Source organism: Diabrotica virgifera, chromosome 8 (assembly GCF_917563875.1).
Source record: "Diabrotica virgifera virgifera chromosome 8, PGI_DIABVI_V3a".
Classification (NCBI taxonomy): Eukaryota; Metazoa; Arthropoda; class Insecta; order Coleoptera; family Chrysomelidae; genus Diabrotica; species Diabrotica virgifera.
The window spans coordinates 46553569-47707001 of NC_065450.1; the positions used below are offsets into that span (position 1 = coordinate 46553569).

Genomic DNA, 1153433 nt, shown 5'->3' on the forward strand with positions numbered 1-1153433 from the left:
ATTTTGCGTTTAAAACTGATAAATTTAGCAAATTTGCCGCAATTTTTCATTTCTAAAAGTAAAGCAATTTCCTCCCCTAATTCACAGCATATTTTAAGAACCTTTTCTAAACTTAACCATCAAATATGATTGTGGTATAAAACATCAGTATGTTCTGTTTCTATAACTCTTCCAAAACTGCTATGAATGCACGATGATTTATTCCTCTTGAACGAATAAAACCAAAAATATTAGCTATAATTGAAATGACATGTCTACTTGCAAAACATTTTTGCACAATACCTGCTGATGGATTATGTAGTGACAAAATAATAAATCATGTTCTGGAGATTGTTCATGAACGTAATCTTTAAGTTTACAATATTTGCTCCTTTTTTGGTGCTCCATCAGGTGTTACACTTACTAGGTGGTTACGAGTTAGTTTAAAAATTTCCAAACAGTTTTTGACTACTTCAAAAATATCGTTTCCATTTATTGAAATTTCATGGATTTCATTGAGAGAACCGACAAAACTGTGCCGGAAACCCAAATAATTGCCCGCGTTATTTTGAAAATTTGCGCAAAAATCACCCGCTGCGAAAGTGTTAATAGCTGTATTATTTATATTTAATTATTAATATTAGCAATAATAATAATTTTAAAAAATCTTTAAATGAAAATAATTCACTTTTTTCGCGGGACGCAAAAAGATGTCTAAAGGGCCGCACTTTGCTCACCCCTGTGATAGAGCAAAACCTCAATGTGCCATCTATAAAAACAGTAATAACAGAATATTACAAAAAGTATTCCAAGAGACTAGAATCTCATCCAAACGAGTTAGCCAGCAACCTAACTGATCATAATGATGTATGATGCTTGAAGAGATTCAAAGTAGTGGACCTAGTAAGAAGATTCGAATAATCTGTGATAACTAAACTTGTTTTAACTTGTTTTAATTTAATTTACGTAAAGAGGGTGATCACACTGATCATTGGATCTCAAATTTTTAATTTCTGTCAAATAATTTACCTCTTGTACTTAGTTAAGGACAGATTGTAAATATTCCAAAAATATAAAAAAGATCGGTTTTTCAGGAAGCTTGAGGCGTTGTTTTTTGTCGGAGGAATTTCGGAAAATAATTTTGAGGGTTTAAATCAGTTATTCCAGTCGTCAGAGACGAAAATAACACTGAATCTGTAAAAACCATACCAACAAGTTCAATTTTGCTGAGAATCTCAATTAATTGTGGGACCCTAAAAAAAGACAGCCTGGCACTTACGGATTGATAATTCTTATACATTCTATTATATTCGATTCGCTTCAATTAGATTCCGTTCGATTCGATCCGATTCGATTTATTTTATTTCTTCTTCTTGATGTGCCTATCCGTGACGAATGTTGGCGATCATCGTAACCAACATGGTTTCCAGTCCAAAAAATCTACCCATACAGCAATGCATTCCTTTTATGATATTCTCGCATCTTTAATAGATACTGGAGAGAGTCCTGTTGGGATATTTTGTGATCTTAGCAGGGCTTTCGACTGTGTCAATCACGAAATTTTATTTTATAAATTAAAAAATATCGGCATTCAAGGACGTGCGTTAAATTGGTTAACATCATATTTAACTGCACGTCGTCAATACGTCAGCTTAACAGAAAAAGGAAAATTATCAAATGCGACGCATAAATCCAACTATCTCGATATTGACATAGGTGTACCGCAAGGCTCAATTTTAGGACCTGTTCTCTTTCTTATTTATGTAAACGATGTTGTCTCGGTTAACTCGGATGGACATTTCAGGATATTTGCAGACGACATAAATGTAATAGTCAATGGAACTGATACTTCTTTGAAGTCCAAATGGAACAGCTTACTGTCAGATCTTTACAACTGGTTCAGTAATAATTATTTATTATTGAACACCCAAAAAACTCTTTTCATGCAGTTTCATAATAGGCAACGATGTATTAACCCAATTAACTTAAATATAAATTATAATGATATTGAACTTGTTTCATCATTAAAGTTCTTAGGACTTCATTTAGATGAATGTCTTAATTGGAGGAAACATTGTGATACGCTGGCCGCAAGGTTAAACTCAGTAACTTTTTTGTTTCGAAATTTAAAACAAGTATTAACGGAGAAACAATTAATAATGCTCTATTGTGCCCAAGCCGAATCTCGTTTGAGATACGGGATTGGTTTTTGGGGATCAAGTTGCCATATCAATGAAGTCTTTTTTGCACAAAAAAGAATAATACGGACTATTGCTGGTATCCTTCATAAAACAAGTTGTAGGCAGTACTTTCAAAATTTCAAAATATTGCCATTCACCTGTATTTATATTCTGGAGACTTGTATATATATATATATATATATATATATATATATATATATATATATATATATATATTAATAACCTCGAAAATCTTAAAACCAATGGGCAAATACATAACATGAATACTAGATATAAAGATACCTTGCGTGCCCCAAGGTGTAGGGGAAATATATATTGCAGGTCCCCGGGACAAAGACTCTATAATAGATTACCAGCGCATATAAAATTGTGTAGGAGCCTGACAAGCTTTAAACTAAATTTAAAGGAATTTCTGATGACACACACTTTTTATACGGTTGAAGAATTTCTTCAATTTTAAATGTATTTTCATTGTTAGTTTGTGTAGTGAAATTGTTTAATTGTTTGTTATATTTACTTAATGTATTACTTTTGACTAATTCTATACAGACTCTGTCTGTCTAAAAGAAAATAAAGTATTTATTTATTTATTTATTTATTTATTTATTTATTTATTTATTTATTTATTTATTTATTTATTTATGTTTTCATATTTCAAGAAGCAACAATTTTGGAAAGAGAAAATAATTCACGTAAAACAGAATTTAAAGAATTGGTGTGGATAAAAAAATGAAATTGTATTAATAAGAGATCTGACATCAATAATTTAAGCATCATTTATAATAACATTTTGTCTTATTAATTATTTGAATTTTTAATAAAGGGGAAACAAATGAGAAATTTTTAATACTAATTTGGTTGTATTATCTATTCGAATTTCGAAAACGATGCATTATATAACATATAGGTACTTACTAAACACTTGTCAAAGTACTTAAAAATGCCATCAAATGAGGTTCAACGAAATCGGAGGTGAAAACTTTCAGTGACTGCAATATAAGATTTAATAAGTAATTTCATTGTTGTAGTTAATCGGAATAAAACTACAAATCGATGTGTTCTACAAGGTACAATTTAGTTAGCAGCAATGCATTATTTAGCAAACCTATATTGCGTAATGGCTAGCAGTTCTTAAAACAAGTCTTTTCACAGAACGAATAGTGCATTAATCATACCAAACTACTCCACTTACCACTTACCTGCATTGTGGGTCGAACGTTATATTAAATAAGCATAAAATTACGACCTATCCGCATTTTTACAACCTAAATCACCTGTAATAGAGTTCAATTTGACCTTGAGACAACCGAATCTTTTTGTCTTTAACAAAACGTTGCTACCCTTTTAAATTTTGATAAGATAACAAATTTACAACTTCGAATTTTTATAAGAATTCGAAATTTTATAAGAGTTTGACGTGCCAGTTGAAAATAAAAAATGAATTCGAGGTGTGAGCTTGAAGAAAGTACTATACTAAATTTACAATCAAGATGTAGTAGAAATAAGCAGACCAAGATACGTTAAATGCTACTAGGAGCACTCCCAAATCATAATTTACAATATATATACATTGTAATCCCAAACGATGATTTCCAAAGTTTATACATTGAAAATTATGAGTCGTGAGTGATCGTAGTAGCATTTAACGTGTCTTGGTTTGTTTATTTCTACTGCATCTGGATTGTAAATTTAGTATAAATCTCCAGTGCTTTGGTCACGTGGCTCGCCGAGGTGACGATAATTTAGAAAATTATTGTTTTTTCAATGACCAAATTCAGAATTCAGCGGGCCACTTATTCTGCGAAATTTTTAACCCTCGCAGGACCAACCTTTTGGTAGATACAGCGAGGACCAAGGAGGGTCAATAAATGTCCACACATAAATTAATCAAAAACGTGCTTCTTTATTTAAAATAATTTAAAAATAACACTTTTATATCATTCCTAGTCTAAATTCGCAATCAAGATGCAGTAGAAGTAAACAAACCAAGACACATTAACTGTTACAAGGAGCACTCCTGGAATCATGATTTTCAATGTATCTACATTGTAAATCCCAAAAATGATAATTTACAAAGTTTATACATTGCAAATCATGATTCAGGAGTGCTACTTGTAGCAGTTAACGGGTCTTGGTTTGTTTACTTCTACTGCATCTTGATTGTGGATCTAGATTAGACGTTAATGGAACAGTTAAAAGATACGAATTTATAATTTACCCGGAGTCTTCGGATTCAGTGGAATTAGCATCATCGTAGGATACAGAAACATTTTTGACTTCTTGCTATGCTTACCGCATACATATTTGCATTTTGAACAATATATGGTTGTTTTTGCCCACTTATTGACCTTTCTTCTTTTAGATTTTGCTAATTTGACACATGAATGATATCGTCCCTTTTCATTTTGGGATGGTGTTGAAGGTATTCAAGGGGATTATTTATAGTCCACTGTCAAGTTTTTAAAAAAGTATGAGGAAATGAATTAAATTATAGAAATGCTTATTATGTCATCTAAGAGGTCAGTAGTACGCCGACAACTACTAATTACTTGAGATTTTTAGGAACAAAGGTATTTAGAAAATCGGATGTAATGCAATGTTGTGGATACTTTTTAACCCTTCTTGGTCCTTCTAGGGTTAAAGCAGCTGAAAAGAGAGACCAACGAAGGAAATCTCGATCTTCAGTAATGGGAAACGACAAGAGAGAGAGAGAGAGAGAAGACGACAAAATCATTTCGTTTTGAAAGGACATAAATACACTAAGCAGCAAAATTAACACACCACCTTAAAAATGGGACATTTTTGATGTCCGTATTTCCTAAACCTGTTGTCCGATTTAAGTGATTTTTATATATTTTATCTATTTTTTATATATTATTAGTATGTTATAGCCTGATTCTTTATCAATATCTCTGTAATAATATTGTTGCTAGACACGTAAATCGTCATTGTATACCGGGTTTACCAATCAGATTGTGTTCTTTTCTCAAAGTTCGGAACATCCTGTGGAATATTCTAGCATTTATAAAATACTGAAATTAAAACCTTACTATAGTCTCAGGTTGTCTTAACATTTTGTTTTTGTATCCATTCGCTTATATTGGAAAATAAAAAAAGTTAGGTATATTCCTTTTCATAGGCATTTTTCAGTGCGTCACAAATGATAGAAAAAAAGGTAAGTCCGTGATAATACACATTTATAACATTTATTCTAATATGACATTTTAGTTAAATCTGACAGTTGTCACATTTTATTTGCAATTTGACATAAAAACAAATCAATTATGTTTATTGCATTTATAAAATGGTATTTTCATTGATTTGTATACTCTTATAAATTGTACAGATTATATTCGTAGATATATATTATATAATTCGTAAATAATTTTTTTTCGATTATAGCGCCATCTATCGACAACTAGAATAAATGTTATAAATGTCTGTAATCACGGACGTGCCTTTTTTCTGTCACATACAATTTAATGCATTAGAAAGAAATCGAAAAACTGTGACGCACTGAAAGATGCCTATGAGAAAAAGATTTGGTACTTTAAAAACTAGCTATGTTTTTCGTCAATAGATCCTTATTTTCTGCTTAGTTTAATAAATTAGCCAAAAGTAGGCTATGATAAATTAACAATTTAATAAATGTCAAATTTCTAACAGTCAAAAGTGTCTGGTTTGTTGTAAAAATTAGTTGATTTATTAATTGAGTCCGTAATTTTTTTTGTTGTTTGGTGGAAATGGAACGCGCTACAAGGAATTGGTGTGTTCAAGCAGTGACCTTACATAGCGAAGTACTTAGCTACTATGCTATCGTGTGGTATATTATGAACCCTCTGTATAAATCATAATTTAAATATGATGTTATTAACCTTTAGGGTATTGAACATACATAAAAACAATAGCTTATAGTTTGTATCACATGTTTATTACGAGTGAACTTGAACTATATTTGTTATGGTTCAGATAGGTATAAAAATACGCTGAACAATCAGTATGGAGATAGAGATATACAAATAATTATTAGAAGTTAGTATGTAGTAAGGCGCTATGAATCATTAATGTTATTGTTTAGATATTGGATACCAGTGAATAAAATATAATGTATAGTAAGACGTGTTTAGTCTTTTTAATTAATTAGAACCAGAAGGCAGTAACAACACACTATTTATTACATGGCGTTCCTGTAAATAATTAGGAGAATCTTCTGACAATGGGCGACAAAAATTGGAAACACCGACGGCGGAAAATGGACCAGACCAGGACAGGAAGAATGCAGAGAACCCAGTGAAAAAAGACACAAGTGATAAAATGTAAGTAAGAATGTCTATCTTTATTAAAAATGCTTCCCTCGTTTTTATATTATTATTGAACATTGAATATTTATCTTTGCTGATTTTTGAATAATTCATGAAGTATCGATTTTTTTTTATCTATGAATTTTGAAACATGAAGTGATTTTTGAATTGAATATTTTTATAGAAGTTTATTATATCTGCTATTATTGATTTTTTATTGAATTTGAATTTTTATTGAATCTATTTGAAAATCTCTATCCGATTTCGATTTTTTTTAGTACGGTTATTTTTGAATATTTTATGGAATATCGAATTTTTTCAAAAATGTCTATCGAATTTTGAGATATGAACTGATTTTGAATATTTTTATCTAACTTTTGCATATGCTATTTTTGAATTTTTATTGAATTTTTTATCGAATATGTATACTATTATTGAATTTTTATTAGCCAGTTATCTTATTACATATTGATATTTATCGAGTATATTTAGTACATTTTCATCGATTTTGTGTTAAATTTTGTATGATATGAACCTGAATTAATAATTTTTGTGTGATAAATGATATATAAATGATTTTTTTTTTTAATGAATAATGATTAGTGATGACATACGTTGATATAAGAGCTTTAAGACAAACATTGCTATAAGCAAGAGATATATTTTTAACGAACCGACCTGAAGAGTCGGGATAAAGAATCTGGAGGACTATATAGATAAGAAGAAGAGCTAACAATATTATAAGCTAAATATTATGAGGCAACTAGAGACAATAAGAAACCCACTGCTCTTGTCAAATTAGGAAGGTACTAATGATTTATAGAAGCTTGAAAGCTTATTAGAGACCCACTCTGTGTTTTGAGAGTACCTATTTTATTCATGATTACTCGTGAATAAACAACGGCCTCAAAGCAAGGGATTGAGGTTGTGAAATTTGTAAAAGAATTTGATCTAGCCAACGATGTTATACCCGCTTCTGTTAAGGTAGATTGTAGAGGTTTCGTGGCTAGTATTGAGTATTATGATTGTTATATGGAATATGTAGAAGAATTGGAACTTTTCTCTCGAGTAAAGCCACTTTGATTAGTCGAACGTAGGCATTGAGGGATAAGTAAAGGAAGTGATTATTATGATGTTATATTATGAAATGATATATTGATGATTAAATGACAAATGATTGTTATATGAAGATGAATTATGTACACTGTAGAAGTGTTATTATGTGGAGAAAAATGAAGAAATATAGTTATAGTACCAGACAAGAAGAAGAGAGAGAGAAAAAAAATAATTTTATTAAAATATGTGGGAAAAATGGAAGAAGGAAAATAAAATTTGTCAGAAATGTCAAAATAAAGCAGAATTAAGAATAATATCAAATAAGTAGCTAATCATTGAACTATGTCTAAGAATTAAAGTTGTAAATTTTTGTTTTCTCTAAAGTAACGTAAATTATAAATAACTTATTTTTAAATGTATATAATGAATTCAGGTTAAATTTTCGCGGAAAATGGAAGTGTTTGAATTAAGGATAGACAATATCTTACAATAGTGTTAGTAGATAGTAAGCAAAGGCACACAAACAGTGAAGTTCTTAGAGAGATTAAATATTTATTATAGGTACAAGAGAGTTATTAGGTTTTTTAGAGACATATTAGAAGTTTTTAGAGAGATTACATTTTTATTATAGGTACAATATTTTAAAGTTAGTAAGGCGTATATAAATAAATCAAAATAAGACTGAAATAATAAGATGAAATAGTAAAGTAACGTTAAATTCTTTTTTTATATACCATTTAATAGAAGTTTAGGTAATATTTAGCTTAGCTTAGGAAGTATTAAAGTCGAGATTTTATTACAATTAGATTAGTTACGGCTTATAGGCACTAAAAGACTATTTAAAAGTTAGGATCAATTTCATTCACTGTGGACACTGTTTTGATGAAGTGAATTAGTGAACGAAAAAAAAAAGGACGAAAAGACACGACGTGAAAGTACGTGAACTAGTAATAGGTTATAAAATACCAGTTTAGTATAGGGAAAATATGAACTTTTGTGTAAAATAGGAAAAAGAATATACATGTTTAGGGAAAAATCGATTGATCTGAAACGTACCATATTACAGTTAGTTAGCATAGTTAGGAAATTTAATTTTTGAAAATAGTATTAGGTAACCATAAACATTTTGTAAAAGGGAAAGAGGAATATACCGTCAGATATTCTTCTTCTCTTCTTAGGACTTTCTTTTTTAAAAACGGCGGAGATGTGGTATATTATGAACCCTCTGTATAAATCATAATTTAAATATGATGTTATTAACCTTTAGGGTATTGAACATACATAAAAACAATAGCTTATAGTTTGTATCACATGTTTATTACGAGTGAACTTGAACTATATTTGTTATGGTTCAGATAGGTATAAAAATACGCTGAACAATCAGTATGGAGATAGAGATATACAAATAATTATTAGAAGTTAGTATGTAGTAAGGCGCTATGAATCATTAATGTTATTGTTTAGATATTGGATACCAGTGAATAAAATATAATGTATAGTAAGACGTGTTTAGTCTTTTTAATTAATTAGAACCAGAAGGCAGTAACAACACACTATTTATTACAATCGGCTCCTTATACTGGTAAAAATTTTTTGCTAATGCACAATACTGCATTACCACCTCCTAGAACCTTACAAGAGGTATATATAGAAACAGTAGCTCTCGAGATTTGGAATGATGTTGTTGTAAGACCAAATAGCAAACCTAATTTGTAATATAAAAGGACATATCTCTTTTATTATAGAATATAAGCGAATGAATCTAAAAACAAAATGTTAAAACAGCCTAAGGCTACAATTATTGAGTTTTAATTTCAACATTTTATAAATTCTAGAATCTAGAATATTCCACATATGTTCCGAACTTTTAGAAAAAAACACATTTTGATTGGTACACCCGGTATACAATGACAACTTACCTGTCTAGAACAATATTATTAAGAGGATCTAGATAAATAATAAAGCTATAACATATTAAAAAAATCACTCAAATCGGACAAGAGGTTTAGGAAATTCCAGACATCAAAAATGTTCCATTTTTAAGGTGGTGCGTTAATTTTCCTGCTTACTGTATTATAATTATTTAGCAAAAATGTGGGAAACTATTCATAGTCGTTTTTGATTTTTATTAATATTTTTTTAAATTTTAATTTGAAACTGTGTATTAATCTTAGTAACGACAAAACGTATTACACATGTTTGTATGTATTGTCCTTTTCATGATCATTTTTCAGTGCGTAACAAATGATAGGTAAAAGGGTAAGTCCGCGATAATACACATTTATGACATTTATTCTAACATGACATTTTAGTTAAATCTGACAGTTGTTACATTTTATTTTCAATTTGGAATAAAAACAAATCAAATGTGTTTCTTGCATTTATAAAATGGTATTTTCTTTGACTTGTATAGTCTTACAAATTATACAGATTATATTTGTAATATTATTATCTAATTAAAAAAAAAATTATTTTTTTATTATGGCGCCATCTATCGACAACTAGAATAACTAGAATAAATGTTATAAAAATGTCACCGGCGAAATGTAATCACCGACGTGCCTTTTTTCTGTCACATACAATTTAATGCGTTAGAAAGAAATCGAAAAACTGTGACGCACTGAAAGATGATCATGAGAAATACTGTACCTATTTTGTTCTAAAGAGTGAATTATTATTATTAATATTATTAAAAAAAGAATGTGTGTGTACTTTGTACGCACGTAAGAAGTTATAATTCTATTATTATTTCAACGAAATCAATGTACTTCAAAAAGTTTATTTATATTTAATTTAAATATTAAACTAAATTTAGTACTAACTACTTTCCAAAATTTTTTATTAAAACCATACCAAAAATTAAAAACATAAAAGAATAAAACACACGCAAACACATAAAAAAATGAAACAAAGAAATGATTTCAGAACAATAATTGTTGGCAAAATTTTTAACTAAATACGTATTGTTTGAAAAAATAATATAATAAATATACTTACAATCATAAAATGTGTAAAAAGAATAAAAAGATAAAAATTTGCATTGGGGAGCGAACCTGCGTATTATCATGTTGTTAGATTTTGAAATCAACGCACGCAGAATTTAACCACCGAGACATATGAGTGATGTGGGAAGATACACCAACTGAATGTCAACTTTTTGACAGTTGCTTATTGTCTTAGTTTAATCAAATTAGTTTGATTTTTGTGGAATTAAAATATTAAAATACAACAAAACATAGACTAAAATAACAATATAAGTATTATTGTTGGTAATCAAATTATGTAAATCAAAGCATTATCTACTAGCTAGGTACATTTTCAATTTTCCAAATAGGCATGTAATTTTTTATTATAATACTGAAACATTTACAATTGCGTACCTGTTGCTTTTAAAAAACAATTTAAAAATTCACTAGAATTATAGACTTGCTTTTGTCTTTGTTCTCACAACAATAAAACTAATATACACAACATTTGTTTACCCATAACCTCCATATTGAACAATTAATGACAGGTCATTACCCAATCAGAGCACGTATAACGTTTAAGCTGCGCCCAGGACCAAGACTTTTGATGAATTCGCGCACATATACATTTACTCCCAAACGCGCCTAAAGAAGTATAACTTCAATAAATAAATAAATACAGCGCGCTGGAATAAGTGTTAACCCCCCCTATTAACTTATTTATTTTTAGCACATAAGCAAAACGCTCGGACAGGTCGATTTTTAAAATAATCATAGTATATTATAGCATCCATATTTAGAACTTTACGCGATCCCTCTTCAGGTGACAGGCATAACTTTGGTTTTTTTTTAATGGGAAAGTACATAATGTGACACCTCATTTAAAAGCTTTTGAAATACTGATTGCAAAAATGTATAATACTTAAATCCTTTTTAAGGATGTAGGCGCAAAATTTCGTTCGAATTATTTTTAAACGTATTTATTTTTTTCGAATCCTGAGAAAACTAATAAATATTTTTGAAAAATTTAAACGCAGAATGAAAGACTACGTTATTACCGAGAGCTGAAAGTCCCTTAGAATAAACAAGAATTTCTTTTGAATGATATATTTGAAATTAAAAATCAGACTAAATATTCTCTTTTTTTCACCCCTGTGACTTATTAAAATAGTCATTATAGAAGTTCTCAGGGACTTTCGACCCTCGATAATACTGTAGTATTTCATTCTGCGTTTAAATTTTTCAAAAATACTTATTAGTTTTCTTAGGATTCGAAAAAAATAAATGCGTTTAAAAATAAGTCAAACGAAATTTTGCGCATACGCTCTTAAAAAGGATTAAAGTATTATACATTTTTGTAATCAGTATTGCAAAAGCTATTAAATGAAGTGTCACATGATGTACTAGTAGTAATTTTACCCATTTAAAAAAATCAAAGTTGTGTCTGTCATCTGAAGAGGGTTGCTACATTGATGCTATAATATAATATGATTTTTTTAAAAATCAACCTGTCCAAGTGTTTTGCTCATGTGCTAAAAATAAATAAGTTAATAAGTGGGGGTAACCGCACTGTAAAATAATACAAGAATAAAAAACCGCTAAACGCCGTAAAAATGAGTGGCGCATAAAATATTCCAGCTACAAAAGATCTGATATGAATGTTACGTGGCGCGAAAATGGATTTTCATTTGATGCAAAACAAAATTTTAGTTTTATTTTAAAATATTTTTCCATAATATTTGCTAAATTTGAAGTAAACGCGCCACAAAAGAGTAACTTTGATACAGTTTGAATTTTGAAACTCTTTTGTGGCGCGTTTACTTCAAATTTAGCAAATATTATGGAAAAAATATTTTAAAATAAAACTAAAATTTTGTTTTGCATCAAATGAAAATCCATTTTTGCGCCACGTAACATTCATATCAGATCTTTTGTAGCTGGAATATTTTATGCGCCACTCATTTTTACGGCGTTTAGCGGTTTTTTATTCTTGTATCAGGAGTTTTTCAAAGTTATTTATAAATTAAATGTATGAAGTTGAATGCAATGTTCCTCTATTACACGTCAAGCTTTATAAATTGTCACCTTTGTTGCATATCTCCCAAATGATCTAGTGTCCATCGAATGTACACTAGATTTTTTTCTATTCGAAATATATTGAAAAAAAACTATATTGAGATGGCCGGTAAATGAAGTCGGATTGCCCGTTTCCAGATCAAATTTAGCGTCGTAACCACTACAACTACATAAACATAAACCATTTGGGGAATAATCGTTAATTGGATTATACTTTGTATCTTAATAACTTCTAAACGGCTTAACCGATTTTGATCAGTAAACATGAGTTTGAAACGTATTGACCAGTAGTATCTGATGGATCTAAGGTCAAGTATGATAACTGAAGCTATTACAGGAATTATTAAGCTTTCGAAACCGTTTTTCCCAGAGGAAATAGATTTTATCATATTTATGAAGCCTATAACCTAAAAATTCGAATTTTCCCGGATATGAGGTATACATCGTTAGATTCGTCTTGAGTCCTTCTACAAACGCTAAGTTATTGGCGCAATTCGTACGTTGAAATGTTGAGTAATTGTCGAAAAACCAAAATTTTCAAAGTTTAGTTTTTCAGTTTTTCGGCTAAACTGAGCCGTATGTATGTCTAATCCTGACGGCTTAGACACCATTTGAAAGTCAAGACTATTGATTTGATGCATTTGCGGTTCTCCTGCCTCTTCTTGATCCGAATATATATACCCCCAAAAAATATGCTGTTTTGTACCTACCAAGTCCTATAGCTGGCTTATGGATGGTCAAAAGTCACAAACTACACCGGTTCTAAATCGGCCCTGACCCCCTCTTTAAATACAGAGAAAAAATATCAAATCGGTTTAACTTTCAAACACATATACATACATATCCACAAACATTTTCCCTTTTTTAAATAAAAATTGAGTCACATTTCTAAGCTCTATAACTTTTGAATGGTATAACCGATTTTCAAAATTAGACATGCGTTGGAAAGGTAATGATCAGTTCTATTAGAAGCCGCAAAGGTTGGACAAATTTTTAAACTTTTTGAGAGTTTTGGTGACGAGAACGAAAAACAGATCCTAAATAGGAAGGGCCGTAAAATCTACACCCTTGGACCAAAATCGATGGTTGACATATAAATGGGTGAGTCTTTTCTGAACTTTAAGATGGGAGTTGGCCCAATTTTCAATTCAGTCAGATTTAGAAAATCGAAAATTTTGTGTATATATAGTGTCGCGTGTAGGGTGGTGTGGGTGTGCGCCACTGGCGAGAACTGCCGTTCTCTGGTAATGTTCAAAATTAGACATGCGTTGGAAAGGTAACGATCAGTACTGTTAGAAGCCGCAAAGGTTGGACTTAAATTTTCGAAGTTTTTGGGAGTTTTGGGGACCAGAACGAAAAACGGACCCTAAATAGGAAGGGCCTTAAAATCGACACCCTTGGACCAAAATGGATGGTTGACATATGAATGGGTGAATCTTTTTCTGAACTTGAAGATGGGAGTTGGCAAAATTTTCAATTCAGTCAGGTTTAGAAAATTGAAAATTTCGTGTATATAATAGTGTCGCGTGTAGGGGGGTTTATTTCTGCGCCACTGGCGAGAACTGCCGTTATCTGGTAATCTTTCCGATATAAAACTAACAGCTTCGATAACTAATAAATCGAAAACTATTAATTTTATCAAAAAAACGTATAATGAACATTTTTTGCTTATAATTAATATTTTTTCCAGCATTTGCGGTCAAAATATAAAAAAAAAATTCCACCCTCGAGATGAGGTGGCAACCTCCCCATGGTAAAAGCGTCGTTCGGCATCATATAGATTTTGATCCTTGGACTATCTACTACTTATTGTCCAATTTTTAAGCAAATCTATCCATTCTGTAAAAATTGCGAAGTGAAAAATTTCAGTTCCTGGACTAATTAAACTTTTGGAGCTCTATAACTTCTGAACGGCTTACCTGATGTTGATCACTAAACACGAATTTGAAACATATGGACAAGTAGTATCTGATGCAACCAAGATCGAGTATGATAACTGAACGTATTACAGGAATTATTGAGCTTGAAAACCCGTTTTTTCCCATAAGAAATAGATTTGATCATACTTATGAAGCCTAGAACTTAATAATTCGAATTTTCCCAGATATAAGGTATACACCGTTAGACGCGTTCTGAGTCCTTCTACAAACGCTCAATTATTGGCGCAATTCGTAGGTTGACATTTTGAGTATTTGTCGAAAAACCAAAATTTTCAAAGTTTAATTTTTCAGTTTTTCGGCTATGGTGAGCAGTGTGTATGTCTCAGGTTGATCGCTTAAGCACCATTTGAAAGCTTAACTCAACCCTATTGATTTGGTGTATTTGCGGTTTTCCTGTCTCTCCTTGAACCTAAGATATATACGCCCAAAAATATGCTATTTTGTATTTACCTAGTCCTCTAGCTAACTTACGGGTAGTCAGAAGTCAAAAATTAGACCGGTTCTAAATCGGCCTTCACACCGTCTTGAAACACAGAAAAAAAAATTCAGATCGGTTTAACTTTTCCACACACATACATACATACATACATACATACATACATACATATCCATAAACATTTTCCATTTTTTAAATAAAAATTGAGTCATATTTCTGAGCTCGATAACTTTTGAATGGTATAACCGATTTTTAAAATTAAACATGCGTTGGAAAGGTAATGATCTATTCTATCAGAAGCCGCAAAGGTCGGGCTTAAATTTTTGAAATTTTTGGGAGTTTTGGGGACGAGAACGAAAAACAGGCTTTAAATGGGAAGGGCCGTAAAATCCACACCCTTGGACCAAAATGGAGAAGTAACATATGGATGGACGAGTCTTTTCCTAAACTTTAAGATGGGATTTGGCCCAATTTTCAATTCAGTCAGGTTTAGAAAATCGAAAATTTCGTGTATATATAGTGTCGCATGTAGGGGTGTTGTGCGCCACTGGTGAGAACTGCCGTTCTCTGTGGATAAGCCAATTGATAGAAAAATATAGAAATAAAGAAATAAAGAAATAAACCCACTCAATAAGAAAGGGTCAATATGTAAAGATGGTGAGATGTATGTATGAGGAAGTAACAACTAATGTTTGACAGATATGTGATAGACCGATAAATTTCATGTGAAAGTAGGATTGCACCAAGGTTTGTTCCTGATCCTTATTTATTTTCATTAGTTTTGGATCAGATAACAGCGAAGCTAAAGGGTAACATTCCCTGGTGCTTAATGTATGCTGATGATGTGGTGTTGGTGGAAAATAGTGAACGAGACTTGGAACAAAAACTGGGAGAGTGGAGACAAGCCCTTGAGGAAAAAGAGTTTAAAATTTAGTAGGACAAAGACAGAGTATTTGGAATGTTCGTTTAAAGATGGAATTACTACAAATAAAATTATATCTTTGGATGGTGAAATTATTGTGAAAAGTGAGAGTTTTAAGTACCTTAGAACGATATTTTAGAGTAACGGGGAAATATATTGAGATGCATGCAATATAGAGTTGGAAATTAAGACCAAAAATGACCTGGAGGAGACGCTTAGGAAGGCAATGACGGTAAAGGGGATTAACATTGATATGACCCAAGATAGAATTGTGTGGAGAAATGCAATTAGGGAAGCCTACCCCGCATAGAGATAATGGCAAACAGAATGATGATGATGAATGTAACTTCCTTAAATGTTATTTAGTTTAATTTAAATAACTCAACTCCCACACAAATATTACAAACTAATGTATAACCACTGTGTACACATGACCAAGGAAGTATTAAAAGATACGACCATTTTTAAATGTATTTATAAAATCGCCACAATGCATGTTTTTAAGAATTTATTCCTATGGGCAATTCTAATTCCTGCTATTTAATGTAGCATGGAAGTCATTAGCTGTACAATAAATATCCCTAAAACTTGGCATTAACTTTTATCCTTCGCAGGACATCTAAAATTTCCTTTTGCGAACGGGAAATATAAAGTTTTTAAGATCATCATTTGCATACAACTGAATGATAAATTCTTTGATATCTATACATATTTCTAGCCAATGGAAAGGATTTAAAATAGCGTGTTGTGATACTTATTTCGTTAGTTTTAACAAACGAAGAATGCACTTTAAAAATGCCGGGTGACAATTTAATTGAATTATATACGCTGTAAGCTCGTACGTAGAGGGGATATTTACAAATTCGCGAACGCCAGTAGTGACAAGTTTGTAAACGTTTACCGGAAATTTGACATAAATGTCAAAGTGATTAATTTAAAATTAAAATTAAAAACATTAATTATAAACAATATTAGTTGGTCAAAGCTGTGGTATATATTTTTACCTTAAATATACCTACGTTTTAAATACTGAATTTAAGTTTTTTTAATGTTCCGTAATATCTAATTATAAATAATATATTATAATCTTAGCGCCATCTACACGATTATTGTCAAAGTATCCGAAGTAAGAAATTGATATTTTATCAATAGAACGTCAAAATGATTAGAAAAATCTTAAAAAAATCGATTACAATTTAATTACTTTTTTGCGTTGTAAATATTAATCGATAGCAATTAAATAATAAATTTAAAAATTACCAGTAAAAGTTGAATTAGTAACCGCTAGGAGCGACACCAGCGAAGCTCAGAGCGTATACGCTGTGAGCTCGTACGTAGAGGGGATATTTACAAATTCGCGAACGCCAGTAGTGACAAGTTTGTAAACGTTTACTGGAAATTTGACATAAATGTCAAAGTGATTAATTTAAAATTAAAATTAAAAACATTAATTATAAACAATATTAGTTGGTCAAAGCTGTGGTATATATTTTTAACTTAAATATACTTACGTTTTAAATAATGAATTTAAGTTTTTTTGATGTTCCGTAATATCTCATTATAAATAATCTATTATAATCTTAGCGCCATCTACACAATTATTGTCAAAGTGTCCGAAGTAAGAAATTGATGTTTTATCAATAGAACGTCAAAATGATTAGAAAAATCTTAAAAAAACAATTACAATTTAATTACTTTTTTGCGTTGTAAATATTAAGCGATAGCAATTAAATAATAAATTTAAAAATAACCGGTAAAAGTTGAATTAGTAACCGCTAGGAGCGACACCAGCGAAGCTCAGAGCGTATACGCTCTGAGCTTCGCTGGTGTCGCTCCTAGCGGTTACTAATTCAACTTTTACCGGTAATTTTGAAATTTATTATTTAATTGTTATCGCTTAATATTTATAACGCAAAAAACTAATTAAATTGTAATCGATTTTTTTAAGATTTTGCTAATCATTTTGACGTTCTATTGATAAAATATGAATTTCTTACTTCGGATACTTTCACAATTATCGTATAGATGGCGCTAAGATTATTAGATTAATTTATAATTACATATTACGGAACATTAAAAAAACTTAAATTCAGTATTTAAAACGTAAGTATATTTAAGGTAAAAATATATACCACAGCTTTGACCAACTAATATTTTTTATAATTAATGTTTTTAATTTTAATTTTAAATTAATCACTTTGACATTTATGTCAAATTTCCGGTAAACGTTTACAGACTTGCCACTACTGGCGCTCGCGAATTTGTAAATACCCCCTCTACGTACGAGCTCACAGCGTATACGCTCTGAGCTTCGCTGGTGTCGCTCCTAGCGGTTACTAATTCAACTTTTACCGGTAATTTTTAAATTTATTATTTAATTGTTATCGCTTAATATTTACAACGCAAAAAAGTAATTAAATTGTAATCGATTTTTTTAAGATTTTTCTAATCATTTTGACGTTCTATTGATAAAATATCAATTTCTTACTTCGGATACTTTGACAATAATCGTGTAGATGGCGCTAAGATTACAATAGATTATTTATAATTAGATATTACGGAACATTAAAAAAACTTAAATTCAGTATTTAAAACGTAAGTATATTTAAGGTAAAAATATATACCACAGCTTTGACCAACTAATATTGTTTATAATTAATGTTTTTAATTTTAATTTTAAATTAATCACTTTGACATTTATGTCAAATTTCCAGTAAACGTTTACAAACTTGTCACTACTGGCGTTCGCGAATTTGTAAATATCCCCTCTACGTACGAGCTCACAGCGTATAGGAATTTCAAGTAACAAATCACTGAAATAAGTGATAGATTCGACCTTAAAAGTTACATTTTTTGCCTCTTTGAAGTTTTATTTTAATCTACAGGGTGATTGATTCGTATGGTAAAGCTCAATAGCTTCGCTATAGTAATAGATAGCAATAAAAGTTAATAACAAAAATTTTAGCCACCTTTGAGCTTCACATTACAAAATCAGTTAGAATATTACAGGTTGTTCGATAACACAGTGGCAGACCAAACTTATGTTTTTTTTTAATGGAATACCCTAAGTTTTATTTTATTTATTTTATATTCGAAATCCTGTTAACTTCTCCATTACAAAAATATAAAGGTTTGTTATGTTATACAGGGTATTTACAAAGTTATAACCAATTTTATATGAAAATCGTAACAAGTTCAACTCCCTGTATAAATAAAAATAAGCAAAACAACAATAGTTTATTAATGCCATATTTTTTAACGTATTGCCAAAATTTTCAAGAATGGTCGATATTGCTAATTTTCTTTATATCAAATACAGGGTGAGTCAACACGCAAGTACATTATTTTCTCAGTAATTTTAAATGGAACACCCTGTATTTTATATCACTATTGAAAAGTACCATTACCGTACTTTAATTTTTAGATAACATACCCTACGTCTAAATTTATTAGTTTTCGAGATATTTTCATTTTTCAATGGACCAGTAGCGTGGCCACCTAAATCACCAGAATTTAATAAACTGGACTGATTTTTTTGGGGTTACGTTAATAATGAAGTTTATAAAATACCTCCAACAACAAGGGATGAGATGAAAAATAGAATACAAAGTGTATTTCGTTGTGTTAATTTACAAACGCTCCGTAAAGTAAGTAGTTGATTCAATGATCGTTTTTAGGCGTACATAAATGTGTTAGGAGATGATTTTGAACACCTTATGTAATTAAATTTTAAAAATACTTTTATTAAAAGTAGCTTCTAATTTTTTCAAACATGTTTTTTTGCCAAATGTATTACTGATAAATTATGTTTCGTTCTTTATTTGTTACATTGTTAGCTTTACATACAAAAGTAGTGTTTAATTGTCTTCACAAAATATTGTATTTTGTATTATGTGTGTTTTTTTGTAAAATTTATTACTAATTTTCTTTGTTTATTTGTTGCATTTACATAAAAAGATAGTTTTTAATTGTTTCAAAAATGTTGCATGTAGTGGTTGTGTTTTTATTTGTAAAATGTATTACTAATACATTATTTTTATTTATTTATTTTCTACAGTGTTATGCTTTTTCTCATGAGGATCTCTCAGTGCGTCACAGTTTTTCGATTTCTTTCTAACGCATTAAATTGTATGTGACAGAAAAAAACGCACGTCGGTGATTACATTTCGTCGGTTTATAACATTTATTCTAGTTGTCAATAGATAGCGCTATAATCGAAAAAAAATTATTTACTAATTATATAATATCTACGAATATAATCTATACAATTTATAAGACTATACAAGTCAAAGAAAATACCATTTTATAAATGCAATAAACATAATTGATTTATTTTAGGCCAAATTGCAAATAAAATATGACAACTGTCAGATTTAACTAAAATGTCATGTTAGAATAAATGTCATAAATGTGTATTATCACGGACTTACCTTTTTTCCTATCATTTGTGACGCACTGAAAAATGCTCATGAAAAGAAGCATACATTGATTACCGGATTGATAATCGGTAATCTTCAATTGTCAATTCAGTCATGGCTTACTTAAAATTTAGATAAATTTAAACACCTAAAATAATTTGCTCTGAAAAATGAAAATATCTCGAAAACTAATAAATTTGGGCATAGGGAATGTTATATAAAAATTAAAGTACGTTTTTGTTACTTTTCAATAATGATATAAAATACAGGATGTTCCATTTAACATTACTGAGAAAATAATGTACTTGCGTTTTGACTCACCCTGTATTTGATATAAAGAAAATCAGCAATATGAATAATTCTTAAAAATATTGACAATAAATAAAAAATATGGCATTAATAGACCATTGCTGTTGTGCTTATTTTTATTTATACAGGGAGTTGCACTTGTTACGATTTTCATACAAAATTGGTTATAACTTTGTAAATACCCTGTATAACATTACAAACGTTTATATTTTTGTGATGGAGAAGTTAACAGGATTTCGAATATAAAATAAAATATAGGGTATTTCATTTAAAAAAACATAAGTTAGGTCTGCCACTGTGTTATCGAACACCCTGTAATATTCTTACTAATTTTTTAATGTGAAGCTCAAGGGTGGCTAAAATTTTTGTTATTAACTTTTATTGCTATCTATTACTATAGCGGAGCTATTGAGCTTTACCCTACTAATCAATCCCCCTGTATGATATGGATATACTCAATGTGGGTTTCGTAAAGGGTAAGGATTGCTTTATTGAAAGGATTCATTGAGTAGTCCCTGTTTAGGATTTTGTCCTCTTCAGGGTATGTGTTGAATTTGTTAGTATGGCCGCAAAAGCAAACAGTCCGAAAAAGCACTGGGGCAAGGCGTGGTGGTCCTGGGTTTTGCCGGACGGTGGTGGTTCAGCCGACTATCAGATATCAGAGAAGAAGTTTGATAGAATTGGTGTTGGTTCCGTTGTTATATGTGTGTACCGTGCTTTGTCCTCGACCATGCTCCCTAGAAACCATTGTACAACGACAGGCAAGCCTGCGTCCCTCGTCGGCGGTAGAGTTTCACGATATTCGATAAAAATATCGATATTGTATTGATATCGTATCGAAAAGCAATACGATACCGATACAATACATACCTTAGCAATATTAATGTCAATACGATACTCATTATCTGAAAGCAATACAATACTCTTGTATTGTCGACACGCTTCCTCGATATTATTGAAAATATCGATATTGAGAAAAAAAATAAAACGCCACAGTTGTTTGATTATATTTTGTGGAATAGGTATTTAGATCATAATTATTTATTACATAAAAGTATAAGTAACCTGCAACCCAAGCATCAGCTGTTATAATATTTTACACTTGAGTGCATGAACTTGAAATTATTGAGAATGAGTAAATGTCTGTTATGATTACAGTATGATATTATGGAAGTAAGTGATGATGAATCAAAAATAATTTTTAACAAATACTGAATTGCGATTTATTCCGAATCTCCGGGGATTTCTCTATATTTTTAAAAGTAGTTTTTAAACAATACAGAATTAGTAAGTATTTGTCAACTTTCAAAGAAGCATTCAGCTATATTCAATCTTTATAAAACATAACTTATACATATAAGTTATAAGCAATATTCGTAATATTTTTATAATAATGTCCATTTACCAAGCATGCAAAAGTGGGCATAAAGGGCCTACACAGCTCAGATGTATAATCCTTTTTATGTCGATATTTTATCGAGTATTGTATCGATATCGTATCGAAATCAATATCAATACGATATTTTTATAAGAAAGTATTGCCGATATCGATACTTGATACGATACTTCATTGGTATAGCCAATACAATACTCAATACTTAAAAAGTATCGATATTGTATCGTATCGTGAAGCTCTAGTCGGCGGTCAGGAGGTGGTTTTTGGGCGCAGGGTGGACAGTGAGCGTTCAAGTGTAGAAAATAGTTGCGGCTATTTTCTTGGGGCGAACAGGTATAATTGTGCAATGAAGTTGGAAAACCGCAAAAAACCAACTTCTCCCTGTTCGGGGTAGGGAAGGGGAGTTAGAAGAGATGATATGGATGGTGAGCGGTAGTATCATATAAATTAAACTTCTTTAGTATCTTGCTCTGTAACTACCATTACACCTTGCAATTCTACCAAAACTTTGGTAAAACATCGGCCAAACTGATAGAATCTTTAATAAACGTATGGTAGAACACAAAAGGCTTTCAATAATAGAAACGCAGATTCTACGTACGCAGTCCACCTTCTAGATCACATCATTATTTTAATGACCAATTTCAAATTATCCTTATTTAAAATAAAGGCCTTAAGCTATCCTTATTAGGATATATGGAAATTAAATAATAAAAATACAGACATAATTTTGAATGGTCAACTTAAGACAAACAGCAAATGTATGTATCCTTTACGTTGGTGCTCCGTGCACCGTGTGGATACTGCATGCGCTGCTCTACATATAAACCGCCACCGATTGGGTTGCCGAGGGTCGAGATCACTCTCGGCTATCCAATCCGTTGAATCGGTGGCTGTTTATTTGTAGAGAAGCGCATGCCGTATCCACACGGAGCACGGAGAACCAACGTAATGGATACTTCTTCTTCTTCTTCTACGGCACTACAGCCCAAATTGTGCCTTGGCTTCCTTTATTTTTTGCATCCACCCTTGCTTGTCTCTGGCTGCTCTTCTCCATACACGGACTCCTAAAAGGGCTTGTGCGTCGCTGTTTACTGTGTCTTCCCAGCGCTTTCTTGGCTTTCCAACCGGTCTCTTTCCCTGTATTCTAGCATTCAGTGCTCTTTTTGGTAGCCTATCCTCTCCCATTCGTATCACATGTCCGGCCCATTGCAATATTTGTATTCTAATGAAGTCTAACAGGGGTACTTCCTTATAAAGTTGATAAAGTTCGTTGTTGTATCGACTTCTGAAGATTCCGTTTTCCCTCACAGGTCCTAGTATTCTCCTCAGTACTTTCATTTCGAATGTGTCGAGTTTGTTTTTGGAAGTTTCTTTCAGGACCCAGGCTTCACTGCCATAGCATGTTATTGGTCGAATTAAAGTTTTATAGATTCTCATCATTGTATTTCGGTGGACACTTTTAGACCGAAACATATTGGAGAGGGCAAAATAAGCTCTGTTTGCTTGCGTTATTCCCTTCCGTATTTCTCCATCTTCTGATCTGGCGGCATATATTTTTGTACTACCAGGTAACTTTCCGTTTCAATTCCGTAAACTTTCCAACCGCTTCAATGTCATCTTCATGTATAATATTTTGTGGGACTATATTTCTTCTCGTCTGAGTCATTATTTTTGTTTTTTCTGTGTTAATTTCCAGACCTAGCATTTTTGTTAGTGTTTTTAACTCTTAGTATGTTTCCTGTGCTCCTGTTGATGTTCTACTCATAATATTAGTATCATCGGCATAAACGGCCAGTTGAACCGTTCGGTTGGTCAGTAGGTTTCCTCGTCCAGTTTGCATTTGCCTAACCGCATACTCGAGTACCAGGTTAAACAATGTTGGGGCCAGCCCATCTCCCTGCTGTAGTCCCTGCGAAATTTTGAAAAAGTCTGTCCGGTGGTTTTGCATTCGTACACATGCCTGAGTTTCATTTATTGTGGCTTTAATGAGTCTTATTAGCTTGTGTGGTATTGCCAATTCAGCCAATATATAGTATAGTTTGTTCCATTTTACTGAGTTGTATGCCTGTTTGAAGTCTACAAACATGTTGTGAACATCAATATCGTGTTCCCATGATTTGCTCAAGATCTGTTTGACTGTAAATATTTGATCCAGTGTCAATCTTCCCCGTCGGAAGCCCGTCTGATGCTCTCCAATATTATCTTCTGCTAGTGGTTGGAGCCGCTGGTTTATACTATACGTGGGGACTTTATATGCTGTACATAGTACAGAGATTCCACGGTAGTTTTTACCCGACGACTTCCAGTCGTCGGGTATTTTCTCTTCTTGTCATATGTCTTTGATGAGCGCGTGGATGTGACTTGCTAGGTGGTCGTCACCTACTTTATACAATTCTGCTGATATTTCGTCAGCGTCAACGTAATGGATACGTACCTTAAGAATAAACGACAAACACACAATTCGGCTTCAGAGATACAATGGGTACTGGGTGGAATTTCGCTTTCAACGATATAGAGATGTGAATTGTGATATACTAGTATAAGTATGTGTGTTTGGTTGAATATCAAAAAGCGTTATATACAGTGATGAGCGAGCTAATAACCGGCAAAATAGCACAAAAGATGGAAAACGTATTAAGTTGTGAGATAAAAAGAAATGAAACTAGTCGAGCTGGGAAATTGAGCGATATTAACCTATTAATTTATATTCTATTGATTGTTTCCTACCTTTACACGTATCAGATGAGTATGTCAACTAAAACTGTCACTGTGACAGTGGCACTTCAACAATCAACATAATGTTAATTCATAGGTTAATATCGCTCAATTTCCCAACTCGACTAGTTTCATTTCTTCTTATCTCACAACTTAATACGTTTTCCATCTTTTCTGCTATTTGCCGGTTATTAGCACGCTCATCACTGTATAATAACAGTATATACAGGGTGTTTGGTAAAGAATGGGCCATAGCTTAACCTCAGGTTCCTGAGGTTAAAATAGGCCGATTTAAGCTAACTTACCTTAGTACAAAGTTTATAATAACCGAGATACAGGGTGTCAAAGTTAAACTTTTTTTTATTTATTATTAAATATTTCGTGACAAATATGAGATAACAACATGAAATTTGGTATGTGGGAGTTTTTTGGGTCGAGAAAACTAAATTCCCTACCAAAAATTGTGTATTGCCCAGAGGTCGCCACATACGCCTTTCAGCACTCATTCATTACGTTCAATTTTTTTTATCCCTCACTCTGTATAATTTTGACATTAAAATTTTTATTCTCCTATTAGTTTTACTTAAAAAAGGTATACTTCTTTCATCTTCCTAAACTCAACCGTTTTCGAGATAAACGCATTTTAAATCTGCGATACACCATCATTTTTAGCATAATATCATCATTGTAGTTGAACCCGAAAAATAACTTAAAACCATAATAATTGTGCCAGTTCTCAAATTTATGTCATTGCATCGCAAATTCCATTTGAAGAAATTTGCGATACATTTTTGGATAATTTTATAAGTTATTTTTCGGGTGTAACTACAATGATATTATGCTAAAAATGATGGTGTATCGCAGATTTAAAATGCGTTTATCTCGAAAACGGTTGAGTTTAGGGAGATGAAAGAAGTATACCTTTTTTAAGTAAAACTAATAGGAGAATAAAAATTTCAATGTCAAAATTATAGAGGAAAGGATGCAAATATGGGCTACCCATTTTGTTTTTCTTTGTAAAAAAAAAATAAAGATTCTGTTTTATTTCCAAAGGTATGTAAGAATACCTACATTTAGTTATTTATAACCTGCCCAAAGTCCAAATTGATTAAAAAATATACAAGTGTTTTAAATGTACAAATAATGAAAAATTGTACTTTTGCGCCGTTTGAATAATGATCCTAAATATGGGCTACCCCGAAAAATGTGTCTTAAATTTGTGTGAAGTGAGATAAATGCGTGACAAATATATTTTAATATCTAAAATACAAAAAATACATCAAATAACCCATATGCTAAAACTATTTGCAAATGTCACACACATATTCTTCTTTTTCGGCCCCAGCGCACTCGTTATGTGCCCACAAATGGCACAGAAGCACTTGACCCATACTTCACCAAGATTATACTCTGAAAAAAGGGCTTCGCAAAACATGCACGTTACGTCAGCTGCGTCTTGTGGAGGCTATGTAGAAGGAAACTCATTGTAATCACTCTCATCATCTGCAGGCACATATTCCTCCTCATCCTCGCTACTAGAACCCGATTTCTTTTTTTGGTTCTTTGTGACTTTGTTAACCTGCTTACTTTTTCCTTTTTTATTTTTTTTTCTTTTCTTTTTCTTTGTCTTTTCCTACTTCGTTTTGCCTACATTGCTACATTGTTCTAAATATGGGCCACTAGCCCATAATGAAAACAGAGGCATAGCCCATATTGTAAACACGCTTGCTTTGCACAACAAAAGAAGTTATGTCTAAAAGCAGACAATTTGAAGAAAACTCATTAGCATATATCAAAGACTAATAATAGAGCTTCAACGTGACACAGACGATTTTTTGAAATTCGTGTTTATTTTTAAATACTGGAATTTATCAACTTACCCGAAAAAGTTTTGACACTCGCACCAACCGACAAACAATTATTATAAATTGGGAAATATCTACCACAGTGGCGACATCGCTACGGTGATAGTTTAACTTCGTCAAATACCGTTTGCAATAGTCAAAATGTAGAGATCTGCAACGAATAGCTGTGAAACCCACCTAGCCCATATTAGAAGACCAGCCCATATTTGCAGCCTTTCCTCTACAGAGTAAGGGATAAAAAAAATTGAACGTAATAAATGAGTGCTGAAAGGCGTATGTGGCGCCCTCTGGGCAATACATAATTTTTGGTAGGGAATTTAGTATTCTCGACAAAAAAAACCCACATACCAAATTTCATGTTGTTATCTCATACTTGTCAGGAAATATTCAATAATAAATAAAAAAAAAGTTTAACTTTGACACCCTGTATCTCGGTTATTATAAACTTTGTACTAGGGTCAGTTAGCTTAAATCGGCCTATTTTAACCTCAGGAATCTGAGGTTAAGCTATGGCCCATTCTTTACCAAACACCCTCTAATACAGGATGTTTAACTGATGAAAAAATTAAAGTCAGTTGTTATAGATAGCAGAGACGGTTGTAAAATAAACAATTTCTATTAAGAACAAATTGCAGCTGTTAGATTTGGGTATCATTTAACAAACGACTAGTGATTATTTAAAGGACAAACTATTATCTGTTCTTATATATGGGGTGGAGTTATAGTCCTCAACTGAATCATCACTGAATAGTCTCGAAGTATTTGAACTGTGGTGTTATAGACGTATGTTGGGGATTTCCAGGATACACAACATTAGAAACAAAATTCTGCACAGAATGGGTAACTCCGCCACCAAACGGCGTTCTGGGTGAAGTACAGCAAGGTGCAAATCATTCGTAAATCTCTTTTTGTTAGCTTGATGAGCTGCTGGTAATTTGGGGCATGCTACAGGCTTATGAGAAGTTAAACCACTTTCATGCAGGACTCCTCTTACAGTTCGTGCACAAGTATGAGTTCCTCGATCTTCTAACAAACGACTAGTGAGAACAGTTGACGGCAAAGAGCGGTTCGGTAATGCGAAAATCTTTATAAAACGTTTATCACGCTGATCTCTGCACTTTTTTCTGCCTGATCATCGTCTTCTAGTGTATTCTCCAGTCTGACACTACTTCGTAAGAGTATCATGGACAGCACTTTCGGCAATATTCAAATGATTTGCAATGTAACATACACCGCGACCTTCCTTATGTAATACTACAACTTTGGTATTATTTTCGGGAGTTACACTGACCCGATCAGAAAACAGTGATGAACGCTGATGTGAGTTTATCAGAGTTAACGTGAAACTTATAGTCTTCTTCTTGTAGTGCCTATCCGTTTCGGATGTTGGCGATCATCATGGCAATCTGTACTTTGCACACTGCTGCTCTAAAAATATTTGTGGTTGTTGTGTTGAACCGAGTACGTAGATTTTTCAGCCAGGTAATTCTTCCCATTCCTGGTCCTAGCTTTCCTTCTACTTTTCCTTGAAAGATTTCCAGCTTTCCATATATTTCACTGTTTCTCATGATGTGACCGAGGTACTCGATTTTGGCTGTTTTTATTGTGATTAACAGCTCTTTCTCTTTTTGCATTCTCAGCAAAACACCCTAATTAGTAATGTGGTCGGTATAAGATATCTTCAGGATTCGATGATAAAACCACATTTCAAAAGCCTTAATTTTCTTGCAGGTGGCGTCTGGGAGAGTCCACGACTCAACTCCTTACAAATTTATAGGAAAGATATAACATCGTAGTAACCTGATTTTTATGGGTATCGACAAATCATGACATTTGAATAAATTGTCATATTTTGAAATGCAGATCTTGATTTCTCTATCCTATATTTGATTTATATGGAATGGTCCCAATTTTCATTGACGTTCGTACCAAGATAGGTGTATGTTTTTAATCGTTCTATTTGTTGATCGTTCACACTGATCCTTTCAAATTGCTGTTCCTTCTTAGAGATCATCATACATTTTGTTTTCTTAGTGTTTAGTGAAAGTCCGTATCTTCCTAAGAATCTGTTTATTCACTTCATAAACTTATCATGTTCATAAACTTATAGTAAATGCAATAAAAAAATGCAAAAAGTCTGTTACTAGTAAACAAGATAAAAAATAAATGTTTGCCAAATGTCAATATTTTGTTTATAGATGATGTCTATTATTAAAATTAAAATAATTGTTTTTGTTGTTACGACTGAACGTTTTTTATTATTAATATTGAATTTCCCCCCATTTAAATTACTAAATACATACTAACAATATTTTAAAAAACATCCAAAATACAAGTGTCCGGCTTTTTTGATCAGGAGTACATATATCTTCGCACAGATAGGTTTTTCTATTGCAAATGAATATAAATATATGGAGTTGGGGCTTTCGGCAAACATTGATTTTCCCTGTAATTAATTCTTTCTTTCAAGGCAACGCTTTTTCAGTAAATCTTATAACGTGAGAAGTGCCAGTGCAAACGATTTGGTGGAGAAAAATTGTAATAAGTTAATTTTGAATAACCTAGGACTTTATTTTGCTTACAACATTTTTGCTGTTTTTTTTATTGTTTTGTGCTCGGCACCTATAGTCACTCGTACGGGGCTATTACAAAACAATTCATGTGGTACAATCGTATTAGTACAAGTTATTTCATGTAACAATAATATAGAGTTTATGATATGATGGTAATTTTTTCAAAAATTAAAAAAGTAAAGAACTAGGGTAGCAGGTGCTAGATACTCTTTTCCGATCGCGATAGAGGACAAGATCTACTTCAGGAATAGCAAGTCTGCCCACGCGAACTCATAGTACGCCCCATTCCCATTTAGTCACCATTCCATAACATTCCTATCTATCTACACGTCAGTCTACCACCTGTAGCGTTGTTTCCCAATTGTTTTTAGATCTGCGACCACTTTTGACAAAAAAATAAATGGCGATCTCCTACTTTCATCTTACCCAGTTAATTCGCCATTTAATCTATCTATCTATTGCCCTTCATTTGTCCAAAGTTGAACGTAGGCGTCCCCCTAATTTCTGAACTCTTCTCGATTCAGTGCTAATCCTATCCATGTGGTACCTGAGTACCTTTTTAGGTCATCCGACCATCTCATCTGTGGTCTTCCCCTTCCTTATGGTCCCAAGATCTCCAGTGGGTTATCGCTTCATTCCATCTTCCATCTCTTTGTCTGCTGTTCAAATTTCCATTTGAGAGTAGCTGCATGTTTGTTTACATCTTTCACTTTGGATTTATTTCTGATCCATATATTTTTCTTTTTATCACTTAGCTTGATATCCAGCATCTGCCTTTCCATTGCCCTTTGAGTCTTCGTCATCTTTTCCATATTTTGCTTTGTGAAGGTCCATGTCTGGCATTGTCTGTGCTCCATATATAAGTACTGGTATTTAATAACATTGCCAAATCAAGATGAAGATCTAGTACACCGTGTAAGATTTGGTATAGTTGTGCAATAGAGAGAAATGTTTTTACTTGCGCCATCTGTAAACGTTCTTTTCTTCTTACGTTTTTCTTCCTTATTTAAGCAAGAGAAAGCGCATAATAAACGTCTAGTTTATTATGCTGTGACGATGCGTACGTCTGGGTTCGGCAGAGAGCGCTGCCTAACGCTAAGATGTAAATACCAAATAAATAAAAAATTTAAATAAATGGTAAAAACAGCACACATCGTCTCTCTCCTGGTTACGAGTTGGTGTTCAATAGGATGATACAGCGCTGTTTTGGACTCTCGTCACTCATCAGCCATCCGAGAAGAACACGAAATCGCAACCAGAAGACACTCGACGTGTCTGGGTAAATTCACAATTTAAGTGAGGAAGTACAAGAGCGCCATCTACTCTGATGGCAGTGCCGCAGGTCATCTCAAAAAGAGAAGATTCCTGCTATCTCTTGTACCGTATGTGTGCTGTTTTTACCATTTATTTAAAATTTTTATTTATTTGGTATTTACATCTTAGCGTTTGTCAGCGCTGTCTGCCGAACCCAGAATGTACGCATCGTTATATACGGTACAAGAGATAGCAGGAATCTTCTCTTTTTGAGATGATCTGCCGCACTGCCATCAGATTAGATGGCGCTCCTGTACTTCCTCACTGAAATTGTGAATTTTCCTAGACACGTCGAGTCTATTCTGGTTGCGATTTCGTGTTCTTCTCGGATGGCTGATGAGTGACGAGAGTCCGAAACAGCTCTGTATCATCCTATTGAACACCAACTCGTAACCAGGATGCTGTTTTTACCATTTATTTAAATTTTTTATTTATTTGGTATTTACATCTTAGCGTTAGGCAGCCCTCCACAAACCATACATACTTATAGACGTTTCACGACCATGTTAATCTTTCGGATCGAATTAACGCCATCTCTTGATTGGAATGGGAACTAAATTGACAAATTTTAGTTACGTGAGAATTTCAAATTATAAATTTTGCGGGATTTTTGATGAAATTTCGCAGGAAATTAAAACAACAGAAAGACAATTCAATGTTTTATTCCATATTTTACTGAAAACTTCAAATATTTCAATTTGTTTTAAAAATGCTAAACACTACCGGTGACACTACTGCTATGTGTCACGTGAAAGCACTGATGTGTATCGAGTTGAATGAAATTTTTTGAAAGAATCGTGTACATAGGATGATTGTTTAGATAAATATTACCTTATAATCTTTTACAAACTTCCAATAATATATAGGTCCGAAATGTTGATGACACACTTGTCTATTGGAATAAACTGTTTCAGGATCTATTATATTGTTTTTTTTTAATGTGGAGAAACACAACACGGGATGATCAATGTAAACTAAAAATTCTACTCATAAAAATGGAGAGGAGGTTAATACACTTATTAAAATTGTGATTAAATCTAATTAAAAACGTAACACCACTATAATAAAATAATTAAGCCACAAACTGTAAAATAAAAAGTAAATAACAAATTAATTTAATTGTCAACTGTCAGTTGTTAAATATGACAAGAGAATTGACTGACAGCGACATCTCTGGATTGGAATGGTAACTAATTTGCTGTCTTGACCTTGACAATTTACGTGAAACGTCTATGAGTATGTATGGTTTGTGCAGCGCTCTCTGTCGAACCCAGAATGTACACAATTATGTAAATGTTTATATTACTGAATAGAGAATTAAATAACCTTTCAAATGAGCTAGAACACGACCCCTATTCTCATTAAAAAAAAGGCAATTACGTCATCACGCCCAGATGGATGACGTCACTAGTATGACATATTATAGCAAAATATCGTAATTTAAAAATAAAAATCGAACCAGTTTCAGGATTTTTCCTTAACCTCGCGGTTTTACGAAATAACCAATTTATTCCTTTCATTTGCACCATACTTTATATCTGAATTGCCGATATGAATGAGTCAGATTAAATTAAATTATTAGAAGAATGTTTTTACCAAGCAACAACATTTTTGTTTAATTTATTAATATTTTGTATTTTGACGACGACGTCCGAAGTGGAGGTAGAAACGTTAATAAAATAATTTTTTTAAATTAAATTGTGGCTTATTTTTTAATTAGAATAGTAAATGATACTCCGTTGAAAGGTAAAACTTTTTATTGAGGTGTTTTCGCCGGGGCTGTTTTAGCCGGAACTGTCTTGACCGGGGCTATTTTGCGTGCGATCTATTTTGTGGGGGCTATTTTGTTTACGGGTTATTTTGTCGAGGCTATTTTTTATCCGGGCTATTTTGACGAGGCTGTTTTGACCGGGCCATTTTGACGGGCCACGCCTCGTCGTCTACAAACTGGCAATAATCTAATAGGAAGAATACAGGCTATCGATGAAGATATTTGTTCGAATATTGTTTAGTTTCAATCATTTTTTGTCGCAGTTTCTTAACAATAAGTCGCACTTTGTTTTAACTGTTAACTTGTTACTTCTTCTTAATGAAGCTCAAAACCCAAAATATTGCTATTAATTTATTATTGATTATTAAAGTTAGTTTACAAAATACAGTACGTACTAATGGTTTACAACCGCAAACAGAAGTTTACAATCGAAAATGTCAACGATACATCACAATTTCAATGTGACCTAAATTTTTTGCCCGACAGTGTATATACTTTTAATAATTCAATATTGGTTAACAAATAGTTTCGCATAATTTGATATTTTGGTGCGAATTTATAAATATCCTACTTTTGCGGGTATATCGTGTCTACAACGCCTTATCCTTATAATCAGAGTTATATTTTAACAGAAATTACGAGTGCATGTTCACTTAGTCAGCTGACCAGCCATTATTCGATTATCTGGTGAACTTCATTGCCAACCTGAACTTGCTGATAAAATTCTGCCCGTAAGAAATGGGTTTCTTTTTTATATTGCAGGAAATAGGGTGTACTTTCTAGCGAACTAATAAAAACAAACAAAAATGAAAGATTTGGCTCTCGTCCGAGTACAAGTTTTGGCACTAAAACAAAGACTAAGTAATTAAATCTGATAAAACTGTCAATATGATTCAGGATAGTTGGTAAGTACCTACTATTAATTTTTTACTGTGTAAAAATTGAAAAGGACGAACCTTACTTCATCATCACCATTCTTTTTGCTTCATCCCTATGCAGGGTCGGCTTCCCTAATTGCATTTTTCCACACAGTTCTATCTTGTGTCATATTAATGTTAATCCCATTTACCAACATGTCCTGCCTTATCGTCTCCCCCCAGGTCTTCTTTGGTCTTCCTCTCCTACTCCTTCCAGGGATCTGCACTTCAGCTATTCTTCGTATTGGCTGATTAACGTCTAGACGTTGAACATGGCCAAACCATCTTAACCTATGCTCTCTCATTTAGGCATCAATTGGTGCCACACCTAGACTTCCCCTAACATACTCATTTCTAATTTTATCCTTCTTTGTCCCTCCACGCATCCATCTAAGCATTATCATTTCCGCCACATGCTTTCGTTGTTTCTCTTTCTTTTTCACTACCCAACATTCAGTTCCGTACATCATAGCCGGTTTAATGGCTGTTTTATAGAATTTTCCATTTAGCTTCATTGGAATTTTTCTGTCACACAATACACCACTCGCTTCTTTCCACTTCATCCATCCAGCCCTAATTCTACTGCATGCATCTCCATCTATTTCTCCATTACTCTGTAATACCGATCCTAGGTACTAAAAACTATTGCTTTTCACAATCATTTCACCATCCAAAGATACCATTTTATTTGTAGTAACTCATCTTTAAATGAACATTCCAAATACTCTGTTTTGTCCTACTAAGTTTTAAACCTTTTTCCTCCAGAGCTTGTCTCCACTGTTCCAGTTTTTGTTCTAAGTCTCTTTCACTATTTCCTATTAACACTACATCATCATTAGGCACCATGGAATGCTACCCTGTACTTTCGCTGTTATCTGGTCCAAAACTAATGAGAATAAATAAAGACTAAGCACCGAGCCTTGGTGCAATCCTACTTTCACCTGAAATTTATCAGTCTCTCCCACACCTGTTCTAACACTAGTCGTTACTCCCTCATACATATCTCTCACAATATTTACATATTCGCCAGGGACTCCTGTCTTATTGAGTGCCCACCACAGAATCTCTCGAGGAACTCTGTCATATGCTTTCTCAAGATGAGTGAATACCATATGAGCGTTGGTCTCTTTAACCTTACTTACCGCCATAAATAAAATGTTCATAACCATCATACTGAAAAGATTAACAAACAAACAAAAACAAGCAGGCAAGTCAAGCAAGCTTTAGACCAGAATTCTCCTGTATAGCCAAGGTTAATGCTGTGAGAGTAATAATGGAATAATAGGTTGAATGTAACACAGCCCTATACATGGTTTTTGTCAGATTCGAGCATGTCTTTGACAGCTTATCTCATGCCGCTATATGTAAAATTTAAGAGCTAAGAAACAACCCGAAAAAAATAATTTCCATTATAAAGTCACTGGACACTGAAGCGAAATGCAGCATGATACACAATGGGATTAACAGTAACAAATTTAACGTACTTACTGGAGTTAGACAGGGATACGTGCTTTCTCCGTTTCTTTTTAAAGTATATGTAGACTATGTTCTCTCCAAACTAGACTTCGACAAAAGAGGGATACAATGAACGGTAACCACACGCATAAGCGATCTAGAGTACGGCGACCAATTATTAACACTTCCAATGAAGCCAATAAAATAGGATGAATTGAATACTTCATCCAATAAAATAGGTTTTAAAATCAATATTAAAAAACGAAATCCATAAGAATAAATTAATATTCAATATTAGGCAAAGCCATGAGGTCAGCCGAAATAAAAACAGAACTACTATCGGTTCAAGGTCCCAAGTTATTACTAGCTTACGCAGATGACATTGATCTCGTTGGAGACTTCATCCTATCCACAAAAGCCATTTTCAACAAGGTGGAAGGAGCAACAAGCGAAGTAGGGCTGAGGATTAATGAAGAGAAGACGAAATATATGTGTATAAATAGAACGACACGAAGAGATGAGATAGGACAAAATGTGACGGTCACCTTCAATTTCGAAAGAGTACAACGTTTTAAGTATCTGGGGGCCGTAATCACAGGTGACAAAGATGTTACTGAAGAAATAAAAGACAGAATCCAATCAGCAAATCGCTGTCTATTCGCACTGGATAAGCTTATAAAATCAAAAAATCTTACAAGAAGTTCCAAGATCAAAATCTATAAATCCATTGTCAGACTTGTACTAACATATGGATGCGAAACGTAGACCATGACCAAATCAAACGAAGAAAAGCTCAGACGTTTTGAACGAAAAATACTTGGAAAAATTTTCGGACCTCACCCCGACATTAACACAAACCAGTGTAGGTTCAGAACCACAGTATAAAGGGGACAGTAGATCCACTCTCCTAAAAATTGAAAGTAAAATTTTTAGTCGCGCATGGCGACCGCGCAATGTTCCCAGTCGCTTTCGCCCCACTCTCGCATTGCTAGTCGCATAGAAACGTACGGGTTTTAACAGGGAAAACCCGCATCCACCACTGGTGAATTACCAATTGCGTACTGCCGGTATTACTTCTTGAGATCAAAGTGCCGACATGGAAGAGGTTTTTCTGTCCCCCTCTTTATACTGTGATCAGGACCAACATCGAATTAAAAACACTCTACAATGACACCGATATTGTCCAAGAAATTAAATCACAGCGACTAAGATGGGCAGGCCACGTGCACAGACTTCATAACGAGAGACTTGTAAGACTGGTATGGGAGGAGATTCCTACAGGCAAAAGACCACTCGGACGTCCCAGAATGCGATGGAGAGATAACATCCAAGCAGATCTCCGAAAAATGAACATTCCATTTGACCGTAGGTTGATGGAAGATCGAACAAATTGGAAGAAAGTTGTACAGTCAGCCAGGATCCACCCAGGGTTGTAGCGCTACGTGATGATGATGATAAGAATAAATGCAAGAAACAACATACTATTTACTATTAACAACATGCAGATTGAAAATGTGGAACATTTTACGAATACTGGAACTATCATAACAGAAAACGGAGGTACAGAAGACGGTATTCGTATAAGCATACGAAAATCTTAACAAGTTTTCAGCATACTCAACCCTCTTTGAAGGTATGGCTAGTATAATGCAAAGACAAAGATCCTAATATTCCAGTAAAATGTCATGTCTGTTCTATTCTACGAGTGTGTAACCTGGAAAGTGACAAAAACCCTTACAGACAAACTGCAGGTCTTTGTTATTAACCTTCCGATGACCAATCTTTTTTTGTGACACGGATGACCAAGGGGGGTAAAAATGACCCCCGGTCAAAAAGTCAAAAATGTGACAATTAACAAAAAAATGAAGTTTTGTTTTTTTTATGGCATGGACTTTATGTCATTCAGTTATTCACAACATGAGTATTAGTGTCATATGTAGTGTGTATGTTGAGTAAATGTCTTGTTACTTTGCAAAGGCGACGTCATTAGCGTAAAACTACTTGGAATTACACATAATAGACGGTATTTTACTAAACATCAACTTCAGAATATATTTTTTATTCGTAAAATATAGGGATTTTTTTTTATTTCAAAATATGAGGATATCTAGAATGATATTAAAGTCAAATACAAAAATAGTGATTTAAAAATTGAAAATACTTTTGAATTTATTAAAGAAAAACATACGCTGGGGTCCAAATTTCCCCCGCTTGGTCATCCGAAGGTTAATAAATTCCTACGAATAATTATTGTTCGTGGGTATTTTCTGGTCTAACATCATCAGAAACGAAGATCTTCTACACCTGACCGAACAAAAAAAGGTAGAAAATGAAATAATGGCACTCCGAAAAAATAGTTCCAGTATTGCAAAGACTGCCCTAGAGTGGAATTTCCAAGGAAATATAAAAAGAGATCGCCCAACACAAACTTGGAGAAGATCCATCATGGACGAGATAAGAGGTCAAAGAAAGTCTTGTAGAAAATATATCCTTATCTGGTGAACTTCATTGCCAACCTGAACTTGCTGATCAAATTCTGCCCGTCAGAAATGGGTTTCTTTTTTATATTGCAGGAAATAGGGTGTACTTTCTGGAAAACTAATAAAAACAAACAAAAAGGGGAGATTTGGCGCTCGACCGAGTATGTTTTGGCACTAAAACAAAGACTAAGTGATAATCTGATATAACTGTCAATATGATTCAGGATAGCTGGTACTATTAATAAATTGATGGATTCGACCGTTACTTGATGGAAGTTCATTTTATCTAACAATAAAACACTGAAAACCTTTGTTTTCTATACTTCCACAAAATTTATTACAACTATGTGACTACAGCTGTTTCGGCAGAGTGCCTTTCTGAAGTGATTTAGTTTACTATGTGTTTGCCTATTTAAAGTCTTTAACTGAAGAGGTATTGAGTAGTGGGGAGCTGTTTGTCTCGAGTTGGTCATTCAGAATTATATCTGTATTTTTCAATTTATTAAAGAATGATTATGATCTAGAAGGTGAAGTGCGTATGTAGAAGTGTCTGTTTTTCTATTGTTGAAAGCCCTTTTGTGTTCTGCTATCCGTTTATCAAAGGTTCTGCCAGTTTGACCGATGTAAGTTTTCGGACAATCACTACAAGTTAGTTTGTAAACACCACTCTGTAGTTGTTTTCTCTTTCGGCTCTTATTGTTCTTAATTTATTGCTAGTTCTGAAAGCTGGTGTTATTCCTTTCTTTTTTATGTATCTGGCTATTTTTTTGTTATCTTGCCAGTATATGTGATAGAGCAGAAGGTACTGGGTTCTTTCTGTGGTGGTGCATAGACTAGTTTCAGGGATTTCTTATGGAGTTTTTGATTTAAAATTTTGTTAATTGTTTGTTCGTTATAGCCATTGTTTACTGCTATTTGTTTAATGATGTTCAGTTCTATCTCGAAGTTATTTTTTAACATGGGAATTTCTGTCAGTCTATGTATCATGCTATGGTAGGCTGCTAATTTGTATTGTGTAGGATGGGATGATGAATTGTGTATAGTTGTGTCAGTATGAGTAGGTTTATGATATACGGAGAATTTAAGTTTGTTGTGTAGTCTGGTAATTGTTACATCTAGAAAGTTTATGGACTTAATAGAAACAGAACAGAATAAGTCCATAAACTTTCTAGATGTAACAATTACCAGACTACACAACAAACATGAGTTCTCCGTATATCATTAACCTACCCATACTGACATAACTTTGCACAATTCATCATCCCATCCTACACAATACAAATTAGCAGCCTACCATAGCATGTTACATAGACTGACAGAAATTCCCATGCCAAAAAATAACTTCGAGAGAGAACTGAACATCATTAAACAAATAGCAGTAAACAATGGCTATAGCGAACAAACAATTAACAATATTTTAAACCAAAAGCTCTATAAGAAAGCCCTGAAATTAGTCTATCCACCACCACAGAAAGAACCCAATATGAGTTTGTTCAACAGTAATTGGTTTGAGTTCAATTAGTGCGGTCGTAAATATTATTAAATTTATCTGACCTGGCCCATTGTTAAGACCCACCCGGAGCGATAAGCCACCGAGGTAGACAGAGTTGGTCTTTTACAATTAACACTGACTAGACGGTACTCCCATAATAAAGCCTAAAATAAATTTTACCTGAAACCGGACCTTTTATACTATTATCGGTTAATCCGGGCTGTTTATAGTGGTAACTAATTGAACTTAACCATTTACTGTTTAACATACCATACCTTCTACTCTATCACATATACTGGCAAGATAACAACAAAAATAGCCAGAGACATAAAAAGAAAGGAATAACACCAGCTTTCAGAACTAACAACAACTTAAGCAAATATATTAAGAACAATAAGAGCCGAAAGAGAAAACAACTACAGAGTGGTGTTTACAAACTAACGTGTGGTGATTGTCCGAAAACTTACATCGGTCAAACTGGCAGAACCTTTGATAAACGGATAGCAGAATACAAAAGGACTTTCAGCAATAGAAAAACAGACACTTCTCTATACGTACCTCACCTTCTAGATCATAATCTTTTAATGAACAGTTAAGCTATCTTTATTAGAATCTATGGAAATTAATAAATTGAAAAATACAGATATAATTCTGAATGACCAACTCGAGACAAACAGCTCCCCACTGCTCAACCTCTTCAGTTAAAGACTTTAAATAGGCAAACACATAGTAAATTAAATCACTTGAGAAAGGCACTCTGTCGAAACAGCTGTAGTCACATAGTTGTAATAAATTTTGTGGAAGTATAGAAAACAAACGTTTTCGGTGTTTTATTGTTAGGTACTAATAATTCTTTACTGTGCAAAAACTGGAGAGAAATAACCTTGCTTACCGCCATAAATAAAATTTTCACAACCATCATACTGAAAAGATTAACCAAGTTGAATTTCAAGGTAATCAAGCAGGCTTTAGGCCAGAATCCTCCTGCATAGACCATATTAATACTGTGAGAGTAATAATGGAACAATAGGTTGAATGTAACACACTCCTATACATGGCTTTTGTCAAATTCGAGAGTGAAGCAACATCTACCCCTCGGTCCAGAGGGCCTCCGGCTGAATTATGTTGCTCTCCGGGCGTAATCATCTTAATAACTATTTTCTAGTTCCATTAATTCCACCTTTTCTATTGTGTGTAATTTAAACCTTGAACCCTCTTAAGAACACAATAAAAGCTACAAGTATTTCGCAATTGCATTTTAAGTTCGTTAGAACTGATTAAAAAAGCAAACCACCATCACCAATTAAATGCCAATTTCTTAATATATACTATAATTAACAACGCTCTAATGAAATTAAAACGGTTCTAATGAATCGATTGTGTACTATTTGCAAATAGAAACGATATTACATTTCGAATATCTACAGGATGTACCATAGCCAAGGAAATTGACTAACCTTCTCTTCGGTATGGCGTGATATTGGAAATAAAGTGGTACAAGAACGCGAATAATAGTTCCGGTAAAAGAAGGGTATATTTATTTTGATATAATCAATAAAATACTAGCTTGTTCAATAAGTTTTCTGCTTCGATAAGAAAAACACAATTTTATGGATTGAAATACTAGGCGAGCGGCTTCTTCTTCTTCAAGTGCCGTCTCCTAATCGGAGGTTGGATATCATCATCACTATCTTTACTCTATCCACCGCTGCTCTAAAGAGTTCTATAGAACTGCATCTAAACCAGTCCCTTAAATTCTTTAACCATGACACTCTCCTTCTTCCTATACTCCTTCCGCCTCTTATCTTTCCCTGTATTATCAGTCTTAGCATTTCATATCGCGGTCCCCTCATTACGTGTCCCAGATATTGTAACTTTCTTATTTTTATTGTGAGCGGCAGCAACCCCTAAAATTACATTATACCAACCACGAAAATCAGCTTTAAGGTGAACGACCAATTTTTGGCATTCTTTATGTTTTCGAGGTTGCTGAATCCGAATATGAAGTTTATTTTTATCTAGAATTGGTGGAATATATTAAAAAATCAAATTTTATGCCAAAATGCAAAAAATCAATTTTTCAATTTTACCTCGCTGTATCTTTGGTCGCTGTAAATATTTCCTTTTGAAAATTGTACTGTGTCATCTTTGAAGTATTTAAATAACAATGACATTTTTCTAAAATGTTGTGTGTGTGTGTGTGTGTCATCGAATTTCCTGACTGTGGACTTAATCCATTAGCCGAACCTATTTTTGCTCTACAGATATTTATCTCACATATTATTACTATTAAAATAAGATTTTGAATTTTAAAGATATACCTAGATTCTATAACAATAAATGGATAATTTAATCTTTAGCTACAATTATACAATATTACACATTTATACAGTGATTACGTAAAGGGTGGAATAAATTCATTTTCTCGAGAATGAATCATTTTGGAAAGAAATCCCGAAACAGGTCAATTTTTATTTTTAAATTAAAATTTTTTTCATATACGTATATGATACTAGTGACTTCACCCATCTGGGCGTGATGACGTCACCAATGATTTTTTAAATGTGAATAGGGGTCGTGTGATAGCTCATTTGAAAGGTAATTCAATTCTCTATTCAGTAATATAAACATGAACATAATTATTTATACAGGGTGTCCAAAAAATTTTTTTTGGATTAAATTTATTGACATAAAAAGAAGAATGTATGTAATTTATTTAATTTAAAATACATTTTACCGCTCTCAAAAAACTGAAAAAAATGTTTATTTGAAAAATAATCATTGCTTTTCGCTTAATTTAAATGTTCAAACTGTCACGAGGCTGGTGGGTGGCGGCTTTAATATTGAATTTAAGCAAAAAACAATATTTATTTTCCAAAAAAACATTTTTTCCTGTTTTCTAATAGCAGTAAAATGTATTTTGAATTAAATAAATTACACACATTCTTCTTTTTATGCCAATAAATTTAAGTAAAAAAAATTTTTTGGACACCCTGTATAAATAATTATGTTAATGTTTATATTACTGAATAGAGAATTGAATTACCTTTCAAATGAGCTATCACACGACCCGTATTCTTATTTAAAAAAATCATCGATGACGTCATCACCCAAAGATGGGTGACGTCACTAGTATGATGTATATGCCAATAAGTCGTAATTTAAAAATAAAAATTGACCTGTTTTGGGATCTTTTTCTAGAATTGTCCATTCTCGAGAAAATGAATTTATTCCAACCTTTACGTGGTCACTGTATACATATTATATCTATATTATAAATACATTCTAGTATTATTCAACATTATTCTTTATTGTATGTTTTTTTATTATTATTTTTTTTATTTTTATATATATATTTTTTCTTTCTTTTTTTTTTTTTTCTTTTTTTTTTAATTGTATTATAGGGAATGTCAACAAGGAGTACTTCTGTTCAGGGGGTCTTTCAGAGCAATGCACACACACAAGACTAGACCACGGAAAGGTAGGTAGACAAATGGGACAAACACAGGTATTAATAGTTTACAATTTTAATTTTATACTAAGTATGTGTTTAAGTAGGATCTTATATACACGTTCGTCTAAACTAGATAATATTGTTATTAGATTAAAAGGTCTTGTAATATTGGTTTCTCTATATACTTGATTCATGAATTGATTTATTTCTATTATATTTAGTCTACAGTTTAGTATCATGTGTTCTGCAGATCCTAACTCACCACATTCACAAAGATTACTACATTAAGACCTATTTTAAATTTGTGTTCTGGAACTAGGCAGTGTGCAAATCTAAGTCTGCATACGTATGAAACAACGATTTTTTCGCCGTGATAATGATTAAACCAGGATTTAGCTGGAATATTTAATTGTATGTTTTTGTAGAATAGCCCTTTTGTTGAGTTGTTATACCATTGTTGCCAGGTTGTGGTTTTATTGCTGGTAATATTAGCGTAAACATCATTTAATGTTAATTTATATTCACTTTCAATTTCTTGTTCGGTAGCCTTCTTAGCTAAAGTATCTACCATTTCATTGTGTTTAAGATTAGAGTGGGCTTTTACCCAACAAAATGATATTTGTTTGCCCTTATCCTTAAGTGCGATATATGCTTTAATAATATCAATATATATGTAGTTTGATATGTCCTTCAAACTTTCCAGTTTAAGTAAAGCACTTTTGCTGTCTGTAAGGATTAGGAATTTCTCTTCGTTATTGTTTATACTGCTTATATACTGCAATGCTCTCAGTATTGCAATAAGTTCTGCTGAAAATGTAAAATTTTCAGTAAGTCGTATACCCTCGTTATACCTTGTCCTGGGGTCCCACACGGCAGCGGCCACCCTCGAATTCATTTTTGAGGCATCGGTATAAATTTGGTAATGTTCCGGAAATAAAGTTTCTATATCTACATTAAACATGGCATTCCTTAAGTAAACTGGAAATTTCGAGTAATCCCTCATGTAGGTTGGTTGTATGTTTGGTATATTGTTTAGATTTATCTGAAACATGAAACATGGAGGGCAGAGTTGATTTATGTAGTTTATTTTTAAATTGTCTTAATCTATTGTAACTTTCGGCAAGTAGTAATGTTGGCTTTTTCCTCCAGTATTCTATGGTTAGGTCATTTATACAAAGTTTGTGGCAGTTGTTACATATTATGCTCTCTTTAGTTATCATTGTAGTTATAAATTTTTCACACATAGTTTTCCTTCTTAACCATAACGGTGGTTAATTACATTCTACGCTTAGGTTTGATATTGGAGTACTCATCAAAGCTCCTATACATAATCTGAGGCATTTATTTGAAAGGATGTCTATTTTTTGAAGATAAGTTTTGGCGGCTTGATTGTAAAAGTAACATCCGTAATCTAATATTGATCTTATATATGACCTATACATTAGTAATGCTATGTTGGAATCTGCTCCCAGGTTGTATAGTTTACTGCTCGTAACGCATTATACCCTTTGTCAGCTCTTGCTACGATGTACTCAATATTTTTTTTTATTTAAACAATATAAATACACCTAATCTACAAGATTAATCAGTATTTTTTCTTTAACCTAATTTCCCTAAAAAATGTTTGTAAACTAGATGTCACCTGGTCCATCCTAGCTTTTTTTTACATGAAATGTCCACTTCTTTGTTGTGGCTACACACCACAGCACCGACTCTGCTTTTCACTAATTGCTCACGTATTTGTTGTGGCTACAATACTAAGCCCGGCACAACTTCACACATTACACGAGCTCGAACGGTTTAGTCCTCTTGAGCCTTCGCATCTGGGGTTCGTTGACAAGAAGCTGAAGTGCTTCATGGTTGGGATGCTTATGGAGCCTGTCTTCATGTCTCCTGGCGACTTTCTTAATTTCATTTGGAATAGATTCGATTTTAAGATCTCTACGCAAATCGTCGTTCCGAACATACCAAGGAGCACATACAATATTCCTTAATATTCGGTTCTGGAGCGTTTCTAAATTTCGGTAATTACTTTTTTTGGTGCAGCCCCATAATTGTAGGCCATAGGTCCACACCGGTTTCAATATCTGTTTGTAAATTAGTACTTTGTTCTGGATGGAAAGTTGAGAGTACCTACCTATTAGCCAATACATATTCATGTACTTTATCTTCATCTGTTCAGTTTTCTTTTTAACGTGCTCCTTCCATTTTAGTTTGACGTCGAGATTTAAACCCAGGTATTTCGCTGTTTTTTTATTAGGAACAACGTTGTTGTTTAGGATAATTGGAAGATTATTGATTTTCTTGTTAGTGAAGTTAATATGAACTGACTTCTGTTCATTAAACTTTATACGCCATTTTTTGGACCAGCCTTCTATGCCATTAATTGCATTTTGTAAGTTAATCGTAGATTCCTCTATAGTTGCTCCTATTGTCATGACTGCTGTATCATCAGCAAATGTGGCCAGTTGGATGTTTTCCCTCTCCGGAATGTCAGATGTCTACAAAAGGTATAGTATTGGTCCAAGAACGCTACCTTGTGGGACCCCTGCATTTATTTGCTTTAACTCAGAGTACTCGTTTTCCATTTTAACTCTAAATGTTCGCTGGTGTAGGTATGACTTCAATATTTCAACGAGTTGCATAGGAAATATTTTCTTTAGCTTCATTAACAGACCGTCGTGCCATACTTTGTCAAATGCTTTTGCGATATCCAGGAATACTGCCGAACAAATTTTGTCCCCTTCCAGTGCTTTTTCTATTTCAGTTACTATTCGATGGATCTGGTCAATTGTGGAGTGTTTATCACGAAATCCAAATTGATGAGTTGGAATAATATTTTTTTGTTCAATTATATGGTTCATTCTTCGTAGTAGTAATTTTTCAAACACCTTTGAGATTATGGATAGTAAGGAGATTGGCCTGTATGATGTTAATTCATGGTTATCTTGTCCTACTTTTGGTATCATTATAACCTCTGCAGTTTTCCAAAGGATGGGAACATATCTAAGCCTAAAGGATGCATTTATTAGTGTAGTAAGCTTTACTATGGCTTTTCTAGGTAATTTTTTTAGTATCTCACCATTGATCAGGTCAAACCCAGGCGCTTTTTTTGTATTGATGTTTTTGATTAATTTTTGAACTTCTTTTGTAGTAGTCAGTTGTATGTTAACAGAATCAAAAGCTACTGGTTCATCGTCTACATGAGTTTCCCCAGGGTTTGGCTGAAATATGTTTTCTAAATAATCAGCGAACGCATCCACTTTCTCTTTGGGATTTCTTGCCCATGTTCTGTTTTCTTTTCGTAGAGGAGGTACATGCTGAACTGGCTTATTTATCTTTTTGGCTGCCTTCCAAAGGGAGTAATCGGTGCATTCATCATCAGTTAGTTCTCTCAGGTACTTATTGATTGATTCGTTTTTAATTTTCGAGATTTCCCTTTGCAGCTGTTGTGTGAGCCTATTAACCTTATTTTTATTTTCTGTAATTCGAGTTCTTTGCCATATCTTCCGAGCCTTTCTTTTTTCCTGTATCAAGTCTCTAATTTCTTTGGGGTAATTGTTTCCTGCTGTTTTTCTTTGGATTATAGGCTTGATTGTAAAAGTAACATCCGTATACATTAGTAATGCTATGTTGGAATCTGCTCCCAGGTTGTATAGTTTACTGCTCGTAACGCATTATACCCTTTGTCAGCTCTTGCTACGATGTACTCATTATGATCTTTCTAAATCATTTTCCTATCCAGTATAATACCCAAATATTTAACTTTAGGTTGAACTTTAAATGAGACATTTTGCAACTCCACTAGTTCTGGAATGTTTAGTTTTCGGGAGAATATACAAGCTTGTGTTTTTTTGGTTGATATGTTTAATGCTATTTGATCTAGGTCTTCTTGTAGATGTTTAAATACTGTATTTATTTTTCTACTGCCTTGTTCTATTTCCAATTGATCTACATATGTGCATATATCATCTGCGAATTGTAATATTTTACCTTGTTTGCTAGTAATTATGCTTTGACCTATATGTGCTGTATAAATAGTGTATAATATTGGACTTAAGATGCTCCCTTAAGGTAACCCTATGTTTGAAACTCTGGGTCCTATTAGTTTGTTATTGATTTGAAGATAAAGAGTTCTATTGATGTAAAGTTGATGAAGTTTCCAGCAGAGTGTATCTGGCAGTCCTATTTCCTTCATTTTGTGGTATAGAAGTTGTAGGTTCACATTGTCATATGCGTTTTCTATGTCTATGAATGTAGCAAATACCGACTTGTTGGCGGAAAATGAGTTATATATATCCAGTATTAAGTGCGTTAAATTTTCCATCGTAGAACATGATTTTCTAAAGCCGAATTGTGTTGCAGGTATTTTAGAATTTTTTTCTAACCAATTCTAGGCTACATTTAATCATTCTTTCCATTGTTTTTAACACACATGATCATAGTGAAATGCCTCTATACGAATCCGGACAGTTTGGTGATTTGTGTGGCTTAAGAATTGGAACTATGATGTACTTTTTCCATGCACGTGGTATATCCATACTCATCCAGATATTGTTTATTACATTTAGTAGTTAAACTTTCTTATGTATGGGTAAATTATACAACATACTATAGTGTATACCATCTAATTCTGGAGCTGAATTATTATGTCTTTTTAAGCAGTTCTTTAATTCTTCCAGACTAAATGCTTGTGTGAGAAATATGTTGTATTCGTTTGCTTCGTCATTGTCATGTCTATTATTTGTTGGGTTCCTGTGATTAATTTCTCCTTCTATAACCTAAGGTCTAGCAATTTTATTAAAAAATATATCTGTCCACTCATTTTCAACTATCGGATTATTGGGAGGATTATAAACGTTTTTTAATTTTCTTATTTCATTCCATATTTTGCTAATAGGTGTATTTTTATTAAAACTACTACAAAAGTTTTTCCAAGAAGCTCTTTTGCTGCCTAAAATAATTCTTTTTTTATAAGCTTCTGCTTGTTGATATTTTAAGTAATTATCGTAATTAGATAGTCTTTTAAACTGCAAAAAAGCTTCTTTTTGTTGTCTTATAGCGTCACTACAATCATCATTCCACCATGGTTTATTACTTTTACTAGCTAAATTAATCGAGTCACAAAATGTGGAATACTCTTGCTCTGAACCATCTGATATATTATTATTCTTTTCATTGTTTAAGAGATAGGTAAAGAAAGCCCAGTCTGCCTTTTTAATATCCTATGTAATTCTAGATCTAGATATATCATTAGTTTCAATGACAACATTACTATTAGTAACGTTACTATCAGTATTATGGTTAAACTCTATTACTATTGGGTAGTGATCAGAACCCAGACTCAAAGTTTCTGTGCGCCAATTAAATTTGTAATAAATATTCCTAGAGTAAATTGTTAAGTCTATAGCAGATCTATTTAAATTCATAGGTCTACGAATTAATGTTTCTGACCCATCATTTAGGAAATTAAGTCCACATACCTCCATAGCCTCAAAAAGATAAATACCTTGTTGATCGGTGACATCACACCCCCACATTTTATTATGACAGTTGAAATCTCCCCCTATTAAAAAATGGTTATGTAAACTATTAAAAAAATTAACCCATTCGTTTTTTGACACACATAATTTGGGTTTTGCATAAATGGAATATAAGTTTAAGTTTTTATTATTTACCTTAATCTGTACTGCAACGCACATGACATTATTTATTTTATAAAAATTTAAATTGTTCTGAAAATTTATATCTTTTCTTAATATTATCGCTACTCCTGCATAACCATCTGATCTATCTTCACGGAAGATGTTATATTGGGAAAATTTTTGAAAATGTACTTTTCAAAATGGCCTTTATTGTTCACTATTGATCGTGAATTCCATTGTAAAATCTTATCATTTACTAGGGCAATTTAAAACTTTTTCTATATTACTTTTAATGTCGTCTAAAATTTGTTTGTTTGCTATTGGAATTAAGTTTTTGTCTAAGAAATTTTTAAATATTGTTACTATATTATCACTAATTTGCTTACTAGTTAGTGAGTTTTCTTGGACTATTTTTGTTTGATTTTGATATAATGGGTTGTTTATAACTGGTAGCGACGGGTAAGCAGAAGTGTCCAGTATATTTTCGTGTTCTTTTGAATAAGGATAAACTTATTTATATTGAGCTCCTTCGCTCCATTTTCTTTTGGTTGTCACTGTGTACCTATTTCCTGTGTTTGTTGAATTCAGGACTGTCCTATAGCTACTGCTGTATTTTAATTGTGCTTCTTCAAAAGGTAAATTTTCATTTGCCATTATATATTTAATACCCTTTTGTTTTTCAAACTCAGCGCATTTGTTTCGATCTAATGCTGAATGGTTTCCAAAACATAATATACAAGTGGGATCTGTTAAATCGCATACATCTGAATCATGTTCCTGTCCGCACTTGCTGCATCTTTTCTTACCACGACATTGTGACGTAGCATGCCCGTATCTAATGCAATTAAGGCATTGTATTACTCTTGGAACATAAGGTTCCACTTGGTATATCATTCGTTCAATGATTACTTGTTTTGGCATCATTTGGCCTCTGAAAGACACCACTATCGTACCCGTCTCCACCAGTTGATCATTTTCTTTTCGTTTTATTCTTTTAACGTTTATTACTTTAAAATTGCCGTATCTTGGAACAATAATACCTTTTAATTCGTTTTCTGAAATATTTTTGTCTACCCCTTTCATTACCCCACTCTTTTGAGTAAAAAAATTTGGAATATATAAATCGTAATTTCTTTCTATTAACTTTTTACATTCCACTAAAATATTAGCGCTTTTATATGTGTTACATTCAATTTTAATTTTTTGTTTTTCTATAATATTAATATTAACAATATTATCTTTAATTGCAGGTAATGCACCTAAAATTAATCGTGCTGACGCGATACGATGCAATCGGCTGATATGCCCTTCCTTATTCTGCATAAAAACAAAATAAGGACCTTGGTCACCTTGACTGTATTTATTTTTCACCTCTGACATTATGGACTGGCCTATATTAATATTTGTTTTATTGCTTACCTGATAATCTGATAAAAAGTTTTTTGGTTTTGTTATCGGTACCTGTTTTGATTGTGTATTAATATTAATATTTATAATTTCCTCAGGCTGCTTTTGTTTTTCATTAACTTCATAATCCATATTACTAGCAATATCGTCAATCCTTCCTCTGTCAGGTGGATTTCCTCTGCCATCTGAATTTAATTCCACTTTTCGGTAAAAACAACAACAACTCTATTAATTAGCACTTCGATCACACAGAGAACTATTCGCTTCCACTGCTACAATCGAACTGTTCTAAAATGTTTAAACAAATTAAGAGATGAGTTGTTAATTTTTAAACATTTTGTCGTCAGATTTCGTCAGTTTCATGTTTACTTAAAAAAGATTAGTAACAAACTTTCTAGTTTATAATTTTAACTAACACAGCAATAAAATATAGTTCATGAAGAAGTTTTATGGAGGAGTCAAAGTATGCAATAGGAAAAAAGTTTTTAAAGACTTTATAGACGAGCGGCACACCCCTAAAACGCTTATTTCTCGAGATATTGACCACGGTGTGGTGAATGGCTAATTTTGATTATGTTTTATGTTTTTGATATTGCTGAAAACGAAAATTAGGTTTATTTTGAATTTTACGTGGGGGAACATTGTGAAAATCGCAATTTTACTCTAAAACTAAAAAAAAATAAATCACGTTTTTTGCGTTTAACTCGCTACAACTCTGTTCCATTTTAATATTTTTTTCTGAAATTGTCATTGTATATATTTTTTACCTTTCTGAAGACAATGGGCCTGTTTCAATCTGTCTGCCTTATTATAATAAAAGTTATGAATTGTTTTAAGTAAAAGGTGCAGATCCCTGAATTGCAAAGTTTAATCGCAAAATTTGAGTGACAAAATTTGAAATTTAGCTTGTTAATCAAGTTTATGTTAAAATATAGAGTACAAAGAACAAAATGTTTTATAGAAAAAAAAATGATGAAACTTTTAATTTTAAGAAAAACGTGCTTTAATTTTTTCTGTAAAATTCAAAATAAACCTCATTTTCGTTTTCAGCACCAGCAAAAACATAAAGTATGGTCAAAATTAGCCATTCACCACACCGTAGTCAGTATCTCGCGAAATAAGCGTTTTTTGGGAGAGTGCCACTCGTCTATAAAGTCTATTTCATATTTTGACTTAAAATTTTCCAGAAAACTTTTTTATGAGTTATGTTTTAATACTGTGTTAATTAAAATTATAAACTAAAAAGTTTGTCACTTAACTTTTTTAAGTAAACATAAAACTAACGAAATCTGAAGACAAATTGTTTAAAAATGTTGTTTAAATTGTTTAAAAACTCTGTTCTCTTTTAATTTGTTTAAACATCTCGAACAAATTGCATTGTTATTTAAATTCTTCAAAGATGACACAGTAAAATTTTCAAATGGAAATATTTACAAAGACCAAAGATACAGCGAGGTAAATATGAAAAATTATCAAAATTGATTTTTCGCATTTTTGCATAAAATTTCATTTTTGAGCGTGTTTCACCAATTCTAGATAAAAATAAACTTCATATTCGGATTGAGCGAGCTCGAAAACATAAAGAATGTCCAAAATTTGCCATTCACCTATCATGGTCGCTTTTTCGATTTCTAAGCCTCAAATTAGGGGTGTACCGCTCGCCTATACTCTTTATTATTCAGTATAGTTTCCCTGAACATCAATACACTTGTTTCAACGAGATTCCAATTTATAAATTCCATCCCTGAAGTAAGAATCTAGTAGAGCTAAAAAATACGCTTCCACAGTTGCTACAACTTCATCATTTGATGAAAAAACGCTTACCACGCATGAATTTTTTTAGGTGTTGAAACAGGGGAAGTCTCTAGTTGCCAAATCTGCTAAGTACGGTGGATGCTTCAACAATTCCAAATAATTCATGGATTTTAGCCATTGTTAAAATGCTCATAAGACACAGTGTATAATCCTGATGAAAACGGATTTTTTTTCTTCTGAAAACTAATATTCAGAATTTATTGTTTTACCATTTTGCGAATAATCCGCAAAAAAAATTCCTCTCGTATCTCAAAAAACTGATGCTAACAACTTCTTAGTCGATTTGTGGACGCGAACTCGTTTCAGAGCCGAAGAACTAAGTTCACACCACTCGTTAGCCTCTTGTTTTAATTCAGGATCATGGAAATATACTCAAGTCTCATCCATAGTGATTAATCCACACATAAAATCTATTACCTTATCCTTTCGAAAATGCTCTAATGGCATATACCAAGCAGTCTAAATTTTTAAACAAATTTAAAGCAGGAACGAGGTGTGTACGAATTTATACGAACAAGGTATAGGGCAGTCAATGAGGGTATTTGGCTCCGAATTCCATCCTACTACATCGATTTACTTGATATTTACAAAGTAAGTATGGAATAGCTCAAGAAACAAAGTCTACCCTATGCCGATGTGCGCTTTTATTTTAGGGGTGGTTCTCACCCCTTCTCTGGGGTGAAAAATGTTTTGGGTAAAATAGCCACGGAAGAGGCTAGAGAACGTAATTTTAAGCAAAAACTGTTCTATAATTATTTTTTGAAAACTCGATACTTTTTGAGTGATTCGTGGTTGAAAATTGGCCATTGTCATTGAAAAATGACACCTTTTCGGGCGAATTTTTGGAAATACCTTAAAAACTATGCATCTAACAAAAAACTATATTAAATATTTCTGTAGGTTATAAAAAACAAACAGATTCGTTCCTTCATAAATCTTCTAGTTAAAATACAAAGAGGGATATGGTAGGTAAGAAGAGTTTGTTTTTTGCTGCATGCTAAAATCGTTATATTCAACTTGAAATAACAGAGAAACTGTCGATTTTAGGTGTATAATGATACCAATAACTTTTATAGTGCTTGAAAAGACCTTTAAAATGAGCAATACTAAATGTCGATTACATTCAAACTAAGCGAGATATTCTGCAAAAAAGTTGATGACTAATGTATTTTAAGAAGAAATGAGAAGTATATTTAACCCCTCATCCATCAGAATTTAAATACATAATTTTCCTTCTGCAATACTTTTTATCATAGTGCAGAGGTGTGCGGTCCATGGAAGCGGGGGAAGCGCCGCTTCCCTATTTATTCGTCGATATAAGAAAATATATTATTAATTAATATTTAATAATAAAATTTTTTCCCTAATCCAAATAATCTACATATTACCTAGCCAATAGGCATTGAAAAATATTAAAAATTAATCGCGTACGAACGAACTCAATATGCACACAATTCAACTATTTGGTCCACTCCTGACAGAAGCGCATCTCAAAATCGCCGCTTTTCATGCAGTTGTTCCTTTTAAAATTGGTCAGGGTTCAATGACCGCACGCACTAGTCGCGCGATTTTGGTATGCCATGGAAGCGCTCGTTCTATAGCCTTCCCGAAAGTGAGATGCCCGGACTGTTACTGCTGCTAAGGAGTGCTTAGGTATTACATACATTCGCTTAAAGAATATTTCGATTTAAATTTTTTGCAGAGATTTTTCCTTTTACTGATCTTTTATTTGACATTTTACAGAAATCAAATGGTATTGCATTTTGTATAAGACAAATTGATGACTTTATTAATACAATAATTAAAAAAACGAGAGCAGTTTAAAAATATTTGGGATAAAACTGAACATATGGGGTTTGAACATGAAAGAAAAATAATGAAGATTGATAATTTCGGAGACGGAGAAAACAGAGGAAACAAAGAGACCTTTTGATAATATTCTACAACAAATGAATTCTAGGTTTCAGAATTTTAACGATTTAAAATTTGTAGAATTATATATAATCTTAATATTTCTAATCATAATTCATCAAAATTTCCCGCAGAGGAATTTATGTCATTACGATTAAATAATGAAAATTTTTTGATATCCCAGCTTTGCATTCTCAGTTAAGTATCATTTATGAAACAACTGGCATGAATGATACAGAAATACCCAGAAATCTGGGATTTCTTTATAACTACTGGTTTAAACAAGTCGCTGTGTGAAGTGGTCAAGTTGTGTGAATTAGTACTACTAACTATCCCAGCCACAAGTGCATCAGTTGAACGAAGTTTTGCAGTATTAAGATGCATTAAAAGTTTCAAATTAAGAGTTTAAAAGAAATTCAACAAGCGAAGACAGACCTTGAAAGTTAGCCCTATTATCCATTGAAAAAGACTGCATTCAACAATTATCAGAAGTTGATAGGAGAATAGACCTTGAGTATAAATAAGTGTCATTTTAGTGACAGTTGTGTGTTGTGGAAAATGCCTCGGAGTATATTTTTTTTAAATATGATTCTTCTTTAGAAAACCAAGCCCGGCGCGAGGACTCAAGGCCCGAGCTAGCAATACAGATCAATGATAGGTTACTAGTCACTAGAAATAGCGGGAATAGAATGCCTCACGCATTCACGCGTCACGGATTTAGTGTGTGAGTCCTTGTACGCAGGACGTCACACATAATTAAGTACTTTGCTGATAGAGAGCCCCTGCGCATCAGAGTGTTATCAGGTGGAAAGTTGCTCGACCCTCGACCCTTAAGAAAACATTTGTATATCCTTATTGAATCGCTTCCCCTTTCGAAAAAGTCACCGCACGCCACTGTTACAGTGTTATTTTTATGTTCAAAAAGTTGGACTGGATTAAAATAAATGGTTTTTGAAAAAAATAAGATCAAATTATAGAGCACATTTTTAAATTTTCTTAAAAATCTTCCTTTTCCTCCATGTAACTCGAAAAAGATAAGAGATACGAAAAAAAGATACTACACAAAAATGTAGGGCTTTTTCAGATAAAAATTTTCTTTTTATTTTTCATTACTGTATCTCTTATTATTTTTAAGTTACATGGAGAAAAAGGAAGATTTTTAAGACAATTTAAAAATGGTCTGTATAATTTGATCTTTTTTTCAAAAACTCAAAATGTAGGGCTTTCTCAGATAAAAATTTCCTTTTTATTTTTTATTACTGTGTTCCTTATTATTTTCAAATTAAATGGAGAGAAAGGAAGATTTTTTTAAAAATTTAAAAATGCGCTCTATAATTTGATCTTTTTTTTTACACCATTCATTTTAAACCCGCCCAACTTTTTGAACATAGAAATAACACTATAATAAAAGGTATTGTGGAAGGAAAACGAAGCATTTACATTTTGGTGGATGGGGGTTAAAATTACTTCTCATTTTTTCTTAAAATACATTAGTTATCAATTTTGTTTGCAGCATATCTTGCTTAGTTTTAATATAATGGACCTTTAATATAGCTCATTTTAAAGGTCTTTTTAAGCACTACAATAATTATTAGTAGCATTATACACCTAAAATCGACCGTTTCTCTGTTACACCAATACTGTTGAATACACCAATTTGAAAATATACCAAACAACAAACTATTTTCACCTACCACATCTCTTTTTGTATTAAAACTAGAAGATTTATGAAGGCAAATGTCTCTTTGTTTTTTTATATCCTACAAAAATGTTTAATATAGTTTTTTTAGTTAGATGCATAGTTTTTAAGGTATTCGCAAAAAACCGTTCGAAAAGGTATTATGTTTCAATGAAAATGGCCAATTCTCAACCACGAATATCTTAAAATAGTCCAGAAAGCCACGCATCCGCTAGGAAAAATATTCTAATTCGGATTTTTTGCACAATCTTACTCAAAAAGAACCCCTTTTAACAAATTTGCATGTTGCCAGGACCAAAAGTTGGTCAACAATTTTTTAAACGTTTTTTTTTTGTTTTTTTCCTAAAATTATTTTTTTTGCATGGAACAGAATTTTTTTAGGTTTTGTGGATCATTCCAAACAGAAAAGGTCTTTAGTGACTTTTCTCTAAAGTTGATAGTTTTTGACATATAAGCGATTAAAAATTGAAAAATTGCGAAATCGGCCATTTTTAACCCTCAAAAACTATGTGAAAAACTGAAAATTTGAATGTTGCCAAGGTAGGTAGATATTCTTTAAACATCTATTGATGAAATCCCGAAAAGTTTTTTGCAATACAATATTCAAAACTCCTTTGTTTTTTAATTGCTAATCAAGCGTGCGCGACACTATTTTCCACCGTTGCATGTATATGCAGTATGGTGCAAATGAAAGGATTAAATTCGTTATTTCGTAAACCGGCGATTTTAAGGAAAAATCCAGAAATAGGTCGGTTTTTATTTTTAAGTTATGATATTGTGGCATATATGGAATACTAGTGACGTCATCCATCTGGGCGTGATGACGTAATCAATGATTTTTTTAAATGAGAATACGGGTCGTGTGCTGGCTCATTTGAAAGATTCTTCAATTCTCTATTCACTAATATAAACATGTACATAATTATTTATACATGGTGTCCAAAAATTTTTTATTAAATTAAATCATTTGGCATATTGACAAAAAAATTAAATTATTTGACACCCTGTATAAATAATTATGTAAATGTTTATATTACTGAATAGGGAATTGAAGAAACTTTCAAATGAGCTAGCAAACGACCCCTATTCTCATTTAAAAAAATCATCGATTACGTCATCACGGTCAGATGGATGACGTCACTAGTATACCGTATATGTCACAATATCATAACTTAAAAATAAAAATCGACCTGTTTCGGGATTTCTCCTCAAAGTCGCCGGTTTACGAAATAACGAATTTATTCCTTTCATTTGCACCATACTGCATACACATGCAACGGTGGAAAATAGTGTCGCGCACGCTTGATTAGCAATTAAAAAACAAAGGAGTTTTGAATATTGAATTGCAAAAAACTCTTCGGGATTTCATCAATTTATGTTTAAAGAATATCTCCCTACCAAGGCAACATTCAAATTTTCAGTTTTTCACATAGTTTTTGAGGGTTAAAAATGGCCGATTTCGCAATTTTTCAATTTTTAATCGCTAATATGTCAAAAACTATCAACTTTAGAGAAAAGTCACTAAAGACCTTTTCTGTTTGGAATGATCCAAAAAACCTAAAAAAATTTTGTTCTATGCAAAAAAAATAATTTTAGGAAAAAAACAAAAAAAAAACGTTTAAAAATTTTTTGACCAACTTTTGGTCCTGGCAACATGCAAATTTTTTAAAAGGGGTCCTTTTTGAGTAAGATTGTGCAAAAAATCCGAATTAGAATATTTTTCCTAGCGGATGCGCAGTGGCTTTCTGGACTAAAAAGTATTGAGTTTAAAAAAAAATTATAGAACAATTTTTGCTTAGAATTAGGTTCTCTAGCGAAATCCGTGGTAATTTTAACCAAAAAATTTTCCACCCTTAAGAAGGGGTGGGAACCACCCCCAAGATAAAAGCACACATCGGCATAGGGTAGACTATGAATTAGGAGATAAGTAGAGACTAGGCCCAAAATTCCATTAAAATTCATGCAATAGGATAGAATTCGGAGGTAATATCCTATTCTTGCTCCCTTTGACTGGCGTAGTACGTATTATTAAATGTTCCCGTTTCACAAAACAGAGATTTGAAAATTTAGTAATGATCAACTTAATTATTCGATCAGCAGTTATTTTATTGCACTTCTTAATTAATAATAATTATCCCACTATAAATTAAACAATTACCTATCAGATCATCGTTAAGGAGCGGTTAAACCATCATAAATATCTACTTAAACATTAATAAGTTATTTGTCAATTAAGCCCATTGACCAAATTTAAGTAACAGCTTTCAAGGATAAAAAAATATGTTATTAACTAGTATTCTGCGATTATCAATTAATCAATCAATGTTAACCATTAGAAATCAACCATCCTGTGAAACAGAAACTGAATAACAGATAAAACCCTTAAATTAATTATTGATAATAGAAGAAATCGTTGTCAAAGTGATGTACTTAGTGAAAGGGAACAAGTTAGTTTGAGAAACGTCAACAAGGAAATAAAATTAGATGTATGGCTTCAGTTTGTGAAATCATACTTGTATCTGGGATCAGCAAACGGCTCTCCAACAAAATCCAACAATTAAAATACTTTAAACATGCTATGAGAGCAGTCACAGAAAACATAAACACAAAAAAAGAAGCAAAAGGATTTTTCTTCTTCTTCTTAAAGTGACTTCGCCTCAATGGAGGTTAGCTAATACAATTGCAAACACTTCTCTGTCTTCAGCTGTTCTTTTTAGTTGTTCAAAATTTAGCCCTGTCCACTGTTAGATGTCTTTGACCCACGATAGTCTTTTCCTTCCTAGTCCTCTCTTCTCCTAGATCTTTCCTTTCACTATAAGTTGAGCATATTATTGCTACTTATTATTTCTCAGTATATGACATAGGTATGATGATTTCTAACTTTCACTGTATCGAATAGTTCTCTTTCCTTGCCTATTCTATGCAGCACTTCTTTGTTAGAGGTGTGCAATATCCATGAAATTTTGAGGATTCTCCGGATCCACATTTCCAATTTATTTACGGTTGATGTTTTAAGGGTCCATGTCTCAACTGCATAGAGAAGAGTCGACCCGACGTAGCATTTTGATAAACGTATTCGAAATTCGAGTTTTATTCGATAATCACAAAGCAGTTTTTGATTTTTTTGAAAGATTTTCTGGTCTGTTCAATTCTCGATCATATTTAGGCTGCTATCGATCTAACATCCCAGGTACTTAAATATATTGACCTGTTCTAAAATGTGCCCATTTATTCTGCAAGGTTGAGGTACGTTTTGGTTTTTTCGGATTGACACCACTTTGGTGTTTTTAATGTTTAGTTTGATACCAAATTGCTCACTTGTAGACCCAAGTCGGAATTCGCAATCAACACCGTCTCATCGGCGTATCTGATGCTGTTGATATTTACGCCATTCACCAGAAGGAATTTACTACTATTACTATCGGTTTACAGCGTTCTCTGACGCCATCCGACTCCTAACCGCCATTCTTCTCTGTTTAACCATAGACCTGGAGGGATTTCTCTTTCCTCTAGTTCTCTTTCAATTCCGCCCCTCCAGCTTCTTCTCGACCTTCCTCTTTTTCTTCTCTCTTGTGGTGTCCATGCCAAAATTTGCTTAGGGATCCTGTCATCTGGCATTCTCTGTATGTACCGGGTGTCCCAATAAGAATGGCTCTCGGCCATATCTCAGGAACCATTTATAGTAGAGCTTTGAAATAAAAAATTTTATAACAAAAGTTGCCTCAGCAAAAGCCTAGAAATTATTTTCATAATTGTGGGACCACCGCTAGAGGGCGTAATTGAATATCAAAAATTAAAAAATCTAAATTTTACAAAATTTTCCTAATGAAGGGGCACTGGAAATCCGATCGTCGTATTCTTCATAAAATTCTACGCATATTTGATTTGACAAGTTTAGGTCTACCTTTGAAAATAAGAGGTGGGGGTGGGTGGGAGGGAACCTTGTTATGAAAAACTGGCTGTGAGTCCGGTTCTGCTTAATCAAATTTTGCAAACTTGGTCTTGTTGAAGACAAATCTTTTTCGTCAATGTAAAAGTTATGATTTCGAACCAACTTACTGAGTAATATGCCAGCTAGAAGGCGTTATTTAATTTTTTTCAGAAATCTAGTGTTCCTTGGAAAATATTAAATACAAACATGCATTTTTAATACCATATTACAAAATTAGACAAAGTTAGCAACAGAATAGCGAAAACCGCATGTTAATACCTTTTTTCTATCTCGAGATATCTTACAAAACGTGTAAATTTAAAAACATAACTGTTACTGTCACCGGTAAACGAAATAATTCATTAAAAGTAGTGTGCTATGGAAACAACAAAAAACATTTTCCAGCTGTCAACGTATATTAGGTCTTTTCAACGCTTCTCATTTGTTTCGAGCCTCGTTCATATCTCGTATATTAATATTATACACGGATTATACGGCATATGACAGAGGCTCGAAACAAATGAGAAGCGTTGAAAATCCCTATTACAAAGAAATAAAAACAACTATTTAGTGATGACATAAACGTTCAAATTTTTGCCCATCATTTTCGTTGCAGACATTTACTCTTTCAAGAGTAGATTGAACAGCAGTCTCAATTTCTGCTCCCGATATGCTTTGAATGGCGTTTAGTATTCTCTGGATAATGTATTCTAGAGTAGTGTATGATGGGCAACAATTTGAATATTTAGGTCGTCACTAAGTAGTTCTTTTTGTTCTGTGTTATATTTAATTTTAATAGTATTGTTTCTCTTTATATTGTTATTTTAATTAATTATATTTTTATACGTTGACATCTGGAAAATGTTATTTTGTTTTTTTCCACAGCACACTACTTTTCATTAACTTAGTTTACCGGTGATAGTAACAGTTATGTATAAAATTTACACGTTTCTCGAGATATCTTGAGATAGACAAAAGGTATCGACATGCGGTTTTCGCTATTCTATTGATAATTTAATCTAATTTTATAAAGTATGATTAAAAATGCATACTTGTATTTAATATTTTCCAAAGAAAACTAGATTTCTGAAAAAAATTAAATAACGCCTCCCAGCTGGCTTATTACTTATTAGGATGGTTCAAAATTATCACGCTTACATTGAAGAAAAAGATCTGTCTTCAACAAGACCCAGTTTTCAAAATTTGATTTAGCAGAACCGGACTTACAGCCATTTTTTCATAACAAGGTTCCCACTCACCCCCACCTCTTATTTGCAAAGGTAGAGTTAAACTTGTTAAATCAAATATGCGCAGAATTTGATGAAGAATACAATAATTGGATTTCCAGTGCCCCTTCATTAGGAAAATTTTGTAAAATTTAGATTTTTTTATTTTTGATATTCAATTGCTCCCTCTAGCGGTGGACCTACAATTATGAAAATAATTTCCCGGCTTTTCCCGAGGCAACTTTTGTTATAAATATTTTTTTTCAAAGCTGTACTATAAACCGTTCCTGAGATATGGCCGAGAGCCATTCTTATTGGGACAACCGGTACATGGCCGTACCATACTAGTTGTTTTGTTTTTATGTCATCAATTATTGTATGTGTGACTCCCATCATTTCTCGTATTCTCTCATTTGGTGTCCGATCTCTTCTTGATTTCCCTGCTGCTCTTCTCCAGAAGTCCATTTCTGTTACTAGTAGCATTTTCTCCGTTCTTTATTTCAGTGGCCAAACTTCACTGCCATATGTGATTATACGTTTAAGTATGCTATTGTATATGAGCTGTTGGTTCGCTTTAGATATTGTCTGGTCCCACAGAATACCGTTCATCATGGATATGGCTTTTTTTCCTTGTATGTTTCTGTCTTTTTTAGCAGCATCGAGTGTTCCATCTTGAGTTATCTTCATGCTCAAGTACTTGTATTCATCGCAGTGTTTAATTTCTACCCCATCGTCTAATGTAATGGACTGCTTTGTTCCTCCAATACACATGGCTTCAGTCTTCTTAATGTTGACTACGAGACCCCATTTGTTATATTCTTGTATTAGCTTCCGCGCCATGTAACTCAAGTCGTCATGACCCTGAGCAATCAGAATTTGGTCATCAACGAAACATAAAGTGTATAGTGTTGTGTCGTCATTGAGAAGGATTTCCATGCCATTACATTTTCTTTTCCACAGTTTGAGTGCTTGTTCCAGATAAATTTTAAAAATTGTAGGCGAAATACAACAACCCTGCTTCAATCCTTTCGTGACCTTAAATCCCTCAAACATCCTTGATCCACTTTTAATTTTTGCAGTCGTTCCATTATACAAACTTTGGACTGCTTTGATAAGACCATGTTTAATGTTGGTTTGATGTAGGGTTGACCATAGTTTGCTAAGGGGCACACTGTCATATGCTTTTTGTAAGTCTACGTATACCAGGTGAACTTCTTGATTGACGGCTGTTTTTTTCTCAATAACCTGCGTAATAGAGTACAGGTGGTCTACTGTGGACCGCCCAGCTCTAAAGCCAGCTTGTTCCTCTGCTTCGTAATCTCTATAGTCATTTTCTATTTTGTTCTTTTTCCAATACATCCTATTTATTGTGCTGTTTACTGCAATTCCTCTATAATTTTTACATTGATCATTACTGCCCTTTTTGTGGATGGTTGACGTGATAGATCATTTCCATTCTTTTGGTAATTCGGCACCATTTAAGCAGTCTTGGAAGAGTTTTCTTAGCTGTTCTTGGAGTTTGTCTGTACCGGCTTTCACTAATTCTGCAGGGATGTCACCAGAACCAGGGGACTTTCCATTTTTCAGGGATTTGGTTATTTCTTCCATCTCTGATTTACTTATTTGTAATGGTGATGAATTTATATGTATATAGTCGGTTCGCTAAACTCAGACACAACTGACTAGTGATTTTAGTAAGTACCTAGTTTTGCCAATTTGGTAAAATTGGCAAAAAAATTACTAATTAGTTAATAATTACTAAATAGTTAGTAATTTTGCAAATTTTGGCAAAATTAACCAAAAGCAAAAAAATTACAGACTAAAGTCACTAGCCAGTTGTGTCTGAGTTTAGCGAACCGACTATACCTATCGTGTTGTTTTCTATGTTAACAAATTCTGGTCTTTGTTCTGTTAGTAATTTTTTGAAATATTCTTCCCATTTTTCTGTTGTTCTTGGTGATATAACGCCACCAGAAGGAATTTAATATTCATAATAATTTATTGCATATATTTAAATACAAAGTACACCTTTGTTTGACATCGATATAATCATTTCACAACGAATTCTTACCCTAACTGTACATGTCAAGATACAAAATTGTTTATTAAATTAAGGTTTTTTCTTAAATAATTACTAAAAAATATTACGCTCACGGTAATGCATTGTTCAATTAAGATTGAACAATTACTCATTGTTTAAAACTAGTCTTGCATTTCTTTGTAAATACTGTCGAATTGTACTGTACTGTAAAGTCGAATGTAAAAAGATTCGATGTTGGTTTTTGCAAATCAATTAACTTTGGATTGCATTCAAAAATTAACCGTTAAAATCCGTTAACTTACACTAAAATCGTTTTTAACCCACTTATCGTTACCTAAAATGAGAAAGCTTCATTCACAGAGAGTGACTTCAGTTCCTGCATTAAACATTTGGTCATCTTAAAACACTCGTTTTTATAGATTTTTAAGACTACTATGTCAACAATATTTTATAATTTTTTTCATGAGCTTCTTTCAGTGAGTCACAGTTTTTCGATTTCTTTCTAACGCATTAAATTGTATGTGACAGAAAAAAACGCACGTCGGTGATTACATTTCGTCGGTGACATTTATAACATTTATTCTAGTTGTCAATAGATGACGCTATGATCGAAAAAAATTATTTACGAATTATATAATATATCTACGAATATAATCTGTACAAGACGAAGTAGTTTTCAATCCTAATAGTAAATTATTAATATTGAAAATATTAAAAATATTACTAAAAGATTTTTTATTTTATTTTTTATTTTATAATCTGTACAATTTATAAGACTATACAAATCAAAGAAAATACCATTTTATAAATGCAATAAAGGCAATTGATTTGTTTTTATGCCAAATTGCAAATAAAATGTGACAACTGTCAGATTTAACTAAAATGTCATGTTAGAATAAATGTCATAAATGTATATTATCACGGACTTACCTTTTTTCTATCATTTGTGACGCACTGAAAAATGCTCATGAAAAGAAGCATACTAATGTTTAACTTATTTCTAAAAAAAAAACAATATTTCACATTTTATTCTTTCTCTAGTTTTTCTGACCCCTCCTCTTTTTCAGACTACTTCCTATTTTTCTGTCACCCTCCAATTTCTTCTGACACCCTCCAATTTTTACTGACTCCCTATAATTTACTTTTGTTATAAATTAGCTGACCCGGCAGACTTCGTACTGCCTCAATAAATAAAAACAATCTAAACTTTTGTATAAAATACACTTAAGAGAAAACAGTAGCGATAAACAGGTAGCGAAAACGCGTTCCAAGATTGCGGCTGTAATTTTGAATATTTTTTCGAGATATTTAGCACACGTATTCGTAATATAATAAAGAATGGCGGTACAAAGCCCAATTTGAAAAATATATTAATATGTGGAAATTACTCTGAAATTAAATACATTATTAATAAACGAGCCTGTACCGCCATTAAGAAGAACAAAAAAATACACATTCTTCAAATAAACATTTTATCCGATGCCTAGATTTTGTGTCATTTTGGAACTACTAAAATTTTTTATTTCATTAGTATTTTCAAAATGACACAAAATCTAGGCATCGGATAAAAAAGTTTATTTGAAGAATGTGTATTTTTTTGTTCTTCTTAATGGCGGTACAGGCTCGTTTTTTAATATTGTATTTAATTACAGAGTAATTTCCACATATTAATATATTTTTCAAATTGGGCTCTGTACCGCCATTCTTTATTATATTACAAATACGTGTGCCAAATATCTCGAAAAAATACTCAAAATTACAGCCGCAATCTTGGAACGCGTTTTGGCTACCTGTTGATCGCTACTGTATCACCTTAAAATAAACAACAGGAATTCGTAATCAATAAACAAATAATGCTCGATCTGAATGAGGTTTTATTATTATTTTCAATTAATTACACATGATGTTTGAAGTAACAAAGTTTAGTTAGGAGTAACAAAATAAAGTTGGTAGTGTATCAGTTACATTCTTAAATTTGTTTATTAATATATTTGAAATTATTAAATATATATTTTTTGGTTTAATCAAATGAAATTAAACAAAATTAATAAAAAATAAATAAAATTTTATAATTTGCTGCTTGTTCTTTTCGTGTGCTCAGAATTTTTCTTCTGCTTGCGGTTGGTCAGAAAAATTCCGTGAGATATTTTTTGAAAATTTCGAAAAAAAAAATCATATTTTGTTCAATTTAACTCCAAAAGTTAAACAGTTGCACTTTTCTTCGATGAAATTTGTCTCTCGTTCTTCTTCTGTGCTCAGAATATTTCTACGGCTTGAGATATTGTATTTCGGACGCCGATTGCGCTAGAGAAAAAAATTTAGTACGGTTCTACTCGGAATTCAGCTAGGAGTCTACCTACTTAATTTCGTATTTTTCACGTCATTATTATGAGAGTTGTGGCGTCATGGGCATCTTTGTGTTCTACATCATATAAAATTAAGAAAAAAAATTGTCCAAAAAAATAAAAAAAAATATCAGCGAGTCAACCCTCCTTGTGACGTACGGGTATGAAAAATAAATAACAACCTATTCTCAGTCCTGCTGAATACAGGCGTAAAATTTCATAAAAATCTGTCAAACCGTTTCGGAGGAGTATGCCAACAAACACTGTGAAAAGAGCATTTTATACATATAGGTGTACAAATTTTGTTGGCTACTAAAATGACTATATAAAACCGTATAAACCTTCCCTGAACTTCCACAAATAATTCAACATCAAGTTTAGCCAAATCGGTCCATCCATTCGAGTTTTAGCGAGACACACGAACAGCAATTGATTTTTATATAAGATGTAAATATTTAGATGGCTATTAAAAAATAACGGTTAGCGATAGAAAAGTGAAAAATTAGAATTTTTTTTATCTTTGTCTTTTACATCATATAAAAGTAATAAAAAAAAATTGTCCAAAAAAATAAAAAAAATATCAGGGGGGCAACTGGGGCAAGTTACCTTGTGACGTACGGGTATGAAAAATAGATAACAACCTATTCTCAGTACTGCCGAATATAGGCGTAAAATTTCATAAAAATCGGTAAAACCGTTTCGGAGGAGTATGGTAAAAAAACACTGTGAAAAGAGCATTTTATACATATAGATGTAAAAAATTTTGGTGGCTACTAATATGACTATATAAAACCGTATAAACTTAACCCTGAACTTCCACAAATAATTCAACATCAAAATTAGCCAAATCGGTCCAGCCATTCTCGAGTTTTAGCGAGACTAACGAACAGCAATTGATTTTTACATATAAGATATACGAGTATGGATATAGATTTCAAAACCGAAAGAAAATAAATAACGACACGCGGAGCTTGCGATAGAAGTGACTACCTCTTATAGGGAGTTGTATAGGTACTATTGAAATTTTTATCGAGCTATGATGCTATATTCAACAAAACCAGTTTCGTAGGACCTTTCATTAGATATCGCAAATCAGTTTGGCTGATTTTTTCTGGTAAAGCTTAAAACAATGTTGATTCCTTTTTTTGGCAAAAATCTTGAAAATTTATGGAAATCTTGAAAAAACTTATATTATTTATATGATCTGTAAGTTTCACCGGTTCACAGTGCTTATATTTCAAAACATTGGGATTTAAAATAAAATAAATTGTTTGAAATTTTGAAAAAAAAAAGTCTTTTATTTCAAAATAACTTAAAAATTATTAGTGGTACCAAAAATCTTAAAAAGTAAAAAAATGTAGGTTTTGCTTTTCTGAATATTTCAGATTTTTGCTTTTTTGGAAGATGAAAATTGGTTAAGATATGAATGTTCAAAATTTGCATACCCTGGGTAGAGAATTTTTCATTTATTAAAAATTAATAAATGAAAATAGTTAATATCCTTGTGGGATCGGTACTCACCGGAGGGACCGCAGACGTTCGGATACAATTAACATATATTTGCAAAAATAATGACGACTTTGCTAAGTAACAAGACATTTACGCAACACACACGCTACCCATTACACTAGATACCTGATTGGTAAAATCCACTGTACCATGCCAATGGCAATTAGTTGTCGAGACATTAAGTCAAATAAAAAAAATTGCATACACTCATGATTAGTGACTTGTTCAAGCCCTTTCTACTACAGCCCTTTTATAAATAAGTACTTTATACCGATAAAACTCACAGAGCATATAAACAATGCATAAGTAAAGTAGCTTGTGAAGCGGTAAGGATTAATTTCATTTGGGATGCTAATTAGTGGGTTATTTTCACCAGTTTCAAAGTTTACCCAAAAAATGGGATCAGCTTTATTCTGAGCGTATCTTGCTTACTTTTTATCTTAGAAATTAAAAAAAAAACAAGAATAATGATTTTTTAAACATTTAAACAAGTTATGATGAGTTTTCCATGAAAAGTGCTTCATTTTTTGATTATTTCAAGTTAAAATATTCGATTTGGAATTTGACGAATAAGAACCTACTTTTCATTAGCTACAACCCTGCTTCTACTGGGTCTACAGACTGCACACATATACCATTTTTTCAATTTTTGAAAGCTATAGTTTTGCTAAGAATATTTTTTCGATAAAACACTTACTCTTTGAGTTATTTGTGAAAAACCGTCTAAAAACGTGTTATTTTTTGTTGAAAAATGAAGATATTCACTTGCAAATAACTCGAAATGTATTGACTTGATTAAGAAACTCTATTGAACAAAAGTTCAAAAATAAGCACTTTTAACTGGCGAGACTGACAGATCATATAAAAGATAAATAAGTAAGTAAATTGTTTGTAAAACGGTAGCGATTAATTTCATTTTTGGGAGCTAAACACAAGAAGATTTTCATGACTTTCTTTACCCAAAAAAAGAGGGCCAACTTTATTTTGAGTGTAACTCGCTTATTTTTAATGCTAGAAACTTTTATGAACAATTAAAATAAAACTTTTTATAAACACTTTAAAAATTTTAAACGTTTTTTCCCGAAAAGTGCTTAATTTTTAGGTGATTTCACCTTGAAATATTCGATTTGTAATTGGACTAATAAGAACGTATTTTTCATGAGCTACAACTTTGTTTTTGCTCGATTGATAGACTTTACTGATACACCATTTTTTTTTTTTTTGGTTTTTTATAAGCAACACTTTTGCTAAGGATATTTTTTCGATAAAATATTTACTTTTCGAGTTATTTGCGGAAAACCGTCTGAAACGTAGTTTTTTGTCGAAAAATAAACATTTTCAATCGCAAATAACTCGAAAAGTATTGACTAATATAAAAAACTCTAGAACAAAAAATGCTTAAAACCAGTCAATTTATCCATTTCCGGTCTTATCTTGAACGTATGTTTTTTCACCCCCGAGAAGGGGTGACTGTCACTCCCCCAAGTAAAAGCAACCAACGGCACAATTTCAACTTTGAAGTGGAGTGTAAGTTGAATCTAAATCCAAATTTTCATGCAATTAGGAGCTGCCCCTGAAAATTACACGGTATCGTCGTATTTCCCGTTCATTTACTGGGCTATAAGTTAATATCGCTAAATTTAACACCTCCACTAGGTTCATCTCTATTTACCTCACAACTTAATATGTTTTCCATCTTTTGCGTTATTTTGCCGGTTATTAGTGCTCTCATCACTGTATACTATCATAAGACTTGATTCCTGCAATAAAATTGGTGGTAAATAACTTTTCCCAGAAATGGCTTATTTTCCGGTAATGTGTCCAGATTATTTGGGAACCGTATGGTGACAGATTACAAGCTGGTTTATCTGTAGCAAATTATTCTTTATTGCAAGATTTTATGTTTTTCCTATCTGCTACTGCTATTAAAGTTAATCATACGCTAGGTTACATTTAAACTTAAATAATTGGATCATCAAATCATGGTTTTATGATATATTACTAGCTGTTGTAAGAAATAGAAAGCCGCTTAAGTGCACATCTAGATTAATATATTCGATATAAATGTTGGTACGTGCGTTTCGTATGGTTTTGTGGAAGAAACTTTTATACAACAATTTCTTGCTGATTCTGTTTTGATAGAGATTAATAAGTATTTTTAATAAAGATCTCGAAGATAAAACTAATCGATAACGAACATAGTTTCTATTTAGAAAATTTCATATTTTATACTTTCTTAGAATTAGTAATATTCCAGTTCATCATACAGACATCACTAAAATAACACCCCTATTCAAATGGCGAATAATTACAAATAAATGTGAGCTAGTAAAATGGAGAGAAGTGATTAAAATATCGAGATAAAAAGACGTATTAAAACTGATAGGTTCATTTTCATAAACAATTACAGAAACACGACCTGATACAGAAAGAAGAAAAAGAATACTAGAAACAGCAGAGATGAAAACACTGCGAAAATAGGTTGGCAAGACACTGTGGGATAGAGCTAGATGTGCAGATATACGACGGAGATGCAAGGTGGACAACATTAATAACTGGGTGAAAAACAGAAGAGTAGAATGGAATGACCACATAAGCTGAATCAGGGCCCCTGCTACCATATGTGCAAAGTGTGCAATGCACACGGGCGCCATCCTTTAGTGGCGCCAAAACCAAGGGTCAAAAATTGCAAAAATATTTACAAAAAAAAATCAAAAAGCAAAAATTAATTTTAAAAGAAAAGTTGAGAAATTAAATACAGTTTACTTTGTTTGGATGACATTATTAGTCTTTCTATAGAAATAAAATCAAAAGTCCCGCTATAAAAATAACAAACACCCATTCCGTAGACAAAAGTGTAGATAAAAAATACCTAACTATGACCTGATTTCGTGGAAAAATTTCAAACATTGGTTGAGCAATAGTGTGTGGGCGGTAGTAATTCTATCTCATCGATAAGCGAACGATTGTGTGGCGCTCAAATGATGAATCGACAAAATTTGAAAATCGCATACTGATCAAATAACTAATTAGACCGTACTGTATCGTCGCCCCTGTTAGCGAAATTATTCCGATTCGATTTTTTTGTACAAACTTACTCAATAAGAGGTCCTTATAACAAATCGGCATGGTGCCAGGCGGTGCCGTGGTCGAAAAATTGTTAAAACAATGTTTTTTAAAACAAATTCACAAAAATAATTTTTTCATTTCGAACAATAGATCATTTGGGTCATTCTGAGTAAAAAAAGGTCTAGTGTCATTTTTCACTAAACTTGATTGTTGTCGAGTTATACGCGATTAGTATTTAAAAAATGTGAAAATGCCATTTTCAAGGCTTAATAACTCGATTAAAATTTATTATTATGAAAGTCAAAAAGTGACCAAATCAAAGTTTAAAACCCCTCCTTCAAGATGCTGAAGAAATTTTTGTCATTTTATTACAAAGCTGTTGTTTCTAATTATTAACAATTAGCGCTATAGTCAAGCTGTATCGTTGCCCACGTTAGCGAAATTATTTCGAATATATTTTTTTGCAAAGATTTACTCAAAAAGATGTCCTTATAACAAATCCACAGGGTTCCAGCGTGGTACCTTGGTCGAAAAATGTTTTAAATAATTTTTTTTAAACAAATTCACAAAAATATTTTTTTACTTCGAACAATTTTTTTTAGATAACTTGGGTCATTCTGAACAAAAAAGGTCTCATTTTCGCATTTTTTAAATCTTAAGTCGCGTATAACTCGACAACAATCAATTTTAGAAAATAATGACAAAGGACATTTTTAATTCAGAATGACCCAAGTTGTCTAAAAAAAATTGTGCGAAATAAAAAAAAATTTGCGAATTTGTTTAAAAAAAATTGTTTTAAAACAATCTTTCGACCACGGCACCGCCTGGCCCCTTGTGGATTTGTTATAAGAACCTCTTTTTGAGTAAGTTTTTGCAAAAAATCGAATCGGAATAATTTCACTAACGGGGGGCGACGATACAGCCCGTCTAAATGAACAAAATTTGAAAATCGCGTTACGCAGGGTTATTCATCCACAAAAAGGTGGGATGTTGTGAGAAAAAATGTTCTCGGGTTAAGTTTAAACTCCTAAGTGTGACAAGATGGTCCAGCAGAATTAATTCAATAAACCCCCTTAAACTTTATTCAATTAAGGTTTGTAATGGTGTTGCAATGGTGTTATTTGTTCCTATTTTGCTTTATTTCAAGCACCTACCTACCTACCTTCAAAAAAATAAATAAAAGACATTATCAAAATGCCTTAAGGGGCGCCAAAATTTTTTTTTGCACACAGGCGCCAGTAGTTCTTACGGGGGCTCTGAGCTGAATGACAACAAATAGAGAAGTAAGGACAGCGAGAGACGGTTCCGCAATAGGAAGACGATCAGTGGGAAGACCACGAAAACGATGGAATGACAACTTGCTGAAGGCACATTGGAAAAACAAACAGAGTCATGTCTACACAATAAGAAGAAGAAGATTTTCATAAAAATGAATTAACTGTTTAATAATAATAATAATATCGTATGGCATTTTTGCCGGGGAGATCCTTTCGGATAGTTCCAGCGCCAATTACATCTTTAACCCTGTTTCAAGTAACTAGTGTCGATGTACACTAGCCCAGGGGGACCGACGGCTTAACGTACTCTTCGAGGCACGGTGAGACGGCTCGTGTCATTATTGGAAATGAAAATGGTTTGTCTTTGGCAGGGATCGAACCCACGTCTACTGGCGTATGAGGCCAGCGTTTATGCCGTTACCCACGGCCGCTCAGTTTAACTGTTTAATAACTGTGATATTAGTCTCTCTCTACGAATAAGAATGTTATGAACATATCTGAGAAAAAGTGAAGCAAAGAATAAGTCTCGAGAATCGAGAAGAACGAATACTGAGAATGTGCAGAGACATAGACCACACGAAAGGATATTATAACAGATCAACGAAAGCATGGAAAAAAATAAAAAAACATCATAAGTAATAAACGAAGAATAAATATCATACAGATAGTTACATAAAAGGAGTGGAGAAAGCATTACACAAAATTATTGCAGGATAATAGACCGAAGTATATCTAACAAGACTTTTTGACAATCATAACGGAGGATACCGAAATCACAAAAGAAGATATAACTAAAGCACTAAAGAAAGCCAAAAATAACAAAGCACCAGGACCAGGGTACGTAAAAATGGAAATGCTGAAATATGGAGGCGCAATGATCCTGTATACAAGTTTTAAGAGTGGAATTTCTCCTATATGTCTTTCATTTTCCAAAAAAGTTGACAAAAAGCAATAATTATAGAGGGATCAGTTTAATGCCTTCAATATTCAATACCAAAAATCTTTTCCACAGTTATAAAAGAAAAAATAGAACTGCACAAAGACCAATATGGCATGGTACAAAGGCCTTTTGACCAAGTGCCAGAGACTAATGAGTCGCGTCTGATCTTAGAAAAAAATACCAATATAGCGAAGAATAAGCCAAATTTGGAAAAACCAGATCAAAGAATGTGATAGAAAAGAACAAATAAAAAACATTGAAACACATGATCTTCATTGACTTGAAGAAAGCATACGATAGCCTAGGAAACAACTGTGGGAATCAATGAGAAGAATGCAAGTTAGAGAGAAATGAACGAATATAAGACAAAAACTGTATAAAGAAAAACAGGTGCAAAATAACGTTCACTACTTTTTGTACAATATAGGGAGAACATTGTAACGTTACAAACGTCACATCTGCAAAATAACGTTCACTACTTTTTGTACAATATAGGGAGAACATTGTAACGTTACAAACGTCACATCTTCGATATTTTATTTTTAAATAATTATTTTATTTTATTTTCTTTAATATTTCATTAGTAATTATTTTCTTCTATTTGTTTTACCAGTTTTCTTCGTTAAAAACTCGTTGGCGCCTTTTTTTATTATCCTCTTTTATTATCCCCTTTTATTACCCTCTGTTATTATCTTATATTTAATATATCTCTTTTCATCTAACATCTAATTCATCATACTGAACGTACCCTATGTATTCTTACTCTGTAAGTATCTGTTTTTCAATACGGAACATGCCCGCCACTGCCTATGTCGCACTGTCATGCAAGTGATACTTCATCTCTACTCGGTGTCATTTCAATTCTCTAAATGTAATGTAAAAAATAAATCATTTTTATTCAAATCATCCTTCTCTTGGGGTAAGAAATCATTATTATCTTATTCTTTAACTACATTTCTCCATCTAACAGTCTTTCTAATGTTTTTTTATATCTAACCTAACCCCAATGTCAAACCATATGTTCTGATATTTTAGTTTTAAATATTTCTTTCTAATTTACATGTATGCACGTTTAGCAATCAAATTTTAACTATTTTCCTCATCTAAATTCCATTTAATTTACCCTTGCGATCTACTATTTTTGGATACTATTTGGCAAAGGTACAATTTGGTTTTTCTTCTTGATTGTTGATATGTGTATTTTTATCTTATAGTTTTTGGATAGAAATCACTTTTCTCCCTCGGGAGCCTCAAGCCAACCTCACCAGTAATGGAACATAAGGCGAAGATAACCATGACATCTAGACTGCAACAACTACCATCCCCAACTGCAGTGGCCTAGGGCCGAAGATCCGCCCAGGCCTACAAGAAGTCTACAGCGGTACCATACGACATCAAAAAGTTACCACCAGATACCAAAAGCCATAAGTATAATCCAGAATTGTTAGTTGTTGGCAAGAATTTGAATATATTTGTTGATGCAATTTACTAAGTCATATTTTTATTATATCTTTATTGAACAATAAACATGATTAGTTAAAACTATTGTTTTGTTTGCTGCCATTCCGAATCTTCATAGTTCATTTCTAAGATTAGGACAAGACGAACACACACCTGAGTGACTGAGCTAAGCTAAGGGTGTAACGATGGCTGTCTTGGATGAGTGAGGTAATATTTTCGAATATTATTTCAATTAGCTCGGGTAGTCCATCGCTTATTTCGTTTTAACATGGAATAATGTGATACGGAAAATAAAGGAAGAATATGAGCTATGCGGTCTAATGATAAATATATGTAAGACCGAATACTTATGTATTCGATACGAGGTTGCATATTTGAACTTAGCTTTAGAAAAAGAGACTATTAAGAGTTGTAAACCTTTTAAGTATTTGGGTTAATGATAAGCCGAGATGGTACTTATATGAAAGATATCGAAATAAACAGCACGGGGAAAACAAGCCACGAATGCACTCCATGGAGTGATATGGAATAACACTGAACAAATAAAACAAAAAAGAGTATTTCAGAGCATTGTGTTGAATATTACCCTATATAGAGCGGAAGTATGGCAAAGACAACAACAATATGAAATAAAATAATAACAGTTGAATTTGACTTTATGAGAAGATGTCTACAAATTACCAGAGAGGATAGAATAAGAACAGAGAAAATATGGAACAAAATGGAAGTAGAATGCTCAATTATAAAAAAGTTGGAAAACAGAGTCTTGCTGTGGTATGAGCATGTGCAAAAATGTCAGAGCACAAGTGGCTGAAAAGAATATTAGACTGACACTGGCTTGCTCATCCAACTTGTTCTCCTGATTTGGTCCCATGCGATTATTATGTGTGTCAGAAATATCTCGATGAAAATCGCTGGAGACGTTTTAATGACCTAAAAAGAGAATATCGAATAAAATAAAAGTATTTTTTGAAAAAACGTGTTTTTCGTTGCACAAGTGGTTACCTACTTATCAGACCATGTAGTAGTAGGGAATACCACTAGAAATTTTTGTTTAGATCGTTTCCTGATTAGAACTACAAATAATCTACTGTTTATTTTTCATAAATTAATATACTTTATTAGATACATTAAACAAGAAAACACTGTAAATAATTGCTGTAATAAAACTTAACGACCTTATAGAGAAGGCATCGTTGCACACTAGATTCACAAGGATTGTTTCTTTTGTTTTACATTGAATTTCCTTTCGATTTCATTTACAATTTGATGTTTTACTGGCTTAATTATAACCTTTTTTTGAATGTTTTAAAATTATTAACAAAGTGTTTACATATTCGCAATAATTATGATTTCACTCTCACCAAGAGAGATTTCATCTTGATTAAATAGATTTTAATAAAAATATAGACTTTCACTAGAATGTATGTAAGAGTAATTAGTTTTATCAACACTTTAAGTCTTAAGTAGTTTAAAAAAAACAAAACGTCGTTGACGTGGTATTGATAATAATCTTTCTGGTTATGCTCCAGAAATAATGCGTGCGCTTCTGATAATAGTAATGGTAGTAATGCATTTTATTTTGATTAACTAATTGAATCCTTAATAACATTTACATCTCTTTTGTCTTTAAGTAATAGGAATTAGTTTCGATTGACGTTTCACGATCTGCACTTCTTCTTCTTGCAGTACCGTCTCCTATCGGAGGTTGGCTACCATTACATCAATCTTAACTTTGTTGGCTGCAGCTCTGAACAACTGTATTGGACCACACCCGTACCACTCTCATAAATTTCGCAACCAGGAAATCCTCCTACGTCCCACATTTCTCTTTCCCGAGATTTTTCCTTGGATTATGAGTCTTAGCAGGGAGTACTTTTCCCCTCTCATTATGTGGCCTAGATATTCCAGTTTTTTCGTTTGTATGGTTTTTATGACTTTGCATTCCTTCCCCATCTTCAGCAAAACATCTTGATTAGTTACTCTCTCCGTCCATGGTATTTTCCACATTCTCCTGTAGCACAACATCTCGAAGTGCACAATCCGCATATGGAATGTTAAAACATTACAGGGGTCAGCTAAGACTCATAATGCAATCAAGAAGATGGATAGACTATCAATAGATATAATGCGAATAAGCAAAATGAAATGGACGAACTCTTATCATTGACAGCTATTCCAGGGCCGTGCGGTGCTATGATGCGGTGAGGCAGCCGCATCAGGCGGCATCACAAGGGGGCGGCATAATCAGTAAAATGTAATATAACAATGGATAATTCAACATTATTGCAGAGAAGTTTTGAAAAGAATTACACTTTTTGCCTCACAATGTTTAGCTTTTCGTGAAACAACTGATCATTTGTTTCAACCTAATAACGGAAACTTTTTTAAGTTAGTACAAAATTGCTCTCTGAGTTTGATCCAGTAATGGAAGAACATATCATGATAGTTCAAAGAGAGTCTGATACATGGTTTGTGACTTATTTAAGCAAGAGTAGGCAAGATGAATTGATAAGTTTAATGGGTAATAGTATTTTAAACAAATTTGTCGAAATAGCAAAAATAGCTAAATATTTTTCGATAATCGCCGATTGTAACCCAGACGTACGTCATATTGAACAGCTCGAATTGACGATAAGAGTTGTTGTCGCTTTTAATTCTTGTCAGAACAAAATATAATATCGTAGAATTTTTTATTGTTTTTTAAGCTAGTGATTCAACCAGTGAAGGTTTAACAGAACTTATTTTGACAAATTGGGAAAATTTGGGTCTTGAGTTAAAACGGCTTAGAGAACAAAGCTATGATAACGGGACCGATATGAAAGGAACAAAAAAGGGTGTGCAAAATAGAATACCTACTTAAAAAATATCCGAGAGCTCTTTACGTGCCCTGCGCATGCCACTCTTTAAAATTAGTCATAAATGACGAAGCGTCTTCGCCTACAGAAACAACAACCTTTTTTGTAATATACAAGAACTTTACACGTTTTTTCTGGTTCTTCAAAGCATTGGGAAGTTCTGAAAATGAACATAACATGTTTCACAACTAACTCTAAAACCGTTGAGTACTGCTAGATGGTCAAGTCGAATAGATGCATTGAAATCTTTGGGATTTCAATTTTGTGAAATATAATGCCTTATTCGAAACAACAGAAGACATCAACACAGATCCAGAAACTTTAGTCAAAGCACGAGGATTAGCAAAAAATATTAAAAAGTATAAAAAGACTTGCCCTTCCCATTGGTTCCCATTGTTTTCATTCTGGTGGGATGTAGATTAGCATTATGTTGTTTTATATGCCATTAGAGTGAAAACTTTTTGCTCTTTTTGCTAGCAGTTGCCGCTAGGGCATCCATGCCATTTCGTTCGTTGCAATCCGGGACTGCACGCTGGGGTTTGTTTTGGTTGGATCAGGGAGGGCAGCATATGTGCCTCCTGATGAGAGACTAATAAGTTTCGAAACCGGTAGAGGTGCTTGCAGCACTCTCTGATTGGACTAGAATATGGTTCGGCTGTATTTTCGTTTTGCAACGAAATTGAAAATGGTTATTCATTTTTTTAAAATTATAAATTTACATGCGGCGTAGTTCTTTGGCATTATATTGTATTTCATACAAATTCAGTCTAGAAGATGCTGTAACAAGTAACTATAAATTTGTCAAATTGTGTAAAAATGTCAAAAACTATAGAAAAAATGAAAAGTTACAGACAATCTGGCTAAGACCAAATGAAAATTATTGTTAATGAAATTGCACAAAATGTTGATATATGATCCGAATTTCCAGCTGAAAATGAAATTGGAGCCAGGAGAACAAATCGCCAATTTGATTACGAAAAATATGTGGATGAGTTAGAGGAAGATATATTTAAAATGAATAATGTTTCATCTATATTTTACACATTGTCATTAATTTTTTGATTGTCCCATTTTCGCTTCTAGAAACTCATAATAAAATTTTTTAATTTTTATATGATATTTTTAATAGAGAAAAACAGATGATAAAACACTAGAAAAATATTGTATGAATCTTCATTCAATACCTTCAATAGAAAAAGAATAAGAATCGGATATAGAGTCAAATGATCTTCTAGAAAAATTTCGTGATATACCTCAAATGATACCATACTCCATGAAATCTTCTTTTTAAGGTTTTGAGATTTTGAACTGTTTGTGTCAAAATAACCAAATTCCTTTATACCCAAATATAGTTGTACCACTAAGAATTTTATTAACACTTCCTGTCTCGGTAGGTAGCTAGTGGGTAAAGAGGTTTTTCACAATTAAAAATTATTAAAAACTATTTACTAAAATCCATATGACAAACAAAACTAAAAAAATATAGCACCCATTTCAATAGAGTCCTCACTAGCTGCTACTTTAACCAATCTGATTGACGAGTTTGCCAAAATTAAAGTCATGACTAAGTAAGTAAGCCATAAAGTAAGAGGGCAAAATTGTAATTTTTGTAAACGTTATTTAATGTTAATACACATTTCATTTAATGTAAAGTATGTTTTTTTTAAATAAAAGATGTCCTTCAGTTTGTGTAGGTTCATTTAATAAAAATAAAATAAATTAAATACTTAAGTTTTAATAATACTTAAGGGGCGGCATTTCGAAGACTTGCATCATATTGAAAATATGTACCGCACGGCTCTGAGCTATTCCATCCATTATCGGATGTAAGCCTCCCTTGAGTGTGTCCATTCATTTATGTTCCTTGTTTTTTGCATAAATTCGTAACAAGTTATAGATAGATAGATAGATAGACATTTATTGTTTTTAAAAACTACAGTTTTATAACAATGAGTTTAGTAAGCATAGGTTATAATAACTAGTCTAGTACATAAGCAATAATAAATAGTCTAGTACATAAGTAATAAGTTTAACAAAAAATTAAGCGCTATCACTAACTGAAATGGAGTACTGAAATACGAAGATCTACTTCTGAACTGACACGAACATCTATTTTCACGAACTGAAATATAAAGTGACGGTACTACGACAGAGAAAATAACAAGAAGAGAAAAGGAGACCAAGAGAAAGAAGTGCAACGGACTTTCAACAAAAGTGGAAAAATAGTCAGATCTCCTACCTGTAGAAGGGAGAAAATGGAAGAAAATGTACAAAAAATTATGGAAATGATGACAGGAGTAAATTTAAAGATCGAAGAACAATCAACAGAACTCAGCGAGATTCGCAGAGAACAGAAATAATATAGCGAGGAAATAAGAGAGTTAATACAAAAGAATATAACATTAAGATAAGAAAACACAAAACTAAAACAGGCATTTTCAAATAGAGAAACGGCTGGAAAGTTTGGAAAATGAAAAAATGCGAAAAAATATAGTTATACAGGGTTTGGACATAGATACAAATGCCCCAGATATTCTAAAACATGCCACATTGGTATAATGAATAATGTCAAGAAGTAGCAGAGGCAATAAGAAAGGTAAGATCCAAAAATCTCACTAATAACGAAGATAGTAGAAGAGAAGAATACAGAGAATTGAAAAAATCATGAAAAGAAGCAAAACGAGAACAAACTGAAAGAAATAGAAGAATAATTAAAAAAAATGAAGATCATTCTACCAGGAAGCAACAAAAAAATGGAAAGAGGATATCAGAAAAACAACCCATACATGAGAGATGATACAGGAATACTGCTAAATGAGCCAGAAAAAATAATGAGAAACTGGCGAAACTATTTCACAGAACTGCGAAATAAGAACGAAGTACGAAAGGAAACAAACCATGAAATTGAAGATGGCACATCCTTGACAGTTCCAAAATAGAATTTTGAATGATTGTTATCCAGGTACAGATGAGTTTGCGCCATATACAGCAGGCTTTGAAGTCTTGAGTCCCATTTCACGTCTAGGCAATTCTTGGTATTTTGTAGTAATTCTGCTTTTGTAGTAATACTCTGGTAGTAATTCTTGGTATTTTGTTTATGAATCTAATCGTTAAGTTTTTCTCCCCATCTATACGACTTTCCAGCTCTGTTCGTAATTCAGACATATATTTTGACTGGCAGGGTGTCAAATCTTGTTTCATATACAGGGTGTAACAAAAATACAGGTCATAAATTAAATCACATATTCTGGGACCAAAAATAGTTCGAATGAACCTAACTTACCTTTGTACAAATATGCACATAAAAAAGTTACAGCCCTTTGAAGTTACAAAATGAAAATCGATTTTTTCGAGTATATCGAAAACTATTAGAGATTTTTTATTGAAAATGGACATGTGGCATTCTCATGGCAGGAACATCTTAAAGAAAAATTATAGTAAAATTTGTGCACCCCATAAAAATTTTATGTGGGTTTTGTTCCCTTAAACCCTACCAAACTTTTGTGTACGTCTCAATTAAATTATTATTGTGGTACCATTAGTTAAATTCAATATTCTTAAAACATTTTTGCCTCTTAGTATTTTTTCGATAAGGCAGTTTTTATCGAGTTAAGGCTTACTTTTTAATATGTTTACATAAAAATTTTATGGGGGTTTTGTTCTTTTAAACCCCCCCAAAATGTTTCTGTACGTTCCAATTAAAATATTACTGCGGTACCATTATTTAAACACAGTGTTTCTAAAACTTTTTTGCCTCTTTGTATTTTTTCGAGAAGGCACCTTTTATCGAGATGTGGCTTCTTTTTTAATATGGTTCAAAATATACCTAAAAATGTAAATCAAACATAAATTTTTCATATTATTACCAAGTCTCCATAATCGTACTTAACCATATACAAATATGTGGTGAATTTGACAAATATTCAAAATATCTCGATAAAAACTGACTTTTCGAAAAAGTACTAGGAGCCAAAAAAGTTTTAAAAACAATGTGCTTAATTAATGGTACTACAATAATAATTTAATTGGAACGTACACAAAAGTTTGGGGGGTTTAAAGGAACAAAACCTCCATAAAATTTTTATGGGGTGTCCAAATTTCACTATAATTTTTTCTTAAGATGCTACTGCCATAATAATGCCACATGTCCATTTTTAATAAAAAATCTCTAATAGTTTTCGATATATTTGAAAAAATCGATTTTCATTTTGTAATTTCAAGGAGCTATAACTTTTTTTATGTGCATATTTGTATTAAGGTAAGTTAGGTTCAATCGAACTATTTTTGGTCCCAGAATATGTGATTTAATTTATGACCTGTATTTTTGTTACACCCTGTATATGTTGGAGTTTGAGTTTTGATTTAGTTTAGATTTATTTTAAGAACAAAAAGACATCTTCACTGGACATCATAGTGATTTTCAGCAGCCTTGGTTTCATATCTTGGCGAGGATAGCCAAGCCGGCGATGCGAAGCTATTTGTAAGTTAGGAGAAACCTGCTTTAATATTTGTTGTGCATTAACTTCATCGGATTCAAGGTTATTTTCTGGAACACCCATCAGCAAAACATTTTTGTCCCTTTGTTTCCTATCAGCCAGCTCTATAAGGATATTTTGGGGAGGAGTAGATTCTATTTTCTGGATTTTAATTTTTAGTTGTTCGTTTTCTCTTTTTGAGTGTTACATTTGAGTGTTACATGTAGCAATAGCGTTACTCAAATTACAAAACTGAGCCATAATTGCGTTGAAGTGTATTGTGCTAGCATCTGCTTCTGTGGTACAATTTTGACACTTCCATATCAACAAGGTTGCAGGTGAAAAATTTAAGGGTTGGAGTTGAGCACAAACACCGTGTCATATTGTTCTGCATCCAGAACATTCCAGTTTGCTACAATCTGTCGTTGTTATAATTTTACGGCATGCCTGACAATTTAAATCCATTATAATAATATTAACCGTACTATTGTAGGTACCACTAATTGCTTAACTTTTTGTCTAAGGCAATATTTCTTGATTAAAAATTAAGTTTTTCTACTTACAGTTGTATTTATAGTAAAAACTATTCAACTTTTAACTTATATTGTATGAATTCACAAGCTACTACGAAGGCAAGCATCCACAGACCCGCATCGTACGCATAGGACGCATCGTACGCAACGGATTTTAGTTTGCCTTGTACAGAAACTTATGTAACCGCGTCCACTGATCCGCATCGTACGGATCGCATTATCGGCAATAATTGTAAGGCAAACTAAAATCCGTTGCGTACGATGTGGGTCTGTGGACGCTTGGCTTTAAACGATGTTATCTCTACGGCTGCTAGAACTAAATTCCCGCTTAAATCAGCTTAAATTCGTAACAAGTTATTCGCTTGATGTCATCAGTCCTTCTGGTTTGAGGTCTGCCTCTACTTCTTTTACTTGTTCTTGCTTTGAAATCAGTAATCGTCACATGGATTATTTAGGTAACCACAACAAAAGACAGGAAAATGGAATATGTATCATCTTAAATTAAGAAACTGCCAAACATGTTAAAAACTTTATACCCATATGGAAAGAATGCTTCTCTTTCCACTTTATTATAACTACTAGACATTATCCAAGTACATAATGATGCCTCTACAGCTAACAAACCAGGCGATAAAAGACAAGCATTCTACAATAAATTTAGGTAATTAGAAGCTAAAAGCTCTGGTTTCCTCGAAAGCGGTGCCGCAAAATTGCGACCGCAATATTGCGGCGAATCACGTCATATAAAACTGTATTACGCACAATAATAGCAGTAGTTTTCAAGGATGCGTAGAAAGCCACCGCAACGCAATATGACGGTGCCGGCATATTGAATGCTGTAGCCAATGCGGTGAGGAACATTCAGTCAACGGTTTATTGCGTTTCTTTTTATTCGTTTGTTTTTATATTGTAATAATTGATAAAATAGGTATAAATGTTTTATCCTATAAAGTTAACGTTATTTAAAGGTGTTTTTTAGCATAATGTGTTTATATTATTACCAGAGAACGGCAGTTCTCGCCATTGGCGCACATCCACACTCCCCTACACGCGATACTATACAGGGTGAGGCAGATAACTGGCCTATTAGAAATATCTCGAGAACTAAAGGCAACAGAATCATGAAAATTGGAATACAGGGGTTTTAAAGGATGATCTATTCAATGAAAATATTTTCATCTCTTTGCAACTTCCGGTTACACCGGAAGTTGCTTATAACTTCGTTTTTTTAAATGGTAGACCCTGTATATTTTTACATTTTTGGATTCTCTTCGATGTCTTCTTTCTTAAAATATAAGGATTTGTAATGTTATATAGGGTGTTTTAAAAGGTAATTACGTTTTTTTATTAATTTCGTAGCAATATTCGCACCCTGTAGAATTCTGTAGAATTGTAGTAGTTTGACAACTAAAACTCTACTTACGTTCAAATGATTTTTAATATAGTCTACTATTGTTAAGAATCATTAGTATAGCTAAATTTTTAATTTTAGTATACAGGGTTGGTCGAGACTCGGATTGAGTATTTTCTGAGTTTTCTTAAATGGAACACCCTGTATTTTAGTATTGTAATGAAATGATATTTTATGGTACTTTTTTGTTTCTTAAGCATTGTCTATACCTAACTGCTTTAATTTGTGCTTAATTATTAGTCGCACCAACAATCTTAACTACGTAGGTATTTTGATAGCTAAACCATTACTCGTAATTTTAACGATCAGTCTGGATTAATATGTATTTATTTCTGAAAAATTATTTGTGATTGAATATTTTACGGCCAACCTAATAAAATTTTACGTATTTTTTGTTGCAATTAATGTTTAGATTGAATCACCAATAACTCACAAATTAAAGCATTAGGTATAGGGAATACTTATAAAATTAAAAAGTACTATGAAATATCATTTCATTACAATACTAAAATATAGGGTGTTCTATTTAAGAAAACTCAGAAAATATTCATTCCGAGTTTCGACCAACCCTGTATACTAAAATTTCAAAATTAGCTATACTAATGATTCTTAACAATAATAGACTATACTAAAAATCACTTGAACGTAAACAGAGTTTTTAATGTCAAACTATTACAATTCTGCAGGGTGTGAATGTTGCTACGAAATTAATAAAAAAAACGTAATTATCTTTTAAAATACCCTGTATAATATTACAAAACCTTATATTTTAAGAAAGAAGATATTGAGGAGATACCAAAAATGTAAAAATATACAGGGTGTCCCATTTAAAAAAACCAAGTTATAAGCAACTTCCGGTATAACCGGAAGTTGCAAAGAGATGAAATAATTTTTATTTAATATACCATCCCTCAAAACCCCTTTATTCCAATTTTCATGATTCTGTTGCTTTTAGTTCTCGAGATATTTCTAATAGGCCAGTTATCTGCCTCACCCTATATATACACGAAATTTTCGATTTTCTAAATTTGATTGAATTGAAAATTGGGCCAACTGCCATCTTAATTTTCAGGAAAAGACTCACCCATTCATATGTCAACCATCCATTTTGGTCAACGGGTGTGAATTTTACGGCCCTTCCTATTTAGGGTCTGTTTTTGTTCTCGTCCCCCCAAAACTCCCAAAAACTTCGAAAATTTAACTCCGACCTTTACGGCTTCTGATAGTACTGATCATTACCTTTCTAACGCATGTCTAATTTTGAAAATCGGTTATACCATTCAAAAGTTACCGAGCTCAGAAATATGACTCAATTTTTATTTAAAAAAGGGAAAATGTTTGTCGATATGTATGTATAGTCCGTCCGCTATAACTTTTCCCATGCGGTACAATTCATTTTCAATCAAATTAAGTCAAAACAGAAAGTGAAACGTACGCTGATGTGTGTAGTATATAGTATACAGTATACAAAATATATATACACATCGACGTTCGTTTCAATTTAGGTTTTGACTTAATTTGATTGAACATGAATCGTACCGCATGGGAAAAGTTATAGCGGACGGACTATATGTATGTATGTATGTATGTATGTATGTGGAAAAGTTACACCGATCTGAAAGTTTTTTCCTGTGTTTAAAGAGAGGGTCAGGGCCGATTCAGAACCGATGTAGTTTGTCACTTTTGACCACCCATAAGCCAGCTATAGGACTTGGTAGGTACAAAACGGCATATTTTTTGGGGGTATATATCTTCGGTTTAAGAAGAGACAGGAGAATCGCAAATTCACCAAATCAATAGTATTGAGTTAAGCATTCAAATGGTGTTTAAGCCGGCAGGAAAAACTGAAAAACTAAACTTTGAGAATTTTGGTTTTTCGACAATTACTCAAAATTTCAACCTACGAATTGCGCCAATAACTGAACGTTTGTAGAAGGACTCTAGGCGAATCTAACGGTGTATACCTCATATCGGGAAAATTCGAATTTTTAAGTTATAGGCTTCATAAGCATGATCAAATCTATTTCTTATGGGAAAAACCGTTTTTCAAGCTCAATAATTCCTGTAATAGCTTCAGTTATCATACCTGACCTTAGATTCATCAGATACTACTTGTCAATACGTTTCAAACTCATGTTTAGTGATCAAAATCGGTTAAGCCGTTTAGAAGTTATTAAGCTACAAAAGTATAATCCAATTAACGATTATTCCCTAAATGATGTATGTAGTTCTAGTGGTTACGACACTAAATTTGATCTGTCAACGGGCAATTCGAGTTCATTTACCGGCCATCCCAATATTTTTTTTCAATCTATTTCGAATAGAAAAAAAATCTAGTGTAAATTCGATGGACACTAGATCATTTGGGAGATAATGCGACAAAGGCGACTATTTATAAAGCTTAACGTGTAATCGAGAAACATTGCATTTAACTTCAAACATTTAATTTATACCTAAATAACTTTGAAAAACTCCTGATACAAGAATAAAAAACCGCTAAACGCCGTAAAAATGAGTGGCGCATACAATATTCCAGCTACAAAATATCTGCTATGAATATTACGTGGTGCGAAAATGTATTTTCATTTTGATGCAAAACAAAATTCTAGTTTTATTTTAAAAGATTTTTCCAAAATATTTGCTAAATTTGAAGTAAAACGCGCCACAAAAGTCTAACTTTGATACAGTTTGAATTTTGAAACTCTTTTGTGGCGCGTTTACTTCAAATTTAGCAAACATTATGGAAAATTTTTTTAAAATAAAACTAGAATTTTGTTTTGCATCAAAATGAAAATACATTTTCGCGCCACGTAATATTCATATCAGATCTTTTGTAGCTGGAATATTGTATGCGCCACTCATTTTTACGGCGTTTAGCGGTTTTTTATTCTTGTATATTTATACATTATATTTGCTACCGATGATGTTGTATAACTGCAATGGGACCATCCGCTACTTCAGTAGTGGCGAAGCCTGGCCGAAAATACTTTATAAATATGTAAATTTATCAAATTAATGTAAAAATTTCTTCAAAATAAAATAATTATAATATTATATAACATGTATTACCTTTGTGTTTGATGTAGTCAATAGTAATGGAAACAGGCATAATTTCTGCTCAAGAGTCAATGGATTTGGAACACGGTTTGTTGGTATTGAATAAAGATCGTCTTTTATATATTCTAATATGTACAGTGGAACCTCGATAAGTCGGCCCCCGATAACCCGGAAGTCCGGCTAACCCGGACCGATTTTCATCAGACAAACATTTCAACAATAAAAATGTATGTACTGTATTATGTTAAAACATTTTATCTGCAGCCGCTTCTGAAATGTCTTAAAAATATCGAGTTTCATTGATAAAACTTCCCTGTGACCATATTATTTGAGAGATAATGGGTATTTGTGTAATTTGATATTAAAAATGACTCATGCACACGGCGCGACGTTCATTATCGCAAACAACAAGCACCTGTTATTCCTTTATTTATTTTCAACTGTCTTTTAAAAAATTGTTTTTTAAACAATGGTCTTTTAAACAATGAAAGAGTCACTGTTTTTAAATTACATAACATCGTTCCAATGGCAGACCAGACGAAATTGACAGAAACGAAACTGACTGAGTTTTTTTACCTAGAAATGAACAATACTCTATATTGTCTATACCAGTGATACTCAACCTGCGGCCCGCGGGCCGCATGCGGCCCTCTAGCGTTTTTATGCGGCCCGGAGGCTAACTAAAGGGCCCTGTGATCAAATTATTTGTCAGATTTCACGTGTTTTTCAAATTATTTGATACTGTGCGATGTGTTTTAGGCGTGTTTGGGCGTGAGGCAGACAATTTAATGACATTAATTTTAAATTATATTGAAATTTTTAAGAACTCTGATTAAAAAGCAGGGTATTATAAACTTGTAATAATAAATTATTAAAGTTAATGAACAAATACTCATTTTAAAAATAATCAATACTTATTTACTACAAAAAATTTTTAAATAATTGTGTCCTTGAAACAACATGCTGTGTATTAAAATTTTCAAAATTCGTCTGCACATTTGAAAAGAGCACAAAAAACTAAGTTTAATTGTTCGCTTTAGTTTTTTACGCAGATAATTTAATGACATTAATTTTAAAATCATATCGAAATTTTTGTTTTGAAAGTTTGAGTTCTTAAAAATTTCGACATAATTTCAAAATTAAAGTCATTGAATCGTCTGTGCAAAAATGAAAGCTCCATTAAAGCTCTTTTCAAATGTGCAAACGGGTTTTGAAAATTTCAATATACAGGATGTTGTTTCAAGGTCACAATGGATTTATAATTTTGTTTAATTCGGAACTGGATTTTTCTTGTGATTAGAAGTTGGGTGGTTTGGGTTCTAAATGTGATATATGTGTACCAAATATCAAAAAAATATACAAAGTAGTTCTAAAGTTATGGGTCCAGAAAGAAATGGGCAAAATCGATGAAACACCCTGTAACTCGGTTATATAAAGTCATTGGAGCAATAAATTTAGTATGTCTAGAACCGCCTTATTTACCTCTATTCAACATTCAAGTATTTCCATTTCCCAATGAAACACCCTGTATACTACTTCATCTTGATTGCGGCCCGCAAGCTTTGGCAATAGCTACTATGTGGCCCAGGAAAGAAAAAGGTTGAGTATCGCTGGTCTATACTAAACTCTATACAACTATAGGTAAGTTAGATGTGTACTGTGCATATATATTTCATGTTATTTTAATTTTAAGGGACTTTATCTATAAGTATACCGTATTTTATTAATTTTTACCATGCTCTCCGGCTAACCCGGATTTTCGATAACCCGGATCGGCCGCGGTCCCGATTAATCCGAGTTATCGAGGTTCCACTGTAATAAGATAAGCCCAGCGTCAAACGAAAATATTCTATGAAAATATTCTATGAACTTTTTTTCGTTACTATGTAGATGGTGACAAATCAAAATTTGGTATGCATCATCTACAGTTCTATTTTTAAAAAGGCTAGATTCACTTCTTCTATGAATCTCTTTCTCTGATTCCTCACCATCTACACTACTAAAAGAGCAACATCGAACTCGTCCATGGTTGCTGGTTTTCACCGCAAAACAGACCTACTGAGGACGCTTTCTGAGTTTACACATTTCATTGCCGCATTGAAGAACCTTGAATTTTCCACCACAACCTGACGTAATTCATCGCAATATTGCAGTCGCAATTTGTGGGTACCGCTTTAGAGGAACCCAAAGCTTAAGAGACTAACTTCTCATCTGGAACAGCTAGGTACCCAGTTTCTATAAAAAGGCATACCTTGGGGCTGATTTGAGATCAAACCACAACCCACTTGTAGGTTGTGGTTTGAATTCAAATCAGCTCCAAGGTATGTCTTACAATTAAGATTTACAATTAACCTAAAGAAGCTGGAAGCTAAAACTAAATTAGGCAGAATATAAGTATCTCGTTTGAGAGACTTAACAACAAAAGAACATGTCACACAGAAAATTAAAGAAAAACTCACCTGCTAAACAGAAATTATTCCTACTGAGGATGCGAACAGTAAATGACAGTTGATAAAAGATGCTCTTAAACTCACATGTGAGACAAAACTAACCAACTTACAGTAAAAATGAATGGATGGTCAAGGAAATTCTGGATCTTATAGAAGAAACAAGATTTTATAAAATTAAAAACAGAAACATAGAACATTATACAGGGTGTTGCATTAATAATTGGAAATATTTTAACTGTAGATTCCTGCGCTCAAAATATGACGGTTTAACCCAAATCATCTAGCCCGAAAATGCTTGCTAAGGGACCTAGAGCTCTTTGAAAATGGCGTCTTATAATTAGTGTTTTTTTAATATCTCCAGAACGCTTCTATTTAGAAAATCAAAAACTGGTAGGCCTATTTATCTTCCAGAGATAAATCGATTCCATAAATTGCGAATTTCTAGTACTGTTCATAGACGTCCGTTTTGGGTAGGGCAACGGTTATTTTATCGAATAACTTTTTTTTCTTAAACATAAATTATTTTTGACACTGGATTATTAAATTGTGAGGTATTCTAGAACTAAAAGGTACTCTTGCTTTTAAGTCGGTAGGATACACCGTTTTCTAGAAAATCGATTTGAAAATTTTGCTTTTTTTGAATATTGAAAATTTTCAAAAAAAAACTATTTAGAAAACGATAACGGGTACGTTTATTTATCTTATTAAAATTATTGTGTAAAATAGTGTAAAATATAATTGTGCATCTAAAAAATATTTGTAAATTTGTCCATCTTTGTATTTTCACTAGTTTATTGTAAAACCGTTTTTTTTTTTTTCATTAATATTTAAGGTTAAACCTCAAATAAATTCGGATTAGTAGAATTTAAATTTAGTTTTTTCATTCTAATGAGTAATTTTACCAAAAGACCTATTTATTCAAGTTTAAGAACTTTTCAACCCTTTTTACAGTCAAAATCATTACTATCATATTTACAACCAATACATATATCGTGCAAGTTACATAGTTTTATGTAAAGTTACAAAATAAGTATCTGATAAATTAATTTGCCTTGAGTTTTTCAGGGTTTAAAATTGTTACAAAAAATTATTAATGCATTTAATTTAAATTCGAAGCATTCATCTAATTTGTGTAAAAAACTGTAAAAAGATAGCAATACTTAGTCTATAAAGTAAGATAATTTTAGTGGTTATGCTCTATAAATATTGCATGTGTTCTTTGTAACGGCACTAATGAATTCCATAGTTTCATTCATTATGTTAACAGAAAAGATGGAAACTGTATTTTTTCTTATGTTAAACTACTCTTTGATAAGTCATTTTTATTGTCATAGGGGTTTTTAAAAGAACATAATTTTTCACACGTTTATTTTTGGATAAAATTAAGTTAATCGCAAGAAAAATGATGGGCAATTTTCAAAAATGATATTAGTCTTACTAAATTCATTCATTGACTTCTTTTATTGGTATTGTTTCTATGTTTCAACTTTTCTTCCAGTTTATTACTTCATTTAAAGCAATAATAAATAAATTAATTTTATCCCAACCGTCACTAAAGTCATTCATTATTGTACTCATTTGAATTGGCCCTCATTTGCGGAAGTAAAGTAACACTTTATTGTACTGAAAGAAGAATTTTACTTTACTTGTCGCGATTATTAATCAAATTAACAGATATTTAATGTAAGTGGTCGATGACTGTAATGGATTATTTATTTGAGTGAACTTAAAACTTACTTTAATTATTAAAAATATTGTACAAAATTTACATTATTCTTAATTAAATATTTGTCAAAAATAGAGATGCATCAAGTCAAACTAGTTTGATTTTACTCAACAAACTTGACTTGATTTGAAAATCAAACTTTTCGTAAAAAAAAGTTTGACTTCACTTGATTTCGATATCTTTAGGTTTGACTTGAATTCAAACATTTTCAAACAGTTTGAAAAGTTTGAATATTACGCAACGTGTTTATTTTCAATTTTAAATGAGACCGCCTACGCCTTTATTTGTTCAGTGGCGGATCAACGGGGGGAGGGGTAGGGGAAATTCCCCCTTTCCCAACAAGGTGAAATTTTTTTTTGACAAATACATAGAAATGTATTGGCTGATACGATATTTAAACCGCAGACAGACAAATAAAACCCAATAAACGCGCCAGTTAGGATAATTATTAAGAAAGCTTAATGCATATTTATACATTAATTTTTTTAAAATTTAAACTCAACATTTGTAGCCTGTATCCGAAAAAAATTTAAATTGTAGATATAAAACCATATAGACCTGGATCCCGCGTACCAAAAAGTTGATTAATAGCGAGCTGAAAATTTGTTAATAGCTTAACGGTGTCTAGTCAGACAAACTTTGATATATGGGAATACTGGAACAGAAGAAGTTTTAATGGTGGAAAAGGTTAAAAATTTGGAACGTCAGACTACGTAAACGTTCCATGTATTTTGTCGGACAGAACTTCCGATTCATTTGTTACCATTTCATTAAACTCTCATGCAAAAATCAGACTGGTGTTTATCACCAACTGGGCATTTTAGTGAGTGAAACACGAAGAACATGTCAAATGACAGGAATCATGTTGGTTAGTAATAGCAGTCTGATTTTTGCATGAGAGTTTAATGAAAGGGTAACAAATCAATTAGATATTCTGACCGACAAAATACATGGGACGTTTTCGTAATCTGACGTTTCAAATTTTTAAACTGTTCCACAATTAAAACTTCCCCTGTTCCAGTGTTCCCGTACATCAAAGTTTGTCTGACTAGACACCGTTAAGCTATTAACAAATTTTCAGCTTGCTAATAATCAACTTTTTTTGGTACGCGGGATCCAGGTCTAATAACCCTATAGTTAGTTTTGAATTTTAAAGAAATACCAACGAATATGCAGCAATACTAACTTTTGTATTGTGTTACATATTTTCGAGTGAACTAGCAGCTTGTACTACATGTTTTTTCGAACTGGCCCTAAGATAAATAAATGCCTTTTTTGCAAAATAAACTTTTTATTTATTCTAAGAGACTTTCGGCCCTCGGTAATAACGCGGTAATCTTTCATTCTGCGTTTAAATTTTTCAAAAATACTTATTAGTTTTCTCAGGATTCGAAAAAAATAAATATCTATATTTAAAAGTTTTAAATTAAAACACATTGAAAATGTTGACTTTTATGTGGCACTGATTGTATTATTAATTTTCATATCTTAATTGGCAACTAACATGTCTATCTCGACAAAAAAGTATATCTACTAAATAAATTATTTTTCAAACTCTTTCAAACTAGTTCGACGAACAGTTTGAATTTTCAAACCTGTACGATTGACCAGTTTGACTTGACTTGAAATATTTGTCAGAAGGATTGACTTGAGTTTAGACTTGAAATTAAGTCAAACTCAAGTCAAGTTCAAACATTCAAGTCAAACTTGAATCTTAAATCTTACAGATTTAATAATTAGGTATTAAATATTGATAACTATCGATTAAACATCAAAACCGGCCATCATGCAAGTCATCTGTCATTATAGTCATACGAAATTTTTATTTCGTCTAAAATTTAAAAAATTCTTAAATTGTAAGTGTTAATGTTTTTATTGATTGGCGAAAAAATTTTGTATGCACCACGTCAGTAAAAACTCTTTATCGAACTCGTCTGTTACTCGCCTCGCTCGCTTCGCTCCCTCTGCTCGTACTATCAGATTCGTTCGATAAAGAGTCACTTTACTGACTTGGTACATTAATAACTATTATTTCAATTTTTTTCATGTCTGAAGTTAGAATTTGAAGTAAATAGTTATTTTCCTAACTAGTGCAGAAAATGATAATTTCCTGCACGAGACTGCCGTTAACCCAAACGACGCGATAGCGGCGTTCGGGCAAGCAGTCGAGTGCGGGAAAGGCACTTTCCGCATGAGTTAGGACCAATATTTTTCCTAGGGCCGTACGTACGTTTGGAAAAAAGCCACAGCAAATAGAGTTGTACCAATTTTTATTTATGAGTGAAAATACATAAATTAATACGTTCTTTGACAAGGTTGTCAAAAAAAAAACTTTTAATAAAATTGGTTACCATAACGACGATATTGGTTTCAATGACGACGATTCAAAACCATTGTTATTGTCTACTGATTTGCCTCTTGAATATTATGTCAAAATAATTTTATTTCATCGAATTATCAGTAGTAATTGCACAAGAGCTTATATAATATTAATATATATATATATATATATATATATATATATATATATATATATATATATATATATATATATATATATATATATATATATAATATATTAATAATTCTATATTAATTTTAGAGATCGAGTGCAATATTTGTTGCGATTATTTCATGAATAAAACTGTTCAAAACCAAAATTTTATTGTACTTTGTTTATGTAAGTACAAATTGGTACAATTAAACACACAGTTGTTATAAATATTTGACGGTTGAAAGTTAAAAATTGAAACATTAATTGATATTTATGTCACTGAATGTATTTTTTCATAGCAACGAAGGGCATCTGACGTAATATACTTGACGAAGGAAAATTATCAAAAATTATCAAATTGAAAATGGTTATTCATTTTTTTCAAAAATTATCAGTTTAATTTTTATTTCTGTAGCTTTCTATTGGTCAGAATCTCCTATGAATGAAATAATCAGTAGCAATTGCACAAGAGCTCTAAAATTACCAATTTGTTTCCCGAGTGACACTTTGACAGTTTTAATTTCACGACCTGAAGGGGAATGAAATTATGTCAAAGTGTCACGAGGGCAACAAGTCGATAATAATTTTAGAGATCGAGTGTAATTCGCTGAGATTATTTAATGAATAAAACTGTCTTCTTAAATCATTTTAACTAATATTTTATTGATATCTTCATCTGAATATTTGCTAAAACTGTTTCTTGGTGTTCTCTGTGACAAGTTGTAAAACATTAATTGTCATTAATGTCACTGAATGTTTATTTTTGCGTAGTAACGAAGGGCATCTGGTGGGATATTATCACAATCATAAACTTGTCAGGATGACACGTTCCACAATTAAAATCATGTTCCACAACAAAAACTTTCCCTTATTCCAGTGTTCCTGTACATCAAAGTTTGTCCGACTAGACACCGTTACGCTATTAACAACTTTTCAGCTTGCTTATAAACTTTTTTTGGTACGCGGGATCCAGGACTAAAATAAGGCACGTAAAAAAGTTGTAATTTAATCACACCGTGTATATCCGCATTAGTCCAAGTAATGAAGCTTAAAATAGGACAAAACCTAGCATTTTTTACAGAATGGATCGATTTGCTTGAAAATTTAAGAATAAGTCGTGGATAGTCCAAGGATCAAAATCTATATTATGCCGAAAGGCGCTTTTACTATGGGGTTAGTTGCCCCCCATCTCGGGGGTTGAATATTTTTTTATATTTTGACCGCAAAAGTTGGTAAAAACATTCATTCTAAGCGAAAAACGTTCTATACATTTTTTTTGATAAAATTAATAGTTTTCGATTTATTTTCTATCGAAAGTGTTAGTTTTATATTGAAAAAATCAATGTTTTCAATCAGTTTTCTGCTAACAACTCAATAACTTTTCGTTTCATCAAAACAACTTTGCTTAACAAAAATGTACCTTTTGAAAAAATAAACAAATCTGTTTTTTTACGTTTCTTTAAGACCAATAGTAATCAAGCTATACTTTATTATATGTTAGCTCTTCTTCGTCAAATGCTAAATATTTTATGTAGTTTCAAAGTCAAAAGAGGGGAACACTATGCATTTTTAGAGGATAACTTTTTCAAACTCATTTAAAGTATTTAAAAATATCTATCTCCAGAAATAAAAAAAGTCTCTAGCTTAAAAATTAAGTGACATAATGAAAAGAATGGCAGTCCCTATGTTTTTCAGCGAAAAAGTGATTGGAAACAACTCCCTAATCACCACCCTAATTAAAATTAGTCATTGATCTGTTTTGGTGTTCTTTACTTATGCATTGTTAATAGGTTCTAAAAGTTTCACAGGCTTCGAATGATTAGTTTTTAAAAAAATTGAGTTAATAGCGAATAACGAATTTTTGTAGTTTGGTAAAAAATGCCTTTTCTTCAGAATAGAAAGATTGGCATAAGTTTTACGAAAAAATGTTTAAATATGAAATTGTAGCTTGTTTAATTCTCAAAAACTTGATTAAAAAAATTTTTTCTACGGTAAAAATTGAGTGAGTTATTTATTGACAATTAAAACCTGTAATACATGCAAAAGCCACCTTTACTAACTCTTTCAAAGTCACCTCCTTTTGCGACTGAGGATTTTAAAAGAATTTAATATTAACAGCCTTATATATCTTCTAAAATCCTACAAAATTCGTTTTTAACACACTTTCTAAAATAAAAAATAAAAAAGTTAGGGTTAAAAAAGCAATATATTTTTTTGAAAAGAAAAGGAGAAATCCAATTGGATACATAATAATATAAGTTAGCGGTGTTTTTAGTCATGGGCCTTATTCATTCTTCTTTATTTATGTATTATTAATAGATTCTAGAAGTTTGACTATCTTAGAATGATAAGTTTTAAAAAAACTGGAGTTATAGCGAATAACGAATTTTTGTAGTTTGGTAAAAAATTCCATTTTCTTCAGAATAGAAAGATTAGCATCAGAGATACGAAAGAATGTTTAAATATGAAATTGTAAGCTATTTAATTCCCAAGAACTTGGTTTGAAAAAAATTCAAAAATTGAGTGAATCGTGAATGAGTATATCGAAAAACATTGATTTTTTCGATATAAAACTCTTTCGATATAGAACACTTTCGATAGCGAATAAATCGAAAACTATTAACTTAATCAAAAAAATGTATAGAACATTTTTTGCTTAGAATGAACGTTTTTATCAACTTTTGCGGTCAAAATATAATAAAAAATTTCCACCCCCGAAATGGGGTGGCAACCACCCCCATGGTAAAAGCGCCTGTCGGCATCATATAGATTATGATCCTTGGACTATCCACTACTTATTCTCAAATTTTCAAGCAAATCGATCCATTTTGTAAAAATTGCGAGGTGAAAAGCTTCGGTTCCTGGACTACATGATTTTTTTTTATTCACAAACTTTTTATTTTTTCCGGTTTTCTAGATTTTATTATTCTTCAATAAGATTGCTTATCGTCCCAAATAAGTTAGATTTATTAAATTAAATTGGAGGAAAATCAATAAATTTATGAAGGTCCCAAACCTTATTCAATTTAATTAAGATACTACTTATAGTCGTATACTTTATGTATGTTATTTACCTAAACATGGTGCAAAAACATAAATAGGCGTTCCTCTTAGACCCCAGTATTGTTCATTAATCATATTTAAAGAACAAAAAATTGAAGAAGTAATTAATCATTTTCTAATTAATATAGAAAAATAATTAAATACAAAATATTTGTTAGTTATTAGTATGTGTTTTAGTGTAGCTACTGAGCGATATTCAAATGCAACAGCAAATACAACATAAAAAATCGGACATCTTAAATATTAGTGCACCCTAATAGGTCTGGATTCCGCGTATGAAAAAAAAGTTGATTAATAGCAAGCTGGAAATTTGTTAATAGCTTAAGGGTGTCTAGTCGGATAAACTTTGATATATGGGAACACTGGAACAGGGGCAGTTTTAATTGTGGAACAGGTTAAAAATTTGGAACGGTCAGACCACGAAAACGGCACATTTATTTTGTCCGACAGAACAGACTTAAACTCTCCTAACAGAGATTAAACTCTCATGCAAAAATCAGACTGCTATTTATCACCTGTCATAATTCCTGTCATTTGACATATTCTACATGTTAAACTCATTACAACGCCCATTTGGTGATAAATAGCAGTCTGATTTTTGCATGAGAGTTTAATCTCTGTTTGGAGAGTTTAAGTCTGTTCTGTCGGACAAAATACATGTGCCGTTTTCGTGGTCTGACCGTTCCAAATTTTTAACCTGTTCCACAATTAAAACTGCCCCTGTTCTAGTGTTCCCATATATCAAAGTTTGTCCGACTAGACACCCTTAAGCTATTAACAAATTTTCAGCTTGCTATTAATCAACTTTTTTTTCATACGCGGGATCCAGACCTATAATGTCTGTGTAGATTTTGGCATTGGATCTGACCATCACTCGTAACACCGTTGCCGTATCCTCTATTTTTTCATACTATCACGTTACAATTTTTTGTGATATTATGCACGAGCGTGACACCCTCAAAAAAGCGCTTAATTTCCGAGATACTGACCACGGATAGGTGAATAGCTAATTTCATTTATACTTTATATTTTCGAGGGTGCTGAAAACGAAAATGAGGTTTATTTTGAATTTTATGTGGGGGAACATTGTCAAAATTGCAATTTTAACCTAAAAATAAAAAAAATGAAATCACATTTTTTTGCGTTTACCTCGCTACAACTCTGTTCCATTTTAATATTATTTTCTGAAATTTTTACAGTATTTAGCTCTAACATTTCTGAAGACAAAGGTACCTGCTTTTAGTTTTTATTCTTATCATGATAAAGGTTATGAATTTTTCAAAGAAAAAGGTGCAGATTTGTACATTGCAAAGTTTAATCGTAAAATTTGTGTGACGAAGTTTAAAATTTAGCTTCTTAATCACGTTTATTTGAAAATAGAGAGTACAAAGAAGTTTTCTGGTAAGTTTTAGATCAAAATGTTTTATAGAAAAAAAATAGTGCAACTTTTAATGTCGACGTTAGAAATCCCCAATGTAACGCTTATTTTTTTAGAGAAAGACAATCTAGGTCTAATTTCTCACCTTTAGTACTATTATTGGGTTATAAGCTTTCATTTGAAACGTCATTTGTCATTCTACCTAGTATAATGACGGAGAAGTAAACGTTCTTATTCTATTATTCTTGTAGGTACATTTAACATTGATTGAAATTATGAAAGAAATGGCATGGCAACACTGTGACGCACAAACATAAGATTCAGCTGTGCGTTACATAGGGTGCACTAATATCCAAGATGTCCAAAAAATCTTATAAGACAGAATAGAATGAAATAGAAAAAGCAAGAGCGTCGTTCACTAGCATGAAGCAAATTTTTATCTCGTCACCCTACCTCTCAAAATCTGACTTCTCAAATGTTATGTATTTCCGGTTTTGTTATATGGAATGGAGGCATGGACAATGACCGCCATATAAATGAAGAAAGTAGAGGCCTTCGGAATGTGGGCTTACCGACGTATATTATGAGGTATATCCTGGGTCAAACACGTGAGCCTTTTAGGAGGTACTACTCCTGATATGTAAGGAGAGAGAGGTAGAAATATCTATAACGAAAATAAAGTTGGAATACTTGGGGCATGTTATGAGGCACAGTAAATATAGATTTTTCTTCTTCTTGTGGTGCTTTCTCCTCTAGTGGAGGTTAGCGACTATGCCACTACACTGGCAAATCTGTCTCTGTCCAATGCGGCTCTAAACAAAGATGTTGAATCAAGGCCGGTCCAGTCTCTGATATTTCTAAGCCATGAAATGTTACGCCTTCCGGAACCCCGTTTTCCTTCAGTCTTACCCTGGATGATCAGTTGCGCGAGGAGGTACTTTTCATTTCTCATTATGTGTCCCAGGTAGCTAACTTTTCTGACTTTAATTATTTTCAGCAGTTCCCTATCTGTACCTATTCTCCTCGGAACATCTTCGTTGGTGGTGTGGGTTGCCCAAGGTATTTTCAAGATTCTTCTATAAAGCCAGAGTTCAAAGGCTTCTAAATTGTTCATCAGTGTTGTGTTGAGTGTCCAGGCCTCCGTTTCATACAAAAGTATTGACCACACATAGCAATGCAGAAAACGACATCTAAGGCTGATACTAATGCTACTGTCACAAAATAAGCTTTTCATTTTGATAAACCCCTGTCGGGCTATCTCTATTCTCGCCCTTACTTCTTGTTTATAATCAAGTTGATTGTTGAACCAGCAACCAAAATATTTGTATTGGCTTACGTATTCAAGCTGTTGGTGTTTCACATATATTGGAAGAGGTAAATTTTTGTTCCTTGATATTTTAATAACTTTGGTTTTCGCAGTATTGATCTTCATCTCCATTTTTTCACAACTCTCAGTAACCCTATCCAACAGTATCTGCAGACTATGGTCCGAATCAGTCATTAATACCGTGTCATCTGCATTAATAGAGGATGTTATTTACTCTTTGACCGTTTATCCTGATTCCTTCTAAAAAGTGCGATAAAGCGTTCGCAAATATTACCTCAGAGTAGACGTTAAACAGTATGGGTCATAACACACAACCCTGTCTAACACCTCGTTGTATTTCAATTATTGGCCTCGACGTGTTACCATTGGTCTTTATGATTGCTGTCTAGTTCCAATAAATAGCCTCTATAATTTTAGAATCTCTTTTGTCGACTCCGATGTCGTTCGATCGTTCTATTAAGGTCTTGTGCTTCACCCTATCGAACGCTTTCTCAAAATCTATAAAACAGACAAAAAGGTCTGCTTGCTGATCTTTGCATCTTTGTGTCAGAGTTTAAAGACAGAATATTGCTTCTCGTGTCCCCATACCTTTTCTGAAGCCAAATTGTTCTTGACCGGTGACCTCGTCACATCTTTTATATATTCTGTTCTGTATGATTCGCAAGAAAAGCTTCAGAATGTTATTTAATAGACTTATAAGGTTAGAGTCCTGGCATAATTTGGCGTTCTTCTTTTTAGGCAGTGGTATGAAGACGGATTCAAGCCATGTTTTAGGGATCGCCCCTGTATTGTAAACATTATTAAATAGTCCAAGAAGAAGGTCTAAGTTTTCCTCGTTGATTAACTTCAACAGCTCAGCTGGTATTTTATCTTTTCCTACAGATTTGTTGTTTTTTAGTTGACGTAGAGAATATTCCAATTTGGACTTTAGTATTGGAGGACCTTGTATAGGAGGTTCTCTGATGTCATAGAAGAGTTTCTTTATATAGTCTTCCCACATGTTTATTTGTTCTTCAGGGCTTGAAATCAGTTTGCCTTCTGCGTTAATTAGATTATTTGGTCCTTGTGAGAATGTCGTGCCTGTGAATTCCTTGTGTTTCTTATGAAGATAGAAATCATCATGTTTTTTATATAAGTTTTCGATCTCTTCACATTGTTCTGTTATCCATTTTTCTTTTGCAATTCTTATTTTTTGTTTAATGGTTATATTTATTGCTTTGTACATTGCTTTGTGCTGTTTGCACTTTCTTCTTTCATCCATTAAATCCAATATGTCCTCTGTCATCCATCTTTGCTTCCGTGGTCGTTGTTCTGTTATTATTTCGGTTGCCGTTGCAAGGGCGTGTCTGATTTCCTCCCAGTTTTGTTCTATATCTTGTGCTCTGTCTTCTCTGTTGGTAATTTCTTTAAGTTTGTTGTTCAGCTGCTTTTTTGTTTTCTTTTTGGTTTTTTCATCATTGAGTTGTTCGGATATGCGTCTAATAGTCTTCTTTTGTGGTTTACATATTTTTAATCGAACTTCCACCTGCGCCACTACTGGATTATGATCGGAACCAATGTCAGCACTAGGGAAAGTGCTGCAAATATAGATTACTACAGCTAATTATCCAATGAAAACAGACAGAACAGCAGAAGGGGTCCGGGCAGGAGGAGACACATGTGGCTCCAAATCTTCAGGCAATGCCTCGGATTGTCATCTTCCGAACTATTCAGATCTGCTGAAATCGAAATTAGAATAGACACGTTGATTTCCAACGTTCTGAGCGGATAAGGTACGTGAAGAAGAAAATAAGACTTGTTATGCAATTCCTGACAATTAATCTCTTCCTAACCATATAATAATATGGTCTTTGTAGAGACAGCGTGACAAACGAATGGAGGTGGAGACACAATCACAAGTCACATATAAAGACCAATAGGCTCTGATAAGTAGGGCATGTGATATGCAGGAACAACAGTCGCCTTATAAACAATGTGTTCTGGGAAAGGCCAGATGGAAGAAGGTCTGTAGGAAGGCCTAGAAAAAGGTGGAAAGATGCAGTCCAATAAGATCTGGAGAAAATGTGAGTGAGACAATGAGAAATAGTAGCCCAGAATCGACAAACATGGAAGGCAGTAGTAAACCCGGCATTCACGACGAGTTGTAACGCCACTGATAATGATTATGATTATGTTCCTAACATTTCATGTGAAAATCCAACAGACATTATCAAAAGTGATACAGTAGTGGGCGCAGTGGCCTACTCATTGGTCAACAGGTTCTTCTGGACTACGACGGATACATCGTGAATGGCAGAGAATTAAAATATGAGATAGTGCTTAACAATGACCCAATGGCCCAGGTGTTCCAGTTTGCTGCATTTGATGGTTATGACTAGTTCGCGTTCATTACCCCTAATGTGTAAAACTTCTTCTAGCGTCACATTTCAGCGTTTAGGAAACGCAACGAGTAAAATATGGCATTCGAACACGTAGACCAAAAACTGCTATAAATTACAATAAAACTTTAGATTTAAAGTAGAGTTTCGTTGAAGATCTACATACATCCTCATGCAGAGCTGCACAAATACAGGATATAGGTCATTCTTCAGTCTGAAGATGACCACGACCGTAGATTGCAGTTTAGTGGGGTAGTGATGAATAAATTGTAATTGGCCAGAACTTCATTAACAAGAAATGTTTTGTGAGAAATTGTGTGGGAATGTAAATACCAAAATTTTAGCTCTTGAAGTGAGGTAAATCAACACTTGATACGTGAAAATCATAGTCTAAGACCACAAAAACTAAATGCTGGCCAGGAATAGTGGGTACTCAGTTAATTGAGCCTTTTTTATAAAGGGGAATTTAACAAGCGATAATTATGAAATGGTACTTAGAAGTGAAATTGTACCAGCCCTGAAAAATAAGTTTGGAGCCAATTTTAAAGAGATGTAGTTTCAGCAAGACGGTGTAAATGATGTAAATGTTCGGTGTTATTTAGATGAGACATTTCAAGTACGATGAAGTGGTAGATTAGGTAGGATTGAATGGCCTCCTCGTTCACCCGATTTGCATCCTAAAAATGCAATATATGTTATGGTACTGCCAAAAAAACTACACTAAAGAAACTAAACTCAATTCAAACATCAGTAAGAATTGCCGTTGGCGTATTTAGAACTAGCCCAATCAGTAGCCTTCAAGTATTAGGTAACGAATTACCTTTACACTTACGGAGGCAACAATTTTCACTAAATTATGCAGATCGAATATCATCAAATCATCAAAATCCCATGCATTGAAATACACTGCGCCCCAAAATTAGCGCATAATTTTAAAAACCCTGGTAAATCAAATAATTTTAATGTTTCGATTTTTGTGATTGATTATTATTACCTCCGGTATGTTGTAAAATTTATCGAAAGAACGGTAAAAAACGCTGACGTTTTTATAATTTTCTGCAAAAAATTAAAAACATGACAATTGTGCTTCATTTTATATCGAATTTAATTGGGTTGGAATGTGTTGTGCTGAACGTTTAAAGGAGTTTTTTAAATTAATTAAGTGTTCTTTCCTTTAAATTGAACCACCAGCAGCAAGAAAATCGAAATTTGTCAGAAAATGACTGTTTCAGAATCGTCACTCTTCGCGAGGAAGGAAAGGTACTCTCAATGTACTCTCAAGGTACACAAGTAAAACTCGCTGAACGTTTTAACGTCACTCAGTCAACCATTTCAAGAGTACTAACCCTGGAAGTAACTCGAGAAGACCCGGTGAAGGGATACAATTCCTAATCAAGACCGATTTTTGACACTTCGTACGCTGAGACAAAGGTTTGTTACCAGTATTTCTCTACAAAATGAATTATTGGATCGTTATGATTTTAGAATCAGCCAAAATACTGGTCCATTATTAACCAGAGACCATAGAAGGCAAAGATTGCATTTTGCTCGTGTACATGTTGATCAAGTAGCACAATAAAAACATTTTAGTTTTATTAAGGTTTATAAAGGTTTTATTGTGGTAAATAAGAAGATAATGGTTTTAAAGTTATCTTGTAGATATACTACCAGAACTTTAAAACTGTTAAGCATTTGTCACTAGTTTTAAAGTATCTAATAAGAGTATCAATTAAGACTAATTAGTCCTAATAGATAATTTGTCTTATTGTAGCTTTAAAATAGTTTATTTTCAGTTTACTTTAAAACTAATCCGTTTTATGAAGAATTTCCGGACTGTTTGGTTTTATTAGACTCTAGTTTGCGGCATTTTAGTTTTATTGAAGTTTTAAAGATTTTCCTAATATGACTAATAACACCTGTTATTAAAACTACTTTATCTCAAGACTATTATGTCAGTAAAACATATGCCTTAAAACTATTTTTTTAGTTTTCTTTAAAGTTTATTTCTTTAAATCAATTAGTAGGCTATATTAAAACCAAACGCTCTTAACTGAATCAATTTTGTTATCGTAAAGACTAAGCTATGCTTCTTGTTAGAAACGATAAAAGTAAACTCATCATCTCTTCTTTCATGTCCAAAATGGTCGGTCATTTGTTTAAGAGCAAAACAGTGGTGTAGTGTGTTGTAAAAAGTGGAAGTACAGTTAGTATAGAAGAAATAAGTCGCAAGTACTTAAAATATAAACGAACTGGTTATTTTAAAAGAAAAATACAACACACACAGCACTACGACGCCTCGATTTTAGGTTAGATTCACATTAAAACCGAGTGGCATTATTGACAGCAGCATTAAAATTAAACGGTTTTAATTTTAAGGCAACCTTGCTTTTATGTAGGATATATGCTCTTGGAAACGTATAAAATAAAAGCATTTGATCTTAACAATTCTCTGTCGATAGACTAAAATAGTGGTATTTGGATTTCGGCCATATTGCTTTCTGAAAATGCTCAAAACCATGATAGATTACAATATAAAGCTTAAATAAAAATTATAAATAAGCGACTTAAAGACATAAATTCGATTTATTTTAAGATTAAAACATTAAAATTGTAAATACAGTTATTTTACCTTCAAATTAATATTTTTCGGAATTACATTTTTTTATTATTTTTATTTTTAATCGCCAAAAATCAGAAATTTTAGGGAGCGTGGGTTATTTAGACTTATTTTTGTTAACATTATCAATAAAGTTGGGTGCGCAAGTGTTTTTCTACCTTGACAGTCCGAAATAACCAAGTACTTTTTATTATTTTATGGTTACAAATACGTATCTACCTATCGTAACACATGTAAAAATTTATTGGCCTATATGGAATATATGGGTTAAAAGAATCATTTAATATGGTAAATTGTCTTTAAAAGTCTCCATTTTTGTTTTTTTAAGTCTTTTAAAAAGTCATCTAAAAGTTTTGTCTTTAAAAGTTTCCAACCTTTTTAAGTTTGTTATAAAACTGCCTGCACTTAAGGTGTCTTTTAACATGGTTTTAAAAGCACCTTCACAACAGCTTTAAAACCAGTTGCTTAAGAAAACAAAGTGTTAAGAAGGTTTTTATTTTTGATTTTATTGACCTCTTTCAGAGTGGGCCCTTTTATGCTGAAAGCGGTTTTATTGCAACCTTAAGGTTTACTTAAAAACCAAATGGTTTTAATTTTAGTATTATTCCACAGTTTTAAAGCATCCTTAAAAGACTTAATAAACCCGTTCGGTGCTACTTGGGTAATGACGATTGGGGAAGAATATTGTTCATCGATGAATCTAGGTATAATCCGGTCAACTTAGACATCAAAATGCTTGGCAAATAACAAAAATTGCCGGAGAGCCAAATTTTGGTGGAGAGCTAGGGTATACCATAACAAATAAAGTTTAAAAAGTCCCCATCGATCCCATGTGTGCGTCAAAAGTTATTCGGGGTCAAAGGTCAAAATTTGAGATTTTTTGGATTTTTTTCGAAAACGGTAAGTTTTATGAAAAAAAAACTTTAAACCAAAGTTGTAGATCTTAAAATTCTCTACAAAAATAGTCCTTACTATTTTTTTCCTAAGAGTTGCCATTCCTGAGATATCGCGATTCAAAGAGTCACATTATACATGATATGCACACGTTTCCACACCACTTGTGAGGTAGTGTACTCGGCGCGTTTTTTTACCGTGGTTTCCCCTGTAGGCCTACAGCACTAACTGTTTTGACAATTTTAGGATAATTTAAGGAAACAATACCGGTTAAGTTCTAGATATTACCTTATTATTGATATTGATTATTGATATTGCTATTGATTATTAGGTTAACTATTGTTTTGATTTCTTTAGATATTTTAATCAGATTCATATTCTTGAAAGTCTACTTCAACAGTTCTCTTCGATTTCATCTTCTTCCTCTTCCTCTTGCTGGATGTTCAAAAATTGTTCAAATGTGACTGAGTCATTGGTCTCTTCATTAAAATCACAGGAGTCTTCCTCTGTTGTACTAAACTGGACATTTGAGCAAGACTGACCTTGGCAGTTGGTACACACTAGAGCAACACAGCAACCCGACTTTTTTACATCCACATTTGGCACTACAACCTTTTTTGCAATTGCAAAAAATAGTGTTAACGAGTTTTTCTGGAGCAGGTGGGAGTAAGGTTTTAATCGGTTCCAGATTATTATCTATTAATTTCCAACCCCAGTCTTCTGGATTCAGTTCATTGCCTAGCCATGTTTGAACTTGATAATATACTCGATACAGATGTTGAAAAGCAGATGCTCATGTTGGAGGAAGACATGATAGTTGTACTTGTTTATTGTTTCGCGTATTTTTTACAAAAGTTAAGTATCGGTATTTATCAAGGCAAATAATTTTTTTTGAGCTCCATAAACCGCAAGAAGAAAGCTGAAATGTTAACTGACAAAATAACAGCTGCGAATATTGGAGTGAAACAAGCTAAAAATAACGCAGATGTCCTTATAATTGAGACAGCAATTGAAAAATTTAAGGCAACAAACACAACAATTGTAGTAGGTGAAGGTGTTGATTTGTTGGTACTGATTACTGCAAGGACTCCAGTAGATAAAGTTATTTATTTTCTGAAACCTGGAAGGGCTCAACAGCGAACAGAGATATATTCTTCGAATAGTTTATCGGCTTATCCCAAATGTCAAAAGTACATTTTATTTTTACATGCGATAACCGGCTGCGACACTACGTCCGCAATGTACAGAAGGGGCAAAACGTCAGTACTTAAATTATTCGAAAAAAAAAAAGATTTGACTGACTGCTGTAAAGTTTTTACAGAACTTGATTCTACACCGCAAACAATAATTACGGAAGGAATTCGCTTTCTTCTTGCGGTTTATGGAGCGCCAAAAAAATTATCTGTCTTGATAAATACCGATACTTAACTTTTGTAAAAAATACGCGAAACATGAAACAAGTACAACTATCATGTCTTCCTCCAACATTAGCATCTGCTTTTCAACATTTGTATCGAGTATATTATCAAGTTCAAACATGGCTAGGCAATGAACTGAATCCAGAAGACTGGGGTTGGAAATTAATAGATAATACTCTGGAACCGATTAAAACCTTACTCCCACCTGCTCCAGAAAAACTCCTTAACACTATTTTTTGCAATTGCAAAAAAGGTTGTAGTGCCAAATGTGGATGTAAAAAAGTCAGGTTGCTGTGTTCTCTAGTGTGTACCAACTGCCAAGGTCAGTCTTGCTCAAATGTCCAGTTTAGTACAACAGAGGAAGACTCCTGTGATTTTAATGAAGAGACCAATGACTCAGTCACATTTGAACAATTTTTGAACATCCAGCAAGAGGAAGAGGAAGAAGATGAAATCGAAGAAGACTTGACTGTTGAAGTAGACTTTCAAGAATATGAATCTGATTAAAATATCTAAAGAAATCAAAACAATAGTTAACCTAATATTCAATAGCAATATCAATAATCAATATCAATAATAAGGTAATATCTAGAACTTGACCGGTATTGTTTCCTTAAATTATCCTAAAATTGTCAAAACAGTTAGTGGAGTAGGCCTACAGGGGAAACCACGGTAAAAAAAACGCGCCGAGTACACTACCTCACAGGTGGTGTGTAAACGTGTGCATATCATGTATAATGTGACTCTTTGAATCGCGATATCTCAGGAATGGCAACTCTTAGGAAAAAAATAGTAAGGACTATTTTTGTAGAGAATTTTAAGGTCTACAACTTTGGTTTAAGGTTTTTTTTGATAAAACTTACAGTTTTCGAAAAAAATCCAAAAAATCTCAAATTTTGACCTTTGACCCCGAATAACTTTTGACGCACACATGGGATCGATGGGGACTTTTTAAACTTTATTTGTTATGGTATACCCTAGCTCTCCACCAAAATTTGGCTCTCCGGCAATTTTTCTTATTTGAAATGTCTATATAGAACGGGTTAGTACTATCTTTTTTCTGATGACAGGAGAAACAGAATGTACAGAAGGCCTGGGGAACGCCATGCACAGTGTAGGGACTGTTCAGTATGGCGGCGGCTCGGTAATGGTGTGGGGTGGGATTAATTTGGGGGCTCGTGCCTCGTGACATTTTAGAAGAGTATGTCGTGCCATTTGCACCATTTATTGGCGATAATTTCATGCTTATGCAAGATAATGCCAGGCCACACATGGCAAGAATTGTGCAGCAATATAGTCAGGAGGTTGGAATTTCTGCCATGGATTGGCCTGCGAGAAGTCCTGACCTCAACCCAATAGAACATATTTGCGACATCATAGGCAGACGACTACGACAACTTTAATGCACCAAACACATTGGATAAACTGTTTTTGCGGATAGTTGAAATTTGAGATCCAATTGATCAAGAAGAAATAAGAACGGTAATTCTCAGTATGACAGATCCTTGTCAAACAGTAATAAATGCCAGAGGAGGCAATAATCAATACTACTACTCGGTACTAATAATTTCTTAAACTTTAAAAATTTAAATTCCATCATTTATTTATTATGTTAGTTTGTTTAGATCAGTTGTTAGTTTAGTCCTGTCGCCAGGGGGGGGTACAACTGCCTCCTTAATTCAGATGGACTTACCCAAGTTTTTTTATGTATTTTGACCCTTAGAACACGAATTATTTGGGTAACAGTCGATCCGGATGTTGATAAGATTGTTATAAACAAATAACTTGAGGAATCACATAACAGCGATTCTTCGCAAAGCAAAACATTTTTTTGTATTTTTTGAGAAATTCTCAGCAAAAAATGGTCTTACAAGTTTTTTCGTAGGATTCACAGTTTTCGAAATAAATGCGGTTGAACTTTCAAAAAATCGAAAAAGTGCAATTTTTGAACCCGAATATCTTTTGATTAAAAAATAAAATAGCAATTCTGTTTACTGCATTTGTAAGTTCAAGTCAAATTCTATCGGTTTTGATTATTTGCATTGCTAAAAATTAAGTTTTTATTTGTTAAACAAAGCCATAAACACATAGTGTTTCCCATGCCCAATGCATGCGTTTTAATGTACGTAATATACGTAGAAATTGTATGTATGCTCGCCTACTCGTTCGATTTCAAATGAGAAATGCATTGAAAGCATCATTCAATCACTACGTGTTTATAGCTTTGTTTAACAATAAAAAAATTAATTTTTAGCAATGAAAGTAATTAAAACCGATAGAATTTGACTTGAACTTTCAAATGCGGTAAGCAGAATTGCTATTTTATTTTTCAATCAAAAGTTATTCGGGTTCAAAAACTGCAATTTTTCGATTTTTTGAAAGTTCAACCGCGTTTATATCGAAAACTATGCATCCTACGAAAAAACTTGTAAAAACATTTTTTGCTTAGAATGACCCAAAAAATACAAAAAAAAATGTTTTGTTTTGCAAAAAATCGCTGTTATGTGATTCCTCAAGTTCTTTGTTTATAACAATCTTATCGACATCCGGATCGACTGTTACCTAAAAAATTCGTGTTCTACGGGTCAAAATACATAAAAAAAAGCTTGGGTAAGTCCATCTGAATTAAGGAGGCCGTTGTACCCCCACTGGCGACAGGACTAAGTTTAGCTATTTTATTTAGATTTATGATCTTGTATTGTTTGTTTCAATACATTTTTTTAAAGAAAAGTTTTTTATTCCACAAGTTCTAAAAGTAACCATAAAGCAGAAAAGAACAAACAAATTTTTTTTCATTACAACTGAAATAAATTATAATTTTAAAATTATGCGTTAATTTTGGCAGTCTATTTTAAAACCTAAATCTACCAGCAATTACAAAAATAAACCTATTAGCACACACCCTTTTCGTGAAAGATTAAAAGTCAGTGGTTAAGACTTTGCGCAGATGAGTACTATCATAAAACCACCACAAAATTCCCCTCTTGCTCAACTAGTCCACCAATTGTAAAGAAATCCCTTACTTGCTATCCCAAAACATCCACTAACCCAACAATAATACATCAATCATACCATGAAATAATATCCTCATATCCAAATTCTGAATATATCTACATCAGGGCTACATCATGCATCAATCAGGGCTACCCACGGCTTACATACATGGAGAAGACCATTTTAAAATTTGCTATTTGGAAAATGCAAGCAAGGGACAGAACAGAATGGCGTAGAAAGCTTGAGAAGGTCGAGGATCTCTAAGGGCTGTAGCACCAAGATGATGATGATGACACTGGCTATTTTAGAGGCACTGCAAGTTTGCAGAAGAAAATCCGCACCTCATTATATTATGATATCTGATTTATTAAGTACTCTAAAAGCTTTACAGCAATTGTATCCATCAAATGAAATTATAATGATAATAAAAAATGAACTACATACTACTATCAACAAGAAAATATAGAAATAACTTTTTTATGGATGCCATCACATGTGGGAATCAAGGAAAACGAAGCAGTAGATCAACTTGCGAATGAAGCTACGGTAGATGAAAGCATCCCTGAGTCAAACGTGCTAACAAGAAGTGACCATAAAATCTCTATCAAAAAACATATTACCAACTTATTGCAGAATAACTGGAATTCCACATCCAACAAATTAAATGAGGTTCTAGAAACTGTCGGAACCACCTTACCGCTTCCATTCAAACGTTGTGAGCAAGTAATTATATCTCGACTGCCATTAGAACATACTATACCAACCCATATTCACTTAACAAATGAAGAACCCATGCCTCTCTGCCACAACTGCAAGTTCCAAATCACTGTTAAACATATTCTGTTAGAATGCAAAACCTACATCCAAGAAAGAATAAAAAATAACCTATCTACCAACATGAAGGATCTACTAGGCTGCCAAGATCTACTTCAAGCAAGTACCGAAGTATTTAAAAGACATTAGGTTTTACAGTATTTAATATAAAAATTTTCAATTGTATATATTGTAAGAAATTGAATACTTGTAATTTGTGTTTGTACCCCCTGCTAATAACTCTCAGTAGTTAATGCAGGGTCATTTTTGTTTAAATAAAAAAAAAATTGAATATTAATTTTTGATTTACATCAATATATATTTCTAAAAAAAATATTCGATTTGAATTATGAATAATAATAAAGAATATATCTTACAAAATATATGTTGTTTACAAGAACATGTTTTAAAAACGTGTTAGTACTCGTGTATTGCTGGGTATCCCATAAGAACCGTTTATTTTGAATTAATGTATTTTGTAGTATTTTTTTTCTAATCTAAACGCAATCAACAGATATGCGAAGAAAAAAGGAATAAAGACCTCTTGCGCTAAAAATAGAGATACTATCACAACTTACTTTAAAATCGCTACAAGTTAGTCCCAAGTGGGGTGTCATTATCAAAACGAAAAAGTCACATTAATCAAATTTAATAAATTTTCACTTCACCTCAACTCAGTCCCAACCGATCACCAAACACGGCACAGTTTTAGCTTTAACTAAAAGTGTTGATGATTGCTAATAGGTGATGGCAGCGCCTCCATGAGGCGGCATATGCAGCTTGAACAACCAAGAACCTCCGACGCCCTACTTGCGTCGTTTTAACACATCCCCTTCTTTTCTTGGACGACGCCACGCGACTCACATACGACGCGTCGTTGCCTTCAGGTCCGTACACCTCGATTGGCTTTTTCCATTTCTTTTCTTTTTTAAAAACGCCGAGGATCGGTTTTGGTTCTTGGTTTACTAATTGGCGGAACGCTCTGAAGTTTCTCTGGTTATTGTAGTAAATGTTGTCATTATTTTAAGAATTTGGTCGGTCTTTTGAATGGGTGTATACAGTTTAAAGATGTGTATCTTAATTTAGACTATACGGTCATTATTTTAGACATTTTAAGTTTTGTTCTTGTAGTATTCTTGAGTGTATTCTTTAATATCGTTTAACTCAACTATGCGACTATATACAGTGAGATGCTAAACTAATTGGAACTAAATTTATTAACGTCATATTTTTTTGAAAATTTTCATGTATTGTCGAAGCGAAGATCGGTGGAATATGCGCATTTTATCAATAAAATTCGATATTTTTAAGATATTCCAGAAGCCGCTACAGATAAAATGTTTTAACGACCTATTCATCATTCAGAATTACTCAACGGACATTAGTACAGTTAAAATAATTAAGACGATAACCAGACAACATTGATTTAATGAGTAAAATTTAGTTTTTTTTACTTTAATGACAAAAAAAGCAAGCCCATTAGCAGAACCCAATTAAAAATTATTTTGCACATCATATTTGAAACATTATTTGGTTGAAAAATCTCATTTTTGTTGGCAAAAAAAATATATTAATTTGTTTGGACTAAATTATAGTTGTGCTTATCTTAAAAAGGATATGTTACTATCAACATTCGCACAGTGTTGCCAAACTGAATTTTGTTATTTTGGGTGTAAATTTTCCACGGATCTCCGAGGGTACTATACTATATTCTTACTTTTTTTCCTTCTAGCGACATCGTATTTGTGTCCGTCTATAACATTTTTTCTTCTCCCTTTATACCTATTGTTCCTATGGTATATTCTGGAGTTTTCTAATTAGACAAGTGTTTCGTCATTCTTAACACATGTAATTGCTCCTGCTAAAGTGCTGAAATTCCCTGCTTTTTTATTGTCATAGTTTCGTCATATGATTCTTGATAACTGGATTCATTTCTTTGAGCCATTCCTGACACTATCCATCAAAATTTTATCTTTTGGATGAGTAGCCGTTACTTAATCGGTACATGCCCCCATCAATATGTTGCTGTATTATTTTACTCCTAGTAGTTTTCTCTCCCTTTATACCTATTGTTCCTATGGTATATTCTGGAGTTTTCTGTTTTTTTCTGTTTAGGCAAGTGTTTCGTCATTCTTAACACATGTAATTGCTCCTGCTAAAGTGCTGAAATTCCCTGCTTTTTTGTTATCATAGTTTCATCATATGATTCTTGATAACTGGTTTCATTTCTTTGAGCCATTCCTGACACTATCCATCAAAATTTTATCTTTTGGATGAGTAGCCGTTACTTAATCGGTACATGCCCCCATCAATATGTTGCTGTATTATTTTACTTCTAGTAGTACGTCCAACGTACTGATAGATCCTCGGGCCCTGGTTCCAGTTGGTATGCGGACCCCCTGCCCAATAAAAACACACACATTGTATATCAAAAGTTTTTAATAAGCATTAAATATAAATCATCATATATTTATAAAAACTCAAACTAATTTAAAACAGTAATAGTATATTAAGTATGGAGAACGGTAAGGGTTTTATACCGATCGAAGACAATTGTTTGGAGGGGGAGCGGAGCGACGACTCCAATTGTTGTCTGAGATCGGTTACCCTTAACGTTCGACATGCTTATAACGTTTTTTGCACGATTGATACCATTATAAATTATAAAATTAAACATTTTCGTCATATTGACTATAGTCCTGTCGCTAGGGGGGGTACAACGGCCTTCTTAATTCAGATGGACTTACCCAAGTTCTTTTTATGTATTTTGGCCCATAGAACACGAATTTTTTGGGTAACAGTTGACATGGATGTCGATAAGATTGTTATAAACAAAGAAGTTGAGGAATTACATAACAGCGATTTCTCGCAAAACAAAACATTTTTTTGTATTTTTTGGGTCATTCTAACCAAAAAATGTTCCTACAAGTTTTTTCGTAGGATGCATAGTTTTCGAGATAAACGCGGTTGAACTTTCAAAAAATCGAAAAATTGCAATTTTTGAACCCAAATAACCTTTGAATAAAAAATAAAATAGCACTTTTGCTTACCGCCTTTAAAAGTTTGAGTCAAATTATATCTTTTTTGAATATTTGCACTGCTAAAAATTTATTTTTTTATTGTTAAAAAAAGCTATAAACACATAGTGTTTCCCGTGCCTAATACATGCGTTTTAATGCATGCTACGTAGAAATAGCCCTGCTTGCACTTTTACCTATTCTACCTACTCGTTCGATTTTAAATGAGAAATCATTGAAAACATCACTCAAGTACTAGGTGTTTATAGCTTTTTTTAACAATAAAATAATAAATTTTTAGCAATACAAATAATTAAATCCGATATAATTGGACTTGAACTTTCAAATGCGGTAAGCAGAATTGCTATTTTATTTTTTAATCAAAAGTTATTCGGGTTCAAAAATTGCAATTTTTCGATTTTTTGAAAGTTCAACCGCGTTTATCTCGAAAACTATGCATCCTACGAAAAAATTTGTAGGAACATTTTTTGGTTAGAATGGCCAAAAAAATACAAAAAAATGTTTTGTTTTGCGAGAAATCGCTGTTATGTGATTCCTCAACTTCTTGGTTTATAACAATCTTATCGACATCCGGATCAACTGTTACCCAAAAAATTCGTGTTCTACAGGTCAAAATACATCAAAAAAACTTGGGTAAGTCCATCTGAATACAGGAGGCCGTTGTACCCCCCCTGGCGACAGGACTAAGTTTCATTCATTTTATCAAGATAGATACTTTGGTTGTTAGGTAGTAACTAGGGTGCATAACAACAATGGAGAATTGAGTTTTTATTTAGTTGTCAATAATTTTAAGTACAATTTTGATTATTATAAATTAAAATATGAGCGAAAGTGAATTTGAAGAAATTGAACGGGCTTGGGAAGAAGGGTGTTCCGCAATTATTCCCGAAAAATCCAAAATCCGTTATCAAAATACCTACCAAAGTTTTAAAAAATGGTGCGAAGGCAAGGATTTAAGAATCGAAGAAAAGACTCTATTGGCATATTTCGTTCAAAGACATATGCAGTTGAAAGCTCCTGGAAGCCTTTGGGCAGAATATTCAATGGTTAAATCCACCGTTTTTCTTTATGATGGCATTGATATTTCCAAGTTTTCAACTTTGATCGCGTATTTGAAGAGAAAAAATGTTGGCTATAGGCCTAAGAATGCGAGCATTTTTACACGGGAGCAATTTGAAAAATTTCTGATGGAAGCACCGGATGAAGAATTTCTAGTTCACAAATAATTTAACAAATTGTACCATAAGTTTCAATATTAATAAATAATTTGTTAGTTTTCTTTATTCTTTCAAAAAATTAATTAAAATTAGGAGATTTTTTAACTCGACGGTAAGTGAATTACTTACCGTCGAGTTGGAGTACTTACCGTCGAGTTGGATTACTTACCGTCGAGTTGCTAGTAAATGTCACCTACTGACGTAAAATGTGTCACGGTAAACAGTCAAAAATGATCAATCGTGCAAAAATTAATATTAATCCTATCGTTTTTCATACTGACATGACTGATCACTTTAATCCAGCTGCTGTTTTTATAAATAATGAAACTCAAAAATTTTCTACATCTAAATCTCCAGTCATTTAATCAATTAAAAACCTATCGTAAAACTAAAACAGCTTTAAAGAAATGAACAAAATAGAGTCACAAATTGCATATATTATGTATGATACATTTATAAATAAGTTAGATAATTACATACAAACCCCTAGGGAAATAAAAAGCTTAAAAAATAGAAAAAATAAAACATTGAATAACGGTTGAGTTGATATATTTAATCAAACGACGAGATTTTCTTAAAAAGAAATTAATAAAGCAATTTTCGCCAACATTTAAGGGAATAGGTACAAATTTCAGCTCCAATTCATTTTAAAAGCATTAATTTTTTTGAATCCTGAGAAAACTATTAAGTATTTTTAAAAGATTTAAATGCAAAATGAAAGATTAGTTATTGCCGAGGGCCGAAAGTCCCTGAAAACTTCTTTAATGTTTATTTAATCAGTTACAGGGATAAAAAAGAGAAATTTTAGTGTGATTTTTAATTTCAAATGTCTCATTCAAAACAAATTTTTTATTTATTCCAAGGGACTTTTGGCCCTCGGTAATAATGTAGTCGTTCATTCTGCGTTAAAATTTTTCAAAAATATGAACTATTTGTTTCAGGATTTCGAAAAAAGGAACACACATGTTTACATTTGTGCGTCAAAGGGACGCACAAGAACATTTCTCCAATGTTCCTTTTCTTCTAAATAGTTTTTTTCCATTAATGTTACAATTTGTCCTGCTATACTACTTCTCTTGACTAACGTACCAATTGAGGAAATATGCTCAGCAGATCGCTCATTTTAAATTACTGTCCTATTGATATTTTTCCAGTCATTATTACCGTAAGTTAGCAGAACAATTTTCGTATAAAACAATTTACAATAAATGTAACAATAAACACGGCTACATTTAGGACTCTATATTAACCACTCGCGAAGAATTTTTCCCCATTAGCTTTCGTTTTATAAAAAATGTCACTTTGCCAATGTCTGGTTTTATTATTAGATATCTAATTGTGTAACACACTCACCAATTTTATCAATATTTTGATTCGGTTGATTATTTATAAAATATTGTTGAAATTCAAGATTTAAATTTTGGTAAATCACCTATATCGCTAGGAAAAGAGTTACTTACATTGTTGTTTTATAGCAGATGACGGAGATATACTTGTAACAGGTGAAGTCATTTGAAAATCAACAGTGGAGTCATCATTTCCTTTGATTGCAACTCGCCCTTCATGACACAATTTATTTTCACTATCACTTTCACTGTTTCACTAGTCACCATAAATTGATCAGCAACAGGATGAGAGGACGAACTTCTTTTTTGCGCACTGTTGTGGGATGCAAAATATGATAATATTGCATCTTTTTGTGCATGCCGTTCTTGTTCTCTTAATTTTTGTTTTTTTTTTTTCGTTTTTCACTGCCACTTAAATGTTTGTAACTCATGATAATAACGAAACGATTACTTAGTAAGTAAAAATAAGTGTTTTAAGAAATTTAGTAAAACGACTAAATGATTAATGGATAGATATATTAATTTAACTAACTTAAAAATCACTGGACTGAAAAATAACACGAGCAAGCAATACTTCTTTATCTTTGCAGAAAACGGCATCAAAATCTAACTAAAGTAACGTTTACACGTATCCAGTAACTGGTGCCAGTCTCACTGGAATGCCAGTGGCATGAAAAATAGATCCACCTTTCTATTCGAGACAGCGCTGACAAACAGCGCTGGACTGGCGCAAAAAAGTGTTTACATGATGCCGCTACTATGCCAGCGCTGTCGTGTCAGTGCGACTGGCGCCAGTTACTGGATATGACAAATATGGATTATGACAAAACGTGACAATACCTATTATTAATCTTACCTCTTGTTATTCCTTCGGAGTAGTGTCTAAGAAATTTGCTTATTGATATTGATGCCAACATTGCCGACAAAGGAATATACCTACAATTATTGCAGTTTTATGATAAGAATGTTTTATGGTTTATGAATATAACTCTAATTGTTCATTTTATGTATATTATTTCCTGTTACTTAGGAAGTATATAAACTTAATATGTTTTGCGTCTTTTACATTATTTTGCTGGTTATTATCGCACCCATCACTGTTTACATTGAATATAGGCCCGGATCGCGCGTACCAAAAAAGTTTATTAATAGCAAGCTGAAAATTTGTTAATAGCTTAACGGTGTCTAGTCGGACAATCTTTTATATATGGGAACACTGGAACAGGGCTAGTTTTAATTGTGGAACAGCTTAAAAATTTGGAACGCGAGACTACGAAAATGTCACATGCATTTTGTCGGACAGAACTTCCAATTGATTTGTTACCCTTTCAATAAACTCTCATGCAAAAATCAGACTGCTATTAATCACCTGCCATAATTCCTGTCATTTGACATGTTCTACGTGTCGGACAAAATTAAAATGCTCAGTGGGTGATAAATACCAGTCTGATTTTTGCATGAGAGTTTAATGAAAGGGTAACAAATCAATTGGAAGTTCTGTCTGACAAAAAACATGGGACGTTTTCGTAGTCTGAGGTTGCAAATTTTTAACATGTTCCACAATTAAAACTTCCCCTGTTCCAGTGTTCCCATACATCAAAGTTTGTCCGACTAGACACCGTTAAGCTATTAACAAATTTTCAGCTTGCTATTAATAAACTTTTTTTGGTACGCGGGATCCAGGCCTAATAGTATAGAGACAAAATACATCCTTGCCCAAACTCTCTTCTGATTTCAGTTTCTGAACTGGGTTCGTTATCTATTATAATTTGTGCTATTTGATTCCAGATAGGGGTTTGTTATTATTCTTAAGTTCCATTTTTGATTTCTTTTTACATAAACTTACGTGCATAGAAATCGGCCCACTTAAAAAATTGGGTCATTTTTGATGTCTCATATTTCCTAAACCTGTTGGCCGATTTAAGTAATTTTTTAAACATGTTATAGCCTGATTCTTTAACAATACCACTGTAAGAATATTGTTGCTAAACAGGTAAATTTTCATTGTATACCTGGTGTACCAATCAAACTGTTTTTTCTCAGAGTTCACATCACCCTGTGGAATATTCTAGCATTTATAAAATACTGAAATTAAAATCCAACTATAGCCTCAGGTTCTATTAACATTGTTTTTTCATGCATTCGTTTATCTTGGATAATAAAAAAGTTAGGTACTTTAACAACTAGACATGTTCTTCATCAATACACGGTGTTTCTAAATAAGTGCGACAAACGTTAAGAGGAAACAGTAGCGATCAACAGGTAGCAAAAACGCGTTCCAAGATTGCGGCTGTAATTTTGAATATTTTTTTGAGATATTTGCCACACGTATGTGTAATATAATAAAGAATGGCGGTACAGAGCGCAATTTGAAAAATATATTAATATGTGGAAATCACTCTGTAATTAAATACAATATTAAAAAAACGAGCCTGTACCGCCATTAAGAGGAACAAAAAAATACACTTTCTTCAAATAAACTTTTTTATCCGATGCCTAGATTTTGTGTCATTCTGGAACTACTAAAATTTTTTATTTCATTAGTAGTTCCAAAATGACACAAAATTAGTGTAATTTCCACATATTAATATATTTCAAACTGTTTCAATATATCAAACTGGGCTCTGTACCGCCATTATTTATTATATTACGAATACGTGTGCCAAATATTTCGAAAAAATATTCAAAATTACAGCCGCAATCTTGGAACGCGTTTTTGCTACCTGTTGATCGCTACTGTATCACCTTAAGGGGTAATTCTGCATGAAAAAATAATGACAGTTAGCTTTAAAAACGTATGTCCGCAAATGTTTCATTTCCGAGATACGGGATGTTGCATCTTTTCTTACAAACTGACGATTTATTTTATTGCTTTAAAACCAGTTGAGTTATGCCAATGAAATTTGGTGGGTTTTAAGGCGTAGTTTTTGCACATTTTTTGACATACAATTTAGAATTTAATATTCACCATTAGCGCGCATATGTGTAATATGACCGATCATATCACCCGTATGCACGCTAATGGTGAATATAAAATTCTTAATTTTATGTCCAAAAATCCGCAATAACTATCTCTGTAAACCTATTAAATTCCATTTGCATATATCAACTGGTTTTAAAGCAATAAATAAATCGTGAGTTTGTAAGAAAAAATTCAACATCACTTATCTCGGAAACGAAACATTTGCGGACATACTTTTATAAAGCCAACTGTCATTATTTTTCATGCAGAATTACCCCTTAAAGTTTGTCGCACTTATTTAGAAACACCGTGTATTGATGAAGAACATGTCTAGTTGTTAAAGTACATACCTAACTTTTTTATTATCCAACATAAACGAATGAAATCAGAATGTTAAGAAAACCTGAGGCTATAGTTGGGTTTTAATTTCAGTATTTTATAAGTGCTAGAATATTCCACAGGGTGATGCGAACTTTGAGAAAAAAACATAGTTTGATTTGTACACCCGGTATACAATGAAAATTTACCTGTTTAGTAACAATATTATTACAGTGGTATTGTTAAAGAATCAGGCTATAACATGCTTAAAAATCACTTAAATCGGCCAACAGGTTTAGGAAATATGAGACATCAAAAATGACCAAATTTTTAAGTGGGCCGATTTCTATGCACGTAAGTTTATTTTAATTTTATATCCTAAATATACCTACAAATTTTTCATTTATATTTTAATCGTGTACTGAAATTTAAACCCATACTCTCTGTTTTCGGCGAGATACAAACAGAACTACTCATTTGCTATTTTTTAAATTGCCAATAAAACCGGCCATTTTGCTTGTATAAACCTCTCTTGCATTATTCATTATCAAATGCAATGTTTAGTACTTGAAAGGGTTTTCAGGGCTATATTTTCAGGGCCTGATAGTCCAGTAACCCGGAAGTATTCGGCCATTGCCCTGCAGAGTGGAGAATAAGAATGATATCCGTACATGCTCTATATAGTCCAGTTGCCATATATCTCACAAAAGGGTTAATTAAGCATTATAAATTATAATTGTTCTGAAGCTATTTTCTTGTGATATCTTATGTAATTTACTAATTTAGTTGAAAATGAGCCACAATTTTAGTTTAAAATTACCCAAGTTCATTTGACGCTTCTCCTTTCACTTCGGAAATCGTTATCAAAATGCAAAAAATGTAAAATTAAACAAATGTTGTTTTTGCTACTTGGTAAAAAATTCTTTTAATAATTTAATTTTATCTGACTCATTCATATTGGCCATTCAGACATACATTAGGGGAGAGTTGGATAAAACGGGATACCTAGCCTAGAGACCCAATTAGTGCTGCTATCAATCGGACAACGACGAAAACTTGTTCTCAGTTGTCATTTTAACATTCTTAGTTCGTTTTACCTCGATGCCATTATTTGATGAAAAGTTGTTGTGTTTAGAATTGTTTGACTCTATTTTTTTGGTACTTTGTACTTTGAAGTGCGTTGTTTTCTACATTATATTGCCTACATATCTAAACATATAATTTCGGTGACTATTACATTTAATTAAGCACTCCTTAACGAATATTCTCATGTGTAGTCTATCTAATTTTACTTTCACGTTTAGGCAGGAACCATTTTTGTTTTGAAAAATGTCTGAGTTAAACAAAACGGGACACTTATAAGTTGGATAGAATGGGATACAGATTTTTATGTCCCGTTTTATCCACCTATTTATTTGTTGGTCTATTAATTTTTTAAATAGCGATAAAGCGTGTTCTCATACTGCAGAAAAGAACAACATATTTTTATGTGACTTTTGTTCTGATATACGTACCTAGTCCTAAATAAAAGGTCTTATTTCCCATTTTGCAATAAAACATAAAACAAGACCTATTTTTAAGTTTCTGACTACTGAAGATATTGTTTTTTCAAAGGTAAATTTTGCTTTGCAGTCTTATATCTACTTCAATATACTATTTAGATAATGTTATGCAAAAAATTAAATATTGTGAACCTATCCCGTTTTATCCAACCGTCGTATGCTAAAACGGGATGTGCAGGACTTTAAAATAAATATTTTTTTACTATTTTCCAGTCATTAAAAATAGCTAAAAATATGTTTTTTTTGTACTTCAATAAATGTTATACCTATAAAAGATAATAATATGATTATTTCATTCATAGGAGATTCTGACCAATAGAAAGCTACAGAAATAAAAATTAAACTGATTATTTTTTAATGATTTTAACTTCCAATCGTATAGTAAGATTTTTGAACACGTGTTTAATTCTGTCCAATCAGATTAAAATTATACTGAGAATTATCTACTGTAGAAAATTACCGATAGAATTTTTTAAGTAGATTGTTTCTGTTTAATGGCAACCAGTTTTATAGTTTTGACAACTGCCACATTTAAGAAAATATCTATAATGTACGTATTAAAAAATAATCTTACGAATATCACACGACAGTAAGAATAAATAAGAAAATAATGCTTCATTTTTACTCAAATTTGTTGTCATTGGGCAATAGCCACTCGAGCCCTGCGGGCTCTCGTGTCTATTGTCAGACAACAAATTTTCGAAAAACTGTGACATTATTGTCAATTTATTCTCACTCTCTTGTGATATTATACCCGATAATTTTTGATAATTTCCCGTCGTCAGGTATATTACGTCAGATGCCCTTCGTTGCTACGAAAAAATACATTCAGTGACATTAATGACAAATAATTTTTTTTTAAATTATAAAAGTGATGACTTTCAACCGTCAAATATTTATAGCAACTGTGTGTTTATTGTACTAATTTGTACTTACATAACTAAATTACAATAAAATTTTGGTTTTGAACAGTTTTATTCATGAAATAATGGCAACAAATTGCACTCGATCTCTAAAATTAATATATAATTTTTGCCCTCGTGACACTTTGACATAATTGCACTCTCCTTCGGGTCGTGAAATTACAACTATCAAAGTGTCACTCGGGAAAAATTCAATAATTTTAGAGCCCTTGTTCAATTACTACTGATTATTTCATTTATAGGAGTTTCTGACCAATAGAAAGCTACAGAAATAAAAATTAAACTGATAATTTTTGATAATTTCCCGTCGTCAAGTATATTACGTCAGACGCCCTGCGTTGCTATGAAAAATATATTCAGTGACATTAATGACAATGCACGTTTTAAAAATTATAAAAGTGATGACTTTCAACCGTCAAATATTTATAACAACTGTGTGTTTATTTGTACTAATTTGTACTTACATAAATAAATTACAATAAAATTTTGGTTTTGAACAGTTTTATTCATGAAATAATCGCAACAAATTGCACTCGATCTCTAAAATTAATATAGAATTTTAGAGCTCTTGTGCAATTACTACTGATAATTTCTTTAACATTTTTACCGTAATAAAAATAAACAAGAATGGTATCCCGTTTTGTCCAACTCTCCCCTATACATTTTAAAGTAGATGATTTTAAAATGGAACTGCCAATATTTATAAGTTGCGTTCCTGGGACGACTTTGTTGGAAGTAGTTCATTCGATTACACGAAATCAACTTTAACTTAAGAATATCCGTCAGACAAATCACGGTATGTGATTTGTCTTAAAACACAAACACATCCAATGATGACAGGAAAATTCTCGTGTTAGTGATTCCATAGTAAATCACGAGGAAAAAACCAGGAGCAAAACCTAATGATACTATCCCGACATGGTAAGTATTTGGTCTTAAATGTAGTTTACTCCAAAAATTAACACCAAACTGATTTTATATGTATGTTATTTTAAAATATAAATGATGTGTACTCGATATGTTATTAACCTACTAATCGTGGTATTTTCTTTCTATTGATTTCCTCTTTTAATATGGGTAACCACAACCTACTGCATTCTGCCGAGGAATTTGCGACACAATTGGTTTCATTTAACATTATTTAGAGCCGCTTCTTTGATTTTTCTCTATTTACTATCTCTTTCTTTCAGGACTCTAGATGTCCTCTATGTTCATTGTTCATATTAAGAACTCTATGTTCTTTGTCCCACGTGAATTTTGAGATCTATCAAATTCTCTCTTTCAGAAGTTTGATGTTCACTTATTCTAACGTTAAATGGTCTTGATGTTTCCCCTAAATAGAAATGTTTGCATTTACAAGACATTTTATAAATACAATACGTTAAGGTTGATTCTCACTATACCTTCCGTTTACTTTCCATATCCGTGATATTCCGTTTCCATAAAATATTATTAAATACAAATCATATAGTATATGCCCACTTTGCGTTCCGTTTATCTACCATTCCCGAAGCCTTGCGTTCAATATCGACCACGTATTTTTCGGCTACGTCTCGGGTATTATACCCTATTATGTGTATAGTGTGAATATTAATATTGCTACATAAGAGGTTTGTTCTAGCATCAGTTTCAAACGGTTTGAAACCATCAGCGAATAGTCGACCAGCGCGAGTACAGGTAATAGCACTCACTGGTGACTGTATTATGTTCTCTCACTGACCAACTGTTTGCTGACGGTTTCTGACTAGTTTGACTGTTTGCTAGAACAAACCTATTACCTCGCGGTTCAGTCACGTATTTTTGTCTGTACCAAGGTGTGACTTGTCGGGTAGGGTATGGATAGGGGGAATACTGTTGTTGAGATAAATTTGAACGACAAAAAATTTATAGAACTTGTCTGGCATGCTTTTATAATTTTGAAAATAAAAAATACAGTGACAATACATTTAAAGACAGCATTATTTTGGCCGGCTGTTGCCAAGGAATTAAAATATTTTCTTCATCCAATATCTTCTTATTTCGCTTTATAAGCAATTCAGCTTATTCATTGGTGAATAACCTCTATGGAAGATTGTCACTCCAACTTTTGCTTGGTCGGCCGATGCTTCTTCTACCGATTGATGATTTATTTCTTGCTATTTTGACCACACTTTGGTCTCTCTATTCTGCTATGTGGTTGTTCCTTTCTTTTTTCTTCTATTTAGTGTCCATTCGTTTATACATTGTACGTTACATTTTCTTCTAATATCTTTACTCCTCTTTCGATCTTTTAGCATATATCCTGTAATTCTGCTCAGTACTCTCATCTCTAGTAATCTCGTTTCCAGTAGTCTTTGTGTTGTGGCCGTATAGGGTCTTGTTTCTGATGCATTATGTCATTATTGGTCGTACACTGGCTTTATAAATTCTTGACTTCATCTCAGTGTTAATATGTCGGTTTCACAATATTGTGTTATATAACATCCTACCAGCCTAGTTGCATTTTGTACTTGATTTCTCACTTTTTTGTCCAGGTCTCCGTAGCTTGGCAATGTAATTCCAAGGTATTTTATTTCCATTACTAGTCAGAAAACTAAAACAATAGTAATCAGTAAAGAACCAATCAGATGTAAAATAGAAATTGATGGTATCAGTATTGAACAAATAATGGAAGTAAATACCTTGAAATTACATTGTCAAGTAACGAAGACCTGGACAAAGAAGTGAGAAGTACAAAGAGCAAAAAGACTGGCAGAATTATTAATAACACTACACTGGCGAAGCGTCCATGTAACCACTGTTACCATTGGTAACAGTTAAAAATCTTGCAAATAAATATTTTATGACATTGAATAATTCTATTTACCAATATTTTTACCAATAGAAATATATTATTATATTATGTGGTCAGGCCCGACCAGAGTGGGGGCAGGGGGGCAAAATCCCCGGGGCCCGGGGCCCAAGGGGGCCCGGGCCCGGCCGTTAGCAAATTTAAAAAAATTCCTTTTATTAAAATATTTTACAACAGATTGAATTTGCTTGCGGTTTTAATTATGAAATTATTATTTTTTTTTGATGTTGAGAGTAGTAATATAGAGAGCCTAATTGATGATTTAAGTACCTTAAGAAATAACTGGGACAAGATATTTTCTGAATGCAAACATGTTGCAAATGCTTATGGTATCGAACCGGAACTCTCCACTTCCCGTGCGAGAAAGAGGAAGACTTTTCACGATGAAACAGCTACAGAAGATGTAATGTTAAATTTATCCCCGGAAGAACGCTTCAAAACAGAAGTTTTTTACACAATAACTGATGTTTTGGTGGCCAACCTGAAAACGAGGTTCACAGCACTGAGAGAAATCGTAATCGTAGGCCGACGTTCACAGCACTAGAAAAGTTATGTTGTAACTAACAGTTCTATTGTAAATAATTAAAAACAAAGTTTAATTGTTAAAACTGTTTTAATTTTTTTCCTACCTGTGTCAATAGCATGAGTGTTCACTATTACATATCCCAGTTTATGAGTTATCAGATTTTTGGGAATTTTCGTTCAACTGGGATTGGGGGGGCCGGCCGGGTCTCATCCCCGGGGCCCGGCCTGGCTCTGGGCGGCCCTGTATGTGGTAATAGTACCTAACTCAGTAAATAGCCAACTACTCGTAGACACGAAAATATTCGCGAGTTTATGTGACTCAGTTGCACTTTATTATACTCTGTTACCAGACTCATTTCTGGTTACAATGGTTATATACCCACGCTGGCGCTCGGGACCGGCTAGTGACTGAAAATTTTGAAGAAGCGACGGCATACGCGCGCTGTTAGTAAGTAGCGCTGTTACCAAATTTTAAAGTGGTGACAGTACCTATAAAAAGTGTGCGTGCAGTTAACCATGGATGAGTGTCGCTTTTTAATCGATCAACTACTTGAAAAGTAATTCTCCTTGTATAATTTTGAAGAAAAAAATGAGATTAAAAATGAAAGACCTATTTTAAACAATTTAAAAAAGGAATCAACAAAAGTAGTTCGATATTTTAAATTTTGTTGGTACAGTGAAAATCCTTGGTTATATTATGGTTGCAAGAAAAATATACTGTATTGTTGGCCATGTCTTCTGATTTCTACAGAAAAATGGATGGACCAGGTTCACGATTTAAATAGTGTTAGATTTTTAAAAGGGAGACATGAAATTTCTCCGTTACCTACATGTAAGATGTATACCCAATTTGGATTGATAAGATTAGAATGGCCCGCATGCAGCGCAGATCTCAATCATATTGAGCATTTATGGAATGAATAAATCCGTCATCTAGTCCTCCGTTTATGCCGTCATCCTAGGTCTCCAGAAAATTTGATACAGTTATGGCCCTGGTAGAGGAATATGGGGCTATTCCCCATTCAAGGAAAACACATCTTTATTAGATGCTAAACAGATTGCGAGCAGTCGTTGCTGCAAGAGGTGGACATAACCGCTATTGAATTGTTTTGTTTTGTTAATTTTAGTGCGTTAGATATTTTTAACCTTCGGATGACCAAGAGGGGGAAATTGTGACCCCAGCGTGTGTTTGTCTTTAATAAATTCAAAAGTATTTTCAATTTAACCCATTATTTTTTATTTGACTTTAATATCATTCTAGATATCCTCATATTTTGAAATAAAAAAAATTCCCTATATTTTACGAATAAAAAATATATTCTGAAGTTGATATTTAGTAAAATACTGTCTATAATGTGTAATTCCAAGTAGTTTTACGCTAATGACGTCGACTTTGCAAAGTAACAAGACACTTACTCAACATACACACTACACATGACACTAATACTCATGTTGTGACTGTCTGAATGACATAAAGTCATTCAAAAAATCATAAAGTCATTTTCAAAAACAAACTTCATTTTAAATGTCATTTTTAACATTTTCGACCTGGGGTCATTTTTCCCCCCTTGGTCATCCGTGTAACAAAAAAAGGTTGGTCATCGGAAGGTTAATTAAATAAACCTTCAAAGCAGTGTTCTTAATTACAGCTCTTACAAGAAAAGAGCTATTCAGATAATTCAAAAAACAAGACCTTAGTGATACCTCCAGGATAATACAAAAGGAGTATGAAACAAAATCAGCCCTCCAATTTTTCCACAGAATTTTTTAAAGTTAGGAGAAAAAACAACGCTTACATTCACCCCCGTATAATGCCATCTAAGCAAAAAATTTTTGTTGCCGGAATAATAGCAATTGACATCAATAAATGTATGTACCTACAAACTCGTGCAAGAATCTTTAAAATCGAAGTACAAATAATAAAGTTATAGATTGTCAAACTTAATCCAAAATTTTGGGTGGCGGAATTTTGTGCCGGTGAGTGTATATATACATTTAGCCATATCTTAATTTTTTTAAATAAGATTTTTTGCATCTGGTTTTGGTAACACTTCAGAAAAAGTCACGCGTCGCCACTGTAACACTATATGGCGAAACCGACATAGTAACACTGAGATGAAGTCAAGAAATTATAAAGCCAGTGTAAGACCAATAATGACATATGCATCAGAAACAAGACCCGATACAGCCACACTGTAAAGACTACTGGAAACGGCAGAGATGAGAGGACTGAGAAGAATTACAGGAAATACGCGAGAGGTCGAAAGAGGAGTGAATACATTAGAAGACAATGTAACGTACAGTGTATAAACGAATGGACACAAGAAGAAGAAAAATAAGATCATTGTTTAAATCCAATATGATATTAAATTTTCTTCAGTTCACATTTTATCAGACCGGACAAAAGTACGCGTATTCCTGTCAAAAACTTCAAAAACTGGATAAAATGTTACCAAACTGAAACAAAATACAATAGGTACTTAAACGGCGACGGAAAGCAAACGCGACGTCTACTGAGAATGGTAGTTAAAATAATGGGAGGTGTATGGAACGGGTATGGGAAGTACACGGAACGTATAGTGAAAATATAATTTTAATGGGAGGTGTATGGAATGACACTAAAACTAAACCTAAAGAGGGCGACAGACGTGCGAGTAAGTACGCGGACTTGTGGCTCGAAGACCTTTTTCGCTCGTGTGTCACCGTAAGTACGCGTACTTTAAGTTTACTAAGTAAGTTCGTCGTCGATCTAATTGGTTTGAAATCTTGCTCGTAGCTCGTCTCAGCTCGTACGTGTATCACTACTTCGAGCTTCGAGTCACGAGCCGTCATTTTATTTCGTTAAGCTACGCCTACGTTTTCACTAATTAAGCAAGTTGCGTATAAATAATTGAATCGTTTATTGTTGAAAGGAGAAAAGTTCCATTTTATATTATGTTTTGAGAAATACGTAAATAGTTATTTATGTATTAAGAGCGAAGAGTGATACATTATTGCTTGAGAGTAAGAGTTACCGCTCGACGCGTAGCGGAGAGCGGTAATTACTCGAAAGCAATAAGTAATGTCACTTTGCGCTTGTAATACATACATACATTTTTTCTATAATCACTTAATAAAATGAAACTATTTTTAAATCGTTAGCTTTATTGTAACTATTTTATATCTGTCATTATAATATCATAACATTAACTTTTATATCTTTCAGTTTGAATGTTCAATGTGTTTGTATTATATTATGTAGTTCAGAGAAATAAGGAAAAAAAATATCGTGTTGGTGACACAACCCCCTCCAGGCCGAAACCAAATTTTTCGAGTAATATGGTCATCTATAATAATAACCTATACGCTGTGAGCTCGTACGTAGAGGGGATATTTACCAATTCGCGAACGCCAGTAGTGACAAGTTTGTAAACGTTTACCGGAAATTTGACATAAATGTCAAAGTGATTAATTTAAAATTAAAATTAAAAACATTAATTATAAACAATATTAGTTGGTCAAAGCTGTGGTATATATTTTTACCTTAAATATACTTACGTTTTAAATACTGAATTTAAGTTTTTTTAATGTTCCGTAATATCTAATTATAAATAATCTATTATAATCTTAGCGCCATCTACACGATTATTGTCAAAGTATACGAAGTAAAAAATTGATATTTTATCAATAGAACGTCAAAATGATTAGAAAAATCTTAAAAAAATCGATTAAAATTTAATTACTTTTTTGCGTTGTAAATATTAAGCGATAACAATTAAATAATAAATTTAAAAATTACCGGTAAAAGTTGAATTAGTAACCGCTAGGAGCGACACCAGCGAAGCTCAGAGCGTATACGCTCTGAGCTTCGCTGGTGGCGCTCCTTGTGGATTACCAATTCAACTTTCACTGGTAATTTTTAAATTTATTATTTAATTGTAATCGCTTAATATTTACAACGCAAAAATTAATTAAAATGTAATCGATTTTTTTAAGATTTTGCTAATCATTTTGACGTTCTATTAATAAAATATGAATTTCTTACTTCGAATACTTTCTCAATTATCGTGTAGATGGCGCTAAGAATAATTTATAATTACATATTACGGAACATTAAAAAAACTTAAATTCAGTATTTAAATCGTAAGTATATTTAAGGTAAAAATATATACCACAGCTTTGACCAACTAATATTTTTTATAATTAATGTTTTTACTTTTAATTTTAAATTAATCACTTTGACATTTATGTCAAATTTCCGGTAAACGTTTACAGACTTGCCACTACTGGCGCTCACGAATTTGTAAATATCCCCTCTACGTACGAGCTCACAGCGTATACCTATACGCTGTGAGCTCGTACGTAGAGGGGATATTTACAAATTCGCGAACGCCAGTAGTGACAAGTTTGTAAACGTTTACCGGAAATTTGATATAAATGTCAAAGTGATTAATTTAAAATTAAAATTAAAAACATTAATTATAAACAATATTAGTTGGTCAAAGCTGTGGTATATATTTTTACCTTAAATATACTTACGTTTTAAATACTGAATTTAAGTTTTTTTAATGTTCCGTAATATCTAATTATAAATAATCTATTATAATCTTAGCGCCATCTACACGATTATTGTCAAAGTATCCGAAGTAAGAAATTGATATTTTATCAATAGAACGTCAAAATGATTAGAAAAATCTTTAAAAAATCTATTACAATTTAATTACTTTTTTGCGTTGTAAATATTAAGCGATAACAATTAAATAATAAATTTAAAAATTACCAGTAAAAGTTGAATTAGTAACCGCTAGGAGCGACACCAGCGAAGCTCAGAGCGTATACGCTCTGAGCTTCGCTGGTGGCGCTCCTAGCGGATTACTAATTCAACTTTCACCGGTAATTTTTAAATTTATTATTTAATTGTTATCGCTTAATATTTACAACGCAAAAAAGTAATTAAATTGTAATCGATTTTTTTAAGATTTTGCTAATCATTTTGACGTTCTATTGATAAAATATGAATTTCTTACTTCGGATACTTCGACAATTATCGTGTAGATGGCGCTAAGATTATTAGAATAATTTATAATTACATATTACGGAACAGTAAAAAAACTTAAATTCAGTATTTAAAACGTAAGTATATTTAAGGTAAAAATATATATCACCGCTTTGACCAACTAATATTTTTTATAATTAATGTTTTTAATTTAAATTTTAAATTAATCACTTTAACATTTATGATTTATAAACGTTTACAGACTTGCCACTACTGGCTCTCGCGAAGTTGTAAATATCCCCTCTACGTACGAGCTCACAGCGTATATGTTTCCTGCAGCCGATTTTGATGATATACATAGTTATAAACAAATGAAGATCAAAAAACGGTAAATTTTCGCTTTTTTCGTGTACTACTAAAAAATTGGGCATTTTAAACAAATTTGAGAGTAATAAACTCATAAACCGTACAAAAAACTTCAATACGGCGTTCGCTGAATATGTCTATCCTTATTGGTTGCTTGGAAAATTGCCAAATAAATCATAAATTTTGAGTTTTTATAAATATTCATAACTTATGTAAAAATTAACTTAGAACCTTCTTATTAAACGAAATGCTGAGACTTATGATGCTTAAATCATACCCTAAATTTCAAAGCAATTGGTCAAATAGTTTAAAAGTTATTTAATTTGTTTATCCAAAATTAATTTTTTTTGCAACACTGTAAGTCAGAAAATGATGAAGTTACAGTAATATTTTGGATAGTTTATGAAAGAAGAAAATTTACAGTATTTATTTAAATTAAAAAAAAATGACAAAAAATAATTATAAATATTGCAAAATAATTTTGCAAAAACATGTGAATTAAAAAAATGGGGGGGCTAAATTTGTCCCTAAATGTCCTAGAACAGTTGTTTTTCTTTCTAAATGTGTATAAAAATTCAGTCTTTCTAAATGTGAAAAAATAATTTTTCTACGGGTAACGGTTAAAAAGTTATTCTAATTGTTTATAAGTAAGCAAAAAATCGACATGTTTTTGCAAAATAATTTTACACTGTTTAAAATTATTTTTTGTCATTTATTTTTAATTAAGGTAATACTATAAATGTTCTTCTTTCATAAACTGTCTGAAGTATTATTGTAACCTGGTAATTTTCTGACTTATAGTGTTGCAAAAAAAATGAATTTGGGATAAACAAATTAAATAACTTTTAAACTATTTGACCAATTGCTTTAAAATTTAAAATATGATTTAAGTACAAGAAGTCTCGGCATTCCGTGTAATAAGAAGATTCTAAATTAATTTTTACCTAAGTTATGAATATTTATAAAAACTCAAAATTTATTATTTATTTTGCAATTTTCTAAGCAACCAATAAGGATGGACATATTCAGCGAATGCCATATTGAAGTTTTTTATATGATTTATGAGTTTCTTACTCTCAAATTTGTTTAAAGTGCTTAACTTTTTGGTAATAGACGAAAAAAGCGAAAATTTACCGTTTTTCGATCTTCATTTGTTTATAACTATGTATATCATAAAAATCGGCTGTAGGAAACATATAGGTTAATAATATAGATGTCCATACTACTCAAAAAATTTGGTTTCGGCCTGGAGGGGGATGAGTCACGAGAAAAATCTTATTTCTCTGGACTAATGGTTGTGCGGTTGCTACGGACAACGCGCGTAAAATCAAACTTCACGCGCTAGAGCGATAAAGTGACCATAAAGTGACGGTACTCAGTAAACGTCAACTTTTCGTTGCCTTTGACATGCCAACTTTACTTACCGTAAAGTAAAGGTGGCTTTGCCTTTAACCACGGTTCTTAGACATTACTACAATTGCCTAAATCGACTAACCAATGAACATTAAGGGTGCGATTACGCCACGAGAGTGTACTGTCATTTGAATCCTAATATGATTTTTTTCGAATACTGAGAAAACCAAGTATTTTAGAAAAATTTAAACGCAGGATGAACGATTACATTATTACCGAGGGCGGAAAGCCCCTTAGAATAAAGAAGCAGTTTCTATTGAATGAAATATTTGAAATTAAATATCACACTTCTCTTTTATTTTCAGCCCTGTAACTTATTAAAATAAACATTATAGAAGTTTTTAGGGACTTTCGGCCCTCGGTAATAATGTAGTCTTTCATTCTGAGTTTAAATTTTTCAAAAATATTTATTAGTTTTCTCAGGATTTGAAAAAAATGAATACAATAAAACGCATTGAGAATTTTGACATGCGTCAAAATTTTGCATTAAATCAATGTAAAATTCTAAACTGTTCAATTCGAGCTTCCCTAATTATTTTACATCAAAAGACATTAGAAACTATTTGTAGAGGTTTGAAATCTGTATTGAAAACAACTGTTAAAATCGGTCTACGTAATTAAACATATTCCAAAATTTCGTAAAAATGTAATACATTTTAGTGTTCAACCCAAACTTAGGCCACACACAATGCAATAATGTTCACATTTTTGAACTGTCAATATTTTTATTTTATCATCTATTGTTTAAAAACAATCCAGTTGATAAGATACCCTCAGTTGCGGAGAAAGTATTAATAATAAAGATTTTTTATTCGGTCAATGGTGTGAGCACTGTCAGTTAAACAGTAACGTGTGGCCTAACTTTTACACGCATACCTATTGTGGCAAATGTATCATATTTTTCAAAATTTTGGAATGCATTTAAATCGTAGAACAATTATTTTAACTTTTGATTTTAATACAGATTTTAATTCTCTACAAGTATTCTCTCATGACTTTTGATGTAAAATAATTAGGGAAGCAGGAATTCAACAATTTAGAATTTTACATTGAGTTTCCTATGGCCCTTTTTACGATTCACCACCCGGTATAAGATAAAATGTGTACTATTTGTCTTATTATTTCATAATAACACAAAAATAATACACATATATACACAATAACACACATTCAATGATCGAAAATCATTTAAAAATATGGGAATGTGAACTCTTGTGACGTAAAGTCAACAATATAAGTCTCCCCACCACCGTTGGTCAAGGCAACCGTAATAAAGTCTAATAACCGTGTCCTTTAACAAGCGAAAAAGTCTTCTTTATCAAGTGATTGTAGAAAAAAACTATTTTAAGCTATACCTACTAAATTATTTTTGATTACTTGTTTTTGAGTAAACCTAAACAAATATTGATAAGTAGTTACATTAGAGTAAAAGAAAGTCATTTTTTCTTTTTGTTTTTGAATAAGTAAGTATTATTTTTTACATGTCTTCTCTCGACGACATCGCAATTCAATATGAGCAAGCTTGTCGTGTGTCACCAACGCCGAATCGAGTAAGTTCGCGATCTTAAAAGCCGCGTACTTAAAGCTTGTACCTCTATCATCCACTTAACAATGACTTCGTTATAATAATAGGTGGGTGGTCCGATAAGTACTTAGCCTCTCCGCCCGAGGGCGCCACTATCGCAAAAGAAATCTACTATCACATAGAATACATTCTTGTAGATGGCCTATGTCAAAATCTCAGGCTCGATGCACATTTGCGTCTTTTCAAGCCACGTACACGCTGCGAGAAAACTGCGTGCGATAACGCAGCTTGCCTCAGTCGACGCCTCATTTGTCATTCTATCAGTTCTAATCACGTAGGAATTATATTCGCGGACCGACACACGGGCGAACAGACAGGCATGAAACCGGTTGTATATACTAATTGTCGTCTTGCTAAGACGCGTCGAATAATATATCGCTCGTGCTAATTCGGCGACTTTAAAAGAGTACTTCCGGTTGCAACTTTTAAAACCTGAAGTCCGAGGTCACATTTTTCACCTCTAAAACCATTTTTAGGTTATAAGCTCTCATTCGACAACTCATTTGTTATTCTATCTGTTTTATAGTGATGGAGGAATTATATTCTCTGACAGACATAGGCAGGCATGAAACAGGAAGTATATATTTGTTAAGGCGCGTCGAATCATATATCACTTGTACTATTTTGGCGATTTTAAAACAGTACTTCCGGTTGCAACTCTAAAACCGGAAGACCTAGGTCAAATTTGGCAACTTTAACACCAATCTTGGTTTATAAGCTTTCATTCTACACCTCGTTTGTCATTTTATCTGGTCTAATGACGGATGAGTTGTGTTTATGGACTGAGAGACAGACATCGATAAGTCAAGATTTTCACATTTTTTCAAAAATGGGTGAAAACAACAACATTTTTGGTATTAATCCATAATCATGCCTCGACAACTGGCCTATCCAGTTTTGATGCTTTCGCATGCATGCAAGTTAGGAATTTCCAATGCAGTTTTAGCATCACAACCCCTGTTTTTACCTCTGTACAATTTATTCGTGTAATGTAAATGCGCTAAAACAATGAAAATACAGAGGTACATAATATATCTGCCTTTGTAAGAAAATAATAATAATATCAATGTTGATTTACGAAGCTTACATTAATATAGATTTACAGGAAATAAAAAAGCATACTGAATACTAAAGAAATTAAAAACTCACTGAGGGTAAAACTACCTTTATGTAGGTACAGTGTGTCAATTTGAAAAAGGGCCATCCTCTATAATTTAGTCCCTATAGAAAATCTAAAAATATGCAAAAATACGTCAAATTGATCTGTAACGGGGACATTTTGTAGGCCAGTTTTTAACTAAATTACATCAACCCCTAGCGGGGGCGAACACAACTCTCAAAATCTTTAATGGAAAAGGGGATTGTGATACTTCATTTTAGAGGTAGTTCAACTAACTTTTTGAAAATATCCCATACACTATAATTCTGTTTAGTATTTTTGGAAAAATCAAGAAAAACCATAAAGATATTAACGCCCGGTTTCATCGACTTAAAGCGAACATTAACTAAAGTTCACTTTAAAGTTGACATTTACCCATATGAATTGCATTGATAAAGGTACCAACTTAAAATTTAAAGTCCACTTTAACTGATTATGAAACCGGGCGTAAGTATCGAGTTCAGAATTTTTTTGGAGCATTGGAGTATTTTGAGTATTTTTTGAAAAATCAAGTCAAACCGTAAAGATACTAAGTATCTAAGTCAAAACTCCAAAAATTTTTTGTAGTATTGAGTACAAGATTTTTCCAAAAGTACTGAAAGAAATAGAATATAACGTATGTGATATTTTTGAAAATGTAGTTAAACGACCTTTAAAATGAGGTATCACCAAACCCCTTTTCCTTAAAAGGTTTCCTTAAAGGGTTGATGTAATTTAGTTGAAATTTTGACTTGTTTTTGCATATTTTTACATTTTCTATAGTAGGTAGAGGTAGTAGGTAGAGTAAAAAAATAAAGCTTTTTTAAACACTTTAAAAAAGTTTTAATGGTTTTTTCGAAAAGTAATTCATTTTTTTTTTTGGTTATTTCACGTTAAAATATCCGATTTGTAATTTGACGAATAGGCACCTATTTTTCATGAACTGCCAATTTTGCTGTTGCTGGGTCTGTAGATTTTACGTATAGGTACCTACACAACTTTTCGTTTTTTCTTATACATTTTTCCGCTACATTTTTGCTAAGAATATTTTTTCCGATAAATTATACTTACTTTTTGAGTTGCGAAAAATCGCCTGAATAAAACGTGGTTTTTGTCGAAAAATAAATGTTTTCAATCGAAAATAACTGGAAAAGTACTGACTTATTGAAAAAAAAATACTCTATAGAAGGAAGATTTCTTAGACTTAGTCAATTTATCCATTTCCGGCATTATTTTAAACGCACGTTTTTCACATCCGAGAATGGGTATCTAGTATCTATCACCCTCCAAGTAAAAGCAATCAACGGCACAAGTTCAACTTTGAACTGGAGGGTAAGTAAGTAGAACCTAAATCCAAATTTTCATGCAATTCGGAGTTGACCCTGAAAATTACACGGTATCGCAGTATTTCCCGTTAATTCACTGGGCTATTAGGTATAAACCAAAAAAAAGGGATTGTTTGATTTTTTTTTCGAAACAATGCAAGTTTTTGATCTATTCCCTCTATCACTCCCCTATTTCTAATGACATCCCCTCTTTGTGAACACACAGAACACACACACTGAAGGCGAGCGGCACACCCCTAATTTGAGGCTTAGAAATTGAAAGCGACCATGATAGGTGAATGGCAAATTTTGGTCGCTCTTTATATTTTAGAGGTCGCTTAATCCGAATATGAAGTTTATTTTTATCTAGAATTATTTATATTTACCTCGCTGTATCTTTGGTCGCTGTAAATATTTCCTTTTGAAAATTTTACTGTGTTATCTTTGAAGTATTTAAATAACATCTTATTGATTTTATTAAGATATTGAGATTTATCCGACATGCTTAAACAAATTAAAAGAGAATGTTGATTTTTAAATATTTCGTCGTCAGATTTTAGCCAGGGAGGTAGTGTCAAATTTGACCGGAGCATTTTAGCATGGCTGGTTTCTTTTTATTTAGGTAGGTGTTCCAAAGCTTATTAAGAAATGATGTGTCAGTTGGCCCAAAAACGAGGATTTTAGGCAAGAAAAGGTAAAATGTGAAACTTGATGGACAAACGCTACAGCTTAAATGTCAAATATTTATATACCTTAGTCAGAACATTTAATAGCCTTGCTTACTTGACTCCTACGTTTCATTCAGGAGATCGGGCTTCAAATCCTGGCGTGGAAATATCTTTTTGTTTTTTTAAATTGACATTTTATCCTGAAAAATATTTATTTTTATAATACCACGTTTTTATTATTTATACGAGACCATAGAACTTATGAAATAGCATATATCTATACATTTGATTAATGAACCCCTGAAGCTTCCTGAGTTAGTACGACCAATCTAAATGAAAATAGGGGTTGGCCTCCCCACCCCCTCCCGACATTTTTTATCTTTTTAGACAAACTGTTTTTTGCATAATTTTATGTGATGTAAAACCAAAAGATACATACAACCCTACCTAATTTTTCACTTTTCTATCACCAACCCCCATTTTTATTAGCAATCTAATTATTTCCCTGTTCTCTATAATATATAAAAATGAATTTTTGTCTGTATGTCCCTTATAGAATCGTAAACTATGCATTTAATTATATGATAACCTCAAGCAAAGTTTTTGTGCTTACATGAACCCAGGAAGGAGTTAGTACGACCAACCTAAGTAATCATTATTTACGCAGACACCACAAAAACAATATGTATTGTTTATTAGAAAAAAGTAGACGCATTATTTTTGAGTATTTTTTGGCTTTCTGGTAATTTTTAGGTATTTAACTTTTAAACATTATTTAGTTCTAAGGCGGTACGAAGTTTGCCTGGTCAGCTAGTTAATACTTAAAAAATATTCTTGGACTAGTTTGGCAAAGACTAAAAAGTATAAATCATTAATTTATGAATTTTAGATTGTAAGAAAAAAGCGTCCACATGGAACAAGTGGAAGAAGGTCTGAAAACACTTCAGATTAGAACAAAGCAAGGAACAGAACAGAATGGCGTAAAATCTTAGAACAAGCCAGGAGCCAAAAAGGGTTGTCGAGCTACTGATGATGATGAAAAAGAAAAAATCGTCAGCTGCATTATGTAGGTACATGGCAAAAAATGTTAGCTGGCCAAGTGAACGTGACAGAAAAATACGGAAATCCCGTATCATTTTGGCAAAGCTAAAAATTGTACAATTTACAATTTAATAATTTACAATTCAATAATTATTTTAATTTATGTCAGCTGGTATTTTAATGTGTCAATACATGTTAGCTGGTCTTTCAAAGGGCAAAGTAACGCTTAAACTCACGTAATAAGCACTAAGCAGTAACATTTATGATTTAGCTAATAGGTATCTTTTTTTTTCATTTTTTGTGAGCCTGGGAGTTAGTGTCAAATTTTGTTGTATCTTTCGGTTCTACAACATATAAAATTAAGAAAAAACAGTTTGTCCAAAAAGATAACAAATAATATCTCCCTTTTCACTTAGCAATCATAATATTATGACCAAAAATGCATAGTTAGCGATTCTATAAAAGACATACAGATTTTTTTATATTATCTCGTATAAATAAAAAAAACGTGGTATTATAAAAATAATTATTTTTCAAAATAAAATGTCAATTTAAAAAACAAAAAGAATTTTCCGCGCCAGGATTTGAACCCCGATCTCCTGAGTGAAAGGTAGGTGCCAAGTAAGCAAGGCTATTAACTGTTCTGACTAACGTATATAAATATTTGACATTTAAGTTGTAGCGTTTGTTCATCAAGTTTCACATTTTACCTTTTCTTGCCTAAAATCCCCGGTTTTGGGCCAGCTGACACATCATTTGTTAATAAGCTTGGGAACACCTACCTAAATAAAAAGAAACCAGCCATGCTAAAATGCTCCGGTCAAATTTGACACTACCTCTCTAGCTATTTCGTTAGTTTTAAGTTTACTTAAAAAAGTTGGATGACAAATGAAGTAAAAGACAGACGTACTCTCAAATTAAATGATTGAGAGTACGTCTGTCTTTTACTTCATTTAAAATGAACTCTCACATGCAACCTATTCAACATTTGGATGACAAACTTTTTAGTTTATAACTTTAATCAACATAGAATTGAAACATAAGTCATGAAGAAGTTTTCTGGAAAATTTCAAGTCCAAATATGCAATAGGAAAAAAGTTATGTGACTTTATAGACAAGTGGCACTCCCCCAAGAAAACCGCTTATTTCTCGAGGTACTGATCACGGTGTGGCGAATGGCTAATTTTGGTCTAATTTTATATTTTTGATGGCGATGAATACGAAAATGAGGTTTATTTTAAATTTTAGATGTGGGAACATTGTCAAAATCGCAATTATAACCTAAAAATAAAAAAACTAAGTCACGTTTTTCTTAAAATTAAACGTTGCACCATTTTTTTTTCTATAAAACATTTTTTTCTTTCTACTCTATATTTTAACATAAACTTAATTAAAAAACTAAATGTTAAATTTTGACACTCAACTTTTGAGATTAAACTTTACAATTTAGGAATCTGCACCTTTTTCTTTTCAACAATTCATAACTTTTATTATAATAAGACAGAAAGATCGAAACAGGTACCATTGTTTCAGAAAGGTAAGAAATACCTATATACTGTAAAAATTTCCAAAAAAAAATTTGTTGGCTTTTACCTTTCTCTTTGTGAAGACAGAGAAATCAACTCAACCACCTACATACACGTGGTATAGTCATATGATGCTTTGAGGTGTATCTTGTTTAAATTTCACCCATCGCCATGGTTTAATATATAACACGCCAATGTAAGACTTTTGGTCGGCGTTTTGAGGGTTTTAACCCATGTATTTTTGGTGGCTTGTAGAGCTTGCTTAGAACACTGATGATACTCTCTTTAGAGCGAAAACGTTCTGTATTTTAATGTAGCCCTTTATTGGCATTTTTAAATAAATATACCTTTTACACAGAAGACTTTCTTCAAAAAAAAATATTAAAAATGAACGGAGTTGTAGTGAGTTAAAAGGAATAAAAAATGTAATTTAATTTTTTTTTATTTTTAGGGTAACATGGCGATTTTGACAATGTTCCCCCACGTAAGATTCAAAATAAACCTAATTTTCGTTTTCGGCACCATCAAAAGCATAAAGTATGACCAAAATTAGCGATTCACCACATCCTGGTCAGTATCTCGAAAAATAAGCGTTATTTGGGGTGTACCGCTCGTCCATAAAATCACATAACTTTTTCCTATTGCATATTTTGACTGAAAGTTTTCCAGAAAACTTCCTCATGAATTATATTTTATTGCTGTGTTGATTAAAATTACAAACTAAAAAGTTTGTCACTCAACTTTGTTAAGTAAACATGAAACTAACGAAATCTGACGACAAAGTGTTTAAAAATTAACAATTCGTTTTTTAATTTGATCAAACATTCAGGACAAATCTCATTGTTACCTAAATACTTCAAAGATGACACACTAAAATTTTCAAAAGGAAATATTTACAGCGACCAAAGATACAGCGAAGTAAATTTAAAAAATCATCAAAATGGATTTTTCGCATTTTTGCACAAAATTTAATTTTTTGACATGTTCCACCAATTCTATATAAAAATAAACTTCATATTCGGATTCAGAGACTTCAAAATCATAAACAATGACCACAATTGGTCATTCACCTTAAAGTTGGTTTTCGTGGTTGGTATTCGAGGTGTGCAAGTACTTGGAGGGGATACGAGAAACGATCGTGTGCGAATAGCGGAGAAATATTGCAACTTTCTTAAATAATTCATATTGTCAATTGAAATTGTCAAATTGACGTAGGTATATTTCATTCCTACTGTCATTGAAGAAGAAAAATTTTATATTGCTCCACAATATTGATATGATATGCAATTATTATATAAAGGTAAATTTAGTTAATTGTATTTTGCTTGCAGTACTGCATTTTAATAACTAATTTTATTTACTACATACAATTGTTTACGTTTTAATAACATAACCTGAATCTTATTTTTTCTTCTTATTATTTTTTTGGACTATGGACTTGACAATTATCCAGTAACCAGGACTAATATAATTGGCCAATACAATTAAAAGTGCAAATAATGTTGCTGAGCGTAGAAACCAGGTGTCGCTTTGCCGAACTTGCACGGTCCCAATAACCATGTTAAGGACATGTTAAGGATATTGGCTAGGGATATGCCACTCAATGCATCAAGGTGTACGACGGCAACGTAACGTATACATAGGATTGAGTCACGGTTCTTAGACATTACTACGGTTGCCAAGATCGACTAACCAATGAACATTAAGGGTGCGATTACGTCACGAGTGTACTGTCATTTGAATCGTAATATGATTTTTTTCGAATCCTGAGAAAACTAATAAGTATTTTAGAAAAATTTAAACGCAGAATGAAAGATTACACCATTACCGAGGGCGGAAAGCCCCTTAGAATAAACAAGCAGTTTCTTTTGAATGAAATATTTGAAATTAAATATCACACTTCCCTTTTATTTTCAGCCCTGTAACTTATTAAAATAAACATTATAGAAGTTTTCAGAGACTTTCTGCTCTCGGTAATAATGTAGTCGTTCATTCTGAGTTTAAATTTTTCAAAAACATTTATTAGTTTTCTCAGGATTCGAAAAAAATGAATACTATTAAAGCACATTGAGAATTTTGACGTGCGTCAAAATTTTGCATTTTGCTCCTTCCTCTTAAGAGGATGGGTAAGTATTTTCGGCTGCAATGCTATTCAAATGTGATTCGTTTTTTTCGAATTCTGAGAAAACTAATAGGTATTTTTGAAAAATTTAAACGCAGAATGAAAGATTACGTTATTAGCGAGAGCCTAAAGTCCCTGAGAACTTCTATAATGTTTATTTTAAAAAGTTACAGGGGTGAAAAACTAAGAGAAAATTTAGTTTTATTTTTAATTTCAAATATCTCATTCAAAATAAACTTTTTATTTATTCTAAGGGACTTTCTGCCCTCGGTAATAATTTAGTCTTTCATTCTGCGTTTAAATTTTTCAAAAATATTTATTGGTTTTTCAGGATTCGAAGAAAGTGAACACATTAGGGAGTTTTTGTTGCTACGTAACGTACGCATCTCCGTATACGTAAAGCAACTAACGTGTCGTAGAGGATGAATGTTAAAATAGGTAGTTTTTGTAACTGCCTTAACGTAACGTAAAGCAAATCGTAAAGTCATTTTTAAATTCCGTTGACATTTAAAAAAATAAAACAATGTTCACACAATATACAATTAATATACAAATGTAAAAAAGGATAAATGAATGATGAAATTGTATGGTTTTAATTGCTTCTATTTAAATATAAAAATATTATTTTTCCTTAGGTTAAATTTTTTTTACTTTTGTTTATACCTACTTTTTAGTTGTAAATTATTGTATATAGTCCAGAAAGCCACTGCGCATCCGCTAGGAAAAATATTCTAATTCGGATTTTTTGCACAATCTTACTCAAAAAGGACTCCTTTTAACAAATTTGCATGTTGCCAGGACCAAAAGGTGGTCAAAAATTTTTTAAACGTTTTTTTTTGTTTTTTTCCTAAAATTATTTTTTTTGCATGGAGAAAAGTTTTTTTAGGTTTTTTGGGTCATTCCAAACAGAAAAGGTCTTTAGTGACTTTTCTCTAAAAATGATAGTTTTTGACATATAAGCGATTAAAAATTGAAAAATTGCGAAATCGGCCATTTTTAACCCTCAAAAACTATGTGAAAAACTGAAAATTTGAATGTTGCCAAGGTAGGTAGATATTCTTTAAACATCGATTGATGAAATCCCGAAGAGTTTTTTGCAATACAATATTCAAAACTCCTTTGTTTTTTAATTGCTAATCAAGCGTGCGCGACACTATTTTCCACCGACAGTATGGTGCAAATGAAAGGAATAAATTCGTTATTTCGTAAACCGGCAACTTTAAAAAAAAAATCCTGAAACAGGTCGATTTTTATTTTTAAGTTATGATATTGTGGCATATATGGTATACTAGTGACGTCACCCGTCTGGGCGTGATGACGTAATCTATGATTTTTTTAAATGAGAATAGGGGTAGTGTGGTAGCTCATTTGAAAGGTTCTTCGATTCTCTATTCAGTAATATAAAATTTACATAATTGTTTATACAAGGTGTCCTTCTACTTCTTTTTTTGTCAAATAATTTAATTTAATAAAAAAATTTTGGACACCCTTTATAAATAATTATGTAAATGTTTATATTACTGAATAGAAAATTGAAGAACCTTTCAAATGAGCTAACACACGACCCCTATTCTCATTAAAAAAAATCATCGATTACGTCATCACGTCCAGATGGATGACGTCACTAGTATACCATATATGCCACAATATCATAACTTAAAAATAAAAATCGACCTGTTTCAGGATTTTTCCTTAAAGTCGCCGGTTTACGAAATAACGAATTTATTCCTTTCATTTGCACCATACTGTCGGTGGAAAATAGTGTCGCGCACGCTTGATTAGCAATTAAAAAACAAAGGAGTTTTGAATATTGTATTGCAAAAAAGTCTTCGGGATTTCATTAATAGATGTTTAAAGAATATCTACCTACCTTGGCAACATTCAAATTTTCAGTTTTTCACATAGTTTTTGAGGGTTAAAAATGGCCGATTTCGCAATTTTTCAATTTTTAATCGCTTATATGTCAAAAACTATCATTTTTAGAGAAAAGTCACTAAAGACCTTTTCTGTTTGGAATGATCCAAAAAACCTAAAAAAACTTTTTTCCATGCAAAAAAAATAATTTTAGGAAAAAAACAAAAAAAAAACGTTTAAAAAATTTTTGACCACCTTTTGGTCCTGGCAACATGCAAATTTGTTAAAAGGAGTCCTTTTTGAGTAAGATTGTGCAAAAAATCCGAATTAGAATATTTTTCCTAGCGGATGCGCAGTGGCTTTCTGGACTAATACCTACATCAGAATTCAAGTAGGTATAATGTAAATAGTGTGGTAATATTTATTTGAAAATTTTACTGAAACTAGGTCATTTGTTTATCTAGTTATTAATTGTGGTGATCACTGTATTTCTTAAATTAATACAAGATTTGTTTGTTTTGCTTTATTAATAGACAACTTAAAAACAATAAAATTTTAAATCTATTATGAAGCTCCAATTTCCAGTTACAAACACAGAATAATTTTACTCAAATAGACTAAACCAATAACCAATATAACCTTAAAATGTTTATAAACAGGTAGTACGCTGATGAAATGTTCATTTGGTAGGTAATCGGGCAAGATCCTCGTGTGCATTCGATGACTTTCGGCTCGATAGGGATGCGTATGAACCTAACGTACCAGCCCGTAACCTTAGGTAATACGTATCGCGATACGGGAGTTCAACCATTAATGCGCAAGCGTATATGTCAGAAAGATGCGTTACGTTTACGTATTTGTGTGCACAAAAACTCCCTAATGTCAGTGGTAATATTATCCAAATCTATCTTTGTCTTACAACGCACATAGTCGAGTAGAATATTGTCAGCATATTGTCAGTCAGACAGTAACAATCAGTGACAATTTTAAATATTTGACATGGCATCGGGAATATTTTGAGTTGTTGATTAGATAAAATTGATATATAGTGTATTTTATAAATAATTGATTTAAGACGTGAACTTAATAAAAAGTTATTTATTGTGTATTATTTGTGGAAGATCCAAGCAGAGAATACATCAGGATAATATATTCTGCGATCCAAGTACATATTTTGTTGTTAAAGATTTTCAAAATTGTAAGCGTTCCATAGTAACAATATATTATTAAAAAATCACTTTAACACTTTTCCGCTTTTCTCGATTGAGTATTAGTTGTTGTTGTACATATAAATTATTACAATCACTGAATACATAGTTAGTGACAAAAATTATCACATTTATTAACTGAATTAATAATTTGAAATTATACAAACAAAAGTTATCAAGAACATTCAAAAGTCATATCTTTAAGTTAATGATGACATTTTCAAGTAGAATGACATTCTAGTAATGTTTACATATCCATACCAGTGTGAATTTTACTACACGTAATTTGCCGTGTAAAGACAGAAAAGTAGTGATAGCCGTAAAATATTTGCGAATTATGTACCCATGGCCTTAATCGATATTTTTATGTCTTTGATGTATGGAAAATAGTCAAGATAGTTAAGAAATAAAGATGTTTAGTGGATTATAATACCTAATTATGGAAAACTGTTGATATTTATCCATGCAATATTTACGGAAATCTAGGACTTCAATCTCCATTCTACACTGAAAATTTGTCAATGATTTTCCATTAATACTGGATTAACTATTTGATGTGATATTAACCTACTCCTCCTTGTATTGCATTGCCTGTAATTTTAAATTACACGATCGACTGTTTCCATGCTGTTTCCACGTTACGCTTTTTTGGTGAGTATGCCGAGTCTTAAGTTGGATCTATAGTTTGACGTAGCGTAGAAGTAGACGTAACGTAGACGCACTGGAAAAGTTCAACACCGAGTTTTGTGTACTCTTGTTTATAAATGAACGTAAGCGGATGACGGAACCTAAAGCAAGAAACCCATTATGAACGGCCGGCACGGCACAGCCCGGCCTGGCACAGAACAGTCCAAATTCATTTGTATAGTTTTAAATGCAACGTAACCCATTATGAGCGGCCGGCTCGACCCGGCACAGTCCAGCACGCAAACGGAACGGCCAAAATTCTCCGAGGAGAATAAAATCCGTTGAAGTCGAACGGCCTGAACGGCCAGTCGGCGCCAGTGCGTCATAATTGGTAATAAGCAGATATTATATTGTTCATTTTTTAATTGAAAGCGCGTTGTTTCTTTTGAAATAAAATAATATGGACGAACTTTTCATTTTGAGTGTCAGAGAATAACCATTTTTGTATGATGCATCGGACTCAAGTTATCATGATCGTAAGAAAAAGGACAATACATGGGTACAAATATCCGAAAATTTTGATCAATGGACAGGTACGTACATTATCTTTTAATCATGAATTCGTTTTTTTAACATGATGCATATTCTTTAAAATTGTGTAGTTTATGTCTTTTAAAAACTTTATTTTACGATAGTTTTTAAAATATATGATCATTTTTCCGGTGCCGTGCCGTGCCGGCCGTTACAAATGGGTTTTTGGACGTGCCGGCGTGTGCTGTGCCGTGCCGGGCGTTCATAATGGGTTTCTTGCTTAAGAGAAACGTAACGGAACGGAAGAGTTGGCCAAGTTTCATCTTTTACAGTGCGTTTCTTACGTCTGGCCAATCATAAGGAAGAATTTTGTTCTGTCACTCAAAGTGGACCCGCCGCGCCCCCTCATCCCTTTTGTAAAAAGTTGTTTGTCAACATATTCGAATTTTGTTGATTATTTGTTATAATTTACAATGGATGTTAGTTAATTGAATAAAAAATATATCATAGTATAGTTTCAATATTGCAGATAAATATAAGTTGTTTATTAGCCTGTTAATTCGGGGTTATCCACACATACACGATAATGAAATTCCAATGAACATTTTAAAGACCAGGAAATGAAACAACATAGTTGGAAATTCCACGGCACCAAGGAGCATCTTCTTCTTCTACGGCACTACAGCCCAAATTGAGCTTTGGCCTCCTTTATTTTTTGCCTCCACCCTTGCCTGTCTGTGGCTGCTCTTCTCCATACACGGACTCCTAAAAGGGCTTGTGCGTCGCTGTTTACTGTGTCTTCCCAGCACTTTCGTGGCTTCCCAACCGGTCTCTTTCCTTGCATTCTAGCATTCAGTGCTTGTTTTGGTAGCCTATCCTCTCCCATTCTTATCACATGTCCGGCCCATTGCAATCTTTGTAATCTAATGAAGTTTGACAGGGGCGTTTCCTTATAAAGTTGATAAAGCTCGTTGTTGTATCGACTTCTGAAGATTCCGTTTTCCCTCACAGGTCCTAGTATTCTCCTAAGTACTTTCCTTTCGAATGTGTCGAGTTTGTTTTTGGATGTTTCTTTCAGCACCCAGGCTTCACTGCCATAGCATGTTATTGGTCGAATTAAGGTTTTATAGATTCTCATCTTTGTATTTCGGTGGACACTTTTAGACCGAAATATATGGGAGAGGGCAAAATAAGCTCTGTTTGCCTGCGTTATTCTCTTCCGTATTTCTCCATCTTCTGATCCGTCGGCATATATTTCTACTCCCAGGTATGTAAACTTTTCAACCGTTTCAATGTCATCTTCATGTATAATATTTTCTGGGACTATATTTCTTCTCGTCTGAGTCATTATTTTTGTTTTTTCTGTGTTAATTTCCAGACCTAGTATTTTTGTTTGTGTTTTTAACTCTGCATATGTTTCCTGTGCTCCTGTTGATGTTCTACTCATAATATTAATATCATCAGCATAAGCGGCCAGTTGAACCGTTCGGTTGGTCAGTAGATTTCCTCGTCCAGTTTGCATTTGCCTAACCGCATACTCCAGTGCCAGGTTAAACAATGTTGGGGCCAGCCCATCTCCCTGTTTTAGTCCCTGCGAAATTTTAAAAAAGTCTGTCCGGTGGTTTTGTATTCGTACACATGCCTGAGTTTCATCCATTGTGGCTTTAATGAGTCTTATTAACTTGTGTGGTATTGCCAATTCAGCCAATATATAGTATAGTTTGTTCCTTTTGACTGAGTCGTATGCCTGTTTGAAGTCTACAAACACGTTGTGAACATCAACATCGTGTTCCCATGCTTTGCTCAAGATCTGTTTCACTGTGGATATTTGATCCAGTGTCGATCTTCCCCGTCGGAAGCCCGTCTGATACTCTCCAATAATATTTTCTGCTAGTGGTTGGAGCCGCTGGTTTATAATATACGTGAGGACTATATGCTGTACATAGTAGAGAGATTCCACGGTAGTTTTTGCACTGGAGTTTGTCTCCTTTTTTATAGATCGGGCATACTATACTTTTCTTCCAGTCGTCGGGTATTTTCTCTTCTTGCCATACGTCTTTGATGAGCGCGTGGATGTGACTTGTTAGGTGGTCGCCACCTACCTTATATAGTTCTGCTGGTATTTTATCAACTCCCGGAGCTTTATTGTTTTTCTGAGCCTTAATGGCTTCGAAAACTTCCTCTATGGTTGGAGCTTCTACTCCATTCTCTTCTACGTAGATCATACCCATTTCATCTTCCATGTCTACTTGAGTTCCAAGTAGTGTCTGAAAATAATGCTTCCAGGTTTCTGTGACTTTCTGTTGGTCACTGATTATTTGCCCACTTTCATCTTTACATAGACTTGTTTGAGGTTTATACCCACTTTTTATCTTTTTTAGGTATTCGTAAGCCCCTCTAATTTCGTTGTTTTTGAAATTTTCTTCCATTTTTTCTATTTGTCCATTTTCATAGGCTCTCTTTTTATTTCTACATGTCTTGTCCGCTTTCCGTCTTGCGACTTCAAATAATGTTCGTCTTTCCCGTGTTCTTCTTGTTATGTACATTTTGTGTGCTTCATTTCTTTCCTCTATTGCTTGTCTGCACTCGTCATCAAACCATGCTGCTCTTCTCTCCCCTTTATTGTTTCCCAGGGTGGACGCTGCTGCTGTCAGTACTGCTGTTTTGATATTAGTCCATTTGCCTTCTATGGAGTGCAGTTCTAGCGTCCTTAACTCATTTGCGACTTCTTGTTCGAACTTCTCTTTACATTCCTGAATCTTCAGTTTTTCCAGGTCCAGTTTGTTTGTTCTTTGTTGTCTTTCGTTTCTTTTCCTGTTAACTGTGCATCTAAATTTGGTTTGTACTAAAAGATGGTCTGATCCACAGCATGCTCCTCGTCGTGTTCTCACATCGGAGATACTACTGGCTGCCCTTTTGTCTATCAGCACATGGTCAATTTGATTGGTTGTGGTTCCATCTGGTGAAATCCATGTCATTTTGTGTATGCCTTTATGTGGGAAGCATGTGGAACTTATAACCATGTTTTTACTGGTGGCAAAATTTATCAAAAACTCCCCATTCTCGCTTGTTTCATTGTGCAGAGAGTGTTTTCCTATTGTGCCATAGAACTGCGGTTCCTTGCCTATTTTAGCATTCATATCACCCATTATAATCTTGATGTCATTTTTTGGCACATTATCATATACTATCTCCAGCTGTTGGTAAAAGCTTTCCTTTGTATGTTGCTCTTGATCTTCTGTTGGACAGTGAATGTTTATCATTGTTAGGTTGAAGAAGTGGGTGCGAATTCTCAACTTACATATCCTTTCACTGACTGCCTGGAAGTCGATGATTTTTGACTTAAAATTATTATCCACCACAAATGCGACTCCACATTCTTTGCTTCCTTGTTCCTTCCCCTATATAGAATTGTGTGCGTCTTATGCCCGATTTCACCAACGATACCTAAATATTTAAGAATTACCTAAGTGGGTTTAGGTACTTCCTAACTCTAAAACGGATTTCACCATACGATAAGAATTGCCTAAACCGCTTAAGTATTACCTTACGTTAGGATACGGATTTCGATCTCCCTAAACTTTAGGTATTACTTATCGTTGACAGTCAGGTTATATTTTTACAATTTTGACTAATGTACTTGTGACGTTTGTCAATAATTTGCTTCTTACCTTAATTTTTCTGTTATTCTGTAATATTAGGTATATTAGTTGTAATTTTGTATTTTCTTTTATATTATTAATATAATATGTGTTGGAAAATATAGAAAATATAGAAAATCCTTTGGAGTTTTTTACAGGTCTGTTGACAAAATTATGTAGTCTACCTACTATCTAACAAACTAGTGTTGTGTTTCAAAAACCCATTCACGATATAACTAAAAGTGTGTCATTAAAAAATTAATAATAAAAAGCAATTTTCAACATATTATTTATTTTAAAATTATTTCATTAATTAAAAATTTAACTAACTTCAATTTTTCGTCATAATATGTAAAATTTACAACTCTTTTCTTTTCCTCCATTTCACTGCACATATTATACAAATAACACACAAGACTATATTTATTATATACAAACTTAATGCACAAATAACTAACTACCTACTAAATAAAATAACTACTATAACAGTAGAAAACTGAATAAAACCAAATTGGCAAACAAACAATAATGACAAATAATCGAAAAAGTAAGAAAATGTCATCTTATTCTTCTTTTTATTTATCAAAAATAGTTCAAACGTACCCTAGGTAATACCTAGGAAAGCATTTCCTAGATAAGCAGTTGTTTTAGTTGTGAAATGCGATTGTTCCTAAGTATTGACTTAAGAAGTTCCTATCGATAAGAATGACTTAATAAGGCAACTGTTTAGGTATCGTTGGTGAAATCGGGCATTGTGTCCCTGACACCTTTCCCCAGCCATCTTGTCTCCTGAAGAGCAGTAATCATGAGCTTATATCTTTTTAGTTCTTGCAGAAGTGCGGTTTGAGCTCCTGGTCTATTTAGCGTCCTCACATTCCGGTTTCCAAATTCATAGTCCATGTTTCGTAGCTTGAGTCGTTTCCGAAAGTTCCGTCCTGTATTCCGAGGCAAATGTTCAGGTTTCGTAACAGTGTGTTTTTTCCGGGAGTGGGTTGTCAGCCCACTGCCCAACCTTCCTCCTTTATCCGGGCTTAGGACCGGCAGTGGTGACTCCTGAGCTACTCGATTCACCCATTTGTCACCACAGGCGGAGTTACCAAGGAGCATACCTTCGTTTATTTCCTAATCCATTGTAACACACAAAATTATATTATAATTTTTAGGCTATGTTGTTGAATTAAGTAACTGTCGCACTGTCCACTATTTCTACTCATGCTCAAAAATTCCGCTACGTCGAATTATAAAATGACATATTATTTTCTTACGTCTCCAGTTCGTTTCTTCCGTCTCCGAACACCTTAAAAATGGGACATGTTTGTTGTCTCCAATTTCCTAAACCCGTTGTTAGATTTGAGTGATTCTTTTAGTATGTTATAGCCTTATTATTTAAGAATATCGCTGTAATAATATTGTTGCTAGACAGGTAAATACCATTTTATACCGGGTGTACCAATCATACTGTGTTTTTTTCTTAAAGTTTGGAACACCCTGTGGAATATTCTAGCATATGTAAAATAGTAAAATTAAAACTCGATTGTAGGCTTGGGCTTTCTTAACATTTTCCTTTTTTATTCATTTACTTCTATGGGATAATAAAAAAGTTATGTGCGTTAACAATTATCCATGTTTTTCATCAATAAATCCTCATAGTAGGGGAGAAAAGTATGCTAAATTTGCAGTCACTCGAGCGTTATGGAAACCTATTGGATTGTGAAGAGTATGTGCTAAAACCAGAAACATGTTAAGTTAAGTTTTCCATAAAGTGGGGTACTTTTCATTTTTGAAGTTATACTTCTTTAGGCGCGATTGAGATTGAGGGTGAATTTATATTGATCTGCGCGCATGCGCACACCGACAGTATGGTATTAGTCGTTATACGGGCTCTGATTGGGTGTTGAAATGATCTGTCAATAATAACTAATTGTTCAATATGAAGGTAAACAAATGTATAATATATTAGTTTTATTGTTGTGAGGACAGAAACAAAAAAGTTTATAATTGTAGTGACATTTAAATAGTTTTTAAAAGCAACAGGTACGTAATAATTGTAAATGTATCATAGGTACCTACCTATTTGAACCTACCAAAATACATGGTATGTAATACTTTTATTTACATAATTTGATTACCATCAAAATTTCTATCAATGTTCACGTAATATATTGTTTTCTTACTCTATGTTTTGTTGTATTTTTCAATTCTAAATCATTTCAATTCAAAATCAAAATAATTTAATTTAATTCAAAAATGCCAAAAGCTTAATCCGTTTAGTTAGTCGATCTTCGCACATAATGACACATTGCCTCCGTGGCGAAGCGTTTAAGGCGAATGAACCCCAATATACCAACCGCGCTGATAGCTGATTAATGTTCAGAAATCATTTGTGGCATTTTTAATGTGTGTGTGTTTTATTCTTTTATTATTTTAATTTTTGGCACTGTTTTAATAAAAATGTTTGAGAAGTAGTAAGTATAAATTAGTTTAATATTTAAATAAAATATAAATAAAAAGTATATTAATTTCGTTTAAATCATATAATAGAAGTATAACTTCTTACGTGCGTACAAAGTACACACACATTCTTTTTTAATTTAATTTTCGATTTGAAATAATCGTTTTTTTCGATTATAGCGCTATCTATCCATAATTCGAAAAAATGTGTCGAATTAAAATAAAAAAAATTGGGGGCTCCTATTTAAGATTTTAAATTAAACCCCCACCCCACCTCCGTGGGGGCTCGTGTTTGGAGGGAGCCATTCAATAGATTTTTCAACAATATTGAATACGTGTATTTTGGAGTTTTTCGATCTGATGTTTATTTCGCGAAATATCGCAGGGTTCGTATTTAAAATTTTTAATTTACCCCTCTCCCCTTTCCGTGGGGGTTTGTTTTTGGTATCATTCGAGAGACTTTTGGAAAATATTGAAAACGTATTTTTCAGTTTTTCGATCTGACTTTCATTTCGCGAAATATTCGCTATTTTTTTTGAAACTTTGTGACTTGCCCATTTTTTTAGGCCCCGTTGAAATCGTCAGATTTTTTAAATATACACTATTTTGCATGTAGTTAACTTACCATATCTTAATCTGACGATTTCGAATTTTTTTAAGGATAGATTTTTTTTGGATCCTCCTTAACTTACTCCCCTGTATTAAGAACTAATATTATGGTAGAGGTACAGTTACAGGGTACAAGGTTTCTCACTATTTACTTATGTTGGATAATAAAAAAGTTATGTGCGTTAACAACTAGCCATGTTTTCCATAAATAATTCCTCCTTTTCTGCTTAGTTTAGTAAACAATCCTAAACTAGGCTATGAGAAAGTTTCACAAAAAAGCGAATATTTGGCGCAATAAACGTCAGATCGAAAAACTAAAAAATACGTGTTTAATATTTTTCAAAAATCTATCGAATGGCACCAAACACGACCCCACACAAAGGTGGGGTGGGGGGTTACTTTAAAATATTAAATAGGAGCCCCCAATTTTTATTGCAGATTTGGATACCTGACGTAAAAATAAGCAACTTTTATTCACAACATTTTTTCCAATTATGGATAGATAGCGGTATAATCGGAAAAAACGATTGTTGGAAATGGAAAATTAAATTAAAAAATGGAGACTCCCACACTTTATGGAAAACTTAACTTAACTTTTTTTGGTTTTAGCTCTTAACTCTAACTTAGCTTTTAACTCTTCACAATCCAATAAGTCCACATAACGCTCGAGTAACTGCAAATTTAGCATTCTTTCCTCCCTACTATGAGGATTTATTGATGAAAAACATGGCTAGTTGTTAAAGCACATAACTTTTTATTTTCCAACATAGGCAAATGAATCAAAAAAGAAAATGTTAAGAAAGCCTAAGGCTATAATTGAGTTTTAATTTCAGTATTTTATATATGCTAGAATATTCCACAGAGTGTTCCGAACTTTAAGAAAAAATACAATATGATTGTTACACCCGGTAAAGGGTGGAACTGGAGGAAATCTTAATAATGCTCACCAAGGCACATTTCCCCGGCTCATGTATTGACAATAATCCTCCGGTAGAGGTAGCTTATCCCAGAAGGCCTACTAAGGCGGACTGGAAATTAGCTACCGACATCACGAGACCGGAAAAAGTCAGGTGGGCGATCAATAAATTCCAGCCATATAAATCACCTGGAATGGACGGGATCTATCCAGTCTTCCTACAGAAGGGACAGGATGTGATTATCCCGCATCTAACAAAGATCTTTAAAGCTAGTTTGGCATGGAGATATATTCCAACTGCATGGCGAAGGGTGAAAGTCACATATATCCCCAAGGTTGGTAGGGTAATGGACCAGACCAATAAGTCTATCCTCTTTCCTAGCAAAAACGCTGGAAAGATTGATAGACAGGTATATTAGGGACGATGTGCTGATGGAAAAACCACTTAGCGATCGTCAATATGCATACCAGCCAGGAAAGTCAACTGACTTGGCACTGGATGATCTTAACAGACTGCTCTCAAAGTCGCTAGATGACAAAGAGATAGCGGTGGCGACGTTTCTGGACGTGGAGGGAGCGTTTAATAACGTCTCCTTCGAGTCTGTAACGGAAGCGCTTAAAAGGAGAGGAGTTCCTGCCTTCATATGCGAGTGGACAAAGGCGACCTTAGCAAACAGGATCATGGTGTCCTCGTTAGGTGAAGCCGCCATTGAAGCGAAGGCAGTAAGCGGCTGCCCACAAGGAGGAGTTCTATCCCCATTACTGTGGGCTACGCTTATGGACGACCTACTTAACACGCTGTCCAGGGAGGGTTTTTACTGTCTGGGATATGCGGACGACTTGGTAATTGTAGTTCGAGGACGCTTTACCAAAGTAATTTCGGAGAGACCAAATCAAGTCGCTCTGAGGATGGTGGACAGCTGGAAGAAGGCCTGAAGGTTAACCCTCAAAAAACATCCGTTGTTCCCTTCACCAGGAAAAGAGCACTGCAAGGCTTACAGCCACTAGCGCTCAAGGGAGTAGAAATCCCATTCACAAGTCAGGCCAAGTACTTAGGTGTAATATTCGACCAGAGGCTAACATGAAATGCACACATTCAAAAAGTCACACAGAAGGCCATTATGGCCCTGAACAGATGTAGACAAATGCGTGGTAAGAATTGGGGGTTAAATCCTAAATTGAACCTCTGGTTATACACAAGGATTATAAGGCCCATGCTAACTTACGGTTCAGTGGCGTGGTGGAACAACAGCGTGTCTACTTAAGTTGGAAACATATGGGAAACTTCTTTATTATTAATTTTACGAAAAAAAGTTATTCTTTATAAAAAGTTCTGCATGCCCCAAAACCTAAGATTCAATCATCAGATATCAAATTTTCTCAATATTATACGAGGTATGTCAAAAAATATGAATTTCGGTCAAGGGTAAAGTACCTTTATTTCTCTCAATATCGAAAATTCTTATGATAAAAAGCTGTTTGGAATTAAAAACTAAGATCAAATATGCAATTATATGCTTCTAATCGAAAAAAAAATTTTTTCTCAAATTTATGGATACCCAACATCGTTTTTAATTATTACAAATATGATAACTCGTTTATTATTCATTTTACGAAAAAAAGTTATTCTTCATAAAAAGCTTTGCATGGTCTAGAACCTAAGACACAACCATGATATATCAACTTTTATTAATTTTATACGAGGTGTGTCAAAAAATATGAAATTTGCTCAAGATTATAGTACCTTTATATTTCACAATATTTCAATTAGAAGGATGTAGTTGCATATTGAAACATAGTTTTTAATTCTAAACAACTTTTTTAATAACCGTTTTCAATATTGTGAAAAATAAAGGTACTTTACTCTTAAGTGAAATTCATATTTTTTGACATACCTCGTATAAAATTAATAAAATGTGATATCTGATGGTTGCATCTTCGGTCTTAGGACATACAGAGCTTTTTATAAAGAATACCTTTTTTCCGTAAAAGTAATAATAAAAGAGTTATCGTATGTGTAATAAATAAAAACGAAGTTAGTATCAATAAATTTGAGAAAAATTTGGAAAATTTCTTTTTCCAATTAGAAGCATGTAATTGCATATTTGATCTTAGTTTTTATTTCCAAACAACTTTTCATAATAAGAATTTTCGATATTGAGAGAAATAAAGGTACTTTACTCTTGAACGAAGTTCATATTTTTTGACATACCTCGTATATTATTGACAAAATTTGATATCTGATGATTGAATCTTAGGTTTTAGAGCATGCAGAACTTTTTATAAAGAACAATTTTTTTTCGTAAAATGAATAACAAAAAAGTTTCCCATATGTTTCCAACTTAAGTAGACACGCTGTATATATATACAGAGTGAAGCCAGATCAACAGTACATCGGTTGATCCAGGGCCAAGCTCCAATAAGTATGATGCAGGGAACTGATAACTTAAGGCTATACCAGGACATAAAGGCAGACTCCGTTCTAGGAATGCCTGTAGACCGAATGGTTACGAGGTATAGCTTTAACAAAAATTTTCAAGTCACAATACCAAAAAGAGAGGACTGGGAAACTGGTCCGCCGATAACGGCAAACTCAATATGGTATACGGACGGCTCCAAAACCGATATAGGTACAGGGGCTGGAATATATGGCTTAAAACCAAGGACGGAAGTCCGGGTATGTCTAGGGACATATGCGACCGTATTTCAAGCCGAAGTAGCTGCTATACAAAGGTGCGCTATGGAACTAATCAGTCGAAATCTAGATAACGACTCCATCGTTATCTATTCGGATAGTCAAGCGGCTCTGAAGGCTCTCAGTTCGGTACAGGTCGATTCATGGCTGGTATGGAACTGTTTGAGTGTCCTCTCTCAGGTGGGAAGTCGAAACAGATTGACACTTGCCTGGGTGCCGGGACATAAGGGTCATCGTGGCAACGAGAAGGCCGATGAATTGGCCCGAGAAGGCGCATCTACGCCACTGGTTGGTCCGGAACCCGTCTTTGGAATCGCAAATACGATAAAAAGAGCAGATATACAAAAATGGGCGCAACAGAAGTCTCTTGAATGGTGGAACAACTCCCCAGGACAGAGGCAAGCCAAACAGTTCATCAAAGGATATTCGGCTAAATTTACAACAGACTTACTTTCGCGTAGTCGAAGCACTGTCAGAATGATAGTGGGTCTGCTGACTGGACACTGTAGACTCAATAGACACTTGAGTCTCATAGGCCTGACAGAAGAGGACACCTGTCGGTTCTGTCTGGAAGAAGAGGAAACCGCTCTACACGTTCTGTGTCATTGCGAAGGTCTCGCACGAGTGCGGTTTCTAGAACTCGGTGAGGAAAAACCGGAAGCACCAGGCTACATGAAAAGGCCACTATCAAGGCTGTTAAGTCTCATTAAGAGGACTAAGCTAGATGAAGTGCTTTAAAAGAAAGGGGAAACACAATAGATCTACTAAGGTTGCAGTGTATCAGGCTCTATTGGCCGCCCCATTTTCTACATTCTACATTATACATTCTACACCCGGTATAAAATGACATTTACCTGTCTAGCAACAATATTATTACGTCCATATTCTTAAATAATAAGGCTATAATATACCAACTAAAAGTATCACTCAAATCGGACAACAGGTTTAGGAAATTCGACATTAAACATGTCCCATTTTTAAGGTGTTCGGCTAATTTTGCCGGTGTGTGTATAAATCCAACTTTACTGTGACAGATACGATGTATCGGATTCATGCCCCGCGCACTCTAGTAAAAAAAATGTAATCGTATTTAGTTTCCTTCCAATTTGTGCGAGGCGCTGATTTCGGCATCGTGATTGGTGGAACATGACTTTTGACAAATTCTGCGCTCACGGTTCTTAGACATTACTACGGTTGCCTAGATCGACTAACCAATGAACATTAAGGGTGCGATTACGTCACAAGCGTGTACTGTCATTTGAATCGTAATATGATTCTTTTTTCGAATCCTGAGAAAACTATGTATTTTAGAAAAATTTAAACGCAGGATGAAAGATTACATTATTACCGAGGGCGGAAAGCCCCTTAGAATAAACCAGCAGTTTCTATTGAATGAAATATTTGAAATTAAATACCACACTCCTCTTTTATTTTCAGCCCTGTAACTTATTAAAATAAACATTATAGAAGTTTTCAGGGACTTTCGGCCCTCGGTAATAATGTAGTTTTTCATTCTGAGTTTAAATTTTTCAAAAATATTTATTAGTTTTCTCAGAATTCGAAAAAAATGAATACAATTAAAACACATTGAGAATTTTGACATCCGTCAAAATTTTGCATTAACTCAATGTAAAAGTCTAAACTGTTGAATTCCAGCTTCCCTAATTATTTTACATCAAAAGACATTAGAAACTATTTGTAGAGGATTGAAATCTGTAGTGAAAACAACTGTTAAAATTGGTCTACGAATTAAACATACCTATTCCAAAATTTTGTAAAAATGTAATACACTTCAGTTTTTCAGCCTAAAATTAGGCCACACACAATGCAATAATGTTCACATTTTTGAAATGTCAATATTTTTATTTTATCATTTATTGTTTAAAAACAATACAGTTGATAAGATACCCTCAGTTGCGGAGAAAGTATTAATAATAAAGATTTTTTATTCAGTCAATGGTGTGAGCACTGTCAGTTAAATAGTAACGTGTGGCCTAACTTTTACACGCATACCTATTGTGTCAAATGTATCATATTTTTCAAAATTTTGGAATGCATTTAAATCGTAGAACAATTTTAACTTTTGATTTTAATACAGATTTTAATTCTCTACAAGTATTCTCTCATGACTTTTGATGTAAAATAATTAGGGAAGCAGGAATTCAAGAATTGAGAATTTTACATTGAGTTTCCTATAGCCCATTTTACGATTCACCACCTGGTATAAGATAAAATGTGTATTATTTGTCTTATTATTTAATAGTAACACAAATAATACACATATATACACAATAACACACATTCAATGATCGAAAATTATTTAAAAATATGGGATTGTGTACTCTTGTGACGTAAAGTCAAAAATATAAGTCTCCCCACCACCGTCGGTCAAGACAACCGTAATAAAGTCTAATAACCGTGTCATGCGCTGTCTGTGTTCAGTCATTATGTTCGATTATTATATCGGATTGATTCGATTCGTCGAATGATAAATATCGATTTTTTCGATTCATCGATGTACAACGAGAAACGCAACCACGCCCACGCCAGGCAGGCCGCCATTTTGACTGCATCAAGTATCGACTTCAATGTTCGAAACGACGCCAACGACGGTAAAAGTGAAGAGTTTGTGATTACATAAATTTGGCTAATACGTTTTTACTGTCATATTATATTATAATTTTATTATGGCGTTTATACTTCCTGACAATGTATTAGATTCTTTAATTTGTAGTTTTTGCCATAAATACTTATCGGTAAAACCCATAACAGTTTATCCCAATAGAGATGTAGAATGTGGAAGATGTAAAATGACCATAAACCATAATAAACCTAGAACAGGAGGTGTTGAATCGCTTTATGGAAAAATGATTGAAACATGTTTATTTAAATGTATTAACAGATTTGATGGTTGTCGAGAATTGTTAACATATTCTCAAGTTCTGGATCATGAAAAGGTAAGACTATGTATATATAACATTTTTCTTTAGAAATTGAGTTTTTTTCCTATAAAGCTTTAGGTATGATAGATATGACAATAGTCCTGTCGCCAGGGGGGGTACAACGGCCTCGTTAATTCAGATGGACTTACCCAAGTTTTTTTTATGTATTTTGACCCGTAGAACACGAATTTTTTGGGTAACAGTTGATCCGGATGTCGATAATATTGTTATAGACCAAGAACTTGAGGAATCAAATAACAGCGATTTTTGGCAAAACAAAACAATATTTTGTATTTTTTTGGGTCATTTTAAGCAAAAAATATTTCTACAAGTTTTTTAGTAGGATGCACAGTTTTCGAGATAAACGCGGTTGAACTTTCAAAAAATCGAAAAACTGCAATTTTTAAACCCGAATAACTTTTGATTAAAAAATAAAATAGCAATTCTGCTTAGCGCCTTTGAAAGTTCAAGTCAAATTATGTCGGTTTTGATTATTTGCATTGCTAAAAATTTATTGTGTTATTGTTAAACAAAGCTACAAACAACTAGTGCGTGAGTGATGTTTCTATGATTTCTCATTTAAAATCGAACGAGTAGGTAGAATAGGTACTAGTGCAATCAAGACTATTTCTACGTTACATGCGTTAAAACGCATGTAAAAGCACGGGAAACCCTACGTGTTTATAGCTTTGTTAAACAATAAAAAAATAAATTTTTACCAATGCAAATAATCAAAACCGATATAATTTGACTTAAACTTTCAAATGCGGTAAGCAGACTTGCTATTTTATTTTTTAATCAAAAGTTATTCGGGTTCAAAAATTGCAATTTTTCGATTTTTTTTAAGTTCAACCGCGTTTATCTCGAAAACTGTGCATCCTACGAAAAAACTTGTAGAAATATTTTTTACTTAAAATAGCCCAAAAAATACAAAATATTGTTTTGTTTTGCCAAAAATCGCTGTTATTTGATTCCTCAAGTTCTTGGTCTATAACAATCTTATCGACATCCGGATCAACTGTTACCCAAAAAATTCGTGTTCTACGGGTCAAAATACATAAAAAAAACTTGAGTAAGTCCATCTGAATTAACGAAGCCGTTGTACCCCCCCTGGCGACAGGACTACAAGGAATGTAATTATATCTAGTGGTATCCTAAGGTGTGATTAAATATGAATCGGAACATTAATTTAGAGTAGCTACCGGTTTTAAATCTGGTATGGACTGTAATGATTTGCGCTGGAATGGATATATTGTATTAAGAAAACTATATTTAAATTTGAAGTTTATTCTGACAACTTGGTAAAAATTCAATTATTTTTATATTGTTTATCAAGATGCATGCATCACCATGCAAACGTGAATCTTCTTTTTATTTTCTTTTCATCTTCTACGAAACTGTCACATAACAAAAAAAGTCCAAAAGTTCCTAACATAATTCCCGCGTTGAAGTACACTTCAAACAAGTCCACGACACATTTTTTTTTTATTTATTTATTAATGGCTTTGACATAGCCAATTAGCCAGACTATTTGTTTTTTTTTGTATGGTATTACAATAACAATTTTAAGTTAATATCTAAGCCTACTTATTATCTAAATTTACAGGGTGTTATAATATATTAATGAATACATTTTTTAAAATTTTGTGTGATTTTTTACAATTTTTAATTTTATTATCTAAGCCTATTTCAAATTTAAATTTACAGGACGTTACATATTCGTAAAGACATTTTAACGTCTGCTTATTTTTTGGAAAAAGAATTTCGTTTAAATTGACAGGTAAAGGACAATTTAGATCAATTAACTTTTCATACATCGCTTTAATATTTTGTCTGTACTGTCCACACTCCAATATTAGGTGCTGTAGATCTCCCATTCCACCACAGGCGCAATATGGGTTATCACTAAAGACCGGATTATATGTTTTTTGCATATCGATAACCATCAAAGATACAATCAAACGCTTCAGGATGTGGACGAATTATGATAATTAAAGGCGTTTGACACTAATTTAATTTTACATATTTAGAATATTTTCGGTTTTTTAACATATTTTGATGGTTTGAACATATTTTCGACCGTTTGACATATTTTGGCATATTTTTAACATATTTTGGCATATTTTTTAACATATTTTGACATATTTTTGGCTGTAAACAGCTTGACACAGTTAACCATGTAACAATGGTTAGGTTTATAAATGATGCATTCATAAACTTTTTCCTTCCCGACATTGTTCCAGCTAACAAAATCTTGCTTATGGTTTCCGATGCTGCGTCATACATGGTCAAATCTGGCCAACAACTAAAAGTTTTATATCCCAATTTAATTCATGTGACGTGTTTGGTGCATGGTTTAGACAGAGTGGCGGAAGAAATTCGAAATTCATTTTCTACATTTAATAGTTTAATTAGCAACGTGAAGAAAATATTTGTAAAATCGCCTTTAAGGATTCAGGTATATAAAGAAAAATTACCAAATACTCCTTTGCCACCGGAGCCTATATTCACAAGTTAGGGAACATATTTAAAAGCTGCCTGTTTTTATGCGGAACATTTTCTCCCTACAAAAGAACTAATTTTATGTTTTGAAGAAACAAATATTGGTGCGATTTCAAAATGCAAATCAAGTTTAGAAAACAGATCACTGCACAATGAGCTTTGTTTTATTAAATCGAATTATGAATTTGTTTATAAAACCATCCTCAATCTTGAAACTGAATCGTTTCCACTACAAGAGTCCCTTCATTTAATTCAGAAATTTAAGGAAAACGCTGAAGAAGTTTCTGGAAAAATTGGACAATCAATAAATAAAAAATGGATTGAAACTTTACAGAAAAATAGTGATTTAAAATTATTATTACAGGAAGCAAACCAAATTATTTGTGGCGATTTTGATGTCAATACCAATTTAAATGCGGAGATTGTTAATGTTTGCACCAATCACATCAGTTGATGTTGAACAAAGATTTTCAACATACAAATTACTACTAACGGATAGGCGACATAATTTTACTATTGAAAATATTTAAAAACATTTGATTGTGAATTGTTTTTATAAGAAGGAATAAAATGTAGAAACGTAAGTAATAGTAATAGGTACTAAATAGGTATACATTCGTATATTTAGGTTAATTTTGCCAATATATGTACTTACCGTTATTTAATAAAACTTTTATACATTTTTTAATGCATATTTTCTTGTTACTTTAAAATGTTTTTCACATATTCCACATATTTGGAACATATTTTAAACTTTTAGGGAATATTTTCAACATATTTTACTCATATTTCAGACATAATATGCACATATTTCAGTCAAAACAGGAACATATAATCCGGTCTTTAGTTATCACTGATACCTATGCTGTGTTTGTATGCTGGGGTTAGTGCGTGATTTGACCTCATTCTGTTTATTGTTTTTATAAATAGCCTATTTGATTCTTGTTTAAACCATCTCTCATTGGGAATTAGTGGTTGGCAATTTCTAAAATTTATTCCCGTTGTACTTTGGTTATATACACGTTGCCAATTTTGTTTGAAATGGTTTTTACTGATATTATCTATATCGGTTACTGGTAGAAGTATGTTGTTTATGTTTCGTTTGGTTAAAGCTGCAGATTTAGCTAATTTGTCGACTTCTTCATTTCCAAATATTCCAGAATGTCCTTTAACCCAACAAATAATAATTGAACTGCCCGAGGAAGTAATATCATAATATAGACTCTTAATTTCTATCTCAATGTGGTTTAGACTTTTTGTCGATTGGATAGAAGTGAGTTTGTCCACAATACTTCTACAATCGGTGAAAATGATATAATTGTCCATACCAACAGAGGCTATATATTTTAGCGCAAGTAATAAAGCTGATAATTCGGCAGTATATATTGAAACTTCATTAGGCAATCGGCATGATTCTTTGTATTCAGAATTCCAGTGATATATTGCACTTCCGGTTCTATTTTGAATTTTGGAGCCGTCAGTAAAAATATATTGAAACATAGGCCACTTGTCTTTAATTATTTTGTTGATAATACTGCCTGGAAGGTTTGAATCCATGTAATTTGTTTGTATTATCTTGGAAAAGAGAGTTTCAGGAGGTTTAGTGTAAATTGGAGGTATTTTATTTTTGTATATTTGGTGTTCATACATTGTCAATTTCCTATAGCTTTCAACGTATATGGGGGTTTTTTTAGTACACCAATATTTGTGGCTTAAATCTAATATATTCAAGTTACGAATAGTCCTTAAGTAGCTGACGTTTTTTGAAATAGCTCTAGCTACAAACTTATCTGTACAAAACTGTCTACGTAGAGTAAGTGGTGGTTCCTTAGCTTCAATCTCAATAATAGTAATAGGAGTAGATTTTAAGTAACCGAGACAGAGTCTCAAACATTTATTCCTTTGGATTTCAACTTTATTAAGATATCCTGTTGACGCAGACCCATATAAATGACAACTATAGTCGAAAATTGGTCGAATCATTGAGCGATAGAATAGCAATGCAATATTCGGGTCAGCTCCCCAACCGGTTCTACAAAAAGCTCTAAGGATATTCATAGAATTTTCTGATTTCTTTATAATATAATGAATTTGATCCTTCCATAACAATTTACGATCCAAATACGTCCCAAGATATTTAACACAATTTTTTATCGGAAATTCTATTCTACCTAATTTGAAGGTGCCTTGAGGAATTTGGCGTTTTTTTGAGAAAAAACAAATTTCGGTCTTTGTCGTTGATATGGATAAACCTAGAGAATGGTAATAATTTTTTACACAATCTAATGTAAATTCAAGTTGACGTCTACAAATGTCTAGAGAAGAATGGGAGGTGTACAACACAACATCATCTGCAAATTGTAAAATATTAGAGTGTGGAGGTACTATGTGTTCTAATTCTATATTGTACAATGAAAAAAGAAGTGGACTTAAAATACTACCCTGTGGTATACCTATACTCGTTAACCTTGGTGGTAAAATGTTCTCGTTTATTTTTAAGTAAGTCCATCTATTCTTGTACAAGGATACAATGAAATCTGAAATTTTAACTGGCATTCCAAGATCTACTAATTTTTTATAAAGAATGTCTAAATTGATGTTATCAAACGCTGAAGTTACATCTATAAATGCTGCAGCTGTCGACGCCTGATTTGTAAAATTGACCTGTAAAGAAGAGACTAGGGAAGTGAGAGCATATTGTGTAGATCTGGATTTTCGAAAGCCGTACTGAGATTTGGGAAGGATATCTTCGGACTCAAGCCAGTATTCAAGCCGATTTTTGATTAATCTCTCTAGAGTTTTTAGTATACAGGAACTTAAAGATATAGGTCTGTAAGATTCAACTTTGTTATCTGGCTTTCCTGGTTTTTTTTATAGGTAATACAATATAGTCCTTCCATGCTTTGGGAATTAAATTTTTGTTTTGCCATATAGTGTTAAAAATTTGTAGTAATGATAGTTTGTATTCGGTAGGTAGAAAATATAGCATAGAATATGATATACAGTCCATCCCTGGAGATGAACTATTATTTTGCTTGAGTCCATGATTTAATTCCCATAATTCAAATGGTTTCTCTAGATTGAAGTTTTCTCTGGGTACGGTTACTGTAGCTTCATTTATTTGACTTGGAACCCAAGGAGGTGAAATCTTGAAATGGAAATCTTCTATCCATGCAGCTTCGGTGTTTATCGGAAGTTGATTGGACTGCTTTCGGTTTTTGTAGCGATTTACTTTCTTCCAGACGTCGCTGATTGGAGTGTTGGAGTTTAAGCTTTCGCAGTAATTTATCCAAGTTTGTTTTTTTCTAATTTTAAAAGTTTTCTTTGCTAAGGCATCTAATTTTTTGTATTCAATTAGATTGTGAAGATTAGGATTTGTTTTGTAACGTCTATATGCTGTTTTGCGGTTATTTGCAGCTGATTCGCAGTTATTATCCCACCATGGTTTTGGTAGCTTGTTTGTAGGATATTTGTTATTGTTGTATGATTTTGGAATTGAAATGGTTGCGCATCGGTTTATTTCGGCAACTAATTCTTCATAAGTTTGTGGTTGTTTTCCCGAATAAAAGTTCGATGAATACAAATTCCAATCTGCTTTATGCAAATTCCATCTTTTGTGTGTATTGTCACCAGGTTGTATTGCTTGTTCCGAGTTTTCCAAGGCGATGATCAAGGGTAGATGATCAGAACCATGTGGATCTTGAATAACAGACCAAGTTAATTTAGATACAATGTCCTGGGTACATATTGTTATATCGATTGCTGATGGGCTGGAAGTTAGTGCAAGAGTTGGAGAACCATCATTTAAGTATAATAGATTACATTGTTCTATCGCCTCTAATAAAACTTTACCGTCAGTATCATTATTTTCGCAACCCCATGCCATGTTGTGAGCGTTGAAGTCTCCACCAATGATGAATGGAGAAGGAATGTGTTGAAAAACATTTACCCATTCTTCAACCGTTACTCTAATACCTGGTTCTTTATATACGGATATTATATGTATAGGTTTCTTGATACACGAAAGTTTAACAGCTATGCAATTATAAGTAAAATTATAATTATCCAATAAATTTATCTCTTCTGTAATTATTTTATTTTTAATTAAAATTGCTGTGCCTCCGTACCCATCAGGGCGATCAGATCTAAAACAATTATATCCTGAGAAGTTATAAAATTTTTCTGGTTTAAACCATGTTTCTGATAACATGGCCACATATACATTTTTTTGAATAAGTAAGGCTTCTAAATTTGGTTTATTAGAAACTGCTGAGCGACAGTTCCATTGTAAAAAGTTTATAGGGTTAGTTGTGTCTGACATGATGTTTGAAATAGTAACTCTTCTTGTGAGATCGCTGCCGTACTTAAGTATTTATTAATATGTTGTGTAATCTCTGTTTTTGATTTGTCTAAATTTTCAGTGAGTTTTAATGAACTAATTATATTAAGAACCAATTCTAAAATTACATTATTTAATTGTGATGGTACTCCTTGTGTTTGCAAGTTTGTTGTATTTGTATGCTCTGTATATTTAGACGTATTATAAATACCACCTTTTTGTCTAGGAATGTTTTCTTGAGAAAGTATTTCTTTTCTAGCTGATTCCAAAGGATTGGGAGAACTTGGCCGGTGTCGCTTAAAATTTATTTTTTCTGGGTTATTACTGCTGAAGAACATTTGTGAGGAGAATTTCTTTGATGATGAAGCTGATTGATTTGGAATTACTTGATAAGATTGCTCATTCTGATTAGAATTGGTTGGTAAGGAAGAACTGCTATTTCTGGCAGCAATATTGGCATATGAAACTTTCGGAATTTGTTTACATGCATCAAAGAAATTTAGATTTAATGATGACATCGTATTCTTAATTTGTTTCTCTCTAGAAAATTCAGGACATGAACTTAGGTGTGTAGTCAAATGATTACCTTGACAGCTGAAACAAGTTGGAGTATATTCATTTACTGTACAATCTTTTGTATTATGGAAATCATGACATTTGTTGCACCTGGGACGTGCTTTACAATTAAATCCAAGGTGTCCAAAACGGAGACAAGAGAAACATAATAGAACTTTTTGAACATAGGGTTCAACGTCTTTGATCACTTTATTAATTGTGATATATTTAGGAAGAGTTTGTGCTTTAAAATTAACAATACATGATTTTGTTGAAACTTTGTCTATTATTGTTTTATCTTCGATATGTTTCTCTACCTTTCTATTTATTCTTCTAACCGAAACTACTTCGAACTTACAGTGCATATCATATTGTTTAATTTTATTTTTGATATAATCTTCTGAAAATTCTATATCTATGTCCCTAATTATACCCTGTCTATGGAGTATAAACTTCGGAACGTAAACATCTAAATTGTTGTTTGTAAACAATGAGCAAGCTTTTTGATTGATTAAAAAATTGGCTGATTGGTAATCTTTAAATTTAATTCTAATTCTATTCTTGCCTATTGAATCAATACTAGTAATTTTGTTATCTAAATTCGAAAAATTAGAGAGTATAATGTCGCCAATTTTGATAGCATTAAGCTGACCTTTAAAGTTCGGAGTATTATTTTCTATATATGCATGGAAAGGTCCTACGTCACTGCTCTGATATAGGAAATGTTCTCTCATATTGTCTGTAGAATTATCAGATTTATTACTTACAGTTTCTCCTTTATTTTTTGATTTACCGTCCCTTGTGTTATTTATATTGATGTCACTTTTCTCTATATTATCATCTTGATCCATCCTGTTAATATCTGGAGGTTTATCTGGAGGTCTCCCTGCATACTCCATATTAAATTTTAAAGTTTTTAATAACTGAACACTTTGTCGCTTCTAATTGACGTCTCCAAACGGAAACCCCAAATGGGGTAAAATAGATTCAAATACAATTAACTTCTAGGTTTTTCTTGGTCACTGGCAATAAAAAACTATTAAAGATGTAATAGATCGAGTTTTACAAGCCCAAAATATATTATTTCGCTATTTAAATAGTAATTTTTAGGAGCTGTTTTTTAGATGATTGTATTTGACGTCTACAAAAGTCAAAAAGTGTCCACGACACATAATATTACACTTGGGAAGTTGTTATAATTAGTCGGAGAGATAGAAGCGGATTTTGTGCGTGATAAGTAATATGGAAAAACTTTATGGGGATATGTTGAACTAGTTGTGTACATTACTTTCCCCAACAACCGAAAACCAGAGTGAGGGCCGAGGGTAGATATAAGGGGTCAAAGTCGCGGTTTTTATTATTTTTTTTTGTGACGCTCTTGATAGAGATAGTGCACCAAAATTTAGGAATAAGTAGGTCATGACGTAACTAATTAAAATCTCCAGGGGCGGAAACCTGCGTGGCCGACAAAGGGGTGGGGGAAGGGGTGAATATAAAAATTATAATTGGGTTTTTGTGACGTTCCTGATCGAGATAGTACACCAAAATTTAGGAATAAGTAGACCATGATATAAATAAGTAAAATCCCCAGAGCCGGAAACCAGATTGGGGGACGAGGGTAGTTATAAGGGGTTAAAGTCGAGGTTTTTATTATTTTTTTTGTGACGCTCATGATCGAAATAGTGCACCAAAATTTGGGAATGAGTAGGCCATGATGTAACGAATTAAAATCTCCAGGGGCGGAACGCTGTGTGGCCGACAAAGGGGTGGAGACAGGGGTGAATATAAAAATTAAAAGGGATTTTTTGTGACGTTCCTGATAGAGATAGTGCACCAAAATTTGGGAATAAGTAGACCATGACTTAACTAAGTAAAATCCCCAAAGCCGGAAACCAGAGTGGGGGACGAGGGTAGTTATAAGGGGTCAAAGTCGCGGTTTTTATTATTTTTTTTTTTTTTGACGCTCATAATCGAGATAGTGCACCATAATTTGGGAATAAGTAGGTCATGACGTAACTAATTAAAATCTCGAGGGGCGGAACGCTGCGTGGCCGACAAATGGGTGGGGGCAGGGGTAAATATAAAAATTATAAGGAGTTTTTTGTGACGTTCCTGAACGAGATAGTGCACCAAAATTTGGGAATAAGTAGACCATCACATTACTAAGTAAAATCCCCAGAGCCGCAAACCAGAGTGGGGGACGAGGTTAGTTATAAGGTGTTAAAGTCGCGGTTTTTATTATTTTTTTTTGTGGCGCTTTTGATAGAGATAGTGCACCAAAATTTGGGAATAAGTAGGTCATGACGTAAATTATATGTATTGCATAAAGTATATCTTTAAGTAAATTTTTGTACAGTTACGATCATTGAATAGTTTACAGGCTTACTTATCTAGAAGCCAATTTTTTTAAATTTCACCTCGTTTAAACGCACCTTTTACGTCAAAGTGACGTTACCAGTGGTGTACCTAGAATAGGTTGATTATAATTAAAAAATCAAAATAAGATAAATATATTTTACAAAGATTAACAAAAATGCCAAGGGCCATTAATTGTCGAGGCATTAAGCTAAATAAAAAAAAATTAACAAAATGGAAAGTATACAAAGAAGTTTTTTTTTGAGGAGTTTGATATCGATTTATTTTATTTTTCAACGCGCGAAATTTTTGACAAGTTTTGATTTTTTGAAATTTTTTGACTTTGACATTTATCAGATCCGTATGACACTGCAACTTTACAGTATTACAATATAAAAATTAAGGTGTAAACTATTCAGTGATCGTAACTGTACATGTTAAAAGGCTACATCAGCGCGTCATCAAGACGAAAAACGTGTTGCAAGATTGCAGCTTTTGTTTTGAATATTTTGTCATTTGACACACATATACTTAATATATTAAAGAATGGCGGTACACAGCCCAATTTAAAAAATACGTTAGTATGTGGAAATTACTCTAAGTAAAATTAAATAAAAGAAGAACAAAAAATTACACTTTTTACGAATAAACTTTTTATCCCATGCCTAGGTTTTGTGTCACATTGGAACTACTAAAATCGTTTATCTATAACAAAAAATCTAACTTAACTGACAACATTTGGCAACATAGAGAAATAGTCACCGTTATCACAATGCCTATTATTACAATATTGTGCTTTCGTTTTTGATAGTGTCACCTACTTCCGACGCACTGTTGCCAAAGGTTCGCAAAACTTTCGAAAAACGGTGCGGCAAAACTTTCGCTCGAATTAATATTAATGACACACTGATGTAGCCTCTTAATACTTGTAGATGTATATCAAACTATATTTTCCAATGAAAAACCATGAATTTTTTGCTAATTTCATCATTGTTTCTATCAATTAATAATAAAAATTTCGAGAACAAAAATTTGCATAAATCAATGTTATAAAATTTTTTTGAAAAATATAAGAAATTTTAATTTTTTCTCTACATTTTTTATGAAAATATTGTGACACCGTTTTTAACAAAGTCCCCAAAATACAAAATAGTATTTTGTATTTTGACAACGAAACCCGATTTGGGCTTCGAAACGTTAATAAATTCATTTTTTAGTAAAATTGTGGCTTATTTCCCATAAAAAATACGTAATTAAACAAATTAACGTTTCTCAGAAAGTTTTCATTATATTATAATTTAAAAAAATAGCTAAAATGCGCATTTTAAATATCTTGAAAATTAATGCTTTAAAACTTTTTTGCAACCACTTGCAAAAAAGTTATGAAACAGCAAAGTAAACATACCATTTCTACGGTGTTTATAATTTTTTTAATTCTTTCAAGGCGTAGAAGTGAGTTTAAAGTACAAGCTAATTATTTACAAAAAAATATCGATTATCAGTTTAATGGATATATTTTAATTAAAGATTATAAATATATTTTTTTGTAATTTACACGCGCGAAAGTAGAATAATACAGTACTGTAGCTAAAATTTTCACTCGGAGCGACGACCGGCCGCGCAACGTACACTTTTAATAAATAAAATGTATGCTGCGTGTCAGTCGCTTCGAGTGAACATTTTAGCTCCGACTCTGTATCAGGCCTACTTTTGCGCAAAAAATTCCAAAAAAAGGTATTTTTAATCTTTAATTAAAATATAACCATTGCACTAATTTTTGACATTCTTTGTGAGCAATTAGATTGTACCATAGACTCACTTTTAAGCTTTGAAACAATTAAAACAAATTATAAACAACGGAGAATTCGTATATTTATTTTGCTGTTTCATAACTTTTTTGCAAATGGTTGGAAATTTTTTTTAAAGCATTCATTTTCATGACCTATGAAATACGCATTTTAAGTACTTTTTAAAATTAGAATATAATAAACAATTTCTGAGAAATGTTAATTTGTTTATAACAATTTTTTTAAACATTTAAAGATTATGCAAAAAAATGAAAAATTTATATTTTGTCGACAAAATATTAAATAGACATCACACCTTTATAATCTTTCTAAGTTTGATCAATGTCTCATGATTATTTTGGTTGTTATTGCGACTGTAAATTGTTAATCAGCAATTGAATTGTTGCTAAAATATTCGTTTCATCTTCACCGGCTTCTGAATTTATAATCTATACCAAGAAAGCTTTTATTTCACCAAGCTATATAATTATTGATAAATAATTACTGGCCCAAAAAATTTATTTAAAAATTCGAGATTTTGTTGGGAAAACCCACATTTTCCGAGTAAAATTTTCGTCGGAGCAAATCGGGAAAAACATGCCTCTATGTAGAATTAAATTGGCGTGAATTTTTATTTAAGTGTTTTGGATGTAAAGTTAAAATCTTCGGAGTTATAGAGCAATAATGAAAAAATATGATTTGTCGGCGCCATTTTGTTTATAAAAAAGTAGCACACTATCTGGGGACTTTGCATACCTATATTAATAATATATAGGATCTTATAATTCGATTCCAGCAATAAAATTGCTGGTAAATAACCTTTCTTTGTACTTTACTAATTAGACCAGCGTATTAAAACTATTTTTTTTTTCAAAATTTAATGATTATGCAAAAAAAAATTATATTTTGTCGATAAAATATTAAATAAGCATCTCATCTTTATAATCTTTATAAGTTTGATCAAGGTATCATGATTATTTTGGTTATTACTGCGATCGTAAATTGTTAATTAACAATTGAATTGTTGCTAAAATATTCGTTTAATTTTCGCCGGCTTGTGGAATTACAATCTATACCAAGAAAGCTTTTATGTCACTAAGTTATTTAATTATTGATTAATAATTACTTACCTAAAACTTTATTAAAGAAATTAGAGTTTTTGTTAGGAAAACCCGCATTTTTCGAGGAAAATTCTCGTCGGAGCAAATCGTGAAAAACGTATCTCTATGCAAAATTTAATTGCGGTGAATTTTTATTTGGGTGTTTTTGTTGTAAAGTTAAAATCTTCGGAGTTATAGAGCAATAATTGAAAAAAATACGATTTGTCGACGCCATTTTGTTTATAAAAAAAGTAGCACACCATCTGCGGACTTTGCATACCTATATATAGGATCTTATAATTCGATTCCAGCAATAAAATTGCTGGTAAATAACTTTTCCATGAATTTTGCTAATTAGCCCAGAGTATTGACTTAATAATCGAGATGGAAATGCCACTATTTAGCGAGACTTATCTAGATTTTCCTGCATCAGACAAGTTCCTATACCAAAACAACTAGACTCATTTATAACAATCGTTTTGTTCGCATCAAAATATGATAAATTTGGAGAACTTTTTAAACATTTTTTTAGAGTATTTAGAGCTTGAATTTGAGCAGGTTTCCTTAAGAATACTGAGTCCTTTTTTAGAAGAGATGTTAAAGGTTCTAAAATTTCAGATTTGTTTTTAATATATTTACCAGCAAAGTTAATCCTGCCTAATAGTCTTAAAAGTTCTGTTTTATTTTCTGGTTGTGGGAATTCTCCAATTGCCCTGGCCCGTTCAGGATCTATGTTAACACCAGAAGTAGTGATGACATGCCCCAAGTACTTGACAGACTTAGCAGCAATGACACATTTGTTTTTATTAAGGGTTACCTTCATTGTGTAATTTTATTAGAACTTGGTTTAAAATTTCGTCATGTTCTGTGACTGAACTGAATTTTAGAAAACCTAAGTGCAAAATATTCTGGAGAACATGATATTCCAAAGGGAAGACGTGTAAAAAAGTATCGACCAAATGGTGTGATGAATGTAGTTAGCAATTGGCTTTCTGGTTTCAATTTAATTTTGAAGTAACCACTCGTTGTGTCGAGCTTAGAAAATATTATTGAATTTTTCAGTTAAGCCAAAGTATGCTCTATTTTTGGAAGTGGGAAATAAGCTCTTAATACACTTTGGTTGAGCTTTGTGTAATCTCCGCACAACCTAACATAGTCACCTTTTTGTACACAAACAATAGGACTTACCCACCTGGTATGTTCTTCAATTGGTTTTATTATACCCAACTGAAGTAGACGGTCTAACTCAACTTTTAACTTGGGCATGAGTGGTAATGGAACTACTCGTGATACTGACTGGGCAAATGGCTGAACATTAGATTTTAGCTCAAGTTTCATTTGAGCTTTTAACTTCCCCAATATCATCAAATATTCCTTGAAATGACTAAGCTATCGTTTCTAATGAGTACTTGCTAGCACTGTAGCTCTCTGATTCTGCCCCAAATACATTTATAGTTTTAGATACTAAATTATTAATATAACGTGAGCTATTTTTATTAATATTGAGCATTTTTAATTTTATACTTCCAGGCCGACCAAGAATAGGCACCTTTAGATTTTTTACAACATATAAAGATTCCGAACACATATTGTCATTATAAGTTAAATAAACATAAATTTTACTCTCAAATTCTAGTTTTTTATTATCAGGGCCCCCTATGGACTCCTGGCAAACATACATTTTATTTTTGTAAAAATCAGTCAACATATTTCTAGAAACACAGCTTACATCAGCACCTGTATCAACAAGAAAAGGCATAACATATTTATTGTCGACTAAAACTTTTGCAAACCACTGATCCTTATCATTAGTGTAAATGTGTCCTAGATGAAAATCAAAGTTGTTTACCTGTAAGCTTTCGATTTCATGTTCTATTAGTCCATTCTTTCATGCGTATAGCTTACATATCAAAGAAAAAAAGTGATATTGTGCCGATGTGTACTTTTGCTCTGCCCCTCTTGGGGGTGAAAGAATATATGTCCAAAATAAGTCCGGAAATGGGTAAACTGACTAATTTTAAGTAACTTTTGTTCCATAGAGCTTTTTCGCCAAGTCAACACTTTTCGAGTTATTTGCGAGTGTATATTTTCATTTTTCAACAAAAAAAATGACATTTCTAGACGGTTTTTCGCAAATAACTCAAAAAGTAAGTATTTTGTCAAAAGAAACGTTAGCAAAAATATAGCCTATAAAAAAGTAAAAAAAAATAGTGTACGCGTTAGGTCTCTGGATCTCGTAGAACCAGAGTTATAGCCAATGAAAAATAGATTCATATTCACCAAATTTCAAATAGAATATTTCGATGTGAAATATCCAAAAAATTACACACTTTTTGGAGAAAACCCATTATAACTTTTTTAAAGTGTTTAAAAAAAGATTTATTTCTGTTTTTACAAAAAGTTTCTAACATTAAATTTAAACAAGTTACGCTCAAAATAAAGATGGTGCTTTTTGTTTTTGCAAAAAAAAAATCGGGAAGACCAACCCCTAATTAGCAACTTAAATGAAATTAATCGTTACCGCTCCACAAATTATTTTACTTATGTTGTGTTTATATGATCTGTAAGTTTCATCGATTCAAAGTGCTTATTTTTGAAAAAATTTGGTTTCAAAATAAAATTTTTAAAAATTTTAATTTTGAAAAATATGCTTTTTTTCAAAATAACTTAAAAATTGTTATAGTTACCAAAAATCTCGAAAAACAGAAAAAGTCAGATTTGTTTTTTTGAATATCATGTATTTTTTATTTTTCTGTTAGACAAAAATTGATTAAGATTTGGTGTTCCTAAATTTGCATACATTCGTGATCAGTGACTCGTTCAACCCCTTTTAACTACAGCTCTTTTAATAATAAGGACTTTGAACCGATGAAACTTACAGATCATATAAACAATATATACACGAGTCAAGAAACTTGTGAAGTCGTAACGATTAAGTTCATTTAAGATACTAATTAGGGGGTGATTTTCTCGATTTTTTTACCAAAACCAAGAGAGACTAACTGTATTTTGAGCGTAACTTTTTTAATTTTGATGCTGGAAATTTTTTTTATAAAACAAAAATGAAGCTTTTTTTAAGCACTTTAAATAAGTTGTAATGAGTTTTCCCCGAAATGTGCTTCATTTTTGGTTATTTCACGTTAAAGTATTCCATTTGGAATTTGACGAATATGAACCTATTTTTGATTAGCTATAACTAGACTTAGGCAAATATGCAAATTGCATATTTTGCATATTATGCATAAAAAATGCAAAAATGTCCAATTTTGCATATTTTTATGTAAGTGTGCATAAAGTGCATATAATTTGAAATTTTAATTCTAACTATACCTACAGATATTTTTATATTAATCTAACAAATAGCTTGGAAATCTCAATATTTAATTTTGTTTTATAATCTCTTCGTATTCAAATTTTTGGTATTGGACTGTAGTAACTAATAAAAGCGGCTTATACATAGTTTTGTCACGTTTTGTCCATGATACAAGGGTTCCAAAATCTGCCAGTTTATTTCTCTAGGTAAAATTTTTTATTTTTACGGCCCATTTCACTTTTATTGTAAAATAAGACCTGAACACATGTCTTTGTAATTGTGAATAATTAAGCACAATAATTGTGCTTTGCAAATGCCAAAAATAAACAGTTTAGTGTCAGTCACAAAAGAAAACTAAAGTTTTATTTAGTAAACTAGTACCCAATGACAATGCTCCAAATTATCATTGTTAGGCAGTAAATTTTTAATAAAAGGATTTGAATCATTGTGTGAAAACGTTAAACGTTTTTTCTGAAGTGGTTCAGGTATTAGCTGCGACATTTTCCGAACCACTTAATTTAGAACCAACTATCATCGTAAATTTGAAAAATGCCCCTGTTACATCAGTGGACGTCGAAAGAAGTTTTTCTTTGTAATCAGAAGCCATAAGTTTTTGTTAGAAAATTTTGAACAGCACTTGATAATCCACAATTGACAATTTGAAATAATATCATTCATTTGTTAAAATACTAAAATGTTTAATTACATAAGCTTAATTTGTAAAATACATAGGCTAGCATGTGAAGATGTTGTAAATATTTTTTGGAAAAAATAAATATTGTAAATATTTTTTTTATTATATGCATATTTTTTAGATAAACATGCATATTTTTGGGTAAAATACTGCATATTTATGCGCATATTTCATACCTTTTTATTTGCATATTTGCCTAAGTCTAGCTATAACTCTGCTTCTACTAGGTGTAGAGACATGATGTGTACACTATTTTTTTAAATTTTTTACAGGCTATATTTTTGCTAAGAATGTTTTTTTGACAAAATACTTACTATTTGTGTTATTTGCGAAAAACCGTCTAAAAGCGTGGTTATTTTGTTGAAAAAATGAACATATTCACTGCCAAATAACTCGAAAAGTATTGACTTAGTGAAAAAACTCTATAGAACAAAAGTTACTTAAAATTAGCCAGTTTATCCATTTCCTGACTTTCTTTAGACGAATATTTTTTCACCCCCAAGAGGGGGTGAAAAGCACCCCCAGGGCAAAAGCACATATCGGCACAATATCACTTTTTTTCTTTGACTTGTTAGCTATGTGTATGCCAAATTTTATGTCAATCCAAGCGGTTCTTTAAAATTTAGAGGTTTTGCAATATTTTACCGTTAAAGAACGGACTATATTCCTATACTATTTTTACTACAAAAACGTTATTACGTAGGTCAAAATTTTTGACGTAAGAGAACTGTCAAAACATTAGAATGTGACTTTTCATTATTGTTATGTTTATTATAAACACGGCAATAATGAAAAGTCACATTCTAATGTTTTGACAGTTCTCTTACGTCAAAAATTTTGACCTACGTAATAACGTTTTTGTAGTAAAAATACTATACCTCACTTTCAGCACAGTTTTGACCTTCAACTACTCTTACATTCCTGTCGGAACTACACCTAGCTTGCCAATGTCCTTTCTTTCCACATAATCGACAACGACTATCTCTTGCTATCTCTGCTGTTGCAGCTTGATACACTACAGTATGTACATTTGTAGTTTTTGTTGGATTTCCCCTGTGTGTTCTGTTGTCCATATTTATTTGTTTGTGTCAGATATATATGATTGTAAAATTTCTGAACATTGTTTAGGCATAAGAATTTTGAGTTTGTAGACTAAACCTTCATGTCATACTTTGTCGAAGGCCTTAGCTACGTCTAAAAAGATTTTAGAACAGACTTTCTTTTCTTCTAATGATTTCTCAGGTATGTTAGTAATTCTGTGTACCTGATCGATCATAGAATGTTTATTTCTGAAGCCAAATTGGTTTTATTCTTTTTAGCAGAAGCTTCTCAAAAAGCTTCGACATCACTGATAAAAGTGATGATGGTCTATATGAAGACACTTCATTTGGTGATTTTCCTGGTTTTGGTATCATTATAACCTCAGCTATTTTCCATAAATTTGGAACATATCTCAATCTAAATGCAGGATGATGATGTTGGTCAATTTGACTATGGTTTTACGAGTCAGGTTTTTTAGTAATTCTCCAGTAATTAGATCATATCCTGGTGCCTTCTTAGGATTTATATTGTCTTTTATTTCATCGGCTACTTCCTTCGGGGATGTTGGTCTGATTCTCTCCTCTGATTGATTAGGGTCTATCGATATTTGATCATTATTTTGGTCATCATGCGGTTTTAATGTATTTTCCAAATATGTGGTAAATCTCTCTGCCTTTTGCTCATTACTTCTAGCCCAGCTACCGTCTTCTAGTTTAATGGGTGGAGAATGGGTTACTGGTCTTTTTAGCCTTTTTGTTGCTTTCCATAGAGAGTACTCCGTGCTGTGAATCTCTTTTCTAAGTTTTTGACTAGCATTGTTTAAATTTGTTTTATTTTGGGGTGCTCTGGTTTGTTGCCACTTCCTTTTTCTCTTTCAGTTTCTTTAAAAATACAATGGCTAATATGACCCGTATGCGCGCCAATGGCGAATATAAAATTCTTAATTGTATGTCAAACAATGCGCAATAACTACCTTTTAAAACGTACCAAATTTCAATTGCATATGTCAACCGGTTTTAGAGCAATAATGTTTTTAATAACATCCAATGTTTATTGCAATCTGTCTCATCACAAACAATAAGCAATATGTGTAATTATTGTAAAATAACATAGAGCAATAAATAAATCGTCAGTTTGTAAGAAAAATTTCAACATCCCAATCTTGAAAACGAAGCATTTGCGGACATATGTTTATAAAACAAACTATCATTATTTTTTCATGCAGAATTACCTCTTAAAGTTTGTCGTATTTATTTAGAAACACCCTGTATTTATGAAGAATATGGCTAGTTGTTAAAGAACCTAACTTTTTTATTATCCAACATAAGTGAATGAATCAAAAAGCAGAATGTTAAGAAAACCTGAGGCTATAGTTAGGTTTTAATTTCAGTATCTTATAAATGCTGGAATATTCCACAAGGTGTGGTGAACTTTGAGGAAAAAAACACATTTTCTATTATACAGTGACAATTATTTACCTGTCTAGCAACAATTTTATTACAGCGATATTGTTAAAGAATAACGATAAGATTATTATTAAAAAAATCACTTAAATCGGATAGCAGGTTGACGATATTCGAGACATCAAAAATGACCCATTTTTAAGGTGGTGCGTTGATTTTTTGGAGTACCTACTGTATAGTGTTGTCCGGCAAAATAATATATGTGCGCTTACTTTGTTTTACATGCAACAGAACTCTAATTTTATGGAAGTAAGTAGCAATATATTGTTTTCTTTGAAAATGAAAAGTTTCTTTGAAAAGGGTAAGTCGTATCATTTATCGGGTTTTACTTGTATTTAGGGCGTAAAAAGCTGAGAATTTTGGTCAATATTTTAAAATTTGTCACTTATCTGGTTTTTGCAGTATACCGACGATATGATCTCTTAACACTTTCAAGTCCGCCGACACGGCTCCCGTGTTCACACTGTTATCAATCAGGTACCACCGACACGGCTACCATGTTTACATTTCAACAATTATTGTCCAATGACTGTATAAATCGGCATATGGGGCAAATATTTTATATTGGCCCGGGCCCGGAGCTGAAAGTGTTAAGTTTACATTTCATTTTAAGTCTCTTAAAAGCGCTTTGAATTAGCTCTTGAAATAAGTTTTTGATAGTATAAACGTCACTGTCAGTGTCGAATTACCGACGCACTGTTGCCTCACTTTTGAAGGTTCGCAGAACTTTCGCAATCTTGGACCGCGTTTGTTGCTACCTGTTGAGCGCTACTGTGTGCTCTTAAGGCAAGATTGTCAATAAAAAAAAAGGATCAGTTATTTATCTTTATAAATTCTCACCACACATTTCTTTTGAATGTAACATGTGGATTCATGATGCATATCACTCCACCAAGGGCAGTATAGGGCTTTTAATTCACAGTTATTTGTTTCGAGCTTCTGTCACAGGTCGTATAATCCGTGGATATTAATATATACACAGATTATACAACATATGGCAGAAGCTCGAAACAAACGACAATCGATGAAAAGCCCTATTGGCTAGAAACGATTCCAACTGATGAGAATTTTGACATAAATGCATGTTATCTTTTAAGGTGATACAGTAGCGATCAACAGGTAGCAACAAACGCGGTCCAAGACTGCGAAAGTTCTACGAACTTTCAAAAGTGAGGCAACAGTGCGTCGGTAATTCGACACTGACAGTGACGTTTATACTATCAAAAACAATAATTTTTATACATACACATAGGCGCGAAATGTTGCCAAGTCAGTGACGTTCGATTTCTTGTTATAAAAAAATCGATTTTTAGTAGTTCCAAGATTACACAAAATCTAGGCATGGGATAAAAAAGTTTATTTGAAGAAAGTGTATTTTTTTGTCTTTATTAATGGCGGTACAGGCTCCTTTTTTCAATCATTTATTTAGTTATAGAGTAATTTGCACATACTAACATATTTCTGAAATTGGGCTATGTACCGCCATTCTTTATTATATTACGAATATGTGTGCCAAATATCTCTACAAAATATTCAAAATTAGAGCCGCAATCTTGGAACGCGTTTGTTGCTACCTGTTGATCGCTACTGTTTCCTCTTAAGTTTACTTATATATCACACCAGAATTCAAATCATCTATACTTATACTCTAGTATTACTTAGTGGTAAAGGATACATTTTTGAGATTTGTCAGAGCAATACTTTTTTTTCGAATCTGTTAATCTGTTTTCTTTATATCATTTAGCAGTGAAGATCTCCCTCACTATTGATTTTTGTTAAGTATATTAAATTGAAATTATTTAATGATTTTAGGTATGCGTGGGAAAAATTCACAAGTGTCCAATTTGTAATGAGGAAGTGACGAGTTTCCTGATGGTTCGACATTTTATATCCAACCATAAGGATGCAATATTGGATTGTCCTGCATTTGTTTTCAACATGAATAATTATTTAGAAATGCCCGGTACTTATTTGTATCAAGAAGAAGATAATTTATTTTTCCTATATATTAGCTATAGTCAATCAGAAAATGCAATAAGATTAGAATTGGTTTATATGGGAAGTGATAAAATGGCTACAAGCATAACCCACCAGTTTACTGTAACTAGCGAAAACAAAGAATTTGATATTAACTTGAACTCAAAACCTTCGCGTGCTAATGAGGTTTCCGTTGTGGATGCATCGAATATGTCGCATTTAATAAACGTTAAATTTAAGTTGTTTTTTCAAAACGTACAGTTTTTCACCATATCTGAAAATGTTCATTCGTCAAGCATTCAAAATTCTTCCTCAGGCATTGAGAATTCTTCAGAAAAACCGAAACCAAATCAGTGGAAGCTTCAGTTCTGTGATAAAAGTCCGTTGGACTACACACCCAAAATTGTTGAATTTCCCTCAGAATATAATCCACAATGTTTTAATTGTAAAGAAAGTTGCATCTTTTCCTTTTCTAAATTGTATGCCGTAGAATATTATTATTGTCCTACAGGTAATGATTTTCTTTGTTTTTGTTGTTTTCAGTGGTTAACTCATAAAAATAAAATTAAAGAAAATCATTTATACGTGAAACAATCGATTCCATCAACTGTTAGGAAACGTTTTTGCAAATGGAATTGTGGGGAAGATTTCAGGTTTTCAAAGATACTGTCACATGAAATGTTCTGTGAAAAGAGTAAGTACGTATATGAGCACTGTCCTGTCAAATATTGTCAATATAAAACGACTCATGATATAGGCTGTCATGGTGTTTTGATTCGTACTTCTTTCTTTCAATTAACTAACCCGTCAATGATGCAGCGTTTCGTGTTCTTTGAAGATCAGATTGTACATTTTAAACTAACAAAGCAAAAAGGGAAGTATAAGATCGAATGTAAAATAGCAACACAAAATAGTAAAATAAAATCACAATGGACACCACATGTGCTCTTTTTTCATTATAACACATATACACAACTAGCACGGCTTCCTCTTTCAAGATCACCCTCACAGTGTAGAGCCAAGATTATTTTAATGAAAAATGAATAACAACATACATATACATATATACAGAGTGTTTCATTGGGAAAGTAACATACGTTAACTGTAGAAAGAGGACACTTAGGCGGTCTCAAAAATACCATACTTAATAGGTCTTACTTCATTAATAAAAAGGATACTGGGTGTTTTATCTATTTTACCATTTTCTTATTTGGTTCATAACTTTTTAACCACAATGTATATTTATTTTATATTTGGCACGGAAATATTATTTAAGGTGTACAATCAATTAATTTATTTAAAATTGTAAAAAATCCAGGTCCGGATTAAAAAATATTGGAAAAATATTCCGACCCAAAAACAACACTCTGTACATTAAAAATTTTTTAAATGGATTTCGTATTTGAAAAGTGGATGAAAAACTAAATTTATTGGTATACTTTGAATTTTTGGCAAAATGATATTTCTGGTAAAATTTTGAATTTGAAATCTGAAATTATGCGAATTGCGGTAGCTCGAAGTAGAAAAAAATTGAAATAAGACTTCAAACTTGTTAAACACACTGTATATTTATTTTATATTTAACACAGAATATTATTTAATGTGCCCAATCAATTAATTTATTTACAATTATAAAAAATCCAGGGTCGGATTAAAAAATATTGGAAAAATATTCCGACCCAAAAACACCCTGTACATTAATTTTTTTAAATGGATTTTGCACTTAAAAAGAGGACAAAAAACTAAATTTAGTGGTATACTTTGAATGTTCGGCAAAATGATTTTTCTGGTAAAATTTTTAATTTGAATTCTGAAATTATGTGAATTGCGAGGGCTCAAATTAAAAAAATTAAACTGTGACTTAATTTTAATTAATACCATTATTTAATCTAAATTGGTTAAATGTTAACATTTTAGTGTTTTTTTTTTGTTATTATGGCGACAAATAATTCATAACAAATATTCACCTTTAATTAATGAATAAATAAAAAAGTGTCCACAAAAAATACATAACTTTAATCAACGAACTATCTTACAAATTAAAAAAAAACAAATTTTTTTCCAAAAAATAACTTATCAAAATTATAGTAATTGTTCAAAATGGCCACCACCTTGTCGAAGACAAGTAAGTATGGTTAACAAGTTGTAAGTCGTATTTCAATTTTTTTCTATTTCGAGCTTTCGCAATTCACATAATTTCAGAATTCAAATTCAAAATTTGACCAGAAAAATCATTTTGCCAAAAATCAAATTTTACCACTAATTTAGTTTTTCATGCTCTTTTCAAATGCAAAATCTATTTTAAAAACATTCAATGTACAGGGTGTTATTTTTGGGTCGGAACATTTTTCCAATATTTTTTGCAAATACAGGCAAATAATATTTGCGTGCCAAATATAAAATAAATATACGGTGTTGTTAAAAAGTTGAACCAAATAAGAAAATGGCAAAATAGATAAAACACCCAGTATCTTTGTTATTCATGAGGTAGGACCCATTAAGTATGGTATTTTTAGACCGCCTAAGTGTCCTCTTTCTACAGTTAGCGTATGTTACTTTCCCAATGAAACACCCTGTATTATAAGATGCAGCATTAGTGTACTCCCGTCAATTTTTTAATTTTTCGTTGGGGCACCATGTATACTTTAAATTTTAGAATAATGAGAAAAGAATTTTATATAGTCGTGAATACATAAAATTTGCCACATTTACAGCTTTATGTTCAAAAGGGATCTCTTCTGTGGTGAGTTGTTTTTTGGATGCTGCTATATACTCTCTTCACTAATGGCATCTTTGTTTACGAAGTAATTTTATTTCTTTTAGGCTTGCTTGTTTGTCTTGTTCTTAGATTTCGCTTGTTGTACAATCACTTATAATAAGTTAGGCCATTTACTCACTGTTTTTGCTGTAGATTTTAAATAACCGCTTGGATTGACATGAAATTTGGCATACTCATGTCAAAGAACAAAAGTGATATTGTGCCAATGTTTGCTTTTGCCCTAACAGTGAGTTCCACCCCTTCTCGGGTGAAAAAATATACGTTCAAAATAAGCCCGGAAATGGATAAAATGACTAATTCTAAGCAATTTTTGTTCTGTAGACTTTTTTCACTGACTCAATACATTTCGAGTTATTTGCGAGTGAATTTGTTCATTTTTCAACCCAAAAAACGTTTTTAGACGATTTTTCGCAAATTGCTCAAAAAATATTTTATTGAAAAAAATATTCTTAGCAGGCTGAAAGACTTCAGTCGATGGCCTTTTGGTACATTGTATCAATAAAATATAATTCTTTCTTTCTCTATTCTTAAACTTTTGTGTACGTTCCAATTAAATTATTATTGTGATACCATTAGTTAAATTCAATATTTTTAAAACTTTTTTGGCTCTTAGTATTTTTTCGACAAGGCAGTTTTTATCGAGTTGCGGCTTCTTCTTTAATATGTTACATAAAGATTTTATGGGGGTTTTGTTCCTTTAAACCCCCCAAATGGTTGTGTACGTTCCAATTAAACTATTACTGCAATACCATTAGTTAAACACAGTGCTTTTAAAACTTTTTTGGTTCTTTGTATTTTTCGATAAGGCACCTTTTATCGAGATGTAGCTTCTTTTTTAATATGGTTCAAAATATACCTAAAAATGTAAATTATAAATAAATTTTCCTATTATTATCAAGTCTCCATAATCGTACTTAGCCATATACAAATATGTGGTGGATTTGACAAATATGCAAAATATCTCGATAAAAACTGACTTTTCGAAAAAGTACTAAGAGGCAAAAACAATTTTAAAACATTGTGTTTAACTAATGGTACTACAATATTAATTAAATTGGAACGTACACAAAAGTTTGGGGGGGTTTAAAGGAACAAAACCCCATAAAAAAACCCCATAAAATTTTTATGGGGTGTCTAAATTACACTATAATTTTTTCTTAAGATACTACTACCATAAGAATGCGACATGTTCATCTTCAATAAAAAATCTCCAATAATTTTCGATATATTGGAAAAAATCGATTTTCATTTTGTAACTTCAAAGGGCTTCAAAGCAAACTTTTTTTATGTGCACATTTGTACTAAGGTAAGTTATGTTCAATCGAACTATTTTTGGTCCCAGAATATGTGATTAAATTTATGACCTGTATTTTTGTTACACCCTGTATATGTGAAAGTCTGTACACCCAGACTTCATATACAGGGTGTTTCATTAATAATTGTCCATATAGTAACTGGAGAAACCTTAGCACAAAATACGAAGATTTAACCTAAAACACTTAAATAAAATGTGGTTTCTTACTGAGTTACAGGGTGTTTTATCTAAAAATTTAAAAATTATTTTTGCTCAGCATTTTAAAACTATTAGACGTATCCTTTTCATACTTGGCAGGAAGTATAGGTACTGTACAAACTAATAAATTATGTTAAACAAACGTTTCTGGTTATTACCAGAGGCGTACGACGGGGGAAATTGAATAGATGACCCTTTCCAAATTCTAAGCCACTCACGAAATTGCTATTTTAGTCCAATTTTTGGATTCTCCAATACTTTCTATGAAAATAATATACTCTTCATTCGTAACTATAAAGTCATTAGTTTTCGAGATCTTTGAAGTTAAAAATGAAACGACACCGTTATTTCAAAAGTATTGCAAAATCAAAAAATTACACTAAAATAGCAATTTCGTCAGTGGCGTAGAATTTGGGAAAGTTCAACCAGCCACTATCCCCTGTCGTACGCCTCTGGTAGTAGCTAGAAACGTTTATTTATTTTAATTTAGTAGGGTGTACAGTACCTACACTTTCTGCCAAGTATGATAAGGATACGCCAAATAGCTTTAAAGTACTGGGTACAAATAATTTTTAAATGTTAATCATATGAATCATATCATAAATTAATCAAAATATCTGTGCCGTTTCATATTTAACTTCAAATATTTCGAAAACTAATGACTTTATTGCTACCAATGAATATTATTTACGTGGAAAGTATTGGAGAATATAAAAATGGCACTAAAATAGTTATTCCTCCAGTGGCGTAGAATTTTAGAAGGGTCAACCATTCACCATCCTCTGTCGTACGCCTCTGGTAGTAGATAGAAACGTTTGTTTATCATTATTTAGTAGGGTGTCTAGTAGTCGTACTTTCTGTTAAGTATGAAAAGGATACGTCGAATAGTTTTAAAATGCTGAGCAAAAATAAATTTTTTTAGATAAAACACCCTGTAACTCAGTAAGGAACTATATTTTATTAAGTGTTTTAGGTTAAATCTTCGTATTTTGTGCTAATCTTTCTCCAGTTACTATATGGACCATTATTAATGAAACACCCTGTATACACAGAAGCAGAGTTTTAGATAATCAAAAGTAGGTAGTTCAACGTCAAATAACCAAAAAATGAAAACCTTTTCCGGGAAAACTTATCACAGCTTTTTTGAGCTTTATTTTTGTTTTTTAATTTCTAGCATCAAAAGTTACGCTCAAAAGTTGTTCCCATTTTTTGGTAAAAAAATCGTAAGAATCACCCCCCTAATTAGCCCCTGAAATGAAATTAATCGTTACCGCATCACAAGTTACTTTACTTATGTATTGTTTGTATGATCTGTAAGTTTCATCGGTTCAAAGTGTTTATTTAAAAAAATTATTTTAAAGCATTTTTTTTATTTTGAAAGAAAATGCCTTTATTTCCAATTAACTTAAAAATTATTAGTGATACCAAAAATCTAAAGGAATAAAAAATGTAGGTTTGACTTTTTTATTAAACACTCGAAAAAAGTTGTAATGAGTTTTCTCCGAAAAGTGCTTGGTGATATTGTGGTTATTTCACGTTGAAATATTCGATTTGGAATTTAACGAGTAATAACCTACTTTTCATTACCTACAACTCAGCTTCTACTGGGTCTACATACTTCATATAAGGAGCTTACACACTATTTTTAAGCTATATTTCCGCTAAGAATATTTTTTCGATAAAATCCTTACTTTTTGAGTTATTTGCGAAAAACCGTTTAAAAACGTGGTTTTTTGTTGAAGAATGAACACATTCACTCGAAAAGTATCAATTTCAAGTGGAAAACTCTAGACAACAAAATTTGCTTAGAATTAGTCAGTTTATTTAATTCCGGACTTATTTTGAATATGTTTTTTCACCCCTGAGAAGGTGTGACACTCTCCCCCAGGGCAAAATCACTGGTCGGCATAATATCACTTTTTTTCTTTGACATGTTAGCTATGTTGAAAAATTGTATGTCAATTCAAGCGGTTGTTTAAAATTCGGAGGTTTTGCAATAGTTTATCATGAGTGTTTTTTAATTTGTTATGTACTTAAACAGGAAATGACGAATGAAAGTATTTTAGCAAAACTCCTTAAAGTAAGTCAATACTGTTAAAAGGATGTCGACTATGAATAATCAGAAAGTATTAATATCTAACAATATAAAAAGATGACTGATCGTAAGTGAATTTTGTTAAAATTCTAATGTAGTAAAAATAATTTAGGGGTGAAAATTCGCAACTTCTTTATAAAACTTGACTTGATTAGTAGGTTACTACTTTTTAATTAATCATCAAAATGAATAGGACACGTTTCTTGCACATAAAAGAACATGTTGTCAAAATCCACACGTTCTCATTTCTTGTATTATGCTTATCAACCACTCTTTAGCTTTAGAGCATATTATTATGTTTTGTATTATTTTTGTATTATTTGACCCTAATAAAATGTTTCGAAAATAATGTACATGGTATTTGATTTTATGTAATTAAGTTTCCTGATTAACATTCATTGATGTTTGTTTTGGTACGTTGACGATAAAATACAAACAAAAACGGCGCGTGGTACGTGAAGAGTGCCGACAGAAGTGAATACGTCTTATAACGCGTTACTATAAACGTTGATTGATGATTAATATTTCAATCAAAGCTATAAGTGAGGACGTTTACTTGCAGTGAGCACGTTTAGGTTGGAATAAATTCGGTTTCTCGAGAATGGGCGATTCTGGAGATAAATCCCGAAATTTTATTTTTAAATTATAATTTTTTTGGAAAATAAATCAATGGAATACATGGTAATCAATGAAAGATTCCAGGCAGGAAACATAACCTACTGGAAATACAACTTCCTCAAAGATAAGAAGCTTACTCAAAATACTACACTGAAAATTTACAGATCAGCAATTAGACCAGTAATCACATATGGTGCTGAAGTAATGTGTCTGACACAAAGAGGAAGAAAGATTGAGGATTCTATTAAAAAAAAATAATTCGGAGGATAGCAGGCCCACTAAACTTGGGTGATAATGAATTTAGAAAACTCATGAACCACCAAGTAAGAGAACTCTTGAAAGGAGAAAACATCGTCAGATTTATCAAGACACAACCCAGCAAACAGACTTGAGCGAAGTTACGTGATGATTACGTTAAATTTACGGCAAATTTCAACGAATACGTAACTCGGTGATTTATGACGAGAAAAAAACGTATTTCAGTGCCAAATCATTCACCTATATATTAGTGCTTCCTTTATACATGTTTGTCATTAGAATAATATAAAATCATAATGACGAATATAATATGTAGTACATGTTTTTTATAATAGTTGTGAATGTCGGTTACATCGCAAATGTACGTTTATTTCACGTAATAATCACGAAACAGAAATAACTTCCTTTGGTTAAATTTTGAGAAATATTTTGAAAAACAAAATTTTACAACGGTGTTGGTTAAATACGTATCGCTTGAATTTTACTCACTGTATTTTATGGACGTCGAAAAATTAGATGTATTTCACGTAAAAGTAATGAAAATAATACCAATATTTAAACAAAAAGTTTATGATTTCGCTTTTAAGATCATTTAGCATAGCTATTTCAATCCAACTTTGATTTGAAGCTATTTCTGCTATTTTTTTTTCTTTAAAAATATCACAGGAGCTAAAATGATGTTGAGTCTAATTTTCAAATCACGCGGTGATGACGTACTGCCAAGCCTTTCTCCACCTTTAAATACCATCACGTGACTAACATAGTTGGTTTGAAAACTAAATTAATCGATTTATCGAATAACACGTTTCGATAGGATTATTTTTTTATATTATTCTGGTATTGAAATAGATTTTTAGTACAACCAATTAGTTAATAGTAGAAGAAATTTAAAAATAAAAAGAAAATATGTAATACTAATTTAAAGTAAGTAGAATAGTTCAACTTTAATTTAAAAATAATCGGTTTTTATAATCGATGATCATAACCTTTAAAATCAGCTATCATTTTCTCACAGTTCTCACAACAAAAAGTGAAACGTGAAGTGCTTTCTTTCCCTCGTTTTATTTTAGGCGGGTTTATTTATAATAATGTCTTTCGTATTAATGTTTACCTCACTGCTCGAGGGTTGAAGTGCCGATGGTGCAATTAGAAAAAACAAGAAGTGTCCTCCTCGAAATAAAAATTGACCTGTGTTGTGTTTACATATTTTTTAATGTGTCTTTAGGTCGGTACCATTTTTGGTGAATTATCTTGTATAATAATTATACAAGATAAATGTTTTTAAAGTCTCTAAATTCTACTAAATAAATACATTGTTATTACTTTATATTATGCTTGTTTTATTTATATCATATTACATGAGGATAATAATTACGTGAATCATAAGTTAATTAGGGTCGAATTATTTACGTCAACCGAGGACGCATCTTTCACGTGAAAACTAATATATAGGTTCCCTAAAAGATACGTTAATCAACACGTGTTTGCAACGTGAATTTCCCGAAACATTTTATTGCTATTTAAGGTAACACGTCTATTGAAGACGAGTTATTCAAGTAATTTAAAGACGTATTTTCAATGTGACATTCCAACGAAATTTTCACGTGAAATTCACGTAAGCAATTTACGTATATTGGTGACAAATGTACCCAAAATTCACGTCTTTAACACGTCGGTCTGTTTGCTGGGAAAGACTCAGGTGGATGGTGTTACCAAGAAAGACGCTTTCTCTGTAACAGCTATAGTTAATTTAAAGAAAACAAACAAATAAAAGTCAGACCATAGAGATTTGAGACTTCTCTGGGGTGGGTTAGAAAACATAAGAAGGAATCATTTTAGTCTGGCCTAAAATGATTTATTCAAAGTAGATTTTAGGAATATCTAATTACAGGGCGCCAGCAAAAATATGTGAGAATTATAAATTAAATAGTAAATACATATAACTGTATTACCAAAACAAATATTATTTATTATAAACATCAATATAATAAGTATATCGTTACAATGTTTGAAATGAAAGAGAAAAACACTTGCTAAAAAGTCACCTCGAAGAGGTTTCAACTAAAGTACCTAAATTCCCTAAGAGCTCTTTACATTATTTTAAAATAAAGCTGTTGAATAATAATTTTATTATGACTTTAATGAAGTAATAAAATATTATCTATCTTAGGAACAGATTGACTAGTGAGATGTTGAAGTGTCTCTCAAATAAAAAAAAACAAACAAAAGAATAGTCTTTTCTACGCGAAAGTAGTGATGTAAATAATTTCACTAACCTTTAGTTCCAAAACTTGAACGTCTTCACACCATCAACATTCTTACAAACAACCAATAGAAAAAGTTGCATCCAACAACTTCATTACTGCATTTCGGCAAACATCAAATCGGAATAAATATCCGACTTCAGCGGACAAAGGTCTCCAACTAATATTTAAAATACATATAATTCACAGCCTGTATACAAAATTCTGGAAAATCTATGCGGTGGAAACACGTGGTTTTTTTCTTCGTGCAAAAAATGTATGGCTAACGAAGGCTTTCACAGAAACTAGATTCTATAATCTCCAACAAGGAATCGGAAAACTAAGTCCATACGATGTTCCACAAACTGATGTAATCTTTAGAATAATCCAAAATATAATTTGTGATAATATATGCACATCTTGATCGAAGTCTGATCGGTTTACTTAAAAAACCATGCTTTTACTTCAAGCTATCAACGAAGACCAGCCTCAAAATTAATTATCTCTTTCGCACCTGACAGAAACCTTGAACTTAGCCCAATCAAAATAAAATATAGTATTTACTATTTCCGTTACTATTTAAATGTTAAATAAGGCCTAATAGGTATACAACTTGTTATACATCTTATCAAAATTTGATATTCATTATGAATTATACAAGAACTTTGAGAAAAAGACCTTTCAACCGTAACAACTCCCCCAAAAACCGTGCAAAAAAAAACTCGAAAGGGTTTTTTTTTTCTATTTCCTACCAACCAAAATAACGAAGAAAAAAATTCACTCATTGATGTAGACAATAATGAACCACATATTTATTAATGAGATCTCTTCCTTTCGTAAGAAATCGTGACAAGCAACAAAAACAAAAAAAAAATATATTTCAACTAAAGGTTCTATATTGCCAAATACCAAAATTTAGGCCAACCAATCAAAAGAATTGAGCTCTCTGTTGCAGATACTCGTACATTTCTCCTAACACACACCTTTTATTCGGGCCCGCAATACAGATACATCTACAATCATTCGCTCATCCATACAGCATCGTGCTTCAGATCACTTTCAAATCTGATTACCTGATCCAAACAAAAAAGTAAGGCATACGATACGAATATTTAGTAATATCCCTAACTACGAAATCCGTAACTTTTGAAGATCAGAACTATCCTGAAGAGCTATCAGTATCATCCATCGATGGATAGTTTTGAGAGCGGCCTCGCAGGATGTAAATTGCGCCGTGGCTCTGAACTCAAACCTCACACTATACACTATTCATATGAAAGAAAATCCGACAACACTCCAGTATGAACTTCGCAAACAAAAGAAACATCATTCACTTTGTACTCAAAACAAAATCCACGTACAAATCTAGAATTTAGGACAAATCCAAGTACTCCCAACTAAACCCTAGTAAATTATAGAATTTACCAATCTAAAATTTTTGACTCTACTAATTTACAATTGAGTGGTACTCCGACTAAAGTACTATGAATAATCTAACGAATCTGCAGAAGAGACCATGTTAGCAAGATAGCAGTAGTGCTGATCAGCATAGTCGATAGCGACCCGTAGGAATATCTATCTACCCAACCAAATACAATCCACGTCGAACTCTGAAAACTTCCTTGTCATTAAAGACACAGTTTCGTAACCCATTCATACCACTAAAGATAGAATCTAACAAAAAAACCAATCAAAATTAAAAAAAAAAAAAATATATATATATATATATATATATATATATATATATATATATATATATATATATATATTGCATTTGCGTCCCTCGTGGCTTCTGTATAGTTTTGACTCTTCGTGACTTCCGATCAATATACAGCGTGTATATTAACAAGAATAATTTCATACAGTTAGCGCTCGCTTTGGCATCCGTTATACTGGCAACAATGTACTTATAATATCAAGTAAAATATTTAACCTTGGTCGTGTTTATGTGCAAATTTAGTTGTAGAACCCAGACAAATTCTATTTATAACTTTTGCCAATTAGGTGGTTTTGCTCGGATATACGATAAGGATTTGCTGTAAATTATACTCTTAAATCAGGTTAGAAAAACTTATTTCTTGGGTGTAGTTATGAAAGATGTATTTTCTAAACTTTTAAATTTTCTATTTTATTTCGATGAAAGAAGATTAAGGATTTCGGAAGATTTCGATGGAATAAGTTATAATGTAATATACTTAACAATACCACTATATACCCGTGACAACTGTTTATTTTTTAAAGTTAATAATTGTTTGATGAGCCTTTCGATAGGTTAGGTTAGGTTTATTATTAAATTTTATTTTGATAAAAAATCGGTATTGTTTCTCTCTCTCTCTCTCTCTCTCTCTCTCTCTCTCTCTCTCTCTCTCTCTCTCTCTCTCTCTCTCCCTCTCTCTCTCTCTTCCTGTAATCCCTTCTCAGCGCATTCTTTTCTGTTTTATTCTTTCGAAATTTGCTATACAAGTATTTCCATTGCTCTCTGTTTCTCGCTCTCTGTTGGACTTCTCTTCATCTCAGGCCAAGTCTTTCATGATCTCTTATTACAGTTCATCTCCAGCTATTATCAGGTCTTCCTCTTCTTCTTCCTTCGTCTGGTTGGTATTCGAGTGCTTGTTTGGTTATATTATTTCGATCCTTCCTCAGAGTCCGTATAATTCATTTCCATTTCCTATTTTTAATCGTGACTGTTATTTTCTCTTGTTTTGTTCTTCTCCGTAGATCTATGTTTCAGGATTTTCCTCAACGATTTTCTATAAAGGTTTGTAATTTTTTGCTAGTTGTTTCTTCCTGTCTCTTCCTGTAAATATTTTGATTTTGGTTAATTCTGATATATCGCGTGTGTTCCAGTTTTTCCTTAAGGTGATACAGTAGCGATCAACAGGTAGCCAAAACGCGTTCCAAGATTGCGGCTGTAATTTTGAATATTTTTTTCGAGATATTTGGCACACGTATTCGTAATATAATAAAGAATGGCGGTACAGAGCCCAATTAGAAAAATATATTAATATGTGGAAATTACTCTGTAATTAAATACAATATTAAAAAAACGAGCCTGTATCGCCATTAAGAAGAACAAAAAAATATATTTTCTTCAAATAAACTTGTTTATCCGATGCCTAGATTTTGTGTCATTTTGGAACTACTAGTGAAATAAAAAATTTTAGGTACCCTTCTCGTGGGTGAAAATTATTTTATTGAAAATAACCCCATAATTCGATAGAGAGGCAAATTCTAAGCAAAATTTATTATATAAAGTTATTAAAATAAATCAAAACTTTTTGAGTTATTAAAGATCAAAGATTTTAATATTTCTTGAGAAAAATGCATGTTTTAAACCGATTCTTCATCAATAACTCAAAAACTATAAGTTTTTACAAAAAAGTAATTATTACTAAAATTGAAGCTAATAAAAAATGAAATAAACTCCCTACTAGAAAAACCTTTTAGTGTTAACTGAAAGTGAGTTATAGGTAGAATATATATTTTTTTCGGCGAGTAAGAAAATCTACGTATTCAAACTGAAATCACGGGAAAATGATGCATTTTATAACATAAACTTATTAAACATTTGTCAAAGTACTTAAAAATATCTATCAAATGAGCCCCAGAACATGTTGATAGCATTAAAATTTATGCTCCAAAATGTTTTCAAAATTTATCTTTTAAAAATATCTCCAAAAAAATGTTACTGTTTTATTTTTAATAACTCCGTTCATTTTTACGATGTCAGGTTCATCTAAAAACCGTTTAAAAGCTAATTTCAACGGCTATTTCACCAAGTTAAACTTAATCTCTTAAACCCCTTACTTTTTAAAAATAAAAGGTTAAATGGCCCCGGTTGCATGATTCTTAAGGTAGACTTCCGCACCACGCGACCGAGACAGGAGACCGCGACAGGCGACAGATTGGCGAGGTTTCCCCACTACTGCTCTCAATGCAATTATATCGGGGTAGTGCTGCAGCCCGCGACCGAGACCAGCGACCAACTATCGCCTTTCCCGACCTATCTGTCGCCTGTCGCGGTCTCCTGTCTCGGTCGCTTGGTGCGGAATTCTACCTTTACAGCAAAATTTAAGATTTAAACGTTTCTATCTCGGTTATTTTTTACTCTGTAGAAATAATAAAACAGGTAAAGTATTTGTCACAAAAAAAATCTAAAATTTGGTTATATATTATTTTTACGTGTATTGAGTATTTTTGGACTTATTATCAAAAGAATATAAAAATTACAATAATTTTAAAAATTATAATTTTTTTAAATTATATCATTTTTTCAAAAATATGCATTTTAAACCGGTCAAAATTATTGAAATCATTACTTATGCTAATATGAAGAAGTTCTTATAAGGATTATTATAAATTTAATTTTTTGTGGAAATAGCGTATGATTGATTTTTCACTTTTTCTTAAAAAATTCCAAAGGATTCTCTTATTTTCATCATAACTTGCTTAATTTTAACGCTTTTAACTTGCTTCGAAGCTCATTTGATAGGTATTCTGAAGTACTTTGACAAATGTTTAGCAGGTATATTTTATAGATTGCATCGTTTTCCGTTATTTAAGCTTGAATAATTAGATTTGAGTACTCGTCGAAAAAAATACACATTAAATTGCCAATAACTCACGTTGATATAACATTAGTTTAGTTCTTTAAGTGAGGAATGTATTAAATTTTTTTATACAGCGGCATGATATAGAAAATGATCCTTGGACTATTCCCTACCGTCTGTGAAAATTTCAAGTAAATCCATGCTGGACGAAAAAATTGCGAGTCAAAATGCTTCATTTCCTCGACTATAGAAGGAGGAGAAACAATCAGTAAATGTAACGAATACAAATACCTGGGTATGAATATGAAAATCACGAATGATGGAACACTGGACGGAGCCGTTAAAGAACGAAACACTCAGGGCAGGAAAGCAATTAGGCTCCTAAACTCAGTAGTCTGGGACAAGCAGATAAACAACCAAAACAAGAAAAAGATCTATAACGCTGTAGTGAAAAGCATTATAACATACAGCTGCGAAGTATGGCATATGAAGGACAAATCAAAATGAATGTTAGAGGTCACCGAAATGGATTTCTGGAGAAGGGCTGCAGGAAGCTCAAGAAGAGAACATGTCACCAATGAACGGATACGAGAAATAATGAACGTCACACATACAATAAATGACGAAATTAACGAAATACAACTACGATGGTTTGGTCACGTACAAAGAATGCATGAAGACAGAATACAAAGAATAATACTATACACTTCGCGCTCGTTTTGGCATCCGTTATACTGGCAACAATGTACTTATGGTATCAGGTAAAATATTTAACCTTGGTCGTGTTTACGTGACAATTTAGTTAAAGAACCCAGACAAATTATATTTATATCTTTTGCTATTTTGGCGTTTTGTCATAGAAAATCGGTTTTATATACAGGGACTTTACCGACAAACGAAGACAGGAGATTCCTCAGATAATTTTAAGACAATTTAACCCAATTCACCTAGTCGGAAAATGCTTCTTAAGGGAGCTAGGGCTCTTCAAAGATGGCGTCATGAAATTAGTTTTTCTTAAATACCTCCAGAACGCTTAGATTTAGAAAAACGAAAATTGGTATGCATATTTAGTTTTCAGAGATGAATCGATTTCATATATCGCAAAATTCTAGTACCGGTCATGGGCGTCCGTTTTGGGTAGAGCAACGGGTATTTTAACGCATAACTTTTTTGTTCTTAACTTTTATGCATTTTTGACACCGTATTATTAAATTGTGAGGTATTCTAGTACTAAAAGGTACTCTTGCTTTAAGTCGGTAGGACACACCGTTTTCTAGAAAAATCGATTTGAAATTTTTCATTTTTGGAATTAAAAAAAAATGAAAAGAACTTTTCAACAAAAAACGAAGTATTTTACCAACATAAAGTAAGAGTAACTTTTAGTACTCGAATACCTCATAATTTAATAATCTAGTGTCAAAAATGCTCAAAAATTCAAGATAAAAAAGTTATGCTATAAAATAACTGTTGACCTACCTAAAACGGACGCCTATGACCAGTACTAGAAATTCGCAATTAATGAAATCGATTTATCTCTGGAATATAAATAAATGTACCAGTTTTGGTCTTTCTAAACAGTTTTTTTTTGAAAAAAATTTTTTTATTTCAAAGAGCGAAAAATTTTCAAATCGATTTTTCTAGAAAACGGTGTGTCCTACAGATTTAAAACAAGAGTACCTTTTAGTACTAGAATACTCCATAATTTAATAATCCAGTGTCAGAAATGCATAAAAGTTAAAGATAAAAAAGTTATGTGATAAAATAACCGTTGCCCTACCCAAAACGGACGCCTATGATCGGTACCAGAAATTTGTAATGGATGGATTAGATTTATATCTTGAAGATAAATACGCGTACCAACTTTTGTTTTTCTAAATGGAAGCGTTCTGGAGGTATTTAATAAAAACTAATTACAAGACGCCGTCTTCAAAGAGCTCTAGCTTCCTTAGGAAGCATTTTCGGACTAAGTGAATTGGGTTCAATTAACTTAAAATTATCTGAAGAATCTCCTGTTTTCGTTTGTCGGTAGAGTTTCTGGATACCCTGTATAAAAATCTTTTAGACTCCTAAATTTATTCTTTAAACACTTTAGCTCTGTAGAATGAACAGGAAAAATTATAATTTTATAATTAGGTAGTTGTATTTTGCTTGACCGGTTTCACACAAAGTTTGTCTTTGCATCATCAAACGGTTTAATAGACTTAGATTTTTAATGGTAATGGCCAACGTTACACTAAAAACAAATAATATGGAGAATAGAAGATTATGTAAGGTACATTCCATGTCAAATCACTCAGGCAAAAAATTTTGGATCTCCGGCTCCGATTTGTCTGAAAATTGGTATATAGCTTCTGCGTGACGTAAAAATAAGATATTTAAGGTCAAAAAATCTTCTTCTTCTTTTTTTCTCAAAATGTTATTTTATGCGATTTTACAGTGATTTGGTGTTTATTTAAACAAATTTGCAAATACAAATTTCTGTGGCAAAGTATCAATGAAAAACATATATTTTAATAGAAGGGACTCAAAAATGTCATCATATGGCATATGGTACAAGTTATTTGGATTCAAAACAAGGTTTTGATCAAATTTTATAGTGTAGAAAACGGTAAAATACCGTTTTTTACATTTTTCTCCATTCCCAAAATACATCATCATCGATTTGGTTGAAAATTTGCCAACAGATAGCCAAAATATAGGACTTTAAGTAGTTAGAAGGATTTGAATTATATTACAATACCAAAAAAGTTACATGCAGTAATATCAGACTCAAAAGTATATCAGTCCAGTCGGAATAGCATTTGACCTTGCATGCCGAGCTGCCCAAAATTTTATTTTTCTAACCTTTAGGAGAGTCAATAGTAGCCTAAATTTAAAATCACGAATGAATTCCTTTTTTACGTTAGCCGCCATCTTGATTTTAAAGGAGAACCTGTTTTGCTCAATATCTCAATTTTTAACTTTTCGACAAAAATGGTAGAAACTGAAATTGTTCCTATTTATTTTACTATTTACTATTTACTATTTACAATTACTATTGAAACTATTTACAATTACATATTACAATTTCTTTTTACCAATGTTTTCCATTGATACTTTATGATAGAAAATGCAAATTTGGTTAAATAAACACCAAATCACTGTAAAATCGCATAAAATAACATTTTGAGAAAAAAGAAGAAGAATATTTTTTGACCTTAAATACAGTCGGAAAAATGAAAGAATACCCATGAGCGATCACCTCAATCACTTATTTTGTATTCGCTGTCTTTTTCTATAAATAACAAACGTTAGTTATAGAAAAAGATAGCAAATACAAAATAAGTGATTGATGTGATCGTTCATGGGTATTGTTTCATTTTTCCGACTGTATTTAACGTCCAAAAATCTTCTTCTATCCTAAGGTCTTCTTATAATAGCTTCTGCAACCTTGTTTATCCAAGTATTTTCTACTCTGCGTACGTGGCCGTACTGTACGTGGCCGTACTATTTTAGTCTTCTCTCTTCTATATATTGCAGGGCATCTTTTTCCACTTGCACTCTTCTCCTTATCTCCTCATTTTTTATTCTGTCTCTTCTGGTGAGACCACAGCATCTTCTCCAGTATTTCATTTCGGTTGCCAGAATGCTCATGACGAAATTAACGAAATACAACTACGATGGTTTGGTCACGTACAAAGAATGCATGAAGACAGAATACAAAGAATAATACTATACACTTCGCGCTCGTTTTGGCATCCGTTATACTGGCAACAATGTACTTATGGTATCAGGTAAAATATTTAACCTTGGTCGTGTTTACGTGACAATTTAGTTAAAGAACCCAGACAAATTATATTTATATCTTTTGCTATTTTGGCGTTTTGTCATAGAAAATCGGTTTTATATACAGGGACTTTACCGACAAACGAAGACAGGAGATTCCTCAGATAATTTTAAGACAATTTAACCCAATTCACCTAGTCGGAAAATGCTTCTTAAGGGAGCTAGGGCTCTTCAAAGATGGCGTCATGAAATTAGTTTTTCTTAAATACCTCCAGAACGCTTAGATTTAGAAAAACGAAAATTGGTATGCATATTTAGTTTTCAGAGATGAATCGATTTCATATATCGCAAAATTCTAGTACCGGTCATGGGCGTCCGTTTTGGGTAGAGCAACGGGTATTTTAACGCATAACTTTTTTGTTCTTAACTTTTATGCATTTTTGACACCGTATTATTAAATTGTGAGGTATTCTAGTACTAAAAGGTACTCTTGCTTTAAGTCGGTAGGACACACCGTTTTCTAGAAAAATCGATTTGAAATTTTTCATTTTTGGAATTAAAAAAAAATGAAAAGAACTTTTCAACAAAAAACGAAGTATTTTACCAACATAAAGTAAGAGTAACTTTTAGTACTCGAATACCTCATAATTTAATAATCTAGTGTCAAAAATGCTCAAAAATTCAAGATAAAAAAGTTATGCTATAAAATAACTGTTGACCTACCTAAAACGGACGCCTATGACCAGTACTAGAAATTCGCAATTAATGAAATCGATTTATCTCTGGAATATAAATAAATGTACCAGTTTTGGTCTTTCTAAACAGTTTTTTTTTGAAAAAAATTTTTTTATTTCAAAGAGCGAAAAATTTTCAAATCGATTTTTCTAGAAAACGGTGTGTCCTACAGATTTAAAACAAGAGTACCTTTTAGTACTAGAATACTCCATAATTTAATAATCCAGTGTCAGAAATGCATAAAAGTTAAAGATAAAAAAGTTATGTGATAAAATAACCGTTGCCCTACCCAAAACGGACGCCTATGATCGGTACCAGAAATTTGTAATGGATGGATTAGATTTATATCTTGAAGATAAATACGCGTACCAACTTTTGTTTTTCTAAATGGAAGCGTTCTGGAGGTATTTAATAAAAACTAATTACAAGACGCCGTCTTCAAAGAGCTCTAGCTTCCTTAGGAAGCATTTTCGGACTAAGTGAATTGGGTTCAATTAACTTAAAATTATCTGAAGAATCTCCTGTTTTCGTTTGTCGGTAGAGTTTCTGGATACCCTGTATAAAAATCTTTTAGACTCCTAAATTTATTCTTTAAACACTTTAGCTCTGTAGAATGAACAGGAAAAATTATAATTTTATAATTAGGTAGTTGTATTTTGCTTGACCGGTTTCACACAAAGTTTGTCTTTGCATCATCAAACGGTTTAATAGACTTAGATTTTTAATGGTAATGGCCAACGTTACACTAAAAACAAATAATATGGAGAATAGAAGATTATGTAAGGTACATTCCATGTCAAATCACTCAGGCAAAAAATTTTGGATCTCCGGCTCCGATTTGTCTGAAAATTGACGTAAAAATAAGATATTTAAGGTCAAAAAATCTTCTTCTTCTTTTTTTCTCAAAATGTTATTTTATGCGATTTTACAGTGATTTGGTGTTTATTTAAACAAATTTGCAAATACAAATTTCTGTGGCAAAGTATCAATGAAAAACATATATTTTAATAGAAGGGACTCAAAAATGTCATCATATGGCATATGGTACAAGTTATTTGGATTCAAAACAAGGTTTTGATCAAATTTTATAGTGTAGAAAACGGTAAAATACCGTTTTTTACATTTTTCTCCATTCCCAAAATACATCATCATCGATTTGGTTGAAAATTTGCCAACAGATAGCCAAAATATAGGACTTTAAGTAGTTAGAAGGATTTGAATTATATTACAATACCAAAAAAGTTACATGCAGTAATATCAGACTCAAAAGTATATCAGTCCAGTCGGAATAGCATTTGACCTTGCATGCCGAGCTGCCCAAAATTTTATTTTTCTAACCTTTAGGAGAGTCAATAGTAGCCTAAATTTAAAATCACGAATGAATTCCTTTTTTACGTTAGCCGCCATCTTGATTTTAAAGGAGAACCTGTTTTGCTCAATATCTCAATTTTTAACTTTTCGACAAAAATGGTAGAAACTGAAATTGTTCCTATTTATTTTACTATTTACTATTTACTATTTACAATTACTATTGAAACTATTTACAATTACATATTACAATTTCTTTTTACCAATGTTTTCCATTGATACTTTATGATAGAAAATGCAAATTTGGTTAAATAAACACCAAATCACTGTAAAATCGCATAAAATAACATTTTGAGAAAAAAGAAGAAGAATATTTTTTGACCTTAAATACAGTCGGAAAAATGAAAGAATACCCATGAGCGATCACCTCAATCACTTATTTTGTATTCGCTGTCTTTTTCTATAAATAACAAACGTTAGTTATAGAAAAAGATAGCAAATACAAAATAAGTGATTGATGTGATCGTTCATGGGTATTGTTTCATTTTTCCGACTGTATTTAACGTCCAAAAATCTTCTTCTATCCTAAGGTCTTCTTATAATAGCTTCTGCAACCTTGTTTATCCAAGTATTTTCTACTCTGCGTACGTGGCCGTACTGTACGTGGCCGTACTATTTTAGTCTTCTCTCTTCTATATATTGCAGGGCATCTTTTTCCACTTGCACTCTTCTCCTTATCTCCTCATTTTTTATTCTGTCTCTTCTGGTGAGACCACAGCATCTTCTCCAGTATTTCATTTCGGTTGCCAGAATGCTCTTTTGGGCTTTTTTGTTTATGACCCATATTTCTGCGGCATATGTCATGATGATTCTTACTATTGTTTGGTATATCATTTTTTTTTATTTCCCTTAATGTTCTTATTTCAGATTACATTATGGAGTTGTCTGATGCAAGATCTTGTTTGTCCCAATCTATTTTTTATTTCTGCTTCTGTTGTTCCGTTTTTCGACATTATAAAGCCCAAATATTTAAAATTCTTCATTCCTTTTATTTCTACTTGTTCTTCTATTTCTAAGTTTTTGACGTCTTCTTCCGATATTGCTAAGTATTCCGTTTTCTTCATATAAATTTCCAGGCCCACCTTTTGTATTCCTCTTTTAGGTTTCTGCAACCGATATCCTCTGCAACATGCAACTGATATCCTCTTCATCTTGAGACATAACCAACTGATCGTCTGCGAAACACAATGTGTAGAGGTAATCGTCTCTTATCGGTATTCCCATACCCCTACATTTTTTTTCCAAGTTGTTAGTGCGTGGTCTAAAAATATTTTAAATACAGTTAGTGACGTTGGGCATTGGGCATCCCTGTAGTAATCCTATTGTTGTTTTGAAGATAGCAACTACCTTGTTTTCTATTTTTATATTTACTTCATTTCCACTGTACATGTTCTTGATGCTTGTGTTAGGTTAGGTGGTATCCCTATTTAAGTCATTGCTTTGTACAGTTCTTTCCTTGGCACAGTGTCGTATGCCTTCCTAAGGTCTATAAACACCATGTGTAAATCTTTGTTCTTAGCTCTTCTTTTTTCTCCATTGTCTGTTGTATTATATGTATGGATATAATCTAGATATGATTTCCCTGCTGTGAAACCTGCTTGTTCTTCTCCGATTTTCCGTTCTATATTTTTATCTATTTTGTTCCTAAGGATCCTGCCATACAGTCTTCCCATTGTAGTGATGACGCTTATCCCCCTGTAATTTTCGCAATCTTTTCTGTCCCCTTTTTGTATATTGATGTTATGTAGGATTCTTATCATTGTTTAGGGATGTCCTCTCCATTAATTGCTCTTTCCATGATTCGGCATATCATTCTTCTTAATTTCTCTGTTCCATATTTGATTTGTTCCACCATAGGCGTAACCGGGATAATACCGGATGATAGGATAACCGGGGGGTTAAAACTACTGGAAAGGGGGGGTTACAACTACTGGAAGGTCTCTGAGGGGTATGGTGTTTAGCGTATAGAGCTCAAAGTCTATCCAAATGGGGGGTTATAGCCCCCAAATCCCCCCTGGTTACGCCTATGAGTTCCGCCACAATTCCTCCTGGTCCTTCCGCTTTATTGTTTTTCATGGAATTTATTGCTTGTTTCATCTCTTTGTCTGTTATGACTATTTTTTCTTCCTCTGTGGTCATTATTTTTTGTTCGTTTCCATCAATGCTGAATTCTGGTCTTTGCTCTATCAGTAGATTTTTATAGTGGTTATTATGTTATTGCTTACATTGTTATTTCTTATATTGTTATTACACCTTATTAATTATTTTCTATTTATGGTAAACTTTTAAGGTTACTAAAATTTTAGTTGGTAGGTAACTACTAGGTAATGCCAAGTAGCTATTTCTTGCGTGTCTCTAAATTTTAAACAGCTTTAGTTATATAATATACAGTGCCGGATTAACTATTAGTCGGACTAGGCGGGCGCGCCTAGCTGCGCGCCTAGCTATGAGGCCCGCACGCCGTGCAAAAATATTAATATATTATATATAGCGAGGGCCCTACAGCTCTGGCTGCTTCCTGCACTTCAATCTCCAGTTTTGTCTCTCCTGCCAATCCTCTTCTTCTATTTCTCTTTTTCGCATGACATCCATTATTCCTTGTTTTTAAGATTTACGAGGTCTGCCTCGTCTTCGTCTAGTTGTTGGAGTAGTCTAAGATCTTTCTTGGCCATTATTTATTGTTCGTTCGTTTAACGTATCAATACCAAATCAGTTGCCGGAATTCAATTCTGTTGTCAATGCTACTCTTAACCTTTGCTCGTTCCCTAACTACTTCATTTCTTATGTGGTCTAATCAAGAGATTCTGCACGATCTTCGTAGAAAGTCCATTTCTAGTGCTTTCAGTTTGTCTCTGTTTCTTTGTGATATCTGCCAACATTCTGCGCCATATGTTGTGATTGGTTCTACTATACTGTGATAGATCTTTGTTGTCATCCTGATATTTTTTGACCATAATACAGAATTTAATTTTTGGATAGCCGTTCGTCCTTGAATTATTCTTTTATAGATATCCTTTTCTGTGCTACCATCTTCGGCAATAACAGTTCCTAAATATTTATATTCTTTACAGCTGTTTATAATACCGTCTTCAACTGGAATATCTTCTGGTTTTCCTCCAACTATATGATGTTCCGTTTTATTTATGTTTAATTTTAATCCCCATTTAGCGTATTCTTCGATTAGCTTTCTTGCCATGAATGTTATGACTTCTGCATCATTTGCCACTAGTACTTGGTCATCTGCAAATAGCAAAGTATACAGGCAGTCCTCTCCAATTTCTATTCCCATTCTTGAGCACTTTTTCATCCGTAGTTGTGGCACTTTTTGGATGTAAATTTTGAACAGCGTAGGAGAGAGGCAACATCCATGTCGTAGACCTTTGGATGTTTTAAAGGGTTTTGATAAATTGTTTCGTATTTTTATCCTACTAATCGAATTTTTGTATATGTTATGAGAGCATTTACATACGTGTTATCTAAACCAGATTCTTGGAGCACTTTAAACATCCTGTTTATTGGTACACTGTCGTAAGCATTTTCCAAATCTACAAACATTAGATGAGTTGTCAAATTTCTTTTCATTATCTTTTCTACCAATTGCTGTAATACAAAGGTATTGCCTAAATAGGATCATCCTGCGCGAAATCGACTTTGCTCTTCGATGTCTGGGAAAAACATCTCGATTCTTATTTTTAAAGCTCTACCATACAGCCTTCCCCCAGAACTGGTTACACTAATACCCCTATAATTGCTACATGTTCTTTTACATCCCTTCTTATGTACTGAGCTTATAAAAACCCTTTCCCAATCTTTCGGGATATTATATCCCTTTATAAGACAGTTATTGAAAATATCTGTAATTTTCTCTATTAGCAAATCTGAGCAATATTTCACCAGTTCTATAGGTATGCCTCCAGGTCCCGTTGTTTTCCCATTTTTCATAGTTTCATAGCTTTCCTAACTTCTTCTTTAGTGATCATTTCTAAATTTGTAGTTATTTCTTCTTGATCAGGCTCAGTGTTTTCTATAAATTCCGGTCTATCCTCTGTTGTAACATTTTATAATGCTCTTTCAATTGATCCATTTTAATTAAAAGTACGTTAGTATTATGCTTTTCGTCTGTTCTTAAATTTCTAAGGGTTTGCCAAACTTCAGATACTTTCGTTCCTCCCATATATCTATTCAATTCAGCGCATTTCATTTCCCACATTTCGTTTTTTCTCTCTGCAACTTTCCTTTTAACTTCTCTGTTTAACCGGGCATAATATATCTTTCTATCTTCACTGTCTTGTGAAACTAACCATATGTGGTAAACTTTCTTTTTGTTTTCTATCAAGGATTCTAGATCTTGTGACCACTATTCTGGGTATTCTCTTTTTATGTTTTCCTTTTTCCTAGCCCTTCTTCTGCTGCTCCATGAATGGCTTTCTTTACCTCCTCGTATATCGCTTCTGCGTTTCTATCTACTATGTTGTTTAGTTTTGCAACTAGTCTCCATTTATACATAAAATTTATATAAAAATAATAATTGATGTTTAATTATTTAAGTAGTAAATATAGAAAAAATATAAAATGTTTTCATTATCATAAATAATTTCAATTCAAATACTGATTTGAAGACGTGTCTGTAGATTGTAGATAAATAATTTGACCAGAGCGTCGACGTCGCACCGCTGAGTAATCGAGAAGTTATATCTTTAACACATGCCGACACAGAGCTGGTGACATAATTAAGAATTTAGTTGTTTAGTCTACGATGATTTATGGTTAACGGTGCGAATATGATTTTGAGATAAAAATATTGAAGATGATATTAGGTTCATAAAGTCAAAATCTATTCACTTGTCATCATTTTTTTTTGTTAACTCGCGAGTAGTCGCGCGGTGAGATAGAATCTCAATTTTTATCCTTTTTCGCGATAACTTGATGAAAAATTTTGCAATTTTGAAAAAATTTCGTAAGTGCCTCGAGGAAGGGTGTAGTAATGCGTAGGAATTTTTTTTCTTCTTCTTCTTTTTGTGGAATTTTTGGCTTTGGGGAGAGCCAATTAGCTTTAACCCGCGAGTAGTCGCGTCGTTAGATAGAATCTCACATTTCATCCTTTTTCGTAATACAGTAAAACCTGTCAGTAACGGCCACTCAAAATGAAAGAACTGTTGGCCGATATAGATAGGTGGCCGCTATTGCCAGTTTTTGTAGTCTACATATTATAATTAGTTTGGGAAATTTTTAAACTGGCCGTTAGGACAGGTGGCCGATGTTGGCAGGTGGCCGTTAACACAGGTTTTACTGTACAGTAAAATTTGTCAGTAACGGCCACTAAAAATGAAAGAACTATTGGCCGATATAGAAAGGTGGACGGTATTGCCAGTTTTTGTAGTCTACATATAATTGGTTTGGGAAATTTTTAAACTGGTTAGGACAGGTGGCCGATGTTGGCAGGTGGCCGTTAACACAGGTTTTTTTAATAAAATTGCTAGAAATGTATATTTTCAATATAAAAAGTAGATAAAAATAGTACAAAATAAAAATTTGTTAGAATTGATAGATTGATAGATTTTGAGATAGAATCTCACACGCGACTATCGACGTTACAGAAGTGAGCGCGACTACCCCCGGGTTAAGAAAAGGTAACAACCTCGTACAATCACATTATCAGCCTTCACTTTATTTTATTATTTGGTATTATCTAATAAAGTTATAAATTTCTCATTATAAATTTAGAAAACATAACAAGAATAGAACCAAATTTAAATAAAGAACCAAAACAAGGACCCATTTTAAATAACTTTTTCAAATACTTTTCAATTACGATTAAGTGAAGGACGTTATAACAGTAGAATAGGGTGACCAAACATCCCGTAAAAACGGGATTGTCCCGTTTTTTAACGATTTGTCCCGGGGTCCCGAAACAGTCTCTCGGGACGCCTAAATGTCCCAAATGTTTGCTTTTGGTTGATTTTTTGTAACTGACCATATTTTCTCTCTTTAATTTTTCTTCAATTGCGGCATTTATTTTCATTCGTATTTCTCTCTCTTTTGCTACATTGGGGCCCAGTATTATTCTCATTCTGTGTTATTAGATATTTCTGAGTTATTGTGTCATCCTTCCCTACCGTCATGTATTTTGTTTTTTGCTTGCTTATCTCTAGTCCTATTCTCTTCGCTTCCTTATGTAATTTTCCAAGTGCTTTTGAAAGTGTCATCTTTGCCTTCTCTATTATGACTACATCATCTGCATTAAGCTACTAGTTAAAGTTGATCTGTAATGTTTTTTTGCACAGTTTGTCCTTCCCATGATTACTTTCAATATAAGATTAAATCATATCGTAGCGAGATAGAGTCACCTTGTTTCACACCTTTGTTTTCATTAATCTTCTTAGAAGTTGTTCCGTTGAAACTGATCCTTGCTCTGGTGTTCTTTAGGCTCACTGTTAGCATATGTCTTAATTTTTCTGGGATTCCAACATTCTCTAGCTCCCCCATAATTTTCTTCCGATTGATTGTATCAAAGCGCTTTTGAAATCCATGAATATTAGGTGTATTTCTCTGTTGTGCTCTCGATTTTTGAATTCTTTGCTCCACTGTATGTATGGAACTAATCATCGACCTTCCCGGTCTGAACCCGTTCTGGTATTCTTCTAATATTCGTTTAGCGCATGATTCAAGTCTTATGTTTAGTATGTTTGCCAGAATGTTATACGTGGTGTTAAATAAAGTGCTTGCTCTGTAATTCTTGCACTCCTTCCGATCTCCTTTTTTATATACAGTAGAACCCCGCTAATCCGAACGTTCGGCAAATTCGGACCAACGGCAAGTGAAAAAAATTCAAGACAAAAATTTAAAAACATGTTTATTATACAGAGTAAAACCAGAAAATTGAACAATCTACGTTTAATAGGTCTTTGACTCCGTAACTTTCTTCTGACGCATGGAAGTGTAGCGAATTGACGCAGTGATGATAAACTATTTACACATAAACATTACATCTACTGGTAACGCAGCAGAGTTATGCTCCACGTAACGTAGAGCCACACCCAGAGCTTTAGTGGCATCTGCGTGTGACACCCAATATGACAGGGAAACTTCTTCCTCGCTTTCTTCATCTTCATTAGTCATTAGGGTTGCCTTGAGGTTGAACCAAGTCTACAATATATTCATCCGTAAATACTTCGCTCCCTTTGTCGTCAGCTTCAATCCATTCTGTAATTACAGTTTCTTCTAGTTTTCTCATCCATCTTGTATAGGGGAAAATGGAGCTTATTCAAATTAGAAATCAAGCCATGGAGTTAACGACTAAGCACAAAAATGATGCCACTGGCTCTGCATCAGTGAGATCAATCTGAGATGGGTGGAAGAGGGAGAGAGACAGGCACAGCGACTCAAAATTTTAACGACAAAGTAAACTTTCAATTATTAGTTGGGCTAACTTTCGGATAATCCGAACTTTTCGGAATCCGAACAGGCTGTCCCCCCCAATTAGTTAGGATTTGCGGGGTTTTACTGTATATAGGTACCTACTATAATATCTGCGTTCCAATCGGCTGGTAGTCTGTTTTGTTCATATTTTTTGTTGTATTAGCTGGTTTATTTCCTTATGTAATTCTCTTTCTCTGTATTTTATTCCACTCTTATTTCATTTTCTTCTGCTGCTTTTCCGTTTTCTATGTTTTTAATATTTGTTTTTGTACGTCTTCTTCTGTGAAAATTTCTACTTCGTTGTTATCTTGTTTTTCTTCATCTGTTTCCTTTATAGCGAATAGCATTTTTTCGTAATATTCTTCTCATATTCTGCTGATCTGTTTGTCTTCAAACAGGGTTTCTCTTTTTTTTTTTTTTTTAGTACTCTTGTTTTAATGCTGGACGTATTTTTTTTATCTGACTTTTTTGTAAAATTGTTGTATTTGATGGTTTTCTCTGTCCTTTTAATGTCCTCCAGCGAAACCCGTCATTTTTCTTCTTTTTATTTATTGAGTTTGCTGTGTTTCTCGCTATTTTTTATTCTTCCCTGTTTTGTTTTGACGGATTGGTTGTTTATCCACGTCATTCTAGCGTAGTTTTTTAGTTTTCTGCTGTTTTCGTAGTCTTGATTGTACATTTAAAATTGAAAAGGATTTATAGGTTCCAAATTAGCTAAAAGACGGTGTTTCAATCCCTGTTTGTGTATTATCGCTCCAAACCCTTCTTGGCAGTAGCGCACCCAGGGGGGGGGGGGTTTGGGAGTTAAACCCCCTTTCCCCCAGGGCATATGAAAAATATCTAAATAATAGCAGGAAAATGTAACTTGTCTTTCACAAAATATAGAAACAAGAATGTGTGTGTACTTTGTACGCACGTAAGAAGTTATACTTCTACTACATATTATGTGATGTTTAAGACTATACCAAAAATTTAAAAAAATAAAAGAATAAAACGCACACATATTTACTACTATATTTTAAATATTTTTCAAAATATTATTTTCTATATCCTTACATAAAAAAATACATTGAGTGTATGAAATAAGTAAGCAATGTTTTAAACATTTTTATTATTTTCCAGACACTTTCGCCCCTATTAGTTGAACAAATTATATTATTAAAACATTTGTACTTACTTTACTTAAGCCGTCCTCTTGTACCCTACGCTGTCGAGGTAAAAATTTTGTAATAAAAAATTAAGAATTAAATCTTAACACTTCTATAATATGTTACAATTGAGCAATTAGACCAGCAGATTCGGCAACTGGTTATGATAAATTCATCAATTTTAATGAACATACTTTTTAATTTTTTATTTTTGCAGTGAAAAAAATACATTGTTAATTATACAAAAAAATATCATTAATATATCACAACAATAATTTTTTCAACATACTACAATAATCAATTATAAAAATATCCGAAGTCTAAATTCCAACATTTGAGGTGGCAACAGCGCAGTGGAAGCCATGAGGACATAAACTCAAATATACGGAGACCACCACAACCGCAAACTGAATAAATATATATTTGGATGCCATCAAAACCGTTAAAGTGATTTTAGATATACAGCAAGCGAACATGGCGCGCCTGACGGCAATTTCTCCAAGTAATGTGTATATTATTATACAGATAACGTGACTGGGGACGTCCGGCCAATATTTTGTGCAAGCATTGTAGGAAGTGGTACCTTTCATTTGCGATAAATTTTAGGGAAAGTCCTCGTGGCAACCGTATATCGGAGTCCACGAAGACCTGGACGCCACGAGAGACTACAGTTTAACATGGGGGGACGTCATGAGATGCTAAAAATAAATATATATATATATATATATATATATATATATATATATATATATATATATATATATATATATATATATTAGGGTGGTCCTTATTTTCGAAAGTTCATATTTTTTCAAAATTATTTGTAATTTTGTTCAGTTACACCAAAACATTAAAAATACAAAATTTCAGCTCAATCCGATAATATTAACACGTGCCGCATTGGCCTTGAAGTTTCATGCATCTGACTGTCTAACATGCTACGACGAGTCGGCGCCAAGTGCGTTCGAATTCGCTACAAGCGCGACTACAAGTCTCGACAAGTCAATTTTGTTTTTACATATTATTTGTTCAATGCTACATTCGTTTTAGTTTCGTACTTGAAGTGCATAAGAAAAGACGTGCTATATAAGTAATTGATAAAAGTGCTGAAATGTCCACTTTGCGGAACAATATTTATCTAGTTGGAGTGATGAAAAATCAAATCTGCGGTAGTAAATTACCATGTAAACGAGATGTTTTGAGTGTACTTTTTTATAACATGAGAGTGGTAAATTTAAATCTTAATGACAGCAGTGCTTTAGTTATTGATGAAGTGGTCGTTTTTTGGAAAAAAGCAAGAATCCCAGTTCAAAACCGTTCAAACTGTATTTTGAAATTAAAATCTTTGTACGATAATGTCAGAAATTTAGAAAAATCTAAAAATAGAGATACTGAACGGCAGAGAGAAAAAGAAAATGATTTTAAAGAAGCTTTAGACAACCTTTTCGATATTGCCACCTTAAATGCGTTAAATGAGATTAAAATCGCCGAAGATAGAGAATTTTTAATTAAGCAAAGGGAGAAAGGTAGAGTAGGTTGTATGTTGGGAGTAGATATCAAATTATTACGTAAGGAAAAGCGGAAAGAAGAACGCACAGCTGCAGAGTTGAAAAGAAAAGAAGATTTGTTGGAAAATTCTAGTTGTTCGATTGGACATTTTGAAATGGAAGATAAAGAACACGAAGATTCACAGAAAAAAGTGATAAATCAAGACAACAGTGAAGATGACATATATTTCATATCGGAATCTCAACAGGGTCCATCTTCAAACAAGAGAGGACGAAAGACGTTAATGACACCTCGCCTGGCCGCTGCCTTGGACAAATGTAAAGTGAGTGACAGGGATGCAATGCATATTATTTCTGCCGTCCTAGAAGCTCTTAATATAGATATCACCGAGTTTGTTCTCAATAGATCGTCTATCAAAAGAAATAGAGAGATTTTGCGGAAAATAAAATATTCATCAATAAAATCGGTAGGAAATGATGCAAATTTTATTGAAGTGCATTGGGATTCCAAATTATTGCCTGATATCACAAAAAATGAGAAAATTGATCGGCTTCCTGTGATCGCGGTTGGTTTAGATTTTGAACAATTATTAGGAGTACCTGGAATTGCATCATCAGCAGGATCGGAAGTTTGCTCTGCTGTGTTCCATATCACTGATGAATGGAATTTAACCGAAAAAATTCAAGCCTTTTGTTTTGATACTACAGCATCAAACACTGGACGTATAAAAGGAGCTGCAGTTCTGCTTCAACAAAGGTTAGGGCGAGATATTTTGTGGCTTCCATGCCGACACCATATATTTGAGGTCGTTTTGGCTGGTGTATTCACGAGGACAAAAGCAATTGTAACATCCGGCCCTGAAATTGCTCAATTCAAAGCACTTAAAGAAAACTGGAAGAATATTGATAAAATGAAATTTTTAGATTATACCAGCGATGAAGCCGTTTATAATGCACTGAAAGATGTAGCGCCCGAAATTATTTATTTTGTGAAACAGAAACTTGCAGAAGAGCAACCACGTGATGACTACAAAGAGTTTTTGCAATTGACGCTCATTTTTTTGGGAGATAAAACAAATGTGAGTTTTAGGGCCCCCGGTGCATATCATTTAGCGAGATGGATGGCTAAAGCGATTTATTGTTTAAAACTTTTTTTATTTCGCGATCAAATGAAAATGAGAAAGGATAATTCCAAACTGAATGCAGAAATTTGCGTTTTCGTTGTATACTGTTATGTAGAGGCCTGGTTTTCAGCAACGAATACTACAGGAGCTCCCCTAAATGATATATATTTTTTGAGAAAATTGGTTATATTTAAAAATATTAATGAAAACATTGCAACCATTGCAATAACAAAATTTTTAAACCATTTATGGTATCTAAGTGAAGAGTGTGCTGCCATGGCAATATTTGACGATAGAATTGAGAGAGTTGAAAAAATTAGAATGGCTCAAAAAATTATGGAATGTGCAAGTAAAAACATAGAGACTGTGAATGAAAAAGAAGAAGAAAATGAAGAGACAGAAGTCATTGAGAAAAAACTATCGTTGCAAATCCGAGATGTCCAAAATTTTGTTCAAAAAGATCTACCAACTGAATTATTGTCCGCCAATTCACTTCAGTTATTTAAACGATTCGGTATTTGTGTTGAATTTCTTCAGGACGATCCGCTGAATTGGGAAAACAGAGAGGATTATCGCACAGGAAAAAATATCATTTCAACCTTAAAATGTACAAATGATATTGCAGAAAGAGGAGTCAAGTTGATTGAGGATTACAATGAAAAAATGACGAAAAATGAACATCAAAAACAATTTTTGATACAGGTATGTAGTATGTATAAACAATAGTTATTTATGAAACAGTTCGTGAAGTATGCTTTTTGCGAACGCACGCGATACTTAGAGTACGAGCGATAGCGAGTGCTCTACATCGCGTAAGTTCGCAAAAAGTACTTCACGCACAGTTTCATACAATATTTTATCTACTCTACGATAAATAAATCAAAAAACTGTAACTCTTCGTCACTGGAATTCATTTCAATTCTATTTACAATTTTTAGAACTTTGACATTTAAAAATTCTAATTTCTTTCAAACCACAAAACTGTCAAAATTTTTGTTGTAATTTATTGCTCATTATGTCATCACCATGACAACGCGAAAGTTAAGGATATTTGATTATATGAAAGTGTGTGAAAAACCCATTGAAAGTGTGTGAAAAAGTTAGTCCCATTTAAAATACACAGGTACTTCACGCACACTTTAAATCCTTCACGAACTGCTATCTATAATGACAGTTTTCACAAACTAAAAACTGATACATAATATGACGTAGAGTAGATAAATTTAATTTTTTGTTATTTTTTTCTTAGCAGTTAGTCCCATTTAAAATACACAGGTACTTCACGCACACTTTAAATCCTTCACGAACTGCTATCTATAATGACAGTTTTCACAAACTAAAAACTGATACATAATATGACGTAGAGTAGATAAATTTAATTTTTTGTTATTTTTTTCTTGAACACATTATATAGGCTAGGTTCAGAAAACACATTCAATATTATTTTTTTTTATTCAGGTTGTTCAGGAGTACCGGAGAGAGTTCCCAGTCGCCACAAAAGGAGGCTTACTTAAATCCAAAATATGTATCTGAAGTGGATGTATCATTTCAATAAATAAAAAATATAGTATTAGGATAAACTATATCTTTATTTTACGTTTTCATTTTAATTAGTATGTTTTTATACTAAAGTTTAAAAAAAATGCGTAATTTTATGTTTACAGTCGAGCGTACGCGTACATTGTCGTTCTTATAGGTAATAACTGCCTTACATTGAATCTCACAACTTTAGCATCGATGCGGCACGTGTTAATATTAACCGATTGAGCTGAAATTTGTTATATTTTCATGTCTTATATAAAGGTACATTCTGGCAAATAATTTCTAAAAAATTCGAAAAAAAATTTTTTTCCTTATAAATAAGGACCACCCTAATATATATATATATATATATATATATATATATATATATATATATATATATATATATATATATATATATATATATATATATATATTAGGACAACCCTAAGTTACTACATATTATATCCTTCTCACCGAAATTCCTACAAAACCATTTATAACAGCGGTGAACTTACAAAAATATATATGTATACGTACATATATCAGGTCACTACAACCAAAATATCTACATACATAACTAAATTTGGGGTTATGAAATGTTTACCATAACACGTTGTATCTTTTACTGACTTAAACTTATCAGAAGTTAAAACACAACTTAAGGTATTGTGTACTGAGAGCTAACAATTAAAAGTACAATAGAATAGGTCAAATAAGGTGACCACTACCATACACCTATAAAATGCTTAAGGAAGTTTCACTTAACAACTGGATCATAGCTAAAGACACGAAAGTCTTGAATTAGGAAGCCAGAAAGCAGAAGTTTCCATGAAAATCTTACAGATTTACAGACAACAATTTCATATACACCAACTTAATGTTCTATTTACCTACCAAAGTAAATCAAAATTATGAATATAATTCCTTTGCACCAACTAACTAAATGGGATACATAAAATCAACCATTTATCGTTTGAACAAAACTAACATTAGAATTATGACTAAGCTCAACAGCTTTACCAAACTATACTGTCGTGAACTTGACCGCAACAACAAAATGACTTCAGTATTCTCTTAACGAATGGAAGTTGTAACTATTAACTTAAGAAGTAAGTAATTAAAAGAACAACAAAAACCAGAATAGAAAGAGAACTGAAAAATTACGGACAACTAAGTTCTAAGCTTGTCATAATACTTATCATTAACTACTTATTTCAATAGAAACTACATCAACACATACTAAACTTTCATTGTATCCGGTTTGTATTAGTAATTAACAAAGTGAAATACATATATTCAACAAAGACAAAAACAAAATAACCACTCAAAAATAAAGGTTCACAAATTCAACCTAAATGGAAAAATGTGTACCATTTACAAGACAATAACTCTATTACTAAACAGAGGAGTCAGAAGACTCATCATATTTATCATCATTGTTATCACCATCATGCACAGAACTATCAGAGTCATCAAAACCCGTAGTATCTGGGCGCAAAGTAGAAATATGCCATCTACCCAGACGTGTTCCATCTCGCGATTTAAGCTCATATACTAATGGACTAATAACCCGAGTTATTACACAAGGAACATACTTTGGCAACAGTTTAGCTGCAGTATAATTACTTTTGTCGGACTTTTGGAAATTCTTCTTCCAAACAGCATCTCCAACATGAAACTGAATATTCCTTTTTCGCAAATCATAACGAGCTTTAGACTTTACATACGAGTTCTTGATACGTTTTCTGACATCTTCAAAAATCTTTGGCATGACTTGAGTATCTTCCAAACGATGAATCTTACTTTCAACTGACCATAGATTATCAGCGTTTTCATGAATTTTACCATAAAAGTCTCCACTTATTGGAACTTGACGAGCAAAAACCAAAAATGATGGTGTTTGTCCGGTTATTTCATGCTTGGATAGGCGAATAGCTTGACCTATCTGATGTATGTTTTCATCCCAAGTACGATGATTTTCGTGACAATACGAACGTATAGCAGTAACGATGGACTTGTTTACACGTTCTGTGTGATTAACTTGGGGATGGAAATTCGCATTATAAAAAATTTCCTGAACAGAATACTTAGACATAAGATTCTTAAACATGGTAGAGGTAAATTGCTTACCATTATCACAACACACAATTTGTGGAGCTCCAAAAATAAGAAAAACATGATTCTCTAAAAATCTACATACAGCTCTTGAAGTAGCTTTAGACAAAGGCTGAACTAATGAAAATTTCGTAAACCAATCCACAATAACAAACACGAATGAGTTATCATTTTTAGAACGAGGATAAGGACCTAACAGATCACATGACACCATCTGAAATGGATGATTAATATTTCTATACGAACCCATCAAACCAGCTTGAGGGAGATTTGAAGGTTTACAAGCAGCACATACTTGACATTTACGAACATAATTGTGAATAGTTTTTCGCATCTTAGGCCAATAATACAACTCTGATACACGAGCTAAAGTTTTATATACGCCAAGATGACTTGCAGTAGGATCATCATGAAATTGAGAAATGACTTCAGAACGATGGGCATTTGGTACAACTATTTTCCAGTTGGACTGAGAAGAAAGAAGATCAAAGCGATTAAAAAGATGTTTGTACAGAAGGCCATTTTCAACCTTATAAGTAGGGTATTTATCTGGATCCTCTATAACATTACTGATCATCTGACGGTACCATTTGTCAATTTTCAATTGTGACAAATCCAATAGATTGACATCATGAACTCTAGACAATGCATCAGCTACAACAGTACCAGAAGCTTTACGATGAACAACTTCAAAATCAAAAGCGGACAGACGAATAATCCAACGAGCTAACCTAGAAGAAGGAGTCTTCAAATTTTTAAGCCAAACTAGTGCTGAGTGATCGGTCACAGCATAGAAAAAACGACCATCCAAATAGTACCTAAAGTGTTCTACTCCATGCAAAATAGCTAATAATTCTTTCTCAGTGGTTGAAAATTTTTGTTCATTTTTGTTGAACTTCTTACTCATATAAGCAATAGGGTGTTCCAAACCATCCTCAATCTGGAACAATACACATCCCGTTCCTACATTACTAGCATCACACATGAGATAGAAAGTTTTAGTAAAATCAGGACTACTTAGCACAGGGGCAGTAGTTAAAGCTACTTTAATTTGCTCGAAGGACATTTGAGCGTCTGCATTCCAAACAATATTCTGACCTTTTTTCCTATCACGCAACAGATTAGAAATAGGGGTTGCTAAAGTTGCATAATTAACTAAAAAACGACGATAATAATTAGTCATTCCTAAGAAACGTCTCACTTGAGTAGTAGTCCTGGGAACAGGGAAATCACATATCGTAGAAACCTTATCTGGATCAGTTCTGAGTCCAAACTGATCTACAACATATCCTAAATATTTTAAAGAAGGACGACAAAACTTACACTTTAATAGATTAACTGTCAAGTTCGCTTCTTTCAATCTTTCAAAAACTTTCTTTAAGATTTCAAGATGAGTCTCAAAAGTGGGCGTAACGATCACAATATCATCCAGATACCAAAAAACATATTCATCAAATGCGGGACCTAGTACTAAGTCCATCAAACGACACATGGTTTGGGGTGCGGACACAAGACCAAAGGGCATAACACGAAATTGGTACAGTCCTTTACCATGAACAGCAAAAGCCGTCTTAGCTTTTGAACTTTCTTCCAATGGAATTTGAAAAAAAGCATTTTTCAAGTCAATAGACGAAATATAACGAGCATCACGAAGTTTAGACAGAATAGTGTCAATCAGAGGTAGTGGGAAGGCATCTTTGTTAACAGTGACTGAATTTAGTTTTCTACCATCAAAACAAATACGGTATGTATCATCAGATTTTTTAACAAGCCAAATAGGAGAAGCGTATGATGATTTACTCTCTTCAATAATTCCCAACTTTAACATATGATCGAGTTCTTTCAATAGATGTTCTTGCATAGCATGAGATAAAGGATATTGTCTCTGCTTAAAAGGAGGGGAATCACCAGTATCAATATAGTGTTCCAAAAGTGAAGTTCTCCCTAATCGATCATCAGAACCAATTTCTTTAAACAAATTTACAATTTGATCAAGTTGTTCCTTTTGACTCTTATTCAAGCAACCAAAATCTTGAATAGTGTTCACAATACATAAAGATAGTGATGACATTTCACAATTCTTCCTTGAGAAATCTATACTAACCTTAAATTGATTTAAAAAGTCCATTCCTAAAATTAAATCATGCTTGACAGAGGAAATCATAAAAAATTTTACAATTTTACTTTTACCGGAAAAAGTTACTAAAATGTCTACACAACCTAAGACTTCTTGAATCTGTCCATCAGCAGTAGAAACAGATAGATCTTTTACAGGGCTAAAAGTCAAACTAGAATCCTGAACTAAATTAATAAACTTCCCACCAATGACTGAAATATTTTAACCTGAATCAACTAATCCTTTAAAATGACCATCTAACATTGACAAAGGCAAATATACTCTATTATCTAACGCGTCACCGAAACCAATAGAATCTATGTTTGGTTGGTATGAAAGGATACCATACTTCACAAAATTCTTCACAATTTTCAACCAATTTTTCCATTCACAAGAAGACCTACTAATACTTTCGACTAAATTTTCTGTCCTAACATAATCTGAACTATCATTACTAACACTATTTAAACTATTCATAACAGGACACTGACTAGATGAACCTAACTTATTCTTAACTCTGGAAAATCCTATTGATGAGATGGGCCTGGATTTCCTTTGGATTTTTGATTGTTCCTTCGTTGCTTTCCTTTGCCTTGTTTTGGTGTGGTAACTTCGATTCCTGTTGTTTCCTGAGGAGAACTGCCGGAACTCACAATTTCCTCCTTTTTGAAGTTTTTTGAACAGTTCACACAATGAGAACGAATGACACCAGAAAGACCACATCCATAACAAAACATCCGTCTAGGAGCCGAACAACCAGAAGCCATATGACCACTTCCTTTACAATTCCAACAAACAATGTCTGAACTAAGAGCAGAAACATTCATAAAGTTCTTTGAAGTTTGATTGCGAGAGGTAGAAGCAGTATAACGAGAGAACTGAGAATTTTCTCTTTGAATAGGATCGGTAGGAACAGTCGATGAAGCTTTCATCCAAACTTGAGCTTCTTCCAAACGCCTACATTTATCAGTTAACTCACTAACAGTATTAATATCCAGTAGTGACAACGATTGGATATATTCTGGCAGCAAATTCTTACGAATAAATCTAACAATCTGATTTTCCTCTAAAGGTGTCTCCAATCTATGACATAAATTTTGAACAGCATTAATGAAAATGGTGACTGGTTCATTTACTTTTTGTCTTCGGTTCTTAATTTCAACCAAAATGTGATCCTGGTAGTCATAAGGCAGATAATTTGACTTAAGATTTCGAACTAAATCTGACCAAGACTGAAATAAAGACTTATTATTCTTGTACCATACAAAAGCTGAGCCAACAAATAAATCACCAGCAGACAAGAAAAGTTGTGTCTCACTTATATCCCTTGATGCACAAAGACATTCCAGGCGTTCCAAGAAGTCAATCACAGATTCACTCTTCTCATCCCCTGAAAAAGACAGTCCCAACTTATGCACAGGAAAAGATTTTTGACTGGTAAGATTCTGACTAACTCTAGGAATAGGAGAAGACTGAGCCAAAGGTACCTCACTATCAGTTTTTTCAACCAAAACACCTTCTAAACTAAAAACTTCATTTAACCATTTAGATTTCTTCATTTCTTCTTCTTCACTCTGACAAATTAACCTTAAAATACGACCTGTTATATGTGAAATCCTAGATAAGAGTTTTGCATAACTATTGGAGCTAGTATTTCCAGAAAAATCATCAATATTTGCTTTTAAATCTAGACGAGTGGACTGAATAGCGGCTTCCTCTTGCTTAAAGTCCATCATAACAGTTGTATCTAAGACACTCCTATTAGTAACTTCTTGATGTATTACTCCCCCCAAAGTCGACATTTTTAACTCAACAGTAGATGGTATCTCAAGTCCTCTAACTTTTAACTCATAGTCTAATTCTTCAGGAAGCAAATGTTCAACTTTAAATCTGGATGGAGCCATACTATCAATAAACTTTATTTCAGATACTAGTATTAACACTCAGAAAATAACACAGATCAACAAAAATCCGTTGGTTCAAAAGAAGTATCTACAATTCACCTATTCTTTACTATACTTACTTAAAATTCCAACATTACATCATAAAAGTAAAAGCATCTTCATTAAAAACTCGACAAAAAAATTTAATATATTTCCATTGTTCAAAACTATTTAACTCTCACATATACTTGCAAAATCAATACCTAACCAAATAGATAGTTCAAAACTGTCCAAAACAAAAAAAAATAAAAACAACAAACAACCTTAATTCCTAAAATGAACTCCCTATGTATTCTCAAACAAAAATGTTACTAAACTATATCAGGTTTTATTATCCAATATAAAAAAAATAGCAGAGACTAAACCTATGATCAATTTATAATCATATACGAGACAATCTGTATAAGAAAAATTAGCAAGATAAGAAAATAATTTTAAGTTAGTTCAATGATCGAAAATAATAATACTTATATAAGAAAAATTAGCAAAATGAGAAATGATTTTAAGTTAGTTTAATGATCAAAAACAATAATACTAATTAGCAAGGACAATCTGTATAAAAGAATCAACCATTAGAAACAACATTAATTTACTTCAATAAACCAGTCAATTAACATTAATCAATTAACTAGTAATTAACATCAATTAGTGTACACATAAATATTTAGCAAACACCGAAGAAAACCAAAACAAGCTAGCACTAAAAATCATACAGCACAAAAAATAAAAAGAACAACAAAAGAAATGTCTGACCGGCAAAAAAAGTACAAAATCGGGCCCCACGTTGGGCGCCAAAATATATTGTTACCAAGAAAGACGCTTTCTCTGTAACAGCTATAGTTAATTTAAAGAAAACAAACAAATAAAAGTCAGACCATAGAGATTTGAGACTTCTCTGGGGTGGGTTAGAAAACATAAGAAGGAATCATTTTAGTCTGGCCTAAAATGATTTATTCAAAGTAGATTTTAGGAATATCTAATTACAGGGCGCCAGCAAAAATATGTGAGAATTATAAATTAAATAGTAAATACATATAACTTTATTACCAAAACAAATATTATTTATTATAAACATCAATATAATAAGTATATCGTTACAATGTTTGAAATGAAAGAGAAAAACACTTGCTAAAAAGTCACCTCGAAGAGGTTTCAACTAAAGTACCTAAATTCCCTAAGAGCTCTTTACATTATTTTAAAATAAAACTGTTGAATAATAATTTTATTATGACTTTAATGAAGTAATAAAATATTATCTATCTTAGGAACAGATTGACTAGTGAGATGTTGAAGTGTCTCTCAAATAAAAAAAACAAACAAAAGAATAGTCTTTTCTACGCGAAAGTAGTGATGTAAATAATTTCACTAACCTTTAGTTCCAAAACTTGAACGTCTTCACACCATCAACATTCTTACAAACAACCAATAGAAAAAGTTGCATCCAACAACTTCATTACTGCATTTCGGCAAACATCAAATCGGAATAAATATCCGACTTCAGCGGACAAAGGTCTCCAACTAATATTTAAAATACATATAATTCACAGCCTGTATACAAAATTCTGGAAAATCTATGCGGTGGAAACACGTGGTTTTTTTCTTCGTGCAAAAAATGTATGGCTAACGAAGGCTTTCACAGAAACTAGATTCTATAATCTCCAACAAGGAATCAGAAAACTAAGTCCATACGATGTTCCACAAACTGATGTAATCTTTAGAATAATCCAAAATATAATTTGTGATAATATATGCACATCTTGATCGAAGTCTGATCGGTTTACTTAAAAAACCATGCTTTTACTTCAAGCTATCAACGAAGACCAGCCTCAAAATTAATTATCTCTTTCGCACCTGACAGAAACCTTGAACTTAGCCCAATCAAAATAAAATATAGTATTTACTATTTCCGTTACTATTTAAATGTTAAATAAGGCCTAATAGGTATACAACTTGTTATACATCTTATCAAAATTTGATATTCATTATGAATTATACAAGAACTTTGAGAAAAAGACCTTTCAACCGTAACAATGGGACATATAGAAAGGAGAAATCCAGATGCCATTCAGGCATTCTGTATCAGGAAGACCAAAAACCAGATGGGAGAACCAGATTGTCGAGGACCTTAAGAAGATGTGAGTTGGAGAATGAGTAACCACAAGCAAAAACGGGAACGAATGGAGAAAAATTGTAGAAGATGCCAAGTCACACAACCAAATGTAAGACCAAAATGTGAATGCGGACTGATTCATCGCGACAAATAAATCGGAAGAGGACGACAATTACTCCGCTAGGAGTGTAGATTCCATGATGATATACTAGTGACGTCATCCACCTGGGCGTGATCACGTAATCGATGATTTTTTAAATGGGAATAGCGGTCGTGTGATAGCTCATTTGAAAGGTTATTCATTTCTCTATTCAGTACCTTATATAAATATTAACATAATTATTGATATAGGGTGGCAAAAAAAAAATTTTGTATTAAATTAGTTGGCACAAAAAGAAGGTTGTATGTAATTTATTTGATTCAAAATACATTTTACTGCTGCCAGAAAACAGGAAAACATGTTTATTGGAGAAATAAACATTGCTTTTCGCTTAATGCTTAAATGTTTAAACTTTTATCCACCTACCTCTTGGCAGTTTGAAAAAAAAAATGTTCTCGAAACAAATTGTTCTCGAAAGAAACCAGAGTCAAAGCAGTAATCACTCTAGTAGTACCTACATCAGAAAATTATTTAGATGGGAAATAAGTCGCAATTAAATTGAAAAAATATAATTTTATTAACGTTTCGACGCCCAAATCATATGTCGTTGTCAATATACTATTAAATTAAACAAAAATGTTGTTGCTTAGTAAAACATTCTTCTAATAACTTATTTATTCTGACTCATTTATATCGGCAATTCAGATATAAATTCTTCTTTTGGCATCATAACCCTGGATGGATCTTTGCCTGCCTGGCTATGTCCTTCTATTCAAAATCTCTCTTGGGCCCTTCTCCTCCATTGTCTTATATTCATGGTTTTCAGGTCGTCTTCCACGTCATCCAACCATCTCCTCCTGGGCCTTCACTTCCTGCCGGCTTCCACTGTAACATCTTCTTTGTCGTCTTCGTGTCTTCTTGTCGCTGAACATGTCCCAGCCATGACAGACTCTGACTTTTCACAAATCTTATAATGTCGTACCCTTCATGCAGATCATTAACCTCGTCATTTCTCCTGATTCTCCATGTGCCGTCTTCCTCTTGCACCGGGCCATATACTTTTCTCAGTATCTTTCTCTCAAATATCCTGAGTTGGGCTTCATCTTTGTTAGTCATTACCCAGGTTTCACAACCATAGGTTACTACGGGTCTAATCAAAGTTCTGTAGATAGTCATTTTGGTTCTTTTGTCTAATGATTTCGACGTCATCAATATTTTATTAGCATAGTATGTACGATTACATACTATGCTAATATAATACGTGCATTAATTTCGCTATTTACGGAATTCTTCTGATTGATTTCTGTGCCCAGATATGTGAAGGCATCCACACGTTCAATAGTATAGTTGTCTATTGTTATATTATTTTCATTCTCAGGAGTTCTTTTGATGGTCATGTATATAAGTTCGTCTGTTCGTCGTTTGTATAAGTTCGTCCGCTATAACTTTTCCCATGCGTCACGATTTATTTTCAAACAAATAAAGTCAAAACAAAGTGAAACGAACGTCGATGTGTATATATGTTACAGTTCAAGTTGATTCTCAGTTAGAGTCGACTCCAACTAGTTGGAGTCAACTCCAACTGAAACGAGCAGTAAAAGTTGATTTTAAAAATTTAAATCAACTTGTACTAGTTGGAGTTGACTCTTCCTGGATCGATTCAGTAAATGTTGATTATACGAGAATCTCAAGTGCATTTTTGATGAGTGTGCGTTTCTTTGTCTTGACCGTTTTAACTACTTATTAGTAGAGTCTGTAAGGTCGTCCCCGTTAGGTTAATTATTCTGATTCAATTTTTTGCACAAACTTACTCAAAGAAATACATCCTTATAACAAATACACAGGGTGTCACGCAGTACCGCGGTCGAAAAATTGTTTAACCAATTTTTGTTAAATTCAAAAAAATAATTTTTATCTACTTTATCTCATATTATGTAAGTAAAGGTTTTATTGTGTGAAAATTGTAAATATAGATAGCAGTACATGAAGGGCTTAAAGTGTGTCTGAAGTAACAATGTATTTTAAATGGCTTTTAATTTTTCGCACTGTTTTTTAGCACACTTTCATATAATTAAACATCCTTAACTTTCGCCTTCGGGAGGAAATCAGACTCGCCCTTGCAACGGCAACTGAAATGCTCACAAAACAGCGACCACGGAAGCAAAGATGGATGACAGAGGAAATATTGGATTTAATGGATAAAAGAAGAAAATTCAAACAGCACAAAGCAATGTACAAAGCATTAAATAGAACCATTAAACAAAAAATAAAAATTGCAAAAGAAAAATGGATAACAGAACAATGTGAAGAAATCGAAAACTTATATAAAAAAACATGATGACTTCCATCTGTATAAGAAACTCAGGAATTCACAAGCACGACATATTCACAAGGACTAAATAATCTAATCAACGCAGAAGGCAAACTGATTTCAAGCCCAGAAGAACAAATAAACATGTGGGAAGACTAACGACGAAGCTCTTCCAATACTGAAGTTCGAACTGGAATATGCTCTACGTCAACTAAAAAACAACAAATCTGTAGGAAAAGATGAAAAACCAGCTGAGCTGTTGAAGTTAATCAACGAGAAAACTTAGACCTTCTTCTTGGACTATTTAATAATGTTTACAATACAGGGACTATCCCTAAAATATGGCTTGAATCAGTCTTCATACCACTACCTAAAAAGAAGAATGCCAAATTATGCCAGGACTTCCGCCTTATAAGTCTATTAAATAACATTCTAAAGCTTTTCTTGCGTATCATACACAGAATAGAATATACAGTAGAGTCTCGGTTATCCGCCCTTCATTTATCCGCCGTTCCGTTTTATCCGCCGCTCCATTTAAGTAATAATTTTTTTTTCAAATTTTTATAACTTTGAAAATATTAAAGAACGAGTAAAAATTTTTTAAGATGAGATAAAATAAGCCGAGCATTCCGAGCAACAAGAAGAAAGAGCTGTCGATATTATGATGCTACAAGATGGCGAGTATTGGCAGCAACAAAACGAGATAAATCAGCAAGGCAAATGAAAATCGCTAGTTTTTTTCGTTCATCCTAAATCATTCTATCTACAATGTCCAATGTCAGTCAAAATTAAACTGATTCTCTTCTTCTTCTTCTTGTGCCACTCCTATCGGAGACTGGAAATCATCAAGGGCTCAACTTGTGTTTCATTTAACGCTCCCTATTATCCGCCATTTTTGCTTATTCGCCCTTCCGTCGGCCTGTTTATGGCGGATAACCGAGATTCTACTGTATTATAAAAAATGTGATGAGGTCACCGGTCAAGAACAATTTGGCTTCAGGAAAGGTATGGGGACACGAGAAGCAATATTCTGTCTTCAAACTCTGGCACAAAGATAAGCAAGCAGACCTTTTTATCTGTTTCATAGATTTTGAAAAAGCGTTCGATAGGGTGACGCATAAGACCTTGATAGAAAGATTGAACAACATCGGAGTCGACAAAAGAGATTCTAAAATTATAGAGGCTATTTATTGGAATCAGGCAGCAATCGTAAAGACCAATGGTAATACGTCAAGGCCAATTGAAATACAACGAGGTGTTAGACAGGGTTGTGTGCTATCACCCATACTTTTAACGTCTACTCTTAGGTAATATTTGAGAACTCTTTATCGCACTCTTCAGAAAGAATCAGGATCAACGGTCAGAGAGTAAATAACATCCGCTATGCAGATGACACAGTATTAATGACTGATTCGGACCATAGTCTGCAGATACTGTTGGATAGGGATACTGAGAGTTGTGAAAAAATGGGGATGAAGATCAATACTGCGAAAACCAAAGTTATAAAAATATCAAGGAACAAAAATTTACCTCTTCCAATAAATATGTGAAACACCAACAGCTTGAATACGTAAGCCAGTACAAATATCTTGATTGCTGGTTCAACAATCAACTTGATTATAAACAAGAAGTCAAGAGCGAAAATATAGGTAGCCCGACAGGGGTTTATCAAAATGAAAAGCTTATTTTGTAATAGTAGCATTAATATCAACCTTAGATGTCGTTTTCTGCATTACTATGTGTGGTCAATACTTTTGTATGGAACGGAGGCCTGGACACAACACAATACTGATGAACAAGTTGGACGCCTTTGAACTCTGGCTTTATAGAAGTGATTTGAACATACCTTGGACAACCCACACCACCAACCAATATGTTCTGAGGAGAATAGGTACAGGTAGGGAACTGCTAAAAATCATTAAAGTCAGAAAAGTTAGCTACCTGGGACACATAATGAGAAACGAAAAGTACCGCCTCACGCAACTGATCATCCAGGGTAAAATTGAAGGAAAACGGGGTCCCGGTAGGCGCCAGATTTCAAGGCTTAGAAATATCAGAGACTGGACCGGCCTTGATTCAACATCTTTGTTTAGAGCAGCATTGTGCTGCAGTGTAGTCGCTAACCTCCACTAAAGGAGAAAGCACCACAAGAAGAAGAACTTTCGCCTTGTCATGGTGATGACATGTGAGCAATAAATTACAAAAAAAGTGTTTTTGTGGTTTGACAGAAGTTTAAATTTTTAAATGTCAAAATGGTGCAACGGTGCATCTCACTCGCACTCACATTGGTAGCTGCGTCAATATGCTCCTAGCGCTCATTGTTAATAATTAAAAATAACCCCTTAGTTTAGTAATAAAATAATAACAAAAATTTCTTCAGTATCTTGTAGGGGGGTCGTTAAAATTTTATTTGGTGACTTTCGGTCTTTCTCGTGACTTTCGGTGACTTTCTCGTCACTTTCGGTGACTAATATAATTTTTAACTGAGTTATTAAGCCTTGAAAATGGTCATTTTCGTATTTTGAAATAAATATAACAATAAACAAGTATGAACAATAAATTTTACAGAAAAATCACAAAAGACCTCTTTTGACCTTGCTCCGAATGACCCAAATGATGTAAAGAAAATTGTCCTAAATGAATTTTTTTTGTGAGTTTGTTTAAAAAAGTTGTTTAAACAATTTCTCGACCACAGTACCATCTGACACCCTGTGGATTCGTTATAAGGACCTCTTTTTGAGTAAGTTTGTGCAAAAAAATCGAACTGGAATAATTTACCTATCGGAGGCGACGATACAGCCTAGAATATAAATATCACAATTTGAACATAATTATTTCCAGTAACATTTAATTTCTAGAATGATGACGTCATCTACGCTTTTTTAAATGAGAATAGGGGTCATGTGATAGCTCATTTGAAAGGTAATTCAATTTTCTATTCAGTAATATAAACATTAAGATTATTATTTATACAGGGTGTCCAAAAAATATTTTTTTTTGAATTAAATTTTTTGACAAAAAGAAGAATGTGTGTAATTTATTTAACTCATAATACATTTTACTCCTATCAGAAAACAGGAAATAATGTGTATTTGACAAATAAAAATATTGTTTTTTGCTTAAATTCAGTATTAAAGCAGCCACCCACCTTCCTCTTGACAGTTTGAACATTTAATTTAAGCTAAAAGCAATGATTATTTTTCAAATAAACATTTTATTGTGTTTTATGAGAGCAGTAAAATGTATTTTGAATTAGATAAATTACTTGCATTCTTCTTTTTATGTCAGTAAATTTAATCAAAAAAATAAAAAAATTTGGGCACCCTGTATAAAAAATTATAACTATAAACTTTGATTTGGTCACTTTCTGACTTTCATAATAATGGATTTTAACTGAGTTATTAAGCCTTGAAAATGGCTATTTTTGCATTTTTCAAATTTTAAATCGCGTATAACTCGACAACAATCAATTTTAGAGAAAAATCACAAAATACCTTTTTTTGCTCAGAATAACTCAAATGATCTAAAAAAATTGTTCGAAGTGAACAAATCATTTTTGTGAATTTGTCTAAAAAAATTGTTTAAACAATTTATCGATCAAGGTACTGCCTGGCACCCAGTAGATTTGTTATAAGGACCTCTTTTTGAGTAAGTTTGTGCAAAAAATTCGAATCGGAGCAATTTCACTAACGGGGACGACGATACAGCCTAGACTAATTTGAACATATTCAGTAACATTAATTTAATTTCTAGAATCGGCTGTTTGTGTGAATCAGAATCAACTTTTACTAAATGGCATTGGGAAGAGTATACTTTTCCTAGTTGGAGTCTACTTTTACTAGTAAATGTTGAATATAAATCTTCATTTTATATTTATAATCAACTTTTACTGAAACCAGCCGTTAGAGTCGACTCCAACTAGTTGGAGTCAACTCCAACTGGATAATCAACTTGAACTGTAACATATACATTTTGTACACTGTATACTATATACTACACACATCGGCGTACGTTTCACTTTATGTTTTGACTTAATTTGTTTGAAAATGGATCGTGACGCATGGGAAAAGTTATAGCGGACGAACAATATTTAGTTTTTGTTTCGTTTATTTTAAGCCCTCTTTTTTGTGCTTCGGGATCAATTTCCTTAAACGTTTCCCTTAGTCGTGCCTTGCTTCTACTAATAATGGCGACATCGTCTGCATATGCAATAATTTGTACTGATTTGGTGTTTATATGGCCGGTTACATTGGTTTTTCTGATGACTGCTTAAAGAACTAGGTCTAACAGCATGGTTGAAAGTGCATCTCCCTGTCTCACCCCCATGTTAATGTCAAACAGGGGAGACAGTTCTCCATCTACTCTAACTGCGGCTTTTGAACCCTGCAACGTCATTTTTATGAGGCTGATATACTTTTTTTTTGGTATACCTAGATTTCGGAGGTCTTCCAGCATTTTGTCTCTTTTCACACTATCAAAAGCTTGTCTGAAGTCTATACAGGGTGTTTCATTAATAATTGTCCAAATAGTAACTGGAGAAACCTTAGCACAAAATACGAAGATTTAACATAAAACACTTAAATAAAATGTGGTTCCTTTCTGAGTTACAGGGTGTTTTATTTAAAAATTTTAAAATTATTTTTGCTCAGCATTTTAAAACTATTCGACCTATCCTTTTCATACTTGGCAGAAAGTGCGACTACTGTACACCCTACTAAACTATGATACACAAACGTTTCTAGCTACTACCAGAGGCGTACGACAGGGGATAGTGAACGGTTGACCCTTCTCAAATTCTACGCTACTGGAGAAATTACTATTTTAGTACCAGTTTTAGATTCTCCAATACTTTCTACGTAAATAATATACTCTTCATTGGTAACGATAAAGTCATTAGTTTTCGAGATATTTGAAGTTAAATATGAAACGGCACAGTTATTTTGATCAATTTATGAAATAATTCATAATATGATTAAAATTTAAAAATTATTTGTACCCAGTACTTTAAAACTATTTGGCGTATCCTTATCACACTTGGCAGAAAGTGTAGGTTCGGTATACCCTACCAAATTAAGATAAATACACGTTTCTAGCTACTACCAGAGGCGTACGACAGGGGATAGTGGCTGGTTGACCCTTCCCAAATTCTACACCCATGACTAAATTACTATTTTAGTGTAATTTTTTGATTTTCCAATACTTCTTTTTATGTACATGATATACTGTTCATTCGTAACGATAAAATGATTAGTTTTCGAGATATTTGAAATTAAAAATGAAGCGACACAATACATTAATCAAAATAACCGTGTCGTTTCATTTTTAACTTCAAATATCTCGAAAACTAATCACTTTATCGTTACGAACTAAGAGTATATTATTTTCATAAAAAGTGTTGGAGAATCCAAAAATTGAACTAAAATAGCAATTCCGCCAGTGGCGTAGCATTTGGAAAGGGTCAACGATTCACTTTCCCCAGTTGTACGCCTCTGGTAATAGCCAGAAACGTTTGTTTATCATAATTTAGTAGGGTGTATAGTAGTCGCACTTTCTGCCCAGTATGAAAAGGATACGTCAAATAGTTTTAAAATGCTGAGCAAAAATAGTTTTTAAATTTTTAGATAAAACACCCTGTAACTCAGTAAGGAACCACATTTTATTTAAGTGTTTTAGGTTAAATCTTCGTATAATGTGCTAAGGTTTCTCCAGTTACTATATGGACAATTATTAATGAAACACCCTGTATACATATTATACAGGGTGTCCAGAAACTCTACCGACAAACGAAGACAGAAGATTCTTCAGATAATTTTAGGATAATTTAACCCAATTCACTTAGTCCGAGAATGCTTCCTAAGGGAGCTAGAGCTCTTTGAAGATGGCGTCTTGTAATTAGTTTTTCTTAAATACCTCCAGAACGCTTATATTTAGGAAAACAAAAATTGGTACGCGTATTTATCTTCAAGATATAAATCTAATCCATCCATTGCAACTTTCTAGTACCGATCATAGGCGTCCGTTTTGGGTAGGGCAACGGTTATTTTATCGCATAACTTTTTTATCTTTAACTTTTATGCATTTCTGACACTGGATTATTAAATTGTGAAGTATTGTAGTACTAAAAGGTATTCTTGTTTTAAATCGGTAGGACACACCGTTTTCTAGAAAAATTGATTTGAAAATTTTTCGCTTCTTGAATTAAAAAAAAATTCAAAAAAAAAACTGTTTAGAAATACGAAAACTGGTACATTTATTTATATTCCAGAGATAAATCGATTTCATTAATTGCGAATTTCTAGTACTGGTCATAGGCGTCCGTTTTGGGTAGGTCAACAGTTATTTTATGTCATAACTTTTTTGTCTTCAATTTTTGAGCATTTTTGACACTAGATTATTGAATTATGAGGTATTCGAGTACTAAAAGTTACTCTTACTTTATGTTGGTAAAATACTTCGTTTTTGTTGAAAAGTTCTTTCAATTTTTTTTTCAAATTCCAAAAACGAAAAACTTTCAAATCTATTTTTCTAGAAAATGGTGTGTCCCACCGACTTAAAGCAAGAGTACCTTTTAGTACTAGAATTCTTCACAATTTAATAATCCGGTGTCAAAAATGCATAAAAGTTGAGGACAAAAAAGTTATGCGATAAAATGCCCGTTGCTCTACCCAAAACTGACGCCTATGACCGGTACTAGAAATTTGCAATAGATGGAATCGATTCATCTCTGAAAAGTAAATAGGCATACCAATTTTCGTTTTTCTAAATAGAAGCGTTCTGGAGGTATTTAAGAAAAACTAATTTCATGACGCCATCTTCAAAGAGCTCTAGCTCCCTTAAGAAGCATTTTCGGAGTAGGTGAATTGGGTTAAATTGTCTTAAAATTATCTGAGGAATCTCCTGTCTTCATTTGTCGGTAGGGTTTCGGACACCCTGTATAGTTCTATGTCGTATTCATAAGCTTTCTCTTGTATTGTTCTAAGTATGAATATGTTGTCTGTAGTAGCTCTATTTGGTCTGAATCCATTTTGATAATCACCAATTATATTTTCAGAGTATTCTGACAATCTAGTGTAGATAATGCCAGAAAGGATTTTGTATATTACATTTAGCAATGTAATTGGTCTATAATTCTGGCATTCCCTCTTATCTCCTTTTTTATAAATTGGCTGTATAAGACCAACTGCCCATTCCTCCGGAATTTGCTCCCTTGTCCATACCAACTTTATCAGGTAATGGATTCTTCTCCAGAGTTTGGGTCCTCCATATTTCAACAATTCTGCCGAAACTCCGTCCGTTCCTGGCGCTTTACTGTTTTTTAGTTTCTTTATTATTTGAACAACTTCTTCATAACTCGGATTATCAATGTGCTGCTCCGCCGTAAAATATATTGTCTCGTTTTGATCATTTCCATTGTCTGCGTTTAGGTTTTCCTCAAAGTATTCTTTCCATCTCATTATAATTTTTTGTTTCTCTGTTAGTAGTTCTCCGTTGGGATGTAAGGGATTGTGATGCGCAATATATAGCCTCTCCAATCAAAATGTCAACCTCACCTGCCCGTGTGATGATCTTGATTCTGATCATCCGGTGCATCCTGCTTGACAACAAACGAGGCTCTGACGTCCGAGTGTCCGAGTGATTGCCGGTATAAGTTAGTATAAGCAATCCCTCCACTTATTGACCAACGGCTTCGGGCGGACGAGTTGGTAAGTGGTAGGGCACTCTTTTGTCCTGGAATTGAGAAATTGATTCCGAAGGCGGAAGAACTATAAATTAGTCAACGACATAAGGATGCAGAAAGCAAAAGGAGAACTACTGCATTAAAGGCCTTGTGGCACTCCTAGTTTTAACTATCATGGCTGTAAATAATTTAAGTCAAAACATTAATGATCATGGATCTCGGAACCCAAGCTCCGGCAAGAGAGGACAATCTCAAGACTGCAGGGCCTCTCAGGTCGTTAATATGCGAAATTCTTGCAAAATAGCCACATGGAACGTCAGAAGCATGTTTGAGTCAGATAAAATATATAATGCCATAAAAGAAATGAAAAGAATGCAAATCAGCATCCTCGGAATAAGTGAAATGCGGTAGCCGGGATCAGGAGTATGTGACGTAGATGGATATCAAGTGTACCATGCCGGAAATACCGATGCCAATCACTATAATGGAGTTGCAATCGTAGTAGCAAAACACTTAGCTCAATCAGTATTAACTTATATCCCCATATCTGACAGAGTAATGCTAGTAAAATTTAGTTCATAGCCGTTCATTACCAATGTAATTCAGTTCTATGCCCCAACATCATCCAGTGATGAAGACAAATTAGAAGCATTTTACAAAGATCTTACTGATGCTCTAGATCTTGTCAAAGCAGCAGAAAATACCATAGTCCTCGGAGATTTTAACGCTAAAGTCGGCAAAGGACACTGTTTGAACATTGTGGGGGATTATGGCTTGGGAAACAGAAACGAACGTGGAGATAGACTTGTTCAGTTCTGTCAAGAACACGATTACATTATATCGAATACTCACTTTAAACTACCACCGAGAAGACTCTACACCTGGAAGTCAAATGCAGAATCACTGGACAAAATTATTAGGAACCAAATTGACTTCATTCTAATAAAAATTCGATTTAGAAACTGCATCAAATCAGTTAAAACTTATCCAGGTGCTGACATTGGGTCTGATCACAATCCCATAGTAGCTGTAACCCAATTAAAATTAAAAAAGGTGATCAAAAAGAAGTCTCTCAAAAATAATGACACATCCCAATTACAAGACGAGAAAGTTAAGGAATCAGTTCAAAGACAACTGAACGAAAATTTAATTTGGGAAAATATCGGTGAGAATGTCGATGAGGGCTTAAATAAAATCGTAACAACAGTAAAAAAAATATGTGTGAGAAATTTACAAGGCAGGTCAAAGCTAAAAAAGCAGGTTTGGATGACAGAAGACATATTGGATTTGATGGAACAACGGCGATTAGCGAAAAACAACGAAACATTTTATAACAGCATACAAAAAGAAATTAGACGTAAAATAAGAGAAGTAAAGAGTCAACATCTAGCCAAACAGTGTCAAGACATTGAAGAACTTGAAAACAAATATGACACGTTTAACATGTATAAAAAAGTGAAAGAAACGGCTGGTATCTTTAATAAGAAACAAACTGCATTGCTACAAGATGAACATGGTAAAGTAATATTTGAAGTAGAGGACAAACTTAAAGAATGGGAAAATTACGTTACGAACCTATTCGAAGACGATAGGAGTATTTCACCACCCGATATTATATTACTAACTGCGACGGACCCCTAATAACACGCTCTGAGGTAATAAAAGCCATACAATCATCGAAAGACGGCAGAGCGACTGGTCCTGATGAAATTCCAACTGAAATATACAAGCTTATAAATGATAGCAATGTTTTAGACGCTATAACTTCCTTTTTCAATACCATTTATACCAGCGGACAACTTCCTAATGGCTGGTCTAATTCACTGTTTATAGCTCTACCTAAGAAGACAACAGTAAAAACCTGTGCTTATTATAGAACCATCGGTTTGTTAAACCATTTATTGAAAATTTTTCTGAAGGTAATACATGGTCGTATCTACAATAAATGCGAAGAATATCTGGATGACACACAGTTTGGTTTCCGTAACGGGTTTGGAACGAGAGAGGCATTGTTTGGAATGTACGTACTTGCTCAAAGGTGTCGAGATATATTTGTAGACATATACTGTTGTTTTATTGACTTCCAAAAGGCATTTGATCGTGTTAAGCACTCTATATTGATCGAAGCTCTAAAAGACATAGGCTTGGACGGCAGAGATGTTCGAATAATTGCAAATTTATATTGGAATCAAACAACATCAGTTTTAGTAGATGGTGTGGAATCACAGGCTCTTAAAATTAAAAGATGAGTACGGCCTCTTGTCACCACTGCTTGTCAACGTTTACTCCGAAAGAATTTTCAGAAAAGCTCTTTCTGAAAAACAAGAAGGAATACTTGTGAACGGTGAAGTCATCAATAATTTGCGATATGCGGACGATACAGTACTCCTAGCTTCTAGTCAAGAAGATCTGCAAACACTACTTGATAGTGTCATTGGGAATTGTAGGGAGGCAGGTCTCGATCTGAACATACCATCCATCCAATGGCACTACAGCCCAAATCGAGCCTTGGCCTCCTTCAATTAGCTTCTCCAATGATTTCGATTTACCGCTGTTCTTTTCCATGAACGCGTTCCCAGAAAGTTCCTGGCATCCTCATCGACTTCGTCTTCCCATCTCTTTTTAGGTCTTCCAACAGGTCTTCTTCCCGGCATTCTTGCATTCAGCAATTTTCTGGGGATTCTACTCTCATGCATGCGGACCACGTGCCCTGCCCACCGTAATCTCTGCAGTTTAGTGTGTTGTGCTAGAGTTGGTTCGCTATATTGCTCGTATATTTCTCTATTATACCTAATTCGCCAGTTGTTATTTTCACTTATTGGGCCCAGTATCCTACGTAATACTTTTCTTTCAAACACATCTAATGCATTGGCAGATTTTTGTGTCACCACCCATGTTTCGCAGCCATAACTTACTATGGGCCTGATTATTGTTTTATATACCCGGAGTTTTGTTTTCCGGTGTACGTCTCGCGATTTGAATATGTGGCCCATCGCAAAATAGGCTTTATTTGCCAGCACAAGCCTTCTATTTATTTCCGGTTCTTCTTCATTGCTTGCAACCAGATCCATTCCTAGGTACGTGAATCTATTCACATGTTCTATATCGTCAATAAAGTGTTGTTGCGCCGGTCTATTTGATCTGGTTTGTATGAGTAGTTTTGTTTTATTTGTGTTTATTGCTAGCCCTACTGCTTCTGCACTCTGTTTCAACTCAACGTAGGTTTCTTCCGCTGCATTCATTGTTCTGCTCATTATGTTTATATCATCCGCGTATGCTGCTAATTGGGTAGATTTGTTTGTAAGTATGTTATTTCCGCTTACCGTCAACCGTCTAGTTACATATTCAAGAACAAGATTAAAAAGCGTTGGAGCCAGTCCGTCGCCTTGTTTCAGTCCTTGCGTTATCGTAAACGCATCAGTGATCTGTCCTTGAATACATACTTGTGCTTCTGTTTCTGTCATTGTCATTTGCACTAGTCGTATTAATTTTGATGGTATGCCAAATTCTTCCAATATATTAGGTATAATTCTTCTATCTATTGAATCATAGGCTTGTTTAAAATCTACAAAGAGATTTTAAACGTCCATGTCATATTCCCATGCTTTGGCTAGTATTTGTTTAACTGTAAATAGTTGGTCAATGGTAGATCTATTTTGTCTAAACCCTGCTTGATATTCCCCGATGATTTTTTCCGTGAGAGGTTGAAGTCCTCGATTAAGGATGTTTGTGAATATTTTGTATCCCGAACAAAGTAAAGAGATGCCTCTATAATTCTGACACAACAGTTTGTCTCCTTTTTTATGAATAGGGCAGATTATACTTTTCTTCCATTGTTGGGGGATTTTTTCTTCTATCCATATCTCTCGTATTAGCTGATACATCTGTTGTGTCAAATTCCTTCCTCCTTGCTTGAGTAGTTCTGCCGGTATTTTATCTATTCCCGGTGCTTTATGGCTTTTTTGTATGTGGATTGCCGTTTGGACCTCCTCTAGCGTTGGGGGTCTAGTTAATTCATTTTCTTCTCCATCTTCCCCCAGCTCTTGTTGTTGTACCTCCTGCCGTGCCTGCTGCTGCCTCTGTTGTTGTAATGGTGGTTGTGCCCCTTTGTTTAATACTTCCTTAAAATATGTCATCCAGGTTATCTTAATTTCGTCCATATCGCTAATGATTTCACCCTTCTTATTTTTGCAGTCTAGTCTTCGGTTTGTATCCCTGTCTTAAATGTTTAATAAGTTGGTATGCACTACGTGTTTCGTTTTCCTTAAACTCCCTCTCTATGTTTAGTATCCGTTGGTTTTCGTACTTTCTCTTTTTCTGCCTGCACAGTTTATCTGCTCTACGTCTTTTGTTCTCAAATTCTGTTTTTCTCTCTCTAGTACGTCTGAGTATGTAATTCTTATGTGCTTCATTTCTTTCCTGTATAGCTTGTTTGCATTCTTCATCGAACCATGTTTCTTCTCTCCGTTGTGTCTTTGTTCCTATGACTTCTTTCGCTGTGTTTAGTATGATACTGCTTATGGTGTTCCATTGATTTTCTATTGTGGAGTCTGCTCTGTTTTCTTCTAGTAATTTTTCATCGATCTTAACATAAAGAAAACCAAAATACTCGTAATAGGTAAACAGCAGCATATAAAACCGTCTATATATGTAAATAATACCAAACTTGAGCAAGTTGATAAAATCGTTTACCTTGGACAGCAACTAAATTGTAACTCAGAAAGTCACGGCGAAATTAGATCTAGGATAGAGAAGGCTAGAGCCGCTTTTAGAAGGATGTCCAAGGTGATATATGTAACAGAGACCTAAAATTGGCATTGAGGATCCGCCTATTTCGCTGTTACGTGTTCTCGGTCTTACTTTATGGTGTCGAGTCCTGGACTGTGAATAAAATCGATCTAAACCGCCTTGAGGCTTTCGAAATGTGGTGCTATAGAAGAATTTTAAAAGTTTCCTGGGTGGAGAAGATTCGAAACTCCACAATACTAGAACGTCTCAGCAAGACTATTAAGATCATAAAAAGCATCAAGCAGAGAAAGCTGGAGTACTTCGGACATGTAACGAGAGGTCCCAAATATAGGTTGCTACAAAATATTATACAAGGAAAAATAGCAGGCAAACGCAGTCCAGGACGAAGAAGAACCTCATTGTTGAAGAACTTGCGAGATTGGTATGGTGTTGATACAAGCATGCTATTTAGGGTGGCAGTGAATAAAATTAAGATAGCTATGATGGTAACCAACGTTCTGAAAGGACATGGTACATGAAGAAGAAGTTCTCCGTTCTTGTCTTTGCATATTGTCAATTTTGGTCTAAATGACTGTGTGCTTTCTTTTATTCTTTTATAGAATTTTCTGCTATCATGTCTATGTTCTAGGATTTCTTGTACTTGTTTTTTCAAAGCCTTTCTTTTTTTTTCTTCTGTATATTCTAGTCGCTTGTATTCTCTTTTCCTTATAAATTTCTCTACTATTTCTGGTGTTTCTTTGGAGTTGGTTAAGCCTAGCTTGCCTTTTTTCCTCTACTGCAGTTCTGCATTCATCATTATACCATTCCGCATTTCTTTGAATTTTGGCTTTTCCGACAGTTTCCTCTGCAGATTCTTATTATTCTTTTTAATTGTCTCCATTCTTCCTCTGCAGTATCTTCCTCTCTGATTCCGTTGAGTTTTTTTGGAGAGTATTTTGATATTCTTGTGTCTTTGTTGGACTTTTGAATCCCTCAACATTCCATTTTTTAATTTGGCTATTTTTCCCTTTTGCCACTGTCGCGATTTTCTGCCGCAATTTTGCCACCACAAGATAGTGATCTGAGTCAGAGTTCGCCCTGCGATACTTTCTGACATTAGTTATGTCTGTTGCCCATCTTTTTGAGATGAGGATGTGGTCAATTTGATTGGCTTCATTGGTTCCAGGTATTTTCTATGTTCCTTTATGGATATCTTTTCTCTGAAAGTTAGTGCTGACAACTACATAATTATTTGCTGTTGCAAATTGTGCAACCCTAAGTCCATTTTGACTGGTTTCATTATGCAAACTATGTTTCCCAAATATGTTTACGAAAGTTTCTTCTTTCCCCAGCTCAGCATTAAAGTCACCTAATGTTATAACAGCATCGTGTCTTTGGATTTTATCACATACTTCCTGAAGTTCTCCATTGAATCTTTCAACCTCTTCTTCATCAGCCTCTTCCGTCGGTGCATATACCTACATTAACCAATGGCACTTTATGCAGTTTACCTTTGAGTCTTATGGTGAAAATTCTGTCTGATATTGGTGTAAATGCGATAATGGCTTCTCGCAGTCTTTTGGTTACTATAAACCCTACTCCTCTTTCACCTTGTCTCGTTTCATTTCCGGAGTAGTATAGTGAGAACTTATTTTTACGAATTTCTCCCTGGCTCTTCCATCTGATTTCCTGCAGTGCCAATATTTCAACTCCGTATTTTTCAATTTCTTCTGCCTTACTTATCATAGCTCCTGCCCTTAAGAGGGTTCGCACATTCCATGTTCCAAATTTTAAATCCATAATCATGTCCATTTTTCTTTGCTGAGTTCGTCGTTGTGAGATCCGTCCGTTTGTTTCATTAGCCATTGTATTCGCAACAATTGAGTTTTACATGGAAGGGTTGTTAGCCCTTCGCTCAACCCCTTATTCATCGGAGGATCAAGGCTCCCTTCTTCGTCAGCCCTGACCCCACCTTCCACTGGGGTTGGTTACCCAATCTCCAGTGGGGTTGCTCAGGTTACCGGTGTGTACCAACTTGGAGGTGAAGATAGAAATTGAGTAGGAGAGGCTGAGTGATGTTAACAGCATACGGCATCATGTATTGCGCTTCACTACCCCTTTACACACCTAGACATATATTATTACACATTCAGACATATATTATCAAAGATATACACGGTCGATTAGGCTAGTCATATGCCACTCAATACATCGAGGTGTAACGCCGACATAGGATTGAGTGGTCTAGCCATCTTTGTCGGTCACATGCGCAAGGTCGCTTGGTTAAAAGAGATAGATAGACCACCGATCGACTGTTTCCATGCTGTTAACGCGTTACGCTTTTTTGGTGAGTATGCCGTGTCTACCCTTTACATGTCTCTGTATATTATACATTTTGAGGCAGAAGACTTTAAAATGATATTGCCTGGTTTTTACTGGTTTTCCCTCGTGATTTACTATGAAATATCTAACGCGAGAATTTTACTGTCACCGTTGCATTTGGTTGTCTTTTTAAAGACAGATCACATGCTATGATTTTTTTGTGGCGGATATTCTTGAGTTGGGGTTGATTTGATGTAATCGAATGAACTATCTTTCAGTAAAGTCGTCCCAGGAACGCAACTCATAAATATTGGCAATATCATTTTATATAAAGTCTTCTACTTTAAAATATATGTCTGATTTGCCGATATAAATGAGTCAGATTAAATAAATTATTAAAAGAATTTTTTACTAAGCAACAACATTTTTATTTAATTTAGTAGTATTTTGTATTTTGACAACAACACCCGATTTGGGCGTCGAAACGTTAATAAAATTATTTTTTCAATTTAATTGTGGCTTATTTCCCATCTAAATGGTTAACTATAAAAATTCCACAAGGAAATAGTTTCAGAACAACTACATCACAAAATTGCAAACCACTAATGGATTGCAAATATGTTTCAGAAAGAGTTCTCATAAAGATTAAACTATACTCAGTGACACTAGAAGTGTTACATGAAGAAGGAATAATTTTTTGGCAACATGGTAGATTTACATCAAGAAGGAAACGATAAACGATGAATAATTAAACGTTGCCAAGAATTGTTACTAACATATCGTTATAAAAAAAAATTAATAATGTGTTTGGCGACCCCCTAGCTGAATACACTCCTGTGCACGTCTAGGCATTGAGATAATCGATGTCTGCTTGTGGCACCTCGTTCCAAGCAAATTGAACTTCATGTATTAACTGTGCCAGAGTATGTGGAGGATGGTGCAAAGTGGACAGTCTCTTCTCATCATATTCCATACATGTTCGATAGGGTTTAAATCTGGTGCACGGGGCGGCCACGGCAAAACATTACCTCCAACTTCTTAGAGAAAGTCATAGTTTGAGAAGCAATATGGGGATGCGCTTTGTCTTGCTGAAAAAGGACGTATCGACGGCCGTCGAGATAAGGCACTAAAGTGGTTTCAAGATGTCCTCCGCACAATGCGCAGCTATCATATTGCATCGAATAAACACACAAGTGGTGATCGGCTACCATAGGCAATAGCCCTCCAAACCCTTACTCCAACTGTCTTGTGTACATGCCTCTCAACAGCAAACCCGATATTTCGTCGCCCTCCATGACGGCTTCTTACCATTCTACGACCATCATGCATTCCTTAACAAAATCGCGATTCATCGCTGAATGCTAAATTATGCCATTCTGCCACCGAATGCTGCCGTTTTCTGGACCAATTCAAACGTTGATGATAGTGGTCCTCAGTCAAATAAAGCACTAGTCGTGGGCGGAATGCAACCGGTCCAAATGCTCGAATGCGACGGTGTAATACCGGGTGCCCACTTATATTTTGCCCCATTTTAACTGCCTATAACGACTCAAGATAGAAATATGCGGTTTTCTCTGAAACGTTTTATTTTAGTAAATGTTTTGTTTGAATGGATTGAATTTTTTATATCGCTTTTAAATAAAAAATGGCGGATTTTTGAAAAAAAAACGTTGACTTTTTTTATTGAAACACCCAGTACATTTTTTTGTAAATTGAAAGAACGGACATATACCTATCCAGCGATATAAAGTTTTTTAAAATCGGCTGTCAAATGACTGAGCAATTAATTTTTAAAATGAGAGATGCAATGTGGAAATCACATAATTTGCTCATGTCTGTAGTTATATTATTTAGTTACATTATTTAGTTATGTGATATCCACGTTGCACCTCTCATTTTAAAAATTAATTACTCAATCATTTGACAATCGATTTTTTTTATGTATGCAATTATGTTTATTTACAATCTACATCATTAAAAGAGTATTAAGTAAATTTGTTCCATGTTTTTGGGCATGAAGAAGAGACTTCCAATGATGTCTCATCTTATTCTATTTATGTTTAGTTTTAAAATAGGTCCTGAGGCCAGGTTCTATCTAGTCTCCTTGTGACAGGGCCATTATGGAATAATTCCCTTACTAACTCATTGTCATGGTGAATGGTACGCTCGTTTTGTGATTCCGAGGCTCGATGGATTTTTTCTCTGATGAAAGGTATATTTAAGTCTTCGTGAAGTGTTTCGTGAAATCTTTGGATGATATTCACTGATGTTGATTTTGCACAGCCCCAGAGGTGTAGTCCGTAGTACCAAATAGGTTTGAGTATTGCTTTGTACTGAAGAATTTTGTTTTGGATGTTGAGTTTTGATCTGCGTCCAAGGAGCCAATACATTTGCCGAAATTTCAAGTCTAGTTGTCTTCTTTTAGTCTGTATATATGTTTTTTCCAAGTAAGACGTTGGACAAGATGGAGGCCAAGGTATTTAGCGTCTGTTACTGTTGGTATTCGTACATTTTCCATTCTTACAGGTGGGCATGTGCTGTGGCGGTTTGTAAACGTTATTTGAGATGATTTTATTTTATTTACTTTTGTTCGCCATTTTGTGTACCATTCACTGAGTATGTCCAGATGGTGTTGCAAGTCTTGTGAGGCTTGTATGTAATCTTCATTTACAGCTAGTATTGCTAAGTCATCAGCAAAGGAAGCGATCGTAGTATTATGAGACTCTGGTATATCGGCTGTGTAGAGTGAGAAAAGCAGCGGCCCGAGAACACTACCTTGCGGAACTCCAGAGTTAATAGGACAGAGGCTGGATTGTTGGCCTTTGAATTTTACTGAGAAATATTTATTTGATAAGTAGGATTTGATTAGGAGGAAATAGTTACTAGATAGTGCTAATTTTACTTTTTAAAGCAGACGTCTATACCAAACTTTGTCAAACGCTTGTGAGATATCTAGGAATACAGCGTTGCAGTATTTCTTTTCTACGAGAGTTTTTGATATTTCATTTACTATTCGATAGACTTGTTGTGTAGTAGAGTAATTTTCCCGAAAACCAAACTGATGTGCTGGAAGTAATGTTAGGAATTCATGATCTGCGTATATTCTTTGTAGCAGCAATCTTTCAAAAACTTTTCTAACGATTGGGAGTAGGCTGATGGGTCGATAAGATGTTACTTCATTGGGCGCTTTGCCTGGCTTAAGGATCATTATGATTTCTGCAAATTTCCAAAATTTCTGCAAAAGTATGATAAACTTAGCATGCGATTAAATATTTTTTTATAGCCTTTTTTCTATTCGAAATGTCGAATAAAGGCCTCTCCCATTTCTCGCCATTCATCTCTGTTGTGTGTGAGGCGTTTCCACATTGGTCCTGCGACTCTTCTGATGTCATCGCTCCAGCGCATTTGAGGTCTTCCTCTTGGTCTGTTCGCTTCGTACGGTCGCCAGTTTCCAACTTCCTTGCTCCATCTACCATTTTCGAGACGTTCGTTGTGTCCAGCCCATTTCCATTTTAATTTAGCCGCTTGTTCCACGGCATCCCTTACTTTTGTTTTGTTTCGGGTTGCTTCGTTTGTTTGCCGATCTATTAGTGAGATACCAAGCATCTGTCGTTCCATGGCTCTTTGAGTTTTTCTAATCTTGTCCATGTTCATTTTTGTGAATGTCCAGGTTTGAGCTCCGTAAGTGAGAACGGGAAGGATACAAGAATCGAACACTTTGGTTCGAAGGTATTGTGGTATCTTTTTGTCTTTTAGTATATATGAGAGTTTTCCGAATGCAGCCCATCCCATTCTTACTCGTCTGCTTATTTCGGTAGTTTGATTTTCTTTGTTTACCTTGATATTCTGACCTAGATATATATATTCTTTTACATGTTCCACTTTTGTTCCTTGGATGGTTATCGTTGGTTGATCATCTTTGTTCGACATTAGCTTAGTTTTGCTCAAGTTCATTTTTAGTCCTTTTTTTAAGGATTCTCTATGAAGCTCATCGATCATCACCTTCAGTTCTTTCCAGCTGTCGGCTATTAGTACCACGTCATCTGCATATCTTAGGTGGTTTAAATACTTTCCATTTATCGAGAGTCCCTTTGTTTCCCAATTTAATGATTTAAAGATGTCTTCAAGTGCGGCAGTAAATAGTTTTGGAGATATGGTGTCTCCCTGTCTTACTCCTCGGTTGATTTTGATTGGCCTAGTTTTCATGTCGTTATCCATCGTGACTACCATTTCAGCATGTTTGTATATATTATGTATTAATATCCTATATCTAGAATCGATTCTGCTATTGACCAGTGCTTCCTCAATAGCCCATAATTCCATGCTGTCAAAAGCTTTTTCGTAATCTATAAATGCTAAGCAGATTGGTAAGTTGTACTCGTTAACTTTTTCCATTAGGATCTTTAGTGTGTGAAGATGGTCGCATGTACTGAAGCCTTTTCTAAAACCGGCTTGTTCTGCTGGTTGATATACATCGAACTTTGTTGTCAATCTATTTGTAATTATTTTTGTGAATGTTTTATAAAGTTGTGATAGTAGTGATATTGGACGATAATTTTTCAGATCTGTATTGTCACCTTTTTTGTGTATTAAGATTGTGTTAGCAGTATTCCATTCCTTTGGTATGTTTCCTTCAAATAGGCATTTATTGAAAAGTATTTTTAGGTATCTGATAACTTCTTCACCGCCGTCTTTCAGCATTTCTGCCAGAATTCCATCGTTACCCGGTGTTTTATTTCTTTTCATTTCTTTAAGTGCATTTTCTATTTCTGCTTCGCTTATTTCGGGCATTAATTCAGAGTTTACGTTTGTTATTTGCCTTTTCAGATTTTGCTTTGAACAGTCGGGGGGATCGTTTTTTGAATGGTATAATTCAGTATAGAAGTTTTCAATTATCTTCGATATCTGAGCTTTGCTTGTTTCTAGTTGGCCTTGTTGATTTTTTATAGCTATAATATTTTTCTTGCCTAATTTCGGTTTGGTATATTTCAGACTTCGATTTTTCTCTATCACTTCTTCTATATGGTCTTCTTGCTGTTTTCTAATGTCGTCTTTTATCTATTTTCGTATGGCTCGGTTAAGTTCCTTGTATTCTGTGGTATTTGTTTTGTTTCGTGACAAGAGCTCTCTTCGTTGTTTCAGCATATTCTGCGATTCTGCACTTATTTTGGATTTTTTATTTTTATGACGGGTCGCTATTTCAGAGCTGGTATTCAATAGTTCTTTTGTTATAACTGAGTTAATTTTATTTATGCTGAGTTGTTCTAGATTCAGTGCTTGGGCGGTTTTTAATTTACTAGCATATTTTTCTTTATCGGCTTTTAGCTTTTCTGTATCTATTTGTGTCGTGTTCTTAAAGTTAGTTCTACGTTTGCTATACCCAATTCTTAGTTTAGCTCTAACCATTCTATGATCCCTTCCCAGAGAGACCGAATTTATTACTGTTACATCTTCTACGATATCTTTCTTGTTACACATGATGTAATCAATTTCGTTCCGTGTTTTTCCGTTTGGTGATAACCACGTCCACTTCCTTTGCGGTTTTTTCTTATAAAATGTGTTCATTGCAAAATATTTGTTGCTATGTAGGAAGTTCACAAGGGTTTCTCCTCTATCATTTCTAACACCATAGCCGAATTCACCAATATAGCTTTCATTTTCTTCTAGTCGTTGTCCGATCTTAGCGTTGAAATCTCCTATTATTAGTGTATAGGTGCTGTGATAGCACGTGTTGGTTTCTATTATTTTCTCGTAGAACTCATCTATCTCTTCATCGGGATGTGTTGAAGTTGGGGCGTACACTTGAATAATTTTTAGGGTGATTTTTTCGTGTATATTCATCATAATCATTGCAATTCTTTCCGAGATTCCCACATATTGTTCTATTCTACTAGCATATTTCTTAGAAACCAGAAATCCTACGCCGTTTAGACTTTGCTCATCGTGCCCTTTGTAATACAAGATGTTCCCTGATTGCAATGTTATGCGCTCTTCGCCTTTCCTTTTTACCTCTGCCAGACCAATTATGTCCCAGTTCAGGTCCTTTATTTCTTCTTCTAGCTCATAGATTTTCTCATCTTTGTTTAATGACCTTACGTTGAGTGTTGCTATATTCAAATTTGTAGTTTTTAGCGATTTCTTGCTTCCCCCAGATTCCGTGAAGCTGTCCTTTTTTATAAAGGAGTGGGACTTGCCAACACTGTATGACTTACCCACCTGGGGACCTACTCCTATCGTTTTAGAATTCGCCATAGTTTTGGGGAGGTTATTAGCCTTAAAACACCGCGCTGGCCAGACGTGTTGGTGAGTGTTTAATCAGCCGTCCATTCTGGATCAGACGCTGTTCGTAGCCGCCCACTCTGGATCAGACGCTACAATTTGTGATCCTATACTATCCCTAAAATCAAGGGTTGCCAGCTCCGCCATCTTCGCCGTACCGAAAGTATTCTTCTTCGCCTTGGATGCCGTTCTGGACTTCATCCGTGACCCTGGACAAGGGACCCTTAGCAGGTGCTAGCTTCCCGGGTCAAGAAGCTCCTGGAATCTGCGGGGGGCAGGGATTGATTCACTTTCCCTGTTAGGACTATCCAATAGAATCCATAGGACTCCAAAAGAGTTCCTACCCGCTACCCGCTGCCCATCGATTAAATGTTACTGTTAGCATAATAATAGCCTAAGAGGAAGTTGTTTTAGTACTTGTGCCGAGATTAAGTCATAACCTGGAGCTTTTCGTGAGTTGAGTTTGGTTATTTCTTTCTTGACATCTATAGGAGTAAAACTTTTCATTGGAAGGGACATTTGACATGCTGCGCTAATTAGTTCTTCCACTTCTTCATCGGGGTCTGGTGGCTCGGTTTGAAATACACTCGTAAGATGTTCAGCAAAGACGTCCGCTTTTTCTCTGTTGGAACGAGCCCAATCACCATTTGGTTTATGGAGGGGAGGAATAGTTTTGTACGGTTTTTTGAGTTTCTTAGTCGCCTTTGATGGCTACTCCAAGTTGTCTACGTAGTCTATTGTATATATGTTGATCTATGTTGTTTCTAGATCTTTGCCAGTTTCTTCTCGCACGGCGTTTTTCAGCAATGAGTTGCCTAATGTGTAGGGGAACATTTGTTGTATGTGTCGGTCTCCGTTCAGTTCGTGGTGTAGATTGCTTCCATGCCGCTTCTTGCACAATGGTGGTGAAATATTGAGCTGCTGTATCTATCTCGTGTGGAGATTTGATTCGCAAATTAAGATTAATGTTTTCTTCTAGGTAGTATTGAAAATCTGCCCAGTTGGTGTTTTTTGACGCTAGTCGAGGAGGGGGTGTGTTGTTTATAACTGTGGTACTCTTGTTCATAATAACTGGTGTATGATCAGATGAGAGGTCATAGCTGGATTCTATTAGACAGTTGTTTCTGGATTCTCCTTTGCTTATGTAAAAGTCTAGCACATCTGGAAATTTTCTGGGGTCACTTGGCCAGTAAGTAGGGATTCCGTTGGTGTGGCAATCATAGTTGTTGTCGGTCATTGCTTTTAAAAGGTTACGACCTTTTGTTGTTATGAGTCTTGAGCCCCAATGTGTGTGTTTCGCATTCCAATCTCCCCGGCTACAAATTTACTGCCAAGTAATTGAAAGAAGGCTGTGTATTCATCTGTGGAGATTGCATGACGAGGTGGGCTGTAGATTGCAGATATGTTAAAGTGCCATGGCGTTGCATTCACTTGAACAATTTCTGCTTGAATTTTTTCTGTTGTATATTTTGGCAATTCATGATATGATATACAGCTTCGTATGATTATGGCCGAGCCACCATGAGCTGTACCATCGGGGTGAGGTGTACTGTATGTAGTATAGAGCGGAATATTGAACGTAGTTAGATCAGTAAAGTGGGTTTCTGAATCAAGCAGACAATCGATTTTAAAAAACTTTATATCGCTGGATAGGTGAATGACCTTTCTTTCAATTTACAAAAAAATATACTGGGTGTTCCATTAAAAAAAAGTCAACAAAGTTTTTTTCAAAAATCCGCCATTTTTTTCGTAATTGATATAAATCGATATAAAAAACTCAATCCATTCAGAAAAAACTTTTATTAAAATGAAACATTTCAGCGAAAACCGCATATTTCCATTATAGGCAGTTAAAATGTGGGAAGGTATACGCATAGTAACAGATCTACCTTCTACTCCAAACCATTGCTATTGGTTAGCGATTTGACGCTTAGTAGCGAGACGGTCTCGCAGAGCAGATGGAGCGTGTGCGTCGAAAATTCTTGCGTCCGATTGTTCAATGTTTTCAAAGATTCAGATGTTCAAAGAGCGAACTTGTGCAATTTTTAAATTTAAAACTATGGCTGAGAGATTTGCTAGATCTCTTCAAATTGCTACTTTGATTGTAATGGAAAAAAAAAAAGAAACATGGCGCCTCAGAAGAACGGTCGTGTTTACGACTCGGAAGTTAAGTGTTGTAAAAAGTGTTATAAAGTTGCACAAAGTGGTCTATTATGTGCGAATTGTGGAACGTTATCCCATAGTGGCTGCCTGAAGCAACTAAAATCGATCAAATATATCGATGATGAGACAGTTATATGCTGTAAGGAGAGTGTGAGGTTAAGTGATCCACCAAACAAAACCTTGGATAGTGAGGCTGACGATGAGGATCCGAGACAAACTGAAATAAGGTACTTAAAGAAAATTATTAATCAGAATGAAACAATAATATCAAATCAACAAATTACGATAAATTTATTGAAGGAACAACTAGATTTATTTAAATATATGCAAATAGCTGATCAGTCGCCATCTACAAAACAAAATACGAATTCAATCAACCATTCAAACAGAGACCCAAATTTTGAACGACCGAAACAGTCTAGCAGTAAAATATATCCAAAAAACGAAAACACTACACCCGCAAAAAATGTTGCTGTAAATGAAAGTCTAGTTGTTGATAAAGAAAGGAGTTCCCCAACAAAAACTCTATTTAAAAATAGTACCAATAAAAATAAACAAGTTGTTTCCTTAATCGAAAATAATAAACAATTATCAGCTGATATTTTAAGAATACAAACGGAGGCAAAATGTTCAGATATCATTAATTTAACAAACGATGAGAATTTGATAAATACTGAGAGTAAAAATTCGGTTCCAGTTCCAAATAATAATGGGCAAGAATGGAAAACTGTTAGGTATAAAAGAAGGAATGGACCTATTGTTATTGGCAATAATGAAAACTCTGAAATCAGTGGTGTCCCAAAATTTAGTCATCTTCATGTTACTAGGGTAAACCAGCATACAACGGCAGATAATCTTAAGAAGATGTTAGAAAAACACTTTCCAGAAGTGATATGTACGTCCTTAACGGCTAAGCATCCCAACATATATTCATCCTTTAAAGTCTCAATTTTTGAACAACATTTTGGTTTAGCGATGGACCCAAAACTATGGCCCGTAGGCTCTTATGTAAGCAGGTTTTTTATGAAGCGTCCAACACATACTAAAATAAAATGAAGGATGAAGAAACGACCGTTAACCCTCCATCAAATTTTCAAAATAACCTAATTCAACAAGGCACGGTAAGCATGTTTCATGTCAATTTACAGTGTATATCAAATAAAGTCGATATGATCAATGCTTTTCTTGCGGATAAAAAGTTCTATGACGTCATATGTTTTTCAGAGCACTGGCAAACTGAAGAAAATCTAAAATTAATTAACATCTCCGGCTTTTCACTAGCTAACTTTTTCTGTAGGGTTGAAAAGAAGCAAGGTGGCGTTGCAATTTATGTAAAAGAAAATCTTATGTATTCTTCTCTTAATCTAAATGAATATAACGTAGAGCAAACTTCAGAGTTTTGTGCAATTTATATACCTTCAATGAGAACCAATGTTTTAACTGTATACAGATCAGGTAATGGTGACTGTGACTTGTTCTTGGTGAATTTTGAGAATGTTATAGCATTCTTACTTAACAAAGCAGACAAACTGATTATACTTGGGGATTTTAATATAAATTTTAAAATTAAATCTGACTCTTCTTATGATATTCAAAATCTGTTAATGTCTTTTGGTCTAGAAATAACGATAAACGATTATACTAGAATCACATCTCAATCCAGTAGTTGCATCGATAACATTATGACTAACTTTTCTGAAAATATCTACAGGGTGGGCGTATTTGAACCTTGTTTCTCTGACCATCGAGCACAATTTATATCTATTGATTCTGATCTTAAAGTTGTTGACACTAATCAATCACTTGAACGGTCTATTACTTCTTCTGGTTTGCAGAAGCTTAAATATGCACTAGCTAGTACAAAGATGGACTTTTTCTATGACACCAATAACGATCCCGATGTCTTGATGTTCTTTTTAACTGAAACTTATAACAACTTAATATTAAGATTTTTCCATTAAAAAAAGTACGACAAACTGCTAAAATAACACCCGTGCAATGGTTTAATGACGAATTAAGGTCTTACAGAGCTAATCTTTCTCTCATTAAACACATTGCAGATGTCACTAAGGATCCCGATATTTTCAAACTATATAAACAACAAAAATATGAATATAATCGGCAGTTACAAAATGCTAAAAAGTCGGCTTACTCTGGTTTTATTACTAACTCCAATAATAAACCTAGAGACTGCTGGAAAATATTAAACTTCGAAAGAGGCAATACAAGATCCAGTTCGGTACAACCAGATCTATCTCCAGACGAAATAAATCATTTTTTTATTACAATCGCAGAGAATATAATTACATCCCTTCCCACTATTAATAACGATATCCTCTTCAGTTACAGAAACTATCCTTCCCCGAGTAAGTCCTTTTGTTTCCGACCCGTTGTGGAAGATGAGATCTCTCAAATAATTAAATCTCTTAATAATTCCAATTGTAAGGACGTTCACGAAATTAATAGCAAAATTTTAAAAGAAACTTACCAAATAGTTTTAACACCTTTCACTCATCTTATTAACTTAATTTTATCAACTGGAGTATTTCCAGAAGCACTAAAGTACTCAAAGGTACTACCTATCTATAAAAAAGGTGATTCCTCGAAAGCTGACAATTACAGACCCATAAGCATTGTTTCTACATTCGGGAAAGTGATTGAAAAGGTGATCAAACAATTATATTCTTATTTTGAGTCTAAAAGTTATTTTAGCAACTCGCAATATGGATTCAGAAGTGCTCGTTCTACTACAAACGCGGTATATAATATTGTGAGCGAGGTGATTGAGGGGCTTGAACGTGGCAATCGCATAGCAATTTCTCTCTGCGATTTGTCGAAGGCTTTTGACTGCGTTTCACATGACATTTTGCTCCACAAATTAAACTATTATGGAATCAGAGGTATCCCTCTTAAGCTTATCTCTTCGTACCTATGTGGTAGACACCAGGCTGTAGTGTCTAAAGGTTATCTCTCCGATTTTCGACCCGTAAAACATGGAGTCCCACAAGGTTCGGTCTTGGGACCTCTTTTATTCATTATATATGTCAACGATTTGCCTCATTTCATATCTCCGTACAAATCAGTACAATTTGCGGATGATACGACATACATAATATCAGGTAATAAAAATGAGGATTTAAAAATGGCTTACGAGGAAGTCTCTGATAAATCTAGCACATGGTTTGCTGCGAACAAACTAAAACTCAATACTGAAAAAACGCAGGACTTGATTATATCTGCAAGTGGTTTACATGGCGATCCAGATGACAAAGACACTGCTAAACTATTAGGAATAACCATAGACAATCGATTGAACTGGTCGGCTCATATTTCACAAGTAAAGGCGAAGCTGTCTAGTTCATTGTTTCTTATTCGTCAACTAGCAAGGGTTGTCAACTTTGAGACATTGAAGGTGACATATTTTTCTTTATTTTACTCACACCTAAGCTATGGATTAATCTTATGGGGCAATTCAACAAATGCTCTTCAAATTTTCAGGATGCAAAAGAAAGCTATCCGGATTTTAGCAGGGGTTACTTATCTGGAACATTGCCGACCTCTCTTCATCAAATTAAAAATTATGCCGCTACCTACTCTGTTGATATATCAAGTTCTGACTGAAATTCACAGAAAAAGGTCCCATTTAACAAAGCAGTCTGATGTTCACGTTCACAATACGCGATACTCTCACTATTTACGAACAAATCGCTCTAGATTGCGTCTTTCAGATAAAAATTGTCTTAATTATAACTACTACAATATTTTACCAAAAGATATTAAACAGCTAAGCTGTAACAGTTTCAAAAAAGTAATAAAAAGGTATCTGTTGAAACATTGCTTTTATTGCTCGGAAGAATATATGACTCATTGCAGAACATCTACTGAAATGCTTACCGTGACACAAAATATTTTTTGTTAATCTATATTCTTGTTTGTGATACATATTTATAAGTTGTGTTTTATATTTCTGTTTTATATATCTTGTGATTTTATATACCTTGTAATTTTTATATTCCTTATTTTGACTTTGTAATTTTGACTTGCTACAAACAATTTTTTTTTTGTAAAGTAGTTAAATAAATCTATCTATCTATCTATCTAGCCAAAGAGAAGTTGCCAGAGAACTTGGAGTCCAAAAATGATAGCAACGATTTCTAGAGACTAGGGGCTGGTACTTTATGTCCAGGTTAAACATCGGTTATCTAATCGGGACAGAAATATATGCATAACGTAGACATAAACGCAATTATACTTATTATTATAATTGCATTTAGTACAACGCAAGAGACCCTGAGAAGTACTTTTCTGTCTCGATTAAACCCCGGTTAACTAACCGACACACGTTAATTAACCGGGGTTTAATCGGGACACAAAGTACCGGCCCTTAATCTCACGAACGACGACCAGGATCAGGCCCGAGAAGAATCACGACGGCCAGAGAAGACCGTTCTTTATAGCGAACTTCTTTGCAAAATTGGTTCTTTACGGCTAGAGCAACCCAAAATCGTTTTCAAAATGCTCAAGGGCGGACATGTACATGAAGCACTTCTACCGCGAGAAGAAGGTTGGGGAAATTTGGTCTAAGGTAGGATGACCAAACGTCCCATAAAAACGGGATTGTCCCGTTTTTTTACGATTTGTCCCGGAGTCCCGAAAAAGTATCTCGGGACGCCTAAATGTCCCGTGTTTGCGTTGGGTTGAGTTTTTTTATCTGACTATATTTTCTCTCTTTAATTTTTCTTCAATTTCTGCATTTGTTTTCATTCTTATTTCTCCCTCTTTTGTTACATTGTGGCCCAGTATTGTTCTCATTATTTTTCTTTCAAATTTCAGAAGTCTATCTTCCTCTTTTTTGTTAATAGTCGTTGTTTCCATCCCATATGTAACACCAAGTCTTATAAAGCTCTTATATAGGTTCATATTATACTTAGAGTCTTGCGTCTCAGCAGATTTCTACCGTGTAGATGTTTTTCTGTCCTTCAGGATTCTTTCCTCTGTTCTCTCTTTTCAGGCTTTCCCTATTTTTACTCCTAATTAGCTAAAGGTGGATACAGTTTCAAATTTATGGTTCTGTGTTATTAGATATTTCTGAGTTGGCTCATCTTTCCCTATCGCCATGTATTTTGCTGTGAGCTGGTTTATCTCTAGTCCTATTATTCTCTTCACTTCCTTATGTAATTTTCCAACTGCAAGTGTTATCTTCGTCTTCGCTGTGATGACTGAATCATCTGCATATGTTACTATTTGAAGTTGATCTGTAATAATGTTTTTGTTTTCAAGTTTGTCATCCTTATGATTACAGATTATGTCAATATCTGATATTGTTAATATCAGATTAAATACTGTCGGAGAGATAGAGTCACATTGTTTCACGCCTTTGTGTACATTAATCACCTTAGAAGTTGTTCCGTTGAAACTGATCCTTGCTCTAATGTTCTTTAGGCTCACTGTTAGCAGATGTCTTAATTTTTCTGGGATTCCAACATTCTCTCGCTGCTCCATCATTTTTGTCCGATTGGTTGTATCAAAAGCGCTTTTGAAATCCATGAATATTAGGTGCATTTCTCTGTTGTATTCTCTCGATTGTTGAATTATTTGCTCCAATGTATGTATGGAATTAATCGTAGACCTCCCCCGGTCTGAACCAGTTTTGGTATTTTCCTAATATTCGTTCAGTGCATGATTTAAGTCTTATGTTTCGTATATTTTCTAGAATGTTATAATATGTGTTGTTTAATAAAGTTATTGCTCTGTAATTCTCGTACTCCTCTAGATCTTCTTTTTATATATCGGTACCTACTATAATACCTGCGATCCAATCGGCTGGTGGTCTGTTTTGTTCATATTTGTTGTATTAGCTGATTTATTCCTTTACGTAATTTTCTTCCTCCGTATTTTATTCCACAGTTATTTCATCTTCTGTGAAAATTTTTTATTCGTCGTTATCTTGTACGGCCTTACTTCTTCATCGCAGTGTATTTCCTTCACAGTGAATACCATTTTTTCGTAATATTCTTCCCATATTTTGCTGATCTGTCTGTCCTCAAACAAAGTTTTTCTTTTTTTGCTTTTTTAGTCCTCTTGTTTTAATGCTGGGCGTATTTTTTGCTGCTTTGACTTTTGATAGTTTCCTCTGTATTTTTCAATATCCTCCAGCGAAACCAGTCATTTTTCTTCTTTTTATTCTTTTTATTTGGCTTTGTTTCTCGATATTTTGTATTCTTCCCTGTTTTGTTCTGACGGGTTGTTGATCCATGCCATTCTGCTGGAGTTTTATAGTTTTCTGTTTCGCAGTCTTGATCGTACGTAAATTACACATTCAAATGTAAATTGAAAAGGATCTACAGGTCCCAAATTAGCTAAAAGACCATGTTTTAATTTCCCCTACCTGTTTGGGATCGCTCCAAACCCTCCTTGGCAGTGGCGCACCCAGGGGGGTTTTGGGGTTAAACCCTCCAGGGCATATGAAAAATATACAAAAAATCGTAGGAAAATATAACATGTCTTTCACAAACAATACAAAAAATATTCAACGCCCAACCAACCCTCTCCCTCCAGAGAAAAATTCTAGGTGCGCCACTACTCCTTGGATGTGTCCCGTTTTTTCAAGTTTATGATTTGGTCACCCTAGTCTAAGGGCCCTCTGCTTAACAACAGGACTTTTGTTAACAGCACCATATCGACAACGCCGACTTAAGTTTGCTAGAGACCACGAGTATTGGACGATGGAAGATTGGAAAAATGTTTTGTTTAGTGATGAGTCCAAGATGGTTTCTATGGCTCAGATGGTCACATTAAAACAAATAGTAGGCGTGGGAAATGATATCCTGTTTGTATTCGACGAGCACGTGTTGCTTTTGGAGGAGGTTCGGTAATATTTTGGGCAGGCATTTCATTCGAAGGCCGTACTGATCTCGTATTTAGGTATTCATAAACGGGCTGTACACTCTCGGCGAAGTTACTTCGCCAAAGTTGACCGAAGTCTGAAGTACCCTCTCTACACACTCGTTCGAAGTGCGATACCGACAAAGAGCGGTGCGATACCGATAATGATCCCTTTGACCAGACCGACAGATTTCGGAAGTAGAACGAAGTCGGACAAGGTTACACAAGGTGGCATTCTACACTCTCGTACTTGTTGAATCTCGATCGACTTCGGCGAGAGTGAACTGAGCGCTATAGACGAGCGTTGAATGCTCTCCGATACATTATTGAATTTCTAGACGAGCACGTAATGCTTTCGCTGGGTTTGTGGATGAAAACTTTATATTTATGCAAGACAACGCACGTAGCCAGGATGATAACGCAATACCTGGAAACCGCCGGTGTGCCAAAAATGAATTGGCCGGTTCAAAACCCAGATTTAAACCCGATTGAGCATATTTGGGACCAACTCAAACGAAGAGTAAGAAACAGAATACCTGCTTCAAGAAATCGTGACCAGCTTCGGTTGGCGCTCATGGAGCCAAGCTTTTCTTCAAGACAACATCCAGAATTTGATCAATTCAATGCCAAATCGAATGAGGAGTGTAATTCAAAATAGACGTGGTAATATAGAATATTAAAAATTGAGACTAGTGTAATTTTTATAAAGAAAACAGAAATACATAATGGTAGGGAAGCCCAAGCGGGAATTTTTGCAGTTACTCGAGCGCGTCAGATTATCATATGGGGAGAAACCTGGTACCCTGCACATGTACCTCTACCATATATTTGCTTTAAACACAGGGATATTCGTTAAGGGAGACCCGAAAAAAAAATATATCCTTTAAAATACTCGAAATTGTCAGATTATGATAAGGTAAGTTAAGTACATGCAAAAGAGTGTATATATTTCGAAAATTTGACGATTTGAGCGGGGCGTAAGGAAATGGGTAAGTCAAAAAGTTTCACAAAAAAAGCGAATATGAACATCAGATCGAAAAACTAAAAGATACGTATTCAATATTTTTCAAAAATCTATCGAATGGTACTAAACATGACAACCACAGAGAGAGGTGGGGGGTAAATTTAAAATTTTAAATACAAACCCCGCGATATTTCGCCAAATGAATATCAGATCGAAAAACTTCAAAATGCACTTTCAAAATGTTTTTGAAAAATCTATCGAATGGTATCAAACACGACCCCCCACGGAGGTGGGGTGGGGTTTACTTTAAAATCTTAAATGGTACCCCCAAATTTTTATTGCAGATTTGGATTCGTTACGTAAAAATAAGCAACTTTTATTCGAGACATTTTTTCGAATTATGGATAGATGGCGCTATAATCGGAAAAACGATTGTTGGAAATGAAAAATTAAATTAAAAAATGGAAATTCACCGCTAAAATGGAAAATTTTACTTAACTTTTTTTGGATTTAGGATCTAATAATCACAACCCAATAGGTCCCCATAACGCTCGAGTGACTGCAAATTTAGCATACTTTGCTCCCCTACCATAATGTACAATGATATTTTTTTTAATTTTCCAGTACTGTAGGAAGCAGAGGTTGAACGTCGCAAAATGGACACAAGTCCGATTTTTTTTTCTGGTATATCAAGGGGTGCTTATTATGAGACTTACTTTTTCTTAAAAAAATTCGCCCCGGAACCCCCCTTTTCATCCATTTAAGTGGGATAATTTGTGGTTTTTGTGAAACGTAGCCCTTCCTGTACGTTTTGCAAAAAAATTTACTTAGTAGTAAAATGAAGAAGACTATATTTGCTACTATTTATTTCCCGACAGCATATGTCTATCATCCACCGTTTAGCGGGGGTGGCGCCCCAAAGTTGACAAATTTTTAAAAAAGATGTTTTTTAAAAAAATTATTTTTCCCTAACTGGAACGAAAATGAAGAAGAAACACTGCGGCAGTTAACCACCAATAGGTGGGTGATTTTTTGGTATAGGTTTCATTTAAGGGCAATTGCAAATTTTTTAATTACAGGGTGTTAAATTAAAAATAAAACCTTTTTACACCATCTGAATCGCTTATGCTAGGCTAGAGTAAAAAAACTTTCAGTGGTTATCCATGTACTGGTGTTATTTAAAAATTTGTATAATGCACCCCCATATTTTCCCTGGAACAACCCCAAAAAAAAATAGGAGAATTAATAAAGGAAATAATCAAAAATTGATTTTGGACCACCACTGTGGCTTTAGGGTGCAAAACAGGGTTGCTTACTGTACAAAAAAATATTTGTATATAAAAATTAAAATCGAATAACAAGTATGTTCATCCATCAATGAAATGGAAGTGGGAATTCATTTCTAAATAGAATAAAACAAATTGCATTCATAACAAAAATAAAACAAACATAGCAGTCTGTTATCTTAATACTATTCCTTCAAAAAGCACGTAAGTCATAAATTTAGTGAATATTGGGTCGCGTGTGCCATTGAACACTTCAATATTGCACATTTTGCAGAAACTAAAAATTTGACTTGTCTACAGTAGGACATCGAGTTAGAGTTGGGATTTTCAAACTGTATTATTATAAGTAGATAAGGTTCGTGTCGTCGCATAGATATACTCCAGGGAAATAAGCAAGAAATAGACCGTGTTCGGGAAACTAAAATATCGAGGTATTTAGCTGACTACTTTTTTAGTTATTGTTTACTGTTGACCTATAGGATGAAAACCTACATGTTTCCTGCCTAGAGTTCGCATCCGTTTTTTAATTATTAACAATTTAGTGCAATCAACACGACTTTTTTTCATATTTTGCACTCAATTAAAAAGCTAAATAGTTGACATAAAATTGCAAAATTTATTTATTTAGAACATTGAAAAACCTTCAAAATGACTATTTTGAAAGTCAAAAAGTTAATTTGTTGAATCGTTATTTATTAATAACTTTTACTAAAACTAACTTAGAACTGTAGTGTTTCACTTAAAGTTAAGTATTGGGGTACATAACAAACCCTCAAAATTTGAGACCGATCCATTAATTAGTTTAAAAGTTTATTCTATTTGTTTATCCCAAAGACCTTTGTTTTGTAATAACAAATGACAGAAAATAATGAAGATAGGACAATTCTGCGTATGCCAAATGGAAGTAGAAAAGTGATATGGGCTATTCCACGAATATGCGCCTGTCTTGGATTATCGCGACAACGAATATTTTAGTGTGCAACATAAGAAGTGCTAAAATAAATGGTTCTAATAATTGTTCCAATAAACAACAATGTATTTTGCAATTTACTTTCGTTCTTCATAATTTGCACAGTAAAATATTCGTTGTCGCGATAATCCAAGACAGGCGTATGTTCGTGGAACAGGGTATACTATCAAAATATATTAAGAAAAGATAAAAAATTATCTAATATAGTAAAAAATCCTAGTTTATAAACATTTAGAATAACTTTAAAAATATTGTCCGTAGAAAACATCTTTTTACATATTCGAGAAGGTGATATTTTACTCGAATTTTAAAAATGTAGTTCAAATAGTTATGGTTAGTGAAAGGGGAGCTACTGCTTTGATTTCACTAAATTGTTAATAATTAAAAAACGGACGCGAACTCTAGGCAGGAAACATGTAGGTTTTCATCCTATAGGTCAACAATAACTAAAAAAGTTGTCAGCTATCTGGCGGGAGCCGACAAATGCATGAGTTCAAAAACTAAAAAAGCAACTTAAAACTACTGTCATTTTCTATATCTTGGGATCTACTCAATGGATTTTGATCTTTCTTCTTTTAATTTGTATGTACTCTTGTGTACATCACAAATATGCAATTTGTCTAGACATTTATTTATTAATAAACAGTCTAATTTTTTTAAACAATTTTTGAAAAAATAATTTTTTCTCAAAAATCCATTTTTTATAATCATACTATCATTATTAATAGAAAAAGTTAGGTATACTTTAATAAATAAATGATGATCAATAAATAATTATTTAATAAAAATAATTTATTTATTAAAATAAACTTTAACTTTTTCTGTGACCATTAATGATATGATTAAAAAAATAGATTTTTGGAAAAAAAATATTTTTTCAAGGAATGTTTAAACAAATTAGACCCTTTATTAATAAATTAATAAATTTATAATAAAATTGCATATTTGTAATGTATGTAGAAATTACATAAAAATTTAAGAAAGATTACATACAAATTAAATAATTGTTAATAATTAAAAAACGAACGTGAACCCTCAGGAAACGGGTAGGTTTTCTTCCTATAGGTCTACAATAACTAAAAAAGTAGTCAGCTACTTGAATATTTCAGTTATTATGAAAATTGTGTCACAGTGTGAAGCAGCTTCAGTGAAATAACAGTTAAAAAATAACGGCTACTGCTATCGCAACACACCCCTATCTTATACCAGTGCAAATTATTCATAATCATAATTTTTTATTATTAGTATTATGTAAAACAGTCTGTGTTCACTGGTATTTAAAAAGTGAATTCATACTGTGATTTTTGTTCTATTGAACAGTATTTTAGCTATTGAAAAATTCATAAAATTTTACACAAGAGACCTTAAATAAAGATTTTTCTAAAATTAAAACTACAGCTTTTATAACGCTCAAGTCGCCTCTCTCACAAACATTGGCGCACTAATATTACAGCGTTCTGCGAAGCGCGTGGTTAAATTAATTTACCATAATTTTTTAACTAATTAATCAATCTAAATTTTGCAAATTGGAAATGAAAGAAAAACATTAAGGCTATCTTACAGTTATAATAAAATGACAAATAAAATATGGGAATATGTACGGTGTGAGCGGAAAGTGAGACTTGCATGAATTTTGTTTTAAAATGATTTAAAAATGTGTTCACTTTTAAATTTAATTAAATTTAATAACTAATATAATTTTACCTAAAAAACTCTCAAATTTACACAACTTAGCTTACAAACATCTTACTAAACTACACTTTATTAAAAAAAAAAGTCAAAAAGTTTAATTCAAATTATATTATGTCTCAAAAAAATGTAAGTTTTGAAAACTTCGTAGTTTTACAGAATTACTACCACTTTAAGAGGATATTACTCAAGCTTAAACGGATATATTACAATTATATAGGTCTTTTTTAAATCTAAGATTTAGTCTCTATAATGCACCAAATTATTTTACTTTAAAAATGAAATAAACAACTTCTTTTTGAGAAAATTACGAGATGAAAAAATGTTATACAAAAAACGAAAAATATCAGTAAAAAAATGTTTGTACAAAGTCATCAAACTAACTTTTTTCTGTACAAGTTGGCAAAAATATATTTAATAACAGGCTTAAAAATATTAAATGTTAAAAAAAATTTTGAACTCTTATACAATATGTCTGGGTAACTTGGAACCTATTCAAAACTTTTGTATTATCAACCTATTGTACACAGCGGACTTACCAACAAACTTTCAAACCACGACAGCTACATATGCAGATGACACAGCAGTGATATCAGTACATCAGGACCCACGGATAGCTTCTTAACTTCTGCAAACCAGCCTCAACAAAATGCAAACTTGGCTAAAACGGTGGCGTTTTCAAACAAATGAAACAAAGTCGGTTCATATTACCTTCACAAACCGTAAAGGTCACTGCCCGCCTGTATACGTCAACAACCACCAACTAAGTGTTTGAGTAATGTTTTCAATGCATCTCTCATTTAAAATCGAAGAAGTAGACGCTCCTACAAACAGGTAATTTCTACGTATCATGCATTAACACGCTTGCATTAGGCATAGGTCAAAACGCTCAAACATACTTATAATAGTAATATGTAACATTACGCCTAATGTAAAATAAAGAATATTTTTAACACATTTCCAAACATTATTTGAAGAACCTAACATTCTTATTTAAATAAAAAAGTCTGCTTGCATTTTTTTTTCGCAAAAATGGTACATGTTTGAAGGGCGGCTACTAGAGAATTGCCTAGGGCGTCACTTGACCTAAACGCGGACCTGGTGCAAAGAACATAAAATGTGCATAGGTCATAACATAAAATATGCTTAGGTCATAATATGTAGCAGACAATGTGCTCTTTTATTTTCCTTACATACGTTATCAATAAAATGAATAGGTGACGAAAAAAAAACAAAAACTGGTGCCCGTCAAAGCATTTCTCAGGTTTACGTCACCACTGTGCCGTAACGGTTGCTTATACGAAAAAAAAATGCATGGGACCTTATTTGTAGAGAACATAGTAGTTTTAATTCTGTATAAATTTTGTTTTAAAAAAATGCATATGTAATGAGAAAATCATAAAAACATGCTCTCCAAGGGATAGGGGTAGTTTCTGCATTTTATTTTCAAGGATAGGGGTAGTTTTCGCAGGGATTTTGCAATAATCATATTATATTTATGAAAAACTCTATTGATGGAGCATACGTCCATATGGGTCAAAAAGCAGAAAAAAATTTTAACCCCCCTTTATTTATTTTTTGGCTACAGGGGTTGCATCAAGAAATCGCTTTTGGTGTGCATGCATGGGTAATAAGACCGTGCACAAAATGATATATGAAGCATTTTAATAAAGGGCATGGTCTGTGAAGGATTCCAAGAAAATCACTTTAAGTATTAATTCTCCTTTTTTGGGTGGTTCCGGAAAAAAATGGGGGTGCATTATAGAAATTTGTAAATAGCACCAGTACATGGATAATCTCTGAAAGTTTTTTTACTCTAGCATAGGCGGTTCAGATGGTATAAAAAGAGGTTTTTAAAATGTAACACCCTGTAATTAAAAAATGGGCAATTTCCCTTAAATGAATCCTATCCCAAAAAATCAGCCACTTATTTGTAATTAATCTCTTATAAGTTTCTTCTTAATTTTCATTACAATTAGGGAAAAATAATTTTTTTAAAACATCTTTTTTAAAAACTTGTTAACTTTGGGGCGCCACTCCCGCTAAACGGTAGGTGATAGACATAATATGCTGTCGTGAAATAAATAGTAAGAAATGTAATCCTCTTCATTTTACTATTAAATAATTTTTTTTCAAAACGTACAGGAAGGGCTACGTTTCGCAAAAACCACAAATTGCCCCCATTTAAAGGGATGAAAAGGGGGGTTCCGGGGAGAAATTTTGTAAGAAAAAGTTCATAGTAAGTCTCATAATAATAAGCACCCCTTGATATACCCGAAAAAAAAATAAAACCGGACTTGTGTCCATTTTGCGAGGTTCAACCTATGTTTCCTACACTACATTAAAATCATCATTTTGGGATAAGTTTTTTTTTTGACACATGTATTTGATATTTAAGAACTGCATCATTGCATACTGCTTTAAAATAGTTATTTATGATATAGGTAAGTGTTAAAAGTATACGTTTAAGGCACGCATGTGAAAGTTTGCAGAATGAGCGATAGCGAGTTCTGCAATTCACATGAGTGCCTTAAAAATGTACTTTTTAACACGCATATCACACAATATTTTTTTACAAACGTAATTACAGGACAATATCTACAAAAACTTTTACTTGAACTTGACTGACATTCCATTTTTATATTTTTTGACATTACATCAAAATTGCATATATACGGTCAATACGAATTGCAGTGCCATAAAAATTTTAAAGCACTAGTGCCTTAAGTATTTAGCATTTTTAACGCTCGTATGGAGTGCTAAAAATTGCATTTTTAACACGGTTGTAGAAAAACATTTTTAAACGTTACACAAACATCTAATGACAATCAATTTCCTGTACGAAAAAATTTTAAAAAAATTAGGTGGTATCTTTTTAATGGTGCACAGTGTATTATAGAAAATAATAAGGAAATAGAGAATCATCATCATTCTCTTTGCCTTATCCCTATGCGGGGTCGGCTTCCCTAATTTCATTTCTCCACACAATTCTATCTTGGGTCATATCAATGTTAATCCCCTTTATCAGCATGTCCTGCCTTATCGTCTCCCCCCAGGTCTTCTTTGGTCTTCCTCTCCTACTCCTTCCAGGAATCTGCACTTCAGCTGTTCTTCTTATTGAGTGATTAACGTCTCGACGTTGAACATGACCAAACCATCTTAACCTATGCTCTCTCATTTTTGCATCAATTGGTGCCACACCTAGACTTCCCCTAATATACTCATTTCTAATTTTATCCTTCTTTGTCACCCCACTCATCCATCTAAGCATTCTCATTTCCGCCACATGCATTCGTTGTTCCTCTTTCTTTTTCACTGCCCAACATTCAGTCCCGTACATCATAGCCGGTCTTATGGCTGTTTTATAGAATTTTCCCTTCAGCTTCATTGGAATTTTTCTGTCACACAACACACCACTCGCTTCTTTCCACTTCATCCATCCAGCCCTAATTCTACTGCATGCATCTCCATCTATTTCTCCATTACTCTGTAATACCGATCCTAGGTACTTAAAACTATTGCTTTTCACAATCATTTCACCATCCAAAGATACCATTTTATTTGTAGTAACTCCATCTTTAAATGAACATTCCAAATACTCTGTTTTTGTCCTAGTAAGTTTTAAACCTTTTTTATCCAGAGCTTGTCTCCACTGTTCCAGTTTTTGTTCTAAGTCTCTTTCACTATTTCCTATTAACACTACATCATCAACATACATTAGGCACCATGGAATGCTACCCTGTAGTTTCGCTGTTATCTGGTCCAAAACTAATGAGAATAAATAAGGACTAAGCACCGAGCCTTGGTGCAATCCTACTTTCACCTGAAATTTATCAGTCTCTCCCACACCTGTCCTAACACTAGTCGTTACTCCCTCATACATATCTCTCACAATCTTTACATATTCGCCAGGGACTCCTTTCTTATTGAGTGCCCACCACAGAATCTCTCGAGGAACTCTATCATATGCTTTCTCAAGATCAATGAATACCATATGAGCGTTGGTCTCTTTATTCCTGTATTTTTCCATCAGTTGCCTTACAATGAAAATTGCATCTGTTGTTGATCTGCCCTGCATAAAGCCAAATTGATTGTCGGATATTTCGGTTTCTTCACGTATCCGTCTATCAATTACTCTCTCCCATATTTTCATGGTGTGGCTAAGTAGTTTTATAGCCCTGTAGTTTGTACATTGTTGTATGTCTCCCTTGTTTTTGTAGACAGGTACTAATATACTGCTCCTCCATTCCTCTGGCATTTGTCCAACTTCCATAATTCTATTAAATAGACCTGCTAGCCAACTTATTCCTGTCTCTCCCAATGCTCTCCATACTTCCCCAGTAATATCATCTGGTCCGACTGCTTTTCCTTTCTTTATTTTTTGAAGCGCTTGAGTTACTTCCTCGTTTGTTATTCTGGTAACCATTGCTGTTACTGTCTCCGTTAACTCCACAGGCTGTCTATCAAATTCTTCATTTAATAAACTGTCAAAATACTTTATCCATCTCTTTTTGACATCCTTTTCGTCAATTAGTATTTTATTATTTTCATCTCGGATACATCTAACCTGATTAAAATCTCTTGCTTTCTTTGCTCCCTGCTTGGCTATTTTATATATTTTTGCTTCGCCTTCCCTGGTATCAAGTTGATCGTATAGGTTTGAATACGCTTCTGCTTTAGCTTTTGCTACTGCTACTTTCGCTTCCTTTTTGGCGACCATATAGTTTTGAAGATCTATGTCCGATCTGGTTTCTTGCCACTTTTTATATAATTTTCCCTTCTCTTTTATTTTTCCTTGTACTTCATTTGACCACCACCAAGTCTCTTTATCCTCAAACTTCTTTCCTGACAAATAAGGAAATAGATAATGAAATAGTTATTTTCCTAACTAGTGCGGAAAGTGATACTTTCACGCACGAGACTGCCGTTGACCCGAACTACGCGATAGCGGAGTTCGGGCAAGCAGTCTAGTGCGGGGAAGACACTTTCCGCATAAGTTAGGAACAATATTTCTTCTAGGGCCGTACGTTTAGAAAAAAAGCCAGAAAAATAGAGTTATATCAATTTTTATTTAGGAGTGAAAATCAACGAACTGTCAACACTGATGCCCCGTCCCATTCAAACAGTGAAGCGAGATTGGCGCCAACATACAAGAGAGAGGTCCTGAGAGAGACAGAAAAGGATCAGGTAAAATTTGCTATAACTACAACTAGAGTTGCCAGATGTGATTTTATAAATCCCCCACTTAGAAACTGGAATTCCTTCAAATCACCCAAATTTAAATTTTTGCCGTATTTTAACAAATTAGTAGTCAAATGTAGAGAACAGTAAACAAAAATTATACTACTTATCAACAGAGGGCCCTGGAAATAATTCATAGGTCCTATCTTCTTCGATTATATGAGAGTATAATATACATTTCTATGTGTACATTCGCAAATTTAATTTCCCATGACCCCTTAAAATCATCCATAATTTTCACCCCAAAAAATCTCCTAACCATTTCTGCTTCGAGAAGTTCCCTATACGCTTTCAAATTACCCCAAAATTGTGGGAAAATACCCCAAAATTGTGGGAAAATACCCCAATCTGGCAACCCTGACGGGCGATTATCTTCCCTCCTTTACCTGATTATCTTCTATCTCATCCTGGCGCCATTAAATTCACTTCATGGCGATTCCATCAGTGTTGACAGTTCGTTGGTGAAAATACACAAATTAATTATTTGACAAAGTTGTCAAAACCAAACTTTCAATATAATGGGTTACCACCTGGTTACCACGACGACGATATTGGTTTCCATGACGACGATTCAAAACCATTGTAATTCTCTACAAATCTGACTTTTAAATATTATGTCAAAATAATTTTATTTCATCGAATTATCAGTAGTAATTGCACAAGAGCTCTAAAATTATTGAATTTTTCCCGAGTGACACTTTGACAGTTTTTATTAATTATGTCAAAGTGTCACGAGGGCAAAAATTCTATATTAATTTTAGAGATCGAGTGCAATTTGTTGCGATTATTTCATGAATAAAACTGTTCAACACCAAAATTTTATTGTAATTTATTTATGTAAGTACAAATTAGTACAATTAAATACACAGTTGTTATAAATATTAATTTGACGGTTGAAAGTCTTCACTTTTATAATTTTTAAAACATTAATTGTCATTAATGTCACTGAATGTATTTTTTCGTAGCAACGAAGGGCATCTGACGTAATATACTTAACGACGGGAAATTATCAAAAGTTATCGATTTTATTTAGATTTATGTAGCTTTCTATTGGTCAAAATCTCCTATTATAATGCCATATTACAAGATATTTTACTTTCCCGCACGTCGTGCGGGAAAATTTACTTTCACTCACGCCGTGCGGGAAAGTGGAACTTTTCACCTACTATTAAAACAATTTTAAGAAATGAATTCGTCCGGGATACCTACATACATAAATTTTATTAATTATTCTAAAAATAATAAGTTGATAATCTACAAGGCCAACATTATTTTTCCTATACATACATATTTTTTTAAGATATTTTAAAAGTACATACGTACAAGTATGTGTTAAGCACATACTTTTAAAATATATTCGATGAAAGTATATTCCAATAATATACTTTTACGAATATACTGAGATACTACGTACACGAATGTGCTCAGTATATTCGGTACGAGAATATTCTTTAAAGTATATGCAAAGAACATGAAATTTATAATGTTTTTAGGGTACATGCTATGATTGTACTACGCATGTACTAAAAAGAATATACTCTGTCGAATGTTGGTAGTGGTAGTATATGCTTTGAACATGATGCGAACATCATTGTTATGTGGGTAGCACGGCCGTAGAAAAAAAATAATTTTTAACATGTTTAAATAACGAGAATGTGAACTCTGCATATCTGTAGCCACTGAGTAGATAAAGTAATATTAATACCGTTAATGCATTATTGACAGCCCCTCAATTTGATATATGAATCCCTATTATGACTATAGGATTGGTCGGTTACCTATATATAAAATCTCGGTATACATTAGTCTAAGAGCTGGGAGCGGATTTTGTGCGTGATAAGTAATATGGAAAAACTATATGGGGATATGTTGAACTAGTTGTGTACATTACTCTCCCCAACGGCCGGAAACCAGAGTTGGGGCCGAGGGTAGATATAAGGGGTCAAAGTCCCGGTTTTTATTATTTTTTTTGTGACGCTTTTGATAGAGATAGTGCACCAAAATTTGGGAATTAGTAGGTCATGACGTAACTAATTTAAATCTCCAGGGGCGGAACGCTGCGTGGCCGACAAAGGGGTGGGGGAAGGGTTGAATATTAAAATTATAATTGGGTTTTTGTGACGTTCCTGATCGAAATAGTGCACCAAAATTTGGGATTAAGTAGACCATGATATAACTAAGTAAAATCCCCAGAGCCGGAAAACAGATTGGGGGACGAGGGTAGTTATAGGAGGTTAAAGTCGCGGTTTTTATTATTTTTTTTGTTACGCTTATGATCGAGATAGTGCACCAAAATTTGGGAATTAGTAGGTCATGACGTAACTAATTTAAATCTCCAGGGGCGGAACGCTGCGTGGCCGACAATGGGGTGGGGGAGGGGTGAATATAAAAATTATAATTGAGTTTTTTGTGACGTTCCTGATCGAGATAGTGCACCAAAATTTGGGAATAAGTAGACCATGACATAACTAAGTTAAATCCTTAGAGCCGGAAACCAGAGTGGGGGACGAGGGTAGTTATAAGGGGTCAAAGTCGCGGTTTTTTCTATTTTTTTTTTCTGACGCTAATGATCGAGATAGTGCACCAAAATTTGGGGATAACTAGTTCATGACGTAACTAAGTAAAATCTCTATGGGCGAACGCTGCGTGTCCGACAAAGGGGTGGGGCTGCAGGGGTGAATATATAAATTATAAGTGGTTTTTTGTGACATTTGTGATCGAGTTGGTGCCCCAAAATTTGGGAATAATTAGATTATGGCATAACTAAGTAAAATCTCCAGGGGCGGAACACTGTGTGGGGGACAAATGGGTGGGGGCAGAGGTGAATGTAAAAATTATAGGGGTTTTTTGTGACGTTCGTGATGGATATGGTACGCCAAAATTTGGCAATAGTAGATCATGACATAACTAACTAAAATCTCCAGGGGCGGAACGCTGCTTGGGTATAAAGGGGTGGTGGGTACGGTTGAATATACAAATATAGGGGTTTTTGTGACCTTCGTTAACGAGATAGTGTACCAAAATTTGGGAATAAGTAGATCATGAAAAAACTAAATAAAATCTCCAGGGGGCGGACAAGGGTGAATACGCAAAATTTTTGGGTGATGCTCGTCAACGAGAATATGTCCGTAACTTGCACAATTCATTTATTGTAGAATCAAAATCCAAAAGAGCGGACAGCTAGGTGGGGTCAGCTAGTTTTGTTAAAAACGGTGTCACAATATTTTCATAAATAATGTAGAGAAAAACTAAATTTTTTTATATTTTTCAAAATAACATTATAACATTGATTTATGCAAATAATTATAATTATTGTTCTCGAAAATTTATTATTAATTGATAAAAACAATGATGAAATTAGAAAAAATTCATGGTTTTTCATTGGAAAATGTAATTTTATTTACATCTACAAGTACTAAGAGGCTACATCAGTGTGTAATTAATATTAATTCGAGCGAAAGTTTTGCCGCACTGTTTTTCGAAAGTTTTGCGAACCTTTGGCAACAGTGCCTCGGAAGTAGGTGACACTATCAAAGACGAAAGTACAATATTGTAATTAGTCATTGTGATAACGGTGACTATTTCTCTATGTTGCTAAATGTTGTCAGTTAAGTTCAATTTCTTGTTATAGATAAACGATTTTAGTATGTAGTTCCAATGTGACACAAAATCTAGGCATGGAATAAAAAGTTTATTCGAAGATAGTGTAATTTTTTGTTTTTCTTTTATTTAATTATACTTAGAGCAATTTCCACATACTAACATATTTTTCAAATTGTTCTGTGTACCGCTATTCTTTAATATAGTACGTATATGTGTGTCAAATAACCCGACAAAATATTCAAAACAAAAGCTGCAATCTTGGAAGGCGTTTTTCGTCTTGATGACGCGCTGATGTAGCCTTTTAACATATATAAAAATTTACTTAAAGATATACTTTATACAATACATATAAATTACATTAGTCATCATCACCGCTAATATTATTATCATCAGACTCGTTATTATCATCATTTTCATCACTTTCACACTCAAAATCATCCATCTCATTTTCAGACTCATCATCCCCTATAACAATATCTCGAATAGATTCTGGCAACTGTGGGCCTTTAAACCAATTAAATTTATAGGAATTATCATCAGCCAGTTTCCATCCATAATCAGTAGGAATGAGTACTGTTGGAACTGATTTATGAGCATTTAGCCAAATATTTGTTATATATTGTGCTCTTAAAAAGTGCTCATATAATTCAACTTTACAAGGTGGGAAACTTGAGGCATCAAAGTTTTTTAGTTTTTTCTTACAAAATGGTTCATCGACATCATTCATCTTATATTGACGGTTAAATAATTTATATCGCATAGAATTCACATCCCGATCAACAATCTTTTTTGTGGGAGCTAAACCATATAGTTGACAAATAAAAGTTTCTATAACTCTAAAAACCTCATCTGGATCTTGATCAATATTTCCAAGGGAATAAAATGCTTTTTGGTATCTTTTTGACTTAACTAATACATTGAATGGCCTTTTTTTCCCTTTTCTATATAAACTAGGGTTATAATCGCAACCTGTTAGGGCGTGAAAACCTGCTAAAGCTTTGCATAATATTTCGCCATACTGTTTATAAATTTGACAAACATCAATGAACTTTTTTTTTCCTGCTACTCCACTTTCAATCCAAATTTTTGAGTTACTTTTTAAATTATGCATATTGCTTAATAAAATTATGAGTATATCAGTATCTGAGCATTTTACTGTAATATTGGAATCTTTTTGAATTTGACAAATGTGAAAAACAATTTTGGTGTCAGCCTCTTCGTGGGCAGGACAGCTGAAATGAGGTACCACAACTTTTTCAACATTCCCAACAGCATTAACTAAAAATGTATGGCATTCGTAGAAATTAACGACAAGTTTTTTTTGTCCAATAAAGGGTGCTACCTCATTTTTTCCCCAAAATGTTAAGAAAAAGTTCACCAATGCTTCTTTGAATTTATTATTACGCAATTCTTTCAAGAAATCTACAGGACGTTTTTGATTTGGACCTGTAATATTGAAACTGCGCTCAGCTTCATTGTTACCCCTTAAATTTCTTTCATAATTTTTGATTGAAGGCTTAAAGTATTGATCAAAGATTAAATGAATTTCTAAAGCAGTAGTATTGGTTATTTTTTTTAAAAATTTTTTGGCTATGTTACCAAATGTTTGGGGTATGTCGACAAGGCAATGAAGAATATAAAAACCGTCGATTACGTCAATCTCAGAACAGGAAGGTATTGTACCATTTGAGATATGTAGACACTCAACTAACAAAGATTTTTTGGTCTTGCAAATTGTTCCATCCATTTGGCACATAGACATTGGAACCGGTGTTATTGGATAGGTCAGAGCTTTTTCTACATCTGTATTATTAGTTAACGATATGCAAAGTAACCGACCAAACAAGTCTCTTTGAAGTCTAACTTCATGCACCTTGTTGTTTACAATAATTTTCTTTTTTACATGAGCTGATGCAAAATTCAGAATCTTATTTTTTGCAATAGGTTGTTCAAATCGGCTTTCAGATGTTGCACACTCCTTAATAAAAGTTTCTCTCAAATTTTTACCATTTAGTTCGATATTTAAAAGAAAATCTCTTACGTCACATGTTGTTGCTTTTCCGGTTGCTATATTGAATAAACTTTTATGGTCTATTTCAGTGTGTTTGAAGGGATTCATGTTTTCGTTAATAGTTCTTATAGAAGCTTTAACTTGCTTGTTTGATATAATTATTTTACTTTTTTCCAAATCAGAAGTTACATCTTGACATTTTTTTAAACCTGTAAAATCTAACACGTGAGAAACGATTGTTGTACGAATGCAACTACTTTTAGCCCAACGCTGTCTAGCTGATATAGAATTAGTAAAATGTGTTACTCCAGTTAAACGACGTGCAGCATCAGCATTTACTGTCTGTTCTAACGTTAAGTCAACGGGTATTCTCGAAAAAATATTTTTTGTTCTTTTAATGCCAAACATTCCCTTGTCGAATTCTACAGCAAGTTTTGGATGGGTTTTATCTAAATTTAATAAGTTATCATGATATTTACAAAGCCAGCGGGAATAATTTTGATGATTGAACAGAAAAAAGATGTCATTTAATTTTGGAATTATATATTTATATGTATCAAAATCTCCGGTACGAATACTGCGCGAAAAAATTAAATAATTTTGTATTAAGTTCATTAAAATTATATAAAATTGAGCGGTATAGCCATGGTCACCAGCCACAGTTTTCTCCTTGTACGCTATGTATTTTTTAATAAGTTTGGATAAATCTTCATTCTCAAAAGTAAGGGGAGATACCTTTTCAATAAAAATTGTATCAAGCAACTCACGAATGGAATCATCAATTGTTATTTCATTATCTGTCAGAAACTGATCAAAATGCAACATATGGAACGTAAGATATAGTATAGGGTATAAACGCTTACATCTATTAAAATGTTTTCCAGAGATAAAGCCGTTCACAGAGCCACTAGCTAAAAGTTCTGCTTCAACCATCAAAGTAGTAAGCCCACATTCGTCTATAAATTTTCCTATAGCGTGAAAATATGCCATCATAATGTGAAAATCGCCCAAGCGAATGAAAACGTTGTCAAATAAAGGTTTTTCAATATTTTGTATTTGCAAAGCCATTTTAGCAATAGCTAAATCATAGGAGACTTGCATGTAATTTTGCTTGCACTCTGAAGCTATTTGTTGAGCTTGTCTTAATGTTAAGTATACGACAGATTGATTTGTTGGAGAAAGATTTATGGGTGTTAAATAACTTACTCTTTGCTGGGTACTATCATCACTAATAATTTTGCTATTAAAACCAACCCATAAAGGTGTATTTGGTATTTCAAGAAAATGAGATAATAACCATAAAAAGTCAATTTTTTTCATGTAGTTGGCATTACTAGAAGTAATATTCCGTAATGGACTTTCTAGTGGTAACAAGGTATCTTTGAAAATCAGAGCTTTGTTATAATTTTGAATTTCAGGAGCAATTGCATCAAAAGTTCTTCGCCTCTTACACAAAGGAGATAAATTTCCTTTATTTGCCGCAGAATTCATCTCATGGCCTTCCTCGATATTTTGGTACAAAATTCCAACAGTATCGTGCAATGTATCTTTCCCATTAAGAGTTTCTACATACCTATCATAATTATCAAACGCTATACCCGTGCAATAGTCTGGTAATAAAACTGTATTTAAAGGACATATCACTGACTTATCATTTGCATAAAAAGTAGCTTCCGTTTCTAGTTCTTCAATAGTGTGATAACTACAACAATGACCATATCTATTACATATGTCAACTACTTTACGACTACTAGTTATGCTTTTTAAAGTCATACCTAATGTTATATGTTTAGAAGTTTTAATTTTACCGTCAGAAGCAGCATAGATTATATCGCAGGCTATAGAATAAATTTTTCTCATACAATTTTCGCTTTTAAGCCTTCTTGAATCATTATTAGTTATTACACATCGCAAAAGACTAATCAAATTCTCGGGAATGTCATCTATATCGCACTCACCGGCAATCAGGTGACTTGTCTCTAATTTTCTAGGCAGACGTTTTTTGTTAATAGATAAAATAGATTTTCTAACCCTAGTGCCGACGCGAGTTTGTTCTTCCAAATCGGTAATTTCGCCAAAAGTGCTCTCATTTATGTTACAACTCATTCGAGAAGCTATAAGTTTTTTCTTGAAAATTGTTATAATTTGTATCTGATTACCAAACCGGTTAATAAATTTATCTAACAAATGATGTTGAAAAAAATTACTGTCAAAGTCAACTTGATTTTCTTTTGCAAGATTACTTAATATTGTTAAATACTTATCCGTCAACACTTTCAAAGAATAAGAATTTTTGTTTTCAATTACATTAATTTCAACGTAATCACATATTTTTTCAAATGCTTTTTTGTGCAGATCTCTCACGTCATGCCATACTGTTCGCTCATTAGTAGGTCCATTAAATTGATAAACATACACTTGCTTACATTGAAAATGATAATAATAATACGAGCCTATAGAACTAATTTTGTTAAGCATTAGAGTATCATTTAATCCTTTCGCAACATTAGTAATAGTATTAAGAAGTGACTGGTCTGATGACTTATGTAATGGTACACGATGACATTTTTTACTCCTCTTTCTTCTTTTATCGCAAAACAAGCATCCCTCGTCTTCTTCGATATGACTTTCCGTTGCATGTTCGGTTGTTGTAAAGTCGATTGATGAATCTATTAATGAATAAAAAAAAATAAGTAATAATTGTTACAAATTTACTCAATTTGCACGGAAAATATGATATACTATACCTACTATGAAACATCCGCCAGGTCAATAGATTTCAAAATAATTGTTTTAAACGAATACTTAAAAAAATTAAATGGTTTGGAATTTTGTTCAAACAATTATTCCGTATGTCTAACAGAAATTATATTTTTTCTAAAAATTATAAATTTATGTACCTACAGCTTCGGTCACTGTTTTATTTACACCTTCATTTTTACATGTATTTTAAATAATTTTTCGAGTTATTTATTTACCTTTTATTAATTTTAATCAACCTATTCTGGGTTTGCTACTGGTACCTAATTAATGTCACTTTGACGTAAAAATCTCGTGTAAACGAGACAAAAATTCAAAAAACCAGCTATTAATCTTATGAAAAAGTGTAAACTCTGCAATGGCAGCAGTTATACAATTCTCAAGACAAGCCTTATTTTTTTAATTAATTTGGATCTCAAATAATCAATCAACTATATTGAAAGTATAATTGATTTCGATACTGTGTATATTGCAGTAGGTACATATTGCATATATATTATCCAATAATTACTTACCGGTATTTAAATTTTCCTCTGAAGATCCAGTTTTATTGTTGTAAGCTTCTACAATGGCCTTGTCAATCGATGTAAAAAACTTTTTACAATTACCATGATGACCACTTACATTATTCACCGAATCCGGCAAAATAATTTCTTGATATTTGAGTTTACACGCTTTTCTAATATCCAATATATCTCTGCAATATTTTAAAGAATCTTCATTGAACAAAATAATTCTATCATTTTCGTTACAAGCAATTTTTAGAACACACGAAGCAATAACGTTTTCATCCATTTTTGAATACAACAATACAACCGTTCACTCAAAAATCACAGGCGTTACATAGGCGTTACATGCAAGGATATCAAATATCGTTATTTGGATATCAAATTCAACGCTCCAAGAGATTCGTGTCGGAACTAACCCAAGCGGATGATGACGCAGGAAATTCAAAATTTAATTTCGGTAGGAAATTTTAAATATAGCTTTAACTATTTAAATATAATGTTGTCCAGTTGGAATTTTTTTTAAATTGGTAAATTTTTAGGAAAAATAACCCCCACCTAGCTCTGTGCCCTTCTGGATTTTGATCATAGACATTTAAATTAATCAATTGTGCAAATTGCAGACATATTCTCGAGGACGATCATCACTCAAAAGTTTTGCATATTGACCCCTTTGGTCCCCCATGCAGCATTACGTCTCTAGAGATTTTGCTAAGTTACGTCATGATTTACTTATTCCCAAATTTTGGTGCACTATCCCGATCACGAACGCCACAAAAACCTCTTATAAATTTAATACACACTCCTGCCCTTACCCCTTTGTTCCCCACACAGCGTTCCGCCCGTATATATTTTGTTTAGCTACGTCATGACCTATTTATTCCCAAATGTTGGTGCACTATTTCTATCAAGAACGTCACAAAAAACTCCTTATAATTTATATATTCACCCCTGCCCCTGCCCCTACCCCATTGTCCACAAAAGCAGCATTCTGCACCTGGGTATTTTACTTAGTTACGTCATGAACTAGTTATTCCAAAATTTTGGTACATTATCTCGATTATAAGCGTCAGAAAAAAATAGTAAAAGCCGCGAATTTGATCCTTTATAACTACCCTCGTCCCCCCTCTAGTTTCCGGCTCTGGGGATTTTACTTAGTAATGTGATGGTCTACTTATTACCAAATTTTAGTGCACTATCTCGATCAGGAACGTCACAAAAAACCCCTTATAATTTTTATATTCACCCCTGTCTCCACCCCTTTGTCGGCCCCGCAGCGTTCCGCCCCTGGAGATTTTAATTAGTTACGTCATGACCTACTTATTCCCTAATTATGGTGCACTACCTCGATCATGAGCGTCACAAAAAACCCCTTATAATTTTTATATTCACCCCTGTCTTCACCCCTTTGTCGGCCACGCCGCGTTCCGCCCCTGGAGATTTTAATTGGTTAGGTCATGACCTACTTATTCCCAAATTTTGGTGCACTATCTCGATCATGAGCGTCAGAAAAAAAATAATAAAAACCGCGACTTTGACCCCTTATAACTACCCTCGTTCCCCACTCTGGTTTTCGGCTTTGGGGATTTTACTTAGTTAGGTCATGGTCTATTTATTCCCAAATTTTGGTGCACTATTTTGATCAGGAACGTCACAAAAAACCCCTTTTAATTTTTATATTCACCCCTGTCCTCACCCCTTTGTCGGCGACGCAGCGTTCCGCCCCTGGAGATTTTCATTCTTTACACCATGGTCTACTTATTCCCAAATTTTGGTGCACTATCTCGATCATGAACGTCACAAAAAAAAATAATAAAAACCGCGACTTTGACCCCTTATAACTACCCTCGTCCCCCACTCTGGTTTCCGGCTCTAAGGATTTAACTTAATTATGTCATGGTCTACTTATTCCCAAATTTTGGTGCACTATCTTGATCAGGAACGTCACAAAAAACTCAATTATAATTTTTATATTCACCCCTCCCCCACCCCATTGTCGGCCACGCAGCGTTCCGCCCCTGGAGATTTAAATTAGTTACGTCATGACCTACTAATTCCCAAATTTTGGTGCACTATCTCGATCATAAGCGTAACAAAAAAAAATAATAAAAACCGCGACTTTAACCTCCTATAACTACCCTCGTCCCCCAATCTGTTTTCCGGCTCTGGGGATTTTACTTAGTTATGTCATGGTCTACTTAATCCCAAATTTTGGTGCACTATTTCGATCAGGAACGTCACAAAAACCCAATTATAATTTTTATATTCAACCCTTCCCCCACCCCTTTGTCGGCCACGCAGCGTTCCGCCCCTGGAGATTTTAATTAGTTACGTCATGACCTACTTATTCCCAAATTTTGGTGCACTATCTCTATCAAGAGCGTCACAAAAAAAATAATAAAAACCGGGACTTTGACCCCTTATATCTACCCTCGGCCCCAACTCTGGTTTCCGGCCGTTGGGGAAAGTAATGTACACAACTAGTTTAACATATCCCCATATAGTTTTTCCATATTACTTATCACGCACAAAATCCGCTTCTATCTCTCCGACTACATGCAATGCAGAGTTACATGAAGTTATTAGCCCAGTAAATGACCGTTTTGGAGTAATTTTCAGCGTCACGACGGATTTGCTTGAAAATGTGGATTTAGTTTTTACTTACTTTCTCTACGTTTACTTTCCTCTTCAAAGTTGGATTTGTACCGTTGGTGGGTTTTACTTGCGCGGTGAAAGTCAGCCCTTCTCCAGAGTGAAAAAACATACGTTTAAAATAAGTCCGGAAATAGATAAATTGACTAATTCTAAGCAACTTTTATTTCATAGAGTTTTTAGCTAAGTCAATACTTTTCGAGATATTTGCGAGTGAAAATGTTTATTTTTCACTAAAAAAAACACGTTTTCAGACGGTTTTTCAAAAATAACTCAAAACGTAAGTATTTTATTGAAAAAAATGTTCTTAGCAAAAATGTAGCTTATACAAAAAATGGAAAAATGGCGTATTCATGAAATCTATATACTCAGAAAAATAAAAGTTGTAGCTCATGAAAAATAGGTTTTTATTCGTCAAATTCCAAATCGAATATTTCAACGTGAAATTGCTAGTCTAGCACAGAAGGAATATAGAATTTCGTTCCGACAGATGAGAATATACCTAAGTACAATACTTGCATCAATTGTAGGGTACGGTTCAAGTGTATGGGCACATAGATTAATAAATAAAAAAAACGCAGAAAAATTAAATAGAGCTCAGAGAGGATTTCTTGTAAGAATGACGGGAGCATTTGGAACAACTGCAACACAGGCACTCACAGTTTTAACTGGAGTAATGCCAATGCATTTAGAAACACAAAAAAGAGCATGTAATTATTGGCTAAAAAAAGAAAAATATGAAAAAATAATACAAATAATAGGATTAGATATAAGAAATAAAAGAGAATTAAAAGAAATAATAAATAGAAAAAGACAAAATGAATGGGAAAATTCAACAAAATCTAGACGTTTATACAATTTTATACCAATATTAGAAAACATTCCAAATTATTTTAATCCAAAACAAGGTTTAATACACTTTTTAACAGGACATGGACCGTACCCAACATATTTGGAAAGATTTAACTTAAAAGATGATGCATATTGTGAATGTGGAGAACTAGGTACACCAGAACATATAGTGTTACATTGTGAAAATACTATAGAAAATGAAGAACACAGAGAAATGAGAAGAAGATTAGAAAGAATTGAAATAAGAGATATATTACAAAATGAAGAATATTTTGAAATATTAAACAATCTCACACAAATAATATCTAAAAAACAACAAGAAATCTATAATAATAGAAGAAGATAAACCAATAATCCAACCCTGATGAAGTTGAGTAAGATAAAGTTAAAATAAATAAAATAAAATATAAATTCAAAAATAGATATTTACAATTATAATAATAATAATTCAATATAAAATAAATAAATAAAAATAATAATTCAATACATAATTCATAAAAATAAAAAAAAAAAAAATAATAATAATAATAATAAAAAAATAAAAAAAAAAAAAATAAATAAAAAAAAAAAAACTACCAACTCTCTTCTGAAAATAGAGGGACTGTCTTTATAACTTAGAAGGGAGTTGATAGTACCAAAAATATTTTAAATTGTTTATTTAAATTTGTTTGTTATACGTAATTAAGAGATTATGGCAAATTGTTATTGTAAAAATAGATTTAATAGTTGAGTAAAAAATGTAAAAATATAAAAAAAAAATATCTGTAATCCCATCAGGAAAAAACGACCTGGATTAGTCACTAGAGGCCAGGTCATATGTATAAATAATAAATAAATAAATAAAAAAAAATAAATAAATTTCAACGTGAAATAACCAAAATATGAAGCACTTTTCGGAGAAAACTCTTTAAAACTTTTTAATGTGTTTAAAAATGCTTCATTTTTATTTTTTATAGAAGTTTCATCAAAAACATCAAAACTAAGCGAGTTACCGAGAAATTAATCGTTACCGCTATACAATTTATTTTACTTATGTATTCTTCATATAATCTGTAAGGTTCACTGGTTCAAAATGCTTATTTTTTGTTTGTAGTTGAAAGGACTTTAATGAGTCACTAACAACGAACTGTCAATACGGATGGAATAGGCATAATAGTTATTTATGCATCAAGGGCGTAAAATAGGCGTTTATGGACCGCGACGTGTAAGTAAGACACGTAAGGTCCATAAACGCTGTTTACACCCGAAATACATACAAATTTTTATGCACGACTGTTTTAATGATCATTTATTAATAAAGATATAAAATTCCTTGCACGGTCGTCTTAGTGATTATTTTTAATGCTTCTTTTTCTTTCCACCTTTTGCTAGCAACTTATTATAAATACTGTTTCAAAAGTTGCATGAATTTTATAGCTCAATTTATTAAAACGCATCCTGTATAACAATTCACCGAATAATTTTAGTCCATGTGGTGAGACCGCTCCCGTCTGGAAAAATTTCTGATTCGGTTTCTTTGTGGATTCCTATTCAAAAATGTCCCTTTTAAACAAATCTGAAGGGTGCCTGGCGGAATTTTTGGGCAAAAATTGCTTAAACAATTTTTTTAAACAAATACAAAAGATCACCTTTTTTTACTCTGGAACATATATTTTTAGAGTTTTCGGGTCATTTTAAACAAGAAAGGTACCTAAACAAGAGGTATCAGAAAAAAAGATAGTGTATGTCATTTCAAGCACCCAAACTGATGACCCTCAACAGATCCAAACCTGCCCAGAAAGAAAGTCAAAAATTTCACAAGATAAGTGTCACTTTGTTGTTATCAGTAACTTAACTTCAGCATACACCCCTATACAAATAGTTCACTACATTAAAGAGAGGCTAGGTATTAAGGATTATATTAGATGTTACGCTCTCCTTAAACACACCAACACAGCAACTGGTCCCTCATTCAAAATAGGCATTAAATCAAAACAATCTATCGACTTATTATTTAATAGGGAAATTTGGCCACCTGGTGTCAACATTAATTGGTCTTCAGAATCATCATACTCTGAACCAAAGACTTCATCTGAAGAAAATATGAATCCGAAGTACATCAGAAGCCCGGTTAGCTTGGAAAATCCAATTACTATTCCAAGCAACAGCAAAAATGAAGTTGAAGAAACCAATATATTTACAGACAAGCAGGCCATCACAATTTGCAAATCTCAAGATCCTTTCCGTTCCCATATCAATTTTGTTAAGAAAGATACTTTGGAACCATCCATAAATTTGGATCCTTTAACACCACCAAGAGTTATACTAACTAATAACTCGAACAGTCTGTATTAGGATACACTGCATCTCTTAGTAATCATCTTATTAAAACAAATCCTTTTAATAATTAAATGTCTTTGGCAAAACAACTAGGTTTGTTTATAATAAATACGATTGACCTATATTACCACATCAGCGTACCAGTTTTCGATACAAGGTCGGTTTGAAATAACAATTAGTATTCGTTATTTATAAACTAGTCGATTCAGCACTTTTAATCAAAACACACTTACTTTCATTTATACAAAAACAGTAAACAGGAGAATACACATTATTAGTTATAATTTCATTGCGTAAAGATTAGTCATTAATATTTGAGATCCCAACGGGAAAACATCACAGCTTCTGAGAAATAGTATACCACCAGCTCTTTACCGTTATTACTCCAACGTACAAAATAAATGAATCTACAGTAATATTTGTTACTTCATCAACCCTTATGGTAGGGGGTAACCACCCTTAATTATCTGAGGTGGTTCAGAAGGCAGGAACCACCATATGGCGATCTAAACCAGGCGAGAACGTATGGAACTAGCAGTCTGGAAGTAGAAATGGAAAGAAACGTCAATGTTCTTGCACCTCGACCACCCTAGATAACAGCGGGGTACCTATATTGGAAAAGGATGGAGACATCAGGCCCGAGACTTAGATGATTATGTTATGGAAAATGGAATATGGTATGGAGATGGAACATCGGGGGAAAATGGACAATGCTATGGAACGTGCAGCGAGGACTTTTGGGTGATACGAACACAGACGTTTAAAGTGGTAAGTCCATATTAGCTATTCTTATGGTATTTCCTGATTCGTATAATAATTAGGTATTTTATGATATTAGTCCTGATTAGTATAATCATATAATAAAGTAATATAATCGTAATTTAAGATACATAATCTAAGTTTTACCTATTCTTATCTACCTATTCTATTTTAATTACCTTATTCGTATTATAGTGAATTTTTTTTTACAAATATTATGGTTATTTATAGGACGTAATGATACATTTTTATATGATTTTTATATATTTACTTTTTATATATTTTTTTATATTTTGTATATTTTTATCTTTACTGACTTTTTGTCCAATTATTATTTTTCCTACTGATTTTTATGACATTTTGATTTATCTACTGATTTTTATGGTGATTTATATTGATTGATATAATGATTTTTTTTTATTGCAATTTACTATATTTTTACTATTTTTGACATAATATTTTATACAGGGTGTTTCATTAATAATTGTCCATATAGTAACTGGAGAAACCTTAGCGCAAAATACGAAGATTTAACCTAAAACACTTAAATAAAATGTGGTTCCTTACTGAGTTACAGGGTGTTTTATCTAAAAATTTAAAAACTATTTTTGCTCAGCATTTTAAAACTATTCGACGTATTATTTTCATACTTGGCAGAAAGTACGACTACTAGACACCCTACTAAATTATGATAAACAAACGTTTCTAGCTACTACCAGAGGCGTGCGACAGGGGATGGTGAATGGTTGACCATTCTCAAATTCTACGCCACTGGAGGAATTACTATTTTAGTACCATTTTTAGATTCTACAATACTTTCTACGTAAATAACATACTCTTCATTGGTAACGATAAAGTTATTAGTTTTCGAGATATTTGACGTTAAATATGAAACGGCACAGTTATTTTGATTAATTTATGATACGATTCATATGATTAAAATTTAAAAATTATTTGTACCCAGTACTTTAAAACTATTTGACGTATCCTTATCATACTTGGCAGAAAGTGTAGGTACTGTACAGTACATCCTACTAAATTAGGATAAATAAACGTTTCTAGCTACTACCAGAGGCGTACGATAGGGGATAGTGGCTGGTTGACCCTTCCCAAATTCTACGCCACTGACGAAATTGCTATTTTAGTGCCATTTTTTGATTTTGCAATATTTTTTATGTAAATAATATACTGTTCATTCGTAACGATATAATGATTAGTTTTCAAGATATTTGAAATTAAAAATGAAGCGACACAATACATTGATCAAAATAACCGTGTCGTTTCATTTTTAACTTCAAATATCTCGAAAATTAATGACTTTATCGTTACGAAGGAAGAGTATATTATTTTCATAGAAAGTGTTGTAGAATCCAAAAATTGAACTAAAATAGCAATTTCGCCAGTGGCGTAGAATTTGGAAAGGGTCAACCATTCACTTTCCCCCGTCGTACGCCTCTGGCAATAGCCATAAACATTTGTTTAACATAATTTAGTAGCTTCTATAAGTACCTATACTTTCTGCCAAGTATGAAAAGGATAAGTCGAATAGTTTTAAAATGATGAGCAAAAATAGTTTTTAAATTTTTAGATAAAACACCCTGTAACTCAGTAAGGAACCACATTTTATTTAAGTGTTTTAGGTTAAATCTTCGTATTTTGCGCTAAGGTTTCTCCAGTTATTATATGGACAATTATTAATGAAACACCCTACATTACTACTATACCTCGTAAGACTATCAACTTTATGCGTTCGTTACGAGTACAGGAATAAGGATAGGAAAATTATGAATAAATGAGTAGCAACAAAGTTACTTGGGAAGACTTCGTCAAAATAGTTGAGGAGATTACGCAAGAAGTAATAAGACAAAGTAGAAGGGTCTTGAAGAAGAAAGTACCTAAATCTAAGGATATACAAGAAGAAGTAACGACACAGTTAATTAAATTGTATAACAAATTCACACACTTAAAGAAGAAAAATTGGGAAGCGCTATCGGACAAACAAAGAGAAGCGTGCAACAAATATTTCGGAAGAATCAGAGACAAGATTATACGCTCATTTCAAGCTGTAAACTTAAGAACGGTAGTTCCAAGTTCGATACACCAACCAATCGACAAGGAAATAGAGGAGGAACAAAGCGACGAAGAAGTAGAAGAGGAAAAAAGTGACGAGGAGATAGAGGAAAAAATTAACGAGGAAATAGAAGAGGAAAAAGGCGACGTAAAACGAGATATAAAAATAGTAAACATGGCTCTGAAAATTAACGAATTTTTGAATATTGCAAGCAAGGTATTGCCAAACGAGTTTGATGGAAGCGCAGGTAAACTACAACCATTTTTAGATGCACTATAACTACTTGGAAAAATAGCAGAAGGACATGAAGAAACGGCGATAACATTAATAAAGACAAGATTGACCAATAAGGCTAGAAACCTGATAACCACAGAGGATACGATCCCACTTATAGCCGCGGCACTGAAGAAAGAATTAAGAGGCGACAATCCGAAAACGATAATAGACAAGTTAGCAAAGAAAAGGCAAGGAAACAAAGATGCAGCAGTGTACGCATCCGAAGTAGAGGAATTAGCGGAACAGTTGAAGGTAGCATACATAGCAGAAGGAATGCCATTGGAACTAGCGAAAAAATACACAACGGGAACAGTGGTAGCAACAATGAAACGAAATGTTAATACGGATAGAGCTAAGTTAATACTGGAAGCAGGTAATTTCACAACACCGCAGGAAGTAGTATCCAAATTTCTATCGATCGATACGACAGAGGAGAACACACAAGAAAGAGTATTCAATTATAGGACGAATTATGAAAACAGGAGAGGACAGCAGCAATACAGAAGAGGATACCATAACAAATACGATAGAGGAAGAAGAAATAACTTCGGACAACGGAACGAAGGAGAAGCAACAGAAAACCAACGGAATTATTCGAACAGAGGATATAGACAATTTAACAACCAAACGTATAGAGGAAACCAGATAGAAGGGCGTAACAGAAACGTAAGGCTACTGGAGTTAGAGGACAGCCAAGAGGAACCAGAAAACCAGCAGTTGGGGTTTTGAATGAACGAAACAAGGAAAATACGCAGTCAGAAGTGGAATATAAGATTTACAACTTCGACTTAAACCTAACGAATTTTGTACGAATGAAAACAGGAATCCTAGAACATACAAATACATTTATCATAGACACCGGAGCTGATATTTAAATACTGAAATGTTCACAAGATTTTATGAAGGAACATGTGAAACCAAACACAAAGGCGAAAATAAAAGGAGTAACTAAAGGAGAATTACAAACAATGGGAGAAGTTGAAACAACACTAGAAGTAAAAGGATCTCGATTTGAGCATATCTTTCAATTAGTTGAACCTAGATTTCCCATTCCAACTGACGGAATCATTGGGAGAGACTTTATTTCAAACTTTCAATGCATACTAGACTACGCTAACTTTAAAATGCACGACTTTAAAATGGAACAACAGGAAATACAACCAGGAATATTCATAGCGAGAGCAATTATTTCAAGTAATAATCCATATATCAAAATTTTGAACACAACCTACGAAACAATAAAAATAGAGACAAACGCAATCAAAACATTAGACATTAAATTATTCAATATATACAGACTGATCAACGACAGCAAGGATAGGAAAAAGGAATTACGGGAATCATTGAAGTTAGACATCCCAGAATACATACGCGATAAATTAGTATCTTTATGCGAAGATTATTCAGATATATTCGCCCTAAGGCACGACATGCTAACATGTAACAACTTCTACGAACAGAAACTGAGAGTTAAAGACCAAACTCCGGTATACATTAAGAATTATAGGACACCTCAAGCACAAACAGAGGAATTAAACCGACAAGTACAACAACTGAGAGACCAAGGAATAACAGAACCATCCACATCAGAATACAACAGCCCTGTAGTGCTAGTACCGAAAAAAGCTATAGATGGAAATAAAGCATGGAGATTATGCATAGATTTTAGACAACTGAACAAGAAAATAGTCAGAGATAAATTTCCTTTACCAAGAATAGACTCGATATTAGATCAACTAGGAAGAGCAAAATGGTTTTCAGTTATAGACTTAATGTCAGGTTTTCACCAAATACCATTAGAAAAATCATCTAGGAAATACACATCGTTTAGCACAGAAAATGGAGCATTTCAATTTACCAGATTACCTTTTGGATTAAATATAAGCCCGAATAGTTTTTCAAGGATGATGTCAATAGCATTTTCAGGATTAACACCAGACAAAGCATTTCTTTACATGGACGATATAGTAGTAATAGGAATATCTGAAAAACATCACCTAGACAACCTGAAAAAGACATTCGAGACATGTCGAAAATTCAATTTGAAACTTAACCCAGGAAAATGTCAATTTTTTAGAAGAGAAGTAACATATTTAGGACATGATCTTTCTCAGGAAGTAGTATCACCAGACAAAGCGAAATATGTAACGATCGAACAATACCCGACACCTAGGACAGCGGAAGAAACAAAAAGATTCGTAGCATTTTGTAACTATTATAGACGTTTTATTCAAAATTTTGCTGAAATATGCAGACCACTCAACAGATTATCAAGAAAAGGAGTAGAATTTTTTTGGTCAGAAGAATGTGAAAAAGCATTCAATAAGTTTAAATCATCTCTGATGAAGCCACCGATCCTAAAATATCCAGATTTCAACAAGCAATTCATCCTAACAACAGACGCATCCAACGAGAGTTGTTCAGCAATTTTAAGTCAAGATTACAACGGAACAGACCTACCCATAGCATACGCATCAAGAAGTTTCAATAAAGGAGAATGTAATAAACCTATAATCGTTAAGGAATCACTAGCGATTCATTGGGGAATTAATCATTTCAAATGTTATTTATATGGAGCACCAACATTTTTAGTAAAAACGGATCATAAATCACTAACACATTTATTTGCAATGAAAGAACCAACTTCGAAACTTACAAGGATCAGATTAGATTTAGAGGAATACGATTTCGAAATAGAGTATATAACATGGAAAAATAATTACGCAGACAGCCTTTCAAGAATAACATTACATCAGCTAAAGAACCTATACATAGACAATACACATATATTAGCTATAACACGAGCTAAAGCAAGAGAAAAGAAGAAAGAAGCAAGGCAAACGAAGGCAGAAAGTGAACTTGCACTACAGCCAGAAGCCACCAAACAGACAGTAAGGAAGGTACTAAATAATTTAGAGGCGCATAGACTACCAATTTTGTCTTTTGGAGCAGAACTAATCTCACCAAGGCTGAGCATTAGGGTCAAAAACAAAATAAAATGCAGCAAGAGAATAGCCACAGGAGTCAATCATTTCGATTTAAACCAAATGTTGGCACAGCTTGATAAGCTGGCGGTAGAGAATGCAGTACGTAAAGTAAAAATATACGTAAACGATATCATTTTTAAATTGTGCACAATTGAGGAATTTATTAAACAAGGAAACAAAATATTGAAGAATGTAGAAATATACATATGTGAAGTACCAGAAACAATAGAAGATGACAAGGAAAAACACAGGTTAATAGAAGAATATCATAATCACCCGATGTTTGGAGGACACGTAGGAAATAACAGACTAATAAAGAAGCTAAAAGCAAGATTTAGATGGAAAAATTTAGAAAAAGACGTAAGAAAATACGTTAAACAATGTCATAAATGTCAAATTAACAAACCGAAAAGAACACATGTAGAAGAATTCGTGATATCGGACACTTCTTCCAAACCATGGGACATAATATACATATATACGATAGGTCCATTCACTAAAAGTAACGAAGGTAATAGATACTGTATAACAATGTTATGTGAACTTACTAAATACGCGGTCAGTATACCCGTGTGCAATAAAGAAGCAGAGACAATAGCCCGAGGAATTTTCGATCATTTTATACCAACATACGGACTCATGAAGCAAATAAAAACAGACCAAGGCACAGAGTATAAGAATGAAGTAATGCAGGAACTAACAAAGCTACTAAAAATACAGCACAAATTCTCAACGGCATACCATCCACAGTCCATTGGAAGTTGCGAAAACTGCACAGAACATTAAACGAGTACGTAAGAGCATTCATAGACGAAGACAGAGAAAATTGGGATGTGTGTTGCAGGATGTTCACATACTGCTACAATACAACCCCTAACGCGTATCATGGTTACACACCGTTTGAACTGTTATATGGCAGGAAGGTTAACCTACCAGAAGACCTTACACAGGAAATTCAACCATGTTACCATATAGATGCTTACTACAATGAGTTACGCTACAAACTACATAGCGCACACGAGAGAGCTAGAAACTTCTTACTAAAGCATAAAAAGAGCGACAAGAAAAGAATAAGCTCGAAGCAACACAACAACACTTTAAAATAGGAGACCTAGTCCTGGTAAAAAGAGAAGAGAATGGTAAGTTTGATAGTCTTTATGTAGGTCCCTTCACAATAACAGAGGTAAATAACGTTAATTGTAAGATCAGATTGGAAAACAATAAAATCAGGGAAATACATAAGAATAGATTATATGCTTACAATCCGAGAACACAGTGAGTGACAAGTGGAACGGGAACAATGTTGATAACGAACATTTTTTTTTGTATTTAATTATTAGTTATAGGTAATAAAAACTTAAATTGTATTGATTGAAACGCAGTAAGCAGTTGGTGGTAATATCAGAAAATTTTCTTCCTTTTCCGTAGTCAGAAAATTTTTGGAGGGAAAGGGAAGATGTATTAGGATACACTGCATTTTTTAGTAATCATCTTATTAAAACAAATCCTTTTAATAATTAAATGTCTTTGGCAAAACAACTACGTTTGTTTATAATAAATACGATTGACCTATATTACCACATCATCGTACCAGTTTTCGATACAAGGTCGGTTTGAAATAACAATTAGTATTCGTTATTTATAAACTAGTCGATTCAGCACTTTTAATCAAAACACACTTACTTTCATTTATACCAAAACAGTAAACAGGAGAATACACATTATTAGTTCCAATTTCATTACGTAAAGATTAGTCATTAATATTTGAGATTCCAACGGGAAAACATCACAGTTACTGAGAAATAGTATACCACCAGCTCTTTACCGTTATTACTCCAACGTACAAAATAAATGAATCTACAGTAATATTTGTTACTTCATCAACCCTTATGGTAGGGGGTAACCACCCTTAATTATCTGAGGTGGTTCAGAAGTCAGGAACCACCATAAGTCGATATCTTCTTGCAAGATTAAGGGAACCCGATATCTTAAAGGCAATTAAACTACATCCTGCTTTTCTACACGATCAGCCTGTTTCTGTATTTTATGACGGATATACCAACACCAGCGTGAAACTCTTTTTGGCTTCCGAAGGACTACCAACTAAGACTGGAGAACTACGAAAAGGTCGACTAGAATTTAACCATGCCTATGGAATTGGTCCAACTGAAGTGGAAGCTGATCTTGCCGCGTATAGGTCCTATCTCACTTCGGAAAGAATTATACACCTACAAAAGTCGAGGGAGTGTCACCGAAGTTATTATTCCACTGGCTCTCCAAAGCGAAATTTTTAAACAACACAACGTGTTCTGAGGGACTAGAAACCTCAAATTATTTTAGTGATGACAACTTTGGCATGGTTCTGATTAATATTCGTTCTATAAGAAATAAAACTGATGAATTATTTTTGTTTCTGGATGAATTAGGATTTCCCCCGATAGTTGCGGTTACAGAGCACTGGCTTGAAGTCAACGAGCCTCTTTTTGTAGAAAAATATACCACAATTGCCAGGTATGATCGACCAAGTTCGGCTTATGGAGGCACCCTAATTCTCTCTAGAAATAATGATTTTTCTGTGGTAACAATATATGACTTTTTGTTAAGTGAATCCTTCTTTGAGTTTTCCTTAGTTTACAATAAAAATCTTAATCTTTACATTATTTGCATTTATAGATCACCTGACTCTACCGTGGAACTATTTTTTCAGAACCTGCTAAATTTGTTAGATGACCTGCCTCATAAAAGCAGAAAAATTATATGCGGTGATTTTAACATTAATTATGCTACCCAAGTGTCCCTGGCCAACATATTTGAATCGTATGGTCTCTCAATGCACGTTAATTCTCCTACAAGGATTACAAAATCTACATCTACCATAATCGATTATATTGTCTCCGATTTTTCACCACTTTATGTCTGCTCTACAGTTATTAATGCGGGACTATCTGATCATGAAGCAGTGTATACGAAGTTTAACATCTTCAGCAAACCCTCCTCAAGAACCCGACGTTTAGGTAGGATTTTTTCCACCCAGAATTTTCGTAAATTCCAAAATTTATGCTTGACTTCTGAGTGGCATTTTCCTTCTATAGACGTGGACTATAATTTCAGTGTTTTTCTAGATAAGCTTCTCCGCATCTTCAATAAGGCATTTCCTTTAATCCCTATTAAGCCAAAACATCGGAAACCTTGGGTTACGAAAGGTATTCGCATATCAGCCAAAAATATGCGTTCACTACTATACATCAAGAAGTTTACTACCAGTGTTTCTGTCACTGAATATGTCACGAAGTACAGGACAACATATCTAAAACTTGTCAAATCAGCTAAAAAAGCCTATTATCAAAATCGTCTGGGAAGCTCTAAAAGTGTTGCAAAAGAAACTTGGTCTATAATAAACGATCTTCGAAATAAAACTCACACAGCTCAATCATTTTCCCTTCCAAATCCTGAAAGTCTAAACGACTACTTCGTTAATGTGAGTAAAAATATAACATCAACTATTTTGCCGCAACAAGATCCCATTTCCTATCTCTCTAACTCAGGAAAGATCTCGAATTAATTCTTTTTTAGACCGGTCGATAACTCTGAACTGATCCAAACAATCAACAGCATCAAAAGCAAATCATCTTGTAGTACTGATGGACTATCTATAAAAAATTTCTCTAATCTCACAGAAAATGTGTTGGAAATCCTCGTCTCTCTAATTAATGATTCCTTCGAAAAAGGTAAATTTCCAGAGTGCCTAAAGACAGCCATTATTATTCCTCTTCATAAGGGTGGTGAAAAATCTGATTCCTGCAACTATAGACCTATTGCCTTACTACCGGTACTCTCCAAAATTATTGAGAGATTCATTAAAACTCGACTTATGTCCTTTATCGTTGATAACAACATTTTATCACAAAATCAGTTCGGCTTTTTAACAAATAATTGTACCACTGATGCCATGTTTTCTGTACTACATGAGGTTTACCAAGCACTAAACAATAATCTTTATACTGCCACTGTTTTCTGCGACTATGCCAAAGCTTTTGATTGTGTAAATCACGACATCTTGATTACAAAACTAAATTTCTATGGAATTCGAGGTATTTCTTTAAATTGGTTCCAATCCTACTTGAATAATAGGAAACAACTAGTTAGAGCAAATGATACTGACTCTAGTCTCAAAAACATTGTATGTGGAGTACCACAAGGTTCAGTATTGGGTCCTCTTCTGTTCTTTATCTTTATAAATGAGTTCACTAATTTAAAAATCGATGGGAAAATTTTTCTTTTTGCTGATGATACCATTATCACTTGAGCAACTCAACTATTGCATCTCTTCATGAAACTATAACTTCGGATCTACTGACGATAAAGACCTGGTCTGACTCTAATTTACTCTCTTTTAACGTAAATAAAACAGTAGCATTATCCTATAAAGGAGCTCTTTAACCTTTGCCTCTTAATAACAGCCAGATCAGTACCGTTGATTCTGTAAAATTTCTTGGTATTTTTTTAGACAGTAACCTCAAATGGTCCCTTCATATCGATTCGTTAAGTAAGAAACTCGCCTCAGCTTGCTATGCAATAAGATCTGTCTCAAGGGAACTCAATTTAGCATCTTCTAAAATAACATATTTTTCGTTGTTCGAGTCTCATCTTCGATATGGTCTTCCTTTTTGGGGTTCTAGTACAGCTGCTCAATTTGATGTTATTTTTAAATTGCAAAAAAGAGCAATAAGATATCTGTTTGGCCTCAGAAGATCTACACATTGCAGAAGTTACTTCAGAGATCACGGAATTTTAACACTTCCATCTTTATATATTCTAGAAACGGTTTGTTTAATTCGTAAACACCTTCATGTCTTTCCAGCAAGGCCCAATCATCTTTACTCCACCAGAAATTCAATCTTTGACATTTATTTACCGATTCCATCCACTGAGTTAGTAAAGAAATCTATATTATATTCTGCAAAGAAACTGTACAACCATCTCCTGTTACAACTTAAATCTGCAACATCTTTCCCAAAGTTCCGTAAAATGACAAAAGTATATCTATCTAAAGACCATACTATTCAATAGAAGAATTTCTTAATGAATAACTAAGAAAATTGGGTTTCATACGCACTAGCATAAACTTGTCAGTTCCTTATGTATTTTATGTTATTTGTTGTAAGTATGTTCAATTTGCAATTTATATAAATTTTGCAATAAATTGTTTTTGTCTTGGCTTTTATATCTTATATTATACTGTACATATATTGACATATATTGACATTGATTTATCTAATTTTCTTCTTCTTCTTCTTTTTTGTTTTGGTTTCGCTGCAAGGCGATTACCATAATAATTACCATATCTAATTTTAGTAAATTGTAGTTGTTATTTGTTATTGATATTATGTTTTCTTTTGACTGTATGTAAGCTTTGTCCATAAAATTGTAAAAATTTTCAGTGGCAATAAAGCATATTTCTATTCTATTCTAGTCTATTCTTGTAATTTTTCTTACAAATTGATAGTTTTCGAGTGATAGGCGATTTAAAATCTGAAAAATGCGAAAATACGCATTTTCGAGGCCTAAAAACTCATATTTAAATTAGTATTTTTGAGGTTGCCAGATACTTGAATTGAAGTTTGAACATTCAGCTTCAAGATTCTGAAGAGTGATTGCGTCTAACCTTAACTTAAACCGTTGTTTTTTAATTGTTATATATGCATGTCTATCCGATTTTTTTGCCGGTGCGGCGCGCTTTATTTCAAAAATCTCCAATTTTCCTCCAAAAAATATTTTTTCTAGATTCTTTGGGATATTCTAAATAAAATAAGTTTCTTGACGTTTTTCTCAAAGTTAATAGTTTTAAAGTTATAAGCGATTTAAAATCCGAAAAATGCCAAAAAAACGCATTTTTGGATTTTAAATCGCTTATAACTTTAAAACTATTAACTTTTGAGAAAAATGTCAAGAAACTTATTTTATTTAGAATGTCCCAAAGAATCTAGAAAAAATATTTTTCGGGGGAAAATTGGAGATTTTTGAAATAGAGCGCGCCTCACCGGCAAAAAATCGGATAGACATGCATATATAACAATTAAAAAACAACGGTTTAAGTTAAGGTTAGACGCAATCACTCTTCAGAATCTTGAAGCTGAATGTTCAAACTTCAATTTAAGTATCTGGCAACCTCAAAAATACTAATTTAAATATGAGTTTTTAGGCCTCGAAAATGCGCATTTTCGCATTTTCAGATGTTAAATCGCCTATAACTCGAAAACTATAAATTTTTAAGAAAAATTACAAGATACCTTTCTTGTTTAAAATAACCAAAAACCCTAAAAATATATGTTCCAGAGCAAAACAACGTGATCTTTTGTATTTGTTTAAAAAAAATGTTTAAACAATTTCTGCCCAAAAATTCCGCCCGGCACCCTTCAGATTTGTTTAGAGGAGACATTTTTGAATAGGAATCCACAAAGAAACCGAATCAGAAATTTTTCCAGACGGGAGCGGTCTCACCACATGGACTATTTGTATTAATAAAAAATGTCATATTGAAAGAAATATGTGTAAGAAATAATAGTATGCTAGAACAGTAATCTCTATACCTATATATGTTCGCGTTACCCTAGCAACAAAGTAAATAAGTGAAGAATAGTAAGTCGCCATTATTTATCGTATAGAAAGTTTCATATGATCACATTTTTTAAGAAGTTCTTTTAATATAATGGAAACTAGTGACGATGAAACATTTTGTGGAACACCACCGGAAATTTTTAAAGCAGCAGAAGATGCAAAATTAAGTTTACTACCCGCTAAATCTAAGATAATATACGATAAGGTCCACGATGAATTTGTTAGTTGGTGCAAATTGCAGAATGTTATAAAGACGGTAATTATACAGAAAATGTATTTCTTGCGTATTTTCTGGAGAAGTCTAAATGCCGTATACGAAAACATTTCGTTTATAAATTCGCAAAAGTGTGTGTGTTATTGCGTTTCCGCTCCTGCCATACTTAGATCAGATTTATCGATGGATTCTTATGTAGTTTTTTCTTCTGAATCCAAATCTGAAAACGGCATTTCGATATTTCTAACCGTCTTCGAGATAATCGACCTCAAAATCTAAAATGTGACGTCACAATCGTTTTATTTTCTGCCGACACACTACACGTCCAGCTGAAATCTGAAATCGGTGCTATTAAGTAGGCTAGTTTTTTAATCTCGATTTGGTAAGCAAAGCATAGGTTATTTACATTTGAGTTTGACACTTCGTGAATGTCAAACTAAATTTTAAATTAAGTACATATTAATAAAACATCAGTGACATTTGATAGTGAAATTAATTATTATATAAAATAAATAAGATGTTCAAAAATACAATTTGAGTATATTTTCAAAGCAATAATTTATTAACAGCTTTAAAAAGGTTTATACGGGTATACGGCCTCCCCTTTATGATAAATGGACTGTTCCATTTGCTATGAAATTAAAATATAGTCGGTTCGCTAAACTCAAAACAACTGGCTAGTGATTTTAGTAGGTAATTTTTTTGTTTTTTGAGAATTTTGCCAAAATTAGCAAAATTACTAATTATTTAGTAATTATTAACTAATTAGTAATCATTTTTTTTTGCCAAATTGGCAAAATTATTGACTAAAATCACTAGCCAGTTGTGTCTGAGTTTAGCGAACCGATAGTATATGAAATGATATTGTTGGGTATAAAAAATTATGGTCTGATATGTGCAATTACATCCTTCTAATGGAAAAAAATATTTGAAGATTTTTCTCAAATTATGGATAACAACAACATTTTCATTTATAACTCTTTTATTTTTAATTTGACGAAGAAAAGTTATTCTTCATAAAAAGCTCTTCATGTTCTAAAATTTATGATGTAACCATCATATATAAAATTTTATTAATTTTATACGAGGTATATACAAAATATGAATTTCTACCTTTATAGGTAATAGGTAATAAACTACCTTTATAGTTCATAACAGGGCCGGTTGTTCGAACGCTAATCAACAATGATCATTATCAAATAATTAATTACTGTCAATGTCAATTGTTAAAACATAATTAATTACAATTCTGAGACTATAATCAATTAATATAACAATAATTATTAACATAATTAATAATAAATCTCATAATCGTAATTAATTATGTTTTCAGCAACCCAAACAAAGTTGACATTGACAGTTTTGGTGACAGTAATTAAATATTTAATAATGATCATTGTTGATTAGCGTTCGAACAACCGGCCCTTGGGGCCGCTTGTTCGAACGCTAATCAACAATGATCACTATCAAATATTTAATTACTGTCACCAAAACTGTCAATGTCAACTTTTATTGGGTTGCTGAAAACATAATTGATTAAAATTATGAGATTAGTTAATCAATTAACATAACAATTATTAACATAATTGATTAAGTAATTTCATATTATGTTTTCAGGAACCCAAACAAAGTTGACATTGACAGTTGGTGACAGTAATTAAATATTTGATAATGATCATTGTTGATTAGCGTTCGAACAACCGGCCCTTAAATTATAATGATATAATTGCACATTAAAACATAATTATTATTTCTAAACTACTTTTCATAATAGCAATTTTCCATATTATGAATTAAAATACGTAAATTTACAAAGTTTTCGTTATGATAATGCTCGCATTTTCAGCTTGTTTATATTTATGTTATAAATATAAAATTATAGATGTAGGAAACTTATCTGTGATTGCTAAAGTTTTGATTGCTAACTCCTTTTATTAAAATAAAGTACAATAAATAAAAACTTTATGTTTCACTAACCACACCCGCCATCTAACATTACCGCCCGGCGGGCGATAAACAAGCCCACGGGCGCTAAAGTGGCACTTTGCGCCTGCCAAATGTATACATAATTGGACTTTACCGCCCGGTCGTGCATAAAGAAAATTAATCCCGCCAACATACAAGAAAGAGGCAGTGGCGTAGCTGACGATTGGGGGCCCCCGTATTATAAACATAACAACAACTAATAACAGCATAATTACTAAAATATGTGTACATGAAAGAGACTAAGTAATAGTTATTTATGTATTAAGAGCGACAAGTAATAGGTACATTATTGCTTGAGCAATTACTCGAAAGCAATAATGTCACTTTATGCTTGTAATACGTACAACATTTTTTCTACAATCATTTAATAAAATGAACTATTTTAAAATTATTAACTTTATGAGTTTGAATATTCAATTTGTTTGTATTGTATGGATCCATGGTTGCTACGGACGACGCGCCTTTATGAGTATGAATTTTCAATTTGTTTGTATTGTATGGTTGCTACGGACTACGCGCGTTTTTCAAACTTTAACGCGCTAGAGCGATAAAGTGACGGTACTCAGTAAACGTCAACTTTTCGTTGCCATTGACAAGCTAAAAAATCTTCTTTATCAAGTGATTGTATAAAAAATACATAACAAAAAAGAAAGAAGTATTAAGTGGAATCCCGATAAGTCGGATTAATCGGGACCGCGGCCGATCCGGGTAATCGAAAATCCGGGTTAGCTGGATAATGTGTAGTCTGGGCTGATTATCGGAGAATAGGCCATTTTTGGGAAAAGTTATTTACCAGCAATTTTATTGCTGGAATCGAATCTTATTATTGTATGTATTAATAATATAGGTATGCAAAGTCCGCAGATAGTGTGCTACTTTTTTTATAAACAAAATGGCGCCCGAAAATCGTGTTTTTTTCAATTTTTGCTCTATAACTCCAAAGATTTTAACTTTACACCAAAAACACCCAAATAAAAATTCACCGCAAGTAAATTCTGCATAGAGACGTGTTTTTCCCGATTCACTTCGACGAAAACTTTCCCCGTAAAAAGCGGGTTTTTTCAACAAAATCTTTAATTTTCAACTAAAATTTTAGATCAGTAATTGTTAATCAATAATTAAATAACTAGTTAATGTAAAAGCCCTTTTTGTATAGATTATAATTACAGAAGCCGATGGAAATTAAAAAAACAGTTTAGAAACAATTTAATTGTTAATTAAAAATTTACGGTCGCTATAATAACGACAATAATTATGATGCATAAGAATAACTATAATTTTTTCATAAAAAGACACTATACCTATCTAATTTACTTTACAGAATTGAAATTGGACTATTTAAGCGGCCTCAGGAATATTTTAAAATTATAAACAATTTTTTGGCCTATAAACAAATAGAATATCTCGGGAAATATTAAACTAAATTAAATTGTAAAAACGGCATTCGAAAAACAGTGACAGGGAGCTTCTTTTAAAAGAAAAAATATTTAATTATGATGAGTAGTTCCTGAGATACAACCGGTCAAAGTTGACCGGAATTTACGGCAAATATATAAACAATAGGATCATAATTTTCAAACCATCACCTTTTTATTTTTTTCCTCTTTCTCCACACCAATTTTCATATCCTTAAAATACTCATAATATATATTATTATAATAAAAACTATCGATAATAAGTGTGAAAATTGCCAAAAATAGCAAAATTCCAATCAAAAATTAGGTTGGAGAAAATGTAACCCTCAAAGTTCAAAATCGGTATACGTTAAAAAAATGCATTTTCTCGGCTTCCCATGGAGCAATTTCCTTCATTCTTTTTTTGTTCCCAAGTAACTCGAGTAGAGCCATCGAACTAACGCATTATTAAATGTCAGACTTGCTTTTGTTTTGTTATAATTAATTAATTTATTTATTATAACACAAAATTTTAATTTGTTTAAATAAAAATTATTTAAATAACTATACAGCCTTCAAATGAGAATATTTATGTTTTTAACTTTAAAAGGTACACTTGCAGTAAGTTTATGTAAAAAAAAGCCTACAACTGGAAAAAATATGTAGTTTTCTGTTGTTATAAATAAATTAATCTATTATAACAAAACAAAAGCAAGTCTGACATTTAGTAATGTGTTAGTTCGATGGCTCTACTCGAGTTACTTGGGAACAAAAAAAGAATGAAGGAAATTGCTCCATGGGAAGCCGAGAAAATGCATTTTTTAACGTATACCGATTTTGAACTTTGAGGGTTACAGTTTCTTCAACCTAATTTTTGATTGGAATTTTTCTATTTTTGACAATTTTCACACGTACTATCGATAGTTTTTATTATAATAATATATGTTATGAGTATTTTAAGGATATGAAAATTGGTGTGGAGAAAGAGGACAAAAATAAAAAGCTGATGGTTTGAAAATTATGATCCTATTGTTTATATCTTTGCCGTAAATTCTGGTCAACTTTGATCCGTTGTATCTCAGGAACTACTTATCATAATTAAGCATTTTTTCTTTTAAAAGAAGCTCCCTGCCGCTGTTTTTCGAATGCCGTTTTTACAATTTAATTTAGTTTAATATTTCCCGAGATATTCTATTTGTTTATAAGCCAACAAATTGTTTATAATTTTAAAATATTCCTGAGGCCGCTTAAATAGTGCAATTTCAATTCTGTAAAGTACATTAGATAGGCATAGTGTCTTTTTATGAAAAAGTCATAGTTATTCTTATACATCATAATTATTGTCGTTATTATAGCGACCATAAATTTTTAATTAACAATTCAATTGTTGCTAAACTGTTCATTCAGTTTCCATCGGCTTCTGGAATTATAATCTATACAAAAATGGCTTTTACATTACTAAGTTACTTAATTATTGATTAACAATTACTGATCTAAAATTTTAGTTGAAAATTAAAGATTTTGTTGAAAAAACCCGCTTTTTACGGGGAAAGTTTTCGTCGAAGTGAATCGGGAAAAACACGCCTCTATGCAGAATTTAATTGCGGTGAATTTTTATTTGGGTGTTTTTGGTGTAAAGTTAAAATCTTTGGAGTTATAGAGCAAAAACTGAAAAAAACACGATTTTCGGGCGCCATTTTGTTTATAAAAAAAATAGCACACTATCTGCGGACTTTGCATACCTATATTATTAATACATACAATAATAAGATTCGATTCCAGCAATAAAATTGCTGGTAAATAACTTTTCCTTGTATTTTGCTAATTAGCCCAGAGTAGTGGTAAAAATTAATGAAATAGGTACATATAAATAATAACCAAATACACATTATACTTACTTACAAAAACATGAAATACATATGCACAGTACATCTAAATTACATACATTTGTATACAGTATTGTTCATTTTATGGCAAAAAACTGAGTCAAACTGAAAAAATGTTTGTTTTGTCTGATGAAAATCGGTTGGGGTTATCCAGACTTCCAGGTTATCGGAGGCCGACTTATCGAGGTTCCACTGTATATGTATTTATTTTTCTGGTACATTTTTGCATTATAACATGGTATTAAATTTAGCAAGTCGTCGTGAATTTGCCTGTGCGAAATTGTCAATTAATAAATCGATGTCTAAACTTCGAGCGGTATCTTGTTCTATACTTAAAATACCTAGATTCGATAGCCTAGTTTGTGACATAGAGTTTCTCAAATATGTTTTAATAATTTTGAGCAGTGCCGGATTAACCATTAGGCGGACTAGGCGGCCGCCTAGAGCCCGGGCACTTGATGGGGCCCGCATCCCACACAAATGCATTAATTAATATTTAATTATTTAAGCAGTTATTTAAAAAAAAATTTAAATGTTAAAAAAATCAAATAGGGCTGAGACAAAAAAAAAGAAAATGGTTAATTTATGATTTCCAATCAAACTCAGTTTTTGCTTTGTCTTTTGTCAAATATCAGAAAAATACAACCGACTTCAAGAAAAATTAAGCAGTTATCTTCAAAGGCATTTTTATATTCCATGTTCTAATCATTCCCTCAATTTGGTAATCAATTTTGCAAGTAAATTTTGATAAAAGCTGGTAATTATTTTGGTATGGTACGTTTTTTTTCAATTTCTACCCACCGATGGGCCTTATAGTTAGGGTTGCCATACGTCCGGATTTCGTCCGGACAGTCCGGATTTGAAAGACATGTTCGGATTGGCGTCCGGATATGAGAAATGTCCGGATTTTTTTCTTTACTAAAAAAATGGAAAACACTTGACCCAGTGGTGGAAAATTTCATTCTGCGCAGCATCTAGTTAAGTTATTTCGTTCTGTAATATTATTTTCTAGGTCTAAAGTATGTTAAAACATAGGTATATGTATTTTAAACTTTCAGAGATTTTCGATATTAGTTGCATATTGTAGCGAAACAGCTGTACTTTTAATTGTGCCATATGCATTTCGCATATATGTACTATGTAGAGATAGCAACACAGTCAAATTTACATTTTACATTTTCTACAACCCCTTGAACTACCCCTGTCCGGATTTGGCCTTAATAAATTATGGTAACCCTACTTATAGTCCATTCACTCACGGTAAAATATTGCAAAACCTCCGGATTTTAAAGAACCTTTGGATTTGAAACAAGAGCTTGGATTGACATGAATTTTGGTATAAGCATAGCTAACATGTCAAATAAAAAAGTGATATTGTGCCAATGTGTGTTTTTGCTCTACGGTTGAGTCCACCCCTTCTCGGGGGTGAAAAAATATACCGCCAAAATACGTCCGGAAGTGGATAAACTGACTAATTCTAAGCAACTTTTGTTCAATAGAGTTTTTTCATCAAGTCAATACATTTCGAGTTATTTGCAAGTGAATATCTTCATTTTTCAACAAAAAATAACACGTTTTTAAACGGTTTTTTGCAAATAACTCAAAAAGTAAGTATTTTATCGAAAAAATATTCTTGGCAAAAATATAGCTTTTAAGAAATTGAAAAAATGGTGTATGTGTGCAGTCTGTAGACCCAGTAGAAGCAGAGTTGTAGCTAATGAAAGGTAGGTTCTTATTCGTCAAATTCCAAATCGAATATTTCAACGTGAAATAATCAAGAAATGAAGCACTTTTTATGGAAAACTCATTATAACTTGTTTAAATGTTTTAACAAAGCATTATTCTTGTTTTAAAAAAAAAATATCATTAAAAGCAAGCAAGATACGCTCAGAATAAAGTTGATCCCATTTTTTTGGGTAAAAAAAAACTGGTGAAAATAACCCCCTAATTAGCATCCCGAATGAAATTAATCCTTATACCGCTTCACAAGCTACTTTACTTATGTATTGTTTATGTGCTCTGTAAGTTTTATCGGTATAAAGTGCTTATTTATAAAAGGGCTGTAGTAGAAAGGGCTTGAACAAGTCAATAGTCATTGGCCACTAATGGCCACTAATGGCCATTGGCATGGTACAGTGGATTTTTCCAATCAGGTACCTAGTGTAGTGGGTAGTGTGTGTGTTGAGTAAATGTCTTGTCACTTACCAAAGTCGTCATTGTTTTTGCAAAGAAACGCTAATTGTATCCGAACGTCTGCGGTCCCTCCGGTGAGTACCGATCCCACAAGGATAGAAACTATTTTCATTTGTTAATTTTTAATAAATGAAAAATTCTCTACCCAGGGTATGCAAATTTTGAACAGTCATATCTTAACCAATTTTTATCTTCCAAAAAAGCAAAAAATCTGAAATATTCAGAAAATCAAAACCTATATTTTTTACTCTTTAAGATTTTTCGTACCACTAATAATTTTTAAGTTATTTTGAAAAAAAAAGACTTTTTTTTCTAAATTTCAAAAAAGTTGTTTTACTTTAAATCCCAATGTTTTGAAATATAAGCACTGTGAACCGGTGAAACTTATAAGTTTTTTCAAGATTTTCATAAATTTTCAAGATTTTTGTGCCAAAAAAAGGAATCAGCATTATTTTAAGCTTTACTTGCTTAATTTTGATACTTGAAACTTGTTTAAAAAAAACAAAAATAAAACTTTTTTTTAAAAAGTTGTGATGATTTTTCACCGAAAAGTGCTTCATTTTTTGGTAATTTACGTTGAAATATTTGATTTTGAATTTGTCGAATAAGAATCTACTTTTCATTAGCTCCAGTTCTGCTTACACTGGGTCTACATACTTCATACATACACCATTTTTTTTTAATTTTGTACACGCTATATTTTTTCTAAGAATATTTTTTCGACAAAATACTTAATTTTGGAGTTATTTGCGAAAAACCATCTAAAAAGGTGTTTTTTTTTTGTTGATAAATGAACATATTCACCCGCAAATAACTCAAAAAGTATTGATTTAGTGAAAAAACTCGATAGAACAAAAGTTACTTAGAATTAATCAGTTATCCATTATTTTGAATGTATGTTTTTTCACATACATGTTTATTTTTGGAGTAACTACTTCCCAAAACAACATAAATATCTGTAAATTTGTTTTAAGTAAATGGTCGATATAAAGGGGCCTACTTCTTATGGCGGCCTAGGGCCCCATGATGCCTTAAACCGTCACTGATGAGCTTAGAAAAAGAGCGTTCATTACTCGCTACAGTTACCGGAATTGTTAGGTATATTTTTAGTGCAATAAAAACATTGGGAATAGAAGATATCAATGACGTATATTTTGAAGTCAACACATTGAGTAACTCTTTTATAGTCGTACATTGTTCTTTATATAAAGTGTCTTTAACAATAGAACGGAACGCCAAAAGCTCATTGACAAAGTCGGCAGACAAATCAGAGTTATAAAAACTTGACAATATTTGGCCTTTCTTTAACAAGTCTTCATCACTTAGTGTTAACAGATTTTTTGGAAATAGACATGAAAACCTATTATAAATATCTCTTAATCCGACAAACCTATTAGTAAGTTGTTGCAATATTATTATGTCTAAATTTGCATTGAAAACATTAACTTCAAAACTTTTTTTATTACAAGTTATTTTTTCGTCGCAGCTGAGCTCATCATAAAATTTTTTTATACGTTTTATCCGCTTATTTTTAAATTCCGGTATAATACCCCACTGTTCTGCTATGCCTGCTGCTTCTGCTAAAATTTCGGAAAAGAAATTTCTCATTCCTCGAAGATTACCACGAGTTTTTTCAAGAAGTTGAAGGGCGAGCGTTAATTCTGCGGTTTCAGATTGCAGAAGTTTTGATGTAAGATTAATAAAGTTAAGTATTTTAGATTGAATAGTAATGTTAACGACAAATTCAAAATTATTCATATGCTCTAATAATGCATTAGCTTCTAATTTGTCGTCGTTTTTCTTTAGACAGCAATGCAATTTTCGTTAAAGATTTCATTACTTGTCGGAAAGCTCGGCGCAAAGCCATAACAGCATCATGTCTGGATGACCACCGGGTTTCACATAATCTTTTAATTGTTGGCAAACGCGATGAATAAAAAGTCATAATAGTACATAGTACATCCCATCTTTTAATACTTGCACTAAAAAAACATATAATCTATTAATTATATCGTAAAAAAACCAACTCCTGTACACCAGCAACGGCATCATTCAACACTAGGTTTAGATTATGGGATGCACAATGAACATAGGAAGCTGATTTTTCAATGTCCGTTATGCGCCTTTATACGCCTGAATATATACCACTCATAACGCTTGCCCCATCATACCCCTGTCCTCTGCAGTTGTGTATGGAAATGTGTTTTGATTCTATAAATTTTAGAATTTCATTTACAAGACCTTCTGCACTTTGGTCTAATATGCGAATGAATCCCAAGAAACTTTCAACCACTTCTGCTTTGGAAGGTAAATTGTTTTCATCGTAAGTTATTTTTACATACCGGAAAATAAAACTAAGTTGATCCTGTTTTGAAATATCTTGAATAGTATCAAGAATTATTGAATAAAAACAACATTTTTTAATTAAATTAATCAATTTGTTTTCAGTTTCTTGAGCCAGCAAATTTATAATTTCGTTTTGTATTTGGGGGCTCAAGTAATTTGTTTTTAGGTTATTGTTTTTATCGATTAATTTAGCTAAAACAGGATCATATTTAGCTAGTAAAAGGACCACCGACAAAAAATTACCTTTTTGGGATTCACTTTCATTTAAACTATCAACATGTCCAGGAAACGCTAAATTGCACCCGGAAAGAGTAAGAGTTACGTCAATCACCCGTTTCATTACTTCCTTCCAAAAATTTAATTTATTTTTAATTTCGTTATTCATGTACATGTCAATAGTTCGATCTTGTTTCCAAGTATCATAAGTTACACAAGCATTTAAATGTATTAAAGATGTTTTTTAATTTTCTTCGAAATACCTTGCCAGTCTTGCAAACCATCCACCCACCCAGGTTTAAAGGCCGGATTTGAACGATCAGCAAATAACCAACAAGGTTCACAATATACCTTATTGAGTTTAAGGGAATAGCAAAGCCAGTTTCGAGGAAGTACATTTCCATCAGCAGTCTTTTTTATGAAGTAATCCGAAGAAAAACATCGACCTTTGTCATCTTTAGGATATGGCCCTTTGGGTTTACATGGACCAAAGTGCAACAGGGCTTTTAAAAGCGCCGAGTTGGTTATGTTAGATAAATAATGACCACGGTCAGATGGATACGCATCCTCTAAATACAAGATTGATCATCTAAATACATTTGCTATTGGTATGACATCCTTGGAAGTAGTCTCGTTGTGGGAATGGAATGACACTGGTGAAGTATTAGAAAAAGTTTGTTCATTTCTATTTGCTTCTAACTCATCAGCAGAAAGTGTATGGACAGTTGTTGTAGTTAAAATTTGGCTAACGAATGGCTCAGCCTCAGCAATATTCGTTGGGGATTTGCTTCGTATATTTCCAGATGTAAATAAACTGTCAACTAAGACATCATTTATAACCGACGTACTTGGATCAGCATTTGGGATGCCAGTATTTAATGTTTGATGATCAGAAATTAATTTTGAACTCTTCGAGGACAGTGCAGCTGCTGAATCAAGTGCTGAGAAAAAACTTGTCATTTTAGCAGTTTTTGCATGTTGTTCACATTTTTGTTTTTTTAATTGTCTTTTTTGGGCACCACTAAGATACTTTCGTTTTTGCTCGCTCATATTTTCCTAAAAATATTATCTAATGTGATATTAGATAGGTCTATTATAGTGCTTTTTTGATCTCGCGTGATAGGAATTTACATGGTATGATTCCGATAATGGTTAATTTTTGTTCTGTAGTAAGTTGCAAATAGAAATTGTACATATATATTGTAACACCCTAACTTCTTAATAGATATAAAATTTACATACGGTAGTACTACTATTAATATAGCTTATATTATAAGCCCAGTAAATGACCGTTTTGGGGTGTAATTTTCAGGGTCAACTCCAAATTGGATAAAAATTTGGATTTGGGTTCTACTTCTACTTACTTCAAAGTTGAATTTGTGCCGTTGGATGCTTTTACTTGAGGGGTGATATTCACTTCTTCTCGGGGGGTGAAAAAACCCGCGTTTAAAGTAAGTCCGGAAATGGAGAAATTGGCTAATTCTAAGCAAATTTAGTTCTATAGAGTTTTTTACGTAAGTCAATCCTTTTCGAGTTTTTTTCGATTAAAAATGTTGATTTTTCGACAAAAAAACAACGTTTTCAAGCTGTTTTTCGCAAATAACTCAAAAAGTAAATATTTTATCGAAAAAAATGTTCGTAGCAAAAATGTAGCTCATAAAAAAACGAAAAAAGATCAAAAAAACTAAGCAATTTTCGGGAAAAACTTATTAAAAATTTTTAAAGTATCTATTTAAAAATAGTTTTATCTTTATTTTTTATAATATTTTCTAGCACCAAAACTAAACGAGTCACGCTCAAAATAAATTTTGCCCTTTTTTTTTGTTAAAAATACCGTGAAAATCTCCCTCTATTTAGCACCCTAAATAAAATTAATCGTACCGCTTTACCACTTACTTTAAATGTATGTGTATTGTTTATAATATAAATCATATGTTTATAATATAGGTCATATAATGATCTGTAACTTTGATCGGTTTTAAGTGCTTATTTTTGGAAAAATGTGGTTTTATAGTAAAAAAATTTTTTTAAACTGTTGGAAAAGTGCTAGTTTTTTAAAATAACTTAAAAAGTATTATTAGTGATACGAAAAATATCATCAAAGAGTAAAAAAATGTAGGTTTTGCTTTTATAAATATTATAGATTCATTTTGTTTTTTCTGACAACATACAAAAACTGGTTAAGATATGGCTGTTCAAAGTATACATTCGTACTAGTGACTCGTTCAACCCCTTTACGCTATAACCATTTTAAACCGGTGACACCTACAGATCATATACATAAGTAAATTCTTTGTAAAGCGGTAAAGTAACAACTAATTTTATTTGTGCTAAACAGGGGGAGATTTTCACGATTTTTTTTACCAAAAAAAAAGAGAACCAACTTTATTTTGAGCATAACTCGCTTAATTTTAATGCTATAAACTTTTTTAAAAATAAAAATAAAGCTTTTTTAAACACTTTAAAAAATTTTTTAATAGGCTTTTCCTTAAAAGTGCTTCTTCATTTGATGAATGAATTGAATTTGACGAATAAAAACATATTTTTCATGAGCTCCAACTTTGCTTACGCTGGTTCTATGTACTTGTTACGTAGGGATGTCCACGAGTTACTTCACGCAAAGATCCCTGGTTCGAAATCAAATTAAAGAAAATAACTTTCGTTTACAGAAAATTACCCCTATTAAAAATACGCAAGTGTAGCTTAAAATAAAGTTTTTATTTGGATGTTATCCGAAGAATGTTACAAACTCGACTGACTTAAAAACATAATATCCAATATCTACACATTCCTTAAAACTGCAATACATTCTTATCGTTTCAATCTCAAGTGGGCAGGCTAGTAAGCCCATCATCCCTTCACCTTAAAACAACGAAAAACAAACCATATGGCTCGCCGTATGTATAAAGCAGAAATATCTTTTAAACACGGACACTGCCATATTTTATAATGACTCGACATTCTCCCACCTTGGGGAATTTGACAAAATTTCTCAAAAAATACAGAGTCACGAAAAATTACAATAAAATATCAAATAAAGTAAAAAGTAAAATATATCAAAAACAAACAGAGTCATGAAAAAATCAAGTCAAGAAAATGTCACTTGAATCTTACAGGAGTTTTAACTACCCGGCCACTTCGCGTACATCTTTCATTTAGATCGGGTGCTCTGCTTTTTGTCACTCCCGCACTTATTTCACTTGATTCTTCCTCAGCCTGGAGCTGACAACCGTTCTCTTGAGGCACTGTCTTTGGAGCCGCATCCCGTAGGGTAATGCCCTGGATATTCTCGCCAGCAGTAACTGCCTCCACGACTTCCACTGGGTAAAGCCTTTGCAACGGTCTCAGAAGTTGGCCTTGTGCTGTCGCAAGACGAACTAACCGCACCTGATTATCTCTACCGGGTAAAAGTTCAATAACTTTTCCTAAAGGCCACTGAAGACGCTTGATGTTTTCGTTGCCTACTAAAACGACATCCCCGATAGACACTTTAGACACTTTCGTCTTCTTCGTTCCCGCTTTGAGTTGAGCCAGATATTCAGCACGAAATCTTTTTCGCAAATGACTTCTCAACTCTTGCAAACGGCGTATTTTGCGTGTGAGAGAATTCTGCTCTAGCAAATCACAATCCGGCAACTCGTAACTGACTTGCTCACGTAAAAACATACCTGGCGTCAACGCGGCTAACTCAGTAGGATCATCCGAAATATACGTCAATGGCCGCGAGTTGACTATACTCTCACAATCACACAACAATGTCAATAAGTCTTCATAATTGAGAGACGCTCGACCCAAAACTTTTCGCAAAAGTCCTTTCACAATACCTATTAATCGCTCCCAAAATCCACCCCACCATGCAGCTGTAGGGGGGTTGAAACGCCACTTAATACGTTGTGTAGAACTATATTCCGCGATCATGTTCCAGTCCAATTGCTTAAGCGCGTTCTCAAGTCCCGTAAAATTCGTTCCATTGTCACTATAAACCGTTCTCGGGCGTCCACGCCTGGCAACAAAGCGACGGAAAGCTTGAATAAATGCATTTGTTGACAAGGAGGTAACGAGTTCCAGATGAACTGCGCGATAAACGGCACAAGTGAACAAACAAATCCATGCCTTCTCGCCCGATTTCAAGTAAAGAGGCCCAGCTAAGTCCACCCCGGAAATCTCAAACACTGCAGCATCTCGAACTCTATCGGCCGGCAATGAAGGCGTTTGTACTTCGAACGATTTCCCATCTTGTCTCTTGCACACACCACATTCTTTTAAAATGGACCGCACAATCCGTCTACCCCCTAAAGTCCAATATTTTTCGCGGAGCAAACTAAGCAGTCCCTGTGTACCAACGTGACAAGAGTTTTTGTGTAAGCTCAAAATCAACTTGCGCACTATAAAATGTTCACCCGGAAGTAAGATAGGCAGACGAAAATCTTCCGTGTCAATTCTCTCGGTAACGCGAGTTTTTAAACGTATAAGTCCAAATTCATCGACAAACGTGTTTAGCGAGGAAATTCGTTTCGTATCTGAACCGAACGCTTCTTTCTGCACTAACTTCAACACAAACATTTCGGCTTTGTCGATTTCCTCCGCGACCAATTCGCCTGTAAGTTTTCCATTTGAATTTCTCGTATTGTAACAAAATCGTAGCGTCCAAGCCATCATTCTTAACAGTTTTGTGTACTGAGAAAAGTAACGCAGGTGCCAATCGTCGGACGTCATATTCAATAGTGACGAAATGGCTTTTTTCTTTTTCTCAGTGCCGACTCCTTCTTCATCAACCTCTACTTTTTGTTGGGGCCAATAATTTTCGTTTCTGTACAACCATTCCGGGCCCTCCCACCATCGAGATTCGAACAATTGCCGAACACCACAGCCTCTTGATGGAAGATCGGCAGGGTTGAGAGAACCAGGCACATATTTCCAACACTCAGCATTGGCTAAATTTCTAATCTCCTGAACTCTATTAAAAACAAAAACAGACCAGTCATCCTTACGTTGAATCCAAGAAAGAACCGTAGTGGAATCACTCCAAAAATAAGACTCAACATGCTGAGAAAATTGTCTTTTGACTGACTGATAAAGTCTAGCACCAATAGTGGCTGCCAACAGTTCCAATCTAGGTATAGAAATCTTCTTCAAAGGAGCCACACGACTCTTAGCTGCTATAAGAAAAATCGAAACACCATCATTCCGAAGAACTCTCAAAAACACTACGGCTGCATAAGCTTTCTTACTTGCATCTGAAAAGGTGTGCAAACTCCAATGGTCAGCTTCAATGGGCCCAGCCTGGATCCAACGTGGAATCTCAATACTCGACAGTTCAGGAAGATGAGTAACCCATTGACAAAATTCCTCAGCCATGTCATTCTCGACTGGTGCATCCCATCCCAGGCGCTTTTCCCAAAGTTTCTGCAGCAACAGTTTAGGGAACAGAGATACTGGACAGGTAAAACCAATAGGGTCAAATATACTCTGAGCTACAGAAAGCATCAGTCTCTTAGTTATGGGTTCTTTTCCGACCACTCCCTGAAAAATTTCACCATTGATTTTTAGTGTGTCTCTTGAGGAGTCCCAGAGAAGACCAAGAACAGGGACAACTGTTTTTGTACTACCAGAAGACTCCCACCCTCTCAAATCCATCTTAGCTTCCTCCATGATGGCAGTTGCTTCTGATACGAACTTTCTCAACTCATTCTCATCAGTAACACTAGTCACACAATTATCTACATAGAACCCAATCATAAGCCTTTCAATTGTATTTTTAGAGTACGGCATATCATTACAACACTTCTCCAGCGCCTTTATCAAATGAAATTCTATAGTAGCACCCAGAAGAAATGGACTACAGTTGACTCCAAAAACAACTCTCCTATGTCGAAATACAAATTCCTTTCCTTCATTGTTTACCCATAGGAACCTCAAAAAATCTCTGTCCTTCGAATGTACAGAAATTTGAAGAAAAGCCTTTCGAATATCCGACACAACACCTATTTTTTGTTGTCTGAACCGTAATAACACAGAAGGAATAAGTTCAATAAGATTAGGCCCTACCTCTAAACACTGGTTCAAAGAAGGACGACCCTGTTCATGAGATGATGCATCAAAGACTGGCCTAATTTTCGTGGTTTCGCTAGTATTTTTAATAACGGGCCTGTGAGGCAAATAGTGCACACAATTATTCTCTTCGGGATTATTTACTATTTCGATCACACCCTCGTTCAACCACTCATTGAATATTAAATTATACGATTCAAACAAATTTGACTTTTTCAACTTATTTAAAGTAGTATCTAACCTTCTTCTAGCGACAACTAAATTATCTGAAATTAAAGGATGCTTGTTCAACCAAGGTAACATAACCTCATACCTACCTTCGTTGTCACATCGGATAGTCTCATAGAAAAAATTCTTAGCCTCCTTGGCCGCCACCTCTCGTGTCAATTTTTCTACAGGATCGGTTATCCCAATAATATCAAGCTCCCAGAGTTTCGCCACAGAAGAACTATCAACAAACAACGCAATCGACATCATATATGTGCTGAAATTAGAAGCAACTGCCGGCACCTTGCCCATAAGAGTCCAACCTAACAAAGTTTCAACTGCTACAAGACCACACTGTAACTGATATTTCCTTCCTGTATACAATTTGCCTACAACATCAGCTCCTAACAAAATCTCAATTGGTGCTATATGTCCGACATCGCTGAGCGAAATATTCATGTCACTAAGTTCCTCAACCCAAGGGCCGTGATAAACAGGAGAGACATCTGCACAAATTTTTGGTTGATCTAAGGCATCAAATGAACAAGAGTAAGCTCCTTCACTCGCAGTTACCTTGTATAATTTATGTCGTTGTTCAGAAGTACCTTTACCGCCAAATAACGTATGTACGATATTTTCCGTTCCTTTAGCAGAAAAACCCATTTCTTGTGCGGTACGCTGTAAAATATATGTTCTCTGCGATCCAGTGTCAATAAGTGCCCTTACTTGTTTAGTACCATGTGCACTTCTTATGTTTACTCGCAGAGTTTGTAAAAAAACCTGTGTATTATTCAAATTCGCAAGCGTCTGATCCTCAGTCCTATTTTCTTCCGAGCGGCTGATACTTGAGGTCGATGTATCAATTTTGTTAACAGGTAAATCAGGACACATCAAAACAACATGGGATTTACAACACAAAATACAATTCAAACGTGCTCTACAGTTCTTCGAAGAATGTCGCACCTTCAAACATCGAAAACAGGCTTTCTTCTCTGACAATGTTCGTCGTTTCTGTTCCATAGACAATTTTTGTGCTTTAAAACAATTGATACTGTCATGCTGTCCTTCGCAAAAAATACACCTGTCAACCTCATAATTTACCAACCCAGCCGCGGTCGCTGATGGCTGATCAGTTCCTTGCTTTGGTAATTTTATATTCTTCTTTTCAACCAGGTTATTAGATTTACATTTATTTTCAGTCGATAAACCAAAACCTTCCGTTGCTAAATTAATTTTTTGTTCATTTTGAACTTCATTTTGTAGAAAACTCATTAGCCCACTTAATCTTGTCTCCAAAGTTGAAACTTCTGCATATTCTTCGACATTGTGCATGGATACGGAACCAGAAGGCCTTAAAAACTGTGAAGATCTATGCCATAGTCTGATCATATCCTCCGGTAAACATGACTCAATAAGGGGATACAATATTGCCGCATATTTGTCAGCAGTTATGCCTAAGGTCTCAAGTGAACGAAGTTGACTCTCTATCATATCATATAGTGCAGAAACATTACAAGAACTACTAGAAACTCGACTCAAAATTAACTTTAAGAGCTCCCTAATATATACTTCAATCTGGAGATCCTCTCTGCCAAACCTAGACTTCAAACTCTTTATAATTTTTGAGTAATTATCGGCTACTGCAGGAAAACTCTCCACTAAACGTCTGGCCTTACTACCGTCTACAGTGGCTTGTCTCAAATAAGCTATTTTGTCGTTTAAATCAATCAATGGATCATCATGCACTACTTTGAACTGCGACCAAAATGGAAGCCAATCTATCAAGTCCCCAGAATATTTCTTGAATTCGATTGGAGGTAATTTAAAACTGCGCTTACCTTTTATTGATGACTCTGAACTTACTAAACTGGGTCTGTCTTCGCATTTGTACTTCAGTTCATAGTAGCGTGTGCTGTATCTATCCTTTGCCTCCATCTCACTGATTAATTCTGCCTCGGAAGCCTTTTCGACCATAGCTTCAAACACCGCACTTTCCACGACACACAGCTCATTGTACTTAACTTGTAACAGTTCCCACTGTACACTAATTTGTTGCCAGGGTCGAGTGTCCACCGTTTCAGATAACAAATTGTCCAAAACATTAGCAGCTGTCGTAAAAGCAGTACGAAGCACTGTTCGGCGTTTTGTTTCTAATTCCAATGCCATATTTCTCGCTTACAAGGGTAACAACTTCGGCCGAGCCTCACGACAAACGAATTTATTCGCCGGAAAAAAGTTTACACTCAAATAAGCGGAAACAACTAACTTTTAAGCACACCCGTATATATCTAAGTCCTTATCGCGGTCGCCAAAATGTTACGTAGGGATGTCCACGAGTTACTTCACGCAAAGATCCCTGGTTCGAAATCAAATTAAAGAAAATAACTTTCGTTTACAGAAAATTACCCCTATTAAAAATACGCAAGTGTAGCTTAAAATAAAGTTTTTATTTGGATGTTATCCGAAGAATGTTACAAACTCGACTGACTTAAAAACATAATATCCAATATCTACACATTCCTTAAAACTGCAATACATTCTTATCGTTTCAATCTCAAGTGGGCAGGCTAGTAAGCCCATCATCCCTTCACCTTAAAACAACGAAAAACAAACCATATGGCTCGCCGTATGTATAAAGCAGAAATATCTTTTAAACACGGACACTGCCATATTTTATAATGACTCGACAGTACTCACGAATACACAACTTATTTTGCTTGTTTCTATGCTACATTTTCGCTAAGAATATTTTTTTCGACAAAATACTTAGTTTTTGAGTTATTTGCGAAAAAACGCCTGAAAACGTGGTTGTTTGTTGAAAAATAAATATTTGCAATAGCAAATAAGTATTGACTTATTTGCGGTACTTAAAAAACTCTAGAGAACGAAATTTTTTTAGAATTAATCAGTTTATTCATTTCCGGACTTATTTTAAACGCCCGTTTTTCACCCCAGAGAAGGGATGACTGTCACCCCCCAGGCCCCAGGTAAAAGCAACAAACGGCACAAGTTCAACTTTGAAGTGAAGGGTAAGTAGAAACTAAATTCCAAATTTTTATGGAATTTGGAGTTGACCCTTAAAATTACACGGTTTCGCCGTATTTCCCGTTCATTTACTGGGCTACTATTATTTTTCTAGAAACTTGCAAGACAGGTTATAAAAAATATACTTAATAAGTAATTATGGAATGTAGACATTCTGTGTGTGTCTGAGCAAAAAAAGTGTATGCATAATACCTATTCAAAATTTTACCATATACATTTCTGAGACGCGCTATAAGAAGGATCACTGTGTACATATTTTTATTCATATTGCCTTGCGAGATTATTCTGTTATAGATATTAATGTACTCTGCAGCACTGGCGAAGCGTCCATGTAACCATTGTTACCATTGGTAACAGTTAAAATTTGTAAATAAATATTTTATGACTACTATGAAATAATTCCATTTATATTTTTTTAAAATAGAAATATTTGTTAATAGTATCTACCTAATTCAGTAAAATAGCCAACTAGACGCACGAAAATATCAGCGAGTTTATGTAAAATCGGTTGCACGTTATTATAATACGCCCTTACCACAGTATAAAGAGGTTCCATATTATACTGTGCCCTTACCGTGCGCCGCGCCGTTTACCACTTCTGTGAGTGGCAACAATAGTAGGATCTTTGACTGGATCACAGTATATTGGAACCTCTATATACTGTGACTGGATCGTCTCTGCAAATTTTGCGGGGACGATGGCTCTGAAACCGCGTATTGGTGTTACCAAATTTTAATTTGGTGACGGCTAGGTAGGGCCGGTGTCTATCGGGACAGAAAATACCGACCGTAAGAATATCAGACTTAATAAATGCAATTTTAATTATTATTATAATTATAGGTAATACAGTGGAACCTCGATAACTCGGATTAATCGGGACCGCGACCGATCCGGGTTATCGAAAATCCGAGATAGCCGGAGAATATGGTAAAAATTAATAAAATACGGTATACTTACAGATAAACTCCATTAGAATTGAAATAACATGAAATATATTTATAAATATGCACAGTACCTGCCTACTCATTAAAATTACTAAAAAAAACACCAAACCCAAACGTAAGCAAATGGAAGCGAACAATACAAGACACACAATACTAAAGACCATTGTTTATAAAAGAATTTTTTAAATAGTCTTTCCTAAACAATGCTGACAGTTTGAAATAAAAAGGAATAGATACTACAGACAGGTGGCTGTTGTTTCTGCGGCGTGTGCTATGAGTCATTTTTAATATCGTATAGTTCAAATTACACACATAGGTACACATTATCTCTCAAATATTATATTACATACATTTTTATTGTTGAAAGGTTTGTCTGATAATTAACTATTTTGATTGGAAATAAGCCACAATTAAATTGAAAAATACAAAATATTGAAAATCAAAATGTTTATCTGATGAAAATCGGTCCGGGTTAGCCGGACTTCCGGGTTATCGGGGGCCGACTTATCGGGGTTCCACTGTAATTATAATTCCATTTATGAAGTCTGTTATTCTTAGGGCCGGTATTTTCTCGATTAAACTCCGGTTAGTTAACCGTACCGGCCCTTTGGATTCGATTATTGCATAATATGCATTATTAATTATTAGTTTATAACTTGTAACTGTACTTGCTTATTATACAGATAATATATCTATGCGCTCTGAGCTTCGCTGGTGGCGCTCCTAGCGGATCACTGGAATTATCTTTCACCGGTAATTTTTAAATTTATTATTTAATAGTTATCGCTTAACTTAACATTTACAACGCAAAAAATTAATTAAATTGTAATCGATTTTTTTAAGATTTTGCTAATCATTTTGACGTTCTATTGATAAAATATGAATTTCTTACTTCGGGTACTTTCACAATTATCGTGTAGATGGCGCTAAGATTTTTAGATTAAATTATAATTACATATTACGGAACATTAAAAAAACTTAAATTCAGTATTTAAAACGTAAGTATATTTAAGGTAAAAATATATACCTACCACAGCTTTTGACCAACTAATATTTTTTATAATTAATGTTTTTAATTTTAATTTTACATTAATCACTTTGACATTTATGTCAAATTTCCGGTAAACGTTTATTACAGACTTATGCCACTACTGGCGCTCGAGAATTTGTAAATATCCCCTCTACGTACGAGCTCACAGCGGATACCTTTTTATCCTATATAAATCATATTAATCGATTTTAATTACTTGTCGAAATATATTAATTAACAACAACATTATTATAATATGACATATAATAATATTGATTATACAGTACATTGTAGTGTATAATCAATAAAATAAAAATTATTTAATATTTTAGGCTAAAAATGACAAATGAATGTACTGATTAGTATACTAATTATACAATTTGGATTTTTTAATAAAGTATAAAGGTGATATAATACATATTTTACCTAAAAACAACAAATATGTTTTTAGTTTGTAGATACTTTATATAATTTCTTAAATTTTTAATTTTTTAATTTTATTTCATCTATTTTTATAATAGACCTGGATCGCGCGTACCAAAAAAAAGTTGATTAATAGCAAGCTGAAAATTCACGGTGTCTAGTAGAACAAACTTTGATGTATGGGAACACTGTATATACCTATAAAAATATTTATAAAATACATTATATATATATATATATATATATATATATATATATATATATATATATATATATATATATATATATGTATATATAGATAATACAGTATGTCCCTGTAAGTTGTATCCATATGGAAAACTTTTTTATTATCAATTTTACGAAAAAAAGTTATTCTTTATAAAAAGCTCTGCATGGTCCAAAACCTAAGATTTAACCATTAAATATTCAATTTTTTGAATATTATACGAGGTATGTCAAAAAGTTTGAATTTCACTCAAGAGTAAAGTAGCTTTATTTTTCACAATATTGAAAATTGCTCTTATGAAAAGTTGTTTGGAATCAAAAACTGTATTCTAGTATGCAATTACATCCTTCTAATTGAATTTTTTTTTTTTGAAAAATTACCTAACAATATTTTCAGTTATTTTAATTTCGATAACTATTTTATTATTAATTTTACGAAAAAAAGTGATTCTTAATAAAAAGTTCTGCATGGTCTAAAATCTAAAATATAACCATCTTATGTCAAATTTTATCAATTTTATACGAGATATGTCAAAAAATATGAATTTCGCTCAAGAGTAAAATACGTTTATTTTTCACAATATCGAAAATTCTTATTATGAAAAGTTATTTAGAATTAAAAACTATGTTTCAGTATGTAATTCCATCCTTCTAATTGAAATATTCTGAACTATAAAGGTACTTTACTTTTGATCTAAATTTATTTTTTTGACATACCTCGTATAAAATTGTTAAAATTTTATACAAAATGATTGTCTTTTAAGTTTTAGACCATCCAGAACTTTTTATTGAGAATCACTTTTTTTCGTAAAATTAATAATAAAAGAGTTATCAAAATTGAAATAACTGAAGAAATAATGATAGTTATCCATAATTTTTCAAAAAAAAAATTTTTTCAATTAGAAGAATGAAATTGCATATTAAAATATAGTTTTTAATTCCAAACAACTTTTCATAATAGCAATTTCCAGTATTACGAAAAATAAAGCTACTTTACTCTTGAGTGAAATTCAAAGTTTTGGACATACCTCGTATAATATTCAAAAAATTTGAAATTTGATGGTTAAATCTTAGGTTTTGGACCATGCAGAGCTTTTTATAAAGAATAACTTTTTTCGTAAAATTAATAATAAAAAAGTTTTCCATATGGATACAACTTACAGGGACATACTGTATATAATATATCTGGTATATATTTAATATCTGGTTTTGGTAACACTTTAGAAAAAGTCACGCGTCGCCACTGCTCTGCAGATTAATCTAGGATTATGTTCCAACACTAGGCAAGTTTTAAAAACGTGAAAAAACGTGGTAGGTATAATAAGAAACTCACCAGATAATTTATTGTACACTTAACTCACAATTTATGATAAATATAACTAGGTCGGTCCTATTTGGTTCTGAATTTGTTTACTCAGTGAAATTCACAGACAAAATACCTATTAAACTTGCGTCACGATTTCCAAGTGAGGCAAAACGCGTAACCCGAAATGGATAAGTTAATGCCGAGTTTCCTTTTTGCCGAATTCAATCGGGCTGTTTTCCGCTAATACCGGTGATTCCCAGTAATAAAGATACGGTGCTGGCAGTGATGCGGAGTTGCCACTTCTAGTTATTATTTTTATGCTAATTAGGAAAATATGTTTTGGTCCCCAATTTAAGAAAGTAGAAGTATTAAGCTTGAAGGCTTTATGGGGCCCCTCCTAAGGTCGGGGCCCCCCGCCTTGCGGGCCTGTCAGCTACGCCACTGGAGAGAGGTTCTGAGAGAGACAGAAAAGGATCAGGGTAAATTTGACAGGACGTGTAATTTGAGTTGCCTATATCAACTTAAATCGGGGAAATGGACCTAATATTTTTTTAACTTTATTAACTTAATTTAGGCCTATCAGCCCTGATACCAAGTTAAAAAACTGTGAGATCCATTTCCCCGATTTAAGTTGATATAGGCAACTCATATTACACGGTCCGTCAAATTTTACCTGACCCATTTTACCCTACCAGGGATAGTCCACTCGGGTTAGCGTTTGACGAATAACAGGCCTAACCTTGCATGCCGAGCTGCCCCAAATTTCATTTTTCTAATCTTTAGGGAGGGTAAATAGTAGTGTAAATTTAAAATCTCGACTGAATTCCGCCGTTGCTTTAGCCTTCATTTTTATTCTAAACGGTAACCGTTTCTCGGCAAAAAGTATGGGAACTAAAATTGTTGAAATATGGAGAAATACAAATATCGGAAAAGAAATTAAAGGAAGAATTTACAAAACAGTCATCAGACAAATAATGACATACGCAGCAGAAACACGACCGACACAGAGGACAAAAAGATTGCTCAAAACAGCGGAGATGAAAACCCTTTGAAAAATCGATGGTAAGACTCTATGGGACAGAGCTAGAAGTATAGATATACGACGGAGATGCAAGGTGGACTCACCAGCGTAGATAAGGGGGGGTACTGGGGGACAGTACCCCCCCCCTAAGAAGCATTCTAATAGAAGCAATAAATACTAAAAGATGTAGGAGAAATTAATGATACACTTCCCTCATCAAAAAAAATTGCTGAAAATGTGTTTAAAGGTATTTTTGAAGAAGTAACGAAAGTTCATCAAAAATTAGATTTTCCAATATTACTGCCAAGAATCAATGCCAGACAAATTTATCGCAGTAATATTGAAACAAAAAATCCTGAAGAATATTTTAGAGTGTCAGTTTTTATACCCCTTTTAGAAAACATATTCCAAGACCGCGAGTTTCGTTTCAATTCAGATCTTTTCGAAATTTTAGATATAAACAACTTAATACCGGTTAATGTTTTAAACCAGAGCGATAATGATTTAAAGTTTCTAGTAAAAAAGGTTTCCGAATATCTTAGTAAATTTAGATATGATTCCGTAGAATTTTTATCAGATTTGTTGGAATCGGAAATAGCGCTCTGGATAAATAAATGGAAAGGAATAGAAAATAAAACAAATGATTTGCCAGCGACAGCGTTAGATACCTTGCTGCTTTGCAGTAACGAAATATTTCCCACCATATATGTATACACTCATGCAGATAATTTCTGTTATGCCGGTAAGTGTGGCAAATGCTGAAAGATCATTTTCCACACTTAAGAGACTAAAATCATGGTTACGGTCTACGATGTGTCAGGAAAGACTAGTTGGATTAAGTTTATTAAATATACACAGAGATATTGAAATAAATATCGATGCTGTTATTGATAGGTTTTCAAAGCAACGGACAAGAAAAATTGACTTTGTTTCATAATCTAGTTACTGTGGTGTAATATTTTGTTAAATAGACCTAATGATGAGTTTTGAATTTTAAGTTATTTTACCTATATTACCTAATAGTGGAATTGATTTTTTTTTTACTTTTACCTAGAATATATAACATAATATATAAAATGAGTTCGTGTTATGTTTGTTTAATTATATGTTGATTTGTATTTTTTTATTATTGACTGATATAGACAGGTTTTCAATGATTTTTGTTTGTTACTTCTGTATTTTCTTGTGTAAATAAACTTTAATAAATGTTCAAATTTACCTAGGTAGCTGTTTGAGCGTGGTACCTGGCGCAAAAAATTGCTCTCGGCACTTAAAATAAGATACTGAGTACCCCCCCTAGAAAAAAAACCTATCTACGCGCCTGAGGTGGACAACATTAATAACTGGGTAAAAAACAGAAAAATAGAATGGAATGACCACATAAGCTGAATAACAACAAATAGAGTAGTAAGGACAACTAGAGACGGTTCCCCAATAGGAAGACGATCAGTGGGAAGACCAAGAAAACGATGGAATGACAATTTACTGGAGGCACTTTAGAAAAACAGTAATATCTATACAAAAAGAAGAAGAAGCGCTTATAAGAAATATTCACTTTTGTCGGCATTCCTAAAGTGCCACGCGACTTTTTTGTATTTTGTTAAAAAAAGTCGCATCTACCAAAAGGTTATAAGCGGCGGAACAAAATATAAATAACAAAGGTTTTTGTTTAATAATAATTTAATAATTGTTAATAATCTAATAATTCTTCAATAATTGATGACATAAAAACAAAACAACTGGTATGGTACTGCCATGTACAGAGAATGCCAGATGGAAGGATCCCTAAGCAGATTTTGGCATGGACACCACAAGGGAGAAGAAAAAGAGGAAGGCCGAGAAGAATCTGGAGGGAGGGAATTGAAAAAGAACTAGAGGAAAGAGAAATCCCTCCAGGTCTATGGTTAAACAGAGAAGAATGGCGGTTAGGAGTCAGAAGGCGTCGTAGTATAGTATAGTTGATCCAAAAGATGGCATAACCCAGACATCCAAAGTGAAAGTTATCCTTCAACACCAAATTGTTCTATATGGTCCACACAATGTCCAGAAAAAAGTCACACCATTTTAAGCGTCGGGTTTGGGGGGGAGAGGGGGGAGAAATCGGTAAATTCGTAGTTTTTTAAGTTTTTCGCCAATATTTCTAAAACTATGTATGCGGTTTAGCATGAACAACCCTCTATACAAAATTGTTCTACATTAAATTTGAAATAAAAAAGGTCCTATGCATAATCTTTCTAAAATGAATAGTTCCAAAGTTACGGAGGTAGTATAGTACAACTGGTCCAAAAAAAGGCCTAACCCAAACATACAAAGTAAAAGTTTTCCTTCAACACCAAATTGTTCTATATGGTCCACATATTGTTCAGTAAAAAGTTACACCATTTTGAGCGTCCGGTTTGGGAGGGAGATGGGAGAAAAGCCGGTAAATTAGTAGCTTTTTTACATTTTTCGTCAATATTTCTAAAACTATGCTTTAGCGTAAACAATGTTATATACAAAAATGTTCTACATGAAATTTAAAATAAAAAATGTTCTATACATAATTGTTATAAAATCAACGGTTCCAGAGTTACGGAGGGTGAAAATTCGAGGTTTTCGATACTTTTTATGTTTTGGGCAATTTATGATATAACTATACCAAAAACCCAGACATCCAAAGTGAAAGTTATCCTCCAACACCAAATTGTTCTATATGGTCCACATAATGTTCAGAAAAAAGTCACACCATTTTGAGCGTCGGGTTGGGGGGGGGGGAGAAATCGGTAAATATAAAAAGTATCGAAAACCTCCACTTTTCACCCTCCGTAACTCTGGAACCGTTGATTTTATAACAATTATGTATAGAACCTTTTTTGTTTTAAATTTTATGTAGAACATTTTTCTATAGAACATTCCTTACGCTAAAGCATAGTTCTAGAAATATTGACGAAAAACGTAAAAATACTACTAAATTACCGATTTCTCCCCCATCTCCCCCCCAAACCGGACGCTCAAAATGGTGTAACTTTTTACTGAACAATATGTGGACCATATAGAACAATTTGGTGTTGAAGGAAAACTTTTACTCTGGATGTCTGGGTTAGGCCTTTTTTTGGACCAATTATACTATACTACCTCCGTAACCGTTCATTTTTAGAAGGGTTATGCATAGGGCCTTTTTTATTTCAAATTTAATTTAGAATAATTTTGTGTAGAAGGTTGTTCATGCTAAACCGCTTAGTTTTAGAAATATTGACGAAAAACCTAAAAAACCACGAATTTGAAGATTTCTCCCCCCTCTCCCCCCCAAACCCGACGCTCAAAATGGTGTGACTTTTTTCTGAACATTATGTGGACCATATAGAACAACTTGGTGTTGGAGGATAACTTTCACTTTGGATGTCTGGGTTTGGGTCTAACTATACCATACTATCGGAGAGCGCTGTAAACCGATAGTAGTAGTAGTAGGTTTTTGTTTAAAACGTTTTTGTTTGTATTTTATCGTCAGTACATATACCAAAACAAACGAATTTTAATCAAGCAATTTAAAAATCAAATACCATTTATTACTTTCAAAACATTTTATTAGGGTTAATACAAAACATAATGGATAAAGCATTGTGTAAATACAATTATTGTATATGCTGCAAAGAGAGAGTGGTTAATATTCATAATAAAAGAAATAAGAACGTGAGAATTTTGGCAATGTGTTTTTTGTGTGTAAGAAAAGTGTCTTATCCATTTTGATGATTGATTAAAAAGTAGTAACCTACTGATATCAAGACAAGTTTTATAAAGAAGTTGCGAATTTTCACAGCTAAATTATTTTTAATACAATAGAATTTTAACAAAATTTACTTACGATCAGCCATCTTCTTTTTATATTGTTAGCTATTAATACTTTGTTATTATTATTATTTAGAGTTGCCTATAATAAGATAGCCTTTTAACAGTATTGACTATTGACCTACTTTAAGAGGAAACAGTAGCGATCAACAGGTAGCGAAAACGCGTTCCAAGATTGCGGCTGTAATTTTGAATATTTTTTCGAGATATTTGGCACACGTATTCGTAATATAATAAAGAATGGCGGTACAGAGCCCATTTGAAAAATTTATTAATATGTGGAAATTACTCTGTAATTAAATACAATATTAAAAAGACGAGCCTGTACCGCCATTAAGAAGAATAAAAAAATACACTTTCTTCAAATAAACTTTTTTATCCGATGCCCTAGATTTAGTGTCATTTTGGAATTACTAATGAAATAAAAAATTTTAGTAGTTCCAAAATGACACAAAATCTAGGCATCGGATAAAAAAGTTTATTTGAAGAAAGTGTATTTTTTTGTTCTTCTTAATGGCGGTACAGGCTCGTTTTTTTAATATTGTATTTAATTACAGAGTAATTTCCACATATTAATACATTTTTCAAATTGGGCTCTGTACCGCCATTCTTTATTATATTACGAATACGTGTGCCAAATATCTCGAAAAAATATTCAAAATTACAGCCGCAATCTTGGAACGCGTTTTGGCTACCTGTTGATCGCTACTGTATGACATTAAGGAGTTTTGTTAAAATAATTTTATTCGTCATTTCCTGTTTAAGTAAATACGCAATTTAAGCAACGTATTACAATCGATTCTACGACAAGACAAATCTAAGAACAAGAAAAACAAGCACACCTAGAGTTAGAGGAAATAAAACTACTCTATAAACAAAGATGCCATTAGTGAGTATAGAGCAGCATCCAAAAATCAACTCATGAGAATCAAGAGAGATACAGATTTGAAGTTTTGTACAATAGGGCTTTTCATTCACAGTCATTTGTTTCGAGCTTCTGTCATGTGTCACATAATATTAATACATCTACGTCGTACGTTATTGGTAATACCCTTAGACAAGGAAAGAGAGAGGACTAGTAATCCTATGACCAAAAGTGAAGCCAAACTGACACCAGAGATTTTGATCATCGACGTATCTTTGGGGTATTGTTATGCATTGAGTATTTAAAATAAAAACATGAAATGTATTTAAAATGAAGAATTTGTGTACGGTAAATGTTTTATTAAGTTGCTCATATTACGTACATATGTTTAAATACATACATATGTTTTATTACGAATTTTAGATGATGATTTACTTTATTTTTTATGAAATTTTAACCTTCAACGCACACCCACCACTGGCAACCCATTGTTATTTTTGACGTAACCGCCATGTTTCTGGTGACAAACAAACCAAAAACTGGCTTCACTTTTGGAACGTGTGTTTTAAATGAGTGTTACCCGTCCTCTCTTTTTTCCTTGTCTAAGGTAATACCAATGATACAAACCAAAGACGTACGACGTAGATATATTAAAATTATGTGACACATGACAGAAGCTCGAAACAAATGACAATCGATGAAAAGCCCTATTGATAGTTCACATTTTTTAAGATAGTCAACTGAAATTTAAATTTTGAACACAGCCTACTGTGACTCCACAAACAGGGTAAAATTTTCGATATTTTGCTTCGCGATAGTTATATAAAAAAATTGTTTCAAATATTATTCTAACCCCACATACCATTGGTCTGGATCCCGCGTATGAAAAAAAAGTTGATTGCTGAAAATGTGTTAATAGCTTAAGGGTGTCTAGCAAGGGCGGATCCAGGGAGGGGGCCATGGCCCCCTCCGAGAATTTAAAAAAATATAAATTTAAATATTTGCAGTTTAAATGTTTTTAATTTCAATCACATATACAGTGATGAGCACGCTAATAACCGGCGAAATAGCACAAAAGATGAAAAACGTATTGAGTTGTGAGATAAAAAGAAATGCAACTAGTCGAGCTGGGAAATTTAGCGATATTAACCTAAAAATTTGCATTATATTGATTGTTTCCCACCTTTAGACGTATCGGACGAGTTTGGCAACTGCCACTGTCACAGTGACAGTTTTAGTTGACATAGTCCTCTGATACGTGTAAAGGTGGGAAACAATCAATATAATGTGAATTTATATGTTAATATCGCTAAATATCTCAGCTCGACTAGTTCCATTTCTTTCTATCTCACAACTTAATACGTTTTCCGTCTTTTGCGCTATTTTGCCGGTTATTAGCACGCCCGTCACAAAACAGGGGATAAATATATTTTCTGGACTAGACTTTTGCCAAACTCATGAGCAAAGACGGAGCCATAAAAACCCATGAAAAAACATCATACCACAAGGAGTGAGTTCAGGTTGAGCTGGATTTTCTACAAAGTTATCGCAACCATCAAAAGTCAGTCATTACCCAGATAGAGTCTAAGAGGTCTAAACAGTTATAAAAAAATATAGAAATACTGCGACCAATAGTTGGGTCTATAGTTTTCTTAGGTCGATAAAATATTTCTCTAAGAAACCATCGTGATGATGACCTTCTGCTTCTGGACGAAGATGCTGGACCTTGCAATGGGGGAAATTGTTAAGGTTTAAAATGGCATCAGGAGATAACACTCTTAAATAACACCTATCCACAGCATCTTTAGAGCAACATACATTAGTAGCACCAGTCAACATGTTGTGGTGAAGTATAGTCCTGTCGCCAGGGGGTACAACGGCCTCTTTAATTCAGATGGACTTACCCAATTATTTTTTATGTATTTTGGCCCGTAGAACACGAATTTTTTGGGCAACAGTCGATCCGGATGTCGATAAGATTGTTATAAACAATGAACTTGAGGAATCACATAACAGCGATTTTTCGCAAAACAAAACATTTTTTGTATTTTTTGGGCGATTCTCAGCAAAAAATGGTCTTACAATTTCTTTTGTAGGATGCATAGTTTTCAAGATAAACGCGGTTGAACTTTCAAAAAATCGAAAAAGTGCAATTTTTGAGCCGAATAACTTTTGATTCAAAAATAAAATAGCAATTCTGCTTACTGCATTTGAAAGTTCAAGTCAAATTCTATCAGTTTTGATTATTTGCATTGCTAAAAATTAAGTTTTTATTTGTTAAACAAAGCCATAAACACAAAGTGTTTCCCGTGACCAATGCATGCGTTTTAATGTACGTAATCTACGTAGAAATTGTATGTATGCGCGCCTACTCGTTCGATTTCAAATAAGAAATGCATTGAAAACATCATTCAACCACTATGTGTTTAAAGCTTTGTTTAACAATAAAAAAATTAATTTTTAGCAATGGAAGTAATCAAAACCGATGGAATTTGACTTGAACTTTCAAATGCGGTAAGCAGAATTGCTATTTTATTTTTCAATCAAAAGTTATTCGGGTTCAAAAATTGCAATTTTTCGATTTTTTGAAAGTTCAACCGCGTTTATGTCGAAAACTATGGATCCTACGAAAAAACTTGTAAAAACATTTTTTGGTTAGAATGGCCCAAAAAATACAAAAAAATGTTTTGTTTTGCGAAAAATCGCTGTTATGTGATTCCTCAAGTTCTTTGTTTATAACAACCTTATCGACATCCGGATCGACTGTTAGCCAAAAAATTCGTGTTCTACGGGTCAAAATACATAAAAAAAAACTTGGCTAAGTCCATCTGAATTAAGGAGGCCGTTGTACCCCCACTGGCGACAGGACTAAGTATTAATTGAACTAATTATTACTCTGTCATATTTGACGAACCGACCGACGTATCCCACGTGGAACAGCTTTCTCTAAATTTCAGATACATAAGTACACAATAACAACATACGTGAAGACTTTGTCAAGTTCATTGACGCTTATGAGAACCTAAAAATAATTAATGAAAATCAAGAAAGAGAAGCATTGGGAAAAATAATAATAAACTTGTTGAAATAACTGCACTTGGATCCGAAGAAATGTGTAGGAATCGGCACTACGCCAGGAATGGTGAGTTTTAAGGAACTTCTCACACACGGTAAAAGTGTGTGAAAAGTAGGTATCTTAAAACTCACCGTTGTAAACTTAATTTTTAAAAAAATTTTGGGGAGGGTACCGGAGGTACCCCTCATGGCCCCTCCCGAAAATCGGTCCTGGATCCGCCCTTGGTGTCTAGTCGGACAAACTTTGATATATGGGAACAATGGAACAGGGGAAGTTTTAATTGTGGAACAGGTTAAAAATTTGGAACGTCAGACCACGAAAACGTCACATGTATTTTGTTCGACAGAACAAAATACATGTGACGTGTAACAAAATATTTGTTACACTTTCATTAAACTCTCATGCAAAAATCAGACTGCTATTTATCACCAAATGGGCATTTTAATGAGTGGAACACGTAGAACATGTCAAATGACAGGTGATAAAATAACAGTCTGATTTTTGCATGAGAGTTTAATGAAAGGGTAACAAATCAATTGGAAGTTCTGTCGGACAAAATACATGTGCCGTTTTCGTGGTCTGACCGTTCCAAATTTTTAACCTGTTCCACAATTAAAACTGCCCCTGTTCCAGTGTTCCCATATATCAAAGTTTGTCCGACTAGACACCCTTCAGCTATTAACAAATTGTCAGCTTGCTATTAATCAACTTTTTTTCATACACGGGATCCAGACCTACAAATTTCATGACAAAATTCGCACTTTTAGTTACCTATGTCAGTATTTGTAGTCATGATCCTAAAACCTACAATAGGGCTTTTCATCGACTGTCATTTGTTTCGAGCTTCTGTCATATATGTATAATTTGTGTATGATTATTAATATACACGGTTTATACAACATACGACAGAAGCTCGAAACAAATGACTGTGAATGAAAAGCCCTGTTGGCTGTCCCGAGATGCATCTCAAGGCTTAATATTTAAATTTCAGTTGACTTATTTAAAAAATGTGAACCATCAACATGTATGTCTGTGCAAAATTTCAAATCTGTATTTATTTTGATAGACGAAATATAGGGGTGTCTTCATCTTAAATTCGACACACTGAACATAATATATAGGTACTCAAGGACAAAAATATTGCATATTTTATCTTCAATCGTTTCTTTTTGTTTTTTTTTATTTTTGAAAAGTTAAGTATTGTTTTTACTTATTTATTTATCTATTTATTTTATTTATTTGGTGTATTTTAATTTATTAGAGATAAATAAATGGTTAAACATAGTCTTTATACCGAATATGCAATAATGTCACAAATTAACAAACATTGCATAGCATGAAAAGTGTGCTTTGACGACTTGGCAAGTCTTGTTTTGTTGAAATGTCAATTAGAATATGTCAGTTGGAGAGTTTTATTTTTCGATTCTGCAGTTTCCTTGCTGATATGCCACATTTATGCGAGTTAGTGTGTGTAAAAATTGTTAAATACAGACAAGAATATATTGCGTGGATAGCGGATATCCATCAGTCGACTGTTTCTCGTATAGTAAAGCGATACAACGAGACCGGAGAATACAAATGGTGACCTGGTCAAGGACGAAAAAGATGTACAACGCCAAGAGATGACCAATATTTAAGTCTTCAATCTTTGCGAAATCGTACACTTACAGCTCCCCATCTCAAAAATGAATTACTGATCACAAGACAAGTTAAAGTGTCAAAACTGTGACTAGAAGACTGCCAGAGTTTCACGGCCTGCCGGAGTTTCACTTCTTCCACCACGGCATAAAACTCAAAGGTTGCACTTTGCAAAAGCCCACGTTAACTGGAAGGAACATCAATGGGAAAGAGTTCTTTTCACAGATGAAACGAGGATACAATTATGGAAGCCAGATGGACGTGATCAAGTATACAGAAGGTCTGGAGAACGTTTCGCAGAATGTAATCTTGTACAAAATGTTAGCTATGGACGCTATGGTGGCGGTTCCATAATGCTATGGGGTGGCATTAGTTGGGAGAGTTGTACGGAGCTTATTGAGGTGAATATTCGAATGAATGCTAACTGGTACATACGGAACATCCTTGAAGAGCATGTTTTTTCTTATGCCGGCTTCACTGAGTATGATAACTTTGTGCTAATGCATGATAATGCCCGTGCACATACCGCAGGAACAGTCGTACAATATCTTGAGGATGTTGAGGTTGAGGGTCTAGACTGGCCACCAATGAGCCCTGATGCAAATCCCATAGAACATATGGGACATTCCAAAACGACGTATACGAGCAAGGAATTCAGCTCCAAACTCAATTGAAGAATTAAGAATTGCTGCACAGGAAGAATGGAATCGACTTCCGCGAGCAACCATCCAAGATATTCTGCGGAGCATGCCTAGAAGGATGTAGGCAATCATTAGAGCTAGAGGAGGAAATACTAGGTACTAAATTGTTGCAATGTTGCTGTAAAAAAATGTTCTATTGTCGTTATTGTTTCTCTTTCTAATTAAATGTTATAGGCAAAATCAGACTATTTTATTAATTTCTCTGCAAATTAGTCGTGACTCTGCAATATGCAAGTTACATGACAATAAATATACGCAGGATAGTCGAGCTAAACTTATTTGGCAATAAAAAGTAAAAAACTTTGTAAAAGGAAAAAGATATATGTACTTTAAACGCAAAATATGCAATATTTTTGTCTGTGAGTGTATAATAAATTTTTATTCACTTTTCATTAAAAAAATCTTTGCCCTACATTGTGAGGGTGAGGTTGAAAGAGGAAGTTTTGCTAGTGGTGTCAATGTGTTTTCATAAAAAAAGAGCACATTTGGTTTCCATTCTGATTGTATTTTACTTCTGAATGTATCTTCTGTGACTATTTCACATTTGATCTTATATTCCTCATTTAGCTTTGTTTGTTCAAAACGTATAACCTGATTTTCTAAGAACACCAAACACTTCAGTAGCACGTTATCTAATTGAAACCAAGAAGCACATACCAAATAACAATGGCCTTCTACATTATAATGTATCGATCTAATTTCACAATATCTCTTATAAGGACAACGAAAAGAGTTGAAAACTATTTTCTTTTGTGTGCGTGTAGGAGAACGTCTACAGAAGATTTCATGTGACAGTATTTTTGAAAACTTGAAATTTTCACCACAATTCCATTTGCAAAAACGTGTCGTAACAGTTGATGGAATCGATTGTTTCACGTATAAATGATGTTCTTTGATTTTATTTTTATGAGTTAACCACTGAATACAACAAAAACAAAGAAAATCATTACGTGTAGGACAGTAATAATATTCTACGGCATACGAGTCAGAAAAGGAAAAGAGGCAACTTTCTTTACAATTAAAACATCGTGGATTATATTCCACGGGAAATTCAACAATTTCAGTTGTGTAGTCATACGTTCTTTCATAACAGAACTGGAGCTTCCACTGACTTGTTTTCGGTTTTTCTAAAGAATCCTTAATGCTTGGCGAATGAACATTTTCCGATATACTGAAAAACTGTAAGTTTTGATAAAACAACTTAAACTTAACATTTATTAAGTGTGACATATTCGACGCATCCACAACGGAAAACTCATTAGCACACGAAGGTTTTGAGTTAAAGTTAACATCAAATTCTTTGTTTTCACTGGTTATGGTAAACTGGTGGTATATGTTTGAAGATTGTTTCTCACTTCCCATATAAACCAATTCTAATTTTATTGTATTTTCTGATTTACTGTAGCTAATATATAGGAAAAATAAATTATCTTCTTCTTGATATATATAGGTACTAGGCATTTCTAAATGACGATTCGTGTTGAAAACAAATGCAGGACAATCCAATAATGCATCCTTATGGTTGGAATTAAAATGTCGAACCATCAGAAAACTCGTCATTTCTTCATAACAAATTGGACACTTGTGGATTTTTTCCAAGCATACCTAAAATCATAAAATACTTGAATCGCTTATTTCAGAAACAACGTGAGTCACATTTTGGCTATTTTAAGTTTATTAAACCAAAATTACATTTCTGTGGGTTACACACAATATAATGCAGAATGCACGTAAGTCCCGTAATAGTATGGTATAACTAGACCCAAACCCAGACATCCAAAGTGAAAGTTATCCTTCAACACCAAATTGTTCTATATGGTCCACATATTGTTCAGTAAAAAGTCACACCATTTTGAGCGTCGGGTTTGGGGGGAGAGGGGGGAGAAATCGGTAAATTCGTAGTTTTAAGTTTTTCGTCAACATTTCTAAAACTATGCGGTTTAGCATAAACAACCTTCTATACAAAAATGTTCTACATTAAATTTGAAATAAAAAGGCTCTATGCATAATTCTTCTAAAATTAACGGTTTCAAAGTTACGCAGGTAGTATAGTATAATTAGTCCAAAAAGGGCCTAACCCAGTAAAAGTAAAAGTTTTCCTCCAACACCAAATTGTTCTATATCGTCCACATATTGTTCAGTAAAAAGTTACACCATTTTGAGCGTCCGGTTTGGGGGGGGGAAAGTGGGTAAATTAGTAGTTTTTTTACGTTTTTCGTCAATATTTCTAAAACTATGCTTTACCGTACACAATGTTCTATAAAAAAATGTTCTACATAAAATTTAAAACAAAAAAGGTCCTATCCATAATTCTCATAAAATCAACGGTTCCAGAGTTACAGAGGGTGAAAAGTGGAGGTTTTCGATACTTTTTATATTATTTGGGCAATTGATGATGCTTTTGAGTGGTGAGGTTGACGTTTCTTCAAGGGCTTATCACTAACATACTATAGGCCACTGAAATAACAAAATTTATTTACAAAACACAATCATGTTAAAGAAAATTTCTTTCATCAGTAATAATATTATAAATTGCCCAGTAAATATAAAAAGTATCGATAACCTCCACTTTTCACCCTCCGTAACTCTGGAACCGTTGATTTTATAACAATTATGTATAGGACCTTTTTTGTTTTCAATTTTATGTAGAACATTTTTGTATAGAACATTCTTTAGGCTAAATCATAGTTTTAGAAATATTGACGAAAAACGTAAAAAACTACTAATTTACCGATTTCTCCCCCATCTCCCCCCAAACCGGGCGCTCAAAATGGTGTAACTTTTTACTGAACAATATGTGGACCATATAGAACAATTTGGTGTTGGAGGAAAACTTTTACTTTGGATGTCTGGGTTAGACCTTTTTTTTGGACCAATTATCCTATACTACCTCCGTAACTTTGGAACCGTTCATTTTAGAAGGATTGTGCATAGGGCCTTTTTTATTTAAAATTTAATGTAAAATATTGTTCATGCGAAATCGCATAGTTTTAGAAATATTGACGAAAAACGTAAAAAACTACGAATTTACCGATTTCTCCCCCCTCACCCCTCCAAACCCGACGGCCAAAATGGTGACTTTTTTCTGGACATTATGTGGACCAGATAACTTTCACTTTGGATGTCTGGGTTATGCCATTATGTTGATCAATTGTATCATACTATACGCATAGTTGATTTTATAACGATTTAAAATATTCATTTATATTTCTGAAACCACCTTAGTCCCACAGAAAAACATGTTAATGTAATAAACTCAAAATCGCTAAAATGTGACTTAGGTTGTTTTTGAAATAAGTGATTCAATTTCGATTTAACAAACTTAACGAAAATCAATAGTGAATCAATTACTACTACGGTCTGTTTTTAAACCAAAGGAGTAATTAAAATTTACCGCGCCGTAATGCTTGTTTGTAATTGGTCCGACCTCAGGCAAGTTTACTCCACTCTTATGAAATTTTGACACTAATGACATTTATGAAATTGTGACACTACTGGCATTATATAGGTTAATTACGTTATATCGGCGATTTTTGTGTTTGTGCGCAACGCACTAATGGGGCCTCGCCCCGATGCGTTGTTCCGTTGCGACGTCGCAACGCAACGCAACGCACTAATGGACGTCGCAACGGAACAACGCATCGGGACGAGGACCAACGCATCAGTACGTTGCGCTGCGTCGCGTCGATCAGTTGCGATGTTTCAAGGACAAGGGTGTTCTTCGATGGTAGTGTCATCGCAAGGCAGGTGTGGCATACAATGCGTTGTTACGTTGCGACTTCGCAAACAACAACGCATCGGGACAAGGTGCTATCAGTGCGTTGCGCTGCGTTGCGTCGTCGCCAGCGATGTTTCAACGGATCGACAGACAAGGGTGTTCTTCGATGGCAGTGTCATCGCAAGGCAGGTGTGGCATACAATGCGTTGTTACGTTGCGACTTCGCAAACAACAACGCATCGGGACAAGGTGCTATCAGTGCGTTGCGCTGCGTTGCGTCGTCGCCAGCGATGTTTCAACGGATCGACAGACAAGGGTGTTCTTCGATGGCAGTGTCATCGCAAGGCAGGTGTGGCATACAATGCGTTGTTACGTTCCCACGTCGCAACGCAACGCACTAATGGGGACTCGCCCTAACGTGTATGTAGACATACATGTATTTTGTGTACACTGGTAGTTAATGGCCAAATAAAAACAATGTCCGAAATATTTTAGTTATACATAAGCAGTTGCAGAGTTTGATGTTTTATTTGTTTTTTTTTTTTCAAAATAATACTATTAGCCCAGTAAATGACCGTTTTGGAGTGTAATTTTCAGGGTCAACTCCAAATTGCATGAAAATTTGGTTTTAGTTTCTCTTTACTCTCCAGTTTAATTTTGTACTTGTGCCGTTGGTTGCTTTTACTTGCAATATCATTAAGAGATAGATAAAGCAACAGAAGTATACGCGAACAATGCAAAATTCAAAATATGAACAGGTGAGTAAAAACAAAAAAATTGGGACCAGATAGATTAGCGATCATCTGTAAAAACAAGCTGTATAGCAGAAGACCCGTTGGAAGACCGCCGAAAAGGTGGAAAGACAATGTACAGTCAACAATAACTGAAACATAATAAGAGGCAGACAAACACGAGTAATTCTAGTAGCACGAACAAGAAGAAGACGTTTTTTTTCTACAGTTGTAGTACTCATAGAAATCGGATGTACCTTCGGTACAACGATAACTGAGACTCCGGTGAACCGCCTATTGTCTTAATTTAATTTTTTACAGCTGCAATATCGTTTGCTGAACCACCTACAATATGAGTTTCAATAGCGGGGGAAGGCCCCCTGATCCACCACCGACAAAACCTATAAAAATATTCGATAGTCAAAGTGATGCCAAAATAGTATGGGAGGAAAGTAGGGGAGGGTTGGACAAAACGGGATACCATTCTTGTTTATTTTTATTACGGAAAAAATGTTAAAGAAATTATTATATTATTTTTTATAGGTATAACATTTATTGAAGCATACAAAAAACATATTTTTAGCTATTTTTAAAGACTGGAAAATAGTGAAAAAATTATTTATTAAAGTCCTGCCCATCCCGTTTCAGGTTGGATAAAACGGGATAGGTTCACAATATTTAATTTTTTGCATAAAATTATCTAAACAGTATGTTTAAGTAGATATAAGACTACAAAGCAAAATTTACCTTTGAAAAACAATATCTTCAGTAGTCAGAAACTTAAAAATAGGCCCTTTTTATGTTTTATTGCAAAATGGGAAATAAGACCTTTTATTTAGGACTAGGTACGTATATCAGAACAAAAGTCACATAAAAATGTGTTGTTCTTTTCTGCAGTATGAGAACATGCTTTATCGCTATTTAAAAAATTAATAGGCCAACAAATAAAGGTGGATAAAACGGGACATAAAAAACTGTATCCCATTTTATCCAACTTATAAGTGTCCCGTTTTGTCCAACTCAGACATTTTTCAAAACAAAAATGGCTCCTGCCTAAACGTGAAAGTAAAATTAGACAGACTGCACATGAGAATATTCGTTAATGAGTGCTTAATTCCGGTAATAGTCACCGGAATTATATGTTTAGATATATAGGCAATATAATGTAGAAAACAACGCACTTAAAAGTACAAAGTATCAAAAAAATAGGAGTCAAACAATAATTCTAAATAGTCCAGAAAGCCACTGCGCATCCGCTAGGGAAAATATTCTAATTCGGATTGTTTGCACAACATTACTCAAAAGTGACTCCTTTTAACAAATTTGCATGTTGCCAGGACCAAAAAGTGGTCAAAAATTTTTAAAACGTTTTTTTTTTGTTTTTTTCCTAAAATTATTTTTTTTGCATGGAAAAAAGTTTTTTTAGGTTTTTCGGATCATTCCAAACAGAAAAGAGCTTTAGTGACTTTTCTCTAAAAATGATAGTTTTTGACATATAAGCGATTAAAAATTGAAAAATTGCGAAATCGGCCATTTTTAACCCTCAAAAACTATGTGAAAAACTGAAAATTTGAATGTTGCCAAGGTAGGTAGATATTCCTTAAACATCGATTGATGAAATCCCGAAGAGTTTTTTGCAATACAATATTCAAAACTCCTTTGTTTTTTAATTGCTAATCAAGCGTGCGCGACACTATTTTCCACCGACAGTATGGTGCAAATGAGAGGAATAAATTCGTTATTTCGTAAACCGGCGACTTTAAGGAAAAATCCCGAAACAGGTCGATTTTTATTTTTAAGTTATGATATTGTGACATATATGGTATACTAGTGACGTCATCCATCTGGACGTGATGACGTAATCGATGATTTTTTTAAATGAGAATAGGGGTCGTGTGCTAGCTTATTTGAAAGGTTCTTCAATTCTCTATTCAGTAATATAAACATTTACATAATTATTTATACAGGGTGTCCAAAATTTTTTTATTAAATTAAATTATTTGACAAAAAAAGAAGTAGAAGGACACCCTGTATAAATAATTATATAAATGTTTACATTACTGAATAGAGAATTAAAGAATCTTTCAAATGAGCTACCACACGACCCCTATTCTCATTTAAAAAAATCATCGATTACGTCATCACGCCCAGACGGATGACGTCACTAGTATACCATATACGCCACAATATCATAACTTAAAAATAAAAATCGACCTGTTTCAGGATTTTTCCTTAAAGTCGCCGGTTTACGAAATAACGAATTTATTCCTTTCATTTGCACCATACTGTCGGTTGAAAATAGTGTCGCGCACGCTTGATTAGCAATTTTTAAAAAACAAAGGAGTTTTGAATATTGTGTTGCAAAAAAACTCTTCGGGATTTCATCAATCGATGTTTAAAGAATATCTACCTACCTTGGCAACATTCAAATTTTCAGTTTTTTACATAGTTATTGAGGGTTAAAAATGGCCGATTTCGCAATTTTTCAATTTTATGTCAAAAACTATCATTTTTAGAGAAAAGTCACGAAAGACCTTTTCTGTTTGGAATGATCCAAAAAACTTTTTTCCATGCAAAAAAAATAATTTTAAGAAAAAAAAAAAACGTTTTAAAAATTTTTGACCACTTTTTGGTCCTGGCAACATGCAAATTTGTTAAAAGGAGTCATTTTTGAGTAATATTGTGCAAACAATCCGAATTAGAATATTTTCCCTAGCGGATGCGCAGTGGCTTTCTGGACTAAAACATAACAACTTTTCATCAAATAATGGCATCGAGGTAAAACGAACCGAGAATGAAAAAATGACGACTGAGAACAAGTTTTCGTCGTTGTCCGATTGATAGCAGCACTAGTTGGGTCTCTAGGCTAGGTATCCCGTTTTATCCAACTCTCCCGTTTTATCCAACTCTCCCCTATGCTAAATTTGCAGTTACTCGAGCGTTATGGGGACCTATTGGGTTATGAAGAGTAGGTCCCAAAACCAAAAAAGTTAAGTTCAGTTTTCCATAAAGCGGAGGACTTTCTATTTTTTAATTTAATTTTCCTTTTCCAACAATTATTTTTTTAAATTATAGCGCCATCTATCGATGATTCGAAAAATATCTCAAATAAGAGTTGCTTATTTTCACGTAAAGAATCCAAATCTGCAATAAAAATTGGGAGCTCCTATTTAAGATTTTAAAGTAACCCCCCTCCGTGGGGAGTCGTGTTTGGTGTCATTCGATAGATTTTTCAAAAATATTGAATACGTGTATGTTGCAGTTTTTCGATCTGATGTTCATTTCGCGAAATATCGCGAGGTTCGTATGTAAAATTTTAAATTTACCCCCACCCCTCTCCGTGGGGGTCGTATTTGGTATCATTCGATAGATTTTTGAAAAATATTAAACACGTATATTTTAGTTTTTCGATCTGACGTTCATTTTGCGAAATGCCAGGGTCAGAAGTTTTTCGTTTATTATAAATTAATAAATGAAAATAGTTTCTGTACTTGTGGGATCGGTACTCACCGGAGGGACCGCAGACGTTCGGATACAATTAGCGTCTCTTTGCAAAGACAATGACGTCGACTTTGCAAAGTAACAAGACACTTACTCAACACACACACTACACATCACTCCTCTATTAGTGATAAGTTATAGTCTAAAAATAATTATGAAATTGACTGGCCAGTTGGTTGTGAAAACCAGTGCCAATAAAACACAAAACACACACACACACATTTTGCGAAATATTCGCTTTTTTGTGAAACTTTGGGACTCGCCCATTTCTTACGCCCCGCTCAAATTGTCAGATTTTTTACATAATATACATTGTTTTGCATGTATTTATGTAACTTACGTTATCTTAGACGATTTCAAGTTTTTCTAAAGGCGCATTTAAATCAAAGCGAACACGAACGAACGAATGAAGGAACGAATTCGTAGGTGTTCGCTTGGTCATTCGTTCGCTACAAAGTAGGGCCATTTACATTGAAGCGAACGTTCGCATTCGTTGATGATCGGGAGTGCATATTGTCCGCAGATGTTTTTATGGGCCAGTGCCAGTCACACATTGTGTTTAAGTTTATTTTCGTGTTTCTTGCTGGGTAAATTTTAATACAATAATAGCTTACAATAGCAGGTATTATACGCTGTTTGAGGGAGCTTAGAAAATAACATAATAAAGAACCAGCTTTCTTAAAATTCTTCCTCGAAAAAGTTACTTGCTCTTGATATTATGACTATATTATGTTCAAATAATAAATTGTAAAATTGGTGTATCAAAATAAATTTGCTTTTAATTAATTTTAGCAATTAATTTGATTTGGTTACCTCATTAGTGTTTCTGGGTTGAAATTTATCCAATAAAAACATTAGGCTTTTAAAAGCAAACCACTTCGAACCCTCTTTTGGTCTTTCTCGTCTAAATGATGCCAGAAGCTAATTCATTTTTTTAGTTCAGAGATATTACAACCCATTCCTATAGAAATGTTAAAACAAGCATCAGTTTTTCTGTTTATTATTTTATATAGCTTCGATTTTGGGTTTCATAGGCATATTCCATATTGCAAAATTATGTTTTCACAACTACACAATAAACAACCCTCTCAAACTAATGTTTGTAAATACATTAAATCAGTACTTCTAAACGAATTCGTTCGCTACCGTCTATCCACTGTCCACATTGAACAACGATTTCCTTTGATGATTCGCTCACTTACCGACATCGGTTGGAACATGTGCGAATGCGAACGAATTCGTTCGTTCGTTCGTGTTCGCTTTGATATAAATACGCCTTAAGGATAGATTTTTTCAGCCTCTCCTTTAAGAACTCCCCTGTATTAAGAGCCAATATTATGGAAGGTTACATTTACAGAGTACAAGGTTTCTCTCCATGTGATAATCTGACTTGCTAGAGTAGCTACAAAAATCCCCGCTTGGGATCCCCTACCATTATACAGGGTGTAACAAAAATACAGGTCATAAATTAAACCACATATTCTGGGACCACAAATAGTTCGAATGAACCTAACTTACCTTAGTACAAATATGCACACAAAAGAAGTTACAGCCCTTTGAAGTTACAAAATGAAAATCGATTTTTTTTAATATATCGAAAACCATTAGAGATTTTTTGTTGAAAATGGGCATGTGGCATTCTTATAGAAAGAACATGTTAAAGAAAAATTATAGTGAAATTTGTGCACCCCATAAAAATTTTATGGGGGTTTTGTTCCCTTAAACCTCCCCAAACTTTTGGGTCCGTTCCAAATAAATTATTATTGTGGTGCCATTAGTTAAATTCAGTATTTTTAAAACTTTTTTGCCTCTTAGTATTTTTTCGATAAGGCAGTTTTTATCGAGTTGCGGCTTCTTTTTTAATATGTTTACATAAAAATTCTGTGAGTATTTTGTTCCTTTAAACCCCCCAAATGTTTGTGTACGTTCCAATTAAACTATTACTGCGGTAACATTAGTTAAACACAGTGTTTTTATAACTTTTTTGCCTCTTTGTGTTTTTTGATAAAGCATCTTTTATCGAGATGTGGCTTCTTTTTTAATATGGTTCAAAATATACTTAAAAATGTAAATCATAAATAAATTTTCATATTATTACCAAGTCTCCATAATCGTACTTTACCATATACAAATATGTGGTGGATTTGACAAATATTCAAATATCTCGATAAAAACTGACTTTTGGAAAAAGTACTAAGAGACAAAAAAGTTTTTAAAAACTTGTGTCTAACTAATGACGCTACAATAATAATTAAATTGGAACGTACACAAAAGTTTGGGGGGGTTTAAAGGAACCAAACCCCCATAAAAATTTTATGGGGTGTCCAAATTTCATTATCATTTTTTCTTAAAATACTACTGCCATAAGAATACTACATGTCCATTTTCAATAAAAAATCTCTAATAGTTTTCGATATATTGGAAAAAATCGATTTTCATTTTATAACTTCAAAGGGCTGTAACTTTTATTCCGTGCACATTTGTACCAAGGTAAGTTAGGTTCAATCGAACTATTTTTGGTCCCAGAATATGCGATTAAATTTATGACCTGTATTTTTGTTACACCCTGTATTTATATTTTTTTCCGTGGCTAATAACGTTTTGGTGGATGCGACTTTTTTTTCTAATAAAATAAAAAAAACGGCGCGTGGCACTTGGGGAATGCCGACAAAAGTGAATATTTCTTATAAACCCGGTATTATTAAATGTGAGTTAATGAAAATTATATCTACTAATAGGGAACTTGCACATTTTTTTATTACATAATAGTGTTAAGTTTTGTTTAGAAATGAGATTTCCAAAATTTCACGCTTAAAAAATTCATAATAACTTAGAAATACAAATTTAAAATCTTCTGTGTATTTAAAATAGTTCAAACGACACATGACGTCACCTAATTATATATTATTTACGCTTATGTTTATGGTAGGGGAGCCCAAGCTGGGATTTGTGCAGTTACTCGAGCGCTTCAGATTATGATATTGGGAGAAACCTTGTACCCTGTAAATGTATGAATTTTGTAGAAATGTATTTTACTACAATTATTATCAGGGCTGCTTTATCCATTAGGTAATATAGGCAGTTGCCTTAGAGCGGCAAATTGTGAGAGGGCGGCAAAAATACTGTACAAAAAAAATATTTGTATATAAAAATTAAAATCGAATAACAAGTATGTTCCATCCATCAATGAAATAGAAGTGGGAATTCATTTCTAAATAGAATAAAACAAATCGCATTCATAACAAAAATAAAACAAACATAGCATCCTCTTATCTTAACACTATATTCATTCAAAAAGAATGGAAGTCATAGTGATTATTGGACCGCCGCGCCGCGCCGGCAGCTCGGCAAAGGCGGTGGGCCATTGAACACTTCAATATTGCACATTTTGCAGAAACTAAATATTTGACTTTTCTACAGTAGGACATCGAGTTAGAGTTGGGATTTTCAAACTGTATTATTACAAGTAGGTAAGGTTCGTGTCGTCGCACAGATATACTCCAGGGAAATAAGCAAGAAATAGACGATGTTCGGGACACTGAAATATCGAGGTAGCTGACGACATTTTTAGTTATTATTGTTGACTGTTGACCTATTCGCGGTGTGCAAGTACTTGGAGGGGATACGAGAAACGATCGTGCGAGAATAGCGGAGAAATATTGCAACTTTCTTAAATAATTCATAATGTCAATTGAAATTGAGGCGTTCTTTGCAAAAACCCCCATTTGTCATTATTTACAACATTGAAGATATTTAAAAAAAAGTTATTTAATTGAACTGTATTAAGCTTACAGAAATTCTCAAATTAGTGATTTATTATTTTGATGATTACACACAGTTTACAATATAAATAACATTATTTTTTCCTTTGGTTTTTTTTTATGAAGGACATTTATTCATTTGATATATGGGATAGTCCTGTCGCCAGGGGGTGTACAACGGCCTCCTTTATTCAGATGGACTTACTTTTACAACGGGTAACAGTTGATCCGGATGTCGATAAGATTGTTATAAACAAAGAAGTTGAGGAATTACATAACAGCGATTTCTCCCAAAACAAAACATTTTTGTGTACTTTTTGGACCATTCTAACCAAAAAATGTTCCTACAAGTTTTTTCGCAGGATGCATAGTTTTCGAGATAATCGCGGTTGAACTTTCAAAAAATCGAAAAATTGCAATTTTTGAACCCGAATAACTTTTGAATAAAAAATAAAATAGCAATTCTGCTTACCGCATTTGAAAGTTTAAGTCAAATTATATCGGTTTTGAATATTTGCATTGCTAAAAATTTATTTTTTTATTGTTAAAAAAAGCTATAAACACAGTGTTTCCCGTGTCTAATACATGCGTTTTAATGAATGCTACGTAGAAATAGCCTCGCTTTCACTTTTACCTACTCTACCTACTCGTTTGATTTTAAATGAGAAATCATTGAAAACATCACTCAAGCACTAGGTGTTTATAGCTTTGTTTAACAATAAAATAATAAATTTTTAGCAATGCAAATAATTAAAACCGATATAACTTGATTTGAACTTTCAAATGCGGTAAGCAGAATTGGTATTTTATTTTTTAATCAAAAGTTATTCGGGTTCAAAAATTGCAATTTTTCGATTTTTTGAAAGTTCAACCGCGTTTATCTCGAAAACTATCTATCCTACGAAAAAATTTGTAGGAACATTTTTTGGTTAGAATGGCCCAAAAAATACAAAAAAAGGTTTTGTTTTGCGAGAAATCGCTGTTATGTAATTCCTCAACTTCTTTGTTTATAAAAATCTTATCGACATCCGGATCAACTGTTACCCAAAAAATTCGTGTTCTACGGGTCAAAATACATCAAAAAAACTTGGGTAAGTCCATCTGAATACAGGAGGTCGTTGTACCCCCCTGGCGACAGGACTAGGATTTTTTAAAGAAATTTTCATTAAGTTATAGGAAAAACGATATGTATAGTAATAAACCAAAATAAAAATGAACGAAAAATGGTGTTTACTTATAAAATCACACAACACAACTATTCGAAGGAGCGTTAACCTATAAAAACCTACTGACAGCCAAGCGATAAAGTTTCCCACAAAAACACCAATAGTCATTAACAACTGTGCTTGACATATATGGGGTTTATGCGGAATCGCCTATATTTTTGTCGCTTATATCTTGGACTACTGCGGTTTTAATGTTCAAAACGTATGAACAGTTGACGCAATGTCTTACATGCGTCAATTAATTTAATCAAAAAAAATTTTTGCACCCTGTATAAATAATGATATTAATGTTTATATTACTGAATAGACAATTAAACACTCTTTCAAATGAACTACCACACGACCACTATTCTCGTTTAAAAAAATTGTCGATTACGCTTCACGCCCAGATGGATGACGTCACTAGTATGAAATATATAGGTACCTATGTATATAAAAAAACTTTAGGTAATTTAAAAATAAAAATCGACTTGTTTCGGCATTTTCTTAAAATCTAATAACTAGGTACGTCGAACCCGCTTATTACAATACCGGTTTTAGGAATACCCCGGTTTAAGGAATATAAATTTGAGGTCCCGAAACGGTTTAACTAGCCACTAATGATCGGTTATTAGAATATCTCTGTTATAGGAATACTTTTGCTTGGCACGAAGGCTATTCCAATAAGCGGGTTCAACTGTACTGCTAAATATCGAGGTGGACTGTTTTCTTTGGCCCACCCTATACAGGGTGAGGCAGATAAAGGGCCTATTAGAAATATCTCGAGAACTCTAAAGGTAAGAAAATCATGAAAATTGTTATACAGGGGTTTTGAGGTGTGAGCTATTTAATGAAAATATTTTGGTCTCTTTGCTACTTCCGGTTATACCGGAAGTTGATTGTAACTTCGTTTTTTTAAATGGGACACCCTGTATATTTTTACATTTTTGGATTCTCCTCGATTTCTTCTTTCTTTAAATATAAGGTTTTGTAATATTATACAGGGTAGGTTAAAAGATAATTACGTTTTCTTATTAATTTCGTAGCATCATTCACACCCTCTAGGCTTGTAGTAGTTTGACATAATAAACTCTATTTATCTTCAAATGATTTTTAATATAGTCTTCTATTGTTAACAATTATTAGTATAGCTAAATTTTTCGTTTTAGTGTACAGGGTTGGTCGAAACACGGAATGAGTATTTTCTGAGTTTTCTTAAATGGAACACCCTGTATTTTAGTATTGTAATGAAATGTTGTTTTATGGTACATTTTAATTACTTAAGCACTCCCTATACCTAACTGCTTTAATTTGTGAGTTATTGGTGATTCAAGCAAAACATTAATTGCAACACAAAATATGTGAAATTGTATTAGGTTGGCCGTGAAAATATTCAATCACAAATAATTTTTTGGAAATAAATACATATTAATCTAGACTGATACTTAAAATTGCCAATAATGGTTGAACTGTCAAAATACCATCGAAGTTAAGGCTGTAGGATGTTAATGTTAACTTTAGACCTATGACACTATACATTTTCTTGTATCATTTCTAATATCGTTTCTGATATGTCAAAAAAATGCATAGTGTCATACACAGATACAAGAAACGATATCAGAAACGATACAAGAATTTGTGTCAGGCACAGATTATTGTACAAGAACTGCGCCAATTTCTGCGCAAAGAGCAAAAACGTAAAACCTGCTGGTAAAACATCTAAAATGTCAAAATTACTTACTCATAATGGCGGCTGAAATGAAAGTGGGATAATGTATTGATGAATTTATTTGTGTTTTTGTAGGTATTATTTATAAATCTTTTATTGATACTTAATATACCGTTTGGTATGGACTACTGTTCTACTAATAACCATATATTTAGCTCCTAGTAAAGTTCAAACTATAAATTTAGGTTTCATGGTGCATAATTTTTTAATAGACGAAAATACAATAGTTCCTAATTTGGATCAAACTAAAGATAATTCTAATGCAAATATTTTAGCACAAATATCAAAACAAAATAAAAACACAAATAATCAACCTCAGTCAACGTAAAATTCTGGTTAACATTAAAATGTTAATTATATAAAAGTTTATAAATTTTATAAAATATTTAAAATCAGCTGTGTCTGTAGATGCAGTACTACCATAACGTGACACAGGGTGACAAACAAAATTTCGAATTTCGACCAATCACGTGCCGAATTTCATACAATTTTCGATACAAGAACTTGCATAGTGTCATACAGGGCACAAATGTACGTACAAGAAATGATACAAGAAAATGTATACAAGAAACGATATTAGAAATGATACAAGAAAATGCATAGTGTCATACAGCCTTTAAGATTGTTGGTGCGATTAACAATTAAGCACAAATTAAAGCAGTTAGGTATAGGGAATGCTTAAGAAATAAAAAAGTACCATGAAATATCATTTCATTACAATAGTAAAATATAGAGTGTTCCATTTAAGAAATCTCAGAAAATACTCATTCCGAGTTTAGACCCACCCTATATACTAAAATTAAAAATTTAGCTATACTAATAATTGCTAACAATAGTAGACTATATTGAAAATCATTTGAACATAAATAGAGTTTACTATGTCAAACTACTACAATCCTACAGGGTGTGAATATTGCTACGAAATTAATAAGAAAATGTAATTATCTTTTAACCTACCCTGTATAATGTTACAAAACATTATATTTTAAGAAAGAAGAAATCGAGGAGAATCCAAAAATGTCAAAATATACAGGGTGTCCCATTTAAAAAAAACGAAGTTATAAGCAACTTCCGGTATAACCGGAAGTACCAAGTAGATGAAAATGAAAATATTTTCATTAAATAGATCAGTCTTCAAAACCACATTATTCCAATTTTCATAATTCAGTTACCTTTAGTTCTCGATATATTTCTAATAGGCCCTTTATCTGCCTCACTCTATATAATAATTGAATTGTTACATTTCTTGTTATATCCATCTTTCAAATAACAAATAGGAAATAAGACAAAGAAATTAACAATATGGAGTTAATTAATATAAAAAAATAATTATACCTACATATTTTACAACTTTTAGTAAAGCTAGCACAAAAACCCAATTGAAAAAAAAAGTTATAATACATGTAAGTCATACCTCTTCATGATCGAGAACTTGAGAATATGTTAACAATTCTCGACAACCATCAAATCTGTTAATACATTTAAATAAACATGTTTCAATAATTTTTCCATATAACGATTCAACACCTGCTCCACGATTTTTTTGGTTCTCTGCCACTGAACATCGTCCACATTCTACATCTCTATTGGGATAAACTGTTATGGGTTTTACCTATAAGTATTTATGGCAAAAACTACAAATTAAAGTGTCCAACACTTTGTCGGGTATTATAAACGCCATAACAAACATATATATTTATAATATATTATAGAAAAAGCTTAGCCAAATTTATGGAATCACAAACTATTCACAAAAATTTGTTTAATTTACCGTCGTTATCAAACGTTGAAGTTGAAGTTTGAAGCAATATAGTAATAGCAATAGCGATGAGCGATGCAGTAGGCGGCTGCGCGGCTTGCGACTGCTGACTTGGCACTTAGCCTTAAGGCGGCGCCAGACATGAGGTATTTGGCAAATACTGAACAAGTGCTCGCTATTTGCCTATTAGTGTGGAGGGGATATTTGGCATCAGCGTTGCCAGACGTCCCGCTTTTCGCGGGACGTCCCGATTTTTAACTCAAAATTAAATGTCCCGCGCGGGACAGGCTCAATCCCGCTTTTTGGGAATAATTCGACCCTGCGTGCAGCGTACTGAGAAAGCGCAGCGGTTGGCACAAACAAGTGTGGACCGGCCGCCTGTCCAGCGCATAATGAATATAAGCGCGGGCGAGAGAGAGGGTGCCTCTGTGCCTCACGCAATCGGTGCGTGCGACTGCTAACATCTTCTCTTTCTCTTCTGCTCTTTTCTTGTTCTTATTTGAATCGTAAGCGAGTATAGCTGTGATTACTTACGAAAGAAAAACGAATACCATTTGTTTTCGAGCTTGAAATCAGTGAGGTAGTGAGTTGCGTTAGGTGCGAAATTTAGTGTAATTGCAATAAGAAAACAAAAGTTCCAGTTTTTTTACGAAAGATGAATGAAACTTATGAAACCGATAGTGATGTTTCGGATTGCTCGAAACCGGAAGACATTACACCCAAGAAGAAAATCAAACTAGGAAAACATCGCCTCACCAAATACAGTTCAAATTGGCAGAATGATCACAATTGGTTGCGTTCTGTGGCGTCGGGTGAGTATAAAGCTTACTGTACACTGTGTAAAAAAGAGTTTACTATTTCACATGGCGGATTAAACGACGTAGTGAAGCATTCCAAAACAAATAGTCACTTGAAGATCACTAGTTCTCGTGCTGCAAGAAACTTAACTACACCACATTCACATAGCAAATTCCCAACATAAACAAACGCACGTGTTAACGATTCGTCCACTCATTCGTCAAGAAGCTATTAAATATAATTTATCGCCCTAAACGAGGCGGTTTCTCATTTTACAGGCCCTAACTTGTCAGTCTGCATCTGCAAATTCAAATTGTATTTTTTAGCGTGTTGGTTTTTAAGATAATATTATTTTGTGTTATGTTATTGTACTTTACAGTAGTTATTGTTGAGTTATTAATTAAGACTGGTCGTGTTTTATAGTTTTTTATGTTTTCTAATCGTGACATGAAATTTGGCATACATATACCTAGCTAATATGTCAAAGAAAAAAGTAATACTGTGCCGATGTGTGCTTTGGTCCTGGCAAAAAAATACACGTTCAAAATAAGCCCGGAAATGGATGGATGGTTTTTAGACGGTTTTTTGCAAATATTTCAAAAAGTAAATATTTTATCGAAGAAAAAAACATTCTTAGCAAAAACATAACTTATAAATAACATAACCTTATAATATTGAAATACTTTATTGAACAATACTTTATTGAAAATGTTCACATTGTTATGTATATCTCAGTTAATAAATATTTTATTTTACCACATTTTTCTTAAGGACATAGGCCCAAAATTTCGCCTGTCAAAATGTTCAATGTGTTTTAAACGTATTCATTTTTTTCGAGTCCTGTGAAAACTAATAAAGATTTTTGAAAAATTTAAAGGCAGAATGAAAGATTACATTATTATTGAGGGCCGAAAGTCCTTGAAAACTTCTATAATGTTTATTTTAATAAGTTACAGGGGTGAAAATAAAAGAGAACATTTAGGGTGATTTTCAATTGCAAATATTTCACTAAAAAGAAACTTTTTATTCATTCTAAGGGACTCTTGACCCTCGGTAATAAGGTAATATTTTATTCTGCGTGTAAATTTTTCAAAAATCCTTATTAGTTTTCTCAGGAATCGAAAAAAATTAATACAATTTAAAACACATTAAAAATTTTGACAGCCGATATTTTGCGCCTTTCCCCTTAAAAAGAACAAAATCTTGTTTACAATTAAATTTCAAGCAATTCTTACGGTATTAGTTTCAAAAGTAAATATTTTTAAAAAAACATATGATACACTTCAGTACGGCCCTGTTTAGCTTCCACGTGCGTTTGTTTACAGTTGGGAATTTGTAAAGTGAATGGACTGTAGCTATTTCCAGGCACCGGGTACTTCAACATCTGATCGTGATCGCGATATTATATACAAAACGTCAGCTGCAGAAATTACTTCTGTATATCACACCGTTAAACATTCGTTAAGCTACAATAGTCTGGATTGTTTTCAAAAGTTATTACCTCTCATGTACGCCGATTCTAAGATAGCTAAGAATGTTAAATGTGGTAGGACAAAGAGCGAAGCAATAGTTTGTGAAGTATTGGCAAAAGAAGCTTTGAAGGACGTAGTTCAAAATTTAAAAGAAGATTTATTTTTTTCGATTTCTACGGATGCCAGCAATAAAGGAAACCGGAAAATGTTTCCAATATGTGTGCGATATTTCAGTTTTGACAAAGGAATACAAAACAAATTAATAGATTTTGTGGAGAGTAATGACGAAACTGCCGACCAAATAACAAAGGTACTTTGTGAAACACTGGATAAACATAACTTAAAATTATCGCAAGTAACATCATATGGTGCAGACAATGCAAATGTAAACTTTGGTTCAAATCATTCTGTATTCACTAATCTTCATTACAAAAACGAAAAAATATTAAAAGCTAACTGTTCAGTTCACATCTTGCATAACATGAGCAAATTTGCATGTGATAGATTAGACATCGATGTAGAAGCTATCATCTTAAAAATATATGGCCATTTCTCACATTCAGCTAAACGTCGTGCGGAATTGATGGAGATATTTGAAACTACGGAAATGGAGTGGGTCGAGTTATTACGTCACGTAAATACAAGATTTTTGTCGCTCTGTCCTGCTGTTGAGAGAATAATCAAGGTTTGGCCTGCTTTGAAAAGCTACTTTGATAAAAAAGAATCATGTGCGAAAGCCATTGAAAAAATTTTTGGTTCTGAAGCAGAGGAAACAAAAACTCTAGCCTACTTGAATTTTGTTTATAATGTGATGAGTGCTTTTGGTACATTAATAAAAGAGTCTCAGGGAAATGACATTGCCATAACCGAAATGCATGAGTCATTATGCCTCTTCCGTTCAAGACTGATTCAAAGACAGAAGGATGGGTTTTTCGGCTACCAGACGAAACTTATTTTAAATAAATTAGTTGAATCTGAAGAGATCAAAGTCATCGAAGACTTTAAACTATTTTACACAAATTGCCAAAAATATATAGAAAAACGTTATAATTTTTCAGATGAGAATATTTTTGCTAGACTTAAATTCCTAAATCTGGAAACTGAAATTAGTTTCGACATGATTGAAAATGCTATCGCTTTATTGAAATTGACAGACAATATTTCGGTAGATCACCTATATGAAGAATTTAACTTGTTGAAATCATCTTTGGACGTATTAGTGGGAAATTCCAAAGACACCACTGCCACCACCGCACAGAAATGGCAACAGCTCTTTCAACAGTTTCCAAAAAAAGATACCAGGAATATGTTTAAACTCGTATCTTTTATATTAAGTACTCCAACGTCAAACTGCTTTCCGGAACGAGTTTTTTCGCAGATGAATTTGAAATGGTCAGATGCGAGAAATAAATGTTCCGTAAAGTTAATTAAAGCAGAATTACTCGTCCAGTTTAATCTACAGCTATCCTGTGAAGAGTTCTTTAAATTTACTAAAGAGAAAAGGGATATTTTGAAAGAAGTTAAATCCTCACAAAAATATGAATAAGTAATTCTTATAAATAATTAAAATATTCTCTTATTGTTCTTATTTTGTTATTCTTATATCTTTTATAACTTTTATTCTTATAAATATATAAAATTATTCTCTTATAATTTGTAACTCTAACTTCTATGACTTTTGTTTGAAACGCCACATTTTTCTAACGAATAAAACGTTTTTGATTCTGATTTGTTTATTATTTTTTTATTCAGAAGACGAATAAGACTCAATATTTTAATGATAAGGTAAATGTGATTTAAAATACCATATTTTTATTAAAATTTATTTTCTATTGATATTTTCACTAGGTGACTATCTTAATGTCTCGTAAACGTAATTTGAACTAAAATAAAAAGATAAATATTCAAATATTTTTGATTATATACCTTTTTTCACTATGTCCCGCTTTCGACGAAACAATCCCGCTTTTTTCACTCAAAAAGTTCCTAAATCCCGACTTGGCAAAAAAAAAATCTGGCAACGCTGTTTGGCATTGACCAATTTTAGTGCTTGCCGAATATTTGTCGTGTTCCCGTACGTTGTCGGTGTTTTCAACACTTCAAAGTAAACAAATATTCGCCGTTTGAATATTTTTATTTTCATTTACATATTCGTGCAAGCAGAGCCGCCGAGAGGGATGAGCGGGCCCCTAGCAAAAAGTGAAAAGATGTCTATAATTTTCGAAAAATCGCATGATTTTACCAAATCATTCTCAATGCACAAAGTTGCTAGGAAGTTGCAAAAATATTTTTTACGTCCTAAACTGAGTGAGCTATTGACAACTAAAACTTGTAATAACATGCAAAAATCACCTTTACCAACCCTTTTAAAGTCAGCTCTTCTTGCGACTGAGGATTTTAAAAGGATTTAATATTAATATCCTTATAGTCCTTGTAAAAACCTACAAAATTCTTTTTTAACAAACTTTCTAAGATAAAAAATAAAAAAGGTACGGTTAAAAAATCAATAAATTTAAAAAAAAAAAAAAGGAAGAAATCAAATTGGAAGCATAATAATGTAAGTTGGCGCTGTTTTTAAAAACTGAGTGAGCTATTGACAATTAAAACTTGTAATAACATGCAAAAACCACCTTTACCAACCCTTTTAAAGTCAGCTCTTCTTGCGACTGAGGATTTTAAAAGGATTTAATATTAATATCTTTCCCTAATAACACAAAACATTCCAGGAATGTTCCTAGAAGGTACACACAGGACATTGAAAACATTCCTGGAATGTCCCCAAAAGCACACGAACGTCCCTGGAAAGTCCCAGGAAAGTGCTGTGTCAGTATTTTAAACATTCCTTGAATGTCTTGTTGGAACATTCCATGAATGTCTACGAATGTTCTTTGAACATTCACAGTATATTGTTTAGAGTGAATGTCTTGTTGAAACATTCCATGAATGTTCTTAGGACATTCAAAGTATATTTTTTAGACATTCTCTGAAATATATCGTCAGTGATGTGACAATACCTCCTATATGTTTTTTCATGAGTTTTGCAGGAGACGAAAAACATTTTTTACGGTCACCTCCTGTTTTCATACGTAAGTTTTGACTTGTTTTGTAGTAAATAGATAGTTGAATTTACTACAAAACAAATCAAAAAATATATGAAAACACGAGGTGGCCCAAACAAGTTTTTCATCTCCTACAAAATTCATGAAAAAGCAGATAGGAGGTATTGTCACATCACCGACGATATACCAGAAGTACAGTAGGAAAAATGAAAGAATAGCCATGAACGAACATATAAAACACGCTGTATTTTCCTGTCACCGTGTCACACAAAAAACTGGTCAGCACAAGTACATGTAATAATTATTGTTACTTGCACTGGACAATTTTCTTTGTGATACGGTGACAGGAAAATACAGCGTGTTTTATATGTTCATTCATGGGTATTCTTTCATTTTTCCGACTGTATATGTAGCCATACCAAATAATACATCCTTGATAAATATAAACATTTTTATTGCACAAAATCTTGTCATATAATTTTTTCCATAATCATCACTACGATGACGATTCATTGTATTGAATTGTTCATTAGAATTACAATCTGGTCGTAACTCTGACCAATGAGCAATTTTAATTTAACCTAAATTACTACTGTTCCTTAAAATGAAGAGCTTACCCATAGCGTCTCTTATCTAATCTAACAGGCACACAAGCACTATGCTCTGCTTTTCTAACCGCACTATTCTAACATACACATGCACACAAGCATTATGCTCTGCTTTTCACTATCACTCAAACTAGTTCAAAAGGCTTTGTCCTCTTCAATCTTCTAGTTTGCCCAGTAGTATCCAGGAGCTGGATTTCCTCAATATTCTTGTAGGTACTTACGAAGTTGTTGCTTGTGACTTCCAACTTTAAAAACAAATCCAGCTGTAAAATATTTATGTGCCTGAAGGCTTTTGTATGCTTTCATCTATAATATCTATAATAGTAATTTGGTGGAATGCACTTTATGGTAAAATCCAATTCTGACTGAATTGTATATGGATCTAAATCCCCAATTATTTTCAGCTTCAATAAATATCTAAAACAATAAAAGAAATAATGTTATTGCTTGCAAAATTCATCAATATTGATAAATATCAGAGAAAAATGAACATTGATAAAAATTGTTTGCCCTACCTTTCTCCAAACATCTGGTGTCTCCAATAATAATTTCCTTAAATAATCACTTTGCAGTGTGGTAAAGTTTATAAAGTTCACAAAATACAGCAAACGAAATCCAAATGAATCCAAAATATGACGATAAACAGTGAAAATGATGAAATGAAATGATATTACAAACATAACCTCTGTAACCTGTATGCCATGATGCCATGCCAACCAGAACCAGAAGTCACGTGGTTTGGATTGCCTAAATACATATACACGCGCAGCAAATTTGAAAATGAATGCAAATTGAATAGTAAATGGCCTCTCTTAAAATATAGGACATTGGTAGTATGTTCATAGAATGTCTTGTGGTAACATTCCACGAATAACTTAATCAGATATTCACCGAATGTTCCTTGAATGTACAGTACATTCAAACATTAATAGAACTTTGATAGTACATTCCTGGAATGTTTTGTGTTGTTAGGGTTATAGTCCTTGTAAAAATCTACAAAATTCTTTTTAAAAATAAAAAAGGTACGGTTAAAAAATCAATAAATTTTTTTGAAAAAAAAGGAAGAAATCAAATTGGAAGCATAATAATGTAAGTCGGTGCTGCTTTTAGTCATTAACCTTATTCGTTCTTCTTTATTGATGTATTATTAATAGATTCTAGAGGTTTCACTAGCTTAGAATGATTAGTTTTAAAAAAACTGGAGCTAAAAGCGAATAACGAATTTTGGTACTTTGGTAAAAATGCCATTTTCTTCAGAATAGAAAGATTAACATCAGAGATACGAAAAAATGTTTAAATATGAAATTGTAGGTTATTTCATTTCCAAGAACTTGGTTTGAAAAATTTTTTCTGTGGCAAAAATTGAGTGAATCGTAAGTGAGTATAATATCGAAAAACATTGATTTTTTAGATATAAAATTAACACTTTCGACAGCGAATAAATCGAAAACTGTGAATTTTATCAAAAAAATCTATAGAAGATTTTTTGCTTAGAATGGATGTTTTTATCAACTTTTGCGGTCAAAATATAATAAAAAATTTCCACCCCCAAGATGGGGTGGCAACCACCCCCATGGTAAAAGCGCCTTTCTGCATCATATAGATTTTGATCCTTGGACTATCTACTACTTATTCTCAAATTTTCAAGCAAATCGATCGATTCTGTAAAAATTGCGAGGTGACTTCGGTTCCTTACCCTTTAACTTCGGTTCCTGGACTATTTTTTTTTTCGACAAAATACTTACTTTTTGAATTATTTGCAAAAAACCGTCTAAAAATGTAGTTATTTTGTTGAAAAATGAACATATTCACTCGCAAATAACTCGAAAAGTGTTGACTTGCGAAAAAGCTCTATAGAACAAAAGTTACTTAAAATTAGTCAGTTTATCCATTTCCGGACTTGTTTTGGACTTATATTTTTTCACCCCCAAGAGGGGGTGAAAGTCACCCCCAGGGCAAAAGCACACATCGGCACAATATCACTTTTTTTCTTTGACATGTAAGCTATGCGTATGCCAAATTTCATGTCAATCCAAGCGGTTCTTTAAAATTTAGAGCAAAAACCGTGAAAGAATGGACTATTGAAATCGGTGAGAAATACATGAGGTTTGTTCCAACATGAACTTTTGGACGGCCCAGAAACCGTCACGAAACTACTTGTACCGTTTGTTGTGCGCATGTTCGTAATTGTATCGCCCAGTTATCGTCCCATGACGGTAATCATATATTTGTCATTTTTGTTGGTGACAGCTTGTGTGCTTTTAGTCGATCAAAGGCTCAAAAAATTTAAAGAATTAAATCCTAGTGCTCAAGTCAGTCCAACCAGCACATTATGCATTTGCCCGATTACTGAAATGATCATCACGAAACCGTCACCGAAAGATCACAATTCTTGTTGGAACAGTGGGAAGGACGATCCGATGACGATCATATTTTTGTTGGAACGGATTTTCTTTACTGCGCAGGAGCGTTACCGTTTCGTGACGGTTCTCGGTCGTGTTGGAACAAACCTATGATAAGCGAGTTAAAAAAAGGAAATTTTCGCGTTTTGTGTACATTTCATCGATTTATTTCCGTGTTTAAAAGATATTTCTGCTTTATACATACGGCGAGCCATATGGCTTGGTTTTCGTTGTTTTAAGGTGAAGAGATGGTTGGGCTTACTAGCCCACTTCAGATTGAAACCCTTGATAAGAATATATTGCCGTTTTAAGAAATGTGTAGATATTGTAATATGTTTTTAAAAGGTTTGTTCCAACATGAACTTTTGGACGGCCCAGAAACCGTCACGAAACTACTTGTACCGTTTGTTGTGCGCATGTTCGTAATTGTATCGCCCAGTTATCGTCCCATGACGGTAATCATATATTTGTCATTTTTGTTGGTTAAAGCTTGTGTGCTTTTAGTCGATCAAAGGCTCAAAAAATTTAAAGAATTAAATCCTAGTGCTCAAGTCAGTCCAACCAGCACATTATGCATTTGCCCGATTACTGAAATGATCATCACGAAACCGTCACCGAAAGATCACAATTCTTGTTGGAACAGTGGGAAGGACGATCCGATGACGATCATATTTTTGTTGGAACGGATTTTCTTTACTGCGCAGGAGCGTTGCCGTTTCGTGACGGTTCTCGGTCGTGTTGGAACAAACAGTCAGTCGAGTTTGTAACATTCTTCGGATAACATCCAAATAAAAACTTTATTTTAAGCTACACTTGCGTATTTTTAATAGGGGTAATTTTCTGTAATCGAAAGTTATTTTCTATAATTTAATTTCGAACCAGGGATCTTTGCGTGAAGTAACTCGTGGACATCCCAACGTAACATTTTGGCGACCGCGATAAGGACTTAAATATATACGGGTGTGCTTAAAAGTTAGTTGTTTCCGCTTATTTAGTGTAAACTTTTTTCCTGCGAATAAATTCGTTTGTCGTGAGGCTCGGCCGAAGTTGTTACCCTTGTAAGCGAGAAATATGGCATTAGAATTAGAAACAAAACGCCGAACAGTGCTTCGTACTGTTTTTACGACAGCTGCTAATGTTTTGGACAATTTGTTATCTGAAACGGTGGACACTCGACCCTGGCAACAAACTAGTGTACAGTGGGAACTTTTACAAGTTAAGTACAATGAGCTTTGTGTCGTGGAAAGTGCGGTATTTGAAGCTATGGTCGAAAAGGCTTCCGAAGCAGAATTAATCAGTGAGATGGAGGCAAAGGATAGATACAACACACGCTACTATGAACTGAAGTACAAATGTGAAGACAGACCCAGTTTAGTAAGTTCAGAGTCATCAATAAAAGGTAAGCGCAGTTTTAAATTACCTCCAATCGAATTCAAGAAATATTCTGGGGACTTGATAGATTGGCTTCCATTTTGGTCGCAGTTCAAAGTAGTGCATGATGATCCATCGATTGATTTAAACGACAAAATAGCTTATTTGAGACAAGCCACTGTAGACGGTAGTAAGGCCAGACGTTTAGTGGAGAGTTTTCCTGCAGTAGCCGATTATTACTCAAAAATTATAGAGTTTGAAGTCTAGGTTTGGCAGAGAGGATCTCCAGATCGAAGTATATATTAGGGAGCTCTTAAAGTTAATTTTGAGTCGAGTTTCTAGTAGTTCTTGTAATGTTTCTGCACTATATGATATGATAGAGAGTCAACTTCGTTCACTTGAGACCTTAGGCATAACTGCTGACAAATATGCGGCAATATTGTATCCCCTTATTGAGTCATGTTTACCGGAGGATATGATCAGACTATGGCATAGATCTTCACAGTTTTTAAGGCCTTCTGGTTCCGTATCCATGCACAATGTCGAAGAATCTGCAGAAGTTTCAACTTTGGAGACAAGATTAAGTGGGCTAATGAGTTTTCTACAAAATGAAGTTCAAAATGAACAAAAAATTAATTTAGCAACGGAAGGTTTTGGTTTATCGACTGAAAATAAATATAAATCCAATAACCTGGTTGAAAAGAAGAATATAAAATTACCAAAGCAAGGAACTGATCAGCCGTCAGCGACCGCTGCTGGGTTGATAAATTATGAGGTTGACAGGTGTATTTTTTGCGAAGGACAGCATGACAGTATCAATTGTTTTAAAGCACAAAAATTGTCTATGGAACAGAAACGACGAACATTGTCAGAAAAGAAAGCCTGTTTTCGATGTTTGAAGGTGCTACATTCTTCGAAGAAATGTAGAGCACGTTTGAATTGTATTTTGTGTTGTAAATCCCATGTTGTTTTGATGTGTCCTGATTTACCTGTTAACAAAATTGATACATCGACCTCAAGTATTAGCCGCTCGGAAGAAAATAGGTCTGAGGATCAGACGCTTGCGAATTTGAATATTACACAGGTTTTTTTACAAACTCTGCGAGTAAACATAAGAAGTGCACATGGTACTAAACAAGTAAGGGCACTTGTTGACACTGGATCGCAGAGAACATATATTTTACAGCGTACCGCACAAGAAATGGGTTTTTCTGCTAAATGAACGGAAAATATCGTACATACGTTATTTGGCGGTAAAAGTACTTCTGAACAACGACATAAATTATACAAGGTAACTGCGAGTGAAGGAGCTTACTCTTGTTCATTTGATGCCTTAGATCAACCAAAAATTTGTGCAAATGTCTCTCCTGTTTATCACGGCCCTTGGGTTGAGGAACTTAGTGACATGAATATTTCGCTCAGCGATGTCGGACATATAGCATCAATTGAGATTTTGTTAGGAGCTGATGTTGTAGGCAAATTGTATACAGGGAGGAAATATCAGTTACAGTGTGGTCTTGTAGCAGTTGAAACTTTGTTAGGTTGGACTCTTATGGGCAAGGTGCCGGCAGTTGCTTCTAATTTCAGCACATCTATGATGTCGATTGCGTTGTTTGTTGATAGTTCTTCTGTGGCGAAACTCTGGGAGCTTGATATTATTGGGATAACCGATCCTGTAGAAAAATTGACACGAGAGGTGGCGGCCAAGGAGGCTAAGAATTTTTTCTATGAGACTATCCGATGTGACAACGAAGGTAGGTATGAGGTTATGTTACCTTGGTTGAACAAGCATCCTTTAATTTCAGATAATTTAGTTGTCGCTAGAAGAAGGTTAGATACTACTTTAAATAAGTTGAAAAAGTCCAATTTGTTTGAATCGTATAATTTAATATTCAATGAGTGGTTGAACGAGGGTGTGATCGAAATAGTAAATAATCCCGAAGAGAATAATTGTGTGCACTATTTGCCTCACAGGCCCGTTATTAAAAATACTAGCGAAACCACGAAAATTAGGCCAGTCTTTGATGCATCATCTCATGAACAGGGTCGTCCTTCTTTGAACCGGTGTTTAGAGGTAGGGCCTAATCTTATTGAACTTATTCCTTCTGTGTTATTACGGTTCAGACAACAAAAAATAGGTTTGGTGTCGGATATTCGAAAAGCTTTTCTTCAAATTTCTGTACATTCGAAGGACAGAGATTTTTTGAGGTTCCTATGGGTAAACAATGAAGGAAAGGAATTTGTATTTCGACATAGGAGAGTTGTTTTTGGAGTCAACTGTAGTCCATTTCTTCTGGGTGCTACTATAGAATTTCATTTGATAAAGGCGCTGGAGAAGTGTTGTAATGATATGCCGTACTCTAAAAATACAATTGAAAGGCTTATGATTGGGTTCTATGTAGATAATTGTGTGACTAGTGTTACTGATGAGAATGAGTTGAGAAAGTTCGTATCAGAAGCAACTGCCATCATGGAGGAAGCTAAGATGGATTTGAGAGGGTGGAGTCTTCTGGTAGTACAAAAACAGTTGTCCCTGTTCTTGGTCTTCTCTGGGACTTCTCAAGAGACACACTAAAAATCAATGGTGAAATTTTTCAGGGAGTGGTCGGAAAAGAACCCATAACTAAGAGACTGATGCTTTCTGTAGCTCAGAGTATATTTGACCCTATTGGTTTTACCTGTCCAGTATCTCTGTTCCCTAAACTGTTGCTGAAGAAACTTTGGGAAAAGCACCTGGGATGGGATGCACCAGTCGAGAATGACATGGCTGAGGAATTTTGTCAATGGGTTACTCATCTTCCTGAACTGTCGAGTATTGAGATTCCACGTTGGATCCAGGCTGGGCCCATTGAAGCTGACCATTGGAGTTTGCACACCTTTTCAGATGCAAGTAAGAAAGCTTATGCAGCCGTAGTGTTTTTGAGAGTTCTTCGGAATGATGGTGTTTCGATTTTTCTTGTAGCAGCTAGGAGTCGTGTGGCTCCTTTGAAGAAGATTTCTATACCTAGATTGGAACTGTTGGCAGCCACCATTGGTGCTAGACTTTATCAGTCAGTCCGAAGACAATTTTCTCAGCATGTTGAGTCTTATTTTTGGAGTGATTCCACTACGGTTCTTTCTTGGATACAACGTAAGGATGACTAGTCTGTTTTTGTTTTTAATAGAGTTCAGGAGATTAGAAATTTAGCCAATGCTGAGTGTTGGAAATATGTGCCTGGTTCTCTCAACCCTGCCGATCTTCCATCAAGAGGCTGTGGTGTTCGGCAATTGTTTGAATCTCGATGGTGGGAAGGCCCGGAATGGTTGTACAGAAACGAAAATTATTGGCCCCAACAAAATGTAGAGGTTGATGAAGAAGAAGTCGGCACTGAGAAAAAGAAAAAAGCCATTTCGTCACTACTGAATATGACGTCAGACGATTGGCACCTGCGATACTTTTCTCAGTACACAAAACTGTTAAGAATGATGGCTTGGACGCTACGATTTTGTTACAATACGAGAAATTCAAATGGAAAACTTACAGGCGAATTGGTCGCGGAGGAAATCGACAAAGCCGAAATGTTTGTGTTGAAGTTAGTGCAGAACGAAGCGTTCGGTTCAGATACGAAACGAATTTCCTCGCTGAACACGTTTGTCGATGAATTTGGACTTATACGTTTAAAAACTCGCGTTACCGAGAGAATTGACACGGAAGATTTTCGTCTGCCTATCTTACTTCCGGGTGAACATTTTATAGTGCGCAAGTTGATTTTGAGCTTACACAAAAACTCTTGTCACGTTGGTACACAGGGACTGCCTAGTTTGCTCCGCGAAAAATATTGGACTTTAGGGGGTAGACGGATTGTGCGGTCCATTTTAAAAGAATGTGGTGTGTGCAAGAGACAAGATGGGAAATCGTTCGAAGTACAAACGCCTTCATTGTCGGCCGATAGAGTTCGAGATGCTGCAGTGTTCGAGATTTCCGGGGTGGACTTAGCTGGGCCTCTTTACTTGAAATCGGGCGAGAAGGCATGGATTTGTTTGTTCACTATTGTGCCGTTTATCGCGCAGTTCATCTGGAACTCGTTACCTCTTTGTCAACAAATGCATTTATTCAAGCTTTCCGTCGCTTTGTTGCCAGGCGTGGACGCCCGAGAACGGTGTATAGTGACAATGGAACGAATTTTACGGGACTTGAGAACGCGCTTAAGCAATTGGACTGGAACATGATCGCGGAATATAGTTCTACACAACGTATTAAGTGGCGTTTCAACCCCCCTACAGCTGCATGGTGGGGTGGATTTTGGGAGCGATTAATAGGTATTGTGAAAGGACTTTTGCGAAAAGTTTTGGGTCGAGCGTCTCTCAATTATGAAGACTTATTGACATTGTTGTGTGATTGTGAGAGTATAGTCAACTCGCAGCCGTTGACGTATATTTCGGATGATCCTACTGAGTTAGCCGCGTTGACGCCAGGTATGTTTTTACGTGAGCAAGTCAGTTACGAGTTGCCGGATTGTGATTTGTTAGAGCAGAATTCTCTCACACGCAAAATACGCCGTTTGCAAGAGTTGAGAAGTCATTTGCGAAAAAGATTTCGTGCTGAATATCTGGCTCAACTCAAAGCGGGAACGAAGAAGACGAAAGTGTCTAAAGTGTCTGTCGGGGATGTCGTTTTAGTAGGCAACGACAACATCAAGCGTCTTCAGTGGCCTTTAGGAAAAGTTATTGAACTTTTACCCGATAGAGATAATCAGGTGCGATTAGTTCGTCTTGCGACGGCACAAGGCCAACTTCTGAGACCGTTGCAAAGGCTTTACCCAGTGGAAGTCGTGGAGGTAGTTACTGCTGGCGAGAATATCCAGGGTATTACCCTACGGGATCCGGCTCCAGAGACAGTGCCTCAAGAGAACGGTTGTCAGCTCCAGGCTGAGGAAGAATCAAGTGAAATAAGTGCGGGAGTGACAAAAAGCAGAGCACCCGATTTAAATGAAAGATGTACGCGAAGTGGCCGGGTAGTTAAAACTCCTGTAAGATTCAAGTGAAATTTTATTGACTTGATTTTTTCATGACTCTGTTTGTTTTTTGATATTTACTTTTCACTTTATTTGATATTTTGTTGTAATTTTTCGTGACTCTGTATTTGTTGAGAAATTTTGTCAAATTCCCCAAGGTGGGAGAATGTCGAGTCACATATGGCAGTGTCCGTGTTTAAAAGATATTTCTGCTTTATAGATACGGCGAGCCATATGGCTTGGTTTTCGTTGTTTTAAGGTGAAGAGATGGTTGGGCTTACTAGCCCACTTCAGATTGAAACCCTTGATAAGAATATATTGCCGTTTTAAGAAATGTGTAGATATTGTAATATGTTTTTAAAGTCAGTCGAGTTTGTAATATTCTTCGGATAACATCCAAATAAAAACTTTATTTTAAGCTACACTTGCGTATTTTTAATAGGGGTAATTTTCTGTAATCGAAAGTTATTTTCTATAATTTAATTTCGAACCAGGGATCTTTGCGTGAAGTAACTCGTGGACATCCCAACGTGACACCATATATGCGAAAGTAATCATTATCTGTTTACTATGTCTGGAAATGTTGCCCTACACACAAAGTAATTTATTAATTCAGTCAGAATCAACAGAAACATAGATTATTTCTATTTTGATAAGAATTATTGAATGAAACAGTCAGAAGAAGTCTTACGATAAAACAAAAAATCACGTTAACCCAGAATGAGGTGTCTCTCTAGAAGCCGTAATATTTTTTTCTGGTTGCTTCAAATTTTCAAACAACTATATAGGTAATAAAGTAAATTTTCAGTAGTAATTGCACAAGAGCTCTAAAATTCTACATTAATTTTAGAGATCGAGTGCAATTTGTTGCGAATATTTCATGAATAAATCTGTTCAAAACCAAAATTTTATTGTAATTTATTTATGTAAGTACAAATTAGTACAATTAAACACACAGTTGTTATAAATATTTGACGGTTGAAAGTCATCACTTTTATAATTTTTAAAACATTAATTGTCATTAATGTCACTGAATGTATTTTTTCATAGCAACGAAGGGCATCTGACGTAATATACTTGACGACGGAAAATTATCAAAAATTGTCGTATATAATATCACAAGTGAGAAAATTTTGCCGGCAATATTTTCGACTGGTATGAAAGTTTGTTGCCTGGCAATTTTCGCGAATGAAATTTTGACTTAAATCACGAGACGTCAGTGGAGTGATTTTGTCAAAATTTCATAAGCGAAAATTACCAAAAGGCAACGAACTTGAATGAAACCAGGAGAAAATTTTACCGGTAAATAATTTTCTCTCGAATGATATAGAACAAGACTATTTCACGAGACAATTAATGCACCATATCAACGAAATATAATCTTTATTTATTTGTTATTACCAGACACTTTCGTGACGGATCTGTCATAATTTTGTCGCTGAGAAATCACGTCGCTCAGGAGTTTTGTCAGTAGAAAACGATGCGTTGCTATGCCGTTTTATCAGTTAAAAACAGTCTAGTGAAATAGTCGTATATAATATCATAAGAGAGAAAATTTTGCCGGCAATATTTTCGACTGATATGAAAGTTTGTTGCCTAGCAATTTTCGCGAATTAAATTTTGACAGTTAAATCACGAGACGTCAGTCGAGTGATGTTGTCAAAATTTCATAAGCGAAAATTGCTATAAGGCAACAAACTTGAATAAAACCAGAAGAAAATTTTGCCGATAAATAATTTTCTCTCGATTACGCCTCAATGACGTTTGTCAAAATGACAACAATAGAATTAGGCATTCCAAATCACGTGATATAATATGGCTGCTGGATGGCGAAACTGTCATCCATAGGCGTATCCAATGTTTAAACCACTTCATATTTAATTTCCTATCACAATTTCACAAATTTCGCTACACAATTAACAAAAAAACAAAACCAAACAGGATATTCTTTACAAATTTGTCAATATTCAATGTAAACATTAGATACGCCATGACCACCCCCTTAACTATGTCTATGGTCATGTCAGTTTAGCCATCCACCGGCCACCACTGACAGTTCATTACCAGACACCTTCGTGACGGATCTGTCATAATTTTGTCGCTGAGAAATCCAGAGACATGTAAAGAAAATAGACTTGGCTAGGGATATGCCACTCAATGCATCGGGGTGTAACGTTGATATCAAGTACGGTGGTCTAGCTATCTTTGTCTGTCGTGCGAGTGTGAGCGTATCTACCAAGAGGTGGGAGTAACGGAACGACAGTGACACACAGGCGGCGGCCATCATATGCTAGAGAGAGAAAATTAAGTGCCGGTAGAGGGAGATAGATAGACCACCGACCAGGTGCGGGAGCACGCCAAATAGAATTCTATTTTAGTGACGTCACGTTGCCTAGCAACCGTCAATTCTCCCATTATAAAATTCTATTTTATGACGTCAGCAAAATAGAATTCTATTTGGCGTGCTCTCACCCCTGAACTGCTCCGCGTTACGCTATTTTTCGGAGTTGGCCATATCTATGTGTATAAGATCTTTGGAGAAATCACGGACATTAAGGAGTTTTGTCAGTAGGAAACGTGGCGTTGCTACGACGTTTTATCAGTTAAAAACAGTCTAGTGAAATAGTCAGTAGTAATTGTACAAGAGCTCTAAAATTCTATATTAATTTTAGAGATCGAGTGCAATTTGTTGCGAATATTTCATGAATAAAACTGTTCAACACCAAAATTTTATTGTAATTTATTTATGTAAGTACGAATTAGTACAATTAAACACACAGTTGTTATAAATATTAATTTGACGGTTGAAAGTCATCACTTTTATAATTTTTAAAACATTAATTGTCAATAATTTCACTGAATGTATTTTTTCGTAGCAACGAAGGGCATCTGACGTAATATACTTGACGACGGGAAATTATCAAAAATTATCGATTTAATTTAGATTTATGTAGCTTTCTATAGGGCTTTTCATCGATTGTCATTTGTTTCGAGCTTCTGTCATGTGTCACATAATATTAATATATCTACGTCACACGTATTTGGTTTGTATCATTGTTATATACCAATAAGGTACGGCGTAGATATATTAATATTATGTGACACATGACAGAAGCTCGAAACAAATGACTGTGAATGAAAAGCCCTATTGGTCAGAATCTCCTATGAATGAAATAATCAGTAGTAATTGCACAAGAGCTCTAAACTTAAAATTATTGAATTTTTCCCGAGTGGCACTGACAGTTTTAATTTATTCATTATGTCGAAGTGTCACGAGGGCAAAAATGCTATATTAATTTTAGAGATCGAGTGCAATTTGTTGCGAATATTTCATGAATAAAACTGTTCAAAACCAAAATTTTATTGTAATTTATTTATGTAAGTACAAATTAGTATAATTAAACACAGAGTTGTTATAAATATTTGGCGGTTGAAAGTCATCACTTTTATAATTTTTAAAACATTAATTGTCATTAATGTCACTGAATGTATTTTTTCATAGCAACGAAGGGCATCTGAAGTAATATACTTGACGACGGGAAATTATCAAAAATTATCAGTTTAATTTTTATTTCTGTAGCTTTCTATTGGTCAGAATCTCCTATGAATAAAATAATCTTAGTTATCTCGTCGCCCAGATTTCAAATAATTTATTATTCAAACGAATTTTAGGGAATGTTTGTGAAGAAGAGTTTTGTTGAAGTTAAGAAAAGATTTGGCGTCAGGCGTCTTAAATACAGTTAGTAGACAATCATTTCTTCATTTCATAAAACTCTCACAGTAGCTTGTACTGTGACTTGTATTAATCGGGGGTGCATATCGTGCAGGTTTATGTTTAAAATGGAGTGAAATACCGATAGTGTGATTGAGTTTATAAACCCGTACGAAAAACACGCAGTTTTGTAGGAGAGTAGGTACTAATAAATTTTATAAAATCCTAAATAAAAAGAACGATGCATGGAAGGAAATATCCCAGGAACTAAATATAAATGCGCAAGAGATTAAACGCAAAATCAGTTCACTACTGGCAACTTACAGAAAGGCTCTCCAAAAAGTTGCCCAAAATAATAAATCCGGAATAGGAACCGATGAATTGTATTCTCACTGGTTTGCCTTTAAACATTTTCGTTTTTGCAAATGAAATATCAGCCTACTTCATCAAGTTGATAAAGCAATGCATACCTCTGGCACAATAAGCGAAACTGACCGCTTGGAAAACTTAAACAAAAAAGGTTAAGCTGGTGTACGAATCACCTGAGGCTAAATATCTTAGCGTTACAGCTAATCGTTCTTTTACAGGAATTGTTTTTCGAAATGTGTTTTTCTTAATGATTTTTGGACCAATTAAAGTTATCAGTTTTTCAAAATTACTAGGAGACATTTTACAGAATGTATGAAAGTGGAGATTTTCAACATTAAGGTCACTAAATAAGTTACTTCCACTGTATTCGCTTCGACTTTTAAACAGTGACGTCATTCACCACCGTCTTTTTTTTCTCATTTTCGATTTTTTTAACAGAGAATATATCACAATAATAAAGCCTCACTGACTGCCGCAAGCTTGTCCTCTTCCATTGGAACCGCCGTAGTACAAGTATTTTTCTAAATGAACAAGTCTATATTCTATATGGACGGTCAAGCGGGTCAAGTGAAAGTAACGACAAGTACAACAAGCTTCACGAGTTCCAAGTAGAAGTACGAGTACAAGTAGGAGCACGAGTAGTCTAAACGCACCTTTAGCTAACTGCTCGCGCATGGCTCGCGCTCGCGCCCTTGCTGCCTTGCTGCCTTCCGCCATTTCTTCGCTGTACAACGATCGATGGATCGAAAAAATCGATATTTACGATTCGATATATCGAAACAATGCGATACATCGCGTCGGTCACAGTCACAGTTTGGGCACAGAATCGAAAACTATAGCCGTGTTCGCGCTGCATGCCCCGAGTATGCCCAGAGGGAGAACGCCTGCGCACTACGTTTTCGGAGGGCAATATTCGACCTTATTGAACGTCCAATTTTGTAATGCGCAGGCGTTCTCCCTCTGGGCATACTCGGGGCATGCAGCGCGAACACGGCTTATAATAGTCCAAGACATTAAGCTTAAAATACGACAAAAGCTTGCAATTTTTACAGAATAGACCGATTTGCATAAAAATTTGGGCGACCAAGAACCGACACGGACGGCGATTCTTTTGTTGTTAGCTAGCATGAATAATATTAGAATCGAGTTGCCAAGAGCACACCCGAGTACACTGAGAAAAGTCTCACACATTTCTGGCGTGTATCACCAAAATTTTAGTTGCACTGAGAAAAAGGTTGCATGCAGGGCAGACTTTTGTTGACATTCTTAATATGGTAGAATTATTTTTGATTTACAAAATGTTGCAAATACAACGTAATGGTGAGAATTATATTAATTAAAACCATGGATAAAATACCTTTTTTTAGCATTGAACGACCAATAATAAAATATATTATAGTGGCCTGGCATTCATTAATTATTCTTTTTTGGCTTATATTGATACAACGATACAAAATAAAATTTGTTGTTTTCACCAATTTTGAAAAAATGTGAACAAGTTGGTGAGAATTTGAACGAGTTGGTATGACCTAATAGGATGTCTGTCCGTACGACCGCAAATATAACTCCTTCGCCACTATACCAGGTAGAATAACAAATGAGGTATCAAATGAAAGCTTATAATCCAAGAATGGTACTCATGGTGAGAAATTTGACCTAGGCTGTTTGTCCGTCCGATCGCAAATGTAACTCCTCCGTCACTATACCAAGTAGAATCACAAATGAGGTATCGAATGAAAGCTCATAATCCATACCGGATGGTATGGATAATGACTCCTTATGACTCCCTATGACTCCATACCGGATGGTACTAAAGGTGAGAAATTTGACCTAGGACTTCCGGTTTTAGAAATGCTACCGAAAATACTCGTTTAAAGTCACCACAATAGCACAAGTAATATATTATTTGACGCGCATTCGCAAGACGAGAAAATATATACTTCTGGTTTCATGACTGTCTGTCCGTCTGACAGCGAATACAACTCCTCAGTTATTAATACAGATAGAATGACAAATCAAGTGTCGAATGAAAGCTTATAAGCCATATGGATGGTATTAAAGATGAGAAATTTGACATAGGACTTTGGTTTTAGAGTTGCAACCTTAAGTACTGTTTAAAGTCACTCAAAATTAGTAAAATCGTATATCTACTTTCGATTATTTTGGGTGAAAACCTAGGACCAATTACTTGTTTGTCGAGGTATTTCCTTATTCATTATATTTCTTAAAATAATCGAAAAATAACACAGCCGTTGTAACCGCCACGGAATCCAATTCTTTTTGGGTGACAAATGTTCGTGATCAACAACAAGAAACTGTATGTTAAAATCGAATGTCAATATTTTTAATTCTTATTGGCTTAAACCATCCCCTGTTCTTGTCTGGCAGCCACGATAGATACATGAAAACCCTCGTCGTTTCGCAGCCAAGAAACTAATACACTATACACAAATAAAATAAAAACTAAACTTAAAACCTAGAAAATAAGTATGTATTACAAAAATAAAACACTAACGCCAAGCCAAGCCAAAAACAACAAACGCCGATTCTGTACAAGACAAACGTCACCAAAATTATTTGCTTTCGAGGCAATTTGAGAAATGGCGGATCTCGCACATGTGCATAAAAATTTAATTCATAAAAATCTCTGTTCGTGTCGGTTCTTGTTGTCGGTATGTATTCTTTATTGATGAAACTAACGAAATCTGATGACAAAGTGTTTAAAAATTAACAATTCGTTTTTTAATTTGATCAAACATTCAGGACAAATCTCATTGTTATCTAAATACTTTAAAGATGACACAGTAAAATTTTCAAAAGGAAATATTTACAGCGACCAAAGATACAGCGAGGTAAATTTGAAAAATCATCCAAATGGATTTTTCGCATTTTTGCATAAAATTTGATTTTTTGACATGTTCCACCAAGTCTAGATAAAAATAAACTTCATATTCGGATTCAGCGACTTCAAAAACATAAAGAATGACCACAATTGGTCATTCACCATAAAGTTGGTTTTCGTGGTCGGTACAACGTATTTTTAGGGGTTGCTGCCGCTCGCCTACTGTGAGCGATGCGATGTATCGGATTGATTCGATGCATCGAATGATAAATATCGATTTTTTCGATCCATCGATGTATAACCAGTACAACGAGAAACGCAACATCAAGAAGAAGAAGAAGAAGTTAGAAAATCATTGTATCTGTTATAGTCAAAGCCCGAATTTCAGGCACTCCTAGGTTTGACTAGGCAATCCTCAGGTCTGACTGACGGTCTTAGTCAAAGCCCGAAATAAATTACAGTTTCGGCCTTTGACTAGTCAAACCTAGGACAGACTACGTTGGTCAGGCAAAGGTCGAAATTTAATTTTATGAAATCGGGGTTTGACTAGCCAAACCCCGATCAGGGCCCGGATTACGTACACTCGATACGCATCGTATCCGCCATGTTTTCCCATAGCGCCTTACGGGAAAACATGGCGGATACGATGCGTATCGAGTGTACGTAATCCCTATGCAGGTATTAAAATGTCGTAATTTGTTAGATTAGGTTTAATAAAACGCCATTTTTTAATTTTAATGTTTATTATTTTTATTATGTCGTAATTAAGATAAAAAAAAATAGTGTTGATTCTCACATGTTGAGGCATTATGACATTTAGTTTTTTATAAGTATCTCCAGAACACTTCTATTTAGAAAAACGAAAACTGGTACATTTTTTTGCGAAATTGTAGTACAGGTCATATGCGTCCGTTTTGGGTAGGGCGACTCAGGAAACAAATTGATAATTTTAGAGCTCTCATGCAGTTACTACTGAAATTTTTTTCCAAATTCAAAAAACTAAAAATTTTCAAATCGATTTTTCTATAAAACAGTGCATTTTATAGACTTAAAGTAAGAGTAACTTTTAGTATTAGAATGCCTCATAATTTAATAATCCAGTGCCAAAAATGCTTAAAAGTTAAAGACAAAAAAGTTATGCGATAAAATAACCATTGCGCTACTCAAAACGGACGCCTATGACCTGTACTAGAAATTCGTAATTATTGATGGAATCGATTTATCTCTGGAAGATAAATAAGCGTACCAGTTTTCGTTTTTCTAAATAGAAGTGTTCTGGGGATATTTAAGAAAAACTAAATGCCATAATGCCTCAACATGTGAGAATAAACACTAACTTATTTATTTTAATTACGACAATATAAAAATAATAACCAATAAAATTAAAACATGACATTTTATTAAACCTAATCTAACAAATTACGACATTTTAATAGCTGACCGGGGTTTGACTAGTCAAACCCCGATTTCATAAAATTTAATTTCGACCTTTGCCTGACCAACTTAGTCTCTCCTAGGTTTGACTAGTCAAAGGCCGAAACTGTAATTTATTTCGGGCTTTGATTAAGGCCGTCAGTCAGACCTGAGGATTGCCTAGTCAAACCTAGGAGTGCCTGCAATTCGGGCTTTGACTATAACATATCAACTAACGAAGCGTTAATAACCGCTATGAATTCCAAGATTTTATTGGTTAGAACTACCCACGTGATATCTGTGTTCGTATTGGTCAAATGATTAAGAATGACAGAGCGGGATATTTAAATACCAATATTGTATGCAAAGTGTCGTTTCAAGAAAAAAGTCTGCTGACCGAGGATAACGGATAAATATTTCTTGTTTATCTTACAATTAACAATTTTTGTGATAGAAATAAAAGTGTGGTAGAAAATCAATATTGAAAAACAGTATTGATTAAAAAAACACTATTTATTCGTTTCTACTAGTCTGCTTTCTAGACTGTACCTAGTCTCATAAAATATTTCTTTTATCTCATAAAAAATATAAACAATTATTGTAATATTGTAATAATATTATTTTAATTTATTTCAGTTGTTCAATACAAACACAGCAGCACTAGAATAGATCTTATAGATTAAATTATAATTCCATGAAAATTAAAAACAGATAATTTACATAAAAGTAAATATACTGGATATGGGGAAAAGTAATTTAGGGGAAATTATATGTTATATTATATAATTATGATTTTCTTCGGCATTTTGTGAAATATAGGGCATGTTGTGTCTTGTGTCCTTTTAAAATGTCTGAAATTTCATATTTCATTTACATTTGGATGTTTAAACGTATGTATCACTTATTAATATGTTGCTACGATTTTTGTTTCTTTGTGGAGAAAAACCGTTTCTGTGGTTCATTGTTTTTACATATTGAAACTTTTAAAACACTTCAATTTTTTTATGCAAATTTTGATTAAATTTTTTGTTGCATGTAGGTATATTTGACAAGACAATCTAAAAATTTCTGTCACTTAAATTATCTAAATCGGGTGTATGTATTTACAAGCATCGTCAAATCTTCATGATCTTTTTTATTGCAAATTAAATTGATGTTACTTCAATCCTTAAAGTCGTGGTTTCACTATCAAATAATTTGATCAAACAGTTTGAGCAAACTCAGGAAGTGACGCCACAACTGCAGTTTGTTCAAATTATAAAAATCTAGTGGTCACACTATCAGTTTAGTTTGATCAAATTTTGTATTGAGAGTTGTGGTAGTATGTACATATATCAAAACCCACAAGCATTCCAACACTTTAACGAATAATAAGCCCCAAACTCTCTCTCTATTGTAGAAGGGAGACAGTAACTAACCAAAAAGAAATCAAGTCCTGATTAGGAAAAATCTAGAAAACAAACAAGAGTAACTATTGGCTACAAAAGCTGCTGTACAAAAATCAGTGTGCACGCTGAAGAAAGCAAAGCAGGGAATGATCAACGAAACAATTTTAATGTGTAGCTAGGCCACGATTGATAAACATATACAGGGGCTCACAGCTTAAATGATGCAGTCGCCACTCAATAAAGCTAGCTTGTGTCAGTGGCTCAATATTTATTAGAAAAAACTTATATACATACTTAAAGTAGGTAAGTTAGTATGAGTCTTCTAAAATAGCATAAGCTATGTTTTGGGTTTCAAATATGCAATAATTAACACTCCCAGCGCCAGTGTATCCTTTTAGATACACACTGTCCTCAACATTGTGTACCGAAAAAGATACACATGGCTTGTTTTGTTCAATCTGTTGTGTCACTTAAAAGGATACACTTTCTTAAGTTTTTATATGTAGAGAATAATGCTATGGCCTGAGCCAATTTCCTGGTATAACTGGGTTTGGCCTTACGACATGAAAATATAGGTTGTATGTAACTAGAAATTCGTATGAAAAATGTTGCCATGGATGGGCCAAAACAACTTGCTCCAACTCATTATGCAGGGAAAGATTAAAGGAAAATGAAGCATAGGGAGATGCTATACGCTGTACGGATGTACATCAAACGAACTTTTCAGAGCAGCCGTCTCCAAAGTCCTAATAGCTATAGTTCGTCCGCTACAACTTTTCCCATGTGTCACGATTCATTTTCAAACAAATTAAGTCAAAACATAAAGTGAAACGTACGCCGATAATGTGTGTAGTATATAGTATACAGTATACAAAATGTATATACACATCGACATTCGTTTCACTTAATGTTTTGACTTAATTTGCTTGAAAATGAATCGTGACGCATGGGAAAAGTTATACCGGACGAACAATAAGATGTATTGTCAGAGAAATAGCAAATAATCCCAAAAAAGTGCACCAAAATTGAGAGATGAGGTGGAAAGATAGTTTGGAAAAAGATGTAACCCTGAAACAATTAGAGGGATATTACAAAATAATAATCGACATAGCTGAACTGCAAGAAATAAATCTATCAGCCAAAGAAATAAGCAACAAGGAGTTTTGTTTTCTTTATTAATTTTAGCTGATATCAAAATCATACACAAAATAATTAAAGGATTATTGTTATTTAAGTATGGTATATCTGAAACCCAAAACATAGCTTATGCTATTTTAGAGGACTTATAGTTAGTAACTTACTTTCAGTATGTAATTTTTTTCTAATATTGAGTCACTGACACAAGCTACAGTTTTATTGAGTAGCGACTGTATCATTTCAGAATCGAGGCTGTGAGTCACTGTAGGTGCAGTACAATAATTTTGCTTATACAGTGGAACCTCGATTATCCGTCTCTCCGTTAACCGTCACCTCTGTTAACCGTCAGGGTCCATACATAAGTTTTATTGACTACATAAGCAAAAATTGAGTCATTAATTCATTCTGTTTGAGCATTGCGATAAGCCAAACGAATGGTTAATTTATGAGAAGGATGCAAACGGCTAGCTATTGCTGACAGATGATGAAATCGTTGAAATGGCAACATATATGGACGAAAGAGATTCAGAAGCTGACACAGACTTGCAATTTGACGGTGGCGATGTCGATGATACTATTGTAACCGACAAAGATTTGAAGAAGCTAGAGAAGAAGCTTGATTTGAGTAAAGAAGCTAGAGAAACTGCATCGCACCCGTAACGGCCGTAACAATTGATCGAGTAGTATTCTTAACAATAACAAGCCATTAAAGTAGATTGCATGATCCTACGCCGATTAAGAAATTCAGCTGTTGCAAAATGTGAAGCATTACTAAAACAAAGATTTTAGAATATTTTAAGCCAAATTGATTCGATTGTACCTACACAAATCCTTTTTATATTGTCAAACAAAACATACAAATAAAATTTGAGAGTTGTAGGTTCTATGAACTTTTATTTTTGTTAATGTTCTGTTAACCGTCTTTTCGATTATTCGTCATACCCTTGGTCCGGTGCCCTGACGGATAATCGATGTTCCACTGTACAAATTATCAGTAATAAATATTTATTTACATCAAAATAAAAATTCCATCACATGATGTCCAACCACGTGTCCAACAGCTGATTGTCACTCTGACCAATACGAACACAGATATCACGTGGGTAGTTCTAACCAATAAAATCGTGGAATTCATAGCGGTATTTTTTAACGGCTCGTCGACAAAACGTCAATGTCACCGTCACCTGCTCAAAACATCCTCAAACTCTCAAACTTCAACGTTCGAAACGACGACCGTAAAAAAGAGTTTGTGATTCCGATTCCATTAATTTAATTAAATAATACGTTTTTACTGTCATATTTATTATATTATACTTTTGTTATGGCGTTTACACTTCCTGACAAAGTATTAGACACCTTAATTTGTAGTTTTTGCCATAAATACTTATCGGTAAAACCCATAACAGTTTATCCCAATAGAGATGTAGAATGTGGTCGATGTAAAGTGACCAAGAACCATAAAAAACGTGGAACAGGTGTTGAATCGCTTTATGGAAAAATTATTGAAACATGTTTATTTAAATGTATTAACAGATTTGATGGTTGTCGAGAATTGTTAACGTATTCTCAAGTTCTGGATCATGAAAAGGTATGACTTCATGTTTAACATTTTTTCTTTAGAAATTGGGTTTTTTGTCCTATACCTAATTCTCATTTCATACATATTTTAAAAATGTATTTAGATTGAATAGATGGATATGAAAATACATAATTTAATTTAATATCTTACCTAATTATTATTTTTCATATTAACTCCATACTGTACCTACATTTCTTTGTCTTATTTCTGAGAAAGATATAAGTAGGTATATGACAAGGAATATAATTATATCTAGTGGTATCTTAAAGTGTGATTAAATATGAATATTATAGGAACATTTATATAGCACTGATTTCTCTTAGAGACAGCTGAATGTCAGGTACCTACATTTGCATTATTTAATTTGATTTCTCAAAAAAAGTGTGTTTATTCTTTGATGTTTCATTCCTACTCCCAAAGATTTCGAACATTTCCTTTGGCTCTATTAAAGCTGGGAATAGGTATGGTTACAGTTTTTCGGATTGTAACTGGCAGAAAATTTTTGTTTAATTAATTGTTTTATAACATTAGCCTGAGTATGAAGGCCTTCTACTACCTTTTTTATTTTATTTTTATATTTTCTGTCTGTGCACAATGCATTCATGTCATCATCTTTAGGTTTTATCCCACATCATCAATCCATGTTATTCCTCATGGTTGTCCTCTACTTCTTGTACCCTCTCGTTTTGAAAATGTTAATTTCTTAGTGTATTCGTGATCTGGCATCCCAGCAATGTGTCCAGCCCATCTACGTCTCTGCAGTTTAACAAATTTCAGAACATTTGGATCAGTGTATAACTGATACAGTTCAAAGTTGTATCTTCTACGCCATAGCCCATTTTCATTTACAGCCCCAAAAATTTTTCTAAGATCCAATGCATGCATGGGCATAACTTTATTTTAAAGGCTTTTTAGTAATGACGGCCCAGGGGATGTGTCAGTATGCTGATCCTTAAGAGCCAAACCAAACGGACCACGCTGCAGCGCTACGCTGTGGATCCACAGAGTGGCTGACGATGATTTACCGTGGGTTCTTTTGCTTTTTTAAAAAAATATTAGCCGGCAAGTTTTTAATCATTTGAACAAACTTTTTTTCTCACATGTTACATTACCCGCCGCACCCTTCCAAACGATTCACTTCGCAGCGTAGTCGCCGGCGTTAGAAAATCGCCTGTTTCAGCCACTCTGTGGATCCACAGAGTAGAGCTGCAGCGTGGTCCATGTGGTTTGGGCATAAATGGAAGTCTAACAATAAAACACTGAAAACGTTTGTTTTCTATACTTCCACAAAATTTATTATAACTAAGTGACTACAGCTGTTTCGGCAGAGTGCCTTTCTCAAGTGATATAGTTGACAATGTGTTTGCCTTTTTAAGTCTTCAACTGAAGAGGTTGACGAGTGGGGAGCTGTTTGTCTCGAGTTGGTCATTCAGAATTATATCTGTATTTTTCAGTTTATTACTTTCCATAGATTCTAAAAAAGATAGCTTAAGGCCTTTATTTTGAATATGTAGAATTTGAAACTCTTCATTGAAAGAATGATTATGATCTAGAAGGTGAAGTGCGTATGTAGAAGTGTCTGTTTTTCTATTGTTGAATGCCCTTTTGTGTTCTGCTATCCGTTTGTCAAAAGTTCTGCCAGTTTGACTGATGTACGTTTTCGGACAGTCACCACAAGTTAGTTTGTACACACCACTCTGTAGTTGCTTTCTCTTTCGGCTTTTATTGTTCTTAATATATTTGCTTAAGTTGTTGTTAGTTCTGAAAGCTGGTGTTATTCCTTTCTTTTTTATGTATCTGGCTATTTTTGTTGTTATCTTGCCAGTATCCGTAGAACAAATATATGAACAACACTGTTTATCAGTCGAAGATATATCCCAAAGGTATAATCATCATAAGACATATATATTTGGAGAATTCAACCTTCCGGAAGCTTCATGGGATAACAATGAATCAGGTGTCTTGGTGAATTGTCCTCAAGGTTCACATGCATTGTACTTAGCCGAGCTTTATGGGTACTTGAATTTTTTCCAGATGATTAATATTCCAAATGAAAGAAATGTGTTTTTAGACTTAATATTTACAAATGTTTGTGATTTACAAGTAGTAAAAGCCTCAGATCCGATTTTTAAAAATAGTTATCATCACATAAGTTACACTTACAATATTAGTTTGTGTGAACATCGAGGTAAGTCATTAGAATATACTGAATTTTATCATGATTTTGTAAATGCAGACTATGAAGGTCTCAATAACTATCTTTCAATGATACCTTGGGAAGACCATTTGAATTTGTCAAATGTTGATGATGCTTTAACAGAATTTTACAACATACTTAATATGTCACTATCATTGTTTGTACCAGTGAAAAGATTTAAAACTTCTAGTTATCCAAAATGGTTTGATGCCAACTTGCGTTATTTAGTTGTACAGAAAAAAATTGCTCATAAAAATTATTTAGCTTCCTGTAATCAAGAGGATTATGTGATTTTTTCAGAACTTAGGAGATTGTGTAAGGATCTATCAAATCAATGTTATAACACTTATCTGAATCAAGTAAATCATAATTTATGCAGTAATCCTAAGTACTTTTGGCAGTTTGTAAACAGTAAGAGAGCATCAAATGATTTACCAAACAGTATGTACTATGGTAATGCTATAGCAACAAACGGACAACAGATTGCAAACTGTTTCCGTCAATTTTTTTCAACAGTTTATTCGCCACAATCAAATATTAATAACTTGGAAGTAAAGGGAAACAACAATCTTTTTATACCTAATTTTTCAATATCAGTGAAAGATATTTTCAACAACATTTTATCCCTACCCAATAAGTTAAGCAGTGGTCCAGATGGTATTCCCGAACGTACATAAACTTAACGAAACACTTTTGAAATTTTCAAGTTTGAAATATTCTATAATTAGCCGTTAATTAACCGCTAATTAATCGTGAAAAAAAAAAATTTACCGCTCATTAACTTTTTTTTTTATGCGATGTTTCGCTAAGTTGACGTCAACTTAGCGAAACACTTATTTAAAAAATTAGTATTTCGTTCCCGCTTATATCTCAATCGACGCTATTATTTAACCGTTAATTAATCGTGAAGAAAAAAATTCAATAATTTATTAAGTTTTTTTTTTATGCGATGTTTCGCTAGGTTGACGTCAACTTAGCGGAACAAAAATTTAAAAAATAGGTATTTCGTTGCCAGTTACGGCTTGTTCGATTCTATGAATTAACCGTAAATTAATCGTGAAGAAAGAAATTTCACCACTTATGTAGTTTTTATTCTTTATATGTTTCGACAAGTTGGTGTCAACTTGGTGGAACGAAAATTTAAAAAAATGGTTTTTCGTTTTCGCTTATAGCTTAATCGACGCTACGAATAAACCGTAAATTAATCGTGAAGAAATAAATTCAATAACTTATTAAGTTTTTTTTTTATGCGAAGTTCCGCTAAGTTGACGTCAACTTGGCGGAACAAACATTTAAAAAATGTTTATTTCGTTGCCAGTTACGGCTTGTTCGATGCTATGAATTAACCGTGAATTAATCGTGAAGAAAGAAATTTTACCGCTTATGTAGTTTTTATTTTTTCAATATCTCGCGAAGTTATTATCAACTTAGCGATACCAAAATGTGTAAAATATGAATTTCGTTGCCAGTTCAAGCTTGATCGGTTCTATGAATTAACCGTAAATAAATCGTAAAAAAAAAATTCAATAATTTATTAAGTTTTTTTTTTATACGATGTTTCGCTAAGTTGACGTCAACTTAACGGAACAAAAATTCATAAAATAGGTATTTCGTTGCCAGTTACAGCTTGATCGATTCTATGAATTAACCGTAAATTAATCGTGAAGAAAAAAATTTTACCGCTTACCCAGCTAACAAAGTTGGGGTAGTGCTACCGGTAGCATTGAGTAGTGGTGCTTCCTGTTCGTGTGATTATCAACCCAACCCAACTATCAACCCAAGATAAGTATCAGGTAAAACCTTCTAATATCTTGGGCCTGATTTTCCTTGTTATATATTTTGTGTCTGGCTTTTCAGGGCAAAGAAAAGGTAAACGATTTTTGAAATAAAGGTCACGTATCCGAGTCTTTCACTCGAGTGTTTTAGACGATTCTTATACTCAAGTAAAATTACTTGGGTCTTCTGAAAGGAAATACAACTTTCCGAGTTTTTAATTCAGCCGTTCATTTGTTAGCATCGCAATATTTTCCGTCTCGTTTATGAGGGTCATTTTGGGTCGAAAACCCAAAAATTGTTGTGTGCTTTTTTACCTGAACGGCACAACTGCGTTGTCGCTCCGAAAAATTGTAATTAATTGGAAAAAAACGACTGAAAAAGGACGTTATACTTGAACGCTCCCCTTATCTTAAAAGGTTCAAAGATTTCGAAACCTATAAATTGACTCGATTTTTTGGAAAAGTTCTCAGATAGTTCGGCGTAGAACTCAGAGAACACCGCGTTGGTACGGTATCCACTTTTAAGAAAATATTGGCTTGTAGCTATTATTTCTAAAGTTCAATTTAAAAAGTGTTAGTGTTACTGCTCGAGGAAACAATTGGGCTACGAAGCGACAAAAAGTCAACCCTAGTAAGGAATAACAGTAAGTAAAAATGTGAATCACTATTATCAAAAATATTTGAAACGACTTATTAAAAACGGAATACGCTGATAAGATTGTAATCAGTGCCTCAAAAACTCATGTACTCTAATAACATGTATAAATTAGATCAACTTCATAATGAAAATTAAAAAAAAAAAAAAACAAACAGACCACCACGGGCCCTCTTTGAGCGAAATCTCCTGTTTAAACAGGCGATATGATTGATTTCAAGACTTTGTTTTAGTACTAACGTACGAAAAGTAGTAAACTTTTAGACAAAAAAATGAAAAAGTATAGCAAAAATTTATTTCTGATATGCATTTTGAAAACATCTTGAAAGCATACCACTGTAACGAAAAAAATTAAAGTACGTCTGAGAAGCAAGTGAGAAGTTAAACTTTTGTAAACAGGTTGTTAACGTTTGGAGTTGTTTTAAGAAACATTATACCTAAAAGGTCTATATAAGGTATCAATGATACCTTTTCAACAGTGGTCCTAAAAGACTACTTTTTTGCCCACTTGACGCATGAAAATAGTATATTTCGCAGCAAGGGAAAAAAAAATTCTCTCGAGGGTGTGAGTTATTTTCCGAGCCAAAGGCGAGGAAAACATGCACCCGAGGGAGAAATTTATTTTTTCCTATGTTGCGAACCATATTTTTCATTTTAGCGGGCAGAAAAGTTCACTTTTTTACCCGCTACGATGAAAAGTATATTTTGAAGATAATAGGAAAATAATAGGTACAGATAATTGTGAGTGTTAACGTTTTCGAAAAACTCAATAATTTTGGACATTGTCGTAATTTTCAGATTTTTAACAATTTCGAGAAGTTTCAAGGTTTGGAGGATTTGGATACCAAATTTTTAGAAACTCCAGGAACTTAAGAAATTGTGAAGTTACGGAAAAATTCTAAAAATTAACTACATTTTTATAATTTTCAATATTACAAGAATTTCACAAATTCTTAACATTTTTAACATTGCGGAATTTTCATCAATGTGAAACATTTTCGAAGTTAGAGAAAGTATAATAAAAATTTTTGAAGTTCTAGGAATTTTGAGAATCGCAAAATTTTCGTAAATTTCACAGATTTTTATATTTTTTGAAAATTTTGAAAAAACATATGAATAGTTATTGGAATTGCAAAATTCACAAATTTTTTAGAATGCCAAAAATTTCTAATTTTTAATAAATTTCAGAGATTTTTGGAAGTATCGAAAACTCAGAACATTTATAATATTTATGATTATTGACATTAAGAAAGTTCTACTAATTTTCAATTTTGAAAAGGTTGATAATTTTGAATATTATGAGTTTTTTAATGATTTTGAAAAATTTTAAGAGTTTGGAGTATTTGAAACAATCTGAAAGTCCAGAAAATTTTGACGATATTTAGAATTTTACAAATTTTGAAAACTTAAGAGATTTAAAACAGTTTAAAATATCTTGAGAAAATGGGAAGATTTCATTATCAATTCTTTGAAAAAGTTTTAATTTTTGAACTTGCTGAAATAAATGTGTTCCGCTGTTTGTGAGTGATGAGGTAATACACGAACAGCATTTTTTTTATCCATATAGATTTTATTTTTACATTCAACAATAATTTATTGTATCAGAATTTCAAGGGTCTTTCAACCGTCAAAACCTCCCTCTATTTACGCGCCTATTATGTTTGTTATGCTAAATAATTGCTAATGCAGGTTACTTTCTCAGCCTCGTATTCAAAATTTAACGTCGCCTAATTTAAGGTTACCTCACGAGCGAATATATCTGTTATTTAGGCGTGTGTTGCGGCTGATTTACCTCGAACTTACATTAGGATCGATGTGGCGCATTATTTGAAAAACTGGTCAAATTACCTCAACAACGAAAAAAAAGCTGTGAAACGGTTTTACATGTTTTCGATCGGACTGCTTATACTTTGCAGAAGTCAAACTGAAGCTAGTGAAATCGTCAAAGCACTGTTAATTATTTCATCAAGCAACACTGCAGGAGACGGGGCGACATCTTTGAAAAAATCTCTTGAATTCATCAAAAATTCAGTTTCACAAAAAACTCCTGATGGTTCGGATATCCAAGAAATCATAGATACGAATCTTGAAGATGAAAGGGATGAAGAAATGAAAGACAAAGATGATAATGAAGAAATATTTGAATCCAAGGAAACTACATTACAGCGCTGGATACGAGATATCAAAGAAGAAGTTGATACAATACTCGAAGAGGAAGAAGGCGATGACATAAATCCACGTTTGTGCCCCCAATTCAATACTCGAAATTCATATTTTACACATTTTTGTATCGCTAAGTTGATCATAACTTTGCGAAACCTTGAAAAAATAAAAACTACAAAAGCGGTAAAATTCCTTTCTTCACGATTAATTCACGGTTAATTCATAGCATCGCACGAGCCGTAACTGGCAACGAAATGGATATTTTTTAAATTTTTGTTCCGTTAAGTTGACGTCAACTTAGCGAAACATCGTATAAAAAAAAAACTTAATAAATTATTAAATTTTTTTTATCACGATTAAATTACGGTTAATTCATAGAACCGATCAAGCTTGAACTGGCAACGAAATTCATATTTTACACATTTTGGTATCACTAAGTTGATAATAACTTTGCGAAACATTGAAAAAATGAAAACTACATAAGCGGTAAAATTTCTTCCTTCACGATTAATTCACGGTTAATTCATAGCATCGAACAAGCCGTAACTGGCAACGAAATAGATATTTTTTAAATTTTTGTTCCGTTAAGTTGACGTCAACAAAGCGAAACATCATACGAAAAAAAAACCTAATAAATTATTGAATTTTTTTTTTCACGATTTATTCACGGTTAATTCATTGAACCCATCAAGTTGTAAGTGGCAACGAAATTCATATTTTACACACTTTGGTATCGCTAAATTAATAATAACTTTGCGAAACATTGAAAAAATGAAAACTGCATGAGCGGTAAAATTTCTTTCTTCACGATTAATTCACGGTTAATTCATAGCATCGAACAAGCCGTAACTGGCAACGAAATAAACATTTTTTAAATGTTTGTTCTGCCAAGTTGACGTCAACTTAGCGAAACATCGTATAAAAAAAAAACCTAATAAATTATTAAATTTTTTTTTCACGATTAAATTACGGTTAATTCATAGAACCGATCAAGCTTGAACTGGCAACGAAATTCATATTTTACACATTTTGGTATCGCTAAGTTGATAATAACTTCGCGAGATATTGAAAAAATAAAAACTACATAAGCGGTAAAATTTCTTCCTTCACGATTAATTCACGGTTAATTCATAGCATCGAACAAGCCGTAACTGGCAACGAAATAGATATTTTTTAAATTTTTGTTCCGTTAAGTTGACGTCAACAAAGCGAAACATCATACGAAAAAAAAACCTAATAAATTATTGAATTTTTTTTTTCACGATTTATTCACGGTTAATTCATTGAACCCATCAAGCTGTAAGTGGCAACGAAATTCATATTTTACACACTTTGGTATCGCTAAATTAATAATAACTTTGCGAAACATTGAAAAAATGAAAACTGCATGAGCGGTAAAATTTCTTTCTTCACGATTAATTCACGGTTAATTCATAGCATCGAACAAGCCGTAACTGGCAACGAAATAAACATTTTTCAAATGTTTGTTCTGCCAAGTTGACGTCAACTTAGCGAAACATCATATAAAAAAAAAACTTAATAAATTATTAAATTTTTTTTTCACGATTAAATTACGGTTAATTCATAGAACCGATCAAGCTTGAACTGGCAACGAAATTCATATTTTACACATTTTGGTATCGCTAAGTTGATAATAACTTCGCGAGATATTGAAAAAATAAAAACTACATAAGCGGTAAAATTTCTTCCTTCACGATTAATTCACGGTTAATTCATAGCATCGAACAAGCCGTAACTGGCAACGAAATAGATATTTTTTAAATTTTTGTTCCGTTAAGTTGACGTCAACAAAGCGAAACATCATACGAAAAAAAAACCTAATAAATTATTGAATTTTTTTTTTCACGATTTATTCACGGTTAATTCATTGAACCCATCAAGTTGTAAGTGGCAACGAAATTCATATTTTACACACTTTGGTATCGCTAAATTAATAATAACTTTGCGAAACATTGAAAAAATGAAAACTGCATGAGCGGTAAAATTTCTTTCTTCACGATTAATTCACGGTTAATTCATAGCATCGAACAAGCCGTAACTGGCAACGAAATAAACATTTTTTAAATGTTTGTTCTGCCAAGTTGACGTCAACTTAGCGAAACATCGTATAAAAAAAAACCTAATAAATTATTAAATTTTTTTTTCACGATTAAATTACGGTTAATTCATAGAACCGATCAAGCTTGAACTGGCAACGAAATTCATATTTTACACATTTTGGTATCACTAAGTTGATAATAACTTTGCGAAACATTGCAAAAATGAAAACTACATAAGCGGTAAAATTTCTTCCTTCACGATTAATTCACGGTTAATTCATAGCATCGAACGAGCCGTAACTGGCAACGAAATGGATATTTTTTAAATTTTTGTTCCGTTAAGTTGACGTCAACTTAGCGAAACATCATATAAAAAAAAACTTAATAAATTATTGAATTTTTTTTTTCACGATTTATTCACGGTTAATTCATAGAACCCATCAAGCTGTAAGTGGCAACGAAATTCATATTTTACACACTTTGGTATCGCTAAATTAATAATAACTTTGCGAAACATTGAAAACTGCATGAGCGGTAAAATTTCTTTCTTCACGATTAATTCACGGTTAATTCATAGCATCGAACAAGCCGTAACTGGCAACGAAATAAACATTTTTCAAATGTTTGTTCTGCCAAGTTGACGTCAACTTAGCGAAACATCATATAAAAAAAAAACTTAATAAATTATTAAATTTTTTTTTTTCACGATTAAATTACGGTTAATTCATAGAACCGATCAAGCTTGAACTGGCAACGAAATTCATATTTTACACATTTTGGTATCGCTAAGTTGATAATAACTTCGCGAGATATTGAAAAAATAAAAACTACATAAGCGGTAAAATTTCTTTCTTCACGATTAATTCACAGTTAATTCATAGCATCGAACAAGCCGTAACTGGCAACGAAATAAACATTTTTTAAATGTTTGTTCCGCCAAGTTGACGTCAACTTAGCGGAACTTCGCATAAAAAAAAAACTTAATAAGTTATTGAATTTATTTCTTCACGATTAATTTACGGTTTATTCGTAGCGTCGATTAAGCTATAAGCGAAAACGAAAAACCATTTTTTTAAATTTTCGTTCCACCGAGTTGACACCAACTTGTCGAAACATATAAAGAATAAAAACTACATAAGTGGTGAAATTTCTTTCTTCACGATTAATTTACGGTTAATTCATAGAATCGAACAAGCCGTAACTGGCAACGAAATACCTATTTTTTAAATTTTTGTTCCGCTAAGTTGACGTCAACCTAGCGAAACATCGCATAAAAAAAAAACTTAATAAATTATTGAATTTTTTTCTTCACGATTAATTAACGGTTAAATAATAGCGTCGATTGAGATATAAGCGGGAACGAAATACTAATTTTTTAAATAAGTGTTTCGCTAAGTTGACGTCAACTTAGCGAAACATCGCATAAAAAAAAAAGTTAATGAGCGGTAAATTTTTTTTTTTCACGATTAATTAGCGGTTAATTAACGGCTAATTATAGAATATTTCAAACTTGAAAATTTCAAAAGTGTTTCGTTAAGTTTATGTACATTATTCCCGATTACTTTCTAAAGAACTGTATATATTCACTAACTAATCCTTTATATCTTCTTTTTGAGTCATCATTAAAGACATCAGTTTTCCCAACTTTATGGAAGCACTCTTATATCTGTCCAATTTTTAAATCAGGTAATAAACAAGACATAACAAATTATCGAAGCGTTTGTAAACAATCCTCTATACCAAAACTTTTTGATAGACTATTGCACGATCAATTAAAATTTTATTGTAAAGAGCGTCTAATACACAATCTGAAGAAGTATCGCTTTGGTATTAATTCCCAAACCGTTTTCTCCGTCTCTTGGTTGTAGAATAAATTACTTCTTTTTCCTAATTGGTTTATTTAAAAAGACTACACTTACTAAAGCTAAGTTTAGCTTTTACGCCAGACACATCGAGAAATAATATTGTACAAAAAAGTCCCAAATATTAATTTGGACTTAATTATGAACTATTATAATTGAAAAAGCTATCGTTTTTTAAATATATGTAACATTGACAAATATTTTATTTTGGAATTGTCACTCATTTTTTGAGATAGATTTTTTAAGAAGGCCAAAATCGTGTATTAAATGTGACATAATTTTAGGGGCGTAATAAAGCAAAGATTAGAATTTGGATTATATAATAAAGTTTCAACATTCTCCCCCGCGTTGAAGCATCCCTGCTTCAACTAAATTACACAGTAACAGGAACAGAAAAAACAAAGTGTTAGGAAGAATGTAACAAAACTAGAAATAAGCATGTTGGTCGTTTTAAGGTTGAGGTTGATTTGGTAATAAAGAAAGCTTTGAAATGGATCGGATAAACTCCGGAAGCCGTACGGAGCTTAACCACACGGACTTTGCCATCCTTACCAGGATATACTTCAATGATGCGCGCCAACGGCCACATCATTGGAGGTACATTATCTTCCTTGAGTAAAACTAGTTTATTTACTTGCAGGTTAGAATATTCTTCAGCCCATTTAGGCCGGTTCTGAAGGCGATTTAAGTAATCAACCGACCAACGTTTCCAAAAAACTTGTTGAATTTTAGAAATCTGCTGGAAGGTGGAAAGTCTATGTTCGTTTAAATGTGAAAGATCCTTTTCAGGATAAGCGGTGAGAGGAGACCCTATCAGAAAGTGTCCCGGTGTAAGGCAGGTTAAATCTGTAGGGTCATTAGAAACTGGACCTAAGGGCCGAGAATTTAGTATTGCCTCGATTTGACAAAGAATAGTTAAACTCTTCTGAAGTGAACAAAGCATTACCCACCAATCTCTTGATATGAAATTTTGCGCTTTTGATGGCGGATTCCCAGATTCCACCCCAATGCGGAGATCGAGGTGGAATGAATTTCCACTTGGTCTCATTTTGTGAAAGAAAGTCACAGATAATATTTACATTATTATTAGTTTTGAAAAATTGATACAACTCATGTAGGACATTTTTTGCACCTAAAAAATTGGTGGCGTTGTCACTATAGATCACTGACGGATTTCCTCTTCTCGAGACAAAACGTTTTAAAGCGTTCAGAAAGGAGTCAGTAGACAGTCCAAGAACTAGCTCTATGTGAACTGCCTTGGTGGCCATGCAAACAAAAACCGCAATGTATGATTTTATGAGTGGAGATTTACGAAGCCTTGAGGATTTTATTTGAAAGAATCCTCCGAAATCAATTCCAACTTTCTGAAATGGTCTAGAAACATTTACACGATCAGAGGGCAAACTTGCCATAATCTGTTGGCAGACTTGATTATTGAATCGAAAACACATATTGCAATTTCGAATGATTTTTGATCTCTCTGAGCCCATTAAGGGGCCAAAAATGTAAACGAATATTGCTCAGAACGGTTTGAGCACCAGCATGCCCGAGCCGCCTATGTTCGTACTCTAGTATGAGGGAGGTCGTATGATTATGGGGTGGCAAAAGCAAGGGATGTTTCTGTTGGTAGGGAATGGAGGCGTTACAAAGCCGTCCGCCGATCCTCAGCATTGATAATTCATCGAGAAATGGATTTAAAGATAATAATTGTTTATTTGATAGTTGCTGGTTTGCAGAAAGTTCGGAAATTTCTATAGAAAAATTGGTTAGCTGAACTTGCCGAACTATAAAATATAGAGCTTGGTCCAATTCTTCAACAGTGAGGGGATCAGATTTTTTGTTTCTTTTTAAACAACTGACAAATCTGAGTACATATGCGATAGTACGACGTAATCGAGAAAAAGAAGAAAATTTTTGAAATAATTGTTCCCAAGGAGGTTTTAAGTTGACGTTTGTGAGTATATTGGAACGAGTTTTTCTGTGCTCTGTAATTAGCTGATCAGCTATTGGGGGTTCATCAGAGTATTCTAAAGAATGATTAAGAAGAAAAGCAGGACCGGACCACCACAACTTGTTGTCCAGAATTTCTTTGGCTGATAAACCGCGTGATAGAATGTCAGCACTGTTTTCAGCTGATTTAACGTATCGCCACTGACAATTTTGCGTCAGTTCTTGAATTTGAGCAACTCTATGCGATACGAACACTGACCATTTACTAGGGTGTGCCCTGCACCAACATAAAGCGACCTGAGAATCGGTCCACAAATTTATTGAGTCATACTCTAATTTATTTTCGAAGACTTGTAGAATTTTGTTTACAAGTTTCGCCAGCAAGAGCATAGCGCAAAGTTCTAACCTTGGAATGGTAATTGATTTAAGTGGGGCGACTCTAGATTTTGAAGATACTAAAGTAGAAGAAATATCATTGTCAGAATAAAGAACTCGAAAATAAATGCAAGCACCATAAGCCTCTATGCTTGCATCAGAAAAGCCATGAATTTCTATTTTGCTAATAGTTTTCGGACGAAAATATTGTCTAGCTATTTTTTGTTGTGAAAGCAAGGGGATATGTTCAATAAAATTGTGCCAATCTTTAAGAATGCAAGCGTCGTTTATTACGGTGTCCCAATGAAACTTTTTGAACCATAATTTTTGCATCAGTATCTTACCTTTTACTATAACAGGATTTATCAAGCCTAACGGATCATAACATTGAGTTAAGATAGAAAGTATTTTTCTTTTGGTAACTGGACCCTGCACGATTTCTTGAGGCACGGAAATACAAAGAGTATCTTCTGCTGTACTCCACTTTAGCCCAAGAACTTTACTTGGGACTTCATCTATGTTTATGTCATAATCAGCTTTTTGATTTTCCGAAATGTCTTTGGAAATATTTTTAAGAAAATAATCACTATTTGAACAATATTTATGCAACTCAAACCCATGCTTATTTAAGATGGTATTTAATTGAGAGTATAAATTGAAAAGTTCGTTGTGATTATATGAACCACAAAAGCCATCGTCCATATAGAATTGATTCAGAATTGCATCAGACGCAAGAGGAAATTCTAAAGAGTTTAGACAAGCAATTTCTTTAAGAACCCTTGTTACCAAGAACGGGGCTGAATTGGTTCCAAAAACTACAACATCGAGTTGGATACATTTAAAGTCTTCATCAGGGTTTTCTCGCCATAAAATGTTTTGAAGAAAAGTTTGTTCCGGGTTCACGAGGACCTGTCGGAACATTTTTTTAATATCTACCGTGAATACAAAAGGAAAAAGTCTAATGCCCGATTTCACCAATGATACCTAAATATTTAAGAATTACCTAAGTGGATTTAGGTACTTCCTAACTCTAAAACGGATTTCACCATACCATAAGAATTGCCTAAACCGCTTAAGCATTACCTTACGTTAGGATACGGTTTTCGATCTCCCTAAACTTTAGGTATTACTTATCGTTGACAGTCAGGTTATATTTTTCAATTTTGACTAATGTACTTGTGACGTTTGTCAATCATTTGCTTCTTACCTTAATTTTTCTGTTATTCTGTAATATTAGGTATATTAGTCGTAATTTTGTGTTATCTTTTATATTAATGATATAATATGTGTTGGAAAATATAGAAAATCGTTTGGAGTTTTTTACAGGTCTATTGTCAAAATTATGTAGTCTACCTACTACCTAACAAACTGTGTTGTGTTTCAAAAACCCATTCATGATATCACTAAAAGTCTATAATTAAAAATTAATAATAAAAGAAGCAATTTTTAACATGGTATTTATTTTAAAATTATTTCATTAATGACAATTCACCTAAATTTAATTTTTCGTCATATCTGTGAAATTTACAACTCTTTTCTTTTCCTCCATTTCACTGTACATATACAAATAACATACAAAATTTAACAAACTGAATTCACAAATAACTATAACTACTAAATAAAATAACTATAACAGTAGGTATAAAACTGAATAAAACCAACTTAGCAAACAAACAATTTTGACAAATAATCAAAAAAGTAAGGTAATGTCATCTTATTCTTCTTTTTATTTATCAAAAATAGTTCAAACGTACCCGAATTAATACCTAGGAAAGAATTTCCTAGATAAACAGTTTTTTTAATTGTGAAACGCTATTGTTCTTAAGTACTGACTTACGAAGTTCCTATCGATAAGAATTACTTAATAAGGCAACTGTTTAGGTATTGTTGGTGAAATCGGGCATTAATCTACATAGAATGTCATACAATTCTGGCTGGACCTGATATCCCTTTAAACACACGTCGTTTAAGGAATACCCTGAGGAACTTTTGGCGCTGGCGTCCATGACAACGCGCAGACGCGTTGTTAAACTGGATTCCCTAACTACACCTAAGTGCGGAATAAAATATTTATTTTCAGATTTGGCATTTAGCAGAGTTAGGGGTACATAATGAGCATGTTTAAGTTCAATTAATTCATCAATAACTTTTTTATAGTCTTGATAAAAGTTGCAATTAGTTTTAAATTTATTTTCTAAAGAAATGAAACGCTTTCTGGCCATGTAATAAGAATTTCCTAACTTTAGATTTTCTGAAGGTGATTTCAGCGGCAAACTTACTTGAAATCTACCATTTTGTAAAATTTTGGTTGTAGAACGGAATAGGTTTTCAGATGCCTCATCAGCTTCTGAAAGATAGAATTTATTGGGAATTTCCTCGATTTCCCAGAATTTCTTCAAACGGCTGTCTAATTGTAATGTGGAAAGAAGTGAATTAGATTCAGTTAAAACTTCTGAACTACTGTCTGTAACAGATATATTGGATACAGTAAAATGATCAGGAACTGTACCAGCTACCACGAAACCTAAGTGAGACTCTTGTAAGACTGGAAGATTTTTGCCAAGTCTGACGAAGTTAGGTAAAATAATATCATAATAAAGATCCAAACCAATTAGAATGTCAATTTCAGAAGGCTTAAAAAATTCGTCGTCTGCTAGAAAGAATTGTTCCGGAATATTTAATTTTTTCACTAGTATTTTTGATTGAGGGAGAGCACAAGTAATCTCGGGTAATACAACTACTGAAAAATGAAAACTTTTTCGACGATCATAATTGGAAAATATGGTTATATCTGACATTTTAGTACAAGTCGACCCACTCCCTCCTATTCCTGATATATGTACTGACTTGTTATACGTATCTAATTGTAACTTGTTCACAAGCTTCTCTACGATAAATGAATTTTGGGATCCTGTGTCCAAAAGAATTTTCGCTATGCAGAAATTAGCGTTTTTACCAAGTAAGGTTACTTTTGCAGTACCCAGAAGAATATGACTATTTTTTACTGACTGAACAGAGTGATTCGCTGAATGATTATTTGCGGTAGGGTTATTTTCCGTAAAATTTCTCGAAGGACCTTGAAAATTTGTTATTCCTGAATTTTCCTGTACTGGTTGGATATCCAGAGAACGGGTTTGAAGATTTGAATTACTATCGAGATGAGAAAATGAATTATTACCATTTTGAACATGAGCAGTATTATCTAAATAAGAACTATTAGATGAGATTAGAGAGCTATGGTTACCTGCGTAGCTATTAGGTTGAGAATTTGAACCATTATTATATAGAGAATGTGAATGACGCTTACTACTAGTCATTGGCGGAGAATGTTGATTTTCGCCGATTTTTATGTGCATTAACGAATTGTGTGATTTGGAGCAAAAAGAACATTTTTTAGAGGATTTACACTCTTTCAAATTGTGTTTACCAAAACAATTTATACATAAATTCTTTGCCCTAATAAATTGCAATTTGGCGGAATGAGATATATCTTTAAACTCAGAGCAAGTGTAAATTTTATGGCCCTCCTTGTTACAGTAGATACAAATTAATTGAAATTGGCGATTTGAAGTTGCCTCATGCATTGTCGAATGAGATGAGAAATTTTTTCTGGTAGTTTTAGGACTAGAAATTTCAACATTTTCCAGAATTACTGCACGTTTTTCTAAGAATTTTAAGAAATGATTTAAAGTAGGTATTTCATCGTGATTCCTCTCAGATTCATATGCCTTAGCCGACTGAAAATCTAACTTCTTTTTTAGAATGAATATAAGTGTTAAGTCAAATAAATTTTCCGAAGTTAAATTCAAATTTTTTAGTGACAAAATATTCTTTTGAATTGTAGTGATTAATTCTCTTAATGTGTCTGACTTACATTTAGAAATATTATTACAATCAAAAATTGTTTGCAAATAAGAATTTATTATGGCGAATTTGTTTTCGTATCTCTTCTTTAAAATATTTAACGCGATTACAAAATTTTCATTAATTATCGGTAATGAATCTATAAGTTGAAGGCTTTCACCTTTTAAATAACTCTTCAAGTACACAAGTTTTTGGACATCTGTTAATGTCTCATTTTTCACTATGAGCGCATCGAAGAGCTCGATGAACGATCGAAAGTCTCTAATATGACCTGAGAATTGTGAAATTTTTATATCCGGAAGACGAACTGCTATTGGAGCCCTACAAGAACCCTCACTGGATGAACTAGATCTTATCTGAGAAGGTGCAGCTTTTAATTTATTAACACAAGCGGTCAAATCGCTTACAAGTTTGAAATATTGATTTTCTGTAAACTCTCTATCTTTTTCTTCTTTGCCTGTATTTGATGCAAGGAATTCGATTTCATTTTGTGCTTTTTCATAATCATGAAATATTAAATGAAGTCTACTTAATCGCGTCTCGAACTGGGTAACATCTAATTCTACGTCTTTTTTGGCTATAAACCAGTTAGACATACGAGTAAGAGAAGACTTAGCAATTTTTCTATATTTTTTGAATTCATCCATTTTTATTAAAGATATTGGAACACGAAAATGTCTTTGAATCACAGAATTTATTGATTTTAATGTCTTTGAATAACTGATAGCCAAATAGAATAATGAAACAAAGGGTATATAAATGGACTTATCTCACCCAGTATATCCTTTTGTTGTTGTGTCGGCAAATAATCTTGAAGAACTTTCCATAAGTTTTATGCTGGTCAAAAATCCGGCTCGATGTAGGCCAAATGAAGAAGTATCGCTTTGGTATTAATTCCCAAACCGTTTTCTCCGTCTCTTGGTCGTAGAATAAATTACTTCTTTTTCCTAATTGGTTTATTTAAAAAGACTACACTTACTAAAGCTAAGTTTAGCTTTTACGCCAGACACATCGAGAATTAATATTGTACAAAAAAGTCCCAAATATTAATTTGGACTTAATTATGAACTATTATAATTGAAAAAGCTATCGTTTTTTAAATATATGTAACATTGACAAATATTTTATTTTGGAATTGTCACTCATTTTTTGAGATAGATTTTTTAAGAAGGCCAAAATCGTGTATTAAATGTGACATAATTTTAGGGGCGTAATAAAGCAAAGATTAGAATTTGGATTATATAATAAAGTTTCAACACAATCAACATGGATTTTCTCAGAATAAATCAACGGTAACAAATTTAGTACTCTTTGAACAAAAAATATTAAACGCGTTGGAGAATAAAAGTCAGATGGATACTATTTATACTGACTTCTCCAAGGCATTTGACAGAGTAGATCATAACATGTTATTGGGAAAATTAAATGCTTTTGGCTTCAGTCATCAATCCTTACAATGGTTCAATAGCTTTTTAAGAGATCGCACACAGCAGGTGAGAGTAGGTTGTTTTAATTCAAATATAATTCATGTGACATCAGGAGTACCCCAAGGAGCTCACTGTTCACCTTTGTTATTTAATATATTTGTGAACGATATATCACAGTGTTTTAGAAATTGCGATTTCCTGATGTTTGCAGATGATTTGAAATTATTTAAATCCGTAGATTCAAATGTTGATGTAACATTAATTCAAGAAGATTTAGACCGGTTGAGTATTTGGTGTGAGAATAATATTTTGCATTTAAATGTTGCTAAATGCTGTTATATAAGCTTTTATAGAGGTAATAAAAAATGTGATACTTCTTACACAATTAATGAAAATGAATTGTCTTATGTTAAAACAATAAAAGACTTAGGAGTCACATTTGATGAGCAGTTGCGTTTTGTGCAACATATAAATAGTGTAACAGTAAAGGCATCAAAATCTTTGGGCTTTATCATTCGCAACTGTCTGAGACTATCTGTAGGGGCTTTAAGAACGGTATATTATGCTTTGGTTGTATCTAAAGTGGAATATGCATCTATTGTATGGTCTCCACAATACCAAGCTCATTCTACTACGTTGGAGAGATTGCAGAATAAATTTTTGAGATATTGTGCATACAAATTAAACATACGCATTACTAATCATGATTATACCTATATTTTAAAAACACTCAACATGAATTTATTAAAAACTCGATGAGATAACTCTGATTTGGTATTTGTGTTTAAATTAATAAATGGTTTAATTTGTTGTTCTGAACTTCTCCAATCTATTAATTTATATGTTCCCTCCAGAAGTCTCAGACATGTTGATTTGTTTTATATACCTTTTCATCGGACAAACTGTGGTATGCATTCGCCCATTGAGCGAACACTAAAAATTATAAACGAGAATAACTTAGAAATGTTTGGTGTCTCCTTGGCTGGTTTTAAGAATCGGATTAAAAGAGCTTGACAGGTACTTTTTGTTTATTTGAACTGATTTGTGTAATAGATGTAATATGTGTAATGGATAACTATTAATATTTCATTTTTGTTTAATAAGTATGTAATTAAGATTTATTTTACTCTAGTTTAGTAGATATTACAGAGATTGATTTTATACTGTATGTGTTGTAATGGGGGTAATCCCGTAAATAAATAAATAAATAAGTATATGTGAGAGAGCAGAAGGTACTGGGTTCTTTCTGTTCTGGGTTATCTACTGGAAAACTAGGAAAAAATCTTTTTCCTAGTGTTCCTCCTACAGAAACTTTTGTTTTAGTTAAGAATCTTTTAGACCATAATAGTACAAATCCGATCATTGCATCTGAAATTTTACACCTTCTTGAAATTTGCATAAATCAAGACTATTTTGAATTCAATAATCAAATATACACAAACAACAGTGCAGGACTTATTATGGGTAATCCTCTAAGCCCATTGCTATCAGATATATTTATGAACCAACTTGAAACAACAATTTCTAAACATCCCGTATTTAAACAGTTCTTATATTGGTGGAGATACGTGGATGATATACTAGTATGCTTTACAGGAACTAACAGACAACTTGACCAATTTCTATCATATATTAATTCACTTCATAATAATATTGAGTTTACAATAGAAACAGAACAGAATAACTCCATAAACTTTCTAGATGTAACGATTTCCAGACTACACAACAAACATGAGTTCTCCATATATCATATACTGACACAACTATACACAATTCATCATCCCATCCTACACAACACAAATTAGCAGCCTACCATAGCATGATACATAGACTGACAGAAATTCCCATGACAAAAAATAACTTCGAGATAGAACTAAACATCATTAAACAAATAGCAGTAAACAACGGCTATAACGAACAAACAGTTAACAAAATTTTAAACCAAAAACTCCATAAGAAAGCCATGAAATTAGTGTATCCACCACCACAGAAAGAACCCAGTACCTTCTGCTCTTTCACATATACTGGCAAGATAACAACAAAAATAGCCAGATACATAAAAAAGAAAGGAATAACACCAGCTTTCAGAACTAACAACAACTTAAGCAAATATATTAAGAACAATAAAAGCCGAAAGAGAAAGCAACTACAGATTGGTGTGTACAAACTAACTTGTGGTGACTGTCCGAAAACGTACATCGGTCAAACTGGCAGAACTTTTGACAAACGGATAGCAGAACACAAAAGGGCATTCAACAATAGAAAAACAGACACTTCTACATACGCACTTCACCTTCTAGATCATAATCATTCTTTCAATGAAGAGTTTCAAATTCTACATATTCAAAATAAAGGCCTTAAGCTATCTTTTTTAGAATCTATGGAAATTAATAAACTGAAAAATACAGATATAATTCTGAATGACCAACTTGAGACAAACAGCTCCCCACTCGTCAACCTCTTCAGTTGAAGACTTAAAAAGGCAAACACATTGTCAACTATATCACTTGAGAAAGGCACTCTGCCGAAACAGCTGTAGTCACTTAGTTATAATAAATTTTGTGGAAGTATAGAAAACAAACGTTTTCAGTGTTTTATTGTTAGATAAAATGAACTTCCATCAAGTAAAGGTCGAATCCATCAAGTAAATGGAAGTATCTGCTTTCACACTTCATATCTTATTTGAGTTTAAATAAAATTCATATACTTGGCAAAACCAAATAACATTTAAATAATAATTACTTAGAGTTAAAATTTTAAATATACATAAAATACATGCTTCTCATATTACTACAGTTTATTCTCATGGCTTATGCACTAGATGTAAACAGTAGTTGACAGCGATGTAGTCATCAGCAACAAACGAGATGGCTATTTGGTTCAGTATTTGAATATTTTTGGATAACAGTTACTTGTATAATCATCATCAATCATTAGTTTTGGCCTACCCCTATTTCTACTTCCCACAGGTTGTGACATAAGGATTCTTCTAGGAGGGTTGTTATGCTGTGATCTTGCTAGATGTCCTGCCCATCTTAGTTTTCCTATTCTTATAAGAGATACTACGTCTTTACCACCAAATATATGTTTATATCTGTGGTATACCTCGTAGGTATACCTCCTCCTCCAAATACCATTTTCACAGATGCCACCGAATATTCCTCTCAGGATCCTTTGTTCAAATATAAGCAGAAGGTTTTCATCTGCCTTGGAGATGGTCCATGTCTCTGATCCGTATCAGTTACTTGTATAATGGGATAAATTATTCATTAATTTAATTAACAGGATTATTTTTTTACTACCTATATATTCTAACACTCTCCCTCAACATGAAAAGTGGATAAGATAAACAATAGGCCTTAACAAAATAAACATTATTTTAAGTTCAAATGCTGACAAATTAACTACAATTTCTTTGAATTTGACGACTTGGCCAACATAATATTAGCCACCATTACACTTGTTGACATATCTTGTTATACCAGCGCTACAACCCTTTGTAATAAGTCTTGGCCTGCTGAAGAATGTTCTTCCGTTCGGTCCTGTCTGCTACTTTCCTTCGCCACTGCCTGATGTTCATGGTTTTAAGATCTCTCTCTACATTGTCTATCCATCCGACATGTCTTACAAAAAACTTCTCATATGGCTGTATCTCTTGACCATTCAAAGAAACGTAGTTTATACTATAAATTTTACCAGTCGACGTGAATAAGAAATTTTAATAAATTATACATGTAAAATGTATTAAAGACACTTTTTATATAAATATCACCTTTTTACTGAATATATGGTACACAGTATTAGAAATACACTACTCCAAGAAATTAACACACTACCTTAAATTGGTCATTTTTGATGTCTCGATTTTCCTAAACCTGTTGTCAGATTTAAGTGATTTTCTTTAATGTTATAGCCTTATTCTTTAGCAATATGACTGTAATGATATTGTTGCTGGACAGGTGAATTGTCATTATATACCGGGTGTACCAATCAAGCTGTGTTTTTTTCTCAAAAGTTCACCACACCCTGTGGAATGTTCTAGCATTTATAAAATACTGAAATGAAAACCCAACTATAACCTCAGATTTTCTCAGACATTCTGGTTTTTGATTTAATCGCTTATGTTGAATAATAAAAAAGTTAGGTACTTTAACAACTAGCCATGTTTCTCATCAATAAAGGGTGTGCGACAAATTTTAAAGGTTAATTCTAAATGAAGAAGAAATGTTTGCTTTATAAACTTATGTCCGAAAATGTTTCGTTTCCGAGATACGGGGTCTTGAAATTTTCTTACATACTGACGATTTATTTATTGCTCTAAAACCGGTTGCGATATGCAAATGAAATTTGGTGGGTTTTATGAGGTAGTTATTACACTTTTTTGACATACAATTAAGAATTTTATACAGTTTGATTCATTAAGAATGTCCAATCTTTGAGATGTAGATTATAGACCTCAAAATATTAAGATTTAACCCAAATCATTTAAATAAAATGTGGCTCGTTACTGAGTTACAGGGTGTTTTATTTAAAAATTTAATAACTATTTTTAGCCAGGGCTTTAAAACTATTTGACATATCCTTGTCATACTTGGCAGAAAATATAGGTACTGTACATCCTACTAAATTATGAGAAATAAACTTTTCTGGCTACTACCAGAGGCGTACGACAGGGGAAAGTGAATGGTTGACCCTTCCCAAATTCTACGCCACTGGCGGAATTGCTATTTTAGCACAATATTTCGATTCTCCAATACTTTCTATGCAAATAATGTACTCTCCATTCGTAACGATAAAGTCATTAGTTTTCGAGATATTTGAAGTTGAAAATGAAACGACATAGCTATTTTGATTAATGTATTGTGCCCCTTCATTTTTAACTTCAAATATCTCGAAAACTAATGATTTTATCGGTACGGTGAAGAGTATGTTATTTGCATAGAAAGTATTGGAGAATCGAAAAATTGCACTAAAATAGTAATTCCGCCAGTGGCGTAGAATGTGGGAAGGGTCAACGATTCACTTCCCCCTGTCGTACGCCCCTGGTACTAGACAGAAAGGTTTACTTAACATATTTTAGTAGGTTGTACAGTGTCTCCACTTTCTGCTAAGTATGAAAAGGATATGTCAAATACTTTTAAAATACTGGATACAAATATTTAATATTTATGTAATAGGGATGTTTGATTTAAAAATTTAATAATTATTTGTACCCAGTACTTTAAAAGTATTTGAAATGGTCGTATCATACTTGCCAAAAAGTGTAGGTACTGCACACCTTACTAATTTATGTTAAATAAATGTTTCTGGCTACTACCAGAGGCGTACAGGGGAAAATGAATGGTCGCACCTTCCCAAATTCTACGGCACTGATGTAATGGCCATTTCAGCATAATTTTTAGTTTCTCTAATACTTTCTATGCAAATAATATACATCATTAGTATCGATAAAATCATTAGTTTTCGAGATATTTGAAGTTAAATATGAAGGGGCACAATACATTAATCAAAATAGCTGTAAAGTTTCATTTTCAACTTCAAATATCTCGAAAACTAATGACTTTAACGTTACGCAAGAAGAGTATATTATTTATATAGAAAGTATTGGAAAATCGAAATATTGTGCTAAAATAGCAATTTCGCCAGTGACGTAGAGTTTGAGAAGGGTAAACCATGCACTGTCCCCTGTCGTACGCCTCTGGTAGTAGCAAGAGACACGTTTGTTTATCATAATTTAGTAGGGTGTACGGCAACTACACTTTATGCAAAGTATGATAAGGATATGTCAAATAGTTATAAAGTACTGGGTAAAAATGGTTATTAAATTTTTAAATAGAACACCCTGTAACTCAGTAATGAGGCACATTTTATATAAGTGATTTGGGTTAAATCTTAATATTTTGAGGTCTAAAATCTACAACTCAGAGATTGGACCTTCTTAATGAATCACCCTGTATTCACCTTTGGCATGCATACTGCTAATATGACCCGTATGCGCGCCAATGGAGAATATAAAATTCTTAATTATATGTCAAACAATGCGCAATAACTAATGCACAATAATTTTTTTAATAACATCCAATGTTTATTGCAATCTGTCTCATCACAAACAATAAGCAATATGTATAATTATTGTAAAATAACCGACAAACTCACTTTGCTGAGTTCGTCGTTGTGAGATCTGTCTGTTTGTCTCATTGGCCATTGTAGGTATTCGCAACAGTTGGGTTTGGAAGGGAGAGTTGTTAGCCCTTCGATCAACCCCCTATTCATCGGAGGACCAAGACTCCATTCTTCCTCAACCCTCTTCTCACCTTCCTACCAACCTTAGATTGGTTACCAACCCCCAGTGGGGCTGCTCAGGTATATCATGTACCAACTTGAAGGTGAAGATACGAATTGAGTAGGAGAAGCAAACTGATGCCAACAGGGTATGGCATCGTATATCGTGCTTCACTACCCTTACAATATATTCCGAATACGACGATATTCGGATATTGAGTCAGAAATGTTCTACATATTATATTCGCGATTCAGCTACTTCCCTACCTGATTTTCATATCTATACTCAACGGTATACATTGTAAAATAACATAGAGCAATAAATAAATCGTCAGTTTGTAAGAAAAATTTCAACATCAATTATCTTGGAAACGATGCATTTGCGAACATATGTTTATAAAACAAACTATCATTATTTTTTCATGCAGAATTACCTCTTAAAGTTTGTCGCATTTATTTAGAAACACCCTGTATTTATGAAGAACATGGCTAGTTGTTAAAGTACCTAACTTTTTTATTATCCAACATAAGTGACTGAGGCTATAGTTAGGTTTTAATTTCAGTATCTTATAAATGCTAGAATATTCCACAAGGTGTGGTGAACTTTGAAAAAAAAACACATTTTGTATTATACAGTGATAATTATTTACCTGTCTAGCAACAATTTTATTACAGCGATATTGTTAAAGAATAAGGATAAGAATATTATTAAAAAATCACTTAAATCGGTCAGCAGGTTGACGATATTCCAGACATTAAAAATGACTAATTTTTAAGGTGGTGCTTTCATTTTTTGGAGTACCTACTGTATATTATTGTCCGGCAAAATAATATATGTGCGCTTACTTTGTTTTACATGCAACAGAACTCTAATTTTGGAAGTAAGTAGCAATATATTGTTTTCTTTGAAAATAAAAAGTTGGTTAGGTGTAACTTATTTGTTTATTATACAAATTATCTGCTCAAGGGTAAGTCGTATCATTTATTGGGTTGTACCTGTATGTATAGCGTAAAAAGCTGAGAATTTTGGTATACTTAACTCAATATTTTAAAATTTGTCACTTATCTGGTTTTTGCAGTATACCGACGGCATATTTACAGATGCTCCTGTACTACGGCACCAGAGTGCTGAAATCGGTTAGCATTTGATATACACTATTACACTACAAACCCTCATTGATTAAGCGCACCTATTAAATTATGACATCTATTAAATTTTGGTGTCTAAGTTTTTATTGCAATCAATATTATTGTAAGTATTGTATATTTATATTTTAATTTATTGCTTGAAAAACAGGAATAGAAATGTCTTTTCTTTTCTGAAAAATGTTTTGGCTGAGTCAGTTAGTCAGACTTGTTTGTGATTGATTGCAGATTCGTAGTCATAAATTTCTTATTTCATAAGTACATACTACAATATTATTTTTATAGATACATAGGTACATTTTGTTGCTTTATTTTTATTTTTTTTTTATAGAAATGTCTAAACTGCAATAAACCTAGCATATTTAAGAATGTGTTTTTTACCCTAACCCGAGAAACAAATAAAACAAAAATTATAAAAAAACGCCATTGAATAAAAAAGAAATAAATATTTTTTATTTTTATTTATTTATAGGTACCTACAGATATAATTACTCGTATACAGTGCGTCCATAAAGTACCGCATGAATTCATTATTAGCTAAATAAACAACATTATTAGAAATTACCGAAACATGTCGACTTTTGATTTTAATTTATGATATTTGGCATATATATCATACTAGTGACGTCATCCGTCTGGACGTAATCGATGATTTTTTACAGGAGAATAGGGGTCGTGTGCTAGCTCATTTGAAAGGCTCAATTCTCTATTCAGTAATATAAACATTAACATAATTATTTATACAGGGTGTCCAATTTTTTTTATATTAAATTAATTGACACAAAAAGACGAATGTGCGTAATTTATATTGTTCTGAAGCTATTTCCTTGTGGCATTTTTACAATCAACTATTTTTGATGGGAAACAAGCCACAATTTTACCAAAAATGATTTTATTAACGTTTCGAAGCCCAAATCAGGTTTCGTTATCAAAATACAAAATACTACTAAAATAAACAAAAATGTTGTTGCTAAGTAAAAAAATTCTTCTAATAATTTATTTAATCTGACTAATTTATATTGGCAATTTAGACGTATATTATACATTTTTAAGTAGAAGACTTTAAAATGATATCGCCAATATTTATGAGTTGCGTTCCAGGGACGACTTTACTAAAAGATAGTTCATTCGATTACATGAAATAAATCCCAACTCAAGAATATCCGCGACAAAAAAATCATAGCATGTGATCTGTCTTTAAAAAGACAACCAAATGCAACGATGACAGTAAAATTCTCGTGTTAGAGATTCCATAGTAAATCACGAGGGAAAACCAGGAAAAAACCTCGTGATACTATCCCGACATCGTAAGTATTTGGTCTTACATTTAATTTACTTTCAAAAAACTAATACCAAATTCTGTCTTTAAATAAATTTACTTTATTATAAATAATACTAACAATACATAGATATACAATCAGTAATACTAAAATATAAAATCTGTACTAACTCGATATGTTATTGACTTACTAATCGTGGTATTTTCTTTCGATTGACTTCCTCTTTCATTATGGGTAACCACATCCTACTACATTCTACCGAGGAATTTGCGACACAATTGGTTTCATTTAGCATAATTAGAGCCGCTTCTTTGATTTTTCTCTTTTTACTATCTGATTCTTTCAGGACTATACTTGAATCTCTCCACTGAACTCTATGTTCATTATCCATTAAACGTTAGAATAATTTAACATCAGTCTTATATTAAAAATAGAGAATTTGATAGATCTCAAATATGTCAACACGCATGGGATAATGAATATAAAGTTCAGTGGAGAGATTCAAGTATAGTCCTGAAAGAATCAGATAGTAAAAAGGGAAAAATCAAAGAAGCGGCTCTAATTATGCTAAATGAAACCAATTGTGTCGCAAATTCCTCGGTAGAATGCAGTAGGATGTGGTTACCCATACTGAAAGAGGAAGTTAATAGAAAGAAAATACCACGATTAGTAAGTCAATAACATATCGAGTTAGCACAAATTCATATATTTTAGTATTACTGATTGTATATCTATGTATTATTAGTATTATTTATAATTTAAACATATTAAAGTCAGAATTTGGTATTATTTTTTTGAAAGTAAATTAAATGTAAGACCAAATACTTACGATGTCGGGACAGTATCACGAGGTTTTTTCCTGGTTTTCCCTCGTGATTTACTATGGAATCTCTAACACGAGAATTTTATTGTCATCGTTGCATTTGGTTGTCTTTTTAAAGACAGATCACATGCTATGATTTCTTTGTGGCGGATATTCTTGAGTTGGGATTGATTTCATGTAATCGAATGAACTATCTTTTAGTAAAGTCGTCCCAGGAACGCAACTCATAAATATTGGCGATATCATTTTAAAGTCTTCTACTTAAAAATGTGTAATGTACGTCTAAATTGCCAATATAAATGAGTCAGATTAAATAAATTATTAGAAGAATTTTTTTTACTTAGCAAGAACATTTTTGTTTATTTTAGTAGTACGAGTATTTTGTATTTTGACAACGAAACCCGATTTGGGCTTCGAAACGTTAATAAAATCATTTTTGGTAAAATCGTGGCTTGTTTCCCATTAAAAATAGTTGTGTGTAATTTATTGAATTCAAAATACATTTTACTGCTGTCATAAAATACAAATAAAAATTTTATTTTGCAAACATTGCCTTTCGCTTAAATTAAATGTTCAAACTGTCAAGAGGCAGGTGGGTGGCAGCTTAAACATTGAATTTAAGCAAAGAGTAATGTTTATATTTAAAATAAACATTTTATTTCTGTTTTCTGACAGCAGTAAAATGTATTTTGAATTAAATAAACTACGCAATGTCTTCATTTTGTGTCAATCAACTTAATTAAAAAATTGTTTTTGGACACCCTGTATAAATAATTATGTTAATGTTTATATTACTGAATAGAGAATTGAATTGCCTTTCAAATGAACTATCACACGATCCCTATTCTTATTGAAAAAATTATCGATTATGTCATCACGTCCAGACGGATGACGTCACTAGTATGATATATATGCGAAAAAATCACAAATTAAAATCAAAAATCGACCTGTTTTGGTAATGTCTAATAATGTTGTTTATTTAGTTAATAATTAATTTATGCGTTACTTTATGGACGCTCTGTATACAAGTAATTATATCTGTACTTATAAATAAATAAAAATAAAAAATATTGATTTGTTTTTTATTCATTGGCGTTTTTTTTTTAATTTTTGTTTTATTTGTTTCTCGGGTTAGGGTCTAAAAACACTTTAAGGGTTAAGTATGCTAGGTTTATTGCAGTTTCGACATTTCTATTTGAATACAATAAATTGAAATATACAATACTAACAATAATATTAATTGCAATAAAAACTTAGGCACCATAATTTAATAGATGTCTTATAATTTAATAGGTGCCTAAATCAATGAGGGTTTGTAGCGTAATAGTGTATTTCAAAGTCTAACCGATTTCAGCACTCTGGTGCCGTAGTATAGGAGCATTTGTATATATGCTTACCGACGATATGATCTCTTTAACACTTTCAAGTCCGCCGACATGGCTCCCGTGTTCACACTGTTATCAATCAGGTGCCACCGACACGGCTACCATGTTTACATTTCAACAATTATTATCCAATGACTGTATAAATCGGCATATGGGGCAAATATTTTATATTGGCCCGGAGCTGAAAGTGTTAGCTTACATTTCTCATGAGTCTCTTAAAAGCTCTTTGAATTGTTTTAAGTCTATTGACAGATTGGTCTAAATCTTTTGCTTTATATAAGTAATAATATACTCGTATAAACACACCGACAAGCCGGACTGGTCAAAAAAATTATAGTACAATATGACAATAGTTCTCCGTGAATAGCACGTTGCAACCGCTGACAAGTAGTTTATGTTAGGACAGAGCGGCGCGGGCACGTCACGGGTACTAGAAAAGAATCGTCACCCACGGGGCGAGTACGGCCGCTAGACGGCGCACGTCCCCGTTGCCGCCACGTCCCGTTGTACTATATACTACCCATTGTCTTTCATGTCACACGATTCTTCAATGTGTTCCGCAAGACAGCCCGTTCTAACTTAAATTAGTCTTAAGGCAAGATTGTTAATAAAATCACTTATTACATTTTATAAAAAGTACAAATAGCGATCTGCATTCAAGGAAAAAGAAAGGATCAGTTATCTGATCTTTATAAATTCCCACCACATATTTGTTTTGAACGTAAGTAACATGTGGGAAAAGAGGAAATTCCCCCCCTAACCAGGTCCAAAATTAAAGAAAACAATTGTTGAAACATAAAAATAGGTATATTAGCTGACATGAAACTTAAACCACAAACTGACAAATTCAACCCAATAAACACGCTAGTTAGGAAAATTAAGGGAACTTAATACCTATGTCTTAAAGACATTGTCTTTTATGTAGTTTCTGTTTATTTTTTATGTCTTTTAGTTGGTGTTCCATTGGAAGTTTCCCCCTAAGGCAAATTTCCCCTCCCAAGGTAAATGTCTAGATCCGCCACTGGATTCATATCACTTCACTAACGACAGTATTGGCTAGAAACGGTTCCAACTGATGAGAATCTTGACATAATTGGGTGTTATCTTTTAAGTTTCATTCTGTTGTATAGGTACCACAACAGAATTCAAATCATCTATACTCTAATATTTTTTAATGTCAGACTGGTATTGTTCGTCCGCCATAACTTTTCCCATGCGTCACGATTCATTTTAAAACAAATTAAGTCAAAACATAAAGTGAAACGTACGCCGATGTGTGTAGTATATAGTATACAGTATACAAAATGTATATACAGATCGACGTTCGTTTCACTTTATGTTTTGACTTAATTTGTTTGAAAATGAATCGTGGCGCATGGGAAAAGTTATAGCGGGCGACCAATATATTATTTGACAAATAATGACATGATTTCGAAGTCAGTTAAGTATGATATAATGTCCTAGGCCCTTAAATTTAAATAACTAGTTAAATACTGTCAAGTTGACAAAAAATAACCTAAGTAAAACTATGGTTACCACAATTACGTTACGACTATTGCTGGTAAATGTACTTATTTGAAAACTAGTTAATTCAAAATCCATTCAAATTTTTTTGCATATAAAGAATAATTTAGTCGGACAATAAACGTTGAAGGCACCACGGGTATTATAGATAATAACGCTTTCGGTCAACGTATATCCCTCGGGCCAAAGGCCCTCGGTATATACACCATTGACCTCAATCGTTATTATCCTTATAATACCCTTGGTACCTTAATAACTATTATATATCTATCGCACATCGGTAAATAGTCCTGTCGCCAGGGGGGGTACAACGGCCTCCTGTATTCAGATGGACTTATATAAGTTTTGTTATGTATTTTGACCCGTAGAACACAAATTTTTTGGGTAACAGTTGATCCGGATGTCGATAAGATTGTTATAAACAAAGAAGTTGAGGAATTACATTACAGCGATTTCTCGCAAAACAAAACATTTTTTGTATTTTTTGGGCCATTCTAACCAAAAAATGTTCCTACAAATTTTTTCGTAGGATGCATAGTTTTCGAGATAAACGCGGTTGAACTTTTAAAAAATCGAAAAATTGCAATTTTTAAACCCGAATAACTTTTGATTAAAAAATAAAATAGCAATTCTGCTTACCGCATTTGAAAGTTCAAGTCAAATTTTATCGGTTTTAATTATTTGCATTGTTAAAAATTTATTATTTTATTGTTAAAAAAAGCTATAAACACCTAGTGCTTGAGTGCTGTTTTCAATGATTTCTCATTTAAAATCGAAAGAGTAGGTAGAGTAGAGGTGCAAGCGAGGCTGTTTCTACGTAACATGCATTAAAACGCATGTATTAGGCACGGGAAAAACTAAGTGTTTATAGCTTTTTTTAACAATAAAAAAATAAATTTTTAGCAATGCAAATATTCAAAACCGATATAATTTTACTTAAACTTTCAGATGCGGTAAGCAGAATTGCTATTTTATTTTTTAATCAAAAGTTATTTGGGTTCAAAAATTGCAATTTTTAGATTTTTTGAAAGTTCAACCGCGTTTATCTCGAAAACTATGCATCCTACAAAAAAACTTGTAGGAACATTTTTTGGTTAGAATAGCCCAAAAAATACAAAAAAATGTTTTGTTTTGCGAGAAATCGCTGTTATGTAGTTCCTCAACTTCTTTGTTTATAACAACCTTATCGACATCCGGATGAACTGTTACGAAAAAAATTCGTGTTCTACGGGCCAAAATACATAAAAACACTTGGGTAAGTCCATCTGAATAAAGGAGGCCGTTGTACCCCCCTGGCGACAGGACTAAAATACAGTCTCCATAATAATACCAATTCGAATGGACACCGAGCAGTCACCTTCGCAGCCGCAAAGAACATGATCGTAGGAAGCACATGTTTTCTACACAAAAAAATACATATGGGAACCTGGACCTCGCCCGATGGATTAACGAACAACCAAATTGATCATGTGATCATAGATGCTAGACACTTCTCAAACTTGATGGATGTCCGGACCTATCGAGGCGCCAATATTGATTCAGATCATTTTCTAGTTGGCACAAGAATTCGAGCTAGAATCTCAAACGCGAAGAAGGAGAGAAGTACCAAAACAACGCGCCTTAATAGTGAACTCCTCAAAATCCCGCAAACGGTAGAAATGTTTCAAAACTATATCGAAACTAACTGCATAATTAATGAGAATCTAACAACCAGCGAACAATGGGAAATGTGGAAAAGTAATATTAAAGACGCAGCAAATAATATTCTAGGACCAGAAAAAACCCCATCACGCAATGACTGGTTCGATGCTGAGTGTGAGGACATTACAAGGAGAAAGACCGATGCATAGTATAAACAAATGCAGCAAAGAAGAACCCGAGAAAAACAAAAATATAAAGACCTTAGAAGAGAAGAGAAGTGCATTCATAGAAGAAAAAAGAATTTATGAAAATAGAATACTGGAAGAACTTGAGGCATTAAAACGGGAAAATCAAACAAGAAAATTCTATAAAACTCTGAATAATGCAAGAAAGGAATTCAAACCAAGGCTAAGACTATGTAAGGATAAGAAGGGGCACATACTCAATACAAAAGAAGAAATATTGAAAAGGTGGGTGGAACACTATAAAGAACTACTTACCATCGAAGTAGAAGATCCAAATCAACCAAACCCAAGAGCAACCAACAATATACCATTACTTAGAGCCTCCATCAATTCAAGAAGTCCCTTAAGAGGTCCTCCCTTAAGAAGTCCTCTTCAAGAAGAATAGATGGGGAAAGGCCCTTACTCCTGAGTGTGATTGTGGTGCGCAACGGCAGACCATCCGCCACATTATTGAGGAATGCCCCCGAAGGCGATACCCTGGAGTTTTCGATGAGTTCCTGAATGCGACCGAAAATGTTTTACAGTATATTAATACATTAGATGTTCGTTTGTGATACTTCATGTAGTGTTTTATATACTTTTTTTTAAAATTATGTGTTCTTGTTGTATCTATGCCATACGATAAATAAATAAAATTCAAGAAGTACGGGATGCAATAAAACACCTAAAAATAATAAATCTCCAGGAAGTGATGGTATATCCGCGGAACTTATTAAATATGGAGGTGCTACTCCGACTAATCAAATATATAAAATAATACTGAGAGCCTGGAATGAGGAACAAATCCCGGAAGAGTGGTGTATTGGAATCGTTTGCCCGCTCCACAAAAAGGGTGATCAATTGGAATGTAGAAACTGTAGGGGAATAACCCTCCTTAATACAGCTTACAAAATATTTTCGAGTATCTTATATGGTCGCCTAAATGCACATTCAGAGGAGCTGCTTGGAGAATATCAAAGTGGTTTTTGGCCTGGTCGATCAACAACAGACCAGATCTTTGTGCTAAGGCAAATACTAGAAAAAACCAATGAATTTAATATCGACACATACCATCTTTTCGCAGATTTTAAATCGGCCTATGACAGTGTCCTAAGAAATAAATTGTATGAAGCCATGGATGAATTCCACATCCCTGATAAACTGATAAGATTGGTTAAGGCTATAATGCGTAAAGTCGTTTGCAAAGTCGAAACACAGGGCGAACAATCACAGGCGTTTGAAACAAATGTTGGGCTGCGACAGGGAGGTGCGCTGGCGTGTCTCCTCTTCAACATAGCTCTGGAAAAGGCGGTCAGAGATGCACGAATAGACAACAGAGGAAATATTTTTAATAAATCATCCCAAATTTTGGCATATGCAGATGGCGTGGACCTGGTTGCCCGCACAACACGCAAACTAGAAGAAATGTATACCACCTTCTCAAATGCCTCAAAAAATATGGGCCTGAAAGTAAACGAGGAGAAAACTAAGATGTTGGCATCAACACCCAACAATAGAGCCAGAAACAGCGGTCACCAATTCACTGTTGATAACTCTACCTTTGAAGTGGTGGACAAATTCACATACTTAGGCTCCCTGATCACCAAGGAGAACGTCATGACGGAAGAAATCAAGCTAAGGATAATCCTAGCGAACAAATGCTATTTTGGACTGAGTAGACATGAGAAGCAGAAACTTAAGCCAAAAACCAGAAATAAGCATATACAAAACCCTTATACAACCAGTGTTGACATATGGATCGGAGACATAGACCATCTCCAAGGCAGATGAAAACCTTCTGCTTATATTTGAACGAAGGATCCTGAGAGGAATATTCGGTGGCATTTGTGAAAATGGTATTTGGAGGAGGAGGTACAACTACGAGGTATACCACAGATATAAACATATATTTGGTGGTAAAGACGTAGTATCTCTTATAAGAACAGGGGAGATTAAGATGGGCAGGACATCTAGCAAGATCATAGCATAACAACCCTGCTAGAAGAATCCTTATATCACAACCTGTAGGAAGTAGGAATAGGGGTAGGCCAAAACTTAGATGGAAGGATGGTGTAGATGAGGATGGGAGAAAAATAGGCGCAGCAAACTGGCAACGGTTGGCAATGGATAGAACTGACTGGCGTAATAGACTTGGGAAGGTCGAGGCTCTTTCATAGGGCTGTAGCACCATTGATGATGATGATACCCTTGGTACCTTAATAACTAAAAGGTTTTGAGATTTGTGAGATTAATATTTGTTTTTTTTTTAGAATCTTTTAAACCGTTTTTTTAATGTCATTTATTCATGAACATGCCCTTCACTACTGATTTTTGGTAAGTTTATTAAATTGAAATTATTTAATGATTTTAGGTATGCTTGGAAAAAATTCACAAGTGTCCGATTTGTCATGAAGAAATGAATAGTTTTCTGATGGTTAGACACTTTAACTCCAACCATAAGGATGCGATATTGGATTGTCCTGCATTTGTTTTCAACATGAATAATTATTTAGAAATGCCTAGTATTTATTTGTATCAAGAAGAAGATAATCTATTTTTCCTATATATTGGCTATAGTAAATCAGAAAATATAATAAAGTTAGAATTGGTTTATATGGGAAGTGATAAAATGGCTAGAAACATATACCACCAGTTTGCCGTAACTAGCGAGAACAAAGAATTTGATATTAAGTTTAAGACAAAACCTTCACATGCTAATGAGTTTTCCGTTGTGGATGCATCGTATATGCCACATTTAATAAATGTTAAATTTAAGTTGTTTTATCAAAACTTACAGTTTTTCACTATGTCGGAAAGTGTTCATTTATCACTGCTTAAGAGTTCTTTAGAAAACCCGTGGAAGCAACTTGTTGAATTTCCGTCAGAATATAATCCACAATGTTTTAATTGTAAAGAAAGTTGCATCTTTTCCTTTTCTGACTTGTATGCTGTAGAATATTATTACTGTCCTACGGGTAATGATTTTCTTTGTTTTTGTTGTTTTCAGTGGTTAACTCATGAAAATAAAATTATACAAAGTCAGTTATATGTGAAACAATTGATTCCATTAACTGTTAGGAAACGTTTTTGCAAATGGAATTGTGGTAAAGATTTCAAGTTTTCAGAGATACTGTCACATGAAATAAGCTGTAAAAAGAGAAGTCAATCTTATACGTGTCCTATCCAGGATTGTCGAATTACAAAGACTCATTCTGAAAACGATCATGGTTGTGTGCAATGTTTTTCTTTGTGTCAATTAACTAAGCTGCCAATGGAGCGTTACGCATTCTTAGAATATCAGATTGTACATTTTAAACTAACAAAGCAAAAAGAGGAGTATAACATCGAATGTAAAATAGCAACACAAGATAGTAAAATACAATCAGAATGGACACCACATGTGCTCTTTTTTTATGAAAACACATATACACCACTAGCAAAGCTTCCTCTTTCAACCTCGCCCGAACAGTGTAGAGCAAAGATTATTTTAATGAAAAATTAATAACAATATTACATATTTTACATATACTCACAGACAAAAAAATTACATATTTTTTTAAGTATATTTTTTTTAAGTTGTATACTTTTTATTTTGAAATAAGTTGTGCTGAACTATCCTACGTAAATATTCATTGTCAAGTAATAGACTAAGAGCCGGGATAGGTGAAATTTGCTAATCATTTTAGACACGATAAGAGTCTATAAATTAAATAGTAAAACCTAAAAGAAAACGTTTGAGCGCTAAACCGTCACTTTTAAGAGGCACATGTGTTGACAGTGGCGCATCAAATTTTCCACTTTTGGACCAGATAAATAAATTATTTTTGAATTGACGGCTTTAAGACGTATGGAAGATATTACAAAAACAAGATATACAAACTATATACCGTACAAAAATAATGGTTCTGCAACGTAAAAAATTAATTTTCTACATATTTTCACTGCTAAAATAGCAAAGGAAGAAAGAAGCAAAGGTAAGCAAACGAAAATCGGCTACAAGAAATTAATAGTAAATGGCAAAATCTGGATATGGGACGAGGAGAGAGAACAGCTGATAGAAAATTCAAAAAACTAATAAACGAAGAACAGCGGCTGAAATATGGTATTGACATGGCAAAAAAAGGAATAACGACTTTGGAAAATGAGGGAAAAAACGATACAAATAAAGAAAAACATGAGGAAATAATAAAAATTGGAACCTGGAATGTACGAAGTACGTACGAAGAGGGTGCCTTAAAAAATTTAGATAATATTATGGAGAATTACAAAGTAGACATCCTGGCCTTACAAGAAACAAAACAGTTGGGAACTGAAATAGTCAAAATAGGAAAAAGAACCTTTTTTAAGAGTGGCGGGACAAACAGATATTTTGGAGTTGGATTTATGGTGACAGAAAAAATAAGTAAATTAGTTATAGACTTCCAAGCAATATCAGATAGAATATGTTATTTAAGAATAAGAGGAAAGTACAGAAAAATTAGCATCATTAATGCACATGCCCCCACTGAAGAAAAAGACCTAGAAACCAAGACAGAGTTCTATGAGAAGCTAAGTAATTTGATGGATAAAATTCAGAAATATGACATAAAGATAATCGTAGGAGATATGAATGCCAAAATAGGAAGAGAAGAGATTTACAGAAGTATAACGGGTGGAAAAAGTTTGCATAAGGAATCAAATGAAAATGGGAAAAAATTAATTGAATTTGCAACAGAAAATAAAATGAAAATTGTAAGCACAAGATTTGACCATAAGGATATTCATAAGATAACTTGGATATCTCCAGATGGAAGGACAAAAAACCAGATAGACCACGTATTAATAGAAAGTAAACATATCAGAGCAATTACCGATTCCAGAAGCTACAGAGGGGCAGATACCAATAGCGATCATATTCTAACGATAGCCAAACTTAAACAAGAGCTGCCAAGAAACCCAAGAACAGCAAAAGAAAGATTAACATACAAGATAGAATTACTTAAAGAAGAAAAAACGGCAAACAAATTTGTGGCAGAGATAAATAAAAGACTTCGTTACCCCACCGCAGAAGATATTGATGAAGAATGGAGGAATATACAGATAGCGATGACAGAAGCAACGGAACTATGTCTAGGAAAAGCACAAGCAGAGAAACGAAGAGACTGGTTTGACGAGGATTGTAAAATAGCATTGATACGTAGAAATAAAGCAAAAATAGAAAAAGACAAAAATAATACACAGGATACTACAGAAAAATATAAAATGGCAAGAAGAGAAGTAAAACAAATCTGCAGAAAAAAGAAAAGAGAACATCTTGACAAACAGTTGAAAACAATAGAAGAATCATACGTAAACAAGGAAATAAGAAATTTCTACCAAGAAGTAAAAAAATCTCGAGGAACTGCAAAGAGTAAAACAAGTTATTGTAGAGGTAAAGACGGTGTGCTTTTAGGAGAAACAACAGAAAAATTGAACAGATGGGCGGAGTATTTTGAAGAACTATTAAATGAAAATAAACAAGCAGAACCCCAGGAAATAAAACAACATGAACAGGATAACACAGAACAACAACGTGAAGAAGAACCTACACTACAAGAAGTAAAAGAAGCAATATTGAAGCAAAAAAATAACAAAAGCGCAGGAGAAAGCGGAATTCCGGCAGAGATTTTTAAAGTAGGAGGAGAAAAGCTGCAAGAAAAAATTTTCCGACTAATATTAACAGTCTGGCAAAAAGAGGAAATGCCGCAACAATGGAACAATGCACTCATCTGTCCAATCTACAAAAAAGGTGATGAAACAAGTTGCGAAAATTATAGAGGAATATCGCTATTAGAAGTGGCCTATAAAATACTTGCAAAAATCATCCGAAATAGATTGCAAAAGGAGGTAAATAAGATCATTGGAGAATACCAAGGAGGTTTTAGACCAGGAAGATCAACAACAGATCAAATATGTTTATTAAAACTAATACAGAACAACAGCTACGAACAAAATTTGGGACTACACATGTTGTTCATTGACTTTAAACAGGCTTACGACTCAGTAGACCGAGATATGCTATATGAAGCAATGAGATCCTTGGGTATTTCAGGAAAGCTGGTTAAATTAGTGAGAATGACGCTCAACAATACAAAAAACAGGATAACACTGGAAGGAAATTTTTCAAAACAATTCACAGTGAATAAAGGACTGAAACAGGGTGACCCTCTATCTACAGACTTATTTAACTTGGTACTAGAACACATAGTAAGAAGGATAAAAATTAATACAAGCGGTACCATATTTAACAACAGACAGCAGTTTATAGCTTACGCTGATGATCTAGTCATCCTAACAAGAACAAAGGAACATCTCCAAAAAATATTCCAAAAGTTCGAAGCGGAAGCAAAAAGGTATGGATTAAGAATCAACCAAGGAAAAACACAATACATGGTAATGAAAGGAGATATAAATAAAGAGGATAACTATATAAAAATGAAAGGAGAAGGAGATGAATATAAATTTAAGGAAGTAGCAGAATTCGAATACCTGGGAGTGACTGTAACCAGTACTGGAAGGGAAGAAAAAGAAATAGATAAAAGATTATTGAAGGGAAGTCGAGTTGTGGGTGCCTTAAACACGATATTAAAAGCAAAAAATGTATCAATAAACGCGAAAATCAGAATGTATGAAACGATAATACGGCCCACAGTGTTGTATGCGAGCGAAACGTGGGTAATGAATCAACAAGAGGAGAAGAAGATACAGATATGGGAAAGGAAGATCCTGAGAAAAATTTTTGGAGGTATACAGATAGCGGAGAAAACCTGGAGGAGACGAACAAATGAAGAAGTAATGAGGATGTATGGGAGACCAAAAATAACGACAAAAATACGAGCCCAAAGAGTTAGATGGCTGGGACATATTACTCGAATGCCAGAAACTAGAAACGTCAAACGAATATTGAATGACAGAGCATTGGGAAAAAGGAGACGAGGTCGACCAAGGAAGAGATGGTTAGAGGCTGCAGAGAGGGATTTGGAAGAAATCGGGGTGAAGGACTGGAGAAAGAGTGCAGAGGACCGAACAGAATGGAGAAATATTATCCAGAATTTAGAAGCCGTAGGCCTATAAGGCCTGTTAGCGCTGTTATATATATACATATTTTCACTGGCGAAAAAATTATAGAAAACTGTACGGCAGGCATGATTTTAAGTAAATATATCTATTTCAAAGTTATATTTTACTATACCGTACAAATGCATTGGCCCCAGTGCATTTTGACCCTTGCGCAACCCTTACTTTTTACGTAGAAGAAGATAATTTATTTCAGGCATCCTAAAACCAAAACATTTAGAAAGTTATATATAAAAATATTTCTCAAATTATTATGCCGTACATTTTGAATGGCACATTAGGTCACAGTAGGAAAATTAATTTTCCGTTTAAGAGTTAGTAAAAAATGCCTGTACGGCATTATTGTCCTTTTCAAATTTATTAAAAATTAACTATTAAAAAGATAATCCCGTATAAATATTGTGTGGCTCTGAAGAAAAGAACCTTGAAAATCGTTTGCATATTAAGTGCAATAATTTGTTTCATGCATTTTTTTGTACGCGCGGCTACAACACAATTTGTTTTTCCAACAAATTATTTTAACTTTCAATAAAGCCTTATATAGTTTTGAAATAATTCAACACACAAAAGTGATTGATACATAACAAGCCGAAATTGTAAAATTAATATTAGTTTTTATTTTTATAATATTATGTATTGTTTAAAAAATATAATTTATCTAAAAAATAATCAAGCTAAAAATCATTTGATAACCACTTTAGGCACCGTGAGAGTCTATAACTTAACTATTAAAACCTAAAAGAAAACGATGCGCGGGTATTCCGTGAAGATTTTTAAAATTGACTGCATCTACTTACATACCACTGGGCTGCAGTTGTGTGCAGGTTGTGGCTAGTTTGTAAGTCCGGAGCAGTCCATTTATTTATGAAACTAGGGGAGGTAGTCATACAGGAAACCGTAGGACTCTTGTTGAATTATATTATAATAATTCCTTCCCGTAATGTGAGTGTGAAGACTCGCAACTATAATCCATCCAACCAATTATGGCTGGAATTTAGTTAATAATAAATATTTATTTCATTGGTTTGATGGAGATTAAAACATGTAATAAAAAACTAGGTGTTTAATAAGGATTCTATCTTTTTTTATGTAAATATGAAATTGTATGTATTGATCATTTTTGTTCAGAGGAACCTCTAGCCACCAATCTGCGAATTCTGTGCACTTGTGTGAACCTTTATCCCATTTAAATTGTGAAAATAGTACATTTAAATATTCATGAACTGGAATCAATTATAGTATTAAACCTATTTTGAGAAAAACACTAATGATTAAAATTTTGTCAAATTTTTGTATGCATAAGAAGGACTAATTAGCAGTTTGACAAAAGAGCTTTATCGAGGAAATTCAAATTGAAGCATGCTTCTCTCGATAAACTCCACTATAAATGTTTTATGATTTAAAGGCAATATGATTTTTCATCATAACATTACTTTCTTCATAATCTGATATGAATGCCGTACAGGTAAGTACTGTTAATTCTTGGATATAGTAAGATAAATAAATAAATAAATCATTTAAATATATTTTATTACTGACGATAAATTATCCATTAAAAATGAACGGCATTATATTTTTTCATGATCATTTGATGTTGTTAACGTTATGAAGTGTGTTCCGTACAGGAATGTATGATTTCATAAGGTGATGGAAATTACTTGGAAAATCCTACTTATTTTGGAAAAACCCTAAAGTTAAAAATGTATGAATGAAAGGTATGAATATTTTTGTCTTTATTAATCATAGAATATTTTAAAAATGCGTGGAAATATGATACTAAATAGTACTATAGTAGCTAGAAAATGAATTTTCCAAATAGTAAAATTGAAAAAAAAATCATTTTTTTGTGTCCACATTTTTGTACGGAATTTTCTAAGGTTTATAAAGTGTAATAACTACATATCTTCTAAAATGTATGCCGTTCGGGAAATAATAATTTATCACCACAAAAAATGGCGTTTAGTATAGAACACTCAAAATTATGAAATAAGTTTTTTTTTGCCAAATAATTTGTACGGCACTTATGCGGAATGGGACGTTTCGTCGCCGCTGGTTCATCGCCGCCGTTTCGATGCCGCCGGTTCGTCACCAGTCCATTTCATCGCCGTCATATCTCGCATTTCCTAGAATTCCTAATTAATACTAAAAATAAATAATAATTGTAACTGTCGAAAATTCGGAAATATATCAGATAGCGATTAATTGGCTGGCGATGAATCGGCCGGCATCGGCATCGAAACGGCGGCGATGAAACGTCCTAGACCCGCACTTATGTATGTCATTCTTTTAAAGTATATGTAATACCCTGACATTGGTGCCGTACTTTTCTAAATAATTTTTTGCAATAGGGATTGAAATGAGAATATTTATTACAAATGGGTTGAAACCGTTTGAGCCAGTGCATTCGTACGGCATAGTAAAATATAACTTTAAAATAGATATATTTACATAATATTATGCATGCCATCCAGTTTTCTATAATTTTCTCGTCAATGAAAATATATAGAAAATGATTTTTTTTACGTTGCAGAACCATTATTTTTGTACGGCATATAGTTTGTATGTCTTATTTTTGTAATATCTTCCATACGTCTTAAAGCGGTCAATTTAAAAATAATTTATTTATCTGGTCCAAAAGTGGAAATTTTGATGCGCCACTGTCAACACATGTGCCACTGAAAAGTGACGGCATAGCGCTCAAACGTTTTCTTTTAGGATCTACTATTTAATTTATAGACTCTTAGGCCGGTCGTCCATTGGAAGCGTAGTCGCGCGACTCGAAGGTAGCGCGTATACGCCCGTATAGAAGCGACTAATCCCAACAAATAAAATGTAACTAAACAACGTCCACTGTAAACGACTTTGAGCGACCGGGCTCGGCCGACCACAAGCGATCCCTCTAGAATGGGATTAGTCGCTGGTAATCGCATGTTGATACTACATTGGTTTGCAATAAATGTATGTGCAGGTATTTTTGATATTTATTAATTTTCGATAATTGTGTTATTTTCGATATGGAAATTGATAACGAAAAACTGATCTAGTGCCGTTTATGAAAAGTCTCCGTTGTGGGACAAAACGTGAAAGACACAAGATATCATTCACGTGATGTTCAAAGGACATTGTGGTCGAAAGTTGCAGAAGTAGGTGCTAATGATAAGAGTTTTTAATATTATTATTTTATAATATATAATTACAATGTAAACGAAAAATAAAAAAAAAAATAGAGCGTAGAAAGTGAATACTTCTTATAGTTTTAGGATTAACAAACTTTCGAAAGAATTTTTATTTGAAATTTTTACAATAATAAACGTCTTACATCTAAACCAAGTAAATATAAAGTTATATAAATCTTTAAATTATTTTTATTAACAAATTACTTAATGTTTTATAATAAAGTATAGTAAATATTTCGTGTAAATTTGAATCGCCAACAATATATGGAAGAGTCGATTCCCGCTAAAGGGGAGGCCATTGTACAAAGGTATAAACCTTTTTTTAAAGTTGTTAATAAATAACATACATATTTGTGTAATAAAATATTCCTTTCAAACTATGCTTTCTATGTATATTTTACGATATTCACAAAAATACACTTTCTTTTGATGATGACAGTCAGTTTGACAGTTGCGAACTAAGTAGTATACAGTCGTCTGCAGTGGATGATACCAGTTGCATGATCGCACATACACGGACGTATACGCGCTACCTACGAGTCGCGCGACTACGCTTCCAATGGATGACCGGCCTCATGGTGCATAAAATGATTAGCAAATTTTTCCTATGCGGCTCTTAGTCTATAACTTGCCTATTAAAGTGCTACAACAAATTTGTAGAGAAAATAATGAGATAGTCTGATATTGCTTATACAGTGAGGACGTTTGAGTTTAAATAAATTCATTATCTCGAGAAGGGGCGAATTTTGAGAGAAATCTTGAGGCAGGTCGATTTTTATTTTTTAATTATGACTTTTTGGCATATATCTCATACTAGTTACGTCATCCACCTAGGCGTGATGACGTAATCGATGATTTCTTAAATTAGAGTAAGGGTCGTGTAATAGCTCATTTTAAAAATTATTTAATTCTCTATTCAGTAATGTAAACGTTAACATAATTATTATTAATACAGAAGAATGTATGTAATTCATTTATTTCAAAATACATTTGGGTGCTGTCAGAAAACAACAAAAAATGTTTATTTGACAAATAAACATTGTTTTTCGCTTAAATTCAATGGTAAAACTGCCACCCACCTGTCTATTAGCAGTTTGAACATTGAGTTTAAGCGAAAAGCAGTGTGTCTTTGTGAAATAAACATTATTACCTGTTTTTCTGAGAGCAGTAAAATGTATTTTGCATTAAATAAATTGCTTACATTATTCTTTTTGTGTAAATTAACTTAATAAAAATAAATTCTTTTGTACACCCTGTATCAATAATTATATTCTTGTTTATATTGTTGAATAGAGAATTAAATGACCTTTCAAATGAACTATCAAACAACCCCTACTCATTTAAAAAAAATATTGATTACGTCTTCACGCCCAGATGGACCACGTCACTAGCATGATATAATAATATCGAATATGCCAAAAAGTGATAATTTAAAAATAAAAGGATTTTTCTACAAATTCACCCGTTCTGGAGATAATGAATTTATTCCAACTCAAACGTCCTCACTGTATGTATAGTTGTTCCATTTTATCTTAGCCCATGCGTCATAATTCATTTTCAAACAAGTTAAATCAAAACATAGAGTGAAACGTACGTTGATTTGTATCATTGTTACGTACTGCTAGTGGTGATAATTAGGAAATGGATATTATCCCGTGAACATATTTTATAAAGTTTATTTTATTCAAATGATTAATTTTTTCACGTTGAGGAGATTCATGGACTGAACATTGAACAGCTTGAACATCATACCGACTATTACTAGTATAAAGATAAATATAGAACGGAATTTAAAAAAAAAACAAAAAGTTAAACAGTAATCTCGAAAATAAACAAATAAGTTTCCATTCAACAGAACTATAGCCACACTCATAAACATTACTTGTCACAAAAATAAATAGGTAGTACTTACTAGAAATAATCAAGTTAAGAGGACAGTAGATAGTCCTTCCAACAATAATTATGTTGGAAAATAACATAGGTATATAAAGACTAAAAGTTACAGTCGGAAAAATGAAAGAATACCCATGAACGAACATATAAAGCACGCTGTATTTGCCTGTCACCGTGCCACAAAGAAAATTGCCCAGCGCAATTACATGTAATAATAATTATTACATGTACTTGCGCTGGGCAATTTTTTGTGTGATACTGTGACAGGAAAATACAGCGCGTTTTATATGTTCGTTCATGGGTATTCTTTCATTTTTCCTACTGTAAATAATTTGAAAAACCAAATAAACAATAAATTCAGATAGTAACCAACAAATGCACTTAAAATAATAAACGTCAAAATTAGTAAACAAAGTATCAACGACATGCCATATTGTTTATCCTTGTTTAACTTATTGTGGTTTCTATGGACAAGTCTGGATCCCGTGTACAAAAAAAGTTGATTAATAGCAAGTTGAAAATTTGTAGTCGGACAAACTTTGATGTACGGGAACACTGGAACAGGAGAAGTTTTAATTGTGGAACAGGTTAAAAATGATTTGGAACGTCAGACTACGAAAACGCCCCATGTATTTTGTCGGACAGAACTTCAATTGATTTGTTACCCTTTCATTAAATTCGCATGCGAAAATCAGACTGCTATTTATCAACAGCATAATTCCTTACATTTGACATGTTCTACGTGTCGGGCTTATTAAAATGCCCAGTTGGTGATAAATACCAGTCTGATTTTTTGCATGAGAGTTTAATGAAAGGGTAACAAATCAATTGGAAGTTCTGTCCGACAAAATACATGGGACGTTTTCGTAGTTTGACGTTCTACAATTAAAACTTCCAGTGTTGCCATACATCAAAGTTTGTCCGACTAGACACCGTTAAGCTATTAACCAATTTTCAGCTTGCTAATAATCAACAATACTAGTTTATGTGAATAGAAAAGAGACCTAGTATAAAAAGTAATTCTTGAATAATTTCATGCATGGGAAAAGTTCGAGTGGAAGAACTATAACATTTAATTAGAAAAAGAAACAATAACGGCAATAGAACAATTTTTTACGGCAGCATTGTAATAATTTAGCACTTATTATTTCCTACTCTAGCTCTAGCCTGCATCCTTCTAGGAATGCTCTGCAGAACCTCATGGATGGGTCTTTCGGAAGTCGATTCCATTCTTTCTGTGCATCAATTCTTAAAACATGATCCCTTGCAAAGTGCAACCGTTGGGTTTTGTGCCGTGGTAAAAAAAAGTGAACTCTGGCAGGCCATTTGGGATTCAAACCAACCTCTTTAAGTCTTGTCACTATTTTGACACGTCATTAAATCAGTAATTCTATTTTGAGATTGGGAGCTGTAACCGTACCATTTTGCAATGATTGAAGTCTCAAATATTGGTCATCGCTTGGCGTCGTAAATTTTTTCGTCCTTGACAAGGTAGCCATTTGTATTCTCTAGTCTCATTGTACTATAGGTTTCTTGCACGAGAAACAGTCGGTTGACGGATATCTACCCCACTGTCCACGCAATATCTCCTGGTCCATAACCCTCATTGATTAAAGTAACAATTTTAACACACACTGACTCGCAAAACGGCAGAATAAAAAAATAAAACTCTCCATCTAAACTAACATTTAAACAAAACAAGAATCTGTCAAGTCGCTAAAGCACACTTTCCGTACTATGCAATGTTTGTTAATTTGTGACATTGCTTATTCGGCTATATAGACTATTAGGTCTGGATCCCGCGTATGAAAAAAAAGTTGATTAATAGCAAGCTGAAAATTTTTTAATAGCTTAAGGGTGTCTAGTCGGACAAACTTTGATATATGGGAACACTGAAACAGGGGAAGTTTTAATTATGGAACAGGTTAAAAATTTGGAACGGTCAGACCACGAAAACGGCACATGTATTTTGTCCGACAGAACAGACTTAAACTCTCCGAACAGAGATTAAACTCTCATGCAAAAATCAGACTGCTATTTATCACCAAATGGGCGTTTTAATGAGTGTAACATGTAGAATATGTCAAATGACAGGAATTATGACAGGTGATAAATAGGAGTCGTGATTTTTGCATGAGAGTTTAATCTCTGTTCGGAGAGTTTAAGTCTGTTCTGTCGGACAAAATACATGTGCCGTTTTCCTGGTGTGACCGTTCCAAATTTTTAACCTGTTCCACAATTAAAACTGCCCCTGTTCCAGTGTTCCCATATATCAAAGTTTATCCGACCAGACACCCTTTAGCTATTAACAAATTTTCAGCTTGCTATTAATCAACTTTTTTTTCATACGCGGGATCCAGACCTATATGTTTAACCATTTATTTATCTCTAATAAGAGTATATTAAAATACACCAAAAAAATAAAATACCTAAATGTAAATAGATCGGTATATAAATAAATACTTAACATTTTAAACATAAAAAATAAACAAAAAATAAATGAAGATAAAGTATGCAATATTTTTGTCCGTGAGTATTTAAATACCGGGTGGTGAATTGGAAAACGGGCCATAGGAAACTCAATGTAAAATTCTAAACTGTTGAATTCCAGCTTCCCTAATTATTTTACATCAAAAGACATTAGAAATTATTTGTAGAGTATTGAAAACAACTGTTAAAATTGTTCTACGAATTAAACATATTCCAAACTTTTGTAAAAATGTAATACATTTTTTAGGTTTTCAGCCCAAAATTGGGCCACACGCAGTGCAATAATGTGTTACAATGAAGTTATTATTTTCACATTTTTGAACTGTCAATATTTTTATTTTATCATTTATTGTTTAAAAACAATACAGTTGATAAGATACCCTCAGTTGCGGAGAAAGTATTAATAATAAAGATTTTTTATTCAGTCAATGGTGTGAGCACTGTCAGTTAAATAGTAACGTGTGGCCTAACTTTTACACACATATCTACTGTGGCAAATGTATATTTTTCAAAATTTTGGAATGCGTTTAAATCGTAGAATAATTTTAACTTTTGATTTTAATACAAATTTTAATCCTCTACAAATATTCTCTCGTGACTTTTGATGTAAAATAATAATTATGGAAGCAGGAAGTCAACAGTTTAGAATTTTACATTGAGTTTCCTATGGCCCGTTTTACGATTCACCACCCGGTATAGCATGCGGCGTTAGTGTACTCTCCTCGATTTTTTTTTAATTTTTCGTTGGGGCACCGTGCATAATATAAATTTTAGAATAATGAGACAAAGATATTTTAATACATGCGTGAATACATAAATTGGCCATATTTACAGCTTGATTTTCAAAAGGGATCTTTTCTGTGATGAGTTGGATGCTGCTGTCACAGTATTCGCGGTGTGCAAGTACAGTAAAACCTGCCATATCCGGATCAATGTGGCGACAGACCGATCCGGATATGAAAAAATCCGGATATCAAAACCGCTTCTGTGACCACTTCTTTTATAGTCTCTGAAGCGTTTTCTCCTTCATACATTCCAGTAATCAACGCCGTCAATAACTTTCGTCGATAGACACGTTTTATAGATTCTATAATACATTAATTAGCCATCTTTTAGTTCTTTTAGGTCGGGATGAGACGGTGCTTTGTCCAACAGCAGGACTGCCTTTCTCGGTAGATCCGGACGGCAGAACCGTCCGGATATGGGGAGGTCCGGATATGACAGGTCCGGATATGGCAGGTTCTACTGTACTTGGAAGGGGAAACGAGAAACGACCGTGCGCGAGTCGCGGAGAAATATTGCAACTATCTTAAATAATTCATATTATCAATTGAAATTGTCAAATTGACGTATATTTCATACCTTCTGTCATTGACGCAGAAAAATTATATATTGCTCCACAATATTGATATGATATGCAATTATTATATAAAGGTAAATTTAATTAATTGTATTTTGCTTGCAGTGCTGCATTTTAATAACTGATTTTATTTACTACATGCAATTGTTTACGTTTGCTAAACATAACCTGCATCTTATTTTTTCTTCTTATTATTTTTTTGGACTATGATCTTGACAATTATCCAGCAACCAGGACTAATATAATTGGCCAATATAATTAAAAGTGCGAATAAAAGTACAGAGCGTAGAAATAGAGGTCGCTTTGCCGAACTTGCACGGTCCCAATATAGAGGTTCCACAGTAAAATCACTCTTCTGTCGGTGCTTTGATCTCAGGAAGTAATACTGAAAGTACGCAATTGGTAATTCACCAGTGGTGGATGCGGGTTTTCCCTGTTAAAAGCCGTACGTTTCTATGCGAACAGCAATGCGAGAGTGGGGCAAAAGCGACTGCCAACATTGCGCGGTCGCCATGAGCGACTACAGATTTTACTTCCAATTTTTCGGAGAGTGGTTCTACTGTCCCTCTTTATACTGTGCTGCTGTATACTCTCTTAACTAATGACATATTTGTTTACAAATTAGTTTTATTCTAGGCTTGCTTGTTTTTCTTGTTCTTGGACTTCGCTTGTTGTACAATTGCTTGTAATCAGTTGTTTAATTTGTTATTTACTTAGGGCAACGGAGCAAAATCCAAAATTTTGACGCACGTCAAAATTTTCAATGTATTTTAAATGTATTTTTTTTCTAATCCTGAGAAAACTAATAATTTTGAAGAATTTAAACGCAGAATGAAAGATTACATTATTATCGAGGGCCGAAAGTCACTGAAAACTTCTATAATGAAATAAAACTTCTTATCAAAATAAAACTTCTTTATTTTAATAAGTTACAGAGGTGAAAAAGAAAAGAGAAAATTTAGTGTGATTTTTAATTGCAAATATTTTATCAAAAGAAACTTTTTATGTATTCTAAGGAACTTCCGGGCCTCAGTAATAAAGTAGTCTTTCATTCTGTGTGTAAATGTTTCAAAAATACTTATTCATTTTCTCAGGATTCGAAAAAAATGAATACATTGAAAATGTTGACATGCGTCAAAATTCTGAATTTTGCTCCGTTCCCGTTAATCAGGAAATGGCGAATGAAAGTATTTTAGTAAAACCCCTTAAAGTAGGTCAATACTGTCCAAAGGCTATGGACTCTAAATAATAATAATAATAAATTATTAATAGCATAAAAAGATGACTGATCGTCAGTGAATTTTGTTAAAATTGTAATGTAGTCTTGTATACAAGAAATGAGAACCTGAGAATTTTGGCAACATGTTCTTTTGTGTATAAGAAATGTGTCTTATTCATTCTGATGATTGATTAAAACGTAGTAGCCTACTGATATCAAGTTTTATAAAGAAGTGTAAATGTTCACCCCTAAATTATTATGATTATTAACCATTCTTTACAGCGTGTACAATTATTGCCTAAAATGCTTTTTCTATTATGTTTTATTATTTGACCCTAATAAAATGTTTCGAAAATAATGTAAATGGTATTTGATTTTATGTATTTAATTAAGTTTCCTGATTAACATTCGTTGATGTTTGTTTTCGAATATTGGCGATAAAATACAAACAAAAACGGTGCGTGGTACGTGAAGAGTGCCGACAGAAGTGAATACGTCTTATAACGCGTTACTATACAGTGAGGACGTTTAGGTTGGAATTAATTAATTTTCCCGAAAATGGGCGATTCTGGAGATAAATCACGAAACAGGTCGATTTTTATTTTTAAATTAAATTTTTTGGCATATATGTATATATATCATACTAGTGACGTCATCCATCTGGGCGTGATGACGTAATAGATGATTTTCTTAATGGAAATAGGAGTCATGTTACAGCTCATTTGAAAGGTTATTCAATTCTCTTCCTATTTTTTTAGTGCCGACTCCACTAATGAAGGTTGGCTATAACCATTGCAAATTCGTCTCTACCTTGTGATTTTCTGAAAAGCGTCTGTGCGTTTAACCCGACCCAGTCGCGAATGTTTTTCAGTCAGGATATTTGTCGTCTACCAGGGCCCCTTTTTCCTTCGATTTTACCCTTCATACTCAGCTGTAATAACTCGTACTTATCATTTCGGAGTATGTGCCCCAAATATGCTGCTTTTCTCTTTTTAATGGTGGTCGAAAGTTCTTTGTCTCTTCCTATTATGTCCAACACCACTTCGTTCGTAATATAATCGGTCCACGGTATTTTCAAAATTCTCCTAAAAAGGTACATCTCGAAATCTTCCAGCTTTCTCATTAATTCGACATTAATAGTCCAAGCTTAGACACCATAAAGAAGAATAGAGTGCATATAACATCTTAGGTACTCGGTTACTCAGAAATTTTCTCATCTTCAAAAAGGCTGGTCTTGATTGCTCTACTCTTGATCGAATTTCGGATTTAGATCTTCTGTAATCCAGACTCATAAGTATTTCATTGTGTCCACTTGTTCGATATCTTCACTTTTTATGTGGATCCTTGGTACGACTTTACCCCTCTTACTGGTGAACATGGTTTTTGTTTCCTTTTGTTTATTATTAAACCAAACTATTCCCCAGTATCACAAGTAGCGTCTACAACATATTTAGTAGCGTCTGCATGTCTTTCTCACTTTCAGCCATGATCACTGTATCTTTGGCATAACGGATGTTTATATTTTCACCATTTATCTTGATACCTTCTGTGCTGTTTTCAAGTGCTTGTGTAAATAACTCTTCGCAGTATATATGTTACAGTTGGAGTTAATTATTCCTAGTTTGAGTCAACTCGAACTGAGTTGAGCCGTTTAAACGGCTAGTTTTAGTTAAAGTTTATTATAAATATAAAATTAAGATTTTTATTTAACAATTACTAGTAAAAGTAGACTTCAACTAGAAAAAGTATACTCTTCCCAATGCCATTTAGTAAGAGTTGATTCACACAAACAACCGATTTTAGAAATTAAATGTTACTGGATATGTTCAAATCATGATAAGTAGTTAAAATGGTCAAAACAAAGAGACGCACACTCATAAAAAAACACGTGAGATTATACTCCTATAATCTACATTTATTGAATCGATCCAGGAATAGTCAACTCAAACTAGTAAGAGTTGATTCTATTTTTCCCGTGATCTTTTTGAATTAAATTTTTCAAATCAACTCTTACTGCTCGTTTTAGTTGGATTTGACTCGAACAAGGAATAGTCAATAACTGAGAATCAACTTGAACTGTAACATTACATAGTAATCAGTGGCGGCCGGTCAGGGTCGGCAGTGCCGACCCACACATTTATAGATATAGATTTTTTAAATATTTGTATCTCTGAAATAAAAAAAAAATCTATCAGATAATACAGACTAAATTTTATTCATGGTTTTTAAAAGAATTTGATCAATCCGAGCGTTAAGTGATCCCTGCGCATAACAGACTTCTCAAAAAATCAATGATCCGAGCCATTTATCTGACTTTTCGGCTAGCCGTCCCTAACATCCGTAGCTTGACAATTTACACGTAAAACTCAACGACGACGTAACAAGTCGATGAGCAAGCGAGAAGCGAACATTACTTTTCTCCGTGGGCAATAGAAGATACGGCATGGCAGGTTACGCGCCAAGTACGGCACATTTAGGTCTGCCGGTCGGTGTTTCATTTGGAAGCATGCATCGGTAGAAATTGTCAAAAATAATCACGCCGTTTTACGTCGTTTAATTGATATTGTAATTTTTTTAAGTTGTCAGGAATTATCATTTAGTGGACATGATGGATCGAAGCATTTGTTAAAAATCAAAGTAATTATAGAGAATTAATAAAATTGTTTTAGAAATACATACCTATTTACTTTCTGATTCGAAGTGTATTCGTAATACAGAATGAACTACATAATACATATAATCAAATAGTTAAATTTTGAATAACGTTGTTGAATCTGAGATTTAGAAAACCATTTACTTTTCACTGAAAGTAGATGAAACTTCTGATTATCATGTCATTCATAATTATCAATTATTTTGTTCGATACGCGTTACGTGGTAATATTTATGAGAGGTTTTTAGGTTTTAGAGATGTGAGTAAAAGCAATAAGGCAGAATATATTTTTGGTGTTTTAAAGAACAGATTCAAATTTTTTTATACCAAAAATAAATTGGTAGGGCAAACTGGGGCAATCTTATGACGGCGTTGCTGTGATGAGTGGTGAATTGAATAGTCTCCAGGCAAAAGTTAAAACTATTGCATCACAAGCTTTATTTACTCACTATTATGCGCATATAATGAATTTAGTTTTACATGATACGTGTAAAAAAATAAAGAATATCGACTTTTCCTGCCAGTTTAGCTCACCTAAACGGATTTAGAACAAATTTGTTTCGAAAAAAAAAAGCGAACAGTTTGTCAGACGCGATGAAATTTTAAATCTCGGTTAGTTTTATCTAAGCAGATTATCTCTTATAGTTTTAGTATCTGTAGCAGATTTTCGTGAACAGCTTTTGGAAGTTTTTGATTTTATTATCGAAGGCGATGATTTTGAAAGTGGCGATACCTCGATCCGTGAAGCAATCGGTTTGAGAACTTTATTAAATACTAATGACTCTTTCAATATTTTTTTAAATATTTTTAAGACAGAGTTTGCCCAAGATATTCCTTGTTGTTCAAAATCAGTCAACTGACATTATTTATTCTAAAAATAGAATACGAAAGCTGGTGCAAAATCTCAGAGATTTTCGTAATGATAGTAGTTTCCAATATATACGCAGTGACGTTTTGGATTCGCTTGATATTTCCGAACCACCCCAAAAATGACAACGACATGATACATATTCTCGAAAAACGAGTAAGTATATCTTGAAATTTTGGATACCTACTCCTACTATTATATGCAAATAGATACTCGTTTTTCGAATTTTGAAGATTTGCAAATTTTTGACCTCTTTGACGATTTAAAATTTAAAAGTTACGTTCGCCAAAGAATTTCCAAGATATTTATTATTACAAGTTAGGTACTTAAAAATTATGCTGGTCCAAATATTTTCAGAAAGTGGGATAAATTGCACAATATGTATGTATAATTCTATGTAGTAAGTACTGCAATTCATTACAACAAACTGTTTATCAATTTTCTTATTACCACCAATTTCTGCCTAAAAAAAAACGGGATTTACCTTGTCTCAAAAGAATCAACACGTATTGTCGCAACACCATGAAACAAGAGAGAATGTCAAGTACATCAAATAAAAAAAAGCAAAAAACAACAAAATCTCCTATGATGAATTAAGCCTTTTAGTTTGATGGTATACCTATATGAGGAGACAAAAAAACCTTGCCGACCCTGTCTACAAGGCCACGAGCCGCCACTGATAGTAATGGTGAAAGTACACAGCCCTATCTCACTCCTTTAGAAAAAAAAATACTTATCTGTTGCGCATCCGTGCTATTTCCGTCTAATGTTACAACATGCTGTTGGTTCCAATAGAGATTTCTCACTGTGTTAATATTATTTTTGTAGAGTCCTTTTCGCTTTAGACATTCCATGTGAATATTATGTTTAACATTGTCAATTCAATTCTCTATTCAGTAATATAAACATTAACATTAATTATTTATACAGGGTGGCAAAAAAAAATTTCTGATTAAATTAATTGACACAAAAAGGTTATTTGTAATTTATTTAATTCAAAATACATTTTAGTGCTGCCAGAAAACAGGAAAATATGTTTATTTGAGAAATAAACATTACTTTTCGCTTAATAAATGTTCAACTTTTACCCACCTACCTCTGGCAGTTTGAAAAAAAAAGGAAAAGGTCAAATTGTTCTCGAAAGAAACCAGAGCCAAAGAAGTAATCACCCTAGTACAATAGTACCTACATCAGAAAACTGCAAACCAGTAGAATAGTGTAAATATGTTTCAGAAAGAAAAGTTCTCATAAAGTTTAAACTATAGGTACCCAGTGACATTAGAAGTCTTAAACTCAGAAGGAATAATTTTTTGGCAACATTGTAGATTTACATCAAGAATGAAACGATAACGTCGGCAAGAATTTTTACTAACATCTAATCAAAAAAATTAGTTTTGTGATTTGCGATCCCGTAGCTAAATACACTCCTGTACACGTCTAGGCATTGACAAAATGTGATGATTGATGTCTGCTGTGGCCTGTGGCACCTCGTTCCAAGCAAATTGAACTTCATGTATTAACTGTGACAGAGTCTGTGGAGCATGGTGCAAAGTGGACGGTCTCCTTCTCATCATATCCTGTACATGTTCGATAGGATTTAAATCTGGTGCACGGCCCTAACAACACACAACATTCCAGGAATGTACTACCAAAGTTCTATCAATATTTGAATGTCCTGGACATTTAGGGAACATTCGGTGAACATCTGATTAAATTATTCGTGGAATGTTACCATAAGACATTCTGTGAACATACTACCAATGTTCCTATATGTTCATTTTCAAATTCACGGCGCATGTATTTGTGCATGGTGCTTAGAGAGGGCATCACGTGACTAAAAACGACCAATGACCTCACTTCAGACTTCGGTGCTTCGGCCATCTTGACATGCATCTTGGCCTTGGCCACATGGCCACCTTGCCGTGCGTGATCGTTGTTTGTTTTTATTTGTGCTTTTTAAGAATATTTTTTAATTCGGATACTTTTATAATAACTTTAATAGTATTATTAATATAGTGCATAAAATCAGTTGGAGTAGCAGAAGCAATGTAGATAAAAAATCTGCAGGAATAATGTTTCAAAGGTTAGTATATTATGCAAATATGTAAACAAAGGCATGCCCCTATTTCAGAAAATATCCATTTATTATTTTAATAATTGCGAATAAGCCACAAACTTGCTTATTCCTAACTAAAATAGTAAATAAATAGAGATAATAACAAACGGATTATTTGTAAAATTAAAATTTTTTTTGCGTTTTTGCTAATGTATGCGTTTATAAACAGGATGGTAGACCACATACTATAATAGTACCAACTAATGAATACACAGTATGAATAGTACAGTCGGTTCGCTAAACTTAGTCTCAGACACAACTGGCTAGTGATTTTAGTAAATAATTTTGACAATTTGGTAAAATTGGCAAAAAAATAACTAAATAGTTAGTAATTTTGGCAAAAATGGCCAAAAACAAAAAAATTACCTACTAAAATCACTAGCCAGTTGTGGCTAGGGAAACGACTATACTAATAAACAATTTCTAAGCTGCTTTTTATAATATTTTGTGAGTTCATTAATCATATTTTTTATTTAAAACTAAAATTTGTTAATAATGCTCAGTAATGCATATATTTTGTATTTTTAGCTTTCCAGAAGATCCTGCGAAGAAGGCATGAAGTATTGATCAGATTTGTTAATAGAGCAGTATGTTCAAAACATTTTTTAGAAAAAGATATTGACAGAACTTCACTTTCAACCGTTTGAGAGACTGTGCTGTTCCAATAGCTTATATCACACAGGTAATATGCTTAACCCAATTAATAATATACAGTTGGAAAAATTAAAGAATAGGGCTTTTCATTTACAGTCATTTGTTTCGAGCTACTGTCATATGTCGTATAATCCGTGTTATATTAATATTATACACAGATTATATAACATATGACAGAAGCTCGAAACAAATGACAATCGATGAAAAGCAATATAGGGCTTTGTTCATTGTCATTTGTTTCGAGCTTCTGTCATGTGTCACATATATTAATATATCTACGTCATACATCTTTGGTTTGTATCATTGATTATATCAATAACATATGACGTAGATATATTAATATTATGTGACACATGACAGAAGCTCGAAACAAATGACTGAATGAAAAACCCTATAACCATGAACGATCACATCAATCACTTATTTTGTATAGGGCTTTTCATTCACAGTCATTTGTTTCGAGCTTCTGTCATGTGTCACACAATATTACTATATCTACGTCATAAGTTATTGGCATATACCAATGATACAAACCAAAGACATATGACGTAGATATATTAATATTATGTGACACATGACAGAAGCTCGAAACAAATGACAGTTGATGAAAAGCCCTATTTGCTGTCTTTTTCTATAAATCACAAACGTTTGTTACCTATAGAAAAAGATCATCATCATCATTGGCTCGACAGCCCTTTCTGGGTCTTGGCCTGTTCCGGATTCTTCTCCACTCTGATCTGTTTCGTGCTTTTTTTCTCCAGTTTTTTATTTTTAATGTTTTTATATCATTTTCTATTTGTTCTAAAATAGAAAAAGATAGCAAATACAAAATAAGTGATTGATGTGATCGTTCATGGGTATAGGGCTTTTCATTCACAGTCATTTGTTTCGAGCTTTTGTCATGTGTCACATAATATTAATATATCTACGACATACGTTATTGGTATATACAATAATAGATACAAACCAAAGACATATGACGTAGATATATTAATATTATGTGACACATGACAGAAGCTCGAAACAAATGACAATTGATGAAAAGCCCTATTCTTTCATTTTTCCAACTGTAGATACCGTTGTTCTTCATTATCTACATCAGAGATCTAAGTTGACATTGTTGCCCAATTACAAAAAATTTTTGAATTCATTTTAAGTCCAATATATCACATAATTATTGCGAAGTAGATTATACAAGAAAACAGATTAATATTGAATGCAAATAAATAAAAACATCAGAAATAGAAAACAAGAATTAAGTTATAATCTTAAGTTAAAGTAAATAATAAAAACAATAAATATAATAAAACAAAATACTTATTAGTTTGTGAAAAAGCTATTTCTTTGTGGCATTTTTGTAATTATGATAACTATTTTAATGGGGAAATAAGCCAGAATTTACTTGAAAAAATAACTTTATTATGGTTTCTACTTCCACATCGGACGTCGTTGTCAAAATACAAAATGTTTTATTATTTTCTTTATTAAATATTATTTATTATTTATTTAAATATTATTTAATTTATTATTTATTTTATTATTATTATTATATGCATATTATTACCTGTAAATATTTCTTCTGATTGTTAATTGTAAAGGATAGAAAAATTACCATTTATTTTATTTTCTTTTAGAATCAGCTGAGAGAAGTGGTCTACAAAAAACCAGGAAGGAAATGGAATATGTGGCTATGAAAGGCAAAAGAAAGGTTTACAAAGCAAATGTGACACATTTTTTTATAGGAATATCAGTAAATTACATTAAAAAAATGTATGAAAAGATTTTTTGCAATAAAAATGTTTATATTTATCAAGGATGCATTATTTGGTATGGCCACATATCGTCAGTGATGTGACAATACCTCCTATCTGTTTTTTCATGAGATTTGTAAGATAGACTAAAAACTTGTTTGGGCCACCTCCTGTTTTCATATATTTTTTGACTTGTTTTGCAGTAAATTTAACTATCTATTTACTACAAAACAAGCCAGAACTTACGTATGCAAACAGGAGGTGACCTTAAAAAATGTTTTTCGTCTCCTGCAAACCTCATGAAAAAAGATATAGGAGGTATTGTCACAGCACTGACGATATATTTCAGAGAATGTCTAAAAAATATACTGTGAATGTTCAAAGAACGTTCGTAGACATTCATGGAATGTTCCAACAAGACATTTAGTCTAAAAAATATACTGTGAATGTCCAAAGAACATTCATGGAATGTTCCAACATTCATGGAATGTCCCAACAAGACATTCAGTCTAAAAAATATACTGTGAATGTCCAAAGAACATTCATGGAATGTTCCAACAAGACATTCAGTCTAAAACATATACTGTGAATGTCCAAAGAACATTCGTAGACATTCATGGAATGTTCCAACAGAACATTCTAAGAATATTTAAAATGCTGACACAGCACATTCCAGGGACTTTCCAGGGACATTCGTGTGCATTTGGGGACATTCCAGGAATGTTTATAATGTCCTGTGAGTACATTCTAGGAACATTCATGGAATGTTTTGTGTTATTAGGGGGGGCGTCCACGGCAAAACATTACCGCCAGCTTCTTGGAGAAAGTCTATAGTTTGAGGAGAAATATGGGGATGCGCTTTGTCATGCTGAAAAAGGACGTATCGACAGCCGTCGAGATAAGGCACTAAAGTAGTTTGTAAGATGTCATCCTCGCAACGCGCAGCTGTCATATTGCATCAAATAAACACAAGTGGTGATCGGCTACCATAGGCAATAGTCCTCCAAACCCTTACTCCAACTGTCCTGTGTACATGCCTCTCAACAGCAAACCCGATTTTCCTCCACGACGGCTTCTTACCATCCTACGACCATCATGCATTCCTAAACAAAATGCTGCCGTTCTCTGCACCAATTCAAACGTTGATGACAGTGGTCTTCAGTCAAAGAAAGCACTAGTCGTGGGCGGAATGCAACCAGTAGTCGAGAAAATGAAACTGAAAAATGGCAAAACCTCGCAATTTTTTCGTCCAGCATCGATTTGTACAAAAATTTGGGATTAGGCTCATTACACCCTCTAGTTTATTTTCTATATTGAGCCATTGTACGCTTTTGGTTTTTTAAGGGTGAAAACTACCCCTAATTGTATAAAATGTATACCCCTATTGTTATAAAATAACATTTTAAGCTTTAATATTGTCAACATTTGGTTCTAATTAGTTACGTAATTTTTGTTTTATGCTTTAAGATATACTATCATAATATTTCAACCCTTAAAACCGCCCTTGTTGGAGCTATATATGAAAGATTTACTTATGCTAAAAGAATTATTTCGGCTTGCACAGGGCCGCGTTTAGGTCAATTGCCGCCCTAGGCAATTCTCTAGTAGCCGCCCTTCAAACATGTACCATTTTTGCGAAAAAAAAATGCAAGCAGAATTTTTTATTTAGGGAGCGTTCAAGTATTATGTAACACGATTTTTGAAGATTCTTGACCCCCCCCCTCCTCCCGCCCTACGTAACGCAATTTTTGAAGATTTTTGACCCCCCTCCCAACCTGCGTTACGTATTACTTGAACGGTCCCTTAAATAAGAAATGTATTGTTTGGAAATGTGTTAAAATGAGGAACATAGAATTTATAAAAAATAATATTTTACACAAGGGAGAAGAACAAAAATCACACTGATCACAGTATGGTATGAATTCACTTTTGACCGGTGAAAATAGACACAGAATGTTTTACATAAAAATGAAAAATTATGATTATGTATAATTTGCAATTTGCACTAGTATAAGATAGGAATGTGTTGCGATAGCAGTAGCCGTTATTTTTTAACTGTTATTTCACTGAAGCTATTTCACACTGTTACATCATTTTCATAACAACTGAAATATTCAGGTAGCTGACTACTTTTTTAATTATTGTAGACCTATTGGAAGAAAACCTACCCGTGTCCTGTCTAGAGTTCACGTCCGTTTTTTTAATTATTAACAATTTAATTTGTATGTAATTTCTACATACATTACATATATGCAATTTTATTATAAATGTATTAATTAATAAAGGGTCTACTTTGTTTAAACATTTCTTGAAAAAATTATTTTTTTCCAAATACCTATTTTCTTAATCATATCATTATAATATGGTATAGCTAGATCCAAACCCAGGCATCCAAAGTGAAAGTTATCCTCCAGCACCAAATTGTTCTATATGGTCTACAAGTCTACATAATGTTCAGAAAAAAGTCACACCATTTTGAGCGTCGGGTTTGGGTAGAAGAGGGGGGAGAAATCGGTAAATTCGTAGTTTTTTAAGTTTTTCGTCAATATTTCTAAAACTATGCGGTTTAGCATGAACAACCTTCTATACAAAAATGTTCTACATTAAATTTGAAACAAAAAAAGGTCCTCTGCATAATCCGTCTAAAATGAACGGCTCCAAAGTTATGGAGGTAGTATAGTATAATTGGTCCAAAAAAGACCTACTTAACCCAGACATTAAAAGTAAAAGTTTTCCTCCAACACCAAATTGTTCTATATGGTCCAGATATTATTCAGTAAAAAGTTACACCATTTTGAGCGTCCCGTTTGAGGGGTAAATAGAGGAGAAATCGGTAAATTAGTAGTTTTTTATGTTTTTCTTCAATATTTCTAAAAATATGCTTTAATGTTCTATACAAAAATGTTCTACATTAAATGTGCGATCTTTGATGTTAGGATCTCAAATAGGGGCTGATTCTTTGTTTTCTAAAGGAGCTCTGACACCGGTTCAATAAAAAACTTAAACATGAGCAAAAAAGGAATAGAATAATTAAATGAGGCGCAAAGAGGTCCACTTACCAATTCAATCCCTGCATTTGGTCTTCAAGAGGGCCCTCAGCTGCATTTAACACTGCACCAAGTCCATACACGAAAAAAGCCTTACCAGCTAGGCTTTTACACCGGCAAACGAGCGAGCCGTTGGTTGAGTGGCAACTTACGAGCTGTTGATTGTAGAACAACTTGCGAGCCATTCATTGTAGAGGCACTAGCTTCTCTTACTTTTGACGAACACTACTAGGCTCCAGTTTTTGCACTCATTAAAGCAAACCTCTTTTCTATCGCGATAAAAGGCAAAATAACTAGAGTTGGGACTATTTGCCTTCCTCGTGTAAATAAGTTAATTCAAATTTAAATGAAAATACAACATTCTCCCCCACCAAAATGCATCTTTGAATGGTGCATTTTAAAACTATTACAAGCTAATAAACAAAAAAAAATAACTTAAGTCATGGCACTCTGGAATAAATCCCAAAAAAAATTAAACAATATCATACTAATAACAAGATCAACAAAAAAAAACTAAGGAATTATTTAGATAGGCAGAGGACACAGCTTGACCAGGGGGCGTCGAAGAGTTCCCTTTGTGGTCTTAACATCCGCAACTCTTATAATTCCATCCTGTCCCGGAAATACTTGGGATACTCGTCCCAAACGCCATTGCGACGGAGGGATATTATCATCCTTTATAAGGACCATCGTTCCTAGTTCGATAGGTTTAAAATTATCGGATGAAGTCCATTTACTGCGCTGATGCAAAGTATGCAAATATTCTTTGCTCCAGCGTTCCCAAAAAGATTTATGCATTTGATTTATTAACTTCCATCTCATCAAATGAGATGCAGGAATATACGCTCCATCAAGAGGTTCAAACACAGCCGAAAGAGGTTCTAGATTTAAAAAATGACCCGGCGTTAGAACTGACAAATCATTAGGATCAGAACTTATAGGGGTCAAGGGCCTAGAATTAAGATACGATTCAATCTGAATTACGACCGTGTTTAGTTCCTCATATGACAAGATCTGATCGCCTATAACGCGAGCTAGGTGCGTCTTTACTGACTTTATTCCCGCCTCCCATAAACCGCCAAAGTGGGCAGCAGATGCAGCATTAAAATGGAAGGAAATATTTTCATTTGAAGCAGCATTTTTCATGAGGTTAAGGTATTTAGCAGCGCCAACAAAATTACTGCCACGATCAGAATATAAATTATCGACCCTACCACGACGAGCTATGAAACGCTGCAAAGCAGAGAGAAAAGTCTCACTCGATAAATCACTAGCTAACTCTAAATGAAGAGCTTTGGTGGCCATGCAAACAAAGAGGCAAAGATACACCTTACAAGATTTAGCTCCTCGATAGCGATTCATCACAACATAAAACGGTCCACCAAAATCCATACCTGAATTCAGGAAGGGTTTAACCTGGGAAATTCTAACTAGGGGTAAGTTACCCATTGGAGGTTGGTAATTTCTAGGATTGGGCCTCCAACACTGTATACATTTTGACAAAACCGAGCGTATAGCACGCTTAGGAGACAAAATCCAAAATGACTGGGCAAGCAAAAAACTAACTGTACGCAGCCCAGCATGACAGTATCGTTTATGGTAATAATCAATCAGCAAATAAGTTAATGGACTTTCGCGAGGTAGGATGCAAGGAAATTTCTTATCAATCGAAACAGACAAATATCTAAGACGACTGCCAACCCGTAATACTCCTTGATCATCGATAAAGCAGGACAACTTTCGCAAAGGTTTGGAAAAAACATTTCCCTCGAACTCCCTTTCAAAATATCGATGTTGAGTATATTTAACTAGCATAATCAACGACTCATAAAGTTCCTTTGAACTTAAGGGACCTTCTCTCTTATCATTGGGGAATTTTGAATTCCAAGCAAACCTCAAGATCCAAGCTATAAGTCGTCGTATAAACGAGAAATCGGAAATGTCATTCAATAGATTCTCAAGAAAATGATCATCATTAACACAAGCCAAAGTTACCGTACGCTCCTTATCAAGCATTTCAGCACACTCAGAAAAGCAACAGGAAGCGTCTGGAATGGGATCGGTGTTATACAAAAACTCAGGACCTGCAAACCAATGAGATTGCTCCAACATTAGAGCAGGTAAAACACCTCTGGAAGCCAAATCAGCGGGATTCTGAGCAGAAGGAACATAAAACCAACTATTAGGAGAAAGGCGTTGCTGTATATATGAAACCCGGTTAGAAACAAAAGTTTTCCAACGATGAGGAGAGGATTTTATCCAACTTAGAGCTACCTGAGAATCGGACCAAGCTACAAATTTTGCGATTTTAAGTTTAGGATCTAATACTCTGACTACAAACTGCATGAGTTTAGATAGTAGAACTGCAGCGGACAGCTCCAAACGTGGAATGCTTACAGTTCTTACGGGAGCCACTTTTGACTTCGCGCAAACAAAAAAGACACAAACCTGACCATCTGGTAGAACAAAACGCAAATAAATAACAGCGGCATAACCCTTTTCACTACTGTCACAAAACCCATGTACCTCACAACAAATATACCTGGACACGAACATGCACCTAGGTATTTCAAGCTGTGCAAGGGATAACAGTTGTTCCTTATACTGGTTCCAAACTTTACAAATTGAGTCTGGAGGAGAGTCATCCCAGTCGATTCCGGACAACCATAAACGTTGGATAAGGTGCTTCGTGAACAAAGTCATGGGAGCTAGAAACCCTACAGGATCAAACACTCGGGCCAATTCAGACAACATAATTCTCTTAGTACAAGATTTGTCCAGAGCTGGCACTTCAAAAGAAAAACAATCCAACTGTGCATTCCATACAAGTCCAAGGATTTTTAGAGGTGACGAACAACTAGTATCATCAAAAGAAATAGGTTTCTTACCAATATGCGACTCCGGTAAACCTTCTAATAATCGCATATCATTGCTCGACCACTTACGCAATTGAAACTGACCTCGAGATAACAAGGATATCAACTCATTCCGAAGATCTAGCGCAATTTCTAAGGTATCACCACCACAAACTATATCGTCAACATAAGTACTCGTACGCAAAACTTCAGCGGCAAGGGGAAACTCTCTACCTTCATCTTCACTCAGCTGCAACAAAGTCCTTAAAGCAAGAAAAGGAGCTGATGATACACCATAAGTAACTGTTAATAACCGAAATTCCTGTAACTCTTCATCAGGAGGGAATCTAAAAACAATCCTCTGATAATCACAATGACTTTTCTCAACTCGTATCTGCCTATACATCTGCTTAATATCCGTGGATAAGACATATTTATGAAGTCGAAAACCCAATAAAATAGTTAAAATATCTTGTTGTAGTTTCTTTCCAGTAAACAAGCACTGATTAAGAGAATTCTGATTTCCAATTCGACCAGAAGCATTAAATACAACTCGCAACTTGGTAGTCAAACTATCAGGTTTTAATACAGCATGGTGAGGAATATAGTAACAAGATAATGGACGAGAAGTTTCTGACACAAGCTCCATATGATGCAAATCCAAATAATCTTTCATAAAGGTACAATATTCCTGATAAACACTAGGATTTTTCAAAAGCCTTTTTTCTAAGGAAAGAAAACGATTTACAGCTAACTCAAACATTCCTGGAAAAACAGGAGATAATTCCCTGAAAGGTAGAGCAACGGTATAACGACCAGAGCCGTCTCGACAAACATTCTCAACAAAATTTTTCTCACAAAGAATATCTTCAGGAGCTGAACATTCTACTTCAGGAACAGTTTCTAAACTCCAAAACTGCTTTACAGACTCCTCCAACGAAACCATTTGATCCACGTGACAAAACAACGAGGTGGCAGATGTCATAGGAACCGAACTACAGGGACCCATAAGGACATAGCCAAAAACGGTATTAAGAGCATCAGGCATACCTCTAGGAGTTTGAACTTTACCTTCTAATAATAACTGAGAAAAGATATCAGCTCCAAGCAATAAGTCCACCTTACCAGATAGATGAAACCGAGGATCTGCCAACTTTAAATTAGCAATATAAGACCAATGCCCAACATCCAAACTAACAACGGGTAGGTCCTCACAAATTTTTGGCAACACAAACGCCTCACAATTAAAAATAGGATCCACTCTATCCACAGGTTTTATCTGAAGATCAACTCGACCAACCACTGTACTTTTTATAGCACCAATACCTTGTACCGATAAGGTAGCAGAAGAATGTCTAATACCTAACTGACGAATACAAGACTGAGATACAAAAGAGGTCATGCTGCCCCCATCAATTAAAGCTCGAACAGGTTGATACAATCCACAACCATCCATAATTTCTACCACAGCAGTAGCTAACAAAACGCTCGAGTTTTTTAAGGTAACACTACCTAATGATGCAGCATGTGAGCTCAATGTTCCAGTATTAACCTGAGCATCAGAAGAAGCAGTAGTTGGAACGGCAGCAACAGAAGTAGCGCCTTGAGTGGCACTTTCAGAACTTTTAAAATGTAAAAGACTATGGTGGGATGAATTACAATGACAACAACGAGAGGTGACACTACAACTACGAGAATCGTGTTTTTCTAAACATTTAAAACAAAGACGCATTCTCTTACAAGCGTTGTACCGTTCATAAGGAGATTTATTTAAAAATAAAGAACAATCTTTTAAATGGTGATCGGCAGAACATAACAAACAAGTCGTCGCATTAGGCTTCGAAAAAAAACTATAGCGATTATTGACTTTAGAACCATTTTTATTTGCATTGTGTTTAGAAGGCGATTTATTTTTTCTATTAGAATCCTTGGGAGAACAAGGCGACAACAAGGATGAGTCAAACGAAATGCATTGACTTTCCAAGAAATCAGATAATTGAATAAAAGTAGGCATTTCACTAGACCCATGTAATAATTCAAACCGTTGGTGAGTCTCCTCGTCAAGCTTGGTGAGAATTTTGTAAGCTAACACAAAATCCGAAATTTTATAACCCAAATTTTCTAAAGCTGATAAATTTTCCGAAAAGGTATCAATTAAATTACTATAACTATCAGAATTCTTAAACATAGTTGCGGGAGCTTCTTCAATTTTGCACCAATGTGCCATTGCACGCAAACGTTTATTTAAATACCTATTTTTTAATTTATCATAAATCCTAACATAATTTTCTCTAGCTAAAGGCAAGGATTTAGCTAACCTTAAAGGAGGCCCTTCTAAACTTTGAATCAAATACGTTAATTTTTCCGTATCATCAACGTTAGGTCTACGGTGCACAAGCGCATCGAACAAGTCAAAAAAAGTAATTGCTGACGTAAACTCACCGGAAAATTTAACTAATTCTAACTGCGGCAAGCGAACATTACTAGGAGGTTGTACTGCATTCGAAGCGGCGATATTTTGCTCATTTTTTTGACTATTATCATCATTTTCAAAGAGATCCGCGAAATTAGCCTTGATCTGATAATAATCATTTAAAAATTGGGAACGAATAATGTCCTCAGAATCTAATTGAGCATCCGTAGGTTCAGAGTTCAAAAGATTTGTAACGATGTTTTGATGATTTTTGTTAAAACTCTCCAAAACATCGTCTAACTCTGAGTACCGAACACGAAAAAGCGACTGCTTATGAACCTCTGTAAGAGAAGAATTGGATAAACGCAATAACGTTTCTAAATCGTTAATTGCCATTCTCCTTTGAAACGTATATTTTTTCAATTTATCAGCCATTATGGAGAAAAAAGAATAAAAATTTGTTTAACGTAATCAACGATAAAATTAAAAATACAAATAATCAACGATCCCCTGGTCAAGCTGCCACTGGCATAAAGAGAACGCAATTTTAACTATAAATAAATTCAAATAGCTAATATTTTCAAGTTTAATGACCTAAACAATTAAACTTAATAAATTTATCAAAAAACAAGAATCCTTATCAAGCTGCCGTAAAGGCGAGGACTTTAAAATTTGAAAACTCACAAAATTCTGTGTATTGAATACCTGAAAACCATTCAAGGTCAACCAATTGACATTACCTGCTAGACAAGAAAAGAAGCAAAAACTGTACGCAATGTTTTTTGGGCGTTATTTCAAAATGCAAATTTTATTATCTTATTCAAAATTAATTGTTAACAAGCAATTTTGTATACAAGCGAGGAAAAACAAGCCACCCCAACAATAATTGAACAATTAATTATAAAAGCAATAAAGTTTAAATTCTTTAAAAAACCGACTATCAAAACACCTCAAAAAACAATATCCACGTTCGAAGTGACCAAAATGTGCGATCTTTGATGTTAGGATCTCAAATAGGGGCTGATTCTTTGTTTTCTAAAGGAGCTCTGACACCGGTTCAATAAAAAACTTAAACATGAGCAAAAAAGGAATAGAATAATTAAATGAGGCGCAAAGAGGTCCACTTACCAATTCAATCCCTGCATTTGGTCTTCAAGAGGGCCCTCAGCTGCATTTAACACTGCACCAAGTCCATACACGAAAAAAGCCTTACCAGCTAGGCTTTTACACCGGCAAACGAGCGAGCCGTTGGTTGAGTGGCAACTTACGAGCTGTTGATTGTAGAACAACTTGCGAGCCATTCATTGTAGAGGCACTAGCTTCTCTTAATTTTGACGAACACTACTAGGCTCCAGTTTTTGCAATCATTAAAGCAAACCTCTTTTCTATCGCGATAAAAGGCAAAATAACTAGAGTTGGGACTATTTGCCTTCCTCGTGTAAATAAGTTAATTCAAATTTAAATGAAAATACAACATTAAAATTAAAACAAAAAAGGTCCTATACATAATTGTTATAAAATCAACGATTCCACAGTTACGGAGGGTGAAAAGTGGAGGTTTTCGATACTTTTTATATTTTTTGAGCAATTTATAATATTTTTACTGATTGAAAGAAATTTTCTTTAACAGGATTTGCTATTTCAGTGGCCGATGGTATGTTAGTGATAATCCCTTGAAGAATTAAACGTCAACCTCACCACCCAAAATCATCTTCAATTGCCCAAAAAATATAAAAAGTGTCGAAAACCTCCACATTTCACCCTCCGTAACTCTGGAACCATTGATTTTATAACAATTAAGGATAGGACCATTTTTGTTTTAAATTTTATGTAGAACGTTTTTGTATATAACATTGTTTACGCTTAAACATAGTTTTAGAAATATTGACGAAAAACGTAAAGAAATAACTAATTTACCGACTTCTCCCCCATCTCCCCCCCAAACCGGACGCTCAAAATGGTGTAACTTTTTACTGAACAATATGTGGATCATATAGAACAATTTGGTGTTGGAGGAAAACTTTTACTTTGGATGTCTAGGTTAGGCCTTTTTTTGGACCAATTATACTATACTACCTCCGTAACTTTGGAATCGTTCATTTTAGAAGGCTTTTGTATAGGACATTGTTTATTTCAAATTTATTGTAGAACATTTTTGTATAAAATGTTGTTCATGCTAAACCTCATAGTTTTAGAAATATTGACGAAAAACGTAAAAAACTACGAATTTATCGACTTCTCCCTTCTCCCCCCTCTCCCAAACCCGACGCTCAAAAAGTGTACCTTTTTTCTGAACATTATATGGACGATATAGAACAATTTGGTGTTCGAGGATAACTTTCACTTTGGATGTCTGGGTTATGTCATTTTTTGAATCAATTCTATCATACTATTAATGATCATAGAAAAAGTTAAAGTATATTTTAATAAATAAATTATTTTTATTAAATAATAATTTATTGAACATAATTTATTCATTAAAATATACCTTAACTTTTTCTATGATTAATAATGATAGTATCATTACAAAAAATGGATTTTTGAGAAAATATTATTTTTTCAAAAATTATTTAAAAAATTAGACTGTTTATTAATTATTATTAAATGTCTAGACAAATTGCATATTTGTAATTTACACAAAAGTACATACAAATTAAAAGAAGAAATATCAAAATTATTGAGTAGATCTCAAGATATAGAGAATGGTAATAGTTTTAAGTTGCTTTTTAGTTTTTGAACTCGTGCATTTTTCGGCTCCCGCCAGGTAGCTGACAACTGTTTTAATTGTTGACCTATAGGATGAAAACGTACATGTTTATTGCCTAGAGTTCGCGTTCGTTTTTTAATTATTAACAATCTAGTGCAATCAACGCAGAAGCTCACCCCTTCACTTACTATGACTAATCATCATTTGACCTACATTTTTAAAAATTCGAATAAAATATCATCTTTCCGAATACCTATGTAAGAAGATGTTTTCTACGGACAAAATTTTTAAAGATAATGTAAATGTTTGTAAACTAGTATTTTTTACTATATTAGATAATTTTTTATCTTTTCTTAATACATTTTGATAGGATCACTTTTCTACTTTCATTTGGCATACGCAGAATTGTCCTATCTTCATTATTTTCTGTCATTTGCTATTGCAAAACAAAGGTCTCTGGGATAAACAAATAGAATACCTAACTTTTAAACTAATTAATGGATGAGTCTCAAATTTTGGAAGTTTGTTATGTACCCCAATACCCAACTTTGAGTAAAGCGAAACACTACAGTTCTAAGTTAGTTTTAGGAAAACTTATTAATAAATAACGATTTTCAGTTATTTTGCAGTTTACGAAGCTACAAATTAACTTTTTGACTTTCAAAAATCGTCATTTTGAAGGTTTTCAATGTTGTAAAAAAATAAATTTTGTAATTTTACGTCAACTATTTAGCTTTTTAATTGAGTGCAAAAAATGGAAAAAATCGCGTTGATTGCACCAAATTGTTAATAATTAAAAAACACGAACTCTAGGCAGGAAACATATAACTAAAAAGTAGTCAGCTACCTTGATATTAATTTCATTGTCCCGAACATGGTCTATTTCTTGCTTATTTCCCTGGCTGGAGTATTATAGTCCAGGAACCGAAGCATTTCACCTCGCAATTTTTACAGAATGGATCGATTTGCTTGAAAATTTGAAAATAAGTAGTAGATAGTTTAAGGATCAAAATCTATATGATGCCGAAAGGCGCTTTTACCATGGGGGAGGTTGCCACCCCATCTTAGGAGTGGAAATTTTTTATTATATTTTGACTGCAAAAGTTGATAAAAATATTCATTCTAAGCAAAAAATTTTCTATACATTTTTTTGATAAAATTAATACTTTTCGATTTATTCGCTATCGAAAGTGTTAGTTTTATACAGAAAAAATCAATGTTTTTTGATATATACTCATTTACCATTCACTCAATTTTTGCCGTAGAAAAATTTTTTTCAAACCAAGTTCTTGGGAATTAAATAACCTACAATTTCATATAAAAACATTTTTTCGTATATCTGATGCTAATCTTTCTATTCTGAAGAAAATGGCATTTTTGCCAAACTACAAAAAGTCGTTATTCGCTTTTAACTGCAGTTTTTTTAAAACTAATCATTCTAAGCCAGTCAAACTTCTAGAATCTATTAATAATACATAAATAAAGAAGAATGAATAAGGCCAATGACTAAAAGTAAAGCTAACTTACATTATTATGCTTCCAATTGGATTTCTTTTTTTTTTTCTCAAAAAAATATATTGATTTTTTAACCGTAACCTTTTTTAATTTTTATCTTAGAAAGTTTGCTAAAAAATAATTTTGTAGGTTTTTACAAGATCTATAAGACTATTAATATTAAATTCTTTTAAATCCTCAGTCGCAAAAAGTGGTGACTTTGAAAGGGTTGGTAAAGGTGATTTTTGCATGTTATTACAAGATTTAATTGTCAATAGCTCACTCAATTTTTACCGTAGAAAAAAATTTTTGCAAACTAAGTTCTTGAGAATTAAATAAGCTACAATTTCATATTTAAATATTTTTTCGTATCTATGATGATAATCTTTCTATTCTGAAGAAAAGGAAATTTTTTACCACACTTCAAAGATTCGATATTTGCTTTTGACTCCATTTTTTTTTTAAAACTAATCATTCTAAACCAGTTAAACTTCTAAAACCTATTAAAAATACATAAGTAAAGAAGACGAAATAAGGTCAATGACTAATTTTATTCAGGGTGGTGATTAGGGGTTTGCTTTCAATCACTTTTTCGCTGAAAAATATAGGGTCTGACATTCTTTTCATTATAATCCACTTAATTTTTGAGCTAAAGACTTTGTTCAATTTCTGGAGATAGATATTTTTAAATACTTCAAATTAGTTTAAACAAGTTATCCTCGGAAAATGCATAGTTTTCCCGTCTTTTGACATTGAAACTACAATATTTAGCATTTGACGAAGAAGAGCTAACATATAATAAAGTATAGTTCGATTACTATTGGTCTTAAAGAAAATTTAAAAAAACGGTTTTGTTTATTTTTTCAAAAGGTACATTTTTGTTAAGCAAAGTTGTTTTGATAAAACGAAAACTTTTTGAGTTATTTGCAGAAAACTGATTAAAAACATTAATTTTTTTAATATAAAACTAACACTTTCGATAGCGAATAAATCGAAAACTATTAATTTTATCAAAAAAATGTATAGAACATTTTTTGCTTAGAATGAATTTTTTTACCAACTTTTGCGGTCAAAATATAATAAAAAAATTTCACCCCCGACATAGGGTGGCAACCACCCTCATGGTAAAAGCGCCTTTCGGCATCATATAGATTTTGATCCTTGGACTATCCACTACTTACTCTTAAATTTTCAAGCAAATCGATCCATTCTGTAAAAATTGCGAGGTTTTGTCCTATTTTAAGCTTCATTACTTGGACTATTATATCAGTGCGACGACACGAATATTATCTCCTTGTAATATGTAATTCAGTTTGAAAATCCCAACTCTAACTCGATTTCCTACTGGTAATCTTTAGTTTCTGCAATATGTGCAATATTGATGTGATCAGTCAATTCACCGTCTTTGCGGAGCTTCTGGCGGCCCAATAATCACTAAATTTATGACTTCCGTTTTTTTGGATGAATAGTGTTAGGTTTAAGATAACAGAATGCTATGTTTGTTTTATTTTTGATATGAATGCAATTTCTTTTATTTAGAAACGAACGCCCACTTCTATTTCATTGATGGATGAATGATGAATATACATATTTGTTATTCGATTTTAATTTTTACATACAAATATTTTTTTGTACAGTATTTTTGCCGCCCCAGGGGCGTCATTTGATAGGGTTAGGGGAGGCAGTTGCCCCCTCCCCTGAAACTGAAAATGACTGAAATTTACAAAAAATACTTTCAGTTTTCATCATTACATCATATAATATAATGTATTGTATATTATATAATGCTTGCCCCCCCCCCAATCAAAATTTCAAGCCCCTGTGCCGCCCTCTCACAATTTGCCGCCCTAGGCAGCTGCCTATATTGCCTAATGGATAAAGCAGCCCTGGGCTTGCATCGATTTACATAAAAATTTGGGATTCGGATCATCTCACCCTGTACTTCACATTCTATATCATGCTTAAGGGCGTTGATTATTTTTAGGGGTGTAAACTACCCCTATTGTCAAAAATTATATAAAAACATTTGTAAACTTTAATATGGGTAAAATTTGGTTTTCATTGGTTAAATATAATGATGGTTTTATACTTTAGGATAAAATATCATAATATTTCAACCCTTAAAAACCACCCTTAATAACCTTACAATTTTTATAAGTAGATAATTTAATAGATCTATACAGAAAAAAAAAGTAGAATTAAAGAATTACAAAAACATTTGCGGACTATCCGAATTTTTCGAAAAAAAAATCGTTTTATAAGCATAGTTCTTTCATTTTTGGCGTTAAAAAGTTTTTTCAGAAACGATTTAGTAGGATTTTTTAAGAACTATAAGATTGTGTAAACTAAATTCCGTAAGATCCCTTAGTTTTTAATTGGGGTGGGTTTAAAAGATCCGAATAAAGGGGTGTTTGCTCGTAAATAGAGGTTTTAAACAACTATATCTCGCTAACTGTTCACTGTAATGAAAATCTATGCAAAAGGGAATTTTAATTATTAAAAAAGCTACAATTTAGTAGTCCATCATATTTTTTCGTATCTCCAGTATTTCGGAGATATTTTGAAGTAAAAGATGAATAATAGGAAATTCCAAAAAATTAATTTTTCTTTAAACTCCAATTATTCTAAAATTAGGCCTTTTAAATAGGTCAGACTTCTTGGGTGTATTGGTAATACAAATGTAAAAGAAATTACAGAAAGGTGAAGACCAATCTTTAATTGGGAGGGTAGTTAGGGGGTTGTTTTCACTGATTTTCTCATAGGGAAAAGCAGGTACCGACCATTTTTTGATCATAAGTCGCTTAATTTTCATACTAGAAACTTTTTATTTCTTTTTTTTTTGAAAGATCTCACTGTATGCTTAAAAAAAGATTATTGAAGTTTTCCTCGAAAAATGCAAAGTTTTTCCGTTATTTGGCTTTGAATATTTCAAATTATGCATTTGACCAAAAAAGCTGACTTTTACCATGCTGTATCTCGGTTTGTATTGGTCTTAAAGATATTACAGAAAAATAATTTGGTTTGTGTTACTAAAAGATACAATTTTGATATCTACAGTTTTTTTTATTGAATGCATATTTTTCGAGATATTCTCAAAAAACCCTCTAAAAAAGTCGATTTTTTCGTCGAAAAATTGTTACTTTCAAGCGCGAATAACTCGAAAAATATTAGTTTTATGAAGAAAATGTAAAAGACATTTTTTTCTTAGAATTACTTTTTACATCGATTTACTTGGTTAAAATGTAATAAAAAATTCCCGCCCCCGAGATGGGGTGGCAACCACCCCCAAGGTTTTAGCGTACAGCGGCATGATATAGAAAATGATCCTTGGACTATATTTCCTACCTTCTGTGAAAATCTCAAGTAAATCCATGCTGGACGAAAAAATTGCGAGCCAAAATGCTTCATTTCCTCGACTACAGTCCAAATGCTCGAATTCGACGGTGTAATATTATTACTCTGGGCTAATTTTAGCAAAATTCATGGAAAAGTTATTTACCAGCAATTTTATTGTTGGAAACGAATCTTATAATTATATATATTAATAATATAGGTATGCAAAGTCCGCAGATAGTGTGCTACTTTTTTTATAAACAAAATGGCGCCCACAAATCGTATTTTTTTTCAATTATTGCTCTATAACTCCGACGATTTTAACTTTACAACAAAAACACCCAAATAAAAATTCACCGCAATTAAATTCTGCATAGAGATATGTTTTTCCTGGTTTGCTCCGACGAAAATTTTCCTCGGAAAATGCGGGTTTTCCCCACAAAATCTCTAATTTTCAAATAAAGTTTTAGGTAAGTAATTATGAATCAATAATTAAATAACTTAGTTACATCAAAGCTTTCTTGGTATAGATTGTAATTCCAGAAGCCGGTGAAAATTAAACGAATATTTTAGCAACAATTCAATCTTTAAATTTTGAAAAAAAAATAGTTATAATACGCTGGTCTAATTAGTAAAGTACAAAGAAAGGTTATTTACCAGCAATTTTATTACTTTTTTTTTATTTAAAATTATTTTGCAATCTGTTGAGTGTCAACAATAAACAAAAGTAATTACATTGACTAAGGACAAGAAAGATTTTACCCACTGGCAAAATCAAAGTACAATTTTTATAAAGTTGTGTACAAAATAATTACATTTCATAACTACTAACTCATTAGTTTAAAAGTTTACTCTAAATGGTAAGTTCAATGGTTTGAACCTCTTTAACCTACGCTGTTCTTGGGAATTGTCTAGGAGGTTAAGTGCAAACTGGTTTTCATGATCCTCCAACTTGGCAATGTAAGCAGCGCTACGTTTTGTGATGACTTCTTGTACCGTATCAGTTTTAAGGTCTCGATGAATAATTCTGTTGTTGATGTACCAAGGTGCATTAGTGATGGTTCTGAGGGTTTTTGATTGGAAGCGTTGGATGATTTCGATGTAGGAGTGACTGGCTGTTCCCCATAGTTCCAACCCATATGTCCAGATTGGCATAAGTATTGCCTTATAGAGCAGCAATTTATTATCCAGAGATAGTCTTGATGAACGGCCCATTAACCAATACATATTTCTGAATTGGAGACCTAGTTGCTTTCTCTTGGTCAATTTTATTACTGGAATCGAATATTATGATCCTATATATTAATAACATAGGTATGCAAAGTCCGCAGATAGTGTGCTGCTTTTTTTATTAACAAAATGGCGCCCCCAAATCGTGTTTTTTTTCAATTATTGGTCTATAACTCCGAAGATTTTAACTTTACACCAAAAACACTCAAATAAAAATTCGCCCCAATTTAATTCTACAAAGAGGCATGTCTTTCCGGATTTGCTCCGACGAAAATTTTCCTCGGAAAATGCGGGTTTTCCCAACAAAATCTCGAATTTTCAAATACATTTTTTGGGCAAGTAATTATTTATCAATAATTAAATAACTTGGTGAAATAAAAGCTTTCATAGTATATATTATAACTGCAGAAGCCGGTGAAAATTAAACGAATATTTTAGCAACAATTCAATTGTTATTTAACAATTTACAGTCGCAATAACAACCAAAATAATCATGAGACATTGATCAAACTTAGAAAGATTATAAAAATGTGATGCCTATTTAATATTTTGTCGACAAAATATAAATTTTTCATTTTTTTGCATAATCTTTAAATGTTTAAAAAAATAGTTATTATATATATATTAAATTATATTAAATTATATTATATTATATATATATATTATATATTAAATAAACAAATTAACATTTCTCAGAAATTGTTTACTATATTATAATTTTAAAAAATACTTAAAATGCGTATTTCAAAGGTCTTGAAAATGAATGCTTTAAAAATGTTTTCCAACGATTTGCAAAAAAGTTATGAAACAGCAAAGTACACATACGATTATTCCGTTGCTTATAATTTGTTTTAATTGTTTTAAAGCTTAAAAGTAAGTTTATCGTACAAACTAATTACTCTCAAAAAATATCAAATATTAGTTCAATGGTTATAATATAATCAAAGATTAAAAATGTTTTTTTTTGTAATTTTTAGCGCGAAAGTAGGCTTGATACAGAGCCGGAGATAACATGTTCACTCGAAGCGACTGACACGACACGCTTTAAACTCGCTCAAGTTTGTGGACGGGTAGCTACGGTACTTTATTAGTCTACTTTCGCGCGTGTAAATTACAAAAAAATATATTTATAATCTTTAATTAAAATATAACCATTAAACTAATAATCAATATTTTTTGTAAGTAATGAACTTGTACTTTAAACCCACTTTTACGCTTTGAAAGAATTTAAAAAAATTATAAACATCGTAATAATCGTATGTTTACTTTGCTGTTTCATAACTTTTTGAAGTTATACTTCTTTAGGCGCGATTGAGATTGAGGATGAATTTATATTGATCTGCGCGCATGCGCACACCGACAGTATGGTATTAGTCGTTATACGGGCTCTGATTGGGTGTTGAAATGATCTGTCAATAATAAATAATTGTTCAATATGAAGGTAAACAAATGTATAATATATTAGTTTTATTGTTGTGAGGACAGAAACAAAAAAGTTTATAATTGTAGTGACTTTTAAATAGTTTTTAAAGCAACAGGTACGTAATAATTGTAAATGTATCATAGGTACCTACCTATTTGAACCTACCAAAATACATAGTATGTAATACTTTTATTTACATAATTTGATTACCATCAAAATTTCTATTAATATTCACCTAATATATTGCTTTCTTACTTTTCTTACTTTGATTTATGTAATTCAAAAATGTCAAAAGTTTAATCCGTTTATTTAGTCGATCTTCGCACATAATGACACGTTGTCTCCGTGGCGAAGCGTTTAATGCGAATGAACCCCAATACAACGCAATACCAACCGCGCTGATAAGTTATAAGTTGGTTCGAATCCCAATAGAAACTTTTATTTTTTTTATACATTTTATGATTGTAAGTATATTTATCATATAATTTTATTTTCAGAAAATACGTATTTAGTTAAAAAAATTTCCGACAATTAATGTTCAGAAATCATTTGTGGCATTTTTAATGTGTTTGTGTGTGTTTTATTCTTTTATTATTTTAATTTCTGGCACTGTTTTAATAAAAATGTTTGAGAAGTAGTAAGTATAAATTAGGTTAATATTTAAATAAAATATAAATAAAAAGTATATTAATCTCGTTTATAATCATATAATCATATAATAGAAGTATAACTTCTTACGTGCGTACAAAGTACACACACATTCTTTTTTTGCAAATGGCTGCAAAAAAGTTCTAAAGCATTCATTTTCAAGATCTTTGAAATACGCATTTTACCTATTTTTTAAAATTAGAATATAATAAAAACTTTCTGAGAAACGTTAATTTGTTTATAACTATTTTTTAAACATTTAAAGATTATTCAAAAAAATTAAAAATTTTTCTTTGTCGACAAAATATTAAATAGGCATCTCATCTTTATAAGATTTCAAAGTTTGATCAGTGTATCATAATTATTTTGGTTATTATTGCGACCGTAAATTATTAATTAACAATTGAATTTTTGCTAAAATATTCGTTTAATTTTCACCGGCTTCTGAAACTATAATCTAAACCAAGAAAGCTTTATGTCACCGAGTTATTTAATTATTGGTAGATAATTACTTATCTAAAACTTTATTTAAAATTTAATGATTTTGTTGGGAAAACCCGCATTTTCCGAGGAAAATTTTCGTCGGAGCAGATCGGGAAAAACATGTCTTTATGCAGAATTTAATTTCGGTGAATTTTTATTAGGGTGCTTTTTGTGTAAAGTTAAAATGTTCTGAGTCATGGAGTAAAAATTGAAAAAAAACACGATTTAGGAGCGCCATTTTGTTAATAAAAAAAGTAGCACACTATCTGCGGACTGTGCATACCTATATTATTAATATATATAATCATAAGCTTCGATTCCAGCAATAAAATTGCTGGTAAATAACTTTTCCCAAAAATGGCCTATTCTCCTATATAATCAGCCCAGACTATATACACATAGTAACAAATCTACCTTCTACTCCAAACCATTGGTCAGCGATTTGACGCGTAGTAGCAAGACGGTCTCGCAGAACCGATGGAGCGTGTGCGTCGAAAATTCTTGCGTCCGATTGTTCAAAGTTTTCAAAAATTCAGTTGTTCAAAGAGTGAACTTGTGCAATTTTTAAATTTAAAAATATGGCTGAGAGATTTGCTAAATCTCTTCAAATTGTTACTTTGATTGTAATGGAATGAGCCAAAGAGAAGTTGCCAGAGAGCTTGGAATTCAAAAATCATCCCAACGATTTCTAGAGTCTAGATCTCACGAACGACGACCAGGATCAGTTCCGAAAAGAATCACGACGGCTAGAGAAGACCGTTCTTTATAGCGAACTTCTTTGCAAAATTGGTTCTTTACGGCTGGAGCAATCCAAAATCATTTTCAAAATGCTCACGGGTGGACATGTACATGAAGCACTTCTACAGCGAGAAGAAGGTCGGGGGAATTTGGTCTAGGGGCCCTCTTGCTTAAGGAGGGGGTATGGTTTGAAATCAACATATCAAGCACATTTTTGTGAATTTTTTTCGAAACTATGGTAGAATTATTTTATTTTTAAATTAAATAAACACATTAAGTACAATTCAAAGAATATTTAAGAAAAAATTCAATCCAAAATATTGAAAAATAAGCCAATGGCGATAAATTTTGGCAGGCAGCTAAAAAAAATGGATTTTGCGGTGGACATCAGAACTCGTCACTGGATTATTCGAAACAAAAAATTCAAAAAGATTTTATTAGCTTATGAGTTTCACGAGGTAACAACGTCGAGTTTTTTTATTTTTAATGATTTTTGAATTTTTGGTATCACTCAAAAGTCAAAAATACGAAATTTTTGATAAAAATTTTGTGGAAACCAACAGATTTAGTATTGTTGAACAAAAAATAAGCACAAAACAAAAAATATCTCGACGTTGTTACCTCACGAAATGTCTAAAGAAAATCTGTGCAAAATATCAGATAGATCGGCCGAGTAGTTTTTCAGTTACAATGTCCACCGCATTTGAAAAAGCAGTTTTGAGAAAAATGCGTTTAAAGTTTTGACAACTGCATCTTCATCTTCTTATTTGTCTGCCAAATCGTAAAGTGATGAACATTGGAATATGTTTTTTAAATTGGGGAGTAATCTACAAAAGAGAAGGCGAACAGTTGTTTAACGTTTCTCACTACGCTCCGGCGTGCTGGCGCGAAGCCGCGGCAAAGCGAGTCGAAGGTAGGGATATTCAACACCCTGTATCTCTGGTAATTTTACTCCGATTATTTTGAAATTTTCAGAGAGTATTCTTGAAAGTATGCACTTTTATTTGAAAGAATAAAAAAATTTAAATATTTCAAACCATACCCCCTCTTTAACAACAGGACCTTTGTTAACAGCAGCATATTGACAACGCCGACTTAAGTTTTCTAGAGACCACGACTATTCGACGAAAGAAGATTGGAAAAATGTTTTGTTTAGTGACGAGTCCAAGATGGTTTTTTTATGGCTCAGATGGTATGGTCACATTAAAACAAACAGAAGACGTGGGAAATGATATCCTGTTTGTGTTCGACGAGCACGTGTTGCTTTTGGAGGAGGTCCGGTAATATTTTGGGCAGGAATTTCATTCAAAGGCCGTACTGATCCCGTATTTATTGATAGAGGAGCGTTGAATGCTCTCAGATACATTAGTAAAATTCTAGACGAGCACGTAATGCTTTTGCTGGGTTTGTGGATGAAAACTTTATTTTTATGCAAGACAACGCACGTAGCCAGGATGATAACGCAATACCTGGAAACCGCCAGTGTGCCAAAAATGAATTGGCCGATTCAAAGCTCAGATTTAAACCCGATTGAGCATTTTTGGGACTAACTCAAACGAAGAGTAAGAAACAGAATACCTGCTCCAAGAAATCGTGAGCAGCTTCGGTTGGCGCTCATGGAACAAAGCTTTTCTTCAAGGCAACAGCCAGAATTTGATCAATTGAATACCAAATCGAATGAGGAGTGTAATTCAAAATAGACGTGGTAATATATAGAATATTACAAATCGCGACTTTAGTGTAATTTTTCTAAAGAAAACAGAAAGAATGTACAATGTTAATTTTTTTAATTTTCCATTAAAATCATCATTTTGGAAGAAGTTTTGTTTTAACATATTTGTTATTGAAGGAATCATTGCATACTGCTTTAAAACATTCTTAAACGTTACACAAACATCCAGTGGCGCACCTAGAATTTTCCTCTAGGAGGGGTTGGCTTGGGCACCGAAATTTTTTGTATTGTTTGTGAAAGACAAGTTACATTTTTCTACTACTCTTTACATATATTTCTATATGCTCAGGGAGGGGTTTTAACCCCCAAACTCCCCTGGGTGCGCCACTGCAAACATCTAATGACAATAAATTTCTTGTACGATTCGTAAAAATTAAAAAAAAAAAGAAATTAGGTGGTCTTTTGTAATGGTGCGCAGTGTATTATAGAAGATAATAAGGAAATAGAGAATAAAAAAATAATGTTTAACATGTTTAAATAACGAGAATGTGAACTCCGTATATGTATATGTAGCCACTGCGAATAGATAAAGTAATATTAATACCGTTAATGCATTATTGACAGCCCCTCAATTTGATATATGAATCACTATCATGACTAAAGGATTGGTCGGTTACCTATATATAAAATCTCGGTATACATGCAGTGCAGAGTTACATGAAGTTATTAGCCCAGTAAATGACCGTTTTTTAGTAATTTTCAGCGTTACGACAGATTTGCTTGAAAATTTGGATTTATGTAATTTTTACTTACTTTCTCCAAGTTTACTTTCCTCTTCAAAGTTGGAGTTGTGCCGTTGGTGGGTTTTACTTGCGCGGTGAAAGTTAGCCCTTCTCCAGAGTGAAAAACATACGTTTAAAATAAGTCCGGAAATAGATAAATTGACTAATTCTAAGCAACTTTTATTCTATAGAGTTTTTAGCTAAGTCAATACTTTTCGAGATATTTGCGAGTGAAAATGTTTATTTTTCAACAAAAAAACACGTTTTTATTCGTTATAGGTTTTTATTCGTCAATAGGCAATAGGTTTTTATTCGTCAAATTCCAAATCGAATACATCAACGTGAAATAACCGAAAAATGAAGCACTTTTCGGAGAAAACTCTCTTAAACTCTTTAATGTGTTTAAAAATGCTTCATTTTTTTTTATAGAAGTTTCATCAAAAACATAAGTCTAAGCGAGTTACCGAGAAAAAAATCGTTACCGCTTTATAAAATTTATTTTACTGATGTATTCTTTATAAAATCTGTAAGGTTCACTGGTTCAAAGTGCTTATTTTTGAAAGGTTTGTAGTTGAATGGACTTGAATGAGTCACTAATCACGAGTGTATGCAAACTTTGAACAGCCACATCTTAAGGAAAAAGGCGCAAAATGTCACCTGTCAAAATTTTCAATGTGTTTTAAATGTATTCATTTTTTTCGAATCCTGATAAAACTAATAAATATTTTTGAAAAATTTAAACGCAGAGTGAAAGATAACATTATTACTGAGGGTGAAAAGTTACAGGGGTGAAAATCAAATAGAAAATTGAGTGTGATTTTTAATTGCAAATATTTCTAAGAAACTTTTTCTTTATTCTAAGGGACTTTTGGGCCTCAGTAATAACATAATCTTTCATTCTGTGTTTAAATTTTTCAAAAATACTTTTTAGTTTTCTCAGGATTCCAAAAAAATTACTACATTTAAAACACATTGAAAATTTTGACAGGCGACATTTTGCCCCTTTCCCCTTAACCAATTTTTGTCTTACTTACAGAAAAACCAAATAAAATCAAAATATTTATAACAGCAAAACCTACCTTCTTTTTACCCTTTGAGATTTTTCGTGTCACTATAATACTTTTTAAGTTAACTTTCGGCAAATCCGAACCAACGGAAAGTGGACAAAATTTAAAAATTCAAAACAAAAAGTTAAGAACATGTTTATTATACAGAGTAAGACCAGAATATTAAACAATGTAGGATTAATAGGACTTTGACATTTAAAATTTCTTAAAAAATAAGTACTTTAATATGTAGTGCATGCTTATAAAGATTAAACATAAACCTACTTCGGTTCCCTTATAGTCAATTTGAGTTCAAAAATATTGTCCACACTCTTGCTAGAACGTTTTGCGACTCGAAATCAAAGACAATGAAAGCTTTGAATTACCAGTTAGGCTAAATTTCGGATAATCCGAACTCGGAATCCGAACATGATGCCCCCCAATTAGTTCGGATTTTCGGAGTTCTACTGTATTTTGAAAAATTTTCCAAAATTAAAAAAATTATTTTTTACTATAAAACCAAGTTTTTAAAAAATAAGCACTTTGAACCAATCAAACTTGCAGATCATATAAAAAATACATATATAAAGTAAATGGTAAAGCGGTAACGATTAATTTCATTTGGGGTACTAAATGGGGGGAGATTCTCATGATTTTTATTACCAAAAAAAAAGGAGGCAGAAAAAATGGGGTTACCAAAAAAATCATTATTTTCACCCTCGCGCGTTGAAAAATAAACATGTTCACTCGCAAATATCTCAAAAAGTATTGACTTGACAAAATTGCTTAGAATGAGTTGCTTAATCAGTTTATCCGTTTTTGGACTTATTTTATACAAGCCAATGTTTAAAATTAAGAAATTGAGTATGGCCATATATAGAATGAGGTTCATAGAATGGTATATATTTGGTCGCAACTACTATATGGGGTAGAAGCTTTGACTCTAAAAGCCCAATCGGTAAAAACATTTAAGGCATTCGAAATGTGTGGCTATATTGGCGTATTCTGAAAATTCCTTGGACTGCAAAAGTCTCAAACGAAGAAGTGTTAAGGGAAAAGGAACAAAATACAAAATTTTGACGCCCGTCAAAATGTTCAATGTATTTTAAATGCAATCATTTTTTTCGAATCCTGAGAAAACTAATAAGTATTTTTTTTAAATTTTAACTTATTTTTTCACCCCTGTAACTTATTAAAATAAACATTATGGAAGTTTTCAGGGACTTTAAGCCCTCGGTAATAACGTAATCTTTCATTCTGCGTTTAAATTTTTCAATAATACCTATTAGTTTTCTCAGGAAAAACAATCAATCCCATTTAAATAGCATTGAAGCCGAAAGTTCCTACCCCATGCCCTTAAGACGAACTGGACAAATCAGAAAGCTTATGAACACAATTTAAATAAGAAAAATACCGTATCTGGGCCATATACTTCGAAACGATAAATACTCTCTGCTACACGTCATCATGCAGGGAAGAGTAGAGGAGGAAAAAGGCTTGGAAAGAAAGAAAAAATCTTGGCTGAGTAATATCAGAGATTGGACTAACCTCAGTGTTGAACAGATATTTCACGTTGCAAACGATAAAGAAGCGTTTAAAGAAGTGCGATCACCAACCTTCGTTAGAAGATGGTACCTACAAGAAGAAGGACTTATTTTAAACGTATGTTTGTTTACCCCCGTAAAGAGTGATTTTGTTCCCCCAAATACAAGCAACTAACGGCCCAAGTCCAACTTTGAAGTAGAGGGTAAGTAGAACCTAAATACTAAATCCAAATTTTCATGCAATTCAGTGATGACATTTATTTATTTATTTATTTATAGTAAATACAAATGACCTGGCCGCTTGAGACTAATCCAGGTCGTTTCCTGATGGGATTACAGTAATTGATACATATAATTTTTATTTTAACAATTTTCTAATTTAATTTAACTAATTAATAATGGCCTTAATCTATTACTAATTCTGAAAATTATAAATTATAAATAATTCTAATAAACAATTTTAATAAACAATTCTAAACAATTTTAACAAACAAAATATAATTTTTAATTTAAGCTTTTATTATTTTAAATTTTATTTTTTTTTGTGAAAATAATTTTTATAGTGCTTCCAGTTCTCATTCTCAGATGAGAATTCTCAGCACTATTAATCTAAAAATAGTCAGAAATAATTGTAAGTGTAGATCTATTTGACTTGTATAATATTCCCAATGGTATTTCGGTAAGCCTCAGACCCTTAGCCGAAAATATCCATTGAGTTTTAAAATTTCAAGTTTTTAGCTATTTTTTTTGTTTGATTAATAATTTTTTTATTTTTTATTTATTTTATTTTATTTTATATCTAATATTAATTTTTAATTATATAAATATTTATTTAGTTAGGTTAAATATTTATTTTAATCCATATTTTTATATATAGTTTAAATTATTTATTTTATAATTTCTTATTCAATTTCAAATAAGTTGGATATTTACTTGATTTCTTTTTCGTCTGATATTATATAATTCTAATTGTTTCTTTGATATTTTATTATTATTATTAATTTATAATATTATATAATATTTTATTTTATAAATATTATTATAATATTTTATTTATTAGGCCCGCTAAATTATTTAATGTATTATATAATTCTTCATTTTGTATTATGTTTTCTATATTTATGCCAACAAGGTCTCTTCTCATTCTTTGTAATTCATGTGTATTCGGTGATGGCATTTTATTTATTTATTTATTTATTTATTGTTTATACATATGACCTGGCCTCTATTGACTAATTCAGGTCGTTTTTTCCTGATGGGATTACAGATATTTTTTTATATTTTTACATTTTTTACTAAACTACTTAATCTATTTTTACAATTTATTAATTAATTTGCCATAATCTATTAATTCCATTTAACAAATACATTTAACAAATTTAAATAAACAATATACATTTGTTAAAATATTTTTGGTACTATCAACTCCCTTCTAAGTTATAAAGACAGTCCCTCTATTTTCAGAAGAGAGTTGGTAGTCTTTTTTTTTAATTTAATGAATTATTTATTGAATTATTATTTTTATTTATTTATTTTATATTGAATTATTATTATTATAATTGTAAATATCTATTTTTGAATTTATATTTTATTTTATTTATTTTAACTTTATCTTACTCAACTTCATCAGGGTTGGATTATTTGTTGTCTTCTTTTATTATTATAGATTTCTTGTTGTTTTTTAGATATTATTTCTGTTAGATTGTTTAATATTCTAAAATATTCTTCATTTTGTAATATATCTTTTATTTCAATTCTTTCTAATCTTCTTCTCATTTCTCTACGTTCTTCATTTTCTATAGTATTTTCACAATGTAACACTATATGTTCTGGTGTAGGTACCTTAGTTCTCCACATTCACAATATGCATCATCTTTTAAGTTAAATCTTTCCAAATATGTTGGGTACGGTCCATGTCCTGTTAAAAAGTGTACTAATTCTTGTTTTGGATTAAATTGGAATGTTTTCTAATATTGGTATAAAATTGTATAAACGTCTAGATTTTGTTGAATTTTTCCATTCATTTTGTCTTTTTCTATTTATTATTTCTTTTAATTATCTTTTATTTCTTATATCTAATCCTATTATTTGTATTATTTTTTCATATTTTTCTTTTTTTAGCCAATAATTACATGCTCTTTTTTGTGTTTCTAAATGCATTGGCATTACTCCAGTTAAAACTGTGAGTGCCTGTGTTGCAGTTGTTCCAAATGCTCCCGTCATTCTTACAAGAAATCCTCTCTGCGCTCTATTTAATTTTTCTGCATTTTTTTTATTTATTAATCTATGTGCCCATACACTTGAACCGTACCCTACAATTGATGCAAGTATTGTACTTAGGTATATTCTCATCTGTCGGAACGAAATTCTATATTCCTTCTGTGCTAGACTAGCAATGGTATGCATGATCTTTGTTGCCTTTTCACAGACACAACTCATGTGTTTTGTAAAGAATTTTTGTTCGTCTATTATAATACCTAAATATCTTGTTTCCATTTTTCTTTTTATTGTTTTCCCTCTAATTTTTATAATTGGATCTCTTTCTAAATTTCCTTTTATTAAAGTATATGTTGTTTTTGAATCTGATATTGTTAATTTTACTTTATTCATCCAATCATTTACTATTATTAATACTTCATTCGATTTATTTTCTAATTCTCTTCTTGAGTTTGCATCTATGATCAACAACAAATCATCTGCATATGCTATGCTTCCAAGCACTTCAGGATCTATAGTCAATTGTTCCAACAGTTCCTCTAGCATTACATCCCAGAACATAGGTCCACATACTGATCCTTGTGGACATCCTTTTGTGATATGTTTTGTCTTTTTTCCTGTTGGACAGCTTAGGCTTACATATCGGTCTTGACAGTAGTTTCTGAGACTTCCGTCGTACAGATTCTTTGGACATCTCATTCTTCGAAGTCTTTCAAAGAATGACGGCCACCAAAGATTGTCAAAAGCCCCAGACACGTCTATAAAGATCATTAAAACATACTTTTTTATGCTTTCATTTACTATTTCAAATACTTTATTTATTGCATCTTCTGTTGATCTACCTGTCCTAAAACCATACTGACCAGAATGTAATCCAATTTCTGTTCTTATTTGATTTAATTTTTTACATAGTATTTTTTTTATTTTTTATTTATTTTATTAACAAAAATTCGGTGATGACACTGCAAATTACACGGTATCGCCTTATTTCACGTTCATTTACTGGGCTATATTGGATTTTGAAGGATCAGTGTGAAATCAACGTCAGCCAAGCCCCTGCGTAATTTTTAGAAGTCCTTGTTTTAGTTTTCATTTAAATACCCCGATTACCTGGATGATGATCAGCAATAATAATTGTGCCAAGGACTTAATGGGGGTGATCTACCCCTATCTATTCCTAAAATTATCCGGTCTTTATGAGTTTAAAAAATTAAAATTAAAAATTATATTCCTTAAATATATACTGCGTCGCATAAGTTAGGGATATTGTCAATAAATTATAAACAACCTAATTATTTAATTTTATTATTTAATAGTTTAAGAACTAGTGAACCCTCCGACTAACGGTCGTCCTGTAAGGCTAGAAATTTGTCTAGTGGTAATTCATAGCACACCAAGGCTAAAAACCACGACCTGGCAGGCATCAGCCGTGCACGTGTATCTACCAGGTGAATCGAAAAGTGCAAATTTAGGGGATAAAATAAACTTTCTCCAGTAAAGTTTAAATTTAAGTATGTACTTGAGTAAGTCATTTAGAAGAAATGTGTACAATGACAGGCGATTCTGAAGATCATAAGACCTTGCCAGGCGAGGGGAAAGATTAGGGGTTTTTCCTAAAATTATCTTTTTTGCATCGAACAAAGTTTTTTTAGGTTTTTTGAATCATTCCAAACAGAAAAGGTCTTGAATGACTTTCCTCTTAGGTTAATAGTGTTTGTTATATAAGCGATTAAAAATTTTGAAAATTGCGAAATTGGCTATTTTTAACCCTAAATCGGACATTTAACTAAAAATATCAATGTTGCCAAGGTAGGTAGATATTCTTTAAACATTGATTGATGAAATCTCGAAGAGTTTTTTGCAATACAATATCGAAAACCCCTTTGTTTTTTAATTGCTAATCAAGCGGGCGCAACACTGTAGTATAAATGAGGACGTTTGAGTTTGCATAAATTCATTATCTCGAGAATGGGCAAATTTGAAGAGAAATCCTCTGACATGTCGATTTTTATTTTTAAATTATTACTTTTTGGCATATATATAATACTAGTGACGTCATCCATCTGGGCGTGATGACGTAATCGATGATTTTTTAAATGAGAGTAGGGGTTGTGTGATTGCTCATTTGAAAGGTTATTTAATTCTCTATTCAGTAATATAAACCTTAACATAATTATTTATACAGGGTGTACAAACCATTTTTTTCTTCTTTTTGTCTAAATTTATTTAATAAATTTTTTTGTACACCCTGTATAAATAATTATGTTATGTTATGTTTATGAATAGAAAATTAAATAACCTTTCAAATGAGCTATCACACAACCCCTACCCTCATTTAAAAAAATCATCGAATTACGTCATCACGCCCAGACGGATGACGTCACTAGTATTATATATATGCCAAAAAGTCCTAATTTAAGAATAAAAATCGACCTGTCTGAGAATTTCTCTTTAAATTTGCCCATTCTCGAGATAATGAATTTATGCAAACTCCAACGTCCTCACTTATACCACAGTGTCGCGCCCGCTTGATTAGCAATTAAAAAACAAAGGGGTTTTCGATATTGTATTGCAAAAAACTCTTTGGGATTTCATCAATCAATGTTTAAAGAATATCTACCTACCTTGGCAACATTGAGATTTTTAGTTAAATGTCCGATTTATGGTTAAAAATGGCCAATTTCGCAATTTTCAAAATTTTTAATCGCTTATATAACAAGAACTATTACCTTAAGAGAAAAATCACGAAAGACCTTTTTTGTTTGGAATGATTCAAAAAACCTAAAAAAACTTTGTTCGATGCAAAAAAAATAATTTTAGGAAAAACCTATAATCTTTCCCTCGCCTGGCAAGGTCTTATGCTCTTCAGAATCGCCTGTCATTGTACACATTTCTTCTAAATGACTTATAGTCTGGGCTGATTATCGGAGAATAGGCCATTTATGGGAAAAGTTATTTACCAGCAATTTTATTGTTGGAATCGAATTATAAGATCCTATATATTAATAATATAGGAATGCAAAGTCCTCAGATAGTGTGCTACTTTTTTTATAAACAAAATGGCGCACGAAAATCGTGTTTTTTTCAATTATTGCTCTATAACTCCGAAGATTTTAACTTTACAACAAAAACACCAAAATAAAAATTCACCGTGATTAAATTCTGCATAGAGACTCGTTTCTCCCGATCTGCTCCGACGAAAATTTTCTTCGGAAAATGCGGGTTTTCCCAACAAAATCTTTAATTTTCAAATAAAGTTTTAGATAAGTAATTATCTACCAATAATTAAATAATTTGGTGACTTAAAAGCCTTTTTGGTTTAGATTATAGTTACAGAAGCTGATGAAAATTAAACGAATATTTTAGCAACAATTCAATTGTTAATTAATAATTTACGGTCGCAATAATAACCAAAATAATTATGATACACTGATCAAGCTTTGAAATCTTATAAAGATGAGATGCTTATTTAATATTTTGTCGACAAAATATGAATTTTTTATTTTTTTGCATAATCTTTAAATGTTTTTTAAAAAATAGTTATAAACAAATTAACGTTTCTCAGAAAGTTTTTATTATATTATAATTTTAAAAAATAGCTAAAATGCGCATTTTAAATATCTTTAAAATAAATCCTTTAAAACTTTTTTGCAACCATTTGTAAAAAAGTTATGAAACAGCAAACTAAACATACGATTACTACTGTGTTTATAACTTTTTTTAATTCTTTCAAAGCGTAGAAGTGAGTTTAATGTACAAGCTAATTATTTACAAAAACATATCGATTATCAGTTTAATAGTTATATTTTAATTAAAGATTATAAATATATTTTTTTGTAATTTACACGCGCGAAAGTAGAGTAACACAGTACTGTAGCTAAAATTTTCACTCGGAGCGACGGCCGGCCGCGTGATGTACACTTTTAATAAATAATGCATGCTGCGTGTCAGTCGCTTCGAGTGAACATTTTAGCTCCGACTCTGTATCAGGCCTACGTTTGCGCTAAAAATTACAAAAAAAAGTATTTTTAATCTTTGATTAAAATATAACCATTGCACTAATTTTCGACATTCTTTGTGAGTAATTAGGTTGTACCATAGACTAACTTTTAAGCTTTGAAACAATTAAAACAAATTATAAACAACGGAGATTTGGTATATTTACTTTGCTGTTTCATAACTTTTTTGCAAATGGTTGTAAAATTTTTTTTAAAGCATTCATTTTCAAGACCTATGAAATACGCATTTTAAGTATTTTTTTAAATTAGAATATAATAAACAATTTCTGAGAAATGTTAATTTGTTTATAACAATTTTTTTTAAGCATTTAAAGATTATGCAAAAAAATGAAAAATTTATATTTTGTCGACAAAATATTAAATATGCATCACACCTTTATAATCTCTCTAAGTTTGATTAATGTCTCATGATTATTTTGGTTGTTATTGCGACTGTAAATTGTTAATTAACAATTGAATTGTTGCTAAAATATTCGTTTCGTTTTCACCGGCTTCTGAATTTATAATCTATAACAAGAAATCTTTTATTTCACCAAGCTATATAATTATTGATAAATAATTACTGGCCCAAAAAATTTATTTGAAAATTCGAGATTTTGTTGGGAAAACCCACATTTTCCGAGGAAAATTTTCGTCGGAGCAAATCGTGAAAAACATGACTGTGCAGAATTAAATTGGTGTGAATTTTTATTTGAGTGTTTTTGGTGTAAAGTTAAAATCTTCGGAGTTATAGAGCAATAATTGAAAAAAATACGATTTGTCGGCGCCATTTTGTTTATAAAAAAAGTAGCACACTATATGCGGACTTTGCATACCTATATTAATAATATATAGGATCTTATAATTCGATTCCAGCAATAAAATTGCTGGTAAATAACCTTTCTTTGTACTTTACTAATTAGACCAGCGTATTATAACTATTTTTTTTTTCAAAATTTAAAGATTATGCAAAAAAAAAGAAAAATTTATATTTTGTCGATAAAATATTAAATAAGCATCTCATCTTTATACTCTTTATAAGTTTGATCAATGTATCATGATTATTTTGGTTATTATTGCGATCGTAATGTGGTAATTAACAATTGAATTGTTGCTAAAATATTCGTTTAATTTTCACCGGCTTCTGGAATTACAATCTATACCAAGAAAGCTTTGATGTTACTAAGTTATTTAATTATTGATTAATAATTACTTACCTAAAACTTTATTTGAAAATTAGAGTTTTTGTTAGGAAAACCCGCATTTTCCGAGGAAAATTTTCGTCGGAGTAAATCGTGAAAAACATATCTCCATGCAGAATTTAATTGCGGTGAATTTTTATTAAGGTGTTTTGGTTGTAAAGTTTTAATCTTCGGAGTTATAGAGCTATAATTGAAAAAAATACGATTTGTCGGCGCCATTTTGTTTATAAAAAAAAGTAGCACACTATCTGCGGACTTTGCATACCTATATTATTAGTATATAGGATCTTATAATTCGATTCCAGCAATAAAATTGCTGGTAAATAACTTTTCCATGAATTTTGCTAATTAGCCCAGAGTATTACTCAAACGCATACTTAAATTTAAACTTTACAGGAGAAAGTTTATTTTACCCCCTAAATTTGCACTTTTTGATTCACCTGGTAGATACACCTGCACGGCTGATGCCTGCCAGGTCATGTTTTTTTAGCCTTGGTGTGCTATGAATTATCACTAGACAAATTTCTAGCCTTACGGGACGACCGTTAGTCGGAGGGTTCACTAGCTTTTAGACTATAATTATTTAATATAATTAATTTAATTATTATTATTATTTACTTATTTAGCGTATGGCTATACAGTGCTAGTCAAAAGTCCGTACCCCCCTCGTATCTTTTGAACGGTTATATCTATAATAGTGAAATTTGGAGGGAGGAAATAAACGGACGTAAGCTTCTTAACTAGTTATGACATATGACTTAATAGTGACAGGTGACGTTACAGAGCCACTGTGACCGATAATTTTAAATGGGACCTTATGGCAAGTGATACCTCGTTTGAACGGTATTTAAAATACCTATTCAGTCATATTAATTTTTTTGGGTTTAAGTTGATTTTGATTTTGGTGAATAAATTAAATAAATATAATATTGTAGTTTCGAATTTAATTAATTAAAATTCAAATGTCCGCCTATGAATTTTTTGTCAAAAAAGTTGACGTTTTTTAATTCTCTAGTAGTTTTTACGTCAACGTCAACCTGTTTGACAAGTTATCATAGGCGGAATTTTGAATTTTTATTAATTAAATGCGAAACTACAATTTTATATTTATTTCATTTGTACATCAAAATTAGCTTAAACTCAAACAAAATTAGTATGACTGAATAGGTATTTTCAATACCTTTCAAACGAGGTATCACTTGCCATAAGGTCCCATTTAAAATTATCGGTCACAGTGGCTCTGTAACGTCATCTGTCACTATTACGTCACCTGTCATGACTAGTTAAGAAGCTTACGTCCGTTTATTTCCTCCCTCCAAATTTCACTATTATATAGGTATAACCGTTCGAAAGATACGAGGGGGGGTACGGACTTTTGACTAGCACTGTATAATAGTTTTTGTGTGTATAAATATTAATAATTAATTTTTATAAACAAAAATTTAGTTGGTAAAAATACATATATATTCAATCGACTCCTTGGTCGCCACTAAAAATCGGACGGATTGCCATTGTACGATCTGATGGGGAATTCGTCCACTAAATGCTTAACCGTTTGTCGCTCAGCACCGCAATAGCAATTTGGAGAAGGTATTTTCCCCATCTAAAAAGTGAGTCGGAGTACCTATAGTCGGCTAGTGATTTTAGTAGGTAATTTTTTTGTTTTTGGCCAATTTTGCCAAAATTGGCAAAATTACTAACTATTTAGTAATTATTGACTATTTGGTATTAACTATTTGGTAATTATTATTTTGTCAGTTTTACCAAATTGGCAAAATTACCTACTAAAATCACTAGCCCGTTGTGTCTGAGTTTAGCGAACAGACATACCTACCACAGTTGTTGTAATTCTGTTCAGTGTCGCCCAGATTCATCTTGGTTGATCGAAACCCTCTGGTTTGCTTGTAATACATGGCATATTCCGGATGTCAGGCGGAGCATTCTTCTCACCAACGGTCTTCTTCTTCTTCACGTACCATGTCCTTTCAGAACGTTGGTTACCATCATAGCTATCTTAATTTTATTCACTGCCACCCTAAATAGCATGCTTGTATCAACACCATACCAATCTCGCAAGTTCTTCAACCATGAGGTTCTTCTTCGTCCTGGACTGCGTTTGCCTGCTATTTTTCCTTGCATAATATTTTGTAGCAACCTATATTTGGGACCTCTCATTACATGTCCGAAGTACTCTCTAGGTCCTCTTAGGTCTCTGTTACATAACACCTTGGACATCCTTCTAAAAGCGGCTCTAGCCTGCTCTATCCTATATCTAATTTCGCCGTGACTTTCTGCGTTACAATTTAGTTGCTGTCCAAGGTAAACGATTTTATTAACTTGCTCAAGTTTGGTATTATTTACATATATAGACGGTTTTATATGCTGCTGTTTACTTATTACGAGTATTTTGCTTTTCCGTATGTTCAGATCCAGACCTGCCTCCCTACAACTCTCAACGACACTATCAAGTAGTGTTTGCAGATCTTCTTGACTAGAAGCTAGGAGTACTGTATCGTCCGCATATCGCAAATTATTGATGACTTCACCGTTCACAAGTATTCCTTCTTGTTTTTCAGAAAGAGCTTTTCTGAAAATTCTTTCGGAGTAAACGTTGAAAAGCAGTGGTGATAAGAGGCATCCCTGCCGTACTCCTCTTTTAATATTAAGAGCCTGTGATTCCACACCATCTATTAAAACTGATGTTGTTTGATTCCAATATAAATTTGCAATTATTCGAACATCTCTGCCGTCCAAGCCTATGTCTTTTGGAGCTTCGATCAATATAGAGTGCTTAACACGATCAAATACCTTTTGGAAGTCAATAAAACAACAGTATATGTCTACAGATATATCTCGACATCTTTGAGCAAGTACGTTCATTCCAAACAATGCCTCTCTCGTTCCAAACTCGTTACGGAAACCAAACTGTGTGTCATCCAGGTATTCCTCGCATTTATTGTAGATACGACCATGTATTACCTTCAGAAAAATTTTCAATAAATGGTTTAACAAACTGATGGTTCTATAATCAGCACAGGTTTTTGCTGTTGTCTTCTTGGGTAGAGCTATAAACAGTGAATTAGACCAGCCATTAGGAAGTTGTCCGCTGGTATAAATGGTATTGAAAAACGAGGTTATAGCCTCTAAAACATTGCTATCATTTATAAGCTTGTATATTTCAGTTGGAATTTCATCAGGACCAGTCGCTCTGCCATCTTTTGATGATTGTATGGCTTTTGTTACCTCAGAGCGTGTTATTAGGGGTCCGTCGCAGTTAGTAATATCCGGTGGTGAACTACTCCTATCGTCTTCGAATAGGTTCGTAACGTAATTTTCCCATTCTTTAAATTTGTCCTCTACTTCAAATATTACTTTACCCTGTTCATCTTGTAGCAATGCAGTTTGTTTTTTATTGAAGATACCAGCCGCTTCTTTCACTTTTTTATACATGTTAAACGTGTCATATTTGTTTTCAAGTTCTTCAATGTCTTGACACTGTTTGGCTAGATGTTGACTCTTTGCTTCTCATATTTTACGTCGAATTTCTTTTTGTATGCTATTATAAATTGTTTCGTTGATTTTCGCTAATCGCCGTTGTTCCATCAAATCCAATATGTCTTCTGTCATCCAAGCCTGCTTTTTTAGCTTAGACCTGCCTTGTAAATTCCTCACACATATTTCTTTTACTGTTGTTACGATTTTATTTAAGCCCTCATCGACATTCTCACCGATATTTTCCCAAATTAAATTTTCGTTCAGTTGTCTTTGAACTGATTCCTTAACTTTCTCGTATTGTAATTGGGCTGTATCAATATTTTTACGAGACTTCTTTTTGATCACCTTTTTTAATTTTAATTGGGTTACAGCTACTATGGGATTGTGATCAGACCCAATGTCAGCACCTGGATAAGTTTTAACTGATTGTGTGTTTGTGTGTGTGTGTGTGAAAAAATGGCTTGGATGCGAGTCCGTTAGCCACAGATTTTTATTTTATTTTTACCTCAATTTATTAGTTTTGTTATATTTATACGTATTTCACTTAAATGATTATATTTGTTTCTTTCAAGTAGTTTATGAGTAATTTAAATATTTCCATTTTATGACAACTTAGTAGATATTCTATACTAATTGGAAAATGAACTTGTGTTTGTCGTAAATTGTAATATAATTGATTTATATATCTCTCGTTAATTTTGCATTCCAAGAAAATATGGTTTAAATCTCTAATCGAAACATTATCACAAAAACATACTGATGAATTAATTATTCCTAATTATGATTTAAATTATTTAACTGATTTGATGCAGTTTCTAAATCGATTTTTTATTAGAATGAAGTCGATTTGGTTCCTAATGATTTTGTCCTCTGATTCTGCATTTGACTTCCAGGTGTAGAGTCTTCTCGGTGGTAGTTTAAAGTGAGTATTCGATATAATGAAATCGTGTTCTTGACAGAACTGAACAAGTCTATCTCCACGTTCGTTTCTGTTTCCCAAGCCATAATTCCCCCACAATGTTCAAACAGCGTCCTTTGCCGACTTTAGCGTTAAAATCTCCGAGGACTATGGTATTGTCACGGTCCCAGGCCGGCCATGTCAACGCCAGAACTTTCTGGCGCCGAAGTGTCTGAAACCCTGTTCGTCGGCGAGACAGCTGTTTACGAACGTATCGGCATATCTAGAAGGTCACTTAATACACCTTTCTTTTATTGCTTTGTAAATAATACCTATCTTTCGATTTTTTCTGGAAATCAGTAGATTAATTTTTATAACTATATAAAGAGACATTTTTGAAATTAGAGTTAGTTATAAATTTGTAGTCGTCGGTCGAGTAACATTTTTCGATGTTCGGACGCGAAATAAATGTAAATGTAAATGGTACATATTAGACATTTAGATAAATTGTTGTTTTAGTGTAATCTTTAATAAAGCCGTGGTTATTTTGTAACGAATAAAAATAATGTAGTATTTTAATGTTAAGTTTGTAAATTAGTGTTATTAAAGGATATAAATTCAGTGTTCTTTATTTCTTTAAGTGTAAGTTATTAAAAATAAATAAAGTCAATTAAATTAAACTTAGTGCCTAAAAACATAAACAATAAAATAGTAGAGTCAACCGCGTAAAAAGACAATTACGCCACAAATGGTGCAGAAGTGGGATACTTGAAATACATAAATTTAACGTAAATTTTCGGTTTAAATAGAGTGTGGAACTTTTAAAAATAAATAAAATATAAATCGTAATAAATAAAGTGTGTGACAATGTCTTCACAACATAAGAAAATCACTGAATTGATCGTTAAGGAGCTCCGCAACCAGTTAGAAGAGAGAGACATGGACACTACTGGAAAAAAGGCTGATCTAGTCGAACGTCTAAAGAACGCTCTTCAGGAAGAGGGTAAAGATCCAGAAACTTATTTGTTTGAAGACAAGCATGCTGCTGTGATCTCGTCGATTTCGAGGGTTTCGACAGACATTACATCGTTAGAGAGCAAAGTTTCTAGTGAAATCTCCCAAGTTTCCTCCGATGTTTCTAAAGTTTCGACAGACATTACATCGTTAGAGAACAAAGTTTCTAGTGAAATCTCCCAAGTTTCCTCGGATGTTTTGAAAGTATCGACAGACATTACATCGCTAGAGAACAAAGTCTCGACAGACATTACATCGTTAGAACATAGAGTTTCTAATGATATTTTGAAAGTTTCGGGTGATATTTCATCCCTTGAAAGCAAGATGACTGACAAGATCTCTAAAGTCACTTTGGATTTTGACGACAAGATATCGTCCATAAAATCTACTTTTGAGGAAAAGATCAAGGAATTAGAAAAGAAAATGGAGGAAACGGAAAAAGCAGACAAAGGGATGGAACCCATCTTAACAGACATTAAGGATGATGAAACCAAATACAAATTGGAGCCACGGTCGATAGTTGAAGGGAGTGTAGGTCATGCTCGTGTTAAGGTGCCAAATTTCGACGGAAAGTCATCATGGAACAACTACATGAAACAGTTCGAATCTGCGGCCAGAGCGAACGGATGGTCCGAAAAAGAAAAAGCTGTAAACCTCACTATTGCTCTTCGAGGCGACGCTTTGGATGTCCTCCAGACCATAGCCGTAGAGGAGACAGATGACTTCGAGCAGCTTAAAAAGAGACTGAATATGCGATACGGGCACGAACATTTAGAGCATGTCTATCAGTCGCAGTTTAAAAATCGAAGACAAAAGAAAGATGAAGCTCTTCAAGAATACGAGGTCGATATTGCCAGGTTGGTACGATATGCATATCCAACAGCTCCCGAAGACATGATGGAAAAGTTGGCTGTTCAAACATTTATTGATGGCCTTCGTGATCATGAAATGCAAAGAACACTGCGATTAGCTCGTCACAAGACGCTGGTCGATGTCTTGTCTGCCGCCCTCGAATACGAATCAGCTACCCAGGCCTCTGGTGGGTACAGTAAAGTGAGGACTGTGAAAGAGGAACAGGATGAGGACAAACTTGACCAGCTTGTTAATATGATGAAAGACATTGCATCCAGGAAAACGAAGACCATAAGGTGCTGGAACTGTGGTGAAATGGGACACGTACGGGGTTCATGTAAGTACCCTAGGTACAATAACAATCAAGAGACTCACCAGCAGGAAAACTAGAACGGGTCGGCCTTAGGGAGGCAGCTTCGACCCGCAACTTTTCCAAAGACCCTCTCATACTAATAGCTTCTTTGAAATGTCGTGAAGATAGTGTATATGTGGATGGAGAAATAAATGATAAAAAGTATACATTGTTGGTGGATACCGGAGCGACCAGGACCATTATACGACCGTCAGTTTTAAACAGCCGTAAAAAACTCTTACCAACGAGGTTGCGACTGCGGACTGCCACAGGTGAAAACGCCAACACCCATGGAGAAATCCAGATACAATTAGGGATTGGAGCAGAAAAGTTCGTCCATACTGTCATAGTTGCAGACATCGAAGAAGATGTTATATTAGGAATGGACGTAACGAATTTGCATGGATTTCAATTGGATTTTAAGAATAGGGTAATCAAAGTTGGCAACGAGGAGGTATTTCTTCATCCACATGATGACAGAACTGTGCTAGCAGCCATTAAAGAAGATACAGTTGTGCCTGCGAGGAGTGAAACGATCATCGTAGCGCGGCTACAGGGAACTGTAGAAGAAGGAACGCCTGTTATGATGGAGCCATGGAACCACGACAAGGAGGTTGGCCGAGGAATCATAATTGGAAAGGAATTGGTTACTTCTGCTAAAGAAATTCCCGTGAGATTGATTAATGTCAATGACTACCCAGTGACCATCAAGAAGGAGACAAAAGTAGGAACTTGTGTACCCGTGACGTCCATAATCCGTCAGACGACAACATCAGATAATTCCAACGACAAGTTCGACCAAATGGTTGCAGTTGCAGGCCAGTCTCTAAATCAAATGGAAAAAAGGAAATTAAGGGAATTTCTTAGGCAATATCGTGACATATTCGTACCGAAAGGAGGAAAGACAGGAAGAACGACAGTTGTCAAACATAAAATTGACACTGGTACCGCTAGGCCAATTCGTCAAACAGCTCGACGATTACCACAGGCGAAGAGAGAGGAAGCTGAAAGGATTGTTCAAGAAATGAAGAAAGACGGGGTGATAGAAACTTCTACGAGCCCATGGGTCTCTCCGGTGGTCCTGGTCAAGAAGAAAGATGGAACTACGAGGTTCTGTGTGGACTACCGTTTGTTGAACAATGTTACCAAGAAAGATAGTTATCCTCTGCCTCGGATCGACGACACGTTGGACACATTGGCTGGAAGTAAATTGTTTTCTACGTTGGACTTGAAGTCTGGATATTGGCAGGTAGAGATGGATCCAGTGGACAAAGAGAAGACGGCCTTTACGACAGGATCTGGATTATGGGAATTCAACGTTATGCCGTTTGGACTCTGTAACGCACCTGCGACATTTGAGAGGCTTATGGAAAATGTGTTGAGAGGGTTATCTTGGAAGACGTGCCTGGTGTATTTAGACGACATAATCGTTTTGGGGGAGACGTTTGAAGACCACCTGAAGAATTTAGAAGACGTTTTTAATCGACTTAAAGCTGCCCAGTTAATGTTAAACCCCAAGAAATGCCAGCTATTTCAAAGTAAAGTCAATTATCTAGGCCATATAGTCAGCAAAGAAGGAGTGGCCGTGGACAAAGGAAAAATCGATTCCATTAAGGAATGGCCGGAACCAACTGATAAACATCAAGTGAGAAGTTTCCTGGGACTATGTACTTACTACCGGAGATTCATTAAGAAGTTTGCGGATATCGCTAAGCCATTAACGCGACTTACAGAGGAAGCAAGGGATTATTGCTGGGATGGAGACTGCCAAACGGCCTTTGAAACTTTGAAGAGGCATTTAATTACAGCGCCAATATTAGGGTATCCACTGCCAGAAGGAGAGTTCATCTTAGATACGGATGCAAGCAATGTGGGAATTGGAGGAGTGCTGTCGCAGATCCAAGGAGGACAGGAACGAGTCCTTGGATATTTTAGTAAAGTGCTTTCAAAACCTGAACGAAATTATTGCGTCACGAGAAGAGAACTTCTAGCAGTAGGAAAATCAGTGGAACACTTCTATCAATACCTCTACGGAAGGAAGTTTCTAATCCGAACCGACCATGCCGCCCTTAAATGGTTAATGCAGTTTAAGAATCCAGAGGGTCAGATAGCCAGATGGATTGAACGACTTCAAGAATATGATTTCAAGATCGAGCATCGGGCCGGAGTTAGCCACAGGAACGCCGATTCTCTATCTAGAAGACCGTGTCCAGCAGAATGTTCCCATTGCAACAAAACAGAGTCAAAGGAAGCAGCAGTACTAAGAACAACAGTGGTCAACGACGAGTGGACGCCTACCAAGATCAAGGAAGAACAAGAAAAAGATCCAGTTTTACAGAAGATTCGACAATGGAAAGAAGAAAATCGTCGACCATCTTGGCAAGAAATATCAAGCCTAGGCTCAGTAGTTAAGACGTATTGGGCCCAGTGGGACTCATTTATCTTGGAAGACAGCTTGCTTAAACGAGTAATAGAAAATGATGATGGTTCGGTGAGGAGAACACAGTTGGTGATTCCAAAGAGCAGAGTAGCCGAAGTACTTCGTCAGTTACACGACAGTCCATCAGGAGGGCATTTTGGTGTAAAGAAGACCCTTCAGAGAATTCGGGAACGATTTTATTGGATGAATAGTTCCGACGATGTGAAGGACTGGTGTAAGAAATGTACTACCTGTGCTACAAGTAACGGGCCCTACCGCAAAAGAAAGGCTCCTATGAGACAGTACAATGTTGGAAGTCCGTTTGAAAGAATAGCTTTGGATATTGCCGGGCCATTTCCAGAAAGTGACAATGGATGCAAATACATGTTGGTGATAATGGATTACTTCACGAAGTGGGTGGAGATCTACGCAATTCCAGACCAGAAGGCCGCTACTATTGCAGATGTGTTAATCAAAGACTGCATCAGCCGATTTGGAGTACCTCTGGAGATCCATAGTGACCAAGGAAGGAACTTTGAGAGCGATCTATTTCAAGGAATCTGTGATAAACTAGGCATGAAGAAGACAAGAACCACGGCCTATCACCCGCAATCGGATGGAATGGTGGAGCGTATGAATAGGACAGTCGGCAAGTATTTGACAAAGATGGTGTCCAATCATCAACGAGACTGGGACCAGTACCTTCCGTTCTTCGCAATGGCCTATAGATCTGCTGTTAATGAATCAACTGGCCAAACACCAGCAAAAGTCCTATTTGGACGTGAGATGCGTCTACCCTGTGATCTAGAGTTTGGATGTCGACCTGGAGAAGATGTTGCTGGTGAGGATTACGTGAATGAATTACGAAGAAGAATGGACGATATACATGAGTTGGTCCGTTCTAATCTTCAGATCGCTAGCGACCGAATGAAGAAACGATACGATACCCAAGCTGAAAAGGGATGTTTCAAGGAGAACGACAAAGTCTGGCTTTATAATCCAAAGAAGCGAACAGGCTGCTCTCCCAAGTTGCAGCAGTTCTGGGAAGGTCCGTACCTCATTGTCAAGAAAATCAATGACGTTATCTACCGAATAAGCAAGATTCCAAGGGGAAAGCCGATGATAGTCCACCATAACCGGTTGGCGCCGTACGAGGGAGACCACGACGTAGATGAAGAAGCGGAAGTCAACCAAGTTCGAGAAATACCTGACCTTACCTTTGAAGAGTTCATGGGTGCCTACGGAGGTACCGGTAAAGCAAGACATGGTGTTACCACTGAAGAAAAGCGAGATTTTCTCGCACTTCCCGATGACTATTCACTGGCCCATACCATCCCGGCCAGTATCAAAGACGCACGAGGGTTGGCATCCGCCTTCCGAATGAAGTTTGGTCGAGTTGCAGAACTTCAATGCCAACTGCCAGCTCCTGGCAAAGCATTGAAACTCCAAGATGCATCACGTTACCTATTCTATCTGGTAACGAAAGACACTGTCCATGACCAACCTACCTACCAAGATGTATGGGATGCATTAATTCAATTGAGAGAGCACGTGTTGGAGTCCGACGTGCAAAAGTTAGCCATGCCAAAGTTAGAATGCAGCCAATTAGACTGGAGAGTTATCCGAAATATGGTAGAAGAAATTTTCCAAGACACCGAGGTCCAGGTGTTAGTCTGTTGCAATCCGCATAGTTACTGGTGCGGAGAGAAGACCGTCCCCTGTCACTTTTATACAACTGGGAGTTGTAAAAGAGGGTCCAGTTGCAGATACCAGCATCCAGTTCCAGTCCCGACAAGGTTCCAGGAGGAACCATCTTTTGAGGAGGGGGCAATGTCACGGTCCCAGGCCGGCCCTGTCAACGCCAGAACTTTCTGGCGCCGAAGTGTCTGAAACCCTGTTCGTCGGCGAGACAGCTGTTTACGAACGTATCGGCATATCTAGAAGGTCACTTAATACACCTTTCTTTTATTGCTTTGTAAATAATACCTATCTTTCGATTTTTTCTGGAAATCAGTAGATTAATTTTTATAACTATATAAAGAGACATTTTTGAAATTAGAGTTAGTTATAAATTTGTAGTCGTCGGTCGAGTAACATTTTTCGATGTTCGGACGCGAAATAAATGTAAATGTAAATGGTACATATTAGACATTTAGATAAATTGTTGTTTTAGTGTAATCTTTAATAAAGCCGTGGCTATTTTGTAACGAATAAAAATAATGTAGTATTTTAATGTTAAGTTTGTAAATTAGTGTTATTAAAGGATATAAATTCAGTGTTCTTTATTTCTTTAAGTGTAAGTTATTAAAAATAAATAAAGTCAATTAAATTAAACTTAGTGCCTAAAAACATAAACAATAAAATAGTAGAGTCAACCGCGTAAAAAGACAATTACGCCACAGTATTTTCTGCTGCTTTGACAAGATCTAGAGCATCAGTAAGATCTTTGTAAAATTATTCTAATTTGTCTTCATCACTGGATGATGTTGGGGCATAGACCTGAATTAGATTGGTAATGAACGGCTTTGAACTAAATTTTACTAGCATTACTCTGTCAGATATGGGGATATAAGTTAATACTGATTGAGCTAAGTGTTTTGCTACTACGATTGCAACTCCATTATAGTGATTGGCATCGGTATTTCCGGCATGGTACACTTGATATCCATCTACGTCACATACTCCTGATCCCGGCCACCGCATTTCACTTATTCCGAGGATGCTTATTTGCATTCTTTTCATTTCTTTTATGTCATTATATATTTTACCTGACTCAAACATGCTTCTGACGTTCCATGTGGCTATTTTGCAAGGATTTCGCATATTAACGACCTGAGAAGCCCTGCACCAACGGTCAGTAATCTTAAAATTACCTTCAATTAGTGTTTTTGCAGAATTTAGAGGGTTTTTTCTTAAACGAAGCATATGTCTCTGTTGTTAAATACCAACGTGAGAGCTGAGCACAGGATCGGCGTTAATTGTTATATACTCCCTGACAAGGGCATGTTCTCGGCGGACGTGTTGAGGGGGCTATGTAGCTTAAGCCTCGGTTTCCTCGAAAGCGGCACCGACAAACTGCGACCGTAACACTGCGATGAATGACGTCATAAAAAACTGTACCTCGCAAAATAATAGCAGTGGTTTCCAAGGATGCGTTGGAAGCCACCGCTTGCTGAGTTTGCACATTCCATTGCCGCAGTGAAGAACCTTGAATTTTTCACCGTAATCTGACGTAATTCATCGCAGTGTTACGGTCGCAGTGTGTCGGTGCCGCTTTCGAGGAAACCCAAGCTTTAATGCTGGTAACCAGTACGTTGGCGTGGCCTTGATTGTGCCTGATATAATACGTTGGGCATCAACACGTTTGGTGTGTGGGCTATTGAGCCATACCGGTGCACAGTACTACGCAACGGGATACACGAGTCCCAGCGCTGTCGACTTAAGTGTATTCGCTGAAGAACCCCATGTGGTAGGGGGTACCGCATAACTTTTGAAAAAAAAAAATTTCCTATTCTACGTTGTGCAGTCGTCTTTGTGAGATGTTCTTTATAGCTTAGCGTTCTATCGATTGTCACACCTAGAAATTTTGGATATTTAGTATGGTTGAGGAATCTGTCTTTAAAGTGGATATTTAATTGGTAATTAGCCAATCTGTTATTTAAATGAAAGCATGATATTTCCCTCTTGGCGGTAATCTCCAGCGACGGAAATATCTCCCGAGGGTTTCATCTGCATATCCGAACTTCTTTGATGTGGTTTCAGGCATGTCTGCTATATAAAGGCAAAAGTGTAGAGGAGCCAGCACCGATCCATGCGGAAGACCATTGTTCAGTTTCATTTGGGTACTGGTCTTATTGCCCTTGATTACTTGAAAACTTGTATTGCATAGCATTGTATTAATGATATCAGTAATCTTTCTGCATAGAATCGCTCTCATTAATTTATATATTATAGATAATGGATTTTGGGGAGAGCTATGACCTTGAAAATTTCATATAAACCTGTGTACTAAATCGGCATAATTCATTAGAGCTCTTGTCAAAATCCAACATCTTAATAATATAACTAGATATTTTCGATTCTAAAATATTGTAAAAGACTTTAAAGAATATGAGTACGAAAAGTATAGTTATATTCTTTGTGACATTTACAAAGTCACAGTTTTTCCCAAAATCGATTACCTATACCCCTTGTCTCCACACGGTATCGTACGCTGCTGATAAATCAACGAAAACCGTAGATATTTTTAGTGGTTTTTGAAAGCCTTTTTCTATAATATATGTAGTTAGTCAGTGCTAAAACTTGGTCTGTACAGCTGGGGTTTGGTCGAAATCCTGCTTGTTCCACAGGTATATGTTGAAGAATTGTTTAGCTAATTCTATTATATAGCATTCTTTCAAAAGGTTTATAGACCATACTACTTAGAAGTGCAATTGAACGATAATTTTTTGATAAATCGTTAGGTTTCCCTGGTTTTAAAATGGCGACGATTTTTGCTCTTTTTAGTTGATGAGGAACATTTCCCGTCTGAAGAATGTCTGAGAACTTTGCAAGCCATTGCCTAGTAAATCTGCCACTGTGCTTTAAAAACTCAGTATGAATGCCAGTTTCTTTTCCAATATCCATTTCATTAAGAGCTTCCGTGATTTTCTCACAGGTGAAAGGGTTGGAATACTCTGTTTCAAGTGGACACGTGGATTTTAAATTGTTGAGGTCTTTTTTAACTTTAATTGTGTGTAAGCGATTTTGGGGTGCCCTTGAGGTAGACACTATTGGGACCATGCAAACATCAAGTTCGGAAAAGCGACACCTGGTTTCATAGCTCGGCAACTTTTTTCGCACTTTTAATTATATTGGCCAATCATATTGGTCCTGGTTGCTGGATAATTGTCAAGGCCGTAGTCCAAAAAAAAATTATAAGAGGAAAAGGTAAGATTTAGGTTATGTTATTAAAAGGTAAACAATTGCATGTAGTAAATAAAATTAGTTATTAAAATGCAGTACTGCAGGCAAAATACAATTAATTAAATATATTTTTATATAATAATTGCATATCATATCAATATTGTGAGCAACATATAATTTTTCTTCTTCAATGACAGTATATTCATAGATAAATAATATAGTATTGTATATTGACAGAATTATTTAAGAAAGTTGCAAGATTTCTCCGCTATTCGCACACGATCGTTTCTTGTATCCCCTCCAAGTATTTGCACACCGCGAATATGTGCTGCCACTTGGTTTAGAGTTATTACTCATAATAGATTTTTTGGGCGGTCGGGTAGGTTACTACCTCCTAGTTTTCGAAGTAGTGACCAAGCTTGTCTACTTGAGTTTTAACAAGCTGAAAATGCGAGCATTGTCATAACGAAAACTTTGTATATTTACGTATTTTAATTCATAATATGGAAAATTTCTATTATGAAAAGTAGTTTAGAATTAATAATTATGTTTTAATGTGCAATTATATCATTCTAGTTTAAATGTTATGAACTATAAGGGCCGGTTGTTCGAACGCTAATCAACAATGATCACTATCAAATATTTAATTACTGTCACCAAAACTGTCAATGTCAACTTTTATTGGGTTGCTGAAAACATAATTTATTAAAATTATGAGATTAGTTAATCAATTAACATAACAATGATTAACATAATTGATTAAGTAATTTAATATTATGTTTTCAGCAACCCAAACAAAGTTGACATTGACAGTTGGTGACAGTAATTAAATGTTTGATAATGATCATTGTTGATTAGCTTTCGAACAACCAGAGATATGTAAAGAAAATAGATCAGGCTAGTCATATGCCACTCAATGCATCGGGGTGTAACGCCGATATCAAGTACGGTGGTCTAGCTATCTTTGTCTGTCGTGCGAGTGTGAGCGTATCTACCAAGAGGTGGGAATAACGGAACGACAGTGACACACAGGCGGCGGCCATCATAATATGCTAGAGAGAAAGCTAAGCGCCGGTAGAGAGAGATAGATAGACCACCGACCCGAACTGTTCCGCGTTACGCTATTTTTCGAACTGGCCTAATCTATTCTGTTATATCTATGCGAACAACCGGCCCTTAAGGTAGTTTACTCTTGATCGAAATTCATATTTTTTATATACCTCGTATAAAATTAATAAAATTTTATACAAGGTGTCCCAAAAGTAGTGGAACGGTCGAATATTTCGCGAACTGAACATCGGATCGAAAAACTGAAAAATACGTGTTCAATCATTTTCAAAAATCTATCCAATGACATCAAACACCAACCTCCACTACACCCCCTGGAGGTGGGGTGGGGGGTAACTTTAAAATCTCAAATGGAAACCCCTAGATTTTCTTGCAGATTTGGATTCGTTACGTAAAAGTAAGCAACTTTTATTCAAGACATTTTTTCGAACTGTGGATAGATGGCGCTATAATTGGGGAAAACGATTTATCCTGATACCATGGGCAAATTATAGAAACGGTCTAATATCTCGAGAAATACACTTCCAAATGAGAAACCAAACAATTTTTTTTAATACTTTTCGAAAACCTATCGAATAACACTAAACATGACCCTCCAACCCACCCACCTGGAGGTGGGGTGGGGGGTGACTTTAAAATATTAAATAGCAACCCCCACTTTTTATTACAGATTCGGATTTGTCATGAAAAACTAAGCAACATTTATTCGAAACATTTTTTAGAATTGTTGATAGATGGCGCTTTAATTGGAAAAATACGATTTATTAGCGCCATCTATCAGCATTTTTAAAAAATGTTTCGAATAAATGTTGCTTAATTTTTCATGACGAATTCGAATCTGCAATAAAAAGTGGGGGTTGCTATTTAAGATTTTAAAGTTACCCCCCACCCCACCTCCAGCGGGTGGGTTGGAGGGTCATGTTTAGTGTTTATCGATAGGTTTTCAAAAAATATTAAAAACCTGTTTTTTGGTTTCTTATTTGGAAGTGTATTTCTCGAGATATTAGACCGTTTCTATAATTTACCTATGGTATCAGGATAAATCGTTTTTCCCAATTATAGCGCCATCTATCCACAATTCGAAAAAATGTCTTGAATAAAAGTTGCTTACTTTTACGTAACGAATCCAAATCTGCAAGAAAATCTAGGGGTTTCCATTTGAGATTTTAAAGTTACCCCCCAGCCCACCTCCAGGGGGTGTAGTGGGAGTTGGTGTTTGGTGTCATTGGATAGATTTTTGAAAATGATTGAACACGTATTTTTCAGTTTTTCCATCCGATGTTCAGTTCGCGAAATATTCGACCGTTCCCCTACTTTTGGGACACGGTTGCATCATAAATCTTAGAACAAGAAGAGCTTTTTATGAAGAATAACTTTTATTTGTCAAATTAAAAATAAAAGAGTTATAAATGAAAATGTTCTTGGTATCCATAATTTGAGAAAAATCTTCAAATATTTTTTTCCATTAGAAGGATGTACACAGACACAATACTGGCTAGTGATTTAGTCAATAATTTTGCCAATTCGACAAAAAAATAATTTCTAAATAGTTAATAATTTAAATAATTAGTAATTTTGTCAATTTCGGCAAAATTCTCAAAAAACAAAAAAATTACCTTCTATAATCACTAGCCAGTTGTGTCAAGTTTAGGGAACGACTAGGTATACATTAGCTATTTGTATAACAAGGGAGGAAAGTGCTACTTTTCCTCCCGAGAATGAAGTTTACTGCCCGACGCGTAGCGGAGGGCAGTAATCATTCAAGGGAGGAAAAGGCACTTTACTCCCATGTTATACATATGATTTTTCCACCTTCCTCAAATAACAAGTCATTTTTTCATTTTTACTTAATTTATTTATGTAACTAACCAACAAAATTTATTAGAACTAATAATAACAAGTAGGTACAATATAACTGTCAACTGTCAAATATAAGTCAAATTATTAATGTAAACATTGTTAAATCAAAATAACAATTTACTGTTTTTACCGTTCTGCAAAATACAGGGTGTATTATAAATAAACGTTAAAATGTATAGATACTTACGTAATAGAAAATAGATATTGTACAGAGCGTCAATAAGTTATATTTCATTAATGAAATACCATGACGTCACTTTTACTTTTCCTCCCTAGGGAGGAAAAGTACAATTTTGCTCCCTACAATCAGGTCCGGAAAAGTATACTTTCGCTAGAGGTAGGTGGAAAAATATTTTTCCACCTACCTCTACCGAAAGTATACTTTTCCGGACCTGATTGTAGGGAGCAAAGTTGTACTTTTCCTCCCTAGGGAGGAAAATATTTTTCCTCCCTAGGGAGGAAAAGTAAAAGTGACGTCATGGTATTTCATTCATGAAATATAACTTATTGACGCCCTGTACAATACCTATTTTCTAATACGTAAGTATCTATACATTTTAACGTTTATTTAAAAACACTCTGTATTTTGCAGAATGGTAAAAAAACAGTAAATTGTTACTCTGATTTAACAATGTTTACATTAATAAGTTGACTTATATTTTGACAGTTGACAGTTATATTGTACCTACTTGTTAGTTTTAGTTCTAATAAATTTTGTTGGTTAGTTACATAAATAAATTAAGTAAAAATGAAAAAATGACTTATTATTTGAGGAAGGTGGAAAAACCATATGTATAACATGGGAGTAAAGTGCCTTTTCCTCCCTTGAATGATTACTGCCCTCCGCTACGCGTCGGGCAGTAAACTTCATTCTCGGGAGGAAAAGTAGCACTTTCCTCCCTTGTTATACAAATAGCTATTAATTTTATAGCAAATGGAACAGTCCATTTATCATAAAGGGGAGGCCGTATTTATACTGGTATAAACCTTTTTAAAACTGTTAATAAATTATTGCTTTTAAAATATTTATACTCAAATTGTATTTTTGAACATCTTCTTTATTTTATATAATAATTAAATTCACTATCAAATGTCATTGATTTTTTATTAATACTTAATTTAAAATTTAGTTTGACATTCACGAAGTGTCAAACTCAAATGTAAATAACCTATGCTTGGCAAATCGAGATTAAAAAAAAATGTAGCCTACTTCCTAATCAACCATTTGAGCTGACGTTTAGTGCGTCTGTAGGAGATAACCGGATTGTGACGTCACATTTTAGACTTTGAGGTCGATTATCTCGAAGACGGTTAGATATATCGAAATGCCGTTTTCAGATTTGGATTCAGAAGGCAAAACTACATAATAATCCATCGATACACCTGCTCTAAGTATTGCAGGAGCGGCAACGCAATAACACACAGACTTTTGCAAATTTATAAACGAAAAGTTTTCGTTGAAAATCTAGATTTTAAACTGTCAGTTCATTTCTCACGCCTAGCAGCATCAATGCTGGGAAGCAGCTCGTCTGCAATTTCCTGCTTTTTCTCTTCACATAATTTTTCATAGTTTTCCGCTCTCTTCAGACCACCCAGGAATATATTATTTGCGGTATCCTCTAGAAATTGTTGCTTTTGTCGATGTTACTATTGCTCCCGTCAATATCTCGTAGTTTGCGCTTTTTGGTGAAATCCAACCTAAGCATTTATCAAGATTCCTAGAGAAAGCAGGCCAATTAGCTTTCCTTGAGTTCAATCTGGGGCGTGGAAACGATCTTTTCTGTGGAACTGGAATGCTAATGCCGATTTTGATCAGAATAGGGCGGTGGTGGCATGGGGGAAATCGGACATGACTTTCCTTGATGCTGGCACAGGCTGACCTTTGTCGTCAGTAGTAAGGAAACAAAGATCGGGGTTATACTCCCTCTCCCAAGCTGCAGATCTGAAAGTGCCTCTATCCTTGGCGTCGGATAGGAGATGAATGTCATGTCCTTCTGGCCCCAAAAGAGACAGCCATTTTTGTATTTCCACAAAGCCAGTATTTTGTATTTCCAGAAAGCCATTTTTGTATTTCCACATATCGTCCCTGCCATTTCCAACTATCGAATGTGAAAAGTGGTACTTTTTAGGAGAGCAAAATAAACTAAGAGAGAATCCTAAATCAGCGCATCGACAATTGGAAAAAATTTTATATTTTTTGGATGTAATGTTTAATCCTTGTTAGATTGATAACAAATTTGAACTGCTTATCATTTTTTTCTTTCCAAAAAATCACATTCGTTACTTTGCCTTTTGAATAAATCAAAGATTTGTTTCAGTCCGAGGTTTCAAGTAGCGAATAACTGTATAATCAAATAATGAAAATCAGTTAAAATGAAATCATAAACTGCCTCACAAGAATTTCTTGGAAGCGAAACTGAAACAAAATTCGCACAAATTGTAAACACGTGCGTTTTGTTCTTCTCAGTAGTTTGGCATTTTCGACAGTTTACAGATTATAATTTTGAATAACTGTTATAAATTATAACACAAACTAACGAATGTGACACATTCGACATTTAGCGTTGTACAAATACACTTTTAGTTATATTTATACAAAACAACAATATCGAATATACCAGTTTCGTCAGTTTGCACTCAACCAAATGGAAAAATGTTCATATTCGATAGTTTAAACATCATATTTCCCGCGCTCCTAATCAAGCTACAACAACGAGAATTTGCCGCAAGATGTGTATCGAATAATATGAAAAACTCGATTTTTCACATTCGATAGTTGGAAATGGTAGAGACGATATCATGGACGGCGGGCTCTGATCAGAGTAACCGGGGTAGAAGTTCTTGCAAGATCAATACTCTGGATCGAACTTAATACTCGTCGCTTTGTATGGTATTTTATACTTTTGTGCATTATCCTTCCAACAATTTTTTTTATTTAGCTTAATGCCTCGATAACTTATGGCCATTGGCATGGTACAGTGGATTTATGCAATCAGGTACCTACCTAGTGTAATATGTTGTGTGTGTGTGTGTATGTTGAGTAAATGTCTTGTTACTCAGCCAAGTCGACGTCATTGTCTTTGCAAAGAGTTCTTTGGCTAATTGAATCCGAACGCCTGTCTCACCTCCGATGAGTACCGATCCCACAAGGATAGAAACGATTTTCACCTATTCATTTTTAATAAATGAAAAACTCTCCACCCAGGTGAGATTCGAACTCACGACCATTAGGTCCAAAGGTAGGCGGTCGTACCACTGAGCCACAGAGGGGGTGTTCCAATAATAATTATTGTCTTCAAAAGTTAAAGAAACTATAGATGCATGTTTAGTTCCAATTTTGGACTAACTTCTCAATTTGATGGCTTGTTGTAGCCATAACAGTACCTGTATGCACTGATATATTATATATAATTAAATTATAAAATTAATTTTCAGTACTGACGTCATGGTATGCAAAACATAAAAAATAAACAACGTAAAATTGGTAGGATAACTTTGAATGATTTAAGACAAAAAAAAACAAATTTACGTATTTATTCTTTATTAATTTAATATAAAACAATATCTACTAAACAATTAATTGATACATCAGTTTGTAAATATATTACAATCGTGGACAAAACATGAATTCTAAAAAAACGCAATTAATTTCATAACTCCGATTTATAGGCCTGGATCCCACGTACCAAAAAAAGTTTATTAATAGCAAGCTGAAAATTTGTTAATAGCTTAACGGTGTCTAGTCGGACAAATTATTTTGATGTACGGGAACACTGGAACAGGGGAAGTTTTAATTGTGGAACACGTTAAAAATTTGGAACGTCAGACTACGAAAATGCCCCATGTATTTTGTCGGACAGAATTTCCAATTGATTTGTCACCCTTTCATTAAACTCTCATGCAAAAATCAGACTGCTATTTACCACCAATATAATCCCTGTCATTTGACATGTTCTACGTGTCGGACTTATTAAAAATTCCCAATATATTTGTCAGACAAACATTTCCTCCTATATTATATAATAGTCCTGTCGCCAAGGGGGGTACAACGGCCTCCTGTATTCAGATGGACTTACCCAAGTTTTTTTTTATGTATTTTGACCTGTAGAACACGAATTTTTTGGGTAACAGTTGATCCGGATGTCGATAAGATTGTTATAAACCAAGAAGTTGAGGAATCACATAACAGCGATTTCTCGCAAAACAAAACATTTTTTTGTATTTTTTGGGCCATTCTAACCAAAAAATGTTCCTACAAATTTTTTCTTAGGATGCATAGTTTTCGAGATAAACGCGGTTGAACTTTCAAAAAATCGAAAAATTGCAATTTTTGAACCCGAATAACTTTTGATTAAAAAAATAAAATAGCAATTCTGCTTACCACCTTTAAAAGTTTAAGTAAAATTTTATCTGTTTTGAATATTTGCATTGCTAAAAATTTATTTTTTGATTATTAAAAAAAGCTATAAACACATAGTGTTTCCCGTGCCTAATACATACGTTTTAATGCATGCTACGTAGAAATAGCGCCGCTTGCACTTTCACCTCCTCTACCTACTCATTCGATTTTAAATGAGAAATCATTGAAAACATCACTCAAGCACTAGGTGTTTATAGCTTTGTTTTAACAATAAAATAATAAATTTTTAGCAATACAAATAATTAAAACCGATATAATTTGACTTGAACTTTCAAATGCGGTAAGCAGAATTGCTATTTTATTTTTTAATCAAAAGTTATTCGGGTTCAAAAATTGCAATTTTTCGATTTTTTGAAAGTTCAACCGCGTTTATCTCGAAAACTATGCATCCTACGAAAAAATTTGTAAGAACATTTTTTGGTTAGAAAGGCCCAAAAAATACAAAAAAATGTTTTCTTTTGCAAGAAATCGCTGTTATGTGATTCCTCAACTTCTTGGTTTATAACAATCTTATCGACATCCGGATCAACTGTTACCCAAAAAATTCGTGTTCTAAAGGTCAAAATACATAAAAAAATCTTGGGTAAGTCCATCTGAATACAGAAGGCCGTTGTACCCCCCTGGCGACAGGACTATAAAGTTGGCTATTGAATAAACTTAAAAACAACATGCTAGTTTTCACAATCATAAACTTGTCATGATGACACGTACCACAATTAAAATCCAGTCCCACAATTAAAACTTACAGTGTTCCCATACATAAAAGTTTCTCCGACTAGACAACGTTAACCTATTAACAAATTTTCAGCTTGCTATTAATCAACATTTTTTGGTACGCGTGATCCAGGCCTATTACATAGTACCAACCCAAAACGGCAAATTAAAACTATGAATTATTTTTTAGTTAGTACTTCTATTTTAACAGTGATGCATATACAGGGTGTTTCATTAATAATTGGAAATATTTAACTGTAGATTCTTGGGCTCAAAATATTAAGATTTAACCCAAATCACTTAAATAAAATGTGGCTCCTTACTGAGTTACAGGGTATTTTATTTAAAAATTTAAAAACTATTTGTACCTAGTACGTACATACTTTAAAACAATTTGACATATCCCTGTCATACTTGACAACAAGTATAGGTACTGTACACCCAATAAATTATGATAAACACATGTTTCTGGCTACTAACAGAGCCGTACGACGGGGGAAATTCATTGGTTGATCCTTCCCAAATTCTACGCCACTGGCGGAATTGCTATTTTAGTGCAATTTTTCGATTCTCCAATACTTTGTATGTAAATAATATACTCTTCATTCGCAACGATAAGTCATTAGTGTTAGAGATATCTGAAGTTAAAAATGAAACGGCACAGTTATTTTGATTAATGTATTAATGCCCCTTCGTTTTTAACTTCAAATATCTCTAACACTAATGATTTTATCGTTATGAATGAAGAGTATATTATTTACATATAAAGTATTGGAAAATCAAAAAATTGTACTAAAATAGCAATTCCGCCAGTGGCGTAGAATTTGGGAAAGGTCAACCAATGACTTTCCCCCGTCGTACGCCTCTGGCCAGAAACATTTCTTTAACATAATTTAATAGGTTGTACACTTATCATAGACAGAGTGTCATTCAGAGCGAAGTGACGACACCATCTTTTTTATTTGGATTAGTGCTGTTTCACTCTTACGCATAGTAAAGCTGCTACAGTTGTCCGTGCCTATACTCGAGACTTAATGTCATCTTGGTTTCTCGATACAATGTGCTAGAAAGAGATACCGCAAACCAGTCCATGAGATCTTGTCGTCAGGAAGCGCGGAGGGTAGGTTCACTCTATGTTAATATATGGTTGTACATTAATTACCCTTGCTGTCAAGTATGACAAGGATATGTCAAACAGTTTTAAAGTACTGGGTACAAATAGTTTTTCAATTTTTAAATAAAACACTCTGTAACTCAGTAACGAGCCACATTTTATTTACGTGATTTGGGTTAAATCATAATATTTTGAGCCCAAGAATCTACATACAGTTAAAATATTTCCAATTATTAATGAAACACCCTGTATATCATTTATAACGAATTCTGGCAGATCAAGTTCGGCAGAATCGAAAGGAAAAGAAGACTCTTGGTCTAAAGTCTGACCAAGTATTTAGACGTAATATTTACCAGAAGTTGATGTGGAATTCGCGCATTAAAAATGTCACACAAGGCTACAATGACCCTTGGCAGTGTCGAATTTTTGGTTATACATAAGGGTTACAAGACCTATGATGACTTGCGGTTCAGTATGATTGTGGACCAAGGAGCAACATGTGGGAACGATGTGGTTGCTTAGTTGCACAAAAAGGCTTTCCTCGAGTGTCATGGGAACCGCCTCTACAGATTCATTAGAAATCATGATAAACTGACCACGATTGTACATAAACTTACGTGCATAGAAATCGACCCACTTAAAAATTTGGTCATTTTTATTGTATCATTTCCTAAACCTGTTGGCCGATTTAAGTGATTTTTTGAACATGTTATAGCCTCCTTCTATAACAATACCACTGTAGCAATATTGTTGCTAAACATGTAAATTTTCATTGTATGCCGGGTGTGCCAATCAAGCTGTGTTTTTTTCTCAAAGTTCGCATCACCCTGTGGAATATTGTAGCATTTATAAAATACTGAAGTTAAAACCCAACTATAGCCTCAGGTTTTTTAACATTTAGTTTTTTGATTCATTCGTTTATGTTGGATAATATAAAAGTTAGGTACTTTAACAACTAGACATGTTCTTCATCAATACACGGTGTTTCTAAATGAGTGCGACAAGCTTTAAGGGATAATTCTGCATGAAAAAGTAATGACAGTTGGCTTTATAAACGCATATCAGCAAATGTTTCGTTTTTGAGATACGGGATGTTGAATTTTTTCTTACAAACTGACGATTTATTTTATTGCTTTAAATCCGGTTGAGATATGCCAATGAAATTTGGTGGATTTTAAGACGTGGTTATTGCACATTTTTTGACATACAATTAAGAATTTAATATTCACCATTAGCGCGCCAATATGACCGATCATGTTACCCGTATCCATGCTAATGGTGAATATAAAATTCTTAATTTTATGTTAAAAAATCCGCAATAACTATCTCTTAAAACCTACTAAATTTCATTTGCTTATCTCAACTGGTTTTAAAGCAATAAATAAATCGTCAGTTTGTAAGAAAAAATTCAACATCCCGTATCTCGGAAACGAAACATTTGCGGACATATTATGTTTATAAAACCAACTGTCATTACTTTTTCATGCAGAATTACCCCTTTAAGTTTGTCGCACCGAGTGTTGATAAAGAGCATGTCTAGTTCTTAAAGTACCTAACTTTTTTATTATCTAACATAAACGAATGAATCCTGAATTCTGAATTCCTGAATGAATGAAAACCTGAGGCTATAGTTGGGTTTTAATTTCAGTATTTTATAAATGCTAGAATATTCCACAGGGCGATGCGAACTTTGAGAAAAAAACATAGTTTGATTGGTACACCCGGTATACAATAAAAATTTACCTGTTTAGCAACAATATTACACTGGTATTGTTAAAGAATCAGGCTATAACATGTTCAAAAAATTACTTAAATCGGCCAACAGGTTTAGGAAACATGAGACATCAAAAATGGCCAAATTTTTAAGTGGGCCGATTTCTATGCACGTAAGTTTATTTATACAGGGAGAAAAAAGCCAGGTCATCAGTACACAGGCTAATACACTGGCAAGCTCCAATAAGCAGATCGCAACGAGCCGATCAAACAAGGCCATATCAGGATATAAAGGCGGACCCGTTCTGAACATGACTGTTGACCAAATAGACCAAAAATATAGTTTTGATAAACATTTTAATATCACAGTACCAAAGAGGGAAAACTGGGAGAGGTTTCCCTACTAGTAGTAACGGCAAACTCAAGTTGATATGCAGATGCTCCAAAACCGATGAAGGTACAGGAGCTGGTATATATGTTCCAGTTCAAGTTGATTCTCCAGTTGGAGTTGACTATTTCTAGTTCGAGTCAACTCAAACGGCTGGTTTTAGTAAAAGTTGATTATAATATAAAATGAATGAAGAGTTTTTATTCAACATTTACTAGTAAAAGTATACTCTTCCCAATGCCATTTAGTAAAAGTTGATTCTGATTCACACAAACAACCGATTCTAGAAATTAATGTTACTGGATATATTCAAATCGTGATAAGTAGTTGAAACGGTCAAAACGAAGAGACGCACACTCATCAAAAAAGCATGTGAGATTATACTTGTATAATATACATTTACTGAATCGACCAGGAATAGTCAACTCAAACTGGTAAGAGTTGATTCTATTTTTCCCGCGATCTACTTTTACTAATAAGGGTTAGGAAAAGTCGACTTCAACTAGTAAAAGTTAAATTAAATTTTAACCTATATAGCACAATGCCAAGGTCAGAAATCCGGTTAATTTTGGGAACATATGCCACCGTATTTCAGGCAAAAGTTGCAGCTCTAAAAGCCATCAGTTCTATCCAGGTTGATCTAAAACTGGTGTGTGACTGTTTGAATGCCCTCTCCCAGGTTGGAATAGATTGGCATAGGGTGGGTTCCAGGTCACAAAGGCTACGTAAGTAGTGAGAGGCTGATAAATAAGACTGAGAAAGCGGTTGTCTACCATTAACTGGGACCATTTGAGTCGTATGGGTTTGGCGGAAGAGAATACGTCGGTTCTATCTAGAAGAAGAGGAAACCGTCTCCACGTTTTATGTCAGTGTGAAGAAACCAAAAGCATAAATCTATATGAAATGGTCCTTCTTAAGGCTGTAGAGAGAATAGAGCTTCTAGGGAATAATTACTTTTGAGTCAAAAATTCTTTCTTACTAAATCAGTTTACCATCCTTCCGTGAGTACTTGTACATACAATATTGGAAATTTTTTTCGGAACATAGGAAATTTCAATGCAATAAGTTGGATTCTTGATTTGCAAGTAAACACTGTAAATTTCAAAACAACGCAACGTCGCGATGTTTCATATTTAATTAATTTGTTCGACTGCACCGAACTGAGATCTCTGATTTGCGATTAACCAGTGTGATCCCTTTACCGCTGGCTATCACACAAACGATTCAATACGATGGGGCACCTCAGTTCAGTGCAGTCGAACAAATGGATTAAACATGAAAAATCGCGACGTTGTCTTGAAATTTACACTGGTTAATTGCAGATCCAGAATGTAACTTATTGTATTGAAAGTTCCTATGTTCCGAAAAAAAGATTTCCAATATTGTATAGTGAAATACTGTACTTGAGAGAACTATGTCGATGCCGAAAATGTGATGTGAGCTTGTTAATAACGTTTCTGATAACATTTTTGATTGTTTATTTATAAAAATGTAATAATGAGACATGCAAACAAGTTGATAGAAGTAGTTCAATTTAAGTGACAATTAAAATACACTTAGACCTTAAATTTAAATCGTAAAAAAGATTTTAAACGTTTTTAAAACGTTGGTTTAGGGCGCTCCCAAACACAGCCACTTGTGGTCGCCACCGATGGCTGCTACACGCTTCTGACTGATGTTTGCATGTATTTTAAATAGTCCCGGCGCACACACTACGTTCCCGGTAGTCTTTGAGCTACAAGCTATGGTGGTGGCCGGTTTGCATCTAAACATTCCGTATATGTATTTGGCACCTAGGAGTTTCCTATTGGTTCCTTGCGGCACGCGGCCATATTTCAACCAATAGGCGGCAAGGTGCCATTCACGTATACGGAATATTATTCGGTGCGAAATTCATATACGGAATGTTAAATGTTCGTAGACGGAAAAGACAACTTTTTATTTTATTAGAGTCGATTACAAGGAGATTGATTTTAAAATACTTGTTAAGGTATTATTAAATAAAAATAAAACAATTATAGCATATGGAATGTTATTTGGTGCGAAATTCATATACGGAATGTTAAATGTTTGTACTTCGTAGATAAAAGACGACTATTTTCGTCTGGTAGCACAGAGCCCTAAACTTCAACATAATTGAATAGCTGAAACATATTATTATCTAAACATACTAAACAACACGTGCAAGTCGTTAAAAATTCTGCGAATGCGAAACCTTAGTCAAATAAAGAAATAATGTCTCTCAAATCTATACCATTCGCATTATTTCGCACCAAATAACATTCCATATAGGTAATAATTGTTTTATTTTCTTTAATAATACATTAACAAAATATTTTAAAGTCAGTCTTCTTTAACTGACCTAATAAAAAGTCGCCTTTTTTAGTCTATCAAAACATTCCGCATATGAATTTCGCACCAAATAACATTCCAAATACTATAATTATTGTTTTATTTTTATTTAATAATACATTCAAGTATTTTAAAATCAATCTCCTTTTAATCGACTCTAATAAAAAGTTGTTTTTTTCCGCCTACGAATATTTAACATTCCGTATATGAATTTCGCACCGAATAACATTCCGTATACATGAATGGCACCTCGCCGCTTATTGGTTGAAATATGGCCGCTTGCCGCAAGGAACCAATAGAAAACTCCTAGGTGCCAAATACATATACGGAATGTTTAGATGCGGCCGGTTCTCGCTACTTGAAGTCGGTGGCGACCACAAGTGGCTGTGTTTGCGAGCGCTCTTAGATAATATGAACATATCATAAGAAGTACTAACCATACATTTAAATATTTCGAACTAAATTTTTAAAATAGTCTATCTACAACGCCATCTTTCTTCCTTCTATAGAAATTTCAACGGCTCGTCTAGTTTGTTTCAATCTCTTGCTATCTATGAAGTTCTTGTAATGTTTCTCGAATCTATTTAGACCCTTCTTGGTTGTCTGAAATATAAAAGTTTGGTTTAAAATTAAAGAACATGCTTTTGTCATATCCAATACATGTAGTCCAGAGAAATAAGGTTTTTGTCGGGACACTTCAGCAGCCAGGTTGCAAATAGGTTTTTTGGGTACTATATACCTAATACATTATAAATACAAAAATGCCCGTCACAGTTCGGACGAGAATTTTAGTTATTAACAAATAAGGGTCAAAAATGGCAGTTTTTTCGTTTAAATCGCTACAGGTAAAAATAGGGGTATTAAATATCTTATTTAGAGTATTCATCTTTTAGTAGATGAGCAAAGGTGTAAAATGGCAGTTTTTGAATTTTGGTCCGATCATTTGTTGCTTCGCTAATTGCAAGAAAAGACTAAAATTTTGAAAATAAAAAATTTGCTATAACTTTTGCGAAAATGAACTTAAGATTTTGATATTGCACGAAAAGTTGAATCAACCAGTATATAATGCCCTAAAAATTTCAAGATTATTCGGCGATTAGTTTAAATTTTATTCAATTTGTTTATACCAAAGAGCTTTTTTTTGCAATGTTATTGTTCAGAAAATAATAATGATACAGGAATTCTGTGGAAATCTCTTGAAAGAAAAATACTTACATTTTCAAAATGTTTAAAAAAATCAATAAAAAGTCATTTTTATCATCCCGAAAACAGTTTACCAAAGTAGAATCATTTTTGGCTTCTAAACAATTTGAATAGCTTTGTTACTATTGACTGTAGAGTAAATCTACTTTAGGATTTCAAAAGCTAGTATTTTTACACGAATTTTCAAACAAAAACTTTTTGCGTACGTTAATTACAGTCTAGGTCAGGGGTTCCCAAACTTTTTTGTACCACGCCCCCTTTTGTTGAAATGAAAGCTTCTCGCGCCCCCCCCCCCCCTTTAAAATAAATTTTATGAGCCTAAATAGGAACAAAACAAAAACAAATAAGTATTAGCTTGAAAACAAAACATTTATTTATTCTGCCATAAGATACAACAATATCAGTTTCCATTAAATACAAAAATTATTAATAAAAGAAAAATAGATTAGGTTGGTTAGTGCGATGGATATGCTTGCATTTTATTTACTAGTATGCTTATTGGTGGCTGAATTTTAGTAAGTGCACAGTACAAGTCACTACCAACATCAAGTTTATTCCGATACTTTTAATTGCCACGGGTGTTGAAAATCGCACAAATAGTTACTTGAAAAAGGCAAATATAAATGAAGAGCTTCCCGTGATACACTAAGATACACTTTGAAATATTTGAACCAAAATGAAGGTTTGTCAATTATAACAAAGTATTTGGCAGAGGAATCATGCAAAAAATAATTTGGATTTATTTGCAAAGCATCTTCTTGAAGCGATTCAGGCAGGGAGTCTATGTTGACATGAAATGGATCAGTTGACATTCTGTAAATAAAATTGTCACAAGTGTTTGGGAAGTATTTCTGGAACTCTTCAATTAGGCTCTCCAAATGGTTTGATATTTGGATTTTCAAACTTGATCCTTCATAAATGTCTTTGAAGCGTGTTTCTTCTGAGATTGGCTCTACTTTAGAGAAATTTGAATAATTTCAGGGGTTTGCTGATATTTTACGCCTCCAAAGTTGAGTAACTAAGCCTCAATCACAATGAGTAACTACTATATTTGAGTCTCCACCCTGCTGTTTTAGGTTAAGGCTGTTCAATGAGTCAAAGATGTCTGACAAATAAGCCAATATTACTTGGGTACAATGTTTTTTGAAGGCCATGTTTAGCTCATTTTGCTTTTGATGTTCCAAGGTGATTACTTCATCTCAAAGGCCAAATAATCTTGCCAACATGTTTCCTTTTGAGAGTCGTCATCGTACTTCTGTATGAAGTAACAGTGTTTTGTGATCACTTTCTAAATCTTCACAAAGAGTTTTAAACAGTCGAGTATTTAACGCACTGTTTTTTTAATGTAGTACTTTAATACACAACTTTAAGACAGCCATAAGTTCATTTGGAAGGGTTTTTGCTGCCAAGGCTTGTCGATGTATAAAACAGTGTATCCCAATCACATCAGCATTTTTCTCTATTACTAATTGTAAATAGCCTGAGCGAAAACCAAGCATTGAAGGTGCGCCATCTGTACATAAACTGATCAGTTTTTGCCAAGAGAGTTCATGTTTGTCAAAAAACTCTCACACTGCTTTCATAACATTAATAGCTTTTGTTGTGGTCTCCAGTCTCCAACTCTGTAGAAAAGAGTAGCTCGTCTTTCATTCTTTTGTTTTGAATATACCGAACATAAACAATTAACTGATAACATTGTGATATGTCAGTACTCAATACTCTCGTCTAGTTGAATAGCAAAAAATGGCGATTATTTTACTGCATCAACTATCTAATTTGTATGTCTTCGGTCATATCATCAATGCGGCGTTTCACAGTGTTGTCGAAAAGAGGTATTTGAAGCGGTTAATTTTTAATTTTAGAAAAATAACTAAATTTAATTTAATGTTCAACTTCTTTCGCGCCCCCCCTGATATGTCCTCACGCCCCCCAGGGGGGGCGCGCCCCCCAGTTTGGGAACCCCTGGTCTAGGTTATCCAATTTTATTATTTAATCCACAGTTACTTCTGTGTACATAAAATTCTCCTGTAGCAGTGCTAGTTACCATACTCCTCCGAAACGGCTTGACCGATTTTTATGAAATTTTACACATATATCCTGTAGGACTAAGAAAAGGTTTTAACCTATTTTTCATACCCATAAGTTGTAAGGGGGGTTGCCCCCCTGAGATTTTTTAAAATTTTTTTGGACAAAATTGTCTATTTTAATTTTTTATTATGTAGCATTAAAAAATACATACAACCCTTAATTTTCACTCGTCTATCCCCAACCACTATTTTTTAATAGCCATCTATATATTTACATCTATGTATAAAATTCTCCTGTCGCAGTGTTAGTTGCCATACTCTTCCGAGACTGCTTGACCGATTTTTATGAAATTATATATGTATATTCGGTAGGTCTTAGAATCGGTCGTAATCGATTTTTCATATCCCTGAGTGATAAGGGGGGTTCCCCCTAACATTTTGTAATGTTTGGTAGGGGTATATACAGGGTGTCCCGAAAAGGTTGGTCATAAATTATACCACAAATTTTGGGGTCAAAAATATGTTGATTGAACCTCACTTACCTATTTACAATAGTGCACACAAAAAAAGTTACAGCCCTTTGAAGTTACAAAATGAAAATCGATTTTTTTTCATATATCGAAAACTCTTAGAAATTTTTTATTGAAAAAGGACATGTGGCATTCTTATGGCAGCAGCATCTTAAAAAAATTTTAAAGTAAAATTTGAGCACCCCAGAAAAATTTTATGGGGGTTTTGTTCCGTTAAACCCCCCAAACTTTTGTGTACGTTCCAATTAAATTAGTATTGTTGAACCATTAGTTAAACACAATGAATTTAAAACTTTTTTGCCTCTCAATAGTTTTTCGATAAGACAGTGTTTATCGAGATATTTTGAATATTTGTCTAATCCACCACATATTTGTATATGGTTAATACGATTATAGAGACCTGTTGATAATCTGAAAATTTATTTATAATTTACATTTTTAGGTATATTTTAAAAAAGAAGCCACATCTCGATAAAGGGTGACTTATCAAAAAAAGACTAAGAGGCAAAAAGTTTTATAAACACCGTGTTTAACTAATGGTACCACAACAATAGTTTAATTGGAACGTACACAAACATTTGGGGGGTTTAAAGGAACAAAACCCCCATACAATTTTTATGTAAATATATTAAAAACGAAGCCGCATCTCGATAACAACTCGCTTATCGAAAAAATACTAAGAGGCAAAAAAGTTTTAAAAATGTTGTTTTTTTAGCTAATGGTGCTACAATAATGAATTAATTGGAACGTAGACAAAAGTTTGGGGGGGGGTGTAAGGGAACAAAACCCCCATAAAATTTTTATGGTGTACATAAATCTCACTATAATTTGGTTGTAAGATGCTCTTGACATAAGAATGATACATGCCCATTTGCAATAAAAAATCTAATAGTTTTCGATATAGTGAAAAAAATCGATTTTCATTTCGTAACTTCAAAGAGCTGTAACTTTTTTTATGAGCACATTTGTACTAAGGTAAGTTAGGTTCAATCGAACTCTTTTTGACTCCAGAATGTGTGGTATAATTTATGACCAATCTTTTCGGGACACCCTGTATATATAACGTTTTCTAAAGGACTATGAGTACATAAAAATTTAAAAAATTGTGATCAAAATCCATCAACAACCTTCGGAGATATTAATCGCAGCATATGTTTGAAGAATCAATTTCATTTTTTGAGTGCACGGATTTTAATATTTCCCCTCTACCGACCACGAATCGATTTCGTTAGGACGTCATTTTTAAAGCTTTATTAACCACTATGTTGAAGATCAAAGTTTACTCAAACTTGTACACATAAATTATATACCTTTAACTTCAAAATGGCGGTAGTTAGGTTGCTTAATTGTTATAAACAAAGTAGCTGTGAATTAAATAAAAAAAAAGTGGATAACTTTGACCGTAAGTAACCTAGGCAATTTTTTTTTGAAAATTCGTGTAAAAATACCAGCTTTTCAAATCTTAAAGCAGTTTTTGTCTACAGTCAATATTAACAAAGTTATTCAAATTGTTTATAAGCCAAAAATGAGTCTTCTTTAGTAAAATGTTTTCGGTATGATTAAAATGACTTAATGATTTTTTTAAATACATTGAAAACATAAGCTCTTTGGGATAAAAAAATTGAATAAAATTTAAACTAACTGACGAATCGTCTTAAAATTTTTTATGCATTATATGGACTGTTTTACTCAACTTTTCATGCAATTTGAAAGTCTTAAGGTCATATTCGCAAAAGTTATAGTAAATTTAATTACCCTATTTTTACCTGTGGCGATTTAAATGAAAAATCTGTCATTTTTGACACTTATTTGTTAATAACTAAATTTCTCGTCCGAACTATGGCGGGCATTTTTGTATTTATAATGTATTAGGTATATAGTACGCAAAAAACCCATTTGCAACCTGGCTGCTCAAGTGTCCTGAACATGGTATATTTTTGCCTTATTTCCCTGGTGTAATGGTATCAGCTCCCACCAAGAAGATTGTATACATGGCGAGCACCAAGAGATAGGCCAGGTCATTTGATGCGAAATCAAATTGATTACATCTTGATAAACAAAGGATTCCGAAACTATATAAATAGAGTGGCCGATAGATCTGACCACAACCCCCTAATCGTGAATGTAAGGCAAGGCGCTCACCAACGTGGCAACCAAATGGCGTGGCAATGGCGTGTAAGTGGTGTGGTGGACCCAGTAGCAGGTAGAATAATTGCTAAATCTGTATAAACATATGTAGTCGCACGTATCTTGTGCTCAAAATTATAGCGTCTACTAGTGATGTTGATTATAGTTACTTTCGAGTAATCATTATAAATCGTTACTTTTGTATAAAGTAATCATTTACAGTATTCGTTACTTTGATTACTTTTGTTACTTTTGTATTTGAGTACCGGTAATCATATGGAGAATCGCATTTCTCAGTACATATTTTGTATTAATAGGATATTTTGATTACTATAATTACTTTTGTATTTGAGTACCGGTAATCATATGGAGAATTGCATTTCTCAGTATTTCGTATAAGATCCGATATAACAACGACCTTCACCGATCTATTTAATGGATAGAAATTAAATGATATGTAATCTATTATGTTAAAAGTTATTAAAAACAAGGGATGCCCGACATAATTTTGTCCAGACTAATTAATAATAAAAAATGATTTTTTTCATAAATTCTACTAATTTTTTTGGCTCGGACAGATATTATTTTTGATTTTTGGATCATAACAATAAAATACATATAGACCAAGGCATTTAAAAAATGGGTGGAAAAGCATAATTGCAGTATAAAATGCATCCAAAAGTACATAAACATTCATCCATAATTAAATTGAAGAACAAAGGACTCAATGAGTCTCCCTGTCTTATTCCGCTGCCTATATCTATAGATTCTGTAAGTTGTCCATCTATTCTGACGTCCATTTTGTTGTTATGGTAGATTTTTTCAATAGTTTTTATGATATCTAAGGCCTAAGGGAAATTCTCTATAATACAGCAGATGGATTACATCTGTGAGTCTTACCTCTACTCTGTCAAATGCTTTCTTCAAGTCGATCAGACATAGAAATGCTGAGTCTATTATACTCTAGTGATTTCTAAGTAATTTGCTTTATGACGAATATTGCATATCGTTACACTATCTTCCAGTACGAAAACCCTGTTGTTCATCTGCTAAACTTATCCTCTGATTCATTAGGTCTTGTAAAAATTTAGTTGTAAGTTTTAGGGTAGTATTTAACATGTTGATACCTCTGTAGTTTTCTGACTGCTTTTATCTCCTTTTTGAATAGTAGAATTAGTTCGCTTGTTCTCCATTCTTCCGGTATTTTTTGTGTTTTATGATTTTGTTAATTTTTTATTATTAATGTTATTAATGGTATTAATGTTGTTAAGTGTTCTGTCATTGGTGCTCCACAATATCAGTAATTTCGAGTATGTTTGCATCAATTAAGTGCCAAAAACAAACCCTCCAAACTCTAGATGACGTACCTTAGCAGTAACTCTGGGCACCCAGGTGCTTCGGAAGTCGGTTCTGATCGCATATTCGTGTTCAGTGACCCCAAAATACCACGAAATAAGAAAATCTGGCCCTTTAATATACTGATTTAAACATATTTATGCATTTTTCGATGCGTTTTATACACAAGTTGCAAGTCTGTAGGTACCTACTATATTTAAAAATAGATTTATTCCTGTGTTTTTAGTGTTAAATGCCCTGGTATAATAAAAACAATGCCATACCTACATGTAAAATTAAAGTTGATGATCACAGTCTAGAAATATTATCATTTCTAAATTTTTTCCGGTCAATCCAAGCTAGGTATTTTTTTTTCTAGGCCTGATAAGAATATTGTTTTTTTAATGGCATGGACTTTATACCATTCAGCCAGTCACAACATGAGGTACTTAGTGTCGTGTGTAGTGTGTGTGTTGAGTAAGTGTCTTGTTACTTTGCAAAGTCGACGTCATTGTCTTTGCAAAGAGACGCTAATTGTATCCGAACGTCTGCGGTGTGTATTTATTATTAAATAGTGTGTATTTATTATTAGTTATTTATTATTATTATTAGTGTGTATTTATTATTAAAATATGTTGCATTTTTATTTTCAAAACAACAAACATCTGTGAATTATCTACCTCGACAAATCGTATTTTATCGTATAGACATCTGTTTCTGGGTGCATGCTTTGTTAAATGATTTACCTCCCTCTGTTTCAGCTACTTCTCAGCGCCCTGTAATACTGTAAAACTCTTCATAGCCTTCGCCCTTCATAGAAAAAATTTTAGTTAACTGTACTGATACTGAACACTCGTGGAATACCGGTCCGATTCCGATATCAACCGGTTGTAGATACAATACTCAAATAGGTACTCGCTCTGATACGATTGGTACGAAGTAATCAGAGTAATCAAAGTAATCAAAGTAACGACTTGCCTCTCTGTATAGTAATCGTTACTTTCGGTATTCGTAAGTAACGAGTACTTTGTAACGAATAGTTACTTTTTCAACATCACTAGCGTCTACGAGTCTACGCCATAATCCGTTTTTCTGCACGCCTTTATAGGCGCGCGGCACGAACCACCAAAATGACCAGGTGCTGACCACTGTGTGGTGAATGGCTAATCATACTTTATGTTTTTGACGGTACTGAACATGAAAATGAGGTTTATTTTGGATTTTATGTGCGGGAACATTGTTAAAATTGCAATTTTACCCTAAAAACAAACAAAAAATGAAATCACGTTTTTTATAGACAAAAAATGTTGCAACTTTTAATACCGACGTTATACACCCCCAAAATAACGCTTATTTTTTATTGTTTTATTATTTTTGAGATACTGACAATGGGTGGTAAATAGCTAATTTTTATCTAAATTAATGTTTTTGATGGTGCTGAAAACGAAAATGAAGTTTATTTTGAATTTAAAGTGAGGGAACATTGTCAAAATCGCAATTTTACCCTAAAAATAAAAAAATCAAATCACGTTTTTTGTGTTCTGGCTACAACTCTGTTCCATTTTAATATTTTTTTCTGAAATTTTTGTAGTATATATTTCTCACTTTCCAGAAGACAAAGGGACCTGTTTCAAGTTTACGATCTTATTTTAATAAAAGTTATGAATTTTTTGAAGTTACAGGTGCAGATTCCTGAATTGCAAAGTTTAATCGCAAAGCTGAGTGACAAAATTTAAAGTTTAGTTTTTAATCACTTATATATTAAACTATATAGTACAAATAAGTTTTTAGATCAAAATCGTTTATAAAGCAAATGGTGCAACTTATTATTTTAAGAAAAACGTGATTTCATTTTTTTTATTTTTAGAGTAAAATTGCGATTTTGACAATGTTCCCCCACTTAAAATTCAAAATAAACTTTATTCGCGTTTTTAGCACCATCAAAAACATAAAGTAAGACCAAAACTAGCCATTCACCACCCATGGTCAGTATGTCGAAAAATAAGCGTTATTGGGGATATACACTCAGGTGCACAAAAAATCGATCCACTGAAAATTTGGTCATTTTTGATGTGTCGAATTTCCTAAACCTGTTGACCGATTTAAGTGATTTTTTTATGATGTTATAGCCTTATTCATTAACAATATCACTGTAATAATATTGTTTCTAGACAGGTAAACTGTCATTGTATACCGGGTGTACGAATCAAACTGTTTTTTCCCAAAGTTCGCATCACCCTGTGGACTATTCTAAAATTTATAAAATACTGAAATTAAAACCCAACTATAGCCTCTGGTTTTCGTAACATTCTGTTTTTAGATCCATTCGCTTATGTTGGATAATAAAAAATTTAGGTACTTTAACAACTGACCATGTTCGTCATCAGTACAGAGTGTTTCTAAATAAGTGCGAAAAACTTTAAGGGGTAATTTTACATGAGAAAATAATGACAGTTTGCTTTATAATCATATGTCCGCAAACGCTTCGTTTCCGAGATACGGGATGTTCAATTTTTTTTACAAGGTGACGATTTATTCATTTGAAAACATTAATTTCGGGTATATAAGGCAGAGCAAAATATTTTACATCCGTTTTTTTGTTTTTGTCGTCGCAATTATTGTAAATTTTGTGGATTCTTTGCTTTATTATAGGAGTACCGTCTAGTCAGTGTTAATTGTCAAAAGAGCAACTCTGTCTACCTCGGTTGCTTATTGCTCCGGGTGGGTCTTAACAATGGGTCAGGTCAGATAAATTTAATTTTTTACCGCACTATTTACGACCGCACTAATTGAAGTCAACCATTTACTGCTAAACAAACCATACCTAACTTTTTTATTATCCAACATAAGCGAATGAATCTAAAAACAAAATGTTAAGAAAACCCGAGGCTATAGTTGGTTTTTAATTTCAGATAAACGCTAGAATAGTCCACAGGGTGATGCGAACTTTATCGGACAACAGGTTTAGGAAATTCGAGACATGAAAAATGACCAAATTTTCAGTGGATCGATTTTTTTGCACCCGAGTGTATAACGTCGATATTAAAAGTTGCATCATTTTTTTTTTATAAAACATTTCGATTCTATACTTTCCAGAAAACTTCTTTGTACTCTATATTTTCGAGTTTTTTGCTACTTGCTTATTGTTTGTCACCTTCATATACTCTGTTTTACTGGTATTAACGTGTGGCCATATTCTTTTTGCTGCTGCTTCTAATGCCGTGGACGATTGGACTAAGTACGCCTTTCTGCTTGCTATGATATCGATGCATAGGCTAGTATTTGTACACTCATATTAATAATGGTTCCTCTTGTTGGTATTCCACATTCTCTTTCAACAGGTTTCTCTAGAGCAATACTGAATAGATGGCACGATAGCCTATCTTCCTGTCCAAGTCCTATTTGTGTCTGGAAAGTTCGTCATATTCCGTTCTGTACTCTATTCTTGATATTCCATTCTGCACTCTAACCTTGCACTCGACTATTGAGAGGGTTTCTTTCACCAATTTCACTAAGTATATTGGGATATTGAATTCTACAAGACTGTACTTACCGTACTAATATCTACTTCCGACTGCCATTTGGGTCGATTTAAATAATCTTTATTTGAAGGAATAGGTACCCTAGCTCGTGCAACCCAACCTTTCTCTCCAGGTCTTAGGGGTCTAAAAAAAAGAAATAATGTTTAATTCGAAAAAATATAAACTAATGTAGGTATATACTAATGTACTCAGTGACGTGGGTGGCCGGATAAGTACTTAGCCTCTCCGCTCGATAGCGCCATTGTCGCAAGAGAAATCTACTATTGTGTAATATATTCTTGTAGACGATCTATGTCAAAATCTCAGCCTAATCAGACTCGTAGTTTTGTTTTGACTGCGTGTGTAAGCGGGCGTGTCTGGTGATTTTAGAAAGGAAATTCCGCAGCGGAATCAAAAAGCGCTTGACAGTCGTGTATGGTGGCTCTTCCTTGGATGGCGACCGTCAAAAATTGGTTTGAGCTTCAACGTGGTCGCATATCGGTTTTTGATAAGTCACTCCCAGGTGCCCTGACGGTCCACGGTCTCATATTTGCAAACAGCCGACTGAAGGTGCGCAAGATAGCTGAGACTGTAGGCATCTCAAAAGATCTCGTTGGTCATATCCTGCATGAAATTTTGCGGTGTTCTCGAATTGAGGACCGCTACCTGAACAGCCAAAATAAGTAAGGTAGTTAATTAGGGTTAACTTTAACGAGATTTTAATGAGTAATGTTGTTCTGAAGCTATTTCCTTGTGGCATTTTTATGATTAAGTATTTAGATGGGAAATAAGCCACAATTAAATTGAAAAAATAATTTTATTAACGTTTCGAAGCCGAAATCGGGTTTCGTTGTCAAAATACAAAATACTACTAAATAAACAAAAATGTTGGTGCTAAGTAAAAAAATTCTTCCAATAATTTATTTAATCTGACTCATTTATATTGGCAATTCAGACGTATATTATACATTTTAGTTATTATACAAGTAGAAGACTTTAAAATGATATCGCCAATATTTATGAGTTGCGTTCCTTGGACGACTTTGCTAAAATCTCTATGGAATCTCTAACGCGGGAATTTTACTGTCATCGTAGCATTTGGTTGTCTTTTTAAAGGCAGATCACATGCTATAATTTTTTTGTGACGGATATTCGTGAGTTTGGATTGATTTCATGTAATCGAATGAACTATCTTTTAGTAAAGTCGTCCCAGGAACGCAACTCGTAAATACAGTGGAACCCCGATAAGTCGGCCCCCGATAACCCGGAACTCCGGCTAATCCGGACCGATTTTTATCAGACAAACATTTCAACAATAAAAATGTATTGCTGTTACAAAATCTCGTGAACCTAATTCATTCATTTGGTGACGTCAATATACGAACGAAACTATTGATGAATCCGACATTACTGAAAATATCAGGGTGCAGATGGGACCCTGTCGCGCAATTCGCAGTAAATAAAATAGTCGTATGTTTTTGGCTTCATTTTATTTCGGTTATACATACGCATTTTCAAGGTTCACGAGGTTTTGTACCAACTCTATGTAATATAATATTTGAGAGATAATGGAACCGGATTGAACTACATATACCATAGTAAAAATGACTCATGGTACACCACATTCATTGTCGAAAACAACAGGCACCTGTATTATCCTTTATTTTTTTGAAACTGTCTGTGTTAGAATTGTTTAGAAAAGACTATTAAAATTCTTTTTTTAACAATGGTCTTAGTCATCACTGTTATTAAATAACATAACATCAGAGACGGTATTGTGTGTAGTAAAGTCGTATTATTGTTCGCTTCCGTTTTGTAATCGTTCGTAAATTTATTCAGATTTTGTGTTTGCGTGTCTTTTGTCTATAAGGGCAACAAAACGTAAAAATGTTGTAGTGACAATGGAAAAGAAACTAGAAGCATTAAGTAGAATTGATAAAGGTGAATCTTGCAGCATTATATTATGGTGTCGGTACATCTACAGTATCGGATTGGAAGAAAATAGAACTAAAATCGAAGAATTTTTTTTTCAAAATGATAACAAAAGACAGTTTAATCGGTGCAAAGCTAATAAAGCTAAGAATGAGACTTTTGACGACGCTTTGTATGTGTGGTTTTGTGTGGAATGCGAACGTGGTTTACCAGTGTCTGTGTGACAATTATAACGGAGTTTATCTGTAAGCATACCATATTTTATTAATTTTTACCATTTTCTCCGGCTAACCCGGATTTTCGATAACCCGGATCGGCCGCGGTCCCAATTAATCCGAGTTAACGGGGTTCCACTGTATTGGCGATATCATTTTAAAGTCTTCTACTTTAAAATGTATAATATACGTCTGAATTGCCAATATAAATGAGTCAGATTAAATAAATTATTAGAAGAATTTTTTTACTTAGCACCAATATTTTTGTTTTAGTAGTATTGTGTATTTTGACAACGAAACCTGATTTGGGCTTCGAAACGTTAATAAAATTATTTTTTCAATTTAATTGTGGCTTATTTCCCATCTAAATACAGTGGAACCTCGATAAGTCGGCCCCCGATAACCCGGAAGTCCGGCTAACCCGGACCGACAAACATTTCAACAATAAAAATGTATGTATTATGTTAAAACATTTTATCTGTAGCCGCTTCTGGAATGTCTTAAAAAATATCGAGTTTCATTGATAAAACTTGGCTTTGACCATAATATAATGTAAAAATGACTCATGGCACACGGCGGCAGCGGCGGCAGAGCGATATCCATTATCGGGATATCGCAAACAACAGGCACCTTTTATTCCTCTATTTATTTTCAACTGTCTTTTAAAAAATTATTTTTAGAACAATGGTCTTTTAAACTTTAAACAATGAAAGAGCCACGCCACTGTTCTTAAATAACATAACATCGCTCCGATGGCAGACGAAATTGACACAACCCAAACTGACTGAGTTTTTTTTACCTAGAAATAAACAATTCTCTATCTATACTGTCTATACTACAACTATAATAGGTAAGTTAGATGTGTAATATGCATATATATTTCATGTTGTTTTAATTATAACGGACTTTATTTATAAGTATACCGTATTTTATTAATTTTTACAATGCTTTCCGGCTAACCCGGATTTTCGATAACCCGGATCGGCCGCGGTCCCGATTAATCCGAGTTATCGAGGTTCCACTGTAGTTAATTTTAATGAGTAAGAAAATATTTAATATTAAAATATTATTTTAGATTTAGTTTATTTTGAGCTGTCTTGAAAGGTAGCCATTTAATGAGTAAGGAAATATTTAATAATAAAATATTATTTTAGATTTAGTTTATTTTGAGCTGCCTTGAAAGGTAGTCAAAATGAGTGAAATTAAAATAATCTTAAGTAAAAAGGGAAACTCGTTACTTGTGTTGGATGATTATAAGTATGTATCGTGAAAAAAAAGTGCTTAAAAGTGGTGAAAAGTTTTGGGCCTGTACGGTAAATAAATGTAACGCAAAATTGTTTAAGCTAGGTGTAGATAATACAATTTCCCGAAAAGAAACAGTGCACACTCATGAAAATGATATAAAGAAATTAAATAGACAAATTTTGAGTACGGCAAGCAAACGGAAAGCCATATAAGATATCACAGAGCGGCCATCAAAAATTATCCATTCTGTAATAAGGGAAGATAATGATGCTATGAATTCTTTGACAAGAAAAGACATTACCTACGTAAGAAATAATATGTATTACAAGAGACGTCAAATCCAACCGCGTTTACCAACATGTATTTCCGATGCGTTAGATATTTTACAAACATTAAATTTAAAAACATATTAACAATATTGTGGCATTTTCGTGTGACACTAATTTAAAATTTATGTGTAATTTTGACAAAGTGTATCTTAATGGATCTTTTCATGAACATGAATGTTACAGAGACAATACTGACGGATGACCTTGCTGTTATGGGTGAATATTTTCGCAAATGGAGGCTACGGCCCAATGCAACGAAAACTGAAGTGTGCTGTTTCCATCTTAATAATGCCCAAGCCAACAAAAAACTCTCCGTTCACTTTGAAAACAGACTACTCGCTCATAACTCAACACCAAAATATCTTGGAGTGACTCTTGACAGAACCTTAAGTTTTAAGGAACACCTACAAAGAACGGCAGAAAAACTGAAGACGCGAAATAATATAATCCAAAAGCTATGTGGCACCACATGGGGGTCCTCAGCCTCCGTACTCAGATCATCCGCTCTCGGACTCGTATACTCGGCGGCTGAATATGCTTCGCCGGTATGGCTCAATAGCAAACACACGAAGATCATTGACACCCAATTAAACCAGACAATGCGAATGATCTCAGGTACAATTCGACCAACACCGAACTATTGGCTTCCCATTCTGAGTCACATTCCACCGCCTAAACTAAGAAGAAGTCATTCTCTTCTCAGAGAATATCGAAAAATCGAGGCTAACCATCAACTACCCATCCACCATGATAAGCTTGATATCGAAATGAAAAGACTGCGCTCCAGATATCCCCCATTGTTAAGGGCCACCTCCCTACATCAGGAACATTTCGACCTCACCAACGCTTGGAGAAGACAATGGGAGAGCGACTCACCACAGGAATCACACCAAATGGCCTGTATCGATCAGAAACCGCCAGGCTTTGAACTGCCCCGCAATACATGGACGGCGCTGAACAGAATAAGGACAGGGACCGGTAGATGTGCTGACAGCTTGCATAGATGGGGAAAGGCCCTTACTCCTGAGTGTGATTGTGGTGCGCAACGGCAGACCATCCGCCACATTATTGAGGAATGCCCCCGAAGGCGATACCCTGGAGTTTTCGATGAGTTCCTGAATGCGACCGAAAATGTTTTACAGTATATTAATACATTAGATGTTCGTTTGTGATACTTCATGTAGTGTTTTATATACTTTTTTTTAAAATTATGTGTTCTTGTTGTATCTATGCCATACGATAAATAAAATAAATGATGGATCTTTTCGATATTGTACGAAATATTTTTTACAATTGTTCACACTTCATGTTGTAGAAAACGGACGTTATATACCTGTGGCCGTTTGCTTATTACCGAATAAACTTCGGTCAACATATGAAAAACTTTTTGTTATTCTTAAAGAGTGTCGTAATGAAAAGTAAATGTATTTAATTCAAATTTCTATTCGATGCACCCTTCGTTGTATTTATTTGTACACGTTTTGAACAATTTTCAAACAGATACAGATTTCATTATCAGAAGTCTTGGTCCTCAATTCGTATGATTTTTTCAGGTATAAAAGTAAAGCCTTACTTAAAATTTCATTTTGGTCCTCAATTCGTGTCTGCCCAAATTTTTGACATAAGAACGCTGTAGGCGCCATAGGTACCGCGTTTTCTCCTTTTGGATAATAAGCGCAATCATGAGACCATTTCGGAGTAGTGTCTGAGGCTGTTCGGCGCCCATGTCGCCCATGCCGAACACGTTCGGCGCCCATGTCGCAAGAGTAGCTTCACGAAGGTTTTATCAATAAAGGTTATATTTTATATTATATTATTTTCCGAAATATGCCATGTATTACAAGCAAGCCAGAGGGTTTCAATCAACCAAGACGGATACTTCAAACAGGCATACGACTCAGTCAAAAGGAACAAACTATACTATATATTGGCTGAATTGGCAATACCACACAAGTTAATAAGACTCATTAAAGCCACAATGGATGAAACTCAGGCATGTGTACGAATACAAAACCACCGGACAGACTTTTTTAACATTTCGCAGGGACTAAAACAGGGAGATGGGCTGGCCCCAACATTGTTTAACCTGGCACTGGAGTATGCGGTTAGGCAAATGCAAACTGGACGAGGAAATCTACTGACCAACCGAACGGTTCAACTGGCCGCTTATGCTGATGATATTAATATTATGAGTAGAACATCAACAGGAGCACAGGAAACATATGCAGAGTTAAAAACACAAACAAAAATACTAGGTCTGGAAATTAACACAGAAAAAACCAAAATAATGACTCAGACGAGAAGAAATATAGTCCCAGAAAACATTATACATGAAGATGACATTGAAACGGTTGAAAAGTTTACATACCTGGGAGTAGAAATATATGCCGACCGATCAGAAGATGGAGAAATACGGAAGAGAATAACGCAGGCAAACAGAGCTTATTTTGCCCTCTCCCATATATTTCGGTCTTAAAGTGTCCACCGAAATACAAAGATGAGAATCTATAAAACCTTAATTCGACCAATAACATGTTATGGCAGTGAAGCCTGGGTGCTGAAAGAAACATCCAAAAACAAACTCGACACATTCGAAAGGAAAGTACTTAGGAGAATACTAGGACCTGTGAGGGAAAACGGAATCTTCAGAAGTCGATACAACAACGAGCTTTATCAACTTTATAAGGAAACGCCCCTGTCAAACTTCATTAGATTACAAAGATTGCAATGGGCCGGACATGTGATAAGAATGGGAGAGGATAGGCTACCAAAACGAGCACTGAATGCTAGAATGCAAGGAAAGAGACCGGTTGGGAAGCCACGCAAGCGCTGGGAAGACACAGTAAACAGCGACGCACAAGCCCTTTTAGGAGTCCGTGTATGGAGAAGAGCAGCCACAGACAGGCAAGGGTGGAGGCAAAAAATAAAGGAGGCCAAGGCTCAATTTGGGCTGTAGTTCCGTAGAAGAAGAAGACGGATCTGGGCGACACTAAATAGAATTAGAACCAACTGTGGTAGGTGCTCTGACTCACTTCTTAGATGGGGAAAAATACCTTCTCCAAATTGCGATTGCGGTACTGACAGACAAACGGTTAAGCATTTGGTGAGGGAATTTATCAACTAAATTTTCGTTTATAAAAATTAATTATTTTTTTTTTTTCATATATTTTGATCTTTATTTTTATACAAAAACTGTGATATAGCCATACGCTAAATAAATAAATATCAATAAAGGTACCGATGACGCATAAGTAGCGTCAGTAGTACTATGTTACTAAAAGAACGATTTAAGTACGTGGTACCAGCCAAGTGGCGTTTGTTCAAGATGGGCACCGAACGTGTTAAGCGTAATCCGAATGAGTTCCTACGTTGTTTCATAACCATTAAGGAAACATGGTTTCACTGCCACCCACCACACACCAGAGAACAGTCGACGTCACGCCGCGAACGTGCTCCGGAGAGGGCGAGGACTGTCCTGTCGATCGGAAAGGTGATGGCCACCATTTTCTGGGATTCACAAGGTGTGATCTATACAGCGTGAGTCATGAGGAACTGTACATACTCCTACCTCGTATAGGGGCTCCTATGGGGAATAACATATGACCATTAAAAAGTGTCTGCTCCCATTGTTTAATAATATACAGGGCGAGTTTCGCATTTTGACAGAAATTTTTATTCGTCATAATTTTTGAACCGTCATACGTTAGATCGATGTGTCTCTTATTTTGGTCAATCGTTACACTATTACCACCTAATCAACTGATTTATTCAAACTAGAAAAAAATCAGGGCCGGCTTTAAAACATTAGTTTGTTTTGTTCTTAGAAAAAATTTCACCCTGTATACGCTTTTTGAAAACTCTAATATGAAAAAATCAAATTTATCAAAATCGGAATTTTAACCTAAAAATGAAATCACGGTTTAACTCGCTACAACTCTGTTCCATTTTAAGGCTATGAGTACATAATTCGCAAATATTTTACGGCTATCCCTAACTTTTCTGTCTTTACATGGCAAATTACGTGTAGTAAAATTCACACTGGTATGAATATGTACATATTACTAGAATGTCATTCTACTTGACAATGTCATAACTAGCTTAAAGAGATGGCTTTTGAATGTTCTTGGATAACTGTTATTTTTTGTATAATTGCAAATTATTAATTCAGTTAATAAATGTGATAATTTTTTCACTAGCTATGTATTCAGTGATTGTAATAATATGTACCTACAACAAAAACTAATACTCAATCGAGAGAAGAGCAAAAGTGTTACAAGTGATTTTTTAATAAAGATTAAAAGATTAAAGATGTTACTATGGAACGCTTACAATTTTGAACATCTTTAAAAACAAAATACTTGGATCACAGAATATACCTTAATCTATTCTCTGCTTCTATCTTCCATAAATAATACACAATATATAACTTTTTATAAAGTTCACCTCTTAAATCAATTATTTATCAATATTATTTAATCAACAACTAAAAATATTCCTGATTCATGTCAAAAAATTATTTAAAATTGTCACTGATTGTCTGTGTCTGACAAAGATAGATTTGGAAAATATTACCACCGACATTGTGTTCATTTTTTTTGGAATCCTGAAAAAAAACAATAAATATTTTTCAAAAATCTAAACGCAGAATGAAAGACTAAATTATTACCGAGGGCCGAAAGTCCCTTAGAATAAATAAAAAGTTTATTTTGAATGAGATATTTGAAATTAAAAATAACACTAAATTTTCTCTTAGTTTTTCACCCCTGTAACTTATTAAAATAAACAATATAGAAGTTCTCAGGGACTTTCGGCCCTCGCTAATAACGTAATCTTTCATTCTGCGTTTAAATTTTTTTAAAATACGTATTAGTTTTCTCAGGATTCGAAAAAAATGAATCCCCATTTAAATAGCATTGCAGCCGAAAAAGCGTACCGATCCTCTTAATATTTTTTTTCTGAAATTTTTACAGCACATATCTCTTACCATTGTGAAGACTATGAAAATTGTTGTAGACTTTCAGTCTTCTTCTCGTAAAAGTTATGAATTTTTAAAAATAAAAGGTGCAGATTCGTGAATTGCAAAGTTAAATCGCAAATATTAAGTGAAAAAATTTAAAATTTATCTATTTGATCACGTCCATGTTAAACTATAGAGTCCAAAGAGAAGTGTTATGGGGAGTTTTAGATCTAGACGTGTTATAGAACAAAAATGGTGAAACTAAGAAAAACGTTTAATTTTTTATTTTTATGGTTTTATTCACCATTTTTTTTTTCTATAACACGTCTAGATCTAAAACTCCCCATAACACTTCTCTTTGGACTCTATAGTTTAATATAGACGTGATAAAATAGATAAATTTTAAATTTTTTCACTTAATTTTTGTGATTTAACTTTGCAAATCACGAATCTGCATCTTTTATTTTTAAAATTCATAACTTTTACGAGAAGAAGACTGAAAGTCTACAACAATTTTCATAGTCTTCACAATGGTAAGAGACATGCGCTGTAAAAATTTCAGAAAAAAATATTAAAATGAAACAGAGTTGTAGCGAGTTAAACCTTAGACAAGGAAAGAGAGAGGACGAGTAATCCTATGACCAAAAGCAAAGCCAAACTGCCACCAGAGATTTTGATCAGCGACGTATCTTTGGGGTATTGTTATGGATTGAGTATTTAAAATGAAAAAGTGGAATATATTTAAAATGAAAAATTTGTGTACGGTAAATGTTTTATTAAGTTGCTCATATTACGTACATATGTTTCAATACGTACATATGTTTTTATTACGAATTTTAGATGAGGATTTACTTTATGTTTTATGACATTTTAACCCTCAATGAACACCCACCACTGGCAACCCATTGTTATATTTGATGTGACCTCCATGTTTCTGGTGGCAAACGAACTCAAAACTGGCTTCACTTTTTGAACGTGTATTTAAATGAGTGTTATCCGTCCTCTCTCTTTCCTTGTCTAAGAGTTACACCGTGATTTTTTTTTCATTTTTAGGTTAAAATTCCGATTTTGACAAATTTGATTTTTTAATAAAAAATTAAGTAATCGTGTGGGGAAAAAAATAAATATGCCACTTTAATTGCCTATTTGTCTAATTTGTAAAATTCATATTAGAGTTATCAAAAAGCGTATACAGGATGAAATTTTTTCTAGGACCCAAACGAACTATTTTTTAAAGCCGTACCTGATTTTTTCCAGTCTGAATAAATCAGTTGATTAGGTGGTATGTAATAGTGTAACGATTGACCAAAATAAGAGACACATCGACCTGACCGTTCAAAAATTATGACGAATATAAATTTCTGTCAAAATGCGAAACTCGCCCTGTATATTATTAAACAATGGGAGCAGACACTTTTTAATGGTCATTTGTTATTCCCCATAGGGGCCTCTATACGAGGTAGGAGTATGAACAGTTCCTCATGACACCCTGTATCCACTTTCTGGAAAAGGACACAACGGTCACAGGGCTTTACTATGCCGCATTATTGGGCCGATTCGATGCCGAATTTAAAACAGAAAACAGCCCGGAATGGGGAAGAAAAAGTACTCTTCCACCATGACAACGCTCCGGCTCATAACTCGATGGTCGCCTTGGCTAAATTGATCGAATTGGTTATTGGCTAAGAACTGCTGCCTCAATGTATTTTCCAGATTTGGCCCTGTACGACTTATTTTTGTTCGACAAAAAATTAAGTTCAAGAAATTATTCCTTCTGGCTGTCACACTTCTAAAGTCACTGAGTATATTTGAAATAAATAGTACTAACTTTCCCTCTGCATTTAATGCTTTATTGAGTTCTTTTCTTTCTTGTGCTGTTTCTTCATCGCTTTTTCTTCGCTTGCTTCCAAATTGTTCATGGTCTCTTTGGAACCTTTCCTCTCTGCTCAAAGCTGAAATATAAATAAGATATTAAATAAGTACCGATATTATTATCCGTATTATCGACATCAAAAAGTAACAAATAAATACACTCGTCACAAAAATATCGGATAAATATATGGACGTAAATATGGATATAAACATCTAGAAGTTTTGATTAGTGGGGAGGTTTTTATTTAAATCTCTCCCCACCGTTTGGGAAAGGGGGTGATTATTTCCTTTTCGCTAATTGGACATCGGCAAATTTTTTAGAACCACGACGATTTCCCAGCGAGATTACTGTCCTTCGATATTAATTGAGGGGGCCAGACGTAAAAGGGGTTTAAGTGCAGTTTTGATAGTTCTGAGATTATCAGCTTCAAAGTTATTTGAGTTTTATAAATTCTAGGAGTCATTAAACTAAAATATATCTAGTGTACAATGTACTATAAAATGATAAAACGGTATATATTATTACTCTTACTATATCCTTCCTTTTTTTCAATTATTATAAAAATGTACTTGAATCGGTACATAGTGTTGATAAATGTTATATCCTTCCTTTTTTTCAATTATTATAAAAATGTACTTGAATCGGTACATAGTGTTGATAAATGTTACTGGTAAAACGGTTAAAGTGCAGATATTAACTACATATGACTAATCATTTTTGTCCCAGCTGTTATCCACAGTGTAACTACAACTGGCACGTTGCATAATACTTGATTAGTCTTCAAAATTGGTCACAAATCTAATATTTATTTACTTGAAATTAATCCTGTATTAACATGTATTTACACATTACAGAATACTAAAAATAGTTTTGTGGTAAAATGGTTCAAGCGCACTTAAACCGGTTTATTACTATTTGTTTTTACAGAATACTAAAAATAGTTTTGTGGTAAAACGGTTCAAGCGCACGGTTAAACCTATTTACTACCAAAGCAAACTGCAATTGTTTTCCGTGAACTAAATGTAATGGCGATAGATGGCGACTGTAGGGCGAAATATGCTTAAATCGTTTCACCACCAAGTTCTAATACCATTTAAGTATGCGAATCTGTATTTGGGAGTGAAATTTTAAAAAAGTGCACTTAAACCCTTTTACTTCTAACCCACTCAATAAAGAGTGAACTTTTAGGAAACTGATTCAAAAGATGTATTTTGTTTTGGTTTAAAACAACGAAGAGATGCGCATAAAGGTTGTGCATACTCGAACAACATTTAATAACAAAGAACGAATTTAATAACATAAGCGATTTTAATGAATTTTGGGAATAGCCTCTACTTTTCTCCTAATTCAAAGTCTACCCTATGCCGATGTGCGCTTTTATCTTGGGGGTGGTTCCAGTCCCTTCTCGGGGGTTGAAAATTTTTAGTCAAATAACCACGGAAGTGGCTAGAACCTAATTCTAAGCAAAAACTGTTCTATAATTTTTTTTGGAAACCCATATGCTTTTTGAGTTATTCGTGGTTGAAAATTTGTCATTTTCATTGAAAAATGTCCCCTTTTCGGACGGTTTTTTGTGCTAATACCTTAAAAATTATGCATCTAACGTAAAAACTTTATAAACATTTTTGTAGCTTACGAATTTAATGACGACCCTCAAAAATGTATTCCAAATCTAAATTTTCCCATTTTTTCCTTAATGTATTTCCCCGTTCATCAAGGTTATATGGAGCGACAAACGGGCTCTTATGCGTGTTTCTAGGTAGTCCTAAACTCCCAAACATGCTCAATTGGGTTTAGGTCTGGACTGGCTGCTGGCCAACCAAGAACTTGAATACCAACCTCTTGAAGATGTTTCATTGTTACACTAGCAACGTGCGCGCAAGCGTTGTTTTGCATAAAAACGAAATTATCTCCAATAATTGGAACAAAAGGCACATTTCCTTCAAGAACCTCTCTTATATACCAATCAGCTGTTAGGGACCCCTACAAAACACTGTTAATTCTGTGTGAGCTGCAAAACAGCTATGTTACACTGAGCAAATCGATCACCGGGACGTCTGTAAACTGGAATACGTTTGTCGGATCCACACAGTACAAATCTTTACTCATCAGTACACAGAATATTGGTCCAGTCGTTAATATCCCAATCAACATGTTCTCGTGAGAATTTTCTTCTTCTTAAAGTGCCGTCTCCTCAATGGAGGTTGGCTACTACAATTGCAAACTCTTCTCTGTCTTCAGCTGTTCTTATTAGCTGTTCAAAATTTAGCCCTGTTTATTGTCGGATATTTCTGAGCCACGATAGTCTTTTCCTTCCTAGTCCTCTCCTTCCCTCGATCTTTCCTTTCAGTATAAGTTGAGCATATTGGTACTTATTATTTCTCAGTATGTGGCCCAGGTATGATGTTTTTCTAACTTTCACTGCCTTGAAAAGTTCTCTTGCCTTGCCTATTCTATGCAGCACTTCTTCGTTTGAGGTATGCGATGTCCACGAAATTTTGAGAATTCTCCGGTAGATTCACATTTCAAAGGCCTCCAACTTATTTATGGTTGATGTTTTAAGGGTCCATGTCTCAACTGCATAGAGAAGAGTCGACCAGACGTAAGCATTTGGATAAACGTAGTCGAATTTCGAGATTTATTCGAGAATCACAAAGCAGTTTTTTTATTTTTTCGAAAGATTTTCTGGCCTGTTCTATTCTCGATCTTATTTCTAGATTAGGATTTAGGCTGCTATCGATCCAACATCCCAAGTACTTAAATCTATTGACTTGTTCTACAATGTGCCCATTTATTGTGCAAGGTTGAGGTACAGCTGGTTCCAAAAAAAACTGATACGATTCTTAGTAAGATTTGATTATTTTGAGCAGTGTATTTGATTGGTTTGACATTATACAGTGATGAGCGCGCTAATAACCGGCAAAATAGCGCAAAAGATGGAAAACGTATTAAGTTGTGAGATAAAAAGAAATGAATCTAGTCGAGCTGGGAAATTTAGCGATATTAACCTAAAAATTTACATTATATTGATTGTTTCCCACCTTTAGACATATCGGACAAGTTTGGCAACTGCCACTGTCACAGTGACAGTTTTAGTTGACATACTCCTCTGGTACGTGTAAAGGTGGTAAACAATCAATATAATGTAAATTTTTAGGTTAATATCGCTAAATTTACCAGCTCGACTACTTTCATTTCTTTTTATCTGGCAACTTAATACGGTTTCCATCTTTTGCGCTGTTTTGCCGGTTATTAGCACGCTCACCACTGTATTATATTTATTATAACAGACAAATAATAAAAAACAAACAAACAACTGATTACATATGTTAATTCATAAACATTGTCATAATTATTAAGGTCTAAATATTGATATTATTTTAAATTCTTGCAGTTTTCGCATCTTCAAAAGGATTCTCTTTTAATCTCTCCAAAAGCGTATTATCTTCATGAACTGTAGATATTTTTGGTCTTCCAGAACCTTGCTTTCTTTCGAGAGTTTCTTGTTCTCTCCATATTTTATTATTATTAAAAACTGTTGTTCTGCTTACGTTAAAATGGTTCTTTACGGCAGATAGTGACCAACCATCTTCTAATTTCGTTACAATTCTTGCTTTTAGTTCTTTGCTAGCATGTGGAGCCATTTTTTGAGGTTGAACAGAATAAGAAATACGCTTTAAGAGTCGTATCAGTTTTTTTAGGAACCAGTTGTACGTTTTGGTTTTCTCGGATTGACATCACTTTGGTTTTATTAATATTTATTTTCATACCAAACTGCTCACAGGTCGAGTTGGTCTTGTCGATGAGTCGTTGTAGACCCAAGTCGGAATCTGCAATCAACACCGTATCATCGGCGTATCTGATGCTGTTGATATTTACGCCATTCACCTTGACTCCATTCTTGGAGTCCTCCAGTGCCTCTTTAAATAGAAACTCGGAGTAAAGATTAAACAGCAGACGCGACAGAACACATCCCTGTCTAACTCCTCTCCTAATTTCTACTTCTGCGGATGTGGAACCCTCGATGCTATCTTTGGCGTTTTGATTCCAGTACAAGTTCTTTAGTAAATTGATGTCTTTTCCATCTAAACCGACTTCTTGCAAACGTTCTAATAGTAGGTCGTGTCTTACTCTATCAAATGCTTTTTCGAAGTCTATAAAGCATATAAATATATCTTTCTGTTGGTCGTAGCATTTTTGCGCGAGAATTAGTAAATTGAAGAGGGCTTCTCTCGTTTCCATGCCGGCTCTGAATCCAAACTAATCGTCTCCGATGATTGTTTCGCACTTTCTATAGATACGATTATGTACGACTTTTAACAGGACTTTTACTGCATGAATCATAAGGCTTATCAGACGGAACTCATTGCAGTGTTGTGGGTTTGGCTTTTTTGGTAGTGGGATGAATATTGACTCTAGCCAGTCTTAGGGTATTTTACCTGTATTATAAATGCGATTGAATGAAAGGACAAATATTTCGATATTTTCTTCGCTGATTAGTTTCAACGTTTCTCGGTATATTCCATCTGGACCTAGGCTTTTATTTGTTTTGAGTGGGTTAATTGCATTTATAATTTCAGATTTCAGAATTGCTGGCCCTTCGTTGTTATTTTCCAATATTGGTTCTTCTCGTATGTCATGAAAAAGAATTTTAATCTAGTTTTCCCACTCTTTCAGTTTATCTCCCGTTGGTTGATTCTAGCAGTTTGCCATCCGTGTTCAGCATGGTGTGAAAAGTTGTTCGCTTGGTAGTTGATGTAAACTCTTTTACCTTTTTATGTAAATTAAAAAAATCGTGCCTTTGTTGCAGTTCTTCTATTTCGATGCATTTTGTTTCCAGCCACTTCTCTTTTGCTGTGGTTATTTTTCTTCGAATTATTCTATTTAGTCTTTTGTATTCTCCATCCTGGTCATCTTTTCCTTTAGATTCTCTTCGTTTGTCCATTAATTGTAAAATCTCATCTGTCATCCATTCCTGTTTGTTATTTCTGGATGATACTTTTAGATGTTTTTCTATTGCATTGTTCATTTGTTCTTTAATAGTTTTCCAAAGAACGTTTATGTCATCGGACTCCATAATTCTGTGGTGGTCAATATTTCCTAAATTTGTATTTAATTCTTTATTTACGGTGTTGCAGCCGAACGTTTCGGTTGATAAATGGCCCCTCTTGAAGCACCAACATCACGTGCTACGGTAATTACAGAGTCTCCTTTCTCCAATAACGTTAAATCACGAACCTTCTCCTCTGTTGTGAGTTTCTTTCGACCCATATTTGTCAGTTCAATTTAGAATTTGACGATCTCAAACTTTACGCGGTAAATGAGAAGAACTTTAACACTGACTTCCCGCACAAAGCCCACTGTTTACAGTGCAAACGCACAGAATACCCTAAATAAGCCAAGCGGTCCGTAAACTACAGATAACTGCCGTCACAAGTACGCTATCCCCCCTCCCCTACCTTCCCCTCCAAGCGCAGACAGAACGCATGCAAATTGTCTTCAAATTTGCTGATTTATTTGGCAATGTAAAGATTTTTTTTGCCGGCACTGTAGGGTGTATATCTAATTTATAACTGAACAGTCTGTATATTAATAGTATTAAAAGATAAAAACAAGTCCAAAAAATTAATCCACCAAAAGTACGCCACGGGGAAAAATGCCATGAATCAAAAATATAGAGAGGGAACAAACTACGTAAAATAACAGCCCGGGATAATATTAATTCGGTTAGGTATACCAAATATCCACAAAGAAACATGGGTTTCCCCCGATATGAAAACAAGAAACCATATCGACCACGTCTTAATAGAAGCAAGACATGCTTCAGACATTTCAGATGTGAGAAGTCATAGAGGGGCAAACAGCAGCTCCGATCACCACCTTAAATATAAACAAAAAATTACCGTCAAGGAAACAAAAAAAGGTGAAAAAAAGAACAAATACGCTTCAGATATATTGGCCTCTAATGAGGAAAAGAGAGCAAGATATGAAACGAAAATAGAGAACATAATTGAACAATGTAATCAGTTAAATGAAAATCAGGTCAGAAATATCGAAGATAAATGGAGGGTTTTAAAAGAAGCAGTGATAACAGCTGCAAAAGAAGTAGTGGGGGAAAGCAAAGAACCTAGCCAAAAAAGATGGTATGACAAAGATTGCCAGAGACTAATGGAACTAAAAAACCAAGCTAGGCTTAAAATGCTGAACAGTACGGAAGAAACCAAAGAGGAATATACTACAAGAAGACGACAATTAAAAAAACATTTAAGATTTAAAAAGAGGAAACACAATAAAGAAAAGATTGAAAGGCTAGAAGAACATAAACAAAAACATGAAATAAAACTATTCTATAAGGAAATAAATCTTGAGAAAAAAGGTTTCCAACCAAGAACAAAATTATGCAAAGACAAAAATGGCGACTCAATAGCAGACGAAAAAGAGTGCTAAAACGGTGGAGAGAACATTTTAAAGAACTGTTAAATAAACAAAGTCAACGTTACGAAATAGAAGAGCTAAGATTAGTAGGAGAGGCTGAAGTAGACCAATATGCACCAACAGAAGCAGAAATAAAAGACGTAATAAAAAAAATGAAAAATAAGGCCCCAGGGTGTGATACAATAACTGTAGAAATGTTAAAATACGGAGGACATAGAATACAGAGTGAAATATTAAAGTTCTTCTTCTTCTTAAAGTGCCTATCCGTTCCGGATGTTGGCGATCATCATGGCTATCTTGACTTTGTTTACCGCAGCGCGGAACAGTTCAGTGGTAGTGGTGTTATACCACTTTCGTAAATTTTGAAGCCAGGAAATGCGTCTTCTTCCCGGTCCTCTTTTACCATTTATCTTCCCTTGGAGAATCAGTTGGAGAAGGCCGTAACGTTCTTGATTTCTCATTACATGTCCTAGATATTCTAATTTTTTTTGTTTTGATGGTTATGAGAATTTCACACTCTTTCTCCATTATACGCAGGACTTCCACATTAGTAATTCGGTCAACCCAGGATATACGTAAGATGCGCCTATAACACCACATTTCGAAAGCTTCGAGCCGATTCATAGATGCAACAGTTAGTGTCTACGCTTCCATTCCGTAGAGCAGAACTGTGAATATGTAGCTTTTCAACAGACGGTATTTTGTTTTTAATGATATGTCTCGACTGTTGAAATATCAAAGTTATTACTAGAAATATGGACCACAGAAATAATGCCGGAACAATGGAAAATTGCAGATATGCCCTATACATAAGAAGGGAGATAAGTTAGATTGCAATAATCACCGGAGAATATCACTACTAAACGTTGAATACAAAATATTTAGCAAAATATTGGAAGGAAGACTAAATAATATAATGGAACAAACAACAGGGGATTATCAAGGAGGATTCAGGAAAGGCAGGTCAACTATAGACCAAATATTTACAGTAAGGCAAACGCTGGAAAAATTCTACCAGCGGAATACCGAACTACATCATCTATTTGTAGATTTCAAACAAGCGTATGACTCAATAATTAGAAAGGAATTATATAGCGCAATGCAAGAGTTAAATGTGGCAAAAAAACTAATCAGATTAGTAAAACTATACCTAACCAACACCAAAGCAAAAGTAAGGATCCAAAATCAACTGTCCGATGAATTTAACATTAATGAAAGTCTAACACAAGGGGATGCACTGTCAACAACACTTTTTAACCTTGCGTTGGAACAAGTAATCAGGAAAACTCCTATAGATAGGGATGGTACAATATTTACAAAGTTCAATCAGGTCGTTGCCTACGCAGATGATATAGACATAATCAGATGGACATTAAAAGACCTAGAAAAAATTTATACATATTTTAAAGAAGCGGCACAGACTATGGGTCTAGAAGTTAATGTCTCAAAGACAAAGTACATGATAACAACTCGGGAAAAAGCAACATATCCCTGAGTGGGCAAATATTGGAAAGAGTAGACCATTTCAAATATTTAGGATCAACAATAACAGAAGTAAATAAAAACAGTGATGAGGTAACAGCAAGAATTTCACTTGGGAACCAATACTTCTACAGCCTACAAAATATCATAAAGTCAAAATCAGTATCTACTAATTCAAAAGTAAAAATATACACAACAGTAATGAAACCTGTAGTAATGTATGCATCAGAAACATGGACCTTGACTAGTGAACAAGAGGAACAACTTCTTAGATGGGAAAGAAAAATCTTAAGGAAAATATATGGACCTATACAGGAGAATGGAGAATGGCGTATAAGAATGAACCACGAAATAAATAGAATGTTTAACAGACCGACTATCATAAAAGAAATACGAAGTAAACGACTGAGTTGGTTAGGACACGTAGAAAGGATGGATGATAAGAGAAATACAAAAAAAGTACTTAGAAAAGAATTAAATGGGAAGAGACCGAGAGGTAGGCCTAGAAAGAGATGGATCGATGGTATTAATCAGGATTTGAAAGACTAAGGGCCGGTTGTTCGAACGCTAATCAAGAAGTTGATTATAATCAATCATTTATTGTAATCAATTTTCTTGATGGGAATCAAATCGCGACATGAAAAATACATTAAAACACTAATCAGTTATTGATTGTAGGTAAAACAGTAATTAAAATATAGCCGCAGCTCTTAAATTATTAAAAATTGCTTATTATTATTATTTATTTGTAAGTAAAAACAAGAAATTAACATCAGAAAGAGTTTAATTTTGTTTTATTTTAAATTAAAACCAAAATAATAAAATAAATCAGTCAACATAACCTCAAAATGCGACATCTGTCAGAAGTACGCTTAATCAAATATAATTGTAATTAAATATTTGATAATGATCAGTTTTGATTAGCGTTCGAACAACCGGCCCCTAGGAATACGAGAATGGGAAAAACAAGCAAAGAAAAGAAAAACATGGGCAGCTATAGTCAAACAAGCAAAACACACATAACGCCGAAAAGACCTCCTCAAAAAAAGAAACAAGAAAGTAATATTTTAGATAAATATCGTTTAGAACTTTTGAGGAGTTATGCGTGTGGCTGGCCTCCACATCATGTAAAATTTAGAGCCTAGACACCCCAACGGGCGACCATGGCCCTCCATGGGCTGTCAGCGGTCACCGATGATGATGATGATACCAAATTGTTAAAATAAATATTACCTTTAAAGTCTGTAGATAAGTTGAAGATAGGTCTTGCCCATTCACTAATCAGTCTTCCAGCCCTCTCACGATTTTCTTTAGTTTCTTTGGGATGTTTATATAAATACATCACAGCTTTACCTATACCAGATTGTTTGATAGTGGACTGGTCAACTTTGGGAAACTAAAAACATTATTTAATGTAAATTTAAAACATTGCATCTAGGTATATGATAATCTGAAAAAGAATATATGCATTATGCGGATCTACGAAAGTTCAAATCCCTAAAGAATTGTGGGACTAGTTGTATTTAGTATATTTGTCTATAGTCCAAGAGGCAGCGCTGAAAAATCTCTTTGAATTTACTAAAGCTAGATTTTTCACAGTTGATTACTGTGATTGTGTAGAGAAACATACTGCGGTCGGTCAAGCGAAACGTAGAACAGGGATTACTGAGAGGGTATCAAAGTTGCTTTCCTACGAAAGTAATTAAATCCATTTACTAAGGCTGAAAATCAGTACACACATTCTAAATTAAATATAAATAAAAGTTATTATAGTCGGTCAGCTGTATGACTGGACAGAGCCGGTCGGTCGGCCCCAGTGAATGTACAGGGTTATCCACTATATTTAGAGCCCCTTGTAAACTGCTTTATTTACAGAATTAGAAAAAAATGTAAAATACAAAAGTTATTCGATTTTTAAATGATGGTTTTTTGACATATATATCGTACAAGTGACGTCATCCATTTGGGCGTGATGACGTAATCGACTATTTTTTTAAATGGGAATAGGGGTCGAGTGCTAGCTCATTTGAAAGGTTATTCAATTCCCTATTCAGTAATATAAACAGTAAAAAATGGTATAAGGTCCTCGTAGAAAAATGGTCCAATAATATTGTGTCTAAATATTCCCAACCAGACATTTATTTTTCGACGGTATTGGGTATGGCTTTCAATAATGTTATCAGGCTTTCTTGTCGACCAAATCCTATAATTTTGAACATTTGGTTCATTATTTACTGTAAATGTACATCACTAAACAAAATGTTTTTTAAAAATTGTCTGTCGGCATTAGCCTTCTCTAAAAATTCAAAACAAAATTTCCCTCGTCTCTCAGCATCTCCTTGTCTTAGTTCTTGATGACGTTGAAATTTATAAGAACGGAATTTATTCTTTTTCAAAATTTTTAAGGCCGTGGAATTATGAATATTAAACTGGTCTGCAATGGTCCGAGAACTTATTTTAGGATTTTCTACTACCGCTGTTAATACATTTATTTCATTTTGATTTTCTAAATTTCTTGGTACCTCAGCAATATTGTTTATACACGTACACTTAGAAATCAGGATTCCAGTATTTTCAAAATTTTGTAAAATCCTTTGAATTGTTGAATGACTTGGAATTGGTCTATTGAGATATTTTACACTAAATAAAGAACTGACAGTTCGCGCACTATTGCCTAAATATAGCAGTTTTATTATTTCTAATTTCTCCTCAACTGAGTACATTTTTGAATCAACTTTGTTTTTTAAACAATAAATCACAAAATAAATAATATTTTGGCAATTCAAATAATTGTCAAATATCAGAAACGTCAATATGCACAAACGCAACATTATGTCATATATTCTTGCAATACAGTTGAGTCCAGGAATCTTTACCCGTGCGTCATCATTTAAAGCATACGAAATAAGTCGATGATAAGTCGGAAATTGAAATTTACTAAACGCAACAGCAAGTCACTTACTGTCACTTGCTGTTGCGTTTAGTAAATTTCAATTTCCGACTTATCATTGACTTATTTCGTTTGCTTTAAATGATGACGCACGGGTAAAGATTTTTTAGGGGTGGTCTGAAAAATGTATTAGATTTTTGCAAAATTTTGGAGTATGTTTGATTGGTAGGACAATTTTAACATTTGTGTTCGATACAGATTTCAGTCCTCTACAAATAGTTACCCATGACTTTTGATGTAAAATATTTAGGGAAGCAGGAATTCAACAGTTTAGAATTTCCCATTGAGTTTCCTATGGCCCGTTTGACGATTCACCACCCTGTATATCTGTATTCCTTACATTTTCTTATACTTCTTAACTCTAATTTCGGATCTTCGGTTTCCTATCCTATTCTCAAATATTCCGTTTTCTCCATGTTCATACATAGGCCCCATTTTTCATATTCGATCTGTAACTTTCTTGGCATATAATCCATATTGTGTTCATCGTTGGCAAGAATTACTCGGTCATCAGCAAAAAACAAAGTTGTTCTAGTGCAGTCACTGGAGGTGGATATGAGCTATTACCTCCGATTTCGTTGAAGCTCCATCGATTTTTATCAAAATTGGTGAGTGGTTAGAGGATATCTCAAGGAACAAAGGTGACATAGTGCCAACGTGCGGTTTTACCCTGGGGGTGGATGCCACCCCTTCTCGGGGGTGAAAATTATTTTATAAAAATAACCCCATAATTAGATAGGGGGACAAATTCTAAGCAAAATTCGTTATATAAAATTAATAAAATAAAAACTTTTTGAGTTATTAAAGATCAAAGATTTTAATTTTTCGTGAGACAAATGCATGTTTTTAACCGATTTTTCATAAATAACTTTCAATTATGGAAATAATAAATTGTTTGTAAAAGCTCATAGTTTTTGAGTTATACGTGAAAAACAGCTTTAAAACATGCATTGTTTTTACGAAAAAATAAAATCTTTGATCATTAATAACTCAAGAAGTATTGATTTACGTTAATAATTTTATATAACAAATTTTGCTTAGAATTTGTCCCTTTATCGATTTGTGGTATTATTTTTAACAAAAAAAATTTCACCCACGTAAAGGGGTGGCATCCACCCCCAGGGTAAAAGCGCAAGTTGGCATCATGTCACCTTTGTTCCTTGAGATATCCTCTAACTGCTCACCAATTTTCATGAAAATCGATGAGATTCAACGAAATCGGAGGTGGAAACCTTCAGTGACTCCACTATTAGCAGTTTTAATGATTGAAGAAAAATTTGCTTTATACTTACATCAGCTAAAAGTTTTAATATGGCTTCTCTAAGCTGCAAAGAAGGTAAGGATCTATCTGGCATCGGTGCCAACCAATCTGTTAAAACGTTTAATACATTATGTTCTATGAAGGCCAGTTGTAGATCGTGTTTTTTTAACTGTGACATGACTTTGGCAAGCATGGCTGTTTTTTTCGTGGCAGGTTTGAACTTTTCGTTAAGTTTCCTGTCCTCCTAAAAAAATAAGTAATTAAGTAAGAAAATATGTAACTAAACTGGACATTGAATTAAAAAACAAAGACACGACAATATCAACAAGGAATTTAAAAACAAGTATTGGAAAATATAGAAAATGAGAACATTGAAAAAGACTGAGAAAATATAAGAAAAGTATAGAAATCATAGCAAATACAGTGCTAGGAAGAAAATATGTAGAGAAAAGGAATGACTGGTTCGACAATGAATGCGAAGAAATATTAAAGAAGAAAAAATCAGCAAGGCTCTAATGGTTAAGAACGGGAGTCACAAATGATTACAGAATATACCATAAAATTAGAGGAGACACCACAAAACTAATAAAACACAAAAAGGTGAGGTGGATTGAAAAACCATGGATGCACTGGAAAAATACACAAAAAACAACGGCAAACTGTATAAATATATTAACAAGCAAAACATTAATTAAATATTGCAACAGAAGAAAATAAAGAGTGGCGAAAATATTTCAAAAATCTCTTAACCCAAAAAAAAAACATACAAGCAAATGAAGCAAAAGAGGATGAAGTTTTGGAAATAACAAAAGGAGAAAAGCTTGAACAAAACATATCGACGGTAGAGGAATTTAACGAAGTGATACGTCAACTTAAACTAAATAAAGGAGAACATATTGTCTAGTTAATGAGCTGATTAAACGTGGAGGGACAGCCTTATAGCAAAGAGCATTTAACCTGATAAAACAGATTTGGATAAAAGAATCAATGCCTACAGAATGGGAAAAAGGGTTAATTGTTCAGATATTTAAAAAAGGGAAACCCAAAAGTTTGTGAAAACTACAGAGGTATTACTATTCTAAATGTGGTTTATAAGATCTTGACCACAATGATAAATAAACGACTGATGGAGCATACCGATATCAAAATAGGGGAATATTACAATGGTTTTAGGAAAGGAAGATCTACTGTAGCTGCCATATACATAGTGACTCAGACTATCGAGAGATTCTATGAATATGACATGTGGCTGCGTATCTTTTCTATTGACTTCAAGCAAACATTTGACAGCATTAAGAGACCAGAAGTAGTAAACGACATGAGGAATATAGATGTACCTAGAAAGATAATAAGACTAGGAGATGGGCTGTCAACTACGCTCTTTAACATAACTTTAGACGCCATAATTAAGAGGTGCAAACTCAATGGAACGATCACCAACAATATGCCATAAAACATTTAAGCATTACATTACCTCTGCTGCTTGTCTCATGTCACCCAAAAGACCAGCAATGATATCATCATTATCGTTTATAATATCAATGTCTTTCCTTTTACGTCGCTTGGTGCCTTCTTCACGTTTCCTTTGAAGCATAATATCAAAATCTGACATGCCATGATTATCATCCTGTGAGCTGTAATAAAACAATATTAAATTAATAATATCTAAGGAAAAACGGTTTTAGATTAAATTCGATTCGGAGCCACCACCATCGGCTGACCAAGGTTTCTGCTTTTCAGCGTCTTTACAGCCGCCTGTGGTGTATCCCGAAGCGAACTAAATCCAGCTGTAGAACTATGCATAATAATAAAATATTAAATGCGTACGGATGCGTTAGTGGCCTGTGTCTTTATAAATTTGTGTCTCTAATAATATATCTGTAGGATTGTAAATAGTTTACCTTATATTTTCAATTCTCCTGTATATCATTTTTCTTAATTATTAGTACGAAAACGGGATAAGAGTTTCACACATATGGACCTACGTTGGCACAGATGGGTGGAACTAATTGGGGATTACGACGGTAGCGGACTACTTTTAACTTTATATTTAAGAATAACATTCGCCACTGTGAACCAAATTTTATTACTAATAGGGATCGAAATTTATTGCAATAGAATTTTAATAGTTTCGGATTTTAAGCATAAAGAGGGGAAGACAGGAGGCTGTTTTGGTTGTATAGTCAGTCGATTATAACATCACAGCGACCACAGACGCGTTTCTTAGGTATAATACTTAGAAAAAGACGAATTAAGACGGGTATTATATTGATTAGACGCAAATTATCTATAAATACATTTCATTTTTGTAAGAATATGAACACGTAAGATTTTGGTCGCAATTACACTTTTACACTTTTAAATTTCGTCAATTTAATAATATCAGTAATTTAGTTATCTATTTTATTAATTAAAACTGTTAAACATCAAACGGACTTTTATTACGATCATCTTTAAAGAAAACCTACATATCTGTGGATTGGTTCTAAAAGGGCCAATGTCAAATTTTTGTTTTTTTTTTGTACAGCTGTCTTTTGAATTTAATATTGACCAAACAAAATGCAAAAAATTGAAATTGGCTATTTTAACACTAAGTCACATAATGTTGCTTAATGCTAAAAGGGCCAGTGTCAATTTTTTGCATTTTGTTTGGGCAATATTAAATTCAAAAGAAAGTGTACAAAAAAAAACAAAAATTTGACATTGGCCCTTTTAGAACCAAGCCACAGATATAATAATATACAGAATCAGTTTTATGTATGGAACGCCTCAATAGGTAACTTACACATTTTTGTTTTATTGCATAATAATGTTCAGCTTAGTTTAAGAATAGGATTTCGAAAATTTTACGCCTCAAAAACTCATAATAACTAAGGGCCGGTTTTTCAGTGCTGGATTAACCTATTTATTTTTTGGTCACCGAAATATTTACGTTTAATCAGTTTTTCAGTACTAGGTTAGAGCTGCAACTCGTTTAAGTTAACCACGATTTTAACCGATCCTCGTTAGATGGTTTAACTCCGAATTTTGCGGTTACGCTTGCGCATTGGTGCAGTGAATGCATCATGTTTATTTTTTTGAGTACCTGCCTGACAGAAGGGATTAGTTGGGTTATGTTATTTTCTTTCATCGCGGGAAGTATTCTAATATTATACCTTCTTATTATTATAAGGAAATTATTATTATTGAAATTATAAATTATTATCGTTATTATATAGGAAGGAATTAAGGAATTATAAGGAAATATATTTAAATATAACTGTAACAGGTACCTATGTTTACACTTACTGTAACAGGATTTAATGCATGATTCCTAGTAATATTTTAAATAGATTATTTTATATTTGTCTACACAGCAAAATACTTAATTATTTACCAAAGAGTCTGACTTCTTATTTCCTGGTCCATCTGTTCAAATAGTGATAAGATAGTGGTCTTTGACAAACAAATCGGAAAAAAAGTCTAAATCCTCCCAGTAATTCTAATTCTCTTCTGTTATGAAACCGAGGTAGACGTTATGAACTAAACAAAGATTCCGAACTTGATATTGCATTGCATTAATCATTTTTTTAATTTGGTTATGAAATTGTCTTTTATTTATTTTTCTGTCAAATTGATCATTATTTCTCGAATTGCACATGCGCACGTACAGTTACTGCTGCCAACAGAAGAAAAAGTGGTTAGCTAACCGAGATTTTCTTAACTTGATTTAAAGCACTGAAAAACGTTATGAGGGTTAAAATAATGGTTAAAATTTAAACTAGGTTGTACTGTAGGTATAAAGTATATATTCTTTGCGTCACGATATAAGAAATTTGACCTGACGCTGGTGGGATGTCCCTACCGATTTAGTATCATAATAAATAGTTGACGTTACTAATCCCTCAATTATCTTTAATAGTTTTGGAACAGCTACTAGGGCCGTACTTTATATTATTTACAGAACTGACTCGTTACCTACCAATGCAAATAAATTATTAAAATTAAAATTTCTAGACAATGTATTAAAAATTTTGTTTGCTGTAGACGAATTCGTTTACTCATCTGAAATTAACTTGCTTGGAATCAATTACAAACGATCACAAACAATTTTTATGTCCAATGCGCTCATTACGTGAATTTTATGGAGTTAGATTATAATGTGTTTTATATCGTTTTCACTTTAAACAAAATAGACTTCCGATAATGCAGCTTTCTATCTTTAAATAAAAAACGCTGGACGGAAGGGCCGCCCGAGAACTTTATCGTGCCGATCTATTATCGTTATGGTACTAGATATTGGCATTCTATAAAAATAACAAAGTTACTCGTTATTTTGATATTTTAGAAACACCTACTGTACTTAAAAGTATTTTATGGTTCTACGCATCATTAATTCCTGCATTTGAGAAAATGTTCGATGCCATATTTCGGGGACACACTATAGATGTGTAGATTATTGCATAAATCAATAGAATATTATAGTCATACTTTCATTTCAAATTAGTTCATTTTTCTGAGAAATTAATAGTTTACAATATTTGCATTTCATTCTATTTCGATTACGCCAGTCAATGCGCGAGATTAAGAACAAGATATTATCTCCAAATTCTATCCTACTGCATGGATTTTAATGAAATTTTGGGAGTAGCCCAATCTCCTAATTCAAAGTCTATCCTATATACTATGGCGCTTTTATCATGGGGGAAGTTCCCACCACTTCTCAGGGGTGAAATATTTTTATTTTCGAATTACATGGAGAAAAAGGAAGATTTTTAAGAAAATTTAAAAATTCATTCTATAATTTGATCACATTTTTTAAAAAAACCATTCATTTTAAACCCGTTTAACTTTTTGAAAGTAGAAATAACACTATATTAAAAGGTATTGAGAAGAAAAACAATGCATTTAAATTATGGTGGATGGGGAGTTAAATATATATACTTTTCATTTTTCCTTAAAGTACATTAGGCATTATATTTTTTGCGCCATATCTCGCTTAGTTTGTAAGTAACCGACATTTAACGGTGCTCGTTTTAAAGGCCTTTTCAAACACTACAAAAGGTGTTGGTAGCATTATACACCTAAAACCTACCGTTCCTCTGTTATTTCAAGTTGAATACACCAATTTGAGCATGCACCAAAGAACAAACTATTTTCACCTACCATATCTCTTTTTGTATTATAAATAGAACATTTACGAAGGAACGAATCTCTTTATTATTTATAATCTAAAAAATGTTTTATATAGAGTTTTTAGTTCGATGCATAGTTTTTAAGGTATTCACAAAAAATCCGTCCGAAAAGGTGTCATTTTTCAATGAAAATGGCCAATTTTCAACTACGCATAACTCAAAAAGTATTGAGTTCTCAAAAAAAAGTATAGACCAGTTTTTGCTTAGAAATAGGTTCTTCAGCCACTTCCGTGCTTATTTTGACCAACAAATTTTCCACCCCCTTGAAGAAGTGGGAACCGCCCCAAGATAAAAGCGCCATAGTATATAGGGTAGATTTTGTTTCTTGAGCTATTCCCTACTTACTGTGAAAATATCAAGTACATCAATGTAGTAGGATGGAATTCGGAGCCAAATACCCTCATTGACTGCTCTACAATAATGCTCTGCTATGAACGCGTGAGAGAGGACACACATAAGATTATAGCAAAATTTCTATTTACCGTAACTTTTCGAGTTTTTGAGCTACAGCAATAAATTTTATGTCATTGGAAAGGTAATTTTGCATTCTTTCAAAATGTGTTAAAATATACAGGGCGTATCAAAAAAATTAAGATTTTTTATTCATTTCTGGTTCAACCGGAAGCCATGTTTTTGGTAAAATTTATTGTGATAATAGATAATAAAATACCATATATGTCTGCAAAATTTCAAATTTTAGTTTCTATTAAGAAGGAAGTTACGGGCACTCGAATATTTTTTTATAAAAAATTCATAACTCCCCTCCTATGGGGAGTTAAGATATATGACTAATGTCATTCAATTTACTGATAGGATATCAAAAATATATCAAAAAATAAAAAAATTCCTTGGAGCCATTTTTGAGAAAATCTAGTTCAAATTTATGTCAAAATTTAACCCCTTAAATATAGGCAACCCGTAACTTTTTCTGAAAAACGATAACATCTTTCTTATAGCCCCATCTTTAGGCTATATAACGACTTTTTCAAATTAAACTTATCTTCAAAAACTTTTTAGATAGATAGGGAAATGTGTCGGGGGGGCGGTCGGCCATGTTGGCCGCTATTTTGAATTTGGAAATGTCAAATTCCGTACTTTTATTTACCTATCGATGAGCTTACTTTGAGTTGAATTTCATTTATTTCTGTCAAAATTTGCAAAAATGGGCCCTAAATAACCCCCCTATTTCGGCCCCCCTTTGAGAGATTTTTTTTAAAAGCTTAGTTTCTCGACAAAATTCTCTTAAACTTACTCATACCGAATTTCATCAAAATCGGTCCAGTAGTTTTTGCTGGGCGGTGGCGACATACGTACGTACATACGTACGTACGTACGTACATACTTCCGACATGTTTTTTTTTATTTGCTTTTTAGACTCAGGGGGACTCAAAACGTCGAAAAAAAGTGAAATCTGAAAAATTTTTTTTTGCACGATCCTATAACTTTATCTATTATACTATACTACGTATTCGCGGTGTGCAAGTACTTGGAAGGGGGAACGAGAAACGACCCTGCGCGAGTCGCGGAGAAATATTACAACTATCTTAAATAATTCATATTGTCAATTGAAATTGTCAAATTGACGTATATTTCATACCTTCTGTCAATGAAGCAGAAAAATTATATATTGCTCCACAATATTGATATGATATGCAATTATTATATAAAGGTAAATTTAATTAATTTTATTTTGCTTGCAGTACTGCATTTTAATAACTAATTTTATTTACTAATACAATTGTTGACGTTTTCATACCATAACCTGAATCTTATTTTTTCTTCTTATTATTTTTTTGGACTATGGCCTTGACAATTATCCAGTAACCAGGACTAATATAATTGGCCAATATGATTAAAAGTGCGAATTTTAGTATAGAGCGTAGAAATAGGGGTCGCTTTGCCGAACTTGCACGGTCCCAATATAGTACGATAAAGTAATATCTATTATACTATATACTACGTATATAGTACGATAAAGTAAAAATTAAAGAATCATTAGAAAGAGTATTAGTTAAAGATAAGATATACCTCTAATTATTATTCTATAGCTTTACACATAATTCTCGTGCTTATAGGTATTTAGGTAAAATTAAGTATCACTTATTTATCTAGAAAACATACATTATGGAACATTATGAAAGGGGGGCAAACATATTTAAGTTTGACATTCAGGCAGTTATTTTCTTGCATTTAGATAGAAGGTTAGATCGCGAATATTCAAGTAAAATGTCTGAAATTGGTGAAGCTAGTGCTAAGTGTAAAACACGTGTACATTTATCTGATGATGCCAAAGAAATTATTAGGAATGTTTATCAAACTGTGAAAGAAGATAATCCAAATCCAGAAGACGGTAAATTCCTCATCAAGACAACATCTCGACTGACAAGGATGTCATATACAACAGTGTGGAAAATTGTTACGAATATAATTCAACCTCGTAAAAAAGCGGAGTGACTTTTCTACATATAAAGCAGTACATGAAAAAGACGCTGAGGTAATTAGAAGAGCAATTTACAATTTCTATTCAAAGAACCTAGTTCCAACGCTTAGTATGATCTACGATCAACTTGTTAAAGACTATTCCATTACGTATTCGCCTTCAACTTTATCAAGATTTTTGAATCACATTGGTTTTCGATACAAGAAAATTAATAAGCGATCATCAATAATGGATTCCCCTCGTCTAATTAAATGGAGAAATGAATATTTGGATGCTATATCTAAATTTAGAGATGAAGGAAGACCGATATTTTATCTAGATGAAACATGGTTCGATACCCACGATACTGCTCAAAAAGGTTGGACAGACGATTCTATTAATTGTGCACCCAATTATCCAATTAATAGAGGTCAGCGAATAATTATTCTGAATATTGGATCCAAAAATGGCTGGCTTGGAGGGGAAAGTTTTTTACTATCGGCAAAAAACATTCAAGATTCAAAGCTGGACTACCATGAAAATATGACGAGTAGCTTGTTTAAGGAATGGTTTGAAAAGAAGGTGTTGCCAAATTTGCCTCCAAAAAGTGTAATTGTAATGGATAACGCAACGTATCACAGCGAACAAATTAGAAAAATCCCCGGTGTAGGTTCGACAAAAAAAAGATATCTGATTTTTTGTATGACAATGATTTGTACTTTGAAGAAACATATACAAAAAAAGAAATGTTGGAAGTTCTTCACACAAAAGTGTTTGAGAAAAAATTTGTTATAGACGAATTAGCCAAACGTGATGGTCATAATGTATTGCGATTACCTCCTTACTACTGTGTCTTCAACCCCATTGAATTAATCTGGAGCCAACTTAAGGAAAGTTTACGGCGAAACAACTGCTGTCCCAAATTTAGTAGCGAATCGGTGCCACATGTTGTAGAAGAAATAAAAAAGATTTCCCCAACACTGTGGCAAAATTGTGTTTCACATGTTATAAAAACGGAAGATCATTACAGAACATTAACCTCACATATTAAACCAATAAGTGTTTCACATGTTATAAAAACGGAAGATCATTACAGAACATTAACCTCACATATTAAACCAATAATTATAACATTAGATAACGATTCTAGTGAAGATGACAGCGATAGTGACATAGAGTTGTAATTTGTATTTATTTTTTTCCGTCTAAACTTCAAATTTTATTTTTCTATGTTATTTTCTATGTTATTTTTTATTATGTTATCTTTTTTAATTCTGATTTTTGCTACCACTCTTTTAATCTTTTATTGTTATTATCATTAATTTCCTTAATTTCTTTAATTTGTTCATTTCTCTTATTTCATTGTATATAATAATATACCTATAACTACATAGATATAAATACGTAATAAATATAATGATATGATATTTAAATTTATATTTATTATTCCAATCCCATTAAAATATTATATCTACTTGAAGACTTGAATTTTTTTTTGTTAAGGGGATGGGTACGAACTTTCGGCTTTAAGCCGTTACGTTATTACCGAGGGCCGAAAGTCCCTGAAAACTTCTATAATGTTTATTTTAATTAGTTACAGGGGTGAAAAACTAAGAGAAAATTTAGTGTGATTTTTAATTTCAAATATCTCATTCAAAAGAAACTTTTAATTCATTCCAAGGGACTTTCGGCCCTCTGTAATAAAGTAATTTTTCATTCTGCGTTTAAATTTTTAAAAAATACTTACATATTAGTTTTCTCAGGATTCGAAAAAAATGATTACAAAACACATTGAAAATTTTGACAGGCGTCAAAATTTTGCATTTTGTCCCTTTCCCCTTAATTTTAGCGAATCCGCTCCTGGAGAGTTTGTTGTTTGTTATTATGATACTAAATCGGTAGGGACATCCCACCAGCGCCAGGCCAAATTTCTTATATCTTGACGCAAAGAATACCTACCATTTTGTTTACTTTGGGGTTTGATGCAGTTTTTGAAGATATAGTATTGAACTATGAATGTGTGTTTACTATGGAAAATAAAAGTGAATATTATAAGTGTTGTTTAGTACAATTATGTTAAAGTACAACCATTAAAATTCCCAATAAAATATTTATTAGATTACCAAATGATAAGAAACGGCGTTTAATAAAGTGGTTACATGCATGTTGAAAGGATATTAAAGACGTTTTAGTTCATTCTCAAGGTCTTCATGTATGTGAAAATAATTTGAATGTAAGTATTTAATGTCTGTTGTCTGCTCAATAGTTTTTATTATTTTATTATTTGAGGCCTATAGAATGAAAACCTGTTAAATCCATGTTTCGAAATTTTTCAGGAGACTAACAAACCATTAAAAATATAAATTTTCCAAAAAGCATCCGTCATGTCTCAATGAAAGGGGCATCAATAAATGTCATAAAATGGTTCACTAATTTGGTATAGAGTCATTTTTCGGCATGCCCTTTACATCTTCAGAAATTTGTACCTTTTTAGTTTGGATTTAGCAGATTTTGATCCTAAGCCCACATAATATCGTTCAAATTCCTCCCATTAAACTGCTTTTAGGAACAATAAAATTCATGCACTAAAAGTGGGCATTGAACCATTTTGATAGGAAAACGCAAAATATACAAGAAAAGGAAGTATTTTATTGTTCATAAAGGAAATGGACATAACACTTTAAGATTCCACTGGTATTTTAAATCGGATTTAGAAGGTTTTGAGCTGAAACCTTATGCCTATAGATTAATATATACTTGAACTTTGAAAATGTGTAAAAAAAAGGGAAAACGAAAAATTTGGGATTTAGCAGGTTTTGATTCTAATGGGCTCAAGTAATAGTTGTTATTATTTTTAGAGATACTCACTTTCCTCTATCATCAATGCCTTCATCCGAATCAGAATCCTCCTGTTGAGGTGCTGGTCCTGCTTGAGCTTCTTCTGGTTGTGCTTCCGTTGCAGCAGCCGTCGGTTCATCTTCGTCATCACTAACTACTACCTTTTTCGTTTTATTAGGTGGAGCCTCTTCATCTTCTGAGTCAGATAAAACTGCTCTCTTACGGTTTGGTTTACTCGCTGTGAAGATTATATTATTGTATTAAATGAATTGCGCAGTCACTGAAGGTTTTCACCTCCTATTTCGTTGTACCTCTGTCGATTGTCATGAGAATTGGTGAGTAGTTAGAAGATACCTCAAGAAACAAAAGTGACATGGTACTTTAACTTGCGCTTGTACTCTGGGGGTGAATGCCACCTCTTTCCGGGGGTGAAAATTATTTTATTAAAAATAGTCCCACAAATCGAGAGAGGGACAAATTCTAAGCAAAATTTTGTATATCAAGTTATTAAAATAAATCAATACTTTTTGAGTTCAGAGTAAAGATCAAAGATTTTAATTTTTCATAAAAAAGATGCATGTTTTAAACCGGTTTTTCATAAATAACTCAAAAACTATGTTTTTACAAAAAAAAGACCATTTTCAAAATTGAAGATAATAAAAAATCCAAGAAATTCCGTACTTAAAAAACTTTTAGTATTAATTCAAAGTGAATTATAGGTAATTGAATGTATATTTTTTTCGGAGAATACTCAAATCTAAGTATTCAAGCTTAATTGACGGAAAACGATATATTTTATAAAATATACTTACTAAACACTTGTCAAAGTGTTCTTAGTAATACCTATCAAATATCTTCAGAAGAAGTTGATAGCATCAAAATTAGGCAAGATATGATGAAAATAAAAAAAACCTTTCAATTTTTTTAGGAAACAGGGAAAAATTAAACATAGGTACGCCATTTCCACAAAAAATAAAATTTATAGTAATTCCTATAAGACTTTCTTTATTTTAGCATAAGTAATGATCTCCATTAAGAACTCCAAAAATACTCGATAAAATATATGTGCGTAAAAATGATACAGAAGCAAATTTTAATTTTTTCTCTAACAAATATTTTACTTTTTTTATTATTTTTGTAGGATAAAAAATAACCCAGATAGAAACGTTTAAAACCTAAATTCACTGCGAGAACCGTGTAACAGGGACCCTTTAACCTTGCATTTAAAAAAAATAAGTATGTAATTTCATACAATTTTATAGCACTTGAAATTACCTTTCAAATGATTTTAGATTTTCCTGATGTCATAAAAATTGACGAAGTTTTTCTATAAAAAAACAGTAACATATTTTTGGAAAAATTTTTGGAGCATAAATTTTGAAAACAATTTGGAGCATAAATTTTAATGCTATCATCTTTTTCGGGAGCTCATTTGATTACTTTGACGAGAGTTTAGTAAGAATATGTTATAAAATGCATCATTTTCCCGTTGTTTAAGCTTGAATACTTAGATTTGAGTATTCGCCGAAAAAATATACATTATTATCTATTACTCACTTTGAAATAATGCTTAAAGATTTTTCAAGCAAGGAACTTTTTCGATTTTTTATTATCTTCAAATTTATTAATAACTTTTTTGTAAAAACGTAGTTTTTGATTTATTTATGAAAAACCGCTTTAAAACAAGCATTTTTTCACGAAAAATTAAAATCTTTGATCTTTAATAATTCAAAAAGTATTAATTTATTTTAATAAAAAGACTAAGTTTTCACTCTAATGGCATATAAAACAACATAATGCTATTCTACATCCCACCAGAATGAAAACAAACATTTCTCTGGTTACACCTCCGAGGCTTCTACAATTTGCAAGCCATACGGATGCTGAGACTAAGGAAGATCCAACGAGAATGGTTCCCTTCGTACTCCAATCAGAGTAAATGTAAATCAAAAATGAATAGCCATTTTCAATTTCGTTGCAAAACGATAATACAGCCGAACCATATTCTAGTCCAATCAGAGAGTGTAGCAAGCACCTCTAACGGTTTCGAAACTTATTTGTCTCTCATCAGGAGGCACATAATATGCTGCTCTCTCCGATCCAACCAAAACAAACCCCAGCGTGCAGTCCCGGATTGCAACGAACGAAATGGCATAGATGCCCTAGCGGCAACTGCTAGCAAAAAGACTAAGTTTTCACTCTAATGGCACATAAAACAACATAATGCTATTCTACATCCCACCAGAATGAAAACAATGGGAACCTTCTCTGGTTACACCTCCGAGGCTTCTACAATTTGCAAGCCATACGGATGCTGAGACTAAGGAAGATGAGGGAATTCTACAATTTACAATTCACGTCCCATCTGCTCAGCGCATCTGAGCAGATGGGACGTGAATTGTAAATTGATTTTCATTCTGGTGGGATGTATAATAGCATTATGTTGTTTTATATGCCATTAGAGTGAAAACTTAGTCTTTTTGCTAGCAGTTGCCGCTAGGGCATCTATGCCATTTCGTTCGTTGCAATCCGGGACTGCACGCTGGGGTTTGTTTTGGTTGGATCGGAGAGAGCAGCATATGTGCCTCCTGATGAGAGACTAATAAGTTTCGAAACCGGTAGAGGTGCTTGCTGCACTCTCTGATTGGACTAGAGTATGGTTCGGCTGTATTATCGTTTTGCAACGAAATTGAAAACGGTTATTCATTTTTTATTTTAATAACTTTATGTACCTATATAACAAATTTTGCTTAGAATTTGTCCCTCTATCGATTTATGGGGTTATTTTTAATAAAATAATTTTCACCACCGAGGAGGGATGCATCCACCGCCGGGTAAAAGCGCAAGTTGGCACCATGTCACTTTTGTTTCTTGTGGTATCTTCTAACTACTCACCAATTTTAATGAAAATCAATGAAGGCTTTACGAAATTGAAGATAATAGCTCATATCCACCTTCAGTGACTGTACTAAACAGCTCTTATCGATATAAGTCTACTTACCTTCATTTCCTGACCGCGATCCAGACCTGGACCTTGATCTTGATTTTGCCGGTGAACCTGATTTTGAACGTGATCTAGATTTAGAACGAGACCTTGACTTCGCAGAACCTGATCTAGATTTTCTTGAACCAGATCTAGATCTCGACCTCTTTGAACCGGACCTTGATCTTCTCGATCCCGATCTCGATCTTCTAGAACCTGACCTAGACTTCCTCGATCCCGATCTTGATCTAGACCTTGATCCTGATTTTGATCGACGAGAACCGGATCTAGACTTCCTTGAACCTGACCGGGACCTTGCAGATCCTGATCTAGATCGAGCTGACCCTGATCTGGATCGTGCTGAACCTGATCTAGATCTAGCCGAACCGGATCTGGACCTACGTGATCCAGACCTTGATCTAGCTGAACCGGATCGAGATCTCGATCTAGCAGAACCTGATCTGGATCTTGATCTAGCTGAGCCCGATCGGGATCTTGATCTAGACCTAGACTTAGATCTTGCTGATCCGGATCTAGAACGTGCAGAACCCGATCTTGATCTACTTCTTGAACCTGATCTTGATCTTCTTGAACCTGATCTTGATCTTCTTGAACCTGATCTCGATTTTCTTGAACCTGATCTCGATTTTCTTGAACCTGATCTAGATCTCCTTGAACCTGATCTTGAACGAGACTTTGCAGAGCCAGATCTTGAGCGTCTGGAACCTGATCTTGAACCTAAATAATATTTTTACATTAACGTTGACAGACATACAAAAAATAAGTAAATTTAGTTATTTGTTATAATTGTAAAAAAAATAATAGTTAATCAGTAGTTTATCGGTGATGAAAAACAATACTGTTCTTTTATTATTGCCTTTTTGTCATTCACGGAAAAATCACAAGAAAGTATGGATAACGCGAAATATCATGGGCCTAACGAATAAAAGGGAAGCAAAAAACAAAATAAAGTGAGTAAAAGAAGTTCAATGAAATGATTAGGAAAAAATGCAGAGAATAGGCAAACAAGAATACATGCTTCGAATTAAGAAATTGGTAAATGAAGGATATTTATAAGGACAGGAAAAATAAGTATAAATTTTTTAAACTAGTAAATTTTAATAAAAAGCAAAGTACATATAGGTTGTAGTTGATATTTTTCTAAAAGAAGTAACAGTGTCGTAACACAAATGAAACTAGTTGAAATAAAGCAAGTGTGTAATATCATCATGTGTTGTGACTAGTAGTAACACAGAAAGACAGAGAATAGATGTCTGATATCACGAAATATGGGAACATGAAAATGAAAATATTAATTTGGATGATAAATGATTGTAAAATCTTATAAGTGCAGAAATTAATATTTATGGGATATTGGTGGATTCCTCAACACTAATTTCAAAAGAATATTAGTGAAAAAAGATATTTTAAAATGTTTAGAAAAATTAATATGTCCTTTTATGTTAAAAAAACATCTAGAACAGGGAAAAAATTAAATATAATTTTCTAAGCTATTACCTTCGTTGGGTAAAAGAGAGAGAGGGTGTTCAGTGAACTTGGTATTTTGAAAAAAAAATTATTAAAGAGGAGAAAACAGAATTGATAAACAATGAATAAATAAATTGAGTTATGGGATAAATTAGTATTTGATATCAGAGTGATTGAGACTAATGATGAATTTGAGAGACTGAGAGCTCCAGAGACCCGACAACCAAACGTACGAAATTATGAGAGTAATAGGTGGAGAAAACAGGATAAGTTGGTGTAAAATGTATCAATAGAACCAGTGGAGGGTATGGCCAGAAGAAGGTAACGAGTTTGTAGAGTATGATTGGACGCTGGACGAACCCTTGGTTAAATAGAATAAGTGAAAAGTTAGGAAGTAATGAGAAATAGAGACTATGATATAATTGTGGTTGTGTTGGTTTCCTATAGATACTGAAGTTGAAATGAACGTTTAATCTGGTGACGGTAAGGTCAAGAAAATTAATTGATTGGTATGACTCTAGTTCCATAGTGAACTTAATGTTAGGATGGATTTGATTGATTCTAGAAAGAAGTAAATCAGCTGAGTTAGAGTTACCTGATATGAAGACTAAACAGTCATCAACATAACGAAACCAGTGTAGGATTTCATGATTTTTCATAATCTGTGTGGATTCTAGATGATCCATGAACATATCAGCTAGGAGAGGGGATAACCAGCTACCCATGGCTAAGCCATCAGGTTGTCTGTAAAATTTATTATTAAATACAAAGAAGTCTTGAGCTAGACAAAATTGTAATAATTGGATAATAGAATCTGTAGTAGACATTGTAATTGAACTGGCTCTTAGAAAATCGAGGTGAACCAGATTAATAGTTTCTTGTTTAGGGACAGAAGCGAAAAGGTTGCTAACATCAAATGAAAGCATCGTAACGTTGGGCGAGATTTATTTGTTGGAATTTATCGACTAGATGACTAGTGTTTTTGACTGAAAAACAAGGGGTGAAATTCGTCAGTGTTAATATATGAATAGAGGTTCAATATTAATTTCGAAAGAATAGAAACTGAAGTGTTTATGAAGCTAACAACTGGATGAATGGGAATGCCCTCTTTATGTATCTTAGGTAAACCATGCAGTCTGGGTGTCATCGGATTGCTTGGTATTTTATAGTAAGGGGCAAACTATTCTGAGAAGAATTCTGCAGGTTTCAGGTTGACTTGTAAGTTTATTGATGAACTTTTTAGAAGAGTCTTGGTTCTTCGGAGAGTAAAGTGAAGTTATTGTTGGAGAGAAAGGTAGTGACTTTGTCAATGTAGAGAGTGTGGTCCATGGCCTAGATTCCGTGCAGTGTAGATGTCTACACGTAGCTGTCTACTGTAGATATCTATTCTCGAAGGCGATAGTAGCTTTTGTTGGCATTCTATGCACGTATCGACAACGTTTCGGGAAGTCTCGGCAATATACTAGTCAAACGAAAACATTTACGGAAATCTGGTGTCATTTAGTATTTGACGCTTAACACAGTCAAAACAGCTGTTACAGCATTGCCACTTTTTATGTAGGAAATATATTGCATGTTTAGCTAAAATCTACTAAACCAAAAACTAAAACAGATTAAAATTTTATTAACTTATTTATATATAGTTTAGGTTTTTTATACAATAAAAACAACAGCTAAATTATAATGTGAATGTTTTTAAAAAAACCTTTTTTACATTTTAACTGGGAAACAAAATGACTTAGGTACTTATATTTAATTTTTATCAGTTTCATATTTAATATTTTTATATAATATTTTGTCATCCATTGATTTTAACATCTGCATGTCTGGATCAAATTTGGTACAATTCCCAACCTCATTCATACCTTCTTTGGCAAATAATCTTGAAAATACATTTTTATTCAAAAGTTTATTGCGATCATCAGTTTTAATACGGTTGAAAACGGAAAAAAATATTTCGAATTTTACATTAAAAACGGGTAAACGCAGCATTTTTTGCAAAGTTGCATTGTTTAGATATTCTAGTTTTCCGTCGTTAGCTTTTAATAGCCTCACCGACTGCCAGAACTCTTCAATATTATCCGAAATACTATTTGCACTGCTGCTTGAAACAAACAAGTTTTGTATGTATACCCAGACTCCAGTTTCATTTCTCTGGATTCATTATCTACGTACTACGTTCTGAATCTTATTTTCGGTAATGACATTAGGAAATTTGTAACAAAAGCTGTTAAAAAGCTAATTTCATTTTAGTCAAAACAAAATGTTGATAGCTATATAGCAAAAATCTACTAAAAAATATTACCTACTGAATTTAAAACAAACTATCAAAATTCTATCCAAAAAGTAGAAATCTACTGAATGTGGCAACGCTGAGCTGTTACTTGGAGTAAAACACAAAATACCTTCTTTCTTTGTCACGTGGCGATTATGATAGAAAACGATACGTCTCGACACCTCTCTTTCTGGCGAAAGCTTCGAGGTGAATATTTTGATGCACGGAATGCCAGTCGTATAGAAACGAGTCGAATGATAGATTTCTACACGCCTCGGAATCCCAGTCCAGAATCACTAGACAATGTTTTTTAAATAAAAATTTTAGTCACGACTAATATTGTTGGATGTTTCACCATTATTCCAAGAAATGTTAACAATAAAAATTCTTATTATTTACAAATACAGGTCATAGCCCAATGCAAACTTACGTGATCTGGACTTCCTTGAACCTGATCTTGATCTTGCTGATCCTGAACGAGATCTTGATCTAGAAGCCGCCTTGGCAGAACCTGAACGAGATCTTGATCTAGACTTTGATTTTCTCGACCCCGAATGAGATCTTGACCTCGATTTTGACTTTCTTGACCCTGAGTGAGATCTTGATCTCGACTTTGACTTTCTTGACCCCGAGCGAGATCTTGACCTCGATTTTGACTTTCTTGACCCCGAGCGAGATCTTGACCTCGACTTCGACTTTCTTGACCCGGAGTGAGATCTTGATCTAGATTTTGATTTTCTTGACCCGGAATGGGATCTTGACCTAGATCTCGATTTGGCTCGGGCCTCATTATCTTCAGCTGGTGCGGAATTTGACCTTGATCTTGAACGCGAAGCTACTTTTGGGGAAGCTGATCTCGATTTTTTTCCATTTACACCAGAATGTGCTGACCCTGATCTTGATCTAGACCTGGAACCTTCTTTATTTACTGGACTAGCAGATTTGGAACTGGATCCTTTCCGGGATCCATGAGCAGGTGAATTGGATCTCGATTTGTGAGTTGTAGAAGTAGGCTGTGCAGTGCCGTCTGGTGATGGAGACTTGGATTTTCTGTCACCTAAGAAAAATATTTTTTCTAATAATGGGAATCAATCAGGATTTAAAAACAATGTAACTACACTATACAGAGTGGATCGCAAGTCTGAAAAATGTCTAATTATTTCTTAAATGGATGGTGCGAATTATATAAAAACAGGGATACACCTATTTTGTAATTCGAAGATTTGAAATTTTATGTTTGTAACGTTGCCAGATTCATCATTTTTCTGATATCATTAGTCACTTTGGTTTTTTAAACACAACACCCTGTATATTTTACCTATATTGAAATCTCAACTTCAATACCAGTTCAACCGTATACAATACGATTTTATGTAGTCAGGAACAATAGTCACAAAAAGATAAAATAAACGCATATATACGGCTAATTTAATGTCTTCATACATTTTTTTACGCAAATTGTGTACAACCAAATTTGAACAAAATAATTTGCTGCCTTACTAATAAATTAATAGAGTTTCCTAGATCTGCCTTATTAATAAATTAATAGAGTTTACTAGATTGTTAAATTAATGTCTACCTAATCAAGTTTTCAAAATGTCCTCTGTTGTTAATTTGACAGTACCCCAAACGATGGTAGAAGGTAGAATGCATCTGTTACATCTTTTCAAGTTTCTGTAGAAATTAATATGGATTAATCAATAAGTCTTTGTCTTAGCTCTGCAACATTGGCTGGTTTAGTTTTATAAATTCTACTTTTCAAGTTTCCCCAATAAACATAATCTTTAGGATTCAAATCAGGTAAACGAGGAGGTCATTCAATTCAACCTAACCTACTCCATGGTCCGGGAAAATAATGCCGAACATTTACACCAAAATGACCTGGAGGTCCGTCTTGCTGAAATCACATTTCATTAAAATTGGCTACAAACTTGTTTTTCAGAGCAGGTACAATTTGATTTCTAAGTAGCGTTTCAAAATGCTTTATAATTTTTATACCGTCTCCTTATGGATAGGAAAATGGTTTGGGAAATTACTGTTGAACAAGTTGGCTACTTCCTATTTTTCTATCGCCATAGCCCCTTATCATTAAAACAATAATTTAATATTTTTCGTTATAAACCATCTTTTTTGTAGAGCTTTTAAAAACACAAAACAACTGTCAGCTTTAGTTATTAATACAATTGATTTTACAAATGTTCAGCTATGCTATTGTTAGTTTTATGAATTAATGTTAGTCACAAAATTCTATATTTACTGAATTACTTCAAAACTATTTGGCATTGAGAAGTTTTGTTTATTTAAGATCTTCGTGACTAGATAAAATACCAACTGTTACATATGGTTCACCTCATATTGAAGGGAGGATTTCAATAATAAATTAGAGTTCCAACCAAAGTGACTAATGTCAGAAGAGTGGTAAATCTGGCAACATTGCAATCATCAAATTTCAAATCTCCATTCCAAAGTTCCAGACTTTGGGTCCACTTTGTATAAAAAAAAGACAAGTACAATATGACACTTTAGTAAACCAAATTAGAACTTTATGCATGACAACGCCATGCAAATACCTCATAAGAAGCCATCTTGAAATTTATTCTCGAGTATTTTTGAACAGCATTATAGTTTAAGTGTCCCACGCAATAAGATTATGATAGACAAATCAGACAGCAATATTTGGTTAGTGATCATTTTTGTTTTTGATATTCCGAAAATTTAAACATTTAAATAACGTTTAATCTGCTATATTTAAATATTTACAAAAATAAATAATAAACTGAAAAATATTTTTTATTTTAACTTCCTATATGAGAAGCTGTATTCAAGATACAATTTTTAAACTATTTTTAATCTATCGCAGTAATAATTATTATAAAAATAATTTATTCATCTTTAAAGTAACAGGGGTTTCTTTTGCGAAATTTCGTAGACAGGTGGACAATCTACTAATTTGACTGTATTTTGTAAATATCAAATATTTCTACATGTTTTATTTTAACTATTTTTGTATGTTCTATTTCAGTATTTTATGTAGATTGTAAAAAAAGGTTTTACCGTTTAATAATAAATAAATAAATAAAAAAGTATTTAGACTTTGCATCAAATAAATCTGGTTTAAACCAAATTAACCTGCTTTAAACCAAAAAACCTGTTTTTTGGGTTATTTGGAAAAACCTTGGTTTTTGCCAACCCTGACTTAAATTAATCAATTGTTACCTGACGGTGATCTGGAGTGTGCTTGGCTGCTTCTTCTGGATCTTTGTGAACTGTGTGATCTAGATCTACTGCCTGATTTATTTGAATGCTGGGAACCTGAATTTGATCTAGAACTAGCAGCACTGTGAGGTCTAGAACCACTTCTAGATCTTGATCTAGATTTTCTAGGTGAAGCGTCTCCATTCACTTGTGGACTTGCTGATCTTGATCTGGTACTATTTTTAGCAGAGTTGTTAGATTCAACAGATGATGATCTGGAGACTGGGCTTCCAGATGTTGAGCCTGATTTATTCATTTGGGAATCGCAACCTTCTGTAAAAGAATATATTATTTAAATCTAGGTACATTTAAATATTAGAAAATTATAATGTTAAGCATATGCTTTGTGGTAGGTAAAAAAAGGCTCAAAGATATAGTTCAAACCTTTAAATTTCAGAAAGAACATACTAACTAAAGAAGAGTAGGTACTGAAGAGAAAAACATAGGAATAAAGGAAGACTTTTATAATCAAATATATACAATATTTGAAAACATTCTCAAATATGTTGTGAAAATAGTGCTAGGTGATCCTAATGCAAAAATATGCATCGAAAAAGACATGGAAAATGTTATAAAATACAGGGGACAATATTCAGACACAGATTACATGATAGACTTATATAAGTTCTTAGAAACCATCGAAAAAAGGTAATAACCCTTTAGCTGCATCAAATAAATGCATCTCACTGACCAATGTGGCAGTAGTTTTTTAAAACTAAACATGATAGTTGTTCAACCATTGCTGTTTGTACATATATTAAATCTGACTCTAATAATTTTTCTTCTGAATTTTTGTAAGACGTGCATGTGCACTGTACGAAGTTTTCAATGAATTTCTTTTAAAAATGCGGATGATGTACTTGTGTGCTTTAACACGTATACATTTAAATTTGTGTACTTAGAAAATTAAATACAATTTTTTTTATCAAAACTAAAACTTCATTTTTTATACAAACACGAATAAAAATGTAAATTAAAAATATACAAAATATTAATTTTTTGATAATGTCTTTTTATATTGATACATGATAATATTCTCTGAAACAGTTGCCTAAGCAGAGGCCAGGTTTATCAGGACATTATTGACAATGATAAACAATATCTTTACATGTCTTATTTTTATTGCACTTCTGACATTTTTTTCTAAGAGTTCTATTGATGTCGAATCAGACAACTTTTCTATTACTGAAAATTTTCAGGAGAGGGGCGTTATGAAAATAAAGAAGTTTCTGGACTTTATAAAGTGTGTCCGACAACTGGAGTACCCTCAAAAATTTGTCAGGCAATATTACCAGTTAATTGTAAACAATTTTATCAAACAACCCTGAAAAAATCAGCTGTGAGGGTATAAATTTTATGATTCTTTATGATGGGTGCCCTCTTGCATATGGGGGCACACTATGGAGTCATAAATGATGATTTTTTTAGAGGATTGTTTGATAAAAATACTTACAATTGACTGGTAATAATGTCCATCAAATTTTTAAGGGTATCTAGTCATCGGACGCACCAAAGTTTAGAAATCTGTTTGTCAAACCTAACTACGTGAGCCACTGAGCCGCGACAGCATATATGAATACAATTTACCTTTAAGAAAATGCGGACAAAGTTTTCTTGATCTCCTAAAACTGTGTCATCTTTAAATGTATATGGAAATGATCGTATACATAGGCTGCTTAAGTGTGCCAAAGGGATAAAGCCTCTAACCCTGTTAGACTACTAACAGGGTTACTAAGGTTCATTTAGAATGTTAAACAAGGTTCTCTTGAAACATGTCACTCTATATCTAAGGCTAGTAAAAATGCAAAAAAAAAACCAAAAATCCACTTTTTTGGACATGTCAGGTTTCTCAAACAACTGATTGAGAATCTGAATTGAGAGACTGAATTGTAATATTTTTATTTAGAAATAGTTTGTAAAAAATTACTATGTATTCTTGGAAAGAGGAACAAGAATATTGGAAGTGTTGGCTGAAGATGATATTCAGGAACCATTTCATTTCGATGCTGAAAAAGATTTGAATAAAGTTGAAGTTAACATTTCTGAGAATACAGAGAAGAAAATTTCTGATTTAGAAGAAAATATGCCTGTAATTCTTACTCCTACACATATTGGCAAAGACAACACACTATGGGCCAAACATCATATACCCAGGCATGGTAGACTAGGGCAGAGAACTTAATAAAACATCTGCCTGGTGTAAAAATGTCACTACAGAATTTGAAAATGGAGTTAGAAATTTAGAACTAGTTTTTTCTGATACTGTTGAATATAATTATTTAGTGCACAAATAAACATATTCAAGTAAACCGGGAACACTATCAATGAGAAAGGGATGCCAAAAACACAGATTTAATAGAAATCAAGGCTTTGATTGGGTTATTATATTATTATCTAGCAGGAGTTCTCAAAGCTAGACAATTAAACTGTGAGGAAATATAGGACAACAAAAGGCGTTTTGTATGAGTGGACTCTCAATCTGCACATGATCATGTTTGTAAACTGGACACACTGAAAGGTTAAGGATACTCTAAAGGCAAAATTACAAGGTTCAACCAAATTGAATCACTTTGGTTGAATGGTACCTGGAAAGTGAACTGTTCAAAACTTATTCTTCGAAAGATGTGGTCGAATCAAGTCATACATTTAGGAGTTGCTTTAATATGAGATCATTTAATATAAGAACTATCAAAAAGAAGCTAAGGAAATCATGGGTTTTGAAAAGACAAACCTTAGGAGCTTCAAACCGTCTATTGAGAGAATTGACAGAAGAGGATCCAGATGCACACCTTAATCATCTTCACATGAATGAAGCAAAATTTGATGAACTTATTACAATGGTTACACTGTTAATTCAGAAAGAAAATATGTACTATGATGAGGGATGGTTTGTCCATAAGGCTGATGCCGCAGGAAGTTTGGTAGGATGGTAGATACCTGCCTTGCGACCATCTAGCTACTTATACCACGAATAACAAAATGATGGTAGCCGCAGTGGCCTCCTGCTATCATCTAACCATCCGGTGGTCCGCCAGGCGTCTATCCACCCAAATCAGTCATGTTTGATATTCCATCCGGGTAGCCTGGCTATGGTGGAAAGCTTAATAGGTGCTATGTATAAAAGAAGGGCAATTTGGGACCCAGCAAACCCACTTTGTGACGAAACATGGCTTAACATATCTGTTTTATTTATTCTTTGCAGTTGCATTAACAAAAATCCAATATTAAAGTCAGGTGAATTTAAAAAACAATGTGTACCTTCAAGTAGATTTTTCTTCACTTTCTGAAAAGTGTAGTTAGTGAGTTTTACCTCTAACAGGATGATATGCTAAAAAACAAACCAAATGTAACATAACAAATGAAACAAATGATTTCTCAGTAGTCAGTTGGATACTGACTTCTGATTTCATTTCACTCTTTCACTGCCTCCAGGATGCAGCAGCCCTCCACCATCCACCCTCCAAGCCACCATCTTGCATCCTGCAGTGCGGCATCGGCTTAAGAGTGAATTTTTTTGCATCCTACCTAACCTAAGTCAATCATCAACCAAATATTCATGTACACTATGACAGCATCAATGGTACTAAAAACTACACCAGCTAAAATATAATAAACTTCAATCAATATGATTAAATGTATTAAGCATTTTATGCCAAAAGATTAACCAAAATGTAAATGATATTAAGAATTATACATATGTTTATAAATATATGTTTAACACTAAACTTGAAATATTTGGTAATATTCGTGTCTCTCCATAACTTTTCATGGCGTGTGTGAGTTCGTGAAAGTATCGAAAAATAATTACCTGATTCAACTTCCATCATTTAAGAAGAATATCTAATGAGGATAATTAATAATTAAACAATATGATAAAAATCTTTGCAATAAATGTAATCTACGTACAATTCAACCAAAACCTTGCCTTGCCAAAATGTTTTGACATGTGACATGTGACAGATGAAGGTAGTTCATGTGACAGTGACAACTCTTTGACAACTGTTATAGCCTGGGAAAATTTTGACAAATTCAAATTCTTAAATGAGAATAAAATTATGCATTGAAATACAGAATCAGTATTTTTAGAACAATATAAAGTAAGTAGAAAGACATGCATAATACATTTGTATAATTTCAGCTTAAATTTAAGCTCTCCTGACATTTACTAAATTATTTAAAAACGTCAAAAATTTTATCAGATTTCAAACTACATATCTAATCTAAAAAAGAAGAAATTGGTTATGTTCCTGCCGACAAGATAACCAATTTTTATCTTGATACTTAATAATTTTGCAGTGAATTGCATCATTAATTCCTATCCAAGGAGCCAAGAGCAAGTCTGAAGATGGTTGACGGAAAACCAAACGAGAGTACCACTAGCAAAGCAGCCTTGAAAAAGGAAGCAAAAAAGGCAGAGAAGGCAGCAAAGAAAGCAGAACACAAACAAGCTGCTGGTGAAACTCAACAGAACGTTGTAGAAGAAGGTAAGAAACGCTTTTAATATCCACTATTACCATCCTTTTATTTTCCAAACAAATATTTGATAATCATTTGGACATAAATATTAGTGTCACAGTCAAGGAACTGTCAACACTGATGGAATGGCCCCGTCCCATTCCAACAGTGAAGCGAGATAGGCGCCAACATACAATAGAGAGGTTCTAGCACTTCTAGAGAGACAGAGAATTTGCCAGGTAAAATTTGCTACAACTTCCAACGAACTGTCAACACTGATGGAATCGCCATGAAGCAAATTTAATGGCACCAGAATGAGATAGAAGATAATCAGGTAAAGGAGGGAAGATAATCGCCATCTTTCGTAAACAAACACTAGTCAGGTACGTTGTAGTTACCTGACAAATTCTCTGTCTCTTTCATGTCTCTCTAGAAGTGCTAGAACCTCTCTCTTGTATGTTGGCGCCTATCTCGGCTCACTGTTGGAATGGGACAGGGCCATTCCATCAGTGTTGACAGTTCGTTGACAACTTCCCTCCTTTACCTGATTATCTTCTATCTCATCCTGGCGCCATTAAATTTGCTTCATGGCGATTCCATCAGTGTTGACAGTTCGTTGGTCACAGTGCAATTATGCTGTATTTATTTACCTTACTGGAAGAAGAGTGAACAGCAGATATAAGCAACCATCAGGGAGTCTTGAGGGCAGCCAACAAGCTAGCCTTTGTTGCTTCTCCTTCTTCTTCCTTCTTGTATGTAGGCTTTAAAGCCTGTTTCTTCTTCAGTATTAGCCTCCTAAATTGTTTAAGTTATCGCACCATCTTTTTCTTGGTCTGCCAATACTTCTTCGTCCATTTGGTGACTTATCTTGTGCTCATCATACTATCCTATCCTCTGCCATTCTACTAATGTGTTCGTTCCACTCCTGTTTCTGTTTTGTCACCCATCCATTTATGTCTTCTATATTGCATGATCTTCTTATGTTTTCGCTTCTCTCCCTATCCAACAGTCTTTTCCCTGATATTCGTCGGAGTATTTTCATCTCTGTTGTTTCTAGTAGTCGTCTTGTTTTAGATGTGTCAGGTGTTGTCTCTGCTGTGTATGTTATTACAGGTCTAATTGCTGCTTTATAGATTCTTGCTTTTGTGTCTTGTCTTAGATGTTTGTTCTTCCAGATTGTTTCATTAAGAGATCCCGCCGCTTTACTTGCTTTTAAGCTTTATTGTTGTACTTCCTCTGCAACTATATTTATGATGGTATATGTCAACTCAGAAACTCTTTTTCAACGGGACCAGATAATATTCCAAATTATTTCTTGAAACATTGTTCATTTACAATATCCAAACCAATATATCTACTGTTTAATTTATCTTTGCTCACATGTTCCTTCCCTGCTATACTACATTCGCTCTCGCGAGATTTTTTTTGAGACATTCGGAATAGGAAACGTACAACACAAAAATTCCTACCTCACACTATTAACTGCTGAAATCAACTCAAATCAACTTAATCTTTCATTAAAAAAAGAAGAATTATTAGAAATAGTGGGAGTGTCTACTAATCTCATAAAATTTTGTGAAGTTTATTTCTACAAAATATTTTTATTTTGTACAATAAATAATTTTCTCATTTGCTATCAATACATTATAATGGTTTAAATAAATAAATATTGATTGGCGTAAGGTTTATGTTATTTTTATGTCTGTTTACTATTAATAATATTGGATATGAGCAGGTGCGTTGGTTTTGTAGTAATTTCCAGTCACTTCTGACAACTGCATTTTTCAAAAAAGAAATTACTAACGTCAGTGTCCAAAAAAATCTCGCGAGAGCGAATGTAGTATAGATGGAAAGAAGAAAGAAAGCTATGTATCACCTATTTTTAAAGCTGGTGACAAAAATAATAAAAATTATTGTAGTATCTCTATGCAATCAGCAATACCAAAGTTATTCTATAAAATAGTATACAATCAACTACAGTAGAACCCCGTAAATCCGAACCCCGCGAATCCGAACTTTCGGCAAATCCGAACCAACAGAAAGTGAAAAAAATTTAAAAATTCAAGACAAAAACTTAAAAACATGTTTATTATACAGAGTAAAGCTAGAAAATTGGACAATGTAGGATTAATAGTACTTTTGACATTTAAAATTTCTTAAAAATAAATATTATACTTTAATATATAGGTTTATAAAGTGTTTATAAAGGTTAAACACAAACTTACTTTGGTTCTCTCGTAGTCAACTTGAGTCCAAAAATATTGCCTACACTCTTGCGAGAACGTTTGGCTACTCAAAATCACAATGAAAGCTTTGAACTACTAGTTAAGGCTAACTTTCGGATAATCCGAACTTTTCGGAATCCGAACAGGCTGCCCCCCCAATAAGTTCGGATTTGCGGGGTTCTACTGTATATTGGCAATGTAAAGAATTATTATCTGTAGTTCAACATGGGTTTGCAGCTGGGAAATCCACTATTACTAACTTGGCAGTGTATGAAATGGATCTGTTGGAGGCATTGGAGAGGAAGGAACAAGTAGACTCAGTCTACACTGACTTCTCGAAGGCCTTCGACAGAGTCAATTTCGACATTTTGCTTGCAAAACTCCTAAATTTAGGATTTTCTAATGAGACCATAGAATGGATATCAAGTTTTTAAAGGATTGAAAACAAAGGGTGAAACTATTTAATTTCCTATCTGAATCATTTGAGGTTTTATCAGGTGTACCCCAAGGAGGCCACTGTTCACCATTACTATTTAATCTCTTTATAAATGATATTTCTGATAATCTTGAATCATCAGTTTTACTTTTTGCAGATGACTTAAAGTTATATAGATGTATAAAATCTGTAGCTGACATACATATATTGCAAAAGGATATTGACAGGTTATGGGACTGGAGTATACATCTTACATTAAATATCGATAAATGCTATTACATCAGTTTTTTTAGGAGGAATAAACAATATGACTCAAACTATCTTATGAATAATGTTAACTTAAGATATAAAAACCAAGTTAGAGACCTGGGCATCAGTTTTAATGAAAACATTAATTTCAATGACCATATTTCACAGATTACATTGAAAGGTCTTAAAATTCTTGGATTTACATTAAGAAACTGTAGTGAGTTCCCAATTGATGTAACGAAAGTTGTGTATTGTTCTCTTGTACGCTCTCAACTAGAATATGGCACGCTAGTCTGGTCTCCTATGTATGACCAGTATATCAATTCTATTGAGAAAGTTCAGAATAGGTTTCTTAGGTATAGTGGTTACAAAATGGGAATTGCAGTTGCAAATATAGACAAAAAAGTAATTTTAGATAGATTAAATCTAACAACACTTTATAACAGACGAATTCAGTTTGATTCTGTATTTGTTTATAAATTATTAAATAATTTAATTCAATGTCCGGAACTTTTAAGTAAAATAAGCTTCAATATTCCACAGCATATACTAAGATCTTTTAAACTTTTTTCATATCAACTTTCATGCTACCAATTATGCCTGCAATAATCCATTTGATAGGGCCTTGCCTTAAGGTTTTTAAATAGTCACTGTGATATAGATCCTTTTAATTTAAGTTTAAATCAATTTAAAACCATGATTTATAGTAAACTCTAGAATTGTTTCTAAATATTGTATTCTAAAGTGTATTTATAAGATTATAAGATAAATTAGATTAAAAATAAAATATTAATATAATGCTTTAATGGGGTGATCCCGTCTGTTTAATAAATAAAATAAATAAATAGCATATCTGTAACTGGTTATATCTATTCCCAGATATCTAAACCTTGCTTCCTGCTTTATTATTTTCCCATCAATTTCGATTTTACATCGTAGTGGGTATTTAGATGTTGTCATACATTTAGTTTTTTCTGCTGATATTATCATATTGTATTTCTTGGCTGTTATATTGAAGATGTGTGTTAATCTTTGGAGATCGTCTTCTGTCTCAGTGATTAATGCGGCTGCGTCTGCATAACATAATACTTGGATTTCTTTGTTCCCCATTCTGTAACCATGATCTTTACTTACTGCTTCTATTATTTCGTCCATTATTATATTAAAGAGCAATGGGCTTAATGAGTCACCTTGTCTGATTCCTTTTTGTACTGGTATATACTGTGTTAGTTTTCTATTTATCTTTGCCTGTGTTCGATTATGGAAGTAGATGTTTTCGATGGTTTGTATAATATTGATTGGTATGTTTCTTCTATATTCTATACAGTAAATGTAAGACGTCTTCGACCTGGATGCGATCGAAAGTCTTTGTCAGGTCTATAAAACATAGATATGCTGGTTTATTGTACTCACTGGCCTTTTCTGTGTTCATTGTTGAACTGAATCCTTGTTGTACATTTGTTGCCAGTGATAGAAATATACAGGTCCATTATTTTTAATAATTTCAACAGCCAAGCAATGACTAAGATAAATATCTTCTGATGAGTTTGGAAGAATGTATATTCTGAAGATAAATAAATGACAAATAAGAACAGAGAAACATCTAGATTCACCATATTTATATATATGGCATGCAGTATGTGTCTGTATATTGGGACTGTGCAAGTTCGGCAAAGCGACCTCTATTTCTACGCTCTGTACTTTTATTCGCACTTTTAATTATATTGGCCAATTATATTAGTCCTGGTTGCTGGATAATTGTCAAGGCCATAGTCCAAAAAAATAATAAGAAGAAAAAATAAGATGCAGGTTATGTTATGCAAACGTAAACAATTGTATGTAGTAAATAAAATTAGTTATTAAAATGCAGTACTGCAAGCAAAATACAATTAATTAAATTTACCTTTATATAATATTTGCATGTCATATCAATATTGTGGAGCAATATATAATTTTTCTGCTTCAATGACAGAAGGTATGAAATATACGTCAATTTGACAATTTCAATTGACAATATGAATTATTTAAGATAGTTGCAATATTTCTCCGCGACTCGCAAACGGTCGTTTCTCGTTTCCCTTCCAAGTACTTGCGAATACTGTTATTAAACGTTTTTGTTTCATATGTTTATTTTTTAGATCAAAAATAAATAGAACCTCCAAAAAGAGAAGTATTGATAAATGTTGGTATCAGTTAACACATTCACTGCCACTGATGCCAAAAGGTGTTTTGTGCTACTTCAGTCAGGTGCTGCTGTCACCTTTTGGCGTTCATAACCTGTGGAATTAAATAGGGTTCTTTTCGTATTGGCTCCATACGAAAGTGACTGAATGTGAATGGCAGCGAATGTGTTAATATTTTCCAGGTACTTTGTAAAATGTGAACTGAAATAGTGACACAATATGATGTCATTACTACTATGAAAATTAGTTAACTTCTTTACTTACTTATTAGTAGCTTTACATAGCATATTCTGCTTGCCACATCCCAATCACAATTTCTTCTTGTCATATATTTATATCTTCTTCAGTGACATCTCATTTTTCCGTTGCTGTTTTTATTTGTCTGTTCCTCTGTAGTCTATGACATCCTCTTTTCTCCTTCCATTTGGTTTCCATTTCTAAGTTCTTAGCAGTATTCTTGTCTTATATTTTCTTCGCTTACATCCATACCAGAGTAATTTTCATTTTTCTATTTCACCATTTGGTATCTTCTTCACATTCATTAGTTCTCTAATTTATTCATTCTTTTAACAAGAATTGGTTGAAGTATGTTAATTTTCATTTTGCAGGAGGTGTCACATTATAAAGAATGAAAATAATTGATTTATTTATTTATCTTGTACGGGCTGCTGCCCAATAAGATTAACAAAGTTTACAATACATTCCAATATACTTGTATATGTGTGTTAATAATTAAAAATACAATAAAATACTACATAACAGAAATGCAATAAAATAAAATATAAATATCACAAACTTAATCACATAATTTAGTTTTACATATCTTACTAATGACTACCTATTCCACTTAAATAAATTTTCCAGAACATAAAAAGTTTGTTTCGTTGTGTTCTACGAGGAGATGCAGACCAACCTGCTCAAGTAGCTGAGGACACAAAACTGTAGAATTAATTATGTCATAAAGCATCTGTGCATCTTTAATTAATCATCAGTCATACAATGAGAGAATACCCAGTTGGGTTTCAATTTGATTAATTTACTTGATTTAATTCAAAAGGTATACCCTGTTTATTTGGTACATATTTCAAGAACTTGTGTTGAACTGTCTCGATTTTTGATATGTAAATATTATAAGATGGAAACCATACACAAGAACGATACTCTAGATGAGGCCTAACTAAAGAACAATGTAGTAATTTAATCGCTTCAATATGCTGAAAGTCTCTTGTGCATCTTTTTATAAAGACTAGCATTTGTAAAGATTGGAAATTTTTGTCACAATGTGATTCAAATATAAGTTTAGAGTCTAAATTAATTCCCAGATCACGAATTTTGGTAACCCAGTCAACAGGAATGTTCTGTATATTATAATTATATGCCACTGGGTCTCTTGATCATCCAAAAGAAATAGCATTGCACTTGGATGCATGCAGGACCATGTTATTCAACACACACCACTCACTCCAGGGGCGTAACAGAGGCCCCCGCAGCGTGAAGCTTGTGGGGGGCCATTCGCTTAGGGGCCCCATCTTGTTATCTGATCATCATCATCATCATCAGTAGCTCGACAACCCTTTTTGGGTCCTGGCTTGTTCTAGGATTTTCCGCCATTCTGTTCTGTTCCTTGCTTTGTTCTTCCAGTGGGTAATCTCAAGTGTTTTAAGATCTTGTTCCACTTGTTCCCTGTATCTAAGTTTGGGTCTTCCCTTTGACCTTCTCCCTACTGGTGTTTGCTTCATTATATGTTTTGGTGTTTCGGTCTCCAACATTCATTCAACATGGCCCATCCAGCGCAGACGTCCGATCTTTATGGATGTTATGACGTCGGGTTCGTTGTATGCTGCGTATAGTTCAAAATTATATCTTCTGCGCCATACGTCATTTTCTTTCACCCCCTGATATATGTGTCTAAAGATTTTTCATTCAAACGTACCTAATAAGTTCTCATCGCTTTTCGACAGTGTCCATGTCTCTGATCCATATATAAGGACCGGTTTTATCAGGGTTTTGTATATTCTGCATTTGGTTTTTCTCGTGATGTTGTTAGATCTTAGATGTTTAATGAGTCCATTATATGTTTTATTAGCAATATGTATTCTTCTCTTAATTTCTTCGCTGACATTGTTATCTGCGGTAACAATGTTACATATCTAGTGAACCTAGATATGTAAAAAATTTTACGCTTTCGATGTTATAGTCTCCTATTGTCAGATTCTGTAGGTTTCTTCGGCCTGTCGATTTGCTGGCCTTCATGTATTTGGTTTTTATTTCATTAATATTTAGGCCCCTGTTTTGTGCCGCTCTTTCTATAGCATTAAATGCTTCTATCATTTCTCTTTTGCTTCTAGCTATGATATCAACATCATCTGCAAATGCCAATATTTGTACACTTTTTGTTATTATTGTTCCTCTGGTGTTGACTTTTGACTCTCTAATTATTTTCTCTAATGTGATGTTGAATAGAATACAGGATAGGGCATCTCCCTGTCGTAGGCCCGTTCTAACATGGATTGTATCTGTTAGTGCGTTTTGAATTCGAACCCTGCTTTGTACTTTAAGTGTTTCTTTTACTATATCAATGAGATGAGTTGGAATATTAAACTCGTTCAGGGCGTTGATCAGAAATTCTCGATGGATACTATCATAGGCACTCTCAAAGTCAATGAAGAGATGATGTGTTTCTATATTAAATTCACTAGTCTTTTCCAAGATTTGTCTCAAAACGAAGATCTGATCTATTGTGGACTTCTGCCTGCAGAAACCACATTGATATCCCCCAACTATTTGTTCCGCATATGGTCTCAATCGCTCATACACAATATTTGACAGTATTTTATATGCCACAGTCAGTAGCGTTATTGCTCGGTAGTTTTTACATTGAAGTTGATCTCCCTTTTTATGTAGTGGAATGATTACTCCGGTATTCCGGAGTAATCCAACTGCTTGTGGCAGTTGTTTATTATTCCATATGTTCACTATAAGTTCGTGTATCGCATTTAATAGGGAGTCTCCGCCTTCTTTTATTAATTCTGCGCTAATGTTGTCCAATCCAGGTGACTTGTTTTTCAGTCTGGTAACTGCTTCTTGCATTTCAGCTACTGAAGGGGGGGTTGTTTCTCTGGTATCTGTTTGATCCAGTATAATTTCATCGTATAGTGGATCTCCGTTTTGTTCAAACTTTTCTTTGAAGAATTCAGTCCATCTTTGCAGTATTCCACTCTGCTGAGTTACTATATCTCCTTCTTTGTCCCTGCACATCATTGTTCTTGGTTTAAATTCTTTTCTGCTTTTGTTAAGTTTTTGGTAGAATTTTCTGGTTTCTGTTGGTTTATTTAATTCTTGGAGTTCTTTTTCTATGTGTTCTCTTTTCTTTCTGCGGTGTATTGTCTTCTCTTCCCTCCTTAGCATTCTATATTCCTCCTCTGCCTGTCTTGTTATCTGATATTATGTAAAAATCTGTTATTGTTATATTATTTTATGTTGTGTGTTTAAAATTAAAAACGTAAATTTCTAAATAGACGTATTTGCCAAGTGAATCATCTCATAATATCTAATATCTAGAAATTTAATCCCTTCCGGCCTACCGAAATTTTATGGTAACGACAATAAACTATAATGCTTTGTACGTGACTATTGAAAGATTTGAGAATTGCAATTTGCCGAATTTTAGAACAATATCTATCTATCTTTCTAAATCTAGAATTGGGTTTTCTCTTTAATCTTTACCTGCGTTTAGTATTTCGATACAATTATCCAGAGGCGTAACAGAGGCCCCCGCAGCATGAAACTTACGGGGGGCCCCAATATGTCAAGGGCCCCATCTTGTTGTCTAATATATGTAAAAATGTTTTGTTATATTATTTGCATACATACGTTTTTTAAGCAGTGCAGTATTGAAAATGAAGTTGTCCATCCGAATTAATAAAATTGTAGATATATTCGCTGGTAGTAGATAGTGCACGAAGAAAGTTGTTCATCTCATAGAATAATACTAATGTAATCATTTAGTAATTTTTGTTCTATTTTATTCTATACCAATAAAGATGAAAGATGATGTAAGTCGCCATAAACAATGCATGAATACACCAATAGCTAAGTAAATGACAGTTTTGGAGTGAAATTATCAGCGTCGCGACGGACGTATTTGCTTGACAATTTGGATTTAGGTTCTAGTTACACTCCACTTCAAAGTTGGATTTATGCCGTTGGTTGCTTTTACTTCGGGGGTGACACCCCTCCTTGAGGTGAAAAACATACGTTTAAAATACGTCCGGAAATGTATAAATTGACTAATTATAAGCAACTTTTGTTCTATAGAGTTTCTTTCTCTATGCTAATACTCTTCAAGTCATTTGCGAGCGAAAATGGTTATTTAAAAAAAAAACAACGTTTTCAGATGGGTTTTTCGCAAATATCTCAAAAATTAGTATTTATCGAATTAAATATTAGATATCGAAAAAATATTTGTAGCTTATAAGATACAGAAAATTATGTACTTATTCATGAAGTCTATCGACACAGTAAAAGCACAGTTGAAGCTCATGAAAAATTATTCTTATTTGTCCAATTCCAAATCGAACATTTCAATCTGAAATAACCAAAAAATGAAGCAATTTGCGGGAAAAACTCTTAAAACTTTTTTTAAATGTTCAAAAAAAGCTTTATTTTTATTTCTAATAAAAGTTTCTAGCACCAAAACTATACGAGTTACGCTCAAAATAAAGTTGGCCCCTTTTTTGGTGAAAAAAAAAATCGTGAAAATATGCCCCTATTTTGCACCCCAAATAAAATTTATCATTAGGGCTTTACCATTTACTTTAAATATTTATTGTTTATATTATCTGTAAGTTTGACCGGTTCAAAGTTCTTATTTTTGAAGGAATTTAAAAAAAAAATTATTTTGAAAAAATGCCTTTTTTTTCAAAATAACCTAAATAGTATTAGTGCTACGAAAAATCTCAAAGAGTAAAGAAATGTTGGTAGGTCTTGCTTTTATAAATATTTTGGCTTTATTTTGTTTTTCTGTAACACAAAAATTGGTTAAGACATGGCTGTTTAAAATTTGCATATACTCGTGATTAGTGACTCGTTCAAGCCCTTCAACTAAAACCCTTTTAAAAATAAGCACTTTGAACCGGTGAAACTTAGAGGTCGTATAAAAAAGTTAGGTATGTAATTTGTAAGGCGATAATAATTAGTTTCATTTGGTGTGCTAAATAGGGGAATATGTTCACAATTTTTTACCAAAAAATGGGATTAACTGTATTTTGAGCGTAACTGGCTTAGTTTTGATGCTAGAAACTTGTGTAAAAAGTAAAGCTTCTTTTAAACACTTTAAAAAAGTTCTAATGAGTTTCCCCGAACAGTATTTCATTTTTTGGTTATTTCACGTTGAAATATTCGATTTGGAATTCGACGAATAAAAAAAAACTCTTCATGAGCTACAATAAGCTAGATACATTTTTGCTAACAATATTCTTTTCAATCGAATACTTACTCTTTGAACTATTTGCGAAAAATCGCCTAAAAACGTGGTTTTTTTGTTGAACAATAAACATTTTTACTCATAAATAACTCGAAAAGTCTTGAGTTGACCACTTCGGTGGTGACACTGAAAATTACACGGTATCGCCATATTTTACGTTGATTTACTGGGCTGTAACACATATAGGTATTTGTTACACATGTCGCATTTAGTAATTTTTTAAAGGGGCCCCATTTCCAATTCTGCGGGGGGGGGCCCGACAGAGTTTGTTACGCCACTGACTCACTCAACCGATCTAGATCATGTTGGAGATTAATAAGTCATTAATTAATATTGAGATAGATATTTTAATTGTATAGAATTTTAGATCACCTGCAAAGAGAAGACGTGAACTGTGCTGGAAGCAGTGGTGTATATCATTTATGAATATGTTAAAATAAATTTAATATCATCTTATAAGTAAATACATTTTTAGAAAAAAAAACTTTTTTTTCAGTTGACATATCAGTTGGAAAATATGGAAATCTTCCCCTTATAAAATCAGAAACTAAGCACAACGAGAGGACTTTCACCTCAGTAAGTGACCTAAATAAATCCGTGTCTGGAAAAACTGTATGGATAAGAGCAAGGTTACATACTTCAAGATCAAGAGGAAAACAATGCTTTATTGTTCTGAGACAAAAAGAATTTACTGTGCAAGCCATTTTAAATGTCTCAGACGTCGTTTCAAAATCTATGGTTAAATTTTCAAGTGGGTGAGTAAAATATGTTATTATTATATTAATGCTTTTGGTCCAGGACGTCAAAATTATTCTTCTTGTTCCTGCTTTATAAATAGGCTCATGCCTGTTTTACTTTGGTTTTTAGCCTCAATTGATATTGTCTGACCATCTTTTCCTTGGTTGTCCCAATGATCTTCTTCCACTTGTCGATTTGTCTCTTGGTATTCGTATTTTCTGTCGTTCTTTCTATGTGTTAATTCCATTCTATTTTTCTTCTTTTGGTCCACATGTTTATTTCCTCTACACCACATCTCTCTCGTATTTCCTCATTTCTTACTCTGTCTTTTAGAGTTTGGTTTGTTATTTTTCATAAGACTTTCACTTCTGCTGTTTCCAGCAGTCTTTTTATTTTCACTGCATCTGCTCTTGTTTCCGCTGTGTACATCATTATCTGTCTTATTGTTGATTTATATATCCTAGTTTTCGTTTCCTTTGTGAGGTATTTGTTTCACCAGATTGTATTGTTGAGACATCCTGCTGCTTTGTTCGCCATGTTCACTTGTTTTTGTACTTCTTCTTCCACATTTCCGTAGTTTGACAGTTTTATTCCCAAGTATTCCGTTTCCGTCACTTGTCCTATTATTTTGTTTTTTATGACCAGTTTACAAGTTTACATCTCCGTTCCGCTGATATCACTATCGATTTAGTTTTCTCTCTTGAAATCACCATGTTTTACATATAGGAGCACTGTGTCTTTGAATTCTTTAATTAATCTTTGTAGGTCACCTTCATTTTCGGCTGTTATTATGACGTCGTCAACATAGCATATATTATCTTTATTATTTCCTTTTCTCCCATTCTATATCCTCTTATTTTTTTAACTCTTAATGATTTTATCCATTATCAGATTAAATATTAATGGGCTCAGCTTTCATACTTGATAGGTTGCGATATTTTCCTTTACATCTTACCATAGCTATGTTATCTTTATATATATTCTCAATGGTTTCCACTAAATCCAGTGATATTCCCTTTTCATATAATAATTGTATCGTGTCCCGAATTCTCCCGACGACGTCGCAATTATGTGGAATTATTAACACGGAAATAAGTTGCTTTATAGTTACAGAATAGGTAAATTTATTTAATAAAACCAGTGAGAATAATAATTTAAAAAAATCACTTAAGATGATCAAAATGCTCTAAATTTATCCACGAAAAATGTGCAAACCTACAATAAATTCGTAAGTCATTAATGTACTGTCTGGTTTGAAAAATTTTTCAATAATTTAGCATAGAATATTTATATATTAAGCTTCCATTTTTTATAATTAGCGGTGGAAATAGAGATTCTTCAACAGTTAAACTCCAAATGTGTGATATGTGTATTTAAGTATTTGTTAAAAATAGCAAATATAATGTTATGTTTGAACAAATGAGGAAAAACTAAGGGAAGTGTAATTAAGTTAATTGGCCAATTGTTATATTTATTAAACAAATGAGTAAACATTTTTATATATCTACATAAAGGATAATTAAGCCGATTAACAATACTGTGGTTCTATTTTACTTGTTAAATATGGCGTAATTGTTATTGCAGGTCTTCTACTTGGTCTGGTTCATTCACTCATGGTAAAATATTGCATATCCATACTGCCGTCCTCAATTAAAACGCGGTATCAGCAAGAAAATTGAAAATCGACTTTTTGCTATTTGTGGTTTCCTTGTAACCTTATTTATGCTTCTGCAGTGTCTCATTGGAGACTCCATCCTATCCACAAAAGCCATTTTCAACAAGGTGGAAGGAGCAACAAGCGAAGTAGGGCTGAGGATTAATGAAGAGAAGACGAAATATATGTGTATTAATAGAACGACACGAAGAGACAGGATATGGCAAAATGTGACGGTCAACACCTTCAATTTCGAAAGAGTACAACGTTTTAAGTATCTGGGGGCCGTAATCACAGCTGACAACGATGTTACTGAAGAAATAATAGACAGAATCCAATCAGCAAATCGTTGTCTATTCGCACTGGATAAGCTTATAAAATCAAAAAATCTTACAAGAAGTTCCAAGATCAAAATCTATAAATCCATTGTCAGACCTGTACTAACATATGGTTGCGAAACGTGGACCATGACCAAATCAAACGAAGAAAAGCTCAGACGTTTTGAACGAAAAATACTTAGAAACATTTTCGGACTTCACCACGACATTAACACAAACCAGTATAGGATCAGAACCAACTTCGAATTAAAAGCACTCTATATCAGCGTTTCCCAAACGGTGGGTCGCGACCCAGTACTGGGCCACGAAAGCAAAATGCCGGGTCGCCTCGCCTCGCCGCTTCAGATCGTTAAGTGAACATGAACACTTTTTACACTGCGAAGTGCGTTGGCTACCAAAAGGGAATATGTTTTAAAAAGACTTATTGAATTAATGGAAGAAATTTCACTATTCTTAGAACAACATCCACCAAAGTCTAGGGATGCAATATTTCAATTTAAAGACAGTTTTCATGATGTGAATTGGTTAGTCAAGGTAGCCTATGTTTGTGGTATTGTTGACTTCTTAAACAACCTAAATATAACATTACAAGGTAGCAATTAACTGTATTTAAAGTACAAGAGAAGGTGGAAGCTGCAACAAAAAAAACTTAATTTGTGGACCCGTCGCGCGGAAGCAGGAAATTACAAAGCTAACAGAACTACAAAAAAAATAACGTGAAATCATTGCCGGATGAGATTTCAGCGGCTTTCAACGAGCACCTGCTAGAACTGGAGGCAAATCTGGAGAAATATTTTCCCCCCATCCACAGCAAAAAAGCATCGATAAGGAATATATTTCCAATGGACGTAGAATACGAGACAGGACTTCTGGATTTAGATATTGAGTTAGTAATTAAACTATCGTGTGATAGGGCACTGATAAATTTTTGGCTGCCTCGCCGCCAGGAGTACCCAGTTTTAGCAGAAAAAGCGATAAAGTTTCTAATTCCTTTTGTTAAGACTTATAAGTGTGAGACACACACATACACTCACACGCACCTCGCACATCGCACCTCGCACTTCTCACCCCGCACCACGAACCTCGCACCACGCACCGCGCACCTCGCACCTAGCACCTCCCACCTCGCACCTAGCACCTCCCACCTCGCATTCACACATACACTTACACACACCATGTAGTATGTAAATAGTGGGTCACGAAGGATAAGCACAAAAATAACCGGACCACTGAAAAATAAGTTTGGGAAACGCTGCTCTATATTGTCCAAGAAATTAAATCACAGCGACTAAGATGGGCAGGCCACGTGCACAGACTTCATAACGAGAGACTTGTAAGACTGGTATGGGAGGAGATTCCTACAGGCAAAAGACCACTCGGACGTCCCAGAATGCGATGGAGAGATAATATCCAAGCAGATCTCCGAAAAATGAACATTCCATTTGACCATAGGTTGATGGAAGACCGAACAGATTGGAAGAAAGTTGTACAGCCAGCCAGGACCCACCCAGGGTTGTAGCGGTACGTGATGATGATGATGATGAATGTTTGAAAGCCGTATCATTTTATTTACTACCAAAGTAAACCAATTAGAATATGCCGTATGTGCATAAAGAGTGCTGAGAAAAAAACTTTAAGAGCCGATTTCTCGGTTTTAAGTTTGCTGCACATACCGCGTTTTATTTGAGGACCGCAGCATAGCTAACATGTCACATCACATAGCTAACTGTCATACACATAGCTAACATGTTACAAAAAGTGATATTGTGCCGGTGTGCGATTTCTCCCTGTGGTGAGTTTCACCCCTTGTCGGGGGTGAAAAAACACATGTTCAAAATAAGACCGGAATTGGATTAACTGACTCATTTTAAGCAACTTTTGTTCTACAGAGTTTCTTCACTCAAAAAAGTGAAACTTTTCGAGTTATTTGCGAGTGAATATGTTCATTTTTCAACAAGAAAAAACATATTTTTAGACAATTTTTCGCAACTAGTAGGATGGGTGTTCTATACAGGGTGTTTGGTAAAGAATGGGCGATAACTTAACCTTAGATTCCTGAGCTTAAAATAGGTCGATTTAAGCTAACATACCTTAGTACAAAAGTTGATAATAACCGAAATACAGGGTGTCAAAGTTAAACTTTTATTTTATTTATTTTTGAATATTTCCTGACAGGCATGGGGCATCAACACGAAATTTGGTAAGTGGTGCTGGTATTGTTCAATCTACTAAATTATGTTAAGAGCAAACAGTAGCGATCAACAGGTAGCAACAAACGCGTTCCAATCTAATTTTGAATATTTTGTCGAGATATTTGGCACACGTATTCGTAATATAATAAAGAATGGCGGTACAGAGCCCAATTTTAGAAATATGTTAGTATGTGGAAATTACTCTATAACTAAATAAAATATTGAAAAAAGGAGCCTGTACCGCCATTAAGAAAGACAAAAAATACACTTTCTTCAAATAATCTTTTTTATCCCGTGCCTAGATTTTGTGTCACATTGAACGTTACTGACTGAAATCGAACGTCACTGACTTGGCAACATTTCACGCCTATGTGTATAAAAATTATTGTTTCTGATAGTATAAACGTCACTGTCAGTGTCGAATTACGACGCACTGTTGCCTCACTTTTGAAAGTTCGCAGAACTTTCGCAATCTTGGACCGCGTTTGTTGCTACCTGTTGATCGCTACTGCGTGCTCTTAAACAAACGTTTCTGGCTACTACCAGATGCGTACGACGGGAGAACGTGAATGTTTGGCCCTTCCCAAATTCTACGCCACTGACGGAATTGCTATTTTAGTGCAATTTTTTTATTCTCCAGTACTTTCTATGTAAAAAACATACTCTTCATTCGTAACGATAAAGCCATTAGTTTTCGAGATATTTGAAGCAAAAAACGAAGGAGCATAATACATTAATCAAAATAAGTGTGCCTTTTCATTTTTAACTTCAAATATCTCAAAAACTAATGACTTTATCGTTACGAATAAAGATTATATTATTTGTATAGAAAGTATTGGAGAATCTAAAAATTATGCTAAAAGAGCAGTTTCATAGAAGGCGTAGAATTTGGGAAGGGTCAACCATTCATTTTCCCCTGTCGTACGCCGCTGGTTTTGGTTTTCTTAGGGCCATACTTTGTGCAGCGTTAACTATTGTGTAAATCTGCATCTTTTATAGTCTTTTTAAAGCTATATTAAAGCCAGCACATCTCCCTGCCGTAACCCTGTCTATGTTTAAGATTATGACAGATCGTCTTGTATAATATGCACCCTGCATTCTATAACTATAAACCAATTTATTTCTCGTATTAACAAACTTAAAAAGTTTGCATTTTGTACCATAGATAATATTTTATACTAGGGCGCTCCGATAAGTACTTAGCCTACAACAGAAAAACGAACATTTTGGGTAAAGTGCTTATGTATGTCTAATCTAAACAAAGTCTCCCTCTAGCTTGACACACTTGACACACCGATGCTTCAACTTCTTTAACCCGTCTGAAAAATATCATTTCTCGAGGTCTGCAAAGTACGCTTCCGTCGCGGTGATGAACTCTTTATTCGACTTACATGTCTGCCCAGATTTTTCAAATTTGGAAAGAAAAAGAAGTCGCATAGGCTCAAATCTGGAAACTACGGCGTCGAATCGGTCCAATAATTCGGCATAGTAAAGTCCTGTGTAAATTTTGTTCTTTTCCAGAGAGTTGATATAAATTACACGTTGTGAATCCCAGCAAACGGTGGCCATCACCTTTGCGGCCGAAAGGGCATTGTTCGACTTCTTCGGAAGATGTTCGTGGGGTGACTGTCCACTGTTTCGCTTTGCTTGGTCTTTGGTGTATACGGTTGTGAAATAATCCTGTGAATAGAAACTCCTTCGCATTATGCTTGAACGGTCTCAAACACTGCTCTGGAGTAGTCTCATGGCTGCACTTGTTGTCCTGAGTGAGCAAGTGCGTCTCCCATCGCGCCGGCAGCTTTCTCATGCACAAAATTTCACGCAGAAAACATTTCACAGCATTTTCAGAAACACAAATCATCGGAATTAAATCTTCTTTGCTATTTGGATGCGTTGTCGAATGCTTTGGAGGGTGGGTATCAAATTGATTCTATTTATACAGACTTCTCCAAGGCATTTGACAGGGTAAGTCATAACATCCTATTGTCTAAATTAGAAGCTGCTGGAGTAAATGGGCAACTGCTTGAATGGCTGGAAAGCTACCTAATAGGAAGGCGCCAAGCAGTAAGGATCCAGGATTGTCTATCTCAGGATGTAGTTGTCAGTTCTGGTGTCCCTCAGGGTTCACATCTGGGTCCGCTATTATTTATTATATTTATAAATGATATTTCAGATATAAACTGTGATAAGCTTTTGTTTGCGGATGATTTAAAAATCTTTTCGAAAATATCTAGTCCTGACGATTCCGAAAATCTGCAATTTCAATTAAATAAAATACAGGATTGGTGTAAAGAAAATGAAATGGAGCTAAATGTCAAAAAGTGTCATAAAATTAGTTTTTATCAAGGTAGAACGTACATTCCGTTTGAATATAAACTTGATAACACACCACTAGATTGTGTTAATACAATAAGAGATCTTGGAATAATGTTTGACAAATCGCTAAAATTCGCAGATCATATCGATTCTATTATTTCAAAGGCATTACAGATGCTTGGCTTCATGAAACGAAACTGCTATGATTTTAAAAGTCCCAATACCCTAAAATTGTTATACTGTTCTCTTGTTAGACCTCACTTGGAATACTGTTGTAGTATTTGGTCACCTTACTATAATGTTTACGTAGGAAAAATTGAAAAAGTTCAAAATAAATTCCTTAGGTTTTTGGGATTTAAAATTAGAGCTATTAATGGAAGTAGCAGGTTTTACAGTTATGACGAAATTAGAGCATTTATAAATATCAATACCCTGGAAGAACGTCGTTATCACCATCATTTGAAAATTCTGTATAGTTTGTTAAATGGTACAGCAAATAGTAATTATTTATTGTCTAAGGTTGGTTTTAAAGTTCCTTCATACAGTACTCGAAATGCAGTTGAAACCACTTTTCATGTACCATTTCATCGATGTAATTATGGCCTCAATGAACCTATAACTAGAATGTTACATCTAGCAAATTAAAATACTGAGAGGCTTAATTTTAGTTCCACACCTAACCAATTTATACGCGACTTGCAACAAATTAATATTGCCTCGTAATTGTTTTGTTATGTCCACCTTTACCAGTCTGTTTCTAATTTGTTCTGTATGTAATTTATTTCTTTTAACTATTTTAACTATTATATTGTATGTGTTATATATGACTTATATTTAGAATACTAAATTGTTCCAAAATTTGTAAAAAAGTGTAACTGTATTGGGCTTGTCCCGTGGAAATAAAAAAGAATGTGTGTGTACTATGTACGCACGTAAGAAGATATTCTTCTATTATATAATAGGTAATTTAAACGAAGTAAATATACTTAAAAGGTTATTTGTATTTTTTTTTTAAAATCAAACTAACTTTTTTATCTACCACTTTCAAAAAATTTTTATTAAAACAACCAAAAATAAAAAAAAAAAATGAACCGCCCGGGAATTGAACCCGCAACCTTCCAGTGTCAGTGCTAACGCATTTCTAACTACTCCATCGAGGCACTAGAAATAGACATGTAAGTTTCGGATATAATTACACAACACGGCACACGACATATAGTGTAAAAATGTTATGCTTACATAATATTTTATTAATCTAAAAACACAAGAATTATAATAAATAATACATTTCCTAAAACCACTAATATATTCTTTTAATGACTTATTTGCACGGTTACAGATACATACATACCTATCTTGAAAGATTAGCAATGAGCAATGAATGTCAAAACTACATACTGTCAGTGTGCGCAGGCGCGCGGTAAAAGTACAATTTTACCCTCAATCGATTCGCCGCTAAAGAAGAATGTTGTTCTGAAGCTATTTCCTTGTGACATTTTTATGATTAATTATTTATATGGGAAATAAGCCACAATTAAAATGAAAAAAATAATTTTATTAACGTTTCGACGCCCAAATCGGGTGCCGTTGTCAAAATACAAAATATTACTAAAATAAACTAAAGTGTTGTTGCTAAGCAAAAAAATTCTTCTAATAATTTATTTAATCTCACTCATTTATATTGGCAATTCAGACATATATTATACATTTTAAAGTAGAAGACTTTAAAATGATATTGCCAATATTTATGAGTTGCGTTCCTGGGACGACTTACTGAAAGATAGTTCATTCGATTACATGAAATTAACCCCAACTCAAGAATATCCGTCATAAAAAATTATAGCATGTGATATGTCTTTAAAAAGACAACCAAATGCAACGACAGTAAAATTCTCGCGTTAGAGACTTCATAGTAAATCACAAGGGAAAACCAGGAAAAACCTGTGATACTATCCTGTGATAAAAAAATAAAAACTAAATAAAAAATAAATACCATAAATAAAAACCTGTGATAGCTTATTTCCCATATAAATAATTAATCATAAAGAAGAATATCTTCAAAAAACAAAACAAAACAGAATATGACCCACGCAATCTTTTGAGATGCCTACTGCCTCAGCTATTTCGCGCATCTTCAGTCGGCGGTCTGCCAATATGTACGAGATCGTGGATTTTTTCACATTATCCTCTCTAGTATCCGTTTCCAGGGCATCTGACCATGACTTATCAAAAACCGACGTGTTACCCTGTTACAACTTGTTAAACCAATTTTTGATGTTCGCCATCGAAGGAGAAGAGTCACCGTACACGGCATTCTTAACATCATTGATTTAGCTGCTCGATTTCCCTTTCAAAACCAAGTTTTAAATCAATGATCGATATTGTTCTTTTTTATTTTTCTAAAATCCTCAAATACACTCACTTTCACACGCTGTGAAAACAAAACAACTATACGCTGTAAGCTCGTATGTACGTAGAGGGAATATTTAAAAGTTCGTGAGCGTCATTAGTGACAAGTCAGTGAACTTTTTCTGGAAATTTGACATAAATGTCAAAGTGATTCATTTAAAACATTGAAATTAAAAACATTAATAGGAAAAAATATTAGTTGGTCAAAGCTGTGGTATACATTTTTACCTTAAATATACTTACGTTGTAAATACTGAAGTTTTTTTAATATTTCGTAATATGTAATTATAAATTAATCTAAGCGCCATCCACAAGATAATTGTGAAGGTATCCGAAGTATTTTTTTTTTATTTAATGGCATAGACGTTAGTCATTCAGCCAGTTGCAATAAAGAATATACAATCCTATCCCTAATACAAAATTAAACACAATCAATATACTAATACAATAAATAACACAATACAATAATAATACAATAAAAACAATGATGGATTTCTGATAAACTGATATAACATTTATGATAAAAGGATGCAAATCTGAACATAAATCATAAAAAATTTCACTCCAACGTACAAATCTTATAGGACTGTGTGTGTATCTGACAAGAAATCTATAATGATATTATATATTTGTTGTGCGCCTGTAGCCAACAGAGACAGGATATTGAATGGTGCATGCATATTAAGTTTGATTAAATTTTCATAGAGAGAGTTTGAATGCTGTTGAAACTTAGTACATTCAAAAAAGATATGATCAAGATCACCCTGTTTTCCGCAATGTTTACAATTATCATCTTCAATCACATTTATTTTATATAAATGACTTGGATAGCAAGCATGCCTAAAACTTAGTCGATTTATAGTTGTTATATATTTACGTGGAGCTTTAAAACTCTTAAACCAAGAACTTTGGTATCCGAAGTAAGAAATTAATATTTCATCAATAGAACGTCAAAATGATTAGCAAAATCTTTAAAAAATCGATTAAAATTTAATTACTTTTTTGCGTTGTAAATATTACGCGATAAAAATTAAATAATAAATTTAAAATTTCCGGTGAAAGTTGCATTAGTAATTAGTAGTTGCAAATTCTGAAAATATATCTCGTGACAGTTGGAAAGTTATAAACTATCACAGAAATAAAGTTCAAAATAAAAAAGTTGTTTCTAGTATGATCTCATCAAACGATTTCAATAATTACTTTACTTCAGTAGCTAAAAATATAAGAGGTTCTACAAATTTAGTTCTTTAGTTCTACAAATGAAAATGTAGCTATAGATATTTTGAAAGATTTACAATCTCCTTGACACTCTTTATGTTTACTACCTGTTACTGATATTGAAATCAGAAATGTTTTGCGTGGCTTGAAAAATTCACATTGTACAGATTTTTATTTCTTAAACAAAAAAATAATTGTTGAAACTATTGATATTGTTATTGACAAATTAGTTTTACTTTATAATAATTGCCTTATTGAGGGGATTTTCCCAGATGTACTAAAAGTAACAAAAGTGTTACCACTATTCAAAAGGGGTCTTTAAGGTCTTTCGGTAAATTTTTTTAAAGCATTCTTAATATTCGTTTGATAGAATATCTAGATAAACACAAAATACCTAAAAATGAATGACCATTTTCAATTTCACAAAATACCTACTTGACTGTAATCAATAAGGCTTTAGAAAAAAGTGCAGCACTACACAAGCTATACAAAAAATTGTGAGTGATATAGTCGACGGCTTGGAGGAAGGTCATTTCGTGTCTTTGACATTGTGTGATTTATCCAAAGCTTTTGACTGTGTTTCGCATAAATTACTGTTGGAAAAAATGCATAAATATGGTATAAGGGGAACCACTCTCAATCTGTTTAAATCTTATTTAACAAATAGAAAACAGGTAGTTTTTCTTAATAATAACTATTCTGATTTTAACACGGTCGAATATGGGGTTCCTCAAGGTTCAATACTAGGACCCACTTTGTTTCTTATTTATCTGAACGATCTATTTCACTACACTTTTCCCATAAAATGTGTGTGCTTTGCAGATGATACCGCTCTCATAAATACTGACATTAATCAGCATAATTTGAAAATTAAAATAGATAGTGATACTCAGAAATCAAAAAACTGGTTTTTGCACAATGGTCTGAAGCTCAATGAAGACAAATATCAGAATTTGATGTTTAGTTCTGATCGGAAGTATATCTTAGGAAATAGTGTTAAACTCTTAGGAATTTTCCTCGATGATAATTTGGACTTGGAGTGCTCATACAGACCACTTAAGTTCTAAACTTGCTACAACTATATTTTTGATACGCGACTTAGTTTTTATGATCCCTAAAAGTACCCTTAGAATGATCTACTATGCACTGTTCCATAGCCATTTAAAGTACGGAATAACTGTTTGGGGTGGCTCTTGTTACGCAGACAGAATTTTTAAATTACAAAAGTAGTGAGGATACTTGCAGGAGCAGAGTATAGGGAACACTGTAAACCTTTATTTCAGGAGTTAGGTATTATGTCATTACCTTCACTCTATATATATGAGATGCTGATTGAAATTCATTCCAACAAAAGTAAGTTTAACATAAAGTCCAACTTCCATGATTACCATACAAGATCGAGAGATGCTATTAGAGCACAACGTTTTAGGTTGACAAAAAGTATAACAAACTCAACTGATGTTAGTTTGTACAATTTTTTGCCAGATGATTTAAAAAGTCTTCATTTACAGTCGTTTAAAACTAAAATAAAATCACACTTTTTAAAACATTATTTTTACACAAAGACAGAGTATTTAGGTACCGCTTTTATATACATACTACTGTGGGGAAATTCTATTGACAGCTGTAAAATTTTTGTAACTCTGAAAAAAATTATTCGAAAAATATTCGGGCTAAAATTTCGGGAAACTTGTAAACCAACGTTTATAAAATACAAAATCTTGTCATTCTATAGTCTGTACATTTACCACACTCTTCTGTTTGTCAAAGAAAATTTCAATCAATTGAAACTAATGCTCATCGACATGATTACCATACAAGAAATTCTAATAAGCTCCGAATACCCCAGTATAAAACATCAAGATTAGAAAATAGTTTTAAATTTTGTAACGATGTGATGCCTCGGCGGGCGATGAGCTGCTGTTACCGGAGGGGACTGATGGAGTCTCCGTGTTTGCGCATTCCTTCTTCACGGCACCGCTGGGGGAAACCGAAGGAGAGGGCATCGAGAGCATATTTAAGGCGAGCTAGGAGAATGAGAAAATCAGTCATGGTTCGTGTATTGAACTTACTATGGCTCAACAGCTGATGCCTCGCGTATTGAACGAGCTTCAGCTGGCCTGGCAAAGATGCGCCGTTTGTGAGGCGGAACTATGCCTAGGTAGACGCCACCGTAGTGACGTGGAGTCTTGCCACAATCGTTATCGCAGTAGGCGGTAGTAGCGAGGAACGAGTGACTGCATTGAAGTGAAATGCCGTCTCCAGGCTACGTTGTTTTAACGTAGCGAGATTATTATTGTATATATTGATTATCGTATTATTTCGATGTTGCTATTATGATCGGATAACTATAATAAAGTTTAATATTGTTTTTCCTTTGCAGAAGATGGAATTATATTTTATTTTATTTGTTTTAAACTGTATATAATTACCTTTAATATATTTGCTTTATTTTTAAATTGTGTTTTACTGAGTCTGTCGTCCTGAAAGAACTACCCGTTACAAAAATGGCGCCCGAGCAAAAATAAAAGCACCGCTGTTTGTAACTACCCGTTACAAATTAGCACCCGAACAATAATAAGACACAGACTCAGTAACAGGTCCACGTCGTGGATATATAAATAAAACCCGTTCAAAGATGATTAAGCTTCTTTGTTTTCAGATTATTAAGGAACCGAAAATGAACCAAATCGAGAATGATCCGAAAATAAACGTCGCCGATGCAACGAGCAGGAAGAGATGCGACCGTTCGCTGTAGAAAAGCCTTGGCATACTGTCCCAATGGAGTTGAGGGGATCACGCCCAAGATCTACAGAAGGAAGCACCTTCTAGCCAGTCATCCGAGACCAATTTACGAATCACCGAAAAAAATGACATTGTTAATGGAACCGTCAAAGATGAAACCAGCAAGAAAAATGTGACCATCTACTGTAGAAAAACCTTGGTAAACTGTCCCAATGGATTTGAGGGGACCACGAGCAAGATCTACAGAAGGAAACATCTTCTTGACAATCATCCCAGACCAGTTTGTGAAAGAAAATCGACAGAAAGTACATGCCTTAAGGGTAAACCGTCGCAGATGCAGCCAGCAGGAAGAATGTGACCATTTGCTGTAGAAAAGCCTTGGTACACTGTCCCAATGGATATGAGGGGACCACGATCAAGATCTACAGAGGGAAGCATCTTCTTGACAGCCATCCAGGACCAGTTTACGAAGTAAGGAAGAACCGACCAAGACCACACCGATGATGAGTCCAAGCCGTGTTTCACACACGGCACAAAAAAAATGTATACTACATTTTTTTTGTTTTCCAAAGAGAAGGGGGTGTAACGATGTGATGCCTCGGCGGGCGATGAGCTGCTGTTACCGGAGGGGACTGATGGAGTCTCCGTGTTTGCGCATTCCTTCTTCACGGCACCGCTGGGGGAAACCGAAGGAGAGGGCATCGAGAGCATATTTAAGGCGAGCTAGGAGAATGAGAAAATCAGTCATGGTTCGTGTATTGAACTTACTATGGCTCAACAGCTGATGCCTCGCGTATTGAACGAGCTTCAGCTGGCCTGGCAAAGATGCGCCGTTTGTGAGGCGGAACTATGCCTAGGTAGACGCCACCGTAGTGACGTGGAGTCTTGCCACAATCGTTATCGCAGTAGGCGGTAGTAGCGAGGAACGAGTGACTGCATTGAAGTGAAATGCCGTCTCCAGGCTACGTTGTTTTAACGTAGCGAGATTATTATTGTATATATTGATTATCGTATTATTTCGATGTTGCTATTATGATCGGATAACTATAATAAAGTTTAATATTGTTTTTCCTTTGCAGAAGATGGAATTATATTTTATTTTATTTGTTTTAAACTGTATATAATTACCTTTAATATATTTGCTTTATTTTTAAATTGTGTTTTACTGAGTCTGTCGTCCTGAAAGAACTACCCGTTACAATTTATGGGAATGAAATTGTACAATAAACTTCCTGGTGAAGTGCAGGAGATTGCTTCTTTTAACAGTTACAAAAATAAAATCAAAAACTTATTATTAGCCAAATGCTACTATTCAGTAAGAGAATTTCTTGAAGATATTGTATAAACCACTATCTTATTTTTATGTATAAATTGTTTTGTATATGCCTAAATATGTTATATTATATGTGTTAGGCGTTAGGTACCTTTATAAAAATTGTTGCTGAACAATGTTCAGCCTGTAACTACTGTTCTACAATGTAGAATCATCTCTGGGACTTGTCCTATACATTTTTGTAGAATTTCTTTAAAGGATAAATAAATATTTCTATTTCTATTTCTATATAATAGTACTAGTTTGTTCAGGGTTTTTTGTCGATTATGACGATATTTCATGTTTTTATGTTTATTTCGTGTCTTTACGTTTTTATAGAGTGTGTTAAATTGTTTAAATTTGTTAGTACCTGTTTGTATATCTGTTCTTTATAATTTATAATATTTAACTTTTAAATTAATTTTGTCAAAATTTTGTAATGACTGTAATGTAGGTATTCTTTTGACTTGTCAAAAACAAGAGAAATTTTGTATATTTGATTAAATAAACTCTGTTTGATTCTATTCTATCTATTCAAACTAAACGAGAATCTTATTGACAACGTTGCCGCTCTCCAAGGTATCGGAGGTTTCTCCCGTGAAAGGTAGCATTAGGCAGGTACTTGTAGAGGATTATCGCTGTTAACTGCTGTGGAATACTGAAGGATTTATTTATGATAATGCACAGAATGGCAAGCCCGCTTGCCGGCAACCGTACTGATTCGAAAGTCTGAAACGGAGAATATTTCGATTCCGCTGAGATTTTGACACATGCCGTCATCAAGAATGTATTATACAATAGTAGATTTCTTTTGCGATAGTGGCGTTCTCGAGCGGAGAGGCCAAGTACTTATTGGACCATCCACGTAAATTACTATTAGACTTCTATTTTTAGGGTACCTAAAGAAAGTATCCTCGATGTCGAAGCCAAAGTATCAGTAGTGCCCAATAACATAGCAAGTTGTAGTCAACAGGACGTGGAACTAGTTGTTTCACAGTTATGGGTAGTGTCCTTGTCTGCTCCACAGCTTCCTTTGCAAATAGAGGATGCATCCAGACCTGAAAAACCAGAGGTAAATATAAGAAATATTCAATTTATTATTCTTCTTTAAGTGTCATATTTGCAACGAAGGTTGGCAATCATCATGTCTATTCTGGTCTTCGAGACAGCTGCTCTGAACAGTTGCCTTCCTACGCTTCTCCCGCCCTCTATTTTCCTTGAATTATCGGTCTTAATATGTTGTATATTTCGCCTCTCATCACATGTCATGAGATATTGCAATTTCCTTTCTTTTATTGTGTTTTCCGTTTCCCTCTCTCTGCTTTTTCTCCTTAATCCTTAACACTCTTCTAAATGCCGACATGTCAAATGCGTTAAGTCAATTTATTGCACTTTGGTTTAATGTCCATGATTCAGCTCCATAGTAAAGCACACTGTGTACATAAATAACATTTAATTAGTCTTATCCTGAGGGTCAATGTCAATCTTTGCTGCATAAAATCTTTTTCATTTTCACGAAGTTGGCACACGCTTTTTTAATTCTCACTGTTATTTCTGCAGTTTAATCGTTATTTTCTGTGATTATCGTTCCCAAATAGTATATTTTTTTACTCTCAGTCTGCTGGTTGCCTACCTTTAATATTTCAATTGTATTGTTCTTGCTAATTTTCATTTTGGCGTAATCTTGTTCCCCTGTCTGGGACAAATCCGCATTGTCCTTGGGGAATTTGTGGTAATTTTTGCAATCTGTTGGTGAACCTTTTTTATACATAGGAATAAAAGTGAGTTTATCACAGTCATTTTTCCACTTTCCGATATTTTAAATAGTAATCTAAATACGATTAATGTAAAATGAATATTTATATAAGGAAAAGAGAAAAGAGAAAGATCCCATATACAAAATTCATTATTAAAATAATAAATAATTATTTAAATCGGAAAACTTTTCTTATTGGAACCCCTTTCTGGTAACATCCTTAATCTCTGACTTTTACAATTTATAAGGCAAGAGACGACGAATAAAGAAAGTGATAAGGAATTCGTCTAGGAATTCCTAAACAAATGAAAGCGGAATGTGACTGCATATTGTAGAGTCCTTTTTGCTTTCTTTATTCGTCGTCTCTTGTCTTATAAATTGTAAAAATCAGAGTTTAAGGATGTTACCAGAAAGGGGTTCCAATAAGATGACTTTTACAGCTTATAAGACAAGAGCCGACGAATAAAGAAAGCGAAAAGGACTCTACAATATGCAGTCACATAGGAATTCCTAGACAAATAAAAGCGGAATGTGACTACATATTGTAGAGTCCTTTTCGCTTTCTTTATTCGTCGTCTCTTGTCCTATAAATTGTAAAAGTCAGAGATTAAAGATGTTACCAAAAAGGGGTTCCAATAAGAAAAGTTTTCAGACTTAAATAATTATTTATTATTATGTTAATAATGAATTTTGTATCTAGAACTTTTCTCTTTTCTTTAAGAGATGTTTCTAGAGCGTCCTAAAAGTGGATTTTAAACTATTTTTGAAATTCCACTTAAATAGACAGTTTGGTTTCGTTTTGATTCAGAGGTCTTCACGCAGCTCCACTGAGGACGTCATGAGAGAGAAACAACTGTCTGGAGATTGTGCATCGCCTCTGAAACGAAAGGAAACACAAACTGTCTTTTATAGTTTCGAATATTTATATATTTGTGTCACTAGGAAGAAGAAGGTTTAAATATCCGGGTAAATCAAGACACAAGGCTGGACAATAGAATTTTAGACTTGAGAACACCAACTAACCAAGCAATTTACCGATTGGAAGGAGGCGTCTGTCGGCTGTTTAGGGAAGCGCTTACTAAGAAAGGGTTCGTAGAAATACATACGCCAAAGATCATATCTGCTGCTTCGGAAGGAGGTGCTAACGTATTTACTGTAAGTTATTTTAAAGGTAAGTTTAAACACCTAAGAGATATTGAGTATCCAACATCCAATATTAAGTATTTTTTGTATATACTTATTATTTTAGGGCTTTTAACACTGATGATGGATTATTTGTTAATCCAAAAATGTTTTGTTAATGTGATGTAACCCTTATCGGGGTCTTTTAAATATACCTTTTACAAAGGATCCAGTATTTTTTTTTCAGACAAAATGACTGTATCGTCTGCATTATTTTCTTCTTATTTCAGTACCCTGTCCTGTCTGATTATCGAACGTTGGCGATTATATGATAAATATTTTGTCTACAGCAGCTCGAAACAGATTAGCGAATGTTAGTTCAGAGAAATAAGATTTTTCTCGTGACACATCCCCCTCCAGGCCGAAACCAAATTTTTTGAGTGGTAGTATGGACATCTATTTAATAACTTATATGTTTCCTGTGGCCGATTTTGATGATATACGTAGTTATAAACAAATGAAGTTAAAAAACGGTAAATTGTCGCTTTTTTCGTCTATTACTAAAAAGTGATACATTCTAAACAAATTTGAGAATAAGAAACTCATAAATCATATAAATAACTTCAATATGGCGTTCGCTGGATATGTCTATCCTTATTTATTGCTTAAAAAATTGTAAAATAAGTCATAAATTTTGAGATTTTATAAATGTTCATAACTTATGTAAAAATTAAGTTAGAACCTTCCTATTACAGGGAATGCTGAGACTTCTGGTGCTTAAATTATATTTTAAACTTCAAAGCAATTGGTCAAATAGTTTAAGCGTTATTTAATTTGTTTATCCCAAATTCATTTTTTTTACAACACTATTAGTCGGAAAATTATGAGGTTACAGTAATACTTCGGACAGTTTATGAAAGAAGAACATTTATACTATTAACTTAATTTAAAAAAAAAATGACAAAGTAATTTTAAACAGTGTAAAATTCTTTAGCAAAAACATGTCGATTTTTTGATTACTTATAAACAATTCGAATAACTTTTTAACCGTTACCCGTAGAAAAATTATTTTTTTATATTTAGAAAGACTGAATTTTTACACATTTAGAAAGAAAAACAATTGTTCTAGGACAATTAGGGACGAAGTTAGCCCCCCTTTTTTTAATTCACATGTTCTTGCAAAATAATTTTGCAATATTTAGAATTATTTTTTGTCATTTTTTTTTTAATTAAATTAATAGTGTAAATCTTCTTCTTTCATAAACTATCTAAAGTATTACTGTATCTTCATCATTTTCTGACTTATAGTGTTGCAAAAAAAATTAATTTGGGATAAACAAATTAAATAACTTTAAAACTATTTGACCAATTGCTTTGAGATTTAGGGTATGATTTAAGCACCAGAAGTCTCAGCATTCTTTGTAATAAGAACGTTCTAAGTTAATTTTTACGTAAGTTATGAATATTTATAAAACTCAAAATCTATTATTTATTTTGCAATTTTCTAAGTAACCAATAAGAATAGACATATTCAGTGAGCGCCATATTGAAGTTTTTTATACGATTTATGAGTTTCTTAGTCTCAAATTTGTTTAAAATGCTTTTTGATAATAGACGAAAAAAAGCGAAAATTTGCCGTTTTTGATCTTCATTTGTTTATAACTATGCATATCATCAAAATCGGCTGCAGGAAACATAGGTTATTATTATAGATGTCCATACTACTCAAAAAAATTGGTTTCGGCCTGGAGGGGGTTGTGTCACCAACAGGATATTTTTGTCTTATTTCTCTGAACTATGTCTCTTGATACGACTTTCTGACATTTCGGAGCCAGGATGTTCTTCTTCGGCCTCGGCCTTTTCTTCCGGCGATCTTGTCCCTTATTATTAGGTGTAGAAGGTTATACTTACCTCTCTGGATGTCTTATTATATGGTCGAAACATTGAAACTTTCGATTTTTTTCTTATTTCTGTAGTCTTTTTCATTGGGTGTAAAACTATGTCATTTCTTGGCGATCAATCCAACTTATCCGCAATAGCCGTCGTTAGATCCACATCTCAAAGGCTTCCAATTTTTTAATTAGTGTCTCTGTAAGGGTCCAGCTCTCCACGTTAAACAATAATTTGGAGAATATGTACAAGAGTTTTAATCTGACTTTAAAGGTAAATGTCACATCTCTATTAATAAGAATTTTCTTTAGTTTATAGAAGGTGACTCTGGGTATTACAATCCGTATTCTTATTTTTTTATTTATATCCCAGTTATCGTTAACGTTGGTTCCGAAATAGGTAATATTGTGGACTCCTTCTAACTTTATTCTATTCGCTCTGATGTTCATTGATTGTAACTCCGTTTTGCTGTCAACCGATAGTTTTGTCTTAGAAGTAGTAAGTTTTAGCCCATATTCACTAGGTTATTCTGTTTATAAGTCGTTGCAAGTCTTCTTTATTGGAAACAATAAGCACCGTGTCGTCTGCATTTCTGAGATTGTCGACATTAATTCCGTTGATTTTAATGGCTGCATCTTCATCTAAGGCTTCTTTTTTAATAAATTGTAAGGCTTCTTTTTGTACAGACGTGACTTTGTTTTTTCAATATGCTTCTAGTAAGTTGTCGTTTCATCGTTTTCATGGTCTTCCCACTTATCATCTTCCTATTTTCTCACTGTCCTGTCTACTCTATTTGTTGTCATTCGGCTTATGTGGTCATTCCATTCTATTCTTCTGTTTCTTACCCAGTTATTAATGTTGTCCACCTTGCATCTGCATCGTATATCTGTACTTCTAGCTCTGTCCCATAGAGTCTTACCACAGTATATAGAGATTCCACAGTAAAACCACTCCTCGGTCGGCGCTTTGATCTCAAGAAGTAAACCGGCAAAGTACGAAATTGGTAATTCACCAGTGGTGGATGCGGGCGGAGGCCGTACGCTTCTTTGGTTAACCTTACAGAGCCGTACTAAATCTTTCTGGGCCTACTACTATTATTTATTAAAATAAAAAATGCGGCTTCCCATATTTAACTGTCCAGACGTTCTTACTAAGTGTTAATATTACAAAACTAAAGGGTTTAATAAAAGAAAAACAATATTACAATTCAATGTTTATATTTCAACGGTATTTAAAATATCAACTGTATTGCGCAAGTTTTAAATCTCAATGGTTTTTAATATATTGTACACGTCATATAAACGTCAAATAAAAAGAAGGGTTATCTCGAAGCTCTCACGGCATTACTATACTCTGTTTTTAAACCAGGAGGAGTAATTTAAATTTACCGCGTCGTAACGCTTGTTTGTAATTCGTCCAACGGCAGGCCAGTTTACTCCACTGTTGTGAAATTTTGACACTATTGACATTTATGAAATTTTGTCACTATTGGCATTTCATAGGTTAATTTGGTTATATCGGCGATTTTTTGTGTTTTCGCCATTATTCGTTTAGTTTCAGTTGTAGTCTGTAAAAAAATAATTAAATTTTGCAATAGTCCTACTTTTCATCAAATCAGTCGCGTAATGTGCAAGAGTATATCAATTAAAATTCAAACTGCTAAAAAGTCAACCATTTATTCTATATATTATGTAAAAGTTTTACGTGGTTTTACAGTAAAACCAAATCTTAAAATCACAGTAAATGAACGGAAAAAGTTTTTTAATAGTCTCGAGAAGCCTTTTATAATTTATGGTGATTTTTAGCCACAAATTTAAATAAAAAAAATTTCTCTTCGTCTTTCTTATTTTTAACAATTTCAACAATTTTTTAATAAATTAAACTAATATTAACTATTATAATTGGGAAATAAGCCACAATTTAACTTGAAAAAATAATTTTATTAATGTTTCGACTTCCAATTCAGACGCCGTTGTCAAAATACAAAAATAAATTAATATTTTGTATTTTGACAACGACGTCCGAATTGGAAGTCGAAACGTTAATAAAATTATTTTTTGAAGTTAAATTGTGGCCCAGTAAAGGACCTGAGGAGTCAGATCAACAAAGCATCTACATTGTCAGGATGTTTGCTTGACATAGTCTAGTCAAATCCATTTTTAAACCACAAGTTAATCCAGTGACCAAAGGAGAATGGTTTGATGCGTTTTTAAGAAAATTATGTCCAGTTTTTAAGAAAATTATGTCCAGTTTTTAAGAAAATTAACGTTAGTATTAGTTTACGGATAAAATTGTATACGAAACATGACTAATAAGTAAAAAAAATTAAAATTTGCGAATGGATTTAGTGTCCGCAGTCATATAAACCCAAACAAACAACAAGTTTTAAAGCTAATTATGTTTCCAAATTATTAATTTCTTATGTCCTTTTGTCTTAGATACTTTAAAATTTCTATTAAGAGGATCGGTACGTATTTTCGGCTGCAATGCTATTCAAATGGGGATTCATTTTTTTCGAATCCTGAGAAAAGTAATAAGTATTTTTGAAAAATTTAAACGCAGAATGAAAGATCACGTTATTAGCGAGGGCCGAAAGTTCCTGAGAACTTCTATAATGTTCATTTTAATAAGTTACAGGGGTGAAAAACTAAGAGAAAATTTAGTGTGATTTTTAATTTCAAATATATCATTCAAAATAAACTTTTTATTTATTCTAAGGGACTTTCGGCCCTCGGTAATAATTTAGTCTTTCATTCTGCGTTTAAATTTTTCAAAAATATTTATTGGTTTTTTCAGGATTCGAAAAAAATAAACACAATGCCGTGGTAATATTTTCCAAATCTGTCTTTGTCTTACAACGCACTCAGCCGAATATAATATTGTCAGCATATATTGTCATTCAGACACTGGCAATCAGTGACAATTTTAAATATTTGACATTGCATCGGGAATATGTTGAGTTACTGATTAAATATTATTGAAATATAGTGTATTTGATAAATAATTGATTTAAGACGTGAATTTAATAAAAAGTTATTTATTGTGTATTATTTGTGGAAGATCCAAGCAGAGAATACCTCAGGATAATATATTCTGTGATCCCAGTATTTTGTTGTTAAAGATGTTCAAAATTGTAAGCGTTCCATAACAATATATTATTAAAAAATCACTTTAACACTTTTCCTCTTTTCTCGATTGAGTATTAGTCTTTGTTGTACAAGTAAATTATTACAATCACTGAATACATAGTTAGTTAAAAAATTATCACATTTATTAACTGAATTAATAATTTCCAATTATAAAAATAACAGTTATCCAAGAACATTCAAAACCCATCTCTTTAAATTAATGATGACATTTTCAAGTAGAATGACATTCTAGTAATGTTTACATATCCATACCAGTGTGAATTTTACTACACGTAATTTGCCGTGTAAAGACAGAAAAAGTAGGGATACACGTAAAATATTTGCGAATTATGTACCCATAGCCTTAATTGTTTTTAATGTGTAATATATTCTTATTCTAGCATATAATGTAATGAGATAACCCTTTGGAAAATTGCTGCAAGGATGCGTATATGGTATTTTTTCGAAAAAGCTAACGTAGTTTTGTAAGATTTTCGGTTGATGACTAAAATTTTGAAAATTCTCTTGAAAAATAATTTCCAAATCTGTAACATACTGCACAAAATTTTGGCTGGGCATATAGAGCTTGCCAAAAACGTTTGTTTCATTACCACTGTAGTCTTTAACGTAACAAAACAGATGAATCGTCTAGTTCATCGTACTCTCTCCCATGTATGCTTCACAGATTTGACAAACATGTTTCCTAAGACACTTTTTTATTAAATAAATGCATATATATCTTGTGAAGTTTTTCTGTAATTTTTCTGATGTTTGATATTCTTGGTCATCCAAAGTGTTTTCAGGAACCAAAGCAGGGGTTTCGGGCAGTGATTCGTCGTTACATATATCGGTTAAATTTAACAAAATATCGCCGGCATCTCTTTCGCAATTTTCTGTACCGGAATGCATCATGTCTAAACAAAAATATCTTTTGAATGCTGCGACGTGGATACAAGGAGTAAGACGATCAATAAGTACGAGAATTAGAAGATGAAAATTGCAATGATAGAAGATATTGGCAACAAGGCATCGGACAACGTCGGAGGACGTTTTGAACCCGAATTTATATAATATATATCAAAAAATCTTTAGAAAATATTTCCTCTTTGTAAACATAATTATTGTATCTTAAGTATTTAAAAAACTGCACGTAACATTTTACTATTTCCAATAATAATGATGCTATTCTGTTAAGGTGGTTAAATAAGCAAATTCAAAATTATATACGTACCTATCAGCTTCCTTGGGAAATCGGAAAAACTGTAGTTACAATTTTTTGAATTGTTCGTGCACATTTTCGCTGAACACCGACTAATACCAGTTCGAATTTTACTCATGTTCAACTTCACAATATTAACAATTATTCACAAAACTAACTCAATTTAAGCAAAATACGGCACTGTTAACCCGTACGTTCCTACTCGACTAGCAATGGAAGAATGGTTCTCGGGCGACCAGGAAATATGCGCAGTCGTCCTGGGCGTTGAAAGATTTTACTTCCAATTTTTCGGAGAGTGGTTCTACTGTGGAACCTCTATATACTGTGGTCTTACCATCGATATTTCGAAGAGTTTTCATCTCGGCTGTTTCGAGCAATCTTTTTGTCCTCTCTGTGTCGGCTCGTGTTTCTGCGGCGTATGTCATTATTGGTTTGATGACTGTTTTGTAAATTCTGCCTTTCATTTCTTTTCCGATATTTTTATTTATTTTTTTTTTATATTTTTGAAATAAATTCGGATTAGATATTAAAAAGTAGTGGCGATAAAATACATCCTTGCCTCACTCCACGCCTTATTTCCACTGCTTCCGTCGTGTACGGACCAATTCATATTATGTTTGCACATTGATGCCAATACAAGTTTTTGATAATACGTTATTATTTTAGCATCCGCATATTTGGCTCAGAGCCCTCAGTTGTACAAACAAATGGCGATAGCAGCAGATTTCGAAAAAGTGTTTACTGTAGGTGCTGTATTCCGAGCTGAAGATTCAAACACGCACAGGCATTTAACGGAATTTACTGGTTTGGATCTGGAAATGGCGTTCCATTATCACTATCACGAAGTCATGTTGACGATCGGCAACATGTTTACAGAAATTTTTAAAGGTCTAAGAGATCAGTAAGTATTTTAGTTATATAATATAAATTAATAAGTAAAATTTAATAAAAAATTTTTGTCCTGGTAAAAGGTATATTAGTTTAAAAAGCCCCTATAGGGCTACAAACATAGAAACAAAACGTTTTCGCTCTGTAACAAGAGCATCATCAGTGTTACAAGAACATGGTGAGCCACCCAAAAATACAAAGGTTGAAACTTTTTAAAAATAGACTAAAAGTCTCATATAAATGTAAACATCGTAAAATCCAAAGGATGGATAAAATTCTTATGGATGTAGGCTTTAGTGCAACATATGACTCCTACACGTGGTAAGTGGGTTAATTAATTAGATCATTATGTTATAAGAGGTGACAAGCTACAGTTGCCTGTCACCTCTTATAACATAAGTCTTGGTTATAACATCTCACCTCACCTCTTATAACTTGGTTATAACATAACCAAGACCTCTACGTAGGTTTCATAGATTTTGAGAAGGCCTTCGATAAAGTCAGACACCAAAAGCTGTATGAAATCCTAAGAAGCAAAAACATCGACAGTCGCGACATTACAAAACGTCATATCCAAGTTGTACTGGGGACAAACAGCAAAAATCAAGGTTGATAATGAGTTAACTGAAGAATTTGAGATTCGTCGAGGTGTGCGTCAGGGTTGCGTGCTTTCTCCACTACTATTTAATATATATATATATATATATATATATATATATATATATATATATATATATATATATATATATAGCGAAACAATATGTCAGGAAGCGCTCCTAGAGCAAAACGTTGGTATGAACAATAACGGAGAGTTAATTAACAATATACGATACGCTGATGACATGCTAATAGTAACAGATAATCTAGCAAATTTACAGTATTTGATGGAAAACATAAACACTCATACCAATAAGTATGGTATAAAACTGAACATCAAAAATACTAAATTCGTGATTGTAACATAGAAGCTATACGCGAATGTGAATTTAACCATAAATAATCAGCCAGTTGAAAGAGTTACGTCCTACAAATATTTAGGGGTTTGGTTCATTGATGCTAATGACCAGACAAGAGAAATCAAGAGGCGAATAGAGATAGCGGGACAATCGTTTGTCAAAATGAAAAAGTTCCTATGCAGCCGGGACATAAATATAAACTTAAGAACGAGAATGTTAAGTTGCTATGTTTTCTCTGTTCTGCTGTACGGCATGGAAGCTTGGACACTGAAAAATATAAACATCGAAAACATTGAGGCATTCGAGGTGTGGTGCTACAGGAGAATGCGGAAAATACCATGGACAGAAAGAGTAACAAATCAAGATGTTTTGCTGAAGGTGGGGAAGGAATGTCATAAAAACCATACAAACGAAAAAACTGGAATATCTAGGCCACATAATGAGAGGAGAAAAGTAGTCTCTGCTAAGACTCATAATCCAAGGAAAAATCTCGGAAAAGAGGAATGTGGGACGTAGGAGGATTTCCTGGTTGCGAAATTTAAGGGAGTGGTATGGGTGCAGTTCAATACAGTTGTTCAGAGCTGCAGCCAACAAAGTTAAGATTGCTGTGATGATAGCCAACCTCCGATAGGAGACGGTACTGCAAGAAGAAGAAGAAGGATGCTGTTGTTACAATCCGAAGCTTGGGCTAGTGACTCATGACACTCCATTACTAACCCCGATGTGACACGTGGTTTATTCGGGGTTAGTAGCGCGTGTCTGCTGTCTGTGCAGATTATTATGGTTTTACCGGTTATACCTTTTTGGGTTATCTCTTTTGCAGCTATGAGGATCTGGAGTATATCCCACATCCTGAGCCTTCTTCCATTTTGGAGCCGTCGGTGTATATGTAATACCCCTTTGCCACGTTGATAGATTTTGGAAAAGTGTAACCGAATTGACACTTATTCGAACATTACGGGCCGTGGAATAACCTCCCGTTTCTCTATACGTTCTTAAAGCTCTTGAAACGCTGGTTTGGTGGATATGAGCTGTTGTTATGACATTAAATTACTCATTTTTTTGTAAAAACGTTTCACGATAAATTACTCATTGAACAATCAAGTAGACGTAATGCACAGATTATATTTCTCGAACACAAATGTCAAAAAGAAATATTCTTTCTTATCAAAATTTTGTTTATTTTTTGTTCTTCGGCAAAAGCACGCTTCAACTTGAAATGTTATGGGTTTGTAGGCACTTAAAAAAGACTACAAACGAATATTATAACATTCTGCTAAAAATTATTTTTAACTTTTTTTCTTTTTTAAAAATTATGCGATACTTGTTCTGATTAGTATAGTTTAAGAAAGAAGCCGCCAAGTATTGACTTTGATTTTAACAGTTTCTCATTTTCAGATTCAAAAACGAAATTTCTATAATAAATCAACAATATCCAGCAGAACCATTCGCCTTCTTGGACCCACCTCTTGTATTAGAATTCAACGAAGGAAGAAAAATGCTTGCCGAAGTAGGAGTTGAAGTTGCTGAAGAAGAAGATTTAAGTACACCTTCAGAAAAATTGTTAGGACGTTTAGTTAAAGCCAAATACGATACCGATTTCTACATTTTGGACAAATTTCCTTTGGCTGTTCGACCATTTTATACGATGCCCGATCCACAAAATCCAAAAGCTTCCAATTCGTACGATATGTTCATGAGAGGCGAAGAAATCCTTAGCGGGGCTCAGAGGATTCACGATCCGGTATTTTTAACGGAAAGGGCAAAACATCATGGAATAGGTAATATATTATTTTTGAATTAGGATATTCTTCTTCTTCAGCTTGTTTGTGAAGGGGCTCTTGGACAAAGGCCTCCCCATGAGCTCTCCACTCTTCTCTGTTTTGTGCTATTTGGTGCCAGTTTCTTCCTATGATGTCCTTTGGCTTTGATGTCTAGTCATTGTTTTTGTGGTCTTCCTCTACTACGACTGTGTTGTGTTCGCGTGGTCTCCAATGTACCATGTTTCTCGTCCACCTGTCGTTGTTTTACCGTGCCACGTGTCCTACCCAGTTCCATTTCATTTGCGCAATTCTTCCAATTACATATTCCACCTTCGTCCTGCTTCGTACGTCCTCGTTTCTTATATGTTCTCAAGTTCTCTCAAAGATACTCCCAACATAGCTCGTTCGATGGCCCTCTGCGTTCTTAATCGATTGGCTGACAACTCTGTAAGTGTCACGGTCTCCATTTGTAACAAAAAAGAAAACTTCTGTTGGAGTGGAAGTAAAAAAAATCATAAACTCCAACAGAATTAAGAAAAAGAAAACTGAAAACTAATGGATATAGCTAAAATGTGACAAAAAGAAAAGGTGGCTTCTACGTTGAGAAGTCGATGTAATGAAATTACTACTTTTACAGTAGTATTAGTGTAGGGAAATGATAAGATGAAGAAGATGGACTGATAATTAGGGAGCGGATTTATCTGCGATCAATTTTGATGAAATATGCGCATATATATGCAGTAAAAAATTACGAAATGTGCGCAAGATATGCAAAAAAAATCAAAAAATGCGCATTTCGAGAAACCACAAATTTTCTGTTCTATTCTATTCTAGGGGATTCTTTTATAGGGGGGGGGCAATCTTATTTATTATCTTTCAAATAAAATCATTATTTTTTATACAGTATGTCCCTGTAAGTTGTATCCATATGGAAAACTTTTTTATTATTAATTTTACGAAAAAAAGTTATTCTTCATAAAAAGCTCTGCATGGTCCAAATCCTAAGATTCAACCATCAGATATCAAATTTTATGAATATTATACGAGGTTTGTCAAAAAGTTTGAATTTCACTCAAGAGTAAAGTAGCTTTATTTTTCACAATATTCAAAATTGCTATTATGAAAAGTTGTTTGGAATTAAAAATTATATTCTAATATGCAATTACATCCTTCTAATTGAAAAAATATTTTTTTTGAAAAATTATGGATAACTAACATTATTTTCAGTAATTTTAATTCTAATAACTTTTTATTATTAATTTTACGAAAAAAGTGATTCGTAATAAAAAGTTCTGCATGGTCTAAAATACTCTAAAACCTAAAATACAACCATCTTATGTCAATTTTATACGAGGTGTGTCAAAAAAGATAAATTTAGATCAAAAGTAAAGTACCTTTAGAGTTCAAAATATTTCAATAAGAAGGATGTAATTACATACTGAAACATGGTTTTTAATTCTTAATAACTTTTCATAATAACAATTTTCGATATTGTGAAAAATAAAGGTATTTTACTCTTGAGCCAAATTCATATTTTTTGACATACCTTGTATAAAATTGATAAAATTTGACATAAGATGGTTGTATTTTAGGTGTCAGACCATGCAGAACTTTTTACTAAGAATCACTTTTTTTCGTAAAATTAATAATAAAAGAGTTATCAGAATTGAAATAACTGAAAATAACGTTAGTTATCCATAATTTTTCAAAAAAAAAAATTTCAATTAGAAGGATGTAATTGCATATTAGAATATAGTTTTTAATTCCAAACAACTTTTCATAATAGCAATTTTCAATATTGTGAAAAATAAAGCTACTTTACTCTTGAGTGAAATTCAAACTTTTTGACATACCTCGTATAATATTCATAAAATTTTATATCTGATGATTAAATCTTAGGTTTTGGACCATGCAGAGCTTTTTATGAAGAATTACTTTTTCTCGTAAAATTAATAATAAAAAAGTTTTCCATATGGATACAACTTACAGGGACATACTGTATATGCAATTTATTCACATTTTTTACAAAAAGTGATACCAATAGTTACCTATTTAAAATAAAACGACAATATCACTATATATGTATATCTTCGATTATAATTCACTACAATGTGTTTTTCCAAATTTTTTACGAGGAAACATTTTCTTTGATCAGATAAAATATTTTTATAACTTGAAAAACTCCTTTCAACATCAACATAAGTAATTGGGGCGTACTTAAAATAACTTGTTAAAGCCGAAAATTCTGCACCAAAATCAATTTCAAAATTTCAAAGTTTTAAAGACGGGATTTGTTCCAAAGCATGAATATTTCAATTTTTAGCACCTACTAAATGGAATACAAATTGTACTAAATATAATACAAGTAAATAAAATTCGGATTTCTTGGTAAACCATCCTTCATCACTTTAACATCCTACAGTCATTTTGTAACGGCGTACTATAAGCACTTTAAGTACTTTGTGTAAAGATCGGGTATTTTCTAAGAAAAAATGAAAAGGCAGTGAATGAGCAGATTCAGGTAGTTCTCGAATTACTAGATAGGACAGCCTGTGCGGGGAAATATTTTGTGTCGAATTAAAAAATTTAAATTTTTTTTTGGACTTAAATGTTTTTAAATAGGCACAAAATATGCATATTTCATTAAAAATATGCAAAATTTAGTAAAGTTCTCAAATATGCGAAATATGCATGCAATATGCATTTCGCATAAAATCCGCTCCCTACTGATAATAGATATATGAATAGACATATGCAAACTGAACGAAGTTAGGCTAGCGATATATGCAAGAGAATGACAACTTGACACTCAAGGATGGATACGGCCAATTTGCATGCCTATCGAAGACGGTAGCTCAAAGTAGATAGTGATGATGACTAGAAATGGAAATAATAAGATACGAATAATGTACTGAAAATGAATAAAGATGAATAATTGCTAATGAAGAACAAATTTAATAAAACCAAACACATCATGGGCGCCAGGAAATGATCTTCGATCACTCTCCCAGGTATCTTACTTATCTGTCAAATATTAAATATGTTAAATCAGTAAATGTGAACATAAAGGAATAATAAGAATAAATAATATACAAAATAAATAAATATTTATTAAAAATAACTACTAGATTTTTCCACAATCTCTGAGTTAACCAAATGCATATTATGTGACTCTAAAATGACAAAAGTTATGGTTTATTTTATTATATATATCTAATATAACAACAGTCATTGTATATATTGCAAAACTTAAATACCTCTTACATATATATGTATAGGGTATAACTCACATTAGATTATCTTTACCAAATGGTTATACAGGGTGTCTGCGTAACTTGGAACCATATGGGAAACTTTTTTAATATCAATTTTACGAAAAAGTCATTTTTTATAAAGTGCTCTGCATAGTCTAAAACCTAATACGCAATCATCAGATATCAAATTTTGTCAACAGTGTACGAGGTATGTCAAAAAATATGAATTTCGCTCAAGAGCAAACTACCTTTATATTTCAAAATATCAAAAAATTTTATTATAAAAAGTTATTTGTAATTAAAAACCATATTCAAATATGCAATAACAGCCTTCTACTTGAAAAAAAAATAATTCTTTCTAAATTCATATTATTTGACCCACCTCGTATAAAATTAACAAACTTGGATAACTGATGGTTGAATCTTGAGGTTTAGACCATGCACAGATTTTTATGAAGAATAACTTTTTTTCCTAAAATTATTAATAAAAGAGTTATTACATGTCTAATAAATAAAAATGATGTTCGGAATCGGTAATTTACGAAAATTTCAGAATTTTTTTTTAAGTAGAAGGCTGTTATTGCATATTTGAATATGGTTTTTAATTACAAATAACTTTTCATAATAAAATTTTTTGATATTTTGAAATATAAAGGTAGTTTGCTCTTGAGCGAAATTCATATTTTTTGACATACCTCGTATACTGTTGACAAAATTTGATATCTGATGATTGCATCTTAGGTTTTAAACTATGTAGAGCACTTTATAAAGAATGACTTTTTTTCGTAAAATTGATATTAAAAAAGTTTCCCATATGGTTCCAAGTTACGCAGACACCCTGTAGTACGCTTGCTACGTAAACTAAATTAAACCGACAAATATGAAAATAATATAAATAAATAGGCACAAGTCTAACTAAGAGAAAATACATTAATGAATTAAGCAAAATTAATGAATGAAAGTTAAAGAAATGAAGTTAAGATAAATACCTATACAAACGACTTGAATTAATCGAACAAATGAAATGAAGCAAATTAACGACAAAATATCTGGGAAACAAGCAAATAATATTACAACCTAAATTTACCCGAATAACCTCAACCAATCAAAGTAATAATAAAGTATAAAAACCTAATTGTCTGGGCTTGTTCCTTGTGCACAAGTAACGTATACATTAATATACAAATATGTTATATAAAAAAAGTTAAGCTAAATCTGAAAAAGTAATTAATAACATAGTACATCAACCAAAATGTCTGTGATATGACACGCCATAGTTACTCAATGTCCCAAGTAACTGTTCCCAAAACGACACATTCCTTGACCTACTGCCAAAAGGTTCTCTGCTGCGTCCCAGAAAATTAACACCAGAGGGGTGGCGAACCATGTTTCCTGTAAGTATAGGTGTAGAAGAAATCAGGAGCTGAAAAGCTCAATAGCTTGTTCCCAAATGACTTGACTGTGTCCGTGGCTGGAATCGGCTCCTTCCAGGTGATTGAAGGGTCTAGAATCTAGATGGTAGGTTTTAATATTTCTCCCAAATGCGGAATCTCCCTTTTTAGTTATTGTTTTTCCTCAAGAACACGCTGGATGGATTTAGAAAACCCACGGGACACCATTTACACTTCCAATTGAACTGCATTTCCCAATAAATGACTTTTTAAAAAATGAGACCTTCAGCCATTATGGAACCAGAGGTCCGTCGACCTACTTCCAGCGCACTTCACAGTCAAGTAAAGTCCGACCGCCTTGTCAAATTTTCAGAACATGTACCAAACGTCAGGGACACCAATCCAACAAAACTAACAGGTAGTTTTAGGTGTGTTTAGGTATGAGGTCATAAAATAAATATTTTTAAAATATAAGAGAAAATAGTAGTTATAATTGGGAATTACGAGCAAACGAGTCAATTAAGAGAACAAAGGAGAATAATTATAAAAATAATTAAAAAGTTCAAAAATAATTTCGTAACGTGTCGAAACCGTTACACATTCCATAAGTCATAACTGGTAGAATACAACTATTGAATACCCTTTTCTTTAGATTTATTGGTATCTTTTTGTTTTTCAACACATCACTGAGTCTTTCTACTGCTGCCCAAGTCATTCGGATTCTTCTAGATATATCTGTCGTTTGATTATGTTTGCTGAGTTTGATCGTGTGACGTAGGTATACATACTCTTCGACACTTTCGATTTCACTTCCATCTAAGTCGATTGTGATATTTTGATTTGTCATCACCTTTGTTTTATTTAAATTCGTTTTTAAACCGATTTTCTCAGATTTTCGTTGAAGCTCTTTCAGCATGCAGATCAGGGGCCTGATTCTAATTCATTTCGATGTCGCAATTTAATTTCGACTCCGCCATGACAGTCGCAATTTATAGCGATTCTTATTCATTTCGATATTAGTTCCAACTGGGGATATTAACGTTATCATTTTGACACTGCTCAGAATTTGGGTTGGTCCTCCTGTTTATTGGATTTATTGGCTATGCAACCACCGCAATGTTGGTTGATAGTCTGGGCAAATTATCGAAAAAATGTCTTTGAGAAAAGTTATTTACCAGCTATTAGTAATATGGGGTATGACAAGTCCGCAGAAAGTGTGTTATTTGTTGTTGTTTTCAAGAGTTACAGTGCTCTGTAACTCCTAAGATTTTCCCTTTAAACCAAAAACACTCAAATAAAAATTCACCGCAATTTAGTTCTGCACAAGGTAATTTTTTTCCGATTTCCTTCAACAAAAATTTTACTCGGAAAATCCGGGTTTTCCCAAAAAAATCTGCAATTTTCAATTAAAATTTTAGGAAAGTAATTATTTATCAATAATTAAATAAAGTGGTGACATGAAAGATTTTTTATAGTAGATTATATATCAGGAGGCCGGCGACAATCTAACCAATAGTTTATCAATAATTAAAATGTTAATTAAAAAATTTCGGTCGAAATAATAACCAGAAAGATTATGATACACCAAAATAACTATGATTTTCGTATAAAAAAGCACTACATATACCTATTCAACGTACTTTACAGAATTGAAATTGGACTATTTGAGGGTCTCAGAAATGTTATAAAGAAACAATTTTTTGGCTTATAAACAAATGGAACCTCTCAGAAAATATCAGATTAAATTAAATTAAGTTAACGCTGTTGAAAAGGGCACGGCTTCTTCTTCAAAGAAAAAAAATCGAATTTAGTAGTTCCCGGTATAACCGGTCAAATCTGACCGGCATTTGCGACAGAGTTATAAACAACAGGATTTCAGTCTTTGAACCGTTACCTTTTTATTCCGGTCCTCTTTGTACATACAAATTTTCATATCTTCAAGACACTCATAACAAAAAAGATTTATGTCACCAAGTTATTTAATTATTCATAAATAAAACAAATGAAATAGAGAATGTGGAAAAATCCCCTTACGAATAACTCCCCTTACGAACACATCCACTATTTCTGGCAGGGAAAAATTTTTCGAATAGAATCAAAGATCCAAACACCAGTTCTTAGAAATGTGTTTCGCCCTTTATTTAAAAATAAATATAAATTCATAAATAATTACTTCCCTAAAATTTTAGTTGAAAATTAAAGATTTTGTTTGGAAAACCCGAATTTTCCGAGGAAAATATCCGCCGAAGAAAATCGAAAAAAAATATCTATTTGCCGAATTAAATTACAGTGAATTTTTATGTGAGTATTTTTGGTTTAACGTTAAAATCTTCTGAGTTACAGGGCAATAATTGAAAAAAAGATTTCGGAGCGCTAATTTGTTTATAAACCAAATAGCACACTTTCTGCGGACTTTGCATAGCTATATTACTAATATATGAAATCTTAAGATTTGATTCCAGCATGTCCAGCAATAAAATAGCTGGTACATAATTTTCCTTGTTTTATACTAATTTTCCCAGATTATTACCTTACTTCTTTCATTGAGTTGATAATTCACGTTGTGAACATTCTCAATTATTATATTTCTAATTTAATACTATTCTATCTAATTCCTCCAAAACCAGCAAATTTGCATAAAACCCAGCCATATTATTACCTTTTGCTTTAGTTTTCCTTGCAAGAAACAAACAAAACACATCTACTAAACTAAACCTAACCTCGCTTTCGGCCATTCATTCATGTCCGTGTCACAGTAATTTCGACTCGAAATTATAATATCAACCACTTTTTTGGAGTAGCTATTTCGATAAGTCGCTATTTTATGACATCATTTCGTTAGTTCAACTAAAATCCATAAGGCTCGCACAGTCACATTTCAACGTCACCATATTGATTGCGACTTGTTTTCAGTCGAAATTTGAATTAGAATCAGGGCCCTGTTCCTCTGTACTGTTGCTTATGAGTACCATGCCATCGGCAAATCTTAGATGACTTAAAAATCTGCCATCGATTTTAATTCCGCGTTTCTCCCAATTTTACTTCTTGAACAAATCTTCTAATGCAAGAGTAAATAGTTCTGGAGGTATGGTGTCTTCCTGTCTAACACCTCTATCTGTTCTTATTTTGCTTTTTAGGCTTTTGCTACATTTATTTGCATAGTTGCATTGTCGCATATGTATTTTCGGAGTATTGTATACATATCTGGAATCAATCCTTGCCTTATTCGTTCCGTCTAATATGTCCCAGAGTTCTATGGAATCGAATCATCATTCTCTTTGCCTTATCCCTATGCGAGGTCGGCTTCCCTAATTGCGTTTCTCCATACAATTCTATCTAAAGTCATATCAATATTAATCCCCTTTACCAACATGTCCTGCCTAATCGTCTCCCCCCCACGTCTTTTTTGGTCTTCCTCTCCTACTCCTTCCAGGAATCTGCACTTCAGCAATTCTTCGTATTGGGTGATTAGCGTCTCGACGTTGAACATGACCAAACCATCTCAACCTATGCTCTCTCATTTTGGCACCAATTGGTGCCACACCTAGACTTCCCCTAATATACTCATTTTTAATTTTATCCTCTTTTGTCACTCCACTCATCCATCTCATTTCCGCCACATGCATTCGTTGTTCCTCTTTTTTTTTCACTGCCCCACATTCAGTTCCGTACATCATAGCCGGTCTTATGGCTGTTTTATAGAATTTTCCCTTCAACTTCATTGGAATTGTCCTGTCACACAGCACACCACTCGCTTCCTTCCACTTCATCCATCCAGCCCTAATTCTACTGCATGCATCTCCATCTATTTCTCCATTACTCTGTAATACAGGTCCCAGGTACTTAAAACTATTGCTTTTTACAATTATTTCACCATCCAAAGATACCATTTTATTTGTAGTAACTCCATCTTTAAATGAACATTGCAAATACTCTGTCTTTGTCCTACTGTTTTAAACCTTTTTCCTCCAGAGCTTGTCTCCACTGTTCCAGTTTTTGTTCTAAGTCTCTTTCACTATTTCCTACTAACACGACATCATCAGCATACATTAAGCACCATGGAATGTTACCCTGTAGTTTCGCTGTTATCTGGTCCAAAACTAATGAGAATAAATACGGACTAAGCACCGCGCCTTGGTGCAATCATACTTTCACATGAAATTTATCAGTCTCTCCCACACTTGTCCTAACACTAGTCGTTACTCCCTCATACATATCCCTCACAGTCTTTACATATTCACCAGGGACTCCTTTCTTATTGAGTTCCCACCACAGAATCTCTCGAGGAACTCTATCATATGCTTTCTCAAGATCAATAAATACCATATGAGCGTTTGTTTCTTTACTCCTGTATTTTTCCATCAACTGCCTTATAATGAAAATTTCATCTGTTGTTGATCTGCCCTGCATGAAGCCAAATTGATTCTCGGATATTTCGGTCTCTTCACGTATCCGTCTATCAATTACTCTTTCCCATATTTTCATGGTGTGGGTAAGCAGTTTTATAGCCCTGCAGTTTGTACATTGTTGTATATCTCCCTTGTTTTTGTAGATAGGTACTAGTATACTGCTTCTCCATTCATCTGGCATTTGTCCAACTTTCATAATTCTATTAAATAAACCTGCTAGTCACCTTGTTGCTGTCTCTCCCAATGCTCTCCATACTTCCCCAGGAATATCATCTGGTCCTACCGCTTTTCCTTTCTTTATTTTTTGAAGCGCTTGAGCCACTTCCCCGTTTGTTATTTTGGTGACCATTGCTGCTACTGTCTCCGTTGACTCTACAGGCTGTCTGTCAAATTCTTAATTTAATAAGCTGTCAAAGTACTTTCTCCAGTTCTTTTTGACATCCTTTTCGTGAACTAGTATTTTATTATTTTCATCTCGGATACATCTAATCTGATTAAAATCTTTTGCTTTCTTTGCTCTCTGTTTGGCTATTTTATATATCTTCGTTTCGCCTTCCCTTCCCTGGTATCAAGTTGATCGTATAGGTTTGAATACGCTTCTGCTTTGGCTTTTGCTACTGCTACTTTCGCTTCCTTTTTCGCCACCATATAGTTAAGATCTGTGTCAGTTCTGGTTTTTTGCCACTTTTTATATAATGTTCCCTTCTCTTTTATTTTTTCTTGTACTTCGTTTGACCACCACCAAGTCTCTTTATCCTCAAACTTTTTTCCTGACGTTTTCCCAAGTATTTCAATAGCAGTCTCTCTAATACTACTGGCCATTTTTCTCCAAATTGTATTAGGGCTTCCTTTCATGTCCTACATATTTTGTCTACTATTCTTTCCCTGAATAGACCTTCTTTCTCATCTTTTAGCATCCACCACTTGATTTTTTGTCGTCCTCTCCGATATTTTGGTTTAGCTTCACTTTTTACTTCAATGTCCAGAACAAGCAGCTTATATTGTTGGCTTACTGTCTCACTAACTTCACTAACTATTACCTTGCAGTCCTTGCATTCACGTATGTCTTCTTTCCTTATCATGAAATAGTCTATTTGGGATTGATGTTGTCCACTTTTGTACGTAATAAGATGAGTTTCTCTCTTTTTAAAGAATGTGTTAACAATCGCCATATCTAGTGCTGTTGCTAATTCAAGCATATCATCTCCAGCTTCATTTGTAGTTCCAAAGCCTAATCCCCCATGTATTGCTTTGTATCCTGCCTTGACTTGGCCCACATTCTGTGGAATCGAATATGTATACACCGGTATTTTAGGCGTCAACACCCTTCCGGTAGGGATCTATGGGAGAGTATCACCGAGCCGCAAGCCCTTATCCCTTGCCGTACTGCTCCCTCATAAGCCGATCAGGTGCCCGCATATTCCAGTCTAAGCGCCAGATTCATATTTAGAATTTTATACTGACGCGTTAGCCTTTTTGTTTTTCCGATGGCCTGGCTGGGCTTGAACTCACATACCTCACGTCGAAGTGAAGTGCGGGTCAGCCGCTAGTCGCACTGAGCTATCCGATCGACTTGTAATCCACAAATGGCAAATTAAGAGGTTCATTGTATTCGTTACACTTTTCGATAAGTGTCCTATTGTCTGTAGGTGTTCTATGGTACTATAACCTTTGCGCAAACCCGCTTGTTCAATAGGTTCAATAGGAAGCAACACAATTAAAAACAATATTACAAATATTGTATCGTTCATTTTAATGTGTGTATAAAAATCAGACTCTATTTTCATCTACATATTCAAGGTATTTACTTACTTTATGTTTATTTCTTTGCTACAATGCAGTAATATTTACTATAGTATTACAAAGAACCTTTTTTTAATTCTTACTATATTTATCACATATTATTCATAATAACACATATTTTTATATGACTATTTAGTTATTTATTTACTTATTCTAGCTGAAATAAGCAACGAACTTTCAGTATTGACAGTTCATTGGGAATGAGACATGCATACCGTTGCAGCGTTGCGATACTTATCGCTTACGCCCTTTTATAGGGACGACCACCAAACTGTCTGACGTCACAACCGATTCCGCCCGTTGAAAGAATAATTTAAATTCTGCAGTTTTTAATTGCTTATATTTATTTCATAATAATAAAATATGAGTTTTTTTTGTAAACTGGGGTTCTTTTAACAGCATTAAATAACGTTTATCAGTAATATTTCTGGAATATAATTTTTGTGCAAGTTCTCTATTCTGTATCATAATCTTCAACAATGTTTATGATCTAATTTTTGTCGTTTATAATGATTCCATTTTTATTTTTTATTAGGTGTATTTGTTGTCGGCCTTTGCTATTTAGAGTTTTCAACACCTCTTGTTTTTTTCTATAATATTTTCGATTTTTTCGGTATTATTGTCTCTGATGTCTTTTCTTATTCTTGTTCTTATTACCTTATTAAGTTTCTTCTATTCTAGTGAATTTCGGTCCATGCAGCTTCTGTCCCTAATCATCTGTTGTGTTTCTGTCTTTAATTTAATATTTTTGGGTTTCGGCATTGTATGGGTTTTTTTGATTGCAGTAATTACACTCGTTCTTACCGTTTCTTCAAAATCATATATGTCTTTTTCTTTTAATTCTTCTATTGACTTTAGGTTAGACTGTTGAGATGTTTCTGATGTTTCTGGTAATTGGTACTGTTTTGCATAAGTTCTTAAGTAGATAGGGTTCTTTTTTGCAAGATTGGTTTGTTTATTTCTAATTTTTTATTGATTACTATTTGATTACTATTTTTGCTCTTATTGATCTATGGTCCCTTCCCAAACTGAATCTATTGAAAATGAATAACCATTTTCAATTTCGTTGCAAAACGAAAATACAGCCGAATCATATTCTAGTCCAATCAGAGAGTGCAGCAAGCACCTCTACCGGTTTCGAAACTTATTAGTCTCTCATCAGGAGGCACATATGCTGCTCTCTCTGATCCAACCAAAACAAACCGCAGCGTGCAGTCCCGGATTGCAACGAACGAAATGGCCTAGCTGCCCTATCGGCAACTGCTAGCAAAAAGACTGTTTTCACTCGAATGGCATATAAATCAACATAATGCTATTCTACATCGCACCAGAATGAAAACAATGGGAACCTTCTCTGGTTGCACCTCCGAGGCTTCTACAATTTGCAAGCCATACGGATGCTGAGACTAAGGAAGATGAGGGAATTCTACATTTTACAATTCACGTCCCATCTGCTCAGCGCGGTAAAGTTCCAACGAGAATGGTTCCCTTCGTACTCCAATCAGAGTAAATGTAAATCAAAAATGAATAACAATTTTCAATTTCGTTGCAAAACGAAAATACAGCCGAATCATATTCTAGTCCAATCAGAGAGTGCAGCAAGCACCTCTACCGGTTTCGAAACTTATTAGTCTCTCATCAGGAGGCACATATGCTGCTCTCTCTGACCCAACCAAAACAAACCCCAGCGTGCAGTCCCGGATTGCAACGAACGAAATGGCATAGATGCCCTATCGGCAACTGCTAGCAAAAAGACTAAGTTTTCACTCTAATTCGTTGCCATTGTTTTCATTCTGGTGGGATGTAGAATAGCATTATGTTGTTTTATATGCCATTCGAAAAACTTAGTCTTTTTGAATCTATTGAGTACAGATACATCTTTTACTATCTGAATTAGCATAGGAATAGGTAATATCATTTAGAAAACATTAATGACATAAGCTAGTTTGAGTACCGTATCAAGGTTCTTCCAGTATTTTTGAAACACATATAAGCTGTGCGTTCGTATGTATATTGTTGCCATTTTCACTTGAAAATTTAAATCAATATCTGATGCGGGTTCGCCATAACTTCTTCTTTTTCATACTTGATGTTTTTGCAGATATATCCACAATTGCAGCTTACATCGATGCTTTTAAATATGGATGCCCACCTCACGCTGGAGGAGGAATTGGATTGGAAAGGGTTGTAATGTTGTATTTGGGTCTGGACAACATTAGGAAAACTTCAATGTTCCCACGTGACCCAAAACGCGTGACCCCTTAAAATAGTTATGTATTTAATATGTATACATATATTTTATAAATAAAAATGTAGATATCATGAAAATTGTGTTTTTAAAATATTTAAAAAGCTCGACAACCTTGAAGGTCTAGGGCTAAAAATACAATTAACCCTTAAGCTTCTAGCGTTACATATATGTAACGCAGAAACCGCTAAAATCTAAAGCCGGAAATTCGGGAAGTGATTCTAATTTTAACTAGATGACGATGCAAGACTTTCAAGGGACACTTGTTTACTAGTTTTCAGCAGTTGGTTCGAGGATTTGATCTAACCTGTTTATTTAGTTGAGTGTTTTATGTGACGGTGTTTATTATTTTTATGGTAAAAATGAATCTCAAGTTTGAGCAAGTATATTCTAGTCTTTTGTTATTATATTTTGTTTAAAGTGTTTTGAATTGAGAATAAATTATTGTCTTTTCTTATTGGTAATATAAATTTTTAGAAATTTTATCCTGGTTTTGTAAACAATGCCTTTAATTTTTGGTGGTACATATATGTAACGCTAGGAACATATGGGAGCAAAAAATCGGAACTTTTAGAATTGTAACGTATTTTTTGTTCCAAAAAGGGTTTTCTCTTCAAGAAGCGCTGGAGATGATTGATGCCGTTGAAAATTTAGACGTTGATGCTATATACAGGGTGTTTGGTAAATAATGGGCCATAGCTTAACCTCAGGTTCCTGAGGTTAAAATAGTCCGATTTAAGCTAACTTACCTTAGTACAAAGTTTATAATAACCGAGATACAGGGTGTCAAAGTTAAACTTTTTTTTTATTTATTATTGAATATTTCCTGACAGGTATGAGCTAACAACATAAAATTTGGTATGTGGGGGTTTTTTGGGTTGAGAAAACTAAATTTCCTACCAAAAATTATATATTGCCCAGAGGGCGCCACATACGCCTTTCAGCACTCATTTATTACGTTCAATTTTTTTTATCCCTCACTCTGTATAATTTTGACATTAAAATTTTTATTCTCCTATTAGTTTTACTTAAAAAAGGTATACTTCCTTCATCTCCCTAAACTCAACCGCTTTCGAGATAAACGCATTTTAAATCTGCGATACACCATCATTTTTAGCATAGCATTGCAGTTACACCCGAAAAATAACTTAAAACCATAAAATTATCCAAAAATGTATCGCAAATTTCTTCAAATGGAATTTGTGATGCAATGACATAAATTTGAGAACTGGCACAATTATTATCGTTTTAAGTTATTTTTCGGGTGGAACTACAATGATATTATGCTAAAAATGATGGTGTATCGCAGATTTAAAATGCGTTTATCTCGAAAACGGTTGAGTTTAGGGAGAAGAAAGAAGTATACCTGTTTTAAGTAAAACTAATAGGAGAATAAAAATTTTAATGTCAAAATTATACAGAGTGAGGGATAAAAAAATTGAACGTAATAAATGAGTGCTGAAAGGCGTATGTGGCGCCCTCTGGGCAATACATTATTTTTGGTAAGGAATTTAGTTTTCTCGACCCAAAAACCCCCACATACCAAATTTCATGTTGTTATCTCATACCTGTTAGGAAATATTCAATAATAAATAAAAAAAAAGTTTACCTTTGACACCCTGTATCTCGGTTATTATAAACTTTGTACTAAGGTAAGTTTGCTTAAATCGGCCTATTTTAACCTCAGGAACCTGAGGTTAAGCTATGGCCCATTCTTTACCCACATAACAATGATGTTCGCATCATGTTCTAAGCATATCCTACCAACATTCGTCGGAGTATATTCTTTTTAGTATATGTGTAGTACAAGCATAGCATCTACCTTAAAAAACATTCTAAATTTCATGTTCTTTGTATATACTTCAAAGTATATTCTCGTACCGAATATACTAAGTATATTCGTGTACGTAGGATCTCGGAATATTCGTAAAAGTTTATTCTTAGAATATACCTTTATCGAATATTCTTAACACATACTTATAAGTAGATACTTTTAAAATATCTTAAAAATAATTTGTATGTATAGGAAGTATAATATTAGCCTTACATATTATCAACTTCGTTATTTTTTAGAATACATAATTAATAAAATTTATGTATGTAGGTAGTATTGGACGAATTTCATTTCAAAATTTTTGTAGGGTAAAAAAGTTTAAACATTAATTGTATTAACGTTTACATAGATACTATTAAAAATTCGTTTTCATAATTAAAATGACTTTACCATTTCGAGTTTATCATGAATCATTAGTATTTTTACATCCTTGGAATTTGAATTTAGGTACATTCAATTCAATAGACCATTTCGCAGAACAAAAACGTGCCAAACTGCACAACCAAAGCAACCAAAGTCAACTTACCTTAAAAATTCCCACTTTTATAAAAAAAAACTTCCCCCCTGTTTACAAAATCTGAGAAGATATGTTGAATTATTTTCAAATATTTTGATTTTTTCTTAATATTTTACAATTTGGACTGGAACAATAATTCCCTTTTGAGTTAACTTTTTCCCTTTATCACCGTTTATGTTGAAAATTCCCGCAAAAAGGGAAATTTGTCTCCGTTTGGCAACACTGACCACCGATTTTGTTATTCCACAATACATTCATAACCCCCCCCATATTCTGACCATTATTCTATTCTTACCTGAATGGATCAGGGATAGGAAAAAACCGTAAAATATGAAAAAGAAAACAGGCATTATTTCATTATTTGTATCATCTATGGATCTATACTATATGCAGTGTTAAGGATGAAGGCGAATGATGTAGTACTAGGACTAAAGAATCATCTGTTTATTTTGTTTGAGGTGCTTCAAAATACATATATAATCTATTTTGATAACTCAATATTACTTAAATAGGTAAGTACATATAAGTATTATATAAATTTTAGTTACTTATTATGCATAGTTTAGTTTAGCTAAATATTATATAATGATTTATATAAATAACTAAAATTTATAAATATGTACTTACTTTTTAAGTAATATTGTAGAATGTAGGTACTAACTACATTCTCATTTGCAATTAAAATATGTAAATAGATATTTGGTAGAACCAGTAGAACCTAAGATGAGATTAGGTGATGCTGAAAACATACTTCTAAGCAATATAGCACTTGATAGCACTTTCTTAGAATATTCTTAAAAATATAATATTCTTCCCATACAAAGATGTGCGGTAGTACGTTCTTAGTATATAAATAGAAGGTTTATAGCACTTCCTTGGAATATTCTAAAAAGTACCTTCTTGGTATAAACTAAAAAGATGTGCGGTAGTATGTTCTAAGTATACACATAGAAGGTTTATAGCATGTCCTTGGAATGTTCTAAAAAGAACATTCTTGGTATATACTGAAAAGAAGTGCGGTAGTACATTCTAAGTATATACATAGAACGTTTAAGTACTGTAATGTAGTATATACTCAGTATCTGCTCTGCACATTCGCAATGGTAATTACGCACATTCTCAGTATATACTTTTTCTGAAAAGTATGTTCTATGAATCTACTAAGAACATGAAATTGTTATGTGGGTACCAAACACCCTGTATAGCTACTGAACCCCCAGAATTGAATGTGCTTACAGACGAGGACGAGGAGTCTGGTGATGAGGAATATAATGATTTTAACAGGCTGTCCGAGAGAATTCTTAGAGCACCTGTTGAACTTGTTTTACGAAATAGTGAAAGAGATTCCGAAATATATGATGATATTGACGAGGCTCAGCCTTCCAGATCATCAGCAAAAGCTAAAAAACTAGTGAAAGAAAAGTTAAAGTTGATCTTATGGACCAGAATGTAGCTAGATACCAAGTAGGAATTTGCTCTAAAAAATGGTGGTGGTGTCTCTTTACATTGATGCTGGACATAATGGTCTATTTACACTGATGCTGGACATAATAGATCCTATGCCACAACTAGAATTTCGAAGGTATCTAGTAACATCGTATCTTACGAAATGTGGTACCAAACCAAAAGATGCAGGCAGGCCATCTTTGTCCAAAGTAGTCGTAGATATAATATATGATATGATTGATCATCTCCTGACCTATATTCCTAATAAGAAAAGGAGACGTTTTGCAGATGAATGCTGTAGTTCATATGTGCGTACCATGGGTTGCATGCAAGTGCAATGTGGGAGTGTGCATCAAGTGCAACAGATTTTCATCTAGAATAACTTGATTATGATTTTTCATTTATCTAGTTTTGTATTCGTTTGTTATTTTGAAATTTATAATCGGAAATATTTTTGCTCCTATATCTTCCTAGCGTACATATATGTAATAGGTCTGGATCCCGCGTATGAAAAAAAGTTGATTAATAGCAAGCTAAAAATTTGTTAATAGCTTAAGGGTGTCTAGTCGGATAAACTTTGATATATGGGAACACTGGAACAGGGGCAGTTTTAATTGTGGAACAGGTTAAAAATTTGGAACGATCACACCACGAAAACGGCACATTTATTTTGTCCGACAGAACAGACTTAAACTCTCCGATCATAGATTAAACTCTCATGCAAAAATCAGACTGCTATTTATCACCAAATGGGCGTTTTAATGAGTGGAACATGTAGAATATGTCAAATGACAGGAATTATGACAGGTGATAAATAGCAGTCTGATTTTTGCATGAGAGTTTAATCTCTGTTCGGAGAGTTTAAGTCTGTTCTGTCGGACAAAATAAATTTGCCGTTTTCGTGGTGTGACCGTTCCAAATTTTTAACCTGTTCCACAATGAAAACTGCCCCTGTTCCAGTGTTCCCATATATCAAAGTTTATCCGACTAGACACCCTTAAGCTATTAACAAATTTTCAGCTTGCTATATTAATCAACTTTTTTTTCATACGCGGGATCCAGACCTATAACGGCGATTTTCTAAAAAATCAAAAATAATTAAGAATATCTCAACCACGCACACAAAAGAAATGTATGTACAGTCGGAAAAATGAAAGAATAGGGCTTTTCATTCACAGTCATTTGTTTCGAGCTTCTGTCATGTGTCACATAATATTAATATATCTACGTCGTACGTTATTGGTATTACCAATGATACAAAACGAAGACGTATGACGTAGATATATTAATATTATGTGACACATGACAGAAGCTCGAAACAAATGACAATCGATGAAAAGCCCTATACCCATGAACGATCACATCAATCACTTATTTTGTATTTGCAAATACAAAATAAGTGATTAGCGAGCTTCGCTGGTGTCGCTCCTGGCGGATTACTAATCAACTTTCACTGGTAATTTTTAAATTTATTATTTAATTGTTATCGCTTAATATTTACAACGCAAAAAAGTAATTAAATTATAATCGATTTTTTTAAGATTTTGCTAATCATTTTGACGTTCTATTGATAAAATATGGATTTCTTACTTCGGATACTTTCACAATTATCGTGTAGATGGCGGTAAAATTAATATATTAATTTATAATTAGATATTATGGAACATTAAAAAAACTTAAATTCAGTATTTAAAACGTATTGTATATTTAAGGTAAAATAAATAACACAGCTTTGACAAACTAATACTTTTTATAATTAATGTTTTTAATTTTAATTTTAAATTAATCACTTTGACATTTATGTCAAATTTCCAGTAATCGTTTACAGACTTGTCACTACTGGCGCTCGCGAATTTGTAAATATCCCTTCTACGTACGAGCTCACAGCGTATACGCTGTGAGCTTCGCTGGTGTCGCTCCTGGCGGATTACTAATCAACTTTCACTGGTAATTTTTAAATTTATTATTTAATTGTTATCGCTTAATATTTACAACGCAAAAAAGTAATTAAATTATAATCGATTTTTTTAAGATTTTGCTAATCATTTTGACGTTCTATTGATAAAATATGAATTTCTTACTTCGGATACTTTCACAATTATCGTATAGATGGCGGTAAGATTAATATATTAATTTATAATTAGATATTACGGAACATTAAAAAAACTTAAATTCAGTATTTAAAACGTATTGTATATTTAAGGTAAAAATATATAACACAGCTTTGACAAACTAATACTTTTTATAATTAATGTTTTTAATTTTAATTTTAAATTAATCACTTTGACATTTATGTCAAATTTCCAGTAATCGTTTACAGACTTGTCACTACTGGCGCTCGAGAATTTGTAAATATCCCTTCTACGTACGAGCTCACAGCGTTTTAAATATACTTACGTTTTAAATACTGAATTTAAGTTTTTTTAATGTTCCGTAATATGTAATTATAAATTAATCTTAGCGCCATCTACACGATAATTGTGAAAGTACCCGAAGTAAGAAATTCATATTTTATCAATAGAACGTCAAAATGATTAGCAAAATCTTAAAAAAATCGATTACAATTTAATTACTTTTTTGCGTTGTAAATATTAAGCAATAACAATAAAATAATAAATTTAAAAATTACCAGTAAAAGTTGAATTAGTAGTCCGCTAGGAGCGACACCAGCGAAGGGCTTTTCATCGATTGTCATTTGTTTCGAGCTTCTGTCATATGTTGTATAGTCTGTGTGTAATATTAATATACACGGATTATACGACATTTGACAGAAGCTCGAAACAAATAACTGTGAATGAAAATCCCTATTCTTTCATTTTGCCGACTGTATTTTGTTTTAAAACCTTCTCCTGAATACATCAAAAGGGTTAATATACTTAATACAATAATGTCAATAATATATTACAAAACTTTTATCAAGTGGGGGGCTTCTTGTCCAATCATGATCCTTGCCTACTAAATTGACTTACTATTCTCCTCCATTCATCCCTATTTGTTGCTCTTTCTTCCCAACCAATTCCCTCATTTCTGGGATCATCCTGTACGCTATTAAACCGTCTTGGTTTTCCTTTTATTCTTTTCGTGATTGGGCCCCGTTTTGGGATCACCTTTGGCATCCTCTTCCTTTCCATTATCATCACGTGTCCCATCCATCTAGACGAATACTGCGAATAAAGGCAGAAACATTTAGAAAAGACCATTTTGAAAGTTTTTATACGACTTAAAAGCTTACTCTCAATTTTGTTTAAAAAGGTTTTCACCCAAAGTAATCGAAAGTAGAACTGGAAGTCAATATTTGAACTCTTCGTGTAACTTTGCATCGATTCATATGCGATTTTACTGAGTTATTTTTACTAAACTTTGGGTCATAATTGTTTAAAGAGAAATGACTTCAAACGGGAACTAAAGATTCAAACTCGACTTTCCAATATGCTTCGATTGATGTGGTACATCTGCGACTATAATCTGCATTTATTTCTGCGACTATAATATGGCACTTCCGGTTAGAACTTTTTAACCGGAAGTTATATAAAAACCAAAATTATACATTTTTGTTGTCATCTTGCTAAGGCACGTTCAATGATATTTCGGTGACTTTTTTGGTGACTTTAAAACAGTATTTCCGGTTGCAACTTTAAAACCGGAAGTCCGATGTGAAATTTCTCATCTACCGAACACCGAACTTTAGTACGTGTTCGGTGTTAGTACTATCCTTGGGTTATAAGCTTTCATTCGACATGTCTTTTGTCATTCTATCTGTATTAATAACGGAGGAGTTGAATTCGCGGACGGACGGACAGACTGACAGACAGTCATGAAACCGGTAGTAGCTATATATTTGTTCTCGTCTTGCGAAGGCGCGTCGAATATTATATCACTTGTAATATTACGATGACTTTAAAAACAGTACTTCCGCTCGACTTGCAAAGGCGTGTGTCGAATAATATAATATGGCTTTACTATTGCGGTGACTTTAAACAGTACTTCCCGTTGCATTTCTAAAACAGGAAGTCCTAAGTCAAATTTCTCACCTTTTTAGTACTATCGTACTATCCTGGGATTATAAGCTTTCATATTCGACACCTCATTTGTTATTCTACCTGTATATTGACAGAGGAGTTATATTCGCGGACGGGCAGACAGTCATGAAACGGGAAGTATAATATGTTTGTTCTCGTCTTGCGAAGGTGCGACGATTAATATTATGCTTTATTATTCCGGTGACTTTAAACAGTACTTCTGGTTGCATTTCTAAAACCGTAACTCCTAGGTCAAATTTCTCACCTTACTACCATCTTTGAATTATAAGCTTTCATTCGACACCTCATTTGTTATTTTACCAATAATGACGGAAGAGTTGAGTTTACGGACAGACAGACGGACGAGGATAATTCAAAGTTTTCACTTCAGAGTAGTCAACATTGGTTTGACGTCACGACTCTCTTTCCTTGTCTAAGGTCACGACTCTCTTTCCTTGTCTAAGGTCACGACTATCACCATCACGGTCCATTTTTCGAAATTGGGTGAAAACAAAATTATCTTCTTCTTTTTTCCTATTGGCTTGTATACATTTTTAAAATAGGCAACTGTATGTACACATGGATTGTAATAAGTGTTGTCTATGTAGGTAGACGTAGACCGTAGACATTGAATAAACATCCTTTTAAAAAAATGTGAAATCTCTTGGGGATGATTAATTTTTACTTTACATGAAAAGTGGCGAATCAGTAAAATTAATCATCTTTTAGTTTTTAGGTTTAAAATTATATTGCACACATTTTATCAGCAGATTATATGAAATTAGTCATGTGTATTTTTACTACAAAAGCGATATTACGTAGGTCAAAATTTTTGACGTAAGAGAACTGTCAAAACATTAGAATGTGACTTTTCATTATTGTCATGTTTATAACTTAGAATATAAAAAAACATGCCATTGCCATGTTTATAATAAACATGGTAATAATGATGAGTCACAATCTAATGTTTTAACAATTCTCTTACGTCAAAAATTTTGACCTACGTAATATCGCTTTTGTAGTAAAAATACTTTATAGAAATGTAGATAACAAGCACAGATAACATTGGCCACACAGATTACAGAAAAAATAACCACAACACAAACCACACACAAATGACAAATAAATAAAAACAAAACAATCTGCTGAGATAGCAAAATATAAGAATCCTAAAATTAAACTTGCTCTAATATTTTTTGAATAGCATGGGGTATTTATATATTGTGATAGTATAGTGATTTATTGAGAGAAGACAATCAAGCTTAGAAAAGTCCATGCATCCCAATTATGTAATGTTAAATTTGGAAAACCATTAAGATGCAAGTAGGAATCTGGAAAAAAATAGCAGATCTTGGATCAGGTGCCTTCGGTGTGGTTTCCTTATGGCAAAATACAGAAAATGACGAGTACACTGCAATAAAAATGTGCAAATTCAAAGCAGATTCCAGTTTAACACCAAGGCAAAAAGAGCGTTGGAAAAATGAAGTAGATAAAATCAAAATTATCAATCATCCAAATATAATAAAATACAAACCTATTCCAGAAGATTTGGAGGAACATTTAATGGCAAATAGCACTACCAGCATGCCATTACTTCCCATGGAGTACTGCCGAAAGGGAAATCTGCGTCACATCCTACAGAGACCTTGTAATAGCTCAGGATTACAGGAGGAGGACGTGAGGTGTATTCTTGGTGACATTTCTAGTGGTCTTGCACATTTGCATAAGCTTAAAGTTACCCATAGAGACATTAAGCCGGATAATATCGTTTTAGAACATTGCGAAGAAAGAAAAACGAAGACTATTTATAAGATTATTGATCTTGGTTATGCGAAGGAATTGGGCGACTCGACAGTAAGTTTTGTTGGTACTCTACATTATTTAGCTCCAGAAATTTTCGAAGCTAAGAGTTATAATAGTAGTGTTGATTATTGGTCTATGGGTATACTAACGTTTGAAATTATTTGTGGATTTTTACCTTTTTTAGCGAATCTTACACCTTTTGAGAGGTTTGAAAAAATTCGCAAGAAAGAATATGATGACATTTGTATACACGTGAACTATTCAGGTCAAATTATTTATTCACAGGAAATTAAAAAAGAAACTTATATTTCACCGTGGTTGAAAGAACATTTAGAAACCTGGCTAAGGCATGTTCTTACTTACGACCAAAATGTTAGAGCTGAGAATTTTCCAGAAAATGTCGAACCATTGCAATACTTAACCAATATTTTACAGAAAAAAATAGTTCATGTTTTTTCGTTGTGTAAATTAGAATATTATTCGTATGAAATAATCGAAGGTTCTCTTGTAGGTACCCTAAAAGACTGGATTTCTAGAGATATTAAAGTTCCTAAAGACGAACTTTTGTTATTTATATCTAAAGATAATTTTAACATCCAAGATAACGATGAATTGCTGAATATTATCGGTAATGAGTACGTATATGTAACTAGAAAACATTTTTTACCGGAAAGTCTTAACTATAAGTTTCCGAAGCTTATAAGAGAAGTAATGGGCTCACCTCAAAAATTTAACAAAAACTTCTTACGAGGATTAATATCACAATTTGTATTCTTCGTTACGCAAGAAAAGCAAATAGCATTTCACTTTAGAACATGTTTCCATGTATATCTCAATTTCCTAAATCATATTTTAAACACCATCAAAAGTTCAAAATCCTCCGCATCGGAGACAGTAAAACAATTGGTTACTAGAATTGACTGCTACAACAAAATGAAAGCTGATGTTGGAAATATCGATTTAAAAAACAATTCTGTCTACGAGGAATGTTTAAATCATGCTCAGAGGCTTGTCGCAGGCTCAGAAAGAAGTATTACTAATTTTAGCGAACTAGAGAGAAAGATACACTGTGTAAGTAGAAGACTGAAGGTTCTCTCAACTTTAACATCAAATATTATAGACATTGTTAGTAAGTACAACCTAGACGAGCAATTTGACAAAGCATTAATTTTAATCGACAAAGCAAAAATAAACGATCCGAATAAACATAAAGAACTTCTTTCTGGTATGAGAGATATAATATCCAATACGATTAGAGTTAAAGAAATTACTTTTAAAAATAAACAGTTGGTAGCATTTTCGACTATCGTAGGTAATATTATGTGCCATTGTTTCGAGTTATTAAACTGGATTAAAATTTACATCACTTATAATGAAGAGATAATGAAGTCATTCGAGCAAAACAAAATTATTTATTTAGATATTCTTCTAAAGGCTGCTCAGAAGCCTAAGGTAGAATCAGAAGGTGCTGCGTCTGATAACGTATCCTTAACTGATAGTTTAAATCAAGAATTGCTTAGTCTTCCGTTGCCATCTTTATTGCACGAAAATCAAGAGCTTCGATATGAATTTGAGGAGGCATTATCTTCTGGCATTTCTGGTCATAAAAATTCTGTGAAGTGTTTAAAGTTATTATAAACAAATGTGATTGTTTTTTGTGATTTTTTATTTAGTCCATTCTCTCACAGTAAAATATTGTAAAAACTCAAAATTTTAAAGAACCTTTTGGATTGACATGAAATTTGGCATATACATAGATAATAATATATCAAAGAAAAAAAAGTAATATTGTGCCAATGTGTTATTTTACACTGGGAGTGACATTCACCCCTTCTTGGGGGTGAAAAAACATGTTAAAAATAGATAAACTGACTAATTCTAAGCAACTTTTGTTCAGTAGGGTTTTTTCACTATGTCGATACGTTTTGAGTTATTTGCGAGTAAATATGTTTTTTGCGACCAATAAGAAATAAATAAATAAATAAACCAATATACAGGGTGTTCAGAAACTCTACCGACAAACGAAGACAGGAGATTCCTCAGATAATTTTAAGACAATTTAACCAAATTCACCTAGTCCGAAAATGCTTCCTAAGGGAGCTAGAGCTCTTTGAAGATGGCATCTTGTAATTAGTTTTTCTTAAATACCTCCAGAACGCTTCTAGTTACAAAAACTAAAATTGGTACACATATTTATCTTCCATGGGGAAAAATCGATTCCATCCATTGTGAATTTCTAGTACCAGTCATAGGCATCCGGTTTGGGTGGGGTAACAGTTATTTATCATATAACTTTTTTGTCTTTAACTTTTAAGCATTTTTGATACTGGATTTTTAAATTGTTAGGTATTCTAGTACTTAAAGGTACTCTTGCTTTAAGTCGGTAGGACACACCATTTTCTAGAAAAATCGATTTGAATATTTTGTGTTTCCTGAATTTGAAAAAGAATTTCAAAAAATTTTCAAAAAAAAACGGTGTATTTTACCAACTTAAAGCAAGAGTAACTTTTAGTGCTAGAATACCTCATAATTTAATAATCCATTGTAAAAAATTCGTAAAACTTAAAGAAAAAAAGTTATGCGATAAAATAACTGTTGACCTACCCAAAACGGACGCATATCATCGCTAGTAGAAATTCGCAATTAATGAAATCGATTCATATCTGGAATATAAATAAACGTACCAGGTTTCGTTTTTCTAAATAGTTTTTTTTATCTTTTTTTTTTGATATTTAAAAAACGAAAAATTTTCAAATCGATTTTTCTAGAAAACGGTGTATCCTATCGACTTAAAGTAAGAGTACCTTTTAGTACTATAATACTTTACATTTTAAAAATCCAGACTCAAAAATGTTTAAAAATTAAAAACAAAAAAGTTATAGGATAATATAATTCTTGCCCTATCCCAAATGGACGCCTATGACTGGTACTAGAAATTTGCAATGGGTGGAATCGATTTATCTCTGGAAGATAAATATATGTGTATAAATTTTCGTTTTTCTAAATAGAAGCTTTCTGGAGATATATAAGCAAAACTAACTACCAGACACCGTCTTCAAATAGCTCTAGCTCCTTTAGAAAGCATTTTCGGACTAGATGAATTGGGTTAAATTGTCTTAAAATTATCTAAAAGGAATATCCTGTCTTCGTTTGTCTGTAGAGTTTCTGGACACACTGTATAAGTATATGTACACCATTTTTTCACTTTTTATAAGCTAAATTTTTGCCAGGAATATTTGTTTTTTGATAAAATACTTAGGTACTTTATGAGTTAATTGCGAAAAACCATCTAAAAGCGGGGTATTTTGTTGAAAAATTAACATATTCACTCACAAATAACTCGAAAAGTATTGACTTAGTCAAAAAACGCTAGAGAATAAAAGTTGCTTAGAATTAGTCAGTTTATCTAATTTTGGACTTATTTTGAACATATATTTTTTCACCATCGAGAAGGGGTGAAAGTCACCCCCAGGGCAGAAACACACATCGGCACAATATCATTTTTTTTCTGTGACATGTTAGCTACGTGTATACCTACCAAATTTCATGTCAATCCAAGCGGCTTTTTAGTATTAGCTATGGAATTTTTAAAATATTTTGAAAACCGTGAGTAAATGGACTATTAAGTAAAAAACGGAAGCTGTGTTACGGTGCTATATCAGTATATTTGTACTAAGTATAAAATGTTTGTATAGAATATTGTCTTTATCAAAGGGACTTTATGTAATATCGTTTACATGTAAAATCCGCCTTAGATTAGTTTAATTCAAATACACTGCGCTCCAGAGAAAACGGACCATTCTCATAATTAATAAAAAATTATCTTTTAAAATGATTTTATCTACTTCGCTTGTTCTTTTTCACTTGGTCCGGGAGAAAAAGTTGTCTTTGTCTGAGAAAATGAAAGTAAATGTGCCTTAATGTTTGTTATTTTTAATATTATGTAGAATGAATTAAAGTTAAATTCGTCGTTTAAGAAACTCAACATGTCTACAAAAGCAAAATTGTGGAAAAGTACAAAAAACATCTCATATCTACGGGGTTGTCGGATTTCTCTTGATTCAGAAAAAATCCTCTAATCTCTAGGTTCATATAAAATGTTAAACAGGTTCAGGTTTCTCTTGAACCATATGACTCTATATCTAAGGTTAGTAAAAACGCGAAAAATGTGAAAATCAAAGTTTTTTTACATGTCAGGTTTCCCAAATTACTGATTTAATTATTTCTTCCTTCAAAATTGTATTTTCTGTTAACTTTTAAAATAATTTGTTAAAACTCTGTTCATTAGATACTATTTGAATAAAGTTTACTTACATACCAAAGATAGTATTATATTATATTACAGTTACAATATTGACCAGAAAAAGGTTTAGGATAATATACCTCGGAATAAGTTGTGGCTTACCAAGAAGTAGCGAAATTTATAACATTATAAGCAGCTGGATGTGGTATGTACAATAAAATAGTGCACAGAAATGGTAAGTGCATACCTATAGGTAATTAATTCTATATTAAGGGGGGTGGTATGGTTTGAAATATTTATTTTTTTTATTATTTTAAATAAAAAGGTGCATAATTTCAAGAATACTCTGCCTACGACTCGCTTTGCCGCGATTTCGCGCCAGCACTCTTGATCGTAGTGAGAAACTTTCAACAACTGCATGTTTTGTAGATTATTCCGCGATTCAAAAAACATATTCTGATGTGCATCACTTTACAATCAGACAGACAAATAAGATAAAGATGCAGTTGCCAAAACTTTAAACGCATTTCTCTCAAAACTTTGTTTTCAAATGGGGTGGACATTTTAACTCAAAAACTACTCAACCGATCCACCTGAAATTTTGCATACCTATACAGGGTGTTAGTAAATAAGTATGAACAATTTTAAGGGCTAATTCTACATGAAAAATTAATGCCAGTTTGCTCTATAAACATATGTACGCAAATGCTTAGTTTCGGAGATACGGGGTGTTGAAATTTTTATTTCAAACTGCCAATTTATTTATTGCTCTAAGACCAGTTGAGCTATAAAAAGGAAATTTGGTGAGTTTTAGGAGGTAGTTATTACGAATTTTATGGCATACAATTAAGAATTTTGTATTCATCATTGGCGCGCCTACGGGCAATGGTCTGAATTTTTTTAAAGAAAAAAATAGTATGCCACTGAGATATTTCGAATTAGATCGAAAAACAGACTACTCGTTCTCACAAAAAAATTTGTAGCGTGTGTTTTTGCACAATATTTTATACCATGAATTTTTTCAGATTTTTAAAATTGGTGAAACGTACTTTTAAAAATAAAAACCGCATTTTTATGCTTTTTAGTTATAATTTTATACAGGTCTCTATTGTAGGATAGATTTTTTACCGTCTCTAGGATAGGTAAAAAACTGAAAAGTAATTGGGGCTTGCTTAGTAAAAAAAAATTGTACCGCCATCCATTTTCAAGATACAGGGCGTTGAAGAAAACAAAATTTAGTAATAATTAACATTTGGCGGGTTTTTTAAGAGGTAGTTATTGTGCATGTTCTGACCTCCAATTAAAAATTCTTCATTCATCATTGGCGCACAAACCGATAATGATCTGAAATGTTTGAATTCCTTGTTTAATTTGTGACAAAAAATCTATTTTCCCTTTTTTTCATATATGGCATGCCATTTTTATGCATAAAAATAAAATATCTTAACACTTCCAGAGCATTCGAATTAAGTTTTTATACAGGGTGTTTCATTGGGAAACGGAAATACTTTAATGATAATAGAGGTCACCAAGGCGGTTCTAGGTATACTAAATTTTTTGCCCTACCGACTTTTATATCCGAGTTACAGGGTGTTTTATCGATTTTGCTCATTGCTTTCCTAATCCATAACTTTAGAACCACCCTGTATATTTTTTTAATATTTGGTACTCATATCTCTCATATAAAACCCAAACGACCGACATACTAACCACAAGCAAAATCCAGGTCCGTATTAACAAAAAATTATAAAATTATTGTGACCTTAAAACAACACCCTGTATATTGAAATTTTGAAAATCTGTTTGCATATTTGAAAAGAGCACAAAAAACTAAGTCTAATAGTTCGCTTCGATGTTTCGGCCAGACAATTTTTTGGTTTTAATTTTGAAATTATATTGAATTTTTTTAAGAACTCCACATTAAAAAGCAGGTATTATTAACTTTTAATTATGAATTATTAAATTTATTGAATAAATACTCATTTTAAAATGAATCAATATTTTTTTACCACATTGGAAAGACCCAATTATTAATCACAAGAAAAATCCAGGTCCGGATTAACAAAAAAACATAAAGTAATTTTGACCTTGAAACAACACCCTGTATATTGACATTTTCAAAAATTGTTTGCACATTTGAAAGAACCACAAAAATCCGAGTTTATAGATTCACTTTGATTTTTTGTGCAAAAATTTATTAACTTTAATTTTAAAATTAAATATATTCAAATTTTCAAGAACCCTGAAATTATTAATAAGCAGGTTTTTAAAGCACTTTTATTAATAAATCATTCAAGTTAATGAATAAATACTAATTTTAAAAATAATCAGTTATTATTTACAGCATTAGAAGGACTTACTTACTAATCACAAGAAAAATCCAGGTCCGTATTAACAACAAAATACAAAGTAATTCTGACCTTGAAAAAACACCCTGTATATTGAAATTTTTAAAATACGTTTGCACACCTGAAGAGAGCACGAAAAACTAAGTTTTAGTGTCCCGCTTTAATTTTATGTGCAGACAATTTAATGACATTTACTATCTGGGCTAATTAGCAAAATTCATGGAAAAGTTATTTACCAGCAATTTTATTGCTGGAATCGAATTATAAGATCCTATATATTAATAATATAGGTATGCAAAGTCCGAAGAGAGTGTGCTACTTTTTTTATAAACAAAATGGCGCCGACAAATCGTATTCTTTTCAATTATTGCTCCATAACTCCGAAGATTTTAACTTTATAACAAAAACACTCAAATAAAAATTCACCGCAATTAAATTCTGCATAGAGATATATATTTCCCGATTGGCTCCGACGAAAATTTTCCTCGGAAAATGCGGGTTTTCCCAACAAAATCTCCAATTTTCAAATAAAGTTTTAGGTAAGTACTTATTAATCAATAATTAAATAACTTGGTGACATTAAAGCTTTCTTGGTATAGATTGTAATTCCAGAAGCCGGTGAAAATTAAACGAATATTTTAGCAACAATTCAATTGTTAATTAACAATTTACGATCGCAATAATAACCAAAATAATCATGATACATTGATCAAACTTATAAAGATTATAAAGATGAGATGTTTATTTAATATTATATCGACAAAATATAAATTTTTCGTTTATATAAATAATCTTTAAATTTTGAAAAAAAAAATAGTTATAAAATACGGTGGTCTAATTAGTAAAGTACAAAGAAAGGTTATTTATCAGCAATTTTAGTGCTGAAGTCGAATATTATGATCCTATATATTAATAATATAGGTATGCAAAGTCCGTAGATAGTGTGCTACTTTTTTTATGAACAAAATGGCGCCCCCAAATCGTGTTTTTTTAAATTATTGGTCTATAACTCCGAAGATTTTAACTTTACACCAAAAACACTCAAACAAAAATGCACCCCAATTTAATTCTACATAGAGGCATGTTTTTCCCGATTTGCTCAGACGAAAATTTTCCTCGGAAAATGTGGGTATTCCCAACAAAATCTCAAATTTTCAAATAAATTTTTTGGGCAAGTAATTATTTATCAGTAATTAAATAACTTGGTGAAATAAAAGCTTTCTTGGTATAGATTATAACTGCAGAAGCCGGTAAAAACTAAACGAATATTTTAGCAACAATTTAATTGTTAATTAACAATTTACAGTCGCAATAACAACCAAAATAATCATGAGACATTGATCAAACTTAGAAAAATTATAAAGATGTGATGCCTATTTCATATTTTGTCGACAAAATATAAATTTTTCATTTTTTTGCATAATCTTTAAATGTTTAAAAAAATAGTTATAAACAAATTAACATTTCTCAGAAATTGTTTATTATATTCTAATTTTAAAAAATACTTAAAATGCGTATTTCAAAGGTCTTAAAAATAAATGCTTTAAAAATTTTTTCCAACCATTTGCAAAAAAGTTATGAGACAGAAAAGTAAAGATACGATTATTTCGTTGTTTATAATTTGTTTTAATTGTTTCAAAGCTTAAAAGTGAGTTTATTGTACAAACTAATTACTCTCAAAAAATAACAAACATTAGTTCAATGGTTATATTTTAATCAAAGATTAAAAATGTTTTTTTTTTGTAATTTTCAGCGCGAAAGTAGGCTTGATACAGAGACGGAGATGTTCACTCGAAGCGACTGACACGCTTTAAATTCGCACAAGTTATGTGTATGTGGACGGGTATATACATAATACATAGGTACGGTACTGTATTACTCTACTTTCGCGCGTGTAAATTACAAAAAAATATATTTATAATCTTTAATTAAAATATAACCATTAAACTAATAATCGATATTTTTTGTGAATAATTAGCTTGTACTTTAAACTCACTTTTACGCTTTGAAAGGATTAAAACAAATTATAAACAACGTAGTGTTCGTATGTTTACTTTGCTGTTTCATAAAGTTTTTTGCAAATGGTTGCAAAAAATTTTTAAAGCATTAATTTTCAAGATATTTGAAATACGCATTTTGACTATTTTTTAAAATTAGAATATGATAAAAACTTTCTGAGAAACGTTAATTTGTTTATAACTATTTTTTTTAAACATTCAAAGATTATGCAAAAAAATAAAAAATTTATATTTTGTCGACAAAATGTTAAATAGGCATCTCAGCTTTATAAGATTTCAAAGTTTGATCAGTGTGTCATAATTATTTTGGTTATTATTGCGACCGTAAATTATTAATTAACAATTGAATTGTTGCTAAAATATTTGTTCAATTTTCACCAGCTTCTGGAACTATAATCTAAACCAAGAAGGCTTTTAGGTATAACCAAATTATTTAATTATTGGTAGACAATTACTTATCTAAAACTTTATTTGAAAATTAAAGATTTTGTTGGGAAAACCCGCATTTTCCGAGAAAAATTTTTGTCGGAGCAGATCGGGACAAACACATCTCTATGCAGAATTTAATTGCGGTGAATTTTTATTTGAGTGTTTTTGTTGTAAAGTTAAAATCTTCGGAGTTATAGAGCAATAATTGAAAAAAACACGATTTTCGGGCGCCATTTTGTTTATAAAAAAAGTAGCACACTATCTGCGGACTTTGCATACCTATATTATTAATATATATAATCATAAGCTTCGATTCCAGCAATAAAATTGCTGGTAAATAACTTTTCCCAAAAATAGCCTATTCTCCGATAATCAGCCCAGACTAATTACTTTTGAAATTATATCGAAATTTTTATTATGAGTTCCCAGAGTTCTTAAAAATTTCGACATAATTTCAAAATTAAATTCATTAAATTGTCTGGCCAAAAAATTGAAGCTAACGATTAAACTTAGTTTTTTGTGCCCTTTTCATACCTTCATGTGCAAACGGATTTTGAAAATTTCAATATACAGGGTGTTGTTTCAAGGTTACAATTACTTTTGTTAATCTGGACCTGGATTTTTGTTGTGATTTGTAAGTGGGTCATTCGAATGTCGTAAACTTATTGATTATTTTTAAAATGGGTATTTATTTAATAACTTTAATAATTTATTGTTATAAAAGTGCTTTAAAAATCTGCTTTTTAATTTCAGTGTTCTTAAAATTATCAATATATTTCCTTCACGAAAAATTAAAGCAAACCGATAAACTCAGATTTTTGTGGTCTTTTCAAATGTGCAAACAAATTTTGAAAATTTCAATATACAGGGTGTTGTTTCAAGATCACAATTACTTTATTTTTTTTTTTTGTTAATCCGGACCTGGATTTTTCTTATGATTAATAATTGGGTCGTTCCAATGTGGTAAATAAGTATTGATTAATTTTAAAATAAGTATTTATTCAATAGCTTTAATAATTTATAATTAAAAGTTAATAATAGCTTCTTTTTAATGTCAGAGTTCTTAAAAAATTCAATATAATTTTAAAATTAAAGTCATAAAATTGTCTGGCCGAAAAATTGATGCGAACAATTAGACTTAGTTTTTTGTGCTCTTTTCAAATATGCAAACAGATTTTCAGAATTTCAATATACAGGGTGTTGTTTTAAGTCACAATTACTTTATAATTTTTTGTTAATCCGGACCTGGATTTTTCTTGTGATTAGTTTGTCGGTCGTTTGGGTTTTGGACGAGACACATGTGTACCAAATATCAAAAAATATACAGGGTGGTTCTAAAGTTATGGCTTAGGGAAGAAATTGGCAAAATCGATAAAACACCCTGTAACTCGGTTATAAAAGTCGGTAGGGCAAAAAATGTAGTATACCTAGAACCGCCTCGGTGACCTCTATTTACAATTAAAGTGTTTCCGTTTCCCAATGAAACACCCTGTATAAGTAGCTGTATACAGAGAAACATAAAATTTTATTACAATGTTACCAGTAGTATAAGGTACTAGTACACTTTAGAAGACCAAAATTAAGCATTTTTTCAAGAATTTTTTTCTCAGAACCTTTATTAGAAATGAACATAAAACTTTTGACATGTTAATATCTAACGAATACAAAAACTATATCATTTTTAATTTGTGGACGTACACTAATATTGTAGAGGGCGCCAAATTCGAGGCCTCGAAAAAAAGTAGTTCCGATGGCGGACAGTTCTCAATCTCAGGATTGGGATCTCTGAAACAAAAAAATCGTACGACATTTGAAAAAGGAAGGTTTCTTACGTGACAATTTACTACCGTTAGTGAAAAATTCCACAAAAAAAAAGATTTTACGGAAATTTGAAAAAAATTTGTGAAAAAATCGCCCGATTTTCTTCTGTTTTTTACGGTTAAAAAATATTTATTTTTTGGTCATTTTATGGTAAATTTTCACGTAAGAAACCTTCCTTTTTCAATTGCAGTACGATTTTTTTGTTTCAGAGATCCCAATCCTGAGATTGAGAACTGTCCGCCATCGGAACTACTTTTTTCGACGCCTCGACTTTGGCGCCCTCTACAATATTAGTGTACGTCCACAAATTAAAAATGATATATTTTTTGTATTCTCTAAGAGTTAGATATTAACATGTAAAAAGTTTTATGTTCATTTCTAATAAGGTTCTGAGAAAAAAATTCTTGAAAAAAATGATTATTTTTGGTCTTCTAAAGTGTACTAGTACCGTAAGAAAAATCGTAAAAAATGTGTAAAATTTAGTTTTCTTTAACGCCATGTATCTGGAAAATAGATGGCGTTACAAAATTTTTTACTAAGCAGACCTCAATTATTTTTCAGTTTTTTATCTATCCTAGAGACGGTGTTACGTTTTTTGAAACAGCCTGTTTAAAATTGTATCTAAAAAGTAAAAAAATACTTTCTTATTTTGTTTCACCAATTTCTCGCTCCAACCCGTTTCACCAAAATCGGAATAAATTCAGAGTGAAATATTGTGTTAATACATGTTATATACTTTCATGTTTCATGAGGACGGGTGTTTTAGTTGTTTTTTCTTAGACTCACTTGAAATTTTGAAATAGTAAAAATTCAAATTTCCCGGCAAAAATAAAAAAAAAATTCAGACAGAAATTTTTGAAAGTTATCAATTTTATTTAAAGTCAGCCTCTCGATGCAGCTGAGAAAAAAGAAATAAATACCTATAAAGCCAATTAGGCTCTAGGCAGGTCACAACCTAGGGAGCTAAAAATAATGTCCCTATAATTATATCACATAATAATAGGGACACATACCTATATATTTGTTTTATTCTTAACAACATTAAATGTGAACTTACATTAATACTACATATTTACATATTATACTACATTCATATTTAAATAATATAAACATTTGTCAGTCAAATTGTATAATATACATAAATAATAATGTTAAAATTCTAACTATTATATAAAACATTTTAAATATTAAATTTCCATGAGTTGTTTAATTTTTTTTTCATTCCTCTCCTGCCATTTATGTTTTCCAAACATTCCTCTATTCTCAATATAATGCTCGGCATTGATGTAACCTGTAGGAATCTTTTTACGATATATTTCAGGAATATCTATGCCAAGTTTTTCAAGTAACATAAATGAATGAAGCCAAGTTGCCAGAGGGGTGTTTCCGAAAGTGTACTCAGATTCTTTGTGATAAAATACCACTCCATCATACAGCACATCTTTATTTCGTATTTTCATTACATCAAACATTTTTTCTTGAATTAAAGCTCGTTCAGCAGGGAAACTATCCATCAAAACAAATTTATACTTTGAGTTTTCACAATTGGACCATTCTGGTTTTTCGTCAAACTTGGATTTTAACCAGTAAAATCTAAACGTAGCTTCATTAGGTACTGTAAATATATTATTACAGTATAAACAATCTAATATAAAGAATGTTTTAATATATTTATTATAAATACAATCTAAGACTGTAGTACCACGTGGATTGGTGTTTCCTCCTCCAGGAAACTTGGTTCTTGTTTTGAAAACGTATTTACCCTTTTCATTATAAAAAGATGTGAGCTTACGCATACTTATAAGAAGCATACGTTTACCTTCTGGACAAAATTTGACAATCCAATCTTCTTCTAAATCATCTGGAATCTCATGAAACCACTCAGTCAACATGAGTTTAAACCTAATGGATTTTTTATATCCTTTTCTAGTTTCAACATCCATTTCTTCACTTTCATCACATTGTGTTTCCTCAATTTCCGCACTTTCGTTCATACTACTTTCATTTTCAATTTCTTTAAGAGATGTATCACTGATTTGTGTACTTTGATCTGCACTGTCATCCATACTATTTTCAGCATTAATTTTTGAAAAAAATGTGTCACATAATTGTCTATTTTCGTCTGTACATTTTGTTCTTTTTTCTTTCAGGTCTTCAAGAAATTTTATTCTTCTTTCATGTTGTGACTGTTTTCTCTCTTTACATTTATACAATTGGGCATGAGGATTATCAGAACATTTATGCGGTGGAGATTCCATTGTTAAAAAAAAGGAATTTTTTTAGTCTTGAGATGGGTTAGAACTTGGAAGTGTAGTTTCACTGGTTTTCAAATTTCAAATAACACCAATCCTTTATCTTACTTCTAAAATATTGTACTGTTCACATATAAATCAAAGCTATTGTACAAAAAAGTTTTCCTGAGGTAGTTTGGACTTGGTAGATAATTGTTTAGTTAAATAAATTAAATTCTACATTAGTTTATTTATGATTAGATTAGGTTAGGTTAGTTAAGTTTACATAAATGGTTTACACACGTTCTGTCATATGTGGTCATATGATATGTCGTCAAATACGAATTCATCCACAATAAAATGTCAGATTTTATTCTGTTTTATGTCGCCCTAAAATGGGCAATAAAGAACAAATATTAGAAGGAATAGCCAGATCTATAGTTCTAAGTTACCATTAACTCTTTAATGTTAAATTAACAAACTTTTTATAACTTGTATAGTAGATATTTTATGCGAATTTGTAGTTTATATGTAAACTTCCTGTAGATATAAACGAAAAATTTAAAACAGAAGACTAAGTTAGGTTAGGGTTAAGTATTCTCAACAAATGTGAATGTGAATGTGAAAATGAAAATCAGAGTACATTGTAGTATGTATGTATGATTTTAAATAATATTTAACATAATAATGGACGCTTACGACATTTTTAAAAAGTTAACCAGAGGTGCGAAGTTTTCTAGAAACTTCAATAAGGTAAGTTACGGTTCTTGATATTTTAGATTCAAACTGTGATATTTTAATTCTTGTTTCCAGGAGCAAATAAAAAAAGAAAAACCTGTGAGTAGTGTTGTAAAACATGAAACTCCACCAGCCGTAAAAATTGAGAAAGTACTTACAGTCAGTCAAGACAATCCTTCCATTACATTAATAAGTGGATTAAGTACAGAAAACAGAGCCAAAAAACGCAAATTTAAGGATGAAGAACACATACTAAAGGGTTTGGAGCAGGAAAAAGTAAGTAATAGTAATAATGTTCTTGAACTCATAAGTGGAGTGGAGCATAGTGTTTCAGTGAAAATGCTCCATGGGGTTCTATTTTGAGCTAAGGCCTTCACCTCCTTCCAAGACTTTCCTTGACCTCTTATCTTGTCCATGATGGATCTTCTCCAAGTTTGTGCTGGGCAACTTCTTTTTCTTTTTCCTTGGGGATTCCACTCTAGGGCAGTCTTTCTGCACCCCACTTTCTGCACTTTATTTCATTTTCTACCTGCTTTTGTTGGGTCAGGTGTAGTAGATCTTCGTTTATGATGATGTTTGGCCAGAAAATACAAACAATTCTTCGTAGACATTTGTTAACAAAGACCTGCAGTTTGTCTGTAACGGTTTTTGACACTTTCCTTTCAGGAAAATGCCAGGAAAAAGTAAAGTATTTATTAAATTACTTACAGAACTATTTTATTTTAATTCCACTACTGTCATAAATTAGCAGATGTAATTGGCTCTTCTTGAAAAAAATTTTTTTTCATGTGCTTTAGAACAGTCTAGAATCTGTATCTGATCATTGTTAAGGAGGGAGGGGTATGGTTTGAAATATTTAATTTTTTTTATTATTTCAAATGAAAGTGCATACTTTCAAGAATACTCTCTGAAAATTTCAGATTGATCGGAGTACAATTACCAGAGATACAGCGTGTTGAATATCCCTACTTTCCACTCGCTTTGCCGTGGATTCGCGCCAGCATGCTTGAGCGTAGTAAGAAACGTTAAACAACTGTTCGCCTTCTCTTTTGTAGATTACTCCTCGAGTCAAAAAACATATTCCAAAAAACATATTCAAAATCATATTTCAAAATTGCCAAAAAACAAAAAAATTACCTACTAAAATCATTAGCCAGTTGTGTCTGAGTTTAGCGAACCAACTATAGTAGATAACTCCTAATGTGATTTAATTTAAATGATTCTTTGTCTATCTGAAACCTGTATTGTTTCTTGTTTTAGTTTATTGTCTTGCTTAAGTTTTAGATCAATCAGTAACCATTGAGGATTTTGAGAGTTTATCAGAACACCTGTTAATACCATATACCGGGTAGTGAATTGTCAAACGGACCATAGGAAACTCAATGGAAAATGCTATTGAATTCCTGCTTCCCTAATTATTTGAAATAAAAAGTCATAAGAAACTATTTGTGAATAACTGAAATCACTATCAAAAACAAATGTTAGATTTGTTCTACAATTTAAACACATATCAAAATTTTACAAAAATATAATTTGCCAGAGTATTATTACTAGTCCAATTGTGAGATATTTGACCTCTAAAAATTATATGAACAAGCTAAATTTTGCTGAGAATATCAATTTTGTGATTCCAAAAAGATGTAAAAACTGTTTGCCACTCCTATGGCTTCCCTATAAAACACCCACATAAATTGTAAAAGATGGCAAAAATTGTGCAATTTTGATTTATTGCAACAGCTGTAAAGAAACTCTAACAGACTTCATTTGACAAAATTCAAAAAATGGATAAGAAAGCTGCTCTTTTCACCTTTAAAACGCATTTGGATTTTTGTTGATAGCACACTATGATCAAAAGATATCGAATTTTTACTGTTGAATTGATACACATTTTATTTAAAAAATTGATTTCGAGTGCGTAAATGTGTATCAACTCGACAGTAAAAATTCGATATCTTTTTGATTGGAGTGTCCTATCGACAAAAATTAAAATGTGTTTAAAGATGAAAAGGGCAGCTTTCATATCCAATTTTTGCATTATATCATCGCAAATGAAGTAAGTTGTTATAAAGCTGTTAATATAATAAAAATTGCGTGATTTTTGTCATTTTTTATGATTCTTATAGGGTGTTTTAGGGTCCCAAAATTGATATTCCCAGTAAAATTCAGCTTGTTTGTAAGAATTTTAGAGGTCAAAGCTTTCACGATTGGACTAATACTACTCTAGAAATGTATTATGTTTTTGCAAAATTGTGGAATGTGTTTAATTCGCAGAACAAATGTAACATTTGTTTTGAATAGAGAGGTCAGTTCTCTACAACTAGTTCAGGAATTCAACAATTTAGAATTTTCCATTGATTTTCCTATGGCCTGTATGGCATTGATTTTCCTATATATACCATCCGGTATACATACATTAAGAAAGAGTAGGTTTAGTCAAATTAATGCCTGATGCATATTTTCATAAGCTCTATCTATTTCAGATCAACCACTACAGAAATGTAAACAATATAACTGTTGTGGGCCGACAAGTTCCAGAACCCTGTAAATCATTTCAAGATTTTAATGTTGATTCTGACATTATTGACAATCTAAAAAAATGTGGGTATGAGGAACCTACCCCAATTCAAAAACAGGCAGTACCCTTAATGCTAAAGGTAATATTTACTAAACTTTTTCAACATTTAGGAGATCAATTTTTATTACTATTACGATAATGTAACAAAAAATGTTTTGTAGATTTCTGTTTTATTTAGATTTAAGTTAATCAAGTTCTCGCCATGACCATTGATTTCACACGATTATTCAGTATGCATCCCACACCAAAAATATGATTGCTTTTATCTCCACTATAGTATAACCCTTTCGTTCACGAATTAAATTTTTTAAGCTAAAAATATGAAATTTGCAACATAGCAATAATGATTTTTTTGCGAATTTTTGATATTAGTTTTACATTTTCAAAATGCACAGTTTGGTCATTACAGGATGTCCTCATATGAGGACAATGTGAGCCAATGGAGTAAAAATATTAGATATATATTTTTTAAATGTGTAAGTACTGACAAAAAACAAAAACTAAAGTATTTTATTCAATAATTAATGTATGGTATCTTACAATTCTACCAATTTTTTTATTTACTTATACAGAGATTAACATTGCATTTGTCGCATGTCATTCGTAAGTTGCCGTTATCACCAGGCAATTTACATCTGAATGCATTAGGTTTATCATCGTTTATGGGCCGATGATGAAATCCACCTAGTCATACTTATTGCGCAAGGCGCGTTTTTATTCCTAGCTAAAAATTAATTTTTCCGTTGACTCACAATGTCTCAAAACGAGTACACACTTTTCAGAAAATCCACGGTAGCTAATTTTAAGCAAAACCGCTACTAACATTAGTTTTTTTAACAAATTGTACTATTTATCAACACTATAAGACATATTCAATAATTGTTCACATATATAACAAAAGAAACAAATGAATTGGTGCTGTATACACCAGTCATAAGTAACTATAGAAACCTATATTTCAACAAGTAATGGTTGTAATTAAACATTTTGTTCAAAAGCTGTTAGATGGCAGCCCAAGTACTCATTGGATGGAACAGGATGTCCATAATCGGGGACAATGTGTTACAAGGGTAAAAACACACATGGAACTACATACAAAAAATTATAGAATAGGTTGTCCTCATGTGAGGACACAGTGAATGAAAGGGATAAAGTGTAGTTGACATTATATAATCTTTTAATTTGCCATTTTCTAGGAAAGACAGATTCTAGCTTGTGCTCCAACAGGTTCTGGAAAAACAGCAGCATTTTTAGTTCCTATAATTCATTCACTTCGTGGACCACAACGTCAGGGTTTCCGGGCTTTAATCTTATGCCCTACAAGAGAATTGGCGCAGCAGACACAGAGAGAATGTGATCGGCTTGCTGAGGGCCGAGGATTTCGTGTACATGTTATTAGCAAAATAAAAAAGGCTTTGAGTCAGTATAATCCAAGTGGTTCCCAGAAATATGGTAAGTCTAATACATTTAAATATTTATTTAAAATAATTAAAATTAAACCCCAAAGTTTATGTCCTTTCTAAATTTTTACTTTTTCCTATTCCTTATACTCCAGTGGGGTTTAGACCAATAACATGCCTAACCTTGCATGCCGAGCTACCCAAAATTTTATTTTTCTCAGCATAACTATACTCTATAATGAATTTTTTTAAAATATTTACAGATATTTTGGTGACAACTCCTAACCGTTTGTGCTTTTTGTTAAAACAAGACCCCCCAGCAATATCTTTGAAAAAGTAAGTAAACCAATTTTTTTAATATACTACATATCGCACCTAGGCTCAATCAGTGACACAACTCAAAAAAAAATAAATAAAAACGGTTTTAAGAAACTACAAATTCTTATCTTAATAACTGTTACGTCTATGGTTCAAGTAATTACCGTTAGATAACACTAGTGTCACATGTTGACTAGCGCAAGGCATTTCCCCATCTAAGATCTGTATAAACCGTCATATTTGTTGAGTCAAGACAGTATATTATGTGATGGCATTATTCAAAACAGTCTGCGAATGTGTCCAAGAAAAGTTACACCTTTATTTTTCTTTTTGTAGTATTTTTTATTTAATTTTGCTACTTATATAAAGTTAGATAATTAAAAAGTATAACTCTGAAACAGATAATAATAATTATATTATATTCTGTACTGCTAAAGCCACTTTAAGTAAATAATATTTCGTATTTTTTCGTTATTTTATCAGTATAGTGTCACAATTAAAAAAAATATATTATTTTTAATATTTTTAGTAGACTTATTATTTCTGAATTAAACCCAGAGTTCTAGCACAAAAACGTTGTTTTCTCGATATTTTGCTTTTTTGACTTATGACAGTTTTTGAGCGGAGGTGCGATATTTGAAAATTTTAAACTTAGTATAAATGGCGAGAAAGACAGTATAAGTTGCCGGATGTAGGTTCTGTTCTTCAATGTTAAGCAGTCAAGGGAGAATAAAATAACACATCTTCACCGGACGGAGTATATTTATTATATTTATTCTGATTTGTAAAACGAATGTTATTCTGATTTGTAAAATGGATTATTCAAATCACTCTATGATTAAAAAACATAGAAGTCTTACAAGTAAGAATATGGAGTTATGGTAGATGTGCTTAAAAGAAGAGTACAAATTGCTTGAATTTAATGACAGTGAAATTTGTACCCCGTTCTCACATATGGATCAGAGGCATGGACCCTAACCAAAACAAATGAATCCTTTATCATTTTTGAAAGAAAGGTACTACGCAAGATATTCGAGCGGTCTGTGAAAATGGAATATGGAGGCATAGATACAACTTTGAACTGCAGAATATCTACAAGCATAAGTTTGATCACAGTATTAAAAACAAACAGTAGTGGCACTCTCGTTTGAAGTCTCGTTTTGTAGAGGCCCTATTGTAGGGCTTAGGGTTAGAAATATTAGACGAATTAAATAGGTCAAATAAATTATCAAATCTCAGTAGTTCCAATAGCTTTAAGAGGCAACATATTAAAACGAATATACAAGGTTAAACCAGCAGCAACTGTGCTAGTACGCACCTGAGTTGCTAGTCAAACCTTCAAGATTGAAAGTATGCAGAAGCGCAGTGAGTTCTGCGACTTTTCACCTCAATCTATCTACGCGGAAAAAAATGCGTGACTTCGTCAAGGTCGCAAAGTGTCATTACTGTTTGTTATACGACATAAATATTATGTTCCTGTAAGTTTGAACAATATGTAAAACTTTTGTATTATTATTTTACGAACAAAAGTTATTCTTCATAAAAGGTTCTGCTTGGTCTAAATCCTAAAATTCAACCATCAGATATCAAATTTTATGAATATTATACGAGGTAGGTATGTCAAAAAATATGAATTTCGCTCAAGAGTAAAGTAGCTTTATTTTTCAAAATATTGAAAATTGTTATTATGGAAAGTTGTTTGGAATTAATTATATTTTAATATGCATGTACAACCTTCTAATTAAAAAAAATAAAAATTTTCTTAAATTATGGCTAACTAACATTATTTTCAGTTATTTCAATAATTATGATAACTCTTTTATTATTAATTTTACGAAAAAAACTTATTCTTTATAAAATATTCCGCATGGTCTAAAACCTAAAATACAACCATCTTGTATCAAATTTTATCAATTTTATACGAATACGAGGTATGTAAATAAATATGAATTTCGCTCAAGACTAAAAATACTTTTATTTTTCACAATATCGAAAATTGTGGTTATGAAAAGTTATTTAGAATTGAAAACCTTGTTCCAAAATATAATTATATCCTTCTAATTGAAATATTCTGAACTATAAAGGCAATACTTTACTCTTGATCGAAATTAATCTTTTTGACATACCTCGTATAAAATTTGATATAAGATGGTTGTATTTTCGGTTTTAGACCATGCAGAACTTATACATAATTTAAGAAAAAATTTAATTTTTTTTTCAATTAGAAGGATGTAATTGCATATTAGAATATAGTTCTTAATTTCAAACAACTTTCCATAATAACAATTTTTAATATTGTGAAAAATAAAGCTACATTACTGTTGAGCGAAATTCATATTTTTGATATACCCCGTATAATATTCATAACATTTCATATCTGATGGTTGAATTTTAGGAATTAAGGCTGTATGACACTATGCATTTTCTTGTATCATTTCTGATATCGTTTCTGGTATACATTTTCTTGTATCGTTTCTTGTACGTACATTTGTGCCCTGTATGACACTATGCAAGTTCTTGTATCAAAAATTGTATGAAATTCGGCACGTGATTGGTCGAAATTTTGTTTGTCACCCTGTGTCACGTTACGTTACATTGGTTTTGGTATGGTAGTACTGCGTCTACAGCTGATTTTAAGGATTTTATAAAAATTTTAAGCTTTTAAAAACATAAATTTAACATTTTAATGTTAACCAGAATTTTTACGTTGACTGTTGATTATTTGTGTTTTTTATTTTGTTTTGATATTTGTGCTAAAATATTTGCATTAGAATTATCTTCAGTTTGATCCAAATTAGGAACTATTGTATTTTCCTCTATTAAAAATTATGCAACATGAAACCCAAAGTTATACATAGTTTGAACTTTACTAGGAGCTAAATATATGGTTATTAGTAGAACAGTAGTCCATACCATACGGTATATTAAGTATCAATAAAAGATTTATAAATAATACCTACAAAAACACAAATAAATTCATCAAGACATAAATCATATGATCTCATTTTCAGCCGCCATTATGACATTTAGATGTTTTACCAGCAGGTTTTACGTTTTTGCTCTTTGCGCAGAAATTGGCGCAGTTCTTGTACAAGAATCTGTGCCTGACACAAATTCTTGTATCGTTTCTGATATCGTTTCTTGTATCTGTGTATGACACTATACATTTTTTTGACATATCAGAAACGATATTAGAAATTATACAAGAAAATGCATAGTGTCATACAGCCTTTAGACCATGCAGAACTTTTTATGAAGAATGACTGTTTTTCATAAAATTAATAATAAAAAAGTTTTCCATATGGTTCCAACTTACAGGGACACACTGTATACACTGGGGTTTGCTGGAAAATATATATCACTATAACTTCAAGCGAAACCGTCTGCAGTGGGCAGGACATGTAGCAACCGGTTGGAATGAGAAGACGGGGTAAATCAAAGCTGAGATGGATAGGCGGGGTAACAGAGGATGCTGAGAAGATCCGTGTTACCAACTGGAAGATCCAAGCAAAGGGGCCGAGCAGAATGTCTCAGAAAGCTTGAGTAGGTCGAGGTCTTTTCAGGGCTGTAGCACCATGATGATCATGATAATGCAATTTGTACTTGATAAAGTAGTGTTGAATGTTTTATTATGCATGTATGCTTCTCAAATCATAGTCTAGGCGAGAACGAAAGAAAAGCATTCTATGACCAATAGGGAACTTGCATAAATTTTTAAATTCGAAAAAAATGTTATAAATCACAACAGAACATAATTTAAAACGTGTGTCAAAGATAAAAAATTTTTGTAGGTCTTTCGTTTGGCCCCCAAAGGCGATTAAAAATTCAAATTAAAACAGGTGGCCTAAAACGCGCCGTGACGTCATTAGTTTGTACATTTACATTTTTCCAACAAAGTAAACAGAATTTTAAATTAGACGTTATAAACGTCAGTAGAAAATACATTTATTTGACGTTACAAGTGTTTTGATCGTTTGAACTATTCATAGAAAACTGTACTTTTACAAAATGGTTTTATTTTCCGTAGTAAACCTTCTTTCCTTTCCTTCAATAACTATATCAAACTCCAATGTCAACCAACTGGTATATATTATTACAATGGCATACGATAAATGTTAATAGAATATAAATATTTTTCCTTTATTTCGCGACGAGGTATACCAAAATAGGTGGAGGCCAATAAACTAAAGAAGAAGAAGAATAATATACCTAATTATAACCATAAACGGAACCATATAGTTAAACTGAGTGACGTCACGGGCCGTTTGACCTATTTTAAGATACCGAAGACTTTAAATTTGTACTTCTAAGTTATTATGAGTTTTTGAAGCGTGAAATTTTGGAAATCTCATTTTTATACAAAACTGAACATTATTATGTAATAAAAAAAATGTGCAAGTTCCCTATTAGAAGATCAATTTTGTGCATTTAAAAAATTATTTAAATCAATGCTTACTATGTTTTAGTGTCGAATGGCTTGTCATCGACGAGGCCGATAAACTCTTCGAATCCGGCGTTAGAGGTTTCAGAGACCAACTTACCGAAATCTTAAAAGTTTGTGATAATGAAAAACGGAAGATTGCAATGTTTAGTGCCACGTACACTCCAGTCGTTGCCAAATGGTGTGTCCACAATATGAAGGGATTGGTGCGAGTCACAGTAGGACATAGGTAAATTATTCTATTAACTTAATTGTTAATAATGTTAGAAGACCCTTAGTTTTCAGAGCAACAACTAACACATCCATGGAGGAAGTTACAGCTTCCTGAGAAAAGGAACAACTTCTTCTTTACTAATATGTACTACTAATACTCTACTAATAAAGGTGTAAACTATTCAGTATCAGCAGCTGTACATCACATGAACTTTTCAGAGCAGCTGTCTTTGAAATCCAAATAGCTACGATGATTGCCGATCTCCGTTGCGGGGATGGCACTTGAAGAAGAAGAAGAAGAAGAGGACTAATTCCTACATCAGTTGCTGTCATTTTATTATTATCAAAAGTTATTTGTATTATTTCATAAGGATTGCCGATTAAATATTAAAAAAAATGTGGAAAACTTTACGTGTCTTGTAAGTGGCATACTAGAAAATGGAGGTAAAGAAGACAATATTCGCTTGAGGATACGAAAAACTCAACAAGCATTCAGCTTACTTAACCATGCTTGGAGGTCTGGCGAGTATGCTACAAGGACAAAGATCTTAATATTCCAGTCAAATGTCATGTCCTATTTTTAGTTCAGAGAAATAAGGAAAAAAAATATCCTGTTGGTGACGCAATCCCCTCCAGGCCGAAACCAAATTTTTTGAGTAGTATGGACATCTATAATAATAACCTATAGGGGAGTGCATATAGATTTTCACTTCGGAAAAAATCAAACAAGATAGAACTTTTTGTAATTTCGTTAAGAAATGTTTAATAAACAACATATCAAAAAGTTCTACTCGAGAAGTGGGTGCTTCATTTTTTATTAAACAAATGAACTACGAAGTTTGATGTTTTTTAAATAACTCCGAAAATATAAATTTTAGAACAAAACTGACTTGAGACCACTGAAAAATTCAGAAAATTTTACAAAAAAAACCTTATATAAAGAATTTTCTAAAATTAAATCTGTATCTTCTATAATTTTTTATTTATAACGCTAAAGTCACCCTTCTCACACAGATTGGCGCACTGTAAACTAGCGTTGGAAGAAGTGCACCGTTGAGTTTTTTAATGTAATTCTTTAACTAATGGATCAAATGAAATTTTACAAATTGAACCTAAAAGAAGAATAATTAAGCTATCTTATGGTTATAATTATAATAAAAAGAAATAAAATGTATAGACACAAGTACGGTGGGGGCGGAAAGTGAGCCTTACATGAATTTTGTTTAAAAATGATTTAAAAATGTGTAACTAATACAATTTTTCTTATAAAACCCTCAATTTTGCACAACTTACCTTTCAAGCATCGTACTAAATGATGTTTTATTCAAAAAAAATCTCAAAAATTTAATTCAAATGATATGACGCCTTAAAAAATGTAATATTTGAAATATTCGTAGTTTTATAGAATTACCACCACTTTAAGACGGTATTACTCAAGTCTGAACAGATCTATTACAGTTTTATAAGTGCTTTTTTAAAGCTTAGGATGTAATCTTTAAAATGCACTAAATTATTTTACTTTAAAAATGAAATAGCCTATTTCTTTTTGAGAAAATTAAGAAAGATAACAAAAATGTAATACAAAAACCGAAAAATTACCAGCTAAAAAAATGTTTATATAAAGTGATCAAAACTTGTTCTGTAAAACTTACCTAAAATACATTTAATAATAAACTTCAACAATAATAAATGTTCAGCAAAAATTTTTTTAGCTCATACAGTATGTCTACGTAACTTGGAACCTATTGATAACTTTTTTATTATCAATTTTACGAAAAAAAGTTATTCTTTATAAAATACTCTGCATCATATATAATCTAAGATGCAATCATCAAATATCAAATTTAATGAATTTTATACGAGGTATGTCAAAAAATATGAATTTCACTCAAGAGTAAAGTATCGTTAAATTTCACAATATCGAAAATTGTTATTAAGAAAAGTTGTTTGGAATTGAAAAATTTATTTTAGTGTTCAATTACATCCTTCTAATTAAAATATTGTGAATAATAAAGGCACTTAATTCTTAGCGTTTGGCCACACGGGCGGTTTTTTACGGCCGCCGTAAGAGCAGTAAAAATCAGCGCGAAAATGGGTCCCACGGTGAGAATAGTAGATGGCCAGACTGAGCTGTAAAATATCGCGCAGCAACAGTCTGGCCATCTACTATTCTCACCGTGGGACCCATTTTCGTGCTGATTTTTACTGCTCTTACGGCGGCCGTAAAAAACCGCCCGTGTGGCCAAAGGCTTAAGAAAAATTCATATTTTTTACATACCTCGTATAAAATTAAAAAAGTTTAATATCTGATGGTTGTATCTTAGATTTTAGACCAGGGAGAGCATTTTATTTTTTTTTTTTTTTCGTAAAAGTGATAATAAAATAGTTATCATAATTGTAATAAAATGATGATGAGTATCCGTAATTTGAGAAAAAATTGAAAAATTTTTTTCGATTAGAATAATGTAATTGTATATTTAAACATAGTTTTTAATTTCAAACAACTAATAGCATTTTTTGATATTCTGAAATATAAAGGTACTTTACTCTTTAACGAAATTCATATTTTTGACATAACTCGTATAAAATTGATAAAATTTGATATCTGATGGTTGAGTTTTAGTTTTTGACTATCCAGAGCATTTTATGAAGAATAACTTTTTTTCGTAAAATTGATAATAAAAAAGTTTTCCATGTGGTTCCTAGCTACGCAGACACACTGTATAAGAGCTTCTGTATAAGAATTTTCAAATTGCAATGCCATATTCGGATTCAGTATAATCAAAAACAAAATAGAAACATATTTGATCAAAATAAAATGATGCATTTCACGATATTTTTAAAATTATTAATACAAAACAATTGTTATTGTTTAAACAATTAATAAACAATTAGCGACCAAATCAGCGAGTAGAACTTCTTACTTTAGCATGTATATAAACTAACAAAAAAAGTTTTAGAAAAATATAAGCTTGTTTGAATTTTTCCGAAACAATGCATGTTTTGGTTCTAATTGCACTCCCTTACTATATGTTTCCTGCAGCCGATTTTGATGATATACATGGTTATAAACAACTGAAGATCAAAAAACGGTAAATTTTCGCTTTTTTCGTCTATTACCAAAAAGTTAAGTATTTTAAACAAATTTGAGAGTAAGAAACTCATAAATCGTATAAAAAACTTCAATATGGCGTTCTCTGAATATGTCTATCCTTATTGGTTGCTTAGAAAGCTGCAAAATAAATCATAAATTTTGAGTTTTTATAAATATTCATAACTTCTGTAAAAATTAACTTAGAACCGTCTTATTACAACGAGTGCTGAGACTTCTGGTGCTTAAATCATACCCTAAATTTTAAAGCCATTGGTTAAATAGTTTAAAAGTTATTTAATTGGTTTATCCCAAATTAATTTTTTTTGCAACACTATAAGTTAGAAAATGATGGAAGTTTATGTGTGACAGTAATACTTTGGATAGTTTATGAAAGAAGAAGATTTACACTATTAATTTAATTAAAAAAATGATAAAAAATAATTCTAAATGTTGCAAAATTATTTTGCAAGAACATGTGAATTAAAAAAAGCGGGGGGGGCTAACTTCATCCCTAATTGTCCTAGGACAATTGTTTTTCTTTCTAAATGTGTATAAAAATTCAGTCTTTCTAAATATGAAAAAATAATTTTTCAACGGTTAAAAAGTTATTCTAATTGTTTATAAGTAAGCAAAAAATCGACATGTTTTTGCAAAATAATTTTACACTGTTTTGAAATTACTTTTTGTCATTTTTTTTTAAATTAAGTTTATAGTATAAATGTTCTTCTTTCATAAACTGTCCGAAGTGTTACTGTAACCTCATAATTTTCTGACTTATAGTGTTGCAAAAAAAAATGAATTTGAGATAAACAACTTAAATAACTTTTAAACTATTTGACCAATTGCTTTGGAATTTAAAATATAATTTAAGCACAAGAAGTCTCAGCATTCCGTGTAATAAGAAGGTTCTAACTTAATTTTTACCTAAGTTATGAGCATTTATAAAATATCAAAATGTATGACTTGCAATTTTCTAAGCAACAAATAAGGATAGACATATTCAGCGAACTCCCTATTGAAATTTTTTATATGATTTATGAGTTTTTTATTCTCAAATTTGTTTAGAATGCTTTACTTTTTAAAATCCATAAGGAAAAATTTCTTGTAGCTGGCTGTATACCATTAATTAAAAAATTGAAGAAAAGGATCTTCTGTGTATATTTATTTAAAACCCCAATAAAGGGCTACATTAAAAAACAGAACGTTTTCGCTCTAAAGAGAGCATCATCAGTGTTCTAAGCCTAAAATAAGTATAACCATAATTAGTGAAGACAAGAGTAAAAAAATTTTAAAGGTTGATCAAGATAAAAGATGAGTATAACCTAATTTTTATCTTGGTCAACCTTTAAATTTTTTTACTCTTGTCTTCACTAATTATGGTTACTTATTTTAGGCTTAGAACACTGATGATGCTCTCTTTAGAGCGAAAACGTTCTGTTTTTTTTAATGTAGCCCTTTATTCGGGTTTTAAATAAATATACCTTTTACACAGAAGACCTTTTTCTTCAATTTTTGCTTTACTTTTTAGTAATAGACGAAAAAAGTGAAAATTTACCGTTTTTTGTTCTTCATTTGTTAATAACTATATGTATATCATCAAAATCGGCAGCAGGAAACATATAGGTTATTAATATAGATGTCCATAATACTAAAAAAATTTGGTTTCGGCCTGTAGGGGGATGTGTCATGAGAAAAATTTTATTTCTCTGGACTATCTACGGATGTGAAACCTAGAAAGTGACAAAAGCCTTACAGACAACCTGCAGGTCTTTGTTAATAAATGCATACGAAGAATTGTTCGTATTCTCTTGCCTAACATCATCAGAAACGACGATCTGCCACACCTGACCGAACAAAAGAGGGTAGAAAATGAATAGAATAGAATAATTTTTATTTGCATAAAATTTTTACATATTTGAGCAAATAACGTCAAGTAAAAGTAAAAAGAAAAGAAATTATATAAATCTAAAGTACATAGAACACTTATCATAGTTAAAATTAAAATTAAAAATTAGACATTACATGTTACAAAAACAACTAATACTCCAGGTATTCCACCACAGTATATGGTTCTACAATGACCAGATATTTAAATAACTCTCTTTTAAATCTTCCAAATTGAATCTCTTGTTTTAACGCTGATGGTAGCTTGTTGTAGAATTTGATACAGGCATATAGTGGACAACGTTCTGTTAGAATAAGCCTGTGTCTAGGGATAGTTAGGTTTAGAGCTCTTGTGTGATAAGTATGATTGGGGATGTAATGATTAAATAATAAAGGGTTCTTAAAAAGAAACTTTAAACATTCATAAATGTAGATGGCTGGAAAAGTAAGTATATTTAGTAGTTTAAATTTCCCCCTGCATGAGTCCTTGATTTTCATCCCAAGAATAATCCGTATTACTTTTTTCTGAATGATAAGAAGCTCTGATGTTGCCACTGCATTTCCCCAGAACATGATTCCATAACGTAGTTGAGAATAAAAGTTAGCATAATAAACAGTAAGAAGAGTATCCTGCTGTAAGTACTCTTTAAGCACTCTTATTGAGTAGCATGCAGAGTTCAGTTTTTTACATAACTACAATAGGTGTACATCCCACTGCAGATATTGGTCAATGTAGATACCCAGGAATTTGACAGAGTTGGATGTTTCTATGTGGTCTGATTGAATATTTACCATATTCGTGATCGGACCTCGAGACTGAATGGTTCTAAAATAGATGAAGACAGTCTTATCACAGTTCAACAATAATTTATTCCCAGCAAACCATCTCTCAGCCCTCTCCAGATTTTCACCTGTTTTCAAGAGCAACTCTTCAACAGTTTTGGCCCAAATCAGATAATTTGAGTCATCTGCGAAATTAATAAGGCTAGATGATTCATCTGTTACAGATTCAGCAAGATCATTGATGTATACAAGAAATAAAAAAGGTCCAAGAACACTTCCCTGGGGTACTCCCAACTCGAGATTCAGTGCTTCTGAGAGTGTTCTCTCACCATTAGTTTCCAGACAAACTCTCTGTGACCTTCCTGTGATAAATGACTCTATCCAACGTAAAGCTGGGCCTCGTATTCCGTACTTGTCAAGTTTGATCAACAGTATTTGATGATCTAAACTGTCAAATGCTTTTGACAGATCTAGAAAAGCTCCTAGTGTTTTGTTTTTTAGTTCCAAGTTTTCAAGTATTTTAGTAACGTCAGCGTATATTTTAGTAAGTCAAATATACGCTGTGAGCTCGTACGTAGAGGGGATATTTACAAATTCGCGAGCGCCAGTAGTGACAAGTCTGTAAACCTTTACCGGAAATTTGACATAAATGTCAAAGTGAGTAATTTAAAATTAAAATTAAAAACATTAATTATAAAAAATATTAGTTGGTCAAAGCTGTGGTATATATTTTTACCTTAAATATACTTACGTTTTAAATACTGAATTTAAGTTTTTTTACTGTTCCGTAATATGTAATTATAAATTATTCTAATAATCTTAGCGCCATCTACACGATAATTGTGAAAGTATCCGAACTAAGAAATTCATATTTTATCAATAGAACGTCAAAATGATTAGCAAAATCTTAAAAAAAAATCGATTACAATTTAATTACTTTTTTGCGTTGTAAATATTAAGCGATAACAATTAAATAATAAATTTAAAAATTACCGGTGAAAGTTGAATTAGTAATCCGCTAGGAGCGCCACCAGCGAAGCTCAGAGCGTATAGCTGTATCAGTTGATTTGTCCTTTAGGAAACCATGCTGTGTTTGTTTGAGAAGATTTTTTGACCCGAAGAAATTTTCAAGTCTATTATACATAGCTTTTTCAAAAATCTTAGAGAAGGATGAGAGAAGACTGATGGGTCGATAATTTTCCACTTTAGTTGGATCACCTTTCTTGTGCAGTGGTTTCACCAAAGCTATCTTTAAATTTTGTGGAAAGTAGCCATATGCGAAGGAATTATTTATAATATAAGTTAGAGGATAACTTAATTCATGTGCAACATACTTAATGATATTTGTGGAAATTCCATCATGACCAGAGCTATGTTTATTTTTTAGATTTTGAATTATTTTTAGAATTTCAGTTTCAGAAACAGAAAACAAAAACATACTTTCTGAGACAGTGCTGATATTAATGCTGAAGTTTTCTTCTTCTTCTTAACGTGCCCTATCAAGTCCTCTTGACGTTGGCGATTAACATGGCGAAACTGTCTCTGTCTCGAGCTATTCTAAATAGGTGTTCTGCTTTCTTTATTCCTGTCCACTCCCGGATATTCTTTAACCAAGAGGCCTGCTTTCTACCAATTCCTCTGCGTCCTTCGATTTTACCCGTCATAATAAGTTGAAGAATATTATACCGGTCTCCCCTTACTACGTGTCCAAAATAGGCCATCTTTCTATATTTGATATTATCAAGCAGCTCGCGGGTAGCATTTGCTCTCTTAAGGACTGCCACATTTGTCAGCATAGCCGTCCATGGTATTTTCAGTATACGTCTGTGCAGCCACATTTTAAAGGCCTCCAAACGGTTAATGGTGGATATTTTTAATGTCCATGCTTCGACACCATACAAGAGGACTGACCAAATGTAGCATTTAATCATGCGCTTTCGAAGTTGAAGTTGCAAGGTATCATTACAGAAGAATGACCTCATTTTTAAAAATGTCGTGCGGGCTATCTCGATTCTACATTTTATCTCTTTATCTGGATCTAGTTGTTCAGTAATATGGCAACCAAGATATTTAAAACTGGGTACTCTTTGAATTATATGACCATCAACATATAACCGTGAATCTTGATGGGTCAAACGGCTAAATACCATGTATTTTGTTTTTGAACAGTTTATATTTAGGCCAAACTCTCTTCCCACTGTGTCAATGGCCATTTATATCATCACTTAAAATAACTGTATCGTCTGCATATCTGATTGTATTTATCAGAATTCCATTAACTTTCACACCCCATTCCAAATTATGCAGCGCTTCCTTAAATATTCTATCTGAATATAAATTGAATAACAGTGGGGACAGTATACAACCCTGTCTGATACCTCTTTGTATTTTGCATATTTCTGTTGATTTTCCATTTATGCAAGCTGTCGCTGTTTGACGCCAGTATAATTTTTCTATGATTCGTACATCTTGACTATCAACTCCTTTATCCTTTAATATTTTAATTAATTTGTGATGTTGTACTCGATCAAAGGCCTTCTCATAGTCAATAAATACAGCAAAGACATCTTTCCTTTGATCTCGGCATTTCTGCAATAACACATCTAGTGCAAAGAGTGCGTCCCGGGTTCCCAGTCCATTTCTGAAGCCAAATTGAAGTTTTCTACCGGCTTGATTTTATTGACTGCATTTATAGCTGCATTTGCCATAAAAGTGTTGATTTCATTGGATAGATCATTTGACTCACCTTGTAAGCCCAGAACATTGGAGCTTTTTGAGTTCCCTTTAATTTCTTTGATTATTTGCCATGAGACTTTAGACTTGTTATCACTAGTTTCCAACCTTTTATGATAAAAGTTTTTTCGAGACTCAACCAAAAGTTTATTATATCTACGCTTTTCAGCCCTATAGTCCTCTCGATACAGCTCATTATTGGCACTTAAAGTGAACAAATTATCCAGCCGTGATTTACAGGAAGTAACCTCTGGTGCACTTGTCCAACTCTCTTTACGATTTTTGCTATTAAATATTTTTATAGGAAAACATTGCTGAAATAATGTTTCTATAATGTTTTTAAATTCTTCCCATTGGCTGTCTATTTGTGAAGAATGACATGCAAAGAGATTTGACCAATTCACCTGACTTAACAAGAATTTGAAATGTTGTTTGTTTTCTGCATTAAACTGACGTTTTTTAATACTTACCGAAGGCACTCCACCGATCTCAAATCTAACTATCTGAGCCAAATGATCTGATGTGTGAGGGTTGTAAATGAAATAATAATGAGGGTAATGAAATAAAGTCCAGAAAGTGGGGTTGGATATCGGTCACACACTCCGAAAAAATAGTTCCAGTATTGCAAAGACTGTCCTAGAGTGCAATTCCCAAGGAAAAAGAGGTCGCCCAACACAAACTTGGAGAAGATCCATCATGGACGAGATAAGAGGCAAGGAAAGTCTTGAAATGAGTTGAAGGCCTTAGCGCAAAATAGAACCCGATGGCGCGTTTACACTGAAGCTCTAGGCTCCACTTACGAGTTCAAGAACCTTCTTCTTAGGGTGCCTGTCCGTTCCGCACGTTGGCGATCATTCTGGCTATGACGACTTAGTTTGTTGCTATACAGAATAGTTGTGTTGAGGTCTTTCTATACCATGCTCTCAGATTAGCAAGCCAGGATATTCTTCTTCGTCCTGGGGCCCTTTTCCTTCAATTTTACCTTGAAAATGCATTGGAGTAGCTCGTATCTGCCTTGATTTTTCATTATATGTCCCAAGTACTGCAGCTTACGGCCCTTCACGATGTTGACTAAATCTGCGGTTGTGTTCATCCTCCGTAGTACTTCTTCATTGGTGACTTTGTCTGTCCATGGTATCTTCAGGATCCTTCTGTACAACCGTAGTTCAAAGGCCTGAAGTTTCGATAGAGTTTCTGTCTTCAATGTCCACGTTTCTACTCCGTATAGAAGCACTGAGTCCACGTAACATTAAGGAGCCTTATTTTTGCTTTTAGGGTGAGGCCATGGCTCTTGAACACAGAGCTCATAGTCAAAAATGCACTTCTTGCCTTTCCGATGCGACATCTAATCTCTTGAGTATTGTCCCACGACTCATTGATTATAGTTTTCAAGTAATCCACAAGGAAGAATTTCCTGTAGCTGGCTGTATACCATTAATTACAAGTAAATTTAATGAAACATTCCTCTTGGTAAAAGGTATATTAATTTAAAAAGCCCCTGGAAGGTCTACAAATATAAAAACAAAACGTTTTCGCTCTGTAACAAGAGCATCATCAGTGTTACAAGAACATGGTGAGCCACAAGTCTTACATAAATGTAAATTCCAAATAAACTGGTAAATTCCAAAGGATGGATATAATTCCTATGGATACGGCCCTAGGGAAACATATGACTCCCACACGTGGTAAGTGGGTTATTAGGTAATAATTAATTACATCAAACCTAATACCATACCATACCAATAAAACCATTACCTAGTAACCCACTTACCACGTGTGGGAGTCATATGTTGCCCTAGGGCCGTATCCATAGGAATTATATCCATCCTTTGGATTTTACCATGTTTACATTTATATAAGACGTTTAGTCTATTTTTGTAAGGTTTTAACCTTTGTATTTTTGGGTGGCTCACCATGTACTTGTAACACTGATGATGCTCTTGTTACAGAGCTAAAACGTTTTGTTTTTATATTTGTAGACCTTCCAGAGGTCTTTTGCTTTTTAAATTAATATACCTTTTACCAAGAGGAATTTTTCATTAAATTTAGTTCCCAAGTAGTTGTATTGTGAGACACGTTTAATTCTCATCTGGTTCACATACAGATTTGCTCCAGTTATGTTTTGCTTGCTGATGATCATTATCTTGGTTTGGCTGGTGTTTATATCTAGTCCATATTATGTTCTACTTGTTTCCGTTATTTTGTTCATTAAGTTTTGCAGCCCTGCTATGGTATTGGAAAACACTATTGTATCATCTGTATACCGCAGGTTACTGAGCTTGACTCCATTTATTGAGATGTCCTCATCAATATCTTTTATAGCCTCTTCAAAAATGTGCTCTGAGTACAGATTGAATATCAGCGGTGAAATTATGCATCCCTGTTTTACTCTTCTAAAGATTTTGACCTGATCTGTATATTCTCCATCTATTCGGATTAAATATCAGCGGTGAAATTATGCATCCCTGTCTTACTCTTCTTAAGATTTTGACCTGATCTGTATATTCTCCATCTATTCGGAGCACTGCTGATTGATTCCAATACAGGTTAGCTATTATTTTCAGGTCTCTTCCGTCAATCCCTGTCCTCTTCAGCACTTCCATCATTTGTTTATGCCTGACTCTATCGAAAGCCTTCTTGTAGTCAATCAGGCATGTAAAAAGATCACAGCTGACATCTCTTCATTTCTGAAACAATACCTGCACTTTATACTAAATAAAGCCTCCCTCGTACCAACGGCGTTCACAAATCCAAACTGATTGGGCGCAATTTGGTCTTCACATTTTCAGTAAATTCTATTGTGGATGACTTTTAAAAACAGCTTTAGCAGATGGCTCATTAGGTTTATGGTCATATAGTCTTTACAAACTTTTGCTCCTGGTTTTTTGGGCAACGGTACGAACTCAGATTTGAGCCACTCTGCTGGTATTTTTCCTGCCTTGTATATGTCATTAAATATTTTAGCTATTATTTTTATTTGTTTTGCATCTAATAGCTTCAGCAGTTCAACAGGAATTTCATCAAGTCCCGGTGCCTTTCCATCCTTCATTTGTCTGACGGCTGCCGTTACTTCTTCTGGTAGGATTTCAAGACCTGAATTCTCTTCAATGGTGGCTTCTTGTCCTGTTCTAAGGTCGTGGAAAAGTTTCCCAAGTAATCTTCCCATACTTTCTTTGTATCTTCTTTAGTTATGGCAAGATTCTTGCATCTGTTATTTTTCCGCTGTTGCGTTTTCGGAACTTCCCAGCTATTTCATTCACCTTTCGATGGACATTGAAGTCATCATATCGACTCTGATACTCCTCTATTTCTTTACATTGTTCTGTTTTTTGTTTCTCTTTGGCTTCTCTTATCTTTCTTCTGACGATGGTATGCATTCTCTTATATTCTTTGAGATTTTCTTTGTTTTTTTTCTCTGATCCATAAGTTCAAGTATTTCGTCGATCATCCATGAGTTTCGTTTCTCTGTATCTTTCTTCAGGTGTTGTTCTTTTATTTCTCTCACTGTTTCTTGTATGCAACAGTTACAAAAGTAATAGAACAGCTTATACTCGCTTATATTTTATTTTATTTTAGGAATGCTGCAACAGAGTTAGTAGACCAGGAGTTGCTGTTTGTAGGGAACGAGCAAGGGAAATTATTGGCGTTTAGAGACTTAGTTAGAAAAGGCTTGAGTCCTCCGGTTCTTGTGTTTGTTCAGAGTAAAGAAAGAGCACAGCATTTGTTTAATGAACTTATTTATGATGGAATTAATGTAGATGCCATACATTCGGATAGGACACAGTTGCAGGTAAGATTTTCAACAAAAATTTTGTTTTCGTTTATAAATTCGCAAAGTCTGTTCCCGTGGATTCCTATGTAGTCGTGTCTTCTGAATCCAAATCAGAAAACAGCATTTTGATATCTCAAACCATCTTCGAGATAACCGACCTCAAAGTCAACTTGCATCTCGGGGCAGCAATTTATGGTCTTTTAGCAATTTTAGAGAGCGATATAATTCTACAATTCAGACACTGCTAAAAACGCAATAAACCTAATGTACGTAAAAATGCAAATGAAAATTTCATACATGATTTCAAACTAGCGTGTGACGTCGGCTATAAACGCTTGTAATCAGGACCCTAAATGCTATCCCGAGATGCAAGTTTTTGTTTCGTTTGACACATAGATACACAATGATATGTATTGGGACCGTGCAAGTTCGGCAAAGCGACCTCTATTTCTACGCTCTGTACTTTTATTCGCACTTTTAATTATATTGGCCAATTATATTAGTCCTGGTTGCTGGATAATTGTCAAGGCCATAGTCCAAAAAAATAATAAGAAGAAAAAATAAGATGCAGGTTACGTTATGCAAACGTAAACAATTGTAACATAATTGTAAACAATTGTTAAAATGCAGTACTGCAAGCAAAATACAATTAATTAAATTTACCTTTATATAATAATTGCATATCATATCAATATTGTGGAGCAATATATAATTTTTCTGCTTCAATGACAGAAGGTATGAAATATACGTCAATTTGACAATTTCAATTGACAATATGAATTATTTAAGATAGTTGCAATATTTCTCCGCGGCTCGCGCACGGTCGTTTCTCGTTTCCCTTCCAAGTACTTGCACACCGCGAATTGTGTATATTATATTTATGTATATATTATATACAGCGTGTCTACTTAAATTGGACACATATATTATGGGAAACTTTTTTATTTTTAATCTTACGAAAAAAAAGTTCTGCATGGTCTAAAGCCTACGATTCAACCATCCTATATTTGATTTTATCTATATTGTACGAGGTATGTCAAAAAATATGAATTTCGTTCCAGAGTAAAATACCTTTATTTTTCATAATATTGAAAATTGTTATTATGAAAAGTTGTTTGGAATTAAAAACTATGTTCTTCTTCATGTGCCATCTCCTCTAAGAAGGTCGGCAACCATCATGGCAATTCGCACTTTCGATACCGCCGCTCTAAGAGATCAGCAGAAGTGCAGTTAAACCAAATTCTCAAATTGTTTAACCAGGAGACGCCTTCTGATATGTCCCAGATATTGCAGTTCTTTAATTTTAATTGTATTTAAAACCTTTCTTTGTTTTCCGCAAATTTAAAATCTTCTGTGTATTTAAATCATTTAAAACGGTCTAAAAAGCGCGCGAACAGTTGTGACGTCATATCATTATATTTTATCATGACATTTCTCGAGTCTAATGTAATAATACACACACCGGCAAAATTAGCCGAACACGTTAAAAATGGGACATGTTTGATGTCTCGTACATATTTCATAAACCAGTGGTCCGATTTGAGTGATTCTTTTAGTATGTTATAGCCTTATTATTTAAGAATATCGTTGTAATAATATTGTTGCTAGACAGGTAAATGTCATTTTATACCGGGTGTAACAAGCATACTGTGTTTTTTCTTAAAATTCGGAACACCCGGTGGAATATTCCAGCATATATAAAATATTAAAATTAGAACTTGATTGTAGAATTATGCTTTCTTAACATTTTCTTTTTTGATTTATTTGCTTATGTTGGAAAATAAAAAAGTTATGTGCTTTAACACCTAACCATGTTTTTTATCAATACATCCTCATAGTAGGGGAGAAAAGTATGCTAAATTTGCAATTACTCGAGCGTTCTTGGGACCTGGAGTGGATTGTGAAGAGTGGGTGCTACAACCAAAAAAAGTTAAGTTAAGTTTTCCATAAAGTGTGGGACTCTCCATTTTTCAATTTAATTTTCCATTTCCACCAATCGTTTTTTCCGATTATAGCGCCATTTATCTATGATAGGAAAAAATGTTGCGAATAAAAGTTGCTTATTTTTACGTCAAGGATCCAAATCTGCAATAAAAATTGGGAGCTCCTATTTAATATTTTAATGTAACCCCCCACCCCACCTCCGTGGGGGGTCGTGTTTGGTGCCATTCGGTAGATTTTTGAAAAATATTGAATGGGTGTATTTTGCAGTTTTACGATCTGATGTTCATTTCGCAAAATATCGCAGGGTTCGTATTTATAATTTTTAATTTACCCCCCACCTCTCTCCGTGGGGTGTCACAAGCCCCCACGGAGGTGGGGAATAGGAGCCCCCTATTTTTATTGCAGATTCGGATTCTTTACGTAAAAATAAGCAACTTTTATTCGACATATTTTTTCGAATTATGGATAGATAGCGCTATAATCGGAGAAAAATGTTTGTTTCAAATGGAAAATTAAATTAAAAAATGAAAAGTCTCCCACTTTATGGAAAACGTAACTTAACCTTTTTCTGATTTTAGCACATACTCTTCACAATCCAATAGGTCCTCATAACGCTCGAGTAACTGCAAATTTAGTATACTTTCCTCCCCTACTATGAGGATTTATTGATGAAAAACATGGATAGTTGTTAACGCACATAACTTTTTTATTATCTCACATAAGTAAATGAATCGAAAAGAAAAATGTTAAGCAAGCCTAAGTCTACAATCGAGCATTAATTCTAATATTTTACATATGCCATAATATTCCACAGGGTGTTCCAAACTTTAAGAAAAAAACACAGTATGATTGGTACACCCGGTATAAAATGGTATTTACCTGTTTCGCAACAATATTATTACAACGATATTCTTAAATAATAAGGCTATAACATACTAAAAGAATCTCTTAAATCGGACAACTGGTTTATGAAATACGAGACATCAAACATGTCCCATTTTTAACGTGTTCGGCTAATTTTGCCGGTGTGTGTATATACCAGTCTGCTGAGATTGGAGTTTGATACAGTTTTTGAAGAAAAGGAAGGATAAATAAGATGCAAACGATAAATAGGTTAATTTGGTTCAATTTAAACACAATAGCATACAAATATAATATTGACGCTATACTTGGCATAAAGTACCTACTAAGTTTTATCATTAAATACTTATGAGAATGATAATCAGAATAAAATTAATAGGTATAAAAGGAGGAAAATATACAGTCGGAAAAATGAAAGAATACCCATGAACGAACATATAAAACACGCTGTATTTTCCTGTCACCGTATCACAAAGGAAATTGTCCAGTGCAAGTACATGTAACAATAATTATTACATGTACTTTCGCTGGCCAATTTTTTGTGTGACACGGTGACAGGAAAATACAGCGTGTTTTATATGTTCGTTCATGGGTATTCTTTTATTTTTCCGACTGTACATATTATGTACTTACTTATCTGCTTTAACTCCCCGAATTTCTCCCACGGAAAAATTTTCACCCTTTTGAAAATATGTGGCCACCATAAACATATTTACAATGGGTAAATTATCAGACTGACATTTCGAAAAACTCTCTTCGGTCATTTTAAGAAAATTATCTTAAATAATAAAAACACTCAAATATTAGTTACGGTTTATAACATAATATTGGATGCACTAATAAAACAAGTGAAGAAAGAAAGAGGTTACAAAATGGGCGATAGAGATATAAAAATAGTCGGTTACGGTGATGACTTCGTGATAGCAGCAGAGTGCGAAGACAGCCTACAAAAATTACTGTACTGTAAAGATTTGTGCAAAAGAATGGAATATGAAAAGATCAGCCCAAAAAATAAAAAAGCTAGTAATAGCCAAAGAACCAATAAGATGCAAATTGAAGTTGACAATCAAATTATACAACAAGTAATGACTTTCTAATACCTGGGAATTAATCTATCAGCCGACAACAATATCGAAGAGGCAAAAGACCAAATAATTAAAGCCAGTAGAACGGCCGGGTATCTAAACGATAAAATTTGGAAAAACAAGCACCTAAGAGTGGAAACAAAGGACCGAATATATAAGTCAGTTATTAGGCCAGATATGAAACAGGAACAGACACAAGCAAAACACAAAGACACCTGGAGACCAACCTTTAGAAGTGAAGATTTTAAGAAGGATTACTGGAAAAGGACTACAGACACGGTAAGAAGTGAGAAAATCAGACGCGTAGGTGGGGTAGACAATATAAATACCTGGGGAAAGAACAAAAAAAAGAGTGGAATCAACACACAAGCAGGATGTCTGAATCAAGGATAGTAAGAATAGCCAGGGACAAGTCACTCTAAGGGTAAGAACAGAACAAGTGGGTCGAGGTGGAGGTGTAGGTCGCGGTGGATGCTACTAGTTAAGTCGCGGTCGATGTCGACAGCACATAGCAAGGAGGTTACCTGCGCTGTCAGTCGAGCTAGAACCACTATCAAGTGAAGTAGTTTAATGGAATTTGAAGAAGTTCAAATATAAACTGAATACAAAAAAGGGATTATATAAAAAGTATCAACTCAGATAGCGCAGGTAATGACAACTGGGCTCCGAACGGACCAATTAGAGGTAAGCATCCTTGTAGGCGGTAGGTAAGCATCCACTCCATGGTCTGACTCCATGGAGTCAGACCATGGAGTGGAGTCAGACCATGGAGTTTAGAGTGTCTAAATTGTAAAAATGACGTGAACCTTATCCTCCATGCTATGGCATGCTGGACGAGCCATACAGTCTGTAGTCAACACCCCGAAGTATGAGCGGGAACACAAAGCGTACCAATACTCATACGCTTATGAAACGCACCTGGCGGATCATAAGGGCCTTCACATTTTACTCTTCTTCAACTTGTCTTGAGTGAAATGCCTTTAATGTTTTCTGTCAGCCTCTCTTGGCTAACTCTTGTTTTTTCCGACCCCGAATGGCGATTAGGTTTCCGAAGGCAGACGGGTCACTATATTTCTTTCTACTACAGATTCTTCCCATATACACCTTTTTCCCTCCCCATCTTACCCAACAAAATATGGAGAAAACCAGATGCAAAAAATCCGTAAGTTAAGGTGGAAGCTATCGTGCTAAAAACTGAATGGTCGCACGTCACGCGGCCGCTAACGATGCTCTTGGGACACCGGGCGAAATCCCATTGAAAATTAGCCTTGTTCCTGTACGCGGGGCTCTATAGGAGTCGACAACGATCCCCAGCTACTCGTGGGAATAAATATGAATACTCACCAACATGCAAGGCAAGCACGGTGTTTAAATGCCACAAACCCGACCAGTGTAAACCAACCCTATTCAAAGTGCGTCAAAAATATAAACCTCAACATCGCCACATATAATGCTCGGTCGCTCTCTACCGAAGAAAGGTTCGAAGAAATGGAGGAAGAACTTTCAAAAGTGAATTGGGATATTGTGGGTATCAGCGAAGTTAGAAAAAAAAGGAGAGAATCTTATCTCACTTCCATCAGGCCATCTGTGGTACTACAAAGGAGAAGAGGAATCGACAGTCGGAGGAGTCGGCTTCTTTATTCACAAAAGAATTGCGAACAGAATTGTGTCAATAAACCAAATATCAACAAGGGTGGTCTACTTAAACATCAAAATGAGCACTAGATATATCCTAAAATTCATTCAAGTGTACGCACCTACTACAGGCCATTCAGATGAAGAAGTCCAAATATTCTACGACCAAATATCCTGTGCAATCAAGGAAAATCCTGGCCACTTCTTAATAATAGGCGGTGATTTCAACGCCAAAATAGGTACCAAGGAAGACCCCTCTGAAATAATATTGGGAAATTTTGGAAGCGAAGGCAGAAATCATAGAGGCAAACAACTGTTAACTTTTCTTCTGGAAAACAATCTATCAAATGAACAGCTTCTTTAAAAAGAAAAAACACAGAAGATGGACCTGGGAAAGTCCAGATGGAAAAACAAGGAACGAAATCGACTATTTCTTAACAAATAAAAAAGAATTATTTAAAGACGTAAATGTGTTAAACCAGTTCAGCACAAGCAGTGATCACAGGTTAGTAAGAGCTAAAATAACGATATCGATCGAAAAGGAAAGACTCAAAATGATAAATAAGAAACACCCAAAGAAATGGGTAAAACCAACTAATATTCAGGAGTTCGAAAAATATATTAATGATACATTGAAAGATACAACAACAACAGACATTAATATATTGAACAAGCAAATAATCACCACAATACAACAGGCTCAAACTAAATACTGTCCAACAAACCAAAAAGATGAAAAACTAAGTCAACCTGCTAAAACCCTTATAGAACTAAGACGACAGATGAAAGGAGATAACAGTTCCAGCAAAGAAGCGCTACATCAAATAAATAAGACTATCACAAAGGCAATAAGAAAAGACATAAGAAACTACAATGTAGAAAAAACAAAACAAGCAACAGAGCAAAATAAGAACATGAAAGTTTTGAAGAAAACCGTACAAAAAGGAAAAATAGAAATCAACAAACTAAGAAACAGAACTGGAAAAAAAAACTACAAACAGAGATGAAATATTAACAATAGTCGAAGAGTTCTACACAGAGTTATACAAATCAAGAAAAAAAGATGACAATACGCAACCTCCAATTACAGTAAAAACTGGGGTATTAAATCAAGGATCGGATTTAATGCCCGATATAACAAAATCAGAAATCAAAGAGGCTCTGAAGAAAATGAAAAATAATCGAACCCCAGGTGAAGATGGAATAGTATCAGAAGCACTAAAAATTGGAGGAAATATACTACTTGAAAAAATTAAACTACTTTTCAATATCTGCCTTCACAACGCCAATATTCCAACAGACTGGAACAACGCTACTATGATTCTATTACACAAAGCAGGAGACAAAGCCAATTTAGAGAATTACAGACCTATTAGCCTCCTCAGCCATTTATATAAGTTATTTATAGAGTTTAGTTTTTCAGTTTTTTTAGTTATACTAAGCGGTGTGTATGTCTGATCCTGACGGCTTAGATACCATTTAAAAGCTTAACACAACACTATTGATTTGGTGTATTTGCGGTTCTCCTGTCTCTTCTTGTCCGTTTTGTACCTACCAAGTCCTAAAGTTGGCTTATGGGTGGTCAAAAGTTACTAACTACACCTGAATCGGCCCTGACCCCTCTTCAAACACAGAAAAAAATTCAGATCGGTTTAACTTTTCCACATACATTCATACATACATACATACATACATACATACATACATACATACATACATACATACATACATACATACGTACGTACATACATACATACATACATACATACATACATACATATCCACAAACATTTTCCCTTTTTTAAATAGAAATTGAGTCATATTTCTGAGCTCGGTAACTTTTAAATGGTATAACCGATTTTCAAAATTAGACATGCGTTGGAAAGGTAATGATCAGTACTATCACAAGCCGCAAAGGTCGGACTTAAATTTTCGAAATTTTTGGGAGTTTTGGGAACGACAACGAAAAACAGACCCTAAATAGGAAGGGCCGTAAAATCCACACCCTTGGACCAAACTGGATGGTTGACATATGGATGAGTGAGTCTTTTCCTGAACTTTAAGGTGGGATTTGGCCCAGATTTCAATTTAGTCAGATTTAGAAAATCGAGAATTTCGTGTATATATAGTGTCGCGTGTAGGGGGGTTGTGCGCCACTGGCGAGAGCTGCCGTTCACTTGGGATTATGTTTTGTGATTTATAGCATTTTTTTTCGAATTTAAAATTTTATGGTTTAAGTCCGGTATTTTTATTAGACCATTCCTGTATTTAATTTATTTTAAATACATAATATTTTTCAGAGGGATAATACAGTTCGCAGTTTTCGAGAGGGCCGAATCTGGGTCTTAATATGTACAGAACTCATGGCCCGAGGTGTAGACTTCAAAGGTGTGAATTTAGTTATTAATTATGATTTTCCTCCATCGGCAATATCGTACGTTCATAGAATAGGTCGAGCGGGACGAGCAGGCAGGCGAGGTAAAGCTATTACGTTTTTCACTGTAGAGGACACAGTCAATTTAAGGAGGTATGTATTGTATTAATCAAATATTATATACAGGTGATTCATAAAGAATGTCCAATATCTGAGTTGTAGATACTAAACCTCTAAATATTAAGATTTAACCCAAATCACTTCCAGTGGTTTAAAACTATTTGACATATCCCTTTGATACTTGAGAGAAAATGTAGGTACTGTACATCATACTAAATTGTGATAAACAAAGTTTCTGGCTACTACCAGAGGCGTACGACAGGGGACAGTGAATGGTTTGCCCTTCCCAAATTCCACTCCACTGGCGGAATTGCTATTTTGGGCAATATTTAGATTTTCCAATAATTTATATGTAAATAATACACTCTTCATTCGTAACGTTAAAGTCATTATTTTCGAGATATTTGAAGTTAAAAATGAAAAGTCACAGCTATTAATGTATTGTGCCCCTTCATTTTTAACTTCAAATATCTCGAAAACTAATGATTCAATCGGTACGAATGAAGAGTATATTATTTATTTAGAAAGTATTGGAGAATCGAAAAATTGCACCAAAATTGTAATTCCGCCAGTGGCGTAGAATGTGGGAAGGGTCAACCATTCAATTTCTCCTGCCGTGCGCCTCTGGTAGTAACCAGAAGGGTTTATTTAACATAATATTTTAGTAGGGTGTACAGTACCTACACTTTCTGTCAACTGCCAAGTATAATAAGGATATGTCAAATACTTTTAAAGTACTAAGTACATTTTGGCTTAGGCAGAGAGCGCTGCCTACGCTATGATGAAAATACCAAATAAATAAATAAATCATACTAACAGCACACATCATTTTCCTTCTGGTTATGAATTGGTATTTAGTCTGGGCAGATTATCGGAGAATAGGCCATTTTTTGGAAAAGTTATTTACCAGCAATTTAATTGCTGGAATCGAATCTTATGATTCTATATATTAATAATATAGCTATGCAAAGTCCGCAGATAGTGTGCTACTTTTTTTATAAACAAAATGGCACCCGAAAATCGTGTTTTTTTCAATTTTTGCTCTATAACTCCAAAGATTTTACCTTTACACCAAAAACACTCAAATAAAAATTCACCGTAATTAAATTCTGCATAGAGACATGTTTTTACCGATTAACTTCGACGAAAATTTTCCTCGGAAAATGCAGGTTTTTCCAACAAAATCTTTTTTTCAAATAAAATTTTAGATAAGTAATTGTTTATCAATAATTAAATAACTGGGTAGTATAAAAGCTCTTTTCGTATAGATTATAATTCCAGAAGCTGATCGAAATTGAATGAACAGTTTAGCAACAATTGAATTGTAAATTAAAAATTTACGGTCGCTATAATAACCACAATAATTATGATACATAAGAATAACTATGATTTTTGTATAAAAAAGACACTGTACCTATCTAATGTACTTTACAGAATTGATATTGGACTATTTAAGCGGCCTAAGGAATATTTTAAATTTATAAACAATGTTTTCGCTTATAAACAAATATAGTATCTCGGGAAATATTAAATTAAATTAAATTAAATTATGAAAACGGTATTGAAAAAAAAAACGGCAGGACGCTTTTTTTAAAGAAAAAACGTTTAATTGTGATGAGTGGTTCCTGAGATACAACCGGTCAAAGTTGACCGGCATCTACGGTAAAGATATAAACAATAGGATCATAATTTTCGAACCATCACCTTTTTATTTCGGTCCTCTTTCTCCACACCAATTTTCATATCTTTAAAATACTCATAACATATAACAAAAATTTTTAATTTGTTTAAATAAAGATTATTTAAATAATTATACAGCTTTCAAATCAGAATATTTGTGATTTTAACGTTAAAAGGTACACTTGTTGTAAGTTTATCCAAAAAAAGTCTACAACTGGAAAAAATACGTAGTTTTCTTTGCTTATAAATAAATTAATATATTATAACAAAACAAAAGCAAGTTTGACATTTAATAATGCGTTAGTTAGATGGCTCTACTCGAGTTACTTGGGAACAAAATAAGAATGAAGAAAATTGCTCCATGGGAAGCCGAGAAAAGGCATTTTTTTAACGTATACCGATTTTGAACTTTGAGATTACATTTTCTCCAACCTAATTTTTGATTGGAATTTTGCTATTTTTGGCAATTTTCACTCGTAATATCGATAGCTTTTATTATAATAATATATGTTATGAGTATTTTAAAGATATGAAAATTAGTGTGGAGAAAGAGGACCCAAATAAAAAGGCGGTGGTTCGAAAATGATGATCCTATTGTTTATATCTTTGCCGTAAATGCCGGTCAACTTTGACCGGTTGTGTCTCAGGAACCACTCATTACAATTAAACGTTTCTTCTTTTAAAAGAAGCGTCCTGACGCTTTGTTTTAATACCGTTTTCATAATTTAATTTAATTTAATATTTTCCGAGATATTCTATTTGTTTATAAGCCAAAAAATTGTTTAAATTTTAAAATATTCCTGAGGCCGCTTAAATAGTCCAATTTCAATTCTGTAAAGTACATTAGATAGGTACAGTGTCTTTATACAAAAATCATAGTTATTCTTATGTATCATAATTATTGTGGTTATTATAGCGACCGTAAATTTTTAATTTACAATTCAATTGTTGCTAAACTGTTCATTCAATTTCGATCAGCTTCTGGAATTATAATCTATACGAAAAGAGCTTTTATACTACCAAGTTATTTAATTATTGATAAACAATTACTTATCTAAAATTTTAGTTGAAAATTAAAGATTTTGTTGGAAAAAGCCGCATTTTCCGGGGACAATTTTCGTTGAAGTAAATCAAGAAAAACATGTCTCTATGCAGAATTTATTTACGGTGAATTTTTATTTGGCTGTTTTTGGTGTAAAGTTAAAATCTTTGGAGTTATAGAGCAAAAATTGAAAAAATACACGATTTTCGCGCGCCATTTTGTTTATAAAAAAAGTAGCACACTATATGCGGACTTTGCATAGCTAGATTATTAATATATACAATCATAAGATTTGATTCCAGCAATAAAATTGCTGGTAAATAATTTTCCTTGTATTTTGCTAATTAGCCTAGAGTAATTCAATAGGATGATACATGCATGTTTCTGCCTTTCGGCTTCATCAGCTATCCGAGTAGAATACGAACTCATAACCAGAAAAGAATCGAAGTGACTTAGGAAATTCACAATTTCAGTGAAAAGCACAAGAGCGCCATCTAGTCTGATGGATTGTAACTGTCATAATATGATAGAAAGGAAAACATCTGCGACTATAATAATTATAAGTAATTATTTGTTTTAGCATTGCGCACATTTTAAAAGAATCCGGTTGTGAGGTTCCACCGTATATGCTAACGATGAAAAAAATATCAAAAACAAAACGAAAACAACTTGAAGTTAGTGCTCCAAAAAGAGACGAAATTATTACCAAACCATTATATGACAGACTATCGGGAGGCAAGAGGTATGTATTTGTCAAAGCATATATGTTAACAAGTTGATAAGATTTTGATCTGAAGCTATTTTCTTGTGTCATCTTAATGCAATTTATCATTTTTGGAAATAAGTCACAATTTTACGTTAAAATGTTTTTTATGAGTCAAGTTTATTTAACGTTTCGATTACCACTTCGAGTAATCGACTTGACAACGACAATCGAAAAGAGAATCGAGGCCTCCAATGCCTCAATCGTAGTCGGTTTATTCATGTAGACTTTGGACTTTAGGTAGCCCCAAAGGAAAAGTCTAGAGATGTGATGTTACAAGATATGGGCGGCCAATTCACTAGTCCGAAGCGTGAAATAAATTGCTCACCGAATCGTTCTCGCAGTAAACTCATGCTTTCACGGGCTGTATGGCAAGTGGCGCCATCTTGTTGGTGCCAATGTCGTTGAGACCACGAGCTTCAATCAGGCACCAAATAGTCCGTTATCATGGCGGGATAACAGTCTCCATTCACAACAACATTCTGGCCGGCCTCTGTTTTAAAAAATCATCAATTGAAGATTCCACCGGCTCATAAACCACACCAAACAGTTGTTTTTTCTGGATGTAATGTCAACTCTTCTGCTTGCTCATAACCCCAAGTATGAGAATTTTGTTTATTCACGTCCCCATTAACACAAAATGAACCCCATCGGAACATTTTTTTCCGAAAACAGTGAACCTTCTTCAAGTTTATCAAGCGCACATCGACTTAAACGGTGACGACTACGAAGGTCGTTCGGCTTCAGATCTTGCACTAATTGAATTTTGTATGCTTTTAAACCAAAATCCTTACGTAAAACACGACTTAAAGGTTTAAACTCACTAAGGTACTTTTTAAAAAGACCCTTTATTAACTTTCACAAATATACTTCACTTTTAATTGATCGAAAATAACTGAAATTAATTACAATGATATTACTTTTATATAAAATCAAAATGCTGAATATAAAACTGCTGATTGCGATCGCTCACCTCTGGGGTTATTGCACCATAATTTCTCCATCCTTTTGAGAAGTTTTGTGAGGGAGGAACAAAACTGAAGGCGTTGGTTCCGGATCGGCTGCATTCTCTTCTTCTTCGTCTTCTTCCATTTTCTTCTTTTTCCATAACTCTCGTAATTTGTAAACCAGGAGAATGATAAGGGCAATTACCAAGAAATATATTGGTGGTGTCCACAGATGAGAATGGTCCATTGTTGTTAGGGACACGGGTTGGAGTCTTTCTTCTTCGGTTGAGAGTTTATGCAGTTCATCTAATTGGATTCTGTCTAACTTTAGAGGCTTCACTGATGGATCTTCTCCTTGGAATTTAATTTTGATCTTTGGCAGGGTTAAAGGTTCTTCTTTTACTGCTGCTTTGGAGTTGATGTAAACTTCGGTGTTGGTTCTGAACTCGCATCCTGGGGATAGTTCTATCAGGAATGTTCCTTCTAGTACTTCAATTTTGGAAGTAGAACAGTGGGTGGAAATTTTAATAGCTTTTGGAAAAACAGCAACATAGTGGGCTTCAGATAATTTTTGGATAATTGTTGTGCTAATTGTGATCGGCACGTTTTGACATTGAGCGGCGTCGTTGGATAATTTTAGGATTTGATTTATGCAGTCATCGGTTTCTGTATTTTCTTGTGGGAACTTCTCTGGACAGATGAATTTCTTCGGTTCGCTTTTTCTGCATGGTAGGTCCATGTATTGGAAAAGTTCCGAATTAGAAACTAAATATGGCCCAGGTGGGATAATTATTGTATTGTTGATGGTGGGAAGTGAATATAAATGAAAATATGTAAATACTTTGGAATGAAGAATGGGGAAATGTAAGATAAAGACTAGAGAATGGTTGGAATAGTAACCATCTACTTCTACTATCTCGTAGTATTTCATCAGATCTTCTTCTTGGAGGTATGGTAGCTGAGAAGCTGAGTGATGTTCTAGCATCTTCTGGATGGTCCATCTGATTTCGTCTGGTTTTATAAGTCCATTGTGAAGAGTTTTGATTTTTGCAAACGTAATTGCTGTCTGTAAGTCATCTAATATTTGTATGATAGTTTGTAAGGCTAAATGCATCTGGTCTAGAACGTTTCGAACTTGCATGTAGTTGTTGAAATCAAAGACGAATTGGTTTAAATCCGTTCTGATTCTGTTGGTTTCTGCTGCTATTATCTCTTGATTGTGGGTTAACAACGTTACTGTCTCATTATAGTTGTTCATTATTTTCTTATTAAGGCTTAATTAAGGCAAAAAAAGGTGACAATACAGATCTGAAAAATTATCGTCCAATATCACTACTATCACAACTTTATAAAACATTCACAAAAATAATTACAAATAGATTGACAACAAAGTTCGATGTATATCAACCAGCAGAACAAGCCGGTTTTAGAAAAGGCTTCAGTACATGCGACCATCTTCACACACTAAAGATCCTAATGGAAAAAGTTAACGAGTACAACTTACCAATCTGCTTAGCATTTATAGATTACGAAAAAGCTTTTGACAGCATAGAATTATGGGCTATTGAGGAAGCACTGGTCAATAGCAGAATCGATTCTAGATATAGGATATTAATACATAATATATACAAACATGCTGAAATGGTAGTCACGATGGATAACGACATGAAAACTAGGCCAATCAAAATCAACCGAGGAGTAAGACAGGGAGACACCATATCTCCAAAACTATTTACTGCCGCACTTGAAGACATCTTTAAATCATTAAATTGGGAAACAAAGGGACTCTCGATAAATGGAAAGTATTTAAACCACCTAAGATATGCAGATGACGTGGTACTAATAGCCGACAGCTGGAAAGAACTGAAGGTGATGATCGATGAGCTTCATAGAGAATCCTTAAAAAAAGGACTAAAAATGAACTTGAGCAAAACTAAGCTAATGTCGAACAAAGATGATCAACCAACGATAACCATCCAAGGAACAAAAGTGGAACATGTAAAAGAATATATATATCTAGGTCAGAATATCAAGGTAAACAAAGAGAATCAAACTACCGAAATAAGCAGACGAGTAAGAATGGGATGGGCTGCATTCGGAAAACTCTCATATATACTAAAAGACAAAAAGATACCACAATACCTTCGAACCAAAGTGTTCGATTCTTGTATCCTTCCCGTTCTCACTTACGGAGCTCAAACCTGGACATTCACAAAAATGAACATGGACAAGATTAGAAAAACTCAAAGAGCCATGGAACGACAGATGCTTGGTATCTCACTAATAGATCGGCAAACAAACGAAGCAATCCGAAACAAAACAAAAGTAAGGGATGCCGTGGAACAAGCGGCTAAATTAAAATGGAAATGGGCTGGACACAACGTCTCGAAAATGGTAGATGGAGCAAGGAAGTTGGAAACTGGCGACCGTACGAAGCGAAGAGACCAAGAGGAAGACCTCAAATGCGCTGGAGCGATGACATCAGAAGAGTCGCAGGACCAATGTGGAAACACCTCACACACAACAGAGATGAATGGCGAGAAATGGGAGAGGCCTTTATTCGACATTTCGAATAGAAAAAAGGCTATAAAAAAAAAGGCTTAATTGGTTGTTGATGTTGTTAATAATATTCTGTTGATTAAGTTCAAGTGTCTGAATTGCAGCATCATATCTTACTGCATCTTCTTGATCTAAGTTTAAGATCTCTTTTATTTCTGGTTGCTGGATAGATTGAGTCGAGTTTCTCTTGGGCTGTTTTGAGGAGATACCGCAATGTTTGGTCGAAGTTCTGTAGACTGTCGAAGTACGGTTGGCTGAGTCCATTTTCTATAGCTATGGTTGTAGTTTGATACTGAGATTCTAATGTTTCGATTTCTTGTGCTATTGGTTCTAATTGGAAATAGTGGATGAAATCGTGAGTGCCAGTTTGGATTCTGGCTTCTCCGATCTTAACAGGAAGGATCCCTGGATTGTCTCGAAGGTCCTGGATCTTTACTTCTTGGGCTGTTACTGAGATACATCTGTAAAGTATTTTTGGGGTTAGTTTTCATTGGTGGTTGATGTTTAATGTTCTTCTTGTGCACCGTCTTATCTTGGGTATCAATAGTAACAAGATTGTTATTTTTGACTATTTTAGATGAAAATCTGGGGAGCAATTTTTTTCGTTTTACTGTTTTTCGAGTGTAGATTTTCGTGCTTGGTTTATATGTTACAGATGAGTGTCGTTTTTCGTTCAATTTTTCAATATTTTTCTGTTTGCTCTCTTGCAATTTCTTATTTATTTCTTTATACATCTCTTTTGTTTTCAATCTGTGCTCCTGTGTGTAATTATTTTTAAGTGTTCTGTTAATGTCAATGTCGAATGGATCTTGGGCATCTATGTGACCAATGAGAACCTTGATGGGCTTCTGTTTGGTAGCTGAGTGGATAGAGTTGTTGTATGCCATAATGGCGTAAAGCATCTGGTCTTTTATGTTAAGTGTTTTCTTTTTTATTTTAATATTCGAAGATGCTCTATGATTGTGGAGTGAAAGCGCTCGACCATTCCATTGGATTGCGGGTTATCAGGTGTTGTGTAGTGGATTAGAATCTTGTGAGTGTCCACGAATTCTTGAACGAGTCCATTTTTAAATTCGGTTCCACTGTCCGAAATTATCATATGTGGTAGTCCATGATGTGTGATGAATAACAGGAATGCGTTTAAAATGTTGATAGCGTTTGATCCTTCTATTGGGTATGCTTGTCCGTATTTTGAAAATGCGTCGATGATGGTAAGGAATTTTTGTCCTGCTGCTTGGAATGTGTCTACGTGAACAATTTCCAGTGGTTTCGTTGGTGTTGGGGTTAACATAAACTTCGGTTTTTCGGGATTTCTGTCGTGTTTGTTTGTTTGACAAGTATTGCAGAGATTAATATATTCTTCTATGTCCTTTTTCAACGTTGGCCAATAATAGTGTTTTCTGATTTGAATTTCTGTTTCGTTAATTCCTCTATGGTTTGTTTTTCCTTGATGATAGTCTTGTACGATGGTTTTCTGTCTCTCTGTACTGTTTATATCTTCTAAGAGGTTGTTGCATTTGACAAGATCAAATGCAGAATTCTTGAATGTTTCACGAAGTATGTTGCAGACAGTCTGGTAGAGTTCATCAGTTTCGAATAGGATGGCGTATTTCTTTTTTGTGTCAACGTAATTTTTGAAGAAGTTGAAAATATCATTTTTCAGGTCGCTTTTGTCGAGTTGGACGTGCATTCTTTTCTTTGTTACGAAGCACTGTTCTGTTATGGGTTTTGCAGGATTGTAGTTTACCAATTTGAATATGATTTGATTGTTGTAACAGTTCAATGGTCTTTCGCTGATTGGAATTCCGAGTATTGGGTTTTCTTCTGTAGAATGCTGGGTACCATCTGTGTTGTTGCCTTGTTGATATAGAGAACTTATTGGCTGACTTTCAATTTTTTGATTTTGTTCCTGAAGAATTTCATCTATTACTTTCATTTCTTCTGCAGTGAGGCCGGATGTTTGTTTTTCTTTAATAATTTCTTCTAAGTCATCCATATGAATTACTTCGTCTGGATCGCATACTGAACTTGGGTGGTTGACCATGGATATGTCGTCATCTTCTTTTCTGGATAATAGGCTGATTATTTCTTCCATGTGCTCATCAACGGTGTTCATTTCTTTAGTGTGGATTTCAATACGGGATAATGCATCAGAGTTGGTGTTGAATTTTCCTTTTTTGTATATGACTTCGTAGTCGAATTCTTCGAGTTTTAACCTCCATCTAACAAGTTTTGAGTTCGGATCTTTTAGAGAAAATAGCCATTGAAGTGGTCGATGATCGGAGAGGATTTTGAACTTTCTTCCAAATAAATAAGGTCGAAAATATTTAGTAGCCCATACGATTGGAAGCATTTCCTTTTCAATAGTGGAATATTTGAGCTCTGTTTCGTTCAGTGTTCGTGATGCATATGCGATGGGTTTATCTTGTCCTACAGGACCCTGTGACAGGATAGCACCTATAGCAAAGTTGCTTGCATCTGTGGTGAGGTTGAAAGGCTGCGTAAAATCCGGGTATTGTAAAAGTGGTTCGTTGGTTAGCAGGTTCTTGCAGATTTTGATACAGTTGAGGAATTGTTCAGTGTGTTCTATCTTGGCATCTTTCTTCAAACATGAGGTGAAAGGCTTTGTTATTTTTGCGAAATCCTTGATGAACTTCCTGTAATAGCCAAGTAGTCCGAGAAATCCTCTAATCTCTTTTGTTGTCCTTGGTATGGGATAGTCTATGATGGCTTTAATTTTGCTTGGATTTGGCTTTATTCCTTCAGGAGTTACGACATGACCCAAAAATTCGACTTCCTTTTTCAGAAATTCGCATTTATCTATCTGTATCTTGAACTTTGTTTCTCGTAGTCTCTCGAAGATTTTCTTAAGGTTGACCATGTGTTCCTCGAGTGAGGTTGAGTATACGATAATGTCATCCATGTATACTAAGCAGATGTCTCCTACAAATCCTTTAAGCACGTTGTCCATTATCCTCTGGAATGTAGCTGGTGCATTCTTCAATCCAAAAGGCATTCTGAGATATTCGTAGTGGCCATTTTCAACGTTAAATGCTGTTTTCTGTATATCTTCCTCTGCCATTTCTATTTGGTGAAATCCACTGGCTAGATCAAAGGTGGAAAAATATTGACAGCGTCCCAGTTTATCGAGGATGTCCGTGATATTTGGGATTGGGTATCTATCATCTATAGTCTTCTCATTCAACTTCCTATAATCGACTACGATTCTCCATTTGATTTTTCCTGAGGCGTCTGGTTTTTTTGCCACGACCCAGATTGGCGACGACCAGGGCGACTGACTTGGTCTGATGATGCCTTGGTCCAGCATTGATGTTATCTGCTTGTTAACTTCTTCTCGATGAACATGTGGATATCGATATGATTTTGTGAAAACTGGGACTTCATCTGTTGTTCTTATATGGTGTTTTATTTGATTTGTAAATATTAAAGTCTCATCAGGATTATGGAATATGTCTGCAAATTTTCTGCATAAACGTCTGATATGCATCTCCTCTTCTGGATTTAGATGATCTGTTCTGATGAGGGGATCAATGTCTATTAGTGGTTCTGTTTCCATAGGAATGATGTCCGAAGTGTACAGATGATATTCATGAAGATCTATTGGATTGCTCTTAACAGGATCGGTGAGTGCTACTTGAATAGGTTCATCGGTGTTGTTGATCATTTCGGTCCAGGCTAGTTGATTGCAGGCTTCGCTGAGAGTTTCTCTTAAAATCGCCCCCTGTATTTCTTGTTTCGGTATAAGTATGGTGCCTTTTGTTTGTTTCACTGGAAGTCGTACTTGTGTGATTGTTCTGGGTTCTAATTGAATTGTATAAAACTGTGTCTTATTGGTTTCATAATAAAAGATAGGGAGAACTGAATGTGCCGTAGTTAGTGTGGATGCTGGGAAATTAAGATGTGCTTCATCAAATGTTTTATGAAATTTGAAAAGGTAAAATTTTAGGTTAATATTAGAATTAAATTCAGGGAAGATGGGAATTTCGGCACAATATTCTTGTGAATGGTTTTGAAATATTGAACTGACTACAAACGGTTCGTGCTTGATGAAATTTTTATAAAGTTTGGAAGCAATTTCGGGGTTAAGAAATGATTTGGTTGCCCCTGTATCAAGAAGAAGTTTGAGTGGGGGATTTTGGATTTTGATATACGGAAGTTCTTTTTTGTCTGAATAAGAATTGAGTTCGACTACGTTTCTTCGTTTTCCTCTTGGGGTTTTGGAAAATTTACATCTTCTTCCTCCTCATATTGGGTATTCTGGTAGTCTTCTACGTGGTAGTCATCCGAATATGTGTCCTGATTTGGGTAGTAATATGCCTGTTCTCCATAGTAGGCATTGGTGTCGTTTTCGTCTTGCTGTTCAATATTAAACAGCTCTTCTACGATGATATTTAGAGCGTATTGTTGCTGTGGCTGTGGTCTAAAATTTCTGAAGCTTTGTCCTCTGTTAAATCCTGTTTGGCGTGTGCTTACAGACATCGGTGTTGGCTTGTATTGTTGCGGTGGTTTGCTTGCCCATGGGTTAGGTCTTGGAGGTTGTGTATTTGTTATGGTTTGTTGTTTCTGTGGTTGGAATCGAGCGGGTTGTATTGGCCATCTTGGATTAGATGTGGACTGTTGTGGTCGTGACGGTCCTGGATTATTTCCAAAAAATGGTTGATGTAACTGGGGCCTGGGCATGGGTTGTTGCCATTGTGGTGCTGTTACGAACTGCGGCTGTCTCTGGGGTTGTATGTGAGTAGTTTTATTTGGCAATGAGAAATTGGTTCTTTGTAAGTATCTGATATTGTTCTCTTCTTGGATAAATCGGAGAGCGACAGCGAGGCTTGTAGGCCTCATTGATCTTATGGTTGATCCTATTGGTTCCCTTAATCCTGCTAGGAACGTAGTTAGGGCTTGTTGTTGGAAGAATGTCTTTTTGCTTGCTTTTACAGCTTCATTATCGTTATGGAGTTCGATATGATTTGAAATTGTGTTTAAAAGTGTCATTACTTTTTCATGAAATTGTTGGGGAGACTCATTGGGCCCTTGCTTCAAGTTTACCATATCTCGTGTGAGCGAATTTTCATTGCGTTGGTCGGCAAAATTTTGTATTAGCGTGCTCCTTATTGTGTTCCAGTCTTTACACCCATATACAGAAATGACTTCTCGAGCACGTCCTTTAATTTTATTCATTACGCCTCGAGTCAACATGTGATTTTGAAAGCTTTCGGGATTAGCACGATCCCAGAAATGATCAAGAACCATTGTAGTAACTTCAATGAAGTTATGCAGTTCGTTAGGGTTCCCATCGTAATCAGGTACGACAGATAGATGTTTATTGACATCAAAAACAAGAGCGGGAGCGGGTGCCACGGCCATAATATCTAATTGACTAGCGGGAGCAGGAGTAATAATTATAGACGGTATATCTAAGCTTATTGGAGTATTATTTGAAGAATTATCGTTAGCTTTTAAACTAAATTGAGCAACTGAGTTATTTTGCGAAATAGAAGCAGCACCAGGTTCGACAATCGATTCACTGATAGTTGCAAGAGAATTACTAATTTTAAGCGATGAAATTTGTGAAGCAATTAAATTAGGATTAGAAAAAATATTAAATTTGCTTACAGATAGAAGATTATGCTTTGGTGCATTTCTTCTCGAAGGAACTGGCTTCTTTTCTGCTTTCTTCTTATCGTCTTTCGGCATATAAATGGATTTTTACACTTTGACACTGGTCTTCCTTAGACTTCTGGGGTTGAACGGCTGTGGTTTTCCCTGGAAGTTGGTTCGTAGCGGGTAAACGTTTAAAAACGACGAGGATCACTAAATGACTCTCCCACTTATCTTACTGCACTGTGCCACTTAAAGGTTTAAACTCACTAAGGTACTTTTTAAAAAGATCCTTTATTAACTTTCACAAATATACTTCACTTTTAATTGATCGAAAATAACTGAAATTAATTACAATGATATTACTTTTATATAAAATCAAAATGCTGAATATAAAAGGTAAAACTGCTGATTGCGATCGCTGACCTCTGGGGTTATTGCACCATAATTCACGCTAAGTTGTTGCATACGACAAGCCAAGCTGTTGAGAACGGCGACGAATCGAGTCTTCTTTATTGTTGCGTACACCACCCGCTACCGCCGCTATATTTTCTTCAGTACGTGCTGAATGTGGTCTATTAGGTCACGTGTTATCCAGTAATGAAAACTGGGATTCAAACTTACTGATGGTATAGCGAATTGTGCGGTCAGTAGGCCAATTATACTGACCATAAGTTGCTCTAAGCACACGAAACACATTGCTTATAGAACGTCTATTTTCGTAATGCAGCTAAATAATTTTAAGACGCTGTTCCAGGCTAAGTCTTTCCAGGATCAAATGTCAAACAATACTGCATAAAAACGCAACGTCAGATGATACCATTCATGTACGGTCTCCCATCAATTACACACCAAAAAGTACCTCTAAATGAATCACCCTTTACAAAACATTCAAATTTAAACAAATTTTGCTTTTCTACTGTAAAAAAATTCTTCTAGGTCTAGGAGTAATAATTTAATTTTATCTGACTCATTCATATTGCCAATTCAGACATATAGTATACATTTTAAAGTAGATGACTTTAAAATGATATTGTCAATATTTTTGAGGTGTGTTCCTGGGACGACTTTATTGGAAGTTAGTTCATTCTATTACATGAAATCAAAAAATCATAGCATGTGATTTGTCTTTAAAAAAACACCCCATGCACCAATGACAGTAAAGTTCTACTGTTAGTGATCCCATAGTAAATCATAAGGAAAAACCTTATGAATACGATCCCAACATGTTAAGTGTTTGGTCTTACATTTAGCTTACCCCTAATATTAACACCAAGCTGTAATTTTGTGTGTTATTTTTAAAATATAAATTATGTATCCTCGATATGTTATTGACTTACTAATAGTATTGACCTAATCTTCTAAAATCGAAAAAAAAAAGAATATGTGTGTACTTTGTACGCACGTAAGAAGTTATACTTCTATTAGGTATATGATTTCAACAAAATAAATATACTTTAAACAGTTTGTTTTAATTTTTTTAAACACCAAACTAATTCTGTGCTTACCGCTTTCAAAAAAATAAAAAAAAAAGTATAGGATTGCTCCGGATTCGAACTCAAGACCTTTCGATTTCTGGCCGAATGCTATACCAAATACGCTACGAGGACTGTGTCTGTATCGGTTCGGACGTACCTAATGACAATTCACGTTAACAAACAGACAAGGTGAAGTATAATAAATATAATACAATAAAATGTTTTAATAATACTCATCTTACTCCTGAGGAAGACAAATCCAAAGACACAAAAATTATAATAAATATATTTACTAAAAACACTAATATATATTCTTTTCACACCTTTTCTTGCACCGATATATTTATAAACTTCGTCTAATTTACTAACCGTTGCACGTCATCCGCGTCATAGCCTGTGCCGTCGCATGATACCAACACGAAATATTTGGCGGTAGGTGTGTTCTTTTTTAGAATCATTTTGCCGAGTACACTGGAATTACAGCCACTAGACATATTTTATTATATACGCGTAGAAATAATATTTGAAGATTTCTATTAATGTTAACCTAAAGAAATACACAATAATATGTTTCATTTAATTTATATACTTACTTACTTAGTCCTAAGCCTTTCTACCTTTAGGTGTAAGGCTGGTGGAGTTGAGTTTGGCATTGTAGTCTCCATGCTTTCCGATCTTGCGTTAGGTTTCCCTTTTGTTTTTCCCCTGCACTCTCGTTTCGAACACTCGTTTTGTAAGCCTCTCGTTCGACATTCTACACATGTGCCCGAACCATCTAAATTGTCCCTCCACTATTTTTTCATTAATTGGTTCCAGTTTTAGGTTTTGTCTAATTGTTTCGTTTCGTATTTTGTCTGTCCTCTTTCTGTTTGCTATTTTCCTCAGGAACCTCATTTCCATAGCATTGACTCTGGATTTTTGTCTCCCCGTCAATGTCCATGTCTCGCTGCTATACATGATTGTTGGTCTAACTACTGATTTAACGACTGCTGTTTTTACTTTCTCCGGTATCTCTTTTTTCCCCAAAAATGTTGTTTTCATAGCGTTAAATAAGCTTCCTGTTCGTCCCATTTTCTCGTTTATTTCCATGTCTTGTTTACCATTTGCTTCGATTATTACTCCTAGGTATTTAAAATATTCCACTTGCTCTAGTTGTTTCCCGTCTAATTCTATTGCGTGTGTCTTCCTCGTATTTGAAATTATCATTGTTTTTGTTTTCTCTGTATTAATTTTCATATTTATGTTTGATAGTTCCTCTTCTAGGATTTCAAGATTGTTCTGTAGGTCTTCTCTCTTTTCTGCTATCAATACCATGTCGTCTGCGAATAGTAGCTCCGATAGTTGAGTCCGTTTCATTTGCCAGTATCCTAATGTTAGTTTTCTCATTCTTCTCTTGGCTTTCTTTATCGCTTCATCCAGTACCACTGAGAATAGCAGTGGACTCAGCACGCATCCCTGTTTGACGCCTTGACTTGTAGTAAATTCTCTGGATTCCTCGTTATTGGTTCTTATTGTATTTGTATTATTTTTTTACATATCCTTTATTACTTCTATTATGTGTCTGTCGACTCCCCTTTCTTTTAGTGTCTTCCATACGTCCTTTCTCCGGATTCTGTCAAACGCCTCTTCCAGGTCAATGAAGCACATATGTATCTCTCTATTCTTCTTGATTACCTTCTCACTTACTTGTCTTAATGTGAATATTAGGTCTTGCGTGCTTCTGTCCTTCCTGAATCCACACTGTGTGTCTTCCATAGTTGTTTCTATTTGGGTTTTTATTCTTGTCTCTATTATTCGTGCGAATACCTTCCCAGGGATACTTGATATGGTGATACCTCGGTAATTATTACAGTTTCTCTTGTCTCCTTTTTTGTGTATTGGTAGTATAATGTCTCTCTTCCAGTCCTTTGGTAATTCTGCTCTATTTATGATATCATTCATTAGTTCTTTCATGCTATCCATTCCCTCTGTCCCCATGAATTTTATCATTTCCGGGGTGATATGATCCTTGCCTGGTGCTTTGCCCAATTTTACTCTTTCTATTGCTTTCTCTAATTCCTCTCTTGTTATGGATTCCACTTGTTGTTCTTCATTCCTTTCTTGTATCTCCCCTATGTTGTCCGTGTCTGCATGAGTTAGCTCTTTGAAATGTTCTCTCCATCTTTCCATTATTTGTTTTTCTTCTGCTAGTACGTTTCCATTCTTGTCTTTTATATTCGGCATCGTGTGCTCTTTCTTTTGTCCGAGTTGTTTTAATGCGCCGTAGAAGAGTTTTTGGTTTTCCCTATAATTTTTTGTCATTTTTTGTCCAAATCTCTCCCATGACCTTTCCTTTCCTGCTTTCACCGCTATTTTAACCTCTTTCCTTTTTTCTTTATATGCCTCGTAATCTTCCGGGTGTTTTGTACTTAGGTATCTCTTCCATTTTTCTTTTTTGTTCTTTATTTTCTCTCGTATTTCTTCCGTCCACCATTCCGTTCTCCTCATGTTAGTATTTGCTATTTTTGCTTTCCCACAAGTTTCCTCAGCTGCTTTGATTATGCTGGTTTTTAGATATTCCCATTTTTCTTCTATATTTGTATTTTTTGCCCTACCTTTCAGAGTATTATCTAATTTTTCTTGGAATTTCTTCTTATATCTTTCCTCTTTTAATTTGTAACTTTTTATTTTTTCGTTTACTACCTTTCTTCTCTTTTCTTCTTTTTCTTCTGTTGTTCTAATTCTCATTATTACTAGATGGTGGTTACTGCCAATCTCTGAGCCTCTTTTCACTTTCGTATCTTGTACTCTTTTCCATTTGTTGCTGCTTACCAAAAAGTAATCTATGATTGATTTTTCGTTTCTGCTGTCTTGTACTCTCGTGTATTTGTGTACTTCTTTATGTTTAAACTTTGTATTTGTTATAACTAGTTTGTTCTCCATACATATTTCTATTATTCTTTCACCATTTCTGTTTAGTATTTCTTCTCCTTCTTTTCCATGCACTCCTCTATTCCGCTGTTGTTGTTTCCGACTCTACCGTTTAGATCTCCCATTACAATTATGTTTTCTTCCACATTATCAATTTGCATTTGGAGCTCCTCGAAAAATTTATCTTTCTCTTCCTTTCTTGCATCTTCATTTACTCCGTAGGCTGTTACTATTGTCCATATTTCTTCGTCCATCAGTTTCGTTTTCACCGATAATATTCTCTGGTTAACATATGTTTCTTCTATAACGTGTTGTAGTCTATTCGGTGCAATTATTATCCCGACTCCTTCTTTTGCTCTCTCTTTTGTATCCGCTCCTACCCAAAGTAACCAATATCCTTTGTGTATTTTCTTAAGACCTTTTCCTTTCATCTTCGTTTCCGTTATTCCTAGTATTTCTATTTTTTGTTTTATCATTTCTTCTACCAGTTCTTCCTCTTTTCCGTTGATGCTTCTCACATTCCATGTTCCCATTTTTATCTCTCCTTTTTTCTTAATTTGTATAAATGGATTATAAAGCGTTTTTATGAAGCACATTTGTTCGGAACACACTGTAACTGTAATCGAACGAAGGTGACCTTTTAGAATAAATTGGTAACATTTATTTGACAGTTGCGGTGATGACACTTCATATTTGTGTATATTCTTTACTATAAGTATCTGTTCTATTATATTTCCTGTTTTTATTATTTACTTTACTATAAAAAGATCCTCTACATAATATAAAAATATAAATTTCACCTAATTTTATCACGACTTGGAATAATTGAGGTATCTGACAACTTTTTTAGTTGTTATTGTAGACATATACAAAAAACCTATCGGCTTCTCCCAAGAGTTCGGAGCCGTTTTTTAATAATTATTAACAATGCAGTGCAAAAACGCTTGCACTGCAAATCTTAAAAGATTATAACTTAATTCTTGTTCTCTATTTCTTAAGTTTTTATTTATTTACATTGAATATTAATTTGTTTTGTTGTATAATCCACGTTTACAATAATCATGTGATCTATTTGATTTAAAATGGATTCAGGATTTTTTTATACTTTGGCCACTATGTCAAGTTAGATCTCTGGCGTAGATAATGACGTGCAACGGTAAGCAAATTAGACGGACTTGTACATAACTTAAACGATTTAGCAACTAAACGCCATACTGTCTGTGTGCGCATGCGCGCAGTATTATGAAATGTTACTCTCAATCGCGCCTAAAGAAGTATAACTTCAAAAAAATCTAAAATCTTTTAATTTGTAGTAATATGTATACAGAGTCGGTATTTTCTTATCGATGGTATGGGCCTTTAATAAGAGCAACAAAGAGACATGCATTTATTATACATTTAAAACGGGTTAGAAGATATTGGGCGGCCGAAGTAGGAAGAGTCACCAAAAAATTTCGCGTTGTAGGTATGGCTTTGTCAGACAGCGTTGCCGAATTTGGAAATTATCAAAAGAAAATATTAAAGTAGAAAAAATAATATAGTTAACTTTTTGTAAACAGATATAATAAACAAATTATTTAAAAATATCAAAATATTGTTTTCACCCATTTTAAAAAAATGTGAAAACGTTGAATTATAATTCAACGTTTATTTTTTTACTTATATTTTTCTTTTAAATAATTTGTTTAGTAGATGTACTTATTTGTTCACAAAAAATAATATAGGTACAGTAATGAGTGCGCTATTAAGAACCGGCAAAATAACGCAAAAGATGGAAAGCATAATACGTTGTAAAATAAAAAGAGATGAAACTAATAGAGATGTAAAATTATCGATAGGAACCTATAAATTTACATAACATTACATAGTTTCGCACCTTTAGACATATCTGAGGAGTATAACAAATCTAACCGTGACAGGAGAATTTTATAAAATTCTAAATGTTTTCTGTCACAGACGTCTAAAGGAGGGAAACTATGTAGCTACCTGATGTAATGTAAACTTATAGGTTCCTATCGATAATTTTACACATCTACTAGTTTCATCTCTTTTTATTTCACAACGTATTAAGTTTTCCATCTTTTGCGTTATTTTGCCGGTTATTAGCGCGCTCATTACTGTATTATTTTTTTTCAGCTTTGATGGATAATTACGCATGTCTGTCTCTCTCAGAGACTTTGTAAACACAACTTTTCCGTCATTAGATAAGACAGGACAAATGAGCTGTCGAATGAAAGTTCATTACCCAACGATCTTATTAAGGTGAGAAATTTTACCTTGCACTTCCAGTTTTAGAGTTGAAACTTGAAGTACTATTTTAAAGTCGCCCAATAAATACTATAAACGACTTATTATTGGACGCGCTTTAGCAAGACGAAAACCATTATATTTTTCCGGCTTTGTGCAAGTCTGTCCGTCCGTCTGTCTATCGAATATAACTCCTACGTTATTAAAACACTCAACTCCGGTAGCAAGATAATATAGCAGGAGACCTGAAAGCTACGGGCGTGGAGAACTGGACAGAGATTGTCTAAGACAGAGAAGAGTGAAGGCATGCTGTCGAGTGGGCTAAAACCCACGAAGGGTTGTAACGCCACGTAGTACGTAGTAAGTATGAGGTGTCGAATTAAGGATGGTATTAAAGCTGAGTAATTGGACTTCACACTTCCGGTTACAGAGTTAAAACTGGAAGTAGTGTTTTAAAGCCGCCGAAATAGTACAAGCGACATATTATTCGATGCGCTTTAGCAATACGAAGACAAGGTATCAAATTAGATCTTATAACCCAAAGATGGTATCAGTTGCAACCGGAAGTACTGTTTTAAAATCACCGAAATAGTACAATACATTTGTTTTCGTCTTGCTAAAGCGTGTTAAATAATACATTGCTTGTATTAATTCGGCGTCATTAAAACCGTACTCCCGGTTGTAACTCTATAAACGGAAGTCCGAGGTCAAATTTCTTACTTCTAATGCCATCTTTGGGTTATAAGCTCTGATTCGACACATCATTTGTCATTCCATTTTTTTGTCTTGATTAATACCGGAAGCATCTTGCTACGGCGCGTCGAATAATATGTCGCTTGTATTATTTCGGTGACTTTAAAATAGTACTTGTGCGATCAAGTTTCTCACTTTAATAACATACTTGGGTTAAGAGCTTTCACTCTTACACCTCATTTGTCCTTCTGTCTGATCTTATGACGGAAAAGTTGTGTTTACAAAGTCTCTGGGACAGAAAAACTTGCATAATTAAAGTAGAAAACATATTATATTAATTTTTGTTAACAAATAGTGTAGGTACTAACCAAATTATTTAAAAGAAAAAACTAATAAAAAAATAAACGTTGAAATATAATTCAACGTTTTCACATTTTTTAAAATTGGCGAAAACAATATTTTTTTACTTAAGTTTTTTTCTTTTAAATAATTTGTTTATTATATCTGTTTACAAAAAGTTAAATACATTATTTTTTCTATTTTAATATTTTCTTTTGATAATTTCCAACTTTGGCAACACTGTCTGACAAAGCCATTACCTACGCCCCGAAATTTTTTGGTGACCCTTCCCAGTTCCGCCACGTTCGACCGTCCCACATCTTCTAACCCGTTTTAAATGTATAATAAATACATGTCTCTTTGTTGCTCTTATTAAATGCGTATACCATCGATAAGAAAATACCGACTCTGTATAAGTAACATTTCGATTTGTTTCAAAATCCATTGTTTTTTGTTCTTATATTTAAACGTATATGTACCTACCTATACTTGATTTCTAGGAAGAAAATTAGAGAAATAAACAGTAAATTAAAAGAAAAATTACAGTTACGAAAGAAGAAGAAACCGAAGAAGAAGCAAAAAGCCAATAACAATAAGGATAATGTCAGTTAAAAATGATTTTTTTTATTTTTATTATAAAAAAATAAATTGAGTTCAAATATTCAATGTCTGAATTTCTTTCCTCATCCTTATGTCTTTTTTTTTACATAGTATTTACATGGTAACAGCATAATTTACAGAGGAAAATATGGGGCTTCTGATCAATGAAAATAAAAAGAAATATATGTATATGAGCCGCAATAACTAAAGCAGAGACATAATCGGCCAGAACATCACCATCGATGACTTTAATTTTTTGCACGTTAGGGAATTTAAGTATATCTTGGAACAACGATAACTGAAGACAATAACAGATCAAAAGAAATAAACAATAGGATACAAGTCGGCAACAGATGTCTTTATGCCCTTCAAAACCTTGTAAAATTGAAACAACTAACAAGGCGTACAAAGATACAAGTATAAAACAATCATACGACCCGTTGTGATGTATGGAAGCGAAACATGGACGGTAACAAAGGAAAACGAAGAGAGACTATGTATTTGGGAAAGAAAAATCCTAAGGAAAATCTTTGGGCCTGTGCTTGATGAAGCAGCAGGGCAATATAGGATAAGAACTAACAAAGAGCTCGAAGAGCTTTACTCAGACTCCAACATAATAAAAGAAATAAAGTTCAGAAGACTCCAATCGGCAGGGCGCCTCAGAAGGATGTTGCTCAAGACAGAGAAGGCATGTTGTTGAGTCGGCCAAAACCCACGAAGGGTTGTAACACCACGGAGTAAGCAGGAGCGGCTCGTGATAGTATAAGGTGGTGAGGCACACTACATTACACCTGAGGAATTTTATTATTATGGTTAGCTTCTCTTTAATGGCCAGAAGGTAGATTTTGTGACGTCATAACGCTAGGACGAATCTAGGACCAATAATCCCGGACAAATTATCCCTGGACAAGAAATACCCAGACAAATAATCCCCGGACAAAAAATCCCCACAAAAATATCCCCACAAAGAATTCCGGCCAAAAAATCCTCAAGAAATATTTGCTGTCGATTAGTTCTCTAAAACTTTTCCAGTGAATGCTATCGACTCAAATGCTTTCAGCCTCAGTGCAGAGAGTTATTTTGAATTCCAATTCCATATTGAAAACTTCAAATTCTACATAACAAAAGAGTGTGCGTTTTTTCAAAAATCGTGGAAGATATGGGGAATGAGCTAAGGCTGTGGGAATCATGTTGCAATATTATTCGCTTAAATCTTTTGCTCACTCTGATTTGAATAAGTATGTTCAAAAAAATGTTCCAAAAAAAACACAACCACATCATACAACATTTTTGAAACACTTAAAAACTACTTTCTTTATGTAAATGTAACAAATAAATAAAGAAAAATAATTTATTATGTAGTTATATATTTTACAAAAAAAAACACAAACACAAAATACAACATTTTTGAAACACTTAAAATAGTATATTGTACAACAAGAGAGAAAAAAGACATATTTCTCACGAGCGCAGAAGTTTGTTGCCGCAAATCAAGCGAGGGAGAAATATGTCGTTTTCTCACGTGTTGTACACTGTACTTTTTCTATGGATGCGTTTTTGTCAATGAGTTTAAACTTCAAAATTAAATAATCTAGGTGCTTTTATGTAGAATATATGCCAAAATTGAAATAAAATACATATACACATATGTAAGTATTTAATATTCTTAATATTTATATACTTTTATTTATTTAAAATTATAGTTACCAGTTATATTTGAACAATTTTGAAAGGTAATTCCTGGTAAATTTTGATTTGACACATTTTATTTGACAAACATATTTGTGTTTGTATTGTGCATGTTACCATGGAATCCGCGATTCTACGTATGAAACCCGTGAGAAAAAATATTCCTCACTGCAATCGCCGACTTATCTCACAGTCTGAGAAATTGTTCGGTTTGAATGTATGTAAGTAGTGAGAGAAGTTGCACATTGTATAGCATCCATAGAAAAACTACTTTTGTATGTAAACGTTCGATGTGGAAACGTTAATAAAATAATTTTTTAAGTTAAATTGTATAATCTTATTTCTCATTTAGAATAATAAATTACATAAATGCCACAAAGAAATAGCTTTAGAACAATATTTTAGGTTTAGGTGATGATGAATAATGATTTAAAATGAACACTGTTTTAAATGCATATCCATAAACTTCTAAAATATAATAATCCATTCGTATATACCGCGTGTACATAGAAAGCTATGATCTGTAATAGACTTGTGTTTGAACTATTTTTAGTCATTTCAGTTCGGCTATTCCCATTCCGTTCCGCGGAGCCTGAGGCCGTTCGGCTATTCCTATTCCGTTGCGCGGAGCCCGAGGCAAGCCTCAAAGGTAGGATGAATTTTGTTCCTAGAATCGGTGGCACATTTTTCAAATTTTGCCGGTTTTACTGTTGGCGTTGTCCCATACTGTTGCAGATGGTATGAGGCATGCTTCAACGGTAATGATTTGAGAAAGTTGGAATGGCACGTGGAAGACGGGTATATAAGAAGATAAAGAGTCAGGTCCGTACCGATTTTAATTTTTTTCATAAAAATAAAGGTATTTAGGAAATTTCAAAAAGCTAAATTATATTTAAATAACTGATTATAAAACAACTGAATAACGTAAATAGTCGATTGATATACCGGTGAGGCACTGCCTCACCTGCCTCATAGGACAAGCCGCCACTGGGAGTAAGTATGTAAGTAACAGCATAATTTAACGCGTTTCCTACAGTTTAACCAGAGAACTAAGAAACTCATTAATATTCAATTCAGCGGGATGCTATTGTCCAAGGTGTGAAATTATATACACAAGGGATCAATTCATAAAGCAGATAGAACCATTTTTATGGAATTTCACACCTTGAACAATAGCACACCGCTCAGCTGAATATTAATGACTGTCTCAGTTCTCTTGTTAAACTATACCTTATTGTTAAAGTTTAATTGTTACCAGCAGCCAAACACTTTTTAATTGCCCCCACAGAGCGGTATTGCGAATATTGCGATCACGATTGATTTCATTACTGTTCAAGGCACTGGCGAAGCGTCCATGTAACCACTGTTATCATTGGTAATAGTTAAAAATCTTGCAAATAAATATTTTATGACGAGGAATAGTTCCATTTACCTATATTTTTACCAATAGAAATATATTATTATATTATGTGTCAATAGTACCTAATTCAGTAAATAGCCAACTGCTCGTAGACACACGAAAATATTGGCGAGTTTATGTGACTCAGTTGCACTTTATTATACTCTGTTACCAGTTTATATACAGTGTATATCAGTAGCCCTATTACCAGATTTAAATTTGGTTACAGTACTTATAAAAAGTGTGCGTGCAGTTAACCATGGATGAGTGTCGCTGCGTAATCGATCAACTACTTGAAAAGTAATTTTCCTTGTATAATTTTGAAGAAAAAAATGAGATTATTAAAAATGAAAGACCTATTTTAAACAATTTAAAAAAGGAATAAAAAAAGTAGTTCGATATTTTAAATTTAGTTGGTACAGTCAAAAATCCTTGGTCATGTGGTTGCAAGAAAAATAGACTGTATTGTTGGCCATGTCTTCTGCTTTCTACAGAAAAAATGGGTGGACCAGGTTCACGATTTAAATAGTTTTAGAGTTTTAAAAATGAGCCATGAAATTTCTCCGTTACCTACATGTAAGATGTATACCCAATTTGATTCAGTTTGGCAAAACAAGAATCGAAAGTTCTCTTAACCAAGCTTTTAAAGCAAACATTTCTAAACATAATGAGTTTATTAAAAAAAATAGATATGTTAGGTATATTCTTAGCACACTTATATAGATACCGTATGTTTTTGGCCAAACAAGAATTAGCGATTCGTGGTCATTTTGAGGGCGACGACTCTGACAATCGAGACAATCACAGGGAATTGTTAAATTAATTGCCAAAGAAGATAAAAAATTTTGCTAACATCTAAAAACATCAACTGTTTTTTCGAGAGTTTCAAGTGATATAGAAAATGATGTTATTGAAGCTATATATGTACAATTAATACATATGTACATTTAGCCATATCTTTAAATAAGATTTTTTGCATCTGGTTTTGGCAACACTTTACAAAAAGTCACGCGTCGCCACTGGTTCAAGGTAAAACATAACTATAATATAGTTTTTAGAAAATGATAATGCTCAAAACATAAAAATACCTAAGAAAAAATTACTGATTTACAATGATGAACAAATCGTGATTTTTCTTAAAACTTTGATCTGCTTTTTCTTTGCATTGGAAAATTGGTTATTTTCGATAATTTCCATTTTAAATACATTGACGTAATTTTCCTTGTGACTTGTCTCTCCAATGTAAATGGCGGATTCTGCTGCACCAATCTGTTCCTTTTAGGTAATATATTACTCCAGTTGTCAGAAACGAAAATATCACTGAACCTCTAAAAATCATACGAACAGGCTGAATTTTCTCATACCCTGAACTTCACACTAAAACCACCTAGGTGGTGAAGGTGAGGGCGTTTGAGAAACCTCGATTTACCAAGAACTGTATAGAAAAAACCCGTGTTGAGCTGCCCCCCCCTCCACTTGCAAAAATCAAAAAACAAATAGCCCTGATTTATGAGCTATTTATGAGCTTTCATATTCCGCAAACTAAAAATTTTGAGCTCGTTCCACTGAGCAGGAATTTAATACTTTAGTGGGGGCGGGGGGCTGAGTGAGTCCCCCTTCCCACTACTTAAAAATAGGAATATTGAATCGGTTTTTGCGGCAGAATTACGAGCTATTTATGAGCTCTTGAAATTATATAGTTTAGATTTTTGAGCTCATCCCCTTCACCCCCAAACAACCCTTTAATTGATTTAACTTCAGAGATAAATGCTGAGAAAACTTAAAATATATCGTATGGCGGATATAATTGCTATAGCTTATATACTCTAAGAATAAACTATTAAATCACGTGCATTTCGATTATTGAGCTACAACCCCTTCGCATGAAAACCACCCTATCTTCCCGGCTTAAGAGAAAGTTGTACTTAAAATGCATTTAATTAATTATTTGGCGGCTACATATCATTTAATAATTTATAAGCTTCCAAATTACGCGCATTTAGATCAGTAAATTGCAATTTATTTTGTATAGTGCAGTCACTGAAGGTAAAAATCAACGATTGCCTTCAATTTCGGTGAACCTTCATCGATTTTCACGAAAATTGGTCAGTGGTTAGAGGATACGTCAAGAAACAAAGGTGACATGGTACTACCTTGCGCCTTTACCCTGAGGGTGAATACCGCCCCTTCTCGAGGGTGAAAATTATTTTATAAAAAATAACTGCACAAATCAATAAAAGAACAAATTAAAAGCAAAATTTATTATATAAAGTTATTAAAATAAGACAATACTTTTTAAGTTATTAAAGATCAAAGATTTTAATTGAGGCGTTCTTTGCAAAAACCCCAGTAGTCCTTTTTTTCCGAAAATGGACTTATGCCATCTATGGATTGAAGGACTAATTACCTACGTTCCTTGCGTAAGAAACTTCCATTAAAGTTACAGTAGTCCAAAATATAAGCGACAAAAGTATAGGCGATTCCGCATAAACCCCATATGTCAAGCGCAATTCCCTTTGTTAATGACTATTGGTGTTTTTGCGGGAAACTTTATCGCTTGGCTGTCAGTAGGTTTTTGTAGGTTAAAGTTCGTTCGAATAGTTGTGTTGTGTGATTTTATAAGTAAACACCATTTTTCGTTCATTTTTTATTTTGGTTTATTACTATAAATATCGTTTTTCCTATAAAGTAATGAAAAATTCCTACAAAAACCCCATATGTCAAATGAATAAATGTCCTTCATAAATAAACAAAAGGAAAAAATAATGTTATTTATATTGTAAACTGTGTGTAATCATCAAAATAATAAATCACTAATTTGAGAATTTCCGTAAACTTAATAGGGTTCAATTAAATAACTTTTTTTTAAATATCTCCGATGTTGTAAAAAGTGGCATATGGGGTTTTTGCAAAGAACGCCTCAGTTATTCTTGAAAAAAAAAAATGCATGTTTTGAAGCGGTTTTTCGTAAATCACTGAAAAACTGTAAGTTTTTACAAAAAAGTTAATAGTAGTTTAATTCGTATAGCTTATATTATAAGAATAAACTGTTAAATCACGCGCCTTTCGATTATAGAGCTACAAACCCTTCGCAAGGAAACCATCCCATATTCCTGGCTTAAGAGAGAGTAGTACTTAAAACAATTTAAATTAATTATTTGGCGACTACATATCGTTTAATAATTTATGAGCTCACAAAATATACGCATTTCAATTATTGAATTGCCATTTTCTTTCTATAGTGCAGTCACTGAAGGTAGAAATCAACTATGACCTTCTATTTCGGTAAATCTCCATTCATTTTCACGAATTGACAATAACAACTTGCGGTTTTAGCCTGGGGTATATGTGACCCCTTCTAGGGGGTGAAAATTACTTTATTAAAAATAACCCCACAAATCGAGAGAGGGACAAATTGTAAGCAAAATTTGTTATATAATGTTATTAATAAATCAATACTTTTTGAGTTATTAAAGATCAAATATTTTAATTTTTGTGAAAGAAAATGCATGCTTTAAAGCGATTTTTCATAAATAACTCAAAAACTGTAAGGTTTTACAAAAAAGTTTTCATCACTAAAATTGAAGCTAATAAAAAATATAATAAATTGCTTACTTGAAAAACCTTTTAATGTGAATTTAAAGTAAGTTATTGGTGATTAAATGTATATTTTTTTCTGCGACTGTTCAAATCTAAGGATTCAAGCTTAAATAACGGAAAGAGATGCATTTTATAACACTTAGGTACTAAATACTTGTCAAAATACTTAGATATACCTATCAAAAATGAGCTCCAGAAAAAGTTGATAGCATCAAAATCCGCTCACCAATTTTCGTGAAAATGAATGGAGATTTACCGAAATTGAAGGTCATAGTTGATTTTTACCTTCAGTGACTGCACTATAGAAAGAAACTGACAATTCAATAATTGAGATGCGTATATTTTGCGAGCTCATAAATTATGAAACGATATGTAGTCGCCAAATAATTAATTTAAATTATTTTAAGTACAACTCTCTCTTAAGCCGGGAATATGGGATGGTTTTCTTGCGAAGGGGTAGTAATAATCGAAAGGCGCGTGATTTAAGAGTTTATTCTTAGAATATAAGCTATACGAATTAAACTACTATTAACTTTTTTGTAAAAACTTACACTTTTTCAGTGATTTACGAAAAACCGCTTCAAAACATGCATTTTTTTCACGAATAATTAAAATTTTTGATCTTTAATAACTTAAAAAGTATTGACTTATTTTAATAACTTTATATAATAAATTTTGCTTATAATTTGTTCTTTTATAGATTTGTGCAATTATTTTTTATAAAATAATTTTCAACCCCGAGAAGGGGCTGCATCCACCCTCAGGGTAAAGGCGCAAGGTGGTACCATGTTACCTTTGTTTCTTGAGGTATCCTCTAACCACTGACCAATTTTCGTGAAAATCGATGAAGGTTCACCGAAATTGAAGGTAATCGTTGATTTTTACCTTCAGTGACTGCACTATACAAAACAAATTGTAACTTACTGATCTAAATGCGCGTAATTTGGAAGCTTATAAATTATTAAATGATATGTAGTCGCCAAATAATTAATTTAATGCATTTAAGTATGTACAACTTTCTCTTAAGCTGGGAAGATAGAGTGGTTTTCTTGCGAAGGGGTTGTAGTTCAATAATCGAAATGCACGTGATTTAATAGTTTATTCTTAGAGTATATAAGCTATAGGAATTATATCCGCAATACGATATATTTTAAGTTTTCTCAACATTTTTCTCTTAAGTTAAATCAATTAAAAGGGTTGTTTGGGGGTGAAGGGGATGAGCTCAAAAATCGAAACTATATATAATTTCAAGAGCTCATAAATAGCTCGTAATTCTGCCGCAAAAACCGATTCAATATTCCTATTTTTAAGTAGTGGGGGGCTGACTCAGCCCCCCCACTAAAGTATTAAATTCCTGCTCAGTGGAACGAGCTCAAAATTTTTAGTTTGCGGAATATGAAAGCTCATAAATAGCTCATAAATCAGGGCTATTTGATTTTTAATTTTTGCAAGTGGGGGGGGGGGCAGCTCAACACGGGTATAGAAAAAAATGTTCAATCAAGAAATGTATACCTATACGTGCTGTTTCACATTATAAGAATTTAAACGGGCGAGGGTTAGAACGCACGACAACATTCCAATGGTGGCGCATGTAATCATATGGAGCCTTTCTCACTAGACGGTGGTTGGAACGTTCGGTGAAGTCGCCGTGTTTATGCCGTCCCTCGCTTACAACAACAGACGGCAGCCGTGCCGTCTTTACGCACCCAGTAGCATCGGTGACTTAATGCATCCTTTCATATGATACTGTCGTTCAGTCGCACGAAGGTAGTTTCTTTGGTTGTTTGGTACATTATTTTCATTTACACTTTGTGGCTGTTTGAAGTAGGTGCATATATTTTATATTATGGTATCTCAGATTGATAGTGAAACATTAATTGAAGCGAGACCTGTTCTTTGGGACAAAACAATAGAAATATATAAAGATAGAAACTTGACGAGAAATGCTTGGAATGGTGTATGCCGTGCACTTTACAGTGCACGAATTAATTTGAATTAATTAGTTTGACGAATTAGGTGATAAAGAAAAAAACACCTTTTATAAGTACAGCAAAATTAATTATATGTTACTGATAACAACAGTAATTAAAACTGCTAAGTAAGTATATTATAATAAACTTTATTTTACATAGTTGCAATTAACGTTGAGTATTGGGACCGTGCAAGTTCGGCAAAGCGACCCCTATTTCTACGCTCTATACTAAAATTCGCACTTTTAATTATATTGGCCAATTATATTAGTCCTGGTTACTGGATAATTGTCAAGGCCATACTCCAAAAAAAATAATAAGAAGAAAAAATAAGATTCAGGTTATGTTATGAAAACGTCAACAATTGTATGTAGTAAATAAAATTAGTTATTAAAATGCAGTACTGCAAGCAAAATAAAATTAATTAAATTTACCTTTATATAATAATTGCATATCATATCAATATTGTGGAGCAATATATAATTTTTCTACTTCATTGACAGAAGGTATGAAATATACGTCAATTTGACAATTTCAATTGACAATATGAATTATTTAAGATAGTTGCAATATTTCTCCGCGACTCGCGCAGGGTCGTTTCTCGTTTCCCCTTCCAAGTACTTGCACACCGCGAATAGAGGGTGTTTCATCAATATGTGTGAATATAAAAATATATAAATCGTATCCTTTTGTGTTAATAGGATGGACCCAATGATCGAATTCGGTTCCTCTTATTTCTCTTTCTCCGACGATAAAGTAAACACGACGCTATAATTTGATTTCGCTCCATATAAAATATACCTTTTATTCTACGAAATTATATTTAGTTTTAGAGGGTAAACAACTCGGTGAAAACTGGAGTAGGGCGGCGGTCACGGCTTGTGTGAATTTATCTAAAAACAACTTTTAAAACGAGGGGAACAACATTTAAAAATGAATGGATGACAGAGGGTCTTTTAAATTCTGTACATGAAAAACATAGATCGTAATGTTGTTCTGAAGCGGTTTTCTTGTGGAATTTTTATAATAAACTATAAATGGGAAATAAGCCACAATTGAACTAAAAAAATAATTTTATTAACGTTTCGACGCCCAAATCGGATGTCGAAACGTTAATAAAATCATTTTTTTAGTTCAATTGTGGCTTATTTCCCATTTAGAATAGTTTATAATACATAGATTGTATGAGCTAATTAGATGAACTAATCCAAGATCAAACAAATAACTAGTAGAACAACGATTATAAAAACAAATTAAGGCTTTTAGTTAAAAACGTAAGAAATAATAACTGACAAAATAGAAATTGCAAATGAATTAAATACGCATTACAGTACATTAGGACAAAAGTATTGACAAAAATTACCCATTTTATTTGTAATGATACATATCCGACATCGTAAGTAGATGAGTAAATTTACTCATCTACTATCGTATCATATACCTACCTCAGCCACAAAGTGTAAATAAAAATAATATACCAAACAACACAGCAAAATATCTTCGTGCGACTCAATTCTTATTGTGTGAAAAGGATAGAGGATAGGTGCGTCAAAACTATCGCACGGGAAAACCCTCGTACGTTCAAAATTCTTATAATGTGAAACAGCACTAAATATTACATAATTCGAAATTTTTCTTGCGAAATAACTTTTTTTTTAATAAAATTTGTATCAACTCAACGGTAAAAATTCGATATCTTGTGATCCGAGTGTCCTATCGACAAAAGTCTGAATGCGGTGAAGAGAGCAGCTTTCGTAGGCAATTCTTGCATTATGCCGCAAATTAAGTCAGTTTCTATAAATCTGTTTAATCAATAAACGGTGCGTCATTATTGCCATTTTTACAATTCTCATGAGATCAATAAAATTTATCACTTCCATTAATACTAGTCGCTGCGGAATTTCCATTGTTAGGAGCCCAATAACCACGTTGTTATATACTTTGTCTGTCTCTTTGTCCGAAAAAAATCTTGTAATCGATTTTAAACATACTATCCGACTAGCTAGTGATCTGAAATTTTCATAATAGCTCAGAATCTTAAGAGGATCGGAACGTATTTTCGGCTGCAATGCAATTCAAATGGGGATTCATTTTTTTCGAATCCTGAGAAAACTAATAAGTATTTTTGAAAAATTTAAACGCAGAATGAAATATCACGTTATTAGCGAGGACCGAAAGTCCCTGAGAACTTCTATAATGTTTATTTTAATAAGTTACAGGGGTGAAAATCTAAGAGAAAATTTAGTGTGATTTTTAATTTCAAATATATCATTCAAAATAAAATTTATATTTATTTTAAGGGACTTTCGGCCCTCGGTAATAATTTAGTCTTTCATTCTGCGTTTAAAATTTTCAAAAATATTTATTGGTTTTTTCAGGATTTGAAAAAAATAAACACAATGCCGTGGTAAAATTTTCCAAATCTATCTTTGTCTTACAACGCACTCAGCCGAATATAATATTGTCAGCATATATTGTCACTCAGACACTGACAATCAGTGACAATTTTAAATATTTGACATTGCATCAGGAATATGTTGAGTTATTGATTAAATATTATTGAAATATACGCTGTGAGCTCGTACGTAGAGGGGATATTTACAAATTCGCGAACGCCAGTAGTGACAAGTTTGTAAACGTTTACCGGAAATTTGACATAAATGTCAAATTGATTAATTTAAAATTAAAATTAAAAACATTAATTATAAACAATATTAGTTGGTCAAAGCTGTGGTATATATTTTTACCTTAAATATACTTACGTTTTAAATACTGAATTTAAGTTTTTTTAATGTTCCGTAATATATCTAATTATAAATTAATATATTAATCTTACCGCCATCTACACGATAATTGTGAAAGTATCCGAAGTAAGAAATTCATATTTTATCAATAGAACGTCAAAATGATTAGCAAAATCTTAAAAAAATCGATTATAATTTAATTACTTTTTTGCGTTGTAAATATTAAGCGATAACAATTAAATAATAAATTTAAAAATTACTAGTGAAAGTTGATTAGTAATCCGCCAGGAGCGACACCAGCGAAGCTCACAGCGTATACGCTGTGAGCTCGTACGTAGAGGGGATATTTACAAATTCGCGAACGCCAGTAGTGACAAGTTTGTAAACGTTTACCGGAAATTTGACATAAATGTCAAAGTGATTAATTTAAAATTAAAATTAAAAACATTAATTATAAACAATATTAGTTGGTCAAAGCTGTGGTATATATTTTTACCTTAAATATACTTACGTTTTAAATACTGAATTTAAGTTTTTTTAATGTTCCGTAATATCTAATTATAAATAATCTATTATAATCTTAGCGCCATCTACACGATTATTGTCAAAGTATCCGAAGTAAGAAATTGATATTTTATCAATAGAACGTCAAAATGATTAGAAAAATCTTAAAAAAATCGATTACAATTTAATTACTTTTTTGCGTTGTACATATTAAGCGATAACAATTAAATAATAAATTTAAAAATTACCGGTAAAAGTTGAATTATTAACCGCTAGGAGCGACACCAGCGAAGCTCACAGCGTATAGTGTATTTGATAAATAATTGATTTAAGACGTGAACTTAATAAAAAGTTATTTATTGTGTACTATTTGTGGGAGATCCAAGCAGAGAATACATCAGGATAATATAGTCTGTGATACAAGTATTTTGTTGTTAAAGATGTTCAAAATTGTAAGCTTTCCATAACAATATATTATTAAAAAATCACTTTAACACTTTTCCTCTTTTCTCGATTGAGTATTAGTCTTTGTTGTACAAATAAATTATTACAATCACTGAATACATAGTTAGTGAAAAAATTATCACATTTATTAACTGAATTAATAATTTCCAATTATAAAAATAACAGTTATCCAAGAACATTCAAAACCCATCTCTTGAAATTAATAATGACATTTTCAAGTAGAATGACATTCTAGTAATGTTTACATATCCATACCAGTGTGAATTTTACTACGCGTAATTTGCCGTGTAAAGACAGAAAAAGTAGGGATACACGTAAAATATTTGCTAGGGGGCTATGCTGTATCCTTTACGTAAAGTGATTACGTACATGTGTTAAGTTCAGAATTACGTACATCAGATTACAGTCGTCAAAACATAAGTGTATAAAGTGGTATGCTGTATCAAAAAAACTACGTATTCTTGTTCTCATGATCATTTTTCAGTGCGTCATTAATTATGACGTCATATACTGTATTGGGTGTGTCGAGACTTATTTCATGTAATTATTGACGAATCTTGACAGATGCCAGAATCGTACTTAGCCATAGGTGAAAAGTTTGTGGAATTAAACTAATTAGTAATTTAGAAGATTTGATTTTTACACAATATATGTTAGGTATTTTTTACAAAGGGGAATAAAATTAAAAAGTAAACAATATTGTTAATTAAATTTATAAATATGGAAACATTAAAAAATGACACAAAACTATCCATAAACTATGTTTTTATCTTCTTCTCTAGGTGCTGTCTCCGCTTCAAAAGTTGGCAATCATCAGAGAGATCTTTATTTCTGAAACCGCGGCTCTAAATAATTCATTGTTATTACATCCAAACCAGTTCCTAAGGTTCTTCAGCCATGAGTTACGTCTCCTTACTATGGATCTTTTTCTTGCATAACGATCTGAAGTATTAGATATACATCTCTCATCACATGTCCCATATATCTCAGTTTTCTTCTTATTTGTTAGTTTTTCTCGTTCCTTATGCGTAAGTCTCATTACCTCCACGTTGGCTATTCTATCTACTCATGAGATATTTATCACTCTTCGGTACATCTTGAATGTCTCTAGCCTCCTCACGCCAATGACTAACTTTTAACGAACTAAATTCTAAACCAAAACACAAAATAATGCACAAAAACGTTGTGAAACACAAGGGAATTCGAAATTTCAAAATGACAGGTACACAAAATAATGACCTGAATAATAACCGTCACTTGACTCTTTGACACTTCTAAAAAATGGCCAAAATGGACGAAGTTCTCGTCAAATGTTCGTAATACGTGTATTTGATTGGCTAGAAAAAACGCGCATTCTAAATATCAACGAATCAAACGTAGGTTAGGAATAGACATCTTATGTATATGTATAACCATTATAATGCTGCATTATTTTTGTGTTTAATCACGGAGCTACCGCTTTTTCCGTCCCATCTAACTTAATGCATTAGAGAGAAATCGAAAAACTGTGACGCACTGAAAAATGATCATGAGAACAAGAATATCATGTTATTTAGGGTTCTGTCATGTCCTGACTGTCATTTAATTCATGTTAACCCAACTTTTTGCTTGTTTTTAAGTTTAATGTTTATATTTTGAAAAGATGAATTTTGTAAATCGGTTATTTATGTACTTAAATGCTGTGGCAGAAAGACATAATTTAAATCTAGAGTGACTTCAGTTACGAGACAACCAGTAATCCGTTTTTATGAGATATTTCAGTGCCAAAAACTATTACTGTGATATAAAATTAAATAAAACATTGTAATTACTACTAGATTAACAATCTTATATTTTTTATGTTTAGTGATAATGTTTAAAATTTAATGGACTAAGCTCATGTTGTAAGTTTTTATGCTTCTTTAATACAATGCTTTTTTGTCTTAATTTCATTGTATTTACTGAGAAAAGAATTATAAATTTATTTTAGACTTGATGAAACAAATAAATTTTGCGAAAGCTTGATATTAATACATTCACTGACACAACTACATATGAAGTCACTCCTTAAGAAGATGTGACTACATGTGAAGTGTGTCCGTTAATGTGTCTACAGAGTTTTTTTTTATTCTGCCCCTTAACTTAATGACTGCAACCTCAAAATACAGATAACAGACACTAAGAATTCAGCTTTTTCACCCATTTAGTGAAGATGTTTTGTTTACAAATCAACATTATCAGTTTATCTACATTTCTGTATGCTATACCGCTATACCTACTAGAGGTGTATGCTAGCTTGGGAAAAGATCACTACAGGAGCAATGCAACCAATTTGTGACAATAATGTTAGAAGATCCTAACGATTCCAGAGCAACAACTAACACATCCAAGGAGGAAGCTACAGCTACCTGAGGAAAGGAATGCGGAATGTTTCAAACAATCAATGTTTAGAGTTTTTCAAACAAGGAAAGGTTAACGCAGACCTATTCTAATTTGGCTATACTGTACTGATGATAGCTAATGAGTCAGAGACATGTGTCTGTCTTCACATAGTATATCTTAAACATACTGTATTTTTTCCATCCTTGTTGCGAGACGTGCTGATATATACTTCCTACTTGATTTTACTGTCAACTCGCACTGACCATGAGGAAGTGGTTCAAGCACTTCAAAAAATAAAGGAATCGGGATATTCCTGGGGAAATGTGGAAGCCATTAGAAGAGGCAGGAATAAGTTGGCTAATACGTTTATTTAATAGAATTATGGAAGTTGGACAAATGCTAAACGAATGAAGAAGCAGTATATTTGTACCCGTTTATAAAAACAAAAAAAAATACAATAATGAACAAACTACAGTCATAAAACTACTTAGACACTTCATGAAAATATGGGAGAGGCACAGTAAGTACTCAGTTCTTATTTATACTCATTAGTTTTGGATCAGTAAACAAGGGAACTGCATAGACCTGGATAATGCGTACCAAAAAAAAGTTGATTAATAGCTAGCTGAAAATTATTTGTTAATAGATTAACAGTGTCTAGTCAGACAAACTTTGATGTATGGGAACAGGGGAAGTATTAATTGTGGAATAAGTTAAAAATTTGGAACGTCAGACTTTGAATACGTTTTATGTATTTTGTCGGACAGAACTTCCAATTGATTTGTTTCCATTTCATTACTCTCATGCAAAAATCAGACTGGTGTTTATCACCAACTGGGCATTTTAATGAGTGGAACAAGAAGAACATGTCAAATGACAGGAATCATGTTGGTTAGTAATATCAGTCTGCTTTTTGCATGAGAGTTTAATGAAAAGGTAACAAATCAATTGGATGTTCTGTCTGACAAAATACACATGAGTTTTAGTAATCTACGTTCCAAATTTTTAAACTGTTCCACAATTAAAACTTCCAGTGTTTGCGTACATTAAAGTTTGTCTGACTAGACACCGTTAAGCTATAGGGCTTTTCATTCACAGTCATTTGTTTCGAGCTTCTGTCATATGCCGTATAATCCGTGTATAGGGCTTTTCATCGATTGTCATTTGTTTCGAGCTTCTGTCATGTGTCATATTATATTAATATATCTACGTCATATGTCTTTGGTTTGTATCATTGGTATATGCCAATAACGTATGACGTAGATATATTAATATTATGTGACACATGACAGAAGCTCGAAACAAATGACTGTGAATGAAAAGCCCTATATTAATATTATATAACATATGACAGGAACTCGAAACAAATGACAATTGATGAAAAGCCCTATTAGCAAATTTTCAGCTTGCTATTAATCAACTTTTTTTTGGTACGTGGGATCCAGGCCTAGCAGGGTAAGGGTGCACTCACTAAGGAGACCAAAGGATGGTATCCTCTCCTAGAACAGAGTATCCTACTACTCTTCATTATCGTGAACGATCTCATCGCATTTAACATAATGCATCGGGCGATCCATGATATGGTACGAGGGATACCAGGGAGCGAGGGTCGGCGCCTCGTTGTGAGCACAACTTTACATTTCCTGGTACTTACTGTATCCTGATGATGTAGTGTTAGTAGGAAATAGTGAAAGCTACTTAGAACAAAAACAAAAATTCATTTTATGATATAATATATTGAAGTACTAAACAACTAAAAAATCACTTAAAAATTAAACACTAAACCAATTAAACTAAAAATCAAATAAAGTCTATCACACAAACAACTTGGTTTCACAAATAAAAATAACAATATTTATTAATATAACATAAACATTTTCACATAACCAAACTAAACGGCAAGTAATTTTTGTTTAGAAAAGTTTAAAATTACGTTTACGCGTGCGTTTACCTAAAAGAAATTACATACGAAGGTAGGCAACCCCTTGGATATCATTGATACAGCATACCGATTTTACACACAAGATTACAGCCTGTAATTCGAGTTTACCGTACGTAATCAGTTTACGTAAATGATACAGCATAGCCCCCAATGTACCCATAGCCTTAAGCCATTTTAAAGCTTATTGGTAAAATTAGTTCTCACTCTTCTCAAAAGATGCCCCTATCAGTTTTCTCAATAGATGGTGTTACTTTATATGTCATGTAAAATTTTCTATTCAATATGATTCAATTGTGTGTAAAACATTTTTGATTTATATTAGTTTTAAAATCGATTAAAAAATTCTTTCATGGCATAGGAATAATTGAAACAACATATACTTTTTAATTTTATTTTGTGTCTTATAAATAACAAAAACGAAAACGTGGTATTATCAAAAGTACTTATTTATAAAAGTGTAATTATCTTCAAAATTGAGTTTTGGCTACAACTATGCGGCATTGAGGTATTTGAAACGTGCTTAGACATGCTGACTTTAAACTTTCACTTTGTAGACGAAGTTAAAAAATACATACAATCAAAAAGAAGCAGTTTTAAATGTTTAGATCGTTTGTAATGTGAAAGTTTAAATTCAGCATCTTTTAAGCATATTTGAAATGACTCATGTTTGTATGGAAGAGATAATTTTATTGATCTCAGGAGAATCCTAAAAAATAGCAAATGCCGCGCAACGTTTATTGAAAGCTGCCTCGTATCATGTGCCTCAGTATTCGCGAGACGAGATTCTGTAGCTGAATACTTATCTAGTTTAGGTGAAAAGCAAACAGTTAATAAAAAGAAGACATGCGTCGAAAGTTGCATATTGCACATTGTCATATGTCATTTGTCAGTTGTCATATTGTATTTACGTTGTGTGAACGTTTTCGAAGCATTTTTATATTTAATTTAAGTTTAGATATATGAAACGACATCGTAAATGTAAAGAACAGTAATTAAAAGTAAGTAGAATCTGCCGATCAACTAGCAGTTTAACTTTTATAACCTTAATCTACCAACTATGACTATTTGTTTATTTCTAGGTTACAATGTCTTTACCTCCCTATTTGTTGGGGCCCAATCCTTGGGCCACGATGATGGCCCAACAACATCTAGCAGCGGCTCATGCTCAGGCCCAGGCAGCCGCTGCTCAAGCTCATGCCCATGCTTTACAACAACAAATGCCACCACCTCATCCTAAGCCGGATATTATAACTGAAGATAAATTGCAAGAAAAAGGTAAATAAATAATATTAGTACTTCTTCTGTTTATTATATTGGGCCTCTTGACCTGTTCTTACCCGATTTTGAGCTTGTATTCATAGCTGTGATGTTGACTGCCAGCTTTGATCTCGCCACCTTTTAAAGGGGCTTCCTATTGGTCTCTTGCCTGTTGGCTTTGAATCTATGGCTATACGGGCTATTCTCTCGCTGTCCATTCTCATCACATGCTGATTTCACTCTCGTCTTCTGTCTCCCCTATCATACTATGTCCTGTATGTTATAGAGATTTCTTATTCTGTCGTTCGGTATTCTGTCTCTCATTGTTTTCCCAGTTATTGACCTCAATGTTCTCATTTCTGACGTTATCAGTATACTTTTGCTTCTGCTGTGTCACATCTTGTGTCTATTGCGTACATCATGATCGGTCATATACATGATTTGTATATGCATACTTTACCTTCCTGCCTCATATCTTTATTTCTCCAGATGACATCCCTCAGACATCCTTACACTTAATTGGCTTTATTTGCTTGCTTTCAGACACCCTCTTTAACATCTCCATAACTACATATTTTGACTCCCAGATATTCGAATATTGGGACTTATTCAATTAGTTTGTTGTTAATCACTATTTTGCATCTTATGGGTTCCCTTGAGACTACCTAGTCTTATCTGTTGATATTTTCATGCTGTAGTTCTTCGCTACTGTATTGAAATTGAAAGTCTGCCATTCGCTGAAGGTTATCCTCGTTATAAGAGATTAAGATTGCATTCATAATGCGTCAGCATAACAGAGGATTCTTATTTGTTTTTCTGCCATCTTATCCTTTTCCTGTACTTTTAACCTTTCCGGAACCGTGCTATAAAAACTTCGCTGCAGGCCGTGCGGGGCAACTATGTTACCCCACTAAAATACTTTAATAATTCATTTAAATTTTACATTATTGTTTGGAAAGTTATATAATAAGGCACTAGTAACTGAAATAATTTGTTTTTATTATTAAAAAGATTTACATTTTTTTTATTTTTACCTGTAATTACAATTTGATTTTATTCCTGATTTTTACAGTCAGGGCATAAAAATGTTTTACTTTCTTCTCGATGTATGGTACAAATTGGTGTTTTGCATGTACTACATGATATTTGAGTCTTTCTATCACGTGCCCTGGCACAAAAACTGCATCTTCAACTTGTATATTGTTGAATGTCTCTGGCAAGGGTTTCTGGCACTGTGTGCCCCGAGGAGTTAATTTCAATTTTAGTATAAAATTTAAATTAAATTTGATAATTTTTATAAAAAAACGATTTAGTAATATATTTTCTAAGATTACCTGGAGGGATAAAAAAAAATAAAAATATTTTGAAAAGTTATAAAGACAAAACCGCATCTGGGGTAACCAAGTTGCCCCGCACGGCCACGGAAAGGTTAATGTCTTCTGTGATTTTGTACATTACTAAATTAAAAAGCAATGGGCTCAAGCTCAAGTCAGTAATGACTTTCGGCTTTAACTGACACCTTGTCCCCCCAATTAGTCTGTTAGGTCGAGATTTTACTGTATTTCCATCTTTATACATCAGTTTGAACTAGTATGCTGCCTTCTTGTATCTTCTGCATTACCTTCCTCATTCAATACAGTCATTACCTACTTCATCTAAAAACTTTCTACAAGATATTCGCTTGGTTTCCAAAATTGTTCCCTGATCCATGGGTTGAATAAGAGATGTATTTTTTTTGGCAAAAACAACTAAGTTTGTAGGTAGGTGTAGCGTTTGGGGTCCACGGGGACCCCGTTGGTATTAAATGTATTTTGGTATGTGACAGGTTAATCATGTGTAATATTAACAGGACGGTTTTAATTTTTTACATTTGACCGGATTTTTTATCCATTTCTGAAGTCTGTTAAACAGAGGTCCGTTATATCGAGGTTTTACTGTACTATTAAATTATATTTTTGTATTGTATTCATGTTACCCCTCATACATTTGTTTGATTCTGTAATAAATATACTATTGGTAACAAATATTTAATATTTTAGCTCTAAAATGGCATCAATTACAATCTAAAAGATTCGCTGATAAGAGAAAGTTGGGATTCGTGGAAGCTCAAAAGGAGGACATGCCTCCAGAACATATTAGAAAAATTATAAGAGACCATGGTGATATGAGTAGCCGTAAATATAGACATGATAAAAGGGTTTATTTAGGGTAAGTTGTTGATTACCTAAAACAGTTTCCAAAGCTTTATTTTACAATAGTTTGATATAGTCAGTTTTGAGTAGTGGGAAACACAATAGGGATGGGTTATATCTTAGATTTTTCATGCTAGATACTTTAAATACATTGAAAATACACTGAGCAGCAATCATAAGTTGAATGGTACTAGGTACTAAATTATGAGGTCTACCGCATTTACTGTTTCATTGTCATATGAATTTACTATTTAGTTCAGAATAAGCCACAAAATTGACTCATAAAATTAAAATCTTAATTCTTCTGATTTATATGTTTTATTCACTTTGTAAAGATTTTTTAGCCGGCACTGTAATATAATACGGGTTATACATTGCATCCCTTGGTAGACTGCAATCTATAGCAGAAACACAACACTAGACCACATACTATCATGGCACGGACCGAATGAAAGCAAATGCACATCAGTATAAGCCATATAATTATTGAAAAGAACAAAAAAATGCTTTAAACAAATTTACAATGTCAGATAGACACAAGCATGTGTCCATGAATAGAATGAATGAATTGAAATGAATGACCATCCCATATTATTTCCTGACTGGCAGAGCTGCCAAATGTTAATTTTGTTAGAATATTTAATAATTGACATTTAAACCTAAATTATTGATAATTTAAAAAGATTTTACCAAAAAGGGTACAGTTATTAACAATTATATCTTATTTTATTTTATTAACAATTACTTATATCTTATCCATCTTACTTATACAGATGACCAAAAAACTAACTTTTATCTTAAATGACTTTAAGACTAAGTTGTGTAGAGGAAAGGTTCTGGATTGATTAGAGGTTTTGGACTTGTAGTAAGGAATGACAAGGGAGAGAGAATTACTGAGTCAACAATACAACATGATAGCTACAAATACAAGGTTTAAGTTACATCCTCACACATTATACACTTGGACTTCATCACAACATGATGAAAACAGAGAAAACCATAACCAAATAGATTTAATATTGGCCAACAGAAGATATCACAATGCTATCATCTGCGCAAATAGTGTGATACAATTGATCCAAAAGATAGCATAACCCAGACATCCAAAGTGAAAGTTATCCTCCAACGCCAAATTGTTCTATATGGTCCACATAATGATCAGAAAAAAGTCACACCATTTTGAGCATCAGGTTTGGGGGGAGAAATCGGTAAATTCGTAGTTTTTCGTCAATATTTCTAAAACTATGCTTAAGCGTAAACAATGTTCTATACAAAAATGTTCTACATAAAATTTAAAACAAAAAAGATCCTATACATAATTGTTATAAAATCAACGGTTTCAGAGTTACGGAGGGTGAATAGTGGAGGTTTTCGATACTTTCTATATTTTTTGGGCAATTGATGATGATTTTGGGTGGTGAGGTTGACGTTTCTTCAAGGGCTTATCACTAACATACCATCGGCCACTGAAATAGCAAATTTAATTTACAAAACACAATCCTGTTAAAAAAATTTCTTCCATCAGTAATAATATAAATTGCCCAGAAAATATAAAAAGTATTGAAAACCTCCACTTTCACCCTCTGTAACGCTGGAACGGTTAACTTTATAACAATTATGTATGGAACCTTTTTTGTTTTAAATTTTATGTAGAACATTTTTGTGTAGAACATTGTTTACGCTAAAGCATAGTTTTAGAAATTAAGACGAAAAAATTAAAAAAATTACTAATTTACCAACTTCTCCCCATCTCCCCCCAAACCGGAAGCTCAAAATGGTATAACTTTTTACTGAACAATATGTGGACCATATAGAACAATGTGGTGTTGGAGGAAAACTTTTACTTTGGATGTTTGGGTTAGGCCTTTTTTTGGACCAATTATACTATACTACCTCCGTAACTTTGGAACCATTCATTTTAGAAGGATTATGCATAGGGCCTTTTTTATTTCAAATTTAATGTATGTAGAACATTTTTGTATAGAAGCTTGTTCATGCTAAACCGCATAGTTTTACAAATATTGACGAAAAACATAAAAAACTACGAATTTACCGATTTCTCCCCCATCTCCCCCCTAAACCCGACGCTCAAAATGGTGTGACTTTTTACTGAACAATATAGAACAATTTGATGTTGGAGGATAACTTTCACTTTGGATGTCTGAGTTTGGGTCTAGTTATACCATACTAAAAAGCATATCCTGGAACTGGCATCAATTCTGATCATAATCTTGTTGTAAAAGTGCATGCAAGATGGATACCAATAAAGAAACAAAAATCTGAAGGCAAACGAGACCTGCTATTGTTGAAAAACGACACCGTACAAGAGGCAGTAGGTACACAAAGAATTAAACAAAAATTTAGGGAATATTAACCACCATAGAATTACCAAGTCTGATGATGTAAACATCCTGTGGAAAACTATTGAGGAGCAAATGAACAAAGTAATAGAAAAACATCTAAAAATAACACCCAGAAATAACAAACAGGAATAAATAAAAGAAGAGATTTTACAATTAATAGACAAACGAAGAGAATCGAAAGGAAAAGATGACAAATACAGAGAATACAAATGACTATAGAATAATTTGAAAAAAAAAATTGTGGCAAAAGAGAAATGGCTGGAAACAATATGTGTTGACATAGAACTATAACAAATGCACGGTTTTTTAAACTGAGGTTGAAGTGGTAAAAGAGAACACATCACCTAATAAGAGAACAGCTTTACACATCATACTGAACAAGGATGGAGACTTCTAGAATCGACTGAAGATAAACTGAAAGAATGGGAAAGCTGTATCAAAAGTCTTTTGAACAGCATACGAGAAGAACCAAGCAGATTGGACAACAATAACGAATAGCCAGAAATTCTGAAAACTGAAATTATAAATGCCATTAATCAACTCAAAACAAATAAGAGCCCAGGTCCAGATGGAATATACCCAGAAACGTTAAAATTAATCAGTGAAGAAAACATCAAAATATTTGTTGTTTTATTCAATCATTCATTCACATTTAGGATACAGGAAAAATACTCCAAGACTGACTAGAATCAATATTCATCCCACTACCAAAAAGCCAAACCCACAACACTGCATCAAGTTCCGTCGGATAAATCTTATCGAGTTATGCAGCAAAAGTCCTATTGAAAGTTGTAACCAAATCTATAAAAAGTGCGCAACAATCATCAGAACCGCTCAGTTTGGATTCAGAGCTGGCATGGGAACAAGAGAAGCCCTTTTCAGTTTACTAATTCTGGCCAAAAGATGCTACCATCAACAGAAAGATATATTTATATGCTTCATAGACTCCAAAAAAGCATTTGGTAGGGTTAGACACGACCTACTATGTGACTGTTGGCAAGAAATTAGTAAAAAAATTGTACTGGAACCACAATGCCAGAGTTAGGATCGAAGGTTTCACATTTGCAGAAGTAGAAATTAGGTGGTGCGCTAAACAAAGATCTCTCACCCCCCGCTATTTAACTTTTACTCACAAGTTTCAGCCTAAATCCTGACCTAGAAATAATATCGAGAATAGAACAAGTACGAGAAAATCTTTCAAAAAAATTAAAAGATTCTCGAATATAATTTTAAAGTCGACTATGTTTCATCAAAATGGTAAGTCTGATTGATTCTTCTCTATGTAGTTGAAACGTGGACTTAAATCATAAATAAATTGGAGGCCTTTGAAATGTGGATCTACCAGACAATCCTCAATTTCCTCAAATTGGTCAGATGTTCGTAAAAGAGGGAAAAATCGAACGACAAAAGTCAGTACAGCTCAAACAGATAGGTCAAATGGACTCCTGGCAGGGGTAGCAACTCCTAAAACCACTTGGTTTTATATTGGCAAAATCCGAAATAAAGATGAAACATCAGAAATGTGGCAGAAATGGCTGGAAGACGATAATAAAGGTTTTACATTCACTGTAGAAAAATTGAATAATGTTGGGAAATATTCATCATTCAAAATTGGTGCACCCTTCCAATTGTACACCAAGATGAGTAATGAAAATTACTGGCCACCCGGGGTAATTTTTCGTAAATTTAACTTTGCTAAAATGCCTGAACAGGGATCAGAACATTTTTTGATGAATCAAACGACGAAGTAGGAGATGACTTCATTATCTCTGAAATCATATCAAATAAAACTGTAAATATTTTTTATCAAAACATTCGAGAACTACGATCAAAAACTCAAATTTTACATGAAAATGTTTTGTCAAATAATTGTGATATTATTTGTCTCACGGAAACGTGGCTTAACAACTCTATATATGACCAAGAGCTACTGGATGATAAATACGTTTTATTTCAAAATGATAAAAAATACGAACTAGCAGGGGCCCAAAGAGGTGGAGGCGTTCTCATTGCTGCAAAGAAGAAATACAGACCAGTCTTGTTGGGTTGTAATAATAACTTGGACTTTCAATGGGTTTTTGTGAAGTTTACTGTTAAAAGTGTGATATTTACAATGGGCTGTGTATATATTAGGTCAGAGTCTAATATCTCAGTTTATGAATCATTCTTAGAAAGCCTGGAGGAAAGTGATACGTTTCTCTCAGAAAATATGTACATAATTGGTGATTTCAACGTTCATGAAATAAATGGAAGTACTTTTGATTTCTTAAATGCAACACCTAAAGGTAAAATTATTGAATCACTAATCAATGAATATGATTTATACTCAATTAATAATGTTAAAAATCATCTGAATTCTACATTAGATTTAGTTTTAACAAATTTAACTGAAACAAATGTTATCGAGTCAGATACATCACTTGTGAATATTGATCGATATCATCCTCCTTTAGAAATTGACATTAGTTTCAAAACGCCAAATCAAACTATTGTAAATGACACAAACTTTGCACCCCCACCAACATATAATTTCAAAAAAGGTAACTATATTCAACTGCATTATCTGATATACAACACTAATTGGCAAGAATGTATCAATTCAAATTCAAATAATCCAGAAATATGTGTCAATCAATTTTATAATACTCTTTATCATATACTAGATCAATGTATTCCACATAAGAAGGTAAGCCAATCAAGGAAATATCCTTTTTGGTATTCAAAAGAATTAATTAAAAAAATTAAACTAAAAAATAAATTTTTTAAGAAAACAAAAAAAGATAACACATATAATGCAAAACCATCTCTTTGTATATTTGTCGATTTAGCAAAGGCATTTGATACGGTTTCACATAAAATACTGCTGAATAAACTTCAAAAATATGGTATAAGAGGACTTGCATATAACATCCTACAAAGTTATCTGCTAAATAGACAACAACATGTTTCTATAGATGGAGAAATCGGTAAAGGAAGAATTATATCTTACGGAGTACCACAGGGAACAGTCTTGGGGCCAATTCTCTTCAATATTTATATTAATGATCTATTTAGACTGAATATCACAGGTAAGATAATAAGTTTTGCAGATGACACAGCTATTTTCTATGATGCAAATACATGGAATGACTTAAAACAAAAAGCTGAAACAGATTTTGCTACAATTCAAAAGTGGTTTCAGTTTAATAAACTTACCTTAAATGTAGAAAAAACAAAATATATGCCATTTACATCATATACTAATAACCTTCCAAATCTTGGCCCGTTAAAAATTGATGCAAAAAATGAAATTCCACATACATACGAAATTAAATATCTAGGTATAATAATTGATAAGCATTTACGATGGAACACCCAAGCAAATAATATAGTAAATAAATTAAGAGGACTCTTATCAAGATTTAAATTTTTAAAACAATTTTTAGGAATAACTCATTTACGAACTATTTATTATGCACTTATACAATCTCAACTCACATATGGTCTTTTAGGTTGGGGTGGAATACGCAATAATTACTTACATTCTATAAATATTATTCAGAAATGGATAATTAGAATTATATACGGGAAAAATTTAAGATATTCTAGTGAGCTGTTATATAACGAAAGTAAATTTTTAACTGTACGTAAATTATTCTGCTATAAAGCCCTTATACATATACATGAAAAAAAGATAATATTAAATTTTAACAGTCATGCCCATCAAACTAGATATATAAAACATAATGCAATTCTACCAAAATGTAATAAATCCATCCTCCAAAGATATGTTGGTTACATAGGGCCCAAATTGTACAATTTACTACCGGATAATTTAAAACAATTTAAAAATTATAAAAAACATAGGTATAAATATGAAATTAAACAATGGATTGGGAGCAAATCAACAAAATTTTGCGAAGAACTTATTAATGGACAATTCTAATAAATAAACTTAAGTATGAAATAAATATCGAAAATAAAGTTTACATCTATAGAGATTTTTATTATCAACTGCAACATTCCTTGAATTGATGGACACATTTATATCACAAATTACATATAGTAAAATTATTATATTTTTATTTTTTTCTTATTTAATGTTAGAGTTTTTAGTATTTTTATAAATTTCCATATAACTGTATACATTTATACAATTGTTAAATATTTTTTGTTTTTGTTTATATTGTAAGTTAATATATTATATTTTTAAGTCTCACGCACAAGGGGTGCTACTTTTGTATGTATATTAATAATATATATACAAGGTAGCTCAACTTCAGTGAGTTATTTATGTTTATTTAGGTAGTAATCATTATGCTTTTTATTTTTTGTAAATCTTTATTGTTATTCCTAAATAAATATTATTATTATTATTATTTACAAAAGTTTTATTAAGTTAGGAAAGATGTTAAAAAACTTATTAAAAAATGTTATAGAGAATATATTCAAAATATTGAAGGTAATATAAATAATAGTCCTAAAGAGTTTTGGCAATACCTAAAAGGGAAAAGATCAAATTCAACACTTGCATATAAATATAAACATGAAGATGAATGTTACGAGTCTGAAAGTGATATAGCAAATGCGTTTGCACATTATTTTGAATCTATACATTCTAACACTAATTTAATAATAACAGACTCCTACAAGGAATATGGACTTGAACAATTATGTGTTGATTGTATAACTCTAGAAGAATTCAATATTGCAATTAAGTCTTTAAAAAGTAGTGCAGCTATAGGTGTGGATGGGATTCCTTCTTACCTGTTTAAGGCGTATTCAGAAGTTCTGTTACATCCCCTACAAATGATATTTAATAAATGTTTGGAGACAAGCACGTTTCCGGATGCGCTTAAGGCAGGTAGAATAACTCCTATCCACAAATCTGGAAATACGAGTTTAATATCAAATCATCGTCCTATAACAGTATTGCATTCTCTTTCAAAAATCTTGGAAAAAATTATGTACAATAGACTGTATACTCATGTTTCAAAAACTTTAATAGAAGAACAACATGGTTTCATAAACAAAAAATCAACTCAAACAAATCTGTGCATTTTCAGTCACTATATTGCTTCATCCATAAATAATTCTCAAGTTGATGTTATCTTTACTGATTTAGCAAAAGCCTTTGATAGAGTAAATCATTCAGTACTATTAAAAAAACTGAGGTCATACGCACTTTCTGACAAGCTTATAAAATTTTTTGAATCTTACCTTACCAACCGTACTAATGTACTTAGTCAAATTTGGGAACTGCTACTCAGACAGTTTTATAACCAGGTCAGGTGTACCTCAAGGTTCCATCCTTGGGCCTTTACTTTTTGTTATGTTCATAAATGACATCACCGATTATATAAAATTTGCCAAGTTTCTTCTATTTGCAGACGATTTAAAATTATTTCTTACAATAAAAAACGAACATGACTGTATTAATTTACAAGATATTCGAGGTATATCCACATTCTGTAAAAATAATGATTTGAACTTATATGAGTCAAAATGTAAACTATTAACTTTTTCTAGAAAGCGAGAAATCATAAGAACAGATTATTTTATTAACGAAGTAAAACTTGAAAGGTTAACAAAAATCAGAGATCTAGGGGTGTTATTCACTAGCAACTTCTCCTTTAATGAGCACATTCTCAAACTAAATAATGATTGCTATAGACAGTTAGGCTTTATCCTAAGATCCAGTAAAGAATTTTATTGTGACACTACAATTAAGCTTTTTAATGCATATGTGAGGTCAAAACTCGAATATTGTTGTACCATATGGAGTCCCTCCACCATATCACATGGTGATATGATAGAGAGGATTCAGAAGAAATTTTTGAGGTCTTTATATCTGAGGAAATTTGGGATTTATCCTTTTAAGGTTTCCTATAACTTGCAGAAAATGCTTTTTGACACTGTGTTGTTGAGCGAAAGACGTAGAAATGCCCAAATCGTTTTCATATTTAATATAGTTTATCAAATCATAGATTCTCCTACGATTCTTTCATTTATAAATTTAATGCCCGGTTGCACCAACACATCTTAGGCTTAAGTCGAGAATATCATAAGAATTAATATAATATAATTATAATATATTACAATAAGAATACGAAAATATAATAATAGATATAATTGATAATAAGGTAATAATCAAAAATTATGGTGCAACGTAAATGATATTCAAGGAGGCCCTATCTATAAGTAGAGCTTAGCTAAGCTGGAGCTTAAGATCTGTTGGTGCAACCAGGCATTAATGTACCAGACCAAAGACTTAGATGTAGACACACTTTATTTAAAATAACTCCAGATATGCAAACTCCCCCATGGCAAACTGCTTAATGGCAATGAACGATTTTATCGTGAGTGAAGACCTTGACCTATATAATATGAAAAAGAGTACTATGCTACATAAACTGTGATACCCTTATTTATTGTTTTAACGTGTATTTATTTTATTGTATTGTATAAATTATTGTATGTTTTTATTACCTTGTATTGACCAACTGTGCATTTATAATTGGCATTATTGCTGTAAATGTGCAGTATAAATAAATAAATAAATTTCATGAACATCACATACCTCAAACGATGAAGTGCTGCATAATATAGGCAAGGAACGAGAACTTTTGAACACAGTGAATGTTAGAAAAACATCATACCTGGGTTGCATACTGAGAAATAATAAATACATACCAATATGCTCAACTAATAGTGAAAGGAATAGAATAGAATAGAAAAAAGCTTTATTCTCAGGATTCACAAGTTACATACAAATATAAATTGTCAATAGAGAGAATGGTGTCAATTACAATTTATAATGGTTGCTACACTTAACATAAAACTAAAATTAAAATATAATAATAATAACAGTGACATTTAGATTCAGATCAGAGCCCTCAGTCTCCCTGCAGGTCAGCTTGAAGGTATTCTTCCACTTTGTACGGTTCAAGGTGTGTGAGCAACTGTTGAACAGACTTTCTATATTTATTTATGTGAGTTTCTATTTTGATGCTATAAGGCAGTTTATTAAAGAATTTAATACAGGCATATTCTGTGGATTTCTCAGATGCTGTTAGTCTATGTATTGGTATATTATAGTTTGAGATTGTTTCGTGTATTAGTATTATGGTTTGTTATGTGTTTCAAGAATTTATATCTATTTTTAAAAATGAAAAGTAAGCATTCATATATGTATTTTCCAGCCATTGTTAGTATGTTGAGCTTTTTGAAATTACCTCTACACGAATCCCTGTATTTCAAGTTAAGTAGAGTTCTGATTGATCTTTTTTGTAATATAAAATCCTGTTCAGCGTTACTACTCCCCCCCCCCCAGAAAATTATTCCAAATCGCATTACAGAATGAAAATTTGAAAAATATACAACTCGTTTACATTTTTCGTCCAAATAATTTGCTGTTATTCTGAAAGAGTAGCAGATAGATGCTAACCTGTTACAGATCTCATCTATATGCACTCCAAAATCTAAATTTTGGTCAATATGTACCCCAGAAATTTTATGCTTTGGTTTAGAGTAACCATTTGAGATTGAATTGAGACAGTTTCTGGTAAGGTACTATTACAGATATAATTTGTTTTTTCTCTGTTCAGTATGAGTTTATTCATATTGAGCCATCTCTGTGCTTTGTCTAATCTATTATTAGCGATATTCAAGGATGACCCTATACGCTCTGAGATTCGCTACTGTCGCTCCTAGCGGATTACTAATGCAACTTTCACCGGTTATTTTTAAATTTATTATTTAATTGTTATCGCTTAATATTTACAACTAAAAAAAGTAATTAAATTGTAATCGATTTTTTAAGATTTTGCTAATCATTTTGCCGTTCTATTGATGAAATATTAATTTTTTACTTCGGATACTTTCACAATTATCGTGTAGATGGCGCTAAGATTAATAGATTAATTTATAATTACATATTACGGAACATTAAAAAAACTTAAATTCAGTATTTAAAACGTAAAAGTATATTTAAGGTAAAAATATATACCACAGCTTTGACCAACTAATATTTTTTATAATTAATGTTTTTAATTTTATTTTAAATTAATCACTTTGACATTTATGTAAAATTTCCAGTAATTGTTTACAGACTTGTCGCTACTGGCGCTCGTGAATTTTTAAATATCCCCTCTACGTACGAGCTCACAGCGTATAGTTAAAATGTTGATATCATCTGCAAATTCCACAACAAGAGTATTCTGATTGTTATCTGTAATGTCTAAAGCTAAATCATTTACATAAAAAACAAAGAGAAGAGGACCCATAATACTTACTTCCCTGAGGAATTCCTACCGAAATGAGACCTTCATCAGAGAAGCAATTTCTTCCCTCATACTCAAATTTTACTTTCTGTTTTCTGTTTGATAGGTATGATTTTATCCAATTATAACCTGGCCCTCTAATGCCATATCTGTAAAGCTTTTCCATTAGTATTTTGTGATTTAAAGTATCAAATGCCTTTGATAAATCTAAAATTATGCCCATGGATATATCTTTGTTTTCATAACCCTCATTTATCTTTGTTATAAAATCATAAATGGCAGTCTCTATAGATTTTCCCTTAAGGTACCCATGTTGTGCATGGCATAACAGTCCTTCACTATAGAAAAAACAGAAGCCTGACACACATGACTGTTTCAAAAACCTTAGAGAATGATGGTAAGAGGCTTATCGGACAATAATTTTCTAGTAAAGTGGCATCACCTTTTTTATACACTGGTTTTACTACAGCTATTTTTAAGTTGTTTGGAAATATCCCATTTATGAAGGTATTGTTTATTATATGACATAATGGTATTCGCGGTGTGCAAGTACTTGGAAAGGGAAACGAGAAACGACCCTGCGCGAGTCGCGGAGAAATATTGCAACTATCGTAAACAATTCATATTGTCAATTGAAATTGTCAAATTGACGTATATTTCATACCTTCTGTCAATGAAGCAGAAAAATTATATATTGCTCCACAATATTGATATGATATGCAATTATTATATAAAATTAAATTTAATTAATTGTATTTTGCTTGCAGTACTGCATTTTAATAACTAATTTTATTTACTACATACAATTGTTGATGTTTTCATAACATAACCTGAATCTTATTTTTTCTTCTTATTATTTTTTTGGACTATGGCCTTGACAATTATCCAGTAACCAGGACTAATATAATTGGCCAATATAATTAAAAGTGCGAATAATAGTACAGAGCGTAGAAATAGGGGTCGCTTTGCCGAACTTGCACGGTCCCAATAGCTAGCTCATATGCACACAGTTTTATTATATTTGTAGGTATCCCATCATAACCTCAAGTGAATTTATTTTTCAATTTTCTAATTAATTCAATTACTTCATTTATAGTTACTGGCGTTAGAAAAAATGAGTTTTTGTTAAACTGTATTTTGGTGCTAAATTCTATTTTTGGTATTTTTTTGCAAAGTAACGTAAGTGATATTTTTGGCGAAAATAATATTTTTCCATTAAACTGACGCTATTATTGTTTAGAAGGTATGCACTGCAAAGTGTAGTAAGCCTAGAATTACTTTAATCCTTTTTTAACTATTTTAAAAACGTATGTCCAGAATTTTTTTAATCATACCCGCAAAGGAAATGCACGAAAAGAAAAAACCTAGAAAATTGTTTGTGGTGACTTACGTTACTATGCCAAAAATGTATCGATATTTTCTAAAAGATGTGTAGCAGCATTTAAAAAATATTCATTAAAATTATTACTTACCATGACTGGATCTCCTAGTATTGCTACATTATTATCGCTAGAATTTGCCTGTGTGATTTCTTTAACGATTTTCCATAGACTTTTTGACTTATTTTGACTATTATATATTTCTTGCCCATACTGCATTTTTCGTGAATCCACAAGCATTTTATTATACTGACGTTTTGTTTGTTTGTACTCATCTTTTATATTGATTTATTCGTCTAAGCGACTTTTATATTGATTTATTTCATTTGTATTATAGTATTTGATACATTTTTTATGTTTATTTATATTTTTTTCTGGAAAGCATTGCTCAAATAACAAAGAAATGATGTTCATAAATACAACCCATTGCTTTTCTATATCCTAATTTGGTACTGAAAAAAGCTCCTACCAGTCTTCATCTTGCAGCATTTGCCTAAAATTTTCTTTACTGTGGGAATCAAAAATTCTTTTTCTAATTTTTATATTTTCTTTTTTGTTTACATTAATACTGAAAGTTATTTTTTGACCAAGATGATCAGAAATATGAGTATCTAATACTTCTGCTACATAAAGTTCACAGTTTGTAAAAATGTTATCAATGCACGTATTTGAAGCTCTACATATGTGGGTATATTCAGAAACTGATGGCAATATATTAAATGTTTGTAATAAATAGAGAAAGTCTGCTCTATCTTTAGTCTGACTCCTCAAATCTATATTAAAATCACCTGCAATAAAAAACTAGAGAGCTCTCACGTGAAATATACATTAAAACATTTTCTAGAATATCTAAAAATTCCTGCACACAAGACTTTGGAGTACGATATATACAAAGAATTAAAATTTTGCAATTTAAAAAACACACTTCTACACATGAACATTCAAAAACACATGTTTTTGCCTTAGCACTTACATATTTTCTTATCCTCCATGATAAGCTTTCTTTTATATAGATTGCTGTGCCCCCATGTTCGCCTTCATCTCTACAAAAAGCAGAAACTAATTTGAAACCCATAAAATTGTGATTTTGTAATTAGGTATTGGATTTCCAATGTTCACTTAAACAAACTGCGATGCACTCTTTATGTTGTAAGATTTCTTCTTGGATTGTATCCATACAATTTCCCACTGATTGAGCATTTTGATGGATGATACTACTCTTTATTACTGAGGATCCTCCTATATTGGCGGCATCCTCTTTTTCATGAAAAACCTCGAGATTACTGCTCCGTTTTTCAAAGCCTCTCGTTTCCATGCTTCTCTACAAAGAAAGATCGAGGGAAAGAGAGGACTGGGAAGGAAAATGAACAATAAACAGGGCTAAATTTGAACAGTTAATAAGAACAACTGAAAACTGAGAAGAGTTTGTAATTGTAGTAGCCAACCTCCATTGAGGAGTGGAAGATTTAAGAAGAAGAAGAAACTGGAAGGCTGTGAACTAAAGCTAGAAATAGAAATTTATGCAGGGATTAATTGAACATACTATGCTGATCTTCACCCTGGGCTGTAAGTCAATGGTGATAATGATGCTAGATTTTGTAGTTACATTGAATTTTTTTTAATTCATCTATCCATAATCTTTTCATCCAATTTTTTTTGAGAATTCAGTATATGGAAGCCTACAATTATATTAATTTTTTAGAGCTCTCAAATATATGCCTCATGCTGTGATGAAACTTCTTGAAAACATGCCTATGCCGTGGGAGCAGATAAGAGATGTTAAAGTATTGTACCATATTACAGGTGCTATTACTTTTGTGAATGAAATTCCTTGGGTTTGTGAACCTATTTACATTGCTCAATGGGGGTAAGTATATTATACTTTGGTATTTTTATAGTTGTTGTGTAAAAGTTTCATACTGTTTGACAAATCTTAACAGCCAGTGAACTTACTATATTTGAATATTATGGTATAATTGTTATGTATTTTTTAGCACCATGTGGATAATGATGAGAAGAGAAAAGAGAGACAGAAGACACTTTAAGAGAATGCGTTTTCCACCATTTGATGATGAGGAACCTCCTTTAGATTACGCAGATAACGTTTTAGATGTAGAACCTTTAGAAGCTATCCAGATTGAGCTGGACGCTGATGAAGATTCTGCTATAGCAAAATGGTTTTATGACCACAAGCCGCTAGTTGGAACCAAATATGTAAATGGGCTAACATATAGAAAATGGAATCTTTCTTTACCCATCATGGCTACCCTATACCGTTTGGCTAATCAGCTATTGACAGATCTGGTAGATGATAACTATTTTTATCTTTTTGACACAAAAAGTTTCTTTACTGCCAAAGCTCTTAATATGGCAATTCCAGGAGGACCCAAATTTGAACCACTCATAAAAGATATGAATCCTGCGTGAGTATAGATTTTTTAATAAAATAATATCAACTTCTGAAAAGAATATTGTGTGTAAAGCTTAAATTTTAGTTTTTCTCTGATCAAAAAATTTGCACTTAATATACTTTTTATTTTTTTCTTCTAATATTTCTATTTTGTCTGTGCTTGTTCTTTAAACAGTTACAGAAAGAGAAGCAGAAAAAATATGGAAAATAAGGATACGTTCTGTAAAAGGACTCTATTCTGACAAAAAGAAAAGTATTGGCAAACAATTGTCAATTGTCAAATACTTTCACCTGAAAATTTATACTACAGATCTGCAAGAAAAACTTTCAAAAGGACAAGTAAAGATTTAGAATGTACATGATTTAATAGAGATGATAGGTATTACTCATTAATTTGTAATAAAAAAAAATATTTTAAATTAGCTATTTCTGTACAGTGTGTAATTCGTTCAGCTGGACATAGGGCACATACATTAATATAATTGTGGCAACTGCGCTCTCTCGATGACAATATGGTTGTTAGCATAAAGGGGCATTAACCTCAAAATTGACAATTCATTTCGACTGACCGGACTGACAAATACCTAAACGTAAAAACATGACAATATAGTAGCTAAATATTTTGAGCCTAAGGGAATGGGAAAACTGTTTAATTTTGGAATTAGTTGTTAAATAAAAAAACATTTTAAAAATTAAAGTACAGTTATTAACTTTATTTTTATTTTTAAAAATAATACGTCAACCTTTACAAATCATAGGTTGCATTAAAAAACAAACCAAAATTAAAATTAAACAACACTCAATTAAATCAGTAGCTTAAGTTATTAAATAATGCTCAAAATCTCAACTGCTTTCGTAAATATTGTTTGGAGATATTCCAAATAACTCTGGATCGTGAAAACGGTCCAAGCTTAAAATCGACAATTGTTTCAGTAAGACGAGGCAACCTGTTACACGACCAGGGATCTCTTCAAATATTGCGCGATCATTTTGGGGATTGTCTTATTTCGCGTGGCAGTGATTTTTCATACCCATCGCACTCATCAGACCTAACGACACCTAGTACAGCGGAACCCCGATAAGTCGGCCTCCGATAACCCGGAAGTCCGGCTAATTCGGATCGATTTTCATTAGACAAAACAAACATTTTTTTACTTTGACTGGTAGGTCTGGATCCCGCGTATGAAAAAAAAGTTGATTAATAGCAAGCTGAAAATTTGTTAATAGCTTAAGGGTGTCTAGTCGGATAAACTTTGATATATGGGAACACTGGAACAGGGGCAGTTTTAATTGTGGAACTGGTTAAAAATTTGGAACGGTCAGACCACGAAAACGGCACATTTATTTTGTCCGACAGAATAGAATTAAACTCTCCGAACAGAGATTAAACTGTCATGCAAAAATCAGACTGCTATTTATCACCTGTCATAATTCCTGTCATTTGACATATTCTACATGTTCCACTCATTAAAACGCCCATTTAGTGATAAATAGCAGTCTGATTTTTGCATGAGAGTTTAATCTCTGTTCGGAGAGTTTAAGTCTCTTCTGTCCGACAAAATACCGTTCCAAATTTTTAACTTGTTCCACAATTAAAACTTCCCCTGTTCCAGGGTCCCATATATCAAAGTTTATCCGACTAGACACCCTTAAGCTATTAACAAATTTTCAGCTTGCTATTCATCACCTTTTTTTTCATAAGCGGGATCCAGACCTATGGGTTTTTACTAAGAAATAAACAATACTGTATCTGTATTGTACATAATTTAGATGAACTGTGCATATTATGTATTTCATGTTTTTGCAATTATAATGTGTATTTGTTTATTATTTATATGTATTTTATTAATTTTTACCATATTCTTCGGCTAACCCGGATTTTCAATAACCCGGATCGGCCGCGGTCCCGATTAATCCGACTTATCGAGGTTCCACTGTAATGCTAAATGAGGCAGACCGATCCATCGGCTGACATTCTGGAATTACGGACTAGAATTGACGATTTTTCGTGCCAGGGGGCATCTTTAACATCTGTTTTATCTGGAACGTCGTCGGTGAATAATGTTTGCAAGGCTATATCATGTATTCTTTTTCTCATGATCATCTTTCAGTGCGTCACAGTTTTTCGATTTCTTTCTAACGCATTAAATTGTATGTGACAGAAAGAAAGGCACATCCTTTATTACAGACATTTACAACATTTATTCTAGTTGTCGATAGATGGCGCCATAATAAAAAAAATAATTTTTTTTTAATTAGAGAATAATATTACAAATATAATCTGTATAATTTATAAGACTATACAAATCAAAGAAAATACCATTTTATAAATGCAAGAAACACATTTGATTTGTTTTTATTCCAAATTGAAAATAAAATGTGACAACTGTCAGATTTAACTAAAATGTCATGTTAGTATAAATGTCATAAATGTGTATTATCACGGACTTACCCTTTTTCCTATCATTTGTTACGCACTGAAAAATGCTCATGAAAAGGACAATATACTAAATATGTAAATAATCACAAACATTTTAAAATTAAATATTTAAAATTTTCAAAAAATTTCGTTTTTTTCTACTTTACTTGCTTATAACTTTAAAACGATTCATTTTGGAACACAGTCGTATAGGAATAAAACAAAGATAATTAAATTTTCTATCAGATACGATTGGTTAAAAATGTCTTAATTTATCACCCGTGCTGCAAAATAGCAATAAATATAAAATAAGGGGGCAAAACAAGCCTGTCCTTATTCAATGTTTTTCCATCACTTAGGTTACATTTGGAACCTTCCTAATTCGCTTAGAAAATTTTTGTAATGCTCTAAAACCGTCCTCCAAATTTCATTAAAATTGACTTACTAGATTTTGCATAAAAATTTTGTAATCTAAACTTTTTTTAAAAATTAAATTTTTTTAAAATCTTGCACAACAAAAACTAGAACATACAAAAATTTCTCAATTTTTTTGCATATAAAGAAGCACTCCACCTATCTAATGCACTTTACAGAATTGAAATCGGATTATTTAAGCAGCCTCGGCAATGTTTTAAAGTTATAAACAATTTTTCGGCTTATAAACAAATTAGTGCTGTGGCCAGAAGGGGGTGCTACGGGCTTCTTTATTTAGATGGACTTACCCAAGTTTTTTTACGTATTTTGAACCGTAGAACACGAATTTTTTGGGTAACAGTTGATCCGGATGTCAATAAGATTGTTATAAACAAAGAACTTGAGGTATTACATAACATCGATTTTTCGCAAAATAAAACATTTTTTGTATATCTTGGATAATTCTAAGCAAAAAATGTTCTTACAAGCTTTTTCTTAGGATGCATAGTTTTCGAGATAACGCGGTGGAACTTTAAAAAAATCGAAAAATTGCAATTTTTAAATGCGAATAACTATTTTGAATAATTATTGCGAATAATTATTTTGATTAAAAAATAAAATAGCAATTCTGCTGACAGCATTTGAAAGTTTAAGTCAAATTATACCGGTTTTCTAAAAATTAATTTTTTTATTATTAAACGAAGCTATTTTTTATAAGCCAAAAAATTGTTTATAATTTTAAAACATTGGTGAGGCCCCTTAAATAATCCGATTTTAATGCTGTAAAGTGTATTATTTAGATAGGTAGAGCATCTCTTTATATGTAAAAAATTAGCCAACTTCTAAATGGTCTACTTTTTGTTCAGAAAGATTTTAAAAAATTTGAACTTTTTTAAAAACATTTACATTACAAAGGGCTATTTTGATATGTTTAGTGTTTGTTTGATAGAAAAATATTTGTTATGACGTTTAATTCTACCTAACTTTTCTATTTGCGTACACGGTAGCGTATACCCTAGACACAACGTGTTTGGAAAAATTTTGACGTTTTGACGTCACACTATCATGGTCCATTAGAGGATACTTTAATAAAGGACAGATACAGGACGGGTCTAAAAGAGTTGTATTGCAAACGCAGGCGCAGTTAAGGAATCTTTTATTTTGACAAATGACATGAAATATTTTTGTAAATATAAAAATAACCTATAAAATTGACATTTTTGGCTGTGGGGGAGGGGGAATAGGAGAAGTGGGCTAAAATTGCGGTGAGTCCCAATTTTTTAAAATCATATAGAACGTAAAAAAATAAAAAAAATATTCAAGCTGTATCGACCTCAAAAAATATAATTAAACCCGCAAAAATCCTTACCAAACTTTAAACAAACTTGGTTTTTGGGGGGTTTAAAAGTGTTTCGCCCAATTTTTGAATATCCCAATATACTCAGTTATTTCAAATTATACATAATCTATTAACAAAACCTTGAGTTGATCTATGTTGCAGTCTATAAAATGGAGAAAATGCCCAAAACCCCCCTAAAAAAACAGTTTTCCGGATTTTTCAAGATGGCGCACCTGACGGAAAAATCTGAAAAAAATCAGGGAGATAGCTTTCGATAAAATACACAAACTGTAAAAAAATTTGGACCTGCAGCCCCCTCCAAAAAAAAGTTATGTTTTAAAAAAGTTTAAAAAAAATTTGAGGTTATGTACACTCGACCTAAGGGTCCATAAAAAATGGACATGTTTTGTAAAAGCCTCAGCTACACGTGTGAATTTTTTGAAATTTTTAAATCAATTGCAACCCAACTAAAAAAAATTAAATCTAAAAATCTACGTTTTTGGCTGTGGGGGGAGGGGTAAGGGGGTGGCGAGCTAAAAATCCGCGTTATGTCATTTTTTAATTGCAGAGAACGTAAAAAAATTTAAAAAATTGAATTCTGAGAGTGAGGGCATTTTACCTATCTTAACGGGGGGTACCCTTTATTATGCAAAATCTATTAGGTCGATTTTAATGAAATTTGGTAGACCGTTTAAGTAAGTTATAAGAATTTTCTAAGCGAATTACTAAGGTTCTAAGTGCCACCAAAGTGGTTAAGAAACATTGAATAACAACAGGCGTATTTTGCCCCCTTATTTTGTGTTTATTGCTATATTGCAGAAAAGATAATACCTTAAGACATTTTTGACCAGTCGTATACATATAATACAAAATTCAATTATCTTTATTTTATTTCTCTACGACTTTGTTCCAAAACGAATCGTTTTAAAGTTATAAGCAAAGAAAGCAGAAGAAAATCGATGTTATTCGAAATTTTTAAATATTTTAATTTTTTTTAATGTTCCGGGTATATTTGAGAAGGAGCATAAGTCAATTATTATTACTGAAGGCGTCACCTAACTTTATCTGCAAAAATCCGAATGCCACCTCTCACAGCCAAAAATAGACGTTTTTTTTTACAGATTAATCCTGATCTAATATATAAATAATCATAAACACTTTAATATTCATTTCAGTACTGTTTATTTTGGCACATACTGTACTTAATCATCATTCTTTATATTTTTCAGGGATGAAGATTGGAACGAATTTAATGATATCAATAAAATTATAATAAGACAACCAATTAGAACAGAATATAGAATTGCATTTCCATATTTGTACAATAATATGCCACATTTTGTTCACTTGTCATGGTAAGTTTTACATATTTTAGTTTTCTTTTTAAATTATATGATCAATGGATGGACTCCTATTATGTTTAACCCACATAAGTTTTATATTTGTTCACGTTATTTGAACAAGTATACTAGGATGTGGAAGATCATTAGTAATTGGTATTCTTTCTGCTGTAAAGTAAAAAAGTAGAAATGCTGAAATGTTACTTACAATATTTTTGTTTCTGGATAATTAGGAAAGAGAAACAAAACTACATGAATGGTATCTGCGGGGTAGAACTTATGTATTTCTGGTTGTACAGGAGCGAGTTGAAGTTCTGGATGTAATTAAAACCGCCAATCCCAAAATAGACCCTTTATTTGACACTAAACCCGGTTTGCTATTGGCGTGAAACGTGCCTCATCTAATTGAAGACTACTTTATAGTGACTGGTACACAGAGCTGGGCAATACCCGGGTACAAGTACTCGACTTTTGTACTCTGAATACATTTTGGGTACTCAGTACACGGTACCCGAGTACATTTTCAATAAAGTACTCGGTACTCGTACCCGTAGCATATGGGTAAAATACCCGGTACCCGCGTTTATTATACGAGTACTTTTTCCGAGTACTTTTTGCAAGTCTAAACTTGTCGCTGCATGTGGGAGAGCAAATTAATAGCAACACGCAAACACGCCGTTTTCAGTATCAGTCCATTCGTCAAAAGTTATCCAGCTGTAACAAGATGGAACTCCTATTATGACTCGGCTTACTTTTCATCCCTAGGGAGAAAAAGTACTTTTACTCCCTAGGGAGGAAAAGTACAACTTTGCTCTCTACAATCAGGTCCGTAAAAGTATACTTTCGGTAGAGGTAGGTGGAAATAGCTATTTGTATAACAAGGGAGGAAAGTGCTACTTTTCCTCCCGAGAATGAAATTTACTGCCCGACGCGTAGCGGAGGGCAGTAATCATTCAAGGGAGGAAAAGGCACTTTACTCCCATGTTATACATATGGTTTTTCCACCTTCCTCAAATAACAAGTCATTTTTTCATTTTTACTTCATTTATTTATGTAACTAACCAACAAAATTTATTAGAACTAAAACTAACAAGTACGTACAATATAACTGTCAACTGTCAAATATAAGTCAAATTAATAATGTAAACATTGTTAAATCAAAATAACAATTTACTGTTTTTTACCATTCTGCAAAATACAGAGTGTTTTATAAATAAACGTTAAAATGTATAGAAACTTACGTAATAGAAAATAGATATTGTACAGGGCGTCAATAAGTTACATTTCATGAATGAAATACCATGACGTCACTTTTACTTTTCCTCCCTAGGGAGGAAAAATATTTTCCTCCCTAGGGAGGAAAAGTACAACTTTGCTCCCTACAATCAGGTCCGGAAAAGTATACTTTCGGTAGAGGTAGGTGGAAAAATAGTTTCCTATATAATATACAGGGTGAGTCATGAGGAACTGTACATACTCCTACCTCGTATAGAGGCTCCTATGGGGAATAACAAATGACCATTAAAAAGTGTCTGCTCCCATTGTTTAATAATATACAGAGCGAGTTTCGCATTTTGACAGAAATTTGTATTCGTCATAATTTTTGAACGGTCAGATCGATGTGTCTCTTATTTTGGCCAATTGTTACACTATTACCACCTAATCAACTAATTTATTCAAACTAGAAAAAATCAGGTCCGGCTTTAAAAAAATTAGTTCGTTTGGGTCTTAGAAAAAATTTCACCCTGTATACGCTTTTTGAAAACTCTAATATGGATTTTACAAATTAGACAAATAGGCAATTAAAATGGCATATTTATTTTTTTCCGCACACGATTACTTAATTTTTTATAAAAAAATCAAATTTCACTATGAATTAAAAGTTTGGTAAAGTGAACCATAGATTTAAAAAAAATAACTTTTATTACAAAAATTAATTTTTTTTGCACAACTAAGTAATTTATGTTACCATCCAATCAACTGATTTATTCAAACTAGAGAAAAATCAGGTCCGGATTTAAAAAATTAGTTCGTTTTGGTCTTAGAAAAAATTTCACCCTGTATACGCTTTTTGAAAACTCTAATATGAATTTTACAAATAAGACAAATAGGCAATTAAAATGACATATTTATTTTTTCCCCACACGATTACTTAATTTTTTATTAAAAAAATCAAATTTTTCAAAATCGGAATTTTAACCTAAAAATGAAAAAAAAAACGAACTCACGGTTTAACTCACTACAACCATTGATTATAAATATTCCTCTAGATAGCTCACCTCTTGGTAACCGAAAGACGTATCAACAACTAGATGGCGCTACTCGAAAACCGTATCGAGATTTCTCATTCCCTCTCTGACTTGCGAGGAGGTAGGAGTAGTGTCAGGGCCGAACTTACCCTATAGGTGTATTATCTGTGACAAGTGTTGTGACAAGTTATAGCAAAATTAAAAAAAAAAAGGACTCACATTTTAGATAAAATGGCCTCTGTAACGCATAAGTGGGTTTTACGCGGGATGTTTTGAAAGAAACGGTGGAACAAATAATAATATATCTTTCTTTAAATTTCCCCTGAAAGACGTATAGTCCATTCTTTCACGGTTTTTGGTCTAAATTTTATACGTATAGCTTATATGTCAAAGAGAAAAAGTGATATTGTGCCGATGTGTGCTTTTCCCTGGGGGTGACTTTCACCCCCTCTTTTGGGTGAAAAAATATATGTCCAAAAAAAGTCCGGAAATGGGTAAACTGACTAATTTCAAGTAACTTTTGTTCTATAGAGCTTTATTATTCTATTAGTTCTATTAGAGAATTATGACAGGTGATAAATAGCAGTCTGATTTTTGCATGAGAGTTTAATCTCTGTTCGGAGAGTTTAAGTATGTTCTGTCGTTCAAAATAAATGTGCCGTTTTCGTGGTCTGACCGTTCCAAATTTTTAAGCTGTTCCACAATTAAAACTGCCCCTGTTCCAGTGTTCCCATATATCAAAGTTTGTCCGACTAGACACCCTTAAGCTATTAACAAATTTTCAGCTTGCTATTAATCAACTTTTTTTTTTCATACGCGGGATCCAGACCTATAAGTATTTTGTCGAAAAAAACGTTCTTAGCAAAAATATAGCATATAAAAAAATTAAAAAAAATCTTGTACGCGTTAGGTCTCTGGATCTCGTAGAACCAGAGTTATAGCCAATGAAAAATAGATTCATATTCACCAAATTTCAAATAGAATATTTCGACGAGAAATATCCAAAAAATTAAGCACTTTTTGGGGAAAACCCATTATAACTTTTTTAAAGTGTTTAAAAAAAGCTTTATTTTTGTTTTAAAAAAAAGTTTCTAACATTAAATTTAAGCAAGTTACGCTCAAAATAAAGTTGGTCCCTTGTGTTTTTGCAAAAAAAAATCGGGAGGACCACCCCCTAATTAGCAACTTAAATGAAATTAATCGTCACCGCTCCAAAAATTATTTTACTTATGTTGTGTTTATATGATCTCTAAAGTAAAATTTTTAAAAATTTAAATTTTGAAAAATATGCTTTTTCTCAAAATAACTTAAAAATTTTTAGAGATACCAAAAATCTCGAAAAACAAAAATAGTCAGCTTTGCTTTTCTGAATATCATGTATTTTTTTGTTTTTCTGTTAGACAAAAATTGATTAAGATTGGGTGTTTCTAAATTTGAATACATTCGTGATCAGTGACTCGTTCAACCCCTTTTAACTACAGCCCTTTCAATAATAAGGACTTTGAACCGATGAAACTTACAGATCATATAAACAATATATACACAAGTCAAGAAACTTGTGAAGTCGTAACGATTAAGTTCATTTAAGATGCTAATTAGGGGGTGATTTTCTCGATTTTTTTACCAAAACCAAAAGGGACTAACTTTATTTTGAGCGTAACTTGTTTAATTTTGATGCTAGAATTTTTTTTTATAAAACAAAAATGAAGATTTTTAAACACTTTAAATAAGTTGTAATGAGTTTTCCCCGAAATGTGCTTCATTTTTGGTTATTTCACGTTAAAATATTTCATTTGGAATTTGACGAATACGAACCTATTTTTCATTAGCTATAACTCTGCTTCTACTAGGTGTAGAGACGTGATATATACACCATTTTTTTAAATTTTTTACAGGCTATATTTTTGCTAAGAATGTTTTTTCGACAAAATACTTACTATTTGAGTTATTTGCGAAAAACCGTCTAAAAGCGTGGTTATTTTGTTGAAAAAATGAACATAGTCACTGCCAAATAACTCGAAAAGTATTGACTTAGTGAAAAAACTCTATAGAACAAAAGTTACTTAAAACAAAAGTTACTTAAAATTAGCCAGTTTATCTATTTCCTGACTTTCTTTGGACCCACCCCCAGGGCAAAAGCACATATCGGCACAATATCACTTTTTTTCTTTGACTTGTTAGCTATGTGTATGCCAAATTTCATGTCAATCCAAGCGGTTCTTTAAAATTTAGAGGTTTTGCAATATTTTACCGTTAAAGAACGGACTAGTAGAGCGCACAAAAATTTGGCAAAAAAACTGCGGAAATATTGATATTATATTGATGGATATCAGTTACCTGAAACAGAGGGTAATTTGCCAGCATCATTATGCAGTGGAACATATTTACCAAAGTGGCCAAACAAAGTTATTAAGGAAAAATGCTGTTCCTCTAAAATTTGCACAGTTAGCAACTGATTTAGGTGAGTACTCAACTTTGGAAATATTTTTATGTTTGCCTAATGCGCTGTGTCAATGAGAATAATACTATTAAAATATATTTTATATAAAATCAGTTGATATTGAGTGATTTATATATTTTTTATACAATTAAATCAAAAGATATTTTTTTTTAAATATGAATGCGTTGTTAGTATCACTACAGAAATAACGGAGATGCTTGTTTTGCTTTAATTAAAATTATTACACATACATTTCAATGATTACCTATTTTAGGTGATACCCCACCAGTATTATGCTCTACATACGTTTATTGCGGTACGAAACGTAAAAAATCTACAAGTGGCAATTGTTTGGTTAGGTCAACTCCATCGCCTAAGAGATCAAGTAGTAGTCTCAGTGATATTTCCAGTTTTGATATTAATTTGCCCACAAAACTTGAAACTGAATTGACGGAGAAGGTAAAAAAATTGGAGTATCAAGTAAATGCTTTAAAGAAGAAGTGCCGTCAGAAGAACAGTCAGCGTTGTAGAAGAACAACAAAAAACAGAAAATCGGCAACCAAATTCATGATAGAGGTACTGTTAGAAAATAAAAGCATATGCGTGCACACTTTTGTTAATATACAGTTTTCACACAAAACTCGTTCACAATGGAGTCACAATGAAAAGGATTTAGCTCTGGCCATTTATTATAAGTCTCCTAGTTGTTAAAAAATTTTAATTATATCTCTTAACTTTATCTTACCTTCAGTAAAAACAATTCAAACTTGGTTGCGTGTCATAAAATTAAGAACTGGTTTAAACATTTCCTTAATTGACAAGTTGAAGAAAAAAGTAGAGACAATGGATGAGTGGGAAAAAAATTGTGTGTTAATGTTTGATGAAATTTCTTTGAAAAAACAATTGGAGTACAATAAATTAGATGACATTATAGAAGGGTTTCAAGATTTAGGTGCTTTAGGAAGAACAGAACAAACAAACTTGCCAACACAGGTCTGGTTTTCATGATGCGCAGCTTGCTACATAAGGCTACGCGGCTTGCTACAGGTGGTCCAATACATAGCGACAACTTAAAAAACATTGTAGTTGAAGTTGTTTCAAAATTACAAAATATTGAGTATATACCAAAAGTGTTGTGTGATCAAGCATCTAATAATAGAGCTTTATTTAAGCTGTTAGGCGCATGTAAGGATCAGCTTGCAATAGAAATAGGAAATCAGAGGATTTTCACTGTGTTCGATACACCCCATTTATTAAAAAGACTAAGAAATAATTTTCTTAACAAAAAGTGGACGTTTTTTGCCGATTCTAAACAAATATCGTGGCAAGATATTGAATACACATACAACATCGATAGAACCAGTGTGAGAGCACGATGCATGGTGAAAATGACAAACGTTCATATAAACCCTAATAATTTTCAAAAAATGCGTGTAAAATTAGCAGCACAAATTTTTTCCAACTCAATTGCCTCAGTAATATCAACAGCAATGTCTGTAGGGCAGTTACACACCAAAACGGCTTCTCTTACTGCCGAATTTTTGAAAATTATAAATAATATTTTTGATGGTCTTAACAGCAAATATTGTAGTGATAGTAATCCAAACAGAAAGCCAATGTCAACTTTAAGCAAGTCAACTGAAAACTTAAAAGCAGGTTTAGAATATTTTTAAAAAATTAAAGTTTTTGAAAATCAAAAAGAGAGAAATAATATTCACTGTCTACACGGCTTTCAGTGGACCATTTTGTCAGTTTTATGTTTGTGGGAGGAACTTCAAAAATAATATAATGTGTCATATCTTTTAACATCTTTTCTGAACCAAAATCCTCTAGAAAATTTTTTCTCTGTTGTGCGCAATAGAGTTAGTCTAGTGCGTTCAAAAAAAACATGTGTTTTTACTTAATAACAGGCGGTAGCTGGTTTGTCTTTAGTTTCGTGCGTGGAAGAGAATGATGCTAGATCAAAAGTATGTGTTTTATCTCGTCAGGTATTAATGACGCACGGGTAAATAATCGTGGACTCAACTGAATGTTAAACTACACTATTAGCTTTAGTTTATATATACAGTAGATATTAACAAGTATTTTATAATATCAGGAAAACAGTATCAGTATGTCTTAAAACCTTGGAATCATATGGAAACTTTTTTATTCAGTTTAGGGGAAAATGTATTGTTGATAAAAACTTGCACGTCCTAAAACTCAAAATGAAAGAATCAGATATCAAATATTATGAGTCGTATACCAAGTTTGTTAAAAAATATTAATTCTTCTCAAGAGTAATATACCTTCATTTTTAAAGTACTTTCATATAAACATGAACGTGGTTTTTAATTGTTCTCGACTTTTAATAATTAAATGTTTCGATATTGTCAATAATGAAAGTACTTCTTGAGAACAAGGAATAATAAATCTTTTTTTCCTAAAATTTTAATTTTACTATCTTAGTTTGAAAAGAATTAACATTCAAATATACTTATTTACTTTGTTTTGAAATATGATCTAATTAGTGATGTTTTAAACTTTCCAATCCTGTCCGTTTATCAGCTTTTACCTATTGTTCCTAGGCAGATGGCCCTCAACTATTTATATGTTGGAAATTCCCTGTCATTTTATCAAGATATATGTATACCAAATTTCATGCCAATCCAATGGATTCTTTAAAATTCGGAGGTTTTGCAATATTTTACCTGGGGTGAATGGGTTAGATCTGGAAAGAAATTCTGTATATCAACTTCAAATAGTTTATTTCGCATTAGTTCTGAAAATATCATTCTTTTACAAATTGCAAAAAATAATTTACATGTGAATTATCACTGCTAATTTTATTATGTATTTTCTATTTTGTTGTTTTTTTGTAGTGTATTAATAATTAAATAATTTTTAAGAAACCTCTTCACTATTTTTATTAATCAATTTTTAGCGTTTTATCTGAAGTAAAATCGGAATTCCAAAATAGAGATTACAATCGCGTTAAAATTATTTGTTAAATTGCTGAATACTACCCTTATATCGTTGTCTATTACGCCAGCCAAGCGACTCAAATTTATTTTTCAATTTTGGCAAAAATTTCAATAAATGTCGCCACCGTCCAGCCAGTTAGTACTTAGACTTGAGGGGCAAAGAGGTGTAAGTGGGCGGAGTTTAACACTGAATTCGGTTTTACATAAAGGTGAGGTATCTATGTAGTTATTAATCAATGCTACAACTCTGTTCCATTTTAATATTTTTTTTTCTGAAATTTTTACAGCACATACCTCTTACCATTGTGAAGACTAAGAAAATTGTTGTAGACTTTCAGTCTTCTTCTTGTAAAAGTTGCAAACTTATCAAATTTATCAATTTGATCATGTCTTTGTTAAACATAGAGTCCAAAAGAAGTGTTATGGGAAGTTTTAGATCTAGACGTGTTATAGAAAAAAAAAAAAAAAAAAATGGTAAAACTTTTAATTTTAAGAAAAACGTTGTTTTTGTAAATTAATTTTTGTAAAAAAAGTTAATTTTTTTAAATCTATGCAAAAACTTTGCCAAACTTTTTATGAATAGTCAAATTTGATTTTTTAATAAAAAAAATAAGTAATCGTGCGAGGAAAAAATAAATAATAGGTCTGGATCCCGCGTATGAAAAAAAAGTTGATTAATAGCAAGCTGAAAATTTGTTAATAGCTTAAGGGTGTCTAGTCGAATAAACTTTGATATATGGGAACACTGAAACAGGGGTAGTTTTAATTGTGGAACAGGTTAAAAATTTGGAACGGTCACAGCACGAAAACGGCACATTTATTTTGTCCGACAGAACAGACTTAAACTCTCCGAACAGAAATTAAACTCTCATGAAAAAATCAAACTGCTATTTATTACCTGTCATAATTCCTGTCATTTGACATATTCTACATGTTCCACTCATTAAAACGCCCATTTGGTGATAAATAGCAGTCTGATTTTTGCATGAGAGTTTAATCTCTGTTCGAAGAGTTTAAGTCTGTTCTGTCGGACAAAATAAATGTGCCGTTTTCGTGCTGTGACCGTTCCAAATTTTTAACCTGTTCCACAATTAAAACTACCCCTGTTCCAGTGTTCACACATATCAAAGTTTATTCGACTAGACACCCTTAAGCTATTAACAAATTTTCAGCTTGCTATTAATCAACTTTTTTTTCATACGCGGGATCCAGACCTATAAGCCATTTTAATTGCCTATTTGTCTTATTTGTAAAATTCATATTAGAGTTTTCAAAAAACGTATACAAGGTAAAATTTTTTCTAAGACCCAAACAAAATAATTTTTTAAATCCGGGCCTGATTTTTTTCTAGTTTGAATAAATCAGTTGATTGGGTGATAACATAAATTAAATATTTGTTAAAAAAAAATTCATTTTTGTAATAAAAGTTATTTTTTTTAAATCTATGGTTCACTTTACCAAACTTTTAATTATTCATAGTCAAATTTGATTTTTTTTTATAAAAAATTAAGTAATCGTGTGGGGAAAAAATAAATATGCCATTTTAATTGCCTATTTGTCTAATTTGTAAAAATCATATTAGAGTTTTCAAAAAGCGTATACAGGGTGAAATTTTTTCTAAGACCAAAACGAACTTATTTTTAAATCCGGGCCTGATTTTTTTCTTGTTTGAATAAATCAGTTGATTGGTGGTAACATAAATTAAATATTTGTTCAAAAAAAATTAATTTTGGTAATAAAAGTTAATTTTGTTAAATCTATGGTTCACTTTACCAAACTTTTAATTCATAATCAAATTTGATTTTTTTATAAAAAATTAAGCAATCGTGTGCGGAAAAAAAACAAATATGTTATTTTAATTGCCTATTTGTCTAATTTGTAAAATTCATATTAGAGTTTTCAAAAAGCTTATACAGGGTGAAATTTTTTCTAAGACCAAAACGAACTAATTTTTTTAAAGCCGGACCTGATTTTTTTCTAGTTTGAATAAATCAGTTGATTAGGTGGCAACATTGTAACGATTGACCAAAATAAGAGACATCGATCTGATCGTTCAAAAATTATGACGAATACAAATTTCTGTCAAAATGCGAAACTCGCCCTGTATATTATTAAACAATGGGAGCAGACACTTTTTAATGGTCATTTGTTATTCCCCATAGAGGCCTCTATACGAGGTAGGAGTATGTACAGTTCCTCATGACTCACCCTGTATATTTAGATAATACTTTCTTGAAATTATTCATAGCAGGTATATACTTGGGGTATCTACTAAATAACTTTATTACTTTATTCCAAGTATGTATCTACTAAATGGCTTTATTACAAGTATTATTGTTTGGGAAAACCCATCTGGAACTGTTTATCAGTAGAATAGGGCCAACAGGTAACTAGGTATAGTAAACTCGTTTTTAAATCCTCTCTAGGGCAAAACGTCCTTTAAAAATGTCAAAAAAAATTTAGTGAGAATTATGTTCAGAATGAACTGTTCTATATAAAATCGAATTTTGACATAATTATAAATTCTATTACAAAACTAGAGAGTAAAAGATGGAAGGGTAACCTCAGAGATAGCATTTTCAAATATGTAATATCAAATATATCAAAGAAAGAATAATAAATATTTCAGGGACAAGTGAAAAAAAATTAAAGATAAATTTAGTGACGTTTTAAACAGAAATGAAGGTTTTTCTTTATTGCGATCAATAAATAACATAATCAATGGAAGTTTTGACGAAGTTGTTAATAGCTTTGTTCCAGCAGAATTTTGAACTGATTCAGGATCGTACTGAGCGTGCGCTTTACATAAAACCGTGTAAATTTCTCGTTGCTGGAACGCGTTTTATGTTAAAGCGCATGCTCAGTACGATCCTGAATCAGTTCAACATTCTGCTGGAACAAAGCTTATATGGATCCCTCGCTATTGTCAAACTTTAGATTTGCGCCCATTACATCTTGTGATGTTGAAATATCGTTTTCCTCATATTGATTCAATAACACTTATTAACTAACAGAAGGCATAGCATTAGTCTGGAAAATATTGAACATTTTATGATTATATATTGTAACAGCAGAAACGAGGACATTTTCTTGTGAATTTTCATTTATATTTTATTATTAAATTAATGTAGTAATAAATAAAAACAAAAAATCCACGAGGAAAATAAAATTTCTGTAGCTGGCTGTATACCATAAATCACAAAAAATACAAGATCCTTTGTAAAAGGTATATTTAAAATACCCCAATAAGGGTTACATCACAAAACAAAACGTTTTCGGATTAATAAGTAATCCATCATCAGTGTTAAGCCCTAAAATAGTAAGTATAACCTAATTAATAATAGAAAATGTGATAAAAGTTGACTAAGGTTAAGAATTGACACAGGCCATACTTACAATAGCATGCATGCGTGAGCCACCAAAAAGTTATGGGTGAAAACCCTTTGAAAGTTGTAAGATGTTAAATGATACTACATATTATTGATAATGATGATCGATGTTGCAAATATTCCTGGATATAACCCAGGGCAACACAGGACTCTAACCCACGTGGATATGATTTGCAAGGAATGAACCTTACATATTGAAAATTGAGTGACAACTGAACTGACAGGTAAAAGAACTTCAGAAATATGTCAGTGACAGATTAGATTGTCAATGCAACGTTATGAACTATTTTGTTACTTCAGCCAATGAAATTTAAAGTTTATGTCGATGTTAAAATAAAACATTATCAAGTATCCATATATTTGTGTTAAAATTATATAAAATTATATAGTTAAAGTTGTGTAATATTTGACGATTAAACATATGAATATGTCAATAATTGATAAATAGGTACTACGAGTTATGCAGTCAGCAACACATTAATCTCATAATGGTGATATACTTAGAATTTTTTTGAAAGGCCTATTACGCAATGCGTCTAGGATATCAGAATTTGTTTAATATGTACAAAATGTACAATTCTAAGATAATGATTAAGGTGTGAGTGTTTTGGTGACTGATAATTTGATCTAAGTTGTTGAGTACAGATGAACTTGAAAAATTACAAAGTGATGGTATATTTCGTTTGGCTGAAGAAATTTTGTAGTTATGTGCGAAAGGGAATGAGACTAAAAACACTTGATAAGACTGATAACCCACAAGAGACTCAACCACAGACCGACCCAAAACGAATGGATGAATAATGAAGAAGGGTGTAGGATCAGGGTGGGAGGATGTGGAGATAAACAATGTAATAAATAAAACGAATAATGTAGAAGTCTGTCTAAATTACTGTAGAAGTGAAAAATAAGACGAAGTAGTTTTCAATCCTAATAGTAAATTATTAATATTGAAAATATTAAAAATATTACTAAAAGATTTTTAAATTGAAAACTTATTGGTACACTTTCCTGGTGACACCTCCAAGATTTCTACAAGTAATGGTTTTATTTGAAAAATAAGAATATGGAATGATAAAATGTAAATAAAATGTATTGAGAGTTTGAAGTAGGATGTTGGGTATAGAAAATTTGTATAGACATAAAATAGGTTGGATGATAGTGAAAGTCTGATGATAAACATAAGATGAGAGTATATAGATGATATGTGTTATGAAAAAAGTTGTCGGTGTAGGGGTTGAAAATCTCGATTAAAAGAAACATGGCGATTAACACAATTAGGACTTTTCTGCTTCTCTTTAACTATTTCTAAGTCCTCATACAGGTCCAATCTTAGGAAGTTTTTTTGAGAGATGTTATGTAACAATGAGACGTCTTCTGGGATGTTGAGAGTATGTTTATTTTGTATGAGATGTTGTGAGAAAGTTGAAGTGTTCTCTCTTTTAGTATGTTCTAAGGAACGAGAAGCTAGTGATCTACAAGTTCTACCTATATATGTAGCATCACAATTGGAGCATTGTAATCTATAGACTCCACTACGATTCATATAGTTAATAGGGTCTTTAGAATTGGTAAGACACTGTACTAGATTATTTGATACTTTAAAAGAAATGTGAGTGTTATCAACTGCTCTTTTAAGAAGGTATCTGATATCACCGGAAAGACGTTCATGATGATACGGTAGGGAAGCATAGATGGGTTTAATGGTCAAGTCTCTGGGGAAAGCAGTCTCTCTCAAGACTCTAAGGTACAGTCATAATAATATGTAGTATCATTTAACATCTTACAACTTTCAAAGGGTTTTCACCCATAACTTTTTGGTGGCTCACGCATGCATGCTATTGTAAGTATGGCCTATGTCAATTCTTAACCTTAGTCAACTTTTATCACATTTTCTATTATTAATTAGGTTATACTTACTATTTTAGGGCTTAACACTGATGATGGATTACTTATTAATCCGAAAACGTTTTGTTTTGTGATGCAACCCTTATTGGGGTATTTTAAATATACCTTTTACAAAGGATCTTGTATTTTTTGAAATAAAAACACTCTTAAGTTATACAATAATTTTATTTCTGGCCAAATCTCAAGCATTGGAAATTGCAAAATATTTTTTCTAAATTGCATATTATATAAATGCATATTGCATATTGTAATAGAAGCATATTTGGTTACTTTTTAAGTTCATATTGCATGCATATTTTAACCATTTTTTAGTGCATATAATCCAGGCTCTATGTAGATATAATGCATGCTTGCCTTCTTCTGCACCTACAGAACGCCTAGTCTCTTATGCTACAATAATTAATAGCCCTCGAAGAAATGCTCTAACTGATGAAAGCTTTGAAAACTGAGTTATCTTAAAAGCCAATAAAAATAATCAGTGAGTGTGAGTGGTGTTATACTGATTACTAATCGATGATTAATTTTAAAAATTTTTATTTTTGATTTCAGTTGGAATTGTATGTTATTTTATGTTTTCATGACTCATAAATATGTTTAGAGATAATTATTACCTTCTTACCTTTTTTCGGGTTTTACATTCGAATGTACTCGAAATAAGTACCCGAGAAATTCGGGTAATTGTACTTTGAGTATTGTATTCTGAGTACTTTTCTGGAGCAATGTACTTGGTACTCTGTACTCGTTCCTTTAATATGAAAAGTACCCGGTACCCTGTACCCGAGTACAATTTATCAGTACCCGGCCCAGCTCTGCTAATACATAATGACTACTCTCTCTATTATCTGTTTCATGTTTTATAAATGAGTTTCTACGAGTAGGCCAAGCTCCACGCTTCACGCCTAATTACAAATATTAAAGAAAAAAGAATTGTTATAGTTTAACATCAGGAATCATGTGGAAAATAAATAAAATTATAGGCCACACATGCCAGCGTACAATAATAATATTGCGTTAATATACACGGGGCGATAGATCCATTGTTTAATATTTGATATTAAACATATTGCCACACGAAAAACAGTAGAATAAAGTGAAATTAGACATAATATCATAAATTATAAATGCAAAATAAACATAAAATAGTACTTAATGTTATGAAACCGTTACATAACTAAACGAAACTGTCTATTTTTATATAGTACTTAATGTGATGACAGTAGTCGTTGAATTGATTATCTACCCAACAGTGCAAATCTTTAAGTATCAATGACCGATTCTGATTAAGAGTTTAAGTCAAAGTCTAGTTGGTTGATGGAAAAGGTAGTGAGTGGGATAGATGTTTCAGTGTTAGTATTCTGTCTTTGATCTGTTGTTCCCAGACTGGGAACCTGTGTGGTTAATTTGCAGTCACACCTTTGTTTTGTCTTCTTGGATGACCACATTTTTCAATTCATAGCTTTATGGTATGCAAATGGTCATTGGTGCCATGGCCATATCCTGCCGGAAGCCTGCCTGTTCTTTGGGCTGATAGAAATCAAGTTTAGATGTTAGTCGCTTCGTTAAGATTTTCATAAAGAATTTCTACATATTTGTCAAGATGCTGATGGGTCTATAATTTTCTAATTTAGTAATATCACCTTTTTTGTGTAACATGACTATCACTGCATGGTTCCAGACTTTTGGAATAGTACCCACATGTAAGCATTTATTAAACAGTTCGTTTACTGATTTTATGTTCATACTTAATGTTCTTAGTATTGGATGTTTATTAATAGTCCGATCAGGGAACACAAAAAAGTCAATATTTTTCGAGTTATTTGCGAGTGAATATGTTCATTTTTAACAAAAAAACATGTTTTTGGACGGTTTTTCGCAGATTACTCTAAAAGTAAGTATTCTAGCAAAAAAAATATTCTCAGTAAAAATATAGCTTATAAAAAAATTAAAAAAAAAATGGTGTACGTGTGAGGTCTGCAGACCCAGTAGAAGCAGAGTTGTAGCTAATGAAAAGTAGGTTCTTCTTCGTCAAATTCCAAATCGAATATTTCAATGTGAAATAACCAAAAACAGAGCACTTTTCGGGGAAAATTCATTATACCATTTTTAAAGTGTTTAAAAAAGGTTTATTTTTGTTTTTTTTTTAAACTTCTAACATTAAAAATAAGTGAGTTACGCTCAAAATATTGCTGGTCCCTTTTATTTTTTGGTACAAAAATCGCGAAAATCACCCCCTAATTAGCTTCCCAAATAAAATTAATCGTTACCGCTTCACAAGTTACTTTACTTATGTATTGTTTATATTATCTATAAGTTTCATTGGTTCAAAGTGCTCATTTTTGAAAAAAATTGGGTTTAAAATAAAACATTTTTTTTAATTTTTAATAAAAATGGAATTGTTTATGGAATTAACTTAAAAATTATTAGTAATACCAAAAATCGTAAAGAGTAATAAAATGTACGTTTTGCTTTTCTGAATATTTTTTCTTTTTTTGTTTTCTTGTTAGACAAAAATTGGTTATGCTATGGCTGTTCAAAATTTGCCTAAACTCGTGATTAGTTACTCGTTCAAGCCATTTTAACTACAGCTTTTCAAAAATAAGCATTTTGAACCGATGAAACTTCAGATCATATAAATAATACATAGTACGCAAAGTTACTTGTGAAGTGATAATGATAAAATTTATTTGTGATGCTAATTAGGGGGTGATTTTCGCGATTTTTTTACTAAAAAATAAAAGGGACCAACAATATTTTGAGTGTAACTCACTTATTTTTAATGTTAGAAGTTTTTTTTTAAACAAAAATAACCCTTTTTTTAAACACTTTAAAAAAGTTGAAATAAATTTTCTCCGGAAAGTGCCCCGTTTGTGGGCTATTTCACATTGAAATATTCGATTAGGAATTTGATGAAGAACCTACTTTTCATTACCTACAACTCTGTTTCTACTGAGTCTACAGTAGTGATGTTGAAAAAGTAACTATTCGTTACAAAGTACTTGTTACTTACAAATACCGAAAGTAACGATTACTATACAGAGAGGCAAATCGTTACTTTGATTACTCTGATTACTTCGTTACTTCGTACCAATCGTATCAGAGCTAGTAACGACTATTGTATCTACTTTGATTACTCTGATTATTTCGTTACTTCATACCAATCGTATTACAGTAAAACCTGTCAATAACGGTCACTAAAAATGACAGAACTATAGGCCGATATAAAAAGGTGGCCGCTAATACCAGGTTTTGTAGTCCACAAATTTTGGTTTGGGGAACTTTGAAACTGGCCGGCTAGTTCAGGTGGCCGGTTTTGACAGGTGGCCGTTAACACAGGTTTTACTGTAGAGCGAGTAACGACTATTCTATCTACTTTGATTACTTTGATTACTCTGATTACTTCGTACCAATCGTATCAGAGCGACTAACGACTATTACATATATCTCCTTTGATTACACTGATTACTTCGTGAAGGTCGTTATTATATCGGAGTACCTATACAAAATACCTACCTACTGAGAAATACGATTCTCGATATGATTACCGGTATTCAAATACAAAAGTAACAAAAGTAATAATAGTAATCAAAATAACGAATACTGTAAATGATTACTTTATACAAAATACCTACCTACTGAGAAATACGATTCTTGATATGATTACTGGTACTCAAATACAAAAGTAACAAAAGTAATAATTGTAATCAAAGTAACGAATACTGTAAATGATTACTTTATACAAAAGTAACGATTTGTAACGAATACTCGAAAGTAACTATAATCAACATCACCAGTCTACAGACCTCAAGCATACACCATTTTTTTCAGTTTTTTATAAGCTATATTTTTGCTAAGAATATTTTTTCGCTGAGATACTTACTTTTTGAGTTATCTCCGAGAAACCGTCCAAAAACATGTTTTTTGTGTTAAAAATGAACATATTCACTTGCAAATAACTCGGAAAGTATTGACTTAGGGAAAAAACACTATAGAACAAAAGTTGCTTAGAATCAGTCATTTTATCCAATTCCAACTTATTTTGAATGTATATTTTCACCTTCGAGAGGGGGGTATTCCCTCCATATTTTTCAAAAATGGAGGGGATGTAGAATTGTAAACTTTTTCTTATATAATAATAGACAATTTCAACTACCTATTCCCAAATTTTCATCCTTCCTTTATTTTTTTTGGGGTCAGATTGTTCTTGGATCGGGCTATAAGACCTGTCCAATCTCTTACATTTTTCAGCCAGTAATAGCCCGATCAAAGAACAATCTGACCTCAAAAAAAATAAAGGAAGGATGAAAATTTAGGAACAGGTAGTTGAAATTGTTTATTATTTTATAAAAAAAAGTTTACAATTCTACACCCTCTCCATTTTACAAAAATAGGGAAATAAGGGTTGGTTTTTCATTAAAAGTGCTGTATTTCGGAAAATAAGGCAATAATAACAAAAAATTTTATTTAAAAATCATCAAGGTACTTTTATCCTAACATTTTGACTAAAAACTTTGTTTGCATCTTGATTCTTTTCTAACCTATAGCCCTTTTTAAAGTACTTAACAAGGGCGCTTATTTGAATTGCGCGCGCAACAAAAATGTCACGTTTTAAAACTAACTAACTTTTAAATCGATAATTTGGGGCATTTATCGAACATTAAAATGTACGAAAAAAACACAATACCTTTAGAAAAATATCAATTTTAACGTGATAATATTTTCATTGTGAACTAGAAATTGTATAATTTAGAAAAATATGTTTTAAAATATACTAATACAAGTTTTGAGAGCAACACATATTTTTTGTCACAAAAATTTACTTAATCCTTTAAATTAAAATTCCTTTTAGATTTACATTTTAAGATGGCTAATTAACATTTGGATTTAAAATTGCACAACGTTACTTTAAAGGATAAAAATTTGTATGGCGATAAAAAATGGATATTTTTTTGATTTTTATTTTAAGTCAATTTTCAAGAATTCAATCAATAATATCTTTGTTGAAAATTCATAAAAAACTTTAAAAATATGCTTGTAGGTACTTGAAAATGTACTCTTTCGAAAGCGGTATCTATTTTTCTTATGCATAGAATACTTTTTAAATTGTAGGGCTTAGAAATAAGGGGGAAGATAAAAGCTTGGAAAATTTAGATACTGCTTAAATACAAAAGGGTCGAGAAAACTAGGGGATATTTCTAAAAACTACTTTGCTACGGCGGCTCGTGTTTTGGTTGGAGAGCTAAGGTTGTGAGTTCGTTAAGAAGAAGTTAGGGATTAGGGAATATTTACTACTATCAAAAATTTAAACAAGGGTACTTACAGATATCCTGGGGTGTTAAATATAAATCCTGGCTATATTTTGTTAGGGCGCCTTACCAGGAGTTTTACTTTCTATGATCATCTAACATCTTAAAATTTGACTCTAAAAAGCTTTTAAAGTTTGTGGTTAAAATTTTGCCAATAGGTTAGCGGTAAATAAACAGGACAAAATACACAGTTATGGCATTTATTGAAAAATTATTCCTTGAGATAACAAAACTTTCAGATTACATAAAAGATTACCTGTAAAAAAATACATCTACTTTTCTGAACATAGGTTATGGTGCACCAAAAGATAAACAATAATATTATTGCATTGAGGATTTGATATCTGACTTAATTATGACTTGTATAACTGACTGACTGACCTAATTATGACATATATTATAGCATTTGCATTAAAACAAAAATTTATATTCATTCAGGGAACAATGTTTACATTAAAGAATTACTGACTACTCCTCGTAGTACTTAATTATTGAAAATAACAACAACTATGTCACCTGTCAAATATCATTCCGTAAATCTTTTATTTTTAACTATTTCAAAAGGTTTCAAAAAGGATTTTAACATTAACTTACAATTATGTCTTTACAATAATATTTTAATGATGGAAGCAAAATTATTCTTTGTTCTGTTCAACAATTTACTTTTTCATTTTTGTATTTTAAGTTCCAAAAAGATTTATTTTTTTATGTTGAAAGAAATTAACGTTATTAGTTTGAGAATTTTATAATTATTAAAAGTCACTATACCTTAAATTTCAAAACCATTCACCATTGTGAAACTTGACATGACACTTGACAGCACGTACGTAGTTCATACGTCACTCGAAGGGGAAAATGTCAATGGAAAATTACTGATTGCACCATATACCATTATACCATGAAAATACCATAAAACAAAAGAAATTTGCTTATTTACCTCGGGAAATAGGTTTTCTAATCCAGGAGACGGGAGGCTTGGGTTTAATTCATCACTACGATATTAGTACTATGCCGGCCTTCATAAATACATACGCAGTATTTTTACAAAGCGTATATTACACTTTTACCATCAAAAAAGGAACTGCTACACCATCAAACTGATGGTACACCTACTTAACAACAACACAGAAGAACTTTGATAGATCCCATTTACTTGGAAATTCTTTTTGCGTCGCAAAAAAGCCGGTTACTGACTATCGATGTTTACTGATTCACTACCATTGTAAGAATGCCCGCTTTCTTCTCCGTCTCCTGCCAAAATTCCTTGATCCTGTCACTACGCAATTTCCGGCTTCCGTTCTTCAGAGCCAATTACGAGCTTCGATCTTTGTACCAAATTCAAACAAACCAATCAAATTGATTTTCAACATTTCTTCTAGAAAGTTCATCTACGCATTAGAACTGTACTTTTGTCAGCACTTCTTACAAATTCTGTTTTTGCGTCTCAAATAAACAGGAATCTTGTAACACATTGAAATGTTGCGCAATACTTCGTAGATGTATACAGGTGCGGTTTTAGAAAATTCCTTGCAATCTGAATTTAAGTAAAAAACTGAATAAAAAAATTTGGACTTCTTAGAGAGGGATTGTAAAATCTATACAAATCTAAAGATCATATTTTCACTGGTTTTTTAAACGCTACACAGCCTCCTCCGAAAAGAGAAAGCTCGGATAGCTATCCAGTTTTCGATAAACCAAACAAAAATCAACCATGACTCCTTGAGTGAGGCTAAACAATCACATCAAAATTTTTTTTTTTAGATGATGGCTAGTGAGGATTAAATTAAACAAACAAACGTTAGGGATTGGGCTAGCGTACCATCGATCGCCAGACTCTTTAAAGTCGAGTAGACTGAAATGTGTAATGACTCTAAAATGAACTGTAGGTGACAAGAGTTTCTGTGCCTTGGGGAAGAAGCTAACATTGTGCCCTGTGTGGACCTCGCTGACATCCACAACAGTAACACAAGTGAAATATCAGGGCAGGCACAGCCTTGTCACCTCGTTGCCTAACCGCGAGCGGTTTTCGAGAACTAAAAAAAATCATTTGAGCTCTAGGCTCAGCAGATAGGCATCTGCCTAAACTCCACTAAACGCCTAGCGAGTTTCAGGGAATTTTGTTGGCAACGGTTCAGCAAAAATGAGGATTTAGAATCTCCATTCTAAATACCTCAATGAGACAACGTAATCTTAACATTTGTCTCAAGTCGAGATCGGTAACTTTATGTTAAACGTCTCACAGGGAATATACTCACTTCAACAACTATACTAAAATAAAAGAAGACTAACAAAGGGGGATACAACAACAACAAGGGCCAAATCACAACAAATTCATACAAGGGGGTATACGACAACAACAGGGACCAAAAGACGACATACCAAAATCAAAGAGAATATCAACTTCTTATCAAGACTAAGGGAACTGAAGAACAATACAGGGGGAACATGGAATAGGGGATCAGGACTAAGGGGATGACATATTATCTCCATCAGATACAAAAGGTTTTAAGTCTTTAACATGCCATTTACCAAGATCAGAACCATTTAAATCAGAGAGACGATACACCACTGGTGACAACTTTTCACGGACTGTAGCTTCAATGTACCTCGGTGCTAGTTTAGACATAAACTTGTTAGCAGCATTAGACAGGACTTTATTCCTTTTCCATACTCTATCTCCTACTTGGAATTGGACTTCTCTTCTTCGTAAGTTGTAACTTCTAGCGTTACGTTCATATCCTTTTCGAAGATTAGCCCTGACCTTTTCGAAGACTTGACTTAATCCTCTTACTTCTGAAGCATACATATCACGGTTACCAGGAATAATTTCTAGATCTTGCTTCCGTTGATCGTTTTGATCAACACCATAGTAGTTTCCACTCAGGGGAACATGACGGCCATAATTAAGGAAAGCTGGGGTGTATCCAGTTACTTCGTGCTTTGCGGTATTAATAGCTTGTCTGATCTTTGCTAAATTCTTGTCCCAGTCTACGTGGTCTTTTATATACATACGGATTGCTGTTCCAATGGTTTTATTATTTCTCTCCACAAAATTACATTGTGGTGCATACACGGGGCTAAACCATACTTTCTGAACATTATACCTACTACAGAGATTAATTAGAAGAGGGTTGTTCAGATTTGAGGCATTATCACAAATCACATACTGGGGAACACCAAACATCAGGAAGACATTATCTTCCAAAAATTCAGTAATACTCTTAGCCGTAGCCTTCCTCAAAGGATGGACTAAGGTATATTTACTAAACCAATCAGCAACCACTAATAACCATGTATAACCTTTTTTAGAACGAACAAAGGGACCTATCAGATCAATGGCAACTATTTGCCAGGGGAATTGGGCTTCTCTCTGCTTACCCATTCTACCTAAAGGAGCATGATTTGGTGTTTTCTGAGCACCACAAACTTTACATGATCTGACAAACTTAAGCACATCACAACGCATTTTGGGCCAATAGTACCTTTCTTGAATACGGGACAAAGTTTTATAGAATCCAAAGTGAGCACACGTAGGTGGCTCATGACAAGATTGCATTACTTCTAATCTTTGGGGTTTGGGAACTAAAATTTTCCATTCAATATCATTAGTCTTGAAAGAATTGGGGGATGGGGCATACTTGTAAATGAAATCATTTTCCACTTTCTATTGTGGAAAATCACCAGGGGAACGGAGTATCTTTGATCTTAAATCATCGAACCAAGGGTCTATTCTGTCAAGATCTATTTCTAGATAATCAACTTTTTGGGCATCTTTGGGTGTATCATTGGTATGAGCTCGAGATAAAGCATCAGGGACTAAATGGGATGTTCCTTTTCTATGAATCAAATCGAAAGTATGTTGTCTTAGGCGCATAGCCCACCTGGCTAATTTGCCTGTAGGATTGGACAGTTTATTCAACCAGAGAAGTGAATGGTGGTCAGTAATGACCGAAAACTTAACTCCTTCAATATAACCTCGAAATTTCTCGATAGCGAAGATCACTGCGAGACATTCTCGCTCTGTAACTGAATAATTTCTTTCAGCTCGGGAAAGGGACCTACTTGCATAAGCTATAACTTTTTCTTCACCATCAATAGTTTGAGTCAAGACACCACCAAGACCAGTGTCAGATGCATCACATTGCACAACAAAGGGAAGTTCGAAATTGGGTTGGGCTAAGATAGGGGCAGAAATTAGGAGTTCTTTAATTTTCAAAAAAGCTTTTTCAGCTTCACTAGTCCAAACTACTGGTTGTTTTTTCTTTCTATGACCTTTAAGGAGGTCATTAATAGGGGAGGCTAAACTGGAAAAATCTCTAATGAAACGACGATACCAGGAACACATACCTATAAATCTTTTAATTTCAGTAGAATTAGATGGCCTGGGATAATTAACCATAGCTAAGATTTTTTCAGGATCTGCTTTAAGGGAATTGTTACCAACTACATAACCAAGATACTTCAATTCAGATTTAAAAAAATCACACTTATCGATGTTAATGGTCAAGTTTGCTTCTTTCAGTTTATCTCTTATAATTTTCAACAATCGGATATGTTCTTCAAAAGATGGGGTACACACTATGATATCATCTAAATAACAGAATATATAGGGTTCAAATTCAGGGCCAAAGATAGCATCAACAAGTCTTTGTTGAATCTGTGCACTATTACACAAACCAAAAGGAACAGAAGTGAATTGAAAGGAACCTCTACCAGAAACATTAAAGGCTGTCTTTTTCCTAGAGTCAGGATGCAGCGGGATTTGCCAAAAGGCTTTTCTTAAATCAATGGAGCTAATGCATTTAGCTCCTCTAAGCAACGAAAGAATTCTGTCTATTTGGGGTAAAGGATAAGTATCATGAACAGTGACTTCATTCAATGAACGACCATCAAAACAGAACCTATATTCACCTGACTTTTTCTTTACTAATAATACAGGACTTGACCATGGGGATTGGGCTGGTTCGATTACTCCTAATCGTAACATTTCATCTAACTCTTCATGTAGTATTTTGTTCATATAAGGGGATAAAGGATATTGTCTTTTCTTAAATGGCTTTGCATCACCAGTGTCAATAACCATTTCAATTTTATTGGTTCTTCCAATGTACTTGGAACTAGAAATTTCCTCAAAAGAAGCGACTGTGGAATCTACTAAATTTTTTTCAGTGGGAGAAAATGAGTCTACAGAATACAAAGTTTCTGTTTTCTCTTCCTTTTGAGAAGAATGCCATGTTCCATCTCTAAAATTCAACAACACTGAAAATTTATGCATAAAGTTACTTCCCAAAATAAAACTATGGGAAAGAAATTTCACTACTTGGGAAACACCATCAGCCTCAATTGGAAGATCAATAGTACCAACAACTGATTTTTGAGAACCATCTGCTAAGCAGACGTGTTTACAGGGAGTAGAATTATATTTAATTCCTTGGGAATCCAAAAATTTAACTCCAGCGGCACCTACTACGGATGTGGTGCAACCACTGTCTAAGAGGGCGACAAAGTTTTTAGAAAAGATAGAAATACTAACATGAGGACGACTGTCACAACCTTTCTTTTCAAAAAGAGGGTTAAGTATGTTTTGGGGGAATTTGTCGGGCTTAACTCTATATGGAGTGCAACTGCCGACTGGCTGCACACTACCTAGTTTTTTTGACACATACAGGAGGACGTTCTCACTCCTTTATTACCACAACGAGAACAAGACATTTCTCTGTTTGTACAATTGCGAGAAATGTGGTTGGGCTTACCACAAGTAAAACAAAAAATAATTTTTCTAGGGTTGTCATGTGTTTGGTAGGGTTGTGGAGGGGGTTGCATTGAATGAGGTTGATAAGAAGAAGACTGATTTCCATACGGTCGATAGGGAGGGGATTGCATCAACGGAGGTGGATAAGAAGACTGATTTCTGTGGGGTGGATAAGAAGAAGAAGACTGATGTCTTTCTGGTGGATAAGAAGAAGAAGACTGATGTCTTTCATCAGTATCTACTGGAGGATTGGGTCTCTCATTTCTCTGCGTAGACTTGGATTTCTTAAAGGGACGATCTTGCTTTTCTCGTTTGTCTCCTTTGGGGTTATCAGGCTTGTCTTGTTTATCAAGTACCTGAAACTTCTCTTGGGGTTTTTCTGAATCCTCTAATGAAATACCAGCAAGACCTTTTGTAGTTTGAAGCAGGGGCAAAACATTTTGCTCCAAACGTTTAACAGTTATGACTAACATTTCGACAGTGGGAAAATCTTGAAGGGCTACGAGTGGAATATAATCCACCAAAATATTTTTTCTTAAAATCTTTACTCGTTGGGCTTCAGACGGGTACTCTTCTAAACGTTTAAAGAGATTCTCCATGATTGCGGAATAAATAGTGATTGACTCAGACTTTTTTTGTTTTCGACCTTTAATTTCATCAAGGAGATTATCATTATAATCTGGGGGTAGGAAAGCAGTTTTGAGAAGGGTTACCAACTCATTCCAACTGTTAACTGTATTTCCAACACTCCTATACCAAATAGCAGCGTTTCCGTCGAATAACTCAAAAGCTGATCTAAACAGGACATCATCAGAAATATTTCTGGATCTAGCAGAATCTCTTACTTTTTCTAAAAATGTGGGAAGGGCTTTACTCTCACCATTAAATTTGATATTTAAATCAGAAACTCTAACAGGAGTTGAAATTTGTATAATAGGGGCTGAAACTGAACTAATAGGGGCAACGGGGACTGAAGTTGTACCACTAGTCGATGGGACGGACACATTGTCAGATGTCTCTTCCTTTTCTAAGACATCTCCAGTCAACATCAATAAATCCATCTTATAGTTGTCAATAACTTCTTTTATAGCTTCTTCTACATTATCAGGGAAATTTTCCAATCTGAAATCCAGATGACTGGACCTTGTTTTGAAACGAGCAAAGTCAGCCTTTGATGACTGTGCACTCATTGCCCGCGCAATACTTTGCAAATCTGCTAATATTGACTGGATTGTAGGCAACTCTTGATCAGGATCGACTACATTTTTAGTCAAATCAATGGAAGATGAGATGGTCTCTTTACTTAACTGACCTCTCAACAACTTACGTTTTTCTTCAACAGTCTTATTTTGGACATTAAAACCTCTTATGAAAAGTTCATAAGATAACTCATCGGTTTTCAGATCATTAACTTGGGTAGACTTCATTTTTAAAACTGGGGTGAAAGCAACACACAGGGGAAAGACCAAAGGGAATAGTAGAAAGTATGACTTTCGGACAAAAAACCGTTTCTATTTATCAAACGAACACAAACCTCACTTGCACTCTCACGCAGCCAGATCCTAACCTCACTGACTTTGTTGCAACTTCTGCTCTTGGTCTGCAATCACTCAATAAACAAAAGAGGGGTCAATAAACTATTCGTCAAAAAATTCACACTCCACCACTGACACGGACTAACAGGGAATAACACAAGGGTACACAAAACAAACAGGAAACAACAGACTCAAATATTTTCAGACAAAACAGGGATAGACAAACACAAACAATATTGAAACTTGCTTCTCGAATGAGCTTACACGGGATAACACCAACAACGGTTCTTGTTCCGATAACTAATGGGAGTGTTCCTAGACAACTAAGCACACTTCCTTTATCACGAGTATTACACTTGTGATCTATTCTGGTACAAGAAGGGAAAGACAAATAGTAATTGGACTGACTAACTACTTTACTTCACAGATACACTCAAACTACTTCACAGGCAGACTCCAACTAACCTTTGGTATCTTTATGACACTGACAAAGCTAGATTAGTTGAGAAAAAAATAATGGGACAACTAGACAACATTGGGACTAAAAACTCAAACGGAAACTACACAGACTATACACATATACTCAAATGACGAACAAAAAAATCACAAAAACAAGTTATTCTGTAAAAAATTGTTAATCAATTATGAATAAATGCACAAATACAACTAAAATGTTATACTTTATCAATAGTTTCAACATTGGAATGTTCAACGCTACTTATATAGACTACTTGTCTATACAATCAATACTTTTTTTAAAAAAAAATTTAAATATTGCTTTCACCATGGGTACTGTATTAACATCTACTATAAGTACATACATAAAAACAATGTTAATACACTACAATGAGTACATATTTACACATCCGATTGAAAATTTTATACCACTTCGTAACGTTAAAAAAATGTAGGGGCTCTTGGGCTAAACTATGTTGCGATACTGGTTGTGATAGTAGAATCGGTCTCAAATCTGGGGCAAGGAGAGGAAATTAAGTTGAAAAACAGTTGGGACTAACTAAAAAAATGTAAACTGCTTGGGAACAACTTAACGATATGACTGGGGGGTGAAAAGAGACTGGCCTCACGTCTGAGGGTGCTATTTTGTAGCGCACAACTGGACACTGAAAGAGGCAGAAAAATGAATCGGCCCCACGTTCTAGGGCGACATTTTGTAGGGCTTAGAAATAAGGGGGAAGATAAAAGCTTGGAAAATTTAGATACTGCTTAAATACAAAAGGGTCGAGAAAACTAGGGGATATTTCTAAAAACTACTTTGCTACGGCGGCTCGTGTTTTGGTTGGAGAGCTAAGGTTGTGAGTTCGTTAAGAAGAAGTTAGGGATTAGGGAATATTTACTACTATCAAAAATTTAAACAAGGGTACTTACAGATATCCTGGGGTGTTAAATATAAATCCTGGCTATATTTTGTTAGGGCGCCTTACCAGGAGTTTTACTTTCTATGATCATCTAACATCTTAAAATTTGACTCTAAAAAGCTTTTAAAGTTTGTGGTTAAAATTTTGCCAATAGGTTAGCGGTAAATAAACAGGACAAAATACACAGTTATGGCATTTATTGAAAAATTATTCCTTGAGATAACAAAACTTTCAGATTACATAAAAGATTACCTGTAAAAAAATACATCTACTTTTCTGAACATAGGTTATGGTGCACCAAAAGATAAACAATAATATTATTGCATTGAGGATTTGATATCTGACTTAATTATGACTTGTATAACTGACTGACTGACCTAATTATGACATATATTATAGCATTTGCATTAAAACAAAAATTTATATTCATTCAGGGAACAATGTTTACATTAAAGAATTACTGACTACTCCTCGTAGTACTTAATTATTGAAAATAACAACAACTATGTCACCTGTCAAATATCATTCCGTAAATCTTTTATTTTTAACTATTTCAAAAGGTTTCAAAAAGGATTTTAACATTAACTTACAATTATGTCTTTACAATAATATTTTAATGATGGAAGCAAAATTATTCTTTGTTCTGTTCAACAATTTACTTTTTCATTTTTGTATTTTAAGTTCCAAAAAGATTTATTTTTTTATGTTGAAAGAAATTAACGTTATTAGTTTGAGAATTTTATAATTATTAAAAGTCACTATACCTTAAATTTCAAAACCATTCACCATTGTGAAACTTGACATGACACTTGACAGCACGTACGTAGTTCATACGTCACTCGAAGGGGAAAATGTCAATGGAAAATTACTGATTGCACCATATACCATTATACCATGAAAATACCATAAAACAAAAGAAATTTGCTTATTTACCTCGGGAAATAGGTTTTCTAATCCAGGAGACGGGAGGCTTGGGTTTAATTCATCACTACGATATTAGTACTATGCCGGCTTTCATAAATACATACGCAGTATTTTTACAAAGCGTATATTACACTTTTACCATCAAAAAAGGAACTGCTACACCATCAAACTGATGGTACACCTACTTAACAACAACACAGAAGAACTTTGATAGATCCCATTTACTTGGAAATTCTTTTTGCGTCGCAAAAAAGCCGGTTACTGACTATCGATGTTTACTGATTCACTACCATTGTAAGAATGCCCGCTTTCTTCTCCGTCTCCTGCCAAAATTCCTTGATCCTGTCACTACGCAATTTCCGGCTTCCGTTCTTCAGAGCCAATTACGAGCTTCGATCTTTGTACCAAATTCAAACAAACCAATCAAATTGATTTTCAACATTTCTTCTAGAAAGTTCATCTACGCATTAGAACTGTACTTTTGTCAGCACTTCTTACAAATTCTGTTTTTGCGTCTCAAATAAACAGGAATCTTGTAACACATTGAAATGTTGCGCAATACTTCGTAGATGTATACAGGTGCGGTTTTAGAAAATTCCTTGCAATCTGAATTTAAGTAAAAAACTGAATAAAAAAATTTGGACTTCTTAGAGAGGGATTGTAAAATCTATACAAATCTAAAGATCATATTTTCACTGGTTTTTTAAACGCTACAAAATAAGGCTCACTTATTAAAAACAACTACAAAAAAATGTCATGTTTTAATAAAATCGATGCCATTCTTTTCTGAAAGCATTTTTTTAAATGAAAATATGGGAACATATTAAAAAAGGCTTGAATAACATATTACGTTTATATACAACAGGCCTATTGCAAAGGTAAAAATATATGGGGCACGTAAACACAGTTGAAAAAGTTGCTTAAAAGAGAAAACGGCGCGCTTCCTAAACACAGTAGATGAACATAACCTAAAAAATTGGAGCAATTTTCACGCTGCAATGTTTTGTTATCGGTTTCGGCTGTCAAAGTTTTTGAATTTATAACTTATTATCAATGAAAGTGATCTGTTTGTTATAAAATAATTGTGTAAATATTTACAATGAGTGCGAACAGTGAAACAAATAATAATAATTCTTGTTTTATTTGTGAAAAACATTTAGAATGTGATAACGAAAAAATTGTAATTGTCAAACGTGGAATTGAAACAGTAAAAAGTGTAAGTTTAGAAAGAAAAGATGATAGACACAAGATGCTTTCGGACTGTGATGAAATTAGAATGTAGACAAAAATATGTATTAAAAAAGGAGAAACGTTTTCATGCTGCATGCAGAAGTTGTCAAACTGGTAATTGTACAAATCATAAAAAGGAAGACATTATAGTTTCTGATGATTAAGATGATAATAGTTTAAGGGCCGGTTGTTCGAACGCTAATCAACAATGATCACTATCAAATATTTAATTACTGTCACAACTGTCAATGTCAACTTTGATTGGGTTGCTGAAAACATAATTAATTATAATTATGAGATTAGTTAATCAACTAACATAACAATCATTAACATAATTGATTAACTAATTTCATCATTGTAAGCAATAATTATGTTTTTAGCAACCCAATCAAAGTTGACATTGACAGTTGTGACAGTAATTAAATATTTGATAATGATCATTTTTGATTAGCGTTCGAACAACCGGCCCTAGATGGTAGCTGCCAAGAGACCCAAAATTATGATTTTACAGTTAATTCTATTATAAATGAAGTTTATTCAGACACAAATTTTACATCAGACGAAGATGAAAATAAACTTTGAATAATTTAGATTAATTAATTAAATGTAAACAGTGACGATCCAGTTCGATATACAATAAACGATTTTTCATTGCACCTTTTATCATTTTAGTACTTCATACTTATTTAATCCTTTATAACTTAGGAGGCAACATCAGCTCGCGAAAAACGCGTTCCAAGATTGCAACTTTAATTTTGAATATTCTGTCGACATATCTGGCACACATATTCGCAATATACTAAAGAATTGTGGTACAGAGCCCAATTTAAGAAACATGTTAGTATGTAAAAATTACTCTAAAATTAAATTAAATATAAAAACGAGTCTATGCCACTTTAAGAAGAACAAAAAAATACAGTTTCTTCAAATAAACTTTTTTATCCCATGTCTAGATTTTGTGTCACAATGGAATTACTAAAAAACGATTATCTATAACAAGAAATCGAACTTGACTGACATGGCAATATTTAGCGCGCCTATGAGTATAATAATTATTGTTATCACATTACTGTGCCTTTGTTTCTGATAGTATAGTGTATAGTGTCACTGACACTGTAGTACTGCCGACACACTGTTGCAGCACTGTTGAAAGTTCGGAGAACTATCGAAAAAAAAATATTGACGCGCTGATGTAGCCTCTTAATATAGTACATTTATTTTTAATTAAGTTAATTTAATTTTTAAATGAACTTTAGAAAACCTAATAAATATTTAGTAAAAGAAATATTTTTTAAAAATTTTGATATATTTTCATTTTATATGTTTATATTGAAATAATTAACTTAAAAAAAAAGTATGTACTTTAAAATTATAGTTTTTCAAATTATTAAATTAATTCAAAAAGAAAATAATATAGGATACGTGCACACGTATGTAATTCGTTTAGGTAAGTACATACTTACAAGAAAAACCAAAGTTTTCAGTTCTTTTTACAAAAATTCAACAAAAAATTTCCAAAATTTTTCCACTGGCCGTAAATTTTTTTTGAAAATTTTTGGAAAATCTTAACCTTAAGCCCTTAATAGATCTGTAAAGAGTGTGTTCACCAATTTTCAGATTAATTGATACAAAACTAACCGAATAAGACCGTTTTAAAAATTTTTCGTTTTCAACCCTTATTAAAAATAGGCTATATTTCATAAAATAATCGAGATCTAAAAAAAAATTTAAGACCAATCTTAAAGGTTAAATCACTCTATAGACTATTTTATTTTTCACTGTTACATTTTTTTATTATTTCATTATTTTTAAAATACAGCACTTTTAATGAAAAACCAACCCTTATTTCCCTATTTTTGTAAAATGGAGACGGTTTATAATTGTAAACTTTTTCTTATATAATAATAGACAATTTTAACTACCTATTCCCAAATTTTCATCCTTCCTTTAATTTTTTGAGGTTTTTGTAAAGTTTTGTGTTCCTTGATCGGGCTATAATGCCTCTTCCCTCGATATATTCTCCCAAAGGATAGACATTGAGTTTTAAAGATACTATTCAAGAATCTGGTTCCAGCAAAACTTTCTTTTTCTAAGTAAACATGAAATACTTTTTCATTGATGATTAGGCTTTTGAAGACACTTGATTTTTTCTTAATTATCTCATATTTTATAGGTACCACGCACCAAATGTTGTATACATCAAGACAGAAGATCCGGATTTACCGGCCTTTTACTTCGATCCATTGATTAATCCCATATCTCACAGGCATGCCGTCAAAAGTCTGGAACCTCTACCAGATGACGACGAAGAATATATTTTGCCAGAGTTTGTACAACCATTCTTGCAGGAAACACCGTTGTATACAGATAACACAGCTAATGGAATTTCTTTATTGTGGGCACCCAGACCGTTTAATATGAGATCAGGTAAGGTATTTTTGCAAAATTAGTTAAAAAATAGGTAATATTTTTGTTTAATTAATACGCCAGGGCAGATAAATAAAAATGAGCGATTTCAGGGTAAAAATCAATACAGGTATTTGAAGGTGCTAAATCGTAGGGGGGACATAGTTAATTAAAAATACATACAGAGGTACTCGCAAATCAACCTCAGTTTTTTATAAACAAAGGCTAAAGTCAGAAAATATTGTTTTTTGCCTGTAGCATTTTTTGTATCATGTTTACAGCAAAAGTTGTATTATGAAAATTGTGTATCATAAAAAAACGATTAATTTGAATTTTGATTAGTTAAAATTGTTAAATAATTAACCGAGATAATTGCAAAAAACCACATTTTTTGCCATATTTTGTAAATGTTAATAACTTTTACTAAATATGCCCTAAGGAACATATTGTACCTTAATTATGAGGATATTATGTGTCTTTATTAGAGTGCAAAGTATCACGAAGATCGTTTTGTTAGTTTACGAGTTACGTTAATTGTTTATCCAAAACATTGAATGTTTAAACATCTATTGTTGCCCAAGGAGTATTTTCAGAGCTTTTTAGCAAAGTGAAATGAGTTTTTAAAGACTCATACTACTAAGAAATTAAAAAAAAATGACACATTTATTATTTAAATGTTCTTAAACAAGTCGTTTAATAAATAGCGAGTTTTTTCCTTATAAACATTTAGAATAACTTTGTTATTTTTCACGACAAATAATTATAATTAGTTGAATCAGAAAAGTGGAAAAAAACACACATTAAAAACTAAAAATTAACTTTCTATGACCAATAATACCCAAGTTATACTTTTTTTTTGAAAAATCATATCTGTATTGTTTATAAATATTAAGAGTCGAAATTTGCAAAAAATCATAATAGACATCTATATTTTACATTGCAATTAATAACTACAGTATATCTTCTATTTAAAATTAGTAATAACCCTTTAAAATGAAGGTACTCGAGCTGACTTAACTGGGACCGTGTGATGGGGGAAGGATCTCTGAGTCCGCTTTCGCGCTTCGAGATTTTGGTATTGAAAGTTCAAATTGGAGCACTTGAAAAATTTTACAATAACTCCGCTTCCAGAGAACGTAGAGCCTTCATTTTTTTAAATTGGGGTAACTGGACGAAATAATAACGACTAGCTAATTTCCATTCACCGGAAAAATCGGGAAATTCTGGAAAATGGACTTTTTTATTCAACATTCATTTACAACGTTAACACTAATATATTTTGATAAATATTTTCATAAAATATTATAAATTTGTGAATAAATATTAAAAGATAATTATAGTATGTATACAGGGTTGTTCATTTTATTCGTCTCGGTGTCTGTACGGAAAACGAATTGATTTAAAAAAAATTCTTCATAGAAATGTACAGGGCCATTAACACTACAATTTAAAAATAATATGAATTATACAGGGTTCTTCAAAAAAGAGTGGTATATCAAAGACATATTTTTTATGGAACACCCTACACCTGATGAAATTTTTGAATTTGCCCTTAAACAATAAGCTAGACTATACCTAAGTACAGGGTGTATTGATTTATTTCAATTTAAAAAAAATGTAATGTTTTAGAAAAAAAAAATAAACAGGTATTTACGAATCTAACGATCTTTACGATCTTCGTTAATTCTACACAGTTTTTGTACAGGTTCATCAATTTCTTCCACATTATCCATAATTTCTTAAAATAAATCAATTGTACCGAGCTTTGCATAAATTGCAAAGATGATACTGACGAAAAAAGATGCTACAACTTTTTGACAGTTATTATAGATGACAAAAGTGAAGTTGAAGAAGATTTGTTTAAAAAAATTAGGGATAATGTTTAAGAAATTAATAAATCTGTACATAAACTGTGTAGAATTAACGAAGATCAATAATTATAATCTATACATATACATTTTTTCTTAATTTGTTTTTGTTTCCAATTAGTTTTTAAATCTAAAAATGTACGATTAATGGCCGGTTTCACCAACGACGAATAGTAGTTTATTCTATGATTAAAGTTATTCGACCTATAAACTGACATATCTCCATTTTACTAACGTCAAATAAGACTTATTTTATTTATTTATCAAAGAAATACTTACTCTTTGAGTAAATTGGCAAGTTAATCTGACTGTAAATATTTAGAAGAAAGTAAATTCGCCAGTTTCACTTTAAATTATTAAAATTATATTGAAACAAAATATAAACTTAAACATCTAATACATTTTATTCCACGAATAGCATTCATTTATTTATTTGTTTTTGGTGAAACTGGACCTAAGTAATTATAAATTTTGTTACAATACACATCTGTTTAAATATGCTAAATAGTCTATTATGAAGATCCAAGAAAAAATTGTCACCGATTCTTAGATTCGTAAATATTTATTTTTTTCTAAAATTTTACATTTTTCTAAAAATTTAAATAAATTAAAACACCATGTACTTAGGTATAGTCTAGCTAGCAGCTAGCATATTGTTTCAAATTGAGCAATTCAAAAATTTCATCAGGTGTAGGGTGTTCCATAAAAAATATATCTTTGACATACCACTCTTTTTTGAAGCACCCTGTGTAATTCATATTATTTTAAGATTGTAGTGTTAATGGCTTTGTATATTTCTATGAAGAATTTTTTTTAAATAAAGTCGTTTTCCGTACAGTCACTGAGACGAATAAAATGAACAACCCTGTATATAAATATATATATATATATATATTTACATCCTACTATTCTTAAGGACTCAATCCATACCGCAACCGTACAGCCTCTCCTATTTAGAGGTGTATATAATATTTTAATTATCGAATATATTGAATCTAGTGACAAAACATTCTTAATGCCCAAATTTCTATTTTGATAAGATGAAAATTAATATATACTTGTCTTTTTGGTTCCGTTATCATTATAAACTCATTACGATTTCTTACTTTTGCAGCCTCATGAGTATAATTTTAAACAGTATTGTGGTGTTGCGGCCTCATATACACAACATTATAGACTCAAACAGTGTTGTCAATTCGCTCACTGAGTATTTAGATAATTTGGGGTTTCCCCTTTGTGATTTCAACGAAGTTATTTCCTATTTCGCGATTGTTTAAGTAATGGGATACATGAAATCGGAACATATGGTTTTAAAATCGACAAAAGTATAATAATTTAATAGTCTGTATTTTTAAACAAACGCTTATAACTTTACTGGTAAAATATTTTAATGACTTCTAAAAATAATCTGAACACGATAATTTGTATTGAAAGAAATATAATAATTTTGGTTGGGTCAATGTAATACTTTTTCAATATTTCACGTTGTTCATTCGTTTAATTTCTCAACGATAATACATAAATATATAGAATCTAACTTTATATTAGATAATTAGGTAATATAGAATATAATTAGATTCGTAGTTAATATACACCTAGAAAGCAAATTTCTTGAATTTTTATTAAATTTATTTTTTATACAGGGTGTTCCAAAAAGATTGGTCATAAATTATACCACAGATTCTGGGGTCAAAAATAGGTTGATTGAAATTCACTTACCTATATAAATAAAGCACACAAAAAAAGTTACAGCCCTTTGAAGTTACAAAATGAAAATAAATTTTTTTTCATATATCGAAAACTCTTAGAGATTTTTCATTGAAAATGGACATGTGGCATTCTTATGGCAGCAGCATCTTAAATAAAAAATATAGTAAAATTTGTGTACCCCATAAAAATTTTATGGGGGGTTTGTTCCCCTAAACCCCCCAAACTTTTGTGTACGTTCCAATTATTAGTGTGGCACCATTAGTTAAACACACTGTTTTTAAAAAATTTTTGCCTCTTAAGACTTTTTTGATAATCCAGTGTTTATCGAGATATTTTGAATATTTATCGAATCCACCACATATTTGTATATGTCTAAGTACGATTATAGAGACCTGTTAATAATCTGAAAATTTGTTAATAACCTATTTATAATTTACATTTTTAGGTATATTTTAAAAAAAGAAGCCACATCTCGATAAAAGGTGACTTATCAAAAAAATACTAAGGGCAAAAAAGTTTTAAAAACACTGTGTTTAACTAATGGTACCACAATAATAGTTTATTTGGAACGTACACAAACATTTGGGGGGTTTAAAGGTACAAAACTCCCATAAAATATTTATGTAAATACATTAAAAAGAAGCCGCATCTCGATAAAAACTCGCTTATCAAAAAAATACTAAGAGGCAAAAAACGTTTTAAAAACGTTGTGTTTAACTAATAATGAATTAATTGGAACGTACACAAAAGTTTGGGGGGCCGTTTAAGGGATCAAAACCCCCATAAAATTTTTATGGGGTGGACAAATCTCACTATAATTTTGTTTTAAGATGATCCTGCCATAAGAATGATACATGTCCACTTTCAATAAAAAATCTTTAATAGTTTTCGATATATTGAAAAAAATCGATTTTCATTTTGTAACTTCAAAGGGCTGTAACTTTTTATGAGCACATTTCTACTAAGGTAAGTTAGGTTTAATCGAACTATTTTTGACTCCAGAATGTGTGGTATAATTTATGACCAATCTTTTCGGGACAACCTGTATATAGGTCAGTAAAATGAAATACGGCGATGAATTAACGTGAAATACGGCGATAAAATTTCACAAAAATTTGGATATAGGTTCCTCTTATAAGTACTCAACTTTACTTCTGAACTTGTGCCATTGGTTGCTTTTACTTGGGAGTTGAAATCTTGTAGGCGAAAAACGTACGTTCAAAAAATGTACGGAAATGGATAAATTAGCTAATTTTAAGCAACTCTTGTGCTATAGAATTTTTGCTCTAAGTTAATACTTTTCAGTTATTTGTGAGTGAAAATGTTAATTTTTCAACGAAAAGAACCACGATTTTAGACGGTTTTTCGTAAATAACTCAACAACTAAATAATTTGAAAAAAAAATAATATTAGCAAATATATAGCTTATAAAAAATAGAAAACGGTACATTCATGAAGTCTGTAGACTCAAATTACAAATCGAGTATTTCAACGTGAAATAACCAAAAAATGAAGCACTTTTTGGGAAAATATGCAGAAAACTCAAAACTTTTATTTACTTTTCTAAATTTTTCCTTTCTTATGACTAACACTTTTTAATATAATTTTTAAAAAAAGCATTTTTTTTTCAACATTTCGAAGTTTTTTTTTTATTTTATCAGTAACCACTTTCTTTTCAAAAATAAGCACTTTGAACCGGTGGGTGAAACTTAAAGATCATACATGTTTCGACGAGTAGTCAAATCTAAGTATTCAAACTTAAATAACGGGAAAACGATGCAATGTATAAAATATACCTGCTAAATATTTGTCAAAGTACTTCGCAATACCTATCAAATGAGCTTAAGAATAAGTTAATAGCGTCAAAATTAAGCAAGTTATTATGAAAATAAGAGAACCCCTTGGAATTCACAAAAAAAATTCCATTTCCACAAAAATTAAAATTTATAATAATCCTTACAAGAACTTCTTTATATTAGCATAAGTAATGATTTCAATAATTTTGACCGGTTTAGAATGCATATTTTTGAAAAAAAGATATAATTTAAAAAAATCATAATTTTTCAAATTATTGTAATTTTCATATTCTTTTGATAATAACTCCAAAAATAATCAAAATACGTAAAAAATTATATAGAACCAAATTTTAGTTTTTTCTGTCAAATATTTTACTATTTCTATAGGGTAAAAAATAGCCGAGATAGAAACGTTTAAATCTTGAATTAACCTTTTATTTTTAAAAAAGTAAGAGGTATAAAAGATTAAGTTTTACGTGGTGAAATAGCCCTTCAAACTAACTTTCAAACGGTTTTTAGGTGAACATGATATCGTAAAAGTGGACGGAGGTATTAAAAAAAACATAACATTTTTTGGAAACATTTTTAAAAGATAAATTTTGAAAAAATTTTGGAGCATAAATTTTAATGCCATCAACATGTTCGGGGCTCATTTGATAGATATTTTTAAGTACTTTGACAAATGTTTAATAAGTTTATGTTATAAAATGCATCATTTTTCCGTTACTTCAGCTTGAACACTTAGATTTTTTACTCGCCGAAAAAAATATACATTCAATCACCTATAACTCACTTTTAGTTAACACTAAAAGGTTTTTCTAGTAAGGAGTTTATTCCGTTTTTTATTAGCTTCAATATTGGTAATAATAACTTTTTTGTAAAATCTTATAGTTTTTGAGCTATTGATGAAAAATCGGTTAAAAACATGTATTTTTCTCAAGAAAAATTAAAATCTATGATCTTTAATAACTCAAAAAGTTTACATTTATTTTAATAACTTTATATAACAAATGTTGCTTAGAATTTGTTCCTCTATCGAATTATGGGGTTATTTTGAATAAAATAATTTTCACCCCCGAGAAGGGGTGACATCCACCCCAGGGTAAAAGCGCAAGTTGGCACCATGTCACCTTTGTTCCTTGAGATATCCTCTAACTACTCACAAATTTTCATACAAATCGATGGAGGTTCAACGAAATCGGAGGTAATAGCTCATATCCACCTTCAGTGACTCCACTAAAAGGGAACAACTTTATTTTGAGCGTCGCGTCACTTGCTTAATTTTGGTGCTAAAAATGTTATAAAAATCAAAAACAAAGCTTTTATTAAACACTTTTAAAAAATTTTGATGAGTTTTCCCTGAAAAGTCCTTAATTTTTTGGTTATTTAACGTTGACATGTTCAATTTGGAATTTGACGACTAAGAACCTACTTTTCATAACTCTGCTTCTACGGGGTTTACAGACTTAATTCATATTCTATTTTTTCATGTTTTTATAAGCTACATTTTTGCTAAGAATATTTTTTTGGATAAAATACTTACTTTTTGAGTTATTTGTGAAAAACCGTCTATAAATTTGTGTTTTTTTTTTTGTTGAAACATGGACAGTTTCACTCGCAAATAACTCAAAAAGTATTATCTTAAACGTGAAAAGATCCAATAAAACAAAAGTTGCTTAGAATTAGTCAGTTTATCCATTTTTGAGAAGGGGTGGCTTTCACCCTTCAAGTAAAAGCAACCCTGGGTTCACGTCCAAAACTGAAGTAAAGGGGAAAAGGAACCTAAATCCATATTTTCAAGCAAATCCGTCATTTACCTAATAGGCAAAATGCCTGTTTTTCTTCGGCTGTGCCTCCTACTCAAATGAAATATTATCATCTCGTCTCTTTCGTTGTAGATATGTGCTTCTTTTTGAAATGCTATTTATCCCGTATTATTCTAACTATTCTGTCTTCTTACATTTTACTGGTAAGCCTATTCCATTCTCTTCTTCTTTTTTGCACTCATTCTTTGATGTTGTTTATTCTGCATATGTGTCTAATCTCAGTACTCATTTATCTGTCCAATAGTGTTTTTGCGATTATTCTTCTTACTATTCAAAACAAGTAATTGGAATTCGTAAATCCTAGGTTTTTATCCAAAGTGACCGAAAGTAGAACCGGAAGTCGATATTTGAACTATTCGTGTAACTTTGCGTCCGTCGATTGATATACGATTTCACTAATTTTGAGTAATTTTTACTAAACTTTCGGTCATAACTGTTTAACCTGAACTGACTTCCAAACCTGAACTAAAAATTCATGCTCGACTTTTCAATAAGCTTCGATTTCTATGTCACAATGTACTATTTCTGCAACTATAATATGGCACTTTCCGGTTAGAATTATTTAATCGGAAATGATGTAAGAATCAAAAATATACATTTGTTTTCATCTTGCTAAGGCACGCCGAATAATATATCGCTTATACTATTTAGGTGACTTTAAAATGGTACTTCCGCTTGCAACTCTAAATCCGAAAGTCGGGCGTCAAATTTCTCATCTTTAATACCACCCTTGGGTTACAAGCTTTCATTCGATATCTCATTTGTCATTCTATCGGTATTAATAACGGAAGAGTTATATTCGCGGACAGACAGTCACGAAACCGGAAATATATATTTGTTCTCGTCTTACTAAGGCGCGTCGAATAATATATCGCTTGTACTATTCTGACGATGTTAAAGCAGTATTTTCGGTTTCATTTCTAAAACCAGAAATCCTTGGTCAAATTTCTACCCCCTTTAGTACCTTCCTTGGTTATAAACTTTCTTTTGACACCTCATTTGTCATTCTACCTAGTATAATGACGAAGAAGTTGTGTTTACGGACGGACAAACATGCATGAAACCGGAAGTATATATTAGTTTTCGTCTTGCTAAGGCCTGTCAACTAATATTTCGCTTGTACTATTTCCTCGATTTTAAAACAATATTTCCGGTCAACTGTAAAACCGGAAGTCGGAAATCAAATTTCTAATATACCTCTAATAAAATTTTTGGGTTAGAAATTCCCATTCGACACCTCATTTGTCACTATTTATTTTAATAACGGAGGAGTTATATTCGCCGACAGACAGACTGACGGACGGACAGGCATGAAACCGGAAGTATATATTAATTTGTTCTCATCTTGCTAAGGTGCGTCGAATAATATATCGCATGGACTATTTCGGTGACTTTATAACAGTACTTCCGGTTGTAACTATAAAACCGGAAGTGCAAGGGCAAATTTACCACATTTAATACTATCCACACAGAGGCGATTAGGCCTTACATGGGCATCATTTTGCAAAGTAAGCCATATTCTAAAAAGCTCAATTCCTAGGTGTATTAAGCGAAAGGTTTATAACCAATGTGTTTTGCCAGTACAAACTTATGAAGCAGAGACTTTAGCACTGACGCAGAAATCAGCAAATAACATCAGAGTCACACAACGAGCCATGGAACGTGCAATGCTGAACGTGAGCCTTCGAGATTACATAACAAACCAACAAATCAGGCAAAGATCAGGAGTTCAAGACGTCATCGAAAACGATACGACGCTTAAGTGGAACTGGGCAGGGCACTTAGCTAGAACACAAGATGGACGGTGGACACAACGAATCATGGAATGGAGGCACAGAAACTATAAAAGAAGCCGAGGACGACCACCGACTAGATGGACCGACGACATTGCAGGAAACTGGCTACAAGAGGCCCAGTGTAGAGAATACTGTAAAGAACTGAGGGAGGCCTACGTCCAGCAGTGGACGCGATTGGCTGATTGATTGATTAATACCATCCTTAGGTTATAAGCTTTCATTCAACATTGCATTTAGCCTCATTTATTATCCTTCTATCTGGTCTAATGACGGGAAGAAGTTGTGTTTATAGACAGACAGACAGACATGCATAAATTCAACGTTTTCACATTTTTTTGGAATGGGCGAAAACAATATTTATTTTTATTTATGTAACAGCGATAGTTATATTCTGAATTACAAACATATATACATACCTACCTTAATACATGTGTTAATGAAAATTTAAAGAATTGTGGAAAATTTCTGTGAAACAAAATATCCTCGCGTATGACTATTAATAAACTAAAATATACCTAATGCAATTCAATACATTTTCTAACACATAAAAATGAACAATACCAGTAAATCACCTGTAAGCAAGACGATTGTAAAATATGCGGGATAGAATGATTCAATAGTCGAGCAACAGTGTTGCCAGCTAAGTCGAGGCCATAATGTCGTATGATAGTTTAACACATGAAGGATATACACATTGAATATACACATAAAAGCGACCTCCAACGGCAAATGGCTGAACTATAAGCGACGTTACGGACTCATTTTGTTTTAAGATTTACAGGAATTCTAAGACACCAACAAGATTTGTAACATTTTTGTTTGGTAGGTAGAGGTCTCTAGTTTCTCATTCAACAAAACTTTGGTAGAAAATGACAACCAGTTAAAAGAAATACATGAAAAAAATTACGGACTCCGTATATTGAGGCCGTAAATCGCTCGAGTCCGTTGTGTATGGTCAAAACCTTAATACCGAGTCCGCAATGTTAAGAGGATATATATATATATATATATATATATATATATATATATATATATATATATATATATATATATATATATATGTCTTCATATCAAGGCGAGATCCGTTTGTATCATAAGCTATACAAGATGAGATCCGTTTTGCAAGGCGAGATCCGATTTTGGATCTCACCTTGTATTCACGTGTATATAGTGACATCTCGATGTAACAATGGTTAGGGTACAAGGAAATCGATTTTTGTCTGGACCTCATTTTGCACCCCTTTTGGTGAATTTTATATTGCAGTGGTTCCACTAAATCCGCTGTAGAGGGCAGCGCGCGCGATCCGTTGTGTATATGGTAAATATATATTTTGCGGACAACTCGAGATCCGGTAAATTTGGAAACATCGCAAATGAATTTCACGGTCAGCTCTCTCACTCGGCTTATGTCTAGCTTGAATAAGAATGTTTACATTATTTAAGGGCTCTGTCCAGAAAGGCAATTGTCAAATATCTCGAGAATTAGACGGCATATCGAAAAAACTTTGGAATGCTTTTTGAATGGTTTTTCAAAATCTATATACTTACGCAATAGCAGGGTTCTTATTCTGCCTGCGAAAGCGGTGGGTGTAGCAACTTTGAATTTTCAACTGAAACACTTTATTTTTAATTAAATAGTTGAAATTTAGAATTAAAAATACACAACTTTTGTTTGAATCGATAATAGCTTCTTTAATCCAGTCGGAAGAGCTTCAAAATCGTCGTTTTGATGACATTTTTAGGGTTTAGGGGTACCTCAGGTAGTTAGCTTAAAACGTAAGAAATAAATTTGAATAGTTAATGTTTATTGATAAACAAAGCTCCAATTCTATTTTACTTCAACTCATTTTAAGGCTATTTCAATAAACTAATCGGTTCTTTTTTCAGTTTTTTGGTAAAACATTGTAACTTATAGACGAAAATTCTTAAAATCGGCTATTTTTCATTTAAATTGTCAATAAATAATTAAATTGAGAAAAAATTGGTCAGATTTACATAAATTTTGTTATTCCGTCCATATAGAAACTAAAACAATTGTTACGTAGTTACACTCAGTGTCATAAAAACCGTGTATTTTTACTCATTTCTTTGAGCTATTTCACGTAATATCGAGATATGTTGTATTTTTTACATAAGATATATTAACGTTAAACTGACTTAATTTATAGTTTTATAAGCAACAATTAAGTATAGCGAAATTTATAAAACCTTGTTTAAATTGTTTTACATGCTCTATAATGCAGTTATCTTAAATTTTGTTTTGAATGTTTTTCTTCTTACTGGTAGACAAAAAATGCAAAATGTGCATTTTTGACATCAAATTGTTGATAACCAACATAGTTACTACTCAAAATATTAAAAAAACTAACCGTCGGTATAACAGGTTGCCTGGAAACCAGATGCAGAACAGTACCATAAATGTTTTAGACTTTTTAGCACTTTCTTTAAGTGAAATTTAAAATCATTTACCACCCATGTACACTCATTACGGAATCTGTTACAAGAATTTCAGCGATTTCAGCCATTTTTTCAAAATTTATTTGGATTTTCTCTAGTTATCCTTCCAAAAGACAATACATAAATGGTGAATACCTTTTACACCAACTTCAAGGAGGGTAATTTATACAGGTACATACCTGGAATTATTATATGGACCGTTCACTCTTGTTAGAGTATAGTTCCCTCAAATATGAGCTCTTTTAATCCATTTCACGCGGTAAATTAGTCCGCTTTTCCTTTAGGTCTTAGTTCATAGGTTGTGATGTTTTTTTGCCCTCTCTACTATCTTCTTCCACTCTCTCCGGTCCTGAATCTTTTCTCTCCAGTTTGCAATTTCCATCTTTGATATATCGTCTAGCAGTTGATCTTCCCATCTAATTTTTGGTCTTCCTCTTGGTCTATTTTTTACTGGTTTCCAGTTCATTATCTTCCTGATCAGTTCTTCTACCCCTCTTCTTTGTGTGTGCCCAAACCATCTGAGGCTTTGTGCTTTAATGAATTTTACTATATCTTCTCCTTTATTTATATTTATTATTTCATGGTTCATCAGCTTTCAATATTCCCCTGTTTCTGTCTTTACTGGGCCATGTATCCTTATAATTTTTCTCTCAATTATTTTTAACTTTTCTTCGTCTTTTTTCGTAAGGCACATTACTTCTGCTCCATAGGCTATCACTGATCTGATTGCTGCTGTGTATATTTTTGATTTTGTTTTTTTTTTGCTCAGGTTTTTGTCCTTGAGTAGTTGGTGATATTTCCAATATACTCTATTACCTGCTTTAATTCTGTCGTTTATCTCTATAGTCCTTCCGTTTTTGCCGTCCACCATCACCCCCAGGTATTTGAAGCAATCTACTCTCTGGAATGTATTTTCACCTATCTTTATTTCTGCTATTCTGTTTACATTGTCTCGTGTGCTTATAAGATATTTTGTTTTATTCTGATTGATTATTAGTCCTCTCGTCTTTGCTTCTCTTACCAGGGTTAAAAGTGCCTCTTCTAGTCTTTTTTTATCTCGTGCTACCAGTCCCAGTTCATCTGCATATCCTATGATCTGTGTTGAGCTTTGAATAATTGTCTTTTTCAGCCCTGTGTCCCTAATTACTCCTTCTAGAGCGATATTAAATAGTGTCGTTTGTTGTTGACAGACTGTCTCCTTGTCTTACTTCAAGTTCTATTTTGATGTCATTTGTATCGCCCTCATTTGTTTTAACTTTTGCTGTTGAGTCTTTTATTGTCATTCTAGTTAGTCTTATTAATTTTGCCGGTATCTCCATTTTTTCATTTCTTTTAATAATTGTTGTCTGTATATGCTGCTGAAGGCCTGTTGGAAGTCGATGAATAGTATGTGTAGCTTTTTTCAATTGTTTGTGCCAGTACGTGTATTGCATCTATTGTTGATCTTCCTTTGATCTATTGTTCTAAAACCCTGTTGATATGGTGCTATAATTTTTTCTGTGTATTGATTTAGTCGGTTTCTTATAATTGTGGTCAATATCTTATACGTTGTATTTAGTAGCATAATTGGTCTGTAGTTGCAGTACTTAGTTGGATCCCCTTTCTTAAAGATTGGTGCGATGTGTCCGTTTTTCCATTCTATGGGCATGTTTTCGTCCTTCCAAATTGTAACCATTAACTTGTGCATTCGCTTCGTGAGCTCCTCTCCGCCGTTGATGATCAGTTCGTTGTTGATTTCATCTGGCCCTGGCGGTTTGTTTACTTTTAGTTGTTTTAATACCTCCATGAATTCCTAATAAGTAGGTGCTACTTCCTCTTCATCTCTGTTATCTCTTATATCCTCATCCTCTGAATATGCCTTATTGTCGTTTTTGTATAGGTCCGTGAAATGTTTTTCCCAATCTTTTTTGTTTATTTTTGTGACAGATTTTTTGGTACTGTGTTGTTGTTTTATCTATTCGAACAATTTTCTGTTGTCTTTATTATTCGTTTCTAATTCTTGCATTTGTTCAGAGATCCATGTGTTCTTCTTTCTTCTATAGAGTTTCAATGCTTCTTGTTTTTCTTTTCTATATTGGTCCAGTTGTTCCTGTTCGGCACTTTGTAGCCATTTGTTTCTTGCGAGGTGCTTCAGTTGACTTTTTTGGTGACATTCCTCATCAAACCATTCTTTCGATTCTTTGTTTTTTTGGAATCCTATTATTTGTTCTGCTGTCTCTATTATGCTGTTCTTTATGTTTTTCCATTCTCCTTCTATTTCTATGTGCTCGTACTGACCCAATTTCTGTTCCAGTTGTTCTGTATATTGTTGCTTTGTTTCTTGCGTTTTCAGATTGACTATATTCCATTTCCTCCTTTTTCCTTCCTTATGATTATTTGCTTTGATTATTTTCATCTTAAGTTTTGCTATCAACAATATGTGGTCAGTGCCTCCATTTGCCCCTCTATATGACCTTACGTCTTGTACTATTTGTGTACACTTTTTCGAAATTAGAGTATGATTTATTTGGTTTCCATCCATTCTTCCTGGTATCATCCATGGTATTTTGTTTTCTTTTTTATGTTTATGCCCAGTACTAACTATATATGTATTTGTTGCTGCTGCTAGGTTGCAGATTTCTCCTCCATTATCATTCGTAGTTTCATGAATGGTTTCTTTGCCAGCTACATTACGATTATAGTCCTCCTTTCCGATCTTTGCATTGAAATCACCCAATATTATTAATATGTCATTCCTCGGAATATTTTCACAGGTTTCTTCCAGGATGTCTTAGAATTCTGTTTTATCTTCTTGGTTTGCTTCTTCGGTGGGTGCATAGCAATTGACTATCGAGATGTGGGCTTGTTTATTTTCTTATGTAAGATATCCTTTCATTAACTGCTTTGAATTGTATCACTTTTTCCCTCATTTTTTTGTTCACCATAAATGCCGTACCATTCGTTCCCTGTTTGTTTTCTCCCGAATAATACATGCTAAAGTTTTTCTTCTCAATTTTTCCTTCTTTCTTCCATCGTATTTCCTATACGGCTAGGATTTCTAGTTGGTATTTTTTCATTTCAAGAGCTATTTCTTGCATCTTACCTGCTGCCAGCATGGTTCTAATATTCCAAGAGCCCATTCTAATGGGTTTTGTTCTTTTCTTCTTATTAAGATTATTTCTTTATTTTGTGTGCGTTATTTTGTTTTCGTTAACCGTTTGCATTTCCGAGTCTTTTTTTGCCATGTCAATATCATATTTCAGCCGCTGTTCTTCGTTTATTAGTTTTTTGAATTTTCTATCAGCTGTTCTCTCTCTTCGTCCCATATCTAGATTTTGCCATTCACTATTAATTTCTTGTAGCCGATTTTCGTTTGCTTACCTTTGCTTCTTTCGTCCTTTGCTATTTTAGTTATTTCCTTTTGTATTTCTTTTTCTTTCGATGTCCAATCGTTGTTTATATAGATACGATCTTTATGCTGCTTTAGTTTACGTTTCTTGTTTAGGATTTCCATTTTATCCGTGAGGGCTTCTGTTTCTATTGCGCATACTGTTTCTCCTATTTTTTTGCACTTCTTAGCTTTATTTGTATTTGCAACTCTTGGGCTCTGAAATTTTCCATTTCTTCTTTTAATTTCTTATAATCATTTGTTTCTACTTTCAACCCAGTTACGATCAAGCTTTTCTTTTTGCTAAATTTCTCCAGTTGCTCCATTCATTCATGTAGCTGTTTTACTTCTTTTTTTAGTTTTTGTTTCTCTGCTTTTACACCCATTAACTCTTTATTGGTTTGTTGTTATTCTTTCCTTATTTGTTTTATTTCCTGAAGCATTTCATCGTTTTTATTCATTAGCTCTTTCATTATTGTAATCATAACATTTTCCATGTCTTCCTTGTTTTCGTTGCCTGCTTTGCTTGGTGACCGTTTTTTAATTTTACTTCTATTAAAACAATCATCCAAGTTTTCTCTTTGACGTTTCGTTTCATCATCGGTTTAATTTTTTGTGACATTTTTTCCATTTTCTAGGAGTGCAGCGCTAAATACCTGGAATACCGATATTAGATTATCAACAATACTTAAAAAATGAAAGTTACCAATTCACCGGTAGTTAATGCGTTATTTAAAAATTACCTGCGCACCAGAGTTGCCAGTTGGTCTGTAATTAGGATGGGGATTAAAATAGATACGAATTCACCGGGACCCGGAAATATGCACACCCTGATATTCTAGTTACGTAAGCTCGTCCGATTGGCGCATGACGTTAACAACAGAGTAAAGCATAGTCCCGTCTATGCGTTCGTAATACGAACGCGAATGAAATTTGAGAATAGTACAAATGAATGAATTATGACTAAAAGAAACTAAGTGATTTTTATAGTTTAGAGGAAAATTATTAAACTATTTACTTTTATTTAAATTGATTTTCAGTTATTTGTAAAGTTCCCAGTTTCTTGATTATATTGGTATCCGGAAAATAAAAATATTCATATAATCGATATCTACTAAAATTATTATATTTCGTTAGTTGGCAAAAATTGATTAGTGGCCTACACATTAGTAAATATAATTTTTACCAAGGGGAAGAAAAGCCTCAAAATAAAACCATAAATTTAATGGATTGATAAAAAAACAAAATTTTTTACTTTTTAAATAATGTAGGGTCAATTGCTAGTTCTCGACCAGTTAACAAAAAAATCAACTTTAAATAGGTATAACAAGTAAAGTACTAACTTAACCATAATCATATATTTTTTTAAATATTATTTAACAAATGGATTTTTATTTTTTTATCACAATATTTTACCTTAGAATCACTAAAAGGTATATTAAAAAAAAAACAAAAAAAGTGCGATTTTATTAGATCTCGACCACCCCACTTAATTATCGACCGTTCTTGTATCAGTTCTCGACCAACCTTTTTATGTGCAACTTAAATATAGCTACAGTCAACAAAATCGGAAATAAGAATGAATAAATCATTTTTTTTTTTAAATTTTTTTAAATAAAATGAAAATTTTAAAATTCGGAACAAAATATATTTTAAAAATCTTATAAAAAAGAATATAGGATACGTATTTAGTTTTAAAAACTGAAAAGTCAAAACTAGGTAGGTTACCTACCAAAAAACATAATATAGGTTTGATAGGTACGATACGAATCACAAAAAATTTTAACCTATACCCTGTCTACCTACTAGTACTTAACCTAAGATTGAAACAAAAAAAAAACAGCAAAAAGAGGAGGCATATATTTACATCAAAACTGTTTAGGTTCCTAATCAATTAATACATGTCTCTTAGCATTTGTCACATTTGTAATAACTGCCGCGATATGATATGGAGTGTCTACAAAAGTGGTACATTTTTTGTGATACCATTTATCACATAAATCGCATCCTATATTTTTTTTGTCATCGTCTTCTGTGTCGCTATTTAATTCTTCATTGCAATTTGCACAAGATATTTTCTCAGAAATTTTAGTGTTTTGTTTTTTCTTTGGTTTCTTCTGTTTGGTTTTGGTCTCTTTGGGTTTTGCAGTTTTTTTCTGTTTATTTTCCTTTAACCTTTCTCTTTCTTCCTTCTTTTTAGCTTTGTCAAGTATCTTTATCTTTTTGTCATTTTCCTTTTCTTGGTAAAATTTTCTCCATTCATTTGAAGAAATAGCACTGGGAGTTTTTAAGGCATTTTTTGGTCTGTTTGTGTTGCGGCTACGTTTTATTGGATCAGGGTATATTAAATGATTATCAAATGCCTTAGTTACCAGTGGAGGTAATGTGTTAGTAACTGGTTTTAAAATTTTAATCGATTGTGAATGTTCATTGTCTAGGTATTCTTGATTACTAGAACTGGCTATAGGATTAACGTAAATATCTGAGTTAGGCACAGTATCTTTTGTACCGCCGGTAATAGTAATGACTTCTAATTCATTGTCATTATTGGAATGTGCTTTGACGTTCAAGTCTCTATCGGAAATGTTAGTTTTGCTATTAGTATTGATCATATCGTTTGTACGGTTTTGATCAAAGTCGGAAAAATCACCTATTATATCAGTGGTAGGATCAAATCTCTGAATATCGTTAATAAAAGTTGATGTAAAGGTGGAACCTAAACTTATATCTGGCAACGTACTAAATGTATTATCCACATCGTCGTTTGCTGGTAATTTATTATCCACTATTGTATTATCCACATTGTCTTTCGTTGGTAAATCATGATCCATCAGGTCAGATAACAATGTATTATCCACACTGTATTTTGTTGGTAAATCATGATGCATCAGCTCGGAAGGTAATATATTATCCACTAATATATTATCCACATTGTCGTTTGTTGGTAAATCATGATCCATCAGCTCAGAAGGTTGTAATGTTGATTTACTGTTTTCATAATTAACAGATGTTTTAGTATTTAGCGGTTTAGCTAAGGGAGTTTCTTTTGGTGACGCCTTCTTATCAGAGCTTTTTCGTTTGGATGGGGACTTATCAATGTTTTCTTGTAGGAAATTAATTTCTATGCCATTTCGTTCGTTGCAATTCGGGACTGCACGCTGGGGTTTGTTTTGGTTGGATCAGGGAGAGCAGCATAAGTGCCTCCTGATGAGAGACTAATAAGTTTCGAAACCGGTAGAGGTGCTTGCAGCACTCTCTGATTGGACTGGAATATGGTTCGGCTGTATTTTCGTTTTGCAACGAAATTGAAAATGGTTATTCATTTTTGATTTACATTTACTCTGTGTGGAGTATGAAGGGAACCAGTCTCGTTGGAACTTTACCGCGCTGAGCAGATGTGACGTGAATTGTAAATTGTAGAATTCCCTCATCTTCCTTAGTCTCAGCATCCGTATGGCTTGCAAATTGTAGAAGCCTCGGAGGTGTAACCAGAGAAGGTTCCCATTGTTTTCATTCTGGTGGGATATGTTATATGCCATTAGAGTGAAAACTTAGTCTTGAAATTAATTTCATTTAAAATTACTTCTGTATTTACACCATATGAATTCAAGCTATCCCGAATGGCTAGAATAACTTTTTTTGCCGATCTAATGTCTCTTTGACAAATGCTCCCTTCACTGGATCGTTTCGATTTTGTTGTCGTAGTTCTGATATTTTCAGCAATATCCTTTACACATTTTGTGTAGTCTAAAGTTCTAAAGCGTTTGCATCTAATGGAAATAGACCAGATTTTCTAAAACCTTTTTTGATATTTTCTTCAAATACCTCTGTGTTGGATAACACCTCGTAAATATACCACAAAAATTTACTTTCGTCACAGAACAATTAATATTTTCCGATCGGTTTTGCCAATTTCGAACAGTTTTCTTCCAGTCAGATTTCATTGGCCGGAAGACACTGACGTCGGCAGGTTGCATAACGTGCGTGGTATTCGGCGGCAAAGCATATAATACAACTTGATTTTCTTGACACCATTTACTTAAGGCTAATGTCATGTGTGACTTATGTCCATCAATAAACAGAATGGCCTAGGAATATTGTTCTCCAGTGCCCATTTGTTGAAATCATTTACGATATATTCGAAAAAGACATCGGATGTCATCCATCCTTTTTCTGATTTTCCTAAGACCCAACTATCTGGCATATTTTCAACTACTGATTTTGGAGGCCTAACATATGGAAATAAAACTAATGGCGGACATATTTTTCCACTAGCATTAAACATCGTAAGAACAGTAATGCACTCTTTTTCATTTCCAAGTTTGATACTGTACAAATTTTTATACCCTTTGGGTCCCAAAACTTTTCCTGATTTTGGGCAAAGGCAAAACCCAGACTCATCGCAATTAAAAATCCTCGATGGATCACTAAAGATATCAAGCAAGTTGTTTTCTTTTAAGAAGTTTTCCAATTCCAAGAACCATTTTCTTATGGTGAATTCGCTAACTACAGCCCTTGCTTTATTAATACTTTCTGCTTCCCCTACAGAAATTTGGGGATTCCTCTTTAAAAATCCCAGATACCAGGTTTGTCCCGGCATATTATTTTTAAAAAGTTCTTTATTCGTCTCTTTAGATATTTTTGCTACAGTTTCAAGAAGCATATCTTTTTTTACGGGAAATCCGCATTTGGCTAGATTTATGACCCATTCTGTAATTCGCTTTTCTCCTTCTTCGGTCAGGATTGGTGAAGGTCCAGGTTTGTTTAACTTCTCTGGCCTTCTTCCAGATAGCCTGTCAATTAAAGTTGTTTTTGGGACTAGGAACTTCCTGCTGGCTTCTCTTATTTTGGTACCATTTTCTCTTATGTCTGCAAGAGCATTTTTTAGGTCTTCTTCAGAATACTGAAACATTTTTCTTTTCTGAGTTCTTTTTTTGAGGGGTTTTCCTCCGGATTTTCTTTGAACACGTGTCACTAAAAAAAACAACCATGCATTAGGTAGGGTAGGTATGTGCAAAAGTGGAATTTCCTACAGTAGTAGTAGGTACGGTCACCGACACAAGGGATGTCCACATGTAACATACAACTTTAAGCTTATACCTAAACTGGCATGCAACCAAAGGCAATTAAAGTATGGACTGAATCGTAGATGGTACTCTTCTTCACATTCTCCCCCACAAAATATTTGCGATGGTTGTCACCTTAAGTTATTATTGTTAGTTTACCACAACATTTTTGGAGATCTCTTTAGCCCATGATAATACCTCTATTTATTCATTTCTACCTAGGTCCCAACGCGGAAATCAAGTGGACGAGAATTATATGACTCTAAACTAGTTCTCGACCGACAAAATACGTTTGTGGTCGCTAATTAAGTTGGATTAAATTAGTTTTCGACCACCAAGGTTTATTGCCAATTTTACGTATATTATAAAAAGAAGGAAGTGGTCGCAAACTAAAATTAAAAAAAAAAACAAATATTTTGTAATTTAAGTTTTATAAAAAAAAATTTGAACCACTGTTTTTAAAACGTTTAATTGACAAAAATATAATGGTCGCCAAACTTCAATTCTCGACCACTTGGTCGAGAACTAAAAACGGTTAAAATTCGGAACCTAGTTCGCGACCACTCATTATTTAACAAAAAAAATTACTTTTTTACATTTTTTTCTTTAAAAATGTATTAAGAAAAGCCCCCTTAGCTATATAAAATAAAAAAACACTTATTTGATTAAATTTGTAGACATTTACTTACTATTCTCTATCCTGAAATCACTTAACACTTTTGCACCTAACAACAAAAATCGCCCTACTGCTCTGACAGCCACCCGTGTTGAGCTGCCCCCCCCCACTTGCAAAAATTAAAAAACAAATAGCCCTGATTTATGAGCTATTTATGAGCTCTCATATTCCGCAAACTAAAAATTTTGAGCTCGTTCCACTGAGCAGGAATTTAATACCCTAGTCAGCCCTAGTCCACTGAGTCAGCCCCCCCCACTACTTAAAAATAGGAATATTGAATCGGTTTTTGCGGCAGAATTACGAGCTATTTATGAGCTCTTGAAATTATATAGTTTCGATTTTTGAGCTCATCCCCTTCACCCCCAAACAACCCTTTAATTGATTTAACTTAAGAGAAAGATGCTGAGAAAACTTAATATATCGTATTGCGAATATAATTCCTATAGCTTATATACTCTAAGAATAAACTATTAAATCAAGAGCATTTCGATTATTGAGCTACAACCCCTTCGCCAGAAAACCACCCTATCTTCCCGGCTTAAGAGAAAGTTGTATTTAAAATGCGTTAAACTAATTATTTGGCGACTACATATCATTTAATAATTTATAAGCTTCCAAATTACGCGCATTTAGATCAGTAAATTGCAATTTATTTTGTATAGTGCAGTCACTGAAGGTAAAAATCAACGATTACCTTCAATTTCGGTGAACCTTCATCGATTTTCACGAAAATTGGTCAGTGGTTAGAGGATACGTCAAGAAACAAAGGTGACATGGTACCACCTTGCGCCTTTACCCTGAGGGTGGATACCGCCCCTTCTCGGGGGTGAAAATTATTTTATAAAAAATAAATGCACAAATCAATAAAAGAACAAATTAAAAGCAAAATTTATTATATAAAGTTAATAAAATAAGTCAATACTTTTTAAGTTATTAAAGATCAAAGATTTTAATTATTTGTGAAAAAAATGCATGTTTTGAAAAGGTTTTTTGTAAATCACTGAAAAACTTTAAGTTTTTACAAAAAAGTTAATAGTAGTTTAATTCGTATAGCTTATATTCTAAGAATAAACTCTTAAATCACGCGTCTTTCGATTATAGAGCTACAACCCCTTCGCAAGAAAACGACCCCATATTCCCGGCTTAAGAGTTGTTCTTAAAATAATTTAAATTAATTATTTGGCGACTACATATTGTTTAATAATTTATGAGCTTGCAAAATATACGCATCTCAATTATTCAATTGCCATTTTCTTTCTATAGTACAGTCACTGAAGGTAAAAATCAACTAGTACCTTCGATTTCGGTAAATCTCCATTCATTTTCACGAAAATTGGTGAGCGGATTTTGATACTATCAACTTTGTCTGCATCTTATTTTTCATAGGTATTTCTAAGTACTTTGACAAGTATTTAGTACGTAAGTGTTATAAAATGCATCTCTTTCCCGTTATTTAAGCTTGAACCCTTAGATTTTAACAGTCGCGGAAAAAAATATATATTTAATTACCAATAACTTACTTTAAATTAACATTAAAGGGTTTTTCAAGTAAGCAATTTATTATATTTTTTATTAGCTTCAATTTTAGTGATGAAAACTTTTTTGTAAAAACTTACAGTTTTTGAGTCATTTATGAAAAATCGCTCTAAAGCATGCATTTTCTTTCCGAAAATTAAAATATTTGATCTTTAATAACTCAAAAAGTATTGATTTATTTTAATCACATTATATAACAAATTTTGCTTACAATTTGTCCCTCTCTCGATTTGTGGGGTTATTTTTAATAAAGTAATTTTCACTCCCGAGAAGGGGTGACATATACCCCAGGCTAAAACCCCAAGTTGTTATTGTCAATTCGTGAAAATAAATGGAGATTTACCGAAATCGAAGGTACTAGTTGATTTTTACCTTCAGTGACTGCACTATAGAAAGAAAATGGCAATTCAATAATTGAGATGCGTATATTTTGCAAGCTCATAAATTAGTAAACGATATGTAGTCGCCAAATAATTAATTTAAATTATTTTAAGAACAACTCTCTCTTAAGCCGGGAATATGGGGTCGTTTTCTGGCGAAGGGGTTGTAGCTCTATAATCGAAAGACGCGTGATTTAAGAGTTTATTCTTAGAATATAAGCTATACGAATTAAACTACTATTAACTTTTTTGTAAAAACTTAAAGTTTTTCAGTGATTTACAAAAAACCTTTTCAAAACTTGCATTTTTTTCACAAATAATTAAAATCTTTGATCTTTAATAACTTAAAAAGTATTGACTTATTTTATTAACTTTATATAATAAATTTTGCTTTTAATTTGTTCTTTTATTGATTTGTGCATTTATTTTTTATAAAATAATTTTCACCCCCGAGAAGGGGCGGTATCCACCCTCAGGGTAAAGGCGCAAGGTGGTACCATGTCACCTTTGTTTCTTGACGTATCCTCTAACTACTGACCAATTTTCGTGAAAATCCATGAAGGTTCACCGAAATTGAAGGTAATCGTTGATTTTTACCTTCAGTGACTGCACTATACAAAATAAATTGCAATCTACTGATCTAAATGCGCGTAATTTGGAAGCTTATAAATTATTAAATGATATGTAGTCGCCAAATAATTAGTTTAATGCATTTTAAGTACAACTTTCTCTTAAGCCGGGAAGATAGGGTGGTTTTCTTGCGAAGGGGTTGTAGCTCAATAATCGAAATGCTCTTAATTTAATAGTTTATTCTTAGAGTATATAAGCTATATGAATTATATCCGCAATACGATATATTTTAAGTTTTCTCAGCATCTTTCTTTTAAGTTAAATCAATTAAAGGGTTGTTTGGGGGTGAAGGGGATGAGCTCAAAAATCGAAACTATATAATTTCAAGAGCTCATAAATAGCTCGTAATTCTGCCGCAAAAACCGATTCAATATTCCTATTTTTAAGTAGTGGGGGGGGCTGACTCAGCCCCCCCCCCCCATTAGGGTATTAAATTCCTGCTAAGTGGAACGAGCTCAAAATTTTTAGTTTGCGTAATATGAGAGCTCATAAATAGCTCATAAATCAGGGCTATTTGTTTTTTAATTTTTGCAAGTGGGGGCCAGCTCAACACGGGTCTGACAGCCACTTCTCAACTGCATTTTTGCGGGAAAAGCGGTTATTTAATGTCACACGAGCCGACTTTTTACGATCGGCGTAACTTGACGAAAATTGATTCGATCGATTTTGGCGCCCGATATGAATTAGTTTCTTATTTATTTGTACTTTAATGCTAAAATGGTCGAGAACTAGCGCATGGTCGCGATCTAGCGCAGTGACCCTATTTCATCAGATTTAAGTAAGAGGCTTGGAAAAGACAAAAATAAGTTTTACAGTTTTCATGCCATGCACTTTATTTAAATTTTGTGCATGTGAAATAGACGTACATACAGCAACTATGTAGCAGTTTTCATAATTTTTCTTTTACGCAATGTCAGGTTGTTAAGAGACTTGTTTAATTCTTTAATTCGGAAGTACATCCGAGACCTAAAAAATAACTTGTTCGCTTTGTTAGAACAGTCTACAGTTGCACTTTTGGACATAAGGTTTTCTAAATAATTTTTAGTTACTAAACCAAATTACCAAATTTGGAATTTGAAGGATAAGATCGTCTTTTTATGAGCTACAAATTTACTTTTACTGGTTCTATAGACTAAGAATATACCATTTTTTCGTTTTTTTTTATATGTTACATTTTTTCCAAGAATATTTTTTCGATATAATACTTACTTTTTGAGTATTTGCGAAAAACCGCCGAAAAACGTGTTTTTTTTGTTGAAAAGTAAATATTTTTAGTCGCAAGTGACTCTAGTACCTACTACTCAATTAACCTAGTACCTAAGTTAAAAAAACTCTATAGAACAAAAGTTGCTTAAACTTAGTCAGATCTGTTTCCGGACTTATTTTAAACGTATATTTTTTCACCCTCCAAGTAAAAGCAATCAACGGCACAAATTCAACTTTGAAGTGGGGGATGGGTAGAATCTAAATCCAAATTTTCATGCAATTAGGAGTTGACCCTGAAAATTATTTGTGTTTCTTTTTATCTTTTAAATCATTTTACTTAAAATCATTTTTAACTATCAAATAATAATTACATATTGAGTTATTTTATTTTTTAAACTTTAATAATATTTATAAAAAATTTTACTTTCTTGTAATGTATTTTTAAAACAAGCAATCATTTAAATAATTATTTTGTAACAATTTGTATTATTTAAGAATATAATAATTACATTTTGGTTTCGTAGTAAGTGTTTTTTAAGAATATTAATGTATAGTTTTAAAATATTGTATTGCAAATAATTATCATTATTAAATGGTTATTATTTGTCAAGTATTCTTTTTCTTTTTTCACACCCTTATGTATGTAATAAAACTAAGGGACTTTCTGAAAGATCAATCGTAGACTTTAAAGACACAAAAGAAGCGATACTTAAAAGTTACGCCCATTATATATCTTTATATCGTGGGAAATATACAATACAACACGAGCTCCAACCGCTCGACTAATACTCTTTAGAGCTGGCATCAGTGTGTGATCTCGCGTTGAACGGTAAATATCTAAAATTTCGTATATAAGTCCTCCCCTTTACTTTTCAGCGACGGATCTCGTTTCGCTGTAAATTTATCAGAAAATTTTAAGTACAAAAATCTTTTCCCCTCTAAGTGTGCCATGATTAATATGTTAATTATAAAGATACTTATGAACAATATACTCCAATAATTAATTTCCTATTGGTGGATCTCGGGTTGTCCTCGATTTAGTCGGATCTCGCCTTGATATGAAGACGTATATATATATATATATATATATATATATATATATATATATATATATATACAGTACAAAATTTTATACATGTTTTCATATTATCTTACACCAAAAATATCTTTGTAGCACCCTGATGATGGTTAAAATCTTAACCGAAAGCTCGGATTAAAGAAATTTAAAAGAGTACACTTTTTCATTTGCTGCATAACCCAATAACCAAATTTATATATATATATATATATATATATATATATATATATATATATATATATATATATATATATATATATATATATATATATATATATATATATATATATATATACGTCTTCATATCAAGGCGAGATCCGACTAAATCGAGGACAACCCGAGATCCACCAATAGGAAATTAATTATTGGAGTATATTGTTCATAAGTATCTTTATAATTAACATATTAATCACGGCACACTTAGAGGGGAAAAGATTTTTGTACTTAAATTTTTCTGATAAATTTACAGCGAAACGAGATCCGTCGCTGAAAAGTAAAGGGGAGGACTTATATACGAAATTTTAGATATTTACCGTTCAACGCGAGATCACACACTGATGCCAGCTCTAAAGAGTATTAGTCGAGCCAGTCGAGCGGTTGGAGCTCGTGTTGTATTGTATATTTCGTACGATATAAAGATATATAATGGGCGTAACTTTTAAGTATCGCTTCTTTTGTGTCTTTAAAGTCTACGATTGACCTTTCAGAAAGTCCCTTAGTTTTATTACATACATAAGGGTGTGAAAAAAGAAAAAGAATACTTGACAAATAATAACCATTTAATAATGATAATTATTTGCAATACAATATTTTAAAACTATACATTAATATTCTTAAAACACACTTACTACGAAACCAAAATGTAATTATTATATTCTTAAATAATACAAATTGTTACAAAATAATTATTTAAATGATTGCTTGTTTTAAAAATACATTACAAGAAAGTAAAATTTTTTATAAATATTATTAAAGTTTAAAAAATAAAATAACTCAATATGTAATTATTATTTGATAGTTAAAAAATGATTTTAAGTAAAATGATTTAAAAGATAAAAAGAAACACACATAATTTTCAGGGTCAACTCGTAATTGCATGAAAATTTGGATTTAGATTCTGCCCATCCCCCACTTCAAAGTTGAATTTGTGCCGTTGATTGCTTTTACTTGGAGGGTGAAAAAATATACGTTCAAAATAAGTCCGGAAACAGATCTGACTAGGTTTAAGCAACTTTTGTTCTATAGAGTTTTTTTAACTTAGGTACTAGGTTAATTTAGTAGTAGGTACTAGAGTCACTTGCGACTAAAAATATTTACTTTTCAACAAAAAAAAACACGTTTTTCGGCGGTTTTTCGCAAATACTCAAAAAGTAAGTATTATATCGAAAAAATATTCTTGGAAAAAATGTAGCATATAAAAAAACGAAAAAATGGTATATTCTTAGTCTATAGAACCAGTAAAAGTAAATTTGTAGCTCATAAAAAACACGATCTTATCCTTCAAATTCCAAATCAAATATTTTAACGTCATACATAGTACCAAAAAATGAAGCTCTTTTCGGGGAAAACCCATTAAAATTTTTTTAAAGTGTTAACAAAAAGCTTTATTTTATTTTATAAAAGTTATATACGGGTAGGAGAGACAACGGAACGAATTTTCGAACGTTTAAACAGACGACATCCCAGATTTACCAATTTCGGGACAATTGATCCAAAGGCTGGATTCTAACAACGAAACAGTTGTGGATTTTCAAGTTTTCAATGAGAGTTAGAATGAAAAAACATTAGTGACCTCGAGTATGATGGTTTGGAGAATTTGGCTGGTTATATCTGCCATAAATTGAAGGACTCCAGTATTCAATCCGAAGATGTTTCAACGTACACGTGGGTTGATCATTTGAGTAAGTGTGGTTTATGTAAACCATCAGACACTCTCTTGTCATATATTAAGTAACTGGAGACAATTTTTCCTTCCACATGAATGGTGATTCCATTTTGGTAACTAAAAATTATTTAGAAAACCTTATGTCCAAAAGTGTAACTGTAGACTGTTCTAACAAAGCGAACAAGTTATTTTTTAGGTCTCGGATGTACTTCCGAATTAAAGAATTAAACAAGTCTCTTAACAACCTGACATTGCGTAAAAGAAAAATTATGAAAACTGCTACGTAGTTGCTGTATGTACGTCTATTTCACATGCACAAAATTTAAATAAAGTGCATGGCATGAAAACTGTAAAACTTATTTTTGTCTTTTCCAAGCCTCTTACTTAAATCTGATGAAATACATTATTTAAAAAGTAAAAAATTTTGTTTTTTTATCAATCCATTAAATTTATGGTTTTATTTTGGGGCTTTTCTTCCCCTTGGTAAAAATTATATTTACTAATGTGTAGGCCACTAATCAATTTTTGCCAACTAACGAAATATAATAATTTTAGTAGATATCGATTATATGAATATTTTTATTTTCCGGATACCAATATAATCAAGAAACTGGGAACTTTACAAATAACTGAAAATCAATTTAAATAAAAGTAAATAGTTTAATAATTTTCCTCTAAACTATAAAAATCACTTAGTTTCTGTTAGTCATAATTCATTCATTTGTACTATTCTCAAATTTCATTCGCGTTCATATTACGAACGCATAGACGGGACTATGCTTTACTCTGTTGTTAACGTCATGCGCCAATCGGACGAGCTTACGTAACTAGAATATCAGAGTGTGCATATTTCCGGGTCCCGGTGAATTCGTATCTATTTTAATCCCCATCCTAATTACAGACCAACTGGCAACTCTGGTGCGCAGGTAATTTTTAAATAACGCATTAACTACCGGTGAATTGGTAACTTTCATTTTTTAAGTATTGTTGATAATCTAATATCGGTATACCAGGTATTTAGCGCTGCACTCCTAGAAAATGGAAAAAATGTCACATGAAGTAAAACCGATGATGAAACGAAACGCAAAAGAGAAAACTTGGATGGTTGTTTTAATAGAAGTAAAATTAAAAAACGGTCACCAAGCAAAGCAGGCAACGAAAACAAGGAAGACATGGAAAATGTTATGATTACAATAATGAAAGAGCTAACGAATAAAAACGATGAAATGCTTCAGGAAATAAAACCAATAAGGAAAGAATAACAACAAACCAATAAAGAGTTAATGGGTGTAAAAGCAGAGAAACAAAAACTAAAATTAGAAGTAAAACAGCTACATGAATGAATGGAGCAACTGGAGAAATTTAGCAAAAAGAAAAGCTTGATCGTAACTGGGTTGAAAGTAGAAAGAAATAATTAAAAGAAATTAAAAGAAGAAATGAAAAATTTCAGAGCCCAAGAGTTGCAAATACAAATAAAACTAAGAAGTGCAAAAAAAATAGGAGGAACAGTATGCGCAATAGAAACAGAAGCCCTCACGGATAAAATGGAAATCCTAAACAAGAAACGTAAACTAAAACAGCATAAAGATCGTATCTATATAAACAACGATTGGACATCGAAAGAAAAATAAATACAAAAGGAAATAACTAAAATAGCAAAGGACGAAAGAAGCAAAGGTAAGCAAACGAAAATCGGCTACAAGAAATTAATAGTGAATGGCAAAATCTAGATATGGGACGAAGAGAGAGAACAGCTGATAGAAAATTCAAAAAACTAATAAACGAAGGACAGCGGCTGAAATATGATATTGACATGGCAAAAAAAGACTCTAAAATGCAAACGGTTAACGAAAACAAAATAACGCACACAAAATAAAGAAAGAATCTCAATAAGAAGAAAAGAACAAAACCCATTAGAATGGGCTCTTGGAATATTAGAACCATGCTGGCAGCAGGTAAGATGCAAAAAATAGCTCTTGAAATATAAAAATACCAACTAGAAATCCTAGCCGTAAAGGAAATACGATGGAAGAAAGAAGGAAAAATTGAGAAGAAAAACTTTAGCATGTATTATTCGGGAGAAAACAAACAGGGAACGAATGATACGGCATTTATGGTGAACAAAAAAATGAGGGAAAAACTGATACAATTCAAAGCAGTTAATGAAAGGATATCTTACATAAGAAAATAAACAAGCCCACATCTCGATAGTCAATTGCTATGCACCCACCGAAGAAGCAAACCAAGAAGATAAAACAGAATTCTAAGACATCCTGGAAGAAACCTGTGAAAATATTCCGAGGAATGACATATTAATAATATTGGGTGATTTCAATGCAAAGATCGGAAAGGAGGACTATAATCGTAATGTAGCTGGCAAAGAAACCATTCATGAAACTACGAATGATAATGGAGGAGAAATCTGCAACCTAGCAGCAGCAACAAATACATATATAGTTAGTACTGGGCATAAACATAAAAAAGAAAACAAAATAACATGGATGATACCAGGAAGAATGGATGGAAACCAAATAAATCATACTCTAATTTCCAAAAAGTGGACACAAATAGTACAAGACGTAAGGTCATATAGAGGGGCAAATGGAGGCACTGACCACATATTGTTGATAGCAAAATTTAAGATGAAAATAATCAAAGCAAATAATCATAAGGAAGGAAAAAGGAGGAAATGGAATATAGCCAATCTGAAAACGCAAGAAACAAAGCAACAATATACAGAACAACTGGAACAGAAATTGGGTCAGTACGAGCACATAGAAATAGAAGGAGAATGGAAAAACATAAAGAACAGCATAATAGAGACAGCAGAACAAATAATAGGATTCCAAAAAAACAAAGAATCGAAAGAATGGTTTGATGAGGAATGTCACCAAAAAAGTCAACTGAAGCACCTCGCAAGAAACAAATGGCTACAAAGTGCCGAACAGGAACAACTGGACCAATATAGAAAATAAAAACAAGAAGCATTGAAACTCTATAGAAGAAAGAAGAACACATGGATCTCTGAACAAATGCAAGAATTAGAAACGAATAATAAAGACAACAAGAAATTGTTCGAATAGATAAAACAACAACACAGTACCAAAAAATCTGTCACAAAAATAAACAAAAAAGATTGGGAAAAACATTTCACGGACCTATACAAAAACGACAATAAGGCATATTCAGAGGATGAGGATATAAGAGATAACAGAGATGAAGAGGAAGTCGCACCTACTTATTAGGAATTCATGGAGGTATTAAAACAACTAAAAGTAAACAAAACGCCAGGGCCAGATGAAATCAACAACGAACTGATCATCAACGGCGGAGAGGAGCTCACGAAGCGAATGCACAAGTTAATGGTTACAATTTGGAAGGACGAAAGCATGCCCATAGAATGGAAAAACGGACATATCGCACCAATCTTTAAGAAAGGAGATCCAACTAAGTGCTGCAACTACAGACCAATTATGCTACTAAATACAACGTATAAGATATTGACCACAATTATAAGAAACCGACTAAATCAATACACAGAAAAAATTATAGGACCATATCAACAGGGTTTTAGAACAAGAGATCAAAGGAACATCAACAATAGATGCAATACACGTACTGACACAAACAATTGAAAAAAGCTATGAACATGACATAGAATTACACATACTATTCATCGACTTCCAACAGGCCTTCAACAGCATATACAGACAACAATTATTAAAAGAAATGAAAAAATGGAGATACCGGCAAAATTAATAAGACTAACTAGAATGACAATAAAAGACTCAACAGCAAAAGTTAAAACAAATGAGGGCGATACAAATGACATCAAAATAGAACTTGAAGTAAGACAAGGAGACAGTCTGTCAACGACAAACGACACTATTTAATATCGCTCTAGAAGGAGTAATTAGGGACACAGGGCTGAAAAAGACAATTATTCAAAGCTCAACACAGATCATAGGATATGCAGATGAACTGGGACTGGTAGCACGAGATAAAAAAAGACTAGAAGAGGCACTTTTAACCCTGGTAAGAGAAGCAAAGACGAGAGGACTAATAATCAATCAGAATAAAACAAAATATCTTATAAGCACACGAGACAATGTAAACAGAATAGCAGAAATAAAGATAGGTGAAAATACATTCCAGAGAGTAGATTGCTTCAAATACCTGGGGGTGATGGTGGACGGCAAAAACGGAAGGAGTATAGAGATAAACGACAGAATTAAAGCAGGTAATAGAGTATATTGGAAATATCACCAACTACTCAAGGACAAAAACCTGAGCAAAAAAACAAAATCAAAAATATACACAGCAGCAATCAGATCAGTGATAGCCTATGGAGCAGAAGTAATGTGCCTTACGAAAAAAGACGAAGAAAAGTTAAAAATAATTGAGAGAAAAATTATAAGGATACATGGCCCAGTAAAGACAGAAACAGGGGAATATTGAAAGCTGATGAACCATGAAATAATAAATATAAATATAGGAGAAGATATAGTAAAATTCATTAAAGCACAAAGCCTCAGATGGTTTGGGCACACACAAAGAAGAGGGGTAGAAGAACTGATCAGGAAGATAATGAACTGGAAACCAGTAAAAAATAGACCAAGAGGAAGACCAAAAATTAGATGGGAAGATCAACTGCTAGACGATATATCAAAGATGGAAATTGCAAACTGGAGAGAAAAGATTCAGGACCGGAGAGAGTGGAAGAAGATAGTAGAGAGGGCAAAAAAACATCACAACCTATGAACTAAGACCTAAAGGAAAAGCGGACTAATTTACCGCGTGAAATGGATTAAAAGAGCTCATATTTGAGCGAACTATACTCTAACAAGAGTGAACGGTCCATATAATAATTCCAGGTATGTACCTGTATAAATTACCCTCCTTGAAGTTGGTGTAAAAGGTATTCGCCATTTATGTATTGTCTTTTGGAAGGATTACTAGAGAAAATCCAAATAAATTTTGAAAAATGGCTGAAATCGCTGAAATTCTTGTAACAGTTTCCGTAATGAGTGTACATGGGTGGTAAATGATTTTAAATTTCACTTAAAGAAAGTGCTAAAAAGTCTAAAACATTTATGGTACTGTTCTGCATCTGGTTTCCAGGCAACCTGTTATACCGACGGTTAGTTTTTTTAATATTTTGAGTAGCAACTATGTTGGTTCTCAACAATTGGATGTCAAAAATGCACATTTTGCCATTTTTTGTCTACCAGTAAGAAGAAAAACATTCAAAACAAAATTTAAGATAACCGCATTATAGAGTATGTAAAACAATTTAAACAAGGTTTTATAAATTTCGCTATACTTAATTGTTGCTTATAAAACTATAAATTAAGTCAGTTTAACGTTAATATAACTTATGTAAAAAATACAACTTATATCTCGATATTACGTGAAATAGCTCAAAGAAATGAGTAAACATACACGGTTTTTATGACACTCAGTGTAACTACGTAACAATTGTTTTAGTTTCTATATGGACGGAATAACAAAATTTATGTAAATCTGACCAATTTTTTCTCAATTTAATTATTTATTGACAATTTAAATCAAAAATAGCCGATTTTAAGAATTTTCGTCTATAAGTTACAATGTTTTACCAAACAACTGAAAAAAGAACCGATTAGTTTATTGAAATAGCCTTAAAATGAGTTGAAGTAAAATAGAATTGGAGCTTTGGTTATCAATAAACATTAACTATTCAAATTTATTTCTTACGTTTTAAGCTAACTACCTGAGGTACCCCTAAACCCTAAAAATGTCATCAAAACGACGATTTTGAAGCTCTTCCGACTGGATTAAAGAAGCTATTATCGATTCAAACAAAAGTTGTGTATTTTTAATTCTAAATTTCAACTATTTAATTAAAAATAAAGTGTTTCAGTTGAAAATTCAAAGTTGCTACACCCACCGCTTTCGCAGGCAGAATAAGAACCCTGCTATTGCATAAGTATATAGATTTTGAAAAACCATTCAAAAAGCATTCCAAAGTTTTTTCAATATGCCGTCTAGTTCTCGAGATATTTGACAATCGCCTTTCTGGACAGAGCCCTTAAATATGTAAACATTCTTATTCAAGCTAGACATAAGCCGAGTGAGAGAGCTGACCGTGAAATTCATTTGCGATGTTTCCAAATTTACCGGATCTCGGGTTGTCTGCAAAATATATATTTATCATATACACAACGGATCGCGCGCGCTGCCCTCTACAGCGGATTTAGTGGAACCACTGCAATATAAAATTCACCAAGAGGGGTGCAAAATGAGGTCCAGACAAAAATTGATTTCCTTGTACCCTAACCATTGTTACATCGAGATGTCACTATATACACGTGAATACAAGGTGAGATCCAAAATCGGATCTCGCCTTGCAAAACGGATCTCATCTTGTATAGCTTATGATACAAACGGATCTCGCCTTGATATGAAGACATATATATATATATATATATATATATATATATATATATATATATATATATATATATATATATATATATATATATATATATATATATATATATATATATATATATATATATATATATATATATATATATATATATATATATATATATTGATACATGTATCCATGTGACTTCCAAAGTAGATTCTCGTAATACGTTGTAACTTCATATATACCGTTATGACTTCCGATTTCGGAAGTCACAACGTTTTGCCTATATTTTTACGAATTTGGCTACTAGATGGTATCAGAAGGCTTATATTAAAAATTTCGCTGGAAGTCATATCGTATCTAACATACTCATAAGATCAGATTTTAGTTCGACGGTATATCACCAGCGCTAGTGTCGCTCCCGTGCTACTATACAGGCTATGTACACAACGCGTAGCGTCTTCCGTATACCACACCGCTCGGTGTGACTTCCGTTTTTTGGCAACCCTGTGTATCGGGTTCCAGACATTTATCTGTTGTAGATTCGCGGTCCTAATCGTACTTAGTGTTTTGTGTGCCTTTTGTTTTTAAACATGAATAATAGCAGATCTGCTTTACTTTTAAAGTTAGCCTTAAATGAAAGTACAATAAGTGATTATATATCTCTATAATTATATATTTTCTGTACTTATTTTAATCTATAATATTTACTTACCTATTTACTTATATAAATTCATTTTTCTCGTGTTTTTGTTTACTTCCTTTTTTACAATGAACTTCTAATTTAATCTACACTCACCGGCACGAAAAACGGGCACCCCAAAAAAATGGGTAATTTTTGATGTCTCGTATCTCCCAAACCTGTTGTCCGATTTAAGTAATTTTTTTTAATATGTTATAGCCTTATTCTTTAACAAAATAGCTATGATAATATTGTTGATAGACAGGTAAATTTTCATTGTATACCGGGTGTACCAATCAAACTGGGATTTTTTTCTCAATTTTCACAACACCCTGTGGAATATTCTAGCCTTTATAAAATATTTAAATCAAAGCCTAACTATAGCTCCAGGTTTTATTAACATTCTGTTTTTTTATTCATTCGCTTACGTTGGATAATAAAAAGTTAAGGACTTTAACAACTAGCCATGTTCTTTATCGATACAGGTGTTTCTAAATATAAGTGCGACAAACTTTAAGGGGTAATTTCTGCATGAAAAAATAATGATCGTTTGGCAAAAGAATTTTATATTTGCAAGCATTTGCGGACATAGCTTTATCAAGTAAACGATCATTATTTTTTCATGCAGAATTACCCCTTAAAGTTTGTCGCACTTATTTAGAAACACCATGTATTGATAAAGAACATGTTTAGTTGTTAAAGTCCCTAACTTTTTTATTATCCAACATAAGCGAATGAATAACAAACAGAACGTTAAGAAAACCTGGGGCTATAATTGGGTTTTAATTTCAATATTGTATAAAGGCTAGAATATTCCACAGGGTGTTGTGAAAATTGAAAAAAAAAACAGTTTGATTGGTACGCCCAGTATACAATGATAATTTACCTGTCTAGAAACAATGTTATTACAGCGATATAGTTAAAGAATAAGGCTATAGCACAGGGGTGGGCAAAAGCCGGCCCGCGGGCCGGGTCCGGCCATTTCGCTTACTTTGTCCGGCCCGTTGAAAAACCCCGCAAGTACCTAATCTTTTTAATCCCTTTTATGTGATTTTGTTGAAATCAACAGTAATAGTTTGCATAGTGTTCACATAAATTATTAAATATATAAATAATAGAGAGTATTATAATTACGAACAGCCTTAGCTAACTATATTTTTAAAAACTGTTTAATTGTAACTATTTACTTTAAATTTCTTTTAAACTATAGGGAAATCCCCGGAGATTCATAATTGTTTATTCGGTATTAATAATCGTATTTAACTCTCAAGGTCTCAAGACAAGCACTCGGTGTTTGGGTATCTATTTCAACTATATCACTGACAGTTTATGATCTAAATACCTCAGCATTTTGGTCCCAATAATATGATTCTTTATTTATTAAATCTGAATTAAGTATGGTTGTTTGGAATACCTACTTCAGCATAAAATTCATTGTTACCGATTTTTGCCGAAGTTTTACAACTACTTCGAAAGACGCGTATAAGTTTATTTTGATTTAGCACTGGTCGTATTTCCTATTACTCCTCATATTTCTTTTGATACATTGTGTGTTATTTTGCAAATATATAATAAATTGAAAAAGTGGAGGACATTTTGTAAGTAAAATTTGAAAACATTGTTTTTATTTTATTGTATTAAAATATTTATTTGTAAGCATTTGCAAAATGATACAATCTAAAAAAAGAAAAGTTGATTTGGAATGCAGAAATTTTAATGAAGCATGGACAGAAATAGTACATTGTTTACCGGGTAGGAAAAGCTTAACATTCCTGGACGACTGTGAAGATTGCTAAGTCGAGGCGCAAGCCGAGACTTAGCAACACAGAGTCCAGGAATGTGGCTTTTCCTACGAGGTAAACATACTATTTTTCCGCAAATCGTTTAAAATTCGACAGATATTGATTGATTTAAAAAAAAACGCGATAATTTTATTCCCAAATAAATGGTGCTTTGAAATTCCTAATAAAATTACTTGGGTTACTATGGAAACGTATTGAGGTTGAATTGTCAAACTTTTCTATCATTTATGTAGAACACTAACAACTGTACGGAAATATCATTTCCTTACAGTAAGGAAATGACATTTCCTTACAGTAAGGAAGTCCTGACTTTTTCTTCAAGAAATTTTGACAGGAATGTCAAAATTTCCTGGCGATTTGCGGAAAAATACCTTTTTACGAACATTGGTAAGAAAGCAATTTGTTTAGTTTGCCATTAAACCATTGCTGTTTTCAAGGAATATAATTTAAAGAGGCATTTTACATCAAAACATCCAAAATATGCATCGTTTTCTTTAGAAGAACTTAAAAATGCTGCAGACAACTTAGCAAAAAACTTAAATAAACAACAAAATATTTTTAGCAAACAAAGTAACATCGAGAAATCTACCACACAAGCAAGTTATGTTATTGCACACAAAATTGCTAAGTTATGTAAACCTTTTTCTGAAGCAGAATTTGTTAAACAGTGCATGGTAGAAGTGTCGGAGATATGTTGTCCTGAAAAAAAAACATATTTTTGAAAATTTAAGCCTGTCAAGGAGAACAATAGTACGACGGATCGAAAATATTTCAGGAAATTTACTCGACCAGCTAAAAACAATAATTGCTGATTTTACATATTGTTCTCTGGCGTTGGATGAGTCCTGCGATATTACTGACACAAGTCAATTATTAATATTTATTCGGGGCATTAACAAAAAATGTGAAATTCGCGAGGAACTTCTTAGTGTGCATCCAATGAAAGATACAACTACCGGTGAAGACTTCTTTAACGCTGTTGAAGAGTGTTTAGTTAAAGTAAATTTACCTTGGAACAAAATAGTAAGCATCACTACTACGGATGGCTGTCCTAGTTTAACAGGGAAAAATGTGGGCTTACTAAAACGAATCAGCGACAAAGTAAAACAGTTGCAGCCAGAACAAGACATATTATTTTTACACTGCATTATTCATCAAGAAGTGTTATGTAGAAAAGTTTTAAAATTGAATCACGTCGTTACTGTTGTGACAAAAGTTGTAAATTTTATCCGGGAACGTGCCTTAAATCATCGACAGTTTGTTGAATTTTTGAAAGAAATTGAAAGTGACTTTTACGAAATTCCTTACTACACTGAGGTGAGATGGCTTAGCATCGGTAAAGTTTTGGACAGATTTCAATATTTGATTGATGAAATAGTATCCTTCTTGTCGATAAAAGAAAAACTACATGATTTTCCTGAATTGCAAAATGAGGCATGGCTAAACGATTTGTCGTTTTCTGTAGATATTGTAAAATATTTAAATGAACTTAATGTAAATTTACAAGGGAAAAACCAGTTCGCTTTCAATATGCACTCAAATGTCAAAGCATTTATGATAAAAGTAAACTTATTTGCTGAGAACTTTAATAAAAAAATATTAAACCACTTCCCATCATTACAAACACGACGAGAATTATTGAAAAATTCTGATTTTCTTAAATATAGTTCAGTAACACAAGACCTGCATACTGAATTCCAAAGAAGATTTCAAGATTTCAAAGCTATTGAAAAACCTTTGTCATTAATTAGTCAACCTTTCAATTTCGATGTGCAAGAAGCTCCTGTTGAAATTCAGCTAGAATTAATTGACTTACAGGCAAATAATTTATTAAAAGAAAATGTTCAATCAAACGAATTGAGTGCTTTCTACGGTGCTTTGAATACAGAACATTTTAAACATTTTTTAAACTATGTTCAAAAATACCTAGTTTTATTTGGTTCGACATATATTTGTGAAAGAACTTTTTCGTTGATGGTTTCCACGAAAAATAAATATCGATCACAAATTACTGACGAAAATCTACACTCGGTATTAAGGATTGCTACAAGTGATTTGGATCCCAATTTTGAAGAAATAATATCACATGAACATTCGCGATTTCACGTTTCGCATTAACTATTATAGAAGTTATACTTATAATGAGTATTCTATTAATTTTAACGTTTAATGTTTGTCTTTTTTTTTATAATTTTATTTAATATTAGGTATATTTACAAAATATGTATCAATATAAATTAATTTGTATCGTTAAAATATAAATAAATAAGAAAATAAAATCTTTCAATAACTGATTTATTTAATTACCATTAATTTATTATTATTCTTCTAACGCCGACTCCACTAATGAAGGTTAGCTAAAACACCATTGCAAATTCGTCTCTATTTTCTGCTTTTCTTAAAAGCGTCTGTGTGTTTAACCCGGTCCAGTCTCAAATGTTTTCAGTCAGAATATTTGTCGTCTACCAGGACCCCTTTTTCCTTCGAACAACTCGTACATATCATTTCTGAGCATGTGCCGTAAATATGCTGTCTGTCTCCTTTTAATGGAGGTCAAAAGTTCTCTGTCTCTTTCCATTTCGTGCAACATCATTTTGTTCGTATATGATCGGTCCATGGTATTTTCTAAATTCTCCCAAAAAGCCACATCTCAAAAGCTTCCGGCTTTCTCATTAAGTCAGCATTAACAATCCAAGCTTCGGCACCATAAAAAAGAATAGAGTGGATATACAACATTTTATCAACTAATATCAGATTTGCAGATTGAGTCTTTGGTGACTCAGAAATGTCCTCATCTTCAAAAAGTCTACCCTCAATTGCTCTATTCTTGATCGAATTTATGATTTCGAATTTAAATCTTCCGTAATCCAGACTCCTAAGTAAGTATTTCATTTTGTCCACTTGCTCAATATCTTCATTTTTTATCTGGTTCTTTTTCTGGATCTTCTTATGATTTAATATAATGACCATTTTTTTTTTCAATTACGTGACATATTTTACTGGGCACAAGTTTTTCGCATGTATTCCCAAGTAGGACAATTTATTATTACCATTTTCTAATTATTAACAGTCAAATTTCTTTGTCCAAATGCTTTAAAATAATACTTATAGTATTTATTTCTTGGGCAGGGAATAAACTACACCAAAAAAATTCGCGTGGGCACAGCGTACATATCCGGTATAGTCCTCCGGCTAGAGAGACATTTTGAAACTTTCATTTTGGCCCGCGCTTAAAAGTAATTGCCCACCCCTGATCTAAGCGGTTTTTTAAAATTTATGGGTTTTGCAATATTTTACCGTCAGCGAACGGACTAATAGTAGAGGATCCGATATAAGGCCGATCTGCATCGATCTATTTAATGGATAACGTGTGCGTGAAGTAACAATGTATTTTAAACGGGATTTACTTTTTCGCACTGTTTTTGACACACTTTCATATAATCAAATATCCTTAACTTTCGCGTTGTCATGGTGATGACATAATGAGCAATAAATTACAAAAAAAAATTTGACAGTTTTGTGGTTTGAAAGAAATTAGAATGTTTAAATAAGTTCTAAAAATTGTAGAATAGGAATGAATTCCAGTGATGAAGAGTTACAGTTTTTTTATTTGTTTATCGTAGATAAAATATTGTATGAAACTGTGCGTGAAGTACTTTTTGCGAACTTAAGCGATGTATAGCACTCGCTCTGTTGTCGCTTGTGCTCTAAACATCACGTGCATTCGTAAAAAGCATACTTCACGAACTGTTTCATAAATAACTATTTTCATATATTAAAAAAAATGTTTCGACCCGGGTAGATATTATTCCAGATTTTCAGATTTCAGCACAGTGTTAGATGGTTGGGGCATATATGGAGAGCAGGTAGCGTAACAACTATAAACTCAATTTTACAATGGAAACCCGGAGTTAGAAGGAGACGCGGAGGAACTAGAATAAATGGTTACAGGAAGTAAAGGAAAATTTATATAGGGCAGGAATTAGAGACTAGCAGAAAAAGACAGAGGATAGAAAGAACTGGAGAAGCACAGTCAATAGTATCGAGTAGCAGACTGGGACTAATCTGCTCTAAAAAGATGGATCTATATAGCTTTTTAGCAGCTCAACCCCACCTGGTGTATTTAGCCATTTAATTTTCTTATTACACATTATTATTGGTACATCAAAAATTTAAAGGACGGTGCCTGTAATAAAATCTAAAATTCAAAATTTAATCAAGAAAAATAATAAATATTAAAATTTCCTATAAGTTCAAATTTATTTATTAAAATTTTTGATATAATTTTCATAAATAAATTACTTACTAATAACACTTTTTTAATTAATTCCAAAAAATCCATTTTGCAGCAATAATAAAATATTAGTATTTGTAAAATAAATATCAATCATATCATAAATAATACAGGTTTACAAAAAAAAACTAAATTTCGGACTATTTGACGAAACCATGTAACAAGGGGCTTTTTGGGGTGGCTGATCACGAATCCGGGGTCCGCTCACCTCTTTCACGCCAGGTAAAGGTCATTTCAAGGTCAAATCAAGATAAATCGACAGTCGCTCTGAGAAAGTATATTAGGGCGTTTTTGGTGTCGCTGATGACGAATCATTAGTCCGCTGACCTCTATCACGTCTAGTTCAAGGTCAAATCAACATAGATCGACACAATCGCTCTGAAAATATAGGGGTTTTGGAGTCACTGATCATGAAAACTGCGGTCCGTTGAGCTCTACCACGTAAGGTAATGGTCATTTCAAGGCCAAATCAGGACAAGTCCACAAAACTGATTTGACCTTGAAATGACCTTTACCTGTCGCGGTTGAGCTCAACGGACCCCAGTTTTGTGATCAGCGACCCCAAAAACCCCCTAATATACTTTTTCAGAGCGATCGTGTCCATTTATCTTCATTTGACCTCGAAATGACCTTGAGCTAGACGTGATAGAGGTCAGCGGACACAAATTGGTCATCAGCGACCACAAAAACCCCCTAATATACTTTTTCAGAGCGACTGTCGGTTTATCTTGATTTGACCTTGAGATTACCATTACCTGACGTGATAGAGGTCAGCGGACCCCGGATTCGTGACCAGCGACCCCAAAAACCCCCTAGTCATATGGTTTCGTCAAATATTCCGAAATGTATTTTTTTTGTAAACCTGTTTAATCAAAAGAATATCAATCTTTTAATTTAAATAGACAACTTTAAAACATAGAACTGCATTCACAACTGTATTCACAGTAAAAGTTTCAAAAGATCACACATTACGCTTAAAGTAAGAGGTAAATCAGCAGACGAGTCGTTGTGACTTCCAAAATATGACAACACCGCTGGAAGTGACAACGCACCTTGAACTACCCTATATATGGAAGCCATAACGTATGCTGTACGCTTCGGTATATACGTATATATATACAAAATTTATTTTGGTAAATCCTTTCCCCTCAATAGGTAGACCCATTTTATAAGCCCCCCTTTTACCAAATACACAATTTTTAAAAAATAATTCCTAGTAGAAAAGGTGGAAGTCGGACAGCCTCTTCTGTATACCGGAAGTCACAACTTAACGTGCATCTATATATATATATATATATATATATATATATATATATATATATATATATATATATATATATATATATATATATATATATGTTAATGTGATATTCAAAGATCGGTGTGCTCAAAGCAATTTATTAGATAATTAATTAATTAATTAAATTTAATTTTAATGATGCACTTATGATTTAATCACACTATTTAATGCTCTAATCTCAGGGTTTTATATTCTCGTGCTTCAATATCTCCTTTGCTTTACATATGATAAATAAGGTCAAAGACTAACGGAATAAAACACATATATGGTACAAAAACATCTATTGAAATAAATTCACCCTCAAAATATCCTCTAAAAATAATATCTCCTATTCTGATTATTGAAATACTCCTACCACTATCTAAAGTACTTATTGAAATTTGCGTTATGAATAATTCTACAAAAAAAAAAATAAAACTGTCTCTCGGATGATGAGTTGTCCAAATTCTTGTCTCTGGTCGCCTACAATTTACTCTTAGCAGCCCCCTATGTAGTCAGCAATCTCGCAACAAACTGTTGCAAGCCTATTGTCATCAATGACCCCCTACAGATGCACGTATCTTTCAAAAAACAATGCTAGCCTTTTCTCCTCTCAATAAACTGAATATATTTCTCGTTCCGGCATGCAACGGTGACTCTTGGAATATAAGTAGAACAATATAACTTACAATGCTTTACGTGATGAGCCTCCGTCAGGACACTTATTTCAACAAACTCACAGCTATTCATTTATCTGCCTTACTACTTCAGGAGACTCTCAGAGATCACCACTATTCGACTTGACGATCATTTAACAACTATCGTCTAGAATCACATTCGTTTAAAGGCCAGCACTAAACAGTAACGTTAAAAAAATTATTCTACCGTAAAATTAAATTATGTAAAAAATTATGAAAGTCCACTGACAACGATTCCAAAGAATTAAATTCCAAATTGTCAATGTCAGATTCAACACCAACTTTTCCTACCATTAGAAATTTCCTAAAACTAATTACATGCCAATCGGTTTTTAAGGAGATTACATTCATTTAAATTTCTAAATACAATTGTTCCCTCGCCGCAACAGTCCATTTGGGAAACCCGGTCTCATTGTCCAAACACATAACCACTTCCTTATCATACTAACTGTACAAAGAAAATACTTAATCCCTATTTAAATTTTGTTTACCTACGGCCATCCAAAGATAATTGACTTTCATTTCTTCGAAATGAATTTTGGTATATTTTTATTATATGTTTTAACTTTTCTAAAATATTAAGATCGAAACCATATTAATTCAAATTTTACATATCTTAACAACTCCCCGCCATTTGATTTGCCGAAAAACTCTGTTATTTATTTAAATGACACAAGTTTTTTTTAGGATCAAATTATTCCATTATGTTACCAAACTCTACTCATGATACTTATAAATGTCGTGAATGTTAAAAATACCCCGTATCTTGCCTGTCTCTATATGCGCTAATTCATAACTATTTACCCCATTTTCCGTATTGACCCTATATGGACCTTCAAATACCGGCATCAATTTAGCACAAATACCATTTTGTAAATTGGACACCCTTAGTGCCCTCACTAAAACTTTATCCCCTTTCTGGAATGTAACCGGCCTTCTTCTTCGGGTCCTCTCTTGCCTTTGGAGATATTTCTCTCCACTTCGTCTCAATCTTCGTTGAACCACCTCAATCACTTCTTCGTATTGTCTGGGGGCGGTGTCTTCCCACGGTCTCGTAGGCATTGTTCCTTTCATTACATATAAAGGCGTCTCCTTGGTAACCGTATTTGGTGCACAGTTCAAATACGTCTCTATTTCAAACACTTTTCTGTCCCAATGTCGATGATGTTCTTCCGCAGCAATTCTTAGAAATTTTGTGACTTCTTGTATAAAACGCTCTGATGGGTTGCTCTGTGGATGTCGGATGCTTACAAATTTTGTATTTATGCCTCTCTCTCTTAATTCCCCTTTAAAACGGTCGTTCCTAAAGTATGTTACATTGTCCAACAAAATATTGTCTGGTCTTCCCACTGTTTCGATAAAATCGTCTATCTTCCGAAGTATTTCAGCTCCTTTCGTGGTTCTACATGGGTACAGTTTTAAATACTTTGAAAAAACATCCACCATAACTAATATGTGTTTATTCCTCTGTGTTGTTGTTATTAAATCGCTCAACATATCAATGGCGACAATATCCAGTTTCTTCCGAGCTATGACGTTTTTTGTGATGTTTTCGTTTTTGAAATTCTTACTTTTACACTTTTGGCATGTCTCGCAATTTCGAGTCATCTCTTTGGCTATTGTATAGTCCTTTCGACAAATGTAGTTCTCCCTGAACATAAGCCACACCTTCCTGCTTCCAATGTGTCCGTTGTCACAGTGTAATTTTGCTAAAACTTCTTTTGCCATCTGTTCCTTGATTACATATAGTTCTCTACCATCGACCCTCTTAAAATATAAGTTATCCTCTTGTTCGACCCTTTGCTTTTCTCTCTCATCCAGTTGTTCCTGATTTTCCCTGATCTGAGCCAAAGAAAATAAGCCTGCTTCTTCTCTCATTATGTTCATGCCAACGTGGAGAGTTTTGTGGTCCTCTTTGCGGAATTGTTCATCTCTCGTCAACGCATCAGCCAAGATATTGTCAGTTCCTTTGATATATTTAAATTCAAAATCATACTCTTGAAGTAAAAGAATGCCCCTATGAATTCTATTATTTACCAGCCTATTTTTCATTATATGTATCAAAGCTGCATGGTCTGTTTCAATGGTGAATTTTGCCCCTAGTAGGTAAAACCGTAATTTATTTACACAAAATAACACACTGGCGAACTCTAATTCAGTAACGCTGTACTTTCTCTCATATGTTTTGGTTACACGGGAGACAAAACAGATTGGCACCTCTACATCGTCTTGGATCTGTGATAACACCCCTGCGAATTTTGTTATGGAAGCATCGGTCCGGAGAATGAAAGGTTGATCATATCTTGGGTGGTGTACTCTTACAGCTGTGGAGAAAGCTCCTTTTAAATTTTTGAAAGCCATTTCTTGTTCCGTTCCCCATTTCCACCTAACATTTTTCTTAAGTAATGCTATCAACGGTATTTCTTTTGTGCTGATGTCTGGTATTAGTTTTTTGAAATAGTTTACCATTCCCAAAAATCCCCGCAATGTTTTTAAATTGGTTGGCCTAGCGTAGTTATTTATAATTTCGATTCTATCTTCTGCAAGACTAATCCCTTTTGTGTCTAATTTGAATCCTAAATACAGTATTTCCTTTTGGAAAAACTGACACTTTTGAATATTTAATTTCAATCCCGCTTGATCCAGTTCTTCTAGCACAGTGTGAATATGTCGTAGATGGCTTGTTATATCTGGTGAGAAAATTAATAAATCATCTATGTAATGTACAACAAATTCTCCATGCCTATTTAAGATTGTGTTCAATGCGCGAACCAAAGCAGCGCATGCACTCTGTAGGCCAAATGGTACCACCCTAAATCGGTATACCACTCCGTCGATCGAAAAAGCGGTATAATTTCGACATTTCTCTGCCAAAGGTATTAACCAAAAACTATGTTTCAAATCGATTTTGGAAAAAATGTGTGACCCTGTGATTCGTCCAAATATGGCTTCGATGTTCAAAGGCGCTTCGTATTGCGCGATTGTGTGTGAATTAATGTTTCTTGCATCTAAACATAATCGCAAATCACCACTCGATTTTTTAACGCATACTATCGGGTTGATATATGGAGAGTCACATCTTTCTATCACCTTGTCTTCGATCATTTTTTCAATTTCCTGTCCGACGCTTTGCTGTATTTATACGGGATTGGATATGTCTTGGATTTAAAATTTTCTAAGTTTTTAACTTTAAAAGAATGTTCATAATTTTTAGCCACTCGGCTTTCTTCATTAATCAAATCTCCATAATTTTCTAGAATCTTCTCTACTTCCTTTTCCATGTTTTCTCCACATTTTAATTTTCTTTCATCCTCATTTTGTTCGCATGTATTCACTGTCCATAATATTTCTTCATAAAATTCTGGATTCTCGTCCATTATTGCCATTTCTTCTCTGTCCTCATCCTTTATTTCTTCTTCTGTTTTTTTTTATCTTCAATTTCCATTTGGTATCCCGAGCACCAGGTTTCTACTGCTTTCATTTCTCTTATGAGAACTTCCTTTTCTTCCTGCTTCCTTTCTGTTTTATCGTCGATTGCCGACAATTCTTCCGTACCTTCGATTTCCTGTCTTTCTCTTGTATCCACCTTGTTTTCCTTCTTTCTTTTTGAACTCTTCTTCTTTTTCTTCCTTCTTTTTTTTTTTCTGGTTGATTTTTTTCTTGTACTTTCGGTTTTTCCTCTACAGTCATATTGATTTCTTTATGTTTTTCCTGTTCATTTATCTTTTCAACAATTATTTTCCTATCTATTTCCATTTCTTCTTCTATGTTGTCTGGTTCTGCTCTGATTTCCAGTTTATTCTCCGAAAAATTTATGGTGATATGTTTTTCACTCAATTCATCAATTCCCGCTATCATATCATGGTTTAAATCTTCGATCACCACACATTGCATAATATAGTATTTGTCTCCCACTCTGATCCGCACTCCCAAACCTTCATTTACTGTCGTCAATTTTTTGTTGTTTGCACCCACTAAAGCAACCCTAGGAATTTTATACACAAATCTGTCCAAATTTAATTCTTTTACTAGTTTCTTATTGATTAACGATATCTCCGATCCAGAATCAATCAAAATTTTAATCGCTTTATGTTTTATAAATGCATCTAAGAATATTAAATTTGAATTAGAACTTTGTCTTTCATTTCCCGCCAACTGTATAAACTCTCTCGGATGACAAAATATACCGGAGAGTTGTTTATGTTTGTTCAGTGGATGCTTTATTGAAAATCCTGTCTGGATTCATTGCATACATCTTCTTCCTCGTTTTCTATTGTTACATGATTCATCTCCCTTCTATTTTGTCGTTGGAAATTCTGATTGTTTCTACCGTCCCTTTGTTCGTTCGTATTCCTAGTCGGAGGATTTTGTGCATCTCTGTTTCTGTTGTGATTTTCATATGTTCTATTTTTTGCGTGATTCCTGTTATCATAATTTTGTTGTCTATTGTAATTTTGGTATTCTCTCGGCCTATCTTCGTTTGTTGATTGGGCATGTCGGTTTCTCTGGTCATAATTTGATTGATACCTTCTTGCCGGTCCATTATATTGTTCATGTTGTCTTCTGTTTCGCATTTCTCTTCTTTTTGCTTCCCTTACTTGAAGGAATTGGCACAAACTATCAATATCTTGATAGTTTCTCAAAATCACGTGGTCCTCCAGCGTTTCTTCGAAATGTCTGCTTATCATTTCTACCAGTTGTTCGGTAGAGTATTTGTAGTCTAGATATTTGGAATTGTTATATATCTGCAAAGCATATCTTTCTTCCGATATTCCCATTTTCTCGTGATATCTTCCATTCTGTAGCTCTTGGTTGATTTCCCTCTGTTTAACTTTCCCCCAGAAATAGTTGAGAAATTTATTTTCGAAATCTGTCCAATTTTCAAACTCATCTTCTTTACTTTCATACCATAACGCTGCTCCTTCTTTCAGATGGTTTCTAATTGTTTCTTTGCAGTCGTCAAAATATCTAATATGTTGCAATTTGGTTTTCAAATTTTTAACAAATGGTACTGGGTGTGTTTTTCTAATATCCCCTCCAAATTGTATTTTCGCGTCGCTTGTACCAAGGATAATCATTTCCCTTCTTTCTCCACAATTCTGTTGATTCTTGAGTTCCGCAATTTGTTTTTCGTTTTGCTTAAATTTTTCTTCTATTTCTCGCCTGTCTTCTTGTATTGCATTTTCAAATTTGCTTTCTAACTGTTCTGATTCCATCTTCTGCACAGTCTTAATATCCTTCATTTTAGTTTCTATTTCTTCTCGTTGCATCTTCAGTTTCCTTTCTGTTTCTTCTCTAACTTTTTCTAAACAGGCTTTCACTTCATTTTCATATTTTTCCAAACGCTTTTCCAATTTGCCATCATTCTCTTCCAATTTCTGTTCTATTCTCTGTGATATTTCTCTTTGTGTTTCTTCCATTTTTTGTTGTGTTATTTCCATGGCTCGTTTTGCTTCCTGTTGATTTTTCTCTATTTTTTGTTGTGTTTCTTCCATGGCTCGTTTTGATTCCTGTTGATTTTCTTGCATTGTCCTTTTTGTTTCCTGTTGATTTCTATCCATTTGTTGTGATTGGAGTTGCATCAGTTGCAATAGTTTCTCTATTCCTGTTAATTCCTGTTCTTTTCTCTCCATAATCGTTGTATCTCCTTCATTACCCAATCCTTCTTCAACAATTTTTTCCTCTTCTCTGTTATTCTCTCTGCTTTCTTGTGGTCGACATGTTGTTTCTTTTTGTTACTGTTTTCTTTGTCCCCGCCAAATGTGAAATTTTACAACACTATAAGTTGCAGAACACGACAAATATTTCTCCCCAAATTTAATAAATTTTCGCCACAAATATCAAATATGCAATCAGTAAATTTCAAAATAAATATCAAATGTACGATTGGTAAAAATATTAAATAATTCAATAGCAGTAAATATCAACTACCTACGATCAATCCATAAATCAAAAATATTTTTACACCTGGAAAAATTGTCAAATTATCTCTGGATCACCTTTAGTTATTCCTTATCTCTTTCCCTACCATCAAATGCAAAGCTGCGATATTTTTTAAGCCACCACGTTCTGGGCTCCAGTTAATGTGATATTCAAAGATCGGTGTGCTCAAAGCAATTTATTAGATAATTAATTAATTAATTAAATTTAATTTTAATGATGCACTTATGATTTAATCACACTATTTAATGCTCTAATCTCAGGGTTTTATATTCTCGTGCTTCAATATCTCCTTTGCTTTACATATGATAAATAAGGTCAAAGACTAACGGAATAAAACACATATATGGTACAAAAACATCTATTGAAATAAATTCACCCTCAAAATATCCTCTAAAAATAATATCTCCTATTCTGATTATTGAAATACTCCTACCACTATCTAAAGTACTTATTGAAATTTGCGTTATGAATAATTCTACAAAAAAAAAAAATAAAACTGTCTCTCGGATGATGAGTTGTCCAAATTCTTGTCTCTGGTCGCCTACAATTTACTCTTAGCAGCCCCCTATGTAGTCAGCAATCTCGCAACAAACTATTGCAAGCCTATTGTCATCAATGACCCCCTACAGATGCACGTATCTTTCAAAAAACAATGCTAGCCTTTTCTCCTCTCAATAAACTGAATCTATTTCTCGTTCCGGCATGCAACGGTGACTCTTGGAATATAAGTAGAACAATATAACTTACAATGCTTTACGTGATGAGCCTCCGTCAGGACACTTATTTCAACAAACTCACAGCTATTCATTTATCTGCCTTACTACTTCAGGAGTCTCTCAGAGATCACCACTATTCGACTTGACGATCATTTAACAACTATCGTCTAGAATCACATTCGTTTAAAGGCCAGCACTAAACAGTAACGTTAAAAAAATTATTCTACCGTAAAATTAAATTATGTAAAAAATTATGAAAGTCCACTGACAACGATTCCAAAGAATTAAATTCCAAATTGTCAATGTCAGATTCAACACCAACTTTTCCTACCATTAGAAATTTCCTAAAACTAATTACATGCCAATCGGTTTTTAAGGAGATTACATTCATTTAAATTTCTAAATACAATTGTTCCCTCGCCGCAACAGTCCATTTGGGAAACCCGGTCTCATTGTCCAAACACATAACCACTTCCTTATCATACTAACTGTACAAAGAAAATACTTAATCCCTATTTAAATTTTGTTTACCTACGGCCATCCAAAGATAATTAACTTTCATTTCTTCGAAATGAATTTTGGTATATTTTTATTATATGTTTTAACTTTTCTAAAATATTAAGATCGAAACCATATTAATTCAAATTTTACATATCTTAACAATATATATATATATATATATATATATATATATATATATATATATATATATATATAAAGAAAAAAGAAGTACTTTGTTGACTTGTTTATAAAAAACAATTTTGAGTTTCGGTGGGTTGGAGTCAATAAAAAGGGGCTGTTAGAATACTATTTTTTATTACTCGAGCTTTCGAATGTGTTTACATTCATTTTCAAGAGCTAAAAAGTAACTGATAAAGTGGAAACAAAGATCATGTAAAAATATAACTCACCAGATAAATCTAGATTGGTTATTAAAACTTGCTAACATTAATACATATAAATAAGAGGAAAACTATTAATATCCATAAAATGAATTCTTCCCAGACTGCATAATATAAATTAATGGCCAAAAGATTTAAATTTTTTGAAATGAATTTTGAATTTGAATGATCGGTAAATTGGAAAAAAATTTTAATACAAAAAGTCAATGTCAGTGAAAAAATCAGCCTACATCGACAAGTAGCTAAAAGTAATTTATTTAAATATATTATAACGTGATGATTTGTTAAAAAAAAGAAAGAAGAAATAAATAAGTAGAGAAAAAAATATTTTAGTAGTTTACAGAAGTACAAAAGAAATGTAATAAGGATGTGAAAAAAGTGAAATATTTATGGTACTCTGAATATTATTTAAAATTATAAGGAAATGATGTAATTATAAATTTTATCAGTTACTTTTTAGCTCTTGAAAATGAATGTAAACACATTCGAAAGCTCGAGTAATAAAAAATAGTATTCTAACAGCCCCTTTTTATTGACTCCAACCCACCGAAACTCAAAAGTGTTTTTTATATATATATATATATATATATATATATATATATATATATATATATATATACTATAATTATATTTTAATATTTATTCACAAATTTATATTTTATGAAAATATTTATCAAAATATATTACTGTTAACGTTGTAAATAGAATTTTGAATAAAAAAATCCATTTTCCAGAATTTTCCGGTCAATGAAAATTAGCTAGTTGTTATTCTTTCGTCGAGTTACCCCAATTAAAAAAAAAATTGAAGGCTCTATGTTCTCTGGAAGCTGAGATATTATAAAAATTTTCAAGCGCTCCAAATTGAACTTTCTATAGCAAAATCTCGACTAGAGAAGCTGAACTCCGACATTCTTCCATATCACACGATCCCAGCTCAGTCAGCGTAACTTGACTTTACAGGGTTATTACTCGTTTTAAATAGAAGATATTTCGTACTTATCAATTGTCATATAAAATATAGATATTTATTACCATGCTGTAAAAATTTCAACTCTTAATATTTATAAACAATAGAGATGTGATTTTTCAAAAAAAAAAGTATAACTTGACTATTATTGGTCCTAGAAAGTTATTTTTTTCATTTTAATGTGCATTTTTTTACCAGATTTCTGACACAACCAATTATAATTATTTATCAGAAAAAATGGCAAAGATATTCTAATTGTTTATAAGGAAAAAACTTAACACTTTTTTATCGACTTGTTTAACAACATTTAAAAAACAAATATATTATTTTTTTTAACTTTCTTAGTACTTTGAGTCTTTTAAGTAGTCATTGCACTTTACCAAAAAGCTCTGAAAACACTTCTTGGGCAACAATGATTGTTTAAACATTCGATGTCTGGGAAAAACATTTAACATAACTTGTAAACTAACAAACAGATCTTCTTGAGATTTTGTAAACTAATAAAGGCACTTAATTACCTCATGATCAAGGTACAATAAGTTCCTTAAGACCTATTTAGTAAAAGTTATTAACATTTCCAAAATAGTGCAAAAACGTGGTTTTTTGTAATTAACTCGGTTAATTATTGATGGATTTTAACTTGTAAAAATTCAAATTAACCGTTTTTTCCTGATACACAACTTTCATAACACAACTTTTGCTGTAAATATAATACTAAAAATGCTATAGGCAAAAAACAATATTTTCTGACTTTGGCATTTTTTTATAAAAAAATGAGGTCGATTTACGAGTACCTCTGTATGTATTTTTAATTAACTATATCCTCCCTACGATTTAGCACCTTCAAATACCTGTATTGATTTTTTTCCCGTTTTTATTTTTCTACCCTGGTCTATAACTAGTGATTTTCCCCGTGATTACCTAGTGAATTATTATTTGTACTCCGATTTTCAAGATTCTTGCATCAGTTTGTAGGTACGTGTATTGATGTCGTTTGTTATTATTCTGGTAACAAAAATATTTTGCTTAGATGGCAGTATACGGGGGTGAATGGAAGCGTTGTATTTTTTCCTAACTTTAAAAAATTCTATGGAAAAATTGGAGGGCTGATTTTGTTTCATACTGCTTTTGTATTATCCTGAAGCAATCGCTAAGGTTTTGTTTTTTGAATTATCCGCATATCTCTTTTCTTGTAAGAGCTGTCAATAAAAACATTGCTTGTGCGATTAAGAAGCTCGCTGTAGCGAACTCGGCGGTTCAGTGTTCGGTTTTCGACACAGGTTTTGGGAATTCTTGTTTTTCGAAGGACCAGCTGGGAATCCAGCACCTGTAAGGATTACTCTTTACAAGGGATAGGGAATGGTTGGTAGGTAATAACACACAATGTTGTTTACAGAACAATAAAGAATATGTATATTGACGAGTTAAATGAATAGAAGGATACGTGAGAGATAGAAGATATTATATGTTTAAATTATAAGTTTTATTGTGAGACAGCTTATACCGCGTAGAGTTTGACTTGTTGGAACAGCAAACTGTTTAGATGCAATGGCAACACCGCGACTTTGATGATAGGTGATTAAATAAGATGTACATATTTTCTTTTTTCTACTTACAGTTGATAAAGCTATGATTGATTTACCATTTGGCACTAATCACTTACGGCCAAGTTGGTATGGCCACTCACACTAATTATTTGGTTAGATTTGTTGAGAAACAGACGAAAACTACCGCTCTTAACATGCGGTGTGCTCTTGGCAAAGGTTGGCAACAGACTCTGATAGTCCCTTAGTTTGTAGTTGGGCAACTTTTAGCTTTGTTTATGGATAATGTTTATGTATATGGATAACAAACTAGTTTTTTAAGGGACAGGTACAAGGTTCTAATGTGTTGAAATATTGAAAATATTTGTACACTGTAAAAATTTATGGGAAATTTATACACTGCTTTTAAGGTTTATTTAATTCAAACTATCAAACGCACTAAAATTAACAACACAAAACAAAATTAACAACAAAACCAAACAATTATATAGCGGGTATGTCTACCTCTTGCAGCAACGGTTGCTCGCAATCTATTTGGCATCGAATAATAATGTGTTATTTTTGCCTGGAGAATAGCCCGATATTCCTCTACCAGGGCCATAACCCTACCAAAGTTTCTGGAGGCCTAGGATGACGGCGAATAGCTTTTTTTAATTCATCCCATATATGTTCAATGGGATTAAGATCTGGGCTGCATGCGGGCCATTCCAATCTTATCAATCCAACCTCTATTTTACGAGTCAATCAGTGTTTTTATTTACAAAAAATGGTACAAAAAGAGATATTCTGATAATTAAAAAAAAATTAGTGATGCCTCCGGGATAATATATGACAGGACTATGAAACAAAATCAGCTCTTCCAGAATTTTTTAAAGTTAGGAGAAAATACAACGCTTTCATTGCCCCCTGTATAATGCCATGCAAGCAAAATTTTTGTGTTACCGGAATAATACCAAACGATATCAATACATGTATAATGTACCTACAAACTGGTACAAGAATCTTGAAAATCGGAACACAAATAATAAAGTTATAAATTGTCAAACTTAATCAAAAATTTTGGGTGGCGGACGCCGCCAGACGTCAAAAAACGAAAGACAATAAATAACGGTGCGTGTTACTTATGGGAGTGCCGACGGAAGTGACCACTTCTTATAGCGAGTTATTGCTATGTGGGTTAATGAAATTTTGTCGGCTTATTACTGAATTGTTAATATTTTTTTTTAATACGTCGCACATTTAATTCTTGAAAATCTTAATTTTTTTAATTCTTAATTCTTTAAAAATTTTCAGTAATTTTCAAAATGCCTTTAAGATCATATAGAATTCATTTATTTATTTACAATTTCATTATCAAATATTTATGTTTAATTACTTAATTTTAAACGTAATAAAAACTATTTTTCAACATTTTCAACAATAAAATATAATTAAATAAAATTATGAAAGTTTAATAAAATCAATTAAATTAAATACAATTAGATAAACTTAATAAAATTAGAAAAAATATAAAATTGTATAAACTATAATAAAATTAGATAAAATGAAATAAAATAAATCGAATCGAAACGAATTGAATCGAATCGAATATAATTGAATCTATAAGAAGTATTCACTTCTGTCGGCACTCCGCAAGTGCCGCGCTTTTTTAAGTCGTAGCAAATTATACAGGGTTGTATAAAAGTTATTGCGTTCTGAAATAAATAAAATTAAAAAAAAAATAACTTTTTTTTGGATAGTTACTAAATTTACGTGCATAGAAATCGGCCCACTTAAAAATTTGTTCATTTTTGATGTCTTATATTTCCTAAAGCTGTTGGCCGATTTAAGTGATTCTTTGAACATGCTATAGCCTGATTCTTTAAAAATACCACTGTAATAATATTGTTGCTAAACATGTAAATTTTCATTGTATACCAGGTGTACCAATCAAACTGTGTTTTTTTTCTCTCGAAGTTCGCATCACCCTGTCATACTCAAATTAAAACCCAACTATAGCCTCAGGTTTTCTTAACATTCTGTTTTTTGGTTCATTCGTTTACGTTGGATAATAAAAAAGTTAGGTACTTCAACAACTAGACATGTTCTTCATCAATACACGGTGTTTTTAAGTAAGTGCGACAAACTTTAAGGGGTAATTCTGCATGAAAAAATAATGACAGTTGGCTTTATAAATGTATGTCCGCAAATGTTTCGTTTTCGAGATACGGAATGTTGAATTTTTTCTTACAAACTGACGATTTATTTATTGCTTTAAAACCAGTTGAGATATGCAAATGAAATTTGGTAGGTAATAAGAGACAGTTATTGCGGATTTTTTTACATAAAATTAAGAAATTTATATTCACCATTAGCGTGCATACAGGTAATATGATCGGTCATATTACACGTATGCGCGCTAATGGTGAATATTAAATTCTTAATTGCATATCAAAAAATGTGTAATACCTACGTCTTAAAGCCCACCAAATTTCATTCGCATATCTCAACCGGTTTTATAGCAATAAAATAAATCATCAGTTTGTAAGAAAAAATTCACCATCCTGTATCTCGGAAACGAAACATTTGCGGACATACGTTGATAAAGCCAACTGTCATTATGTTTTCATGCAGAATTACCCCTTAAAGTATGTCGCACTTACTTAGGAACACCGTGTATTGATGAAGAACATGTCTAGTTGTTAAAGTACCTAACTTTTTTATTATCCAACATAAACGAATGAATAAAAAAACAGAATGTTAAGAAAACCTGAGGATATACTTGGGTTTTAATTTCAGTATTTTATAAATGCTAGAATATTCCACAGGGTGATGCGAACTTTGAGAAAAAACACAGTTTGATTGGTACACCCGGTATACAATGAAAATTTACTTGTTTAGCAACAATATTATTACAGTTGTATTGTTATATTTGACCGAAGAGGGCCGATAGGACAACGAGCAAGAGGAAGACCGAGAGAGACCGAGACTTAGGTACCTAGACAACATAGAAACTGATTTAAAATCTATTGGAATTAGAGCATGGAGGAGATGTGCCAGAGACAGGGGCGAATGGAGGATTGTTCTGAAGAAGGCGTTGGCTCATAAAGAGCTGTAACGCCACTGATAATGATGATGATGAGTTGTATTGTTAAAGAATCAGGCTATAACATGTTCAAAAAATCACTTAAATCGGCCAACAGGTTTAGGAAATATGAGACATCAAAAATGACCAAATTTTTAAGTGGGCCGATTTTTATGCACGTAAGTTTATGTACAAATGCTAATTAATATTGATAATAAATTTTAGGTCGCTGTAGAAGAGCAATTGACGTCCCTCTAGTAAAACCCTGGTATATGGAACATTGTCCACCAGGCCAACCTGTAAAAGTTAGAGTCAGTTACCAAAAATTACTAAAGTATTACGTATTGAACGCTCTCAAACACAGGCCTCCTAAGGCGCAGAAGAAGAGATACTTGTTCAGATCGTTCAAGTCTACCAAATTCTTCCAAACAACTACTTTGGACTGGGTCGAAGCCGGACTACAAGTTTGCAGGCAAGGTTATAACATGTTGAATCTATTGATTCATCGAAAGAACTTGAATTACCTGCATTTGGACTACAACTTTAACTTGAAACCAGTTAAGACCTTGACAACGAAGGAAAGAAAGAAGTCTCGTTTTGGAAATGGTAAGATTTAAAAAAATGAGGCTATCAGAGCAACAGTGGCCTAAGCCGAAAAAGTTTTGAGATACATGCAATCTTTGCATTCGTATTTCCAGTTTATTTGTTAAGGCAACAAGAAATTATGTAGCGCCATCTATCCAAATATGGAGGTAGGTTGTGTAGGCCCCTGTAAATCCAAAGATCTAATGTTGCTGCTTTTAGTGATATACATATTAATCTAAAAATGATTAAGGGGCTATCCTAGTGTAAAAGTACGAAATTCATATACTTTTTTGGGAATTTCTAAAATAAAAAGTACTGTACCAATTTATTGTTTTGAAATGTATTAGCTAATTTAAAAAAAAAATTCAACACTTCGTCATTTTTAGAAATTTTAATAGTTTTCAAAAATCCTAGTTGCTGGTATAGGAAATAACTTATATTTCAATAATGACTTTGAAATTTTATGTTTCACTATCTCTATTAGTCCCAATCACTGCAACAATGGGGACATGTTTTTATTTTCACGGTGCCAGTAGATAGCGCATAAATCGTTTAATTTTCAATATTTTTTTATGAAAATTGTTTTATATGTACTTGTTTTTATAATAAATGCTCATGAAAATTTTAAAAACAATTGGTACAGTTCTTTTTATTTTAGAAATTCCCAAAATAAGTATATGAATTTCGTACTTTTACACTAGGATAGCCCCTTAATTTGTGGCTTAGGTCACTGTTGCACTGAGGGCCTCAATTGTCACATTATAGTCCAGTCACTAAAGACAAAAATGCCACTTGAATCTCTAAAAATCATATGAACAAGCTGAATTTTACTGAGAAAGTCATCTTTGGCACCCCAAAAAAGGTGCAATCAAGTTTGCCGCTCCTACTCCCGGGTTTCACACAATCAAATATCGAATTGTTATCGCCGAGTTGATACAATTTTGGTTTTTTATTGAAATTCAAAATGACCGGTAGTTTCAAGCATTGTTTCTGAGAGAACTGGAACAAAAAGTGCTAATAAACATTTTGGTTCAAAATTATCTCATCTGCATTTTCTGTTTGAAACAATTTTTCTACGACCTACGGATTATTGGTAAATCGATGTTTTTCGTTTACCTCCCCCTATAAGGGGGATTTAGGGGGAAGGCCGAGGGTAAGAAACGATAAGTTTTTTGCATCTTTTTTGGGGTCCCAAAATTGACATTATCAGCAAATTTCAGCTTGTTTACTTCCAATCTTGGATCGTTTCGTTCCAACGTTGGTCTTTTTGTCTAGCAGTGTCGCCTGCGAAGCTCCATTTAAGTTGGAGCTTCGCTCAACTTAAACGGAGCGAAGTAAATTTTTGTTGTTTTTTTTTGTTGTCCAGTTTTTGTTGTTATATCATCGACTTTTGTTTTTGATCTTACCCAGTCGTTCCTCTTTTTATCTGACAGTCGTATACCTAACATTGCCCTCTCCAGTGGTCTTTCTGTTGTGGCTAGTTTATTCATATTTGCTTTGGTTATGATCCAGTTTTGTCACCCATATGTCATGATAGGAAGGATGCACTGGTTGAACACTTTGCTCCTCAAGTACTGGTGTATTTTGCGGTTCTTAAGTATCCAACTAAGTTTTCCAAATCCTGCCCATGCTAGTCTTGCTCTTCTAGTAATTTCCGTCTTTTGGTTCTCTTTGTCAAGTTTCAGGATTTGGCCTAGGTATAGATATATTCCTGTACTTGTTCTATCTCACTGCCATTTATAGTTATACGTCTAGGGTCATGTGTGTTTGTCATTATTTTTGTTTTTATCATATTCATTTCTAGGCCGACGTATTGGGAGCTGCCTGCGAGTTCCTCCATCATAATTTTCATTTCCTCGAATGTGCTCGCTATAATCACAATGTCTTCGGCGAATCTGAGGTGGTTTAACTTGTTGCCTTTAAAGTTAATGCCATAGGTTGACCAATTTTTAGTTTTGAAGACGTCTTCTAGGGCTAGGTGGAAAAGCTTTGGCGATATTACGTCTCCTTTTCTCACTCATCTCTTAATGGGGATGGGATTTGTATTTTCGTCTAGTTGTACTATCATAATTACATTTTCATATACATTATGTATTAGTTGCCTATATCTCGAATCTATTCTACAATTATTATTAATAATAGTTTTTTCTATGGCTCACATCTCGATACTATCAAACGCCTTCTCATTCATTTGGTATGTTGGTATTCATTTGGCTTCTCTATCAATGTTCTTATTGTCAGCAGATGGTCTGATGTACTATATCCTTTGCGGAAGCCAGCCTGTTCAACAGGTTGGTAATTGTCCATTTCGTAGGTCAACCGGTTGTTAATAATTCTCATAGTTTGTATATTTGACTGAGCAACAATATAGGTCTATAATTCTGTAGGTCACAATTGTTCCCTTTTTTGTGTAAGAGTATTACTAGACTACTAGACTCTCGTTCCAGTCTTTAGGAATCATGCTATAGAATAAATAGCTCTGTTAGTATAGGGACTATATTATGTTAGCTTATATTTAATCTATTTTATTTTTTCCAGCTTTCCATTTGTGCAGAGAGATATTAAGATTAACAAAACTGATTATTGACTCCCACGTTCAATATCGTTTGAACAATGTTGATGCTTTTCAATTGGCAGATGGTTTGCAGTATATATTTGCCCACGTTGGACAATTGACTGGAATGTACAGATACAAATACAAACTTATGAGACAAATTAGGATGTGCAAGGACTTGAAGCATCTCATCTATTACAGATTTAACACTGTAAGTAAATTATTATGTTCAAAATAATCTACTAGCCTATTTTTATTTTGTTACGTTGGTACGCTTATCATATGAACGTGTGTATCTGTCAATTCATTCTTTGTCTACAAATCATTTAGTATCGACGCGACGTGTCACGGTATTTTTTACAATGGAAACAATCAAGTGTCGTGTAATGATTAAATTTTTATTTTTGGAAGGTTTAAAAGCAAAGGAAATTTACGAATGAATGTTAAAAGTACCTCTTCGTCTTCAATTAGTACAGTGGAAATATGGGTTGCTGATTTTGAACGTGGTCTAATTCAATCCTTGAAAGACGATCCACGTCAAGGACGTCCAAAGATAGCAACAACATCAGAAATCTGATATTGGAAAATCATCTAGTGACTGAAAGAGATTTAGTAGAAGCCCTACGCATCTCTTTGGTCAGTATAAGCAATATTTTGACTGAAGTATTGCATTTTAGAAAGCTGTGTCCACATTGGGTGCCGCATTCGCTAATAACGGAACAAAAACACATTTGAATGCAACTTTCTCAACAAATTTAGAGCATTTTCGAACGGATACAGTAGATTTTGTGCATCGATTCATCACTATGGATGAGACTTGGGTCCATCATCATGATCCTGAAGCAAAACAAAAGGCTAAAGATTGGTGTGAACATGGTTCTTCGGCTCCAAGACGAGTTCGTGTCCAGAAATTGGCCAATAAGGAGTTAGCATCAATTTTTTGGGATGAAAGAGGAATTTTCTTTGTGAATTTCTTGCAAACTGGTAACACAATAAATTCTGGATATTATTGTAACCTCTTAGACCAGCTAAAGGAAAAAATTTGTAAAAAAGACCCGGTTTGTAGAAGAAAAAAATCCTTTTTCGTCAGGACAGTTTATCGTGTCATATGAGCATTTTAACAATGGCTAAAATCCATGAATTAAAGTTCAAATTGTTAGAGTGTTCACCGTATTTATCAGATTTGGCCCCTAGTAACTTCCATCTGTTTCAATACCTAAAATAATACATGCGTGGAAAGCGTTTTTCATCAAATGATCAGGTCATAACAGCCGTGGAAGCGTATTTTGCAGCCTTTCGAGATTCCCACTTCAGGGATGGAATTTATAAATTGGAATCTCGTTGGAACAAGTGTATTGATGTTCAGGGAGACTATACGCTGTGAGCTCGTAGGTAGAAGGGATAATTAAAAATTCGCTAGCGCCAGTAGTGACCAGTTTGTAAACCTTTACTGGAAATTTGCTTTTTGACGTTCTGCATTAAGAGTTGCATATTATAGCTTTTAAATGTCTCACGAAAGTTGTATTAAAGAGTGTCGAATAACGCTGTCGCTAAGAATAAAGGTGATTGGACAAAAATGGATTGATGCAGTTAGAAAAAAGTAAGTAGTAAACACAATTTTAATTTTAAAACGGTAGAAAAATTTGAGCTAAAGGATCAGTTAGCACACTCTCGAATTTTGACGGTTTCAATTTTACAATCCAATCCTGAAACAAAATTTGAATGCGTGAAGATAACGACCAATCACAGCAAACGTAGGATGCCGTTAACTGTCATTCATAGGTTAATATTTAAGAAGTATTATACTATAATTGTATTAAATTATTATACTTTTTTGCAGAATAAATTTTTTCCAATATTAGTTGTCAACATAAACGTCAAAACGATAAGCAAAATCATAAAAATAATCATAATGAATAATAAATTCTGAACTACTGCTATTAATTATCGATTACAATCCAATTACTCCTTTACGTTGTAAATATTACACGATAAGAATTAAATAATAAGTTTGAAACAACTATTATTTGCTTTTCTACTGTCCTATTTAAAATTCCTGCCGACATAGGAACACTAGTCACTAGTCAACCGTTAGATGGCGAAAGCAGCCATACCAGCAAAACTCACAGAGTATAGGCAACACTTTTTTCTTACCAGAAAATTTCCGGTAAAAGTTATACTAGTAATCCTGTAAGTAGGTGGCGATACCAGCGAAGCTCGGAGCGGATACTGAATAATAAAGTGTATTTCAAACCATAAAATTGTGTTGTTCTGAAGCTATTTTCTTGTGGCATTTTTACAATTTTAACTATTTATAATGGGAAATAAGCCACAATATTATTAAAAAATGATTTTTATTAACGTTTCGACGCCCAAATCGGGTGCCGTTGTCAAAATACAAAATACTATTAACATAAACAAAAATGTTGTTGCTTAGTAAAAAAATTTTTCTAATAATTTATTTAATTTGACTCATTTATATCAGCAATTCAGATACATATGATACATTTTAAAGTAGAAGACTTTAAAATGATATTGCCAATATTTATGAGTTGCGTTCCTGGGACGACTTTACTAAAAGATAGTTCATTCGATTACATGAAATCAACCCCAACTCAAGAATATCCGTCACAAAAAAATCATAGCATGTGATCTGTCTTTAAAAAGACAACCATATGCAACGGTGACATTAAAATTCTCGCGTTAGAGATCTCATAGTAAATCACGAGGGAAAACCAGGAAAAACCTCGTGATACTATCCCGACATCGTAAGTATTTGGTCTTACATTTAATTTACTCTCAAAATTAATACCAAATTCTGACTTTACTATAATTTTGTTTAAATTATAAATAATATCAATAATACAAGGATATACAGTCGAACCCGCTTATTGGAATAGCCTTCGTACCAATCAAAAGTATTCCTATAACCGGGATATTCTAATAACCAATCATTGGTCGCTAGTAGAAACGTTTCGGTACCTCAAATTTTTATTCCTTAAACCGGGATATTGCTTTAAGAGGTATTCTAATAAGCGGGTTTGACTGTATAAGTAATACTAAAATATAAAATATGTACTAATTCGACTATTGACTTACTAATTGTGGTATTTTCTTTCTATTGACTTCCTCTTTCAGTATGGGTATCCACATCCTACTGCATTCCACCGAGGAATTTGCGACACAATTGGTTTCGTTTAGCATAATTAGAGCCGCTTCTTTGATTTTTCTCTTTTTACTATCTGTTTCTTTCAGGACTATACTTGAATCTCTCCATTGAACTCTATGTTCATTATCCCATGCGTGTTGACATATTTGAGATCTATCAAATTCTCTATTTTTAATACAAGATTGATGTTCACTTAATCTAACGTTTAATGGTATTGATGTTTCACCTATATAAAACTGTTCGCATTCACAAGGTATTTTATAAATACAATTCTTTGTCCTTTCTTGTTCATTGTTAGGTTTAGTTTTAGATAGAATAGATCTCAATGTGTTGGTTGTTTTGAATGTTGTTGAAATGTTGAATTTATTTCCTATTGTTTTAAGTTTCTCGGATAGTCCTAAAAACCAACACATACCAACAGATATCTCAATTACAAATCAAATCATAACATCAACGTTAAAAAGGGAGTCATAAAATCCTTATACAGGGTGTCTGCGTAACTTTGCACCATATGGGAAACTTTTTTAATATCAATTTTACGAAAAAAAGCCATTCTTTATAAAGTTCTCTGCATAGTCTAAAACCTAAGATGCAATCATCAGATATCAAATTTTGTCAACAGTATACGAGGTATGTCAAAAAATATTAATTTCGCTCAAGAGCAAACTACCTTTATACTTCAAAATATCAAAAAATTTTATTATGAAAAGTTATTTGTAATTAAAAACCATATTCAAATATGCAATAACAGCCTTCTACGTGAAAAAAAAATTCTGAGATTTTCCTAAATTACCGATTCCGAACATCATTTTTATTTATTAGACATGTAATAACTCTTTTATTAATAATTTTAGGAAAAAAACTTATTCTTCATAAAAATCTGTGCATGGTCTAAACCTCAAGATAAAACCATCAGTTTTCCAAGTTTGTTAATTTTATACGAGGTGTGTCAAATAATATGAATTTAGAAAGAATATAGAAAGAATTCTTTCTAAATTCATATTATTTGATACACTTCGTATAAAATTAACAAACTTGGATAACTGATGGTTGCATCTTGAGGTTTAGACCATGCACAGATTTTTACGAAGAATACCTTTTTTTCCTAAAATTATTAATAAAAGAGTTATTACAGGTCTAATAAATAAAAATGATGTTCGGAATCAGTAATTTAGGAAAATCTCAGAAATTTTTTTTCTCGTAGATGGCTGTTATTGCATATTTGAATATGGTTTTTAATTACAAATAACTTTTCATAATAAATTTTTTTGATATTTTGAAATATAAAGGTAGTTTGCTCTTAAGCGAAATTAATATTTTTTGACATACCTCGTATACTGTTGACAAAATTTGATATCTGATGATTGAACCTTAGGTTTTAGACTATGCAGAGCACTTTATAAAGAATGACTTTTTTTCGTAAAATTGATATTAAAAAAGTTTTCCATATGGTGCAAAGTTACGCAGACACCCTGTATGATAGAGCCAAAATTACTTGTTCTCACGAAAATTTATTTTTAGAAGAAAAACAATTATTAACATCTGTTTTATTAAAAAATGATTATCCTTTATCGTTTATAAATAAGGAATTGTCAAGATTGGATCGAATGGAACAGAACAACATAGAACGGGATCCTACAACATTCACAAGAAATAATACGAGGAAAATATCAATACCATACATAAAAGGACTATCCGAGAAACTTAAAACAATAGGAAATAAATTCAACATTTCAACAACATTCAAAACAACCAACACATTGAGATCTATTCTATCTAACACTAAACCTAACAATGAACAAGAAAGGACAAAGAATTGTATTTATAAAATACGTTGTGAATGCGAACAGTTTTATATAGGTGAAACATCAAGACCATTAAACGTTAGAATAAGTGAACATCAATCTTATATTAAAAATAGAGAATTTGATAGATCTCAAATATGTCAACACGCATGGGATAATGAACATAGAGTTCAGTGGAGAGATTCAAGTATAGTCCTGAAAGAAACAGATAGTAAAAAGAGAAAAATCAAAGAAGCGGCTCTAATTATGCTAAACGAAACCAATTGTGTCGCAAATTCCTCGGTGGAATGCAGTAGGATGTGGATACCCATACTGAAAGAGGAAGTCAATAGAAAGAAAATACCACAATTAGTAAGTCAATAGTCGAATTAGTACATATTTTATATTTTAGTATTACTTATATATCCATGTATTATTGATATTATTTATAATTTAAACAAAATTATAGTAAAGTCAGAATTTGGTATTAATTTTGAGAGTAAATTAAATGTAAGACCAAATACTTACGATGTCGGGATAGTATCACGAGGTTTTTCCTGGTTTTCCCTCGTGATTTACTATGAGATCTCTAACGCGAGAATTTTAATGTCACCGTTGCATATGGTTGTATTTTTAAAGACAGATCACGTGCTATGATTTTTTTGTGACGGATATTCTTGAGTTGGGGTTGCTTTGATGTAATCGAATGAACTATCTTTCAGTAAAGTCGTCCCAGGAACGCAACTCATAAATATTGGCAATATCATTTTAAAGTCTTCTACTTTAAAATGTATCATATTTATCTGAATTGCCGATATAAATGAGTCAAATTAAATAAATTATTAGAAGAATTTTTTTACTAAGCAACAACATTTTTGTTTATGTTAATAGTATTTTGTATTTTGACAACGGCACCCGATTTGGGCGTCGAAACGTTAATAAAAATCATTTTTTAATAATATTGTGGCTTATTTCCCATTATAAATAGTTAAAATTATAAAATTGTATTTTTATTTTCGAACCGCAAAACTTATTGAACAGCCCAGTATATACCTACACTCACCAGCACAAAAACTGAACAGAGTTTAGCAGAAATCCCCAAAGATAGTTTTTAACGAGAAATGTCTTTAACACGCGAGCAGTCGCGCCGTTAGAAAAAATCTAACATTTTCTCCATTTTCGCGATAACTTGATGAAAAATTTTGCAATTTTGAAAAACTTTCGTAAGTGCCTCGAGGAAGGATGTAGTAATGCGTAGGCATTTTTTTTCTTCTTCTTTTTGTGGAATTTATGGCTTTGGGGAGAGCCATTAGCTTTAATAATAATAGGGAACTTGCATAAATTTTTAAATATTAAAATAATATTAAAAAACATAAGGTAACATGATCTTAAAACGCTTGCATGCGAAAAAAACAAATATTTTTAACCCGTACGCTAATTACGACGTTTTGAAAATGCTATAAAATTCAGATATCTTAGGAGGCTCTTGAACGTCCTTCTATTCGTCTGACGTCAGAGGCCACGGTCAACCGGGCTAGCTAGCAGTCGGAAACAACGCGATTAGGTATTACGGGTATATTACATTTTAATCGTATTTAAATGGAAATTACCAGCTATTATTTGTATTCTTGCATAGTTCTACAATCAGTTTATTTACTTTAAAGTGAAATTTATAAATGTTTAGAACTTACTAATGTGTTTATAACGTATAAGTACTATTACTCACGAGGAGTTTTTAAAAGAAAGCGATTAAGTATAATAGTACATTTTAATCGTCTTTAATTGAAAATTCCTAGTATTTCGATCGCATTTTCCTTGTATTTCGGTCACAAAATCATTGAGTAGATATACAAAACAATCAGTTTAAAATTACTTTCCCGATATTACTCCTGACTGTAAATTTATGAGTGCACAAACAATTTTTGTTATATTATCTGTATGTGATATCAATTTGCTATCAATACAGGCATGGAGGCTAAGCAAGCAAATTCTCTTAATCTACATATAACTCGTTCAATGTGAATTCTTAAACTAGCTACTCTTTTTGTTTCAAATACTTCACTTTTTGTAAGTTTTGTACTTGAAGATACACTTGGTGGTCTAATTAATTGGCAATCTCTGCTAACTAACAAATGCTCTATGTGTTTAAAACCCCTGTCAGCCATTACCGCCACTTTCGGTGGAAGAACATTTAAAAAACCACTATGTTCAAGAATAACTGCATCCGACGTTCTTCCACCGAAAGCAGTAGAAATAAAATTAATAATCTCATCAGGAGTGCAAGCAATTAAATATTTTAGAGTATTGCACTTTTTGTATTCAGACCATGTTAAGGACTGTTTAACAGAATCTTATGGTTTTTCAATTTCTAAGCAATCGATAATACAAAATACTTTACTATAACGAGCTCGAAATGCTAAGGGTAAGTTTAATTTAACTGAACTCACTTGGGGATTAAAAATACAAGATCTTAAATATTTACTAAGTAATGGAACAGATTTTGCAAATATTCTGGATGCATTGCTTTCGCTTATGTCGAAATCATCTCCAAAAGACATAAATATTTGTCCTGTTCTTATCTTTTTAAGAGTTAAAAATAGATGCATTGTTTGAGTCTTACAATATTTTTCCATTAATTGAAACGTGTAAAATGCATATTCTGGTAGCCCCATATACAGTCTAGGTCTGTATTGTAACTTCATCACTGTACACTTCAAAGACAAACTTTTAAATTGTTTTGCTTCCTCTTCTTTCGTATCTTCATCACAAGATAAAGAATCACTTTCATTGTACCAACAGTCGTCACTACCACTATATTCACTATACTCTTCAAATACAGAACTTCCTGATTCACTTTTTGTATCTTCAAATATTTGCAAGTCTTTTATAGGTGAATTTCCTGCATCCTTATTATGTATTTTCAATGGCGACAACCCGACTGTAACACTCCTTTGAAATTTGCACTGAATACCTTTACTTCTTATTTTGATGTGAGTCTGTGTTGATGCATTATTCAGTTTTTGAGGTAAAGCTGATTGGTTTAATTCAGGTCCTGATTGTACTAAGTTTGTGAAACTAGGATCACATTGTCTCTTATCATCATTGTCCTCTAAAACAGACTTAGATGTAGAAGCGGCATCTTCAAGAAGCTGTCGTTTAACCCTTTTAAGGGCTGCTTCCCTCACAGGCTGAGAAGAAGCTCGTTTTCTGTCTGGTTGACAATCAAATATGTGCGGGACAACACCTGACTTAATAATTTTGGGACCACCCATAATCTTGAATTTTATATAGTTATCCATATCTTGTTTCAACTGCAACAAATAAACAAGTATAAGTAGGCACTTTTCATGAAACGATAACTAATATTTTTTTAAGTAGAAAATAGGTGCCTAATTAGATAAATACTTACATCAAAATGATCCTCACAGACATAAAGACCTATGCTTTTTTGTGAAATATCCTGTTTATCTCTCCTGCATGCCTTTAGCCATTTTAATCGACGTTTTGGTTCTTTTGGTAGAGTAAAAAAATGTTTGTTGGATGTTCTGACAGTTGTGCTTTTGCATCCCGGCACTATACAGTACTTATATTGCGCAGATTTGTTTTCCATTTTGATAAAGTATATTACACAATAAATACACTAAACTACACTAAATACAATAACATAAATACCGAGCAAACGTCACAGTTATTCGACACGCATAACTGGCAATGGCAAACTGCATTCAAATCAATAGCCCACCGAACGGGCAAAGACGATAAGAGTGGCCTGTGACGTCAGACCCAAGCTCGCGCTTTTGAAGTTGTTTGAAACGGAAATTTGAGGCGCAGAACTTTGATCAGATGTTGTACGTACACTATTCATTGTTAAGACGTAATATTTTGAATGTAACATTTTTAAACATAAATTAACAATTTTATGCAAAAAAATTTTTTAGTGCAAGTTCCCTATTGTTAGAAATAATATTTCTAACATAGCAAGTAAATAAAAATACTATAAAATAAATTTTTGTTGTAAATTCGTATTTAAATTTGTATTGTGAGATAAAATCTAACACGCGACTGTTCACGTTACAGAAGTGAGCGCGACTGCTCCCGGGTTGTAAGGAAATTTTTAAAGATATTAGAAAATTTCAACTATTTGAAGTTATCATCTTAGCCGTACTTCAATGTTACAAGGAAGCTATGCACGTTCAATTGTTTTTACTATACAAAAAAAGAAAAACCTTATCTTGTAAAAGGTATGTTTAAAATCCCTAAAAAGGGTTATATCACAACAAAACGTTTTCGGAATCAATATTCCATCATCAATGTTATCACAGGTCACATTACAAGTTTTACCTTTAGCCACCAAGATATACGGGTAAAAACCCTTAAGTTGTTTTAAAATTGTGGAGTTTACATGATATTATAAAATTTTAAGGGATGTTAAAAATATTCCCAGATTGATGTCGTGTGATGCCGAGAGTTAATCTGGGAATATTTTTTACATTCCTTAAAATTTTATAATATAATGTAAACTGCACAATTTTAAAACAACTTCGGGTTTTTATCCGTATATCTTGGTGGTTCAAAAAACATAATGTGACCTGTGATAACACCGATGATGGAGTATTGATTCCGAAAACGTTCTGTTGTGATATAACCCTTTTTAGGGATTTCAACCCTTTCGCGACGGGAGTTTTTAAATGTGCTCCATATACGGGAGATGCATATATTCACTTGTATCAAAATGTACTTCACAGCAGGAAACGTTATATTCATTTTTATAAATATTTAATAAAACGTTTATCTTGTGTGCTTGTTTATTCAATTTTGCACTAACGAACTTATTTACCACAAAAGTCGGGAAATGCATAGATGCGTGGAAGTGTTAAACGGAAGAGCACGGAAGCGCAATGCCCAAAAACTCCCGTATATGAGGCAAGAAAACTTTTGCGCGTATATGCGGTTCCCGACGTTAAAGGGTTAAATTTGTCTTTTACAAGATAATGCTTTTATTTTATTTTTATTGCATACATTTTTAAGTTTGTATAGTTATACCTGAAACATACCTTAAAATCCTATATGAGAGCATGCCAATCGTCGATAAAAGTAACAATCAAAAATAAAGTGTGTTTCGGCAAACATTCAAGGCGTGCCCGCTTTTCGTGCCGGTGAGTGTATTTTTTGGAATATGTGGTGTAAAAGATTCTGTGGTATAGATATTTCTGGCTTTTGTACAATACGGACAGTACAGACCTGGATCCCGCATACCAAAAAAAGTTTATTCATAGCAAGCTGAAAATTTGTTAATAGCTTAACGGTGTCTAGTTGGACAAACTTTGATATATGGGAACACTGGAACAGGGGAAGTTTTAATTGTTGAACGTGATTTTAATTGTGGAACTTGTCATTCTGTCAAGTTTATGATTGTGAAAACTAGCAGGTTGTTTTTAAGTTTATTCAATAGCAAACTTTATATAATATATGAAAAAATGTTTGTCCGACAAATATGTTGGACATTTTAATGAGTCCATCACGTAGACTATGTCAAATGACAGGAATTATATCGGTGATAAATAGCAGTCTGATTTTTGCATGAGAGTTTAATGAAAGGGTAACAGATCAATTGAAAGTTCTGTCCGACAAAATACATGAGACGTTTTCGTAGTCTGACGTTCGAAACTTTTAACCTGTTCCACAATTAAAACTTACCTGTTTCAGTGTTTCCATACATCAAAGTTTGTCCGACTAGACACCGTTAAGCTCTTAACAAATTTTCACTTTCCTATTAATAAACTTTTTTTGGTACGCGGGATCCAGGCCTAGTATTTTTTTACAAAAAATAAAATTATTTTAGGGACCGGTGGGCAAAGGACCGGGTTGCGGTTTTTGGGCGCCTGGATGGAGAGTCTGGTTGTTCTTTATGAGGGGCATTACACCTCTTTTGGAAAGGTGGTTGGGAAACCTTCTGTCACGTCAATTCGAAGGAAGACACTCGAAAGGAGTTGCAAAAACTGTCACAAAACAAAGGGTTGAGTCTCACTTTGATCTTGAACTTAGAGCTTCGGTTATGCACGATATTGTCGACATGATGCCTGAAGGTAAGTTGTATTTGAAATTGAAGATGATCTTAGAAAAATACCTCTACAAAGAAAGAAATAGAACATGAAATAAAGGGACTAAAAAACAATAAAAGCCAAGGAATATCAAAAATATTGGCGGAAATGATATTTTTTCTTTTTTTCATTTTATTCAATAAAAAATAATATTTGTTTGACGTTTCGAATTGCCTTCCGGAAATCGTCATCGGAAAATTAAAAGTAAAATTAGGTTTAAAAATTCTGGGTTTTATACAAGTTCAACCACAATTTGTTAGTGTCCATAAGATCGAGACCAACATTCCATTTGTATAGAAAGTACACATCACCTAAAAACATCAGGTTATGAAATTTTCCCAGAATTTTCAAACCTAATTTTATTTTTAACTTTCTGAGGACGATTTCCGGAGGGAAAAAATACTAATCTGTAATTTTATACACTATGATTGAAAAGTCAGAGTAATATGTACACGTTTGACAAACTCATAGACAGAAGTTAACCATATTGACAGAGATTACTTAGATTGTACTTACAAATTTTATTGACTTATTTTAATTAAATAAATACTTACCAAACCAAAAATACAATATAATATCAAAATAGCTTTTAAAAGAACTGAGTTTATTCAAGTTAATACGACTGATTATTAAAATTTATAAACTTTACCGAACCTAACCCAGTTTCACTGTCAAAGTGACAGAAATTGAATCTGTCAGATTATAGTTGACCAGCACGATTACTCGAATAGTAATTTATACAATCATTATCTCTACTGATGTTGAATGTTTTTCTAACATTAGAAGTACAGAAATAGTCAAGTGTGAGTTTAAATTTTCTACTAAATTAATATAACTACGTTGAACAATTGTATCGCCGTCTCACTCTGTCAATTATAAATATGTAAGTGCGTATGTCTTGGATAACGTTTTTGCTTAGTAGACAACACTTAATAATCTATCTCTCTCGTTTGTTATTTATAGAAAAAGGCAGCAAATCCAAAATATGTGCTTGATATGATCGTTCATGGGTATTCTTTCATTTTTTCGACTGTAACCTTTATTTATTTGGCATCTGAGATATTATGTTTGTGAGTCACAGTGTTGCCATACTTTTTTGTTTATTTGTTGTAAAATTTGAATCAATGGTATAATGTACAAGAATAATAGAATTGTATAAGAACGTTTAAAATATAAAGATAGACTTATAGTCTGAACAAATTATAGAAAAAAATGCTATTTTTGGGAAAACTGGTTTAGCAGTTATTTTAGCTGTTTGCCGGCAAAAAAATCTTTACATTGCCAAATAAATCACCAAATTTGAAGACTATTTGCATGCGTTCTGTCTGCGCTTGGAGGGGAGGGTCGGGGAGGGGGGATAGCGTACTTGTGACCGCAATTATCTGTAGTTTACGAACCGCTTGGCTTATTTAGGGTATTCTGAGCGTTTGCACTGTAAACTGTTGGCTTTGTGTGGGTAGTCAGTGTTACATTCTTCTCATTTACCGCGTAAAGTTTGAGATCGTCAAATTCTAAATTGAACTGACAAATATGGGTCGAAAGAGACTCACAAAAGAGGAGAAGGTTCGTGCTTTAACATTACTGGAGTAATTAGACTCTGTAATTACCATAGGCCGTGATATTATCAACTGAAACGTTCGGCTGCAACGTCTCACTTGATAAATAGTCCCCCTTGAAGCACCAATATCACGTGTTACGGTAATTACAGAGTCTCCTTTCTCCAGTAATGTTAAAGCACGAACCTTCTCCTCTTTTGTTAGTCTCTTTCGACCCATATTTGTCAGTTCAATTTAGAATTTGACGATCTCAAACTTTACGCTGTAAATGAGAAGAAGCTTATCACTGACTACCCACACAAATCCAACTGTTTACAGTGCAAACGCGCAGAATACCCTAAATAAGCCAAGCGGTCCGTAAACTACAGATAATTGCCGTCGCAAGTAAGCTATACCCACTCCCCTACTCATCCCTCCAAGCGCAGACAAAACGCATGCAAATTGTCTTCAAATTTGGTGATTTATTTGGCAATGTAAAGATTTTTATTGCCCGCACTGTACATGTAGGTAACGGAGAAATTTTATGTCTCCTTTTTAGAACTCTAAAAATATTTAAATCGTGAACCTGGTCCACCCATTTTTCTGTAGAAACCAGAAGACATTGCCAACAATACAGTCTATTTTTCTTGCAACCACATAACCAAGGATTTTCACTGTACCAACTAAATTTAAAATATCGAACTACTTTTTTTGATTCCTTTTTAAAATTGTTTAAAATAGGTCTTTCATTTTCAATAATCTCATTTTTTTTTCAAAATTATACAAGGAGAATTACTTTTGAAATCCATGGTTAATTGCACGCACACTGTAATAGGTACTGCAACCAAATCAAAAACTGGTAACAGGCCTACTGATATACACAGAGCACCCACGCCGTCGCTCCTTCAAAATTTTCAGCCACTAGCCGGTCCCGAGCGACAGCGAGGATATATCCATTGTAACCACAAATGAAACTGGTAACAAAGTATAATAAAGTGCAACTGAGTCACATGAACTCGCCAATATTTTCGTGTGTCTACGAGTAGTTGGCTATTTACTGAATTAGGTACTATTAACACATAATATAATAATATATTTCTATTGGTAAAAATATTGGTAAATGTAATTATTCATCGTGATTAAATATTTATTTGCAAAATTTTTAACTGTTACCAAAGTGGTTACATAAACGCTTCGCCAGTGGTAACGGCGTTTTTGACGCTCTCTGAACGAACTGAAATATAGGACGCCTCTTGATTTCGTTTTACAGCAAATTCTTTTAATTCTAATTATCTTTAAATTTTTTAGGTATAAAGCAGAACAAGGCAAGAACTATACTTCAACATTTATCAGAAGCCTGGAGATGTTGGAAAGCTAATATTCCTTGGAAAGTACCAGGTCTGCCGATACCTATCGAAAACATGATTCTTCGATACGTAAAGATGAAGGCTGATTGGTGGACAAATACGGCCCATTACAATCGCGAGAGGATCCGTAGAGGAGCAACTGTCGATAAAACAGTTTGCAAGAAAAATCTTGGACGGCTTACTAGATTATATCTAAAAGCCGAACAAGAAAGACAGCATAACTATTTGAAGGACGGTCCGTACATTTCACCAGAAGAAGCTGTTGCCATTTACACCACCACTGTCCATTGGTTGGAATCGAGAAGGTTTGCACCGATACCTTTCCCACCTCTGTCATACAAACACGACACCAAGCTGCTTATTTTGGCATTAGAAAGATTAAAAGAAGCTTACAGTGTAAAATCGCGTCTGAATCAGAGTCAAAGAGAAGAATTGGGTCTAATTGAGCAGGCTTATGATAATCCTCACGAAGCTCTATCGAGGATAAAACGTCATCTTTTAACACAAAGAGCTTTCAAAGAGGTAGGGATAGAGTTCATGGATTTGTACAGTCATTTGATACCTGTGTATGATGTAGAACCGCTAGAAAAAATAACTGATGCGTACTTAGATCAATATCTTTGGTATGAAGCTGACAAACGACGACTATTTCCTCCGTGGATCAAACCAGCTGATACGGAACCTCCTCCATTACTTGTTTATAAATGGTGCCAAGGCATTAACAATTTACAAGATGTGTGGGATGTGAATGAAGGGGAGTGTAACGTGTTACTGGAATCTAAGTTTGAAAAACTATATGAAAAGATCGATTTGACTCTACTTAACAGACTTCTCCGATTGATAGTGGACCACAACATAGCTGATTACATGACCGCTAAGAATAACGTCGTTATAAACTACAAAGATATGAATCACACCAACAGTTACGGAATTATTCGAGGATTGCAGTTTGCCTCGTTCATTACTCAGTATTATGGTCTGGTTTTGGATCTGCTGGTATTGGGTCTGCAGAGAGCCAGTGAAATGGCTGGGCCACCTCAAATGCCTAACGATTTCTTGACGTTCCAAGATGTTCAATCCGAAACGTGCCATCCTATTCGGCTTTACTGCAGATATGTGGACAGAATTCATATGTTTTTCAGGTAATAAAATTGTTATTAGATAATTGAGGGGGTTAGAAGTAAAAGGGTTTAAGTGCAATTTTCTGAAAATAAGCTCGAAGTACAGATTCGCATACGTAAATAGTATTATAACTTGGTGGTAAAAGGATTCAAGCATATTTCGCCCTACAGTCGCCATCAAACGCCATAGTCTAGTCGCAACATAGGGGGTCCCGTGAGCAATTTTAGCTCGCCGTGATTTGATGGTGGTATTATAGGTTTTTTGGGTGGCTAAATCCAATGGAAGTGGTCTGGAAGCCCAACAATGGTGCGTTTAATTGTTATTAACAAATTATTGTAAAATTAGGTATTTTTCAGGAATTATTAGAAGCCCTGTAAATAAATTGATAGTGTTAAGGTCTTCTCTGGTGTATTTTTGGTCGCTGAATCGAATACGACTAGTAGCAATTACTCAAAATATGTTCTTATTTTGTTAATAACAAAATAATTAAAATCTTGAATGGGTTGCATGTGAGAGTTGATTTTAAATGAAGTAAAAGTCAGACTTACTCTCAATCTTTATTATAACTTCCGACGACCGGTTTCGCTCTTTAAAATTTGTAGAGCATCTTCAGGTCAAAGGTAACAAGTTACAAAATGATTCGGATATAAGGTGCTATCAACTCAGTTTTCATTATCATGATGTTTCTTTTAAAGTTATGTTAACGGGATATGGTGGAATAGACGGACGATGCAGCAAAGGTAAACAAATCTATGGGACTTAGGTGTTCTTGAGGGTGATGAGATAGTTGGTGTAAGTTAACCAGCAAATCTATGTCTGTTATTATGTTTGTGTAAATCAAATTAGTGAATGACTTATTTACAATTTTACAATTTTAATGTGTGTTGATTTTAAAGATTTTATTTTTATTTTATTTTAATTTTATCTATATTTATATATATATATTAAAGAATTCTATTTATTATTAATGTAAGATTGACAACGTTTGGATCGTAAATGTATTAAGTAATTATTGTGTATGTTAGAACTTGATTGTGCAGTTGCAAACTGATTATTTTAAGGTCAAAACCAGATCTGTGACGTGTACTGCTCGTGTGGGACTATTGTTCTAATAAGAGTAGGGTGATCGAAAGCTTTTTAATTGTAGTTAAAATGCCATATCGGCAGTCATATAATAAATAGCAATACAAAGTAAAAAGGTGGATTTAAATTAAAAATTAAAACAGCAATGTAGGTAAACAAAACATTACAAATTTAAGGGTGGAGAATTGGAATAGAAATTAAATAGAAATGTAAATGTATTAGGAAGTAATTGTTTGTGAATAGCAACTATGTTTTAAGTGATATAAGCTATGGATAGATATTAATAAACTATTGAACCAGATAATGGAAATTGGTAGTAAATTATATTTTCTTGGTATACCTACATTGTGTTATGTGTTATGTACATAACTAGCAAGTATTTATTTATTGACAAAAATTTTATAACACAATGTAGGTATACCAAGAAAATATAATTTACTACCAATTTCCATTATCTGGTTCAATAGTTTATTAATATCTATCCATAGCTTATATCACTTAAAACATAGTTGCTATTCACAAACAATTACTTCCTAATACATTTACATTTCTATTTAATTTCTATTCCAATTCTCCACCCTTAAATTTGTAATGTTTTGTTTACCTACATTGCTGTTTTAATTTTTAATTTAAATCCACCTTTTTACTTTGTATTGCTATTTATTATATGACTGCCGATATGGCATTTTAACTACAATTAAAAAGCTTTCAATCACCCTACTCTTATTAGAACAATAGTCCCACACGAGCAGTACACGTCACAGATCTGGTTTTGACCTTAAAATAATCAGTTTGCAACTGCACAATCAAGTTCTAACATACACAATAATTACTCAATAGATTTACGATCCAAACGTTGTCAATCTTACATTAATAATAAATAGAATTCTTTAATATATATATAAATATAGATAAAATTAAAATAAAATAAAAATAAAATCTTTAAAATCAACACACATTAAAATTGTAAAATTGTAAATAAGTCATTCACTAATTTGATTTACACAAACATAATAACAGACATAGATTTGCTGGTTAACTTACACCAACTATCTCATCACCCTCAAGAACTCCTAAGTCCCATAGATTTGTTTACCTTTGCTGCATCGTCCGTCTATTCCACCATATCCCGTTAACATAACTTTAAAAGAAACATCATGATAATGAAAACTGAGTTGATAGCACCTTGTATCCGAATCATTTTGTAACTTGTTACCTTTGACCTGAAGATGCTCTACAAATTTTAAAGAGCGAAACCGGTCGTCGGAAGTTATAATAAAGATTGAGAGTAAGTCTGACTTTTACTTCATTTAACAAAATAATTGTTTATTCGCCGAAAAGCTCCAAATAATGCGCTATCTACAGCAAGTTTGTAGTCTTTTTCATAGTATTTTTATACGCTAAATCGATTGCCACTACTCGTGATCGCTTAAACCACGTTCTGTACGTTTATAGTACGTTTACTCACGGTTTTTTGCTCTAAATTTTAAAAAACCACTTGGAATGACACGACATTTGGCATACACGTAGCTAACATGTCAAACAAAACAAGTGATATTGTGCCGATGTGTGCTTTTACCCTGGGTGTGAGTTTCACCCCGTTTCGGCGGTTCTTTTTTCTATAAGTAACTATTTTCAATGGGAAATAAGCCACAATTTTATCAAAAAATAGGTATTTATGTCCCAAGTCAGTAACGTGACTCTTTATCGAACGAGTCTGATATTACGAGAAGAGAGAGCGAAGCGAGTGAGGCGAGTAACAGACGAGTTCGATAAGGAGTCTTTACTGACGTGGTGCATACAAAATTTTATCGCCAGCATATATTTTTTTAATTTAATGTCGTCCGAACCACGGGTTATAAACGACAACAATGGAAAATACATATTAAAAATAAATAGAGATTATAATATTAAGTAAATACATAATGTACTAACAAAAATTATACCTGAAAAATTTGTGATACAATTAAATGTCATTTATTCCTATTTCCGTTAAAAACTGTATTATGATATTGTTGATATTTGTATTGACTCTAAGAAGCTCAGATATGTTCCTGGGAAGGTTGAGTTTACTTCTCGTTTGCTGGTATATTTGACAATCGGTTAAGATATGTTTTATTGATATAAAATAATATTTGCCAACATAATTTGATATTGGTTTTAACACCTTGCAATTTACAATTTGAGAACTTTTCAAATTTTAAACGTCATAATAATTTCATGACAGTGATGACAGATAACTTGCAAGATGGCCGCTTTCGATTTTTAATCGATAGTTATGAATATTGCATAATTACTAAATCGGTAACGTTTTAATTTATTTTATATGAATATAATTACAAAATACTACAGAATTTCACTTTTTGACATAAATTTAATTGATAATATAGCAAATTGCGTACAATATTTTTAATAATTACAAGTAAATAAATTTTAAGTCCACTCAAATATTCGCCATTCGATTACTGCCATCGACCACTTACATTCAATCTGGGTTAATTTTATTAATCGCGGCAGGTAAAGTAAAATTCTTTCAGTACTATAAAGTGCTACTTTACTGCCGCAAATGAGGGCAAATGAGTACAATAATGAATGACTTTAGTGACAGTTGGCGATAAAATATTTTATTAACGTTTCGACGCCCAAGTCGGGTGTCGTTGTCAACTTGGGCGTCGAAACGTTAATAAAAAATATTTTTTTGATAAAGTTGTGGCTTATTTTCCATTGAAAATAGTTGATTATAAAAATGCCACAAGGAAATAGCTTTAGAACAACATTCTCTATAATAAGTATTTCATGACTTCCGCATTAAGTCCCTCGACTCTGATTTTTGTTTTTGTTGATGCCGCTATCTTGAGTGTGAAGTATTTTATGATTATTCTTATTTTACATAATTAGGCTATGGTCGCTACTTACATCTGCTAAGTTGGGACATCTTCTGTCGATTATTTGGAAAGATTGTTATAGTTGAGCTCTATAATTGGAAGCACTGATTGGAACGCAGTTATCAGTTGACGCTTAACATATTTTTTAATTCAACAAATGTTACAGATTTTCTGCAGAAGAAGCCAAAGATTTGATCCAAAGATACCTAACAGAACATCCAGATCCTAATAATGAAAACATTGTCGGTTACAATAATAAAAAATGCTGGCCCAGAGATGCAAGAATGCGTCTAATGAAGCACGATGTTAATTTGTAAGTATTTTAAAACTGTATTGACCTTTGTTTCAAGTTGCATTGATGTTTTAGGGGAAGAGCAGTATTTTGGGACATTAAAAACAGATTGCCGAGATCTGTTACAACTATTCAATGGGAGAACAGCTTTGTTAGCGTGTACTCTAAGGATAATCCCAATCTGTTGTTTAATATGTCTGGATTTGAATGTAGAATACTACCAAAGGTAAGCTTGCGCAAGTATCTAAAAAATATTTTTCTTTATTACGATCCAACATTTTTTAAAATCTGTTTTACAATGAAAACAATAAGTAAAATTGTTTGTCTTTACAATGACAGAGAGATGTAAGGTCCAGTGACCAAAGCATCACGACACACATTGGTTTGCTTACCGGTGAGATACGCACATACTTACACTGATTCGCGAGAACGAAAACTAAAAACGGCACAGAGCACAATGGCTGCGCTCTGTTGCAGGCGTAGCTTCCACTGCTGTAGGCTCTGTCAGCATATCAACTCAAGTCAAATTTATTGATCACATGCGACATTATACAAAGTACATGTATGAGACAAGTCAAAGTTACAGACATACATCTTAAAAGTATATAAATTAATAAATACGATAAAACATACTTAAAAATTTATTTTTAGAATATGGCTCTAGCTCACAAATTATTGATGTACACATCTCCGAAAGTTTGGCTGATGTAAATTCATTCGTATATCTATTGGCAATTTGTTAAAGAAACTTATCGCTGCATAATGTGTGCTACCTTCCAACAAAACATAACGATGTTGTGGAAGCATAAAGTTATTGTCTCTGAATCTTGTTGAATAAACATGGTTAAATTGAAATTTATTAAATTCATAAATTTTACAATGTAAATACATTATACACGAAAATATATACAGACCAGGCATTGTAAGAATATTTTTTTGTCTAAAGATGCCTCTACAAGAATCTCTAAATTTCATCTTATACATTATCCTATCAGCTCTTTTCTGAAGTACGAATATCTACAGACTTAAATGCCATATTTGGCTTTTGAGCAAAAGTGGGCAAAGTATACTGTTTTTAATATTGATGTATTAAAGAGACGTGAAAGAATTCTCAATGCATAACATGCGCTACTTAATCTGGATTTCAAATTAGAAATGTGGTTTGACCATTTACAATTACTGTCTAAAAGGACCCCCAGCAAAAAGCATCGCTTAGGTAGCTCCAAGGGATCATATCGCTTCAATGTCTTCGCTTGTTGGTTGTTGAAAAGATTGTGTTCCGGGGTGTTAGGACCGCAACCTATTTTGATATTGTTCAGAAGATTTTTTGCACTCTTCAGAGACTGCTAGTACCTGCAGATCTCTATGTATTGCGTCATTCTCGATATACCAAGGAGCATTAGCGATTGTTCTCAGTTTTGAATTGAAATCGTTGTATGTTCGTAATATTAGATTTGCTAGCTGATCCCCAGAGCTGCGAACCATATGTCCAAATAGGTTCTATTTTTGTTTTCTATATCAGCAGCTTGTTGTCCATCTGTAGGTGAGAGTTTTTTCCTAGCATCCAGTAAAATTTTCTGTATGAAATTCTCAGTTGAAGTCTTTTTGTCCATATATGTTTGGTCCAAATACTCTTTATACACCTTCTTTTTCTTAATAATTGCATTTTGTTAAATAAAATCAATGTATATTTTTTAATTTTGCCTTTATTTATGTCATGTTACTCAACAAATATGTCTCTTTTTAGTGCCGTACGCAACACGAAGAATTCACCCATAGGGACGGAGTATGGAACCTTCAACATGAAGGAAGTAAAGAAAGAACGGCTCAATGTTTCTTGCGAGTAGACGATGAATCCATGAGTCGATTTCATAATAGAGTTCGACAGATTCTTATGGCTTCAGGTTCAACTACATTTACGAAGGTACAAACTTTATAAATTTTATGTATACAATTATTAAAAACGATGGAAATGGGATTATTTAAAGAGAAATTCATATTTCAAGTCGGTACCCAATTTTAATAATGTAGTAATTTACTCACGGGTTTTGCTCCAAATTTTAAGAACCGCTTGAATTGACCTGAAATTTGGCATACACATAGCTAACATGTCAAAGACAAAAAGTTATAAAATAAAAATGTATACCATTTTTATTCAGTTGCAATGCGAAGGCAAAACAATCTTACTTTTCAATTAGAATACGGAGTGCAGTCCAGTCCCTTGAATCGCGATTTTCGGCTCTTATTGGAGCCTCATTGGAAAGAACGTAGGCACTGTTCACCATATTTTAACTGATTCGCATCGAGAGTTTTTCCCACCCATTGCAACCGAAGTGATGATAGTAGGTGGCTAGCGCCATCTGTCATTGAAAGACGAAGTAGTTTTCAATCCTAATAGTAAATTATTAATATTGAAAATATTAAAAATATTACTAAAAGATTTTTAAATTGAAAACTTATTGGTACACTTTCCTGGTGACACCTCCAAGACTTCTACAATTTGCAAGTCAAATGGATGCTGCAGTGAAGACGAGAGGGAAGGAATTCTACACTATGCAATTCACATCCCCCGTCTGCAGCTGGTAAAGTTCCAACGGAAAAATGCACCTAGTTACTCTACGGAGGAATACGACTATAAAATAAAAATGTATACCATTTTCATTCAGTTGCAATGCGAAGGCAAAACAATCTTACTTTTCAATTAGAATACGGAGTGCAGTCCAGTCCCTTGAATCGCGATTTTCGGCTCTTATTGGAGCCTCATCGGAAAGAACGTAGGCACTGTTCTCCATATTTTAACTGATTCGCATCGAGAGCTTTTCCCACCCATTGCAACCGAAGTGATGATAGTAGGTGGCTAGCGCCATCTGGCATTGAAAGACGAAGTAGTTTTCAATCCTAATAGTAAATTATTAATATTGAAAATATTAAAAATATTACTAAAAGATTTTTAAATTGAAAACTTATTGGTACACTTTCCTGGTGACACCTCCAAGACTTCTACAATTTGCAAGTCAAATGGATGCTGCAGTGAAGACGAGAGGGAAGGAATTCTACACTATGCAATTCACATCCCCCGTCTGCAGCTGGTAAAGTTCCAACGGAAAAATGCACCTAGTTACTCTACGGAGTAATACGACTATAAAATAAAAATGTATACCATTTTTATTCAGTTGCAATGCGAAGGCAAAACAATCTTACTTTTCAATTATACTACTGAATAAATTATACTAATGAATAAAAGCAAGCAAGCAATTTGATTTAACCCGACCTGTGGGAATGTCCACCCTCTCGAAAGAGTACATTCGGGTGTAACAATTCATTGGGGCGAGGTGTTTTGACCCGAGTATATACAGGGATCACCCCACCTCGCTCCAATGCCCCAGGCCATCCCTTTCCCCCCCATAGCACGCTGATGCGCGATGGGGGCACAACTATCGTAGTCAAATGCTCTTCACAATGGAATCCTGGGTAATAAGATTCCATTGTGGTACCCTAATCGAATGCAAAAAACTAGGCCAGCGTGATGCGCTCTATGCCTTTATCTTCTTTCTTACTTATCCGCGGAACTAAAAATTGCTTGCTTGGGCCCCGAGTCATCGTGCTGAGCCCTAGTGGGCTCCGCCCGATGACTCGTTGCTCGAGTTTGTATGTGTTTTATGGTTTTTTATAATTTTTTTTGGGGGCTTTCGCCATTTTTTATTTTATTTATATTTTTTTGGGGGCTTATGCCCTTCTGTAATTTTCTAAAATTCACTTACCTTAGAGGCGGTCGTGGTACTTGATCTTCGTTTGTAACGCTGTCTTCGGCACTTGTTTTCGAGCTACGAACTCACTACTATCACTTATCACTTTTGTACTCTTATCCCACTATTTGTTGCTTCGGACGTCTGTGCTTCCATCGGTGGAACTCATCATACCTTAGACTAATGAATAAAAATGGTATACATTTTTATTTTATAGTCGTATTACTCCGTAGAGTAACTAGCTGCATTTTTCCGTTGGAACTTTACCAGCTGCAGACGGGGGATGTGAATTGCATAGTGTAGAATTCCTTCCCTCTCGTCTTCACTGCAGCATCCATTTGACTTGCAAATTGTAGAAGTCTTGGAGGTGTCACCAGAAAGTGTACCAATAAGTTTTCAATTTAAAAATCTTTTAGTAATATCTTTAATATTTTCAATATTAATAATTTACTATTAGGATTGAAAACTACTTTGACAAAAAGTTATATTGTGCATATGTGCGCTTTTGTACTGGGGGTGAATTTCGCCCCTTCTCGGGGGGTGAAAATAAGGGGATGTCAAAAGTACGGAAGTGGATAAACTGACTAATTCTAAGAAACTTTTGTTCTATAGCGTTTTTTCACCAAGTCAATATTTTCAGAATTATTTGCGAGTGAATATATTTAGTTTTCAACAAAAAAAAAAACACGTTTTTAGACGAATTTTCGCAAATAACTCAAAAAGTAATTATTTTATCGAAAAAACCTTAACAAAAATATAGCTTGTAAAAAAGTAAAAAATTGGTGTATGTATGAGGTCTCTAGAACCAGTAGAAGCAGAGTTGTAGCTAATAAAAAATAGGTTCATATTCGTTAAATTCCAAAGCGAATATTTCAACGTGAAACACCCAAAAAATGATGCACTTTTTAAGGAAAACTCATTACAACTTCTTTAAAGTGTTTGTTTATTGAATTGTTTGAATTGAAGTGTGAACCTATTTTTTATTAGCCACAACTCCTCTTTTACTGAGTCTATAGATCTCATAAATACACCATTTTTTCACTTTTTGTGAGCTATATTTTTGCTAAGAATGGTTTTTTCGATAAAATACTTACTTTTTGAGTTATTTCATTTTTTTTTTGTTGAAAAATGAACATATTTACTCGCAAATGACTCGAAAAGTATTGACTTAAAAAGCGCTATCGAACAAAAGTTGCTTAGAATTAGTCAGTTTATATATTTCCGGACTTATTTTGAACGTATATTTTTTCAACCCCGAGAAGGGGTGAAACTCTCACCCAGGGCAAAAGCAACATTGGCACAATATCATTTTTTTTTCTTTGACATGTTAGCTATGTGTATGCCAAATTGTTTATAACTAATTTATTCTATTTTTATTTATAACTACTATTGTATAAATCCTATTATTATAACTTCGTCACATAGGCCGGTCAACTTTGACCGGTTGTATCTCACGAACCACTTCTCGAAATTTATCTTTTTTTTTAATGGAAGTGTCCTGTCACGTCCTTTCCAATACCGTTTTCTTAATTTAATTTAATCTAATAGTCGCCAAAATATTCAATTTGTTTACAACCCAAAAAATTGTTAATAACTTACAATACAACTTAAAATATTCCTGGGGCCGCTCAAATAGTTCAATTTCAATTCTGTAAAGTTCGTTAGCTAAGTATAGTGCCTTTTTATTCGAAAATCATAGTTATTCTGGTGTATCGTGATTATTCTGATTATTATTGCGACCGTAAATTTTTAATTAACAATTTAATTGTTGCTAAAATATTTGTTAGATTGTCGCCGGCTTCCGGAAATATAATCTAATACAAAAAAGCTTTTATGTCACCAAGCTATTTTTGATAAATAATTTGTTCCCTAAAATCTTAGTTGAAAATTAAATACTTTGTTGTCAAAACCCGGATTTTCCGAGGAAAATTTTCGTCGAAGTAAATTGAAAAAATATCTGTGCAGGATTAAATTACGGTTAATTTTATTTGGGTGTTTTTGGTTTAAAGTTAAAATTTTCGAAGTAACAGAGCAACAATTGAAAAAAAAAAGATTTCATTTCAAGATAGCATATTTTCTGCGGACTTTTCACACCTTTATTACTAATATATGCGATCTTAAGATTCGATTCCAGGAATAAAATAGCTGGTAAATCAAATCTCCCAAAAATAGCCCATTTTTCGATAATATGCCCAGACTACATTGTTAATTAACACTTTTACATACCTGTAAAACCTTAATTTGCATTCTTTCTTTTATAATTTCAGATTGTAAATAAATGGAACACAGCTCTAATAGGATTGATGACATATTTCCGAGAAGCCGTGGTAAACACCCAGGAACTACTAGATTTACTCGTAAAGTGTGAAAATAAAATACAAACTCGTATCAAAATCGGTCTTAATTCAAAAATGCCTAGCAGATTCCCTCCAGTCGTATTTTACACCCCCAAAGAATTGGGTGGATTGGGTATGTTATCCATGGGCCACGTGTTGATCCCCCAGTCAGACTTGAGATGGTCTAAGCAGACGGATGTAGGAATCACTCACTTCAGATCTGGTATAAGTCACGATGAAGATCAGTTGATTCCTAATTTGTACAGATATATCCAACCGTGGGAATCTGAGTTTATAGATTCGCAGAGAGTGTGGGCTGAGTATGCTCTGAAAAGGCAAGAAGCGAACGCTCAGAATAGAAGGCTGACTTTGGAAGACTTGGAAGATTCTTGGGATAGAGGTATACCTAGGATCAATACGCTTTTCCAGAAAGATAGGCATACTTTGGCGTACGACAAGGGATGGAGAATTAGGACAGAATTCAAACAGTACCAAGTAAGTTACAAATTTCTTAATCTGACGATAAATTTCTTCCATTTGTGATAATTTTGAATTGGCTTAATGATTTTGTGTTCAGTTTTGCTTGTAATATCGTCGCTACATGCAATCCAGTGTAATTGTCGTGTTATTGTCTTTCCTTTCATTATTTTATTTATTATATCAGTATCATCAGTATTCATCTTATCCTGTATTTATTAAAGTTTCCTCCAAGGTCTTTTGCGGTGCTTCCAATGACCATATATTGCGTTTTATCATAATTAATTTTCAAACCTCGGCTTCCAAATTCTTCTTCCAGCTTTTTTGTCATGTAGACGGTGTTGTCTTTGTCTTCTGCTAAAATTATTTGATCATCGACAAACAGGCTATGGATATAGTTGTCATAAATTTTTACTCCCATCTGTCCACATTTCACGTTCCAGTGTTTGATGCCTGGTTGCACCAACAAATCTTAAGCTCCAGCTTAGCCCAGCTCAGCTTATAGATAGGGCCACTTTAAGTCTCACTTACGTTACACCATAATTTTCTATTCTTATGGCAAGCTGAAAATTGATCTAAGACTCAAAGGTGCATCTTATCCTGTATTTATTAAAGTTTCTCCCAAGGTCTTCTGCGGTGCTTCCAATGACTATATATTGAGTTTTATCATAATTAATTTTCAAACCTCAGCTTAAAAATTCTTCTTCCAGCTTTTTTATCATGTAGACGGTGTTGTCTTTGTCTTCTGCTAAAATTATTTGATCATCGACAAACAGGCTATGGATATAGTTGTCATAAATTTTTACTCCCATCTCACATTTCGTGTTCCAGTGTTTGAAGTGTTTTATCTATATACAGTTTAAATAAAGTTGGTGACAGGCAACATCCTTGTCGAAGTCCTTTATCGATCTTAAACTGTTTCGAGTGGGTTTTTGCTACGTTTATTCTACATTCATTATCTTCGTAAAGCAATTTTACGGCATTTATTACAACTAGCCTTTAATTCAGCTTTATTTATTTAGGTACTAAAACAAAATCCGTTCTGGTGGACGCATCAAAGACACGACGGCAAATTATGGAACTTGAACAACTACCGAACTGACATGATCCAAGCTCTTGGAGGTGTAGAAGGTATTCTCGAGCACACATTATTCAAAGGAACTTATTTCCCAACATGGGAAGGTCTCTTCTGGTAAGTTAAAAATTTTCTATATTTTATGCAGTCAGAAATTGTGACATTTATTAAATTGCTAATAATAATTCGTAGCGGGGATGGCACATGAAGCAGAATAATAATTGGAGCATTATTTCCGCAATGGTTTTGTGAAATTTATTATCTAGTGAAAATATCCTTATGATTTCATATTTTTCTGAGCATTCGATTGCAACGTAATTATGAAAAAATACTGGTGCAAGCTTCACAGTGTTCTAAATAATATCCTAACGTTGTAAGGAAACGGGTTTGATCATAGGAATGAACATTGATGTGATTGATGATTTGTTGCATCCGCACATTACAAATTTCCAAAATCTAGAAGAAAGCTAGAGTATTGGCCTTCTTAAAACCAGGGAAGGATCCAGCGGATGTAAACAATTTTAGACCAGAACAAGAAGGATTCCTTACCCTCTCAAACAAACCCTTAACCTCGCCTAACGCATTGAATATGGTTTTCAACGGAAAGAAATAACAGAGATATCGTTCATAGCCTTAACTGTTGCTGATACAGTTAACCATCACTGGCTGTTGGTAAAACTGTACGAAATTACAAAGGATTTCCGACAGGATATCCTACTTACAAGGTTGATGGAGATATATCTCCATAACAAACGCTTCTTTGGAGGACAAAGGACAAAAAATGGTCTCCCACAGGGAAGTGGAAACGTAAAACGAAAAAAAAAAACGAAGAAATCAATTGCTCTGTACTTACTGAAAATAATCTTCCTGAAAATTATATAACAGACAGTGTGATAAAGATTCTTGCATTAAATAATGGATATAATAATATTAAATGTAAAGATGTAGGTATGTATATTCAAAACGTGTGTTAATATTCTTTTACTTTCAGGGAAAAAGCTTCTGGTTTTGAGGAGTCAATGAAATATAAGAAACTAACCAATGCCCAAAGATCTGGTTTGAACCAGATTCCAAATCGTCGTTTTACCTTATGGTGGTCACCTACAATAAACAGAGCTAACGTATATGTTGGTTTCCAAGTACAATTGGATTTAACTGGTATTTTCATGCATGGTAAAATACCCACCTTGAAAATTTCCCTCATTCAGATTTTCAGAGCTCACTTGTGGCAAAAAGTCCATGAATCGATAGTTATGGATTTGTGTCAGGTAATATAATAAATTTATTATTTTAAAACGTTTTTATATACGCTTGGTCGGTGTCACAATCTCCGCAAATTTTGTAATCCATTTTAAAAATACTTCTAGGCTATCTAGGTACCTGAAATTTTCAGAATAGCTTAGAACTAGCTAACAATGCAATATTTAACTGTTATTATACAGGGTGTTTGATTAGTGGGGTAAAGCTCCGTAGATCCGTTATAGTAATGGATAGCGATAAAAGTTAATAACAAAAATTGTAGACAACTTTGAACTTCACATTACAAAATTAGTTAGAATGTTACAGGGTGTTCGATAACATAGTGACAGATCAAAGGTATGTTTTTTTAAATGGAACACCCTGTATTTTATTTTATATTCAAAATCTTCCTAACTTCTTCATTACAAAAATATAAAGGTTTAGTATGTTGTACAAGGTGTTTACAAAGTTATAACCAATTTGATATGAAAATCGTAACAAGTTTAACTCCCCGTACAAATAAAAATAAGCACAACGGCAATGGTTTATTACTGCCGTATTTTTTTATTTATTGTCAAAATTTTCATAAATAATCGATATTGCTAATTTTCTTTATATTGAATACAGGGTGAGTCAAAACTCAAGTACATTATTTTCTCAGTAATTTTAAATGAAACATCCTATATTTTATATCACTATCGAAAAGTACCATCACCGTACCAATTTTTATATAACATTCCCTATGTCTAAATTTATTAGTTTTCGAGATATTTTCATTTTTCAGAGCAAATTATTAATTACGGGTCTAAATCTATCCAAATTTACAATTTACGATTACTGATTATCAATCTGTAATCAATGTTGGTTACAATTTTTGTTATTAACTTTTATTGCTATCTATAACGGATCTACGAAGCTTTACCCCACTAATCAATCACCCTGTATAGATAAATCGATTTTTTTTTATTTAAAACTATTTTGAAAATGTGACTAATGCAATGATATTTTAAAGTACGTTAATAAATCGATATCTACAAATTGATGGTGGGTCAGTGGCATTAGACTGCAGATGAGAGTTCCCTAGTTCGAACACGGCTGTTGCGTATCTTTTTTTAAATTTTTTTAATCAATAATTAAAAGTTGATATACTTAAAATTCATATTTTATAAGTTAATTATTATATATACCATTTTAAACAACCGTGATATTATAAAAAGTACTTTTTTATACTAGTGTAATTTATGGAATTATAATTTTAACAGTTAATACACCTACTAAAAATTCATATTTTATTCTTTCGAAACATGTTGGGTCCTGTATATAACAAAACCGTGTTATAAAAAGTACTTTTTTATTATAAGTAGTGTAATTTTTGGAATTTTAAGCATTTTATATCGTCAAATTATTTTATATTCTCTCCTATAAATAATAAAAACGTTTTATTATAAAAAAGTTCTTTTTTATAAAGTGTAATTATTTTAAAATAAAAATAAACGGTTTCGTTTTGATTCAAATCGAGTTTCTTGCCATCCCCTGACACGTGTTTCTAGGTTTACCCGTTATCAAAGAGGCTTTGCAAGAAGACTGATTTGAACCAAAACGCACCGACTAGACGGTAAATAAATACCTGGTCAAACAGTTTACTTGAATCGCCGAAGTATCTGCGCTATTTCAGAGTTTCGATCAGATCAACAGTGAGTTCCTTTGCTTTACCAACATTTAGAATACAAATGATTGAAGGCTAGTTCTGTTTTACACTCACCGGCACAAAATTCCGCCACCCAAAATTTTTGATTAAGTTTGACAATTCATAACTATATTATTTGTGCTCCGATTTTCAAGATTCTTGCATCAGTTTGTAGGTACATGTATTGATATCGAGTGGTATTATTCCGGTAACACCAACATTTTGCTTGCATAGTATTATACAGGGATGACTGGAGACGTTGTATTTTCTCCTAACTTTAAGAAATTCTGTGGAAAAATTGAAGAGCTGATTTTGTTTTAGAGACGTTTCATATTATCCCGGAGGCATTATTAAAATTTTGTTTTTTTGAATTATCCGAATATCTCTTGTAAGGGCTGTACCATTTTTTGTAAATAAAAACACTAATGGATAAACTATTTAGATGGGAAATAAGCCACAATTAAATTGAAAAAATAATTTTATTAACATTTTGAAGCCCAAATCGGGCTTCGTTGTCTAATGTAAGATAAATTTTGTTTCATATACTGGTTTTGTAAATTTTTCCCTAATACATGTTCTTAATACATTTAAATCAGTACTTATAATATTATTTCAACTTCAACCACTGGAAATACAAAAAAAGAGAACCACCTATATAGAGTCCAGCTCCAGTCCAAGTTTAAACATATATTGGTATAATATTTAAATAATTTATGTTATTTATAAATTCGAAATGTTAATAAAATTATTTTTTCAATTTGATTGTGGCGTATTTCTCATCTAAATAGTTAATCATAAAAATGCTACAAGGAACTAGCTTCAGAACAACAACACTAATGGACTCATAAAATAGAGGTTGGATTGATAAGATTAGAATGGCCCGCATGCAGCCCAGATGTCAGTCCTATCGAGCATTTATGGGATGAATTAAAAAAGCTATTCGTCGTCATCCTAGGCATCCAGAAATTTTTTTACAGTTATGGCCCTGGTAAAGGAATATCGGGCTCTTCCCCAGGATAATACATCTTTATTCGATGCCAAACAGATTGCGAGCACTCGCTGTTGCAAGAGGTGGACATACCCGCTATTGAATTGTTTTGTTTTGTGGTTAATTTTGTTTTGTTTTGTTAATTTTAGTGCGTTTTTATCTAATATTTATTTTTATTTATTTTATAATTTTTTATTTATTTTTATTTACTTTTATTTACTTTATCTGATATTTTTAATTAAAAAAGCAGTGTTTTTATTTACAGCTCTTATAAGAAAAGAGATATTCGGATAATTCAAAAAACAAAATTTTAGCGATACCTTCAGGAGAATACAAAAGGAGTATGAAACAAAATCAGCCCTCCAATTTTTCCACAGAATTTTTTAAAGTTAGGATAAAATACAACGCTGCCATTCACCCCCCGTATAATGCCCTCTAAACAAAAAAATTTTGTTGCTGGAATAATGACAAAACGACCACAATGCATGTACCTACAAACTGATGCAAGAATCTTGAAAATTGGAGTACAAATAAGAAATTTATAGATTGTCAAACTTAATTAAAAATTTTGGGTGGCGGAATTTTGTGCCGGTGAGTGTATGATGAATCCAAATTTAGCTCATGTTAACTTGAAAGACGTCGCAGAGATTGGAGAAGGTTAGGTAAAAAATTTGTTGCAGCGTGAAAAATTTTGGGGCGATTCAGTACTATAAATGAAGATGGCTTGCTAAGAGTCCAAACCTTAATCCGATTGAACATGTTTGAATCAAATTGTAGAGACAGCTTAAAGCTCACCCTATTCGTCCAGATATCGTGGAAAACCTATGTAATGCAATAAACATGGGAGAAATATTTTGTGTTCTTGTTGATTTGTTGATCTAATACACTAATATTAATATCTTATATTTTCTTAGGTATTTGATCAAGAATTGGACGCATTAGAAATTGAAACTGTCCAAAAAGAAACTATCCATCCTAGAAAATCATACAAGATGAACTCATCTTGTGCGGACATTTTACTGTTTTCGGCATATAAATGGAATGTATCCCGACCGTCATTATTAGCAGACACAAAGTAAGTATCCAAAACAATCGCAAGAGCGTAAATGTTTTTAGTATACATACAGGGTGTTTGGTAAAGAATGGGCCATAGCTTAACCTTAGATTGCTAAGGTTAAAATAGGTCGATTTAAGCTAACTTACTTTAGTACAAAAGTTGATAATAACCGAAATACAGGGTGTCAAAGTTAAACTTTTATTTTATTTATTCTTGAATATTTCCTAACACGCATGGGATAATAACACGAAATTTGGTAAGCGGAGTTTTTGGGAAGAGAAATCTTAATCCGCTACCAAAAATGATGTATTGCCCAGAGGGCGCTACATACGCCTTTCATCGCTCATTAAATAGGTTAAATTTTTTTTATTACAAAACTCTACATACCTTTTGACTCAAAACTTTTATTCTATTAATATTTTTACTTAAAAAAGGTATACTATATTCATAAACTCAAACATTTTTGAGATAAACGCATTTTAAATCTGCGAGGCAACACAATTTTTTGCTTATTATCATTGTAGTTACACCCGAAAAAATAACTTCAAACCATAAAAATTTACAAAAATGTATCGCAAATTTCTTTAGTATACCTTTTTTAAGTAAAAATATTAAGAGAATAAATATACATCATTTCTGGTGGTGAATTTAGATTTCTCATCCCAAAAAACCCCCGCTTACTAAATTTCGTGTTGTTACCCCATGCCTGTCAGAAAATATTCAAGAATAAATAAAATAAAAGTGTAACTTTGACACCCTGTATTTCGGTTATTATCAACTTTTGTACTAAGGTAAGTTAGCTTAAATCGACCTATTTTAACCTCAGGAATCTAAGGTTAAACTATGGCCCATTCTTTACCAAATATCCTGTATAATAAGCGAGTCTTCTACAGCTGGCGACGTGTCTCGCATCGTAATTTCCAGCGTTTTCTGTCAAAGCAATCTTCAGTTTTTAGATCTCTGGCGTTCATTGCATCTTTGACATCTTCTCTCCAGGATCGTCTTGGTATACCTCGTTTTCTTCAATTTTTAAATTTTTTGCCTATCTATTTTCAGGTATTCTGTGAAAGTGTCCATACCAGTTAAGTATTTTGGCTTTTATTGTGTCTATATGTCTAGATAATTTTGAATTTTTCTCCTAATATCTTCGTTACTCACCCTATCAAGTCTAATGAACCGGCAACATCTTCTCCAATAGTTCATTACCGTGACCTTAACTTTTGATTTGTTTCTTTAGTTCATTTTCCAGAGTTCGGCGCCGTACAACCCAATACTTTCTATTATTGTGTTTATTTTATTATTCCACAATAGTCAGTGTAGCCGTCTGGTGATGATCTTGCTTTGGTCAATCTATTTCTTCGTTACTCCCTGCTTTTGATGATATTTGGACTTCCAAGTAATTTAAGGTTTTTGTTGGTTTTATAATTCCCATTTCAAATTGTAGGCTTTTTGGTTTTTGTCCTACAGCTAAGTACTCGTTTTTTTTTTTATAAAATAATGGTGAGGCCTCACTTGGTCTAGTGTATCGTGTACAATATATTGTCTTCGATTGAGATGCTCATATTGCAGCAGTTTCTTATCCGTAGTGAGAGCGCCTCATTTAGGTTAAGGAGTATAGGTGCTATGTAGCAGCCTTGCTTTAGGCTCTTACTAATAGAAATTTCTTTAATTAATTTGTCTCCAGTTTTAATATTTACCTTCATATATTTGTAAAGCTGTTGTACTGATTGTATTTTTTTGCTTATTCCTTGTTTTTCCATTGCTACCCAGAGCATTGAAATTAGTACACTATCGTATGCCTTTGACAAATCTATAAAGACTACATGAGTTCAAAGGTTGTGGGCTAATCTTTTGTCAATAATCTGCTTTAGAGAAAATATGTTGTCCATACAGGATCTACCTGCACGAAAGCTATTTTGTTCTTCTACATCTGTCATCTCTTCTTCAATTTTATTTTTTATTATTTTTCCATAGTCTTGAGAGTGAATTTATGACACTTAGCTCCCTTTAGTTTGAACAATTCTTTCTATCTCCTTTTTTGTAAATGTTGTTAATATGTGCTTTTGTCCACTCCGCCTGTAAGTAATGTCATTTATTGAATAAGGTGAAAACGTACATCAGTAAGTCGCGTAATACTTGTGGGCTGTGTTTTAGTAATTCGTTCGCTATACCTTGTGGTCCGCATGACTTTCGATTTTTTAGAGTTCGTATTGTATCCTCGACTTCATCGAGACTTTCATCGTCTTCATCGTAATCCACGTCATATGTTGTCGTACTGGTGTTCGTGAAATGCGGTCTTGTTCCAGTTAAAAATTGTGAGTAATTTTCGATCCAAGATCTTTCTTCTATTAAATCTGTCCTCCTCGTTTCTTTTCTGTTTGTTCTCAGATTTTTTACCGTTTCAGTGCTTATCTTGATCTTGTTGACCCTAATATTTGTTGAGCTCTTCGCGTTTACTTTCCCAGGAACTTGTTCGTCTATCATCTGGGTCATTTGTTTGCAGCCACTTTTGGTATGCCTGTTTCCTGTTGTGTACTACATTAGCGATGTCATTTGTTTACCAAAATGAAGTATTTTTTGTCAGTTACTTTAACTTTACTATATTCATCTCATTAAACTCGAAACGTTTTTGAGATAAACGCATTTTAAATCTGCGAGGCAACACAATTTTTTGCATATTATCATAAAACCATAAAAAAGTACAAAAATTATTGCAAATTTCTTCAAGTAGAATCTGCGATGCAATGACATAAATATGAGAACTGACACAATTATTGTCGTTTCAAGTTTATTTTTCGGGTCTAACTACAATGATATGCACAAAAATATGTTGTATCGCAGATTTAAAATGCGTTTATCTCGAAAACAGTTGAGTTCAGCTAAATGAATTTGCTTCTGTTTAGCCGAATGCTTTTTACTTCTTATTAAATGGTTACAAGTTTTCAATCTTCCGTTTGTTGAAAGAAAATACATTCTATTTTAGGGACACAATGGATAATACAACGACTCAGAAATACTGGATCGATGTTCAACTTAGATGGGGTGATTACGACTCCCACGATGTGGAGAGATATGCTAGAGCCAAATTTTTAGATTATACAACTGATAATATGTCTATATATCCATCTCCGACTGGAGTTCTTATTGCCATTGATTTGGCATACAATCTGCATAGGTAAGTTGCTAACGTTGGTATAGTTTATACTTCAAATAAATAAAATTTGATTGCATCAAATAATGTTAATCATGTAATATACAGATTGAGTTTTAAGTATGAAACGCGTCAATTATCTCGAAAAGCTTGCGAGATTTTATAAATTTTTGGTGTGTAAGGGTCTTGTGTTGCGGCCGATATTATAGTGGTATTTATATTATTGTCAGATCTTCCGTTTTTCTGTAAATTTAATAAACTTTCTTATTTCAAATGGACCACCCTGTATATTTTTGCCTTTTGAATGCCTTAAGAAATACTGATTATTTATCATCTAATGTTCCCTATCCGCTGTGAGCTCGTAGGTAGAGGGGATATTTAAAAGTTCGTGAGCGCCTGTAGTGACAAGTCAGTGAACTTTTACTGGAAATTTGACATAAATGTCAAAGTAATTAATATAAAACATTGGAATTTAAAACATTAATAGGAAAAATATTAGTTGGCCAAAGCTGTGGCATATATTTTTACCTTAAGTATATCATACTTACGTTTTAAATACTGAAATTTTGTTTTTTTAACGTTTCGTAATATGTCTATTAATCACATCTCGTCTATTAATCTACAAATCTATTAATCTAAGCGCCATCTACACGATAATTGTGAAAGTATCCGAAGTAAGAAAGAAGGAAACTAATATTTCATAAATATTAGTTAGAAAAAAATAATCATAATGAATCATAAATTTTGTACTTACTGATATTAACCATAGATTATAATTTAATTACTTCTTTGCGTTGTATATATTACACGATAACAATTAAATAATAAATTTAAAAATTTCCGGCAAAAGCTGTATTAATAATCCGCTAGTTGGCGATACCGGTGAAGCTCAGAGCGAATACCTAAATGCCATAATTTTGGGGTTGTTGCTACTTTTACATTATCTTCGCCGCCTTAAGGGAGGTATGGCTTGAAAATTTTGAAATTTTCGATTTTTTATTATTTGAAATTAAAGTAAAGAGCTTCAAGAATATTATCTGAAAATTTCAGATTGATCGGATCAAAGGTACCGGAAATACAGCATTTTGAATATAAAGCAGCTTCCCGCCGTCTCAATTGATCGTAGTGAGAAACGTTCAACTACTGTTCCCCTTTACTCTTGTAAATTAGTCCGCGATTCAAAAACATTCCGGTATGCCTCCCTTTATGATTTGACAGACAAAATAGAAATTGAAAATAAAGTTGTCAAAACTCTAAAAGTGTTTTTCTCAAAACTGCTTTTTTATAAAGACGGTGGAAATTCTAACTCAAAAACTACTTGACCGATCTACCTGAAATTTTGCATATATTTTCTTTAGGCATTTCGTGAGGTAACGCTGATAAGATATTTTTTATTTTATAACTATTTTTTGTGTAACCATGAAAAATGTGTTGATTTTCCCGTTTTTTTAACAAGAAATTTCGATATTGTGATTTCTGGGTGATGCCAAAAACTCAAAAATTGTTAAAACTAAAAAAGTCGGCGGCGTTATCTCGAGAAACTCATAAGCTAATAAAATATTTTTGAATTTTTTGTTTCGTATGATTTAATGACGAGTTGTGATGTCCACCGCAAAATCTGTTTTATTAGGTGTCTGTAAAAATTTACCACCGTTGTAATTCCAAGGTATTTTTTCCATTGTTCAATACTGATACCATCAGTTCATCAATTTCTATTTTACATTCGATTGGTTCTTTACTGATTACTAATGATTTAGTTTTCTGAGTTGAAATTGTCATATTCAACTCTTTTGCTCTTATGTTAAATCTGGGGACTAATTTTTGCAGACTCTTCATCTGGGCTATCAATATTGCGTCGTATGCGCAACAGAGTATTTTTACTTTTTTTCCCTATTCTGTACCCTTTTTCCTTGTTGACGCTTTTGATGATTTCATTAATGATTAAATTGAAGACCATAGGACTTAATGAGTATCCCTGTCTTATTCCTGTGCCTATGTCTATTCTATAGATTCTGTAAGTTGTCCTATGTCTATTCTGACTTCCACTTTATTGTTTTGGTAGATGTTTTTCGAAAGAAATGGAACATAATTTTTATGGTCTGCAAAAGGAAATATTATGGCGCTTTATAAGAGGTCAAAGAACGGAAGTAAAGGAACTAATAGAACCAAAACACCTAGAAACGAATATATGGATTGAATATCTACTTAATATAAGTACACAGGAAGTTCTAAAACACTTGAAAGGCTGAAGAACAGAAAAGCTGCAGGTTAGGACGTAATTCCAAACGAATTACTAAAATATTGTGGAGGAGCTATGACAGAACAATTAACAACATTAATTAACAAAATCATTAAACACAATAAAATACCGGAAGAATGTAGAACAAACGAACTAATTCTACTATTCAAAACAGGAGATAAAAAGCAGCCAGAAAACTACAATGTGTCAACCTGTTAAATACAACTACAAGATTAAAAATGCAGTATTCCATTTGCAGATACCAAGAGCCAACAGGCTGTCTGCTGAAGTCCGATTTCTGTAATGTAACAGAATACACTATAAGAATTTAATTGAATATAACTTATGCATAGGTTAAATGTTTAAAATTTTTAAATTAAACAATTAATATTCCCATATTTACCTACACGATCTATTTTTTAGCGCTTATGGCAACTGGTTCCCAGGTTGCAAACCATTGATCCAACAAGCTATGGCAAAAATCATGAAGGCCAACCCAGCTCTCTATGTACTTCGAGAACGCATACGAAAGGCTCTACAATTGTATTCCAGTGAACCTACCGAACCCTACCTTTCGAGTCAGAATTATGGTGAACTGTTCTCGAACCAAATCATTTGGTTCGTCGACGATACTAACGTATACAGAGTAACGATTCATAAGACGTTCGAAGGCAATTTGACTACGAAACCTATCAATGGAGCTATATTTATTTTTAACCCAAGGACTGGGCAGTTGTTCTTGAAAATTATTCATACCTCAGTATGGGCAGGACAGAAGCGTTTAGGACAGGTAAGAATTTATTCTAATCTAGATATCTAATAATAGGACTGGATCCCGCGTACCAAAAAAAGGTTTATTATGTAATAGCAATATGGCCTATGATACGATAAACCACAGAACCTTGCCAACTAAGATCTATAACACTGTGCTTGACTATGACTTGGGTAAATATCATTAGATCACTGTTGTGTAACAAACGCTTATACGTTGTGCTAAATGGAAAGAAGAGCAGATGAAGAACCCAAAATAATGGTCTACCTGAAGGAAGCGTTCTGGCGTCGTCTCTATTTAACATCTACACCAACGACCAACCAATGCACCCCCAGACTGAGAGTTTTGTTTAGGCTGACGACCTTGGTATCGCCGTAAAGGGGAAGACACTCACACAAGTAGGTCGACAACGGAAGAGGCTTTAAACATGATGTCAACTTACTACAAACAAAACTCATTAAAGCGAAACTCTACTAAAACCCAAGTATGTGCATTCCATCTCAACAACCATCTGGCGCATGTAAAACTGAAGTGTTTCTTGGGAGGAACAATGCTTGGAACATACTGATAGGCCCAAATATCTTGGAGTGATATTATATCGGTCACTAACATATAAATTCCACTGTCAGAGCACAAGACAAAAGGTTTCTACGACAAACAACCTTCTCCGGAAACTTGTAGGGAGCAAGTGGGGTGCAAACCCCCAGGTCTTAAAGTCAATAGCTGAGGCCTTATGTTTCTCAACAGGGGAATATGCTTGCCCCGTCTGGAGTAGATCTAGACACGCCCAACAAGTCGCCATGGCGTTAAATGAAACATAACTACCGGTGGTATGAATCCTACCCCTCTAGCCCTACTGTATCAGGCAGCTGGATTCGCATCACCAGATGACCCTAGATGCGCCTCACAATTAGTGATGTTGATTATAGTTACTTTCGAATATTCGTTACAAATCGTTACTTTTGTATAAAGTAATCATTTACAGTATTCGTTACTTTGATTACTATGATTACTTTTGTTACTTTTGTATTTGAGTACCGGTAATCATATCGAGAATCGTATTTCTCAATAGGTAGATATTTTGTATAGGTATTCCGATATAACAACGGCTTTCACCGATCTATTTAAGGGATAAAAATGATTTGATTGCTATGATCACTTTTGTATTTGAGTACCGGTAATCTCATATCTAGAATCGTATCTCAGTAGGTAGGTATTTTGTAGAGGTGTTCCGATATAACAACGATCTTCACCGATCTGTTTAAGGGATAAAAATGACATGATTACTATGATTACTTTTGTATTTGAGTACCGGTAATCATATCGGGAATCGTATTTCTCAGTAGGTAGGTATTTTGTATAGGTATTCCGATATAACAACGGCTTTCACCGATCTATTTAACGGATAAAAATGATTTGATTGCTATGATCACTTTTGTATTTGAGTACCGGTAATCATATCTAGAATCGTATCTCAGTAGGTAGGTATTTTGTAGAGGTGTTCCGATATAACAACGACCTTCACCGATCTGTTTAAGGGATAAAAATGACATGATTACTATGATTACTTTTGTATTTGAGTACCGGTAATCATATCGGGAATCGTATTTCTCAGTAGGTAGGTATTTTGTATAGGTATTCCGATATAACAACGGCTTTCACCGATCTATTTAAGGGATAAAAATGATTTGATTGCTATGATCACTTTTGTATTTGAGTACCGGTAATCATATCTAGAATCGTATCTCAGTAGGTAGGTATTTTGTAGAGGTGTTCCGATATAACAACGACCTTCACCGAACTGTAAGGGATAAAAATGACATGATTACTATGATTACTTTTGTATTTGAGTACCGGTAATCATATCGAGAATCGTATTTCTAAGTAGGTAGGTATTTTGTATAGGTATTCCGATGAAACAACGACCTTCACCGATCTAGATAAAAATATAGAGTTCTAGCATTCGATCTTTGTTAATGACATACATTACATATTTTACATATATGTATTAAATATTACCTTATTAGATACATATTTTACGTAATATATATATAATAAGCGAGTCTTCTACAGCTGTCGCTGCTTCTCGCATCCTAATTTCCAGCGATTTCTGTCGAAGCAATCTTCAGTTTTTAAGTCTCTGGCGGTCATTGCATCTTCGACATCTTCTCTCCAGGATCGTCTTGGTCTACCTCGTTTTCTTCTTGTGGGTGGAGTCCATTTTTCTATTTTTTTCGGCCATCTATTTTCAGGCATTTTCTGAAGGTGTCCATACCAGTTAAGTCTTTTGGCTTCGATTATGTCTATTATATCTAGATCGATTTCCATTTGTCTCCTAATATCTTCGTTTCTCACCCTATCAAGTCTAGTGAGTCGGCAACATCGTCTCCAATAGTTCATTTCCACAATATTTTACGTATACCATTAAATCTCCCTCTGTTTCATCTTCTATCTTCTCCTCACCCTCACACCCTTAAAACGCTTCATACCGATAACAATATTCGATAACACTCGTAAAATACCGGTCCCGTCCGTTACTCGCTGGGATACGATTTATTAGAAAGTAATCAAGTATACTGGTTGTAGATACAATAGTCTTTACTCGCTCTGATACGATTGGTACAAAGTAACGAAGTAATCAGAGTAATCAAAGTAACGATTTGCCTCTCTGTATATATATTGGTACGAAGTAACGAAGTAATCAGAGTAATCAAAGTAACGATTTGCCTTTCTGTATAGTAATCGTTACTTTCGGTATTCGTAAGTAACGAGTACTTTGTAACGAATAGAACTTTTTCAACATCACTACTCACAATATGTGGAGACGTTCAGGCAAACGATGAGATAACGAACCGCCAGGAACCAGCCGACTTAAATCAAGGAAAAGGTTTATTAGAAATGTCAGCGTTGTCATAATAGAAATGTATGAGGGATTAACGACTAGTGTTAGGACAGGTGCGGGAGAGACTGACAAATTTCATGTGAAAGTAGGATTGCACCAAGGATCGGTGCTTCTTATTTATGCTCACTAGTTTTGAATTAGATAACAACGAAACTACAGGGTTACATTCCATGGTGCTTAATGTATGCTGATGATGTAGTGGTATAATAGGAAGTAGTGAAAGAGACTGAAACAAAAACTGCAGCAATGCTGTCATGTACAGCTGTGGCCATTGAACAGTTTACACCCTTATATCCAATGGCCAGTTTTTTTTACCTCGTTTAAATGCACCTTTTACGTCAAAGTGACGTTACCAGTGGCGGACTGAGAATAGGTTGATTAAAATTAAAAAATCAAAGTAGATTTAAAAAATTTAACAAAATGAGAGGAAGCTTTTTGAATAAAATTGAGTTAAAATTATTGAATTTGGCAATTGATGTTGGTTTTTCGCATCATTCAAATGACTATAGGCATTTTGGACGCGTTTAAGGCCATCGGTACATAATTCGCAAATATTTTACGGGTATCCCTACTTTTTATGTCTTTACGCGGCAAATTACGTGTAGTAAAATTCACACTGGTATGGATATGTAAACATTACTGAATGTCATTCTACTTGAAAATGTCATCATTAATTTAAAGAGATGTCTTTTGAATGTTCTTGGATAACTGTTATTTTTATAATTGCAAATTATTAATTCAGTTAATAAATGTGATAATTTTTTCACTATGTATTCAGTGATTGTAATAATTTATATGTACAACAAAAACTAATACTCAATCGAGAAAAGAGGAAAAGTGTTTTTAAGTGATTTTTAATAATATACTGTTACTAACAACAAAATACTTGGATCACAGAATATATTATCCTGATGTATTCTCTGCTTGGATCTTCCAAAAATAATACATAATAAATAACTTTTTATTAAGTTCACGTCTTAAATCAATGATTTATCAAATACACTACATATATATCAATATTATTTAATCAACAACTCAAAATATTCCCGATGCCATGTCATATATTTAAAATTGTCACTGTCTGACCGACAGTATGCTGACACTATTCTATTCGACTGAGTGCGTTGTGTGACAAAGATAGATTTGGAAATATTACCACGGGCATTGTGTTCATTTTTTTCGAATCCTGAAAAAACCAATAAATATTTTTGAAAAATTTAAACGCAGAATGAAAGACTATATTATTATTGAGGGTCGAAAGTCCCTTAGAATAAATAAAAAGTTTATTTTGAATGAGATATTTTAAATTAAATATCACACTAAATTTTCTCTTAGTTTTTCACCCCTGTAACTTATTAAAATAAACATTATATAAGTTCTCAGGGACTTTTGGCCCTCGCTAATAACGTAATCTTTCATTCTGCGTTTCAATTTTTCAAAAATACTTATTAGTTTTCTCAGGATTCGAAGAAAATGAATCCCCATTTGAATAGCATTGCAGCCGAAAATACGTACCCATCCTCTTAATAGCTTTTTATTTTAATTTGACATTTTGTAAATCGGTACGACACTGCGATTTTACATATTACAATATAAAAATGAAGGTGTAAACTATTCAATGACCGCGACTGTACATTGAGATGCCAGAGATGTTATATTGGTAAAACAGAAGGTTGCACAAAACTAAAAAGAAAAATACTTGTGCTATTTTTGAGTTATAATATCTTTGTATGTGATATATTTTATGACTTATTTCAAATATTTTAGTTGGCAAAATGGAAAACCGCTGAAGAAGTGGCAGCTCTTATCCGTTCGCTACCAGTTGAAGAACAACCGAAACAAATTATTGTAACAAGGAAAGGAATGTTGGATCCTCTTGAAGTACATTTACTAGACTTCCCTAATATTGTCATCAAAGGATCCGAACTGCAACTACCCTTCCAAGCTTGTTTGAAAATTGAAAAGTTTGGGGATCTTATTCTTAAAGCTACAGAGCCTCAGATGGTTCTTTTCAACTTGTACGATGATTGGTTGAAGACTATTTCTTCATATACGGTAAGTTATTTGCGAAATATTTATAATTTGACATATTTCTCGAATTTATTATTTAACCTATTCAGTAGTAGATAGAGCCGGATAGGTAGGCCGGGTTCGAAACCCAGAGCCGGCGAGAACATCTAGACATTTTGTAAAATGTCCATAGGCCCCAGGTCGACTCAGCCTGAATAAAATTGAGTACCTAGGGTAAAACTAAGGTTAGCCCCATGCGAACTAAATAAGAATTTTCTAACAACGTTGCCGCTCTTCACGACAGAGGCCGTGAAAGGTAGTATTAGGCAGGTACTTGTAGAGGATTGTGGCTGTTAACTGCTGTGGAATACTACTTTTATGATAATTCACAGGATGACAAACCCGTTTGCAATATATAACCATACTGATGCTAACGTTTGAAACGGCGAACAGTATAATTCAAAGTTATGATGTTATGTCGAGTTTGGGCTTATTATACCACTGCTTAGTGGGCACGCAAATGTACTATTTATCTTGGATGGCATAAAATAGAAATATCTTTGTGTTATCTCTGCACTACATATCGACTGCTAAAATAAGTAATAAACAGTTCTTGTTTTTGAAAAATTTGTATTATTAAAAGAGTAACTTTTATTCTTCTTCTTCATGTACCATGTCTTTTCAGAACGTTGGTTACTATCATAGTTATCTTAATTTTATTCACTGCCACCCTAAATAGCATGCTTGTATCAACACAGTACCAATCTAGCCAAGTTTTTCAACCATGCCCAAGCAGCAAGAGTCAGTCGAAGAGACGTCGAATGTATGTCACTACTCGACGTCAAAATACGTCGAAACAACGGTCGGTTCAACGTGAATTCGACGGCACAATGTCATAGTTGAAACGACGTCGACTTATGACGTTTAATCGACGACGAGATATACCTCACTGATAACGTTATATAGACGTACAATAGACGTTGGAAGTTATTTATCGCAGGTATAGTTTCTTCGAATGGCAGCTTTCAGTCGTCAATTGGATGTACATGCACTTCATTTTTAGCATTTTCAAGTTAAAAAATAAACAGGGCATGTGTCTTCCGATTAGCAACTGCTGCTCTAACAAACGTAACCTGTGTCAAATAGTAAAGAAATCAAAAACTCTGTCAAAACTTTTATTATATAAAATACAAAAAACTTTGTAAAATGACATATGGATATAAAATACAAGAAACTTTGTAAAGTAAATGGCAGGTAGGGTGGCTAAGATATACCTGGTGACGAGATCAGGTAACAGTGAATAACTTTTTTGTTAATAAACCGATTATTTTGAAATCACATAAATATTCAGCTTTTGGCGGTGCTTCAATTATTACTTCCGGTTTAACCGGAAATGAGATAATTTTTTTGTGACAATTTTGTTCTTCACAAAATTTCAAATCTAGTGATGTATCATACTTGACAATGTATCTTTTTGAAAATCTTGAATCGCATCCCCATGGCTATTTAAAAATAATATTTGAATGGTCATAAATAAGTATTTTTTTTTAATAAATATAACTTTTTCATAAAATTTGCAAAATATTGATGTGTAAAACATACTTTTTTAAATAGTCAAAAAATTTAATTCATTAAAAATTTGAACATAATCGAGAATATTTTTATTTTTAAATTTTTTGACTATTTTTAAATAAAGATGTTACATTTTATACATCAACATCTTGCAAATTTTATACTTATCCTTAAAAACTTGTGTTTATATTAAAAAAAAATACTTACGACCATTCGAATAATGGAATTTTTATTTTTGTTTTGTTTTTCAAATATTTTTTTATCGAAATAAAATTTTAAAACAAATATTCGGCAGAACACAAGATATTTATTAATTTTTTTATATGCAAGCTAATTTTTCAAAATAATATGTTTAAATAGTCATGGCGGGATGTGATTCAAAGGAAATGACAACTTTAACAATTAGTCATCAATAATTTAAGGATGCGTTTACGTTAAAAATGGGATGAAAACGAAAAATGCAAACCATTTAAATTCCTTTCATAAATTCTTAACCAAAATACTTCATAGAATACCTATCTTACTGAGTCCATGTTGCAATAAAATATCGTTCTTAAAAATTACTTTGTAAAGACAGTTATTGCGCTTCAGTGAAATATCACCAAATTTCATCAAAGTATTTTTTGACAACGATATTTTAATTCAACATGGAAAAATATGCGAGGTATTCTATGAAGTATTTTGGTTAAGAATTTATGAAAGGAATTTAACGGTTTACAATTTTGATTTTCCCACCATTTTAAATTTAAATGCACCCTTAAAAACCATATGTTGCCACTTTACAATTTTGACAATATCTGATAGAAGACTTTAATTTATTACTATTTATTTAATTTATTTTAGATTCGAAAAAATAAAAATGTACTTTTACATTGCTCATTTCTAAACGTTTGAAAGAATTTAATTTTTTTTATAAATGGCCAAATGTCCCTCTCAACAGTATACCCTCCTCCATTAAAAGTAAAATTTATTTTTGTAAAAGTCTGCCGAAGTTTGTTTTTTTCCATAATAATGCTAAAATATTTACTTTATAATAAAGGAAATGATAACCATTTACTGTTGTTGGGTGGATCAAGAGGGAATAACATACATTTTGTAATTATACTGTCGAGATTAAAAAGTTCCATATTTTGAAGTAGTTTACTTACGATGCAAATATTAAGTGATTTTGATTCAAAAGGGTAATTATAGAAAGATTCGTAAGATGTAAACTTTTGACCTATTAAAAAATATTCATTTTTAGCATTAACTATGTTATTAATTTTTATTACACAATATTCCTTGTTTAGACAATAACAGTTGACCTTGGAATGTGCTTCTACAGTATACACAATATTATTATATTTAAGCTTATTATACTGTTTAGTAGAATTAAAAGATAAATGTAACAGTGGACCATTAAAATGTTGAATTTCACATTTCTTTGTGACACTATCATTAATTACTGATATAGTATTAGCTTCTGTCAGGCGACAAAACAATTGTTCTAATGGTTTATTAGGCGATTTCACTGACTTTTTTATTTCATTTAAATAGTTTTCAAAAGGAAAAGCAGAAATCTGGTCCAATGGACCAAACAACCGAGCTTCTTCACTCAAGTGACACAATACATGAACATTATAAATTAAAAACTCCAATCCATACAGGTCTTTGGAATGGGTTATAAAGCAGTCCAGTAATTTTCTAGGAACATCACAACCAAAATTTGCTAAGTGCCTTTTAGATAACAGGATAGTAACAGAAGAATGCAATAGAAACATAGCCTTATCAATATTTTTTAAAACTAGGACTCCTAAATAAAGCAAAAGAGTTCTAAATTCTGTTGCTTTAAAACGAGCTACCTCTGAAAGACTTCGAGGTTTTCTATTGAACTCTGAGACAACAAATTTTCCATAAAAAATTAAGTTTTCTGATATGTTTGTAACATCCCTACCACATACCCGAACACGCAAGTCACCACATATCCATGTGAGAAGTTTTTTCATAACACCTAAGTATAAACAATGCATAGAGTCAATTGGAAATTTTGAAACCAATCCTATATTTAAGACTTCCAAAGGTGAAATTCCAGTATGATGATTCTGATCAGATTTTAGCAAAAATGACTGATCCGATCTCCTTGGTGCCAAAATGTTATTAAAAATCATCCTATGTTTAAAGTAGTCTCCTTCTTCAGTACATTTATCACACCCTGAATAACCGTTGTGCGATTTTATACATTTTATAAAGGCTCGAGCTGGAGCATCACAAATGAAACTATGAACATGTATCCTATATTCTTTATCTTTAAAGGTTAGACCATTCTCCAGTAAAAATTTAAGATCATTAATAAAGTCATTCAAATAATCAGCCAGTGGGCTAGGTTTAGAATTTCCACAAAAAACACCTATAGCGAATGGTTTCACTTTTATACTGCTATTTACAATTAAACCCAAGATAGGCCAAAACTGCACTGAAGAGCTTTTAAAAAGAGGTAAACCATCAATATTAAAAGATATTAGAATATCGTTTGAAATTATTGAATCATTTGTAGAAATATAGAATTTAAGATAATTTTCCAATCCAAAATGAACATAACTGCCTGAAGTTAGTTCTTTTTTTAAGGTAATAGTAGTTGGTATGTTCAAAAGAGTCTTAGAACTCAGAGGTAATTCTGGATGAACTGGAACTAACACATGAAGACACATAACAGAAGATCAGTTACTGTACTATGAGTGACTTTGTTACGAATTGCCCATCTCTTTAGTTCACCATGTAATTCTTAAGAGTTTTTCTGAAATTTATTGGAGTTACTTGCATTATCTAAACAACTTATTAACTCTAAATCCATTTCAAAGTCAGATTCTATGCTCGTGTCATTTTCAATTTCACTAATATTATTACTATTAATTAAATTTTCAGAACTAACTTTAGAGTTGGTGACATCAGTACTAGAAATTATATTAACGGAATCACTATCTACTACTGTTTTACTAACAAGTGAAGAAGTCTGATTTAAATTACTTCTAGTGACATCAGTACTAGAAATTATATTAACGGTATCACTATGTACTACTGTTTTACTAACAAGGGAAGAAGCCTGATTTAAATTACTATTAAGACCTTCAATCGTATTTTTAAGTTCCTTAGCCACCCTCCTACACATTTGGCATTCACCTACAGATTCTTTATAAAACCTTTGCATGTTTAATCAAATAAAAAACTAAAATTAAAACAAATCCAAATTAGTAATTTTTCTTGTTACGGTTAGGAGCATGTTTTAACCAGCGCTTAATAGCGTTCTCAACTTCATGAGTCAGTTCCTTGTTTTACCGCATCTATAATAAAAATAAAATTCAGTATATCAAAAAATATACAATATATGGGTTGTTTCATTCAGAAACATAATTACACAAAACGGACTAAAACTGTTTGTACTAAAAATGAGTTTTTTCACTCTGCAAATAATATTACAACCCATTCACACAAAATATAATTTCTTAACTTTTCTTTTAAATCTGGGTTTGGAAATTTAAAAAGATTAAGACCAAAAAGATTAAAAAACAATATACAAGGCAGTTGGAAAGAAAAAACTGGGCAAAATAGATAAAATGCCCTATACCTCAAGTTATTAAAGGAGTACAACCCATTAAATATGAACCTTCTGCAAAACACCTAGGCATGCCCTATCTGTAGTTAAAGTATGTCTATTTTAGAATGAAACACCCTGTATAAACACCTTTCCTTATTTTCTTCACAATCCGTGTTTACAATCGAAGCAAGTTAATAAAAAATAAAAAAATTGAAACCACAAGACTCACCTAGAACCACTTTGTTTAAGCGCAGTTAATTAAATGGTCGCTTATTTGATACTCTGTCATGCCGCCAGTTGTTACCAAAGTAATTAAAATGCTTCGCAATATTATCTGTCAAAAGAGATCTTAATATCCTATTATTCTTCTGGGTAACATCTTTCAGGTTTGAAATTGAGGCACAGTTTGATTTCTAAAAAAATATAAATTAAAAAAAGTTATTTTACATTTAGGTGCAACTAATTTCTTTTAATTTATACAAAGAAAGTTTAATAAGGGAATAATTTTCTATTATAAACAAATCAGCAAAAAATTTAAATTTTCTTAATTTCTACAATTGGGTACAAGATGTATACAACTTACAAAAGTGTTGAAGTTCTCTTCTTCTGCCAAACATATCTCTAGTTCTTCCAGGTCTTGTAAGGATTCTATTGGCAATTTTATTTTGAAGTCATCAGGTAAATCTGAATTTTTAAATGGTTTTGATTTCTCCAAAATATTTAGAATTTTTCTGTTCTGTTCCTTAATTGTTAATATATGTTTAAGTAGAACATTCAATCCTAGAAACAAAACATATTTACAACACATTGAATAAAGTACAGAAGGTTTTCCATTAGTTTTTTGCAATTATTCATTGATACTTATAATGAATGCATGCTAACATTGTGTACCTATATCGTTGGTTGTACCTATGCCCATAAAAAATTGTAAGTTTGGGGAAAACACAATTTGACCATTTACATTAATAGTATCAGTAATAACAACTATAAAAATTAGATGATTTGTTACACTATTGGAAGCTTTTTCAAGTCAATTTTTACTGTGTGCTTTAAACCAACAATATTTTTGGCAAATCAATAAGGTAGTGTTGTGCAAAATTACTCCCATAAATAAAAGAACTTACCATTTGTATCCTGAAGACTATTATCAAAATTTAGAGACTCGTTCAGAGTCGGTGTTTGTATTTCAGTTGCTTCTTGCCTACCAAAAGACGATCAAATAAGAAATAATCCAAATATAAACTAATTTAATAAACGAGGAGCCAATGGATGGAAAAAAGCAAACTCCTTGAACACGATGGATCAAGAAAAACAGGAAAACGTAAACTAACGCATAACTAACGGAAGCCGGCATACACCACCATAACCAACAAAGCCATTTTGTTTGATTTGACTGTCAAAAACGTCAATTGTCATCCAAAATACACAGTGCAAGACTTTTTTTAGCCAATCACTACATAGTATTTCAAAGTAATAATAATTTGATTGGTTAAAAAAATGAACTCGATATTCTGTGGACAGGACCTTTTTCGCCGTTATGACAACTCAATGAGAAAGTTTCGCGCAAAATTTGAATTTATTTAATGATAAGTTTTTTGAAGATCGATGAGTGAAATCATTGTTATAGGTACTAATATTAAATTTATAGGTCTAACGATTAAAATAATGTTGTTTTGCTTTGTACCTCTGGTGTTTTACTGTGTTTTTACTTTGAACTAAACTTTAGAATTGACGCGCGAAGTATTGGTACATTATAGAGTACCTACGCATTCGTTTGTCTAATGTCTATTTTCAGTTTGATTTATAGATATTTCTATATCAAATAACTATAATATTGATGGTTACTTTCATAACGTCTTTTCAACGTTCATTTTTGGTCGATAAATTCTACCGCCCTACAATCGACGTTAAATCAACGTCTATATTATGATGTCGAAAAGACGTCTACAAATCGACACCTAATCGATGTCGTTTTAAGGTCGATCGACGTCAAGGTCTACAAATGACTTAGTATCGACGTATATTCGACTAACTCTTGCTGCTTGGGTGAGGTTCTTCTTCAAACCTGGACTGCGTTTGCCTTCTATTTTTCCTTGCATAATATTTTGCAGCAACTTATATTAGGACCTCTCATTACATGCCCGAAATACTCGAGCTTTCTTTGCTTGATGCTTTTTATAATCTCATTAGTCTTGCTGAGACGTTCTAATAGTATTGTGGAGTTTCGAATCTTCTCCACCCAGGAAACTTTTAAAATTCTTCTGTAGCATCACATTTCGAAAGCCTTAAGGCGATTTAGATCGATTTTATTTACAGTCCAGGACTCGACACCATAAAGTAAGACCGAGAACACGTAGCAGCGAAGTATAGTGTAAGTAATGAAGCTTAAAATAGGACAAAACCTAGCAATTTTTACAGAATGGATCGATTTGCTTGAAAATTTAAGAATAAGTAGTGGATAGTCCAATGATCAAAATCTATATGAGGCCGATAGGCGCTTTTACCATGGGGGTGGTTGCCACCGCATCTCGGGGGTGGAAATTTTTTAATATATTTTGACCGCAAAAGTTGGTGAAACCATTCATTCTAAGCAAAAAAACTTTCTATATATTTTTTTTAATAAAATTAATAGTTTTCGATTTATTCGCTATCAAAAATGTTAGTTTTATATAAAAAAAATCAATCAACAAGTTTTCGTCTTATCAAAACAACTTTGCTTAACAAAGATGTACCTTTTGAAAAAATAAACAAAACCTTAAATATTCTTCAAGACCAACCGTAATCGACCTATACTTTATTATATGTTAGTCTTCTTCGTGAAATGCTAAATATTGTAGTTTCAAAGTCAAAAGAAGGGAAAACTATGCATTTTTCAAGGATAACTTGTTGAAGCTAATTGAAAGTATTTAAAAATATCTATCTCCAGAAATAAAACAAAAGTCTAGCTCAAAAATTAAGTAACTTATAATGACAAGAATGTCAGTTCCTCTTTTTTTCAGCGAAAAAGTGATGAGACAAAACCCCCTAATCACCACCCTAATTAAAATTAGTCATTGGCCTTATTTGGTCTTCTTTATTTATGTATTATTAATAGGTTCTAGAAGTTTGGTCGGTTTAGAATAATTAGTTTAAAAAAAATGGAGTTAAAAGCGAATAACGAATTTTTGTAGTTGAGTAGAAAACGCCATTTTCTTCAGAATAGAAAAATTAGCGTCAGGGATACGAAAAAATGTTTAAATATGAAACTGAAGCTTACTTAATTCCCAAGCAAACGCTTGACAAAAAATTTTTGTGTGGCAAAAATTGAGTGAGCTATTGTAATTAAATCTTGTAATAACACACAAAACCCACCTTTAAACCACCCTTTCAAAGTCACCTCTTTTTGTGACTGAGGATTTTAAAAAGATTTAGTTTTAACAGCCTTATAGATCTTGTAAAAACCTACAAAATTCTTTTTTAACAAACTTTAAACAGATCAAAATAAAAAAGTTACGGTTAAAAAATCAAGATATTTAAAAAAAAAGGGAAATCCAATTTTAAGCATAGTAATGTAAGTTGGCGGTGTTTTTAGTCATTGACCTTATTCGATCTTCTTTATCTATGTATTATTAATAGATTCTAGAAGTTTGATTGGCTTGGAATGATTAGTTTTTAAAAAAGAATGTGTGTGTACTTTGTACGCACGTAAGAAGTTATACTTCTACTACATATTATGTGATTTTTAAGACAATACCAAAAATTTAAAAAAATAAAAGAATAAAACGCACACAAACACATTGAAAAATGCCACAAAGAAAAAATGATTTCTGAACGATAATAATTGTTGGCAAAAATTTTAAATACGCATTTTCTGAAAAGAAAATTATATAACAAATATACTTACAATCATAACATGCATAAAAAAATAAAAAAATAAAACTTGCATCGGGAATTGAACCCTTGAATTTCGTGGCGCTTTGATTCGTAATCGAAGCGTAGACTAACTCGTCCAGTCCCACATTATTTATCATGTGGAAAAATACGGTAACTGAACGTTTTACTGTTTGACAGTTGTTTTGAAAATTAAATTATGTAGTTTAAATTTTGTGGAAGAAAATATATAAAAATATAACAAAACAGTAAGAAAACAATATACTAGATGAAGATTGGTAGAACTTTTGTTGGTAATCAAATTAAGTATGTAAATCAAAGCATTACATACCTACTAGATAAATAAATCTACGCCAAAAAATCATAATTTAACAAGCTGAAAATGCGAGCATTATCATAACGAAAACTTTGTTTATATACCTATTTAAATTCATAATATAGAAAATTGCTATTACGAAAAACTGTTTAGAATTAAAAATTATGTTTTAATGTGCAAGTACATCATTCTAATTTAAATGTTGTGAACTATAAAGATACTTTACTCGAAATTCATATTTTTTTACGTACCTCGTATAAAATTAATAAAATTTGATTCATGATGGTTGCATCATAAATCTTAGACCAAGAAGAGATTTTTATGAAGAATAACTTTTCTTCGTCAAATTAAAAATACAAGAGTTATAAATGAAAATGATGTTGGTATCCATAATTTGAGAAAATTCGTCAAGTATTATTTTCCATTAGAAGGATGTAATTTCATATATCAGAACATACTTTTTTATTCGAAACCAAATTTTAAATAACAATTTTCCAATATTGTAAAATAAATAATACATACATGATAAACATACTTTTTACTGATGAACTTTACTGGGATCTACAGACCTAGCGAGTCTCGTAAATTCCACGGCTTTGCGCCACGCTTCACGCAACCGTATTTGCGTACTTGTGTTTTGAGTTGTGTGCGCTGGTCGCTGGTCGAGTGGAGTTATAGATAATTTACCAAATTTAAATATAATCGTTTCTACTGATTCATTATTAATATAGGATAATATGTATTATTGCTTTCAAAATATACTCAAATTGTATTTTTATACATTTATTACACATATTATTTTATATAATAATTAAATTCACTATAAAATGTCATTTATATTTTATTAATAGCTAAATAATTTAAAATTTAGTTTGACATTCACGAAGTGTCAAACTCAAATATAAATAATAACATTTGCTTTGCTTAACAAATTCAGATTAAAAAAGTAGCCTACTTCCTAATCAAAGATTTCAGCTGACGTTTAGTGCCTGGTAGGAGATAACCGGATTGTGACGTCACATTTTAGATTTTGAGGTCGATTATCTCGTAGACGGTTAGAGATATCGAAATGCCGTTTTCAGATTTGGATTCAGAAGACAAAACTACATAAGAATCCATCGATATATCTGCTCTAAGTATTGCAGGAGCGGCAACGCAATAACACACATACTTTTGCAAATTTATAAACGAAAAGTTTTCGTTGAAAATAAAAATCAAACCTAATCTGGGATTTCTCTCTAAAATCCGCATACTTGAGAAAATAAATGTATGTATTTCAACCTAATCCAAATGTATAATTACAATATGATTAAAATAAAAACTACTTACCAAATTAGAATGAGTTTTCCTTGTCCAAAATAGTCCAAAAGTCCAAAAATATAGGTATATGAAAACTATTTAAAAAGGCAGTATAACTATTAACTACCTTTTGTTTGTTGTTTCTTTTCACACAAATTTTAAAACGCAACAACCATAAATAATCTAACTACAGCTGTGCCACAGCCGCCATATTGAATAATTTTTTACATGTCATTTGAACATCCAATCAGAACAAAGTTATAATGCGCATGCGCCCGGTCGCTAGGTTTTACCATATAAAAATTCACCCTCTATCGCCGGTAATTCAAAAATGTAGTTAAAAGCGAATAACGAATTTTTGTAGTTTGTTTAAAAATTCCATTTTCTTCAGAATAGAAAGATTAGCATCAGAGATACGAAAAAATATTTAAATATGAAATTGTAGCTTATTTAATTCTTAAGAACTCCATTCTGTAAAAATTGCGAGGTGAACAGCTTCGGTTCCTGGACTAGTAGGCGGATCCTCGATGCCAACTTTAAGTCTCTGTTACATAACACCTTGGACATCCTTCTAAAAGCGGCTCTGGCCTGCTCTATCCTAGATCTAATTTCGCTGTGACTTTTTGCGTTACAATTTAATTGCTGTCCAAGGTAAACGATTTCATCAGCTTGCTCAAGTTTGGTATTATTTACATATAGACGGTTTTATATTCTTGTTGTTTCTTATTATGAGCAACTTTGATTAGCTAGCATAATATACGGTTGATCTTGGACGAGTGATAAAGATTTAGGACAAAAAACAATGTAAAATTTGCGAATAATTTTTATCATTGCTTTGGATTCTCTAGTTTATTAGTTAATTTTGATATTTTCAGGCATTTTCAAGACTGATTTTAATATTAAGAGCCTTGCACGTTAACACTGAAAGAACCAAAGTAATATTAAAACCGGATAAGACTACCATCACGGAACTTCATCACATTTGGCCAACTTTATCAGACGATGAATGGATTAAAGTTGAAGTACAGCTTAAGGATCTAATTCTAGCGGATTATGGAAAGAAGAACAAGTAAGTCAAACATTTAACATATTACAACAAAAATTTTATCTCCATTTTCAGTAATATGTATGATATACGGCACTAAAATCGACCAAAGCTTTAACTTTTTTAAAGTAAGGCGGATCGGTTTGAACCAAATTGCATCTCAAAGTGTTTAAAAAATAAATTTCAGAACAATACAAAAAATAAAAATTCACAACTCGTGAAATAATCATGGAAATGAGTTCAATCTTCATATTCGGGTTTTTGAGGTCACTGAACACAAATACGCCATGTAGTATGTATGAAATATATGCCAAAAAGTTGCAATATAAAAATAAAAATGGACCTATTTCGACATTCCTTTAAAATCTAATTGGTAACTATTGCCAAATATCGAGGTGGACTCTTCTTTGGCGCATCCTCTTTTCTTTGACCCGATATTCGTGTTCATCGACCTCAAAAACCTCGGGATAACAGGTTTCAACGATTTTCATAATGAATTTTCAAAAACCCGGGATAATAAATTTCAACTATTTTCGTAACAAATTTTCATAAAACTCCAGGAGATGATGTAGATACCAGGAAACAGGTACCTCGTACACCATCTTCAATGCAATATTCGTGTTCAGAGACCTCAATAACCCAGAAATAATAAATTTCAACTATTTTTATAACGAATTTCCATAAAACTCCAGGAGGCGACATAGATACCAAAAACTCCCTAACATTCAGCTTATTTCCACGATTATTTTCAGAGTTGTGAATTTTTATTTTTTTAACACTTTGATAATGCACTTTGGAAAATTCATTTTCGCCTACAACAGTGCAATTTTCATTTGCCCCTCATGTCAAATGGTCGACAATTTTCTTGAAGCTCTCCTGAAGTGAATGCAAAAGGTTTCATAACGATCCATCTTACTTTAAAACAGTTAGAGGTGTAATGCTGTATTTTCTCGCCTAATGATAATAGCCCACTAAATGAACGGTAAATTCGGCGATACCGTGTAATTTTCAGGGGCAACTCCGAATTACATGAAAATTTGGATTTAGGTTCTAATTACCCTCCACTTCAAAGTTGAAATTGTGCCGTTGGTTGCTTTTACTTGGGGGGTGAGAGTCACCCCTTCTCGGGGGTGAAAAAACATACGTTCAAGATAAGACCGGAAATGAATAAATTGACTGATTTTAAGCAACTTTTGTTCTATAGAGTTTTTTACGTAAGTTAATACTTTTCGAGTTATTTGCCATTGATAATGTTGATTTTTCGACAAAAAAACTACGTTTTCAAACATATTTTCGCAAATAACTTAAAAAGTAAATATTTTATCGAAAAAAATATCCTTAGCAGAAGTGTAGCTTACAAAAAACCCAAAAAGTGTATCAGTATATCAGTAAAGTCTATCAATCAAATAAAAACAAAGTTGTAGCTCATGAAAAATACGTTCTTACTCGTCTAGTTAGTTCCAAATCGAATATTTCAAGGTAAAATCACCGAAAAATTAAGCACTTTTCGGGAAAAACCCATTTAAACTTTTTTAAAGTGTTTATAAAAAGCTTTGTTTTAATTGTTAACAAAAGTTTTAGCATTAAAAATAAGCGAGTTCCGCTCAAAATAAAGTTGGCCCTCTTTTTTTTTGTAAAAAATCATGAAAATCTCGCCGTAGCTCCCCAAATGAAATTAATCGCTACCGCTTTACAAACAATTTACGTACCTATCTATTTTTTATATGATCTCTCAGTCTCACCGGTTTAAAGTGTTTATTTTTGAAAGGGTTATAATTGAGAAAGCTTGAATGGGTCACTAATCACGAGTGTATGCAAATTTTGAACAGCCATATCTTAACCAATTTTTGTCTTACGGAGAAACAAAATGAAACTAGCATATTTATAAGAGCAAAACCTACATTTTTTTACTCTTTAAGATTTTTCTTATTATATAAATTTTTCAAAAATTTTTAGAAATTTTTTTTACTATAAAACCAAGTGTTTTCGAAAATAAGCACTTCAAACCAATCAAACTTGCAGATCATATAAACAATACACATACAGTTAAAATAGATGGTAAAGCCAAACGATTAATTTCATTCGGGGTGCTAAATAGAGGGAGGTTTTCACGATTTTTTTTTACCAAAAAAAGGGGCCAACTTTTTTTTCAGTGTAACTCGTTTATTTTTGATGCTGTAAACTTTTGTAAAAAACAAATGACAAGCTCTTTTTCGATACTTTAAAAATGTTAATAAGGTTTTCCCGAAAAACGCTTCTTTCTTCGGTGATTTCGCGTTGAAGTATTCGATTTGGAATTAGACGAATAAGAACGTATTTTTCATGAGCTACAACTTTGCTTCTACTCAATTTGTAGACTTTACTGCTACACCATTTTTTTTCGTTTTTATATAGGCTACACTTTTGTTAAAAATATTTTTTTCGATAAAATATTTACTTTTTGAGTTATTTGGGAAGAACGGTCTGAAATGTAGTTTTTTGTCGAAAAATCAATATTTTAAATCGCGAATAACTCGAAAAGTATTGACTTACGTAAAAAACTTTATAGAACAAAATGTGCTTAAAATAAGTCAATTTATCCATTTCCGGCCTTATTTTAAAGACGCGTTTTTCACCCCCCGAGAAGGGGTAAATGTCACCCCCCAAGTAAAAGCAACCAACGGCACAAATTCAACTTTGAAGTAGAACCTAAATCCAAATTTTCATGCAATTCGGAGTTGCCCCTGGAAATTACACTCCAAAACGGTCATTTATTGGGCTATAAAGTTACAGCTAATGTTTTTAACTTTCTTTAAACATGTTAATTTTTTTCAGCGTAAATGTTGCATCTCTAACCCAATCAGAAATTCGTGATATCATCTTGGGTATGGAAATCAGCGCTCCATCGGCCCAGAGACAGCAAATCGCAGAAATTGAAAAGCAGACTAAAGAGCAGTCTCAGCTTACTGCGACGACTACCAAAACAGTCAACAAACACGGAGACGAAATTATTACCAGCACTACCAGTAATTACGAAACGCAAACGTTTAGTTCGAAAACCGAATGGAGAGTTAGAGCTATTTCTGCTACTAATTTACATTTGAGAACCAACCACATCTATGTCAGTTCTGATGATATCAAGGAAACTGGCTATACTTATATTTTACCGAAGAATGTCCTGAAGAAGTTTGTAACGATTTCAGATTTGAGAGCACAGGTAAAGGAATTAATATTTTACTCTTCATCATCATTCTCTTTGCCTTATCCCTACGTGGGGTCGGCTTCCCTAATTGCATTTCTCCATACAATTGTATCTTGGGTCATATCAATATTATTCCCTTTACCAACATATCTTGCCTAATCCTCTGCCCCTATAGTCCAGAAAGCCACTGCGCATCCGCTAGGAAAAATATTCCGATTTGGATTTTTGCACAATCTTACTCAAAAAGGACCACTTTTAACAAATTTGCATGTTACCAGGTCCAAAAGTGGGTCAAAATTTTTTTAAACGTTTTTTTTTGTTTTTTTCCTAAAATTATTTTTTTGCATCGAACCAAGTTTTTTTAGGTTTTTTGGATCATTTCAAACAGAAAAGGTCTTTAGTGACTTTTCTCTAGAGTTGATAGTTTTTGACATATAAGCGATTATAAATTTAAAAATTGCGAAATCGGCCATTTTTAACCCTCAGAAATTATGTGAAAAACTGAAAATTTCGATGTTGCCAAGGTAAGGAGATATTCTTTGAACATCGATTGATCAAATCCCGAAGAGTTTTTTGCAATACAATAGCGAAAACCCCTTTGTTTTTTAATTGCCAATCAAGCGCCCGCTTTGCCAACCTTTGCTTTGATTGGCAACCGTTGCATGTATATGTAACATACGTAAATATATGTGCGGAAAAATATTTCAATTCCATTTTTTTTTTCACCATCTTGCTTGAAAATATCCCCTCTTAACAAATTTGTATGTTGCCAGGATCAAAAAGTTAAAAATTTTTTTAACGTTTGTTTTTTTTATTTTTTCCTAAAACTATTTTTTTTGCATCGGACAATTTTTTTTTAGGTTTTTTGGATCATTCCAAATAGAAAATATCTTAAGTGACTTTTTTGTAAGTGAGATAATTTTTGAGATACTTATAAGCGATTGAAAATTTAAAAATTGCAAAATCGGCCATTTTATCCCTCAAAAACTATGTAAAACACCGAAAATTTCAATGATACCAAGGTACGTAGATATTCTAAGAATATCGATTGACGAAGTCCCGAGGAGCTTTTTGCAATACAATATCGAAAACTCCTTTGTTTTTTAATTGCTAGTCAAGCGGTCGCTACACTATTTTTAACCGTTGCATGTATGTAATATGCGTAAATATATGTGCGGAAAAATATTCTGATTCAATTATTTTTTTCACCATGTTCCCTATTAACAAATTTGCATGTTGCCAGGGTCAAAAATGTGTCGAAAAAAATTTAAACAATTTTTTTAAACTTAAAATGTTCTCAGATTACGTATACACATGCAAGGGTTGAAAACAGTGTCGCTCCCGCTTGATTAGCAATTAAAAAACAAAGGGGTTTTCGATATTGTATAGCAAAAACCTCTTCGGGATTTCATCAATCGATATTCTCAGAATATCTACGTACCTTGGTCCTTGGTATCAATGAAATGTTTGGTGTTTCACATAGTTTTTGAGGGTTAAAAATGGCCGATTTTGCAATTTTTAAAATTTCAATCGCTTATATCTCGAAAACTATCACATTTACAGAAAAGTCACTTAAGGTCATTTCTATTTGGAATGATTCAAAAAACCTAAAAAAATTTGTCCGATGCAAAAAATTAGTTTTAGGAAAAAACAAAAAACAAACTTTTAAAAAAGAATGTGTGTGTACTTTGTACGCACGTAAGAAGTTATACTTCTATTATATGATTATATGATTATAAACGAAATTAATATACTTTTTATTTATATTTTATTTAAATATTAAATTAATTTATACTTAATACTTCTCAAACATTTTTATTAAAACAGTGCCAAAAATTAAAATAATAAAAAAATAAAACACACACAAACACATTAAAAATGCCACAAATGATTTCTGAACATTAATTGTCGGAAAAATTTTTAACTAAATACGTATTTTCTGAAAATAAAATTATATAATAAATATACTTACAATCATAAAATGTATAAAAAAAAATAAAAAAATAAAAGTTTCTATTGGGATTCGAACCAACTTACCACGCGGCTGGTATTTGCGTTGTATTGGGATTCACCCGCATTAAAACTGCGCTACAGACACAGCTTGTCATTATGTGCGAAGATCGTCTAACTAAACAGATTAACCTTTTGACATTTTTAACTTATGTAAATCAAATTATTTTGATTTTGAATTGAAATGATTTAGAATTGAAAAAATACAACAAAACATAGGGTAAGAAGACAATATATTAGGTGAATATTAAGGTGTAAAATAAAAGTATTACATACTACTTATGTATTTTGGTAGGTTCAAGGTAGGTATCGGAGCCCGTATAACGACTAATAAATTTCGCAATCAATTGCGTCGTGCGAAGTGGCTATGTTCAAATATCATAACAAAATTTGATCAACTATTTATAAAACACTTACCAGTGAAAGATTATTTAGCTTTGAATAAGCGAGATCTGCGGCACTCATACTAGGCACAGTTTGATGAGCTTTCACATTGGCATGCAACAATCATCTCTTCTATGTAAATAAGTCCAAAAATATAATATGAAAACTATTTAAAAAGGCAGTATAACCATTAACTAACTTTTTGTTTGTTGTTTCTCTTCCTACAAATTTTAAAACGCAACAAGCATACATTATAACCAAACCATGCACAGTCCCACAGCTGTGTCACAGCTGCCATATCGGATAATTTTTGTCATGTCATTTGAACATCCAATCAGAACAAAGTTATAATGCGCATGCGCCCGGTCGCTAGGTTTTCCCATATAAAATTTCACCGTCATTACGCCCGTAAAGAAGTATAACTTCAAAATTTTTTTTACTTTTTGATCCTGGCAACATACAAATTTGTTAAGAGGGAATATTTTCAAGCAAGATGGTGAAAATCGAAATATTTTTTCGCACATATATTTACGCATGTTACATATACTTCCAACGGTTGCCAATCAAGCGCCCGCTTGATTGGCGATTAAAAAACAAAGGAGTTTTCGATAATGTATTGCAAAAAACTCTTCAGGATTTCATCAATCGATGTTCAAAGAATATCTTCTTAACTTGGCAACATCGAAATTTTCAGTTTTTCACATAGTTTCTGAGGGTTTAAAATGGCCGATGTCGCAAATTTTAAATTTTTAATCGCTTATATGTCAAAAACTATCAACTTTAGAGAAAAGTCACTACAGACCTTTTCTGTTTGAAATGATCCAAAAAACCTAAAAAAACTTTGATCGATGCAAAAAAATAAGTTTAGGAAAAAATAAAAAAAAACGTTTACAAAAATTTTGACCCACTTTTGGACCTGGCAACATGCCAATTTGATGAAAGGGGTCCTTTTTGAGTAAGATTGTGCAAAAAATCCGAATCGGAATATTTTTCCTAGCGGATGCACAGTGGCTTTCTGGACTACTAGGTTTTCTTTGGACTTCCTCTCCTATTCTTTCCAGGAATCTGCACTTCAGCAATTCTTCGTATTGGGTGATTAACGTCTCGACGTTGAACGTGACCAAACCATTTTAACTTATGCTCTCTCATTTTGGCATCAATTGGTGCCACACCTAGACTTCCCCTAATATACTCATTTTTAATTTTATCCTTTTTTGTCACTCCACTCATCCATCTAAGCATTCTCATTTCCGCTACATGCATTCGTTGTTCCTCTTTCTTTTTCACTGCACATTCAGTTCCGTACATCATAGCCGGTCTCATGGCAGTTTTATAAAAAATTTTCTTCAGCTTCATTGGAACTTTTCTGTCGCACAATACACCACTCGCTTCCTTCCACTTCATCCAGCTCTAATTCTACTGCATGCATTTCCATCTATTTCTCCATTACTCTATAATACCGATCCTAGGTACGTAAAACTATTGCTTTTCACCATCATTTCACCATCTTTAAATGAACATTCCAAATACTCTGTTCTTGTCCTACTAAGTTTTAAACCTTTTTCCTACAGAGCTTGTCTCCAGTGTTCCACTCAACAGACTTTTCCCTGATATTCGTTGAAGTTTTTTCATCTCTGTTTATTCGCTATTAATTCGCTATTAATTCAATATTTTTTTTTTTTTTTTTTTTATTGTTATCAGCATCAACCACTTTGGGTTATTAGCTGTACTGTCATTGATACATGGTTACTTAAATCTAATAGCATTTTGATTAGGTATTACATAAGTTAACATTTAGGTAACAATATCATAATTTACAAATTAAGAATGGGGTTTATAAAATGTTAACAGTGGTTATAGTTTGTTTAAAACATTAATGTCTTTCAAATAATTAAACAAATGCGTAAGCTTACAGTGTGATCCTAAGGCTGCTTTTATATTGAGAGGTATGGAGTGTTTTTGTCTTTCACTAAAATATTTAGGACACTCTATTAATATATGTGTTACATTGATGTCGCAATTACACAGGTCACAAATAGGGCGATTTGACTTGGAGATTAGGTAGCTGTGAGTAAGTCTGCTATGCCCTATGCGTAAACGATTTAGCTTCACAAACAGCTGGCGATTTAGGTCTATCTCACACCAAGGTTCAATTGAGGGCTTTATTGTGTGTAGAGATGATTGTGAAAGATTCCATTCGTTTTCCCATTTGTTTAACACTTTTTCTTTAAGGAATGGTTTGTAATCGGAAACAGGCACTAAGTTCACTAACACTGAAGACGCACTGTGTATTGCTTCTCTGGCATGGAAATCTGCTTTTTCGTTTCCTTGAAGTCCAATGTGTGATGGAACCCATATAAAGCTTACTTGTTGCATCGTGTTCTTCAGTAAATGTAATTGTTCTTTTATTAAAATACTTATAGGATTACTTGTATATAACTGTTCTATCGTATGTAATGCACTGAGAGAGTCGGTAATTATGACAGATTTTGGAATTTTTTGAGTACGAATGTGAATGAGGGCTTGCAGAATTGAATATAGTTCTCCAGAGTAAATACTGCAAGTGGAAGATAATTTAAATTGTAATATAGTGTTTGAATCTACAACTGCCGATCCCACACCATCAGCAGTCTTAGATGAATCTGTATAAATATAACAATGATCTGGGAAAGAAGCAAGTATGTTGAGAAAAGATTGATTAATTGTTGCATGGGGGGTATCAAGCTTATTGTATTTAGAAAGAGTTAGATCACATATTGCAGGAGGAAAGGTCCAGGGCGGAGAAGTAACTGTATTTGTCTGATTAAAAAATTTTGGGAATTGAATATTATTGAGAGAGAGATATTTTCTGATTCTCTCGTAAAAGGGGGGGTTAGTTCTTTTTTTATTTACATAAGTTTCTTTGAAACGTTCTGCAATAGTGTGGTGGAAAGTGGGATGCGATTCTATTGCATATATGGATGATGCGTAGACTAATGACAAGTACATTCTTCGGAAATTTAAAGGTGGTTCTCCGGTTAAACATTGTAAACTATTAATGGGGCTAGTACAGAATGCTCCTGTGGCTATTCTTAATGCTGTATTTTGTATGACTTCTAGTTGAGCAAGAAGTGTCTTCTTTGCAGATGAGTATACAATTGATCCATAATCGAGTTTGGATCGTACTAGAGATTTGTAAATAAGAATCAAACTTTTACAATCTGAACCCCAATTACGATTGCACAGTGTACGCATTAAATTGAGACCAGATTGACAGGATTGTTTAATGTGCATAATGTGGTACTTCCAAGGTAGTTTTTTATCAAAGATCATTCCTAGAAATTTTAAGTGTTCCACATAAGTTAAGTTGTTTCCATATAACTGAAGATCTGGAGTTGTAGACTGCCGTTTTTTTGAAAATAAAATACATTTAGTTTTGGTTGTAGAGAATTGCAATCCTACAGCTTTCGACCAGTTTTCAAGGTGATTTAATACACATTGTAAATTTTTCTGTATAGAAAGAATATTTTTTCCTCTTGAATATATGACTAAATCGTCAGCGTATAATCTCGCTTTAACAAGTTGTGGAAAGTTTTCTAAGATTTTGTTTATTGCTACTAAGAATAGTGTTGAACTAATAACAGATCCTTGAGGTGTTCCATTTGTTTGGTCTTTAGTGCTGGATAGTGTACCATTTATCTTAACCTTAAATTGTCTCTTACTAAGAAAATTTTGAATGAAATATAGCATGTTACCTTTGACGCCCCACTGACTTAGTGTGTTAAGAATGTCGTATCTCCAAGCCATGTCAAACGCTTTTGTTATATCGAAAAAAACCGCAAGACATTCCTGTCCAATTGCAAACGATTCATTTATCTCGGATTCTAGGTCAATTAAATTATCTATAGTGGATCTGTTCCTGCGAAAGCCGCTTTGTTCATTGATTATTAATTTATTATTTTCCAAAAACCACCTTAGTCTATTATTCACCATTTTTTCCAAGATTTTACACATTGTGTTGGTAAGCGAAATTGGCCTATAGGATTCGGGATCAGTTCGTGGTTTATTTGGTTTTTGTAATGGAACTATTATCGCCTGCGTCCATTTTGTGGGAAACTCATTATTAGTCCAAATTCTGTTGTATAGGTTAAGAAGATATTGCTTTCCATTATCTGGTAGATTTTGTAAGAAACTAACAGGAATATCGTCTGGTCCTGGCGCCGATTTTTTGCTGGTACTTAAAGAGTGATTAAGCTCTTCCATGGTAAATGCTATATTAAGAGGATTATCTTCAATGCAATTAAAATCTATTAATTTATTTTCCGAAATCATCTTGGTATTGATAAATTCTTTAGAAAAGTTGTTATTGCTGGAGTTCATTTCAAATTGTTTTGCTAATAAATCTGCTATTTCGTTATTAGATGTTACTATCTGTTTGTTATTGCATAGAAATGGAATCTTTTTATAGGTATTACTTCCAGATATTTTTCTAACTTTTTCCCATACGGTGCTTATAGGCATAGTGGAATTAATAGAGGACATAAATTCTTGCCAAGATTTTTTTCTGTTCTTTTTAGTTATATATCTAGCTTGAGCCCGTAACTTCTTATATTCTATAGTATTTTCAAGTGTTTTGTGACGTTTCAATTTGTTAAAGGATTTTTTATATTTCTTTATTATATCAGTACACTCTGCGTTCCACCATGGTAATGAATTTCTTTTATGTAGAGTTTGTGTTTTACCTATATGATTTTCACCGGCAAGATGGATTAATGATATAAACGAATTCAAAAGTTCATCTATATGATGATTTTCGGTGACTTCTTTTAAGCTATGGCAGTTCTGTTGAATATACTTTTTGAATAAATACCAATCGGCATTCTTTAGATTCCATTTTGGAATTGGGGTTGTATTAGTATCTTCATAATTACTGTTAAAAGAGACTTTAATAGGATAATGATCACTTCCAAATAAAAACGGAATTACATCCCATGAAAATTTTGCTGACAGTACAGGATCACATAATGACAGGTCGATAGCTGATGAAGTACCTGTATGAATATTATATCTTGTTGATTGTCCATCATTCAGTACGTTTAGGTTTTTTGAGGTAATTATGTTTTCTAAAATTTTGCCCTTGGAACTTATTCCAAGAGATCCCCATATTGGATTATGGCTGTTAAAATCACCAACGATTATTCTGGGAGTGGGAATCTGATCTAATACATCTGAAATATCTGCTTCTGTGATAGGTAAGTCAGGTGGAATATAAATATTACAGATATTCATTTTTTGTGGAAAGGACACTGATACTCCTATTACTTCTAAATTACTATTGATTACTAATGCTTCTGATTCATATTTTTTGTTAACATACGTAACAACTCCTCCACTAGCGATATTTACGTTGTCTCGGTTTTTATGGAAACAAGAATAATTCTTCATGTCATAACTATGATATCCTTTAAAGTTTGTTTCTTGTAAACATATTATTGATGGTGAGATTATTGAACATAAATGTTTAAGCATTTCTAAACGGGGATAAAACCCGTTAACATTCCATTGTAGTATCGGTTCGAAGATTTTAGTTTATTTCTGGAGCTGAATTTGTCGAACAATCACTATCTTGATAAGCGGGATCGTCTAGCATTTTTTCGATTTTGTTTATTAATTTAGTGCATTTGGTTTTCATGCTTTTTTCTGTAAAATATGGCTTAATTGTTGTTAACATGTAAATAAAGTTGGGTATATCCGTTGTGTATGTTTGTAATAAACTAATGGGATCAGTCGAGCTAGTATAATTTTCAAAAAAGTCAAGTGTTTGTTCATATGTTAAGTTAAAATTATTTGACGTATCGTGAAATACTGTTTTTGTTGGCATCATTATTTCCTGAATTGATCTGGTAGATTCAGTTTGCTTTTTTTGTTTCTTTTTGGTTTGTGTTGGTACTTTAAATTCTTTATTTAATTCTTCAGTGGGAGATGGAGTAGTATTAATTTCCGAAATTGTTCTCTTATTGGTCGTTGACTGATCCTTAGATATACAATTAGTTTCCATAATTAATACGGGGGGCATTAAATTAGTATCTGTTTGTTGGTTAAGTGAAGGGTCGGCATTAGAATTACTGACTGGATGATTTGGTTCCATTTCTAGGGGTGATGGAATAGACTTGGGGGATTCTTGTGGTTGTTGTTGTATTGGTTGTTGTTGTATTGGTTGTTGTTGTTGTATTGGTTGTTGTTGTATTGTTTGTTGTTGCATTGGTTGTTGTTGTATTGGTTGTTGTTGTATTGGTTGTTGCGGTTGGTGTTGGATATGAGAGGAATCGTTTTGTTGATTATGATTTGAACAATTTGCTGCAATGTGACCTGTGCTCTTACAGATAAAACATGAAGGTTTATCTAAACTTAAATATATGCGATACGAAGTTTGATCATATGTCATTAAGAAAGAAGAGGGAAGGTCTATATCTGCAAGTGGTTGAATATAAGTTTGTCTTCTAAAACTGAGGACGTGTTGAAATTCTGGAAGTTGACTACCGATTCTAAGGAAGGTTAAAGGTGACATTAATTTAAGACCGAATTTGGTTAACTCATTCTCTATTAGAATATGTGGAATAGAAGGGCAAACACCCGATAGTAACAGTCTTTCGTTTGGAGTTATCAATTTTCGTGCTTTTAGATTTTCGCCTTTAATTGTTATTTCTGCTGGACCGGACATAAATTTTTCCACCAGGGATTCGCTGGAGAGATAAATACATATTCTGTTATTTGATAGCCTTGATGAAAATAAAATATTCCGTGGATGAACAACTTCACCAAGTGCTATTAAGTACTCTTCTATTTTAGTATCAGGTAGCGAATTAAATAAAATTGCTTGCAGCTTTGAAGGAAATTGAATTGAAGAAGCATTGTTAAGCACAGTTGAATATGAGGTTTTGTTTTGAGGTTGTTGATGATCTTCAGTCATGATTGTTGACAAATTAGTTAGGTCGGATCTGGTATCATTTGGTATACTCATTAGTAATTATGAACCAGTTTCAGAACCAGAACTAGTTCCGAGAACTGGCCTTTCGGCCGTCACTTAACCTTACAAACGGTATGCTTTGTAATGTTTTGAATAAATAAATAATAAAAACTCACTGGTTTATTCCGTAAGGTAACTGCACTATATACTATTACTTTTTGCTTATTTTCAAGTTTATTTGGATATAAACTACTTGAAAAAAGATGATTTTTTGGGACTGAAATGTAAACACAGTTTGTGTTACCATGTTCAGGACCGGACTCCCAGATAATTCAATATTGATTATTATTAAAGTTAGTTTAGAAAATAAAGTACCAATGGTTTACAACCGCAAACAGAAGTTTACAACCGAAAATGTCAACAAGACATCAAAATTTCAATGTTATACTAAATTCGCTCTATAGAGATTCACTTTGACACTGACGTTAGTAATTTCTTTTTTGGAAAGTTCAGTTGTCAGAAGTGACTGGAAATTACTACACAACTAACGCACCTGCTCATAGCCAATATTATTACACCATTATAACGTATTGATAACAAATGAGCAAATTATTTATTGTACAAAATAAAAATATTTTGTAGAAATGAACTCAACAAAATTTTATGGGATTAGTACCTATACACTCCCACTATTTCTAATAATTCTTTTTTTAATGAAAGATTAAGTTGATTTGAGCAGGTAATAGTGTGAAGTAGGAATTTTTGTGTTGTATGTTTCCTATTCCGAATGTGTCAAAGTGAATCTCGGTAGAGCGAATTTAGTTTACCGAAATTTTTTTGCCCGCCAGTGTATAATGTGGTAATATTTTTATTTCTTCTAGATATGCGCGTTTCTTTATGGAGTCAGCCCACCCGATAATCCACAAGTAAAAGAACTCAGATGTTTAGTTCTGGCACCGCAATGGGGTACTCATCAAACTGTACACGTTCCTAACACACCGCCCAATCATCCGTTCCTTAAAGATATGGAACCACTCGGATGGATTCACACTCAACCCAACGAATTACCCCAACTTTCACCCCAGGACATTACCAACCATGCCAAACTTATGTCAGATAATACTACTTGGGACGGTGAAAAGACTATTATTATTACCTGTTCGTTTACACCTGGGTCATGTTCGTTGACAGCTTACAAATTGACGCCTTCTGGATTTGAATGGGGAAGGCAAAATACGGACAAAGGCAATAATCCCAAAGGATATCTACCCAGTCATTATGAAAAAGTACAAATGTTGTTATCAGACAGGTTCTTAGGATTCTTTATGGTTCCAGCCCAAGGATCGTGGAACTATAACTTTATGGGTAAGTTTTATGTTCATATCAATAACATTTTTATTTATTTACTAAAAGAGGGTAGTTCACTGGGTTGGCTGCATACCATGTAGTTAAAAATCTCTAAACATGAAGTAAAACCACTTCTATGTAAAAGGTATATTTACTAAAATTTTAAAAATCCCAATGGATTAAATAAAATAGGTTCATTCAGAGCGATTTCGGACCTATCAGTCCATCATCAGTGAATCTAAAATAGAATAAGTAATTCCACTATTAAAATTGAAAAGATGGTTGAAATTTTGAAAGTTAAAAATGTGGTCATGATTACTTACTCATATATACTTGCTAACTAGCCTCAGAGCCAAACAATGGTTGTACTTATAAATCAATCTACATTATAGTGTTATGTATTTGGAAAGGCTAAACGCCGATGTTACGAGAATACCTTCAGGAACATGGTGATACTCTAAACGAGAATGTCTGCCAAGTGTCAAAAGTTGGTAAGGAACTACTTGTCGTGACAGTGAGAGTTAAGGAAAAGGTAGTCGATTTTCAAATGTTTAAACAGTAGGTCATGATCAAAACAATGATATGATAGAGATTATAATATCTGAAATGTCTGCTATTTAAATTTATTGTTTTTAAAGAGAAAAAGACAAATGTGTTATACAGAAATTAAAATTTTATTTGTATTTAAATGTTAATTAAAAATTGACTACAAGATTACACTGATCAGATTAATTAAAAGAAAAATGTGAACTGGTTGGTAATAATGATAAAGATAAAACAGGTGGTGATACGAGAGAAGAAAATTAAATTATGAATTGGTATACAGAAATATATGCAGAAAATTAAAATCTAGGCAAAATTATATTTGGAATTTGTATTGGTGGTTGTATATATTGAGGGGAAATATTTCTATTTAAATGTGAATGAAAATTTTTAAAATAATAAATTGGAGTTACAGAAATAGTCAAGCCTATAGTAGGATGTGTATGATTAAAAAATTTTGCATTTATTCTGAAACATTTTTAAAAATTGAGAATGATTCTTGTGATAAGGGGTAGGTATGAAAATTAAAGGTAAAGAATTGTAAGATTCTTGGTGAGCCCAGTCGATACAAAATATAAGACTGAAATTATATTAATATTGAAAAGGTGTCATGAATAAAATAAAATTAGTAGAAAACGAAATTAAGAGAAAGGATATTGGTATAATTTAAATGTACTAATGACTGAGTTTCAATGTGAGAACTGTAATTGAGTGATAAAATGTTAAGTGAAGAGGTAAAATATATTCGGAAATAGTCAAAGACAAAAGGTAAAAGACTGAAATGTATGGTCAAAGGACAAGTGGAATGAGAGAAAGAGATGGATTGAGAGAAAAGTGAGGGTTGAACTGAACGAAGTAATGGAATGAAAGTAAAGTGAGAAAATGCTAGGTTGAATTAATTGGGTTTTTTTTATAATATGGGTTTTTTTTGTGGTTAGTAATGATTAGTGTGTATAAAGGAGTTTGGAACCAGTGAAGGAACGAAGAAGTAGTTGAAAAGGGTGAATAGGTTAAGGAGGAGACTAATAGGATAAAGAAGAGAAAAGTTGAAAACAAAGTGATGGGAGTATCCCCATTCACCGTCAGTTATTCTCATAATCCATTGGGATTTTTAAAATTTTTGTAAATATACCTTTTACATAGAAGTGGTTTTACTTCATGTTTAGAGTTTTTTACTTCAGAGAACGTCTTAAATCGAGAAAAAAAGAATTTTTAGGTTTTATTTTGTGTGAGCGCAATTTTACTTTAAAAAATCTGAAAAAATTCAATAGGTTGTATTGATTTGAAATTTTGCACAGTCATACAGGGTGATGGTTCACAATTAAAATAGTCAACTGAACATTAAATTTTAAACGCGGCCCACTGCGAATCCACAAACAGGGTGAATTTTCGATATGTGATTCGATTTGCTTCGCGTTAGAGATATCGAAAAGTTATTTGGAAAAGTTGTTCCAAATATTATTATAACCCCACATACCAAATTTTATGACAAAATTCACACTTTTAGTATTTTTTGCAGTTGTTGTAGTCAGGATTCTAAATCCTAAAATTGGCTGTCCCGAGATGCATCTCGAGACAGCCAAAAACGGTTTTTTCGATTTTTTCGTTCTTTCCGCTCAGATATTAAAAATTCTGCCTCTGCCATTCAAAAGAACGGCAAAAAGTACACACAAAAATACTATTTAAAAGTTGGCCAAATCATATTATCATAACCTAAAAATTTTTTGTAAATTTCAAAAAATTTTCCTGAGCTCATTTTTCATTACAAAAATCTGAAAAAAATCAGGTTGTTTTGTATTCAAAAGATACAACCTCTTGAATTTTTTCAGATTTTTTAAAGTAAAATTGCGCTCACAAAAAAATAAAACCTAAAAATTCTTCTTTTCTCGATTTAAGACGTTCTAGGACATCTGGGAAGCTAGAAATTTGCATGAGGGCATAATTTTATATCCTTTATCGAAAACATACGTAGCGAGGCTGATCGGTGTGGGGGCATTTTTGACCATCTTATCCCGCTATAGCCTTTAGTATAGTATTATAGGTCTGTTCCTTTGTTTTAAGTGTAACACTAGTTCTTGAAAAGTGTAAGAAAAGTGTAAAAGTGTTACACTTTCTTGTTTCTTTGTTTTTCTAGTGTTTACACTTTTTTTCACGATACACTCAACTTCTGTCGTAGAACGCGTACAACTCGTTTCTTTGAAATGCTGTAGGAAAAAAAGTGTAACACTTTTCTACACCTACCTCCGAGACGGTGGTGGATATTACACTCGTCCTGCGCAGTATCATCCAACCGGAGCCAGCTGTTTAGCCGTTAAATGTGTGTGTTTACAAAAAAGATCTATTTCTTTTTAGTTTAATTTAAACTAGATTTATAAATTGAAAAAACTAAAGTAGCTACAAGTTTTAATTTAATTTTGCTTAACCTCCGAGTGGCACTTTCCTGTAATTTTAAAATTATCACTTTTCAGTGATTTTTTTAATATGCTTTTATGTCCTTAAGTTCAACAAAGCATTTCCTTTAATTACAATTAAGCCAAAACATCGCAAATCCTGGGCCCTGGACTACTAAAGGTATCCGGTATCCGCATATCAGCCATGAATATGCGTTCACTACTCTACATCAAGAAATTTACTTTCCAATGGCTCTGTCACTGAATATATCAGCAAGTATAGGAAAACCTATTTAAAACTTATAAAATCAGCTAAAAAATCGTACTATCAAAATTGTCTGAGAAGCTCTAAAAGTGTTGCAAAAGAAACTTAGTCCATAATAAACGATCTTCGAAATAAAATTCACCCAGCTTAAACATTTTTCCTTTCAGACCCTGGAAATCTAAATGAATACTTTGTTAATGTGAGTAAAAATATAACATCAACAGCTTCGTGCAATTGTACTTGAGACACTGTGTCAGGTGAGGTGTTTGAAAATTTGAGTAACTTGATTCTGGGGTGTGAATTTCTAAAACTTTTAAGTGTGGTTTTTAACCGTTGAGAAAAATTATTTATTTAGTGTTGTGTTTATAATTTAATATATGTTTTAAAATGAGTTTTGTTTTATTTTTTGAGAAAAAATTAAAAATACAGCATACTTACAGTACTTTTTTTGAAATGCTATTTTCCAAAGTTTATAAAATTTCTTACGCTCGATTTTATATTAATAAAGTTAAAGTGGACTTTAAATTTAAAGTTTTCTTTAACTGTAACAATTGCTTTTTTTAAGGTAACACACACTTTAACTTTATTATGAAATCGAGCGTTAGTCAAAATTCTAAATGCTCAGTAAATAATAACAACAATTAGGTACTTGTATTGAAAACAACATATTTTGTAATTTGAAAAAAAACAACATAGATAACAAAACAACATGCTTTGTTACGTATTTTAAAAAACTCTCCATCATGCATGCTCCATGAGAAAAGAAAATATAAAACTAATTTCATCCTTATTGTGTCTCAGATGGCGTAGCTACATTTGCTATAACTACTCAATGCTTTGCTACTCTACCTACCTACATACAATTTGTATTGTTTTATCAAAAAACAAGCATTTACATACTCTGCAAATTGTATATTTTTTCTTTGCATTTTCATATGAAAAAACCGCGGTATTTATCTTGAACTTTTTTTGAACAAGGTGCAATACTTAGGTAATATTATTATTAATAAAACAAAGTATATTAAAATACAATGTTAAAAACTTTAATAATATTAGCAATATTTAAAAACTTCAATATATTATAGTATACATATTATGAATCAGTAGAAACGATTATATTTAAATTTGGTAAATTATAACTCCAATCGACCAGAGCACGACCACACAACCCAAAACACAAGTACGCAAATATGGTTGTGTGAAGCGTGGCTCGAAGCCGTGCAATTTACGAGACTCGCTCGATCTGTAGATCCTTGTGTCCTCATCTCGCCAATTAATGATTCTTTTGAGAAAGGTAAATTTCCAGAGTACCTAAAGACAGCTATCATTATTCCTCTTCATAAGGGTGGTGAAAATCTAATTCCTGCAAGTATATACCTATTGCATTACTACCGGTACTCCAAAATTATTGAGAGACTCATAAAAGCATGACTTATGTCCTTTCTTGTTAAAAACAACATTTTATTACAAAAGTTCGGCTTTTTAAATAATAAATGTACTGCTGATGCCATGTTTTCTGTACTACATGAGGTTTATCAAGCACTGAGCAATAATCTTCACACTGCCACTGTTTTTTGTGACTATGCCAAAGCTTTTGATTGTGTAAATCATGAAATTTTGATAAAAATAACTAAATTTCTATGGAATTCGAAGAATTTCTTTGAATTGGTTTCAATCTTACTTGGATAGTTGGAAACAACTGGTTAGAGCAAATAATACAGACTCTAGTCTCCAAAATATTGTATGTGGGGTCCTCTACAAACCACATGGTTCAGTATCAGGTCCTCTACTTTTCCTTACGTTTATTAATGACATCCCTAGTTTAAAAATTAATGGAAAAAATTTTCTTTTTGCTGATGATACCAGTATTACTTGGAGCAACTCAAATATTGCTACTATACCTTCTGATCTACTCACGATAAAAACCTGGTCCGATTCTAATTTACCTTTTTTTAACATAAAACAGTAGCATTATCCTATACAGGAGCTCGTCAATCTTTACCTCTTAACACATTCACAGACACAACTGCATATGAAGCCACTTACTCCATAAGATGTGTCTACATCTAAAGTGTGTCTGTGAATGTGTTAATAACAGCCAGATCAGTATCGTTGATTCTGTAAAATTTCTTGGTATTTTTTTTAGATAGCAATCTTAAGGGTTAAAAGGGTCTAAAGGGATAAACATTCACTGAAAGCGATATTATCTTTAATACCTGTGGTGCCTTCAACATTTAATGTCTGACTAAATTATTCTTTATAGGCAAAAAAATTTAAGGAATTTTGAATTAATTAGTTTTTAAATAAGTACATTTACCAGCAACAGTTGTAACGTAATTGTGTCAACTCGACAGTATTTAACTAGTTATTTGAATTTAATACCCTAGCTAGGGCATTATTTTTCAAAATAAATATTGAAAAATAACGCCCTAGGGCATTATAATATAACTGACTTCGAAATCATGTACAGTGGAACCTCGATTATCCGTCTCTCCATTAACCATCACCTCTGTTAACCGTCAGGGTACATACAGAAGTTGTATTGAGTTATACATTAGCAATCATTTAAATGCAAAAAAATAAAAAAAAAAGGTAATTTGATTTGTGATGAGGACACAAACGGCTATCCATTGCTGACAGATAAAGAACTCATTGAAATGGCAACAAAGGCGGACCAAACCTATTCGGAAGCTGACACAGTAGCTATATTGATGCTTGGACACAAGGAAGCTTGACTGTAGCTATATTGATGAACCTATTGTAACTGACAAAGATTTGCGTAAATAATCTAGAGAAGCTGCATCGCATATGCAATAATTCATCGAGTGGTATTCTCAACAAGAAGAAGCCAATAAAGTAGATTGCATGATCTTATGCCTTATGCCGATTAAGAAATTCAGCCGTCGCAAAATATGAAGCAGCAGTAAAACAAACACAAATTTCAGAATATTTTAAATTGATTCGATTGTATGAACACAAATCCCTCTTATATTGTCAAACAAACCATACAAATGAAATTTGAGAGTTATACTATGAATTTTTATTTTTTTTTAATGTTCTGTTAACCGTCTTTTCGATTATCCGTCATACCCTTGGTCCGGTGCCCTGACAGATAATCGAGGTTCTACTGTAATAATATTAATGTCCGACTGGTATATTATTTGACAAATAATGACATGATTTTGAAGTCAGTTTGAAAATAATGACATGATTTCGAAGTCAGTTAAGTATTATATAATGCCCTAGGCTCTAGGGCATTATTTTGAAAAATTACGCCCTAGGGTATTAAATTTAAATAACTAGTTAAATACTGTCAACTTGACAAATAACAACCCAAGTAAAACTATGGTTACCACAATTACGTTACGACTATTGCTGGTAAATGTACTTATTTGAAAACTAATTAATTCAAAATTCCTTCAATTTTTTGCCTATAAAGAATAATTTAGTCGGACATTAAATGTTGAAGGCACCACGGGTATTAACGATAATATCGCTTTCAGTCAACTTATATCCCTCAGGCCAAAGGCCCTCGGTATATACACCATTGACCTCAAGTGTTATTATCCTTATAATACCCTTGGTACCTTAACTATAATCTCACAATCAGCCCATAGAAGGTGTCAAACAAATAAAATATTTGGGAATCATACTTGATAATTTATTAACAATTAAACGATTACTTTATTGATTACAGTTAATTTATTTAATGGAAATTAAGGTAATAATAATAATAATGTTTATTCAAAAATAATCAAATATAAAATCTTCCTGAGACTAAAAACATATTTAAGTGTATAATTAATAAGAATTAACATAGGAAGCCACAAGGAAATAAATCTGCACTTAGCTATAGCCCAAAGTAACTCCTGTTATTTATCCAAATCTTTACTAGTCAAACACATTTGTTTTGAAATTCCAGCAGTTTCTTCTTTTTATACCTTTTAAATATCTGGTGGTTGTTCCTAAAACAAAGACATAAATAAAAATTCTACATTGTGTACCATAAAAAAATCATAAAAATGTGGAAAGTATCACAAGAATAAAGAAAAGTCCCAGATATAAAATTCACTATTAAAATAAAAATAGTAAATAATTATTTATATCTGACACTTTTCTTATTGGAACATCCTTAATCTCTGACTTTTACAATTTATAAGACAAGAGATGATGAATAAAGAAAGGGAAAAGGACTCTGCAGTATACAGTTACATTCTGCTTTCATTAATCTAGAAAAAAGATCAGAAAGATAATTCAAAGTCCGAAATTGTAAAAGTCAAAAAGAGATTAAGGATGTACCAGAAAGGGGTTCCAATAAGAAAAGTTTCAGATTTAAATAATTATTTACTATTTTAATAGTGAATTTTGTATCTGGGACTTTTCTGTTTTCTTTACGAGATATCGCTGAAGCATCCTAATAGTAGATAACTATTTTTGAAATTCCACTTAAATAGACAATTTGATTTCGTTTTGATTCAGAGGTGTGCAGGCAGCTCCACTGGGGACGCCGTAAGGCAGAAACAACTGTCTGGAGATTGTGTATCGCCTCTGGATCGAAAGGAAACATAAACTGTCTCTTCACTATCACAAGAGTATTTTAATATTTTTATTGAATAAAAGTAGTCAAAAAAAAGGACTAGTTGGTGGAGCGAAGAGATAAAAATAGCTGTGAAAGAAAAGAAAGTACCATGGAGAGCTTATCTAGAAAATAACAGTTAATAAGCAAGGAAGCTTGTGAAAGAAAAAGTTAAAAAAGCTAAATTGGAACAGTGGGAGAGATTTGGAGAAAAGATGGAGCAAGACAGTAGTAGGACAAACCAAAAATTGTTCTATTAAGGTCTGAAAAAATGAGAGGTAAATCAGGTAGTACTGTCGTGCAAATAAAAAAAAAATAAAATGGAGAAACACTTACCCAACCACAAGATATAGTTAATAGATGGAGTAAATATTCCAAAGAGTTGAGTAATGAAATAACAATGGAAGAATTAACGGAAGCCATTGCAAAAATGAAAAATGGTAAAGTGGCAGGAATAGATAATATCAAAACACGATTGTTGAAATATATGGGGGAATCTACATTACACTACTTACACAAATTACTGATAACAATTTGGAAACAGAAACGCATCCCAGAAGATTGGGCAACAGCAGTAATGGCTCTTCTGGTAAAGAAGGGAGGTAAAAAAGTAATGTTCAAATTATCGAGGTATTTTCATGCTAAGTGTACTGGCTAAGATTTATGAATGAACACTGGAGATGAGACTGAGAAAGAAAGTGGAACTGAAAGAATCAACTAGACGATGCACAAAAAGGTTTCTGACCGGGCACAGTGTCCAAGATCATATCTTTACTATAAGACAATGGAAAAAGCCTTTGACAAGGTACCCGGACATCACATTTGGAAAGGGCTTGAACTGTTCGATGTTGGAGGAGAACTAATTGATGCAAGTAAAATTTATGTACTGGAACATTGTGCGAGCATTAAACTGTGAATCATTGCTAATACACAAGGAGTAAGGCAAGGCGGAGTTTTAAGCTCACTGCTATTCATTATATTATATATATGAATGAACCAATAAAAAAAATGCAGTAGAGTCCCGAAAATTAGATTTAGGTTACCATTGATTAAAAAGTATAACTCTGAGTAAATGTGTATCTGCAGATGACATTGCATTGATACCAAGTTCAGAGAAATCTTTACAAAGCAACCTAAATTTATAGACGAGAGAACTTGCAGACAAAGGAATGAAAATAAAATTAGCAAAGACTAAAACTTTACTTATTTCCAAGACACTGAGAGAAATCCATATAAACCTAGACGGAAATTTAGTAGAACATATGAATGATTTTGAATATTTATAAACTATAATAGACAAAAAATGCAAAAAAAAATGAACAACAGAATTGCTAAAACATCACGATTATATCACTCCCTCACTACAGGTTTCATTAGCAAAAGAGAAATTAGTGAGAAGACAAAAGGGACAGTATATTATATACCTCCCTTCTCTGCTTCATGGAAGTGAAACATGGCTGGCTTTCCTAATAATTAAGCTTGAATTATCACTATTATTATTGTAGACATTTAAAATCCTTATTAATTGAATTACATTAAACTTACCACTTATAAAATGTTTACTTTTCATATTTTAATTTTAGTTCCCTTATATCTGTTCTTCTTGTGGCTTTTATCCATTGTCCCCAGCTTTGTTTGGATAATTCATTTAAATGTATTGCATGGGGAGCCTTGGGAACAGTACAAAATAAGACTTTTCCCTGTCTGCCCTACTCCCACAATTTACAACAATACAAGTTACATGTATAAGCTTCCCAAGAAAGAAAAACTGATAACTGCTATGGACTAATTCAGTTCTGTAGGCGATAAACTACTTTATATTTGATTTGCTGCACACAATTTCGCTGCACAATCGACAATAAAAACAAACAGGATATTCTTTACAAATGTAAATATTAGGATTAGGTTATGTTATGTTATGTGCCCCCAGTTAGGCCATATTCGGAAGTTCCTTGTCCCTTTGCTTGATTGGCACACCGATAATTTTCGTTTAATACTGTCCGCTGTCATGAGCCGCTGTCACATCCGCTGTAATTTTACACTCAAATGTCCATAGAATTTCGTACACTTACACTCAAAAGTGTAACACTAAAAAACAAAGGAACAGACCTTATGTCTCTCCCGGTTATGTTTTTCTTTACCGTTCATGTTGCAAACAATAAAGACTTTGTGTCGCTATAGAGGGTTTCACGTTAAGAACGAAAAACATTGCGTAGCCAGGGCTACGTATTTCTTATGGATGATAGAAGCGCACCGATGCCGCTTCTATCATATCGAGAACACGTGCGTGAGAGTTTTGGCAACACTGATCTGCATAAGCCAATCGTTCCGTTCTTAATACTCTAAGAGCTAGCAACGTTTTCGAGAAATCATTTTAAGACGGCTGATTCTTTCATATATTGTTTCCTATGCTTCTTCGAACACCGTACCGGCCATCTGGCTGCTGATACAGGTTGCGTTCATTACTGCGCAGCACACCTGTACGGGTAAACACAAAATCAGGGTGATTGATTAGTGTGAAAAAGCTTAGTAGATCCGCTATAGTAATAGCAATAAAAGTTAATAACAAAAATTTTAGCTAACTTTGCGCTTCACATTACAAAATTAGTTAGAATGTTACAGGGTATTCGATAACAGAGTGGCAGACCAAACTTTTGTTTTTTTTTTAATGGAACACCCCATATTTTATTTTATATTCGAAATCTTCTTAACTTCCCCATCACAAAAATATAAAGGTTTGTTATGTTATACAGGGTATTTACAAAGTTATAACCATTGTTCTATTAAAATCGTAGTAAGTTCAGCTCCGTGTATAAATAAAAATAAGCACAACAGCAATGGTTTATTGGTGCCATATTTTTTTGTTGATTGTCAAAATTTATAAAAATGGTTGATATTGCTAATTTTCTTTATATCGAATACAGGGTGAGTCAAAACGCAAGTACATTATTTTCACAGTAATTTTAAATAGAACACCCTAATTAATAACTTGCTCTGAAAAATGAAAATATCTCGAAAACTGACAAATTTAGGCATAGGAAATATTATACAAAAATTAAAGTACGGTAATGATATTTTTCGATAGTAATATAAAATACAGGGTGTTCCATTTAAAATTTCTGATAAAAGAATGTACTTGCGTTTACAATTCTTAAAAATTTTCACAATCAACAAAAAAATATGGCACCAATAAACCATCGCTGTTGTGTTTTTTTTTTATTTATACAGGGAGCTGAAGTTGTTACGATTTTCATAAAAAATTGGTTATAACTTTGTAAAAGTCCTATATAACATAACAAACCTTTCTATTTTTGTGATGGGGAAGTTAAGAGGATTTCGAATATAAAATCAAATATAGGGTGTTCCATTTAAATAAACATACGTTTGGTCTGCCACTATGTTATCGAACACCCTGTAACAATCTAACTAATTTCGTAATGTGAAGCTGAAAGTTGGCCACAATTTTTATTATTAACTTTAATTGCTATCTATTACTATAGCGGATCTACTGAGCTTTATCACACTCATCAATCACCCTGTATATTGAATTTAAATTATTTTGTTGTTCTGAAGCAATTTTCTTGTGGCCATAAATAAATTTTCAGTAAAGTCGTCCCAGGAACGCAACTATAAATATTGGCAATATCATTTTAAAGTCTTCTACTTTAAAATGTATCATATGTATCTGAATTGCCGATATAAATGAGTCAAATTAAATAAATTATTAGAAGAATTTTTTTACTAAGCAACAACATTTTTGTTTATGTTAATAGTATTTTGTATTTTGACAACGGCACCCGATTTGGGCGTCGAAACGTTAATAAAAATCTTTTTTTAATAATATTGTGGCTTATTTCCCATAAATAGTTAAATTATTTTAGGACGAAAAATTTTTTTGTCATTACTTTTTAAACCACAGATGTTTGGCAATTACAGTTCATATTTCTAATAATGTTTCAAAAGTAATGACAAAAAAATTTTTCGTCTTACAATAATTTTAGATTCGATATGTTTACCTGTACCAGTGTGCTGCGCAGTAATGAACGCAACCTGTATCAGTAGCCAGATGGCCGGTACGGTGTTCGAGGAAGCATAGGGAACAATATATGAAAGAATCAGCCGTCTTAAAATGATTTTTTTTTCCGACGTTGCTTAGCTCTTGGTCCATAACGGGAAATAAAGTATAAGAAGCACATACTTTGGGATACGTATTTAATTGTAACAATATATTTTCATTTGTGATTTCAGGTGTCAGGCATGACCCCAGTATGAAATATGAATTACAATTAGCAAATCCAAAAGAATTCTACCACGAGGTTCACAGACCTGCACATTTCCTCAACTTCTCCGCCTTAGAAGATGGCGATGGAGCAGGAGCAGATAGAGAAGATGCTTTTGCTTAGATTAGTTTATAGATTATAAAATAATTGATTGTATTATTCGAACATATATACCTCATGGATGTTGTTGATATAGAATAATATACCCTATTCCACGAACATACGACTGTTGTGGATTATCTCGACAACGAATATTTTACTGTGCAAATTATGAAGAACGAAAATAAATTGCAACATACATTGTTGTTTATTAGAACAATTATTAGAGCCATTTACTTTCGCACTTCTTATGTTGCACACTAAAATATTCGTTGTCGCGATAATCCAAGACAGTCGTATATTCGTGGAATAGCCCATAGTTATCTTGCTTTTAATTATCATTTTTCTTGTATCAATAAAGTGTATAACAGTCTAAATGCATCGTCTAGGACAGATATGGGACAATAGAAAAACCTTAAACAATATTTTGACAGCATAAGCATTGTTCTGAAGCTGTTTTGCACATTTTAAAGTGGTGACGTGTATTTCTGATATGCTTTCGTGGGATGAGTTTAAATACAGAACCCTAGCAGCACTTATTCTCTGAAAAATTCAAGAAAATCTCACCCAACATCCTTTTAAGTTTAATTTTTTAAACTAAAAAGGGGTGGTTCCCTGGGTTGGCTGTATACCATATAGTTAAAAATCTAACATGAAGTAAAAACCACTTTATAATAGGTATATTTAATAAAATTTTTAAAATTCCAATGGATTGAATAAAATAGGTTCATTTGGAACGTTTTCGGACCTATCAGTCCATCATCAGTGAATTCATATATACTTGCTAACTAGCCCCCGAACCAAGCAATGGTTGTACTTATAATTCAATCTACATTATAGTGTTGTAAAATTGGAAAGGCTAAACGCCGATGTTAAAAGAATACCGCCTGGAACATGGTGAAACTCTAAACCACCTCGTTGGCCCAAGATGGTTGTTGGGGTTCTCGTTTAGAGTTTTACCATGTTCCCGGAGGTATTCTTTTAACATCGGCGTTTAGCCTTTCCAATTTTACAACACTATAATGTAGATTGAATTATCAGTACAACCATTGCTTGGTTCTGGGGCTAGTTAGCAAGTATATATGAATTCACTGATGATGGACTGATAGGTCCGAAAACGTTCTGAATGAACCTATTTTATTCAATCCATTGGGATTTTAAAAATTTTATTAAATATACCTATTACATAGAAGTGGTTTTTACTTCATGTTAGAATTTTTAATTTTTTTATGTTTGAGAGAAGACAATATTGTCACATATCACACATTGTCCAAAACACGGTTTAGCTGAGCGTTCTTTACTTTCCTTAATTATAATAGTTACCCAAATTGTATTTCCTTGGATAAGTAATAATCATTTATGAGGTATATACGATCAATAGTATTGATTATGTAAATAATTGGTTTATAATTTACACGTTTTAATATAAATTTAGAGAAAAATGAATCCTTTCTTTTTTTGTATTAATGTGTCTTCATCGCAGAGATCATCGATACTACTACTACACTACTATCGGTTTACACCGTTCTCCGACGCTTTCCTACTCCTAACCGCCATTTTTCTCTGTTTAACCATAGACCTGGAGGGATTTCTCTTTCCTCTAGTTCCTTTTCAATTTCCTCCCTCCAGCTTCTTCTTTGACTTCCTCTTTTCCTCTCCCATGTGGCATTCTCTGTACATGGCCGTACCGTTGATTGATAAATATCGAGGGGAAGATACGAAAGCCTATGTATTATTTTGTTCGCTTTAAAATCTGCCCGTATAGTGGCGAGCCTAGCGTAAATCTGTTGGAACTAGCCGAGAACTGACATTTATCTTACGTGGCCCGTATTCAAAATTTTAACGCAGCAGTCGCTAGCGTATTGCTGATCATTTTAAATGATGGTCAATAGGGCTTTTCATTCACAGTCATTTGTTTCGAGCTTCTGTCATGTGTCACATAATATTAATATATCTACGTCATACGTTATTGGTATATATCAATGATACAAACCAAAGACGTATGACGTAGATATATTAATATTAGGTGACACATGACAGAAGCTCGTAACAAATGACAATCGATGAAAAGCCCTATATACAAAATTAAATATAAAAAGTGAAGTAATTGCTATTTTGTATCTGAATACTATTAACTAAACTAGGTACTAATGTATTTGCAAATAATTTAATACGCATATCAAATTCTTTATTGTGATCATGAAAACTATAATATTATAAAATAAAAAGGTGCATATTTTATCTTGGATAAATATATTGATTTGGGATGCGGTATTCCTACATTTTAAATGTTTATAAGTTAAGCAGCGGGATGCAACTTAGCATAATTTGAGCACCAAAGTGGGTGAGGAGAAGTTAGATTGGAGAGTAGGGTAGAAATTTCAACTCTAAGGAAATAGCATAGTATTCAGTCACAGACCTATTTCCTCAGTGAGAGGTAATTTTGTAGGCAATTTCCCTTGAATTGTAGAACATTCAATGATAAATTGTCGTCATTTCTTAGGTCTTTTCCTGTGGGTGATATTATTGATAAAAATATATTCTTTAGGTTCTTTAGAATTCGGAGCAAAAACCGTGAGTAAATGGACTATTTGGACCGTACAGAACTTTCTATAAACATCAACCTTTTTCTGTAAAACTAATAATAAAAAAGTTTTCCATATGCAGCCAACTTTCGTAGACAAACTCTACATTTTTAACTAGACAATCAATTATATATTTATTTTATAATTACATATTACAAATTTTGTTTTGTGTTTAAATTAACCCATATCTTTGCAGTGGTGTGTTTTACCACTTTACATTTTTTTCTTAATAACAGTATGTATTTCGAAATATCACATTTTGACTGCATATTTGAATTCTTGGTATCGTCTTTTAACAATAAAAAAGTAAGTCATAATTTCATGGCTATTTCAAAACGAGCAGAGGAATGAGTCTTTACTATTTTGTGACAATTATAATCTAAAATAATGACACATTTTATACCGGTATATATGCTTTTTAATAAATAACTTTCGGGTTTCTCTAATTACAATTTCAATTTACTGGTGTCTTTTTGCATCGCGGGGAAAAATCAGTTAGGTATTTGATACGGGTTTACACGATATCTGTAATCTCTTTATTTTTCGAAACAATAATCTTAATTTGATTTTTGTTCTATTATAGATTATAGCTTCTTGGTTCTGGAATTTTGGGTACTTTTGGGAATATTTTCCTGAAATTTACAATTGAACCAACCAAGGATGAATCTTTTGTCAAAGATAAACAAATAAATCTTTAAGTGATGCATGGAAAAATAAATATTTCGAAACCTTCATCTAATTAAGTCCGTTCAAATTTGTGGGGAAATTTTACTACCCAATTCTCCGAATTTATTCAATCCCCTACTCTAGATAATTAGACAGATATTCCAAAATCAGGATTTTGATAATATGTTTCGGCTAAATATGGGTTAATTTCAATTAAATTTGCATATAGTCCAGTGAATGACGTTTTGGAGTGTAATTTTCAGGGGCAACACCGAATTACATGAACCTTATGGATTTAGGTTCTACTTACCCTCCACTTCAAAGCTGAATTTGTGCCGTTGGTATCTTTTACTTGGGGGGTGACAGTCGCCCCTTTTCGGGGGTGAAAAAACGCGTGTTTAAAATAAGTCCTGTAATGGATAAATTGACTGATTATAAGCAACTTTCGTTCTGTAGAGTGTTTTAGGTCAATACAGCAAAAGTGTAGAACCTAAATCCAAATTTTCAAGCAATTCGGAGTTGTCCCTGAAAATTACACGGTATCACCTTAATTCTTGTTCATTTACTGGACTAATAGCCATTTTTAGTGGTGAATACTGTATAAAGTAATACTTTTATCAAAAATTAATAACCATTTTCAATATAATATTTTTATTTTCTAGGGAAATCTTAACATATTTCATTTAACCTTAATAAAGTGAGTTTCACTGTTTTGCCGAAATGTCTACTGCTCGGCATAAATGTGTATATTTCAATTGCCATAATAATGACCAAAAAACAGAAAACATAAGCTATTTTAAGTTTCCAATTAAAAATAAAACGAGAACAAAAACATGGCAAATAAATTGTGGAAATGGACTTTCGGCCCTCGGTAATAACGTAATCTTTCATTCTGCGTTTAAAATTTTCCAAATTACTTATTAGTTTTCTAAGGATTCGAAAAAAATTAATTCCATTTAAATAGCATTGAAGCCGAAAGTTCGTACCCATCCCCTTAACTTTTTGATACCATGGACGTATAAATAAAGATACTTGATCTTTACTTATACGTCCATGTTTGATTCGCTTTCACATTTCATGTAAATACAGTTCAATGCTAATAGTCCTGAGGTTGAAGCAAATTCTAAATAAAAAAAATTAAAAAAAAGATTGTAACGGCTGTATTTTTGATTTATGACAAACATGACCTTTAATTAATTTACCTTTATTAACCTTAATTAACCTTTATTTAATTATATGAACTTAAAATAGTTCTTAGATAAGTTTTATTATTATCTATACTGAAAGAATAAGGACATCATAATATAGTTACTATGTGTTCATCAAAACGAACGTAATAATAAAGTCTGTAAATACCCTTGGATCTGTGTGTATATCCGAATTCCAATCTCAAACTATCAGTTTGAGTGAATAGTGAGCTACCAGTGAATAAAGATTAACACCAAATTTACCTGAATACGGATCAGTTAAATTCAGTCTCACACCTAAAAAACTGGTAGCGCCATCTATTTCTAAAACCAGTGATGTCGTACATAAACGCCGGTTTAGTTTCGTATCTTCCAGTATATTCATCAATCCAGTATATTCATCAATCAACGGCCGTACCATATTAGTTGTTTTGTTTTTATGTCATCAATTATTGTATGTGTGACTCCCATCATTTCTCGTATTCTCTCATTCTGTATTCAATCTCTTTTTGATTTGCCTGCTGTTCTTCTCCAGAAGTCCATTTCTGTTCCTAGTAACATTTTCTTTGTTCTTTGTTTCCGTGGCCAAACTTCACTGCCATATGTGAACCTGAAGCCATATGATATGGCTTTTCTAACCTGTATGTTTCTGTCTTTTATAGCAGCATCGAGTGTTTCATCTTGAGTTATCTTTGTCCCTCCAATACACATGACATCAGTTTTCTTAATGTTGACTTCGAGACCCCACTTGTTATATTCTTCTATTAGCTTCCGCTTCATGTAACTCGAGCCATTATGATCCTGAGCAATCAGAATTTGGTCATCAGCGAAACGTTAAGTGTATATTGTCTCGTCATTGAGAGGGATTCCCATGCCATTACATTTTCTTTTCCACAGCTTGAGTGCTTGTTCCAGATAAATTTTGAAAAAGGTAGGCGAAATACGGCAACCCTGCTTCAATCCTTTCGTGACCTTAAATCCCTCAGACATCCTTGATCCAGTTTTAATTTTTGCAGTCGTTTCATTAGCCAAGCCGCACACCAAAGAAACATGAAACGAAAAACATGTTTCATGAAAAGAAAACACTGCTAAACAAATCTCAAAGTCCGCCTACCAATGAAACGAGTTTGATTCATGCTCATGACACATTTTTATTTTCGGAGAGTTTCATAAATGGCCGGACATATATTTGTTTAGCAGTGGTTTATTTCCATGAAACGTAATTTACGTTTCATGTTTCTTTGATGTGCGGCCTGCCTTATACAGACTTTGGACTGCTTTGATAAGACCATGTTTAATGTTGGTTTGCTGTAGGGCTGACCATAGTTCGCTGAGGGGCACAGTGTCACATGCTTTTTGTAAGTCTACGTACATCAGGTGAACTTCTTTATTCACGGCTGTTTTTTCAACTCGAGTAATATAAGTGGTCTATTGTCGATCTTCTTCTTCAGATGCAAATCTCGATGTGTAGATTAAAAAAGTCCATGGGACGTGGGTCTGAATAACTACTATTCTTGAGCTACAGGCTTTTGAAATTATTGGATTCGAGTGCTCGGTTTACGTTAAGTACACTATTTCACAATCAAGTAAACGAAAATTTATTATTGGAAGAAGAAGGACTCATTTTTTTCATGCAAATTTGCGTGTTGCATATGAATTCGTGGTCAAAAATAGATGCATCGTATTTTATTCTTCAGAAAACTAAAGAAATGCGATGTAAAATGTGCTGCTAGATCGATATAAGAATTATCATGTTTTCATGAATGCTTCACAGTTATTCAATATCAGCAAAGCTGCAGTTCCGCTTTATCTTTAGAAAAGTACTGAACAGTGGCGGATATAGGGCGGGTATATGGGGTAATTCCACCCGTAATATGCTCCAGAATTAAAGAACAAATTGTTCTTCATTTAACGTGAATGATTGAGATAGAGCCGTGTAACGGGTAGGTCTTTCAGGACGACAGACTCACTAAAACACAGGTTAAAAATAAAATAAATATATTTAAGATAATTATTTTAAAAACAGTTTAAAACAAATAAAATAAAATGTAATTCCGTCTTCTGCAAAGGAAAAACAATATTAAACTTTATTGCAGTCATCCGAATATAATAGTAATATTAAAATGATACGATTAACAATACAATATAACAACCTCGCTACGTTAAATCAACATAGCCCTATATTTCGATCCGGAGATCATTCCTCGCTACTACCGACTACTGCGATAACGATCATGGCAAGACTCCACGTCACTACTGTGGCGTCCGCCTAGGCATAGTCCCACCTCACAAACGGTGCATCTTTGCCAAGCCAGCTAATGCTAGTTCAACATGCTAGCAGCAGCTGTCGAGCCATGGCTAGTTCAATACGCTAGCCACGACTGATTTTATCATTCTCCTGGCTAGCCTTAAATATGCTCTCGCTGCCACTACTCCGATTTCCCCCAGCGGCGCTATGCGCCAACACGGATGCTCCTTCGGTCGTCTCTGGTAGAACAGCTCATCGCTTGTCGTGGCATCACATCGTTACAGTCGTCAAGTCAAAACACATTTATAACCAAAGACATGATGGTGTGAGGAAAAGACGTTGGTCCAGAGTACGATTTAAGGACCAGGTGGAAGACGAGGTACGGGTGTACGAAATTGGAAAACCAAGGCGTAAGATAGGAAGGAATGGAAGCTGAATCTCGAACAGGCCGAGGTCCACTATGGGTTGTAGAGTCAATGATGATGAACTTTTTAATACAAAATGTGGAGAATAATGCTGTGGGGCAGTGGGGTTACTTTTATAACTATAATATTCATCAAAAATGAATAACCATTTTCAAACTTTACTCAACTCGTTGGAACTTTACCGCGCTGAGCAGATGGGACGTGAATTATAAATTGTAAAATTCCCTCATCTTCCTTAGTCTCAGCATCCGCATGGCTTGCAAATTGTAGAAGCCTCGGAGGTGTAACCAGAGAAGGTTCCCATTGTTTTCAGTCTGGTGGGATGTAGAGTAACATTATGTTGCTTTATATGCCGTTAGAGTGAAAACTTAGTCTTTTTTTATAATATTCATACTTATAATCACAATAAACTTTGCTCTTTGTATTTTTTAAGCAAACAAAAATGAAATACGATTTGCCACGTTACTTAAATGGTTAGGTATAATACTCACACTCACTCATATTATACTCATTTGCAATAGGCAAAGACTACGTTACATCTTCAAGAGCTACTAGTGTAGTTGTCTTATATCTGATATGCGGGACAAGTTTCATGCCAGCTAATGTATTTTTTGTTTCAACAATTCTTTCTTTAGTTCTTGACCGTGTTACGGGGGGAATCCGCCCATTTCCCCCTACGCATCCATATTATGATCCCCCTTATGAATAAAAGTATGAATATTATAGTTATAAAAGTAACCCCACATAATAAAATAATAATAATATCGTATGGCATTTTTGCCGGGAGATCCTTTCGGATTGTTCCGGCGCCATATTACATCTTTAACCCTGTTTCTTATGACTATGAATCTGCAATCAATCAGAAACAAGTCTGGCTAATTGGCTCTGCCAAAGCCATTTTCCAAAAAAAACCCTGTTTCAAGTAACTAGTGTCGCTGTACACTAGACCAGGGGATCGACGGCTTAACGTGCTCTCCGAGGAACGGTTAACTACACAGTCAGCATTATTCTCCACAACATTTTGTATTAAAAAGTTCATCATCATTGGCTCTAGAAACCTTGGTCTGTTCGAAAATAAACTTCCATTCCTTCCTACCGTTCGCCTTGGTTTTCCAATTTCGTAGTTATAAAATGTGTTTTGACGGCTCCATCTCGTTCATTCTCGTTAAATGAAGAACAATTATTTTTCTTTAATTCTGGAGCATGTTACGAGTGGAATTACTCCATTCTTCTCCCCCCGCCCCTAGATTCACCAGTGTTCAGTAGTTTTCTAGGATAAGGCGAAATTGCAGCTTTGGTGGTATTGGATAACCGTGAAGCAGTCATGGAAACATGATACTTCTTATGTCGCTCTAGCAGCACATTTTATATCGCACTTCTTTAGTTTTTTGAGGACTTTAGTTTCTTGATACCTACTGAGATTTTCTGAAGACTAAAATACGATGCATCTATCTTGACCACTAATTCATGTACAACACGAAAGTATACATGAAGAAAATGAGTCTCTCTTCCAATAATAAATATTTTCGTTCACTTGACCGTGAATTGTGCACTTATTAACGTAAACCGAGCACTCGGATCCAATAATTTAAGAAGGCTGTAGCTCGAGAATAGTAGTTATTCAGACCCAGGTCCCATGGACTTTTTTAATCTACACATCAAGAAGTATTATTGACGAACCTTTCGTTAAATTTGACCGGGACCACTTTTCCATGTTGCGGGGTCCTTTGGTCAGTCAAACTGTTGCTTTACATATAAGCCATATAAGAAGTTAAAAACAAAGAAAACCATTTTATGGACTCCAAAAAAATAGTCATTATGATTATTATTAACGACGTAAATATAATATCACCGTATTATCACAATTATTCTGTGGTAAAATATTATTATTTAACATATTTTTATGACGTACCTACCGTCGAAGACAGACGTGGTCAACCAAAAAAGAAGATGAATTGTTTTCTCACAACGTGTCAACGTGCTCATAACCTAGTTTAAAAACGTTAGAAATTTAAAAATATTATCCAAATTCGAAACGAAAAGTATAACAGATTTGCAAGCATGTAAATTTATGGAAATTTGGTGCAAAATTTATGTGGTGTCCTAGAAAATTAGCAAAGCAAGTACCATATGTACTATAGCAAGTACAGTTGTGATTCATGGGAGATCTGAATATCTATTAAGAGGGAAATATATTCATACATAAAAATATTGAAATGTTGCAAATACACATTAGTTAATTTTTATATTTACTATACCTACTGTTTACTATTTATTCTAAAAGCACAAGTACTTATGAATAATATGGCACAGTCTGACACAACTGATGATGGGAATTTATTATCAAAAACAGTAAAAGATGAAATTCTTACTAATGTTTCTACTTTTGACAACAATTTCAGTGGAAAAGCCATAGACTATCAATTTTCTATCCAGCCAAAAATTGAACAGTTTGAATTAAAAGATGAAGTCGAGGAATCAGAATTTGTGGGAGAAGTTATTGAGTTTTCTGAGAATGAATTGTGTGAATTAGACGAAAGGTATCAGATTATCATTTTTTTATTAATTTGTTATTACTGTCACTATTAAGAGGCCATATCAGCGCGTCATCAATATTAGTTCAGAAGATAGCATCACACCCTGTTTCGAAAGTTCTCTGAAACTTTGGCACCAGTGGGTCGGTGGTATTTGACACTATCTAATAAAGACTCAATATTGTGACAATATACTCATCAGCACGCTAAATGGAAATAATAGAAAACAATTTTATTATTAGTAAATAAATATTTATAAAAATCAACGAACTGTCAACACTGATGGAATGGCCCGTCCCATTCAAACAGTGAAGCGACATTGCCTGCAACATACAAGAGAGAGGTCCTAGAGAGACAGAGAATTTTTCAGGTAAAATTTGCTACAACTACCACCAGATTTGCCAGATGTGATTGAATGAAATGCCATGAATTCCCCAAGTTGAAGCTCAAATCACCCAAATTTAAATTTTTGCCGCATTTTAATAAATTAGTAGTCAAATGTAGAGAACAGTAAACAAAAATTATACTACTTATCAACAGAGGGCCCTGGAAATAATTCACAGGTCCTATCTTCTTTGATTATATGAGGGTATAATATACAGTTCTATGTGTACATTCACAAATTTAATGTCCCATGACCCCTTAAAATCTTCCATAATTCTCACCCCAAAAAATCTCCAACCATTTCGGCTTAGAGAAGTTCCCCTATACGCTTTCAAATTACCCCAAAATTGTGGGAAAATACCCCAATCTGGCAACCCAGACGTACCTAACTAGCACTGTCAATTTGTTTGTTTACGAAAGATGGCGATTATCTTCCCTCCTTTACCTGATTATCTTCTATCCCATCCTGAAGGCATTAAATTCGCTTCATGGCGATTCCATCAGTGTTGACAGTTCGTTGATAAAAATAAACCAAAATAAAATAAACCGAGCTCAACTTATAAGTTATACTATAAACATATACATATATCAAATAGTTTATTCTTAAGAAATGAACAACATGCTTGCTATCCAATAATTGATAACAATTTTTGTGATATTTGCAATGAAACGGCAGACTTAGATCATATATTTTTTAATTGTAAGAAGTACACACATCAGTCGGACATTCTTACAAAAAATTTAAGAAGTTTAAACGTTTACTGTCCCTATTGGGACCGTGCAAGTTCGGCAAAGCGACCTCTATTTCTACGCTCTGTACTTTTATTCGCACTTTTAATTATATTGGCCAATTATATTAGTCCTGGTTGCTGGATAATTGTCAAGGCCATAGTCCAAAAAAATAATAAGAAGAAAAAATAAGATGCAGGTTATGTTATGCAAACATAAGCAATTGTATGTAGTAAATAAAATTAGTTATTAAAATGCAGTACTGCAAGCAAAATACAATTAATTAAATTTACCTTTATATAATAATTGCATATCATATCAGTATTGTGGAACAATATATAATTTTTCTGCTTCAATGACAGAAGGTATGAAATATACGTCAATTTGACAATTTCAATTGACAATATGAATTATTTAAGATAGTTGCAATATTTCTCCGTGACTCGCGCACGGTCGTTTCTCGTTTCCCTTCCAAGTACTTGCACACCGCGAATAATGTTATGTATCTTTTGGCTCTGAGTGATAAACGTATTTTTGATTTTATTTTGTTTTTCCTATATGACTGTAAAATTAAGTTATAGAAGACTAGATTAGGCTTGTAACCTTAAATGTCTTTCCTTTTGATTTCCTACATGCCTGCCTTACCGTGTGGGGTGGGTATGTAGGTAATCAATAATTAATAAAAAATGATATGAAAAACCCTTGGATGAGAAAAGTGTAACCCTTGTCCTTATCCCAAAATGTTTATTCAGATTAATATATCTATTCTTAACAAAAAGGTCGGTCAGACTTAGAGATAACCTTAACTTAAATTACTATTTAGATAATTTAGATAAGATATATTATGTTTATTTATGTTTTGTTTATATTATGTATAATTGTTTCGTTTGTATTATGTTTATATTATGTACGACTTACTTTGTTTCTGGCCGCATGGTCTTATCCTAAAGCCAATAAAAAGAGAAAAAAAAAAACAACAGATTGAAGCAAGTTTGAAAATATTGTCGCCAATGAATATATTATATACCTACCTGAAAAAATTTGCATTTGTACTGTAGTCAGGATTTCTGTACCTGAATATAGATTTATTACGAATTTCATTTTCATGGGAAACAACTTTTCACACTTTTTTATTTATGACAACAGTAGATTACTTCTTATAAGTACTTACATTATTAAAGTTTGTGGTGGCTCTAATTTCGATTTTCCCATAGTTTTAACACAGTTTTTACCGGACTTTTCTTGGAAGTCCTCATTTTATTTTCGTTTGATAAACTTTTCCCATTTTTTAAAATATTGATGATATTTCTAGAATAAAAAATCCTACCAAAACTTTATATACTCGCACTAGAATTCGAAACACTTTTACATAAAATGTACTTACCTTTAAAACTCACAATTAACACATTCGCGGACACACTGTCATTTGATACACGTATTCTTATGGAGTAAATGACTTCATATGGAGTCATGACCACGAATGTGTTAATGATAATCTATTTTTTCAAATAGTGCGACAACTTAGTTCTATTACACAAAAATATAATAAATTAGTTATAAACAAACACCCTATGGGTCAACACTAATGAATTCCAATATCTTAGAAAATAATACACTACTGTACTGAACAGATATCGATACATATAACCGAACAGATAAGAGAATCGTGCTATTACACTTAGAAAAAAATGACAGTAACTATTTCAATATGTTGCCCAATCGGTTATTAGTTGTAATATTTTGATTTCTTGTTACAGATAATAAATATAAATCAATTTTAGTAGTTCCAATGTGACACAAAATCTAGGCAAATCTAGACACAATCCAATGTGACACAAAGTTTATTTGAAGAAAGTGTATTTTTTGTTCTTCTTAATGGCTGTACAGACTCGTTTTTGTAATATTTTATTTAATTATAGAGTAATTTTCACGTACTAAAATATTTCTCAAATTGGGCTCTGTACCACCATTCTTTACTGTATTACGAGTATGTGTGCCAAATATATCAACAAAATATTCAAAATTAAAGCTGATATCTTGGAACACATTTTCTGTTTTGATGACATGCTGATGTAGCCTCTAAATTTAAAAACCAATGTATTTATTAGTATTTTATGTTAGTCATGATGTAAACTAAATACATTATATTTGTTTTTAGTCAAGAACCTAATTATTGCTCCTCAAAAGAATCATGTAAGTATCTTTTAATTTTATTATGGAAAATTGTTATTGTACTGCAATTTGTTTATTTGTATCTGTATTATAAAGGGGTTGTTCAAGTATTTCTAATGCAATTTGGGGGGAGTGGGTTGTGTAGAACGTTACAGTATGTTACAAGTGAAGGAGGGGCATTTGAACAATGTGTTATGTTACATTGTTTTTTACTTAAATAGAAAAAAAACTACGGAATTTAAATCTGCCAAGTTGGCAATACTTTTCGTTTTTACAGGGTTTACAGGGAATCTCTCGATTGTACTTGTATTGTACAATAATTCTTCAACTGTATTGTATGTCCTTCATACTGTAATGTCATCAAAAATAAGTTCCTGAAACATTTTTATATCGGCTGCTGTAGGAAATAATTCTTCTACTGTGGTTCCACACCACTGCCTAATATTGCACAACGCTAAAGGATGGTGCCTGTGTGCATTGCACACTTTGCACATATGGTAGCGGGGGCCCTGCACACATTGTACCAGGTGTCCCAATGAGAATGGCTCTCGGCCATATCTCAGGAACCGTTTATACTACAGTTTTGGGAAAAAAAATTTTATAACAAAAGTTGCTCCGAGAAAATCCTGGAAATTATTTTCGTAATTGTAAGTCCACCGCTAGAGGGCGTAATTGAATATCAAAAATTAAAAAATCGAAATTTTACAAAATTTGCCTAATGAATGGTCACTGGAAATCCAATCATCGTATTCTTCATACAATTCTGTGCATATTTTATTTCACAAGTTTAAGTCTACCAGTGCAAATAAGAGGTGGGGGTGAGTGGGAACCTTGTTATGAAAAAAGCGCTGTAAGTCCGGTTCTGCTTAATCGATTTTATAAATTTGGTCTTGTTGAAAACAGCTCTTTTTCTTCAATGTAATAGTTATAATTTGGAAACAGCCTATTACGTAATATGCCGGCTAAAAGGCGCTATTTATTGTTTTTTAGAAATCTAGTTTTCTTTGGAAAATATTAAATACAAGTATGTATGTTTTTCCCTGTATTACAAAATTAGACTAAATTAGCAACAGAATACCGAAAACCGCATGTCGTTACCTTTTTTCTATCTCGAGATATCTTAAGAAACGTGTAAATTTTAAAAATAACTGTTGCTGTCATATAAGTGGAAATATATAGAAGCACATAGTGTGCTATGAAAAAAAAAACAAAGGAACATTGTCCAGATGTCACCGTATATAATGAATCAAAACAACAATAAGACAAATAACACTATAAAATATAACAAAAAAAGAGTGTGTGTACTTTGTACGCGAGTAAGAAGTTATACTTCTACTATTATGATTTTAACGAAATAAATATATTTTAAACAGTTTAATTTTATTTTTGTTTAAATATTACACTAATTTTAATACTTAAAATAATACCAAAAAAATAGCGTTAATATGTAAATTTTTATGAATTGTTGCCTCCGCGCATTTGCTTTTCTCTCTATGAATCGTAGAAAATATAAAAACGTCAGATTTTCTACACAAATTTTTAATTTTTATTTCATTATATTTTAATATCAATTATCCTATTTCCAACTAAGATAAATACATAACTGTTATTGTCACCGGTAAACTAAGTTAAGGAAGTCAAAGTGGAAACAAGTAGTGTGCTATGGAAAAATAGAACTTCTAATACACTAGTAGAAGTATTAACTTCAAAAAGTCATCATGTGTCAAATTATGTGTCAAATCGGTAAAACATAAAAATTTGTTCATTGATGGTTTGTTGCGGTTTGTTTCTATTAAAATTTATATAAAATTTATACAGAGTGAAATTCAAGATGATTCTTACAAACTAAGAAGCATTTGACATGATAGCCACATTCTTTGAATGCATAAGAAATGCAGCTGTTGCGGCTAGAATATATGCAATGAAATATCCCCAAAGATGTCACCGTAGAGTAGTAGTAGTAGTAGTGATGTAGTAGAGTTTTTCATATTTTGTTTTGATTTATTATATACGGTGACATCTGGAAAATGTTTCTTTGTTTTTTTTTCCAAAGCACACTACTTGCTTCTATATATTTCCACTTATATGACAGCAACAGTTATGTTTAAAATTTACACGTTTCTTAAGATATCTCGAGATAGAAAAAAGGTATAGACATGAAGTTCTCGGTATTCTGTTGCTAATTTGGTCTAATTTTGTAATACAGGAAAAAAAATACATACTTGTATTTAATATTTTCCAAAGAAAACTAGATTTCTAAAAAGAAAATGAATATCGCCTCCTAACCGGCATATTACGTAATAGGCTGTTTCCAAATTATAACTATTATATTGACGAAAAAGAGCTGTTTTCAACAAGACCAAGTTTGCAAAAATCGATTAAGCAGAACCGGACTTACAGCGATTTTTTCATAACAATGTTCCCACTCACCCCCACCTCTTATTTGCACAGGTAGACTTAAACTTGCGAAATACAATATGCGCAGAATTTTATGAAGAATACGATAATCGGATTTCCAGTGTCCTTTCATTAGGCAAATTTTGTAAAATTTCGATTTTTTAATTTTTGATATTTAATTACGCCCTCTAGCGGTGGACTTACAATTATGAAAATAATTTCCAGGCTTTTCTCGAGGCAAATTTTGTTATAAAATTTTTTTTCCCAAAGCTGTACTATAAACGGTTCCTGAGATATGGCCGAGCGCCATTCTTATTGGGACACCCGGTACATCGACAAGTCCCCAAGCTTGAGTTGGAAACAATCGCTCGGTACGCGATTACAACGTCACGAACAATTCAACAATCCTGAATCGCTCCGCAGCTGGCTTCGAAGAATTCATCTCAGCCCAATTGGTTTCCACTAGCTCAGTATGTAACCAGTGAGTCGCAAGACTCCGGCTGTCTTCAACTCAATTCGTTGAAACCCGGTTTTAGCCCTGTCGCCAGTGGGGGTACAACGGCCTCCTTAATTCAGATGGACTTGCCCAAGTTTTTTTATGTATTTTGATCCGTAGAACACGAATTTTTTGGGTAACAGTTGACCCGAATGTCGATAAGATTGTTATAAACAAAGAACTTGAGGAATCACATAACAGCGATTTTTCGCAAAACGAAACATTGTTTTGTATTTTTTGGGTCATTCTAAGCAAAAAATGTTTTTACAAGTTTTTTCGTAGGATGCATAGTTTTCGACATAAACGCGGTTGAACTTTCAAATAATCGAAAAATTGCAATTTTTGAACCCGAATAACTTTTGATTGAAAAATAAAATAGTAATTCTGCTTACCGCATTTGAAAGTTCAAGTCAAATTCTATCGGTATTGATTACTTTCATTGCTAAAAATTAATTTTTTTATGATTAAACAAAGCTATAAACACATAGTGATTGAATGATGTTTTCAATGCATTTCCCATTTGAAATCGAACAAGTAGGCGCGCATACAGACAATTTCTACGTAAAATTACGTACATTAAAATGCATGCATTGGGCACGGGAAACACTATGTGTTTATGGCTTTGTTTAACAATTAAAAACTTAATTTTTAGCAATGCAAATAATCAAAACCGAATAGAATTTGACTTGAACTTTCAAATGCAGTAAGCAGAATTGCTATGTTATTTTTTAATCAAAAGTTATTCGGGTTCAAAAATTGCACTTTTTCGATTTTTTGAAAGTTCAACCGCGTTTATCTCTAAAACTATGCATCCTATGAAAAAACTTGTAAGACCATTTTTTGCTGAGAATCACCCAAAAAATACAAAAAAATGTTTTGTTTTGCGAAAAATCGCTGTTATGTAATTCCTCAAGTTCTTTGTTTATAACAAACTTATCGACATCCGGATCAACTGTTACCCAAAAAATTCGTGTTCTACGGGTCAAAATACATAAAAAGACTTGGGTAAGTCCATCTGAATTAAGGAGGCCGTTGTACCCCCCCTGGCGACAGGACTATTTGTCTGACCACATCAGCCCGAAATATTTCGGTGATATAGCACGAAAAAGATCGCTCTATCTCAGGGAATTATTCCGTTCAGAAGTTTTGTCTGTTTGTGGTTTGTATACATGCAATCAGTTCGTTGAGATATAAGTTTCAGTGTCAATTTTATGTATTTAAAAGAAACTCGTCCTAAAATTAATGGATGCAGACATGACTTTGTTTATTGCTATGTTCATAGAAGACGAAAAGGATGACAATGATGCGTCTGTGTTGTTGTTCTTAACAATATGTAATGAAAATAATAAAAGTCTGAAAATGTTTGAGAATAGATCCAAAGAAGGTCTTTACGAACTGTTGGTAGTAAATCATTTTGTGGACAGTCATACCAAGTTCGAAGAATTATTCGCTTAATAGCCCGATCAAAGAACAATCTGACCCCAAAAAAAAATAAAGGAAGGATGAAAATTTGGCAATAGGTAGTTGACATTGTCTATTATTATATAAGAAAAAGTTTACAATTCTACATCCCCTCCATTTTACAAAAATGGAGGGGAATACCCCCTTCTCGAAGATGAAAAAAATACATTCAAAATAAGACCGGAATTGGATAAAATGACTAATTCTAAACAACTTTTCTTCTATAGAGTTTTTTCACTAAGTCAATACTTTTCGAGTTACTTTTCGAGAATAAAACATGTTTTTGGACGGTTTTTCGGAGATAACTCAAAAAGTAAGTATTTTAGCGAAAAAAATATTCTTAGCAAAAAAATAGCCCATAAAAAATTGAAAAAAAAAATGGTGTATACATGAGGTCTGTAGACCCAGTAGAAGCAGAGTTGCAGCTAATGAAAAGTAGGTTCTTCTTCGTCAAATTCCAAATCGAATATTTCAATGTGAAATAACCCAAAAACGGAGCACTTTTAGGGGAAAATTCATTTTAACTTTTTTAAAGTGTTTAAAAAAAGGTTTATTTTTGTTTTTAAAAAAAACTTGTTATATTAAAAGTAAGTGAATTACGCTCAAAATATTGTTGGTCCCTTTTATTTTTTGGTAAAAAAATCGCGAAAATCACCCCCTAATTAGAATCACATATAAATGTTAACATTACCACTTCACAAGTTACTTTGTCTATGTAACATTTATATGATCTGTAAGTTTCATCGGTTCAAAGTGCTTCGTTTTGAAAAAGCTGTAGTTAAAATGGCTTGAACGAGTAACTAATCACGAGTTTAGGCAAATTTTTAACCGCCATAACATAACCAATTTTTGTCTAACAAGAAAACAAAAAATCAAAAATATTCAGAAAAGCAAAACGTACATTTTATTACTCTTTGAGATTTTTGGTATTCCTATTTGTTTTTAAGTTAATTCCATAAAGAATTACGATTTTTTTCAAAATTAAAAAAAATGTTTTATTTTAAACCAAATTTTTTTTCAAAACTGAGCACTTTGACCCAATGAAATTTATAGATAATATAAATAATAAAGTGGTAACGATTAATTTTATTTGAGAAGCTAATTAAGGGGTGATTTTCGCCATTTTTTTACCAAAAAATAAAAGGGACCAACAATATTTTGAGCGTAACTCACTTACTTTTAATGTTAAAAGTTTTTTAAAAAACAAAAATAAACCTATTTTTAAACACTTTAAAAAAGTTGTAATTAATTTTCCCCGAAAAGTGCTCCGTTTTTTGGTTATTTCACATTGAAATATTCGATTTGGAATTTGACGAAGAAGAACCTACATTTCATTAGCTGCAACTCTGCTTCTACTGGGTCTGCAGACCTCACGCATAGACAATTTTTTTAAATTTTTTATAAGCTATATTTTTACTAAGAATATTTTTTTCGCTAAAATACTTACTTTTAGTTATCTCCGAAAAAACGTCCAAAAACATGTTTTATTTTGTTAAACATGAACATATTCACTCGCAAATAACTCGAAAAGTATTGACTTAGTGAAAAAACTGTATAGAAGAAAAGTTGTTTAGAATTAAAAAAATACCAAGTTTCTTGTAAAAGGTATATATTAAAATACCCTAAATAAGGGTCACAATACAAAACGTTTTCGGATTAAGGAATCCATCATCAGTGTTTAAAAGCCAAAATTTGCATGCCTGAGCCACCAAAATGTATCGGGTAAAAACCCTTTAAATGTAAATAATAAGGATGTTTTACATATTTATATAAAATTCATTGGATGGTATAGATAAACCTGGATGTTACCCAGGGCAACACAGGACTCTCTCCACGTGGTTGGAACTTTTTTTTTTTGGAGAAAACCTCACATATTCAAAAAAAAAAGTTCCAACCACGTGGAGAGAGTCCTGTGTTGCCCTGGGTAACATCCAGGTTTATCTATACCATCCAATGAATTTTATATAAATATGTAAAACATCCTTATTATTTACATTTAAAGGGTTTTTACCCGATACATTTTGGTGGCTCAGGCATGCAAATTTTGGCTTTTAAACACTGATGATGGATTCCTTAATCCGAAAACGTTTTGTATTGTGACCCTTATTTAGGGTATTTTAATATATACCTTTTACAAGAAACTTGGTATTTTTGTGATTTATGGTATACAGCCAGCTACAGGAAGTTTATTTTCCTCCTGGATTTTGTTTAGAATTAGTCATTTTCAGTGGCGAAACGTCCATGTAACCACTGTTACCATTGGTAACAGTTACAAATCTTACAAATAAATATTTTATGACTACTACGAAATAATTCCATTTATATTTTTTACCAACAGAAATACTTGTTAATAGTACCTAATTCAGTAAATAGCCAACTAGACGCACGGAAATATGGTAGGGGAGCAAAGTATGCTAAATGTGCAGTCGCTCGAGCGCTTTGGAGACCTATTGGGTTGTGAAGAGTAGGTCCTAAAACCAAAAAAAGTTAAGTAAAATTTTCCATTTTAGTGGGCGCTTGCCATTTTTTAATTTAATTTTCCATTTCCAACAATCGTTTTTTCCGATTATAACGCCATCTATGCATAATTCGAAAAAATGTTTCGAATAAAAGTTACTTATTTTTTCGTAAGGAATCCAAATCTGCAATAAAAAATGGGGGCTCCCATTTAAGATTTTAAAGTAACCCCCCACCCCACCTCCGTGGCGGGTCGTGTTTGGTGCCATTCGATAGATTTTTTAAAAATATTAAATAAGTGTATTTTACAGTTTTTCGATCTGATGTTCATTTCGCGAAATATCGCAGGATTCGTATTTAAAATATTAAATTTACCCCCCACCCCTCTCCGTGGGAAGTCGTGTTTGGTATCATTCGATAGATTTTTAAAAAATATTGAGCACTTATTTTTTAGCTTTCGATCTGTCATTCATTTCGCGAAATATTCGCTTTTTTCTTGTGAAACTTTGGGACTCGCCCATTTCCTTACGCCCGGCTCAAATCGTCAGACCTTTGAAATATACACTGTTTTGCATGTACTTAACTTACATTATCTTAATCTGACAATTTCGAGTTTTTTTAAGGATAGATTTTTTTTTCGGGCCCCCCTTAACGAACTCCCCTGTGTTAAGAACCAATATATGGTCGAGGTACATCTGCAGGGTACCAGGTTTCTCCCCATATGATAATCTGACGCGCTCGAGTAACTGCAAAAATCCCCGTTTGGGCTCCCCTACCATATTAGCGAGATATGTGAATCCATGGCACGTTATCATAATATTATTATGCTGTTACCAATACTGGCACTGGTAAACGGTACGCAGGAGAAACCCTCGCTATCATATCGTGCATATCAGTAGTGTCACCATTTTGAAGATTGGTAACGTTGGTTTAGTACCTATTACAGATTACAGTGTGCGTGCATTTAAACATGGAAGAGCGTTGCTACGTATTGCGTAATTGATCAACTACTTGAAAAGTCATTCTACTTGTATATTTTTTTATATATTATTTTAAAGAAAAAAATGATATTATTGAAAATGGAAGAATTAAAATATAAACAATAGTTTTCAAAATCTGTTCTTTTTCCTACTTGTTCATTTTTTATGTTAATTTTATGGTAGAATAATATGTTTAGTTTGTTTATTATTTATTGTTATACCTGTTACATATACATGTAATTATATACATATAACTTGGGAATAGTGATTTGTTTAATTTTATCCCACAGGATTGAAAACAAAAACTTGTATTTGGGCGGTTCAAAATATTTTTTTTTAAATAAGATTTTTTTACATCTGGTTTTGGTAACACTTTAGAAAAACTCACGCGTCGCCACTGGTCATTTTATCCAATTCCGGTCTTACTTTGAATGTATTTTTTTCATCTTCGAGAGGGGCTATTCCCCTTCCCGAATAATATTGAGTTATCTGCGGAAAACCGTCCAAAAACTTTTTTTTGGTTAAAAATGAACACGTTCACTCGCAAATAACTCAAAAAGTATTGACAGTAAAAAAACTCTATAGAACAAAAGTTACTTAGAATTAGTCATTTTATCCAATTCCGGACTTATTTTGAACGTATATTTTTTCACCCCGTATTGTCAAATTTTTGTAAAATGGAGGGGATGTAGAATTGTAAACTTTTTCTTATATAATAATAGACAATTTCAACTACCTATTCCCAAATTTTCATCCTTCCTTTATTTTTTGGAGGTTTTCGTAAAATTTTGCGTTCCCTGATCGGGCTATAACTCCGCAACTGTTCATACTATAGTGAAATATTATCTTTCATTTTCATATCCTTGTAACTTTTTAGTTTCTTTGCATACAACAGAGGATTTTCTTTAACTGTTTTTATTAATATATTGTTCTCTAGTGCAGAGAACTCTTATATTTATGATATTTCTTACCCATGGACATCTTTAAGACATTTAATGTAGTCTGTACTAACAAAAAAAATACAACTTATTTAAAGAAATACAAATTTTCTGTAAATGTGTGCCGTTCTTAAATCGTTCAAAACAAAACTCGTTTGATTGAACAACAATCATAAACCTTTCTGAAATTTCGTTCCGATCATTTATAGAAACCATTCTCATACAGGGTGATTGATTGGTGGGGTAAAGCTCAATAGATCCGTTATAGTAATAGATAGCAATAAAAGTTAATAATAAAAGTTGTAGCCAACTTTGAGCTTCACATTACAAAATTAGTTAGAATGCTACAGGGTGTTCAATAATCGATAACATAATGGCAGACCAAACTTATGTTTGTTTTGTAAATGGAACGCCCAATATTTTATTTTATATTCGAAATCCTGTTAACTTCTCCATCACAAAAATATGAAGGTTTGTTATGTTATACAGGGTATTTACAAAGTTATAACCAATTTTGTATGAAAATCGTAACAAGTTCAACTCCCTGTATAAATAAAAATAGGCACAACAGCAATGGTTTATTAATGCCATATTTTTTGATTTATTGTCAAAATTTTCAAGAATTATTGACATTGCTAATTTTCTTTATATACAATACAGGGTGAGTCAAAAAGTAAGTATATTATTTTCTCAGTAATGTTAAATTTAACACCCTGTATTTTATATAATTATTGAAAAGTAACATTACCATGCTTTAATTTTTATATAACATTCCCTATGTCCAAATTTATTAGTTTTCGAGATATTTTTATTTTTCAGAGCAAATTATTTTAGTTGTCTAAATTTATCTAAATTTTAAGTAAGCCATGACTGAATTGACAATTGACGATTACTGATTATCAATCCGCTAATCAATGTAACAATGTAGCAAACAAAGAAATAAAATAATTTATTAGTAATACATTTTACAAAAAAAAACACAACCACAACATGCAACATTTTTGAAACAATTAAAAACTACTTTTTTGTGTAAATGTAACAAATAAAGAAAGACAATTAGTAATAAATTTTAAAAAAACACACACAAACACAAAATACAACATTTTGTGAAGACAATTAAACACTACTTTTGTATGTAAATGTAACAATGTAACAAATAAAGAACGAAAAATAATTTATCAGTAATACATTTTGCAAAAAAAACATGTTTGAAAAAATTAGAAGCTACTTTTAATAAAATATTTTTAACATTTAATTACATAAGGTGTTCAAAATTATCTCCTTTATGTACGCCTAAAAACGATCATTGAATGAGCTACTTACTCTACGAAGCATTTGTAAATTAACACATCGAAATACACTTTGTATTCTATTTTCAATTTCATCCCTTGTTGTTGGAGGTATTTTATAAACTTCATTATTAACGTAACCCCAAAAAAATCAGTCCAGTTTATTAACTTCTGGTGATTTGGGTGACCACGCTACTGGTCCATTGAAAAATGAAAATATCTCGAAAACTAATAAATTTAGACATAGGGAATGTTATCTAAAAATTAAAGTACGGTAATGGTACTTTTAAATACTGATATAAAATACAGGGTGTTCCATTTAAATTTACTGAGAAAATAATGTACTTGCGTTTTGACTCAACCTGTATTTCATATAAAGAAAATGAGCAATATCAATCATTCTTGAAAATTTTGACAATACGTAAAAAATCAATAAACTATTGCTGCTTTGCTTATTTTTATTTTTACAGGGAGTTGAAAATTGGTTATAACTTTGTAAATACCCTGTATAATATAACAAACCTTTATATTTTTGTAATGGAGAAGTTAACAGGATTTAGAATTTAAAATAAAATATAGGGTGCTCCATTTAAAAAAACATAAGTTTGGTCTGCCACTGTGTTATCGAACACCCTGTAACATTCTAACTAATTTTGTAATATGAAGCTCAAAGGTGGCTAAAATTTTTGTTATTAACTTTTATTGCTATATATTACTATAGCGGATCTATTGAGCTTTACCCCACTAATCAATCACCCTGTATATTGGGTTTTAATGGAAACGGTAACTTGCTTTTTCGTGCTATATCGAAGACATATTTCGGGCCGATCTAGTCAGACAAACCAGGCCTTTTTATCATTTTGACGAATTATCTCCTAGCATCAATCGCAAGCCCAATCGTTACAAGTATAAACAAAAGTTTTCTGTGTTTTGTTGTTAAATAAATTTTAAGATTTTAGTTCTACAAAATTTCTTCGTTACAGATTTGTGCGAACAATGTAATGTGGAATCTTGTTACAAAAAACACGACTTGCACGCAGATTTTATTCGTATTACAACTAAACCATTAAATCAATCAAATCCATACGAATGTGCTACATGTAGCATAAAGATTTTGAATCCTACAATAGCCTTATTCCATTTGTCTCTGCATGACAAAGATAGGTAAGTTCATAACAGTTCGTTCTAGTCACACGGTTCAAACTAATGAAACTTAGTTAGTTTTACTTAGTTAGTTTAAATTAGTTACATAGTTTACTTTTACCCTGTACCTGGTACCCCGTAGGACTTACGACATTTATTAGGTTGGTTGATATTGAATTTTGAGTAATTGGAGTCAGAAAAAATGGAGGAGATACGATAAAGTAGGTGGACGTCAGAAAAAATTAAGTGCAGTGACTGTAGAGGGCAATTGATTGTATCATCCATCGCATGGGCCTGACAGGCGAAATTACTAGTTATATACACAAACATATTATTCTTAAACAATTAGAAGTCCTAGATCTGAAAATCTAAAGACTTCTATTGTGGAACCAACCTTCTGGTGACAACCTAAATCCGTGCTTTCTACAATTTACAAACCAAACGGACGATAAATAAAGCAGAAAAAGGGGACTCTACAATATGCAAACACCTCAGGTCAATTATCTTGGTAAAATTCTATCGAATGTTGATTACGTGTGCTCACAATATGAGTAAACTAAGAGAAACTGAAAGTCAGTTTATACACTAAACGTAAAAAGTATCACATAATTTTTAAAACAGAAATATAAATTAAAAATAATTTTTAATTTTTAGCAGAATGTTATAATTCTATCGTCTTCTTTACATGTCTATAAACCCATAACATTTCAAGTTGAAGCGTGTTTTTGCTGAAAAAAAAAAACAAGAAACAAAACGTTAAAGCAGAATATTTATTTTGGACATTTGTGTTCGAGAATTTGATCTGTGCACTATTTCTGCTTGAGTTTTCAATGAGGAGGTGCGTTCTTACAAAAATGAGTAATATAACTTCAGAACAAGCAGCCCAAATTGTAGGTTTAATTGGAGATGACCGATCGCAGCAATATCTTGTTGAAGTTATGGGAATCTACCAATCCAGCGTTTCAAGAGCTTTAAGAAGGTATAGAGAAAGTGGAGGATACGCAAAAAGACCAGTTCCAGAACTTTCCAGGTGCACGAACCCAGCAGATAAACGTTATTTACATCTGCAGACTTTACGTACACATCATGTTACAGCTAGATAACTGCAAAATGATCTTTCCACAGCCTGTGACCCGTAATGTTCGGTTCGTAAAGTGCCATTTCGGTTAGAAACAGATTAAAGGAATTTGGAATCAGAGTCAGAATGACTGCTACTTGCTCCACAGTTAACGAGGGTACACCGTATGTCACGTTTAAGTTTTGCACCAGAACATGACAATTGGAATATTAACGACTGGGCTAATATTCTTCTTACTGAGTGGTCAAGATGTGCACTTTGTGGATCCGACAGTGCAAAGTGTCTATCGGATCCAAAAAGTGCAAATTTTGACTCATCAATAAAAAGAATATTAGTCCAGTCGTTAATATCCCAATCGACATCTTCTGGTGCAAAACTTAAACGTGACATACGGTGTACCCTCGTTAACAGTGGAGCAGTAGCAGTCATTCTGACTCTGATTCCAAATTCCCTTAATCTGTTTCAAACCGAACTGGCACTTTACGAACCGAACATTACGGGCCACAGGCTGTGGAAAGATCATTTTGCAGTTGTCTAGCTGTAACATGATGTGTACGTAAAGTCTGCAGATGTAAATAACATTCATCTGCTGGGTTCATGCACCTGAAGTCCTGGAACTGGTCTTTTTGTGGATCCTCCACTTTCTCTATAACAACTGGACTAATATTCTTTTTACTGAGGGGTCAAGATGTACACTTTGTGGATTCGGCAGTACAAAGTATCTATCGGATCGAAAAAATGCAAATTTTGACTCATCAATAAAAAGAATATTAGTCCAGTCGATAACATCCCAATCGACATGTTTTGGTGCAAATCTTAAACGTGACATACGGTGTACCCTCGTTCACAGTGGAGCAGTAGCAGTCATTCTGACTGATTCCAAATTCCCTTAATCTGTTTGAAACTGAATTGGCAATTTACGAACCGAACATTACGGGCCACAGGCTGTGGAAAGATCATTTTGCAGTTTTTTAGCTGTAACATGATGTGTACGTAAAGTCTGCAGATGTAAATAACATTCATCTGCTGGGTTCATGCATCTGAAGTCCTGGAACTGGTCTTTTTGTGTATCCTCCACTTTCTCTATAACGACTGGACTAATATTCTTTTTAATGAGGGGTCAAGATGTACACTTTGTGGATTCGGCAGTACAAAGTGTCTATCGGATCGAAAAAGTGCAAATTTTGACTCATCAATAAAAAGAATATTAGTCCAGTCGATAACATCCCAATCGACATCTTCTGGTGCAAAACTTAAACGTGACATACGGTGTACCCTCGTTAACAGTGGAGCAGTAGCAGTCATTCTGACTCTGATTCCAAATTCCCTTAATCTGTTTCAAACCGAATTGGCACTTTACGAACCGAACATTACGGGCCACAGGCTGTGGAAAGATCATTTTGCAGTTGTTTAGCTGTAACATGATGTGTACGTAAAGTCTGCAGATGTAAATAACATTCATCTGCTGGGTTCATGCATCTGAAGTCCTGGAACTGGTCTTTTTGTGTATACTCCACTTTCTCTATAACGACTGGACTAATATTCTTTTTACTGAGGGGTCAAGATGTACACTTTGTGGATTCGGCAGTACAAAGTGTCTATCGGATCTAAAAAATGCAAATTTTGACTCATCAATAAAAAGAATATTAGTCCAGTCGATAATATCCCAATCGACATGTTCTAGTGTAAAACTTAAACGTGACATACGGTGTACCCTCGTTAACAGTGGAGCAGTAGCAGTCATTCTGACTCTAATTCCAAATTCCCTTAATCTGTTTCAAACCGAACTGGCACTTTACGAACCGAACATTACGGGCCACAGGCTGTGGAAAGATCATTTTGCAGTTGTCTAGCTGTAACATGATGTGCACGTAAATTCTGCAGATGTAAATAACATTCATCTGCTGGGTTCGTGCACCTGAAGTCCTGGAACTGGTCTTTTTGTGTATCCTCCACTTTCTCTATAACGACTGGACTAATATTCTTTTTACTGAGTGGTCAAGATGTGCACTTTGTGGATCCGACAGTGCAAAGTGTCTGTCGGATCCAAAAAGTGCAAATTTTGACTCATCAATAAAAAGAATATTAGTCCAGCCGTTAATATCCCAATCGACATCTTCTGGTGCAAAACTTAAACGTGACATACGGCAGGGTTGGAAAAAACCCGGGTTTTTTCTTAAAGCCCAACCCGACGGGTTTTTTTGGGTTTTTTAGGGTTTTTCGGGTTTTTTTGGGGATTTTCAGTTTTTTATTTAGATTTGATATATAGTTTCTGCTCTATCAAAAGTTTTACAAAAATTATGAATTTTATTGCAAAAATAATAAAATAACAAAATATGCTTACAATATGCTTACGACCATGATTTGTTACAGTCATACAGACAAGAAATAAAAAAGAGAGATGACTTTGCCATTCAACCATTTCACCTTTTTGCAAATACTATGGAACCCAAATACATGGAAGACGACTTACAGGGGAAGAAGAGGAAACAGTCGAACAGTGGGTTGCATCGAATCTTTCTGATGAGTTTTTGGCAGTGATGTTATCATTCAAGATTAAGGATCCAGATATGTTCCCCGAAACACTTTTCAAAGAAGAACTTGTCAAAAAATTCTCAACAAAGAAATGGTGGAAGCTGATATCAATAAAAAATAAAAAAAACAAATAAAATACCAGATGAATTTTGTATTTATATGTTATCTTTGTTCTCATGTCCAGCTTCATCTGCATCTATTGAGCGGATTTTTTCTTCATATGGATTAATATGGACTAAGCTTCGCAACAGATTAGGTGCCGATAGAGCTGCAAACTTGGTAAAAATATATAATCATTTAAGAACCGAGTCCTCGTCCTCAACCGAGTCTAGCGAATAACGAATGGGAATTGGGAATGTGACAAAAATACAGATTCTGATTTTCCTGATAACTAATATGCTTTGCTGATGCTTTGTTTAACAAGAAACTTGTTTATTTTTTTATTTGTCTATATACCATGTTTAAAATGAGTGTTTTATTAGTTTAGTTTCAGTTGCCCTCGTTTTGTATTCACCTACTACTTACTTCATGGTATTTATGCTAGTTTTTGTTTTTATTCAGAAATAAATATATGTATATGACGTTCATTCAACTGAAAATTTGCTATTTTTGAAAAAACCCAATAATAGTGGGTTTTATCAATTGAAAAAACCCGAAAAAACCCACTGGGTTTTATAAGATGGGGAAATTCTATGCCAACCCTGACATACGGTGTACCCTCGTTAACAGTGGAGCAGTAGCAGTCACTCTGACTCTGATTCCAAATTCCCTTAATCTGTTTCAAACCGAATTGGCACTTTACGAACCGAACATTACGGGCCACAGGCTCTGGAAAGATCATTTTGCAGTTGTCTAGCTGTAACATGATGTGTACGTAAAGTCTGCAGATGTAAATAACATTCATCTGCTGGGCTCATGCACCTGAAGTCGTGGAACTGGTCTTTTTGTGTATCCTCCACTTTCTCTATAACAACTGGACTAATATTCTTTTTACTGAGGGGTCAAGATGTATACTTTGTGGATTCGGCAGTACAAAGTGTCTATCGGATCGAAAAAATGCAAATTTTGACTCATCAATAAAAAGAATATTAGTCCAGCCGTTAATATCCCAATCGACATCTTCTGGTGCAAAACTTAAACGTGACATACGGTGTACCCTCGTTGACAGTGGAGCAGTAGCAGTCATTCTGACTCTGATTCCAAATTCCCTTAATCTGTTTCAAACCGAATTGGCACTTTACGAACCGAACGTTACGGGCCACAGGCTGTGGAAAGATCATTTTGCAGTTGTCTAGCTGTAACATGATGTGCACGTAAATTCTGCAGATGTAAATAACATTCATCTCCTGGGTTCGTGCACCTGAAGTCCTGGAACTGGTCTTTTTGTGTATCCTCCACTTTCTCTATAACGACTGGACTAATATTCTTTTTACTGAGTGGTCAAGATGTGCACTTTGTGGATCCGACAGTGCAAAGTGTCTGTCGGATCCAAAAAGTGCAAATTTTGACTCATCAATAAAAAGAATATTAGTCCAGCCGTTAATATCACAATCGACATCTTCTGGTGCAAAACTTAAACGTGACATACGGTGTACCCTCGTTAACAGTGGAGCAGTAGCAGTCATTCTGACTCTGATTCCAAATTCCCTTAATCTGTTTCAAACCGAATTGGCACTTTACGAACCGAACATTACGGGCCACAGGCTGTGGAAAGATCATTTTGCAGTTGTCTAGCTGTAACATGATGTGCACGTAAATTCTGCAGATGTAAATAACATTCATCTGCTGGGTTCGTGCACCTGAAGTCCTGGAACTGGTCTTTTTGTGTATCCTCCACTTTCTCTATAACGACTGGACTAATATTCTTTTTACTGAGTGGTCAAGATGTGCACTTTGTGGATCCGACAGTGCAAAGTGTCTGTCGGATCCAAAAAGTGCAAATTTTGACTCATCAATAAAAAGAATATTAGTCCAGCCGTTAATATCCCAATCGACATCTTCTGGTGCAAAACTTAAACGTGACATACGGTGTACCCTCGTTAACAGTGGAGCAGTAGCAGTCATTCTGACTCTGATTCCAAATTCCCTTAATCTGTTTCAAACCGAACTGGCACTTTACGAACCGAACATTACGGGCTACAGGCTGTGGAAAGATCATTTTGCAGTTGTCCAGCTGTAACATGATGTGCACGTAAATTCTGCAGATGTAAATAACATTCATCTGCTGGGTTCATGCACCTGAAGTCCTGGAACTGGTCTTTTTGTGTATCCTCCACTTTCTCTATAACAACTGGACTAATATTCTTTTACTGAAAGGTCAAGATGTACACTTTGTGGATTCGGCAGTACAAAGTGTCTATCGGATCGAAAAAATGCAAATTTTGACTCATCAATAAAAAGAATATTAGTCCAGTCGATAATATCCCAATCGACATGTTCTGGTGTAAAACTTAAACGTGACATACGGTGTACCCTCGTTAACAGTGGAGCAGTAGCAGTCATTCTGACTCTGATTCCAAATTCCCTTAATCTGTTTCAAACCGAACTGGCACTTTACGAACCGAACATTACGGGCCACAGGCTGTGGAAAGATCATTTTGCAGTTGTCTAGCTGTAACATGATGTGCACGTAAATTCTGCAGATGTAAATAACATTCATCTGCTGGGTTCATGCACCTGAAGTCCTGGAACTGGTCTTTTTGTGTATCCTCCACTATACCTTCTTAAAGCTCTTGAAACTCTGGGTTTGTAGATTCACATAACTTCAGCAAGATATTGCTGCGATCGGCCATCTCCAATTAAACCTACAATTTGGGCTATTTGTTCTGACGTTATATTACTCATTTTTGAAGTTATACTTCTTTACCGGCGATATGAGGGTGAATTTTTATATGTTAAAACCTATGATCCCGGCGCATGCGCATTATAACGTTGTTCTGATTGGATGTTCAAATGACATGTCCAAAATTATTCAATATGGCGGCTGTGGCACAGCTGTAGTTAGATTATTTATGGTTGTTGCGTTTTAAAATTTGTGTGAAAAGAAACAAGAAACAAAAGTTAGTTAATAGTTATACTGCCTTTTCAAATAGTTTTCATATACCTATATTTTTGGACTTTTGGACTATTTTGGACAAGGAAAACTCATTCTAATTTGGGAAGTAGTTTTTATTATAATTATATTGTAATTATACATTTGGATTAGGTTGAAATACAGTAGAGCGTCGATTATCCGAACTACAATACATTGATACATATTTATAGTCATACATATATATCCACAAGTGAATAAAAGCCATATTTATATATTGTATCCTCGGAGATCCGTGGAAAAAATTTACACCCAAAATAACAAAATTCAGTTTGGCAACATTGTGTAAAAGTTGATAGTAACATATCCTTTTTAAGATAAACACAACTGTAATTTAGTCCAAACAAATTGATATATTTTTTTTGCCAACAAAAATGAGATTTTTCAACGAAATAATGTTTCAAATAATATGTGCAAAATAATTTTTAATTGGGTTCTGCTAATGGGCTTACTTTTTTTGTCATTAAAGTAAAAAAAAAACTTTAAATTTTACTCATTAAATCATCATTGTCCGGTTATAGTCTTAATTATTTTAACTGTACTAATATCCGTCGGGTAATTATGAATGATTAATAGGTTGTTAAAACATTTTATCTGTAGCGGCTTCTGGAATATCTTATAAATATCGAATTTCATTGATAAAATGCACATATCCCACCGATCTTCGCTTCGACCATACCTACATATTTATTTATATCTTGATAATGACAACTAGCAACTAAACAAAAAAGTGCAGTCTTTGCAACAACATAATTATTTTTGGATACAATATTGAAGAAAATTGAAGATATTTTAAGCGTCAATTAATAACGCTTGCTCGGTATTCGAGTGCGGGAGTCGATTTCGAATAATCGGTCGTTCGGTTGATCGACGTTCGGATAATAGACGCTCTTCTGTATATTTATTTTCTCAAGAATGGGGATTTTAGAGAGAAATCCCAAATTAGGTCCGATTTTTATTTTTAAATTATGATTTTTTGGCGTAGATTTATTTATCTAGTATGTACGTAATGCTTTTTACATACTTGATTTGATTACCAACAAAAGTTCTACCAATCTTAATTTAATGTATTGTTTTCTTACTGTTTTGTTATATTTTAATATTTTCTTCCACAAAATTTAAACTACATAATTTAATTATATTCAAAACAGCTGTCAAACAGTAAAACGTTCAGTTACCCTATTTTTCCACATGACAAATAATGTGGAATTGGACGAGTGAGTCTAGGCTTCGATTACGAATCAAAGCGCCGCGAAATTCACGGGTTCGATTCCCGATGCAAGTTTTTATTTTTTATTTTTTTATGCATTTTATGATTGTAAGTATATTTGTTATATAATTTTTTTTCAGAAAATGCGTATTTAAAATTTTTGCCAACAATTATTATCGTTCAGAAATCATTTTTTCTTTGTGGCATTTTTCAATGTGTTTGTGTGCGTTTTATTCTTTTATTTTTTTAAATTTTTGGTATTGTCTTAAAAATCACATAATATCTAGTAGAAGTATAACTTCTTACGTGCGTACAAAGTACACACACATTCTTTTTTTGTAAGAACGCACCTCCTCATTGAAAATTCAAGCAGACATGATGCACAGATCAAATTCTCGAACACAAATGTCCAAAATAAATATTCTGCTTTAACAACGTTTTGTTTCTTGTTTTTTTTTCGGCAAAAACACGCTTCAACTTGAAATGTTATGGGTTTGTAGACACCTAAAGAAGACGATAGACGAGGATTATAACATTCTGCTAAAAATTAAAAATTATTTTTTTTTCTGTTTCAAAAATTATGCGATACTTTTTGTGGTTAGTGTATTTAATTCTGTTTCAGAGTCGACCATCGCCCTCTTACGTACGTTTCGCTCTTTTGGGCTCTTCAGAGAGGCCTATGGTCTGCTCTGAATAAAAAAGAAAACAAACTGTCTCCCTTTTTTTTATTATTATTCTTTTTTAAATTTCTTTCGTAATAGTTTCAGGTGCTATAAATGCAACTGCATTCTACTGGAATTTTCTGATTTTCTGGAGCATATAGAGAAACTTCATTCTAAAGATAAGGATTATTATCGATGTATTGAGTGCAATTTTGTGACCTTCTCTTATATCCTGAACTTTGCCCATAGGAATAAGTTGCATAAACCAAAATCGTTTCATAAATGCAAACTTTGTGACGAATTTTGGCCAAACAGAAATCATAATTTACATGAGAAGATGTTACACATTAGAAGCAAATATGGAACAAATCCATATGTGTGTAACAAATGTAAGATTGAATTAGTTGATCTCGAAGAAATATATGATCACTTAGAGATACATGGTGATATAGGAATATTTTGCAGTTTTTGTGCCTTTACTTCCGAAAATCTTGAAGACCTTGAAAAACACAAAAAAGATAATCATGAAAAAAAAATTGAAAAACAAAGAATTCTACGGGAAAGCTGTAAAGAATTTATGGAGAATGGTAAGTACTAAATTGTTTATTCTTATTATAAAGCCAGGTAAATAGTCCTCAGTACACCGTCCTTTTTTGAAGAAGATTACAAAAGTCTTAAAAATGTTTGAGCGAGTCTACCACTTTCTGATAATTTTCAGAGTACAGGCTGGACGCGTTTCCGCACGCACCACTCCTAAATTTTAGTGCAGCAGATTCGTGCAAATATAAGAATTGTGCATTTAATGATAGAAGCATATAATTTGGACCACATATAGGTACTACACATATAAAGGTTCAAAATTAGATATGAGGCCATCTCAGATTTTACTTTTTACAAAAATGGCGGGCATTCAAAATGGCGACGATACATATGTGACTAATAGCACGATAACTTTTTAACGAAAAGTCTGAATTTATCCGAACGAGAAGTCGAAAAGTCGAATTTAATTAATGATTCCTTTGAGAAATGTAAATTTCCAGAGTGCCTGAAGACAGCCATCATTATTCCTCTTCATAAGGGTCGTGAAATATCTAATACCTGCAATTATAGACCTATTGCACTACTACCGGTACTCTCCAAAATTATTGAGAGACTCGTAAAAGCCCGCCTTATGTCCTTTCTAGTTGAAAACAACATTTTATCACAAAATCAGTTCGGCGTTTTGAATAATAAATGCACCACTGATGCCATCTTTTCTGTACTACATGAGGTTTATCAAGCACTGAACAATAATCTTCACACTGCCACCGTTTTTTGTGACTACGCCAAAGCTTTTGATTGTGTAAATCATAACATTTTGATAAAAAAACTAAATTTCTACGGAATTCGAGGTATTTCTTTAGATTGGTTCCAATCTTACTTGGATGATAGGAAACAACTGGTTAGAGCAAATGATACAGACTCTAGTCTCAAAAAGATTGTATGTGGGGTACCTCAAGGTTTAGTATTGGGTCCTCTACTTTTCCTTATCTTTATTAATGACATCACTAGTTTAAAAATGGATGGAAAAATCTTTCTTTTTGCTGATGATACCAGTATCACTTGGAGCAACTCAAATATTGCAACTCTTCATGATACTATAACTTCTGATCTACTTACAATAAAAACCTGGTCTGACTCTAATTTACTCTCGTTTAACGTAGATAAAACAGTAGCATTGTCTTATAAAGGAGCTCTTCAACCCTTAACTCTTAATAACAGCCAGATCAGTACCGTTGATTCTGTAAAATTTCTTGGTATTTTTTTAGACAGCAACCTTAAATGGTCCCACCATATCGATTTGTTAAGGAAGAAACTATCCTCAGCTTGCTATGCTATAAGATCTGTTTCGAATGAACTCAATTTAGCATCTTCCAAAATAACATATTTTTCTTTGTTCGAGTCACATCTTCGTTATGGTCTTCCTTTTTGGGGTTCTGGTACAGCTGCCCAATTCGATGTTATTTTCAAATTACAAAAATGAGCAATTAGATATCTGTTTGGCCTCAGAAAAAAACACATTGCAGAAGTTACTTCAAAGATCACGGAATTTTAACCCTTCCATCTTTGTATATTTTAGAAACTGTTTGCTGAATTCGTAAAAATCTACATGTCTTTCCACTAAGACCTATTCATGACTACTTCACGAGAAATTCTACGTTTGACGTCTATATGCCGACTCCGTCCTCTGAGTTAGTAAAAAAATCTATATTATATTCCGCAAAAAAACTTTACAACCATCTCCCTCTACAACTTAAATCTGCAGCATCTTTCCCCAAATTCCGTAAACTGACAAAAGCCTACCTATCTGAAATACCATATTATTCAGTGGAAGATTTTGTTAATCAATAACTAAGAAATTACAGTACCCTTTGCACAAGTAGTATTTTTATTATCATTTTTTTGTCTATATTTGGATGTCATATGCAGCAGCTTAATTTTTAAACTTATTAATTACTAGGTAGACTATGCATTTGCAATTTACTTAAATTTTGCAATTGATTATTTCTGTTTATCTTCATTATTATTGTTATTATTGTAAATATATTGACGATTTATGTAATTTTAGTAAATTGGATTGTTATTGTTTTGTTTTCTTGACTTTTTATAAGCTTTGTCGATAAAATTGTACAATTTTTCATGACAATAAAGCGTATTTCTATTCTATTCTCTATTCTAAGTCCGACTTCAACCAAATTTGGTATATGAATTATTTTTTTGATGTACAGTAGAGCGTCGATAATCCGGACGTCAAAAATCCGGATCGTCAATAATCCGGATTTGTATCTAGCAAAAATAAAACATCGTACATACCATCCGCCGTTGACTATGCGTCTTTACAATGCGTCTGCATGACAATACTGTGTTTGAACATAAAAAAATGTTTTGATTCATTTCACTACTAGACCCTTTACTATATAAGAGAAAATATAAACTTTTAAAATGTTTGTTGTATTTAGGCCCGGTCTTTTCACCTCCAAATAACTAGCTATCCGGAGGTTTTTTTGACAGATTTACATGTAATCTGTCGGATAAACTTCCCGATAAATAGTTATTCGGAGGTGAAAAGACTGGGTTTTAAATGTGTATACTGGCCTTTTATTAAGGTAATTTCGATAATCCGGATAATTTGGTAATTCGGATGGGTTCCGGTCCCATTTAATCCGGATTATTGACGTTCTACTGTATAAGGTCGAGCTCCTGAACCGGAACAATCGGTTTCTCAGAAGTTGTGTTTTTCCTGAATTTTATGTAAAAATGTTTTTTTTTTCAATTCTTTCACCCTGTATATATTAATTTTTCAAAAAGGTAATACCGGCATTAAAAAGAGCGTAAAAATATTTTTTAGGAAATATTTTGAACTTTTTAGTTATGTTAATTACCATGTAATAAATGCATAACTTATCTTCACATGAACCTATGTGCGACAGATTCGTGCAAATATTATAAGAATTGTTGTGCATTTTATGGTAGAAGCATATAATTTGGACCACATATACTACACATACAAAGGTTCAAATTTAGATATGAGGCCATCTCAGTTTTTTCCTTTTACAAAAATGGCAGGCATTCAAAATTAATCTGCCGCCCATAGGTACATGTGAACATACGTTGTGCATTTATTAAATGGTAATTAACATAACTAAAAAGTTCAAAATATTTCCTAACAAATATTTTTACACTCTTATTAATGGCGGTATTACCTTTTTGAAAAAATTAAATATACAAGGTGAAAGAATTGAAAAAGAAACAACATATTTTTACATAAAAAAAAACAGTAAAAGCACAACTTCTGGTAAACCGATTCTTTCTGTTCAAGACCTCGATCTTATTCATCAAAAAAAAAAAAATCTATATACCAAATTTGGTTAAAATGTGACGTCTCGTTCAAAAGTTATCGTGCTATTAGTCACATATGTATAGTCGCCATTTTGAATGCCGGCCATTTTTGTAAAAGGAACAAAAACTGAGATGGCCTCATATCTAAATTTGAACCTTTATATGTGTAGTATATGTGGTCCAAATTATATGCTTCTACCATTAAATGCACAATAATTCTTATAATATTTGCACGAATCTGCCGCACATAGGTACATGTGAAGATACGTTATGCATTTATTAAATGGTAATTAACATAACTAAAAAGTTCAAAATATTTCCTAAAAATTATTTTTACGCTCTTCTCAATGGCGGTATTAACTTTTTGAAAAATTATTACTTTCAGGGTGAAAGAATTGAAAAAAAACAACATATTTTTCCATAAAAACCAGGAAAAACACAACTTTTGGTAAACCGATTCTTCCGGTTCAAGACCTCGATCTTATACATCAAAAAAAGAACCTATTTACCTACCAAATTTGGTTGAAATCTGACGTCTCGTTCAAAAGTTATCGTGCGATTAGTCACATATGTATAGTCGCCATTTTGAATGTCCGCCATTTTTGAAAAGGCAAAATCTGAGATGGCCTCCTGTCTAAATTTGAACCTTTATATGTGTAGTATAGGCGGTCCAAATTATATACTTCTATCATTAAATGCACAATTGTTTCACATATCGGCTGCTCTATTTGTAGTTCTAGCGCGGTTATTTTTTGTTATTGCAAAACTATAATTTTTAATTTTAATCAAAAGATTATACGTTAAAATAAAATAAAATATTTTTATCGCCAACCGTCACTAAAGTCATTCATTATTGTACTCATTTGCCCCCATTTGCGGCAGTAAAGTACATTTATTGTACTGAAAGAAGAATTTTACTTTACCTGCCGCGATTAATTAAATTAACCCGAGATTGAATGTAAGTGGTCGATGGCAGTAATCGAATGGCGAGTATTTGAGTGAACTTAAAATTTATTTACTTTAATTATTACAAATAATGTACACAATTGGCGATATTATCAATTAAATTTATGTCAAAAAGGAAAATTCTGTAGCATTTTGTAATTATATTCATATAAAATAAATTAAAACTACCGATTTAGTAATTATTCAATATTGATAACTATCGATTAAAAATCGAAAGCGGCAATTAATTATTATGACGTCTAAAATTTAAAAAGTTTTTAAATTGTAAATTGTAAGTATGTGTTAAAACCAATATCAAATTTTTGGCGATAAAATTTTGTATGCACCACGTCAGTAAAGACTCTTTATCGAACTCGTCTGTTATTCGCCTCGCTCGCTATACTGGCTCTGCTCATAATATCAGACTCGTTCCATAAAGAGTAACTTTTCTGACTTGGTACATAAATAACTATTGTCTGACAAAAAAGAGGGAACGATCATCGAGTTCGACACCCGTGAGATGTCACTGTAGCGCTTTACAGTTTTGTTATTACAAAACTCTTAATTTTCAATTCAAAGTACTTATAATTAATTACAAAAGATTGTCGATCTCTTGTCCGACAAATTTACAGCCTCGTTTCTTTAGTCCGACAACTTAAATATGTTAATAGGGAACTTGCATAAATTTTTAAATTCGAAAAAAATTTTATAAATCACAACAGAACATAATTTAAAATGTATCAAAGATAAAAAAGTTTTGTTTGTCTTTCGTTTGGCCCCTAAAGACGATTAAAAATTCAAATTAAAACAGGTGGTCCAAAACGCATCGTGACGTCACTTGGTTTTACATTTACATTTTTCCAATAAAGTAAACAGAATTTTAAATTAGACGTTATAAACGTCAGTAGAAAATACATTTATGTGACGTTACAAGTGTTTTTGATCGTTTGACCTATTCATAGAAAATTTGTACTTTTACAAAATGGTTTTATTTTCAATAGTAAACCTTCGTTTCTTTCCTTCAAAAACAGTATAAAACTACAATTTTAACAAACTGGTATATATTATTACAATGACATACGATAAATGTCATTAGAATATAAATATTTTTGACTTATTCCACGACGATGAGCTTGCCAAATACCCAAGTAGGTGGAGGCCAATAAACTAAAGAACGAGAAGAAGAATATACCTAAATATAAGGTTGTGTCTAGGTATACGCTAACGTGTACGCAAATAAGAAAGTTAGAGTGTCAGGGATTTCTTATTTTTTATTTGTTTAGTGTTTGTTTTTAAATCAACTACGGAGTGCGGACAATTATTTAGTTCCTTTAATGAGTTTAAGAACATTTTAAAACAGTACGCAAAAGATAAGAGACTATAAATTAATATATATTTTTTTTAGTTATAAATGAAATAGTATTACCGTAAAAGATTAAAATAAAAGGAAGACCTAAAGCTTTCACAATAATAATTAACTTGTTTTGAAGCTATTATCCTTGTGGCATTTTTGTGATCAACTATTCTAAATGGGAACTAAGCCACAATTTAACTAAAAAATTGATTTTATTAACGTTTCGACTTCTAAACCGGATGTCGTTGTCAAAATACAAAATATTATTAAATTAAACAAAAATGTTGTTGCTTAGTAAAAATTTTTTTCTAATAATTTATTTAATCTGACTAATTTTTGTATTTTGACAATGACATCCGATTTGGACGTCTAAACGTTAATAAAATAATTTTTTTAGTTAAATTGTGGCTTATTTTGCATTTAGAATAGTTCATTATAATAATTCACTTACGTATAAAAATTATTTTAACAATATTTTGTACCTACATGTCATGTCAACTAAATACATATAATTATTTTGCTAACCTAAATATATACTTTTATATATACACATTGATTTATTACAATTAAGTTTGAAACATCTGAATAGTTCTGCTTCCCTTCCCTTAACAAATATGTCTCCATCAAACAAACACTAAACATATCAAAATAGCATGTACCAAAATATATAGTCACTGCGCAAGCTAAATAATGACGTCACTGGCTTGATGAAGTTTAATTCGCGTCTACCTAACTTTTTTATTTGCGTACACGTTAGCGTGAACCTAGACACAGCGAAATATAACCATAATAAAAACTAATGCAAAACTATGTGACGTCACGTGCCGTTTGAACTATTTTATACCGCTGAAGACTTTAAATATGTATTTCTAAGTTATTACGAGTTTTTGAAGCGTGAAATTTTGGAAATCTCATTTTTAAACAAAACTGAACATTATTATCTAATAAAAAAAAATTTGCAAGTTCCCTATTGTGGCAGGTTATGCTTCGCGATTATCAAAGTCATAATTTTAATTTTTTTATTTTCCAATAAAACATGTTTATTAAGAAAGTAAGTGTTTGACAAAAAAATGACGCAAAGTATCCCGCACAAACCTTATGGAAATTAGGTTCCAGTGGATTTCGTTCATACTTTGGGAAAATACTCTTTTAAATATTCTGATAAAAAGTTCTCATCCAATTCCAAGTTCAAGTATTCCAATTCCCTGAGTTACTGGTTATCTTGCAACATGTATAAGTTTGGATCAAGGAAAAGTAATAGTAGTCTAGGATTTTTCCTAGCTATCCAATGGCGACCTTTACTTTGACCTTGACCTTCAACGGACATCATCTTCTAGAGTTTCGAGGGCTTTTGGCATTAAATTGATATAAATAGATTACTCATGGGTTTTTGGGATCGCTAAACACAAATAGGTACTTGATGGATTCGACCGTTACTTGATGGAAGTTCATTTTATCTCACAATAAAACACTGAAAAACGTTTGTTTTCTATACTTCCACAAAATTTATTACAACTATGTTATTACTACAGCTGTTTCGGCAGTGCCTTTCTCAAGTGATATATTTTACAATGTGTTTGCCTTTTTAAGTCTTTAACTGAAGAGGTTGAGGAGTGGGGAGCTGTTTGTCTCAAGTTGGTCATTCAGAATTATATCTGTATTTTTCAATTTATTAATTTCCATTGATTCTAAAAGTGATAGCTTAAGGCCTTTATTTTGAATATGTAGAATTTGAAACTCTTCATTGAAAGAATGATTATGATCTAGAAGGTGAAGTGCGTATGTAGAAGTGTCTGTTTTTCTATTGTTGAAAGCCCTTTTGTGTTCTGCCATCCGATTGTCAAAAGTTCTGCCAGTTTGACCGATGTAAGTTTTCGGACAGTCACCACAAGTTAGTTTGTACACACCACTCTGTAGTTGCTTTCTCTTTCGGCTTTTATTGTTTTTAATATGTTTGCTTAAGTTGTTGTTAGTTCTGAAAGCTGGTGTTATTCCTTTCTTTTTTATGTATCTGGCTATTTTTGTTGTTATTTTGCCAGTATATGTGAGAGAGCAGAAGGTACTGGGTTCTTTCTGTGGTGGTGGATACACTAATTTCAAGGCTTTCTTATGGAGTTGTTGGTTTAAAATGTTGTTAACTGTTTGTTCGTTATAGCCATTGTTTACTGCTATTTGTCTAATGATATTTAGTTCTGTCTCGAAGTTATTTTTTGTCATAGGAATTTCTGTCAGTCTATGTATCATGCTATGGTAGGCTGCTAATTTGTGTTGTGTAGGATGGGATGATGAATTGTGTATAGTTGTGTCAGTATGGGTAGGTTTATGATATACGGAGAACTTATGTTTGTTGTGTAGTCTGGTAATCGTTACATCTAGAAAGTTTATGGAATTATTCTGTTCTGTTTCTATTGTGAACTCAATATTACTATGAAGTGAATTAATATATGATAGAAAATGGTCAAGTTGTCTGTTAGTTCCTGTAAAGCAGACTAGTATGTCATCCACGTATCTCCACCAATATAAGAACTGTTTAAATACGGGGTGTTTAGAAATTGTTGTTTCAAGTTGGTTCATAAATATATCTGATAGTAATGGGCTTAGAGGATTACCTCTAAGCCCATTACTATCATTACTATCTGAGGAAATTTGCATAACTCAAGACTATTTTGAATTCAATAATCAAATTTACACAAACAGTGCAGGACTTATTATGGGTAATCCTCTAAGCCCATTACTATCAGATATATTTATGAACCAACTTGAAACAACAATTTCTAAACACCCCGTATTTAAACAGTTCTTATATTGGTGGAGATACGTGGATGACATACTAGTCTGCTTTACAGGAACTAACAGACAACTTGACCATTTTCTATCATATATTAATTCACTTCATAGTAATATTGAGTTCACAATAGAAACAGAACAGAATAATTCCATAAACTTTCTAGATGTAACGATTACCAGACTACACAACAAACATGAGTTCTCCGTATATCATAAACCTACCCATACTGACACAACTATACACAATTCATCATCCCATCCTACACAACACAAATTAGCAGCCTACCATAGCATGATACATAGACTGACAGAAATTCCTATGACAAAAAATAACTTCGAGACAGAACTAAATATCATTAGACAAATAGCAGTAAACAATGGCTATAACGAACAAACAGTTAACAACATTTTAAACCAAAAACTCCATAAGAAAGCCTTGAAATTAGTGTATCCACCACCACAGAAAGAACCCAGTACCTTCTGCTCTCTCACATATACTGGCAAAATAACAACAAAAATAGCCAGATACATAAAAAAGAAAGGAATAACACCAGCTTTCAGAACTAACAACAACTTAAGCAAACATATTAAAAACAATAAAAGCCGAAAGAGAAAGCAACTACAGAGTGGTGTGTACAAACTAACTTGTGGTGACTGTCCGAAAACTTACATCGGTCAAACTGGCAGAACTTTTGACAAACGGATAGCAGAACACAAAAGGGCTTTCAACAATAGAAAAACAGACACTTCTACATACGCACTTCGCCTTCTAGATCATAATCATTCTTTCAATGAAGAGTTTCAAATTCTACATATTCAAAATAAAGGCCTTAAGCTATCACTTTTAGAATCAATGGAAATTAATAAATTGAAAAATACAGATATAATTCTGAATGACCAACTTGAGACAAACAGCTCCCCACTCCTCAACCTTTCAGTTAAAGACTTAAAAAGGCAAACACATTGTAAAATATATCACTTGAGAAAGGCACTTTGCCGAAACCGCTGTAGTAATAACATAGTTGTAATAAATTTTGTGGAAGTATAGAAAACAAACGTTTTTCAGTGTTTTATTGTGAGACAAATAGGTACGCCATCAGCATTAACCTCCGGAGGACGTGGTGGCTAGGGCCACTGCAAGGGACGTCATCTTCTAGAGTTTCGATGGTTTTCGGCATTTAATTGATGCAAATGAATTACTGGAGGGTTTTTTGAAGTCGCTAAACACGGATATGCCACCAGAACCGACTCCCGGAGCACCTGGTTTCCAAGGTCAATGAAAGCTCCTGGAGTTTCGAGGGTCTTTGGTACTACATTAATGCAAACGGATTAGTTATAGGTTTTTGGGGCTGCTGAACACGAATACGTGATCAGCACAGACACAGGAGCACCTGGTGTATAAGACAGGTTATCTTCTGGAGTTTCGGAGAAATCAAATGGAGGAATCAAATGTATTACTCTTAGGTTTTTAATTCCAGAAGATTGCCTGTCTTAGGCACCAGGTGCTCCTGTGTCTGTGCTGATCACGCATTCGTATTCAGCAACCCCAAAAACCTATAACTAATCCGTTTGTATTAATGTAGTACCAAAGACCTTCGAAACTCCAGGAGCGCCTTTCATTGACCTTGGAAACCCGGTGCTCCGGGAGTCTCTAGACTCTAGACGATGACATCTTTAGCAGTAGCCCTGGCCACCACGTCTTCCGGAGGTCAATTCTGATGGCATATTCGTGTTTAGCGATCCCAAAAATCCATGATTAATCTGTTTATATCAATTTATTGCCAAAAACCCTCGAAACTCTAGAACAGTGATTCCCAACCGGGGGTCGATTGCCCCCTTGGGGGCGATTTGAGATTTTCAGGGGGGCAATAGAGAAAAGGGGGCGATAATTTGGGCGATAAGTTGGGCGATTAGCATCTGGGAAAAGAGAAATGCGTATTTGAGAAAAAAAACAATACTTTCGATCGGATATACATCCTAGGATAATAAAAAGTAAATAAATGTACACCAATGCAGGTAATAATAACACAAACATCTCGTCTAGTAACAGAGGGCTATGAATTATGATACAATTTAATTTTATAGGTAAGTAATACATTATAATTAATTCTGCATTTTCCTTTTATCGAGCTTTCGTATTGGGCGAACATCCGCACAAAAGAGAAAGAGATAGAGGTGGGATAAGAATGATGAGAGTAGGTACCGACCCTGCCGATCTGACTCTAACAAAAAGTGTACGCCCGAAATTGTGGTCGTCTTGTCATCTATCTATCTTTTGCCCTTCATCTGTCCAAAGTTGAACGTAGGCGTCCCCCTTATTTTTTCACTCTTCTTGGTTCAGTGCTAATCTTGTCCATCTGGTGCCTGCGTATCTTTTTAGGTCATCCGACCATCTCATATGTGGTCTGCCCTTTCCCTTTTGCGGTCCCAAGGTATCCAGTGGATTATCACTTCATTCCATCTTCCGTCTTTTTGTCTGCTGTTTTGTTATGCTTTCCGCTAGAGAGTAGCTGCATGTTTGTTTACGTCTTTCACTTTGGTTTTATTTCTGATCCATGTATTTTTATTTTTGTCACTTAGCTTGATACCCAACATCTTTCTTTCCATTTCCCTTTGAGGATTGGCCATCTTTTCCATATTTTCCTTTGTGAAGGTCCATGTCTGTGCTTCATATGTAAGTACTGGTCTTGTCATAGATGCGGTAAATAAAATTAAAGCAAAACCAAAGAATGATGGAATATTTCGTACACTCTGACACTCTGTGAAGAAAATGATGATTAATACATTGCAGTGGCGACGCGTGACTTTTTCCAAAGTGTTACCAAAACCAGATGTAAAAAAATCTTATTTAAAAAAATATTTTAAACCTCCCAAATATAAGTTTTTGTTTTCAATCCTGTGGGATAAAATTAAACAAATCACTCTTCCCAAATTATACGTATGTATTGTCCTTTTCATGATCATTTTTCAGTGCGTCACAAATGATAGGAAAAAGGGTAAGTCCGTGATAATACACATTTATGACATTTATTCTAACATGACATTTTAGTTAAATCTGACAGTTGTCACATTTTATTTTCAATTTAGAATAAAAACAAATCAAATGTGTTTCTTGCATTTATAAAATGGTATTTTCTTTGATTTGTATAGTCTTATAAATTATACAGATTATATTTGTAATATTATTATCTAATTAAAAAAAATTATTTTTTTTAATTATGGCGCCATCTATCGACAACTAGAATAATCACAGAACTAGAAGTAATCACCGACGTGCCTTTTTTTCTGTCACATACAATTTAATGCTTTAGAAAGAAATCGAAAAACTGTGACGCACTGAAAGATGATCATGAGAAAAAGAATAATTATGTATATGTAACAGGTATAACAATAAATAATAAACAAACTAAGCATATTATTCTACCATAAAATTAACATAAAAACTGAACAAGTAGGAAAAAGAACAGATTTTAAAACCTATTGTTTATATTTTAATTCTTCCATTTTCAATAATATAATTTTTTTCTTTATAATAATATATAAGAAATATACAAGTAGAATGACTTTTCAAGTAATTGATCAATTACGCAATACGTAGCAACACGCTTCCATGTTTAAATGCACGCACACTGTAATCTGTAATAGGTACTAAACTAAACCAGCGTTACCAATCTTCAAAATGGTTACAATAGTGATATGCACAGCGTGCCCGTACGCCGTCTCTAGACCCGTCGCTCTTTCAAAATTTTCAGAGCTAGTCCCGAGCGATAGCGAGGTTTCTCCTGCGTTACCGTTACAGTGCCAGTATTGGTAACAGCATATGATAACGTGCCATGGATTCACATATCTCGCCAATATTTTCGTGCGTCTAGTTGGCTATTTACTGAATTAGGTACTATTAACAAGTATTTCTGTTTGTAAAAAATATAAATGTAATTATTTCGTAGTAGTCATAAAATATTTATTTGCAAGATTTTTAACTGTTACCATAGGCGTAACCAGGGGGGGTTTTGGGGGTTACAACCCCCCATTGGGATGGACTTTGAGCTCTATACGCTTAACACCGTACCCCTCAGAGACCTTCCAGTAGTTGTAACCCCCCCTTTCCAGTAGTTGTAACCCCCCCCTTAGGATCATCCTGGTTACGCCTATGACTGTTACCAATGGTATTGTACCCTCGGAGATCCGTGGAAAAAATTTACACCCAAAATAACAAAATTCAGTTTGGCAACACTGTACGAATGTTGATAGTAACATATCCTTTTTAAGATAAGCACAACTGTAATTTAGTCCAAACAAATTAATATATTTTTTTTGCCCACAAAAATGAGATTTTTCAACCAAATAATGTTTCAAATATGATGTGCAAAATAATTTTTAATTGGGTTCTGCTAATGGGCTTGCTTTTTTTGTCATTAAAGTAAAAAAAACTAAATTTTACTCATTAACTCAATGTTGTCCGGTTATCGTCTTAATTATTTTAACTGTACTAATATCTGTTGAGTAATTATAAATGATTAATAGGTCGTTAAAACATTTTATCTGTAGCGGCTTCTGGAATATCTTAAAAATATCGAATTTCATTGATAAAATGCGCATATTCCACCGATCTTCGCTTCGACAATAACAGTGGTTACATGGACGCTTCGCCACTGATGCATTGCAACTACAGTACTACATACGGAAGTCCGCTGGCTTTCGAAAGGTAATTGCTTACGGCGGTTCTACAGTCTCATGGATACTGTTATCGAATTTCTTATTACTACTGACCCACACTGAGTACAGCACTACAAGAGAAGCGAAGTGACATCGCTTAACTATCAGATATTTTTGAAAAATTAAATGGAACGAATCTGCAATTACAAAGGAAGGACATAAATATGGCCAAAGCGAAGGGAGTAGTCGGAGCATTCATTGACAAACTATCTATTTTTGAAGAAAATATACAGAGAAGAGGTCTGATCAAATTCCCCAGAAATCATCATGTGGTTATTCTGAGGATCTTCTAATATATTGCCTTTTACGAAATGTAAAAATAAATCAATATTGTACTGATTAATTTTTTGTTTCAATTTAATTGGGGAGGGGGGCGATTATAGTATTCAGAACTGGTGAAACCTGTCTAAGGGGGCAATCATGGGAAAAAGGTTGGGAACCACTGCTCTAGAAGATGACGTCCGGTCAAGGTCAAAGTAAAGGTCGCCATTGGATAGCCAGGTAAAAATCCTAGACTACTAGTACTTTCATTTAATCCAAACTTCTACATGTTGCCAGATAACCAGTAACTTAGGGAATTGGAATAGCCAGTAAATCTTATATGTAATTTTCCAAGTTTGTGTCTCTATATCTTGAAAATCCTTCATACGATTGAGTTGTGCCCATGAGATCTTTTTATCAGGATGCTTCAAAGAGTATTTTCCCAAAGTATGAACAAAATCCACTGGGACCTAATTTCCATAAGGTTTGTGCGGGGCACTTTTATAAAAAAGAAAGCTCAGTGATCAGATAGCTCAGTGCGACTAGCGGCTGACCCGCACTTCACTTCGCCGTGAGGTACGAGAGTTCAAGCCCAGCCCAGGCCATCGGAAAACAAAAAGGCTAACGCGTCAGTATAAAATTCTAAATATGAATCTGGCGCTTAGACCTGAATATGCGGGCATCTGATCGACCTATGAGGGAGCAGTACGGCAAGGGATAAGGGCTTGCGGCTCGGTGAAACTCCCCCATAGATCCCTACCGAAGGGCGTTGACGCCTAAGAACGGTGTATATACATACATGAACAAAATCCACTGGGACCTAATTTCCATAAGGTTTGTGCGGGGTACTTTTATAAAAAAGAAAATTTTTTATTTTTCGTTATTTTTGAATTTGGTACCATACCGCGCCCAACAAAACGAGCCGAAGAAGTGCTTAGACAAGGAAAGAAAGAGGATAAATAACTCTCATTAATAAACCTTCTCAAAGTGATTTATTTTTAATTAAATAATTATTCAATTTATTAGTAATTATTTATATGCATAACATATTGCACATATCTTTCGAACAGCTATACTTATAATTGTGAAATTTGGAGGGGGAAATAAACGGAGGTAGACTTCTAAAATAGTCATAACAGGTGACGTAATAGTCACAGATGACATACAGAGCCATTTTGACCGATAATTTTAAATTGGACCTTATGGCAAAGCATATCTCGTTAACTATTTTGAATGGGAAATAAGCCTTATGTGGCTAATTTCCCATTCAAAATGGTTAATTGTAAAAATGCTACAAGGAAATAGCTGAAAGATATTCAAAATACCCATTCAATTAATACTAACTAATTTTGTTTGGGTTCAAGTTAATTTTGATGAATTAATTAAATAAATATAAAATTGTAGTTTGGCATTAAATTAATAATAATTTAAACGTCCGCCTATGGTTATTTGTCAAAAAAGTCGACATTGACGTAAAAACAACTATGGTTTGTTTTTAAACCAAGAGGAGTGGTTCAAATTTACCACTCTGTAATGCTTGTTTGTAATTGGTCCAACTGCAGGCAAGTTTACCCCACTGTTATAAAATTTTGACACTAATGACATTTATCAAATTTTGACACTAGTGGGATTTCCTCGGTTAACTAAGTTATACCGACGATTTTTTGTGTTTTCTGTGTTATTCCTATAACTTTCAGATTGTTCCTTTTATACAGGGTGTCCCGAAAAGATTGGTCATAAATTGTACCACAGATTCTGGTGTCAAAAATAGGTTGATTGAACCTCATTTACCTATTTATATATAATAGTGCACGAAAAAAAAGTTACAGCCCTTTGAAGTTACAAAATGAAAAATCGATTTTTTTTCATATTATATCGAAAACTCTTAGAGATTTTTTATTGAAAATGGACATGTGGCATTCTTTTGGCAGCAACATCTTAAAAAAAAATTAAAATAAAATTTGTGCACCCCATAAAAATTTTGTGGGGGTTTTGTTCCCTTAAACCCGCCCAAACTTTTGTGTACGTTCCAATTAAATCATTATTATGGCACCATTAGTTTGACACAGCGTTTTTAAAACTTTTTTGACTCTTAATACTTTTTCGATAAGCCAGTGTTTATCGAGATATTTTGAATATTTTTCGAATCCACCACATATTTTTGTATATGGTTAAGTACGATTATAGACACCTGTTAATAAATCTGAAAACCTATTTATAATTTACACTTTTAGGTGTATTTATCAAAAAAGACTAAGAGGCAAATTTTTTTTAAAAACACTGTGTTTAATTAATGGTACCACAATAATAGTTTAATTGGAACGTACACAAACATTTGGGGGGTGTAAAGGAACAAAACCTCCATAAAATTTGTATGTAAATATATTAAAAAAGAAGCCGCATCCTAAAACTGGCTTATCGAAAAAATACTAAGAGGCAAAAAAAGTTTTAAAAACGTTGTGTTTAACTAATGGTACCACAATAATGAATTAATTGAAACGTACACAAAAGTTTGGGGGGTTTAAAGGAACAAAACCCCCATAAAATTTTTATGGGGTGGACAAATTTTATTATAATTTTGTTTTAATATGTTCCTGCCATAAGTATGATACATGTCCATTTTCAATAAAAAATCTCTAATAGTTTTCGATATATTGAAAACAATCGATTTTCATTTTGTAATTTCAAAGAGCTGTAACTTTTTTTATGATCACATTTGTACTAAGGTAATTTAGGTTCAATCGAACTATTTTTGACCCCAGAATGTGTGGTATAATTTATGACCAATCTTTTTGGGACACCCTGTATAAAAAGCAGTCGTTTTTAGAACTCTTTAGCGACGTATTAATATAATATGATGTTTATGGATTACCGTTGAGAGCCGCCATAATCAACCAAAAAAGAAGATGCATTTTTTGGTTATTATTCTAGTAATTTTCTTAGGTGTGAATCTGCCTTTTAAGTTTACTCCTCCTGGTTAAAAATAAAGTATAGAGAGTTGAAAACCGTCAACTTTTTTGACAAATAACCATAGGCGGATGGATGAATCTTAATTAATTGAAATTAATTTATCTACTGGGCCCTGAGCACGCCAAATAGAATTCTATTTTGCTGACGTCACAAAATCGAATTTCACAATGCAAGAATCGACGGCTGCTAGGCAACGTGACGTCTCTAAAATCGAATTCTATTTTGCTTGCTCCCACAACTGGCTATCTGATAATTTATCGGACCCAATTTTTATCCGACAGTGCTATATTTGGATAATCTATCACTTGTGATTCGGGTCCGAAATTTTGTAATTGCAAAACATAATTAACATAGAGGAGAGGAGGGTATTATGGGATACCATTTACATTTTTAAAAATAACTTATTCTTTATCAACTAAGAGATACTGAAACCACGAGAGAAGATAAGTATAACATAAGATAATTTAGACTTTTTTTTATATTATAAAAAGGCACCCTGAGATTCTTTCTTAATTTTTATGTATGATTTGCGTTAATTAAATAATTGATCAAGTAAATAATAATTAATATAAAAGTAATAGAAAGCAGATCATAACAGTACATAGAATTGATAGTAAAGTAAACCGCGATTTAAGAACCGAGTATGTGAGAGAAGTAATTCGCCTGAAAAACCGAGTCATGATGATGAGAAAATGCGAGCCGTGAAGTGAGAATGTGATCATTTGAGAGAATTCTTAGTAGAGTTAAATTCGCGAGCGTCTAGCCATCAGGGTGGCTCACAAGTTACTGACAGACTAAACCCGACTAAACATAAGGATTCCTTTTTCCTTCGGGTTCAAAAGCAAAAAGAGGGGGAACTCATTTATCAAAGTCCTAAGCGTGTCTAATTTACGTTTCAGAAGGAAACAGAAGCTTTAATTTTGTCCGGCAGGGACAAAGCTCCCTATTGATTTTAGGAAACATAAATCTGAACGGGGAGACAGTTTAAATCACACATTGTTAAGTTAAAGATATAGAAATTGTTCTTAATTTCGACCGAGCCTCTAGGAAACAGGATGTATCTTAAAATCGAATGTTTTCATAGTGCAAGGGTCCTTGTATCGCCGACCACCCTCGAGAAGCAATGTTTTCTCGGAATTAGTTAATTTGGAAGCTACAAAGGGCAAATGTGTTGGTTTTGAAATAATCAATGATTCGGCGAATTTTATTAAGATTCTTATATAAGTAGAAATGATAATTAGCTTTATGTTAGAAAATCTAACAGCCCTATTGCAAAATACTACATAGTTTCACTTTTTGACATAAATTTAATTGATTATTTCATTCATAGGAGATTCTGACCAATAGAAAGCTACATAAATAAAAATTAAAGTGATTATTTTTTTCACCTGTCAAATTCTGACGTTTTTGCTTTTTCAGCCAATCACCACGCTTCGTTCTAGCCAATCATTGAGTGTAATACTGATAAAACAGCCTCTTCCTTGATAAAACAGTCTCTTCCCTGATAAAACTTAAGATACCCTAAATTTAAAAATATAAAATAATTTATCTATAACCTACTTAAGACATTGATCCTAGTTGTCTTAAAATTATTTCACAGATGCCCGTATTTACTAATAATACATATTCTTTCACAAAATAATCTTTTCAAATACCACTCGTCCTCTAAATTTTGCTTGATAAATTTTTTCGTTTTCATACTTAAACTTCTTTATTTAGGGTAAAATCACTCAAACAAACCGAGATGGATAAAATCACTCGTCCTTCGGACTCGTGATTTTATCATTCGGTTTGTTTTCGTAATTTTACCAAATAAAGAAGTTTTCGTGAAAACAAAAAAATTTATCGATAAAATTTAGAGGACTCGTGGTATTACCTTTGATAACTTTTGATAATATCCCGTCGCGTCGTCAAGTATATTACGTCAGATACCCTTCGTTGCTACGAAAAAATACATTCAGTGACATTAATGACAATTAATGTTTTAAAAAGAATGTGTGTGTACTTTGTACGCACGTAAGAAGTTATTCTTCTATTATATAATTTCAACGAAGTAAATATACTTAACAGGCTATTTGTATTTTATTTAAATATTAAACTAACTTTCTTATCTACCACTTTCAAAAATTTTTTATTAAAACAACCAAAAATAAAAAAAAATATGAATCGTCCAGGATTGGAACCCGTGACCTTCCGATCTCTGACCCAACGCTCTACCAAGTACGCACCGAGCTTCTTGTAAGTGACACGTAAGTTTGGGATATAATTGCACAACACGGTGACAAATAGACATATAAAATGTTATACCTACATAATATTTTATTATCTTACTACAGAGAAAGACAAATCCAAAAATTATAATAAATAATACATTTACTGAAAACACTAATATATTCTTTTAATGACTTATTTGCGCTGATACAGATACATACATACCTATCTTGAAATATTAGCAAGGAACTGCATACTGTCTGTGTGCGCATGCGCGCAGATTTATGAAATTTTACTCTCAATCGCGCCTAAAGAAGAATAACTTCAAAAATTATAAAAGTGATGACTTTCAACCGTCAAATATTTATAACAACTATGTGTTTAATTGTACTAATTTGTACTTACATAAATAAATTACAATAAAATTTTGGTTTTGAACAGTCTTATTCATGAAATAATCTCAGCAAATTGCACTCGATCTCTAAAATTATTATCGAATTTTTGCCTCGTGATACTTTGACATAATTTCACTCCCCTTATTTCACTCCCTTTTGGGTCGTGAAATTAAAACTGTCAAAGTGTCGCTCTGGAAAAATTCGATAATTTTAGAGCTCTTGTGCAATTACTACTGATAATATCGCAAATTGTGTACAATATTTTTTGTTTGTTTAATAAATAAATTGTAAGTTAACTCATAGAGAATATCGTAGAATGCTCAGAATATCTTGGGTTCAACGCATTTCAAACAGAGAAGTCTTAAACAGAGTAGGTCAAGGCGAAGGTGACTTAATGAAGATGATAAAAAAGAGAAAACTTGAATATCTGGGGCATATAATGAGAGGTAGCAGATACAGGATGCTGCAGTTAATACTCAATGGAAAGATCGACGGAAAAAGAGGAATTGGTCGAAAGAAATATTCATGGCTCCGAAACCTTCGTTAATGGACTGGCTTATCAGCAGATCAATTGTTACATGCCACACAAGATCGAGAACGATATCGGCAAATTGTTATGGAAGCTACCTACGCCTAAAAATTTGGGCACGGTACTTAAAGAAGAAGAAGAAGTTAACTCAAATAAATAATCGATTACTGCCATCGACCACTTACATCCAATCTCGATTAATCGCGGCAGGTAAAGTAAAATTATTCTTTCAGTACAATAAAGTGTTACTTTACTGCCGCAAATGAGGGCAAATGAGTACAATAATGAATGACTTTAGTGAGGGTTGGCGATAAAAATAATTTATTTTATTTTAACGTATAATATTTTGATTAAAATTAAAAATTCTAGTTTTGCAATAACAAAGCATAATCGTGCTAGAGCTATAGGTTTAGGTGTTGGGCGTGTGGAAACGCGTCCAACCTGCAGTATGAAAATATTCAGAAAGTGGTAGACTTGCTCGAACGAAGCAATTAAAACCATTTTTGAGACTTTTGTAATCATATTAAAAAAAAGGACGATGTACTGGGGGGACTAAAAACTTTATATTTTGATTAGGCCTTAGGCTGCTACTAAGACAAGCGAAACTTAACATTTGAGTAATAAGCATTGTTTCATTGTAATTTTAGATAATGATGTAAAATGTGAATTATGTAACAGATATTGGCCAGATAAAAATCATATAAATCACGAAAGAATGATACTAATTGAAAAACAAGTAACAGAAGATAATCCGTATAAATGTCAGACATGTGACAAAATAACCTGTGACCTGCGACAAGTTTACAAACATGTGAATCGGTATTGTACGTATCGGATAAAATGTCCATTTTGTTCAAAAGGCTTTAAAGAAAGGAGACTTTTAGATAACCATATTATGAGAGAACATCCAGGTAAAGAATCCGTAATGGTAAGTTATATAATCTTCTATTTTCAAAAAAGAACCTTAAGGTACGTATCCATTATGTTGGTGCTCCGTGTAACTGCTCGAATGGATACGCCATGCGCTTCTCTACATTATAAACCGCCACCGATTGTATCGCCGAGGGTGAGCACCGAAGGTGAGCACTAACGTATCCCATGATACAATAATACAGTATATTATTTCACATACTTAAGCTTAAATTAACCTAGTAAATAAAACATCTACTAAATGATATTTGAATTTCTGCAGTTCGTTTCATCCGCAAACACGAGACATTTTAAAAATTTAGCACAAGGTGACGTCATGCGCGAGATGTACGAGTTTAGTGCGCGTTGATGTCATATCTTATGCTTCCTTATATCATGAACGTATCCACTATGTGGAGCAGCTACACGGAGCACGGAGCACCAACGTAATGGATACGTGGATTTAGGTATCCCGAGATATCGTATAAAAGTGAAATTTCTTATTAGACCAGAGCGCATCTGTAAAAATATTAGTACATTTGGATGTTGAGAGGTGACTCATATTTTTGTTACAAAAATTGCTTGAAAATAACTCATATAATAATATTTGAGTTATCCTCCCACTCAAAAAGGTCCGGAACATTGTTTAAATAATCAAAATGTCAAAAAATGAAGGAAAAATTCGATTTTTTTCTTCGTTTTTTGATTATAACTTTAAAAGTATTCATTTCCGATAAAAGTTGCACTGGCATGAATGTTGCGTAATTAAATTTCCTACAATATAGGATTGGTTAAATATTTTAAAAATTGTCACCTTTGTTGCAAATAAGAAATAATTGCGAAATAACCATAAAAATAGCAAGTATTTGCATTTTACGTTTTTCAACAATTTATGCTACACTTAGGACCTTCATATATTACCCATAAAAACTTTATGGTATATTAAAACAATACTGTAAATTTCATTAAGATCGGTTTAACAGATTTTGCAAAATAAATTTTGCATTCCAGCTTTAAAAAAAATATATTTTTCCAAAATGTTGCAGGACGTAAATAAAGCAAATAGTAGTAAGTTGATTTTTTTACCTATAGAAGAATACTGTACCTTTCTTTTGCAATTTGCAAAATTAAAATCGGTTAACTACCACGGCATCAGGAATTTTTTTAAATAAACATTAATTTTTGGTGCTACGCGCAGGACAGCGGATACGTTTGCTCTGATTGGGCATTCCAACGACCTTTGATAATGATTGATACATTTTAATTTTTAGTACATTTCGATATAAATAAATAAATTTGTTTATTGCAAAATAAAAACACATACTCTGCCCTTTGAAATAACACTTTTTTTAGCAAAAACTTTCTTTGTTCATATATTTTATCTTAGAGAATAAAAGTTTATTATTTTTAAACATATGCAATTGTTAATCCCCTTTACCAACATTTCCTGCCTTATCGTCTCCCCCAGTTCTTCTTTGGCCTTCCTCTCCTACTCCTTTCAGGAATCTGCAATTCAGCTATTCTTCGTATTGGGCGATTAACGTGTCGACGTTGAACATGACCAAACCATCTTAACCTATGCTCTCTCATTTTGGCATCAATTGGTGCCACACCTAGACTTCCCCTAATATACTCATTTCTAATTTTATCCTTCTGTGTCACTCCACTCATCCATCTAAGCATTCTCATTTCCGCCACATGCATTCGTTGTTCCTCTTTCTTCTTCACTGCCCAACATTCAGTTCCGTGCATCATAGCCGGTCTTATGGCTGTTTTATAGAATTTTCCCTTCAGCTTCATTGGAATTTTTCTATCACACAACACACCACTCGCTTCTTTCCACTTCATCCATCCAGCCCTAATTCTACTGCATGCATCTCCATCTATTTCTCCATTACTCTGTAATACCGATCCTAGGTACTTAAAACTATTACTTTTCACAATCATTTCACCATCCAAAGATACCATTTTATTTGTAGTAACTTCATCTTTAAATGAACATTCCAAATACTCTGTTTTTGTCCTACTAAGTTTTAAACCTTTTTCCTCCAGAGCTTGTCTCCACTGTACAAGTTTTTGTTTTAAGGCTCTTTCACTATTTCCTATTAACACTACATCATCAGCATACATTAGGCACCATGGAATGCTACCCTGTAGTTTCTCTGTTATCTGTTTCAAAACTAATGAGAATAAATAAAGACTAAGCACCGAGCCTTGGTGCAATCCTACTTTTACCTGAAATTTATCAGTCTCTCCCATACCTGTCCTAACACTAGTCGTTACTCCCTCATACATATCTCTCACAATCTTTACATATTCGCCAGGGACTGCTTTCTTATTGAGTGCCCACCACAGAATCTCTCGAGGAACTCTATCATATGTTTTCTCAAGATCAGTGAATACCATATGAGCATTGGTCTCTTTATGGTAGGGGAGCCCAAGCGGGGATTTTTGCAGTTACTCGAGCGCGTCAGATTAGCATATGGGGGAAACCTGGTACCCTGCAGATGTACCTCTACCATATATTGGCTCTTAACACAGGGAAGTTCGTTAAGGGGGGCCCGAAAAAAAAAAATCTATCCTTAAAAAAACTCGAAATTGTCAGATTAAGATAAGGTAAGTTAAGTACATGTAAAAGAGTGTATATTTCAAAAATCTGACGATTTGAGCCGGGCGTAAGGAAATGGGTGAGTCCCAAAGTTTCACAAGAAAAAAACGAATATTTCGCGAAATGAATGACAGATCAAAAAACTAAAAAATATGTGCCCAATATTTTTTAAAAATCTATCGAATGATACCAAACACGACTTCCCACGGAGAGGGGTGGGGGTAAATTTAATATTTTAAATACGAATCCCGCGATATTTCGCGAAATAAACATCAGATCGAAAAACTGTAAAATACACTTATTCAACATTTTTGAAAAATCTATCGAATGGTACTAAACACGACCCCCCATGGATGTGTGGTGGGGGTTACTTTAAAATCTTAAATAGGAGCCCTCATTTTTTATTGCAGATTTGGATTCCTTACGTAAAAATAAGTAACTTTTATTCGAAACATTTTTTCGAATTATGGATAGATGACGTTATAATCGGAAAAAACGATTGTTGGAAATGGAAAATTAAATTAAAAAATGGCAAGCGCCCATTAAAATGGAAAACTTTACTTAACTTTTTTTGGTTTAAGGACCTACTCTTCACAACCCAATAGGTCCACAAAGCGCTCGAGTGACTGCACATTTAGCATACTTTGCTCCCCTACCATTATTCCTGTATTTTTCCATCAAGTTGCCTTACAATGAAAATTGCATCTGTTGTTGATCTGCCCTGCATAAAGCCAAATTGATTATCGAATATTTCGGTTTCTTCACGAATCCGTCTATCAATTACTCTCTCCCATATTTTCATGGTGTGGCTAAGTAGTTTTATAGCCCTGTAGTTTGTACATTGTTGTATGTCTCCCTTGTTTTTGTAGACAGGTACTAATATACTGCTTCTCCATTCGTCTGGCATTTGTCCAACTTCAATAATTCTATTAAATAGCCCTGCTAGCCAACTTATTCCTGTCTCTCCCAATGCTCTCCATACTTTCCCAGGAATATCATCTGGCCCGACTGCTTTTCCTTTTTTTATTTTTTGAGGCGCTTGAGCCACTTCCTTGTTTGTTATTCTGGTAACAATTGCTGTTACTGTCTCTCTTAACTCCACAGGCTGTCTGTCAAATTCTTCATTTAATAAACTGTCAAAATACTTTCTCCATCTCTTTTTGATATCCTTTTCGTGAATTAGTATTTTATTATTTTCATCTCGGATACATCTAATCTGATTAAAATCTCTTGCTTTCTTTGCTCTCTGTTTGGCTATTTTATATATTTTTGCTTCGCCTTCCCTGGTATCAAGTTGATCGTATAGGTTTGAATACGCGTCTGCTTTAGCTTTTGCTACTGCTACTTTCGCTTCCTTTTTGGCGACCATATAGTTTTGAAGATCTATGTCCGAGCTGGTTTCTTGCCACTTTTTATATAATTTTCCCTTCTCTTTTATTTTTCCTTGTCCATACTTCATTTGACCACCACCAAGTCTCTTTATCCTCAAAACTTCTTTCCTGACGTTTTCCCAAGTATTTCAATAGCCGTCTTTCTAATAATATTTCTTCTTTCTCCTCTTTTAGCATTCACCACTTGATTTTTTGTGGTCCTCTCCGATATTTTTGTTTAGTTTCGCTTTTTTACTTCGATGTCCAGAACAAGCAGCTTATGTTGTTGGCTTACTGTCTCACTAACTATTACCTTGCAGTCCTTGCATTCACGTATGTCTTCTTTCCTTATCATGAAGTAGTCTATTTGGGATTGATGTTGTCCACTTTTGTAGGTAATACGTTGAGTTTTTCTCTTTTTAAAGAATGTGTTAACAATCACCATATCCAATGCTGTTGCTAATTCAAGCATGTCATCTCCAGCTTCATTTCTAGTTCCAAAGCCTAATCCCCCATGTATTGTTTCATATCCTGTCTTGGCTTGGCCCACATGTGCATTGGAATCACCTCCTATTATAACTTTCTCCTTTGGAATATCACTCAGTACGTCTCCTAATTGGTCATATTCTCTTCTCTCATTCTCACCCAGACCTGTTTGAGGAGCATACACACACACAACATTCAATACCTCTTTATCAATTACAAATGTCACTGACATCATTCTATCACTATTTCTTACAATTTCTACTACGTTATCTTTCATTTCACTATCAGCAATTATACCAACTCCATTTCTAGTGTTACTACTCCCTACATACCACAATTTGTATCCTTCACCTAGTTCTTTCGCCCTTTGTCCTTTCCACCTAGTTTCTTGAATACAAGCAATTTGAACTCTTCTTCGTTTGAGCGCATTCACTAACATTACTTGTAAGACTACCAAGATTCCAAGACCCTATCCTGATTTTTCTAATCTGTAATGGTGTTCCCCCTGAGATAGTCCTCACCCGGAGATCCGAACGGAAGCTCATTTTACTTCCGGAATATTTTACCTCAGGAGATGCCATCATTTCAGTATAAGTTTTTATTGCGTTGGAGAAGGTCTTTTCATTATTATGGCCTGAAAAGATTTTTTGGATATTTGATTCCTGAATGCCTTTTCTATCAGCACCATACCCTGCCCTGCACGTTTAACCAATACACCATCAATGCAACCAAAGTGCAGTATTACCCCACACCCGCCTGCATTTTTCTGTATAGGCCAGGATCCCTACTGTAAGGACTGCCCTATAAGCCAATGTATTGTTGCCCGTATCCCGCCACTAAGAGGCACGTACTTTATTTGGGATACCCTCTTTTTACTATGTTTCACCTAAATAAAAATTTTCGCACTCACAAGGTATTTTATAAATACAATTATTTGTTCTTTCTTGTTCATTGTTAGGTTTAATTTTAGATAAAATAGATCGCAATATGTTTGTTGTTATGAATGTTGTTGAAATGTTGAATTGATTTCCTATTGTTTTAAGTTTTTCGGATAGTCCTTTTATATATTATGGTATTGATATTTTCCTAGTATTATTTCTTGTGAATGTTGTAGGATCCCGTTCTAAGTTGTTCTGTTCCATTCTATCCAATCTTGACAATTCCTTCTTTATAAACGATAAAGGATAATCATTTTTTAATAAAACAGTTGTTATTAACAATTGTTTTTCGTCTAAAAATGAATTTTCATTAGAACAAGTAATTTTGGCTCTATAATATAAGGATTTAAATGTGCCTCAGACTTAGACAGAGATTTTTTTAATCTGTGTATTCCATATACTGATTTGAATGCCACACTTAAAATTCAGCTAAAAAATAAATGGCAAGAACTGTATGACAGCAAACAAACAATATTAAATTATGAATCATGTCAAGTTCAAATCCCAAGGCTAAGATGGTTCAACAACCAAAACAACAGGAATTTTATTATTACTATTAACAGAATAAGAACAAATCATGCAATGTCACCAAGCTATAAATGTAAAATTGGTTTAGTTGATAATTCCTCATGCTTATGTGGTGAACTGGGAGACTTAACACACATACTTGATTGTCCATTAAATAGTGAAAGCACAGATAAATTTTATAGTGAAGTAATTAATAACAAAATTTGCTTGCCGATTAATTTAAACTGTATAATTTTCAATAAAAATATTAATATACTGTATTGTTTATATAATCACACCAAGAGGTGCAAAATGAAATTGTAAATTGCTAACAATGTCTTCGTTAGCAATTCTGCAAATAATTCCATTTTACAACACAAAACAAAAAATTGCACAAAAATTTTACCAAATTAATAATTTATCCACTATATAATCGTGAAGAAGGACGATTTTTTTTAATTAGAAAAATACGTATGTGTGTTTATATATACGTATGTGTGTGCATATACACAGTTGAGTCCGGGAATCTTTACCCGTGAGTCATCATTTTAAGCATACGAAAAAAGTCGATGATAAGTCGAAAATTGAAATTTACTAAACGCAACAGCAAGTGACAGTAAGTAACTTGCTGCTGCGTTTAGTAAAATCAATTTCCGACTTATCATCGACTTATTTCGTATGCTTTAAATGATGACGCGCACGGGTAAAGATTCCCGGACTCAACTGTATCTAGGTATAATATATTTTTATTATGTTAGTTAAATATATGTAAATGTTTTATACTTATATCCTATACCTATTTTAGTTATGTAATATTATACTTAGATGTAAAAATTGTCTGGCTAATTGGTCTTTACCAAAGCCATCAAATTAAATAAAAAAAATGATTATCTTTTTAACGTTGATGTGATTTGATTTGTAATTTAGATATCTGTTGGTGTGTGTTGGTTTTCTATACACTTAGATCTCATATCCATTATCCTTCTTTAAGACTAAAACATCGATGAAAGGCAGGTATAAATGAGTCAGATTAAATTAAATTAGGTATTTGAAAAGTGTTTTTCTAAGCAACAACATTTTTGTTTATTTTATTAATACTTTGTATTTTGACAAGTCGAAACGTTAATAAATTTATTTTTTCAATTTAATTGTGGCTTATTTCCCAATCAAAATAGTTAATTAGTTCAATACTTTATTAATTTTATTTGTTATTTTGTTTTAGAGTACCCATATTTTAAAATGCAAGCTTTGTGAATATTCAACAGTAGTACGTAAAGTTTTCAAAGCTCACTTAAATACCCACATGAGTATGGAAGATAGACGACAATATAAATGTAAGGAATGTGATTTTACAACAACGTTACCCTATTACTTAAAAGATCACAGACTCACTAAGCATCCAGCAGAGTCTGATAAACTTCATACTTGCGACAAATGTACTTACAGTACACCTTTATTATCACGCATAAAGATTCATTTAAGGACTCATGAAAATAATGAAGTGTTAAAATGTGATATTTGTAACGCTTTATTTAGACGCAAAAGGAATCTGCAAAAGCATAAAGTAAGTTTTTGTTTTTTTTATGTAGAAAATAGTAAATTTTTTTTGTTTTATTTAGTAAACTAAAAGTCAAACAATTAGACATGTACGTCATAGATTTAATGACATCATAACCCACCGCACAGTGGTTCCAAATGCTGAAAACGTGGTCATGATGCGAAGAAGAAAGTCCCTATCTAGGGATTTTCATGTTTACAGTAGTTTTCTCATACTATCGTAAAGTCGTAATACACAGGTATAAGGATCAGACTAGATGTATTTTGGTTCACAGCTCAGGAACAAGTGAACCATTTCCGAGGTTATTTTGGCCGGCAGAGAAAGTCTAAAAGAACGCGTATATTGAAAACGCTGTAAAACGTTTTGGGGTTTATCAATTTTATCGCTATAAAGCAGATTCTTCTTTTTTAAGTATTCAGTAATGTAAGATGCAAGTTAACTTAAGTTTTAGTAACAATAAATGCCTTAAATTTGTTACTACATAAATAGTGAAAATATACTTAAAATAACCAAAATTTTGTAAAGATACATTCAAAAAGTACAAAATTCTGCATAATTCTGCGAGTAATGTTTATTAGTCTTAAAACATATTGTAAGAAGATACAGAATCATTTTGGTTTAGCTGCCTATAACTGCCTATGCATTGCTGGCAGTTGTTTGAATAAAAAAGAGGAAAATTATGCATATTACATGATTCTGGCGATTGTAAAGTATGTATGGGCGGTTGTACATAAGTAATAGGTTCTGAATATTGTACTTCATAATCAAAATGTATTGGTAATCAGCAATTTAAAAAAATCCTTATAATATAAATTTTTAAACACATATGCATTTAAAATAAAATTTTCGAAATTCTTTCGGCTATATTGGATCCGCCATTTTGTTTTAATAAAAAGTAATGTTAGATTTGTAATCAACGACCTTAAATTACCAAATTTGACAAAAAAATTTGCGTTTTGATTGATACTTTCAATTTCTTTCCGCCATGTTGGATCCGCCATTTTGTTTTTCCCAAAAAATAATGTCAGATTAGTAATCAGCGATGCCAAAAACCCCTAAGAACGAAAGTAATTCCAAAATGTATAAACAATATACGCTTTTAAAGGTTCATGACCACGTTTTCGGCATTTGGAACCACTGTGCACCGGTACAAACTTGACGGCAAATAAATTCAACAAATTTTTCCTCATATATTAGTTTTTTCGCTTCCGTCAAGTTTAACAGGAAAGCGCTGTTGTCAAATAAAAAACATATACAGTCCGTCCAGTATAAATACCGTTGCACGTCATTGTCTTGAACGTGAGCCATATGTGCATTAGTCTGGCAGATTTTATCGGAGAATAGAGGAAAGTCGCCAATTATGGAATACCATTTTGTTTTGGGGATATAAAATAATACCTTTATAGAAATGAAAACAATTTAGTGTTATGACACATCAATCATACATTTTTATGTAGTAATTAAAAGAATTCTATTAAATATCTTAATAACAAAAAAAAAAAAATGGAACAAAAAAAAAACAAAATCCCGAATGAGTAACCAAATATGGAATAGGTAGCCATATATGGAATATAGGCATAAACCAACATACCAATAATAAAAAAAGACATAAACATCTGAGATCAAATAAATTTAAATAAGAAAATGGTGAAAAATGAAAGAAGTAGCTTAATTCACTTGCAGACATCAGAGATCCATGTCCGAAACTCTGGATCAGCACAATCATAATGAGCCCACTTACACTTAATCCACTATTCCATAATTAGGCACCAACGACTGTCCATATTGGGATTTGTACATTAGTTCAAACTAGTATCAACAATTTTTAAGTCGTAATGTTTTAATTACAGAAGCTCCTAAAATATCAAAATAAAGGTACTATTGATATACGCAATAGCATAACAAGTTTTATGAAAACAGAGGTAGCTCCAGAGGTCCCAAATCTTTTTACAAATATGTTAGATCAAAATTCTGTACAAAAACTGGTATTCCTTTATTAGAAAAATCTAATGGCGAAATATGTTTAAAAGAAGAGGTTTGTGAGTTATTTGCTGAGACTTTTTCCACTGCTTTTACAGTTGACACGGATGCTGCGTTTTCAGGTTTGCCCACTACTGATAGAATAATGGAGAGTTTATCAACAATTGACATGTCTACTGAATTGGTTAGAGAGGTATTATGTTCTTTAAAGACTACTGCGTCTCCTGGATCGGAAAATATTTCACCATTGTTATATCATAATTGTGCAGATAGTTTAGCGGCTCCAATGGCAGCTTTATTGGCCAAATCTTTGCAAACAAGTTCAATACCAGCTTCATGGAAATCTGGTATAGTAACACAGATATATAAAAGTGGAAATAAACTCCTTTCGTCTAATTATCGCCCAGTAACAGTTCCACCAACATCAGTTAAAATAATGGAAAAATTAATAGCTAATAAATTAAGAGCATAATGTTATTCCAGTCTCTCAACACGGATTTCTGCCGAACCGTTCTGTAACTAGCAACCTTCTTCACTCTCTTAATGAATGGACTTTATCTTTGGACCGATATGAACCGATTGACATTATTAATATAGATTTTTCCCGTGCATTTGATAAGGTACCCATACAAAAATTAATGCTGAAGCTAGAACATTACGGCATGCGTGGTGAGTTGCTATTGTGGTTAGACAACTTCCTCTCTGAAAGAACTTTTTCGGTCAAAGTGGAAAATGACTGCAGTGTTCCACGTGCGGTAGCCAGTGGTGTCCCTCAGGGATCAATATTAGGGCCTATTCTGTTTTTGTTGTACGTATCTGATTTAACGTGCGGATGGCAGTCAAAATCAGTTTCATATGCCGACGATTTAAAGTTATATTACTGTCCCGATATTGTTAATACTCTTCAGAGTGACCTTAATCAGCTATCAGAATGGAGCATGAAATGGGCTATTCCATTAAATTCGCGTAAGCGTTGTGTTGTTCAATGTGGATATAATAATCCACATATAACATATTTTTTGGATGGAGTTCCTCTGAAATCGGTACAGGAAGTTAATGATTTGGGCGTTACGGTCAACCAAACGTTAAGTTGGTCTACTCAAACAGCAAAAGTAGTCGGTAAAGCTAACTCTGCTTTATACCTCATATCAAAAGCTTTTCCTAGAATGTCTCCAGATTTGTTTTTGAAACTCTATAAAAGTTATGTCAGACCTCACCTGGAATTTGCGGTATCTGTTTGGTCACCTCATTTACAAAGAGATATTAATTTATTAGAAGGAGTACAACGAAGAGCTACTAAGCTACCTTTTAATTATGCAAGATTAAGCTATGAAACTCGATTAAGAAAGCTTAAGTTGTCTCCATTGACTCATAGAAGAGAGAGAGGTGATTTAATATCTACTTACAGAATTCTTAGGGGAGAATTTTGGGGAACATCGAATTTTTTTAATATCAGCGAAGATGCTAGACTACGAGGTCATCACTATAAATTGAACTACTGTAAGGCAAAACTTTTTGGTAAATCGAGTTTTTGATAAATGGAACAGTTTAAGTGATGACATCGTAGGGGCTATTAGCTTAAATAGTTTCAAAAACAGGTTTGGTGAGAACTAACTGGACATTGTATGTGTAATGTTAGCAATTTTTGTTAAAATAGTTGTTGTAAAATATAAGGATATATTTTATGTTTTTTTTATGAGAAAAAAATTTGTAATTTTTAGGTATACTTACTTTCTAATTTTTGTATCTTTTTTAATTTGCTATTGTTGTAACAACTTTTATGAAAACCAATTCTTTTGAATATTTACTTTAATTTAATTTTTATTTTGTAAGAATTTGTTTTATGTTATATTATTTATTTTAAGACCTACAATTATTTTTGTACTTTGAGCCATATAAGCTCTGCTTTGGCTCGATATTATTGTATAATAATAATAATAATAATAATAATAATAACCTGTGGGAGTTTTTTGTCAGTTCTTCTATCAGGCGCGGCCCCCTGCGAATGGGGGATGCGCTCTGGGTATTCGTAGCGCCAATACCCAGAGAGTAGCAGGGATACTTGCCGTGGAACAAAAACTGACACCTGGCAGTAGGTATAAAATGCACACCCATGAGAATGGAGAATGATAATTTATGTTTAGGATCGCTGCCTGGGGATCGCCAGGGCACGTCTGGAGCCGGCGCTGGACGTGACAGCATGCGGGACGTCGGTGGCAGGGTGTTGAGGAGGCGGGCCCCTGTCATACAATCAGCTACAGCCCAACCACAACCACAACCACAAGCGAGCCAAGCAACAACAAGAGCTCCACCCGCCGAAGGTGCTGCGCTGGATCATCAGCCGGCGCTCACTCAAGCGGGACGACCGAGGCAGCGCATGAAATGGACTGTGTCCATTAATGAAAACATTTTGCGCTTCTACTACAAGGTGACAAACCTCGGTCAAGAAACAATCGGCTACCGACAACAGCTGTATGCCGAATTTTGCAGGACGTACCCAGATATTCAAGTATCGGAGCAACGAGTATCTGACCAATACCGGGTAATTATAAGAAACAACCTTATCCCGGAGACTAGACGCAATATCATCAGAAGCGAAGTCGAACGGGAGATTCATAACAATGTAGTGATTGAAGATCAAGTCCCTGTTGAAGTTAATGAGCAGATTCCTGAGCTTGCCATACAAGAAACTCAACCTGACAATACAGAGCAGGAAAACAACGAGTTACGTGAGAACCTAGTAAGCGAAATGGCGCGTGCGGTACAGGAGTTTAATGGAACAAACCCACTTAGCAGACCACCGCTACCACGAATAAACTCTTGTAAGAAACTAGGGGCGCTGTTACAAATTGTGAACACTGAAGTCCTACCCAATTATGTCGTAGAAGCCCACACATTAGAATATTTGCACATGCTTATCTACTCTGCAGCAACAGCAATTGCTAATGTAATGGGCATTAAGATCAGAACGCGACGGGGTACTAACAACGTAAGGACTGGTAACAGAATTGCACCCTGGGAAAAAAGACTGCTCGGAAAAATTGAATTACTGCGTAGGGATATTGGTCAAGTCACCGAATATATACGAGGTGTAAGAAGTAGAAAAGTCATCAGGAGAGCTGAAGAAATAATACTGAGTACTGCAAGACACTCAAGATATGATCCAGAAAACAACACAGCCCAACAGTGTCTGGATACATTAAAACAAAAACTCTCCGTTTATTCAGGACGACTAAGAAGGTACAAAGTGAGTAACAACCGAAAATCCGACAATGCTCTTTTTGAAAGTTCTGAGAAGGCGTTCTATCGAAAACTCAATTCCACTGTGGAACGTGTCGATAAGACTTACCCAAGCCAAGAAGAAATTCATGAGTTTTGGGGAAATCAACTTTCCACACCAGCTGCTCTTAACAACAATGCTGGATGGATAGAAGATACGACACAGAACTGCCAACACTATACTACTACTCTCTACGAACCCTTCACCACTGAAGAAGTCTCAAATATCATCAAAGAGCTTCATAACTGGAAATCTCCTGGACCAGACGGAGTTCAAAACTTCTGGCTTAAGAAGTTTTGGAGTGTTCATGATTGCTTATCAACACTAATTAATAATGTTATTTCTAATCCGCAGGAAACACCATTATTTCTAACTCAGGGAACCACTTATTTAATACCGAAGGATCAAAATAACACCCAAGATCCAGCCAAATACCGCCCAATTACTTGTCTTCCAACTTTGTATAAATTAGTCACATCCTGTGTAGCCCGGCGTATCTACCAACACTGTGCTCTGAACAATATCATAGAGCCTCAACAGAAAGGATGCGCTAAGGGTTCCATGGGTTGCAAAGAACAACTTATCATCGACTCAGTCATTTCTAATCAAGCATATTCCAAAAAAAGGAACCTATTTACTGCCTTCATTGATTACAAGAAGGCCTTTGATTCAGTGCCGCATGAATGGCTTATAGATATATTGAGAATATATAAAGTCGATGATAATATAGTGACCTTTTTAGAGCATATAATGACGGAGTGGAAGACTAGAATTCACCTTCAAATACCTGGTGAAAATAACATCGAAACTGAAAATATCGCAATCAGCCGGGGCCTGTTTCAAGGAGATTCGTTGAGTCCTCTGTGGTTCTGTTTAGCTATGAACCCACTATCTCAGCTATTAAACGCCACAGACGCAGGTTTTAGCATCAAAAATAACAACAATGTGGTGGCGAAGCTCAATCATTTATTGTACATGGATGATTTGAAATTAATGGCTTCCACTCGAAACCAACTCGATGAAATGCTAAAAACTGTAGAATCCTTTTCAAATGACATTAGTATGCACTTCGGACTAGACAAGTGCCGTGTTTTAAATATAGTCAGAGGAAAAGTACAGCCCGGAGGATTCGATATGCAAAATGGCCAGAACATCGAGGCCATGGGTGAAAACGATATTTATAAATATCTTGGAGTAAAGCAAGCGCGGAAAATTGACCATAAGCAAATGAAAACTGAGATAACTACTGAGTTTATAAGAAGGGTAAAACAGCTGCTTCGTTCACAGCTTAACAGTAAAAATTTGTTTAAGGCACTAAACACCTACGCTTGTTCCGCGCTTAGCTATTCATTTGGTATTGTTAAGTGGACAAAAACGGATATAGAAAATCTTCAGCGAAAAGTACGAACACACCTCACAAAGGCACAAAAACACAACCCTAAAAGTGCAGTAGAACGAACGACATTACCCCGGTATTTAGGAGGAAGAGGACTTATGGATATAGGTGAGCAATTAGATAAACAAATTGCTAATTTAAGAACTTATTTTCAGATGCAGGCTGAGACATCTACTCTACATCGCGCTATCTGCGCAGTAGATGACACAACACCGATCAAACTTAGGGAAGCAGAACTGCGCATAAACCACCTTACTAAGGACGAAAAAGTGCGCGCCTGGATGGGTAAACCTTTGCACGGGCGACATCCCAATGAGGTCAGCCAAGATTATGTCGACAATATAGCGTCGAACTACTGGTTGACATCGGGAAAGATGTTCCCTGAAACGGAGGGTTCATTACTGGCCATTCAGGATCAGGTTATACCAACCAGAAATTACCTGAAATATATCGTCAAAGACCCTCAGGTTCAAAACGACAGATGCCGATATGGATGTCAAGCCCAAGAAACCATCCAACATCTTACAGGGGGCTGCCAGGCATTTGCTGCAACTGAATATAAGGAAAGGCATGACGCAGTGGGAAAGATCCTTCATCAAGAGATAGCTATCAAGCTGGGACTTCTCCAAACCGACCATCTCCCATATTATCAATACGTCCCTGAGAGTATGCTTGAGGATGGAAACTACAAGCTATACTGGGACCGCACTGTGCTCACAGACCAAACAGTGGCGCATAATAGACCAGATCTCGTATTAGTCAATAAATTAACGAGACAAACAACCCTCATTGATGTGGCGATTCCTAACAACAATAATCTACGTACTAAATTTACTGAAAAGATCGCCAAGTACAGAGATCTGGAAATTCAAATACGGAGACAATGGAGAATGCAAAGTACCCAGACGATACCGATTATTATGTCTACTACTGGAGTCATTCCGAAGACCCTCCTCGAAAGCATAAAAAAGCTGGGTCTTAATGAACATCTTTATAAGACCATGCAGAAAGCAGTACTACTCGCAACGGCCAGATGTGTACGAAAATTTTTGGGAGATACACCTGCATACCAAGTCACCTAGGGCTCGATAACACGGAAAGAGTCCCACCAGAGCTCAATCCTTTTGATACCGTAGGTATCTGGGATGAGTCAATTTTCCCCTTAGAGGGAGTGTGAGCCGTATGGCTAAATCTGGATGATAATAATAATAAGAGATTGGAAGACTAAAATTCACCTCCAAATACCTGGTGAAAACAATATCGAAACCGAAAATATCGCAATCAACCGGGGCCTATTTCAAGGAGACTCGTTGAGTCCATTGTGGTTCTGTTTAGCTTTGAACCCCCTTTCCCAGCTATTAAACTCCACTGACTCAGGTTTTAGCATTAAAAGCAATAATACTGTGGTAGCGAAGCTCAATCATCTGTTGTATATGGATGATTTGAAATTAATGGCTTCCACTCGAGAACACCTAGAAGAGATGCTAAAAACTGTAGAAACATTCTCTAATGATATTATTATGCAGTTCGGTCTAGACAAGTGCCGTGTTTTGAATATAGTCAGAGGAAAGGTACAGCCCGGTGGATTCGATATGCAAAATGGCCAGAACATCGAGGCCATGGGCGACAACGATATGTACAAATATCTTGGAGTAAAGCAGGCGCGGGAAATTGACCATAAGCAAATGAAAACTGAGATAACTACTGAGTTTATAAGAAGGGTAAAACAGCTGCTTCGTTCACAGCTTAACAGTAAAAATTTGTTTAAGGCACTAAATACCTACGCTTGTTCCGCGCTTAGCTATTCATTTGGTATTGTTAAGTGGACAAAAACGGATATAGAAAATCTTCAGCGAAAAGTACGAACACACCTCACAAAGGCACAAAAACACCACCCTAAAAGTGCAGTAGAACGAACGACATTACCGCGGTATTTAGGAGGAAGAGGGCTTATGGATATAGGTGAGCAATTAGATAAACAAATTGCTAATTTAAGAACTTATTTTCAGATGCAGGCTGAGACATCTACTCTACACCGCGCCATTTGCGCAGTAGATGACACAACACCGATCAAACTGAGGGAACCAGAAATGCGCTTAAACCACCTTACTAAGGACGAAAAACTGCGCGCCTGGATGGGTAAACCTCTGCACGGGCGACATCCCAATGAGGTCAGCCAAGACTATGTCGACAATACAGCGTCGAACTATTGGTTGACATCAGGAAAGATGTTCCCTGAAACGGAGGGTTCATTACTGGCCATTCAGGATCAGGTTATACCAACCAGAAATTACCTGAAATATATCGTCAAAGACCCTCAGGTTCAAAACGACAGATGCCGATATGGATGTCAAGCCCAAGAAACCATCCAACATATTACAGGGGGCTGCCAAGCATTTGCTGCAACTGAATATAAGGAACGGCATGACGCAGTGGGAAAAATCCTTCATCAAGAGATAGCTAACAAGTTGGGACTTCTCCAAACGGACCATCTCCCATATTATCAATACGTTCCTGAGAGTATGCTTGAGGATGGCAACTTCAAGCTATACTGGGACCGCAGTGTGCTCATAGACCAAACAGTGGCACATAATAGACCAGATCTCGTACTAGTTAATAAATTAACAAGACAAACAACACTAATTGATGTGGCGATACCTAACAACAATAATCTACGTAGTAAATTTACTGAAAAGATCGCCAAGTATAGAGATTTGGAAATTCAAATACGGAGACAATGGAGAATGCAAAGTACCCAGACGATACCTATTGTTATATCTACTACTGGAGTCATTCCGAAGACCCTCCTCGAAAGCATAAAAAAGCTGGGTCTCAATGAACATCTTTATAAGACCATGCAGAAAGCTGTACTACTTGCGACGGCCAGAAGTGTACGAAAATTTTTGGGAGATACACCTGCATTCCAAGTCACCTAGGGCTCGATAACACGGAAAGAGTCCCACCAGAGCTCAATCCTTTTGATACCGTAGGTATCTGGGATGAGTCAATTTTCCCCTTAGAGGGAGTGTGAGCCGTATGGCTAAATCTGGATAATAATAATAATAATATTGTATAATAAAGTCTGTGTTCATGCATAATAACCAATAATCATCATCATCATCAGTGGCGTTACAGCTCTTTATCTCTTTATGAGCCAAAGCCTTCTTCAGAACAATCCTCCATTCGCCCCTGTCTCTGGCAACTCTTTTCCATGCTCTAATTCCAATAGATTTTAAATCGTACTCTAAGTTGTCTTGGTACCTAAGTCTCGGTCTTCCTCTTGCTCGTTGTCCTATCGGCCAAGACAATCGTAACTAAAGTCCGTTTTATGTTTAACAGTTTTAATTAATAAAATAGATAACTAAATTATTGATACTATTAAATTGACGAAATATAAAAGTGTTTGTAATTGCGACTAAAACTTTACGAGTTCTCACAAAAGAAAGTGTCTTTGAAATATTCGCGTTTATCTACTTAATATATGACCGGCTTGTCAATATTACGTCCTTATGATTATCCCAAATACAACCTCTTAAGTTCGAATCTCAGAATCGACTGACCATACCACCCCTACGATAAAACAAATTCTCTTAAATACATCTAATTTCTCTTTTCCGTGAACCAACCCATTAAAATTGGTTCAAAGTATGTGCCGACCTTTTCCCAATAAACGAAAACTATTAAAATTAGTCAAGGGGGCTACTTATGTTCATCTTGCAACTCCGATTCCCGATCCCCAAGCTAATCCGCACATGTGTTCTTATGCGTGAGACTCTTATTTCGTTTTCGGAATAATAATTAAGAAAAATTATATATACAGGAGAATTTAAAACTAAGGTAAAATATTTACAATTCTACATTCGACAATCCTGCTCGGAATCCGACTCGGATTCCATGTAGTTATCTATCCACGGCTTCATATACTCTGCACGCGTTGAAGTGCTCTGAGGTCCATCGTGGTATCCGGATTTCTTTACCTCGTATCTGTCATTTGGATTCACTTGTACTACCACGTACGGTCCTAAATATTTCTTCTGCAGTTTGAGTCCTCCACCAAACTGTGTTCTCTTGGTTGCCACTAAGTCCCCCTTTTTATACATCCTCGGTTTTTTTCTTCGTAGATCATATCTGCGTCTATTTTCCTCTTGAATTTTGACTAACTGACGTCGACTCTCGTTTCTCGGCATTTCTCTATCTTCATCAAATTGTTTTATTATTTTCTGTTCTAAAATCTACTTCATCCTCAGATCTTCTTTCTTGCTTCCAAGTATACATTTAACGCAATTCCTTATACAGTGCTCGATTTCTTCTCTAAGATTTGGAATGTAACATTCTCTTCGAATCAAATCTTGTGTTTTTGTTATAGCAAAATGTCCTACCTCGTGTAAGCTTCTAATTACTTCTGTAATTACTAAATACTAATAAAAAAAACTGTTAGCATGATATGGATAAATTTTGAGGGAAAAAGATTTGATCGTCAAACTACTTTGTTAGATTTTATGAACATCAAAATAACTTCGATTGTATCGAATCGAATCGAATTTTTACCAAGCACCAAAAACAAAATTTGTTTAACTGATTAATGTTTTGTATTTTGATAACGGTTTCCGAAGTGGAAATCGAAGTAAAAATGTGATTATTCCCAATTAAAATTGTTAATTGCATTAAGGTGCCATAGAAAATAGCTTCAGAACAATATTAAAAATGAATTTGTATTAGAATGTGATTATATCACATATTATTAATTTGTTCGGACCATCTTTATTAATTAAATTTATACTTTTAGGTTAGGCATTTTCGAGAAAAGCTGAAAAACCAATATGTATGTGAAATATGTGCAAGCGTTTATTCTTTAGAAACCAGTCTAATGGAACATCTGTGTCGCGTCCATCAGAAAGGTGAACTGAAGGTCTTCATATGTTATACATGCAAACATAAAAGTTACAACAGAGCTAAATTCATTGCACATACGAAAACGCATATAAAACAGGCGTTCGTATATTGCGCGCATTGCGAATATAAAACTGCTAGAAAACTAAATCTCATTCAACATATGGTGAAGCATGCGGATTCATCGAAAATGCAATTGCATGAGTGCAAAATGTGTTCGTTTAAGACAAAACGACCCCACACGCTAAGAAATCATGTTAGATATACTCACTGAACATAAGTATCTAATATACCGCATCCGCCAAAATAAATAGTACCGAAATTAGAAGTGCTGTGAAATTGCGCACGCAAGTTGCATTTAACATATTTAGTACACTTGTCTTTGGTTGTCAACTTGACATTAGGTTACGGTTAAAATCTTTGTCATTATGGTTTTTTCTACCAAAGACAGCATTTTTTTAGTGGAACATTATCTCCTCTTATACGGAGTTGGACGGAATAATGGCCCATGTTTAAAACAAGTGTCAGAAAAATATAAACATTTTAACAAGGCGTCCCCTAGAAAAACTGTAATGCTAGCGGTTGTTGAGAAATTTCGTCGCACTGGTAGTGTATTATGTCAACGTAAAGGCACTTCAGGTCGTCTAAGAACAGTTTGTACCAATGCTAATAAAGGGCGCGTGTTTAACCAAATCATCGACCCTTCGCAAAGAAGTCTTGTACGAACAGCACGTAAACTGAATATAAGGCCTATTTCATACTTTACGACTTCGGTCGTCACGACAAACGGTTGTAACGACAGTTCGTCGTACATTCCATTAGTCCAATACATCAATATACGGAGCCTTTCACACAGGACGACCACGACTAACTGTCGTGCCGTTGCTCTTTGGTTGTCGTCCAATGTCACTGCAATGGACGACGGTCGTGTCGTGCCGTGCTATCAGTGAACCACGGGCATAAATTAATGCTTCCATACTTAACGACAGTTAGTCGTGTAGTACCAGTGAATCCAGTGGCACGTACATAATGGTAAACAATATGGATGAGGAATTTTTACCTATGTAGATACAATACATAGATAAGCATCTGGTTGGTATTATTTTATTGTGAGGACAAACATTACAATACACTTTGTGAGGACTTTGTCAAAGTGCCGAGGAACAGACCCTATTATAGAATGCATTATTATCAATGTACCTATTATAAAAATTAAATCATAAATGTTTCATCGAGAATATCTAAAATTTGTTGTTAATAATTTAAAGATTCTTTTATTGCACAGTTTAGCGTCCATGGACATAAACGTAGATATATATTCGTGGTTTATTAATGACTATTTAAATATGTATAGATATTAATATAATCGGTATATTAAATAAAATAACATCAGTTTTTTAGACGGATCTTTTAAATATTGAAAGATGAAAATTGAGCCCAATAACAATAATAATTATTGTTCACTAATTAAATTGTATTTATTAACAAAATAGGTAGGTAATATATCTACCTCTACCGAAAGTATACTTTTCCGGACCTGATTGTAGGGAGCAAAGTTGTACTTTTCCTCCCTAGGGAGGAAAAGTAAAGTGACGTCATGGTATTTCATTCATGAAATATAACTTATTGACGCCCTGTATAATATCTATTTTCTATTAGGTAAGTATCTATACATTTTAACGTTTATTTATAAAACACCCTGTATTTTGCAAAATGGTAAAAAACAGTAAATTGTTATTTTGATTTAACAATGTTTACATTAATAATTTGACTTATATTTGACAGTTGACAGTTATATTGTACCTACTTGTTAGTTTGAGTTCTAATAAATTTTGTTGGTTAGTTACATAAATAAATTAAGTAAAAATGAAAAAATGACTTGTTATTTGAGGAAGGTGGAAAAACCATATGTATAACATAGGAGTAAAGTGTCTTTTCTCCCTTGTTATACAAATAGCTATTTCCACCTACCTCTACCGAAAGTATACTTTTCCGGACCTGATTGTAGGGAGCAAAGTTGTACTTTTCCTCCCTAGGGAGGAAAAGTAAAAGTGACGTCATGGTATTTCACTCATGAAATATAACTTATTGACGCCCTGTACAATATCTATTTTCTATTACGTAGTATCTCTACATTTTAACGTTTATTTAAAAACACTCTGTATTTTGCAGAATGGTAAGAAACAGTAAATTGTTATTCTGATTTAACAATGTTTACATTAATAATTTGACTTATATTTGACAGTTGACAGTTATACTGTACCTACTTGTTAGTTTTAGTTCTAATAAATTTTGTTGGTTAGTTACATAAATGTTGGTTAGTTAAAAGTAAAAATGAAAAAATGACTTATTTGAGGAAGGTGGAAAACCCGTATGTATAACATGGGAGTAAAGTGCCTTTTCCTCCCTTGAATGATTACTGCCCTCCGCTACGCGTCGGGCAGTAAACTTCATTCTCGGGAGGAAAAGTAGCACTTTCCTCCCCTGTTATACAAATAGCTATTTTCTACAACATATATTGCTACTTGACTGGGACAACAAAAATGGCATAACAATCCTTAAAGCAAGCATTTAATTTAATAAGCTGGGATTACCAAAAATGATCAGGACGAACAAAAACATTTACGTAATTTATTGTTTTGTATTTTGATAACTTGTATGAAGAAAAATTTGGAAGTACACCGCAAGAAAGGCTGAGAGAAACAAATCGCATGGGGGAACAAGAGAGATTTCAAGAGAAGAACTGGTAGAAGCGATACGAAAATTAAAGATAGGTAAAGCTCCAGGCTCCAGGGAAGGATGAAATTCCACCAGAAATGATCCAATCTTTAGGAGAGAAAGGCGAGAGAAAGAAAAGGAGAGAAATACTGGCTGTGGACAATATGCAAAGATGCATGGAAGGAGAAAAGGATTCCAAAAGATCCTAAACTCGCCCGAAAAGGGCGAGGAAACTCTATGTCACTGACATGCGGAAATAATTAAAAAATTTATTTTGGTCATTTCTTAAATCTCCAAAAAGTGTATGATATAAACCTACTTCTTCTCTTCTTCTATTGATTGGATGCACCCAATGTAGGCGACTAGGTACGTCTATGTTTTTTTTTGTTACGGCGATAAATTAACCATAAAGCCAAAATTTTTGCCCGATTCATTCTACGCCCTGTGCTTTCTACGACAATAAGATAAATACTGTCGTAAAGTGTGAAAGTCCGATGAACACGACAAACGGTCGTACGACCGTTCGCCGTGACGACCAAAGTCGTAAAGTATGAAATAGGCCTTAGTGAAACATCTACATGTCGAATGTTCAAATCTATTGGCGACTTTCCATACCGAATTAAAATGGGACAACGACTAAATGTTGCGGATAAACGTGAAAGAGAAATTTACTGTGGATTCGTGCTGAGAGTATGAAAATCACGATTTTTTAAGAAACGTATGGTTTTCTGACAAATGTCACATTCACCTCAACGGTTACATCAACCTACAAACAATTTGATTCCTTGGGTTTAAACGTTCTGATGCCATTGCAAAAAAGCGTCTCCACAGAGCTCGAGTAACCATTTGGGTTGCTGTGCTTGGTCATGGGATAATTGGTTCTTATTTTGTTGAAGACGAGAATGAGAAGACATAATATTGTGACACCTTTTGTCAGAGATTTAAAGACTTTTTGCCTTGCGCGTTATTTAGGAATCCGTAAGCAATGGTTTCAACAGGATGGCGCAACAAGCTATACAGCCGAACGCTCCATAAATGTGCTCCGTGAACATTTTGGTAACATAATAATTTCTCGTCGCACAGATTTCGAGCATCCATTTCATTAACCGGATTTAACACCACCTGATGCCTACATTTGGGGTATGATGAAGAATTCGATATTTCGCTCGGAAAATCCGCCGAAACTGTTGGAGAACTACGACAAAGAATAATAACTTATTTTCAACGTTTACAGCAACCACTTTTCTTAAATATGTTTAATGATCTTCAGAAACGATATGAAGCTTGTTTGCAACGTTATGATGCTCATTTTGAACAATGTATTATAAAAATTACTTAATAAATATATTTTTTTTTATATTTGGTACTGTTTATTTTGGCGGATACTGTAATATACACAAGCGAGCAAAAAAATGGACTCACTAGATGAATCGTAGTTTATGCTTAGTAGTATGCTTTCATGTTGTTTTTTTTTTAATTAAAACAACTGCTGCAAAAAAATATTGTCTATTATAGAGCTTCCAAAAAATAATTGTTTTGTACAAATTGGCAACGTGTTGTAAAATTTGCCTACCTTTGTCGGGGTCGTCTCAGTCGCTCTTCAAACGTTGACGTGTGTGTACATTTCGATGTTCAATAAGTGAATATTTTTTAAATGGATACTTTACAAGTGAAGGCGGCCCAGGTAGTTGCATAATTACGAGAGGCTATAGTCGGAGAACCATTTTCCCAGTGCAGCAGTGTCAAAACAGTGAGCTGTGGAGGTAGTTTGTTTATGTTTTGGGGTGGTATATCTTTATAAGGAAAAACAGAGCTTGTGTTCGTGTCCGGTGGTGGTCGCGGAGGGGATTTGACAGCGGATCGTTACATTACGGATATTCTCCAAGACCATGTTGTTCCTGATACCGGCTACATAGGCGACGGCTTCATGCTAATGCATGATAACGCTCGATGTCACAGCGCGGATTACGAAAGATTACTACTCCAGGGAAATAAGGTTTTTGTCGGGACACTTGAGCAGCCAGGTTGCAAATGGGTTTTTTGGGTACTATATACCTAATACATTATACATACAAAAATGCCCGTCACAGTTCGGACAAGAAATTTAGTTATTAACAAATAAGTGTCAAAAATAGCAGTTTTTTCGTTTAAATAGATTACAGGTAAAAATAGGATAATTAAATATCTTATTTACAGTATTCTTCTTTTACTAGATGAGCCAATGTTTAAAACGACAGTTTTTTAATTTTGGTCCGATCATTTGTTGCTTCGAAAATTGCAAAATTAAACTAAAATTTCGAAAATAAAAAATTTGCTATAACTTTCGCGAAAGTGACTTTACGACTTTTATATTTCACAAAAAGTTGAGTCAGAGTCCATATACTGCACAAAAGATTTTTAAGACGATTCGTCAATTAGTTTAAATTTTATTCAACTTGTTTATCCCAAAGAGCTTTTTTTTTGTAATGTTATTGTTCAGAAAATAATAATTATATATAAATTATGTGAAAACCACATGAAAGAACAATAGTCTTGTTTTTAAATTATTAAAGAAAATCATTAAAAAGTAATATTTGTCACTACGAAAACATTTTACTAAAGTAGAGTCATTTTTGGCTTGAAAACAATTTGAATAGCTTTGTTAATATTGACTGTAGAGTAAATTTACTTTGGAATTTCAAAAGCTGGTATTTTTACACAAATTTTCAAAAAAAAACTTTTCGCCTATGTTAATTACGGTCAAAGTTAGCCACTTTTATTATTTAATTCACAGTTACTTCAATATACATACAATTCTTCTGTAACAGTGTTAGTTACCATACTACTCCGAAACGGCTTGGCCGATTTTTATGAAATTTTACAGGTATATCCTATGGGACTGAGAATAGGTTTTAATCTATTTTTCATACCCATACCCATAAGTTATAAGAGGGGTTGCCCCCTGACATTTTTTTAAATTTTTTTGGACAAAATTGTCTAGCTTAATTTTATATGATGTAGGAATAAAAAATACATAAAACCCTTAATTTACACTTTTCCATCACCAACCTCTATTTGTTATACCCATCTATATATTTACATCTATAAAATTCTCCTGTCACAGTGTTAGTTGTCATACTCCTCCGAGACCGCTTGACCGATTTTTATGAAATTATATATGTATATTCGGTAGGTCTTAGAATCTGTCGTAATCTATTTTTCATATCCCTGAGTGATAAGGGGAACCCCCCTAACATTTTGAAATGTTAGGTGGGGATTTACGTACATAACGTACTCTACAAGACTACGAGTACATACAATTTAAAAAAATTATGATAAAAATCCATCAACAAGCTCTGGAGATATTAATCGCAGCATATTATGTTTGAAGAATCAGTTTCATTTTTTGAGTGCACGGATTTTAATATTCATTTCCACCGACCACAAATCGATTTCGTTAGAACGTCATTTTTAAAGCTTTATTAACAACTCTGTTGAAGTTTAAAGTTAACTCAAACTTTTTCACATAAACTATATACCTTTAACTTCGAAATGGCGCTAGTTGGGTTGCTTAATTGTTATAAACATAGTAGCTGTCAATTAAATAAAAAAAGTGGCTAACTTTGACTGTAATTAACCTAGGCAAAAAGTGTTTTTTGAAAATTCGTATAAAAATATATGAGCTTTTCAAATCCCAAAGTAGTTTTAATCTACAGTCAATATTAACAAAGTTATTCAAATTGTTAATAAACTAAAAATGACCCTACATTAGTAAAATGTTTTCGGAATGATAAAAATGACTTTTTAATGATTTTTTTAAAATAGCTTGAAAACATGACTTTTCTTCTTTCAAGTGGTTTTCACAGAATTGCTATTACATTACTATTTTCTGAACAACAATATTGCGAAGAAAAAGCTCATTGGGATAAACAAATTAAATAAAATTTAAACTAATTGACGAATCGTCTTGAAATTTTTTGTGCATTATGTGGACTGTTTGTCTCAACTTTTTGTGCAATATGAAAGTCTTAAGGTCATTTTCACAAAAGTTATAGGAATTTTTTTATTTTCGAAATTTTAGTTTTATTTTACAATTTCTGAAGCAACAAATGATCGAACCGAAATTGAAAAACTGCCATTTTAAACCTTGGCTCATCTACTAAAAGAATAACAGTATAAATAAGATATTTAATTACCCTATTTTTACCCGTAGCGATTTAAACGAAAAAACTGCCATTTTTTACACTTATTTGTTAATAACTAAATTTCTCGTCCGAACTGTGACGGGCATTTTTGTATGTATAATATATTAGGTATATAGTATCCAAAAAACCTATTTGCAACCTGGCTGCTTAAGTGTCCCGAAAATGGTATATTTTGCCTTATTTCCCTGGAGTATACCTGGCCGACACCAATATAAAAACATTGAATCCGGATAAGAATCCCATCGATCACCTATGGGATGAGCTCAAACGCACGGTTCGGGTCCGTAATCCAGCACCAGTGACAGTCATCATCATCATCATCATCATCATCATCATCATCAGTGGCGTTACATCTCTTTATGAGCCAAAGCCTTCAGAGCAATCCTACCTTCGCTCCTGTCTCTGGCAACTCTTCTCCATGCTCTAAGTCCAATAGATTTTAAATCATTGTTTAAGTTGTCTTGCATGGCATTTTCCTCTCTCCTGATTACATGACCTATCCATTTAAGGCGTGCTACCATAATGAATTTTACAACGTCAGATTCTCCAAAACTTCTATACAACTCAAAGTTGTAACGCCGGCGCCACAAACCTTGTTCTTTTAAGCCTCCATATATTCGTCTTAGGATTTTTCGCTCCAAACGATTGAGCAGTTCTTGGTCATTCTGTGTAAGTGACCAAGTTTCTGAACCATATGCTAGCACTGGTCTTATTAGTGTTTTGTAGACAGTCAATTTAATTTTTCTAGGCGTTTTTGAGGCCATATGTTTTCTTAAGCCACAGTAACAGTTATTAGCGAGCACTATTCTTCTTTTAATTTCTTCACTGACAGTGTTATCTTTAGTTAGCAGCGAGCTTAAGTATATGAAGGTGTCGACACCTTCCAGTTCTAGGTCACCAATTATTATTGTTGCAGGTGTCGGGTTGCTTGACCTAGTGCAACACATATATTTGGTCTTTTGAACATTCATATTTAGCCCCATTCTCTGTGCAGATTCTCTTAACGACCGAAATGCTTCAGTCAGAGATTCTTTAGATCTACCTATGATTTCTATGTCATCTGCGTATCCGACAATTTGTACTGATTTGTTAAAGATAATACCATTCGTATTAATTGGGGATTCTTAAATTATTTTTTCTAATGCCAGGTTAAATAAGAGACACGATAGTCTTAGTCCATTTTTGCAATGGAAGGGTCTTGAGAAATCATTTTGGATTTTTACCATGCTCTCTGCTCCTGTTCAGTTAATTGGACAAGATAAAGCGGTATTTGAAATTCTACCATAACAAGTAGAAGTTTACCTCGTTAACTGAGTCGAATGCGGCTTTGAAGTCCATGAATATGTGGTGGCTGTTGACGCCGAACTCTAGGGTTTTTTCAAGGATCTGCCTCACTGTAAAAATCTGGTCCGTTGTTGATTTATTAGGATGGAAACCGCACTGATATCCTCCTACTATTTCTTCAGCGTAGGGTTAATGCAGATCCTCAAGAAGCTTGATATAGACCAAAAAGACATAAGATGCATTGAAAAATTGTACTGGTAGCAGACAGCACAATTAAAAATAGACAATTCTATATCCAAACCCATACATATATGAAGGGGTGTTCGGCAGGGATGTGTGCTTTCCCCTCTTTTATTTAACATTTATTCAGAAGCCATATTTCAAGTCTTTGGAAGATGCAGAGATGGGAATCAAAGTCAATGGAGTATTGATCAACAACATACGATATGCTGACGATATGTCTTAATTTGTGACAACATAGCAGATCTTCAATAACTTGTCACTATAATCGGAGAATACAGTAAGCGAATGGGATTAGAGATATTATTTTATATACCAAAAAGACCAAATTCATGAGCATCTCCAGAAACTTGGATGCATTTGAAAACTCCACCATAACACTGAGTCCATTGAAAGAGTGAGCAAATTTAAATACCTAGGAACGTGGCTTTTTGAAGACTGGGCATCGGACAGGGAAGTAAAATGTCGCATTGAGCAAGCTCGACAAGCTTTCGTAAAATTCAGGAAGTTACTGACCTGTTCAGAGTTCGATCTTACACTGAGACTAAGGTTTACTAAATGCTACGTGTGGTCGGTGATGCTATATGGCATAGAGGGCTGGATACTCAAAACGAGGGATATAAACAGATTAGAAGCCTTAGAAATGTTGCTTTATCGCCGTATCCTAAAGATACCATGGACGGCGAAAGTCACAAATGTAGATGTCCTTAAAAGAATCAACTAAGGGCGGCAACTTTTCGAAAACATCAAGAAAAGGAAAACAGCGTATTTAGGTCACATCATGCAAAACGAAAAATACCAGTTCCTTTAACTTTAATCCAGGGTAAAATTGAACGCAAGAGGGGAATAGGACGTAATAAAATGTCCTGGCTCCGAAACATAAGGCAATGGACAGGGATTAACGACATACAATCTCTGATACACATTGCAAGAAACAGAGAGTTAATGGAAAATGTGATCGCTAACATCCATTAGTGGATTTGAATCTGAACAAGAAGAAGGGTACAATACGTTGTACAATACGTTGGACAACACTTTATATGCCATATTAAGTAGAGTGATGCCTCTATCATTATCACACACCATCATGTCTCCTTTTTTGTGTAGAGGACACAGTATACCCAACTTCAAGTCTGTGGGTGTTTCTGTCTGTTGCCAAATTACAGTTATCAGTTTATACATGTGTTTCAACAGGGTGTCGCCGCCGTTTTTGAAAAGTTCGGCCGGGAGATTATCCGAACTGGGGGCTTTATTATTCTTCAGTGTTAAGATGGCTTCTTTAATTTCTTCTTCGGTGGGGAGTGACTGTCGATCCAGAGACATGTAAAAGGATAGACTTGGCTAGGGATATGCCACTCAATGCATCGATGTGTAACGTCGACATAGGATTGAGTGGTCTAGCCATCTTTGTCAGTCACATGCGCGGGGTCGCTTGGTCGCTAAAAGAGATAGACAGACCACCGATCGACTGTTTACATGCTGTTTCCACGTTACGCTTTTTTGGTGAGTATGCCGAGTCTACGCTTAATATGTCAATGTGCCGACCACCTTCATTCATTTGCATCATGGGATCCTCCATCTCGCCATCTTCATGATTGCCACTAAGTAGTTCTTCAAAATGTTTCGCCCATCTGCTTAGTATCTGTTCCTTGTTACTAATTATAGAGCCGTCCCTATATTGGGTTTTAATTCTTTTCTGCAGCTGTTTATCTGTTGGTAGAATTTTCGTGAATCTTTTCCATTGTGATAGTGAACAATTTCGTTTACAGCGTGTTCGTATTATTCTTTCTTTTTTTTTTCTAAACATTCTCTTTTTTTTCTTTTTCTTCTTCTTTTTCTTTCTTTGTCGTACTAGCGACAGTGGCGGAGCTAAAACTGCATTAGATGAAGAGTGGGAAGCGACTGTTCAGAATCAGTCAGAAACTTAATAAGGTCCTTAAGATCTCGCATGGAAACTGTAATACAAAGCAGACACAGTAAATACTCAGTATCTTGATTTTTGAAGTTATACTTCTTTAGGCGCGATTGAGAAAAATGTTGAGAGTGAATTTTTATAAAAATGACAGTATGAACTACGCGCACACAGACAGTATGAAGTTAGTTGTTAATTCTTCTTTCAAGATACGTATGTATCAGAGCAAATAAAGTTTGAAAAAAATATATTAGTGTTTTTAGTAAATCATCATCATCATCATCAATGGTGCCACAGCCTTATGAAAGAGCCTCGACCTTCCCAAGTCTATTACGCCAGTCAGTCCTATCCATTGCCAACCGTTGCCAGTTAGCTTCGCCTATTTTTCTCCCATCCTCATCTACACCATCTTTCCATCTAAGTTTTGGCCTACCCCTATTTCTACTTCCCACAGGTTGTGACATAAGGATTCTTCTAGGAGGGTTGTTATGCTGTGATCTTGCTAAATGTCCTGCCCATCTTAGTCTTCCTATTCTTATAAGAGATACTACGTCTTTACCACCAAATATATGTTTATATCTGTGGTATACCTCGTAGTTGTACCTCCTCCTCCAAATACCATTTTCACAGATGCCACCGAATATGTCTCTCAGGATCCTTCGTTCAAATATAAGCAGAAGGTTTTCATCTGCCTTGGAAATGGTCCATGTCTATGATCTATACGTCAACACTGGTTGTATAAGGGTTTTGTAAAATGATTATTTTTGTTTTTTGGCTTAAGTTTCTGCTTCTCATATGTCTACTCAGTCCAAAATAGCATTTGTTCGCTAGGATTATCCTTCGCTTGATTTCTTCCGTCATGACGTTCTCCTTAGTGATCAGGGAGCCTAAGTATGTGAATTTGTCCACCACATCAAAGATATAGTTATCAACAGAGAATTGGTGGCCGATGTTTCTGGCTCTATTGTTGGGTGTTGATGCCATCATCTTAGTTTTCTCCTCGTTTACTTTCAGGCCCATATTTTTTGAGGCATTTGAGAAGGTGGTATACATTTCTTCTAGTTTGCGTGTTGTGCGGGCAACTAGGTCCACGTCATCGGCATATGCCAAAATTTGGGATGATTTATTAAACATATTTCCTCTCTTGTCTATTCGGGCATCTCTGACCGCCTTTTCCAGAGCTATGTTGAAGAGGAGACACGCCAGCGCATCTCCCTGTCGCAGCCCAACATTCGTTTCAAACGCCTGTGATTGTTCGCCCTGTATTTCGACTTTGCAAACGACTTTATGCATTGTAGCTTTAACCAATCTTATCAGTTTGTCAGGGATGTGGAATTCATCCATGTCATGGTTTTTAGTAAATATGTTTTTTATAATTTTTGTGTCTTTGGATTTGTCTTCCTCGGAAATAGGATAATAAGTTTAGTTGTTCTCTAGTTACTAACTTTGTAAATTAATATTGGTGTCATTCCAATAAAAATTACTTCTGTTCACAATATTTTACTTCTGATTTTACATTGTGGATAGATACTTGCCAAACAGCCATAGTAAAAAAATATAACTTATTTTATTTTTGAGTCGATTTTTTTGCTCGCAAAAAGGAGCAGAATTAAAAAAGCGTTGATATGAGCTTTTTCAAATTCTAACGTTACATGTTACGTTACATGTGTATCAGATGGCCTCGTGTTAACCGTTATAGTTTGGGAGGTAGTGTCAAATTTTTGGGTGATTTTGGCGCGGATTCTAGGAATTTATTTTGGTAGATAGTACTTGTTTGATAAACAAAATATCTATCAGCTGGCGCGACTCCGGGGCTTTTAGCCAAGAAAAAATAATATGAAAGTAGATGGAAAAAGCCTACAACTTATACAGTGATGAGCACACTAATAAACGGCAAAATAACGAAAAAGATGAAAAACATATTATGTTGTGAGATAAAAAGAGATAAATCTACTAGAGGTGTTAAATTTAGCGATAGTAACTTATAAATTAACATTCTATTGATTGTTTCCCACCTTTAGACGTATTGGATGAGTTTGAGAAATGCCACTGTCACACTGACAGTTTTAGTTGAAATACTCGTCTGATACGTGTAAAGGTGGGAAACAATCAATATAATGTCAGTTTATATGTTACTATCGCTAAAGTTAACATCTCTACTAGTTTTATTTCTTTTTATCTCACAATTTAATACGTTTTCCATCTTTTGTGCTATTTTGTCGGTTATTAGCGCGCTCATCACTGTATGTCAAATATTTATCTCCTTGTCTTACATCCATATTATTAGTACATTCTTTCACGGTTTTTGCTCTAAATTTTAAAGAACCGTTTGGATTGACATGAAATTTTGCATACGTATAGCTTACGTGCCAAAGAAAAAGTGATATTGTGCCGATGTGTGCTTTTGCCCTAGGGGGTGACTTTCACCCCCTTCTGGGGGTAAAAAAATATATGTCCAAAATAAGTCCGGAAATGGGTAAACTGACTAATTTTAAGTAACTTTTCTATAGAGCTTTTTCGCCAAGTCAACACTTTTCGAGTTATTTGCGAGTGAATATGTTCATTTTTCAACAAAATAACCACATTTTTAGACGGTTTTTCGCAAATAACTCAAAAAGTAAGTATTTTGTCGAAAAAATCGTTCTTAGCAAAAATATAGCCTATAAAAAAGTTAAAAAATGGTGTTTGCGTTAGGTCTCTGGATCTCGTAGAACCAGAGTTATAGCCAATGAAAAATAGATTCATATTCACCAAATTTCAAATAAATTATTTCGACGTGAACTATCCAAAAAATTAAGCACTTTTTGGGGAAAACCCATTATAACTTTTTTAAAGTGTTTAAAAAAAGCTTTATTTCTGTTTTTACAAAAAGTTTCTAGCATTAAATTTAAGCAAGTTTCGCTCAAAATAAAGTTGGTCCCTTTTGTTTTAGCAAAAAAGAATCGGGAAGACCACCCCTTAATTAGCAACTTAAATGAAATTAATCGTTACCGCTCCACAAATTATGTATTTTACTTATGTTGTGTTTATATGATTTGTAAGTTTCATTGATTCAAAGTGCTTATTTTTGAAAAAATTTGGTTTCAAAGTAGAATTTTTAAAAATTTTAATTTTGAAAAATATGCTTTTTTTTCAAAATAACTTAAAAATTGTTAGAGATACCAAAAATCTCGAAAAACAAAAAAAAGTCAGCATTGCTTTTCTGAATATCAGGTATTTTTTTGTTTTTCTGTTAGACAAAAATTGATTAAGATTTGGTGTTTCTAATTTTGCACACATTCGTGATCGTTCAACCCCTTTTAACTACAGCCCTTTTAATAATAAGGACTTTGAACCGATGAAACTTACAGATCATATAAACAATACATATCCGAGTCAAGAAAGTTGAGAAGTCCTAACGATTAAGTTCATTTAAGATACTAATTAGGGGTGATTTTCTCGATTTTTTTAATAAAACAAAAAGGGACCAACTTTATTTTGAGTGTAACTTGTTTACTTTTGACGCTAGAATTTTTTTTATAAAACAAAAATGAAGCTTTTTTTAAACACTTTAAATAAGTTGTAATGAGTTTTCCCCGAAATGTGCTTCATTTTTGGTTATTTCACGTTAAAGTATTCCATTTGGAATTTGACGAATATGAACCTATTTTTCATTAGCTATAACTCTGCTTCTACTAGGTATAGAGACTTGATATATACACCATTTTTTTTAACTTTTTAAAGGCTATATTTTTGCTAAGAATGTTTTTTCGACAAAATACTTACTATTTGAGTTATTTGCGAAAAACCGTCTAAAAGCGTGGTTATTTTGTTGAAAAAATGAACATATTCACTGGCAAATAACTCGAAAAGTATTGACTTAGTCAAAAAATTGTATAGAACAAAAGTTACATAAAATTAGTCAGTTTATCCATTTCCTGACTTGTGAAAACCACCGCCAGGGCAAAAGCACATATCGGCACAATATCACTTTTTTTCTTTGACTTGTTAGCTATACCTAGTGTTAGAATACCTGGCTTTCACCCAGACGGGTCGGGTTCGATTCCTGGCGTCGGAAATCCTTTTTGTTGTTAAAATTGACGTTTTGATTTGAAAAATAATTGTTTTTATAATACTTTTTTATATTGTGTCGTGTAAATAATAAAAATTTGGTATTATAAAAAGTTCTTTTTTATAAAAGTGTAATTATTATTTTTATTATTAATTTTCCTGGGTTTTTTTCATTGTATGCCCCGATTTTGGGCATGCTGGCACATCATTTGTTAATAAGCTTTGGAACAACTGACTATATAAAAAAAACAGCCATGCCAAAATGCTCCGGTCAAACTTGACGCTACCTCCTGGACCATTATATATTTTAAACTAATTGTAAGAAAAGCCAACTATAATTTAGTTTCAATAAATACACTCAGAAAGTTTAACTGATTTTAAATTCTTTGTCTAATAAACTGTTTAAGGCATCTTTTTAGTTTTTTCGTCAACTGGTATTTTAATATTTATCGTCAGGGTCCCCGCAAGTCCAAGCGGCGCCCGCGTGCGACACATATTTTAGCGCCCTTAAACTTTACTAAATCCACTTATGAAAAAATAAATCTATACCTAATTTTTTATTTTTCACTAGTAATAAAATAACAGAAACTGTAAGAACTTAAATTTTATTTTTCTTGTAACTGATTTGCTGGTGATGGCGAAAAAAAAACAACAAATAAATAATTAATATATTAGTTAAATCTAGAAATCGATATCTTAAATCTAAATTAAAGTAAATGGGTATTCTTCTAGATTTGACTACAGCAAATTCTTTTATAATATCTTTAAAGTCAATTTGATTGGCGAGTTCTTGCTATACAGTGATGAGCACGCTAATAACCGCCAAAATAACGCAAAAGATGGAAAACATATTAAGTTGTGAGATAAAAAGAGATGAAACTAGTAGAGGTGTAAAATTTAGCGATAGGAACTTATAAATTTGGATTTTATTGATTACTTCCCACCTTTAGACGTATCGGACGAGTTTGGCAACTATCACTGTGACAGTGACGGTTTTAGTTGACATACTCCTCCCGCCTCCGATATGTTTAAAGGTAGGAAACTATCATTATAATGTAAATTTATAGGTTTCTATAGCTAAATTTCCCACCTCTTCAAGTTTCATCTCTTTTTATCTCACAACTTAATATGTTTTCCATCTTTTGCGTTATTTTGCCGGTTATTAGCGCGCTCATCACTGTATAGCCAATATAGCAATATTGGTTTGACCAAACCAGGTAATCTTTCCTCTAACATAGTAGAACTCAAATAACTTATTAAGACCTTATAGACCTTAATTAGCTTTAATTTTGAAAATTATCTCTCACCACAAGCAACAGACACATATAAAGTCAGGAGGATTGTTAATTAAATATTTATTTGAATATATTAATTTTATAATGAAAATAATTTTAAAGCTTTGATCTCACTAAATAAATCAGTTGCATCAATATCCCCCTCCGTTTTTACTGGATCAATTAGCTTTTGTTGAAGAACAAGACAGTTTATTAAAATATCATCGTCACTTAATGTAAAAATATCACTAAAAAACATTATCATAACCAAACATCATATCAAATCTACTTTAACGAACTTAGTACTTGATCAATAATTCTAATACTGTCTACTTCTATGTTAAAGGTATATCTATACCTCGTCTAATTTACTAACCGTTGCACGTCATCCGCGTCATAGCCTGTGACGTCACATGGTACCAACACGAAATATTTAGGCGGTAGGTGTGTTCTTTTTACAGTAGTACACTGGAATTACAGCCACTAGACATATTTTATTATATACGCGTAGAAATAATATTTGACGATTTCTATTAATGTTAACCTAAAGAAATACACAATAATATGTTTCATTTAATTTGTATAAACGGATTATAAAGCGTTTTTATGAAGCAGATTTGTTCGGAACACACTGTAACTGTAATCGAACGAAGGTGACATTTTAGAATAAATTGGTAACATTTATTTGACAGTTGCGGTGATGATACTTCATATTTGTTTATATTCTTTACTATAAGTATCTGTTTTATTATATTTACTGTTTTTATTATTTACTTTACTACAAAAAGATAATCTACTATAAAAATAAAAATTTCAACTAATTTTATCACGACTTGGAATAATCGAGGTATCTGACAACTTTTTTAGTTGTTATTGTAGACATATACAAAGAAACCTATGTACCGGCTTCATGCCAAGAGCTCGGAACCGTTTTTTAATTATTAGCAATGCAGTGCAAAAACGCTTGCACTGCAAATCTTAAAAGATTATAACTTAATTCTTGTTCTCTATTTCTTAAGTTTTTACTTATTTATATTGAATATTAATTTGTTTGGTTGTATAATCCACGTTTACAATAATTATGAGATATATTTGATTTAACATGGATTCAGGATTTTTTTAAACTTTGGCAACTATGTCAACTTAGATCTCTGGCGTAGATAATGACGTGCAACGGTAAGTAAATTAGATGGACTTTATAAGATTCTCACAAATTTTAATTATATATGTTTGAATGGCTTTATAGCTCTATCCTACTCGACCATCTTGTATCACTTAGGGGTTTTAGATTTAACTCAGGAACATGTAGTTTTATAATATCCCATCTTTTTGTGGAGGAACAAAAAAATACGTAAAGTTCTTCTACAATATTAAAAAGTTTACTATTTCATTTGACACTTTAGCGGCATCATCCGCTACTAAATTTAAGCTAAGTGCAGTAGATGGAACAAAAAAGCTCCGGTGTTATTCTACCCTTATCGTAAACGCATATTGGCACCGTTATCATACCCTTGACCTCTCATGTCTTTTACATTTAAAAACTCTCTTGTATTTGAACTTTTTTAGAATTATCGTTTAATACTACATAACGCAAAATTAGGTTTATTTGCTATGTATGACTTGAATCTGGGGTACAGTCCATAATTGTTGAATTATATTTGGAACTATGCACCATTGTATCATACCCAAAATGCTGATTATTTTTTACTTTAGAAGACATTAATTCTATCATTCACGGATACAGCGAAATAGATATTCGGATAGGATATTGTTTTAAAAATACAATAATAGTAGTAATTCTAACACCAAATATAAAATAAAATTTTAATTATTTTTTCAGTAATAAAACAATATTTGATTTTTGAGATTACTCTAGGTATTCATGAAAAAATTAAAATTGTATACAAAATGATTATCTCATTTAAAATAAATATTTCTTATTTACCAAACCTTCGGTTTGGCGCCCTTTTGAGGTTGCGCCCGCGTGCGTCGCACGCCTTACGGGGGCCCTGTTTATCGTCTGGGAGTATTTTTGTCTTATTAAAATTTTACTTGGCTTCTTCTTTAACTATTTTATATATCATTTTTTCGTATAGTCACTATTTATAGACCTGACACTAAAATCTTCTTCTTTTTTTCCCATGATAATATGTATATTCGGTTTTGTCTTCAATTAGCTCTATTCCAAAGTCTATAGCGGGATAAAATGGTCAAAACTGCCCCCGCACCGATAAGCTTCGCAGCTTGTGCTTTTGATAAATCATATAAAGTCATGCCTTCATACAAATTTTATCTTCCCAAATACCATAAAACCTCTTGAATCGAGAAAATATTTTTTAAACTTTATATTTTTTGAGCGCAATTTTGCTCTAAAAAATCTGAACAAATTCGAGATGTGTCTTTTGAATACAAAACAGCCCAACTTTTTTTTTAAGATTTTTAAATTTTTGGGGGTTTTGGGGATCCCGAAAACAGACTCCAAATGGCGTGTGCTGTAAAACGACACCCTTGAACCAAAATGGATGTTTGACATATATAATTAGTCTTTTCCTAAACTTTAAGATGGTATTTGGCAAATTTTTCGAAAACTTCGTGTATACAGTGATGCGCGCGCTAATAACCGGCAAAATACCGCAAAAGATGGAAACCATAATACATTGTGAAGTAAATAGAAATAGAGATGACACTAGTAGAGGTGAAAATTATCGATATAAACGTATAAATTAACATTACATTACATAGTTTCCTAACTTTAGACGTATCAGACCAGAGGAGTATGACTGTGACAGGATAATTTTATAAAATACTATGGAATATGGAATGTTTTAGATCGATAATTTCCAGCTCGACTAGTTTCATCTCTTTTTATTTCACAATGTATTATGTTTTCCATCTTTTGCGTTAATTTGGTTATTAGCGCGCTCCTTACTGTATAATTATACTGTCGCATGCAGGGGGGAGCGAGAACTGCCGTTCTCTGGGATGAATTTTAGTTCTTGTTTTACTGAAAATGAAAGGGAATAGAAGGATATTCTTAAGAATTAATTTAGAAAAGTTTACAACTTTATTTTGTTCTTAAAATCAGTACACAAATAAGATTTACATGACTTAACCTATAGACGCAAATTATTAAAATATACATATTTTTCTTTATTCCATTATTTAACTTTAAGACTTAGACAGTATTCTAATTTACAACGTCGAAAATACGAAAATATTTCTGTGCTCTAGATTAATTATTTAAGGTGAACTAATCCTACTAAAATGCTACAATTTTTTGTGCGGAAGTTGTATAATGAAAGTAATATATACACACATAGTACTTAAATTTTTCTGTGTCACAAACTTCTTTTGCTATCACCAAATCTTGACATATTATTTATTGTACAGTGCTAGTCAAAAGTCCGTACCCCCCCCCGTATCTTTTGAATGGTTTTATCTATAATAGTGAAATTTGGAGGGAGAAAATAAACGGACGTAAGCCTGTTAACTAGTCATGACAGGTGACATAATAGTGACAAATGACGTTACAGAGCCACTGTGACCGATAATTTTAAATGGGACCTTATGGCAAGTGATACCTCGTTTGTAAGGTACTCAAAATACCTATTCAGTCATACTAATTTTTTGGGTTTTAGTTGACTTTGATTTTGGTGAATAAATTAAATATAATATTCTAGTTTCGCATTTAATTAATAAAAATTCAAATGTCCTCCTATGGTTTTTTTTGTCAAAAAAGTTGACGTTTTTCAATTCTCTAGTAGTTTTTACTTCAACGTCAACCTTTTTGACAAGTAATCATATGCGGAATTTTGAATTTTTATTAATTAAATGCGAAACTACAATTTTATATTTACCTATTTCATTTATTTATCAAAATTAGCTTAAACTCAAACAAAATTAGTATGACTGAATAGGTATTTTCAATACCTTTCAAAGGAGGTATCACTTGCCATAAGGTCCCTTTAAAATTATCTGTCACAGTGGCGCTGTAAAGTCATCTGTCATAATTAAATAACGTGTCATGACTAGTTAAGAAACTTACGTCCGTTTATTTCCTCCCTCCAAATGTCACTATTATAGGTGTAACCGTTCAAAAGATACGAGGTGGGGTACGGACTTTTGACTAGCACTGTATAACCACAATTATGAGATAACGTCTTTATTTGAATTTAATTCAAATAGTTTATATCAGCTTTAGTTTATTATAGCTTTTGAGAATAAATAAATTTCAAAATAAGGCATTTACTTGTCGTGTTAATTTTGAGATCGGAAGTCTGATTTATTTATAATTATTTATATGTCCTAAAGACTAGTTATGTCACTATTAGTTTAGCTTTATTCATCATTTAGTGGTCCGTTTATTTGTTACTCATTTAATGGATGTCTGTAGTTTTTTTCCATTCATCCTATGGCTCTACGGCCCAATTCGAGCCCTGTACTCCATTCGTTACAGTCTGTAGCTATTCTCCCATTTCTTTATCGGTCTCCCAAAGTTTCTTGCCCTGCATTCTTGCATTCAACAGCTTTTTTGGAAGCCCATTTTCTTCTATCCTAAATATACGGCCTACTCATTGAATACGCTGTAGGCGAACATACTGAGATAAAGGCGGATCTTTGAAGGCTATCCAGAAATTTAGATAACGTTTTGATCTGTAGCTGCTGGGGGTGGGGCTAGCGCGGCCATCATAGCATCGTGGCGTTCCTCCGTTCAGTAGCTGTCCAGCCATGCTTGCGGGAAGTCACTGTCACGGAAGTCCGTGTCGCATTATCGCGAAATTTGTGGTGTTTATGGGATCAATGTGATCACTGAATGTGGAGTGCGTCAATGGTACATTAAATTCAAAAATGACCGAACCGTATGTGACTCACTAATTAATCGAATTGTTACTGGGAGATGCGAAACCAAATTGCAGACTATGGAGTGGTTACACACATATTCTATTTGCCTTCAAAATAATACTGTAATAAACTAACATTTTAAAAGTATTTAATAAAACACAGCTATGACTAGGTATTCGTATCTATTATTTTTGATTAAATATAATTGATATAAAAGAAAGTATGAGGAAGGTAAGATTGAAAATACCTAAGCATATACACTAATTAATACATGCACGTATTTCTAAACATTAAAGGAAGGTACTTTTTGTTACATTTATTTGACTTAAAGCAAATACAGTTTTAAATAAAAATGACTTACATACGAAGTTGTACTGTACCTATATTAACACAAAATTAAACTTAATGTCTTGTCATATATTTAAATAATCTTTTTTAAGTACAAAGGCTCTTAAAATACTTAGGTATATAATTGTGTAAACACAAATATCCTTTTTAAGGCTGAGTTTGTCTGTCCCTTAACCACTAACATGCGGTATGCCATACCGCGCCGAAATTTGTTGTAAAACGTGTTTTATAAAAGATTCATAGAATACCATCTTTCTACCTTCAAGTGGTGTATATTGTCTTCTTCAGGTGCCATCTCCGCTACGGAGGTTGGCAATCATCATAGCTATTTTAATTTTTGAGGCAGTAGCTATAAATAGTTGTTTTGAGCTGCATCCAAACCATTCTCTCAGGTTCTTCAGCCATGAAATTCGTCTTCTTCCGATGCTTCTTCTGCCATCTATCTTTCCTTGCATTATGAGTCGCAGAATGCCATACTTCTCGCCCCGCATTACATGTCCGAGATGCTGTAGTTTTCTTTCTTTAATTGTAAGTTCAACTCCCTTCTCTTTACCTATTCTTCTCAGTACTTCGTTGTTCTTCTCAGTACAATCATAGAAGAGTTGGGTGTTTGGCAGATAACCAAGGCAAACCACTGTTAAGTGTGGAAGAAAAACTAGACACGTGGAAGAAGTATGTGGAAGTAACTTTTGCAGATGAAAGGTAGAATACCATTGAAGACACTGAATGCCAAACAGGACCCCCGATTACCATTGAAGAAGTCACGTCAGCTATTAAAACAACTAAAGATGGTAAAGCTGTAGGGCCTGACCAGTTTTATGTAGAATTCCTAAAACTTATGGATGAACAAGGAATAAAATGGATAACAACTGTATTCAACAAAATATACGTAACTGGAAAAATACCCCAAAGCTGGTTAAAGTCGACCTTCGAAACTTTACCCAAAAAAGTAAATACCAAAACATGTAAAGACTACAGAACAATTAGCCTAATGAGCCACTTACTCAAAACGTTTCTAAAAGTGATACACGGCAGAATATATAAAAAATGCGAAGAACAGATATCATGGACGCAGTTTGGATTCCGCGATGCCTTAGGCACCCGAGAGGCTCTATTCGCTGTCCAAGTGCTTATGCAAGATGCAGGGATGTTGACTGTGACGTGTATATTTGTTTTATCGACTACAAAAAGGCGTTTGATAGAGTAAAACATGATAAACTCATAAACATCTTGAAAGAAGTGGGAGTAGATGATAGAGACTTGAGAATCATATATAATTTATATTCTGCCAATATTAAAGTGGATGATCAATTGACAGAGGCAGTCTCCATAGATAGAGGAGTGAGGCAAGGATGCATCCTGTCCCCGGTGCTGTTTAATATATACTCTGAATGTATCTTCGAGCAAGCGCTGGGAGAACTACAGGAAGGTGTATTAGTCAACGGAGTGCGTCTGAACAACATTAGATATGCTGACGACGCTATAGTTTTTGCAGACAGTCTAGATGGTTTGCAAAGAATAATGACACGCGTATCAGATGTAAGTAGAGAATACGGACTTGATCTCAATACGAAAAAAACAAAGTACATGGTAGTCAGTAAGCGCGAAATATTAAATACACAGACAGCTTTTGGTTAACCAACAACTAATTGACAGGTCGACAGCTACACATACCTTGGTACCAACATAAATAGTCAGTGGGACCACTTACATAAAACAACTCATAGGAAAAGCGAGATCAGCGTTCATAATGATGAAGTCTCTTTTCAGAAGCCACGATTTACCTCTTGCTACCAAAATCTCTATCATCAGATGCTATGTATTTTCTACGTTATTATACTGAGTAGAGGCCTGGACACTTTCCGAGGCTTCTTTGAGAAAACTCGAGGCATTCGAGATGTGGTGTTACAGGCGCATTTTGAGAATTTCGTGGGTGGATCGTGTGACTAATGTTGAGGTTCTACGTAGAATAGGCAAGGAATGCGAGATTATTAACACAATCAAAGAGCGCAAACTAGAATATCTTGGCCATCTTATGAGGAATGAACAGAGATATGGCTTGTTGCAACTCATTCTTCAAGAAGGCAAGGTATTTGGAAAGAGAGGACCAGGGAAAAGAAGAATATCTTGGCTTCAAAACCTGAGAAAGTGGTTTAATACATCGACAACCGCACTGTTCAGAATAGTAGCAAGCAAAGTTAGGATAGCCATGCTGATCGCCAACATCCGGAACGGATAGGCACCTTAAGAAGAACTTCGTTGTTCGTAAGTCTATCTACCCAGTAAACCCTCATTATTCTTCTATAGGTCCACATTTCAAAGGCGTTAAGTCGTCTCATTGTCTCTACATTTAACGTCCATGATTCCACTCCCTAGTATAGTACACTGTATACGTAACATTTTGTTAGGCGTACTTTAAGAGCTTAATCTTTGCCACATAGGACCTTTTTCATTTTCATAAAATTAGACCGTGCTTTTTCGTGTATACTGTACCTGTTCTCAACTGCTGCAGTCTTAGTATGGTTTAGTCTTTGAACTACGTTGACGTAAAGTTTTCTTGTGGTATCACATACCGCACGTCACTGTTTACGTTCACAGTGTATTCTTTCGTTATTAGTATGGCAGCAAGCTCATCCAGTTGTTTTACTTTCAATTGCTTTCAACATTATTTTACTATTTTTCAGTTAACAATACTCAAGTTTTTAATTCAGTTTATAAAGGATTTTGTAAGAACCTTGACCATTTTTTATTATGCATGTATTCATAATTTTCTTGAAAAAAATAAAGTTTATTTGAAGTATTTGAAGCAGTATTTTATTCTACAGCAGTGTGAAGAATTATTCCGTAGTTGACGTAAAAACAAATACAGTGATATGACAAATTCATATTGAAAACAAAGTAGAATAGGCAACGGTATGACATACCGCATGTCAGAGTCTACGTCCTAAAAGATCCACGTCAGTAGTTAAGGGTTATAGGTAGTTAAAATAAACTATTAATTAATATGCACACAAAAGAAATAAATTAAAATGTATCATCAAATAGCCTACATATAATTATAATACTACAGTAGAACTCCTGTTAGCGACCACCTCTATAAAGTGACCATCTGCGTATAAGGACCGATTCTGTGTTCCCGGTCATTAGAAATGGAAATCCCCTTTCTTTTAAAGCTCTTTATACCCACCATTTTCTTAAACGACCGCGGGCACCCATCATCGGAATTTTCTATGGTCTGTTTAAACCAGGAGGAGTAATTCAAATTTACCACGTCGTAATGCTTATTTGTAATTGGTCCAACCGCAGGCAAGTTTACTCCACTGTTATGAAGTTTTGACACTTGGCATTTCATAGGTTAATTAAGCTATATCAGCGATTTTTTGTGTTTTCTGCTTTATTCCTTGCATTTTTGGATTTTTAGCCTGCGTTTATATAAAAAACATTTGCTTTTAGAACTCCTTAGCGACGTATGAGTATAATATAATATTTATGGATTACCGTCGAAGGCCGATATGATCAACCAAAAAAGAAGATGTATTTGGTGACTTTTCTAGTGACTTTCTTGGGTGTGAATCTATCTTTTAGTTTACTCCTCCTGCTTTAAAAACAACCCTTAGTACCTGTCAATTATAAAAACACCCTCAATAAAGGACAATACAATTCGACCATTGCTAAGAATTATAAACAATGGACAAATAAAATTTAATAAAAAATGTTTGTCCTGGTAAAAGGTATATTAGTTTAAAAAGCCCCTATAGGACTACAAACAGAAACAAAACGTTTTCGCTCTGTAACAAGAGCATCATCAGTGTTACAAGAACATGGTGAGCCACCCAAAAATACAAAGGTTAAAACCTTTTAAAAATAGACTAAAAGTCTTATATAAATGTAAACATCGTAAAATCCAAAGCATGGATAAAATTTCTATGGATGTGGCTTTAGGGCAACATATGACTCCCACACGTGGTCAGTGGGTTAATTAATTAGGTCATTATGTTAAAAGAGGTGACAGGCAACTCAATGTACAAATGACTCAATGGTAGACGTATCCATAATACACATTTAGTTCTCAATAGGTACCCTAAATGTCTCCCCATTCTTGGCAATAACGCTTCACCTAAAGCCGACTACTCACGGTACTGCGGTGTCGTTCGACAAAATCGTCAATGATATCAATTCTGCAGTAATGCAGCAGCCAGGCCAGGTTCTCTATGGTCAAATTGTAACGATTTTGTTGGATGCACATGCAGTCACTCTTATTCTTCGTCTAGCCATTCACGTCCACATCTGAACATAAGCCTCTTCAAGTCTTCCTTTCCATTGTTTTTTTGCTGTAAGCCACTTGTAGCCAATTTTTCCCGGCAGTCCGTTTCAGATCATCTGTCCATCTCATAGGAGGTCTGCCTCTGGGTCTTTTGTGTTAGTATGGTCTCCAGGTTAGAAGTGTTCTGTGCCATTTGTTTAGATCGCTTTTAGCTACATGTTCAGCGTATTCCCATTTCAATTTTAATGATTTTTGTACCACATCGGTGACTTTGGTTTTCTGTTTTATCCATGTGTTTGTTTTCCTGTCCTTAAGTGATATGCCTAGCATTGCTCTTTCCTTCCCTTCACGTGTTGAGTGACTCTGAGTATGTTCATATTCTTTTTTGTGATTGTCCATGTTTGTGCTCCATATGTTAATATCGGAATAATGTATGCATCAAAAACTTTAGATCTAAGATGTAGTTGAATTTGCTGATTTCGGAGTATATAGTTCAGGTTGCCGAATGCTGCCCATGCTAACTTTCTTCATCTTTTTATTTCTTCTGTTTGAATTTCCCTATTTAGTATTAGTTTTTGTCCTAAAGGCCGTATGACACTATGCATTTTCTTGTATCATTTCTAATATCGTTTCTGATATGTCAAAAAATGCATAGTGTCATACACAGATACAAGAAACGGTACAAGAATTTGTGTCAGACACAGATTCTTGTACAAGAACTGCGCCAATTTCTGCGCAAATAGCAAAAACGTAAAACCTGCTGGTAAAACATCTAAATGTCTTAATGGCGGCTGAAAATGGGATCATATGATTTATGTCTTGATGAATTTATTTGTGTTTTTGTATTGTAGGTATTATTTATAAATCTTTTATTGATACTTAATATATGGACTATTGTTCTACTAATAACCATAATATATTTAGCTCCTAGTAAAGTTCAAACTATAACTTTGGCTTTCATTGTGTTGCATAATTTTTTAATAGAGGAAAATACAATAGTTCCTAATTTGGACCAAACTGAAGATATAGGGGAGTGCAATTAGAACGAGAAGATACAATGTTTCGGAAAAAATCAAACAAGGTTATATTTTTCTGAAACTTTTTTTGTTAGTTTATAAATATGTTAAAGTAAAAAGTTCTACTCACAAATTTCGCCGCTAATTGTTTATTAATTGTTTAAACAATAACAATTGTTTTGTATAAATAATGTTAAGAATATGGGTGAATTCAACATTTTATTTTGATAAAAAATGTTTTTATTTTAGTTTTGATTATGCTGAACCCGAATCTGACATTACAATTTGCAAATTCAAAATGGCGGATTCAAAATGACGGATTTTTTCCTAAAATTCCTTAAAAAGCAGTTGTAAAATCCGAATTTTTTTTATAAAACCTGTTTGTTTACATATATGTGGATATTTTTGAGAGGTTGCTGAACCTGAATCAAATTTTGATAATTTAAATCATAAAATGGCCGATCCAAAATGGCGGATAACTTAAAAAATAGTTGTAAAATCATAATTTCTTTACAAAATGTATTTATTTCTACATATATTTATTTTTGAGAGCTTTGATAAACCTAACTTAAATGTTAACATTATAAACTATAAAATGGCGGATCCAAAATGCGGATTTTCTAAAAGAACATAAAAAAGAACATTTTTCTAAAACATTTATTGTCTTTATTTTTAACAGGTTGTTGAATCTGAATTAAAGATTAAAAATTTAAATTTCAAAATGGCGGATATTTAAATGAAAAACAAGTAGAATCTAATCAGAGAAATATGGAATTTCATTATTAAAAAAAAAGATAAACAAATAATTTTCACAATAATATTAAAAATTAAAATGTATTAGAAAGAAAGAACAAATTATTCAAAATCTATCTCTTCAATATTCAAAAAATTGTTGCAATGGGATCATAAATAAGAAGTTATTCTCAGTAAAAAGCTCTGCATATTCTAAAACTTTAAATGAAATCATAAAATAACAATTTTTATCAATTTTTTACAAGATATGTCAATAAATAAAAATTTCAGTTAGGAGTAAAATACCTATATTTTTAATAATACTGAAAATTGTTATTATGGAAAGTTGTTCAGAATTAAAAACGATGTGTCAATATGCAATTACACTTTTATGCAATTTTTTTACATAATACCTCGTATAATATTGATAAAATATAATATTTTATATTTGCATATTAAGTGTTAGACCATGTACAGCAATTTATCATGCATAACTTTCTTCATAAAATTAATAATAAATCAGTTATCATAAATAATAAGTGAAAATTTGATGATGTTTGGTATAATTAATTTGAAACAATATTAAAAAACCAAATTTTCGATTAGAAGGATATAATTACATATTAGAACATAGTTTTTAATTCCAAACAACTTTTCTTTATAAAAATATTCGATATTGTGAAATATAAAGGTACTTTACTCTTGAGTGAAATTCATATTTTTTGACATACCTCGTACAAAATTAACAAAATTTGATATTTGATGGTTGCATCTTATGTTATGTACGATGCAGAGTATTTTATAAAGAATAACTTTTTTTCGTAAAACTGATATTAAAAAAGTTATCAATAGGTTCCAAGTTACGCAGGCATACTGTATAAGAGCTAAAAAAAATTTTTTTGTTGAACATTTATTATTTTTGAAGATTATTATTAAATTAATTTTAGGTAAGTTTTACAGAAAAAAGTTTTGATCACTCTGTATATACATTTTTTCAGCTGGTAATTTTCGGTTTTTTTATTACATTTTTGTTATCTTTCTTAGTTTTCTCAAAAAGAAATTGTCTATTTCATTTTTAAACTAAAATAATTCAGTGTTTTTTAAAGACTACATCCTAGGCTTTAAAAAAATATCAAAAAAATTGTATTAGATTTATTCAAACTTGAGTAATACCGTCTTAAAGTGGTGGGAATTCTGTAGAACTACGAAGTTTTCAAAATTTACATTTTTTGAGACAGCGTATTATTTGAATTAAATTTTTGAGATTTTTTTTGAATGAAACATCGTTTAGTAAGATAATTGAGAGGTGAGTTGTGCAAATTTGAGAGCTTTATAAGTAAAATTGTATTAGTTACACATTTTTAAAAAAAATTTAAACAAAATTCATGTAAGTCTCATTTTCCGCCCACACGGTACTTATGTCCATACATTTTATTTCTTTTTATTACAACCATAAGATAGCTTATTTCATTTTCTTTCATGTCCAATTTGTAAAATTTCTTTTGATCCATTAGTTAACGAATTACATTAAAAAAACTTCTTCCAACGCTAGTTTACAGTGCTCCAATGTGTTTGAGAAGGGTGACTTTAGCGTTATAAATAAAAAATTACAGAAGCTAGAGATTTAACTTAAGAAAAATCTTTATATAAGGTTTTTTTTTTGTAAAATTTTCTGAATTTTTCAATGGTCAAGTCAGTTTTTTTCTAAAAATTATATTTTAGGAGTTATTTAAAAAACATCTAACTTCGCTGTTCATTTGTTTAATAAAAAATGAAGCACCCACGTCTCGAGTAGAACTTTTTGATATGTTGTTTAATAAATATTTCTTAATGAAACTACAAAAAGGTTTATCTTGTTTGATTTTTTCCGAAGTGAAAATCTAAATGCACTCCCCTAATAATTGTAATGCAAATATTTTAGCGCTTTTAAGACAAAAAAACACAAATAATCAAGCTCAAACAGTCAACGTAAAAATTCTGGTTAACATTAAAATGTTAAATTTAAAAGGTTATAAATTTTATAAAATCCTTAAAATCAGCTGTAGACGCAGTACTACCATACCAATGTAACGTGACACAAGATGGCAAACAAAATTTCGACCAATCACCTGCCGAATTACCTACAATTTTCGATACAAGAACTTGCATAGTGTCATACAGGGCACAAATGTACGTACAAGAAACGATACAAGAAAATGTATACAGGGTGTTTCATTGGGAAAGTAACATACGTTGACTGTAGAAAGAGGACACTTAGGCAGTCTCAAAAATACCATACTTAATGGGTCTTACTCCATCAATAACAGAGATACTGGGTGTTTTATCTATTTTGCCATTTTCTTATTTGGTTCATAACTTTTTAACCACACCGTATATTTATTTTATATTTCGCACGCAAATATCCTTTAAGGTGTACAATAAATTAATTTATTTACAAATGTAAAAAATCCAAGCCCGGATTTAAAAATAAAAGAAAAATATTCCGACCCAAAAACAACACCTTGTACATTAATTTTTTTTAAATGGATCTTTTAGTTGAAAAGAGGATGAAAAACTAAATTTAGTGGTATACTTTGAATTTTCGGCAAAATGATTTTTCTGGTCAAATTTTGAATTTGAATTCTGAAATTATGTGAATTGCGAGAGCTCTAAGTAGAAAAAAAAATTAAATACAACTTACAACTTGTTAACCGCACTGTATATTTATTTTATATTTAACACGTGAATATTCTTTTAGGTGTCCAATCAATTATTTTATTTGCAATTATAAAAAATCCAGGTCTGGATTAAAAAATATTGTAAAAATGTTCCGACCCCAAAAAACTTTAAATTTTTTAAAATGGATTTTTTAGTTGAAAAGAGGATGAAAAACTAAATTTAGGGGTATACTTTGAATTTTCGGCAAAATGATTTTTCTGGTCAAATTTTGAATTTGAATTTTGAAATTATGTATGTGAATTGCGAGAGCACTAAGTAGAAAAAAAATTAAATACAACTTACAACTTGTTAACGCGAATATTCTTTTAGGTGTCCAATCAATTATTTTATTTACAATTATAAAAAATCCAGGTCTGGATTAAAAAATATTGTAAAAATGTTCCGACCCAAAAAACACCCTGTATATTAAATTTTTTTAAAATAGATTTTGCATTTGAAAAGATGAAAAACTAAATTTAGTGGTATACTTTGAATTTTCGGCAAAATGATTTTTCTAATAAAATTTTGAATTTGAATTATGAAATTATGTCAATTGCGATAGCTCTAAGTAGAAAAAATTAAAATGCGACTTAATTTTAATTAATACCATTATTTAATTTAAATTGGTAAAATGTTAAAACATTTCAGTGTTTTTTATTACCTGTGACAAATAGTTTATGGCGAATATTCATCTTTAAATAATTAATAAATAATAAAGAGTCAATAAAGAATACATCACTTTAATCAACAAAGTACTAAAAATTATAACAAAACAGAGAAAATGTGCAGCATAACTATTCAAAACTAAAGTACTTATTCAAAATTACCACCATCAAAAATTACTGTTATGTGTCAAAATGTTAATATTTTACCAATTTAAATTAAATAATGGTATTAATTAAAATTAAATCATATTTTAATTTTTTTTTTACTTTGAGTTTCGCAATTCACATAATTCCAGAATTCAAATTCAAAATTTTACCATAAAAATTATTTTGCCGAAAATTAAAAGTATACCATTAAATTTAGTTTTTCATCCTCTTTTCAAAAGCAAAATCCATTTAAAAAAAAATTAATATACAGGGTGTTTCTTTGGATCGGAACATTTATACAATATATTTTAATCCGGACCTGGATTTTCTTTATTTGTAATTACATTAATTGACTGGACACCTAAAAGAATATTCGCGTGTTAAATATAAAATGAATATACAGTGCGGTTGACAAGTTGTAAGCTGTATTTCAATTTTTTTCTGCTTAGAGCTCTCGAAATTCACATAATTTCAGAATTTAAATTCAAAATTTGACCAGAAAAATCATTTTGCCAAAAATTCAAAGTATACCACTAAATTTAGTTTTTCATCCTCTTTTCAACTGAAAAATCCATTTAAAAAAATTTAATGTACAGGGTGTTGTTTTTGGGTTGGAATATTTTTCCAACTTTTTTTAATCCGGACCTGGATTTTTTACAATTGTAAATAAATTAATTTATTGTACACCTTAAACGATATTTGTGTGCCAAATATAAAATAAATATACAATGTGGTTAAAAAGTTATGAAGCAATTAAGAAAATGGCAAAATAGGTAAAACACTCAGTATCTTTGTTATTAATGGAGTAAGACCCATTAAGTATGGTATTTTTGAGATCGCCTAAGTGTCCTCTTTCTGTAGTTAACGTATGTTACTTTCCCAATGAAACACCCTGTATAACTTTCTAATATCAGAAATGATACAAGAAAATGCATAGTGTCATACGGTCTTAAGTATATATATTTTTTAACTTTTTCGATAACTTTGTCGTTTATTATTGTCACGGTTTCTTCGGAGTGCATGCCTTTTGTTTGTTTCATATTGAAAACAATGCAGACATGCATTCACACACGACGAAAATTTTTGTGAATAAAATTAGTCGAATTCGACAAAATTGAACGATGCCGCAGTATCGTGAGTGGCCGGCTTAAAAGGAGACGACTGGCCTCTAGGGATGGTCACAAGCTCGAGCTCAGCTCGGCTTGGGTCGAAGGACGAGCCGAGCTCAAGCCGGTTTGCTTCTTTCGAACCGAGCCGAGCTAAATTCGAAACGAGCCGAGCTTTCCCTAACGAGCTTGTCAATATTGTAGCAATACTTTTTCTAATTCATTTATTTCTGCTACGGCTGATACTTTTGTTTGAGAATAAGTAGGCACAAAGTTTGTTTGAAACTACAAATATGTATGTATTTTCAATATACAGTGTACCCGTAAAATGTGGAATAAATTGGATATTTCCTAAACAAGCCGTTCGAGCTCGAGTCGGCTCAGCTCTAACTTTCGAGCTGAGTTGACATGAGCCATGAGCTCAACTAGCAGCTTGAAGTTCATGCCGAGTTTCTATCTGGAGCTCGGCTCTGATCGAGTCCATCCCTACTAGCCTCACTTAAAATTGTCCGCCACACTTATAATACTGCCGATAAATGTAGTCATCCATGAATTCAGTCAAGGATGACTGCGACTAAAATCCTGGCAACCTCCAACAAGAACTGCTACTAAAATATTCCACACTTTAGCAGTGCTGGATCGGGGAATTAAATCATGAAATCAGAAATTCGGATTTTGTAGAGAACCCCATAAACTAACCAAACGGTTTTTCTCTCCTTCGACGTCAATGGTGCAATCTGAACATAATACAAGTTACACATTCGCTAAACCAATGGAGTATTACTGCCAGCTCTGTGTGATAATATAGCACTGTTGAACAAACAATCAACTTTTCCAACACAACAATCAAATTCAACTTTTAACACATCCACCAAGTTACTTTCGAGGCAGGTTTTATATTTTTGTCATCCTCTTCTATTCTTTTTGGTTTTGTCATATTTTTTGGAAATGATTATTTCTTCCTTATGATTCCAACATCTAATATTTTCCAGAATTTTCCTCTATATGGCTACACCAATAGAGGTAAAGCCAATTTCTTTTTATTTTAAATTTTAAATATGTTTCAGTATTACCTCGTTTATCATTATGTTGATTTTCATTAGATGAATTGATAATTTTTTATATATCATATTTTCATGAGCGCCCATTTTGTACACCTCTGGTGTTGCACTTCCCAAGTCTTCGTAATTTGTTATACATATTATGAGGTTGCTAATACAAAAAAAAATAATAATAAAAGCATCACATACAATATTATTCTGAAAATCATTTAAAAAAATATAGTATCATATTAGTCGTCAAAAAGATGTTTGTGTTTACGTAGTATAATGTTTTATTAAAACTAAGATTTTCTTTGGTGAAAGATGGCTCCGAAAAGTATGGCACAAAGAACAAAGATTGTGAAGTATTTATGTTCTGTTAAGGGCCGATTCTTCAGGAATTTTTCCGTTCTTCATATCACTAAGACGGTAATCGGTGCTGACTGCGGTGGTATCAGTGGTGGAGTAGTTGCTGGTCCGAGTGCCACGAGCCGAAGAAGTAGTCATGGAGTGAGCAAGGTGTGGTTTGCCGATACATATGTAGTACCTGCAAAATAAAAAGCGTAAGTAAAGGGTTACAAGCTGTTAAATCTTTTAAATCTTTTTTAGATACCAGTCAACCAAAGAAGATATAGATTTGATATTATTAGATTTTTTAAAATATAAATATAAACTACATAAAGAAATGTTATTTATTGAACGTAAAATATGCCAGCATTATGGTATATAATAATAGAGACCATGGATTCAAGATCGTTGTGGATTCAATAGTCATTTTAATTTAAACTTGATCTATACTACTCAACAAGACAAGTTTCAGACAACTGAGAAGAAGTAGGTATAGGTCTCACGTATACACCTCCGGATATAGAAAACAGAAAAATGCTCACGTACTTAAAAACGCAGATGGAAAAATTTGTGATCACGAACAACAGTGCAAAAAATGGGAAAGATACATCACTGACCTTTTTGACGATGTTTCTCGAGAAAATGCTCCACCTACTACCTGTGGCAACCAGTTAGACAGAGGTCCCAGTATACTGAAGTCTGAAGTCAGAAAAGCAATACAGCAAGCCAAAAATAATAAAGCACCCGGATCAGATCAAATCCCTGCTGAGCTACTTAAACTTTTGGATGAGGAAAACATTACCTACTTAACCATATTCTTTAACAAAATTTACAACGAAGGAAAAATACCAGATGATTGGTTGGAGTTATTGTTTATAACATTATCAAAGAAAAGCAGGCACACCAAATGCAGCGATTTAAGACTAATCAGATTGATGAGTCACGCACTTAAGATATTTTTACGAATTATACAAAACCGAGTATTCCTTCTATGTGAAAGTAGAATGGGTAATAAGCAATTTTGATTTAGAGACGGTCTAGGAACTAGAGAGGCACTATTTTGTATGAGCGTTCTTCTACAAAAAAGTTGTAAATTCCGAAATAATGTTTATGTTTGTTTCATCGACTTCGAGAAGGCATTCGACCGAGTACAACACGATATACTTTTCAATTGCCTACAGGCAGCAGGACTTGACCACTACGATATAAGACTGCTAAAATACTTATATTACAATCAAGTAGCATCTATCCAAGTTGGAGATAGTCGTACTGAAAAACTACCCATTAAAAGTGGCGTGCGACAGGGTTGTGTTTTGTCACCCAGTCTCTTTAATCTGTACTCTGAAGAAATCTTTAGGGAGGATTTGGACGACAGACAAGAGGGACGGAGAAGTAATCAACAATATCAGATATGCTGACGACAGCCATTCTTGTAGAAAATTTAGATCTCTAGACATTAGTAAATCTAGTGAGTGAAGCAAGTTATCGGAGAGGCCCAAAAATCAATATTTCAAAGACAAAGTGGATGGCAGTTGGAAAGATAAATGTAGATAAAGGCGTGCTTTCTCTTGATGGAGAGGAGATAGAACGGGTAAACCATTTTAAATACCTTGGCAGTTGGTTAAATGTAAATTGCGATTGTGGTGAAGAGATAATAACCAGGATTGAAATATCACGTAAGGCTTTTATAACCTGGAAACCAGTTTTATGTAACCGAAGCCTGTCGATGAAGATTCGCAAGAAGGTCCTAGAATGTTACGTGTGGTCTATATTATTGTATGGTTGTGAGACATGGACGTTAAAACCACAATGCTAAATAAATTAGAAGCATTCGAATTGTGGTGCTATTGACGAATCCTAAAGATATCGTGGGTTTTGCACACTTCCAATGAAAATGTTCTTCAAATGATGAATTCAGAACGTCTGCCCATAAACATCATAAAGAGGAGAAAAACAGAATATTTCGGCCATATAATTAGAGGGCCTAAATACCATCTACTTCGCCGTATAATACAAGGAAAAGTGGAGGGAAAGAGATGGATTGATCGAAAGAAACTTTGGTTGCGTAATATTAGACAATGGTGTGGTTCCACGGTAGAAGAATTATTTCGCGCAGTAGCCGATAGAGAGAGGTTTCAGGAACTTGTAAACATGATGACGGTCAACGTCTGAATACGAACACGGCACCTGAAGAAGAAGATAGGTCTCACATGGGCTGCCTTTGGCAGATTGAACATTTTTAAGTCTAATATTCCAGTTTGTCTGAAAAGGAAGGTGTTTGACCATGTATTATACCGGTTCTTAATATGGTGCGGAAACACTAACTCTGACAAAAGGAACAATAGATAAAATAAGAGTTACACAACATGCTATGGAAAGATCAATGTTAGGTATGACCATCAGAGATAAAGTACCAAACATAGAAATAAGAAGAAGAACAGGAGTCACGAATATAGTTGAAAGAATAACCATGGCTAAATGGGCTTGGGCTAGACATGTTGCCAGGTTGACGAATGACAGAAAGATTCTGGAACGGCGACCAAGACAGGAGGCATATCGAAGCAGAGGACGACTACCGAGCAGAGTATGGGTCGCTGGGGCCAGACGGGCAAACTCCAACTCAGACGTCCATAGCACTCCAAGCCCCGCCCACCACAAAGCCACGCCCACCGACCAAAGCCCCGCCCACCACAAAGCCACGCCCACCGGCCAAAGCCACGCCCACCGACCAAAGCCACGCCCACCGACCAAGCCCCGCCCACCACATGACTCTTTTTGTGTTGGAGGCGCGACGGCTCATCGGATCGTTACGTGTGAGGGGTCGTTGGAAAGCGGAGGGGGTAACGAATACGTTAACACAAAAAAACAAACGCAAAGATATTATCAAAAGGGCATTACTACATATCTCCGTTATTATTGGTCTGATTTTAATGATTAAAACGTTAAATGAAAGAGGAGGGTATACCGAATACGTTAGGACAAAAAACAACCACACATAGACATTGCCAAAACGGCATTACAGCATATCTTCTTTGCTAAAGATCCGATTTTGACGTATGGGGTGTCAAATGAAAGCGGTGGCGACACAGAAGCCAACTGTCAATTCTTCTTCTGTCAACGTTCAACATTAACTGTCAATTCTTCTTCTTCTTTTCCGTATAGTGCCTAACAGAAAGTGACGCGAATGACGTGACGTGAATAACGTGACGTGAATAACGTGACGTGAATAACGTGACGCGAATAACGTGACGCGAATAACGTGACGCGAATGACGTGACGTGACGTGAATAACGTGACATTTGAACGTGAATGATGTGACATTTACGTGACATTGATTAACAATGACCAGAGGGTTGTAAGAACTCATCGCTTATCTCAAGATCTCTTCTTCTTCGTTCCCGAAGAAGTGATCAACAATGACCAGAGGGTGTAAGAACGTTGTCACCTGCTTTTACCTGTGTGTCACCTGTATACCTGTATGACGCAAACCTATTGTCACCTGTGTGTCACCTGGATACCTGTGTGTGTGTCACCTGTATACCTGTATGACGCAATGATTGCATGAAGAAGTGATCAACAACAACAATGACCAGAGGCTTGTAAGAAGTTGTTTCTTCTTCTTTCCCGAAAGAGGACCACCCTGTACGCTGAGTGCAAAAGTGGTCGCTTATCGCAAGATCTCTTCTTCTTTTCAGTAAAAAAGTACAGGGTGGTCGCCCGGCCTAGCCTAGCCTGGCCTCTTTTACCACCAATTGAGTTTCAAGAATACAGACAACTACACATACACATAGACATTGCCAAAACGGCATTACAGCATATCTTCTTTGCTAATGATCCGATTTTGACGTATGAGGTGCCAAATGAAAGCGGTGGCGACAAAGAAGCCAACTGTCAATTCTTCTTCTTCTTTCCGTTTATCGCAAATTATATACAGGGTGTAGTCAGAAAGTCAAATAAATTCTTCTTCTTTTCAACTGTCACAGTGATTCTTTAAGTTGTTTGTTAAATCGGTTTTCATAGTTCTTTCTGATCTGCCAAAATATTACCTGTCACTTCAGACATGGATGCATTGTCAAAGGAACATTAGGTAGGTATGTAACGACTAAACGACTTAAAGTACAGAGACACACGACTCATCGCTGATAACGTACACGACATAATATAATCATTCTTATGAGATGTCCAAACCATCCCACTCTCATGAATTTTATCAAATACAATGCAACGGTGTTGCAACAAAACAAACATTCAAATTCGTTTACAGACACACACGCGCGCGCGCGCACACACACAAGCACACACACACACTTCTCCATCTGACAAGTAGATCAAATCACCTTCTCATATTTCTTGAAGGCTACAACCTGTTCATGACGATCGAACGCCATCAGGTACATCTAAAAAACCAACCAACAAAACAAACACATTATATTCTTTAACTATGTCCAACCCATCCAGCACCTACCTGTCATCGTAGAAAAAAAAAAAAAGACACTCCTTCAGTCTGCACTATTATTCTGAATATTCATATCATTTTTATGAAAATTACTGAATAAATATTTTGGCATTTCGCAGCCGTCAATTCTTCTTCATTATGTCGAGCCATCGTCATTTCTTCTTTTCGTTTGTCACGTCAACTTCCTCTTGGCGATCTGTCAATTCTTCTGTTCCGCAGCAACCAATTCTTCTTCATTGTATTGCGCCATCGTCTTCTTTTTGATCGGTCAACGTCAAATCTTCTGTTCTCAAAGAAAATTAAATATTTAGCATTGCAAAAACGTCAAATCTTCTCCTGTGCCACTGCCGTCAAGTATTGGTCTGTCAACTCAAAAGGAAGTGCTGCATACAATAGGCAAGGAAATTTTCAATATAGTGAGAGTTAGAAAAACTTCATACCTAGGCCACATACTGAGACAATATGCTCAAAAGATTACGAAATAACAGTATACCAAACACTGCTGTTACACTCTACTGTGATTGCCAAAAAGCTATTAGATCGTATCTTCACTGTTATCGGTTCGATTTTGACGTATGAGGCGTCAAATACACAAACCCACCGTCCACTGCTCGACACGTGGCTACCCATTATTGTTCTGTAAAATAAACTAGTCAAATTTCCCCTTTTCTACAAAGATCTTTAATTATTTCGTCTATAAGTAATTTTTGATCAACCCCCGTATATACAATTACTAATTTTTTCATACAGTACAATAATTCACACGAAAATTCAAATCTGGATTTCTAAAATCTTTTATTTTATAATGTTTATTTCACTAGTAATTTTTGATCAACCTCGTATATATAAGTAGTAATATTTTTCATACATTTCAATTAAAATAGGTGAAATGTAATACCAACATAAATTTATGGTGATGACAAAAGAATAGTGGACATAGAAAAGTGGTGAAGGCATAAAAATTATGGATATTTATCATAATTTAAGAAAAGCAAATCGACGACAGCATATTTTAGGAGACGTTTCTACTGGAAACATGAAAAAATAGTGTTGATGGTGCACCAAAGATACTACGTAAAAAAGCATCATATCAACGGTACCCGTAGTAAAAGGCGTACCATCAAACTTGCAAAAACATCAACAATAACGGGAAAAAACTACAAAAAATATGACATTTTGTTTGTTTAAAAATTCTGTTTTTTTGTGTTCTCCTCTAACATAGAAGTAGTCGGAGATGTAGAAATGATAAACATGTATACTTTTAGAAAAAAATACAGGGCACAAATGGAAACTGCTAGAAAAGAAAAGTCATTTAAATTTAAAAGTAAATTATACTTAAAAACAAAAAGCTGAACTCTCAAAGATGTGCCACTAGACTAAATGAGTCCTTACGAATTGGCTAAATTTATCTACCAATACAGTTATCCGCACTAATTGATTATTTTACACATGCGGCATTAGCACGGTCAAAGTTAAAAATATTGTTATCTAGACTTGCAACTAACGAATCTAATATAAAAATTTCGAACTTCTACTTACAAAATACGCTAAATACGCTTACCTAGATAAGGATAGGTAGGCAGTCTACATCACTGAGACGCTAACAGAAGGGCGTAAAGATGTACAGAGACACACTAAGCCAACCAAACACCATCACTGATGCGGTAACAGAACACCAGAGAGGTATGCACAGACACGCTAAGCCAAGCAGACACCACAATTGACACGCTAGCAGAACGCCAGAGAGGTATGCACAGACACGCTAAGCCAAGCAGACACCACAATAATTGACACGCTAGCAGAACGCCAAAGAGGTCAAACTTGGAAAAAAATACAAATTAAATGGGGATCAATTCTCTGTTACACATTATACAGCCTAGCTTGGACTGGACTATTCTAAATAAAATTTCAAGGATAATCCCATTCAAAATTGTTTTTGTGTTAGGAAATAAAATACCAAGATGTTACGTAATATTTATTAAAGAAATTATACTATTTCCAGTAATTTTAAGATAGTCTTTCTTTGCAGTTCTGCCGTTTTATTTATACCTAAATTAATTAGTTCAGTAACAATTTTACGTTTCTGAAGCATTTTTTCTGTGTATGATTTTCGTATCGCCATCTCACTTTCAGTTTTGTAAAATTGTCTTCTCTTTTCATTGGCTTCATCTCTTCTTCTAATACCTTCATCACCTCTTTTACACTTGCACTTTGATTTTACGTGTAATTCATGCATTGAAGCATATTTTTCTAAATTGCTAACGCCTCTGCTCGCTAGGGTAGGAATTTCATTGCGTATACTTGAACATAATGTTCCTCTCAAATGTAACCATTCTGATTTAAATATCCTTCTCTCCTAATGAGAGTTAGGTTTACCTAAAAGTCCATCTCCAGCTCGACGAAGAGGTTTTTGACCATCAGTACAGGTAATGTTTCTTAACACACCAACACAATGATCTAAACAAATAATTTTTCTAAATGTAGCTTTGGATGTAATCTTTTCCCTGCATGTTGTATTTTCTTCTTGTAAGCCAACATTGTAGATCCATTTGCAAAGTGAATTAATGATTGGAGATGTTCGTGTGCAGTACTTCTGTCGTCTGCTACTAAATGACAACGGCAAATGGAATATCAATTTTACATTAGGAGCACTTGCTAGAAGAGAAAAATCACTCTCATTTAAGAGTGAATGATACCATTCTCTCGGTAACTCTTCGTAATCTTTTGCCATATCCGTTGGCAAAAGAGCATTAATGTCGTTGACACTCAACAGAACCAGATAGTCACTTTTTGACAAAATATACATATTTTAACTTTATACTTAATAAAAAAACTGAACTCTCAAAGCTGTCTAACTAGACTAAAAGAGTCCTTACGAAGTCGTTAAGTTTATGTGCCAGTACAGCTTCCCCCCAGCCTAAGTGTTTATTTCACGAATGCGCCGTTAATACGTTCAAAGTTGAGTGTCACGTGAATGACGTGACATTCGACACATGACGTGACATTTGACGTGAAAGGCGTGGCATTCACGTGACATTTGTCATGTCACGTGAATGACGTGACATTTGACATGTCACGTGAAAGGCGTGGCATTCTACACATGACGTGACATTTGACGTGAAACGACGCAGAACGTGGAGAGCATCACAAATTCTCTCAGGCGGCGCGCGTTATTCACGTCATTCGCGTCACGTTATTCGCGTCACGTTATTCGCGTCACGTTATTCACGTCACGTTATTCACGTCACGTTATTCACGTCACGTCATTCGCGTCACGCCATTCACGTCACTTTCTGTTAGGCACTATACGGAAAAGAAGAAGAAGAATTGATAGTTAATGTTGAACGTTGACAGAAGAAGAATTGACAGTTGGCTTCTGTGTCGCCACCGCTTTCATTTGACACCCCATACGTCAAAATCGGATCATTAGCAAAGAAGATATGCTGTAATGCCGTTTTGGCAATGTCGCCATCTTTGTTTTTGTCTCAACTTATTCGTTACCCCCTCCGCTTTCCAACGAGCCCTCTTACGTCAAAATCGGACCAATAGCAACGGAGATATGCTGTAATGCCCTTTTGGCAATATTTTTATGTCTCACGTGACAGACAACATTTTGGCAGATAAGCAAGAACTTTGTGTCATTCGACAGATAAGAAGAAGAAGAAGATCTGTAACAATACGAAAGGACTAATAATTGATAAGCGAAAAAGAAGAATAATTGACAACCGAAAAGAAGAAGAAGAATTGACAGCATGACAAACGAAAAGAGGAAGAACAGGTGGCCATCTTGGGGCTTCGTGACGTAGCTTCGTTCTCATTGGTCGGTAGGCTGGACTTTGATCTCATTGGTCCATGGGTGATGCTGCGGGTGGGCGGGGCTTCGTTCTCATTGGTCGGTGGGCGTGGCTATGGTCGGTGGGCGTGGCTTTCTGGCGGCAAACATCAAAGGATGCCGCACTTTCCCACGGCCGGCAAAATTTTTCCACGACCAACCGGCCCATACTCTGCTCTACCGACTAGTTGGACGGATGATATAAAGTACATCACCACCAGAGACATGTAAAGAGAATAGACTTGGCTAGTACACCAGGGAAATAAGGTAAAAATATACCATGTTCGGGACACTTGAGCAGCAAGGTTGCAAATGGGTTTTTTTGGTACTATATACCTAATACATTATAAATACAAAAATGCTCGTCACAGTTCGGACGAGAATTTTAGTTATTAACAAATAACCGTCAAAACTGGCAGTTTTTTCGTTTAAATCGCTACAGGTAAAAATAGGGTAATTAAATATCTTATTTATAGTACCATTCTTTTAGTAGATGTGCAAAGGTTTAAAATGGCAGTTTTTGAATTTTAATCCGATCGTTTGTTGCTCCGGCAATTTCAAAATAAAATTAAAAATTCGAAAATAAAAAAATTGCTATAACTTTTGCGAAAATGACCTTAAGCCTTTCATATTGCATGAAAAGTTGAGTCAAACAGTCCATATAATGCACAAAATGTTTTAAGACGATTCGTTAATTAGTTTAAATATTATTCAATTTGTTTATCCCAAAGAGCTTTTTTTTGCAATGTTATTGTTAAAAAAATAATAATGATATAGCAATTCTGTGAAAACCACGTGAAAGAAGAATAGTTATATTTTCAATGCATTTAAAAAAATCATTAGAAAGTCATGTTTATCATTCCGAAAACATTTTTCCAAAGTAGGGTCATTTTTGGCTTATAAACAATTTGAATAACTTTGTTAATATTGATTCTAGACTAAAACTACTTTGGGATTTGAAATGTTGGTATTTTTGCACGAATTTTCTAAAAAATCCTTTTCGCCTAGGTTAATCAGAGTCAAAGTTAGCCACTTTTTTGTATTTAATTCACAGCTACTTTGTTTATAACAATTAAGCAACCTAACTAGCGCCATTTTGAAGTTCAAGGTATATAGTTTATGTGTATAGTTTGATTAAACTTTGAACTTCAATAAAGTGGTTAATAAAGCTTTAAAAATTACGTCCCAACCAAATCGATTCGTGGTCGGTGGAGGGGAATAATTATTAAAATCCGTGCACTCAAAAAATTAAATTGATTCTTCATACATATGCTGCTATTATTATCTCCGGAGCTTGTTGATGGCTTTTGATCATATTTTTTTTAAATTTGTATGTACTCGTAGTCTTATAGAGTAGGTACGTTATGTACACATATTCCACTTAACATTACAAAATGTTAGGGGGAACCCTCCTTCTCACTCAGGGATATGAAAAATAGATTACGACCGATTCTAAGACCTACCGAATATACATATATAATTTCATAACAATCGGTCAAGCGGTCTCAGAAAAGTATGGCAACTAACAGTGTGACAGGACAATTTTATAGATGCAAATATATAGATGGCTATTAAAAAATAGGGGTTGGTGATAGAAGAGTGAAAATTAAGGGTTGTATGTATTTTTTAATTCTACACCATATAAAATTAAGGTAGACAATCTTGTCCAAAAAAAATAAAACAAAATATCAAGGGGGCAACCCCCCTTATAATTTATGGGCATAAAAAATAGATTAGAACCTATTTTCAGTCTTACAGGATATACGTGTAAATTTCATAGAAATCAGTCAAGCCGTTTCGGAGGAGTATGGTAACTAACACTGTTCCAGGAGAATTTTATGTATATAGAAGTAACTGAATTAAATAATAAAAGTGGCTAACTTTCACCGCAATTAACCTAGGCAAATTTTTTTTTGAAAATTCGTGTAAAAATACCATCTTTTGAAATCCCAAAGTAGATTTACTCTACAGTCAATATTAACAAAGCTTTTCAATTTTTTTAAGCTAAAAATGACTCTACTTTAGTAAAATGTTTTCGGAATGATAAAAATGACTTTTTATAGATTTTTTTAATGCTTTGAAAATATAAGTGTTTTTCTTTCATGTGATTTCCACATAATTGCTGTATCATTATTATTTTCTGAACAATAACATTGCAAAAAAGCTCTGTGTTAAACAAATTGAATAAAATTTAAAGTAATTGACGAATCGTCTTGAAATTTTTTGTGCATGATATGTACTGGTTGTCTCAACTTTTCATGCAATATCAAAGTCTTAAGTTAATTTTCGCAAAAGTTATAGCAAATTTGATCAAAGAAACAAATGATCGGACCAATATTCAAAAACAGCCATTTTGAACCTTTGCTCATCTACTAAAAGATGAATACTCTAAATAAGATATTTAATTACTCTATTTTTACCTGTAGCGATTTAAACGAAAAAACTTCCATTTTTGACGCTTATTTGTTAATAACTAAAATTCTAGTCCTAACTGTGACGGGCATTTTTGTATTTATAATGTATTAGGTATATAGTACCCAAAAAACCCATTTGCAACCTGGCTGCTCAAGTGTCCCGACAAAATCCTTATTTCTCTGGACTATAGGGATATGCCACTCAATGCATCGTGGTGTAACGTCGACATAGGATTGAGTGGTCTAGCCATCTTTGTCAGCCACATGCGCGGTATCGTTTGGTTAAAAGAGATAGATAGACCACCGATCGACTGTTTCCGTGCTGTTTGCGCGTTACGCTTTTTTGGGGAGTATGCCGAGTCTAGGCTTAATATGTCAATGATCACCACCGATGAAAATTTTACGGGAGGCATGCGTTCAGAAGTGGACAAATATATGTAGACTAATTGATGAGAGATAAATAGGAAGGATTTATGTCTATTTTAAAGTAAAAATATAATGTCAATAAATAACATTCGTTTATGAAATAACTTAATTCTAATATATAGAAAGTATAGAAATAGAAAGTATAAGTAGTTCTGAGTTTAAAAATATGCATGACCATGCACCTTATGACAGTAAATGTTGATCTATAAGTGACTACAAACTAAAAGAAATTTTTAAATAAGTATAAATAAAGTAAAATGAGTTTAGTATAAGCGGTAAATTTGGAATTCTGCTGATGTTGTGTGCCAGGGGAAAGCCATGCATACAGTTTGTCAAATGTACGGTGACACTTCTTGGCCATATTGATATTAGGCTCCACCTACGATGCGCAGTCAACAGCAAAATAATTCACCGAATGCGTTCACATTTATTTTTCTACGCAAGTGGACAAAATCGCCAAGTGTCACCGTATATTTGACAAGCTGTACCACTAGCTTCCTAAATACTATATACAGAGAGAGTCTGTAAAGTGGAATAAATTCAATATCTCAAATACTAATTGTTTTTTTGGAAAATGCTCAGACCCGTCGATTAGTATTTCAAATTGTCCTTTTTGACATTCAATAAAAATGTATACAGGGTGTCCCAATTTAGAGATATGACGTCATCGTCGATTTTCTTAAATGGCAACACTGTAATTTGGATAGCTAATTTGATAGGGTTTGTAAAGTTATACATAACTGCAAAATATCAAATTTTTATTCTCTACCATTTACAAGATAATAGAAAATAACAAAGTTATATCTGTAATTTGGAATATATTCAATAATTAAAATACTAACTGTTTTTTTGAAAAAATGCTCAGACCCGTCGATTAGTATATCAAATTGTCATTTTTGACATATAATAATAATGTATACAGGGTGTCCCAATTTAGAGATATGACGTCATCGTTGATTTTCTTAAATGGCAACACTATCATTTTGATAGCTATTTTGATAGCGTGTGTAAAGTTATACACATCTGAAAAATTTCAAAATTTTATTCCCTACCATTTACAAGATAACAAAAAATAACAAAGTTATGAAGAACAAGAAGTAATCAAATAATAATTGAATTTATTTATTTCAATTAAGCAAATGCTCATAACGTTGCCCATTGACAATTTGACAATAATTGAGGGCAACATTATGAGTTTTTGCTTAATTTATTGAAATAATTAAATTCAATTATTAGTTGATTACTTCTTTTTCATAACTTTGTTATTTTTTATTATCATCTAAATGGTAGAGAATACAAATTTGAAATTTTGCAGTTGTGTATAACTTTACACACCCTATCAAATAGCTATCAAAATGACAGTGTTGCCATTTAAGAAAATCAACGATGACGTCATATCTCTAAATTGGGACACCCTGTATACATTATTATTATATGTCAAAAAGGACAATTTGATATACTAATCGACGGGTCTGAGCATTTTTCAAAAAAACAGTTAGTATTTTAATTATTGAATATATTCCAAATTACAGATATAACTTTGTTATTTTCTATTATCTTGTAAATGGTAGAGAATAAAAATTTGATATTTTGCAGTTATGTATAACTTCACAAACCCTATCAAATTAGCTATCAAAATGACAGTGTTGCCATTTAAGAAAATCGACGATGACGTCATATCTCTAAATTGGGACACCCTGTATACATTATTATTGAATGTCAAAAAGGACAATTTGAAATACTAATCGACGGGTCTGAGCATTTTCCAAAAAAACAATTAGTAGTTTGAGATATTGAATTTATTCCACGTTACAGACTCTCTCTTTATAAAAATGCCTTTATGTGCTATATAAATGTTGTCACATGCATTACTTATTCAAAAATAAATTTTGAATTTCTTTTTTGTCACACCGAGAAACCATCTATGTGTATGATACATGTTTAGTGATATGTCTAATACTTCAACTATTAGTAAGTATTTAACAACTACAATTTAGCAAGTAAAATTACTTCACGAGTTTTTACTATAATATGTTAAATTAAAAAAAAAAAAACAAAATTGAAGAAAAATAATTTGAATATATATTTTTGTTGACATTAATGGAATTTGCTAGTTTATTTAGGAAGTGTAGGTATCTCATTGATTTAATTAATTCATTCATTTGTAATTTTATTTTTTAAAGGTGCAATAAATGGGCAAGAGTATTTATTATTTCATTCAAAATAATAATTCTGTTTGGATTAAAATGTTTGTTTTGATATGTTTAAATTAAGTTGAAAAAACCCATAAAAATATAATTTTCACTGAAAATCAAACACTTAAAACTGTAATTATTTTATGAATAAACTAATAAATAAGACTAATGATCAAACAATATTTTTGTTTCGCTAGATTTATATTTGGTAAATAAATGTAAGGCTTTAGTAGAAATATTAGACTGTTCGTAGCGTTCAAAAAAACTAAACCTACCAAAAAGTTTACTGATTTGAAATCAGCGCTGAAAAATCAGGCAGCGCTGAAAAATCTATTTGAATTTACTAAAGCTAGATTTTTCACAGTTGATTACTGTGAGTGTGTAGAGAAACATACTGCGATCGGTCAAGCGAAACGTAGAACAGGGGTTACTGAGAGGATATCAAAGTTGCTTTCTTACGAAGGTAATTATTTCTATTTACTAAGGCTGAAAATCAGTACACACATTCTAAATTAAATATAAATATAAGTTATTATAGTCGGTCAGCTGTATGACGGGACAGAGCCGGTCGGTCGGCCCCAAAAGTTGATTGAGGAAATGAAGCATTTTGGCTCGCAATTTTTTCGTCCAGCATGGATTTACTTGAAATTTTCACAGAAGGAAGGGCATAGTCCAAGGATAATTTTCTATATCATGCCGCTATCATACGCTAAAACCTTGGGGGTGGTTGCCACCCCATCTCGGGGGTGGGAATTTTTTATTACATTTTAACCATGTAATTCGATGGAGTGATTCTAAGAAAAAAATGTTTTTAACATTTTCTTCGTAAAACTAATATTTTTCGAGTTATTCGCGCTTGAAAATAACAGTTTTTCGACGAAAAAATCGACTTTTTTAGAGGGTTTTTTGAGAATACCTCGAAAAATATGCATTTAATCAAAAAAACTGTAGATATCAAAATTGTACCTTTTAGTAGCACAAACCAAATTATTTTCCAATAATATCTTTAAGACCAATACAAACCGAGATACGGCATGTTAAAGGTTAGCTTTTTTTTTGTCAAATGCATAATTTGAAATATTCAAAGCCAAATAATGGGAAAAATTTGCATTTTTCGAGGAAAACTTAAATAATCTTTTTTCAAGTATACAACTACACCTTTAAAAAAATAATAAAAAGTTTCTAGCATGAAAATTAAGCGACTTGTAATAAAAAAAATGTCGGTACCTGCTTTTTTCTACGAAAAAATCAGTGAAAATAACCTCCTAACTACCTTCCTAATTCAAAATTGGTCTTCACCTTTCTGTAGTTCCTTTTATATTTATATTATCAATACACTCAAGGAGTTTGACATATATAAAATGCCTAATTTTGGAAAATATTATATCTCACTGTGTAAATTACCTTCAGCCTTAGTAAACAGATTTTCAGCCTTAGTAAATAGATTTAATTACCTTCGTAGGAAAGCAACTTTGATAACCTATTAGTAATGAGACCCCTCAAAAACGATTTTGTAGGATTTTTAAAGAGCTATAAGATTGTGTAAATTAAATTCCGTAAGATGCCTTACTTTCTAACTGGGGCGGGTTTAAAAGGTTCGAATAAGGGGTTGTTTGCTGGTAAATAGAGGTTTTAAACAGCTATATCTGGCTAACTGTTCACTGAAATTAAAATCTATGCACAGGGTAATTATAGACATTAAAAAAGCTACAATTTAGTAGTTTATAATTTTTTTCATATCTTCAGTATTTTCGGAGATATTTTTAAGTAAAAGGTGAAAAATACCAAATTGCAAAAAATCAATTTTTCTTTAAACTCCAATTTTTCCAAAATTGGGCATTTTAAATGGGTCAAACCCCTTGAGTGTATTGATAATATAAATATAAAAGGAACTACAGAAAGGTGAAGACCAACTTTTAATTAGGAAGGTACTTAGGGGGATGTTTTGACTGATTTTTTCGTAGAGAAAAGCAGGTACCGACATTCTTTTGATTATAAGTCGCTTAATTTTCATGATAGAAACTTTTTATTTTTTTTTGAAAGGTATAATTGTATGCTTAAAAAAATATTATTTAAGGTTTCCTCTAAAAATGCAAATTTTTCCCATTATTTGGCTTTCAATATTTCAAATTATGCATTTGACGAAAAAAGCTAACTTTAACATGCCGTATCTCGGTTTGTGTTGGTCTTAAATATATTATAGTAAAATAATTTGGTTTGTGTTACTAAAAGATACAATTTCGACATTTACAGTTTTTTTGATTAAATGCATATTTTTCGAGGTATTCTCAAAAAACCCTCTAAAGTCGATTTTTTCGTCGAAAAACTGTTATTTTCAAGCGCGAATAACACGAAAAATATTAGTTTTACGAAGAAAATGTAAAAAACATTTTTTTCTTGGAATCACATTTTCCATCGAATTGCATAGTTAAAATGTAATAAAAATTCCCACCCCCGAGATGGGGTGGCAACCACCCCCAAGGTTTTAGCGTATACTAGCGGCATGATATAGAAAATGATCCATCGACTATTCCCTACCTTTTGTGAAAATTTCAAGTAAATCCATGCTGGACGAAAAAATTGCGAGCCAAAATGCTTCATTTCCTCAATCGACTATTGGGGCCGACCGACCGGCTCTGTCCCGTCATACAGCTGACTGACTATAATAACTTATATTTATATTTAATTTAGAATGTGTGTACTGATTTTCAGCCTTAGTAAATGGATTTAATTACCTTCGTAGGAAAGCAACTTTGATACCCTCTCAGTAACCCCTGTTCTAAGTTTCGCTTGACCGACCGCAGTATGTTTCTCTACACACTCACAGTAATCAACTGTGAAAAATCTAGCTTTAGTAAATTCAAATAGATTTTTCAGCGCTGCCTCTTGGTCTATATAGACATACACAGTGTTCTGAGTTATACCCAATAATACTTTTTTTTATTATTTTAGATTTTTCTTTAGTATATACAGAATTGGGCAAAGGTTTACTCAATTTTTTTTGTTCTTATACCGGGTGGAAGAAAAGAAATATTTTTCTTATGTTAAGTTTGAGACACCCTGTAGGGAGGACCAGGTATAAATCTGAGTATACATCGGAATCTTATTTTAGTCTTATGTTTTGTGAACATTTTGTTTTTTGAATGTCCATGATATCTTTAGAAACAAAGAAAATATGTGGTTTTTCTTTTTAACATGTGTTTTGACTGCAACAAAACTAAATTAACAATAATAAATAACAGTTATACAAAACTTTAAAAACAGAAAAGCGCATAACGTAAACAGTTTGTATCGACACCTATAAGAGTTATTTGTCGACCAGGAAAGCGGTATGTACAGTGCAACATAAGAGAAACAAGATTGTTTAATGGAGGCTGTGTGATGTTTTGGGGTGGAATTTCCTTAAGAGTAAGTACAAATTTGGTGTCTACGTGGAGGGTCTTTAAATAGCGAGAGGTACATTACATAGATTTTGCTTTAACACTCTTTTCCTTTCGCACTATATATCGGAAATAATTTTTAGTGGTATGATTAGACATAGCTTCCTCATCTATCGTATGTCGTCAGTTAAAACACATATTAAAGAGTAAAACCGTCTAGTTTCTTTGTTATTAATAATATCAAAGAAATTAAAAAAATTAAATTTTCACAAAATATGAGACTGCAACATAATATCGATGTATACCTACGTTTGTGACTTTTACCTTTGTACCTTTATACTCACATTTGTACCTCGTCCTCCTTACAGGGTGTCTAAAATTTAACATAACAAAACCATTTCTTTTGTTCCACCCGGTATAAGTACAAAAAAGAAGTTTGAGTAAATCTTTCACAAATGTGTAAATACTGAAGAAAAATATAAAATAATAAAAAAATATTAGCGAAATCCGTTAATCTGTTCACGAAAATATCAACTATGAAAACGGTTCAAAATTATGGAATAAATTCATCTATTCGAGAATAGGCCACTTCCGAGAAAATCCCGAGATAGGCCGATTTTTATTTTTAAATTATGATTTTTTGGCATACATATGATACCAGTGACGTCATTGATCTGGGCGTGATGACGTAATCGACGATTTTTTTTATACGAGAATAGGGGTCGTGTGCTAATCATTTGAAAGGTTATTCAATTCTCTATTCAGGAATATAAACATTAACCTAATTATTTATATAGGGTGTCCAAAAGAATTTATTTTGTATTAAATTAATTGGCACAAAAAATAGAATGTACCTATGTAATTTGTATTTAATTTGTATTTAATTCAAAATACATTTTACTGCTGTGAGAAAATATAAAAAAATGTTTATTTTTCAAACAAAAGTTACTTTTCGCTTAAATTCAATGTTCAAGCTGCCACCCACCCTTCCACCCTTGCCATCTCTTGGCAGTTTAAACATTTAATTTAACTGATAACAATGTTTATTTGTGAAATAAACATTTTTTATGTTCTGACAACAGTAAAATGTATTTTGAATTCAATAAACTAAATACATTTTTCTTTTCATGTCAATTATTTTAATTTAAAAATATTTTTGGGACACCCTGTATAAATAATTATGTGAATATTTATATAACTGAATAGATAATTGAATATCCTTTTGAGCTTGAGCTCAATTGAATATTCAAATGAGCTAGCACAGGACCTCTATTCTCATTTAAAAATTTCATCGATTGCGTCATCACGGCCAGATGAATGACGTCATTGACGTCACTAGTAAATATGCCAAAAAAATCAAAATTTAAAAACCAAAATCGATCTGTCTCGTGGTTTTTCGCCAAATTTTAAACCTCTGTATTTATAAAATATTATGAGACTTTTTGTAAAAACATGAACCTAACTCTCTGTGTAGATAACCTTAACTTGATAGCAAATCATGAATAAGGATTACTACTAAAAATCGTGAATATCATGATTTAGTTTTTTGATAGGTTCCATTTCTTTGAAGGTGACTCACCTTTTAGATTAATTTTATTCGTGACAACAGTAAATATCAAAATGCTTAAATTTAGGTATCGAAAAAACAAGTATATTATAGACAATTGTAAATATAAATACTAAAATTATCCTTCAATATTTTATAGACAAAATTTAAAAAAATATTTCAGTACAAAATAACTTCTACTAATATCATTTCCAAAAATATAGGATGATTTCCAAATGCTTTCCAAATCATGGAACTATCCAAGAAATATAAGGAAGAAAATATAGAATATTTAGTAAACACAGCTACAAAAATACCAATTACCGACAAAAAATTATGGGGTTTAAGGGTAATATTTTTCTGAATTTATTTTCTTGTAGCACTTTAATATTATTTACTATCTTTATTGTGGCTTAATCACAATTCCAGATATTTATTTTGATGTTTCTAAAGGGAAATCGAAATTTTATGTTTGTAATTAACATAGAGTTAAATATTAGCATAGAGAGAGTGTCATTCAGAGCGAAGTGACGACACCATCTTTTTTATTTGGATTAGTGCTGTTTCACTCTTACGCATAGTAAAGCTGCTACAGTTGTCCTCCTCTTCCGTGCCTATATTCACACTGAATGTCATTATAGATTCTCGATACAATGTGTTAGAAGGAGATGCAGCAAACCAGTCCCTGAGATCTTGTCGTCAGGAAGCGCGGAAGGTAGGCTCCCTCTATGTTAATATATACCTCTATGGTAATTAATTTTCATTAACCATAATAAATAGGTTTAAGGTTAAGGTAATAAGTTTTCTGCAGGTAAATTATAAGAACAATGGAGAATAAGAAGAAATTGACGTTTCAATAAAGATTCACTAAATAATGTAACTAGATATGCTACAGCTAAAGCGTCTGAAACAGAATAAGGCAGTTTCTTCAATGAAGAAGAAAATATTCCACATGATTTGCTCGGACAATGATGAAAAAATTTGTTGATAATTATATCAGGAAATATAGTACCAATTTCCTTTCTTTATATATTTTCCATATAACTATCTCTGGCAACTCAGTTGCCATCGACCGTTCAAAATGTGAGGTAGCTGAACGTATTCAACTCAAGCTAGGGTCAAATGGTGCCCGGGGGCTAATCATGTGATATTTAAAACATCCATATTGCTTGCAACAATTTTAGTCAATGTTTCCATGACTGTATAATTTTAAAGGGTTTTTACCCAAATATTTTTAATTTTGGTGGCTTAGCATGTGAGCATACTGTTCAGCACTGATGATGATCTGTAATCAGATCGAAAACTAGTTCTACATATGTGATGTAGCCTTTTTAGGGAATTTTAATAAATTATGTACAGTTGAGTCCGCGAGTCTTTACCCGTGCGTCATTAATACCTACGAGATAAAACACATACTTTTTATCTAGCATCTTTCTGTTCCACGCATGAAACTCATGACAAACCAGCTGCCGTTTGTTATTAAGTAAAAACACATGTTATTTTTATGAACCATCTAGACTCAGTGCATTGAAAAGAGATAGGTACAAAAAAAGACGATTCGGTATGTTTTCATATTTTAAGCACAATGTGTTTGACGTTTCTGCTTTGTTTACTTTTGTGGCTGTCAGTCAGTTGAATTTTTTGCGGTTCTTGTCGAATTTTTGCGTTTTGAAGTTTCTTTATATTACACAAACAGTTGTTTTCACAACTAATTTTATATTGGACTTTGAAATTTTAAGGTAAATAATTATATTTTGGCAATTAATATTTAAAACATACAAAGCTAACGTCATTCACACAGTAAAGAAATGATTGTGTTTAGATTTCCGTCAAAGTGAATAAAATAACAAAAATAAAATATGTTATTGAATTTTTTTATAAATTGTTTATTTATTTATTAATCAATAATAATAAAAGAATTTATTAAACTACAGTGGAACCCCGATAAGTCGGCCCCCGATAACCCGGAACTCCGGCTAACCCGGACCGATTTTTATCAGACAAACATTTCAACAATAAAAATGTATTGCTGTTACAAAATCTCGTGAACCTAATTCATTCATTTGGTGACGTCAATATACGAACGAAACGATTGATGAATCCGACATATATCAGGGTGCAGATGGGACCCTGTCGCGCAATTCGCAGCAAATAAAATAGTCGTATGTTTTTGGCTTCATTTTATTTCGGTTATACATACGCATTTTCAAGTTTCACGAGGTTTTGTACCAACTCTATGTAATATAATATTTGAGAGATAATGGAACCGGATTGAACTACATATACTATAGTAAAAATGACTCATGGTACACCACATTCATTGTCGAAAACAACAGGCACCTGTATTATCCTTTATTTTTTTGAAACTGTCTGTGTTAGCATTGTTTAGAAAAGACTATTAAAATTCTTTTTTAACAATGGTCTTAGTCATCACTGTTATTAAATAACATAACATCAGAGACGGTATTGTGTGTAGTAAAGTCGTATTATTGTTCGCTTCCGTTTTGTAATCGTTCGTAAATTTATTCAGATTTTGTGTTTGCGTGTCTTTTGTCTATAAGGGCAACAAAACGCAAAAATGTTGTAGTGACAATGGAAAAGAAACTAGAAGCATTAAGTAGAATTGATAAAGGTGAATCTTGCAGCATTATATTATGGTGTCGGTACATCTACAGTATCGGATTGGAAGAAAAATAGAACTAAAATCGAAGAATTTTTTTTTTCAAAATGATAACAAAAGACAGTTTAATCGGTGCAAAGCTAATAAAGCTAAGAATGAGACTTTTGACGACGCTTTGTATGTGTGGTTTTGTGTGGAATGCGAACGTGGTTTACCAGTGTCTGTGTGACAATTATAACGGAGTTTATCTGTAAGCATACAATATTTTATTAATTTTTACCATTTTCTCCGGCTAACCCGGATTTTCGATAACCCGGATCGGCCGCGGTCCCAATTAATCCGAGTTAACGGGGTTCCACTGTACGTCAAATGTAGCTGTAATTCTGCACAAAAATTTTGAAGCAAAACTTACATTTGACATTCTTTATATTTGATAACGTCAAATTTTATAATAAAACCCGTAATCGGAACAGTAGCCACTTTCTGTCAGTTGTTGCGTGAAATAGACTTCCGACTTATTTCGTATGCTTTAAATGATGACGCACGGGTAAAGACTCGCGTACTCAACTGTAAGTACCTTTTATAAAGGCTTTTACATAAATATTTTGTGATATATGGTATACAGCCAGCTACCGGAAAACCTTTTTCCTTGTGGATTTATAAAAATATTAGTAATATTTTGTAGAGTAGAAAATCTTGATACAGTTTATTGAATTAATTTAATTAATCCGGCGAATTGTCTATAATAAATGGACAATATAACCAACAATTAATAGTTTTTATTAATTATTTTTTATTCCGTTTTTTTTCGGGTGGGACTTAGGGAGAATCCCGGGGGTAAGAGTCGCAAAATTTTTGCATCTTTTGTGGGTTCCCAAAATTGTATTCTAGCTGACCTTTATAACCCACATTTGGTCAGTACAAAAATGCTATTGATTGTTGGTTACACTGGTAAAAATAGTAAATTTGTGTTAAATTACATCAATATTAGACAATATTCAAGCGTGCACGTGCATATAGCGTCTTCATGCTGGAAATTTATAAAATATAATTCATATGAAAAATACCATTTACCAAGTTGAAAAAGACTAGAAATAATTAAACATTATTATTGTATTTACAGTATAGTTTTCTCGAGTTGTCTAAAAGAGGATATTAAGGAGCTTTAAAATATATAGATGTTTTTGTTGCTTGTTTTAAATGTGCTAGATTTTGATTAAAAATTTACAAAAAATTTTGAAAAAAATATGAGTAGGTATTGTAGATGTGATTTAAAATATCTAAATAGTTAGTTGAGAAGCTGTCATAAATACCGAATAGACGAGACTAGGTTTTTTAAATTTCATTTACCTTCTACATTTTCCATATGTATTATATATACAGGGTGTCCCAGACTAATTTATCCACGCTATATTTCTTAAAGGAATAGAGATTTTCGAATGGGACAAACAAAAATCTATTACATTTCTACTACACTTTAATATGGCGTAGAAAAAATCATCCTTAAAATATTCACCCCTTAGTTACAACCTCTAATTTTAAATTTTTTAATAGCATCCCTCCGCTACGCGTCGGGTATTTTCATGCAAGTATCGCACTAAAATCTGGGCCCGGATTACGTACACTCGATACGCATCGTATCCGCCATGTTTTACTGTAGCGCCTTATGGGAAAACATGGCGGATACGATGCGTATCGAGTGTACGTAATCCGGGCCCTGCTATTTTTGCATTTTATATAATCAATAACTAAAGGATGATTCATTTAGGGCCGGTTTTTCAGTGCTGGGTTAACCTATTTATTTTTCGCTCACTCAGTTTTTTAGTACTAGGTTAGAGCTTAGACACGTTAAGTTAACCAAGATTTTAACCGATCCTCGTTAGATGGTTTAACTCCGAATTTTGTGGTTAACGCTTGCGCATGGGTGCAGTGAATGCGTCAGGGTCAAATTATGTTTATTTTGACTGACAGAAGAGATTCGTTGGGTTATGTTATTTTTATTTTGTTTATATCGCGGGAAGTATTCTAAAATACCTCATTATTATAAAGAAATTATTATATATTATTATCGAACGTATAAATTATTATCGTTAGGAAGGAATTATAAGGAAATATATTTAAATATATAACTGTAATAGACCTATGTTTACACATACAGTAACAGGATTTAAATGATTCCTAGTAATATTTTAAACAGATAATAATTATATATTTGTCTACACAGAAAAATCATTATTTAACAGTTTGACAGTTTAACAGTTTGCTTCTTATTCTGGGCAATCTGTTCCAATAGTGATAACACCATGGTCTTTGACAAACGAAATCGGCAAAAAATTCTAAATCGTCCCAGTAATTGTAATGGTATATCTGTTATGAAACCGAGGTATAATATAATAATATCGTATGGCATTTTTGCCGGGGAGATCCTTTCGGATAGTTCCAGCGCCAATTACATCTTTAAACCCTGTTTCAAGTAACTAGTGTCGATGTACACTAGCCCAGGGGGACCGACGGCTTAACGTACTCTCCGAGGCACGGTGAGACGGCTCGTGTCATTATTGGAAATGAAAATGGTTTGTCTTTGGCAGGGATCGAACCCACGTCTACTGGCGTATGAGGCAAGCGTTTATGCCGTTACCCACGGCCGCTCACTGAAACCGAGGTAGACGTTTTGAACTAAATAAAGATTCAGAACTTGATATTGAATTAATCATTTTTATAAATTTGGTTATGAAATTGTTTTTTTTTTATTTATTTTTCTGTCAAATTGATCATTATTTCTCGAATTGCACATGTGCAAGTACAGTTACTGCTGCCAACAGAAGAAAAAAAGTGGTTAGCTAACTGAGATTTTTTTAACTTGATTTAAACCACTGAAAAACGCTAGGAGGGTTAAAATATTGGTTAAAATTTAAACTAGGTTAGCTAACCAAAAGTTTAACCTGTCACTGAAAAACTGGGCCTTTTAGAGAGGTAATATTTTTGGCGAGGATGTGATGGGAGCTCGTGCATTCATTTTATCACATGTCGTTGCGGTTTTATTAAGTATTGTTTGACATTTGTACCTTGAAAGACCCAGCATGACCATCTTAACCGCAGTCACGGTCAACATTTGAAAGAATTTATCGTTAAGAAGTAATTGTAAAGAATGGTTCTTTTAAGTGTTTTCAGAAGTTTTCAAAAATTGATTTATTTTATTGTTTTTTCTTTTGGAAAAAAGTACCTCTAAATGAATCACCCTTTATATTTTATTTTTGTATGACACAATGTGTGAAAGGTTTAGTCTGTTCGGTATTTATAAGTTGTAAATATTATAATAGAAGTATAGGTACATATGTATAGCTAAAGCCCGAGTAAAGTTTTGTTTCGTAAAACCCTCTAGAGCGGTGTTTGTAATTCGGACATGCAAGTAATAAAAATTTCTCATAAACCTGCTTGTCATTACCACGCCAATGGACTGATTTTTATTAGGTACGTCATGATTGGGTACTGGTCGTATTCACGCTCGACTTTTTTCTTGCATGAACTGAACTGACCACAGACTTTGTATAATCCTTCATCTGCGACATACCTTTTAATGTTTCATCCTCTTCGTAAGTACCGGTAAATCTTAAATACATTATGTTCATTAGTGATGCTCAGTTGTGAGTTGCTTCTACAATTGGTAAATTAAAGCGGTCTCAACACGGTTCATACTATCATCAATATATTGAAGAGTAGCTGATATTGTGCAAAAATATTGATTGTCTATTGTCTCTAGATCATACAATGTGAGATAAATGCATAGGAACCTTGAATTATTTCAGAAACTTTTATATCATTTATACAATAGAACAATGGAATGGTTTAATATCAAAAACGGACATGTGTCTAAAAAATAAAAATTTAGTTTGCATTGGTTTCCTATAGGTTTTTTTCTGCTGTCTTCAATGGTGATAATAGTTTCCTTCAAACACGGACGTAAGTAAGTATGTTATTTTTAACTTAAAGTTTGTTTTAGACACGGACTCCTGCAATAGAGGTTTATTTCAAAAATGACATTTACCCGAGAGCCAATGAGAATGTTATATTGTGATCACATGACTGTGAAATAAACAATGGCTGCAATTGTTTTCAACTTGTCTAAGCGTTTTTAGAAGAGTATGTTTATACATTTCATTTCAATTCATTTACTCTTTTGTTTGAGTATTAAGGAATCTTTCTTGTTGAGCTTTTACCAAGCTGAGCAGATGAGTTGTGAATTATTTAAAATTCTCTCATCTTAATTTCCTCGGCATCCTGTATGATTTATAAATTTTGAAAATCTCAGGAGGTATAACCAAAGAAAGTAGTCCACCTGTTGTCCATCTGGTGGCATGGAGACGATATTTTTTGTCGTTTTCTGTGCTACTTCGATTGATAACTTACTTCGTTTTTATTTGTGTTTATCATTAGTTTAAACTGTTAGCTTGTGCATATTATTAGTTTACAAAGTGGAGACAAATATGTCTTCGATCAAGGGAGGACTCATAAAAGGAAAAGCAATCCCGAAAAATGGAAAAGAAACATCCAGTTTCTTTTCCAGAAACAGAAACATTGAAGTCAATCATGTAATTAAGATTAATTTGATTGCTGTAAAAAATGATCAATACGTGGATGAAAGTTTGATATGTTAGAAGTTATTGTACCTACAAGTTATTGAAAAGTTGGCCAACAACATGACCAGCTTAGTATCACTTGTTGAAGTTTTTCTTAAAATTCAAAGATTCCGAATGAAAATTCTACCCATTGATTTAGTCTATCCGTTGAATTAACTCAAGTTTAATTATTTTCTTCTTTTGTATGTTCATGCAGGTACTCAGCCAAGGCTGGGGTCTTCCCCTGTCATCACCGAGTTGGATACTTGTCCTCTTACCTTTTATTCCTCCGAGAAAAAAAGCAAACAAGATGAATTAATTTTGAAATACTGTCGGGATGGCCCACCTAACCCCAGAAAAAGAAGCTTAAGTTAATAAAGCAGAAAACCACAATCTTCCAATATTTGTCTCGAGGCATGCTTTTTTCAAGGTGTTGCAGCCTATTACTAAGCATAGGATGGTGGACATATTCCGAAAATTCAAGAACGACGTGTCTCATGGCCCAGTGGAAACCCAAGGCAGAAACCACAAACAAGTTAAGTTTGCTCCGAAAAGAGCAGTAGAAAAGTTCATTTTTATATTTCAAGCTGTTGAATCACGCTACATATTCACGACATCACGAATCACGTGTTTACCTATCAGATTTCAATATCGCCAAAATGTGAAAAATGTTTAATGATGGTAAAGAAGAATCTAAGAAGTTTCCTTAGGGGTTTTTCAGGAAAATATTTTGCTTAGATTTTTTACCCTAGCATGGATGAGTGTACCACTTACCTAGAATTACAAAACCTTATTCAAGTGGAAAGAGGGAGGCAGAAAAAAGGTGTGTAAAAATGAAACTGGAGGTAGACAAGAAATAGCCCGAAGCCGTCTTCCAATACCTGCGGGAAAAACCACAAGGATATTTTATTTTGAATGTTGATGGTCAGACGAATCTTGTTTTGCCAAAGTAACTGATCAAAGTGCTTATTATTCCCGACAGATTTTCTGTAAGAAACCTTGAAGTAGTTATAGGATTGTCAAATGAACCCCTGAATCACAGTAATTCCTCCATTTATACTTGGACGGAAGTAAATGAAGAATTTGACAGACAGCCTGTGGAGTTAACGGAGACAGTAACAGCAATGGTTACCAGAATAACAAACGAGGAAGTGGCTCAACCGCTTCAAAAAATAAAAAAAGGAAAAACAGTCGGACCAGATGATATTCCTGGGGAAGTATGGAGAGCATTGGGAGAGACAGGAATAAGTTGGCTAGCAGGTCTATTTAATAGAATTATGGAAGTTGGACAAATGCCAGACGAATGAAGAAGCAGTATATTAGTACCTGTCTACAAAAACAAGGGAGACATACAACAACTGACGGAAAAATACAGGAATAAAGAGACCAACGCTCATATGGTATTCATTGATCTTGAGAAAGCATATGATAGAGTTCTTCGAGAGATTCTGTGGTGGGCACTCAATAAGAAAGGAGTCCCTGGCGAATATGTAAAGATTGTGAGAGGTATGTATGAGGTGTTATAGTGTTAGGACAGGTGTGGGAGAGACTGATAAATTTCAGGTGAAAGTAGGACTGCACCAAGGCTCGGCTTAGTCCTTATTTATTCTCATTAGTTTTGGACCAGATAACAGCGAAACTACAGGGTAGCATTCCATGGTGCCTAATGTATGCAGATGATGTAGTGTTAATAGGAAATAGTGAAAGAGACGTAGAACAAAAACTGGAACTCTGGAGGAAAAAGGTTTAAAACTTAGTAGGACAAAAACAGAGTATTTGGAATGTTCATTTAAAGATGGAGTTACAACAAATAAAATGGTATCTTTGGATGGTGAAATGATTGTGAAAAGCAATAGTTTTAAGTACTTAGGATCGGTATTACAGAGTAATGGAGAAATAGATGGAGATGCATGCAGTAGAATTAGGGCTGGATGGATGAAGTGGAAAGAAGTGAGTGGTGTGTTGTGTGACAGAAAAATTCCAATGAAGGTGAAGGGAAAATTCGATAAAATAGCCATAACACCGGTTATAATGTACGGAACTGAATGTTAGGCAGTAAAAAAGAAAGAGGAACAACGAATGCATGTGGCGGAAATGAGAATTCTTAGATGGATGAGTGAAGTGACAAAGAAGGATAAAATTAGAAATTAGTATATTAGGGGAAGTCTAGGTGTGGCACCAATTGATGCGAAAATGAGAGAGCATAGGTTAAGATGGTTTGGTCATGTTCAACGTCGAGACGTTAATCACCCAATACGAAGAATAGCTGAAGTGCAGATTCCTGGAAGGAGTAGGAGAGGAAGACCAAAAAAAACCTGGGGGAGACGATAAGGCAGGACATGTTGGTAAAGGGGATTAACATTAATATGACCCAAGATAGAATTGTGTGGAGAAATGCAATTAGGGAAGCCGACCCCGCATAGGGATAAGGCAAAGAGAATGATGATGATACTTGGACGGAAGACGAAGCAAAAAAGCAGCGAACGAGGTTGCTTCCATTGTATTTAAGAGTTGAATTCAGCTGATCTCTCAGGATTTGACTCCATTCATTAGGTGTGTGATGGTTGTGCTGGACAAAATAAGAACGTACAGTCGGAAAAATGAAAGAATACCCATGAACGATCACATCAATCACATATTTTGTATTTTCTGTTTTTTTTTTCATAAATAACAAACGATAGAGATAGATTATTAATAATCTGAATAATATGTGATTGATATGATCGTTCATGGGTATTCTTTCATTTTTCCGACTGTATACATTTTAACTAACTAACGATATCAGTGACTAGTACATTCAGCCGTTTGTATGGACGAATAATTAGAGACCGCATTGACAAGGAGTACAAAGACCAAGAGGAAGAAGAACAATCCGGTTTTCGAACAGGAAGAAGCTGTACTGATAATATCTTCTGCCTCAAACAACTAATAGAAAAAAAATTAAGCACAAATCAAGAAACCCACCTCATGTTTATTGACTTGCAGAAGGCGTACGATACAGTTCCTGTAAACAAACTCTGGAACGTGTTACGACAGACGAATATTAGTGTCACCTTAATAAAAGCCTTAAGAAATTTGTATGAAGGGTCAACATCACAAATAAAAACTGGAAACAGATTATCGCAAAGCTTCCTGGTTAATAAAGGTCTACGTCAGGGGTGTTGTGTATCACCGACCTTATTTAAAATATATGTTGCAAAAGCATTGAAAGAGTGGAAACGAAAATGCAGAGGCATGGGCGTAGACCTTGGAGAGATTTGCTTATATACATTGCAGTTTGCTGATGACCAGGTTGTTATAGCAAACGATAAAGATGATTTAGAGTACATGGCAAGGAAATTACAAGAAGAATATAGAAAGTGGGGACTAGAAATTAATACAGAAAAAACAAAATACCTGCCAATAGGTACCGAACTATCGAATATCACATTAGAAAATAATGAAATCATCATGCCCTGCGACCATTACACATATCTAGGAATCGTTTTTGACACAACGGGGAAAGATGATGAAGAAATAAAGAGAAAAATAACACAATCCAGAAAAACAATAGGTTGTCTAAACAGCGTACTGTGGAATCATGAAATAGGAAAAAGAAGAAAACACAATATCTACGAATCTCTTATTAAAAGCAGTCTATTGTACGGAGCAGAAACTTGGCGGATAACCGAAAACAACAGAAGAAAACTGGAGGCAGTAGAAATGGACGCTTTTAGAAGATCAGTAGGAGTGTCACGCAGAGAGAAAATAAGTAATGATGAGATAAGACAGCGAATGGGGGTTGACGGCTCTCTAACAACAGACATAAAAAGAAAACAGCTGATATGGTACGGACACGTCCAGAGGATGGATAACTCAATACTCCCTAAAATAATTATGCAATGGGTACCACCAAACCGCAGAAAGAGAGGAAGACCCAAGAAATCTTGGAGAGAGGGAGTAACGAAGGCGATGAGCGCAAGAGATCTTAGAGAGGGCCAATGGGATGATAGAGTGTCATGGAAATTAGGCATCGGACAACGTCGCAAGACGTTTTAAAACCGATTGATATATATATATATATATATATATATATATATATATATATATATATATATATACACATTTTAACTACCTATGTGTGGCAAGTGCCTGGACATCCGGGTTCCAGCAAACATACGAAAAATTGAATCAGTGATTCCTGTAACAGGGCACTCATTCCTTTCTGCCGGCTTAAGATGACAGCCGGCAGGAATGCCGGTTTGAATGAATGAATTTGATGACAAAATTTCCTAAGAAACACTTCGGACTAAGTTGTCACTCAATTATGAAAAATTAAGATAGAGTCTTGGAACCTTAAAACTCTTATAGGTAAGAGTGTGGATTTAGTAGATGCGTTTAACAGAAAGATTGATTGTATTCAAAAGACTAAGTGGAAAGGATAAAGGTCGAAAGAACTTGGCAAAGGATACATATTGTGATATGTAGAGACAAGTAACACTAGCAATGGTGACAATAGAACGAGTGATAGAATAATGTCAATGAAATTTGTACTTGATAAAGAAGTATTGAATGTTGTGTGGGTATACTATCAAATAGGGCTGGATGAGAATGAAAGAAAAGCTTTCTATAATCAGTTAGGAGACAAATTGGGAGATATTCTTTCATCAGAGGAGAAAGTCATAATATGTAATTTTAGTACACATGTGGGACAATCCAAGATGAAGCAAACAAGTAGGACGAGGCTTTGAAACTAGAAATTAAGCTGGAAATGATATGCTTGAATTAGCGACAGTGCTAAATATGGTTATTGTTGACAAATTCTTTCAAACCAGAGATACTCAATTTATTACGTACAAAAGTGGACTAAATCACTCTGCATCCTATCTAATGTAGAATTCGATAGTAAAATTTTGCAGATGAGTGGACGGCACTTTACACTATGTGAAAATCTGACCGTGTCGCGCAATTCAGCATAAAATTAAAATATTTAATATTTTTGCGATTAATTTTTATGTCGGGGAAGCGTATTTAGGTATAAGGGGTCATCTATAAACTACGTCGTTGAGAAGAGGGAGGGGGGGCTTGCTTATTACGACGGAGTACGACAGGGGGGGTATGAGTGCCCATTCGACGTCGTTTAATATATTGGTATATTTAAATTTTTCGCTATTGTGTCTATAAAAATCATTTTTTACTAGCTTCTACCAGCATTAAAGTATCAGATATTCGTATAAAAACGTATAGTTTTTGATTTGAAATTGAAAATAAAATTAAACGTTTACGAATAAATATACCTTTTTTAAAATTAAAAAGAATAATCCTGTTATAGATACTTTTATCGCATACTTTTCATTTCGTTTTTATCAGTCACGGCGTTAAAATAATATTAGGTAGCACTTTTGTACAGGACAACAAACAATAAGACATTGTTCTTTGGGTTTAAACAATCGCTTCTATATACATAACAACGTCTGGAAGCAAAAAAATATTAAATTGTTAGTTCATTTATGTGCTGCATACTGTGTGAAACAACAGTTCTGAAAGAACGAATAGAAATAAAATATTGTTTTCTATTTAGTTAGTAAGTCGTATTTATACTTTAGAAGAAATGGCATCGAAATTAAAACAAAATAAATATAAAGATTTATATGATGCAGTTAAGAAAGCATACCCCGCAAAATCTTGGTCCAATGCTATTTAAATTCATTAATTTTTTTTCGAATATTAAGAAAACTAATAAAGATTTTTGAAAAATTTAAACGCAGATTGAAAGACTGCATTATTGTCGAGGGCCAAAAGTTCCTGAAAACATCTATAATGTTTATTTTAATAAGTTACATGGGTGAAAAAAAAAAGAGAAAATTTTGTCTGATTTTCCATTTCAAATATTTCATTCAAAAGAAACCTTTTGTTTATTCTAAGGGACTTTCAACTCGGTAATAATGTAATCTTTTATTCGGCGTTTAAATTTTTCAAATGTATTTATTAGTTTTCTCAGGATTCGAGAAAAATTAATACATTTAAATAGCATTGGATAAGGATTTTACGCCTACCCTCTCATATTTGATCAAAAAAACAGAAATAATATTGATTTTTTTTAAATCAATGAAAAGGGGGTCGTGAGTTGCAATGACGACGTCAACATGTGGGAGGGGGTCGTCTCTAAACGACGAATTACGACGGTGGGGGGGGGGGGGAGGATATTAAAAAGTTCAAATTTTTTAAGACGTAGTTTATGGATGCTCCCTAACGTTCATGAGGTTTTGTAACAGCTCGGCCCAGCTCCTATAAAACAAATCCTATACCTACTTATCCTGTTAACCACTTCTGAAATAATTCAAACGTCCAATGCCTTACATTCTTTGGAGTTCTAACTGTGTATAATAAACAATTACCCAATCTGTATAATTGAGTGAATTACAGTTGAATACTACTAACTGTAATACTTATGAGTTATCCTATGTATTATACTAAGCGGTATTTTAAAAAAATGTATAAATGATAAGCAATAATTGTTAGAACCAACACTGAGCATTCACGATGTATCTAAACCTATTCATGACGAATGTTTTTCAAACAACTACTCCTATCATTTTAAGACCCGATAATATTCCTCTCCTAGACCATAAACCACACAAATGTTTAACTACTAACTGTTATTGTTTAGATGAAGGTTATTATTACAAATTCCAGTTCCAACCACCCCACATCTAATAGTGCACCAATTAACAGAATTTGTTGTGGTTTTATTAAACTTACTGTTTTAGACACATATAACACATAGGTCTTACGTCAACCTAATATTACTCGAATGTTCGTTATTTCCACCCGTACTAACTTTTTTAGCGTAAATGATCCATACAAATCTAAAATAACATCTTAAACTTGTTAAATAAACAATTATTTTTTAAAGGCACTGAAGAAGTTTCTCAAAAATCAATCTATTGCCATCGTTTGAATTAAAATTTAAAATACTGACATAGGTATTTGTCAAAGAATTTATTTTTCGATCAGCAATTAAATTCGCTGCCTTAGAGACAACTTTATGAAACAAGTGACTCAGATGAAAGAGGCCCTTTACCAAAAATAGAGAATTAATGTTCAGAATTAATGCCGAAAATAACAAATGACGAAATTAAAAATGCGCTTCAAAAGATTAAGAACAATAAATCCCTATGTAAAGACAAAATAATGATTAAAAGCCTAAAACTAGGAGGAAATTAAACTTTTACTGGTACTTGCTAAATTGTTCAATAAATGTCTGTGCGAAGCGATAATATCGACACAGTGGAACAACGTGGAAATCATCTTACTTCATAAGATGGGAGATATCAGCGACCTTAGAAACTACCACCCCATTAGCTTGTTGTCACAACTATATAAGCTATTATTTGTATATATTTCTATCAGCCAAGAGAGCAAGCAGGTTTTAGAGCGGGATATGACACGAATGATCATTTACAACTGGTTAAGAACTTGATAGAAAAGAGTGTTGAATATAACAAACCATTAGTCCTGATATTTGTTGACAGGACGATGAAAAAGCTTTCGACAAAATATGTCATCAAAAAAGTTAAAAGCCTTAACAGAGTGCCGTATAGAGCATCGCTATATAAACATGATCAAATACATCTATCAAAATGCGACAGCAAGCGTGAAACTGGCAGATAACAAGACCAACGCATTTAAAATAAAACGGGGAGTGCGAAGTGGCAAACATTCTCGCCAAAATCGTTTACAACATTATTAGAGCATAATATGTTTAATACTGCAACTCTGAGTGAAAAAGGAATTAATGTCAACGGAGAAATACTTAGTCATTTGAGGTTCGCTGATGACATTGTTCTTTTTGCTGACAGCATCGATGATGCAGTATCCCAACTGGAGAAACTATATCTAGTTGGATTAAAAATCAACCACACAAAAACATAAATTATGACAAATCTTTGTTAAGAGAAAAGATTTCAGTAAATGATATGCATATCGAAGAAACCACCTCTTATAAGTACCTACCTATCAAACGTACAAACTAGTTCGCCACATAGGACTTACTTTGGTGGCATTCGGCAAGCTGAGATATGTCCTTAAGTCAGAACTGCCTATGTGTCTCAGAAGAAAAGTCCTTAATCAGGTATTGCCAGTATATACTTACATATGGTGCAGAAACTATAACAGTAACCAAGAAAATAAGAAATAAAATTTGTGTTACACAAAGAGCTACAGAACGCTCAATGTTAGGCATTTCTCGTAGGGATCGGATTACGAACAAGGAAATAAGACGGAGAACAGGAGTGACAGATACCATAGAAAGAATTATGACCCTTAAGTGGAAGTGGGCGAGGCACACAGGTAGAATGTCGGATAACAGATGGACACAGCGAATAATACACTGGAGACCAAGACAAGAAATAGATCGGAGTAGAGGTGGTTCGCCAACAAGATGATGACATAAAACTGATCGACAAAAATTGGATGCAAACAGCGCAAAACAGGAATATATGTTAAGAATGTTGCACGTTAAAAAAGTTGCACGCAAAAGATCGAGTGTGCTACAAATGACAAAGGGATGTGATAATAATATTTTTTTTAAATCCTTAACTTAAAAAAATTGTGGCATATGCAATATATATTGACTTTTGAGAAATTATCCATACATTTTTATTACTAAAAAGTTTCACTAGTACTGAGCAAATACTATGATTATTATAGAATGTTAGCATACATTGTTAAATAATAGTGCAAACTAAATAAAAGTAACAACAGTACATTCACATTTTTGCACCAATTTTGTATTCTTACATGAAATGGGTCCTATTCTGTCATACGACAGTTTTGACAGTTGACTCGCTAAAACTAATAAAAAACATTACATACAGTCGGAAAAATGAAAGAATACCCATGACCGAACATATAAAACACGCTGTATTTTCCTGTCACCGTGTCACAAAGAAAATTGTCCAGTGCAAGTACATGTAACAATAATTATTACATGTACTTGCGCTGGCCAATTTTTTGTGTGACACGGTGACAGGAAAATACAGCGTGTTTTATATGTTCGTTCATGGGTATTCTTTAATTTTTCCTACTGTATAAAAGCTCAATACTTGTGAAATAAATAAATTGAAAGTAATATTTATTGTATACATAGGATTATATATTTATTAGCTTACAATATAATCGTATAACAAGAATATACAGTGAGAAAATCAGGTCTAACCCTCCTGTATCAACTGATTTATTTTAGAAAAAAAAAGTCGTTCGGATATGTCGATTTTTAAACTTGTTATATCTACTACTACTATCGGTTTACAACGTTCTTCGACGCCTTCCGACTCCTAACCGCCATTCTTCTCCGTTTAACCATAGACATGGATAGATTTCTCTTTCCTCCAGTTCTTTTTCAATTCCCTCCCTCCAGCTTCTTCTCGGCCTTCCTCTTTTCCTTCTCCCCTGTGGCGCCCACGCCAAAATCTGTTTAGGGATCCTGTCATCTAGCATTCTCTGTACATGGCTGTACCATATTAGTTGTTTTGTTTTTATGTCATCAATTATTGAATGTATGACTCCCATCATTTCTCGTATTCTCTCATTTGGTATCGGATCTCTTCTTGATTTGCCTGTTGCTCTTCTCCAAAAGTCCATTTATAGACCAGTAAGGATCTGCGAAAAAACATCTATTTTTGGATGTGAGAGGTGGCATTCGGATTTTTGCGGATAAAGTTAGGTGACACCTTCAGTAATAATAATTGACTTATGCTCCTTCTCAAATATGCCCGGAACATTAATAAAAAAAATTAAAATATTTAAAAATTTCGAAAAACATCGATTTTTTCTGCTTTCTTTGCTTATAACTTTAAAACGATTCGTTTTGGAACAAAGTCGTAGAGAAATAAAATAAAGATAATTGAATTTTGTATGATATACGACTGGTAAAAAATGTCTTAAGGTATTACCTTTTCTGCAATATAGCAATAAATACAAAATAAGGGGGCAAAATAAGTCTGTTGTTATTCAATATTTTTTAACCACTTTGGTGGCACTTAGAACCTTAGTAATTCGCTTAGGAAATTCTTTGTAACATACTTAAATTGTGTACCAAATTTCATTAAAATCGACCTAATAAATTTTGCATAATAAATTTGCAATCTAAATGTTTTTAAAAAAGTTCAAATTTTTTAAAATCTTTCTGAACAAAAAGTAGACCATTTAGAAGTTGGCTAATTTTTTTACATATAAAGAGGTGCTCTACCTATCACTTTACAGAATTAAAATCGGATTATTTAAGGGGCCTCAGCAATGTTTTAAATTTATAAACAATTTTTTGGCTTATAAACAAATAGCTTTGTTTAATAATAAAAAAATTAATTTTTAGCAATGCAAATAATTAAAACCGGTATAATTTGACTTCAACTTTCAAATGCTGTCAGCAGAATTGCTATTTTATTTTTTAATCAAACGTTATTCGCGTTCAAAAATTGCAATTTCTCGATTTTTTGAAAGTTCCACCGCGTTTATCTCGAAAACTATGCATCCTACGAAAAAACTTGTAAAAACATTTTTTGCTTAGAATTATCCAAGAAATACAAAAACAATGTTTTATTTTGCGAAAAATCGATGTTATGTAATTCCTCAAGTTCTTTGTTTATAAAAATCTTATCGACATCCGGATCAACTGTTACCCAAAAAATTCGTGTTATACGGGTCAAAATACATGAAAAAACTTGGGTAAGTCCATCTAAATAAAAAAGCCCGTAGCACCCCCTCCTGGCCACAGCACTAATTTGTTTATAAGCCAAAAAATTGTTTATAACTTTAAAACATTGCTGAGGCTGCTCAAATAATCCGATTTCAATTCTGTAAAGTGCGTTAGATAGGTGGAGTACTTATTTATATGTAAAAAAATTGACAAATCTTTGTATGTTCTAGTTTTTGTTCTGCAAGATTTTAAAAAATTTTAATTTTTTAAAAAAAGTTTAGAATGCAAAATTATTATGCAAAATCTAATGGGTCAATTTTAATGAAATTTGGTGTACGGTTTTAGCACATTACAAAAATTTTCTAAGCGAATTAGGAAGGTTCCAAGTGTAACCCAAGTGATGGAAAATCATTGAATAAGGACAGGCTTGTTTTGCCCCCTTATTTTATATTTATTGCTATTTTGAAGCAAGGGTGATAAATTAAGACATTTTTAACCAATCGCATCTGATAGAAAATTTAATTATCTTTGTTTTATTCCTATACGACTTTGTTCTAAAATGAATAGTTTTTAAGTTATCAGCAAAAAAAGTAGAAAAAAACGAAATTTTTTGAAATTTTTAAATATTTTATTTTTTTTATTAATGTTCCGGGCATATTTGAGAAGGAGCATAATTCAATTATTATTAACGAAGTTATCACCTAACTTTATCAGCAAAAATCTGAATGCCACCTCTCACATCCACCTAAAAACAGATCCTTACTGGTCTATTATGTTACTATTAACATTTTCTCTGTTCTTTGTTTCAGTGGCAAAACTTCGCTGCCATATGTGATTACACTTTTAAGTATGGTATTGTATATGAGTTCTCTTTAGATATTGTTTAGTCCCACAGAATGCCGTTCATCATGGATATGGATTTTCTACCCTGTATGTTTATGTCTTCTATAGCAGCAACGAGTGTTCCATCTTGAGTTACCTTCATGCCCAGGTACACAGTGTGTTCATCACAGTGTTTAATTTCTACCCCATCGTCTAATTTAATGGACTGCTTTGTTCCTCCAACACACATGGCTTCAGTTTTCTTAATGTTGACTTCGAGACCCCCATTTGTTATATTCTTCTATTAGCTTACGCGTCATGTAACTCAAGTCGTCATGATCCTGAGCAATTAGAATTTGGTCATCAGCGAAACATAAAGTGTATAGTGTTGTCTCGTCATTGAGACGGATTCCCATGCCATTACATTTTCTTTTCCACAACTTGAGTGCTTGTTCCAGGTAAATTTTGAAAATAGTAAGCGAAATAATACAGCAACAATGCTTCAATCCATTCGTGACCTTAAATCCCTCAGACATCCTTGATCCAATTTTAATTTTAATTAGACTCTCAGTCAGGCCCTCAATTGTTTTAAATAGCAACGGAAGTCACATGTTACTTCATCTGGAATGTTATCAAGATCTGTAGGAATCGTATAGAATCTGTCTTCTTCTTCTACGGCTTTTTCCCATTAAGAGTTCACCGTTTTCATCCTCCAGAGCACTCTATTCTCTTAGTCGCCATCTCTGAGGTCTCTATCTATCATAGTATTTCCGATGTAAGTTTTCCATCCCACAGCAGGTCTTCATCTTCATCTACTTCCCGGCAGGTCCCAGTCCAGTATTATTTTCGGCCACCTGTGCTCTGGCATTCTTTGTACATTCTCGTACAATTGCAGGGCTCTGTTTTCCACCTTTTCTTTGTAATTGAACATTCTACTTCCATTCTGTTTCATATTTCGTCTGTTCTTATTCTATCCTCTTTGGTGATTTGTAGATCTTCTCATAAAAGATAATAGAATCTGTAGGTATCAAAATTTCTCTAGTTTTGTTTTTGTTTATTAGTTGGCTCTGTTTTGACCAAATTTGACAGGCGACCATCCCCACCTTGATCTTGCAGGAAGACAGCTACGTTTTGAGTTGAAACTTCTGAAGTTGGTGTTTTAAGATAAAAAAGGGTTCAAGGCAGGTTTTATTTACATTCGATTCAGAGTTGGACTACCATCTCCATATAGCAACTATTTCAGCATCCTTATGCATCATCAGTGAAGTTTATGCAGTCACAACTCTGAAGGGAATATAAACATTCTGCCTCTTTTAAGGCAAACCATCGCGATGCAATGAACCCACCTTTTGAGACGCAATCTAGCGACATCTCTCGTATTACGAGGAAAACAACGAAAAGCCCCAGATACAAAGTTTACTACTTTTTAAACAATTAGAATAATTGAAATAAAAATATAATTAGAATAATTGAAATAAAAATATAATAAACAATATTTTAAATCTAAGACTTTTCGTTAATAAACTGCTTTCTGGCTGCATCCCATATCTCCGGCTTTTACAATATATAATCACGTAGAGACGACGAAAATAGGAGAAAGCAAATAGAGGACACTTAGGCCACGCATTTACCTTCTCTTCGTCTAGGAAAAGGACCGAAAGACAGTTTCGAAATACTCAAAAACTGAGTAAAATGAAAAAGATAAAAAAGGGTTCAAGGCAGGTTTTGTTTACATTCGATTCAGAGTTGGACTACCATCTCCATATAGCAACTATTTCAGCATCCTTATGCATCATCAGTGAAGTTTATGCAGTCACAACTCTGAAGGGAATATAAACATTCTGCCTCTTTTAAGGCAAACCATCGCGATGCAACGAACCCACCTTTTGAGATGAAATCTAGCGACATCTCTCGTATTACGAGGAAAACAACGAAAAGCCCCAGATACAAACTTTACTACTTTTTAAACAATTAGAATAATTGAAATAAAAATATAATAAACAATATTTTAAATCTAAGACTTTTCGTTAATAAACTGCTTTCTGGCTGCATCCCATATCTCCGGATTTTACAATATATAATCACGTAGAGACGACGAAAATAGGAGAAAGTTTCTTGAATTTCTTGTTTCATTTTTATCAAATAAACTTTGTATCTCATTGAGAGTGTTCTGTTCGTATTCCCTCTTCTTACGTCGATGGATACGTTTTTCCTCTCTTCTAAGAGGTCTATATTCTTCTTTTTTTCTCCGTGTACAACCTGCGTCGATGGTTTTTTGATATGCTACATTCTTTCTATTTGTGGCCATTTCACACTCATGATCAAAACAATGATTTCGTTTTTCTGACCTGGTTTTGCCCAGTATTTCAACCGATTTCTGTAACACAATACCTCTTATATTTGCCCATAGTTGGTTAATGTCTTCTTCTTCTTCTTCTTCTAAGTTTTATGTCCTTATTTGATCTTCTATTTGCTGTCTGTATACAGTTGCTATGTCGGGATCTTTTAGTTTTGGGCATGTTTATTTTTACACCTATTTCTCTGCAGGTTCTTTTCAGTTCTTCTAACATAATTTTGATTTCGCCTAGTCCATCTCCTTCTTCTTTCTGTTTTGGCGTCATAACCCTGGTCTTTGCCTATCTGGCTATGTTCTTTCTTCACGTGCGGTTTTTCTTTTGCACCGGGCTGTATACTTTCTCAGTATCTTTCTCTCGAATATGCTGAGTTGGGCTTCTTGTTCTGAACTGTTGGGTGGATATCTGTTTTTGACAATTGAAATATTACCACTATACAATACTCTTGAACCTATTAGTAGTATATACCCTCGTAATAAAAATCCAAATACCAAAATGATAGTGATATCTGAAAAAAATTACAAATACTTCTTTAATTACCTATATAAAACTTTATTTCAGCTACATCTGTAGAAAAAGTATTAGCAAATATGAACAGGGCCGAAATCTTTAAAAATGATAAAAAGTAAAAAAAACATTAACATGGTGGACCCCATTGTAAAAAGAAGGAAATATAACAAAAATTAAAGGAAACATGGTTTCATGGATTTGCAATTTTTTCGTTTATCAGCGTAACATGGAATCTTACGTTTTTCGAGTAACTAAAATACAACTTTTACATGATTACAAAACTTTTATATCCCCAAATAAAATAGTAAAGTACATCAGATTCCACAAGAAAATAGCTTCAGAACATAATTAAAACTTTTTCGATTTTTTTGCGTTTTCTGAGAAAACTCACCTTAGTAATGAAATTTTTTACACCATTAGAAATAAGAGATTTCCACGAAAAAACAAAAAGCATACTGACTTTCAAAAAATCGGATATGTGACTTGAGAATTTTCGATTGAAAATCAGGGTGACTTTTCAATAATAAATGAAATATTTTAAATCAAAAAAATTACAGTGTATTTGGGACATAAAAGGTAAGTTTTCACCAAATTTTGCAAAAAAATTGTGGAAGATATAAATAAAAAAGGAAATATTCGATTATATTTTTTGCATAAATTTTGAGGTTATGTGAAAAAAGTGTAAATATAAAAGTGGATCTTTTTATAACCAACAAAGGGTACCCCCCGTTAAGATAGGCAAAATGCCCCCATTCCCAGAATTCATTTTTTTTTTCATTTTGTTACGTTCTATTTGAATAAAAGATAAGGTTCAGCTGAATTTTAACCCCTCCCCCATCAGCAAAAAGGTCATTTTTGGTTTTTATTTTTGTTTAGGTGGGAAGCAATAATTTTATTAATTTAAAAATTTCAAAAAATTTGTTGACATAATTGAGGCTTTTACAAAACGTGTATATTTTTTATAGACCCGTGCGTAGTTGCCCGTAAGTTGATTGTACCGGGTGTCCCAATAAGAATGGCTCTCGGCCATATCTCAGGAACCGTTTATACTACAGCTTTGGGAAAAAAAATATAACAAAAGTTGCCCCGAGAAAAGCCTGGAAATTATTTTCATAATTGTAAGTCCACCGCTAGAGGGCGTAATTGAATATCAAAAACTAAAAAATCGAAATTTTACAAAATTTGCCTAATGAAAGGGCACTGGAAATCCAATCATCGTATTCTTCATACAATTCTGTGCATATTTTATTTCACAAGTTTAAGTCTACCTGTGCAAATAAGAGGTGGGGGTGAGTGGGAGCCTTGTTATGAAAAAATCGTTGTAAGTCCGGTTCTGCTTAATAAATTTTTACAAACTTGGTCTTGTTGAAAACAGCTCTTTTGCGTCAATGTAATAGTTATAATTTGGAAACAGCCTATTACGTAATATGCCGGCTAGAAGGCGCTATTTATTTTTTTTTAGAAATCTAGTTTTCTTTGGAAGATATTAAATACAAGTATGTATTTTTTTCCTACATTACAAAATTAGACCAAATTAGCAACAGAATACCGAAAACCGCATGTCGATACCTTTTTTCTATCTTGAGATATCTTAAGAAACGTGTAAATTTTAAACATAACTGTTGCTGTCATATAAGTGGATATATATAGAAGTACGTAGTGTGCTATGGAAAAAACAAACAAACATTGTCCAGATGTCACCGTATATAAGGAATCAAAACAACAATAAGACAAATAACACTATAAAATATAACAAAAAAAGAGTGTGTGTACTTTGTACGCGAGTAAGAAGTTATACTTCTATTATTATGATTTTAACGAAATAAATATATTTTAAAAAGTTTAATTTTATTTTTATTTAAATATTACACTAATTTTAATACTTAGAATAATACCAAAAAAATAGCGTTAATATGTAAATTTTTATGAATTGTTGCCTCCGCGTATTTGCTTTTCTCTCGACGAATCGTATAAAATGTAAAAACGTCAGATTTTCTACACAAATTTTTAATTTTTATTTCATTATATTTTAATATCAATTATCCTATTCCCAACTAAGATAAATACATACACCCGTGTTGAGCTGGCCCCCCCACTTGCAAAAATTAAAAAACAAATAGCCCTGATTTATGAGCTATTTATGAGCTCTCATATTCCGCAAACTAAAAATTTTGAGCTCGTTCCACTGAGCAGGAATTTAATACCCTAGTGGGGGGGGGGCTGAGTCAGCCCCCCCCACTACTTAAAAATAGGAATATTGAATCGGTTTTTGCGGCAGAATTACGAGCTATTTATGAGCTCTTGAAATTATATAGTTTCGATTTTTGAGCTCATCCCCTTCACCCCCAAACAACCCTTTAATTGATTTAACTTAAGAGAAAGATGCTGAGAAAACTTAATATATCGTATTGCGAATATAATTCCTATAGCTTATATACTCTAAGAATAAACTATTAAATCAAGAGCATTTCGATTATTGAGCTACAACCCCTTCGCCAGAAAACCACCCTATCTTCCCGGCTTAAGAGAAAGTTGTATTTAAAATGCGTTAAACTAATTATTTGGCGACTACATATCATTTAATAATTTATAAGCTTCCAAATTACGCGCATTTAGATCAGTAAATTGCAATTTATTTTGTATAGTGCAGTCACTGAAGGTAAAAATCAACGATTACCTTCAATTTCGGTGAACCTTCATCGATTTTCACGAAAATTAGTCAGTGGTTAGAGGATACGTCAAGAAACAAAGGTGAGATGGTACCACCTTGCGCCTTTACCCTGAGGGTGGATACCGCCCCTTCTCGGGGGTGAAAATTATTTTATAAAAAATAAATGCACAAATCAATAAAAGAACAAATTCAAAGCAAAATTTATTATATAAAGTTAATAAAATAAGTCAATACTTTTTAAGTTATTAAAGATCAAAGATTTTAATTATTTGTGAAAAAAATGCATGTTTTGAAAAGGTTTTTTGTAAATCACTGAAAAACTTTAAGTTTTTACAAAAAAGTTAATAGTAGTTTAATTCGTATAGCTTAGAGTTGTTCTTAAAATAATTTAAATTAATTATTTGGCGACTACATATCGTTTAATAATTTATGAGCTTGCAAAATATACGCATCTCAATTATTCAATTGCCATTTTCTTTCTATAGTGCAGTCACTGAAGGTAAAAATCAACTAGTAACTTCGATTTCGGTAAATCTCCATTCATTTTCACGAAAATTGGTGAGCGGATATTGATACTATCAACTTTGTCTGCATCTTATTTTTCATAGGTATTTCTAAGTACTTTGACAAGTATTTAGTACCTAAGTGTTATAAAATGCATCTCTTTCCCGTTATTTAAGCTTGAACCCTTAGATTTTAACAGTCGCGGAAAAAAATATGTATTTAATTACCAATAACTTACTTTAAATTAACATTAAAGGGTTTTTCAAGTAAGCAATTTATTATATTTTTTATTAGCTTCAATTTTAGTGATGAAAACTTTTTTGTAAAAACTTACAGTTTTTGAGTCATTTATGAAAAATCGCTCTAAAGCATGCATTTTCTTTCCAAAAATTAAAATATTTGATCTTTAATAACTCAAAAAGTATTGATTTATTTTAATCACATTATATAACAAATTTTGCTTACAATTTGTCCCTCTCTCGATTTGTGGGGTTATTTTTAATAAAGTAATTTTCACTCCCGAGAAGGGGTGACATATACCCCAGGCTAAAACCCCAAGTTGTTATTGTCAATTCGTGAAAATAAATGGAGATTTACCGAAATCGAAGGTACTAGTTGATTTTTACCTTCAGTGACTGCACTATAGAAAGAAAATGGCAATTCAATAATTGAGATGCGTATATTTTGCAAGCTCATAAATTAGTAAACGATATGTAGTCGCCAAATAATTAATTTAAATTATTTTAAGAACAACTCTCTCTTAAGCCGGGAATATGGGGTCGTTTTCTTGCGAAGGGGTTGTAGCTCTATAATCGAAAGACGCGTGATTTAAGAGTTTATTCTTAGAATATAAGTTATACGAATTAAACTACTATTAACTTTTTTGTAAAAACTTAAAGTTTTTCAGTGATTTACAAAAAACCTTTTCAAAACATGCATTTTTTTCACAAATAATTAAAATCTTTGATCTTTAATATGTAACTTAAAAAGTATTGACTTATTTTATTAACTTTATATAATAAATTTTGCTTTTAATTTGTTCTTTTATTGATTTGTGCATTTATTTTTTATAAAATAATTTTCACCCCCGAGAAGGGGCGGTATCCACCCTCAGGGTAAAGGCGCAAGGTGGTACCATGTCACCTTTGTTTCTTGACGTATCCTCTAACTACTGACCAATTTTCGTGAAAATCGATGAAGGTTCACCGAAATTGAAGGTAATCGTTGATTTTTACCTTCAGTGACTGCACTATACAAAATAAATTGCAATCTACTGATCTAAATGCGCGTAATTTGGAAGCTTATAAATTATTAAATGATATGTAGTCGCCAAATAATTAGTTTAATGCATTTTAAGTACAACTTTCTCTTAAGCCGGGAAGATAGGGTGGTTTTCTTGCGAAGGGGTTGTAGCTCAATAATCGAAATGCTCTTGATTTAATAGTTTATTCTTAGAGTATATAAGCTATATGAATTATATCCGCAATACGATATATTTTAAGTTTTCTCAGCATCTTTCTCTTAAGTTAAATCAATTAAAGGGTTGTTTGGGGGTGAAGGGGATGAGCTCAAAAATCGAAACTATATAATTTTAAGAGCTCATAAATAGCTCGTAATTCTGCCGCAAAAACCGATTCAATATTCCTATTTTTAAGTAGTGGGGGGGGCTGACCCAGCCCCCCCCATTAGGGTATTAAATTCCTGCTAAGTGGAACGAGCTCAAAATTTTTAGTTTGCGGAATATGAGAGCTCATAAATAGCTCATAAATCAGGGCTATTTGTTTTTTAATTTTTGCAAGTGGGGGGGGGGCCAGCTCAACACGGGTAATACATACCTGTTATTGTCACCGGTAAACTAAGTTAAGGAAGTCAAAGTGGAAACAAGTAGTGTGCTATGGAAAAATAGAACTTCTAATACAGTAGTAGAACAGGGGTTCTGTAGAACCCCTGTTGGAAGTATTAACTTCAAAAAGTCATCATGTGTCAAATTAAGTGTCAAATCAGTAAAACATAAAAATTTGTTCATTGATGGTTTGTTGCGGTTTGTTTCTAATAAATTTTATATAAAATTTATACAGAGTGAAATTCAAGATGATTCTTACAAACTAAGAAGCATTTGACATGATAGTCACATTCTTTGAATGCATAAGAAATGCAACTGTTGCGGCTAGAATATATGCAATCCCCAAAGACGTCACCCCAGTAGTAGAGTTTTTCATATTTTGTTTTGATTTAATATATACGGTGACATCTGGAAAATGTTTCTTTGTTTTTTTTTCATAGCACACTACTTGCTTCTATATATTTCCACTTATATGACAGCAACAGTTATGTTTAAAATTTATACGTTTCTTAAGATATGTCGAGATATAAAAAAGGTATAGACATGCGGTTTTTGGTTTTCTGTTGCTAATTTGGTCTAATTTTGTAATACAGGAAAAAATATATACTTTTATTTAATATTTTCCAAAGAAAACTAGATTTCTAAAAAGAAAATAAATAGCGCCTCCTAGCCGGCATATTACGTAATAGGCTGTTTCCAAATTATAACTATTACATTGACAAAATAGAGCTGTTTTCAACAAGACCAAGTTTGAAAAAATCGATTAAGCAGAACCGGACTTACAGCGATTTTTTCATAACAAGGTTCCCACTCACCCCCACCTCTTATTTGCACAGGTAGACTTAAACTTGTGAAATAAAATATGCGCAGAATTTTATGAAGAATGCGATAATCGGATTTCCAGTGCCCTTTCAATAGGCAAATTTTGTAAAATTTCGATTTTTTAGTTTTTGATAATAAATTACGCCCGCTAGCGGTGGACTTACAATTATGAAAATAATTTCCAGGCTTTTCTCGAGGCAACTTTTGTTATAAAAATTTTTTTCCCAAAGCTGTACTATAAACGGTTCCTGAGATATGACCGAGCGCCATTCTTATTGGGACACCCGGTACATAACCTCAAAATGCATTTTAATTTTTTTTTTTTGAAAAATACGTATTTCTTATTTCTGAAGATTGTTGCAGGTCTATTTTTTTTGTATTTTGTGTATTTTTTTTAAAAAGTATATTCCTAATTTTTTCAGATTTTTCCGTAAGGTGTGCCATCTTGAAAATCCGAAAAATTGTTTTTTTGGGAATTTTCCCCATTTTATAGACTTCAAAATTAATTAAACTCATTTTTTACGTTCTATGTGATTCAAAATAAGCCTCAGCGAAATTTATTGTTATATAATGAATAATTTGTGAAATTAAAATTTGCAGTATCTACCTAGTATTTATGTCTAAATTATTAGATCGTGTTTTCTTGAAATCGTATTAGATCGAAATTTTTATTAAATATGTCACTATGCATTATGCATGCATCCCTTAATGAAACCCGTGAGTAATGAACTATTATCTACTCACGGGTAAAGTAATGGGTGTTATTATATATTCAAAAATAGTGAATAATGAATATGCATACGATCGTAGAAAAATTATTTTTCCTTTCATTTTTGTTATATTTTATTACTTTTCCATTGGGTTCCATCCTTGTACTATGTTTTGGTCTCAGATATTATCGGCTCGGATCTAAATAACGTGTACCATTTTTCAAATAAACATAATATAGTGAGCATGTCCTTAAACACGTAAAAATGTGCCTATTTTCGCAAAAAATAGGAGAAACATTGCAGCCATAATTAAAAAAAAAAATGATACAGAGATGTATATGTATAAGTGTTTAGTAAAGGTGCTACGAATTTCAAAAAACGTGAATATCAGCGTAATTAATTCATTAAAATTTTGAGCTAACGTTTTCAAATAAAAAAATTGTACATACTTCTTTTTAAGCGATCTCCAGATTTTTTTCTTAAAGACAAAGATAAGGAAAATCAGTACCCCGTACATTGCGTTTGTAAAGTCAGTTATATACCATACATAAGCAGGGGTTTCAGAAAAAGCATAGTCCACAGCCCATGAAACTAATTCTGTAATCCAGTTTACACCCATAGCAAACATCAATTTCAGGTATAAGTTGAACCTGCAACAGATAAAAAACTTAAATTATTCACAGACAATAAAAATTCACTATTTTAAAGATTAAAACTGGCTTTTTTATTTTCTTTATTTTTGAATTTTAAATTTCTTCTTCTTCTTCTAATGGTGCTACAACCCAGTGGCGACGCGTGACTTTTTCTGAAGTGTTACCAAAACCGATGCAAAAAATCTTATTTAAAAAAATGAAGATATCGCTAAATGTATATATACACTCACCGGCACTAAATTCCGCCACCCAAAATTTTTGATTAAGTTTGACAATCTATAACTTTATTATTTGTACTTCGATTTTAAAGATTCTTGCACAAGTTTATAGGTACATGTATTGATGTCAATTGCTATTATTCCGGTAACAAAAATTTTTGCTTAGATGGCATTATACGGGAGTGAATGTAAGCGATGTTTTTTCTCCTAACTTTAAAAAATTCTGTGGAAAAATTGGAGGGTTGATTTTGTTTCATACTCCTTTTGTATTATCCTGGAAGTATCACTTGTATTATCCACTACTCTTGTTTTTTAAATTATCTGAATATCTCTTTTCTTGTAAGAGCTGTAATTAAAAACACTGCTTTGAAGGCTTATTTAATTAAAAATATCAAACGCACTAAAATTAACAAAACAAAACAAATTTAACAACAAAACAAAACAATTCAATAGCGGTTATGTCCACCTCTTGCAGCAACGACTGCTCGCAATCTGTTTAGCATCTAATAAAGATGTGTTTTCCTTGCCTGGGGAATAGCCCGATATTCCTCTACCAGGGCCATAACTGTACCAAATTTTCTGGAGGCCTAGGATGACGGCAAATAGTTTTTTTATTCATCCCATAAATGCTTAATATGATTGAGATCTGGGCTGCATGCGGGCCATTCTAATTTTATCAATCCAACCTCAATTGTATGAGTCACTCAGTGTTTTTCAATCAAGAAAAAAGATATTCGGATAATTCAAAAAACAAAATGTTGGTGATGCCTCCGGGAAAATATGACAGGACTATGAAACAAAATCAGCTATTTCATTTTTCCACAGAATTTTTTAAAATTAGGAGAAAATACAACGCTTCCTTTCCCCCTTGTACAATGACATGCAAGCAAAATTTTTTGTTACCTACCGGAATAATACCAAACAATATGAATACATGTACCTACAAACTGGTGTAAGAATCTTGAAAATCGGAGCACAAATAATAAAGTTATAAATTGTCAAACTTAATCAAAAATTTTGGGTGGCGGAATTTTGTGCCGGTGAGTGTAGCTTCAATAATATCATTTTGTATATCACTTGAAACTCTCGAAAAAACAGATGTTTCTAGATGTTGACAAAATTTTTGATCTTTTTTGGCAATTTATGTTAACAATTCCCTGTAATTGCCTGGATTGTCAGAGTCGTCGCACTCAAAATGACCACGAAACGCTAGTTCTTGTTTGGCCCAAAAACATACAGTATCTATTATAAGTGTGCTAAGGATATACCTATCTATTTTTTTAACAAACTCATTATGTTTAGCAATATTTGCTTTAAAAGCTTGGTTAAGAGAACTTTTGATTTTTGTTTTGTCAAACTGAATCAAATTTGGTATACCTCTTACATGTAGGTAACGGAGAAATTTCATGTCTCCTTTTTAAAAATCTAACACTATTTAAATCGTGAACCTGGTCCACCCAATTTTCTGTAGAAACCAGAAGACATGGCCAACAATACAGTATATTTTTCTTGCAACCATAATATAACCAAGGATTTTCACTGTACCAACTAAATTTAAAATATCGAACTACTTTTGTTGATTCCTTTTTTAAATTGTTTAAAATAGGTCTTTCATTTTTAATCTCATTTTTTTCTTCAAAATTATACAAGGGGAATTACTTTTCAAGTAGTTGATCGATTAAGAAGCGACACTCATCCATGGTTAACTGCACGCACACTTTTTATAGGTACTGTTACCAATTTTAAATCTGGTAACAGCGCTACTGATACACAGCTCGCTTATGCCGTCGCTTCTTCAAAATTTTCAGTCACTAGCTGGTCCCGAGCGCCAGCGTGGGTATATAACCATTGCAACCAGAAACGGAATGGGACGTTTCGATGCCGCCGGTTCATCGCCGGCCGTTTCGATGCCGCCGGTTCATCGCCAGTCCATTTCATCGCCGTCATATCTCGCATTTCTTAGAATTTCTAATTAATACTAAAAATAACTAATAATTGTAACTGTCGAAAATTCGGAAATATATCAGATAGCGATTAATTGACTGGCGATGAATCGGCCGGCATCGGCATCGAACTGGCGGCATCGAAACGGCGGCGATGAAACGTCCTAGACCCACCAGAAATGAGTCTGGTAACAGTATAATAAAGTGCAACTGAGTCACATAAACTCGCCATTATTTTCGTGTCTACGAGTAGTTGGTTATTTACTTAGTTAGGTACTATTACCACATAATAAAATAATATATTTCTATTGGTAAAAATATTGGTAAATAGAATTTTTCATCGTCATAAAATATTTATTTGCAAGATTTTTAACTGTTACCAATGGTAACAGTGGTTACATGGACGCTTCGCCAGTGCTACAACCCTTTGTGAGTCTTGGGCTGCTTAACACTGTTCTTCCATTCTGCCCTGTCGCATAAGTACTTTTCTTCGTCACTGCCTGATGCTCATGGTTTTAAGATCTCCCTCTACGTTGTCTATTTATCTTTTATGGGGCCTTCCCCATAATTATCTGGCATTTTTTCCAAGTGACCAAGTCAGTTTAGTCTTTGTTACTACAAATCTAACAATATCTGCGCTTTGCATCCTTCATCCAGTTCGTAGTTTATTTTAATTCCACGAACCATCGCTGCAATGTGTTGGCCCAAATATCTTCCTTAGTATTTTGCGCTTAAATATTCTCAGTTTATTTTTATCAGTGGTTGGGAGGGTCCGCGTTTCATATCCATATGTGACCACTAGAATTACTGTTTTGTAGATTCTAAGCTTAGACTCACGACTCAGTAATTTATTTTTCATTAACTCTTTGTATGCTTAAAAGCAGCTATACCGCTAAGAATCCGTGCTTGTATTTCTTGACTGGTATTGTTGTTGTCAGTTATTATTGAGCATAGTGGGAAAAGTGGAGGCACACTCGTAGATATGGTTGTCTACCTTCAGATTCTCATGCTGATTCGACTTTCATTTTACTTTTATGTATACAGGGTGAGGCAGATAAAGGGCCTATTAGAAATATCTCGAGAACTCAAGGTAAGAAAATTATGAAAATCGGAATTCTGAGTTTTGAGGTGTCAACTATTTAATGAAAATATTTTGGTCTCTTTGCTACTTCCGGTTATACCTGAAGTTGGTTGTAACTTCGTTTTTTTAAATGGGACACCCTGTATATTTTTACATTTTTGGATTCTCCTTGATTTCTTCTTTCTTAAAATATAAGTTTTTGTAATATTATGCAGGGTAGGTTAAAAGATAATTACGTTTTTTTATTAATTTCGTAGCAAAATTCACACCCTGTAGCATTGTAGTAGTTTGACATAATAAACTCTGTTTATGTTCAAATGATTTTTAATATAGTCTACTATGTTAAGAATTATTGGTATAGTTAAATTTTTCCTTTTTTGTATACAAGGTTGGTCGAAACTCAGAATAAGTATTTTCTGAGTTTTCTTAAATGGAACACCCTGTATTTTAGTATTGTATTAAAATGTTATTTTAGGATACTTTTTAATTTCTTAAGCAATCCCTATACCTAACTGCTTCAATTTGTGAGTTATTGGTGATTCAAGCCAAACATTAATTGCAACACAAAATACCTGAAATTTTATTAGGTTGGCCGTAAAAATACTCAATCACAAATAATTTTTCGGAAATAAATACATACTAATCTAGACTGATACTTAAAATAATTGCCAATAATGGTTGAGCTATCAAACTATCTACGTAGTTAAGATTGTTGGTGCGATTAACAATTAAGCACAAATTAAAGCAGTTGGGTATAGGGAATGCTTAAGAAATTAAAAAGTACCATAAAATACCATTTCATTACAATACTAAAATATAGTATGTTCCGTTTAAGAAAACTCAGAAAATACACATTCCGAGTTTCGACCCACCCTGTATACTAAAATTCAAAATTTAGCTATACTTATAATTGGTAACAATAGTAGACCATAGTAAAAATCATTTGAATATATAAAGGGATTTTGATGTAAAACTACTACAATTCTACAGGGTGTGAATTTTGCTACGAAATTAATAAAAAAAAGTAATTATTTTTTAATCTACCCTGTATAATATTACAAAACCCTATATTTTAAGAAATAAGAAATCGAGGAGAATCCAAAAACGTAAAAATATATAGGGTGTCCCATTTAAAACAACGAAGTTACAATCAACTTTCGGTATAACCGGAAGTAGCAGAGAGACCAAAATATTTTCAATAAATAGTTCACACCTCAAAACCCCTATATTCCAATTTTCATACTTTTCTTTACTTTAGTTCTCGAGATATTTCTAATAGGCCCTTTATCTGCCTCACCCTATATACCGGGTGTCCACTTATATTTTCCCCCATTTTAACTGCCTATAACTTCTAAACGGCTCAAGATAAAAATATGCGGTTTTCACTAAAATGTTTTATTTTAGTAAAAGTTTTGTCTGAATGGATTGAATTTTTAATATCACTTTCAAATACGAAATAAAATATGGCGGATTTTTGAGAAAAACGTTGTTGACTTTTTTTAATGGAACACCCAGTATATTCTTCTGTTAATTGAAAGAAAGGTCATTCACCTATCTAGCGATATAAATTTTTTCAAAATCGGTTGTCAAATCACTGAGTAATTAATTTTTAAAATGAGAAGTGCAACGTGGATATCACATACTTAAATAACATAACTAACCAAGTTACGTGATTTCCATATTGCATCTCTCATTTTAAAAATTAATTGCTCAGTCATTTGACAACCGATTTTAAAAAGTTTTATATCGCTGGATAGATAAATAACCGTTTTTTCAAGTTTTTAGGTAAGTGACCATTTTTTGTATCGCTTTTAAATAAAAGATGGCGGATTTTTGAAAAAAAAAACGTTGTTGACTTTTTTTATTAAAGCAGCCAGTATATTTTTTTATATCTTGAAAAAACGGTCATTTACCTATTCAGCGATATAATTTTTTTTAAAATCGGTTGCCAAATGACTGAGCAATTAATTTTTAAAATGAGAGATGCAATGTGGAAATCACGTAACATAATTTCATTTTGCTCAGTTATGTTATTTAGGTATGTGATATCCACGTTGCACCCCTCATTTTAAAAATTAATTACTCAGTGATTTGACAACCGATTTTGAAAAACTTTATATCGCTGGATAGGTGAATGATTTTTCTTTCAATTTACAAAAAATATACTGGGTGTTCCATTAAAAAAAAGTCAACAACGTTTTTTTAAAAAATCCGCCATTTTTTTTCGTATTTGAAAGCGATATGAACAATTCAATCCATTCAGACAAAACTTTTACTAAAATAAAACATTTCAGCGAAAACCGCATATTTTTATCTTGAGCCGTTTAGAAGTTATAGGCATTTAAAATGGGGGAAAATATAAATGGACACCCGGTATTATACACATAGTTTCAAAAGTTATGCATCGCCCCTCGTATTCATGATGTTTACGCTTTTATAAATCCGTACCTTTATCACATATTTAATGGGTCTTTTTTATAAAAAATATACCATTTTTGGTTTTTTATTTTATTTGATTACCCATTTAATTGACCTGGTTTTGCCAAGGTGTAAAAATTTGAAAAATTTATTCTGGTGAAATTTTTTAAAACGTGATTAAAAATGAATCGCACTTTAATTTCTGAGTTGGACCATATAAGAGTTATCGATTTAGTTGAAGAAGGCTATTCACAACGGCTCGTGGCGGAAAGAGTGGGTGTTTCTCAGAGTGATGTCTCACGGATATGGAATAGGTTCCTGGAGACAAACTCGATACGAAATAGAGCTCGGTCTGGTAGACCCCGAGTTACCAATGATCGACAAAATGGATATATCAGAATTTCCATCTGTAGAAATTCTTCTATGTCTGTACCAGACCTAAAAAGAGAATTCAGATATGCTACAGGAGTCAGAGTATCGTTGGCTACAATAAGAAGAAGAATTTTAGACTCGGGTTTGAGGAGTCGTCGACCAATAAGAGTTCCTCAGTTACAATCTAGACATGTTTTGGACCGCCTCCAGTGGGCTCAAGAACACATACAGCTCCCCCAACAGTTTTGGAATTTTGTACTTTTTTCAGACGAGACCAGAATCTGCTTAAATAGTTATAACCAGCGAATTCGTGTGTGGCTAGTTGTGCAGTTCTTGTTGGCTCTCGCCACATACGAATTCGCCGGTTATCAATATTTAAACAGATTCTGGTCTCGTCTAAAAAAAGCACAAAATTACAAAACTGTTGGGGGAGCTGTATGTGTTCTTGAGCCCACTGGAGGCGGTCCAAAACATATCTAGGTTGTAGCTGAGGAACTCTTATTGGTCGGCGTTTCCTCAAACCTGAGTCTAAAATTCTTCCTCTTATTGTAGACAACGATACTCTGACTCCTGTAGCATGCCTGAATTCTCTTTGGAGGGCTGCTACAGACATAGAAGAATTTCTATGGTTGGAAATTCCGATATATCTATTCTGTCGATCATTGGTAACTCGGGGTCTATCAGACCTACTCTATTCCGTATCGAGTTTGTCTCCAGGAACCTATTCCATATCTGTGAGACATCACTCTGAGAAACACTCACTCTTTCCTCCACGAACCGCTGTGAATGGCCTTTCTCAACTAAATCGATAACTCTTATACGGTCCAACTCAGAAATTAAAGTACGATTCATTTTTAATCACGTTTTCAAAAATTTCACCAGAATAAATTTTTCAAATGTTTACACCTTGGCAAAACCAGGTCAATTAAATGGGTATTCAAATAAAATAAAAAACCAAGAAAGGTATATTTTTTTTATAAAAAAGGCTCATTAAATATGTGATAAAGATACGGATTTATAAAAGCGTAAACATCGTGAATACGAGGGGTGATGCATAACTTTTGAAACTATGTGTAGATATACATATAGACCAAACGTAGCATCTTCCCATTTCAGCTCTATAGCTTTTTCGCTTAATACTCCATTGTTGTGGCTTATTATGGCAACATCATCCGCATATGCGCATACATATTTGCTTAGATCTTGTATTAATACAGCCGTTCATATCCAATTTTCTATCACCAGCTTCCAAAGTTAGATTAAAAAGTGTTGTTGATAAGGCATCAACTTGCCCAACTCCATTTTCAATATCAAAAGCTTTTGTCATATGTCATATCTCCATCTTTTCTATTATGGCTTTCGAACTTATTGGGTAATTTTAATTATCCAATTGGGTATATGTATTACGTTAGGGATATCCGATTGGGTATCCCTAACGTAGATAGTTACTTTACCATTTTTTGTCTATCTACTCCCTCAAACGTTTGTTTGAAATCGATATACAAGTTGTAAATTGGGGGTCTACCCCAAAATCCCGACAGCCAAAATCCCGACAGCCACAATCCCGACGGCCAAAATCCCGACACGCCAGAATCCCGACAGGCCAGAATCCCGACAGGTTTGATAAGTTTCTTTTTAACATATAATTAAGTTTATTTCTTGTTTTTTGTTTATGGCCATCTGTTTTTATTTTGTGTAACTAAACAAAAGTATTTACCATTCAACATGAACTAATTTTCTACATAAAATTTCTAACATGGGTTAACTATGAGTTAAATTATCTTTTTTGCCAATATATAGTCCAATAATATATGTATAATCAAATCCTGAATTCAAGTTTACTTTCATATAATAGATATTATCATGTCACTTACAACCTTCCTTTTCAGTAAGTATAGCTTTTATATTATAAAATGAAGTGTTTAAATAATTTTTTCTTTTAAAATAAGTAATAATAATTAGTACCTGTACTTAGTAGTAAGTAATAATTTTTCAATTTCAATAGTCTATACTCTATAATATGACTTGGTATTGCATTTGAAAAGGAAACAATAAATATTCAAAATGTAGTGGTCGGAATTTTTACTTATGCGAGGATTGTTGCATGTCGGGATTTTGGCCTGTCGGGATTCTGGTGTGTCGGGATTCTGGCGTGTCGGTGTTTTGGCCGTCGGGATTTTGGCTGTCGGGATTTTGGTTGTCGGGATTTTGGGCGCCACCAGTAAATTGGTATGTTATATTCAAGACAATTTTCATGTATATTTTTCTGGATTTAAGAGCTCTTAAAAATGCTCCTTCCACCTTTCAACTATTTTCTCTTTCTCGCTGATAATTGCCCCATTTTTATCCTTGCAAACTGTTGTTCTTGTCATTTATTTTTTCCTTGTGTGTATTGATTGGTTTCCTTGTAAAATTTTCAAGTCTCGTCTGTTATTATAATCTGCAATTTGTTGTATTTTTCTATTTAACATTTCTCTCTTTTTCCTTCTACACATTTTCTTTGTATCTCTTCTCAGTTTTTCATACGCCCTTCTATTCAATCGGAAATCCCTTTGTAGACATTTCTGTCTAGCTATATTTTTGCTATCTATTACTTCTTGGCAATCTTGGTCATATCATACATCTAAATTTACTGTTAAAAAAATTACAAGTTGCCTCAAAGATATTTTTTGCAATAAAAATTTTTTTACGTTTTTTACCTTTGGGGGTAATTTTTGGGGTAAATGGCCGCTCACCTCCAGCCAGGCCTGCATTTTTGTATTACGCTATTATGGAAGAGATACTTGAAAAATTGTCAGATTGCTTCAAATACCTACCAAAAAATGTCTAAGGCGTCGTTCACATGGCAAGCGCTTAACGCGCGTTTTGATAACGCGCGATTACAACTACATACATTTTATTTGAGGCCGTTCACATGTTAAGTCGTTAAAACGCGCGCTAGCATGTGAACGGCCTCAAATAAAATGTATGTAGTTATACAACAGTGCAGTTACAAATAAATACTTATTATTTGAGGCTGTTCACATGCTAAGCGCGTTTTAATGACTTAAAAACGCGCGTTACCATGTGAACGGCCTCAAATAAAATGTATGTAGTTGTAGAACAGTGCAGTTATAACTACATACATATTATTTGAGGCCGTTCACATACCAACGCGCGTTTTAATGACTTAAAAACGCGCGTTAGCATGTGAACGGTCTCAAATAAAATGTATGTAGTTGTAATCGTGTGTTAAGCGCTTGTCATATGAACGGGGTCTAACAGCTCTCATGCTAAAATACATTCAGTAAAGCTTTGTAGACCGAGGGCGCTTTGCCAGCGCTAACGCTGCGTTTTGCCTATTTTTCTTGGTAACTTGAAAGGCGGCGTTAGGGTTAGATCAGGTATAAGAGGTAAAACGCAACGTTAGCGCTAGCAAAAAAACAGACGACATAACCGTCTTGCAAAGCGGTAAGTTTGAGAATACACTACGGTAAGTTGCTCTCAGATTAATACAGTAGACTCCCTCTATAACGAGAACTGAAATGCCGGACTAATTACCTCATTATAACCGCCAGGGCCGTAACTACGATTTTGGGAGCCCCGGGGCAAACATTTAACACCTTGAAAACGCATTTTTCCTTCTGTGTGAACAGCACACTCTCTTCTTTCTTTTTTTTTCAGCATGTCTTGCAATAATTATAAAATTAGCAGTGCTAATGAATACATCTTCATCTGTATCTGACATTGTGGACGGATCATCAACGAATGCGTTCGTACGCTACAATGTAAATGGTCTTACTTTGTAGCGAACGAATAATCAAGCGAACTACCAAGCAAACGTAAATGCACCTTAAGGTGCCTTAAGCAACTGCAATGTGAGCCAAACACACTCAGTGAAGATGGTCTGTGTAGTGGTGGGACTGATCTTAATGTGCTCATTCTATCTTACCCTTACCCTTCTTTTCAAAATGTGGTACCATGTGGTTCCTTTCACATACCAAGATGTTGTCTGGGAAAATTGGTTAAGACAAAGTAGCTGGGCTGGGACCTGGGGCCCCTATTTCGGTTGCATTTTAATTTTTATTTCACCAAAATATCTAATTTCCTCAGCAACAATTTATATCTTTACGAAAGGTCTCGGGGGCCCCAGCTTAGCCCGGGTCCCCTCTTCCAATGGCATTTTAGGTTTTGTTACGCCGAAATAACATAATTTCCTAACTAATAATTTAAATTTTTATGTTAAGGTCTCGGGGTTCTTAGCTTAGCTCAGGCCTCAGGGCCCTGTTCTGTTAAAATTGCATTTTAGTCAAAAAGACTAATTTCCCCAGTAAAAAATTAAGACTTTATGTTGCTGTCTTTTAAAATTGTGTCATTTGAAAATATTTCGTTGATATCGGCTTTTAAATTACATATTTTTATTTTCCTCGTTAAAATTTATGCACGGCTAACCAAAAGGAGGCCTCTGTGGGGCCCCCCTTGGCCGGGGGCCCCGAGGCACTGCCCCGGTTCTGCACATGTCTGCACAGACAGCAGACAAGTGCTACTAACCCTGAACAGACCACGTGTCATATCAGGGCTAGTAATGGAGTGTCATGAGTCACTAGCCCAAGCTTCAGATGGTAACAACATCATCCTGAGGTGGGTTAAAGGACACAACGGAAATAAAGGCAACCGCATTGCTGACCAGCAAGCTAGGAAGACAGCAGGCTTAAGACTGGTGATATTTTTGGCTGGTAAACTGCAACAATCTTGGAAATTGCCAAATGTCACTCCCATACGCAAACCGTGAAAAAATGGGAAGAAGAACCAGTATGTAAACTTGCCAAGGTAACACTAAGGAACCTTGGGAAGTCAACATCAGAAAAATACTTGAGAATGACCAGGAAAAACCTAAGCTTGACAGTTGGTTTTTTAACTGGCCATTATCAACCAAGAAAACACCTCCATACACTGGGGCTAGTAGACATACCTCTGTGCAAGTGTGAACGAGATGACGAAACTGTCGAGCATGTCCTCTGTGAATGTCTGGAGTTATCGTCAATACGAGAGTATACGTTCGGTGAGTTTTGGCCTACACCTGCCGACATAGGGGAGATGTCCCCTGGTGATTTGTCCGCCTTCCTGGAAATGGCAGGATGGATAATGAACTAAGGACAACCCCCTGGGAGGATGCACAATGGGTCAATTGTGGCCTAAGTGTTGTGGAACTTGACTCTCCCTCTCTACTCTACAGATACAGATAGCGCCAGCAAAGCGCCTTCAGTGTACAAAACCTTCCAAACGTGTATTTTTTGTATTTAGTCATGTAAATATCGATAATGACTAGTTTTGAAGAAGAGGTAGGGACTCACACGGGTCGCACCGTGAGGAAAGATCACGAACACCTGCACAGTGGGCGAAAAATATAAATAAGACCCGTAAATATGCCAGTGATGACAATTCAAAATACTCCAATGATAATAATATAAAATATAAACACATAGCTTGTAGACATACCTAATGGTGGACGTTGTCAATCTAACTTGATAACATCTAGAGACTGTACGCGTTTGCGTACAATCTTTTACAGTCCTGAAAGTAAAGTAGAACAATATTCATCTTATTTCCAGTACTATATGAGTAAAAAACACGTGTTAGCACTGCAAGGAACAGGGAATTTTCTATATCCTACTTTGTACAGAAAAAAATGGTGTAAGAAACTACTTCGATGATAATGGACTGTATGTATTGTAACAATATCCTTCTGTCCAGCATTCAACAGCTCGTCAGAAGAGAACCGTACGCGCATTGATACCAACGCACTCCTACTAAATGCCACCTCTCCGATGGAACCAAGGAGTGATGGCTACCGAGAGTGTATTTATCGAGGATCATGAAGGAAGTTCCACTTAATGTAATGAACTAAAGGTAACCCAATCAGCAGGTCGCCAGCGGGTGGCCGCCTAGCGGCAGTTATGCGACGGAGTGAGTCGGAACTCTGCCGCGGTGAAGGTATTCTGTAGTGAAGAGACGCTTCGCCGGAATTGTAACCGCAGTGAGCGGTAGCTGCCATCTCGGATCCAGAGTGGGTGTATGGATAGCGGTGTGTCGATGTTTTGATTGTGATTATACTGGATTGAAGTGTAAGGGGGCTACGATCTGTGTGTAGTTGTTTATATATGGATGGCGTATAGCGTGATGACAGTAAATACAATTTAGTTTTCTTTTACATACGTCCGCCAAGGGGTGTTTTTTCCGAACGGAGCGAAGACAGAATATTATTTTATTTTATTATTTTAATTTTACTCTGTATATAAATATCGTTAATATATTTATTTATTTTGAATCAGTGTTATACTGAGTCTGTTGTCCTGAAAGAACTACCTGTCACAGTATTCTGATTAAGAACTTTTCTTGAAGTGAAATGTAAAATAACGAGACTTTGATTTGTCGATCATTTCGTCGCTGTGAAATTAAACCAGCATATCTGCAAAAATTGAGTTTTAGAGTTGTTGGTGTCAAAATTTTTCTTTATTTCCATTCCATTCTTATGTCAAACCCTCATATCATATAGTTGAATAACAATCCATCAGATGGCGTGGGGCCGGTATGCATTTACGTGGAAATTGCCACTTTGTTTATCAGAAGACATCTCTAGTGCGTAATAAGCCAGTGGTTTCAAAACATTCATGAAATAAACACGTTCATCATGCAAGTAAAATTGAATTATCTGACAAAAGTAGAAGACTCTACGGTGAAGTAAAAGCAAAAATTACACTGAATTTAAAGTCATACTGATATATCTGCATATTTTTATTAATTTAATCAATTTCTGAATTATTTGCAACTAGGTACTACTTCACCAAACAGTAATTGTCTAAATTTTTTTCATGCCTAAGGTGGCGTTGAGGTGAATCAAACTGACGTTAAATGGAAAATATTGCATTAGAAAACTTTAAAGTGCTTTGGTGAAAAATATGCATTTTTCAGATATGCCGGTTTAATTTCACAGCGACCGATGATTTATTCTATGTACAATAACTGTCAGATTCAGACTCTTATAACGGTTGACAATAATTATGTAGGTACAATCGATCTTGCAACACAGAACAGGGTTAGTGATGAAAAGTGATAAAGAAATTTTACATTAAATTTAAAAATATAAAAATAAACCTTAATAATACTTTTGGGACCCATTTGCAACAAAGGTACTCGTAAATGGAGAGTAAGGTTCAACCATGAGTTATACCAATATTACAAAGAGCCCTCTATATCTATAGCAAATTATGCAAAAATACAAAGAATGCGCTGGACAGGTCACCTTATAAGAATGGATAACGACAGAAGACCGAGTAGAATGCTAAGCGGAACTATGGTGGGACGTGGGTCAGTAGGAAGACCAAGGAAGGGAAGTGAGAAGTAAGGCTAAAAAGATATTGGGGGTGGACAACTGGAGGAGAGCAGCCCGAGACAGAGATACTTGGAGGCGGATGCGGGGGGGGGAGACCAGAGCCAGGGCTGTAGCACCATAGGATAACAGAATGGGTTGCCAGTCCCAGCTTCTCGGATCTTTTCATATGATTTTATACACTGTTAAAAAGGAGGAAGAAATGCTCATCTCTTAATCCAAATGGAGAGGCCTTAGGACATGTATTTAAATCTACGATTTCGGAGTTTTACCATTTCATGGATTGAAATGGGGAGGGGGGGAGACCAGGGCAAGGGCTCTAGCGCCATAGGATAACAGAATGGGTTGCCAGTCCCAGCTTCTCGGATCTTTTCATATGATTTCATACACTGTTAAAAAGGAGGAAGAAATGCAAATGGAGAGGCCTTAGGACATGTATTTAAATCTATGATTTCGGAGTTTCACCATTTCATGGATTGAAGACATGACATGATAACATGCATGAAACAAGCTCTTCATATGAATTGATATTTCTTGAGACTTATATAAAAATCTTCTCTAGAATAAACCTCAATATAAAAATGTCAAAGGCAGAGTATCTTAAATTAGGGGATGATGAAGATCCAGAGTTAGAAATTAGAACCACAAAAACATGGAGAGAATATAAATATCTCGGACATATAATATCCAAAGAAGGCACTACCAAAAGAGACATCGAAAACAAAACGCAGCGTGGCAAAAGAGCGGTAAACATTCTAGGCTCTCTACTATGGTCTAAAGATATAAGACAACAAACGAAATTGACAATCTATCGTACCTTGGTAGAGCCTATTATGACTGAAGGGGCAGAAGTTTGGCAGATCACAAACAAATATAGAAAAATAATAGAAGTAGTAGAAAAGTATTATCTAAGGAGAGCGTGTGGTATATCTAAAAAAAGATCACATCAGGAATGAAGATATTAGAAGGAGGGTAAATACTGTATATTCCAGTGTAGATAGAATTTAAACGAGACAACTAGTGTGGTATGGTCACGTGAAACGAATGAATGAAGATAGATGGCCAAAGAAAGCTTTAAATTGCATACCACAACAAAAAAGAAAAATGGGAAGTATTCAGTTGCCTGGGAAGAAAATGTAAGGCACATCATGAGAGATAGAGCCATCAAAGAAGACGAATGGATGGACAGAAAACGATGGCGGTAGAAATGCGAGAAGCGGCAGAGGCTGTAGGAACCTCGCTTATAGATAGATAGATAGAATAAACCAGTTTAAATAGTACATGTAGAAGAAGAAAAAAGTACAAATACTAATGTGTTATTGTTAACTAACTCTAATCGTTTTTACAACATAAAATTTTCACTTACTTTTGTTTGTCATCTTCATAGGTATGTCTTCGGCTGTCAGTCTGTTTTAACATTGAAGTTTCCTTCTTAATTTTTTGTATTCTAACAGTAGTGAGAACGAACAAGGTAATGTTTATTCCGATTAAAATGGCCATGGGTAGATAGAAGTAGTAGAATGTTGGCATGCCCTCTGAAAAATAAAGTGCCAGATTATAAAAAAATCCAAATAGAAAAAAACGACAAGGGCTATTATTAAAATATTATATTGTTACATAATTCTTATCTCTAGCGTTACATTCGTTATTACCAGAGAACGGCAGTTCTCGTCAGTGGCGCACAATACCTACCCCTATTTTCTAAATATGAGTGAATTGAAAATTGGGCCAAATCCCATCCTAAAGTTTAGGAAAAGACTCGCCCATCCATATGTCAAATTTCCATTTTGGTCCAAGGGTGTGGATTTTACGGCCTTTCCCATTTAGGGTCTGTTTTTCGTTCTCGTCCCCAAAACTCACAAAAATTTCAATAATTTATTTCCGGCCTTTGCGGCTTCTAATAGTACTGATCATTACCTTTTCAACGCATGTCTAATTTTAAAAATCGATTATACCATTCAAAAGTTATCGAGCTCAGAAGTATGACTCAATTTTTATTTAAAAAAGGGAAAATGTTTGTGGAATTGTATGTATGTGTGTGAAAAAGTTACACCAATATGGATTTCTTTCTTTGTGTTTCAAGAGAGGGTCAGGGCCGATCTTTTGGTCATCCATAAGCCAGCTATAGGGCTTGGTAGATGCAAAATTGCATATTTTTTGGGAGTAGGTATATATTTTAGGTTCAAGGAGAGACAGGAAAATCGCAAATACACTACATCAATAGCGTTGAGTTAAGCTTTCAAATGGTGACTAAGCGGTTAGGATCAGACATACATAAAAACTGAAAAACTAAACTTTGAAAATATTGGTTTGTTGACAATTACTCAAAAGTTCAACCTACGAATTACGCCAATAACTAAGGGTTTGTAGGAGGACTCTAGACGCGTTTTTTGGTGTATACCTCATATTTGGGAAAATTCGAATTTTTAAGGTCTAGACTTCATAAGTATGATCAAATCTATTTCTTACCGGGAAAACGGTTTTTCAAGTTCAATAATTCGTTTAATACCTTCAGTTATCATACTTGACCTTGGATGCATCAGATACTACTTGTCAATACGTTTCAAACTCATGTTTAATGATCCAAATCGGTTAAGCCGTTCAGAAGTAATCGAGCTCCAAAAGTGTAATCTACACACACCGGCAAAATTAGCCGAACACCTTAAAAATGGGACATGTTTGATGTATCGAATCTCCTAATCCTGTTGTCCGATTTGGGTGATTCTTTTAGTATGTTATAGCCTTATTAGTTTAGAATATCGGTGTAATAATATTGTTGCTAGACAGGTAAATCTCATTTTATACCGGGTGTTACAATCATACTGTGTTTTTTTCTTAAAGTTCGGAACACCCTGTGGAATATTCTAGCATATATAAAATATTAAAATTAAAACTCGATTGTAGACTTAGGCTTTCTTAACATTTTATTTTTTGATTCATTTGGTTATGTTGGAAAATAAAAAAGTTATGTGCTTTAACAACTAGCCATGATTTTTATCAATAAATCGTCATAGTAGGGGAGGAAAGTATGCTAAATTTGCAGTTACTCGAGCGTTATGGGGACCTATTGGATTGTGAAGAGTGGGTGCTAAAACCAAAAAAAGTTAAGTTAAGTTTTCTATAAAGTGTGGGACTCTCCATTTTTTAATTTAATTTTCCACTTCCACCAATCGTTTTTTCCAATTACAGAAAATATAGGCTATATCTATCCATAATTGGAAAAAATGTTACGAATAAAAGTTATGCTTATTTTTACGTCAAGGATCCAAATCTGCAATAAAAATTGGGGGCTTTTATTTAAGATTTTAAAGTAACCCCCCACCCCACCTCCGTGGGGGGTCGTGTTTGGTGCCATTTGGTAGATTTTTGAAAAATATTGAATAGGTGTATTTTGCAGTTTTACGATCTGATGTTCATTTCGCGAAATATCGCAGGGTTCGTATTTAAAATTTTTAATTTACCCCCTACCCCTCTCCATGGGGTGTCACGAGCCCCCACGGAGGTAGAATGGGGGTTTTATTTAAACTCTTAAATAGGAGCCCCCAATTTTTATTTCAAATTTGGATTCTTTACGTAAAAATAAGCAAGTTTTATTCGACACATTTTTTCGAATTATGGATAGATAGCGCTATAATCGGAGAAAAATGATTGTTTCAAATTAAATTAAATTAAACAATGAAAAGTCTCCCACCTTATGGAAAACTTAACTTAACCTTTTTCTGATTTTAGCACATACTCTTCACAATCCAATAGGTCCCCATAACGCTCGAGTAACTGCAAATTTAGTATACTTTCCTCCCATGCTATGAGGATTTATTGATGAAAAACATGGATAGATGTTAACGCACATAAATTTTTTATTATCTTACATAAGTAAATGAATCAAAAAGGAAAATGTTAAGAAAGCCTAAGTCTACAATCGAGTGTTGATTTTAATATTTTACATATGCTAGAATACTCCACAGGGTGTTCCAAACTTTAAGAAAAAACACAGTATGCTTGGTACACCCGGTATAAAATGATATTTATCTGTCTAGCAACAATATTATTACAACGATATTCTTAAATAATAAGGCTATAACATACTAAAAGAATCACTGTAATCGAACCAGTGGTTTAGGAAATTCAAGACATCAAACATGTCCCATTTTTAAGGTGTTTGGCTAATTTTGCCGGTGTGTGTATTTAACCATTATCGCCGAAATGATTTATGTAGTTGTAGTGGTTACGACGCTATGATCGATCGTACAATCCGAGTTCATTTGCCGGCCATAATTATTAGGATGGCTGGGAAATGAACTCGGATTGTCTTATCACAAGTCTGATGTCGTAACTACTAGATAATTTGGGAGAGAATGCCACAAAGGCGACCATTTATAACGCTTAACATATAATCAAGAAACATTACATTCAACTTAATACATTTAATTAATAAAAAACTTTGAAAAACTCCTGATACAAGAATAAAAAACCGTTAAACGCCTTAAAATATGAGTGGCGCATACAATATTCCAGCTACAAAAGAGCTGATATGAGTATTACGTGGCGCGAAAATGTATTTTCATTTTGATGGAAAATAGAACTCTAGTTTTATTTTGAAAGATGGTTTCCATAATATTTGCTAAATTTGAAGTAAAACAAAAATTTATTTATTTTTGCGCCACAAAAGAGACTTAAAATGCAAACTGTATCATAGTTACTCTTTTGTGGCGCGTTTTACTTCAAACTTAGCAAATATTATGGAAACCATCTTTCAAAATAAAACTAGAATTTAATTTTCCATCAAAATGAAAATACATTTTCGCGACACGTAATACTCATATCAGCTCTTTTGTAGCTGGAATATTGTATGCGCCACTCATATTTTTACGGCGTTTATCGGTTTTTTATTCTTGTATATTTTACAGCACTGTAGTATACCTGGGAGAGTGATCGATACCCTCTTCTGGCGCCCATCATTTGTTTTTCTTTATCAATTATTCTTCTTTATCCATTTTCAGTACATACTTTCTTATTTTAATATTTTCTTTCCTAGTCATCATCACTATCTACTTTGATCTACTGTCTTTGACAGGCATGCAAGTTGGCCGAATCCATCCTTGAGTATTAAGTGGTCATTCTCTTGTATATCGGCTCCCAACGTGGGGCCATTTTTATTACATTGGCTTTTGTTGTAATAGTTTATCCTTTAAACAAATCTTCCAATCTTCACTCCCTTTTACAAAAACTACAGCAGAAGTAGTTTTTGTTACATTGGCACTTGGCGTCTGCCGTCTGAAGTCGTTGTCGGAATCGTACCTTCAGCCTTATTCTTTAACAATATTGCTGTAATACTATTTTTGCTAGACAGGTAAATTGTCATTGTATACCTGTTGTACCAATCAAATTATGATTTTTTCTCAAAGTTTGCGTCACCTTGTGGAATATTCTAGCATTTATAAAATACCGAAACTAAAACCCCACTATAGCCTCATGGTTTCTTAACATTCTGTTTTTTTGATTCTTTCGCTTATGTTGGACAATAAAAAAGTTAAGTACTTTAACAACTAGCCTTATTTTTCATTAATCCAGGGAAATAAATATGGCAAACTTTAAGGGGCAAATCTGCATGAAAAGATAATGACACTTTGCTTTATACACGTATGTCCGCAAATGCTTCGTTTCCCAAATAGGGGGTGTTGAAATTTTTCTTACAAACTGAATATTTATATATTGCTCTAAAACCGGTTGAAAAATTTGGCAAATTAAATTTGGTGGGTATTAGGGGGTAGTTATTGTGCATTTTGACATACAATTAAGAATTTTAAGTTCACCATTGGCGCACATAAGGGTAATATTACCTGTATGCGCGCCGCAAAATGCGCAATAAATATCTCTTAAGACCCGACAAATTTAATTTGCATATCTTAACCTGTTTTAGAGCAATAAATAAATCATCAATTTGTAAGAAAAAATTCAACAACCTCTATCTCGTAAACGACGCATTTGCGGATATACGTTTACAAAGCAAACTATCATTATTTTTTCATGCATAATTACCCGTTAAAGTTTTCCATACTTATTTAAAAACAAACTGTATTAACAAAAAACATGGCTAGCTGTTAAAGTACCTAACTTTTATATTATCCAACATAAGTGAATGAATCAAAAACAGTATGTTAAAAAAACATGAGGCTATAGTTGGGTTTTAATTTCAGTATTTTATAAATACTAGAATATTCCACAGGTCACGCGAACTTTGAGAAAAAATCACAGTTTGATTGATACACCAGGTATAGAATGACAATTTACCTGTCTAGCAACAATAATATTACAGCGATATTCTTGAAGAATAAGGCATATTAAATAAATCATAATCATAAATAAGGCATAGGTAATAAAAAAATCACTTAAATCGAACATCAGGTTTAGGAAATTCGAGACATCAAAATGACCCATTTTAAGGTGAGGCGTTAATTTCTTGAAGAAGTGTATTTGTAACACCCACGATAGAAACATGAGATGATGATAATAATTATGTTAAAAATATGCTCTAATTATTCAGAATCGGAGGACGAAATGCAGAAGTAATTATAAAAATTCTTAAATTAAGTCCGTAACCTGATACCTATCTAGTAAAAACTATTTGCGTTACTACTGCACAAAGTTGGAACTATGTATATCTTGGAAGTCAACATGAGATCAAAAATAGTCCATTATAATCGATATGGTAATTTAAGCATATCGGAGTAAAGCCACCTAACAAGCACAATTCATCAAAAGAGTTGAAAAATTAATCAATACATCAGAATCTGTTGTCCCTAAGTGTAATCTGAGAGATACTTTCTGAACAAACAGATATATGAGAATTGAGTGCAAAGTTTAAATCTATGGTATATATTGGCCCATTATAACGAACAGAATATACTAGAGAGAATACTAAAAAGAAAATACACTGAATATTATAGATGATAGGTATTACTGAATATTATTTATACATAGTGTGACCAACTCCAATTCAGTCGAATCCGGGACAAGGCTGAAAAAAATACCTGAAATCCGGGACTTTTCAATGAAAATCGGGCCATTTTTTTTTCAGAAAACGATAATTAAAATACACAAACGAAAAAACGTCCACCGTCCACCGATATAAAATGCATGCGTTTTAGATGTGGTATTAGAATTAAACTCTAGAATTTGTCGACTTTTTTTCGTCCCACCAATTCAGTTTGATGTGAATTAGAAGAATAACGTATTCAAAATTTCAAAATATAATTTTACCAAACCGTTGAAAATTCGGATGACCCGGAAGCCTTGTCCGGGACGCCGGGACACCACTTCGTAATTCGGGCCATGTCCCGGATTTTTCGGGCTAGTTGGTCACACTATTTATACACTTACCGGCACGAAAAACGGGCACCCCAAAAATGGGTCATTTTTGATGTCTCGTATCTCCTAAACCTGTTGCCCGATTTAAATAATTGTTTTAATATGTTATAGCCTTGACTGAAAACGTGTCAGAAAAAAATAGATCTGGATAGAGATTATGAATTTGTTTTCATAGCGTAAAGGTTTCCAAGTCAACAGGTTTGCGACAGTCAAAGGATTGAGTTAATTGAAACCTGCAAAGGGCACATTTTCGAAAACGTGTATATAGTAATATGAGTAGAAATATATTATCGATATGTTACAAGGTTATACCATGATATTTGTATAATTTTTATTCAAAAAAATTAATAAGATAAACACTTACCACCTAAGAAGCATCGTTTAACTCCGATTTGAGGATTCCAGCTAGTATCTGTCGATCCATAATGATTTATAAGAAATACTATAAGGACATGAACTATTGGCATGCCCCAAGCGTAGATACAGTAAATAATGAATCTTTTTCGTTCAGCTGTTTTTTTAGAAAGGAATGTTCTCATACCGCTGCAATAAAGACATAAAGTTAAAATATTTTATGTAAGTATGTACATTAAATATTAAAACGAGCGAAAATTTTGCTTTAATATTATTTAATTATTTTATTAAAGCAAAACTTTCGCTTGTGTTTAGCAGATGTCGCCACGACATCCATACCATCATGTTATTTTGTTGTGAATCGATACTGGCAGCCCGAATTTTAATGTGTTCACAGATAATCAAATATGCAGTGTCTGATGATAACTTAATATGGTTTGAAACCGGTTAGGGTGATTTTGATGCTCTCTGAACAGGGGCGTAACAGAGGGCCCCCAGCATGAAGCTTGCGGGGGGCCCCAATCGATCAGGGGTCCGATCTTGTAGTCTGATATTATGTAAAAAGCTATTATTGTTATATTATTTTACGTTGTGTGTTTCAATTTAAAAACGCAAATTTCTACATAGGCGTATTCGGCAAGTGAATCATTTCACATCTAGAAACTTAATCCTTTCCGGTCTCCCGAGCTTTTATGGTGGTAATAGTCCTGTCGCCAGGGGGGGTACAACGGCCTCGTTAATTCAGATGGACTTACCCAAGTTTTTTTTATGTATTTTGACCCGTAGAACACGAATTTTTTGGGTAACAGTTGATCCGGATGTCGATAAGATTGTTATAGACCAAGAACTTGAGGAATCAAATAACAGCGATTTTTGGCAAAACAAAACAATATTTTGTATTTTTTGGGTCATTTTAAGCAAAAAATATTTCTACAAGTTTTTTCGTAGGATGCACAGTTTTCGAGATAAACGCGGTTGAACTTTCAAAAAATCGAAAAACTGCAATTTTTAAACCCGAATAACTTTTGATTAAAAAATAAAATAGCAATTCTGCTTAGCGCCTTTGAAAGTTCAAGTCAAATTATGTCGGTTTTGATTATTTGCATTGCTAAAAATTTATTGTGTTATTGTTAAACAAAGCTACAAACAACTAGTGCGTGAGTGATGTTTCTATGATTTCTCATTTAAAATCGAACGAGTAGGTAGAATAGGTACTAGTGCAATCAAGACTATTTCTACGTTACATGCGTTAAAACGCATGTAAAAGCACGGGAAACCCTACGTGTTTATAGCTTTGTTAAACAATAAAAAAATAAATTTTTACCAATGCAAATAATCAAAACCGATATAATTTGACTTAAACTTTAAACTTTAAACTTTTAAAACTTTTTAAAACTTTTTAATCAAAAGTTATTCGGGTTCAAAAATTGCAATTTTTCGATTTTTTTAAAGTTCAACCGCGTTTATCTCGAAAACTGTGCATCCTACGAAAAAACTTGTAGAAATATTTTTTACTTAAAATGGCCCACAAAATACAAAATATTGTTTTGTTTTGCCAAAAATCGCTGTTATTTGATTCCTCAAGTTCTTGGTATATAACAATCTTATCGACATCCGGATCAACTGTTACCCAAAAAATTCGTGTTCTACGGGTCAAAATACATAAAAAAAACTTGAGTAAGTCCATCTGAATTAACGAGGCCGTTGTACCCCCCCTGGCGACAGGACTATAAACTATAATGCTTTGTATGGTCGAAGCGAAGCTCGGTGGGATATGCGCATTTTATCAATGAAATTCGATATTTTTAAGATATTCCAGAAGCCGCTACAGATAAAATGTTTTAACAATCTATTAATTATTCAGAATTAGTCGACGGATATTAGTACAGTTAAAATAATTAAGACGATAACCGGGCAATAATGATTTAATGAATGAAATTTTAAGTTTTTTTTTACTTTAATGACAAAAAAAGCCAGCCCATTAGCAGAACCCAATTAAAAATTATTTTGCACATCATATTTGAAACATTATTTGGTTGAAAAATCTCATTTTTGTTGGCAAAAAAATATATTAAGTTGTTTGGACTAAATTACAGTTGTGTTTATTTTAAAAAGGATATGTTACTATCTACATTCACACAGTGTTGCCAAACTGATTTTTGTTATTTTGAGTGGAAATTTTCCCAGCGATCTCCGAGGGTACATTACGTGACTATTAACAGATTTGAGAATTGCAATTGGCCGAATTTTAGAACAATAATTTCTAGACATGGGTTTCTCTTTAATCTTTTTCTACGTTTAGTATTTCGATACAATTATCCAGGGGCGTAACAGAGGCCTCCGTAGCATGAAGCTTACGGCGGGGCCCCAATATGTCAGAGGCCCATCCTGTCCTCTAATATGTATATGTAAAAATGTGTTGTTATATTATTCGCATACATAGGTTTTTTAAGCAGTGCAGTATTGAGAATGAAGTTGCCCATTCGAATTAATAAAATTGTAGATATATTCGGTGATAGTAGTGCACGAAGTTAGTTGTCCATCTCATAGAATAATACTATGTACTAATGTAATCATTTAGTAATTTTTGTTCTATTTTATTCTATACCAATAAAGATGAAAAATGTAAATCCTCATAAACAATGCATGATACACCAATAGATCAATAAATGACAATTTTGGAGTGAAATTATCAGCGTTAAAACGGACGTATTTGCTTGACAATTTGGATTTAGGTTCTAGTTACACTCCACTTCAAAGTTGGACGTATGCCGTTGGTTGCTTTTACTTCGAGGGGTACACCCCCTTTCTTCGGGTAAAAATATACTTTTAAAATAAGTCCTGAAATGTATAAATTGACTAATTATAAGCAACTTTTGTTCTATAGAGTTTCTTTATCTACATATGTTAATATTTTTCAAATCATTTGCGAGTGAAAATGTTTATTTTTCAACAAAAAAAAACACGTTTTCAGTTGGGTTTTTCGTAAATAACTCAAAAATAAGTATTTTATCGAATTAAATATTAGATATCGAAAAAATATTTGTAGCAAGAATGTAGCTTATAAGATAGAAAAATATGGTGTAGGTACTTATTCATGAAGTCTATCGACACAGTAAAAGCACAGTTTGAAGCTCATGAAAAATTATTCTTAATTGTTAAATTCCAAATCGATTATTTCAACCTGAAATAACCAAAAAATGAAGCACTTTTCGGGGAAAACTCATTAAAACCTTTTAAAATATTTCAAAAAAAGCTTTAGTTTTATTTTTTATAAAAGTTTCTAGCACCAAAACTATACGAGTTACGCTCAAAATAAAGTTGGCCCCATTTTTGGTAAAGAAAATCGTGAAAATCTCCCCCTATTTCGCACCCCAAATAAAATGTATCGTTAGCGTTTTACCACTTACTTTATATATTTATTGTTTATATTTATGATCTGTAAGTTTGACCGGTTCGAAGTTCTTATTTTTGAAAGAATTTGGTTTCATAGTAAAAAAAGGTTTTTTATTTTGGAAAAATCCCTTTTTTCAAAATAACTTAAAAAGTATTAGTGACACGAAAAATCTCAAAGAGTAAAGAAATGTAGGTTTTGCTTTTATAAATATTTTGGCTTTATTTTGTTTTTCTGTAAGATAAACATTGGTTAAGATATGGCTGTTTAAAATTTGTATATACTCGTGATTAGTGACTTGTTCAAGCCGTCTCAACTAGAACCCTTTCAAAAATAAGCACTTTGAACCGGTGAAACTTACAGGTTATATAAAAAAGTTAAGTAATTTGTAAAGCGATAATGATTAATTTCATTGTGGTGCTAAATAGGGGGAGATTTTCATAATTTTTTTACCAAAAAATGGGATTAACTGTATTTTGAGCGTAACTGGCTTAGTTTTGATGCTAGAAACTTTTGTAACAAATAAAAATAAAGCTTTTTTTAAAGACCAAAAATATTTCATTTTTTAGTTATTTCACGTTGAAATATTCGATTTGGAATTTGACGAATAAGAAAAACTTTTCATGAGCTACAACTGTACTTTTACTGGGTCGACAGACTTCATTTTCGTTTCATTTTTTTATAAGCTACATTTTTGCTAAAAATTTTCTTTCGATAAAATACTTACTCTTTGAACTATTTGCAAAAAATCGCCAAAATACGTGTTTTTTTTGTTGAACAATAAATATTTTTACTCATAAATAACTAATAAGTCTTGAGTTGACCACTTCGGTGGTGACACTGAAAATTACACGGTATCGCCATATTTTACGTTCATTTACTGGGCTGTAATACATCTTTTGTTACACATGTCGCATTTAGTAATTTTTTAACATTTTAATTTTTAATTCTGCGGGGGGGCCCCGACGGAGTTTGTTACGTCACTGTCTCTGAACAAACTGACCTGACAGCTAAGACTAATCATACAGGGAAAGATAAGAGGAGGAAGGAGTATAGGAAGAAGGAGAGTGTCATGGTTGAAGAAATTAAGGGACTGGTTTAAATGCAGTTCTATATAACTCTTTAGAGCAGCGGTAGATAGAGTAAATATAGTGATGAAGATATCCAAACTCCGATTGGGAGGCGGTACTTAAAGAAGAAGAACAAACTAAAATATAAGACGGCTGTTGCTTCGCTTTACAACGAAACGATTATTTATTAATATTAGTGTTACTCCTATCTGAGTATGGGTGGATCATTTTTCGTAGGAATTTTACCGCGCTGGACAGGCGAGAAGTAGAGCTTCACGATATGATACAATATCGATACTCTTTAAGTATTGAGTATTGTATTGGTTATGCCAATGAAGTATCGTATCGTGTATCGATATCGACAATACTTTCTTATAAAAATATCGTACTGATATCGATTTTGATACGATCATCATCATCATCATTACGCGTCCACTGCTGGACATAGGTATCCCTTTCCATCTTTCTCTGTTTTGTGCGGCTTGCATCCAGTTGCCGACAATACGCTTCAGATCGTCGGCCCATCTGGTTGGTGGTCGTCCTCTTCTCCGTAGTGCTTCTTCTCGTGGCCTCCACTCGATAATACGTTTTGTCCATCGGTTGTCTGACAATCTGGCGACGTGTCCTGCCCAATTCCACTTGAGCGACGCGATTCTTTCGACGGCGTCGGCTGTTTTTGTTCTACAACGTATTTCTTCGTTTGGGATTCGGTCCCTCAGGGAGACACCCAACATCTGGCGCTCCATAGCCCTCTGAGTTATGCGAATCTTGTTCAGTACCTTTTTTGTGAGTGTTAATGTTTCCGCTCCATAAGTGAGTACAGGCAATACACACTGGTCAAAGATTTTCCTTTTCAGGCATATGGGTAAGTCGGATTTAAATACATAGCTCAGTTTACCAAACGCTGCCCAGGCTAATCCTATGCGACGTGGGAGCTCGCAAGTCTGGTTATCTCTTCCCAACCGAATTTCATGTCCCAAGTACTTATAAGATGCAGTCTGCTCAATATCCATTCCATCAACAACAATATTACGATTTAGCACCAGATTAGTCATTATTTGCGTCTTATTGATGTTAACCTTTAGTCCGACCTCTAAGGAAGCGTAATATAACTTGTTCAACATTATTATTGCATCATCCATACGATCGGCTATAAGGAAGATGTCATCTGCGAATCTCAAATGACTGAGCTTCTCTCCATTTATGTTGATACCATATTCGTTCAGATCTGCCGTCTTAAAACTGTGTTCTAAAAGGGTTGTGAACAGCTTTGGTGAGATGGTGTCTCCTTGCCGTACTCCTCGCTGTATACAGAATTTATTTGTTTGTTGATCAGATAGTCTTACGCTAGCCGTTGCGTTGTGGTAGATATATTTTATCATGTTAGTGTAGCGATGGTCTATTCGGCATTCTGTCAATGCTTTTAACATTTTCTGCTCGTTTATGGTATCGAACGCTTTCTCGTAGTCCACGAATATCAGTGCCAATGGTTTGTTGTATTCCGCAGACTTCTCGATCAAGTTTTTTATTACCAGTAAGTGGTCGTTAGTGCTATATCCGGATCTGAAGTCAGCTTGCTCTCTAGGCTGATAGAAATCTAACTTAGCCTCCAGTCTTTTTTTGATAATTTTTGTGAAAAGTTTATATATGTGTGATAGCAGACTGATAGGACGGTAGTTTTTTAGATCTGTTATGTCACCTTTCTTATGCAATAAAACAATGACTGCATTGTTCCATTGAGAAGGCGTTTTTCCTTGGTGAATGCATTCGGGGAAAAGTTTGGCCAAAACCTGGATAATTTTATTTCCACCTTGTTTTATTGCCTCAATCACTACTCCGTCATCGCCAGGGGATTTATTATTTTTCATTTCTGAAAGTGTCTTTTTAACTTCGTATGGTGTTACTTTTGGCATTAATTCTGATCCCTGGTTCGTGATTTTGGGCAGGAGCTGATCTTGCCTTGCGTTGATGCTCTCATAAATTTCGCGATAAAACGATTAGACAACCTTAAGGATTTCGGCTCTATCCGTAGCAATGCTGCTGTCTTTGTTTCTTATTCTGTACATATTTTTGTTGCCAATGTTATTCGTATTTCGCCGCAAAACTTCGATACGATATCGATACAATACTCGAAAAAATATCGACATAAAAGGATTAAATTAATAAAAAACGATTCTTTATTAATTTATCACTTATCTTTATTAAACAAATCACTTAAAATATACAAGAAATATAATAAATTACATTGTAATCTCACAAATATTATCCCTTAATGAACTCTTCATCTATCTGTTCACGCAAGACACAAATGAGTTCTTTGATATTTTAATCTTTAAAGAGCATTTTTTATTCGTTAGGAGCTTCTTGAGAAAAAACCGCTCGACTGGTACGGACGTCGCTTAGACACACAAAATATCTCTAACCAACCGAGAAAAAACGTGGAAAACACTATTACATGTATGATTTCCACCATAATAATTTTTTTCTCGATATCGATATTTTCCGGAATGGGACGTTTCGATGCCGCCGGTTCATCGCCGGCCGTTTCGATGCCGCCGGTTCATCGCCAGTCCATTTCATCGCCGTCATATCTCGCATTTCCTAGAATTCCTTATTAATACTAAAAATAACTAATAATTGTAACTGTCGAAAATTCGGAAATATATCAGATAGCGATTAATTGACTGGCGATGAATCGGCCGGCATCGGCATCGAACTGGCGGCATCGAAACGGCGGCGATGAAACGTCCTAGACCCATATTTTCAATAATATCGAGGTAAGCGTATTGACAATACAATATTATTGTATTGATTTCAGATAATGAGTATCGTATCGACATTAATATTGCTAAGGTATGTATTATTGTATCGGTATCGTATTGATTTTCGATACGATATCAGTACAATATCGATATTTTTATCGAATATCGTGAAGCTCTAGCGAGAAGTGAGATGTTCTTAGATCTCCCTCAGCCTTCATAGCTCCAGTAATTCGTTGGTTTGCAAATTTTAGAAACTATGAAGGTTTTATCAGAAAATTCGTCCCAATAAAGTTTTGTTTTGATATTATTTAATTATTTTATTAAAGCAAAACTATAGGTTATTTATACTTTTAATTAATTATTTAATTATGATTTTAGTTGGATCGGAAGACTGTATGATAGGCGTGTGTGTAAACCGATATTACTAAACTTAAGAGGCTACAGTAGCGCGTCATCAAAACGGAAAAAGCGTTCCAAGATCGCGGCTTTAATGTTGAATATTTTGTCGAGCTATTTGGCACACATATTCGTAATGTGTACCAAAATGAGTGAGTGGCGGTACAAAGCCCAATTTACGAAATATGTTCTTCTTCTTCCTCTTTATAAGCAATTCTGCTTGTTCATTGGCGGATTGATACCTCTATGGAAGGTTGTCACTCCATCTTTTGCGCGGTCGGCCAATACTTCTTCTACCGATTGGTGATTTATCTCGTGCTATTTTGACCATACGTGTCTCCCCCATTCTGGTTATGTGGTTGTTCCATTCTTTCTTTCTATTTAGTGTCCATTCGTTTATACACTGTACGTTACATTGTCTTCTAATATCTTCGCTTCTCTTTCGATCTCTCAGTGTATTTCCTGTAATTCTTCTCAGTACTCTCATCTCTGCCGTTTCCAGTAGTCTTTGTGTTGTGGCTGTATCGGGTCTTGTTTCTGATGCATATGTCATTATTGGTTTTACACTGGCTTTACACATTCTTGACTTCATGTCAGTGTTAATATGTCGGTTTCGCCGTATAGTGTTATTAAGGCATCCTGCCAATCTATTTGCTTTTTGTACTTGATTTCTTACTTCTTTGTCTAGGTCTCCGTAACTCCGACAATGTAATTCCAAGGTATTTTACTTCCATTACTTGTTCAATACTGATACCATCAATTTCTATTTTTCATCTGATTGGTTCTTTACTGATTAATATTGTTTTGGTTTTCTGAGATGAAATTGTCATATTGAATTCTTTTGCTCTTATGTTAAATCTGTGGACTAATCTTTGCAGACTATCTTCATCTTGGGCTATCAATATTGCGTCGTTTGCGTAGCAGAGCATTTTTACTTCTTTGTTTCCCATTCTATATCCTCTTCCTTTGTTGACGTTTTTGATGATTTCATCCATGATTAAATTGAAAAGCATAGGACTCAATGAGTCTCCCTGTCTTATTCCGCTGCCTATATCTATAGGTTCTGTAAGTTGTCCATCTATTCTGACTTCCATTTTGTTGTTTTGGTAGATGTTCTCAATAGTTTTTATGATATCTAGAGGGACTTCTCTATTATACAGAAGATGGATTACATCTTTGAGTCTTACTCTGTCAAATGCTTTCTTTAAGTCAATCAGACATAGAAATGCTGGTCTATTATACTCTAGTGATTTCTCAGTAATTTGCTTTATGACGAATATTGCATCTGTACACGATCTTCCAGTACGAAAACCCTGTTGTTCGTCTGCTAAACTTATCCTCTGATTCATTACGTCTTGTAAGATTTTAGTTGTAAGTTTTAGGGTAGTATGTATTTAACAAGTTGATACCTCCGTAGTTTTCTGGCTGCTTTTTATCTCCTTTTTTGAATAGTAGAATTAGTTCGCTCGTTCTCCATTCTTCCGGTATTTTATTGTGTTTTATGATTTTGTTAATTAATGTTGTTAATTGTTCTGTCATTGCTGCTCCACAATATTTCAGTAATTCGTTTGGTATTCCATCCTTACCTGCAGCTTTTCTATTCTTCAGCTTTTCGAGTGTTTTTCGTACTTCCTGTGCACTTATATTAACATCTTCATTTGTGGTAATTTCTGGTGTTTCCGGTTCTAGCAAGAAATATGTTAGTATGTAGAAATTTCTCTATAATTAAATACAATATTAAAAGAACTAGCCTGTACGCCATTAAGAAAAACAAAAAAATACAGTTTCTAGTTTCTTCAAATAAGCTTGTTGATCCCATGCCTAGATTTTGTGTCATATTGGAACTACTAAAATTTTTTATCTCTAACAGGAAATCGAACATATATATATATATTACATCAAATAACTGAATAGGCAACATAGAGAAATAGTCACTGTCATTTTGACAAACCTGCGTCAGATTTCTAAGTGTAATAGCCGTAATAGCACGATTCTCTTATCTGTTCTGTTATCGATATTTGTTCAGTGCAGCAGTGTATTATTTTACGAATTCGTTAGTGTTGATCCATAGGGAAGTAGTGTTTATTTATAATTAATTTATTATATTTTTGTGTAATAGAAATAAGTTTTAAATTTACTTATAGGTATGTATATTTTACTTAAAAATATTTCGAATTCTAATGCGAGTATATAAAGTTTTATGAGGATTTTTATTATATAAATATTATCAATAGTTTAAAAAATGAGAATAGTTCATCAAACTAAAAATAAAGTGAAACCTTTCAAGAAAAATTCCATTAAAAACCGTGCCAAAATTATGCGAAAATCGAAATTAGAGCCACCACAAATTTTAATAATCTAAGTACCTATAAGAAATAAACTACTGTTGTCATAAATAAAAAAAGTGTGAAAATTTGTTTCCCATGAAAATTATATTCGCAATAAATCTATAGGGGAGAATGGGAGCCATCGGGTAATGAGAGCCACCCAGTTTTATTTAAATTACGCGCTTTTAAATACTTGCTGACACTGGCGACACGTTACCGACAATGCAGAGATGCAGCGACATCGTTGCAGATGTTTATTCAGTGTTGTTTGAATGTTGTGTGAGCATAGTAGACTTTTTGCAGTAATCGTTATAATACACGTGGTTTACAAAATTCACGGTAAGTTAGTCCTAACATGTTTTTCTTAAAAACTATTTTATGCAAACTAAACTTAACTACCTAAAGAATAATTGCATGTGATTTGTTTTTTTAATCACCTGGTTTTGGTAATTTTTTTCATAGGTTAAAATTTTCTAAACAAAACGGGTAATGGGAACCATTATGAATACTCATCAGATGGGACTCATCGGATTAAGAAAATGTCAGTGATAAAGACCTTTGTGATGATAACTCGGATAATGAAGATGAAACAGATTTATGTTTGATCTGCTATGATTCTGGGAAAAGTGGCAGAACTGTGGTATCGCTGTACAGCTTGTGGTCGATGGGTACATGCAGATTGTTCGGGGGTTGACACAGCTAAAGATTATCTCTGTGACTTTTGTTTAAACAAAATGAGTTAAAAACAATGTATTACTATTTTTGTTATGAAAATTAAAAATTTAATACAGATAAAACTTAAAATAAATTGTGGTTCTTATTACCCGACCTATTGGGGCAATTGGAGCCATTCACTATATTTAGTAATTTCATAATAACTTTAACATAACTAAATAAATTTACGCAATAATAATAGCGAAGGATAATTAACATTTTAAAGTAGCTCTTAGCCTGGACCGATTTTTTATATACCCTAAAATTTATTTTTTATTAAAGAATATAGTTAAGTGGTTCCCATTCCCCCATTCTCCCCTATTTAGGTACAGAAATCCTGACTACAGTACAAATACTACTTTTTCAGATAGTTATATATTCATTGTTGACAATATTTTCGAACTTGCTTCAATCTGTCGTTCATTTCTTACGACTAATAGGGGAGTGCATTTAGATTTTCACTTCGGAAAAAATCAAACAAGATAAAAACTTCTTATAATTTCATTAAGAAATGTTTAATAAACAACATATCAAAAAATTTTACTCGAGAAGTGGGTGCTTCATTTTTTATTAAACAAATGAACCGCGAAGTTAGATGTTTTTTTTTAAATAACTCCGAAAATATAATTTTTAGAAAAAAAACTGACTTGACCATTGAAAAATTCAGAAAATTTTCCAAAAACACCTTATATAAAGATTTTTCTAAAATTAAATCTCTAGCTTCTGTAATTTTTATTTATAACGCTAAAGTCACCCTTCTCACACATATTGGCGCACTGTAAACTAGCGTTGGAAGAAGTGCACGGTTGAGTTTTTTTAATGTAATTCTTTAACTAATGGATCAAAAGAAATTTTACAAATTGGACATGAAAGAAGATGAAATAAGCTATCTTATGGTTGTAATAAAAAGAAATAAAATATATGGACATAAGTACGGTGTGGGCGGAAAGTGAGCCTTACATGAATTTTGTTTAAAAATGATTTTAAAATGTGTAACTAATACAATTTTACTTATAAAACTCTCAAATTTGTACAACTTATCTCTCAATAATCTTAATAAACGATGTTTCATTCAAAAAAAATCTCAAAAATTTAATTCAATAATACGATGTCTCAAAAAATGTAATTTTTGAAAACTTCGTAGTTTTACAGAATTCCCACCACTTTAAGACGGTATTACTCAAGTTTGAATAAATTTAATACAATTTTTTTGATATTTTTTTAAAGCTTAGGATGTAATCTTTAAAAAACACTAAATTATTTTAGTTTAAAAATGAAATAAACAATTTCTTTTTGAGAAAACTTAGAAAGATAATAAAAATGTAATACAAAAACCGAAAATTACCAGCTGAAAAAATGTATATACAGAGTGATCAAAACTTTTTTCTGTAAAACTTACCTAAAATACATTTAATAATAAGCTTCAACAATAATAAATGTTCAACAAAAAAATTTTTTTTAGCTCTTATACAGTATGTCTGCGTAACTTGGAACCTATTGATAACTTTTTTAATATCAGTTTTACGAAAAAAAGTTATTCTTTATAAAATACTCTGCATCGTATATAACATAAGATACAACCATCAAATATTAAATTTTGTTAATTTTGTACGACGTATGTAAAAAAATATGAATTGCACTCAAGAGTAAAGTAATTTTATATTTCACAATATCGAAAATTTTTATAAAGAAAAGTTGTTTGGAATTAAAATCTATGTTCGAATATGTAATTATATTCTTCTAATCGAAAATTTGTTTTTTTAATATTGTTTCAAATTAATTATACCCATCATTAAATTTTCACTTATTATTTTTATGATAACTGTTTTATTATTAATTTTATGAAGAAAGTTATTCGTCATAAATAGCTATGCATGGTCTAACATTTAATATGCAAATATAAAATATTATATTTTATCAATATTATACGAGGTATGTAAAAAAATTATATTTCGCGCAATAAATATGTACCTTTATAGTTCACAATATTTCGATTAGAAGAGTGTAATTGCATATTGACACATCGTTTTTAATTCTGAACAACTTTCCATAATTACAATTTTCAGTATTATGAAAAATATAGGTATTTTACTCCTAACTGAAATTTTTATTTATTGACATATCTTATACAAAATTCATAAAAATTGATATTTTATGATTGCATTTAAAGCTTTAGAATATGCAGAGCTTTTTACTAAGAATAACTTTTTTTATTTATGTAAACAAACACGTTTTATAAAAAAAAAATCGGATTTTACAACTACTTTTTAAGGATTTTTAGGAAATAATCCGCCATTTTGAATTTGCAAATTGTAATGTCAGATTTTTTGTCGTGAACATTTTTTATCAAAATAAAATGTTGAATTCACCCATATTATTAACATTATTCATACAAAACAATTGTTATTGTTTAAACAATTAATAAACAATTAGCGGCGAAATTTGTGAGTAGAACTTTTTACTTTAACATATTTGTAAACTAACAAAAAAAGTTTTAGAAAAATATAACCTTGTTTGATTTTTTCCGAAACATTGTATCTTTTCATTCTAATTGCACTCCCCTATAAACTAGGTATTTGATATAAACGTTTATAGTAAAACTTAGAGCTCGGTTTATTTTATTTTGGTTTATTTTTATAAATATCTGTTTACTAATAATAAAATTGTTTTCTATTATTTCCATTTAGCGCGCCTATGAGTATATTGTCACAATATTGATCTTAGATAATGTCAAAGTGGCCTCTTAAAGGCTTTGCAGTATTCATTCATTTTTTTTTGAAATAACATCTTCTGTATGGGGCTTGCACAAGATGTATATTATAAAAGTATGCTAAACCAAAAATTAATAAAAATAATTTACTTACCTAAAAGCTAACCACATATCAACGCACATGACGTTCATCCAGAAGAACGACACCAGGAAGAAGAATATAATCAGGTAACCTAAAAATATTTATCGAAATTAGTTCAATCTCATCATAAAAACTAATACCACTAATAAGGCTCAAACCAAGTCTTAGAACAAAGTACGGAATAAACAATAAACGAAAATGGATAATGTAGGAATATGGAATATACAGAGAATCAGCAATAAACGTGAACAGTGAACAAATAGTAAAATATTTGGAACATCTTAAATTGTATACCGGGTGGTGAATTGGAAAACGGGCCATAGGAAACTCAATGTAAAATTCTAAACTGTTGAATTCCTACTTTCCTAATTATTGAACATCAAAAGACATTAGAAACTATTTGTAGAGAATTGAAATCGGTATTGAAAATAACTGTTAAAATTGTTCTACGAATGAAACATATTCCAAAATTTTGTAAAAATGTAATACATTTTTCAGTTTTTCAGCCCAAAATTAGGCCACACACAGTGCAATAAAGTGTCACAATGAAGTTATTATTTTCACATTTCATATAATCTGAACTGTCAATATATTTATTTTATCATTTATTGTTTAAAAACAATACAGTTGATAAGATACCCTCAGTTGCGGAGAAAGTATTAATAATAAAGATTTTTTATTTAGTCAATGGTGTGAGCCCTGTCAGATAAATAGTAACGTGTGGCCTAACTTTTACACACATATCTACTGTGGCAAATGTATTATATTTTTCAAAATTTTGGAATGCGTTTAAATCATAGAACAATTTTAACTTTTGATTTTAATATAGATTTCAATTCTCTACAAATATTCTCTTATGGCTTTTGATGTAAAATAATTAGGGAAGCAGGAATTCAACAGTTTAGAATTTTACATTGGGCTTCTGGCCCTATGGTCCGTAGGAAATGCGTCTTCTTCCCGGTCCACTTTTACCATTTACCTTCCCTTGGAGAATCAGTTGGAGAAGGCCGTAACGTTCTTGATTTCTCATTACATGTCCTGACTATTCCTAGATTCTGTACTAATATATAGAAAAGTATTTATGAAGCAGCTAAAGACGCACTACATTAAAGTTAGAAGACAACAAACGGAAATATACCGAAAGAACAGTTACAGCGGAGCAATTTGAGGGATAGAAAATGCCAGAAAATCAACACCTACAAAGTGGATAAAGAATCACAGAAATACGGAAATTTATAAACTCAGAAAGAAAAGAGAAGATAACAATCGAGATAACATCAAAACAGTGGATGCAACACTATTACAACTTCTAAAGTAAGTTCAATTAATAGTCGGAGAGATAGAAGCGGATTTTGTTCGTGATCGGTAATATGGACAAACTGTACGGATATATGTTGAATTAGTCGTGTACATATGATTTTCCCACAAGGGCGGCCAGCTGAGCGGTGGACGAGGGTAGTTATAAGGGGTAAAAGTCGCGGATTTTATTGTTTTTTTTTGTGATTTGTTTTTCTCGTGATCGAGAGCATCGAGTGCACCAAAATTTGGGAATAAGTAGATCAGGACGTAACCAATCAAAATCTTCAGGAGCGGACAAAAATGAATATGCAAAACTTTTAGCTCATGCTCGTCATCGAGAATATGTCCGCAACTTGCACAGTTGATTCATTAAATGTGTAGAATCAAAATCCAAAAGGGCGGACAGCTAGGTGGGGTCATTTTTCTTAAAAATGCACCAATTTAAAAAACTGTACCATATTATATTTAAGTACTTTAAGCTATATTTAAAATTTCCTACCGAAATTAAATTTTATAATATAACTTCCGCGCAGTTACGTCATAACCTGTTTATTCCAAAATTTTGGTACACTATTTCGATCATGAGCGTCACAAAAAACCCTTATAATATGCATATTCACCCCTGTCCGCCACCCCTTATTCTTCCATGGAGCTGTCCGCCCCTGGAGATTTTGCTTAGTTATGTCATGCCCTACTAATTCCCAAATTTTGGTGCAATATTTCGATCACGAGCGTCACAAAAACCTTTACAATTTTTATATTCACCCCTGTCCGCCACCCCTCTGTGCCTAACGGATTTGTCCGCCCCTGGAGACGTTGCTTATATACGTCCTGATCTACTTATTCACAAATTTTGGTACACTATTTCGATCACGAACATCACAAAAAAACCGTTATAATATGCATATTCACCCCTGTCCGCCCCTGGAAATTTTGCTTAGTTTCATGCCCTACTAATTCCCAAATTTTGGTGCAATTTCTCGATCACGAGCGTCACAAAAAACCCTTATAATTTTTATATTCATCCCTGTCCGCCACCCCTCTGTGCCTAACGGACGTGTCCGCCCCTGGAGACGCTGCTTAGTTACGTCCTGATCTACTTATTTCCACATTTTGGTGCACCATCTAGTACCATCTTATAATTTATATATTCACCCCTGTCCGCCACCTCTTTGTACCCCACGGATCTGTCCGCCCTTGAAGATTTTACTAAATTACGTCATGACTTACTTATTCCCAAATGTTGGTGCACTATCTCGATCACGAGCGTCACAAAAAAACAATAAAAACCGCGACTTTTACCCCTTATAACTACCCTCGTCCCCCGCTCAGCTAGAGCTTCACGATATTCGATAAAAATATCGATATTGTATTGATATCGTGTCGAAAATCAATACGATACCGATACAATGCAAACCTTAGCAATATTAATGTCGATACGGTGCTCATTCTTTGAAATCAATACAATACTCTTGTATTATTGGCGTATTGTCGATACGCCTGCCGCGATATTATTGAGAATAATATCGATATCGAGAAAAAAAATATAAAACGCCACGTGAGTGCTACATAAGGCCTATAATACACCCGTGTTGAGCTGCCCCCCCCCCCCACTTGCAAAAATTAAAAAACAAATAGCCCTGATTTATGAGCTATTTATGAGCTCTCATATTCCGCAAACTAAAAATTTTGAGCTCGTTCCACTGAGCAGGAATTTAATACCCTAGTGGGGGGGGGGGCTGAGTCAGCCCCCCCACTACTTAAAAATAGGAATATTGAATCGGTTTTTGCGGCAGAATTACGAGCTATTTATGAGCTCTTGAAATTATATAGTTTCGATTTTTGAGCTCATCCCCTTCACCCCCAAACAACCCTTTAATTGATTTAACTTAAGAGAAAGATGCTGAGAAAACTAAAATATATCGTATTGCGGATATAATTCATATAGCTTATATACTCTAAGAATAAACTTTTAAATCAAGAGCATTTCGATTATTGAGCTACAACCCCTTCGCAAGAAAACCACCCTATCTTCCCGGCTTAAGAGAAAGTTGTACTTAAAATGCATTAAACTAATTATTTGGCGACTACATATCATTTAATAATTTATAAGCTTCCAAATTACGCGCATTTAGATCAGTAGATTGCAATTTATTTTGCATAGTGCAGTCACTGAAGGTAAAAATCAACGATTACCTTCAATTTCGGTGAACCGGAGGATACGTCAAGAAACAAAGGTGACATGGTACCACCTTGCGCCTTTACCCTGAGGGTGGATACCGCCCCTTCTCGGGGGTGAAAATTATTTTATAAAAAATAAATGCACAAATCAATAAAAGAACAAATTAAAAGCAAAATTTATTATATAAAGTTAATAAAATAAGTCAATACTTTTTAAGTTATTAAAGATCAAAGATTTTAATTATTTGTGAAAAAAATGCATGTTTTGAAAAGGTTTTTTGTAAATCACTGAAAAACTTTAAGTTTTTACAAAAAAGTTAATAGTAGTTTAATTCGTATAGCTTATATTCTAAGAATAAACTCTTAAATCACGCGTCTTTCGATTATAGAGCTACAACCCCTTCGCAAGAAAACGACCCCATATTCCCGGCTTAAGAGAGAGTTGTTCTTAAAATAATTTAAATTAATTGTTTGGCGACTACATATCGTTTAATAATTTATGAGCTTGCAAAATATACGCATCTCAATTATTGAATTGCCATTTTCTTTCTATAGTGCAGTCACTGAAGGTAAAAATCAACTAGTACCTTCGATTTCGGTAAATCTCCATTTATTTTCACGAATTGACAATAACAACTTGGGGTTTTAGCCTGGGGTATATGTCACCCCTTCTCGGGAGTGAAAATTACTTTATTAAAAATAACCCCACAAATCGAGAGAGGGACAAATTGTAAGCAAAATATAATGTGATTAAAATAAATCAATACTTTTTGAGTTATTAAAGATCAAATATTTTAATTTTTGGAAAGAAAATGCATGCTTTAGAGCGATTTTTCATAAATGACTCAAAAACTGTAAGTTTTTACAAAAAAGTTTTCATCACTAAAATTGAAGCTAATACAAAATATAATAAATTGCTTACTTGAAAAACCCTTTAATGTTAATTTAAAGTAAGCTATTGGTAATTAAATGTATATTTTTTTCCGCGACTCTTAAAATCTAAGGGTTCAAGCTTAAATAACGGGAAAGAGATGCATTTTATAACACTTAGGTACTAAATACTTGTCAAAGTACTTAGAAATACCTATGAAAAATAAGATGTAGAAAAAGTTGATAGTATCAAAATCCGCTCACCAATTTTCGTGAAAATGAATGGAGATTTACCGAAATCGAAGGTACTAGTTGATTTTTACCTTCACTGACTGCACTATAGAAAGAAAATGGCAATTCAATAATTGAGATGCGTATATTTTGCAAGCTCATAAATTATTAAACGATATGTAGTCGCCAAATAATTAATTTAAATTATTTTAAGAACAACTCTCTCTTAAGCCGGGAATATGGGGTCGTTTTCTTGCGAAGAGGTTGTAGCTCTATAATCGAAAGACGCGTGATTTAAGAGTTTATTCTTAGAATATAAGCTATACGAATTAAACTACTATTAACTTTTTTGTAAAAACTTAAAGTTTTTCAGTGATTTACAAAAAACCTTTTCAAAACATGCATTTTTTTCACAAATAATTAAAATCTTTGATCTTTAATAACTTAAAAAGTATTGACTTATTTTATTAACTTTATATAATAAATTTTGCTTTTAATTTGTTCTTTTATTGATTTGTGCATTTATTTTTTATAAAATAATTTTCACCCCCGAGAAGGGGCGGTATTTCCACCCTCAGGGTAAAGGCGCAAGGTGGTACCATGTCACCTTTGTTTCTTGACGTATCCTCTAACCACTGACCAATTTTCGTGAAAATCGATGAAGGTTCACCGAAATTGAAGGTAATCGTTGATTTTTACCTTCAGTGACTGCACTATACAAAATAAATTGCAATTTACTAATCTAAATGCGCGTAATTTGGAAGCTTATAAATTATTAAATGATATGTAGTCGCCAAATAATTAGTTTAACGCATTTTAAATACAACTTTCTCTTAAGCCGGGAAGATAGGGTGGTTTTCTGGCGAAGGGGTTGTAGCTCAATAATCGAAATGCTCTTGATTTAATAGTTTATTCTTAGAGTATATAAGCTATAGGAATTATATTCGCAATACGATATATTTTAAGTTTTCTCAGCATCTTTCTCTTAAGTTAAATCAATTAAAGGGTTGTTTGGGGGTGAAGGGGATGAGCTCAAAAATCGAAACTATATAATTTCAAGAGCTCATAAATAGCTCGTAATTCTGCCGAAAAACCGATTCAATATTCCTATTTTTAAGTAGTGGGGGGGGGCTGACTCAGCCCCCCCACTAGGGTATTAAATTCCTGCTCAGTGGAACGAGCTCAAAATTTTTAGTTTGCGGAATATGAGAGCTCATAAATAGCTCATAAATCAGGGCTATTTGTTTTTTAATTTTTGCAAGTGGGGGGGGGGGGGCAGCTTAACACGGGTCTATAATACAGTTAAAATATAAGAGTTATAGTACGCACAAGCGCTTATGCTTTCCATTAATGCGAGAGAGAAGGATGATGAACCCAATAAGTCAATCAATTTCGATATTTTAGTTTTAAAATCATCAGATAATATTATCGATGTATACGATGTTATTGAAAACTACTTGCAATCTCCAAGACCTGGACCAGACATAAATATTTTATTATGGGGGAAATGATATAGTAGTGTTTTCCCCGTTTTATCTCGGATAGAGAGGGATCTTTTGTGTGTCCCAACGACGTCCGTACCAGTCGAGCGGCTTTTTTCTGAGGCAGCGCTGGTACAAAAAAAATACTAACGAATAAAAGATGCTCTTTAGAACATAAAAGTATCAAAGAACTCATTTGTGTGAACAGATGAATGAAGATGTCTTTAAAAGGTAATATTTTTTGTGAGGTTACAATGTAATTTATCTTATTTCTAAAGAATTGTTTTTTTATTAATTTAATCCTTTTCATGTCGATATTTTATCGAGTATTGTATCAATATCGTATCGAAATCAGTATCAATACGATATTTTTATAAGAAAGTATTGCTGATAGCGATACCCGATACGATACTTTATTGGCATAACCAATACAATACTCAATACTTAAAAAGTATCGATATTGTATCGTATCGTGAAGCTCTACGCTCAGCTCTCCACCCTTGTGGGAAAATCATGTACACGACTAATTCAACATATCCCCGTATAATTTGTCGATATTACTGATCACGAGCAAAATTCGCTTCCAGCTCTTGGACTATAAGGCATGTTAAGTTAAAGATTTCAGTATGTACTTACCCAAAACGTGACATGTTGTATCAGGAAACTGTCCTGAGTAGAGCTGAATAGTGACCAGAGTAATGTATGCTGCTAATAACGTAAACACGTATGACATAAGCGCTCGCCTGTGCAAATTTCTCTCAGGTAATAGCAGATAAACGAGGAACGTGAGCAGCAAGAATGGCATCGATATTATCATACCTAGAACAAAATTAACTCGTTACTTTGATGAAATTACTATAATAATAGGCATATACAAGAAATGTTTGTACAAGTAAGTATATTTTACCTATCGCACAGTTCGAAAAAATATTCCCATGAGATACCCCAGAATAAAGTTCAAGTACCCGTCCATGCAAAAAGTAGTCCTAATTTATTTATAATATTAAAAACATTGTTTTAAACAAATTGTAAAAATTTATTCTTTTGACCCAGATAGACTATTTATGTTTTTTGGATTATTTTAACCAAGGAAAAAGGTCTCTTGGAATTATTTTATGATGTTGATCGTTTTTGAGTTATAGACAACAATTTAAAACTGAAAAAATCTGTAGGGCTCACAATCACAAACACAAGTAAAATATATTATTTTTGAAATTACACTTCTTTACGATCGAGGGTGAAATTTTATAATTCCCTGGCGCATGCGCAGACAGACAGTATGTAGTTCGTTGCTAATCTTTAAATTTTAAAGTATTTTTCTACTTCACTTGGTCTATTAAATTTGTCAGTATGTATGAGAAATATTGTAACCTGTCAAAGCAAAGGGAGTACAGCTCAGTGGTAGAGCGTTCGACCGAAGATCGAGAGGTCCCTGGTTCAAATCCATGTGTTATCTAACTTTTTTTATTTTTAGTATTGTTTTAATAAAAAATTTTGGAAAGTAGTAAGTAAAATTAGTTTAATCTTTAAATACAAATGACCTGTTAAAAGTATATTTTATTTCGTTGAAATCATATAATAGAAGTATAACTTCTTACGTGCGTACAAAGTACACACACATTCTTTTTTTTAACTCTACAAGTGACTAAATTCAAAAGTTCAAACCTTGTTTTATCAGTACCTGATGAGTATTTTGGGCTTGTTTTATTTTAAAACATTAGTTTTTAGTTGTTAACGAAGCGCTTATTAGCAGGAAGGGCGCTCATTAGTACAATGAGAATTTAAACCAATTAGGAACAATTTATTTCTCTCTTGTACAGATAGTCCAGGGCAATAAGGTATTTTCCATGACACTTCAACAGCCAGGGTACTGAAGCGTTTTTTCGACAGGTAATACCTACAAGAACAAATTGTAACTAGTTCCTGCGTAGGATCTGGCGGCCATTTTTATTTATAAACAATTTAGTGTCATAAAACGGCCTTTTTTCCTTTTTTATCAAATCATTGGAAAACAGTGAACCTTATGGTTTTTTTAGTACAGACATCTTCGAGAGCATGGAAAAACCTTTAAAATGACGTATTATAAAGGTTGATATGTCGGTTCGCTAAACTCAGACGCAACTGGCTAGATATTTTAGTCGATAATTTTTTTGTTTTTTGCCAATTTTGCAAAAATTGGCAAAATTACTAACTATTTAGTGATTATTAACTATTTAGTAATTATTTTTTGCCAATTTTACTAAAATTGGCAAAATTACCGACTAAAATATCTAGAAAGTTGCGTCTGAGTTTAGCGAACAGACTTATTTATTGTTAATATAATTGCGAAAAAGGTCGAAATTGCAAAAAAAAATTACTGTTGTAAAAATTAGTAATATCTGTTCGCTAAACTCAGACACAACTGGCTAGTGATAGTTGGTAATTTTTTTGTTTTTGGCCAATTTTGCCAAAATTTCCAAAAGTACTAACTATTTAGTAATTATTAAGTATTTAGTAATTATTTTTTTGCCAAGTTTACTAAATTGGCAAAATTATTTACTAAAATCACTAGCCAGTTGTGTTTAGCTAGTTTAGCGAACCGACATAAACAGCTTTGCAATTTTTGTTAAGTGAGGGTTTTTTGGTGCTTAATATGTGACAAAAATTTCAAAGCGATTCATTCAATTGTTTCAATTTTGTTCAAATTATTTATCCCAGAGAACTTTGTTTTTGCAATCACGTATCCGTTTTTGCAATCAAATCAGAAAAAAGTAATGTTAGAACCATTCTACATGTGTCAAATGAAAGAGCATGAGTTAAAGAGTTAAACTTTCAAATTGATTTAAAAGAAGTGAATAAAAAGTGCATTTATTAGTAATAAATAATTATGCAAAAGTATCGTCAACTTTTCCTTATAAATTTTTATTTTTTTATATAATAAATTATGTATTTTTTATTACAATTTTTTAGCAATTATTATATAGGTATGTACATAACATTACTTGGTAGTTGTGCACCTAAAACCTGGTAAAAAATAATTTATTTTTTTTTAAATTTATTCAAAAAGTTTTGTAAGGAAAAATTGACGATTCTTGTTCATAAATATTTATTACAAATAAATGCATTTTTTATTCACTTTTTTAAACAATTTGAAAGCTTAGCTCATGATCTTTCATTTGACACCTGTAGAATGGTTCTAACATTATTTTTTTCTGACTTATGGTATTCCAAAACAAAGCTCTCTGGGAAAAACAATTTGAATAAAATTTAAACAATTGAATGAATCACTTTGAAATTTTTGTCACATATTAAGCACCATTTTTGTCACTCATTTTACAAAAATTTCAAAGCTGTACACTAATTTTTTACAATAGTTATTGCGAAGTTAATTTTTTTGCAATTTCGACCTTTTTTTCGCAATTATATTAACAATAAATGAGTATATCAACCTTTGTAATACGTCTAATACGTCACTATAAAGGTTTTTCCATGCTCTCAAAGATGTTTGTACTAGAAAAACCATAAGTTTCACTGTTTTCCATCGATTTGATAAAAAAGGAAAAAAGGCCGTTTTTGATACTAAATTGTTTATAAATAAAAATGGCCGCCAGATCCTACGCAGGAAATAATTAGAATTTGTTCTGAGGTATTACTTGTCGAAAAAACGCTTCTGTACCCTGGCTGTTGAAGTGTCACGAACAGGGTATATTTTTGCCTTATTTCTCTGACCTAAGAATGCTCAGTCCTGCATGAGCAGGGGACAGCCTGAGCGTCCCTCCTGTCATCTGTAGGGTTTTCATTTTTCTAAAATATACAAAGAATTTATCTTTTTAGTGTTCCATGCCGGAACTGCAAACAAAATCTGCCTCATTAATGCCATCACATTTTCTGCGTCATTGTTTCATTTTTGTCGACCCATAACATTGAATTTTGACTTGAGTTTGAGGGTCATGCTTACCTTTTTTTGGTTTCAAGACACATCGCTCATGAGGAAAAAAAGTGCCCCTCAAAAAACAACATTTTTCAGGAGAGGCAGAAATATATTTTTTAAATCTTAATCTAACCGTGAATTAATGTAATCGAATGCAAAAATTTTCGTTGAGATTCATCCAACTGCAAAAATTTGTAGACCAGGGCGCATCTGTAAAAATATTAGTACATTTGGACGTTGAGAGGTGACTCAAATTTTTTTGCAGAAATTGATTGAAAATAAATGAGATAATAATATTTGAGTCATCCTCCCTCTCAAAATGGTCCGGAACATTGTTTAAATAATCAAAATGTCAAAATATGAAGGAAAAATTCGATTTTTTTCTTCGTTTTTTGATTATAACTTTAAAAGTATTCATTTCCGAGAAAAGTTGTACTGACATAAAAGTAGCGAAATTAAATTTCCTACAATATAGAATTGATTAAAAATTTAAAAAATAGTCACCCTTGTTGCAAAATAGCACTAATTGCGAAAAAACCAGACAAAAACAAGTATTCGCATTTTACGTTTTTCAACAATTTATGCTACACTTAAGACCTTCATATTTCACCCAGAAAAACTTTATGATACAGTAAAATCATACTGTAAATTTCATTAGGATCGGTTTAATAGATTTTGCAAAATAAATTTTGCAATACAGCTTTCGCAAAAAAATTTATTTTTTCAAAATGTTACAGGAGTGAAAATAAAGCAGATAGCAAGTTGAATTTTTTTTTTGCGTATATAAGTGTACCGTACCTTTTATTTGCAATTTCGTAAAACTAAAATCGATTAACTACCACGGCGTCAGGAATTTTTTTAAATAAACATTAATTATTGGTGCTACGCGCAGGACAGCGGATAGTTTGCTCTGATTGGGCATTCCAATGACCTTTGATAATGACTGATACATTTTAATTTTTATTACATTTCGATATAAATAAATAAATTTGTTTATTGCAAAATAAAAACACATCGTCTATCCTTTGAAATAACACTTTTATTAGCAAGAACTCTCTTTGTTCATATATTTTAACTTAGAGAATAAAAGTTTATTATTTTTAAACCTATGCAATTGTTTAAACAATATTTCACAAACAATAATAAAATTAGTTTGATTTTTGTGGAATTAAAATATTAAAATACAACAAAATATAGAGTAAGAAAATAATATATTAGATAAAGATTGGAAGGAATTTTGGTGGAAATCAACTTGTGTGAATCGAACACCGCTGTCCTGCGCGTAGCACCAAAAATTAATGTTTATTTAAAAAATTTCCTGACGCCGTGATAATTAATCGATTTTAATTTTGCAAATTGCAAATAAAAGGTACAGTACCCTTCTATAAGCAAAAAAAATCAACTTGCTATCTGCTTTATTTTCAATCCTGCAACATTAAAAAAAACGAATTTTTTTTGCGAACGCTGGATTGCAAAATTTATTTTGCAAAATCTATTAAACCGATCTTAATGAAATTTACAGTGTTGTTTTACCGTATCATAAAGTTTTTCTGGGTAAAATATAAAGGTCCTAAGTGTAGCATAAATCGTTGAAAAACGTAAAATGCGAATACTTGTTTTTGTATCGTTTTTTTCGCAATTATTGCTATTTTGCAACGAGGGTGACTATTTTTTAAATTTTTAACCAATTCTATATTGTAAGAAATTTAATTACGCAACTTTTATGTCGGTACAACTTTTCTCAGAAATGAAGAGTTTTAAAGTTATAATGAAAAAATCAATAAAAAAGTCGAATTTTTCCTTCATATTTTGACATTTTGATTATTTAAACAATGTTCCGGACCATTTTGAGTGGGGGGATAACTCAAATATTATTATTTGAGTTATTTTCAAGCAATTTATGCAAAAATTGAGTCACCTGTCAACGTCCATCTCAAAACAGACGCGCCCTGGACTATTGGTAGGTTTTTGGCATTTTACTGCTTCGTTGCCTCGCCTAATAATGTAATGTGGTATTTAAATAATTTTTATTTTATGTAGGGAATTCCCTGCAATTTCATTTTTTGGTTATTATGTTATGTTACGTAATTGAATTCTAATTTTAGAAGACATGTTAGGCCTCGATCCCGCGCACCAAAAAAAGTTTAGAAAGCTGAAAATTTGTTAATAGATTATCGGTGTCTATGTAGTCGGACAAACTTTGATGTACGGGAACACTGGAACAGGAGAAGTTTTAATTGTGGAACAGGTTAAAAATTTGGAACGTCAGTCTACGAAAACGTCCCATGTATTTTGTCTGACAGTACTTCCAATTGATTTGTTACCATTACATTAAACTCTCAAGCAAAAATCAGACTGCTATTTACCACCAATATAATACCTGTCATTTGACATGTTCTACGTGTTGGACTTATTAAAATGCCCATATGTCTCTTATTAAATGACATATTTGTCAGTCAAATATTTTTGATATATTATACTATAAAGTTTTCTATTGAATAAACTTAAAAACAACCTACTAGTTTTCACAATCATAAACTTGTCAGAATGACACGTTCCACAATTAAAATCACGTTCCACAATTAAAACTTCCCTTGTTCCAGTGTTCCTTTACATCAAAGTTTGTCTGACTAGAAACCGTTAAGCTACTAAACAAATTTTCATCTTGCTATTAATAAACTTTTTTTTTTGTACGCGGGCCCCAGGCCTAGTAGGAACAAAAAGAAATATGAATTAAGAAACTCTGACTTCAATTACGGCGAACAGCAAGGAATTTCCAATTATTAAACTTTACTCACGTTTTAGAGATTTATTTTTATAATCAGATCATCGTGATAACATACAATGACGTTATTTAATAACGATAATAAAAAATATATGTATGTATATATAAATAAAAAATAAGTATGATGGTATTATACTGTCATACTAATACCATTTTCACCATAGCGGGGAGAAAAAGGCAATAAATACTAGCAATTACAGTTAGATAAAATGAATATTGAGTCACCTGTCCACAAATTAGTGCGAAACAAAAGATTTATGCAACGAAAATTAACAGATATTTACTATATCATAAGAGCGGCATTCGTTCACCTAAATAGTAACGAATAAAAATTCTAGACCTTAGTAGTTACAATTATTTCATATAAAGCCGGGTACATATATATGCGAGCAAAACTGTTTGTGATCTACTCGCATACCGTTCGTTGAAAATATATTTACAGCGAACTCGTCGCAAACTCATCACGATCCACGGAAAGCGACGAACCAACTGACTACGAACCAACTTGCTCGAAGTTTAATGTGAATGATTCATTTAAAGCGTAAAAAGGAAGAGGATACAGAATGTGAAACAAAGAAGTAAAAATACTCTGTTACGTACACGACGCAATACTGAGAGCTTAAGATGAAGTTAGTCTACAAAGATTAATCCGTAGATTTAATATAAGAGTAAAGAATTCAATATGACAATTTCATCTCAGAAAACTAAAACAATAGTAATCAATAAAGCACCAATCAGATCTAAAAAACTGGCGGGATATCTTAATGATACTATACGGCGAAACCGACATAGTTAACAATGACATGAAGTCAAGAATGTATAAAGCCAGTGTAAAACCAATAGGGGAGAGTTGGATAAAACGGGATAGTCGGATAAAACGGGATACCTAGCCTAGAGACATAACTAGTGCTGCTATCAATCAGACAACGACGGAAACTTGTTATCAGTCGTCATTTTAACATTCTCAGTTCGTTTTACCTCGATGCCACTATTTGATGAAAAGTTGTTGTGTTTACAATTGTTTGACTCTATTTTTTTGGTACTTTGTACTTTTAAGAGCTTTGTTGTCTACAATATATTGCCTACATATATAAAAATATAATTCCGGTGACTATTACATTTAATTAAGCACTCATTAATGAAAATTCTCATGTGTAGTCTATCTAATTTTACTTTCACGTTTAGACAGGAGTCATCTTTGTTTTGAAAAATGTCTGAGTTGGACAAAACGGGACACTTATAAGTTGGATAAAATGGGATACAGTTTCTTATGTCCCGTTTTATCCATCTATTTATTTGTTGGCCTGTTAATTTTTAAATAGCGATATGAAGCGTGTTCTCATACCGCAGAAAAGAACAACATATTTTTATGTAACTTTTGTTCTGATATACGTACCTAGTCCTAAATAAATGGTCTTGTTTTTCATTTTGCAATAAAACATAAAAATCACCTATTTTTAAGTTTCTAACTACTGAAATAGTTATTTTCCTAACTAGTGCGGAAAGTGATACTTTCACGCACGAGACTGCCGTTGACCCATAGCGGAGTTCGGGCAAGCAGTCGAGTGCGGGGAAGACACTTTCCGCATGAGTTAGGAACATAATTTTTTCTAGGGCCGTACATTTGGAAAAAAGGCACGAAAAATAGAGTTATATCAATTTTTATTTAGCAGTGAAAATACACAAATTAATTCTTTGACAAGGCTGTCAAAGCCAAACTTTCAATATAATGGGTTACCACGACGACGATATTGGTTTCCATGACGACGATTCAAAACCATTGTAATTGTCTACTGATCTGACTTTTAAATACTATGTCAAAATAATTTTATTTCATCGAAATATCGCGCTAATTTGATTAAAACATGAACACAATAAGATAAATTTGAAATAAATTAGTAAATAATATCTAAATATTAGTTTATTGCATGTATTATAATATATTATAATGCCATATTACAAGGTATTTTACATTCCCGCACGCCGTGCGGGAAAATTTACTTTCACGCACGCCGTGCGGGAAAGTGCAACTTTCGGAAACGAAATGCGTGCGTGAAAGTGGCTCTTTTAGCACGGCCGTAGAAAAATATTGTTTTTTCAAGAGTAAATTTAATGAAGAAACGCTCAACGACAACGGAGAAAGACTCCTAGAACTTTGTTTATTGAATAACCTCCGAAACACATAATTTGAACATCCAATATAGCATAAGATCACCTGGTCAGATACAAGAGGACGTAGCTCTATGATTGACTACATTATAACAAACAGACAAATACACCCCAGGGATATAATAGATGTGCGCACTCTATCGTCCGCCAATGTAGGATCCGACCATGGCCTGGTACTAGGGAAAATAAATATAGAAATCAACACACAACGCCAACGAAATACAAAAGTCGTAGAAAAGTTAAACATAGAAAGCTTAGAAGACCAAGGGACACAAAACTTGTATAGAAACAGACTAACAGAAAAGCTTAACAGCCATAACCTAGAGACTAAAAAGGATATAGAAGAAACCTGTAAAATTATTAGAAAAAGTATCCTACAAGCAGCAGAAGAAGCTTTAGGTAAAAGAAAAGTCAACAAAAATAAACGTGAATACAAAACTCCATGGTACGACGAAAGGGTGAAAGCACTAGCAAATCAAAAGAAACAAGCTTTCCTAACATACAAAAGAGTGAAGACACCGGAGGCACGAGACGACTACGTGACAATCAGGAATAGAGTAAACCAAGAAATAGATAACATCAAAAAGGAACACTGGGAGAAATTTACCAAAGATATGGAATACGACCACTATGGATCCCAGAAAAAGGTGTGGAAGATGTTAAGGAGACAAAAAACAGAAATGAATGAATTTATACGGATAGATAACATTACGGAGACACAATGGACTGAGCATTTCGCGAAATTATATGGAGAAGGAGAAGAAGAGAACAGAGAAATAAACATTAATGAAACCCACGATAGAGTACTAATATCAGAAGAAGAGCTACAAGAACGAATAAAAAAATTAAAAAGTAGAAAAGCACCTGGTCCTGATAAGATAAATAATGAACTGCTAAAATATGGAGGAAGAACACTACTCAAATGGCTCCTAAAACTATTTGTCGATATAATAAATATCGGAGTAGTACCAGCTGAATGGAAGGAAAGTCTCCTGCTACCGATACTCAAAAAGGGAGACTCGAAAAATCCTGAAAATTATAGAGGCATTAGTCTGATGAACAGCACATTAAAATTGTTGACGGCAGTCATAAAAGATAAAATCGAGGAAAAAGCGAATATGGCAGATGAACAGCAAGGCTTCCGGAAGAACCGCAGCACAATAGATGCAATTTTTATTATCAGGCAAATAGTAGTAAAGTCTATTGAATATGGAAAACCAGCATACATGTGCTTTGTAGATTTAAAAAGTGCTTTTGACAGGGTGAGGCGAAATGATATCTTAAATGTATTACAAGCTGAACAAATAGACCACCAGATAATAAGGCTAATTAAGGAAATTAACAAGAACAACAAGACCAGAGTTATAATGTCAACAGGAGAAACAGAACGCATAGAACTAAAAGGAGGAATCCGCCAAGGAGACTCGCTCAGCCCATTGTTATTCAATATGATGATGAATCAAATAATTCACAAAGTCAGAAAACGACATGGATACCACATAGGAGCGCATAAAATCACGATACTATGCTATGCCGATGATGCAGTACTAATTGCTGATAACGAGGATGACCTACAAAGGCAGCTCCACACTTTCAATCTCACAACAAATAAATTTAATATGAGAATATCGGTAGAAAAAACTAAATGTATAGTGATAAGTAAAGAGCCGCGTAGATGCAAGTTAGAAATAGACGGCAAAATTGTAGAACAAGTAATGAAATTCAATTACCTAGGAGTAGAGATCACTAGTGACAGGAATATAAGAACAGAGACCACAACACAAGCAACAAAAGCGGCAAGAGTAAGTGGTTGCCTCCGAGAAACCATATGGAGAAACAAATATCTGACCACGGAAAGCAAAATAAAAGTATACAAGACAACAGTAAGACCTATCCTAACATATGCAGCGGAGACAAGGACCGATACAAGAAAGACGAAACAACAAATCAACAATATCGAAATGAAAGTATTAAGATCAATAGCGGGCATATCATTAAGAGACAGACAAAGCAACAGAAGTATACGAGAACGTTGCAAAATATTAACAGGTGGATAAAAACAAGAAAGAAAAACTGGAACGAACAGGTAAATCGAATGGAACCAGATAGATTAGCGAACATCTGTAAAAACAACAAGCCGTATAGCAGAAGACCCGTTGGAAGGCCGCCGAAAAGGTGGAAAGACAATGTACAGTCAACAACAACTGAAACGGAATAAGAGGCAGACAAACAGGACTAATCCTAGTCGCGCGAAGAAGAAGAAGAAGAAGAAGAAGAAGAAGAAGAAGAAGAAGAAGAAGAGTAAATTTTGCTTCGCAGTCTTATGTTTACTTAGTTATACTGTTTAGATAATTTTATACAAAAAATTAAATATTGTGAACCTATCCCGTTTTATCCAACCGTGGTATGCTAAAACGGGATGTGTAGGACTTTACTAAATATTTTTTTTACTATTTTCCAGTTATTAAAAATAGCTAAAAATATGTTTTTTGTGTGCTTAAATAAATGTTATGCCTATAAAAAATAATAATATGATAATTTCTTTAACATATTTTCCGTAGTAAAAATAAACAAGAATGGTATCCCCCTTTTTGTCCAACTCTCCCCTAATAACATAATATGGATGAGAAACAAGACCCGATATAGCCACAGCACAGATACTACTGGAAATGTGGCAGAGATGAGAGTACTGAGAAGAATTACAGGAAATACGCCGAGAGATCGAAAGAGGAGTGAAGAGATTAGAAAACAATGTAACGTACAGTATATAAACGAGTAGATACTAAATAAAAAAAGAATGAAATAACCACATAAGCAGAATGGGGAAGACACGTGTGGTCAAAATAGCAAGAGATAAATCACCAATCGGTAGAAGAAGTATCGGCCGACCGCGTATGGTGGTGCAGGGTTGCAACCACCAGTGATGGGGTTGATTAACTTCGACACACTATGTAGGTACTTGAATATATTTATTAACTTACTACGTAATGACAGTAACTAATTGGTGTTGGATGGTTGTTACCTGGTCTGGGCTGTAGCTAAGTCTGTTTCTGAATAATTTCTGATACCTTTTTCACGTATACATATCTATCCTATTTGTTTGTTATGATTTCATATTTGTCTAACGCGACCGTGAATTAATAACAGTATTTTTGTTAGCTTGCAGTTTTTACTATGCGTGGCCTAGTTTACATAAATCAATGCCAACTACTTACATAATCAAAACATTGAATTGTAATATTTACTTTTAAGACTTTTAAAAATTAAACCGATAAAATATTCTGTAGCAAACTGAGCCGGCCCTGTCTTTCCACACTACGGTATGATCGACTGGTGTCGATTGTACCCGACCCCACTACCACATGGACTCGAGGTGGTGGTAGGTACTCGGAGAGAGGCCAGGGCATTTTCAGTCATTCGACAATTCAAGACTCGAATCCAAGACGTTGAAAAGTGAAGACGTGTAATAAAGACTTTAACTCTCAGCGTTTCTTTAAATTTCGATAACTTAATGTTTTTTTTGTATTAAGATTTTAGACTCAATAAAGTTTTAATCATAACATTTACAACTGGCGTCCAACGTAAAGCCTTTTTAAAATTAATATCGTCGTGTTAAGAAATAAGAATTGCAACGATTCCGCTTAACATTGAACACGTGCAGATTTACGGCAAAACATTCGCAAAGCAGGCTTTGTTTAATTCACTTATCCGCATTGAAAAATCCAATTGAAGACACCCGACAAAACATTCGCTTTATGGAGCTTTGTTTAGTAGTTGTTTTCATAGGAAATAATTAGCAAATTCTAAAATAAAGGTAATTGAAGACACCCGACAAAACATTCGCTACCTACGGCTTTGTTTAGTAGTTGTTTTCAATAATAATAACAAATAATATTCAAACTTGTAACTGAATAGTAAATTCAATTGAAGACACCCGACAAAACATTCGCTATCTACGGCTTTGTTTAGTAGTTGTTTTCAATAATAATAACAAATAATATTCAAACTTGTAACTGAATAGTAAATTCAATTGAAGACACCCGACAAAACATTCGCTATCTACGGCTTTGTTTAGTAGTTGTTTTCAATAATAATAACAAATAATATTCAAACTTGTAACTGAATAGTAAATTCAATTGAAGACACCCGACAAACATTCGCCTTTGTGGCTTTGTTAGTAGCTGTTTTTGGAAATTTTGAAATAATTTAATAAACGTGTTGAAGGCGACCAACAGAACATTCGCACTTGTGGCTTTGTTTAGTAGCGTTTTCAATACAAAAACGAACATTTCTACATATTACCTATTAACAAATATTTTAAACGTGTTGAAGACATCAGACGAAACATTCGCCTTTCGTGGCTTTGTTTAGTAGCTGTTCTCAACACACATTATATTATATTCACATTTTACTTTGGCTTGCAGATCGTGCAATAAAACATTCGCTAGCTTTTCATTGTTTTGTCAGTTGTCAGTTCTGTACGTTTCAAACAAGCGTCGACAAGAATTCGCTTTGCGACGATTTGTATAATTGTGATAACCCGTAAGCGACGACTACACCAAACGTGGCCGATCCAAATCAAAACGCGACACTTAGAAGAAGTCCAATATTTGCTGAAAATATGACTACTATAACTATGTTTGCGTATCAATTTAATGAATTACTTAGAACAGTCGCAGCCAGTCCAGGCACCAACAATTCCAGCGGTAGTTTTAGTAAATGCACCGCACGTTTTAGCGGTAAACGATGTCATAATACAGTTGAAACATTCATAACAACGGTGTCAATTTATAAAGAAATTGAAAAGATTTCAGAAGCAGACGCACTGAAAGGGTTACCTTTACTGCTTACTGACAATGCAGCTGTATGGTGGCAAGGCGTCCAGAACGAAGCCAAAACCTGGAACGACGCTACCCAATTACTTAGAACAGCATTCTCACCATCTAAACCTGCACACCAAGTTTATGTTGATATATTTAACAATAAGCAACAATCCAACGAAACCATTGATGAATTCGTTACGCAGAAGAGGGCGTTACTCGCTCAACTGCCCCTCAACAGACACGACGAACAGACCCAATTGGACTTAATATATGGATTGCTGAGTCTCCACATACGGAAAGAAGTACCCCGAAATAAAATAACCACGTTCAGTGAGCTTTTAGATAAAGGCCGACAATGTGAGGAGATTCGCAAAGAAGCTATCCCAGATAAAGGAATAGACGAGAAACAAGGCACTTCAACAAAACGCAAGCCGGCACGATGTGGATTTTGCCACTTCAAAGGCCACACAACTGATGTGTGTAGAAAGCGGCAGACTAAAGAAATTGAAAAGCATCCCGGTACCGACAAAGCACCTGATACGCAGAATTCAATGAAAGAATTGCCCCAAACCAATAATGGTATCATATGCTATGGATGTGGCAAGGCCGGTTACTACAGAAGCAATTGTCCAGTATGTACAGCTTCGCGACCTAACGTAAACACCCAAGCTGTGAATTTTTACTCCTTCAATACACTACAAAGCTTAAGCACTCAAGTACCGACAATACCAATAACAGTACAAGGCATCCGAGGCATTGCGCATATAGACACTGCAGCCAGGACTAGCGTCGCTGGTAGATCTCTCTATGAGTGCTTGAAGAAGACACCATCTGTTATTTTCAAGAAATCGGAAGCTACGGTAACCCTAGCCGATGGTTCTAACCAAATGCAAGAGCTGCTTAGCACCACAGTTGAAATAGATATTGAAACCAGAACTTTTCAAATAAACTTTATAGTTCTACCGAACGCTTCAGATAATCGAACACTTCTGGGAATCGATTTTCTCGAGAAGGCGGCCATGACCCTACACATACCACAAAGGTGCTGGTCTTTTGCTGATAAACCAGACCAATTTTTTGAGTTTTTGGAAACGACGGATCATACTCCGAATGACAGACAACAAGCACCCTCAAAGAAAACTGTATATGCTACAGGGGTTAGGCAAGTAAGGTCACCGTTTCTCGACATTTTTACATCGCCATTACCGGAAGAGCAAAGTTATAATCTATGCGAGCTAGAACTACCAAATGTACCAACACAGATACCATTAAAAGAAGTATTTCAACACAATGACTTATATTCGCCAGATGCTATTGATGAAATATTCAAAGACTCGATACCTTCCCTATATAGTAGTCCACCTCGTGATCCTCGAAAAAGAAGAAGGTTCGAAATATTTGGCATAGACGTTGTATTGAATACGGAAGAAGCCTCCGGGCTGACCGAAGGACAAAGGGACATTTTCAATACTACGCTGCTACGGTTCCAAGACATCTTCGCTGAAGAAGGTCCGCCAACGTGCTATGCTCAGCACCGGATCAACACAGCAGATCATGCTCCAATAGCCAGTGCCCCTTACAGGCTGAATTCATCCCGCCAAGCGATCCTTCGCGACAAATTAGATGACATGCTAGCAAAAGGCATTATTGAAGAGAGTGACACCCCTTGGGTATCTCCAGTGGTCTTGGTTCCCAAAAAGAACAACAATCTTAGAGTATGTGTAGACTACAGACGCCTGAACAGTATTACGATCCCGGATCACTACCCGTTACCTAGAGTCGACGATCTATTACACGCCGCAAAAGGTTGCCCATATATGTCAAGCCTTGACCTTCAGTCAGAATATTGGCAGATCGAGATCCACGAAGAAGATAGAAACAAAACAGGATTCATAACTCCATTTGGAGTCTACCGCTTTAACCGAATGGCATTTGGTCTTTGCAATGCCCCTTCAACGTTCCAACGACTGATGGACCGTTTTACAGCCAGTCTGCACAGTGTCACTACTAACATATTTAGACGATTTAATAATAAGATCTGTTAGCTTCGAGCAGCATATCTGCGATCTAGAATTGGTCTTTGAACGTCTTAGACAATATAGACTTAGAGTAAACCGATTAAAATGCAACTTTAGTTGCGCTACTATCCCATACCTGGGACATATAATAACAAGAGATGGAATCAATATGGATCCAAGTAAAACGGAGGCGATCGTGTCGTTACCGGCACCAAAAACCGTTAAACAACTTCTTTCGTTTATACAAACATGCTCGTGGTATAGGAGATTCATACCGAACTTCGCTCATATAGCCCGACCATTAACTAATCTCACCAAAAGGAAATCCATCTGGAAGTGGGGTGAGCAAGAAGGGAGAGCCTTCGATAGTCTTAAGATGTGCCTGTCCACGTCACCTATTCTGAGACAAGCTGATGATGCTATCCCTTTTATAATTAAAACAGATGCTAGTGCCTACGCAATTGGAGCAGTTTTGGTCCAGGGGGAGAAGGAGGAAGAACATCCCATAGAATATGCAAGTCGCTTACTCACCAGTGCGGAAAGGAACTACTCGACGACGGAGCGAGAAGCCCTCGCTATCGTGTGGGCTGTAGCCAGGTTTAGGGGATATATAGAAGGCGCAGAAACCATTCTCATCACCAGCCGCTTAGATGGTTAATGACACTAAAGACTCCCAGCGGTCGATTAGCAAGATGGAGCCTGCAGTTACAATCCTACAATCTAAAGATTCAGTACTCGCCTGGTAGAACTAATACTGTTGCCGACTTTCTATCTAGACCGCCATGTTCACAGCACACTGAAAACTGTAGCGTATGCAGCGTGCAGATCGACTTACCCGTACGAAGCGAAAAAGAGATCCGCGAGGAGCAATTGGCAGACGCCGAATTGAAAATCATAGTGAATGCATTAGAAAACATAGAGGATTTGGAGGCACACCAAAAATGGTTCAATCGAGGATACCTGTTGCATAGAGGCGTACTCTATCGATACAGTGAATAACAGGAAGACGACGACGCCAGATTGGTAGTTCCCGAATCCCAGTGGAATAATATTTTACAAGCATACCATGACGATCCGACAGCAGGACATTATGGTGTTGAGAAGACCTTCCATAGAATCTCAAGACGGTACTACTGGCCGAAAATGAGGCAGTGTATTACCAAACATGTTGCCCACTGCCTAGACTGTCAAAGATATAAATTAGCCAACAGGAAACCCCCTGGATTAAAGCAAACATCCACAACTAACCAGAGATTTGAAGTACTAGCCATCGACTTATTCGGACCTCTGCCCACATCCGAAAGAGGCAAACGGTGGATTTTTATTGTAGAAGACACGGCAAGTCGCTGGGTGGAACTATTCTCGTTGACCGACGCAACCGCTGAAGCTTGTGCACAAGTCCTTTTGGAGGATATATTCCTGCGTTATGGTCTACCCCGCAGAATTTTAAGCGACAATGGGGTACAGTTCGTTTCGGCCGTAGTTCAGCAGCTTACATTTTGTTTGGGAATCAAACAGTCCTTTATTCCCATGTATCACGCCGAAGCTAATCCCGTTGAAAGAAAGAACCGAGACTTAAAGGTTCAACTTGGAATATTGGTTGGAAGAGAACACACAACATGGTGTGAACACATAGCCGCCATACGTTTTGCCTTAAATACAGCAAACTGCCAGAGCACAGGCTATACTGCCGCCTACCTAACTTTCGGACGCGAGCTCCGAACTGTGCAAGAAGTAACTAATGATTTAAGTGTCATAGTACAAAACGAAAACTTCGTTGCAGAGATTACCCCCAGGTTGCAGCAATTAGCAACCTCACTTAAGCTTGCACAGAGTATTACTGAAGAGCGTCAAGATCGTAATCAAGCATATGAAAATGCGAAACGACGGCCTGACCCAACGTATAAACAAGGTGATAAGGTGTTACTACGCTGCCACTTCCTCAGCAATACGCAGCAGGGGTATTCTGCTAAACTTGCCCCTAGAAGGGACGGACCGTATGAAATCTTAAAGCAGCATGGGCCTACAGGTTATACAATCGTAGACCCCAGGGACAAGAGCACCCCACTAGGTGTATACCACTCTAGCGCCCTTACTCCATATCAGGAGGGCGACACTATTACGGCTGAGCCCGTAAGGACACTACGTAAGCGAGGACGGCCCAAGAAACAGGGACCAGCTACTCATACTCCTACAGAGTCTTCTCGAGCTACTCCAACTACTGGCGACTCGTCGAGACGCCTTCCTCGCCAGAGGGGGAGACTGTAGCAAACTGAGCCGGCCCTGTCTTTCCACACCACGGCATGATCGACTGGTGTCGATTGTACCCGACCCTACTACCACATGGACTCGAGGTGGTGGTAGGTACTCGGAGAGAGGCCAGGGCATTTTCAGTCATTCGACAATTCAAGACTCGAATCCAAGACGTTGAAAAGTGAAGACGTGTAATAATGACTTTAACTCTCAGCGTTTCTTTAAATTTCGATAACTTAATGTTTTTTTTGTATTAAGATTTTAGACTCAATAAAGTTTTAATCATAACATTTACAATTATTCTTATTTTCTGGATGCTAATTTAAATATAGTCGGAGAGATAGAAGCGGATTTTGTGCGTGATAAGTAATATGGAAAAACTATATGGGGATATGTTGAACTAGTTGAGTACGTTATTTTCACTCACCAACGACCGGAAACCAGAGTTGGGGCCGAGGGTAGTTATAAGGGGTCAAAGTCGCGGATTTTATTATTTTTTTATGACACTCATGATCGAGATAGTGCACCAAAATTTGGGAATAAGTAAGTCATGACGTAACTAAGTAAAATCTCTAGAGGCGGAACGCTGCGTGGCCGACAAAGGGGTGGGGGTAGAGGTGAATATAAAAACATAAAGGGTTTTTTGCGACGTTCGTAATTGAGATAGTGGACCAAAATTTGGGGATAAGTAGATCATGACATTACTAAGTAAAATCCCCAGAGCCGGAAACCAGAGTTCGGGATGAGGGTAGTTATAAGGGGTCAAAGTCGACAATTTTATTATTTTTTTTGTGACGCTCATGATCAAGAGAATACACCAAAATTTGGGAATAAGTAGGTCATGACGTAACTAAGTAAAATCTCCAGGGGTGGCACGCTGCGTGGCCGAAAAAGGGGTGGGGCAGGGGTGAATACAAAAAATATAAGGGGTTTTTTTGCGACGTTCGTGATTGAGAGAGTGCACCAAAATTTGGTAATGAGTAGACCATGACATAACTAAGTAAAATCCTCAGAGCCGGAAACCAGAGTTGGGCATGAGGGTAGTTATAAGAGGTCAAAATCGCCGTTTTTATTATTTTTTTTTGTGACGGTCATGATCGAGATAGTGCACCAAAATTTGGGAATAAGTAGGTCATGAGGTAACTAAGTACAATCTCCAGGGGTGGAACGCTGCGTGGCCGATAAAGGGTTGGGGGTAGGTGTGAATATAAAAAAATATAAGGGGTTTTCTGCGACGTGCTAGATTGAGATAGTGCACCAAAATTTGGAAATAAGTAGACCATGATATAGCTAAGTAAAATCCCCAGAGCCGGAAACCAGAGTTGGGGATGAGGGTAGGTTTAAGGGGTCAAAGTCGCAGTGTGTATTATTTTTTTTGTGACCCGGCACAACATTTATCCTTCACGCAGCGTTCCGCCCCTGGAGATTTTATTTAGTAATGTCATGATCTACTTATTCCCAAATTTTGGTGCACTATCTCGATCACGGACGGCAAAAAAACCCCATATATTTTTCTACTCACCCCTGCCTACCACCCCTTTGTACCCCAAACAGTGTTCCGCCCCTGAAGATTTTACTTAGTTACGTCATAATCTAATTACTCCCAAATTTTGGTGCAATATCTCCATCATGAGCGCCACAAAAAAAATAATAAAAACCGTGACTTTTACCCCTTATAACTACCCTCGTCCGCCACTCTGGGTTCCGTCTCTGGAAATATTACTTTGTTATGTCATTTTCTACTTATTCCCAAATTTTGGTGCACTATCTCAATCACGAACGTCGCAAAAAACCCCTTACATTTTTTTATATTCACCCCTGCCCCACCCCTTTGTCGGCCACGCAGCGTTCCACTCCTGGAGATTTTATTTAGTTACGTCATGACCTACTTATTCCCAAATTTTGGCGCGCTATCTCGATCATGACGTCACAAAAAAAAATAATAAAAAACGGAACTTTGACCCCTTATAACTACCTTCCTTCCCCACTCTGGTTTCCAGCTCTGAGGATTTTAATTATTTATGTCATGGTCTACTTATACCCAAATTTTGGTGCACTATCTCAATCACGAACGTCGCAAAAAACCCCTTATATTTTTTATATTCACCCCTACCCCCACCCCTTTGTCGGCCACGCAGCGTTGAGCCCCTAGAGATTTTACTTAGGTACGTCATGACCTACTTATTCCCAAATTTTGGTGAACTATCTCGATCATGAGCGTCATAAAAAAATAATAAAAACCGCGACTTTGACCCCATATAACTACCCTCGGCCCCAACTCTGGTTTCCGGCCGTTGGTGAAAGTCATGTACACAACTAATTCAACATATCTCCGTATCGTTTTTCCATATTACTTATCACGCACAAAATCCGCTCCCAGCTCTTAGACTAATACTTTACACGCGCAAAAAATGGAGCGACAATCTTTCATAGAGGTATCAATCCGCCAATTAATAACCATTTTCATCTCATTATAATACGAAGCCAAAGCCATTTTAGGTTTTAGTTCGTTTAGAGAGCGCAACAAGACATCTGCTAGATACAAGTCAAAGTTTTCAACTCAACAAAATGTAAAATAATATTAAATTAAAAACTTTATTGGGACCATTTTCTGGTTACTCCTCTGTGGCTTCTAAAAAGGACATCCGTCCTTCCGTGCAGAACAGATGGGACGTGTATTGCAAATTATAGAATTCCCTCATCTTCCTAGCTCCAGGATCCGATTGGCTTGCATTTTTAGAAACTACGGAGGTGTAACCAGAAAATGGCCCCAATAAGGTCTTTAATTTAATATTATTTTATATTTTATTAAGTTGAAAACTTTCGACTTGTATCTAGAAGATGTCGCTAAAACAACTAGACAAAGTGTTTCCCAAACTTATCTAAGGCGCGACCCCTTTTTGTTAAAAAAATTGTTCACGACCCCCCTACTCATCACCCAAACCAAAATAGCGACAAAAATAGCGTGCCTAATTTACAACTGATGGTTTCTCAAATTTTATTTTACTTTACTGTTTAAATTCAAACTAAATACATTTAAAAAATTCAACAATTATTTTAATAATTGCGATCTGTCCCACTAGTTAACTAGTAGTACTTCTGCCAGACTAGCATTTACAATAAAAATAAATAATAAAAAGTCGACTGCACATTGTACACCGCGACATCTTTGTGTCCACATCGCAATACTTTTCCATGATATTCGCGAAGGCTCTACTCCTACTCCTTACTTCGCTACTAGATGGCACTCTGGAACGTTTTCGTAGCCTCGTTTTGGCTTTATATAAGCGGCGATGTGCAATGAGACCTCAGTTCGAAACAGCACGTTGTGGCGAATGCAGCGGTATTAAGTAATGAGTAAATATTTTGCGACTTACGTATTCCCGTTTACGTATTTACGTCTACGATAAATTACAAATTATGGATAAGTTTTTAAAAAGAAGTGCAGAACCATCTACGTCTGAAAGTGGCAGTAATAAAAAGAAAAACAGACTTTACAGTGATGAATATCTTAAATATGGTTTTACCATTATTTCCAATAAACCACAATGTGTTATTTGTGGAGAAGTATTGTCAAACGAAAGCATGAAGCCATCAAAGTTACTTCGACATTTAAATAGCAAACATCCAGATAAAAAAGACAAACCCGTAGAATTTTTTGGAAGAAAGCTGAACGTCCTTCACAAACAGCAAGATACTTTTCAATTGGCAACCACTACTAACGAAAAAGCATTATTAGCAGGTTATAAAGTTGCTTATCGCGTTGCCAAAACTAGTAATCCGCACACAATTGCTGAAAATCTGATTTTGCCAGCAGCTGTTGAAATGGTACATATAATGATTGGTGAAAAAGAGTCTGCAAAGTTAAAAACAATACCTCTGTCAAATAATACTATCCAAAGGAGAATTAGTGATATGGCAGAAGATATGGCAAGCGCAAGTTGTGGAAAATCTTAATAAATACACGTACTTCTCTCTTCAAATGGACGAATCCACGGATATATCTAACTGTGCCCAATTTATTACGTTTGTAAGATATGATACAAATAATGGCATTCAAGAAGATATTTTATTTTGTTCCCCATTGGAGACCAATACCACTGGAAAATGTTTATTCGACAGTTTTGTGAAACGCACAAGTAAATATGTTATTGACTGGGGAAAATGTATTGCTATATGCACAGATGGCGCTAAAGCTATGACAGGACATCAATCTGGTCTTGTCGTCAGATTACAAGAAATAATGCCTAATGCCACATGGAGACATTGTTTTTTACATCGAGAAGCTCTGGGGTCAAAAGCTTTACCTCCTGAAATGGACTGTGTTATGAAATCCATCATTAAAGTTGTAAACTCCATTAAAGGAAAAATTTTACAGACCCGTATTTTTCGAAAAATCTGCGAAGACATGGGTGCTATATTTCAAAATCTTCTTTATCACACCGAAGTAAGGTGGCTTTCAAGGGGCAACGTCTTAAAAAGAGTATTTGACTTAAGAGCAGAGCTTTTAATGTATTTGAAAGATGAGAAGTCCCCATATGAAAATCAATTTTCCGATCCTATTTGGCTTTTGAAACTAGGTTTCCTTGCTGATATATTCGAACAATTAAATATTTTGAACAGTAATTTACAAGGTCGCGACATTAATATAATTATAGCCACAGATAAAATTAAGGGGTTTATAAGAAAAATAAAATTATGGTCAACTTCACTTGGCAAAAAGCAGCTCGATTCATTCCAGTGCGTTCAGGAAATTATAGAAAATGTATGTTACAGTGCTACAAATTTTGAACAAGTTTATGCAGGCATGCAAGTTACTTTGCTTAATTTAAAACAACAGCTCTGTGATTATTTCCCCGAAGAAATTCAAAACAGTTACGACAGTTGCAGATGGATACTGAATCCGTTTTTAGCCGATTCCTTTCAACATGCTGAAATACCAATAAACATGAAAGAACAACTTATTGAAATATCAAGTGATGGAATGTTGAAGCTCCAATTTTTTTCCCAGAACCCGGACGAATTTTGGACCAAAAAGATGCAGGAATACCCTCAGTTGGCGAATGAAGCTGTAAAATGTTTGGTTCCATTTGTAACATCATATTTATGTGAGTTAAGTTTCTCGTCTATGACTGCCATTAAAACAAAAGTGAGAAATCGTCTCGTACTTGAAAACGATATAATTGTGTGTGTCTCAAATACACAGCCTAGATTTGAAAGACTAGTTTCAAAAAAACAGGCGCATAGGTCTCATTAACATTGTAATATTTGACTTTATTTTTTTCTTTTACTTTTAAGGACTTTTTAAGGACTTTTAATATTTAGTTTTATGTTTCGTTTGATAATTAATTGTTAATTTTTATTTACGGCTTTATTAAAATAAAAATACATGATTTAACAAAGTAGTGTTTTTGTCTTATTTTGGAAATTTCCGGCGACCCCCCTAGTACCTCATTGCGACCCCCCAGGGGGTCGCGACCCACACTTTGGGAAACACTGAACTAGACCATTTCGTTAGTTGCAATACGAGGCTAGTTATTTGGATTATTTCAGTGTGTTTATAGATAGCAACATATGCATTCTCTGATGAAAAACTAACGAGTTTTGAAACCGTTCGGTAAGGGTGCTTGCTGGGCTCTCTAAACGAACTGAAATATAAGACGGCTTTGGCTTATTATTGCAATGAGATGCAAATGGTTATTCATTTTTATTTCTATTAGTATTACTCCTATCTGAGTAGGTATGTAGGGTTCCATTTTCGATGACATTTCTCCGCGCTGGACAGATGGGACGTGAATGGCAAATTAGAGAATTCCGTCATCTTCCTAGCTCCAGCATCCGATTGGCTTGAATTTTTAGGGTCGATTTCTCATACCTGCGGTAATCTATGATTCAGTTGAACCAGGTTCACCGGTGAACTTCGGTTTTGTTTGGAATGCATTTCTCATTGCACGTTCATGTCAGTGCACGTTCTACAGCTTTCGAGAAATGCCAATAGATGGCAAAAGGTAAAAGCTGTCGCCATTTTGAACTACCTTTTTATGCTGTTTTTGAATAAAGTTAAATTTAAGTATTCATAGTCAAATAGTCATTTTAATAATTATAAACAAATGTTATAAAAACAAAAATAATGTTATATTTTATCGTTAGGCTTAATATAATAAAATAGGTTATATTTATATTATGACAGCGTTTCGTGTTAATACAACGCATGCGTAATCCATGAAATCATCTGAACTGGGTTCAGAAATCTTTGAACGGCCAAATTCCAGCGTACAAGCATCGTTCAAGTTTAAACTGCCATCGGTTGAACGTGAATTGAGAAAGACGATTTTGATTGACGTTCACTAAAAGTTCAGGTTAAAATGGAGTTGAACTCGATATGAGAAATTGGCCCTTAGAAGCCACTGCGGTGTATCCAGAAAATGGTCCTAATAAAGTTTTTAATTTAACATTATATTATATTTTATTAAGAGGATGGGTACGTATTTTCGGCTGCAATGCTATTCAAATGGGGATTCATTTTTTTCGAATCCGGAGAAAACTAATAAGTATTTTTGAAAAATTTAAACGCAGAATGAAAGATTACGTTATTAGCGAGGGCCGAAAGTCCCTGAGAACTTGTATAATGTCTATTTTAATAAGTTACAGGGGTGAAAAACTAAGAGAAAATTTAGTATGATTTTGAATTTCAAATATCTCATTCAAAATAAACTTTTTATTTATTCTAAGGGACTTTCGGCCCTCGGTAATAATTTAGTCTTTCATTCTGCGTTTAAATTTTTTGAAAATATTTATTGGTATTTTCAGGATTCGAAAAAAATGAACACAATGTATGTGGTAAGATTTTCCAAATCTATCTTTGTCTTACAACGCACTCAGTTGAATATAATGTCAGTCAGACAGTGACAATCATGCAGTGACAATTTTAAATATTTGACATGGCATCGGGAATATTTTGAGTTGTTGATTAAATAATATTAATATATAGTGTATTTGATAAATAATTGATTTAAGGCGTGAACTAAATTAAAAGTTATTTATTGTGTATTATTTGTGGAAGACCCAAGCAGAGAATACATCAGGATAATATATTCTGTGATCCAAATCCAAGTATTTTGTTGTTAAAGACGTTCAAAATTGTAAGCGTTCCATAGTAACAATATATTATTAAAAAATCACTTTAACATTTTTCCTCTTTTCTCTATGGAGTATTAGTTTTTTTTGTACATATAAATTATTACAATCACCGAATACATAGTTAGTGAAAAAATTATCACATTTATTAACTGAATTAATAATTTGCAATTATATAAATAACAGTTATCCAAGAACATTCAAAAGCCATCTCTTTAAGTAAATGATGACATTTTTAAGTAGAATGACATTCTAGTAATGTTTACATCTCCATACCAGTGTGAATTTTACTACACGTAATTTGCCGTGTAAAGACAGAAAAAGTAGGGATAGCCGTAAAATATTTGCGAATTATGTACCGATGGCCTTAACCACAGTCGCCATATTGGATAATTTTTGACACGTTATTGAAATACCTAATCAGAGCTAAAGTATACGCTGTGAGCTCGTACGTAGAGGGGATATTTAAAAATTCGCCAGCGCCAGTAACTAGTGACAAGTCTGTAAACGTTTACTGAAAATTTGACATAAATGTCAAAGTGATTAATTTAAAATTAAAAATAAAAACATTAATTATAAAAAATATTAGTTGGTCAAAGCTGTGGTATATATTTTTACCTTAAATATACTTACGTTTTAAATACTGAATTTAAGTTTTTTTAATGTTCCGTAATATGTAATTATAAATTAATCTATTAATCTTAGCGTTATCTACACGATAATTGTGAAAGTATCCGAAGTAAAAACAAGTTAAAAACTTTGACTAGTAAAAAATTTATTCTCGTTTTATAAAATATAAATTTTATGTTATTATCTTTCTGTTCAGAACTATTTTTAATATTTTTCTTCGTTGTAGGATAAAACTTTGGATTATATTGTTGGAACTTCAATTTGCAGAAGGTCATTGTTTTTATTTGCCTTTTATTGGTGTGGTTAAATCGACTTTTATGAGCCAAATTACTTTGTAATGAAAAGTTCGTTAATAAAATTGGTGTAAAAGGGATAAAAGGAAATGATCAGCTGTTTTGATCAAGAGAGAATTACATGGCTGGTTTTATGACGACATGAATTTATTTTTAATTTACGTGTCAACTGCATATATATCCCTTTGGATAATCAATACTTAATGGGTTTTTAGAATTTAAACGATTTTCTATCTCAATATAGGATTACAAGGTGCGCCTGGATAAAACGGAGATTACTGTGTAAACAAATAGTAATATCAAATATCAATTTGGTGGAAAAGGTCAGGAACAACTACGGTTACAAATTAAATCAATCGGTTCCTGATGGAAGTTCCTGTTCAATCAAAATGATCACTTAATAAGTATTATTAGACCAGGGCGCATCTGTAAAAATATTAGTACATTTGGAGGTTCAGAGGTGACTCATATTTTTTTTGCAGAAATTGCAACTCATATAATAATATTTGATCAAGTATATATATCAAGTATCAATAGCTTCAGAACAACAATACTATTTGAGTTATCCTACCACTCAAAAAGGTCCGGAACATTGTTTAAATAATCAAAATGTCAAAAAATGAAGGACAAATTCGATTTTTTTCTTCGTTTTTTGATTATAACTTTGAAAGTATTCATTTCTGAGAAAAGTTGTACTGACATAAAAGTTGCGCAATTAAATTTCCTACAACACAAAATTCGTTAAAAGTTTTGAAAATTGTCACCCTTGTTGCAAAATAGCAATGATTGCGAAAAAACGATAAAAAAACAAGTATTCGCATTTTACGTTTTTCAACCATTTATGCTACACTTAGGACCTTTATATTTTACGAAAAACTTTATGATATAAGAAAACAATACTGTGAATTTCATGAAGATCGGTTGAATAGATTTTGTAAAATAAATTTTGCAATCCAGCTTTCGCAAAAAAAATTTTTTCAAAATCTTGCAGGACTGAATATAAAGCAGACAGCAAATTTAATTTTTTTTACATATAGAAGAATACCGTACCTTTCATTTACAATTTGCAAAATTAAAATCCGTTAACCACGACGGCGTCAGGAATTTTTTTAAATACACATTTTTTTTGTTGCAACGCGCAGGACAGCAGATAGTTTGCTCTGATTGGGCGCTGCAATGACCTTTGATAATGATTGACAAATTTTAATTTTTAGTACATTTCGATATAAATAAATAAATTTGTTTATTGCAAAATAAAAACACATGCTCTGTATTTTGAAATAACACTTTTTTGGGAAAAGCTTTCTTTATTTATATATTTTAAGTTAGAGAATAAAAGTTTATCATTTTTAAACATATGCAACTGTTTAAACAATATTTCACAAACAAAAATTAAATTAGTTTGATTTTTGTGGAATTAAAATATTAAAATACAACAAAATATAGTGTAAGAAGATAATATATTAGATAAAGATTGGAAGAAATTTTGGTAGAAATCAACTTGTGTGAATCGAACACCGCTGTCCTGCGCGTAGCACCAAAAATTAATGTTTATTTAAAAAAATTCCTGACGCCGTGGTATTTATTTGATTTTAATTTTAAAAATTGCAAATGAAAGTACGGTATTCTTCGATACGTAAAAAAAATTTCAACTTGCTATCTGCTTTATTTTCAGTCCTGCAACATTTTGAAAAATGAATTTTTTTTGCGGAAGCTGGATTGCAAAATTTATTTTGCAAAATCTATTACACCGATATTAATGAAATGTACAGTATTGTTTTACTATATTATATGGTTTTTCTGGGTAAAATATGAAGGTCCTAAGGGTAGTATAAATGGTTGAAAAACGTAAAATGCAAATACTTGTTTTTTTTTTATGTTTTTTTCGCAATTATTACTATTTTGCAACAAGGCTGACAACTTTTAAAATTTGTTACCAATCCTGTATTGTAGGAAATTTAATTACGCAACCTTTATATAGTACAATTTTTCTCGAAAATGAATACTTTGAAAGTTATAATCAAAAAACGAAAAAAAATCGATTTTTTCCTTCATTTTTTGACATTTTGATTATTTAAAAAATGTTCCGGACATTTTTGAGTGGGAGGATAACCCAATTATTATTATAGGAGTTAATTCCAAGAAATTTCTGCAAAAATATGAGTCACCTCTCAACGTCCATCTCAAAACAGATGCGCCCTGGACTATATTTAGACTTCATCGAAAAGAATAGATAGACTATTATAGTATGCTGACTTCAAAAGAGTTCATACAAGCACAATAGTCGGGGAAAATAAGTATTTCTCAGGACATCGCAATAGCCAGGTACAGTCTTTTTACTACAAAAGCACGCTTACGTCAGTCAAAATTTCTGACGTCAGAGCACTGCCAAAACATTAGGATGTGACTTCTCATCATGGCCATGTTTATGTCATTACTTGTCAGAGGTTCTTTGTTTTTGTTTACTGTACAAATAATATCTATAATTATTTATTCTAATTAATAATATCAATCGGTTTTCATTTTTTGCCGAAATATATTAATAATACGTCGAAATATTTGTAATGTTAAGTCACACGTAAATTCACGTTCTAATGTTTTGACAGTGCTCTGACGTCAGACATTTTGACTGACGTAAGCGTGCTTTTGTAGTAAAAAGACTGTATTTGATGAGTTTTTCGATTAATACCGTATGCGGCAAAATAAAGGGTACTGAAATAAATATTGAAATGTTTATGATTACATATTTATACCGGGTGGACCAAAAGTCAGTTAACCGTTTTGTATATCAATAAAATCAAAAATAACTGAAGTAAAAAAGACGTTTATTGTTTATTGTTTATTGTTTATTGTTTATTGTTTATTGTTTATTGTTTATTGTAAATAAGTAGGTACAAAGAAGTGCATGTTTTACATTTTATGTTCAAAATGTAAACCACCTTCATCAATACATTTTGGCAATGCTTATACACAGTGAAACAATTCTTTCTACATACTTCCAAGTTGGCACGGAGAACTTCAAACTGGCAAAAACTTTATCTTTAAGTACTCCACAAAAGGCAAAATCACAGGGCGTCAAATCTGGCGAACGCGCGGGCCATTCAATTGTGGCTCTTTTCCCTATCTAATCACTGAACTGGTCATTTAAAAACTCACGAACTTGCAATCCGTAATGAGACGGTGCACCGTCTTGCTGAAAATATTGAATACCTTGTAACTGTGGATTATTTGCAAGGCCCTTCACAGAGCATGATATATTTTCTTGGAGACGCCACAAACTTGCACGTGACTTTTTTGATAGCGTTAACTGACTTTTGGTCCACCCGGTATATTATTTAGTATACATGATATAGCCTTGCAAACATTATTCACGATGCCGTTTCCGATAAAACAAATGTTAAAGATGCCCTCTGGCTCAAAAAATATCTTTAATTCTATTCCACAATTCCGGAATGTCAGATGGTGAATCGGTCTGCCCCCTTCAGGTTTTCCCCTATGTACGCATCAGGTGGCGTTAAGTCTGGTGAGTGGCGATCTCCCATAATGATCGGGCAGTATTCTAAGAGACTCCATGGCCGTGTGGCAGGTTGCTCCATCCTGCTGAAACCATTGTTGATTTTAAGCTTGGATCGTTTTCACGACCTTTTCTGTATGACCGAAAATAGAACTCCACGATACAATTTTTTTCTGCAAAACTGAGAACCATCCTGAAGTACCTAACATTAACATGACATTCACATACGTTATAACGACGTTCTGAAACCACTCAGTACGTTTCGGCACATGACACATACACATTTGAGACATACACATTTCACTATTGTTTATTTTGCCGCATACCGTATCTAAGAAAACATATACGTTTTCTTAGAGATTTCGGCTTTATTTTTTAATTATTAACAATTTATTACGAAAAATGCTATGTTTTTGAATTTTTCTTTGCTATGTATTTAAAGTTATCTATACCTAAGTAACTGTGCCTAATAAAGTAGCTATGCCAGAAACTGCAAAGATCCCCTAAAAAAATTGGCAAAAAACGACAGAGGTTTAACTGGGTGGCGGACCCAGAAGGAGTGAAGAAGCATGGGAATGAACGAGCAGATATGTTGTAAAAACAAGAATCAGAACCATTCTGTGGCATCACTAAAGATGCTACGAAAAACGAGGTTCAGAAATGGCTGAGAAGGAATCATCAAAAGAAAAGAAGAGCCACTCAAGGGCAAATTAAGACTAAAGAAAAAATAATCAAGAATATTGATAAAAAATTCTCGAACAATTTGATGAACGTCTATAAACGAGAGATCAAAACGATCACTGAAATGGTGACTGGACTTTGCCGTTTAAGAAACCACCTATATAAACAGACCATGGTGCAGAAAGTGCGAAATAGAAGAAGAGACCGCCATACACATACTATGCCTTACATACATTACCATACTAGGTTTGAACCAGAAGATATCAAAAAACTACTAATAAGAAAACTGTTGGGCTTTGTTGAGGCCACAGAACTCATTAGAGTTTAAGGAAAAAAAAACAAGTTATGGTACAAAGGTTTTACGACCAATTACCAGAGACTAACGAGTCTCACCTGATTTAAGAAGAAGAAGCGTACCTATAATTAAATTTTATAAATTTTTTATAAATAAACATTTTATCTGGTTAAAGATAGAAAAAGCTTCAAAATGGTGTTTCCTAACATTTTTTAAATTATCTTCTGGCTGAAAAAACTGCAAAATAGGGACTACATGACTACCTAATTATTTATAACTTTTGTAAAAATTAATGTACACTTTTGTAATTGCTCCCAAACGCAAATTTCAGCTCGATTTATTAATTACGTACTTTAAAATATATTTAAATTGTGTATCCCAAACATAATTTTTTGTAATAACATAATAAATAAAATAATGAAATTACGGTTATTTAATATGCACAAGAAAATTCTTTTTTATGTCCAAACATTTTTATAATGCCTGGCATTTATTTAAGTTGATGCCTCATGGTAGGGGAGCCCAAGTGCGGATTTTTGCAGTTACTCGAGCGCGTCAGATTATCATATGGGGAGAAACCTCGTACCCTGCAAATGCACCTCTACCATATATAGGCTCTTAACACTGGGAAGTTCGTTAAGGAGGGCCCGAAAAAAAAATCTATCCTTAAAAATACTCAAAATTGTCAGATTAAGATAAGGTAAGTTATTTACATGCAAAAGAGTGTATATTTCAAAAATTTGACGATTTGAGCGGGGCGTAAAGAAATGGGTGAGTCAAAAAGTTTCACAAAAAAAGCGAATATTTCGCGAAGTGAACGTCAGATCGAAAAACTAAAAAATACGTCTTCAATATTTTTCCAAAATCTATCGAATGGTACTAAACATGACCCCCATGGAGAGGGTTGGGGGGTAAATTTAAAATTTTAATACAAACCCCACGATATTTCGCAAGATGAACATCAGATCGAAAAATTGCAAAATGCACTTTCAAAATGTTTTTGATAAATCTATCGAATGGTATTAAACACGACACCCCACGGAGGTGGGTTGGGGGTTACTTTAAAATCTTAAATGGGACCCCCACATTTTTATTGCAGATTTGGATTCTTTACGTTAAAATAAGCAACTTTTATTCGTGACATTTTTTCGAATTATGTATAGATGGCGCTATAATCGGAAAAAACCATTGTTGAAAATTAAATCAAAAAATGGAAAGTCTCCACTAAAATGGAAAATTTTACTTAACTTTTTTTGGTTTTAGGACCTAATAATCACAACCCAATAGGTCCCCATAACGCTTGAGTGCGAGTGACTGCAAATTTAGCATACTTTGCTCCCCTACAATCAGTCAATACATTCAGTTAAATGGTTCAAACTTCTCTGGGGTAACCAGTGTTTTATTTTGCACTTTTACTTGATAATGTTTCATATCTTTGTTGATAATTTTTACATTCCTTTCGACTTAGTTTTTATACATAACCCTAGTTATCCAAATCACGTTTATTTTCAATATTATTAATCGTAAGTATAGGTATGCATGTGGGATCTTTATTTAAATAATTTTAACCATTTTAGTGTAAAAATAATTGTATTAAATTTGTATTAAATTCGCCATTTTTTAAACATTTTCTTAAAATTATAACCTTAGAAAATATGGCAAGGAAATCTTTAAAAAACGTATGCAGACGTTAACACAAAGTTTTCTCGTCTTAGTTTTTTGCCTTTAATAATTTTTTCTTATCCACCTTTTCGTGGGACATATGGGTGGAACATCCTGAGCCTCGTAGATTTTCAGAATATTTTAAATATTGTGAAATATTCCATAATTCGTTGTAGTTTTATTTTTACACATTAGCCCTCAACTTTCTGTGGGGATCTGCATAATATTTTAAATTTTAAAACAGATTAAACAAAGTCCGTTGTCTGTGAGTGTTGAAAAAATGAGCTGAAGATGTCGTACCGTGTGGAGGGGAAAACCAAAAATTTGGAAAACCAAAACTGTCTCTGGTTGTAGTTAATGAAATTTAGTACTTTAAACAATTAAAAACTTTACGTTATTATCTTTACGTTTTTAATTATTATAAACAAATTAGCTGCGAAATAAAAATTCCCAAAAATTCCCACTTTTAACTGATATTTTCAGAATAACATTTTGTGTTCTTAATTCCTGTAAAAATTGTCAGATTTTCTGACTAAAACAGCAAATGATTTAGATATACATAAACGAAAAGTTTATTTCTGGAAATAAAATAAAAAACGTTATACAACGATTAACTACCGGCTTTCAAAAAAATGTCAGGTTGATGGATTACTGGTTCCCATAAGAAAAAAGAATCAATGTTAATTAATTAATAGTGAAAATAGCACCCACATTAGTGTATGATAAACACACATTAATATCCAAGTAAACTGTTATGATTAGGGCTGGGACTATTTTTAGCGTAATATTTTATTTTTGGTTGTTTTCGCTCAATTTATTATATTGTTGACATTCCTGCCAATAACTAGTATACTAAATTGATTCTTTTGTTAATTACTCCAGTAAATATTTTGTTCACATGCCATTTTTACAAGAGTTTTTCATTAACCTTTGGCACAGAAAACAAAAATTCACAATATTCGTTTTTTTCATATTTGCTAACTAATTCAACTATTATTAAGTACTAAGAATAAATCTGTATTTATCTTCGCGAGAAAATCTATGCAAAAACAAGTCAAATTTATTTGTGAGGGGGGTTGAGTGATACCTCATTTTAAAGATAGTTCCACCACCTTTTCAAAAATACCACATATTATCATATATTTTTTAGAATATTTGAAAAAATAGTAAAACCGTAAAGATATTAAGTAGGTATGTATCGAGTTCAGAACTCCATGTCTTTTTTGGAGTATTGAAAACCAAATTGAATTTTTTTGGAGTATTGAAGTATTTTAAGTATTTTTTGGAGTATTTTTGGAAAAATCAAATAAAACCGTAACTATATTAAGTATCGAGTTCAGAACTCGATTTTTTTCAGTGATTTTTGGAGTATTGAGTCCAAGATTTTTTCAAAAGTACTGAAAAAAATGGAATGTATGTGGTATTTTTGAAAATACTACGAATAGTTTTATGTTTGATTTAAAAATAATTTATATTTCTGTATTTTTGTTTTATAAATAACGAATAAAAAATCCTGATAATAGAAAGTAGAATGAGGATGGGAGGCCGCTTTTCTATAAAATCACCGGGCAGCCGCCGCTTGAAAAGTTCCAGCACGCCACTGGACTGGAGGAATAGAGTTTCGCGGAGGACGAAAACGGCGAACTCATAAAGGGAAAAAACCGAAAAAGAAGAAAAAGAAGACAAATTTACCCCCTGTGGTTTTAAGGGAGTCAATTTTTCTATAGCCCTGGATGGAAATATAAGTTTTTCAAAGGCAGTTTAGAAATTGCAACCCGGCATGAATCTCAGTAGTGTTTCAGTAATGTGTTAAAGAAAAATAAAAAAAATTAAAAATTAAAAATGGATTTTTTAAAATTTATGAGACATATAAAATAATGATATCTGATTGTTAATAAACATGATTTATTACTGTTAATTTATTTAAAAAATAATAGTGACAAAGATTTAGGAAACGCTGTATAATTTAGCATGCGTCAGTAAATTTTTCAGGCAATTATTCTACTTTTAACTCAAAGTATTTACCAACTGTTTAAGTTATATACTACTTTCACTTGTTTTAAAGGATATGCTGGTAGCATTTATTTTGTTTGATAAAAATAATAAAGTAATAAATAGTGTATACATTAAAGACGTCAATTATTTAAAGTGATAATGTAAAAAATAATATTATTGTAGAGACATATTCGAAGCCAAAAATAAAACAAAAATGAAATATAATAATAAAAATAAACGAAAAACAATCATAGAAGCCAATTTACCATTAAAAAAAATCAGATAGTTTATCTAACTAAGTCTCATGTAATAGGCTATACAATAAGCTAAATATTGTCGACCTATAATAGTGTAGGAAACAGAGGTTGAACCTCACAAAATGAACACAAGTCCGGTTTTATTTTTTTTCTGGTATATCAAGGGGTGCTTATTATAAGACTAACTTTTTTTTAAAACATTTCGCCCCGGAACCCCCCTTTTTATCCCTTTAAAGTAGGTAATTTGTGGTTTTTGCGAAACGTAGCCCTTCCTGTACCTTTTGCAAGAAAATTTACGTAATAGTAAAATGAAGAGGACTATATTTTCTACTATTTATTTCCCGACAGCATATGTCTATCACCCACCGTTTAGCGGGAATGGCGCCCCAAAGTTAACAAGTTTTTAAAAAAGATGTTAAAAAAATTTTTTCCCCAACTGTTACGAAAATTAAGAAGAAACCCTAGAGAGATTAATCACATAGAAGTGACTGATTTTTTGGTATAGGTTTCATTTAAGGGCAATTGCCCGTTTTTTAATTACAGGGTGTTACGTTTTGAAAAACCCCTTTTTATACCATCTGTACCGCCTATGCTAGAGTAAAAAAACTTTCAGCGATTATCCATGTACTGGTGTTATTTACAAATTTCTATAATGCGCCCCCATTTTTCTTCCAGAACCACCCAAAAAAAGGAGAATTAATGAAGAAAGTGATTTTCTTGGAGTCCTTCACACACCATGTTCTTTATTAAAATGATTCATATTTATATCATTTTGTGCACTTCTTATTACCCATGCATGGACACCAAAATAGATTCCTTAATGCAACCCCTGTAGCCAAAATTTTTTTTTTGCTTTTTGACCCCTATGGACATATGCTCAATCAATAGGGTTTTTCATAAATATATATGATTATTGCAACATTTCTGCGGAAACTACCCCTATCCTTGAAAATAAACTGCAGAAACTACCCCTATCCCTTGGAGAACATGTTTTGACGATTTTCTCATTACCTATGCATTTTTTTAAACAAAACTTACAAATAATTAAAAGCACTATTTTCTCTACAAATAAGCATTCCTACGCATTTTTTTCGTATAAGCAACCGTTACGGCACAGTGGCGCCGTAAATCTCAGAAATGTTTTGGCGGGCTCCAGTTTTTGTTTTTTTTTCGTCACCTATTCATTTTATGCATACGTCCTTATAGAAAATAAAAGAACACACTCTCTGCTACACATTATGGCCTATTCTATTTTCTTTGTACCCTAAAGCCACAGTAGTGGCCGAAAATCAATTTTTGATTATTTTATTTATTAATTCTTATTTTTTTGGGGTGGTTTCGGGGAAATATCGGGGTGCATTATACAAATTTGTAAATAACACTAGTACATGGATAATCGCTGAAAGTTTTTTTACTCTAGTATAGGCGGTTCAGATGGTATAAAAAGGGGTTTTTTAAAATGTAACACCCTGTAATTAAAAAATTTGCAATTTTCCTTAAATAAAACCTATACCAAAAAATCAGCCTCTTATTTGTGATTAATTGCCGCAGGGTTTCTTCTTAAATTTCATTAGAGTTAGGAAAAATATTTTTTTTAAAAACATATTTTTTAAAAATTTGTCAACTTTGCGACGCCACCCTCGCTAAACGGTGGGTGATAGACATATGCTGTCGGGAAATAAATAGTAGGAAATATATTCCTCTTCTTTTTACTATTAAGTAATTTTTTGCAAAACGTACAGGAAGTGCTACGTTTCGCAAAAACCACAAATTACCCCCTTTAAAGTGATGAGAAGGGGGGTTCCGGGGCGAAATTTTTTAAGAAAAAGTTAGTCTCATAATAAGCACCTCTTTATACATATACCAGAAAATAAAATAAAGCCGGACTTGTGTCCATTTTGCGAGGTTCAACCTCTGTTTCCTACACTACTATGCACTGTAAAACTCATTTTAAAGTTTGTTGGTTTAAGGGTCGAGTAGCTCAAACGGTAGAGCTGTTGATTATTACGTGGGAAGTTATCCCTAGATACCTAGTAGGTACTGACGAAGATATCTATATATTCTCAAAAATACCCAAAGGTTGTACATAGTGGGTCCTATTGTCCTGTTATCTTAATTTTTAAGAAGAATGGGAAAATAGCAAACTACACTGAAAGACTTCTGAACTATTCAAACAAATTTCAATGTAGAGTAGTATCATTAGTAATTTAAATTCGACTAAGTATTTCTCCGTTGATATTAATTTGTTTTTCACTCAGATTTGCGTTCTTAAACATATGCTCTAATAATGTTGTAAACAATTTTGGCGAAATTGTGTCTCCCTGTCGCACTCCCCGTTTTATTTTAAATGCGTTGGTCTTTTTATCTGCGTTTCACGCTTGCTCTCGCATTTTGATAGATGTATTTAATCATGTTTATATAGCGATGATCTGTACGACACTCTGTTAAGGCTTTTAGCATTTTTGATGACTGATGGTGTCAAAAGCTTTTTCGTAGTCAACAAATATCAGGACTAATGGCTTGTTATATTCAACACTCTTTTCTATTAAGTTTTTAATTAATTGTAAATGATCATTCGTGGCATATCCTGCTCTAAAACCTGCTTGCTCTTTTGGCTGATAAAACTCCAACTTACTTCCTAGTCTGTTGGTAATAACTCTTATAAATAGGTTATATTATACTTGTGACAGCAAGCTAATGGGTCGGTAGTTTCTAAGGTCGCTGATATTACATCTCCTTGTCTTACGTCTCTACGTATTTCTATGGGATTAGTTTTTTTTTGTTTTATTTTCCCATTCGACTGTCATAGTTGCTATTTTATATATGTTATGTAAGAGTTGCCTGTACCTGGAGTCTATTCTGCTGTTATTTAGAGCTTTTTCTATCGCCCATATCTTGACACTATCGAACGCTTTTTCATAGTCTACAAAGGCTAAACATAAATCTAGGTTGTATTCATTTGCCTTCTCTATCAATATTTTCATAGTGAGGAGATGATCTATGGTACTAAACCCTTTTCTGAAACCTGCTTGTTCAACTGGCTGATAACTGTCCATTTTATTTGTTAGTCTATTGGTTATATTTTTTATTTAATTATAGATTAATTTCCACACATTAACATTATTTCCCAAATTGGGCTCTGTACCGCCATTCTTTACTATATTATGAATATACGTGTCAGATATCTCGACAAAATATTAAAAATTAAAGCTGCAATCTTGGAACGCGTTTTTAGTCCGCTAATGTTGCCTCTGAAAATATGTAGCTCCTCCCTTTTTCTTTCTTTTACAAAATTATGCTTAATTCAAATTATAGCTGGTATGCTAATACTTCAGTAAACATTATATTTTTAATACACGGAAAAATTATTAGAATAAGTGATATGGCTAATAAATTAATTTACCTAATAGCTTTTTCTTGGTTTGAGTGGTCTTTTTTCGGAGAAAATTTACCAACAATGTCACATTTTTGATGAATAATCAATGTCTATTTATACGTTTTTTTTAACTTCACTGCTTCCAAGAAACTAAAATATTTTCTTTTCATTGTGTGTTTGAAATTTTTATTTCTGTATTCATCATAATTTATAATTATTTGAATTTTGGATAAAATTTGATGGAATAATTTTAGCTTACTTTTTTCGTGTCTGGATCCGACTACAGTTTTTCTGCCCAATATCGGGCTACGTCTACACTCTTTGTATTTGCGAGCCATAAATCATCGAGGGTGCACTGTGATGGGCAAAGTCTGCATACTCTCAGATGCTCCACGCTCTATATGTCCCTACATTCACAAAGTGCGTCGTTATCTGTCTTGATGTCCCATTTAATAAGGTTCTGTTTTACAGGGGCAACACCTGTGCGTATTCGGTTGAGTGTCCGCCAGGTTCTCCAGTCCAGGTTCATTCCATTAGGTCGTTCTGGATGTAGGGGGAACAGTTCGGGTGGTTCGACGCTGACATTTCTCATAAACATTTTCCTTGATTTAAGTCGGCTGATTCCTGGCGGTTCGTCAAACCCGTATAATTGGTGCCTTTCATCGAAAGTTTGTCTGAACTTCTCCACATATTGTGAGGTGCATCTACGGTCGTCTGGTGATGCGAATCCAGCTGCCCGGTACAGTAATGGTAGAGGGGTAGGCTTCATACAACCGGTAATTATTCTGCATGTTTCATTTAACGCCGTGGTGACTTGTTGGGCGTGTCTAGATGTACCCCAGACGGGACAAGCATATTCCCCTGTTGAGAATCATAAGGTCTCGACTTTGACTTTAAGACCTTGGGGTTTGCACCCCACTTGCTCCCTACAAGTTTCCGGAGAAGGTTGTTTCTCGTAGAAACTTTTTGCCTTGTGCTCTGACAGTGGAATTTATACGTTAGTGACCGGTCTAGTATCACTCCAAGATATTTGGGCCTATCAGTATGTTCCAAGCGTTGTCCCTCCCAAGAAACATTCAGTTTTACATGTGCCAGATGGTTGTTGAGGTGGAATGCACATACTTTTGTTTTAGTAGGGTTTGGCTTTAATGAGTTTTGTTTGTAGTAAGTTGACATCATGTTTAAAGCCTCTTCCATTGTCGACTCTACTTGTGCAAGTGTTTTCCCCTTTACGGCGATACCAAGATCGTCAGCGTACACAAAACTCTCACACCGAGGGCGCATTGGTTGGTCGTTGGTGTAGATGTTAAATAGGGACGGAGCCAGAACGCTTCCTTGAGGTAGGCCATTTTTTTGGGTTCTCCATCTGCTCTTCTTTCCATTTAGCACAACGTAGAAGCGTCTGTTACACAACAGTGATCTAATGATATTTACCAGGTCATAGTCAAGCACAGTGTTATAGATCTTAGTTAGCAAGATTCTGTGGTTTATCGTATCATATGCCGCTGTCAGGTCTATCAAGACTACTTCCACTATCTCCCTCTGCTCAAATCCCTCCTCTGTGTGCTCTGTTAGGTTCAGCACTAGGCCTGTGCATGATTTACCTGGTCTGAAGCCTGCTTGTTGTGGGATTAGTTTTGCGTCTAATGTTTCCTGGATGCGGTTCAAAATGAGGCGTTCATACAATTTATATAAATGACATAGAAGAGATATCGGACGGTAGCTACTCGGTAGTTCAGGGTCTTTACCAGGTTTCAGAAGGGCTACTACGTTTGATTTACGCCATATTTGTGGAATCTGGTAGGTAGAGTGACAGATGTTTAATAGATCGAGCACCCATTGTCTCGCTTTTTGCCCGAAGTGTTTTATCTGCTCTGTTAGGATTTCGTCCACCCCAGGGAATTTTCCATTTTTCATACAGTCAATACCATTTTTAAGCTCTTCGATGATAAGGGTTTCGCAAGAGAGTTGTTTCCTGGTATTGAGTTCTTATAATCTTTGGCGTTTTGCAACGATTGTTTGTTTTGCCATTCAGAAGCAGTTGGTGGGCTATCTGATTTGGCGTTATTGCACATGGCTCTTTCACCTCTGTGGGATCACCATTAAGTTTTTTGATCATATTCCAAGCCTGCTTACTACTGTGCGTCATATACATTTTACTTAAAGTCTCGCTCCACCGTTCTTGTCTGGAGGCGCTTAGTATTTGCTGCAGTCTCTCCCCTATCTCTGCCGTAACTTCGCTAAATGGGTCTTTACTAAATTCTTAGGTGTACTTTGTCATAATGTCTTTTGCTTCATCGCTCAGACCAGATATGTAATGTTGTTGACATCCTCTGGGTATGTGTTTACATGATGTTCGTTTTACAAGTTTGATGAGTTTTTGAGGATCGGGACTATATTTTTCACGTGTGTTTCCAATTCATCAGTATATTTTTCCCAGTTAGCTTTTTTGAAATTAAACCTTCCTTTAAAAGGGATTTTGGGAGCTTTTATAGCGCTGTATACGGATATTCCCACGGGCCTATATTGTGTCTTTGGTATAGGCTTATATATCTTTCTGACGCAACGGTCCTCTAAAGACATGCTGATGAAGGTGAGATCAGGGTTGTAACCTTTCTTCCATATTTTGCTTTGGAATGAATATGGCAGTTTTGGGTCATGCAGCAGTGCCAGGTTGTTTTGTTCAGCCCACGATTCCACAAGATCTCCATTTTTATCAGTTGAAGCGTAGCCCCAATGAACATTATGACTATTAAAATCCCCGAGAATGAATCTGGTTTTTTGAGAAGCGAAATTTTTTGGAGGGGAGAAAACAAAGTCTCTCCAGGGTGGTTTATAAACAGATGTAACTGTGCAGGCTCCTATTTCGACATAATAATTTTAGATTTGATATATTCAGTGTTAGATTGAAGTTTCAACCAGACAATTCTTGTGATAAGTTATTTGATAGGTATGATGATATTTTTTTATATCCTGTTGTAATATACATATTGTCAGCTCTAATAGCGAACACTTTGGGACACTTCCAGAGACTTTTTGATAAAGACTTTGAAATAGTTGATAAAGATGCACGGTTTAGATATATAAATATCAGAAAAATTATTAAAATCATGATGGTTTAAAAAAATAATAACAATAGTTTTTAATCACCAAGGTTTTCAATGAACATTTCAACAAGGTTTTAGGTCGGAAACATCATGCACCGACGCTATATTTATAATGAGGCAAGTTCAAGAGAAATTATTAGAATACAGAAAACCGGCATATTTACCTATGTTTCGTGGACCTTAAAAAGTATTTGACAGGGTCAAATTAAAGGACGTTATCCATTTATTGTAGGCAAGAGAGATACATCTAGAAATACTTCAAATGGGATAAGACAGGGGGATTCCCTGAGTCTTCGTTGAGGACGAAATAATAAAAATGGATGAATAAAAATGAATGGACTGTTGATGAACTTTGTTGATTGCAGAATTTTGTCAATCTGTAGTCATTACAATAGGGCCGGACATGGACAACGAATATGGCACAAAAGAAGATGAAGAGATGGAAATCCATAATTTATAAGTAATTCTGATAAATACTGATAAATACAATCAGATATGCAGACGATACAGTTATTTTAAGTGATGATATTAATGGATTACAACACCTTTTAAATGCCATTGACGCAGTGGGAAGAGAGTTTGGCCTAAACATAAACTGTTCAAAAACAAAATACATGGTATTTAGCCGTTTGGCCCATCAAGATTCACGTATATATTTATGTTGATGGTCATATAATTCAAAGAGTACCCAGTTTTAAATATCTTGGTTGCCATATTACTGAACAACTAGATCCAGATAAAGAGATAAAATGTAGAATCGAAATAGCCCGCACGACATTTTTAAAAATGAGGCCATTCTTCTGTAATGTTAACTTGCAACTTCAACTTCGAAAGCGCATGATTAAATGTTACATTTGGTCAGTCCTGTTGTATGGTGTCGAAGCATGGACATTAAAAATATCCACCATTAATCGTTTGGAGGCCTTTGAAATGTGGCTGCACAGACGTATACTGAAAATACCATGGACGGCTATGCTGACAAATGTGGCAGTCCTTAAGAGAGCAAATGCTGCCCGCGAGCTGCTTGATAACATCAAATATAGAAAGCTGGACTATTTTGGACACGTAGTAAGGGGAGACCGGTATAATATTCTTCAACTTATTATGATGGGTAAAATCGAAGGACGCACAGGAATTGGCAGAAAGCAGGCCTCTTGGTTGAAAAATATCCGGAAGTGGATAGGAATAAAGAAAAGCAGAACACCTATTTAGAATAGCTCGAGACAGAGACAGTTTCACCATGTTAATTGCCAACGTCAAGGGGACTTGATAGGGCACGTTAAGAAGAAGAAGAAGCCGTACGATGTATACGCTTTAACATTAATTTTATTTAACACATAAATCTGTCCCTTTTTGATTCTCAACACTGACCCATATGTATATAATCATATGACCCATATATAATACATAATATATGTGATAAAGCTCAGTAGAACCGCTATAGTACTAGCTAGATAGCAATAAAACTTAATAACAAAAATTGTAGCCAACTTTAAGCTTAATATTACAAAATTAGATGTTACAGGGTGTTCGATGACATAGTGGCAGACCCAACTTATGTTTTTTTTAAATGGAACACACTGTATTTTATTTTATGTTCGAAATCTTCTTAACTTCTCCATCACAAAAATATAAAGGTTTGTTATGTTATACAGGGTATTTACAGAGTTATAACCAATTTTCTATGAAAATCGTAACAAGTTCAACTCACTGTATAAATAAAAATAAGCATAACAGCAATGGTTTATTAATGCCATGATTTTTTGTTGACTCTCAAAATTTTTAAAAATGGTTGATATTTCTAATTCTCTTTATATCGAATACAGGGTGAGTCAAAACGCAAGTACATTATTTTCTCAGTAATTTTAAATGGAACACAATGCATTTTGTCACTATTGAAAAGTATCATCACCGTACTTTACTTTTTGAAGATATTCTTCTTTAGCGGCGAATCGATTGAGGGTAAAATTTGATTGATCCGCGCGCATGCGCACACCGACAGTATGGTATTAGACGTTATACGGGCTCTGATTGGGTGTTGAAATTTTGAAATGATCTGTCAATAATTGTTCAATATGGAGGTTATCGGTAAACAAAAATATTGTATAATATTAGTTTTTATTGATGTGTGGACAGAAATAAAATCAAATTTATAATTATAGTGACTTTTTAAATAGTTTTGAAAAGCCGCAGGTACGTAATTCTAAATGTTTCAGTTGGAAATACCTAATAGTTTCAATACCTATCTATTTGGAAAATGTAAACAAAATAATGTAGTTACCTATTAGTAGGCAATGCTTTAATTTACATAATCTGATTACGAACAAACTTTCTACAAATCTTCATCTCATATATCGTTTTCTTACTCTATATTTTGTTGTATTTTATTTCGACAAAAATCAAACTAATAATTTTATTAAATTCATATAAATTTATGGTGTAAACGTTTAGTTTGTGTATATTCCACATGACGTATACGAGAGTTTGGTGCAGTTTGAAATGGCGTCAACTTTCGTACGGCGCGGTAGACGTGAAGTGGGTTCAAGCCCCAAGCAAGTTATTATTTTTTTATTTTTTTATATAGATTGTATGATTGTAAGTATATTATTATATAATTTTTGAAGATATTCTTCTTTTTTGAAAGTGGTAGATAAGAAAGTTAGTTTGATTTTTAAATAAAATAAGTACAAATAACCTTTTAAGTATATTTACTTCGTTTAAATTACCTATTATGTAATATAAGAATATCTTCTTACGTGCGTACAAAGTACACAAACATTCTTTTTTTTTCTCAAAGTTCGCATCACCCTGTGGAATATTCTAGCATTTATAAAATACTGAAATTAAAATCCAACTATAGCCTCATGTTTTTTCAACATTTTGTTTTTCGATTCATTCGCTTATGTTGGATAATAAAAAGTTAGGTACTTTAACAACTAGCCATGTTTTTCATCAATACAGCGTATTTTTAAATAATAATTGGCAAACTTTAAGGGATAATTCTGCATAAAAAAATAATGGCAGTTTGCTTTATCAACGATATGTCTGCAAATGCTTCGTTTCCGAGATGTTGAAAGTTTTCTTCCAAATTGACGATTTATTTATTGCTTTAAACCGGTTGAGGTATGCAAATGAAATTTGGTGGGTTTTAAGTAGTTATTGCACATTTTTTGACATACAATTAAGAATTTAATATTCACCATTGGCGTGCATACGGGTAATATGAGGGCTTATATTACCCGTATGCGCGCCACTGGTGAATATTAAATTCTTACAAGAGTATCAAAATACTCTCCAAATAAAACTCAACGGAATCAGAGAGGAAGATACTACAGAGGAAGAATGGAGACAATTAAAACCAATAATAACTGAATCTGCAGAGGAAACTGTCGGAATAGGCAAAAGGCAAAGAAATGCGTAATGGTATCATGATGAATGCAGAACTGCGGTAGAGGAAAAAGGCAAGCTAGGCTTAACCAACTTTAAAGAAACAGAAGAAATAGCAGAGAAATTTATAACGAAAAGAGAATACAAGCGACCAGAATATGCAGAAGAAAAAAAAAAAGAGAGGCTTTGAAAAACAAGTACAAGAAATCCTAGAACATAATAACAGACACGAGAGCAGAAAATTCTATAAAAGAATAAAAGAAAGCAAACAAGTCATTTAGACCAAAATTGACAATTTTCAAAGACAAGGACGGAGAACTACTAACAGAGAAACAAAAAATTATAATGAGATGGAAAGAATACTTTGAGGAAAACCTAAATGCAGACAATGGAAATGACCAAAACGAGACAATATAATATTTTACGGCGGAGCAGCACATTGAAAATCCGAGTTATGAAGAAGTAGTTGAAATAATAAAGAAACTAAAAAACAGTAAAGCGCCAGGAACGGATGGAGTTTCGGCAGAATTGTTGAAATATGGAAGACCCGAACTCTGGAGAAGAATCCATTACCTGATAAAGTTGGTATGGACCAAGGAGCAAATGCCGGATGAATGGGCAGTTGGTTTTATATAGCCAATTTATAAAAAAGGACATGAAAAAGGAGATAAGAGGGAATGCCAGAACTACAGACCAATTACATTGCTAAATGTAATATACAAAATCCTTTCTGGCACTATCTACACTAGATTGTCAGAATACTCCGAAATATAATTGGTGATTATCAAAATGGATTCAGACCAAATAGAGCCACTACAGAAAACATATTCATACTAAGAACAATACAAGAGAAAGCATAGGAGTACGACATAGAACTATATAATATGTATATAGACTTTAAACAAGCTTTTGATAGTGTGAAAAGAGACAAAATACTGGAAGACCTCCGAAATCTAGGTATACCAAAAAAATATATCAGCCTCATAAAAATGACGTTGCAGGGTTCAAAAACCGCAGTTAGAGTAGATGGAGAACATTCTCCCCTGTTTGACATCAACATGGGGGTGAGACAGGGAGACACACTTTCAACCACGCTGTTCAACCTAGTTCTTGAAGCAGTCATCAGAAAAACCAACGTAACCGGACATATAAACACCAAAACAGTACAAATTACTGCATACGCAGGCGATGTCGCCATTATTAGTAGAAGCAAGACACGACTAATGGAGACGTTCAAGGAAATTGATCCTGAAGCACAAAAAAGAGGGCTTAAAATAAACGAAACAAAAACTAAGTACATGACTGTCAAAAGAACACCTGAGATTAAAAATAATTTAACAATAGACAACTATACTATTGAACGTGTGGATGCCACATATCTGGGCACAGAAATCAATCAGAAGAATTCCGTAAGTAGCGATATTAATGCAGTATTTTCAGTGGAAATCGTACATACTATGCTAATAAAAGATTGATGACATCGAAATTATTAGACAAAAGAACCAAAATGACTATATACAGAACTTTGATTAGATCCGTAGTAACCTATGGTTGTGAAACCTGGGTAATGACGAAAAAAGATGAAGCCCAACTCAGGACATTCGAGAGAAAGATACTGAGAAAAGTATATGGCCCTGCGCAAGAGGAAGGCGGCACATGGAGAATCAGGAGAAACGACGAGGTTAATGAACGGAATGAAGGGTATGGCATTGTAAGATTTGTGAAAAGTCGAAGACTCTCATGGCTGGGACATGTTCAGCGACAAGAAGACATGAAAACGACAAAGAAGATGTTATAGTGGAAGCCGGTAGGAAGGCGGAAAAAAGGAAGGTCCAGGACGAGATGGTTGGATGACGTGGAAGACGACTTGAAAACCATGAATATAAGACAATGAAGGAGTAGGGCCCAAGAGAGACCTGGATGAAAGGACATAGCCAGACAGGCAAAGACCCATCCAGGGTTATGATGCCAGAAGAAGAAGAAGAAGAAGAACATCCAGGAGAACATGAAAAGCATTGTGATACAAACAACATTCGACTAAGTTAGTAGTCGATAATTACTGACAATAATTTGGCAAATTTAAACAAGAGAAGAAAAGGTTTTATGACAAAGACAACTAACTTACTAACATAAGGCGTTACAGGTGGTTATGATTATGCGAATTGACGCATAGTAAATGCCGGGCGGTGCCTAAATGTCAAAAGCAAAGGTAAAAAGTTGCCCAAGATGAAAATTCTATCGAAATATTTTTGGAATATTTTTTCTGAATTTGTTTTGTCAACAGTGAATTCAAAACCTGTATTTTGATTATACTACATTATAATAGAAATTTACAAACTTAAATCAACAATTTAATTTATTAGACAAATTAAGTCAACAAGCATGTTTATGCTTTTAAGACATTTTTTACGTTTATGTTATTTTAAGTAAACTGAAATTGTAAATTATTGTAATAACTATTGATTTGAATAAACGTATATTATTATTATTATTATTATTATTTACCTGCTGAATTACTCTTCTGCAAAGGTGTTCTTGGTGGTTCCGTAACATCTTGTTCCGGAAAACACAGAAAAGCAGATAAAGTATAAACTTCATCTATGCAGTATTCGTTGTTGGGATAAGACCGATTATAGCTGGGAACGAACAGTTTTCCGTCCTCTTGAAGATAGTAAAAATCCTTAGGGTTATCATTTTGTAATCTAAATAAAAGGCACGTTATATCTGTAATTCTAAACTTTGCAGTTTGATCAACAGTTCCCACAAAAAAGGTTTTGTTGTATACCGGAGCTATGAATGGTTCACTCGAATTATTTACTCGGCACTTTCTTGGTTTTCCCACGTAGCTGTAACCAACAGGACAACATTTTCTGATACAGTTCACACTCAAATCACAGCCATCAAAGCTTCTCGAAATGTTGCCCCTGTTTGTGACACTATCGGCACTTGAAAACATACAAATAATGAGGAAAATGAGCTCATAGAAACGCATTGTAGTTGAGGTCATTGTTTATAGCAATAATGTGACACCGGTTGTTAGTTTATTATCTCGATGATGGTACGAAACTGAATTGTATGTGCAGGAAAGCTGGCTTTTCAAAATATAATAATAATGATTAAAAAAATAGCGAGCGTCAAGAAGCGTTATCGAGGAGATCTCGCGATAGTCTGTGGGCCAGAGGCAGGAGTGTGGCTGATTGCAAAGGTACCGAGACGACGACGCATGGGAGAAACTGCAAGGCTGTCTTCGTGTCTTCGGGGAGAGGACGTTGACACATGAAAAGTAGAGAAACAAAAAATGTATGTATGTTTATTCGTTGGGTAAGGCATGTATTTTAATTTCTGTTTTGCAAAATGCAAATTATACCTTTAACGATATAAATAAACTTTACTTTTAGTCCATTCACTCACGATTTTTGCTTTAAATTTTAAAGAACCGCTTGCATTGATATGAAATTTGGCATACACATAGGTAACATGTCAAAGAAAAAAGTGATATTGTACCAATTTGTGCTTTTGCCCAGGTGATGACTTTCACCCCTTCTCGGGGATGCAAAAACATACGTTCAAAATAAGTCAGGAATTGTATAAAATTAGTAATTCTAAGCAACCTTTGCTCTATATAAGGTTTTTCACTAAGTCAATACTTTTCAAGTTATTTGCGAGTAAAAATGTTCATTTTTTGGTAACAAAATCTACGTGTTAGACGTTTTCTCGCCAATAACTCAAAAAGTAAGTGTTTCATCGAAAAAAATTTCTTAGCAAAAATATAGCTTATAAAAAAGCAAAGAGTTGTAGCTAATAAAAAGTAGGTTCTTATTCGTCAAATTTCAAATCCAATATTTCAACGTAAAATAACCAAAGAATAAAGCACTTTTCGGTAAAAACCAATCCCAACGTTTTTAAAGTGTTTAAAAATGACTTATTTTTGTTTTTTAAAAAAGTTTTTAGCGTCAAAAGTAAGCAAGTTTCGAACCAAATAAAGTTGGCCCCTATTTTTTTGGTAAAAAAATTGTAAAAATCACCCCCTCACTAGCATCCCAAATGAAATTAATCATTACCGCTTCACAAGTTACGTTAGTTACACAGGGTGAGCCAAAGGAAAGAGTCCACCTCGATATTTGGCAATAGTTATTAGATTGTAAGAATATGCCGAAACAGGTCGATTTTTATTTTTAGATTGCAATTTTTTGATATATGTTTCGTACTAGTGACATCATCCATCTGGGCGTGATGACGTAATCGATGATTTTTTTAAATGGGAATAGGGGTATTTTTGTAGCTCATTTGAAAGGGTATTCAATTCTCTATTCACTAGTATAAACATTAACATAATTATTTATACAGGGTGTCCAAAAACATTTTTTTAAATAAATTAATTGAGAAAAAAGAAGAATGTATGTAATTTATTTTATTTAGAATACATTTTACTGTTGTCAGAAAACACAAAAAAATGTATATTTAACAAATAAACTTTGCTTTTCGCTTAAATTCAATGTTCAAGCCAGCTCCCGCCTTCCACCTGCCTCTTGGAAGGTTGAACATTTAATTTAAGCTAAAAGCAATGTTTATTTGTGAAACAAACATTTTTTTTGTGATATCTGACAGCAGTAAATTATGTATTGTATTTTGAATTCAATAAATTATTGCTTATATTACTGCTTAGAGAATTCAATACCCTTTTGAATGAGCTATCATACGACTGCTATTCCCATTTAAAAAAATCATCGATTACGTCAACACGCTTAGATAGACGACGTCACTAGTATGAAATATATGGCAAAAAATTGCAATATAAAAATAAACACCGACCTGTTTCGGCATTTTCTTAAAATCTAATAACTACTGCCAAATATCAAGGTGGACTCTTTTCTTCAGTCCACCCTGTATATTGTTTATATGATCCTTAAATTTCAGCTGTTCAAAGTGATGATTTTTGAAAAAAAAAACGGTTAAAATAATTTTTTTTTAATTTTGAAAAAATTCTTTGTTTTTCGAAAATCCCTTAAAATCTATTAGTGAAACCAAAAATCTGAAAGAATTAAAAAATGTAGATTTTGCTTTTTTGAATATTTTGGCTTCTTTTGTTTTCCTGCAAGACAAAAATTGGTTAAATTTGGCTATACAAAATTTGCATACACTTGTGATTAGTGACTCGTTCAATCCCTTTTAAGGACAGCATTTTCAAGAATAAGCACTTTGAACCGATGAAACTTACAGATCATAGAAATAATGCATAATTTCAGTAACTTGTGAAGCGGTAATAGATAATTTAATTTGGGAAGCTGATGAGGGGTTGATTTTTACGATTTTGTTACAAAAAAAGGGCCCAACTTTATTTTGAGCGTATAGTCCAGAGAAATAAAATTGTTCTCGTGACACATCCCCCTCCAGGCGAAAACCAAATTTTTTGAGTAGTATGGACATCTAGATTAATAACCTTTATGTTTCCTGCAGCCGATTTTGATGATATACATAGTTATAAACAAATGAAGATCAAAAAACGGCAAATTTTCGCTTTTTTCGTCTATAACCAAAAAGTTAAGCATTTTAAACAAATTTGAGAGTAAGAATAGTTTAAAAGTTATTTAATTTGTTTATCCCAAATTCATTTTTTTTTCAACACTATAAGTCAGAAAATTATGAAGTTACCGTAAGACTTCTGACAGTTTATGGAAGAAGAACAATTATACTATTGACTTAATAATAAAAAAATGACAAAAAGTAATTTTAAACAGTGTAAAATTATTTTGCAAAAACACGTCGATTTTTTGCTTACTTAAAAACAATTAGAATAACTTTTTAACCGCTACCCGTAGAAAAATTATTCTTTCATATTTGGAAAGATTGAATTTTTATACACATTTAGAAAGAAAAACCTTTTTTAATTCACATGTTTTTGCAAAATAATTTTGCAGTAATTAGAATTATTTTTTGTCATTGTTTTGATTAAATTAATAATATAAATTTTCTTCTTTCATAAACTATCTAAAGTATTAGTGTAACTTCATCATTTTCTGACTTATAGCGTTGCAAAAAAAAAGAATGTGTGTGTACTTTGTACGCACGTAAGAAGTTATACTTCTATTAGATGATTTAAACGAAATTAATATACTGTTTATTTATATTTTATTTAAATATTAAACTAATTTATACTTACTACTTCTCAAACATTTTTATTAAAACAGTGCCAAAAATTAAAATAATAAAAAAATAAAACACACACAAACACATTAAAAATGCCACAAATGATTTCTGAACATTAATTGTCGGAAATTTTTTTTAAGTAAATACGTATTTTCTGAAAATAAAATTATATAATAAATATACTTACAATCATAAAATGTATAAAAAAAAAAAATAAAAAAATAAAAGTTTCTATTGGGGTTCGAACCAGCTCATTAGCGCGGTTGGTATTGGGGTTCATTCGCCTTAAACGCTTCGCCACGGAGACAATGTGTCATTATGTGCAAAGATCGACTAACTAAACGGATTAAACTTTTGACATTTTTGAATTAAATCAAATTATTTTGATTTTGAATTAAAATGATTTAGAATTGAAAAAATACAACAAAACATAGAGTAAGAAAACAATATATTAGGTGAATATTGATAGAAGTTTTGATGGTAATCAAATTATGTAAATAAAAGTATTACATACTATGTATTTTGGTAGGTTCAAATAGGTAGGTACCTATGATACATTTACAATTATTACGTACCTGTTGCTTTTAAAAACTATTTAAAAGTCACTACAATTATAAACTTTTTGTTTCTGTCCTCACAACAATAAAACTAAAATATTATACAACATTTGTTTACCTTCATATTGAACAATTATTTATACTGTCGGTGTGCGCATGCGCGCAGATTAATATAAATTCACCCTCAATATCCATCGCGCCTAAAGCAGTATAACTTCAAAAATTAATTTGGGATAAACAAATTAAATAACTTTTAAACTATTTGACCGATTGCTTTGAAATTTAAAATATAATTTAAGCACCAGAAGTCTCAGCAATTCCTGTAATAAGAAGGTTCTAAGTTAATTTTTACATAAGTTATGAATATTTATAAAAACTCAAAATTTATGATTTATTTTGCAATTTTATAAGCAACCAATAAGGATAGACATATTCAGCGAACTCCATATTAAAATTTTTTAGACGATTTATGAGTTTCTTACTCTCACATTTGTTTAAAATCCTTAACTTTTTGGTTATAGACGAAAAAAGCGAAAATTTACCGTTTTTTGATCTTTATTTGTTTATAACTATGTATATCATCAAAATCGGCTGCAGGAAACACAAAGGATATTAATATAGATGTCCATACTACTCAAAAAATTTTGTTTCGGCCTGGAGGGGGTTGTGTCACCAACAGGATATATTTTCTCCTTATTTCTCTGAACTAGTAACTTACTTACTTTTTAGGTATGTTAGAAACTTTTTTAAAACCAAAAATAAAGCGTATTTTAATATACCCAAAAAGTTTCTTTTAAATGAGATATTGGAAATTAAAATACTCACTTAATTTTCTCTTTTTTTTCATCTCTGTAATAAAATGAATATTATAGAAGTTTTCAGGGTCTTTTGGCTTTCAGTAATAATGTAGTCTTTCATTCTGCGTTTAAATTTTTCAAAAATACTTATTAGTTTTCTCAGGATTCGAGAAAACTGAATTCATTTAAAACACATTGGCGCGAAATTTTGCGTCTACGCCCTTAAATCTATCGGTAGGTTGTCACTTCCAACGGATTTTCACCTATTTTTTTTTGCCGGATAGAGATCTTCAAAAATTATGCCGGACACGATCTTCAAAAAAGAAAGCGATAGTAGCGGTAAAGAGGAAACGAGAAAAAGATATTTTAAAATTATAAAATTAAAAATTATAAAAAGCAAAAGATATAAAAAGATATTTGAGAAAAGTTGGGTATTAATGTTAATATTACAATTATTAATGACAAATAAGTTAACATAATAAGTATTTTTCTACAATCACTTAATAAAGAAGGCTTTTTCGCTTGTCAATGGAAACGAAAAGTTGACGTTTACTGAGTACCGTCCCTTTATCGCTCTAGCACAGTGGTTCCCAACCTTTTATGTCTGGCGACTCACCTTCTGATGTTTTTTCATATTCGCGACTAATCTTTCCTCTCTCCTCATGATCACAGTATATAGAGGTTCTACAGTAAAACCACTCCTCTGTCGGCGGTTTGATCTCAAGAAGTAATACCGGCAGTACGCAATTGGTAATTCACCAGTGGTGGATGCGGGTTTTCCCTGTTAAAATCCGTACGTTTCTATGCGACTAGCAATGCGAGAGTGGGGCAAAAGCGACTAAGAACATTGCGCGGTCGCCACTACAGATTTAACTTCCAATTTTTCGGAGAGTGGTTCTACTGTCCCTCTTTATACTGTGCCATGATGATAGAAAAAATAAGGAACACGATCACTGTATTGTCGAAGCGAAGATCGGTGGAATATGCGCATTTTATCAATGAAATTCGATATTTTTAAGATATTCCAGAAGCCGCTATAAATAAAATGTTTTAACGACCTATTAATCATTCATAATTACTCAACGAATATTAGTACAGTTAAAATAATTAAGACGATAACCGGACAACATTGATTTAATGAGTAAAATTTAGTTTTTTTTTTATTTTAATGACAAAAAAAGCAAGCCCATTAGCAGAACCCAATTAAAAATTATTTTGCACGTCATATTTGAAACATTATTTGGTTGAAAAATCTCATTTTTGTTGGCAAAAAAAATATATTAATTTGTTTGGACTAAATTAACGTTGTGCTTATCTTAAAAAGGATATGTTAGTATCAACATTCGCACAGTGTTGCCAAACTGAATTTTGTTATTTTGGGTGTAAATTTTTTCCACGGATCTCCGAGGGTACTATACGCTACACAGCTACTGTAAGAGCCACGCCGCGACCCACCAGTGGGTCGCGACCCACCGGTTGGGAAACGCTGCTCTAGCGCGTAAAGTTAGTAAAGTAAAACCGTACAACCATACAACCCAAACACATTGATCATTCAAATTGAAAGTTTGAATGATGAAATTTAATGTTATGACATTATAATGACAGATATAAACTAGTTACAACAAAGTTTATTATTATTATTAAAGAAGGAAAAGGAGCCGAGGTCTAGGACCTATATAGCTCCATTTTACTAAAAAGAACTATGCAAAAAGAAACCTAAACTTAAGACTACATACGACTTATAAATTAATTTAATTTAAGAAAAGAAAAATTATTGTTCCCGTGGTACAGAACTAAAAGAGTCATATTTATTTTTGAAGCAATTTACAGATACAGCCCCGACGACGTCGTGTGGAAGTGAGTTCCAGGTATAAAATATTCTATTGGATATAGAGTTCTCACGACATTTACTGTGAAACTGTTGTCTGGCTAATTTGTATGGATGACCCCGCAATCTAAGGTCGTTACTCAAAGGGAAGAGATGTGATAGATCTATCCCAAACCTTCCCTGTAACGCTCTATAAGCAATTATTAAATCCCCACGAAGTCGTCGGTCCATAAATGTAGGATAATTTAAGTAGGTTAACCGTTCTTCCTAGGAAGGACGACGACGGCCATAAGGAATTCTTGTTGCCCATCTTTGCACAGATTCAAGTCGATCAGAATCCCTTTGCCAGTCGACATTCCACACGGGTCCGGCAAACTCTAAAATAGGTCTTACATATACACTAAAGAGAGCAACAAAATTTTTTGGCGATATCTTAGAGAAAGTCTTAGATAATAAGTAAACTGATGTTCTAGCTTTATTGCATACCGACTGGATATGTTCAGACCAAGATAATGTTTCCGTCACAAGTACACCCAAGTCTTTTTGCTGCGAAACAGTTTTTAGAGAAACATTTGAAAGTACATACCGATTCCTTGGATTGTTTTTACCTAAATGTAGAACTGCACACTTGGATGTGTTTAATTGCAAGCACCAATCGTCTACCCACTTAGCAACCTCTTGAAGGTCGGTCTGTAATTGATTGTAACCAGAAAAGGGATTTGCATATAACTTTGTGTCATCAGCGAAAAGCGACATGTTACTTTTAAGGTGAATTGGCAGATCAGCAACGTACACTAGGAACAAAATCGGCCCCAACACTGAACCCTGCGGAACGCCACTGTATACACTAAACATTGAGGAATAACAGTCACCAACGCGTACACAAAATTTACGGTTTATTAAAAATCCTTTAATCCACTCAAGTAAGTTTCCTCTAATACCGTTATGTTCAAGCTTAAATAGTAGTCTCTTATGAGGAACTCGATCAAAAGCCTTAGCAAAGTCTAAATATATAATATCGACAGGTTGATTACTGTCCAAACAAAGAGACCAGTCATTAACACATGTTAACATATTAGTAACAACCGATCTTCCAGGTACAAAACCGTGCTGGGAAATAGGAATTCTATTATTGTTTAAGAGAAAGTTCATAACCGATTCGCGAATAACTGATTCCATCAATTTAGCCGCAATGGATGTTAGACTAATTGGTCTATAATTGTCAGGATCTAACTTGTCACCTTTTTTATAAATTGGAGTAACACTAGAGATTTTCCAGCCATCAGGTAAAGTGTGTGACAAAAATGAGGTTTTCATTATAAAACTTAACCCATTCAGCCAAAACTTAACCCAAATAAGGGGTAAGTTAATGATTTAAAAATAGTTTCATTTTATTAAGAGATTGTAGAAAAAATGTTGTACGTATTACAAGCGCAAAGTGACATTATTGCTTTCGAGTAATTACCGCTCCCCGCTACGCGTCGAGCGGTAACACTCTCAAGCAATAATGTATCACTTGTCGCTCTTAATACATAAATAACTATTAACCATCGAGCAATTTTGTAGCCCTCGGTAATAATGATTTTGGTGAGTATTATGTATACAATAACAACCAATAAAGTTTTAATAAGATTCATTTTTTTATATCACGTAGAACTAACGCACTTTTTGTAAACCATAGTATTCGAGAGAATATTGTATGATTAGTTTCAAGGTCAGCAGGTATGATTTAATAACATCGTGTACTACGGAAATTAATTCTTTTAATGTTGGTTATTCGTTTAACAATAGGAAAGGAACAAAAAGGTAACTGTATATACTTAGATAATTAAGATTAATGATATATTAAAAAAAATAAAAAAATGGAGCGGAACAACATAACTTAGTAAAAATAATCTCTAGATTATAATCATTTTGCTTTCCTCTTCGCGATGTGCCTATCCATGACGAATGTTGGCGATCATCATGGCAATCTTCACTTTATCGGCAGCAGCGGGGTTGTTCAGTTTTACGAAAAAACCGTTTTTCACATAGAAAATTGATTTGATCATACTTATGAGGCATACCTGCAGTAACTTTGCACCATATGGGAAACTTTTTTAATATCAATTTTACGAAAAAAAGTCATTCTTTATAAAGTGCTCTGCATAGTCTAAAACCTAAGGTGCAATCATCAGATATGAAATTTTGTCAACAGTATACGAGGTATGTCAAAAAATATTAATTTCGCTCAAGAGCAAACTACCTTTATATTTCAAAATATCAAAAAAATTTATTATGAAAAGTTATTTGTAATTAAAAATCATATTCAAATATGCAATAACAGCCATGTACGAGAAACAAATTTCTGAGATTTTCCTAAATTACTGATTCCGAACATCATTTTTATTTATTAGACCTGTAATAACTCTTTTATTAATAATTTTAGGAAAAAAGGTATTCTTCATAAAAATCTGTTCATGGTCTAAACCTCAAGATGCAACCATCAGTTATCCAAGTTTGTTAATTTTATACGAGGTGTATCAAATAATATGAATTTAGAAAGAATTCTTTCTATATTCTTTCTAAATTCATATTATTTGACACACCTCGTATAAAATTAACAAACTTGGAAAACTGATGGTTTTATCTTGAGGTTTAGACCATGCACAGATTTTTATGAAGAATAAGTTTTTTTCCTAAAATTATTAATAAAAGAGTTATTACATGTCTAATAAATAAAAATGATGTTCGGAATCGGTAATTTAGGAAAATCTCAGAAATTTTTTTTTTCACGTAGAAGGCTGTTATTGCATATTTGAATATGGTTTTTAATTACAAATAACTTTTCATAATAAAATTTTTTTATATTTTGAAGTATAAAGGTAGTTTGCTCTTGAGCGAAATTAATATTTTTTGACATACCTCGTATACTGTTGACAAAATTTGATATCTGATGATTGCATCTTAGGTTTTAGACTATGCAGAGCACTTTATAAAGAATGACTTTTTTTCGTAAAATTGATATTAAAAAAGTTTCCCATATGGTGCAAAGTTACGCAGACACCCTATATAACTTAAAAATTCGACTTTTCCCAGATATAAGGTATAGGCACGCCATTAGACGCGTCTAGGGTTTCCCAATAAACACTCAGTTATGAGCGTAATTCGTAAGTTGAAATTTCGAGTAATTGTCGAAAAACCAAAATTTTCAAAGTTCAATTTTTCAGAAAATAGAAAGTAGGAAGGTCTCAGATACAGAATACATCATTAAAAATAATATGCACCAATTCCTGTTAGCATCCGGAATCTCTGCCTTCTACCATTTACAAGGCATAGAGACAACGAAAATAGAAAACGGAAAGGATTCTAATTAACTGAGCCGTGTGTATGTCCGTTCCTGATCACCTAGCAGTGGCGTTACAAACTCCGTCGGGCCCTCCCGCAGAATTGTTAATGGTGCCCCCTTTAAAAAATTAATAAATGCGACTTGTGTAACAAAAACTTATGAGTGTTAGTATATTCATCTTTATTGGTACAGAGTATAGAATAAAATTGAACAAAAATTAATAAATTATTACATTATTACATATTATTATTCTATGAGATGAACAACTTTCTTTGTACACTACTATCAGCGAATATGTCTACAAGTTTATTAATATCTATCTGATGGGCAACTTCATTTTCAATACTTATAACTTATAAGCGCTAGAGAAGATAACCGTGCTTCTGACATTGTACTAAGAAGACATTATGATTTATTAATTTAAGTTTAACTTAATTTAAGTTTAAGTAATAACCGAACGATTGCCGGTATAAGTAATCACCCACTTGTTGGTCAACAGCTACGGGTGGAAGAACCGATACGTGGTAGGGCACTTCATTGCCCTGGAGTCGAGAAATTAACTCCGAAGGCGGAAGAGCTAAATTAGTCAACGGCATTGAGATGTGGAAAGCCACGGGATGACTACCACATTAAAGATCCGCGTGGATATCCTTAGTAAAAATCATCATGGACCCACTAATTGATAATTTACTTAATGATCATGGAGCTCGGAATCCAAGATCCGGCAGGGGAGGACGATCAGATTTAGACGACAGGGCCTCTCAGGTCGTCATCAAGGTAAATCCCTGTCAAAGAAATAAGAATAACTCTATAGCATTGAAAATTGGAACATGGAACGTAAGAAGTTTATACCAATTAGGCAAACTCGATAACTCTGTGTCGGAAATGTGCAGAATGAAGATTAACATACTGGCCGGATCAGGAAAATGTAACACCAGAAATGGAACACTGTATTATTCCGGAAACAACGATCCCAATCACAAACAGGGAGTTGGAATTATAGTTGACAACAATTCTCGGAAAGCCGTTTGTAACTTTGTTCCTTACTCTGATCGAGTATTAATGCTATCTCTCAACTCTCATTTAAATCGTAAAATAAATATAATCCAAGTATATGTACCCACTGCAGACAAGGATGAAGACACCATAGAGGCCTTCTATGAACAAATTGGCAATGTCTTAAAGCTAACTAAAAGACATGACATAAATATTATAATGGGCGATTTGAACGCTAAAGTCGGTCAAGGAGAAGTGGAGAATTGTGTGGGGCGATATGGACTCGGGGAAAGAAATGAACGTGGCGATAGGCTTGTTGATTTCTGTATCAATGAGGAACTCATAATTGCAAATACCTTGTTCAAACTTCCTAAACGGAGACTATATACATGGAAGTCACCAGCTGACAATAACAACAAAATAGTCAGAAATCAAATAGATTATATTATCGTCAACAGAAGATATAGAAATTCTATAGTATCATCTAAAACTTATCCAGGAGCGGACATATCCTCCGATCACAACCCGGTTGTTTTGTCTATGAGAGTGAAACTAAATACGATAAAGAGCCCTAGCTCCAATAAAATCATGGATACAAGGCGGCTCAAACAAGACAAGACCTATGCGGAAACGAAATTTAAAATAAACGAGAACTTAAGGAAAGTCAAAGAAGATAGTGCGGAAACTCTGACTGTTGACCAAAAATGGGGAAAAATTCAACATGCCTTAGTATCAATTGGAAAAGAAACCCTCAAACCACTTGGAGAAAAAACAAAATCTTGGATGACAGTAGAAATTCTTGAACTTATGGAAGAACGAAAAAAACATAAAACAAAAGACCCGAATAAATACAAAGAAATTCAGAGAAACATCAAAAAGAAAATTCGAGAGGCAAAAGAGAGGTGGCTCTCTGACAGATGCAAAGAAATAGAAGACCTGGATAAAAAGTATGACAGTTCTGTCTGTATCTGTAGAGTAGGGAGTGTGAGTCAAGTCCCACAGCACTTAGGCCACAATTGACCCATTGTACATCCTCCCAGGGGGTTGTCGTCCTTAGTTCATTATCCATCCTGCCATTTCCAGGAAGGTGGACAAATCACCTGGTGACATCTCCCCTATATCGGCAGGTGTAGGCCAAGGCTCGCCGAACGCATACTCTCGTATTGACGATAACTCCGGACATTCACATAGGACATGCTCGACAGTTTCGTCATCTCGTTCACACCTCCTGCATAGAGATGTGTCTACTAGCCCCAGTGTGTGGAGGTGTTTTCTTAGTTGACAATGGCCAGTTAAAAAACCAACGGTCAAGCGTAGGTTTTTCCTGGTCATTCTCAAGTACTTTTCTGATGCTGACTTCCCAAGGTTCCTTAGTGTTACCCTGGCAAGTCTACATCCTGGCCCTTCTTCCCATCTTCTTACGGTTTGCGAGTGGGAGTGACATTTGACAGTTTCCGCGATTGTTGTAGTCGACAAGCCAAAAAGATCACAAGGTCCTAAGAGTCTTAGGCCTGCTGCCCTTCTAGCCAGCTGGTCAGCAATGCGGTTGCCTTTATTTCTGTTGTGTCCTTTAACCCATCTCAGGATGATGTTGTTACCATCCGAAGCTTGGGCTAGTGATTCATGACACTCCATTACTAGCCCTGATATGACGCGTGGTCTGTTCAGGGTTAGTAGCGCTTGTCTGCTGTCTGTGCAGATTATTACAGTTTTGCCGGCTATACCTTTCCCGATTATCTCTTTTGCAGCTATGGAGATACCAGCCAGTTCAGTCTGAACTACGCTGGCATTTTTGCCCATGCCCCATTTTATACTAAGGTTCAATGATCTGGAGTATATTCCACATCCTGAGCCTTCTTTCGTTTTGGAGCCATCGGTGTAGATGCAATATGCATTTGCCACGTTTGACTCCCTATGTTGACTTGTTTCGATTTTGTAGGGTTTGTCGAAGACAAACGTAGGTTAAATTGAGTCGCATCCATGGCCCGCATGCAGCTGGGGCAGTGCCTCCAGCTCACCCCGCCAGAAACGACATCTCAATTGTCCCATTCCTACATCAAGGTTTGCACCCGCTGAGCGTAACCTCATCATCGTCATCAGCGCCACCTCTCTGACATATATGTCTAAAGGGGTAATGCCAATGAGCAACTCCATTGCAGCAGTTGGTGTTGTTTTCATGGCACCTGTTATATTTAGGCAAGCCATCCGTTGAATATGGTTTAGTTTGTTGATCGCTGTTGCCTGTAGCACTTTTGGTACCCAAGCAATGGCTCCGTAAGTTAGCATTGGCCTAATGACAGTAGTGTAGATCCAGGCGACCACCCTGGGCGAAAGGCCCCAAGTGCGTCCGACCGTTCGCCGACACTGTTCATAGGCAATATATGCTCTTTTAGCTCTACTATCTAAGTGAGAGTTCCATGTTAACTTCCTGTCAAGGGTAATACCAAGGTATTTCACCTCTTCAGAGAAATTCAGACTGCAGTTTAGAATCCTAGGGGGTATTAAGCCCGTGATCCTTCTTTTTCTGGTGAAGAGGACCATCTCTGTCTTTTTTGGATTTATAGACAGTGAGTGTTCCTTACACCATGTTTCTATTAGTCTGAGAGCAACTTGTAATCTCTCGCATAGTGTGTTCTCAAACTTACCGCTTTGCAAGACGGTTATATCGTGTGCATAGGCTATTGTGTAGAAACCGTTCTTGCTGAGTTGGTAAACCAGGGTATCCAACACTATGTTCCAGAGGAGTGGTGATAGCACCCCCCCTTGTGGACATCCCCTCGTAACCATCCCTCTAACCAAAACGTCTTCTACATTTATGCTTATTGCTCTATTTGACAGCATACTGAATATCCATTCGCTCACGGCCAGGGGGACATTCCTGACATTGAGCTGTTGGGTGATGGTTGGGAAAGTTGTTTTATCAAACGCTCCCTCAATGTCTATGAATATACCTAGGGTGGATTCTTTATTATCCAGCGATCTTTCAATTCTTCCCACTACTTGATGAAGTGCAGAATCGGTAGATCTTCCCGAAGTATATGCATGTTGATTTGGATGAAGTGGATTATGAACCAGAACTTCATCTCTTATGTACCTCTCGCATAGCCTTTCCATCGTTTTCAAGAGAAAAGATGTCAGGCTAATTGGTCGGAAAGCCTTCGGTAGGGTGTAATCCATCCTACCTGGTTTTGGTATGAAGACCACACGTACCTCTCTCCACTCTCTAGGAATATATCTCAGAGCCAAGGAGGCTCTGAACATTCCCACAAGGTGCGGCAAAAGAATATCCAGTCCCCACCGTAGTAGGGCTGGATATATGCCGTCAGGCCCTGGTGACTTAAAAGGGGCGAAGCACGATATGGCCCATCTTATCTTTTCCTCACTAATTAATGTTCTGGCAAGATGCCAGTCATTTGGTGTGGGTATGATTATTTCTTCCGTCCAGTTTGGTGCTTTTGAAATACTAGAACCGGGGAAGTGTGTTTTCATCAGGACCTCAGCACTTTCGCAAAGGTTGGAAGTTTTGCTTCCATCTTCCTTTGTTAGTATGCTGATATGCCGATGTGGATCTTTTGAGAGCGCTTTTTGTAGCCTGGAAGCTTGCGGAAAATCTTCGATTTCCTCACAGTAGGCTCTCCAAGCAGCTCTTTGTTTTTGTCTACAGACTTTCTTAAACTCTCTGAGGTTTGATTGATAAATATCCCAATCCTCTTTGAGTTTGGTGCGTTTTGCTTTATTAAAAGAAGTTCTTGCTGTCTTTCTAAGGTGTTCCAGTTCAGTGCACCACCAAGAGTTGGTTTTGCGACTTTCCTGGACCATCCTTATCGGACAGGATTTTTTATAAGCGTAGCTTATTTTATTTTGGATAGATACCGTGTACCTTTCCAATTCTGTATTAGTTCCTGGAGTTAAAGCCTTTTCATTCCGCAGAGCATCTTCTAAGAGGCGGTTGTAGAGTTCTACATCCGTCCACCTAGGGTCGCGAGATTTGATAAGGCTTTTTTCCAGACTAATAATATAGGTCAACCAGCGGTGATCAGACATAGAGATGTCCTCTGAGACCTGCCAGTTCTGAATTTTATTAGATATTTCTGCTGTTGCTAGCGTGATATCTATAACAGTTTGGCTACGAACATTAATAAATGTAGGTTCCGTGCCTCTATTTAAGATATACAAATCTTTACTAATAATATAGTCATAAAGAGACTTACCTCGAGAGTTGTTATCTTTGCTGCCCCAGCCTAGATGGTGAGAATTCGAATCGCAGCCGATAATAAGTTCTACCTTCTGGCTGAGAGAGAGAAGTATATGTATATCCAAGTATATGTACCCACTGCAGACAAGGATGAAGACACCATAGAGGCCTTCTATGAACAAATTGGCAATGTCTTAAAGCTAACTAAAAGACATGACATAAATATTATAATGGGCGATTTGAACGCTAAAGTCGGTCAAGGAGAAGTGGAGAATTGTGTGGGGCGATATGGACTCGGGGAAAGAAATGAACGTGGCGATAGGCTTGTTGATTTCTATATCAATGAGGAACTCATAATTGCAAATACCTTGTTCAAACTTCCTAAACGGAGACTATATACATGGAAGTCACCAGCTGACAATAACAACAAAATAGTCAGAAATCAAATAGATTATATTATCGTCAACAGAAGATATAGAAATTCTATAGTATCATCTAAAACTTATCCAGGAGCGGACATATCCTCCGATCACAACCCAGTTGTTTTGTCTATGAGAGTGAAACTAAATACGATAAAGAGCCCTAGCTCCAATAAAATCATGGATACAAGGCGGCTCAAACAAGACAAGACCTATGCGGAAACGAAATTTAAAATAAACGAGAACTTAAGGAAAGTCAAAGAAGATAGTGCGGAAACTCTGACTGTTGACCAAAAATGGGGAAAAATTCAACATGCCTTAGTATCAATTGGAAAAGAAACCCTCAAACCACTTGGAGAAAAAACAAAATCTTGGATGACAGTAGAAATTCTTGAACTTATGGAAGAACGAAGAAAACATAAAACAAAAGACCCGAATAAATACAAAGAAATTCAGAGAAACATCAAAAAGAAAATTCGAGAGGCAAAAGAGAGGTGGCTCTCCGACAGATGCAAAGAAATAGAAGACCTGGATAAAAAGTATGACAGTTTTAATTTACACAAAAAAATCAAAGAAATGACAGGTTCTAGAAAAAGCACAAGAACGAATACCCTTAAAAATGATAAAGGGGATATTATTACTGACGTGAAGGAGAGATTGTGTCAATGGACCAATTACATCCAACAACTCTTTAATGATGAAAGAGGAGAACTGTCATTAGAAATCACAGAGGATACTGGACCACCAATATTAAGAGACGAAGTCATCTATGCCATCAAAAACACGAAAGAGGGTAAAGCTACTGGACCAGATGATGTGCCCATCGAATTATTAAAACTGATTGATGAAGATGGTATTGATGTAATGGTTGAACTCTTTAATCTAATATATCAGACTGCCGCAATCCCCAAACAATGGCTGCAATCGACCTTTGTAGCAATTCCCAAAAAGTCAAGTGCAACAACCTGCTCGGATCACAGAACAATATCTTTAATGAGTCACACACTTAAAACATTTTTGAAAATAATACATAGTAGAATTGTTAAAACTCTCGAATATGAAATCAGTGACACACAATTTGGCTTTAGAAATGGTATGAGCACGCGAGATGCTTTGTTCGGCTTGAATGTGCTGGCCCAGAGATGCATGGACATGAATCAGGATATGTACTTATGCTTTGTAGACTTTGAAAAGGCATTTGATAAAGTTCAACATAAAAAGCTTGTAGATATATTAAAAAGCAAAAATATTGACAGTCGTGGCATGAAAATTATATCTAATATATATTGGAATCAAACTGCCAAGGTAAGAGTTGACGGCCAGGACACCCAAGATATCAAAATACATAGAGGAGTCCGTCAGGGTTGCGTGCTGTCTCCACTACTTTTCAATGTCTACAGTGAAGCGGTATTTCAAGAAGCGCTCTCAAATTCAATAGAAGGTATATCTATCAATGGAGAAGTTTTGAACAACTTACGTTTTGCAGACGATACAGTAATAATAACAGATAACAACAATGATTTACAGAACGTTATGCAACGCCTTAATGAACGCTGTCATGAGTACGGACTGAAGATGAATTTAAAGAAAACTAAATGCATGATCATAACTAAATCAGCACAAGTAAACATCCAATTAACTATTGAAGATACTGTGATTGAGAGTGTGGATAACTACAAATACTTAGGAACATGGATAACATCAAATGTAGACCAAACCAAAGAAATTAAGACACGTATTGAAATAGCACGTGCATCATTCATTAAACTTAAAAAGTTTCTTTGTTGTCGGGATATAAGGTTAGAACTACGTCTAAGGATGCTTCGATGTTACGTGTTCTCTGCTCTTCTTTACGGCTTGGAAGCGTGGACGTTGAAACAAGTCCATTTGAATAAGTTGGCCGCCTTTAAATTTTGGTGTTACAGAAGAATCCTACGAATATCATGGATTCAAAGAATGTCGAACGTGGAAGTAACTAGAAGGATAGGAAATCAACCGGAAATAATACTAACTATCAAAAGACGAAAACTTGAGTACTTGGGACATGTGATGAGAGGGCAAAAATACTCATTATTACAACTTGTTATGCAAGGCAAAATCCGAGGAAAGCGAAATGTGGGAAGACGAAGAACATCCTGGCTTAAAAACTTACGGGAATGGTTCGAATGCAGTAGTGCAGAGCTATTTAGAGCGGCAGTCAACAAGGTCCGCATTGCTATGATGATTTCCAACCTTCGATAGAAGATGGAACTTAAAGAAGAAGAAAATTTAAGTTTAGAAAAAGATCTCTCTGAACTAACGGTCGTGGCGGGTAAAGCGAAAAACAAGATGTATGCATGACACACTTATGCAAGCACTGGTTCTATGAAAATCTATAAGAATAATTTTGGCTGCAAGGCTGTATCATAAAATAGAGTACGCCGATTTCAACTGTGTCCTTGATATTCTAACAAATTGCAGTTGCTCCAAAAACTCTTTACTGAAATCTGACTGGTGCGCAGCAACTAATTTACTGGCTTCTGCAAAAAGTTCGAGATTCGATTTAAAAAGATATCCACTTCTAGGATCTAAGACTTTAGATCTAACGTTTTAACTACAGGGCAAGACACAATTAGTAGCAAAATCTTTGGATTCTTGGAAAAACTACCTATAAGTTTGCCCAAGATTTGATACAAATTCTTTACAGTATATAAAAGTGCCTACTGTTGGGAGTGAGAGATCCATATTTTTTAACTGCAAAAGAGTGCTATGTAGCTAGATTTATAGATTCCAAAACTTTATTTTGTAAAATAGTTAGGAAGACAAATTCAAACTGTTCCATTTTACCTTTTAAATTATTAGCTGCGAGTCTCTCCTCACGATATTTAGTAGTTTTATTTTAGACAGTGTTTTTAAAATTGTTATGTAGTTCCGCTTTACACCAAGCGCAGTTTGAAATCTGGATGAACACCACTAGTATAGTCACCGATAACGTTTTTAGAGTAAGCGATTTTGGTTGGACGTTTTTCTGTATTGTTAGGAAATGATCCTATCTTTCAATGCTTTTGCCGAAAATACTGAAAAAATTATAAATATTTTGTATGGTATCGTAGTAACCGAAAATTTCTGATATATTATTGCTTGCTAGGACCTCCTAGGGTTACGAGAACGGGGCGCGTTTTTGCTAAATGGCGGCAAGTTTTTGAAGATTGCAGTGCCTCTTTGAAGGTTACAGTGCCTCCTCCAGGCACTGCTTAAAAAACGTTGCGTGTTCATGCGTAAAATAATATAACAATTTATATAACAACGCATTTTTACCTTATATTCGAAGACACGATGGGACCCCTGAGACATTGGGGCCCCCCGCAAGCTTCATACTGAGGGGGCCTCTGTTCCGCCTCTGCCACCTAAGTACCATTTGAAAGCTTAATTCAAGCTCTATTGATTTGGTGTATTTGCGGTTATACCCTCAACAAATATTCCGTGTTGTACCTACCCTGTCCTATAGCTGGTTTATGGGTGGTCAAAAGCCACAAACTACACCGGTTCTGAATCGGCCCAGACCTCCTCTTGAAACATAGAAAAAAAAATTCAGATCGATGTAACTTTTCCATATACAAACTTTTTAAATATACATTGAGTACACATTTCTGAGCTCGGTAACTTTTGAATGGTACAACCGATTTTCAAAATTAAATATACGTTGGAAATGTAATGATCAATACCATCAGAAACCGCAGATGTCGGACTAAGTTTTTGAAAGTTTTGGGGACGAGATCTAAAAACATACCCCAACTGGGGAGGGCCGTAAAATCCACACTCTTAGACTAAAATGGATGACTGGCATATCGATTGGCTGGTCTTTTTCTAAACTTTAATATACGGTTTGAGTGAGGTTGACAGAATCGAAAACTTCACTTATACAGGGTGAGTCACCACTAACGCGACGGAAGATTACAGCGAAATGATAAAAGATTTGAAAAAAATTTAAATTGAATAGTGTGTAAGTTGATAAAAGCTACATTTTAAAATTATTTTGAAATATACAGGGTGTCCCAATGAATAGCGGCGTATCAAAGTTATATTTTTTTTATGGAACGCTCTGTATTTTATTGAATTTTTAATTGTCCGCAAAAAATAAGGTACAGTTTTATAAGGCTTCCCTATACCTATGTACCGAGTGTTCTGAGTTATGTTGACTTTTCTTAAAATGTAAAGTTTTAAAAGAAGGCTTATTCTCAAGTTATTTACGAAATTATAAAAACATTACTTTTACATCTAAATAGTTGGATATTGGTTGAATGTATTCCATGATTAATTATTACACATTTGTCTACAGGCAGTTCAAAATTTACAGTTTCATTAGTGGAGTATTCAATGTGTCATATGATGCTTATTTTAAATGGAACACCATGTATAATAATAAATAATTATACTTAACGAATTTACTTCTTTCGAATGGTATATGGATGTCCTATACGTAGGTGTCATAGTCTTTTGCGTAATTTACAATTATTTAAATTCTTAATCTGTAAATCGATTTTAAAACAAAAGATGAAGTTAATTAATGACATTGTATGACATTGTCATTTTATGACAATACGGTCTGGTAACTATTTTATAATTAATGCATTCCATGCTTGATTATTACACATTTATTTACAGGGTGTTCAAAATTTACAGTTTCATTATTGGATTATTCAATGTAGCATAAATATGATGGTTATTTTATTAGAACACCATGTATATTAATCAAGGATTATACTAAACATAGGTTGGTTGTTCCTCTTTCGAATGGTATATGGTATATGTTCTATAACTAGGAGTCATAGTTTTTGCGTAATTTACAATTTTCTTAAACGGCACATCGATATTAAAAATATTTATAGTCACTCTCGATTTTTAAACCCATCATCTTGACATAGTTGTTATAGAGTGTAGTTGTAAATAAATATGTAGATATATTTTTATTTGCTGATTTGTAAAATAATTTTTTTCGTTATTAGGTAATAATATTAAGAAAATAACTAAATACAAAATGAACCACAACTTACTATAAGTAAAAAATTATCAGTTATGTAATACATGTTCAAAATGTTTATACAACAAGCGATTTTAAATTATTTGTTTACATTATTTAACATAGCTGGTGTTATAAACGCAAAAGCGTTCGAAATTCTTAATTTCATGAAAATATCATCTGAAGTAGTAGGGTAGGAAGTGTAGCATTTACAATATTTTTAATATAACCCCATTTAAAAAAATTCATCTTGGTCAATCCTGGTGACCTAGGTGGCCAAATATATGGACCGAATCTATCTATCCATTTATTTCTAAATTTTATGTTGAGGTTGTTCTTAACATCACGTCAAAAATAAGCAGGAGCTCCGTCCAATTGGAGCCACATGTTTGTTCGCACGCTAAGTGGAAGGTTTTAAGAAGGATCCAAAAAACTTGTTTTAAGAAATTTAAAAAAGCTGCTCTATTCAGGTTTTCGTCAAAAAAATATGGATCGATAACGTACTCGCTCAGAATACTGCCCCAAACATTAACACTTCATCGGTGTTGGTGATCAACAGTAAAATGTTTGTTTACTGTATCATAACAAAATGAAAGCTATGTCTATTAACTAGACGATTATTATGAAAAGTAGGTAGTTTCTTCTGTACACAATACATCCTTAAAAAAAATCAGGATCTTCTCCAAATTCTTAAGTCTATAAACGAAAAGTTAAACGTTCCTGTTCTGTCTAATGCTGGTGTAGTTGAGTTTTATACGGATGATAGTGGTTTTTCTTATGTATTCTACATACACTCGTTTGACTGATTTCCAATTGACTCGAAATTTTTCACGTACTAGTATTTGGGTTTTCCGTAAAAGAAAGCAGGACATCAAGTTCGATGACGTCATTGAAAATGAATAGTTTATTTTATTTAACTTTTCGTACCTATGCAACATTACCAGTAGCACGGAATCTATCGAGAAATCTCTCAAAAAGGTCCTTTTTTGGGTGTCTTCTATCAGGATACCTTTAAGCGTAAACTTTAGAAGCTAAGCATAGATATCGTGACTATTCATTTTTAGGAACAATTAAATTTGAATGTAATTGGCTCTGCCAAAGCCATTTTTAAGTAAAAAAAATTTGAATATCATACACCGATTTTTATAGTTTTGATAATTACCAGACCGTACTGTCATAAACTGACAATGTCATACAATGACATTAATTAACTACATCTTTTGTTTTAAAATCGATTTACAGATTAAGAATTTAATAAATTGTAAATTACGCAAAAACTATGACACCTAGGTATAGGACTTCCATACACCATTCGAAAGAGGTAAATTTATTTAGTATAATTGTTTATTAATAGACATGGCGTTCCATTTAAAATAAGCATCATATGACACATTGAATACTCCACTAATGAAACTGTAAATTTTAAACACCCTGTAGACAAATGTGTAATAATTAATCACGTAATACATTCAACCAATATCCAACTATATAGATGTAAAAGTATTGTTTTTTATAATTTCGTAAATAACTTGAGAATAATCCTTCTTTTAAAACTTTACATTTTAAGAAAAGTCAACATAACTCAGAACACTCAGTACATAGGTATAGGGAAGCCTTATGAAACTATACCTTATTTTTTGCGGACAATTAAAAAATTCAATAAAATACAGGGTGTTCCATAAGAAAAAATATAACTTTGATACGCCGCTATTTATTGGGACACCCTGTATATTTCAAAATAATTTAAAATGTAGCTTTTATCAACTTACAAACTATTCAATTTAAATTTTTTTCAAATCTTTTACCATTTCGCTGTAATCTTCCGTCGCGTTAGTGGTGACTTAACCTGTATATACTATAGGGTCGCATGTAGGGGGGTGTGCACCACTGGCGAGAACTACCGTTCTTTGGGATAAAAATAATGTGCACTAATATATTTATACAAAGTATGGGCAATAATATAAAAAATTCAAATACCTGTTGTATTCCCCAACATATTTGTATTCCCCAACACACTTGGATTGGGCGAGGAGTAACACAAAAACACTGATAATCTGTCATCTTCATCGACGCAAAATCGATCATTTCTGTAATATTTATTTTTAGAATGAGGATAAAATAAAGTTCCATGTTCCTGGACATAGAACTTTTCTGAAAGATCTGTGTTATCCATTTTAAAATATCTCCAAAGTTCGCCCTCATTACAACCCAACATACCAATGACAAAATCCGTTTCATAGTATACTATACGTTCATTGTTGTAAATGGGCACCGAGAAGTTGAGTGAGGCAGATTCATTTTTTATGCAAACACTTTCGAATATTCCATTCCCGTCTTCCACATGATAAAGGTAAAATCCTATCTGACAGCACTTTCGGACACATGTTGTATTATCGATACAACCACAGTTTTGGGTGATTTCGGAGGTGTAGTTCGTATAATCCGTACTTCCTGTAGAATCACATAGATCTAGCTCAGAACTGGTAGTTCCAATAAGTCTATAGAACGATAATAGCAAGAAGAACGTTATAGCTGTTCCCGGCATAGTCGATAAACTGCAAAACACATAATAGTTTTTCTATAATCTAGTCATGCATTTTAAATATCTTTCATGGCCTTTATCAAATTTCTTTGTTAATAGTAAAGGAAATAGATGATTCAATTTATCCTTACCACAATTTTATATCACTTTATATAAACACATTTTTATATGACTGTTTTGTGGACGATTAGATAAATGTAATCGTGGTAGGGTAGCATCTATAAACTACGTCGTAAAAAATTTGCAATGAACAGTAATGATAGAACAATTAACACATTAATTAACAAAATCATAAAATACCGTAAGGATGGAGAACGAGTTATCCTTACCACAATTTTATATCACTTTATATAAACACATTTTTATATGACTGTTTTGTGGACGATTAGATAAATGTAATCGTGGTAGGGTAGCACCTATAAACTACGTCGTAAAAAATTTGCAATGAACAGTAATGATAGAACAATTAACACATTGCTTAACAAAATCATAAAATACCGTAAGGATGGAGAACGAGTGAACTAATTCTACTATTCAAAAAAGGATATAAAAAGTAGCTAGAAAACTACAGAGGTATTAACTTGTTAAATACTACCCTAAAAGTTACAAATAAAATTAACTAGTTTTGATGGGAAATAAGCCACAATTTTACTAAAAAAATGATTTTATTAACGCTTCGACGCCCAAATCGGGCATCGTTGTCAAAATACAAAAAATATTAATGAATTAAACAAAACTGTTGTTGCTTAGTAAAAAAATTCTTCTAATAATTTATTTAATCTGACTCATTTATATCGGCAATTCAGACATATATTATACATTATTTTAAAGTAGAAGACTTTAAAATGATATTGCCAATATTTTTGAGTTGCGTTCCTGGGACGACTTTATTGAAAGATAGTTCATTCGATTACATGAAATCAACCCCAACTGAAGAATATCCATCACAAAAAAATCATAACATGTGATCTGTCTTTAAAAAGACAAGCACATGCAATGGTTACAGTAAAATTTTCGCGCTAGAGATTCCATAGTAAATCACGAGGGAAAACCAGGAAAAAACCTCATGATACTATCCCGATATCGTAAGTATTAGGTCTTACTTTAGTTTACTCTCAAAACTAATACCAAAAACTCGATATGTACTGCATTCTACCAAGGAATTTGCGACACAATTGGTTTCATTTAGCATAATTAAAGCCGCTTCTTTGATTTTTCTCTTTTTACTATCTGTTTCTTTCAGGACTATACTTGAATCTCTCCACTGAACTCTATGTTCATTATCCCATGCGTGTTGACATATTTGAGATCTATCATATCATCATCATCATCATTTGAGATCTATCATTTTGAATATAAGACTGATGTTCACATATTCTAACGTTTAATGATCTTAATGTTTCACCTAAATAAAATTGTTCGCATTCACAAGGTATTTTATAAATACAATTCTTTGTTCTTTCCTGTTCACTGTTAGGTTTTATTCTTTCGCGAGAATTAATTCATTAATATTTTTTGTATTTTGAATACGACACTCGATTTGGGCGTCGAAACGTTAATAAAATCATTTTTTTAGTAAAATTGTGGCTTATCTCCCATCAAAACTAGTTAATTGCAAAAAATAGCTTCAATTTACACAAGAAAATAGCTTCAATTTACAATTAAAATTCTACAAGAACTAATGAATCACAGGATAAGTTTAGAAAATGAACAACAGAGTTTTCGTACTGGAAGAACGTGTACAGATGCAACATTCGTCATAAAGCAAATTACTGAGAAAACTTTAAAGTATAATAGACCAGCATTTCTATGTCTGATTGAATTAAAGAAAACATTTGACAGAGTAAGACTCAAAGATGTAGTCCATACTATGTCTAATAGAGAAGTCCCCCTAGATATCATAAAACCCATTGAAAACATCTACCAAAGCAACAAAATGGAAGTCAACATAGATGGACAACTTACAGAACCTTGGCAGCGGAATAAGACAGTTAGACCATTGTGTTATGCTGGCCACTCACTTACGGGTATCGAAGAGGCCATGGCATGCAGGCCAGGACTGAAGGCCGTTATTTGAGTAGTTAAGTTAATGAACTGCAGTTGAGACGCCACACACATGCAGTTTTGTGATCGAGCGTGCCAACGCCTTTACGAAAACTGCGTGTACGTGGTGATTTTGGCTTCAATTAGCCGCCTGTCAGTCACCCGGCCTCTTCGATATCCGTAAGTGAGTGGCCAGCATTAGACTCATTGAGGCCTATGCTCTTCAATTTAATCATGGATGAAATAATCAAAAGCTTTAACAAAGGAAGAGGATAGAGGATGGGAAACAAAAAAGTAAAAATACTCTGTTACACAGACGATGCAATATTGATAGCCCGAGATGATGATAGTCTGCAAAGATTAATCCACAGAATTGTAAATGAAACCTTGTTCTCTGAAAATGTACCTCTACCATATATTGGCTCTTAATGCAGGAGAGTTTGTTAAGGGGGGGCTAAAAAAATATCTATCCTTAGAAAAACTCGAAATCGTCAGATTATGATAAGGTAAGTTAAATACATGCAAAAGAGTGTATATTTAAAAAATCTGACGATTTGAGCTAAGGAGATGGGTGAGCCCCGAAATTTAAGAATAAAGCGAATATTTCGCGAAATAAATGAGATCGAAAAACTTAAAAATACGTACTCAATATTTTTTAGAAATCTATCGAATGATACCAAACACGACTTCCCACGGAGAGGAGTGGGGGGTAAATTTAATATTTTAAATATGAATCCCGCGATATTTCGCGAAATGAACATCAGATCAAAAAACTGCATACACTTATTCAATATTTTTGAAAAATCTATCCAATGGCACCAAACACGACCCACCACTGAGATGGGGTGGGGGGTTACTTTAAAATCTTAAATGGGAGCCCCCATTTTCTATTGCAGATTTGGATTCCTTACGTAAACATAAGTAACTTTTATTCGAGACATTTTTTCGAATTATGGATAGATGGCGCTATAATCGAAAAAAACGATTGTTGGAAATGGAAAATTAAATTAAAAATGGAAAGTCTTCAGTAAAATGGAAAACTTTAGTAAACTTTTTTTGGTTTTAGGACCTACTCTTCACAACACAATAGGTCCCCAAAGCGCTCGAGTGACTGCACGTTTAGCATACTTTGCTCCCCGACCATAGATATTTAGTGTTCACATTTAGCACATCAAAAATAATAATTTTAAAAGTCTTTGCGTTTTCCCAACCATTCGTCTAAGTCATTAATAATATTATTTTATTGTTCTTTTTATTTTCTACTGGGAACGTTACTTTAGGATCTATATTTTCTGCATAAAAACTGCATTTTTATTATTTAAAATCGCATTTCATTTATAATATTGCTTACCTGCACATATTCTGTACTTTTCTACTAACCTTCTTAAATATTTAATGTACAGATAGTATAGTTAGAAAATGTGTTCTTACCATTATTGATTTGTTGATTTAAAATACTCACCTGAAAAAAATATATACGTATTAATAAAAATATTACTGTTAATTATATATTAGAAGTATTAATAAGTCTTAATAAGTAACTAATATAATGAGTTGGCTATGGTATCAATGAGTTGGCTACTAATGTCTTGTCGTTTAGTTTAGTCGGGACTTGTGCATAGGCGTAACCAGGGGGGGGGTTTGGGGGTTGTAACCCCCACCCCCCCCATTGGGATGTACTTTGAGCTCTATACGCTTAACGCCATAGCCCTCATAGACCTTCCAGTAGTTGTAACCCCCCCCCCCCGTTCAGGTAGCTGTAACCCCCGCTTAGGATCATCCTGGTTACGCCTATGGACTTGTGTAGTGTTAACCCCGACAAGAATTTTCGGGGAGTTCTGTACATTTTCATTCATCCGGTTCCATTGAAGAAGTTATGGACAAATATCAGCTATTTCCTAAAAATATCTAAGTGTAGACGAGACTGGTATGAGCACAGTCCCTACAAAGTCTCCCAACATTCTTGCAACCAAAACCAAAAGAAGGAAACAAATTGGAATTATTATTATTATAACGTGGACAAAATTATACCGCTGTGTTGTATGAACGCCATAGGAACATTCGTTCATCCTGCCTTCATTGTTCCTCGGAAACGATTTAAAGCTGAGTTAATGGATGACGCACCTATACGCAGTGTAGCATTTTGCCAAGATAATGGCTGGATGAATACAGACACATTTGTCAAGTGGTAAAGGCCCGGCGCAAATTGAACCTAAGCCAGACACAACCTGAGCCGGCGGGACGGGTGACCCGTGCATTTATTTTTCTAGCGCACCGCATATTGAACACAAGCCAACCCAACCGTTGGATATCAACGTGGCGAATAGAGACGGACAAAATCAGTGCGGACATGTAACGGTTACTTTTGATACCAGTTCTCAGTGGTACTGAGTACAAATACTGATGTATCTGATCCTTGTACTGAATTGAGTAGGCAACTTAAAATCGGTATTTCCGTACTTGTAACTAGTAATGCTTTAAAAATATCTTACACGTCCCTAGTAGTCGTAGCTGTATGACTTTCGAAAACATCGAATTTGATCATAAGCGGGTGCATAAAAAGATATCTTACACTGAGTATTTTATTTCTGCACATAATATAATCTACATATTTAAAATAACCTCTCCCCTACTGCTCGGTCATAACTCATATTCCTCAATTTACTGCTCGGATCACAATCATTTACAATTACTGAAGGATCGCAATCATTTACAATTACTACAGGTCATAAAAATCCCTCCTAAAAATGATCCCTCCGCTACTGATCGGTCATAAAAATAACACTATCTGCATATTTCTTTTTTAATTTTTAAGCATAAAATACGTAATATGTAATAAACAAAAATGTAATCACGGTTTTAAGTAAAATGAATAATTTTTCACCTTATTTTTCTAATAATGTGTTTTTGTAAAGGTATAACTTTTTTATTAATTTCGTATCGCCGCTTATTTAGTCTACCAAAAGTTATCAGAATTTAATGACAAAGAAAACGCAGTTTTCACTCGGGGTGTTGACTGTGTTAATATTTTTATTTATCATAATAAATTGTACTTAGGTACCATCCGCATTCATTTCAGATAAGTCCACCTCGCAAAAAAAACAACATCTGGCGGTGAGTCACGCGTCCCACGACCCAAGAAAACTGTATGCCGATGACAAACGTTCCCAAGCGAGACCTGCGAACGAATGTACTGATAGTAGGATGCGCAAAACTGTCTACGCAGTTAGTCGGTGCAGGTTGTGTCTCGCTTAGGTACAATTTGCGCCGGGCCTAAAGCACTTTATCTTGCACGTTAAAGCATCGAACGAAAATAAAGTCCTGGGTATTAATTCTCGATAGACATAGCAGTCACAAGGGGTTTGAAGTACTGGAATATAGTAAGGAAAATGGAATTATACTATTTAACTATTAATATAAATGTAATAAATTATTTTACACAAACTGGAATACATCCGTTTAAACCAGATGTTTTGTAAGACTGGGAATTGTCTTCTATTGTGAAGATTAGGTCCTAAAACCAAAAAAAGTTAAGTAAAGCTTTCCATTTAAGTGGGGACTTTCCATTTTTTAATTTAATTTTCCGTTTCCAACAATATCTTTTTCCGATTATAACGCCATCTATCCATAATTCGAAAAAATGTTTCGAATAAAAGTTACTTATTTTTACGGAAGGAATCCAAATGTGCAATAAAAAAATGGAGGCTCCTATTTAAGATTTTATAATAACCCCCCACCCCACTTTCGTGGGGAATCGTGTTTCGTGTCATTCGATAGATTTTTCAAAAATACTGAATACGTGTATTTTGCAGTTTTTCGATCTGATGTTCATTTCGCGAAGTATCGCGGGTTTCCTATTTAAAATTTAAAATTTAACCCTCGCCCCTCTCCGTGGGGGTCCTGTTTGGTATCATTCGATAGATTTTTGAAAATATTGAACACCTTTTTTGTTGTTTTTTGCTCTGACGTTTATTTCTCGAAATATTCGCTTTTTTCTTGTGAAACTTTGTGACTCCCCCATTTCTTTACGCCTTGCTCAAACCGTCAGATTTTTGAAATATACACTCTTCTGGAATATACTTATTTTATTATTTAATGGATGCAAGAAAAAATATAAGAATGCTAATCTGACAAAATACAAAAAGCTAAACAGTATGATTCGAAGAAAAATAAGATCAGCTAAATCAGAGTGGCGTAAACAACAATGTAAAGAAATTGAGAACTACGAGCGTATCTATGACGCATTCAGTATGCACAAAAAACTGAAAGAAGTTGCAGGACTGAATAAAAAAATGTAATCCTCCACTAATCGAAGATAAAAACGGAAAAATTATAATCGATATCGAAGGTCAACTAATACGATGGACAGAATATATAAAGGAATTATTCGATGATGAAAGAAGCGAACTAGAAACGCTAGATGACATGAGCGGTCCTCCAATAACTAGGGAAGAAGTGCAATACGCTATAAAGAACGCAAAAAACGGCAAGGCAATTGGACCAGATGGGATTTACGTAGAAACACTAAAGCTTTTAGGTATAAGAGGGCATTAAGATACTTACGAAATTATTCAATTTAATCTACGAAAGCGGAAAAATTCCTAAAGATTGGCTTAAATCCTCATTTGTTGTACTACCAAAAAAAAAAAACACAGAGCCGCAAAATGCAGCGACTATCGCACCATCAGCCTAATGAGTCATGTATTGAAAACTTCTCGCAGAATAATTCATCAAAGAAGATATAGAAAAATTGAGGAAAGAATCTCAAGTACTCAATTCGGTTTTCGCTGTGGCCTTGGAACGCGTGATGCACTATTCGCAACCCAAGTTTTAATTCAAAGATGCAGATATGTAAATCATGACGTTTTCATGTGCGCGATTGATTTTGAAAAGGCCTTTGATAAAGTTCGCCATGAAAAAATGCTACATATTATCAAAACTACTGGTATGGACGGTAGGGACATTAGAATAATCGCAAATTTGTATTGGGGCCAGGCTGCATGTGTTAGGGTTGGGAATTAGTGCTCTGAAGAAGTAAAAATCAAGCGTGGAGTTCGACAAGGCTGTATATTGTCACCAATGTTGTTTAATCTTTACACTGAAACAATCTTAAATAAAGTGTTGGAAAACACAAAAGAGGGAATACTCATTAATGGTATGCTTATGAACAATATCAGATACGCAGATGACAACTTGTTACTGACAGGATCAATTGAACATCTTCAAGCGTTATTGAACCGAATGGTGGCATTCTGCTCGATATATGGACTCAAACTCAACGCAAGAAAAACAAAGTTTATGGTTATTAGTAAACAGGCAGCCCTAAATAATAATAACTATAACGTAACAATCGGTAATGACTCAATTGAACTAGTAAGTAATATTGTATATCTAGGTACTCATATTAATGAAAGCTGGAACTCTAGTACAGAAATAAAAAGTAGAATTGCCAAAGCAAGAACAAGTTTTATGAAATTTAAGAAAATCCTGTGCAGTCATGATCTAAATTTGGAACTTCGCATAAGAATGGTTCGATGTTATATATTCCCAGTACTACTTTACGGGGTTGAAGCATGGACCCTGACAGAATTGCTTTTAAAAAACCTAGAAGCATTTGAGATGTGGGTCTACCGCCGTATTCTGAAGATCAGTTGGGTAGAAAGAGTCACAAACGAAAGGGTCTTGCAACGTTTGAATAAAAGTTGCGAAGTAGTGAACACGGTTAAAAGGCGCAAATTGGAATACTTTGGTCATATAATGCGTCACCCAGAAAAATATGACACACTTCACCTTGTCATGCAAGGTAAAATAATGGGAAAAAGAAATGTGGGCCGCCGTACAACTTCTTGGCTTAAAAACCTACGCCAATGGTTTGGGAAAACTAGCACTGAACTATTTCGTGTGGCTGTAAATAAGACAATGATTGTTAATATGCTGGGCAACATGAGAGCCAACGATCGACAAACGGTCTCGGCACCTTAAGAAGAAGAAGGATATACTTAACTTACCTTATCTTAATCTGACGATTTCGAGTTTTTCTAAGGATATATTTTTTTAGGATCCTCCTTAACGAACTCCCCTGCATTAAGAGCCAATATATGGTAAAGGTACATTTACAGGGTACAAGTTTTCTCCCCATGTGATAATCTGACGCGCTCGAGTAACTGCAAAAATCCCCGCTTGGGCCCCCCTACTATAATGTTTCAGTTTAGGGCACTTTAGAATATATTTAAATCTGTTACACAATTACATTACATTAGTAATTCAGGACAAGAATGGCGAATCTGCGTGTCCAATACTAATACTAGAAGTAATCACTGTTCTTTATGGTAAGATATGTACCGACAACCACTGTGACTGTTTTATTAAATTTACTGCAAAATGTATACAGTGTGGAAACCTCTTATGGAACATAATTATTTTTGGCTATTTCTTGAAACATTTTTGGTAACTTAATGGTTTGGTTGCTAGGGGCTTAAAATAAATTATATAATTATTAAAAAAATTATTATAAATTATAGTAAATTTTAATTACTCCTCCTAGTTTAAAACCATGGTATAGAGGTATCTCTCTTGCGTACAACAAGAAGTATCACTTGTCAAATTCCTTCTTATGGTCCATGAAACATAAATATACCGGTTTGTTGTATTTTAACGTATTTTTTGCACTAGCTTCATTATAAATATAGCGTCGGTGCATGATCTTCCCGACCTAAAACTTTGTTCTTCTTCTGTTAGTGTGATAATATCATCAGTTTCTTTGTTATCACTTTAATTTGAGGCGTCTATAAGCCAAGGGGTATAAGTGCAATTTTGTTTAAGTTGGAGAAAAGTACAGTAATAGATAGTTAATACCCATTTTAATGTTGTGGCCGAAGGACACAAGTGACTTTAAATCCAATAGTGACATCTATGGGTATTTCACTTAACTTCTGAAAATAGTTTGTTTATCATTTTTGACAGCCATTGGATATAAGTACGCTTATATCCGTTAGCCTCCAAACAAGTGTTAGTTATATTGTTTGGCAGCTAACTCGTTAATACTGACTTGTTAGATTAGTGGTGCAATATGTTAAAGTTCATACCAAACCCTTCTTTCAGTGCGTCGTAGTTTTGACGTCATATAGGATTTTAAGAATGTCGCGAATCATTGCATCATATTTTAGTTAATGCGAGTTGACACGATCCAAGGTTACATGGAAAAAGAAAGAAAAACTGAAAAGAAATGTTTGTACCTGTGTACTGGGTAGAGATGAAGACCAGTTCAAAATTTATGGTTGTTAGGATGAAAGACCAGGATTTTGTTAATCTAGATACACTTCGGCTGATTCGTCATAAAGGTAGCGTACCGGGAATATGAACCACGAAGTGGCTTAACTTTTACAGAAATTTGTCTTACCAACAACGGGAAGGACAACAAATCACATATCAAGGCACTCTGGATAATATTTAGGAAGATCCCGACGAACCAAACAAGTGCTTCGATAGCGAAGATGACTATTAATATAAATAGTCTATGATAGATATTATAGTCCATTCCACGAATATTCGACTGTTTTGGACCATCGTGACAACGAATATTTTAGTGTACAATATAAGAAGTACGAAATTATATTGCTTTAATAATTATTCCAATAAACAACAATGTAATTTGCAATTAACTTTCGATCTTCATATTTTGCACAATAAAATATTCGTTGTCGAGATAATCCAAAACAGTTGTATATTCGTGGAATAGGGTATAATAATACAACTATTATAGTTAAAAAGACTAAAAAAGACCAAGTTTTCACTATAATGGCATATAAAACAACATAATGCTATTTTACATTCCACCAGAATGAAAACAATGGGAACCTTCTCTGGTTACACCTCCGAGGCTTCTACAATTTGCAAGCCATACGGATGCTGAGACTAAGGAAGATGGGGGAATTCTACAATTTAACATTTCACGTCCCATCTGCTCAGCGCGGTAAAGTTCCAACGAGAATGGTTCCCTTCATACTCCACACAGAGTAAATGTAAATCAAAAATGAATAACCATTTTCAATTTCGTTGCAAAACGAAAATACAGCCGAACCATATTCTAGTCCAATCAGAGAGAGCTGCAAGCACCTCTACCGGTTTCGAAACTTATTAGTCTCTCATCAGGAGGCACATATGCTGCTCTCCCTGATCCAACCAAAACAAACCCCAGCGTGCAGTCCCGGATTGCAACGAACGAAATGGCATAGATGCCCTAGCGGCAACTGCTACCAAAAAGACTAAGTTTTCACTCTAATGCCATATAAAACAACATAATGCTATTCTACATCCCACCAGAATGAAAACAATGGGAACCTTCTCTGGTTACACCTCCGAGGCTTCTACAATTTGCAAGCCATACGGATGCTGAGACTAAGGAAGATGATAGAATTCTACAATTTACAATTCACGTCCCATCTGCTCAGCGCGGTAAAGTTCCAACGAGAAAATGGTTATTCATTTTTGATTTACATTTACTCTGTGTGGAGTATGAAGGGAACCATTCTCGTTGGAAATTTACCGCGCTGAGCAGATGGGACGTGAATTGTAAATTGTAGAATTCCCTCATCTTCCTTAGTCTCAGCATCCGTATGGCTTGCAAATTGTAGAAGCCTCGGAGGTGTAACCAGAGAAGGTTCCCATTGTTTTCATTCTGGTGGGATGTAGAATAGCATTATGTTGTTTTATATGACATTAGAGTGAAAACTTAGTCTTTTTGGTAGCAGTTGCCGCTAGGGCATCTATGCCATTTCGTTCGTTGCAATCCGGGACTGCACGCTGGG

The 1153433-nt window shown here is 33.3% G+C and overlaps 17 protein-coding genes and 3 long non-coding RNA genes across 37 annotated transcripts in view; 10 read left to right on the top strand and 10 right to left on the bottom strand.

Moving 5' to 3' along the window:
- Window positions 1-108915: 108915 nt before the first annotated feature.
- LOC126890150 (uncharacterized) lies at window positions 108916-164850 on the bottom strand. The gene is made up of 2 exons (XM_050659000.1): window positions 163525-164850; window positions 108916-109194 (listed from the first exon to the last, which is right to left on the bottom strand). Exons 1-2 carry the CDS (start codon window positions 164848-164850, stop codon window positions 108916-108918), a joined length of 1605 nt encoding a protein of 534 aa, XP_050514957.1.
- A 42109-nt stretch (window positions 164851-206959) lies between these two features.
- On the top strand, window positions 206960-210389 carry LOC126889950 (uncharacterized). The gene is made up of 2 exons (XM_050658706.1): window positions 206960-209506; window positions 210263-210389. The coding sequence occupies exons 1-2, from the start codon at window positions 207284-207286 to the stop codon at window positions 210335-210337; spliced, it is 2298 nt and encodes a 765-aa protein (XP_050514663.1). The 5' UTR covers window positions 206960-207283; the 3' UTR covers window positions 210338-210389.
- An 89073-nt stretch (window positions 210390-299462) lies between these two features.
- On the bottom strand, window positions 299463-307301 carry LOC126890151 (uncharacterized). The gene is made up of 2 exons (XM_050659001.1): window positions 304395-307301; window positions 299463-299933 (listed from the first exon to the last, which is right to left on the bottom strand). The coding sequence occupies exons 1-2, from the start codon at window positions 307299-307301 to the stop codon at window positions 299463-299465; spliced, it is 3378 nt and encodes a 1125-aa protein (XP_050514958.1).
- Window positions 307302-316670: 9369 nt separating this feature from the next.
- Window positions 316671-339709, bottom strand: LOC126889958 (uncharacterized). The gene is made up of 2 exons (XM_050658729.1): window positions 339294-339709; window positions 316671-324839 (listed from the first exon to the last, which is right to left on the bottom strand). The coding sequence occupies exon 2, from the start codon at window positions 324792-324794 to the stop codon at window positions 323613-323615; it is 1182 nt and encodes a 393-aa protein (XP_050514686.1). The 5' UTR covers window positions 324795-324839; window positions 339294-339709; the 3' UTR covers window positions 316671-323612.
- A 2141-nt stretch (window positions 339710-341850) lies between these two features.
- Window positions 341851-343608, top strand: LOC126889957 (uncharacterized). The gene has a single exon (XM_050658728.1). The coding sequence runs from the start codon at window positions 341943-341945 to the stop codon at window positions 343452-343454; it is 1512 nt and encodes a 503-aa protein (XP_050514685.1). The 5' UTR covers window positions 341851-341942; the 3' UTR covers window positions 343455-343608.
- Window positions 343609-345404: 1796 nt separating this feature from the next.
- Window positions 345405-346473, bottom strand: LOC126889962 (uncharacterized). The gene is made up of 2 exons (XR_007700238.1): window positions 346091-346473; window positions 345405-345992 (listed from the first exon to the last, which is right to left on the bottom strand). It is a non-coding gene; the product is annotated as an uncharacterized LOC126889962 (long non-coding RNA).
- A 3248-nt stretch (window positions 346474-349721) lies between these two features.
- On the top strand, window positions 349722-350570 carry LOC126890152 (uncharacterized). The gene has a single exon (XM_050659002.1). The coding sequence runs from the start codon at window positions 349722-349724 to the stop codon at window positions 350568-350570; it is 849 nt and encodes a 282-aa protein (XP_050514959.1).
- A 183-nt stretch (window positions 350571-350753) lies between these two features.
- Window positions 350754-351923, top strand: LOC126890153 (uncharacterized). Its single transcript, XM_050659003.1, has one exon. It carries the CDS (start codon window positions 350754-350756, stop codon window positions 351921-351923), a length of 1170 nt encoding a protein of 389 aa, XP_050514960.1.
- Window positions 351924-421776: 69853 nt separating this feature from the next.
- Window positions 421777-425414, top strand: LOC126889961 (uncharacterized). The gene is made up of 3 exons (XR_007700237.1): window positions 421777-422252; window positions 422814-422967; window positions 424574-425414. It is a non-coding gene; the product is annotated as an uncharacterized LOC126889961 (long non-coding RNA).
- A 2758-nt stretch (window positions 425415-428172) lies between these two features.
- LOC126890154 (uncharacterized) lies at window positions 428173-433440 on the bottom strand. The gene is made up of 4 exons (XM_050659004.1): window positions 431231-433440; window positions 430264-430939; window positions 429439-429936; window positions 428173-428187 (listed from the first exon to the last, which is right to left on the bottom strand). The coding sequence occupies exons 1-4, from the start codon at window positions 433438-433440 to the stop codon at window positions 428173-428175; spliced, it is 3399 nt and encodes a 1132-aa protein (XP_050514961.1).
- Window positions 433441-477909: 44469 nt separating this feature from the next.
- Window positions 477910-542916, bottom strand: LOC114342299 (protein IWS1 homolog). 2 transcript variants are annotated; one of them, XM_050658705.1, is made up of 12 exons: window positions 542749-542916; window positions 538902-539213; window positions 536370-536742; window positions 536116-536330; window positions 531941-532660; window positions 528970-529177; window positions 519983-520142; window positions 518540-518752; window positions 515531-515693; window positions 506336-506459; window positions 495862-495973; window positions 477910-485689 (listed from the first exon to the last, which is right to left on the bottom strand). In XM_050658705.1, the coding sequence occupies exons 1-12, from the start codon at window positions 542765-542767 to the stop codon at window positions 485567-485569; spliced, it is 2742 nt and encodes a 913-aa protein (XP_050514662.1). In that variant the 5' UTR covers window positions 542768-542916; the 3' UTR covers window positions 477910-485566. The 2 variants fall into 2 exon arrangements, with proteins under 2 accessions (XP_050514662.1, XP_050514661.1); XM_050658704.1 differs by having other exon boundaries at window positions 536116-536742.
- A 102-nt stretch (window positions 542917-543018) lies between these two features.
- LOC114342301 (aspartate--tRNA ligase, cytoplasmic) lies at window positions 543019-594802 on the top strand. Of its 2 annotated transcripts, XM_028293103.2 has the most exons (8): window positions 543019-543037; window positions 543237-543424; window positions 554470-554728; window positions 569790-569967; window positions 571594-571822; window positions 578677-578911; window positions 581253-581635; window positions 594576-594802. In XM_028293103.2, the coding sequence occupies exons 2-8, from the start codon at window positions 543286-543288 to the stop codon at window positions 594737-594739; spliced, it is 1587 nt and encodes a 528-aa protein (XP_028148904.1). In that variant the 5' UTR covers window positions 543019-543037; window positions 543237-543285; the 3' UTR covers window positions 594740-594802. The 2 variants fall into 2 exon arrangements, with proteins under 2 accessions (XP_028148904.1, XP_028148903.1); XM_028293102.2 differs by lacking the exon at window positions 543019-543037 and having other exon boundaries at window positions 543174-543424.
- An 8673-nt stretch (window positions 594803-603475) lies between these two features.
- On the top strand, window positions 603476-608663 carry LOC126889951 (uncharacterized). Its single transcript, XM_050658707.1, has one exon. The coding sequence runs from the start codon at window positions 603856-603858 to the stop codon at window positions 605977-605979; it is 2124 nt and encodes a 707-aa protein (XP_050514664.1). The 5' UTR covers window positions 603476-603855; the 3' UTR covers window positions 605980-608663.
- A 7547-nt stretch (window positions 608664-616210) lies between these two features.
- LOC126889959 (snurportin-1) lies at window positions 616211-617725 on the bottom strand. The gene has a single exon (XM_050658730.1). The coding sequence runs from the start codon at window positions 617456-617458 to the stop codon at window positions 616388-616390; it is 1071 nt and encodes a 356-aa protein (XP_050514687.1). The 5' UTR covers window positions 617459-617725; the 3' UTR covers window positions 616211-616387.
- Window positions 617726-617791: 66 nt separating this feature from the next.
- LOC126889955 (probable ATP-dependent RNA helicase DDX52) lies at window positions 617792-668341 on the top strand. The gene is made up of 10 exons (XM_050658726.1): window positions 617792-618184; window positions 618245-618445; window positions 620650-620823; window positions 621941-622196; window positions 622408-622480; window positions 626929-627132; window positions 639187-639400; window positions 647208-647434; window positions 650704-650865; window positions 668176-668341. The coding sequence occupies exons 1-10, from the start codon at window positions 618119-618121 to the stop codon at window positions 668285-668287; spliced, it is 1689 nt and encodes a 562-aa protein (XP_050514683.1). The 5' UTR covers window positions 617792-618118; the 3' UTR covers window positions 668288-668341.
- A 17492-nt stretch (window positions 668342-685833) lies between these two features.
- LOC126889947 (pre-mRNA-processing-splicing factor 8) lies at window positions 685834-880674 on the top strand. Its single transcript, XM_050658702.1, has 25 exons — window positions 685834-685947; window positions 686029-686224; window positions 688246-688414; window positions 702104-702268; window positions 702396-702824; window positions 708213-708338; window positions 739563-739816; window positions 795604-795984; window positions 798502-798728; window positions 809313-809556; window positions 812415-813615; window positions 817730-817876; window positions 817931-818081; window positions 819603-819779; window positions 823869-824432; window positions 825437-825606; window positions 826481-826757; window positions 830318-830478; window positions 833444-833635; window positions 836274-836640; window positions 841292-841579; window positions 853038-853231; window positions 856022-856403; window positions 866610-867093; window positions 879098-880674. The coding sequence occupies exons 2-25, from the start codon at window positions 686035-686037 to the stop codon at window positions 879250-879252; spliced, it is 7095 nt and encodes a 2364-aa protein (XP_050514659.1). The 5' UTR covers window positions 685834-685947; window positions 686029-686034; the 3' UTR covers window positions 879253-880674.
- Window positions 843386-847972, bottom strand: LOC126889956 (uncharacterized). Its single transcript, XM_050658727.1, has 3 exons — window positions 847261-847972; window positions 846907-847090; window positions 843386-846423 (listed from the first exon to the last, which is right to left on the bottom strand). Exon 3 carries the CDS (start codon window positions 845791-845793, stop codon window positions 844135-844137), a length of 1659 nt encoding a protein of 552 aa, XP_050514684.1. The 5' UTR covers window positions 845794-846423; window positions 846907-847090; window positions 847261-847972; the 3' UTR covers window positions 843386-844134.
- On the bottom strand, window positions 873921-876966 carry LOC126889960 (uncharacterized). The gene is made up of 2 exons (XR_007700236.1): window positions 876395-876966; window positions 873921-874238 (listed from the first exon to the last, which is right to left on the bottom strand). It is a non-coding gene; the product is annotated as an uncharacterized LOC126889960 (long non-coding RNA).
- A 7405-nt stretch (window positions 880675-888079) lies between the features above and the next one.
- On the top strand, window positions 888080-955939 carry LOC126889952 (zinc finger protein 808-like). The gene is made up of 7 exons (XM_050658709.1): window positions 888080-888879; window positions 892145-892179; window positions 903160-903340; window positions 911995-912482; window positions 932590-932870; window positions 939983-940324; window positions 951761-955939. The coding sequence occupies exons 1-7, from the start codon at window positions 888635-888637 to the stop codon at window positions 952136-952138; spliced, it is 1950 nt and encodes a 649-aa protein (XP_050514666.1). The 5' UTR covers window positions 888080-888634; the 3' UTR covers window positions 952139-955939.
- A 14628-nt stretch (window positions 955940-970567) lies between these two features.
- Window positions 970568-1153433, bottom strand: part of LOC126889954 (G-protein coupled receptor Mth2-like) — a 595837-nt gene continuing 412971 nt past the window's right edge. For 11 of the 16 annotated variants that reach the window (XM_050658722.1, XM_050658718.1, XM_050658714.1 and 8 more), the window contains 6 exons: window positions 1073120-1073302; window positions 1066434-1066512; window positions 1052917-1053095; window positions 1046551-1046719; window positions 1031580-1031780; window positions 970568-984930 (listed from right to left, as the gene is read on the bottom strand). In XM_050658722.1, coding sequence (XP_050514679.1) covers window positions 984753-984930; window positions 1031580-1031780; window positions 1046551-1046719; window positions 1052917-1053095; window positions 1066434-1066512; window positions 1073120-1073302 — 989 coding nt within the window. In that variant the 3' untranslated portion in view covers window positions 970568-984752. Of the gene's footprint in view, window positions 984931-1009031; window positions 1009210-1016957; window positions 1017065-1018997; window positions 1019052-1031579; window positions 1031781-1046550; window positions 1046720-1052916; window positions 1053096-1066433; window positions 1066513-1073119; window positions 1073303-1119280; window positions 1119868-1142018; window positions 1142594-1153433 lie in introns of those variants that run through there. The other 5 variants (XM_050658711.1, XM_050658712.1, XM_050658717.1 and 2 more) reach the window with 5 other exon arrangements.

Coding starts and splice junctions, on each gene's coding strand:
- LOC126889959 (XM_050658730.1), bottom strand. CDS start 617,458: ATGGAATCTCCACCGCATAAATGTTCTGATAATCCTCATGCCCAATTG.
- LOC126890151 (XM_050659001.1), bottom strand. CDS start 307,301: ATGGCATTGGAATTAGAAACAAAACGCCGAACAGTGCTTCGTACTGCT. Junction 299,934..304,394: donor GTGAAATTTTTCAGGGAGTG/GTCGGAAAAGAA, acceptor TAATATTTTTAG/GAAAATATGAGCGAGCAAAA.
- LOC126889952 (XM_050658709.1), top strand. CDS start 888,635: ATGAATAATATGGCACAGTCTGACACAACTGATGATGGGAATTTATTA. Junction 888,880..892,144: donor TTGTGTGAATTAGACGAAAG/GTATCAGATTAT, acceptor ATTTGTTTTTAG/TCAAGAACCTAATTATTGCT. Junction 912,483..932,589: donor TAAAGAATTTATGGAGAATG/GTAAGTACTAAA, acceptor TTGTAATTTTAG/ATAATGATGTAAAATGTGAA.
- LOC126890154 (XM_050659004.1), bottom strand. CDS start 433,440: ATGGCTGATAAATTGAAAAAATATACGTTTCAAAGGAGAATGGCAATT. Junction 430,940..431,230: donor TTGCATCATATGGAGCTTGT/GTCAGAAACTTC, acceptor GATTGTTTTTAG/ATTCCCTCCTGATGAAGAGT. Junction 429,937..430,263: donor CCAGGTATATTTGTTGTGAG/GTACATGGGTTT, acceptor TCATATATACAG/CAACGCCTTTCTCCTAATAG.
- LOC126889951 (XM_050658707.1), top strand. CDS start 603,856: ATGCAAGTAGGAATCTGGAAAAAAATAGCAGATCTTGGATCAGGTGCC.
- LOC126889955 (XM_050658726.1), top strand. CDS start 618,119: ATGGACGCTTACGACATTTTTAAAAAGTTAACCAGAGGTGCGAAGTTT. Junction 620,824..621,940: donor CAGTACCCTTAATGCTAAAG/GTAATATTTACT, acceptor GCCATTTTCTAG/GAAAGACAGATTCTAGCTTG. Junction 627,133..639,186: donor CGAGTCACAGTAGGACATAG/GTAAATTATTCT, acceptor ATTTTATTTTAG/GAATGCTGCAACAGAGTTAG.
- LOC126889956 (XM_050658727.1), bottom strand. CDS start 845,793: ATGTGTCTTCATGTGTTAGTTCCAGTTCATCCAGAATTACCTCTGAGT.
- LOC114342301 (XM_028293103.2), top strand. CDS start 543,286: ATGGTTGACGGAAAACCAAACGAGAGTACCACTAGCAAAGCAGCCTTG. Junction 571,823..578,676: donor TACTGTAAGTTATTTTAAAG/GTAAGTTTAAAC, acceptor TTATTATTTTAG/CATCCGCATATTTGGCTCAG. Junction 581,636..594,575: donor GGCAAAACATCATGGAATAG/GTAATATATTAT, acceptor ATGTTTTTGCAG/ATATATCCACAATTGCAGCT.
- LOC126889957 (XM_050658728.1), top strand. CDS start 341,943: ATGTACGCCGATTCTAAGATAGCTAAGAATGTTAAATGTGGTAGGACA.
- LOC126890153 (XM_050659003.1), top strand. CDS start 350,754: ATGAATATTTCGCTCAGCGATGTCGGACATATAGCATCAATTGAGATT.
- LOC126889950 (XM_050658706.1), top strand. CDS start 207,284: ATGTCCACTTTGCGGAACAATATTTATCTAGTTGGAGTGATGAAAAAT. Junction 209,507..210,262: donor AAAAACAATTTTTGATACAG/GTATGTAGTATG, acceptor TTTTTTATTCAG/GTTGTTCAGGAGTACCGGAG.
- LOC126890152 (XM_050659002.1), top strand. CDS start 349,722: ATGATAGAGAGTCAACTTCGTTCACTTGAGACCTTAGGCATAACTGCT.
- LOC126889947 (XM_050658702.1), top strand. CDS start 686,035: ATGTCTTTACCTCCCTATTTGTTGGGGCCCAATCCTTGGGCCACGATG. Junction 702,825..708,212: donor ATAAAAGATATGAATCCTGC/GTGAGTATAGAT, acceptor TATATTTTTCAG/GGATGAAGATTGGAACGAAT. Junction 817,877..817,930: donor ATGAAGCACGATGTTAATTT/GTAAGTATTTTA, acceptor TTGATGTTTTAG/GGGAAGAGCAGTATTTTGGG.
- LOC126890150 (XM_050659000.1), bottom strand. CDS start 164,850: ATGGAGTATGCAGGGAGACCTCCAGATAAACCTCCAGATATTAACAGG. Junction 109,195..163,524: donor TACCATCACAATTAAATAAT/GTAATTTTAGAA, acceptor TACAATAACCAG/AGAAACTTCAGAGCGTTCCG.
- LOC126889958 (XM_050658729.1), bottom strand. CDS start 324,794: ATGACGAGTTTTCTGATGGTTCGACATTTTAATTCCAACCATAAGGAT.
- LOC114342299 (XM_050658704.1), bottom strand. Junction 520,143..528,969: donor GGCATTGATGATAGAGGAAA/GTGAGTATCTCT, acceptor GTTTTATTACAG/CTCACAGGATGATAATCATG. Junction 495,974..506,335: donor GCATTAAATGCAGAGGGAAA/GTTAGTACTATT, acceptor TCTTTTTTTTAG/ACCCCTAAGACCTGGAGAGA.